The following is a 1153433-nucleotide window of genomic DNA, read 5'->3' as shown; positions in this document are numbered from 1 at the left end:
ATCCCTGTTTGATGAGATTATAGGAAGGGGTATCATGACAACTGCATTTCTTCTGGAGGAACTTTCCTTAGGCAGATAAGGGAACATCAGAGTTCTGCATTTGCTGCTTCCAAGGTGTTCTCAGTTTGAAGTCCAAAGCAACATTTTGGGGATATCATTTTCTGAGCCCCAACATTAGGAAAGGTGAGATGTTTCTGATGACTTAAGTTCCAAATGAGGATGTATGTGAAGTTTGACTCTTGGCAGCTGAAATAAGAATGGAGCTGGAGGACACTATCCTTCGCAAACTAACACGGGAACAGAAAACCAAATACCGCATGTTCTCACTTATCAGTGGGAGCTAAATGATGAGAACCCGTGGACACATAGAGGGGAAAAACACACACTGGGGCCTTTTGGAGGGTAGGGGTGGGAGGAGGAGGAGAATCAGGAAAAATAACTAATGGGTACTAGGGGTAATACTTTGGTGATGAACTAATCTGTAAAACACCCCCCACCTTGCCACCCACGTGACACAAATTTACCTGTGTAACAAACCTGCACTTGTACTTGTACCCTGAACTTAAAATAAAAGTTAAAAAAAAAGAAGAAGAAGAATCACCTCTACAGGATACTTAAGGGAAAGAGGCAGAAAGGTTTTCAAGGAATTGCAACTTTAAGACAACCAGTGGGCAGCCAGAGGTGGGGGCCACCCGGCTGCCAGGACTAATTACCCAGGACATTTTTAGTGATCCAGAGACATAGATGAGCACCAAGATTAAAAGTACTCTAGAATCAACCAGTCTAGATTCAAATTCCAGTACAGCTATGCATATTCAGGTAAATTTCTCAACTATCTTGTGCCTTGATTTCCTTATCTATTAAATAGGGGAAGATAATAGTATCTTCCAAAAGTATTAAATGAATTGTCACACAAAAAGCTGTTAGACTAGTGCTTGGCACAGAGTGAGAAATTTGTGTTACCTACTGTTGCTGTTGCTGTTATTAACTTCTGTTTTACTGGGTCTTGACCCTCCTGTTAGGATGTAGAATCTGAGTTTCCTGCACAGAAATACTGCAAAGTATTTTTCAGTGTTCTGGACACCATCTTAACTCCACAGGTACAAAGGTTGCCTGGTCTTCTATGATGTGCTTTCCTCTTCTTTGTCTTCTATCCTCTTTTTGCTACACAAGGCACCTTGTCTTAGCTTGGGCTGCTATGCTATAATGCTATAGCATAGGTGAGTATGTTAACAGAAGACATTTATTTCTCACAGTTATGGAGCCCTGGGAAGTCCAAGATTAAAGTCCATCAGCATTCAGTTTTTGGTGAGGGCTCTCTTGCTGTGTGGTAGATGGCTGCCTTCTCACTGTGTCCTCACATGGTAGAGAAAGAGACTTATCTCTGTCTTTCCCTCTCCTTCTTCTTATAAAGCATTGATCTCATCATGAGGACACTATGCTCATGAATTTATCTAACCCTAATTACTTCCCACTGGCCCCATCTCCAAATACAGTCACACTTAGAGTTAAGGCTTCAACATGTAAACTTCTGGGGTCCGTAATTCATAGCACACTGCCCTGTCAGTGGACATTGTGCTGCTGGTGCTGGTACTTGGGATGCTATTAGGCACTGCCGTCATCTCTGCCGAGAACAGTCGTATCTGTCTCACTCTGTCATGCAGACAAGAACCACCATGTCAGCAACCATTTTTGAGGTGCTGCTATCTGCCACTGAAACCCTGGACATCGACCTGTTTTCAGAGTTGCAGTCTGCTATAATGCAAAACACAACAAAAAATGGCTCTTTCCAATTCAGCATGTTTCTTTTATTCAATGCCCTACAGAGTTTAGAGGTAAATAGTTCACATTAGGCAGGTTTTGCCACCAAATGCTGTGTGTCAAAGAACTACCAAATCTCAGAGGCTTACACAACACACATTTGCTCATGCTCATGGGTCTACATGTCAGTTGTGATTTAGCTGATCTTGTCTCTACTTGGTTGGGCTTGGCTAAGCTCCATGCTCAGGTTGGATTCAAGTGTTCTTCAATCTGGTACCCATGCTGGAGGAGCAATGGAGAGTAAGACATGCTTTTCTTACAGTGAAGAGAACAGGCAGAATAAATTGATGCTTAAGGCTAGAATCTAGACTCCAATGCCATAGAAAAGAACAGTGACAATTAGAAACTAGGAGCCTGAGCAGATGGCCAGCAAACCAGGTTGAGGGAAAAGCTCATAGCACATCACTGAGCCTTGATACCTTTGAATCAGGACTTGATTTGGGCTGAATCTGCATGTGGTCCAACGGACTGGACAGGGAAGGGATTAATAATGGCAGAACAGTAAGAGCCCAAGAGAAGCCATCTAATAGCCTAAACATCAAGGAGGCAGCCTTAGTCCATTTGGGCTGCTATAACAAAATGCCATAGACAAGGTGGCTTATAAACAACAGAAATTTATTTCTCAGCATGTTGGAGGCTGGAGAGTCTAAGATTAATTGCAGATTCATTATCGGGTGAGGATCAATTTCCTTGTCCATACACTGCCATCTTCTCATTGTCATTTCATATGGTGGAAGGGGCAAAAGGAGCAAGAGAGCCCCTTGGAGTCTTTTATAAAGAGGCACTAATCCCATTCACTAGGGCTCTGCCCTCATAACCTAATTACAGGCCCCACCTCCAAATATGTTCACATTGCAGATTAGGTTTTAACATATGAATTTTGAAGGGGACACATTCAGCCTGTAGCAGGTGCTAAAAAAACCAAAGTTCAACAAAGATGACTCAGAAAGCAAATTTTTTTCAGCAACAAAGACTAGTTGGTAGTTAGATTATCAGTAACAATTAACTACTGCAGTGCGTTCTCAGATGGTTCCACGGTTCCCTTCCTAATTGCTGCAGTTTTTCTTTACAACAAAATCAATCCAATTTGTTTAGAATAATCTAAGTGAGGAATCCACAGACTCCCCATCCATCAAGGAGTTTATGAATAAAATTCAGGGACCCTGAACTTAAATGAAATAAAGTTTATATCTTTATTTTTATTTTTAATTTATTTATTTTTATTATACTTTAAGTTTTAGTGTACATTTGCATATTCTGCAGGTTAGTTACATATGTATACATGTGCCATGTTGGTGTGCTGCACCCAGTAACTCGTCATCTAGCATTAGGTATATCTCCCAGTGCTATCCCTCCCCCCTCCCCCCACCCCACAACAGTCCCCAGAGTGTGATATTCCTCTTCCTGTGTCCATGTGATCTCATTGTTCAGTTCCCACCTATGAGTGAGAATATGCGGTGTTTGGTTTTTTTGTTCTTGCGATAGTTTACTGAGAATGATGATTTCCAATTTCATCCATGTCCCTACAAAGGACATGAACTCATCATTTTTTATGGCTGCATAGTATTCCATGGTGTATATGTGCCACATTTTCTTAATCCAGTCTATCATTGTTGGACATTTGGGTTGGTTCCAAGTCTTTGCTATTGTGAATAATGCCGCAATAAACATACGTGTGCATGTGTCTTTATAGCAGCATGATTTATAGTCCTTTGGGTATATACCCAGTAATGGGATGGCTGGGTCAAATGGTATTTCCAGTTCTAGATCCCTGAGGAATAGCCACACTGACTTCCACAATGGTTGAACTAGTTTACAGTCCCACCAACAGTGTAAAAGTGTTCCTATTTCTCCACAGCCTCTCCAGCACCTGTTGTTTCCTGACTTCTTAATGATCACCATTCTAACTGGTGTGAGATGGTATCTCATAGTGGTTTTGATTTGCATTTCTCTGATGGCCAGTGATGATGAGCATTTTTTCATGTGTTTTTTGGCTGCATAAATGTCTTCTCTTGAGAAGTGTCTGTTCATGTCCTTCACCCACTTTTTGATGGGGTTGTTTGTTTTTTTCTTGTAAATTTGTTTGAGTTCATTGTAGATTCTGGATATTAGCCCTTTGTCAGATGAGCAGGTTGCAAAAATTTTCTCCCATTTTGTAGGTTGCCTGTTCACTCTGATGGTAGTTTCTTTTGCTGTGCAGAAGCTCTTTAGTTTAATTAGATCCCATTTGTCAATTTTGTCTTTTGTTGCCATTGTTTTTGGTGTTTTAGACATGAAGTCCTTGCCCATGCCTATGTCATGAATGGTAATGCCTAGGTTTTGTTCTAGGGTTTTTATGGTTTTAGGTCTAACGTTTAAGTCTTTAATCCATCTTGAATTGATTTTTGTATAAGGTGTAAGGAAGGGATCCAGTTTCAGCTTTCTACATATGGCTAGCCAGTTTTCCCAGCACCGTTTATTAAATAGGGAATCCTTTCCCCATTGCTTGTTTTTCTCAGGTTTGTCAAAGATCAGATAGTTGTAGATATGCGGCATTATTTCTGAGGGCTCTGTTCTGTTCCATTGATCTATATCTCTGTTTTGGTACCAGTACCATGCTCTTTTGGTTACTGTAGCCTTGTAGTATAGTTTGAAGTCAGGTAGTGTGATGCCTCCAGCTTTGTTCTTTTGGCTTAGGATTGACTTGGCGATGCGGGCTCTTTTCTGGTTCCATATGAACTTTAAAGTAGTTTTTTCCAATTCTGTGAAGAAAGTCATTGGTAGCTTGATGGGGATGACATTGAATCTGTAAATTACCTTGGGCAGTATGGCCATTTTCACGATAGTGATTCTTCCTACCCATGAGCATGGAATGTTCTTCCATTTGTTTGTATCCTCTTTTATTTCCTTGAGCAGTGGTTTGTAGTTCTCCTTGAAGAGGTCCTTCACGTCCCTTGTAAGTTGGATTCCTAGGTATTTTATTCTCTTTGAAGCAATTGTGAATGGGAGTTCACTCATGATTTGGCTCTCTGTTTGTCTGTTATTGGTGTATAAGAATGCTTGTGATTTTTGTACATTGATTTTGTATCCTGAGACTTTGCTGAAGTTGCTTATCAGCTTAAGGAGATTTTGGGCTGAGACAATGGGGTTTTCTAGATATACAATCATGTCGTCTGCAAACAGGGACAATTTGACTTCCTCTTTTCCTAATTGAATACCCTTTATTTCCTTCTCCTGCCTAATTGCCTGGCCAGAACTTCCAACACTATGTTGAATAGGAGTGGTGAGAGAGGGCATCCCTGTCTTGTGCCAGTTTTCAAAGGGAATGCTTCCAGTTTTTGCCCACTCAGTATGATATTGGCTGTGGGTTTGTCATAGATAGCTCTTATTATTTTGAAGTACATCCCATCAATACCTAATTTATTGAGAGTTTTTAGCATGAAGGTTGTTGAATTTTGTCAAAGGCTTTTTCTGCATCTATTGAGATAGTCATGTGGTTTTTGTCTTTGGCTCTGTTTATATGCTGGATTACATTTATTGATTTGTGCATGTTGAACCAGCCTTGCATCCCAGGGATGAAGCCCACTTGATCATGGTGGATAAGCTTTTTGATGTGCTGCTGGATTCGTTTTGCCAGTATTTTATTGAGAATTTTTGCATCAATGTTCATCAAGGATATTGGTCTAAAATTCTCTTTTTTGGTTGTGTCTCTGCCTGGCTTTGGAATCAGAATGATGCTGGCCTCATAAAATGAGTTAGGGAGGATTCCCTCTTTTTCTATTGATTGGAATAGTTTCAGAAGGAATGGTACCAGTTCCTCCTTGTACCTCTGGTAGAATTCGGCTCTGAATCCATCTGGTCCTGGACTCTTTTTGGTTGGTAAGCTATTGATTATTGCCACAATTTCAGATCCTGTTATTGGTCTATTCAGAGATTCAACTTCTTCCTGGTTTAGTCTTGGGAGAGTGTATGTGTCGAGGAAGTTATCCATTTCTTCTAGATTTTCTAGTTTATTTGCATAGAGGTATTTGTAGTATTCTCTGATGGTAGTTTGTATTTCTGTGGGATCGGTGGTGATATCCCCTTTATCATTTTTTATTACGTCTATTTGATTCTTCTCTCTTTTTTTCTTTATTAGTCTTGCTAGTGGTCTATCAATTTTGTTGATCCTTTCAAAAAACCAGCTCCTGGATTCATTAATTTTTTGAAGGGTTTTTTGTGTCTCTGTTTCCTTCAGTTCTGCTCTGATTTTAGTTATTTCTTGCCTTCTGCTAGCTTTTGAATGTGTTTGCTCTTGCTTTTCTAGTTCTTTTAATTGTGATGTTAGGGTGTCAATTTTGGATCTTTCCTGCTTTCTCTTGTGGGCATTTAGTGCTATAAATCTCCCTCTACACACTGATTTGAATGCGTCCCAGAGATTCTGGTATGTTGTGTCTTTGTTCTCATTGGTTTCAAAGAACATCTTTATTTCTGCCTTCATTTCGTTATGTACCCAGTAGTCATTCAGGAGCAGGTTGTTCAGTTTCCATGTAGTTGAGCGGTTTTGAGTGAGATTCTTAATCCTGAGTTCTAGTTTGATTGCACTGTGGTCTGAGAGACAGTTTGTTATAATTTCTGTTCTTTTACGTTTGCTGAGGAGAGCTTTACTTCCAAGTATGTGGTCAATTTTGGAATAGGTGTGGTGTGGTGCTGAAAAAAATGTATATTCTGTTGCTTTGGGGTGGAGAGTTCTGTAGATGTCTATTAGGTCTGCTTGGTGCAGAGCTGAGTTCAATTCCTGGGTATCCTTGTTGACTTTCTGTCTCGTTGATCTGTCTAATATTGACAGTGGGGTGTTAAAGTCTCCCATTATTAATGTGTGGGAGTCTAAGTCTCTTTGTAGGTCACTCAGGACTTGCTTTATGAATCTTGGTGCTCCTGTATTGGGTGCATATATATTTAGGATAGTTAGCTCTTCTTGTTGAATTGATCCTTTTACCATTATGTAATGGCCTTCTTTGTCTCTTTTGATCTTTGTTGGTTTAAAGTCTGTTTTATCAGAGACTAGGATTGCAACCCCTGCCTTTTTTTGTTTTCCATTTGCTTGGTAGATCTTCCTCCATCCTTTTATTTTGAGCCTATGTGTGTCTCTGCACATGAGATGGGTTTCCTGAATACAGCACACTGTTGGGTCTTGACTCTTTATCCAATTTGCCAGTCTGTGTCTTTTAATTGGAGCATTTAGTCCATTTACATTTAAAGTTAATATTGTTAGGTGTGAATTTGATCCTGTCATTATGATGTTAGCTGGTTATTTTGCTCATTAGTTGATGCAGTTTCTTCCTAGTCTTGATGGTCTTTACATTTTGGCATGATTTTGCAGCGGCTGGTACCGGTTGTTCCTTTCCATGTTTAGCACTTCCTTCAGGAGCTCTTTTAAGGCAGGCCTGGTGGTGACAAAATCTCTCAGCATTTGCTTGTCTGTAAAGTATTTTATTTCTCCTTTACTTATGAAGCTTAGTTTGGCTGGATATGAAATTCTGCGTTGAAAATTCTTTTCTTTAAGAATGTTGAATATTGGCCCCCACTCTCTTCTGGCTTGTAGGGTTTCTGCCAAGAGATCCGCTGTTAGTCTGATGGGCTTCCCTTTGAGGGTAACCCGACCTTTCTCTCTGGCTGCCCTTAACATTTTTTCCTTCATTTCAACTTTGGTGAATCTGACAATTATGTGTCTTGGAGTTGCTCTTCTCGAGGAGTATCTTTGTGGCGTTCTCTGTATTTCCTGAATCTGAACGTTGGCCTGCCTTGCTAGATTGGGGAAGTTCTCCTGGATAATATCCTGCAGAGTGTTTTCCAACTTGGTTCCATTCTCCCCATCACTTTCAGGTACACCAATCAGACGTAGATTTAGTCTTTTCATATAGTCCCATATTTCTTGGAGGCTTCGTTCGTTTCCTTTTATTCTTTTTTCTCTAAACTTCCCTTCTTGCTTCATTTCATTCATTTCATCTTCCATTGCTGATACCCTTTCTTCCAGTTGATCGCATCGGCTCCTGAGGCTTCTGCATTCTTCATGTAGTTCTCGAGCCTTGGTTTTCAGCTCCATCAGCTCCTTTAAGCACTTCTCTGTATTGGTTATTCTAGTTATACATTCCTCTAAATTTTTTTCAACGTTTTCAACTTCTTTGCCTTTGGTTTGAATGTCCTCCTGTAGCTCAGAGTAATTTGATCGTCTGAAGCCTTCTTCTCTCAGCTCATCAAAGTCATTCTCCATCCAGCTTTGTTCTGTTGCTGGTGAGGAACTGCGTTCCTTTGGAGGAGGAGAGGCGCTCTGCTGTTTAGAGTTTCCAGTTTTTCTGTTCTGTTTTTTCCCCATCTTTGTGGTTTTATCTACTTTTGGTCTTTGATGATGGTGATGTACAGATGGGTTTTTGGTGTGGAGGTCCTTTCTGTTTGTTAGTTTTCCTTCTAACAGACAGGACCCTTAGCTGCAGGTCTGTTGGAATACCCTGCCGTGTGAGGTGTCAGTGTGCCCCTGCTGGGGGGTGCCTCCCAGTTAGGCTGCTCGGGAGTCAGGGGTCAGGGACCCACTTGAGGAGGCAGTCTGCCCGTTCTCAGATCTCCAGCTGCGTGCTGGGAGAACCACTGCTCTCTTCAAAGCTGTCAGACAGGGACATTTAAGTCTGCAGAGGTTACTGCTGTCTTTTTGTTTGTCTGTGCCCTGCCCCCAGAGGTGGAGCCTACAGAAGCAGGCAGGCCTCCTTGAGCTGTGGTGGGCTCCACCTAGTTCGAGCTTCCCGGCTGCTTTGTTTACCTAATCAAGCCTGGGCAATGGCGGGCGCCCCTCCCCCAGCCTCGCTGCCGCCTTGCAGTTTGATCTCAGACTGCTGTGCTAGCAATCAGCGAGACTCCGTGGGCATAGGACCCTCCGAGCCAGGTGTGGGATATAATCTCATGATGTGCCGTTTTTTAAGCCCGTCGGAAAAGCGCAGTATTCGGGTGGGAGTGACCCGATTTTCCAGGTGCCGTCCCTCACCCCTTTCTTTGACTCGGAAAGGGAACTCCCTGACCCCTTGCACTTCCCAAGTGAGGCAATGCCTCGCCCTGCTTCGGCTCGTACACGGTGCGCGCACCCACTGACCTGTGCCCACTGTCTCGCACTCCCTAGTGAGATGAACCCGGTACCTCAGATGGAAATGCAGAAATCACCGTCTTCTGCGTCGCTCACGCTGGGAGCTGTAGACCGGAGCTGTTCCTATTCGGCCATCTTGGCTCCTCCCCGAGGTAATAGCCTATATCTTTATTTTTATTAACCTCTAGCCAAAATGTAGCATTTCCTTTTATTATAAATATAAGCAACAATCACAGTAGTATTAGCTTTACTTGTGACTTTATCACCAATAGAAATCACAGACAAGTTTATACAATATTACATTTGTTACAAATATCTTAAAATACTGTTGATAGTCATTAGTACACTGAAATTTTTGTTATTAGACTTGTGATTATCATGTTAATAAAGAAGCATATACATTGCTCTATCATGAATTTATTTTTAAAACTAGTATTTTTTTAATTTAAAAAACTATTTATTTTTATTGTTTCAGACCAGTTTTAAGTTTACAGAAAAATTGGGTGGAAAGTTTAAGGAGTTCCCATATGCCCCATACCCCCACACATGTACAACCTCCTCTGCTATGGACATCCTGCACCTGGGTGGTACATTTGTTAAAATTGATGTACTTACATTGATACACCATTATCACACAAAGTCCATAGTTTACATGAGTCTTCACCCTTGATGTACATTCTACAGGTTTGGACAAATGTATAATGGTGTGTATCCATCACTGAAGTATCATACAGAAGTTTCACTGCCCTAAAATCTTTGTGCTCTGCCTGTACTCTTCCCTCTCTTCCCACTAAACCCTGGCAACCACTGGTCTTTTTATAGTCTTCACAGATATGTCTTTCCAGAACATCATATAGTTGGAATCATACAGTATGTAGCCTTTTCAGATTTGCTTCTTTCACTTAGTAATATCCATTTAAGTTTCTTCCATGTCTTTTTATGTTTTGATAGCTCATTTCTGTTTAATGCTGAATAATATTTCATTGTTTGGATGTGCCACAGTTTATCTATCTATTCACCTATTGAAGGAGTCACGGTTGCTTCCAAATGTTGTCAATTATGAATAAAGATGCTATAAACATTTGTGTGCAAGTTTTTGTGTGAACATAAGTTTTCAATTCATTAGGCAAATACCAAGGGACATGCTTGCTGCATCATATAGTAAGACTATGTTTAGTTTTGTGAGACACTACCAAACTGTCTTTTGAAGTGGCATTTTGCATTCCCACTATCAATGAATGAGAGTTCCTGTTTCTCCACACCTTCACTAGCATTTGGTGGTGTCAGTGTTTTCGATTTTGGCCATTCTAATAGATGTGTAATGGTATCTCATTATTGCTTTAATTTGCAATTCCCTAATGACACATGATATTGAACACCTTTTCATATACTTACTTGTCATCTGTATATCTTCTTTAGTGAGGTGTTCCTTCAGGTCTTTTGCCCTTCAGGTCTTTTTCAATCCAGTTGTTTCTTATTGTTGAGTTTTAAGAGTTCTATGACTATGTTAGATAACAGTCCTTTATTACATATATCTTTTGCAAATATTTTCTCCAAGTCTGCAGCTTTTCTTCTTATTCACTTCCCATTGTCTTTCACAGAACAGAAATTTTAAGTTCTAATGTAGTCCAGCTTATCAACTCTTTTTTTCATGGATCGTGGCTTTGGTGTTCTAGCTAAAAAGTCATTGCCTTACCCAAGGTCTTATATTATCTTCTAGGAGTTTTATAGCTTTGTGTTTTACACTTAGGTCTATGATCCATTTTGGGTTAATTTTTGTGATGGGTGTAAAGTTTGTGTCTAGATTCTTTTTTTTTTTTTGCACATCGATTCCCAGTTGTTCCAGAAACATTTGTTGAAAAGACTTTCTTTGCTCCATTGTATTGCCTTCGCTTCATCGTATTGTCTTTGCTCCTATATAGTCAAAGACCAGTTGACTATATTTGTGTGTGTCTGTTTTTGGGCTCTCTGTTCTGTTCTATTGATCTGTTTGCCTATTTTTGGCCACACTGTATTGATTAGTGTAGCTATATAGTAAGTCTTGAAGTGGGAAAGTGTCAATCCTTCAAGTTTGTCTTTCTCTTTCAATATTGTGTTGTCAGAGTTTTGTAGTTTTCCTCTTATAGATCTTGTACATATTTTGTTAGATTTATTCCTAAGGATTTATTTTTTTGGGGATGCTAACATAAATGGTAATGTGTTTTAAATTTCAATTTCCACTTGTCCATTGTTAGTACAGTCAACCCTCTATATTTGTGGGTTTTCACATCTGCAGACTCAACCAACAGTGGATAAAAAAATCTGAAAAACAAAAACCCAATAATAATAATAACAATATACCAATGAAAATAGTACAAATAAAAAACAATGCAGTACAACAACTATTTTCCTGGCACTTGTATTGTATTAAGTTATAGGTAATCTAGAGATAACAAAGTATATGGAAAGATGTGCATAGGTTAAATGCAAATATTATGTCATTTTATATAAGGAACTGGAACATTGGCACATTTTGGTATCTTCATGGGGTCCTGGAACCAGTCTCCTATGGATACCAAGGGATGATTGTATACAGGAAAGCAATTAACTTTTTAATATTAGTCTTACATTCTGCAACCTCACAGTAATTGCTTATTAGTTCCAGGAGTGTTTTTGTCAATTCTTTTGGACTTTCTACATAGATGATCATGTTACCTGCAAATAAAGACAGTGTTATTTCTTCTTTTTAATCTGTATGCCTTTTATTTCTTTGTTTTGTCTTTTTGTATCAGTTAGGACTTCCAATATGATGTTGAAAACAGTGGTGAGAGGGAGTATCCTTGCCTTATTCTTGATCTTAGCGGGAAAGCCTCAAGATTCTCACCACTCAGTATGATGTCAGCTTAAGATTTTTTGTAGTTGTTCTTTACCAAGTTGAGGAAGTTCTCCTGTGTTCCTAGTTTTCTGAGAGTTTTTTTAAAAATCATAAATGGGTGTTGTATTTTGTTAAATGTTTTTTCTGATTGACATAATGTGATTTTTCTTCTTTAGCCTATTGATGTGGTATATTACATTAACTGGATATTCTAATGTTAAACCTGCCATGCATACCTGGGATAAATCCCACGTGGTAATAATTATTTTTATACATTGTAGAATATGCTTCAGTATTTTGTTAAGGCTTTTTGCACCTATGCTTGTGAGAAATACTGGCACGCACTTTTCTTTTCTTGTAATGTCTTTGTCTGGTTTTGGTATTACACTAATGTTGGTCATATAGAATGAATTAGAAAGTATTTCCTCTGCTTCTATATTCTAAAAGAGATTTTAGAGAATTGGTAAATATATTTTTAAATCTTTGGTAGAATTCACCACCGAACCCATCTGGGCCTGGAGCTTTCTGTTTTGGAAAGTTATAAATTATTGATTCAACTTAATAGGTATAGGCCTATTCATTTTGTCTACTTTTGTACGAGTTTTGGTAAATTGTGTCTTTCAAGGAATTGGTTCATTTCATTAAGGTTGTCAAATTTGTGGGCATAGGTTTGTTCATAATATTTCTTTGTTAACCTTTTAATGTCCATGGAATTGGTAGTGATGTCACCTGTTCCGTTACTGATATTAGCAATTTGTGTCTTCTCTTTCTTTTTTTCTTTGTAAGCTTGGCTAGAGGCTTATTGATTTTATCCATTTTTTTCCCCAAAGAATCAACCTTTTTTGTTTTGTTGATTTTGTCTACTGATTTTGTGTTTCCAATTACATTAAGTTCTGCTCTAATTTTTATTATTTCTTCTGCTTACTTTGGATTTAATTTGCTCTTCTTTTTCTAGTTTCCTAAGGTAGAAAGTTTTATTAGTGATTTTAGACCTTTCTTTAACATATGTGTTCCATGCATATATTTCTCTCTAAGCACTGCTTTCACTGCATCCACAAATTTTGGTAAGTTGTATTTTATTTTAGTTGAAAATATTTTAACATTTCTGTTGAGGTTTCTCCTTTGACAAATGTGTAATTTAGAAGTGCATCATTTAATCTACAAGCATTTGGGGATTTTCCAGCTATCATTCTGTTGTTGATATCTAGTTTAATTCCATTGTTTTCTGAGAGCAGATGTATGAGTCCTATTCTTTTAAATTTGTGATGGTGTGTTTTATGGCCCAGGATATGGCCTATCTTGTTGAATGTTCCATATGAGCTTGAGGAGACTGTGTAATCTGCTGTTATTGAATGGAGTAATCTACAGATGTCAATTATATCCAATTGTTTGATGATGCCTTTAAATTCAATTATATTCTTAGTGATTTTCTGCCTCCTGCTGTCCATTTTTGATAGGGGTATTGTGAAGTGTCCAAGTATATTAGATTTATTTATTTCTCATTTTACCTTATGAATTTGGATGCTGGATTGTTAAGTGCATACACTTTAAGAATTGCCATTTCTTTTTGGAATATTGACGCCTTTATTTTTATGTAATGGCCTTTTTTTTTTTTTTTGAGATGGAGTCTTACTGTCACCCAGGCTGGAGTGCAGTGGCATGATCTCGGCACACTGCAACCTCTGCCTCCCAGGTTCAAGTGATTCTTCTGCCTCAGCCTCCCCCATAGTTAGGATTTCAGGCATGCGCAACCACCCCTGGCTAATTTTTGTATTTTTATAGAGACAGGGTTTCACCATGTTGGCAAGGCATTGTTGCTATTATTATTTTGAACAAATTGTCATCTGTTAGATCAACTAAGAACAAGAAAAATAAAATTTTGGGCCAGGTGCAGTGTCTCATGCCTGTTTCACCATGTTGGCCAGGGTTTCACCAGCCTGACCTCAAGTGATCTGCCCATCTTGGCCTCCCAAAGTGCTGGGATTACAGGTGTGAGCCACCACACTTGGATAATGGCCTTCCTTATCCCTGATAAAATTAATTGCTCTGAAGTCTGCTTTGTCTGAAATTAATATAGCTACACCTACTTTGTTTTGATTAGTGTTTGGCACATTTTTCTCTATTACTTTACTTTTTTTTTTTTTTTGAGACAAGGTCTTGCTCTGTTGCCCAGGCTGAAGTGCAGTGGCACAATCACAGTTCACTGCAGGCTCGACCTCTCAGGGAACGTATTCTCCTACCTTAGCCTCTGGAGTAGCTGGAACCACAGGAACATGCCACCATGCCCAGCTATTTTTGTATGTTTTGTAGAGACGGGGTTTCTCCATGCTTCCTAGGCTGGTCTCAAATGATTGAACCCAAGCAATCCACCAGCCTCAGTGTCCCAAAATGCTGGGATCACAAGCATGAGACACCGCGCCTGGCCAGTCATTACCTTACTTTTAATTCGTAAGTGTCTTTATATTTGAAGTAGATTTCTTATTGACAACATATAGTTGGTCTTGTTTTTTTTTTGTTTGTTTATTTTTGTTTTCTATTCTAAGAATATCTGTCTTCTATTTGGTGCATTTAGACCACTGGCATTTAAAGTAATTAGTGATATAGTTGGATTAATATCTACCATATTTTTTGCTTTCGCATTTGTTGCCCTTGTTCTTTGTTCCTATTTTTGTCTTTCACACTTATTCTGCCTTTTATGGTTTTAATTGAGCACTGTGTGATTCCATTTTCTCTCCTTTCTTAGCATGTCAAATATATTTAAAAAACATTTCAAATAGTTGCTCTATAGTTTGCTGTATACACTTAACAGCTAATCCAAGTCAATCGTCAAATAGCACTATACCACTTCATGGGTAGTGCAAATACCTTATAATAATAAAATTTCTTCAATTCTTCTCTCCAGTTCCTTGTATCATCGTTGTCATTCATTTCACTTGTACATAAGCATACATAGTTGAATGCATTGTTGGTATTATTATTTTGAACAAATTGTCATCTGTTAGATCAACTAAGAATAAGAAAAATAGAATTTTGGGCCAGGTGCAGTGTCTCATGCCTGTAATCCCAGTACTTCGGGAGGCCGAGGCAGGGGGATCATTTTGAGCTCAGGAGTTCAAGACCAGCCTGGGCAACATGGAGAAATCCTGTCTCTACTAAAAATATAAAAATTAGCCAGGCATGGTGGCGGATGCCTGTGATCCCAGCTACTTGGGAGGCTGAGGCTGGAGAATCACTTGAACCCAGGAGACGGAGGTTGCAGTGAGCCAAGATCATGCTACTGCACTCCAGCCTGGGTGACAGAGCAAGACAGTCTCAAAAAAAACAAAAATAAACCAAGAAAACAAAAAAACAAAAAAAAAAAGAGAGAGAAAGCCGGGCGCAGTGGCTCACGCCTGTAATCCCAGAGCTTTGGGAGGCCGAGGCCGGCGGATCACGAGGTCAGGAGATTGAGACCATCCAGGCTAACACGGTGAAACCCCATCTCTACTAAAAATACAAAAAATTAGCTGGGCATGGTGGCATGCAGCTGTAGTTCCAGCTGCTTGGGAGGCTGAGGCAGGAGAATTGCTTGATCCGGGGAGGTGGAGGTTGCAGTGAGCCAAGATTGTGACACTGCGCTGCAACCTGGGCAACAGAGCAAGACACCATCTCAAAAAAAAAAAAAAACAAGAAAGAAGAAAAAAAGAAATAAAATTTTGTATTTTATCTTCACTTATTTATTCTCCAATGCTGATATTCTTTTCTTATGTGGGTCTGAATTTCTGACCAATATAATTTTCCTTCCTCTGAAAAACTTTTAACAAGTCTTACAAGGCAAGTTTACTGGCAATAAATTCCCTTAATTTTTGTTTGTTTGAGAAATACTTTATTTCTCCTTCACTTTTGAAGGATAATTTTTCAGAGTACAGAATTTTAGGTTTTTTTTTTTTTTTTTTTCTCTCAATACTTTAAACATTTCACTCCATGGTCTCTCACTTGCCTGGCTTTTGAGGAGAAATTGGATGTAATTTTGTCTTTGTTTCTCTACAGGTAATGGTTTTTTTCCTCCTTCTGGCTTCTTTTAGGAGTTTTTTTTTTTTTCTCTTTATCTTTGGTTTTCTAGAGTTTGAACAGCATATGCCTAGATGTAAAGTTTTCTGTTTTTTGTTTGTTTGGTATACATCCTCCTTGGTGTCCTCTGAGCTTTCTGGATCTGTGGTTTGGTATCTGACATTAATTTTCTCAGTTATTATTGGTTCAAATATTGTTTCTGTTTCTGTCTTTCTTCTTCTGGTCTTCTTAACATGTATAACTTTTGTCATTATTCCACAGTTCTTGGATACTTTGTTCTTTTTTCTCTGTTTTTCAGTTTTGGACCTTTATATTTTCTTAGCCTGAAGTTCAGAGATTCTTTTCCTAGCCATGCCCAGTCTACTAAAAGCCCGTTAAAGGCATTCTGCATTTCTCTTATAGTGTTTTTGACGTCCAGCATTTCTTTCTGATTCTTTCTTAGAGTTTCCATCTTTCTTCTTATTATCCATCTGTTCTTGCATGTTGTCTACTTTTTCCACTGGATCTCTTAGCATACCCATCATAGTTGTTTTAAATTACCATTTTGATAATTCAAACATCCCTGCCATATCTGATTCTGGTTCCGAAGCTTGTTCAGCGTCTTCAAACAGTGATTTTTTTTTTGCCTTTTAGTGTGCTTTGTCATTTTTTGTTATAATCTGGACATGAGTTACTGGTAGAAAGGAATTCTGCCAAGTAGGCCTTTAGTTGTATGGTGGCAAGGTATTGGAGAGGGGAAGCATTCTACAGTTTTATGAGTAGGTCTCAGTCTTTTGGTGAACCTGTGTCTGGGACTGTGAATTCACCAGTGCTTCTCAGTTTTATTCTTCCTTAGATGGGACAGAATGGATAGAGGGGGCTGGAGTTTGGTATTTTTCTTCCCCCTGGTCAGCTAGGCTCTAATAAAACCCCAGCAGGTTAGGCTCTGGTGAGACAGATTCTTCTAAGGGCAGGCCTTGTTAAGAACAAAATATTATAGTGTATTTCAGAATGGCAATTTTTATCCTCCCCAGCTGGAAGCATGAGAAGATTTTTCTCTGATATTCACTGTGAGGACCTGGTAGAACTCCTGGAGGTAAGACCCACAGAAGTGTGGGGGGCCAACTATGACTGGGTTCCACTGGAGTTTGTAACTCTCTGACTTGTCCACACGGAGCCTCTAGCAGTTCATCAATTACAATTATAGTTTTCCTGCTTTTGTCCTGGTTCTTGCAAAAGTTTTTGGTCATCGGTTCCTACTCTGGAATCTCAGTTGTGATTCTCTGTGTTAGGCTGTCTGTCTCTCCAATTTTGGGGGAAGCGGTTTTCCCTGTGACCTTGCTTCTTCAACAAATCGAAGGAGAGTTGTTGATACTCAATCTGTAAAAAGTAAAAAGTTCAGCTTTTTACTTGTTGCTAAGATGGAGTGGTGGCTTCTAAGCGCCTTACATGCCACACCGGAAACCCAGAGTGTTACACATTTATTTAAAAATATTTCACTACTGATATTTCCATATTATTGGTTTCCTCTACAATACCGTTTATTGTGTTTTATATTTACAAAACCCCCAAAGTATTAATCTGGGTGCACAGACTTCACCAAAATGCCAGAGGGTTTCATAGTATACAAGAGTTTAAGAAGCCTTGATCTAAATGAACAGGAAATGAAGGAAACCTTATGTTGGATTCTATTTTGCTATGTAGTAGGGTATATCAAGTTTGGTAGAGATTTCATTGAGTTTTAAGGCAATGGGCGACAATCAATATGAAGCAACTTCTCGAACTAAATTAATTCTGTAGCAACAGATACTTGCTAAGCCCTTTTGTACATGAAACTTACTCTCCACCCGTGCTGAGGCCTGGCTCAGATCTGCTATAGCCTGACCAAGATCTCTCTCAGAGAATGATTGGAACATCAGTGAGAATGGGAAGAGAAAACAGTGGATGAAACAAAACACGATAAAAATCTGTTAAAGTAAACAACCCATTCTGCAGCCTGGGTTTGTAAGCCATTTAGCAACAGTTTCCAGATAAAGAATAGAACACTTGATCTTTCCACAGAAGCCACTCCAATTTTAACACAGATTCTCACTTGATATAGTCTGAGATCCAGAGTGCTGTTTAAAGCAGTTTTTAAAAAGCTTATTGCCAGAATAGGCGCCCGGTTATGAATCTGGCCAGCGTCTCTTTCCCAACAGCTGCTCCCAGCTAATGAAGAAATGAAATTTCTCAGTGTTGGCTAGAACCTGGAGAGAGGCACATGGTGGAGAACTCAACACAGGGAGTTTTCATTGTTGGAAAGCCAGGGATCCTCTTTGTTTTTGGCAACGCCTGCTGCTTCCATTGGTGAACCTGATGGCATGCTACAGGGGCATTGCTCCATTAAGGCTGCAGGGGGGAGCCCAGGATGATGCCGCTTTCTATAAAGGCCAGAGCAAATTAAATGTCTAGCAGGGAAGAATGTGTGTTGACAAAATGGCCCAAGCCCATTTTTCAAAGTAAAAACTAAAGCTGCGCTGTTGGAGGGATATTGACGTGGATCACTGAAAGAAGGTTTAGCTTCAAGGGAAAAAAAGTAATAAAAGGGCACATCCTGTTTCCTGCTTTAGCTTGTCTATTTCTAAAAAGACTAATACAAGAATACACTCTAAGGAAATGGCTTAGTTCCCACCCACCCCCAACTACATAAGTTATATAACAGTGAGGCTTGTATCCTTTGTGAAAAAGAAGTCACCAAAAAGTTTCATGATTTCTTTATTCAAATTATGTTCTTGTTAAAATAGTTGGGCAGAAGAATTTTAGAGTTTTTTTTTTAATCAACAACGTCAATAATCTTCAGTCTTTCAGCTCTTCTTCCCCACTTACCCTTTGTTTCCTCGCCATAGAGACAGAAGTCAACGGAGCTAAAAACGTCCAAACGATTCTGAGATCTTCTAGCATATTCTCAGTCTATGATAAAAAGAATTTTTTCCTAAGTGAACCTGCATATGTTAAAAAGAAAGACGAGAAAAACTGAGGAACTGATACATGCATGACTAAAAGATTGTACTTAGGATTTTGTTTTGGTTCAGGTGTGTGGTTTAAGCACTTTTGTTGAGGAAAGGCCAAACAGTTGCTATAGACATAGAGTAATACTATGGTTCATCATTCTACTTCCCCAGCTCAAAAAGTGTGGCTGATTAGAAGAAAAGGAAGGGAAAAGCATAGCGGTTCGGGTACTCAATAACTTCATTTTCGTCTTACTTGCATGGGAGTATTCTATCTGGTGTTACCAGTTTGGGGAAAAAGACCATATGAAGTTATTTAAAATTAGTTATTTATGGGAAATTTCTATTTTAAAAAATATTTGGAAGAGTAGAAGAATTATGTGCAAGGCAGAGGGGAAAATATGCAATAGATCTGGCAAATTGTTTAAAAATTAAAAAGCTAGAATAAGGAGAGAACATTGCCTGCTTTGTAGACATAATATACACACTTCAAATTGGTTTCATCAGGGCTTTATGTGGTGCCCACGTACCATAATATTCAGGGAAACTACAAACATGGATAGGAAAACATGACATTCTTATTTTATCAAAACTCCAACTGAAATTTAGCTTTTCCTTCAATTATGAAGGTAGGTTTTATTAGGTTTTTAAAGGGATTTATGGCACAAAAAGGTTAAAACCTCTGGAATATTGGCATCTTCACCAACAAAAGGGAAAATAAGAGTTTCTCATGTTTGGGTCAAAATATCAGTGTATTGAACTAGTAAATACATGAATTTAGTAAGACATGTTTCTAAACATCTGATAATGTTACTTACTACATCCTAAATATATATCATTTTAATCTCTACAAATGATATTTTCAATTTTTATTCTATTTGTTTACTGTCAACTATAAAGCAGGCATTACACAAGGCTTTGGGGGCTACAGTGATTGCAAAAGCTTCAGCGTTTGGGAGGATGATGCTGTGTACATGGTGACGGATAAAAGAAGAGATTTTTTTTTTTTTTTTTTTTTTTTTTAGAGATAAACAGCAATGATTCAGTGACTGAATATTTGGCAGGGAGCTTAGATCCTCATAATATTCATGTATACTTTCCATTTTTTTATAGACACATTTTTTTGAGCACCAACCTTATGTAAAGCATGAAGCTGAGGTAGGGGATAGTATTTTGATAGTTAGCTGCAGACACCCACACTCACACTTCCTCACACCCCCCAAAACTAACACACTCTTCCTGGAAATCTCATGCAACCTTACTCAGGTAAAGTAATTTTACCTCCTTGAATCTCTCATCCAATTCTCCAGGTCACTTGCACCAATGCACAGGAGACTGTAGAGTGATTATCACAACCTGTTCAGTCTTCCAGACCATAAATGCAAGCTCATTTCCCAAAAATGGTGGGCTAGAAGTGTCATTTGGGTCTTCATTATATGCTGCTTTGAAATATCAAGACTTTGTCAGGGTTGGGTAAGGATGATTCATTTGATTCATGGTTCTTATTCAAAAAGGCATACTTAATGGGCAGATATTGGACATTTCACTTGATATGCTGAGTCTCCTGACTTACTGCTGAGACAACTACTTTAATTTAATTTTCAAATGCAAGTGTAAAAGTTGACTTTTTAAAGTACCAGTTCAACTACGACAATATTTTCAAAATAATCAGCTGAGACAATAGAAACTTAAGGTCAATTACCATTTAAGCCTTATATAAGCTAAGCTAATTTCATGTTATGCTTGTTTGCAAATGGGATACTTTTTTTTAAGTCCTTAAGTTATTTGTCACTTAGCATCCCTTGCCCAGGTCAGGATTTACATTTTTTTTCAATACCATAAGGAAGTTCTCCAAGCCCTGGTTCTCATATTCTTTCTCAAGCTAAGACATAGATCAGTGGAACAAGGCCTCTTGTTGCCTTCGAGTTTCAGTGTTGTGCGGATTACTAGGCCGTTATCAGTTCTTTCCTACCCACATGATCTTAGTCACGTGAATTTATCTAAACCTCAGTTTTCTCATCTGCAAAGGGGCATAATGATAATGGAATTTACTTCACGGTGTTGTTAAGGTTATCAAATGAGATAATTCTGGTAAATAATGAACAGATTGCCTTCTGTTTATGCCTTGTCATAAACTATTGCCTTCATTATTGTCATCATAATTGTTATTATGCACTCCAAAAATAAAGCCATCCTCATGCACTTTACCACTTTCCCAGTCTTTTCCCCATCTGTAAATTTATTTTCTCCATACCACACTTACATTATTCAGCTCAGTACCAGAATAAGGTGTGTTTCCTCTTGATGAGGTTCATCTTTCCATCTGTGTACTTGACTTTATCTTCTCACATCTCCTTTTTCTAGATCTCATTGTTTTCTGCCTTTTCGCTTTCTTTAGTTTATAAACATAGGCAAATCCATTTTAATTTGAACAAAATAAAACAAAAACACCTCCTCTGACCCTATAGACTATATTCACATGCCCAACTGCTCTATCTTCTTTTCCATATACATTTCTTAAATTTTGGGGCGCATAATCACTGTGTCTTAACTATTTTGAGCTTCTCACTTTGCCCTGTGAGCACACTATCTTACCTCGAGGATTTGCACAAATTCTTTTCTTAGTCAAGAAAGTCCAGACTTCACTTCTTAGTCCGAGAGTATCTTTTCCTCAATATGAAATATTCATGTGGGTGGTTACACCAACAAGAAGTACTTCCTGACTCTTGTGGGCAGCGGGCATTGGAACCTTCTTTGTGAGTCTATGTGCTTCCACCTCTCTGCTACAGTATTCATCCAATGTCTTCTAGCCCTTGTGCCCCTAAAACATGTTTTCTAGAGTTAACTGACCTAAAATACCAGATTGAAGACCTAACCTTGATGATATCTTTTCTAGGGTGTCAAATTAAGTAAATACTTCAATAAATGAATAAGGAAAAATTCCCTCTCTTTTCTTCCTCAGAGAAAGTACCCATTGATTAAACATGAAAACCTTTAGCTGAGAAATATTAACATAAGTACATTTCATCAATATGCTCATCGTTAATAAACAAGTTATTACATATGTCAAAAGATTAATTGATAAATAGATGGATGTATTAGATTGATAAATGGTCTACCAAAAAGGAGAACTGAGTTCTAGTCAACTGTATGAGTCAACTCTGTCATCTCAGAGAATACATTTTCTTAACATGTTAATTCATTTTAATTAATATGTTAATTTCTCCTTACTAATTCCTTTCTTAATGTCACAATCTACAAATACAGAAATAAAACCATTTGCCCTACATAAGTGACAAAATTGTTAAGAGGTTTAAATGAGACAATATATGTGAGACCTCCGTGTAAATGGTCATGTTTTCTGTAATTGCACAATATTGGTATTAGTACAGATAGTTATTATTCTCAAATAATTTTATTCTCTAAAAATTTATAATTAATTGGGTGGTTCTTTCTGTCACTACAGTGAAATCATACCAAGACCTGCCACTGCTTCTGTGCTATATTTCCCTCTTTATATTAATATTTTCAGGGTAATTTAAATTCATAGCCTGTATGTCAGAGATATCTGGGCTATAGATTTATTTCTAGTCCCACTCTTTATTATTCTTACGTATAAATAAATACCTATTATGTTTTTCAATTAAAATTGTAATTAAATTTGAAACTCAATTTAGAGTTGTTAAGGGATTTTTTTTGGTCTCATTTTACCCTCAAATCTCATCACTTGGAAGGAAGTAGATGTGGTTGGTTGCCTAGCCAACAGCCATTTTCCTTTCTTTATTCTTGGTCCTTATTCTTTATTCATGGTCCTTACATACAAAATACTATTTTTTTTAGGAACCTAACCCAGCATAATTTGCTAGTCCCTTCCCTAGCCCTAGGAGCTGGATCATGATTGTTCTAAGTCAATCATAGCAATCCCATTTGTCTTTGTCAGTGATTGGTTTAAGGCTCAGCTTGTGACTCAGATCTGGATCATGAAACCTAAGAAGTCTGTTGTTGAGGAAATTGAGGGTGTTCTGAGAAACAGTTTCTTACTTGATAAAAATAAATAGACATGCAAGAAGAAGCCTACTTCCTCATTCCTTCTTGTTTTTGGATATTGCTATGAGAGGATGTCTTGACTGGCACTGTGGCAGCCATCCTGAAACCAAGAAGGAAAAGTCAAAGGACTTCAGAAGAGCTGACACTGGCAAACTGCTGACTTAAGCAAACCTGGAACTGCTTACTCCTGACCTTTTATTATTTTAGACAATAAGCCCCTATTATTTAACAGGAATAATAATGTAAATAATAATAATAGCATCAATAATAGGAATAGTCTCCTATTTTCTAACAACAATTCTATCGCAAGCATCTGAAAACATCCCAACTGACAGTCAGGTTAGCAAGGTTCCTGTCAGACACAGTCTACCAATTTTTGTAAGATTCACTTACCAGCTGTCCATTGTTTTAGACATCTCAAACCATAATTTAGAAATAATTCAGAACATTTTTACTATCATTGATGTAATTTGTTACTCACTTCTAATACCTTATTTCATTGTTGAAAATTGAGATAGTAGGATAAAAGAAATGGATATTAACATTGGAAATGATTTTTATGTATTAATTATTATGTAGTCTTAACCCTGAGTAGGAGAATTAGTATTGTTTTCAACAGAGAGTGGTAACATGGTGTAATGACTCTAGTGTTCGGTCTAATTGTTAAAACACAATTTTTAAAATTTTTGTTCCATAATTTAACAAAAAATTATTGAAATAAATGGTACTGGGGCAATTGGACATTCACATAGAGAAAAATGAATACTGACCTCTATCTTATGCCATATATGGAATGTAGATATAAATGGAAAATTATGAACCTCTTAGAAAAGAATAGAAGACTTTGTGGTAGGTAAATATTTATATAACAGGACACAAAAGGCAATAATCATACAGAAAAAACTGGATAAGTAGACATTAAAATGCAGAATTTCTCTTGAGCAAAAGACACGTTACATGTGTAAAAAAGCAGGCCAAAGTGTGGGAGAAGATATTTCCAACAAAGATTATAGAGAATTCTTAAAAGTCAACAAGAAAAAAGAGAGATGAAAAATAGGTGGAAGACTTTGAATAGGCATTTTGCACAATAGCATATGCAAATTGCCTACAAATATATGAGGTAGTGGTCAATATCATTAGCTTGTAGAAAAAATGCAAATTAAAACTGCAGTGAGATACCACTGTATACCCACCAGAACAAGTGCAATTAAATAAGACTAACAAAATCAAGTGGTAGTGAAGATTTGGAGAAACTAGAATTCTCATAGACTGCTGCTAAAAGGGTAAATTGGTAACACAACTCTTGGAAACTCTTTGACAATATCTACTAAAACTGAACAATGCATACCTGTTGAACCAGCAATTCCACTCTGGGGTGTCACCAGCAGAAATGTAGACATATGTTTACAAAGAATATTTTATAACAGAGCTCTTTGCAAAACACTCAAATTGGAAACAGCCCAGATATTCATAAGCAGTAAAGTGCATGCATATATTATAGTATATTCATACAATGGGATACTAAACAAAAATGTAATATACAAACTACAGCTGCACACAGCAACGGAGATTAATTTCATAAACATAATTTTGAGCAAAGGAAACAAACATACTGTATGATTCTATTTATATGAAGCTCAATAACAAGCAAAACCAATCTTTGGGAGGGAGCACAAAAGAGATTTTCAGGTGTTGGCAATGTTCTTTTCCTTGAGGTGGGTTTTGATTATGAAGAGTCACAGAATATGCCACTTCAAAAATATGCCACTTTTGCATAAGGATTGTTTTGGGCTGAAGGCAATTGAGAAAAAGATATAAGAAGAGCTCTCTGTCTTCCCACCACTTGCCTAAAATCAGGCCATAAACTTACAAACGTGTCCTTCCTCCCCACTCTACCAGGAAGGACAAAAGTTGATTACTAGAGATGACCTTAGACACTTACCAAACTAGAGAAGGCACCAGAGGAGTCTACGTAACAAACATTTTTTACCATTAACTTCCCATATATTTGTTTTCCCACAATTTACTACAGAGACTCAAGATCTTTTTCCATTGTCTAATTGCTCTCTAAAAATGTATTGTTCTTTATTGTAAATGGAGAGTAAGCCGGGGTGCTAACCCATGTCTTTGACAGTTACTCTTTTCCTAAATGTTCTTCCATGTCTATAGGAAATATACATGTTAGTAAACTGTCTTGTTAATGTTTTTTCTTTTTCTTTTTAAAATTAATTTATATCTTAATTGAAAAATAAAAATTTTATATATTTATGGTGTACAGGTTTTAAAAAATTATGTATACATTGTGGAATGGTTAAATGGACCTAATAACACAGGTATTACTGTACATATTTATCCTTTTTTGTGGTGAGAACGTTTAAAAATCTACTCTCAGTGATTTTCAAGGATGCAATACATTGTTATTTACTGTAGTCACCATGTTGTACTCTAGATTTCATGAACTTATTTCTCTTGTCTAACTAAAGTTTTGTATCCTTGACTAACAGCTCCCAAGCAAACTCCACCTCACCTGCACCCCCGGTTCCTGGAAACCACCATTTTACTCTCTGCCTCTATGAGTTTGACTTAGTGTCTAGATTCCACATATGAGTGAAATTATGCATGCTTTGTGCTGTTATAACAGCATACCTGAGATTGGGCAATTTATAAAGAACAGAGATTTATTTCTTATAGTTCTGGAGGCTGAGAAATCTAAGGTCAAGGGGCCTCCATCTGGCGAGGGCTTTTTTTGCTCTGTTATCTCATAGTAGAGGGCAGAGGGCAAGAGAACATGGGAGAGAAAGGGAAACAGGTGGTTGAACTCATCCTTTTATCGGGAATCCACTCCCATGATAACTAACCCACTCCGTCAATGACAGCATTAAGCTATTCATGAGGGCAGAACCCTCAGACCCTAACCACATCTTAAAGGTCCCATCTCAAAACTGTTGCATTGGGAATTAAGCTTCCAACATATAAACTTTGGGGGACACATTCAAACCACAGCAATGCGGTATTTGTCTTTCTGTGCCTGTCTTATTTCACTTTACATAATTTCCTTCGGGTTCATCCACGTTGTCACATATGACAGGATTTTCTTTTTTAATGCTGAATCATATTCCATTGTGTTGATATATTATATTTTCTTAATCCATTCATCCATTGGTGGACACAGATTGATCCACATCTTGGCTATTGTGAATAATGCTGCAATAAACATGGGAGTACAGCTATCTGCTTGACATACTGATTTTATTTCCTTTGGATATATATCCAGAAGTGAGATTACTGGATCATATGGTAGTTCTACTTTTAAGTTTTTCAGAAAATTTCATACTGTTTCCCATTGTAGCTCTACTAACTTACATTCTCACCAACAGTGTGCAAGGGTCCCCTTTTCACCATGTCCTCACCAATGCTCATCTTTCATCTTTTTGATAATAGCCATTCTAACAAGTGAGAGGTGATATGTCATTGTAGTTTTAATTTGCGTTTTCCTAATGATTAGTGATGTCAAGCATTTCTTCATATACCCTTGGCCATTTTTATGTCTTCTTTTGACAAGTGTTTATTCAGGTCCTTTGTAACTGATTTATTTGTCTTCCTACTATTGAGTTATTTGAATGTCCTATATACTTTGGATATGAACTCCTTACAGAGGTGTGGTTTGCAAATATTTTCTCCCATTCTGTAGACTGTATCTTCACTCTGTTGATTGTTTCTTTTACTGCACAAAAATGTTTTTGTTTGATGTAATCCCAATCGTCTACTTTTGATTTTGTTTCTTGTGCTCTTGGAGTTATATTGAAAAAATCATTTTCCAGATCAATGTTATGGAGCTTTTCCCCTATGTTTTCTTCTAGTACTTTTACAGTTTTAGATATCATATTTAAGGCTTTAATCCATTTTGAGTTTATTTTTGTATATGGCATGAGATAAGGTTCTAATCTCATTCTTCTGCATGTAGATATCCTTTTTCCCAGCATCATTTATTGAAGAGACTATCTTTTGCCAAGTGTGTGTTCTTGGCATTTTTGTCCAAAATCAATTGACTGTAAATGCATGGATTTATTTCTGGGTTTTAAATTCTGTTTTAATCTGTGTTTTGTTACAGGGATCCCAGCTAAGAACTCAGAAGAGTAGCAGAAAAATTATTCTCTCCCCTACAATTACATGTTTTGTTCACTTTATATATGAAAATTAACTGATTTATTTGTTTACATCCATATACTTTTTCTGAATGTATGTTTAGTTCAACACAAATAACATTTCAAAAATAATTGGAATAGAAGGAAAATAAGATAGAAAGGAATATCAGCATTGAAAAAGGAATGGGAAGTAGTGGAAGAGTGTCAAGGGAAAGTAGTCTGGGAGCGGGGTACTTGGCATCTAGGGATCTGCAATCTAAGCAATGCTGTGTGAGGGCTCTATGGTATCACTTGGTACCTTTCATAGCCTTTTGTAGATTAAATGCTCCCAGAATCTTCCACCCAGACTTCGGCTGTATTTTGCTGTTGTTGAGAATGAAGTTACTTTATTTACTCTAAAGAATTAGGACAATTTAGAGCTATTTATCAGCCAGAAGTAGTCAAATCCTTGACTTATTCTGGTTCTTGGACTGTTTTATGGTTATAAGTCCATTTTATCTCTAGGTAGCACATACTTCTAGATGCATAAATTTAATTTGTAATGCTTGGACTAATGTGCTAACAAAATGGATGCATTCTCCTAATATATAAAAATACTGTTTTAGATACAGCATATATAATCTATTTGGAATGTAGATAAAGACTTTATTACTAACAAGTTTTTTAAAAAAATGTTGTCATCTCTTGATAATTTTCTTTTCTTTGAACTCCTCCAATGTTAGTCTTTAACTCACATTATTTACCAATAATTTATAGTCTATCTTGAGTTGTTGGCTGGTTTTGTTTTTTCCCCCCAAAACAAAAAAGTGTTGTAGTCTTGACTCCCCATCTAGATCATGAACTATTTGGATTCAGTATCCATATATTATAATCTTTCCAAAAATTCCCTAACCTTGGATTTGACTTATAGTAAGTGTCCAGTTTTCAGTGATTAGTGGCCAGGTACTCTCATGCTTAAGTCAGATGAGGAAAGACTGTGGTCTTGGACAATTGGAAGGAAATTTTTTGGCAGCATTTAAGAATAAAACAGGCATTCTTCTACTTATATTTTTAAAAAGAATCAAAGAAGTGAACTGGAAAAATCATGGCAGTCTCTATGGGTTCTATGGCCTGTGTATGTGACAAAAATAAATGATTTAAATAATTAGGCAAATTATTGTTTGGCCTATCCAATAGCAAACAACCCATTTAACTTTTTTTTAAAATTGACTAAATTACCCAATTGTTTCATCTCTGTGTAGCCAGAGCCTGGGTTTCTATTGATGAAACTATATTTTATGCTCATGCTCTGAAACAGCTGTAGTTCAGCAATTTGAAATAACTTAATGAGGTATTGATTGTGTCTGTTCAGCATGCACTGAAACAACGACTAAAACTGTGGAAGGCAACATCATAAATGAAGAGGGAGAAGGAAAGGTGAATTTCTAATGAATACACGAGATGAGTTCCTATCAACTTGACTATTTGAATTGGATGCTTTAGAATTAGAGAAATGAATTATTTAATTGTAGATGAAGAATATGAGTTCATTTTGCTCATTTGGAATTTGGAATCAGAACTGAATCACATACAGCTCAGGAAACATAAAAGAAAAAACTAGCTCAGAGATGAATCGTAGTGGCAAGTTTTTTCAAGCCAATTTTTAGTTGTTCAAACTAGAAGAAATGGAGAACCTTAGAGTAGAAATAAGGCTCTAGGGAAAGGAAATAAAAGAATTGTTCCTTTTGCATGTTTCCTAAATACTCCCTGGTGGCTCTTAATGAGCTGCTCGATTGCATGTTGGCTCTGGAGTTGCATGGAGCTCTGCCATAAATTAGTGAGATGGAGAGAATTTGAATGAGAGTATTGCAGAAGGCAGCACACTGGAAACCTTTCCCCCATATTCCATTTGGCTAAAATCTGATTCTGTGGATGCATCATTGGCAGTCTCAGGGCTATCTCCAAGTTACCCAACTTTGCAAATAACTTTCTGCAATCACTGGGCCAACAACTATGCTAACACGTAAATTTACCTTGACTGGGTACATTTACTTAAACAACTTCCCCAGTTCCTTCCCAGTCACTGCCATCTTCTTTCATTAAGAAAACCCGGCCATTGATCATTTGTCTGAATGAAATAAATATGGTGTTTCCTATGAACACAGAATGAAATAAATATGATATTTCCTATGAACATAGAGTGCGTCTACTACAAAACAGATGAGAAACAGAAATGATGGTACAGTGGATCACAAGAGGAAATAGTCCTAAAGCAAAGCAGCAGAGATTAGAGGGTTGTAAGGAAGAATTTCCAGAGATGTGCATACAAAGAGGCCATCTGGGTGAAGGAAATCATTGAGGAGAAAACAAACAGCTAGTCCTCTTAGGGCTCTTTAACTCTCGGTGAAATGGGAGGGTTCCCTGGTCTGGTCCCCCTCACAACAGGGGTGTGGTTCTCTGTTCACCTGCCATGAGCTCAAACCCCTTATGGGAGGTGGAGCATGCAGATGGGCAGGTGCAGGAACTGTCTAGGGCTGCGTGTCTGTGACTCCCAAAGCCCAGTGGGCTCGTGTTACAGTGTGCTTAAGTGTTGAGCAGCTCAGTGGACCCTCTGCATTTTTGCAAGTGCAGACAGCAAGTGTGACAGCTTTCTGTATCCCAAGTTCTTTCCAGCATACTGGAAGAATCGGGTCACAGACGGACTTGAAGGACAAATGCAGGGGTTTTACTGAGTAATGGAGGTGACTGTCAGCAGGATGGATGGGGACCTGGACAGGGGATGGAGTGGGAAGATAATCTTCCCCTGGAGGTTGGCCATCCAGTGGCTGATTCTCCAACAGTCCCCAGCCAAACCCCTCCCAATGTTCCTTCTCTCCTCTCCTTCTCTGCCACACCATTATGCCATTAATCTGCTAGTCTCCTCATCTCCCCATCTGCTTGTCTGCTTCTGGAGGGTTCAGGGTTTATATGGGTGCAAGATAGGGGGCATGGTGGGCCAAAAGGCAACTTTTTGGGTGCAAAACCAGAAATACATGTTCTCACTTAGGGCCCTGGGTATCCAGGCTTGGGGGTGGGACCTTTGTTAGGGAACCACCCTCTTCCACCCAATATTTCCCTGTCTCCTGCCCGTATCATTGGCTACTTTCTCAAATTTAAATTTAATTTAGCTTCTTGCTTTCTGGCAGCTTCCTTTAAAGTGGTTATGCTCCACTTGGGACATGGGTGATTTTTTGCCTCGCAGAGATATTTGAGAAGATCTAGAGACATTTTGGTTGTCACAGCTGGGGAGGGGAGAGGCGCTACTGGCATTTAGCAGAGACCAGGGATGCTGCTAACATGCTAGAATGTACTAGACAGTCTCCACAACAAAGACTGATTGTGCCCCAAATCTCAAGAGTGACAATGTTGAAAGAAAGAGCCAATTTTTATGGTCATGAAAGGAAGGACCAATTTATACGGTCATGAAAAAACTAACAGGAAATTAGGAAGGACTTAATTTCTGCTGACTAAAGGGAAAGAAATACAGGCAAGGAAAGGCAACGATGTGACAAGATGATTTAATGTCCTTGTCAGGTATGTGTGGTCACATGACATAGATGTCTGGTCTGTGTGGCTTAGAATCACTTTGGCTACCTGCCCAGAGCCTCAGGGTAGTAACTGATTTGCATATAATGATATGTCTACGTAAAATGTGTAGTTGTAATAAATACAAACAATGGTGGGTTTAAAAAATTTTTTTTTAAATGCACCTCTTTCTTCCCGTGCTGGATAATTATCATTTACTGGGTACTTACTACACTCTGGCACTGTGTTCAATACATTTAAAAAAAATTTACATTTGGTTTCTTTTTGTTTTAAAACAGCAACCTACATCAGCTATCCTCATAAGGATAGGTCAATTGTTCCAGAAACAGAAGGAATTTATATTAGGTCCCTTGCTTTTCCACATATATTGTAAATGAGTACAAAGGAGGTACAGCTTTGGGATGGAAAGACTTCCGGGGTTTCTGCATGAGGGAAAATGGGCCTTATGCACTTAAAATATTAACAATCCTAAGGAGCTTAAAGGGATTTGCACATCACAACCTTAAACAACTTTGTTAGAGGTCTATTTCCTTAGTCTAAAATTAGAATTTGTCTCTAATGAGCTCTTCCTACTTAAGGGTCCAGATTCTGTTCTTTCCTGCCAACCAGCTCGAGGTGAGGCTGTTGGGTCATGCACTCATCTGAACAAGATGCAGGATTTGTTGATCATTTATTTCGAGGAAACTGGGAACCTGGTAAGATTGGATGTCAAACTTTTTGAATATCGTAATAGGTGCATCTTTCTGTGATGAGTTTCTGTATCTTCATGATAATCAAAGTAGTCTATGGCTCTGAAAATGTTAGGAACCACTGTAGTGGTGTGTGATGCTAATAAATGCAGGATTACAAGTTTCTACTCTCTATGGCTATCTGCTGTAAATAGAAGAATCTCCATCCTGTAATCCCGGGCCTCACAATTGACCCTGAGAACTGCATGCAAATGTGTGTGCTATTAGTCACCAAGGGATCAAGAAAAACAGTATACGTGAATCAGAATCCTCCACTGCCTCCCCTTCACATGGTAATTGCCAACAAAGAAGAGTTTTTATGAAACCTCATCAATCCGAGCTACATGTGGAGCTTCAATAAATGACACTCATCTTTCTGTTCAGATGTTGGAGCCAGTAGAGAGATGGGCTAAAGAAGACAGATGGGGAATAAAAGGAAAGCTGGCTTTATTATTGATAAAGCTGATGGGAAAACATGGTTTTAAATGTGGACTGAATTCCTCCTGAATTCAAAAGACTTACTCCAGCTGTCCCAGATTCAGCTGAACAATCACAGGTGAGCTTCTTTCCTTAGCTGATCAGAATGTCTGATTTGCAGAAGGGGACCTCATCTCTGAGGGGGCTGAACCTGGCATTGCTTCCTTCTCATCTTCTGATTTCATCCACCAGCTATTTTCTCCTCCCTGTAGGAGCAACGAGTGAAGGGTGGAGGGCAGTTTTCCTCAATAATTTTCCTTCTGAGGTGTTGATGCATATTCTCTGCTCTCGTGAGAACATAAAGAGTTAGGAATAATTTTCTTTCCCAAATTTAAGTGAATCTCTGCATCAATTACAATTAAAATACAATCTTGGTGGAGAACTATCTTGAGTGGCTTATTTCAAAAAGTAGAAATAATAGTCTATCAAGACCATGCAAAACACAAAATGTATTGATTAGAGAGGTTTCTGAGAGACTGCCCATAGAAGGGTGAATCTCTTTTGCCAATATCTCGTAAAGCCAAATGAGGAGAGCTAGACCTTTGTAAGGGGAACTACAATTTGCTAGAAGGAAGGGCCTCGAAGTGAGAAGTGTGGGAGTGAGCCTCAGAGAAGTAATCTCCTAGGAAAAACTGTGAGCTGAAGATGGGTCACATTCTGGGAAGGACTTTTACTTGTGTTTTTCTTCTCCAATTTTATCTCTCTTGACTCTACAAAAAGTTCTCTGGATTTCTGTCAAGCACCCTGTGAAATTTAAATGCTCTCAAATTGTCACCCTTCTTAAATAGTAACAGTAATTACCTTTGGAAAGGTCAGAAGAACCAGACTTTGGAGGCATGGTGTTCTCAAGAGGAGTTGTAACACAATGTCCCAATTTGTCTGGCCTGTCTGTCTCAGTTTATACCCGATGTCCTGGTATAACTATTAATATCCTTCCGTTCATTCTTAAGAGTGTCCCAGTTTGGATAATAAATCATATAGTCATTCCACTTTTTCTTTAATGTTTAATTTTTTTCTTTTTTAAAAGAGGAATGGATTTATTGTTACTTGTATAATTAGAATTAGTTTTATCAAAGGCTATAACATGATTCTTGCCTCACAGGGGAATCAATTGCCTGTAGTAACAAAAACAAGCGTCAATATGGTGCTTTTCAGCTTACAGAAGACTTCTGCAAGTGCAGTTAAAGAGTTAAATGGAAGGGGTTCAATATATTCTGAATAGATGAGTGAATGGGTGAAGCTAGAGTGACAGGTGTAGTAGCTACACAAAAATTGCCAACATCATCTCATTCTCATGTACTTTTGTTCCCACCCAACCTAGTGACTGTATTGTGTGGAACTTTTTCTTTCTTACCTTTTTCTAGATGGACAATGACACTTGGAATTGTGCTGGTCTTAACACAAAAAGTTGGCCCTTCTCTCCAACTCCTAATTTGTACTTCCTTTAACCTCTAAGTTAGGCTATTTTTCCAGCTTCTATTACAATGCCAATTATCATAGGCATTACTGTACAAAGTAAGATAAAACATCACCATTTCCAAAACAAACTGTGGGGGTTTCTTTTGTTTGAATGGAGTCATTGAAGTCTCTGTTTGTATGAGAACTTCCAGCCCATCTTCCCTGCCATGTTGTGGGGCCCTGCCTGTTGTATCCCCATTTATTAATATGTCACACAGAAGAGAAGGAAGAACCTGGAGAAGTCAAAAGAGATTGTCCCTTTTCCTTCTTTCCGTTCAAACTCACTGTCAGGAAAGAGGATTAGTGTGGTGGCAGTGGTGGTATTTGGATTCACATTAGTAGTTGCTTCCAGGACTGATAGCCTACCCATAGTCTTCAATTATGGTAGTGTTGCTTTTTAAAATTAGAAAATATTTCTGAACCAGTTGATAGATAGCCATTGTCCCCAAAGTCCTGTAAGTTGTCTTGTGCCCAGTTTTTTTTTTTTTTTTTTGGCTCTCAGGCACCCGTGGATATCCCCGGATCTAGCAAATAAGGGTCAACATTTGTCACAGCAAGGGGTACTGAGATCTTGCTCCAACCCGTTCTGATTAGCCAGTGCCTGTGCCATGTAGGTTGTCAAATAACCACCCCACTTGTTCTCCTGAATCTCCTCGTTAAGGTGTCTACACATGAATTAGGCATGAGTTTCCCTAACTTTAAAAGTAGGAAGCAAACTAGTACTTTCAGATCAAGCTTAATTCTTTTCTGGGGTGTGTGTGTGTGTGTGAGAGAGAGAGAGAGTGTGTGAGTGTGTGTGTGAGTGTGAGTGGTGTGAGTGTGGCCCTGTGTGTGTGCATTCATGCATTCAATGGCCCTGACATTGTCTATCTTTTAGAGTGTCCCCAATTAAGATTGCTACGCAACAATTTGATTGTTTTGTTTTCATTGAAAACACCCTTTAGAGGTAGATATTCCCTTCAAACAAAATATGAGCACCTATTTGACAGATGGTCATCCAAATTTTGGATAACTTTGGTGATGGAAGGTCACTGCCTCAGAGGTCATTTCCCCTTCTGAAGTAAATTACACAGCACAGCCTACACTCATTTCTCAGAAATGTTATTTATTACAAAGAGCCACGTATGATTATCAGCAACAGGATTAGTCTGTCTTTGCTTAAAAAATATTTCTTTCGAAAATCTTCTCTTAGCCAATCTTTCCATATTTGTATGCATGAGCACTTCATAACATTTGAGAAATGTTACAAACCTAAGGAGACCACATGATTATGATTCCTATCTTGTGACTGAGAAGTATGCTTTGTACATATTTAGGCAATCTGTTATTGAGTAAATCAGTCATTCCTATAAAGGGAATGAATGAATGAATGGATGAATGAACAAAGGACCCCAGGCAGAGTGTTTTTTTTTTTTTAACTTTTAAAGAGAATTTCCAAGGATAGAAACTGCATGAGCTCTGATTGGCCTATTCCCATATTGTATTATAGCAATGATGATGAATTTCTCCTTATGCCCAATTGAAATCTCTCCAGCTTTATAATAATTAAATTTCTTCCTTTACAGCACTCCAGGTAGGTTTCCTTTGTCTGGTTCCATTCCAAGATCAGCCTTTGTTATTGACATGGCAGGGGCAGAAGGAAGAAAGATCTAATATGTATTACAGGAGTCTAGTGTTCTAGAACAGAGGTCCCCTGCCCCCGGGCTACAGACTGGTATCATCAGTTCATGGCCTGTTAGGAACCAGACTGAAAGTAGGAGGTGAGTGGCCAGTGAGTGAGTGAAGCTTCATCTGTATTTACAGCCTCCCTGCATCACTTGCATTACCGCCTGAGCTCTGCCTCCTATCAGATCAGCAGCAGCATGAGATTCTCACAGGAGCACAAACCCTATTGTGAACTGTGCATGCGAGGGATCTAGGTTGTGTGCTCCTTATGAGAATCTAATGCCTGGTGATCTGTCACTGTCTCCCATCATCCCCTTATGGGACTGTCTAGTTACAGGAAAACAAGCTCAGGGCTCCCACTGATTCTACATTATGGTGAGTTGTATAATTATTTCATTGTATATCACAATGTAATAATAAAACAATAAAGTACAGAATAAATTTAATGTGCCTGAGTTATCCTGAAGCTATCCCTCTGACCCCTGGTCCATGGAAAAATTGTTTTCCACAAAACTGGTCCCTGGTGCTGAAAAGGTTGGGGACTGCTGTTTTATAGAATGCTATTACCAAATTTATCTTCCCATATAACAAAGGGGAGCATTTTCCTTTATCATTCTAGATCTCTGATTGTTTTAATAAATAAAATGCTATTCACTTTCCCCTATAGCAAATAAGGCCAACTTTTTTTCTATACCAGGTGGTATTTCAGTTTGGGATATTCAGAAGAAAGGAAAAAGTTGTCATTATAAACATGTAGGGAAAATTGTTTCCAAATTTTCTAGAAAAGCTATATGTTATAATTAGTGCTCAAACCTAAAAGAAAGAATAATGTATGTTGCCTCTTGACACTCTCACTTCTAATTAAGCCAACTAAGATACTCATGCTCACCTTCCCAGAGTATAATCAGAAAAGCACAGAAAGAAATTCTATCATGAGACTTCTGGTGACAGGACTTTTCATTCTGGTTGTCTAGAGAAATATATTAATAAATTATTTAATGGCAAAGCTCTTGATTTTTATTCAACTTTTAGCTTCTACTACTTTGGAAAGGATGCCTATCTAAAAGACTTTAGAGAATCCATAGCTTATTCTCTTGCTTTGCGGAAGAGGGGACTGAGGCTAATGCATTGCCTGTAAACAAATATCCTTCCGCGAAGGATTGAGCATTGAGGAACAGTGCCGGACAACATTATTCACCTCTTTATCTATATGTGGGTCAGATCAATCTCCTGCCACCCCACCTCCATGGCTCACCTTCATGGCTCCTTCAGTTAGAAAGGAGGACTACAAAGCATACGATTACTCTGACTTGGTGGAAGTGGCCCCTAAGACTTCCAACACTTTTTAGTTGAACTCTGTGTTTATGAAATAACCTCTTGGTTTCTCAGCAGGCTTGCCTACTAGGAGAGAATTTCCTAAGCAAATGAGGGATGTGGATCATTCTCCTGGTGCAAGATAACAAATAAGTCATCACCATTCTGATTCTTAAATGTTCCTGTGAATTTGATGGTTTTGAGGTTCTTTAAAAAATACAAAAAACCTCTGTGTAGATTTCAGTTTCCTTCACGGATTCTTTTTAGCATTCCAGGAGTAACAAAAGATATGGGGTGTTAGAAGAACAGAAAGCAGGGGCTAGAGTGAAATGAATGGATTTGAGTAACATTTAAGAAGTAGAGACATGGGTGAGAAGAATAATTAGAGTGAATGATTAAACATGTGTGAAAAGGACAATTCAAGGGTGACTTCTTGAACTTTGGCTTTTGGATTCAGCCAACAAAAAATCTGAAGGCCAGACCCTGGACCTGTGTAATTCCTGTCCTCTGTTTTTCTTTCTTTACATAAAGCCCCACCTCCAGAGCCACTTCGCTAGCTGGTCAGGTATCTCTTGCAGAACTTCTTTCAGCCCCTACATCACAAGAGGGACTTTTGATGTGTTCCAGTGAGACTTTTTTTTAATAAAGCCATTGAACCTTCTAGATAGGTTTCAATGTGGGCTGACCATCTTCTGGATTTTACTCAAAAGTGAATATTGCTAAACTGAACATCTAGGGATGATTCTGTCAGTACTACTAATGTCTCTGTCTACATTATGCTAACAGTTGATCACTTAACTCATTCAAACAATTGTTCCACTCCAATAGTGGGCTTGAAATTCTGTTATCCCTTTCTGAATTGCCTGTTGTTTGAGGCCGAATTGCATGTTGCCCATTGCTTTTGTATTGTGAAAACTGAATATATCTACTTCCCTACTGAGTCAGAAGGGGATAATTTGGATTAATATTTTATATTTTAAAATGCCTCCAAGATACTATCTGATTCATTCTCATAACAATTTTGAGAGACAGGGAGGAAGCAGGTAAATGCACATTTCACGTAGTTTTCACTTAGTGGCAAATTTAGTGCTGTTTGGTCAAAGATGAAAAATGAAGAAATTATTCATGTGGAATCTAATTGAAGATCATCATTCTTGGTGACATTTATGACTTGCTTCTGGCAGGAACTTTGTTTGTTGTAGTAATATGAGGAATATTCTACTCTGTATTTGAAGGTGACACCATTATCTCCCCCCATTAGTTGTGTGTGTGCTTTGAGATGTTTTTGTAATAGAAAGGACAGATTTTCATTAAGCCATTTGCACTCTCTCTTGACATTGTGACGGTTGACACACATTTCTGAGGCCTGACTTGGGATAAATATTACAGCTATCACCACAAGCAGAGAAAAACAAGTTTCCTGCCTAGGGATTTGAACTTTTGCCACTGGCCTCATTAATATGGTGTCCTAACCAACTGAGGTAGCCAGGGGCCATGCAATTATAAAACAGCATGAATCAAACCTGGTCTAGGGTTCTGAAATTTAACCTTTGAATATATCCTTTAGCTGTGACGTATCTCTATGGAAGAATGTGGCCTTTCTCTAAAGATATTTATGGCAAAACGGTTTGCTGTGATCCTTCATAGAAATTTATTTTTCAAATTTAATAAAGACAGAAGCATTAGTGAATCTTGAGGAAATAAAACTTAGTGCTTTGCTAATATTTTTGAATGATATTTATAAATATGTCATTCATCTATGATGATTGCTGTCAATAACTTTTTAATGTTAAGAGCATGCTTGAATGATGTCTGAATTTATGTTCAGCTATTTACATCTCATTCACATGTAGGAGGGACTAACATTTTAAAATTAGGTCACAAATATCAAAATACTTCTCAAAATGGCAGCTTCATAGAAATGCTAGAAAGTGGAAAAAGATCCATGAAGTTTTTGTAGCCAACACATTTCTTCAAGCTACTTTAAAAATGAATCACTTCATTACATTATAATTATTAATGATTTAAAATCAGTGGAGGTTATATGGATATAAAACCATTCTAGGAAGTGAAGATGCTATTGAAATGATGTTATTTTTATAAGCTGAAAGCAGCTTGACTATTTTGATTGGCAAACAAATTTCTGTGTCTCCCTCACTTCCCTTATTCAATTGGTTATCAGGTCTGGCTGATTTTACCATCCAAATAGTTCTCTAATGCAAAGCTGGTGCCAGGGCCTCTGTGCTGGTCCAGACCACTCCCATGTCTCATGCAAATGATGGCAACAGCTTTCATCTTGTCTTCTGTCCCCAATCCTGCCTCCCTTTAGTCGATTTTCTATAATTTATAAAATGCAAATGGAATTATCTTACTTCCTTGATTCAATTCTTTCCAAACATTTCCAAAGTTCTTATGATAAAGTCCCCCATTCTTATCATTCCTTCCAAGGAAGGCTTCATACATGGGTGTTGTATGGGCAGTGGGTGTATGTGTGTGTGTGTGTGTTTGCATGCAGTGTTTTGGGGGAGGTGGTCTCATATTAATAAAAGACCTCATGTTTAGATGTCTTTATTTCTAAAAAGATTACTTCCACAGCCATTGAAGTTTATATACTTGTGTTGAAGCATTCATTTAAGTGCAAACATTTAAAATATATAATTATTATAATCCTCTTTTGACATTTCTTTATTTTTTAATGTCCTGGTAGCCTAAGGGACAAACAGATTGAACTGGCTTTGACTTCTCTCAAATGAGAGGCCCTGCTCACAAGCAACTGCATATTCCCCAGACCTCCAGGAGGATTTCTTGCTTTGCTTTCCAAATACACCTGCACGTCCTCAGCTCTACGTTCATGAATGTGTTTTGTTTTCATAACTATTTGATGCTCTCTCTTGTCTGTGGAACTTCCCACAAAAGTGTTCTTAACAATGTTTTCTCTTTCCTGGCTGAATTCTACTCATATTTTGATTTTTCACGTCTTAATTTGACTTGAAGCTTAAACTAAGACAAAAACTTTCTCTTTCTGGAACTTTCCTTGATAAAGATAGGTGCTGTTCTCGGGTCTTCATGGGATAGAAGGTTGGGCATGCCTAGCTTTATCACCTCCTTCAATAACCATTAGGCTTTCTTCCCCAAGGGCTAAACAGAAACCATCCCTTTCAAAAGGCTGCACCGCTGATATCAAGCAACTGCCTGGTGCTGCTCCTCTCTTTCCAGTTTTGGCACAATTTACCAGCATTCCTTCCTGATGAGAGATCACCGACCACAAAGTGGGTCTGGCCAGTCTACCGACGATGTGCAGTGAGGGCTTTCAAGTCCTCTACTTCACATTTTGACATCAGAAGGCTGAAAGCTTCACCCTTGGATCATGTTAACGTTGTCATTTTTTAAACATGGGTCCCAGGGAGAGGCATGCAACTCAATTGGGCATGTGTGTCTTTCTCCTTTCATAAGTATCCATGACTTCTCCTATAGCTGATGGAGTATGTACATTCAGCCACTGGGTTCAGCATAAATTCCCGTTTCATTTTGCCCTCCCTCCAAGTGTCTGTTTCCAGCTTCTGGCCAGGAACTACACTTCCCAGCCTGTCAGAATGGTCACCCTGCTGGCTGCAACCCTTTATGAGAAATAAAGCTCTCCTTTCCATATTTTTAAAAAGAGAAGTGCTATTATCACATGCCTCTCACTCAACCTTTGGAATCGCCTTACCTAACACCCTATGCTGGCCAGTTCTTACATACAGACGGTTCATGTTTCCCCCATCTAATTTGCAAGCTCTTGACATCCTTGCTCATTCTGGTATTCCTGAAGTCTAGCAGAGAGCTAAGTATCTCACAGGCATTGAATGTGTGTTGATTCCATAGGAGCTGCATGGGGGCAGGGAGTTTGTGTAGTTCACTGCTGTATTCCCCATGACAATGCCTGGCACATAGTAAATGCTCAATAAACACTTTATGAATAAATCTCACCTATATAATGGGACACAAATGATACCACTGAGATCTTTGGTAAGTACTAAAAATGTACATTATTCGTGTCAGGAATCAGAGTACAAATGTCGTCCCATTGTAAACATTGACACAGGAAGGGACCAGCCTGCCATTTCTCTGGTCTATCCTTAGAGCCTATCTGTGGTTTGTCCTCAGAAAGCAGAAGCCATGCTTGTCAGCCACCAAGTTTTTGAACTTTTTTTTTCTTTTCTAATAAATTCACAGTAACTTGCTTCAGTGGGAAAAAATAATTGATGACAATTATCAACAAAAATGGATAGTCTTTAATTTTGTCTCATGAAAACTTGGCTGCATTTTTGCCTAGATAACAAAAGGTTCAAATTATTGAAAAGACAGCTGACCCTAATTAGCTAAGAATACCAGTACAGCTTCATGTTTAAATTTTTCTACCGTAGTTCTGAATTCATAACTATGAAAAGAAGAACGGCTTCCCACATGGCTTTTAGTGCATTAAAAATGGGAAATAACACTTAGATATTTAAAAATGTTTTCCAAGGTTCAGTTTTCTGATATCTATGTCTATGATTTATAAAACTAGGAAACAAATCTAAATAGTTTTCTATAATAGGCTGTAACGTAGACTTTCAATAAAAGTTGTCCAAATTCTTAGAAGTTAAGGTCCTTATTGTGTAAGTGTTTAATAGGAGTAACATCTTCTTTTTTTTTTTTTGAGACAGAGTCTGGCTCTGTCACCCAGGCTGGAGTGCAGTGGCGCGATCTCGGCTCACTGCAAGCTCTGCCTCCCGGGTTCACGCCATTCTCCTGCCTCAGCCTCCCGAGTAGCTGGGACTACAGGCGCCCACCACCACGCCCGGCTAATTTTTTGTATTTTTAGTGGAGACGGGGTTTCACCATGTTAGCCAAGATGGTCTCAATCTCCTAACCTCATGATCCGCCCACCTCAGCCTCCCAAAGTGCTGGGATTGCAGGTGTGAGCCACCATGCCGGGCTGCTAGGAATAATATCTTATAACAACTACTAATACTTGCATCTCTGTTTCTAATTTACTATTACTTTTACGTATGTAAATATAATTTAATCCTTGTGCTATTTTTAAGCCAAGTATAATTATTATTTTATTTTCTTTCTCTCTCTTTTTTTTTTTTTTGGGACAGAATTTCACTCTTGTTGCCCAGGCTAGAGTGCAATGGCATGGTCTCAGCTCACTGCAACCTCTGCCTCCCAGGTTCAAGTGATTCTCCTGCCTCAGCCTCCCAAGTAGCTGGTATTACAGGTGCCCACCACCATGCCTAGCTAATTTTTGTATTTTTAGCAGAGATGGGGTTTCACCATGTTGGCCAGGCGGGTCTCGAGCTCCTGACCTCAGGTGATCCGCCCACCTTGGCCTCCCAAAGTGCTGGGATTACAGACGTGAGCCACCGCGCCCAGCCTATTTCTATTTTATAGAAAAAGAGACTAGAGATTAGAATGGTTAAGTGGCTTGTCCGAGGGCACACAGGATGTTGTAGTAGTAGAGTATAATGTCCTTTTTGTAGCTCAGCCCCTTCCTCTGAGTGTTTCTGGGACTCCAGATAACGACTCCAAAAAGTTGTCTGAATTATTGTCATGTCATTATTATTTTGCTGCATCAGGTATTCCAGGAGACAAGTGAGCTGTCAGGGATGGTTAAAGAGTAGAGTTTCTCAATTCCTATTCAGCTTTCATGTCAACATCTTTACCAGTTTCATGATTGACCTCCAGATTGGCAAATTTGATGAGAACATTCTCTTTTTCTCTAGTGTTTGAAATTGCAAACTCAACTTCCTTTGAAGAACTTTTCCCTCCTGCTGGCACAATCCAACAACACCTCTGTGATCTGCAACAGCCATATATCAATTGCTTCCTTTACAGGTATTTTGGCTGTTTCACAGACATTTCCGACTCAGCATGTCTGAACCTGAACTCATGTCCTTCTCAAGTGTTTTCCTTCCTGTGTTCTTGAGCTTAAAGATCAGTGCAATCGTCACCTTAGTTGCGTGTGTTGGTTAATGTTATTGTCAGCCTGGCTAGGCTATGATGCCTACTTGTTTGGTCAAACATTAGTCTCGATGTTGCTAGGAAGGTATTTTGTAGATGTGACTAACATTTACAATCATTTTAATTTAAGTAAAGTAGATTACTCTCCATACTGTGGGTGGTCTCATCAAAACAGTTGAAGACCTTAAGAGTAAAAATTGAGAATTCCCAGAGAAGAAGAAATTCTTCTTCACGGCTGTAACATAAAAATCCTGCATGGGTTTTCAGCTTACCTGGCCAGCCTAATGGATTTCTGACTAGCATCAACTCTTACATGAATTTCTAGCTTGCAGTCTGCTCTACTTAAAATCTTTCTCCCTCTTTCTGTTCAATTATTTTCTGAACCATTGAACCACTGGAGGGTAAGTTAAAGTTTTAGTTTACTACTAGACACTTCATGGGTATTCCCTATGAGCAAGGATGCTCCAACTACCAAAATCACTGATGCAATACTGTTGTTTAAGTCACTGTCCGTTTAACATTTTCTAATAGTCCCAATAATGTCTTTTGTAACTTTTTGTTTCTGACTCAGAATCCAATCCAGGGTCGTGCATTGCTTTTTAGCTGTCGTTTCTCCTTAGTCAGTTCCTCAGCAACCCTTTGTCTTTTATGACCTTGGCAGTTTTTAAGAGTGCATGTCAGTATTTTGTAGAATATTACTCAATTTGTTTTTGTTGTTGTTTCCTTGTGATTAGATTCAAGTTATTTATTTTTGGCAGGAACGTGACAAATGTAGTACTGATTATGTCCCAGAACATTGCAATAAATAGTTTGGAGCCCAGCACATAGGCTCCTTTGACCTCCCTGACTCCTACATCCCTCCTACTTCCCATCCCAACTTGGAGATAACCATTGTTAAATATGAAGCCTCCAGTCCTTTTAAAATATATTTACAAACCTATGTATGTATTAAGAGACAATCTATAGTATTATTCTATACTCCTAAAGTTATACAAGTAGCTATACATACAAAATGCCGGCATGTGTCTGAGGCCCATCCTTGACGATGCATATAGACCTTACATGATTCCTTTGACCAGCCTCCAGATTGTACAGTTTCATGTGGGCCAGGGAATTTTTCCAGATGTCTAGAATGTAGACTCCACAAAATCATATCTATTTTGTTTGTTACTATGTCCCAAATCCAGGGTGGTTCCATCATAGGTGCTCAATTAAAGTCTGCTGAATGGACTGGAATAAAGTGCTTTGATCAGAGGAATCTTCCAAGCCAAGTCTGGGGCAGCTCCCTATACAGGGTTCTATCAGCAGCCAGAACACTTATTGATCCCAAAGGTTGTGATGTTTGCTTTTGTGTTCTGATGATTATGAGAATTCTGATAGATAAAATCATCTTTCTGAAAGTTTCCTTAAAAATTTATTTTTGAATTCACTCTAAGAGGGCAGAATTGGTAATCAAGATTAACATAAGTTGTTGGATGCACACACTTCTTTACTGTGATAAAAGAACATTATTAGTATTTGAGAACAGCAAGTCTCCATATACTGCTGCTATTAAAACTTCAACACAAAGCTTTTTCAGGATGTTATAATGATCAGTGAATGACTTAATGAATGTTGAGCTGTGGGCTATTAACCCTGACTCTGACCTCTATTAGCTATGAATTAATGCAGAGATGTAAGCTGCTAAGAAGGGATCAGAGTAAGTATGGGGAGTAATGAAGCTTCATTGTGTCCCTAGATTTTCTCATTGTAGTAACCTGTGTAATTGCCAAAGAGAGTTGATCACTCTGAACTTGGGAAAAAATGTTTTTTATTCTTTGATTCTTAATTTGCATGTGAATGAAATGGGGCACATTCTTCCTTCTCACTTTGAAGATAGTAGGAAAAGAACCAGGCTTCAGTAGAGGTAAAATTGATGATAGGGGAAAGCAACCACATGCTTTCAACCATGTAATAGAATTGTCTGGGGGAAATGACTTAGTATTTATGTTTTTCCCATATAGACTTCTATAATTGGCCAAGTGCAAACACAGACGTTTTCACCTTCCCACAAGAAGCAGGCAAAGCATATTTCTTCTAATCAACAGAATATCAGATTCGGTAGTGTATTGTTCAACTCTGGCATGTCATCAAATGCAATACTCTTTGAATATTTATGAAGCATCAGGAATTCTATTGGTGAACATATTTACTCTGTAAGATTTTTCATTTGTAGTTTGTAGATTTTGAACAAAACAAAAAACACTCCCCAAAGGTGATTATGTGAAAGCAAATTTCCCTGTTTTAGGAACCAACTCTAGTCATTTTGATTACATTTCCTAACTTTTATTGTGTTTTCCAGTGTAGGATTCTAGCATTCTGGAGACTTTCTATGCCATTTTTCATTAGGAAGAAAGGAAGGAAGGAAAGAAGGAAAGGAAAGAAAAGAGAAAGAACAAAAATAGGTTTTTTCTATTTTTATAACTTTTATTTAAGTTCAGGGGTATATGTGCAGGCTTGTTACATAGCTAAATTTGTGTCATGGGGGTTTGTTGTACATATTATTTCATCACCTAGTTATTAAGCCTAGTAGCCATTAGTTATTTTTCCTGATCTTCTCTCTCCTCCCAACCTCCGCCCTCAGGTAGGCCTGAGTGTCTGTTGTTTCCCTCTATGTGTCCATGTGTTCTCATCATTTAGCTCCCACTTATAAGTGACAACATGCAGTATCTGGTTGTCTGTTCCATATCTGATTGTCTGTTCCTGTGTTCATTTGCTAAGGAAAAGTGCCTCCAGCTCCATCCATGTTCCTGCAAAGGACATGATCTTGTTCTTTTTATGGCTGCATAGTATTCCATAGTGTATATGTACCATATTTTCTTTATCCAGCCTACCACTGATGGGCGTTTAGGTTGATTCTGTGTTTTTGCTACTGTGACTAGTGCTACAATAAACATACACATTCGGTGTCTTTATGATATAATGATTTATATTCCTTTGGATATGTACCCAGTAACAGGATTGCTGGGTCAAATGGTAGTTCTGTTTTTAGCACTTGGAGGAATCACCACACTGCTTTCCACAATGGCTGGAATAATTTACATTCTCACCAACAGTATATAAGTGTTCCTTTTTCTCTACAACCATGCCAGTATCTGTTATTTTTTGACTTTTGCCATTCTGACTGGTGTGACATGGTATCTCATTGTGGTTTGGATTTGCATTTCTCTAATGATCAGTGATGTTGAGCTTTCTTCATATGCTTGTTTGTCACATGTATGTCTTCTTTTGCAAAATGTATGTTCATGTCCTTTGCCTACTTTTTAATGGGGTTGTTTATTTTTTTCTTTTAAATTTGTTTAAGTTTCTTATACATGCTGGATAGTAGACCTCTCCCGTGTGTATAGTTTGCAGAATTTTCTCCCATTCTGTAGGTTGTCTGTTTATTCCGTTAGTAGTTTTTTCTGTTGTTTAGAAGCTCTTTAGTTTAATTATATCCCATTTTTGCTTTTGTTGCAATTGCTTTTGGTGTCTTTGACATGAAATCTTTGCTGTTCTTATGTCCAGAATGGTATCGCCTATATTGTCTTCCAAGGATTTTGTGGTTTGGGATTTTACATTTAAATTTTTAATCCACCTTGAGTTGATTTTTTGTATATGGTGTGAGGAAGGGGTCCAGCTTCAGTTTTGTGCATATAGCTACCCAGTTATCCCACCACTATTGAATAGGGAGTCCTTCCCCATTGCTTGTTTTTGTCAGCTTTGTGGAAGATCAGATGGTTGTAGGTGTGTGGTCTTATTTCTGGGCTGTCTATTCTGTTTCATTGGTCTTTGTGTCTGTTTTTGTCCCAGCACCATGCTGTTTTGGTTACTGTAGCTCAGTAGCATATAGTTTGAAGTTGAATAGCATGATGCCTCCAGCTTTTTTCTTTTTGCTTAAAATTTCCTTGGTTATTCTGTCTCTGTTTTTGGTTCCATATGAATCTTAAGATAGTTTTTTTTGTAGTTCTGTGAAGAATATCACTGGTAGCTTGATAGGAATAGCATTGAATCTATAAATTGCTTTGGGTAGTATCGCCATTTAATGATATTGATTCTTCATATCCATGAGCATGGAATGCTTTTCTATTTGTTTGTATCACTTCTGATATCTTGGAGCAGTGTTTTGCAGCTCTCAGTGCAGAGATCTTTCACCTCCCTGGTTAGCTATATTCCTAGGTATTTTATTATTTTATGGCAATTGTGAATAGGATTGCATTCCTGGCTTGACTCTTGTTGGTGTATAAGAGTGCTAGTGATTTTTGTACATTGACTTTGTATCCTCAGACATTGCTGAAGTTGTTTATCATCTTAAGGAGCTATGGGGTTTTCTAGATATAGAATACATCATCTGAAAATGGGTAGTTTGACTTCCTCCCTTCCTATTTGGATGGGCTTTATTTCTGTTGCCTAATTGCTCCAGCCACGATTTCTAATACTATGTTGAACAGAAGTGTTGAGAAAGGGCATCCTTGTCTGGTGCTGGTTTTCAAGGAAAATGTTTCCAGCTTTTGCCCATTCAGTATGATGTTGACTGTGTGTTTGTCATAGATGGCTCTTATTGTTTTGAGCTGTGTCCCTTCATTTCCTAGTTTATTGAGAGTTTTTATTATGATGGGGTGTTGAATTTTGTTGAAAGCCTTTCTGCATCTATTGAGATAATCATGTAGCTTTTGTCTTTAGTTCTGTTTATGTGATGAATCACATTTATTGATTTGTGTGTGTTTAACCAAACTTGAATCCTGGAGATGAAGCCTACTTGATCACGGTGGATTAGCTCTTTCATGTGATGCTGGATTTGGTTTACAAGTGTTTTTCCGAGGATTTTTTTGCATCAGTGTTCATCAGTCATATTGGCCTGAAGTTTTCTTTCTATGTTGTGTCTCTGCCAGATTTTGTTATGAAGATGATGCTGGCCTCAAAGAATGGAAAGGGAAGACTGGTACCAGCCACTGCAAAAACGTGCTTAAGTACACAGACCAGTGACACTATAAAGCAACCGCACAAACAAGTCTGAATAATAACCAGCTACCATCATGACAACAGAATAAAACCCACACATATCAATACTAACCTTGAATATAAATGTGCCAAATGCCCCAATTAAAAGTCACAGAGTGACAAGGTGGATAAAGGGCCAAGACCCAGTGATATGCTGTTTTCAAGAGACCCACTTCACATGCAATGACACCCAAAATAAAGGGATAGAAAGAAATCTACCAAGCAAATAAAAAACAGAAGAAAACGGGGTTGCAATCCTAATTTCAGACAAAATAGACTTTAGATTAACAAAGATGAGAAAAAAACAAGGGCATTACATAATGGTAAAGGGTTCAATTCAACACGAAGATCTAACTATCCTAAATATATATGCACCCAACACAGGAACATCCAGATTCATAAAATAAGCTTTTAGAGACCTGCAAAAAGACTTAGACTCCCATGCAATAATAGTGGGAAACTTCAACACTCCACTGACAGTGTTAGACAGATTAGCAAGGTAGAAAATTAACAAAGATATTCAGGAACTGAACTCAGCACTGAATCACATGAACCCAATAGACATCTACAGAACTTTCCACCCAACACCAATGGAATATACATTTTTCTCATTGCCACAAGGCACATACTCTAAAATGGACCACACAATTGAACATAAAACAATCCTCAGCAAATGCAAAAGAACTGAAATAATACCAACCACTCTTTCAGACCACAGCACACAGCACAGTAAAATTAGAAATCAAGACTAAGAAAATCACTCCAACCATACAATTACATGGAAATTAAATAACCTGCTCCTGAGTGACTTTTGGATAAATAATGAAATTAAGGCAGAAATCAAGAAGTTCTTTGAAATTAATGAGAACAAGGATATAACATACCAGAATCTCTGGAACACAGCTTAGGCAGTGTTAAGAGGGAAATATATAGCACTAAACACCCACATCAAAAGGTTAGAAAGACCTCAATTTAACCACCTAACATCACAACTAAAAGAACTAGAGAAACCAAGAGCGAACCAACCCCAAAGCTAGCAGAAGACAAGGAATAACCCAAATCATAGCTGAACTGAAGGAGACTGAGAAATGAAAAACCATTCAAAAGATAGATGCATTCAGTTGTTTTTTTTTTCAAAAAATTAAAATAGATAGAACTCTAACTAGAGTAATAAAGAAGAAAAGAGAGAAAATCCAAATAAACACAACTAGAAATGACAAACGAGATATAATCATTGACCCTACAGAAATATAAATAACTGTCAGAGAATATTATGAACACTTCCATGCACACAAACTAGGAAATCTAGAAGAAATGGATAAATTCCTGGGTATATACACCATCCCAAGACTGAACCAGAGAGAAACTGAATCCCTGAATAGACCAATAACAAGCTCTGAAATTGAATCAGTAATAAATAGCCAACCAACCAATAAAAGCCCAGGACCAGATGGATTCACAGCCAAATTCTACCAGATGTACAAATAAGGCCATTTCATAAAATTAAATTAAATTCTTCTGTTCAAGAGCTGCAAAACTTTGTCTGTAGGACACTCTAGTTCCCCCCAAACTATAGATGTGATAACTCATGCGCAGAGTTGATTGTTAATGATGATAGGGGTCTTTAATAAGGAAAGGGGAAGCCCTGCAACTATTGACAAATGCAGAAAACTTATGACAATATCTAACTCTTGGAGACGTAGATTCCAACATGCATCCCTTAAAGAAACACATGGTAAGGGAACACAAGAGAGGAGCAGATCTTTGACAAAAAGCTCAGAGGACTCCACCTTCTCTCTACCCCTACCATACTTGAAGAATTTTCCCACAGTATGTGTCATCTAAGAATGGTCCTTACCAAAGAAAATTAGAAGAGAAATGGAATATATGTATGTGTGTATCTGTATTACATGTGTATACACATATATATGTATATTTGTGGTGTGTGTGTGTGTATATGTGTGTGTGTGTGTGTGTGTGTGTGTGTATCAAGCCTGGGATGGAGGTTGAATTAACACTGATAATATAAGCCATTTCAAAAACTGTGAAGATGTGTATCCAGTTTTCCTAAGAAAGCAGGACCAGTCTACCTGTTTAGCCTCATTATGTTGTACAATGAATAGACATTTATCAAATACCTCCAAGGTGCTGGTCACTGTTCTAAACACTGCAGACTCAAAAAAGAAGACAGACTAAATCCTTGTCCTCATTGAACTTATATTCTAGCAACAAAAACAGATAAGCTACAAATGAACAGATAAATATCATTTCGTATCGTACCAAGTGGCAGTAAGACAAAAAGGCAGGGTAAGGACATCAGAATCAAAGGGAAAGGCAATTGGCATAGGGTGGCCAAGGAAGACCTCACTGGGGCAAACCCTGATGATTTGAGTCAGTCTTGTGAATATCTGAAGTGAGAGTATTTCACAGAGAGAAGACAGCAAATGTCAAGGGGAGAGTTTGGAACAAACATACTATGTTTGAGGGAGAATGAGAAACCCAGTGACACTGGCTTACTGGCTAGGGCATAGTGGTGGGAGATGAATTAAAAAGGTAGGGAAAGGCTATGTTATGGTTGGTCTTACAGGCCATGATAAGGAGTTTAGATTTTATTCTGAGTGTGATACAAATTTTTGAATGGTTCAAAACAGAGACATGACATGAACTTAGGCCTTCTTCCTCACATTTCACAGGCAACTTCCAAACTAAAATAACAATAGAAAGAATGGCTTTCCAAAAACGTGAGTATAATTGGGCATGAGAAAGGGATTATAATCCAGGATACACATGCTATAACAGATCATAGGCATATCTGGAGAGATTGAGGCAAAGGGAACATTTTAAAGGCAAAATGTGAAAGGTTACACCAGTTGTTTTAAAACAGTTGTCTTTGGCTGCAAGGATTAATAACGAGGGTGGTGCCAGTACAAGGTTCAACAGGCAGTTGCCAGGCAGATGTCCTCACAGAAGTGTTCTTTGTGCAAGGTTGTAGTTTTCAAAAAGTTCTTGTGATAGTTCTTGTAATCAGGCAAATATGTGTGAAGACTCTCTTTTCATCACTTCCTGGCCCCATTTAGTTTGGTTTTAACATAAATGGCTTCATTTTGGTACTGACAACTCTCACATTTTCCCCTTTTGATCAAGATCTTTCTCTGAACGCACTGCTGGTCAATCAACCTGCAGTTAGGTTTTGATTGTCCCTTGGTGCTGGGATGGACCTGTCCCAGTTGGTTTGGTCCTATGTTGGAGGAACGTGATTGGTGACTAGAAACCAGTGTCAAAACCTTTTTAGCCAAGACAAGAAGGAGGATTACAGAGTGTCTCACAGGCTAATTCTGCCTGGAGTATATTGTTCAATTTTTTCAGCTTCATGGGTGTTGGTTATCATTTTGAAATGTTGCACCAGCATTATCCTATTAAATGTTGTACTTCTGCAGAACTTAGACAGGCAAAGGGTGCAAAGTTTAAAAAGGATCATGCAGAGTAAAAATAACAGCAGTAGGATGACACAAAACCCCAGTTTGGATAATGATGCTGAGCCATAATCTGGCCTGAAGGTAACACTTAAACAAATCAAAAGATCACAGTGGGGTAATTGAATCAGAAGAACCTGGAGGAATTCAGAATTCAGTCCAGATTCTAAGTTAATAATAAAAACCCCAAAACAATGAAGGATTACAGTCTAATAACAGGTATACTATAGTTTATTTGAGACATAAATTATCTCTACAGTTATCCAAATTTTACCAAAGATAATCAAAATAAGACCATTTGTTTGTACAATAAGTTTAGTTTCATTGAAGTTGGGCCTGATTATTTACATAAATGGAGCAAGAATAGCAATTGGCCACATGGGAATCTCAGATTTTAAAACCTCTCAAAGTTAAGGGATTATAGAGAGACTGAGGGAAACTGGCTGCAATTGGGTTTGGTTTGGGGGAGGTGAAAACATTTGTCCCCGTGCCATTTTTCAACAGGAAGAAAGGAAGAAGGAAACTAAGGAAGGAAGGAAAGGAGAAAGAGAAAATAGGCCCCTTATATAATCAGCAGGTCATATAAGGACCTGTCTCTATGGCATGCCTTGGTTTTGTTGAATGTAGTATTTCTTAAGAATAATGACATGGAATTTTCCTTGTCATTTAAAGATACAAGGCAGAGTATTTTTCAAAGTCACCACCACTTACATTTGAGAGTGCAGCACTTGGCCCAGTGGCTGGTCAGTCTACTGAATTTAAGAGAATGCTTTTCCTTTGTCCTCGTGAAAGTAACTACTCAAACAGCAAAGAATTAATATTAAATTACATAAAAATTTTATTAAACTAAGGATAAAAATTGGACATATCAGTTAAAGTCTGCAGGGATAAAGTAATGTTATAATCAGAACTTCTTCCTTTTTTTTTTTTTTTTTTTGCTGTCACCTTTGATTTTCAAAAAGCAAGAAGCATCCCAGTGGCAACGAGCATAGCCAGCAGCCAGAACTTGGTTTCTAATAACATTCTCAAACGAAAGGAACCAAGGCTTTGGAGAACTGGCTGATTCTAGGACTGGGGCAAGAAATATACGAGATGAAGCTAGAGCATCTGGCAGCGTTAGAAATCAAGGAACTTTCCTCCCTTCCCCACCAAAACCCCACAATAATAGGATATGTCAAAGATGCACAGGAACCAACTGAAAGAGTTCCTAGTGGCCAAAACTGGGACATTTTGAGCAATAAAATAAATAAAACAATATTTGATTGTAATTCAAAGTATAAAATAAGTATCTGTGAGTCCATACGGGTAAAAATAAAGTGATGAAGTAAATTAACAAATGGGGGAGAAGAGACAAATCTGTGCAGAAGAATTCCAAATAATTTACACGGATACTTCACCTTCAAGGAGGGATAGCATAGCTTCCCATTCCTCAGGTGTAGGCTACAAATAGTGACTTCCTTCCAGTATGGAAAGTTCAGTATGGAGAGGAATGGGGTAAAAGAGCAAATTTACTATGGACAGATCTGGTAATCAAGGTCAATATCAATAGTAGAAAATCATGCTGATGGTATGTGATGTGATAAAAATGGCACTTTACCTCTGTGGTCTTCCTCTCCCAAAACAAGAATCCCAGTCTTATTATGAGAAAAATATCAGACAAATCCCAATAATGGAGAGGTCTACAAAATATCTGTTAAGTTCTCAAAACTGTCAAGGTCATCAAAAATAAGGAAAGTCTGACAAATAGCCACAGCCAAGGGGCGTTTAAGAAGATGTGATTGCTACAGGCGATGATGTATTCTTGAACAGGAGAGGAACAAGAGGTTAAAACTGGGGAAATCTGAATAAAGTATGAACTTCAGTTAATAATAATGTATCAATATTGGACCATTAATTGTAACAAACCTACCATACTAATGTAAGATGTTAATAATAAAAAGAAACTGAGTGTGGTGCATGCAAAAGTCCTCTACTCTTTTTCATTTTTGCATACATCTAAAACAGTTCTAAAAATAAAGTCCATTTTTATAAAAGGCAGGAAAGGTGTTTGTTAAATTGCAAAATGACAGAAAGGCTGGAACTAGGGTGAGACAAGGGAAACACTAGCTTCAAGTGTAAAATTAAAGTCAGCACCAAATCCCCATGAATCAGCATAAATATTTCACTGTGATATTTTTAAAAACAAAATTAATGCAAAAAAATTATGATGAACCAAGTGTCAAAAATGTAAATAAAGACAGATCAGAATCAGTGGCAGGGACCCACAGTGGATCCTGAAGCAAAAGGAAAAAATTAGTAATGTAGGTCAGATACTAAATGTGTTTTCATTTGAAATTTTGGTATTTTGTCTATCCTGGCTGTTTTACAATTGTTTGAATTGTAAACATATTGCCATAGGGTATTACTTATGTTTTTTCCTGAGTTTTTCTTTTTTTTTCCATTATACTTTAAGTTTTAGGGTACATGTGCACAACGTGCAGGTTAGTTACATATGTATACATGTGCCATGTTGGTGTGCTGCACCCATTAACTCGTCACTTAACATTAGGTATATCTCCTAATGCTATCCCTCCCCACTACCCCCACCCCACAACAGGCCCTGGTGTGTGATGTTCCCCTTCCTGTGTCCATGTGTTCTCATTGTTCAATTCCCACCTATGAGTGAGAACATGCGGTGTTTGGTTTTCTGTCCTTGCAATAGTTTGCTGAGAATGAGGGTTTCCAGCTTCATTCATGTCCCTACGAAGGACATGAACTCATTATTTTTTATGGCTGCATAGTATTCCATGGTGTATATGTGCCACATTTTCTTAATCCAGTCTATCATTGTTGGACACTTGGGCTGGTTCCAACTGTTTGCTATTGTGAATAGTGCCGCAATAAACATAACGTGTGCATGTGTCTTTATAGCAACATGACTTATAATCCTTTGGATATATACTCAGTAATGGGATTGCTGGGTCAAATGGTATTTCTAGTTCTAGATCCCTGAGGAATCGCCACACTGACTTCCACAATGGTTGAACTAGTTTACAGTCCCACCAACAGTGTAAAAGTCTTCCTATTTCTCCACATCCTCTCCAGCACCTGTTGTTTCCTGACTTCTTAATGATCGCCATTCTAACTGGTGTGAGATGCTGTCTCATTGTGGTTTTGATTTGCATTTCTCTGATGGCCAGTGATGATGAGCATTTTTTCATGTGTCTTTTGGCTGCATAAATGTCTTCTTTTGAGAAGTGTCTGTTCATATCCTTCGCCCACTTTTTGATGGGGTTGTTTGTTTTTTTCTTGTAAATTTGTTTGAGTTTATTGTAGATTCTGAATATTAGCCCTTTTTGCTTAGAGTTTGTGCTCAGATGAGTGCCTCACTCAGCCCTAAGTGTCTGTCATGCTTAGACTTCATCCCCCTCTGCTCCTGCCACAATGGTTCCTTTGCTCTCCGTGGAACATCCTAGGCGTGCTCCTTCATTAGGGGGTTTGCACTGGAATCCTCTCTGTCTGAAATGCATTTCTTCCGGAAAAACACATAGCTTGGTTCCTCAGCTCTTCTCAGTTTATTGCTCAAATAGCACTTTATCTGAAATGTCTCCTGTGGCCACTCTACTCAAATATAGTGTCCCTCGTAGATCCCAGTTTTTCTTTTTTTGCTGTCTTTCTCTTTTAATCTCCATGGACTAATCACAATGTAAACTACTTTATATCTTACTTACTTTTAAAAATTTATTGTCTGACATCTACTAGATTGTAATCTTAGTGAAGGCAGAAGATTTGTTTGTTTACTATTTTTGTCTATTCTGTTTCCTGCCTGATGCATAGTAGTTTCTCAGCAAATATTTGTTGACTATTAAATGAATAAGTAAGTAGTTTAACCACCAGCAGTTCCACTGAAAGCCTTGATGGGGTCACATTTGACTCAGATAGACATGAAATGTAAAACATTTAAGAATCTAGTAGAATAGACTCAGTTTGAAAGACTAATTGAAGTTAAGGAAAGTTTCTGCAAAATGATGTTGGTTGTCATCGTTAATTTTTTTTAATATTGAATGTCTTTATTTGTAATGACCTTCTGCAAGAAAACAGTATCTGACCAGGATGCTCCCAAAATAACTTGAAGAAAAAGATGTCAAAATCGATACTATAGAATTCCAATATATCTGAAATCCGAAAATACACTTAACTAATAGCAAGTGAGGAAAATATTGACTTATTTTATTGCTATTGGTGTTATTGATTTTACAGAATTTATCCAGCAAGGACAAAAAGTTGCTAGAAATGTGAAAGTATCTGATTCTGTTGACTCAAAAAAGTCTCACTGATTATCTTCTTCCCCCCCAACAATAACATATTTCAAACAATTAAAAAGTATAAGTTGTAATATAACAAGCATTTAGATTCTTCCCAATCAGTATGTCAAATCATACTATTTTTCCATGTTTGCTGACGTTTTCCTTTGTGTTTGTTTTCCCCTAAGAAATAGACCCTAATTGATATGGTAGATCCTGTACTTCTCCTCATTTTCCTGATCCTTACTCACTGTCCAGTTTTCTTTCCTAAATTTGCTTTTAATCATACCCCTGTATATTATTATACTTTTATTACTATGTATGTATCCATAAACAATTTATAGTTGCTTTGCAATTTTAAAACTTTATATTAATTACATCATTCTGTATATGTTCATCAGAAACTTTTTTTGTTGTTAAATATGAGTATTTACCTGTTTCTCTGCAGCTACTATGATACACTTTAAATTTTTGTAGCAAGTCTTTGAAACTGAATGTGTATCTTACATTTGCAGTGTATCTCAGTTTGAACTAGCCATATTTCAGTTCTCAAGAGCCACATGAAGCTGGTAGTCACAATATTGCGTAGCTCAGCTCTGGAGAATGGTCATACACTACGTCTTGTTATAACTGTTAAGTGAACACCATCATCATCCTGACTTGAAGGGGCTGTACCTGGACTTACCTCCTAATTTCCTCACTTGTTAACCCTCGAACTCCCAGCCCAAGAATTTTTATACTCAATGAAGACCTCCTTTATCTTTCTAATGTCCATACTTTTTCTATTCTTTCCACTCTATCTACTCAATCTATAGAGCATTCTATAGATATATACAGCTATATATACCATTTTAGCTATTCCTTTTTTATCTATATTCTGTCTATTCTAATAACTCTTTTACAAATACCCTGTCCCTTGCCCCTCTCCTTTGCACTTGACCAGTAAAACGCTATCTCTAGTTAGACCCAACTCTTGACCTATTTGCTGTACGCCTGCACCAGAGCAGCTGACTGTGGCTAGAGAAAACATATGACCACAAGAATCTCAAGTGGGAATTCAGAATTGCCTTGAAATATACTGCATTTACCCATTCAATGGCTTCTCCCATTCTCTGAGACAGCTGTTGACATGTTCTCCTCTCTTCTCAAACTGATTATCTAACTCTTCATTTTAGTTAGAAAATAGAAGCAATCAGAGGAGAACAGCCTCATTTTGCTACAGCAAATCTATCAGTATAATGGCATCTAAATCCTGCTACTCTGCTGGTTCTCCTGTTGACAGGATGGAGACAGCTTGCTTTTATCTCAGGCCAGCCTCTCTTCCTGTGCTTGGATCCTATTCTGTCTCACTGACTCAAGGACCTTGCTCCTGCAGCTATTGCCCCTCTCTTTCCTGCATTATAACAGTTGCTACCTCTCCACTGGATCAATCTCAGCCGCATACAGAAAGGCTACAATGAATCACAAGTTAAAGCAAAAATGCTTCATAGACCTCAGAATCTCCTCCAGCAACTGTTTCACTTCTCTGCTTACCTTTTAAGCAAAATTCCTTTAGGGAGTTGTCTGCATTTGCCACCACTAATTCTTTGCCTCCACTTTCCTTTTTAGTCTCCTCTATTTAGGCTTTTGTCCCATATTCACTCACCATTCCCACTGGAAATTCACTTGTTAAAGTCACCAAATGATTTTCATCTTGCCAGAGCCAATGCAAAATTCTAGATCCTCATTTTACTCAAACATTTGGCACCTTTGACACTGCCACTGTACCCCTTCTTGAGACACTTTCTTTATTCACCTTCTATGATTCAACTTTCTCCTTATCTCCGCATTGACTGCTTCCTTTTCACTTTCTTAATGGATCCATTATTTCTTTTTTTCCTCTTAATTTTGGAGTTCCCCATGGCGTAGTTCTCAAAACTCTTCTCTCTAGCTGATCCCATTAAATCTCTTGAATACCTATACGTGGTGATGTTCCTAATATTTTTTCCTCTTTCTGAGCTCTCTCCAAAGCTCCAGACTCTTAAGTCCAACCCCCCATCAACATCTTCTCCTTGAGGTCTGAAACCTATCTCAAACATAACCTTTTCAGTTCAAACTTTTGATTCCATCTTCCCCAAACCACTCTTCCTTCAATGATTCATGTAAAAAAAGAGAAACCCCTGCAATTTGACTGATTCCTTATTTTCCCTCAGATTTAATTTCTAATCCTTCAGCAAAGCATGTGTGTCTACCTCTAAAATATATATGAATCCAGCCCAATTCCTATCATTTCCCCCTTTAGCTCTCTAGTCAGATTTCTTCCAACCCAATCCATGTCTTTCTATCACACATAAAATAAAATCCCAGTACTATAATATGGGCTGTAAACCCCACCCATGTCACTGACCCCATCACTTACTATTTTTCTCCTTTGCTTGTTCCAGTCCATCCACACTGATTTTCTTGCTGGTATTTGCATGTACCAAGGTTACTTCTGGATCAGGGATTTATACTTTCTAGTCCTTCTCACTTGTTCTCAAAGATTTTTTTTAGGTCTCCTCTCCAATGTTACCTTCCTGACCACCTTAGTTAACAAATAAACAAATGGCCACCCCAGCATTGGTCTTTTTATTTTAGTCTTGATTTATTTTGACTTGTAGCACCTATTGGCACCCAAGGTTACATTCTATATTTATTTGTTTACTTGTTTATGTTCAGTATCCTCTTCCAAAATTTTAGTTAGATACATGTATGGACTTAATCTATTTTGTTTATTGATAGGACATGACCCCTACTCTATGTTAGGACATAGAATGAGACCTCAATGCTTGGAACATAATGGATGCTCAGTAAGTAATTACGAATAAATGAATGACTCTAAGACATATTTTTCTCATAATGGTCCTTAATACCATAAATTATCACTGTAAAGTTTCACATAATTCAAATGTCAAATCATATTTGACAGAATTACAATTCTATAAGTCAGAAGCTTGTAATCATAAGGTTAGCAAGTAAGATAGGCATAGGCATCACTCTTTGCTTCAATTCATTCTAAAATTCTGTATTCTACTCGTTAATGCTTTTAATGTGACAGTGCCCATGCTTTAGTTTCTGACCTGAAAGAACAATGGACCAGTGATATTCCCTATTTCTTAGACAATAAAGTTACATTTTTGGTTGGGCTATTTCACCTCATCCAAAAGGAAAAATTACACCAACAGGGGAAAATTTAGTTGCAGGAAAAATTGTTCAATGGCAAAGGAATGGCAAACTGTCGCTATTTCTAGTTTTTTTTTTTTTTTTTTTTGGTGGAGTTTCACTCTTGTTGCCCAGGCTGGAGTGTAATGGCGCAATGTCAGCTCACAGCAACCTCCTCCTTCCAGGTTCAAGTGATTCTCTTACCTCAGCCTCCCGAGTAGCTGGGATTACAGGCATGCACCACCATACCTGGCTATTTTTTTTTTTTTTTGTATTTTTAGTAGAGATGGGGTTTCTCCATGTTGGTCAGTTTCTAGTTTTTATATTTGAGACAGACACACTGAAATATTTCAGTGTGATGTTACATGATTGCCTAAGACTTGCTTTAAAATAATCTGGAGCTCTGGGGTGATGGTAGTGATTATGGATGAAACAAAATTGCTGAAACAAAATTGCTGAAACAAAATATGCATCAAATTATTTTCCCTACTTTTGTGTATGTTTGGAAGTTTCCACACTAAAAATGTATAAATAGCAACAACAAAAATATCTAGGAGTTAAACCAAGTTTTCATGATACCCACAAATTAATACTTAAAAAAAAAAACTCCAAAATAACAAAAACAAACTCCTCTTACCTTGTATGCACTGTTTTCCAGAGAGGGCCTTAGACCCTGTTTGAAGTCTAACTGTCCCTCCTGCTCAGACATAATTTTGGCACCGTCATTGTGTGGCCTTAGAAATGGTCCTCCTGGATACTGAAAAGTCTGACCTGGCGGTGTTTGCAGCCAACTTTCTGAGTCTATCTCTGTGTTTGTTGTTGTTGGTAGTGATGGTTTGTTTGTTCATTTTTTGAGACAGGGTCTTGCTCTATTGCCCAGGCTGGAGAGCAGTGGTGCCATCGTAGCTCACTGCAGCCTTGAAAACTCCTGGGCTCAAGCCATCTTCCCACTTCAGCCTCCTGAGTAGCTGGGATTACATGTGCAAGCCACTGCCCTCGCATCTTTGTGTTCTGGCTTCTGATCAGCTGTCTCTCTTCCTCACCAAGTCGTTTTCTCTAGTGCAAACTTTTACCTTTCCATTCCAAGGTTATTTCTACCTCAGAAAGGCCACTTCCTTTCAATTGTGTCCCTGATAAACTTCTGGTTTGACAGACTATTTGCTATGGATGGCAGTGTCCCCACCCAAATCTCAGCTTGAATTGTATCTCCCAGAATTCCCATGTGTTGTGGGAGGGAGCCATGGGGAGGTAATTGAATCATGGAGGCCGGTCTTTCCCATGCTATTTTCATGATAGAGAATAAGTCTCATGAGATATGATGGGTTTATCAGGGGTTTCCACTTTTGCTTCTTTCTTATTTTTCTCTTGCCACCACCATGTAAGAAGTGCCTTTTGGGTCCAGGTGCAGTGGCTCACACCTGTAATCCCAGCACTTTGGGAGGCTGAGGCAGGCAGATCACAACGTCAGGAGTTCGAGACCAGCTTGACCAATATGGTCAGTCAATTAAACCTATTTTCTTTATAAATTACCCAGTCTCAGGTAGTATCTTTATAGCAGTGTGGAAATGGCCTAATGCAGACTAGTCCTAGCTAGCTCTATGGAAGGCAATGAAATTTATTCTTATTGTCTGTGGTCATGTACTATATACCAGCTAAATATCAGGAGGTTTATTATCACAGAAAAAAGGATGAACTACAATTGGATGATGACAATGAGCTTGCATCATTCTGTTGTGTATTATAAACTTGGATAATATACATTTGGTGAAAAATAATTATACAAAAATATCTAGAATAATCACATCATAATCAACTGGCTCTCATATACAGGTAGGGGTGTGTTTGTGTGTTTGTGTGTGTGAGAGAGAGAGAGAGAGAAACTCTTGAATGACTGAAAAACTCCCCCCAAAGAAGGGTTCAAAAAGGTTTGGAGAGCATCACTGAGGTAAGTCTGTAACCTCTCAGAGGAATGCCTTTAAGGAGGACATCAACAATCTGAGTTCTTAGCACCTGCTATGTTGCACTTCATACAAATGCACGATGATGAACATCACACTTTGTGTACTAGGAACACAACATGATTTCGTACCTGCATAATCAGATATGTGGTATAACAAATACCTTTTAAATTTTCTCATTGAAATAAGTGATCATGACTGTAAACAGATACTGGTATGATTGCAGGCTTTGGTAATACCAATGGATGATGCTGGGATGATTTGGGGTGTAATGATTTCTCCCTCCTTCTCCCCCATCAGCTTTGCCTCTGCTGCTGTTAAATGCTATCCTTTTAATCAGTCTTGATTGCTTTGCCTTGCACTGAGACTTGCTTAGGGACTCCTCAGAGGCACATTGTTTCATAGGAGACAGCTGTTCTTTACTAGCTGAGACTGACTGGAGTTATATATAGTGATGATAATAATAAATTTTCTACACGTACACACACACCACATGGGGACCCACTGATGAAAATTAGTGTTTTATGTGTATGTGATGCTTCCTTTGCATTTACAAATATTCAGCTTAACTCTCCCCCTCCAGCTGTTGCAATGAACCTGGTTAGCTCACAGAGCAGTCAAAAGTTGCACCCTCAACTTCCAAGATTCCCTTGCAATTTCCTAATGAAAATATTTACTGTTTAAGTTCCCCCTTCCAGTTCTATTTAATAGGAAATGATACAGATTTCTAGTCTTTTAGTTCTGCTTTTATTCTGTGAATATAAAGCAATTCCCACTTCCAAAAATGCATTATGTATGAAATTGCTATGTTTGTAAAGTTCAGCTACATTTTCTCTTCCTATGAGGCACTAGTGACTGTAAAAAAAAAAAGGAGCTCTTAGTTTAAAAACATTGATTCCCACTGGGAAGAAAAGTGGAATCAGTTCCTCACTAATGTGTTTGATAATAGTTCTTTGTTTAAAATTGCCAATCAAAGTTTCTTGACAGATTATATAGTAATTGAAATAAACGTATACTAGAAACAGATCACTTATTTGAAACAACATATAATAGAGTCTCATTATAATATAGTCTCATTTTAAAGCCCCCTCTCATGAGCCATGTGTGCCAGTCTCATCAGATCTCTTAGTTACAGTGACTAACATCCCCTCTCACTGCCGTATGGAACACGTAAAGCAGAAAATACAATTGTTCACACACTGGCATTTCAATAGCAATATATTTTGACGTTGACAGTAGCATTAAAGGGCATGATATTTACATGAAAGCAAGTATTCTTCAGGGCTCTGGCTTTTATTTATTTTTAGGTCTTTATATAAATGTTATTTTTTCTCTAGTTTTTCATATCCTTATGCTAACTTTTCATTGTCATTGAAAATCCCGTTGTTTTTCCTTTTGTTTTTTTCATTTTGGACATTAGCATACGATATCACAGCTTCATTGCAACCATAATTTACCCTACAGTATACCAGAGGAGTATAAATTGCAGCTATAATTTCTCTTTCTCCTGTTTGATTTCCATTGGGACCATTACAGCAGAGTGAACTAGATAGCCTTTCCCAAAAGAGGGAGCAACTGGTGTCTCAGTCTAGAGGTGATTGCACTGGCCCCATTGCATATGGTGCCCAAGGATGATGTGGCCAGTAACGAAGGGGAAAGTTGCTTCTCCTATTGAGAGCCTTCTCAGTATTCTTCCAGGCTGGCCTTCTTCTTCCTGTATCTCTAGCATGTACCTGTACCCCTGGCAGTTTTCTCTGGATGTGGTGTAGTAGAGACTGCACTGGTGAAGGCTTCTGCTCTGGTTTCCATCTCTTCTTATGCCAATTTTGATGTGATAGATGGCATCTCTGAGCTCATTGACTCATCTTTAAAATGGGTGTAGTGTAATGGAAAGAATCTTGGGATTAGGCAGACTTAGGCTCTAATTTCGGTTTTGCCTGTGACTAGCTGTGTGACCTGGAGTAGTTTCCCTCCTCTGAGGGATGTGAACACAATGTAGGAAGAGGGGCCTTTGAAGGGCTGGCCTCCTTTCAGAGGTTTACATTTCTCTTGTGCTTTCTTGCCCTACTAACCTTCCACCACTTTTGTGAGTTTGGTGAAAATGTTAAGAAAATAAGAACTAAAATGGATAAATGGTTTTTAAAAATTGAGGGGAATAAATATCTATATTACATTAAATTCATCACAGAATGAAAAAGGGTTTCATAGTTAAAAAATAGGAGGAAGAAAGAAAAGGGTAATATAGATGCTCAGAGTTTTACAAGATCTCATAGTTTATGCTAAGTGGCCTCCCAACCTTTGAAAAACTGAATGAGAAAAAAAAAATTACCCAAGACTTCAAGGAGAAGTTAAAGATAGTTGAAAAAATTTCATTAAGTAAAAAAAAAAAAAAGGACAAATATTGGTGGTTTTCTTTTTTAAAAAAAGACTAGAAATTGGCCAAGAAATTAAAGTTTAGAGAGAAAAGGGTAAAATATATGTGGTTAAAAAAATTAGAACACTAACATAAAGCAAAGTGGTTTTGACAATTTGAAAGCACTTCCAATAATATAGAAGTTAAAAAAAGAAGAACTTTCAGAAAAAAGCAAATATGTTAATAAGTGAGACATAATTCCATAACGCTTTTTCAAATGGCTTGGTGAAATCGATATTCAAGGTTTTTATTGTTTGTTTGTTACAAAAATATCTGTTTGATATAAAAAAGTGAAAGGATACATGCTCCAGTAAATTGCCACTAAAAAGGAACTAATATCTCAAATGAATCATCTGTAAAGTCAACACAGAGCGACCCCAATGGATCCTGCCACTAAAAAAAAAAAAATGCAAAATATTTCACAGTTAATAAGCACTGAGAAATTGTCAGCTTCTGTAATGGGTTGAATTGTGTCTCCCCAAAAATAGGTTGAAGTCCTAACCCCGGTACCTGTGAATGTGACCTTATTTGGACCTAGAGATTTGCGGATATAATCAAGTTAAGATGAGGTCATTAGGGTGGGCCCTAATCCAATATTACTGGTGTCCTTATAAGAAGAGGAAAATTTGGACAGAGACAGGCACCCACATGGAGAACACCATGTGGTAACAGAGGCAGAGACTAGAGTGATGCACCTGCAAGCCCAGGAACCCCAGGGATTGACGGCCACTGTCACAAACTAGGAGAAGACAAGAAAGGATTCTACCCAGAGCCTCAGAACTTAAGCCGCCCAGTTTGTGGTTCTTTGTTACTGTAGCCCTAGCAAACTCATATAACTTCCTTTTCCTTTCTCTTGTCTTTCATGACAGTGGAGTCCTGAAGGCAGGGTGGAGAGTGGTAAGTGTGCTCTATTCTGGGAGCAGGCAATAAGGGGGTGCATTGTTTACAGAGAATTTGTAAACAGTAGTAAAATTGGACTAAGAGGTGGCCTGCCCTTCATTATCACTGTGTGTCAGTAATTACAAACCACGTCAGTGATTGTCAACTACTTCTCCCCTCAACGGTGTTGTTGGTGTCAGATCTAAACATTTGCTGCAATTGTTGAATTTTTAAAATACATATGTAAGCTTCAAATTGGCACATTTACATTCCATATTCTTTAATAAAAAATCCATTCTACTTGGAAGTTAATTTGAACTCCCAGATACTCAGTTGGCCTGCAACCCATACAGACTTGGCCACTCTCATTGCTTTTGGAGTAAATTTCTAAAGCTTCAGAATTGCTTGAGTGCTTGTCAGGGCCAGCTTGTGTCTTCCACTCCTCTGATGCTACACATTCCTGTATTAAAACACTAGATTTACCCTAACCAGGCATAGTCCTCTAATTGTCAGGATGAAACTTGAGCTGCTTCAATTCTACCTCCTACGTAAACTTGGAATTTTTATTGGTATTTAAAAGTTTTCAATGTTGGGGGAGGAGGAGAGGGAAAAATGTGAAAGCTGCTAGAAAGGTTAGAAAAGACATGGATACTGATTACATCAGGAGGCAGGGAAATATTGGATAGAAGAGGGCAGCCCCTGGTGAGGGCCCCACCCTCAAGCCTGGACCTGCAGCCCAAAGTGAGAACTTTACATCCCCGTTTTCCCTCTCAAATGTTGCTTTTTCCAAAACCACCCTGGCCTGCCCTGCCCCCTATCCTGTACCTATAAAAACCCCAGGCTCCACTGACAGTGGAGCGGCAGAGAAGGAGAGAAGAGAAGAAGCAGACATCGGAGAGAAGCAGCTTGATTTCAGAAGGACTGCTTGATGGTGGGACCTGAGGATGAGTTTTGCTGGGGATGGCCAAACTCCAGAAGAAGAATACCTTCCCACTCCATCTCCTTTCCAGCTCTCCATCCTGCTGAGAGCCACTTTCATTGGCAATAAAATCCCCACATTTACTATCTTCAATTGGTTCATGTGACCTGATTCTTCCTGGATGCTGAACAAGAGCTCGGGATACAGAGGGCTGTCGTACTGAGCTGTTAAAAACTTAAGCTGTCCGCGGATAGCAAAGCTAAAAGAGCACACAAGCCCTCTGGGTCTCCAGGGATCATGGGTACCCCCCAGATGCTGCTGTGGGACTGCACAGAGTTCTGCTTCTGCTGGCACTCAGAAGGCCTCATCGGGGCCCCTGTACCTGCTCACCCGTGTGCTCCTGCTCCTGTGAGGGGTTGAGAGCTGTGGGCTGAGTAAACGAGCTACACTGTTTGCAAGTCCTGCGAAGGGGTCAGGGAAAATTTCCTGTTTAAATACTATTGTGATTTCAGGAATTTATTGTGAAATAGGACTTTTATGTGTCTCCACCAAACTTATTCTTGCATTTAAGATTTTTTAAAAGCAACTATTTGTAGGTCTGTAGCTTAACGTGCAAGAAGCTTTTCTAAAATAAAATAAAGTGTGATTCCATCAACTATGATTGTGAATAGATGAACGAATTTGATTATATTGTGCATTGAACATGAATATGTGAAGATCAATGTTGACTAAGTAATTGACAGATTCACAAAGTTAGGGCTGGAAATGTAGAAACTGTTATGTTATTATTCATCACAGTGACAGACCACTACATAGGCATTTTTTTGCCCTTTTCAAAAAAAATACTTTCTTCATAATTTAAAAGTACCAGTCCATTACTGTATTAGTCTTCTAGGGCTGCCATAACAAACTATGACAAACTGAGTGGCTTAAAACAACAAAATTATTTTCTCTTACATTTCTGGAAACCGACAGCTCAAAATCAAGGTGTTGGCAGGGTTAGGTCCTTTTGAAGGTGCTAACAGAGGATTCCTCTCATGCCCCTCTCAGACTCTGTTGGCAGCCTGCAGTCCTTGGCATTCTTTGTCTTGTAGACACATCAATCTGAAACAGGAAAGTTCCCTGATGCCCTAGTGGGACTTGAGACAGGGATGTGGCTTGTTTGCTTGGCCACTGTGTGCTCAAACCCCTTATGGGAGGGGGAGCACACAGACAGGCAGGTGCAGATTTTTGGGCTCCAGCCCCACAGTAGCATCTAGGAGTGTGTTACAATTAATGCTCTTTTAGCAGTTGCCATCTGTGAATAGTTAAGTGTTAAACCACCTCAACGGAGAGTCAGGGTGACAGCTGTTAACACCCGCCCTCTTGGTACCTGGGTCTTTGGCATCCAGGAAGAATCAGGCCACATGGACTTGAAGGATGGTGAATGCAGGGATTTTAATGAGTGGTGGAGGTGGCTGTCAGTGGGATGGATGGGGAATGGGAAAGGGGATGGAGTGGGAAGATGATCTTCCCTGGAGTCCGGCTGTCCCACAGCTGATCTCCTCTCCAAATGTCCCCAGCTGAACTTCTCTCAATGTTCAGACACTTCTTCTCTTCTCTCCTTCTCTGCTGCACCAGTCTGCCACTCTGCCACTCTGCTGCTCTTCTGCTCACAGAGCCTGGGGTTTGGGATTTATATGGGTACAGGATAGTTGGGCACGGTGGGCCAAGAGGCAACATTTGGGCACGAAAACAGGAATGCCTGTTCCCATTTAGGGCCATGGGTTTCCAGGTTGAGGGTGGGGCCTTTGCCAGGGACCGGCCCTCTTCTACCCAGTATTTCCCTGTCTCCTGTTTGTATCAAATCTATGCTTCCATCCTCACATGCGTTCTCCTCTGTGAGTCTTTCTCCTCTTCTTATAAGGACAAATCATTAGCTTTAGGGTTCACCCAGTTAATCCAGGATGATCTTATCTCATGATCCTTCACTTAATCACATCTAGAAAGACTGTGTTATTAGGGTGAGAGATGGGACATATCTTTTCAAAGGCCACCATTCAACCCAATACAATGACTGTTTTTCTATTTTTAACTCTAATACTTATTTTATATTTTATTATTTTAATTTTTATTAGCATGATTTTTTAAACAAATTCCATAAAAGAAAAATTTCACTGTGTTTTTCATTTTGAGCCATTTTTATAATTTTAGTTTGTAATTATTACTAAAAATACTAAAGCTAATTATGATATATAGAGGGAGAGGGGCGTTATAAAAGTGTCTGGTCTGGCTCCCTCGCCCTCTCCCTCTCCCTCCTCTCCCTCTCCCTCTCCCCACGGTCTCCCTCTCCCTCTCTTTCCATGGTCTCCCTCTCATGCTGAGCCAAAGCTGGACTGTACTGCTGCCATCTCGGCTCACTGCAACTTCCCTGCCTGATTCTCCTGACTCAGCCTGCCGAGTGCCTGCGATTGCAGGCTCGCGCCGCCACGCCTGACTGGTTTTGGTGGAGACAGGGTTTTGCTGTGTTGGCCAGGCCGGTCTCCAGCCCCTAACCGCAAGTGATCCGCCAGCCTTGGCCTCCCGAGGTGCCGGGATTGCAGACGGAGTCTCGTTCACTCAGTGCTCAATGGTGCCCAGGCTGGAGTGCAGTGGCGTGATCTCGGCTTGCTACAACCTCCACCTCCCAGCCGCCTGCCTTGGCCTCCCAAAGTGCTGAGATTGCAGCCTCTGCCCGGCCGCCACCCCGTCTGGGAAGTGAGGAGCGTCTCTGCCTGGCCGCCCATCATCTGGGATGTGAGGAGCCCCTCTGCCTGGCTGCCCAGTCTGGAAAGTGAGGCACGTCTCCGCCCGGCCGCCATCCCACCTAGGAAGTGAGGAGCACCTCTTCCCGGCCGCCATCACATCTAGGAAGTGAGGAGCGTCTCTGCCCAGCCGCCCATCGTCTGAGATGTGGGGAGCGCCTCTGCCCCGCCGCCCCGTCTGGGATGTGAGGAGCACCTCTGCCCGGCAACCGCCCCGTCTGAGAAGTGAGGAGCCCCTCTGCCCGGCAGCCGCCCCGTCTGAGAAGTGAGGAGCCTCTCCGCCCGGCAGCCACCCCGTCTGGGAAGTGAGGAGCGTCTCTGCCCGGCAGCCACCCCGTCCGGGAGGGAGGTAGGGGGGCTCAGCCCCCTGCCAGGCCAGCCGCCCCATCCGGGAGGGAGGTGGGGGGGTCAGCCCCCCACCCGGCCAGCCACCCCATCCGGGAGGGAGGTGGGGGGTCAGCCCCCCGCCAGGCCAGCCGCCCCGTCCGGGAGGTGAGGGGCGCCTCTGCCTGGCCGCCCCTACTGGGAAGTGAGGAGCCCCTCTGCCCGGCCAGCCGCCCCGTCCGGGAGGGAGGTGGGGGGGGGTCAGCCCCCCACTCGGCCAGCCGCCCCGTCCGGGAGGTGAGGGGCGCCTCTGCCTGGCCGCCCCTACTGGGAAGTGAGGAGCCCCTTTGCCCGGCCACCACCCCGTCTGGGAGGTGTGCCCAACAGCTCATTGAGAACGGGCCAGGATGACAATGGCGGCTTTGTGGAATAGAAAGGTGGGAAAGGTGGGGAAAAGATTGAGAAATCGGATGGTTGCCGTGTCTGTGTAGAAAGAGGTAGACATGGGAGACTTTTCATTTTGTTCTGTACTAAGAAAACTTCTTCTGCCTTGGGATCCTGTTGATCTGTGACCTTACCCCCAACCCTGTGCTCTCTGAAACATGTGTTGTGTCCACTCAGGGTTAAATGGATTAAGGGCGGTGCAAGATGTGCTTTGTTAAACAGATGCTTGAAGGCAGCATGCTCTTAAGAGTCATCACCACGCCCTAATCTCAAGTACCCAGGGACACAAACACTGCGGAAGGCCGCAGGGTCCTCTGCCTAGGAAAACCAGAGACCTTTGTTCACTTGTTTATCTGCTGACCTTCCCTCCACTATTGTCCTATGACCCTGCCAAATCCTCCTCTGTGAGAAACACCCAAGAATTATCAATAAAAAATAAATAAATTAAAAAAAAAAAGTGTCTGGTCTGAATGTCAAATAGCTGGATGTGAATTGCTTACAGCCTGCAAGGTCAAAAGAACAAAACAGAAAGAGGAGCACAAGCTGGAAAATGGAGAGTCGAGAGAAGCATCAAAGAATTCAGCAGTGTGTGAAATGTGTGTAAGGTCTTGCTGTGTAGACCTTACAGGACAGGCTTTAGAGTTGGCCAACCTGATGCGTAACCCCAACGTGCTGTCCTTGCAAAAAGATCTGACCATAGCATCTGTGACAAAAATTTAAATGCCACTGAGTTCAACCAAGCACAGAGACTTTTCAGAAGAGGGTACAGCATAGGAAATTCATAATCATCTTTCTCTTGTGTATGTAGGCGTATTAATCAGGATTCTCTAGGAAAACAGAATCAATATACATAAAAAATATATATGCATACACAATCATGTGTCACTTAACAACAGGAACATGTTCTGAGAAATGCATCATTAGGCAATTTCATCATTGTGTAAACATCACAGAGTGTACTTACATGAACCTAGATGGCATAGACTAGTACACACCCTAGGCTATGTGGGGACAGCCTTTCGCTTCTAGGCTGAAACCTATACAGCATGTGACTGCGCTGAATACTCTAGGCAACTGTACCAGAATGGTAAGTATTTGTGTGTCAAAAGATATTTAAACCTAGAAAAGGCACAGTAAAAATATAGTATTATAATCTTATGGGATTATGTATGCAAATTTTCATTGAAAGATTGTTATGTGGCATGTGACTGTATATAAAAAGAGATTTATTATGAGGCATTATTTCACATGATTGTGGAGGCTGAGAAATCCCATGATTTTCCATCTGTGAGCTGGGGACCCAGGAAAGCTGCTAGTGTAGTTCTATTCCAAATATGAAGAGCTGAGAAGCAGGGGTGCCAATGTCTGAGGGCAGAAGAAGATGCATATCCAGCTCAAGCACAGAGGACAAATTTGCCTTTTCTCCACATTTTCTATTTGAGCACTCAATGGACTGGATAAGGCCCACCACATCAGGGGTGATCTTTTTTTAAAAAAAGAAATGGGGTCTCACTATATTTTTCTGGCTGGATTCAAACTTTTGGGCTTAAGTGATTCTCCTGCCTCAGCCTCCTGAGTAGTTGAGACTACAGGTACACTCCAGCTTCTTCTTTACTCAGTCTACTTGTTCAACTGCCAATCTCTTCCAGAAACACCCTCAGAGACAGATCCAGAAATGATATCATACCAGTTATCTGGGCTTCTCTTGGCTCAGTCAAGTTGACACATAAAAATTAATCATGAGAGTAGGTCTACAAATGTAGGAACTGTGTGGGCTCCGGAGTCCTGGCAACAACAAAGTCAATCGTGGCTGTTGAGGGCAGAGGAACATTAGGGTTGAGAAAAGTGGTCATGAAAAAATAGAAGATATGAGGACATTGGGGTGAAGAAGGAAGGAGCCAGCTACCTTTTCTTATTGTAGCATTTTTCACCTATGATGAGAAAGATGGAAGATGAAAGAACAATGAATGACATAACAATTAGTAAGATATATCAGTAACAAATGGGCCTTTAATGAAGAAGTCATCCAAAATCCTTCATTTTTAAAGTGGAAATGGGAAGTCCACAGAGGTCAAAAGTGTTACCCAGGAAGGCTCATTGCATTGGTATGGAAGCCAATATTCCATGGTGTTGGAAAGAAACTTTCAGTGCTTGTTCAGTATACTGTCATTAACTGACTTGGAGATTTCCCTTAACTCTTTACTGGATATTTATAAAGAATACCTGGCCCCAAGCAAATATATCTATGCAAATATTTCATTTACAGTCTCAAATTTTACTGTAGGAAAAAAAATCAAAATAAAGTAGAAAAAATCAAATGCTAACTTAGTAATATACCATACTATTCTAAAAAATAGTTACCTCCTGTAAATTTAGTCTCAGATATGTTAAATGACAACCATTTAGAAATGCATTACAGAATTCTTTTAATAAAATGTAAAATCCAGAGTTAATAGCTATATATATTTTAAAGACACACATTTATTGCTACCCATAATTCATTGCATACATTAAGCATGAACTTTCCTGTGGGCAATAATAAATGTGATTTATAAGTTGCAAATTAGTGTGAAGTCTATTTCGTATTCTATTGAGGACAGTCTCAAAAACCATCCAAAATTAGAAAAAATGTTAAAAAGAATTGAATATTTATTTATTAGTTGAATCATCTTTGTTTTAGTTCTACAAAATATATTTTAAAATAAAATTTATGTTTACATTCCCATCATAAAGAGTTTACTAAAATGAAAGGTGTAATTTTAAGGCTTTCTTCATTTTAATCGCTGAAGTTTATTGTCATTTTTTTAAGGTTTTGGGTAAATAACTTCTTTCTGTATTTTTTAAAATTAAAAATGAACTTTGCCTACTATAAAATCAGTGAATGTACATTATAAAAAACTTAAAAATCAAAAATTAGAAAATTAAAACATTTCCAACATGAATAACATTTTAGTAAATGTAGCTTAAAATTTTGTACATAAACATTTTTTAACAAATGAAATAGTATGTTACATAATGTACAGTAATCTGCTTTTTGGTTAATATTTTCTATTTTTTCATATAAATAAAATTGTGTCCCATCTAGCATACAAATCATATTACATTCGCCCCAATTATAACCAAAATGTCTTTACAGCTGGTTTGTTCCAAGATGAATTTACTTCAAGACCATACATTGTTTCTTGTCATCATGTTAATTGTCTGCAATCTAGAACAAGGGCTGCAGACCCAATCCATCAGGCTGCCTGTTTTTGAAAATAAAGTTTTCTGAAAACACAGGCACTCTTATTTGTTTAAATATTGTCCATGGTTGCTGTCTCTCTACAAAGGCAGAGTTGAGTACTTGTGACGGGGGCTGTGTAGCCCACAAAGTCATAAATATTTACGTCTTGGCCCTTTGCAGAAAAAATTTGCTGACCTCTGACCTAGAGCAGTCTTCCTTTTTCATGACACTGAATTGTTGATGTGTCTGGGCCAGTTGTCCGTCAAAATGCCCCATCTTGTGGATTTTTGGCTGTTTCTTGCAGTATTTTAGCGTATTCTTTTTATTGAATATTTTTGCTCATTCTGCTACAAAAATCTCAATACCTTTCTTATAGACTAAAAGGACAGTTTGAATGGAATGAATATAGGCAATTCTCTGGTCTTGCCAATTTTTTTTTTTTTAGTTTTTCTCTGAGATTTCTTTAACTGGTGTTAGGTCTTTTCAATTTATTAATAACAACAAAAGTTTTAGTATGAAAATGCCTTGGGAGAAAGTGTAATGGAGGAGATAGCATGAATAAATGGCTTGATTTTAAAGCAGGGGATGATGGGGGATGGAGAAGATAGAGCAATGTTGGAAAGTCAATCATACTAAGATGTGAATGACTGATAAAACCCAACTCTATAAGCAATAGAAGCCAGCAGCCTACAGGATGATTTTGGTTTCCTGAAAGAGTAGAAAGAAGAACAACTATAAGGAAGAGAAAATGGGAATTTCAAAGACAAACTTGCCTATTTCAAAACTTTTCCAGGGGCCAATTCTCAGCAGTTACTATTGAGCAGGTAAGACGATTGTCCAGACATTTCACACATGTTTCAATCTTCTCTGTAGGTGGCACTGAATAGTCATATAGAGAAATAAGGAAGCTGTATCACTTGCCTGGTAAAATTGTGATTAGATTTTTATAATCCTGATATCTATAAACTCCAAGTAACTTTTAACAGTCTTTTTTCTTAAACTCATAACATGCTGTATTCAATAAATAATTTCAAAACTATCATAAAGTGTGCTACAACACTAGCTTTATGAATACTAGATAATTATTTTGTGATCTTGGATTATGGTATGTTGACTGACTTCTGCCCGAAGCTGAGTTTATTAAACTTCCTGCAGCAAGGGACATTTTCACTTTATCTTAAAAGGAGGAAGTTAGGGAAGAATTTTTTTAAAATAGGGTTTGGAGGTCTGAGCCAAGTGGTTTAATTGGGCAATGTCAATGGCGCAAAAATACAGGTTTGGTGAACAGAACAAAGCCAGGTCCTGAGGACGAGCTGTTTGCATAGGTGAGCGCATTGTTGTTCTGATAGGAGAGCTGTTTGCCCAGATGAGCCAACTGTTTGTCTTGATAAATTGGCTTGCAAGGATTTCCTGAAGCAAATGGTGCAGTTAATTATTGGCCTACAGTCTTATCTTCCTGGGTATGAATTACCTGAAACAATCAGGTCATATTGACATAGGTGGTCCCTGTTCTCAGTCCCAGTGGCTGAGTTTTGTTGATTCAGGTGGTCTTATATCTCAAGCACTTCATAAAAACTGAAATTAAAAAAACTACGATGTTAAATTATTGCCTTAATTGTTTCTATACACTCATCAGAGTTATTAGTTTGTGTGTTTACCAAAATTATGTTGTAAATTCTCCAATTTACTCTCTCTATAGCTATTTTATTTTGAGGGACCTGATTAGTTATTTATAAAAACAAATATTAAGGTATGAAGATACTGGATCTTTTTCTTTAGTAATAAGCATAGCCTCCTTAGACTTTTTAATTTTTATTTTTAATCTTTGTGGGTACAGAGTAGGTATATATGTTTATGGGTACATGAGATGTTTTGATACAGGCATGCAATGTGAAATAATCACCTCATGGAGGGTGGGGTATCCATCCTCTCAAGTATTTATCGTTTGAGTTACAAACAATCCAATTACACGCTTTAAGTTATTTTAAAATGTACAATTAAGTTATTATTGACTATAGTCCTTTTATTGTGCTATCAAATAGTAGGTCTTATTGATTCTTCATATTTTTTTTCTACCTCTTGGCCATCTCCACTCCCCCACAACCTCCCAACTACCCTTCCCAGCCTCTGCTAACCATCCCTCTACTTGCTATGTCCATGAGTTCAATTGTTTTGTTTTTAGACCTCACAAATGTGTGAGAATATGTGATGTTTGTCTTTCTGTGCCTGGCTTATTTCACCTAACATAATAATCTCTGGTTCCATCCATGTTGTTGCAAATGACTGGATCTCATTTTTTTTATGGCTGCATAGTACTCCATTGTGTATATGTACCACATTTTCTTTATCCATTCATCTGTTGATGAACACTTAGGTTGCTTCCAAATCTTAGCTATTGTAAACAGTGCTGCACAAACATGGGAGTGCAGATATCTCTTTGATATACTGATTTCCTTTCTTTGGGTTATATACCCAGCAGTAGGATTGCTGGATCATATGGAAGCTCAATTTTTAGCTTTTTGAGGGACGTCCAAACTGTTCTCCATAGTGGCTGTGCTAATTTACATTCCCACCAACAGTGTACAAGGGTTCCCTTTTCTCCACATTCCTGCCAGCATTTGTTACTGCCTGTCTTTTGGATAAAAGCCATTTACATTGGGGTGAGATGATATCTCATTGTAGTTTTTATTTGCATTTCTCTGATGATCAATGATGTTGAACAGCTTTTCATATGCCTCTTTGCTGTTTGAAAAATATTTGAATGTCTATTCAAATCTTTTGCCCATTTTAAAATTGGATTATTAGACTTTTTTCCTATAGAATTGTTTGAGCTCCTTATATATTCTAGTTATTAATCCCTTGCGAGAGGGGTAGTTTGCAAATATTTTCTTCCATTCTGTGGGTTTTCTCTTCACGTTGATGATTGTATCCTTTGCTGTGCAGAAGCTCGTTAACTTGAGGTGATCCCAAACTTTTTTAAATTAAAAGAATATAACAAAGCTAACATGCTCATTGAAGGCTTCTGAAGTGTTGTTCCTAGTAAAATATGAAGATGAAATCTGTTTTTGAAGAAATATTCTAAAATAATTTTGCCAACTAAAACTACTTCTTAATATACTATCTACAAAAAAGAAGCAGTTTTTCCTTCACACTTCCTGTCACATTTTTATTTGTTTATTTATTGGGTATCTACCTTTTGCAAGGCACTGTATAGAGTCTCTAGAGAATACAAAGGAGAATTTTTCTGGGGCCCTGCCCTTCAAGAGCTGATAGTTTAACAAAATGTGTGGCACAGAAAATTATGAATGAAGTGGGTGTTATGTAATTAATAGGAATAATACAAAGTACTTCCAAATGATGGTATTTATGCATAATTTTCAAAAATTAAAAAAATTCAGGATTCTCATGCAAATATAGAATAGCATGAATCAGAGGTTTATTAACACATTAATGAGGGAACCACTCAGATGCACTCAGATGAATAAGGTGGTCCAAAGAGTATTTTGAAGAATTGGGTTTTATAGGCACTCTGAGAAAAGAATGTTAGAATGTAATGAGTAGGTTAGATACAAAACTGGTTAATGTCCTACAGGGCAGCAAAGTCATAACCTTGAGGATGATCTTTTCTACCAGAATAAAGTCAACAAGTACACATGTAATTTCACAGAGCCTAAGCCCTTAATTAATAGTAAAGAGTAAAGTCAAATGTAGGCACTCCCCAGAGATAATTAAATAATCTTTTTATGAGCCAATTATATGTGACATTGAAAGTAGTATTTTCATGTGGGAATTCCTCAACAACATTTCTTGGAAATGTTATTCTAAATCTTCAATTCCCCCCAAAAATCAACCAAGATAATGGAAACAGAGAAAAGTATTATAATTCTCCTACAGGAATTAGAGCTTGTCGGACACAGTGGCTCATGCCTGTAATCCCAACACTTTGGGAGGCTGAGGCAGACGAATCACTTGAGGCCAGGAGTTTGAGACCAGTCTGGCCAAGATGGTGAAACGCCGTCTCTACTAAAAATACAAAAATTAGCAGGGTGTGGTGATGCATGCCTGTAATCCCAGCTACTTGCGGGGCTGAGGCATGAGAATCGCTTGAACCTGGAAGGAAGATGTTGCAGAGAGCCGAGATTGTACTGCTGCACTCCAGCCTGGGAGACACAGTGAGACTCTGTCAAAAAAAAAAAAAAAAGAATTAGAGTTTAACAATTTATGTTGAGACATTATTGGTTCAAAAGAATCCACTGACATCAAGCAGAACAAAAATGCAGTGAATGATTGATTATAGGCAGAGTAGAAGGTTAAGGTCAATGCTTCTAGGAATCAGCAAAGTTTTAGACAATTTTCCTTAACAGACATCAGCACGAGGATCAGAGCCTCAACAGTGGAATTTCCCACGCTTGGGTTCTCTTCAAGCTTGGCTGTGACTTGGTCAATACCTATTGGCCGTTGGCATTATGAATAGGCAAGGCGGGAAACAGGGGATCTTTTAGAGATAGGAAGAAAATTGGTAGTGGGGAGGGAGAGTCTTAGCAGAACAATTGTTTTTTCCTGAACTTGGACAGCATAAGAAGAAATAGATCAGATCCTATTATATATCCATGAAAAAACCAAAACACTAAAATCAATACTAACCCTATTTACTCATGAATTCATTCAGTCCTTTGTAATCAATTCTTATTCTCTAGAATCTTGGATCAGTAATTTGCTTTCATGAAGTTTTTTTGCTTCTTCTGCCCTAAAGAGATCCCTGGATATCTTGACTGTCCCGGTCTCCCTCTCTATATCTCCTGACTCACACATATATAAATAAAATAAACAGTAAAAGCATTTATATACACACAGAGGCTCTCCATTAATTAACTCAGTTTCATTGTAGTCTAAGGTGTAAATCTATCTAGGGACCTTGGAAATTAGGTTCAAGCTGACATAGTACAAAATACTATTACTGCTATAAGGATGTTTGTTAGAATTTTGTTTAAATTTATTTGAACACATGATTTTGTTTTTTCACATCTTAAGTATTATGTAGAAGTAATGTTAGCTATGTAATCAGTAGACTAATATTAATAGTTTAGAAAATAAGATTAGTCTCTGCATGAGAAAACAAAACCAAATAAAATAAAACATATACTTGAATTACATGTCACACTGATAACCCCAAAGAAAAGATATAGAGTTGCTATTTTTAAAATTAATGTTTTAAATGGACAAAAATTGTATGTATTTATCATGTACAACATGAGGTTTTGAAATATGTGTATATTGTGGCATAGTTAAATCAAGCTAATTAACATATCTATTATCTCATATACTTAATTTTTTTTGTAGTGAGAACACTTAAAAATCTACTCTCCTGGTGATTTTCAAGGATACAATACATTGTTATTGGTATAGTCACCAAGTTGTACAGTAGATCTCCTGAACTTATTTCTATTACCTAGACCAAGGAACTGAAATTTTGTATCCTTCTTTGTTTTTTCAAACCAAAATTATTACATCAGTCTGGCTTGTCCAAATGTTCACCTTAAATATGTTAACCTGGATTCTTGTTTCAGAATAGCTTCTAAGTCAGCAGTTTCTGACATGAGTTATTTCTTTTACTTTCAATAGTTAAGTAATCAAAATATTAGAAACTCAATCTCTTTATTTTTTGGGAATTGTAGCAAATAACTAATTTATGTAAGTACCTATTTTTATAAACCAATCAGAAGTCCTTTAATTTAAGAGGTGTTACAATCTAATTTAATAATAACCTCTGGAAGTAGGAGGGTATTTAAGAAGAGGTGAAGGTCTTTCTCAGTTACAGACACCCCGGTATCCAAAGAGCTTGTGGCTGCGGTCATAAAACCAAAGGGCTCACAGGTCAGGGTGAGCACAGAAATGTGAAGACTCACCTGTCTGGGTCTCACAGAGCAATTTTTTTTCTGGATTTGAGATATATATAGATAAGAAAACAGAAAAGACCAATGAACTGGAAACTCTGTCATCTTTCACCAGCTACAGCTCATCAAATGGTCAAACCTCAAACTGGATTCCCAATATTTATTCTCCTAAAGGGAGTAATTTATCAGCTATGTGCAAACACACAGCCACATAGACACAGTGAAGGCTTGCAGCTTTCTGCACAAACCAGAAACAGAACCAAATTTGGCCAAGAACTGGAAACAAAAGGAAGTATACAGACAGCATCAGGTTAAAAAAGAGAGAGAGAGAGGCCATGCATGGTGGCTCACACCTGTAATCCTAGCAGTTTGGGAGGCCGAGGTGGGCAGATCACCTGAACTCAGGAGTTCGAGACCAGCCTGGCCAACATGGTGAAACCCCATCTCTACCACAAATACAAAAAAAATTAGCTGGTGTGGTGGTGCATGCTTGTAATCCCAGCTATTTGGGAAGGTGAGGCAGGCGAATCGCTTGAACCCAGGAGGTGGAGGTTGCAGTGAGTGAGCTGAGATTGTGCCACTGCATTCCAGCCTGGGCCACAGAGCAAGACTGAGTCTCAAAAAACAAACAAACAAACAAAAAGCAGAAAAAAAAAGAGAGAGAGAGAAGAAACAGCAAAAGTAAGGTTCTAGCATTGCTTGAGAGTCACTCTGGGTCCTAGAGAGGACAAGCCCGGGGGAACACTTTTTGGACAACACAGTTTAATTGGCTCTGGCATGGGATTCCACCTGGGCAGCTTGAACTATCTCCAAAGCAAATTTTATTTTCTTTGAAAAGTCAAAAACATTATTTTCCTTCAAATATAGAATAAGCACACATCAAAAATTGCAATTTTGTTCATGAATGAGACTACCAGCAGGATCATAAGGCTAACTCAAAGAAGGATTCATGGAACAAAGATTTATATAATCAGAAAGTCAAAAGAATGTAGAAATTATTTCCTAAAAGACACAAAATTGGTTAGTGTCCTATAAGACAATACAAGTATAATAACTGGAGTTATGTTTTCTACTGGACTGAAATCTACAAATAAAATTCTAACTTCATAATGTCTATCCTTTAATCAAATAGTGAACAGTGAAGTCTCACACAGGGGCATTTCCCTAAATAATTAATTCTTGGGTAGGCCTGTCAAAGAATGACACGTGGGCCTCAAAGTCCTTGTATAGACTTTGGATTTTACCCAAAGTGCAATGTTTTCAAGACAGTGATGGTGGTAGCTTAGATTAGGGTATTGGCAAGGGAAACTGAGAATTCTCTGTGGATTCAAGATATATCCAGGATGATTGTCAGGTTACTGGCATGAGTGACTGGGGTATGTGGGTGTCAGTTACTGAGATAGAACTGGAGGGAGAGCAGATGGAGAGGGGGTGAAGGGTGGAATTTGGGAAGCAGCAGGTTAAAGATGTCTATGAAACAATCAAGAGGTTATTTTAAGTAGACAGTTGGAAATTTGGGTCTGGGGCTTGAAAGGAGATGGCAGAATAAGGGATAATTGGCAGACTGACTGGAAATGTTTTGGGCCTAGTTGACCTCAACAAGGAGGGACTGCAGAGTGAGATGTGTGCTCAGAATGGAGACCTTGGTGCTCCAATACTGGGAAATCAGGTCAAGGAGGAACAGTCAACACAGGAGAGAGAAAGCAAGAACCTATTGAGGTAGGAAGAGAACCTAGAGAAGAGAGTGGGTTTTGAGGGTTTATCAAAGAAAACTGAAACTCAGTCACTGTTATGGGTTGAATTGTGTTCTCCCAAATGTTATGTTGAAATCCTAACTCCTGGTACCTTGGACTATGAGCTTATTTGGACATAAGGTTGTTGCCAATGTGATTAGTTAAGATGAGGTCATACTGGAAGGGTGGGCCCTTAATCCAATATGACAGGCATCCTTATAAGAAGAGGACAATGCACATGAAAACACAGACACAGGGAGAATGTTATGTGACATTAAAGGCAGGGACTGGAGCAATGTAACTGCAAGCCAAGGAATGCCGAATTTGGATAGCCACCATCATGAACTAGGACGAGGCATGAAGGATTCCACCCAGAGCCTCACATTTGTAAGAGTGCATTTCTGTGGTTTTAAGCCACTCAGTGTGTGGTTGCAGCAGCCCTAGGAAGCCAGTAAAGTTGCTTCCGGCTTCAAATCCAGCAAGACAAGGAAGGCAAATGCCCATTAGAGTAATATTACGCTGAGCATTAGGGGCTTGAGCAAGAGTGGCTTCGCTGAAGATAAGGCTGAGCCAGGACGGAGTGAGTGGAACAGTGAACAAAGACAGGTGAGCAAGTGGAGGCTGTCTCTGTAGAGCAGAGGTCCCCAAACTTTGTGTGCTCACATCAGCTCTAAGAAGACCTGGGAGCTGTGTGTCCCAACACAGTTGTAAGTTGATAACTTTTTGCATCATAACTTTAAGTAATTTCAAAATTTATTCATTTTGGCATATTATAACCACTGAAACTTTCAGATAAAACTATTATATGCTTCTTTAAACTATACCTAGTGGAATCAATAAAAAAATCACCATCTGATATCCAATAATTCACTTAAAATATTCATGAACAAGTTCTTAAACAGTTGGAAATTCTATGCCATTTTTTCTCCTTGTAATCTTATTTTCATCTGATTTCTTCTATAGAATTTCATTGTAATATGTGTCTATGTTTGGAAATCTTTTTTTTTGAGCAATCTATGCAATGAAATGTAGAAATTAAAATTAAATTTTAAAAAGTCTTCTGACCATAAATTTTAAGTACTCAGTATTTTTTTCTGGACTGGATTTGTTATTATTAATATTTGCATTCAATTGGTCAAAACAATATAGTGCATTATAAAATGATAAATAATTATTAAACATATTAAAGTTATTGGAAATACATCTGTTAATGAGATAGAGTTTTTAAAGTAGTTTAAGTATTCAAGGATCAATATTATTTTTTGCAAGGATGAGACAGTTTTGTATCAATGTTTTCCTACTTTTTGTTAATATGCTGTCTGATGTTCTCACTTATAAGTGGGAACTGAATAATGAGAGCACATGGACATACGGCAGAGAAAAACACACACTGGGGCCTGTTGGAGGGTGGGATGGGAGAGGGAGATCATCAGGAAGAATAGCTAATGGATTCTGGGCTTAATACCTAGGTGATGGGATGATCTGTGTAGCAAACCACTATGGCACACATTTACCTATGTAACAAACCTGTACATCCTGTACACGTACCCCCAGACTTAAAATAAAAGTTGAAAAAAATTTTTAAAAATGTTGTCTGAGAAAGTTTTCCACACAAATAAGTAGATAAGAACAGGAGGACTTCTAGTAACGCCATTCAAAAAATTTTTTAAAATACTTTTTTAGAGACAGAGTCTTAGTCACCCAGGCTTGAGGTGGCCTGATCATAGCTCATTGCAGCCTGGAACTCCCAGGCTCAAGAGATCCTCCCACCTCAGCCTCCTGAGTAGCTGGAACTATAGGCACATGCCACCATAGCTGGCTAATTTTTTTAATTTTTATTTCTGTAGAGACAAAATCTCACTATGTTGCTCAGGCTGGTCTCAAACTTCTGGGCTCAAGCAGTCCTTCCCCCATGGCCTCCTAAAGCACTGAGATTTTAGGCATGAGCCACCTCATCCAGCCCATTCAATTCTTTAAACGCCTTTGAGTATATGGCACAAATCAGAGTGTATATTATAAAGAATCATTAAGTGACCATTGATTGACAAAAGAATGAGGTTCTCCTTTAGTTGTGGCAAAAGTAATAATTGGAAAAGGATCTGTTATCCAGTTACTGCAGTTATTCCCTTTCTCCACACCTATAACATTTGGAATTGTCCCTTTGCCTGGCATGGGGGAGAGTGGTATTATGCCTGAAGGCAGTGAAGCTAATGAGGTTAAGCCTCACCATTGCTCACTTGCACCTGCCCCAGAGAGTGCCAGGAGTCGAGAGCTTTGCTATTGAAGTGTGGATTGTGGCTGGGCAACGCCAGCATCACCCAGGCTTGCCCTGGGTGTTATCAAATATGTACAATCTCAGGTGCCTCTCAGACCAACTAAATCAGGATCTACGTTTTAATAAGTTACCTGATATTCATATGTATTTTAAGGTTTGAGAAGCACTGCTATTGGGTATTCTAGGTTAGGAAGAAACACCAGGTTGTAGTCCATAAACGTTTCTAGTAAATTGCCCAAAGATATCTCAGAAGAAAGGCCCTGGATTGCCAAGACTCTAGTATTTGGTGTTTTGTTTGCTCATTCTAAGTGCATATTCACTTTTGTACCAAATTTTATACTTGTAAATTTTTTCTTAAAGGGGACTCTCCATATCGTCTAACCTCCAGGACTTACAAAACCTGCTGCTGTTGCTGGCTAAGGCTGTGTGCTACAGGTAGAGGGGCAGGGGAAGGTGAGGAGAGGCCCAGACAGAGAGGAAGCTCAGCGGGAAGTGCACCAAGATTGAGAATGGTAACTGCTGACTTGAGCTTGGTGACACCAATATGGCTGTGGGGTTTTCTTTTTTTTAAAGTAAGAACTGGAGGCACAGAAGAGGAAGGTGGGCGGGTGCATCCTTCCTGCATAAGAGTTTTACTGGGTAGATGCAAGAGAGGTAGAAGAGGGATGAGAAAATTAAAGTTATGCTTCTCATTTTATCTCCAGGTAATTACCATTTTACAGCTGAAGAAACTGGGACTTGGGTCAAATGATTTTCTAAAATACCACACTGTCCCTGACCCAGTTTATCACCTGTGCAGATTCACCTAGCCTTGCCTGCGTCCAGGGATGTGACATCTCACTCAGTGGAGAGACCGCTCCCCTGTGAGCCTGGAGGGGCAGGGGGTGCTGGTCTTTGGCATGGCCTCCATCATGCCTCTGAGGGAAGAGCTGCTCCTTTGTGATGCTCAACCTGGCTTAGCAGTAAGTTCCACATCCTTCAACCACCTCTAGGCTCCTGCAAGACACTGTGCTGTAGGCAATGCAATCGGGCTTCCTAACACCACTTAAGTGGTGTTCCCTGGCCTTGCTGGGAAGCTGTTGGGAAGCTCCATTGCACTGAGAGGCCACTGCCTCCTAAAGGGATAGTGGGAGCCACAGCCCATGGGGTGGATTGAGAGAAGAGATATAGGTAAGAACTGGCAAGCGGATTCCTCGCCCCTGATGGGTGGTTCTGAGGCTCAGGGCTTCTCCATGGTGCGTCTAGGGAGCATCCTGTGCTGAGAACCAGCTGTGTCTTTCTTGGATGCTCTGGCTCTCTCAGGAGCACACCACCTTCAATTTGCTTTCTACCCTTTCTCCCCAATTCCTGATGCTTTGGGATTGTGCCTCTCAAGGAAGCCTTAGCACACAGCTCTGCCTCAACTTTTGTTTCCAAGAAAACCTGGGCTAGGACACTTTTCTGGGAGGCAGCAGAGCCAGCAGTAGAAGCAAGTCCTTATTTTTGAGCACCCGCTATATGCCATGCACGGAGCTAAGCTCTAGGAATGCACAGCAAAACAACAAAAAGATCATCTCTTTTTTTCAGGGGGCACAAATCCAGGTTTTCTCATTTCCTGATCCTGTGCTTTCTAGACTATATTACAGTGATTGAAATGGATGATTTTTCTCTGAAAACTGAATGGAATGGGAACTTTCACTAGACGGATCCTACTGGTAAAAGTTAAATTCCTCCCTTCACACTTTTCAGAATTCATAAATTTTGTTTTCCTAGTAAAGTGGATATGAAAGTATAGCTTTCTCTTTCCGTGTAAATATAAAACAGAAAGAGAGCAGTGAGCAATATACCCCACAAAAATAATTCACCTCAAATGGGAAGATTCTACTTTCCCTAGAAAACATGCTGTTACTTCACTCTATTGATATATCTGAGAAGTCTTATGGTAATGTAGGTTAGAAGTCATTCTAGCAATGAATGAATACATATCAGGCTCTTCATTTCTTGTCTCCCACATAAGTGTCGTTATTTGCCCTTGATTCATTTCTTCACTTATTTATTCGTTCAGTAACTGAGAAAAGGTTGTGGCACCGAATTCAATAAAATGAACTATTGACTTCTGAAGTCATCTCAGCCTTTGGTGAAGAATTAGCAGCCTGCTTTGCACAAAGGATTTGGACATTTGGGAGAATTTGAAGCTGGCATAGAATAAGGATCAACATTTTACACAGGAGGAAACTAAGTCCCAGGGAGGTTAAGAGAATTTTCCAATATTAGTTAGCAGTAGAACCAGGATGACAGCCTACTCAGGCCCTCTTTCTATGGTGATAGTTGGGATCAGGAAAAAATTTTCTATTTTGATGTTTAAGTATTTATCCACCTACTACAATCCTCTCTTAAAGGCAAGCAACTGGAATGAAGTCTACTTCTTAAAGAAAGGGCCATAACCTTGGACTTAAAACATTTATGAGGAAAGCATTCCTATTTGCAACTGTTATATAAGAATTTGGGAACAGCTGTAGCATAAGACCAGAGCATGTCATGCCTCTTCCCTCACTCTAATGGCAAAGCCAACACTATCTTCACTACATTTTCTAGGTATTTCCCTGGCCTTATATTTTGTCCAGATTAAATGTGTCCAGAACACCCTACACATAATTTTGAAGAACTGACGATATTTAATGATGATAGCATCTTGGTCATCATTACTTTGACAGTATACACCTAACTGCCTGGTCTAAATTATGGAAAATGTTTGCCTCATAAGAACATTTAGTGGATTTTAAAAGTGGTTCGATCTACCACTTAAGAGTTTATATAAAATTGTTGTTTGTTTGACTCCTTTAAGCTAACTTTTTGAAATTTGCTGCATAAGAATAATGAAATGAACTCAATGAGATTAATTTAGTATAATGCTTTCTATAATGAAATCTCAACTTAAGATTAGTACTGCAAATATGAGTGAGCAACCAAATTAAATACATTTTAACCAGGCCCTAAAAGTCTAAAAATCCAGCTGAACAAAGAACTCAGCTATTATGCAAACTGAGCATCTTTTATATGGTATCAAACTATAACATGGAAAACTTTGTTAAAGTTTTGATAGAAATCTAAATACTTTACAATCTTACATTCTAAACCCCCACCCTCTGCAATTTTTAGTACTGACTATTTTAGTATGAAAAATTGAGTGAATATATTCATGTCAGTGTGTAGTTAAAAGAACCCTAGATTTTGATTTAGGGAACTTAGGTTCTAGTCCCAACTCTGCAACAAAACAGCTTATTGACAAAGCCACATACTTTCTGTTTCATTATCTGTAAAATGAAGGCTTTAGTCTACCAGACAATATCTGTGTATCCTGTTCAGTTCAATGACTCAAAATGAATATCAGTCTTTGCTCTCATATTTAAATACACATTTAGCTGTTGCTGTTATTTTTATCATTACATGTTTGGGGAGCTTATACTGACTGAAGTAACGTTGAGAAATAATGCTATACAAGAAATCATTTTACATATACACGTATTTTGTAATCAATAATGGCCCTTGAAATTGTTCAATGTCAATCAGATTCTAAATGCTTCAGAAACATCATATTCTCAAATTATAGCAAAGTGTCTTCCAGGGGGATATTTTCGAAATGAAAGAAAATATTGAATGTCTGCAGTCATTTGCAATTCATGAAGAATGCATCAAGTCTCTTATGGTTTACCACACTCGGGTGAAAGACTTAGTTGGCTAAATTGTTTATTTGGAATACACTTTATGATACAGCTTCCCAAGTTTTCATGTATTCAGTTAAAGATCTTGGGGGTCAAAGACACTCATGAGTAAAATATCTTTCTGTCAAATAAAACATGGTAGAAATATCACATTTGGTCATTGACCAACTGTGCATTACACAGGATCCATATTTGTATCCTAATTTTACAGAAGAAACTGAGTTTTCGAGAATTTGAGTACCTTGGCCAATATTACACGGCTATTGAGCTGAGACCAGAATCTAAGCCTTTCACTCATTTCTCTGTCCCCTACACAATAGGTTCTTCTGAGTTGCCTAAAATGAGAAAAAAAAGTAGATTTGGAAGGTAAGAAATGCCATATTATATAAACGGATAAAGAGAGCAACAAAGCAAAGATGGATGGTTTGCCCAATGAATCCCAGGGAATTTGAAAGTAGTCAAATGATTTCTCTCACATATAATTTATATTGCTTCCCTGGCCCTTAACAGAGATAGAATTTAATTGTTGAAATGCTAGCTTGCAAAAATCGTTTTTTTTTTTTTTTTTTCTTATTGAGACAGAGTCTCACTCTGTCACCCAGGCTGGAGTGCAGTGGTGTGAGCGCAACAATAATAGTCTTCATAAGGAATGTTAAGGCTTAAATTAGGCAGTAGCAACTTAAAAAGCTAAACTAATGGAGGAAATATTTCTCTCTTTCATTTCTAGGATGTAGGGAAAGGGGCAACATAGTAATGGAGTGAAGATGCCGATAGAGGTGGTTGATTCTTCACAGAAAAGGTTCCCAGGGCGACGAATAAAACTTGAACAAAAATAATTTGATTCACATATATGTAGATTCAAATTCAGAGAGTTTGGATCACTCCTGTAATCCCAGCACTTTGGGAGGCCGAGGCAGGTGGATCACCAGAGGTCAGGAGTTCCTGACCATCCTGAACAACACGGTGAAACCCTGTCTCTACTAAAAATACAAAAATTAGCTGGGCGTCATGGTGAGTGCCTGTAATCCCAGCTACTCAGGAGGCTGAGGCAGGAGAATTGCTTGCACCTGGGAGGTGGAGGTTGCAGTGCGCTGAGATTGCGCCATTGCACTCCAGCCGGGGAGACGCAGCAAGACTCCTTCTCAAAAAATAAAAATAAAAAAAATACAGAGAGTTGCTAGATATATAATGAAGTATTCCAAGTCAAAAAAATGATCAATAACTGATTGCAGAACAAATATAGTCTGTTTGCGCTATTAAAATTTCTTTAGAAAAGGAAAAACAACTTATCTTTATATGAGTAACTGTTCACAGAATTTGGCACAATTCAATCATCAGTGAATGATTATTTACAAATAAATGCAAAGAACTCCACCTCTTTGTCCCACTATTTTGCCATTTGGCAAAATTTCCTTGAGAATGTAAGGATTTGTTAACTCTGCATTTAATAAGAAATGTTAACAGAGAGTATGATTCACTGATTCTCAACCCCAAATGCCCATTTGGTGGTTCAAACATGACACCAGGGTGGAGAATCTCTGCTGTAGTAGAAAAGGCATGACCCCTGATGTCAGATGGCCTGGATGTCAGAACCAATTTTCTGATTTATTTATTTAATTTAATGGATTAAAAATATCAAATTGATTTTATTAGTCTGCTGTCTGTAACATTTGAACTGTAGTTCTTATTCAGGGGCAAATCCAGGTGTGTACAGCCTGCAGCTCATATAATTTAGGGAAATCTTTAAGAAAGCAATATAAAAAATCTTCCATTGCAACTATTGGCAAACTGTACAATCAAAATTAACACAAGGTTAAGTGTCAACAGCTTCACCGTAAATCCCACTCTGGCTTTAGCATCAGATTAGTGAAGGTGTCTTGCTGAAGAGTAGATATAAGATTGCATTACAGCTCTAAAGGACTTAGTACAGTATTATTACAACAATGAAAGAACAGAAGAATAAGGTTTTGAGAATGTCATTGTCAGAGGAGAGAGAGCCTATTGTAAAATTCCTAGACTGTGGTTGAATTGATTCTTGCTGAACATATGACGCTACCCCATTAGTACATGTACGTTGAATGGATTTTTCCCCCTAGAATTTCACAATCAAGAGATAATCATTTGCTCTTTTTAAATTGTTGTTCAAAATAGTTTCTCTCATGACTAAATGAAGTCATCCTTAATATCACTGTGAGAAGTTAGGTATGTATAACTTGGGCCTGAAGCAAGGAAAGTTGTTTGCTTACATGAAAATTATGTATACGTATTTTACGTGAAACTGCCTTTGCCACTTTTATGTAATGTCATTTTATATCTCCTATAGATCTCATCTATTCACATTCTTCAACAATGCATAGATCTTTTATCTCATCATACATATGCCATGGTTGCACATTCAATTCATGTGCTGAGGAAGATCAGGTCTCAGTCTCCAGTCTTCCCTCCTGAGTTCCAGATACATATGGATGTCTTCTATACCTCCACATTCCACCCAAACCTCACTATTCACAACTGTCAGCATGGTAACTAATGCCTCCCTGACTGGGATCCCTCTCTTAGTGAAGGACACACTATCCACACAGTCACCTAAGAAGGAAGCCTTGGAATCGGCCAGAGTCCTTCCTCTTCCTCAGCCCTGACATTTGATGAACAACTAAGACCCATGGATTCTGCCCCTGTATCCATTATTTATCCCCTTCTCTCTCTCTCTCTCCATTGCCTCTAATTTGGATCAGGCCCACAACATCTTGCCCTGAACCTTTGCAACATCCTATGAACAGGTCTACCGTCCTTCCAATGCACTATTAGAGTATTCTTTCAGTAGTGTAAATTTGATCATGTTTTCAATTCTTCAATAGTTCACCATTTTTAAATATAAAATTCTCAAGAGCATGCCACATTTATGATGTGGCCTCTGATGTACTCCTCCTGTTGCTCTTTGGTTCAATATGAAAGAGCTTTCTGCGGTTTTTAACACACCAGCTTTCTCATTTCTATGCCTTTGGCCATGGCTGCCTTTCCTGGTTTCTTTGCCTACTTCTTCTGCATACAACATGAGCATGTCTCTAGGGCTCAGCATAGGCATTGCCCCTGGATAGAAGATTCCCTGCTTCTCCCCACATCCGGGCTGAGTTTGGTGCCTTGTTGCTGAGCTTCCTTAGCAATCTGTGTGCACCAGTATTTCAGCAATAATCAATCTCTGTTATACCTATTCTCATGTCTGCTTCTCTCACTAGGCCATCAGCTCCTGTCCTTAACCTCAAAATCTCTGATGAGTGCCACATAGGCAAGTCAACACATTTTTGTTAAATGCATGAAAGGAAGAATGAGTATTGTTATGTACCAGAAACGGTATTGGAGAAGTGACTTGACATGAGCCTGTATTGATGCCACCATGCAACTTCTTCGGACATTCAAAGGACTTGTTAAAAGCCCTGTGGCATTTGCAAAACGCTAGTTCATTCAGAATACTCCGAGGTGCTTGAGAGCATTGACTCTAGGCAATACAGCAAAGATGAAGATGTTGCCTTCTAAGCTCCTCTCATCCATTTCTGTGTGACCACCTCCCCTTTGGCATCTTTTCTTTTCCTCTAGGGGACTTTTGGCTCCACCTGCTCATATCCTCATGCTTGCTAAATACACCACCTTTGGGTCCCAAAGATAATGAAATTAAATGTGAAGTTAATATTTACATGAGCTATACTAGTCCCTTCTCATACTGCTATAAAAAACTACCTGAGACTGGGTAGTTTATGAAGAAAAGAGGTTTAATTGACTCACAGTTCCACAGGCTGTACAGGAAGCATGGCTGGGAGGCCTCAGGAAACTCAAAATTATGGCAGAAGATGAAGGGGATGGGGGTAAGTGTGTAGCCCTTCTCCCTTTGCTCTCTCTCTCCTGCTCTGTCTTACCAGATCTTGTGAGAACTTGCTCACTATCATGAGAACAGCAAGAGGGAAATCCACCCCCATGATCCAATCGCCTCCCACCAGGTCCCTCCCCCAACACTCAAGATTATAGTTCGAGATGAGATTTGGGTGGGGACACAGAGCCAAACCATATCATTCTGCCCCTGGCCCCTCCAAAATCTCATGCCCTCCCCACATTTCAAAACCATGTATGCCTTCTCCACAGTCCCCCAAAGTCTTAACTCATTTCAGCATTAACTCAAAAGTCCAAGTCCAAAGTCTCATCTGAGATAAGGCAAGTCTCTTCCGCCTATGATCCTGTAAAATAAAAAGCAAGTTAGTTACTTCCAAGATACAATGCAGGTACAGGTATTGGGTAAATGCTCCTGTTCCAAAAGGAAGAAATTGGCCAAAACAAAGGGACTACAGGCCCCATGCAAGTCTGAAACCCAGCAGGGCAGTCATTAAATCTTAAAGCTCTGAAATAATCTCCTTTGACTCCATGTTCCACATCCAGGGCATGCTGATGCAAGAGGTGGGCTTCCAAGGCCTTGGGTATGAGCACAAATGGTCAATCACTCACACAACAAATACATATTGAATGTTTCTTTTTTGCCAGGGACTGCAGGTGCAGCAGCAAACAAAATAGTCAGAGCTCATGTTCTTGTGACACAGTCTAGAAGGAACCCAACCATAAGCAAACAAATGTATAATATAAAGTTGAGTAATGATAAATGCTATGAATTAAAGTAAAGCAGGTAAAGTGACAAGGGCAAAGTTTTGCTCTTTTTTGTGGGATGATCAGCAATGACCTCTTTAATTCTGAACTTCTATCAAAATCTGAGTGACAGAAGGGACAGAGAACTGTGCTCTCTGTGGAAATGAGGTTTAGACAGAAGAATCAGAAAGTCCAAAGTCTTCCTGACAAGAGAAAGCCTGAGGCTTTGAGAAACAATGAAGAGCCCAGCCTGGCTGAAATGGAAGAGTATTCAGAGAGTAGACAGAGGCCAGATCACAAAGCTCTTTGGGCCCTGGAAGGTATTTGAGATTTTATTCCAGCATGATCTGAAGCCATTGTGGCCTTCTGAGCAGGGATATGTGATTTACATTTTAAAAGGATCATCCTGGTTACTATATGAAGAATGGATTTTAATGGGACAAGAGTGGAAGCAGGGAGACCAGTAAAGAGGTTATTGTCATACTTCAGGTGAGAGATGATGATGAAAGATGGTAGGACTTAGAATATATTTTAAAGATAGAGCTGGCAGGATGTTTTTGCTGATATGATTGTGGATTTGAAAAAGAGAAGTCTCAGAATAGTGCCAAGATTTTTACCCTCAGCAACTAAAACAAGGTAGATTGGCTGAAGAGCAAGGTTGGGAGAGCATATCATAAGTTCTGCATTAGACAAATTACATTTAAATTTTCTTGTGGACATCTACATTCAAATTTAGAATATGTTGTCAGCTATAAAAAGCTAGTATTCCTGGAAGTTACAGAGCTGGGGATATAGCTTTGAAAAATTCCAATGTGTAAATGCTTTTAAAAATTGGGAAATTGGATGGCTTAGCCTAAGAAAAGAATGTGACTAGAGAAAAGTTTCAAAACCTGAGCACTGGGGCACTACAACCATCAGAGTAATATTTTTCAAAAGACAGGTTGTGAACCAGTAGAGGTCCTGAAATCAATTTAATGGTGGCAACAAGAAATAAAAAGAAGTAGTAAATACCCTGTAAACCAAAAATTAAAATTCTGAGCCCCCCCAGTTGACTGAATGGAACCATCTTCTCTGGCCAAGGACATTCCAAAGTAAACCTGAAAAACTAGTTCAGGCCATGATGGGAAGGAGGAGTTGGAAATACCTCATTATGCACTCTTTCTTTTGGAATTCAGGCACAACTCATCAGCATTAACATTAAAACAGCGATCTTAAGACTGATAAAACAAACTCTTTGTAGCAATAAGATACCAAATCCCAATCTGACTCTAGTGACATCACATGACAGACAGCAGGCCCTAAAAGACATCAAGATATTTTATGCCCAAATATATTTCTTTGACATACTTGGAAATGGCTCTGTAAAGCTGTCTCTTGTGGGGAAAATCTATATTCTGTAGAGAATTCCCTTCTCTTTCCAGGTCTTTTTTTGATCCAGGAGAGATTAACTAAGAGTCTGGCATTTATTTTAGGTCTGATTAGAGACATTCGCCATCTAGTCTCTCTGAAGTTTACTATCTGGGGGTTTCATCTGCATAATTAGAACCATGGTCCCCATAATTCCTTATCTTAACCCGAGCACTCCTTTCAATTGATTTTAGGTCCTTGGATAATAATTTAACTCTTTTAACCAATTGCCATTCAGAAAATTTTTGAATCCAACTATGACCTGTAAACTGCCCCCACAACCCCACAACTCCCACCATGGTTCAAGTCGTTCTGCCTTTCTGGACCAAATCAATGCATAACCCATATGCATTGATTGATGCCTTATGTCTCCCTAAAATGTATAAAACCAAGTTGCAGCCTGACCACTTTGGGCACATGTTCTCAGGACCTCCTGGGGCTGTGTCATGGGTCATGGTCCCCCACATTTGGCTCAGAACAAATTTCTTTAGATATTTTAAAGAGTTTGACTCTTTTCTATCAACAAGACTAAAACAGATTAGACAAATCTAGACTAGAATAGGCAATTGTCAACATATATCTCATGTAGTAAGTATAAATATCATTTTATGAGAATTTTCTGTTTCTGGTTTGTGTACTAGGTTGCATTAAAAAATTTATGTCCTGGTATTTTGAGGTAGGAACAGGTAGAAAAGCTAGCAAAAGAGACAGAGAATAGCCATTGAAGTAAGAGGAAAACCAAGAGAGTGTATGTCCCCAAATCCAGTAGAAGAAAGTGTTTCAAGGTGAAGGAACTATTCAGTGTAAAGATATAACAATTGGGTTTGGTAACAGGAGGTCATTAGTAAATTTATCAAGGGTAGTTTCAGTGAAGAAGTGGGGTGAAAGCTTGATTAGAGTGAGATCAAGAAAAATAGGAGAAGAGGAAGTAGAAATAGCAAGTTAAGTCATATGAAAGAACAGAAAAATGAGGCAGTAACTAGCATTATGTAACTTCAACTCAGCATACTATAACTTTGTGACAAAGCACAGTAAAACATATCTCAACTCTCTGACCTCCTGAGCTGGGAGGCAGTGGTACCCTCAGCCCACTATCTCTCAGCTCAGGAAAGAATCACCAACATTGATGTTTCAAATTAGAGTTCTTGTTTCGATTTAGTTCTGCTTCCTTAACCTAATTTTAAAGATTTTTTTATAGTAGTCATATCATTTAGAGATTGAGCTGCTCTCTAAACCTAGTGCTATTTTTAAAATCAAAGAGTAAAGGCCAGGTGTGGTGGCTTATGCCTGTAACCTCAGCACTTTGGGAGGCCAAGATGGGCAGATCACGAGGTCAGGAGATTGAGACCATCCTGGTCAACATGGTGAAACCCTGTCTCTACTAAAATACAAAAAAATTAGCTGGGTGTGGTGGTGTGCACCTGTAGTTCCAGTTACTCAGGAGGCTGAGGCAGGGGAATTGCTTGAACCCAGGAGGTAGAGGTTGCAGTAAGCCGAGATCATGCCACTGCACTCCAGCCTGGTGACAGAGTGAGACTCTGTCTCAAAAAAAAAAAGAAAAAAAAAAAAAAGAAGAGAAAAAAAATATCAAAGCCTAAAGACAAAAAATACTTTGAACTCTATTCATTTTGTAAAATTGATATTATTACTTCCTTAATTGTTTGATAGAATTCATGTATGAAGCCATCTGTGCCTGGAGTTTTCTTGGAAGGTTTTAAATAAAAATATATGTCTTTATTATAGGACTATTCTAATTTTCTATTTCCTCTTCTGTCAGTTTTAGTAATTCATATCATTCAAGTAATTAACCCTTTAAGTCTTGATAGAAAATGTCTATAAACTTTATTATTCTTTTAATGTCTATAAATTGTTAGTGATAACATCTCTTTCATAGTTGATACTGATAATTTGTGTGTTTTTTTCTGTTTTTATCTTGATCAATCTAGGTAGGGTGTTATTGATTTTGTTAATATTTTCAAAAAATCAAAATTGTTTCATGGTTTTCTATATTATTCATCTGTTTTCTATTTCATTGACATCTACCATTTCCATTATTATTTATTTTCTTCTGCTTATTTTGGGTTTTTACTTTTCTCCCTAGATTCTTAAGGTGGAAGCAATGACCATTTATTTTAATCCTTTCCTCTTTCGTATATAAGAAAGTCAAGATATAAAATTCTCCTTAAACACTGCATTCCAAAAATTTGGATATGTCTTATTTTAATTATCATTCAAGTAAGAATATTTTTTAATTTCTTATTTAACCCAGGGGTTATTAAGACATAGATTGCTTGATCTCAAAATATTTGGAGATTTTCTGTTTTAAAATAAAATCAAAATAGTTAACTTTGTTGTCTATATGATGTTAATTGCTAAAATTTATTGTAACTTGTTTTGTGGTACAGCATATGGTTGGTATTGGTAAGTGCTCTATGATTACTTGGAAAAAAAGGTGAATTGTGTTAGTCAAGTCAGTTGATAGTGATGTTCAAGTCTTCTATATCCATACAGAGTGTTTTTGTGCTTATTCTATTACTGAGAAAGGAAAGTATACAATTAAAGGTAAACAATAAAAATATAATAAAATACAATAAATAAATATAAAATACAAGCATATAATAGTATACTTTCATTTGCCTCTGGAATTAAGCAATGAAATAAATTATTCATACTTATTTACACATTATTTTTTTCTGGAAGTTTCCATTCCTTTATGTGGACTGAATTTTCACCTGATATCGTTTTCCATTAGTCTGAGGATTCCATATCTTAATATACCCTATAGTGCTTATCTGCTGGTAACAGATTATGTTAGCATTTGTTTGTCTGAACATGACTTAATTTGTCCTTCATTTCTGAAGGATAGTTTTTTGAGATTTGGATTTTCCCTTTCAGTACTTTAAAAATGTCATTCTAATGTAGTCTGATTTACATTGTTTCTAGTGAGGTTGGCAGTCTATCTAATGATATTAGAGTTACTATTGCTCCCTTGTAAATAATGTGTCTTTTTTTTCTAAGTCATTTTAAAAGAATTTTTTTGTTTATCACTTTATCTATTTTGGAGTATAGTCTTTTCCAAAAATGCAGTCATACTTTTTGAAATCCTTAAAGACTGAGATTTATCTCATGTTGCTAAAAATTAACTATTTAAATTTACTATGGAGTGACTTTTCTTTCTGTTATGTATCACATTTTACTGCTTCTTCACCATGTCTAGTAATTTTTTATTATATGCTGGATATTATGAATGCCATGTTGCTGAATACCTGGCTTTTTTATTCTTCCTTAATAGAATGTCAAGTTTTGTTCCAGCAGACAGTTAATTTACTTAAGCTTAATTAATTCAAACCTTGTGTTTAAGCTATGCTAGGGAAATTTCAGATTAGTTTTTACATAGGACTAGACTAGTATAACCTCTCCTGGGTCTCTACTGAATGTTAGAGTTATTTAATAAGATGTCTCCACTCTGACTAGTTATTACTCAAATATATCTCAGCCTAGGTGTCTTCTAGTAGCTGTTCAATTCAATGTTTCTCAGCAGTTTTTCTTTCATCGGCAGTTGTTTTTTTTTTTTTTGGCCCCATTTTATGGATTCTTGCTCCATGCATGGAGAGTTTTGTATTGGATCCAACAATAAGGAAAACCACATTTGGAATCCTGGAGTTCCTTTTCCGCACAGGTCTCCATTTCTGTTCCACAATATCTATCTATCTACCTCAGGACACCAAAGGTGTGATATCTGCATCCTCAGGGCAGAGACCTCTGCCCTTTCTTGCCCTCCACCCCACTGTATTTATCAGTGCCTCCAGGAAGGAAGCTGGGGTAACTGTGGCAATCATCTTACATTTACTTTTCTTAGGGATCACAGATCTGTGCTCCCTGTTTTCTAACATCTAAAAAAAATTTCATATATTTTGTCCAGTTTTATTGTTGTTTATGGTGAGAGGGCTGGTCTCGTATAAGTTACTCAGTGATGGCCACAAGCAGAAGACCGCTAATATGTTTTGAAATGTGGCTTGTGAGGTTATAACATAGCCATCTTTGCAAATTTTAAAAATTCATTTGTCTTATGAATGTTACATGAAGAACAGTTTTCTCTATTTTGACAAAATTGACTAGACTTTCTCAAGTCCCAGGAACTACAGTTTTCACTGCATAAAACTTGGACACCTTCCCAAGGTTTGCCCTTTCAAAACTGAAATGGCAAAAAGGAAGGAGTAACCAAGAATCTATAAGCAATTTTATACTCTGGACATCCCAGTGCAATCCAAGTGCTGATTTATAAAAAGCAAGGGGATATTTACTTTTTGAGCTTGGAATGGTTGATGAGTTTCAAAGAACACTGGACTAAATATCAGAAGATTTGAGTCTTGTCCTGGTTCTATTGCTTACTAATCATCTGATCTTGGATAAATGTGACAGTTTCCTCAACTGTGAAATCTACCTCATGAGATTAATATGTAGCTTAGATGTAGTTAAATAGATTGAAAAGAAGATTGTAGACCATAAAACATTATATAAATATAAAATACATGGTTCCTTATACCTTAAGAAATATGAGCCAAATTTATGAGAAAAGATGACAATTTTTCTAAGTGTAAAACATTTAAAGTGTAAAACATTCAAGGTAAAAAGGTCAATAATGGAATGGAAATAAAAATTTATTTAGAAGGGATAACATTTTTTTGTTTGTAAATTAATTGAAAACTACTGTGTGCTCTTAGAAGCAAGAAAACTTCCCTCAGTCTAATAAAAATGTTTAAATTTGGTGTGATCAATTGTTTTATAGTACTTTAATCTTATTTTAGTTTTAATTATGGGAGTGTATTCTAGAAATAGTTATTACACTAAAAATTTCATAGGAGAAAGGAATATCTCAAGTTATAATTTATTCCAGTAGTTCTAATAAATCATAGATGCTATGCCTTCAAGTTTTCACCCAAATTCAAAAGAACATTTTCCTGCTCTCAAATAGCCTTTTCCAAAAAAGCAATTATACTTTGAAACCTTCAAAGATTGAGACTTGCCTCATGTTAAAAATAAGCTATTTACATTTGTAAGCTGAATAGGACATCATCAGGGATAGAACTTTTCCTTCCCCTACTTAATGGGCTTATTTATCTCAAAGTCACAGAATCATAAGACATAAGATCCAGAAGACATTATGGATATCATCGGAGCCATGATTGCATTTTACAGAATTAAGCACTGATGGTGACCCACTAGGGGGTCCATATGCAATACAGATGGAAGGGGGCTCAATACAAAATGGAAAAATAAATAAATGCCATGTTCACTCATGACTATAGAACATATCACAGGTTATTTGGCCTCTTAACATTTTTGAATACATTTGTCATCATTGGTAGAGAGCACTGTACTCAGTATCTTGGGAAATAACAAAGGAAGTGAAAACAGAGGTTCTTGCTTCGAATATCTTGCTCTGAGATGAGAAAGAAAGCCTAGTGCAGGAAGGTGTTATTGTCTTTTCTATATACATGAGTTTGGTCAGCTGAATTAAACTTAAGTTTCACAAGGCTTACCATGTGCCAGGTTGATGTAGTTGTAGTGGGTTCCAAAAATAAAAAAGAGAAGGTCCTTACCCTCTTGTACCTTAAAGTCTGGTAGAGATAAAAGGTACACAAACAAAGACATAAAATCTAATGCACTACATGCGTTAATATGAACAGGTCCAAGATTAAACACTGTAATAAGATAAAAAGGAGGTGATAGGCAATAAAGGTAGAGGAGAAACCAGTGGCAGTGGAGATGCAAAGGCTACAGATCTGTGAGGTATTTAGGAAATAGACAACGTAATTTGTAACTAAGTGGATGTGGTAGGTAAGGGAGAAGGAGGTGTCTAAGATGGAAGTGATGTGTTTGTATTTTTAGGTAGATGGTTATGAAATGGTGTCACCAATCAACAGACAAGATGCTAAGAGTTTTAAAAATGAGTGGCACTGAGGACAGAAACAGTGAATTCCATTTTCTAACATGCTGACTTTGAATTTACTGTGGAAAATCCTGGTAGAAATGCTAGGAAGACCTTTGGAGATATATCTCACCATAGCCAAGAAAAAAGAGGTGAACTCAAGAAAATGATTTGGAGATTTATAATGTTTAAGGCATAATGCAAACAATGGACATGAGTGAGGTTATCTAAGAAAAGGGGACAGGGAGAATATTAGTCCGAGAAAGAAATCCTGGAAACAAACAAAATTTAAGGGCTAATTGAAGTAAGTGGACATTAGAAGAAGGCTGAGAAAGGACATTCAGAAAGATAGAAGTGAATGTTGTCTTCTACGCCTGCCTGCATGGCTGACAGAACCCTGTATGCTTTGGAATAACACTTTTCCATCATCCCTGGGGAGGTGGATAATCAATATCTTAGTCTAATCATAGACTAAACCAATCACAGACATTCCACCTTGCTAGGATTGATAATCCAGGAGCATGTGATGCAGTCCTGGTCAGGAAGAAATAAGGGGAAATCTGAGGGCTACCATTATTTTTCTTGCTCTTAGAAAATAGACCAAGGACAGGATTTTCCTGTTTTCAGTCTCTCAAGGAACATATCTGATGAGATTGTTATGACTATGGCGTCCCTCTTGAGATTCTGAAGTAGCAGGCCCGGAAATAAAAGCCAACAACTCACTGAGGAAATCAGAAGAGGAAGAGGGAAGCATCTGAGGGGTTTTGTTGAGCAAACCTGAAACTGTTGGTCTCCACCTACTTTTTGTGAAACAAATTATACCCTGTACATTGTTGAGAGAGAGAAAGAGAGAGAGAAGAGAAAGAAAGAAAAAGGAATGGAAGGAAGGAAAGAAGGAAGGAAATTAGTTAAATTAGGAGAGAGCGATATGAACATGAGGGAGTATTATTTACAAAGGATGGAAATAATTGCAGAGGCTCATTGGTAACTCTAACAGCTGAAACCATTTGAGCAATATCCAGTTGGTGGTAGAACAAGGAACAAGTGGGCATTGAGCAAGAGAAAATAAATATTGACAACATTTTCCGGAGGTTGGTTGTAAAGGGAAGATAGGGAGACATCTAAAGAGATGCAAGGAGAAGAAATAATTAATTTTTAGAATGAGAAAATTTTTCCTAATGTTTATAGGTGGGGTCAAGAGTTATGGAAGAGGGAGTAGCAGAAGATATAGCAGAGAGAGAATGATTTATGGGGAAATTCTCTGGAAAGTAGGAAGGGGCAGGCTTAAGAAGAAAGAAGAAGGTGGTGACTTTGAAGAACAAGGACATAGCATTCTCAGATCTTGGAGAGGAAAAGGTCAGAAGTGGGCTTATACAAGTGAGAGGACAGAATGGACAGTGAAAGCCAGAAAGCTGATGATATTATCCTTTGCCCTAAAGTGGTAGAGAATTTTGGTTTTGGAGAATGGAAGGGGTGAGTGTTGGAGTGGAAGCAGGAGTGGCCACATTCTGCATCCTTGAATGTGCTCAAGCAGCTGCCTCTTGGCTGACTGAAGAGTGGAATTAGCCCAAGAATGTGGCCCTGTTAAATCATGCATTTCATTGTATCCAAATGAATGACAGGTCCATGGATTTGTTGCTATTATTAGGTTCAAGTACGTACCACAGGGCCTTATCAAGATTTGTATGAGTCCCAGGAGATAAATGACCACATCTATAAAAAAACAAATGATGAATTAATGTGTTTAAGATAAGGAGGTAATTTTGTAAGATTACTCCTAAAAATGAATAGTATCTCTAGATTTAATATCTTGTGACCCAATTCTATTAGCCTAGTACCTAGACACATGGAATGATAAACAGTGGTTTTTTTAATTTTAAAATTAAACACATGGATAGCAATTTGAGCATAAGATGTATTTTTTTCACCCATCTGGCTCATTTAGGCCATTTGCCTTGAAGAAAGCAGGATCCTGTCCATCTGGTAGCACATTTAGGAAAGGGGGGTGATAGTGTGGTCCCTGAATGAGATCTAGGACCACTTGTTCGAAATGTTAAAACATTAGCATAAGATATAGCATGATATTATTAACTGTTCCTTTCTATTTGATTATTAAACATTAACAACCACCCGCCTGGGCTCTTCTTTTTGTACTCATGGTACTTACTTGGAAATCTATTGCTATGTAATTAATTGCACCAAAACAACAACGAAAAAACAAATAATTACTTTAGTATTTCCTCTCACAGTTCTGGGTGTTGACTGGGCCCCATTAGGCAGTTTTTGCTTGGGTACCTCCCATGATGTTGCAGCAAATGGTGTCTGGGGCTAGAGTTATCTTGGGACTCATTTACTCACATGTTGGTACTCTTGTATGGCTATTGGCTGGGATTCCAACTGAAGCTTTAGGCCGGAAACCTGGCCTCTGTGGTCTTGCCACATCCTCACAGCATGGTGGCTGGGTTCCAGAAACGAGTGTCCTGAGAGGATCAGGTGAAATCTGTATTGCCTTTTATGTTCTACTCTCAGAAGTTCCAGAGCATCAATTCTGCTGTCATCATAGACCCTCCAAGATTCAAGCGGGAGGGACAAAACCCCACCTCTTTATAGGAGGTGTGTCAGCATCCACAGGAAGAAAAAATGTGGGATGGGAGCTCTTTTTGCAGCCGTTTTGGAAAATAACATTTGCATACTGCCCAACAGACAGAGTGGCTCTGTCTAGACTACAGTCTTAAGGCGAGTGCTTTACATCTCTTCCAACCCCACTATCCCATAAGCCTTCTTGGGAGATTTTGTCTTTGTGGACCTATGTCTGCTCAGGCCATAAATGGCACCCATATACGCCATCTGACAAGTTAAGGCTGAAGTTATTCCTTGCCAGAGACATTTTGTTAAAACTAGAATTTATTTTTTTGCAGCGGATTTAAGTCAATAGCACAGAGTACAGAGAGTTCTCATGTATCCTTCCCTGCCATACATGCACAGTCTTCCCCCATTATCGACATCCCCCACCAGAGAGGTACACTTGTTAAAATTGATGAACCAGCAATGACACATCATTATCACCCAAAATCCAGAGTTTACATTAGGATTCACTCTTGGTGGTGTACTCTTTGGGTTCTGACAAACATATAATGACATGTATCCACATTATGGTATCATACAGAGGAGGTTTGCTGCCGGAAAAATCCTCTGTGCTCGACTTCTTCATCCTTTCCTTTCTTGCAAGTCCTGGCAACCACTGAGACTTTGTAATTAAGACATGCTGACTCTTCTTTCTGCATCCAGTCCTTCTTTTTTTATCTTCTTTAATCTGTATTGTACTTTGTTGTTAGAATTATATTTCCCAAGAAAAAAAAATTTAAACAGATTTATCTCCTGATAAAAATGTCAATGATTTTTCATTGCATAGAAATTAAGTTGCAAAGTTTCATTATTTGTCCTTATGGTACAATAATTAAATTAAAGTCAGTGTATTGACAAATAGTTGGCATGCAATAACGTGGTTTGAGGATTACTAACATAGTGAAATGGTATTTTTCTTCATCTTCTATTCCTCCACTCCTAACTGAGCTCCTTTCTGGGACACGGGACTCACCTAGCTCCATTCTCAATCCTCAGCCCAAATGAAGCTAAGTTAGCAGAAAGATGTGTTTCATAAAACCAGAAATAAAGAGCCATACTTCAAGCACAGTAACACCCTACAGCTATGATAAAAGCTCTGTCTGCTAGATGCTTCATCTTTGGGATCATATTAGAAAAGATTGACTTTTTTTCATCCTTGCCTTCAAAATCAGGTCCTGTCCCAGATTCATTAGTGGAGAGCATGGGGAGGGATGTGATACTTTTAAGTAACTAACAGTCTGGACTGAAGTCAGAGAGTAGGAGCAACTAGGATTCTTTGAAGAAGACAGAGAAGTCCATACACCTAGAACAGGAGTTCACACACCACAACCAATGGTCCAAATCCAATGTGCCATCTGTTTTATTTTCTTTAATTTTACAATATTTGGTTGACAAGTAAACGATATATATATATTCAAGGTGTAACATGTGATGACTTGATATACATTGTGTACTGATTACCACAGTCTAATTAATTGACACATCCACTGCCACCCATAGTTACCATTTGTGTGGGTGTGTGTGGGGGTGGGGGCAGGCAAGGGCACTTAAAATCTACTGTCTTATCAAATTCCAAGTAAGCAATACAGTATTATTATCTATAGTTACCATACCGTTCATTAGATCCCTAAAACTTATTCACATTAGAACTGAAAGTTTTTACCCTTTGAGCAACATTTCCTCATCCCACCTGGCACCCACCAACAGCCCCTAGAAACTATCTTTTTACTCTACTTCTATGAATTCAACATTTTTAGATTTCACATATAAGTGAGATCATATATGTGTTAGGGCATTCTTGCATCGCTATGAAGAAATATCTGAGATTGGGTAATTTATAAAGAAAATCGGTTTAATTGGCCCATGATTCTGTAGGCTGTACAGAAAGCATGGTGCTGGCATCTGCTCAGCTTCTGGGGAGACATCAGGGAGCTTTTACTGATGGTGGAAGGTGAAGCAGGAGCGGGCACATTACATGGCCAGAGCAGGAGCAAGAGAGGGAGTATAGGGGGAAGGTGCTTCACTTTACAACAACCAGATCTCATGAGAACTCACGCTATCATGAAGACAGCACAAAAAGGATAATGCTAAACCATTCATGAGAAATCTGCCCCCATGATATCATCACCTTCCACCAGACCCCACCTCTAACACTGAGGATTACAATTCAACCTGAGATTTGAGTGGGGCAAATATTCAAACTAAATCAATACAGTATTTGTCTTTCTGTGGCTGTCTACTTTCATTTAGTGTAATGACCTCCAGGTGCATCCATGCTGTCACAAATGGCAGAATTTCCTTCTTTCATGGCTGAATAATATTCCATGGTGGATATAAGTCACATTTTAAAAATCCATTCATCCACTGATGGACACTTAGGCTAGTTTTCCATATGTTGGGTATTGTGAATAGTGCTGCAGTAAACATGGGGGTGCAGATATCTATTTGGGGTGCTGATTTCATTTCCTTTGAACATGTACACAGAAGTAGAATTGCTGGAGGGTATGGTAGTTCTATTTTTCATTTTTGGAGGCCACTCTATACTGTTTTCCATAATGTCTGTATTAATCTATATTCCCACCAATGGGGTACAAGTGTTCCCCTTTCCCCACACCCTCATCAACACTTACCTCTTGTTTTTTTTTTTTTTTTTTTTTATAATAGCCATCCTTACAGGTTTGAGGTGATACCTTATTGTGGTTTTGATTTGCGTTTCTCTGATAATTAGTGATGTTGAACACATTTTGATATACCTGTTGGCCATGTGTATATCTTTTTTGGAAAAATGATTTTTCAGGTTCTCTGCCCATTTTTTAAATTGTGTTATTTGGGGCTAGAGTTATCTTGGGGCTCAACTTTTGTTATTGAGTTGCGTGAGTTCCTTATATGTTTAGGATATTCACCTCTTATCAGATATATGATTTGCTGATATTCTCTCCCAATATCTAGGTTGTCTTTGTATTTTGTTGTTTCCTTTGATGTGCAGAAGCTTTTTAGTGTGATGTAGTCCCACTTGTTTATTTTTGCTTTGTTGCTGCCATCTGTTTTTTAAATAAAGTTTTATTGGAACACAGCCACACCATTATTTTATGTATTGTTTATGACTGCTTCTGTGCTACAACAGCACCGTTGAGTAGTTGTGACAGAGACTGTTTGGTCTGTGAAACTTAACATGTTTACTTTCTGGCTCTTTGAAGAAAACGTTTACTGGCCCCTGATCTATAAAACCATGGTAAAGAGAAAGGGTATCAGAAGCCACAAAAAGGAGACTGCCATGGGACTCCCTGAATGGTCTCGTTACAGGTGACAGGTCATCAAGAGGAAATGCACAAACTCTTTGGCATCAACTTCTGAATTCTGCACAGTGGTACAGTAGCAAGACACCTTCTGGAGATGGACTAGACGTTTATGCACTTCCAAATAGTGATGACAAAAGGGGTTACACAAAGATGAGACCTTTCATCCTTGGCAGTTTCATCTCTCACTTCATCACATCACATCCTCTATCCATCCTTCACTGTAGTCTTCTTCCCAGAATGAGACCTGAGCCTTCAGGTTGCTGGGACTGTTCAAGTTTCTTCCTGGGTCCATAGTGCTTTTTCTCTTCGTGGAAGACTTTGCAGCTTCAACTGAATCACCACCTCTCCAGAAAGCTCCACATCCCTACCACCCCCAGGGGATTTGAGCTTCTTTGGTACCACTTGGCACAGTTCGGTGTATACCAGATTATTAGTGCATGTTTCTCTCTCCCCGACCAGATCATCAGCAACTGGATCTAATCCCTATCTTCCAATTAATACATTGCCTTATAGACTGTAAATATTTAGTAAATATTTATTAGCTTGAAATGAGAGTTTTGAAAATAAAACCATCTTAGTTCCACGCCTTTTTCTTGTAGAAATCTAAATAAAGAGTACTTTGGCTCAAGAGTTTTTTTGTGCAGCTGTTTCGAAAAATAAAAGTAAAAATTATTCTTTGAATAATCTTTAGAAGCTTAAAATCTGTCATCCAATGAAGAAATGAAACCTCTGTGTGAGTGATGCCATGTCCTGAAAGCAAGGGGCTAAACAGATATTATGACTGGAGCAGGGAGCTAAACAGATATTATGACTGGAGCAGAAGACCACTTAGAGTAGCAGCTACCATCTCTGCTCAGTGGAGAGATCAGCTGCTCCTCCTTCACTCATATCTACTCTGTGATTCCCACCTTCAGTTAAGATTAAACCAGATGGAAGGCTGAGCACAGGAAGCCTGAATGGGATTTTTCTATCCCAGTATGTATATTTTGAGCTAAGAGGGAAGAGAGTAATGATTTTGTGCCTGAAAGAAAATGGATCCCATTCAAATATAAATTAATATCCTCTCTTCAATGGTGGTTGCCATTATCCCCAAATTGATGTCATCATTATAGCCATTTTGTGCTTTTAAATGGCATAGGAGAAAATGACTAACTCAATTATATCAAAATGTTCAAAAATAGCATTATTTTAGACCTGAATGAATGAGGAAAAGTTTAAATCCAAAGTAATTATTTATTTTATTTGTATTTTATAAATTTTTTTATTGATGTGTCACAATTGTACCTATTCTAGGGATAGACGTGATGTTTTGATGTCTGTATACAACCTGAAATGATCAAATTTGGGTAATTGAGATATCCCTCACCTCAAACATTTTTATTTTCTTTGTGTTGGGAGCATTACAATTCTCCTGGATATTTTGAAATACACAATAAATTATTATTAGCTATAATTTCCCTACTGCACTCTCAAATAGTAGAACTTATCCTTCAATCTAACTGTGTCTTTGTACCCGTTAACCAACTTCTCTTCAACCTCCTCTTCCCTCTTCCCTTCCCAGCTCTGGTAACCACCATTGTACTCTCTACCTCCATGAGATAACTTTTGTAGCTCTCACATATGAGTGAGAACACATGATATTTATATTTTCGTGCCTGGCTTATTTCACTTAATATAATGACCTCCAGTTTTATCCATGTTGTTGCAAATAACAGAATTTCATTATTTTGTATGGGTAAATAATATTTTATTGTCCATATATGTCACATTTTAAAAATCCATTTATCTGTTGATGAACACTTGGATTGATTCTATATTTTGGCTATTGTGAATAATGCTGCAATGAACACGGGAGTGCAGTTATTTCTCCAATAGACTGATTTCCTTTCTTTTGGATATATAGACAGCAGTGAGTTTGCTGGATCATATGGTAGTTCTATTTTTAGTTTTTTAAGGGTCCTCCTTACTGTTTTCCATAATGACAATACCAATTTACATTTTCACCAACATTGTTTGAGGGTTCCCCTTTCTCCATATCCTTGCCAGCATTTGTGATTTTTTTGTCTTTTTGATAACAGTCATTCTAACTGGGGTGAGATAATACCTCATTGTTCCAATTTGCATTTCCCTGATGATTAGTGATGTTCAGCCTTCTTTTGTATAGCTGTTGGCCATTTGTGTGTCTTCTTTTGAAAAGTATCCATTTGAATATTTTGTCGATTTTTAGTTGAATTATGTTATTGTTTTTTGTTTGCTTTTTTTTTTTGCTTTGAGTTGTTTGAGCTCCTTATATATTTTGGTTATTAACCTCTTGTCAGATGGATAGCTTGCAATTATTTTCTCCCATTCTGTGGGTTGCCTCCTCACTTCGTTGTTTCCTTTGTCGTGCAGAAGCTTAGAAACTAAAATAAGAATTATATCATAAAAAGTGTTTTTACTGACCTGTATGATTTTTGTTGTTCTAAGTGTCATATAGCTGATTTGTTATTCCTAGAGTTTAGTCCAGTACCAAATGAGCCAAAAAAGGCTAAACTGATGGCACTCAGAAGGATGGATATTAGAGGGATAGCTATAGTCAAGGTAGTTGCAGTAACAGCAGCAGCAAGGGCCTTTTACATTGTTGTTGTTTTTTTTTTCTAAAAAGTGAGTAAATAGATTTTGTTTGGAAAGAATTAATATTTAATATAAAATTTACTTATATGTTTTAGAAGAATTTTTTTTTAATGAAACACATTTTGTTCCTAGGAGTCTATTATTTCAACATTGTTTACTATCCTCATAGAGTTAGTCATAGAATATTCTTATTCTAGCAAGGAGTTGTAATTTTATTTTGATACGAAGAAAAGAAAAAAACATACTATATGCAAAACTAAATTCCTAAAGAAGACTTTACTAATAACCATCATCTTGACATGCAATCAGTGTTTTCCTGGCTTAGCTCAATGAAGGCAGAGCTCGGTGTTTGGATCTCAGCCAAATTATCTCTAATAGCCATGAACGTACAGACACTAAATTTCTCTTTACTCAAATGTAAATCCACTGCCTAATGTTAAGCAATCTTCATTGAATTGATATTCTTCCTCTCAACTTATTTTACTTAATCATATTTATTAGAGAAGTTTAGCACATCAGAAGTGCATTTAAAAATATTTCCCATGATTAACCTTAGGGTGAAAAAGTTAATGCAAGCTATATTGCCAAGTTCATTAACTATCTTCTTGATAGGCTAACAGCTGCATGATGAAGACAGTGGCCATCAATTAAATGAACAGTGATTTTGAGACCAGAGTTTTCAACAGGGAATAGTCAGTTAGGTTGTGAGCACTGAGGAGTAGCCACTGGGTGGACACATTTCCAAGCATTTTAGTTGGATACTTTATGGAAAGTATTTGTAAGAAGAAAACCTAAGCAACTCTGTCAATTTTGAAAAAAAAAAAGAAATCAAAATACATTCACATATCTTGGAAGAATTTTAACAAAACATTAATTTTTAGAATAGCATTTACCATAAGATTACATATTTGTATGCAAAAATTGTTATTTATTTAAGGTATAGGCAGATGTACCTAATAAGAAGTATAAAGTATCAGGTTTGCAGGTATCTTTATTCCCTTAAGGAAAGAGGTCATTAAATACAAATGCAATTTAAAAGAGACTGCTAAAACTCACATAATTGATATTTTTTGATGCAGTCAGCAGTATCCTATTTTGGGGAACAGAGCTGACCAACATCTCAAAGTAAAAAAGAAATGCTGTGAATTTCATGTTTAAATTGATAAGGTGGTACATTATAACATGATTGTCCCAGGGAAGAGATCAGCCACCGTTGAAAAGTAATGTATCAAAGCACCTCTCTCTCTTCTTTTAGATATTCAAGAGGATTAAGAGGGAAGTTGTTTAAATGGTGATACTTGTAAAAGGCATATTCCCGAGGGTCAGAAACACTTGCTCAAAGGCAGCAGAAGACTCTTTTGGTCATAAGACTTAGGACAACCCCTGAGCTGGTCCATGTGAAGTACATAGCCCAGGACCCGGCACTAAGCACCTGCTTAAGACATTTAGCTATTATCATTATTAACCCAATAAAAATAATGGCATAAAATCTCTGGGTTGCCTATTACCACCTTAAGATATGACTTCTTTAAGGATGTTGATTTACTATAACATTACACTATTGACAGAAAGAAAATCAAGGGTGTAATGTGAATATTATCCCTTGACTTTGCCCAGGGAAAATAAAATTCTGCTTAGTCATTTATCGAAATTGAGAAGTTTCATGAAACCTGAGATTATTTTATCCAGAAGAAATCCAAAATGTTATTAGGAAGCAGAAATACTAATTTTATATTATATGTTCATCAAGAAATCTGTCATTCTAGAGAGAAAAATAAATGAATAAAAATGTTCTAAAAATACTATTCTCACCTAGGATAGAAAAAGACATTTGTTTTCACCAACCACATTTACTAGTGCTGGCTTTGGTCATATGAGAACTGAGTTAGGTGTTCATTCATTCAGAAAGAATATTGAGTCCTCTCTCTTTTCTAGATTATGAAGAGTGTGTAGAGAATAAGAAAGCCAAGTTGCTTGCTATCAGGGAGCTTACATTCCAATGGGGAATAGGGAGAGTTAAGGATAGACAATAAACAAAAAATAAACAATATGCAATAAGTAATTGCAATATGCAATAAACAAAAATCAGGAAATGCAGAAATGAAGAAAGTAAATTCAAAGTGACAGTAGGTTTATTTGAGATAGATGGGGTTGGTGATGGCCTTGGTGATGACGTTTATGCTGAGTGCTGAATAGTGAGAATAAGGCCAGGGACCATGTCAAGACCTTTGGAAATACTAATAACATTTCAGGCAGAGGAGTCAGTGTAGTAAAGTCTCCAAAGATGGCTTGCATCAAGTCCTTCCCTTCCTATATGGACATGTTATTCTACATATCAGGAGGTGGAGTTTTTTCACCCTTCACTTGAATCTGGACTGGCATTATGAATTGTTTTGGCAGATATATAGCTGTGCCAGTTCCAGGCCTGTATGTTTAGAGGCCTGGCAGTTTCTGTTTTCCCTCTTTGAGGCCAGCTGCCTGTGAAAAAGTTTAACCACTCTGAAACTGCCATGCTGTCAGGAAGCCCAAGCTACAAGGAGGGCTATGTGGAGCAACATGTAATTGCCAGACATGTGGGTGAAACCTTCACAAACCTTCTAGCCTATCCCAACTGAAAGCAACCATGTGAGTGAACATAATCATTATTGAGGATAAGAACCACCCAGCTGAGCCCAGTCAGCTCACAGCATTGTGAGAAGTAACTTGTTAACTCACTACTTTGGGGGTTGGTTTTTCATACAGCAATGACTAATTGAAGCAATCAGAACAGAACAGCCAAAGGAATGGGACTTTCCTTTTAGGTTGACTAAATCCTTAGAATGGAAAGCAGTGAGTAATGAGGCCTCCTCAAGTTCTGAAGAGAGGTTCTAGAAACACTCCCTATATGACTTGCCAGGAGGTAGACAAGAAGTTGTACAGCATGCTTTGAAGTGTATTTGTAGGGAAGAAAATGCAGTGGTGTTTCACTTACCTTTCTCTGTTGGAGAGGAAGGAACAAATCCTGGTTCCCTTTCTAAGTCATATGCAGGAGGCAGCAACTGAGTAACTTCCAGGGGCCCAAGGGAGACCGGACTCTTGTTTCCGCTCACAGAGCTTGCTTACAGAAGCTGAGAGACCCAACCCTACTGCTGTCAGCACAAACTAAAAGGCAATTCTTGGAGAATCAGATTTGGTTGGCTACAAGGCTGTTGCCCACCTTTTGAGTGGAAAAGTCTAAAGATAGAGCCTGGCTAGAGGCTGGCAATGGTAGGATGAGGAGAGTGTGCAGCAGTGAAAGATTCTGCATGTCTAGGGGAGGAAAGGACACACATGTGGGAATGTGCCCAACAGTCATACAGGCTTTATGGAGGCTGCCTGAAAGGACCCCACCCAAAGCCTGCCTGCTGAGGGGGAGGATCCCAAGCAAGTGCCATGAGATGGATAAGTGGTGGAGGTGGGACTGAATAGCTAGCCAGGGAATGCATTGCTCACACTGGGGAATGGTGTGGAGCAGGTGCCTCTGCAGTAGTGGCAATGGGGTGGAGGGTGTTTCTGAAGAATTCATGGTAACCACACAAGGCAGAGCTGGCATTTAGGTGTCAGCCTCGGCACAGCACATTTGAAAGCAAGAGATAACTCAAGTAGTTCCAGGTACGTAACCAGTTGTGGCATCTATTATTGCTAATCTCTCCTCATTCTCCCCATCCAAGAGAAGCCAGATGCTAGAAAGGAGTAGATAAAGCAAGGAGAGGGAAAGAAGGGGACCCGAGCTGCCCCCTTCTGCTGGTTCCCAAGCAGAGGACCAGACCTGAGCTTGAGGGGAGATGACACTCTTTACACTGGGGGTGAGACCACATTTTCTATTTAGAAAGTGAGTGGAAAGCTAAGGGCACTGTCTGACATAGCTTGAAAGGGAAGGGAGGAGAGGTTCAACAGAGTCTTTTAGAACAGTGGTGGGTGAAGAATCAAACTCTCTCCTGATGGAACCCTCCCAAATTTAGCCCATTCAATAGACCAGTTACCAGTTTGAAAGCCCTACGGGAGGAGCAGGTTCATTATATTTGAGGATCTGAAGGAAGGCGACTATGGGAGAAAAAGAATGAGCTGAAAGCAAGGAGGAGAAAGGGGAGATGGGGCTGGAGGGGAGGGCGGGACAGGGGTGAAGTCCAGTTGCTTTGCCGCCCAGGAGAAGCATTTTGAATTTTACTCTGAGTGTTCTAGGAAACCACTGGAGAGTTTTAGGAAGAAAAATAATAGAGTTTTATTTTCATTTTTTAAAAACCTCTGGCTACTCTGGGGAATGGGCAGTAGTGCGTAAGAGTGGAAGCACAGACCTGCGAGGCAACTGTTACAGTAATTGCAGGGAGAGATGGGAGATATTGAAGAGAATGCTACCAGACAGAGGGAGTTAGTCAAGTATTTTGATAACTGAATGAATAAGTAAGAGAAATATTTGGTAATGTTACTGGACAAATTAAAGGCCATCAAGACCATTAGGGGTCAGGCCAGTGCTATTTTTCAATGCGTTGGACTTAATATATGAGCGGCTGTCAGATTTCATTGCACACATGAATCCTCTGGGACTTGGTTAACATGCGAATTCCTGGGTCTCTTCCTTAGTTCTTTTGATTCGGTAGGAATGGTGTGAGGCCCTGGAGCATGCACTGTTAAAAGCACCCAGGTAAGGTTCACGGACTCTGAAAAACCCTGAATCATTTCTCTGAAAGACTTTCCAGTTCCTTGTGATTTTTGCTTTCTCGGATGTCCAGTTAACTCTGCACTCTGAATTTCAACATTTACTATACATTTTCTTACATTGGTCTATTTTTCTTCATCTCATTTTGTTTTTAACCCTTGAGCATTAAATGCTTTGAGGACCAGCTTTTTTTCTCTTTCCTCCTTCTTTTTTGTTTTAATTTACCTTCTTATGGAACGGAATTCTAAGTGCATAAGGACTTTTTAACTTTTTTTTTTCATTATCATCTGACTTCAAGATTCAATTTTTTGACTGTTTTGAAAGCAACACAGCCTTCTTGATGTAAAAGCATTTAAAAGATAATGTATCAATTACCAGCTGAGCAATTTAGAGAGACAGAAGAAGGGGCTTAGTGGAATAAAGAAAGAACTCATTTTCTGTAGTATATGACGGAGAACTGTCTCCAACCTCCTTTCCCTTTCATAACCAAGGACATTTTGAGAGAATAGACTTCCAAGTCATAGGCAATAAATGGCAAATGAAAAGATACAAATGTCTTTATCAGACATTTTAATCTGAAAAGTGAAGAACACGCCTAAGGTAGCAGACGTTTAATACTGTGCTATTGGGCCTAATGCAGGACAGCTTGCTTTTACCTACAACAAAATGGAATTTGCTCCAGATATCTGGATAACCTTGATGCAGCAGGAAATATGTGATTCAATCACATGGGGCATAATTACTCAGATTGGTACAAGGCAAAGTTGTTAAATGTTCTAAACTGTCTCAGACAAGATCATCTAGAGGCAGATTGGATAGGCATTATCTTTTTGATGCTCCTGAAGAGATGAAATCATCCAAATCATTATGGAGACAGAAACACAAGGCAGGTGTTACAAGAGGTCTATTCTTTTCTTCCAAGTAATCAGCTTTTAAATTTTATTTTTTACCAAAGGAAGTCTAAAGGACGCTTTAGCAACAAAATATTTTTCTAACAAAATTTGTCTAGGAAAAATCAAGAATTAGTTATATCTAGTCAAAGCTAACAGCTAATCGAAAGTGTGAGTGTGTTTACCGCTAGTCAGATATAGACAATTTGATCATCAAATTATCAAAGAACACTTATTTACCCAAAACTGAGGCCAAATCAACATAAAACAGCTCACCAAAGTGTGGGTTTATTTGCCATACTGGGAGAGCAGGTGGGAAACTGCCATAAAACCCACTGGATTCAACTTTGTGTTTTACACAGCTTTATCTCAGACAGGAAAACACATGAAACGGACACCCCAAGCTGAAAAAAATTCAGTATGCCTCCTAATTGTTCGATTCTCATAATAGCATACAAGTGAAAAGTAAATAGGCACACTGTTGTTTCAGTAAGCTAGAAAAATATCAGTCTCAAACAAAACTAAGATAAGATACTTTCAGTTGCAGATCAGGAGCTGGATGGTTAATTGATACATGTCTGGACTATATTAGCAACTTTTTTTTTTGGAAAAATACTTTTCCAAATAATAAGGTGTCTTTAATATCATTGAATTCTAAAGTAGAACATTATATCTTTTTGGTGCTCAGGTTTACACAAAAGTAGAGCACCACTTTTCCCATTTCTTGAGGAAGACTCTTGATCCTTCCTTTGGGCAAAAAGGAATGTTTGATAAGAGGTACTATAAACGTTGAAATATTGTTGTTTCTGTCACAGTGTGGAGTCACAATGTTAAGGGAAGAAGTGAGGTATTTGTCAAGCTAATTAAGTTTTTTTTTTTAAAAAGCTCCATATCTTCTTAATAATTATTTATAAAATATGGTTTTACGCCTACTTGGAAATAGCCTAAAGTACAGTAAGTTATTTCAATGGCATTAAAATCAAGATGATGCAGAAAGGGTTGAGATGATTGATCTGTTATCTCAAAGTAATATCTCGGCCAGAATCTACTTGATAGTTCTTACTAACTCTTCAAAAACATTCAATTTGGGAAAAAAATTTGATATGTCTGGACTATGTCTGGAAGTATTATGTCATTCACCTATTTTCTCAAAAAAAAAGTATTTGGGAGCAGAATTATTTTTATTTTTGTGTTATCAGATTGATCAAGCCATTGGAGCACAAATTTTCAATTGAAAAAGGAATGTGTCCAGTGTTGTTAATTAACACAGCAGAGTCGATTACAATGGGCAAGCCAGGCTTCTAGCATCAGAAAATGACCTTTACAGGAACACACTTCACCTCCCCTGTCTCTGGGAAGCATGTAAATCTGCAAGCAAACTCCAGGAAGAGGGAAACTGTCTCTAATGAGGTGATTTACAACATCTTCCTGCTGGAATCCTCACACTTTGTCCATCCTTATAGCCTTCAGTTCATGAGAAATATTTCCCTTTAAGAAAAGAATATCTCAATTTGTCCTTCAGCCTGAATCACAGAACAAAAGACTTGACATAAGCAACAGGAAGCAACTATACATGACTGAGTCTTTTTAAAAATGACACAACCAAAATATGCTCTAATTTTGATATGCTATGTTTTGAGATTATAGGGCTACATGAAGAGTGGATGGAATTTTTTTTTTTTTTTTTTTTTTTGTCATCTAGAAAAGTTCAAGAAGATATTTGGCCAGGGAAACCAACATATAAAAAGGAGAAACCACTGTTTAATTTTGTTTGTTTGCTTTTGTAGCTAAATAAAGTGATTGTCCTAGATATGCTCAAATTTACCATCTGGTTCTCATTCCATATTCTCTTGGTTTTAAAAAAAACCACTAGATCTAGGACTGCCTATTAGGGCTATTCTGATTAGGAAGAGATGGGAGGACAGATGGTAGAATTAGGTGGTGGAGGAACTGATGGGACAGTGAACTACTTATCATTTACACTCTGCTTCCAGAGAAGCTGCCAAATAGTTGGGCGGAAACTCTAAGTTGAATGTCACACCTAGAAAAATTCCTCTGCAAAAATTATCTCTAATTAAAAGTAAAATTTTGACCAAAATGTATGTATATTAATATAAAAACTTTTCCAATTACGTGTGGGCCATCATTATGGCTGTTTGTTTTAGTCAACATTTATTGAGAATTTAATTTATCTCAGCATGCTCTGTCTCATTCACTTCTCAACACTAAGAATTAGTTACTCCTACTATTTCTGATTTTGAGAGGAAGAAACTGAGACTTTGAGAGTTACATAACTTGCTGAAGGTCAAACAACCAGTAAGTGGCAGAACGAGAGACTCAAAGCCAATCTGATTTTGAAGTTCGTTCTTACTATGCTACACTGCTTTCTGCAATCTTTAATAATTGCTAAAGCAGCCAGATCATATTTATCTACTTCAATCCTCCATTCAACATGGTTTTGCCAATGTCAGTCCTCTCTTTCCACTCTTCCTTTGATAAATGATTTTAACCTCTCTAGAATTGAGCAAGTTTTCAAATAATAACACATCCAGTACAATATCGAATTCTAGATGCCATCTCACCAATCCTTTACATTTTCCTTCTTCACTTTATTTCCTTACTTGCTGTGCAAAATAGCATTGATCATTGTCTAGCCCATCTCATTTCTGCTAACATGCACAATAAACTTTGCCATCACCCTTAGGCCTTCTAGGACATTAATATTTGACTGACTTCACTCATCTATTGACAGTCCATGTTTTGAATTCTTTTTTAGTTCCAAGATATATTAGATTGTAACTTGCCAAGTTGAATTTCAGTTACTCTGTGGTTTTCTCCTCAATTTATTCCTCTGTCATTGCAGCAACTCCCAGCTTAGAATCAGATTTTATTATAGTGGTGTTTTCGCATTCTTCCAGATTGCTAATAAAGATGTTAAACCAGACCAGACCTTCCGAGTGACCCTTTGATTGCTATTTGTATGCTCTTTCAGGGAGACCATGAATAGCTGAAAGTGAATGCAAATTGTAAAATTGGATTGCAAGAAGCTTCTAAACTTGTTATCAAGGGTCAAAATAATTCCCCATGTGACAATCAAATGGAAATGGCTTGGGATAGCGAGAATAGAACATGAAGTTAGAAGTGTAAGACACAGGGAAGTGGATGAAACAATTTCAGCTCTTGCTGCCAGAGATGACATGAAGAACAACGTCTATAATGCCAGGATATATTTTTTTAAAATAATGTTTTCCCCAATGTTAAGAAATAATTAATATCATATGACTTTCACAGCACAGGTTTATTTTTCATCTCTTTGAGATCACAATACCATAAGGTGAACATTATTTCCATTTGATGCCTAGAAATGGTGAAGCACACAATGGCCCTACACAGTCATTCTCTCTTTGGCATGAGATCAAAGCCTATTAATTTCCAATGGATTTTGACAGGTGTCTGAAATTTAGCAATGCAACTAAGTGGCTTGTATATAATAAGTGCACAATAAATATTTGTTTAATAAAAAATCCTTTATAAGCAAATGAGAAACTCTGCCATATTAAAGGTGTTCCTTCCTTTATCTCCTTTTTCACCTTTATCTCTGTGGGACATTTGACTTCTATTTATTATACCTAAAGTGAAGACTTGATGTCTTAGACTGCTAGGGCTGCCGTAACAAAGCACCACAAACTGGGTGCTTAAATGACAGGAATTTATTTTCTTACGGTTCTGGAAGCTGAAAGGCCAAGTTAAGGCACTGTCAGAGATGGACTCCAGTGAAGCCTCTGTTCCTGGCTTGTAGATAGTAGCCTCTCCCTGTCCTCACATGGCCTTTTCTCTGTGCCTGCAGGAGACACAGAGCTCTCTGGTGTCTCTTCCTCTCCTTGTAAGGACATCATTTCTATAGGATTAGGGCCCCACCCTTATGACCTCATTTAACATTAATTACCTTCCTAACAGCCCTATCTCCAAATTCAGTCACATTGGAGATTAGGGGTTCAACATGTGAATTCAACCTAGCCCACAACATAATCGGTTTATCACACTTGCTGATACTGCCTGTCTCCTCCACAGTTGAGCTGGAATCTCAATTTAGATGTGCTCTATTTCCCCTCTTTTCACCTCTTGCTATTGCTCAAGCCACACCCCCACTCCCCCAGGGCTAGGAGCCAGAGTGTCTGTGTACTTAGCTCTCCTTACCACCACACTGCAATGCCCTGCTTTGGAAGATGTGAGGCAGTCCTTAGCCTCATGAGTCTGGGGCGACACCCCTTGGCTGCCGTCCTGGGTTGAATAGTGTCTCCCTGAAATTCTTGCCCACCCAGAACCTGGGAACCTGTTACTTTATTTGGACATGAGTTTTTTTGCTGATGTAACCAAGTTAAGATAAGGTCATACTGGGGTAAGGTGGGCCCTAAATCCCATGACTAGTGTCATTATAAGGAGAGGGAGATAGAGACACAGGGACATGAAGACACAGACAGCCATGTGAAGATGCAGGCAGGCAGAAGTAGAGCAATTCAGCCACAAGCCAAGGAAAGCCAAGGATGGCCGGCAGGCCCTAGCAGCGAGGAGAGAGGCATGGGAAAGATTCTCCTCCAGAGCCTCCAGATGGAAACAACCCTGCTGATACCTTGATTTTGGACTCCTGGCCTCCAGAACACTGAGAATACATTTCTGTTATTTCAAACTACCTGCTTTGTGGGACTTCTGTTCCAACAGTCCTAGGACATTAACACAGTTGCTATGCCACCTGGAGCTGCAATCCTTCCTAACACATCTTATGCCCTAGTCCACCCCCAGTGATCCAGCATCCCATGGCCTATGCACCCTACACTTCCCTGTACAGCCGCTAATTGGAATGCATTTCTACCCCTGCCTGTCCCAACCCTTCTGCTGGGCCCTGTTTTAAGTGTCCCTCATCAGTCCCTGATCTATAGAAGCTGTTTGGTCAGATCATAATCACACTGTTTAAATTCCCTTCATTGCCTGAAACGGTACCTGATTTGTTTTCTCTATCATTTGTTCATTTTTCCCTCCTCCATCCAGAATGCAAGTTCCTTGTGAGCAGAGACCTTGACTGTCTTGTTCATCATTGTACCCACACACAGTACCCAGAACTCTGCCCAGACCAATGAGTATTTCTTGGATGATATGGAAAATAATCTATATCTATCATCAAAACTTCCTCGGTATTCCTTCTTAACCTCTTTTCTGTATCTTCTTCTTGCTCCATAACACTGCTTCTCTGGTAAACATGTTGAACAGAAGATTTTTAGTCATCCACATCCTAAAAAACTTTGGACTTGGCATTAGGAATATCTTGCATTTTCTTGGTTGTTGCTTCTACACAATTTCTCCTTCCTTTTCTTCTAAGTCTCCAGCTCCCTTGTGTCTCTGCCATTAAACTGTACTACCTGCATTCCTCCTAATTGCTACCTTCAACCCGTATCCGGTTACATCCCATTTTGTTGAATTGTTGATGACTTTACCAGACTGTCTCTTCATTTCAACCCCTCACCATTCTTGATGACTTCAACATCCATGTCTAGGACCTATCCCCATGTTTTGGTTTCTTAGTTTCTTAGCCATTCACCTCTATTACTTTTTCTCCATCCACTCCAGCAATTCACTCTTATGGTTTCACTCTTGACATAGTCATCGTCAATAAGGAGATTACTTAATAACCTTGACATCAAGCACTGACTTGTAACTCCCACCTTCCAGCCAACCTTCTCTATTCCTTCCACTTGAGCTATTTTTCTATCTCAATTCTTCCATGTGGAATTCCAAAAAATTCTCATGACCAGTTACAAACTATTAGTCTGTTTTCATGCTGCTATGAAGAATTACCCAAGACTGGGTAATTTATAAAGAAAAGGGGTTTAATTGACTCACAGTTCTGCATGGCTAGGAGGCCTCAGGAAACATGCAATCATGGTAGAAGGCACCTCTTCACAGGGCAGCAGGAGAGAGAATGAGTGCCCAGCAAAGGGCAAAAGCCTTATAAAAACATTAGATCTCATGAGAACTCATGCACTATCACGAGAACAGCGTGGGGGAAACTGCCCCCATGATTCAATTATCTCCACCTTGTCCTGCCTTTGACACATGGGGATTATTACAATTCAAGGTGAGATTTGGGTGGGGACACAGAGCCAAACCATATCACAAGCCTCATGCCATCACTTTCCTTCTTAACCACCCTTGCTTTCAGACCTTTCATTTTAATTACTCCATCAAAAACTCTTACTTCTGTATGTTGCTCTTATCTACAAATCTCCCATGTAGTTCCAATTCAGCTGTTTACTTTCTCCATGCTGAACTCAAGCAGCTAAACATTATTGGAGAAAATTATACAGTGATGTTGATTTGGCATACTGTAAATGATTTCAACTAATTATCAACAAATCTTCAATGAATAGTCAATATTGTCCCATGATCTTACTGCATTTCCCTAGCATGTTTAATTTCTCATTATCCAAAATGTCTATTTTACACCCCTTAATCTCTTTACATGTTCTTCTCTGCCTCTCAGCAGATGACCTTATCTTATAATTTATTAACAGAAGAATTCAGATGGGAATTCTGCTCCTCCCACCATCAAATCTGTCAATTTATTTCCATCTCTCTTGTATTTTCTGACTTCCCTCTTTTTACTGTGGACTAAAGGCTCTTGTTGCTATCTAATGCCAGTTTCTCTACTTACACCCTGGATCCCAACACTTTTTGAGTTCACAGGCAGTCTGTACCTGCTGTTATCCACATCCAACTCCTTCATCAGTATCTTTCTTCCTACTGAAACAGTGTTCCAATATCATCTATCTAAAAAAATGCTTTGACCTCACATCCATCTCCAGTTACCTATTCATTTCTTTCCCTTCCACACCTTAAGTGGCTATCAGTTGATGCTGATACGATATCTCCACATCACACTGCAATATTCAACCCATACTGACTGCACTTTCATCAATACTACTCCACTGATGCTCATTTTGCCAAGGTCACTAATGACTACCATATTGCCATGTCCAATAGTTACATTTATCTTTTAATTTCCTTTATCTTTCAGCTGACTACTTCTTTCTAAAACATGTTCTTCTCTTGGCTTCTATGATACCACTCTCTCTTGGTTTGAGTTCTTTTCAGAAGCTTTTCCTTCTCAGACAACAAGTTCTCAGAGATCCCCAGGAATCTCTCCCATCTCCTTTGCCACAGACACTGCTACAGATCTCATCTACTCCATGCAATTTAATACTATCTGTAAACCAGCGACTCTGTCTCACGTAATTACCGCTGACATCTTCCTAAGCTCTGGGCTGGCATATCTAACTATCTAATCTCCTTTTGGATATATCATAAACATCTCAAACTTAATGTAGCCAAAGAGAACTCATATCTCCCTACATCTCCTCAACAAACTTGTTCCTTCCCGGTATCTCTGTTTTAGTTAATGCACCATTATCCACCCAGTTCCTTGAGCAAAAATGTATGATTTGATTCCCCCACCTTCTCGGTCCTTTCTATCCAATTCATAAACAACATCTGTTGAGGGCACTGTAAGGTGTGTCCTGAGCCTGACCACTTCCGGATAGCTCTATTTCTATTGACCTAATCCAAACTGTTGTCAGCTTTCATTTTGCCGGCTGTGTTAGCTTCTGAACTTGTCTCTCTGCTTTTCCCCTTGACACCTTATGACCCATCCTGTGCACAGCTGCCAATATGATCTTTTAAAATTTAAATATGATCTAATTGCTCCACTTCTTAAAAGCCTGCAAGAGCTTTCTATAGCAATCGGGATAAAATCCAATCATTTTTCCTCTTACACTACCCGCTTTCTATGATCTGGCCTCTGCCTACATTTCCAATTTCACCTCATGCCCTCACACCTGACTCACTGCATTCCAACCACATGGGCCTCCTTCCCTGCTTAGGGCACCTATTTCCTCTGCTGGGAATGTTCTCCCTCCATGATTTTTACTTGGGTGCCTCTTACTGCCACGCATACTTGCTTAATTGAAATATTACCTCTCTGGAGAGACCTTATTTGACCACATAACTTAAAATTGCCACCTAGTTTTAATCTATTGCATCAGGTCTCTGTATAGCATTTTATCACCAGCTGACATGTTTCCTGTGTATTTGTGTTTTTGCTTTCCTTTCTCACCTGTAATGGAAGGCCCATGGAAACAGGTACCTTTTTTTGGTCTTGCTCAGTTCAGAGAACAAATGCTATAAACATGGCCTGACACAGAGTAGCTGCTCAGTAAGTATTTGTTGAAGGTGTGAATACATAAAGAGCTGAAGGAATTGTTACCATGTTGTATTTACGGAGGTTTCCAAAGATCACCAAGGTGCAGACCACCTTCCTTTCTTTTGCTGAGAAGATTTCCTGTAGCCCTCCGCTTGCTAGTGGCCATGATGTTATTCAGTTTTGGAATACGCTTATACTCTTACCATCCTGAACGTTTCATTTATTGAATTCTAATATGGATAAGTTATCAGCACTGTGAAGTTATAATTTTTGCCTGCCCCTAAAACTACAAGATAATTAAAAATGTGTAGAATATACACAAGTGATGGTATATGATAGATTCCATAGGCTTGGGGAAAAAGCTTTCCTGTTCAGTGATGCCTGAAATTGCTTTCGCTGGGCAAGGCTTTTCATTCCAAATCAGAGATAAAGTTTAAAGATAAAAGACCTGGGAGAGGTCTTGGTGGGCAAGCATACAATTGGCACCTAAGGAGGGGGAAGGGAGAGGCCATCTAGCAGGACAAGAAGTAAAATCGCTTCTGCGTGGAGCCTCCTTTGCAACTTTATTCTGGTGTAGAAGTAAAAACTTGAGTCCTGAGAGCTGTATAATTCGGAATTGTTTGTAAGTAAAGATATAACACTATGTTATGCATCATAACTGTCTTTAAGTCCCTTCCTTACCTTGTCTTAGTAAGTTTTTTTCTCTCTTGTTTATATATTTTATTTTCTTCATTTTTCTCTAGATCTTGATATTCCCTTTCTCCCTATAAATTTTCGTAGGCTGCTCCCTATGTGTGAAAAACATATTTCTCTTAGGCTTTTCTCAGCAAAATCCCTCGCTTGCAAATTTGTTTTCAGAATTATGTTTCACCAAATCTTTTCAATGCAGTCCCCTAATAAAATTCTCCCCCTAGGAGAAGGCATGACAGATGGCTCAAGGAAGAAGATAAATGAAACTGAATGTCAGTAATATCTCATCCGGGAAGCTCGCCTTCCTTCAGACTCGTGTTTTTGATTTGCTTATTTAGCCTGTTTCCTCTTTTGTCCTTCAACCATGGTCCCAGTGGACAAGGGCTGTCCCTTCTTTATGTTCTCAAAAGCACCCTATAAATAATAAGCACACCTGTTTTGTTGTAGTTTTCTAATGTTATCTGAATTGCTTACCTTACACATATTTTTTCACAATGATAAATGTCCACACTTTCCTGATTCAATATCTATTTTCAGTGAGGGACGCAGAGTTAATGGTAATTCAATTGTTTAGAGCACAGAACACAAAACTCAAGATACGGATCTAAATGTAGTAGTTGCACATTCTTACTCTGCACCTGAAATTGAAATTCAAGCCATATTTTATCTGAGGACCTCTATCTTATATGTAAGTAAAAGAAAAAAAGCAAGGTGAGAGTTGTATTGAGACTCTAAAGTAAAATAAAAATAGACATTAATAGACTTGAAGAAGGATTATAGATTCACTTTATAAAAAATATTTGTATACAAATATAAAGCAATAATGTATTATACTGACAGTTGATTTTGTCATCTTCAGACTAACTGATTGTTTTAATCTTTCAGAGAAAAATGCTTCAAATTTTCTACCAAGTGGAATGGGAGGAAGGCATTAAAAGATAACTTAGTTTTCTCCTCTCTCTGATTCTCGTTGGTGTTGTTGTAACTTGCTAAAGAAAATAGATGGAAAATATACTTATATCCGTAATATATTCTAAATACTGCTGTATTACCTTTATTTCCTCAAGTTATGCATAAACCAGTCAAATCTATGTCTAATCTATGTTCTATTCTCATAAAATTATTAACACATTAAACAATATGTCATTAATAATCATTGTTTAATTGAAATCAATTGACATTTATAATGTTAAAAATACTGAACATTTGACTAGTTTAAAATTTTCATTTTATTTTCTGTTTATTTCAGTTAAATCTCAACATCTGTGACAAGAAAGGAAAGGAGAAGTATTCTGCCCACTTAGGGATGGGCAAACTGAGGGCCAGGGAAAAGTAAACTAGGATTACAATCCGTGCTGTGGCGTGAAATGCTTAGAACCAGGTCTCCCGGTGAGGGAAGGGGGTTGACCCCTGAACTCTGATCTGTGGTATTTGCCAATTCTTGTGATGTAAATACTCTCACTATGGTTGATTTCAACTCGTCAGTGTGAAGTCACTGAACATAAAGTGGGAAAGATATGTGCATGATTGGTTCTTGCAGCTTCAGCTCAGCACACCACTGCATCCTGGTAATTGAGTGCAGCACCTTCAGTGAAAAGGGAAGGATTCCTTGGGCAGCTATGGTGTATGATGGTATCTCGTGGTACATAAAGAAAAGCTCACCTATGGGGTTTGTGATGTGCAGGGACTTTGGTGGCTCTTGGGGCCTCTGCAACGGAATTTGAGGGCCTCCCCTCTAGAGTGCTGCCATTTACTTGCCACTGTTACTGATAACTCCTAATTCTGTCATCTCAGTTCAAAGTTGAAACTCCAAAGGGAGAAAATCTGATTGGCCCAGTTGTGTTCCTTGTTCAGGACTGAGGGCATCCATGGCAGAGATGCTGCTGTTGGAGCCTCATCCTCATGTGACAGTTGCAGTTTCCAGAGAAGAAGGAATCACAGTGCTTTTGGAGCTCCTGTTAAATTAGGTATTAGGTATTTAATATGTTTTATTGCTTGGTCGTCCAGCCCCCATGCACCCTCTTTCAGTAGACACAATGTCAATGTATCCCCCCTATTTGAGACCAGGCTTTTCAGGATCTCCCATCTTAGGCTGAAATTGCAAATCTAACCATGACCAGTATTCCCTATATGCAACCACTGGGGAAGAGGGGAAAAGAGAAAGAGAACTTCTGTTTTCAAATGGAGAAGGAAATAAAAAGAGAGACCTACAATTACACATGTAGAATTGATTACATATGTACCATTCTGACCTTTCCCAAACCCCATTAAGATGACAACTGTAGAGATTTGAAAAGCCAAAATCCCATAGAAGAAAGAGCATAAGAGTGAAGAGGAGAACAGTAACACAATTAGCAATGAATTAGCAATGCAGAGGAAATGGAAATATAAGCTGAGGAGGGGAAGCCAAGTCAAGTTACATCACAGAAAGTCCTGAAATGGAAGTTTATTTTATTTTATTTTTATTTATTTTTAATTTTTTTATTTCCATAGGTTACTGGGGAATAGGTGGTGTTTGATTATGAGTCAGTTCTTCAGTGGAGATTTGTGAGATTTTGGTGCACCCATTACCCCTGAAATGGAAGTTTCTGAAAATGGAAAGTATCATACACCTCTGACAATGGGGTGTGGGGCTAGACACAGAAAGGTTGTCTGAAAGTTTTTACGAGAAGCAACTACCCCAGACACCTCCCTCATTCCATTTTAATCTGGATTCCGGATTGAATCCAGACTGGATTCTCTTTCCCTGGCAGAAGACTGGAGGCTTATGCTATGAAGAATCTGAAGCAGAAGAAATCCAGGCTTGAGAATTCCTGGCTGAGAAACTGGGTACCGAAAACAAGGGCATTAAATGAAACACTGTGCAAACTTTATATAAACAATGAGACCTCCTAACTCCCTTTCCATACCTAGCTCTAGAATTCCTACAGATAGGTTTATTCCCCTAAGAAAGAGAAAAGCAGTTCCTGGCAGCTGAGAGCTGGCCTGGCCACATCAGCAGGTTGTCAGTGTGGCCAAGAGCCAGGGCCAGCTGGGTGGTGTGTGACTACGGTGGTCACACAGGATCCCATGCACAGAAAGGCCCCTCACTAGGGTTTTAGAGCTATGCAGTTGCCATCTTGAAATTCTTTATTCTTAATTAATGTGAATTTGTGTTTTGCAAGTGGAGCCAATGGGACAATGCAGCATGCACTATAGGCTTGGAGCCTCCACTCAGGTGTGGACTCAGGCTCAGAACAGGTTCTCTGAGCCTCTGTGCCCCATTCAGCCTCCCCACCGTATCTATACCCCACACCTGCTGCTGTCCTCACTAGGGACTGAGTTGCATGGCGTCAGCTGGGATAGGCCACCCTCCAGCTGGAGCAGGGACCTGGGTGCAGGTGTTAAGAGGGTCGGGCCGGGGAGGAGGCCTGTGCTGGCAGTGCTGTGTCATGTTGGAGGGAGTGGTGACTCTGCAGAACCTGTCATCTAACCAACCCTTCAGGTACCAGTGCAGAAATTGTCATCTCTCAGTCTCATGTCTACTGTGGGTTGCGCCTTATTTCCTTATTTTATTAGATTATTATTTTTTTCATTTGTATATATTTATGGGGTACAAGTGCAATTTTCTCATGTGCATAGATTGTGTAATGGTCAAGTCAGGGCTTCAGAGTATCCATCCCTCAATAATATAAATATTTACTATTCTTCACCCTCCTACCCCTTCACCCTTCCTAGTCTCCACTGTCTATGGACTCCATTCTCCACATCCATGTGTATGCATTTTTTAGCGCCCATGGATGAGTGAGAACATGTGACATTTGCTTTTCTGTACCTGCTTCTTTCACTTAAGATAATGACTTCTAGTTCCATCTATGTTGCTGCAAAATACATGATTTCATTCTTTTTATGGCCCAGTAGTATTCCATTGTGTATATATGCCACATTTTTTAATCTAATCATTTGTAGATGGACATTTAGCTTGATTCTGTATTCTGGCTATTGTGAATAGTGCTGCGATAAATATGAGTCAGGTATCTTTTTGGTATATTGATTTCTTTTTCTTTGGGTAGATACCCAGTAGTGGGTTGCTAGATGGAATGGTAGTTGTATTTTTAGTTATTTGAGAAAAAACTCCATATTGTTTATTTTTGACTATGATATTCTTATTTTCCTTTGAGAATTGTAAAAATGTTTTAAATCTGAGATAAAAGTGGGTTTCTCTGGGCAAATTTAGTTGTGCTTTCTCAGGTGCCTAGGAGTGAGGCCCATTTATGTCAAATAAGTGTTTCTCAAGGAGTATGATGTTAGCATTTTGGATGGGACATTTCTTTATTATGGAAGTTTCCTGTCTCTGTTTGCCATCTGCAAAATGTTTGTAGTGCACCCAGTAACTGTGAGAACCCCCAAACATCCCAAAACATTTCCAAACACCTCCTGTGTTAGGTGGTATCCTCATTGGATGAAAACCCTCTTCTAAATTAAATTTTTGGCTTGAGGCATTCTGGACCTCATGAGGAGTTTGAATTAGGGCTTTATATATAGGATTCAACTGGTGGGCTCCAAATTCTCCAGGGCATTCTTCCTACACAATCTGCCCAGAGTCAAGGGTTGAGACAGTTGATCTTCCCTGCAGTAGCGTGAGTCTGAGGGTGGAGTATTTATTTATTGTTTTTTCCTATCCTATATTAGGTTGTAACCCTTTGGGATCCCATCTTCATCTGAACCATCACCTGTGACATCCAACCTGGGGCTGACCCTGGGGCATTCTGTTTCCCATACCCCTTGAGGCTGTGAAAATTAAAACTCAAGTACACCTGGCTTAGTAACAGACCCCACTGCAAAGCTGGATCTAGTGCTCTTCTGATCTCAGTTCCCGGCTTGAGAATTGATATCTTGCTTTTTATATTTTATCCAAGATTTCTAGTTATTTTCAAAAGCTGGAGCAAGACAGCAATCTAACTCTATACAAATCTTTTAAAGGAATCAGTAGTCACAAATTTTCTAGCATGATTAGGAAAAAAATGGTTATAAAATATGTCATAGTAGCTTTATAATAAAGGGAAGGAGAAAAATAGAACTTGAGAATAATGCTAATAGCATACTATGTTAGTCTGTTCTTATGCTGGTGATAAAGACATAATGGAGACTGGGTATTTTATAAAGGAAAAGGTTTAATTGACTCAGGTCCACATGGCTGAGGAGGCCTCACAATCATGGTAAAAGGTGAATGAGGAGCAAAGTCATGTCTTACATGGTGGCACCAGGCGAGAGAGCTTGTACAGGGGAATGCCCACTTATAAAACCACCAGATCTCATGAGACTTATTCACTACCACTAGAACAGTATAGGAAAATCCGCCCCCATAATTCAATTATCTCCACCTGGCCACCCCCTTGACACATGGGGGTTGTTACAATTCAAGGTGAGATTTGGGTGGGGACAAGGCCAAACCATATCATATGGTATAGTGTAAATGTACTGGGCTCTTCTTGCATTGCTATGATGAAATACCTGAGACTGAATAATTTATAAGAAAAGAGGTATAATTGCCTCACGGTTCTGCAGGCTCTACAGGAAATATAGCAGCATGTGCTTGCGGGGAGGCCTCAGGAAGCCTTTTTTTTTTTTTTTAACTCATGGCAGAAGGTGAAGGGGGAACAGGCAAATCACATGGCAAGCAAGGAGCAAGAGAGAGAGATCGAGAGATAGGGAACGAGGTGCCACACTTTTAAATGACCAGATCTCACGAGAACTCACTCACTATCATGAAGACAGCTCCAAGCTGATGGTACTAAACCATTCATGAGAAATCCACCACCATGATCCAATTGTCTCCTACCAGGCCCTACCTCTAATACTGGGGATTGCAATTCAACATGAGATTTGGGCAGGGACACAGATCCAAACTATGTCAGTAAATATGAGAGTGTGGGAGCCAGACACATTTGTATTTGAATCCCAACGGTACCACTTAACATCTCTGTGACCTTGGGGGAAGTTACAGGATATCTTTAAACCTCAGTTTCTTTCTCTATAAAATGAAGCAAAAATAACACTTGTCAAGGTGGATGAGATAATTAAAGAGATAGCATATGTTAGTTATCTCCCTTTTCTTTCTGCTTCGGTTGTCAGGGCTCCCAAAATCCATTTATCCATTTTTTCTTTCCTTTACCTTTTTTCATTAAAAAAACTTCTCCTTCTTTTGTTTTTGCAGGGGTTCTGTCAATAAGAACTAGGCACACCTGGATGCAGATGAAGTTTTAATTAAATTTGGAAGTTCAGAACTCCAGAACCAAAATCAGACTTGTGGTGGTTAGAAATTGAGAACTGTCGTAATGGGATGAGTTGATAGAAATGCTCTTGGTTTCAGCTGTGTTTGTGATAAGCTATTAAGAACAATAAAGAAAAGTTCCAGTGTAGTCACAGAACATGCACATTTGACTCTTATGAATTATCCAATTTGGGGCAGTGAGTGGAGAGGAGAGAGAAAGAGAGAGAGAGAGAGATGGGGAATACCGTGGTGATTCTACATGCTCTTCCACCAAAGACCATGTACTCCTAAGTGAGAATGAAATGGGGGGGAATTTGTTGTCAACTCCAGTGATCCTGTGTGTCTTTGGTTGTGTGAACATCTCAGGCTACTGGAAATGTCTTGCTTTATAGATATATGCTATTCATATCAAGTAGCCCTTAAATGCAAGCCGGCAACTTCACTTGGTGTCAGACTAACAAAACAGAAATCTGTGGTAACATGAGAAAAAATTTGGCTGTATTGCACTTGGGAGAGAAGGAAGGTCTGCTTTTGTTTGGGTGATTGTCAAGGATCATTTTTTTCACACATGGTTTTTGCCAAAAAAGCTTACTTTAGAACCCAATTGGGGTACAATACAACTGTATTGTGATTGAAATTTATATTCTTCACACAAATTCAGTATATCATTTTGATTAGTAAAAGCAAACATGTTTTCATATCTACTAGACACTATAAAAGACTAGACATAAATTAGATGAAATTATCCAACAGCTGAAGCCATCTGCCCTCAAAATCACATGAAAACACTTTTTGTTTCCCAAATCTCAATCTAGGGCTTTCATCAAATACTGAGACAATGAAGTTATAGCTGCTATGAAATAAATGTTAATGCATCTAATTGTAGCAGTTCATGGATAATGTCTTAAAAGATATGTGAAATCTCAGGAAAAATTCAGAATCAGAATTTTTCAGGGCTAAGTAAACAGTATCCCGGATGTACAGCAAGGAAATTTTTTACTTTCTATCACCCAACAGATAAATAATGCATAGGCTTACTGAGCAAACAATTGTAGCAAAGAGTTGAATCACTCTGTAAGCTATTTTATACAAGTTGTGGTAGACTGGACACTCTGGCTATGAAAAATTATCCTCCTAGGAGGCCCTGATAGAAGATAGCAGGTACCTTGTACAAAATCCTAACAGAAAACAATGCAAACTTTTAAGTATGGACTAGATGCTAAAAGGCTCTGCAGCAATTTGCTGTTTGAAAGGATGTATCCCATATAATTACAAAAGTCACAACTAACCATCTGTTTCAATATCATGGCATTATGTCGTTGGTCAGCATTGTAAAAATGAACATTTTGTTATTTTTGATGAACACCATTTAGGTTTATCTGAACATACGAAACACAAATGGTGATATAATTCAACATTTATTGTATGTCTAGAATGCGAACAGCGTGGTAGTAGACAGTGGGAGATAGATTTTTTAAAAAGAATTCTTATTCTCAAAGTGTTTTCAGGCCAGCACAGGAGGCAAAGAATGCATGCAAATTGCTCTTATAGAAGGTTCAAGGGGATTATTTATTTAAGACATTTATTGAACAACTACTATATGCCTGGCACTATGCTACAATATAGCTGTAATTACAGACAGAAGAGGTGAAATCCCTGCTCTCAAGGAGCTTGTGTACAGGCGGGCCTACAGAGAGCAACAATACACTTTTCTAAGTGCTGTAATAGAGAAAAACCACAGGGAATGCTGAGTGATAAGGGGGAGGGGCCTTACTCTATCATCTGTTGGGAGTATCAGGGAAAGCTACGCCAAGACTTGACAATTGGGCTGAGGTTTTTTGTTTTTGTTTTTGATTTTGAGATGGAGTCTCGCTCTGTTGCCCAGGCTGGAGTGCAGTGGCTTGATCTTGGCTCACTGCAACCTCTGCCTCCTGGGTTCGAGTGATTCTCCTGACAGCCTCCTGAGTGGCTGGGACTAAAGGTGTGTGCCATGACGCCCAGCTAATTTTTTGTATTTTTAGTAGAGATGGGGTTTCACCATGTTAGCCAGGATGGTCTCAATCTCCTGAACTCGTGATCTGCCTCCCTCGGTCTCCCAAAGTGCTGGGATTACAGGCGTGAGCCACCACTCCTGGCCTGGGCTGAGTGTTTTAAGATTGAGCACAATTAGCCAACTAAGAAAGGAATTGGAAGGAAGAAAGATATACCAGAAAGAAGAAAAAGAAAATAATAGAGCAAAGTATTTCATGGTCTAATTGTAGGTGTGAGAGAGTATAATGTGCCCAAGGATCTGCCAATGTATTTAGTGTGGCCATTGTGTAGGGGGTGACGTAGCCAGAAATGGGATGAAAAAGGTGAGCATGAGGCCTTGGCTGCCAACTCAAGGAACCTTGACTTTGTTCTCCAGTGGGACTTAGTCTTGATCAAATGTGTATGTTAGGAAGGTGAATTTGGCAGCAGAGTGGATAAAGCCCAGGAAGGAGGGCCGAATTGGAGATGGCAGTAGGTTAGAAGGCTGCTGCCAGGGACAGGGGAGAAATGCTGAGGGCCTGAGCTGAGGCAGAGCCGGTGTTGAAGGGCATGAACCAAATAACTGGAGGCTGAGTCCATAGACTTGGTGGCTCTTTTGGGGTGGTTCCGTGGGGGTGGTGCCTTCCTCCAAGATAGAGACCACAGGAGAGATTTACTTAAACACGCAGAGGATGAGTCCGGTCCTGCACCCAGAGCATTTGCGGCGTCTGACCGCAAATACCCAGGCGGCAGTGGAATCTGTGGTTCAGAGCTCCCCAGAGTGGCTGGGACTGAGAAGCATTGAGTCAGGAGGTACCTGTGGTGACTGAAGCTGTGGGAGTTTTTGAGATAACTTTTCTCCCCAAGGAGAGAAACAGGAACTAGGGAGAAGAGAGTCTTAACATTTATGTGCAGAGGGAGAGAAGAACACCCAAAAGAGACCGAAGAGGAACTAGCTGCAGGGGAAAGGTATCTTGGGAAGCCGCAGGAGTTGCAAGCAGGAGGACGCAGCAAACTATGTCGATTTTAACAGAGAGAAGGGAAATGGAAACTGAAAATTCCCTGCTAGTTAGCAATTATGACGTGTGTGGTCACCTTCACCAGTGATGCTTTAGTAGAATGCATGTAAGATGGGATAAGGCAGAGAGCTGTGTTTAGTGATGAGAAAGGAGGAGATTACAACATTATGTTAGGGAATAAATGAGAGAATCAAAAAGTGGGCCAGGCGCAGTGGCTCACACCTTTAATCCCAGCACTTTGGGAGGCTGAGGTGGGCCGATCACCTGAGGTCAGGAGTGTGAGACCAGCCTGGCCAACATGGTGGAACCTCATCTCTACAAAAAATACAAAAATTAGCCAGATGTGGTGGCACTTGCCTGTAATCCCAGCTACTTGGGAGGCTGAGGCAGGAGAATCACTTGAACTCAGGAGGCAGAGGTTGCAGTGAGCTGAGATCGTGCCACTGCCCTCCAGCCTGGGCAACAGAGTGAGACCTGATCTCAAAAAAAAAAGTGTAGACAGTGTTTGGAGATAACCCTTTCAAGAAATTGGACTCTGAAAACAAGAAGAGTGAGTAGAGCTAGTGAGAAAAAAACAAAACAGAACAGTTTTTTTTTTCTTTACTCTCACACAGTCCTTCAACATACAGAACACTTCTGTGAGCAGATGTTTAGGGGTTTTCTTTCACACACTAAGCAATTCTCTAGCAGACATCAACTGAATGTCCTATAATTTAACTCAGTTCTGATACTACCTGGAGATAGCATCAGACACACCATGCGTTGAGGATTCAGTCCCACAAGACTTCCTCCAACTTCAGATGCCAGCCCCAAGTAGTACGTCGTCACCTATACTTCTGCCCAATTGGCTATTATTTGGCTCTTGCCAGGCACAGTGGCTCATGCCTGTAATCCCAGCATTTTGGGAGGCCTGGGTGGGCAAATAGCTTCAGGCCAGGACTTTGAGACCAGTCTGGACAACATGGTGAAACCCCAGCTCTACAAAAAATACAAAAATTAGTTGGGTGTGGTGGCACGCACCTGTAGTCCCAGCTACTTGGGAGGCTGAGGTGGGATGATCGCTTGAGCCTGGGAGGCAGAGGTTGAAGTGAGATTGTGCCACTGCACTCCAGCATGGGCGACAGAGACAGTCCATCTTAAAAACAACAAAAACAACAACAACAACAACAACAAGGTTTCCCACAACCCCTTCCTTGAGTTGGATTAATTTGCTAGAGTGGCCCACATATCTCAGGGAAACACTTTGCTTATGTTTGCTGGCTTCTTAATAAAGAACACGCTAAAGGATACAGATGAACAGTCATATGGAAGAGAAGCATAGGGCAAGGGATGTGGGAATGGGCACAGAACTCCCATGCCTTTTCCAGGCACCATGCCCCCCAGGAACTTAGTGCCATGTGTCCCAGCTGCTCCAGCCATGACTAAAAGGGGCCAAGGTACAGCTCAGGCTGTGGCTTCAGAGGGTGCAAGCCCCAAGCCTTGGCAGCTTCCACATGATGTTGAGCCTGTGGTTGCATAGAAGTCAAGAATTGAGGTTTGGGGATCTCTGCCTAGATTTCAGAAGATGTATGGAAACGCCTGGATACCCAGGCAGAAGTTTGCTGCTAGGGCAGGGCCCTCATGGAGAACCTCTGCTAGGGCAGTGCAGAAGGGAAACGTGGGGTCAGAGCCGCCACACAAAGTCGCTACTGGGGCACCACCTGTGGACCTGTGAGAAGAGGGTCACCATCCTCCAGACCCCAGAATGCTAAATCCACTAATATCTTGCATTGTGCTCCTGGAAAAGCTGCAGACATTCAACACCAGCTGGTGAAAACAACCAGGAGAGAGGCTGTACAATGCAAAGCTACAGGGGTAGAGCTGCTCAAGACTATGGGAACCCACCTCTTGCATCAGCATAACCTGGATGTGAGACATGGAGTCAATGGAGATCATTTTGGAGCTTTAAGATTTGACTGCCCTGCTGGATTCTGGACTTTCATGGGGCCTGTAACTCCTTTGTTTTGGCCAAGTTCTCCCATTTGGAATGGCTGTATTTACCTAATGTCTGTGCCCACATTGTATGTAGGAAGTAACTAACTTGCTTTTGATTTCACAGACTCATAGGCAGAAGGGACTTGCCTTGTCTCAGATAAGACTTTGGATTGTGGACTTTTGAGCTAATACTGAAATGAGTTAAGACTTTGGGGGGCTGTTGGAAGGCATGATTGGTTTTGAAATGTGAGGACATGAGATTTGGAAGGGGCCAGGGGCAGAATGATATGGTTTGGCTCTGTGTCCCCACCCAAATCTTATCTTGGAGCTCCCATAATTCTCACATGTTGTGGGAGGCACCCGGTGGGAGATAATTGAATCACGTGGGCAGATCTTTCCCATGCTGTTCTTGCGATAGTGAGTCTCAGGAGATCCGATGGTTTTAAAAATGGGAGTTTTCCTGCACTAGCTCTCTCTTTGCCTATTGCCATCCACGTAAGATGTGACTTTCTCCTCCTTGACTTCCAGCATGATTGTGAGGTGCCCCCAGCCATATGGAACTGTAAGTCCAACAAACCTCTTTCTTTTGTAAATTGCCAAGTCTCATGTACATCTTTATCAGTAGCATGAAAATGGACTAATACAGAGTGGTTTTCAATTGAAGAAGGAACATCTTGTTCAATGCAAATGGAGTTAAGAAGGTAAGGCAGGGTTGCTTGCATCATGTTCATGGGTGTTGATGAACATATCTGTGAATTGGGTAGTCAATGCTCATGGGTTCTATTTTCTGTACAAAGTAGGAGGAAATGCCAGATTCTGAGTAAGGATGATAATATGTCAAATTAGGAGTTGGGGAGAGGGGAGAAAAAAGTGAAATGTCAAAGAAGGGATAAAAGTTATTCTGACTAAAGCATCAAAGATTTGTGGAGGAGGTGGTATTGGATTTAGTGCTAATGTAGGCAGAATTCAGGAAAATAAAGAGAAAAGAATAAGTTTCAGGAGGAAGGTTATCATAAGCAGAAGCAAAAACCAGAGAAGAGAGATCATGTTAAGGTCAGTAACTCACGAAAATGAGAAATGTTGATTAGATCACCGAGTACATAAAGAAAACTTCACAGATATAATGATTTTTAAAATGTCATATTTAGCTATGTGTATCTAGGATCCAACATGGTTCTTGGTACAAAGATGGGTCCTCAGCAAATATTGGTTAAATGAATGAGAAGATGAATGCATTTATAAAGTCATTTGCTCTATGGCAAATTACAAAAATTAAAATAAGCATCAAAGGGTAAGAAACAAATACTATTTTTTGTAGAAAAAATGTATTAAAATATTATTAGTTCACTGTTCATCTCAATAGGTGCCCCAGTTCTTATTGTTATATAATGAATCATCCCAAAACTTAATGGGGTTAAACAGCAGCCTTTTAAATATAAAATTTCACAGATTCTGTTGGTGAGGAATTCAGGCAGGGCTCAGCTGGGAAATTCTTCTGCTTTTGGTGGCATTGATTGATATCGCCCCATGATATTCAGCTGGCAAATGTGCTGGTCTGGAGGATCCAACGTGGCTCCACTCATGAATCTCACACCTTGGAGACAGTGGCTGGAAGGCTGGGCTCCAGCTGGGACTTTTGATGGAGCACCTACATGTGACTCTCCAGCATGGTAGTCTTGAGTACTTGGGATTCTTAAATGTTTGTTGGCTTCCTGTGGAGTGGTGGTTCTCAACAAGGAGTGATTTTGCCCACCCTGGAGACAACAACTGCAATACCTAAAAGTAGTTTTGGTTGTTACAACCCAGGGGGAGAGTGCTACTCTCAATGCATGGGTGGAGGCCTGGGATGATGCTAGACATCCTACGATGTGCAGGACAAGCCCAGCTTAACTGCCAACAAAAAATGTTAATGAGAAACTCTGCGGTAGATCAAGTGGTCCAAAAGAAACAGGCAGCAGCTGCAAGGCCTTCTCGAAGTCAAGTGGAGTCACTTCCACCAAATTGTATTGGTTACAAGAGATTCATAATTGTATTGGTTACAAGAGATTCACAAAGCTGGTCTACAGTCACCAGGAAGGGAATTGTAATTCACCTCCTGATGGGTGACTGGCAAGGTCACACTGTAGTACAGGATATGGATGGCATATTTTTGGAAAACATCAGTTACCACAACAGGGATGGAAGCATAAAATAAATGTCTTAGGGAAAGAAGGGAAAAACATTTAATGGCAGAAAGGCCAGAATCGTGAATATATGTAACATGCAGTTGGGAAAAAGAGATGAGTCCAGTCAACATGCATCATAGAAAAATCCTCCCTTCTTATAGGAAAACTGAGAGGGAAAACTGCCTCTCTCATATCTCTGGTCCAACTGACAAGCAACAGATCAGTGATGGGTGGACCCACTGGGAAAAGTTAAACTTCTCCTTCTGCTGGTCCCTTGAGACACCAAGGCCTGTGATCTTCAATGATGCTGAGAACACTGAGCTGAGGTCACCAGCATCTTCACCAGAGATACTCCCTGAGCTTAGGGTGCCCATGGAGATCAGTTCTTATTCAATCTTTTATTGTCTTCCTCCCAGGACCCGGACTCAGGTGTGAGAACTTGCCCACTAGGCTGAGAACAACCTGAGTGATGACCTCAGTGTTCAAAATCACCCTCTCCCTGCTCTTCCACCTGGTCCTGCCATCCTTTCATCAAACCTCTGAGCTCCACTCTGCCTTTCATTAGCAGGAATGTTTTCCCAAGAGAATCCTTGGACCCTTATATTGCTTTTTAAAAAAGAGTTTATTGATAGGGAATCTTTAAAAAATATTTAAACAGGTCATAATATCTAAAAATTAGGAAATTTTACATAAAATGAAAAAACTTTCTTTCCTCTCTTAACACATTGGAAGTTCTGGAAACACTGGACCTACAGTCGTGATGGCAATAAGTGTTTGGAGTTGGGTTGTCTGCCTTGGGAGATACATTATATTAAAAAATGTTTGAAATACTACATAGGAGATTCCCTTATAGGGATGCCTGTAACACATTGGCATACTAAACTCCCTAAGAACCCCTGAATAATAATAATAATAATAATAATAAAGAAAATGATAATAACAATGTTTAGATTTGTTTAACGAACCACTTTCCAATTAGCAAGCAAACGTTTCCTTTTTTAAAAAAATGTACTTTGAGACACGTGGAAGCAAAATGTCAGCAGGCTCCACGGTAGTCAGAGTTCCCGACCTGAACCCAAATGCTGGAATCTGAGATCCTTGGCACAGGACACATGGCATATTTTTGGCAAAAGTGGCTACAAAAAATACCCTCCTTGTGTCTGTTTTCTCAGTCACCTGCCACAGTGACTTTGGCCTTGGCCTAATGATTTGCCTTGGCTAATAGGGCAATAACAACTATGACACAAGCACAGACTTAAAATTCCTCAAGCCTCAGGGCTTGTCTTCATTTGCTGCACTTCAAATTCTGAGACTGCCATCTAAGTAAGCCTGAGCTAGCTTGCTAGAAAGGCCACAGGGAGGAGAACAGAGGTGTCCTAGTCCACAACGCAAGCCAAGAGGCAGACAAGTGAATGGGGTTCTCTGAGACCAGCCGGCCTACACGCAACTGTCCAACGGACTGTAAATGTAATCAAAATAACATGTTGTATACCTCAAAGATATGTAATAAATTTTTTAATGGAGTGGAAAATCTTAAACTACACAAAAGTAGAGAGGTTAATTTCATAAATGCCTCTGAAAATTGATTTCTCACTTTAATAATTATAAATTCATGGTCAATATTGTTTCATCTATTCTGAGGGAAACTATTTCCAAAATATGTGAACATGGCCACTGTATTAGATCCACGGTATGTGTATCTGTTTTTAAAATGTAATTGATTCTTACTGTATGAGAGAGAAAAATGATTTAAAGCCTTTTTAATTTTTTCTGAGATACAATATTACAAATAAGGCAGCCACTCTCACTCATAAAATTCCAATCATTTCAAGATATTGGCATATTATTTTAAAGACTGCCATAGATTAACTGCATATTATTAACTCAGTCCAGTCTTAATGAAGATAAAACTCGCACTTGAATGAAAAAAATTGCAATTACATTTAACTGGTAAAAAAAAAAAAGAGTGAAAGAAAATACATAATTAAAATGAAGATCATTTCCGTATGTGCCAACAACAATACAGGTGAAATTATTTTGGAACAAAGAGCAAAGGCCTGACATTTTGTGAGGAAGCCAAAGAAGGTACCAGATGTAGGTTGTGGATCTCCATCTGTATGTGTGAGCCTACATGTTCTTGACTGGACAGGTTTTTTTTCTGAGACGGAGTCTTGCCCTGTCATGCAGGCTGCACCAGAGTGGTGCGATCTCAGCTCGCTGAAACTTCTGCCTCCCAGGTATAAGCAGTTGTCTGCCTCAGCCTACTGAGTAGCTGGGATTACAGGCGCCCACCCTACACCTGGCTAATTTTTCTATTTTTAGTAGAGACGAGGTTTCACCATCTTGGCTAGGCTGGTCTTGAACACCTGACCTCAAGTGATCTGCCCACCTTGGCCTCACAAAGTGCTGGGATTACATGTGTGAGCGGCCATGCCTGGCCTCTTTTCCCATTCTTTCTAATATGACTTGTCAATCACTCTACGTGAGAACAACTCGTTATCTCATCTTAAATGTTGTGTAGTATTCTGTTGTATGAGGTACTAATTTATTTTATCATTCCCCTACAGATAGATATTTAGGCTGTTTTTAATCTTTTGCTATTATAGAAAGTGCTAGAATTAATAGTCTGGTACATTGTCTTTAAGGGTGCATGTAAGGATATCTATAGGATAAAAGTCCTCAAGTGGAATTGCTGAGGCAAATGTTATATGCATTTTACATTTTAATAGATAGTGACAACCCTGATAGAGGTTGTGTAAAAACTGCACCACCAATAGCAATGTGTGATGTCCCATTTCTCCAAACTCTTGCCCTCCCAGTGTGTTATGCAATTTTGCCAATAAGATAGGTAAAGATTAGTATTTTATTATAGTTTCAGTTTTCAGTTCTCTTATTTTGAGGTTAATATTTTTTCATAATAGATATATCATATATATCTATGTATAGATGTAGATATATTTTAAAAATATTAATATATGTTATATGTCTATATATATAATATCTGTCTATCTATCTATCTCTCTATCGGTATTTTTTTAAGAGGCAAGATCTTTCTCTGTTGCCCAGGCTGGAGTACAGTGGTGAAATCATGGCTCACTTGAGACTTCACTGATTCTCCCACCTCAGTCTCCATAGTAGCTGAGACCACAGGTGTGGACCAACATGTTTGGCCTATAACAAATATTTATATTTACTTTTCTGTGAACTACCTATTCATGACCTTTGCCCTCATCAGTAATATTATTGATTTCTTCCTTATTGATAATTTATAACAAATCAATAATATTTATCGTAAGTGTAGAGGAGGAAAAAATGTTTTCCTTCTATCTATCTTAGATGCATTGGTTGAGGCCTTGTGAATTACACTAACAAAAGACAGATTAACAAGAGAAAAACATACCGATTTATTTAATGTAAGTTTTATGTGACACAGGAGCCTTCATAAGGAAATAAAGATCTGAAGAAATGGTTAAACCTGGGTGTTTTCATACTAGGTTTGATGAAGAGTGGAAAGTCGTTGAAAAATATGACAAGACAAAACGTTTTGAGCTGAGGGTGGTAAACCCAGGGAAACTTAGCAAGGCCTTATCATTCAGATTCCTCTCATCATGGCTCGTCTTCAGAGATAAGGATGTTACTTTCCCGTGGGCCTAGGGAGGCCTCTTCTCAAATGAAAGTCTTATGACGTGCTTCAGGGGATGGTCAGAGAGCCCTTCCTTGTACATGCCATTTCTTAAATTTGTTCCTCTTAAAATATCCCCTAGGCCAAGATGCCATACTAGTGAGTCCAGAACCCTATCATAAGCACTGTATGTTTATGTAATTGAGGGCATTAAGCTCCACATGAATACTATCAGTTTTTTATTTGTTTGCTTGGTTGGTTTGGTTTTGGCAGTTTGCTCTTTGTCAGTTGACTTTATTCAAGTCACTGTAGAATTTTCAAAATATGGTTCACCTATTTTATAAACAACCAATTCTACCTTTAAGTTTCCTGTCTGAGAGTCAAAACAATAAAGGATACATATATTATATTTATCCTGAGAATTTAGAATTAATACACATTTAAAAAAATGTTTGCTAGGGGCCACACATACCAACACGTTTTCTAGGTTACATCTCAGAAGAAGATTTTAGCAGCAATCAGATAGACAGTGAGTATTCTCAAGTAGAATTGAGCCTCAAAACAGTTGATCTTTGAAACAATTCTGCATCTTATATGAGAAAGAACATAGCACTAAAGATATAAGAGTCTACATTTAAAAATATTTATATTGGAAAACAAGAAAATTTGGAGAAACGTTTGCTTTCATGCTCAATAAAATTCAAGAGTAAGTGAATTCTATGAAATTACAGATTGATGATGTGGTGAAGATTACATGAATAGGCATACATCTGAGGGGTAAGTAAGAAATAAAAAGATAACTGGATGAAATAAGAAAGATTAAAAACCATATGAAGATAAAGTTACAGAAGTCAGGTAGCCATTGTAAGACTAGTTGATACTGCAAAAAACTAAAATATTAGGTGAAAGACTATCACAAATGGCTTCAAATGCACAAAAATCACAGAAATATGATAAAGATGAGAAAAAGAAAATGAAAACAGAGAATGGGGTGCAGAGATGGAGAGCTGCTGACCTTTAAAAAGACACTAGGGAAAAAATGGAGTTAACACGTTAATGAGAACATTACAGCATTCAAATTTCTTAGCTGCAAGCTGCAGAAAACAACTCTGGCTAATTTAACCAGAAAAGGAATTTACTTGAAACCATTGGTTAGCTCACAATGTCTCCAAGAAGGTCCCAGCAGAATCATGTGTGGAGTCTAGGTTGGCAGGAACCAGGCAGATAATTGGACAGAGGCGTTCAGTTAGGACCACAGGAACAATGAATGCAGAATCTGGAACATCTCCACTGCACTCTGGGGCTTGGATGCGGCTGCACCATGCTTCCTTCATCAGTGGCTTTCGTTTCGGTCTGCAGTGGTATCGTCAAGTGGGCAAGTGTAGATTAAGTGACTGTATCCCAGCTGCTAGGCGGGCAATGAAAGGGTGGCACCTGTCATTTCCACTTTCTGTAGAGGAACAAGAGCTCTTCCCGGTTCAAAGGGGAAGTCTTCTGTCACAGAAAAAGCCTTGAGTATGGGCTAGACCCAAGGACTCACTTCTAACAGACTGAATACAGCAAAAGGGATGGGGCACCACTTCTGAGATGAGGTCACTGAAGACCGGCTCCTTCCTGCTGCACTCTCTCTCTGGCTTTTCTGGCTTGCTGGGTGTATGAGGTGAGTTGTCGTGCTGATGAAGCATGTGGCAAGGAACCGAAGGCAGCCTGAGGCCAATACCCAGGGAGGAGCTGAGGCCCTCAGCCCAGGGTTCTGAGGAAAAACTGAATCCTATCAGCAACCACATGAGTGAGCTTGGAAGTAAATCCATTCCCATTCGAACCTTGAGGTGACTACAGTCCCGACTATCTCCTTTAATTGCAGCCTGGGAGACCCTGAGCCAGAGGTTCCCTGCTGAGCTGTGTCTAGATTCCTAACTCACAAAAACAGTGTGATAATATTGTTTTATTCCAGTAAGTTTTAGAGAATTTTCTATGCAGCAATAGAAAACTATTTTTTTTAAAAAAAAGCCAACATACTTCAATGATTCTTAGGTCAAGATTTAAGCTAAACTAAAAGTATTGATTATTTAGCAAAAAAAAAAAAAAAAAAAAGCAATGAAAAAAATCACGTATTAAAACCTAGAGGTGAGCTTTCACTTTTGATCTCAATGGAGTACTTTATAACTGACCAATGCCTCAGCGTGAACAACCAGAAAAGCTGCATACACTGGAAAATTCAGAAACTTCTGAGGCAGCTTGGACTTGAGGGGCTAAGTTCCTAGAAATGACCTTACTGAGCTGGATTTCTGCAAGGCTGGGAATTGAGGGGATGATATCCCAGAGCAAAGGAAGAAAATGGAAGCTGGTAGATAAAATATTCCCCTTCTTTTCCCTCCCTTCTCTCCTTGCCGTGTACACCCCCTCTGTAAACCACCCTTAAAAGTGCAGTTCATACAGCTCCTCAAAGTGGGTCCCATCCACTGAGCAGACCTAATGGCAGAAGCTATCCCCGTAGCCCACGCCCACACGTGGTGAGCGAGGCTCTGCCTTCTCCACTCTCCCATCTCCTCTGCCTCCCTCACTCCCCCTGCACCTCATTCCTGCTCCCTGGGATGGTAATTCCCAATAAAGAAATAGCTCATAAGCCCTCTGCCTGAGGCTTTTCTCAGTATTAAAATTAAATTCAAAATAAATGAACAGAAACTAAAACATTTTTAAGACACCAGCAATAGCTAATTAGGAAACATAATGAAAAAAGTGCCCCATAAGTTTTATCATGTTGTGTTTTCATTATCAGTTCAAAATATTTTCTAATTTCCATTGTGACTTCTTCTGAAGGATGCATTAATATAGGTGAGGTGCTTAAAAGGCAGATGGTGAGCACGATGTAAGTGCTAGCTTTTATTATTGAAAAGCACAAAAATAAATATGCACACACATGCACACACACATACTTCTGTATCTCCACACACATACGCATATGGTATCACAAGTAAAGGACAACTTTTAAAATATTAAGGTTTAACAATACACGACATACAATAACAGCTGGCATTTATGGAGTATCCTAATGTAGCCCTCTGTATGACAATTCTAGGGACTATGTACTACTATCTACATTTTACAAATTAAGAAACTGAGGCACATTAATTTGTCCAGATCATACATTTAGAAAGTGATGGAGCCTCATTTTGGACCTAGGCAATCTCACTATATTAAGAGTTTTTAAATTCTAGTAGCTTAAATAATGAAAGGCATGGTCATCACTTTCTTTTTTCAAGTCCTATTTAAATAAAATAAGAACTATCTAAGTAAATCTATAAGACATTGGAAGTCAGTGGGGTGCCAGTGGTGTAATAAAACAGCAGATTCTGGAACATAGAAAGCAGTTGGATTGATAGCAAATGCTAACAGAGTTGAGAACCTACTACCTCACCACATTGTAACCTCAGCTCCAAAAACAATGATTTCTTCTGGAGAAATTCTGGAACCAGTGGCACTGGGAGAAAGCATGGACTATGGGGCCTGCCAGGTACTGAAGAGGAAATGGCTGAAGAAGAACTGTTTTCTCTCCAACCTCACCCTTAGAGAAAGCTGGCTCTAGAGTTAATTTCCAGTCTGTTGGTAAAAAGTGCCAGTTCTGACCCAGGAGGCCCTGGGAGTGGGTCCTGGGCTGGAGCTGCAAGGCTCCTGAAGTTCCCATGATGCAAGGCTCACAAGCTCCCGATGCCAGGCTCTGCCCTCTTCCCTCTCCCACACCCATCCAGTACAGCTACCAAAGCCTGGCCCTGTGTGATCTGTGTGCAGGTAGCTCTTCTTCCCTGGGCTGCAAAGCAGTGTTGCCAAAGCTATCCATCCAAATCTTCATCTCAGAGGGTGAACAGACAGCTAAGAACACCAAATATTTGAGTCAGAGTACGTATTATTCTGTTCTCACACTGCTATAAAGAATTACCTGAGACTGGGTAATTTATGAAGAAAAGAGGTTTAATTGACTCACAGTTCCACATGACGGGGGAGGTCTCAGGAAACTTACAATCATGGCAGAAGGCAAAAGGGAAGCAAGGCACGTCCTTACTGGTGGCAGAAGAGAGAGATAGTGGAGGAAGCCACACACTTTTAACCCATCAGATCTCATGAGAACTCACTCACTATCACAAGAACAGCATGGGGGAAACTGCCCCCAAGATCCAATCATCTCCCACCAGGACCCTCCCTTGACATGTGGGGATTACATTTAGATTACAATTCAAGATGAGATTTGGGTGGGGACACAGAGCCAAACTATATCAGAGTAACAACATGGAAAGAAAAAATTAACTAAACAAACAAAAGCCATCCCAACCCAAATTCCTACAGGAAATAGAATTAGCTTAATCATAACAATAATACAATTTATATCAAATTATATGTTATACATAATATATTTATATCACATTATTGTTATTTTCATCTTGTTACTATTAATAAAATGTACATATAAACATATATATTCCACATACAATTGTATAACACATATTGCTTTAAATTAATAACTTATATGTATGTTAAATAAAATTTAAAATATAAATATAATAGTACCAATAAAATGAGCTTAATAATAAGAATTAGTCTGTTCAGCGAGATTCAATCTATAGCTAAATGAATAGAAATCCAACAGACTTATGGGGAGATTTTAATAGCGAACTTAAATATCAGCATGTCAAAACAGTATTTTTTAATGATTAAAAAATTTCCAAGGATGAAATGTTTAAGAAAATACCAGGCTGCCTAAAAAATCTTTCATATTTGGAAATACAGGAACTATGCTGGCTACATTCTCCATGTATATTTACATTTTAAAGAACAAACAAGCAACAAAATGTAGGGTATTTTCCTAAACATTTCATCCTTGGAAATTTTTGAATCATTAAAAAATACTGTATGAGTGAAAGAAAAAAACATAAAATTACATTCTAGTTAGAATTCAATAAAAATACTCACTGAGGTGCATCCAAAGTAGTACTCCAGAGATGATTTACACTTTTAAAAAATAGAACTAAATATATGTAAATTAAAATAGGGCAATTAAATCAAAACTTCAATCTTTGAAAAGTGGCAAGTAAGATAACACAAATAAAACACACTAGGCTTGAGAAGAATATTTTTATAAGTATTTTACATGATTTTTTAAATTTCCGACTTTTATTTTAAGTTCAGTGGTACATGTGCAGTAAGTGCAGGTTTGTTACATAGGTAAACACGTGCCATGGTAGTTTGCTGCACAGCTCATCCCATCACCCAGGTATTAAGCCCGACATCCATTAGCTATTTCTTATCCTCTCCCTCCTCCAACCCCTCACCCTCAGACAGGACCCAGTGTATGCTGTTTCCCCCATGGTATCCACGTGTTCTTATCATTTAGCTTCCACTTATAAGTGAGAACATGCAGTATTTGGCTTTCTGTTCCTGTGTTAGTTTGCTAAGTTATCCATGGATGGCCTCCAGATCCATCTATGTCCCTGCAAAGGACACGATCTCATTCCCTTTTAAGGCTATACATAGTATTCCATGTTGTATATATACCACATTTTCTTTATCCAGTCTACAATTGATGGGCGTTTAGGTTGATTGTGTGTCTTTGCTATTGTAAATAGTGCTGCACAGAACATATGCATGTACATGTCTTTATACTAGAACGATTTATATTCCTTTGGATATATGCCCAGTAATGGGATTGCTGGGTTGAATGGCATTTCTGCCTCTAGATCTTTGAGGAATTGCCATACTGTCATCCACAATGGTTGAACAAATTTACACTTCCACCAACAAAGTAGAAGCGTTCCTTTTTCTCCACAACCTTGCAAGCATCTGTTGCTTTTTGACTTTTTAATAACAGTCATTCTGCCTGGTGTGAGATGGTATCTCATTGTGGTTTTGATTTGCATTTCTCTAACGTTCAGTGTTGTAGAGCTTTTTTTCATGTTTATTGGCCATATGTATGTCTTCTTTTGAGAAGTGTTTGTTCATGTCCTTTGCCCACTTTTTATCCGGGTTATTTTTTTTTTCTTGTAAATTTGTTTAACTTCCTTATAGATGTTGGATACTAGACCTTCGTCAGATGCATAGATTTCAAAAATTTTCTCCCATTCTGTAGGTTGTCTGTTTACTCTGTTGATAGTTTCTTTTGCTGTGCAGAAGCTCTTTAGTTTTATTAAATCCCATTTGTCAATTTTTGCTTCTGTTGCAATTACTTTTTGCATCTTCATCATAAAATCTTTGTCCTTGTCTATGTCCTGAATGATATTGCCTAGGTTTTCTACTAGGGTTTTTACAGTTTTGGGTTTCACATTTAAGACTTTAATCCATCTTGAATTGATTTTTGTATATGGTGTAAGGAGGGGTCCAGTTTCAATTTTCTGAATAAGGCTAGCCTGTTCTTCCAGCTCCACTTATTACATAAGGAATATTTTCCCCATTGCTTGTTTTGTCAAATTTGTCTAAGATCAGATGGTTGTAGGTGTGCGGTCTTATTTTTGAGTCCTATATTCTGTTCCATTGGTCTATGTGTCTGTTCTTCTACCAGTACCTTGCTCTTTTGGTTATTGTAGCCCTGTTGTATAGTTTGAAGTCAGGTAGTGTGATGCCTCCAGCTTTGTTATTTTTGCTTAGGATTGCCTTGGCTATTCAGTCTCTTTTTTGGTTCATATTAATTTTAAATTAGTATTTTCTAATTCTGTGAAGAATGTCAATGGTAGTTTAATGGGAATAGCCTTGAATCTATAAATTGCTTTGGGCAGGCTGGCCATTTTCACAATATTGATTCTTCCTATTCATGAGCATGGAATGTTTTCCTATTTCTTTGTGTCATCTCTGACTTCTTTGAGCAGTGATTTGTAGTTCTTCCTGAAGAGCTCCTTCACTTCCCTTGTTAGCTGTATTCCTAGGTATTTTATGCCTTTTTGTGGCAATTATGAATGGGAGTTTATTTGTGATTTAGCTCTCCACTGGCCTGTTGTTCATGTATAGGAATGCTAGCAATTTTTGCACATTGATTTTGTATCCTGAGACTTTGCCAAAGTCGCTTATCAGCTTAAGAAGCTTTTGGGCTAAGATGATGGAGTTTTCTAGATATAAGATCATATCATCTGCAAACAGAGATAGTTTGACTTCTTCTCTTCATATTGGAATACATTTTACTTTTTTCTCTTGCCTGATTGCCCTGGCCGGAACTTCCAATACTAGGCTGAATAGGAGTGGTGAGAAAGGGCAACCTTGTCTTGTGCTGGTTTTCAAGGGGAATGCTTCCAGCTTTTGCCTATTCAGTATGATATTGGCTGTGGGTTTGTCATATATGGCTCTTATCATTTTGAGGTATGTTCCTTCAAACCTCGCTTATTGAGAGTTTTTAACATGAAGGGATGTTGAATATTATTGAAGGCCTTTCTGCATCTATTGAGATAATCATGTGGTTTTTGTCTTTAGCTATTTTTATATGATGAACCACATTTATTGATTTGCATATGTTGAACCAAACTTAAATCTCAAGGATGAAGCCTACTTGATCATGATGGATAAGCTTTTTGTTGTGCTGGTGGATTCAGTTTGCCAGTATTTTGTTAAGGACTTTTGCATAGATGTTCACCAAAATATTGGTCTGAAGTTTTTCTTTTTTTTTTTTTTTGTATCTCTGTCAGGTTTTTGTATCATGATGATGCTAGCCTCATAGAATGAGTTAGGGAGAAGTCCCTCCTCTTCAATTTTTTGGAATAGTTTCAGTAGGAATGGTACCAGCTCCTCTTTGTACCTTTGGTAGAATTCAGCTGTGAATGCATCTGGTCCTGGGCTTTTTTTGGTTGGTAGGCTATTTATTATTGCCTCAATTTAAGAACTCATTATTGGTCTAGTCAGGGATTCAGTTTCTTCCTGGTTCAGCCTTGGGAGGGTGTATGTGTCCAGGAATTTATCCATTTATTTTAGATCTTCTAGTTTTTATGCATAGAGGTGTTTATAATATTCTCTGATGGTTGTTTGTATTTCTGTGGGGCCAATGGTAATATCCCCCTTATCATTTCCGATTGTGTTTATTTAAATCTCTCTTTTCCTCTTTATTAGTCTAGCTAGTGTTCTATTTTATTAATTTTTTCAAAAATCCAACTCCTGAATTTGTTGATTTTTTGAAGGGTTTTTCATGTCTCTGTCTCCTTCAGTTCAGCTCTGATATAAGTTATTTGTTGACTTCTGCTAGATTTGGGTTTTGTTTGCTCTTGGTTCTCTAGTTCTTATATTTGTGATTTTAGGTTGCTAACTTTAGATCTTTCTAGCTTTTTGATATGGGCATTTAGTGCCGTAAATTTTCCTTTTATCACTGCTTCAGCTGTGTCCCAGAGACTCTGGTACATTGTATGTTTCTTCTCATTGGTTTCAAAGAACTTATTGATTTCTGCCTTAATTTCATTATTTACCCAAAAGTCTATCAGGAGCAGGTTGTTCAATTTTCATATAGTTGTATGGTTTTGGGTGAATTTCTTAATCTCAAGTTCTAATTTGAGTGTGCTCTGGTCCAAGAGACTGTTTTTTATTATTTCAGTTCTTATGCATTTGCTGAGGAGTGTTTTACTTCTGACTATGTGATCAGTTTTCGAGTAAGTGCCATGTGGCAATGAGAGTAATGTATATGAGAGTAATGTATATTCTGTTGTTTTTGGGTGAAGAGTTCTGTAGATATCTATCAGGTCCACTTGAACCAGAGCTGAGTTCAAGTCCTAAATGTTTTTGTTAATTTTCTGTCTCAGTGATCTGTCTAATATTTTCAATGGAGTGTTAAAGTTTCCCACTATTACTGTGTGGGAGTATAGGTCTCTTTGAAGGTCCCTAAGAACTTGCTGTATGAATCTGGGTGCTCCTGTGTTAGGTGCATATATATTTAGGATAGTTAGCTCTCCTTGTTGAATTGAACCCTTTACCATTACATAATGCCCTTGTTTGTCTTTTTTCATCTTTGTTAAACTCTGTTTTCTCAGAAACTAGATTTATGACCCTTGCTTTTTTCTGTTTTTCATTTGCTTGGTAAATTTTCCTCCATCCCTTTATTTGAGCTCATGTGTGTCTTTGCATGTGAGATGGGGCTCTTGAAGACAACATACTGAAGGGTCTTGGTTCTTTATCCAGCTTGCCACTCTGTGTCTTTTAATTGGGGCATTTAGCCTATTTACTTTTAAAGTTAGCATTGTTATGTGTGGATTTGATCCTGTCATCATGATGCAAGCTGGTTATTTTGCAGAGTTATGTGGTTGCTTCGTAGTATCACTGGTCTGTGTACCTCAGTGTGTTTTTGCAGTGGCTAGTATCAGTTTTTCCTTTCCATATTCACTTCCATTTCCTGAAGTGCTTCCTTCAGGAGTTCTTGTAAGGCAGGTCTAATGGTAACAAGTTCCCTCAGCACTTGCTTGTCTGAAAAGGATCTTATTTCTCCTTTTCTTTTGAGGCTTTGTATGACCAGATGTGAAATTCTGGGTTAGAATTTCTTTTACTTAAGAATGTTTAATATTGGCCCCCAATCTCTTCTGGCTTGCAGAATTTCCACTGAGATGTCTGCTGTTAGTCTGATGGCCTTTCCTTTGTTGGTGACCTGGCCTTTCCCTCTGCCTGTCCTTAACATTTTTTCTTTCATTTCAACCTTGAATAATCTAATTATTATGTGTCTTGGGGTAATCTTCTCATGCAGTATCTTCCTGGGGTTCTCTGCATTTCCTGAATTTGAATGTTGGCCTGTCTAGCTAGGTTGAAAAAAATCTCCTGGAGGATATCCTGAAATAGGTTTTCCAAATTGGTTCCATTCTTCCCGTTTCTTTCAGGTACCCCAATCAGTTGTAGGTTTGGTCTCTTTACAAAATCCCATATTTCTAGGAGGGTTTATTATTCCTTTTCATTCTTTTTCCTCTATTCTTGTCTGCCTGTCTTATCAGAAAGACAGTCTTCAAGCTCTGTGATTCTTTCCTCTGCTTCATCTATTCTATTAGTACTTGTGATTGCATTGTGAAATTCTTGCAGTGTGTTTTTCAGGCCTATTAGGGCAGCTATGTTCCTCTCTATACTGGCTATTTTGGCTGTCGGCTTGATATGATTGGGCTGTGTCCCCACCAAAACCTCATCTTGAATTCCCATGTGTTGTGGGAGGGACCACATGGGAGGCAATTGAATTATGGGGCTGGATCTTTCCTGTGCTGTTCTCATGATAGTGAATAAGCCTCAAGAGATCTGATCGTTTCAAATGGGAGTTTCCCTGCAAAAGCTCTCTCTTTTCCTGCCACCATCCATGTAAAATGTGACTTGCTCCTCCTTGCCTTCCACCATGATTGTGAGGCCTCCCTAGCCTCACATTAAACCTATCTTCTTCCCAGTCTCTGATATGTCTTTATCAGCAGCATGAAAACAGACTAGTACAGTAAATTGGTGCCAGTAGAATGGGGTGTTGCTGAAAAGATACCTGCAAATGTGGAAGTGACTTTGGAACTGAGAACAGGCAGAGGTTGGAGCAGTTTGGAGGGCTCAAAAGAAGACAGGAAAATGTAAAAAGTTTGGAACACCCTATAGACTTGTTGAATGGCTTTGACCAAAATGCTGATAATGATATGGACAATGAAATTCAGGCTAAGGTGGTCTCAGATGGAGATGAGGAACTTGCTGGGAACTGGAGCAAAGGTGACTCTTGTTATGTTTTAGCAAAGAGACTGGCTGCATTTTGCCCCTTCCATAGAGACTTGTGGAACTTTGAACTTGAAAGAGATGGTTTAGGGTATCTTGCAGAAGAAATTTCTAAGCAGCAAAGCATTCAAGAAGTGACTTGGGTGCTGTTAAAGGCATTCCATTTTATAAGAGAAGCAGAGCATAAAAATTCACAAAATTTGCAGCCTGACAATGTGATAGAAAAGAAAATCCAATTTTCTGAAGAGAAATTCAAGCTGGCTGCAGAAATTTGCATAAATAACAGGGAGCCGAATGTTAATCCCCAAGACAATGGGGAAAACGTCTTCAGGGCATGTCAGTTACCTTCACGGAAGCCACTTCCATCACAGGTCTGGAAGCCTAGGAGGAAAAAATGGCTTCATAGGCCAGGCCCAGGGTCCTCATGCTGTGTGTAGCCTAGGGACTTGGTGCCCTGCGTCCCAGCCACCCCAGCCATGGCTAAAAGGAGCCAAGGTACAGCTCAGGCTGTTGCTTCAGAGGGTGGAAGCCCCAAGCTTTGGCAGCTTCCACATGGTGTTGAGCCTGTGGGTGCACAGAAGTTAAGAATTGATGTTTGGAGATCTCCGCCTAGATTTCAGAAGATGTATGGAAATGCCTGGATACCCAGAAAGAAGTTTGCGACAGGGCTGGGGCCCTCAAAGTGAACCTCTGCTAGGGCAGTGTGGAAGGGACATGTGGGGCTGGAGCCCCCACACAGAGTCCCTACTGGGGCACAGCCTAGTGAAGCTGTAAGAAGATGGCCACCGTCTTCCAGACCCCAGAATGGTAGATCCACTGACATCTTGCACCATGTGCCTGGAAAAGCCACAGACACTCAACGCCAGGCCATGAAAGCAGCCAGGAGGGGGACTATACCCTGCAAATCCACAGAGGTAGAGCCACCCAAGGCCATGGGATCCCACCTCTTGCATCAGCGTAACCTGGATGTGAGACATGGAGTCAAAGGAGATCATTTTGGAGCTTTAAGATTTGACTGCCCTGCTGGATTTTGGACTTGCATGGGGCCTGCAGCCCCTTTGCTTTGGCCAATTTCTCCAATTTGGAATGGCTGTATTTGCCCAATGCCTGTATCCCCGTTGTATCTAGGAAGTAACTAGCTTGCTTTTGATTTTACAGGCTCATAGGTGGAAGGAACTTGCCTTGTCTTGGATGAAACTTTGAACTGTGGACTTTTGAGTTAATGCTGAAATGAGTTAAAACTTGGGGGACTGTTGGGAAGACATGATTGGTTTTGAAATGTGAGGGCATGAGATTTGGATGCCAAGCTGGGAAACCACCTTTTCCCCAGTCTGCTTGGGCTCTCCAAACCCCATGAGCTGGAACAACTGATTCGTCCAAACAACAAAGATGGTAGCCCGACCCTCCCCCACCACTGCCCGCACTCCATCCCAGGCAACAATCAGAGCTCTGTCCGAAGTATGTGGGCAGGTGGGGGTGGCTAGAGGCCCCTGCTGGGAGATCTCACCCAGTGAGGAAGAATGGATAGGGATCCCACTTAAAGAAAGCAGTCTGGCCAGGTTCTGGAAAAATCACTGTGCTGTGCTGGCGGGACCCTTCCTCATCTGGACCGTTTGGACTTTCTAAAGCCTGCAGGTTGGAATGGCTAAGTTGTCCAAACAACAAAGATCTTGGCCCACCCCTCTGCCCAGGGGCTGTGTCCCATCTCAGGAAGGCTCCACCCTGTTGCCAGTGGCTGGCTAGGATTCTAAGCCAATAGGTCTTATCTTATGAGGTGCTATGGAAGTGGGGCCCACAGACTGATGCTGCTGATCCACAGACTGATGTTGCTTGGCCCCCTGGATTTAGCCCCCTTCCTAAGGGTATGAATGTACCTCCTACCTTGCCTGACTTGCAGTCACCTTTGTTGGGGCTCCCAGGGTTGAAGTATGTAAAGCTCCTGAGTCTCTGTGTATGCCTGAGCAGCTGCTCTGCTGAGACTCCACACAGCTCTATGTGTTGGACCCAAGGCCCTGGTGGCATGGGCTCATGGGGGGATCTCCTGGTCTGACCATTGCAAAGATCTGTGGGAGAGGCATGGTTTCCCAGGGTCGCACATTCACTCACCACTTCCCTTGGCTGGGGGTGGGGGTTCCCTTGGCTCCATGTTGCTTTTGGGGGGGCCGTTGCCCCACCCTGCTTTTCTTCATTCTTCATGGGTGGAGTTGTTTTCCTGATCAGTCCCAATGAGAGTACTTGGATATTTCAGTTGAAGATGCTGTATTCACTCACCTCTTTTATCCCTCTCATGAGTGCCACACACCTCAACTGCTTCTAATCAGCCCTCTTGGCCCCCTAGTATAAATATTTTAAAAACAAGATGTGCAACTTTTTAAAAAATAAATTTTATTGTGTGTATTTGAGCTTTACAACATGATGTCATGTGATACATATAGATAGTAAAAGGGTTCCTTTAGTAAAGCAAATGACCATATCTATCATCTCACATAGTTACTTTGTGTGTGTGTGACAACATCACAAGCATGGTGGTGCTTGCCTGTAGAGTCCCAGCTACTTGGGAGGCTGAGGTAGGAGGATCAATTGAGCCTGGGAGGTAAAGGCTTCAGTGAACCTTGATCATGCCACTGCAATCTAGCCTGAGCAACAGAGTGAGACCCTGTTTCAAAAAAAGAAAAGCAAACAGAAAGCCAACTTTCTAATAAAATACAAATAATCAGTATTAAATCAAGATGAGATAAAAACTGAAATAACTGAAATTATTTCACAAAGAGAGACAGCAAAAAAATACTTGCTATATAAATAGCATTAAAGATTAGTATCCAACCTAGACAAAGCGCCCTGAAAAAATGTAAATAGGCTATTCACAGAAAAGGGAAAAAATAAGTAACAAACAGATGGAAATGATGGGGTGCAGGAAGTGCTGCTTCAAATATGGCACCTTGGAAATTAAGAAAACAGCAGAGGCAGGAAGGTAACTGCTATGGTCTGAATGTGTCCTCCCAAATTCACATGTTGATATTTAATGGCCACTGGGATAGTATTAAGAGGTGGGGCCTTTAGGAGGTGATTAAGTCTTGGATGGAATTAGGGTTCTTATAAAAGAGCTTGAAGAAATGAGGTCACTCTCTTCCTCTCTTCCATCATGTATTCCCCTTCCATTTCTTCCGCCACGTGAGGGCACCTAGACAGGGCCATCTGTGAGTTATAGGCCTTCACCAGACACTGAACTTGCTGGAGTCTTAACCTGGGACTTACCAGCCTCCGGAACTGTAAGAAAATACATTTCTGTTCTTTGTAAATTACCTAGATATTTTGTTATAACAGCACAAATAAACTAAGACAGTCACGCTCTGACTTTCTCCCACCTTTCTCCCCTGAAAGCTGGCCATAAAAGAATTCTCTGACCTTCTTCCACTGAAAATAAATCATAAGACCCTGATTCTTGAGGGGGTTTTCTGCCCCATACTGGAGGGAAGTGGAGAGGCCAAATAGAATCTGAACAAATAGGCCTTGCTAAGTTTCCCATTTATTTCCATTTGACTTCCAATCATACTTCTGCACAACTTTCCAGAAAAATACACTTCCCCTGGGTCTTTGGGCCTTCATTTCTGAAAGCTCTCATGTCACATAAAACTTTTATCAAATAAATTTGCTATGCTTTCCTCTTATTTATCTGTCTTTTATTACACAGGTTTCAGCCATGAGCCTTAAAATGGTTAGGAGAATATACAACTTTATCTCCCCTACAGAAAGTAGAAAACCTTACTGGTCATCAGGGTTATGCAAATTAAAACAAAAAGACCCTATTTATATGCCTTCCTGCCCACATTAGATTTTCAAAAATTCAAACGATTGATTATATCCTGTTCTGTTGAAAGTGGAGGAAAAAAAATTCTAGGTGAAAGACAAATTAATAAAAATGTTTGCAATGCAATTGGCCAGCATCTATCAAAATTTAAACCATACCACCCATCTTTTGCTTTAGATTTCCACTTCTAGAAACCTTTTGTATGAAAATAGTCACACTCAGATATATAAGTAGAAACATCCTGTAAGAAACAATGGGCAGAACCTAAATTATTTTGGATGTACCTAAATTAAGATATATTCATAATATGGACAACTTTGCAGCTTTAAAAAAGATAGTATTCAGCCTGATGCAGTGACTCATGTCTGTAATCCCAGCACTTTGGGAGGCCAAGGCAGGAGGATCACTTGAGGCCAGAAGTTTGAGGCTGCATCGAATTATGATAACATCACTGCACTCCAGCCTGCAGAATGTGACCCTTTCTCAAAAAACAAAAACCAAAACCAAAAAAGAGGATGATACCCAAGGTATTTTGAAGACATCTTGATTCTACAGTCCCTCTCACAAAATGCCCTGTGAAGCCATAGAAACTGCCCCTGCCACAGAGCAGGAGTTGCTACAGCCCAGGCCAAGACAAGGTGGGAAACAGAATCTGACATCGCTGAATCAGTAGCAGAGCGGAGGGCACAGGACTCCACACAGTGAGCCCCGCCAGCAGCAGCAATGAAAGCAGACGAAGAATCAGCTGAGAAAGTGAAACAAGATGGAGTGGTAGACCATGTCCAAATTAGGTCATTGAGCCGTTATAGAGGTTACTACAATCACCATTAGGAAACCTAAAAATACCCTCTTTGTCATCCCAAGGCCAGATGTCTACAAGAGCCCAGCTTCAGATACCTCTACATTTTGGGGAAGCCAAGAGCAAAGATACATCTCAGCAAGTACAGCTACCAGATGCTGAGAAATTCAAAGGTCAGGGTGAAGCCAATTGTAGCACATTAAAAAGCACAGATTCCAATAGTGCAAGAGGAGATGAAGTGGTGAGGTGTAATGAAACAAATGTGGAAGTTAAGGGCATAGAATTTGTTATGTCATAAACAAAGGGGTGATGAGCAAAGACAGTCCGAGTCCTGAGGAACAACAGTAATGACACTATAAATGCTATAATGGAATTAAAAAGGGAACCGTCTGAAAAGGAGGACTCTTTTTTATTTATTTATTCATTTTGGTGTTTCAAAAGAGTAATTGCAGCTTGTTTTTAAATTTGACTGTTTCTATTTGTTAATGCAGTTATAACTTCTCGGCAGTTTACTACTGCTTGGCCTTGGGAGGGGGTGGAAGATGAGGAACCTGATCAGACATGGAAGTGATCAGATATCCAAAGCAGGTTCTCACTGAACTGACTTAGCAGGGTTTTTTTGTTGTTGTTGTTAAAAATGGATTTTACAAGGAAGTGCACAGATGGGCATAGGAGAAGTTTCAGCAGCCTGATTAAAGTTTGGTCAAGCAAAGAATCTTTGTCAAGAGTTACTATCCATGACCTCTTTGACTATTGGGAATTTCTTCTGCATGTATTTTTGGTTTTAAACTTCCTTGATTAGGATCACATTTTCCTATATAATTCAAATTTGTTCTTTTCACCGTCACCTCTCCTAAAAATGCAGGCATCATTCCCATCGCTATCATGAAAAGTTTCATTTTTTTAATACATGGATTTCAGCATAAATTATATATGCCTGTCCCTATATCCTAGGAGTTACTAAATCTAAATGACTAGGGGTTCATAATGTTTAAAGTCTAATTTTTAGCTTTCATAAAGCTAGTTTCAAAACCAAAATATCCTTTAAAATCAGTGGGAAGTCTGTTCATAGAGCATTAAAGAAAATGAAAAATAAGCTCAAAGAAAGTGACTGTCACCAGTTTGTGATGGCTTATCTCTTGCATATGCATTACTTTTAGCCTATTTCATATTAGTTAGCTTTTAATATTATGTTCTTGTATTATGCATAGCCTGTCCAATTAGTTTTGGGCACTGTCCTTACTTCTTAATTGTTTCTACTTCTATCAAGTTAAAAAATATTCAAATTCTCATTGCTACATTTTTTTCACTTCTTCTGAAACTTTTCTTTTTCAGAATAATCTTCTTTGTGTAGTTTACCCCTTTCATGGTATTTTAAAAAAATTTTAACTATTTCTCCTGTACTCATATCTTGGTAAGAGTTTTGCTGTTATTCAGGGTGGAGTTTCTCTACCTTGGGCTTTCTGTGCATTTCAGGATGTTTAACAGCATCCCTGGCCTCTACCCATCTTGATGTCAGAAGAACCGTCCCACTAATTGTGACAACCAAAAATGTCTCCAGACATGGTGAAATGTCCGCTGGGAGTGATGGGGTAAAAGTGAGCAAAGCCACTACCATATAGGAAGCACAGAGTTTGGATGAGCTTTAGGTTATATTATCGTTTTCCATCATTACTTATAAAAAATTATTGCCTAAAACATGAAGCTGAACAGGCCTTTTACAGTAGGGTATTGTTTTCAGACAGTACACAGGTAAAAGCCTAGGAAATATTAGTTTCTCAAGTCAATGGCTCACCTCTCCTGTTATTTCTGTCTGCCAGGGCCATCCAAAGACAATGTTGAAAGGGTAGAGCTATGATATTTCATGCTATCAATCTCAAAAGGTCAGGTATGGAACCCCTTCTCCCCACTGCCACCTCTTTCCATCCTAGCTTTCCCTGTTATTCAGGGGTAGAAAGGGAAAATGTGGATGAAAGCCAAGCTGACCTCTGAAGCCTTCTTGACTCTCCTTCCCCTTTGGTTCTGGTCCTTCTCCTACCGCTTAGCTCTCTTGGGTCTTAATTATACCTCCTTTTGCTAGGTTGGCTCAGAAATGGAATATTTTCCTTTGTGAGGCATGTTAATCTCCCTGAGTCTCAGATTCCTCCTTTGTAACCTAGGGACACTAATATACATCTTGCAGGGCTGTTTAAAACAGGGGCCAGCAAACCTTTTCTGTAAAAAGCCAGATAGTAAATATTTTACACTTTGGAGGCCACAAACCATCTCTGCTTATTCTTTTTTTGTTGTTTCATCCACTCCTGCAAGTCTTTTAAAATTTAACGTATTCTGGTTTAGAGGTTTTAGTACACTATTGTCATCGCCCCTTGGGTACTGGCATCCAATTACAGGGTCCTGTGTCTCAGTGCTCAAACCCTGGCTTCCCTTCTGGGTGAGCATGTGCAGGTGGTAATACAGACTGATGGGGTTCAGGATACCCTACCCCAAACTATGGCACCTTGGCATTTCAGAAAACAGCAGAAGCAGGAAGGTCTCTGTCCTTCTCCCAACCTTCTCCCCAGAAGCAGCCCATAAAATAATTCTTCAGTTTCCTCTAAAGAAGGTCATAAGACTCTCATGTGAGAAGTGCTCTCCCTACACCCAGATGAAAGGAGCAGCCTTATCTCTCTTTTATATATATATAATACTTTAAGTTCTAGGGTACATGTGCACAACGTGCAGGTTTGTTACACATGTATACATGTGCCATGTTGGTGTGCTTCACCCATTAACTCGTCATTTGCATTAGGTATATCTCCTAATGCTATCCCTCCCCCCTCCCCCCACCCCACGAGAGGCCCTGGTGTGTGATGTTCCCCTTCCCGTGTCCAAGTGTTCTCATTGTTCAATTCCCACCTATGAGTGAGAACATGCGGTGTTTGGTTTTTTGTCCTTGTGATAGTTTGCTCAGAATGATGGTTTCCAGCTTCATCCATGTCCCTACAAAGGACACGAACTCATCCTTTTTTATGGCTGCATAGTATTCCATGGTGTATATGTGCCACATTTTCTTAATCCAGTCTATCACTGATGGATATTTGGGTTGGTTCCAAGTCTTTTGTTTCTTGTGGCACTATTCACAGGAGTAGCCTTATCTCTGAAGACACAGGAAGGCAGAGGAGTATCTAAAGAAACAGGCCTTGCTAAATTCCCTGAGTCTATTAACATTAGATCTACGCACTTTGTCCAATCATACTTCTCCACAACTATCCACCTCTTCATCCAACCTAAGCATAAAACACAGTTTCCCATGTTTCTTTAGGCCTTTATTCTAAAGGTTCCCATGCCATGTAAAGCTTATATTAAATACATTTGTGTGTTTTTCTCTTGTTAGCCTGTCTTTTGTTATAGGGGTCTTGGCCATAAACTTAGTCATGGGTGAGAAAGAAACCCTATTTTCCCCTACAAGACCCCATATCAACTTGTCTATCTTCTAGAAAATTATTATTATTTTTTTTGTAAATGTAGCTGGCACGTAAGGCAAAAAAATGCCTGCAGAGTTCTAGGTATGGATTGTGATGAACACATTCATGTTTCACTTCCCCTGAACACTAGGGCAGGGTTGGTGAGTGGTTTACACCCTGGATGAAGACGTGGACAGGCCTCACAGTTTCTCTGCTTGTTTTCAGGTAATTGCCCTACAGTTATTTTTATTTGCACTGTCTTAGTTCAGGAAAATTCGAATGAGTATATAGAATTTAAATGAATATATAGTATATAGAATTCAAATTCAAATGAGTATATACAAAATTCAAACCCATTTACCCAAGCTGTCCTCTACCCTCTTGAGTGGGTACACTGCCAGAAGGAAGTTTGCATGTGGAAGGGGAGGTGGGGTCCGCTGCATTCAGCTCTCTCCCTGCTCCCCTCTTCACCCAAGACCCAGCTCTCTCATGACCCAGACAGTGCCCTGACTCAAAGTGGGAGAGAAGAGAGAAGAGGTGAGGATAGACAGCAGCTCTCACTTGTTTTATGAGTTTGTCCTTCTAGGCCTGATGTGTGCTTAGAGCTGGGGGTACCCTAGTGTGACTCATCTAAGCTGACTCCTTCCTACTTTTTTGAGTTCTCTGGAGGTTCTCTGCTTGGCTGATTGCTCCCTTGAATTTTAGGTTGGACAGTTCCTAATGATTCTCTTCTTAGCTTGTGGCCACTGGGCAGTCCATGTCCACATTTTTTTTTTTTTTTGTGAGACAGAGTCTCGCTCTGTCGCCCAGGCTGGAGTGCAGTGGTATGATCTCAGCTCACTGCAACCTCCAGCTCCTGGGTTCAAGCGATTCTCCTGCCTCAGCCTCCTGAGGAGCTGGGACTACAGGCGTGCGCCATGACGCCAGCTAATTTTTGTTTTTTTTTTAGTAGAGACAGGGTTTCACCATGTTGGCCAGGCTGGTCTTGAACGCCTGTCCTCAAGTGATCCACCCGCCTCAGCCTCCCAAAGTGCTGGGATTACAGGCGTGAGCTACCACGTCCCCTCCATGTCTACATTCTTACTGTTGGAGTTTACTTGCTCTAACAAAGGACCCAGCTGGGCGGCAGCCAAGAGGACACCCTACTGACTCACTCTCCTGCATGGCTCATGTTTGAGTGATGATCAATAGTCAGGATCCTTTGATGTGCAAACCGAAAGGGGAGGCAGATACAAGACGGCAGCAGGCTCTCGCCTCTAGCACCAATGCCTGTGGCCCTCAGGATTTCCCGGGCAGGAGTAGACCCAGTTCACCATCTACCTCACATCTGTCAAGTGTCAGTCAGTCACCAGCTAGCCCTTTGTGTGTCCAAATTGCCAAGAGGCTCCCTGAATGGAGGGGGTCCCCACAAAGCTCCACTGGTAAGGTTTGGGGCGAGAAAAGCAGCTTTCCTCCAAAGCAGGGAGAAGAGCAGATGCATATCCATGATTCCCTCCACACACATTTATTCAGAATCTGCTGTGTCTAGACGATCCTGGTTGCAGGTGCTGGGAATACAAACCCCTGCCTCTCGATGGCTTCGTTTCTAGTGCCAACATCTCTGTATAAAGAAACCTTTCCTTCAATCCTGCCTTTCTAATGATGGGGGAGTGAATTCCAGGGTTGCAGCATCAAGTCTAGGTGTGCGATTTGGTAAATTCTGCATATGGGAGTGGTCATTGGCTTCACCCACACTCCAGAATCCAGGCGATCATATTGGGACTCAGGTGGAAAATGAGGGAGGGTGAGCCCCACTGTAACACTTTCAACCTAAAAAATGGCTCTAGTGCTGGAAACGTAGTTCTCATGGAAGGCAAATACAAAGAAGCTTCAGGAGGTGCCTAGGAACCTAGACTCTAGGTGCTCCTCATACGCCAGTCACTCACGCAGGGAGGGCCTGGATATAGCATTACAGAAATACACTGCAGGATTTAAAAAGAAATGTTTTATTGTGGTAAAATATACATAACATGAAAATGACCATTGTAACTATTTTAAGTGTACAACTTAGTGGCATTACATACATTCACAACGTTGTGCAACCACTAAGATTTTTTTGTAAACCGGGGAAGCTACACTGACGTTCTCAACCCCTTTTAGCAGCAGTGAGTCGCATAGGTTTCTTTTTTTGGTCTTCTATGAATAATATAACACTGGAGGTATATGACAGAGTGGATAGGGCATGGGCTTGGGAGCCAGCCTGCCAGAGTGTGCAGGCAGCCTCTGTCATTTACCGGCTGCCTGCCTGGGCACAGCACATTGTCTGGGCCTCACTGTCCTCCTTGGTATAGGGAACATAATAGTGCCTGCTTCACAGCACTGTGGTGAGGATTAAATTCACATGTGTGAAACGCTTGGAACAGTGCCTGACCTAGTAAATGATCAATCAATTTTAGTTTTCATTGGTGAGTGCAAAAGAAGTGTTCGTGTAGTGGGAAGCTCATTCATTTTTAATATAAATCTTCTTTAAAAGTGTTACAATCACTTCATTTTCCTTTGTCCATTATATAAACCCTTTTTGAATACCCATTATGTGCCAAGGCATTTGAACTAAGCACTGGGGACAAACTATAAATGTTACATGAATATAAATGACTTGCCCTCAAGTGACTTACGGTCAGCTGGAGGAGGGTGGTGAGGGTGCATGCTCACAGGGGCACTGCAAGGCCTAACAGGTGCACCCACCAAAGCTTGGAGGTGGAAGGAGGGGAGTATGGTATGAGAAGACTTTTTAATCTGGTTATTTTACATGGTAAAAATCTGCAATTAACCATACTGAAAGGGAATCTTCTGAATAAGCCTCTCATCATCCTTTACTGTTTAATCAACAAGGTCTAAACTTTTCTTGGAGACTCACATGCTTGATGAATATCAGGATACAAAGCAAAATAACACCTCCAGTGGCTACTCAGCTGTGTATAGAGCTGTTTCTTCTTAAATGAATGCTTCCTGCTGAGGTTTAAAACTATTGGTTCTGCTTTCTTTGGGGTCAGGGCAGGAATATTAGCTGTTATTTCATAATGCTGCTACTCTGCTTACATTTCCAGATTTGTTATTTGCCATTTGCTGTGGACAGGAAGATCAGGTGAGCATATTTATTAGGATTATATTTAAAGTCAGATATAAGCATATCTAGCAGTCTCACTGGAGAGGAAAGTGGAAGCATTAGTAACTGGATTTTTATGTGATTGTGTGGGGTGGGCTGTGGTGGTCTTTTAGAGGCCGATTTGCTTATTTCTTGGTACTTCGGTGGCTCTCGGTTGCATTTGATGGAATAGTGACTTCTTGGTAATTATATGGAAGGAATTCTTCCCGCAGTGATGCTTTTCCAGCAAAAGGTGCTTGTCTTCTATTATTTCAATATGTGGTAGGTTTGTCCTACTTATCACTTATACTTTTCTGTCACTTCTTTTTTTTTTTTTTTCTTTGACACAGGGTCTCACTCTGTCACTCAGGCTGGAGTGCAGTGGTACAATCACAGCTCACTGAACACTCAACCTCCTGGGCTCAAGTCATCCTCCCACCTCAGCACCCCTAAGTAGCTGGGACCACAGGGGTGTGTCACCACCCGTGGATAACTTTTGTAGTTTTTGTAGAGATGGGGTCACTTTAACAACTACAGCAGTTTCTCTGTCTCTTTGATTTTGTTAGTTGCTGATATGAAGCACACCTGACATACTCCTATTTAGCCTTCAAATCCCAGCTCAAATGACCCACTCCGAGGAACTTTCTTATAAAACATCATCTTTCTTCTGCAGAACTCTTAGATCTCTGTACTTGTATAATACTTTTAATCCTCCAACTAGAACTCAAGCTATGTGACATGTTTATGTCTATGTCTCTGTCTTCTTAGTTGTGCCATGAGTTTTCTGAGGTCAGGTACAACCATGTATCACTCCAAGTGTATTATTAAACATTTGTCACTTTCTAATTGTTAATTGTACAAATGAATGGTAGTTTTGTTTTTGGATTTTCTTTCCTGATGACACCCATCATTAGTGAGATTTCCCCCATCCACCTGCCCACTCACACACACATATACGCCAGCACATTGGGCTCATGTCCAAAATATCAAATATTGTTTTTCTTTGATTGTATTAACTTGTGCCCACTTATTCAAAACTTCCTGCATTTAAGAAGTCTTGTCTGTGGCTATAGTTTATAACTCTTGGTTTTGCATTTCAGTAAATATTCACTATCTTTTGGGGCACAGTTTCATGTTATTAGCTTAGCTAGGGGTGGGGTGGCAGGTTTAGGAGTTCAGCTGGACAAGAAGAAGGTGATGACAAATATAGTCAATTGTGGCGGCTAGAGGTCAAATTCCAAGATGTGGGGATACTTGTGTCTCTTTTTATCTGTCAAGCAGTCATTCCCCTGGAAATAGAATTTCTCTTCCTTCAAGGAATTACTATTTACTCACATCAGCTATGTCATTTTGTTGAAGGGATTTTCAGCGACTGCTCAGCAGCTCATGGTCCAGGCTGGAGCAACCATGATCCTTTTCTGGGATGTTTTAAAGTCTGGAAAAAGGGTGGGTTGGGAGTGGTGTGTGAGGCTGGTGGTTTGCCGTAAACTTGGAGCTGCCTCCTCTTCTTATCTGAAGGAAGATTCTTCTAAGGTCAGGGGCCCAAGAAAGAGGCAGGGACCCTATAGCAGCCAGGATTCAGGCCAGCAACCCAACACTTTCCACAGAAAGATTTGTTTCAGTCTAACAAGTTCTCTGTCTAGAAAACCAATCCTCTGCTCTCCACCCAAACTTCCTGGAAACATAGTGACCTTTAAGTTGTTATTTGTATAGAATTCATTGATAACTTTAAAAAGGTAAGTAATCATTCTTTTGAATTTTCTCATTTAATCCACATTTACTGAGTTCTCGCTGATGTCAGCCATCATGTTAACTAAATGCTTTAGAGAAAAGGGTCACTGAAACAGACAGACTCAAACCAAGTGACTTACTGTCTAGCACAAGGGGATAAACCCAGATCTGTGCATGCCTAACACCACAACACAAGGCATAACGTAATAATATTTACGTTATGTTTAATTTGTGAGTTTGGTAGATGGATGATTTTCAGCTGAGGAAGATCAGGGTTGGCTGTATTTGAGATTCTTCTAAAGTGTGGGTGGCTCCATCAGGTCAGGTTGCTTCACCTGCATTCCAGATGTCAGGCAGGTGTAGGATATCCTGTGCACACAGCCATTCAACATGTTTTAATGCCTTCACATCGCTTATGTTGAAAGCACTTGTTTCCAAGGTTCAAGGCAGAGACGACTAAGGGAAGAAAACAATGCTTGGTCATTACTTTAAAAAAATGCAATATGATCCTCTACAAATCAAACATGCTCTTAATATACTATTTTATTGTTGTGAAGGTCTTAAAACATTTTGTGGGAGGTTGAAATAAGTATTTTTGGTAGGACTTAGCGAGTATTGAATGGTATTTGTATCTAGAATTTAGGTATTAGTGAGCTTTCAGAGAAGATACTAGGTTCTCAGAGAAAAGCCAGGTTAATATAAGTTGGTGAGGACCAAGGCACCCAATAAGGAAGGAGAGAGGACTGGCCGGCTGACTTAGATTTGGAAGCCCATATGAGTGGAAGAACCAGCAGTTACCAAAAACAATGAGAGAATCAGGAGGCAAAGCTAGAAAGATTGGCAGAAAAATGGTACCAAACTTAAGGGTAGAATTGACAAATGCTGGAATTTCTGACATGTCTTTGGTGAACATGAAATCAAGGTGATCCAAGACATCGACCTCACTTACACAGGGCAACAAATGACTAATTAACACCATTAGGTGAGCAAAATACACACAATATATCCATATATAATGTCGAGCAGTAAGGTGAGATGAAAAAGAGTAAAACTGGGAAAATGAGAGTGGAAAATTCTATATCAGATGGAAAATTTATGGAAGGTCTTTTTTTTTTTTTTTTGAAATGAGGTCTTGCTCTTGTCACCCAGGCTGGAGTGCAATGGTGCAATCTCTGCTCACTGCAAGCTCCATCTCCCAGGTTCAAGTGATTCTCCCACCTCAGCCTCCCTAGTAGCTGGGATTACAGGTGCCCACCACCACACCCGGCTGATTTTTTGTATTTTTAGTAGAGACAGGGTTTCACAATGTTGGCCCATGTTGGCCAGGATGGTCTGGAACTCCTGACCTCAGGTGATCCACCCACCTCGGCCTCTCAATGTGCTGGGATTACAGGCGTGAGCCACCGCACCTGGCCGGAAGGTGTTTTTTATGAAATGCAGAAATCTGCGTGAAGTGAGGGAGTGAGCCATAATAATTGAAGATGGGTAGAGGGGATGTACTTGGTATACAGCAAGGATGCCAGTGTAGCAGAAATGAGTAGCAAGGAGGGTAGGGTAGGCTGGTGGGGAGGGTATGGAGAGGTCTTTAGAGAGGCAGCCAGAGGCTACAATGAGGACTTGCAGAGGCTGCTAAAATTTTTGGTATTACACTAAGTGTGATGAGAAGCCATTGGCGGGTACTGAGTAGAGGGATGACATGACTAGACTTAACACCTGAATGGGATCATCCTGGCTGGTGTAGGGTGTAAGCTCAAGAATGAGAAGCAGGGAGACAGGAAGTTGTTTTGACAGTTTCGTGCATTATAATGGTGGTTTGAATTGGGTTGGTGGGGATGGAGGTGAAAAGGTGTAGTGAAATTTGGTGAATATTTTGAAAGTCCATTTGAAAGAAATTTTTGTATACTGAATGTATGATATGAAGTCAAGGATGACACTTAGGATTTTGGCTTAAACAACTAAATGAATGAACAACTGGTTTACTGGCATCATGAAGATTTGATCATCCTTTCAATATTTGCTCAAATTTGATAAACCTGCATTTCCCCTCATTCATTTTCAGTTGGCAGATGCGCCTTGCTACTGATGGCTGTCAGTGGCCACCGGCGCACTGCTCTATCTGATGTCTGTGTCTCCATCTCTCTTCCACTTGGTTGCCAGCAGCTGAGAGGAATTCATCCTTTCTGCATTCCATTATTTTATAATTTTATGACAGAGGATGTAGCCAAAGTTAGAAAGAAGGTGTTTTTCCTGGACCCACTGAAAATGCATTGGGTTAACTGAAGATCACGAGCAAGTTTCCCTTCAGGGACTGGTCAGCTTTGGAGGTCATTGAAACCGGGAAGGAATCTTACGTGGCTACCCAATTTAGCAAGCAAATGTATTTTTTTTTTTATTTTTCAGAAACAATTAACTGAGAGGACACATCTAGCCTTGTGGCCCTTTTCTCCTTTATCCATGCCGCTTCGCTGTCTGAATTATTCTACACCGTTTATACAAAACCCATAGCTTTTATGCTGTCCTTCGAGTACCGATGCACTTTATCACACCTGGTAGAAATTTACTAGTCATAAATGGAATTATTTAGGGGATTCTGTACAAATCTAGACAGTCTTTAACTCGAGAACTTATGAAGAAGGTTTATGATGATCATAAGGCTTATGATTATCTTGACTGTGGCAATACACAAACTTGCGTTGTCATTCTGACAGGTGAAGACCAAAAATGAAAGCATATCGACAACCACATTTCTTCAACGTGGTAAGTTCCTGGAGATTGTTGTTTTAAAAATGTGCTTGCTGCCTGCCACTCTGCCACCAAAAATAGCCAGTCTGAAGGGGCTAAGTGTTAGAGGACATTCCTGGAAACTAGTTCATCAGAGACCATTTGTGACAAAACATTCTTGAATTATTTTTCACTACCTTCTCTCTCTGGCAAATGGAACCAATTTCTGTCAAAAGAGGTAGGTCTTCTTTATGAATCAAATATACTTCTTACTGCCAAAACGTGAAATGGAAAAACGAACTTAAGCTAGTAGTTTATCTCAGCCATTACAGAGTATCTATTAGTGGGAATCAATGGCGCCAAACACACAATGTACTACAATACTATTTTAGGAGGCAGAAGAAAGGATTGGAAGAAAAAATTATTGGCATTTGAACCAGAAAATCTGGTCAGGGAACACAGAAGTTCTTTGTTAATAGTTCTATAACCTTGAACAAGTTATTTTGCCTTTCTGATCCTGGGTCTTCGGCTATGAAACGCTGCCAAAAATGACTGCTCTGTGTCTTTGTGTCAAAGACTGAAAGCGTCACATCAGTGAAAATTCGGATAGACACACTGCCGCATATAAATCCGGTGCTTTATGATCTCACACTGCACGGATTTGGAAACTACTGCATGTGCACGATTCTCAGCCTAGTTCCCTGCAGGTGAGGGATTTTTTTTTTTTTCCAGAAAGAAAACTGTTAGCTCTGCCCTGAAGATGAGTCCCACAGAGGTTTTGCAGGGTGGAGTTACCGAGAAATTGACTTCGGGGTGAGTAAAACTAAGATCCGGGGAAGGCTGCAGCCACTTTTCCAGGGTAAGGGGCGGTGTCATTTGCTTCCTCATGCGGCAACGACGAAAGTGATTATAAGCCACAGAACGTGGCGCCAGGGTTCACTAGTATAAACCATTTCAGGAGACGAAGCTCCGACCTCCCAGGCACCAAGATCTTTACCAACAACCCGGGATGCTCACTGCAGGAGGGAGCGGGTGAGGAGGACACAGGGATTCGAGGGCGGGACAGACAGGGAGAGGACACAGGTTCCAGAGACTTCTGTTTTAAGGCTCTCGAGGATCCCTGAGAGTGCCCTTGAGGGCTCCAAGCGCGGGGAGCGAGGGCCTGGAAGTGGCGGTTACAGTCCCGGGTCCCGCGCCCTTTCCCGCTCCACTGCTCAGCCAGTTCGGGCGCGCCCAGGGCACCCGCCTCGCGCACCCTTAAGCCCACGCGGGTCTCGGCTCAGACTGTCGCGCCCCACCCGGCCCGCGCCACATCCCACCGGCCCATCCAGTAACGGTTTCTGGACCCGCGGCCTCTCCCCTGCCCCCTACTTCCCAGCTCACGAGAGCCGCAGCGCTGCGCCGTTTGGAGAGGGGTCATCCGCCCCGGAACCGACGTGAGCGCGGGGCCGGCCCGTGGAGGCGGCTGAGGGATCCCCCACTTCCAGCCCGCCCGCTCGGAGCCGAACCCCGAACTCCGTCCCACTGATCCGCGCCCCCAGCCCACCCCGCGCCCGCGCCCCGTCACCCCCGCCGCGCCGCTCCTCCCTCCCGCCCCCTCGCTTCTCCGGCCCCCCCTTCCGCGGCGCGGCTCTCACGCGCAGCCGAATTCGGCGCCGCCTCCATCAGAGCCGAGCCGGCGGCTCCACCGAACGGCCGCGCCTGCCGCCGCCGCAGCTGCAGAACCTTCCGCATCCCCTCCCCGTCCCGCCCCCTAGCCCCAGGCGTCCGGGCCCCCTCCCTCCTTTTCCCCTCTCCCTCCCGCCCCCTCCGCGCTCTCTTTCCCTGCAGCCAGAGCCCGGCCCGCCAGCCGGGCCGGCAGGAGGGCGGCGGCGGCACAACCATGAGCTTTGAGGGCGGCCACGGCGGCAGTCGGTGTCGCGGGGCGGAGAGCGGGGACGCCGAGCCTCCCCCGCAACCTCCCCCGCCGCCGCCGCCGACGCCGCCGCCGGGAGAGCCGGCCCCGGTCCCCGCGGCCCCGCGCTACCTGCCGCCGCTGCCCGCGTCCCCCGAGACCCCCGAGCGCGCCGCGGGGCCAAGCGAGCCGCTAGGGGAGGTGGCCCCGCGGTGCAGGGGAGCGGACGAGCTGCCGCCTCCGCCCCTGCCCCTGCAGCCCGCCGGCCAGGAAGTGGCGGCGGCCGGCGACTCCGGGGAAGGTCCGAGGCGCCTCCCGGAGGCGGCAGCAGCGAAAGGCGGCCCCGGGGAGTCTGAGGCCGGCGCGGGCGGCGAGCGCGAGCGGCGGGGCGCCGGAGACCAGCCCGAGACGCGCTCGGTGTGCAGCAGCCGCAGCAGCAGCAGTGGCGGCGGCGACCAGCGCGCTGGGCACCAGCACCAGCACCACCAGCCCATCTGCAAGATCTGCTTCCAGGGCGCGGAGCAGGTAAGGCCCGGCGAGACCCCGAGGCAGCCGGTGGCGGCTCCAGCTCGCGCCGGTCAAGCTTTCAGCACCACGGACAGCGCACGCCTACCTCCCAGTTTGCCTCCAGTGAGGCTCGTCTGGTTCTGCCCTGTGAGCGCTGGCTCCAATATGCCTTCCCCTTTCCCTTCCTGTGAAGGCAAATAGAAATGTCCCAGTGGTGAATACTGGGTTTAATTTCATCTACACTTCCTTTTTCCTTCCTGGCTTAGGAGCTACATGTTCCTCAGGTGCTTTAGTGATAATGCCAAAAGCGGCTTTTGTGAATTATTCGATGGATTTTGGTTTATGCTTAGAAGCAAACCTGTCAGATGTAAGGTGAAGTCCGTTTTCTACAGATGTATCTTGAGACAGATGTCATATCACAACCAGAAAGGGCAGAGTCTTTCCTTACTGCAAATTTGGGTGACTTAATCTCACGGATGTGAAAAGCATGTGATAGTTTTTACAAGAGAAATAGGAATGGACTTTGAAAGAAAGGCTATTATGCCAACAATTTATATTTTGACAGCAACACAATTCTAAAATTATAAACACCATTGTAGGTGCATGCAAACTTATATGAGAGTAATCATGCAGAGGAAATGATAGCATATGTCCCTTACAAATGTGTGGTCTGAGAAAAGATTAGGTGTAATGTTTTTAAAAGTAAGGAAATTGCATAAGAATATACAGGCTTTCAGGAATATAGTGCCCTAAGACAATATTTATGATGCTACATTTAGAAAAAAAAGCATAATGCCGCTTTCTGGGATGCCATGCGTTTCTTCTTTAGCAATGATTAAGAATAACTGCAGAGGAAATGCATCTGACCATCCACTTAAAAGTTATTAAAGAGATTTAATAGTACAGCTTTCCCCCACGGGTATTGGGAGCTATATCTTGCAGACATTTTGTATGTTGGTAGAACATTTATGTCATAACTCTAAGCAATGTCTTTGAAATAGTTTTAAGACTTAGTTTCATTCCCATCAGAGGTATAAAATTTTAATTTCATTTCCTATGATAGAGCCTGATGCTGTATCCTGAGTAAATGGCTTTGAAAGAAAAGAAAGGAAGCATTAGGTTTTTAAAATAGAGACACAGACACAGATATTCACACTGAGCTGTTTTCTTTTTAGGGTGAGTTGTTGAACCCCTGCCGATGTGATGGGTCAGTTCGGTATACACATCAGCTGTGCCTGCTAAAATGGATCAGTGAGAGAGGTTCCTGGACCTGTGAACTTTGCTGTTATAGATACCATGTTATAGCCATTAAAATGAAACAACCTTGCCAGGTAAGCAGTTTCAACATTTATTTTTCCTGAAATAATTTTGTTAACATGAATGCACTTAAGCTTAGTTATTACTAAGGATATTTACTTATGCTACTTAAAAACATTTTGTGAAAATTACACTAAAACCAAGATTTAGAATTTGTAAACATGTGTTTTTGAGAAAGCCATGACATTTTATCTGAGAAACTCAAAAGACATTTTAATCGAATGGTTTCCTTTATTAATTTTTTACTTATTGATAAAATGATACCAGTCTTTTTTCTAAAAAGGCAAGTTGGTAAAATGACTTGTACCACACTTAAATCAATTTTATTCATTAGAAATGTTACACAATTGATTTTATTAATATTTTGTTAACTTAAGCATTTAAGCTCTAATGGGCTCCATTTATGGAGAACAGATACAAGTAAAACAAAACTTCACTGGTATGAAAACTTTGGTTGAACCTATTAGTTCTAATCTGAATGTTATTTCCACTTAACCAGGCTTTCTTTATCATGTGATGTTCTTTTGCAGTTAAATTTTGGCTGATTTTCTTCTTTGCTGTGTTCAACTACATAGTGGATGCAGAAGTATTCCCAACAGTTACTCTCAATAATACTACTGAACTAGTATTCTTACATATTCTTAAACTTTTTGTGTATAATCACATAATAACATAATACACATAAATCTACAAATGCCCTGGAAAATAGGCCTAAAATTTATCGTGAAACAGATTCAGGTTCTTTGAACAGACAGGTAGAATATAAAATATTAAGAATGACATCTTAAGGAAAAGCAGAATAATGTGTAATTAATGTTATCTGGTAGGCTGAAGTTAAGTAGACATAAAAGAATAGGGTTCAAAACAGAGACAAAGGAGTAATAGAAATAAAAAGAATAGGGAATTGCAAAGTTGGGAGGGGGAAAAGTAATAAATTCTCGTGTTCCTTGTTGCTATCTAAATCACCCAATTTAGTTTTTATTCAGCAATGTAATATAGGTGGAACTACCAGTGTTTGCAGAAGGAACCTGCAAGCTGAATTACTAGTGCATTAATAATTTAAATTTCATAGTTTAAAATTTTTGTATCCTTTATATAGTTTGCAATTAATTTGCATATCTGATAGTCTCCATTTAATGCATGATTAGCAACCACAAAATGAAAATATGTATTTCTCAAGCTGACCTAGGGCTTGTGAATAATTGGAAAGAGAAAGCATAAATAATATGGATGAGTGATATTATCATGCTGAAGACAGGCACAAACCTGACACCTTTTCCAAGAACCTCTGATTGAACTACTTGGGTATCAATTTATGAATCCATCATAGTTGTCTTGAAAAACAGATGAAACCATTTTCAAAGACTAGCATATAGGTAGTATAATTGGATCTACAACAGTTTTATCAGTAGAAGTATGTGGGAAAATAAGAAATGAGAGAGTTTTGGGCTCTAGAGAAAAGTTCCATGAGAAGAGCTATGGTCAGACACTCATTGGCTGAAACAGAAGACTATTTCAAGAGCTTGAACTTATGGCAACTATATGTTAATTCATTTAGGATGATTAATTTTGAAGTAAATAGAGATAAGTACTTGATGGACATTTTAAAATAGGAGATCAAGAGCTGGGGCAAAAAAAAAAAATACTATTTACTAATTTTAATCCTATAGCAAAAAGAATTGGTTACTACTGTCTCTTGCTTCATTTAAAAAAGATTCAATAGTTATTTTTAAAAAGTAACTCCCAAACTGTGCATATGATTTTCCTTTTCCCCAAAAAGAACTAAAACCCAAAAACTAATCTGGTACTATTAGCATATTTAGGATTAATTTTATTATGACATCTGTAAATACTACTATTATCTGTAACCTGATCTGATTGTTGTAGTGACCTACCAAATCATACGTAGAAACAAAGTTGATATGAATGTGATGATGATAGCTCAGAACATGCTGGAGATGAAATAACTTTCCAGGACTACGTCAGATGCACATGTATCTGTGTGAGGCCAATCCCTTGTGAATAGGTGGTTTCTTGGATGTAGAACAGAACAGAGAACAAATATTAATATTCACAAATACTTTGCCACGCACTGTTCTAAATGCTTTGTATATATGGATACTGATATTTAATCTTCATGACAAATCTATGAGGTGAGGAATATTTCTATTTTACTCAAAGGGAAACTGAGGCACAGTAAAGTTAAGTAACTTCTACTAGGTACCTATCTAGTAAAAGGCAAAGCCAAGATTCAGACTTAGTCAGTCTGGCCCAGGGTCCACTGTCTTAGCCGCCCTGTTGGAAAGTGTGCTTCTCAATCCCATCCTAGCCACCTTCATGTTTCTGGATCTGTCAGGACTTGTCCTGGAAAAGGCTGTAGCAAGCAGGAAATAGTTTCAGCCTGGATCTCTAAGATGGTTTGGGAAGGTTTTGACTGTCTACTGTTGCATAATAAACCACCTCAATACTTAGTGCTTTAAACAACAACTGTCATTTATGATCTGTTAAGAGTCAATGGGTTGATGGAGGTCAGCTGAGATGTCTTTCTCTGCATGCAACATCACCTGAAGCTATCATCATCCAGAGGCTTAACCAGATTGGAACATCCAAGAAGGCTTGCTCATTTGACCTGGTTTTGGTGCTGGCTGTTGGCTGGAAGCTCAGTTGGGGCTGCCACCTGGTGTGTCAGTTCTCCCTCCATGTGGCTGCTGCTTTTCACTGTGATAGCTGGGTTCCAAGACCATGAAAGTGAAAATTACAAATCTCTTAAGGCATAGCCTTGGAAGTGACGTGGTTCACCATCTACTGCATTCTTTTGTGTAAAGCTAGACAGAGGCCCAACTCAGATTCAAGAGAAGGGGAAATAGACTCCACTTCTGGAGTCTGGCCCTTCTTTTAAAGAGAGTGGCCATCTTTATCCCCCATAGGAGTTAGCTTCCAAAATGGCCATGCCTTCCTGACCTGGTCTCTGCATTTGGTCCTCATAAAGTCCGGGTAGATCAGCACATATCACCATAACTTCCCTTCCAGCACTCTGAACTAAAGGAGCTTAAAACCATGTATGCAAGAACTCACCAGTGATGCTTGATGTATATCCTCAAGCACTTTCACAAGCAAGTATTACCGTGTTGTATTTCCTTGTGCTCAGAGGAAGATGAGGACAGAGAAGGGCAAAGAGCAGTTATCAGGAAGCAGGTGTGTGTGAGGAAAACACGCTGCAGTGAGCCTAACACCTTAGTTTCACTTGTTTTTCTCATTGAGATTTGAATTCTTTGAGAATTGGAGTCTAACCTCCCAATTTCATTGGATTTCAGTGATGCTCGGCAGCATGACCCAATAGAAAGCTAGCAGATGTATCCTGTACAACGTAGTTAAACCTTAATTGCCGTATCATTAGCAGTAGGAGTTAATTAAGACATTTGAGGTAATTAAAATGCATTTACCTTCCTATCTACTGGCAGAATCTATTTTATTTATTAACATATCCAAGATGATGCATTAAGGACAATTTGAGAGTAAAGCCTAGTTCTGTTTTGAATCTGACCTAAAATTAGTGAAATGCGTGGACATATAAGATCAATTTTACTTTGAGATGTTGGGAGCATTATACATTAATTAAGCCATATTCCAGTTTATGAATGGCTTCAGTATTTTTTCCAGAGGCATGATGGATCTTTGAAGAGATAACATTTATGGGATAAAGTACTGTATGTGAAATTTTAAACTTTCTATAAAAGACAGACTGTACTGCCTAAACAAAGAAAAAGCTATGTAAATGGAAGGTAATATCTGTTATTTTAGACAAGCTACTTAAACTCTTTGCATCTCCATTGACTCATCTTCAAAAAGGAGATGACAATGCTACCTGTCTTATACCTTATTTTGAGAATTAGACACATAAATATGTGTGAAATGCTTAGAATGACACCTGGCCCATAGCAGGTGCCATTTAAATGCTGGCTCTGGATATTATGATCTGTTAAGTCAGCTAAGGGATGGGACCTTCACTTGCTCACTGCCACAGGTCCTTCTTGTTTATTTCTCATTGTGTCACCAAAGTGAAGTTCATGGCTTCTCTTTCCATATCCTTCTTTACTCTTGGATTTTTATTCCCTGCTTTTTCTGGGATCCCACCTCAGTTTCTGAGCAAATCAGTTGACATCCATGATGAATGAATCAGCATTTTTAAAAGCAGGTGTAATGAGATATAATGATCTCAGTGCAGTGAGCATATTTACTCTCCAGATGTCCCTCACTGTAGGTCTTATTTATGTCCTTATTGGAGTCTACTCATAATTGGAGCAATGAGATGCTCTTAAATGTGGCCAAGCACAGGACAGCACTATTCAAGGTCAGGCAGCCATACTTTGTTTATGCTTTAGAACAGCCCCTGTCAGGTGGGTGCATGTAACCTGTGAGTAGGCAGGAGGCCAGAGAAGTCTGAGATTTCTGGGGGACAGTCACAGAAGGGGTAATGGCTGAGCATCAGTCAAAGGGAGTCAAAAGGAATCATGATGTTCACCAACTTTCCTTCTTCCTCCTTTGTTGCTTGGAGCACCGAAGGCCTGCCTTGCCTACTTGGGAAGGGTTAGAAACTTGCATGTGGTCCATAGACCTTTTCAGGGATTAGGCTTTGGCCTTTGTTATTGGCCTATACTGTTTTTTATTAGCCTTTCCCTTACTCGTTTTCCTTTAAACTCTTCTAATGTGCTGTCAGCAGCAGATCTTCTTATAGCAGTAAGAATGACTGGGAAATCTCTTAGCAAGAAGGACTTGAGATTATTTTTGATTTTTATCCATGTTCTTAAAACCCTGGGATTCATCATAATGGATTTGAATCAGAGGGGAATTAGATAGCAGGTGGGTTTATTTGGCTGTCCTTCTTAGGTACAGCTTCCAGACCTTCTTGTAAGACATACATACATAGAACTTTAATTAACTTTCTGAGGAACCCATGGTCATTACTTTTCTAAATGGGGCTCCATCATGAAAGGGGCATTTCCACCTTCAGAACTGATTGTTAGTAGGATGTAGCTGATGCACTAGGAGGAGCTGAAAAATTACCATTGAAAACTGACTTTGGTTTTGAAAATGTATCAAGAAAACATCAGAGCATGAACTGTATTGGCATTGCATGCTGTCATTTGAAATCATTCAAGACATTTGCATTTCATGGCTTAAAAATGTCTGCATATGTCCAGCCTGTGACACGGTGAGCCACCCCTTTGACTTTTTCTCTAAGTGCTGCTCTTACTTCCATTCTTTGCAGATTTAATAGCAAATGACAAGCTGAGGGGAGACGTGTTTTATTACCGTGGCTGAATAACTAAAAAACAATGCTGAGATATATTTAAATGTCTATCCTGGCATATTTTGTAGGTAACTAAAAATGTCAAAATGAGCGGCACATCACGAGGCAATTTTCTCACCTTAGGAGTTAATTTTGTTTCATTTGCTTACTAATTTTCAAAACATAAGAATCCGTATTTTACTCACTAGGAGAAATGAATGATTTTCTGCTGAATAAAATATGTAAATTTTACTTTGTATACTACTATAACCATCTTATTTACTGTACAGACTACATGTACAGTGATTTTACAATTTCTCCTAAGCCAGATGGTTCTGAAACACTGGTAAAAGGAGCCAAAGGTCATTTAGGGCATTGTGCCATGGTATTTGCTTTTAAACTATTTAGAACGAGGCTTGGGGACAACATGTACCCTATAGGTGATACCCTTCAGGACTTTCTTCTCTACATACCTTCGACTTTTCTACATTTTCCAGCCCTTTTAAGTGCATTTCCCTTTGGACACCTTCCTCTTCTGTGCTTTGTTTGCCCCTCCACACAGCTTCCTGTAGAAGAAAGAACATCCTAGGCAGAAATGGGTCGACTTATGGGTTAAAGCAAGTCAGGATGACAAGAAGATTTGGCAGTTGTTGGGTAGAGGAGCCTTGTCATGGCTCCAAACTGTCTTCACTTGATAACATTTGTATTACTATTTAAATTAGTGGTTAGAAGGCTTTTCCTCTACAGGGTCAGACAGGAAATATTTTAGGCTAGGAGGGCCATTATAAGCTCCTGTCCTAGCATGAAAGCTACCACAGACACTGTATAAATAAATGAGCATAGCTGTGTTCCAGTAAAACTTTACTTATAGCGACTGAAATTTGAATTTCATATCATCTTAATGTGTCAGGAAATAGTATTCTTTTTTTAAACAATGTTTCCCCTGCCATGTAAAAATGTAAAAACTCATGGACCACACAAAAACAGGTAGCGAGCTGGGTTCACTCAGCTGCATTTGGTAGTAATTTAAACATATGGAGTATTGATTTGGACTTAGGTTTTTACAACCTCTTAGAAAATTCAATGGGTGGGATGTTTCTAAATTTCTATGTTTCTTTGTAATTTTGAATGAACTTATTATAAACTTACATTATTTAGAAAACGGTGGCAACTTAGCTCCATGGGGTTGGGGGAGGGGGGAGGGATAGCATTGGGAGATATACCTAATGCTAGATGAAGAGTTAGTGGGTGCAGCGCACCAGCATGGCACATGTATACATATGTAACTAACCTGCACAATGTGCACATGTACCCTAAAACTTAAAGTATAATAATAAATAAATAAATAAATAAAAGAAATGCTATTAACTTTTCCGTATTAAATATTAAAACCATTGCTTCTTTGAAACAGTTTCTTGGTCGTATCAGATTCAAATCCTTAATTCTGAGGAGTCGCTTTGGTTAAGTCAGGAGTGGAAAGCAGGGGCATCTCAGAATAAGTGTCCTTGGAAGAGGCCACTGTCCTCTCTGTGAGTCCTGGAATACATTTCAAAGAATGGTCTTACCCCACCCCAGGCTGTCTGCAGTGCAGTAAATATCCTTGGAATATTCCCTTCTGAATGTCTTGAAATGAGATTATTTTAATTTGCTTAGAGTTTCTGGGCTTGTATTCTGAGGGACAAGCATAGCAATGAGCGGGACAGGTTTTAGAGCACATTATATAACACAGCTCAATATTGCTGACATTCATTTTCTTGGTCACTTTGTGGGCATTCGGTGAATATTTATGGTATGAATTAATAGATGCATACCTGAGTGTTTTTGTAAGGTGGCAAGAACCATGGAGGTTATATTATTTCTGAGTGAGAGTATGATTTAGGGAAAACAAATCGCATTCATTACTCATACATTAGCCATCTAATAGTTGTTAATTTTCAACTTGTATCTCAAGTTGATCTTCCAATAATGCTATTCTCAAGTTGCCTGGGCAAGTATGTTCAGTTCTTCAGACCATAGAAAAAAAGCCTTGATAGTAACACGGGATCTATTTTTTAAAACCCAGAATTTTTTTTTATAAAAGCTTCCAGTGAGACATATCTGCTCTTTTCAAAAAATAAAATGTCATGAAAAAAGTCTGTGAATGTGGAATTACCCATGTGTGACACCCTCACTTTCTTGAGATTGTCACTGTTTGAAGGGTTTCTTCTAGCATTTGTTCAGGGAATTTGAATAATTTGTTGGAAATTTTACTGTATGATCATGGATATAGATGAGCTGCTAAGAGCGTCTACTGGATATAAATTTTTGGTGTGAAATCTGCCACCTGGCTGAAAACTAGGTGACTTTTTTGATGAGCAGTTTGCACGGTTGTAACATAACTTCAAAAATGATTTTCCACCGGTGAATACAATACTCAAACCCAGGGAGATGTAGCCAGACAACAGGCTATTTCCTCCTCACTAATTTCCTGCGTTGCCTTGGCATGTAGCTGTGCTGTGATGTGACTGATGTTTTGCTAAAGGGATTGGTATAAAGGAAACTCGGCTTCTTTCTATTTTGGGACCTTCTGAGAGTAGAATGGGATGACTCTGAGGGCAAAATGAGAGTACTTCCGACCCTTCAGAATAGCAGGGAATGGACTGATGAGTAGATAATCACCTGCAATTACAAGTAAATGGATGGCAGACACAGAGGAGTTGGCCAAGAAAAACTGCACTGTGGTTTGTGCTTTCTGTATCCTTGGATATCTGACAACATCTTCCCTGTGAGAATAACTCATAATTCAAAAGCTGTTCCACATGATTTAGCCAAGTGAATTTGATGTAAGAAGAGGTGGACTGGAACCTGTTATATGATAAGACATGACAGGAACCCAGAAACATTTCTATATCAGCAAAGTCAATAAGGGAACTTATTGAGGACACATTTCTTATTCCATCCTTCCCTTAGGAGTGGAATGCTTTGAAAACTACCATCTAAAAAGATGCTTTCTCTCTAGTTTTTACCTCTTTGAGTTGGTTCATTTTTATTGATGACACCTGTACAATGGATGTCCCTTCCTTATAACGATAGAGTTCCATTGTTGCCTTAGTGTGCCTTTTAGTTTTTCTTCTCTTTTCGGTATACTGATTTGGTGCAGGTGGCCAAGTGCTTAATTTGGGCATGGGGTGTCGGGGGTGAGGAGGATGTCGCCCATAAGTATCCAGCCCTTATTCCAGGAACCCTCCTGGCACTCCTTTGTTTGATATGGTCTTGTGATTGTCCAAGATTTCATCTCCTTACTCCATTTGTGTCATGACTCTGAGCTATAGAATCATTCAAATGAATGAAGAATTGTTTCAGAACACTTACACGGGCTTGCCTTGGTTTGTTCAACCTGTTAGAAAAGATTTTAAGAAGGAAGCATCTTTCACACAATGTGAGGGGATTTTTCTTATATTCTTACTAACCAATCTTCCAAAGCCTGCAGGAAATAATTTGGCCCTGTTCTCTTTCCCCCAACTCTCTCCCTAGTATTAACTTGTTTCCTATGTTATATTTGTAGATTTTTTAAAAAACATAAATATGTATACAAGTGCCCTATTTTTTTTAAATAGAGGAAATAAAAATCTTAGAGTAGTCAAGAACAGAGGATTTGCCAGGCCTGTATTGAGCATTCAGTAAATATCTGTCTTATCCTTCTTCCATCTCTTTCTTCCTTTTTCTATCATCATCTGACTCTCATCTTTTGTGTGGGAATGAGTAGGTGGGAGGTTTCCAGTGAGACCTCCAGCCCCATGGAAAGAAGGAGAAGGGCACAGTGAATAGGGTGGAAGTCTTTGCCTGCATGGCATTCTCTGGACCAACCATGCCACGCTTTCTTCCCCTGGAAGCAGAAAGAAATTTTGAATGCAAAACCACCTTTCCGTCTCCTCCTAAACAGTCTTTGCTTTCACAGTGGTCTCTCTCAGTCATACTACCATCGCTTCTATTAAATTCATTTTCAAATCTGGACAAGGTTTTCAGCAATTTGAGAAGTAATTGAAAGACATTAAAACATGCGAAGCCAACAAGATTACAACTAACTGTGCCAGAATTTTTTGGGTAGCTGTGGGTGACATGGTTCCTAAGCTATGGGGTGAAAGACGCTTTGATATTGGAAAAATTTTGATTTGGTGAAACATATAAGGATGGGTGATGAATCTCCCTGCCTCCTGTCTACTTGCTGCCCTCAACCTGAATACTACTAAGACTGAAACTCATATTTGTTACCGAAAAGAAAACTTGAAAGAGAAATATGCTTCTTTATTTTGGACATGATAAAGCTCTACCACAGTAAGCTTCAGGTAAAAACACCAACCATCCCTTGAATTGCCTGTGGGGAGAATTCCAGTATGAAGTGATGATGGATGCATGATTATTCATATAATGTGACACAGTGACAGATCGGTGTGTGTTTATTTTTTGGTCTGGAAGATGATTTTACTCATGTTCTACAGGTAGCCTCAAAGTATTCTTTGTTGTTTTCTAGTATGTTACTCATAGTAGAAATTGTTACTTTTTAATTGATAATTGGTACTTTCTCATTCTTTTTTCATTTATTCAACACGTTAACCACTACTACATAGCAGACACTGTTCTAGGCCGAAGAGTTACAGAGTTGGTAAAACAAGCAGGGCCTCTGCTTCTAGAACTTAAATTATCAATAGTAAGGAACGGAAGAAAAGCAAGTGAGCAAATAAATACAAAAAGTAGTTAATTATAGATTGCGTTAATGATGCTAATGGAAATAAACTGGGTGTGAGAGTTAATTTTATGTATCATGGGGAGCCCAGGTATTTGGTCAGACAATATTCTGGGTATGTCTGTGAAAGTGTTTCTGGGCAGATGAACACTGGAGTTGGTAGACCGATAAAGCACACTCGAAAGCAGATGGCCTCCCTCATGTGGGAGAGCTGCAGCCAGTCAGTTCAAAGCCTGACTAGAACAAAAAGGCTGACCTTCCCTTGACTGAGAGAGAACTCAGCTTACCTGTTTTCATGCTGGAACATCATTATTTTCTTTGGACTTCAGCTGAAACACTGGATCTTTCTGGGTCTGGAATGTATCAGCCTTTGGACTGGTAGGCTTTCAGATCTGTGCTTTCAGCTCTCTTGATTCTCATGCCTTTGGACTTGAACTGGAACCACAATCTTGGCTCTTTTGAGTGTCCAGCTTGCTGATTGCAGATCTTGGGACTTGTCAGCTTCCACAGTTGTGTGAGCCAATTCCTTATAATTACTCTCTTACACACACACACACACACACACACACGTGTGTATACAGACAGTTCCCAACTTACAATGGTTTGACTTATAATTTTTCAATTTCATGATGGTGTGAAAGTGATATGCATTCAGTATGCTCCTCAGCTTACAATGGGGTAATGTTGGGACATAAGTAAATGAACATCGTTGTATGTTCATAAGTAAATGAACATCGTTGTATGTTCATAAGTAAATGAACATCGTTGTACGTTCCTCACACTCATATGTATACATACACACATATGTACACACACACACACACACACACACACATCCTGTTGGTTTTGTTTCTCTGGTGAAACCTGACAAATATACTGGATGATTAAAAAGAGTATGCTAAAATGGATCATGTGATACTTGATTAGAGTGGGGTACATTCTTATAAACTCATGCTTTGCTTAAGCATAAGTTTATATAAACTATACATTTGTAACTATTTCTATATTGATGATACATTTGTAATCATTTCTATATTTCATAGATATGTAACCATTTCTATATAAATGATTACATATAGAAATACATTTAATCGTATAGAAATTTACATATCTATGAAATATATATAAATGTTACATATAGAAATTTCTATATGTATTTGTAAATGTTTCTGTATGTAACCATTTCTGTGTTGATAGAAATGGTTTATATAGTTTATATAAACTCAGGCTTAAGCAAAGCATGAGTTTATATCAATGTACTCTAATCAAGTATCACATGATCCATTTTATCTCTATTGATAGACATGGTTAAATATAGAAATATTTACACATATGTGCTTATGCTTTGATTAGTTTACATATATATGTTTTCTAGCTCTTGTCTGTTGAGGGGGTTCAGTATTAGTGGCACCTGAGTGAGAATAAGCTCACCTGGCACCAGACCTCAGTTTCTAACATCATTCTCCAATTAAAAAAATAGTCACATGCAATATGAGACTGGAGCTCCTTGTAGTGCCAGATTGTAAAGAAGTGCTCAAAAAACAAAAGGATTGGGTATAAGTCATCAAAGGGACACAAGAGCCAACCTGGAAGAACCGCCAGTGACTAAAGCTGGAAATATTTGAGCAACAATTTAGCTTGGATTGTATCTTGAACTATAATATAAAAATCTGTAGGTGAACACCAATATAAATAAATCATCAAACAAATAAGTAAATGGGAGAGAAAAGACAAGTCTCCCTTACAGAATTCCAAATAATTGCACTGGTGGTTCAATGGTAGAATTCTCGCCTCCCAAATAATTTATGTATATAATCTCCCCTCCAGGAGGTAGAGCTCAATTCCCCCATCTTTGTAGTTAGTGACTTGCTTCCAAAGAGTAGATTGGTAATAGAGTGGAAAGGATGAGGAAATACCTTTACAATCGAGAAGGCTAGCAAATTCTATGTAGCCAGGCAATCAAGTTTAACATTATCAGTGATAACTGATAGCATTATCACTGATAAGTCATGTTGATAGCATCTGCCCCTGATATGATGTGATGAGATTATTTCACCTGTGGTCTTCCTCTCTAAAACCCGTAACTATAGTCTAACCGTGAGAAAAACATCAGACAAAACCAAATTGGGGACAATTTACAAAATAACTTGAGGAGTACTTCTCAAAGCTGAAGAATAAACAGGGTAAGTCTTAGAAACTGTCACAAACCAGAGACTAAGGAGATATGATGACTAAATGTAATGTGGTCGTCTGGATATAGGATCTTGGAAAGAAAAAGGTCATGAGACAGAACTAAGTATGGAGCTTAGTCAATAGTAATGTACCAGCATTGGTTTATTGGTTGTGACAAATAAGACTATAGCAATGTAAGATATTAACAATAGGGGAACTGGGTTCAGAGTGTATGGCCATTGTTTGCACAACCTTTGTAACTTTTATGTAAATAAAAAACTACTCTAAAATGAAGTGTCTTCAAACAAACAAAAATAATGTAGGGAAGGCCAAGAACAGGTAGAAGCGATAGGGAAAGTCTGAGGAGGTGACGTCTGAGATTAGACCTAAAGGTTGATGATGATCCTACCTTTGAAAAATTATTTGAAGAGCATTCTGGAAGGGGAAGAGTGACACCAAAGACTCTAAGCAGGGAAGGGACTGAGTGTTTGAGGGAATAAAAAGACCATGTGGCTGGACAGCTTTGAGTGATGAAGCGTAGGAGATGTCATGAGGAATTGGAGTTTCATTCAAGAGCAGTGGGAAGTTATTGGAGAGTCTCAGGTAGAGAAATAACATAGTAATAATAATAGATGCCTTCAGTTGCTTTGTGGAGACTGGACTGGAGAGAGGCAGGGGTAGAAGCATGGATGCTGTTAAAATGTTCCTTTAAGGACAAAAGGGACAAAATGGTGGCTGTGCTAGGATGATGGCAGGGATGAAGAAAAATGGATACATTTGAAAGATGCCTTTAAAGTAGAAGCAATAGGTTTTTAATTTCGTTTTACAATTTATTTTTGGCAAAAACATGTGGACTTTAACTTCAAGTTATTTATAGCCTTTATCTCATTTATTATCAATAATTATTGTATATTTTGCTGTAGAAATATTGTGATTGGCTGCAGGGTGCTGACCTAAATCCTGATGGTGGTGTGGATGTTTTATAATCTACTGAAAATGCACCATATTATATTTTTAAAATCCAGACAACTTAGGATCCTGAAACACATATGGGCCAAAGTGTTTTGGGTAAGAGACTTTGGCCTAACACACAGCCTGTCCTAGAGAGTGGAGTGCTCTATACATGTCTGTATGGTGTAGTTGATTTATAGTGTTAGGTGTGGTGGTTGATAATGTTGTTCAAGACTTCTATTTCCTTGTTAATCTTCTGTCTATTGAAAGTGGGGTATTGAAGTTTACAACTATTACTGTTGAGTTGTCTGTTTCTCCATTCAATTATGTCCATTTTTTCTTCACATATTTTGGGACTTGGTTGTTAGGTGCAAATATGTTTATTAAGTGTTATATCTTCCTGAGGGATTGACCATTATATTATTGCAGAATGTCCTTTGTCTCTATGTCATAGTTTGTTTGTGCTGTTATAACAAACTACACCAGACTGGATAATTTAATAAATAACAGACATTGATTTTCACAGTTCTGGAAGCTGGCAAGCCAGGATCAAGCCCCTAGCAGGTTTGGTGTCTGGTGAGGGCCCAGCCTTCACTTCCAAGTGGGACTTTGTTGCTGCATCCTCTGGAGGGGACAGACACTGTGTCCTCACTTAATGGAAGGGACCCAAAGTCAAAAGGGGGATAAATGCCATGTTATCACATGGCAAAGAGCAGAAGAAAGCAAACATACTCCCCCTAACCCTTTTATAAAGGCCCTAATCCCATCTGTGAGAGCTTTGCCCTCATCACTTAATTACCTCTTAAAGCTCCACGTCTTAATAGTATCACATTGATGATTAAGTTTTAACCTATAAATTTTAGAGGGGACATCATCATTCAAATCATAGCACTCTAATAACAAGCTTTGTCTTCCTGTCTATTCTTTCTGATGTTAATATAGCTACTCAACTTATCTTTTATTTACTATTTGCATGATTTATCTTTTCATCCTTTTACTTTCAACCTATTTGATTTTTGCATATAAAGTGTGCCTCTTACAAAAAGCATATAGTTGGATTACAGGGTAATGGATTTTGGACCTGTGTGATATTATTCCTGGAATACAGCCTTATGAAAATCAGCAAATATTGTAGGAATTGCTTTCTGATTGTGATGTTATCAATTTAGCACAGTCTAAGATTCCCTAATCATGGTGAATATGTGCTGTCTGAGATTATGTTTTTTTTAATCCCTAGATGGAATTGCTGTGAGTATTCTGTTAACCTATGAATTTATGCAATTGTCCTCTTCCATAACTTTTGAGGGAACTGTTTTGTTTTTCCCTATTTTCTCCTTCCGCCACCACCTGAGACCTGTTGTGAGCAACCAAGGAGTTGTGGAAACCTGTTCTTTTCTAGTAAACCGGAGTTCTTATTGCCATTCATAGTCAGTTGCTTCTTCTGCACCTCCAGAGCGTCTTGATTATGAAGTTATGCTGACACAATTAGCTTTTGTAACTTAAGCGCCCTACTGTTAAACATTTGTTACACATCTTTTAGAAGAGTTGAGATAGTATGAGGATCAGTGTAATATAATAAAAAAAGCATGGACTTTGGCAATATGCAGACCAAATCCAGATTTCAGCTCAGCCACTTACTCAGCTGTATAAGCAACAACGCTACTCTATGTTTCATTTCTTAATGTTGTTGGAAGGATGAAATCAAGTAACATTTTCAAAATGCTTGGCATTTGATGGTCTCTTATTGATTCTTGACTCCTAGTCTTATTAGAACAGGACTTGCAATACATAAAATTGTGTTATATTTTGGATTTGCTGTGTATTCATTTATTTGTTCATCCATTTAATATTTCAACAAATATTTATTAATTACCTACTAGATACCAGTATTCTAGTCACTGGGAATGAATAAAAGTAAACAAAAAAGACAAAATCTCAGCCATTAGGCTCATACCTTGCAAACAGACTGATAATATATAAGTAGAAATTCCAAGTAAAAGAACTAATCATAAGAAAAAAACATTGGGCAATGAAGGGGGCTATGAATTGTTGAGAGATATTGTTAAAATTTTAGATAGAATGGTCAGTGAAGGCTACCAATCCATGATCTTTGAATTGATTGACAGATTTTAAAAAATATATTGCCTTCTAGAAATAGGGTATGCTAGTGAATATTTACTATGGTTTGTTTTCCTACTGAAGTATATTTCACTTTGGGTTTTAGTTTTCCATGAGTGAACTGGAGAGGTCAATATTTACAGCTTATATCAATATGTAAAAAGCCTTGATAAAGGCTCAGTTTTCTCAATCTATTTTATATCTAGCATGTTCTAGTGAGATGTTGGTTTTAGGGGCATGGAAAAAATGAGTACAATCAGATAGACATTCAGAGAAAAAGAATAGTGAAAATGGATTCTGGATTCTGAGAAACAGGTGGTCAGTTTGCTCCTCCTGAGTTATTTAAAATATTTATTTATGTTGCCATTTTAAGCATTTAATTTATAGAATTATCAAAGCATTAGGATTTCAAAAACCTCTCTATATGATAAATTGCGTCTACCTGGACTATAATTATTTTTAATATCGATTTTTATAAATACAGTGATAATACAACAAGTGAAAAATAATTTTAGACCTGTGTTCTCCTTGGACAAGTACAGTTTTTCTGTTAAAAGCCCACAGTTTCTGAGATGGATTATTTTGAAGAGACGCTTCATCATCTCATTGAATGCCCTCTAGGAACCTGGCTATTTGGAGAATGAATATTTGAGGCTGTAATTTTCAAGATAATATAATTGGGAGATATTGAAGTGGCTTGTACATGACTTGGCCACTGGGAAAGACACACAATGGCTTGAAGAGGGGAAATAACTTTTTATGTTGCTCCTGGAGCTACACAAATTGATATTTGGGCTTCCAGACTCCATTTGAAATAAATGGCTTCCATTTATCAGTGTGGTAAGATGCTGGGAAGCCAGTATTTTTTGAATCTTTGCCATTGACAATGAATATGAATATAAAGGAGTTTTGAAGGGTGAAGATTCTTTCCTCTGCAAAACTTTTAACAATATGGAGACATTTTGTTTGAGCTTATGGTACTTAGTCAACCAAAATGGAATAATCCGTTTCCCAAATAAGATGGGAAATGTCATCCATAACTTAAAACCTTTAGCTCTCAGAGTCCGTAAGCATAAGTGGGTTATTAAGAATCCTTTATTCAGGAGAAAAGCGATGGTCATTTCATGAGGAATAAGATGTGCTGTTTATGAACACATGCAGGAAGGAAGACAGATCATTTTTAGGGTAAGTACTCTCCATGGAGGCCTTGTCTGGGTTTCCTGAATTTGGCTGATTGCTTTCATAGTGGACTAATTTAGATCATCTGTTAAAAGTTTAAAACCTTTCTGGGGTGGGGGGAGGGGGGAGGGATAGCATTAGGAGATACACCCAATGTAAATGAAGCGTTAATGGGTGCAGCACACCAACATGGCACATGTATACATATGTAACAAACCTGCACGTTGTGTACATGTACCCTAAAGCTTAAAGTATAATTTAAAAAAAGTTTAAAACCTTTCCAAATAAACCAGGGTGTTCTGAGGGTTTACAGGAGCAAGCATCCTAAGTGTTGGTATCCATGTCCTCAGTTAGACGTCAGAAGAGCTTTACTGTGCAACTCTGCCCTCTAGTGTTTCACACGAACTACGGTTGTGTTCTTGGAATTTGACCCAGAGTGCACAGAGCTCCATTAGGTTAGAGACATTTCTATGTATTTTTTTTTCACCTTTTTGGAAAATAAATTCGACCCAGGTTCCATTTACTTAAAAAGCTTTGCCATTTGTTATTGCTCACCTAATTTGTTTAAAACCAAGGTGTCTCTCTATTTGATGAGATTTTGATTTAATCAATCATTTTCCATTTTCTTTATTCCACTTTGTAATCTGGGCATTTAAATCTTTACTCTGTTCAGATACTTTGAAACAACTACTTCTAAATTATCTTAAGAATATAAAGCATGTGATCTCAGGCATAATATTAAATCCATTTAAAGTTATCATAGTACATTCAAATGTTGATTGTCCAATGTATAGCTGGGTGCAACAAGTTTAAGTAAAAGATAATTATAACATCTAGTGGCAAACATCTCTAAAATATAAAAGATATTTTATATTTTTATTATAAATATAAAATTATAAAATTATATAAATATATATTATATTATTATATTTAATATTTATATATTAAATATTTAATATATAATTAATATATTAAATTATTAAATGTTTATATTAAATATTAAATATATAAATATAAATATTAAATATTTAATATAAATATATTAAAATATAAAATTATAAAAGATATAAAATATAAAAGATAATTATAACATCTCTGGCAAAATATTTGTAATATATTGATGATCAAATATTTTAGATATTTTTCTCAACTAAGAAAAAATTCTTTAGAGAATATCACTTATTTGGATTAATGTATCTGAAAGCAGCCACTGGCCAGTTATAGGGGAAGTTTTGTTATTTGTAAAAGAAACAGTGGTTGTGTTTTGGCTTCTTTTGTTTGGCTTCAGATTTTCGAAGATGGTATTTTATTTTGCTTAGGGCAACATTTTTAAAGAGAATTAGATGAGAAACCATTTCATGATGTAAAACTTATGAACTATATTTGAAAATGAGATTTTTAATTACCAAGGATTATTTTACTAATGGCAAGCCATCTTGCTGGAGGGAGAAATTTTTTTCCAAGCAGCTTAAGTTCTTAGTTAACAACCAGAGGAACATTAATTAAGCAGTAACTATTGAGGCACCGACCATCTCCTGAGGATCAATCATTGATGGGAGGATGTATGGAGAATGAGCCTCTCTGGCAGGCTGTGAATCCCTGAAAATGGCTCTGTACCCTGGAAATAACTGAAAATAAAAAAGAAATAAAAGAAGAGATAGAAATAATTTTCTTTTTCTAAATGGGAAATACAATTTCATTTCAGAGGTATAAAGCAATTCAAGAACATTAATAATGGGTATTAGTCAAACATTATTTGTCTGGAAGCACATGCATATCGTTTCAGATCAGTGAGGCCAAAATTGCTCTTGGTTTGATGCACAGAGAATATGACCTATTAGTTACTGAAAATGAATGGTGTGCAAGTAGCTATAAAGAACTTGGTTTGTTGTACTGTCTCTGCCTTATTATCTAACTCATACACCAAGAACTATTTGAAAGTGTGGCAAAAGGTAGAAGGAATGCTATGCTCTATCAGGGAAAATCAATTTAACTGTGGGTTTCAAGTGTCTTTCAGGTGGAGCTGGGGCTTCTGAAACTGACTTTAGGAGCAGGAAGCTTCTGTTGTATGATGGTGTGTCCATAAAACTTATTAAACTTATTTTATTCATTTATATAATTTTTCAAGATAGATCATCAAATTTTAATGTTACTGAGTATGAGAAGTTTGTCAATATGGTTTTTTTTAAATAGTTACTTTAAAATGATGAATAGAAGTTGTATTTATTTGCTATGTGCAACATGATATTTTGGAATATGCATACACTGTGGAATGGCTAAATTGAGCTAGTTGGCATATCCATTATCTTGCATACTTATCATTTGTTGGGGGTGAGAACAACTTAAAATCTACTCTCAGCAATTTTCAAGAATGCAATACATTGTTGAGAACACATGGATGGACACAGGGAGGGGGCAACAAACACTGGGGCCTGTCGAGGGGTGCGGGAAGAAGAGCATCAGGAAAAATAACGAATGCATGCTGGGCTTAATATCTAGGTGATGGGTTGATAAGTGCAGCAAACCACCATGGCACACTTTTACCTATGTAACAAACCTGCACATCCTGCACATGTACCCTGAAACTTAAAATACAATTTAAAAAAAGAATGCAATACATTGTTATTAACTATAGTCAACATGTTGCACAATAGATCTCCTGAGCTTATTTCTTCTGTCTAACCCTTATTTTATATTCTGTGACAAACATCTTGTCACCTTTGGCCCTTGGTAACCACCATTCTACCCTCTGCTTCATGTGTTTGACTTATAGATTCCATATACAGGTGAGATCATGTGGCATTTGTCTTTTTTGTGCCTGGCTTATTTCACTTAACATAGTGTCCCTCAGGTTCATACATGTTGTTGCAAATGAATAGTATTCCATTATGCATAGATGCCACATTTTCTTTATTCATTCATCTGTTGATGAACACAGGTTGATTCTATATTTGGCTGTTGTGAATAATGCTGCAATGACTATGGGAGTGCAGATATCTATGGATCATACAGCAGTTCTATTTTTAATTTTTGGGGTAACCATCATACTGCTTTCCATAATGTCTGTACTAATTTACACTCCCACTAACAGTGTGTGAGTGCTCCCTTTTTTCCACATCCTTGCCAACACTTATCTTTCGTCTCTTTGACAATAGCCATTCTAACAGGTGTGAGGCGATGTGTCGTTCTGGTTTTAATTTGCAATTTCCTAATGATTAGTAATGCTGGGCATTTTTTATATGCCTGTTTCATATGTCTTCCTTTGAGAAATGTCTCTTTAAGCCCTGTGCCCACTTTTTAATTGGATTATTTGTTTTCTTAGTATTGAGTTGTTTGAATGCCTTATATGTTTTGGATATTAACTCCTTATCAGATAGATGGTTTGGAAATATTTTCTCTCATTCCATAGGTTGTCTCTTCACTCTGTTGGTTGTTTACTTTGCTGTGCAAAGGCTTTTTAGTTTGATGTAATTCCTGTCTATTTTTACTTTGTTGCTTGTGTTTTTGGTATCATCTCCAAAAAAATCATTGCCAAGATCAATCTCTTGGAGGTTTTCCTCTGTGTTTTCTTCTAGCAGGTTTACAGATTGAGTTCTTATGTTTAATTTGTAAATCATTTTGAGTTGATTTTTGTATGCAGTGTGAGCTAAGAGTCTGACATCATTTTTTGCATGGAGATATTCACTTTCCCCAAAACCATTTATTGAAGAGACCGTCCTTTCCCTATTGTGTGTTCTTGAACCTTTGTCAAAAACCAGTTAATCATGGACGTATCATTTCTGGGCTCTCTGTTGTGTCCCATTCATCCACATGTCTGTTTTTATGCTAGCACCATGCTGTTTTGATTTCTGTAGCTTTGTATTATATTTTGACATAAAGTAGTGTGATGCCTCTAGCTTTGTTCTTTTTTCTCAGGATTGCTTTAGCTATTCAGGGTCTTTGATGGTTCCATACAAATTTTAGGATTTTTTTTCTATTTAAGTGAAGAATGACATTGGACTTTTGATAGGGTTTGCATTGAATTTGTAGATTACTTTGTCCAGTATGGACATTTTAACAATATTAATTTTTCTAATCCACAAACACGGGATTTCATTTACTCATGTCTTCTTCAATGTCTTTTATCAATGTCTGTAGTTTTCAGTGCACATTACCTCCCTGGTCAAGTTTATTTCTAAGTTTTTTTGTAGCTATTGTAAATAGGATTGTTTTATTGATTTCTTTTCAAATAGTTCACTGCGTTTTGCATGGTCAATAACATGTTTTTAGCAGTTAAACATTTAGCAAAATGTAGAGCATATTAATTTGTATGACAATAAAATAATTACAGTATGCACTACCTAGCAAGGTTTCCATCAACGATGGACAACATAGACTATGGTGGTTCCATAAGAGCATAATACTGTATTTTTACTGTAGCTTTTCTATTTTAGATACACACATACAATTTTGTTTCCATTGCCTACAGTATTCAGTACAGTAATATATTGTATAGGCTTGTAGTTTAGGAACAATAGGCTATACCATATAACCTAGGTGTGTAGTAGGCTATACCATTTAAGTTTGTGTAAGTACACTCTGATGTTTGTACAAGGACGAAATCACTTAATGACACATTTTTCAGAAGATATCCTCATCATTAAGCAATTAATGACCATATTATTATTAAATATTGCAGCAAAGGATTGGTACAAAACTGGGACAATATCCAATGAAACAGCATAAAGTGTCATTGAGAGTGAGGAAAGACATGCTCACATTAACATACCTGAATTGCATGCTTGTACTAAAATATATTCATTGAATCATTTCCTAGTAGTTCCTCACTGACAAAGGATTAGGATAGTTATAAAGAACTACATGAATATTGGCACTATTAAAGGCAGTTATAGTTTGTATTTTGAAGACAAAGTCCTAACTTAAAATAAGGTGCTAACTATGTATGGATGACAGTTCTGTGATATGAAAAGTAGTACAGAATTTCTTATCAATTGTGAGTCAGAATTTGGCCAGTACTTTAGAAGTAAGAGAGCTCATTTCTTGTATCACATCAGAGTCTAACAGTGGAATTTCTCTCAGATGTCTGATCAAAACCAAGCAGGGTCAACAAAGTGATCTCGCAGAGATTAAATTATAGAGTTATTAAGTTTACAATAAATACATTCAGAACTCAGTACAAAGAATTTATTTCTTTACAGACTTATAGATATTCATGGATTAAAACTAACTTGATAGCATAGCAAACTGCAGTGGAAGATGATGTAGATTAGACAAGCATTTACTTTAAGCTAATCTCAACATGTTATTTCCAGGACTGAAACATTTATTAGGTATGTTTGAGAGCCGTCTGGAGTAGGAAGTTACGAGTATGCTCGGGAGTTTTCTCCCTGAAAGTGCAGTTTCACAGGCTGACTACGGCTGAACTTTTGGTGAGCTCAGAAAAGAAGCACATTTATTATCGTTTGTGTTACAATACAGTGGCTACTTCTAGAAATACTTACTGACAATAATAGCTGCCATTTATTGAGCTCTTACACATCAGGCTCCTTGCAAAGTGCTTAGTAGGAATGCCTGACTTGATTCCCAAAAATCGGGCAAGAACAAGCAGTTTAGGAAAATTGTATTTTACTTTTAGGTGCTTCGGTTGTACCAAGATTTACAAGATCAGTCAGACCTCTGAAATTCAGAAAAGTTTAAATCAGTTTAGGAAAATGGAAAGAACTCTGTCCAATCAGTTAGGGAGCCTGAATCCTATTTCACGCACCACTGTGTAACACTGTGGGAGTTGGGGGTAAATATAATAATTTACTCAACTGTTTTAACTACATAAATAACTTAGGAAAATACAATATTGTTAATATATATTTTAAAATTTAAATAATCCAGGTAATACAGATACCAATAGGGTAAAAATGGAAAATCCCTTCTTTTACTTACCCCTCAGGCCCCACCCCAATCCATTTTGCCTCCTGGTGGTAATCGCCATGAAAAACAAAACAGTCTGTGACCTTCTAAGAGGTTTGAAAAATACATTTACATGTATATACATATGTTTCTGTGTTTATAGCATTTCTTTTCCACCAAATGAGAAACTTCTACCTGCATTGTTCTATAGTGTCTTTCACTTAATAGTCTAGTAGTTAGTGTGTATGGCTCTCTACTTTTTTTAACCAATGCATTATATTCTTTAGAATGAATTTAACAGTTATCTAACAGTTTTCCTAGTTAGGAACATTAGATAGTTTCTCATTTTCCTCTGTAATAAAAATGATGTGTCAAACCCTACAGACACATCAGGCGTATCACTGTAGGGGTTGGGTCAGATGTGGTAGGAATGTTGGGTTTTGAATATGAGCCATTAAACTTTTGATAGATACTTCCAAATTGTCCACCATCAACAGTGTGCTGGTATGAGCCTCCATCAGCATTGCAGGGTAGTGCCCATTCCCCATCCTCAGGAATACAGAAATTATGAATTTTTATTAATAAATTATGAATGTGGCATAAAAATGATATGTTGTTATTTTAAACTTGTGTTTCCCTGATTACTAGTGAGGTTGAACATTGTTTTCTGTTTGCTGACCATTTGCAGATCTGTGTATGTGTGAATTATATGTTTATATTATTTGCCTGGTTTTGATTGAAATCAGACATTAATTTTTAAATGTATATTCACATCATTACAAAGTTTCCTCCCCCCCCTCCCTTTTTGGGAGGTGGCAGCTTGGTCTGTCAGTTGCTGTTACATAACTTACAATGTAATTGGGAGATAGACATGAACAGATCATCACACAGTTACTTTTTGAACATCTGAGGATTACCTTTGTATTACTAATTTCTAGCTTAATTGCCTTGTGATTAGAAAATAGAAAATATACTTGGCATGAATTCAGTCTTTCAGTATTACTGAGACTTGAATATTGGCCAAATAACTGGATAATTTATGTAAATGTGGCCTGTGTGCTTGGAAAGAATTTGTTCTCTTCAGTGGTTGGATGCAGTTTTTTGAGTTTAATTGGATTGTCCAGTATGGCTCACATTACTCCTTACAGAATTCTGTGAGTTCCCAAGGTGAACCTAACAGATTTGCTAGACGTGTAGCTACAGAAAACCCCTGGCATCACTCTCCCAAAAATACCAGATGGGATTTGGTTTAGATGCTATTGGTGGAAATCCAAAATATCTGAAGCTCAGAAAAGGTCAGAATTTCTTTCTTTCATAACAGTATCAGGTAAGGTGCGCCACGGCTGTGAAGTGCTCTGTGTTATCAAGTCCAGGCTCTCCTATCTCGTTGTCCTGATACATGTGGCCTCCATTCCTAAGTTTATCTGTCTGCCCAAGATGGCTGCTTTAGCTCCAGACATCACATCCACATTCCCCATGGAGTGAGGAAAAAGAGGGGAAGGCACATCACTTTAGAGATGTCTAGAAAAGTCTACAGGTTATTTCTCAGAAGTTGCAGACAGCACTTCAGATTACATAGCATGGACCACAACCTAGTCATATGATCACATCAAACTGTAAGGCAAGCTAGAAAATGTCATATTTATTCTAGTTAGCCTGTGAACTGTTTACTTTTAGGATTTTGTTGTTTGTTTTTACTAAGGAAAGGATAAATAGATGTTAAGCCACAATTAGCATTCTCTGCTGTAACCAATTCTATCAATATGTACATCCATCAATAAATAGTTTATTGAATACAAATATCTTGCCATGTAAAGAATACTGCGCTTAACTGCATGTGATCTTTGTTAAAATAATTAGAATTCCACCTTTTCTACATTCTAAAACACAACACTGAACATGCTGTTTCTTTCTTAAGAGCTTCTTTGGCAGCTCCCAGTTGCCTACAGTGACAGTCATGCTTCCTAGCATGGTAGTCAGAGGCTTCATTGAGTTAGCCACATTTGAAGTTACTAGATATAAGCCCACTTCCTGTGCTTCCTGTAACCTGTGATCCTGCCAAACCAGTTGTCCTTGTTTTCACAGCACAAACCGGACTTCCAGTTTAATTCCTGTGCTGGAAGCACTTTTTTCTCATCTAGGAAAGCCTTTTCTCTATTTTCTACATGGATAAATCTCTTGCTTTTCATGTCTAATCCAAGCCACTTGTCCTCCAAGCCATTTCTGATCACGTCACATTACCTGTCTGTAATCTTCTCCCTCTTGGAATGTCCATGACCCTTACCTTTTCTGTGCTTCTGCCATTATGGACAACTTTTTATCTCTCTGCCACATTGTGAAGCAGAGGGTAGGATCAGTGCCTGACATCTGTTTCCATCCTCTGCAGTGCCTTGCTATACATGGAACATTGGACAATGCATCAATAAGGGAAGTTGAAGTGAATGATTTATTGCTCTTAAAATGTGTGTGTTTGGTGCCATAATATTTACTTTATACCATTTAAGTTATCATATTACATTAACATAATTTATACTCTATGTAGTCCAGATGACATTATTGGTGCTTAATCATAGTAATAAGTAGAGAGAGACATTTAGTCCAAAGACAGCATAACTAGCTGCAGGTGGTGAGATAACACATGATGCCACTTACTGGCATATCTTAATATTTTAAGAGATTTATTCTTAGCCAAATAGAGGAAGCAGAATTTAGAAACAATGCCAATTCCTGCAATTGGATTCATCAGAGGGCACTTTATTTCATAAACTTTGGGGAGGGAGTGATGAAACGTCTTGGGCTCCATTTGTGTCTCTAAATCAGGGTAAGAAATGGATGTCTGATTTTGCTGTGAAAACCGTTTGTAGATAATCTTATCCTGTGCTCTTACACCTATCCTTCTTGTCTTAGTCAGGCTTTCTTTGCATCAGACTGGATCCTGACAAAATTTGGCTTAGTTTCTTTAAGATGAATTAATTAACAGGATTTGATATGGTTTGTAACATGGATATTGATAACAGTTATTACTTTCATATTATGGATATACTTAGAACATGTGTTGTAACTATATTTTTGAGCCTTGCTTGTCCCAGAAACTTGGAACAAATCTCAGCTTTAGAAATGGGAACAGTTCTTTAATAGACAGATGGATGAGCAGGTAGAAACTGTCTGGTTTATATCATACCCATCAGGAGTTATACCAGTTACATATTCGTCTTGAGAGATACAAAAAAATGCATTTGGGAGAAGTCATTTGTTCATAACTGAGAGTAAAATAGAAATAAAATATAAAGCTCAGCTGAAAAAACCTTTTCGTTCTTAATGAGTGAGATACTGGAAATATAGCTATTAATATTAGGATCAAAACATGAGTTTCTGCTATCCTCACTGTGATTTGAAATTGTTCTGAAAGTGCTAGCTAACCAAATTAGGAAAGAGACCAAAAAAATGGGTATAAGTTCTTTTTCCACACACTTGCGTTGACAAAGAATATTACCTTTTGTCTTCATCCCCAAATGACAAAACAACAACAACAAAAACAAAACTAAAAAACTCATTATTTTATTTGCATTCCTTTGCTTAATGGGAGCTTGGATTTCTTGTCAAAGATTTTTTGACGAAGTTAAGAGTGAGATATGAAATGTTTACTTGCAGCAATAACTGGAAATAGGGAAGGAAGAATTCTGATTGACATCAGCTTTCAATAGTTCCAGACACACACACACACACACACACACACACACACACACACACACATTCAACTCACGCATGCACACACACACACAGACATGCTCCTGATGCCAAGATACACAACTATAAGCTGTCAGGTTTTTGTTCTGCTAGGAGACAAAAAAAAAAAAAAAAAAAGATCAGCCTGAAAGTGTGGGATGTGGCAAGGGAATGGTTTCTGGGAAAAGGATTTGGGGCCTATGAGCTGATACTGTGTTTTTGGAGATGGTCTAGGAATGTTTGTGTGAGTATAAAATGTGCAACTTTTTGACTTGACAATGACACCTTAGGGGGCTCATGCTAAGGATGTAATTGTGCAAGTTTGAAATAACATATGCATGAGGATATTGATTTTAGTCTTGTTTGTGATAGAGAAATATTGGAAAAGACCTAAATGCTCATCCATAAACGCTGGTGAATGACTATGTAAATTATGGCAGCCAAATACAATGGGTTACTATGAAGCCAATCAAACTTATTGACTTGGAAAGATTTTTCACATCCTATTGTTCAGGGACAAAAATCAGGTTATGGAACACATATATGCTCTAACCTCTCTTAGTAGTTGAATAGATAGCTGTTTATCTGTCTCTATATATCTAAGCATTTCTGTGAATATAGAGCAATAGCTAGAAAAAGACATTTACTAGAATACTGACATTTGCAATTAAAATTTAACTGGGAAGATCAAAGAAGGGGCTCATGCAGTGGGAAGCACTTGAGTTGATTCATTTATCATAGTTAGGATCTGAATGGGTGTAGAGGCAGGAACAGCATTTTAGGTATGGGGAACCACGTTTTTTTCCACAATGTTCTCTTGAAGCTGGTCCTCAGAATTAATATAAGTTATGGACTCAAGAAGCTTATAGAATAAAAGCTCATAAATTATAATCCAGTGTGGAAAATGCACCATGAAAGATGTGCCCAGGGCACTGTGGGAGTCCTGAAAATAGGAACTTACCTAAGCCTTCGGTATAGGGAATAGAGGTGGAGGGCATGGGATTGTATGGAGAGAGGTGAGCATGAGAGGAAATTCAGAGGATGAGCTAGCTATAGGAGAGTAACTAATACCGGATAAAAACCATGAATGTACCGCAGACCTGACCATTACACTGTTACAAAAGGCCACCTCCAACTCACTAACAGGTAATGAGTTAAACCTGTTTGTAGATCCCAATACTTTTCCCACTCACAGAGACAATGCAGGGCTCTCAGGCTTGCCCATGGAGGCCATTTACCCTGCCTGTTCTGTAGAACCACATACTATGTTTCTAAGGTGGATTGATTTTTGGATTTAGGTAGGCAGGAGCACATTTATCCTCAATTCTGCTCTTTCCAGCTTTGTGACTGGCTACCAGGGCCTGGAAAGACAAGACTCTCACACTACTTACTAGTTTTGAGCAGCACAGACTGCAGCAGGAATTAGCTCTCATAACTCCCTGCTGTCCCTTATAAATTCTAAGAATTATATAATCTATTTGTAGTGATGTACTTTTTCATTAAGGAATGACCCACAGAGAATAAAGTGCATAAATCTAAACTGTATAACTTGATAAATCTTTTATACATGTACACCTGTGTCACCACCACCCAGATCAAGACAGAGGAAGTTTCAGTTCCCAACAGGCTTCCATGTATTCCCTCCGAGTAGACAGCCCCACAAAGGTAACTCCTATCAAAATGGATTCGTTTTATCTGTTTATGGACTTTGTATAAATGGAATCTCATGGTGTTTATTGTCTTGTCTTGGGCTTCCTTGGATTAACATTATGTTTGGGAGATTCATCTGCATGGTTGAGTGCAGCAGTAGTTTGCTCTTTTTTATTGCTGTGTAGTATTCCATTGTATGGATGTACCACGGGTGCAGGTCCACTGGTCAGCTATGCAGCTGTCTTTCTCCTGGGACCAGTGGACTTCTCAGGGCATGTTGTTCATAAGGAGATGGTCGAAGCACAAGAGAACATAACAAAGCAAGCAAGTACACATCTGCTGACATTTCACTGGTCAAAGCAAATTCCATGGCTGGGTCCAAAGTCAAGAGGCAGGGAAATGCATTTCTTCAATGGAGGTGGGAGAAACTGCAGGGTTTTATGGCCAAGGGCATGAACACAGGGTGAAGTGAAGAATTTGGGCCATCAAGCAGTCAATGACAATGGGTCTTAGGGTATATGTGTGTATGGCTTTAGTAGATATTACCAAAGAGTTTCCCAAATGCTTCTACCAGTTCATATTCCAACCAGCAATGTAAGTGAGCTTTAGTAGCTCTGCATTCGCGCCAACACTAGGTATTGAATTCTTACGATTTTTCATTCTAACCATACCAGCCAGGAAACATCCATAATGTAAAAGGATTCCCTTCTCATCTCAACTTTCCATTCCCCTTCCTCTTCATTTAATTCAGGCCGTAGATCTTTAAAACAAGATGCAGTGGTGATTTTCTGAGAAGACCTCACATTTCAAAGGAAGGCCTTGGAAGTTGAAGTTAGGGCTACAGTGGGGAGTAGTGCCACACTGGGTAAGGAGGACACTGGGCAAGGAAATGAGAAGGGATTTAGCAGTGATTTTTAAATAAAGGGCTGTATAGTTTGAGCATAAAGAAAGACTAAGTACTGACTGTCAAGGTGTTCTTGGAACTCTCTACAGATTGACCAGTCAAAACCTGTTCTATTGTGGCTGTGTCCACCTCTAAATCCAGTCACCTCAGAGAAGCCATCTACTATAATATCAAATGAAAGATAGTTTTTCAAAATGTTCCTTTCTTTTGAGAAATTTATCTGAGAACTATTGAGATACTTTCAGTATTTCCATCCTGGTAAACTTAAATGCAGTTGGCTGAGCATGCCTGTCTGTCCCTCTCTCTCTGTCTTTCTCTTTCTGTTAGTCTCTATCTCAGTCTCTTTAAGATTTTTAGCACAAAATAGCTAAGCTAGAATTTCTGGTTATGCCTCTTGCTAGCTAGTCTCCTACAAAGCATTATAATGGAGGGCAAGAGTTGTTCTTGCTTAAGAAGTGTGGCTGCTACAGCCTGTATGTCTGCTTTTGCACTAGCTGGCTTGCCTGCAAACTGCTAACAGGTGGCTAACAGTTGGCTGGAGAAGGATCCATAGGTCGGGTGGGGACAGGCAATGAAAGGGTCAGATGCTTATTCCCTCTTCCTCTGTCTTCATCACCAAACCTGCCATTCTGCACTTGCTTTTGTACAAGGATCAATACTGATTAGGTTTGGAAATTGGTACCAGGGAAAGATTGCCAGATGTTAGTGGGTCTCTAGGCCAGTGAGGAAAGAAGGAAAGAGACGAGGAAAATCCCATGTAGCCACTGAATTTGGTTAATTTCTAAGGGGTATCTAAAAGTAGGATTATGAAATATGTTCCGTTTATGATGTCTATATGGTTTTACACATTATAGGTACTTTTTTTCATAAATTTAATCCTACCAGCTGGTTTTCTTTTAACATAAAGTAAATTCATGCCCTCTGTTTCCTAGCAGTTTGTATACTTAATTCCTCCTCCGATCATTTATTAAATGGATATGCTGTTGAAAGTTATAGATTGCACTCTCCTTAAATTTTTTAAAAATTTCCCAAAGTGCATAATATAAAAATGAGGCAGAAGATGAAGAAAAACATGAATTATGGAAATTCCCCCATGATGTGTTGGTGTCATGTAGCCTACTTGGTGACATAGATATTCTCTGGAATATACAATTGTATGAACCATGAACAAGCAGTCTCTCCTTCATTCATCTCATTGGAAGTGTACTCATTGAATGCATAGAATAGGTAAGGCAGTGGCTAGCCAGTGTGGAGGAGTACAGTGATGAATTATGTTTTCTGTCTTGAAGAATTTCTAGTAGTACTTAGGCAATGGACCCAAATAACTGCAAACCAGTGTGCAGTGTATTAGTATTGCTACGTATGCTATACAGTATTTGGTTGCATAAACAGGTCCGGTAGATCCCACTGTCCAGGAATGACTCGTGGAATAACTGAGGACAGATTCATGGTCATTCAACATATCTGAGAAATCCCAATTTGATATTTCTATCGCACATTCAAGATCATCTAGACCAAGCCTCTTTACTCATAGAGGAGATGAGGTAGCCAAGCTCCCAGAGATAGTGCCCAGGCCGTGTCTAGAACTAGGACCTACTATTATCTTACAAGTGATTTCATAGTTGAGGGCATGATTTAATAAGCCCACAGATCAGGTTTCAAGTCTCTTTGCATTTACTTGCTTGGTAACCTTGGGCCAGTATTTTAACCTCTCAGTGTCCCAGTTTTTTTCAGCTATTAAATGGAGATAATAATAGTAGTAACTGCGTCACGGGGTTTTGGGAGATTAAATGAAATGAAGCCCATAATGCATTTAGCAGAGTGACACATGGAAAAAGCACTGAGTAAATGTCAGCTGGCTTTAGCAGTGATTTTTAAATAAAGGGCTGTATAGTTTGAGCATAGAGACTAAGCACTGATTCTCAAGGTGTTCTTGGAACTCTCTACAGATTCACCAGTCAAAACCTGTTCTATTGTGGCTGTGCCTGCCTCTAAATGCAGTCACCTCAAAGATGGCATCTACTGCAATATCAAATAAAAGATAGTCTTTTGAAATATTCCTTTCTTTTGATAAATTTATCTGAGAAAATACTTCCAGTATTTTCATCCTGGTAAACTGAAATGCAGTTAGTTGAGCATGTTTCTCTATCTCTCTCTGAGTCTCTATCTCAGTCTCTTTAAGATTTTTAGCACAGGATAGCTAATCTAAGACCTCTGGTTATGCCTCTTGCTATCTCATCTCCCACAAAGTACCATAATAGAAGAAAAGAGTTGTTCTTTCTTAAGACATGTGGCTGCTACATCCTGTATATCTGCTTCTGCACTAGCTGGCCTGCCTTCAAAGTGTGTTATTGTTGAAAGCTAAATTGAGATTGTTGATTGTCCTCCCAGTTTAACTACTGTGCCACCGACTTAAAAATTTGGAAACAACCTACTCCAAACAGATTATCTGGCTTCTCACAGCCTTTCAAATCAAAACTTTGAATTATTTTCAGGTCTTCAGTCCTTGGAGCTGCAAGTACCTTAGACATCATATACTCCAAACTCCCAAGGTCATAGAATTGGAGGAGTAAATGAGCCGTAGAGTCCTGGTCCCTGAGTCCCAGGGTCTTTCTACTGTTCTCCAAGTGGTGATGAATCAGAGAGAACTCTACACTTTTGAGTTGAGATCATCCTCAACATGAATACTCTTTTCAAAACCATCCGTGGAAAGGGAAGAAATAGAATGCTTTCAGCAAAGGAGAAAGGCTTTGCTTAACTGCACCTTGTTTTGCTAATTTTTGGTTTTAGTGGGAGCTAACTGATGAGTAACAGGTGTCGACTTCCATGTATTTGAATGATTTGGTGTAATATAAAGAAGCCCACTGCGAGAGGTCATAGGGACACTGCCTGCTCCTTTATTTTAATAGAATAGAAGCAAAAAGGTTCCTGACATTTGGACAGGGAGATTCACAAGATTATCACCCACTCGTGACTGAAGAGGTTGACATGATGTCTCAGTTATTTAGATTATTTACAAAATCAAGACATTTTCTTCTGTTCTTGAAAATTATTATGAGCTTTGGTTTAAGGTGTTCCCTAAATCAGTGACACTGAATGGTACACTCCATTTATGGAATTTGTGAGTGTTGGGGGCGGTGTTTACATTGGCCATAAGGGATTTGAAATGCTTTCACATAAAACCCTCTCAGAGGTTCAGTTCATAAAAAAGGTGAAGTTGTATCTAATTCTTCACTTTGGACAAAAGTAGATAAATCTTACCTAGAAACATAAGAAAGTTTACTACCAGGACACCCATTTGAGGGCCGTGTGTCATACCTATGTTGAAATATGGAGATGGTGATTCTGTGAAAAGTAGCACATCTTTTTGTATTTTTTTTTCATAAAATCTTGTACTGGAATGAGAAAAAAGGGACATTGTTTATTTATATTTTTCCAGAATCCACTTCTATCATTATTGAGACTGGTCTTTTCAACACATGTGTCCTATTATATAGCATACATATATTTTGTCCCTAATTCTAAAAGGACTTTTTCTTCCATAAAGAACTGTTATTAGTCTGCTTGGATTGCTATAATAAAATACCATAAACTGGAGGCTTAAACAATAGAAATGTATTTCTCACAGTTCTAGAGGCTGGGAAGTCCAATATCAAGGCACCGTCAGGTTAGAGCCCAGTTTCTCTGATTCTAAAATGGTGACTTGGTTGCTGTGTCCTCCAGAGGGGAGAAAGGTCCCCACATGGTGGAAGAGCAAATGAGAGAGCAACTCCCCTCCTGAATGCCCATTCTGTAGCAGTATTAACCAGTTCATGAGCACTCTGCCTTTCACCTGGCCCCACCTACCAACCCTGCTGTGTTGGGAATTCAGTTTCTAACACATGAATTTTGGGGGACACATTCAAACCATAGCATCTTGGCCAAGGTAGTGTTTGGCAGATTTCTCCACTGTAAAATTATTCCTTCCCTCCCACCTCTTTCCATAATCTGCTTTTTGAAATTACACAGTAAGTGCAGCCCACACAGAAAGGGTGGAGGATCTTTGACTTTAAAAATGAATGTATTCAGCTCTGTTCTACTAACCCGTAATGTCTAAGTGAATCCCAATTCTATCCATTATCCTAATCCTAATGAGAAGATTTTGTCTAATGATTTTCCCACAAACTCCACCTACAACCTCTTTTTCTCATTTCTATCATCTGTCACTTTTCATTTTGCTGGTGTTCTGTGGCATGCACATGGCATTTAAATCCCAGATTAAGACTGAAAAATCAAGTTAGCTATCCCCACGTTCCTACTTAATTTAAGTGTTTGCTTAACGGCCTAAAAATTCAGATAATGAACTGAAAATTATTTTTTAATCACAGTGTTTGCACTGTGAAGTGATATACTTACTTTGGTACTATGACTTCCTCACTTGGCTAATACATTTTGGTATAATTTCACTGGGTGCGGAGCCATGTGACTCATATCTGTACATTCCTCTGTGTGTTTTATACACAGATTTCATTCCTTGATTAAGAATCAGAATGCACGCCTTAACGAAAAGTTAAAACCCCCAAATCCATCAAACCAGCTGATGAAGAGGGAGGGTGATGGGATAGGAGACATCAGTGAGCACATGTTGAATGGTTAGTCCTGGAGATTAAAGAAAAGGGAGAATAGAAGTTCTGCATAGTGATGCTGTTAGAAAGAGAGGAGGGCAGGGAGGACCTGCTGATGGCTGAACATCGCGACGAATAACACACCGGGAGAGTGTGCATGGTCTGGGTATCAAGGAACAATTTGTTAAAATCCATTTTCAAGGGCACTAACAGTTATCTTAATATTTAGAGGCTATTCAAGGACATATTCTTGACTTTTATGTTTTCTAATGCTGCACAGCATTCATTCTGAGTTTCTCTGAGAAATAATCATAAAGATTTGCTTACTGTGTTTCTGTGTATAAAGTGCTTTCATATGTGTTAGCTCAATAACTCCTTATTTCAAAAATCTGTGCTGTTAGTTTTATTATTAGTCCTATTTCAAAGATGGGTCCATTAAGGCTTAGGGAGGGTAAGCAGTTTATTCTGGATTACTTGATCAGAGATAAACCACAAAGAAATTCAGCTGGCTTCAATGAAATTCAGTTGATTTTAATACAGATGGAGTGAGCATCATCACGGCTAGGGACTGCTGGACCTGTGGGATCTACTGACTACAGGCCTTAGACTCTTAAGCATAATCCACTTAAACTACTCTGAAGTCCTGCCAGTATTTGGAAGAGGTTTTGCTACAGGGCTGTCCAAGCAGAGTCTCTCTCTGGGGGTGTAACCCAAACCCAGGCCAGGATTCTGGCTGTACCTCTGCTCCATGCCACACTCCCCAGGACCCAGACAAAAATTTCTCAAATATCTGCCTTTTGCTCTTTGACCTTGCATAATTTTTCAACTAGTCTCTCTGGTTTAGGCAGAAAGACAGAATCAGAGTTGAGGAAAAAATGCCTTTGTTAGTTGGAATGCAGGCCAGGGCCTAGCCCTTGCTTAGGACAGGTCTCCTCCAAGGGCACATTCCGGCTGAACAGTGTATCAGATTAGCTGTTACACTAATGGAACTTGAAATAAATAGGTCGAAAGGAGTTCCTGTTGGATGGGGAAAATATCGACATCCAGTGGCCTGGTGAACCAGCACCTGGGACACAATGAGGAGGAACAGGCCAGCCAGAGTGGGCCAGGGCAGCTGAATTGCCTTGGCCCAACGGGCCAGATCTAGCATTGTTAGAGGGACCAAAAATGACTGGCAAATAGGAAATGAGGCCAGGTCAAGACTTGTCTCCCTGTCAACTGTCCTTTCCCACACGACTCTGCCTCCCTGACTCCAGCATATCCGTGGAGGTCTCTGACTCTATACGAGGCTATTTTAGGAGTCAGAACTAGAGACAGAGCAGAGGGGTCACATACAAGGGCTTCAAACAGAATGAAGAGCCAAGGGCCAGTAAAGAAATGAAGGAACAGAGAAAGGAGGGGAGGAGAAATGGACCTAGGGTATTCTGCCCTGTTTAAGATCTGATACTATTTGCTTTTATCCATTAAAAAGTAAAATATGGCCGGGAATGGTGGCTCATGCCTGTAATCCCAACACTTTGGGAGGCTGAGGCGGGTGGCTCACCTGAGGTCGGGAGTTCAAGACCAGCCTGACCAACATGGAGAAACTGCATCTCTACTAAAAATACAAAAAAAAAAAAAAAAAAAAAAAAAAAGCCAGGTGTGGTGGTGCGCATGCCTGTAATCTCAGCTACTTGGGAGATGTCTGTAATCTCAGCTACTCGGGAGGCTGAGGCAGGAGAATCGCTTGAACCTGGGAGTCGGAGGTTGCGGTGAGCCGAGATCACGCCATTGTACTCCAGCCTAGGCAACAAGAGCGAAACTCCATCTCAAAAAAAAAAAAAAAAAAAGATAAAATATAAGAAGTGTACACAGGGCTTTCCCTTTAAGTGGAGCTAACAAAAAAGAGGGAGGCCGGGGTAGTGGAAGCCAGAAATGTGCGAGTCCCCTAGTTCACAAGACTGTACAGCTCACCATACTCCCTCGAAACCTGGATCCAGAACTTGCAGGTAGTTTGATTCCTTAGGGCAAAACCAGCCTGCATGGTAGTGCTCTAGAATATATTTTGCTATGTGTTTACCCTGCGAGCTGTCTACTTGGCTTAAGACACTATTGGGCTCAGAAGAAGGATTTTTGAAATCCGTCCCAATGCTCCTAGAGTGCCATTACTTCCAGCGTTGCTATTTTTACAATAAAGGTGAACATGAGTGGAGGAGGTGAGGACATAGGTCCTAGGTGGAAGAGAAAACCGTATCATGATTGTGAGTTCTTGGTTGCTTGTGCCTCTTAAAATCTTAACTTGGAAATGGCTTGCCTCTAAAACATGATAAGTGCAACCTTCCCCCGATTTTAACCACTTGTTGATGACTATTTTGATTTTGGAAATAGTGAAGCCAGCCCTTCAAGTGTTTTGTCATTTTGGCCTGAGTTGATAACTTTGTGTGACTAAGATAGAATCTGCTAGTTTTCCTCTTAAAAATGATCACAAGTCTGTCTTCTACATTTTTGGCAGTGACTTATGTGGAAACCATGGGTTGGCTCTGTTCTGCCCTTTAAAATCTTTGTTTGAAAAGTGATTTTCCAGAAAAATGGGAAGGAGATCCCCCCACGAATGCAGCAATATCTTGATGGTTAAAGGCCTTGAGGGGGTCCTCATGCCGTGAGGCAATGAATGTGAAGTACTTGGATACTGCAAAGTGCTTTGCACAAAATAGATGTTTTGGAGACTCAGGGTCAGCATGTAGTGTTCTCATGTGTTTTTTGTTTTTGTTTTTGTTTTTGGCTCTTGAGTTTCAATTCACATTTTCAAGGTGAATGGAAAGTAGATTTTATTGGATTTTAAAAACAACAATTTACTTCAAAATATTACAGTGATCGTGCTGTGTAAACAAGGGTGTCCCAAGCTGTTTAGCTTCTAATGGCTGTGTTTCTCTCACATTTTTATTTGATGACTTTCCAAGGACATCGTTCTTCCAAGGACATCCATTCTTTTATTTTGCCAACAGAAGATGGCTGAGCTTTTTGCAGTTTATCAGTTTCCAGATGGCTTTCACATTCTTGTGGACACTGTGCGCTTCTTGGGAAAGGGCCACAGTTTTGTTTTTATTTTCCTCAGTGCCTGAAACTTTGGGAGTGTTGACTGCTGAAGAGGATTTGTGCTGCTAAATGCCTCTTGGCTTTAGATTTAAGACCAGAAAATAAGACAGATGAGGACAGCTTCTCTTTACTGGTGTATGTCCAGTGCCTAGAGTAGTGTATGGCCCCACAGAGACACTCAGTAAATATTCGCACCCTGAGTAAGTGTGCCTGCACCTTATGCGTCAGATGTCAGTCATTAGATAAACCTTCTCCAATGCCTCCTGTTGAGAGGGTGGGAAGAAGCAGGGAGATGCTGTTAGAGGTTTGCTCCTCTGTTGGTCTGATGACTAGACAATTCTCCAACTCACAAAATAAATCCGGAGTCCCACGGCTTTGGCCCAGCCCCCACATCCTGTACAGTTCCACTGCCATTGCTTGACCTCAGCATTACTTTAGGAAAAAAGAAAGAACAATTTTTGAATAGGCACACATTTGCTTAGGGTGCCAGGAACATAATAAGCACTATATAAATGTTAGTATTATGATCTTAGTGATGTCTCCAAGTTTTTCTATTTTATTAAGAATTCTGAAAAATCAAGAATGTATAAACTTTACATTTTAATAAATTTTGTCAAATTCCGTCCCAGCATTAATGGAGAAAATATTTCTCTCCTTGTACTTACTAATATGAATAATTATATGGACATATTTTAAAATGTTGAACAGTGTTGCACAATTTTGTTTGCATAGATTTAGTTTAAGATTTTTTATGTTGAGAACGTAAGGGAAGTTTGTGGTTTCCTTGTGTGCATGTGCTGTCTTTGTAGGGGGTTGGTGTAGAGGTTATGTCGATTTCATAGAAAGGTTCAAAACCATTCCTTCCTTTTCCATATGTATTGTAAATAGCATTGGAATGAGCTGTTTCTTTAAGAATTCATAGAATTCACTTGTGTGAAGTTGATTTTGTCTGGTGCATTTCGGGAGGGGTATTCTTTGACAATTTATTGCAGTTTCATTTGTGGCAATTAGCTATATATACAATGACCCATCATTCAGGTTTTTGCATTTATTATAATATTTTTAAGCCAAGGGGCTTTTATGATTTATATAGTCTGTGAATAATCTGTGGTTGTTTCTATATTCTGACTTTTATATTTTTTCTTTATTTTGGTTATTTAAGGGTTTATCTCATTTATTGGCCTTACATTTCTTGAATTGAATGTTTATTTTCTAAAATAATTATGCATTTTTTTCTTATTTACTAGTATAAGTAGTTTAGGCTGTGAATTTTCCTCTCAGCCCATTATGGCTGTATACAGAGATTCCAATAGAGGACATTCTATTTTCACTGTTTTCTGCAAATACTGTATTCTTGGTTTTGATTTCATTTTTGACACAAAGTTTATTTTGGGGAACTAAAATTTTACAGATGGCAGGGTGTTTTGGTTTTCTAATTTGTTATAGATTTTTATTACATTGTCAACAGCAAGTATTGTCTATTTAATTTCTACTTTTGTAATTTATTGAGGCTTTGTTTTTCTATTGATAGTGAAAACATCCCATAAAAATTTGTAGAGAAGTTGCATTCTCTATTTTAAGACATGTAATTCCATTTATATATCAATTAGAATGGCTTGGTAATTTTATTCTTATTTCTTACTCACTTGATCATTCTTTGTCAGGAAAGAGATTAATTTCAACATTACTATATTTTTTATACTTTTGTAGTTCGGATAGATTTTGCTATGTAAATATTGATACCATATTTATAGTGTTAGATGTTCATTGTGAATTATACTCTCTACAGTTTTAAAGTAGCTTTTTTTATTGGATGGTATTTGCTTTGAATTTAATGTGTCTGATAATAAGATTAAGATTCTTGATTTTTTTGTTGGTACTGGTCTGGTATGCTTTTGCCCAAGCTGTTATTTTCAACTTTTCTGAGTCACATTATTTTAGATGTTCCTTACATATAGCATATGTATTAGTCCATTTTAATAGTGCTACAAAGACATACCCGAGACTGGGTAATTTATAAAGAAAAAGAGGTTTAATGGACTTACAGTTTCACATGACTGAGGAGGCCTCACAATCATGGCTGAAGGCAAATGAGAAGCAAAGTCACATCTTACATGGTGGCCAGCAATAAAGAGCTTCAGCAGGGGAACTCCCATTTATAAAACCATCAGATCTCATGAGACTTATTCACTATCATGAGAACAGCATGGGAAAAACCCACCCCCATGATTCAATTACCTTCCACCAGGTCCCTCCCACAACATGGGGGTATTATGGAAGCTACAATTCAAGGCAAGATTTGGGTGGGGACATAGCCAAGCCATATCATTCTGCCTCTGGCCCTTCCCAAATCTCATGTCCTCATGTTTCAAAACCATTCATTCCTTCCCAACAGCCCCACAAAGTCTTAATTCATTTCAGCATTAACTCAAAAGTCTACAGTTCGAAGTCTCATCCATGACAAGGCAAGTCCATTCTGCCTATGAGCCTGTAAAATCAAAAGCAAGTTAGTTGCTTCCTAGATACAATGGGGCTACAGGCATTGGGCAAATACACCTGTTCCAAATGGGAGAAACTGGCCAAAACAAAGAGGTTGCAGGCCCCATGGAAGCCCAAAATCCATCAGGGCAGTCAAATCTTAAAACTCCAAAATGATCTCATTTGACTCCATGTCTCATATCCAGGTTATGCTGATGCAAGAGGTTGGCTCCCATGGCCTTGGGCAGCTCCACCCCTGTGGCTTTGCAGGGTACAGCCCCTATCCTGGCTGTTTTCACGAGTTGGCATTGTCTGCAGCTTTTCTAGGCATGTGATGCAAACTGTCAATGGATCTACCATCCAGGGTTCTGGAGGATGGTGACCCTCTTCTCACGGCTCCACCAGGTGGTGCCACAGTGGGAAGTCTGTGTGGGGGCTCTGACCCCATATTTCCCTTCTGCATTGCCCTAGCAGAGGTTCTCCATGAGGGCTCCACCCCTGCAATAAACTTTTGCTTGGACATCCAGGCATTTCCATACATATGCTGAAATCTAGGGAGAAGTTCGCAAATCTCATTTCTTTACTTCTGAGCACTTGCGGGCCCAACACCACGTGTAAGCTGCCGAGGCTTGGGGCTTGCACCATTTGAAGCAATGGACTGAGCTGTTTGTTGGCCCCTTTTAGCCACAGCTGGGATGCAGGGCGCCAAGTCTCAAAACTGCACACAGTAGGGGGCCCTGAGCTCCGCTGATGTAACCATTTTTCCATCCTAGGCCTCCTGGCTTGTGATGGGAGGGGCTGCCATGGAGACCTTTGACATGCCCTGGAGACATTTTCCCCATTGTCTTGGCGATTAACATTTGGCTCCTTGTTACTTATGCAAATTTCTGCAGCTGGCTTGAATTGCTCCTCAGAAATGGGTGTTTCTTTTCTATTGCATTGTCAGGCTGCAAATTTCCTGAACTTTTATGCTCTGCTTCGCTCTTAAACATAAGTTCCAATTCCAAACATATCTTCGTGAAAGAAGAAAACTGAATGCTTTCAAGAGCACCCAAGTCACATCATGAATGCTTTGCTGCTTAGAAATTTCTTCTGCCAGATACCCTAAATCATCTCTCTCAAGTTCAAAGTTCCAGAGATCTCTAGGGCAGGGGCAAAATGCCACCAATCTCTTTGCTAAAGCTTAGCAAGAATCACTGTTCCTCCAGTTCCCAATAAGTTCCTCATCTCCCTCTGAGACCACCTCAGACTGGACTTTTTGGTCAAAACAATTCAATAAGTCTCTAGAAAGTGCCAAACTTTCTCACATCATCCCGTCTTCTTCTGAGCCCTCCAAACCATTCCAACCTCTGCCTGTTACCCAGTTCCAAAGTCACTTCCACATTTTTGGGTATCTTAATAGCAATATCCCACTTTACCAGTACCAATATCTGTATTAGTCAATTTTAATACTGCTATGAAGAAAACTTGACTGAGTAATTTATAAAGAAAGAGGTTTAATGGACTCACAGTTCCACATGGCAGGGGAGGCTGCATAATCATTGGCAGAAGGCACAGCAGGAGCAAAGGCATATCATACTTGGCAGCAGGCAAGAGAGCATGTGCAGTGGAACTGCCCTTTATAAAATCATCAGATGTCATGAGACTTATTCACTACCATGGGAACAGCATGGGAAAATCCTGCCCTTATGATTGAATTACCTCCCACTGGGTCCCTGCCATGACACATGGGGATGATGGGAGCTACAGTTCAAGATGAAATTTGGTTGGGGACACAGCCAAACCATATCAGTATACCGATTTTTCACCCTTGGGGAGCCAATCTACGGGCCTTTTTCTTCTGAGTTTTGAACATAATGAGGGCTTAGTTACATAATAGATGTGTTAGTTTTAATACTGTAACCATATTTTATGTTATTTGTTTTATTATTTAATTTTTATTACATGGTCTAGATTTGATTTTATATTTTTTATTGTTATTTAGAAAGGTCATGTAATGTTGTAACTCTTTTAGATTAGATAACTTTTGTAATTAAAGCTTCACAGATCTATTTAGTTCATTATGTTTCTTTAGCTGCTACTTATATCACTTTAGACCCATGAAGAAATAAGCATTTTTGAGCATATTTCCACCTTCCATCCTTTCTTTCTGATTTTATTTGATTGTAGTATATATATTTTTAGCTATCCTGCTATTTACTTTTATATTTTTAATAAACTTAAATTGCTTTTCCTTTACCAGATTTAAATTTTATGTTTTACATTGGCTATAAAAGATGAGTCAATTAAGGTACTTCATTCTCCACTTCTCTTCCTGTGTACCTCCAAGTTTTGTTAGTTACCCCATTTCTACATTTGTCATAGCATAGCCCATTTCTATTCTATAACCATAGTTCTCACAGTTGCATTACTTTTCATTTTTTGTTTGAATGCATTCTGTAATCACTGCTAGTCATTTTGCTATTGTTTCTCATTTGTCTCCTGACTTTCTTTGCCTGTGGACCTGGGATGCCTTCTGTCATGTCCTGATACTGAATGTTGCTGCAGAGAAGCCCACAGTTGCTTATGTGTTTCCCTTCAAGATAGATTTATCTTTCTATCCTGTCTGGATGCCAGAAAGATCTTTCTTTGTCACTGAAGTCCACTTACTTCATGTTTATTGTTACATATCAGTTTTTTTTTTCTGGTACCCAATGTACCCTTGAATATTTTATTACTCAAACATTTTCTTGAATTACACTTTGTTTATTTATTTAGTCCTATTTGTTCTGTTTTCTTTTTCTGGGACACCATTTATGCATATATAGAATCTCCTTCTCTAACTACTATCATTTTCTTCCTGAATTTTTAAGAGCATATTTAATTTATTATCTTCCTTAATTTGTAGATGAGAAACTGAGGCATAGTAATGGACAGGAATGGCTAGGAATCAAGCCTTGGTCTGCCTTCCCTCTTTTCAGAATGCCTTTATTCCTGTTGAAGATCTTCCCACATCATTTTGCTCTTTCTCGCCCTCTGTGCTTCCTTCTCCTTTTTTTTATTTCTTTCTCTTTCCCTCCCTTCCTTCTTTTTTTTTTTTTTTTTTAAATCTCTTTCACTTCCTCCCTTCCCGCCTTCCTTTCTTTCCTGTGGTCTTTGATGTATTTTTCCACATCTTTGCATTGAGGAGAGCGTTCCAAACAAAAGTGTGGCTGTTCCAAATAAGTGTTCCAAATAAAGCTATGTATGTATTACGTAGTATGATTTACTCATACTTTTTGGTATTTTCTCAGTAGGCCTGGAGACCATCTGGCATTGCCATCTATGTAATGATTGCTTTTCATCTATATCAACACTTGAAAATTTTTGCAACAGTGTTTTCTTCTTGAGCTACATGATCTCATTTCTTAAAAGGTACTATTATTTGTAATGTTTTTCTTTGAGCCTTTCTTTTTAAACTGTAGACCCCAAAACTGTAGGCAGTATTCAGAAGAGACTGTAGATGGCCAATAGGGTGGAGGGAATTAATCTCATGTTTAATTATTCAATTTTGTTTTTTTGATTTTTTAAATTCTTTAATTCTTCAATTTTGGTTTCAATAATGTACTTAATTTTATGCACCAGCTTTCCAATTCATGTCCAGTTTTGGCCCACTAACTCCTAGATCTGTGTCAGACACATCTGCAAATCATTCTCTACATTGTCTTGTGTAATTGGTTTATCCTCTGTAAATGACCCAGCAGGGGCCCCTTTTGAATCTCATCCTGTTTATTTCTGTTCACCTCAGCACTTAACAATGCCAGTCTGAATTCATACAGCTTCCTGGTTTAGTAACTGGCCCAAAGCTGTTAAGTTTATATGTTCTGCCATTATGCAGTCATTGATGAAAAATATTCTAAAATGAGCTGGCCAGGAACTGACCTCTAAGTTCACTCAAAACTATGTGTGCGTGTTTGCATGTGTGTGTGTGTGTGTGTGTGTGTGTGTGAGAGAGAGAGAGAGAGAGAGAAATCACTCATAATCCTGCAGGTATAGAGACTAGTTGGCATGATTTTGTGTTTCCTTCTAGATTTAAATATACATGCACACATATAATTTTATTGAATTGTACTCATGTTTTATATACCTAAATTTTTTATCAAGTTTTCTCTTTGTATTATGCTTTCTCATGTTGGTAAATATTCTTTACATATGGATTTTGTAATGGCTGCATAACTTTTAAATATAAGGATATGCCAGAACTTATTTAGTCACTTTCTTATTGTTGAAATTCTTATATTATCAAATTCTGTCCTTATTTATAACTATTTCATTAAGATAGGGTTTGAGAAGTATGGCTAATAGGTGAAAGAACATGATAATTTTTTTGGTGATAATTTCTTCTGTTGTTTTATTTCAAAATACTGCATGTATAGCTATATAATGCAGGCATTAACATTTTGTGCCTGTATAACAGAATACTACAGACTGGGTAATTTATAAAGAGGAGAAAGTTGTTGGCTAATGGTTCTGGAGGCTGGAAATTTGAAGATTGAGGAGCTGATCTGGCAGGGTCTTTCTTGCTGTGTCATCGCATGGCAGCACGCAAAGAGAAGGCAATAAGAGATCAGACTTGCAGCCTCAAGCCTTTTATAATTGGCAATAATCCACTCATGAGGGTGGAACCCTCATGACCTAAACCTTCCCCATTAGGTCCCACGTCCCACATGATTGTATTACATTTCCAGCACATGCTTTTTGAGGAACACAGTAAACCACAGCAATATATAATAGGAGATGGCTTATGAGAGCGCCTGTGTCATTTTACATTCCCACCAGTATTATGAGTGACTGCCTTTCCATGCCAGGCTCAACACTGAGCCTCATGAGTTTTTAAATTTGTTTCGACTTAATATAGGAACAATGACACTCCATTGCTTTAACGATTGTTTCTTTTTATCAATAGAGTTGACTAGTTTATGATGTTTATGAGTCATTTGTATTTCTTCTGAAAATTTTCTGAACAGGTCCTTTGGCCAATTTTCTGTGCAGGTATTAGAGTTTTGATTATTTCCCTTAAGGACGTTTCAAACCAACCTTGTACAAGCTATGGCCCGCGGGCCACAAGCAGCCCAGAGCAGCTTTGAATACAGCCCAAAACAAATATATAAACTTTCTTAAAACCTTATGAGATTTTTTTTTTAAAGCTCATCAGCTGTCATTAGTGTTAGTGTATTTAATGTGTGGTCCAAGACAATTCTTCTTCCATTGTCGCTCAGGGAAGCCAAAAGATTGGACACTCTGTTTTAAATATTTCAACTTTTTTCATGTTTTTGCAAATGTGTGTGTGTGTGTGTGCATGTGTATGTGTGTTTATGCAAGAGCATGTGCATGTAACATTTTTTGTTTCTATTTATGTAAGTTAGTTAGCTAGTGCTGTGTAAGAAAAGATCCAAAACTCAGTGGCTTACAACAATAATTCTTTGTTATTATTTGTCAGTTTTTATGTATCTATGTGGTCTTTTGGTCTTGTTGGATTCTCTCATGCCTCTGTGGTCAGATGTGGGGTGAAGAGATACTTCTGCTGATCTTAGCTGAGATCTCTTGCATTTTGGGCACTGGCGGCTGGCTGATCTCTGATGGCCTAGACTAGGGCAACTGGGCTCTCTCTCCTTCAGCAAGTAAGCTTAGCTTGTTCAAATGATGGGGTTCCAAGGAAGGTTTAGAACTTGTGCATAGCTACTCCTGACACATTCTGTTGGGAAAAACAAATCAGAGATGAACACCAAATTCCAGGGAAGGGGAAATACACTCTACTTCTTAGTGGGAGGAACTGCAAATTTTGTATGTTACAAAGGGCATAGATCAAGGAAGAGTGAATAATTGGGGCCACTTTTTTTTCAATCTTCCACAGTAGGCAACTTAAAAAAAAATCATTTTAGGATATCTCTTCATCCTTTTGATTATTTTTTCTAAGATATGTCAAATAAACTTTTTTAAAATTAATTTTACTCTGATTAAGTACATGAAGATTTCCTTCACTACGTCTTTATTTTTTGCATCCATTCCTATTGTTCATGTTTATGTCAGTTGCTTACTGCAGTGTGAATTTTGATTTGCCTATTATGTTTTATTATTTTCTTGCAATTATTTATCTTTATTTCTATTGCAGCCAATTGTGTTTTCCTCTGTTCCTACTAACTTTTCATTTGAAGAGTTTTCTCTCCATGTTATTTTCTGTTCTTGTTTCTTATAAAGCATAGCTTCCTTCATACTTTCTTAGATTTCCAAGAAGTTTTCCAAAATGTCCTTGCATTTTCTTTAATAAAACATTAGCTCTCTTACTCTTGGTGTCCAGGCCAACACTTCACCCTATTTTGTTCCCCCAGCACTTTGTATGTAAATCATCCATATCCAAATACAACCCCTTGTTTGCTTGTCAGTCAAATGTTTTTGCATTATCCTGGTAGTTTGCCTTTTAAACAACATTCTTTCAACAACTAGAGGTCCGTGTACAAACTGTCCATCATTGACTGTGCCATGTCAGGCACTGTAGAAGGGTCATGAGGTCCATGTTAAGGAGGAAGAAGCTAAAGACAAAAGTGAAGTGAAAACTTCTAGACCAAAAAGAGTGGAACCCTGGCACAGGTACTAAGTCGGACTGTTGGGACCCACCTGGCTGGCCTGAAGGTTGATGAGATCAGACGAAAAGGAACATAGCCAGCTGGCCACTCATCACACCGTGTCCCTTCTCCTTCTCAGCTGTATACTTATTTCCTCTTATTGTTGCTCTTAGGCCATTTAAACACCTGGAGAATATCTAATTTGGTACTTGGCTCTGAACATGGCAGTAAACCTGTTTATAGTCTTATACACATCCTGCATCCCCCTGCACCATCTGGTCAGTCTCCACAGTCACAGTTGGTAGATGCTCTGAGCCCTTGCCATGGGGCTCTGGATCAGGGATGAAATGAATCCCCCGTAGCCAGTCTCTGAACGGCACTCATGGATTGCAGTCAGTGGCTTCTTCACTGCTTTCCTTTTTCGTTCTTTCTACGTTAGTGAACTTTACTTTACCACAGAGCACCTGCTACTTAATTATTGTGTCTCCCTTTAAATGATGCCACATCACCACTACTTAATATCTGACACCAGACACCAGCAAAAGTTAGAACTGAGTAGGTATTTAGAAAAACAAAAGGACATATGGTCCAGTTCTTAAGCACGAAGTAGTGATCTTTCCATTTAAGCTGTCCATCATGAAATGGCAATGTTCCCAGAATGTTTGAGCTGAAATGGATCTGGGAGACCACCAAGTTCAACTTCGTCATTGTATCAGAGGAAACCGAATCCCAGAGGGGCTGAGCGGCTCATTTATGATTCCAGAGTTGGTCATTGAAAGACAGGTCTCATACCCAGGTCTCTTAAATCCTCTGCCTTTTTCTTCACCACTCCCACCCCCGACCAGTTCTTCTCATTGCTTTGCTGATAACATTACATTTTGTTTTAGATTGCATTTTTTCTTTCCTTTCTAATACCAAGGTCCACATGTTTTTCACCCTTCTTTTAGTATAATTACACATTTGTATATTTATTCTAGTTCAAAATGGATTGAATATGTTTCCATAATTGATTTCTTGTTGTCTAGAAAATTACAGATAACAAACTAGTTTATTAGGTAATTGTTTTCTACTCCCATTTCTCCATAGAAGGTAATTCAAAGGGGATTATGTGACTGCTTACTGAACCAAACTGCATTGCTGCATGTTACTTCTTCATGATGGTTATTTGCTTTCTTCCTTAAACATTAATTAGGAGTCATTGCCATCAGAACCAGAATTTTGAACTTGTTTAAGGAATTACTTTGAACTGTTATAGCACTTTCCTTAATATTACATGTTGATTTGTGTTAATTTACCTTTCCCTTCTATCTATTATTCAGGCTATCCTCTGCTGATTGAAATATTCAAGGTACTGCTGGCTTTCACATGTATATTTAAAGGCACGTGTAAATATTCAACATTATCTTATCAACTTAAAATGAAGAAGATATCAGATCATATTTGCCTGTTAAATTAACAGGAGCCTTCAGGCATATGCATTAAAATAATTTGTGTCAGATACAAAAAGAGTTAGAAGGTGAACTAATTTCAATGAGAATGGAAAATGTGATGTCTAGTAAAAATTACATAAACATATTTGGGGTTAGACCGTCAGTTCATGGTTTGATCCCTGGCAGTAGTGCTAAGATTAACCTGTGATGGCATTTGTCTTCTACCCCAAAAATGACAATACAAATTAGAAGTGTACCTTGAGCATTCCTGACTCCATTCAATGACACTTCTGGGTTGTTTACACTGATAAAATTGCTATTTTTGTTTGTCCTTTTATGTCTGCTCCTTTCATGTATGCCATCACCAAGAGAATTTTTACCAGAACCAAGAAGTTTTCTTTTCCAAGAACAGTTTATCCTCTCTATTTAGTAGCACCCTGCAGTAATTATATTCTGTAACTGCCCAGCCAGAATCTTTACAGAAGTGCACAAAACAACAAAACTATATTCATAATGCCCACATATCACCAGCACATTTTAAATCACAATTTCACAATTATTTAGCTTAGCAAATGTGTTCAAGTTAAGGATCTGAATCTTATCGAAGTGCTCATAACCTTTATTGGCTAGTAAGACAGAGTAAAGGTTAACAAAAAAGATGAACACATCTTTTGTGTGTGTGTGTGTGTGTGTGTGTGTGTGTATGTACCTGGAATTTACGGTCTTTTAATCAGTACAAGAGTTACTATGAATTGTTAGCTGAGAAGTGGACCAAATTTCCAAAATGAATCAGGATATAATTATTAAATATGTTAAAATGAGATTTTACCTGTATTTACCCAACGAAGTTAGACAGAAGGTTAGTGGCAATAAATAATTATCTCTCATTTCTCTGTAATTGTTAAAATAATTTGCATCTATTGATTTTCTTGAAAATGTTATCTTGAAATGTTAAAAATGGAAGAGATGGTAACTTTATCAATTTCAGATTTCATAGCATAAATTTGACTCCTTCCTCGTTTTAAAATTTTTTATTTATGTTTTTTGACACTGATCTCATTGATAGGCTTTCCTCGCTCTGGTAACATATCTCTAGTGCCACTTAAGATAAAAGTAAGTTGGTCCAGATGTCATAAAATGATTTCAAACAAAAGAATTTTGTAACTTATTGGAATAAATGTCAATTGGAAATCACTATGTCTTCTTGAAATACCTGAAAACAAACTCAAGAAGGGTATTGCAAATATCTTATTCCATCCTACAGTTAATTTTTACAAAGCCTTTTTAGAGTTGCTAAAACTCAATGTAGAAATAAAATATCGCTGAGCCAACAAGTTGTTTGAAATATAATTTACTTAAGGCATAATAAGAATATAAAATAACTCTAAAATAAATATTATGTGAACATCTTTAAGTTAAATTAAATTTGGCATAGCTAATTCAATATAAAACAATTGACTTAACAATAAAGAATTTGTTCCCATTGTAATGATTATTTTAAAAATGGTTTATTTTAATATACTGCTTGATAGAAAGAAATGAAAGACACGCTTTATTCTGGGAAAAGCTTTCCTGAGCAATGCCAATATAACCAAACAAACACTGCTAATCATGAGAAGATGACAGAAAACATTTCCAGCCATTCTACAATCTTACATACCTGTAAATATCTTTGGACGGTCCCAACTGACAATGTTAAATTTGTAAGACACCCGACTCCAGAGATGAAAGCAATATTGTGCCAAGATATACAGCAGAGTGTCAGCTTATGTCAGTTTCATGCAAATGGCATGAACTACAGTGAACGATGTGTAAGTTCTGATTGCCACGTAGAAGGACTGAACGATGCTGTTAAAATTAGAGCCACTCAAGCAGTAAGCTTGTCTTCTGACCAACCCTCACTAATCAAGGGTTAGTGGGACTTCTTTGCATAAAAATATAAATGTTGAAAAGGATGTGGCCATATGTGCAAAATAAAAGACAGTTTTGAACATGGAAATAAGTACAACAGGGCAGAATAAGTAAATGTCTAAGGCTTAAATATTCGTCTACAATTGATGGTTTATGAATTACTGGCATGAACAGATGGCCAAGCTTGCTCACATTTTTCTTCTAAATTTTTGAATATTGAATACATTTTATTATGGACTTTGAATGACACATTTGAAATGGTGTTGTCACACACACATGCATACACACACACAAACAGTCAAGTTTGGCATATAAACAGTGAACTAAAATCCACTCCAAAGAGGTTATTTCTTTTGTTAAGACACTTTCTATGTTCAATGATTTTTCCCATAGCAGCTTCTTCTAAAAAGGATTATTTCTCAGGTCACACCAGCTTAGAATCACGTAAGTGGTAATGAAGAACGTTAAATTCTATTTCCCTGGTTCTTGCCCGTCCTTCTTTTAGTGGGACCCTGATCAACTTTAAACCCTTCCCCATCTATTTCTGGGTATCCCTAGGGGTTATCTCAGTGGCTTTGGGCATACCTTGGCAGTTGATAGCTCCTCAGCAACTTGCAAAGCTGTGCACAAGTACCCAGCCACATTTTTGTGCCTGCATTTGAACTGCTTGCAGACAAACGTGATCCCTGCTGGGTCCTTTTACCTCCAGAGATATGAGTGTTATTCCGTCACTCACAGGTGCCAGTGTGTGTCTGGGAGCCTTCAAATAGCCAAGCTGCACTGAGCCTTGAGTCAGAGTAGGGAGGATATCTGCCTTTTCTTGTTTGGTGGTGCTTCACCAGATAAATAGTGCTACCTTGTGTTGTGAAATTTCAATAAAAATACAGGTAGCCTGCATCAGCCCTGATAGGAAGCAGATGGAACCCTCAGCAGGTTTCGTGGGTGGTATGAGTAGGGTTAGAAGCAGCAGCAAGAGATGGCAGGCACTCAGGGACTGCACTAGCACCTGGGAGGGGCAGGCACAGAGTTCCTGGAGGCTGTAGCTGTGAAAGAGGGGATGAGCAGCATGTAGGAGAATGTAGCCATTGCCAAGTTCATGGCCAGAAAGGGAAAAAGCAAGTGGAGCAGCTACCCTGACTTCACTCCACTTCCTCCGTGTGATAGTCTAAAATCTTCTCCATTGACCCCGTTCAACCAGAAGCCAGAGGGGCGGGCAGATCCTGTGATTGAGAACAAAGCAGAGAAAGACAGACGAGGTCTGGAGGCCTAATCAAGAGTATTTGGCACATCTCTTCTCCCCTCTTCTCTCCTACAACATACTAGGCATGTGCCTTAGGAGCTGGGTTGGAGTAGAAATCTTCAAAGCAGATGCCTCACTACAGTTAGGACGGTCCCTCCCTGCTGGGGAACAATGGCAGATTGTAATTGTGGTCCTTGATTCCTTATCCAGAAGTTATTTGAAGCTACAAATAAACTTCTACTGTGTTGACCCAGGCGGTTCACCAGATCTCTTCAGATATGCCTTGTTAGGTGTTGATTTGGGGGCAAATCTCAAAGTCTCACTGGCTTAATCCAGTAAAAAGTTCCGTTTGCTCACATTCAAGCTCCGTATGAGTCAAGGTCTTCCTCCCTCTTGTAGATATCCCCCCTGGAACTTGGGGCCTCCAAGGTCACCACGAGGGAGAGGATCACATAAGATGTTTTTTATGGCCTGCCCTTGTGTGACCGACATCTGGTCACTTACATCTGACTGACCACTTAGTCACGTTGCACCAACCTGACTGCAGGAAAAGGCAGGATGTTTGATGAGCATTGGCAGTCCCTGTTCTGTGCCTGAAACTCAGCAATGACTATAACGTCTAGTAAGCCTGGCCTCCTTAACACATGCTAGTTGAGTATTCAACCTCTGTGACTGCACATATCCATTAAGTCCTGTTGTCCACCTAACCCTGTGAAACTTGAATAGTTTATATTACTCTAGATATGCTACTTTATCACCATAACTCATTATTTGGACGAGCCACTGGGGAGATGCCTTTTTTCTGACTGAGCTAAGGTGATGTAAGCAGGTAGATTTATGTTGTTATTAAAAATTTATGACCCCTTAAAAATATTCCCCCAATTTTTAATGCCTGAATCAAGTTGTTAATTTGACTTCTTCTAAAATGTTAACACCTAGTAATGGTAGATGCTAACAAAAGCAGAGCTTTTGAAAATACCGTTCCTTAAGGTTGGAACACACAATGAATTTTATTATGGTGAGTAGTTCATAGGGTGAACTGATTTCATGTCAGCACTCATTAGAATCTTAACCCTGTGTGTCCCATTGCATGAGAAACTTTGAAATATTTGAAATGCTGTACACAGGACCAAAGACTGGAGAAAGAATATAGTATCTTTTAGCTTTTTTGCCCTAGCGAATTTAGAACCACCATATACTCATAGTTTTTCCCTATCATTATAAGCAGTCAGTTCTTCTTTATAAAATGTCTATGCAGGGCATAAAGAAGTAGCTGTTATAACAATGAGAAGTATTAAATCGGGGCTTTGCAGTTAAGAACTTAAGCTTAATTCCAGATGCAAAGTATTATAACTTGGAATAAAGTACAAAATAATTCATGTGTTAAAAATTAAAAATTAGTTTATCTGCCAACATTTTCTAGTAAATTATTTTGTTTTTAATTAGTGGCATTTATATGATACATTCTTGGCATGTTGCCTCATGGAATTGGGGAGCACCATGCTAATCAGAAAATGATTTATCTTAATTCTCAATTCTCTTTCCTTTCTTTCTATGTCAGATGATCTCTGCCTCTTTCACTCACTACCCCAGCTTAAAACCATTTGTAGTTTATGTTGCAGTGATGGATTCTTTATCCCTTCATTAACAATGACTGCTTGACTGTACTAGGTTACAGTACTTAATTGTGAGCAGTAACTGTTGGCCAGAGTGATGTTATTTAAGAAACCAACACTAACAACTCTAACAGTTAAGGGATTCATCTGAATCCCTTACAGTGAACACTTATTCGAATTAGTCTCTTAAAGCTGGCAAGCAAGAAGTTATGTTCACAAATCGAAATGAGGAAATTCTCATTACATTGACGTAGTATCTACAGATTTCAGGCAAAACACTTCTTTGCTGTGCCTTTCTTATGGATAAAAGTACAAGTGCAGCTTACTTTGCACACCTACTGGTGTGTGTCAAGTTAACCCATAAGGGATTTGTACTACATTTCCTCTGCCTTTCTTATGTAGCTTTTCTTTCCTTCATAGAACAAATGTAGTTGGATTTCCTCACAATTGGGCCACTTATTCTTGGCTTCTTGACATGGGCCCCTTTGATATTGTAATAAAGCAGTGGTCAATATGAACACACACACACACACACACACACACACACACACACACACACACACACACAGAGAGTGTGCCAGGGTGCACCAGCTGAGAGGTGACCATGAAGGACCTAGTCCTAAGGTCTTGGCTGCCTTTAAAAGCTCCAAGTCCATTCCTGGGGACTAGGCTTGAGACTGGATTCCTCATGGCAGCCCCAAACATTACTGGGAAGTTAATTCTATGCTTTAAAACCCACATTGCAGGGGGCCATTTTGGGGACTCTTTATCGCATAGAGAGTTCCAGGATAATGATGATAATAGGATGTGTTGAACATGAACTGTGAGATATCTCGGTTCTGGATAGTGACATGTATTATCCTCAATTCATACCACAGCAGCTTTCCCAATGTTTAATATACAGATTGGCTTTGGGCCCAGTATTCAGTTCAAACATCAGATGGCCATCAATAAGCTATCAGCAGTGTCACCCTCATGTGTTACATTTCAGCCTAGAGTGACATATCACAGTTATCGGGGGGCTATTGAGTTGGAATTGCAAATTACGATGTATGGCTTAAACACCACTTTGCTGTCACACAACTGCCAAGAGTCTGAAAAATATTCTTGCGAAGAAACCTCAGATTGAAGGCAATTATAATAATGCAAACCTAATCAAACAATAAGAATGTGGCCAAGCCAACATTCCTGACACTAGTGCAGCCATGTTTCTAGAGAAAATAATGACAATCTAATCAGATCGACAGAATGCCAGCCAAAAACTTAGAAACGACTAAGAGGTTATTAGAAGTATGGATTTACATATTCTATTGTTAATTATGAATCTTGCCCCTAAGTGTGTTGTGTTCAAGATATAAACTAATGATACAAATTCAGATTTTATCTTGAGGTTTTAATTGTCCTGAATTGGTGACTGAATGTCTAAGAATTCTCTCTGTAGGTATCACTGACATGAATGGAAGTAAAGTTCCTTGAGATAGCATCTTTTACCCTTCTCTGTGGGAAATAGAACATGCCTCCAGTTTTGACTCCATTTCTAGAAAACATACTGTTGTATTCTCTGCAAGTCTATTAAGCAATCCCTTTCCCAGACCCATGTAGAAACTTCATTGGTGGCTGTCTGCATCCTGACTGATGGTTCTGTCTTCTCCTGGGGTAATGAAGAAAGGCCAATTTTGCCTGGATTCCCGTGTCTTACTTTTGAGTTCAGGATGAACTAAACTCCCTGAAATCCTGTCCCCACTACATTCTAACAAGTGATACCCTTGAACCGTTGTCTGGAGCTGTGTGTGAACTTTTCTTCCTTTTCCATAACAGAAATCAATTTCAAAAGTTTATCCAACAATCCCGGTCATCCAGTCCTGCCTCGTCCTTCTTGCTAATAGTCCCTCCTGTGAGTCACTTTACATAGATAATTCTTGGTGTTCAGAACCCTTAGGTTCTAGGTAGCAGTTCCTCATTTTCTTCTTCCATCTTTTTTTCCTTACAACTTCTCGTAAATTCACTCCATTGTTCCCAGGCCATGCTGCTTCCCATCCTGGTCATTCCATGCTCAGAAGCTCTTAAAATGAACTTCCCAGGCCTGCAACGTCACTCTCGTTGTCTCCTGAGTTCAAACATTAGCCTGTTTTAAAGATTTCGGCTTGATAACTTTGTAAACATACAAAACCTGATATGTTGCAATTCTTGTTTTTTTTTGGAGGAAGGTAGTGTGCTGGACTTCCCCCACACAGTCCTGATTTAAATGTTCTATCCCATTGATCCATATGTATCTGTGTATTTTTCATGCCACATATTGAATTGTAAAAGGTGGGTCTCTATACCTATTAATTAAAGAAGGCTGTGACTTATATTTAATATAGCAAGGGAGCACATGTTAAAAATAGTCTCTTGCAAATCCATCTTTCATTCTGCAAATTCTGCTGAACACTGACATTATGATGATCGGAGATGCTGCAGCAGGTATCTATGAGGCAGTATATGAATACGTGGCTTCTGGCCTTATAGCTTGTCATAGAAATGAGCCCACACAGTTTAAATAATAATACAATCACTGCAACATCACCATGCAACCAAATCAAGCTATAAAATAAAACTCTTAAGAGTTCAGTGACAAGGCCACACAGGACTATCTCAAAACCATGTATGGTGTATTAGTTTGTGTGGGCTACTGTAACAAAGTAAACTGAGCAGCTTAGACAACAGAAATTTATTGTTTCACACTTGTAGAGGCTAGAAATCAGAGGTCAAGGTGTCAGCAAAATTGTTTCCTTCTGAGGGCTATGAAGGTCTGTTCAGGGCATCTCTGCTTGGCTTGCAGATGGCTGTCCTCCTGGGTTTTCACGAGGTCTTCCCTCTGTACCCATATCCTAATCTCCTCTTCTTATAAGGAGACCAGTCATTTGAGATTAGGACCCACCCGAATGACCTCATTTCACCTTCATCAATTTTGCAAACACCCTATCTCCAAATGCAGCCACATTGTAAAGTACCGGGGCTTAGGATTTCAACATGTAAGTATCTGAGAGGTCACAGTTCAGCCCATAACATACTGTATGCGGGCAATAAATTGAACAGACAAGAAGCAAAGGGTTCGGAAGAGGGAATGGACTTGCGCTGGAGGAGCTGACTTTGAAGAATAAGTAGTTTTTCAGTGGGAGGGACAAGGGCCAGCTCATGAGGAAATCCCACTGCATTTACAGCCTCACAGCATCAACACTGAAAGAAAGACTTGTCTGGGCAATACATGCGAAACTAACATAGTATAATCCAGCCTTTCTGGCTTAGCAAAGTGTGGCTCCTGGGGAGGTATCTTTTAAGAGAACATGGGCACAAGTGTGGGGTCTGATGGTTTTTAAACATCTCTGTGGCCCTCTCCTTTGATGATGTGCTTTCCACTCTGAAATGAGGCCAGCAAACCTTCATCTCACCCGACTCCTCACTTTACTACCACAGGGGTTTAATCTGTAACTAGGAAGGAGTGGGTGGCGAGGCTGAGGGCCACTGCAGCACGTGTGGTGTTGGGACAGGAGGCTAGAGACGAGGAAGGGAAAACCACAGGATTGCACAAGGGATCCAGATGGTGTGGATCAAAACTGTTATGAGCATTATTTTAAGATAGAAAGACAAGGTGGTCATTGGGCATGGAGACAAGAAAGCCACATTGTACACTGTTAACATTTGTTGAATTCTTCTTGTCCTAAAAATATAAGTATTACTTATTTCTGCTTGGCTTTAAGCTAGTAAACACAAAGACCACACATGTGATGAGCACTGGTATTCCAGATTGCTGACCAAAGGAGGATACTGGAACTTGGACAGTAGGTGGCATGGCAAGACTGGCTCTCATAATGAAGACCATGGAGAAGCATCTCAGTTCTCTCCTTGGAGGAACTCCTTTTTCTGTCCAGACTCAGACCCAGTGCATGCTTATACGTGTGCATGCTTTCCCTGGGAAAGTGTGATGCTTAGGGACCAAGGCCCAGAAGTTTCCTTCTGTCAAATTTCTGAATAAGGCATTGGGTGATTGGTGTGGGTGATTGATGTGAAGTCATGTACAGTGGGTGAGAAAGGGTAGGGGTGTCAGAGACAAATTGCCTGCATGTAAATCCAACCCTACTGCTTTTTAGCCAGGTGCCTTTGGACAGAGTACCTAAATTCTCTGTCTTCTAGTTTCTAGGAGAATTAAAAAGAGCACCAGTGAGTACTCAAAAGAGCATCATAATAGCACCAATGAGCTGCAGTCTGTATTGTACATAGACTAGTACCTGGCAGAGTGCGGTTGCTCAAAAGTGTTAGCACTGTTATTATGGACAGCTGTGATAGTATTGCTACAATAATATTGATGGTAGGGTTGATGGAGTGGTGAAGATACAGTCTGCCTGCTTCAGGAGAGGTAAGCTTATTTTACTGAGCATAAACACATTAGCTTTGATTTTTGGATCTATGAATGGAGACTGTTCACTGGGCCATTGCAGCACAGTTAGCTGCCGTTGAGAACAGCAACACTGCTAGTGTGACACTTACTTGTACCTTGGCCCTTCTGTAATTAGAAGAACTTGAATTTATTCAGGTATCCACTCAAATGTCACCTCTTCAGTGATGCCTTCTGTCACTAACGAATCTAGAGTAGGCTCCTGCTTCCTACTACCCATTCACCTTATTTTAAATCTCTCTATAGTAGTTATTGCTATTTTATATTTTCTGATTTGTTTCATTCATTTATTTACTTGTTTACGTAACGAGTATATACTGTGTTCCTACCATATGCCAACCACTGTGTTAGTTACTGGAGACATAGGGATGAATAAAACGAAAGAAAGTCCTGGCTCTCATGAGACTTACAGTCTAATGGGCAAGGCATATTAAAAATGAATAAATAAATAGTAAATATAGTACGTCACACGGTGACAAACCTCAGGCAAAAAAAACAAAGGAATGCTTGGCTGGAGTTGTGTTTGTACTTCTGTATAATGAATGTATTAAGGGAGGGCCTCACTGATGGATCATAGTTGGGCAGAAATCTGAAGGGAGTGATACATGTTGGCTGTCTGTGTGAGGGATGCTATTATCAGGAATAGCAAGCACAAAGTGCAAAATATACTTGTATTTATTTAACAGTAAGGAAGTCAGTGTGCGGGGAACAAAGTGGATAAAGAGGGATATATCAGTTAGCTTTTCCACATAACAAAGCATCCCAAAGTTAATGGTTTAGAACAACCACCATTTATTTAGCTCACTAACCTGTTAGCAAGTTGACTGGGCTCAGCTGGGCAGTTCTTTTGGTCTTGACTGGGCTCGTGCATATCTCTAGAAGCTGCCAGGACACTGAGTGCTGACTGGTCTTTGAGATCTCAAGTGGGGCGGCTTATCTCTGGTCCACACTGGCCTCTCATCCTCCAAGAAGTTATTTCATGCTTGTTGACATGGCAGGTGACCTCTGCCACATTATACTGGTCAAAGCCAGTCTCACAGCCAACCCTAGATTCAAGGGGTGGGGAAATAGATTCCAGCTCTTGATGGGAGGAGCTGCCGCTCATGTGGCCAGTTTTGCAGTCTACCCCAGGGAAAGTGACAGGTTATGAAGTCAGAGAGTGGTGGAGCCTTGTAAGGTGTGAATGTAAGTTTACATTTTGTTCAGAATATCCATTGTAAATATAAGTTGGAAAGCCATCTGAGCGTGTGAAGCAGAGCTTTAGCAAGATATGACTTAATAATTGAAGAGCAACTGTCTGGCTGCTCTGTGGAGAAGAGACCCTAGAGGGGCCAAGTGGAAGTTGAATGACTAGGTAGAGGGGGCTATGGTAGCAATCTAAGTGAGACTTGTACAGGGGAGGTAGCCATGAAGCGGGTGAGAAGTTAACACTTTCCAGGCATGCATTGACTGCCCTTTTCTGTTGATTCACTCTTTCAGTCATCTTGAGTGGAAGCTCATTCTGGGCAAGGATTGTTTTATTATGCAATGTTCTCAGCACTTAGAGCCATGGCTGGCACATGGTAGATATCCAGTACATATTTGTTAAAGAAGGAGCAAATGCTTCTGTGAAGCTTTACATTTCCAACATTAACTTCCAGAAACCAGATACAGTCCCATTCTCAGAAACTCTTTAGGAGACCCCTCTGGCTCCGGGCTGTTCCTGGCCTGCTGCACAGATACAGGCCTCTGCTCATGTCCTTGGACTGTCTGCTGGGATGGGAGTGTCCTTGAGTTAAGTAAGCACTTAGCGGCATATGTACAGACATAAAGCCTATGGGAATTCGTTTGTGAAGGGTTATTTAGTAATGCATTTTAAGCGCATTCATTTGACTTCATTGCATTCTGCATTGTTTATTTGAATCTGTGGATTGAGTTTTTACTACTATAAATAGAAATAATAAAACACAGAGCCTTGGGGGGTTTTTTGCCTTAGAGGAATAATTTGAGGGCTCTTAAATGGTATTGTCAGCAAATCAGTAAACATAGTTGTTTTGTTAGCTGATAGGACCTCAGCATCCCAAAACATATAGTGTTCATGAATAGGCATTTTTTTTTAAACATCTTAAAACCTATAAGGCTTCCAATTATCATGGCTCTGGAGATTTTGAAAAATTAAAATGTTTTTTCTTCCTGAAAGATCCCTTGTGGAGCATGTCAGGGCTGTGGTCCCTGGGTGATGTCTCTCCCAGAGAGGCATCTGGAGGTACCAGATGAGGTACCAGAGAGGAAATGCCAGCCTCCTCAGGGTACATCCTTCTATTCCTGCTCCAGAGCTCAGCTCTGTTGGAAGCTCAGAGCTTTTGTTCCTCAGTTGTTTCTTCTCTTTCTTGACTTTTTTTTTTTTTAATTGAGATGGAGTCTCACTCTGTTGCCCAGGCTGGAGTGCAGTGGTACGATCTTGGCTCACTGTAACCTCCGCCTCCTGGGTTCAAGTGCTCTCTTGCCTCAGCCTCCCGAGCAGGTGCAATTACAGGCGTGAGTCACCACACCTGGCTAATTTTTGTATTTTTAGTGGAGATGGGTTTTCACCATGTTGGCCAGGCTGGTCTCAAACTCCTGACCTCAAGTGATCCACCCACCTCGGCCTCCCAAAGTGCTGGGATTACAGGCATTAGCCACTGCGCCCTGTCACTCTTCCTTGACTCTTAAGTGTCTCTCGCTATTGGATTATTTCCAAGACTCATTACATAGAGTTATGTAGCCTCTCAGCCCCTCACTCTAAGAAATAGAGCAGAAAAAGCAAGAACCTAACAGACAAACCTTCCCTTGACCCAGCCACTGTTATAGTCTCCTTTCCCAGCCACTCTCCTTAAAAGTGTTATACACACTTCACTCCTTCCACCTCTTCACTGCCCTGTCCTTCCTCAGTCTACTCCAAGCTGATGTGTTACTCCAGTGCTTTCTCAAAACTGCTCTTGCCAAAGCCAATCATGACCTGGGAGAGAGATCCTAAGACGCCTCTGAACATGGTATGTGGCATCCTCCTTTGTCCACTTGCTTTCCTGATTCCTCTCTCTTGGGTTCCTTTTATCTCGCTGACGGCTTAGTGTAGTTTAGATTTCTTAAATCCTGATTCCTCCTCTATCAAATGTGGCAATTATTTCATGCTCATGAATCCCACTCCCTAGGTGACGTTGTCTCTTGCTTATTTAATGAGAATTTCAAACTGAATATGTCTATAAAAGAATTCTTGGTCTTTTTCTTGAAACCTTCTTGTTCTCCGATCTCCTCGTCTCAGTGCATAGCACCCCTGTTCACTTGCCTTTGCAAGCCACCATCTGGTTCAAGTCATTCCCCCCCTGCCTCTTATTGGAACCAGTTGAATGACCTTCTAAATGGATTCTCTACTTCCCCCTTGCTCACATCCAGTCTGCATCCAGCAGTGAAGGAGACATCACTTCTCACCCTAAAACCCATTTGTGATTGGTTCCCCGATTAGCTTGGAAGAAAACTTCAAATCCCTTTGGAAGGACTCACAGGCTCTGCCTGACTCGGCCATGCTTACTGCTTCAAGCTCCTTTCATATAGCTCATCCTTTCCCCCCGCGCGTCCCATCTATGGTTCTGTGTGTTCCTCAGGATTGCCACAGGTGCTTGGCACTCTTCTGTCTGCCAGGCACACCTGTCCCCTGTTCTTCTTCAGGTGAATTCTTACCCATCTTTTAGCTGTCATGATAAAATGCCTTTTGACCAAAGAAGCCTGTCTCAACTCCCAAACATAGTTCCTCTGTTTTCCCTCTTTTAGAGCAGCCTGTGCTTTCTCATAAAACTTGTCACGATGTAGAGTAGCATGCGTACTCCCTTTTTGCCATTTGTGGTTTAATAACTGCATCTTCCAAGTACCACATGAACAGGAACTTGTCTGTCTTTTCAGCAGTGTCTGAGCAGCATAAAGAAAAAATTGAACACTAAGTTACTATAGGATAAGCGAGTAAATTTTATGTCGTAGGTTATTTTGGAAGACAGTTGAATTGTTTTTGCCTTTTTTTGAGATTGGGTCTTGCTATGTTGCCCAGGCTTGTCTCAATCTCCTGGGCTCAAGCCATCCTCCCACCTTGGCCTCCTGCGTAGCTGGGATTACAGGTGTGTGCCACCACAACCAGCTGACAGGTGAGTTTAAATAAAGCAGTCACCAACTTCTGTTGGGCCTGTTGCCTTCCTGTGAGGCCTTCCTGTAGGCTCAAGACCAAATGTTGCTTTGCAAATCATTACCTACATGTGTGCTGTTTTTCTCCAGAGGTGTAAATGAAAGTTAGTTCAGGAGTGCAAAGAAGGAAGCTGGTCCTTAAACATGTCTACCCAAATGAATCAATTGAAGAAAAGTTTGCACCATTTTATCAGATGGCTGTAAAAGGTTAGTGAAAACATGCCGAATGGATAGATAAGAATGAATAATTCACAGCATCCCAAATGAACCCTATTATAGCACAGCCAATTCAGTCATATTTTATTTATCTCTGTATCGAAGAAAATCAATGTGAAAAATTTCCAGAGCAATCCTGGTGCTTAGCTAGACCCCCTCCTCTGTGTGTGGAGTTAGGTTGTTCTTCTCAGATAGAGCTACTGCCAAACTCATCTATTCTCTTCCTCTTCTTGCTAATCAGTAAAATTCCTGCTGCAGTTACTACTGCAGTATCGGTGTGTTTGTCCTTCTCAGTGTGTTTCCAACTTGTCACTTAAGTAATAGCTCTAAAATTAAAATCTCCAGCATGATTTATATTAGTGTTAAATTCCCTCCCATTATCTCTGTCCTTTTGAAATGTCTCATCTGGGCAGCGTTTACTCTTCTCTTTGAGTTTTTATTCCCTGTACTTGAAATAAGTCTTAGCACCTCCCACTCTCTGACCATACATGGGATGGAGGGACTGTTTCAGAGAAAGCAACTTCTATTATAAAGATGCTGTTCATGCATTTTCCCCAAATCCCATTTCTTAAACGTTCATTTGTAGGTTTAGATATTTTTATGCAGCTGTTCATCATTGTATGATAGATCTTTGCATTCTTTCCAGATATTCCAAAATGTAGTGCCATCATGCTTGGTAGGCAAATAGCAGCTTTTACTTTTTTTTTTTAATCCCAGTAGCCTAAGATTAATTTTTCTAAAGTCACTATGGCATCTTTTTACTCTGTCAAAGTAGACAGAGTGAAACCAATAGCACAGCATTTCTTTTTTTAGAAGTTCATATAGTAGCAGAAACGATTTTCTAAATCACTTGTAATAACAATTCTCTGCAATTAGAGGGTGGGGGTAACACTGAACTAAGCTATTTGAAATATTCAGAGTTGTTTGATGAAATTGTAGGCATGGAAAACTGTGCAATCTCAACTCCTTGTTAGATAGAGCATGGGATTGGAGGTAGTGTAGTGGATGCTGTCTATTTCCTGGGGAGAGAGAATCCCTTGGGCCCTGGCACTGAAGTGTGGTCAGTTTGATTTCACAGAAATTGATTCAATTTTGTGCCTGTACAGAGTTAGACAGACAGACGGAAAGCCTTGTGTGATTGAAATGCTTCATTTGAGGATACTGTTAATAAGTTCAAGAATACTATTCATTGACTTGGTGATTTGGTAAACAAAAAGAGCATGATTTTCTTTGTTACCTGCAGTGTATCTTCTGGTGGTCATAAATAAGTACATTCATGTTCCAAAGGCTAGAATCATGCCACTAAACGTTTGCCATCTCACTGCTAATGATTCTCTACCTCACAAAATGCATACCAACCCAAAAGTCACTTTCATTGAAACTTTCCTAGAGAAAGATATGAATTTAAAAAAGTAAACAAGCACCCGGGCATGGTGGCTTACTCCTGTAATCCTAGCACTTTGGGAGGCCGAGGCAGGTGGATCACCTGAGGTCAGGAGTTTGAGACCAGCCTGGCCAACATGGTGAAACCCCATCTCTACTGAAAATACAAAATTAGCCAGGCATGGTGGCGTGTACCTGTAATCCCAGCTACTTGGGAGGCTGAGGCAGGAGAATCTCTTGAACCTGGGAAGTGGAGGTTGCAGTGAGCCAAGACTGCACCACTGCACTCCAGCCTGGGCAACAAGAGTGAAACTCCATCTCAAAAAAAAAAAAAAGCAAACAAGCTCCAAGTTTCAATTAAACTGGTGCAAAATTTGTGTACATCTTTTTATTCCTTCCCTCTTACTCAATGTATTAAAAGTACCAGATGCTTGCTACCATGGAAGCTTTCTGAATATGCTACGCTAAAATAAAAATTATCCTTGCGCACTGTTGCTTCTATCCTTTCTTCCACCTTCCAGGACTCTTGATTCAAATTTATTGATGAGTTCATTCTTTTCTCATAAACTGATGAGGCTGTGATATCAGGCTCACTTGACAGTCGTCCTCAGCTGAGAAGGAAGCCAGCACCCACAATGTGAGATTCACGGACGCACAGAAGTGGTGCTAAGTGCATATCTAGGGCAAGGGTTATGAAGGAAATTGACGAATTAAGGACTGAGAAGGCACTTATTACAAAATAATGGTTTAAATTAGACTCACAAATTTTATCTTACGTAAATTGGCTCGATACTTCATTTTAAGTTATTCTTCTTGCAAAATGCCCTTTACAAAGTCCCTCAGCTTCCGTTACAAATGATACTGCAGTCAAGATTCATGATTTAATTCCTGAACCTCACTGAAGGCAAGACATTTTTTTTTTACCGCAAAAAGATGAAATAATCGTAGCAGCCTGACACACGATGTGCAGTTAAATGCTGTAAGTAAATACCATCAAGTAGAAGAACTTAAGTAAATGGTTTTTGATTCCACATCACAAGTTCTTAATTCTTAAACAACCATCCAAATAATCAAAGTAAATTTAATCAGTGGAAAAATACAAAAACTATACTATATTTCATTCTATATTAATAATTATGGTAGCCGTTTCTTCTTGATTATAAAAGTAAAACTGCTGGCCAGGCATGATGGCTGATGCCTGTAATTTCAGCACTTTGGGAGGCCAGGGTGGAAGGATCGTTTGAGCTCAGGCGTTCGAGACCAGCCTGGGCAACATAGTGAGACCTCATCTCTTAAAAAAAAAAAGTAAAGCTTCTAAGAATATCAACCCTTGTTACACACAGGCAGTGGATCCTCTGATCCTACTGGTTGGGCTATCGAGTGATTCTAGACAAAAAGGGAAGATTACCACTGCACCAAGGGTAATGCTGCTTTCTGGGAGATAGACAAGCTGGAAGTAAGAAAAAGATAAAAACATTTAGGACATGTTGGCAATTTACCTGCAAACATAATCTCTGCAAAAATGAAACTCAAAAATTTCAGATTTTAGACTTCTGTATTTTTTCTTTAGTTTTGTAATCGCAGTTTTCATCTTAAAGCCAAGGTTTCTGTTACTTTAAATTGTTACATTATAAACTAGCTCTGTGAAAAGTAAGACCATTGCCTTCTTTTGAAAATAAAATACTCTCGATATAAAATATTAGAATTAAGAAGGAGGATTGTATTAACAGTTTCCCAAAGATATCCTGGTGTTGACAGTAGCTAAGATATGTAATCAACCTAAGTGTCTGTAAACAGATGAATAAAGAAAATGTAGAATATTATTCAGCCATAAAAAAATGAAATCTTGTCATTTGCAGCAACATGGAAGGAACTGAAGGTTATTATTTTAACTGAAATAAGCCAGGCACAGAAAGACAAATATCACATTTTCGCAATCATATGGGGGAGCTAGAAAAAGTTGATCTCATAGAGGTAGAGAGTGGAATGGTAGATACCAGACGCTTAGAAAGGTGGGGAGGGAGTTGAAAAGAGGTGAGTTTCCTCCCAAAGAGATAGGTTTGGGTACAAACATACAGTTAGATAGAAGAAATAAGATCTAGTGTTCAATAGCACAGTAGGGAGACTGTACTTAACAGCAATATATTGTATATTTCAAAATAGAAGATTTGGAAAGTTCCCAAAACAAAGAAGTGATAAATATTGGAGGTAATGGATATCCTAAATATCATGATTTCTTCATTACACATTGTATGCATGTGTCAAAATACATGCCCCATATATATCTATAAATATTATCTTTCAATAAAAATACTGTGTTACATTTTTTTTAAAAGGCACTATAGTGTTGAGATTCTAAGAAGTGTCATTCTTCAATTATTCTCCTTTAATAGCCTTATTCAAATATTAGCTTCCTGCAAAAGTCATTGTGGTTTTTGCCATGTATGCATGTTTCATTTAGGGAAGGTAGCCTTTGATCTAATAAGACTATGTAAAATCCTAGTTTTTAAAGTCGAACAATAATAACATTGAGTCTCTTCAGTATGTTCAGGAGTATTCTGCCGAACTTTGGTCATACTTTTCGTGTGATCACTAGTCAATATTAATTATGGTTGTTATTGAACACTATTGAAATAGTGAACAAATCTGAGATATAGATTGCATCCTTTAGAATGGAAATATCCTCTACTCTCCAATGCTGAAAAAAATTATGTTACAATGAATATTGTCAATCCAATGTATACAGAGCTTTCTATAGATCATGGCATCTACTGGTGATTTTGGGAAAAAATAGTAGGTCTGCTGGAGCCAAGTTTATTTTGAATATATCATGCATTTCTTGGTCTTCAGTTTACTAGTGGTATTGGCAATGTATTAGCAATTTCCTATCATGAGTACCATAAAATTCATGCTTTCTGGTTACGTATTAGTCTGTTTTCACACTCCTGATGAAGACATACCTGAGACTGGGTAATTTACGACGAAAAAGAGGTTTAATGGACTCACAGTTCCATGTGGCTGGGGAGGCGAGAGACAGAATGAGAACCAAGCAAAAGGGGTTTCCCCTTATAAAACCATCGGCTCCCATGAGACTTAGTCACTATCACAAGAACAGTATGGGGGAAACCACCTCCATGATTCAGTTATCTCCCACCAAGTCCTTCCCACAACACATGAGGATTATGGGAGCTATAATTCAAGATGAGATTTAGGTAGGGACACAGCTAAATCAGATCATTCCACCACTGCCCACTCCCAAATCTCATGCCCTCAGATTTCAAAACCAATCATGCCTTCCCAACAGTCCCCCAAAGTCTTAACTGATTTCAGCATTAAATCAAAAGTCCACAGTTCAAAGTCTCATCTGAGACAAGGCAAGTCCATTTCACCTATGAGCCTTAAAATCAAAAGCTAGTTAGTTACTTCCTAGATACAATGTGGGTACAGGCATTGGGTAAATACAGCCGTTCCAAATGGGAGAAAAAAGCTGAAACAAAGGGGCTACAGACCCCATGCAAGTCCAGAATCCAGTGGGGTAGTCAAATCTTGAAGCTCCAAAATGATCTCCTTTGACTTCATGTCTCACATCCAGGTCACGCTGATGCAAGAGGTGGGTTCCCATGGCCTTGGTCGGCTCTTTCCCTGTGGCTTTGCAGGGTATAGCCCCACTCTTGACTGCTGTCATGGGCTGGTGTTGAGTGTTTGCGGCTTTTTCAGGTACACAGTGCAAGCTGTCAGTGGATTTACCATTCTGGGGTCTGGAGGATATTGGCTCTCTTCTCACAGCTCCACCAGACAGTGCCCCAGTGGGGACTCCATGTGGGGGCTCACACCCCACATTTCCCTTCTGCACAGCCCTAGCAGAGGTTTTCCATGAGGGCCACACTCCTGCAGCAAATTTCTGCCTGAACATCTAGGCATTTCCATACATCTTCTGAAGTCTACGTGGAGGTTCCCAAACCTCAATTCTTGATTTCTGTACACCTGCAGGCTCAATGCCATGTGGAAGCTCCCAAAGCTTGGGGCTTGCACCCTCTGAAGCCATGGCCCAAGCTGTACCTTGGCTTCTTTTAGCCATGGCTAGAGTGGCTGGGACACAGGGCACCAAGTCCCTAGACTGCACACATCATGGGGGTCTTAGGCCTGGCCCAGGAAACCATTTTTTCCTCCTAGGCTTCTAGGCCTATGATGGGAGGGGCTGCTCTCCAAAGGTCTCTGACATGCTCTTGAGACATTTTCCCTATTGTCTTGCTGATTAACATTTGGCTCCTCGTTACTTATGCAACTTTCTGCAGCTGGCTTGAATTTCTCCTCAGAAAATGGGTTTTCTTTTCTATTGAGTAGTCAGGCTGCAAATTTTCTGAACCTTTATGCTCTGTTTCCCTTTTAAAACTGAATGCTTTTAACAGCACCCAAGTCACCTCTTGAATGCTTTGCTGCTTAGAAATTTCTTCCTCCAGATACCCTAAATCATCTCCCTCAAGTTCAAAGTTCCATAAATCTCTAGGGCAGCAGGAAAATGCTACCAGTCTCTTTGCTAAAACATAGCAAGAGTCACATTTACCCCAGTTGCCAACAAGTACCTCATCTCCATCTGAGACCACCTCAGCCTGGATTTCATTGTCTATATCATTGTTGGCATTTTAGTCAAAGCCATTCAACAAGTCTCTAGGAAGTTCCAAACTTTCCTGCCTTTTCCTGTCTTCTTCTGAGCCCTCCAAACTGTTCCAACCTCTGCCTGTTACCCAGTTCCAAAGTCGCTTCCACATTTTCAGGTATCTTTACAGCAGCACCCCACTCTACCAGTACCAATTTACTGTATTAGTCTGTTTTCATGCTGCTGATAAAGACAAACCCAAGATGGGTAATTTATAAAGAAAAAGAGGTTTAATGGACTCACGGTTCCAATCATGGCAGAAGGTGAAAGGCAGGTCTTATGTTGGCAGCAGGCAAGAGACAGAATGAGAACCAAGTGAAAGGAATTTCCCCTTATAAAACCATTAGATCTCATGAGACTTATTTACTACCACAAGAACAGTATGGGGGAAACCACCCCCATGATTCAGTTCTCTCTCACCTGGTCCCTCCCACAACACATGGGGATTATGGGAGCTACAATTCAAGATGAGATTTAGGTGGGGACACAGCCAAACCATGTCAGGTAGTGTCATTTTATAATTTGGTAGTTTTCGATATGATACAGATTATCTTGTTAGACTTGGAGGCTGGATATTAGAAATATAAATCCACACTATTGTCTGAATCTGCTATCAATAATGATAATGTAAAGACCTATAATTTTTATTATGTTGGCCATTAGGTGTTTGACCTTGGGTAAATCATCTTACCTTTGTCCTCAGTTTCTCTAAAATAGGAGTTTGGACCAGATCATTTCTAAAAAACATATTTAAAAGAAACCTGAATACCTTCTAATTCAAATAAATATCCATTTTTTATGTTTTTGTTGTGTTATATTGTGATCATGCCCTTCATATATGAAGATGCTGCTCTTTGCTCATGAGTAGCAGCCTGTAAGTCAGCAGTGCAAAAATGCAAAAGTAGGTGGACTGGTCAGTCTCCAGCATTGTATCCGGTCTCCTTTTAATAATTTATTTGTGCAAAACAATTTTATGAATATAGACACTACATGATGTCTCACTGCCCTAACCCAAAACTCTTTGCATTATGATTTTTGTGATTTAAAGGGGACCTTTAAAATTGTATATATTATAAAATTTTCTAAATTTTAAAAAATCTGAATATAATTTGCCCAGTTTTTCTAGAGAACCAAGAGAAAAACATATTCCTTAAATGAGACTTCACTTGTATGTTACACTAATGGGCCTGGACAAAAATGTGGCAGTTACGATAGTTGCCCACTTGATAAAACATTACTGGGATTGTTTTCTATCAGAGCACGGTGGAGGAATTTCTGGGAACTTGACCCTCTTAACAATTAATAACTAGAAGCCATTCTTTGAGCACATATGTTCTAGAGATGGTGCTGCGTGTGTTATGAAAATTACCTCCTGTGATGCTGAATTAGAAAAGCTAGTGCTGTTTCTTCTCTATACTCACGACACTTCACTTCTGGCACTAGGCATGTGGGGGATTTTCCACAAGCAATTCTTCAATTCCGTGTGCACAACTCAATTCTGACACAGTTGACCTGGAGTCAGCATCAGATTCTACAGGTTGATGGCTCAGTCCAACAAGACTGCCCCCACTTCAGACACCAGTCCCAAGTCCAGGTTGTCACCTCAGCTTCTAATGACTGGCTATAAGTTGTGGGTTTCCATGCCTCCCCCCACCTGCCTTGGGTCCAGTTGTTAGCTAGAATGGTTCACAGAGCTCAGAGAAACACTTTACTTATGTTTTCCCTTTTGCTATAGAGGATACGACTCAGGAACAGCCAAATGGAAGAGATCCGTAAGGCAAGGGATGTGAGGAGCACACAGAGCTTGCATGCCCTCTCCGGGCACCATCCTCCGGGCAGCTCCATGCGTTCACCCACCCAGAAGTTCTACGAACTCTGTCCTTTTAGGGCTTTATGGAGGTTTCATTACATAGGCATGATTGATTACATCATTGGTCATTGGTGACGGACTCAACCTTCAGCTCCTCTTTTCTCCCTGGAGTTCAGGAAGCGGGGCTAAAAACATTAGCCCTGTAATCATGAGGTTGGTTCCCCAGGCAACCAACCCCCATCCTGAGTCCATCCAGGAGCCACCAGTCATCTTATTAGTGTACAGAAGACATTTAGCACTTTGAAGATTCCAAGGGTTCTAGGAGCTGTGTTCCAGGACATAGGTCAAAGACCAAACGTGTGTGTGTGTGTGTGTGTGTGTGTGTGTGTGTGTGTATTTCTTATGTCACAGATGCTCCAAGCAATTCATAATCCCTGAAGTAGGTATTATTATCCCTATTTTGCAGATAAGGAAACAGGATCTGAAAGTCAAGTGAATTTCCAAGGTTATATAGGAAATGGCAGTTAGGACCCTCATCGAGGTTTTTCCATCTCAAGGTTGTGACCTTGGCCATCATCACCAGCAGGTAGAGAACGTAGGCAGAGTCATGCATGCATGCACTTTACAAATGTTGTCTCCATAAAGCACTCCAAGCAGAGCTCTGCTTCTGTGGCTGCAGGAGAAAAATACCCTGGAGCACAACATCCTCAGGTAACTTAGCTACTTGGAGATAAACTGGTCTTGTTCTGTGTTGTCCACTCTCCCACCCGCCTGGCCTTGTAATCTAAGGCCAGAGCAGCTTCCAAAGATCCTGGTGTGTGGCTTTGCAGCTTCCTGTTTACTCTCTCTCTCCCCTGCCCCAGGCCAGCTGGGGCGTCTGGAAGCAAACATATCTGGTCCTCTGGGCCTCATCTTTTCTCTATGTGAGCCTGGTAACAGTTCTGCCTCCCACAATCCCTTCCTCTCCCTGGCAGATGTCAAGACATGACCTTCCAAGTTCTGTACCCACCACTGCAACCCATACCTGCCCTCGCTTTCCTATTTCTTAACTTAAAAATGTCCAGATATAAGCTTATTTCTTTTAATAAAGGGCACCTTTGAAACGGGAGAGTTCCCTGGCCCCCCTCGCAGGACATGCGACAGGGGTGTGGCTCTCTGTTTGGCTGCCTTGAGCTCAAACCCCTTACGGGAGGGGGAGCATGCAGACAGGCAGGTGTTGGAGCCTGGGTGAGTGCTTTGGGCTCCAGCCCTGCCCAGCTCTGGTGGGTGGGCACTTTGGGCCCCAGCCCCACTCCAGCTCTGATTATGTCTAGGGGTGGGTGCCTGTGACTCCCAAAGCCCAAGGAAGCATGTTACAGTGTGCTCTTTCAGCTTTGCCGTCCACGAATGGCTTGAGTGTTTAACCAGCTCAGTGGACGCTCTGCCTTTTCACAAGGGCAGAAGGCCAGTATGACAGCTTTCTGTATCCTGAGCTCTTGTCCAGCGTCATGGAAGATTCAGGTCACACATGGACTTGAAGGATGTATGTGGGGGTTTTACTGAGTGGTAGAGGTGGCTCTCAACAGGATAGATGGGGAGCTGGAAGGGGGATGGAGTGGGAAGATGATCTTCCCCTGGAGTTTGCCCATCCAGCGGCCGAACTCCTCTCTGACCACCCCCAGCCAAACTCCTCTAGGTGCTCAGACACTCTTTCCCTTCTCTGTTTCTCTGCCACGCCATTCTGCCATTTGTCTGCTTGTCTCCTCATCTCCTCATCTGCTCCTGGAGCCTGGGGTTCGGTATTTATATGGGTACAGGATAGGGGGGCGTGATCGGCCAAAAGGCAACTTTTTGGGCACAAAAACAAGAATGCCTGTTGTCACTTAGGGCTGAGTTTATCCAGGCTTTAAGCTGGGCCTTTGCTGGGGAACCGCCCTCTTCTACCCAGTATTTCCCTGTCTCCTGTCTGTATCACATTTAATATTGTTGTAGCTCTTTAATAATTTGTTAATTACTTGGGAGATACAAGCCACCTTAATTTACTATTTGCAAAACATGCTTAACTCTAGTACTCCCAATCACAAAATTTTTGTCAAAGACGTTTTTTGAAGAATAAATTATGCTTCAGTAGGGACATAACTGACTAAAAAGCAATCATATGGTAATCTGATTTTCAAAAAAAAAAACAATAGTGCTTCCATCAAGCCCTCCTCTCTTTTCCAAACTACTTAGTTTATTTCTTCACTTTAAGCAACGCTTGGGAGAGGAAAAACTCTAGAAAATTTGCCTGCACATTTTATATCAGATAAGCCCTGGTCCTAAGTAAAGTTGCTTATAAGGTGGTTCAGCTGTTATGTGGATACTGTCATCTTCATTTTTCTGTAATGTTTGTTATTTTGGAATGTTTGTAGGGACAATTGAAAATGTTGTAAGAAGTACAGGTAGTACAGGTGCAGCTTCGTAACACACCTCACCTGCAGCCAGGGCCCAGCCACATCTGACGTTCATGGGGCAGGTGGTTTCTTCCATTTCCATGAGTAATGGGCCACCTCCCTTGAACTGACAAGAAAGATTAAGAATGAGTAGGAGTGAGAATATATGACCCCAGAGAGAATCAGAACACCCACAATCCAAACACAGCACCTGTTTTAGTCTTTGTGTGTGATAGACTGGAACAGGGTTTCTCAACCTCAGCACTATTGACAGTTTGGGTCAGAAGGGTTTTTTGTTGCAAGGTCTGTCCTGTCCATCGTAGGATGTTTATCAGCATCCCTAGCCTCTACCCGCTAGATGTCAATGGCACCTTCTCCAGTAATGACAACAAAAAATATCCTCAGATATTATCAAACACCTCCTGGTGATAGGGTAGGGTAGGGTAGGGCAAAATCACCCTTGGTTGAGAATGACTGGACTAGAATTAGAAGCTAAAGTGGTTTTTGGGATCCTTTCATGCTGTCACAACAAGTCACTCATGTAAAGAAAGAAAACAAAACCACGCTTCATGCATGGGCCCAATGTGTCTTGTGTTCTGATGCTACCATGGCATTGGGCCAAGTCACAGAACTCAGACATCCTGCCTGTAGAGAGCTCACAGTATGGTCAGGGAAGCAGATATGTCAAAGAACAATCATATTTTAACAGGATTTACAGGGAGAAAATTGGTCATATTGTTGGATGTTATGTAGATAGAGCTATCAGATTGCCGAACACACTTTCTACTTTTCAAATGACCCCTCTGGGGTTGGTAGACATAGGCTTATTTTGAATGGGGTGCCACAGAGACACCGCTTGCTCATTCCCCCTTCTTGGAGCCTCATTCAGGTTGCTCCTGCCTGGAAGGTCTCATGTCAGACTTTTATATCTCCCAATACGCCCTGCCATTTACAGGGAGGTCTGCCTCCTACAGGAAGCCATTCTAAATTGTTTTAGCTTGCATTGATGTCTGTCCACCCAGCTCCCATTATGAAACTCATGGTCTCTTCTACACAGTTTATGGCTCGACATGCAGTGTTGTTTGGTCCCCTCTGTTTCCCATGCCATGATCTTATCAAGTAGATTGTGAGCCGTTTGAAGGTAAAAATCAGATGTTATACTGGATTATTTGCATAAAAGGGCTAAGCAAGTCACTGTTTGACTATTTGTCATTGACTTGCAAAACCAGAGATGGGAGGGGAACTCAAAAGTATGGGGAAGGCAAGTGAAAGATAAAATGAAATTGAAAAAAAACAAAACAAAAAAAAACAGGAAGCCAGAGATTGAGAGGTGTTTGGCCTTCTGATGGGCACATTCCTTTCTGCCTAATGAACTTCTATAGATGCTTCAAAACCCCAGAGTCCATGTTACCTTCTCTGTGCTTTCTGTGGCTTGAGGTGACTGGGGGATCCCCTGCAGCCATTGGCCAAGTGTCTCCTCTCTTCCTGGACTGTCAGGTGTTCTGGCCAGGGCTGGGGTATCTCAGTACATTTCTGCCTGGCTTGGCAAATAGTGAGTTCTCAATCAAAATATGAATGATTGCCCTAAAGTTTAAGCAAGGGGAAGATCTCTTTAGTGAGGAAAAGCTTGTTCTTTATTAATACCATAAAACCCTTATTGATGGGAAAACTAAAGGACTGCGAGGAATTCTAGGAACTCATAGAAACGCATTTGTTTGTTTGTTATGTTAAAATATTATTCAAAGTAAAGGATAAAATATGAGAAGGTATCCTAGCTATCCCTCCCTTTCTCCATTCCTTACTGAGGATTAATGAGCTGCCAAATCTCACATAAGAGATTTACAGTTCTTTATGTCAGTGGAAAGAATTTCTTTGCACTTCAAGCAATGTGATATGCAAGCCACAGCAGGATGTCAGGAAAGGAGACATGATTTGGAGTTTAACTGGGAGATGGGTGGGGCAGCAGTGCCCAGACACACTGGTGATTATTCTTCCATCAGACTTCGTCTAGAAGCCTCCAGAAGTGAAGGGCTAGGGGATTTGCCTTACTCAGAGAAGTTATCAGTTAGCGCTCTGTTACCTTTGAAGAAAAGTTACAGCTATGTGAACACCCACTATGTGCCCAGGCACTGTGGGATGTGGGATGTGTGTGTGTGTGTGTGTGTGTGTGTGTTTCCTTTAGTCCTTACCATAACCTTATGTAATAATTACTATTATACAATTTTAAAGGTGAGGAAAATAGGTTCTTTTTGCTCAAAGCCATACAGCAAAGAGATGGAGTAACAGACCCTCAATTCAAATCTGACCTCAGAGTCCAAACTCATTAGCCAGCCTACAACCTTCCAGGAAGCAAAAAAAGAAAAACAAAACAAAAACAAACAAAAAAACCTGAACTTTTTTTTTTTTTGAGGTAAATGGCCTTCCTTGGGGTTCCCTCTCTGTTGGGTTATGCCAGGAGCTAGATTTACTTTTAAAAATTAAGTGTATTTCAAGTATTTTACGATTGAAGATAACACACACCAACCGGACAAATAATTGAAAGAAGATTTTATTCATTTTGCTATTTTAAGGACTTTTCTTCCAGGGCCTTAAAAATAGCTTTATTGAGATGTAATTTATATGCTATAAAATTCCCCCATTTTAAGTGTACAATTCAATAATTTTTAGTAAATTTATAGACTTGTTCAACTTTTATCACCACACAGTTATAGAATATTTTATCACCCCCAAAACATTTCTCATTGTTTTAAGGGCTTTTTGTTACAGAATTCCCAAGTTAGTTGTAGGGAAAAGGAGATGGAGGAGGAGGGATAAGGGGAAAAGGTGGGAAGGAAAGAAAGGTTGAATAATGAAACGAAGTGAGTACTCTAGGGAATTATAGAGCGGAAAGGGGCCTTAAAGATGGTTTAATCAAAATCCTCATTTTAAAGATGAGGAAGAGAAAGGGTCGAGAAGCTGGGCAGCTCAGTTGAGTTGGTGATACACGAAGTCTCTGGTTTTCTGAACTTTGGCCTGTTTCTCCTGCAGTTACCATGACACAAAGATATTTAGTGGTTTCAAACAACTATTTTCCTTTTGCTCACAATTTTATGGTCCGAAAGGGTTCTGCTGGGTGATTTGTCTGTGGTCAACATGGCATCTGCCTAGGATTCTTGGGCAGGAGGATGCACTTCCATGAGAACTTCGCTTACATGCCTAGTTCCTCGGTGCCCCTTGGTCTTCCTCTCCACATGGCGTCTCATCTGCCAGGGCCTCTCTCATGTGTCTTGAGATTCTCATGGCCTGGTGGTTTCAGTAATTCTTATGCGGCATGACTTTTAAAAGAGGGGAAACAGAAACTGCCAGGTCAGTTAAAATCTGTGTTTGGAATTGACACAGAGCCACTTCTGCCATATGCTATTGGTCAAAGCATCCCCTATATTCTAGGGGGTGGAGAAATGGGCACAGCTTCTTGATGGGGAATGGCAAGAGCCACATGGCAAAAGAGAACATGGACAGGATGTATTATTTTAACCATCTTTGGAAAATACAGGAAGCAAGAACAGGACTAGGCAGGTGAACATCTCTGCAACATCCTTCCGCATTTAAACCTGGTTCTTTCTTGTGATTTTGTAATCGTCATTGCCTTGTAGGATAAAATTGAAACTCCATAGTTAATCCCAGAAACCCCCTTCAAGCTTGCTCACGTGGATTCTACTCTCTAGCAACAATAAAACCCCACTATTTCCCAAACACACCGTCCTGTGCACATACTTCTCCTTGTCTGTCCTTCACCTCTCCAGGTCCTCTGCTGTCTCTCCACCTAGCCAACTCTTCTGACCCATCCTGTCAAACTCAGCTCAAGTGCTGATGACTTGATGACCACAGCAGATGCAGTTTCTCCATTCGTCAAGCACCATATTCACTTTTCTCTATGAGTGCATACCAAGCTGTATTGTGATTTTTAGACTTTTGTGGAGTTTTGTTTTTTTTTTTTCTGCCTGGGCAGTGATCTCATGGTGACTTCTGTAGGGTCTGGCATGTACCAGACATCTGATAAGTTGCATGTTGAATGAATACATTTATACATATTAGATGCTTAAAGGGTCAGAATTCCATATGTATTTTTACATCGGTGGTGTTAAGACAAGATAGTTCCCTTGACCCCTTCATGGAACTTGTGAAAGGGTGGCTCCCTTAATCAGCCAACAATGCTCAAACCGCTTGCAAGAGGGGGAGCATGCAGGTGAGTGGCTCCAGGAGCCAGGGCAAGTGCCTTTGGGTCCTGGCAGGAACAAACCCCAAACTGGCCCACAGCAACCATTAAACAGCTCAGTGGAAAGTCAGTGTGACAGCCTCTTGACCTGCACCTGGGTCCTTGTCCAGTGCCCAAGAGGAATGAGGTCACACAGACTTGAAATATGGTGAATGTGGAGATTTTACTGAGCAATGGAAGTGGCTCTCAGTGGGATGGGGAGCTGGAAATGGGTTGGAGTGGGAAGGCAGTCTTCCCCTGGAGTTTGGCTATCAGTGGCTGAACTCTCCTCTGGCCATAGTCTCCGATGTCCAATTGCTGCTTCTCTAGACATTCAGACACTTCTCTCTTCTGTGCGTGTGTGTTGAGTCTGGGGTCTGGGGTTCTTATGGGCACAGGACAGAGGGCGTGGTAGAACAGAAGGCAACATTCAGGCAGGCAAACAGGGATGTCAAGTTCTCATTTAGGATCACAAGTCCAGGCTTGAGGGTGAAGCCCTCTCCAGGGACCCCACCCTCTTCTACCCAGTATTTCCCTGCCTCCTGTACGTATCAGTGTCATCTTACAGTGTGACTTTAACCAAGAACTGAGGCAAAGCCCAGTTCCATGTAGTAGCAGACACTGCACGTTCAACTCAGCTTAATGGGTTGTGTTTTTTCTGTTACTGACTCAGCCACCTTATGATCTTATAGCCATTGTTTCATTCCTCAGAACCCCAATTAAGGAAGGAGACCAATGCATGGAGGCATCAACATACAATTGTTCTAAGATATACCAAATGTCATTTTATAAAGAACATTGAGGTCCTTATGAGAAGAATTACTTGCTTGGTAGCAGTGCCAATTCACAGCTCTCTGCTTGTCCCAACATAGTATGCTGCCTCCCTGTAGCTAAGAGAAGCCACTTTGTAAAAGATTCTGCATAAATTTCATGCAAGGGCTAATCTGCCTCATGCTATGGTCCCTAATTACTAACAGTGTTGTTCTGACTACCAGGAGAAATTGCATTGGCCTACATGAACTGAAATATTTCAAGTGAGAAGGTCATTGCTTTCAATGAAAATTCTGCTCCAAAAGCAAGGTTGAAAACAGCAATAGCCTGTTGAGAGTTTAAATAAGCTCCTTTAGCAAAGGTAGCTTTCAACTCCTGGTGGAGAGAACAAGTAAATCTAGTTATGACCGCCTACTAATTAGTTAGATAGGGCTCCCCTGGGGAGTCTGTATTTAAACATAATTAATACTGAATATTGAGAGGAGTAATGAAATAAAAATGCATCACATGCAGACACACACTTTTAATTCATATGGGGCAAAATCTAGTTACTAAGCCTAATCATATTAGACAGTTGACACTTGGGGAAGATTTCCCTGATTTTAAATAATAGCTAGCACCTGCTTTTGTTATGAGACACAATTAAAACTGAGAAGGAGAAGGCAGCATAAATTGAAAACTGAAAAGCTAAAATGCATTTTTTTTTTGAGATGGAGTCTCGCTCTGTTGCCCAGGCTGGAGTGCAGTGGCACGATCTCAGCTCACTGCAAGCTCCGCCTCCGGGGTTCACGCCACTCTCCTGCCTCAGCCTCCTGAGTAGCTGGGACTACAGGAGCCTAAAATGCATTTTTATTTCAACTTCTAGACTGTTAAATCTGGACTAATAAGCTGCTGACAAATATGAAAATCTACAACAGTCAAATAGGAGATAACATGGAGAGATGAGATGTGGATGGTTCTGGAAGAATTAGAGAATGCAAATGAAGGAATAAATATTCTTTTTTTTTTTTCCTGTGAGATACAGAATCTTTGGTATTTCTTCTGTGGACTCTGTACCCTGTAGTCGGCAAATTAATACTTGCAAGTCAGTCCAAATAGTTGTTGCTCCTGTTAATACTCAGTTATTCAGGGATCTTTCTCAGTTAGACATAACCTTCTTTGTAAGATGCTTACCCTGTAGTTGCTAAATTACTCTGTACCCTATAGTTGCTAAATTAATGCTTGCTAGTCAGTCCAAATAGTTGTTGCTGTTGTTAACTTCTCAGTTAGACATAACCTTCCCACTAAGCATCTTTATTCCTTCTAAGAAAACTTTTTACACCTTCTGCTGCTCTGATATACCTTCCTCCTGTGAATGGAGACAGACAGGTAGGAGATTCTGGAAACAGGATTCAACTCCTGTTTCCAAAGACTTGGCACCTGGGTAGAGGGCAGCCTTTGATGGAAGGGTTTTCTTGGGTAGACACTTCCCTGTAAGGCCCATCTCACTAATGTTGCTCATGTCCTGTTCCCTGGCCACCTACAGCTACCTCTGCCATTTAGAGTCACTCTCCACTCCACATCACTGGGCTCTACTGGTCGTGATTCTCACTTGATAACGAAACCTTCATATTGTATTAATTTTCCTCCTCCTGGAATTGAATTTTGGAACTTCCCAGGCTCATCTGGTCACTCTGGCCCTGGTCTGGTATTCCTTTTGCTGCCTCCATGGCCTTGGGCCAGTTTTACCTTTGTTCTGATTCATCTAGAACTTTATTCTTCTGGTCCTGGAGTTAAAGGGCAGCCTCGCCTACTCCCGTGTCCACTTCACTTGAGTCCTGTACCCCGAGGAAGGTGGGGAAGAATCTCCTTAGTAAAGCGAAGTCTTCCTAGAGGCTGTCTCCTCCCAGGGGACAGCCTGTTTTCTGGGGAAAGAAAATTTCTCTCCTCCTTTGCAATTCTGGGACCCAGGCACATGGTCTTGGACACTTATCCCAGGAACCCCCAGTGTAACCCATCCCTCAGGGTGCTTAATTTCTTCCTCTTGAGCAGCAAATCATACTGAGCACATTGCCATAGTCCTGGGTCATGGCCCTTCAAACCCCCTGGGATTTCCAGGTTTCTGGAAGAGAATTTTTATTGACATTCTAAATTCCATACAATAACATGAAATCCTGACAGCATTCCCGAGTACACATCGGGAGCTTCCCACCCACCTCTCTGCTTTTCTGTTCGTGGCATGATTGAGTTCAAGGTATTTTAATGAACGAAATGATGATCTCTTGTCAAGACACCATCCCTCAAAGGATGTGCGTTACCAATAGCTGAAGAAGTGGAGGAAAGATCTTTTCACACAAGAAAGTGAGTCTGGAGCATTTTCTCATGCCTAATTCTTTTGGAAATAGCAACCAACAATTTTCTTTTTTGATTTCTATGAATTGAAATTATACTGATTAACTTCAAATGAGTGGTCTCTTTTAAAAAACTTTTTAAAAAACCAAACAAAACAAGAAGCTTTTTTTTTTCTGTTACTATTTTGCTCCTATTTTAACTTTTGAAGTTATAATAGAGGAGAATGACTATATGAACAATGGTGAGTCTTTTTAGCCACAACTGTAATTTATATGAGTCTTATTTATTTTTGGCATTTAAAAATGTTTTTAATGAAATTACATCAGTGAAAAATCAACAAAGTGATAGTTTGCATTATAATATGTAAACAGTTGAGGAACCCTTTTTCTCCCTCTCTTTTATGGGTTATAATGATTCTATAAAAATTTGAAACACTAAATATATCTCCATACAGTATCAAATTTCTGCCATGTGGCTGATGTGACAGGACCTGATTCATAGTTGTCATAACCCAAATTCATATTTCTTTCTTAGAAATAAGTGGGTCGTATTTCTTGGAAATTTGATCATCTTCCTTGAAAAATTTCCATTAGTAAACCCATTTCTAATAGGTGTGCATTCCTTTTTTAATGTTCACATCTATATTTTTCTTTTCTTTTCCTCTTTTTACAAAGAAAATGGCTTTTATTAAGCTTAAAAAGTGAGTGTGTACATCAAAAGAGTAGAAACAAGGAAGAAGAGGTTTGGAGGATCATTTAACAAGAACATGCCAACTTTTAAAAAAATAAATCTAATCTAGTTCTTTTTGAATTTTATCTAACAACAGTTTGTAGATTATCTTTTTAAAAAATTAGTCTTAAGTCATTTATGATTTTTGTTGTTCATGTAGTATTGTTTCTGTAATTTCACTTTTCAACCTTTTGCTGCTGATATTTAAATATAATTGATCATTGTTATCTTGTATTTTTTTTCTTTTTTTTTTTTGAGATGGAGTCTCACTCTGCCTCTCAGGCTGGAGTGTTGTGGCATGATCTCAACTCACTGCAACCTCTGCCTCCTGGGTTCAAGCGATTCTCCTGCCTCAGCCTCCTGAGTAGCTGGGATTGCAGGAGACTGCCACCACACCTGGCTAATTTTTGTATTTTTAGTAGAGACAGGGTTTCACCATGTTGGCCAGGTTGGTCTTGAACTGTTGACCTCAGGTGATCCACCTGCCTCTGCCTCCCCAAAGTGCTGGGATTACAGGTGTGAGCCACCACACTCTGCCTGTTATCTTGTATTTTGAGGCTTTGCTAAATTCATTTACTAATTCTAACAGGTTTTCTTGTAAATTCCCTGGGATTTCTACGCAGATAATCATGCTATCTAAAAAGAGAGACAGTTTTAAAGTTTTTCCTTCATCATCTTTATACTTTTCTCTTTTTGTTATTTGGTTCATTGCATTGAGTAGGACACCCAGTGCAAGGTCGAATAGAAGTAAAACGGGTGAAAATCTTTGCCTAGTTCCTGATCAGAGAAAAGATAGCATTTCCCCTCCACACAATTAGGTATGATCCCATCTGTAAGTGTTTTTTAGATGCCCTTTTCAGGTTAGGATGTTTTCTTTCTCTTCCTAGTTTTCATCATGAATGAGAGTATACCAAATGATTTTACCACATCTACTGAGAGGATATTTTTATTTCTAATATGGTCTGTTGCATTGATTGCTATTTGGATGTTATATTGACCTTGCATTTCTAGGGTGAACCTCACTCACTCATGCTGCACTGTTGTTTTTATATATTGCTGGATTCAATTTGCTAATATCTAGTAGAGGATTTCTTCTCATCCGTGCTCATAAAGAATATTGGCCTGAAATTTGTCTTTTCTTATAACGTTTTTGTCAGGTTTTGGTATCAGCGTTGTGTGGCCTTATAAAATGAGTTGGAAAATGTTCTGTCCTCCTCTGTTTTCTGAGACAGACTATGTCAGATTGATAAAATGTTGTCTTTAAATGCTTTATAACATCTGGTGAAACTGGTCCTGGAGGTGTTTGTTATCTTGTTTTGGAAGGCTTTTGATGACAACTTCCGTTTCTATGTAGAATTATTCATACATTCCATTTCTTCTTGAGTCAGTTTTGGTAATTAAGTTTTCCAAGGAAGTTACCTATTTCCTTTATGCTCTGGGATTAATGAGCATACAGCTATTTGTAGTATCTCCTTATTGCTCTTTCCATCTTTAGAATCAGTTATTATATTCCTCTTTCATTTAACTAACTGTTAACAGTTTTTCCAGAGAAATGGTTCTATGTTTTCTAATGATTTTCTCTAGGTTGTTTAGATTTCCTCTTTCTTAGGCAAAGCAAATTCCTTTTGTCTAATCTTTAGCTCAGCTCTGATAAGTTTGTGAAAATGCTTTTCTAGCAGAAAAGACTCATACCAAATCATGAAAATCACTTTTAATATGCAGCCTATAAATACAGCTCTACAAAGAAAGGGCGTATAATTAACTGAATTTTCTATCTACATGTCAACTTGATTACACATTGAGATGTTTTCTGCCAGCATTTCAAATCCCAACTTTAGTGTTGCAATTTGTACACCATCTAAAGATGACTGAATGTAAGTTTTAGCTAAATTCATTTTCTGAAGAGGACACCTCTTAAGAGCAGGTGTTCTCTCCTGTGACACTGTTGAGTGATCCCACCTGTCATAGCGCACAGTATAAATCATCATACTATAAATCTATTAACTAATGATTCATTCTGGCCTGCCTTGTAAAAACAAAGATGAAACAGTACCCGAGACTAAATGATTTAAGGCACCCTGAACAGGTCTTCTCTCCCTCAGAGTTCAGCCTAATTCCCTCTGCGCATGTGCTATTTTCAGAGAGGAAATTGGTTCCTAAATTGAGAAGGTTTATTAACTCTTTCAGACAACAGAAAGGTCCACCTTTTTCTAAATAGCTTCTTAGAGACCTGATGGAGTGTATGTCTTTCTCAAGTGCTTAGCTTACTGGTTGGAAGGGATTTGTACAGGAAGAGACTTGGAGTATCCTGTCATTTCCTTAAAGAAAATTCATAGCTTTCTCTTCCCTCCTTTATTCGCTGAAGGCAGTAATAAACCTCCATTAATTAGTCATACTTCATTGATAAGAACACAGTATTTGCCTGGTTTCACAGCAATCTGTGGAAATTATTGGAGTGCTTTTCTAATTTCTCATGGAGAATACTCCACTAACACGGAACCTCCCACACAAAGATACCCAATTCTGGGCCATGTACATTTTCAGAACCTTTGTAGGACTGGTGGACCCTATTGATACATCTCTGGGCACTTACATGTAAAGAGAATATTACATAATATCCAATGTGAGTTATTTAATTTCTCCCAAAATTTCATTAAAATTAAAGAGATATAACTCCTTGAGTTTGTCGTCTTCGTGTTAAAATTAACAAACTGCAGCTTTCAGATTCAAGAAATATTTGGAGATGCCATTTAGAAAGGTATGAGTCAGATTTTGGAACTTTGTTGGACTGCTTTTGCAGGTGTTGAATTTCTTCCATTGCCACAGCCACCTTTCAAGTAGGTATGACTGAGCCCGTGTTGTTTTTCCTTTCAGATACAGGATGTGTCAGTTTAAGTAGGGAATTAAGGAGTGAGAGCAGAGAGAGTAGGCAGAGAGAAGGGCATTTTAGAAAGAACTGAGGCTTTGGAGACAGATCTGAGTTCTCACTTCTTGACTAACTGGTGGCTTGGCCAGAGTGGATCTTTATCCCATAGGCACTGATGGGATGGATGCAGAGAATGCAAATCTGGCAGTTGGATGAGTGGTGGAAACTAAAGTCAGAATTCCGTGTATTTCCAGCATTTCCTGGGTGTGCTCAGCTCTGTGGTGCACAGGAGGGGGCATGAGACTCAGCTTCTGCCACCGGGAAACTTGCAGTCCAGGGACAATGGGGACGGACACGGCTATCTGGGATTTGAGTGTGAAGGAAGGAAGCCAGCTTTCCCCAGAAGTATAAATAGTAGACAGTGGGGGCCCAGATCGAAGAATCCTGTTTAGGAGAGGAAGTGCAAGAGAGGATGGCTCTTTACAAGAGGTGGCATTAGTGCCAGGTATGGACAGATGGATCAGTTGAATAAAGAGGAGACAGACGTTGCATGCTGAGGAAAGAGCGTGCTCAAAGACACAGAGGGACCAAAGTAAACAGTGCATTTGGGAGAATAAAAAGAAGTCATATGAAGCTGAATTGAGGGATCTCCCTCCCTCCCTCCCTCCCTCCCTTCCTTCCTTCCTTCCTTCCCTCCTTCCCTGCTCCTTTCCTCTCTTCCTCTTAATCGCCCTCCATCCCTTTTTGATCCTTCTTCCAGACACTGAGGATATGTGCTGAACCAAACATTTAGCCCTCCTCGCTGAAGCTTAGAGGGGCAGCTCCCCTTGCAAACATTTAGCCCTCCCCGCTGAAGCTTAGAGGGACATCTCCCCTTGCATTAGGAATGAACCCCGGGGAATTACTCTGAGGAGCAGGGAATGACTCACAGCTTCAAGTTCAGCTAGAAAGCTCTTTCAATAGCCTAGAGAAGACAGACTGGGAAGCTTCATCAGGAGAACTGTCATGGCACTGCAGAGGCAGGGTGTATGCCATTAATTGTTACCAAAGCTCTTGGTGGAATTATTACATAGTCTAGTATAAGTGGTAAAAGCATGAACCTGGAAGCCAGAATACCTGGGTTTGTACCTCAGCTCCAGTCCTCACTGGATGTGTAACCTTGGGCACGTTGTTTAACTTCTCTCTGCCTCAGTTTACTTACCTGTAAAATGGGGATAACAATAGTAATTCCCTCATAGATGAGTTGTGGGAATTAAATGACTTAATACAAATAAATAACCTCTTAGAAAAGTGCCTGGCCTGTATCAGTCCTGTACAAATAGAAGCTATAATTATTAAATTATTAAATTTAGTAAATTACTAAATTACTTCTTCTAGTGCACTAAATGAGGGTGAGCTTTCAAAAGAGGTGCCAGTTGGTCCCACTTTTGCTGGAAACAGTACATGAAATTGTTTATTTTGTAGAAGTAAACAGCTTTTCAGGAATATGAAAGAATCACACATATTCAACTATTACGGAAAGAAAGAAAGCAGTAGCAACTATTTAGAGCCAATCTGGCTATTGTTATATTACTTTTCTTTCCAAATGTGGGAAGAAAGTTAAATGCAACACACACACATGCGCACACACACACACACGTACACACAGACACACACACTCCTATGTATCTCTTTAGAGGAGACAGTGAAATATTTCACTGAAAAGTTTTGGAAATAATCTCACAAACTTAAATCCTGGCCTTTGGATTATTTCCAAAACTTATGGATATAACATTGGGATAGAGAGAGAAGTCCCACGAGACTTATTTTCTACTTTTATCATCGAAGCAAATGGCCCATTAACACAGCTCCTTCAGGCTGAACCCATTAGATAATGCACACCCTCCAAGGACAAGGACACTGGGTGAGTGTTTTCTACTGGTCGAAGGCAGAATTATTTCTTCTAGCGGAAGAATGAGAACAACCCTCCTTTTTGCACATAATGGTAGATGTAAGAAAGCACCGTATATAGTGGGCAGAGAAATTACCAAGATGATAGCTGTCTTCAAAGGGAAATTCCTGTGTTTATAATTGAGTTTAGTAATTTTGGTTTCAGTAATGATGTGTCTTCATTAATTATTCAAAAATGATGTTAATTTTAAGGTTCATCAGTATATGAGGAACGTCTGTTTACTTGTAAACACATTTGCATATTTGCATTATTAGCAGAGAGATATAAAACCAAAAAAAATTTCAGGGAGCTCACTATAGATTTTGTACAATTTAACCTTCTTTAAAAAATAATCTTCAAAAATCCCAAATTACTTCTTATATTTACAACAAAAATAATTTCTATGATGATAGTGAATAGTTAAGCTTCCCAGTGTACTGTAATCAAAGGTTGTTCTTTTTTTCCTTGCCTCCGGACATAATCTTAAACACATTCATTCCAAACTGCCAAGCATTTGAATTGTACACAAATTTAAATTTGCTGTCACCAAAACAAGCGTGAAGCGTCCCTGTTTCTTGCTTCTGGTGAGCCTCTCCCTTCATTCATTCACCCTCCTCACCTAGAAGCAGCCACACCTCATGTGTCAGAAGCATGCCATACAGAAAATGGAAGAGGATGGCACCTCAGGGTCAGTGCATGGCCACTCGATTTCCTGGGTCCCAGGAAACACTACAGCCAGTGCATCCAACCATCACTTCCATCCTGCCAAATCCAAGCATTCAGTAGGGCCTAGCCACACTATGTCTACAGACACCACGGTGAATTATCATGCAAGGAGGCTTGGATCAATTAATTAGTAGGCCTAATTGAAGCCAAATATAATTCATTATGCAGTTTTGAGCTATTCAAATTTACTCCCCTAAGATTACATCATAGACTTATTGCCAAACAGAAAATAGATATCAGTAAAGTCTCTTCTTGGTGAATCCTTGTTACTCCCCTTTGGTTACCTAGGACTCCTCCAGTTCCGGCATACACATTTCGAACATGCGGCCCACCATATGAAAGTCAAACACACACACAAACACGCTTCATGGACTTAAAGGATGCTTTGTTTTTCATCTATCTGATGTGACTAATAAATTGCTAAAGGGTAAAGTAACGTGTATAGACATGGTAGCGCCCATTTAGGATGGTTGATAGCGATTTTCTTCGTTGCTCACCATATTGCATTCAAAACAAATTTTAGTGAGTATCAAAACTGAACAAGAGCAAGAGATACTGACACTTCATATCTGTTTGGTGACACCAGATTTAAAATGGTTAAAGATATGAAGGCCTGGCAGTTTGGAATAAATGTACTTAAAATTATGTCAGTAAACTAGGAACAAAACAACTTCAGACACATCTTGGAATACAGCCTTGATTCATTTGTAATGACAAAATAATATCAACCAGTTTAATTATTTTTTATTTTATTTTATTTTACTTTTAAGTTCTGGGATACAGATGCACAACGTGCAGGATTGTTACATAGGTATACATGGTGGTTTGCTGCACCCATCAACCCGTTATCCAGGTTTTAAGCCCCTCAGGCATTAGGTATTTGTCCTAATGCTCTCCCTCCCCTTTTTCCCCACCCACCAACAGGCCCCAGTGTGATGTTCCCCTCCCTGTGTCCATGTGTTCTCATTGTTCAACTCCCACTTATGAAATAGTTTAATTATTATTCATTCGGAATTGTAAAAGCACAAACCATTTCTCACTAAATTAATCTTTACATTAAAATGAATGGCAATCTCTTTCTCACAGTATTTCACCAAACAGTGTTGTTCGGTTCTGTTATTTAAAACAAAAATAAGGTAATTGACTTTAGAGAATGAAATATTTCAAATGTACATTGGTATTTAATCTTTAACAAATGTAGAATTTAATAGTATCATGAATATGCAAGGTCACATACATACTTAAAAATGTTACATGTAAATTATTTATTTATGGTATGTGTATGAGAGAGAGAGAGTGACAGAGAGACAGACAATGAGGGAGAGAGGATCAGTGTCATAAACTTGCCATTTGGGGATGCATAAGTTCAGATTGAAGGTAAGTAAAGGGTTTGACGAAATTTCAGACTGATCCGATGGACACTGGCTGCTTAAGCTCATTTTTTTAAAGATTTAAAAAACTGTTTAAGAATTCTTCTGAGAAGCCATATGTTGCCATAGCCAGAGCTCTTCCACACAGGATGAGTAAATTATGCGGGTTGTTTTGAGTTTCATGGTTTACTGGCAAACCTTAATAACAATTCTTGTTTCGTTTCTGCTTCAATTATGCAAAAGTGAGAATATGATTAATTAATTCTCTCCAGTCAATAGCAGTCTTGAAGGATTTTTGATCATTTGTACTGTAAATTCTTTTGAATATTGATACTTAGGGCACCAAATTATTTGCCCCACTGAAGCGTACATGCTGAAAATGGTTGTGAGTTTCAAAGATACTTCATGTAGGTACAAATTCTAAATCTTGACAAAAATACTTCATGGCTTACCCATTAGATAATAAAAAGTCAGTAATATCTGAGTATATGGAATGTACCAATAACAGATAATGTACAATTTTATACTTCTCTTATGATTATTCTAGTGTGTTATCTTAAATGACTTTTTCAGTGATGTTCTTATATAACTTATTTGCTTTTTACATTTTTTTCTACAAAAACAAGAGACAGTTCCCTCTTTTTGCAGTAGCCAAATGTATTAAGAGCAAACTAAATTACCAGATAGAGAAGTTCTCACCATGTATGTTCAGAGTGTATTTAATTTCGTGCATGCATGAAAGATAATAATGTGATTTCCAGATACTAAATATTCCTTAGCCATTCACACTCAGTACTATTATCTGGAATCAAACTAGATTAAACTTACAGAATGGTGAATTACTGAAAATAATGAAGTTAAGGCAAGTCATTAATCTTTATCTGCTTCTCTATTTTTTATAGCCTGGATGAAATGAAAAAATTCATTTGGGGTCTCATCAGATTTCAAAGGGTCTAACATTATGAAAAGAAACACAGGACTGAAAATGTTTTTTTTTCTTTTTTAATTATACACAGCTCCTTTCTTACATGCCTCTGTTTTTCTTTTAGTGGCAGAGCATTTCTATAACACTGGTTGAGAAAGTTCAGATGATTGCTGTAATCCTAGGATCCCTGTTCTTAATAGCCAGTGTGACTTGGCTCCTCTGGTCAGCCTTCAGCCCCTATGCAGTGTGGCAGAGGAAGGACATCCTTTTTCAGATCTGCTATGGAATGTATGGTTTTATGGATCTAGTGTGCATAGGTAAGACCATGACCTTCAACGTTAACACACTGTCAGTAATCCATTTCTTTCAGCGATTACGTTTTCACCATTCGGATCTAATAGAGAATGTTGTGGATTGACTTATCTCAGTTCTCCTGTTAATGAATTAGCTGCGGGTCACAATTGGGCTGCTTTTCTAAGAAAGCATAGCATCTATATTCCCGTGTAGTTTGAAAAAAAATTAACAGGATAATGCCCATTTAAAGTGAGATATTGTGCAACTTAAAGAAAGGAGGAAGGGTTGAATAAATTATTTGGAGTGAGTGATATAAGGATAGTAATTTATTTCTAAGGAATGAGAGCAAACCAGTTTCCCTTTACAAAGCTGGGGAAGTCCTGGCTGATGCAAATGGCGGTACTGTATTGTGCGTTTGGGGAGAGGACAGACATCTCGATGTCTTACATCATGATGACTGTGCAGATTCTCTAAGGGCAGAAAGGGACCCCTTGGAAGGTTAGGGACTTGGGAACAGTTTTCCTTGCTGGCCTGTGTCTCTTTGTTTTACTTAATAAACTCAGTGACTTAGAAGAGAAAAAGTATCGAACATTTTAGCTAAAATAAACCCTACAAAAACGTTACTTCGGTGTTTCCTTTGACCCATCTGTTGTTCCCTAGTACTGTGAGAAAACGGAAGCCAATCATGCAGCATTTATGTGGCGTGTGTGAGGTGCACAGGCATCGCGATGGTGACCAGTCGGCGAGGGGTAGAGCAGTGTGGGTGGCTGTGGGGAGGTACCACGGCATTGGGAGCATTTTCCTGCTCTGATGTGGCAGAAATGCACAGGCTCCACCCAGATCTACTGAATTAGGAACATCAGGGGTGGGGCCCAGCCATCTGGGTTTTACAGCCCCTCTGAGGTTCTGATGCATGCTGAAGCTTGAGGACTACCAGCTTCAGCGGATGGATGCTAAGCTTGGGATCAAGAGACTTGGTTTCCAATCTGGGCCTCTGCCAGGGCAGGTCACCTTCATCCCTCCATACTTCTGTTTTCTCACCTATAAAAATGCAAAGGATAATTCCAACCATGCAAGTCTAAATAAAGGAAATAATGATTATAAAACAATTATGTTATTAATTAGAAGTTGTAGATTAAGTATATTTGATTAAGTTGGAAACATTGAATAACTTTGAGATCACTTCAACTTAATGCCTCTACTTACTAGAGCTTTAATTTGACTAGCAATTTTAATATATTCAGTCATTTTTTCTAAAAGAATTCTATAAATGTTTAAAATATTGTCAGCATGATTTTTTTTTTTTTTTACTTTTTTCTTTCCTCCTTTCTCACTAGTACAAGTCTAATAGGAAAGAAAATGATCAAATTTCAGGCCAGAAAGAAAAAAATAAAAGAATGAAATGTTTTGAATAATATATAAACTGAAGAGATGTTGCCGGAATAATTGAGCTAATCATGTATATGAACAGTTTGCATGAAATGTGATAATGCATATGAAAGCATTTGGAAGTTCTAAATCTTTATTCAAATATAATCTCTAGGGCATTGCTCTAATAAAGAAGAATCACAAAATTGATCCACAAATTGAATCCCTTAACACATTCAAAGACAGTGTTTATTCTGTCTTTCAGCATGAATGATATAAAATGAGGTGTTCCATTGATATTAAAAGGGGAGATGCAAAATAAAAGAGCCAGTTAGCTCCCAATCCAACCTGGAAAGGAAAAAAAGTCCAGTTGACTTTCTTGCCCTCAGTATAAACACTCAAAAAGACCATGCATTTCCTGGTCAGGAAATGATTTTTTTTTTTAATTTCAGAACTTGCATTTAGTGCTGAGTTATTATGTCTTAAATTTTGATGACTAATATTAATATTTTGATCAAGATTATTACAGTTCTGGTTTCAAGAGCAGAGACATATGAACAAATAATCTTTTAGTAATATATGACAATTTCAAGCTTCTCTTTTGAAATTTGAGCATTTGCCCATTTTATAAAGTCAAATTTCTTAGAAACAAAAACAGTTGCCATTTTTCTGGAGATACTTGGGAGAATGAGTATTTTATCTGAGTCTTAAATATTGACGGCACTTTTCATTGTGTTTTGGCTCATCAAATCCTAATTTTATCATTCCATGATCTATTTGTATATTTTGAAAAAAATTAAAGAATTCTGATTGAACATTGTTTATTTTACTTGGCAGTTTCACTAATTAGTCTGTTCTGGCTTGGAGAATATCTTAATTTTTTTCCCCAGTAAATTAAGAAACTATTATAGTAAAGAAAGCAAAATACTCCTAGTCTAACAATAGCCAATTGGATTGCAGCCCCGAAGATCTCCTGCTAATATTTCAAATTAATTCACATGTCTGCAAATTAAATGCAGACAGTAACAAAGATTATATTGATTGTTCCTTAAATACTCCCGACTGGAAGATTTAGAGGCAGTGTTAGTGTGAAAAGTAGGTTTACAACTTTGTGTCCCATTTCCTCAGCTCAGTTTGATAAATATTTCCTAGGAACTTTCTATGTGTTGAACAGTGCTAGGTTCTGTGAATAAAAATAAGAGTCACCCACTTTCCTTCCCCAAGGAGCTCATGAGGAGGACAGGCAGGTAAGTAAGTGATTAGAATACAGTGGGATGTGCACAGTTGTGGACGTATGCACAGGAAGGGGTAGTTGAACACCAGGAGGGATGAACTCTGCGGTGCTGTGTGTAGGGAGAGGAAGGTTTCAGGCCGATTTCATGGGGAAGCAATAGCCAAGCAGATGAACAGATACTTGGCAAATAGAGAGCTGGCCTCCTACTTGCCATGGGAAGATGTGAGATTGGCTCCCCATTCAAAGGATTTTAATGTAATTGGAGACATCCCTCTTTCCTGTCTGTCCAAGCTTTCCAAACTTGGTTCTACCTAAGTAGAAGAAACAGGTTGGCAGCTTCATAAATATTATTTGAAAAAATAATTCTGAAAATCTGTAGAAGATTATTCCAGAATCCAAAAATGTTATCATCCAGCCAGTCTATGTAATGCTTGGGAGAGTTGGATTGCTAAATAGAAGTTAAGATTTGGAGAACATTTGTTTACTTGGGGAAATTTATTTACTTATTCCTAGGCACAGTGAATTTGTTTGTTGCTTTCATTCATAATTAATACAGTTTCTTCTTTCCCAATATTTAGTTTTTTTTTCTTGCTATTAACGTTTTGAGTTCGCTCAAGGGTCTAGCCGCTATCATAGTTGAAACATCTAGATCAGGGCTATTCAAAATAACTTTCTGCAAGGATGAAAATATTCTGTATCTGTGGCATCCAATTCTATTGACAGCAGCTAAATTTGGCCATTGAGTACTTGAAATATGGCTAGTGAGATTGAGCAGTTAATTTTCAATTTAATTTAAATAGCCACAAGTGGCTAGTGACTATTATATTAGACACAGATTCTACATAGTGGAATGGTAAGTGTATAAGAGCTTGAATAACAGGTTTCCCTTTGTCTCTATAAATGGGTTGCATTTCCTAAGTGATAAAGGAATTCTTTTCCAAGAGAGGTGAATAAAGTGAAAATGAGTTTGAGAATTAAGAGAAGGGTGTTAAAGTATGTGTGATTGCCAAGAGTTAGACAGTGATAAAGGAGAGACATGTTTGACAAATGACTCTTTTTGTTACTGGAGTTTTTAAGAATACTTCTATGGATCAAATGTGAATTTAATTTTCAATCTGTACTTATTACAAAGTTCACATCTGTTTTAAGGAAATTAGAATGTAAAGAGATTATATCTGGGGAGTGCTTCTACTTGTTTAAATAGATGGCATGATTGTAAATCAGGAAAACTAATAGAAAGGATTTAAGTCACTTTAGGATTTAAGCTAGTGGCAGTAATTTAGGGAGAAGTAACAGCTGAGGAAGCTCATGTTGGCTTCCCACTAAAAAAGATTTGCACAGTGGACAAAGGAAGATGAGCAAACTCAGAAATGAAGTACACCTGCCCGGCAGAAGGCCTTGGGCAGAGGATTTGCTTCTTCACTCCACCCTGGACACTTTGAGAAAAAATAGAAGACCATCATTTCCATTGACCCTTTGATTCAAGGGAAGCTAGTGCCACAAGAAGAATATGTTTATTAATGACTAAAAGTTTGAGGGACCAGAAGAGGGCCATGTGATGACAGGATTTATTTGATTAACTTGCATCTAAAAGGTGAAGGCTGTCACCAAGTCACTTTAGCATCTGATAGAACCAGATGAGGTGAGTTCAAGTTCTGGTTAATAGAAGCAGCAAACCAAAACTCTGTTATCGTCAGTGGTATTTGCAAAATAGAGATAGTAGTGCTTGTACCAGCTCTAATCAACACCGCAAGTTAATGGCAAATCCAAGTCTGGAAATGTTTTGATCTTCCCTCAAGTACTATAGGAAGATACTGATTATGTTTATAACACTTAAAAACACGGATTGCTTTGGTCTCTTAAAATTTTTCCTAATTGTCCACATAATATACAAACACATGTGAAATTTGTGTTTATAATTGTGAAATCTATAAAGTTAAAAAAAGACCACTTAACTCACACCCCCAATTCTGCTATGCTACTCCCTTTGCAGAAATGTCCCCTTTCTGCATTTTGATGTTTATCATCCAGATTTTTTCATTAGGTTTACGTGGGTTTAGGTAAATGGATACTTCCGCATTTTATTTATAAGTGAGATCATACTGTACATGGTGTTGAGAAAATAGTCTTTTTCACTCAACGATATAATCTAGAGATCTTTCCCTGTTATGACAGATGTACAACAATGTATTTAAACTTTTTTCTACTGATGAATTTGTATGTTGTTACCAATTTTTGCCTTTAGGGACCATGCTGTAAAGGACATCGTTTTACATGAATATTTCTTTTAGCACAATTCTGAGAAGTGGAAAGTCTGGGTTGAGTAATAAGATTTTTTTTTTTTTTTTTTTTTTTTTTTTTTTTTTTTTTGAGATGGAGTCTTGCTCTTTCGCCCAGGCCAGAGTGCAGTGGCACGATCTCGGCTCACTGCAAGCTCCACCTCCCGGGTTCATGCCATTATCCTGCCTCAGCCTCCTGAGTAGCTGGGACTACAGGCGCCCACCTAATTTTTTGTATTTTTAGTAGAGACGGGGTTTCACCGTGTTAGCCAGGATGATCTCGATCTCCTGACCTCGTGATCCACCCACCTTGGCCTCCCAAAGTGCTGGCATTACAGGCGTGAGCCACTGCGCCCGGCGGAGTAATAAGCTTATGTAAATTTTGATAAGTCCTTTTACATTGCCAACTAAAAAGGCTTTATCAGTTTATCCCCCCCCCGACCCCACCCACCGATACATATGAGGTCCTTTTTCCTCATACCATGCCAACTATGGATATCATCACTTGTTTGACATTTTAATCAGTGGATTTAACTACACTTAACCATTCGAGTAGTTTTCTTAAAATTAATTCCATAGCTATTTAAGTTTGTGGGACAATTTTATCTAAAAAATAAAAATAAAAATGGCTCACATAGGTCATGCCAATGTGCAGCACATCCTGCCTGATGTTTTTTGGGATCGCAGGGATGCGACATGCAGGGACATAGACGAGCTCTAATCTGTAAACACTAAGAACTGATCAAGATCAGAGACCTTTGCCTCTCAAAATCCCTGCCTTCTTCAGCACACTTTAGGAGTTTTTGGATCACTTTAAAAAAAAAAATCTATTATAATTTTAACGCTACGGGGATTTTATTTCTTAGTTTGTCTCTTTTTAGTGTAGAAAGTGCTTCCTGAAATTGCTTCAAGAAAAATAGCTCTCTCTGTGGCTAAAGTATTGATCCTGTTATTGCCTGTTCTTCATATTATTTTATTTCTCAAAGCACAAGCATGGACAATGGAAGAGATATAGGCGCACACACACACACACACACTCACTCTGATCCCTGATTGATCCCTGATGTATACCCATGAGGAACCAAAAATATCTCTCTTGAGGCTCTTTTGAAATAATGAATTAAAGTATAATGTAATTGTTTATGTTGTCTTTCTTTTGAAAGCTACAGAGATTAGGGAATTTTTAAAAATAACCTGAGATATGCCAGAATGAGGATCAGATAAAAATATCTTCTTATTGTACCAGTTATATTTAATACTAAAAAAAAAAAAAACTGCTCCTTCTACAGAAAGTTCATGCTCTCCAACAAACTTTTATTTTCCTGTACTTTGAAATGAAATAATTTTTCTTTAAATCCATGTAAATTCTTTTTTTTTTTTGTTTTTTTGACACAGAGTCTTGCTCTGTCACCCTGGCTGGATTGCAGTGGCGTGGTCTTGGCCCACTGCAACATCCATCTCCTGGGTTCAAGTGATTCTCCTTCCTCAGCCTCCTGAGTAGCTGGGATTACAGGCACATACCACCACACCTGGCTAATTTTTGTATTTTTAGTAGAGACGGGGTTTCACCATGTTGGCCAGGGTGGCCTTCAACTCCTGACCTCAAGTGACCCGCCTGCCTCGGCCTCCCAAAGTGCTGGGATTACAGGCATGAGCCATCGCACCTGGCCTATGTAAATTCTTACAGTTATTATTATAGCCTTTTAAAAAATCTGTTTGTCCTATTTGATAATATATCTAGCTAGAGCTACTTTGGCATGCACAAGAAAACTACTTTGAATTACCAGTTGGTAATACATTCACATTTCATTATAGAATTTCAGCATAATAAATACCATGTATTATTATGGTTTTAGATGGATTATATTGGACATATATTTACATTTTTTAAAGTGAGGGTAATATTTTTCTCCTGCTTAACTTTGCTACTTTTTTTTTCCAGATGGAGTAGCTAAAAGTTTCACGTAATCTAACATTTTATTGACACGAAACTTAAAATATACATTTACTAACTCTGTGTTGTATGAATAAAGGTGAAGAATTTTGAAAACGAAATTCAGGATAATCAAACTCTGTGATCACAAATAAGTTTCCCACATAGAAGATGACTACTTGTCTATTTAAAACCAGTGTTGCTTCCCCCTAAAATGATGCCTTTAGGTCATCGTCGTCCTCCTTGTAGTTTGCTTTCTATGAATATAAACCAGCTAGAATAAGGAAAGCATAATTAAGTAAATAAATCTACTGCTAAAGAAAAAAATTCTAATCCATTTCAAACAAAATACACATGACTTTTAGACTATCTCCTTTAAAAAATTTTTCATGCCCTCCGGTATCTCTCAGCATGATTCAGGAGTTGACAATGATTTCTTAAATTATTTTAGGTTAAAAACTTACCTAGTGTAAGGAAAGAGAAAGAAATTAGCATTAGAAGTTGAAATATGCCATAATTTACAGCAGAAAAAAATGAGTTTGCCCAAGACCGCAGGAGAGCCTTAAGTTCATTGCCACACAGGTTCATGAACCATAGACGAGCATGCTTGAAAGTGTAATTGTTGGTAAGGCCTTTGGATTGTTGTCGATAGGTAGCGATTTCTTAAGCTGTAAAATATTTATGAATAAATATGAAATTTATCAGGTAGTTTCAAGTGAAGAATGTAAAACTACCAAGAGAACAATCAAAATGTCCACTGAAGACTTTAGGGCTTATGTGGTTTGGGGATGTCTGAGTAGACTAAGCTCTTTCCTGGTCTCCCTGTGGAGAGCCAAGACCACCAGAATCCAGTGTGGTCTGATTCGGGACCACTTGCACAGTGAAGATACTTTCTCTACGGGAAGTGGAGACCACAGCTGCCAACCACCAACAGCCCCGTGCATCTCAGAGCTGTACAAGCAGAGCAGCTGCACACCATTCAAAAGTGTCATCAATTTTCATCAAAAGACTTTCATCACAAGACTTTTGGAGCCCAAATCCAACCATTTGATTACCACTCAATCACCGCCACCATTACCAAGCCTGGAATCTGAGCTCCTGGGGTCACTGAGGATAGCCGAGCTTTGGAAGTTGACAGGTCAGCCAGCATTCACCCATGGAGTGGGGGTGCAGAAGGCTGCTTACCTGCTGAGGCTGACACTTTGGGTTACATGGCAGGCGAGTTATAGGAGGTGGTTTTGCTGTGTCTATCTCATTTTGAGTTTCATGGGAAGTATTAACGTGGATGTGTCTGCATAAATCATGGGGCACGTGAAGAATGAAGCTCACTTTAAACACTATTTAGCTTAATAACCAGGAGAGTTGATTAGCCTAGTATTTCCTTTTGGAGACTTCATATCACTGCAATTTTCCCTCCAGACAGAAGTATATCACCCGCCTCTGCTGCAGGAAATGCTTCCATTTCCTGATTTATAATTTGATCTGGGAACTACATTTTCCTGAGCACCACAATTTGACTACTAAGGCGACCTTTGCACAACTGCTTCTGCAGGAAGGACAGGAACATTCTTCTCCTCTTGCCCAAACCCCTGTGAGTTTCCCTTCAAATTTCATCCCAAGTGGAGGAGCCCTGGGCTGTGAGGTTGGCCGTGCCTGGTGTCTGTTACTCACACAGACATGACTGTTGCAGGTTGGCATGTTCTGGTAGCTCATTAGGAATCATTTCTTAAATTGAGTAGAATTCCTTTACAAGCACAGATCATTATTTCCTGGCTTCAGACTATCTTAGCATGCTTCGCGCCCCAGGAAATGCCTCAGCTTCATTTAGAGAGAGTCTGATTCAACGTGATGAGCCTGAAACACAAGCAGCAGCTTATCCTCCAACAGGAGTCCCTGCCTCGGATCCTTCATGCTTTGAGCACATACTGGGAAAGCCCCTGGAAAGCGGAGGCAGAGCAGCCCTTTGTGATGTGAAATTGTCAGAGGAGAAACAACGCTTTATCCTTTATATGCTTTGAGAAGTAGGCCATTATTTTTTTCTCTTCTCTGGAGGTACAAATTATGGGCTTTTCTATGCCTTAATCATACTGATGTTCACTGATGTCTCTAAAGATTATTATCATAGTTGGTTATGAGTGATACCATTGCCTTTAAAATCCTGGGAAATAGCATAGAAGGGAACTTGTTTTTGCTGCTTGCCCCTTAGTGCTGTGCATGGAATGGCCTCTCAAGGCTAGTTAACCCTTTAAGGCCCCCTCAAGGGGGGAAAACACCCCAACCTAACACTTTGCTCTTATTTGACTCTGTAAAATTCAAGTTCTTATGGATAAACATTAATATAATTAGCAGAACAGCAGACCAAATATGTTATTGTTGAGTTTCGTCTCCTCCATAGGAGATAGTGTGACACTGTCAGTTGTCTCTTTCACTGGGGGCAGTCTAGACAAAGCAGCATTAGTAATCTGTCGAGCCAATATTCATTGCGTATTTACCGTGGTGCTGAGCCTGGAGTGCGGGATAGTGGTATAAATAGAACAAGGCTTGGCAAATTGCAGCCCGAGGGCCAAATCCAGTCCACCGCCTGTGTTTGTACAGCCCGGGATCTAAGAATGGCTTTTACGTTTTTAAATGGTTGAATACATTTTTAAAAATATTATTTCATGACATGTGGAAATTGTAGCAAATTTAAACTTTGGTGCCTTTGGATAAAGTTGTACCGGGATGCAGCCATATCCATGTATTTATGTGCTGTTGATGAGAAGTTGTGACAGTGAATGAAAGGTTAGCACAGCTTGAAAGATTTACTATCTGGCCCTTTACAGAAAAGGTTTGTGGAGCCCTGGAATATAACAATTCCCTACTTTCCACCTGAGGAAGAGGAGACAGCCAGGGAAATAAGCAATTATAGCCTGAAAGTGCCAGGAGAGAAATGTATGTGAGAGCTAATGGGGAAGGTTAATTACACTTAGGACCAGCAGTCTATGGGGGAGAAGAATTTTAAGGAAGAGCAGGAATTAGGATGGGGCCCCGAGAGAGGCAAAAGCCTAGACCTAGTAACGTATGAAGTCCTGTCATTTTTAAAGACATCGTATGAAATCTGGTATGGGAAGAACAAAAGATGTTTGTTGAGGCATAGCAGTAAGGAAAAGGAGCCTGTGGGTGGAGCTCGGGAGGGAGACCAAACTGAATGCTCAGGAAGCCCCAGAAGGATCCCTGAATGTGGCTGATCAAGATTAATATTAAAGAGAGGTGTTTGGTAGCGTGGAAACATAAAGGAGAGTAGGGATGAAAAAGTGAGAAATATTATAATAACCCAGGCAATTGATTAGGCCTGCATTAAGACTGCTGGGAAGCTGCTAGAATTAAAAGGGATTAATCACAAGATATGGTGATCAGCTGGATGGAGGCAGGATGGAAGGGGTGGGGGCGCTAAGAGCAAGAGACCCTCAAGTGTCATTCACAGAGGCTGACTGGGAGATGGGCCATCAGTTGCTAAAACACTGGCTATCAGAAGAGGGCTAAGGGAGAGAAAGGTCATAGGCTCATTCTGAGTGTTTTCTTTTTGCAGAGTTTCTGGGGAATCCAAGTGGATGTGGCCAGTGTGCACCCAGATTTAAGGGTCTGGAACTCAGGCTAGAGGTTGGAACTGGAGATTTGTATCTGGTAGTTGAAACCAGTGTCTGCAGAGAAATGCTTTGGTGAGAGGAGCAGCAGTTTGGGGAACACGGTGGAGAAACAGGAAGGGGAGGGAGAGGATCGTGGCTGGAAAAGGAGTGGGGTCAGGCACATGAGGAGGAGGGAACTTCTAGGAGGAGGAGCAAGTGGCCAACAGTGCCAGATGTTCTGTCAAGGGTTAGGTGAAGTCAAGCCAACAATCACTCACTGGACTTGGCAATGTGGGGGTAACGTGGATGGATGCGAGACCGCAGTGAATTGAGAATGGCTGGGATGGGCAGAAGGGGGTTCAGAGGTGAGTTCACAAATCTTAGCTGACAAAGGACACAGTTAAATGAGGGTAGAAGCCAGAAGGAGGTGTGGAATCGAGAAAGGTTTTTGTTTGTTTACTTTAATAGTAGTGTTAGGCGTGGGTGGATGCTGAAAAGAAAGACCCAGAAGAAATCAGAAGAAAGAGTGAAAATCCAGAGATGGGAAGGGGCAGCTTGATGTCCCTGGGACTGAAGAGACGAGAGCCCAGCACCCAGGAAGGGCTTTGCCTTGCACAGGAGGGATCCTGTGTCCTGAGGGGAGGTGGGCACAGCTGGAGGCAGCTGTATATTCTGCTCTGAGAGAATGAGACATTGAGAGGCCTCCTTTCAAAAGATGCCTCATTTCTCAGTAAGTAGGTAGTGTGGCCATCTGCTTAGACAAAAGCACAATGTGGGAAAAGACTCGGAGGAGAGCAATGAATGTGATGCTCAGCTGCTGAGGGCCCTGGGGAGAGGAGGCTGAGCCCCCTGCAGAATCACTGGGCATGACTGAGCACCTCCTTGAGGCCAGAGCAAGGCCACAAGATCCACAAGGCCATGTGGCTATGGGCTGTTGCCCAATAGGGATGAAGAGTAAGTGCAGAGAGGTGAAGTGGTGAGACTGGGTTAAGATTGGGTCTTGTTCTCCAGAGTTTCTGGAAGGCAGAGCAGCAAGACCAACCTTGCCTTTCCCCTCAAGTGAGGAGAGAAGGGCTCCAGGATGGGCTTAGCTTTCTAGGCTGCTAGGGAAGGATCCAAAGCCAGAAAGAAGGTGGTGCATTGGGAAAAGATCATGCGGTCTAGGGCCTCAAAGTCTTTAGGAGGTGGAAGTGGGTGCATTGAGATTAAGAAGGTGGGTGAGTGGGAGGCATTGGAGGTTGTCAACAATGGGATGGGAGAGCTTCAGAGCTTGGAATTGGAATGGTTTCTGGAAGAGCAAGGCCCAGGCTGGGGCAAAGGATGAATAGTAGAGGGCAATAGGTTGTGTATGTTAGGCCAAGCCATCCACATGGACCCTGAATCACATGGGTCTAGGGGGATGGAGCAGGCTCAGGAGTCAGGGGTCAAACCATCCATCACCATGGAGGGTAGCTGAGAGGCCAGGAGGACACATCTCCCATGGCTTTATCCCATATATGAGTGTGCACGTGTGTGTGTTTTGTGTGGCTTTACCCTGTCACTCCATGGCTTTCCAGAAGAGAGGCTGTAGGAATTCCAAACACATGAGGCTCAGGAGCAACTGCATAGCCTCAGAGAGATCTGAGTGTATCCCCAGGAAGTCTAAAGTGAGCTTATGTAAGAGGCCAAATCAACATGGGAATGGGAGGCTTTCCTTGGAAGAGAAAGCAGAAAGTAGACTGTGCAGCAGTGAGGTCACACCATTACAAGAAGAGCCACCTGTCCCCATCCCTCACTGGGGAAGGCCCAGAGGAGGCCACTCCCTTAACCTGAAAACCTGAAGATTGTACTTCAGAACGAACCCTGCCCCTCTGGGGAACTGTTGGATTTGTACTATTTTGCACCAAAGAACTTTCTTTCAAAGAAATGTGAACATGACCATTCTTCTAAATGATGCTTCCATGCAGAACACTGAGGATGTGGAACCGTGGGCACCAGCAGGGCAGGGGAGACAAACTCTGGGCCATCGAGAACCACACGGCTGAGCATAGAAATGAAGCCCATAGATGTTTTCAGCCACTTCCAAGTAAAGAATTTGACATAGGGTTTTTAAAAATGCATCTCCAGTAATATCTAAGATTGTATTTACTGTGATCTGGGCAACATTCTAAGCATTTTACCTCGATTTTCCCACTTAATTTTCATAACCACCTTAGGAGGCACAGATACTGTTATTCTCATCTGAGAGATGAGAAAACAAAGGCACAGATGAAGCAATTTCCCCAAGATCAAACAGATGGTGAGCAGGACCCAAAATAAGAACCCAGACCCTGTCACTCCACAGCCTGTGTAATGAGTAAGATGACCCACGTACTTCCATTTATTGTTTGGTAAAAACCCCTCTTTATATGCTGAGCTTGAATAACTTGAAGAACTTACGAAATGTTTTCTATATAAACAATAAAGTGAAGCTATTTAAATTTCTGTCTCAAACACTTAAGACATGGTATAGGGAGTAAATACCTTTTTAAATAATAGATGAACTGATTTTAGATCAGAAATGGAGAAAACATTTTCCTTGAAAGCCCAAAGTATTCATTCATTTATTCTAAATTAATAGAGTGCAAAAGAGTCTAAAACAAAAGGGAACATTATTAAGGGGAATGGAAAACACGGAATACACCATACCAAAAGCCATTTCTCTCTTCCCATGGTTCTGAGTGAAACAATTTCTTAATAAGAATTATCTATGTAAAGAATCACATCCCAATCTTGAATTTTCTTACTAGGACATAGAATAGAATATTAAGAAAACTACTGTCTGAGCATTTTTATATTTAGGTTAAAAATTTCATTAATAGTTTTAATTATAAGCATCTTACTGATGTCATGCAGTGAAATAGAAGAGTTACAAATTTTAATTATACTTAGATGGTAGTTTCTGTTTGGAATTTTTGCCTTCTTCCTGTAGGATTTAAGAGAAGTGAAAAATGAAGCCACCAAAAATGAAATAGCTTATTACTAGTCACAAAGATAGACAGGTTTTAATTAGACATTTCAATTTAGATCTTTAAAAATATTATTTTCGCTCCCCCAAAACAGAGCAACAAATACATGTATGGTTTACTGTGAAAATTATTAAAATCGTTTTTTTTTGTGAGTTTGCAGTAGACAGTTTATCCGTTGGAGAAAAACAGAAAATTAGTTGTATTTATTTTCACTTGCCACTAGGAAAAGCCCACCAAGTCTCTTAGAAAAAATTCTTAGAAAGTCTCTTTCTAAGAACTGGCTTTAGTCCATATACTAGAGTGTGGGAAACAAATGGAAATCTACCAAAGCAATTCCCCATGCTAAAACCTTAAATTAACACAGAAGATAGACACTGATAGGCTTTTTAAACCAAATACAGTTTTCATTGAATCAGAGGTTGCAGAGTTATTTATATTCATAAATTGTGAAGGTTGCCGTAATCCTCCTATATCCTATCCAAACGCTGCAATGTACCCTTTAGGATAAAGGCCAGAGAAAAATTTACCCATCTCAGCCTTTGCTGTTACAGAAAAGAGATTTTAATTTAATTCTGTCATCTCCTTCATAGTCAGTGTAATATCCCTTCTGGCCACTGGCCATTTCGCAGGCTGAGGAGACACCGGTGATGACTGGCTTTGGCCGAGGATGGCTCCCGATGTCTGAGTTGTTGCAGAGCAAGCACACGGGCATCCTGTGTCTGGCTCTGATTCTGGGCTCAGACACTTCCTAGGTGCAGGCCCCTGAGCAAGCCACACTACATCACTTCTCTGGGTCTCAGAGTCCTTATTCCCCAAAGTGAGAGGGTTGGATTAAATTATATCCACTACTTTTTAATTTTGAAATTGGGTGACTGTGCTTGTCCACCAGGCTCTTGATGTTCTTACCCCTGTGATATATGATGCTCCCCCTTTGCTGCAAGGTGTTTCATCTGTCCAAGAATTGAGAGACAGAACTGAAACTTCATTCAACTAAAATGTAACTGATTCCAGTCCATTCTACCAATTATAGGAGAACTCTGGGATATCTTTATGATATTTATTATCTATAAAAGTATTGGACTTGTTCTTTCATTTCTTTTATTGAAAAAACATATCCATGGTTTTATTTTCTTGAGCACTGTAGGGAAGAAACTTAGATAATATAACAATTTTTCTCTCCTGTGAATTCTGTTAATCCATTTAAAAAAAATGATAAAAAAGATATACCATATTTTTTGTAATATATAACCTTCACAGCTTTTGAGAAATATTCTTTGAATGTGCCAGTAGTGGGTTTGTTCTCCAGGGTTACTAATTAAAAGATCAGGAGATACTCCCATCTACAAGGAATTTTAAAAATCAGTTAAATGATTGATTCATTGGCTTCTTAGAAAAGCAAGAGGTCAGAGGAATGGACAATTTCCTTTTTACTCTCTCTATTTTGCCTGAAAAGACAGGGAGGAATCCATATCTGTCTCCTAGGTTTTAGGCCTGGGCACAGCCCAGTATCTCAGTTTGTGATTGATACAGGCAAACATTTGATGACCTGGCCAGCAAGACAGTGGAGGAGACAGCTACAGTTTGCTGGGGCTGAACACAGATCCTTTCAAAGAATTTTAGTTCTTTTGCCCTGGCCATGTCCTCTGCCCTGCCCATATGTTCCCCTCACCACCGTTACCCCCAAAGACCAAAACCCACTCGTGAACTATGGGCCCCAGTCCCTAAACTCTTTTCCAATCTCATCCTGAACTGCCTGTCTCAGTTTCTTTGGCATCTGCAAATATTACTTTAACCTTTCAAAGAACAATACTCAAGATCCTTTTCTATTTTCATAGAGCAGTCACAACTAGATCAAGTCATTCCTTGTGACCCCTTAGATCCCAGTGATAGCTACTCTCCTCTCTCTCTCTCTCTCTCTCCCTCTCTTTCAGCAAAGACTGAGTTTTGACCTGGGTACTGAGATAGGAACAGGTTCCCAAAGGCAAATAAGACATGGTTCTGTTGTCAGGGAGCACACAGCTGATTAGGGATTACAGGCATAGAAGCAAATCATTATAGTACAGGTAGTAAGGAAATCAGTGCAGATATTTTCTGTGTAGAGTGGTGGGCAGTAGAAGGAGGGAAAGATTGATTTTGAGTACATCAGAGAAGAAATTGTGAGAGAATCTGGATCTTGAAGCATAATTAATACTTCGTTGTGCAAATGTAAGAGTGGGCATTCCAGGAAATTATCTGTCTTCTGCTTTAAGCTCAGGTTTGCCAAGAAGACAGAATTAGCAGAAGTTTGTGCAAGAGCAGAGAGGAGTTGTGTTGTCTCCTAGGCTTCTGGTTTAATTGACGTGGGGGATGGTCATTAACTAAAACAGGGATGGCAAGATAAGGACAAATTTAACCTGTGTCAGAACCTTTCAGAAAAGGGTGTGCTTCATTCACTGCCAATTAGTAAAAGATGAGACTCCATCTGACAATTGGGCTTTGCCATCTTGTTCTTCCAGGCAGTGGTGTCATCAGCATTGGAGATCCAGCACAGATGTGCTTTTTGTGTCCAGGCCGATGGCTGCAGACTTCATGAAGCAGACAGGGGGACATAGTGTCAGTGTCATAGAATGAACACTGATTTTCTTGTGTGTGCTCCTGGAGAAACTCTGACCTCATTTAGGATCTTCATTATTGCACTAATCATTTCTTCATGTGTGCTTTTATCTACTTGGGGGTGGGTTGGATCATCAATATTTAGAAATTAACCAGCCCCTTTGTGTCAAGGGTTTTATTGTCACGGTAAGTTTCACAATAATTCATTGTCCTTATGTTTCTTGCACGGAGGATTTTATTTTATCAGTGGTAATGATGCATCTGTGTTTGAGCCTTTGAGCTGTGATGATCAACGTGCCATTCTCAACCTGGTTCTGTGAATTTTACATGGTTCTCAGTCATTCTGAGAAGAGCAAAGCTCTATACCATTTATAGTCAACAGTAGAAAAACCAACATGTCTTGGTTAATCTCGCTAATGGTCTATCAATGTTATTTATCTTTTCAAAGGACCTGCTTTTTGTTTCATTTATCTTTTGTATTTTTGTTTCAGTTTCATTTAGTTCTGCTCTGATCTTGGTTGTTTCTTTTCTTCTGCTGTGTTTGGGTTTGGTTTGTTCTTGTTTCTCTAGTTTGTTGTGGTGTGACCTTAGATTGTCTATTTATTCTCTTTCAGACTTTTTGATGTAGGCATTTAATGCTATGAACTTTCCTCTTGGCACCACTTAGGCTGTGTCCCAGAGGTTTTGATAGGTTGTGTCAATATTATCGTTCAGTTCAAAGAATTTTTAAATTTTGATCTGTATTTCATTGTTGACTCAATGATCGCTCAGGAGCAGGTTATTTAATCCCTATGTATTTGCATGGTTTTGAGTATTCCTTTTGGAGTTGACTTCCAATTTTATTCCACTGTGGTCTAAGACACTACTTGATATGATTTCATTTTCTTTCTTAAATTTATTGAGACTTGTTCTGTGGCCTATCATATGGTCTATCTTGGAGAATGTTTCATGTGCTGATGAACGGAATGTATGTTCTGCAGTTGTTGGGTAGAATGTTCTGGAAATATCTATTAAGTCCATCTGTTCTAGGGTACAGTTTATAGGTGCATTTTATGTGGGCTACTTTTTTACATTATTTGTTTTTATATGGACAACAGTGGAGATGCATATTCACAAAATGCTCATATATAATTAAGACATTGTAGTTTCCAGATATCTGGGTTTTAGGATATCAATTTATGACAGCTATGTTTTGTGAGCTTAGTGACTTCTGTGATGACATATGTGTATTTTTCAGTCTTTATATCTTTACGTTTTATCTTTTGCATATTTTGCAAATATATTTGGATATAGTTCTATATATATTATTATATATTATATATTACTTTACATTACATTTATATATAGTTCATATACAGTTATATGTCTATAGCTTCATATATAGTTCAGTCCAACAAAAAACATTCAGTACCTACAGAAGTAACCATGACTTATGGTTATTGCTTTTATGCATATTAACAAGACCCAACAATAGATAGTGACTTTTAAAGTGATTACCTCTACACTCACATCTAAGTTTCCACAACTCCTGGACATTTAAGTTTGGGGTAGGTTAAGAAACAGCATCAGGAGGATTCATGCATTGTATTATATTCTAGCAAAGATCATCACAACAAAGGATGTCTTGGGCCACAGTCTCGTTTGATTAATCCTCTTGGAAGCAACCATGCTCTGGCCTTCACCAAGTAGCAGCAGAAATTAAGGAGTCAAAAGTGGCACCAGTTTATTAGATGGACTCTAAAATGCTCTTCTAGCACATGGGATTAAACAGAGCCCAAAGTCCTCATTTGCTTCCTGTGCACACTCACTTCTCAGAATGACATGGAATTATATCTATGTATTATAGATTTTGGGTGTATAAATATATGAGATGTATTGGGACTGTAGGTAAACTGCATCACCCTCGTTTAAAACATGAGTAAATTAAGTTCTGGAGTTTGTGATTTAAGCAAAGTTTATACAGTTAGTTTCTATCTTTACCATCCTTGTGTGTCACTGACATTATTATACCTCTAGGAGTGCAGGTGAAGCATCCACTCCCTCGTCTCCCTTCCCACCCACAAGGAGAAAAGGGTTGGCAAGGCTTATTTGAAAGCAACACTGTAGATGATGAGAGCTTTGCCTGGGAAGCCACACTCACCCCCAGCCCTCCCAGGAAATGCAAGCCCCTGATGAAACCACAAAGGAGTGCAGGGCAAAACTCTGTGTGCTGTTCAATCAAAATGACCCTTGGGAAAGCTAAATAACACAACTTGTGGCAGATATTTGGCCAGCAGCATATCTGGTGTCTGCTGAAGACTCTCTTTCTGATTTGCAGACTGCCATCTCCCTGTTATGTCCTCACATGGCCTTTCCTTGGTGTATGTACACACACACACACACACACACACACACACACACACAGAGTGAGAGAGAGAGAGAGCACTGATGTCTCTTCTTTTTGTAGTAAGGGCATTAATCCCATCATGCAGGCCCCATGCTCACAATCTCATCTAACCCTGATTACCTCCCAAAGGCCTCACTTCCAAATACCATCACACTGGGAATTAGGGCTTCAACATATGAGTTCACTGGGGACACAAATGTTTAGTCCATAGTAACCTCTTTTATTTGATTATTCTGTGATTACAAGAGACTTCTATACTTTGGAGGTTTAGGATGGATGGGACTGTAGTACTCAAGGTTTACATTTTAGACAAATTTGTGTTCCAATCTCAGCTCTGATTCTTCTGTCTTCATGATGTTGGACAGCTCTCTAGGTCTGAATTTTCTCAACTGTAAGGTTGTTTAAAACTAGTACCTGTTTGTATTTGTTAGTCCTAGCTACTCAGGAGGCTGAGGCAGGAGAATGGTGTAAACCTGGGAGGCGGAGCTTGCAGTGAGCCGAGATCACGTCACTGCACTCCAGCCTGGGTGACAGAGCGAGACTCTGTCTCAAAAAAACAAACAAAAAAAACAAAAAAACACACAAAAACTAGTACCTGTTTGTACAGTTGCAGTCAAGATTAAATGAAAATTGTGCGTGTAAAGCTCTTTGCACAGTATTTGGCACAGAATAGGTTCTTGATACAAATTTATCTTATGAATCAGAAAAACAACCAAACTTATCCAAAAAAAAGCTGAGACTGGTAACACAATATGGAATTTTTTGACCAGTGGTTTGGTAATTAAATCAGATAAAATTTGTTTGTATTTGATCATACATTTTGTAAGTCTCTATTAATTATAACACTTCACATGTTAAAGTAAACATAGACAAATGGTATGTGTATGTGTGTGCACGAGTATGTGAGCATGTGACCATATGTACCTGGATAGCCTTCCCCATCACTTATTTGGGTAAATAGCCTAATACTAGAAAGAATTTCAAGTAACACACTACTTCAAAATTTTGATTTTATTTTGCTTAAATTAAAAACTGTTTATTCAATGAAACCAGAAATTATTTAAGCCTGCTTTTTCAAGATTAATCTCTAACAAAGATGTTTCTTTGCGCTTCAGTAAGGTGATGGTCCAGTTAAACATTACTAGTAAGAAAATGACAAAAACCAACCAACGAACCACACATACACATGCACACACTCCTCAACTCTCAAAACCTTAAAGTCTCATGAATCACATTTTTTATATCCATGCTGTTAATAATGTAGTGAGTATCCTAAAATATTCAGTATTTACGTTTTATAGAAGTGATCATTGCTTTTCGCTTCATGTAAGCTTAGTGACTCAGATGAAAAAGTACGTCAGCCTGTTCGCATATGAACTGAAATGTCAAGGCGACAATTCATTTGATCATCAGTAAGAAAGCATACTAACAGAGTTTTTAAAAGCTGGATTTTCAACAGAATGAGCCAAAGTTGAATGAATCCTTACCCTGGCTTTAATGATCATAGTAGTCACACCTGATAACCACTAGCACAAAAGGTGTTCGCCGTAACGCCACAGCATTTAAAGAAAAAGGGGGAAAAATGCATGTTACAGAGAACAGCCTTGGGAATGGGAATGGAATTCATTGCATTTCAGTAAAATCTGAGCTTGCAGAGGCCAAGGACTAATTCTGAATGCTCTTGGGGAATAAAACAAAATCTAAACATCGTTCATAACCTACGGCAATTAAAAAGCAGCCTAGGGAGCTGGAAATTCAAAGGGACTGTGTCTTCATGAAAACTTCAAGTAGTTCTCTCTCTTTAAATTTGGTTCAAAATGTACTATAAAGACCTGTGGGATTTGTTTGTGCATATTGGTTAGATTTATGTATTTAGAAAAGAGCTACCAGGAATATATTCCCAGAAAGTGACTTTAAGCTCTAGTAAGTGATCTGATTTCTGGCCTTGCAAAGGAAATCAATAAGAAAAGAATAGGATCTTGCAAAGTCAGTAGTTTCCTCTGGTGAAGCTGTGCCCCTGCACCCTCCATCACTGACTTGCCCAGAATGAACCTGTCTCGGGCTGTAATTGTTTTGGGATTAGTGCGAATGTGTGTTCCCCACCACATAGATTCACTATTGATTTTTAATTAATAATAATGTCTTGTATTTATAGAGTTACCGTCCCAGAAGAAGTGTGAGGGCTTCATAGTTGATGAATTCCAATTTATTTTTATACTGCCTGGCTGAATGTAAAGATTAGGTGTTCTGATTTCATTTTAAGGAGGAAAAATTGAACCCGAAATGTTAAATTATTGACCATGGGGAATTCAGCAAGCTAATAATAGAACCACCAATTAAAATCTGGTAGTATTGACTTTTCATTCTGGCTGTTTCCTGAAAATATCTGATCGGTTAGGTCAACTATGATTATTCCTTTGAAAAAAGAAGTTGATAAAAACAATTATTTGAAATTGTTATGATGAACAGAAGTTTACATTTCTCATTATTTTGGTCATATATAGTAACTGGGCTTAAGATATGTTTGCTTGTTAGACCACATGCATTTTTTGTAGCCTATATTAATATATTTGGAATGCTTGTAAGTCACATGTATCTTTACCTCCTGGTAAGGGACCAATGCAAAACTTAAGTTTTGACATCAGGTAGGTGTCATTTTTCAAGGACTGGGTAGCTGTATCACCACCTGGCATTGTTTTATCTGATGGAAAAAGGTAATAGTCTGTCCAAGAAAAACATGCTCAAAACACTTACCTCATTGTACCTATGGGAAGGTTACTAGCAATCTTTCAATCACGCATTCCTCCAGCCTTAAAAACTTGGGACTCTGATTTTCCCCGCTTTCTTCCATTACAGTTTCTGTCAGTTTTCCCTGGGAATTTATTACTTTATTTCTCTATCCTATCCTTACTGCTATCACTCTTCTCTTCATGTAAATGCGGTGACCTCCTTACTATCTCCCCAACTCCCCAAATCCACTTTAGATTAACTTTTCTAATAAATTCTCTGTTATTTTTGAAATTTTGAATTATTCAGTCACCAAAAATACACAGAATAATATGTTGAGCATTAATATCTCCACCACCCAGTTTAAAAAATGCAACATTTGGGACACCCAAATGTTGAAACCCTCTTTGAAGCCACTTCCCAATTTTGTTTCTTTCCTTCCTTCTTCACTACCATGAATTTAGTGGTTATTATTCTCATCAATGCTTTTATATGTCTACCATATATATATGTGTGTGTCTTTATTAAAATGTATAGTATTTATTCATTCTGGTTGTTTCTTTCTGAAACTTTAATTTTTTCATTGTGACTTTGGGATTGTCATTATGGTTTCAGAGGTATCCACATTAATGCAGATGACTATGTTTCATTTTATCTCATTACTCTTATCCATTGGTTCTACATACAATTTATCCATTCTTCTGAGGATAGACTTTGAGATGCCTTGCAATTTTTTCCTTCAAATACAGGCAATTAGGTAGTAAACATTTTTTAACTTACTTCCTTGTTCACATTTGTGAGAGTTTCTCTAGGGCATATACCCAAAGGTCTAACTGCTAAAAGGTGGGATCTGCTCATTTTTAAATTTATCATTAAAACATGGTTGTGCCAGCCGACATGCTCTGCTCACATGCCGTACTTCATCTACCAAAGGATATTCATTGATCTCTCTACCAACTTCAGTGGACTTTCAGCCTCCTCAAAGAGAAGAGCTCTTCCTCACTTCACCTCACCTGAGAGACCTTCCCCAGGGACTACTTTTTGTGAGGGATCACGAATTCAAAAGCCTTTGGACAACACGCTGAAATGTAAATGTGTGAAATGCAGGGTGTGTGACAGATCTGGAGTGGATAGTGGAGATGACACATGTGCTAGTGCATCCTGTCTGACTTAACGGTTTCCAAGTTTGCTGTATTACTTTATTTTCCTGAGAGTCTGTCTCAGAAACGTGGAAAGATCTGATTCACTTTATAGCAGCAAAGAGCAAGGACCCTGGAGCAAGCCTGCCTGTTTTTGAATCCCTGCTCTCCACCGCTACTAGTTGTATGTTTTTGAGCACGTTTCTGAACATCCCCAAGGCTTGGTTTCCTTGTTTGCCAAACGGGGTAAGTGCTAGTACTTAAATTTATAAGACTACGATGAGTACTACATGGGATAATATTCATAAAGCTCTAAAGTAACTGTTCAATACATTTTTGTTGAATTGTTGAGGAGAGTACAAATAACAAAATTTACATGGTTTTTACTGTGCGTCAGGCATTGTTTTAGGAACTGGGGAAACAGTAACCTTAGTATCTGTAATGACATTAACATCTGTCTCTTTCTCAAACTAAACTGCCAGCTGGGTTCAAGCCCCTAACACATTGCTTGGCCACACAATGAGCACTCAAGAATATGTGTTAAATGCATAAATGAACCTAATGATTCTCCTAAGGCAATATAAATTCCCAAAGCAAAATCTGAGCCATGATGGAGCAAGGAAATTATATCCACAATAGCTTGATTCGCTACATATTAGTGTATTCTCATTCTTCAAAAATGGATTATTTCTGTGTCATATGGGTAGTAACTTGCCATTAGCCATAATATTTGAGTAAACAGAATACTGTATTTTTGCTGATGATGAATAACATAACTATTTTTGGATCCCTTACTTGTATACAAAATAACACTCCCAGCCTTGGATTATCACCAGTCTTTTTGGTTTTTTATTTTCTCAAATTTTAGGTCTCATTGTTCATGAAGGAGCTGCAGTTTACAGAGTGTTTAAGCGCTGGCGAGCTGTGAATTTGCACTGGGATGTGTTAAATTATGACAAAGCCACAGACATCGAAGAAAGCAGCCGGGGAGAGTCTTCCACAAGTAGGACTTTGTGGTTGCCATTGACAGCTCTGCGGAACAGAAACTTGGTCCACCCAACTCAGTTAACCTCACCAAGGTTTCAGTGTGGCTATGTGTTATTGCACCTGTTCAATCGGATGAGGCCCCATGAAGACTTATCAGAAGATAACAGCTCGGGGGAGGTTGTGATGAGAGTGACTTCAGTGTGACAAAAGCATAAGATGATGCAGTGTGGACCACCCTGCACATTTTGCAATGTAATTGCAGTGAATGGCAAAACCATAGCACTTCTAAAAACACATCTATGAACTTTTTAAAATTTATGCTTTTTATATGAACATTTGAATTGCAAATACATTTTTCTGAGAAAAAGAGTCCTCTTGTTCTTCGTTGTCTGGTTTGTCACATCTTTTATAAGTTGGTACTTGAAATCATTATACATATAATTTAACTATACTTGGTTAAAAGAATAATGAAAGTTATCCTTAAGGCCAAAACTATTTTTTCTTGCTTGTTTTAAATATATTTTTATGAAAGCTTTCGCTCTGTGTGTAATTTTTCAGACCTGTTACAAATGGTTAAGAGTTTAGGATGCTGTGGGCAGATTCCAAAGTGCCTGTCAGTTCTGCAACATAGAGAGCTCTGAGGTGATGCTCTTGTGCCTCGTGCTGGTTGGCAAACTGAAGCATGACTTTTTGCTGTGTTGAAGTAACCAGTCACCAGGAATGCATGGTCTAGGACTTATGTCTTGTTATCTAATTTCTGAAACAGAGAGCTTGTAAAAAGATAAAAATGAGTGAAATAAAAATAGCTTTACTCCAGTACATATTACATAAGCAGGGCATCTTGCATACTTATAACCCCAAAAGCTCACCAAAATGTTGTGTCCTAGTACCTGCAATAATGACAATGACTAACATTTGCATAGCCCTCCGATAGACCTATCACAATTAATTTAGTTAATTATTAGTGTCTTGAATTCTTTGAGCACCATCTTAATTAGATTTTCTTTTTGTAAAACCTTACATACCTTCTTAAATCATTTAAAAGCTAATCCTATTACTTGGTTTAATGAAGTTCTATGAAATGTGTTTGCCAGCAGTGAGAAGTCTTTTTCTTTCACTAGATGAGTATTTTTTTAAATGAAAAGAGGAAATGAAAAATGAGGCTATTGACTCCCCAGGAACAGGTTGCGAACTAGCGGTACCTGGGGATTTTCTACCTTCTTATCTACCTAATGGAGGCAATTGGCACATTTTAATGAACAACTGCAGAGCAGATGAGAAGACAGGAAGGATGTTTTCCCTAGAAACATGAATTGAACATGCTGGTTGTTTGAAGTAATCAATGACTAGATTTTAAATCATATAAAATAAAATGCTTTACGTTCTATTTTCTAAAAATAACTCTTGGGTGATTAATAATAGAATAGTTCATGTTTACATAATGGAATACCTCACAGAATAGAATTGTGATTCCTCCATAGCAAATTCTCCCAAAACTTGAAATAATATTTTTCCAGTCAAAAGCTGTGTCACAAATGATAAGGATGTGACAATTTGCAGAAACGTGAAGAATGAATCATAAAAGAAGGAAAATTCAGCCGCTATTTAAGGGCAGATTCAGATGTTGAGAATGTTAAACAGTGTTTCAAACTTTGATTAATTGCTTGTTTTAATCTGATGTTCCATGAGCACAGTCCTGGGTGAGATTCCTGAACAGTTTCATCACTAAGGCAGATCATCAACAGCGTAACGTTTAATAGAGGATAATTGTGGTTAGTATTGACATTACAATTTAGAGCATTGTGTTAAAAATACTGGACTAAGAGACTTTAGACACAAATTATCACTGCTCCACTGCCCTTCGAATTAGTGCACACCTTTGTATTCATATCAACTCACTCGAAAACAAAAAGGGACAGAGGATGAGAACCCCACTTTCTGTAATGACTGTATGGGGTGCATGAGGTGGAGAAGGCTGGAGACAAGCCTGCTTGATGGAAAGGCGAGTGGATGATGGAAATATCCATCAGAAAAAATAAAATAAAAAACACGCGCCCTAGTCTCCCTATTTCCCAAGACCTTGCTCTTTGAGTGTACCTTTTGTCTACATCCTGTCTTCACAGCTCCCACCTTCTCTCTCTCTCTCTCTCTCACACACACACACACGCACACACACACTGAATCAATGTTGGAATAAGAAATTGGCAGAATTTCCACTCAACAAAATGTACCATTCATGAAAATGATTGCATAGAAACTCAAAAGAGGCGGAGCGTGGTGGCTCATGCTTGTAATCCCAGCACTTTAGGAGGCTGAGGCAGGTGTATAATTTGAGGTCAGGAGTTCGAGACCAGCCTGGCCAACATAGGGGAATCTGTCTCTACTAAAAATACAAAAATTAGCTGGGCGTGATGGTGCCCGGCCTGTAATCCTAGCTATTCAGGAGGCTGAGGCACGAGAATCGCTTGAGCCTGGGAGGCAGATTGCACTACACTCCAGTCTAGGCAATAGAGTGAGACCCTGTCTCAAAAAAAAAAAAAAAAGAAAAGAAAAGAAACCCAGAAGAAACACTCCAAAGGTGGGGAGTGCATTTCGAGAATTGAAATAATAGAGCTTTAAAATAATTAAAATCCTTAATATCATGCTATATGAGTTAATGCCGTCATTCAAACTCGGGCTGCCATACATGTCAAAAACATTTATGGTAAGGAAATGAGTTGGAAATATTTTAAATTATTATCTTCAAAATCTTTTTCAATATGATACAGATTTAGAAGCTGTATGCAGCCTCTTTTCAATTATTTGTAGTAGAAACACGGAGCACTTTCTGTGCTGGGCACTGTTAGCGGCAGGGCATGGATAAGCCAGGTTGTCAGGAAAACTCCGTGTGTGGGGATAGGCTGCACTGCATCATATGTATCAACATACAGGTGAGCTAAGAGAGGTGCCAGGCTAGAGGGGTTGTCAGTTGCCCTAGGGCAGCTGGGGAAGGTGTCTCTGATGAACTGACAGGACATGGGTCTGGAAGCATGAATAAATACTTGCCAATCAGATAAGGAGAGAACACTCTGGAACAGCTGTGGAGTAAAAGGCATGTTCCAGCAATGGAGAGGCTTCCTGTAGGGGACCGTGGGCCACAGGTGAAGACACGACCCCACCTTAGGTATCTAGGTCTGGATCTCATATAGAAGATGGTGTTCAAGCAGTGGCTGGTAAGATTTAGCAGGATCGTTTGTGGGAGATGGATGTTCTCTCTTCACCAGTTGCTGCAAATTCAATGAGGCAATAGAAATACTAAGGCATCAAATGGGCTATGCTGCTTTCTTTCGCTCTCCCAGGAGATGGCAACGTGCATCATTGTGAAGAGGAAAGCACTTCTACTCTTGTGGAGTAGAGGACAGTTTCTCCATTATTAAATGAGCCCCGAACACTTTCCAGAGTAAATACATGTTATCATCTGATTTTTCCTCTCTCTATATATATATATATTTTTTTTTCCTTTTTTTTTTTTGAGAGAGGGTCTTACTCTATCACCCAGGCTAGAGTGGAGTGGTGTGATCTCAGCTCACTGCACCCTCCGCCTCCCAGGTTCAAGCGATTCTCATGCCTCAGCTTCCTGAGTAGCTGGGATTACAGGTGGCCGCCACCACGTCTGACTGATTTTTGTATTTTTTAGTAGAGACGAGGTTTCACCATGTTGGCCAGGCTGGTCTGGAACTCCTGACCTCAGATCAGCCCCCCGCCTCGGCCTCCCAAAGTGTTGAGATTACAGACATGAGCCACCGCACCCACCCATTTTTTGTGTTTTTTTTTTTTTATTCTATACATCCCAATAACTAAAACCAAAATAAAGCAAGCTCTCTCTGTTGTTTTTGTTTCAGCCTGGGACTGCTTCTCTTTTCTGTTTTTTCCCCATAAGTTAACAATGTTAGCCTGGCCTATTATTTTTGATGATGGACAAATGTTCCCTCCTCTCTTGCCTATGTATGGGAGGAGAATTAGCCATCTAGCAATTGATGTGTCCCTTTTTAAAATGTATTTTTTTATTTATTCATTCATTCATCATTCATTATTTTTCTGAGACAGAGCCTCATTCTCTTGCCCAGGCTGGAGTGCAGTGTCGTGATCTCAACTCACTGCAACCTCCGCCTCCCGGGTTCAAGCGATTCTCGTGCCTCAGCCTCCTGAGTAGCTGGAATTACAGGCATGTACTACCTTGCCCCGCTAGTTTGTGTGTGTGTGTTTTGTATTTTTGGTACAGACGGGGTTTCACCATTTTGGCCAGACTGGTCTTGAACTCCTGGCCTCAAGTGATGTGCCCACTGGGCCTTCCAAAGTGCTGGGATTGCAGGTGTGAGCACCACGCCTGGCCTGATATGTCACTTTTAAACAGAGGTATTGCTTTGCCTATATGTCTCTGTATAGCTTACTTTTTAACTTATATCTTTTAATAGCAGTAAGTTACAAATAGCTGATATTTTAAACTTCTCTTTCCAAGTTCAACCTTTTACAAACTAAGATGTGGCAAAGTTTGTTTTAAACTATGTATGAAATAAATATTATATATTACATAATACATAATAAAATGTTATATATAATAATGTAATATATAATTATTTCATTATGCACATATATATTATTTATATAAATGACATAATTTATACAAAAATCATTTGGTATTCTACATATTAAAAAATAATAGGTTAAAGGCCTTAAAAAGTACTTTAGCAATTAGCTTAGTGCCAGTTTATCAGTTCAGAAAAAAATGTTTCCATCATGTGTGGGTGATACAGAATTGCAGCAGATGCTATAATTTATAGCAAAGCTCAAAGTTCTGGTCCCCAGTGGTACCTAGAGATTAATTGATTTCCTTCGTAAAGGTGCCATTTTATATACCATGGGTTTATGTGGTTAATTTGTTAAGGAGCTTAAAGTTGTTTTGGCCGGGTGCAGTGGCTCACACCTGTAATCCCAGCACTTTGAGAGGCCAAGATGGGTGGATCACGAGGTCAGGAGTTCAAGACCAGCCTGGCCAACATGGTGAAACTCCATCTCTACTAAAAATACAAAAATTAGCCAGGCGTGGTGGCGGGCGCCTGTAATCTCAGCTACTCGGGAGGTTGAGGCAGGAAAATCACTTGAACCCAGGAGGCGGAGGTTGCAGTGAGCCAAGATCACGCTGTGGCACTCCAACCTGGGTGGCAGAGCCAGACTCCATCTAGAAAAAAATTAAAAAAAAGAAAAAAGTTGTTTTAAGACATTTTCTCCCTAGGAAATATAGGACAGTAGGAGCCAATGGGAGAATGAAAATAATGCACAGTTTCCTATAAAGTTTTGGTGGTGTGTTTTTTAATCATGTCTTTTTTTGTTTTTGTTTTGTTTTTGAGACAGAGTTTCACTCTTGTTGCCCAGGCTGGAATGCAATGGCATGATGTCGGCCCATTGCAACCTCCACCTCCGGGGTTCAAGCCATTCTTCTGCCTCAGCCTCCCTAGTAGCTGGGATTACAGGCATCCACCACCACGCCCAGTTAATTTTTGTAAAGACGGAGTTTTCAACCATGTTTGCTAGGCTGGTCTCGAACTCCTGACCTCAAGCGATCCACCTGCCTCAGCCTCCAAAGTGCTGTGATAAAGTTTCTATTTCTTTTCCAAAAATAAGTGAGCAGTCACTAAATTTTCTTGCAACTTTTCATATTGTTGAGTTTTCTACATGCAACATGGCTTTTACGGGAGAAATTATCTTTTTCTCATATTACAAATGGGGAAAATGTTTGCTCTAATATGTACAGAGAAGGGAGTTTAATGCATCTGTCATGGTGAGCTGGGCATTTAAAAATCTTGCTTATGGACCCATCAAACAGGGATATTCATGGCAACTGCTGGACCTCAGAAGGGGCATCAGCTGTGGGCAAGAGGAACCATGGAGAGAAACATCTTATTACAGCAGTGGAGTTAGCTCTTCATCACCGCTGCACAGGGGCTTTGGGGCCGTGGAGATCTGCACAGAAGCTGCTGTGGCAATGAGAACAATGGGTGGAGGCTATAGAAACTCACTAGGACACTCTTCCCATGATACTCTTGAGAATGTCAGGATTTACTAAAAAGGAAGAATCAAAGCATGGATTAGGAGACCAGCAGAAGGAAATAAAAAAGCACTCTTCAACTAAGTCCTTTATAATGAGTCCGCTTCTGTGAGCTGCAGCTCTCAGGATGCTTCCTTCTCTATAGCCCCATCCTCATTCATTAATCTTGGCTTGGGCAAACACGGTGGCGTTCTCCCCACAGTGCCATTGTTGAGGCTCATAGTGGGACCCAGCTTGCTCCTGCTGGGTGTGTTAATGAGGATCAGTGCCCCAGATGAGCTGGAGAGGCTTCCCTTCACAAGGAGGTGAGGAACAAGCCAGGAGCAGTGGCAGCCATGGAGGGGATGAGGAAAGGGTGGGGACACAGTGACCAGGAGCCCAAAAGTCACCCTGTGAGGTGAAAAGGAGGGGAGGCTGCTGGGACCACAGGATAAGAGACAGGCTGGTTTCAAGTTTATGGTCGTGTGGAGGATGGAGTCAAGTAAACTGGCATTTAGAACAGAGTGGTGTAAGTGCTGTCTTGCAGAAATAAGAACTTAAGGAAGAGCACATGGGAAGGACAAGTGACTGAGACTGAGGGTTCAGGGAGGATTTCCTGAAGGAGGTCACCTTTTAAACTGAGAACCTGAAGTAGCAGGGGCTGACTTAAGAGGCAGACAGAGTGTGCACAGGAAGCAGGCACATTTGGAGAGGAGCAGAACACTTGGCTATTTACATGTAAGAGGCTGATATGGTTTGACTGTGTCCCCACCCAAATCTCACCTTGAATTCCCACGTGTGTGGGAGGGACCTGGTGGGAGGTAATTGAATCATGGGGGCTGGTCTTTCCTGTGCTGTTCTCATGAAAGTTAATAGGTCACACGAGATCTGATGGTTTTAAAAAGGGGAGTTTCCCTGCATAAGCTCTCTTCTCTTGTCTGCCACCACGTGAGACGTGCCTTTCACCTTCTGCCATGATTGTGAGGCCTCCCCAGCCACATGGAACTGTAAGTCCAATAAATCTCTTTCTTTTGTAAATTACCAGTCCCAGATATGTCTTTATCAGCAGTGTGAAAACAGACTAATACAGAGGCGCAGAGAGAGAGGGAGAGCTGACCAGATGGCTCCTGGGGTCTGCAGGATGGGGGAGCCCTGTGCTGACCCTGGGACAGGGAGCTCAGGGCAGCAGGAGTTGGTAGAATGATCCTACGTCCTTTGGTGGCTTCGCTGAGTTTCTGCACACATAAGACAGCAACGTGGAGATGACTAATAGGCAGTCAGATGTGTGAGTCCAAAGCTTAGGAGCAAGATTGCTGCTAGAACCTTATATGACAGGGACATAGATGGGACCAACACCTGTGGGAGGAGTGGGGATGGAGTGGGGGAGAGAGAGTGTGCAGAATGGGGGGAAAGACCAAGGGAGTTAAATGTTTAGAAGCCACAAGGGGAAAGACTGCTTCAAAAACAAGTCAAGAGTATCAAATGTCCCTGAAAAGTCAGATCAGGACTGTGAAGCCTGTGGCATTTAACGCAAGGAGGACCTTGGTGCTCTTGACAGAAGCAGTTTCAGTGAAATTGCAGGTGGGGGAGAAGCTGCAATCTAATTGTGAATGACAGTGACAAGTAGGCGGTGGCTGTGTTTCTCAAAGTGGGATTTCCTTTTCTTCCTCCTTTTTAATTTTTTATTCGTCGTTTCTCCCTTCCTTCATTTCAAGATGTGAACTCCTTGAGCATGTTTAAATGGGAGTTGACATTGTAAATAAGTGAGGAACATAAACCTCCCTGAAGAGGGCGGAGGGGGTGGGATCTGGAGCCCTGCACAGTGTTTGAGCTGCAACTTCAACCAGAAGGGAAGAAGGAGAGTGGGGGTATGTGCATAGCACGTAATGCAGGTAAGTGCATAGCTTTGGTTAGAAGGAAATTAGGGAACCCCTGCTTGGTGGCTTCCATTTTCTCTTTGAAGTAGGAGACCTGGTGCTTCATACTCAACCTCTCTAAACCAGAACTCTTTGTTTCTCCTTGAAAACCTGTTCCCCTGTCATCTCTGAAAATAGAAATTGCATTCTTATAGTTGCTTAAGTCAAAAAACCTTGGCATCATCCCTAAATCCTTCACTCCTTTGTATCCCATCTTCAATCCACTAGTGAATTCTATCAGTTCAGTCTTTACCATTTTTTCCAAATCTAATTACCAGTCATCACCTCCCTTGCTCAAATAAGCCACCATCATCTCTCATGGGATTATCTCAATAGCTCCCTGAGGTCAATTGTACTGAGTTGAATGGTGTTTCCTCCAAAATTCATGTCTTCTTGGAATCTCAGGATATGACCTTATTTGGAAATAGGGTTTTGCATATGTAATTAGTTAAGATGAAGTCAAACTGGATGAGGATAAGCTCCAAATCCAATGATTGGTGTTCTTATGAGAAAGCCAGGTTAAGACACACAAAAAAAGGTGACAGGTGATGATAGAGGCAGAGGTTGGGGGGAGGGAGCTGCAAGCCATGAGGGCCAAGACTGTTGGCAGTCACCAAAGCTAACATGAAAGGATGTTCTCCTAGTGCCTTCAGAGAGACCATGGCCCTCCTGACACGTAGATTTTGGACTTCTGGTCTCCATAACTGTGAAATAATGTGTCTATTTTTGAAGACACACAACTATTGGTACTTTGCTATGACAGCCACAGAAAACTAATACACTCCTCTTGCTCCCCATAGTCCTAGCTGAGAGCAACAGAGTCATCATTTCAGGGTGTAAATCAAGTCATGTCATTCCTCTACTTAAACACACTCGAATGGGGTCCCATCTCACTGAGAATGAAGTCAGTGTCTTTGCAATATCCCACAAGGTCCTACGTGATCTACCTCTCTGACCTCAGCTCCTACTACTCTTTTACTTGCTCAGTCTGGCTTGTGCGAGCTGTGAAACATATGAAGCATCTTCCTGTGCTCACTTCCTATGCTTCGTCTACCTAGAACACACTTGCCGCATGTCCTCATGGACCACTTTGCTTCCTTCCTGTCATGAAGTCCTCTTGGACCACTCTAAAATGGTGCTCTCTTCCTGCTCTCTGCTCCCTCCCTCTGCCTTATGTTCCCTGGAAAACTTTCCAGCATCCAACGTAGTATATGTTTATTTCCTACTCTTTACCTCCACTAGAACATAAACTTCATGAGAGCTGGGGCTATATTTTGTTCAATGCTGCTCCCCTGATGCTTAGCATGACTGGCACACAGCATGATTGGCACACAGTAAACTCTCAACAAATATTTTTTTAAAATCAATAAATGAATATGCTAGGAATAAGAAAGGAGATGTTAGGGTCAGAGGAGATTGTTGAAAGTTTAAATATGGTGGAGGATGGGAAAGGAAGGGAACTGGGAAAGAGAAGGCTTGTCTGGAACAGCAAGGTGACAGTTGATACCAGAAACCGTGACTTTATAGGGTCATCCATGTGAGCACCCACTCCTGGGCTTAAGTATAAAGTCTTGCACTAAGTAGGTTAACTTGCGCAGAAGGATGCCCTGATCAACACTGTGTACAGTGTTAACTGGACAAAGTTTGCATTAAAAAGAATCATGTGACAATGTTGAAAGCCAAATAAATCACCATTATTCACCAGCTAGGAGATTGCAGTGCATGTGCTGGTCAGATTATATAACCACTAAGATTTCTTATAGCTCTGACACTTGCCAGTTCCCTTCCTCCCCGACCCTTCTTCTCCTCCTCCTTCTTATTCTCGTTCTTTCCCTTCTTCCCTTTCTTTTTCTTCTTCAACACCAACACACCATTATCAGAATCCACATTAGCTTCAACGTCTTCTTTATCAAGGCAGACCTCTTTCTGGCTGCCATCATTTCAGAAACAAAGAGGAAATACAATTTATATGAAGGCTGGAAAACATTTTATCTTTCCTGAATAGATTATCTCTTCAATAGTTATTCTGCCAGCTGAGATCCTTGGAAAGGCTCTACAAATATCTTACAGGCATTTGTGATTTGAATAAAGTTTTCTGAAAGGATGAAAGAATTGGTCTGTTGGAAATACTCTAAGATAGGCTGTTTACAAGTTCCTGGTTGAATGTTTTAGACTATGATTAATTTCATCACTGCATGTCTGGAATTGCTGTAATGTCTATTGAATGAACAATTACTCATTGTAACAGTTTCCTGAAGCCTTCTCTATGGGCTGCAAAAATGCCTATGCAATTAATCTCTAAATGCCCTCTGTAGCATATTGGTGATCAACAGAGTCAAATGAAATTACATAGACGTCTTCCCAGTTGGGGAAAAAATGAGGGGTCTAGCAAGAGCCAGGTTGAGTGATTCAGTGTCAGCCTAGAAGCGTTTGGTACAGAAGGTGTTTACAACAGTTTTTTAACATGGAGTAACTTCTCAGGCTGTCAGCTGTACTGATACTGAGTGCGTATGAGAGACAGTGTTTAAATACCTTTTCCCTAAATGTTCTTTCAAACTCATAATGTGTATGGGTCAGAAGTTTGCATTTGACAATTGTAGCTTATGGAGACTATCCTTTGGACGAATCTCGACTCAGGTTGGATTTCCATGGCCCCACCCACTTTTGATTGGGTGTTGCTGGATTTTGAGCAGCCACCACTTCCTGGTATTCAAATAACCATGAGGAAGAAAAACCCTGTAAACCTATGTCTGGCGACCTAGATGCTCCACCACCCAGACCCAGCACCTAAAGGAGAGAGTCAGTGGTGTGTGTGTGTAAGGAGTGAGCGAGCAGGGGGATAGGGTCAGGAAGAACCAGCAGCTGTGGCAGTTCATGGCTCAATGTTACTTAAGAAGCATCTTTCAACCTGGCCTCCTCCCTAAGTAAGACTGACTGATTGATGAGAAGGAAGATGCTGAGACACATGACCATGAAACAAACAGAAGATAATGTCTCGTATTAGTTTCCTATTGCTATAGTAAAAAATTACCACTTTCTTAGTGGCTCAATAAAACAACACAGATTTATTATCTTACAGTTACAGTGGGCAGACATCCCAAATAGATTTTAAGGGGCTAAAATTAAGGTGTCAATGTGGCTGGTTCTTCAGGAGGCAATAGGGTACAATTTGCTTTCTTATCTTTCCAGCTTGTGGGGTTTCTCACGTTACTTGGCTCGTGGTCCTTTCCTCCATCTTTCAAGCACACCACTTCAACCTCTGCTTTCTCATCACTTCACCTCTCTGACTTTGACTCTCCCATCTCTATCTTATAAGATCCTTGTGATTATGATTGGCCCACCCAAATAATTAAAGATAATCTTCCCATCTCAAGATCATTCACTTAATCACAAGTTTTTTCTGCCTCATAAGGTAAAATATTTACAGGTTTGGGGGGCATAACCAGGACATCTTTGTGGGGCCATCATTCTGCTGACCAAAGATGTATTTGGTCTGAGCTCGTGTCCAAGCACATTACTCTGAGTCTCTAAACTTTTGTTAAGGCTACCAAGTGCTTGAGTCCTAGCTGGACATGGATACTGCCAAGCATAGTTCTCTGCATGGACAAGGTACATTTCTGGAGAATTTATTTTATTATATTTGAATCATCAAATTATTTACAGTTAAATCTTAGAAGCAAGTAGAGTCCAGGTCACCAACTAGCCCAACAAGGGAAGAGTGGGAAGTGGGAAAATCCTGCTCTGCCCTCATCCCCACGACTGAGAGCCACTGTTGCAACTACCAAGACAAAGTGTTGACAGCACAGCTCTCTGCGCTTTTACTCAAATTGCAAATTGCTTACCTGCTTATGCTTTACCCATCACAAAGCAATCTGCTTCAGTTTCATAGTAATCCCTTTATGGCAGAGAGCTCCCAGGGATCATTTCTTGAATTAAGACGCCCAATGGAATTCACTGGCAATGTAATGGGATCAGAGAGACCTGTAAGTAGAATCATGTTGTTCTTTGAATTTCACTTGCTTTAATTTTTATTAGGTATTGTTATAGATAGTAAATGTTATAATAAATTTAAGTATACAATTTGAAAATTATGGATGAGAAGGCATATATATATGTATGTGTATATATATGTATATATATGTGTGTGTGTATGTATATATGTGTATATATATATATGTGTATATATATATAGTTGGAGGTGGGGTCTGGTGGGAGTGACTGGATCATGGCAGTGGTTTCTAATGGTTTAGCACCACCCCTCAGTGCTGTCTCGTGAGTGAGTTCTCATGAGATTGTTGTTTAAAAGTGTGTAGCACTTCCCACTTCGCTCTCTCGTCCTCCTGTGTCAGCCATGTAGGAAGTGCCGGCTTCTTCTTCACCTTCCGCCATGATTGTAAGTTTCCTGAGGCCTCCCCAGCCATGTTTCCTGTACAACCTGTGGAACTGTGAGCCAATTAAACCTTTTTTCTTATAAATTACCCATCTCCAGTAGTTCTTTATAGCAATGTGAGAACAGACTAATACACACAGTAATATATCGTCATCTTCCTTCCCTGAGGCCCTCAAATTCACACTCTCTGTGTTCCTTTGCTCGGTAAATGGCATCATAATCCACCCAGTCGTCCAAGCCAGGATAGACCCATCATTGTTATCTTCCACCTTTCCCGTGTATTTACTTCCTTAATATAATTCAATCCCATTTTCTCCATGCCAACTGCCACCACCTTAATAACGACCCTCCAGATATCCTGCCTAGTTTTCTCCAATAGCCTCTTATCTACTCTCCTAGCTTCTAGTTTTGCTCGCTTCAAATTATTTCCCATATTTCTGTGAAAATTTTTTCTAAGACATAAATCTAATCATGTTATTGTCTGACTTAAAATTTTTCGAAGCCTTCTCTTTGCCTTCAGGATAAAATCCAAGCTCCTTAACATGGTACCCAAGGGCCTGGCCCCTTCTGATCTCCCCAGCTTCATTACTTGCCATGACCCCACAAGCACACAATGCTCCAGCCAGAATGGAGACTGAAAACCAGCATGGATCTGAGTTGAAAATTACACACAGTTACCCAAAAATTCAAACACAAAACAAAAAGGAACTTTACTTTTTGTAGCCTTAGGCTTCCAGTGGTTCTGCGGTCTCCACCCTCATTGAAGGTGGTAGCTGGAGTGGGGGCAAGGCATTTGAATTTTCCAGTCAAGACAACTCAGTTTCTTCTGGTCTAAAACAATGTTCTAAATAAAAAACTGTATCTTTAGGGTAAATTTCTTACTTAAAAGGGAATTTTTAACCTTCTTCCTTTTGTTCCCCCTTTAACTCTGAAGGCAGAAGGAAAAAGGGAGGAAGGGTTATATATAATCCTACAGTGATGGGAGAGGAGACATTGGTGGTCACCTTGTGATTCTATCTTATAGGCCCCACTGACCTCTGTCTGATGTACAGCTAATTGCCCCCAGTCTTTGGGCGTAGGCTTTGAGCCTCATTGCATCTGCTGCACCAGTAGTCCGAAGGCTTCCTCTGTCGCCTCGTCTTGCATGGTGGTTGCTCCAAAGTAGTTTGGCCATCTGCTCCCCACTGTGCCATCCCCATCTTGGCTCTCAGTGGGCCACCCACCATCTGAGTCTCACCCTGTCTTGCCACTCTCACCCTGCAATGAGCTCCAGGCTTTGAGCTGTCTGCCCCATGGGATTTACTTGTCCCAGACCTTGAAACCTCCCGTGACTGATGTGCAAATTCATTCTTTTTCTTATAAACTAATTTTATTGAGTGTTAATGTACTGACTACAAATGCACACGTTAAACTACAGTTGACAAATGTATATGCATGTGCCACAAATATCCCAGTCAAAATGTAGAACATCTTTACCACTCCAGAAAGTTTTTTCTGCTCCTTTCAGTCAGTTTTTGTGCCTCCCAGAGGTAAAAGCTGTTGTGACGTCTATTGAGATAGATTCGTTCTGGCTGCTCTTGAATTTCATGTAAAGGAAATATGTACATACCATATACTGCTGTACATACTTTTTGCATCTGACAATATTTGCTTTTCGGAATGCTTTTGGGATCCATCCACGTTGTTGTGTTTATCAGTTATTTGTTCATTTTTATTGCTGAGTACTATTCTATTATAAGAATGTATCGGCCGGGGGCAGTGGCTCACACCTGTAATCCCAGCACTTTGGGAGGCCGAGACGGGCGGATCATGAGGTCAGGAGATCGATACCATCCTGGCTGACACTGTGAAACCCCGTCTCTAATAAAAATACAAAAAATTAGCCAGGCGTGGTGGCAGGCGCCTGTAGTCCCAGCTACTTGGGAGGCTGAGGCAGGAGAATGGCGTGAACCCGGGAGGCGGAGCTTGCAGTGAGCGAAGATCACGCCACTGCACTCCAGCCTGGGCAACAGAGCGAGACTCTGTCTCAAAAAAAAAAAAAAGACTATATCACAATTTGTGTATCAATTTCCCATTAATGGACATTTGGACTGTTACCAGTTTGAGGCTACTACAAAAAAATGCCTATGAGCTTTCTTGCACACCTCTCCCATCACTGTGATATCATGTAACCCTTCCTCGCTTTTTCCTTCTGCCTTCTGAGTAAAAGGGAAGAAAAAGGAAGAGGGTTAAAAATTCTTTTTTGTTTTTTTCAAAAAGGTATTTATCCAAAAGGTTCAGTGTTTATTTAGAAGATTGTGTTTGTACACATTTGTAGTTTCAAGTGTAGAGGTCTGTTACATCTTTTGTAAAAATTTTTAAGTATTTTATATTTTCATGTTTTTGTATATGGTGTTGTATTTTTATTTATTTTAAGTTGTTTATTGTTAGTACAGAGAAACAAAATTGACTTTTCTATGTTGAACTTGCTAATTCCACTAATGATTCTCACAGACTTTTATTGTTGTTGTTGACTCCTTGATGTTCTCATGTTCTCTACCCACACAATCAAGTCTACATCTGTACGTAATGACTAATTATTTCCTTCTATGAAATTTGGATTTAATTTTTACCTTCTTTGTCTAGCTTCTTTTTTTTTTTTTTTTTTTTTTTGAGATGGAGTTTCCCTCTTGTTGCCCAGGCTGGAGTGCAATGTCACAATCTCGGCTCACTGCAACCTCCGCCTCCCAGGTTCAAGCAATTCTCTTGCCTCAGCCTCATGAGTAGCTGGGATTACAGGCACCTGCCACCACGCCTGGCTAATTTTTTGTAAATTTAGTAGAGATGGGGTTTCACCAGGTTGGCCAGGCTGGTCGCGACCTCCTAACCTCAGGTGATCCACCCGCCTCAGCCTCCCAAAGTGCTGGGATTACAGACATGAGCCACCACCCCTAGCCCTTGGTCTAACTTCTTAAGGTAGAATCTTAGATTATGGATTTTTAGCCTTTTTTAATTTTAATTTTTATTTTTTGAGACAGGGTCTCGCTGTCACCCAGGCTAGAGTATAGTGGTGCAACCTCGGCTCACTGCAGCCTCGACTTCCCAGGCTCAGGGGATCCTCCTGCCTCAGACTCTCAAGTATCTGGGACTAAAGGTGCACGCCACCACGCCCAGCTAATTTTTGTATTTTTTGTAGAGATGAGGGTTTTGCCTTGTTGCCCAGGCTGATCTCGAACTCCTGAGCTCAAGTGATCTACCCGCCTCAGCCTCCCAAAGTGCTGGGATTACAGGCATGAGCCACCACTCCTAGCTTTATTTTCTCCTAACTTGAACACTTCAAACTATACGTTTCCTTCTAAGTGTCGTTTTTACTGCATCCTGCAAGTTTTGATACATTAATTTCCTTATTCTGTACAAAATACTTCGCAAATTCCCTTGCAGTTTCTTCTTTGACCTATAAATTATTCAAAACTATGTTGTTTAATTTCCAAACATTTGTGGAATTTCTAGATCTTTCTATTATTGATTTGTAGTATTTAGAATTTAACTCATTGTAGTCAGAAAGATACTTCATATGATTTAGATCCATGGAAATGTATTAAGATCTTTTTATAGCCAAGTATATGGTCTTTCTTAAGTATCAGCAATCTGTTGCTTCATAGCAAGCTACTCCAAAACTCAGTGACCCAAATACAACCGTTTATTATTTTTTAATAATTCTGTTGGCTGTCTGGATGATTGTTCTGCTAGTTTCCCTTGATCACACTCATTCAGCTGCATTCAGCTGGAGGATTGGCTGAGTCTGACTCAGTTGGAGCACTGGCATGACTGGGCCTCTCTCCATGTGCTCTTTTCATCTCAGCCAGAGCTTCTTCGCATAGTGGCAGCAGCATTCCAAGAGGGTGCAGACAACGTGTCAGGGCCTCTTGTGGCCTTGACTCATAAGTGGCATAACACCAATTCTGCCATACAAGTCACAAGACCAGCTCACATCAAAGAGGTGGGAAAATAAACTGTACCCTTTGAAGAGAGGAGGGACTAATTAATTTGTGGCCCTGTTTGATGGAGGCTCCATGAAGGTTCCTATTTGGAGTCTTGAAAAAATGCCCTTGCAATTTTTGAGTATGGTGTTCCATAAATTTTTATGACCACAAATTGGTTAATAGTGTTAAAATCTATATCCTTAGATTTTTAATCTATATTTTTTTACTCAACCATGATTATGGAGTTGTCTATTTCTTTTTTGCTTGTAAGTTTTTGTTTCATGTGTTTTAAAGCTCTGATTTTAGATATATATGTGTGCATATGGGAACGTTATGTCTTCTGGATACATTGAGTTTCTTCATTATTAAATGTTCTTCTCTGTCTCTGGTATGGAAACTTACTTTGTTAGTATTAATTTTTCCATAGGAGTTTTCTCTGGGACTTCCACCTGAGCCAGCCCCCAGGCCAACATCAGCGTGGGCATGAGGGGAAAACTTTTATAAGGTGTTCATGAAAGCAATCCAAATAAAATATTTGATTGTCTAAAGTGGAAAGTCCTTAGAGTTTATTTTTTGCCTGATACTGTTAAAATAACTAGTCAGGAGACCATTGGGCTGAAATGCCTCCAGTGCCTTGAGTTTCTGTGTAAGCAAACCGAATCTCACTCAGGGTAAGCAGTAAAACAAAACCTAAACTTAACTAATCAAAAACCACCAATTAACTTCTGACTAGGGACTTTCTCTGAGGAGTCATGAAGCACTTGTGGTCTAGTGCTGCCCAACTCATGAATTGCTGAATGCTCAAATAAACTTTTTTACAAGTCAAATGTGCCTAAGTCTTTAACAGTATACATCATCTCATCCTTTTAGTTTGAAATTATTTATGTTTTATATTTAAAGTTTATCTCTCTTTTTTTTTTTTGGTTGTTTTTGTTGTTTTTGTTTTTTCTTGAGACTGAGTCTCGCTCTGTTGCCTGGCCTGGAGTGCAGTGGCCCAAACTTGACTCACTGCAACCTCCACCTCCCAGGTTCAAGTGATTCTCCTGCCTCAGCCTCCCAAGTAGCTATGATTACAGGTGACCATCACCAAGCCTGGCTAATTTTTGTATTTTTATTAGAGACAGCATTTCACCATGTTTGCCAGGCTGGTCTCAAACTCCTGACCTCCAAGTGATCTGCCTGCTTCAGCCTCCCAAAGTGCTGGGATTATAGGCATGAGCCACCGCACCTGGCCAAGTTTATCTCTTGTAAATAGCATGTAGATGAGTCCCACTTTTTATTCACTCTGAACATTTTTCTTTTATAAATTCCTTTTGCCATGTAAGGTGACATATTTCCTGGTTCCAGGAAATGGAATTTGGACATAATTGGGGGGCCATTCTTCTGCTTCACACATCTCTTCCCTGCATTCCTCAGTTCCCATCCCCTTCCAGAAGCCAGTGTAATTCCCCTCAGGGAAAGTAAAATAATAACAATAATGTGCCAAACAAAACAAAACCTCAGTTTTTAAATATGCAAACACAGACTTAGGGATGAGGAGGATATAGAATTGTTCTCTAGCTTTTAAGTCTCCCATGGAAATACAGGGGGAAAAACTCATTAATTAGTAGTTCAATAAATTACCTCTCCACATTTTGCTTTTCTTAACCCCAAATTTATCAAATTTTCTCAAAATCTCTAAAGATAAAAGTACCACTTAAAACAGGGGTATCAAATATTTTGGCTTCCCAGGGCCACATTGGAAGAAAAAGAATTGCCTTGGGCCACAGATAAAATACACTAACACTAACAGTAGCTGATGAGCTAAAAAAAAATCACAAAAAAACTCATAATGTTGTGTTTTGCCACATTCAAAGCCATCCTGAGCCACATGCAGCCTGTGGGCTGTGGGTTGGACAAGGTTGATTTAAAACATCAATTTATATAATTCTTTGTCAACATCTATTCCCAGAGAACCAATGATGAGTTTAGGCAGAGATGGATTTCATCTGAAGCCAAGGAAATTTTTAACTGTCAGAAGGAGGTCTAGAGAGAATGCACCACCCATTTCTCATAGGTTTAATCTTTGTTGCTTGCCTAGATCCAATAGCCTTCCAGAAAACACAATTCTGATTGCATTTTTGAGTTATACCCTGAGAGATTTATGCCTCAGTAGCCTCGGTTTCATTGGAGATCTTCAGAGCCATGTTTATGAATGATTTGCATTAACTCCATTCCAAATAAAAGTAAATTAAATTTACTGAAAGAAATGCAGAATGACCCTGTTCTTTTACTTTTCTTTTCACCTTTACTTAAAACACTCTGGAGTATAACTTAGATTGGTCTTTTTCTGCTGCTGCTGAAAGAAATAAGTTCAGTCAAAATGGCAGGTAAAATTTTTAATAGGACTTTATGACTCAAGTCCTTTATATTTGGACTAAAATAATATTAAAACACCTAGCTTCAATTAATGAAAACAGCTGCTTTTATGAGTAATAATTTTCTGGACATAGCAGAGAGTGTACCTGAAAATATAGCATTAAACTAAGTAAGAAAGTATGTCTGCAACATACACAAGCTTGGAAGACCTGTGACTTACAGGTCTGGTAAATAACAGTGCATTGCTATCATTACTGGTGTTGGGCATAGAAGGTTCTGTGATTCTGCAGAGGCTGATCTGGAGATATAATCAAAATGGGTAGTTCTTTTAAAATAAATCTCCTAAATGTGTAGTTGCAGCATTCTACAGAACAGCAAAGCAACTGTTAGCTCCAATATATCCACTTTACTTGGTAGTCATTACCAGACCAATATGTATAGTTGGGTAGGGACATGAGAAGTCTCAGCTGGGCATGAGTGTGGAGAGAGATTATAGCAGTTTATCAGTGTCAGTGGAAATATCATCATCAGGGCAAAAGGTTGGAAGAGCTCTCAAGGTTTCATTCTCAAATGTCTGGTGCTTGCTTTATGCCACTAGCCATTGAGTCAAATCTAATTCTCATCCATTGTGTGTGCTCTTTAGAGACACTTAGGATCAATTCTAGCTGTGCTCAGAGGTGTGCTGAATGTCTGGCTCCCATCCCAGCTTCACAGCCTCACTCAGGGCTGACAGCCTTAAACCTCAGCAGCACCCAAGACTGAAAATGGAAAACTTGCCTTTGGAAACCAGGGTACTTTGTTGGAAAAATATTTATCAATCCTCAATTTTGTGCCAGACACCCTGGAAGAGGGTGAGGGAGGGAGTTTGGAGAGAAGCACATCTGGGAGGTAGGGCCAGTATGTCCTTAGACCTGAGAAGAGGAGCCCCAGTCATGGGTGCCCTATAGTAAAGGGTGCTGCTCCAGTCCCTGTTAGCTGCATTCTCTCCATGGCACAAGGAGACTGGAGGCCAAGGGCATGTTTCCACCTAGAATCCTGCCAGAGCCCATTTCTTCTTTTGGACCATGCTCCAGGCATCAGGATCTCCGATATTTCTACCCAAATGGCCTGAGTCAGCCTCCTGAGCCTACCTGGGCCTCTTCTCTGCATTTGTTCTCCTGGAGCTGACCATCCTGCAGCGTGGACATCCCTAATATCTGGGGCTGGCCAAGAGGCAGTTGACGGCAAAACAGTGTATTTGTCTGTTCTCATGATGCTAATAAGGACATACCCGAGACTGGGTAATTTTATAAAGGAAAGAGGTTTAATGGACTCATAGTTTCACATGGCTGTGGAGGCCTCACAATCATAGCAGGAGGTGAAGGAAGAGCAAAGGCACATCTTATATGGCGGCAGGCAAGAGGGCATGGGCAGGGGAATTCCCCTTTATAAAACCATCAGATCTCGTGAGTCTTATTGATTATCACGGGAACAGTATGGGAAAAACCCACCCCCATGATTCAATTACCTCTCACCGGGTCCATCCCATGACACATGGAGATTATTACAATACAAGGTGAGATTTGTGTGGGGGCACAGAGGCAAGCCATATCAAACAGTATGTGTGAATGAAGCTTAGAAGTATAGGCTGGAGGTTACACACATGTGACCAAAGCCTTTGCAGTGAGGAAAGGATCCCAGGGGTGAACAGAGAAAGGGAACAGACATGGAGTCCAAGAATTCTAAGTTCAAACCTGATCATTCAAATTTCACAAGATATTTATAAAGTCAACAGGATAAAACTTATTTTAACAGTTTTTAACTTGATTTTTTAACTCTTAAATATTAGATATCTTTATTAATTTGTACTCTTGCCTTGGAGCCTTTAAATATTAGGAGCATATCTGTAAGCATGGAATTATTGTATAATTATGCATAAATAATTATGTATCATCAACTTCTATGTAGGTCTTTGCAGGGGCCTTTTAAAATTTTTTCAGGGCTATCATAATTCTGCAGACTTCTGGGTTTAAAACTAGGCTTTATCTCTTAATATTTGTGTAATCTTGGGAAAGTTGCAGTAGAAGTTTAACTTGTCAGACCCACTGGTTGACACCTGCTTTCTATTCTCTTGGTAAAACATATCCAATGATACCCCAAGCACTCATTCCAGCTATCTACTGCTTCATAACAAACAATTTAAACTTAGTGGCCTAAAATATCTACCTTTCATCTTGCTCACTGATCTTTAATTAGGAAGTGTTCAGCAGAGATGGCTCACCTCTGCTTCACGTGGTACATGGCAGAGTGGCTTGACTGGGGACTAGAGGAGCTACTTTCAAGTTAGTTCATTCACATGGCTGGCAAGATGGTTCTCGTGTCAGCTGAAAGCTCAAGCCAGGGCTGTGGGCTATGGGCCTTGGTTCCTCTCTATGTAGGCATCTCTATAGTTTGGGCTTTCTGGCAGCACATAGAGAGGTTTCAAGAAGCAGCATTGTAAAAGAACAGGGCAGAAGTGTATGGCATGTTTATAATTGAAACTTGGAAGTAATATGGCATTATTTTCACCATACTTTGTCAACGTAGTCACCAAGACCCCTCTAGATTCAAGGGGAGAGGACATAGATTCTACCTCTAATGGAGGAGTGGCAAAGTTCTAGATGAGCATGTGAGATCATACATGTAGTTACATCTACGTTAGGAATACATACTCTATAGTATGCATTCTCTATAGTAAAAAGTTCCAGATGAACATGTGAGATCTTACAGGTAGTTACAACTATGTTAGGAATACATCCTCTATGGTAGACTCACACACTTCTCCTCTTACCAGGTGAATTGTCTAACAGTTAGTTCTCAGATCTCTTAATACTAGTTGTCATCACATAATTTAATTATATGTGATAACTAATGATGAAATCTGAATGTGAAAAGAATGCTTTTTTCCCCAGTGAAAACTAGGCTGAATGTATTGGAAGGACAGGATATGAGCAAGCCATGCAAATTGGGCACTGGAAAAATAACTGTAATATATTAGAGAACAGTGAAAAAGAAATCTAGAAGGATTCTGCATCAGATTTCTTTACACATATCTCCAGGTTTACTTCACATTAAAGGAACTAAAACTAGATAATGGTGAGCATATGTTATGTGTGTGGTTTCTTCCAGAAAAGCAGTGCTGAATTGCAATTAGCAGACCCTCTACTGAAAGAAAAGTCCTTGCCAAATTGTACATTCATATGTTTTAAAAAAAAAAGTTTAAGATTTGCATAAATCAGCTTTTAACAATTCCCAGTTTTAATTGGCGTTTTCAATTAATTAATTGTGGATACTTCTTGCTTTTAGTAAGAAGGCTACCATCGTACTTGACTCCCTTTTTCTTCCATTTTCTCATCTGTAAAATAGATATCAGAATTATGATACTGACTTCGTAGAGTTTTTGAAATAATTAGCTAAAACAATCTACTTAAACATTTGGCATGTAGAAAGCATTTGATTATTGTAGTTATTATTATTTTGCATTACATGGAGGAGAGACAGTCTTGTGATAGTGTAAGTGATAGGAAGTTAACAGTGAAGACTTGGGGAAGTAAGGAGGCTCAGAAGACCACCTCCCATAGTCATTGTCTTGGAGAACTGAAGCAGCATTACAGATCCTTAGGAGGTCTATGTCCTCTTGTCCTCTTTGTCAATAGCACCTATTGGGACCCACTCTAGTGAATTTGTCATTCTCAACCTCTTTTCTAGCTGCTTCTTTTTCTACTCTTGGAGTTTCACAACAACTTCCCTGCCTCTATTTCTTTTCTCTACTTCTTGTGTCACTCATTCAACTCCTCTACAGAGAGGCTCTCATTGGGTTGGCTGCTCTTTGTCCAAAGAAAGGAGCATGTGTATTTGGCACTTGACCACCTTGTCAACCACAGGTCTACCGTATACATCATGTGGCCTTTACCTGAGAAACAAATCTCTGGTACAATCTGTTGTGGCCAAGATATCTGTGTCTAACGACACAGAGAGCAAGATAACACATGTACTTCCCCTCTGGCCATAGGTGTAGTAAGGGTATAGAGTCTCTGGAACATCAGTTTATGGCTGATGATCAGCCTGATGCCTACCTACAGTCATTGTGGACGTTTATACTGGTGATCATTCTGTTTGATCAGTGCTGGGGCTCTACCAGTTGTCTTTACATTCACCTCTGTATGGTGATTATTGGAAGATAACCACTTGGAAGAAAGGGCATGAGAAAAGGCATGGGTGGAAATCAGGCTTTAGTTTTTAGTCTTGGCTTTATCACCAGCAACTCTCTCTCTCTCACACACACACACACACACATACACGCAGTCTACATTTCTCATTCCAGTTCTCCAAAAACTAATTTGAAGTAAAAGTCATGTATTACTATCACAAAATATTCTCAAAGTATGCACTTGAGCAAAGGTATAGATAATTTTTCCTCATTATTCCTCCTGTGGGCCCTACTCTGCCAGAGTTACTGTCTTAGATGCCTCATTGAAACACCAAGAAAAACACAAGAATTGAAGCCATTTGCCCGATTGAAACCAGAATGTGACAACATTTGCCATTCTGGCTGCTTAATATTTCAGCATCCTTCAATCTTTAGTGAATATGTACATTCTATCTTTAGAACACGTCTAGAGAAAACAATTCCAAAAATGATGCGGAGGGAATCCATGTGGAATCAATTGTTTAAAATGCCCAGCAAATAATCTTCTGTTTGGAACACTCCAATGCCCTAAATAGAGTTAAGATTAAAATAACTCTCCTAGCTTACCTCTGGCCAGAAAGTTGGGGAAAAGGGGTGTTCCAACATTATGGAGTAAGAATTTCCATAGAAGATTCTGCTATGTTATGCCCAACATCTAGCTGATTTCTTCTGTCCTTACACCTCCCTAGTCTCCCCTACCTTGCATGAGCCTGGCAGTTCATTTCCTTTCTAGATAGAGTAAAGGAATAGTGAGTTCACCCTAAGACAGACAAGTTAGTACCAGGAGGTACAAATAAAATGAATAATCAAATGGACTATCCGGACCTCACACCAGCCTCAGCTAACAGTATCCAGAGCATTGCTCAGTGATGTGTATTTTATCACTTGGGGCAGAAGGAAAAATGTCTTTCCATACAGCCCAGGCCAAAAAAGTCATTTTTAAATAGGGAGCTAAACTCACTCACTTTTCCCAGCGTGGATCCTTAAGGCCCCTTTGGATTGGGTTTCATGGAATGTGGTTTTATCAGAAATATCCTTGGTTCTTACTTCGTGCATATTTCAGGGCATAAGTAATGAACCAGACATTACACGAAGTGATTTTCCAAAACATCAGGAAAAATACATTTCCTCCATCAAATGGCTTCCCCTACCCATAATCCCAAGCTTCACATCTCACAGTGTCTCCTTTTATTCATCCTAATTAGCAATAAGTGAATCCAGTCCCATTCTGTAGTCAGCCAATTTACAATTGGATTTTATGTGCATTTTAGATTCAGCAACCTGCTGTTATCCAGCCCCAGATACCTCCTCATCTATGATCAAGGGAAGTGTCTGTTTTTGATTTATTTCTACCCAGCAAGAAAAGTTGATTCTATGCCTATATCCGACACACTATTACCTTGCACTTTTTGTATATTTCTCATTTTTGAGAACTTTACAGTGTTAACATGTGATGGCTAATTCATTGTTTATTTTACTGCTGAGTTGACTGCACAGGGTGGGCATCAGGATCCATTCTGTAAAGAAAAACTATCCAAGGTCAAGGTCACAAACCATGGTGCAAAAGCAGGAGGGATGTCAAACAACCAGACAGAGACAAGCAAGTTGTCCATTCTCCAAGTTATCGCCTCAGGATGACCTTTCTGAGCTAGGAGTCCTCTCTCCTAGAAGTTTACCTTATTGGCAAACTACTGGAGAACGTTCTCTGTATCCTCCTCTCTGCGCCCCCACCCCCCACCTTAATGCTTAAGGGCCACAGGGACTTTTATGAAAAGGAAGGAATGAGCTTCACACATGTGATCTAATTCAGGATCAAAGACCCTCTCGAAACTAATGATTTGCTATCATTAGTTAGAAAATGACTCATGGGTCATTTTCCAACAACATAAGTCAGAACCTGCTTCCCTTGGGGAGCTCTTATTTATTCCATACTGGGCTCAGACTGAGCCCTCTAGGATTTCTTAACTATTCCTTAGGATGAGAAGGGCCTGCCTAAAAGTCTACAACACCCCAGATTGGTAGACCCAAGATGTGTGAACAAAAAGCAACCCCAGACTCTCAAAAGGCCAATGCCCTGGGCTCCTTTTGTGCCCTAATGCCCAATTTCATATCCACAATGATAGGCTTGAAATTTCCCAGTGTGTCTTTTTATTCAGTTTAAATAGCAATGAGTAAATTTCTTCTAGAAGAAGCTTGAGAGGGAGAGTCTCCCTGTGGCTTGGCCAGAAGTTGAGCTGAAGGAGCCAGTCCTTGTTATACAGCCATTTGGGATCAGCAGCCCAGGCAGGCTGCCCACATCCTAGGTGCATCTGGTTCATCCTCAGATAGCCAATGTGGCCCTTACAGTGTTGGGAATAGTGCCTTTTACTCTGTCCCAGGTACCACATGAAAGTCATGTCCTGCAGCACCCTCAGGCAAGGACTAGCCAAAGCCCCGCTATCTTCACTGAAGGTTTCTGCCTACACTGACCACTCAACCCTCCACACTGAACATAATGTCCATGACTGTCCCCCAAAACTTGCTCAATCAGAGCCCATGAAAAGGTGTCCTGAAACCAACCTTGTGTGTTTTTATACTGGCACCTCTAGGGGAGCTCACTTAGAGCCCTACTTCTCCTCTGTACCCCTCTCTCTGAAGACCTTGCATTACTATCAATTTCACAGCCTAGGCTAGTCATTTCCAAATCATCTGTACTTGAAAACATCTTTGGTAGGAGAAGGGAGGAGCTAGATACAGAACTATGCATTTATCCATTCCAACCGGGCATGGTGGTTCAAGCCTGTCATCCCAGCACTTTGGGAGGCCTAGGTGGGAGGATCATTTGAGGTCAGGAGTTCAAGACCAGCCAGACCAACATGGTGAAGCCCCGTCTCTACTAAAAATACCAAAAAATTAGCCTAGCATGGTGGTGCATGCCTGTAGTCCCAGCTACTTGGGAGGCTGAGGCAGGAGAATCACTTGAACTCAGGAGGTGAAGATTGCAGTGAGCCAAAATCATGCCACTGCACTCCAGCCTAGGTGAAAGAGCAAGACTCTGTCAAAAAAAAAAAAGAACTATGTATTTATGCATTCCAAAAAAATATTTATTGAGCACCTATTATAGGCAAGACATGATGGATACATGAATTACAGCAATGAAGAAGTTACAGTCCCTGACAGCAAGGACACACCCAACAGGCAGCCTATGTCCAAGACAGTATGAGAAGTCTGGGGAACAGTAGGCCCCAGGGCTGTGGGGGCAGAGGGGAGGGGGTCTAATCATATGTTACCAGGATAAGGGAGGCCATCATAAGACGTCCAGACACCCATGTGTTGCTTCAAGTGTGTTTATTAATTGAATAGCTAAATCCACAGGCATATTATTTTTCATCTGTATGAGATGAATTTAAAAGTGTACTAGATGTGTGGAAACCTTCTGTTCTGTGTGACTCATTCTTCAGTGAAAACACTCCTATCATGAGGAGGAACAGCAGGGATTGTGGAGCCGGCCTGCCTGGTGCACACCTCAATTCCCCCTTACCAGCTGTGTGATGTTGGGGGAGTCACTTTAACTTCCCCGTGCCTTGGTATCTCATCTGTAAAACAGCATGATATTATTTACCTCATAGGGGTGGGATAAACAGTAATAGAATCAGTACACAGAAAGGACTTAAGTGGGGCTTGGCACTTGATAGGTCTTCTGAAAACATTAGCTACAGTTATAATCATGTAGGGGGAGACATGAAATATTCTGTGGATTCAAATGGGCTGTGGTCAGAAAAATGCAAATCAAAACCACAATGAAATATCATTTCACCTCAGTTAGAATGACTATCTTGAAAAGACAAAAAATAACATATGTTGCCCAGAGAAAAGGGAACTCTTACACCCTGTTGGTGGGAATGTAAATTAGCACAGCCATTACAAAAAACAGTAAGAGGATTTCTCAAAAAAACTAAAAATAGAACTACCATTCGATCCAGCAATCCCACTACTGGGTATTTATCCAAAGGGAAAGATATCAGTACATCAAAAGGATACGTGCCCTCTGATGTTTATTATAGCACTTCACAATAGCCAATATATGGAATCAACCATAGTGTCTATCAACGAATGAATGGATAAAGAAAATGTTATATATATATATATGTATACACAATGGAATGCTATTCAGTCATAAAAAAGAATGAAATCTTGTCATTTGCAGCAACATGGATAGAACTGGAGGTTATTATATTAGGTGAAATAAGCCAGGTGCAGAAAGACAAACATCCAGACTTGACCACCTTGTCAACCACAGGGCTACCATATAAGTCATGTGGCATTTACTTGAGAAGCAAATCTCTGGTACAATCTGTTGTGGCCAAGATATCTGTGTCTAATGACACAGAGAGCAAGACAACACATGTACTTCCCCTCTAGCCATAGGTGTAGTAAGGGTATAGAGTCTCTGGAACATAAGTTTATGGCTGATGGTCAGCCTGATGCCTAGCTACAGTCATGGTGGATGTTTATACTGGTGATCATTCTGTTTGATCAGTGCTGGGGCTCTACCAGTTGTCTTGGCATTCACCTCTGCATGGTGATTATTGGAAGATAGGCACTCAGAAGAAGGGGCATTATACAGTAAAACATGGGTGGAAATCAGGCTCTAGTTTTTGATCTTGGCTTCATCACCAGCAACTCTCTCTCTCTCTCTCTCACACACACACACACATACACACACACACACACACACACACGTTCTCATTTATATGTGGGCGCTAAAGGTGTTGGTCTCATGAAGGTAGAGAGTGGAATGACAGTTACCAGAATGGGAAAGGGGGAAAGGAGGAAGAGAAGTTGGTTAAAGGGTGCAAATGTACAGTTAATTAGAAGGAATATGTTCTAGTGTTCAATCGAACAGTAGAGTGCCTATAGTTAAAAATACCTTATTGTATATTCCAAAATAGCTGGAAGAAAAGATTTGAAATATTTCCAACACAAAGAAATAATAAATGTTGGAAGTGATGGATATCCTAAATACACTAATTTAATCTTTACACATTGTATGCATGTATCAAATATCACATCTATCTCAAACATATGTACAATTATTATGTATCAATTAAAAAATAAATAACCAAAAAACAGGTTCGGACAGTGAGAAAATCTGGAAGTGAAACTTTATTTCTAGGGGTCTGGCTGGAAATAACTGAGTTAATTACATCAATGGGCATAAATCCTGTAAGTTGTTCTTCCCAGTCCTAAGGCAGCAATGCCTGGGCCCACTCTTCAATCTTGTCATGTTCACTCCTTACCTGGTGCTCTCTATACATTGGTAATGATCAGCGAGGATGCATTGCCTGAGAATCTTCCTTGATAAAGGTGTATGAGACATAGGCAGATTATTCCAGCACATCCAGTTCTGAGGGACTCTTCCCTCCTGTGATCTTTCTTCCAAGAACCCTACCCACTGCAGCCCCTATCTCCATTCACTCAGTTTAAACCTTCACATTCCTAGATTCCACATCAACAGTAATTTTACTTTCCTCCCAGCTATATTGTAAAAGCTGAGGTTTTGGGCACTTTTGGTAGGGGCGAGGAGGCGTGGAAGTGAGGGGAGGAGGCCTTCCTTGAAGTCATGTCAGAGTTAGGGGGATGAAAATGCACAATTAGAGTGGGGAAAATCTACGTTCTTTGTTCTCCAATTTTTATTTGAGCTTATTTTTAGTATCTGAGTAGGGGTTTGCAATTTTTCTCTCTTATCTGTAACTTCCATTTTCCTGTGATGTTTCATTACCCAGGAACAAGAAATATAAATAACCAGGACCTGCAGTGAAACCTCCTAAGTCCAAATGTCATTTGCAATTACTCAGGCTTTGGCTTCAGCAAGATTAAATGCTACTGTCTCATAGAGGTCTGGGTGGGTCAAGAATGATACTTCAGTTCTCTCTTTCTATGTATCTGTCTATTTGGCCTTCTACCTATCTTTCTGTCTGTCTGTCTATCTAATCTCCAGCCACATATGTATGTATGCATGTATCTAACATCTATCTGTCTGTCCATCTGTATCTATTTATCTCTCTCTCTTTCCCTATCTATTATCATCTATCTATTCATGTAATTAATGTATTATGCTTCCAGACTGAAAAAAAATGACCATAAGAGTGTTTCCAAGACACCTGGGCTTTGAGGAGCAAGACAGTTTTTGGAAATGTGTATGTTTACTACAGGCATAAGGGACAGGAGTGCACGAAGAACCACTCAGGAAATAAATTACTAGACAACTACTCTATGCCAAGCACTGTCCTAGACACCTTACGTAGGTCATCTCATCTATCCTCACCACAACCCTGTGAGGCAGGTTGAAGTCTTTCTGTTTCACAAAAGCAGAAATATGAGGCTCAGATAAATGTTCTGTTTCACATAGCCAAGAAGTAGTAAATTTGTCCTCGTTTAATTAACCCCATTTCCACAAGGAAGTGGATTCAGGAGAAAAAAATTTTCAAACAATTAAAAATAAATTTTAAAAACCTAGGCATGAATGCATGTGTTTGTGATCTACATGGTACCCACAGACGCACACAGCAATTAAGTGCCCAGGGCCCAGCAGTTTGACATCACTCAACCTGTGTCTCTGCGGCATCCCCTCCTCTTTCTCCCACTAAGAATCCTTTTACCCACCACTTCTTCCTGGACAAATTTCCTCCTCTTTCAAAACAGAACACCATTAGCTGCTTACCTAGTCTGGAGGCCCCACCCACAGTGACTGTGGGATTCTTTTCAGGAGCCCTCACTGGGACAGAAGAAGCCAGAAGCTCCCATAATACTTGTTTCTTATGCCACCTTTATCCCCTCAAATCCTCACAAATGAATGAATGGGGAATACCCATTTGGATGAGATTCCAGTGAGGTAGCATTACTTAAATATTTAAATATTAAATATTTCAGGTAAATTTTTTGTTCATAACAAAAATATGTTTCCATAAGTACCTTAAGCCCTATGAACTAAAATACGATCCAAGGGCAGTTTTAAGAGCTACAGTCAAGTTCAGCAGCATACATTGCCCTAAGCTGGAATGGAGTCATTGAGGTTAAGCTTTTGCCCTGAGGATGGAAACCAGGTCAACCAGCAATTGAAGGGATTGACGCCCTGTGAAAAGAGCCCGGGACGTGCATCTGCCATTAACTGTCTCAACCAGCTGCGTGACCTTGGGGAAGACAGCTTTCTGCCTTTCTTTCCTCTCTGTAAGATGAGACCCAGGAGGTGGATCCTGCTGGTCCCAGTAGGTGCTGTGTCCGTCAAGTGAGATAGTGGCTGTGGGAGAGCTTCTGAAAAAATATTTTATATAAGAAATTTTAAGTACACAATAAACACTACTTCCATTAAGCCACGAGCTGAGTCACTCAGTCTGGCAAGGAGGTAAATGATGAAGGACAAAATGTCATGGTCGACTAGATGTCCTCCTGAGCTGAGTCACTCTCCTTGGGCCCTCCTTCCATTGGGGTAAGTCAATGGTGGGTGACAGTGAAGGGCCTGTCAGGTGAGCAGCAGGGGAGGGAGGGGGTTGGACTTTATCTAGGAAGTGATTCATGCAGTAGAAGATGAGTGAAAAGGTAGGAACCAATAGGCAGCTAAGGACAATCCATCAGTGAGAATTATGGGTTCATTCCAACAGTCACTCTCCTAATATGCACTGGGCACCTACTATGAGCCAGGCACCAGGCAGGAGGCTGTGGGGGATTCAGGATGTATGGCATAGTTCTTGCCCTTGGTCATGTAAGTAACGAAATCTAGTTAAATGCAGGATGAAAAGAGTGCCGTGAATGAAGTAGAGTAACCCTTCCCTAGTCATGTATTAATCTGTGTGCACATTTTAGGCATGCTGAAAACACCACCCTTAGAAAGTAAGTAGGGCCAGCTCTTACTGTGCATGGGAGAGTTAGATAGTCCCATCTGGGAGTCAGGCATGCAAAGGAGAGGTAAACCAGGTGGCAATGCCAGAGTAGAGGTTGGTTTGTTTTCAAAGAAGACCTTGGGAGGAATTAGGATGCTACGGATACTACTTGGTCACAAAATATGGCACAGAACAGACTTCGAGTTGGTTTAGTGGGAGTCAATGGGACAGTTCAGTTCCTATTTCTGCTTCCAGAGTGCTGAATTATGAATACATGATCACTAATTCACTGACTAATCCATTCAAGCCCTCAGTGTCTCTACATCCCCATTTATAAATTACAGAGCATGATATCTACCCTTTGGGAGAGCTATGACAATTAATATGGTAATACATGTAGATCACCAATCAGGCACTCAGTAGAATTCATGAACGAAACCCTATGCCAGCTTTTTCCAAAGAGCTGATACTTCCTCAGTTATTGTCCTCTGGAAGTTAACGTGATTGGAAGGAAATGGATTTTAATAATACTTCCCTACCGAGTAGGTTTCATTTTAAAAAGCGTATCAATATCAAATCCCCCCTCCCCTGGCTTTTTTGGATTTTCTCAATACATAGCAAAGACCCCTTCTTATGGAGATCAAAGTTATTCTTTATCTGGTAGAATGCATGATAGATTGGTTTAGTGAACAGGGGGCTGATGTCTTGCTGCCTCTGCATTTATCCAAAGAGGGACAAATTATTTGGAAATATAATTTTCAAATGTGTTATTTGACTGTTCTCTGAGTCTGCAGTAGGCTGCAGCAGATGGAAATAATTTCACCTGCAATATTAAGAGCTGGAACTAATGAGTCTTCATATCTTTTCGAACTCATCTATTTTTATTTAAAAGTGATGAATAGTGGCAGTTTGGAAAGGTGCAATGTTCATTGGCACGATAAAAAATAGATGGCATTGCAGCAAAACGTTCTTAATGTCCTTCCCCAAGGGGGAAAAATAATTGCTACAAGGAATTAGAATTTAACTCCTTGCTTTTATTCCTTCAACAAGTTCACTATCACTTTTACCTTTTTCCCCTACAGTTTGCCCAATTTATGTGCAGAACATATTACATTTACATATATACATTCATATTTTTATCTATATTTGGCATATTGATAACTAAATAAACTTGCATTTTTTAAAATTGTTTCTAAAGAACTCCAAGGGCTTTAGAGGCTTAAATTCAACATGCAGAATTCCAACTTTGGGTTTTACTCTCATAAACGTACAGGTAAGTAAATAGTGGCAAGAAGCCACACATCTCGGAATTTCTAGCATGAAAAGAGCCTCATGAAAATAGGCTTTTCTAACATGAAAAGAGCCTCAGCAGAAAACATCTCTAAGTAAATGTAAAGTAGACATGCCCTTGAGGGAAGAAGGGGTACACTTGTGTTACAGAAGGAAGAATTTTAGTGCTATTTTCTGGATTACAGTTTCATTGGAGTATGAAGACCTGAATTACCACTGGGAGGGCAGAATTAAGTTCTATTTTTGTTGCTAGGATTTTTTTTTCAATGGTGTGGCAGAAAAGAGAATTCGGATTTATTGATTCTGACTTTGGCTTTTTTGTAACTAATTAAGTGATCCTGTGAATATCTTTTAGATTTTTTTGAGCTTGGTTTTCTCATCTATAAGAAGAAAGGGTTGGACTTCACATCCTCAGCACATTTTACTGCCATTCCCTAATCTTGTGCCCACCTCAGACATCAACATCAGTCCCAGCATTGTTTCTTGTTGAGCCCACCCTTGACCTTGGCACATTTATCAGTGTCATGCTCTAAGTAACCACCATCAATCAGTAAGAATTAACAGTTGAAATAAAATCTATTTGCCACCTCTGGTCTGGAAGATTTAAAAAGGTATCATCAAAATCCTAAGATTCTCTTCCTTACACAGCCTGCCGATGTTTAATAGCAATGATTTAAAACAACTGAACATTTGGAAAGCACTCATAATACCTTTTGTTAGATGAGAGCTCTGGGGAACAGGGCATCAGACTAATGAAGTACTTAAAACGTCTCATACATAGCCCTTGGCATTCCAGAACTAACTGATGGACTGTTGGGGTCTGACCTCAGGATATAGAGATATCATCTGGTTTCTCCTAAATATAAGCTGCACTACGTGATTTTAAAACTATGCCACAAGTCAGGGAGAAAGAGAACATTTAGCAATAAAAAGATCCAGCTATTGGCAGCAATGCGCTATTAGATCCCTGTGGAATTTTTGAAATTATTATTGTTGAGATGGCACTGCAAAGACATATAACTCTGAGCACGATCTCCTTTAGCCTCCTGGACCTCACTGGGGAAGGGCACATTAGCAGTCTGGGTCCGTAGCAAGGAATTGCATATTTGCATACATTACCCAGTGTGAGAGATTTACGGGAAACATATTGTTCATGATTGCGCTGATTAGGACTCTATGAATAGATGCTGATACATATTGTCCTGGGTTGTTCTATTTAACTCTGGACTCTAAATTTCTTTGCCTGGAGAAATCAAGACATTCAAAAGAAACAACACATTTTGAAAACACACTATTGATTTATACCTGCAGAAAGGACAATAGCTTTAAGGGGAATCAGGGCTCCTTTTGACTGGTGTGTTCCTTTTGGTATCGTTCGAAACTCAGTGTCCTTCCACACAGAATTCATAAATTAATCCAGATGGAGATGCTCTGCTTTTGCTCTGTCTGCAAGTAGCTGTGATTTTTTCCAGAATTTCCTCCCTGGCTTAAGAAGACAATCTGACGACACTGCACTGGTGCAGCAAAGATAGAGCTACCTAAGGTAGTCCAAGGAGATCCACCCAAGAAGGAAGCTGCAGCCGTGTGCAATTCATCTGTAGTGTCCTGTGCACATTTTCATTTTCCTCTCCCTGCACTTCTCATCTCTGTATAGCAAACACACATGAGCACTTGTATTAGTCTGCTAGTGCAGCCATAGCAAAATACCACAGACCGGTGGCTTAAAAACCAGAATTTATTTTCTTACAGTTCTTGATGCTGCAAGTCCAACAGCAAGGCACCTGTAAGGTCTGTTCCTCTGAGGACCATAAAGGAAGGATCTGATCCAGACCTTTCTCCTTGGTTTGTAGATGGCCACTCTTGCCGCCCCTTCATGTGGCAATCCTGTGTCTCGCTCTGTGTCCTAATTTCCTCTTCTTATAAGGACACCATTCAAATTGGATTAGGGCCCACTCTAATGGCCTCATTTTAATTTAATTACCTCTTTAAGGTCCCTATCTGCAAATATATCCACATTCTGAAATACTGAGGCTTTAATATATGAGTTTTGGGGGAATAGAATTCAGCTTGTAACAGCACTCATTTTGATTTAGGTTCCCTTTCTAAATTCTTCATGCATATTATTTCATCTAATTCTCACAGCAACTCTAGCTCACAGTAAGCTAGGTGCTATTATTGGCAAGAAAACAGAGATACAGAGAGAAGAACTTGCCCATCCAAGATCTGAAACACACACGTATGCAGTTTTTTATTTGAGAATGAGTCATGTCTCATCTACAGCCATATCATCCTGAACATGCTTGACCTCATCTGATCTCAGATGCTAAGCAGGGTTAGGCCTGGTAAGTACTTGGATGGGAGTCATGTCTTAATTCTTTGAAGAATGCTTCATTATATTTGCTAACATAATAATAAATCTTGAACCTATGTGTCAACTTTCAAAATTGTCCTTTTTAAAACACATATGTCTACCTCAGGTTTCCTTTTTGCATTCAGTATCGTGCATGGAGTAGATGCTATATTGAATAGTTTGATGTGAAGCTTTTATTTTTATTTATTTATTTTTTTTGAGATGGAGTTTCGCTCTTGTTTCCCAGGCTAGAGTGCAATGGCGCAATCTCAGTTCACTGTAACCTCCGCCTCCTGGGTTCAAGCGATTCTCCTGCCTCAGCCTCCCAAGTAGCTGGGATTACAGGCAACCCCCCACCACACCTAGCTAATTTTTTGTATTTTTAGTAGAGACAGGGTTTTGCTGTGTTGGCCAGACTAGTCTCGAACTCCCGACCTCAGGTGATCCGCCCGCCTTGGCCTCCCAAAGTACTGGGATTACAGGCATCGGCCACTGCGCCTGGCCTGTGAAGCATTCTGAAAGGCAGAAACAGAATATAGAAACTTGGAAGAGATCAGGTGAGGGGACTAACTAGATGGTGGTTTAGAGTGCGGTAATAAAGATGCTACATGAATATCAGGATATTGAAACTGTGATCGACGTCTATTTTTGAAAGTTTGGTAGATATATGGAGAGGCCATATTTTCTTTATTATGATTTAAAATGTTGATTGGTAGTGTCGGTGACACTCAAAGACCCTGAAGAAATAGGCATACTTTTATCATTTTCTCTGGTAATTATCCCTATGTAATTAACACAAGAGGTGGTTATTACTTCCCCAAGGTCACAAAGCAGAAGTGAGGTGGGGTTAGAGCTGACACCCAGCATAACATAATAGGTCGATAAATGTTAAATATTTTTCACCGTGGGGGATTTAGGGCCTAATACCTCAATTTATTATGCAGTCACTTTCCTGAAATTAAAAGATCCGTCAGGGCAGACATTGTTTCCTGTTATTTGCACCTACATAATTTAAGTGGAGAAGGACATGATAAATCTAGATATGGAATACTTATATAATCAGTATGTAATTGTTATTTCGCTTGTTCAGACAAGGTATGAAGTGTTCAAAGCTGAAGCCTCCATCAGCAGCTCTATCTATTCACACACAACTCCACAGCAAAATGTTTTTCTCTCTTCCTTACCATAGTCACAGGAAAACCCCTACATCCATTTCAAAGAGAGAATTTATTTAGACATAATGTAAAGGTAGCCCTTTGTTCCAAATCCACAGTCCTTAGACAGAGACCCCCATGATGTCATTCTGTGGACATTCCTTGCTCTGATCTGGCCTCCTCTTAATTCCAACTGAGGCACAGTGATGAATGTCGCCCTTCTTTTTCATTCACAATTTTCATCTCCTGGTCCTTACTCATTAGAAGTGCAAGTCCACCACAGATGAAGGATTAGAAATTAATGCTGGCTCACTCCTAGACTTAGAACTGACTGCAAGAGATAAGAAAACGAAACCAAAGTTGAGTCTTGAACTCCAGCCTCTGTCTTCCAGATCTTCTGCTTTGGAACTCAAAATGATCAGTGATCAAACAACACAGTATAAAGAGCCAGATGAATAGCAGAACATGGAGCGTTATGGGGCTGGGAGACTTGGCGTAACCTTGATATCAACCAAACTTTGATGGATGCAAACCAGGCTTTTAATTCTATTTCAATGTGGTTTTTGAGCCGGTGACACGAATTTACATATTATATACAGCTGTGGCTGCTTGCAAAAGCAAACCCTTGTGATAATGACATTTTGTTTTGGAAAGAAATATTGCACTTGTAGTCTTCAGTAAACCTCTAGACTTTTTCTCTATGAAACCAGTAGTTTTATCTGGCCTTTGATTCCTAATTTATGTCCCTAATTTGGCTTTGATGTGAAAGGATGGTTTCTTCAAATGTTATTTCCCTTGAAGTCATCATTTGTTTAATCCCACTGTGAAGAAATAGATAGCTCTATCTGTGCCTACATTATGCTCCAAAATCTATTTGTAGTTCAAAAACCCAAGTCTATTTGTCTTAAGAACACATATGCCTTTATGACTTGGTACACTCAGAATTAAATACGAGATTATTTCTCAGGGTAGTAGTTAGAACAGTCCACTCTGAAAACTGGCTTGTCTACACATTTTAAGAAACCTAACTGCTAGGCAGGGCTGAGTCAGTTTTCCAGTCTTTGGTTGTGACTGTGTTTCTCTTGTGTTTCAAAAATCCAGAGAAGCCAACAAACCAACAAAACTATTATATTGAAAACCATAGGTTAGCAGGATAATACTTTGTAATATGATTGTGTTTCCCTTTTGGGTAATCCAGGTTTTTCCCATTTTCTTAGTCTGTTTTGTGCTACTATAATAGAATATCCAAGACTGAGTAATTTGTAAATAACAGAACTTGATTCCTCATAGTTCTGAGGCTGGGAAGTACAATATCAAAGTGCTGGCGCCGCACAAGGGCCTTCATTGCTGCATCATCTCATGGCAGCAGGTGAGAAAGAATGAGAGAGCGAGAGATTAAACTTGCAGCCTCCAGACCTTTTCTAATTGACATTAATCCGTTGATATGATTTGGCTGTGTCCCCACCTAAATCTCCTCTTGAATTGTAGCTCCCATAATTCCCACACGTCATGGGAGGGACCCAGTGCGAGGTAATTGAATCATGGCGTTGGGTCTTTCCCATGTTGTTCTCACGATAGTGAGTGAGTTCTCATGAGATCTGATGGTTTCATTAGGAGCTTTTCCTCATTTTGCTTGGCACTTCTCTCTTGTCTGCCACCATGTAAGATGTGCCTTTTGCCTTCTGCCGTAATTGTGAGGCCTCCCCAGCCACATGGAACTGTGAGTCCATTAACCTCTTTTTGTTTATAAATTACCCAGGCTTGGGTATGTCTTTATCAGCAGCGTGAGAACAGACTAATACATCCATTCATGAGGGTGGAGCCCTCAAGATCTAAACACCTCCCATCAGGCCCCACGTCCCAACACTGTTGCATTGGGAATTAAGTTTCCAGCACATGCTTTTTGGGGGCCACATTCAAAGCATAGCACCTATTAAGTCTAGGCCAGGATACTGATATTGATTGCTTAAGAGAGGAAGGTGGCTACCACTTAAAATAATAGGATGATAAAAGGAGCAACTAATGCTTATAGAGTATATTATTATGTTCCTGGCACTGTTTTATGTAGTTTTATGCATATTAGCTCTATGAATCTAGTCTTTTTTAACACTATGTGGGCAAACATCTACCTCTAGGCTCACACCTGAACCATCTTAGGCTGCTAAAATAGAAAACAGATGGAGTTTGGGGTCAAAGCCTTCTTTACCTATACAATGCTATACTTCCCTAATGTTTTCTCTGTGCACACACCTGCCAGGAATCTAGTTTGAAAGTGAGAATCTGGTGATATGTGTTTCAACAGACAACCTGATTATTTTGTGGGGCATGAATATCCTCAGTTGCATCCTCTTCTGACCCATCTTTCACGGCAATCTCCAGGGGTCTGATAGGTTGTATAGGCATTGGATTTAGGTAAAAAGTTTCTAATTTAAAACACTCTACCTTTCGACCAACTCTGGACCACCAGGTATTCCTACTGACCTCTGTCTATGAACACAGGTTACCCAAGGCAGCTCTAGTGTTGATAGGAAATTCTGTCATTTTTATACTCTGTAATGGAAAGAATGTTCATTTTCTTCACAGAGTGTCTTAATATCTTACATTTATTCCAATCTAAGATTTGTTCATCTTTCATTCAGCCTCAGCAAATACTGCTGCAATGTAGAGTATATTCACTAAAATTTAGAAGTAAACTCCTGAGAGCCATCTGACAAGAGGCTGGGATATACAACAAGAGTATATTTCTTTATCCAAGAAAGGAGTGTTATCTCAGAGGATTTCATGGTGCCAAAACACCTCATTAAGCAAATAAAAATTCTCACCCTATTCCTCCTCAACCCCTTCTTTGACAAATTTTCCCAAAGCCCCTGTAGATAGCCCTCTGAGAGGGGAGGAAACAACCCCCGTGGTGAAAGTGGCCCATGCATTCTGGAGGAGGGGATGAGAGTGGGTGCAGGTGTGAAGTGGGGTGCGTCTTGGGGATGTCTCTGAGGGACTCTGTCCCCTCTTGCCTGCCCCTGGGTTGGAAGTGAGTGAGTTTTGGACCTGCTGCGCCATCCTAGGGAGATGTGAGGAGAGAATGGCCATGCTGAGACAACAGTCAGAGACTGGAGGCTGGATCTCTTCAGTGTCTTTGCTCTGGGTGATTGGGAGAGGGGTCAGAGGACCTGCGTTTTCCATGGGGGGCAGGCTATCATTAGAAGCATTGGAATCCAAGAGGGTGTTCTAGAAACTTCACAGCTGGGCACAGTTGTACAGGCTCCCTCCTGTTCTATGGGCCCCAAAACAACCCACCAGCTGCTTGGTTTAGCTGCATTGTTGTTTATTCTGCACTGCCAAAAAACTCAGAGACCTTTCCTCAAAACATACGTGTCACCTCTTTAAGAATAAAAATTCATTTTGTTGCAACTGCTTCAAATAAAAAATATTGAAAACATGCTGTATCTTTACTTGAGTTGGAAGAAACCTACAGTGAGAAATAATCTTATTTTGATTATTTGCGATCATAATTATGAATGGTGACCATATACAATATGTGTCACACAGCACTGTCAAGGCAAATTCAAGAGGAGGAAAGAGCATACTCTCCAGAGTCAGACAGTCCTGGGTTCAAATCCAGGCTCTCCCACACATATTGTCTTCATCTAAAAGATGCAGTAGTAATCCCTTGCCAGGTTAAGAGATGTACACATGAAGTGTGCATTATGCTGTCTGGCATATACGAGGCTCTCAGTGTATGTTGGCTTCTCTCCTTCAACTACCTTCCATTCTCCTTGACCTCTCTTCCCTGTAATTTTCTCAGAATTTATAGACGTGTGGGGCTATTCCTGAAGTTTTTAATGACACGTCTAGTGAGTAACTGATGTCTAATAAATATTCTAATATATTCCAGGTGGAGAAGTCTATGTAGAGTGAAGTCCTTTTCTGTTCTGTACCCTAATGAAAATAAAAACAAAGCAATGATCTAGGCTTTTGTGAATGGGGCTTACCTGCCACCAGATTCACTCATGCTTCAATCTAAAAATTGGCTAAACTCCCCTGAACAATCTATAGATGCAAGAGCTCAGCTTTTTGTTAGTAGCCTTGTGTTAAGGAAAAGGAAAACATTTTTTTTCTTTTGAGATAGAGTCTCGCTCTGTCACCCAGGCTGGAGTGCAGTGGCGCAATCTCAGCTCACTGCAACCTCTGCCTCCCGGGTTCAAACGATTCCCCTGCCTCAGCCTCCCAAGTAGCTGGGACTACAGGCATGAGCCACCATGCCCAGCTAATTTTTTGTATTTTTAGTAGAGACACGGTTTCACCATGTTGGCCAGGATGGTCTCTATCTCCTGGCCTCGTGATCCACCCACCTCGGTCTCCCAAAGTGCTGGGATTACAGGCATGAGCCACCGCGTCTGGCCAGGAAAACATTTTTAAAGCCATACATAGTTCATCTACACATATGCAAAAAAGAGAAGAACAAAAGCTAACACATATGAAGTTCCTGTTCCAAGTACTTTACAAATGTTTGCTCACTTAACTCCCACAGTAGTTATATGAAGTAGATGTCACAGATGAGAAAACAGGCACTGAGAGATGAAGTCCAAAGTCACAGTGCAGACTAGCAAGGGGTAGGGCCAGGATTTGAACCCGGGTTGTCTGGATCCAGAGGCCATGCTTTTAATTCGATGTTATATGTCATAACTTAATAGATATCCATCATGATGTCATGAGTAGGGGTTATCATCATGTAAAATTTGGAAAATACTTTAACTAGCAATGACTTTTTTGTTGTATGAAATTCATGTCTTAAGGAAAGAGGTGGCTAGGGAAAAACAAGGCAATATTGGGGATGAGAGAATACATTCCGGTACTATCAACATGCCAAGTGCCATACTCAAGGGCAAAAAATCCCCACATTATTTCAAATTAAAAAACATTATTTCAAATTAAAATTTGGGGGATTCTGTAAGAAAAATACAACCCTCTTTATCTTCCCTTGGAGGTGCCACCTATCTGTGGATGGCTCCTGTAGAGCAAGGACCCCTCCTTGCCCACCCCTTCAGCAATGATCACGCAAGTCAGCTCTGGAGACCAAGGAACAACACGTGTCAAAAGTAGGCAACCTTCACGTGTGTCCATGTAAATCATGAGTCTGCCCATATTCGCGCCCCATGAAAAGATTTTCTGGATGGAGGAAAAAGAAGGGTAACTAAATCTCAGAGCAGTGATATTCAACTAATAATTTTGCCTCAACTGTATAGAACCTTTAAAGCCAAAGTCAGGTGAACTGGTCCAGCCTAGCCCAGAAGCAGGTACCAGGGAACTTGAGGTGCTGCTTCTGTGTGTCTGAATTGGATTCAATATCTGTATGTTAAAGACTTCCCCGCTGGCTTTTCTACCAATGATGTCTTGATCCATCCAAAAGCTTTGAGTTGCCTATTTGATTTCTGCACCCAGACACAGACCCCCATACAGAACTCTGGGAGGTTCAGTGCTTGTGCTCAGTACACTAAAAATCCTAACATGCTGATAAGGGTGTTATCATTAATTTTACATGTCAACGTGACTGAACCATGGGATGCCCAGATAGCTGGTTAAACTGTATTTCTGGAGTGTGTCTATGAAGGGGTTTCTGGAAGGGATTAGCATTTGAATGGATAGACTGAATAAAGCGGATGTTCCTCCCCAATGTGGGTGAGCACCATCCTACAACTGGGGCCTGGAATAGAACACACAGGCTAGGAAGGTTGAATTTGCTCTCTCCCTCACCACTCATGCTGGGACATCAATCTACTGCCCTTGACCCCCCTCGTTCTCGGGCCTTCAGACTTTGACTAGAATATATGCCATCAGCTTTCTTGTTCTCAGGCCTTCAAACTACATTGCTGCTTTCCTGGATCTCCAGTTTGCAGACAGCAGATCATGGCACTTCTCAGCTTCCATAATCATGTGAGGCAATTACTTATAATAAATCTCATTTATATATACCTCCTATTGGTTCTATTTCTCTGGAGAACTCTGACTAACACAAAGGGCAATGCTTCCATTAAGTGAACATTTTGCTTAATCTGTTCATTTAAAATAGAGACACACTATGCATCTGACAAGCTCCATAAACACACTTGAAAATCATGCAGTTTCTCCTCTTTCCACATCTGGACTTGAGCTCTGCTCACTTCCCCTGATTTTTGGCTCTCCTGGCTGCATAAAGAACCTCTCAGGGTCTTGCCCAAGGCAAAGGGTCTATGGAGACAAGAGCCAGAGCACCAGAGGAGCATTAGTGTCTCATTGGTCAACTGTGACATCATGTTTTAAATATTTGACTCTAGGGATAAGGATAATTGAAAACATGCTTCCATTCTCAAGCACCTTGTATAACACTAATTGACTCTTACTCTGTAAAATTTTTCTCCAAGTGATATTGTCAGTGTATCAGTGTTTTTCCAAATGTAAGGTTTTACTTTACCCTGTTCATATGCAAGGGCGGTGTTCAGTAACTAACTGATCAACCAACTTCTCCCTATTTTATGCTTGCCAAATGTCTTCATATTCACTAGCTGTTTTAGGAAAAACACACATGAGCACGAGTATGGGCATGTGAGTGTGTGTCTATGTGTGTGCATGTGAATGTATTGATCCTGGCTTTATTAGCTTAAATGTCTCAACTTAAATCAAGAACAAAGAGTGAAATGTTGCTGAAACTTTTTTATTGCTGTTTAAAATAATATATCATGACATGGCTATTTTGAATTTCACAGAGGATCTTAGACTTGGAAGAAATAGGAGAGATCATGTAGTTCAAAACCTTATGCTAATTTTCACGTTACCAGATGAAAAGCAATTTTTAAAATCCTCAGATCTGAAGCTGATGCTACCTTATTTTGAAAAAAGCCTGCACTGTTTGCTAGTGCTCTGTCTTTCGCTCTTTCTTCATTTTATTAAGCTTTTAAAATCTCACCTGCATATATTATACTTTGCGTGTCCTTATTTCCTCTGCTTGACTGCTGCCATATCTGACAACTGTTCCTATTTTAAAGGCATCATTTTTTCTTGTAGACTTTTATTTTGTTCCACATTATCCATGTTCTCTTTCCCTTTTAAATAATACTATACACCCTAATTAATTTGAATCAGAAGAAAAAAGAGAACCACAGATTCTGGCCACCATCATGCCAACCTCACCCCTGGTAGAATGTCAAATACTTTTGTATTAGGCCATTCTTGTATTGCTATAAAGATATACCTGGCTGGGTGCGATGGCTCACACCTGTAATCCCAGCACTTTGGGAGGCCAAGGCGGGCAGATCACGAGGTCAGGAGTTTGAGACCAGCCTGTCCAACAGGGTGAAACCCTGTCTCTACTAAAAATACAAAACTTAGCCGGGTGTGGTGGTGCTCACCTGTAATCCCAGCTACTCAGGAGGCTGAGGCAGGAGAATCACTTGAACCTGGGAGGTGGAGTTTGCAGTGAGCTGAGATTGCACCTCTGCACTCCAAGTGGGCAACAGAGCAAGACCCAGTCTCAAAAAAAAAAAAAAAAAAGAAAAGAAAAAAAAAGAAAAGAAAAGAAAAGAAAAAAGAAATACCTGAAAGTAGGTAATTTATAAGAGAAGAGATTATTTAATTGGCTTATGGTTCCACTAGTTGTTCAGGGAGCATACGAGCATCTGCTTCTGGGGAGGTCTGAGGGAGAATTTACTCATGGCAGAAGGTAAAGCAGGAGCAGGCGCATCACATGGCCATGGCCAGAGCAGGAGCAAGGCAGCCTGGGTGGCGGGGAAGAGAGAGAGAGAGAGTGGGAGGTACTTTTAAATGACCATATGTCACGAGAACTCAGAGCTAGAGCTCACTTATCACCAAAGAGATGGTCCAAGCCATTCATGAGGGATCCACCCCCATGATCCAAACACCTCCCACCAGGACCCACCTCCAACACTGGAAATTACATTTCCACATACGATTTGGGTGGGGACAAATCTCCAAACTATATCAGCTTTCATGACTGTTGGATGCTATCATGAGATAATTAAGTTTATCATTTACCAGGGTATCCAATGATGACCACATTTAGCCTCAGACTCATTACTTTCCCTAAGGAGTATCAAGGGGAAAAAGTCCCAGTGCAGTGGCTTACAAATGGAAGGTGAAATAACCCTGTAGTTGGCTGGGGCTTTGTCACCAAACCCCAATGAGAAGTGCTGATAATATAGTTAAGCCATATGGAGAACTCCTAACAAGCCACTTTACCTTCCAAGCCCAACCCCAAATCTGCAATTCCATGTTTGTAGGAAAAGGACTATCCAATGTGCATGAATTAGGCCCAAGAGGCACGGAAGCAGATATTGAGATCCAGCCCTATCTTACCTGTCTAGGTGGGAGTGGGGATGCCCACACATTTGAATGTAGCTCCTGAAAAGGGCCACTTCTAGAAACAGAAAGAGAATTCATGAATGTCCTGGAAACTGACAATACTGGTTAATGTTCTGTTTGGGGGTAGAAAAAAACTGTCTAATTCTGGTGGTTAGAGTAATGTAGTGGGGGCTGGGGAAGTAGTGGAGAAAGCAAGGCCTATATCAACATTTTAAGCTACTTGTAGGTCCTTTTAATACTAAACTACAAAAACTTGTACAGTTTTTGCAGTAGTGAACCTTAGACAGTGTCCTATCCAGCCAGTCACTGGGTGGATAGTATCAGTTCTGAATATAAAGCATGCTATTTTTTAACTTTATTTGTTTCTTAATTCAAAAAAATGATTTTTTCCAAATTACAAAAACCACACAAGCCTGTATAATCAAATAGAAAGATATAGAAAAGCAAAGCAAATTATTCCTCAGTAACCCACACACACAAATATTAATGGCATTCCTTTCTATTCTGCTTCCGCAAATACTTCACATATGCCCAGATTTTATTGATTGATTGATTTCCACTAAAGTGGGGTCATGCTACATACAAACTTGGCAATTTTCCACTTAATAATAATCTGTTATTTAGCAATATTTCATGGTTACTTCTCCAAATGGGTAGCTTTAGTTCTAACTTTATCTTCTTTTTCTAATATCTCTATGAGTCTACATACACAAATGTAAGTAAATACCTAAATGTGATTGCATTTATGTGCTATTTTCTTCTTTTTTGCTCACCTCTCGTCTGCCTTCTTCCTTTTCCACTCTACCTGCAACACCCCCACTGCCTGCCAAACCACTGCGGTATCCACCTGATGTGCATCTTTTGGTACAGTTTCCATATTTATAAAACTATATCATAAAGGGTGCTTGATAAATAGACATGTATATGCATGATTTTATTTAAACAATTTTGATGTCATTAAGGAACAAGTTCATTTTTAAGGCAACATTACAGTGATGGAATAACTTGGTGAATTAGAAAGAGGAATTTTGTATGTTCATAAAATCCATATTTCTCTTAGGTTAAAAATTCGAATACAAGATTGCTAAGAACTTGGCTTATTTAAGGTGAAACAGGAAGGACTCTATTCTGATGTAAGAATACATAGCATGTTTCACGAGCTGCCAGGAAAGAGAAGCTGCCATGACGTCGGTCCACAAAGCAGGTCATTTGCAAACCTCTGCTTTTTGGGAGAAAATCCTTCCTCATCAGCTGATTGACTCCAATTAAGAACTTTGGATGGTAGCAAGGGGAATGTGAAAATAAGTTAATGTGAATTGAGTGTCCACAACATAAAAGGCATTTTGACATACTTTATTTCATTTAACTTTCAGAAACCCTGTGATGTAGACATTTGCATCCTCGTTTTATAGACAAAGAAACTGAAGATTAAAAAACTTAAGCAATCTTGTCCAAGATGACATAGCTCGTAAGTGATGGAAATGACATTTCAATGGGGTCTGTCTGGCTCCAAATACCATGTTATGTCTGGTACATCATTGCTGTTATCTTCACTGAATAAAATGCTTCTTCTGGTACTACTCTCATCAATATCGGAATAGGGATGAGCGAGCCTTGGCATGAATGCCAATGAAGGTCATCTGAGGCCATGGTCTTAGTGTACACGCTCTTTTCCTTTATCTCTCTTCCTTTTCTACATTTCTTTCTTTTTTTTCTGCATTGAAGACTACCAGGGGCATCTAAGAGGATTCACAGAGTAAAATAGTAATGCAGGGAAAACTTGTCTTCCTCCAGCAATCGTCCTTGTTCCCCACCCCATCACTACTTGACATGTCCTATCCACTGGTGGCTGGCTGGACACATAATCCACATTATCACACGAAATGAGAAGATTAGAAAAGTGCCCTCTCTCTCTGGGACTCATTTGATGACTGTTTTCTGTAGAATATGAAGGAGCAATGCTAGTGGTGGTGACTTCTAACTAGATGAGATAAAAGGGCTGTAAGAGGGGAAATATTTTGGGAGTACAGTTCCAGGGAAACCCACTCCTGGGCCCCACCATACTGCCAAATTGTAATTGTGAGTAAGGACCACTTTAGGCATGGCTTAGCCTCAATCCTGACAGCTAGGTCAAAAACAAGATCTTTGGAGCTACTCTTCAGACATTGATTGTGCAACAGAGACTGCCAGCTGGTCACCAGAGCAGACAGCACATTTCCCCAATCCTCTTGCAGCTCAGTATGTCCACGTGTGGTAAATTTAGGGAATTTGGGGCTTTGAGTTGATGCAGTAATGGGTTAAGACTTTGCAAGGTGTTTGGCTGAGTGAATGTTTTTTGTATGTGGGATATATGTGAATTTTTGTGGACCAAAAAGCAGGCTATAGTAGACTAAATAATAGCTCCCAAAGATATCCAGGCCCTAATTTATGAAATCTGTAACTGTTATACAGCAACAGAAACTTTGCAGATATAATAAAGTTAAAAATCTTTAGATGGAAGGTTTATCCTGCGTTGTCATGGTAGACTCTAAATTCAATCACAAGTGTCTTATAAGAGAGAGGTTAACAAAGATTTGCTAGAGAAGAAGGTAGCATGGTGACCACCAAAGAAAGCATGGCTTTGAAGATGGAGGTGGGGGCAGGCACAAGGAGGGGTAAGCAATGCAGCTTCAGCAGCTGGTGAAGGCTGAGCACAGGTTTTCCTCCGTCCCTCTAGGGTGAGCGCGGTTCTGCCAGCATCTTGATTTCAGCCCAGTGAAACTGATTTCAGATTTCTGCCCTCCAAAATTGTAAAAGAATAGATGTATATTGTTTTAATCCATGGTAGTTGTGGCAATTTGTAACAGCAGCAACAGGAAGTTAATATACCACGTAACTGAGTGTTAGCCAAGGAAATGTGTCCAGACTGGGCAGACTTTCAGGCCAGATCTGTAAAAACTACCCCAATGGTCTACTAAAACCCTTTATGACTGGATGGAGGAAACCCCAGTGACCATAGAAACCACACATTGAAGATGGCAGAGCTTCCTGGGCCCTGAAATTCCTGTGTGGAGAAGAACAGGCCTTATTGACCTAGAAGTACTTGGCAAGAAATAAACTGCCACTGCGTGTGAGCTGTTACTCCTTTCGTGGTTGATTTGGTACAGTGATTTGTGTGACCCTAACTAGTACAGCCAATGCATGCTTTCTTCAACCCACAGTATCACTCTTTTATTGACAGATAGATTTATTTTCACCCTTCTTGGGCAAAGCCAAGCATGGCCCTCACTGAGCAAAATTCTTGAGATAGCTGATCTTACCAGGGATGCACACAAAATTGTGTTTTGTGCTATTTTTACCTATGCTGGCACTGTTCCTGAGAATATACACACAGAAGAGGCTGATGGTCTGAAGAAGCATTATGGCATTTTATAATTGTCAGTTGGATACTTACTATGGGGCATTTCATATTACACAGGGAAATGGCAGAAAGTGCAAGACTATCTATCTATCTGTCACCTATCTATCCATTCATCCATCCATCCATTCATCCATCCATTCATCCATCCATCCATCCATCCATCCATCCATCCATCCACCTACCTCCCTAACTACCTACGTACCAACATACCCATTTATCTGTCTATCTATTCCATTGCTGCTATATACTCATTCAATCCTCAACTGAACCTAGATAGATAGTTAGATACATATATAGATATGTAGGTATATGAATATATCTGTTGTGTATGAGCGTGTGCATATTCTTAGAGCAGTGTCTAGCACCCTGTGTTGTGTAAGTAGTCACCATTATTATGATGAAGACAAAGGACATTCAAGGTGCTATAAAATTGCACAGCAAGAGAATATAATTTTATCTAGGGGTGAAAAATGCCTCCCACAGAAAATTTTCTTCCAAGCTGATACCTGAAGATCAGATGGAGGGGAGGCTACAGCTAGATAAAACAGAATATGCAAAATCTCTAAGACAGGAAGGAGCACAGTGTTGTAGAGAGAAAAAGCAGTTCATTGTGGCTGGAGCAGCATGAAGGGAAGGGGAAAAGGCAAGAAGTGAGATGGTAAGTGAAGACCAAAGGTAGAGCAAGAGTCACGTAGTATTTATATTTACTATTCGCAACCACCAAGACAGGTTACAACAAACCACAAAACTGATTTAAAAAATAAATAAATAAATAACAGTAATTGATAAATCAGTATTTTCAGAACTGTTATGTCGAATGATATGTATATTATATTAGAGAAACTTTGGTGGACTCAATTTGTCTTTCTGGTTTGTTTCTGGCATTTCTAAATTAAATATAACAGATTAAAATTTACTGAAGAAAGGAAGAGCGAGACCAGCCTTCTACAGCATTTCTCTTCCCCGCCACCTCCTGATGTGAGTGTGAGGGAGCCGCCCTCTCCATCTAGCAGCAGCTCTGTGGCTGAGAGACTGTTCTGGGCCAGGAGAGAACTGTCCATCATGTTGACCATGCAAAGAAGGAAACTTCAGCTCATGCCGATTTACTTGTCCTCCAACCCCATCTCTCTTCAGTGAGTTCCTGGGTTGCACAGTGCACAGTGCACTCCAGGAAATGGTTCATTGACCTGAGCTAATCCCAGCTTATGAACTCAAAGATGTAAAGGGCTGTCATCATCTGATGGCACGTTGCTGGTCTAAAACCCAGCAGAGAGGCTCTGTAATGTCATGTAGAGCAGCATCTGAGAGAAGCTGGCCTTGTTTTTCCTATGGGAACTGAATTGCCCCCCATGGTCTTGCAAGCACCTGCTTAGACATGCAGCTGCAACCCACACCCACTCCCGACCGTGGCCGTGGTTGCTTTGTGTTTCCCAGCTAGAGCATTAGGTGTTATCTCAGTATTGGGAATCTGTGTTCTGCCTTAAAAAAAAAAAATCAATGCTTTCGATTTTCATAGCATCCCCATTGTGTAATCTTGTCTGCTCAGTCTATAATTTGGGGTAGTTTGATGTCTATCAAGCAGACCTGGAGCTATTTTCCCTTTTTTCTTTAGGAATATTTGCTGAACTTCTACTGAGACTGCTATAGAATTGGTTTTTCTGTTAAAGAAAAATATTGTAATAATCATTGTAATAATCATTATTTGCTCCAGGTTGACATTTTGGCTGGATGAAGCAACTCAAAAATGGGCTGGAAGATTTAGTTTTTTTTTAAAGTTCATATAAAAACACTTTGAAATTGTCCAAGTGTTTTTGCAAATAGTAATTGTTATTGCTGTTGTTCACACGATGACCATTTATCAGACCTTCCACAGACTGGGGAAGTTGCAATTACTGAAATGTGCCATGATTTTAACACTTACATGTCAACCTTGACCAGCCAATGTCAAAAAAAAAAAAAAAAACATTCTTTATGTGTTCAAAGAGGTGGGAGTCCTGCTTTTTAAGATGATAGATGTCAGTGTAGATTTCATAGCTTAAAGGAATTGCTTTCAGAATCTGAAGGAGGAAAGACAACTAAAAGTTAAAAGTTAGAGTGCCTGTTCTGGATACAGGATAGCATCAGTAATAAACTATTCAAAAGAAGGCTTTTTATAATTACCATGTATGTGCATTGGAGTGAGAGAATGTAGCCTATTACAAAATACTGGTTACTACCATGGGTATCTCTGCTTGTTTGAATTGGTGATCACTGACCAAATGAAGAAAGAGTTGAAGATGATTAGTAGGTGAAATCTTGGCTTTGAGAGATGTTAAATAATGTTCCTCCTTTTAATAGGTGATATCCTTTATTTCTCTGGGGACTTTTGTGACATTGATTACAGAATAAATTTTGATGATTCTCAAGAGGAATAAAGGCCAGGCTAGTCAGAATTCGTCCTCTACTTAAGAAATATGATGCAATCATTTTATCTGATCAGATATTAAATTTGGCTGGAAAAGTTTAAGCTGAAAGCTTCCGTCTCCTGGCATTGTGGCATCTGTGACCAGCATTTGCCACAGAAGAGGCATATCTATGTTGCCCATGTGGACATCACTCTGAGGGAGGACTTTGTTTTCACCTTAGCTTGATAACTTTAACTGAGAGCTGACCTTGCCTCTCCAAAGGGCGTCACCCACTGTTGTTGCCGGCAGGGTCAGAGTGGCACAGTAGGTGCTGCTGGAGCCCAGCCCCCACCAGACCCTCTGTAAGAACCCAGAATAACATCCACTCAAATTTTTGACACTGGAGTGGGGAAGAATTTTAGCAGGTGTCTGCACACTTCTTCTTCTTCTTTTTTTTTTTTAAAGGCTGGATGGTAAACACATTCAGCTCTGCAGGCCATGTGTCTAAAACCATATGTTGATCACAACACACCATGAGACAGACCCCTAGTGCTGATGGTGAAAGAGAAATAAGAGGAAAAGAGCCTGGATCTCCAACAGCCTGGAGCCCCCCACTCTACACCACTCTAGTTTATGGGAAAGAGAGACACTCTTCTAAATTTCTTAGATCATGGGTATTTTGAGTTTAAGGTCCCTCTTTGTCCAATCTATTTCTCACTAATATAGGCACCTAAATTTTTACTTACTGTACAGTGACTGCCTATATTAGTGAGAAATGTAAACTGATCCTATATTCTATCTTACTTTGTTTATTCCTTCACTTTGAATGGAGAGAAAAGGCAGAGATATTATAGCATTTCCCAGCAGAAAGTAGAGAATCAGATGAGAAATGACATTAACATAGTAAGAGCAAGGTTGGTGCCCTGAGTAAATCACAAAGGGCTAGGGTTTAAGTGGCCCCAACCCCAGCTCTGCTACAAGAGCCTATTGATTATTTGTACCCCATGGGCCACATAAGAGTCAGGGGTCTGGGATGCAAGAAACTAAAAAACAAAAACAAAAGCATAAGAACAAAAAAACTAAAACTTTGGCTGACTTAAGCAGGTAAGTATTTTATTAAGAAGACATGAAGTAGCTCTCGGGACAACCACGAAGGGCATAGGACAAGCTTGGAAAATGCTCAGGAACATGAGGTCCTGGAAGCAACTAGGACTGTAAGCAAACCACACAACAAAACCAGTCAGGGAGGACACCATTGCTGTTGCCAGAACTGAGCAAGAATACTGCATTGCAGCATCAAGCCTGGAGCTCCTGAAATCACGACTGCCACTGCCCACCATCAGAAGGGAATCTCCCTACCTTTTTACATCTCAAGCTCCCAATTCAGAATTTGGAATAGGTACTTCAGATTAGTGCAGCCTTGGTCATGTGCCCATACTTAGCTGCAAGGGAGGCTGAGAAGGTGAAAGTTTGAGGTTTTCAGCATCTAGAGTGAAAATCAAGCTTTGCTTCCTACTGAGACTCATGAGCTGAGGAATTTCCCATTTGTAAGAGGGCTTCAGATGCCCAATAGCTACAGAGAGAGAGAGAGAGAGAGAGAGAGAGAGAAACTTTACCATAGGACTCCATTTCCTCTTCTGCAAAATGAAGTCTCCAAAGTTGTTCTAACTTTTCAGACGTTCTGATTCTACAGCAGTAACATTTAGATGTTTATGCATATTATGAATATGTTTCTTGTCATTTAAAAAAATATGGGAGGAAGCAGCTCATAGAGCTTATGCTTTCTGAGCTCCTTGGATCTGGCCAAGAATCTTGAGAGCAAATATGTTTCATTTTGCATGCTAACACCTATTGATTGATTGTGGTTTCGAAAACTGTTATGCAAATATAATTTAGAGAATGACTCCATCTTCACCAGGAAAGATAGTTTGGATCAATTAGCAGGGACTTCCATGCAGGGGTAAGAGTGAGGGAGGGTACCACCTGTGTGACCCATCAACAAATTGTAGCCAAACTCAGAAATATTAGGGGCCAGAGCCTCTCCTCGCATTGTTCTTTCTCACCAGAGAGAGAGCTGCAAGTGGGAACCCGTCCCTGAGGAGAGCTTCAGATCGAGGTTGAAAGTAGCCAGGACTCTGCCCAACAGGGACAGAGGGCCCAGTACTCAGCCAGACCAATTGCCCCACAGTTTTACAGCCAGCACAGTCATACAGAGCCTCCAGGTCATCAGTCATAGTGTAGACACTTGTCCAGACAAGTGACCTTAAGTGACCTTAGCAGAGACATTTTAGAAGACCTGGGTATTATGATCAAGGCAGGCTTTGCTTGCATTGGGGAGTTCTTTACCCAGAACACAAGTCCTGAGGTGATACTGCTCCGTGGAGGATTTCAGAGAAAATGTGAATGTGCTGGGGTGGAGGGAGGCTGGAGAAGCAGATCCAAAAAAAAGGATAAAATTCTTGGCTTAGGAAACTTTGGGGACTCTCCACACAATTTTTTTGCTCTTAGTGGATTCTGCATTCCCTTCCAACTCATCTGCCTAATTCACTCTTGGGTTTGGTCCCTCTGGGATGAACTAACTTGGTTCATGAGAATGGCAGTAACACCAATGTTGCAGAGGACAGTTAGCAACCTGTGATTTGGCACACGGATCAGTCATTAGTATTCATCTAAATATCCACCAGGAATGTGAGTGTGTCCTGTGGCAGTTGGTTGGAAATGTGAGATTCTGGTAGCAAAAGCAGTGGAAGTTTAATCATTGGCAATCCTCACTAGATAAGGCTCTCCGCTAATCAGGTGTGAGTCTTAAACAGATAGAATCCATCTGTTAAGGGAGATTAGAAATATTTCCCATTAAATAGGCTCTGGATGTGACCAAATCATGAGAGAGTTAGGGAAGCAAATTATGAGATTCTGGAAGCAGTTAAGAAGGAGTGGCTTTTGGGGAAGCCAGATTCCCAATTGGTTTTTTTGTTTCAAAAATTAGTCTTTTAAAAAGACTTTTTATTATATTTCAGGCCCGCCACAAAGGATAGAAAACATGATAAACAATTGTGTGTCAACTATCCAAGAAAAAAACAGGTTCCAGGGCATTTGCAGCTAAAGCATCATATATAAGATGTAAAGAAGTCCTTTTCGTTTCTAATCTCTTCATGTAAAGAACGCGTGAATGCAAATCTCAGTGCTACATATGATTCTTTCTCATTGTATAGTCCCTTCTCTTTACTGGTTTTGAATGACTTTTGTTTGTTTCTAAAAGTCAGATCAGCTCTAGGATGACGGTTTTACTCTATAAAGGGATGTTGAAGGGAAAACATTACATGCTCTGAAGGCCATTTTAGTGATGAGATACCAAAGAAAGTTTGCTAAAAAGCAATATCATTGGAATCAGGGTATAAATCTCCAAGGTGGTAACTTTGAGGGGATGACAGCCACTTACTTGACTGTGTAAAATCTTGAGTGGCCAGAAACAACCATCACGTAATTTTATAGTCAGCATTATTGCCAAAGTCTTCATGGAAGGAGTTTCTATAAATTTTCACGGTAATATTTGTAACTCTTCCTGCAGAGACATTCCTTTTTATGTCAACTCTAAACCTATTCTCCTGCAATCCAGCTGATTACATTCTGCTTGACCCTGAATCATAACAATAGCTGTTATTTGAACCTCAAAATGGCTCTCTGCCTACGAGGTGGGTACTATTATAGCCCTTGTTTACAGATTAGTAGCATCAGGTTTAGTGAGATTAAGAACTTTTCCCAAAGTCAAACAATTAGGAATGAAGAAAGCTGAAGATTCACACCGCCAACTGAGCCCCCTTAACCACTGTTCTTCAGATTCCCATGGCAAAAAATGGCTTCTCAGACACAAGAGCTCATTTTTCATGGAGGTGAAATGGATACACATTTCTCCAACACACAAATTGAACCCATTTTGGTTGGGTTGCTATGGCCTCAGATTCCACCAGGTCTTCCAAATCTGATAAAAGTGAGTGGTCTAGGGCAGAGCTGTACATAGAATATGTGCCACATATTCAGAGTGAGCTGTCATCTCTAACCGTGGCTTCCCTAAAGAAGCTTAACTCCATCTCCTTGGAAATAGGTGGATTTGGTTCCTTGGCATCCGTTGCTAGGTGACTCACTGCCTGCATCAGTCAGCCAGAATTATAGGTGCAAGGCAGAATACAGGCATACCTCATTTGATTGCACTTTGCTTTATTTATTTTTTTTAATAATTGAAGGATTAGGGCAACCCTGTGTCAAGCAAGTCTACTGATGCCATTTTTCCAACAGCATGGACTCACTTCATGTCTCTGTGTCACATTTTAGTGATTCTCACAAAATTACAAACTTTTTCATTATTACTATATTTGTTATGATGATCTGTGACCAGTGATCTTTAGTGTTCCTATGGTAATTGCTTTGGGGCATTATGAGTCATACCCATATAAAACAGAAAATTTAACCCATAAATGTGTGTTCTGACTACTCCACTGACCAGCTGTTTCCCCATCTCTCTCCCTCTTCTCAGTCGTCCCTATCCCCTGAGACACAAAATATTGAAATTATGCCAGTTAGTAAGCCTACAGTAGCCTCTAAATGTTTAGGTGAAAGAATGAGTGGCATGTCTCTCACTTTAAATCAAAAGCTTAGTGAGAAAGGCATATTGAAAGCCAAGATAGGCTGAAAGCTAGGCCTCTTAAGTCAAACAGTTAGACAAGTTGTGAATGCAAAGAAAATGTTCCTGAAGGAAATTAAAAGACCCATTCCAGTGAGCACACAAATGATATAAAGGAAAACAGCCTCCCTGCTAATACAAGGGAAGTTTTAGTGGTCTAGAAAGAAGATCAAACTGGCAACAACATTCCCTTAAGTCAGAGCCCAATCCAGAGCATGGCCCTAACTGTCTTCAATTCTATGAAGGCTGAGGAGAGGTGAGGAAGTTGCAGTAGAAAAGTTTGAAGCTAGCAGAGGATGGATCATCAGGTTTAAGGAAAGAAGTGATTTCCAGAACATGAAAGTACAAGGTGAAGCTGTAAGTGCTGATGTAGAAGTTGTAGCAAGTTATTGAGAAGATTAGCTAAGATCATTGGTAAAGGTGGCTACACTAAACAACAGATTTTCAATGTAGATCAGTCAATGCCTGGCTTCAAAGCTTCAGAAGACAGGTTAAGTCTCTTGTTAGGGTCTAATGCAGCTGAGGACTTTAAGTTGAAGCTAATGCACATTTATAATTCCCAAATTTCTAAGGCTCTTAACAGTTATATTAAATGTATTCTGCCTTTCCTCTATAAATGGAACAACGAAACCTGGATGACAGCTTATCTGTTTACGATATGGTTTTTTGAATATTTTAAGTCCACTGGTAAGACCTACTGTTTAGAAAAGAAGATTCTTTTCCAAATTCTATTCCTTATTAACAATGCACCTGGTCACTCAAGAGCTCCGATGGAGATATACAAGGAGATTAATGCGGTTTTCATGCCTGTTAACACAACATCCATCCTAAAACCCATGGATCAAGGAGTAATTTCAAATATCTAGTCTTATTATTTAAGAATACTTTTTGTAAAGCTACAGCTGCCATAAATAATGATTTCTCTGATGGATCTGGGTAAAGTAAATTGAAAACCTTCTGGAAAAGATTTACTATTTTAGATGCCATATTAAGAACAGGCATGAATCATGAGATTAGGTTAAAATAACAACATGAATAAGAGTTTGGAATAAGTTGATTCCAGCTCTCATGATGGCTTTGAGGGATTCAAGACTTCAGTGTGGAGGAAGTTACTGCAGCTGTGGTGGAAAAAAGCAAGAGAACTAGAGTTAAAAGTGGACTGTGAAGCTGGGACTGAATTGCTGCAATCTCATGGTAAAATTTGAGTAGGTAAGTAGTTACTCCTAGGTAGGCAAAGAAAGTGGTTTCTTGAGATGGAAACTACTCCCAATGAAGATGCTGTGAACACTGTTGAAATGAAAACAAAGGACTTAGAATATTCAATAACCATATTTAATAAAGCAGTGGCAGGGTTGAAGAAGACTGACTTCAATTTTGAAGGAAGTTCTACTGTGGGTAAAATGTATCAAACATCATCACCTGTTACAGAGAAATCTTTTGTGAAAGAAGTCAATCAATGTGGCTAACTTCACTATTGTCTTATTTTAAGAAATTGCCACAGCCACCTCAACTTTCAGCAACCACCATACTAATCAGTCAGCAGCCATCAACATCAAGGCAAGACCCTTTACTAGCAAAAAGATGATCATTTGCTGAAGACTAAGGTGATTACTGGCATTTTTCAGTAAAAAAATTTTTTAATTAATATACATTCATTTTAGGCATAATGGTATTGCACACTTAATAGACTACAGTATAGTGTAAATGTATTTTTTTTTTTTTTTTTTTTTAGAGACGGAGTCTCACTCTGTTGCCCAGGTTGGACTGCATGGCCTGATCTCAGCTCACTGCAAGCTCTGCCCCCCAGGTCCATGTCATTCTCCTGCCTCAGCCTCCAGAGTAGCTGGGACTACAGGCACCCACCACCACACCTGGCTAATTTTTGTATTTTTAGTAGAGATGGGGTTTCACTGTGTTAGTCAGGATGGTCTCGATCTCCTTACCTCGTGATCTGCCTGCCTCGGCCTCCCAAAATGCTGGGATTACAGGTGTGAGCCACCGCACCCTGCCAAATGTAACTTTTATAGGCACTGGGAAACCAAAGAATTTGTGTAACTCACTTTATTGCTATATTTACTTTATTGTGGTATTCTTGATCCAAACTCACAATATCCCTGAGGTATGCCTGTAGGTTCTAGATTTTCTGTCATGCATACTTAGAATCTGCCCCTGGAATACAACAAGCATGAATTAATAAATTGCTGAGAAAATCTCAAAGGACAAACTCTACAAAGGTCAATAACTGTTGGAGCCTTAATTGGTTAGGATTTCACCCAACATATCGATCTTACAATGTTAACAGCTACTCCCCATCAGCACCATAAACACTCTCTTGTTTTTTGGGAAATATACAAACCTGACTTTCCAACCCTACCCATCCCCACCCCAGTTTCAGATGAAAACCAAAAAGCACTTGGAAACTTCTCTGGTTTGACAGCTTATTTAAATATCTCTTGTTTCTAGGCTTTTGTATTTTGAGAAAGGTTTTTCTAATAGCCTCCCCACATCCCAATCATTTTAACTAAACTTCCTCTGAACGTGAGTGTTCTCCTTTCACTTCAGTTTAATTGGAGAAGTTTGAAATATTGGTCCAAATTTTTCACTGCCCTGCTGTATGACATTCAACATTGGCCATGGCCAAACAGTAGGCAGAATGGCCTTCCTTGACCCTGGGCTTTGGAATTGGTTATGTGGCTTTCATTGTCTGTAATTTTTTTTATTGCTGTCATAACAAATTATCACAAAGGTATCAGCTTAAAACAATTATCACAAAGGTATTAGCTTAAAACATTTATTATCTCATAGTTTCTGTAGGTCAGAAGTTCAGTGATCTCTACTGCATCCTCTGCTTAGGGTCTCATAAGGCCTAAATCAGCAGGGCTGGATCTTTTATGTAAGTTCAAGGAATGAATCCACTTCCAACCTCACTCAAATTGCTGGTTGAGTTCCGTTCTTTGTAATGCTAAGACTGATCTCCCCTTTCTTGCTAGCTGTTACCAGGAAGCCAGTCTTTGCTCCTATAGGCTATCTGCATTTCTTCCCATGCTTTCCGTGTGGCCTCTTCCAACAATGGTGGGTTGTGTTCCTTTCACACTTCAAGTCTCTTTGACTTCTCTATGGCTGCATCTTTCTCACTCAAGCTGGAAAAAGTTCTCTGCTTTTAAGGACACATGATTAAATTGAGTCCACTCAATCCTAGATAATCCCCCTATTTTAAGGTTTATAATATTAAATACATAATATTAACTACATCTGTAAAGTCCCATGTGCCATAAAATGTGACATACTCACAGGTTTCAGGAATTAAGGTATGGACATCTTTGGAGGTCATTCTGACTACCACATTGACCAATGGGATATTAGCACAGGACATGCAGGCAGAGGCTTGAAATGTGCATGCAAGGATGGTTTGATCTCTGGTTCTTCAATCATCACCATAAGAATAACTTCCCCAGGTAGCTGAATGCCCTTCTCTATGGGTCCCAGAATAAATACACTTGGAAGAATTCTGAGCCCCACATGTAAGAAGGAAGCAAGGGCAACTCAATCAGCAGCTAGAAGCAGAGCCACCCAGCTGAGCCCAGTCTGTATTAATCCATCTGCTCTGAGTCAACCTACAGACCCATTATCCTAAAAAGAATCACTTATTGTTGTCTGCCACTGAGTCTGAGGGACTCAGCTTTATTGTGGCAATTGCTGACTGATATAGCAATTGACCTTAAAAAGTAAAGCAAAGTATCTCTTTTCTTGTTTTATTTTCTACACCCAACATAAGTTTCATTTCAAAATCAGTTCCAATCCTAAGTCATCCAAGAATCTGAGCTTTGTTACTGTAAAAAGGCCCTGGCTAAGGACAGAAAACTTGGACTGAAATTCTGGCTGTACTTTTGGCTTATGTGATCTTGCATAAGTTATTTACTCTGTATATGTCTTGAAATCTTCATATATTAAACCAAGATAATAAATCCAAGCTCATAGAATTATAGTAAAAATTAAATAAAATAGTAAATTTAGTCACTCAACTCTTCTTTAGTGTAGTCATGAAACTAATACTTATTGAGTTATTACCATTAGTCAGGCATTATGTTAAGAACTGAGGAATCAAAGATAGTTAAGACAAATTTCTATCTTTAAGAAGTGTATATTCTAGTGATGAGAGCATTTTATAAATGTTAAAGCAGCCTACAAACCCAGGGCATTACTGTGGTGGTGGTTCTTTCTTCCCACCCCATACCTCTTCCTCCTCTCCCTCCTCCTCCTCCTCCTTCTCCTTCTTCTTCTTCTTCTCTTCCTCTTCTTCCTTCTCATCAGTCATAAACTGCTTTTCCATACCTGCTGTCCCATTTTCTTCTAACTTTTCAATCAACCATTGGCTTATTATAAAGATTAACATCTCGCAAATCCTACCTTCACATTCTTCACATGAAATAAAAGATAGTTATCTTTATGCATTGGAGAAACAGCATTTGACTTCAGGAAACCCAGATTCACTAATCCCTATAGGCAAGCACAGTGGCTTTTCAGTTGAAAAGTGTTAATCATTCTTAAATCTATTCAAAATCCTCTTTTTTATTTTCTTCACTCACAAAATGTACCTCAGGGTATATTTGCCTCTTTATCAAAACCCAACAACAACACAAATGAGTTACATGAATTCCATACAAAATATAATAATGGAAATGGTCCAACTGCCTTTGTTGCTTTAATCTTTGAAAACCCATTCCAACTAGTCATCTTTTCTTCTGGATGGGAGCATTTATGTAAATACATGTGGCCCTTGATAGTTCTCTCTCCCAGACACAGTTATTATTTAAAGTATATAACCCAAGAGAGTGTTTTTGGAGCTTTGTGTTCTTGTCATTCGCCATGGTACTGGAGCTGTTGGTTTGCTTCTCTACCTCTTTCCGTCTTCTTTTCCCCTTGTGTTATGTCCCTGGATGAGAGAAAATTTTCTTTTTGTTGGGTTGCTCCTAATAGTAAAAAATAATGCTAAGTGTGCATAGCTTGACCTGCTCTGGAACAATTCACCAACACCCCAACTGACATAATATTGGCATTGAAACTCACCTCAGGGACACATCAACACCCTCCTAAGAGCTGCCAGGAGGGCTGCTACACTGTGATAAAATTCTTCTTCCCTCCAACATGAAAATTGACAGTGTTTCCATGGAGCCCTCTTAACTCTGTCTCTAGTGGGGGCCTCTGATCTAGGCTCAAAGTTCACTCAAAAGCCACTGGGATGGCCAATCATTCAGATCCCTCACTGCTCTCAAAGACTTTCTTACTATGAAGATATTGCTATACAGAATGATTGATTAGGTGGTAACAGGCACTCAGCACCATCATGCTTTCAGAGGAGACAGTCAAGAGAGTATAATTTGCAGCCATGCTCAGTGAAGGGACAGGTCACTCATTGTTCAGGTAGAGGCCCTCTGAGAAATGCAATGTATTTTTGTCATTCTGGTCATCACTTGTACCAGAATATAATATCCAACCTTTGGGCGTAAGATCCAGAAAAGATAAGATGCATTTGGGAATGGGAAATACTGTTTACTGGTGCTGGTCCTGAGGGACATGGTGAGGCACATCAGAGAGGCACAGCACCCAAATGAGTCCTGAACACCTTGTGTCAAGAAAAGAAAACACTTTTTGTGCAAGGCCACAAGAACATGAGAGGTCAGAATCTGAAGGGTTAAGTAAGCGAACAAAACCAGGAGGCAAAGGGAAGCTTGCAGAGATACAGAGAGAGCAAAGATGAAATAACATGTGGGTTTAGAATAAGGTGGTTTGGCTGTACTGTACTCTGGCTGTCCCATTTCCCCTGAAGCTTGGTGTACAGTGTCTTCTTCAGTCAAGGATAGGAGGTCCTGAATTGGGAGGCTTGGAACAAATCCCACACCCTAGTTCTTCTGTAGCTCAAACAAGTGGGCTCAATAAAAATAAGACTCCTTCAGACTCCTTCAGCTTCCTCCTCACCCAAGCATATGATGAAACTTCAGAGGATTGATTTGTCTGTCAATGCCTTACAACATTATGTTTAAAAGAGACCTTAAAGGCCATGTGGATTAATCTTGTGCCTTTAGGCAGATTTCTCTTGGCCACCCAAGAATATTCTTCATATTGATATGAAGCTATTAGTACAAAAATCAAACCAGAGAAGTTATGGCCCTCACAGATATGTGGTCAAGGCCTTATGTCTTCTTGAGGAAGATCTAACTAGCAAGCTTTAATCTAATGGCATAGACCCCAGATGGTAGCATTTCCAAGATGGATTATCATCACCTATTCTTACCTCTATCTTCTATTGGGTTTTCCAGTGCTTGGCACATAGTAGGTATTTCAGAAATATTTGGGGCATGAATAAAAGACTCAGGTGCATATCCTTTGTTCCCACATAGCTGACAAGGTCAATTAAGAAGGGTTATAAGGCAGGGCACAGTGGTTCATGCCTATATTCTCAGAATTTTGGGAGCCTAAGGTAGGTGGATCTCTTGAGTCCAGGAGTTTGAGGTCAGCCTGGGAAACATGGAGAAGACCATCTCTACTAAAAATACAAAAATTAGCTGGGCATGGTGGCACACGCCTGTAATCCCAGGTACTGGGGAGGCTAAGGCACAAAAATTACTTGAACCCGGGAGGCAGAGGTTGCACTGAGCTGAGACCATGCCACTGCACTCCAGCCAGGGTGACAGAGGTAGACTCTCTCTCAAAAAAAATAATAATAATAATAATAATAATCAGACTAGACCAACCAGGCAGAAAATCCTCACTGTGAAGTTTCCACTACTGGAAAATGAAAACTAGTCTGGCTCTTATTAGAAAGGAATATGGTTCACATTTCAAAAACATTGCATAGATAAGCTGTGGTGGATAAGCAGGTGGGCAAGCAAAGAGGAAATATTTATTGTTTAAATCTCACACGCATTGTGATGAATAACAATTGGCAAGTCGTGTCTATGAAATTGGATTCCCAACAACAACAACAAAAAACTGTATGACCATCTCGATGCTGCTCACATGCAGAATGGAGACTGGACACAAGGAAACTGGCTATCTGGACTAAGCTGAGATTCCAGTGCCATGCCTTAAACCTGCAGGGAGCCATCTGGGAGTAAGCTGTGCTGGGGCTTTTTGATTTGGGGAATGGGGGACTTTTATCCATAGGTCATTTCTGGCTGTCACATAGTCCAGGGGTAGATGTCATGGAGGACACTGACTGATCCATACACAGACTCCTTTCTGCAAATTAGAAAACACACTCACTCTTGGTGAATGTAGCCCAACTTAGCAGTGGGCTGGCAGGCAGGACATGAGCTGGACTCCAGTTCCCACTCACCTCCCTGATGAGCCACATTTGCACAGAGCTCCAATTGCATGCCTGAGTGTGGTGGCTTTGGTGATGTGGCTGGGGCTTCCCAGGATTCATCCTGAGAAGTCAAGGAGATGGAGCCAGGAGAAGATGTTTCTTTGGTTTCTGGGTCTTTCATTTCTGGTGTTTGCTGAATACAAGGGAGGAATCTGAATTTATTTGACCAAAGTAGAAGTATTTAATATGGGTTCCTCAGATTCTTAAACTTCACAGACCGGCTTCTTCTGTAAATCTTCCAACATTCATATATTAATAGCTTTTTGATCATGTGGATATAAAGATTTTTCTAGAAAAAGATTTCAAAGGTTTCACTAGTCTCCAAGGGATCAGTAACCCCAAAAAGGTTAAAATGACTGGTCTAAGTATTTGTAGTAGTTCAAGGATAAAATCAGTAAACATAAAAGAGAAGGAAACAGAATCTGACAAGGACTTACTCTCTATTTCAGTTTAACTGTCATGGTCCAATGAGCATAACATAAACATGAACCACATTGTGAACCTGTTCAAGGAAACTTGCCCTCCTTACCTGCATCACACAGCCTGGACTGTAACTCTCAGCCCTCTAATGAACAAGTTATTAAATTAATGGAGCTGAAAGCCTTCCAAACACAGAAAAAAGGCCCTTTGAATATGCAATCCCTTAGAAAAGCTGGCAAACAAACCATGTGCCCTGGGAAGGCAAAAGAAAGCCCAACTTGTGATGATTAGGAGCTCCTGTTTGGAGTCAAGTTTAATTCCTGTTCCTGCTATTAACTAACTGAGGTTGGGAGGGAGGGGCTTAGGCACTTAGTTAATTTCTCATATGCAAAATGAGGCTAAGTAAAAGATCTACCCACCACAGAGAGCTGTTTTAAGGGAACAATGCAATAATACATGGGAAGTGCTTTATACCATCCTTGACACATAATAAGGACTCTGTAAATGTAAGGTGTTTAATATTTTTATTTTTATTGTTGAAAAAGTTGACTTATCAGAGGCAGTTGGGAAGTTCTATAATTTGTGGTGGCATTTTCTTTTCCTTTCTCTTGCTTTCCTCAGGGCTGGTCTCATTTTACATAATTTTAGGAGGAAATGACCAAATTTCCTTTCAAATAAGATAAGAGATACATCCCCCTTATTATGCTTTCAAGATCTGTTAAAGTAAATTTACTCTTTAAATAATTTAGCAGCTATTAATAATGTACACTGCATGGGATTCAGAAGTGCGGACTTTGACAAATGGGCAGAGAGAGTAAGGATCAGTTGGTGGAAGGAATGTATCCATTGAGTGAAACGATGCAAGAAGATTAGATGCAATTTTATTCCTCTTGAATTTGGGTTTAGGGTCAATCTTAAACTCTGTAAGCTTTGGAGATCTCTTTGAATTTAGGAAAGAGCAGTCAGTACATTGAGGACTGAATGTTCAGAGAATGTGATGGCCGGCTTAGTTCTAAAACTCTCCTCAGTTCCAGTTTACATTCTTGTGTGAACAGTGCACTTTCAATATCGAAGAGTCTCTTAAGCCTATTTTTCTGGTCTTTTCTCTAGTGATAGTCAAGAGATTGTGTGCCTAGGTCCTGGACATATTTATTGGGAAAGGTTTTGGTACATAGTCTAGCTAAACTCTGAGGGGCAGGTGAAAATTTACAATAATAATTAGACACATGGGACCAGTAAGCAGTAAGCTAGTCATTCTTAATTCAGGTTGCCCGTCACCACCAAGGGGCACATATTTACAAATAAACATTCATGGGCCTGTCCCAAGGTTGGTCTGTGTACTAAGTCTACAGTGAGACCTCAGACATCTTCAAAAAGAAAGGAAAAATATATTATTTTACTAGTGCCATATCATGAAAATGAAATTCCCATACCTTTTGAGGAATAACTAATAAATATGCACCTGCATAGGAGGGAATGTATGCCTAAGGGTAACAAGCAGCATGAGCTTGAGAATAGAGAGCTATGGTCACCTACACTCTGGGTAGAATAGGACTCAAGATTGAAATGTGGTTATAGAAGAGGCACCTATTAAACAGAAACTGGGGTATAGAAAGGAAGGCAGAACAGTGTTAGGATCCCATGGGTCCTCCCAGGGCCATTTTGGCCATTTCTGTGCCATTCTTCTCACTTATTATAGGGAACCATTTCTCCCAACCCCAACTCTAATGCAAATGGGAGGTACAGTTTGCTCTTCCTGCCTAAAGATATTGGGATAAAGGCGGACACCTACCTCTGGGTTAGCCAATCATAATTTCTCAGACCCCAGGCCACAGTGATTGGCCCACAGTTGTGCTTTCCAATATGGCCTCCCTGATACAGAGGGCCCTCAGGGTGCAAACTTGGACCGTGCTCGAGTCGAAGGAGAGTCTTTTTTCAAGATTTGTTGAAATAGAGCTGCCAAATAGATGCACCTTTCTTCACAGCTGTCAAAGATGGGAAGATGGAAGCTATTGAAGGTTGAGGACCCTGGGAAGTAGATTTTGAGACAAAGACTAGCTGCAAGTTTGTTTGTTTGTTTGTTTGTTTGTTTTGTTTGTTTTGTTTTGTTTTTTTGGAATCCTTTTGCAATTAATAATTGTGGAAGAAAGGGATGAAAGCAAGACTGAGAAGCAGGCAACGTTGGGCTGAAATGTCTTCTCAGCGATGGCCTTGGCTGACTACACGGGGGCTCAGAATGAGGAAGGCTAAGAGAATTAATCTTTATACCATTGCACTGGCCAGTGATTGGATGTGGGTTGTACTGGAAGGTGGGCATAGACTTGGGCTAGGTGACTGTCTTTAGTCAAAGAAATTCCTAAAGATGGCTGACAGTCGGGCATCTGGAAGTATTTTTTTCCTAAAGGTGGCATGTCACAGAATTCATTACAGAGTCCCAGTGCTATTGATAAAGGAAGAAATGAAAACCAAAGAGAGTTCTGATAGCATGATTTTATACATCCTTGTACTTCCTATAGTTTGCTTACAAAAGTCAATTAGGCCTTTTTGTCTCTAACCTAGTTCAAATTGGGTTTTTTTCATCTTCTGCTAAAAGAATCACATCTAATATGCTTGCTTGGAATCTATAAAATGGAAGCATATCAGAAAAAAACATGGGAGTAGATAAAGGGAGAGAATAATAAAACTATTAGTGTTTTAGCATACTAGACATAGCTTTACCAGGTGAAAGAAATAGAAGGTATTTTGCAGGCACGGGTAGCTAAGTAAGGATTAGAGGAGAATTCTTTGAGGGAATTCAACCTAAGACTGCCTGCTGGAATATTACTGGGCTTAAAGCAGAGTGCCTGATTTCTTCAAAGAAGATGTAAAATTTGCTAGCAAGTATCTGAAAAAAATGCTCAATGTCACTAATCATTAAGTAAATGCAAATTAAAACCACAATAAGTTATCACCTCACACCTGTGAGGATGGCTGTTATTAAAAAAATAGCAAGCATTGGCAAGGGTATGGAGAAAAAGGAGCCCTTGAACACTGTTGGTGGGAATGTAGATTGGTACAACCACTGTGGAAAACTGTATGGAGGTTCCTAAAGAAATTAAAAATAGAACCATCACATGAGCCAGCAATTCCTCTTTTGGATAAACCAAAGGAAATGAAATCACTGTCAGAAAGACAGCTGCACTCTCATGTTTATTGCAGCACCATTCACAATAGCCAAGATTTGGATTCAACCTAACTGTCCATCAATGAATGAATAGATGAAGCAAATGTGGTATATATACACAATGAAATACTATTCAGCCATAAAATAGAATGAAATCCTGTCATCTGCAGCAACATAAATGAAACTGAGAGACATTATGTGAAGTAAAATAAGCCTGGCACAGAAAGAAAAATATTGCATGTTCTTATTTATATGTGGGAGCTAAAAAAGTTGATCTCATGGAAGTAAAGAGTAGGATGATAGTTACCATGGAAGGATGGGAGGAGGGGAATGAAGAGGGATAGGTTAATGAGCACAAACACACAGTTAGATAGAAGAAGTAGGTTTTTGTGTTCAATAGTGCAGTAGAGTGACTATAATTAGCAACAATTTATTGTACATTTCAAAATAGCTGAAAGAGATTTGAAATGCTCCCAACACAAAGAAATGATAAGTGGGAGGTAACTACCCTGATTTTATCATTACACATGATATGTTTGTATCAAAATTTCACATTTGATCCATAAGTATGCACAATTATTATATACCAATAAAACTTAAAAAATGAAAACGTAGAAATCAAGAATAAAATGGTTATTACCAGGAGTGGAAGGGCTGGAGAAGAAATGGGAAAATGTAGGTCAAAGCATACAAAGTTGCAGATATGTAGGGTGAACAAGTCTAGAGATTTAATCTACCACATGAAAACTCTAGTTAATAATATTGTGTTGTATTTGTTATTTTTGCCAAAAGAGTAGATTTTAGCTGCTCTTGCCACAAAATAACACAGGGTAACTGTGTGAAATGACAGACATGTTGATTTGCTTGACAATAGTGACCATTTCACTATGTATATGCATATCAAAACATCATATTGTACACGTTAAATACATAAAATACAGTAAAAGGTTTTTTTTTTTTTTTTTTTGAGATGGAGTCTCACTCTGTCACCAGGCCAGAACGCAGTGGTGCGACCTTGGTTGACTGCAACCTCCACCTCCTGGGTTCAAGTGATTCTCCTGCCTCAGCCTCCCGAGTAGCTGGGACTACAGGCGCGCACCACTACAACAATAAAATTTTTGTAATTTTAGTAGAAACGGGGTTTCACTATGTTGGCCAGGATGTTCTTGATCTCTTTACCTCATGATCTGCCTGCCTTGCCCTCCCAAAGCGCTGGGATTACAGGCATGAGCCACTGCGCCCAGCCAAAAGATTTTTTTTTTAAAGAGACACTGGAGAGCATGCTTTTTCTCTCCAGCATGTGAGAACATAACAAGAATGTCTGCAAGCCTGGAAGAGAAAGTACCAGGAACCACACCCTGCTAGAACCTTGACTTTGGATTTTTCAGCCTCCAGAACTGTAAGAAAATAAATTTCTGTAGTTTAAGCCAAAAAAAAAAAAAAAAAAAAAGGGGCAAGATGTCTGATACACTCTTGATCAGCCTTTCTTCCAAGTTGATTTTCCCCAAGAGAGAAGAAATAAATAGAATTGCTCCTATGGCCTCAATTCTGATGAACATGGGGAGTTTAATTGCAGAGAAGGAAGTTAGAGGAATCTTTGAATAAAGTGTCTATATCACTTTGGAAAATTTTTGATTGCTTGGGAAGATAAGGCTGGCAGATGTGGGATCTATATTTAAAGAAATGGATAAAATTGCATGCTATGAGAATTGAATGGGGAAAGGGCTCAAGGGAGTTGGAGAGCTCTTAAAACTCAAATTCTGAGCATTTAGCCCCAACACAGAGGAAAATTGAGAGAAAGCAAAGTTGTATTCCCAGGACAGAAAAAAGCTTTAAGAATTGTGCCAATGAGACTAAAACCCTAAAGACCGTAACAGTGGCTTTCTAAATTCTCTTCGGAAGAAAATGATCATTGATTCATTGTTTGAGCACACCTAGTATAATTGCGTTATATTACTAGATGGCAGTTAAATCAAGACCCTCAATGGCAATTTTTTGTTGTTTTATTTGCATTTTAAACATAGGGAAACCCCAGTGGTAGATGAGGACTGAAATACAGGATGTATGAAGAAATGAAAATGAGACTTTGGCTGTTCTACTTTCTTGGCTTGGACTGCTGCCTTCCAGGGACCAGAAGTAATAATAACTATGATTTGTTAGATTCTTACAAAGTTCCAGGAATTGTGTTAAGTGTTTTATGTGAAGTATCTCATGTAATCTTTACAGAAATGCTTTGGGAATTGGCATTCTTTAATATCCTCATTTTACATATGATAAAAGTCAGTCTCGGAGAGGTCATATGACCTGTTCCAAGGGGCAAAGATGAAAGTTAAGACAAAACCAATGTTTTGAACTATTATACAGAAAAAAGCTGCAAATGAAAATGGTAAATCATTTTCCATGATCTTCAAGGACTTGCCAAAAAAAGGGATTGTGCTCCTTAGGTAGGACACAGAGCACAAGGGTGGTAGAAAGAGGGTGTCTAGTGAGGGTTGACACACGACCAACTCTGTCACTGCCCTGCAGTGACATTCCAAATGAAAGGAATCCTCTGGTTTACCCAGAGAGGGTCTATTTTGAAGGTCTTCTGCGTGAAAGTGGAAACATTCTAACTCTTGTAGAAGTATTTTGAGGTCCTGGACAAAAGGCAGAATAAATGAATCAATGAATGAATATGAGAAGATTAAAGAGGAGAGAAAATGTTAATGCCATTTGCAACAAGATGAATAAGGTAGATTTTGAAAACTAGCAGCCAGTGCAATTGACTTCCATCCTGGGCAAGATTCCTGGAAAGACTCATTAAGGGAATGATTTGTAATGCAGTCTTCCACTGCCCTACTTGTCTGAAGGTAATTTCTGAACTAATAAAGTCAAGAGTGGGCATTTTATTATGTTATACATCTATCCCAGTAGAGGGAGTCTTACATGAAGCTTAGCATGTATGTTTAAAACATATATCTGTGTATGTTTGTATGTATTTATTTCAAGAATAATATGAGAATGAGATCAAAGTGAATCCAAATATTGATATAGCTGTCTTCAAAATTTATTTGGTCTTAGGATATATTAATCAACATAGTTACAACAATAATCTCATTCATTTTTCTGGTCTTGGATTCAATGTTCCTTCCTTAGAGAAACCTCCTGTGACCTCAAAATCTAAATCATGTCTCTCCTTGTTATTTTCATTTAAAACACCTACATTTTTGTCTTCACTTCACTTATCATGAGTTGTCATTTATTTCCACCAGGGTACATTTATTCAAAGCTGTTCACCACAGCAGGAGCTGTGTCTTGTGGTTCATTTTGTACCTCCAACACCCTGTGTGGAGTACAGCACATAGTAGCTGCCCAGTAAAATTTTAGTGAATTAAAAATATGAATAAAAGAGGAGGTAACATCACTGCTCACTAGATCAGAAGACTACTGGGATATTGCTGTCATTCTGGATGTCACACTTTGCACAAAGAGTATGTAGAGAAGAGAGGAAGCAACTCATTGCCAAAGTTAATCCTGAGCTACAGAGGAGATTTGATTCTCAGTTATATGAAGAAATGGAGTCATTTAGCCCATTGAGAAAGACTCAAACTGAGGAATGGAACTGTGGGCAATGACTGCTGGCTAGCTGCCTACAGATGTTGCAAGTGTTGTCTGTGAGGAAGTCAGTATTCGCACACACACAAACTTACACACACGTTTTAATATGGTCCTAAGGGATGGTCTAGGACCAAGGTTGATAATAATCATTACTAGAAGGTAAACAGTTGGGCTCAATGTAAAAAACATTGGTTTTAGTATTTAAATCTGCCCTCCAAATAGAATGAACGGCCTAAGGAAATCCCCAAATCTTCAATGAGATAAACAATTAGTGGGCACATTAAAACAGAGACAATTAAGAAAAGGCATGGGTGTCGGACAAGCAGGAAATGAACAGCACGGAGGACTCCCATCTGGTAATGGCTGCCTTGACCTTGTCTGGGCTGGTCACATTATCTTTGACTTTTTCTAACTCCAAAATTCTGCAGAAACTATCATAAAACTCATGATTTCTTAAAACTTAGAACTATGTCTTTCTTGAAAGAGACTGAGCAGAAATTCTGGCCTTCTATATTTGAAGTATATAGGCATGGCACTGAAACTGTAGTGGTTTATAAACTCATAACAAATGGGTTATGATTTAATAAACTTCACTTTTTCGAATGGAACATGAGAAATCTAAGCAATTGCCCCAAACTGCATAACTGTTAACCTTGATTTATTGGTAACAAAAGCAATTACATATTCTTGGTAATATAAGCATGATCTAGACACAGTATTAATATTTATTAAAACATTTTTCTCTGTACAGAAAAAAGAAGTGAACTATTTTTTTCCAGCAAACCAAAATTCCACAGCTTTTTTGAGCAAATAATATTGTTACAAACAACTATGGGTATATCATTCAGACTTTTTATCCTTTTCAAACTCCATCATCTTTGATTAAATTGTTGTGAACTGATCTCCTAGGAATAGACACAGCCCTAGCCGGTTGTCTTAGTTCATCTCCGTTTACTATGTTTAGGTAGTAGAATTTGTGTTTCAATATGCTGGAAAGTTCCTGTCCTTGGAACTAATATGATAAAATGTTTCAATATTTCATTTTATTTATATATCTATCTCATTTACATTAATTTTCCTCTATCGTGTCACACTCCTCCAACCATTTCACCAAGTCCTACCTGGGAAGAGAGCCACCCAATACCTTTCACAGTTTATGGTGTTTGTAGGTGTTGCATTATTTTTTCTGTCTTATATTTTTACACTTACAATTACTGAAACTAACATTTTAACATTTGCTACTCATCAGATCCATGTGACTAAAAGCAATGCTCATACATCTGGTAGTTTGAGGGGCACTAGTTTCATCAGTGCTTACGATGCATAAATATGCCTTGGATTCAGCAAAGACATTCCCTTCTCAATTACAATTAATACTGCACAAGCCCTGTTGCCAATTTTTCTCAACTCATTTTTCCCTTCAAATTTATTTTTAATCTTGTTTCTTTCCTACAAATTATGAGGCAAAGTGGCTTGCTGTGGCAATATTCAGTACCAATAAATCCAGGGTTCCCATAAAACTGTACAATTTCTTGCTGATGGCACTTGAAGAAGAAAGTTATTAAATCATTACTCATGTAATACAAATTTTCAGGATGCTGAAATACTTCTCACTATGGACTTTGCTTACTACATAGTGTAGAAATTTAGATATTGTGTAGAAAACTTGGACAAGATCTTAACAACCTTCAGGGTTTAATAATTGGTCTTCTGTTGCTAATGACAAAATACACGAGGAGATAATGTTCAAGGATGTCTGCTTTCCTTAACTGCAACGTTCAAGGCCTTATGCCATACTACAATGGGAAAAAGGGCTGGAGTCAGGGAATGTTTTTATTAAATACTCTTGCTTGGATATCTCATGTAGTGGGACTCTCATTCAGCACTGCATTCTCATGGCTTGGTGCTACACACATCACATTGTAGGTGCTCATTGTTTAATGAGATGAATTAATGCATAGTCATTAGAAATGATAGCTGTGACACAAACCCATATAAAGAAAGATGGTTATATTTCCAGGCACATGCGCTGATCTTTTGCTGTTCTTGGTGTGGCTGCAGTGGGGTTGCAATGGACTATGCAGCTGAAACAAAGATTCCTCTTCAGGGGACTGGACTTTGTCCCTGCAAGAGAGCACCTGAGGTTGTGATAATCTTGGATCTTGAGTCTTCAAAGTTTTACTCATAGTTCACAATTAGGGGACCTCAGCTGACAAAAAATCCTGGCTCAGGGCTATATTTTTAATAAAAATCTGCTCTGTTATAAACTCCAGGGGGTATACCTGCCTCTCAGTGGACAGAAATAAAACCTCTTAGAAGCTGACTTTCAGTGTTTAGTCTTCCACAATGCTGTTTAGTAAACTGCTGCCCATTGCACTGAATGGAGACTTGCCGAACAGTATGTGTTAAGTGAAGTGTCTAAGGGAGTTGTGTTTTTTCTCAGTGTTGTGTACATATTGTAAAGACCTTTACAACAATAACATCAACTACAATGGCTTGAACACCAGGTGATACAGTTTTATTTATATAACCAGCCACAAGGGTAGGACCAACCTATTGGAAGGCAAAGTATTGGTCCCATTTAGGGACTGGTACCTAAAACTCTACCAGTATAAATTCATCTCTTTGCCTTAAATATTCTCCTTTTTCTTTAATTCTCCTTCCCAAGTAGCCAAAATAAAGATAAATACATGAAATCATTAACACCAAATCCATGGTCAATAGATGAAGTTAGGGAGATGAGAAGCTTAAAGTGGTGGTGAGGGAATATGGAATGATTTAAATAAAAATTATTTTTCACCTTGGGTGGCAGAATCAGAGTACATCTGTAAGCATAAATCTTACCAATTGTCTTGTTCACAAGCAGAGTTTCTCAATCTTGTCCTTACCATTGGAAAACTCTTTACTGTAGGGCCTCTCCTGTGCATTGTAGGATGTTGAGCAGCATCACTGCCCTCTACCTACCAGATTGTAGTTGCATCCCCAATCTAGTTATGACAACCAAAAGTGTTCCCAGACATTGCCAAATGCCCCCTGCGCGGCAAAACCACCCTCAGTTGAGAACCACAATCTTTGATGTGTTAAGGGTAGAAGTCCACATAATTGATTTGTCCCATAGATGGAGCTCTTGTTCAACAAAGTGCTTTTTAGAAAGGGTAAAGGCAAGTTTAAACAAAGGGAATAACAGTTCATCAGCCACTTAATCAATTGTAAATTACCCCTAGGTTTTGCCCCCTTCTGAATCAGCAGGAAATTGACAGAGCTGGGGAGTTCTGGTTTGTAATGGCTGCCTTGCCCTCTATGAGAGGTCAGAAAACCTGATTTTGAAGATGGAAGGTGCTGGCTATCTAGGCCTGCTCTCATCCAGAGGGGCTCCCAGGAGGTGCTGGGTGGATGCCAAAGTTTACAGAGCATTGCCCAAAGCAGCAGGTCACTCATATGCTTTCGATATTGCAAGACTGTTTCTCTTACTCAGTAAGTTTTGTCTTTAAATTGTTTTCATTGTTTTATGTGGTCTATGGTACACACCTCATTTCTTTCCATTTGCAGCCATAGTATTTCTAGCAGTTAGCTCATTTAACAGAACTTCCCCGTATTTTTAGGCCAAGGAGTCAACATTAAGTTAGGTGGTGAAGGTGAAAGTTTTGAATAGACCTGAAATAAGGGGTAACTAACTACTTCCAATAAAATGTGCCATTTCCAAAAGAGATAAGGAATGTTCTTTGAGCACCCAAAGCAGTGCTTAAAAATGTCTTTGAGATTTTGTTGAGATTACATGGGACTGGTTCTGCATTAGACAAATCAAAGTTCTTGCTAACTGGCTTGGGGGCAGGTTATGCTACTAAGAAGCAACAGTGATACTTCTTCCAAGCTGATGCACATCGTAATCCTAATGCTTTTCCCTTCTACCTGTTAAGTGAATGAGTTGACAGGTACCGGATAGAGTGAACACTCAGGCTGACATTCTCTTAATTTGTCACTAACAGCAGAGTACTCAATGTCAAAACTGAGATTCATTGTAACTGGAAGCTGCCGGTCTAGCCCGTTTATGACCAGTAAACTCTTTTTAATAAATTCCATAAGGAGTTGTGTTGCTCACATACACACAAGAGAAGCCAGAGATTCAGGTCCACAGGAAAATTTTTTTAAGATTAATTAATCCAACAAGTACTTTTTGAGGGTCTGCAATGTGCAGATGCGAACTTTATCCCATCTTAGGCAATGATGTCACTCCCAGACACGAGCACTACGCATAGGCCCACCTGGGAGCACATCAGCCCATGTGCAGGACACCATCTGCTTTTCCACACTCCGAAGTCTCCTCAGAATCTTGCTGGGGATCTTTTTTTCTCTCTTCACAGCAGCAGGAGCTCCATGTGACAGAATGCTCTACCTTTAATGGGGTGTGAAGATTTCAAGAAAGCAAACCTAGTAGACTGCTCCCATTAATGCTATCCTCTAAGGCCAGTAGCAGATGGAAGTGGGAGTTTTGCAAACTAAAAGAACCTGATTTAAGTCCAGGGTGCTACCTGAATTTGTACTTTTACAAATCTCCTTGGGTGTTTCTTGGATGTGCAACTGGCCTGGAACCACTGTTGTGATACAGAGATTCTCAGTCCAGGCTCTACATTGTAGTCACCAGGGGGAGCTTAAAAAATACTGCTGCCTGGGCCTCATCCCTAGAGATTCTGATTTCATTAGTCTGGGGTGGAGTTTTCCCTATGGAAAAGCAGTAAATTTTACATCAGTAATTCTCAATCCTAGCTACACATTAATGTCACCTGGGGACAATATAAGTATCTTGATGCCTGAATCTCATCTCAAACCAATTAAAAATAAATCTCTGGGCTTGAGCAATAGCATCGTAGCATTTTTAAAGTTCCTCAGTGTATGTACATAGGCTAATTTTGGCCTATTGATGCAATTGTAGGATTTTCACATCAAAATAGTCTATACCAGCAATCAAAAATGCAGAAAGGGTCAGTAAAAAATAGAAATACAAATTGGGATGGTTCATTGTGTACCATGAATCAAGAACTGGGCATTCTGCTGGAACTAATGAGGAGTGTGTATATGTGTGTGTGTGTGTTTATGAAAACTGGCAGGACAGGTTATGCACAGCTGCAAGTAGGAGTAGGATGCTCAAGATTAAGAAAAAGTAAATTCTACACCACAAACAACTCTTAACACCTCCTGTATGCCATGTGCTGTCAGGAAACATAAGATGAGTAAGATTTAATCCTTTCGCATGATTCATAAGCTTACAATCTCAGGGGAAAATATTGTTTCGACAAGCCTAGTAGAGAGGGAGGAGAGACAGAGAGAGGAAAGCCCTAGATTTGAGCTTGTGTCCCCAAAATCTGTCACTTGTGTGACCTTGGAGGAAGTTTAATATCTTTCCAAGCCCCTGCTGATCACCTGCTGATGGTCTCATTTAGATTGGTGACACTGATTTTCTGTATCCTCCTTTTTTTCTATAATTCTTCTTCCTCAGAGGAGCTTCATACTGCTTCTATGTCATACACCTGTGTTCATCCATGTCCCTTGCTGCAGGCATATTCCTGAGCCCACCTTCCACTGCTCCCAAATGATTCACTCTTCTATTTCCTCTTCCCAGAGGACGCTGTTGTCTAAAGTTCTCAGTGAAATTGATGAGTCATGAAATTCTCTAGAGGTGAGGTACTAGTTAATAATAACAGGATACTTTGTTTCCCTTTCAAGGATATGCAGTTGGAAGCAAAATATCCAGAAAGCGTATTTCCTGGTGGGGATTGGTGAGATGTTTTGGAAAATGGGAGCTACTTGATCTGCTTGGAATCTGCCTCTGTAAGGGACCACTCAATGGGCAAGTCCTCTAGTTCCCTAACTCCAGAAAACTGAAGTCCTGCAGTAAGGAAAGAATGAGTCTTCTTCACTCTGCTGGGATTTGTTAATGTAGGAAGTTTAATAAGGTTAAAGGGCCAGAATTTTATAACTTTGTGAATAGTAACTAATTTCCAAAGAACTATATTTTTAATTGAACAGAATCCAAGGTGTCCTGTGAAGGTAACATTTTTAGAAATAGATAGCAATATGATATCTTTCTAAGGAGAGGGAAAATATTACTTGATTCAGTTTGCACATAAAACCAACGAGTTAGGGAACAAGGGGAATGTTAGTATCATAAAATTGACTCTGGTAGGAGAATTTATACTTTGTAAATAGGAAACACTACAGTTAGGACTTTTTAAACAGATAGTTGTCAAATATTTACCAGTATAACAATGTTGCAAGAACTACCCTTTGGGATTCCAAAGGCAACTGCCTACATTAAATTTTTTGTGTTCATAAAATGCTAGTTCCATAGGACGCAAATAGACAACTCAATAAAATCAGTAAAACAATATGTGAACAAAACTAGAAGAGATAGAAATTATGTAAAGGAGGCAAACAAAATTCTAGAGTTAAAAATACAGTAGATAAAATGAAAATGCAATAGAGAACTTCTATGACAGATTTGATTATGCAGAATAAAGAACCTGTGACCTCAAAGACAGGTCATTTGAAAGTATCTAGTCAGTGGAGGAAAAACAAGAGTGAAGAAAACCAATAGGATTTATAGGACACCGTTAAGTGATGGTGCATGATGGAAGTCCCAGAGGAGAAACAGAGAGAGAAAGGGGCAGAAAGCTTATTTAAAGAAAAAGTGGCTGAAAACTTTTAAAATCTTATGTGGAAAATTGACATCTAGATTCATGAAGCTGAAAGAACTCTGAAACAGATCAATTCAGAGAAGACTACACCAAGACATATTGTAATCAAACTCTGAAAGTCAAAGAGAGAAGAGAATTTTGAAAGCATCAGGAAAAAGACAGCTCATCACATACAAGGGAAGCCTTCTAACACTATCAGTGGATTGCTCAGCAGAAACCTTGCAGGCCAGGAGACAGTGGCATGATATATTCAAAGTACTGAAAGAGAAAAAACTGCCAACAAAGAATACTATACCAAGCAAAATTGCCCTTTCAAAATGAAGGTGAAATAAAGCCTTCATCAGACAAACAAAAACTGAGGGAGTTCATCACCACTAGACCTGCCTTGCAAGAAATAGTTAAGATAATTATTCAAATTGCAATGAAAACATGCTAAACAGCAATGTGAAAGTATATGGTAGCATAAATCTCACTGGTAATGGTAAATATGTAAACAAATACAGAATAATATGACACCATAATGGAGGTATATAAACTACTTTTAACTCTAATGTAGAAGTTAGAAAATAAAAATTTATTAATAGAATACAATGTAAAAAGTAGCAAACTCTGACTACAAGAACACAAAGTATGTGTTGGGGTGGGGCTGCAAAAGTATACAGCTTTTGTACGTAAATGAAGTTAAGTTGTTATGAACTTAAAATAAGTGGTTATAACTACAAGATACTTTATGCAAGCCTTGAGCTAGCCATAAAAAAACAAAATCTGTAATAGATACACAAAGGAAAAAGAAAAAGGAATCAAAGCAAAGCACTCCAAAAGTTATCAAATTAAAAAGAAAGATAGCAAAAGAGGAAAAGAAGGCCAAAACAATGGCAAACCAGACAGAAAACAATTAACAATTAACAAAATGGCAGTAGTAAATCTCTACCTGTTAATTATTGCTTTAAATGTAAATGGATTAAAATCTCTAACCAAAAGACATAGAGTGGCTGAATGGAAAAAAAAAAAAACAAGATCTAGTGACATACTGAATAAAAGTGATTCACTTTATGTTTAAAGCTATACCTAGGCTGAAAGGAAAGGGATGGAAAAAGGTATTTCATGCAAATGGTAACCAAAAGAAAGCAGACATGGCTATACTTACATTAGACAAACTAGGCTTTAAGTCAAACAGCATCTGTTGAGACAAGGAAGGTCACTATATAATAATAAAATGGACAATTTAACAGAAAGATTTAACAATTATGAATATATGCACACCTAGCGCCAGAAGATCAAAATATATAAAGCAAATACTGATATATCTGAAAGGAGAAATTGACAGTGATACAATAATAGTAGGGGACATTAATATGCCATTTATAATAATGGATAGAAGAACATCCAGACAGAAAATGAAAAAAGAAATAGCTGACTTCAACAACACTATCAAATGGACCTAATAAAGACATACGGAACTTTCCACAAACAGCATAAGATATTCTTCTCAAGCACACATAGAACATTCTCTAGGATGGATCACATGTTAGGTCTTAACTAATTTGTGAAGTTTTGACCTCGATGGAATGAAACTAAAAATCGATAAAAAGAAAACAGAATTCATAAATATGTGTAAGCAAAACAAAACATTCCTGAACAACCATTGGGTCAAAAATGAAATCAAAAGGGCATTTAAAAAGTGTCTTAAGACAAATGAAAACAGGACATAGCAAAACTTATGGGATGCACAAAACTGCTAATGAAGAATTTTATAGCAATAAATGCCTACATTTAAAAAAAAAGGCTGCAAATAAAACATCTAACTTTATACCTTAGAAAGTAGAAAAAGAACAACTAAGCACAAAGTTACCAGAAGGAATAAAATAATAAAAATTACAGCAGAAATAAATCAAATATAGAATAGAAAAACAATAGAAATAATCAACAAAGCTGAAGTGGTTTTTTGAAATGATCAAATTGAAAAATGCAAAATGCTTAGCTAGAATAATGAAGAATAAAAGATTGAAGACTCAAAATCAGAAATGAAGGAGGGGACGTTGCAAAGGATGTCTAAGAAAAAAAGGATCGTAAAACACTATTATAAACAATTATATGCCAACAAATTGTATAACGTAGAAGAAACTGATAAATTCCTAGAAACATACATCCTACCAAAATTGAATAATAAAAAATTAGGAAGCCGGAATAGGCCAATAAAAAGTAAGGAGATTGAGTCAGTAATCAAAAACTTCTCAATAAAGATAAGCCCAAGACTAAATGGCATCACAGATGAATTCTCACAATCATTCAAAAAATTGATACCAATAATTCTTAAACTTTCCCTCCCAAAAAAGAAAGAGGAAACACTTCCATATTCATTTTATTAGTCCAAAACCAGAAAAACATACCACAAAGAAAAAAAAAAACTATAGGCCAATATCTCTGATGAACATAGATGCAAAATACTAGCAAATATCAGCAGTAAGATACTAGCAAAATGAATTCAACAGCACATTCAAAAAATCATACATCATAAGGATTTATCATTATGATGCAAGAATGGTTCAACATATGCAAATCAGTAAATGTGATATACCACATTAACAGAATGATAGCAAGTATAGGATCTTCTTAATAGATGTATGAAAAGGATTTGACAAAATTCAACATTCTTTCATGATTAAAACTCTCAACTAAATAGGTATGGAAGAAACCTCAGAACAATAAAGGCCATTATGAAAAGCTAACCTCATAATCAATGGGGAAAAACTGAAAGCGTTCCTTTTAAGATATGGTACAAGTCGAAGATGCCCATTCTTGTCACTTTTATTCAACATAGTAGTGGAAGTCCTAGCTAGAGCCATTACACAAGACAATTAAATAAAAGGTATCCAAATAAGAGAAGAAGTGAAATTGTCCGTTTGAGAGTGCCATGAATGCATCTGTAGAAAATGTTAAAGACTCAACAACAATGACAACAACAAAACATGTGGAACTAATAAGCAAATTCAGTAAGTTGCAGGATATAAAATTAACATGCAAGAGTCAATGTGATTCTATGCGCAAATAACAAACTCCAAAAAGGAAGTTAATAAAACAATCTCATTCACAATAACAACAGAAAGAATAAAACACTTAGGAATAAATTTAACTAAATAGGTGAAGACTTGTACTGTGAAAATTATAAAACACTGATAAAGGGAATTAAAGAAAATACTGATAAATACAATGTCATCCCATGTTCATGGATTAGAAGAATTAATATTGTTAAAATGTTCATAATATCCAAAGTGATCTAAAAATTCAATGTAGTCCCTACCAAAATCCTGATGGCATTTCTTACAGAAATAGAAGAGGCAATCCTAAAATCCATATAGAATGACATGCAACTCCAAATAGCCAGAACAATCTTGAGCAAGAAGAACAAAGCTGGAGACATTACACTTCCTGTTTAAGAAGCCACAGTCTTTGGGAGGCTGAGGCAGGCAGCTTGCTTGAGACCAGGTGTTTGAGAGCATCCTGGCCAACATGGTGAAACCCCATCTCTACTAAAAATACAAAAATTAGCCAGGCATGGTGGCGGGCGCCTGTAATCCCAGCTACTCAGGAGGCTGAGGCAGGAGAATCACTTGAACCTGGGAGATGGAGGTTGCAGTGAGCCAAGATCCCGCCATTGACTCCAGCCTGGGTGACAGAGTGAGACTCCGTACCCAACACCTGCCCCCCTGCACAAAAAAAAGCCACAGTAATCAAAACAATATGGTAATGGCATGAAAATAGACCTGTAGATGACAAATGGAACAGAATACAGAGCCCAGAAATAAATCCATGCATCTACAGTCAATCAATTTTGAAAAGGGTGCCAAGAACACACAATGGGGAAAGGACAATCTCTTCAATAAATGATGGTGGAAAAACTGGATACCCATATGCAGTGGAGAAGAATGAAACTGGACACTTACCTCACACCATCAACTAAAAATGGATTAAAAATGTAAATGTCAGACCTGAAACCATAAAGCTACTAGAAGAAAATAGGAAAAAATCTTCTTGACGTTTTTCATGGCAGTGATCTTTTGGATATAACATCAACTGCACAAGTAACAAAATAAAAAAAGAATAGTTGAGTTGGATTGTATCAAACTAAAAAGCTTCTACAAGCAAAGGAAACAATTAACAGAGTGAAAGGCATCCCATGGAATGGGAGAAAATATTTGCAAACCATATATCTGATAAGAAGTTAATATCCAAAATGTACAAAAAATTTTATACAAGTCAGTAGCAAATAATAATATCTTGATTAAAAAATGGGCAGTGGATCTTAATAGAGATTTCCCAAAAGAAGACATGCAAATGGCCGAAAGGTATATGAAAAGTTGCTCAACATCACTAATCGTTAGGGAAATGCAAATCAAAATCGCAGCCAAATATTACCTCACACCTGTTGAAATGACTATTATCAAAATGACAAAGGATAGCAAGTATTGGTGAGAACGTGAAAAAAAGTGAACACTTGTGCATTATTGATGGAAATGTAAATTGAAAAAGCCATTATGGAAAACAGTATGGAGGGTCATCAAAAATATTTTCAAAAATTTTTACAAGTACCATATAATTCAGCAATCCCACTTGTGGGTATATGTCCAAAGGAAATAAAATCCATATGTTGAAGAGATATCTGCATGTCCATGTGTTTGGTGTAGTGTTATTCACAATAACCAAGATCTAGAAACAATTAAAATGACCAGTGATGGATGAATGGATAAAGAAAATAACACACACACACACACACACACACACACACACACAAATGGAATATTATTCAGCTTTAAAAAAGGAAACCCTGCCATTTACAACAACATGGATAAACCTGAAGGACATTATGCTAAGTGAAATAGCCAGATGCAGAAAGAAAAATACTGCATTATCTCATCTATACGTGGAATCTAACCTAGTCAAACTCACAGAAGCAGAGAGTAGAATGATGATTAACAGGCTGAGGAGTAGGGGGAAAATAGGGCAGTGTTCAAGGTGCACAAAGCTTCAATTATGCAAGAAGAGTAAATTCTGGAGACCTCAAGTACAGCAATGTGAATATAGTTAACAATACTGTACTGTATACTTGAAATTTGCTAGGAGAATAGATCTTAAGCATGATTCCCACTGAAAAGAAAATAAAAAGATAACTATGTGAGGTGATGAATTTGCTCATTAGCTTGATTGTGGAGATTATTTCACAATGTATATGTAAATCAAAACATTAAGTTGTACATCTAATTTTTCAATTATAACTCAGTAAAGATGGGGGGAAGACGGGTTAAGGGCATCTGGCTAAATTGCAGTTAAAACAAGCATAATTTACCAAAAGGTACCTGAGGTCACCAGGACATTCAGCTCTCATACCAATTATAAGTACATCGCTAGGAAAGTGATCCTTTAAATGAGGCCTAAGGAGCAGTTTATCACTCTCCTTTTTCCACAAAACCTTGTGTTTTGTGGAAAAACCTCACAAATCAAAACATGAGGATCAATCATCATTCACGATACTAGGAGTGTCTGAGATGCTGAGGCAAACATTGGTAAATAATAAAAAAGTTTCTTTCCTTCCTTCCTTTCTTCTTTTTTGCAGTATGTGCATTTTTAAGAGGCACGTGATGTTAGAACTTGTTCGAGAAAGTCAGGAAAAAATAGAAGAAAAAATTGAACTAGAAATGCTGTGGCATGAGCCGCAAAGAGGAAACAAAATAAGCAAAGAATATTATTTAAAAAACTGTTAGAAACATGAATATAATATCCAAAGAAGAAATACTTCCAATGAAGAAATTAATTAAACCCCATATTTCCTTTGGCATTTTTTAAGTTGCCAATTGGCTTCCTAAAATCAATAAGGTAGAATACACACTTTGATGCTTTGTTCAAGAAGTTACGATCCCTCAGTGCCCAAATATTTAGGAGACAATATGCAGTTGGAGCTAATTTCAGGAACAGGCATTGATAAGATCTCTTGATGGGCAACAAGACACCCTTGCAACCCCACCAAGTCTTCTGTCATTCCCATTCTCATCTGCTTCAAGCAGCCTTCTAAGGGGAGAATATTAACAATTGAGTCAATGGAAGGCCAAAGCAGGCAAAACATGAACAAATCTTGACTTCTGAACATTATTTTAGCCCAATGTTATTTGTAATAAAGGAAAGTATTAGAAAATATGACAAATAAGGCCGGGTGCGGTGGCTCATGCCTTGGGAGGCTGAGGCGCGCGGATCACGAGGTCAGGAGATCGAAACCATTCTGGCTAACACGGTGAAACCTTGTCTCTACTAAAAACACAAAAAAATTAGCCAGGCATGGTGGCGGGCGCCTATAGTCCCAGCTACTCGGGAGGCTGAGGCAGGAGATTGGCGTGAACTTGGGAGGCAGAACTTGCAGTGAGCCGAGATCGCACCACTGCACTCCAGCCTGGGGGACAGAGTGAGACCCCGTCTCAAAAAAAAAAAAAAAAAAAAGAAAAGAAAAGAAAAAGAAAATATGACAAATAAAATTTGGTATTATCACTGGCACTTGAACTATTCGAAAGATTCAGGGTCTTTATTTTATTTCCACCTGAGACAGTTACCATTTAGTGATTCTTTTAGTCTTGCTGGAGACATTAACATAAAAAATGACAATATAAAAATGAATTTTATCTTTTTATTGGTCTACCTCTTGCAATCAGCCTTAATGTCACTCTTAGATGTAAGCCAGCCAGGAGAGTAAGGGGCTAAAGGAAACAGCTAAATGGCAGGGGGGAAGCTTATTGTTAATTTCTCCCTTTGCTAAAGTTATTGGCCTTGGCCTTCCTTGCTCAAAGGACTTTGGGACAGTAACCCAGAAGTACCATGAAAAATAAATTTGGATTCTGACCAGTTCCTAAATTCAGTCTTGTTTGGTGGACTCTCTCCCATCAGCTGATGCATAAAATGCTTCACCAACGTTCCCAAAAGTCACCATGATTTATCAAAGCTCAACAAATGTGTCCAAGTGTAATGCTCCGGTAGTTGTATAAATTAAAGTTCAGTCAGGATTCCTGATAAATTAAAAAATACGAAGATTTCCTTTTCTGTAAGTCTGTGACTCTGTCTAATTGGATCTCCATGAGCAACTTATGATACTAGTCTCATGACATTTTGAAAAAATTCATGTATGCCCAAGGAGACACACTACCAAATCACAGATTCCTCAATTTGTTTTTCTAAAAAAGCCTAAGTGGTTCTTTGAACCAAGAGATTATTTAATCTCCAACATTTTAAGTCATGGAAAAAGTTGAATTTTAAAATTAAGTTAGAGTAAGTGTTGAATAATCTATAATTTCAAAGTTCCAAATCAATGGTGATTTTAAGATAATTCTGTATATAATACAAACACAAAACATTAATGTAACAGTAATTATTTGCTTTATCTAAAGACATGTTAAAAATTGAAAAAGTAGTGGGTAATAGTTTTAAAATCATTCAATTAACTGTAAAGAAGATAATAAAAGTCATTCTTCATTCTACTACCCAGAGATTACCACTAAAGCTTTACTTAGACATATAGTATCAGTCAGTTGTTACTGTAATAATGTTGGGTAACAAAAGCCACAAAATCTCAGTGCATTACAATAATAAGCATTTATTTTTATCACTCATGAGTGTACAGGTTGATGATTTGGCTGGAATTGGCTTGCTGGGCTCAGCAACTTCACCTGATCTGGTTCCAGGCAATAGGTAGGTTTGGATCTAAACCACATACCTCATTCTGGACACAGTGAATACCTGAACCCTATTTCTAGCTTGGTGATGGCAGAAGCAAAGAAAGCAAGCCTAAACCATGCAAGCTTATTGATAGTGTCTGCTCCCATCCCATCTACTAGTGGTTCATTAAACTAAAGCTACTTACATGATCTGTCAGAGTCCATGAGGCAGGGAGTATACTTCTCTCATGAAGAGGGGACCATAGAAGGTGAGAGGGAGAAGGAGACATTGTGAGTAAATTACATAATTATATTTATACCTACATATGTATACATATATATAGTACATAGAATGTGTATGTATATAGACAGACATGTATATATATGTAAACATGTGTATGTATATGTATGTGTATATAAGTATGTACATATTCCATATATACATGCTCACAAATAGCATCTATTTCACATGGTGGTTTGGAGATTTAGATAGATTAATACATGTAAAATTTTTTAAAATTAACTTGCAGTAAACACTCAGTAAATGTTCAGAATTGTTATGAACTGAATGTTTGTGCCCCCCCAAAATTTATATGTTGAAACTGTAACCCCCAATGTGATGGTATTTGGAGCTGGGTTCCTAGGGAAGTGATTAGGTTTAGATAAAGTCATAAGGTAGGGCCCCATGATGGGATTATTGTCCTTATTAGAAAAGGAAGAGAAGGCAGAGCTCACTCAGTTGGCCTCTGCCATGTGAGCACACAGTGCTGTCTACAAGCCAGGGAGAGAGCCCTCACCAGAAACCGAATCTGAAAGCACTTTCATTTTGGCCTTTCCAGTCTCTAGGATTATGGGAAGTAAATCTCTGTTGTTTAAGCCACCCAGTCTATGACATGGAAATAGAGTCCCATTCAGCTAATTTATTTGAGCAATATTGTATTACAAATATTTCCCAAATCATTAAAATTTACCATTTTAATGTTATATATTATTGTACAGATATGTCAATTCATTTAAGCATTTTCTATTGTTTGCACATTGACATTGTTACCTTTTTTCTTACTAATGCAAATAATGCTGTGATGACCATCCTCAGGTTCCCATGCGTAAACTTTTGAACATCCAGTTATCCATTCCTAAAAGAGGATTCCTAACTCAGACACTACAGACATTTTAAAGCTCTCGTCAAACTGGTCTTCTGCCCAAGGAGACTAGCCCAGTACCCTTCAACTTCAAGTCTGTGAACAGCATAACTGTCTGGGCCACCTGCTCTCAGCTGTACTTTTACATGGTCAAGATTAATCAGGTTTACATTTTGTTTTGTTTTCATTAGTAAGCATTTCATGATTGATTCACCCTTGTTCCCAAAAATTGAAAATCAGTATTTATATTACTTGACTACGTTAAATATTATTTACTGAATCATCAAGTAGTAGTAGTATAGTTGTTTTAGTTTTAGTAGAGCCAGAATCTTGCTGTGTTGCCCAGGATGGATTAAAATCCCTGGCTTCAAGCAATTCTCTCACCTCAGTCTCCTGAGTAGCTGGGACTCAATAGCATGTCACCGCGCCTGACCTTAGTTTTGTAGTTTTAAAGCCACAATTTACTGGCCAATGAAAGAAGAATGCCAAAACAGATTCTGATTTTTATTCTTCACAATTGATCAAAATAATGTAATGTTTTGATCTACTTTATATTTGGTTCATTCCTTTCTTGTATACATTTTGGTGGGTTTTAAAAAAATTATTCTCTGGCATTCTGGTTGTCTTTTTTATTTTTTGTGAAGTGCAAGATATATGCAATCCCCAGCATATTCCAAATAATGTTCTACCATTCCACTGAGTTATTTGTTATATAAAATGTCACTTAGAATCTACTATATTTGTTTTGAAAACCCACTGACCTTCTAATTTTTACTTTTTATCTCATAGCTGTATTTTATAACTCTCTTCCATCCAAGAGTTTCTAATTACGTTTCATTTCTGTGCTTCAATCGTGACTGATGGCTCTGCAGCAGAATGAGAGAACAATCAACATAAAACTGTTTTTCACTACTTTTCTGGATTTGTTGAATATTTTTTGAATTGCCTTTTTTTTTTTTTTTTGGTTTATACTGTTTTGCCAAAGTACATTCTGATGTGACTTCTAAGGAAGGTTATAGGAAATACAAACTTTCTAAATCCATGTATGTCTGAAAATGTTTTATTAGACATTCTGGCTACAATTTCTAGTTTAAAATTTTTCTTCAACTTTATTTTTATATTTGTCTGTATTACTTGCTTTTCTTTTCCCCCCTGGGACCTTTTAAGATGATGTCTTGTTTTCTTGTTGTACAAAATATGGAGATGTGATTAACTGCGCCAGCCCTTGGGACAGTTTTCCAAATATAAGACACTTGCATCCCTTTATCTTTTGGAAATTGTTTTTATTGTTCTTTGAGACTCCCTCATCTATTTCCTTTCTCCCTCTCTTCCCCCTTTTCTTCCTTCTTTATTCTTTTCTATTAGTTGGATCTTGAATGTTGTATTAGATGGTATTATTTTAAGATAATATCTGATTATTCTAGATACCATTATTTCTGCTTCCAGATAAACAGAAATATGACTGAAGTGGCTCATTCAACAAAATATGGTTTTAAATTTTCATGTAATTAGAAACCTATAGGGGAGAAGTCTTTGTCTGGTGTGGCAATTCCATGATGTTGTAAAAATCCAGGGTCAGTCCCTCTTCCGGAGTCATCATCTTTAGCATGTAGCTTTCACCCTCAGATCCCAACCTGGTTGTTCTTTCTCCATCTATGCTTCCTGTGGCCCAGTCAGAGAGTTGAGGGAAGGGTGAAGGGGATAAGGAGAAACCATCAGAAGTCCCTAAATGTTAATAAGAAGGAAGCAGAGAGTTGATGTTGAGTAGGCAGCCACCCGTTTTTGCTGGAGACCTTCTGATTTCATCTCTATGTCCCTTATCATGTCTTCCATAATCATGGTCTCAGGGTTTTTTTGTTGTTGTTGTTCTTATAGATTCCCTTAAATGTATTTTCCAACTCTTCATTTGAACCTTTTAGAATCTGAGCAAACTTGATTTTGTGAAAGCTCACCTATTCTTGCTTTATGAATGCAAAAAATCTTTTTATATTTTTCGGAGGGACTAACTGGAGGGTTGAAGTGTCCTTAAGTTACTGGAATTATCTCTCTTTGCTATGGGATAGAAGTTTGTATCTTGAGCTTTCTGTTTCCCATTTCAGATTTCCTCCAGTGTCTAGTTATTTTGGTTGTTCCTTAGTGCAAACTTTAGTTGAGAGCTCTGCACAAAGCTGGGGTATTTCAATCAGCCTGCTATTCTAAATATAGAATAATATTTCTGTAGTCCAGGCTTCACTCCTCCAACCCATGCACACAACACATGCATACTTACGTGCACACACCTGGAGTTTACTCTCTTTTCCTATATTTGGTGTTCACTTCTGTCCAGGGCTAGATATAAGCAGAATTGGGAAGCGAATGAAAAATAGATTAGGAAGCCTAATATATTTGAGAAATGCTATATAGTATTTGATTTCACTTTCTAAGCATAGGTTCCTATCTTTCTTCATCTTTATGATCTTTTTTGATCAGACTCTCTCTGAGCTAAATTAGAGGTAATTCAACTAAGGAAATTAATAGCAAAATAAAACAAAAATAACAGTTTGCATCCCCCAGAGAAGGTATTTAGGATGACAGCCAGATTTTGAAAGTGCTCAAGCTCCATTTGAAATTAATTTTTTAATAAATTATGGGGTAGCTAACTCAAGGAGCACCTCTTGTCTGTCTAATCTGTACCATATTAGCAATCAATATAATTTGTTTTTTTTTTCTGAAAATGTAGTGGAGATGGAGAAGGAAATGTAACAAAATTTGATTAACTCTTTTTTTTGCAAGTAAAAATTGTACTCTTCTATGAAAAAGAATGATCAAATTTTGAAATTACTCCTATTTTAACTGGCCATCTATATATTGTATTACATTGCACCATGATTATGAACAAGAAGGTAAAAACTGAGTTGATTTACAATGTTAAAGAATAAAATCTTTGTGTGCTGTGTGCTGTTTTTTTTTTTTTTTTTTTGTCTATTTCAAAGCATCCCATGAAAATACATTCTGACAGCATCATTCTGAATGGACTTCTAAGATTTTTGCCATAGAGAAGAAAACATTTCCTACCAAGAGCCAGTAATCTCACACATGCTATATCAATTTAAGACTTACATGGAAGAACAATCACCACAATGCAGCTTTAGCTTTTTATTTTGGAAGACAGAAACTCTTTAAAAGCTTCAGTAGAGAAGCTCTGGGACTTGATAACAATATCAGTTACTTAAAAATATACTTCAGTTCTATACTGTATATGAACATAATGCAGAAGTATGAGTAAAAGTAGAGGGGGAGAGAAAGAAAGAGACAGATGGAAAGAAAAAGAGAGAGAACAACAGATTGGGAGGCCAGAGAGAAACAGAGAGGAGTTCAATAGATTATGAAGTGTGAAAATATTTTCGTTACATGATGCTGTCTCCTTGGGTTGTTATGTATTAGCAGCACCATCTGAGTTATTAACTTATTACCATCTATTCACACATCCTTAATTATTCTTTATTCTTAAATGCAGTGAATAGTCACAGTAGCCCACCATGGGGGCTTCATTTTTAGACATTACAGTAACTAGGGGAATTTTATTAAGGAGTCAGCACCTAAACCGTTATTGTTATTATTATTATTCTCTAAACCAAACTACAGACTTACTCAGATTTCATCAGTCTTCCCATCAGTGTTCTCTTTCTGGTCCATGATCCAATGTAGGATTCCACATTACAGTTAGTTTTTATGTCTCCATGTCCTCTCCCACTCTGTGATGGTTCCTCAGTATCTCTTTGTCTTCCAGGATCTGACACTTTTGAAGAGTATTGCACAGCTATTTTGAGGAATGTCCTGCAATTTGGTTCTGCCTAATGTGTTTCAATGAATAAATGTTACTTGCGCATTGTTGGCCAAGAGTACCACAGAAACGATAAGCCCTTCTTAGTGTATCAAATCAGGAAGTATGGGATGTCAGTATGTCTTTTTACTGGTGATGTTAATCTTGATCACTTGGCTGAGATGGCATCTGCCAGGTGTTTCCATTTTTAAAATTACTATTTTTCCTTTAGCAATTAATGGGTATCTTGAAGGAGATAATTTTGCACTAGGCACATATAATCTTTATCCTCAAAGTTTTACCCACGAATTTTGGCTTTCGTTGGTACATCTTGCCTGCAACAATTATTACTGTGGCATTCTATTGGTGAATTCATATTTCCATCTTCTTTCTACATTTATTCATTGGGAGAGCTGTTATCTCCCATTCATTCATTCATTCATTTCTTTATGTCATAGACTCATGGATGCTTATTGTATTCTCTTGATAAAAATAATCTATCATTAACTTGCTCAGACTTGGGACATTGGGAGCTCTTTCATGTTGGCTCCTGTGAGCTTTGGACATGCCCCCATTCTTTTTTGAGCACTTCCTTACTTTCTGGCACCACTAGATGCTCTAGGCTTATCTTAAGTTTTCCCTGTCCCGTCCTGGGATTCAACTAATTCTACAAGGAGGTCTGGTTTCTTCTACTGTAAAATGGCATTTAGAAACAGATATCTGGGCTGTAGGTTTGTTCATTATTATTGGGAAGTCATTGAGTCTAGACCCCATCAGTTTGATTCATGCGTTCACCAACACCATGCTGTCTTGATTAACGTGGCTTCACAGTAAGTCTTGAAATTATGTAGTGTGAGGGTTCTATCTTTGTTATTTTATCAAAATTGCTTTGGCTATTGAGGTTTCTTTGCTTTTAAATATGAGTTTTAGAATCAGCTTGTCATTATCCACAAAACAACTTACTAAGATTTTTATTAGGTTTGCACTGAACCTATACATAAATTAATTTGGAGTGAATTGACATTTTAACAAGACTGAGTCTTCCAGACCTTTAATTTTTTACAACTCTGATTTCTATACAAAATTCAAGCCAATACATGGAAACATATTTATAGAGGCTAATTCAAGAACTGGGTCTCTATACAAAAAATAGGCCACAATGTTAGGCAACCAAGAGTTGGGTGACAAGCAGTTCACATGTCATTTTTAATTGGATTTTTTCTCTCCCAAGTCAACAATGAATTAAACTGAGGGGAAAAATAAAAATATTTCCATATGGTAGAATAGTAACAGAACTAATAACAGAATTTAGCTATTTACTTCTAATGCCCTCGATATCATCTACACCAGATGTCCTGCAAAATCGGAAATACTGTCAAAACATTTTGCATTCACAGAACCAAATAATTTCCTTTTTGCTTTGTAAACAATGCAATCATCCCCCGTTTCTTTTTTTTCTGTATTGCCCCCTCACCCCAACTATGTATTTTTTGGAGAGAAAACAAAACCTATGATAAGACAGCAAATGAGTGAAATTATTTTTCCACCATGAATTCATCATTTGTTGGAACTACCTCGGATTTCATTTATTGCAGGGACCTTAGAATAATCATGCCTAGTACATCTATTGTGGTTTGGAAACTAAAGAAGACTTACATATGGTCTTTTAAAGCCTGTTTGTATTTTTTAGATTAAAAAAACTACTATGTTCATTGACGTCTTCTTTCAACTTCATCTCCTTATTATACACAAGTTGGAAGGATGCTCGGCAGGGAGAATGTAACAAGGCCTGTGTGGTGGTTTAGAAATCAGCCACGTAAGGCAGGATGGCTCAGAGCAGGGGATAAATTGATTTCTTTCACTTCTAAAGCCCAAGTTTCCAATGCCAGCTTGTGGAAAACTTTCTAATGAAGTAAATTATGTTGTGGGCTGGTAGATAAGTTCTTGTGATTTCAGCTGCTGGTTACCCTGGGCTGGAATATAAAAGAGATACAATTAGATTTAGGAGAAAAATGGCTTTTTGACAGTGAACTTTACTATTAGTTTATAAAGTTTTTTTCTCAATTTTTAAAACCTTGTGGTAAAATACAATTAATATAAAATTTACCATCTTAAGCATTTTAAGTGTACAGACCAGTGGTATGAAGTACATCCATATTGCTAACCCTATACCTTCATCCATCTCCAAAACTCTTTTCATCTTTCAAAACTGAAGTTCTATATCCACAAAGCAATAACTCCTCATTCCCGTCTCCTCCCAGCCCAAGAAGCCATCATTCTATTTTCTGTCTCTGTAATTTTGAGTGCTCTAAGCACCTCATGTAAGTGGAATTACATAGTATTTAGCTTTTTTCAACTGGTTTATTTCACTTTTCACTTATTTTACACTTCAAAGTTCATCCATGTTATAGCTTGAGCATGGGTAGAAGGGTTTTATTCTTTCGAAAGGCTAAATAATATTTCATTGTAGGTATATATCACATTTTGCTGATTCACTCATCCATTGATGGACAGTTGAATTGCTCCCACATTTTAGCTATTAAGAATAATACTGCTGGCTGGCATGTTGGCTCACACCTGTACTCCCAGCACTTTGGGAGGCCAAGACGGGCGCATCACCAGATGTCAGGAGTTCGAGACCAGCCTGGCCAACATGGTGAAAACCCGTCTCTACTAAAAATACAAAAATTAGCCAGGCATGGTGGTGAGTGCCTGTAATCCCAGCTACTCAGGATGCTGAGGCAGGAGAATCGCTGGAACCAGGGGGGCAGAGGTTGCAGTAAGCCAAGGTTGTACCACTGCACTCCAGCCTGGGTGGCAGAGCAATACTCCATCTCAAAAAAAAAAAAAAAAAAAAAAAAGAATAATACTGCCATGAAAATGGGTATTCAAAGCAACGATATCTCCTTGAGACGCTACTTTCAATTCTTCTGGGTACATACCTATAAGTAGAATTATTGGATCCTGTGGTAATTCTCTTTTAAGGTTTTTGAGGACCCACCACACCATCTTCCACGGCAGCTATACCATTTAACATTCCCATCCACAGCGTACAAAGGTTCTTATTTCCTGGAAAATGCCCCATGTGCATTTAAACATGTGCATTCTGTGTCTGTTGCACAGAGTGTTCCTTATATGTCTGTTAGAGCTAGCTGGCTTATTGTGCTGTCCAAGTCCTCTATTTCTTTACCTATCTTCTTTCTGCCTAGTTATTCTGTCTATTATTGAGAGTGAGGCATGAAAGTCGCCAACTATTATTGTAGAACTATCTATCCATTTAAGTTTGTTAATTTTTGCTACATGTATGTCAAGGGTCTGTTACTAGGTCTGAAAAATGTTTAAAATAGCTATATATTCTTGCTGTATTGTATCTTGTATTAGTGTATAGCATCCTTCTTTGTCTCTTGTAATCTTTTTAAATTTGAAATTTATTTTATCTGAAATTAGTATATCCAGCCTTACTCTCTTTTGTAACTATTTGCATAAAATACCTTCTTTCATGCTTTCGCTTTCAACCTATTTCTGTATTTGGATCTAAAGTGAGTTTCTTGTAGACAGCATGTAGTTAGATTTTGTGTGTGTGTTTTTTTTAAGTTCATACTGCCAATTTCTGTCTTTTGATTGCAGAGTTTAGTCTTTACATTTAAAGTAATTACTAATAAGAAGGGACTTCTGTCATTTTGCTACCTGTTTTCTATAAGCCGTATAGCTTTTTTGTCCCTCATTTCCTGCATTACTGTCTTCTTTTGTATTTAGCTGATTTTTGGTAGTGAAATGATAAAATTTCTTTCTCATTTCCTTTTGTGTATATTCTATAGCTATTTTCTTTGTGGTTACCATGGAATTACATTAAACATACTAACTATAAATAAGTTATAAAACTCTAATTTGAATTTAGAACAGTTTAATAACATACAAAATCTCTGCTCCTTAACAGCTTCATCCTCACCTTTTTCAGTTGTTGATATCGCAAAATTACATCATCATACATTGTGTGTCCAAAAGCATAAGTTAATCATTTTTAATACATTAGTCACTTCAGTTATGTAGAAAACAAAGTGTGGAATCACAAACCAAAGTTAAAATAACACTAGCTTTTAAACTGGTAATTTTATAAAATGTATTACTCTCAAATCATGTAGAAAACAGAAAGTGAAGTTGCAAACCATTGTTACAATAACAAGTTTTTATAATTTTCATGTATTTACCTTTACTGAGCTTTTTATTTCTTCATATAGTTTCTAGTTACTGTCTAGTCCTTTCATTTTTACCCTTCAGGACTCCCTTGAGCATTCCTACAGAGCAGGTCTATTGGTAATAAACCCCTTCAGTTTTTGCTTACTGAAAATGTATGTCTTAATTTCTCCTTCACCGTGAAAGGACAGTTTTGCTGGATATAAGATTCTTGCTTGACTGTTTTTTTTCCTTTTAGAGCTTCTGTGAGTTCTAAAGAGAAAGCCTGCTGCATTCTGGCCTCAAAAGTTTTTAATCAGAAATATGCTGATAATCTTATTGAAGATCTTTTGTATGTGATGAGTCTTCTGTCTTGCCACTTTCAAGATTCTCTTTGTCTTTTGACAGTTTACGATATGTTTCAGTGTGGGTCTCTTTGAGTTCATCTTCTTTGGAGTTTGTCAAGCTTCTTATATACTTATATGTATGTCTTTTACTACATTTGGGAAGTATGGAGGATCTGGAACTTTCATATACTTCTGATAGGAGTTCTAAATGCTCTAGCCACTTTGAAAAACAGTTAGGCAGTTTCTTAAGCTAAACATGCATTTACCTTATGATGCAGTCATTCACTCCTAGGTATTTATCCAAGAGAAAAGAAACTCTCTCTATATACAAAGGTTTATACATTCATATTTATAGCAACTTTATTTGTATGTTGCTTTTTGAGTTTGGCATCTGCATTTGAGATTCATACAATTATAGTTTTAAAATGAACTTTATATTCTCTACTTTATCAGTTGTTTTGTCAATTCCTTAACATCATCAATGTAACTTTGAAGAGAATGTGCTCTACGGTAGACAAACCTATGGTTCCTGTCCTCAAGGAGCTTACAGTCTCGTGGGCTGTATACAAATGTTATGGAGGACACCAAGAAGTTCAGGTTTCAAGATAAACTCAAAATTGGAGAATCAACTCTAGTGTGGGAATATGAGAGTTCTCTGAAAATGAGTCATTTAAAAGTAAGCATAAGAATATATAAGCATTTACTCAGATAGTGGTTTCTACATGCATGCTTGTCCATGAACCACTGCTGTTCCATAATGAAGTTTTTTACTAGCCCATGATAAAATAGGAAAATGTAAGAACAATATTGCTAAGTTATTGAAAATATGGGATTTGCTTAATTCTGAGATTGTGCCCCTTCTAATTTTGTGTTAAAATTTTTATTTCAATAATAAATATATCAATTTTGCATATATATATTAAGAAAGAGAGAAGGGTAAAGAAATGTGGCAAATTGTTAAATATTGGTGAATCTGGATATATTGTATATGGGAGTTCTTTATTCTTGTAAGTCTTCTGTAAATTTGATTATTTCAAAATAAAAAGTGAAAAGTGAAAAGTTCTTTCTTTCATGAAAATCAGGGTATAATGGTAATTATTTTTATTTAAAAAAGTAAAAAGTAGATAGCATCTTGCCAGTTTGGGAATTTTACTGCTGGCAGGAATTCCCAATTGTAGATATAATAGTTTCCTTTTGCTGTTCTAACAATTACTACAAACTTTGGTAGCTTAAAATATTCAAATTTATTATTCTAAAATTTTATAAGTCGGAAGTCTAAAATAGATCTCATTGGGCTAAAATAAAAATATTTGCAAGATTGTTTTCCTTTTGAAGGCTGAGTAAAAGAATCTGGTTTTTGGGCTTTCCCAGCATTTAGAGATCGTCTTTATTCCTTGGATCATGGCCCCTTCCTCCATCTCCAAAGCCAGCAGTGCAATATCTTCAAATCTCTCCCAAACTCTGACTCTGACTCTCCTGCTTCCACATTCACTAGTAAGCACCCTTGTAACAGCATTGGAACCACCCACATAGTCCAGGATCATCTCCTTGTGCAAAGGTCAGGTGATTAGCAACCTTAATTTTATCAGCAACCTTGGTTCTACCTCACCATATCACAGAACATACCCAGAGGTTCCAGAGATTAGGACATGGACATCTTCAGAAGACTATTATTCTGCCTACCCTGTGGAGAATGTCGGGAGAAATTTCCAGGGTACTAGTGTAAAGGCGGAGTGAGGATGAAAGAAGACTGGAGTGGTAGGAAAAGACTAGGCAGTGCAGAAGCTTTTAGGGCATGTTTGAGATCTGAGACTTCACCCAGTGGGAAACCACAGATGGGTTTTAAGTGGGGGCTGACTTGTTCAGATTTGTATTTATGGAAGTTTGCCCTCTGTCCAACAAAGAATATAGGTTGGATACCAATGGCTTGCTGAGTACAGGATATGAGGCCCTTCTAATCATTCTGGTAAGAGCTGATGGCATCTGGTCTCTGCTATTGACAGTGGGAACAGGCAGAAATAAATTACTCTCTATTGGCACTAGGAGAAGTAAAAATTGGAATTGGATTCCCCAGGTGGCCATCTCATCTCTAGTGATATTAAGATACTACTTTAGAAGGGAGAATTATCAGAACTTGGAGAATGACTGGACAATGGGCTTTGAGAGGGGGTATACCAGCGTTCAACAGAGAAACAGAACCAGTAGGAGATGTGGTTTTTACATGCAGATTTATTGCGAGGAATTGCCTTTACAATTGTGCAGCTGGTTAAGCGGCCCTGAAGACCAGAGGACAGGCAGTCAGGAAGGCAAGATCATGAACAGGCAAGGAAACACAGGGTAAAAGGGGAACAACTGCAGACTCAGCTGCTGTTTGGAGTCTCTGGGCTCACGGAAGAGCTAATGTCTCGTTAAAGGCTTATTTTGATAAAGTCAACTGATTAAGGACTTTAGTTACATCTGAAAAATCCCTTCAGAGGAACATAATAGTGTTTGATCAAATATTTGTGAGAAGGTGTGTGTATGCTACAAATTGGCCACTGCCTTTCTTCTGTCCTTTATCTCTTCTGAGAGATTATCCCTTGTAGCTCCTCCCAACCGGAAACATACTATTAAATAGAAAGAAAATGGTGGGGCCTGTAGCGCAGTTTAGCCAAGTTAACTGACACATCACAAAGCTGTCACAGAGAGGAAGGTGTGCAGGAATATGAAAGATTCCTGGTTGGAGTCACTAGGACCAGGCTTTGTGGAGACATTCATATGTGCGAGTCTCAGAGTTACATAGTGTGGTGAGGGAGACTTCTATTTTATGTCCTTTGTGCTATCATGATCCTACACAGAAAGATGGGGATGGGAGGGTCAGAGCAAGGAAAGAACAGCACTTCCAGGTCACTTCGCCTCATTCTGGACTCCCCTTTTCCAGGGTGTGCTGTGACTCCACCCCATGTCTGCAGGAGCCCCGAGGCATTCGCCCCAGTGAGCTGACAGATGACACCATGACTAAGACCTTCATCTGGGACTTTATGGCCTGCTAGTATGTTCAAACCTCTTGAGTTCTTGGCCTCCTGGATATGCTATAAAAATGGCATCTACTCTACTTATCTCTCTGGGGTGTGTTCACAGAAAGCTGGAGCAGGAGTTTGAAAAGGGCGGTGATGGTGTGGATGTAAAGTTATCGTCTCGGCTCCCTATTGCATGGGATTACACATTATTGATGGTGCAAGACAGTCACTCACTCTCAGCCACAGAGACCTCTTGGCATCCTGTGAAAGGGCAGGGTTTTCTCTTCGATGTCACATTAGAAAGTTAGATGTGTATCTACCCCAAGCATACCTTCCTTCCTGAAACATAATATGTAACTTAATATCCTAGAGTTTAAAAGGCCCCCAAGGTGCTTTCTAATGTATTTACTCCAAGTTATAAAGTTTCATGATTTTTTAAATTAATGAATTTAGTGTGAAAATTAGGAAAAAATGTTTCAAATAATCATGAATTGAGTGTGGACTGTGTGCTGTTTTCCACATGCATTTTATTTTTTTTCTCCACAGCCAATCCAAGAGATGAGTGTTATTACCCACACTGCAAATGAGGATTTGCAAAGTCACACTCTTAGTAAATGGGAGAACAGATGTCTGCCTAAAATAATGAAAATATTTTATCCACTATGACACATCGTGCATCTAACCCCTCACTGGCAGCTTAATAACTTTACCCTATAACAAGGTAATACATTTGACATCAGTGATGTTCTTTTAAAAATTAATAGGAAAACTTATTTTAAAGGGCTCCATTACTGAAAAGTGGGACTAAATATAAGCAAGTCATAAACTCCTAGGGAAAACATAACATAAATGGCTAGAGCAGTAATGAAATTGAATTGTCAAGCAATGTAAAGATCCTAAAATTTATTGCTTGATTTATTCAGGAATACTTAGCAGATATCTATGATAAATAAAAAGTTAAGTCTGATACAAATTCTGAGCTAAAGGAAGTTTATATCTGAGTGGAGAGAGAAGATATGACACAGATTATCACGGCATATGATAGCAAAGGCTGGATATCAGAAGAGCAGAGCAGATGAGGTGTTTTGGTAAGACACAGAATGAAGAAAGGAGATTTATAGAACATGGACCAAGTGTCATGACATCAACACTCAGTCTGTGTTGATGAGACAGAGAGTTTCATCTTACAGAGACAAACTGGGACAGATAATTTCCTCTAGGAAATTCTAGAGAATTTGTATATTTGTATATTTGTAAATACAACTGTCCCAAACTTGGATCAACCAAGTGTGATCCTGGTAGTTTACACAGTCAAACTGCCTGGCATACAGTGGGATAAATAGATGCAATATGGTAAATCAAAGTGTCATCAATAGTCTTACAGAGGCAGGGCACCCTCAAATGGCTTTTATTGGGTGGGAGCATGTATTTGGCTAAATATTGTATGGGTTGGTTTGTTGACTATCTTATTCTATTCTCAGACTCTGAATCAGCATTTAAATAATGGTGAGTGTGTTGCTGGAGGGAGGGGAGAGATAAAGAGACAGATAGAGATAAGCAAGAAAGAGATAAAGAGACAGAAGAGAGAGAGAGAAAGAGACACAGAGAGAGAGATAAGTGAGAGAGAAAGAGAAGAGCATGATAGACATAGAGAAAGAGACAGAGAGGGATCAAGATCACAATAGGCCCTGAGGATAAAGGAAGACAACAGCAGACAATGAATCCAGATGCTGTGTCTGATTTGCAGCTCTTACACCTTATTGCTGTCACAAATTGTACCCATGTTTTTGAACTCTCACTTGTTCTCAGTTGGTCATTGTAATTTCCTGTCTATGTGATTTTGAATACAACCTCACGGCCACATACTCCTAATAATAAACTTGCCTATCAAATCGTCATCTGTGCTGTGCTGTCTGGCTCTCTCCTGCATGCTTGTCTACTGGCTTTGGTTCTCCCCACCCAATTCTAACTGGATATCTGACAGCATAGCCAAGGAAAGGTTGGGTGGACATTTCTTATGATCTGATGATCTGAGGTTTGGCAGCTTTAACCAGGACTGGGGTCCCTAAAGACACAGTGCCTGCGCTTCTTATTTCACTCCCTAGAAGTTGATTAAAAACTCAGGAATTATTTTCCCTCCCTATTGATAAAAGCAATATTTACACGGTGATTAGTCACCCCAAAAACTTGCAGAAACAATCAGGTGCTACAGTGTAAGCATAATTTTGATCTCACCATCATAAATGGAAGGGTTTGTTTTCTTTTCCAGGAGAAGTACTGCCCTCCTAACCCTCAGTCCTTTTCCTCAATTAAGCCTTGCAAGATAAAGAACAACAATAATGAGGGTTTGGGTACACAAAGAACGTGAACAAATATTGCTTCCTTTTTCAGAGGCAAGCTCAGAATTGGAGCCAGCCACTTGGGACATTTCATCTTAGGACCAGGATGCAGGACCACTTGAGAAGCCTGTGAAATACTGAGGGAGACCAAGAGTGCCACAGATAAAAGGAGTAGTGTACATGCAAGGACAGAGGGACAGAGGAAAGACATGCTGGTTTGTGCTATGTCAACTTGGTTATACAAAAACCCTGTGTTCCAGATTCCCATTCCCTGCATGGTCTTGAGGTGTCTTGAGCACAGATGAACTGATGTGAACTTTGGAAGGCAGCAGTGAACTCCCAGCCGTCATTATCTGGAGGCTGTGAGGACTCGCACATGCTTGCCATGAGCTTCCTTTTATGGTCTCACTTTGGCGATGACACGCTTGTGGCTTCACAGCTTCACCAAGTCCCTTAGTCACCCAATCTCTCCTGGACCTTCACTTCCCAGCTTCTTCCACAATTGTGTGAGATTTAATTCCCCTATGAAATACCCAATCCCAGGCTGGGCTTGGTGGCTCAAGCCTGTAATCCCAGCACTTGGGGAGGCTGAGGCTGGTGGATCACCTGAAGTCAGGAATTTGAGACCAGCTTGGCCAACATGGTGAAACCCCGTGTCTACTAAAAATACAAAAATTAGCCAGGTCTGGTGGCAGGTGCCTGTGATCCCAGCTACTCAGGAGGCCAAGAAGGAGAATGCTTTGAACCTGGGAGGGGGAGGTTGCAGTAAGCCGAGATTGGGCCACTGGACTCCAGCCTGGGTGACAGAGCAAGACTCCATCTCAAAAAATAAATAAATGAATGAATAAATAAATACCCAATCCCATAATTTTATATGGTTGTACCTTTCTGGTTGAGCCCTGACAAGTACTGGATGTGACGAGGGGACTAGATGTCTCATTTCAATTCACCATCATGAGAACCAACTCAACAAAACCTTCCCATGGAAGGCTCTCACTTAGCACTGGAAACAATGATCAACTGGAAATTGAGTTCCCAGGTGGCAGTGGACAGGAGTGGGAGTTTTCATTCATTAGTTCATTGATTCAACATATGTGTAGATAACTCCCCAAATGTGCCAGGTACCCTAGGCAGTGAAGATACTCTTAAGCCGAAACAGGCTTACCATCTAATTCATTATCCAAACCAGATCTGTTTGAGAGTGAGAGGGGAGACTATTAATAAATATACCAGAAAACCAGGCATAAAATGGGGCTGTACTAGACCCACCAGGATACAGATAAAAAGATTCCTGGTTCTGGTCCTCATGGTACTAACAGTCAGTATGAAAGACATCCTTTACTTTAAAAATTATTTCACGAATAAATGTACACTGACAAGGATGAGAAGGGCTAACTAGAATGGAGCTGAGATAACACATCACAGGATGATTGACCTGCTCCAGGAAGTTAGGAAAGGGTGCTGACTGCACTGAGATCCCGGGCAGGGTTTCTCCCTCTCTGTCTTGGTCTTGATCTCGATTTGTTTTTCTGTGTTTTTGACTGGTGAAACTTACACAAACACTGGTAGAAATGGGGCCAGCCAGGATTGCTGAGTGAGCAGGTCACTTACGTGGGGAGTTTGTGGGCAGGCAAAGACCATGTGAAAGTGTAAAAGTCAGACGTTCATGAGTTGGGCTGTGCCCACCCTGGAAGATGACCCTTGCCCTTGGAAGCTAATCTGGTTCAGGGAAACAAGTCTTGACCTTGGTGGGAGACAGCCTTTTCCATATATTGAATTTTAATCTTTATCCTTTTGCTTTTAGATCACAGATTTTGGTCTAAACATTGGGCTCACTCTTCACTAGCTGTTGGACAAGTTATTTACTCCCATTTGCTCCCTTTTAGCCTGAATTCTCATCTGTGAAATGTTTATCAAACTAGTAACACACCTCATAGGATTGTTTTAGTGATAAAATAAGGCTAAGAATGTAAATGCTTAGACAATGCTTGGCACAGAACACCCTTCATATAAATGGTACTTCTTGTCATTGTGTTTATGAGTGTAATTATTATTATTATTGGGTCATAAAACTCCTCAGTGAAACATGTGGGATATTCTTTCATATAGTTGTTCCTTGAAGAACAAAGATAAATCACAGTTAAAATGCTTCCAGGTTTCCTTCATTTATTCCCTTATAAATCTAAAACATGATTATTATCAAAATGTTTAAAACATTGCAAAAATGAAAAAAATAAATTGTATATGTTTCTACAACTTAGAGATATATGCTGTCAACACTTTGATTTATTTTCTTTCCATATTGTGCTGTGAATATTTATGTGGTTGTGTTAAATTATATAACGTATTGTATATGCTGAATTTTTCAAGTTTTCAGATTTAAAAATTATAAATGTTCATTATAGAAACATTAGAAATGCTTACAAAATCCATACTCAAAGCCTTGAAAGTACACATCTGTTAACATTTTGAGTTTATTTTCTTATGACCTGTTTCTACACTTCTTAAGAGACAGTTGAAATTATACAATGTGCACTAATTGTTAAGCATCACTAATAAGAAGACATTTATAGGTCCTATATGAAAAATTTTGTAAAGCACTGATTGGTCACAGCTTATATCAGCCTCTGAGTGGATTTATTAGGCTTCCCTAATTTAAAATCTCCAATCACTGCTGTCTTCAACATGAATTTTAAAGAGGCCCAAAATGATTACTCAAGTAACTTGTGGTGCAATTGGGTATCATATTACTTGTACATTTTTGCTTCTAAAGGATACAAATAAAACTTTTAGTACTCCTTCTAATTCAATGTCCCAAATACCCAAAAGTTTTGCCATGTTGGCAGTGGCCTGTACAAAATAAAAACAATGATTGTTTCAGGTGTCATCAACCATGACTTTAAGATGATCATAAAAACACATTTCTGTTTCTAAATGAGTTAAAACTGAGGGGACGCTTTAGGGTCAAGCTTCACTCCAAGTTGCAGCACGGACTGATAACACACAAACCTTCTCAATTCTAAATTTAGGATGAATGCTGAGGAAGGGAAACCTTAACAACATTTTTATACCCTTCACTTCCATGCCCAGTTGTCTGTAAGTGATGGGATAAAAAAGATGAGTCAGACAAACGTGTTTGAGGTTATTTTGTAAAGAACATTAGAGTTTGCTGACTACATGTTAGATTTAAATTTTGAGTCATCTCTCATCCAATTAAAACTATTCAAAATGCAAGGGTAATTTTCTGAGCAACTAGATGTATAAGTCTTTCTCTTTAACTTGACAACGTTAAAATTGTCAAGTGATAAAATGCTCACGCTGCATATTTTGCTTTGTGTATGTGGCAAGTTGTCTTCTGGTACTTAGAGTTGCAGAGGAGAAGATCAACTACGAAACACAACTTTCATCCAAACTTTTCCAAAGGCTTGTGAAATTTTTCTTCACTTTTAAAACTCAAAACTTCTGCTATGATGTAGGTGCTTCTTGCCATTGATTTTTTTTTTCCTGGAAAGCAGTAAACCCTTTAAATTCGTATCCTTACAATTTAAAACTGAAACTCAGCAAAGTGTATAAGAAAGAAAGTTGTTTTCTCAAATATGCCATTGATTTTTGCTTCCACAGTTTCTCGAGGTTCTCTTCCATATTACTTTTATTTATTTTATTTTATTTTTATTTATTTATTTGAGACAGAGTTTCTGCTCTGTCACCCAGGCTAGAGTGCAGTAGCGCAGTCTCGGCTCACTGCAACCTCCACCTCGTGGATTCAAGAGATTCTCATGCCTCAGCCTCGGGATTACAGGCATGCACCACCACACTCAACTAATTTTTGTATTTTTAGTAGAGATGGGTTTCACCATGATGGCCAGGCTGGTCTCGAACTCTGGCCTCAAGTGATCCACCCGCCTCGGCCTCCCAAAGTGCTGCGATTACAGGCATGAGCCACTGCGCCCGGCCCACTTTTACTTTTACTACATTTTCAATTCTGTATTTTACTGCCTCAAGTAGAAAATTTAACTTTGCAATTATATTGGTAACTTCCTTGTAATAATTCCCCATCCTATTCATCTGCTGTACATATAACTGTGTTGTCGTTTTTTTCTCAGTCTTTTTACCCCTTCTAATTTTTTCTTTTTTTTTCTATCAGGATCATATTTGCATACATCCATTAGGTGATGCCAGATTTCCAAAGTTTTCTTGTGGCTTCCAGAGCAAATAAAAAAAAGAATTTGTTTTGGTCTCTCTGAGTCTTCAGGATGATGTTCCCTTTATCTAAGTCTGCTTCATTTAATCATGGGTTTAATGTTAGCACATCTTCCAGCAACTTGAGGCATAATCAGATCCATTGTGAAATTACAGGATGGATGTAGATTGTTTTCTGGCTCTGCCAATGTGTTTTCTCTCCAAAGACCTGCACACATTTTCTATTTTGCCTCCTGCTGCTCTGAAGTTCTTGGGGCATCATTGGCTTCTGGTTTTCAGTTGGCCTCAGCTAATAGAAATCTCCAGCAAGAGATTACAGTAAGGGAGGAGAGAATGGTTGGGATTTATCTCCTCTGACTCCCTTCCTGAGGTTGCTGGGCACTTTACTCAAGGCCACAATTCTCCTAAGGCACCCCTATCACACGATGCTTTCTGTCCAGATTCTAGTAACTTCAGACTCCCCAAACTTTCCCCTTTCAGGCCTACAGATAATGATAGCACCCCTGTTTTTAACCCCTACTATCATTTTTGGATTCCCTGTGTCTTAGTCTGTTTCTGCTCCTATAAAGAAATACCTGAGACTGGGTAATTTATAAGGAAAAGAAATGTACTACTCACAGTTCTAGAGGGTGGAAGTCCAAGACCAGGGCACTAGTGGGTTTGGTGTCTGCTGAAAGCCTGTTCACTGCTTCCAAGATGGCACCTTGCTGCTGGTTCCTCCAGAGGAAACAAGTGTTGTGTCCTGACATGGCAGAAGGGTGGAAGTGAAAAGGGGGCTGAGCTAGTTCTCTCTAGCCCTTTTATAAGAGCACTAATGAGGGCAGAGCCTTCATGACCAAATCACCTCTCAAAGGCCACACTTCTTAATAGTGTTGCATTGGGGATGAAGTTTCAACATGGATTTCAGAGGGGACACAAGTATTCAAACCATAGTGCCTTACTCTGTCCACACATATGTAAATACAGGCACACCTCTGAGATACTGTAGTCTTAATTCCATACCACTATAATAAAGTGAATATATCCACAAAGTGAGTCACATAAATTTCTGGTTTCTCAGTGCATATAGAAGTTATGTTTACAATATACTATAAATTAAGTGTACAGTAGCATTACATCTAAGTAAACAATGTACATACCTTAATTAGAAGAACTTTATTCCAAAAAAAAAAAAAAACACACAATCATCTGAGCCTTCAGCAAAGTCGTAATCTTTTTTTTTGGTGAAAGATCATGACTTGATGTTGATGGCTGCTAACTGATGTGGGTGGTGGTTGCTGAAAGTTGGGGTGGCTGTAGCAATTTCTTAAAATAAGACAATAATAGAGTTTGCCGTATTGATTGACTCTTTCAGGAAAGAGATTTCTCTGTGGGATGTCATGCTAGTTGATCGCATTTTACCACAGTAAAACTTCTTTCTGAATTACATTTGATATTCTTCAAACATGCCATTGCTTTATCAAATAAGCTTATGTAATATTCCAAATTATTTGCTGTCATTTCAACAATGTTCACAGCATCTTCTCCAGGAATAGATTCCAACACAAGAAATGACTTTCTTGGCTAGTTCATAAGAAGCAACTCCTCAGCTGTTAATGCTTTATCATGAGATCAGAGAAATTCAGCTCCATCTTTAGGGTCCACTTCTAATCCTAGTTCTCTTGCTATTTTCACCACATCTGCCGTGACTTACTCCAAAGAAGTCTTGAATCCCTCAATATCATCCATGAGGGATGGAACCAGCTTCTTCCAAACTCTTATTCTTGTTGATATTTTGACCTACTCCCATTAATCACAAATGTTCTTAATGGCATCTTGAACTACGAATTCTTTCCAGGAGGTTTTCAATTTACTTTAACCAGATTCATCAGATAAATCACTATTTATGGCAGCTATAGAGTTACAAAAAGGTGTTACTTAAATAATAAAATTAGAAAGTTGAAATTACTCCTTGATCCATGAGCTTTATGTTGGATGTTGTGTTAGCATAATCGGCTGGGCGCAGTGGCTCACACCTGTAATCCCAGCACTTTGGGAGGCTGAGGCAGGTGGATCACCTGAGGTCAGGAGTTCAAGACCAGCCTAGCCAACATGGTGAAACCCCATCTCTACTAAAAATACAAAAAATTAACTGGGTGTGGTGGTGGGCACCTGTAATTCCAGTTACTCAGGAGGCTGAGGCAAGAGAATTGCTTGAACCTGGGAGGCGGAGGTTGCAGTGAGCCAAGATTGCACCATTGCACTCCAGTCTAGGCAACAGAGTTAAACTCCAACTCAAACAAACAAATAAACCAAAAACAAAACAAAACAAAACCCATTAATCACTTTTTATATTGCCATTAGAGTTTTTTCTAACCAGTAGGTCCCACTAGTGGGTTTAAAATATTCAGCAAACCATGTTGTAAACAGATGTTCTGTCATTTAGGCTTTGTTGTTCCATTTATAGAGCACAGGCAGAGTAGATTTAGCATAATTCTTAAGGACCCTAGAATTTTTGAATGATGAATGGTTATAAATGGACTGGTGACTTATACCCACTAGCTGCATTACCCCCTAACAAGAGAGTCAGCTTGTCCTTTGAAGTTTGAAGCCAGGCATTTGTCTCCCCGTCTCTAGCTATGAAAGTCCTAGATGGCATCTTCTTTGAATAGAACGGTGTTTAGTCTATATTAAAAATCTGTTGTTTAGTGTAGCCACCTTTATCAATTATCTTACTTAGCTTTTCTTGATAACTTTCTGCAGCTTCTACATCAGGACTTCTTGCTTTCCCTTGCACTTTTATGTTAGGGAGATGGCTGCTTTCCGTATACCTCACGAATCATCCTCAGCCACCTTCAAACTTTTCTTCTGCAACTTCCTCACCTCTCTCAGCCTTCATAGAATTGAAGAGTTAGGGCCTTGTTCTTGAGTTCTTGGCTTAAGGGAATGTTGTGGCTGGTTTGATCTTCTAACTAGACCACTAAAACTTTTTCCATATCAGTAATAAGGTTGTTTTGCTTTCTTATCATTTGTGTGTTCACTGGAGTAGCATTTTTAATTTCCTTCAAGAACTTTTTCTTTGCACTCACAAATTAGCTGTTTTGTGCAAGAAGCCTAGTGTTTGGTGTATCTTAGCTTTCAACATACTTTCCTCACTAAACTTAAACATTTCTAGTTTTTGATTTAAAGTAAGAGACATACTACTCTTCACTTGAACACTTAGAAGCCATTGTAAGGTTATTAATGAACCTAATTTCAATATTGTGTCTTAGGGAATAGGGAAGCTGGAGGAGAGGTGGACAGATGGGGGAATGACCAGTTTTGATGAAAGAGTCAGAACACACACAACACTTACTGGATTGGTTAAGTTCTTAGTCTTATCATAGTGTGGTTTAAGGTGCCCCCAAAAAATTACAAGAGTAATATCAAAGATCACTGGTCACAGATCATCAGTACAGGTATAATTACAGTAAAAAAGCTTGAAATATTGCAGGAATTATTGGCATGGGACACAGAGACACAAAGTGAGCATATGTATTTGAAAAAATAGGACCAAGAGACTTGTTAGACACAGGGTTGCTACAAACCTTCAATTTGTAAAAAACACTATTTGCAAAGTGATATAAAGTGAAGCACAATAAAACTTGGTGTGTCTGTAGTCCCTTTACTAACCCTCCTTCGATGGCTAATTTTATATGTCAAGTTGGCAAGGCTGTGATGTTGCTGTGAAGGCATTTTGTAGATGTGATGAGCATCTACAATCAGTTGACTTTAAGTAAAGCAGATTTCCCTCCATAATGTGAGTGGTCCTCATCTAATCAGTTGAAGTCCTTAAGAGCTGAATTAGGTTTCTCAGAGGGGAAGGAATTATCTCTTAAGACTGTAGTATAGAAATCACACCTGAGTTTTCACCTGCCAGCCTGCCCTATAGCCTTGGCAGCCCTATAATTGTGTAAGCCAGTTCCTTAAATCTCTTAAATCACACACACTCTCTCTCTCTACTTATATATGCATTATATATGCATATAAAATATGTATATATATATACACACACACATACAATCTCATATGTGTGTGTGTGTATACTTGTGTGTGTGTATGAGTATCTATATGTACTCATATACATACATATGAGTAGATTTCTTCTGGGAATTGGCTCATTTGATTAAGGATGCCCAGACGTCTCACGATATGTCAAATGCAAGACGGAGAATCAGGGAAGCCAGTAGTGTATTTTAGTCCCAGTTTGAAGCTCTGAGAACCAGGGAAGCTGATGTTTTAACTCCTAGACCAAGAACAAAGGCCTGAGAACTAAGTGTTGGGGACTGCTGGTGTAAGTCTGGAGCAGCAAAATCTGACAACCAGGCGCTCCAGTGTTTGAGGGCAGGAGAACATGACGTCCCAACTCAAGAAAAGAGAGAAGTCACTCTTCCTCTGCCTTTTTGTTTTATTCAGGCAGGCCCTTGATATGCCCCCCGCCCCCACGTTAATAAAGGTGGATCTTCTTAGTCGATTGATTCGAATGTGAACCTCTTCTGAAAACACCTTCACAAGCACATCCAGAAATAATGCTCTATCAGCTATCTGGGTATTCCTTAACCCAGTAAAGTTGACACATAAAATTAACCATCACATTGTATGAATATAATGTATCTGCTATATGTTTATACTTATTTTCACAATCTTTTCTCCCTGGTTTTCTGAAACTTTACAAAAAGATAGACCAGAGGAGAAACCATACCCTCGAGTAGGCCCTGCTTTCTGGGCAATTTCCTTGTCTGTGCCCAGAGCACTTTACTCAGGTGACCTCCCTTCCCAGGGGGTTCACCTTCATCCCTCCCTTTGTTGCTCAGAAGTCTGTGGGGAGTTTCAGACACCAACTGATTTAAGCATAAAGTAACTACCAAATCTACACAATCATATCGAGTGCCTCATCTAGCATTTCCACGTAGATGGGAAACTATGGGCCAGTTTTCTGACTGGTATCATCCCTGCCTTTCTGAGCCAGAAGCGGACACTACACCAGTTTCCCTCAGTTTTATAGTCATTGGAAATTCCCTCAAATTATGGAAGACCTTAACCATCTGTTCTAGTTTTCAGAGGTGTTTTGTCTTTATTAATTGATTAATGATTGGATTAATCAATTGTTGTCAAGAACCTTACAAAAAGTGAAACAAAATTTTAGAGGATTGTGGGGGATGTTTTTTCAAAAGATGCCAGCCAGATGTCACTTTCAGACAAGAAGTCTAGGCCCCTCTTCTTTGATAAGGGGATGAGATACAATTCCATTTATATAAATTATATCTGTCTACTAAAGCAGACACTTGATTGAATCAAAGAGGACTTTTCTTGGACATTCTGAATAATTGGCCAATTCTCCATTTAGCGCACGTATATTGCAGTAATGGTGCTCAAGGGAGGGGGGATGGTAGGCCTAGTTGGTGAGTCTGGCTTATAAACAGGCTGCTTTCATCTTGCTCTTCTTTGGAAATAATGAGGTTTGTAAAATTACTGTAAATATATGTCTGAACACGTAACCCCCCTCACCCCTCTCTCCTCATAATTTCATAAGCAGCTGGTGTTGCCGTGGCAGCTGAACAGAACAAACTTGCTCCTTTCGGGACATCTGTATCCAATATAGGCTATCTGGCATGTCTGTGTCCCTTCTCTGTGTGTAACATGATGGAAAGCAGGCTTAGAGTTTTGGGTTCTTGCCCCATGTACTCCTCTGTATCATGAAGTGAACAGCCACTTCCTCTCCAAGTCTCATAAATGCTACAGGGATTTTCATTTTCCATCAAGGGGATGAGATTTTCTTTCTCCCTGTGATCTCAGAAGTCCTTGCAGCTGGTACTCTGCAGAAAGTGAAGAAAAGCCCGCTAGGCCCTTGATCAGACCATCTGTTCCACAGCCTTATAATTCCAAAAACATAGCGAGTCCCAGTTTTTCATTTTGGCTTTGTAAATAAAAACAATAGACATAAAACAAGCCATAATTGATACCCAAAGTTCAGCAAGATTGGGTGATGGCTATGTATAAAGATCAAATTCATATCCATATCCTAAATTTGTTACCCTTTTTCTTTCTCGAATTTCCCATTCAAAAGAGTCGACTGCTAAAAGGGCCTTGGAAAGTATATTTTTGCTTATACATTCAAATGAGTTATTTGAATGAAGTCATAAATAGATTAATAGACTTTAACCTGATCTTAACTTATTTAGAACAAAGGAGTTTATCTAATAGAGAGAATATTTAACAAAGCTAATCACCTATATAACGGCGGATCTCAATGTGTGGTCCCCAAACCAGCAATATCAGAGTTCTCTGGAAACTTCCTAGAAAGCCAATTCTCCGGCCCCATTAAAATCAGAAAATCCAGAGATGGGGCTCATCAATCTGTTTTAAGAAACCCTCCAGGTAATTCTGATGCATTCTAAAATTTGAGAAGCTCTGGTCTCTAAAAGGTGGCTGGCGAAGTGGATTTGAAAATAAATACCTTTACAATGTGTTTGTTTAGGTAGTGACTAAGTAACTTTGCAGTGGATCCACTTTTTCTGTGAGGACTAACTTGAATGATTTTCCGATTTACCTGTATCAATGGTAGGTCCTGTTACTCTTATGTACAAGATGAGGAAACAAGGTTAGGTGCCTTGCACAAGGTCCCTGAGCTGACTCAGTGTGGACGTGCAATTCAACACAGGAAATCTGAGGCTAAGCAATGGTCACTCTTCCCTGGATTTGTAGGGTTCTGAGAAGGAGTTGGAGACTTCTTGTAAAGAAACCAGGGGCTCTCTAGGTATGAGTATGAGCCCAGACCTGCTCCCAGAAGTGTGGAGATAGGGAAGCTTCTTAGGAAAAGTAGGATTCAACTTCACATTGAATGGCACAGAACTTGTGCTCTCTGATGTATAAGCATCTTTGTCCCTAGAATCACACTCAGGCAAGTCCATTTTTCTATGCTACAGCTCATGCTGATGAAATATCTTTTATATTTTACTCTTACTGGAACTCTTTTCAGTAGTTCCCATTGCTCAGGCTTGGTGTCACGTATGGCTAGAAAGTTCTGCATCACTGTGGATGGAGAATAAAGCCCCTGGTGGTTTGGTTTTCCTGAGGACTATTTCAAGGGTGTCAGCTCAATCTACTTATGAGTGTTCAGAGGGGCCTGCTTATGTACTCTTTAAATGATAGTTTACTTTCCTTATGCCTTGACCATGTGCTATGGTCTAAATGTGTCCCCAAAATTCAAATGTTAAAACTTAATCACCGATGTATATTAAGAGGTGGGGGTTTCAGTAGGTGACTAAGTCATCAGGAGCCCTCATGGGTGGGATTAAGGCACTTATAAAAGGGCTTGAGGGAGTGAATTCCTTGTCTTCTGCTCTTTCACCATGTTAGAACATAATGCTCATCCCCTCCAGGGAACGCCCCAACAAGGCGCCATCTTGGAAGCACAGAGCAGCCCTCATCAGACGCTGAACCAGCTGCCTCTTTTATCTTGGACTTTCCAGTGCCCAGAACAGCAAGAAACAAATTTCTATTTTTTATAAATTACCCGATCTATGGTTTTTCTGGTCCCAGCAGCACAAATGGACTAAGACACAGTAAACTTTTGTCTAGAATGAAAGCAAATGGAAAGTTCTAATTGTATAATTCCTCCTGGATTGTCACCATGAGGCAACATCACATTGTTTGAAGTATCATTGATAAGAGCATTTTATTGCCTTATTTTGTGTACCTATAAACATTTCCAGAAATGGTTCAGTATGGGAAAACTGTGGAGTAATGATTTAATGAAGATCTGTTCTTTCCTTCTGTCCGTTTATAGCCATCATTTGGATAGTTCCTTCTTGGCGCCTTACTTGGACAGCTCAAGTCATGAATGCTCTTCTCAACCTTTCAAGGACAGGTGAGCAGCACCCATGTTCCTGGAATCCCCTTTGTATCCAGCACCCACCACCTCCTCCACAAACCCTAGGCAGGTTTTGGATGCTTCTTCCATTGATGGGTGTGGTCTACCCTGCTCACGAACTCACCACAGCTGGGGCTGCTCAAGCGCTGACTGCTGCTGGATAAACACAGCCCTGCAGGGTGGCTGCTGGGGTCACCTTCTGTCCTCACAGGCAAACGTGGCCAGTGCTATCTGCAGTGGTCAGGCCCTCTGTCAGTGTCACCCGGGCCCTCTCAGTCGCTGCCACTTCTCTTTCCCTGGGCTTCCTGTTGCCATGACACTGCTCTCTCCTGTCTTTTATTTTTCTTTCCCATGGGCCAAAACAGAACAGAACAGAACAGGACTTGGGGTACAGTTAGTTATTTAGGGCTGAGAATACAAAGCTGCTTGATTCCCTGTCTTCCCATTCTCCACCACAAACCTGTTGACCTCCTTCATCCCCCGGTAACATTACAGTGCCTATTTCTAAGCCAGATTTTTCGAGTAGGAGAGTGATACGTTACCAAGTGGGAAGGGAAGACCAAATTCAAAGCAATTTGGCATTGCTATAAACTCAATCCCAAAAGACTAAGTTAACTCTGAATGTTTTTAAAACTGCGCCAGCCTAGGTATTTGCTTACTCAGCAGGTGAAGAATTACCATTTACCGAAACAGAATTAAGCAGCAAAGTTCATTCTTGAATCATAAAGATGTTACAATTAGACTTATGGGTTTGTTGGTATTGTTAAGAGTATCAACTCGGTGTTCAGAAATACAGATTATAAATTGCTTTAAAATAGAAAAGAAATGGAAAGAATTCTTACAAAATTTTCTGACACAACTATTATCCTTTTTTGGAAGGCTATTTGACGTCAGAAGTATTATATTTTTAGAAACTTTTCAGGAAATAGGCTACACTGGACTTTATACCTCAAGTAGGTAAGTTTGTGGCTTATAGATGAGGGTCTTACATGCACCAAGAAATGTGTTGCAGTAAGAAAGTTAATAAATCGATACTCCATTAGTATTTAAATTCAAATCTCACCATTTTTGAGTTATAGTCAGGGTTCTTCAATTCAGACATGATATCTGAAGGTGGCTGCAGCTATACTACATGATTTAGCAGCCAGAAATCTATCCAAATTAAAGACATGTGAGCAGAGTATTCCTGAAGACAACCATGGGCAGCTTGGTGGAGCAGAGCATGAAAACAGATGCAAGAGCCTTCCGGATTTGCAGGCTGAAGACTTCGGTGGCTGTGCATGTGCATTCCTTAGTCCTTACACTTTCACAGGCTTTTGAGGTTGACAAAACACTTTTATTTATCATCTCTCACATTTCTCGCCCTATCACTTAGGGAAGAGAACTGGATCAAATTCCATAAGTGAGAGATGAGGTTGTAGGGGAGAAGAAATTCTTTTTCCCATGATTCTCCTAGGTTCTCTACCTGGGATCTTGTAAATTAGTCTGACAAAAGACAGATGAACATGAGAATAATAAACAGAAGTCTATTAACATGTGCATGATGCACACACATGGGAGCTTTCAGAGAGGAGGAACTCCAAGAGGTGGTGAGAATGTGGGGTCCATGTACCTAACTCAATGGGAAAGGGCCAGGGGTAAAAGGGCACTTATGGAAAGAAAAATGACTATTTGGAAAGACAAATGGTCACTTATGAAAATAAATGGGAAATGTGACAGTTTGTGACAATGTCTGTCTCAGTGTGGTGCTGACTTCTCTCTGAGAAGGTTAGAGTTGCTCTCAGGGAGGAAATTTATGGATATTGAGTTGTTTGGGGAGGCTTTGCTTTTAGGCACATAAAAAGATTTCAGAAACTCAGAAGCCTTCAGCACAAAATAGTTATTATGCAAAAGTGGCATATGTTGAGGTGACATGTTCTGATCCCCTTGATCCTCTTCAAGGCCACTGAGGATAGAAAGATTAAGTGATCTGCTCCGGGTCACACAGCTAATTAGGCATAGAGCTGGTACTTCTTCTCCAAGCCTATTGGTGTCTCCATGATTCCAGCCCTCTCAGGAGGTGGCAGTGAATGCCACACATTGACCACCACTTCTTTATCCTAATAAATGATGAAGGAAGCAGTTATAGGAAGCAGCCAGTCATGCTATAGGGGATCAGTGATGGTGATGGGGCATGGCATTTTCACAGCCACTATTTATACTTCCTGATCCCTCTAGCTAAAAAATGGTGGCTGATGACCTGCACTTATTAGTCCTGCTGTCATAACAGATACTGTGAGGGAACACTCCTGTCATCAATGCTTCAGAGGTATATATGTCTGACACCTGTGTACTTGAGTCAGCAGATAAACATTCCATTTTCTTCACTGAAAGGTTTGCATCCTTTCATGGATGGGTTCAATTTATGTCTTGTGAAAAAAATATCACCATGTACATTTAGGAGAAATCAGAAAAGAATAGATCCAGGTTCTCATTTGTCACAGCATGGAAATATTTGGAATGACTCTGTCTGCACCACATTCTGAAGATGATAATAGAAGCTGAGTGTTACCAGCAATACCATCATGTGATGCATAAATATTCACATCCCTTTTCTGGAAAGGAAATACTACTGTAGTTTTTTTTTTTAAGAGTAAGAAGAGAAGAAAATGAAATGTTTGTGTGTCTTCTAACTTATCTACAGGGAACTTTTTTTTTTTTCTGGTCTTGAATTTCTAGTCATTACCTATCCTCACCCACTCCCTGTCAGTCCTCACGTTGCTAAATTCTGATATCAAATTAGATGCTGGAAATGTTATCCAGCTATGATTTCAGCAGATCTGCGCTACCGTAAAAATCCTCTGGGCCAAGAAGTGCTCCTCTGTCTCTCCTTGGGGAAGCAAGAAGGATGTGTCATTGGGTTCTTAATGTGAAGATCAGCCTGTGATGTCCAACTTTCAGAGTGTCTCCGCATCCCTTTCCCCAGAAGGCCTTATGCCTCCGGTTTAGAAAAGCAATTTAACACGTGCAGTGATTTAAAGTAATGTCAAAAGATGAAAAGAAGATAACTACTGGTGGTATCAAGCCATAAAGGACACAGTCAACTGTGGTATTTCAGCATCACATGGAGAAATAAGACTTTGGGCTTCAGAGAAAAGAATATTCTCTGGGATATTTGTCCCAAACTCAAACCCCTCACCCTCCATTACTGTTACCTCAGTGGAGTTCAGAGGAGTGAGCTGTTGATCAGGCTGATGGTGTCTTTGACACTTTCAGAAGTTCCCTTGGGATGTAATTGACACCTGCTAGCATGATTGGTTTCTGCTGTTCTATTCCCTATGCTCAGCTTCTATATGATTTTGTATCTTCAAACCAAATTGTGGCCAATTATAGCTTGACCCTGATTATAAAAATAATTGAGGGCCTCAGCTTTTACTCCTCTGTGGGAGGACATAACAGTGTGTTAGTTTGCAAGGGCTACCACTGCAAAGTAGCAGAGACTGGGTAGCTAAAACAACAGAAATTTATGTTTTCACAGTTTGGAAGTTAAAAGTCCAAGATCAAGGTGTCTTCAGGGTAGTTTCTCCTAAGGCCTCTTTTCTTGAGTTGTAGATAGCTGTCTTCTTGTGCGTCTTCACATGGTCTTCCCTTGGTACAAGTCTGTGTCCAAATTTCCTCTTCTTAAAATGACACCAGTCATACTGAACTAGGGCCCACCTGAATGAACTCATTTTAACTTAATTACCTCTTAAAGACCCTATCACTAAACATAGTCACATTCTAAAGTGTTAGGTATTAGAACTTCACCATGTGAATTCGGGAAAGTGGGGAGATACAATTTACCCCTTAATAAACAGTACCCGGGGTTGACACGGAGCTCAGAAGAGGGACTAATCTGAATAATCACATGCTGGTTCCATGAATTTCAAGAAGGAATACAGGTAAAAGACAGCATTCTCAAGATATTAGCGGGGTCAGCTAGGAGTTTTTCATATTCAGCAGTGTTACTGGAACTATTGATGATGAAGATGACAATGATGATGATGATGATGATGATTTAAAGCAGCACAGCTCTTCCTCACAGTGATAGTCCTTCCGTGTGTGGACCTAAGCTTTGGAGCCAGAGTAAAGAATTGTTTACTGTGGGTTGGAACTATCATCATTTACTATTTAATTGAAATATAAAGAAATGCAAAGGCATTGGAGGTGGTATACAACCTTAAACATAATGAAAAAGGATAACAGTCAAATGAAATACAGCAGCAGGAATAGATGCTACTAGTTATCTGGGAAAGAGCTAAAGATTATACTGTTTGGCCTTTAATTATTTTTTTATATTTCCTGGAAACAAAGGAAGATAAAAATATAATGAGATATGTCATTTTCATGGATTGCTGAAAGAAAGCAGGCAAACTTGTCTGCAGGGTAAATTTTTTCCCTGGAACTAAACCTAAAGAGATTTATTGTGTGAGACAGTTTGCAGAGATCTAAGTGAATGAAAAGTGTCAGATGTTGAAGAAAGGTAATGGATCATAAAATAGACAATGTCTTCAAATAGGTTTAATGAAAGTGATTTTTTTTTTTTTTGAGACGCAGTTTCACTCTTGTGGCCCAGGCTGGAGCGCAATGGCGCGATCTTGGCTCACTGCAACCTCCGCCTCCCAGGTTCAAGTGATCCCCCTGTCTCAGCCTCCTGAGTAGCTGGGATTACAGGTGTAAGTCACCACACCTGGCTAGTTTTTGCATTTTTATTTTTTTAGTAGAGATGGGGTTTCACCATATTGACCAGGCTGGTCTCAAACTCCTGACCTCAGGTGATCTGTCCTCCTCGGCCTCCCAAAGTGCTGGGATTACAGGCCTGAGCCCCCGTACCCAGCCAAAAGTAATTATTTTTAATAAAAACTGTCTTATATCTAACTTTAGTCTCATAAAGGGAACATTTGGCATAATTTGTATCTTTGAGAGAACAAAATTCTTAGAAAATGCACTTATCTTTGTGGTATCTGGCATGACAGTTAGTGGGAGAAAGAAACCTTGAGATACTGAGTAAACCATCCCATTGCAGCAAAGCCCAATAATGGGTGCTTGGACACACAACGACATGTCTAGAAATGATCTGGGCTTAGGAGTTGACAAAATTGAATGGCTTTTCAAAAGAAAATGCAAAAATTTCTCTGTCATTTTTTCCTTTTCATTTTATTTCTCTTTCTTCTTCTCCTCCAATCTTCCTCCTTTTCTTCTCTTAGCCTCTGAGAGAGGGATTAAAGAGCCAGTCAATGGCGTGACTGGGTAACAAAGAGCTGAATGTCTCTCAAGAATGGGATGCTCTGCATTTGATACAGCCAGTCTCCAAGATGGTTTCCCAGTGATCTTCAACTCTTGGAATTCATGCTTTTTGTCGTTTTCTCCACGTTGTATCAGGGACAGTCTGTGGGACCACTAGGATACAGCAGAAGTGATATATCCTAGTGGTCATTCCAAGACAGGGTCATAAAAGACCCATGGCTTCCAGCTTGCCATCTCTTGGCCCCTTGTCTGGATCGTTCACTCTGGGGGAAACTGTCAGCAGCCACTGAATGCGACTGAAAGTGGGTTCTCCAGCCCATCAAGCCTTCAGACGATGACTGCCGGGGCCAGTATATTCACTGGCAGACTCTCAACCAGAAGCACCCAGCTAAACTGCTCCTAATTCCTGACCCACAGAAACTGTCTGATAATAAATGTTTGTTGTTTGAAATTGCCAAATGTTGGGATAATGTGTAATCTGTAACAGGAAACTAATAACAGCATTCAATTGCAAAATTGTTTGCATTGCTATAATGCAAATACATTCTCTCTCTTGCTGAAATATCATCTTCAGAGAAGCCTTCCCTGAGCATCCTGTCAGAAATAGCCCCTTCACATCCTTGGGCACACAGTCTCCCCTTAACCTCTTTAGTTCTCCTCATAGTCCTCATCACTACCTGCTATTATGTTATGCTTTTATTTGTTTATTATTTGTCTCTCCTTCAGCAAAGTAAATTTCACAGGGCTATGGAATCACCTGTTCTGTCCACAATTTTAGAATCTAAAAAAATGCTTGGTCTATGGCTGGTACTTAGTAAATACTGGCTGAATAAGTTAAATGATTGACAAAGTCTTTCGTAACTGTTGGCTTACAAGGACTGAATTCTGAGCAGAGCAGGGCAACCAGGAGAAGCCAATGAGGTGATGGTCAGAGGGGATCTGAAGAGTGCAGGATTGGCCAGGACCCAATGGAGGATGGCAGATGGAGGTGTCAAGCAGTCTCCGTGTTGCTTTCCAGAAATTTCGTTGATAGGAGAACTGATAGACACTGGTGACTAATAATTTCTATAAGGAGGTTTTGTTGGGAGGTAATCTGGCTGAAGATGAGTTTTCATAGCCTCTTCTATGAAAGGCAGAAAAGCTCAAATGTCCATATCAAAGAAAGAAGTGTGATGGAGGCTTGGCTACAGTCCTTCTACATGTTATCCACTCAGATTGCCAATAGGGATAGATTAGTGGACTTCCCCTCAGGAATGGGACAGAGCCTTGAAGTTTTTGTCACGTAGATAGTGCAGGAAATGATGTCTGACTCTATTTTGTAGTCTGTGTTCATAAAGCCAGAAAATGTGTCAGCTAGCTTGGGGTCATCTTTGTTCTCTTTGTCTCCCAATCTGTAAGCAAATCCTATTTGGTATTATCTTAAAAACATACCCAGAATCTGACCACTTCTCACCACTTCCATCTTCACCAACGTGGTCCAAAGTACCCTCATCTCTCGCTTGGATTGCTGCAATAGTTTCCTAGCTAGTCCCTGCTTTTTCCCGGTGCCACTCAAGCCTGTTTCAGCACAAAGTCAGAGGGTGCTCTATTAAATATAAGTCAAATCATACTATTCATTTTGTTTATGATCCCCCTACTCACTGGGGGTAAATGCCAAATTCGTTACAATGGCACCAGCCTCTCACAAGCTGCTCCTATTACTTCTGGACTCCCAACTTCTACCACAGTGTCCCCAGGCACCCTGCCCCAGCCTTGCGGCCTCCTGCCAGTTCCTGGAACAAGCCAGGTGGGTCTTTGTTCCTGCCTCAAGGCCTTTGTTTTTGCTGTTTCAGCTGTCTGGAATGCTCTTCCAAAAGATATCCACTTGTCTGTTCCCTCACGATATGGTTTTGCTGTGTCCCTACCCAAATCTCATCTTGAATTGTAGTTCCCATAATCTCCATGTGTCCTGGGAGGGACCCAGTGGGAGGTAATTGAATCATGGGGGTGGTTACCCTCATGCTGCTCTCGTGATAGTGGGTGAGTTCTCATGAGATCCAATGGTTTTATAATGGGCTTTTCCCCTCCTTTGCTCTCATTCTTCTCCTTCCTGCCACCATGTGAAGAAGGACGTGTCTGCTTCCCCTTCTGCCATGATTGTAAGTTTCCTGAGGCCTCCCCAGCCCTGTGGAACTGTGAGTCAATGAAACCTCTTTCCTTTATAAATTACCCAGTCTCTGGTATGTCTTTATTAGCAGTGTGAGAATGGATTAATATAACTCATCTCCTGCAAGTCTTTTCTCAATGGTCACCTTTTCAGTGAAGACTTCTCTGAATGTCTTCTAAACATTAAAGTTTCTCCACACTGTACTCCTTGTCCTCCTTCCCTGCTTTATTTTGCATCATAGAATGTTCTCATCACCACCTATACACATGCATATTCTTATACATAGCCATGTTCTCACCCATACATGCACAGATACACCTGCACATATGTATACACACACATATAATTCATTTACTTTGTTTTATGCCTTATCTTTCTCTAATTGACAAGTGCCTTTCACACTTTAATCTGAGGACTCTGCTAAAATGCAGGGGCTGAATTTTTAACACGGAGATGCCGCTGGTTCATGGACCACACTTTGAGAACCAAGTCTCCAGAACTGTGCTAATGCATAGTCACTAGCCACATGTGTTTACATTAAGTTTAGATTAATTAAAATGCAATACAATTTAATATTCAGTTCCTCAGTCACAATAGCCACATTTCAGGTACTCACTAACCACATGTGACTTGTGGCTACCCTGTTGGGTGGCACAGGTACAGAACATTTCATTATCACTGAAAGTACAATGAGTGCTGCTCTAGCCATGTGTGACTACTTAAATTTAAATGAATTAAAATTAAATGAAATTTAAGAGGTCAGTTCTTCATTCACACTAGCCACATTCCAAGTGCTCAGTAACCACACATGGCAAGTGGCTTCTGTATTGGACAGTGGACGTACAGAATATTTCTATCATCACAGAAAGTTCTGTTGCACAGGATTGAAATTGCTGTAGAACATAAACTCCAGGAGGGCATGATCTTCTGTCTGTCTTGTTCCCTGCTATCTCTAGTGCCTAAAGCAATAGGACCCTTAAGTGCAGCCTCAAGAAGTGTTTGTTGATTTGAATCAAAATGCCATTTACATTTTGGTCTTTCCCCAATAGGTGGGTGTCTCAAAGGCAGAAATTGTGTTTGCTTTTTGTTATATCTCCAACAGCTAGCACAAGGAAGACCATCAATAAACACTTGCTGGATTGAATGTTCAGAACACTTTCAATTTTAAAGGCTCCTGAGAGGTCAATGTGTGGCAGAATCACATGCAAGCTGAATACCTGGCACAGGTAGCGCCTTTAGACTCTCATCTGTGGCTCTAGTCCTCCTTTTTTGTCAGATAAAGAGCGGGCTCAGGAACTGCTGCATTTGACACTTTAAGAGAAAAACTGCACAAGTCAACCATAGAAATCAATCCTCCTTATGTCTGAGAGATGCCTGAGATCTCTGATGTGAATAAGTTATCCATGAACAGTCCTTTTCCCCTTTCTGAACAGTACTCCACACTTCCAGGTATGCCATTTCATATAAATGCACTTCATTCTGAAATAGCAGCAATGTGAGACTTACATGACCGTGTTTCTTTCACATCTTTAGAATATTTATCTCTAGCACTTTAATTATGTCTTTCCATAGTCAGCTCTAACTGCTCTATCAAAAAGAAAACACTAAGAGGCAGCACATGCAAAAGTTTGCTTGTGTTCTTTGGACATTGTTTCCCTAGAAGGCTGGCTACTTCTGAATTATCAATGGTACTCTTCCTGCTATATTTTTCCGGAAAAAAAATGTCTGGCTAGAAAATTTTAAGTCAATACAAAAGACACATTTCTCTACTACCACATTGGAAAAAATATTGTGTTTGGCAAAGGGGAGACATCTGAATGCCATCAATAAATACCGTCATCTTTGGTCTCAGTAACTAGAACTGAGAAAAATATCTGTGCCATGAAGTCCTGTCTGTTTCCTAATTCAGATGGGTTATTTATCCCCTTGGCTCTCTCCTATAGCATTTCAATTTATTGGCTGAGTCAAACATCTTTTTTGTCCTTATTCCAGCATCAGTAGAATATCTTATTATTTTACTCTTTTTAGTTGGACAGACTGGCAAGATTTAGAGTGATTTTAATAAAAATTGAGGGCAGATGCAGCACTCAATATTTTTGACAGATAGGGTTCCATTCCTGTTTTGTTTTGTGTCCCAAAGCTAATGTGTCTTTTAAAGCTAAATAAAACACTAAGTAAGTGAGAATTTCAGGAACACCAGAAGCTTTTGTGAAATGGCATTAATGCTGGGTACTCCTCTACCAAATGTTTACATATGTATATATGTATGTCTATCTATTAACCTATCATCTATCTATCTATCTATCTATCTATCTCTATCATCTTTTTATATAAAAACCAGCCCCCAATATAAAATATAAATTATGGTAATACTTCCAAAGAACTTGACCCCTTAACCATTGTTGTCATATCCCTTATATAGAAATTAAGTAATTCTTCCAAACAACACAAAATCAGTGACAGAATCCAGAAGCAAATTCTGTACTGTCAAATCCTAATGTAATAATTAGTTAACCAGATATGACCATGTTATAAAGTTAAAGACAACTCTTGCACTTTGTGTCTGTAACATGCATGAGGGGAAGACTTGGTCCATGTTTCTTGGCTAGCTCTTTTGTGATCTGTGATGATTTAGGGTGAAAATTTAACCTAGTACAAGGCCATATCGAGGCTCTGCTATTATAGACTTCTAATTTCAAGAGGAATACTAATGACAGACATGAAGTTATTATTTTAGAAAGTCCCTTGGAGACAATCCAATTCCTGAGCCATGGTAAATTCAGGGACATTCGGAAGTTGTTATTAAAGAAGTGGAGAATGAATGAACTGTGTTTGTTCGGAAACTTCTGGTCCATACTTTGCTCTCAGGTTGGAGTGGTGGTAGGGGTTTATAGGAAGATTGGGAAATGGGCCCTAAATAAGTTCTATTATTTATTCTGATTCTGCTAAGACAGAAGAATGGTGGCTAAAAGTAGTTTTCTGGAGGATTAGGTGTTCAGATGTGCATAAATCCTGCTGAAGTGAGCTGCTTGATCCTAACTTGAAGCAGACTCAAATTTATTCATATACTATGGTATCTTGGAATAAGATAGAGATAATATCTAGAACTCTTTCACTATATTACCCCTGTGTATTTTATTCATTAAAACTCAAACAAAAAAAGACACACAAGGTTTTTTAGTTATATAAAGCAGTGAGATCAGCAGGTAGTCCTATGTCATAGGCAAACCGAAATGTGAAGTTTCTAATTACAATATTTTCAACCAAAATTGGATCACTTCTAAAATGTAACTTAATGTTCTCAAAGTTCAGCTATATGTATTTCTAGTCCATTGCCGAACATATGGAAAGAATATGTTTGGGCATAAAAAACAAAACAAAATACCCACAAATCTCTCGTTGTTGTGATATTCTCCTAACAAGTGTCATAAAGAACTTTGACACATTTCCCTATGTGGCTTTTTGAAATTATTGGATCACATTTATCACAGGGCTGATCTGTAGTTTAGCAACAGTTTTCAAAAGACAAGCTGATAGCCACTAATAATTTACATGAGGGGCCTTGGATTCTAACAGAAACAAAATTTAACCTTCTAAATGCTGCACAAGGTGCAGGAAAATTAGGAGGAAATTATGAGTGATGAATAAATATCTACAAACAGATCACAAAGTTTCTGGGGCTAAAATACCCCTACAAATTTGTTAAACATAGTTTATAGTTATGGGGTAATTAAGTCTCTGCATACAGTTTGGAATTCATCTGCCAGGAATGGAGTGGAATATTTCTGTGGTTTTCCATATTGAGGCTGGTTATCTTTCCAGGATTATCTCCAAAAATGTTCTGTGCTCCAGACAAATTAACCTTCATGTTCTGACAGTGGTATTTTCTGTTGGGCATTGAGCAATCTATGTGTAGCACTGTTGCCTGAGGAGCTCTTTGACACTACCACAGGCGCGTATGGAGACACATCTTCTGAAAATGGTGTACAACGTAAGGAGCCAATCTCAGCTAGCACAACTAATTATTCATCTCCATCAGAAAGAAAGAAAAATAGGACCAAAATATAAAACACCAAAACCCCAAAACATGGGACCTAAAAATATAGACTGAAACCTGAATTTGTGTTTCATCAGTCACCACAGAGTACTCTATTGGCAGTACTATACAAATGGAAATAAATACATGAAATTTATGCAACTAAAATAAGAAATGATAACCTTTAAAAAAAGTTTTAAAAGATGCATTTGTTATCACCATGAGAATTACCAATGCCTCTTGGTTTCAGCCAAAGGAAACTTCCAGGTCTTGCTTGGATCCATGCTACCTGCAAGGCTTAGCATTGGGTTCCCAAGCCCACAAGAGGGGAGCTTTGCTGTGGAGCTGCTGATATAAAACTTTTGCATCGGCCGGGTGTGGTGGCTTACAGCTGTAATCCCAGCATTTTGGGAGGCCGAGGTGGGCAGATCACCTGAGGTCAGGAGTTCAAGACAAGCCTGGCCAACTTGTTGAAACCCCATCTTTACTAAAAATACAAAAATTAGCCAGGCGTGGTGGCACACACCTGTAATCCCAGATACTCAGGAGGGTGAGGCAGGAGAATCACGTGAATTCAGGAGTCAGAGATTGCAGTGAGCTGAGATAGCACCATTGCACTCCAGCCTGGGCGACAAGTGAGACTTCATCTCAAAAAACAAACAAACAAACAAAAACTTTTGTATCATTCAGAAAATCTGATAGAAAGGGTTACTTGTCTCCTTGGCCAGAACAAGTTATTAGCTGTGAAGAATTAGTCATCAGGCTGGGCATGGTGGCTCACACCTATAATCCTAGCAATTTGGGAGGCCAAGGTAGGCGGATTGCCTGAGCTGAGGAGTTTGAGACCAGCCTGGGCAACATGGCGAAAACCCATCTCTACTAAAAATACAAAAAATCAGGTGGGTGTGGTGGTGTACTCCTATAGTCCCAGCTACTCAGGAGGTTGAGGCATGAGAATCGCTTGAATCTGGGAGGCGGAGGAGGTTGCATTGAACCAAGATCACGCCACTGCACTCTAGCCTGGACAACAGAGTGAGACTCCGTCTCCAAAAAAAAAAAAAAAAAAAAAAAAAAAATAGTCATTGCTGCCCTTAGCCCACAAGGCCAGTGAGTGAACAGAAATACTCAATGCTCAGCACCTGAGAATGCGTGGCTTTTCTTTTGTAAATGCAAAAGGAGTCGTTACATAACATGATCACCTTTAAGATTATTTTGCCACTTGCTTTTGGGATTAAGCACAAGTTTTAAGAGAAAAGGAGATTAATGCTCTCCCGTGCAGTGTTTGTATTTCTCATTGCCTTCCTGTGTGTGATATTTTTAAAAGAAACATTACACACAGGAGCCCCCAGGCGAAGGTACCAGGGAAACAATGCCAGCTTGGAAATCCGGAGGAGATTCTATTTCTCATTATGTGAGAGGTCATTACTTGAATGTTTCTTTTTCTCTCACTTTTTTTCTTTAAATCTACAACCTCTTGATCTCTAACCCTCCAGAACATCCATGGTCATTATTCTTTGGGTATTTTAAAATTAGGAAAGTAGAGAAGAGCCAACCAGAGTCCCGTAGCCCTGACTAGCTAATGGATGCCTGGGCGCCATTCACACAGATCCACCATGTCATAAATCTGTATTTGCCTGTGTGGTTGTAAAAAGAACAAGAGAAATAGTTTGAATTCTCCCTCTCGGGTTCTTCTACTCAAGCAAGGATTTGCTGGGCAAAATGATGTCTTCAGGGACTTTGCTAAGTGGCAATGGATTATGAAAAACCAATATCTGCCTATTGTTAAAGGGTGAGATTGCAAAATGAGGAATTGTGCAGTTGAAATCTGGGGCATTTGTGTAGTTACTCTGGAAGTGTGGAAAATGTAAAATTGTACCCAGGTAATTACATCTACTTGGTCTCCATCTCCAGAAGAAGGCTTTGAGAGGAAATAGAGAAGGCTATTCATCAGTCGTGACAGTTTTGTCCCATTATCTACTTTCTCATAAATGGAAAGGGCCTTGATAAGTTTGTTTAAGTTTTAAATGTAAACACCCATGAAGAATACATTCATGATGTAAAACCTGTATTTTTAAAAAGTTTTATTTATGGAGAGTGGCTGTGTTCATTAGTGGTTGGAAGAAGACTGGAGAAAAAGGAAGTACCAATTATTGGCTAATCTTTGTAATTAGAAATCCTCTCTCCTATATCTTTTGCATGTCTCTCTGGAAATGGGCTTAATGAGCCTACTCAGATTCTGGGAGACTCCTGGGGCCCTGAAAAGTCACAAGGACTGTCGGCTCTGACTGCTAGAGAATGGGATTTAAAAGCCTTCCTCTCTCTCTCTCTCGCACTTCCTAATGGCTGTCACTGTTTAGTTTATTATTACTGTGGGCAGATAATTTCACATTCATAACCCTGATGGAATTTGAGGTTTCAAAGAACTTTTCCTCAATGAGTTGGCAAGTAAAATTCATTTCTTGGCAATCTTAAAGAGTATTTAATTAATCTGACTTGAGCCACAGTGTATTTTGAAAATTATTGACATAGTCTAGTTTTTAGTAAAGGAACATGGTAAATTCAGGAACCTCAGTTATTCTGATCATTCCCATTACAGGTATGTAGCAATTAGAGTGACATCAAAGAGTGCCCATGTGGGCTGAAAAATCCCAAGATTATTGAGGGAGGGAGTTCCTATGCATTTCTCTTTGAGCAAGATCCTGGGGAATCATGACTGCCAGTTCATATACACACACATGTGTACATGGTATGTGTCTGTGCATGTATGTACACACAGGCATTAATCTTTGGGAATGCTGGGCAGGGTGGCCCACACTTTAAATGCCAGCACTTTGGGAAGTCAAGATGGGGAGAACACTTGAGCCCAGCAGTTTGAGACTAGCCTGGGTAACACGAGGAGACTCTCACGCTACCAAAAGAATGAAAAAAAATTAACCTGGTGTGGTGGCAAGTGCCGGTGGCCCTAGCTACTCAAGAGGCTGAGGCAGGAGGATTAATTGAGCCTAGGAGGTAGAGGCTGCTGTGAGCTGTGATTGTGCCACTGCCCTCCAGCCTGGACAACACAGTGAGACCCTGTCTAAAAAATATATATATATATATATATATATATATATATATATATATATATATATATATGAAGACACTAGAACAAAAGAACTTGCCATGTTTTCACATGACCAACCTAAAGCAATGACCATGTTAACCTATAGTTAATATAGTTAATGTTTTGATAATATTAAAGAGTAGAGATAAATTATTTCACTAACCTTATTAAATATTTTTTCCCTGAGTGGGCTCCATGTACTCTGTTTTGGATGTTAAAGAGCATCACTCCTCCAAGTCCACCTTGTCTGAGTATATAAAACCCAGCTCAAGGGTCTTCTCTAAGAGATGAGCCTAAGCCTTGTTCTTCTCTCCCAATAATGTGCTGAACATTATTTCTTTAGTAAGTTCTGTCAGGACAGCACTCCCAGTGATAAAACAGTATCTGACATCTCTTAAGTTATTAATAAATACTTGTTGGATGAATGAATGAATGTTGTCACATTCTTTTTTATATTCCACTCTTCCATCCTACCTTACTATATATTACTCTTATTTGACTGGAGTTTCTTTGGGGTAAGGATATTGTATTTGTTCACTCAGAACTTGTAAAACTTGGCATAGAGTAGATGGTCAATAAATCATTGTTAAAGGTTTTTTTTTTTTTTTTTTTTTGAGATGGAGCCTTGCTCCATTGCCAGGCTGGAGTGCAGTGGCGTGATCTTGGCTCACTGCAACTTCTGCCTCCCGAGTTCAAGCGATTCTCCTGCCTCAGCCTCCCAAGTAGCTGGGACTACAGGTGCACGCACCCACACCTAGCTAATTTTTTCTATTTTTAGTAGAGACGGGGTTTCATAATGTTGGCCAGGATGGTCTCAATCTCTTGACCTTGCGATCCGCCCGCCTCGGCCTCCCAAGTTCTGGGATTATAGGCGTGAGCCACTGCACCCGGCATGTTAAAGGTTTTTAAAAACATAATTGGTACTTCTTGGGCTGCCTTTGTGTGTGAAGAATGATTGCCATTTCTAGTCACAATCATGTGTTGATCATCACATGGGCCAGGATAAAATTTGGATATACTGATCTCATCAGAGTAAAATTCAGTGGTTGAAGGGCTGCAAAGACAAATATTCCACAACATAGAATTGACTGGTTTGGAAATATTTAGGTCAAGAATTTTTTTTAATGACCCTTCAAGGCCCTCCTGTGACACCTGGATGATGCTGATTGCTTATACTTGAGTATAATCTAGAGCACGAAGGCTGCCTTCCTGAGTAGTCTATGTCATCAGCATCTGAGATGCAGACACTTCCTGGGACAGCTCTGCAGGAGATGCCACAACTGTCTGTTGACACACAGGGATTGTACCTTGTCCAGTTCCCAAACGGAGATGTTTTTGCATCCTGTGTGGTTTAAAATGCAAACTGATCTACTAATTTCAGAGGGTAAAAAGGATCCTACAAGATGGACCTGTGGCTTTAGGAGATAATGATGCTCTCAAAGAAAAAAGGAGGAATAACCATATCCTGGGTGATTCCTGGATGTGATGCCCCCAATCCGAGTGTCTATGAGAGTATTTCTTATTCTGGGTAAATGGCTTTTGCCCCCCTGGTGGTCATCTGAATGAGACTTGCCAGAGTTGCTCTTTAGCAAAGTGGAGCTGTGTTTAGGCAACTCTTGGTGATAGCATGGACATCGACTGTGGACAAATAATGACGGGCACTCCTCCTACCCCCACACCCCTCCCTACCACAGCAGGACAGCTTCTGGTGTAAAGATCAAAAAGCAGAAAAGCAACAGAAAAACTAATTTTGTGCCACAGATTTTCTGTGTGAATATTCTCACTGCAACATTTACCTAGTCTTTCAATATTCTTTCTCCCTATTCCCCTGTCTAGTCAGCATTTCTTCCAATTAGCTTCTCTCTAAACTAATCATGATTGCCAGCTATTGAACAAATACACTACTTTTGGTGACTTCCTTGTGATAATTTAGACACAGTAAGCACTTGTATTATATTACTTTTCCCCCGAAAAATACTCAATCCTCTTTCTTTTCATTTTGCATGCTCTAGATAGCAAACTTCCTGAAAACTTTTTCTAATGAAGTCTGAACAAATGTCAGTTTAAGAGGTCATGAACCTCAAAGGTGAATGCATTTTACTTACTTCTGGGCTTATTCCAGGATCTTGACAAGAATTGCATGGGGCGTCCTCAAATTCATGTTGCAAGCCATTTAAGGGTCCCATTGGTTTATGTGAGAGTTGTTTAAGCAGCTAACACAGGATGAGAAGAAGGTCAAAGACAAATATAGTTAAAATTAATATCTCTCAATACTTTTTTCTTGCTAAGGATGAACTTTCCCATTCATCTATCAGTACTTGCTTTTTGCCATATTGATTTCTCAGATGGAAAAGTTTGGGTGGGGAAGAAGGGATTTGGCATTTCACTTTTTCTAACTGACTTAGATCAGTTTTCCATCTTCTCCTTCCAGGTTCTATTAGGATGGTGCAAAAGTAATTTCAATTTTGCCATTAAAAGTAATGGCAAAAATAATTACTTTTGCACCAATCTAATAGTACTCTAAGACACTTTAACAAATTATAACAACGAATGGTCAGCATAATTTTGAAGTTTCCTCCAATGCTTGTAACCAGTGCCAAGGTAAATATATTCATGTCCTTAGCTCTTCATAATTCTGAAATCCAGAAAGCTCTGAAAAAAATAGAAGTTTTTGTGTTATTTATGGTATAAATTAATTTCCTGACAAAACCGGATCTCAACTGATGCAAGGCTATTTATAGTCTATAATAATCTCATGTCATGTGACTATTCAGATCTATTGCTGAAGAAATATTAATATGACTGGTTAAGGGTGATGTCCCAGTCACTGAGGTAGGTATTACAAAACCCACCGCAGATAAATTTTTTATTTTTTGGAGACAGAGTCTCACAGGGTTTGGGTTAAGGAATTGAAGACCTGAACTATACTGTGAAGGTAATGGTTTTTCACTTACCTGCCAATTTTAAGCCAAAATCACTGGTCCAAAGGAGATGAGAAAACCATCGCTGTATCTCCAAGCAGGCAACAGTGGCAGTGACCTGGCTTGCTCTGTCCTTCAAAGAAAGTTTTCTGCATACTTTTGAGGGCCCCCAACCAAACAGCACTCTCCTCTGGAAAGGTTATTAAAAATGAAGCTGAGGCTGATTACGAACATATTGCTTTATTTCTTGGTAGTAAATTAAGGCTTTCTAGATTCATACAGCACGCAGTGATTTGAACATTAGAATTAAAAAACAACAACAACAAACAATGAGCATTCAATTTAGCAGAGCCAGGAAGGAAGCAATGTTTTAAAACAGATAAATTTCCTAGTGAGACCTTTGGTTTGGTCTCCAAAAATCTGCTGAGCTGTTTCCCCAGTAACCTCCATCATAGATTCCCACCCCAAGGGAGAACAGAATGGATGAACAGGAGACTGGGAGAAAAGAAGAAACTGGCAAGACGGTATGTGCTGGGCAATCAGTGTGAACAGTCAGCTTTGTCTCATGTTTGGAAGACAGTTTAGGTGATGCGGTCAGGGATTCATTCTCTGGATCTCCCTGCTCATTCTCAGAGTATTAAACCAGCTCACTCGGAAGACCCCAGGGCCAAGGATTAGGGACAATCCTTTGTGACACCCAAATCCTGAAACTTCAAATAGGGTCACAAGTCACAGAGCTGAGGAATGCTGCCTTCAACTTCTTTCATGGTTTTAAACTCTGTGGCTTTCACTAGATCCTGGCCTAGCTAAATGATTCATTTCCCCCATGGCACAGAGCCTTGATTACACATGTAATTTGATGATGTTGATTGGATGGGAGGCCATGATGTTTGAAAGAAACCTCCTGGGCAGACACCACCTCATCACACTAACCTCTCCATCCCCCACAGAAGACGACAGTATGCACAGGAGCCTACAGTAGGAGTGCAGTTGTCAAGGGTGTCTAAGTTTGACAAATTCAGCATAACTGGCTTGGAGATGCAGAGGTTCTGCATTTGGATAATGGGCATTTTGAGAAGAAAATAAATGAGGGATTTCAACGTAACAAAGGTGGGGCTTGGCTAGAGAATAATCTGGGAAAGGGCCATGTGTTTATTAGCAAAAGACAAGTGAATTTCGTGAAAACCAGCAATGGAATTTCTTCTGGCTATCTGACTTCATGCAAATGAGGCTAGAATATAGACTTCTATCCAAATAAGATAATTTGAAGTTTCATCCATTTAAAATCCATACCTTGTAATGATTTTAGTATTCCTTTCCAAGGGTCTGGTTGGTGGACCAGAGTCTAAGTCATCTCAGTGTGTTCCCTCTTCCATTCATCTGGCATTGTTGAGTGAACAGAATTTAAACACCTGGAAGTCTGCTTTGCATTCTTTGGTGGAAAACACGCAGACAGACATGGAGGAGGTACACAGGGTGGCAATTTGCACAATTAAACACTTACAAACTTAACCCCAATAGGCTTCATGTGATGAAGTCTGGATGTATAAAGAAATAAATAGATGAGAAGAGGTCAAATGCAATCTGAATGACAAAGAACCGAGGCATCTGTCTCTGCCAGCTGTAGGACAGATGTGCCTGATGCATGCCAGGTGTGCAAGGCGAGGGATCAGAAAAACTTTTGAGGACATGTGTTCCCTTGGGCCTTGCTTGTTAATTAAAAATTGCAAGGGCCTTTACTCCTATTTGAAAACACTGAGTAAAAGCAACTGATGGGGGGATCTGGGCTTTGCTGTGATTAGGTGTGCTGGTGCCTCGCTAGGATGGTGTGGAGGGGGGAATGCAGAAAGTATTTGTGTACAGAGACGACAGCATCCAGCCTGGCAAAAGAGGATGTGAGGAGGTGGGAGAGGAAATTCTCCCACTGAAACACAGGGAAGTGGGTGATTTGCAGCCAAAGGACATACAGGACCCTTTATGCACTGATGCTGGCACTGCACAATCTCCTGAAATCACATCCATCCACAGAATCAGTTCTCCTGGAAGAGGTCGATGCCTGGGTGCTCTATGCCAAGGTGCTTCTGTGTATGGGTATCTCTGCTCCCTCAATGCTATAATGGACATGAAGCTAATCTTTGGGCTGTGTGGCCTCTGATTCAGTGCTGGAAGCTGCAGCCCAGAGCAGTGAAGTGCTTTGGCCAAGGTCATAGTCATTGACAGAGCTGGGGGAGGACTGCATGTCCTTCCCCAGCTGTTTGCTGTAATGAATTTTTTAAAAAGGCCTGAAAAGTATTTTGCCTATGCAAAGTGCTATGGTATTGAGTTGACAAGAATGTCCATGGGTGTGGGATTGAAGAGAGTGACTTAGGTCAATGAAGCAGTTTAGAGAGGAGGTCTGGAGAGCACTGTGATTCTGATGATGGATCCTCGCTGCTGCTCTAGGGAGGGAGGGTGTGGCCTTGGGGGGGGGGCGTGGAACTGTGGGGGTGGGGCCTGTGTGCGAGGGAAAGGGCGGCCTTGGGGGCCTGAGCGGAGGAGAGTAAGCGCCTTGCTCAAGGAACAGCGATCAGCCTGCTTAAGTACATCTTTTGTGAGAAGAGAAACTGCCTACAAATGACCTGACCAAAATGCCTGTTTGCTGTTTGTCTTGCTTCGTTTCTTTGGCCTCTGTTGCCCATGAGAAATGAGGAAAAATAAAGGCCAGATTCCTAATAACCTTCCCGGAAGAAAGAGCTGTTTTGAGTGGGTGTCGGTGCTTACATACGCTGCTTTTAAAAAAATTTGCTTTGTTCAGGTTTGTGTGAATACAACGCCGGATGAACTCTGTCCCTTCAGAAGAAAGCCGGGTTGGTGTGCTCGATGACGCAGCGCTTGCAGTGGCGTTTGACAAAGCGCAGGGCCTCCACGGAGACCTCGCAGTCCTGGACATTCAGCGTCTGGAGGTCAAAGCAGTTGGCGGCCACGATCTGCAAGCCCTGGCCGGTGATGCTCTCGCAGGACTTGAGGCTGAGCCGCTTGAGGTTGAAGCAGTTCAGGGCCAGGCACTCCAGGCCCGTGTCGGATACCAAAGGGCATTTGCCGATATCCAGGGATTTGAGTTTGGTGCAGTTCTTGGCGAGGTACTCCACACCGTGGTCCGTGATGCCCTCGCAGCCCCTCGCGTTGAGGTAGCGCAGCTTGCTGCAGTACTTGGCCACGTAGCGGATGCCCACGTCGGTGACCCGGCCGCAGTGCGCGATGCTCAGGTACCGCAGGCGGGACTCCAGCTTGGCGATCTCCCGCAGGCCGAAGTCGCTGACGAAGCGGCAGTCGCTGACGCTCAGCTCCTTGATGGAGGCGCAGTAGATCACCAGGTAGCGCAGGCCTTCGTCGGTCAGGCGGACGCAGCGGCGCAGGTAGAGGTGGGTGAGCTGCGTGCAGTGCGCCGCGATGGTGTGCAGGCCTTCGTCCTCCAGCACGAAGCAGTCCGTCATGTCCAGGTAGCGGATGGAAATCTGTTTGCCATGCAAGGGTGACAGTTTAATGGAGGCCTCCCGGGTCAAGCTGATGCAGGTCACTTTGGAGCATCCTGCACAAAGAGACAGAACACAGGCTCAGAGCAACCTGCCAGCAGGGGAGCCACGCCTGGGGATGCCCTGGGGCATTCCTGACCCTCGCCCAAGTCTGGGTCCGAGGCTGATGTTACCCTTTCCTGTCTTGGTCTCTATAGAGAGGAAATGCAAGAATGGGTTCCCCATATTTATCTGATTATTTAACTACATTATTTCTATTATCTGGGCTTAAGAGGATTGGATCAGAAAAACCATGGTTCCAATTCCTGATCTGTCATCTGTCCCTACTTGCCTGACATTTAGCAAATCAATCCTTCTGAGTATTTCCTTTGTCTTAAAATAGGGAGGATCCCATTCCCTGGGAGGCAGCTGGGATGGAGTAATGAGAGGATGTGTGTAAATATCTTGCCTTGGCCCTGGAAAGTTCCAGGAGCTCAGTAAAAGTGAGTTCTTGAGCTGCCCTGGTTTGGAAGCTCCCTGGTCCAAAGTAAGATATGAAAGACAAAGCTCGGGCATGTACCTTGGTTTAGCAGAAAGAACACTGGGTTAGGAGTCACACCTGGTTCAGGCAGGAGGCTTAACGTTGCTGCTTCTCAGAACTGTCCTTTATGCAATGGGAATGAATAGGTGGTGAGCCGACACTTCAGATATAATGAGGATGCAATGAGAGAACAGATATGCATGTGCTCTGAAAACGCTATGGGAAGTGAATATATTAGTCTAGCAAGGTGACCTTCTGTCAATTGAACAGACCTTCTGAGTCAATCCAACTCTCTTTAGTTGAGGAAGAACAACTGTGTTATCTGGATTGTTGCTGTAGCCCTTGAACAAGACTCCCTTCCCTGCCCTTAGCTCCTACAGTCGATTCCCCACACCCCTATTTGCCAGAGGCGTCTTGGAAAACGGAACTCGAAGCTTGCCCCTGTGCAAAGCCTCGGGATGACGCCCGTTCACTCCAGGTGTCCTTGAATCAGACTCCCTTCCCTGCCCTTAGCTCCTACAGTCGATTCCCCACACCCCTATCTGCCCGAGGTGTCTTGGAAAACGGAACTCGAAGCTTGCCCCTGTGCAAAGCCTCGGGATGACGCCCGTTCACTCCAGGTGTCCTTGAATCAGACTCCCTTCCCTGCCCTTAGCTCCTACAGTCGATTCCCCACACCCCTATCTGCCCGAGGTGTCTTGGAAAACGGAACTCGAAGCTTGCCCCTGTGCAAAGCCTCGGGATGGCGCCCGTTCACTCCAAGTGTAAAATCCAGAGTCTAACAGGGCTCCCAAGGATCTGCACCCCGGGGCTCTCTGACGGCATCTTTTACCTCATTCCTCCAACGCCACTGGCCTGCTTGTCATTTCCCGCACACCACAAATGCTCTCCAGCCTCTGAGCACTGGAAATGGCTTCCCTTAGCCCTCCAGACTTTCCCAGGTCTCAGAGCCAATCTGTTTATAGAAAAATTTGTCCCCAACCATGCTTGTATAAACTAGCATCCCCTGCTTTCCTCCCCTTTATTTTCAGGAGTCTTTATCCCTGGGTGGCATTATATATTTATTTATTCACTTATTTATTTGCTGTCTCCTCACTCTGGAATGTAAGTTTTGAGAAAAGGGACTTGGGGCTGTTCACTGCTGTCTCATTTCTGGTTCATAGCTGGTGCTAAGTATCTGTTGAATGAATGAGCGGTTTATAGAGGGAAAAGAGTCTTCCATAAGAGGATCAGATGAGATCATCCAACTTCCAACAGTCTTCAGGACCTTGGCTGAAGTATACCTACATTGAAAAACAGTTGTCTGTTTTATAGTTAATGATAATGTCTTTTATTTGTGTTGAATCACGAAGTTTACAAAGGGCTTTTATAAACATTTTCTTACCTGATTGTTAGAACAATATTAATGCTCAGGAAGGTATCTTTAGATGCCTCTCTAAACATCGTTTCTAATCTCCTAAAAAATATGTATGCATAAGTTATATATATACACACTATATAATTTATATATTTATATATAGGAAACACTTATTTCATGGTATATTTAAGTTCTCTATATATTACTCTATAAAAACACGTACAGTATACTTATGGTATATTAATGTAACTAATATCCATAGTCTATAAATATTAGGTTAGTGCAAAAGTAACTGTAATTTTTGCAATTAAAATGGCAAAAACCGACTGGGTGTGTTGGCTCACGCCTGCAATCCCAGCACTTTGGGAGGCCCAGGCGGGTGGATTGCTTGAGCCCAGGAGTTCAAGACTAGCCTGGGCAACATGGCAAAACCCCGTCTCTACTAAAAACACAAAAATTAGCCAGGTATGGTGGTGCATGCCTGTAATCCCAGCTATTTGGGAGGCTGAGGCACGAGAATTGCTTGAACTTGGGAGGCGGAGGTTGCAGAAAATCTGGAGCGCACCACTGCACTCCAGCCTAGGTGACAGGGCAAGACTTGATCTCAAAATAGATAAATAAAGACAAAAACCGCAATTACTTTTGCACCAACCTAATATTTTATAAATAAATGTATATTTTTATGTATTTCATTCTACTACCGAGGCTGTATATATATTTTTCATTTTCTCTCTGCTCTTCTCAAATCTCTCGGGCAGTTCTACAGCTAGGCGCCTCACTTCGGACACTTCTGCACCTTGGCTGTTTCACGCAATATCCAAGGCTTCCCAGCAGCCTCACAAAAGTGCTAACGAGGACCTTCCTCCCACCTCCTGGTAGGCTGCCCAGGAAACTCTTAGACACTCAGGCCCTGGGAATAATGAGGTTCAAAAACCACGTGCTACTAAGTCAAAGAATTTCAGGAAGGAGTGAAGCACACACTCCAAAAATGGAGAACAAAAACAGCTTGTCAGAGGCAGGTCACACTGTTCCAGTGGGCTTTGTGGTTTTGCAAAAGGTGATTAGTCCCTTTTAGCTTTGAAATTTCCCTTTGTTTTGAGTTTCTTTCTTGAGGCTGACTGTAATCCTGCTTGCACTGAATTTGTTTTTCTATGGTAGTGATTGGCCATCTGTGACGCCTATAAAGACACTTTGTTTTTCAAGATCATATGATAACCTTTGCTCTTAAACTCTTGGTTCTAGTTTCCTTTCTTTAGAAACAAAATTAGCAAAATCTGCTACACTCTAGGAAAGATAATATATTTGGTCCAGGAAAATGTATACTTTGCTTTTGAAACTGAATTCCAAATTTAATGAAATACTTGTTTAGTTCAGTTTTGGTAAAGAGACTATTTTATAGGCTTGTATTATTTTAGATCAATAATTTTAGATTTTAGGTTTTGCCCAAACTCTTATAGATTTGCTAGGTTTGGGATGAAAAGAAAGTAAATTGGTTCATGGCTCAGCAGGTATTATTTATGATTAGTTCACACATTCAAACATTATAGACATGGAGAGAACCTTAGAAATCATCCAGAATAAACATCATTTTTTTTCAAGATGAAGCATCGCAGGCTCAGTGAGATTATATGACTTGTACAACCAGACTACAGATAAGTTTCTTGACTCCTCATTCCAAGACTTCAATTTAGAAAGGGACTTAAGAAGTGACTATGATGTATCATAGAGTTGAAAAATTACACAAGAGATATACAGTAGAAAATGAAGTGAACATTCAGACACCGGGCACCCAGGGGTCTTTGGAAACTTGGAAGCCACCATGGCATAATTTCCAAAGGGGCCCTTGAAAGAGAGAAATAATTTGGATGCATAGATGTGGAGTGAAAACCAATTTGCATATATATTAATAGATATGGAGTCCAGGTAGTAAGATAATAGACACATCCCAGAGAAAGGAAAGCAAGGGGCAAGTCCATGGGAGGGTTAGGGTATCCATGAGGTGAAACTTAGGGTGTCTGAAAGGATTTAGTCAAAACCAAGGCAAGAATTGTCTTTTGGGATGAGATCAGGGGACTGCTTTGACATCTAGGGTAAGGTATATAAATATTATTCAGTAGGGAATAGACAACATAGGTTGAATAAATCTGCGGCGTTTCTTCAGTTAATCCCAGATTTCATTCCGCTTTCACAAATATGCTCTTTATTACCACTTCCTCTCATTATTAGGGTGATATCTCTATCTCTTCTGGGGTGTCAGATGGTTAAGTCAATGAAGAACAACTGCTGACTTCCAGGCAGGTTAATAACAAGGACAATACAACGACAATGACAGCTGCGATTTATTGAGTGCCTCCTACGTGGTTCCCTTCAGAGCATGTGTTTGAGAACTTAACATGTCTTAACTCATTTAATCCTCCCAACCACCTCACTTTTACTGATGAGGAATTTTTAACTGTTGCACTGCAGCTTCCTAAATCCTTGCTTAGAGTATTAACCAAAGGGAACTTTAAGCCTTTTAAAGGCCAAAATGACCACTTAAAACTTTGACACGCCTGTGTTCACTTAATTACAATGTCATAAAAGTGCAAAAATGAAATATGACATATTTCTGCCCTTATAAAGCTCAAAGCTCATCATGAGTTGAGAATTCCAAGTCCATCAATGCTCTAGCTTTCTGTACCCAAAAGGCAGACACCCAGAAAAAAACCCTTAGCTCACTGGGGGTGAGCCGGGGAAGGCTACATTCAGGGGATGCTTCACTGGAGTTTAAGCAATGAAAAGTCTGTTCAGAGAGTTCTCGAGGAGGGGCAGCAGGCAGAGGAGGGAGAGGGACACAAGCCAGAGAGGCATGCACACATCATCGTATGCACAGATAGGATGTGTTTTGGGACATGCAGATAAGATGGTTCTACAGAAGGGAGCATTGCGTGTATGCAGGAAAGAGATGAAATTTGCACCTAAGAAGAGCATCTTATGAAGGCTGTTACGTGCTCTGTGGAGGAACTTGAATTTTTCCTGTAGGTCATAGGGAGCAATTATTGGAGGTTTCATGCAGGAAAGTAAATGGTTAGACTTGTAGTTTGAAACAATTCCTCTGGAGGCCATGGAGATGGGTATAAGAAGGAATGGCTGGGGAAGTCTGCATCCAGGCAGGCAGACAGAGATGGACTCAAGGTACTGGGGAAGTAGAGTCACCTGAACAGGACTCTACTGGTTGGGTAGGATTAGGGGGAGAAAAAAGGATGATTCCAGGTCTCCAGTTAGAGAGGTTCTTTCTGAAGCAATATTATTTTTAACATTTACCACATTTTATATTTTGAAAATTGGTTGAACAAACCTATGGGGTTTCTTCAGTTGATTCCAGATTTCATACAGCTTTCACAAATATGTTCTTTATTACCACTTCCTCTCGTTATTGCAATATATTCATCAATATAGTGCAATGATGTTTAATGCTACTATTAATAAAAGGTAATATGTGATAATGACAAAACAATACAGTTGTAGTCATTTTCAGTGACTTTAAAGATAGCTTCCCAGATGAGCATTTTCTGCATGCTAGGGATAGGATAGGCAGTCTCATCTCCTTTGGGAGAATTAAGCTCTAGACCAGTGATGAGTCTTCCAAAGTCAAGTCTACTGCCACTGAGAATGTGGCCACTATCGGGGCCCAGCTGTAAAACTAAAGAGAACCAGCCATAATGAAATCAACTGTGGCAGCCCTCTGGCCTCTCTGCATCAACATAACAATTTCCAGATGCCCTCAGAAGAGGAGGGCACCCTTAGTAGGTGCTGATGACAAATCCATCCTCATGGCCTGTTGAGTCTTTCAAGACCATCTATCTGAAACTTTCTCCCATATGTGGGATTCTGTGTTCTTAACTTGGTGAGCTGCAGATTCCCCTCATTTTTATCTCTATGTATACAGATCACTGTTGTCATTGGGAGACATGAGGGGAGGCTACACAAATATATTTGAACTTTCAAAGTAAGCAGGTTAACATACAAGACAGATATCAAGGCTTAATAATGGTTAGTCAAGGGGCCAGGCAGGACCACTAAGGCTAGAAGCGCAAGAATTTCCATTCCCAAATAGCAAAAGTGGTTTCTGCATTTCTGAACTTCAAAAGGACCCTCCAAAAGAGGGTACAATTACTTGCAGCCTGTATTAAGAGTGCATGGGAAGCACCTTTTACAAAGATAGGGATTCCAAAAATGAATCATTTTCTAATCTAAGAAAAGAAAATGAAATGTTTATAAAATGCTCCAATTCTTAGATGTTAAAGAACCCAGTCCTTCGCCATTTCTTTTAAATGAAGAGGAAACACATCTAGAAAAAGCTGTGAACTTTTCTAAATCACAAAGTTTTGAAACTTGTTTCCACCACATCACAACATTTTCTCTTTCCAGAATTCCTTGGAGGAAAAATGTAAGAAAACCTCCTGGTTTCCTGCTTCTCGATGCCACTGGCTACTCATGACTAACTGAACATATGGCTGCTATGGTTTTGTCTTGAAGCCAACTGAAGTAGAGGAGCAGCGAGCTGCTCTCCAGCACGGGAAAGAATCTGCAAAAAGTAATGGGCTGTCATCTGAAATATTTTCAGACGTCGGCTTTCGAAAGAGAGAGCAAGCTGAGAGCCGGCTTTAGCTGGGGTTTTGTTGGAGGGCATCACTGGCCTCAGATGCTTGTAAATCCCAGATTCTGTTTGTTCACCCACCATAGTGTTTTTTACTTCTTGACCCCTCCCCCAAACTCCCTGAGGTTGCTGGTCGTGCTGTTGGTTTTAAGTCCCTGATGCATCTTACACATTTCAGCCTCTCGAATGTTCATCTTTTGACTAGGCAGCAAATGAGATAAGGAAGGGCTGTTAGTCCAGGCAGATCATGTCTGGCGCCTAAGTGTGAGTCTGGGCTTTAATTCTTCCTGCCTGAGAGAGGTTTCCAAGCAAAGCAGCCATGCTGGGATTTCCTTCGATTTTTCTTTTTTTTTTTTTTTTTTTTCAGAGACAGGGTCTCACTCTGTCCTCCAGGCTGGAGTGCAGTGGTATGATCATAGTTCACTGCAGCTTCGAACTCCTGGGCTCAAGCAATCCTCCTGCCTCAGCCTCTGAGTAGAATAGCTGGGACCACAGTCTCATACCACTGTGCCTGGCTAATATTTCCAGTTTTTGTGGAGAGAGGGGTCTCGCTTTGTTGCTCAGGCTCGTCTCTAACTCCTAGCTTCAAGTAATCCTCATGCCTCAGCCTCCCAAGTGCTGGGATTACAGGCGTGGGCCTCTACGCCCGACTTCCTTCAATTTTTAAAAGCACTAAAGATTTAATTCAATGGACCTTGCCCTTGCACTGTGTAATTGAGAATTTTGCTTGAGAAAAGATGCAGGATTAACCCAGATGTAAGAAGAGTGCTGGTGAAATCTAAGGAGACACTACAAAATGGCAAGTGATCATGAGCACAGCCCACAGCTGAGTGTTTTATCACCCACAGTGGGCACCGTCTGGCCCGTGGTACGAAAACACACGAGGTCATTTTTACAGCTTGGACAAAGATTCCAGGCTCCAGGGACCAACAGCAGGTGGGCGCGAGGATAGTTTCTAAGCTAACTGTGCTTGAGTTAGCCTTTTGTTTCCTATTTCTCTACACTTAGATACCCTGTTTGCACTATCTATGGTTGCTCTGAAGTAACTGTGAGAGTTATGAAGAGTAAAGACATTTAAAAGTCGTACTAACCTCAACTCCCAGGCAAAATGTGCCAGAATTCCCCTAAGAACTCCCGTAAGAAGTGGAGATACACCTAATGTTAAATGACGAGTTAATGGGTGCAGCACACCAACATGGCACATGTATACATATGTAACTAACCTGCACGTTGTGCACATGTACCCTAAAACTTAAAGTATAATAATAAAAAAAAAAGAAGTGGACATTATTTGATGAAAGGGAAACTTGTGGCCTCCAGGGTCATGATTCCATAGAGACAGTTTCTCTGCAAAAGCCAGCCTCCCTACCACCCGCCCCCATCTCTGATGGCTTGCAAGAAGAGGACCCTCCGGTGGTGGCACTGTCCCCACTGTTTTAGGATGGTGCACCAGGAGGGCCCATAGCTGGTAGGTCAGTGTCCATTTACCTGACACATCCAGGTGCTCCAGATTAGGGCAGAGGGACACCACATCAAAGACGGCCTCGTTGGAGATATTGTAACAGCCTGAGACTTCCAGTCGCCTCAGTTCGGGGCAGCACTGGGCGATGGTGTACAGCCCTCGGTCTGTGAGCCGCCTGCAGCCACTGACAGTTACGGTTTCCAGCATGAGACACACGTTGGGGGTGTCCTGGCAGAGTCTGCGGGTCAGCACCTTGAGGGCGCGGTCCACGTTGATGGTCTCGCCCGTCAGGCGGATAGTCCTCCAGAGCCGCGGGTCCCAGGCCAGGTTGTACCAGCGGCGGCACACTCGCGCGCAGCGGCACAGCTGGTTGGTGGGCAGGAAGGAGAAGATCTGCACCATGGAGTGGTCCGGGAGCCGGTCTATGCTGGCCTGCTCCTTCTGGGGTCTGGAGGCGAGCCGGATGAGCGGGTGTGTGAGGCGGGTCGGGGGCGGGGAGTGCACCATGGCCACCGTCTCCCCGGTGATGGAGGACGAGGAGGTGGACGAGCCCCTTCCATTCTGAAATCCTGGGAGATTCGGTGGACATATCAGGGCTGGGCTGGGCGTGCTCAGTGTGCGCATGCTCAGGTCGGAGTCTGGCAAAGGACAGAGAACAAAGGTTAATCATGATGGCCTCAGCAGAGCCCCAGGGAGGCAGCAAAAGCACTGGTTTCTTTCTTTTCTTTTCTTTCTTCTTCTTTTTTTTTTTTTTTTTTTTTTTAAGATCTTGTCGCCCAGGCGGGAGTGCAATGGCGTGATCTTGGCTCATGGCAACCTCCGCCTCCTGGGTTCAAGCGATTCTCCTGACTCAGCCTCCCGAGTAGCTGGAATTACAGGCATGCGCCACCACGGCCGGCTAAGTTTTTTTGTATTTTTAGTAGAGACGGGGTTTTACCATGTTGGCCAGTTTGGTCTCGAACTCCTGACCTCAGGTCATCCGCCCGCCTTGGCCTACCAAAATGCTGATATTACAGGTGTGAGCCAGCGTGCCCGGCCAGCACCTGTTTCTTTCTTAGAGAAAACATTCATGGGGGCAACATTCTCATTCCACAGATGTCCTCCCTGGGCCGACTCCTGCCAATGCCATCCCAGAGGACCAAGCACATGCACGTGTCGCCCATTCCAGAAAGCAACAATTCCCTGTGGTCTGCACCAGGAGTGACCAGACTGCAATGAACAGGGTCAGATATTAAATACTGAGGCTTTGCAGGCCATGGGCTCTGTCCCCCTTGCAACGACAAGCCCTGCCACTGTTGTGCAAAAGCTACCACAAACAGAGTGTAAACAAAGGAGCGTGGCTGTTTTAATAAAACCTAATTTATAAAAGCAGACCAGCTGGACTAGTCCCTGTCTAGACCAGGGAACAAATCCCATCAGGTCATAGTTTGACAACTTCCAGTCTACATGAACGGGGATTACGGTAGGGCACAACTTCAAAGTTTCATTGTTTCTATTCTGGAGAAACCTCATATACTAGATACACAAACTGATTTACCTCCCTAATTATATTTTGGTTAGATGGGTGATTATGTTGCATTTACAAATGAGGGGAGTGAGTTTCAGAAGACAGGAAGAGTAGTGAGTAGGCGCAGAGGACACCTGCTGCCTTGGCTCACTTCTCCCAGTGTCTGCTCCCGTTTCTGTTGAAAACAGTGCCCCAGACAAGGGGAGCCAATGAAAGGCCTCTGCTAGCTCAGGCATTACACACAGCATTTCCAGTCCTTGGGTAACTGGAAACATGTTTATTTTTTCTTCTTATTAACAACCTCCCCTTTGCATTTGAATAGTATGAGCCATATTCTATTCCTTGGAACTAGAAAGATCGCTGATAAGGACACAGCAGTTTTAAAGTTTGTGAGGGATTAAGAATTCTTTAGAATGCCACTTCAAGAAGTAGGCTCATTTCCTCTCTCTTTTTCTCAATATACACAGAAGAATTTAGTCTTTCTCTCTAAATACAATTGCATATGATATATTTTTGATATATATAATATCCAATGTATATTATATATAACCATATACATGGTATTATTACCATATATATCCAATGTATATATGTATTATTAGATCCAATATAATATAAATTTTGTATCTACATAATATACATTGATATTATATAATATATATTATATAAATAATATATTTAATAATATACATTGGATATTATATACAATATACATTGGATATAATAATACATATATACACGTTGGATATATATGGTAATAATACCACATATATGGTTTTATTTAGGAAGAAATGTATTTTCTCTGTTAACATATTTATATATTTTACATATTTTACACACATACATATACCCACACACATGAAGATACTCCCCAGCTTACTATGGGGTTTTCGGGCCATAAGCCCATCATAAATTTAACATATCCCAGGTTGAAAATGCATTTAAAACATCTAATCTGCCAAACATGTTTGCTTGTCCTAGCCTACCTTAAATGTGCTCTGAAGGCTTACAATAGCCTACAGTAACAAAGTCATTTAACATAGAGCCTATTTTATAATGAAGTGTTGAATATCTCACGTGACTTATTGAATACTGTACTGAAAGTAAAAAACAGAATGGTTGTATGGGTACTCAAAGTACACTTTCTACTGAATGTGTATCACTTTTGTACCGTCATAAAGTCTGAAAATTGTATTTAAGCCATAGTAAAATCAGGAACTATCTGTATAGGTATGTATCTATATAGCTACACATACATATCCACACATAGAGCATTTATCTTCAAAATACATATTTCCTCATCTATAAAATAAGTGAACTGAGCTAAACAATTTCTAAGTCATTTCCAGCTCTAATTATAGTTCTCAAGATTTAAACAAAAGCTCTATGCTTATATGCTTTTGCATATTTCATACCCTGGAAATTAACACTCATACCATCTTCTCAAAGAACTTCCAGCAATAACATGCAATACAAAAATTTCTGAGACCTGAAGTCTCCCCCTACTTGTAGTTTTCTTACAGATCTCCTTTTTCTATCGCTGCAATTTTTCTGTTCAGTTGCTTGTTTATAACCTAACACTGAGAATGGCTTATGTGCATCCACGCTGTGCTCATGGAGCATCTTTGAATTATGTGCTGCCCCAACCTCCCATGTTAGCCTCTTGAAATACAAACACCTTTCTTGAGTAGCTGCAAATGCCATCTCCTTTAAGAAGTTTTCTTCCTGTCTTTGGGATAGGATCCCTTCCCTTGTGAAGCCCCCACCCTTTGTTATACAGACATTTGTGAATTTATCTTTTCCAATGTGGTTGATTGTATTATTTTTAACATATTAGCATTACCATTCAATTCAAGACATTTGCGCACCTGCTATATATTTTCCTAATTTTGCATCCCTCCCTGTGTCCCCATATCCTTTGTCATATGCTTTGCAGTTCACCTCAGACAGAGTATATTTCCTCATTCTAGTGACATAGGGCTTGTCCATGTGACTTGCTTTGGCAGAAAATGTTAGAGGAAAGCCATTTGTGCAGCTGGCTTGACCTCTCAATCTTCTACCTTCACAGTGAGGAGAACATGCCTCACTAGCCCCTTGCAGGCACAGTGGCTCATGCCTATAATCCCAGCCCTTTGGGAGGCTGAGGTGGGTGGATCACTTGAGGCCAAGAGTTTGAGACCAGCCTGGCCAGAATGGCAAAAACCTGTCTCTACTAAAAATACAAAAATTAGTCAGGTGTGGTGGCACACCTCTATGATCCCAGCTACTCAGGAGGGTGAGGCACGTGAATTTTTGCTTGCACCCAGGAGGCAGAGGTTGGAGGTTGCAGTGAGTTGAGACTGTGCCACTGCACAGTGAAACTCTGTCAAAAAAAAAAAAAAAAAAAAAGAATAATGAGAGACCCGTGAAGCAGACAGAACTTCCTCCAACCTGTACCTTACAGACAGGCTCAACCAAGGCCAGCTTGGTTCAGCCAATACCCAGATGAACCACAGATGCATGAGCTAGCATAAACAATGTTTTTAAACACTGAGTTTGGGGGTGATTTTTTACACAGTATTACTGTCGCAACAGATGATGGACATACCTTCTATTACACTAAAAACTCCTTTGAGACAAGGATTACATCCTTTCCTTGTTTCTGTCCTGGCAGCACCTGCCATTGTTTATGATATATAGTAGGTGCACAACAAACATCTTGAATTGAATGGAAGTATATGTTAAAAAATAATTCCAGCTTGGCATGTATTTTTCTGTTCCAGGTGGTATACATGCTGCATTTTAAATCGTTCATAAGAAAAGAAATCGTACTTCCCTTTGGTAATCATCTAGAATGAATAGCAAATCTTTAAGGAAAATCTTAAATATAAACCAATTTTGGACTTCAAAACTGCCATCCAAGTTACCATGGTACCCACCTTCATTATTATGAGTACGCAGAGATTTATCGCTGAAACCAGTGTTTCTTGGAGGCAGGTGAACAACTTATTTTGGGCCAGGAGGGAAAGACAATCCTAGGCTCTCAGCTCTGACATTTTAGCAGCTGTGAGGGCACAGAAATCCCTCTCCTGCCTGCCTAGGTTGTATTCATCTTGAAGCAGAAGACACTACCTGCCTAGAGGTGGCCACTGAGGAATGAAAGATACTTACCCTGTGCATGGGGGCGGAGGGGGGAGGGTGAAGTGGATTTCTAAAACCTGTCACTCTTTCATACTCCAAGCGCTTAGGAAAGCTGGATGTCTCTTTTACCAGAAGACACACCAAGAGTCTCTGATTCCTTCCTGCTATTCCTACAGCAGGCCAACAACCTCAGGGAACTTTTGAAAAGATGATTAACAATTTGTCTCAATTAAATAAATAGTACCTGATAATTAAAAAGATTATAAAGCATGACAAGTAAAAAGTACAGAGATGCATACCTAGAAGTTGTCACAAAATATCTTTTCTTGATATTTTCCACAAATACATTAAATGTATTTCCAAATTTAAAAATATACATATATATGTATTTACATTTGAAAATAAATTTTGTTATGGATAAACTATGAATAGCTTGTCATACAATGTGTTTTACCCTTTGATATCAGGACCTATTTACTGTCACTAGATATTATTATAAAGAGTACCAGAATATGTCTCTATAGCAGGAAAATAAAGCATGGCTTCAAATTCAAAACAAGGACCATTTCTATCTCCTAAGTAGTATATTTCGTTCACAGAAGAGAATGTAGAAAGACCAGGTGTACTCTTTGTACACAGTTTTTTTCTCCTACGTTTCTTTCAGAAGACTGGCAGCTAAATGGACATTGGCAATAGCTGCTGATTCTTCTGAGAGTAGAAACAGGGACCCCGATGCAGGGGTACCAGGACACACACTCAGAGAGGAGAACATCAGAGACAAATATTAAGATGACAGAGGTAGAAGAATTCTGCAACCCTCCTCCTGGTCTTACGACATTGCAATACAAACTGACTATATGTGCTGAAAGAAAATAAAGCTGACTATATTTGAACTTAGATTATGGATTTAGAATATTTTGTAGGTATGAACATACTTTCATGCCTGAATATCTATTCCAAGTGAATTTCCATTGATCTGATGTCTTGGTGCAAAATTGCCATTTATCTTAGTAGTAAGATGATATGCATTGGGCTAAAATACAGTTTAGCAGTAACACTAAGGGGATATTATTGTTAATTTTAATGTATTTTACATTTTTATATACATTTATATGAAAATTAGCTGTTTAGACTACATCTTCCTTCACTTTTCCTTTAGGCAAGACGGTGAGATGCATGAGTGGTAATTGGAAGAATGCTACAACACTGCCAGGAATTATTCTGAACAGGGAGAGTGAGATTTGCAAAAAGTGCCAGTGAAATATACATGGTCAAAAGCTTCTATCTGGAATTAAATTAATTGCTGTCTGCTTTGCGTGTCCTTAAATTCTGAGAAGGCCTTTTGGTAACTGAAAATGGGGATTGTGGTGAAACTGTAGCATAGTTCCCCTAAACGCCTTCCTTCCCTGCAGCTTCTGTTCTCCGAGGTGGAATCCTTATCACCAAGGAGCAGATATCACCCACAGCATCCCTGGCAAGAAACAATGCAAAGCAGTATACATAAAAAGCTCTTGATCATTTTACTTGAAGATAAAATATTCCCTGAAGTATCAGGAAAAAAATGCCCCAATTTTTAAGACAGCAGTACATTTTCATAACACATAAAAAACTTCCAGAACATATGTAGAGCAGGTGCCTTTTTAAAATCCACCAAGACCTCTAGATCCATCTATATTGTGGAAAATGGCAGGACCGCCTCCTTTTTAATGGCTGAATAGTATTTCATATATATAACATATATGATATATGTATATATTATATACTAAATAATATTTCATAAATATAAAATAGTTTCTTTACCCATTCATCCATTGATAAACCCTAGGTTGTTTCAGTATCTCGGCTGTTGTGAACAGTGCTGTAATGAACATGGGAATGCACATATATTTACGAGCTGGTGATTTCATCTCCTTTGGGTATGTGCCCAAAAGAGGGATTGCTGGGTCATATGGTACTCTACTTTCAATTTATTTAGACAGCTCCATACTGTTTTCCATAATGGTTGCAACAATCTAGATTCCAAGGGTTCTCTTTTCTTCACACCCTGTCACACTTATTATCTCTTGTCTTTTTGATAACAGATCTCCTAACACGTGTGAGGTGATATTTCACAGTAGTTTTGATTTGCATTTCCCTGATGATTAGTGATATTGAGCACCTTTTCATGTACCTGTTGGCCACTTTTATGACATCTTTAGAAAAATTTCTATTTAAGTCTTTTGCTCATTTTTAAAATTGGATTATATGTTTTCTTGCTATTGAGTTGCATGAGTTATTTATAAATCTTAGATGTTAGCCCCTTATCTTCCAGCAGGCAGTCTTTGAGCAAACTTTTTTTCCCTGGGAATAATTGCATGAATTGAAAATGAAATCTGTTAAAGGTAAACTCAATGAGTTACTGTGTATTAGCGTGGATGGGTGGATGGATGAATGGAGACATGGACAGACAGATCTGAAAAGGTAAAAATTATAAAATCTGCAAAAGGGATACTGCTGGTTGATTTTTTTTTTTTTTTTTTTGAGATGGAGTCTTGTTCTGTCACCCAGGCTGGAGTGCAATGGTGCCATCTCAGCTCACTGCAACCTCCACCTTCCCAGCTGAAGTGATTCTCCTGACTCAGCCTCCTGAGCAGCCGGGACTACAGGCGCACACCACCACACCTGGCTAATCTTTGTATTTTTAGTAGAGATAGGGTTTCAGCATTTGGCCAGGCTGGTCTCGAACTCCTGACCTTAAGTGATCTGCCTGCCTCGGCCTCCCAAATTGCTGAGATTACAGGCGTGAGCCACTGTTCCCAGCTAATTTCAAATATAAGACTTGAAAAAGGCAACAATTATAAAATCGTAAAATTTTATTAAAATTATAAAATTTCCTCTCGAGGAAAGACAGAGGAGCACACTACAAGTGTCATGAAGGCAGAATGGGAGAATTTAAAGGAGAAATGACCACACACTTTTGCAATAGGATGTATATTTTGTGGACTGTCTCCTAATGATATCTAGTGTATTTTGTGATTTAACTGTCTCCCAATGATATCAGAAAGCTGAATACAACCAAAAGACACAAAAAGAACCAAAGAGGCTGAGCGTGGTGCCTCACACCTGTAATTCCAGCACTTTGGGAGGCTGAGGCAGGCGGATCACCAGAGGTCAGGAGTTTGAGACCAGCCTGGTGAACATGGTGAAACCCCATCTCTATTAAAAATACAAAAATTAGCTGGGCATGGTGGCAGGTGCCTGTAATCCCAGCTACTTGGGTGGCTGAGGCAGGAGAATCGCTTGAACCCAGGAGGTGGAGGTTGCAGTGAGCCGAGATTGAGCCACTGCACTCCAGTGTGGGTGACAGAGGGAGACTCTGTCTCAAAACAAAAAAAAACAAACAAAAAATAACAAACCCACATTGATGTCTGCAGGAAGATACACAGAGTAGATGGCAAGGAATATACAGCAATAGACATTTGGCATTAAAATTCAGTAAACTGCACTGCTGCAGATTTTTGCATTACAGATTTACAGGCAAAAGAGACCGTTTGTTTATTGGATCATTTAATATACATTGTTACTGCTGCCCAAGTGCCCAGTTTGGTCTAGAAAGGGAGGAGTCATTGCATTTAACTAGATTATAAAGCAATTTTTTTTTTTTTGAGATGGAGTCTCGCTCTGTCATCCAGGCTGGAGTGCAGTGGTGCAATCTTGGCTCACTGCAACCTCCGCCTCCTGGGTTCAAGCAATTCTCCTGCCTCAGCCTCCTGAGTCGCTGGGATTACAGGCGCCTGCCAGCATACCTGGCTAATTTTTGTATTTGTAGTAGAGATGGGGTTTCACCATGTTGGTCAGGCTGGTCTGGAACTCCTGACCTTGTGATCTGCCCACATCAGCCTCCCAAAGTCCTGGGACTACAGGCGTGAGCCACCATGGTTGGCCTAAAGCAAATATTTTTACCCCACCTCCTTTCTGCACCATGGTCCCATTAAAGTACCTCCACACAACTGTTCTGACATCTCTAATTTCTTTCCTATGTCCTTCAGGGTGAGAGAAAAATGGCTCTATGGTGAGAATGCCTCCAAATCATGCAAAACCCAGCATGGTAAAGAATAGAATGGTTTGTGCAAGTCTGAGAAAAAAGTCAGTTTTCAGAAGTCCAAGATGAAGACAATAAATATAACGTTTGAATTAAACAATATTCTTAGTGAACTTTTGGATTTTCTCATTATAAATGTAATATTTTCTTGACACAATGATGATCCTTAACTCAAATATATGTAACCGTACTTTTTTATGTTAATATAATCATCTGTTGGCTAAACTAAGAGACAGAGGATTCTTTAAAGTTTAAGAACTTGTGGTTCCATTAATAATTTAAAATACTTTCAAGTATTTGTGTGGGAACAGTATGTTTTTTATTCTTAAATTACTTTAAATGTGTAGAGTACCAAAAAAGTATAGCTGTCTTTTTCTGGGGAAAAAAAATCCTAAAAACTTTCTCATGGTTTCAAAAGTCTTGGAAATTTTATATCGTTAGTAATTACAGTATAGTATCAAAATATTCAAGACATCTCAGACACACATGCTTATTAGACACATTTTCTTTTAACTAGATAGCTGCCTGTTTTGTACAAATTTTTAATTTCAAACCACTGTTGTTTACACTCTAGGAAGTCATATTTACATTACAATGGCCTTTCAAAGTCAAAATTTACAAAGCTCCTCTTCATCTTCCCCCTCTGATTACCAAAACTTTTGTGCAAGATGCTTTCTATTATAAGTTGTCTTTTTCCTCAAGAACTCTTGCCATAAAAAGCAAGATTTCTTTTCTTAGCTTAAACTCAAGCTTAAAAAAATAGATCAATAAAACCTAGCTAGTGAGAAAAGAACACAATCTGAGCGATCGTTTTTCTTCTTGTTTTACTTAAAAATATTTTCTTTTAATGTGGTTCAGATCATCTACACAACCTAGAACCTACTTAAGGCATTAGTTGTGATAAAGTAGAAATGTATGCAGACGTTAATCTTGCATTTCACCTGGAGGGAGTTAGCTTTAGGACTCAAGAGTTCTTGCTGAGAATATCGTCCAGCAGTTGGTACCCCCCAGGATCAGACGATGGCAGAGACTCCTGTCCAAGGACAAAAGACCTGCTTTCTTGGTCACATGGACCAGTCTGATAAGGGTAGCATTGTGGTGACTGATGTGTGGGAAATTGGCGAGGATGGTGGAACTCATGTAATATCAGTCACAGAGGCCAGTCCACTGTTCAGCTCTTCACTGAGTCACAAACCCCAGTTTTCCAGTGTTGCCCAGTTTTTGAGTCTGATCCGAACTAAGCGTGGGTTTTGTTTTTCCTTTAGCTCTTCTAGAAGGGAATATTCATACAGCTAAGGAAACGTTTAAGCCACATTGTTCTAAAATCCATAAGTATATCAATGAAATGTACAGAATGCACTTTTGAAATCTATAATACAGTTTGGTTTTTGCCTCCAGTGTGAGTATCTAGAAAGTATCTTCTAAGAAATTTCTGTCCGAATAAAGATTGGGTGGCCTCAGAAAGTGTGTGAGTCCTAGATTATAATCCATCAGACTCTTCATGGTTTTATCAAACAACTTCTTAGTACCCTCTTTTTCCTTAAATCGCAGAAGGACTTTATTCTTTTCTTTTTTTCTTTTGAGACGGAATCTCACCCTGTCACCCAGGCTGGAGTGCAGTGGCATGATCTCAGCTCATTGCAACCTCTGCCTCCCAGGTTCTAGTGATTCTCCTGCCTCAGCCTCCTGAGTAGCTGGGATTATAGGCGCACACCACCATGCCCAGCTAATTTTTGTATTTTTTGTAGAGATGGGGTTTCACCATGTTGGCCAGGCTGGCTTCGAACTCCTGACCTCAAGTGATCTGCCCGCCTCAGCCTCCCAAAGTGCTGGGATTACAGGCATGAGCCACTGCATGTGGCCTGTAATATTTACTCTTTAATGGAAAGCAGGAAGTTTCATTTTCATCCCTGAGCTAGAGTAGCATTGCTATTAGAGGCCACTTTTTTCACAAGGCAAGGGGTTAATCTCCTATGGTAGAGAATGTTTCTAGAATATCTTTAAACATTTGCTGATGTCCCTTTTTAATGAAAAAAAAAAAAAAAGGCATAAGCCTCTGATTTAAAGTCTTTGGCAGGCAGTAGTATTTCGCTAGCATCGTCCTTCCTTCCTTCCTTTCTTTCTTCCTTCCTTCCTTCCTTCCTTCCTTCCTTCCTTCCTTCCTTCCTTCCTTCCCTCCCTTCCTTTACTTTCTTTCATTTACTTTATTTTTGAGACAGGGTCTTACTCTGTCACCCAGGCTGGAGTGCAGTGACATGATCAAAGCTCACTGCAACCTTGAACCCCTGGACTCAAGGGATCCTCCTGCTTCAGCCTCCCGAGTAGATGGAACTACAGGCACATGCTGCCATGCCTGGCTCATTTTTAAAATTTTCTGTAGAGATGAGATCTTGCTATATTTCCCATGTCCTGAACTCCTGGGCTCAAGTGATCTTGCCACCTTAGCCTCCAACATATTGGGATTACAGGTGTGATTTTTTTTTATTTCAAAATCACCATATATTTATGGCGAGTGATACTGGTTTTCCAAGTAAAACTATAATATTCAGCTTTTAAATAATAATTTAAGTTTACTTTAAAAATATTAAGTGAATATCGGTTGAAGTGGTGAGCATATATGGAAAAAATCATGAGAGCAGAATGTCAATGTCTTAAGTTTAGAAAACACTGTTGAGGTGGAAAGAGCATGGACAGAAAAACCTGGATTCCTAACTCTACTATGTGCAGCTTGTATCATCTGAGGCAAGACACTGAAACTCCATGAGCCACAGATTCCTCTTACGTAAACTGGAAATAAGTCTACCCACTTCACAGAGTATTTAGGCAGAGTCTATGAAAAGTGATACTACCATCAGTACAGGCATTAAAACAGTTACACAACTTCTATTGAGGACTTCATGGGAAATGCATTCTGGGCCCTCCTGCTATAGGGCAATGTTTTTAGAGGCATATTATTCTGGATTCCCTGGAATACTCCCATCTTTATAAATTCCTTATTGTTGCCTCCATTAACCTTTGGCTGGAGGTGGAGGGAAGATAAAGATAAATTCCATGGTTAGAGCACAATGTACTTACTCTTTGTTAATAAAATATGGCTATTTCATTTATTGGTAAAGGAATATTGTAATTGTGAAAGCCCCTTTTCATAGTTTATTAAATGAAATTTGTTTTCCTCGGATATGGTAGACTGCATTCTCCTTGAAATTTTTCCTCTGCCTTCTGCAACACTGTCCTCTCTTCTGCTTTTCCTTTCTGCTTCTCAGGTGTCCTTTGCTCACTCTCTTTTGTGGTATACAACTTATACACTGATGTTCCCCAAGGGTTGCACTCTTAACTCATCTCTGTATCTGGCTCCCTGCTCGATGGGCTCACGGCCCACAAGGCTTCAGCAATTGCCTATAAGCTAATGACTCCCCAAATTCGATTTTCAATCTAGACCATGCTCCCCCATCTCTGCATCTCTCTCAAATATCAAACACACATGTCTAAGTACCTGCTAGGTCAGTGCTCTCTAATATGGTAACCACTAGGCACAGGTGACTATTGGAAATTAAATTTATTAAACTGAAAATTCAGGTCCTCAGGTGCACTAGCCACATTTCAAGAGCTCAGCAGCCACAAAACAGTATTTTACATAGCACAGGCATAGAATGATTCCATGGAGTTCTATGGACAACTAGTCCTCTCCCCACAAGTGTATTTGATGTATCACCAATACAATGTGTACAAGGGTGAACTCATCAATATCCTTTGCAAAACAAAAGTTCCGCCTTACGTTCTGTATTATCATTAGTGGCATCACCATTCATCAGGTCTGCCTCCCAGGATAGAACCCTAGGAATCATCTTGAATCCTCCCTGACCCTCATCTACCTATATCTAATCAGTCCCCAAGTCCCTCACTTTGACTGGCTATGGATTTCACGTCTGTTTCCCTTCTCTCTCCACTGCTCCCACCCTGCTCAAGTGCTCATCATCTCTCATCTCCTTTCAACAACTCGTTAACTGAGACTCCTGATTCTAGTCTTCCTTCCCACCCTTCACCTTACTAATATGGACTCCATCCTGCATTCAGGGTTTACTTTCTAAAATATGGACCATTTTTCCCGGCATCAAAACCTTGACTAGCTCATTCCTTCTGTTACGGGTTGAATTGCGTCCCCTGCAAAAGATATGATGAAGTCTTAACCAGCCCTGTGTCTGTGAAAGTGACCTTATTTGGAAATAAGGTCTATTGACGTATTAGGTTAAGAGGAGGTCATGCTCGATTAGAGTAGACTCTTAATCCAATATGACTAGTGTCTTCATAAGCAGGCAAGACAGAGACACAGGGTATAGACACAGAAAGACTCATATGCAGAGGGAGATGGCACTGTGAAGACGGAGGCCGAAACTAGAGTTACACTGCAACACTCCAGAAACATCTGGGGCTTCCAGGAGCTGCAAGAAGCAAGAAAGGATCCTACTCCACATCTCTGTCAACACCTTGGTTTGGGAATTCCAACCTCTAGAACTGTGAGACAATAAATTCTGTTGCTGTATGCCACCTAGTTTGCAGTATTTTGTTACAGCAGCCCAGGAAGCCAGTACAGCTCTTTCCACACTTTTATATTGAATGCTTACTATATGCCAGGCATTGTACGGAACACTACCCAGGGAACAAAATCCATTTTTTAGAGTATGTATGAGATTCTTCCCCAAAATTTACATTGCAGAGCACATGCTCATGTTCTCCCAGCCCAGAAGGCCTGTTTCTCCAGATTAACTGATGAATTTTCAGTCATCACTCAAGCTCCTGGTCAGAAGTCAGCTTTTCTGCCAAGCCTTCCCAGATCCAGCAAGGCTGAATTATTAATATTTAGCTACTTTTAGTGTTTCCACTGAATTCAAATATATCTGCATCATAGCCCTTTGCACAGAGTGCCTCTCCATCCAGTATACTGTGAGCACTTCGAGGCCAGGAGATGCCTCCTTCATCTCTGAGTCAGTCCAGAGTCTTATATGGATTCAGCCACCCAGAAGCTGCTCAACTAATGCACCAAGGGGAGAATGTGCTCGCTCGGTCCTACCACAAATCACTTTCATTTTCTTTTTGGTTGCAGTTGGAAATATTTACAGGAATTACTTGGAGGAACCAGATGTTTCAGATTGAAGAAGTTGGAACATTTCTGTGATTTATCAATATTTCATTTTCAGGTCTTTTGTTTTTGCCCCTCCACTTAATTTAGGCTTAGCTAGTACATACACTTAGTTTAATAGTATTAATCTACTCAGAAGATATTTAAAAAGACACATGTACACCCAAAAACAATCTCATGCAGCCCACATCACCTAAAGCATCTCAGAACCAAATGCTTGGTGCTTTTTTCTTCACAATACCTGCTATCATAGATTATCCAGATCCCTGCTCATTCCTTTTTTTTTTTTTTTTTTTTGAGAGGGAGTCTTGCTCTGTCGCCCAGGCTGGAGTGCAGTGGCGCGATCTCGGCTCACTGCAAGCTCTGCCTCCCAGGTTCACACCATTCTCCTGCCTCAGCCTCATGAGTAGCTGGGACTACAGGCACCCGCCACCACGCCCGACTAATTTTTTGTATGTTTAGTAGAGACAGGGTTTTATCATGTTAGCCAGGATGGTCTCGATCACCTGACCTCGAGATCCGCCCGCCTCGGCCTCCCAAAGTGCTGGGATTACAGGCGTGAGCCACCACGCCCGCCCGGCCCCCTGCTCATTTCTAATAACAACGATACCTGAAAACTCACAATAAATAAAAATGAGTAACACTTTTACATTGGCCCAGAATTTTAAGATCTCTACTGTTGAAATTTAGTTACCTAAGATGTAACAGAAACTTTTGTTTGTATTCCTGTCCCCCTGCCCTCCCCAACCCCCGAACTAAGTCACGCATCAACTGTAATAACTGGAACTGGCTTCTCTTTGACAGTGTGGAAGCGACAGTATTTCTAATTCCCTGTCTTCCAGAGAGCTCAGAGATAGTTTTGCAAAGCTTGGGAAAGGAGCCAGCTCTTTCTTGTCTTGACAAGAGAAGAAACACATGTATTTTCATGCAAAGGCTTGCAATCCGTAATTTTCAATCTTCGAGTTGCACTTTATGTAGCTGCCTTAATTATTTTCTATATTCAATTGTCAGATAATTCTTTAGTCTCATTTCCCCATGAATAGTTACAAAATTCCAACGTTTACATCTTTACAATAGATGGCATAGTATTGAATTTAGATTCTAGTAAAAAGATACTAATACATTTTCAGTTCACAGCAGAAAACAAGCCCCACAGGGAGCAATAGTCTAGCTCACAAATTCAACTTTCAACGAGAAAAAAAGAGAAATCTCCACTAAACTTACGACCATGTAAAAGATCAATAAGTAATTAGAACACTTTCATAGCATAGTGAATCCTTGCATTTCCTTAGTCATTTGAAAATATGATCGTTAGTGGGTGCAGCGCACCAGCATGGCACATGTATACATATGTAACTAACCTGCACAATGTGCACATGTACCCTAAAACTTAGAGTATAATAAAAAAAAAAATTAATAAAAAAAAACATTAAAAAAAAAAAGAAAATATGATCCACTGTTGTTGAAAATCTTTACAACAATTTCTTTTAACATAAAGTTTTGTGTAAAGCACTTACTATATCCAAGGCACTAAGTGCCAAACAAATGTAAACTCATAAATTCCACATTCCCATTAACATTTTTAAATGCTTGGAAAAACCAGTGACCCAAGGATATAGAGAAACATTTTATTCTTTCTATATTATCAAATATAGAGAGAAAGAACACGTAAAGAGACTTAGTACACTTAAACATTGTTTAATTTCTCTGCTAAGGGTCTCTCTGCAGCACGCTGGGCTCTGATTCTAAAGGTCACCTTATATTGACCTGGGATACATTTCGCATGGGTAGTTCCCTGGGCCTACTACAGTCTAAGTTCATAATCTCTTCTTTAAAGACCCCAGAGCCCCTTTCTAGGGCAGGGCTTTTCCAGTGAATGGACCCAATATTAAATAGCACAAAGACTGGCGTTTCGGTGGGTCCCTGAGTGCGGGAGGCAGGACTTTTATGGTGGAGTAACATGGGCCTAATTCTAGAGTGATCATCTTAGTTTTCAGAACTTGTCATACTTCTTTTTTTTTTAATAGAAAGCTCCATTTTAATGCAAAGTTAATAATAATGTTTTGGAAATTCAGTTGTGGAGTAGAATTCAAGCAAACTGAAATACTTGTGGAAAATCCTTCTAGGTCGGTGGGGAGGAGCCAAGATGGCCAAATAGGAACAGCTCCGGTCTACAGCTCCCAGCGTGAGCGACGCAGAAGACGGGTGATTTCTGCATTTCCATCTGAGGTACCGGGTTCATCTCACTAGGGAGTGCCAGACAGTGGGCGCAGGCCAGTGTGTGTGCGCACCGTGCGCGAGCCGAAGCAGGGCGAGGCATTGCCTCACCTGGGAAGCGCAAGGGGTCAGGGAGTTCCCTTTCCGAGTCAAAGAAAGGGGTGACGGACGCACCTGGAAAATCGGGTCACTCCCACCCGAATATTGCGCTTTTCAGACCGGCTTAAGAAACGGCGCACCACGAGACTATATCCCACACCTGGCTCAGAGGGTCCTACGCCCACGGAATCTCGCTGATTGCTAGCACGGCAGTCTGAGATCAAACTGCAAGGCGGCAACGAGGCTGGGGGAGGGGCGCCCGCCATTGCCCAGGCTTGCTTAGGTAAACAAAGCAGCTGGGAAGCTCGAACTGGGTGGAGCCCACCACAGCTCAAGGAGGCCTGCCTGCCTCTGTAGGCTCCACCTCTGGGGGCAGGGCACAGACAAACAAAAAGACAGCAGTAACCTCTGCAGACTTAAGTGTCCCTGTCTGACAGCTTTGAAGAGAGCAGTGGTTCTCCCAGCACGCAGCTGGAGATCTGAGAACGGGCAGACTGCCTCCTCAAGTGGGTCCCTGACCCCTGACCCCCGAGCAGCCTAACTGGGAGGCACCCCCCAGCAGGGGCACACTGACACCTCACACGGCAGGGTATTCCAACAGACCTGCAGCTGAGGGTCCTGTCTGTTAGAAGGAAAACTAACAAACAGAAAGGACATCTACACCGAAAACCCATCTGTTCATCACCATCATCAAAGACCAAAAGTAGATAAAACCACAAAGATGGGGAAAAAACAGAACAGAAAAACTGGAAACTCTAAAACGCAGAGCGCCTCTCCTCCTCCAAAGGAACGCAGTTCCTCACCAGCAACAGAACAAAGCTGGATGGAGAATGATTTTGACGAGCTGAGAGAAGAAGGCTTCAGACGATCAAATTACTCTGACCTACGGGAGGACATTCAAACCAAAGGCAAAGAAGTTGAAAACGTTGAAAAAAATTTAGAAGAATGTATAACTAGAATAACCAATACAGAGAAGTGCTTAAAGGAGCTGATGGAGCTGAAAACCAAGGCTCGAGAACTACGTGAAGAATGCAGAAGCCTCAGGAGCCGATGCGATCAACTGGAAGAAAGGGTATCAGCAATGGAAGATGAAATGAATGAAATGAAGCAAGAAGGGAAGTTTAGAGAAAAAAGAATAAAAAGAAATGAGCAAAGCCTCCAAGAAATATGGGACTATGTGAAAAGACCAAATCTACATCTGATTGGTGTACCTGAAAGTGATGTGGAGAATGGAACCAAGTTGGAAAACACTCTGCAGGATATTATCCAGGAGAACTTCCCCAATCTAGCAAGGCAGGCCAACGTTCAGATTCAGGAAATACAGAGAACGCCACAAAGATACTCCTCGAGAAGAGCAACTCCAAGACACATAATTGTCAGATTCACCAAAGTTGAAATGAAGGAAAAAATGTTAAGGGCAGCCAGAGAGAAAGGTCGGGTTACCCTCAAAGGAAAGCCCATCAGACTAACAGCGGATCTCTCGGCAGAAACCCTACAAGCCAGAAGAGAGTGGGGGCCAATATTCAACATTCTTAAAGAAAAGAATTTTCAACCCAGAATTTCATATCCAGCCAAACTAAGCTTCATAAGTGAAGGAGAAATAAAATACTTTATAGACAAGCAAATGCTGAGAGATTTTGTCACCACCAGGCCTGCCCTAAAAGAGCTCCTGAAGGAAGCGCTAAACATGGAAAGGAACAACCGGTACCAGCCGCTGCAAAATCATGCCAAAATGTAAAGACCATCGAGACTAGGAAGAAACTGCATCAACTAATGAGCAAAATCACCAGCTAACATCATAATGACAGGATCAAATTCACACATAACAATATTAACTTTAAATATAAATGGACTAAATTCTGCAATTAAAAGACACAGACTGGCAAGTTGGATAAAGAGTCAAGACCCATCAGTGTGCTGTATTCAGGAAACCCATCTCACGTGCAGAGACACACATAGGCTCAAAATAAAAGGATGGAGGAAGATCTACCAAGCCAATGGAAAACAAAAAAAGGCAGGGGTTGCAATCCTAGTCTCTGATAAAACAGACTTTAAACCAACAAAGATCAAAAGAGACAAAGAAGGCCATTACATAATGGTAAAGGGATCAATTCAACAAGAGGAGCTAACTATCCTAAATATTTATGCACCCAATACAGGAGCACCCAGATTCATAAAGCAAGTCCTCAGTGACCTACAAAGAGACTTAGACTCCCACACATTAATAATGGGAGACTTTAACACCCCACTGTCAACATTAGACAGATCAACGAGACAGAAAGTCAACAAGGATACCCAGGAATTGAACTCAGCTCTGTACCAAGCAGACCTAATAGACATCTACAGAACTCTCCACCCCAAATCAACAGAATATACATTTTTTTCAGCACCACACCACACCTATTCCAAAATTGACCACATAGTTGGAAGTAAAGCTCTCCTCAGCAAATGTAAAAGAACAGAAATTATAACAAACTATCTCTCAGACCACAGTGCAATCAAACTAGAACTCAGGATTAAGAATCTCACTCAAAGCCGCTCAACTACATGGAAACTGAACAACCTGCTCCTGAATGACTACTGGGTACATAACGAAATGAAGGCAGAAATAAAGATGTTCTTTGAAACCAACGAGAACAAAGACACCACATACCAGAATCTCTGGGACGCATTCAAAGCAGTGTGTAGAGGGAAATTTATAGCACTAAATGCCTACAAGAGAAAGCAGGAAAGATCCAAAATTGACACCCTAACATCACAATTAAAAGAACTAGAAAAGCAAGAGCAAACACATTCAAAAGCTAGCAGAAGGCAAGAAATAACTAAAATCAGAGCAGAACTGAAGGAAATAGAGACACACACAAAAAACCCTTCAAAAAATCAATGAATCCAGGAGCTGGTTTTTTGAAAGGATCAACAAAATTGATAGACCGCTAGCAAGACTAATAAAGAAAAAAAGAGAGAAGAATCAAATAGACACAATAAAAAATGATAAAGGGGATATCACCACCGATCCCACAGAAATACAAACTACCATCAGAGAATACTACAAACACCTCTACGCAAATAAACTAGAAAATCTAGAAGAAATGGATACATTCCTCGACACATACACTCTCCCAAGACTAAACCAGGAAGAAGTTGAATCTCTGAATAGACCAATAACAGGCTCTGAAATTGTGGCAATAATCAATAGTTTACCAACCAAAAAGAGTCCAGGACCAGATGGATTCACAGACGAATTCTACCAGAGGTACAAGGAGGAACTGGTACCATTCCTTCTGAAACTATTCCAATCAATAGAAAAAGAGGGAATCCTCCCTAACTCATTTTATGAGGCCAGCATCATTCTGATACCAAAGCCGGGCAGAGACACAACCAAAAAAGAGAATTTTAGACCAATATCCTTGATGAACATTGATGCAAAAATCCTCAATAAAATACTGGCAAACCGAATCCAGCAGCACATCAAAAAGCTTATCCACCATGATCAAGTGGGCTTCATCCCTGGGATGCAAGGCTGGTTCAATATACGCAAATCAATAAATGTAATCCAGCATATAAACAGAGCCAAAGACAAAAACCACATGATTATCTCAATAGATGCAGAAAAAGCCTTTGACAAAATTCAACAACCCTTCATGCTAAAAACTCTCAATAAATTAGGTATTGATGGGACGTATTTCAAAATAATAAGAGCTATCTATGACAAACCCACAGCCAATATCATACTGAATGGGCAAAAACTGGAAGCATTCCCTTTGAAAACTGGCACAAGACAGGGATGCCCTCTCTCACCGCTCCTATTCAACATAGTGTTGGAAGTTCTGGCCAGGGCAATCAGGCAGGAGAAGGAAATAAAGGGTATTCAATTAGGAAAAGAGGAAGTCAAATTGTCCCTGTTTGCAGACGACATGATTGTTTATCTAGAAAACCCCATCGTCTCAGCCCAAAATCTCCTTAAGCTGATAAGCAACTTCAGCAAAGTGTCAGGATACAAAATCAATGTACAAAAATCACAAGCATTCTTATACACCAACAACAGACAAACAGAGAGCCAAATCATGGGTGAACTCCCATTCACAATTGCTTCAAAGAGAATAAAATACCTAGGAATCCAACTTACAAGGGATGTGAAGGACCTCTTCAAGGAGAACTACAAACCACTGCTCAAGGAAATAAAAGAGGACACAAACAATTGGAAGAACATTCCATGCTCATGGGTAGGAAGAATCAATATCGTGAAAATGGCCATACTGCCCAAGGTAATTTACAGATTCAATGCCATCCCCATCAAGCTACCAATGACTTTCTTCACAGAATTGGAAAAAACTACTTTAAAGTTCATATGGAACCAAAAAAGAGCCCGCATTGCCAAGTCAATCCTAAGCCAAAAGAACAAAGCTGGAGGCATCACACTACCTGACTTCAAACTATACTACAAGGCTACAGTAACCAAAACAGCATGGTACTGGTACCAAAACAGAGATATAGATCAATGGAACAGAACAGAGCCCTCAGAAATAATGCCGCATATCTACAACTATCTGATCTTTGACAAACCTGGGAAAAACAAGCAATGGGGAAAGGATTCCCTATTTAATAAATGGTGCTGGGAAAACTGGCTAGCCGTATGTAGAAAGCTGAAACTGGATCCCTTCCTTACACCTTATACAAAAATCAATTCAAGATGGATTAAAGATTTAAACGTTAAACCTAAAACCATAAAAACCCTAGAAGAAAACCTAGGCATTACCATTCAGGACATAGGCGTGGGCAAGGACTTCATGTCCAAAACACCAAAAGCAATGGCAACAAAAGACAAAATTGACAAATGGGATCTAATTAAACTAAAGAGCTTCTGCACAGCAAAAGAAACTACCATCAGAGTGAACAGGCAACCTACAACATGGGAGAAAATTTTCGCAACCTACTCATCTGACAAAGGGCTAATATCCAGAATCTACAATGAACTCAAACAAATTTACAAGAAAAAAACAAACAACCCCATCAAAAAGTGGGCGAAGGACATGAACAGACACTTCTCAAAAGAAGACATTTATGCAGCCAAAAAACACATGAAGAAATGCTCATCATCACTGGCCATCAGAGAAATGCAAATCAAAACCACTATGAGATATCATCTCACACCAGTTAGAATGGCAATCATTAAAAAGTCAGGAAACAACAGGTGCTGGAGAGGATGCGGAGAAATAGGAACACTTTTACACTGTTGGTGGGACTGTAAACTAGTTCAACCATTGTGGAAGTCAGTGTGGCGATTCCTCAGGGATCTAGAACTAGAAATACCATTTGACCCAGCCATCCCATTACTGGGTATATACCCAAATGAGTATAAATCATGCTGCTATAAAGACACATGCACACGTATGTTTATTGCGGCACTATTCACAATAGCAAAGACTTGGAACCAACCCAAATGTCCAACAATGATAGACTGGATTAAGAAAATGTGGCACATATACACCATGGAATACTATGCAGCCATAAAAAATGATGAGTTCATATCCTTTGTAGGGACATGGATGAAATTGGAAACCATCATTCTCAGTAAACTATCGCAAGAACAAAAAACCAAACACCGCATATTCTCACTCATAGGTGGGAATTGAACAATGAGATCACATGGACACAGGAAGGGGAATATCACACTCTGGGGACTGTGGTGGGGTCGGGGGAGGGGGGAGGGATAGCATTGGGAGATATACCTAATGCTAGATGACACATTAGTGGGTGCAGCGCACCAGCATGGCACATGTATACATATGTAACTAATCTGCACAATATGCACATGTACCCTAAAACTTAGAGTATAATAAAAAAAAAAAAAAATTTTTTGTGGATCCTGAACAACTAAAAAATAATAATTATGGTAAAATACATGTTACATAAAAAAAAAAAAAAAAAAATCCTTCTAGGTCAACTATGTAAAATAGCTCTATAGAATGGGGACCTATCATAAACTCTGCAAAGCACCCATATCTCAACAGCCTATAATTTCTGAGTCATGTTTCTCTTTAGAAAGATACTTAGAAGTTTATATTTATAGGCTGTATTTCTTAATGGCATTTAAATCAAGTTTGAAAAAATAAATTTAAATGTAACTATATAACATAGCATTGACCAATGTGTAAAGCTCCTCAATAAAATTTTGCAATATCATTAAAAAAAAATGCCTGGGTTTGGAACCAGGAGGGAAGGAAGTGTACATTTGATATGTTGGCGATGATCTTTATTTAGAACCACTTTTCTAGGCAATCTTTGCTTTTAGTTCCCTTTTAAGCAAATTCAAGGCTTATAACTCAATCATAAAATAAACAGAATGGTGGATTCTGGCTCATCATTTACGTTGATATTTTATATACTAGGATGTTGCGTATTCAGCATCCTAGTATGGTAACATCCTAGTTGGTTACACTTCCTGTTCCCTCCAGGAAGTTATGATTTTACATTGTGACATGGGTGGGGTTGGGGTTGGGGTCGAAGAGGAGGCACAAGGGTAGATTGAGTGTATTAATTATGACCTATCCTCTCCATTCCTGCCTTCTGTTTTCTTTCTTATGTGTCCCCCAAGCCACATCACAATATTCACACTTTTCTGATGGGCAGACCACTTTGTTTATCTTCATAAGTTTAGAACTGAACTGAAAATATTTAATTCTTGCCAGCAAATGTTAACAGTCTGACATCATATTCCAGGCTGGTGGCCTGAGCTTTCTTCAAGATTTTGTTGTTGTTGTTACATTTGTTTGTTTGGTTTTTAAATATCTCTCTGTTAAATTAGTAAAAGCAAAGAGGACTGAAGATACAAAAAAAAAAACAACACCATTTTTCCATATTAATTATTTATGGGACTGAACAGAGGTTGACCAGATGGAAGCCTCAGGGTGGAAATTGTTTTGGTTCATTCAATACAAACTGTCTTAAAAAGGATTCCTCACTCTAGGCCAGATTATTTGCAGGCTGGCCTCCAAGCAATAGATTAGTCCTCTTTGGTAAAAAGACCACATCTTTTAAAATGGTTCAAAAAGTGAAAATAAAATGAAAACAACACCTTAATTTTAGCTTAAAAAGAGAAACTTCAGTGTTTTATTGTCTTAGAATTAATTTTAAGTTCATTTGAAGGAAGCAAGCATGGCTTATAGCTAAAAGATTGCTTCATGTTGCTTTATGGATCAGGAAAATAAAAAGTTGATTAAAACAGTGTCTTGCAAAATGGCCAAGTTGGCTCTTTTGGCAATGTCAAGAGTCTTGTGAAATAACAGAGCTGAATATCCAGTGATTGACTATGGTAATGCTTAAATGTAGTGCAGAGAAGCACAGGCCACAAAGAACAACTTTTGCTTTTAGTTCCTGTTTAAGCGAATTCAAGGCTTATAACTCAATCATAAAATAAAAAGAATGGTGGATTCTGGCTCATCGTTTATGTTGATATTTTACATACTACGATGTTGCATATTCAGTATCCTAGTATGGTAACATCCTAGTTGGTTACAGTTCCAGTTCCCTCTAGGAAGTTATGATTTTACATTGTGACATGGGTGGCCAGATATTAGTACTTTTAACATTTTTCTTAGGCTAATGTATTAACTAAAGAGCACACATTATTATTATTATTAAAAAATAACTCATAAATACAGCCAAATATATATGAAATAGAGATTTTTTTAGGGAAAAATTTAGGAACATCTTGACAAAGATTAATGTGCAAGATATCAAATACATAGTTATTAATATGACTGTTTTTTGTGGGTGTCTTGCATTCCTAACAAATAATTTTGACTTTGACCACAGTTGTTCTTTATCCTTTGAAACAGTTTTTCTCCTTATGATTCGAATTGTGTAAAGACCAAAATAAAATTAGAAGCAACCCATTCCAACCATAATCTATCTAATAATCATAGCAAGGAATCTCTGCTTTTGCCACAAAATCCACAAAGAGTTTATAATTATCCCTCTTTAGAGTCTGGCATTGCTCTGTAATCAAAAGAGGGAACAAAGTGTATTGTGTATTCACATGACGGTTATGAGTTTTGTATTGTTTCATTTTACATGAGTACACAAGATGTCAGAAAGGGTCTGTTGCTGTTTACATTTGACTAACAGATAACCGAGTAGGAACAAATCTGGTTCAAATCTTGAAAACCTATCAAAACACAAGACGACATCTTTAAATTAGAGTTGCTAAGAAAAATGATGCTTGCAGTAGTCTTATGACTTTACTGATAAAAAGTAAGAAAAATAGAAAAATGTAGCTACGAAGATTTAGAGATACTCTTATCTTATGCCTCAAAATGTAGTAACTATTGTAAGGTATACTAACAGTGCTGTATTTCATGGTGTCAACCTTACACTTAGATCCCTGAAATAACCATTATTTCTTCCCTTCCCTTACCATAGGCTATAAAAAAGTACTCTCCAAAAGTTACATAAAAAGAAAGCCATTAACTACAATTCTGATTTTTATATTGTGAAAGGGCAGAAGATAGAAAGATAAAAGAGTTCTGCCACCTCTGTACTGGATTTCTTTGAATGAATTAATGGCACTGTCCTCTAACCTGTTTGTTTTAATTTAATTTAATTTAATAAAAATTCTTAAGTTGACAAATAATAATTGTACATATTCATGGGGTACACAGGGATCTTTTGATACATATAATGTATAATGATCAGATCAGGGTGATTAGCAGAGCCATCACAATTTGAGTTGGGTGAGAAGAGAAAGAAACATTAAGTTGCTATACTGTCAAGTTTTCTAACCTCCTTTAAAGGATATTCCAAAAAAAACTCTATTAAAATTAAGAACTAAAAGCATAAAAAATGTCAGTTGGAATAAATTGTGGGTTTCCCTACTCCTTCTCTGTTTTTGTATGAAGGAAGGAATAATTATTGCTAGTCAGAAAGACTTTCACATTTATACATAGGCCAGAGGTCAGGAAACAACAAAACCATGTCAATGCAGAGGGTGCTGGTCTTTCTGGAGACAATGTGCCAGAATTTGGAAAGATGTGGAGAACCTGTCAGATTTCATGGTGCTTACTCTAAACCCCTTCTCCCAACCCCTGAATTAGAGTGAACTCCAGGTAGGCAGGATTTATTTGTCAGAATCCTTCAGTGAAAGAGTTGAGAGTCTGATCTTTTAAGAAACATTTTCTTCCCTAGATGGGTCCCATTCTCTACTCGATTGCTCCTGAAATGTTATACACGAAGTTTAATATCGACTTTGAAATGGCCTCTACCCCTCAATGTAGTCATTTGGCTTGCTTGGCCTTCAACCCAGTGGATTTTTTTCTGCAAGTGGCTCCCAGTGGTCCTCACAGTGGTGATGCTGTATCTTTCCTGCCCAAGCACTTTTGCAGAAGAGCTCTGGAGCCCAGACCCGTGGTGGGTTGGACACTAGTCAGTCCCACGGGGCTTGCCCTGCTCTGACTGCCTAGACCTACTGCTCGAAGCCTGCATCATTAGCATCATTGCAACTTTGCCAAGAGGCTGCACTGTGCTCACCTAGAAAGCCAGAAGTGAAAATACTGAATCCACCCCGAAGGACTGACAATGACAACATGATCTTGGATTTCTGAGTACAGCTCTATTATTTCTCTCAATTTGGAGGACTTGCTGAACCAACTCTACTGCTGCTTCCTGAATGGTTCCAAGCCAACTTGAAATCTATTTAAGGGGCTTCAGAAAAGCAGCTAGCAAATTCTGTCATCAAGAGTAAGCTTTACACACAAACATGGGCAAATTTTGAAAGCCACTGTCACCAATGGAGCCATACACTGGGATAATAAGAGCAGACAAAAGTAAATCACATGTGAAATCTGGATTGTACCAACTTCCTCAAGTCATCTGGACACTTTTTTCTTTTAATCAAAGCCTCTGAGTTCTTCTTTGTATATTATTCAGTTGTCTTCATTATGTCAACATAATGGCAGCAAATGGCAAAAAGATGCTGGCTGAAAACATCAGCCCATTTAGATAGTAATAGTAATGACTGTGTGGACACGGATGCAACGTTTGGCACTCCGTACTGTGGAGACAGGAAGAACTCTAGGGCTTCACGGTTGGGGCTTCTGAGCCTTCTAAAGGAAACAAACTAATAACTCCGTAGCTGTAAACATCCTGTTCCAATCCAAATATTGAACATGCTGTGGGGGAAGGGGGAAAACTCAGCCATGTGGAAGCAAGACAACCAATATAAAACCGTCACTGTGTACTCCCCATACAGAGAGAAGGTTAAGAGCAACAAGATGGGAGGCAGCTGCATGGAACCTGTCCCACTGAGGAAGTAAAACAGGTAATGGGGTGGCAGCATGAGAGGAGTGGAGTGTTTATGGGGCCTATTATATGCAAGTTTTCTGGCCATATAATCATCACATCACTTTTGCTAGTCTGAACAATGCAAGTTAAATGTTGAAGGATGCAGTTAAATGTTGAAGGATGCAGTTAAATTTCCTAGGTCCTTGCATTCTGAAATTGGTATTTACCTGAAAAATAAACCTATACAACATACAGCAAGACACGGCAATCATATCCAGATTAAAACTCTTCAAGAATGAAAAACCAAGTATTAACACTCATGAATGAGTATTTAGTGCACTGTGCTATGTATGAATCAAAAATCTTTTTGAAGTGAGAGAAATTATCCAGGTCTTCGTCCTACTCAGAAGGGCAATACTTTGTGAAAAATTTAGCAGTAAGATCTAACTTTAGCTTCATCCCATTTTTGTTTGTTCTAATGTCTTGTGGGTCACTTAGAATCTTGTAGGGAAGTAAATTATGGATTATTAATTTAAAAACATGATAACAAGGGAAGGAACTTTTGGTCCTCCCAGCATTCATTATTTAGTGCAATAGACTGAATGTGTTTATATCCTTGCAAAATTCATGTGTTGAAACCTGATTCCTGATGTGCTGATATTTGCAAGTGGGGTCTTTGGGACGTGATTAGGTCATGTGGGCAGAACCTTCATGAATGGAATTAGTGCTTTTATGAAAGGGACCTTAGAGAGCTCTCTTGCCCTTCTTCTACCACGTGAAGACACAGTCAGAAGACAGTCATCCATGAATCAAAAAGCAGGCCCCCACCAGGCACCAATCTGCAGAGGCTTGATTTTGGACCCCTCAGCCTCCAGCTGTGAGAAATACATTTCTGTTGTTTATAAGCCATCTAGTCTGTGGTATTTTTGTTACAGCATCCTGAACAGAATAAGACATTCAGTGAACTGTAGTGGTGGAGTATACATTAATAGCTTTTAGAAATTGGGGTAGCCACTGAAGAATGCATTTTTAGAGTGGCCACTGAAGAATCTACTTCTGATTTTTCTAATTTTTCCACATGTGTTTTTGAAGTTAAGCAGGTTCCTACTTGATACTTTTGAAGAATTTAGGTTTCATCAAGAGTCCAGAGTGCTCTAAAGATTCTTAATTTCAATGAAGCACTTTTTATGAGTTATCTGTTTAGCTTTTCTTCAGATTGTAAAGTAAACTTGTTCTAAAGAAAACTGGAAGCCTGAAAATTAGGCCAAGGGGCACATGCTCTTCTAAATATTAGCAGAAGTTGGAGTAGCAATGATTTTCTTTGTCCTTGAACCAAACCGTTTACATTTCAGACAGTCCATACTACTTCAATTCTTATAATCATCATTTTTAGTTTTATTGATTTATTTGTTATTTGGAGACATTTATGATGTACTATGATGTTTGCTCATAAGGTTCTAAAGTTTATACCTTTGATTTGTTTTTATATGCTGCCTTGACTTCTAAAGGAATCCAAAATAAAACGTTTGCTGGGAATTATAAAGAATTTCATTGAGAAAGTAAAAAAGAAAAATCTATGCAAAGGAAGTGATTCTGTTGTTTAATGCCATCACCTGTCATTCTGTCTCTTACCATGGCTGGCTTGGCTAGTGGCACCACGAACAGATCCCTACAGACCCCAACACCAAGAAAAGTAGGTTTTTCTTCTTTCTTTGCAGTTCTTTGGTATAGATTGATGTTACTAGGGTGGTGGAAGGCCATCGTGTGAGAAAAGATTACACTTAGTATTGAGGAATGTGGTGAGGATGACTTCCTTTTTCTTACCCTAATAATGGACTTTTGTTTTTAGAGATGCTGTCCTGTAACCTCAGGTTTAAGATGAGGATATTTCTGGATCCAGTGTTTGTACAGTACTATTAATTATTTATTTCTTCGTGTAAAAAATAAATTGATTATATTCTTGTGAGCTTAGACAACAGAAGGCTGTCCCAAGTAGGACCATTCCCTATATGCTGGAAGAAAAAAAAAAAATTGAGCTGACCAAGCTGAGAACCTGAGTTGGATCATAGTGTGGTTACCAGGTAGACTTCCCCAACAGATATTCCAAAGGCCAGTTAATCTTGATACTAATTCTCAGTACCAGGGACAAATTTCTGCATCAAAGACCCTGAGGAAATACTTGGCGACATTTTCTTAGGTGTGTATCTTTAAAAAGCATTAAAGATGAGTTTCATATCTTTGGTCATTACCACCAACATTCTTATAATAAGTCTGTTGAAAGCTCTTTCCCTTCTCAGTTATTTGCAGGAAGGTCTTTATGGGCTCCTGAAATTTTTTCTTCTCATTAATGATTTAGATTATGGGTCTTTTTGTTTCAGATTTCCCTTTCAGGCCTCTGAATAGTTCCTGACTGGGGAGACTGCATGACATCACCCTTCTGAGCTTCTCTAAGGCATTGATATGGTTGTTCTCCAGGTCTTAAGCACTGCTGGGGCAAAACTAGGGTTTTTTGGTTTGGTTTGGTTTCTTGATTTTCTTAAGTCATTCAGACCAAAGCTTATAAAAAAATCTTGTAAAACTTTGCTTTTCAAATCCGCTTATCTCAATGATAACTCCTTTTTCATAGAAATGTTATCACATGCTATCATTTCAATCAGCAGAACACTTGAATCATTACACTGTTTCAGAATTAAAGTTAAGAGTTAAAAATATTGTAATGATTGGCCAGGCGCGGTGGCTCACGCCTGTTAATCCCAGCACATTGGGAGGCCGAGGCAGGCGGATCACCTGAGGTTGGGAGTTCAAGACCAGCCTGACCAACATGGAGAAACCCCGTCTCTACTAAAAATACAAAATTAGCTGGGTGTGGTTGCACATGCCTGTAATCCCAGCTACTTGGGAGGATGAGGCAGAAGAATCGCTTGAACCCAGGAGGTGGAGGTTGCGGTGAGCCGAGATTGCACCATTGCACTCCAGCCTGGGCAACAAAAGCAAAACTCCGTCTCAAAAAATATATATATATATTTTGTAATGATTGATAGAATGTGTGTATAAATATATATATAATGATTGATAGAATGTGTGTATACATATCTCACACACATTTATATTATATACACATAATCTTGGTTTTGAAAGCTCTGTGACTTATTCAGTCCTTTCAAAAAGGAGGAAAAAAAAAATCCTTGTAATTTGCTGGCCAAAAAATAAATACTTGGCAAAGGCTGAGCAGGAGCAATGAAGTGACATCCCAGATGAAAGGCAACAGAAACTGAGGAAATGGCGCTGCAAACGCATGTGGTATTGAATGGGTTCATAACACAGCTCTGAGCTGCCGTTTTTCTATGGGCATAATGGATTAGCTGAGCCGAGAATACATTGAGTTTTCTCCTCGTGTCTATGGGAACTATTTCAGGTGAAGAACTGTATCCTGCGACACATCTTTTTAGCTTGAGGCTAAAATCTAAATTTTACCATAAAAGCACTTTTCACATTTCTATGCCTAAGGACAATTTTGTTGGAATCAATGCACAAATCTCCTTTGAGAATGATGAGTGCTCAAGACAATCTCTTCATTTCTCTCTTTTAATGCTGACTGATAGGCAGGATATCCCTTCTGCTTTCTCCCTTTTTCTCTCTCACACACATAAATGTTATGTGTCTATCAATCAGTCTCGTGGTTGGCTGACATTGCACTACCCCTATATATCACTACCAGGTTTTTGGTGACCATTGCTTAGGCCTTTTCGTCATGTTTTCAAGTAAATTAACAGAATTTTGAACGTGGCTGGGGAGAAGGAGGCTCAGACATTTTCGTCCCACCAGAAATGAGTAGCTGATGGATAGTTGCTGGCTGAACAAATGTTCCAGCTCATGAAGTCCCTGGCTGGGGCTGAGTTTACTTTCTGAGTATCTTCACTCTGCCTGTAGGTGAAATCCTGGTTTCTCTTACTTTGGATGCAATAGCTATACTAAACAAGGCTGAAGACAGATCTTCATAGTCATGAGTTTGGAAAACATGGGATTTGTATTGAGGAGGAGGTGGAAGTGAATGGGAAACTCTGGCTATATACATCACTAAGTCTATCGCATTTGCATGCTGGCTTTGCAATGTGTCTCATTATTTGTAGGAGTCACAGTGACATTATGAAATATATTGATAGTGATGGCCTCCCAATGGGTTTCACACCTTCTACTCTTTTCCAACTCTAGTCCATTCCCATTGGATTAATTTTTTAAAAACACAGCTGCTATCCATCCACTGATCCCTTACGCAACATCTTGCATTGCCTGCTGAATTCCAAACAAAGTTCTTGCCTATCCACATAAGGCAGGCCTGGCTGGGGCTTCAACACAATTTTTCATCCTCTTCTCCTATACCTTTCTGACTTCTAGAAAAACTAGACTATTCCCTATTTCCGGGAGCATAGCCTAAACTCTCCCACCCTTCAGACACTACTCATGTTGTCCCCTCTTCCTTCTCATCCTTGGGAATTTATGTTTTTACTTTAAAATCTTTTCACATCTGACTCAATTGGTATCTTCTTCATAAAGTATTTCCTGGGATCTTCAACATCTGATGTACACCTCACTTAAACTATTACAGCATGTTCTATGTTAATTAAGATATTTGTTCCTCAGCCTACTACCAGACTGTAAACTCCATGATCATGCATGCCCTGATGATCCTGTTCAAAACTATTTTCCAACATCTACAGAAGTGCCTCACACTTAAGAGGAAAATACAATAAGTATTTGTTGAATAAATGAGTAAGACGAACAAAGGCGTTAGATTTAGTTCCTTAAAATCTTTCTTTCTATCTCTTGCAGCATCAAGGTGAGTGATTGCATAGAAGACTGGATAAATATTTGTTAAATTTAGAAGACCCTTCAAAATTTTGTTGAATTAGGAAAAACTATGTTTATGAAAAAAAAATATATACGTATATATAGAGAGAGATAGAGTCTCACTCCATCACCCAGGCTGGAGTGCAGTGGCACAATCTCAGTTCACTGCAACCTCTGCTTCCAGGTTCAAGCGATTCTTGTGCCTCACCCTCCAGAGCAGCTGGGATTACAGGCACATGCCACCACGCCTTGCTAATTTTTATATTTTTAGTAGAGATGGGGTTTTGCCATGTTGGCCAAACTGATCTCGAACTCCTGGCCTCAAGTGATCTGCCCACCTCAGCCTCCCAAAATGCCGGGATTACAGGCAAGGCCCACCATGCCAGGCCATCCTATTACGTATTGTAAAACACCTTTAAATAGTTACCTTTCTTCAGACTTAATGCCTTAAGTTGGGCAAATCTGGGTTTTTTTTTTTTCTTCTCATGTTCAGATTGAGTTATTAAGGCATACACAGAAATGGAAATAGTAGCCCTGGGATAGGACTGCTGGTTTTCTGATGCTTGTCAATAACAACAGATGCCTGAGTAACCCATCCCCAGATAATCTCCATTTCAAAGGGGCAGAGGAAGGAGGAACTGGCAGGAGTTATTCTCCTAGGCCTGTGATCTGGGCTTTCCAGCTGGAGAACTGGTGGCACATGCCACTGTTGGTCCGCCAGAGCCACAATATACAGATTGGCTTAAAGACCATTATCTTCACACCCGGTGAGATTCTCCCACACCCTAGCTGGAACTATGAGATAGGTCGTTTTAGAGGCTTTTTTCAACATTCTGATGGCTTATTCATTTGCATTAGGTTTCAGAAATGAGGAATAGATGACAGATCAACAATTTTAGTATCCATGCCTCTCTACCTAACCTCTGACATTTCCGACCTAAACATCTAAGGTCAAAAGTAGACGAGGTGGGTGGATCACTTGAGGTCAGGAGTTCGAGACCAGGCTGGCCAACATGGTGAAACCCCATCTCTACTAAAAATACAAAAAATTAGCCAGGCATGGTGGCATATGCCTGTAATCCCACATACTTGGGAGGCTGAGGCAGGAGAATTGCCTGAACCTGGGAGGCAGCGGTTGCAGTGAGCTGAGATCCTGCCATTGCACTCCAGCCTGGGCAACAGATTGAGACTCTGTCTCAAAAAAAAAAAAAAGTAGACTCAGTCATTCAGCTGACTCTGAGCTCATGTCTTAAATCCTAATTTTACAGCTGGCCTTGGGTTTAAAAGTATGAAAAAGGGGCCGGGCCGGTGGCTCACGCCTGTAATCCCAGCACTTTGGGAGGCTGAGGAAGGTGGATCATGAGGTCAGGAGATTGAGACCATCCTGGCTAACAGAGTGAAACCCCGTCTCTACTAAAAATACAAAAAAATTAGCCAGGCGTGGTGGCGGGCACCTGTAGTCCCAGCTACTAGGGAGGCTGAGGCAGGAGAATGGCGTGAACCCAGGAGGCAGAGTTTGCAGTGAGCCGAGTTTGCGCCACTGCACTCCAGAGCCTGGGCAACAGAGCGAGACTCCATCTCAAAAAAAAAAAAAAAAAAAAAAAAAAGTATGAAAAAGGGCCCTAAGCATCAAAAATGGGTGATCATTTGTAAGGCAACAGAGTTTAAATAATTGGAGATGTTCACGTTGTAATGTTTGCAAATGAAATATTCACTAAGTGCAATATATCTAGCTTATAGCACCTTCTTTACTTATGATATTTTAATCTCATATTCTTCTCTGGAAAACTTTAAAGGACTTTTAAGGCTTTCTATGAGAGTGCCAATTATGCCCTGTTCCATGTGCTAAGCATGATACTTGGTTTCCTTGCCTTCAAAATTAACTAGATTAAAAAAAGTTTAAATAGCTTTATAGAATGCCAATTTTAGAAATAATACATGCACAATGCTAAAAATTCAGGAAATAATATCAAAAAGAGGAAAAATGATTATCTATAATCCCCCTCACTCATCGGTAATCATTTTAACTTTTTGATATATATCTTTCCAAACATAGGTAGGTAATTGAGGTTTTTGCCACTACTTTTAACAGCAAAAACCACAATTACTTTTGTGCCAACCTAACAGATTAACGAGTAGAATAGATAGGACAAAGGTATTTTAGAATATTGACAGTTTTGAACTATTTTTGAAACACTTTCATTTGGTAATTTGTTTTATAGACATTAATGAGTCAATACCTGAAACATCACACAATGAAACCCAAATTCTTAAAACCATTAAACTGTTTGGAAGGCTTATTTTTTCTTCTGTGAAGCAACTTGCTATCACCTTTTAAAAAATTAGCATTCACTCTGTCCAATTCTAAGAAAAAAAAACCTTAAAAAAAGATTTAAATTTCTCTCTAGGCCTGATGGCACAGCTAGAATTGAGTTGGGTGTAGTTTTTGGGCCAACTCCAGATATTTTCTTCTATGAATTGACCTTTTTTTGAGGCTTAATAACAGTAAAACTCTACCTCATAAATATTGTGTCAAGATTTGACATATTCCATACATACCTACTAAAAATGTGGCAGAATATTCTCCTTAGAAGGAATCTTTTAGGTAACTCCCATAGACATCAGTAAAACCTCATCTAAACCCTAAACAGAAAACGCAATAGAAAATACAATTTCATATGTAAAGGTGATATGTCACTGCTATCAATCAGTAACTTCTCCATAGTTCTTATACCTGCATGATATCTATCACTGAAATTTACTGTTTGTGCTTCCATCAGGATTTGGTTAGATAAGTCTCATATTTCAATATGCCCTGAAATAAAAATGTTATCAGCTTTGATTTTTGTTATTAGAACATTATAAGCTAGCTGTGTGTTGCAATAACCAGCTACATATTCCAGAAGTCCATTTGACCCTTCTGTTACTGGGACTGATATTCTTTTTTGTTTGTTTGTTTGTTTTGTTTGTTTTGTTTTTGAGACAGAGTTTTACTCTTGTTGCCCAGGCTGGAGCGCAATGGTGCGATCTCGGCTCACCGCAATCTCTGCCTCCTGAGTTCAAGCGAGGAGCAAGTGAGTAGCTGGGACAACAGGTGTGCCACCATGCCTGGCTAATTTTGTACTTTTAGTAGAAATGGGGTTTCTCTGTTGGTCAGGCTGGTCTTGAACTCCCGACCGCCCGCCTTGGCCTCCCAAAGTGTTGGGATTACAGGCGTAAGCCACCGCGCCTGGCTGGGACTAATATTCTATGAAGGCTGCCAGCCTGGGGCTAAGCACCTAGCTTTTCCAAATGTTGACATGTTTTCTCTATAGCCCTACCTGATGGACTGGACTTCTGCCTGGATTGGAGTTTGATCATGCCTCCATATGGGTGTTTACCAGGCGTATGCATTGAACCTGAGTTTGTCTCTTCAATACAAGGTAAAACAGAGAGAAATGATTTAATTCATCCTATAGCATTATGTCTTCAAATATAAGTTCTAATATGAAATATTTGACCTAAATTATTTTGATCACAATTGGATAACTCCGTTTCAACCAGGTGACTAATTTTGGCTTGAAGTTGCATTTGAAACATTAAAAAGAATACCCAATGCCATTATTTTTTAATTGGACCTTGTAGACAAAGGCATATTCAAAATTAAAAAAAAAAGTACATTCAGATCATGCTTTTATGCAGTAAGTTAACTGAAATTCAATAGGTACTATGCTTACTATGGTCATTTCTTCCATGTATGCGATTATTAACATAAATTATTCAGGTGATACGTTCATTGGCCCCAGTGGCACTAATTTTCTGTGCATAAACTCAGAATTGATTTATAACATCCCTAAGTATTATGCTTATATCTGATTATTAAAATGAATACAAATTAACTCTGGCCATTTCTTGTTTCATAATTTCATAGCATCCTTTGAAAGAGGCATTGAAAGAGTTTGCCAATTGTTATAGAATAAACAGTATCTGTCCGTGTCTTACATCCCATATTAGTGGGGGCATGATGGTTAGTGGGAGAGACTGATTGGGGTCAGACTGATTTCCACCCTGTCCTGCCTCTCCCCAGCTGAGAGGCCTTGTACATATTTAACTCTCTAAGCCTTGATTTCTTTTTTTTTTTTTTTTGAGACAGAGTCTCACTCTGTCACCCAGGCTGGAGTGCAGTGGCGTGATCTCCGCTCACTGCAAGCTCTGCCTCCCAGGTTCGCGCCATTCTCCTGTCTCAGCCTCCCGAGTAGCTGGGACTACAGGTGCCCACCACCACGCCCAGCTAATTTTTGTATTTTTAGTAGAGACGGGGTTTCACCCTGTTAGCCAGGATGGTCTCGATCTCCTGACCTCGTGATCCGCCCCCCTCGGCCTCCCAAAGTGCTGGGATTACAGGCGTGAGCCACCGCGCCCGGCCTAAGCCTTGATCTCTTAATCTGTAAAATGAGGAAAATAGTTTCCACCTCACAGCATTGTTATAAAAATGAAACAGAAAACAAATGGGCCCAGGTGAAATACTTAATGAAGGGTCAGGCACACTGCATTCCCTTTCTCCTTCGCTTGAGCTGAGGAACTGTCTGAATTCCTGCCTTGCACATAGTAGTTGCTTAATCAATGTCTTTAAAATGAATGAGGATATGATATAATACGTTTTCAGATGTAATAAGTAAGCTGCGAACCCAAAGCACAGTGGAATCAATTTCATCAACCCTGCTCATAACCTCTGCTGCTACCACCTTATTTCAAACTACCAGTCTCCCATCTGACCTTCCGCTGTGACTTCTGAGCTCCTGCAGCCATTGCCGTTGTAGACCCCTGAGGATCTGTCTTCCACACAGCTGCATGTCCCGCCTCTGCTCAAAACTCTCCAGCAACATCTTCAACTCACCTCTTAGCATAAGAGCCACAGTCTTTGTAGAACATGCATGGTTCCACATCATCTGCCCCTACCGTGTGTCAACCACCTGGCTTTCTACATGCCTTCCTCTTGCTCACAGGGACCCCCTTGCTGTTCCTAGAATGTGCCATGCACACTTCCCTCAGGACCTACCCTCTGGTTGGAGTGTTGTCTTCAAGATATGGGAGGGCTCACTCCGTTTGTTCCCCTGTCCCCCAGGCTTTCTCTGTGCTCTGCGCTTTGTGCTGCAGGAGGCTGACCTCCATGAACTGCTTCTCCTGGCTCCCTAGTGCTGTGGCTCCCAGGAGCACTGGCAGGAGGCTGGTGAGCAGGAGGAGGCAGGGAGCACTGATCTCCCTTGCAACCTGGGGCTGTTCCCTCCTGCCTGGTGCTTTGGGCAGTGGCTGAGTTCCTTTACTTCTGGCCCCACTGCAGTCAAGCAGACTTTTCCTCTTGGCTACAGCTCTTGCTAAGTTCCAACACCGCCACTCTCTCCCTCTGCCCCTTCAGGACTGTGTGTGGTAACAGCTTCCTACTGTAGCTAGTCCGTGGGTACTGTCTATACCTGTGTAAATAGCACCTTTATTCAGTTCTCGTCAATTTCTCCTTTGAATGTGCCATCTGTTCCTGCTGGGATCTAAACTGGGCTCAGAGGTCACCTCCAGAGGGAAGCCTTCCAGAATAACCTCTTTAAAATAATAATCCTCTCACTCATTTATGATACTTTATCCTGGCGGTACTTACCACCATCTGACATATAATATACTCATTTATATTTGCTGATTGTGTCTCCCTCTACTAGACTGTAAGCTCAAAGGACATCATCTTTCTTTTGTTTCCTGATGTGTCTCCAGTTCCTATTACAGAGTCTAGTTTACATAAATATGTACTTTAATAAATGTTTGTTGAGTGGATGGATTCTAAAATGTAGAAAATTACATTGGGGATTTCATTTCTTTCTAACATTTTAAATGGTAAGGGCAGTGAACTAATAGACACAGAAACTATTCTGATCCATGCAGAGCAGAATTTAAGGAGAGGATGGGATATAAAATCATTGAAAACCTGACTGTCCCTAGGTTAGGCTTGTAGTAAAAGTAACTGGTACATCTCTGACTTGAGCAAGAACTTGAAGATATTTAAACATTCTACTCTCCTGACATATCTGAGTGCCTACAGTAGAATTAGCAAGTGATGAATTAAATGGTTTCACTGGAGGCCTTTTAAAAGTACTCCATCTCAGTATTTCTCACCCTGAGTATCTAAATGGTAATAGGTTATGGCACCAACAATACCACAAAAAAGATAAATTATGCAGAGAAAACACTAAGGATAATATGGCCATCATTAAGCTAGACTCTCTCTGAACAGATAATAGATTTTCAAGTTTTTTTTTCTAATTATCTAGATTATCTTTTTAAATATATCACTATTCAAGTAATTTTATTTTATCCTAAATATCACCACATTTATGATCAGAAATTAGTTAATAAACTCTTGATCTCCTCCTGAATTTGTTTATGGCGTTTTGAGTTTACATGTTAAAAGGTAGGGCTAATCTCAAGACTTCAATCACGTAGATCTTCATTTTCAGATGAGCCTTAGAACAGCGGTCCCCAGCCTTTTCGGCACCAGAGACTAGTTCCATGGAAGACCATTTTTTCACACATGCAGGGAGGGGCAGAGGATGGTTTCAGGATGAAACTTTTCCATCTCAGATCATCAGGAATTAGAGTCTCATAAAGGGCGTGCAACCTAGGTCCGTTGCATGCGCAGTTCACAATAGGGCTTGCACTCCTGTAAGAATCGAAAGCCAGCCGGGCACGGTGACTCACACCTGTAATCCCAGTACTTTGGGAGGCTGAGGTGGGTGGATCACCTGAGGTCGAGAGTTCAAGAGCAGCCTGACCAACATGGAGAAACCCCGTCTGTACTAAAAATACAAAATTAGCTGGGCGTCATGCCTGTAATCCCAGCTACTTGGGATGCTGAGGCAGGAGAATCGCTTGAACCCGGGAGGCGGAGGTTGCAGTGAGCAGATTGTGCTGCGATCCAGCCTGGGCAACAAGAGCAAAACTCTGTCTTAAAAAAAACAAAAAAACAAAAAGAATCAAATGCCCCTGCTGATCTGACAGGTGGTGGAGCTCAGGTGGTAATGCTCGCTCACCAGCTGCTCACCTCCTGCTGTGTGGCCCAGTTCCTAACTGGCCACAGACCGGTAGTGGTCTGTGGCCCAGGGGCTAGGGGACCTCTGCCTTACAGGATACCAAAGTTGAGCTCTGTTAATGTTCTGCTCTTCATTTGAAATGAGAGAATGAAGTCTGATAGGCCCAAGAACTTTTTCTTTCATTCTAAAGTCAGGACTATCAGAAATCTCCCTCCGGTTAGGAATGGTCCACCTCCTCCCATCTCACTTTTTAAGTCAGCCTGGGTTATAGCACCTGGTTTTTTTTGTTTGTGTATTGTTTGTATCTTACAAGTGTTAGTCCTGGTTTTTAGTTGGGAATAGCTGTTGAATGATCATATGTCTGTGGAAGAAAAGAATAAATGGACTCTGGAGACAGAAATGTTCAATGCACAGTGCCATATGCCTGCAGTCATTTACAAATGCACCTATTCTCACACTTGGCTGCATGTTGAAATCACCTGAGGGAGTTTCAGAACAACACTGATACCTGGATCCTATCCCTAGAGACCATGATTTAATTGATATGGGGTACATCACAAGCATTGGAGGTTTTCAAAGCTCTTGGGTATTCTAATATGGCAGAGAGTTGGTGAACTGCTGATTTAGGCCATCCAAACATCACTGGCATACATTTGATGCAGGTTTCACTGATTCTAGTCACAAGTAGCTTCTGCTGCTTTAACTCTAGAGACACTACAGTTCCTCTTGCATTCTCCCACTTTGGTTCAATAGGAAAATCTCTGCCGCTTAGTGATTTTCCAAGAAACATGAGCTTCTGCCTTTCAATGAGGAAGATACTCAGAAGTCATGTTCGAGCACTCCGGTAAGTCACACAGCAAGGAATCTTAATCCCAGGTAGGGATGTTTGGGGGTGTATCAGAAGAATGGGTAATCACTTCTGAGGAGAATGATCTCTCAGCCTGTGAATCTTTAACCACTGAAGCCCAGAGAGGAGTGTTTTCATTAACTTGTGGCCAGGCATTGGTAAGATCTGGCCACATACCAGTTTCCTTCCTAGTGGATTATACCATTCCTTGTCTCTGAGAGGTTGTGAATGTTCCTTCTTTCCCCCCGCCCCACTTTTTTCTGCTTGTTTGTCTGCTTCCTTGACTATTTATGATGTGGAGAGACCAAGGCCCAGATATTTCTACAGGGACACAGAAAAAGCAAACTCTTAGGGGAACCGCAGTACTGGCAGTGCCAAGGATAATACAGCTCTACTTAAGCTAGAAATCTCTCTGCACAGATAATAGATTTTTGAAGATTTTTTTTGGTTCTTCTAATTGTCTAGATTATCTCTTTAAATATATCACTATTCAAGTAATTTCAATTTATCCAAAATGTTTTCACCAAATTTATTATCAGGATTTAGTTAATAAACTCTTGATCGAAGGCAAAAGACCAATTTTGCCATTTTTTTGTAAAGTAGAGGGAAATATGCAAGAGTGGCAGAGTGGGCCGTGAAAGAGAAGTGCAGAAGGTTATTGGTCTTAGACCTCATTTCCTTGTTAGATTTTTTTCTAAACCTGACCAAATGGTCTACTGAAGTACTCACATGGTTTAAAAAATCACTTTACAAAAATTAAATCAAAGGGGAAAAAGCTCGGTGGCTTCTGGAAGGCATTTGTACTAGCATTTGAGGTGGTGTTTATAGCTCATACCTGTAATCCCAGCACTTTGGGAGGCTGAGGTCGGCAGATCACTTGAGGTCAGGAGTTCGAGACCAGCCTGGCCAACACGGTGAAATCCCATTTCTACTAAAAAATACAAAAATCAGCCAGGCGTGGTGGCACACATCTGTGATCCCAGCTACTCAGGAGGCTGAGGCGGGAGAATCGTTTGAACCCAGGAGGCAGAGGTTGCAGTGAGCCGAGATTGCGCCACTGCACTCCAGCCTAGGTGACAGAGCGAAACTCCATCTCAAAAATAAATAAATAAATAAATAAATAAATAAATAAATAAATAAATAAAGTGGTGTTTACAAAGGGATCATAACAATCAGTTCATCAGAATTTGGAGGGCAAAATTGATTCTTATTGACAATTTCCTGGATGATAGTGCAATATGAATTAGTTACTATAAAAGCACTTATCTCCTTTAATTTAATTTGCTGTCTCAGATTGTCCATCAGGGGATTTTTGAGGAAAAGTGTTCAAGGATATTCTGAACTTTTGGTTCTGTTATGATGTCAGACACAGGAGACCCAGTCAGGTGTCTGGACTCTGGAAGAGCTCTCTATGCTGAGAGAGAGAACATGGAAGCTACTGGCGGAGCAAAGAATCCAAGAAATTTATTGTTTTTTAACACTGGCTTTTCCTCCCCACTCTACTGGAAACAACACATATGTATTTAAAAGAGTTTCACATATACTAATGCACAGCCAAGCTTCTTGAGTGTACCAAAAGATACTGTCTAGTTTCCATAAAAGGGCTGTATTATGCCTAGATAATACCAAGATTGTGGAGTGACAACCCCCATGAGTAGCGGAGTTAATATTCCAATACTCTACGTGTTTACTGAGGTACTTGTTAGCTCCCTGTCTTTAGGGATACACCTTAACAAAGCTTAGAAGCGCAGAGGGCCAATATTTATACTTGTTAGACATGCCTTGATGGTTTGGAGCCATTTCCAACAACAGCTGTACAAATGGTTGATGTTATGGTGCTTTCTCAGACTTAAATCCCATTTGGCAATTCCTATGTATGTGCAAACACTGAAAATATTTTCATTTTTGACATGTAGGGGAATTCAATTTGGGATTTAAATGTTAACCCAAAAGGGATCATCCATTCTCCTGCTTGCCCTTCCACATATGTTCCTCCCTCGTTCTCCCTCTCAGTGACAGTGCTGACTGCCATGACTTCCCCTCAAGAAATTCCCAGAGCCTGCTCTTTTGTGCTGTCATAAACATAAGGAGTGAAACATTGGCTGGAAATGTAAACTTGGATCGAGTTTCCAAAACACAACAGAACAATTGGTGGTCTTGTCAAGTCCAGTCCTTAAATTGGACAAAACCATAGCCTTGACTATTCTGTTGTTTATAAGGTTCATCCCATATATAAACGATTTTTTTAAAATTATGGGAGATACACATTTATAAGTGCAGTGAATCTTTGTTTAGAAAAAGCAATTTGTCTGTCTCCTGAATTGGTAAGCTTTTTCTCTTTCCTCTTTCCAGCCCAAAGTAAAACAAAGCACTGTTTCACCTTGTAATTGCGGGTGAGCCACAATGAACTTGCTCAATGTAAAGAAATCTTCATGGCACTTTAAATCATTTTGGGGAGAATATAGTTGTTAGATAAGAGGTGTTGCCTTGTGAGCCACGATTCTTGGAAAATGTCTGAGACTTAGGCACACACATGTGCACATGCAAACACTTGGGCAAACACATATGCAGCTTCCAAAGTTTTGTCAGATTTTATTAGAAGAGGATTTTCTCCTTGGCTCCGTGTACACTGCTTGTACCCTGCTAGTTAAGGGAAGTGGAAGATCCTTGGTTTATAGGGTGAAAAGCCCAAGTGGCAGGATAACCATCCATAAACCAGCCTCAGGAAGGGGCCAAGTAGGGATAACTGAAATTAGCCACTAACTGATGATAATGGGGATTATCTGGGGGTAACTTTGGGGATGCACTAAGCAACATACATTGGGGTTGCTTTTTAAGGAAAAAACAGTGTACTTCTGAGAAAGGAAATGCTTTTTGGAGTCAGGACAAATTTAGGCCTCTCTAATCTAAAAAGTCCCTTTGCCTGATTTTACGGCCATAGTGAGAAAAGAGCAAGGTAAATATACAAGGCCACCCACAGGGACACAGAGCCTTTCCCCTGCCTGTGTTCTCACTGTAAAAATATGCATGGCCACTCACACACATGCATACACACAGACACACACACATGCATTCATGCACACACACAGGTATGCACATATACATTTGCATGCACACACACACACACACACCTCAAAATTATTTCTTGATACTGCTTTGTAGAAACAGAAACAGGAACACACCATATCCAGGCTACATTTGGTAGAGAACATTCCAGCTTTGTGCCTCAGTTGATTTCCTTCTCTCTTCCTCTTGCTCTCTTTTGGTAATTTATTCACATATATATCAAACAGGAGAATATCATTTTTAAAAATGTGACTAGGCTGGGCACAGTGGCTCATGCCTATAATCCCAGCACTTTGAGAGGCTGAGTCAGGCAGATCACTTGAGCTGAGGCGTTCAAGACCAGCCTGGGCTACACGGTGAAACCTCGTCTCTACAAAAAAAAAAATAAAATAAATTAAAAAATCCCTGGTTAGGTGGTACACACCTGTATTCCCAGCTACTCAGGAGGCTGAGGTAGGAGGATTCCTTAAACCTGGGAAATTGAGGCTGTGGTGAGCCGTGATCACACCACTGCCTGCCTGGATGGAAGAGTGAGACCTGTCTCAAAAAAATAAAAAAAAATGTGACTAACAATAATATGGATATTTAACTTGCCCAGTGCGACTTATACATATGGCCACAGATACAGAACCAGGCATTAGAGAATTATCTGTATGTTTTGAACATTTTACAGGAAAATGTCCTTGGAGTTTCAACATTTCTTTGGTCTTCCACATTTCATTTTGTCCTGATTAAAGAGGAAGCCAGTTGCTGTTTGTGGTAGGTGCTCCCTGACGTGGGTGCCAGTGGAATCTCATCTTCTGGAATTTATATACTTGTGTAATCACATCCCCTGGAGTGTGTGGATTGGATGCAGTGGTGTGTCTCTAATAAATGAAATTTGGAAAAAGTGGTAAGATGTCACTTCCAAGGTTAGATTATGAAAGATGACTACTTCCTTCTTGGTTTCATCCTCTCTCTCGCCCTCTCACTTGCTCACTCTGATGAAGCAAGATGCCGTGCTGGAACCTGCCCTGTGGAGAGGCATACATGGTGAAAAACCAGGGAAGGCCTCTGAGCAACAGCTCTTGAGAAACTAAAGCCCTAAACCCATCAACTTGCAAAGAACTGCATCCTGCCACCAACTGCGTGAGTGAGGTCAGGTGGATCTTTCCCTGGTCCAGCCTTGAGATGACTGCAGTCCCAGACAACACCTTGACTGCTGCCTTGTGATGCAGCTGGCGCCAAGCAGTGCCAATTCCTGGCCCTCAAAAACCATGAGATAATAGTGCTGTTGTTGTAAGTCACCCAAGTTTGGGGTAATTTGTTATCTAGCAGTAGATAGCCAATACATCAAACTAGAAACATTCTCCATCATTGATTGGAAGACTTTGGGTTTTTAAAAAGGGTAAACACACATATACACAGCTTATTATATTTCCTTCCACATTTATTTTGGAGGGGAAATGTTTTACTTCTTATCCCACCGCTTTGCCCTTTCTAAAAGAATGTGTTAGGATTACTGTGATTCAAATGGTAAAAATTTTCCCAGTGAAATAAAGACTTTATACCAACTGGATTTCTTGCTTAGAAAGCTGTGTTTTCTCCACTAATATCTTGAATTTGATATTTTCAACTATCTCTATTGAATTCACTTGTAAATGAATTGCGTTTTTCCCTCTATTATGAACTGAATGTTTGTATCTCTTCAAAATTCATATGTTGAGGCTGTAATTCCCAGTGTGGCTATATTTAAAGATGAGGCCTCTAAGGAAGTAATTCTCGTTAAATTTGGCCATAAGATTCCCTGATCCCATCTTGGCTAACACGGTGAAACCCCATCTCTACTAAAAATACAAAAAATTAGCCGGGCGTGGTAGCAGGTACCTGTAGTCCCAGCTACTCGGGAGGCTGAGGCAGGAGAATGGTGTGAACCCGGGAGGTGGAGCTGGCATTGAGCCGAGATCGCACCACTGCACTCCAGCCTGGGAGACAGAGCGAGACTCCATCTCAAAAAAAAAGAAGAAAGAAAGAAAGAAAGAAAGAAGATTCCCTGATCCCATAGTATTAGTGTCCTCCTAAGAAGAGGAAACAGGGGAGCTCACTCTTTCTCTCCTTCTCTCCCAGTGGCCATGTGAGCAGGCAGGGAGATGGTGGCTGCCTAGAAGCCAAGAGAAGTGGCCTCAAGATGAAATCTACCTTGCTGGTACTTTGATCTTGGACTTGCAGCCTCCAGAACTGTGAGGTAAATTTCTATTAAGTGTGTGGGATTTTGTTACAGCAGCCTAAGTTGACTTCTGTACCCTCTCAGTCTGGTTTTGTTTGATCACTTCAGCAACAAAATAATGGAGAAGACAAATGCAGTTATTTGGAGGAAAGATTAAAACTTTCCTTATACAAAATTAATCCCATAAGTATTTATTAGGCAGTTATCCATGTTTGAAATTATACTAGACACTTTAGGAAATAGTTTGGTATTTACAGATTATCTCTACTTGGAATGGTCTGGTAAAAATAGGTGGGTTTTAGAATTTAATTAGTTTGAATGACTCAGCCACATATTCTTGTCCACTACCACCCACTGAAAAAATTGTCTCCAGATGTTCAACAAGGCTGAGTGATCAATAAAACTGGCAATTTGACCAGCAGTGATCTGGGACTTAAGGGAATGTACCTATGATCACATTTTGGACTTTCTGCCCCAATATTTCCAACAAAAATGACGCATATTTCACCACCTGAAGAATGGTAAGTGAATTCGTGGTGCCCAATTTGGTGTTATAAAACCCATTCTTACAACACGAAAAAATTGTTATGCATAAAACTTGTGATGAGAAACCAACATGTGGGAAATCTAGTTTGGTGAATCACAGTTTTTCTATACATGGGTTTAGAAACCACCGAGTATCTCATAGTCTATTTTTCAATAAGAATGGGGCAAAATGGTAGTATTTTATCTTCCAGAAAAAACAAAAATTAAAGAAAAACAAATCAAACCTTAAAACTTCTCTGTCAAAGATAAATGTACATTCTTCTGAATTCCCTGCCCCATCACAAGGCTTTTAGGCAGCATCTATACCAAGATAGCAATTATGCCAACCCTGAACATGTAGGTTAAACATAATCCTTATATTTTCTACCTTAACTTAAATGCTTGAAGGGTACACAATAATATATGATGATAAATTTGAAAAGGATGATTTTAATTATAATGAAGAATTTTTAACAGTTGGGAGTTGGCTGCCATTTTGAAAGATGAGATAATTATTGATAATGTGTCTGAGGCTAAGACAGAGCAAGCTGGGTCCCATTTTATTGATTTTTTTTTCTAAAATGATTAAAGTGATATATCAGAAAATACATTTAATTTATAATCCCTGCAATGAAAAAATACTCTTATATTATTTTCAACATGAAGAGCTCTGACATTCGAGCTGTATTAGGCCTTAAAAGAACTATCTCATCGGGTGATCCCACACTCATATGATTGCTGCTCTGCAAACTCAATCATTAGACCTCAGTTTAATCTTAGGGTTCTGTTCAAGGAGAATGAACTGTGCCCATATGGTATGGTTTTCTTCCAAAGGAGATTGAGAAGAGATTGTGGTTTCTTGCATTAAAGGCCATTTGGCTTCATAAGACTTATTGTTGATACTCCCTTCCTCAGAGCACAGATGTATTTCTGTTTCTGACTAGTGACTTCTGTCAGGTCTGAAATGTTAGTTTTATAGAAATCCTGGCTGTGTAAGAAGAATGGGGAAGGTGGATTGATTCCTAGTCATTGTGAACAGACATTCCTCTTCTCATGGTACCACACTTTGGACAGGTCAGCTACCCAGAGAAAGCTCTACAACCCCAACACCAACCTGGACTAGGTCCCACAAGAAAGCCTGACATGTCAGGTGCTGGGACACTCATCTCTGGCTAGTCACTGAGCCCAGCAGCTCCAGATGACCTGGCGCCACCACTTCCTGACAGCTTCTTCTAGGATCTTACATTCAGTATATCCGGTGTGACTAGTCAGAAGTCACAGAAGCCTACTCAGAAGTAAAGCTAGTGATAAGAGTTTAAATCTGTGTTCCTGCCCAAATCTCATATTAAAATGTAATCCCCATTGTTGGAGGTGGGGCCTGGTTGGAGGTGATTGGATCATGGGGGCAGATTTCTCATGAATGGTTTAGCACCATTCCCCTTGGTGCTGTCGTCACGATAGTGAATGAATTCTCATTTGACCTGGTCCTTTAAAAGTTTGCAGCACCTCTCCCAACACTCCTCCTCTTGCTCCAGCCATGTGAAGTGCCTGTCCCCTCTTTGCCTTCCATCATGATTGTAAGTTTCCTGAGGCCTCCCCAGAAGGTGAGCAGATGCCAGCATTATGCTTCCTATATAGCCTGAAGAACCATGAGCCAATTAGACCTCTTTTCTTTATAAATTACCCAATCTCAGGTATTTCTTTATAGCAATGTGAGAAGAGACTAGTACAGCAAGTGAGTCTTACAAATGAATATGTTTGCCCTTTAAAGATAATCAACTTTTAAGAACTGAATACTATTAACTGTGTTAGCTCTTGGCTGCTCTTAGGTTGGGAATGTCATACAAGGTAGGGAAAGTATGTTTTGGTGGGTAAGAGAAAAGGGAACACTTTCATACTATTGGTGGGAATGTAAACTAATATAACCACTATGGAAAAAAAGTGTGGAGATTCCTTAAAGAACTAAAAGTAGATCTACCATTTGATCCAGCAATCCCACTACTAGGTATCTACTCAGTGGAAAAGAAGTCATGATATGAAAAAGATACTTGCACATGCATATTTATAGCAGCATAATCTGCAATTGCAAAAATATGGAACCAGCCCAAATGCCCATCAATCAAGGAAAGGACAAAGAAAATGTGGTATAAATATACCACAAAATACTATTCAGCCATAAAAGAAACAAAATAATGGCACTCTGCAGCAACGTGGATGGTACTGGAGCCTATTATTCTAAGTGAAGTAACTCAGGAATGGAAAGCCAAACATGGTGTATTCTCACTCATATGTGGGAGCTAAGCTATGAGGATGCAAAGGCATAAGAATGATACAATGAACTTTGGAGACTTGAGGGAAAGGTAGGGGGTGGTGAGGGATAAAAGACTACACATTGGGTACTGCTTGGGTGATGGGTGCACCAAAATCTCAGAAATCACCACTAAAGAACTTATTCATGTAACCCATCACCACCTGTTCCCAAAAAACAAAATAAAATAAGTAAAATATTTTAAAAATTTAAAAAGAGTGAAATTTCTGGAATCAGATAGCTTGGGAAAGTCCATTAATCTTTCTGTGTCTCAGTTTTCTTATCTCTAAAACCAAAATAAAAAACAGTACTAGAATCATAGAATAATAAAGCTTAAATGATCATACTACAGAGCTAGGCTTAAATGAGCATACTACAGAGCATACTACACTTACTACAGTAAGTGTTCAATATATTAGTTTTTTGCTATTGAATAAAAATTACAACTTTCCTTGGCTTACAGGAATTGAATTTATTTTACTAAGTATATATTACTTTATATATATATATATATAATATAGTATATATATTATATATACTAAGTAGAGTGCTTCTCAAACTCTCTGCATTAAAAGGCCAGGTTTTTTGTTTGCAATCCATTGTAGCCTGATAGTTTTGCAAATTATAATCAAAACGAATTAGTAGAAAAATGAAATAAAATGAAACAAAGATATACAAAACCTAAGCTTAAACAGCTGTAAGAAGAGTTTCTAAATGCTTCCTCTCAATTTCTGTACTTCTGTCTTTGTCACTGGGTTGCATAGTTCCCAGGTGGGCACCTGTTCACAGAGTAGCACTGGAAGAAAAAAAGCAGCTGTGTTTCTGCTGGACTGTGGTGCACGTGCAGCTTCTCCTGTGTTGGGGACTCCCCTCCTCCTGAGGTGGAGCTCAGCTCTGAGGGCTAGTGCTAAAAACGTCTGGTGCTTGCAATCTCACTGTTCTTATAGCTATGGCCAGCTCAGGGCGGTGGACCTGGACCCATCAGACACACTCATACTTAGAATGCAAGCTAAACATGAGAAGAAGCAGGAAGAACACAGGAGCAAGTCCAGTAAATGGTAGAGGCAGCACCAGCAGCACCCTCTACTTCCAGAGGTAATAGTAGCCGTGATTTTAGAAGCATCATGGAAGGCAGCTGTGAATGGTCCTTCACCAGACCAGCATCCTGACATGGTTGTGGTCTGCTGTCCTCAAGGTGGAGTCTCTCTGGTTTTCAGATTCTTCTGGAGGGATAGTGATTGACCCAACACTCTTTTAACAAGTTTTTTTTTTCTGCTTAAATTAGTCGATAGATTTGTATTGCTTGAAAACTCAGAACCAGGATTAATTCATATGGATTTAGAAAAGAAAACCATGAAGATAGGTGATCCTGGCATTTGGCATCTCATCACAGCTGGGGATCCTATAGATGTTTAGAATGCTTTGGTATTGATCTCTGTATTATCATCTCATGTACTCACTCTAGCTCTACTCCTTTTTGGTCTTGTTCACAGTACATGCTAACAATACCCTTCAGTTTAGATCTGAAATCGAGCTGAAGATGGATGAATTTGATACTACCTTATGACAGGTTTAAGTGTCATGGGCTTGTAGGCAAGCCATCTGTCACAAGGATGAAAGGAACTGATCTTCCCAGAGTTTCCTTTTTTAGCCTGGGGGAATTTATACCAAGAATTCACTCTTCTGTGATACTAAGCAAAGATTTTGTTCCCTAAAGCTGATTTCTCTCATAGGAAACTGCTCATGTGAAAGCCTCCTGCCATTTAATGGGCAGCAAAGGTAATGTTTTGCTTGGTGGCTAAAGGCCTCTTTAACCTCCAGAGAGGCTAAGTATGGTGCAGACTCCCCTAGGGACACGTGTTCTTCATTCCTGGTGGAGGGCAAGCAGAGGCTATCCTGGCGTCTGGTAGGGATGCTTTAGAATTAGAAAGAAGGAGATTAAACCTGAAGATTTCTTTTCCCTTCACAACTGAGAATCAGGTTACTGTCTTTAAGGATTTCTTCTGGCCGTTATAAATGCTGGGCTTCCAGTTTAATCGGCTAGCATACTAGCATATTTTGCATGACTTCTGCAAGGAGGTAAAAGGATAAAAAAAGATGAACTTCTAGAAGTGAAAATTAATGCACTAGCTTTCATCATCAAGACAGAAATAATTCTTGAGAAAGAAAACAAGTGAAATTGTTACCCAGAAAACTATCCAAGTCTGGTCCCATTCCTAGAGCAACTGATGCAACTGATCTAGATGGACCTAAACATCAAGATTTTTAAAAAGCTCCCCAGCTTTCTGATACTAATGCAAAATGACAGAACCATTGCTTTCTGGTTTCTGGTGGAGACTCTGGGTTCTGCTTTCCCTTCTTAGGGGAGATGTAGCCAGAGTTCAGGTCAGCCAAGGGCAGCTTGAAAAGTGAGAAGGAGGCTAGGAAAGAATATATGAAGACCCTAAGTGCATTTAATCTCCTCCAAAATGTAGTGTATGGACAGAAAACTCAGCCTGGCTGCGTCTCCATTTTCTCTAGCTTCCATCACATTCTTTAATTGACTGTATGAGCTGTGCTTTAGTATGGATGAAAGGCAGTGTGGTTTAATAAAAAGGGTCACCATTAGAAAGGGTTCCAGATTTTCTGTAGGAAATACATGTGTCCAAACATTAGAGAACTCCTCAAGGAGTTGGAGATCCAGAAACTAGATCATAATTTGAGAATTAATTATAAATAGTTTGAAGATAAGTTCCAGGCTCTTTCTCCTGGGCTATGAAGATTAAATCGAGAGCCCACACTGGTCCATCTTCATGCAGAGTTGCTGGAGAACATGGAGAGAGACTTGGGGGGAAAGAAGCCATCAGTGGGTATTTGGTTAACAGCTCAGAAAGGCATTATTTGTAGGGCATCACTTTGAGTTTATTGTGTGTTTCAGTATGTATAAGTATCAGGAGTTTATTGACAGAAATATTGACATCTCCCTAAACAGCTTCCATTATAGCTACTGTAGAAGTAACTTCAGTCCTCTATAATCCCTGACTCCCCGCAACTTCTGCAGTGTTCTTTGTTCAAAAAGATGTGGCTGACCTTGAGGGTGGCGTGCTCTGTGAAGTGCCTGCCAGAACAACTGAAGGATTTACATAGCCTTTTCACACTCACGTTGTCCTCATAGTGCAGCACTTTGGGGAGCTCATTGGTCTGGGTTTTGGTCTGCATTTGTAGCTAAGCTACACTCCCAGAGGGCTGAAACCCAGCACCTCGCCCCTTTAGGACTAGGCCTGAAAGTCTGGTAAGGCTAGAAGGTCATGCGAGAAACTGTATGAAGAGACACAGAGTAAGGATGGGCATGAGAGATGAACACGAACAAGTGTGGAAGATCAGAATTTTTTCAGAGGGTAACTGGTTATAAGTGCTATGTTTCTCTTTAGCGGGAATATTAAAAATATAGTAATTTCTTTAGCAAACAGGTGATCAGACCCGCAAAAATTTAGAAAGCATTATGAGTTATTTTAAAAAGAGAAACTCAGTACCACAGATAGGCTTGGCAATGCAGAAATAACAGTAGACTAAAAATTAATATTACTAATTTTCTCTTTGCTTTATTAATTTCCTCTATTACAGAATCTGTCTTTTGCTACCTACAGAGAGATGGCTCCACATAATCATTTTACATTATTTTATTATTCATTGTTATTTACCTTGCCAAGTGCATAGATCTACACAGCAAAAAATTAGAATGACAAAGATAGGCTGTTTGTATCATCCCAACTGCATCTCTTCAGTCTCTATGGAATTGAAATACGATTAAATGAATCCCTCATGAAAATTAACAGGCAACAAGAAGGAAATTATTATTTCTGTTGCCATTTCACATTAGTCTAACTTTTCTTTGAATATTGCATTATAAAGTCAATAGAAACTATGCAAAGTGACTGAGCAAGAGCTTTCCATTCAAATTCTCAAATAGGCTCATTCATTTTCATAACCCAAATATAATCATGGAATAAGTAGGAGGACTTCTGGAGACTTGAAACAATTTTTACATGTTACTGAAGAGAAAACTGCTGCAAATGTCAAGAGTTGCAGATATGTTGTGAAGCCAGCGACAGCTTTTCAGGAAAAATGGGATGCTGTGTGCTGGGGGTTTGATTTGTCTTTGGTAGTAACTAGCTATGTGATCAGATACAAGCCAGCTGACCTTTCTGAATTTGGAATAAACGCTGATATCTAGAAAAAGCAAATTCACAGTGATGTTAAATATTTAAAATCTCTGCTCTTTGACATACAAAACTTTAGAGGAATGAACCCAGGTTTAGAATGCCTTTTCAGTTCTTCATTCATCAATTCACAAAATACTTAGTAACCATCTCCCACTAGTAGGGCTCAGTGCCTCACACTGATAAATTTGTTTCATTCTGCAAACTATCAGGCATCATGTAGTGAAAATACTTTCTAAAAGGCATTACCTGACTTTAGTTTTCTAATTGCTTATTTTAAAGAAATTGAAATAAGAGCTCCCATAAGTGGAACTTAGATGACAAATATACCTAACTATAACACAGAAAGGTTAAAAAATAGATACAGGTTAATAGTTTCTTACTATAAGAAGTAAAGTCAGTTTCTTATTTTGATGTCCATGTGCAGTAACTGGTAGAGTTTCTAAGTTTCACGTTTCTAATACTCAAATGAAGAGAAACCTTTGAACATGGAGCTTAAAAGCAATGCCCTTACTGAGTGCAAAATCAACACATTAGCTATAAATTAATCAACTAAAATGTCATATTTTCAAACTAACTTTAAATGCAACATAATAAGTATCTAGTTTAAAATAATGGGAACACCTTTTTTTTTTAATTATTATACTTTAAGTTCTGGGACACATGTGTAGAACGTTCAGGTTTCTTACATAGATATACATGTGCCATGGTGGTTTGCTGCACCCATCAACCCGTCATCTACATTAGGTATTTCTCCTAATGCTATCCCTCCCCTAACCCCCCACCCTCTGACAGGCACCCATGTGCGATGTTCCCTTCCCTGTATCCATGTGTTCTCATTGTTCAACTCCCACTTATGAGTGAGAACATGCGGTATTGGGTTTTCTGTTCTGTTAGTTTGCTGAGAATGATGGTTTCCAGCTTCATCCATGTCCCTGCAAAGGACATGAACTCATTCTGTTTTATGGCTGCATATTATTCCATGGTGTATATTTGCCACATTTTCTTTATCCAGTCTATCACTGATGGGCATCTGGGTTGGTTCCAAGTCTTTGATATTGTGAATAGTGCTTTAATAAACATACGTGTGCATGTGTCTTTATAGTAGAATGATTTATAATCCTTTGGGTATATACCCAGTAATGGGATTGCTGGGTCAAATGGTATTTCTAGTTCTAGATCCTTAAGAAATTGCCACACTGTCTTCCACAATGGTTGAACTAATTTACACTCCCACCGTCAGTGTAAAAGCTTTCTTATTTCTCCACATCCTCTCCAGGATCTGTTGTTTCCTGACTTTTTAATGATCACCATTTTAACTGGTGTGAGATGGTATTTCATTGTGGTTTTGATTTGCATTTCTCTAATGGCCAGCGACGATGAGCTTTTTTTCATGTTTGCTGGCCGTATAAATGTCTTCTTTTGAAAAGTGTCTGTTCATATACTCTGCCCAATTTTTGATGGGGTTTTTTGTTTTTTTCTTGTAAATTTGCTTAAGTTCCTTGTAGATTCTGGGTATTAGCTCTTTGTCAGATGGATGGATTGCAAAAATTTTCTCCCATTCTGTAGGTTGCCTGTTCACTCTGATGATAGTTTCTTTTCCTGTGCAGAAGCTATTTAGTTTAATTAGATCCTATTTGTCAATTTTGGCTTTTGTTGCCATTGCTTTTGGTGTTTTAGTCATGAAGTCTTTGCACATGCAATGGTATTGCCTAGGTTTTCTTCTAGGGTTTTTATGGTTTTAGATCTTATGTTTACATCTTTAATCTATCTGGAGTTAATTTTTGCGTAAGATGTAAGGAAGGGGTCCAGTGTCAACTTTCTGCCTATGGCTAGCCAATTTTCCTAGCACCATTTATTAAATAGGGAATCCTTTCCCCACTGCTTGTTTTATCAGGTTTGTCAAAGATCAGATGTGTGTAGATGTGTGACGTTATTTCTGAGGCCTCTGTTCTGTTCCATTGGTCTATATATCTGTTTTGGTACCAGTACTATGCTGTTTTGGTTATTTTAGCCTTGTAGTATAGTTTGAAGTCAGGTAGCGTGATGCCTCCAGCTTTGTTCTTTTTGCTTAGGATTTTCTTGGCTATATGGGCTCTTTTTTCATTCCATATGAAATTTAAAGTAGGTTTTTCTAATTCTGTGAAGAAAGTCAATGGTAGCTTGATGGGGATAGCATTGAATCTATAAATTACTTTGGGCAGTATGGCCATTTTCACAATATTTATTTTTCCTATCCATGAGCATGGAATGTTCTTCCATTTGTTTGTGTCCTCTCTGATTTCCTTGAGCAGTGGTTTGTAGTTCTCCTTGAAGAGGTCCTTCACATCCCTTGTAAGTTGTATTCCTAGGTATTTTATTCTCTTTGTAGCAATTGTGAATGGGAGTTTGCTCATGATTTGGCTGTTTGTCTATTATTGGTGTATAGGAATGGTTGTGATTTTTGCACATTGATTTTGTATCCTGAGACTTAGCTGAAGTTGCTTATCAGCTTAAGGAGTTTCTGGGCTGAGATGATGGGGTTCTCTAAATATAAAATCATGTCATCTGCAAACAGAGATAAATTGACTTCATCTCTTCCTATTTGAATATGCTTTATTTCTTTCTCTTGCCTGACTGCCCTGACCAGAACTTCCAATACTATGTTGAATAGGAGTGGTGAGAGAGGGCATCCTTGTCCTGTGCTGGTTTTCAAAGGGAATGCTTCCAGCTTTTGTCCATTCAGTATATTGGCTGTGGGTCTGCCATATACAGCTCTTATTATTTTGAGACATGTTTCATCAATACCTAGTTTATTGTGTGTTTTTAGCATGAAGGGCTGTTGAATTTTGTCAAAGGCTTTTTCTGCATCTTTTGAGATAATCATGTGGTTTTTGTCGTTGGTTCTGTTTATGTGATGGATTACGTTTATTGATTTGCATATGTTGAACCAGCTTTGCATCCCAGGGATGAAGCTGACTTGATTGTGGTGGATAAGCTTTTTAATGTGCTACTGGATTTGGTTTGCCAGTATTTTATTGGGTATTTTCGCATTGATCTTCATCAGGGATATTGGCCTGAAATTTTCTTTTTTTGTGTGTGTCTCTGCCAGGTTTTGTTATTAGGATGATTTTGGCCTCATAAAAAATGAGTTAGGGAGGATTCCCTCTTTTTCTATCGTTTGGAATAGTTTCAGAAGGAATGGTACCAGCTCCTCTTTGTACCTCTGGTAGAATTCAGCTGTGAATACACCTGGTCCTGGGCCTCTTTTGGTTGGTAGGCTATTAATTGCTGCCTCAATTTCAGAACTTGTTATTGGTCTAGTCAGGGATTTGACTTCTTCCTGGTTTAGTCTTGGGAGGGCGTATGTGTCCAGGAATTTATGCACTTCTTCTAGATTTTCTAGTATATTTGTGTAGAGGTGTTTATGGTATTCTCTGAGAGTACTTTGTATTTCTGCGGGATCAGTGATGATCTCCCCTTTATCATTCTTTTATTGTGTATATTTGATTCTTCTCTATTTTCTTCTTTATTAGTCTGGCTAGTGGTCTATCTATTTTGCTATTCTTTTCAAAAAACCACCTCCTGGATTCATTGATTTTTTTGAAGGGTTTTTTTGTGTCTCTATCTCCCTCAGTTCTGCTCTAATCTTTGTTATTTCTTGTCTTCTGCTGGCTTTTGAATTTGTTTGCTCTTGCTTCTCTAGTTCTTTTAATTGTGATGTTAGGGTGTCAATTTTAGATCTTTCCCGCTTTCTCCTGGGGGCATTTAGTGCTATAAATTTCCCTCTAAACACTGCTTTAGCTGTGTCCCACAGATTCTGGTACATTGTGTCTTTGTTCTCATTGGTTTCAAACAACTTATTCATTTTTGCCTTAAGTCATTCAGGAGCAGGTTGTTCAGTTTCCATGTAGTTGTGCAGTTTTGAGTGAGTTTCTTAATCCTGAGTTCTAATTTGATTGCACTGTGGACTGACAGACTCTTTCTTATGATTTCCATTCTTTTGCATTTGCCGAGGAGTGTTTTACTTCCAATTATGTGGTTGATTTTAGAATAAGTGCTATGTGGTGCTGAGAAGAATGTATATTCTGTTGATTTGGGGTGGAGAGTTCTCTAGATGTCTATTAGGTCCACTTGGTCCAGAGCTGAGTTCAAGTCCTGAATATCCTTCTTAATTTTCTGTCTTGTTGATATGTCTAATATTGATAGTGGGGTGTTAAGGTCGCTCACTATTATTGTGTGGGAATCTACATCTCTATGTAGTCTCTATGAACTTGCTTTATGAATCTGGGTGCTCCTGTATTGGGTGCAAATATATTTAGGATAGTTAACCCTTCTTGTTGCAGTGATCCCTTTACCATTATGTAATGTCCTTCTGTCTTTTTTGATCTTTGTTGGTTTAAAGTCTGTTTTATCAGAGACTAGGATTGCAACCCCTGTTTTTTTTCTTGCTTTACATTTGCTTGGTAAATCTTCCTCCATCTGCTTATTTTGAGCCTATGTGTGTCTTTGCACATGAGATGGGTCTCCTGAATACAGCACAGCGATGGGCCTAGACTCTCTATCCAATTTGCCAGTCTGTGCCTTTTAATTGGGGAATTTAGTCCATTTACATTTAAGGTTAATATTGTTATTGTTATTGTTATTGTTATGTGTGAACTTGATCCTGTCATTATGATGCTAGCTGGCTAGTTGATGCAGCTTCTTCATAGTGTTGATGGTCTTTACAAGTTGGTATGTTTTTGCAATGGCTGGTACCAGTTTTTCCTTTCTGTATTTAGTGCTTCCTGCTCTTGTAAGGCAGGTCTGGTGGTGACAAAATCCCTCAGTATTTCCTTGTCTGGAAAGGATTTTATTTCTCCTTTGCTTATGAAGCTGTTTGGCTGGATATGAAATTCTGGGTTGAAAATTCTTTTAAGAATGTTGAATATTGTCCCCCACTGTCTTGTGGCTTGTAGGGTTTCTGCAGAGAGATCCGCTCTTAGTCTGCTGGACTTCCCTTTGTGGGTAACCCGACCTTTCTCTCTGGCTGCCCTTAACATTTTTTCCTTCATTTCAACTTTGGGGAATCTGATGATTGTGTGTCTTGGAGTTGCTATTCTTGAGGATTATCTTTGTGGTGTTCTCTGTATTTCATAAATTTGAATGTTTGCCTATCTTGCTATGGTGGATAAGTTCTCCTGAATAATATCCTGAAGTGTGTTTTCCAACTTGGTTCCATTCTCCCCATCACTTTCAGGTACATCAATCAAACGTTGGTTTTTTCACATAGTCCCATATTTCCTGGAGGCTTTTTCCTTCCTTTTCATTCTTTTTTCTCTAATCTTGTCTTCATGCTTTAATGATCTTCAATCTCTGATATCCTTTCTTCCACTTGATCAATTCAGCTATTGATACTTGTGTATGCTCCACGAAGTTCTCGTGCTGTGTTTTTCAGCTCCATCAGGTCATTTAAGTTCTTCTGTAAACTAGTTATTCTAGTTAGCAATTCCTCTCACCTTTTATCAAGGTTCTTAGCTTCCTTGCATTGGGTTAGAACATGCTCCTTTAGCTCAGAGGAGTTTGTTATTACCCACCTTCTGAAGCCTACTTCTGTCAATTCGTCAAACTCATTCTCCATCCACTTTTGTTCCCTTGCTGGCAAGGAGTTGTGATCTTTTGGAGGAGAAGAGGCATTCTAGTTTTTGGAATTTTCAGCCTTTTTGTGCTGGTTTTTCCTCATCTTCGTGGATTTATCTACCTTTGGTCTTTGGTGTTGGTGACCTTTGGATGGAGCTTTTGCATTGTCATCCTTTTTGTTGATGTTGATGCTATTGCTTTTTGTTTGTTAGTTTTCCTTCTAACAGTCTGCAGGTCTGCTGGAGTTTGCTGGGGGTCCACTCCAGACCCTGTTTGCCTGGGTGTCACCAGCAGAGGCTGCAGAACAGCAGATATTGCTGCCTGCTCCTTCCTGTGGAAGCTTCATCCCAGAGGGACACCTGCCAGATGCCAGCAAGAGCTCTCCTGTATGAGGTGTTTGTCAGCTCCTGCTGGGAGATGTCTCCCCATCAGGAGGCACGTGGGTCAGGGACCCACTTGAGGAGGCAGTCTGTCCCTTAGCAGAGCTTGAACGCTGTGCTGGGAGATCTGCTGCTCTCTTCAGAGCTGGCAGGAAGGAACGTGTAAGTCTGCTGAAGCTGTGCCCACAGCCGCCCCTTCCCCTGGGTGCTTGCCTGAGTGAGATGGGAGTTTTATCTATAAGCCCCTGAGTGGGGCTGCTGCCTTTCTTTCAGAGATGCCCTGCTCAGAGAGGAGGAATCTAGAGAGGCATTCTGGCTATAGTGGCTCTGTGGCACTGTGGTGGGCTCCACCCAGTCCAAACTTAGTGGGAACACTTTAATATAACTTCTTTAATTTACAAGTGATATAACTACATAATAAAAATGTGATAGAAAAACTAATTTATAGTCAATATACCCAGCAAAACCAGCATGAACATGTTTGAGTAATCCCCCCACCATCTTTTTCTTACTAAATTTCCCTCTACCCTAACTGACACTCCAAAAAACCCTTAATCTTTTCCTTCCTTCCAGGTGTATCTAACCTCATCCTCTCTACTGCCACAGGAGGGACTTTTCTGATCCGTGCATTTGTTTCTCCATTCTCCCTCTTCAAATGCTCCAGCAGTGCCTTGGAGTCTTTGGGATAAGTCCACACTCCACAGCATGGTCTTTAAGCCTCTTGATTTTGTCTGTGCCACCTCACCAACCTCTGCTCTTCATACATTGCCACACCCCCATCTCCATGCAACCCCTGAATGCCTGCTTATGATTTTAAACTCAACCCTGGCTCACCAACTCCAAAACATCATCCCCATCCCACCCCCATGGATCATTTAGGTTGGTAGGTCCCTTCTTTTCCCCCCTCACCATACCTTGACAATAGCAACTAACTTATTATTGTTATTATTGACAGAGGGTCTCACTCTGTCACCCATCCTGGAGTACAGTGGTGCAATCGCGGATCACTATATCCTTAAGCTCCTGGGTTTAAGTGATCCTTCCACCTCAGCCTCCTGCGTAGCTGATACTACAGGAGTGTGCCACCACATCCAGCTAATTTTTGTATTTTTTGTAAAGACAGGATTTCATCATGTTGCCCAGGCTGGTCTGGAACTCCTGGACTCAAGTGATCTGCACATCTCAGCCTCCCAAAGTATTGGGATTACAGGTGTGAGCCACCATGGCCAGCTTAATTATTATTTTGATGATTCCCCAAAACAGTATTGATGAAAACCGTGAGATTACATAGCAACAATATGTATTCCCAAAACACCAATTTTACTCAGTGGCGTAGTTTTAAACACTTCATGACAAAATATATGCTCAAAATATGTTTTGAAGATTGACTACTAATCTGGGCACTGGGGATACAGCGGCGAACAAAACATATAAAAATCTCTATTTAGGGATCCCTAAATCCTGCTTAGGGATCTGCTATTTAGAGAAGGATTTGGATAAGATACCAAAACAAATTAGTAAATTCTATATTATATTGGAAAGCATTAAGAGGGAAGATGACGTAATTTATTGTCTCAGTCTGGACAATTCTTGCGTGAAAGAAGTGCCCCTGATAATTACACCAGGGCCACATGTGTCGGCCGGAAGTACGGCTGATAACAACATTAAAGCAGTGTTTGTTAACGGGGACTGTCCCATTTAGCCTGGGGAGCATGATGTGGTAGGCAGCTTCTGACAAGGCTCCCCCAAATGCCTGCTTCCTGGTATTCACACCCTTGTGTAATCACCTCTAACTATGGGCTAGACCTAGTGACTTCCTTCTAACAAAGAAAATATAGGCAAAGTGATGGGATATCACTTCCAAGATTAGGCTACAAAGTCTGTGACTCCCGTCTTACTAGCACTCTCTCTTGCCTTCTAGGCTTGTCCATTTTAATGAGAAGCTTATGTGGCATGGAACTGAGTTCACCCCCAACCAGCAGCTGGTGAGGAATGGAGCTCTTCGTTCAATGACTCATAATGAGCTTTGAGACAACCAAAGCCCCCTAGCTAACCTGTGCCTGGATTCCTGGCCCACAAAGACAGTGAGAGAGTAAGTACGTATTGTTTGAAGTCCCTTAGTTTTGGGGTGATTTGTTACACAGCGATAGTTAACTCTTATATACAATTACTCTAGTGGCAAGTACTACGGGGAAAAAAATGAAGTAGGGAAGAGAACTAGAATGTGATGAGGTTGGGGGTGAGGGATGAGTTGAAATCTTAAGTAGCATGACCAAGGAAGGACTTTAAGGAGGAGGTTCCATTGAATGGAAACTTGACAGAGGTGAGATTGTGTCATGTAGACATCTGCGGGGAGATCCTTCCAGGCTGAGGGGCATGGATTTGTAATGAGGTGGAGGTGAAAATTCATATGTGCCAACCATCTTCTGAGTGCTTTACCTATACCTTCACATGCTGTCCACACAGAAGCCTAAGCGACAGGTTCTGGATTCTATCCATGTACAGAATGTGGCCACTCAGATTTAGTTCCCCAAATCACACTGCAGTAGCATTGATGCTGGGTACTAAACACAGTTCTGTTGAGTCCAAGTCCATGCCGGAGAAGGTATCTTAGTTTCCTTTTGCTGCTGTAATGAATTATCATGGACTTAGTGGCTTAACACATGCAAATTTATAATTTTACAGTTTTGTGGGTCAGAATTCTGGCATGGATCTCACCAGGCTAAGATCAAGGCATCAGGAGAGCTGCATTCTTTTCTGGAGGTTCTAGAGGCAAACTCATTTATCTTCTCATTCAGACTGTTGACAGAATTCCACTGTAGGACTTGGCTTTGCAGGTTGTAGGTTCCTGTTGCCTTGCTGGCTTGCCAGCCAGGGGCTGCTCCCTGATTCTAGAGGACACCCACATTCCTTGGCCCATGGTCCCTTTCCTCCATTTTTTTTTTTTTTTTTTTTTTGAGACGGAGTCTTGCTCTGTCGCCACGCTGGAGTACAGTGGCGCAATCTCAGCTCACCGCAACCTCCGCCTCCCGGGTTCAAGTGATTCTCCTGCCTCAGCCTCCTAAGTAGCTGAGACTACAGGTGCACACCACCACACCCGGCTAATTTTTGTATTTTTACCAGAGACGGGGTTTCACCATGTTGGCCAGGATGGTCTTGATCTCTTGACCTTGTGATCCGCCTGCCTCACCCTCCCACAGTGCTGGGATTACAGGCATGAGCCACTGCACCCAGCCCTTTTCCTCCATTTTTAAAGCCAGCAACAGTGGGTAGAGTCCCTCTAACACTTTGAATCTTTCCTGCCTCTTTGTTGTGGTTGTGTTTCTTCTGCCTGTCTCTTCCACTTTAAGCACCCAGGTGATCAGACTGAGCCCACTTAAGTAATCAAGATTAATCTCCCTCTATTAAGTTCAGTAACCTTAATTCAATCTGCAAAATCCTTTTTGCCATTTAATAGAACTCATTCACAGATTCCAGAGATTGGCATACAGACACTTTGGGGGCCATTATTGTACTTCCCAGAGGGGCATTTTGGGAAAACAATATCAGAATTACTGAAGATACAAGGATGTTCTGTTGGAGTTGAAACACAAGTAAACCAGTCACTGCTGTGACAGGTCTATGTGATAGATGTTATTTATGGGACTGACACCAACTTCCTTAGACTGAAGGACTGTCAAGACAGGCTTTCTGTAGGACGTGTGTTTGAGTTAAGTCTTAAGGATAGTCAGGAGAAGGTGGAGATGATAGGTAGTCTTCTAGAGAGAGGAAGCCTGGAGCAAAATCACTAAGTTGATGAACAGCATGCCCAGTTTAAAGAACTGTATGCTAAGAACTGAAAGCCACCTGCTTTAGGGAAGGGAAGACTGTGAGTGATTCCAAGTCTGAGAGAACAGGGGACTTTAGTGCATAGTGAGTACTGAAACTTTATCCTAAAGGATATGGATTTGAATTTACAAGGTCTTCTAATTAAAGAGATTTGAATATCAGGATTTATATGTAGAGTGGAAAAAAAGCGCTGCTCTATGCCTCACCTCCAAATTTATTTCCTACCATAATGTATCTTTCTTAAGTTTCTAACTTAACTCTCAAGTTAGACAGGGACAAAAGTTGGTTCATTCTACCCCATTCCATATAAGTGATGGGCATTAATAGACTGGGTTAAAAAAATGTGGTACATATACACCATGGAAGACTATACAGCCATAAAAAGGAATGAAATTGTGTCTTTTGCAGGGATATGGATGAAGCTGGAAGCCATCATCCTCAGTAAACTAACACAGTAACAGAAAACCAAATACCGCATATTCTCACTTATAAGTGGGAGTTGAACAATGAGAACACATGGACACAGAGGGGGAACAACACACGCCAGGTCTTGTTGGGGGGTGGGGGGTGAGGGGAGGGAAATTAAAGGATGGGTCAATAGGTGCGGCAAACCACCATGGCACACATATGCCTATGTAACAAACCTGCACATTCTGCACATGTATCCCATTTTTTTTTAGAAGAAATAAAAAAAAAGTAATGGGCATTAGCTACAGATAAAGTTAAAGGAAAAAATACAGGAACAATTTCTCAGAAGTATCATTTGAAAACTTCTGATCATGAGTGGCTAGCTATCTGCACATATGTGTTATATTACTGTATTCACAACCTGTGAATGTTTTGGTGGTTTTCTCTGATAATGCACATTATATATTAGACATTGATGTCAGTGACTTAACTAATTCTAGCAATGGTTAGGAAAACATCTTGGTCCAGTAACATTTTTCACTCAGCTAATAATTCCACAGTTGCAAGGCTCATTCCTGTGTCTACATGTGACAAATAACATGTAGAACTGCAGCCATAATTGAAAACAAAATCTACCTCTGTTTCATTCGCACAATTTCTAGGGAAAAGGAGACTTTTTTTTCCAGTAACAAAACTGTCATATAGATTTTATCCTAGGAGAAAAAATACAAACAATTTTATTTCTGTAAGAATTATTTGGCTATGGTGGGCCTTCTGGTCTAAGGGGTCCCATTGTTGTCATCTTTAAAGATAATAAGAATGGGTAGGAGATCTACTCTTAACGAAAACTAGAGAATTACATGTTCTGGTGTCAGGGAGGGAGCAGTTACTTTATGTGGGCATTTTCCCTGAAGCTGTTATTTAGGGGATTGTTTTCTCTGACCTTTGAAGCACTTTTAATTTTTTCAACATGTAAAGAAAGGCCAGCATTTCATCTCACAACAATTATGATGAAAATAGCTCTAAGTAAAAGTGAGTTGAAAGGAACTGTCCTCACCACATGGTTCTATTGTATATTGTTTTCAAGAAGGCATTTTAAGGAGAGAGAAGGGAGGAGGGAAGAAGAAGGGGAAAAAAGGGAGACAGAAATAGAAGTGGGGGTGGGGAGAGAGAGAGAGACCCAGAGACCAAGAACGGAGTAAGCAAAATGCTGAGTGAAGATGTAAAGGGATTAGGAGAGAGGGTGCTAAGAGTGAGAGGCTTGTCATCAATTCTTAGCTTCATCCGTGGGTCTGTGAAGTGTGATGGAGAGGCAGCATTATGCAGTGCAGGAATTAAGTCTAAGTTATAGAAGTATCTTTGCTTCTAGATCCTCCTGACATATATAATCTCAATTCAAATCTTTCTCTCTTTAAAGCCCTCTTCGAACATTCAGGTAAGCTCCAATTTGCTTTTAAGCTGTTTTCTCCCTGTGGGACCAGGATCTAATCAGTCTCATTATGGATAGCTATGGTACTCATTCAACCTCCTTGCAACCTTTCCTTTGGGAACAGCCCTTCCTTCAGCTCGTAGCATTTAGATGGAGCTGTCAGTCAGGGCGTTACTCCTCTCCCACAGAAGCTGGACAAATGATGCTTACTTACCCATCAGAGACCTTTTGGGGGCTGGAATGGATGTTTGGAGCCAGAGATGGTTTCTCTCCTTATGAAATTTTGAGTTATAATGACCACTTAAGTTTAAAATGGTAATCCTTCCCATCATGTAAAGAGAATCCTTCAGCAAATGAAAGCAGCACTGCCAGAAATCAGAGCCAAGTCTTGGAGGGAGAATCAGTTCCTGAGATCATTCACAGAATGTCTGAATTTAGCCAGCCTAAAGGAAGACAATACCAGACCTTTTTATCTGCAGCAGCCAATAGACTCCATCTTAAGTTGAGGCTAGTTTGAGCTTGCATTCTTTTCCCTGCAATGGAAAAGGCCTTAGATATAATAATATTTCTTTAATATTTTCTTAAGATGGATTTCAATAGAAATTAGAATCTACTGAACCTGCTGACTTATTCTACTGCAACGTAAACCATGTGTCTTGGCTACATTTCAGCATTAACAAATCTGCACTACTTTTCTGGTTCCTCCCAGTAACTTTATTCTACTTGTTCTGTGACACTTGTGTTAAGCGATTTCTGCCAAGTTTGGTTACTCTTCTCTGAGAGACCTAACAGATAATCTTATTTTCATCCATTCTTAGCACCTCGCAGTCCTCAATACCCATCCGTAACTCTAGTCAATAGACCATCAGTGATAGGGAACCACCTACAACTCTAGAATATCAATGACAGGGCTTCTGGAAATGGTGTCTTAGTCCATTTGGATTGCTATAAAGGAATACCTAGGCTGAGTAATTCAGAATGGAAAAAAAAAGTTTGATTTACAATTCTAATGACCACCAAGTACAAGATTAGGCACTGATAGAGAACCACCTACAACTCTAGAATATCAGTGACAGGGCTTCTAGAAATGGTGTCTTAGTCCATTTGGGTTGCTATAAAGGAATACCTAGACTGGGTAATTCAGAATGAAAAAAAAGTTTGTTTGATTTACAATTCTAATGACCACCAAGTTCAAGATTAGGCAGTGATAGGGAACCACCTACAACTCTAGAATATCAATGACAGGGCTTCTAGAAATGGTGTCTTAGTCCATTTGGGTTGCTATAAAGGAATACCTAGACACTCATGTTAAGTGATTTCTGCCAAGTTTGGTTACTCTTCTCTGAGAGACCTGACAGATAATCTTATTTTCATCCATTCTTAGCACATCACAGTCCTCAATACCCATCCGTAACTCTAGTCAATAGACTATCAGTGATAGGGAACCACCTACAACTCTAGAATTGATTTACAATTCTAATGGCTACCAAGTTCAAGATTAGGCATCTAGTGAGGGCCAACAGCTGCTTCCACTCATGGTGGAAGGCGAGGAGGACCCTGCATGGGCAGAGAGCATACAAAGAGAGGAAGCATGAGAGAGTGAGGAGGTACCAGGTTCTTTTTAACAACCAGCTCTCTTGGTGAACTAACAGGGTGAGAACTCACTCATCACCAAAAGAGAGCATTATTCTATTCATGAGGGCTCTGTCTCCATGACCCAAATACCTCCCACTAGGCCCCACCTCCCAGGACTGACACACTGATGAAATTTCAACATGAGATTTGGTGGTGACAAATGAACCATATCCAAACCATAAGAGACAGCAAGAGGAACACAGAAATGGTGCCAGACAGTAAAAGGAATTTTGTCACCAATGTGAGGTCACATCGACCATTCTCCATGGCTCCCATGTAGATATTTTATGACCCTAGCCCACGTGGATCACATCAGACTGGTACCTGTCAAATTCCTGCCTTGATTTATGTGAATATAACTCTATATTCTCTGGCAAAAGCACATGAAAAAAGACTTTTTCTTCTTAAATAAAAATGGGCCCTTAAAAAGAAAATGATGACCAGAAAGCACATGTTCCAAGTGGAAAAGGTTAACACTGAAAATCTTTAATTTTAGGGATTTCCTCAGTTCTTCTCTTAAGCTTCTATTTCTCGCTTTCCATCCTTGGGTTTTTGCTACTTATTGCTACCTGCACTAGAGAGCAAATAAAATGAAATCTAATTTAGAGTGGACGTCTGCTACCTCACAGTGCCCTTTGGGAAATTTTAGTACAAGAGGTCACTGTTTAAACACTTTGCTATACATCATGTGTGGGGATTGCAGTCAACCGAGATACCCCTGTGCAGTGTACACACACCCATACATAAGAACATGCTCTCAATACACACAGATGTGCACATGTAGTAAAATGTTTGAGTTCCCCAGGGGCTTTCTTAGATGGGAATGAGCAGCCCTACTGGCCTCAGGTTTTGGATGTGGCATAGGATAGGGAGTATGGGACAGAATCCCTTTCCTCCACGTCAGTAAGGACGAGGCTCCACCCCAGCTGGACTCTCAGGGAGTTGAGGTTCCTTTCTGCTGCACATCAGCACTCCCTGCTTCTGCCCCAAATCAGCTTTGCCCACCTTCCCACTGCCACATCATCCAGCTGCTTCAGTGGCATGTTCCTGTTCTGCATGGCAGGGGACCCAACTCAGCCCATGAAGCCACTGAAATACAGGAAAGAGCATCTTCATTGAAGCCACTGGAGCATGGGAAAGAGCACCACCAGCTCCCTGCTCGCTAGCTGTGAACCTCAGGTACTCTACAGATCTTTGAGTTGTTTCCTTAATTTGTTAATTGAGAATAAAAATGACTGCCTAATAAGAGTCTTGTGAGGATTCAGTACAATAATATACATAAAATGCCCGGTTTTTGTAGATGTTCAATAAAGGTCTGTATTAGTCTGTTTTTATGCTGTTGATAAGGACATAGCCGAGACAGGGCAATTTACAAATGAAAGGGGTTTAATGGATTCACAGTTCCATGTGGCTGTGGAGGCCTCACAATCATGGTGGAAGGTGAAAGGCACGTTTCACATGGTGGCAGACAAGAGAAGAATGAGAGCCAAGTGAAAGGCATTTCCCCTTATAAAACCATCAGATCTTGTGAGACTTATTCACTACCACGAGAACAGTATGGGGGAAACCGCCCCCATGATTCAGTTATCTTCCACAGGATCCCTCCCACAACATGAGAGAATTATGGGAGCTACAATTCAAGATGAGATTTGGGTGGGGACACAGTCAAACCACATTAAGGTCATTTCTCCATTCTTTTCTTTCCATTCTCAAAGACAGTCAGTGTTAAAACTCTTTCCATAAGTTTAATTTTCCATGTCACCTTATACCACTAATTATGCCTGGCCTATAGTAGATACTCCATAAATAAATGTTTAATAAACAATTAAATGAAGTCTGGCTGATCATATATTAAAATATGTATTTGTAGAAGATTACTGCAACCTAGGTCCTTAGACAAATGGAGTTGGAATATGGCGGATATAACAGGGTGAGCATGTGCCACGTTTTTCAGAAGGAGCCCAACAATGTGCCACATTGCACCAGGTGACCTGAAGAGGGCTGCTGATTTTCTGTGGTCAACACCCCACGACTTCAGGACACCAGCAGGGCTGGTTATGTTAATAGGACTATGCTACCAGCTCTCTCTCTTCTGTTCATATCCCTGCTGCTATATTCTAGAGAAGCCTGTGTTTCTATCTTTGCTTGGCCTTAAAACCAGAGGTTGGGAAGTATGGGTAATAAGGTCTGCTCCATGCAGTCCTCTATGCTCAGTGGCTCTGAGAATCACCAAGTACAGTGTAGTTTCCCACTGAGTCAGTATAGATGTCCTTTGTTGGGTGTCCGTGCAACTGTCACTACCTTATGCCCCATCACTCTGTGCCATAGCAAAGATGCCTTTTGCCTTCAACCACATAGGTGGCTGAGCAAGAGAGGGCTTTGGCTTGACAGAAGATCTCAAGCATTTGCTTTCTGCCTTCTAGTTTGAGTGGTTGTTGTTGCTCTTTTCAAAGACTTCAGATACAGGGACAATGTAAATGTCAGTCATTCTGGTAATATCCTTGCATATGTGGTCTGTGAGGCAGCCATCCTTGGGAGCTTGTGCCTGTGTCTGAATTATAAGAAAGTGTGATGACAATGGCACTCCTGTTTCAAGTTTTAGGTATCAGTACTGCCATGGTCACACCTGGGCCTAAGAAACCACCTATTATCTTGGTAAGGCCAATTAAGCCACAAAACATGCAGTGTTAAAGAATACACACTGGGTACAGATGTACCACTGTGGAATGCCATGTAGCAAATATTATCTTGAAGCACATTCTAGGGTAGCAAAAAGTGTGGTGCAGACAGCCTAGAAATGAGAATCAGCAGATAAGAACTGCGGTTCCACCATAACTGCTAACCAGCTGTTTGACCTTGGCAAAGATACTTAACCTCTTTGGACCTTAGCTTCTCTAAGTATATAATTAGACATCTGGTCTAGACAATTAGTTTCTAAATCTCCTGTCAACTCTAATACTCTATGATTATTTCGGCCCATAGTCTAGTAATTTTCCAAGACAAGTCCAATAATAAGAACCATATCACCCCTAAGTATCTAATTGGTTAAAGAAGCCTTGGATTTGTTGACAACTACGAAAATGAGGAACTAAAAAGCCAGGTTAAGGGAAATTAATACACTGATGAGGATGAATGTGAGAAGACAACAAAGACTGGAATAAGTGCTTTTCAAGGACTGGCTCCAAGGGACCTGAATTTGCATAAGCTTATCCGAAACTAAAATAAGCCCAACTTCCTAAAGAATTAAATATTATCTGTGCAACTAGGACTTTTCAATACGATGTGCAAGGCTTGGATCAGAATTCCTTATTGGTAGCCTGGATGCACTGGACTTCTTTGACAAGAGATACAAAGAATAAAATAAATCAAGCAGGACAGCCAGAGGGCATTTCTCAATATTTATAAACTAAAAATGAAGAGTTCTGGAAATAATATTGAAAATAAAATATCTGATTCAATTTTCTCATACTTAATAAATTTAGGTAACTCTAGGCTGTCAGATAGGAGAATATGTGTCCACATAAATAGAAAAGTACAAGGAATAAAATTTTGTTACCAATAAATTGTTTGAAAACTGGAATTCCACGTATGCCTATATATTTTCCCTAGTCTTCTCAGCTGAACTTTGATTTCCTAGAAGTATGTGCTTTTTATTTAATAGTTCTAGATATAAATATTCAATGGATCTAAAATCTCTATGATGTACAGTCCCCTAATATTTACAACTGTCTGCAACTGGATGTTGATCTGCATTTTCTGATTGTGTTTCTAACTACCCATGAAGGAATGAGTTTTATTGATAAAGAGGATAAACTTATGAGTCAAGCCTGAGTTTGATGTTAACTCTACCATTCACAAATTGTGAACCTTGGTCAACGTATTCAAATTTTTATATCCTCAGGTTCTTTATCTGTAAAATGGGTCAGGGTTTCTCAGCCTTGGCGCTATTGATATCTTGAGTGGTGACATGGTTTGTCTGTGTCCTCACCCGAATCTCATCTTGAACTGTTGTTCCCGTAATCCCTACATGTCGTGGGAGGGACCTGATGGGAGGTAATTGAATAATGGGGGCAGGTCTTTCCTGTGCTGTTCTCATTATAGTAAATAAGACTAATGAGATCTGATTGTTTTTATAAAAGGGAGTTCCTCTGCACACACTCTCTTGTCTGCCGCCATGCGAGACATGACTTTGCTCCTTTTGCCTTCTGCCATGATTGTGAGACTTCCCGAGCCACGTGGAACTGTGAGTCAATTAAAACCCTTTCCTTTATCAGTTACCTTGTCTTGCGTATGTCTTTATTATCAGTGTGGAATGGACTAATACAGGTGAGATAATTTGTCCTTTACTCAGTAGATGCCAGTTGGATACCAGCAGTTGTGACAACCAACAATGTCTCTAGACATTGTTCTGTGTTCCCTGTGGGGCAAAATCACCCTAGGTTGAGGATCTCTGATGCTTATCTCAACTGGGGTAATCATGCTTATCTTATTGTGTCACTGGAAGGATGGAATAGAAGATGGATAAAAAGCTTCTACTGCAGCCTGGGCCCAGTTCACTTTCTCTCTTGGCTCCAATCCTGGTGGACACAGTAGGGGCTCCTCAAAAGCTCCACCCATCACCTCCTTGAATCACTGCATCATCTACTTCACACTGGGGCACAGACAATTGGATGGCTTCTTTGATCTCTGTCTAGCACTTGATCGTAAGTATTGGATTTGAAAACCTAACTTTAAATAATGTGAGGAAGAGGATCCAAGGTATGTTTTATTTCAACATATTAAAAATGGATATCAGATATAAAAATACTGGTTAAGTTATATAAGTAGAATTGTTTCCAGACCATATTGTGTATTAATTATATCCTAGTTCATAGCCATAAAACAATATTTTATTATACTACATTTCCGGTGGTCACTGAGCATCCATGAGTATAGTAAGTGGAAAAATGGTAAAATCTGCAAAATGGTTCTATATTAGATTTTATTAAATAAGAGAAGCAACAACTTAAATCAGACTCAAAAAATCAAAATAATTTGGCTCCTTTAAAAAGCAAAGAAAGATCAACAAAAAACTAACATTTGGCCGAGGTAGCTTGCTCCCTTGTGGATTCAGAGCTGAAAGTTACTGAAGACATATCAGTACAAATGTGCACATTAGATAATTCCCACTAAAGCATCTCTTGCAAATAAAATTTATGGACATCTGACAGCATTTATTGCCTGTCCTTTATAAACACAGTACTTAACAATAAATGCCCTCAAAGAATTCTCCAGTTCTCAGATCCCACCACAGAAGGACTTAAGCTTCAAAACTACTGGCTTTCTTCTGAAAACCTTTTTTTCATCCAATGAATACCAAAAGAACCTCTTTCCTGAATAAAATATTAGCTGAATGGTTTACTGTAGAATAATCCCTTATCTTAGCTATCAATGCTGATGTGTCATTTATGGTTATTTGTTATATGATAGATAAAATGTTTGAATGATAAATCCTAAATAAGTTTTGAATATGTATTATATATAATATGCATATGTTATATATATTATGTAAAATATATATATACTTTTTCCTCCCTGCTCCAGTTTTTTCCATCTCTAATAGTTGTAAGGATAAAATTTGCAATAATTCTTTTACAGTGTTACAGAATTCTAATGTGAATAAGAAAAAAAGGAATAAGACTGGAATACCAAGCCATGAACTTGGAAAGAAATCCAAACTGGCATACTGGTGAATACTACATTTTCTTGAACCAATGTGCCAACTTGGAACAATTCTTTAACTTACCTGTTTCTATTTCCTCAACTTATATCTATCGGTCCTCAAAATAGAGACATGACAAACATACACATTCAATAATTATACACATATACACATATACCAGATGCTGTAGCATTTACAATGAAGTCACCCTTTGCAAATCATTTTCACATATGTCTGCTAGTAGTTAAAAAGATACCTAACTTTATTGGAGGAAAAAATAAATCATCTATTTCTGCATAATTAAGCTAAGCTCAAATATGTTTTCTGATCCCAATCTAATTGTATTGATTTCTCACTTTGCCTAAGACCACAAGAAAACATTCACTACTTTTGCCACCTTTAAAATCTTTGATCCTGATCTTCTATGTTTGATGGTGCCTACGGCTCTCTTATGCTCATGACATTTTAGTGAACTTCACTAGGTGACTTTGTTGGAATACCTCTTGGAAACAACTTACTTTATAGAAAATAAGTAAAACATAGAAATATAGCATGCAAGTGAAGAGCATGGACTCTGGGACCATATTGCCTAATTCTAATGGTGGCTCAGCCTCTCAGGAGATGTGCTGATGGGAAACGTCATTTAGGCTCTCTCTGTGTTCCTCAGCTTCCTTATCTGCAATCTGGGGATAGTAATTGTACCCAACTCACAGAGTTGATATGAGAATTAAATGAGTTTAAAATTAGAACAGTGCCTGGAACTCTGAAGTGTTGGCTTGCTATTATTATACTTTACATAGTTAATATTATAATTCAGCTGGGCTTGACCCCAGTACTTTCTACAGGTGTAAGGATGAGCAAACCCCTACCCCTCTCAGGCTCAGTGTTTTGATCAGTAAAATTGAGGTGGGATGAATGATCTCTATCCCTGTCATTTGGTTAGGGTTTACTGACAATGCCTGCGGCAGTGCCATGGGAGTATAAATTGGTAAGATGTTATGGAAGGCAATGTTGCAGTATGGTTTATAATGTAATGGGTTCATACTTTTAGTCTTGGGAATTTGTAATGTAGGTAATTTATCTTACAAAAATACTTGCATACATACATAAAGATAAATATATATGAATGTTTATTAAAACATGTTTAAAAATGACCGCAATATGCATTTATTAGTAACTGGTTAACTATGACAGATAATGCTACTTTAATTTATAGCTATTCAAAAGGAGTTTGGAAGGAGTCATGGAAGTAAACAGCCAAGTGGAAAAACACAAGTATGTATATCATGGTCACATTTTGAAAAGAAAGAAAAAAAAGGAAGGAAGGAAGGAAGGAAAAGTGAATGAAAGCAGTAAAAAAATACATGTGTATCTTAGAATATGGACAGAAAACAGATTTTAAAAACATGTGCCAGACAATTAACAGTAGTTAATCTGGAGTGGATTTATTGATGTCTCTATCTTTTATGTCATGTATTTCTTTATTCTCTAGTTTTTTTTTTAATTTTACTTTCAGTTTGGGGGTACATGTGCAGGTTTGTTATATAGGTAAACTTGGGTTGTGGGTGTTTGTTGTGCAGATTATTTCATCACCCAGGAATTAAGCCTAGCACCCATTATTTATTTTTCCTGATCCTCTCCCACCTCCCACCTTCCACCCTCTGATAGGCCCCAGAATGTGCTTTTCCCCTGGTTTAGCTCTGTGTCCCCACCCAAATCTCATCTTGAATTGTAGCTCCCATAATTCCTACGTGTTGTGGGAGGGACCAGGTGGGAAATAATTTGAATCATGGGGTCGGTTTCCCCATGATACTGTTCTTGTGATAGTGAATAAGTCTCACAAGATCTGATGGTTTTATCAGGGGTTTCCGCTTTTGCATCTTCTTCATTTTCTCTTGCCACCACCATGTAAGAAGTGCCTTTCACCTCCCTGTCATGATTCTGAGATCTCCCCAGCCACATGGAAGTATATGTCCAATGAAACCTCTTTTTCTTCCCAGTCTCAGGTATGTCTTTATCAGCAGTGTGAAAATGGACTAATACATCCCCTCTATTTGTCCATAAGTAAATATTACTTTGGTAGTTTGAAACAAAAAGCTGTTAAGTTTTTCTTTTTAAGAACAATCATAGACTTTGGAATCAGACAAGCTTGGGTTCAAATTGTATCTTTATAGCTTTAAAGCAGTGTGACCAAGTTCAAACTATTTAAACTCTCTGTTCTTATTTCCTTAGTTGTAAAATGGATAATATGGAACTCTCCTTGTTACATAAAAATTAGTTTAGAAAGTACATTTAAATTCACTATCACAAAGCCTGGCAAACTGTAAATGTTCCATAAATGTTGGTTCTCTTCCCTCCACTCCCTGCTAATTACAAAATATCTGCTTATGAAGCTGTTTATAGTTTAAAAATAGAAATATATTTCTCTACAAAGATTTTTATTTAGCTCTAGGTGTGACACAAATTTAACAGATTGAATTTGTGATAACTTTTACCTTAAATGTATCATTTTTCCTACGATCAGAGTTATTTTAGGAGGAACAAGAAAATATATGACCTAAGATCTGAAAAAAAATGGTTAACATTTAGCACTATTTTACAGTAGGTCCATCCAGAATAAAAGTATGGGTGTCCACTGTGTCTCAATCCATCTATAAAACAGTAAAGCACCACATAGTGAAGTGAGAGTTATTTCTATATATATATATGCAGAAAAACGTCTGAAAGGGTAAAAGCACCTCAGCATCAAGTGTCTATTTTTCAGATGTAAAATTACAAGTAAATTTCTTCTGAGCTTTTTTATATTTTACACATTAACAAAATTTATGTCTTTTGAAATAAAAATGCACAAAATTTTGTTTATACCTAAAATATGTAGAGTTATACAATGATGAAAAATAAACCATGGCCCTTGATAATGATTTTACTTTAATTTTCTATGAAAATTAGCAGGGCAAACTTTCAAGCTAAGTGTTTTCTTAATTTGGATGAGGTCAACTAAATTCTGCAAAGGAAGTAGAGACAATGGATTTTGACTTGTTTCTAATATGAGGAAATACCCTGGTCTTATCATTACAACAGTGGATTGTTACTTTTGTTTTATTGTAAACAATTCAAAAACACATTAATGAAGAAATTGATGGGTATTATTTAGGGAATAGCATCTGTTTTTTTTGGTTTGACTGAGTCTGTTATGATCGAATAGTTTAGTGTATTTGTGAGAAGGGAATAACCATCAAATGCTCACTCAAAACAGAACTTGACTAAAAAGTTTGGGTAACTTAATGCAATGGGAAATTGTTAAAAATGGGTGAAGGATGTTTGTCACTCGCTTCAGCCAAAATGACCTGTTTCAGGCTGAAAGCATGAGCCTGCAACAGGTGGGAGAGTGCGTGAGAAAGTATGAAGTATTATACTCTTAATATGTTCAAATTCAAAAGCATTTTCAAATTAAAAAAGGATTTAAAAATCATACAGTTTAATTTCTCCTATTTCTAGAAAAGCATTTGAGTTGAACTTGAACTGGTTCTGGAACCCAGATCTCCCATCTCAACCTTCTTCCTTCTTTCCTTTCCACTAAAGCATGCTAATGTAATTAACATTCAGGTAAAGTCACATGGCACATAGGCTGAAGATTACCCAGACAGACTTCAGATCCTACTGAAAGATAGAATAATTAATATGATGGCTAACAGGATGTTTGTCAAAATTATATTTTTGGAATTTGATTTTTTTTCACCTTTAGGCTGACCTATTAATTATAGTCAATTACCGTATGTACACACTTATGAGGAAAAAACACTTCTTAGTGTTGCATGTCCAAATGAACCCACTGTGCTGAGGCCCTATATGTGTCTGATAAATTACTAACAGATGGTTGTTTATTATATGGATTTCACAGCTCCTCTGCCTCTCTCTCTTATTTCTGCTGAGTATTCTGGTAACATAACCATTTCTCTCTAAAGACAGAAAGATGAAATCAGAGTAAGGAAACTCCCAAGTGGTCCACTTTATTCTACTGAATATTTTAGTCCAATGGCTTGGCAGAGAGGACCTTTGTAGATGTTGATGAAAACAATCTGTTACATCGCTGTCACTGTTCATTAAGAGACTTGCAAAGATCAAATATCCATATGTCATTCAAGAAGATAGCCAATTATTATAAATGTGGAATTTAGAGCTGTGTACTGAACAAATTCAAACTCCACAAAGCTACTGCACTGATTTTTCTAAAACCATCACCATAAGGAAAATTCATATTCCTGGTCACAAACACAAAACTCTTTAGATCTTACCCTTGCCCATAGCCTTGACTTCATGCTTTGCCCCTTCTTGCCTTGTATTAATACTTAAAAATCCAGCCCTGTGAATGGCGTTTCTTCTCAAGTCAGAGCATGCATCCACCTGCCTGCCTGGGGCATGAAGGACTTGGACTTGAAGGACAGCATGATATGCTCCTCGACAAGGTCTCCTCCCAGTTACTCCGCATTGAACATCCCTATCACAAGGATGCTTGTCCAGGATTGAGTCTCATTACTAAGGTCCCAGGAATAGATGTTCCCCGCTCACCTCTCGCCACCCCTGCCACTAGCCCCAAGTACCATCTCTCAACTCGAGGTCTCTACCCAGCCATGCCTTCTCCGTGGTAGGCTCCTCAGATCTCTTCATTCAACTAGTAACCCCTTTCTCATCCCATAAATTCCCCTTCAAGATGTCACCTCCTTGAAAATACAGAAGCACAGCCAGAGACTGCTCATGGCCCCTCTATCTCAAACCCCACTTCACTGAATCAGCCCTGGGGTGTGCCGGCTGGCTCTTCTCCATGCTCTATGGCACTCAGTGCTTGCATGTTCAACACATTTGCTGTGTTCCACTGTAGCACAGTGATTCTGAGTGTGGACTCTGGAACAAGTGCCCCTGGGCTCAAATTCTGGCTCTTCATTTGCCAGCAGGATTACATAAGACAAGTGACTTGCTTCACCTTCCTTATTTGTAAACTAGACATAAAAAGCATGATCTGCCTCATAGAGAAGAGGATTAAATAAATCAATATATCTAAAGCTTACAATAGTCAGCCCTCCATGAGTGACAGCCCTCCATAAGTGACTGTATTTGTGCTTCACCCTTGATGTCAGGATTTAGTTTTCCCAGGAAAGTCTTACTTATTTGTATAACCATTGCCCCTCACAGAGTGCTTTGCCTCTAGTAAGCTCCATATGTACAGTGGCCAAACTGAACTAGTAAGAATAAGGGGAATAAACTCAAGGTGAGAAAATCCTAGAACTGGAATTATCTAAACACCCAGGTTTAGTTCCAAATTCATGAAGCAAAGAGGAGATCTATGTAGGCATATATGGCCATGTTTTTTTTTTTTCCAGGGGAAACTATTTCAGATGATTCTACCCTTGACTGTAAATGTGGTCTTCTCCAACAGCAGTCAGTATGTAGCTTCTGACTAATACCAAAAGGTTTCATGTCTATGCACGGTATTCTATTATAGTTTTCAACAGAAAGTACAAATTACCGGATGCCTGATAAATTCATCCAGAAACACTAAGAAAAACAGATGCTATTTTCCAAACCTTATCAAATGATTCCCTTTCTCCTCACTCACCAGGGTAGTTTGGGGCCAAATATGATGGAAAAGTAATTTGCTGACTTCTGACCACTTGCACACTCCAGAGGGAGGGGCTGGGGCAGTAAGGCAGATATATCAATTTCCCACACTCTACTCTCTTCCTTCTCTGCGTGGTTAAAAACAAAACAAAGTATTTGATTTCCTCATTTTTTCTACTAATGGAAGATGACAGATCCAATGGTTGAGCTCACAAATGAAAATCTTTATTTTGTATGATCAGAATCTTTCTGTTTCCATTGTAACCAATCCAATACCAGAGAGATATTCCAAAGTTTGGAAGGATAGTGCAAGTCAGCTATGATCTAGCATGTACTGAAGGACTTTTCACCAAGATGTCAGCTCCCTACACACTCAGAGACTTAGCTAGCTTTGACCTTGAAGCCATTGACAGGGCATGCAAAGGAGAGATAATGGGTTGTTCCTGCTTGGAGGTTTGTGTTCTAGATATACCTTTATTATATTTTAGACATTCTTCACTACTAAAAAGTAAAGTGGTTACCTTAGGGGGAGGCCACAGGGTAGCTACATATAGGAAATATATATATTACAAAAAAACTAGCCAAGGAACTTTGTGTGTGTGTGTGTGTGTGTGTGTGTGTGTGTGTGTATTAGTTTGCAGAATCTTTTTTTCCATTTGTTATTTATTTGCGTGAGAATAGCAATACACAGGCTTATATTTATCCTCAGCCCTCCCTAGCCCTCCCAAACTATATTAACTACCTGACTCTTAAAAAGAATTGTGAAGGAACTAAAATGATAATGCAAAGAGACATGGAAAATAATATTTATTTAATTTATATGGATTTAGCCTTGAGAATTACTTTATGCTAAGAGACTCAGGGTGACTACAACCCCCACTCACGGGCAGAACAAGAGGCTAAACATGTCCTTATGCTGCAGAGTATATTTCAAACTATTAGAGTGACCCATTATTTCATTAATTTAAGTACATTTCTGGTTGCTGATAAAATGAGTTCTAGCCTGTTGGCGGACAAGAAGAGAAGAACAAGGCTTTATTCCTATGGTTAGGTGCCGTTGCGACCTGAGGCACATGCTATTGTATGAGTGATTCTGACAAAGAGAATATCTGTTTTCAACTTGCACTTCATTTTGCACACAGGCTAAAATAGGAAAAGAGGCCATTTATGCATCACTTTCAAACACAAAGTACTTGATAGAGAAAAAAAAATTCTCTGAACAGTGGTCAGACTCTCCAAATAGACAAGCTGATGCCAAATAAAAGGAGTGATTGTGAACGGACCTGGCAGCACGTTCTTCAGGAAATGGCCGGGTGTGTGTATCCTTGCTGATTACATGTATAATAGCTCCACAAGCAATGCTGTCTATCAAGAAAGGCTGCATCTCAGAGTCGTGTTTTCAAAAGGAAAGAGAATGAGCACTCAGCTGAGCCTGTCTGGAAAGAGGCAAAGCGGCTCTAGGAGAGGGGAAGGAGTTGGGAGTTCTTACATGCTGGCGACAGCCAAGCCGCAAGAGATGAGCAGGGCACAGAGCACACGTTCAAAGGAAAATCCAGTGTTGACTTTTACCTCTACAGGATGTTTGAAAAAGGATTCAGGAAAATCAAAACTCAAAAGCATAGATCAGCCTGTGGAAAGTCCAGCATGTCTTTCCACTTTATAGTGAACTCTCTGGAACAAAAAGTGACATTCAGATTTCAAGTCACAGCTAGGATATCTGAGCCTCATGGGTAATGGGAACATGTCCGGACAACATTGGGAAATGAGTGGGCGCTGCCCTGCAAGAACCGAATGGGATACAATGCTGGAACACACTTGCCACAATGCCTAGCAGTAAGTTCTATGAAAACATTATCATTCCCAACATTAATACTAATCATTATAACAAACATCTAAATTTTAAAAGGCCCTTCTACCTTTGTCACCCTGTAAATGACATGGATAAAGTCATAGTTTATGTGGCTGTGACACCACAAAGACCCAGGGCTGATTTACCTGGCAATACCCCCTTTCTCTACGGAAGCTGTGGTTCAAAGGGACCATAGCTAGAAGCTACTCTGCAAGGGAGGCTATGAGCTTAGCTCTTAGAGCCCAACTGGGAAAGAATATTGTACAATAACGTCTACAAAATTACTACTTTTCAGCCTGGAATCACGTTTGTGATCTTCTTTGGAACTTATCAATGCAAAGCTTCATAATAACGGAATGTTTTCCTATTGTTGCTTGGATTGCCTTAATCTCTTACCATAACTTTTTCATCCCCCAACATTTAAAGTTTTTGTATACTAAAAAGTAATAGCTATTTATTTAATTTAAAATATTTTACCAGCTTTGAAGTTACAGTGTGTGGATATCTAAGATATCAATCTAAGCTCTAATCTATACAGGCAGAAGTGCTGGTGCTTGTGAAAGCAGGACCTGGAAATAGACTGGGTTCAAGTCCTAAGTCAACCCCCACTAGCTCAGGTCAGATAAGTTGATTAATCACTCCATGCTTCAGTTTTCTCATCTGTATAATGGGAAAAATGAGAGTGCTTCACTCATGGGAGAATTGAAGGAGTTCTTAATAATTATCAAGCTCTAAAAACAGACGAGGCAGAAGCTAAAAGATTTTAATGAACTTCACATTTTTACAGGTATGAATTTGGGTAAACTGTCATAATAGTATGAATCATTTCAAGAAGTTAAAAACAAACATGAAAATTTGCATTTTGAATTTGTAGGGATGTCTTAATCTGTTTCCACTCTGCTAATAAAGACACACCTGAGACTGGGTAATTTATAAAGAAAAAGAGGTTTAGTGGACTCACAGTTCCACATGGCTGGGGAGGCCTCACACTCATGGCAGAAGGTGAAAGACACGTCTTACATGGTGGCAGACAAGAGTGAACTTGTCCAAGGAAACTTCCCCTTATAAAACCATCAGATCTTGTGAGACTTATTCACTACCATGAGAACGGTATGGGGGAAACCACTCCCACAATTCAATTATCTCCTATCAAGTCCCTCCTACAACAGGTGGTAGTTATGGGAGCTAAAATTCAAGATGAGATTTGGCTGGGGGCACAGCAAACCATATCAAGGAATTTGTTTCTAATTCGCTAATTCTATTCATCCATTCACCAAATGACTATTAGCCTCTCCTAGAGGATCTCTTTCAGATGCAATGAAGAGAAAAAACAAACTGATACTAAATTGTAATAGGCAGATCAAGAGAGGAGTCACACACTGCATTCACTGCACAGTTGGCTTTAATTAAATTTGGCTTTAAGTTTGCAAATATTAAAATCACAGTCCAAAGGATAAAAGGAGTAGGTGAAGCCTATTAAGGTTTTTAATGCATGGAGGAATCACCTGCACAGACCATGTATCAGTGGAGTTCATGAAACTGCACATTACTAGAGCAATCATTTATACATTAAGCGCTAAGAACACCCAAAGAAACATTCCATCTCAGCAGCTGCCATCTTGGATTTACTTTTCCAAAAGAGACAATAATCCAGACTATAGCATTTGAAAACATTCACTCGGGCTTTGTTTCCTTTTAAACAGTCAAAAATTCAGTGCTCCTGAAAAATATTGTTTGAAGTAATTGAGGCCCCTAAAGTTTCTGCAGAAAAAACAGGGGCTCTTTCTTCCTTTTTCATGAAATAAATTTTGGGCTCTCAGCCACAACAAAATCCCACAGTTACTTTAGTTTCATTAGAAAGGTTTACTTTTGACTTAAAGTTCTCTCTTAGTTAAATGATTCCATTAAACATGCGGCCGGGGATGGTGGCTCACGCTTGTAATCCCAGCTCTTTGGGAGACTGAGGCAGGCAGATCACGAGGTCAGGATTTCAAGACTAGCCTGGCTAACGTGGTGAAACCCCATCTCTACTAAAAATACAAATATTAGCTGGGCGTGGTGGCAGGTGCTGGTAATCCCAGCTACTCGGGAGGCTGAGGCAGGAGAATCGCTTGAACCTGGGAGGTGGAGGTTTCAGTGAGCCGAAATCACGCCACTGCACTCCAGCCTAGGTGACAGAGCTAGACTCCGTCTCAAAAAAACAAAAACAAAATGCATGCATGCATATACACTCGGAAAACTGTTTAAGCTTCAAAGAATGTTGTGTCTGCCATATTGTGTTTTTTTTTTAAGAAAGGTAGAATTAAGTAATTGAGGTAGTCCTGATGACACAAAGCATCAGAAAAGCCTTCCAAATTATCACAGAAAGAACAGATTATTATAAATAATTATTCAAAGAACATAATTGTACATACAACAATGTACACTTTGATATTTTTGTCCAATACATTTCTAGCAGTACAACTGCTGGATGGAGTATCTGCCTGTTGCTGTGTAAATAATTATCATAAACTCAACGGCTTTAAACAAAGCTATTTATTTTCTCACAGTTTTTGTGGGTCAGGAGTATTGTTTGGGCACTCAGCAAGGGCCTCACAAGACTGCAATCAGTGTTAGCTGGGCTGTGTTCCTCTCCAGTGCTAAGCGTCCCCTTTCAAACTTAGGTGTTGTTAGAAGAATTCAGGTCCTTTTGGCAGTAAGACTATAGCCCCTGTTTTCTTGCTGTCTGCCCACTGCGGGTGGCTCTCTGCTCCAAGAGGCTCCCATAACCTCTCCCACAACATGGCAGTTTACTTCTTAAAGGTCAGCAGGAGGATTTTTCTCTTTAACAAGGCCCTAGTCTCTCTTCTGAGGGCTTTCACCTGATTAGGTCAGGTCCTCCTTGGATAATCTCCCTTTCAATTAAATCAAAATCAACTGATTTGAGAGCTTTCTGATATCTGCAAGGTCCCCCCACCTTTTCCATATAATGAAACCTAATCAAGAGAGTGAAATTCTTTCATATGCATAGGTCTTGCTTGCCCTAAAAGGAGTGAATTATATACAGGATGTACACAGAGGACAGATATTGTGGGGGCTGATATGGTTTGGCTTGTCCCCACCCAAATCTCATCTTGAATTGTAGTTCCCATAATCCCCACGTGTCATGGGAGGGACCCAGTGAAAGGTAATCAAATCATGGGGGTGGTTGCCCTCATGCTGCTGTTCTTGTGATAGTGGATGAGTTCTCATGAGATCTGATGGTTTTATAAGGGGCTTTCCCTGCTTTTGCTCAGCATTTCTTGCTGCTGCCATGTGAATAAGGATGTGTTTGCTTCCCCTTCCACCATGACTGTAAGTTTCCTGAGGCCTCCTCAGCCATGTTGAACTGTGAGTCAATTAAACCTCTTTCCTTTATAAATTACCCAGTCTTGGGTATGTCTGTATTAGTAGCATGAGAATGGATTAATTCAGGGACCATCTGGGAATTCTGCCTACCACACTGGGTAAAGCAGTGCTTCCTTTAAAACTCTGGATCAGTATGCTAAATTGTCCTCTAAAGAGGGTGGGATAATTATGAGTTCACCAAGAGTGTACGATTTGCTATTTTCTCATACCTCATCAATATTCAAGATTATTGGTTCTTTAATTTTCCACCCAATCTGGTAGAACATTTTTTTCTTATAATTTTTAATTTCTATATCTTTGAAAAAAAGATTGAGCATAATTTCATGTGTTCACAAATCTGTGAATTAACTTTTTACATCATTTGCTTTCATTTTAAATGGTCATTTATTTTGTTTTTACTGATAAAAGCTGTCTGTATATAACAGATGACAACCTTCTCTTTTTTCATCTGTTACAACTATTCTCTCTTCTCTTTCTCTCTCTCCCAAGAATGTAACTTGAGCTGTGTCTCATTAATGCCACTTTTAAAGAAAAATCAGATTTTAAGCTCAACCAGTCAGAAGCAGCCAACAACCTGTATAACTAGGGACTTTGCAACAAGATGGACCAAATAAGACAACGGTATAATTGTAACCAATCAAATATTTTCTTGGCTTTCCTTTGCAGGTTATCATATAAAAGTCCCCCTACCCTTGCATTCTCTTGGTGAAACTCCAGAACATCTTCTGGCTTGGAGCTACCTGATTCATAAATTGCTGTTTGCTCAAAGAAACTCTTGAAAATTTTATTGTGCCTCGGTTCACATATTTAAGAGATTTTGTGACTTATATTTCTTTCACTCTTTTTGCCATGGAGAGATTTTTATAACAAATATATAATAGTGAAATAAAAACAATGTAAACTCCATTAATTTGTTAAAAAACTGACATGTATTAATACTCTTCAAACATTAGAAGATGAGATGAATTTATAAGCTATGGATATGGAAAGAAGAACTCTATTACAATCAGTAGAAAAACAAGTTATAAAAAAGGATTCATTCATTGTGATACCCTGCTTGATCAAATGTTTGTTATCTACATATTTGAATAATTGTGTATTCATTTAAAAATGTCCAGAATGGCACATGCCAAGATATATCCACACACCATAGTGGATATATTTGGAGAACTGGACTAGGCAGATGGCTTTGACTTTTTACTTTATTCATTTATGTATTTTTATTTTTATTTTTTGAGACGGAGTCTCGCTCTGTTGCCCAGGCTGGAGTGCAGTGGTGCAATCTCGGCTCATTGCAAGCTCCGCCTCCTGGGGTTCACGCCATTCTCCTGCCTCAGCCTCCCGAGTAGCTGGGACTCCAGGCACCCGCCACCACGCCCGGCTAATTTTTTGTATTTTTACTAGAGACGGGGTTTCACCGTGTTAGCCAGGATGGTCTCGATCTCCTGACCTCATGATCCACCCACCTTGGCCTCCCAAAGTGCTGGGATTACAGGCATGAGCCACCACACCCAGCCTCTGTATTTTTAAATTCAATTTTGTAATAAATAATCTTTGATTTTATCATTAAAAAGAAGTTAAGTAATGATATAATGTTTAATCTACTTTTAATATGAAACATGGCATTTTGCTGTATCTTAATTATTTGAATATTATCATTTTAATATTTAACAGATATTTATTTAGCAATATGAGCTCCTTCCAATTATTTATACTAGATGGGTTAGTCCTAATTTTCTCAGCTTGTAAGAGGAGGTAAAAGTATGTTACTTGGCTAGGGGTCAGGGGTTGGTTAGTATGTAAAGGGGAACTATAACCTTGACACTTAAAATCCTATCAGAACATCTATTTTACATGTCACCCATCAATGGGAACTTATTGAATGCATTCAAGTTGTATTTGGCTGGTATGTGCAGAAAGACAAACTAGAAACAGTCAATTCACCGCATCAGAAGAGTACACAGAAATAACCATTACCAGCATAAGGAAATTGTCCAAATGTGTGCTTCCTCAAGTTGAAAGAAACCATTTCTCAGAAGGAAGAATTTTCACCCAGCAGTTAAATCAGAGGGATCAACACAATTGGGTACTAACTTGTGCAAGGCAGAAGAGAAAGTGGGAAGCAGTCCCAGGCTGCAGGATGGCTTCATGTCTGGAAGCACAGCACAGAAGGCCGATGGCTAAGCTGGAGGCTGAGACGTGTCCTATGCAAAGAAGGACAGATTTGGAGGCCACAGTGGCTTAAGGAAAAGTTGTTTCTTATAGGGTGCTTGGCCATTGAGCTTTCTTATATTCATGACTCTTAGCTATTTCTGAAGTCTGTTTTTAGGGAGAGGATGCAGGAGTGGTCTGTGAATGATTGAGATTTATCCCTTGTACAGAAATATTGTCATTTTTTTTTTCTGTGGAAGCATGGGTTCCCTGTCAAGCACACCTGCCTTGGCTTCCTCCCTGAGGCTCTATCATGTTTCCTAAGGTAGACACTCCCTTCATAGTGTTGGGTTTTCTCTCACACTCCCACCTGTATCCTCCTCTTGGGTTTGAGTGATGCTCTCCAGAGGGGTAAGACACTGGGGGCTGTGGCCCCATAATCCTTCCTGACTTCTGACCATTCATCTTCATGTAGCTGCATTATCCTGCATACTCTATACTCAGCTATGCTCTACCGATCATGAGAGATGGCCTGGCCACCCCACCTGGTTTTCTTTCCCTGCTCCACAGGAAGAATTGGAAAGAAGCCTGGGGAACTGTCCAGCAGTGCCAAGAGCTGCCGTGCAGGATTAGGAACAGGACAGGCTTCAGAATATTACTGCTGTGTATTTGGAGCCACTCAAGCCCAACTCCTCTCACAGTGGGTTTTCACGGGGGGCATCTCTGGAAAGAAGGAGAGGCTTGCTTCAGCAGCTAAGTGGAAGCAGACCTCCGATGTAAGCAGTGGAGGTAATACTTCCCCTTCCCTGGCACTTGAATGGAAAAGATTGAAGCAAAATGAAAGGCCAATCTGTATGCAATTAAATGCTTCTACTGGCAATTGCTTTTCCTTCCCCTGCTAAAAAAGCAGACATCCAAATTTCCCACCTTCTTAGTGTGTCCCCCCTCCTGTGCTAAATTGCCACAGTTGGGAGTAGCGTCTTCAGGCAGTTACTGGCAAGAATAGATGCATCAAAGGAATGAAGATTTTTGTTTTTGCTTTTAACTTAAAAAAAAGGCACTTCTCTAGAGATGTAGTTACTAAGCTTTTTAGCTTAATCTTTAGAAACTATACATATATATTTAGAAACTATATATTCTATACTATATATAGTTTCTAAATATATAGCTTTATATGTAAATATAAAGCTTAAATATATATAGTATAGCTTAATACACATATTAAGCTATATATTTAGGAACTATATTGCTGCTCCTGTGTGTAGATTCTTCATTAAAGATTATTCATCTGACACCTTCTTGGGTTTTAAATTAGCTTTAAGATTTTAAAATTTCAATGAAACCTGACAATAAAATCACAATTATTCAGTAATTTGCAATATGTCTCAAATTCTTAGAAATTTTAGAGATTTTAAAGTCCTCTTTTAAACTGCATTCATCAGATATTGCAATTTGAGAAGAGCAATTTATGGACATTTATTATTCGTCTTCTGAACACTACTGTTCTTTGCATTCTTAGACTATGGGGCTTCATGCATAGTTTTAATTCCATGATCACTCAACCAAACAGAAGGAAAGATTCATATTTTCAATTTTATTCATTCGAATATTTACTAAATTCATACTGTGTGGCAGGAATACAGCAGTGAAAAACAGAGGTGAAATCTATGACCTTGTGAAGCTTTCATTTAGACAGGAAAGCCAGAAAGACTACACGCCAATAAGCAAATGTGTGTGTGTGCTGTGGTGAAAGGGTTATGAAGAACCAGAGGGGGTAATAAGGAGAGAAAAATGGGAGTTTATTTTATACTGTGTATGTTAGAAGAAGAGAAGAATACACTTTGACAAAGGCAAAAGCTTATATGCTCATCATTTTATATTAGCATATACAAATATCTTAACACTATACATATGTAGAAAATTTGAGGAAATAAACAAGAGAGATAGAAATTTCCTGAAAATTATATAGAGAATCACCTAAAAACATAAGCCTGATATAAAGATGTTTCAAAATATAACCTGTTATTTGTATACAACCTCGTATTTGTACATTTGTATATAACCTTATATTTGTAGCAAAGGTAAAACTTTGCCAATGATAGGTAGTAATAAAATGTGGTACAGCTTTGTATTATTCTGTTCTCCTCCTGCTAAAAAAGACATAATCAAGACTGGGTAATTTAAATTTATAAAGAAAGGAGATTTAATTGACTCACAGTTCCACGTAGCTGGGAGGCCTCACAATCATGGTGGAAGGCAAATGAGCAAAATAACGTCTTACATAGTGGCAAACAAGAGCTTGTGCAGGGGAACTTCTATTTATAAAACCATCAGATATTGTGAGATTTAATCACTACAATGAGAACAATATGGAGGAAACTGCCTCCATGATTCTATTATCTCCACCTGGCCCCACCCTTAACATGAGGGCATTATTACAGTTCAAGGTGAGATTTGGGTGGGGACACATCCAAACCATATCATTACACCCTGGGACCCTCCCAAATCTCATGTCCTCACATTTCAAAACCAATCATGCCTTCCCAACAGTCACCCAAAGTCTTAACTCATTTCAGCATTAACTCAAAAGTCTCATCTGAGACAAGGCAAGTCCCTTCCACCTATGAGCCTGTAAATTCGAAAGAAAGTTAGTTACTTCCCACGTACAATGTGGGTACAGGTATTGGGTGAATACGCCCTTTCCAAATGGAAGAAATTGGCCAAAATGAAGCGGCTATAGGTCCCATGCAAGTCTGATGTCCAATAGGGCAGTCATTAAATCTTCAAGTTCCAAAATGATCTCCTTTGACTCTATATCCCACATCCAGGTCATGCTGATGCAAGAGGTGGGCTGCCACAACCTTGGGCAGATTGGTCCCTGTGGTTTTGCAGGGTTCAGCCCCCCTCCCAGCTGCTTTCACTGATGGCGTTGAGTGTCTGTGGCTTTTCCAGGCACACGGTGCAAGCTGTTGGTGGATCTACCACTCTGGGTTCTGGAGGATGGTTTCCCTCTTATCACAGCTCCACTAAGCAGTGCCCCAGTGGGGATGTGGTGTTGGGTCTCCAATCCCACATTTCCCTTCTGCACTGCCCTAGCAGAGGTTCTCTATGAGGGCTCCGCCCCTGAAACAGACCTCTGCCTGGACATCCAGGTGTTTCCATACATCCTCTGAAATCTAGACAAAGGTTCCCAAACCTCAATTCTTGATATGTGTGCACCTGCAGGACCAACACCATGTGGAAGCTGCAAAGGCTTGGGGCTTGCCTCCTCTGAAGCCACAGCCCCAGCCTTACATTGGCCCCTTTCAGCTACAGCTGGAGTGGCTGGGACACTGGGCACCAAGTCCCTAGGCTGCACACAGCAAGGGGTCCCTGGACCTGGCCCAGGAAACCATTTTTCCCTCATAGGGAAAATGTATTTTACTCTGTAAAATACAAAGTAGTTCAAGCAAGGGATACAAACTTTAATATATCATGATGTTGGGACATATTTCAGGAATGCAAGAAGGTGGTTCAACATCAGAAATCGACCACTGCAAGCTACCAGGTTACCAGGTTAAAATGAGAAAAAAAAAATGAACATCTTTCTGGATTCTGCTGAAAGATTCAACAAAATTCATTTTTTTCTATTTATGTTTTTTATTTCATTATTCTATTATAAAACACTCATTTATAATAGAAACTCTTAGCAAACTATAAATGGAGGGACATTTTAAAACTGAGATTTATTCCCAACTGCTAACATAGGTCAAATTTAATAGGGAAACTTTGGCATTTCTATGAACCAGAAACAAAAAATGATTCTCATATCATTCTGACTATTCAACATTATACTAGAAATTCCAACCACTACCAAAAAAACCAACCAGCAAAACAAACAAAAACAAGAAAAAAAGAAGTTAATAGTATAAGAATTGGGAAAAAAAGAGCAAAGTTATACTAACTGATAAATGTCATTACTCTACACAAAAAAATTTCAAGGGTAACTATAGATAAACTTTTGGAACTAATGGGAAAGTTCTATAGTGTTGTCAGATACAAGACACACAAAAGCCAGTGACATTGCTATAGGCCTTAATTGACTAGTAAGTGTGATAAAAAGTATAAACACATGATAATAAAATTTACTAAATGCCTATGAGTATCTATATCAAAAATATTACAAAATGTTACTTAACAATCTATAACTTTTTTTTTTTTTTTTTTTTTTGAGACAGAGTCTTGCTCTGTTGCCAGGCTGGAGTGCAGTGGCGTGATCTCAGCTTACTGCAACGTCCACCTCCTGGGTTCAAGCGATTCTCCTGCCTCAGCCTCCCAAGTAGCTGAGACTACAAGCGCGTGCCACCGTGCCCAGCTAATTTTTGTATTTTTAGTAGAGACGGGGTTTCACCACGCTGGCCAGGATGGTCTCCATCCCTTGACCTCGTGATCCACCTGGCTCGGCCTCCCAAAGTGCTGGGATTACAGGCCACTGTGCCCGGTCAATAATCTATTATTAAATAGCAATATTTATCATATTCGAGGCAGAAAATGTTCAATATCATAATGGTGTTAATCTTCTCCAAATTATTCCATAAATTCAACTGACCACAAATCAAAATCCCAATGAAATTATCTGTGGAACTTGACAAACTGATTCCAAAATTCATATGAAAGAGTAAAGCTAAGCTCTATTCTTAACTTGGAAAAGAATGAGGAGGAGGGGTTTTTACTAACAGGTGTCATAACTTACTACTGAGTTTGAGTAAATAAGACTGTGTGATATTGGCAGAGGGATAGAAAAATAGATCAGTGAGACAGAATAAAAAGCACATAAAAAAGACTTTTCAAGGCACACTTGAAGGTTTTTCCTTTGCAGCCTGAGGTCTTCTAGGATATTTACATTGTGACACTTTCTCCGAGGAAAGACTGGGATGGAACAAATGTCAGTATTGCTCCTACAGCATGTACTTGAAAGCTTAGGTCATTTCAGCCTAAGAAATAATTTATAAAAATGCAACAAGAGAAGGACATAAAGACAGAAGATATCCTACAGAAATTTTATATTTTACTCTGGACAAAAATGGTTTATTCATAGCCCAAGTAAAAAAATAAAAGTTGTAACTAAATGTAATCAATGTAACCATTTAGTTGTAAAAGAGTAAGCAGATTTTTCTTCTTTTATTAAGCAGTCACCCTGTTGGGGTAAAACACTGCAACTCTCCTTCCAAAAGTGGGGGGCTTGGATCTACTTGAGCATTGGGAGAAAAAGAAGGACAGGGAGGAGAGGTAGGAGTAAGAGGAAGAGGAAGAGGAGAAAAAGAAAAGGAGGAGGAAGAGAAATAAGAGAAATGATCTTATTAAATAAATATTAAATCTAGTGTAGCCTAAATGTAACGCCTTTATTACTATTTTGTTAGTAAATAAATAAAAGAGAACAAATATCAACAACAAAAAATATCCATTTGGTTGTTCTTAGTGCATTAAATATTCATTTCACCATTCATTAGAATGAACCAATACATTGATCAGGGCACATACAGAAGTTTGGAATAAAATAAAAGAAGCACTAGAATTCAATGGAAAAAAAGATATATGCAATATTTAGTAATGACAATCTGGTTCCCCATATAAAAAAAATCAGATAGATTGCTATATTTTATCGTACAATGAATAAACTCTAAATAGACTAAAGACCTAAATACAAAGAACAAAATTTTATAATTTTAGAATAAAATACTTGAGAGTGTCTCCTTGATGTCAGGGGAGAGAATTATTTTTAAAAGGAACACAAAAAGCAGAAATCACAAAATGATAGATAAATTTGACTACATGAAAATTAAAATCTTTGTATGACAAAGAACACGAATGAAAGATAAGTTATGAAAAGGAGAAAGAAATTAGAAAATTGTATGATAGTCAAAAAATTAGTACTCAGAATCTAAGTACTAACAGTAGGATTCCTACAAATTGGAAAAAAAAAAAAGATGACCCAACAGAAAAATGGGTAAAGTGTATGAAGAAGCAGTCCATAGCAGAGGAAACTTGAGTGGAACTGCAATGCATGAAAAGGTTTTAAAAACAAACAAGCAAAACCAAATACATAATTATAGTAATTTAGTGGCAGTTACTGTTATAAATACATCTATAGATAGAGCCATACTTAGAATTTAGGGCAAAATATAATGTAAAGATAACAACTTTAAAGTCATTAATTTTCAAGTAGTTCAAACTCTCAGTGTGCACTAGAAAGGGATGTGTGAGATAAACACAGGGCCCAGGGAGACTCCCCAGGGAAGAAGAGCATTTTGAATGGGTAGTTAAGGAGGAAGAGATGTCAATAAAGGAAGACAGCCTTAGTCGTGGGAGTAGAGAAAGACCAAGAAATCAAGGGTAAAAGAAGGAGGAGGTAGGGTCATCAGTGCCAAATACAGCTGAAATATGCATTGATATAAAGAAACAAATCCTTGCAGATCTTTTACATTCAGCAACGAGGATGCTCAATATCCGTCTAGGGTGTGCTTATCTAAATCCCTAATGTGGTGCTATAGACTGAATGTTGTGTTACCACAAAAATTCTTATGTTGAAATCCTAACCCCCAATGTTATGGCATTAGGAGGTGGGGTGCCTGGGAGGTGATTAGGTCATGAGGGTGGAGCACTCATGAGTGGGATTAGTGCTCTTATAAAAGAGACCCCTCGCATCTTCCACAATATGAGGACACAATGAGATGATGGCCATCTATGAGGAATTGAGCTGTTACTAGGCACTGAACCTGCCAACGCTTCAATCTAGGGTTCTCCAGCCTCTAGAACTGTACAATGTAAATTTCTGTTGTTTATAAGCCAGCCATCTTGTGGCTTATATGGCACTTTGTTATAGCAGCCTGAATGGACTAAAACAGAGGACTGAGCTGCCTGGGACAACCTGGAGCCTCATCCATCCACATCTCCCACTTGGACACCAACATACTGAACTCTGACTAGAGTAAGGGGACAGTCCTGCAGTATGACACCACACCAGACAACAGTCCTCTTGCTCCATGGCCTAACAACCCAACTCCACAGAAGCAGCTTCAAAATGTCAGGAGAAATGATTATATCTCTTTTGCTCCTGAACAAAACTTATTTATCCATTTATAGTTCTGTATTGTGCTGAGTGATTAAGTTTCAAAACTCTCTCTAAAAATAAATGCTACTGCTGATCTGAGAGAAACATAAATGACCACTGAGAACAGAGTTTCAACGAGCCCAGAGAACTGAAGCTGTCAGATGCAGACCTCACATTCCTTTCTCTCCACCAAGTTATTTTCAAGGACAATGCACTATGTTCATGGTCTTTGACTAACTTGACCTCTGGCTGCCATCCTTGGCTCTCATAATATCTTAACACTAAACATACTAAGAATTTTTTTAAATGGGAAGTGATTAGATAATAAATTATCTACAGAGGGTGGTCTAAATGAGCTCTATCTAGAATTTGGCTCAATTTTACTTTGCTGGATTCAATCTAAGCACGCTTTTCCTAAATGCCAATTGTAACCAGACATAAATGTCTTGTTAAAACAAGTTTATCATCACTAAACTTAACTGTAGTCTCTGATTAGCTCTTTAGAGCCTAAATAAGGCATATTTATGGTTGCTTTTTTTCCTCTTGATGGTATGTCAGCTACATATGGGAAAAACTGTATGGCTCAGATCCCTTAAAATGCTTTAGAATTTCTTCTATGAACTTTGAAAGAACAAGTGTCATGTTTAATTTTATCCTATATATGCAGTTAAAGATCAATTAAAAGTATTTACCTGCTTTATGAAAGGATTAAGATTCTCTTTAAGTTTCTAATATAAAGCAAGTATCCAACTTCATGAGAGACTATCATTTACATTTCAATTAATGTTGGCTTTTCACATTTGAGTGTTATAATGGCTTTAGTCTGAATTGGGCAAGTGCTCTAGACTTGTCACTAAAGTATTAGGGATCTTGCTGTCATAGATTAATGAGTGACACAATATTTCAGCCATATACTATGTAATTCTATCTAATTCTGGATATTTGTCTGCTGGACACGAGGGAGGGGACTAAAAACACAAAGTCTGGATGCTTCACTGCTTACTTATAAGTGAAGTAGCAGAAGATGCCAACAGCTAACAAGAGGGGTCTTGCCTGGAGAAAGGGTGACGACACAGCTGATGGCTAATTTATCCCATTTCTCTTGATAAGGTTTGTCACTAAGGTTCCATCATAATATATGATGTGGATGGCCACAGCATTTTGTTGACAGGAGGCTGAAACCTGACACAGGCCAGTCACATTACCCTCTGCTCCTAAACTTGAAGAGTACCTCTGACTAAATGGGGCATACTGCATCACACATTCTGGCCTCCTATTGCCTCCCGAACTCAGTTCTTGTTACTGTTCTTTTCCAACTTGTTCTAGTGAATTGCTCCTCACTGTTCTTCAAACAGACGAGGCACACTCCCACCTAGAAGCTTGACACTACCTGTCTAGACTGTTCTGATCACAAATATCTACACGGCTCACTCCCTCACCTCATGCAAATCTTTATTCCAACATTACCTTCCTGATGAGGTTTACCTAGGGCATCTTATTTCAAACTGTAAACTGTTTCCCTGCTACCCTGATCTTCCCAATCTCTCTTAACATGATCTAGTTTTTCTTTTTCTTTTTGTTCTGTATAGCTCTCATCACCTTTCAAAATACTATATAATTTGTCTCATTTTTCATGTTTCTTATTGTCCGTCTTCCTTCGTTAGAGCCCAGAAAAGCAGAAATCTTTCTTTTGTTGACTGACATATCCCAAAGCTTTCAAAACAATTTCTGGCACATAGTAAGTGTACAATAAGTATTTGACAGATGAATAAGAGTGAATGAAGGAACCTGATAGAATATGGTACAATGATAAGATACAAGAACCATGAAAGGCAGAGACCATCTGAATTTTGTTTACCCTGACATCCTCGACATCTAGGACAGTGCCCAGGAATTCTACTTTTTGAATGAGTAAAAAAGCAAATAAATGTTATTGGGAAGGAGGAGGGTTCCTATAACCTATCTAAGTATTAGTGGAAAAATAAATTATTTTGACCAGGCTGGAGGTACTCCTGTGTCTAAAATCCTGCCCAGAGTTCTTTAGCTTCCTGCAGATCATAAAATTACCCAGGATGCCACAAGACATATAGTTTTTTTAGTTACTTGAGAACTTCAAAGGACTACAACTTAACAGAAAGTCCTAACACAAGTGACAGTGCCTCTTATGCAAAGCAAAAGCACATGAAGATGATTTTTGTCCTGTAACAGAAATGCTTGGGATTCCATTGCAGTCACTGTCCAGTGTTATTTTCTTGAGTGGTAATAGGAGATGCCCAGCTTTAGAGTCAGACCTGCATCAGATGGCCTTCATGTTCTATACTGCGTGACTCTCAGAAAGTCACTTACATTCTCCAGGCCCCTATTTCTCATATTTTAAAGTAATATCCACTCTTCCAGGATACTGTGAAGCTGAGAAGCATGTGTCAAGTAAAACGCTTAGTAGACATTCAAAAAAAGTCACTCTGCTCTGCCCTCTGTGACCTTTCTAAACATGATTCTAATGGTTCCATTCTAATATTGGTTCTTAAAAATTCTATCGCATATTATAATTGCATAATAATGTATAATTTCATATTATAATTCTAAATAAGATTTTGTTTTTCTCATTCAAGGTCTAATTATCAGACCACTTTCTTCTCTTAATTTCTTCTTGCATTTTGCATTGGTGCTACATAGAAGAAAAATGCCATAAGAAATGGAGTTAAAGTACCGGCCATTTCATTTCTTTCCTCAGTTCAAAACCTGCTGGTGATAGCCAAGAGTGGTTATTCATGCTGAGTTCCTTAAAAATTATAGCATTCATCAGAATATTTACTAAAAGGGCAGAGCAATGATTCACAAATCACCCACTATTTACATTGGCAAGAAGCTAATGGTGTATATCCCTGATAAGTCATGACTTGATTACTAAGCAAAAGTAACCATTAAAATATGAAACTGTAGTTTACAAGAGTAGCCCAGCTCATTACTTGGAAGGATTTCCTACTGATATGTGATTAACACATAGCTTCTGGAATTAAAGGATAAGCAATTCAGCAACCAATGAATTTGCTAAATTTTTTGTTGCCTACTTAGGTCTTTAACAATACCATTTGCAGGATGTAAATCTTACTGAGAAAGGAGCACTTCTGTAATCTGCATACTCCCAGAAGTCTAGGTTTTCAGCCTCAAGGCTACAAAACAGGCATGCTGAAAGAAAAGGAAATGAGAGCATGAAAGCATTAAGAACTTTGTCAGGTTCACACAGCTTCTACGTGGCAGAGTTGTGATATGAACTTCTTGAAGAGAAGCCAGTTAAGGCCACGGGATTTATAATCAGAAAGATGTGCATTTAAGATTGTCTGGAGAGCTTCTCCTCTATCGGGTTCAGAGAAACAATACTTTTATCCCTTTTATGTATGTGTCTTTCATGGAAGATGGAGATCCACTGAAAAAAAGAAAGCTACCTATGCCAAAGAATAATTTTCAAAGTTTAAAAACATGACCCTTATATAAATAGAGAAAACTGGTGTAAAAATACTCTTTAACACCTTAATGAGGGAGCCAACCAGATGAATATGCTGATTCAAAAGTGCATAAGAAGAATATATAGGCAGAGAAGAAAAAAATTTGGAATAAGATTTCTGGGTGAGATACAAAATTGGACAAAAATCTGCATATTAACATGTAACATCACATAATCTAGGCTTTCAGTTAATAGTAATTGGTGATTAAAACAAAGTTACGTTCCCTAGATAAGCGTACAGCCCTTAGGTGGATTTGTTAACCAGTGTTCCACCTATATGATATTGAAATGACATGCTGCCCTCTGTTTGCCTAATTTCCAAGTTTTGGATAACTTTTCTTAACTCCTGGTAAGCATTTTTCTGGAAAAAGAAAATACACTAACAAATACAATAATGTTTTATTTACAGATGGCTCTATAGTTCAACATTTTATAGTTTACACAATTGCCTAGATGGTAAAAAGAGCACCTGGATGTTTCTGATGCAACTTCTTATGACTGTTATATTCTAAGAGTAGAAATCAGATCTTCCCTATATAAAATTGTTACTTAAATATGTGTTTCAAATGAAAATGCTTATTTTTGTCAAAGTAGTCAATATCATCACGAAAATTTTAGAATGTCCATGCCCTTCCTCTTAAACAGTACTGAAAAGCCAGTGCAAGAAAGGGAAAGTGATGGACTGAAGGTGATATTCCCAACCTGGATAGAAAGACAAACAAGCATCCTTCCAGTGTTACAACCTCTCTTAGCTTGAATATGGGTCTCCGTGCATCACACAGAAAAACGGCAAAGCCTTGCCCCATCAGCTAATAACAAGGTTGAGGGTAAATCTGGAAAGACTTGTCTTGTGTGACTATTGCTTTAGAGAGGAGAGTCTTGTTCCATGTTTGCTGAAATTAAATCATCAGGGAAGATACTGGAGCTGTTCTGCCTCAGCAAAGCTGAGTAAATAACGCACTCTGGGACTGCTCTAATCTCACTGTTTGTGTCCCCATAAAATTCATATGTTGAAATTTCACTAATCTAATACCATCACTAATCGGTGATGGTATTAGAAAATGGTGCCTTTGGAAAGTGATTAGGTTATGAGGGCTCTGACCTCATGAATGAGACGAGTGCCCTTATCAAAGAGACCCCAGAGAGCTTTCCTGTCCTTCCACCATGTGAGGACACAGCAAGAAGGTGCCATCTCTCAGCCAGAGACTGAGCCCTACTGGGACCTTGATCATGGACTCCCCACCTTCCAGAACTATAAGAAGTAGATTTCTGTTGTTTATAAGTGTATTAGTCCGCTTTCATTCTGCTGATAAAGACATACCCGAGACTGACGCAATTTACAAAAGAAAGAGGTTTAATCAATTCACAGTTCCACATGGCTGGGGAGGCTTCACAATCATGGTGGAAGGTGAAAGCCATGTCTCATATGAGGGCAGACAAGAGAAGAGAACTTGTGCAGGAAAACTGCCCTTTATAAAACCATCAGATATCATGAGGCTTATTCACTATCATGAGAATAGCATGGGAAAGACCCGCCCCTATGGTTAAATTACCTCCCACCGGGTCCTTTCCACAACATGTGGGAATTGTAGGAGCTACAATTTAAGATGAGATTTGGGTGGGGACACAGCCAAATCATATCAAAAAGCCACCTAGTTTATGGTATTTTGTTATAGGCAGCCCAAAAGGACTAAGACAAAGGCTCTCTTTGAATTTCTGTCTCAATCATCCCGACCTGCAGAATGAAGCCCTCTGAGATCTCTTATTGCCTTGGTTCCTCTCTGTCTTTGGATAAAGAGAGTTTCTACAAACTCAATGTTGTTTGTCACCAAAGTGTCTGCATCAGCTTTCCTTCTTCTACTGATAGCCACTTGCAAAACCTCCTTAAACTAGCTGTTTTCGAGATGGTTAACTCAAATGCCTTGTATTAAGAAGGTTCAGTTGAACCTGAGATGAAATCAAGATGTTTTTAGTCACATTTCTGGTAATTATTCCACAGTCTGTTACCTTTGAATATATAACTTCACACGGAGGTCTGACAAACTGGTATTTGTTAAGGAACAAATCACTCCCTTGCTTGATTTATTCCCTAGTGAGTGTCATTTCTAGGATTTGTAAAAACAAGCTTTAAACAGATGTAACAAAATAATATTTCATGATATTACAAGGCTGCTATTCGCAAAGATTACTTGCTTCTATATCTTTTTTCTCTGCTACTGAGGCAGCATAAATAGCTTCCTCCATGTACTGCCCTCAGGGAAAGGGTGATACAAGGAGAGCTTCAAAACAAGCTCTCGAAAGTCTTAGTAGAAACAAGACTCTTTAAAGCCAGAATAATCTAAATTCATTAGAAAGGTCCGGGACTTCCCAGATGTGTAGGTTCCATTAACCAGAGTCTAAATAAAGTATTTAGAGTAGAGAGTTTATAGCACAAATGCTGGAGATCAGGAGGAAGCAGTTAAGACCAGTGGCTGCTTTCTTACCCTGAAGGCCAGCGATGGGAAGGACTTCCCATCCTTGGAAGAGGGCTTGAGGGGTGTGGACAGAGCAAGGGCCATGGGCAATGGGAGGGCATGGTGGTTTTACAAAGGGGCAAGTCACAACCTGGGGCTGCCATGGGTGCAGATAGGTGTCTATTGTCTTCATTCCGAAAGAAAAGATGCTGTCCATGTCCCCTTCTCATATCCTGCCCCTTCCCTCCCCTCCACTATCCCTCCAGAATTTACACCACTTTCTGAAAAGGGGAATTTTCTCTCCATGCTCCATGAGAGCAGCCTGGAGTTCTCCAACAATGTTTCCCAGAGTGCGTTTCACAGAACACAGTCTGTGGAAAACAGACCTCTTGGCTCACCCTGCACATTAGCCAATTAAAGCTTTTATAAGAGTTCTGTGCTTAACAGGGTCATGTCCTAGTGTTTCCCCACAGCACTGGACCATAGAAATCCATTAAACACAGACACCTCTTTCCCGGGAATCATACTGACGCCCTGTGAGGCTAGCTAGCTGTTGTGTGAATGGCACTTTGGAGACCACCAGGCCAGGTCCTCGGCTATGCGGTCAGTGTGCCCTGGGTTTGCCTCCTGTTCCAGGTCTTCCCCAAATAGGGAGAATACCACTTAGTATCACTGGAGGTATCAGGAGAGACTGTGCCATGTAAAATGCAGAAACTGGCATGTCGTAAGATCTGAAAAATGCCTTGTCTACTCCCTTTCCCACCTCTTCTCAGATACCTGAGACAAAACAATCGCAAATTCCCTTCACAAGCTACTTATTCCATCATGCAAGGGGTGAGGTTATAGGCAGTTTGAGAAGACTGCTGCAGTCCCAAGAGTCACAATGATAGCAGCAGCAGTTCATGAGTGATGCCAGTTAACCTTGTAAGTGCTGTATTTTCATCAAAGGCATGGATGATAAGGACGCCATTGGGTTTCACATTTTGTCCTCAGATTCAGAGAAAGAACTAGACTCCAGGACTGAGGCCTTGCTGCTTGAGACTCTCCAGATGTAATAATTGGAGGAAACTAGACTCTAAGGGTAAAAAGAACAAGGGGAGGGAATCTGCCCTCGGGTGGGCAATGGGCAGCTCCAGGGAGAGGATTTGGAGTTGAGCCTGAGTGCTGGGACTGGGTGCTGCCCTGGCATCCCCACTCCCCTCCACCATCTTCTCTCCCTTTGGGCACAGTCAATAGGGAGCAAAACTGGCCTCAAGGTCAACATGTGACTAATAAACATAAATCAGAAAAGGTTCAACCTCACTAATAATGCAAGATATGTGTAATAATTAAAATAAGCTGCACTTTGGGAACAGTGGTGGGCCCCAGTCTGGTGGCGCCTGAGGTTTGTACAACTTGAGGGTCTCCTCTAAAGTTGGAGAAGAAAGAGATTGAAGTCTTACCTGATTGTGTTAAAAATGTCTAACCTTTGCAAAATTTTCCGTGTGTGTGTGTGTGTGTGTGTGTGTGTGTGTGTGTGTGTTTTAGATGGAGTCTCACTCTGTCGCCCAGGCTAGAGTATAGTGGCATGATCTCGGCTCACTGCAACCTCTGCCTCCCAGGTTCCAGTGATTCTCCAGCCTTGGCCTCCTGAGTAGCTGGGATTACAGGCGTGTGCCACCATGCCCAGTTAATTTTTGTATTTTTAGTAGAGATGGGGTTTTACCATGTGGGCCAGGCTGGTCTCGAACTCCTGACCTCAAGTGATCTGCCCGCCTTGGCCTCCCAAAGTGCTGGGGTTACAGGTGTGAGCCACCACGCCCAGCCACCTTGCTAAGTTTTCAAAAACCTATGTGAATACATTTCCAAGACCTTGGAAGGACCCAGGTTTGGGGAAGGGATGAGGTTGGGGAGCTGAAGTTTAAGTCTCAGTGGCTTCAGAATAAATGCAGCTTTGCTGGGGAGAGTTTGAAACAGGGGGAGATCTGGGCAAAAAACGTGCTAAATGAGTTTTTCTTTGCTCATTTGTCATCACAACATGTAATTCTCTGGGTACGTCTCAAGATGTAAATGATTCGGATTTCAGTTTTATTTTAAATTACCCAAATTATTATACTGTACTAGAGAAGACAGAAAACCTGAAGGCAATCACTTCTCAGGATCTTTACAAAGGAAATATCCAAGTGTCACACCTTATTATTTTAATAACAAAATGGTGATATATTAAAAGCAAATCTTGATGTTCAACTTTTCAAAGTTATGATCCCACTGCAGAATGATAATTAATATTCTTTACTTTCAGGAGCACTTTTAGGAAAATACAGACTGAGTGAGGACAGGCAAACTTATATGCCGGGTGGTGAATTTTAAAGCAAAGAAAGCCAATGCTATTAAGATGAAAATAATTGCGTATGATTTTGAATCTTAAAGCATTACCATATGTTACTTGGAACTCCCAACATTAGAAAAAATGTAGGAATGGAAAAAAAGTCTGTTTCATTTTTAACCATTTATTTCTTGAGATGATATTGGACCATGCTTTGTTTGTTTTTATAATTTCAACTTTTATTTTGCATGCAGAGGGTACATATAGAACATGGTTTTAAAATGCACATCAATAGCAGCTTCAGCTTTTCATAATTATAAGAAGACTTATTTAAAAATTCTATAGTATTTTTGCAGTTACAAATTTCCAGGGACTAACGGCAAACAAACAACAAATAAAAACAAAAGAAGCTGTAACCAATGAGCTGCAAAAACCACCACCACCACCACCACAAAGACAATTACTGTAGAAGACAAGGATAAAAATGAAGACTTAAGATGACTCTGAAGGTTGAAGGGTTAATTCAGGGTCACTATTAAATAAGAATATGAAAATCCATTGTCACTTAATTATCTGGTTTATGCAACCTGAGAACTCAAGCTATATTAAAAACCTAATAATGCGGGGCAGTGACCTGGGCTTCAGTAGATCATGAATCTTTCACCATTCAAATTAAGGGTGCGTTACTAACACTGATCTTTTTGCATGCTTCACTTCAGCTATTTAATTAAAAATGCCAATAGCCTAAAGGCCAGATAACTTTTCAGAAATCAAAAAATGTTAGCATTTGTTGCCCTGTCTTCAATCTGTTTCTCAGATCCACTGAAGTTGTTTCCTGTAGGTTGACAAATGATCTGGCAAACACTATGTATGAATTATATCCAGACTGGCCATATTCTGGATATCAACTATATCTAAGATTTCTACCAAATTCTGTTCAGCCTTTCCAACGTAACACGGCAAGTCAGGGAGAGACTAAACCTAAAAGTCCTTCCTTGGCACTGAAGGTCGGCTGGATCCCCAGAACTTTAAATCTTTGGGTCTCCCAGAGTTCCTGATTCATTTTCAGGTGCCTTTCACCTTGTTACCTGAGCCTACAGTGCAGAGTCAAGAAGCCATCTCAGAAGGTGTTCAATTAATAGAGAAGGCTCCCAGCTGGAGGGGATTTATATGTTCTATTCAGTTAATGAAAACAACCCTTTAAAAGCTATATTTGAAAAATTCAACTAGGGTTCATTCATTCATTCAACTTAAGATTGCCAGATTAAATACAAGACACTCAGTGAAACCGGAATTTCATGTAATAAATTATTTCTTAGTACAAGTGTGTCCCAAATAATGCATGAGATATATTTATACTAAAGAAATACTATGTCATTTTCTTAAAAATCGAATTTATCTGGGTGTTATATATCTTTATTTGCTAAGTCTGGCAATTCTAACTCAATCTTATACTAATAATAGCCAGCAACAATACCTACATAGCACTGACTACACTTGGCACTTAAAATGTTTGATGTGTTTTTAATTCTTGCAACAACCTCATAAGATAGGTATTATTTCCATTTTTCAGGTATGATGTGAAACTGGAAGCACAGAGGAATCAAACAAACATTGTCTTATGAAATTCAGTATCTTCCACCTGAATGCCTAAAGCCTGGATGGTTGCCTATCTTGCAGAGATGGGCAGGGCCAAGGTTTTCCACAGAAAACAGTTCTGAGCTGCTTGAACATAAGGACAAATGCTTGATCAAGGTCCTTAACAATTTTTGGCATGGAGTGTTGTTGTATAATTGTAGCCTGGAAAATATTCACAGCAGGTGTTACCAATTGCCCTCATAAGGATATTGAATTTTAAGAAATTAAATTCTGGGTGAGTCTTCCAAGATAAACTGGCTGCAACGCATGCCTCTTAGTAGCAGCCATGGTTTGAATGTTTGCCTCTTCCCAGACTCACAGTGAGATCTGATTGCCATTATAATGGTATAGGGAGAGGAGACCTTTGAGTGGTGATTGGGCTGTGAGGGCTCTGTCCTCCAGAATGGATTAATGTCGTTATCATGGAGTGGATTCATTGGTAAGTTCAGACCCCTTTCTCTCTTTCTCTCACTCTGCTGCCTTTCGCCATATGATGACATATCAAGAAGGCCCTCACCAGATACTGGTATCTTGATATTGAACTTCCCAGACTAAAGAACTTTGAACCAATAAATTTGTTTATGATAAATTACTCATTCTCAAACATTCTGTTATAGAAGAACAAAGTCAACTAAAACAATAGCTGATGATTTGACCTGCTATTTGTTTGACATACGCTATTCAATTGAGCTCCAATGACCCCAAAAATGAAGATTTCTGTTTTAACATAATTTCATTTATTATGCACTTCCCATGTGTCAGATCTAGGAAAACCAAAGATACCTAAGGCAGAGATCGAAAAAAAACCAAACCAAAAAAACAAAACAGACAAAAAAAACCACATTGAGAGAATTTAAATGTAATATATTGAATGTTAGGATAGAGATACAGGCAGAATCTACACAAAGGCAGAGCAGAGCAGGGTGATGCATCTCCAAATTAAGGGGCTATAAGGATGTCTTTGTGGAGGAAATGATGGCTGAACTAAACCGTAAGGAATGAAAAAGTGTTCATGGGGCAGGAAGTGCGGAAGGTGATTGTAGGTGAAGAAAACAGAAAAATGGAGAGAACCTTGTCTCTCATCATCATTAGGTAGCTAGATCCATCATCCTTTGTGTAAATTTCTCGTGGAAAAAAAAAAAAGCCACAGGTACAGCCCAGAGGAGAATGTCTGGTTCTGTGCAATGTCAGGAGACTACGAGAAGGAGCACAGTTTTACTCTGTTATTTCAAGACTCTCCTCATTTTAACATTATTTTTGATAGTACTGAAATAGCCTAGGCATACGACTAGGTCTCAGGGTATGTTGCATGGAGCAAAGACAAAGTCACAGAAAATGTTGGTGCTGGCCAGGTGCGGTGGATCATGCGTGTAATCCCAGCACTTAGGGAGACTGAGGTGGGCAGATCACTTGAGGACAGGAGTTTGGGACCAGCCTGGCCAACATGGTGAAACCCCGTCTTTACTGAAAATACAAAAATTAGCTGGGCATAGTGGCAGGTGCCTGTAATCCCAGCTACCCAAGAGGCTGAGGCACAAGAATCACTAGAACCCGGGAGGTGGAGGTTGCAGTGAGCAGAGATCACGACACTGCACTCCAGCCTGGGTGACAGAGTGAGACTTTGTCTCAACAAAATAAAAAAAGAAAATGTTGCTGCTATCTTTCCTCATTCTGTACTTAAAAGATGGAATTCTACACCCTATAGACGCTATTTTCTCGAAGTACAAAAGTTTTTAAAGCTAAATACTTTCTCTGAGAGTTTCTCAACTTTAGACATTTAGCATTAGATAGGGAGTCTTTAAAATGTTTTCAAATGTGAACTCTCTCTAGTATTTTCATGTTAAGCTGTCGGTAAGGAGTGAAAATAAAGACTTCGAAAAGAACTGGAGCTGATGTTGGTTAGACATCCCAAAATATCACAAAAACGTTGGCTTCAATGTATTTAATTTTGCCCCTTAAGAGAAGTCTTATTCTAGGCCTGGTGCCTGTTACCTAGCGAAGAAATGTTGGCTGTGTCCTCAAACTTCCAACTCCCATCTCATAATTTTAAGTTCACAAAAAAATCTCCTTAAGGAAGCTTATAGGATATACTTCAGGCACAGGGCAATGAGCGCTAGCCCGGTAATCAATGAAACCCGGGTTTGCTCCTGGTTTTGTTTCTTACTTGGGCAAATCAAACCGTTGAGTTTCTCCTTTTCTTCCTCTCTAAAATAAGACAACTGAAGTTGACACTTAGTCTAAAGAATTCTAATGCTATAACTTGAGCTGTTAGATGGTATTACTTTTACCTGGTTGCATTTCAAATCTTTGGCAATTTAGAAAAACCATATGAGAACAGGGATAGTATCCAGGGAACAGATGACAATGCCTTCCACCCATCCTAATGTATAGGAATTTAGAAATTAAGAAACACTTAAAATAAAATTTCCATAGCTTTATATATTACAACAGAAGTGAGAATAATTAGTATTTCTGATACAAACATGACAGGTCTACTTTATTCAAACGCACAGGTGAGTTCTTTCTGTTGGCTAGAAGCTGGTGAAAACCTCTAACAATTCTAAATAAGCAAATTACAAAGTTGCTCTACTAATGAGTTGTAAGATCTATTTGATATTTTACAACAATGTATATGGTGTTTTAATGAATTGAGACCTTATATTCCATATAAAGTTTTTTTTTTCTTCCAAATAAAGATGGTTTTACTGTTTTACTGGACCAAGTTCAGATAATATTAACATTCCTGGACAAATTCCAAACTTTCTTTGGTTTTTAGTAATCATATAGGAATAAGAGTGACTACAACAGTTCTATTAATACATTTACTTCTGTCAGAAGCCGTATTAGCAAGCATAACAAGGAAACATAAGAAAATAAACACTGAAAATTGGACTTTTAAGGCATCCGTCATAGCTTATGGATTTTATTAACTAAATGCCAAAATAATTAAATTACTGTGAAATTTTTACTAAATGTTTATTATTTACTTTGGCTTAAAATAAAAAACCCATTGAGTTTATAATATCTCATGTTCCAAAATTAATATATTTGATTTACGAAAATAAAAACATATCGCAATGAATTAGGTTCACATCTGAAATTCACAGACTGGCTTTGACACTGCTTGTGCATTTTGGAAACTCTTCTAGCTTCTCAGAATCTTGGTTTCAAAACTGAAAAGATTGGCCTGACAATTTTAAAACTGTCTTCAAGCTATGAAAGTTTATGATTCAGGAAACAGCTTTCAAAAACTACTGAGAGGACCCTGAAACTCTTCTGCTAGATCGATTCCAAATATCTAGTGTAAAAAACATCCAGTGTTTTCCAACATGACTCAGTGGGTGAGACTGGGTTTTTTAAGACCAAGCAAAACCGATAAAGGAAGCTTAGAAGGTTTGTCTTCCATGAAAAAGAAAATTGCTATTGTCTTAAATAAACAGAAGGTATGTTTTCCTTTGAATTGCACTTAGCTTTTTAATAGCTAATTTCAGCTACAGAAAACCTTTTTTTTTTCTATTTTAATTAAGTTTTCAATCTGGAACTTTCTTGAGAAAGGCACTTTAGCAACTCTGAAGAACAGTAGAGGGCGCCACGGTCACAAGCAAAGCAAACAAACAAAAACGTTGGCATCACAGACTGGGCCGGGAAGTGCCGAGGAGTACACCTGAGAAAATAAGCCACAGTCAGGTAGGAACAACACATTTTCAAAATGCATTTGGGAAACTGCCAGTGAAAATGGTCCACGTTTTTCTCTTTTTTTTTTTTTTTTGAGACGGAGTCTTGCTCTGTTGCCCAGGCTGGAATGCAGTGGCGTGATCTCTGCCCACTGCAACCTCCTCCTCCCGGGTTCAAGCAATTCTCCTGCCTCAGCCTCCCGAGTAGCTGGGATTACAGGCACGTGCCACCACGCCCAGCTAATTTTTATATTTTTAGTAGAGACGGGGTTTCACCATGTTGGTCAGGCTGGTCTCGTTGGTCAGGCTGGTCTCGAACTCCTGACCTCAAGTGATCCGCCCGCCTCAGCCTCCCAAAGTGCTGGGATTACAGGCATGAGCCACTGTGCCCGGCTAAAATGGTTTACGTTTAATCTCAGCATCCATTTCCAGATCAAGTGCTAGGATTCTCGTTCTTGAATATTTTCTGGGGCATTTCATTCACTTCGGGACACTGTATTTGAAAGGGGAGACAATGCCAGGTCAAAGTGTGCTCAGGGCAGGTGGAACTGGAGGCAGAAAGAGGGTGGGTCTTTGAGGAGTCACTGAAGAGAGGCTGGGTCATTGAAGGCTAGAATCCTTGGAGTGGCATCTTTGTACATTTGAGATGGTCTCACGTGAGACATCAATACGGCTTGCTGGAGGGCACAGGTTTAGGGCAGATGAAACTCACAGGAGGGCAGGTCTGGGTTAACTGAGCTAAAGAGCTTTCAAGCCACTAGAGCAACAGAGCTGCCCACAGTTGAGTCAGATTAACCTGGGAAGCCTCCAAGTAATGGCTACCAGCACCACATTCACAGATCTCAAAATTTATGAAACTGATGAGAGGTTGGATTTGATAACTAAGAGTCTACAAATCTACAGCATTAATTACACTTGTCATTAGGTCAAATTACAGAGTCTGATTTTCTTCTAGGAAATATGTGTGAGATTACACATGCTTTGAAACATAAACCCATTATTTCCAAATGACAGGTTATAATGACTGTGATGAGCTCAGAGATTTGTTATTGAAACAAACTAATGATTATACTTGTTAAATTAAGTATGGGAATGATTAAAGAATTTGCTAATAGATATTCCCTGTTGACACACATTGGACTCAGTGGAGTGTCTGGTTATAATGTACATGTGTCTACTCATTCACAAATAAGCACATACACCCACAAAGACACTCACATTTATATGCAGAAAAATAGAAAACGGCTTATACGGCAACAGGCATTCCTCTTGTGAGGTACATCAGACCCGTCTAGTTATCACAAGAGGTAATGCAAATGCATTTAAAGGTTGATTCCTTGGGTTTGAATCCAGCCTTTATGTTTTATTGACTGCGGGGCCCTGGACAACTTAATTTATCTCAGTGGTCCCTGGAATGGTGGTATGGTCATAAGCATCACCTGGACACTTGCTAGAAATGCAGATTCTCAGGCCCCACTGTGGCCCTCCCAAATCAGAAAACCTGGTGGTGAGACCCAGAGATCTATTTCAACAAGCCTTCTAGGTGATTTACTATGCACGCTAACATCTGGGAACTCCTATTCTATCTCTGTGTGCCTTAGTGTCCTCATTCATAAAATGGGGGCAAATCAGGTTATTTTGAGATATGAGCTAACGCACATCTACAGTGATGAGAACAGTGCATGGTACCTGCTAAGCCATATGAAAGGGTGGGCTGATATTACTATACTAACCTTAACGCCCTGCAAGAAAAAAAAAAAAAAAAAAAGAGCAACCAGCTCAAATGTTCATCCGGTTTAGGAATAGACAAATGAGGAAAAGTGCTATTGGGCTAAGTACGATAATTAAAATAATGAGACCCACTGGAATGTGGAATGGAGAAATATCCAGGCTTCTTAATCCAGGGCTTACAAGAATTTCTAGGGAGGAAAGGCTGGTCAAGCTGCCCTGGAAAGCAGCCTGTTGCCCTCATTGCCTGAGTCTGCACACTCCACTTTTGCATGTTTCTTTTATGTTTTGTTTTGTTTTTGAGATGGAGTCGTGCTCTGTCACCCAGGCTGGAGTGCAATGGTGTGATCTCGGCTCACTGCAACCTCTGCCTCCTGGGTTCAAGCGATTCTCCTGCCTTAGCCTCCTGTGTAGCTGGGACTATAGGCACGTGCCACCAAACCCAGCCTATTTTTTTTTTTTTTTTGTATTTTTAGTAGAGATGGGCTTTCACCATGTTAGACAGGATGGTCTCGATCTCCTGACCTCGTGATTCGCCTGACTCAGCCTCCCAAAGTGCTGGGATTACAGGTGTGAGCCACCACACTGGGTCTCACTTTTGCATGTTTTAGGGGACATGATTTGGTTGAAAGCTAGTCCACACCAAACCCTACAGAAAATGGTTTTTACTGAGGCAGCAAACAGAGCTTGGTCTCAAATATTAGGCTCTCATGTCCACTCCCGAGATAGAAGTTAACTGGGAGCTTGGCAGTTCTTTGTAACTGAGAAATTAGAGATTAGCTAATTCAGGCACCATAAGGATAAGGGGGAAATGAGGACCTTGGAGATGTTCAGCTCATACTCCCAACAGCTCAGAAAAGTCCCTGCTGCTTTCTCCTTTGAGAGGAAGTAGAGCTTGGTGGGGATGAGTGAGGGCTCTGGAATTTCTTTACACTTAAAATCTGGAAAGTCTTTCATCTCAGATTTCCAAATGTGTAAGCCATGGATAGTGGTTATGGTGACAATTATATTACTTCCTCATAGAACTGTGAGCCTCAGATAAGAGAAAGAATAAACTGATAACCACCAAGCAAGTCCTTAATAGGCACTCACTGTTGCTGAATTATTGATTTTCACAGCTAAGTAAAATGATGTTCTGAGAGGTTAAGTAAATTGCCCAACATCCAACTGCCATTCAGCAGCAGGGGTGGAATTCCAAGCTGGGGCCACTGGCCTCTAGAATGAATGTCCTTCTCCCTGTGCGACGGGTTTTTGAGAGCTGTCATGTTACAGCAACCTAAGATTGGGCTCTCTCAGGAATTCTATGAGATGTAACTCACACACAATCATGTAATTAAAAAGAAATCTTCACAACAGGAAGACTGATGCTAATAACCTAAAAAAATTAATTTATAAAAAGATATTTCTAAAAAAATTATTTTATGAAAAGATATTTCTATACATTTTATGAAAAGGTAGTATAAGTAAAATGACTCCAGTTTGTGAAATTCCCAGTGATTTCTTACCTTTGGAAATAAACTCACAATAAAGCTATCTAACAAACCATTTACTGGGGACCTACCATGTGTCCGACTCTATTCAGTGGGATGGGGGAGCAAAGTTGAATAAGCGGTATCCTTGCCATCAGGAAGACAGTACTGCAGTAGGACAGCAGCCCAGTTCCACGACAGCACTTAATACCGCAGACCATGACACTGGGATTTGCGGGGTGGTGGAGGGGTGTGCAGGCATCTGTATTTTCTAAAAGCTCTTTAGATGACAAGGACAGAGCCAGAGCAAGGGTGGAGTTTGGGGGTGTGGGATGAGTGTAGCCAAGTTGCTGCAACATGACAGCTCTCAAGAACACATTGCACAGGGAGGAGAACATTCATTCTAGAGTCAGGGTCCAGAACCGTGGTATTCATTCTTTCTTCACCGGTCTGTGTGGAGCCAGGCATTCCCTTTCCTAACCAGTCATTTTTTTGATGCGGAGAAATCCAGAACTAACACTAGATCTTGGGGTGTGGTCAAGTCCTCAAAAAGAAAAGCATACATAAGACTCAGAGGAGATAATTCACTTGAAAGGAAACAGGAAAACTGAAATTGGATGCTGTGGAAGAAACCCACAAACATCCAGGAGACAAGGAGGAACCAGGGAGGCATCTTGCATGGGGCTTGACCTAGAGGGAAGGGGAGGAAGAGAGATGGGAGAGGCTGCACCAAGTTTAAGTGATTATATAAGAAAAGTAAAAGGCCAGTGAAAGGCGGGGTAAGACAGGGGAGAATTAACAGAGCCCTCTTGGGAGAGAGGATGGGATGGGATCCAGATCAGGTGCTGGGAGGACCCTCCAGGGAAAAAGGGGTCCCTCCCAATGACAGTGCCTGAGGAGGTGAGGACACACACAGACAAGAACAGAGCCAGAGCAAGGCTGGAGTGTGGGAGTGTGTGGTGAATGTAGCCCTATAATGAATGGCGCAGGTGCCCACAAGAGGCCTGGGCAGTCAACAGCTTTCTTCTTCCATAAAATCATGGGAAAGGAGCTTCTAATGCTAAGTGTGAGGGGCTGGAGTTCATCCCACCAGCAAACAAACAAGGACTCCATGTTTTTGCATTGCAATCCTCATATTTCTTTTCCCTAGACTCTGAATAACAGAGCTGGTCAGTTTTCATTCTAGAATTCAATATGGAGGCAGCCTGGCCTCCCAATATTGTTTTGAAAAGGAGGAGAAATCACCAGAAGAGCTTTGCTGCAGGCCATAGTTTCTGTATTCTACCACTGAAGATGAACAACCACCACTCAAGCTGGGATACCACGACTCAGCTCATCCCTCCTTCTGAAGTAGCTATTCTCTCTGAAGGTTTCCTTTCCGGCATTAGAACTCAGACAGGGCTTGTGCGGTGAAGTACAGGGCTGGTGGCCACAGGTGTGTCCTCTTGGGGCTGCTTAGATGTCCTAACGAAGAATCTTTAATTTGCAAACTGGTTGATATCAAACGCACTCCATGCTTTTGTGGCTTTCATTGTGATGGTTTTAAAAGGGTATCTGATACTAAGAAATATATTGTCTTTTACTAGAAACACTTTCCCCCTCCTTTGCCCTTTGTTTTCAAATATCAGATTCAAAGGGAACAGAAAAAAGGTATTCTTTCATTTTGTCTCCAGTTTTTTAAATATGTTGAGAACACTCTTGGAATGCAGTACACAAATGCTTAGCAGTAATCATAATGATAACATAATAGGTGTTTTTTAAATTTTAGTTTAGATTTCCAAACATCCAGATGTTTGGCCTTCGCTCACAGTATCTAGATGACTGATCACATTTTTTTTTCAGTTTTCATACAGCTACAGACCTTTATGGAGCCACAACTCTTTCAGGTGCAACAGTATAATTAGAAATTAAAATTATTCACCTATCTTACAGGATCCCTGAGAGCAAATGAAGGCTTGCGGGCCAACTCCCACCCAGGCCATTTCTGTACCTATAGTCTCTGGCTATTTTCATGCTACAAGGCAGAGCTGATGGAGTAGCTGCGACAGAGATACTATGGTTTGCAATGCAGAAAATTATTTACTATTTGGTTCTTTGCAGAAAAAGTTGGCCAATCCTTTATGTAGGTCATCTCCTTTCCTTAGCTAATTGGCTTCCCTATGATTGTCTTTTGGAAGTTATCATAAATCAGTATACTTTATATGGACATTAACGATAAACAACACTAGAGGATACACTCATGATTGTGGCCATTGCTCAGAGGCAAGCTTAATGGAGTTTAGTATTTAGGAGGCCATTGGGTTAACTGCTCTTCATCTCGGAAATCATTATGTATTCAGTGAGGAAAATGGCTAATTTCAGATGCACAGGTATATGAATAACTAATATGTTCTTCTTCATTTCTATTTTTATAATTTATCCCATGGGAATTTTAAATCTCTCTCTCTCTCACACACACACACACACACACACACACACACACACACACACGAAATAATGGGACATTCAGATTAACTCCAATATAAAAATTTAAGTCCCATAAAATTTTATTATGTAGATTTTACTAATATGCTTATTTAATTACCAATGTTAAATTGACTTGTAGATACAGGAAGCTAAGAAATAAGAAACATATTTTAAAATACTTACTTGATTATTTTTTCTATATCACTTAAAACTTTAAATTTTGTAAAAGTTACCTTTTTAAATGGTTATTAAAGATTTTTTAAAAGAAAGGATTCATTTGGCTACCTTAATACTCAAAATTTCTAACAAATCTGAATCACTATTAGCCAAAAAACTTAGAAATGGGCTTCCCCAGGAAGACATATGGATAAGAAGGGATGGTACAATGTTTTCTCTTCTGTTTTAATGTCTCATAGTTTAAAGTGATCCTTTCTCACTAGTTTGAAAAACAGGAGGAAAAAGCCACTGTATCTCTAGCGTCTACAGGTTCTTATTTCTCTTTGGAAGATGGCCTGGGAATCTCTCCTAGTAAAGAAAAGTGTTTTCTCAGATTTTACCTCCTTCACAAATAACACGCACACACCACACATACACACACACCTACAAAAACACATATGCACACATGCATACACACAACTTACTAGATTAATATGATACTAACATTTTACATATGGGTCAAAATTCATCTTGTACTGGAGATGAAGAATGACAGCAATGCCTGCCATATCCCCAGCTCCTAAAAGTTACAGACTCACTTCATGCCTCCTAAGCGCTAGGTGACTCTATCTTGTATGGAATTGCTCTAAGGAAAGCACAAACATCTGAGGCTGGATCATGGAGACACATGGTTTCCTTCGCCCTTGTATTAGTTCGTTTTCATACTGCTGTGAAGAAACACCTGAGACTGGGTAATCTGTAAAGAAATAGAGGTTTAGTGGACTCGCAGTTCCACATGGCTGGGGAGGCCTCACAATCATGGCGAAAGGTGAAGGAGGTGCAAAGGCATGTTTTACATGGTGGCAGGCAAGAGGGCTTGTGCAGGGGAACTGCCTTTTATGGAACCATCAGATCTCATGAGACTTATTCACTGTTATGAGAGCAGCATGGGAAAAACCACCCCCATGACTCAATTACCCCCCACTGGGACCCTTCCATGACACATGGTGGGTAATAGGAACTACAATTCAAGATGAGATTTGGATGGGGACATAGCCAAACCATATCAGCCCTTATTTCTCAGATTACTCTGTCAGTATCCAATCTCTAAATCCCAGCCTATAATTTCTCACCTATTTGATCATCACTGTTATATCCTAACACTAAACTCTCCTTATCTATTACTAATAGGCTAGGAAACTTGATCAGCTAGTCAGGGATTGTGATTCAGACATAAGTGAAATATCATTGCCTTTTTTAAAAAAAAAAAAAGTTAGCAAAAGTCATGCATTTAGGAAAGAAGGTTTCCACTGCATTGTTTGTCCTTAAAAGACTATTTGTCTGCTTCTTGGGACCTGTCCATCTGTCATCAACAAAGCCTCAGATATTCCCTCTCACTATGTTTTCAAAGTTGTAAGGGATGTCATTCTCATTATACAGTTAGAAAAACTGGGGTTCAGTCAGAGTAAACGATTTGTCCAAAGTTTATAGTAGAATCTGGGCCTGCTCCCAGGTCTTTGGGCTCTAAGCCCCACAAACTTACCATTCCCTCACCATCAGCCACATAACTTTGCATGGAGCTAAGGAACAAAAACAACCTACACAGAAATTCGGAGAGGTGTGTTTGTAGTTTTAAACAGAGACTGATTTGTTTTTAACAAAAGTGGATTTGTTTTGTTGACAAAAGTGGAATTTTATTTTCTGACAAAATTCTTAATATGATTAATTTACTCCGAAAATGTGTATAGATTATCAACACTGTTGCCATCACAATAAAAAATTAAGCAGCTTTTCAAATTTACAGTTACAAAAAGTTCAGAGGTTAAATACTTTTTATTTGTATTCCAAAGAACAGAACAGAGTAGTAGACAGATTGAAAGGAACATAAGATATTTTAATTATTTATTTCCACCAGTTAATTTTTTTATTTCAGTAGCTTTAGGGGTACAAGTGTTTTTATATGGATGAATTGTATAGTGGTGAAATCTGAAATTTTACTGCATCTGTCACTGGAGTCATGTACATTACATGTACGTGTACCCAATATGTAGTTTTTAACCCTTCCCCACTTCACCTCCCCACTTCTGAGTCTTCAATGTCCATTATACCACTCTGTATGCTTTTGCATACCAATAGCTTAGCTCCCACTTGTAAGTGAGAACTTAGGGTATTTGGTTTTCCATTCCTGAGTTACTTCTCTTCGAATAATGGCTTTCAGCTCCATCCAAGTTGCTGCAAAAGACTTACTTTGTTCTTTTCCATGGCTGAGTAGTACTCCATGGCACATATATATATATATATACACACATATATATATATACATACCAGATTTTTTCTATTCACTCATGGGCTGATGGGCACTTAGGTTCATTTCATATCTCTGCAATTGTGAATTGTGCTGTGATAAACATATAGGTGCAGGTGTCTTTTTCCTATAGTAACTTCTTTTCCTTTTCCACCAGTTAATTTCGGAGTACTTTCTAACAGTGATGAGGTCAAGCATAAAGAAATGATAATAACTTGTATTATAATAATTTATTTTTGAGCAGCCAAACATTTTCTAACACCTAATATATTTTAATTATGACTTCTATCTAAATCATTAGGTAGATGTGGAAATTTTGCATCACGTTGGTGAGAATGCTGCAGCACGTTTCACATATAAACATATTTTCATAGCTCTTTCCAGACAGTTTGAAATGAAACATACTACAAATTAATCTAAAATAAATTTTCTCAAATATAGCCATTGGTTATCACCTTACTAAAAACACCCTCAGCCAAAACTCAGCATCTAGCCATTTGATTTAGTACAGGCTACTGAGGTCTGATGAAAGCAAGAAAGTGTGAAAATTTAAAACCCTTAAAGCAAATATAGGACATTTTATAGGTGATGAAAATAATTGAGTATAAATCCTGTATTTTATTTCAATTTCTCACAAAATTGTCCTGTCCTAAATAGTCAAGTATCTTGATTGAGTAGATTCTTTAATGTTCCAGAAATAATCTATCAAGGCAGAATTTTCCCATCAGCAGCAGATGACTCTCATCACCTTCAAATATTTCTCATTAAATAGGGATTAATTCACGAACCCCCACTCTGCTAAGGACCTACTGTACATATGCAATAGTTTAGGAAAAGTTGCTAACATCATTATTAAAGGCACTAATGTCCCAAAGAGCTTAGCAAGTTTGCCTGCATAATGCGTCCATAAAGAACTCTGTTTCCATGGAGGTTGGACAGCTATTTTATGTTGAAACTCTATTCAAAGTTGTACATTTGTGTTTCCTTGCCTCCAAGAAGCATCTCATTGGATCCCTTCCTTCATTCCTTTCAATCAATGAGATAATTAGCTGCAAAAAATATTATCAAATGCCAATAGTTACAGAGAAAGAGAAATATTCCAATAGTACCTCCAAAACTGGAGTGAGAAAGTTGCTGGAAAAATTGGTACCAACTGGTTGGTAGAACACAAAAATGTAAAGTCATAATTAAGAATTGTTAAATACACAAAGAAAAGTCCTGCCTCAATTAAGAGTGCATTTTGGACATGGTATGGAGTTGGAAATAATTGCTTATCAGAGAGGGGCTCACCAGTGGGGCTGCTTAGGATCAGGGAGAGGTCAATCAGCAGCCCTCAAACAACACTAGTGAAATGCAGGGCCATTCATACAGCGCCAGGCCACTGCTGTGCTCTACCCAGCCGGTGTTCCAAGAAAAATATGGTGGGATGTTAAAGGTGTAAGCAATTGGGGTGGGTAAGAAGTTTTTCAGTTTTTGTTTTCAGCAAAGCCAGAATCCTGTAGTCTTTTCTTGGAGATTCCTAATGCATAGTAGCATATTAAAGGAATTATTAAATTTGGTATCACAAAGTATTTCTCAAACCAATCTGATCATGGAACATTTTTTTAAATTCTACCATTAAAAAAAATTTTTTTACAATGCAAAAATTGTTTTTATTTCCATGTCATAAAAACCAAGTTTTCTTTTTTTAATATATATATACTTTAAGTTCTGGGATACATGTGTAGAACATGCAGATTACATAGGTATACATGTGCCATGGTGGTTTGCTGCACCCATCGACCCATATTTTACATTAGGTATTTCTCCTAATGCTATCCCTCCCCTAGTCCTCCAACCCCAACAGGCCCCAGTGTGCGATGTTCCCTTCCCTGTGTCCATGTGTTCTCATTGTTCGACTCCTACTTAAGAGTGAGAACATGCAGTGTTTGGTTTTCTGTTTCTGTGTCAGTTTGCCGAGAATGATGGTTGCCAGCTTCATCCATGTCCCTGCGAAGGACACGAACTCATCCTTTTTTATGGCTGCATAGTATTCCATGGTGTATATGTGCCACATTTTCTTTATCCAGCCTATCATTGATGGGCATTTGGGTTGGTTCCAAGTCGTTGCTATTGTGAATAGTGCTGCAATAAACATATGTGTGCATGTGTCATTATAGTAGAATGATTTACAATACTTTGGGTATATACCTAGTAAAGGGATCGCTGGGTCAAATGGTATTTCTGGTTCTAGATCCTTAAGGAATCATCACACTGTCTTCCACAATGGCTGAACTAATTTACACTCCCACCAACAGTGTAAAAGCATTCCTATTTCTCCACATCCTCTCCAGTATCTGTTGTTTTCTGACTTTTTAATGATTGCCATTCTAACTGGTGTGAGATGGTATCTCATTGTGCTTTTGATTTGCATTTCTCTAATGACTAGTGATGATGAGCTTTTTTTTCATGTTTGTTGACCGCATAAATGTCTTCTTTTGAGAAGTGTCTGTTCATATCCTTCACCCACTTATTGATGGGGTTGTTTATTTTTTTTCTTGTAAATTTGTTTAAGTTCTTTGTAGATTCTGGATATTAGCCCTTTGTCAGATGGGTAGATTGCAAAAATTTTCTCCCATTCTGTAGGTTGCCTGTTCACTCTGATGATAGTTTCTTTTGCTGTGCAGAAGCTCTTTAGTTTAATTAGATCCCATTTGTCAATTTTGGCTTTTGTTGCCATTGCTTTTGGTGTTTTAGACATGAAGTCCTTGCCCATGCCTATGTCCTGAATGGTACTGCCTAGGTTTTGTTCTAGGAATTTTAAGGTTTTAGGTCTTACATGTAAGTCTTTAATCCATCTTGAGTTAATTTTTGTATAAGGTGTAAAGAATGGGTCCAGTTTCAGTTTTCTGCATATGGCTAGTCAGTTTTCCCAATATCGTTTATTAAATAGGGAATCCTTTCCCCATTTCTTGTTTTTGTCAGATTTGTCAAAGAGCAGATGGTTGTAGATGTGTGGTGTTATTTCTGAGGCATCTGTTCTGTTCCATCAGTCTGTATATCTGTTTTGGTACCAGTACAACGCAAGACAAGGATGCCCTCCCTCACCACTCCTATTCAACATAGTATTGGAAGTTCTGTCCAGGGCAATCAGGCAAGAGAAAGAAATAAAGGTATTGAAATAGTAAGAGATGAAGTCAAATTATCTCTGTTTGCAGATGACATGATTGTATATTTAGAAAACCCCATCATCTCAGCCCAAAATCTCCTTAAGCTGATAAGCATCTTCAGTAAAGTCTCAGGATACAAAATCAATGTGAAAAAATCACAAGCATTCCTATACACCAATAACAGACAAACAGAGAGGCAAATCATGAGTGAACTTCCATTCACAACTGCTACAAAGAGAATAAAATACTTAGGAATACAACTTACAAGGATGTGAAGGACCTCTTCAAGGAGAACTACAAACCACTACTCAAGGAAATAAGAGAGAACACAAACAAATGGAAAAACATTCCATGCTCATGGATAGGAAGAATCAATATCATGAAAATGGCCATACTGCCCAAAGTAATTTATAGATTCAATGCTATCCCCATCAAGGTACCACTGACATTCTTTACAGAATTAGAAAAAACTACTTTAAATTTCATATGGAACCAAAAAAGACCCCGGATAGCCAGGACAATCCTAAGCAAAAAGAACAAAGCTGGAGGCATCATACTACCTGACTTCAAACTATACTACAAGGCTACAGTAATTTTTAAAATTTTTTTAAAATTTTACTTTAAGTTCTGGGATACATGTGCAGAATGCGCAGGTTCGTTTCATAGGTATACATGTGCCACGGTGGTTTGCTGAACCTATCAACCCATCATCTAGGTTTTGAGCCCTATATACATTAGGTATTTTTCCTAATGCTCTCCTCCCACTTGTCCCCCATTTCCCCACAGGCCCCAGTGTGTGTTGTTCCCTTCCCTGTGTCCATGTGTTCTCGTTGTTCAACTCCCACTTATGAGTGAGAACATGTGGTGGTTTGTTTTTTTGTTCCTATGTTAGTTTGCTGAGAATGATGGTTTCCAGCTTCGCCCATGTACCCACAAAGGACCTGAACTTATTCCTTTTTATGGCTGCATAGTATTCCATGGTGTATATGTGCCACATTTTCTTTATCTAATGTATCATTGATAGGCATTTGGGTTGGTTCCAAGTCTTTGCTATTGTAAATAGTGCTGCAATAAACATATGTGTGCATGTGTCTTTAGAGTAGAATGATTTATAATCCTTTGGGTATATACCCAGTAATGGGATTGCTGGGTCAAATGGTATTTCTGGTTCTAGATCCTTGAGGAATCACCACACTGTCTTCCACAATGGTTGAACTAATTTACACTCCCACCAACAGTGTAAAAGCATTCCTATTTCTCCACAGCCTCACCAGCATCTATTGTTTCCTGACTTTTTAATAATTGCCATTCTGACTGGTGTGAGATGGTATCTCATTGTGGTTTTGATTTGCATTTCTCTAGTGATCACTGATGATCAGCTTTTTTTTCAAGTTTTTTGGCCATATAAATGTCTTCTTTTGCGAAGTGTCTGCTCATGTCCTTTGCCCACTTTTCGATGGGGTCATTTTTTTTCTCGTAAATTTGTTTAAGCATGGAACACTGTTATTGGCTGAATTGTACCCCTTCCCCAAAATCATATGTTAAAGTCCTATCCCCCAGGACCTCAGAATATGACTGTACTTGGATATAAGGTCTCTAAAAAGGTAAGTAACTTAAAGTGAGGTGTTAGGATGGGCCCTAATCCAATATGACTTCTGTTCTTATAAAAAGAGATTAGGACACAGGTATACACACACACAGAGAAGAGCACATCAAAATACTGGGAGAAGAGGACCATTTCCAAGCCAAGGAAAGACACTTCAGAAGAAACCAACTCTGCTGACACCTTCATCTTGGACTTTTCGACTCCAGAGCTGTGAGAAAATACATTTCCATTGTTTAAACACACCATCTGTGGTGCTTTGTTGTGGCAGTCTGAGAGACTAATAGACACACTTTAAAGATTCATCAGAACTGAATATGATCTCACAGCAAAAGTTCCCATAATCATAGAAAAGGGTGGAGAGGAGTACATCAAGCCCATGCCTATCTCACTTTTGCATCTGACCATAGGAGTTACTGATATCAGTAGGATGGTTAGTAACTGTAAAGCTCATAATTTCTCATAGGCTTGTGAGCTATAAATTTAGAGATCCTTCTGCAGTTTCTTTTAACTTTACTCAAGCATCAATTTGTGTGTTTGCTTTTGTTAGGAAAGATAGAAAGGATGAAAATGCCGATATGTTTCTATGTCTACATTTTCTTTGATTATTTACTTGAGAGATATGTGTTAAGTGCCTACTGGGAACCAAGAACTATGCTAAACAATGAAAATACAAAATAAATAAGAGAGATCTGTCCCTTGGATTTTAGAGTTGGGAAGAGAAAGAATGTATTAAACAAACACTATTACAATTTATTATTTCATTTCAGTTTTGGTAAGTATTATAAAAGAAAAATATGGTGGCAGCCGAATTATAACTAACAATATAACAGCTTTCAATGGACAAATCCAAGGCAGATAAAATAAAGATGCAAATAAAAAATTTGCAATTGTGGCATTCATATTAATAGGTTCAAATCTGTATTTCATGTTTTATACTTTTTTTTTTTTTTGAGACGGAGTTTTGCTCTTGTCACCCAGGCTGGAGTGCAATGGCAGGATCTTGGCTCACTGTAACCTCTGCCTCCTGGGTTCAAGTGATTCTCCTGCCTCAGCCTCCCAAATACCTGGGGTTACAGGTATGCACCACCACGCCTGGCTGGTTTTTGTATTTTTAGTAGAGACAAGGTTTCACCATGTTGGCCAGCCTGGTCTTGAACCCTTGACCTCAAGTGATCTGCCCACCTCGGCCTCCCAAAGTGCTGGGATTACAGGCATGAGCCACTGTGCCCGCTCATATACTTTTTAATATTAAATATGGTTCACTGATGATTATTCAATGGCACATGTTTATTCACCTTCTTGATATTATTTGTGGTGAGAAAGAACTAGAAAAAAATAAAAATAAGAAATAGACTTCAATTTTGAATATTTTAACTTCTATTATTTTTCACATAAATTGAAAAAAAGGATCATTGTTGTCTGATTTTATTCTTGATATGTATTTAAAGTTTAAAGAAATGAATACCCCACCAAAATAGATTAGAGTTATACTTGCTGAAATATTGAGCAAAATATTTTGTGTTTTCCAAAGAAATTCTAGGAATCCAGATTCACATGTGAATGTTGCACATATAAATGACATCTGCCATTTACACATTAGGGAAAAATGTCAGGATTTGCAGCTTTGGCTGATAAAATATCATAACTCTCAGATACTGTGTTTCAAACAGGCATGTTAACATTTATTAATGTATGCAAAATCAAAGTTATTTTCAAGTTGTCTTTTCTCATCTTTTGTCCTTCCATTTAGCTTAGTGCCTCAGAGTTCTGTTTCCTGTTTAACTAAATAATCTTACTCCCTCTTTTGCTGTAAACTGACTATCACTGGTCTATCAAAATGTTTAAAGCTTTTTTTTTTCTTTAAATTGATTTGTGCTTTCTAGGAGTATAAAGCATTTATGTGCACGAATGATTATTTTAATAACGATTAGTTCTTTGAGACTCTGGTGATAATACTAAAGGCTAATAGTTATTGAATGTCCACTCTATATTAGGCTCAGTGCCAAAACCTTACGTATCCCCTATCAAATTTATTCCACCTAACAACCCTATGAAGTTAATTCTATTATTGGTCTTCTCTCTTACTTTTTGTAGAAAGAAATATATTTTAGGGAGGGAAAGCAATTAGGATTTCAATCCAGGTCTGTTGGGTCCCGGGTTCTGTGCTTTTAACCACAGTGATCATTTCCTAATTAAGCAAGTGGAATGGTAACCCCTGAAGGAGTCTGCAAGTTCAAAGGCATGGACATTTCCCACAGGCAATCCCAAAGTTCAACGTTCAAATAACCATCTGGGTAAGGTATCCAAAAAATAGGCACACACCATCCTGCTTGAGAACAGGCGTCCACAGATGTTTGTGATATGCAGACATTGATGCACAACTTTTTTTTTAGGTTTAGCAACTTCCCATGATGATGATTGGTGGAGACCACTAGCAAGAAAATATTCCTGCAGAGTTAAATCTATGACATTGGTTTAAAATCAAAGTAGGGCAGTTCCTTCTGCTGAGTTGCACTTAAGGAAAATGACTGGGGTTTGGATGGTTTGTTGGATAAAAATAATAGTCAGTTGTCTTCAGAAATTCAGGATGGGCGAAATGATATATTTAGTGCAAGCAGACTTTTAAAAAGGTGCCCATATGAGGCCTGAAGGACAGCTATGTACAAAAAAGAACAGGCCTACATGAACTCACGAGTCCTGCTATATTTAGATTGCACACCCCGAGTCCCTGCTGTGTGTCAGGAACTGTGCAAGCACTGGCAGTCTAGCAGTGTGCAAGCCACTGCCTGTGTGCAGAGTCCATGCTTTCTTGAAAGGGAAACTCAAAAGAAGGAGGTCACCACTGGAAACTAGCCACTTGGGATAAATCTCTTTATACTTTATGAAGCTATAATGTGATCTTTATGTGTTTGGTTCTGGCTAGGGGAAGAGAAAGGGACAGAAGTCACTGTCTTTTACTCTACTAGGTACTCAAAAACTTGTTATCAGGATACACAGTGGGAAATACACAGTCATGCCCATGGTGTCGCCTGAAGATGAGAACGGGGTAAGTCCAGGCTGAGTGTGTGGAAGAGGTTCTGGGAAGAAACCCTCATTGGCTATCGCAAGTCCATGGCTAGATATGGAAGGATTTACAACTGGAAATATATGGTTTTATATATGAATTTTTTTCAGAAGCCCTTCTTACTCCACTTAAATATGAAGGCAAATTAATGTAAAAAAAAATTTGACCTACAAGAGATCTGTGGAATTTGATACGACACTGAGAAAGACAATGAAGGAAATCTGAAAAATGCCCATTGCTGTCTCAACAATGGGTTGAGTGGGTTAGATCACTGCCACATACATATTTCAGCTTATTTGGAAGAAAAAAAAATCATAAATTAGCCAGGCCTCAGGAGCATGTGAGTAATTTCCCGCACAGATGTGCCCCCTGCTGCTGACAGACCTGGAAAGGCAGTGTTGTCTCAACTGCCAAATCCTGGTCTACGGTCACGGGGGAAGACAGTGGACAGGCAGAGCCCTGTCTGCCTCATAGCTCAAGCTTCACTTTACCATCTCAGAAAAGCCGCATGATTTTCAGCTCAGGACAACCTGTAGATTTAGAGTGGATTGTATTGTAATGTTTATTTGTTCAGACTCAGGTGTTACTTACTTGTAACCACTGGCAAAAATATCAACACTGAATTGCTTCTGGGGGTGCCCTGCTGCTAGAAATCTGTGTAATTTGCGATTAGAAGAAGTAAGCGAGAGCTCTTTCTGGAAATGATGTTTGAGAATGTGGATGTTCAATGTATAATAACTTCCTCAGCAATGTAAAAAAAAAAAGAAAAGAAAAACAACCCAAACAAACAAATGTTGGGGCAAAAGTACCTGCAGTTAGGGAGGATTTGATTAGAAACAGTTTGCAATTAAGTTCTAATCAAGAGTGCTGACTATTTAGTATTGCCAGAAACCTCAATTTCTAATACTCTGACCTACATACCATTATCATGTGCTGGGCTTTGTCCCTGCATGATCTCTCCAGCCAGCGGGGATGGCTTCTGGCTTCTCCACAAGCTCTCTGGGATTTCCAGAACACAGTTCTTCCTTCCCCATGGTCATCTCCTTCCCAGTGCACACGGCACAATGGGTCAGAAGAGGCATGTGGAGGATCTCTAAGAGGCAGGGTTGCCTAACTCCAAGTACCAGCATGGTGTATTTCACCATGTAGAAAGGGTCACTGTTTCTCATTATAAAATATCTTACTTACTGTTTAGAAACGCAATCAGGCCAGTCATGGTGGCTCACACCTGTAATCCCAGCACTTTGGGAGGCCAAGGAGGGTGGGTCACCTGAAGTCTGGAGTTCAAGACCAGCCTGACCAACGTGATGAAATATGAAAATACAGATATTAGCCAGGCGTGGTGGTGTGCTTCTGTAATCTCAGCTACTTGGGAGGCTGAGGCAAGAGAATTGCTTGAACCTGGGAGGCAGAGGTTGCAGTAAGCTGAGATTGTGCCATTTGCACTCCAGCCTGGGCAACAAGAGCGAAACTCCGTCTCAAAAAAAAGGAAAAGAAAAGAAAAGAAAAATGCAATTGTACCATAGATTTCAGAAATGCAAGAAGCCACAGGGACAGTGCACATTTGACAACAGGGCAGCTGTCACAGCGAGTCACAGAGGGAGAGGAGAAGGCGGAGCTCAGCTGTCCACCTTACTCTGGGCTGCTTCTGCCGCATTCCTTAGAGAAGAGGTACTTCTAGCTATACGTGGGCCCCCTGTCTCCTGTGGCGCATTCATCAGTCCCTGATTGGGCCAGTCTATCCCACTGCCCTCTGCTGGGTTAACCTTCATAAAGAACAGGATGACCTCCAAGTTGGACGGGAAAAGCCCTGTTTTATACCTGTTGTCCCAACCTGATAATTATCAGAAAACCCACACTCTACACCGTGCCCCAGTGTGGAAGATTAATCCATGCTGTTGCCCTAAGGTCACCTCCCCACTCAAAATCTTTAAATGCCTTCCCATACACTTCTGACTCCTTAATTTTGCAAACAATTTTAAAGCAATAATTTATTTTGAGGTTATTGATACTATTTTTTTTTCAGGCCATAGGAGAGATTTATTTTGTTTTTTTGTTTTTACACTTGTCAAAGTTAATTGCAGCAGATACATGGGAAGGTAATTTTGAGATGAATCATCCACAAATTAATGCACTAAGTGCTAGCATTTGGGGAGTTAACTTTTCTACTTTGACTAAAATAAAATGAGTCTCAAGTGACAGTCTTTAAATTACTTGAGAGAATAAAAACAACTGGCTTGTATAACCTCTAAACAAGCATACTGAAGTAGTGTAACAAAAGAGTTAAGTTTTAAATATTTCTGTTAAATTGTTCCATGTGTAGTTTAAGTCATTTTGTCCTTCTTCAGTCTTATTTACTACTTTCATAAATTATAGGGTTGGATTAGATGATCTTAAAGAGCCCTATCACTTGTAAAATTTTATTCTGTGATTATGAGGTTTTTTAAGTAGGTTAAAATTTGAGAAATGTAAAGGACTATACAACAAAAATCAATCTTCACTTTTTTCTTCCTCTTTATTCATAGCCTGAGAAAAGAAGATAAGCCTCTCAGCTACTTCAATGCCCAAAGAATTCTGCAAGTTAAAATAAACTAGTAAAATTGAAGAAATCTATTTTATATCCACTGAAGTTATTATTGTAAACAGATTCTTAAATAAATTCCATTAACTACTTAAGTTATCATGAAGAACTTAGCTTTCTTTTTAAAATCCGGTGATTAAATATACCCTTTTTTTCTGAATAGATTACTTCTCTCCTGGAACTTATTAGGCTTGAAATTCAGTGACCTTAGGGGTTGAATAAGGCCTTTGGGTCCCTGTGTGGACTAGTTATAAGAAGGAAGTTTTTATAGACTTCTAAAATAGGTTTTTTCAAAGAACTTTGTAATTAGATATCATTATATGCATCCACAGTGTTGACCTGGCCCTTAGGTAAAATCTTAGGTTAAATCTATAAAAAAAATTAAAACTCCACAAAATTAGAAAGTTAGGTTTCAATATGATATTTTAAGATAAACTCCAAATTCACAGTTAACCCAATTTAAAGAGTGTGGATATCTATTTGGGAAGAGTGAAATTTGAGGATATAAAAGAGGTAACATCCCTCCTCACTGGCCTACAGAGAGCAAGTCATATTGTGGAATCCAGCACAACACCCTTCTCTATTCTGTCTCTATAAAGCTGTTGTGGGCAGAACTGTGCTCCCAGAAAATTCATACACTGCAGTCCCAACTTCCAGTACCTCAGAATGTGACTGTAATTGGAGATAGGGTCTTTAAAGAGGTAAGTAAGGTTATGATCTCTAAGGCAGTCATTAGCGTGGCCCCTGATCTAATGTGACTGGTGTCCTTATGAGAAAAGGCAGTTATGATAGACACATACAGAGAGCAGGTGAGGTGAAGACACAGGGAGAAGATGGCCATCTACAAGCCAAAGAGAGAGTTCTCAGAATAGGCCAGCCCTGCTGACATCTTGATCTTGGCCCTCTGGCACCCAGAACTGTGAGAAAACATATTTCTGTTATTTAAGCCAATGGTCCCCAATCTTTTTGGCACCAGGGGCTGGTTTTGTGGAAGGCAGTTTTTCCACGGTTTGGCGGAAGGGTGCAGGGGGATGGTTTGGGGATGAAACAGTTCCACCTCAGATCATCAGGCATTAGATTTTCATAAGAAATACGCAACCTAGATCCCTCACATGTGCAGTTCACAATCAGGTTCTCACTCCTGTGAGAATCTAATGCTGCCACTGATCTGACAGGAGGCAGAGCTCAGGATACAATGCTCCCTCACCAGTGCTCACCTACTGTGCAGCTTGGTTCCTAACAGGTCATGGATGGGTACTGGTCTGCGGCCTAGGGGTTGGGGACCCCTGATTTAAGCTACCTAGTGTGGGGTACTTTGTTAGGGAATCTCAAAACTATAAATAATATAATGGTCAACTGTAAACATTTTATTTATTCATTATTTATTTATTTATTTTAGAGACAAGGTCTCATTTTGTTGTCCAGACTGTACTGCAGTGGCATGACCAGAGCTCACTGCAGCCTCTGACTCCTGGGCTCAAGGGATCCTCCCACCTCGGCCTCTGGAGTAGCTGGGACTATAGTTGTATGCCACCATGCCTGGCTAGTTCTTAAATTTTTTTGTAAAGATGGGGTCTCTCTGTGTTGTCCAGGCTGGTCTCAAACTCCTGGCCTCAAGAGAACCTCCCTCTTGGGCCTCCCAAAGTGTTGGGATTATATGTGTTAGCCATTGTGCCTGGCTTATTTTAAATGTGGAGAAGTAGAATAAGAATGCTGCAGTAAAAAATATATTGCAAAATGTAAAATATCCTGGAATTAACAAATACTATTAAGGTGTAAGATTAATTATTTTAATATTTGGGTCAGAAGGGACAGTCATAAATAACAGTATGTGGTTGTAAGAATCCTGTGATGTCGGGCTCAGGCAGAAGAGCAATAGCACTTGTATGGATGTGGTTGACTGGTTCTTCTTTGAATGACACAAAGGACCTGTATGGAGTGTTCTGATGGCCAGCCATGGAATGCCAGGGCCTGTCCCTCAAACATGGTGGTTCTCAGGTATGTGACCCCCTACACATCTACCGGAGTGCCTGATTTCCTCACTTGCACAGAGTCCTTGCCCTGGTAAAGGGGCAAGTTTGTGAATGCAGATATCAAACAAATACAGGAGGAGGGGGAAAAGATGCTATCAAAATTTATCATCCCTAATTATTTCCAAAGAAAATAATCAAGCCTTTGGAGAAAAGGCTAGGTAGGTCATCTAATAAATTTTTACATCGGGGGTTGCATGAAATGTGACACATTATAAAACATTAGAAGGAATGCAGAGAGAAAGAGAGATAGGGAAGAAAAGAAGGGAGGGAGAATGAAAGAGGGAGATGAGAGGAAGGATGGGGGGAGAAAGGGGAAAATATGAGTAACAAAGAATATTTAATTTGGCATAATATGTAATTTCAATCTCCAAATTCAATACGAAATTGATAGCAAGATAATCTATGCTTGGATTCATGCAAATTAACTGTGACCTCCCTTCAATTACTCATTTCCTAAAACTTTTCTTTTTGATTTTTAAATGCATGTAGAAGACAATGTTATATTGAAGAAGAAGACAGAGTGATGTGGGTAAACTAAGGTTGATTATGGGTGATACCGAACAATGACTCAAACTCATTGTTCCATAGATAAGTATTATAAGATTAGGGGGTCAAGGTTATACTTATGTTATATTTAGGAACAAAATGTTGGTCAAATACTTACATTTTTTGTAGCTGATTTCCAAATCAGGTGGTCCATAGATATTCAGCAACTGTTACTATGGGTTATATATAGATCAAAGCATTGAAGGTATGGGAAATAACTAGATGGTGCCTGTCCTCATGGGTCTCATTTTCTCCAGAGGAATGATAAATAGCATGAAATTTGTCAACAGATAAAGAAAACAACAGAGGGTAATTGGTGAAGAATGACGTGGTGGGGCCGGGTGCCGTGGCTCACGCCTATAATCCCAGCACTTCAGGAGGCTGAGGCAGGCGGATCACCTGAGGTTGGGAGTTTGAAACCAGCCTGGCCAACATGGTGAAACCCTGTGTCTACTAAAAATACAAAAATAGCCAGGCATGGTGGTGCACGCCTGTAATCCCAGCTACTTGGGAGGCTGAGCCAGGAGAATCACTGGAACCTGGGAGGCGGAGGTTGCAGTGAGCCAAGATCATGCTACTGTACTCCAGCCTGGACAACAGCATGAGACTCTGTCTTTAAAAAAAAAAAAAAGGATGATGTGGTGGTGCTGAGAGAGAGCAGTGCTAGTTTATCAGGGATGGTGGAGGAAGTCACTTTAAGGAGATGACATTTAAGCTGAGATGGAAAGGAGACAGCCAAGTGAGGAGAAAAAGTGTTCAAGAAAAAAGAGCCAGTGCCACTGTCCTGAGGCGGGGCTAAGCTAGCATGGTCAAAGGAGAGAGATACATGGCTGGACACTGTTTAGCAGTGAACAAACATGACAGACACAAGGGTAGACATCTGGAATCAGAGGGACGGTGGGGCGGGGTGGGGGTGGTCATACAGACCCTACTTGGCCATGCAGAGAAACATGGACATTACCTTAATTTGACTGAATTTTAAGCAGGGACCTGACATGATCTGGGTCATGCTTCTCAAAGGTCACACTGGCTACTGGGTGGAAAGTGGATTGTTTAGGGGAGAAATAGAGGGAGGAAGATCCAAAGGAGGGAAGGGATGATGGTCTCTCAGCGTGATTGTCACAGAGGAGACAGTGAGAAGTACTAAGATCCAAGATAGATTTTGGAGGTAGAGCCAAGTGGGCTTGTTGATGAACGGGATGGGAGGTGTGAGGAAAAGGTGAGAATTGGGGATGCCTAACCAGAAGTGTAGGGCCTTCTCTCATGTTGAAGGCTTTCTTTGTTCTACTGAGGTGAGCAATACCCCATCAGACTAAGTATGCCCTGTTAACTTGAAGTCCCTAACATCTCTTGAATTTCATCGATGAAATGGAGATAGATACACATCTCTCAAAAAGTTCATCAAATGCAGTAGAGTACTAGTAATCATGCTGACAAACTAACCCCGCCCCCCCCGAAATATGGAATGAAATTATTATTGTGGACTATTTGGGGTTAGAATCTTTAGCAGTGTTAAGTAGAAACAATGAAAGACACTTTCAGAGAAGACAGCCAAAGGTAAGAGGGCCAACCTGTCCCACGTTGATGTGCAACACACACACACACACAAACACACACACACGCGCGCGCGCACACACACACACACACACACACTGACTCCCCCTTCAATGAATATCTATAAGGCCATAAGAGAATATTTCAAAACTCTGGCTTTCTTATTTCACCAGATACCAAGATGAAGGATTTTGCATCAGTTGATAAAAGCCTATACTGCAGAAAAATTTTAACACTTTTCTAGACAAGCCATATCTTGGCTTTTCTTGTCAAAATGAAAGCTACACTTTTGACCCAATGACTTTTTTTATTACACATCATTTACAATTAGCTTTCCATTAAAAGTTCTCCATATATGTGGCTCCCTTTGTAATCCTTTTAAATACAGTAGCCCTATGGACTTAACCTGTAAGTTACCATTGTCCTTTATCCTACTAAGTGGCAATGCCCCAATGAATCCCTTATAATGATTAGTCTTATGTGTCAGCTTGGCCAGCCTATAGTATCCAGTTATTTAATCAAACACGGACCCAGGTATTATTGCAAATGTATTTTGTAGATGTGGTTAACAAACACAATCAGTTGACTTTTGTAAAGGAGATTACCCTTGATCACACAGGCAGGCCTAATAAAATCAGTTGAACATCCTAAGAGCAAAAGCTAAGGCTTCCCAGAGAAAAGTAAATTCTGCCTTTAGACCATAACATCAGGTCCTGCCTGACTTTGCAAACTGCTATCCTGCCCTATGGATTTTAGACTTGACAACTTCCACATGAACCCTATTGGTTATGTGTGTAATACAAGCAGAACTGTATTGTTTCTGTTTCTCTGGAGAATCCTGACTGACACATTCCCCAAAACAGTTGTGTTTATGTGCACCTTCTAGTAAGGTCTGTCTGACCTTCAGGTTTGGATGCAGGAACTTCCGAGGTAACTAGCCTTATGGCCTCCCAAAAATTCTGTGATAACACCCCGGACATGCCTCCATCAAGTCCAGTGGTCTATATGCACCTCCATATGCTGAGATATGGTCTCCTCTGTCCACTTTCAGCATTTACTGCTCACTGGCAATGGTGATATGTTTCACCTTATTGAGTTGTCATTTTATCACGTACAAAATAAAGATAAAATACCTGCCTTTTTAGGTTGTTCTGAAGATTAAATGAAATAATTTACATCAAGTGCCTGGCTTGCAGGAGTTCAATCAACATTAGTGACCATTTTCCTCCCACTCAATTTTGAGAAGAGTTGGTTTGTTTGTTTCATGAATTCCCTAAGCCTAGGCCTGTCTGTCATTCTATAGAAATTTATTATTTTCTCTTCTTCTGTTCTTCATTTATGAAGACAGAACGTGCGATAGGAGTAGCCTTGCTTTCAGCAGTGCTGTGCTCCTATCTTTACTGCTTGGATGGTGTCTCCCTTCATCATGTAACTGAGAAGCAAGATGAGCCTTCAGATGTGAAGCCTATTGAGATGAGGTATGAGTTCCTGCTGCCCACCAGACACCTGCTTTCATATCCATCATTCTGCAGCAGACAAAATCAATCTACTTCCACTCTTAATATTCAGCATGATGATGCCTACATCACAACTGACATAGTCTCTGTTTCATTGTGTGCTCCTCCCTGGATTTCAAGGAATCTACAAAAATGGATAAGATATTGTTATTAAAATGTTTCCTCTTTTGCTCACTTCAAGGCAGAAAACCCCTCCCAAAATCACTGTTTCCTGACCGCTTCAAAAAGAAGCTTGTGTAAGATTGCTGGACCGTGATTTTAGTAATTAAAACAACAAAATAAAAAAAAACACTTTATGACAGTACACATTTTCAACTGCTGAGAGTGATAGTTGGGAAGAAACACTGTGACCTGGTTGGAACTGGTCAACTTTCTCATGACCTACCAATGAAACCCCAAGAGAGTACATTTTGCCAGATGATGGAACAGACTTTCTGAGGACTTGCTGCTAATCCGTGTAGTGCTCTGTGATGATGTACTGAACAATTTTCCTCAAGCTTTTGAATTAAGACACCCTCAGCATTGTGACCTTTTTTCCTTTTTAGAAAGAGGTTTGGCAGGGCGTGGTGGCTCACGCCTGTAATCCTAGCACTTCGGGAGGCCGAGGCTGGTGGATCACCTGAGGTTGGGAGTTCGAGACCAGCCTGACCAATGTGGACAAACCCCGTCTCTACTAAAAATACAAAATTAGCCAGGCATGGTGGCGCATGCCTGTAATCCCAGCTACTCGGGAGGCTGAGGTAGGGAGAATCACTTGAATCCAGGAGGCGGAGGTTGAGGTGAGCTGACATCGCACCACTGTACTCAAGCCTGGGGAACAAATGTGAAACTCTGTCTCAAAAAAAAAAAAAAAAAAAAAAGGGAGGGGTTTAGGGCAGGCACCTAAAAGATCTTTTACAGCTGTTCCAATGGGAATGAGATGCAGACATGCATTCTTCCTCTATCTGTCTCAAAGGAGGTCAGTCGCTCCTTCTGTCTATCCACAGAACTCTAGAGTCAGCTGTCTTGTATTGCAACATGCATTTTACTTGTGACAGTGCATGGACATTGTGCATTTAGATTACTGTTTCCTCAATTACACTGAGAGCTCCACTCAGCAGAATAAAACTCTTGTTCACTCTTGTATTCAATTGCCTGGTCAGTGCTGAGCACCTGCCACCCATTTACAACTTATTTCTTGGTTGTCAGTACATAGAAAAATGTGTGATTATTTGCAATCAACTCCTGCAAAGGGGGCTGTGTCAATGCACCACGTGGTACTGCCAACTGCCTGGATATCATTGCACTGCATTTTTAGTCTAAGTCAGAATCCTCATTTGCAAACAGGGAATTTCATCTTCCTCAAGGCTGACCAAAGTTAGAAAAAAAATGAATCTAGAACTTCTGATATAATGACGACCACATTCTCTCAGAAATGTGGATATCTGCTGGACCTTCAAGGTTCTACTATGGGAGAGAAGGCTGATGAAGCATTTGTTCAGGTCACTGTTGTCTTTTTGCCTGTGTTTTGATTTTTAAAAAGTTTTAATTTTCTTGAATAGGTAACATATTCATATAGATCATAAATGAAAAAACAAGATACATAGTGAGAAGTCTTCTTCCAATTCCATCTCTTGTCTGATCAGCAAACGCCTTCCAAGTTCACCTCTCTTATTAATTTTGTGCATCCTACAGACTTCTTTTACATGCACAAATATAAACATAAATTATTTCTGCTCCATTTTTTGGGAAAATGTTACTTAATTTTAAAAATGTTAATTCTTCAGTGCTGAAGGAAATTCAGAACGATGTGGAAGAACTATCAGATTCATAAGCAGAAGTTAAATTAATCCAAAGAAAAGGGGAAACTGGAGGAAAAGAAATGCATAGAGTAGAGTGTATAAGTGGCTTTTATTTGCTTTTCCAACATCCTTGAGCAAAGGGAAGAGGAGAGTCTCAGGTCAGCAGAGCGGTGGAGGGGCCTGGCAAGCCTGTGGGTGTCTGTGTGCTTCAAGACAGATATGTTTGCTGATCAGTCTTTCCAAATAGAAAGTGTAGAGTCTGCCAGGAACATGAAGAACAATAGCAGACTGAGTGGTTTGCTACAGCTGTGGTCGGAAGAACTATGTGAAATGGCACCAATGCTCTTAATATGATGGCCATTTTGTGTTATTCCTCCCTCTCCACGTTCACATTTTTCTTTGCTACCTCTCTTCTGTCATCTGGGCTATATTAATGGAGAAATAGGGAGGAACCACAGCAATTATCTGGAAAATTAAGTGGAAAAAAATCCAAATTACTTTCCCCTGAAAGGTCTGGGCAAATCTAAAAGCCAATATTTCCTATGACTGAGATGACTTCAAGTTTTCAGAACATATAATTTCTTTCAGGAGCATAAACGTATATTTTTAAAAACACAGACGTCACAAATTTCTCGTCTAAATTGTAGGCTATTACTGAAATCTGTCTTAATTTGTTTTTATTAAAATCTAGTCATTTCCAACTATCCAACATGTAACCATTCAAAGAATACTGATTTTAGATCAAGGTTAAAATGCTGCATATTTTGAGCAACATACATTCCCACAAACCTATTTTCAATGCCATTACCATTGTGTGGTGCCAAGCTGAACAGCCACATATGGTTGTGCCCTGCCAGACATTTGGCCAGGGGGCCCAATTGGGGAATTGAGATTCATTCTACCACTCTGTGAGCTACGTCCTATGGAACAAGAGAGCATCAGCCCAGAAGATGGGAGATCCTATTGCTAACTGGTCTCAGAAAGCAGTACCTTCTTCCTATTCTCACAAAGGTTCTGTATGTTCTAGCCCAGTTCTGAAGCCAAGCACTTTCAAACCACAGGCAGAAACAGGTGTCACATGTTTATATAGAGAGACCACATATCACGTTCCTCTGGGAGGGTCCTACATTACAGCTGTTGACCTGGTTTAATTAGTTCTAGTGGTACTTTCATAGTTAAGCATGTTGGGACTTGATGACCTATTTTATTGGTCACCCTAGTCTTGTATGCTGTGCCCAACCTCTGTTTTCACAGCAAGGAGATTAACCAACAAGGCAAAACTGAATCACTTTCAAAGCTATACACATAGCAAGAGCCAAGATGGTCACTCAGCTATGTCACATTTTTTTGAAACTTACTTTGTCGTTCAGACTATCTACAAATAATTGGTATTTTTTAAAGCCAGCAAAAATATATACTGGTTTATGAGAATTATGGTAAATGTGCAGTCCCTTCAACTACCACTTGTATGTATGTAAAAATAAAACTCAGTTACAGTAAAGCACCCATTCTGCAGTGCTTCTCTGAATCTCCCACTGAGTAGCTCTGGATCTCATCACGCACGTTCTAAAATCCATTCCGTGCCTCCTAGTCTGTGCCTAATTTTAGCATTGACTTGGCCAACCTAATCAATACCTCAGGTTGTGGAAGGAATTCTGTAATCCTTATTGGCCTCACACAATGGATCCCGGTGAGCCCTGGATGGTGCCAAAGAGAGGGAAAATACTCCCTGCTGAGGTGCTGTAAGCTCTGGATGCTTCTCTCACTTGTAAAGCATATGAGAAATGGATGTCACGGCAGGGTATAAAACCTGACTGCTTTGACGTTTTTCTCTCCTGCAATTACCTGTGTCTGTACCCAGGATTTTACTTTCATTTTGGAAGTTTGGATCAGGAACTGATGCCAATTCTAAACAGAGATAAAATTGTTGAACAAGGCTTGGCAATTTTTTTTTTTTCTGTAACAAGATGGGTGGTAAATATTTTAGGCTTTGCAGGCCAAATGGTCTCTGTTGCAACTATTCAACTCTGCCATCATAGTGCAGAAGCAGCCATAGATGATGTATAAACAAATGGCATGGCTATGTTCCAATAACATTTTATTTATAAAAGTAGGGAAAGGACAGATTTGGCCCGAGGGCTGCAGTTTTCCACCCTCTAATGTTAGAGGACTCACCTGCCCTTTGGGCTGAGTCCAATGGGTCTTTCCTGTTGGCTATTTATTGGAAATTGTGCTCTTATCATCGTTATAATTCATAGAAAAAGATCTGGTTTATTTTTCCTTAGCTAACAAGGCATTGTTGGTTTCTATGGCAGAAAACCATTCTGAAATTTTCAAAGTTGATTCTGAGAATCCTATTACATCTCAAGATTTATTCACAATTTAACAATTTACTCTGCAGGCAATCAATTCAAGGGAGAATATATAGCACTGAAATATATAGGACAAAATAGATTATGGGTTATTAGGAAAACATTTAAGAATAAGAAATTTGACAGTTTTTGGACCACTATTATTCCCAGTTTTAAGATGTAGCTCCCTTTTCTCTTGATCTGTTATATTTATAGTGGCAATCGGATGAGTGTGCCTCTGAAATCAATGAGATGCTCAGGTATAGTGGATCTCTGAATAGGCAAACATATGTAAGGTGTGTGCTTATTTCCTTCCAAATTGAAATAAACATATTACCTTCTCCCCTATTTTGTCCCACCTCCCCATCTAAAGAACAATGTGGCATCCATACTTGCTTCCTGAAAAACCCATGAACAAAATCCATAAGCTGATTTTAATGATCAGACACATCATTAGTTGGCAGATAACTCTGTGACTGAGTCCTTAAAGAAGGCTTTTTTCTCTCCAATTAGTCATGCTATAAGACATAAATTTGCAAGTTTACCTCATTAAAAAGGTACATAGATGACAACTGCAATATCTGGCCGGTAGGCATACCTTTTTTAGAATTCCTACCTAGAAACTGCATCAGCTTCTGACAATTACATTAGGCTTCCAGAATTGACACACATTTAAAATGCCAGTGTGAACAAATGAATCCACTTTTAGCTATATTGTTCTGAACTGCAAACAATCATACATTTAGAAAAAATCTAGTCAAATGATGATATACGGAAAACATCTTGCTAGTTCTGTGAGTGTAAATACCTATTACTTCCTCTCCCAGCCCTAACCACCATCATTTCTCAGAGGTCTTCTATTCTCTCAAGTAAGAGCCATGAATTCTCTCCCCCTGAATTGCTTTTGAGGGATGTCTGGAGGAAGAGAAGGCTATAGAAAAACAAAACATACAAACAGAAACCAGACTGGACATAGGGTGTAGCCAGCAAAGAGGAGATGCAGAATCACACAGAAGGCTGCCTCTGGCTGAGCTTGTTGTCCACCTGCCTGAATCTTAACATATCTTTAAAAGTTTCATAAGCAGTTCATGCTAAGGCATCACACTAAGCAATAAAGCTAAAACAAAACAAAACAAAACAGTTGAAAAGTATTTCCCACAGGAAATGCACCCTGCTTGCTCTCTGGCCTGTATTGAAACCAAATTTCTAACTATAGAGGAAAAACCTTTTGTGTTGTTTTTTTCGCCTCTCCCCTCTTACATTATTATTAGGTTGCAAACAATAGCTTTTTTGTTGTAAGGCAGGAACAGAGGAGACTAACGTCAGCATACAATTGTGTGATCACTGGTTAGCCTTGTATCCCAAAGTTGTTAAGATAAAATGAAAGATACTGTTCACAAAGCTGCTCACCCAACTCACGCTCAAAGATAAGAGAAAGCCCCAGAATCTGTGAGCAAAAAACCTTCACTACCCCATTTATAAGGCTCTGGCAGTATTTCCCACAAGAGTTTGCCAATTTTAAAACACGTCTTCCTGTTTTATTTACTCATCTTAAGTCAAGGGAGATACTATTAATTCTAACCTTTTAAAATTTCAGTCATTTGTTGTTCTGAACTTAGGGGTACTTAGAATAGGAGCCTATAAAATGCTGATGGCCTTAAAACAAAAACATTTGGCAAACATAATTTCTTTTATTTCTTTAACATTGTTGTAATTTTCTATTCCCTTAAAAAATGTCTACCAGTAATCTCTCATCTCAGCCAGGAGATGTCACTGCAGTTGATTAAATGATTAACAATGTAAAATACTATGGAAACAGTCTGAGTGTTAAAAACTTTCTATGGAACTGGTGCAAATGTACAGAAAGGCATTCTGGAGTACAAGTAGACTGTCTATTCCGCTTTTAGCCAACAGAGATAACATTTGTGTTACACTCCATAGGAGAAGAGAATGCTTATCCCCTTGCTGTGGCTCCTTGCTAAGATGCAAATATGCTTAAACGAGATGGCATCATAAACCTAGTGACTGATTTATCTGGATGAGAACAGGTTTTGGCAGTCACAGGCACGAGAGAACTTTGTTTCCAAAAATGCGTTGCCACTGAAGTGAAAACAGGATGAAGTGTGTGCATAGTGTGGGCAGGATAACATGGGAGAGGCGCACATGGCTAGGGATTTAAAGTCGTTAAAGTTTCATGCTGTAGTTGTGTTGTTGCTGTGTTTTTATGTAAGACAACACACTGCAGAAACTCTAACTCTGCCACAATCAGGGCAGATATCAAATTCATCTTCTTCACTGTTCTATACCCAGTGTCTGTTAGAATCTGGCTTAAGAGGCACTCAAGTATTTGTTGAATAAATGAACAAATTATTATCATAAGAAATCAGTCTAGGCAGGTCTGAACTTAAGTTACTATACAGTGCACTAAACTCCTAAAACACCTTTGCACCCAGGGCTTTTGTGTTCCTACCCACAGTGGGTTGCCTCCATAAAGATATGTTCATGTTCTAACCTCTTGAACCTAGCAACGTCACCTTATTTGGAAAACGTTTTTTGCAGATATAATTAAAATGATGATCTTGGAATACGATCATCTAGATTATCCAAATGGGCCCCAAATCCAATAATAAGTATCCTTATAAGAGACATCAGAGGACAGACATGGAGGAGAAAGTGTGTGAGACAAGGCAATGATAGGAGCCTTGAAGTTTCCAGCCAGGAACTCCTGCAGTCCCCAGAATCTGGGAGATGCGAGGGAGTCTCCCCAGACCCTTCCAAGGGAGTACAGCCCTGCTGACACCTGATTTCAGACTTCTGGCCTCCAGAACCATGAAAGAATAAACTTCTGTTGTTTCAAGGCACCACATTTGCAGTATTTGGTACAGCGGCCCTAGGAGAGGAAGACACTTCCTCACTTGGGGATCCAGGACTTCCAGCTACAACATGGTGGCACCGCACTGCACCAGGGGAAGGCTCCTCCATCTGCCAGCTGCAGAAGGCACTGCAGCTCCCCTCCCTTCCCTGTCCCCAGAGGCATGCAGCTTGCACACGCAGGAAGGTTGAAGGTTGGCTGGCTTGGAAGTAGACTTTCTCCTACCTAATCTTCCCCTTCCCCCATGACAGTTCCTGGTCTGACTCCCCCTCTCCTCGATTCTTCCCTTTTGTCATCCAGCTAGACTACAGGTGCCGCAGAAGATGGACTATAGGGTTGGGAACCCCACTGGTGTGAGCATCAAGGTACTGTCAGCTAAGGGACACTTGGTCTATGCTACTGTGGCAGGAGAGGGGGCCTCATCCCTCCACTGCTTCTCTGCAGGCACCAAGGACAGTCTCATGGATCCATCCAGATGGTCCTGTAGCTGAGTTGATGATAGGGAGGTGGTGCTGTAGAGCATGAACAAAGCAGGGTCCTTGAGTCAGTTTTCCAGACCCCTGGAGAAAGCCGGACGCCTTCTGTCCAGGTCTCATTGGAACCCTGTCAAAGTCTTTACCTTCCTGAAAGGTAACTCCAACATCACTGCTTTTAGGTATTTCATCACACTGTTTAAATCCCGGGGAATGAAAATACTGCCTTCCCTCACCCCACATGAATTAATACAAAATCAACTGCTTGACGTTCAGACATTGAGCTTTCAAACGTTTTCCAGGATGCATTATGGATGTAAATGGCACAGTCTTACCTTTGAAAGGATGGGCTGGAATGAGGAGGAATACATCTTGCTGGGTTATCCACCAGCACATGACTAACTGGGTTCACAATGAATCCATGGTGAATCAAACAGAAAGGACAAGTAATGTGAAAATACCCTCGTTTCTGCTTCCTCTTAAACCCCTGGGAAGATACTCCATGGCATCATTTAATCATGAGGTCCAGAAGAGTTTGCTTTAACACACAATGCTTGACAGCTACGATGTCAGGTGCATTATAATACCATTTCCCTGTTATTTTTCCTGCCTTTAGGAATATATAAAATTGAGTGGGCTCTGGTCATTATCATAACATCACAGTGGTTTGCTATTGGTAAAGCTCCAAGATGACACAGTGATTCACTCCTTAAGGATTAAACAAAAATACTTGTTGTGCTTGCAATGTGGGTATTAAATGGATGTTTTTCACGGGACACTCTTGGGAATCAGCTTCTGCGATTGTTCCACCAGCAGACCCACTTTGGAACCTTCTGTACCCTGTTTGGAGCCCAGCAGCCAGATCTCTAAGGGCTACATTAATATATACTACTAAGGCTCCTTTGCTCTCTGGCTCCTATTTGGAACTGAGTAACGGGCAGCCCAGCAGAAACAGGCTGGGAAGGAGAAGAGAGAAGTCAGGGTATTTACTATCCAGCATCTCCCAAGTCAGCCATTCCTCTGCCACACAAAGTCTTCTCCCCAGACAGTGACCGCCCTCTCCCAGTTCTGGCTAGTGCCCCAGGAGTATCTCTCCTTTTGTCCTGTCAGGCCCAGGAGCTACCCACCAGGGAACTTCCCATCTCTTTTAGGGTCCTTCTTAACTCTGTCTTCAACTTTGTAAAAGTCCCTGGTAAACTCTTCCCAATTACCCTGTTTAAATGTTCTATACATGCCCATCATTTCTGGACCCTAGGTGGCACCCGAAGCATGAAATATGTAATATTTCCTTCTTGGATACATGATTACACATACACCCCATGTAGCTGCCGTACAGTGGACATGAAACAGTTTTTATTTGAGTTATCAAAACCAAGTTCTTCAGGGAGAGAAGATAATGCATTAAGACAACAGAAAGTTTGAAACAAAGAACCACAGAATTAAACGTGTTAGGTTCTGTCATAGGTTTATTTGAGATCCTGATTGCAGTTTAGAATACTAAGTTTACCTACCATGTATAGAATACCTACTAAGTAAGAGCTTGACACTGTGCTCAGGTTTAACATAAGTCCTCTGTAATCCACAGGAGAATCTTGCAAAGCAGGTATTATACCCAATTTAGGGTGGAGTACAATAAGGCTTAGATACATGCAATAACCCCCCCCCCCCTTTTACACAACTCACTGACCTAGCAAGGAGGCTAGAACAGGTGTACCTGGCTACACAGCCCATACTCTGTCTACCCTACCAGGCCACCCCATTCAGAAGGGCACTGGTACTCACGGACTTCCCATGACCAAAAGGACTTTAAGAAGCTTGACTACAAGCCTGTTTAATTTTATTTAATCTTATCTTCCAGGCAGATGTCTTCAGAGAACCATTCTCATAGAAAGCTCATTAACATCTTGAGTCCATGACTCACATTTGGAAAATGCAGTGTTTCCCTTCTGTGTCCCCATTTCCTGACTTTTGTGTCTTAAAGACAAGACCGATGCCCATCATTCCACCTGGGTTCAGTGAATAAATGTCAGGGAAGCTGCTCTAAACATCAGGTGCATTACAGATTCTCAACTACATTGTTTTTAAAAGGATGTACTATATTTGTAAGAGAAAGAGGAATCTTCATAACAGGAAGTTTTCTTTAGCACCTAATATTTGGCCAATGACTAGGTTCGCAGTCCTCTGACAAAATGATTTGCTGAGAAAAATGCTGGCATGGGTGGCTTTAATAATAAATGGTGGTCAGAATAATGGCTCACATTTACTTAGCAGGAAGAATTCGCCAGGCACTTCACTAAGCTCTTTACCTGGGTTACCTCGTTAAAGCTCACGACAACTCTACTCTCTAATTTTACAGTTGCAAAACTGAGTCACAAAGAGGTTGAACAAGGGACCAACATCAGACAAGCAAAGCGGAGGAAGCATCACTGAACTCCAGGTGGTCAGACTCCAGATTCTGTGCTCAGAGGAAAGCTTCCATCTACCTAAGAGACACCAGCATCCTTATAACTAGATAGACTCTAGTATTTTCTTTAAAAATCATGTACAGCAATCTCAGCTTACTGCAAGGATAGATTGACTGTAACAACATAAAATTTAGTAGGGTTAAATTTTGAAATCAGGTTGTATACTTAAAAATACCTAGCTTCATGAGTTTGGGGAGAATTATAATTTAGCATCAGTGTGGAAATGATTTTGGAGGTTTTAGTGGAAGGTAAACTAAATAGGAACAAGCAGTGTTGGAAGATCTGGCCACGGGGGCCTATGCAGCATCAGGGCAAATTCAAGGTCCAGAATCTGCCCCTCACTAATTCACCCAGGCAGGTCACACGCATTTTATTGTAAGCATCGTGCTTTAGAAGGCCTTCGTTGAGAGGTGAGTCATCAGCCCAGGGAAGCAATTCATAGCCTGGTGTGATGATCTTCCTACAGCACCCCTGGTCCACTCTGCCTCCCACACTATCTGCCCCAGAGCTGGCCACAGCCATAGGAACAGAGTCAGGGAACTGGCTCCAAATTGAAGTGATGGGAAGAAGATTGGAACCAAAGGAGTGGGTTACACTGGGGTCTACAGAGAACTGGAGAGCCTTGCAGGATGGGGAAAGTGCAAGCCTACAGGAGGGTGCAAAGCTGTGATCTCAAGGTAGAGTCAGGAGTTCACAAATGATGGAATCAGAGCACAAACAGCCTGAACACCAGCCTGTGTGGTCGTGGGTGACTGCCTTGAACGCTGCCCTGTGTCTGTGCTTTGCCTTTATGCTCAGCAGACATGGGGTGGAGAAGAGGATGGGGTTGCCTCAAAGGGCAGGTGGGCTGTGCAGGTGGAAAAAGCCTGAGGTTAGACACGGTAATAGTCTTAAACTATCTGAAAGTCTGTTATTCGGAAGGACCTATCAAACACCCTGGCTGGAAAGACTGCAGTGAGCATATCTTCACGTAACTGCTGGTCTGGCAGAGGGTGAGACATAAAAATGACTATATTATTAAAAACATTATTCCAAACTCTGATGGCTGCTAACAACAACAAAAAAAAAGATATGAGGTCTTGTAGAGCACTGGCAGAGATGTCACCTTTTTAAAGAGGTGCCATTGGCTGGGCATGGTGGCTCATTCTTGTAATCCCAGCACTTTGGGAGGCCAAGGTGGGTGGTTCACGAGGTCAGGAGATAGAGACAACCCTGGCCAACACCGTGAAATCCCGCCTCTATTAAAAATACAAAAAATTAGCTGGGCGCGGTGGCGGGCACCTGTAGTCCCAGATACTCTGGAGGCTGAGGCAGGAGAATGGCATGAACCCGGGAGGCGGAGCTTGCAGTGAGCCGAGATCACACCACTGTACTCCAGCTGGGCGACAGAGCAAGACTCCTTCAAAAAAAAAAAAAAAAATACAAAACTTAGCTGGGTGTGGTGGTGCATGCCTGTAGTCCCAGCTACTTGGGAGGCTGAGGCAGGAGAATCATTTGAAGCCAGGAGGCAGAGTTTGCAGTGAGCCAAGATCTGTTGCCAGTCTGGTGACAGAGCGAGACTCCGTCAAAGAAAAAAAAAAAGAGGTGCCCTTGAAGCCAGGAGCTGAAGAATGTTGGAGTGAGTGACGTACAGAATGGGGAGAGTGATGTTTCCAGCAAAGGGCATAGGACCTACAGAAGCTGGAAGAAGGTTAAGGTTCAAGGAGGTGGAGGCAGGCTGAGACCAAATCTAATAAGCCCTTATAGGCCCTGACACAAACTTTGGATTTATATCTCCCAGCAAAATTTGAGATGCTTCTTTTCTCTTTCCCAATTCCCTTTTCTTCCGTTGTTTTCTCTCCCATGTTTTATTTTTTAGCAATGCCACATCATTCATGGGCACTGCAGATCCACTTCTGTATTCAGCAAAAATTGAGAGGTTACAATTTTATGTCAAATTCCAGGCTAGGCTCTATGGGTTAAAACATAAACCGGCTAAGTGGTGGGTTGAATAGTGCTCCCCCAAAATTCATGTCCACCCAGAGCCTCAGGATGCGACCTTCTTTGGAAACAGAATCTTTGCAGATATAATTAGTTAGCTTGAGATGAGGACATACTCCATTGCGTTGGGCCCTCCATCCAATAAAAGGTGTTCTAAGAAGAAGAGGAGAGGACACAGAGACACACCGGGAAGAAGGCCATGTGCAGACAGAGACAGAGATTGGAGTAAGGGTCTGCAAGTCAAGGAACGCCATAAATTGCCAGGAGCCACCAGAAGCCAGGAAGCAGCAGAGATCTCCTCTAGAGCATTCAAAGGGAGCACAGCACTGTTGACATTTTTAGTTCAGACCTCCAGCCTCTAGAACTGTGAGAAATACATTTCTATCATGGTAAGTCACCCAGTTGCTGGTAATATGTTGTGACAGCCCTAGGAAATTAAGACAGGATGCATTTAATGAAGACAGTCACATAAATAGAAACGACCACATGTTAAATACTACAAACCAGGGCATGTCCAAGGCATTATAGAGTTTTCAGAACATCCCTGAAATTATTTCTTTCCTCTCTAAATTTAATTTCTTTCCTTGCAGTAATTCCTCAGGAACCCATCTCTTAAATGTAATTTTAGATGGAGGAAGATGGAAAGAGTAGGTTTCTCCATAATTTAAAGCTAACAACAGAGTACCTCTCTATTTGACTGAATTCAGGCTCTCTGTATTTCTGACCACAATCAAACTTCTTGTGATATTAGACTTTGTTTTGATCTTACCTTCTCCTTTCTCAGAACTAGATTCACTCCAATAGTATCCCTGAATCCTCCTCTGTCATGGCTCTGCTGACCTCCCTGAAATCTCCTCCTGGCCCATCTCTGCACGGCTTGCCTTCATCTTCTTTAAAGCCCTGATCAAGGCATACCTCCTTAAAAGACCTTTCCAGGCAGCTCTGTTTGAAATTAATTCCCCTTCACGTCTATATTTTTAATACTTTCACTTCAGCATGTGCAGTTTGTCACATATCATATATTACAAGCTCTTCAATGCCGACTGATTTTACTTACTTTGTTAATTTTCTAGGGCTGCCATAACAAATTATATCGAGCTTGGTGCCTTAAAAACAACAGAAATGTACTCTCTCACAGTTTCCGGGGGCCGGAAGTCTGGAGTCAAGGTGGGGCGGCACTCCCTGGGAAGGCTCTAGGGAAGAATCCATCCTGGCCTCTTCCAGCTGCTGGTGGCCCCAGCTGTTCCTTGATTTGTGGCTGCATCACTCTGATCTCTGCCTCTGTCTTCACATAGATTTCTCTTCCATGTGTTTCTCCTCTGTGTGGGTCTCATAAGGACACACATCACTGGATTTAGGGCCCACTTGGATAATCCAAGATGATCTCATTTTGAGATCCTTTATTTAATTTCATCTGTAAATAATCTTTTTGCAAATCAGGTCACAGTCATGGATTCTGGTGATGAGACTATGGACATGACTTTGGAAGGAAGAGGCGTCGTTCACTCATTACACCCATCTTTGCATCCACCCGTACCTGTAAGTCCATTACGTATTATACATACTAAGTAATTAATTTTTTTATTAAATTTAATCAAATAATACCTTTGAGCACAGGTTTAAAAGTATCTACAAACTATTCTAATTCACTTTTTACTAACTATATCAAACTCATGTTAAACCACAATCCCTCCCTGGTGTACTATTACATTTCTGCCAATTTACTTTATTCTACATTGAATGAGCCTCCCAGAAAAGAACAGGCAGTTGGCACTGCAAGTATATCAAGGACTGACAGGGTTTTGAATACTCTCAGGACATTTCTGCCAGGAAACAGGCAATGAAAGAAGTAGAAAACATCAAAAAATATAATGAACAATGATACTCTAAAATTTCTTAAGTGAAATCCAGGCAGTGGTAGACCTAGGTTGAATTCCAGTTCTACCTACTGGTTTCCCAATCATGGCAAGTTCTATATTTCACTTTTATTTTGTTCTGTGGAGGAATGAAAGAAGGGAGGGAGGGAGGGAAGGAGGAAACACCCCCCTCACCAACGCTCTCTAATGCCATCTAATTTTAATTTCAAAACAGTACAATGATTACTGAGAATTCACCCACCGGTAGAAACGCCTATCCTGGAGTGTGGAACTTGTGATGACCCAATATATTTAGTAGCACTTGCACTAGCAGAAAAAATGATTTAGAAAATTAGGTCACCAGCAGAAGCCATTTTTGTGTGTTGCTTTTTTCTGCTCAAGGACTCACTTTATGATGACAGTCTAGCCCAATTAGATAAATGGAGCCATTCCAATTTGAATACTGTTCATAAAGTATTTTCTGTTTATTATGAAAATTAAGAAGTGCCATTGCTTTACAGATGCCACTCAGAGCCACATGCTGCTGCAGTCAAAGCCGGGGATTTCACTGTGTTGCAAAGTTATAGCAGACAACAGGCACAATGCGTGCCAGATGCAACTGAACTGCGAGGGGGCTTAAAAGGATTTGATGGAAAATGTCCTAACTGCTTTGTCCAAGAATTATCACTGGGACAGTAGGCTCTTTGATACGTTCATGCAACCAGCTGCTAGTTCATCTCCGTTTCTAATGGGGTAATCCACACTGCTTTTCATCTTATTTACATCACACATGTGACTTTTAATATTAAGAGAATTCAAGCATCCATGTATGGGGCTAATTTTTTTCCTTTAATTGGGGATGGAGGAGGGAGGTGATTGGCTTACATGCTTGAAAGCACAGAAAGGGCGAAGGCACTATTCTCCTACTATTGCCCTCTTCTTCCGTGTATAAAACACTTCAAAGTATCTTGTCTGAGTTTATAACCACCAACTGGGTGCAAAGGTGACCCAGTTGTTGCTGAAAGCCTGTCCTATATTGTGAGATGTCCACAGTGGGGTGTGTGTGACTGTGTGTAGGTGTGCACACGTGAATGTGTATCATGGTCACATTAACCAAGTGCCCCTGAAACCTCTACAAGAGAAAATAGGTCTTCTGAAGACCTGCTGCAGGAGATCACTCCCAGCTTCACTCGCTTCCTGTGTTGCCTCGACAGCCGTTTGGTCAGAGCGATGCAGAGCACGCAATGTATGTATACATGTGGCAATGGGAAGTTATGAAGGCCAAGCAGTGATTCTTTTTAACCTTGTAATCATAAGCTGTTTTTCTGAAATTCTGATAACTGCACAGAGTCTCGTGCTAGTTAGACAGAAGTTTGGCTCATCATGCCCTAGGCTGCAGTATAGACCTGATTCATGATAGCTACACCCAACCCTCAGATGAATGGAGACACAAAAGAAAAGGAATACCTTTAAAAATGATGGCAGTGACATATGAACACATACACACACGTAGAATCTTGTGCTAGTGAAATAGAAGCTAATTTTGTGTTTGTGCGTGTGTGTGCTAGGTTGTTATTGCACTGCTATAAAGAAATATCTGAGACTGGGTCATTTATAAAGAAGAGGTTTAATTGGCTCATGGTTCTGCAGGCTGTACAAGCATGGTGCCAGCATCTGCTCGGCTTCTAGGAGGCCTCAGGGAGCTTTTACACACAGCAGAAGGTGAAGCAGGATCTGGCATGTTACATGGTGAGAGCAGGAGCAGGGGGGTGGGGAGATGCCACACACTTTTAAGCAATGGGATCTCTTGAGAACTCAACCCCTGTCTCATGAAGTGACAGCATCAAGCCATGAGGGATCCCCGCCCCCCGACCCACCTCCCACCAGGCCTCATCTCTAACACTGGGGATTACATTTCAACGTGAGATTTGGGCAGGACAAATATCCAAACCATATCAATATTCTTACATATTCTCTAAATTATTAATTTCAACATAATACATCTGTCAAAAATGGAAGTTCAGCAAATGTGCTTCTTTATAAATCCAATTTCAGTAAACATCTCCATGTAATATGGGCCCAAATCCTTCACTTAAAAATGCTACAAACCTAACAGCATATATTTAACGTCATAATAACAAAAATTCAAACCTGAAGAGGACCTACAGGGCTAATTTTTTTTTGTCTAATGGGGAATCTGATACTCACAGAGTTGCCTGACTTGCCCCAGGTGACCAACAAGAGTTGTGATAGCCCTTCCTCTCATGTTCATGAAGCACTACACTACTATACTCTTTAAGATAATCTTGACCAAAGCAATGGTAATAACTACTGTGAGAGACAGAGAATGTGGCCACCCAGAACTACTGCAACATAGGCTGCCAGGGAAACAGTCACTGCCACATCACCAAGCTCACTCATTGGGGCCACCATGCTAGACCTGAGTGCTCACCTGCTGATAGGAAACTCTCAGAAGTCATTCATCATGCCCCACATCCATGTTTACCTGGCCCATTGCCAAAAGTGCAAGTTTCCTGTGAGATCTGTGAGAGCCCTCATTCCCATTCCCATACATCTACATCCTGATCCAAAACTCCATTCTTTTCCTCTCTAAGCCTTCCCATTATGCTTTCTGGTGCTCTCAATCAATAATATCAATAATCCAGCACCCATCCTTACTTCCCTAACTATTTCTCTGAATGCTCCCTTCACCTCTACACCTTAACTGAGACCTGTCCTCTGAGCACACTCATTCCTCTACAGCCCTCTCCAGGAGCAATGTATTTTCTTGGGTATCCCCTGAACCTCAGGGCTTGGGGTTTGATAGGTACCCTCCTTGGTTTTCTTGCTACTCCTTCTGACCTCCTATTCTCCTTGTTTTTGCAGTGTCTTACTCCTTTGAGGCTCTGATGCACCATTTATATCACCCTCTCTCCTCCTCATTGCTGTCATGTTGGTTATCTCATTCATGGGTGGCTTACAATGATCATTCTCTAACATGTCAATATCCAGTGTCCTGACCTTGATGTCACCTTCGACAGCCCTTTTTTCCACTCTGCCTTAGGCATCTCGTCTCAGTGTCACACCCAGGACCTTCTCATTTCCAGGAACTGCACCATGCAGGTCCCTGCCTCCCCTCCTAGCTGCCCAGTGCACTTGCCGGAAATTATGACAGTGCCATGGTTCCCATTCTTCATTGCTGCTGACATTCTCAGGTCTTCACCCTGCCACTTTCTCACTATTTCTCCACCACCCGTGTTCAGTTCCTCTTTTTCCAACCTACCTTCCACGCCCACCATCACAGTCGTTCTCATGCAAAAATCTTCAACTTCGTTGCTTCTCTCTTCTGCTGTGGGTTCACCTGTCAAACCCCCAAATTTCATAGCTCCAACTTCCTACCCGCTCTCTGCTTGCACATTGGCCAGTTGGTGTTGCTGGAGAAAATCACACAGCTGTTTGGTGTCACTTTATATTTATTATTGCAACTGTCAAATAAAGTCTCAAATGGCCTGGCCATTCTACTAAATAAATTTAGGAAAATTCATTTCCTAGATTTACTTTTCCACTATTTGTGCCCTTTCTCCTCAAACATCTCCCACCCTTTGGCCACCCCCACAATCCCAACCTCGGCTATTAAAATGGAGAAAATATTCCTCAACTTTTCACAAGAAAATGCCTTCACTTGGGCTGTGGATTTCATCCCTCCTTACTGTCTCAAAAAGGTTGCTCCTTAGATCTTTCTCTGTCACTCCTGCGTTATCAATAGCTCCACTTACACTCTTCCTTCCTGTCACCAAGAAACACCATCTTTAAGCTCCTCACTTAAGAAAACAACAAACATATGAAAAAAGGCTCATCATCACTGGTCATTAGAGAAGTGCAAATCAAAACCACAATGAGATACCATCTCACACCAGTTAGAATGGCGATTGTTAAAAAGTCAGGAAACGAGATGCTGGAGAGGATGTGGAGAAATAGGAACAATTTTACACTGTTGGTGGGAGTGTAAATTAATTCAACCATTGTGGAAGACACTGTGGCAATTCCTCAAGGATCTGGAACTAGAAATACCATTTGGCCCAGCAATCTCATTACTGGGTATATACCCAAAGGATTATAAATCATTCTACTCTAAAGACACATGCACACACATGTTTATTGCAGCACTATTCACAATAGCAAAGACTTGGAAAAAACCAAATGCCTATCAATGTTAGACTTGATAAAGAAAATGTGGCACATACACACCATGGAATACTATGCAGCCATAAAAAATAGGTTCATGTCCTTTGCAGGGACATGGATGAAGCTGGAAACCCTCATTCTCAGCAAACTAACAAAGGAGCAGAAAACCAAACACTGCATGTTTTCACTAATAAGTGGGAGTTTAACAAAGAGAACATACGGGCACAGGAAGGGGAACATCATACACCAGGGGCCTGTCAGTGGGTGGGTGGCAAGGGGAGGAATAGCATTACGAGAAATACCTAATGTAGATGACGGGTTGATAGGTGCAGCAAACCACCATGGCACATGTATATCTATGTAAAAAACCTGCACGTTCTGCACATGTATCCCAGAACTTAAAGTATATATTTTTTAAAAAAGTTGAAAAGGTCTTCTCTCAACTCCTCAGCTCTCTTCAACATCTGCCCCAGTTTTACACTCTCCTTTATAGCAATACTTATCAAGAGAGGTCTAGCTATGCATATTGCTTCCACTTCCTGGTTTCTCATTTACATTTAAAGTACTTTTTATTAAAAAAATCAAACTATGGTGCAAATACTTTAAAAGCTTGAATGCTCCCTTTTCTCCCCAGAGGCAGCCACTTGAAACTCTTCTAAAGAAATCTCCAGATTCACCTCTAAAGAACATGCTCAGAAAGTACTTCTCTATTTCTCAATATCAGGCACTGACACTGGCTTCTTACTACTGAATATACTATTTTACTCTTATACTACACACTCAACACACACACACACGCGCGCGCACACACACACACACACTCACACAATTTCTCCTTTCCCCATCCTCCCAATGTACTTAGACCTTTTTTTCTTGGGGGTGGGGATGGTTAAACTAACATCCAATGGCATGCAAGTCTTACTCATAAATAAAACTGTGGTGTACCATGACTGCTTCTTACTTTTTGAACGTTTTAAAAATTTCTCTCTCGTTATCACTTGCTTCAATTTTCCAATTATTTTTCTATTTATCCTTTAGAGCAGTAAAACCTCCCTTAACATATTCAAGCATGACAAGTAAACTCTAAGTTCCAATTTCTATTGGACAAATCCATCCTCATGTCCTCTGTCTTCTTCCTCAAACGGGACCATTGTGGTACCGGGAAGAGAGATGATAGCAGAGGGCCTTGGGAATCACTGTCACAACTGCATCCACAGCATATCTTAGAAATAGCGACTGGCCAAGAAGTTTAAGGCAGTGATAATGAGATCACAAACTTTACAATTAGAATATCAAGATAAATGGAATCAGAGTTCTCCTCCTCTTTAGAGCCTTCTGCACCAGAAAGAACAGAATTTTCCTGGCTGTGTGGTGTGGCACAGCAAAGGCAAACCCAGCTTTTGGTGGTGGCCAAATATCTGACTCAATGCCTGCTCTGGTTTGTTTATTTGCATGCTAACTCTCAGGTCACACATTTCTGTACTTAATTCTTCAGAATAGTAAAACTGCATTAATTTAGGTTGAGTAAAGGGTAAAGTTTTTGAAAAGGCTGAATTTAAACATCATCTTAATTTTCTGTAGAGAATTCCAACCATTCCCAGAGGTTCCCAGAACCTTTACTCCACTTGCTTTGACAAGCACACAGGACTCCCTGAGCTCATATCTTAGAAGTGCCTGTTGACTAAACAATATGGCTGTGTCAAGCCACTAAAATCCATTCCTAATTCTTAATAGCCTTGAAATTGGTTTATGGGTCAAATTTACCTAACAAATTGTTTTCTGTTTTTTCCCACCTCCCAAAATACAGTCAGTAATCTTTGGGCAATTCCAATTCAAATTATGACATATTCTGACTTGGTGGAGTTTGATCAGCTTGCAAAGTAAAAAAATATATATGTATAGTGGGGTTTTTTGGTTTGCTTTTCTTTTTTCTGGGTGCTACCTGGGGTTCCTTCCAGTAACACAAATATGGTTTCCTTCAGTTCACTAAATGTAAACAAGCTGCCATAGGCAACTTTTAGCCCTTTACTTCAAATGAATGATTATATACTGGATATTTACCACTAATCTTGCTCTTTTCTTAGTGAAAAAAATATATAGACACAGCCGTGCAAACTGTGATCCAGTTACTGCCCTTCCCCTTCAGCTCCCTTTGTAGACTCAGACTTCCTTTGCCCCTCCATGTTTCAAAGGAGGACTGGCCAAAGAGAAATCACTTAACATATTCAATACCCACATGATGTGGCAATTAGTTTTCAAATCCATTTTTGACAAACACAAGTCGGACATCTGGAATGAGGTAAAGGTGATTAGGTTTGGAGAGAGCAGAGTGATAAACGGAAATTTCAGAAATCTTTGCTGAAAAACAAGTATTCCAAGAGTAAGTGGTTCTATCTTCAAAATGAAATTGCTTTTTGAAATAAAGTGCTCATTGAGTTCTGCCACAGAATAGATTTTCCATGACGACTTTTAGGCCAAAGCTATAAATCAAAAACTTACTATATTGCCATTAATTTGCTGACTGTATCTAAAAGACTTTAAACTGCCTAAAAATATGCTCAAAATTATTTTAATCCATGTAAAATTTTATCAAAGTGATATGAAGGGTTTTTTAATGGGCCACGGCTGATTTTCCTTAGAACTCGGAAAGGCATGGAAACCAATGACTGTGAACCGAACCACAACTCTGAAAAGTCACCTCTTGGAGACAAGATAATAACTGCTGCTAAGTCACTCTTTTCCATTTCTTTTTTTGATAGCTTTTTAAAAAATTTCATTTATGTACTCTAGTTGTACATATTTTGGGGTACATGTGATATTTCAATACATGTATACAATATGTAATGATCAAATTAGGGTAACTGGAATAGTCATTACTTCAAACATTTTCTTTATCTTTGGAACATTACAATTCTTATTCTAGCTACCTTGAAATATATAATAAATTATATTTAACTATAAATTTTCTACTGTCCTATTAAGTACTAGAACTTTTTCCTTCTATCTAACTATTTTTGTGCTCCTTAACTAACTTACCTTCATCCCTCCTTCCTCACCTCCCTTCCCAGCCTCTGGTAACCACCATTCTGAAACTCTCCAACTCCATGAGATCCACTTTTTTTAAAGCCACTCTTTTACATGTTTAATGGCATGGCTTGTCTACTCTGCTCAAGATGAAATACCCATCCTAAGCGTATATGTCATCTACTGTAATGACAATTATCAGTAAATAAGGTTTTTATTCACTAGCTAAGAGAAAAGCAACAAAGTTGACTAAAGATAATTTCTTACAGTGAATCTCCTATCACATAAATGTAGTAAGAAACCACGTTTTTTATCTTGAGAGAAGGTGCTCTGCTATTAAACACATTATCCCTAGCAAGATTATCCTTTCATGATCAATTTCATGATCATTTTTTATTTCCAGCTAATGTATCTTTGGTTTTATTTGGCTTCTGGAAGTATGGCTTTGTTAAGCCATTGCAACTGGATAAGAAAGCTAGCGGGAGCATCGGCAACTACCTGTGTTCTATGAAGGGGGATTCTCTCTCCCTTTAAAGATCCTTCTTGGACTGATTTTTGAGGATGTGATGAAATGAGCTGCTTGGTAGCATGAGAAAAAGTGGAAAAGAAAAACGATGGAGATGAGAAAGAGTGGTGAATCAATGCCTTCTCACTTAGGACCTTGACCACAGGTGAATAACTGGATTTCTTTTAGGGGAAAAGATCAGGTCAGTGGTCCTCAAACCATATTCTTAACTAATTAGTCTAGAGGGTGCCTAGGCAACAGTATTTGTTTTCAAAGCTCTCCAGGTTTTTATTTAATTGTGCACCCAGCGTTGAGAACTATGGTACCACAAATGAAGAGAACGAAGGCCCCAAGCCAGAGATGTTGAGGAGCAGGAAATTTGAGATAGAAAGGATGGAGTCCATTCTCTCAGTAAAATAAGAGATGGAGTCATATCTTTAGATAGGAACAAAGTTGGGGATTTAAAGAAAGTGAAAAATATTTGAAAGGGGGAGTTCAAAATGCAACAGGACTTTAAGTAGAAACAGCCTTTGATGATACCTTATTATAGAGAAAGTATACATTTTCTGAGCATCTTAGATACCCACGAATTTACTTTATACCATGATGTCTTCCCATTAATGAGGTATAAAATAGAGGAAATGTGCTTAAGTTATTTGTTGATAGCTCTTATGAATTCTGACTAATTTTGAATATAGGTAACCAAAATACATACCTTTTTCCAAAATACATATTTTGGGAAATAAACAAATTTGATAATATAAAAATATTCTCTTGCAGGTTTATTATGTTTAGCTGATTGCTGGCGTTCATGTGGAGAGTGGGACTGTGTGATTTGTTTTCCACTTTCCTCAATATGGCCAGAGAGAAGATAAATTAGTATTGTCCTAGATCACATGTAATAGTAGTGCTTTTTGCTCAAATGAGTACCATTCTAATCTAAGAAAAAAGTTATTCAACCTTGGAACTGGAATTTACTTTTTTTTTTTTTTTTTTTTTTTTTTACCAGAATAGGGGTTTGCAAACAATACGTAGCCAATTTCCTTAAAAGGGAAATTCTTGTGTGTCTCCTAGGACCCAAAATTTCTATGCACTGAGCTTTTAAATTTTGATTCAACTTCTCTTTCACTGTTCAAAACTGCGCCATGTGGATAATATTTTATAAGTCTGACAATCTCATAACAGGAAGATTTGAACATAGCAGCTGCTTACCATTTCATGCTAATTAAATGTGATTTCCATCATTGTCAATTTCACTCTTTTGCCTTCCAGTCACTTAACTACAACTAAGAGAAAGACACAGGTAGATGATAGGGAATACGTTATCCATATATTACCAATTGGTTAGTTTCAAGCATAAACACTTTTTGGAGTTAAGATTCAAATGCTACATTATTTGATATAATAAAGCTTGATATCCAGGTGTATTTAATTTTGAGCTAGTGGAGGAGTCATATTGTAGAGTGAAAACAATGCTGGATCTAGAGGTCCAAGGTGGGGGTTTGCCCCTAGTTCCACTACTAACAATGTGTGACTTTCAGTAAGTCCTTAACTTTTCCATTTCTCAGTTTCTTTATATGTAAAATGGAAATGAAAACATCCTCTCTCCCTAGGTTGTTAATAAGATGCATGGAATAATGAATGTGAAATATATTTTAACATGAATTATCTTCAATTTAATTCATCTATTTTGGAAATGCCTTATGTGTGCATATTGAGCTTCCTGAAAACAAAGCACAATCATATACAGAGTGATTAAGAAGAAGATATTAAGATACATATGTAATCACAGTGTTATATTAAGATATATATGTAATCAGGTATACATATGTTAAACATTAAAACTCCCAATTGATGGCTAACATTTTATTTAAGTTCTATAATTATTATCTCCATAAATGTTACCATTATCCATTGTTATGTATAAACAATGAACATAAGAATATTTAAGGTAAAACTTAGGAATATGCTTCTGAAAAAAGCTAGCCCACTTAAGGTTCTTTTCTCTCTCTAGTGTTGATGTTAGTGCCATGAAGTTATAAGAAACATATGCGAGAAATTATACCAAAAAAAGTGCGAATTTTTTCCTGCCTCACCATCACATATGTTGAGCCCCAGACACAATTATCCTTTTAGAATGTATTACAGATGCAGTGCTTAGAAAATGGGTGCAAGATGTTTGTTCAGATATAAACTTGCAGGCCAATGCTAGGGGAAGCTGGCAAAAGCCCTTATCAAGCAACATTTCTTGTGGGTTGCCAACCCAGATCATGTTTTTTTTCCTTAAGAGTTTTGGCAGCTTCCTTCCATCTCTTCAGATTGCATTTATAATTGGTTGTTACCATAGAAACATGAACTTTAAATTATAGTATTCTTTATTAACTAGTTGTAAAATGGAGGTGTGCCCTGAGCAAAATAGGATTTGGGAGGGTAACAGCAAATAGGTTAAAACTTACTATACTCATCTATATGATTGCTAATTCTTGCTAATCTGCATGCAAGAGTGGTACGTTCACACTTTATTAATCCGAATGTTGGCCGGCATCTACCCTGATTTCTTTCTGTTATGTTTTACTTAACAAAGGGCTCTGGATTCAGATTTTTTATTTATTTACTGCCTAGTTATATTATTATTATCACTATTATTTTTAAAAATAAGAACAAAACTTTGGTTCCCATTTTGCATTAATGAAACTCATGACATGTTGCCGCTATCTGTTCTTAATCTTGAGAATTAATAAAAACTGAAATCTGTCTTAAGCCTTACTAGTTAAAAACGTAGTCTCTTCAAGTAGAAAAACACATAATCAGATTATAGTTGTACCTGTAGGTCCAGAAGCTCCCCTGTGTTCAAAGCAAAGATTCACAATGAATGGAGTGCAGGAGAATAATCAGGATTTTTTGACAACTGCAATGACGTTGCCTTGATTAACCTTATCAACATGTAAAAAGACTGCTATCCTCGTTTTTAATTATCAAAAATATGTGCAGCAGACATTCCTGGCCCATATTCCATTCTCATGCCTCATTGAAATTCTGAATTAGCTGAAACAATAATGTGTAATCACTGGTTTTGGTGAAATCTGTAGTTTTTCCTACATGATTATGTAAATCACTGACATCTGATACCCCAAATCCATTCCTAATTCCCATTCCATTCCATCCCTTAGAAAATGAAGAGCTAATGCATAATAAATACTAAAGATATGGGCAGGTATCAAAAGTATGGTCTGTGTTTCATGGGGTGGGATGAAGCTTGGGGAGAAATTAATGAAATGGCATATTCCCCACCAGCTTCCCATGATGTGTGGTGATGGTATTTGTGTGTGTGTGTGTGTGTATATGGTGGGGTAGGAGTAGACAGTGACACTAACTTCCAAAAACATGACAGAACTGTCAAAAATGTATGACATAAAAATACAGTAATAAATTACATTAGGTAGTATTTTCCAGCAAATAACAAAAAACCCAACTCTAAATGTTTTTCTGCTATTCAACTAATAATGATCCTTTTATTACTACATCTTCCCTATCTTTCTTGCTCAATGCTTGTGTTTTGGTTGCACATCCTTTGCACTGTTCAATGCACACATTTCCTATGCTGCTTAGCTGTTTGATGTTTACAACATGGTAAACTGTGAAATGTTTTTACAGTTTCAATTATTTAAAAATCATGTCAGAAATGTTTTCTGTTTTCTACCTGGTGATCTGTCAAGGGCTATGCCTTTCCAACAGTCTGTATCCATTTAATGCTCAGGCACTAAGCTCTGTTCACAGACTTATCTACTTTTCTCACCTACTTTGGAATTTCTAAACAAGACAGAGAAACTGAACAGCAGTTCCTGGTGTCTCAGGGGTCAAGAGAAACAACCTTAGTATCTGGGATAGTTCAGGACCACGGACAACAACCAAAGATGCACCCACTTTCACCTCCAAATTCAAGAGTGAGAATCAGAAAAGGCAAGGAAAAACTGTCGCTCTAACTACTTTGAAATTAGTTTGTGCCATTATTAAACTATTATTGTTTTAATTTTAAGCTTATATCAAGATTCTTCTTCAATCAGGTTAATATGGTTTCATTAAAGTGGCACACCCTTAGCAAAACAATGGACTGACCAATTTATCAGGACAGGACAGAAATCTGGAGTCCATATTATGGTGGGAATATGCCACTCTCAAAGGTGGGATTCTCAAAGATGGGAACAGATTCTGAGGACCAAGGCCATAGCCAGGAAAACAGAAACTCATAGGGAGGCAGTACAATCTAAAACATAAAACCATATCTACATCAATATATATGGTAGCCCCCCCACCCTCCACCAAAGATGTCTATGTCTGAATTCCTGAAACTTGGGAATATGCTTCTTCCCCTGGTAAAATGGAACGTGTAGATCAAGTTAAGAGTATTGAGAGGAGAAAGTTATTTTGGATTATCCCGGTAGACCCAATGTAATCACAAAAGTATTTGTTAGAGGGGAGGAAGAGGGTCAGTCAGTAGTAGAAGTTTGAATGACAAGGTGAGAAAAGGATCATAGGAAAGGAATACAGGTAGCCTCTGGAAGCTGAAAAAAAAATCAAAGAAACAGATTCTGCTCTCAAAGCCTCAGGAGGAGAACAGTCCTGCTGACACCTTGATTTAGACTTCTGACCTCCAGATCTGTAAAAAAAGAGGCTTGTGGGGTTTTTTTTTGTCATTAAATTTGTGGTAATTTGCTACAGCAGTAATAAAAAATGTAATAAAATATATGTAAATAGGATCCATGTGCAAAAGAAGGAAAGGGAATCTAAGAACATGGAACCACAGTGAACATTTATGCTCTCCAGATCTTTCCTTTCTTCTATTCATTTGCTTAAGTTGACCGGGGCATCCAGTGAATATATTCTCCTTTCACTCATCCCCCTGTTCCAAGTAGAGTAGTTTACATAGAACCATATCAACCACACACTTCATTTATATGCCCCCTCCCTACGATATTATAAACAGCAGCAATCCAGTATGGAATTCTGTAGATTGCATCTAGGCCACTGATAATTTCTTCCATTATTAAAAAATTCTCTAAGTTTTGGAAAAAAAATTTTTTTGAGACAAGATCTGTCACCCAGGCTGGAGTGCAGTGGCACAGTCACGAATCACTGTAGCCTCAAACTTCTGGGCTCAAGCGATCCTCCCATCTCAGCCTCCCTTGAGTAGCTGGGACCATATGCACACAACACCATGACTAGATACTTAAAAAAAAAAATTTAGTAGAGATGGGGTTTTGCTATGTTGCCCAGGCTGGTCTTGAACTCCTAGGCTAAAGCAACCCTCCTGTCTCGGCCTCCCAAAGTGCTGGGATTAAAGGCATGAGCCACAACACCTGGCCAGGAAAATGTTTTTAAAATAAATTTTTAAAGTGAGGCCCAACTCAGTAAGATTGCTTGGAATTGAATAAGTGTAATGCAAGTAAATTAACTTAAAAAACATTAACTGGGCCTTTCCTTTCTATTTATATGTCAGGCACAGTAGACCTTGAAAAGAAGGGTCACAGCCAGGCTTGTTTGCTCAGGTCAGTGATCCCAGGATTTGGGGACGCCAAGGCAGGAGGATCAGTTGAGCCTCAGAGTTTAAAACAACCAGCCTTGGCAACATAGCAAGACCTTGCCTCTACAAAAGCTTTTAAAAAAAATTAGCCAGGTGTGATGTGCACCTGTGGTTCTAGCTGCTCGGGAGGCTCAGGAGGGAGGATCGCTTGAGCCCAGGAGGTTGAAGCTGAAGTGAGCCACAATCTCAGTACTGCACTCCAGTCTGGGTGACACAGCAAGACTCTGTCTCAAAAAAAAAAACAAAGTCTCACAATTTTCATAGCTCTGAGTCACTATTAAGGTCTTCACAGAATGTAAGAAGAGCTAAAAGACTGTATGTCAAGCTATAGGTAGAAACAAACAATATGGAAATAAAAAGGGATATAATAGAGGATATTTGAGGAGAGTGAGCAGAAGATTAGTGAAAATTAGCTCTTCCCTCCACTAATTCCAATCATTTATTGAGCCTGGCCAGTCACTGTGCTATATAATATATGCCATTTTTTAAAAATTCTTGCAATCACACCATGAAGAGGGTATTATTATTTCCATTTTAATAGACTTAGAGATCTAAGTAACTAGCCCAAGTTGACATAGCTTCTGTGGCTGCACCAGGGGGTCTGACTGTAAAACCTCTGACTCCAAAGCCTTGCTATTTCAATGGTGCCTTTCAGTGATGAGAGTACATAAGGCCTTTTACTTTAACTATTTGTCTTCTATGCCATGGAAAGAGAGGGTTTTGTCTCTTCTCTAGCCAAGAAAGGAGGATTTTTATTGAATTTGGACAATGATTCAGAAATCTTATAAGCTGCCTTCACCTTTCTTGCTGACACATCAAGTATTCCACAGTTCAGTTTCCAGGAACATGAGGGATGCGAGCACCTGTAAACTGTGCCTGACATCTCCCTTAGGTTGAACTACCCTGCACCATTAAGTGGAGCAGAGGAGGAAGTGGATGTTGCTGGTAAGATAGGTGTTTAGCTGTTTAGAGCATGTGTACTTATAATATTCCTGTTGTTTTGGAGCACAGTTGATCCATTATTTGAGGCTTTTAGATCACTTATAGTTACTTTATTAAAAGTCAGTTAATCCTTCTGGGCACGGTGGCTCATGCCTGTAATTCCAGCACTTTGGGAGGCCCAGGCGGGTGGATCACTTGAGGTCAGGAGTTCCAGACCAGCCTGATTAACATGGTGAATCTTCGTCTCTACTAAAAAAAATATAAAAATTAGCCAGGTGTGGTGGCACACGCCTGTAATACCAGCTACTTGAGAGGCTGAAGCAGGAGAATTGCTTGAACCCAGCAGGCGGAAGTTTCAGTGAGCCAAGATCGCACTCCAGCCTGAGCAATAAGAGCGAAACTCTGTCTCAAAAAAAAAAAAAAAAAAAAAATCTGTTAATCCTTTGACCTTCTATTAGTCCAGATAGCTGTGGTTTTGGAACCAGGGAAGGTCTGGTTCAAAGAGGTAGCAAACATTTTTGAATAGTACTATGTCAGACTGTACCTCAGTAATACCTACATTGAGTAGCACCCAGCTTTTTTACAAGCAGAGCTGGCCGGGAATTCAGATTTCCTGATTCCCAGCCAGAGGTTATCCCATTTACAACATTCTGATATCTCTCCCTTTCCCAAGCTTCAATATAAACTCCAAGGTACTGATGATTATATCTCAGATTTCCTATACATATACTTATGGCACCACGGACTTAATAAGTTTGTACTGAATAAAGTGATATCACAAATGAAGTTGTGCTGGATAATATTTTTCTAACTAAAAAGGCAATGAAAACTAGAGTCCCACTAAAAATATTCAGAACTGCGTTCTTCCACTGTTTTGAGCCATTTGATTTCCATTTCAAGGCAGGCAAGGCTACATTTATCAGAGAAGTGAAGAGTGAAAGTGTCAATAAGATGTATGGTGAGGGAAAAGCTAAGAGGGATGAAAAGGTAGAAGCAAATGCTGTGCATTAGAAGGGACTTGAAAGGTACTGAAAAGCTGACTTCCCTTCTCAGGTCCACCAATGACCGACTCTGTGACCTTAGGCTGGTCACATAACTTTTGTCGCAGAGAAGGCTTAACTGCAAAACAGGGAAGAAAGCTAGTTCTAACTCTAACAGGAGGATGGGATGAGCAAAGCGCATTGGAGATGTGGAAATTCCGTTAAAAGGTTTAACTTGCTGAGCTATATAAAAATAAGACTGGAATCTTGTCTTGATATAACCCCAAGTTTGGTAACTCTGCACAAGTTTCCTAATCTAACATCGTGCCTGCCTCATCATGGGTACAAATAATCAAACAGAGGCTGTGTGGTGTAGCGAGAAAGGAAGGGGATTAGAGCCAGGCATGCTTAGATTCCAACACCAGACCCACTCATTCCTGTATGATGGTGGGGAAGTGAATTAATCTCCTTAAGCCTCAACCTCCCAATCTCTATAATAGGACAATGATAATTATACCTACAAGAATAATATGAAATGGTTCATGTAAAATTCTTGGATAAACAACAGGAAATGTTTTTGGCTTCAAGTAACAAAAGATGTAACATAGACTTAAACTAGTAAGAGTTTAAATTCATCTCATATGAAAAAGTCTGGAGGTAGTAGCTACTCGTTCGTTTATTGCCTCGCCACTGGCATCTCTGCAGCTTTCTTGGGCTCTGCCTCACGGTCGTAAGTTGGCTGCCAGAATTCCACTCACCATAGCTGTATTCAAGGTGGGTAAAAATGGATGGATAGGGAGGCACCAGATGCATTTGTTCCTTTTATCAGGAAAGCAAAGTTTTTCTAGAAATACTTTTTGTATCCTCTCACTTTATCTTCTTGGCAAGAACTGGCTGACATGGCCCTCCCCAGCTGCAAGGGCGAGTGGAAAATCAGAGACCAGGATGATCCATCACCCAGGCTGGGCACACTGGGGCCCTACGGAAAATCAGGGTTTGCATGGCAAGAAACCACAGGCAAGTGGACACCAGGACACAACTAACAGAGTTAGCTGCAGCCTGGCACCTGGTGACTTAATCGCTAAATACTGCTTTCTTCTTCCTCCCTCCGTCAATCAACAGAGCAAATCCATCTGGCTTTAATAGTCTGTGATTCCATATGGATCATTAAATTATAATCAAAAGTCAATACTATTGTAAAAATTCTCTAAACTGACCTACCAGAAGATAAATAAGGCATTAAAATTGTGATTCATGAAATATTCTTATCTCTACTTTGAGATAACTCCAGATTTACAAAAAAAGTTTCAAAGGTAGCACAATCGGGTCTCACATACCCTTCGGCCTGCTTACCTAAATGTTAAAATATTATATGATGATAGTAAGATTCCCAAAACTGGGAAAATAACACTGATATGGTATTATTAATAAATCTACAAATCTTCATTCAAATTTAGCCAACTGCTCACCAGTGTTTTTTTTTTTCGTGTCCAGAAACCCATCCAGGATCCTACTGAATTTATTTGTCATATCTGCTTCACCTCTTCCAGTCTAGATATAGCATATTTTTAAAGCGAAACATTTTTCTTATTTTGATATAGTTACCACAGAGCCATTTACTTTAGTATTTTGCGTGTGCATTTTGAATTGAAAAATTACATTACCATGTGGTGCCAGGAGGATTATATTGTTGATTTGCTCTTGCTGATTTGCTTTAACAGTCATTTGCATGGGGACTAAATGTACACTTCAGAAGAGAAAGTCTAGAAAATAAAGCTTCAGATGAGTAGCGCATGGATTAGTGAAGGATTTCTCCATCTCATCCTGGGTAATGCTAGATTTCTCCTATGGAGGATTTTCCTGCCCACAACACACACACTCATCATACCATAGAGGGTCAATTTTGAATGTTCCAGATGGATGCACTCAAGTTGTATGCTCAAATAATGATAATTAGCTACATTGATATGGCATTATTTATTAGAGGATTCCAATGCAGAATAGAATACTGGGCAGTTCCTGGAACTTCAGTCTTCTCGCACTCCCCCAGAAGGAGGCAGCTGGTGGCAGGGGGAGCCATGTGCCAAAGGCCATGTGGGAAGACAGCGGACAATGCAGTGAGGGATCTCCATGCAGCCTCCGTGCCTCTATGCCCTGCTGCCTGTCTGTTCATGGAATTAGGACAATGTATGACTTTGGCAAACAGATGTAAATATCATGCCAATATTTTGGATCAATACCTGGGAACATTTCCCTACAGCATATGTCTTATTGACTCAATTACTGTTTGTTGTTTTGATAAATTGAGCCCTGAGTGCCCTGAAAGGGAAGTCAAATGAATCAAAATGCCCACATTTCTAGACTTTGATGTATATCTCCATCTCTACTGTGTAGTCCATAGCAAATCCCCCAGCTGTTGCCTGCACAGCACTGTGGCCACTGTGCACAGGGAGGCAGGGCTGAGTGGAGCCCTGGCTGGACCAGCACTAGTGGAGAAACACACCACACCATGAGTGGACCACGCTCTGTGTGTACTATCATGACCAGCCCCATCCCAGAAGAAGGCAGTTCACCCCCACTCAAACTTTTCAATAACCTTTTCTTTCCACTGGTGGTTCTGTACTAAATTTCTATTGAAAGGCTGTTTGTATATCAGTGGCAGTGTTACTCTTTTTTTTCTTTTTTTTTTTTGAGACAGAGTCTCGCTCCGTCGCCCAGGCTAGAGTGCAGTGGCATGATCTCGGCTCACTGCGACCTCCACCTTTCAGATTCAAGCGATTCTCCTGTCTCAGCCTCCCGAGTAGCTGGGACAAGAAGTGCCTGCCACCACGCCAGGCTAATTTTTTGTATTTTCAGTAGGGACTGGGTTTCACCGTGTTAGCCAGGATGGTCTCGATCTCCTGACCTCATGATCCACCTGCCTCGGCCTCCCAAAGTGCTGGGATTACAGGTGTGAGTCACCGTGCCCAGCCAGCAATGTTACTGTTTAGGCAAATGATAGGTATCTACCTGCCTTTAGAATTCACTCTACCTGTAAAGTAGTAGGGTATCCAAACACATGGGAAAAAACAACATCACTTGAACGTATTCATTTCCCTCTACATCAGTGTAAAAACAAACAACAACCATTCCTGCTGCTGACACTAAACTGTGGACTTGTTAACCAAAGCAGTGAGATCTATTGTATATATTTCAAATACTATTATTATGAAGTTGAAGAGATAAAATCATGACAAATTTACTACATGACAAAAGTAGTAAATTTTTCTTGAAGCAAACATAACAAAAAGTATTAAAAATGTGTGATTATTAAGAAATTTCTTACCATAATGCACACCCATTCCTCCTGTTTTAGGTTCTAAAGACATTTTATGAACAATCATGAAGTTTATTTAAATATAATCTGTGTGTATGCTTTGCCAAGGGCATTTGTTTTTGTCATCAAATATTTATCTTCCCAGCTTCATGATATTGGAGTCTAATTATTATAAATATTACTAATAAAAGATTGTCAAAAATAATAGCAAATTAGTTAGCAAAGGCGTGAAATAAGGAATAAAAACAGAAGTTCTCCAGGAAATTGTTTATATTTTTCTTTTGCTATAATGAACCTCTAAATGTTTCATCTTGTCTTTCCATGTATGTTTGCTGGTTTTATTGTCTCCACTTTTCCTTACCTCTAGAGTAGCCCTGGGCATTTACAATCAAGATGTACACACTAAGTACCCATGGTGGTTCTGGGTCTTGGGGAGGCAGTTCCACCGAGCTGTAGCCTTCCTCACACCGCAAAGACTATGCCTCCTGCAGACAGGCACAATCTCCAGATTAGCAAATATGAGCCCAGTCTTAATTTTGATTCTGTGATGTGCTGTGGATATGAACCTTAAGGTAAAATTGTGTTAAATTGTTTCACAGTTGCTTAAGGCAGTCTTTTGAATGAAAATTATAGACTTTTTTTTTTTATCACATATTCTCACTTACAAGTGAGAGCTGAACAATGAGAATGCATGGACACATGGGGGCGTGACAACGCACACTGGGGGCTGTCGGGGGCAGTGTAGGAGAAGGGAGAGCATCAGGAAGAATAGCTAATGGCTGCTGGGCTGAATAACTAGCTGAAGGGTTGATATGTGCAGCAAATCACCATGGCACATGTTTGCCTATAAAACAAACCTACACATCCTGCACGGGTACCCCGGAACTTAAAATAAAAGTTCAAGAAAAAGAAACAGAAAAAAAAAGAAAATTACAGATTTTTAAAACAGAGTTGTTTACTAGTGGTGTGACAAGGAAAACCAAGGCTGCTTAGAGTAAAAAACTGTATTCTTCTCAGGTTGTTCTGCTCGTCACGGTAGAATGTAGTGGTGGGTTTACAGTGTATCGAGTTTCTTTATTAGAGTCTAATGATTAGAAAGCTTCAATTATTCTCCCTATTATTTCGTTGGTTTCGTGAAGACAGAGAAAAATCAAAATCAAATCTGAGACAAAATAAGTAGATAGGAAAGTCATGAATTACTCTTTCTATTTGGGAAGAGCAAATATGTTTTAAAGAAGAATATACCAGAGATAATGAAAGTCAAGTTTAAAATCCTAACAAGTTTTATTTCGAAACAATCATGAACTTGTACACGCCAATGGAAATGAAATCTCCAAAGCAGCCTTTTAAATATTAGATCTGGCTCCTGGCTACTAACTTATATTCACTCCCTCTGCCTTGTGGTGATGAAGCTCAGATAAACACAGTGGCTGTAAGCCAGTTCTGTAGAGCTAATTAAATCAGTAAACCTTGACTAGGTGCTTTCTTTATATAAGAATCCCTGTCTACGGATACAAAAATTAAGACATACTCCTAGTTCTCAAGTCTCTCAGTGCGCAGGTGGGAAGACAGAGATACCAAAGCACTACTACATTCAATATAGTGGGTATAACTCATGCTTAAGACATACTGGAAATACAGAGTAGACCCAAACTCTGCCTTTGGGATGAGGGAAAAGAAGTTTCATGGAAGGCTAGGAGGCCGATGTAAGGCATTCCGTATTTGGGGAATGGGAGGATTATCTGTAAAGGGGACAGCAGGACCAAAGAAGAAGCTAAGAAACAATATGGTGTTTGCAGAGAATACCAGGCAATTAATTCTATGATGCTGTTAGGTAGGTAGGTAGGTAGGTAGGTAGGTAGATAGACAGACAGACAGACAGACAGACAGATATAGATGAAGCTGGAGTGTTGGTTCAGGTCCCACAGACTATGGGAACGAACCTTGATTTATCTGAAACCAGGAAGCCGCTGTACACTGTAAGCATGGTCACGTGAGAGAGGCTGGATGAGGAAATGAGAGTAGGGTTGGAGAGCAGGGTACAGATATAAGATCTATTGGGGGTGGGGCTTGATGATGAGTTCAGTACTACAGTGTGAGTTTGAGATACCCGAAGGTGATCCAGGCAGAGATTCCCAGCAGATGGATGGATTCACACTCCTGGAACTCAGGAAAGAGCCATCAATTGGTACACAACTGGGCATTATTGTTGGTGGGAGGAAGCATGGTGCCACTTACCCTAGAGCTCAGCTCTCTATTTTATCATTCCCCGCACATGAAAGAGAAAAAAGAATCTCCCTTTGCTTGCACTACAATACAACCTCCTTCTTTAGAAAGTTTCTTGCAGCTATGAATTGTCACTTTAGGTTGTGAATGGGAGGACTTGTTCTGAATAGTAGAAATATTCAGAGAACCTGGTGTCATAACACACTGGCTAGGTATGCTCAGTTGTGATGCACATCTTGGGCATTTGTTACTATATTGATTATAACACTAAAGTCTCTGCTTGATGTGCTTTTCTGTCAGACAAAAGTGTGTGGTTGCAGCTACTGTGCTGGGGATTGGGTAAATCTTGGTATGGCCTCGGGAGTGCATAACATTTGTGAATGTCATCCATGTTCACTCATGTACGTCTCAGTACCAAGATCATAAAGGAAAAATTGAGAACCACTGTTCTGGAGACAGCAAATCATAGCTCTCAGGTCAAATCCGGCTGCCACTGCCTGTTCGTATATAGCTCACCTGTGCACCAAGAAGGGTTTTTACAGATGAACATTTTTTGAAAAATTGGTGTTAGAGAACAGTAACTTTGAATCCCATTTAAGGGAAATGTCATCTACTCCTCAAAAGAATTCCATTCTTCTCATTACTGGATCTATAATACAATAATTTTATTTAATTACATTATTATATGTTGAATTTCACCAATAAAAAATTTGTAGAAATTTGTCTTATCTCTTATTATGTAAGGAGATACATAATATTTGCAATTTGCCTCTTGGCTTCCAAAGACTAAAATATTTACAATCTGGCCCTTTAGAGGAAAAGCTTGTAAACTTCTGCTCTAGATTATGGTAAGGCAGCAAAATACACAGATAATTTACAATATGCCCAGCATTCTGCTAACTAAGAGTAATTTTCCCAGTTTGTATTTCAGTGCTCCCAATACCCTGTGGGGTGAACACTATAGTGGCCTTCATCACAGATGAGGAAACTAAAATGCAGGGATGGCCAATTACTTGTCCAAGCCCATGCATTTAATAAGTGAAAAAGCTGGGATTTGAAACTAACTGGTCTGGCCTCATGGCTGATGCTCCTGTTCTTAAGCCCCCCTCGGAGTTTCTGAGGTACTAACTCCTATCCCTCCTCATCACGGGCACACACGCTAACCTTTATGGATCCTAGAGGCCTCTGTACTTTTCCTCATTTCCTTTTCCCTTCTTACTTCTTTACACCTGTCTGCTTATAATGTTCACTTCTACAATGCTTATCTCTTAGCCAAAAGGTGACACTCATCTCAGTTTGAGAAAATGATGAGAAAACACATCTCTCTATACTTGCATTTTCATTTAATCTAATTGATATGTATTCAAATAGTAATAGTATCTTGTGGTCAAAATACAGGAAATGTTCTCCATTCACATCACGTTGTCCTGCTTCTGATCTATGGAACCAGAAATATGAGGTCAGTCTCCATTTTATGAAACACTTTCCAACAACATATTGATACTCAATCTTTGGTTTATGTGATAGGGAATTTTAGATGTCAACTTAACTGGACTAGGAGATACCCAGATAAATAGTAAAGCTTTTTTGAGTCTGTCTGTGAGACTCAAACTGTCTGTGAGACTTAGAACTCCAAACTGTAGAGCCTTCAGGCTCTGGGGCTTACACCAGCAGTCCTCTAAGTTCTCAGGCCTCCATTCAGCCTTAGGCTAAAAGTTATGCCATCTGCTCCCCTGGTTCTCAGGCCTTTGACTCAGACTAAATTACATCACCAGTGCTCCTGGCTCTGCAGCTTGCAGATAGCATATTGTGGGACTAGCCACCATAATTGCAGGAGCCTATTCCCATAATAAATCCCTTCTCATATAGCTCTATCTGTATGTTTTTTATTGGTTCTTTCTCTCTGGATAACTCTGCCCAAAACAGTTTATAATTGTTATTAATGAGGATCAAATTGAACATCACGCATTTTGTTTTCAACTCAAAAGTGAGTTCAAATACCTTCCTCAGAATAGAAACCTATAAAACCAAGATAAAAAATAATGCTCTGATGTAGAGAAAGAAAATCATTCTATGTAACCTATGTAATATTATGAGATTGCTATTATGGATTTCCTTTCATCAAAGGAATTCCTATGGGACTTACCACAAATTATATTCGATGTAGTCTCTCAACAAAAGACCAATAACCTGGAACTCGCCAAAAATTTTACAGATGCCAACGTACTTTGGTCCAAAAAGAGAGCCAAATTTGCAGCCTGTATCTTCTTACGTTTCAAAAATTCTAACACACTTATTTATGTAAATTGTTAAGTAACAATAGCTGACTTTATCACGTCTACCATATATTACACATCATATAAGCAGGATCTAACTTACTGTAAATAAAAACAGCATCCTATTTCATAGATGATATACACTAAGGCACAGGGGGATTACATGCTTTTAGTTAAGCACTTAGTTGAGTAGTATCCACAGGTGGCAAGTGCGAAGGGCTGGGATTTACACCTAGGATTATCTTATGCTCTTAAGCACTATACATATTGCCTCTCCATTTTAAGTCCACAAGAAATTAGAAACCAAAATTTTGGGAGATGGAAGGGTCGCTAGATGTAGCCCAGTGATAAAAATGAAATGTACTTGATAGCAGTGTTAGAGCAAGAGAGAAAAAACAAATTAAAAACAAGGACTCAAAAGTCAGAGCAATTTGGGGCCATTTAAGAAGGGAAAAAACTTCAAACATCTCAAAAGCCACTGTACATCACTGTATATCAGCATAAAGCAATAATTAGATTTTACACGAGGGTCATAAATTATCAAGGCTCAATTCAATTAGCATAAACTGTTTAGGAAGACACTACGTAATGCATTTCAGATATGTTTCAACCAAAATGTTAAATTAAAAATTACTTATAAACAAGTTTATAAGCCTTTCAGCATTCTGAAAAACTTAGACAATTGAAAATATTTCATTCTCTCAGCAGTACGCTGTTTTGCAAGAATTTAATTAACTTTCAAAACAACTCTAAGAGAGAGCATTGCTTTTATCCTCTTTTTACAGATTTATGTTTACAAATGAAGAAAGTGAGGCTTAGGGGAGGTTAAATAATACACCCGAGGTCACAGAGCTAATAATATTAAGTAGCCCAGCTGGGATATGAATACAGAACTTTAAATCTACTCTGAGTAAATTAAAAACCTAGACTGGAACTGCTCATTAAGAAAATGGCTGTGCTATGTGGATTTCCAACATGGATCTTAGTGATCCCTTCATCCTGCTCCCAGGCATTCCCCCACCCTACAAGGGTGCTTCTAACCAACAGAATCTGGCAAAGGTGAAGAGGTGTTACTTCTGTGGTTAGGTTATAAAAGGCTATAACTTCCGTCTTGCTAGCAGACACTCTGTCTTTCTGTCTTTGACGAAGCAAGCTGCCATGTTGGAGAGGTCCCATGACAAGGAACTGAGGATGGTCTCTGGCCAACAGAGAAGAACTTCAGCTTTCATCCTCACAACCTGTGAAAAACTGAATCCTGCTATCAGCTATGTGAGTTTAGAAGCAGATCCCCTCCCAGTCAAACGCTGGGTGTCCACAGCCCAGTCTACACCTTAAGACCCTGAAGCTGAGGACCCAACTCAGTCTTACCTGGATTCCTGACCCACAGAAACTGTGAGATAATGAACGTGTGTTGCATGATGCTGCTAAGTTTTTTGGGGTTATTTGTTACACAGCAATTGATAACTTGATATAGTGACACTTTAGTATTGAGAACCCACAATTTCAAAAGAAGATGAAGCACTTTTATTCAAAAAAGCAATTCAAACATCTTTTAAAACAATTTTCAGCCTGACATGGTGGCTCACACCTGCCACTTTGAGAGGCCAAAGTGGGCAGATCACTCGAGTCCAGGAGTTTGAGACCCAGCCTGGGCAAAATAGCAAAATCCCATCTCTACTAAAAATACAAAAACTTAGCTGGGTGTGGTGGAGTACACCTACAGTCCCAGCTACTTGGGAGGCTGAGGTGGGAGAATCACCTGAGCCCAGGAGATGGAGGCTGCAGTGAGCAGAGATCGTGCTATAGCACTCTAACCTGGACAACCGGAGTGAGACCCTGTTTCAAAAAAATAAATAAATAATAATTTACAACTAGGATTGACTTTTAAATATTTTTAGGAAAAAAGGCAAATAAATAAAGGTGTAGTTCTGGAAGTGAAGAGATTCAATGGGCTGAAACTAATAAATCTTTTGTTTCCTACCTTCTCCAAGTTCAAGGTTGTAAAGAATTGGGAAGCCCAGACACAGGGCAGGAGAACATCTTTGGGAGTCCAGAGTCCCTGTTCATGGCAATCTCCTTCCTGAACACGGGATTATGATATTTTTGGCACCAAGACAGCCATAAACAATTATTTTTAAAGAGAGGAAAAAGGAAATTACCTACTCAAAAAATTAATGCGGTAGATTACTTAGTAAGCAATGCTGAAGCAGTGGAAAGGAAATGGAAAGAACAGACTGCCTCTCATGTCAACTCAATGCTACCTTTTAAACACTCCTCTGTCCACAGGCACATATGTTGTACCTGCCCAAGACAACAGGATAAAAAGGTGGTTGTCCAGAAGAAAAATAAATGACTGTCATGGCTGCCCCATTTCTTACTCTTTCATTTTCCCATTCATGCAATATTCGTGTAATTGTCTAACTTCCAATGATCACTCTGAAATATGGGACTGCTTTTTTTTTTTCTGTCTCATTCTTTAATTGTTGTTAGCCTATTACAGGTTTCTGCAATATTTCCCATTTGACATTTTGCTAAGTGGGAGTTAATTATTTTGTTCAATATACTTATTGATCCAAATAATCAATGACTTAAGAGTTAAGTTTGTCCTCATTACTACTACTTCTGCCATCCTATTCCCTCCACCAGTTTATCTCAACAGAGACAATTTTTGCAGTGAACTCCTGGATAATGCTTTGCTCTCTACCTTCCAGACTTAACCCATGACTCCAGGGGATGGCATCTTTGTACTGCAAAGATGTTCCTGGGTCCAGAAGGCTTCATCCCTTAGTTTTCACATCTCACCTTTATTATTTGAAATCCAAACAAGAAGTCAAAAAGAGTTTATTTCCTAGGTAAAGCTCAATGTGTTAGGCAATGATGAGCCTGTGAAAAACCTCAGCAGGTATACAGCTGAAGCATGACGGACCTGAATACTTTCATCTAGGACTCTCTCAACTTTTTTCTTTTTTTTTTTTTTGCTTTTCCAAAATGCAAATAATTCAAGTGAACTTTGTGTTATATATGGTAGATGAGTGCCTGAAGTGAATATATAATCAATATATTATAAGGTAAAATATATTTTCACTACCTCATATAAGGGTATACCACAGCTAATCATTTTCCTATGACATGAATAACTGCAGAATGATCAGCTATGGTTTGTGCATGCTTTGTAGGTGTGCACAATGGGTATAAAACTCTCCAGACAATTTAGAGAGAACAGCTGACTCTTACCCCAATAGGGGGCTGGAGGCTTCTCCCAGCAATGCCTCAAACCTGCTTTGTGACTTTCTGGACATTCATTTTTTCATTCTAACAAAAAAACAAGGATTAAAGCAAATAATTGAAAAAAAAAATGAAATAATTCTCAAAGGTGCCTTCTGGCTTTGAAATGGAATGGTTCTATGGCAGTCATTGGTTCATTCATTGATTCCACCTAGTAAAATGTTAAATACTTTGTTTTACTTATATTTAATTTTCCAGGTGAAAGGTGTAGGAGGTACTATATCGTTCTGAAATAATTCTGGTCATATCTGCCTCCTTTCTAACTAGACATTCAGATCCTATGACCAGACACCAGCATGCAATGGAATTTAATCTCCATGGGGGCAGAGACTTTGTCTATTTTGTTCACTGTCATTTTCTCAGTGTCCAGTACACAGTGATAAACATTTTCTGAACAAAAAATAAATGAATGAATGCATGAATGAACATCTATTGAAATTAATGTCATCTATACCTATCAGAGAACAATATAAACATCTCACAAATGATTGTGGGTCTTAATAGATAATTTACATTTCCTGAATATACACGACCGAGTCCGGAAATTTAAAAATATATATTTTACAAAGCATAATTTCAGTGAGTGATTGTTTTGTTACTATGTACAAGTAAGGATGTTTCTTCAAATTTAAAAGCTTTGTCAACATCATGGACTAAGTTATTTCAAAGGCAGTCAATGGGAATTCTGGGAAAATTACATCTAAAAAAGAGGAAAAATGATTTCATTATCATAATCCTCTTTCAAGTTTACAGTTCAGTTGTGATTAAAAAAAAGTGAGGAAAGTTTAAATGAAATTATTTAATAGGACTGGATTCCATGTTAATTGTGGATTCCATACTATTTACACTTTTTCATTTAAAGAGTCTTTAAAAATGTGGCTTGCCATTGATAGAATTATATTAACACAGCATTCTGACACAATCTTATTGCAATTTCAAGAGTAGGAAAAGCCGAAGGAATGAACTGCTACTAAATAAAATATAGCCTCATGTTTGCAGACACCTTACTGGTTAATCAATGGCTTATAGTATGTGCCTCAGGCTTATGTGTGGCCACGATTATTTTAACAAATCCAAGAAAGTATAATAACCTCTTGGCAGATACATATGCTAGCATATTTCAAATGTGTGTAGTTGCTATTCTAAAGACATGTATTTTAAAGATTTAATAAAATAATAATAGCTGCTTGTCATGTGTTTTCTAAATCAATGGACACTAAAATTATAACTACTCTAAAGTGTAAATCCATAGCATGACTTTTCAAAAACTTACCATAATTAGTTTTATTATTATTTTTCTTAATAGAGAAGCAATTCGAGTTAATTGCACAATGAAAGTAAATAAAAATAATACCTACAATCACACACAACAAGACAGAGACAATCCCTTAAACACCTTGCTGTGGGTACATTTTATTAAGTCCGTGTTAAACAAAAATGAAATCACAAGCTTTGTAAGTGGCTTTTTAAAACAAATATGCTGTGAAAAGCTTTCTATATAAATAGATGCATTTCTTTAACATGTTAATTGTTGCAAAATGGTCCATTAGGTATAAGAACCATAATATATCTATCCGGCCCTTTGTTTTTGTATATTTGGCACTTTAGAAAACATTCATTTACAACAGGGTATTTTGATCTCAATACTATTGACACTTTGGGCTGGATAAAAATGTTCCTACCTGGTATTATGGTCACTACTTGAGTCACAGGGTCATTAGAAGCCCAAATTTCAGCATCAGGCAATATACCCATATACCAAACCTGCACATGTACCTGCTGATTCTAAAATTAAAAAAAAAAAAATGCCCTTGTTTATAAAGTCCTTTCTCGCCTTAAGACTATATAAAGATTAAATCATATCTCCTTAAAGTACTTTTTCTCTCTGATTTTTAGAAATTTGAGTATTTTAAGCATTTGATACTTATTTCTTTTTTAGTAAGATATGAGGCGATTTTAAAAATATTCTGATGGTAAAGAAAGAGGCCCCAGTCTTTGGAAAAATGGGACACCCTGGACTTGGTGGTCATCATGTTTTCTGCCTGCCAACTCTACTTGGCTGTTTGATTCCATGGTGCTACCTGTTATCTCCCTCATCTTTATCGTAATTTCACCGTGAACGCGTGCCAAGACAAAGAGAATGTAACAGGAGAACAGAGGAAGAGAAGGGAACCATTTGGGCTCATCTGTAAACGAAAATAGGAATCATCTAGCTGTGGGGAGGAAAGGGATATGCCATACAGAGAGGCTGACTGAGCCTGCTTGACGTTGGCATGAATTATGCCTCCTTCCCACTTAGCTGCATCCTTCAGCCCTTTGAGATTTCTGGAGTACCTTAAGTGCACAAAACGTTTCCACATATGTAACCAACTTCTATCCTCAAAAGAACGGTCATGGAAATTCTAGTCATTTTCAGTTTACAAATGACAGAACAGCAGTTCAGTATTTCACAGCCATCCTGCAGCTACTGGATGACAGAGCTGGAAGGCAGAGAAAATCTGAGATTCTTCTGTGCATCACCTCTAGCTCTATCACAACAACTTGAAAGCACCTGGAAACAAATCTTTTTTTTTTTTTTTCCTGAGAAAATAAAATCTACAGAGTTTCAGCAGGAATGTAAATTAGTTTTCTGTTTGTCACAGGGAATTGATGTCTTCTGGACTCCATAACTCTCTTTGAGATTAGTATCTGAAGTTCGAGAGCCTCCTAGGAGTAGAACAAGAATTCAAAGCATTCTTCAAGAAATGCAAAGGAATGTAAGTGCCCAGGTCTTAGAGTCTGTACAGCTTTAGTCAATTTCCTCCTAATAGCCTCTTTGAACTGAGTCAAAGGCTTCTCTGGTTTTGAGTTATTCCTACATTATTTCAATAATTTTTCTTACCCACAAACCTTGCCTTTAAAGAAAACTCTCTCTCTCTCTCCTATGAAAGGATTGTGAAATAGGAGTAAGACACAGAACTTGAAATGACAAGGCAGCTATTGCTCATTTACCCCAATTCCTACATCCACTCACTGATTTACTTTTTGAGGTTCACAGAAACACCATTTATGTTTTTTGTAGGCACTGCTGCTGAATAAAGGAGAACTTCTCACCTCCAACCCTCTCTTCCAGAAAAAACTGTTTAGAAAACCTTCATATTTACTCTTCCGTTCAAACTATTGGCCCTGATTTTTACAGATAATCAAAAGTCAGGCTGCCAAACTTATTTTCTTTGAATTTGGAATATCTTTTAAAATTTGCCTTTTTCTTTCTTATTATTAGTCCATAAAGGCTATTTCTAGTATTAAACAATGCTTAAGAATAGCTTGGATCCATGAAAACTTTTGAGAAGGAGGACAAAGCAGACGGAACCTAATCTCTGAACAATTTCAATTACATCTTTTACAAGTGGCTGTTGGCTAGTCATTAAAAATGAGCCATTCACACTTGTGGACACCTTTTTTGCCATGCAGACTTGACTTGCAAAGCCTTTATTATCCCTGGTTAAGAACAGCACAGCTAATAAAAACGAATCATATGGCTTTAAACTACTTGCATCCAACAGGGACATCCTAAAAATGGTCCGGATAGTGACTTCATGACCATTTAGGCTGCAAGTGCCATAGTTACTAATGAGAACAGATATTTCCAAATGGCGGCAATAGATTATGAAAATGGAGAAAGGAAAGAGAGTAATTTACTTTCAGCTAACACTGAAATGCTTATAAGGATGAGGTAAGTAAGATTTTTAAAACCGGTCTGTTATCATAAAACTAAAGTATTCCCATTTACATGAAGGTAGAAAGAAATATGGAGAGTAAAAACATTTTTCTTAGCTGCTTTTTTGCTTCCTCTTAATATAAGGAATTGTTAAATATCATGTATAAAGTTTACATTTTTACAGTGAAATATATTTATGTAAAATATTTGAAAACACCATCTAGACTTAGTGAAAAAAAAGTCTGAGCAGGGTCTTGGGAAAATTTTTTAGATTTCAGAAACACATAAATCAGTAACTAGATTGAACTGCTTTCAGGCTAATCCTAGAACTGTGAAAATTCTTAGTACAGCTGCAAATACCAATTTACATGTTATTTAGTAATAAGTAAACTTGGCAAACTCTCATTAAACAGATGCTTTTAATGCAACCAGCCAGTAGGGCAGTAGGGAAGTCTAGAAGCTGGTCTCTCTCTTCTCTCTCTGACTTCTCCTCCACTGCTATGGAGAACTGGGAGCAGTTGATGCAATACACACAAGTATCTTCTGTGCTAGGCACTGGATTGCCACAAACGTCTTCAGTGCCAGCCTTTCTCAGGTTATTTTACAGCATTCTGATTGGCTGATAAAACATCTGGTTAGTTCCTATTGCCTAAGAATTTGTACTGGCCAGTGATTTTTTACTGGCTGTTTGGCTATTTCTAGGTGTAATGAAAAGTGTTCACCTTGATGGAGAAAGAAGGTAAGAAGCCAAGGATATTTCTACTGGATGTGCTTTTTGAAAACTGTTTTCGGTTAAATTACAAACTGAGGCTTCCTCGGCTTTGTTGCCCAAGCAAAATATAGCTATTTGCAGACTGCGATATAATTGTTGGTGTGCAGAAACTGCCTTTTTAAAGAACTACTGATCTAATCTAACCTACTCATTAGATAGATGGGACAACACAATTTATATCTGTATATGGGAGACACAGAGAGAAAGAGAGAGAGAGAAAATCACACACATATACACACACGCACACACACAGAGCAAAGCTAGCTGGTCTTTGGAAATCCATCTTTCATGCCTATTCATTCATGTTTTCAATTCTTCTACCCTCTCTTTTGATAAGAGAAGTTCTTGGATGGAATATATTGATTCTCCCTAATTACATATTTTTGTTAATGCCCACAGTACCATATTATCCACTAAAATACAAAATACAATTTAATTTCTCCTGAGCTGAGCCTTTTTCAAGGCTTACAGGGTATATATTTACAAACTTGTTTTCAGGCAATGGTCTAGTATACAAATTTGAGGGGCATGAGGTTTTGGAAAGTGTTTCAATAATTTGGAAGTTGAACAACAGAGGCAGAAGGGATTTCCTAAATATGAAGAAATAAACTCAAGCCATTCCCCTTTATTTTCCCATCAGAGAGCATTCAAGAAAAACATCACAACTAAAAATAGTTCCAATCAGTCTCTCTCACTTCCAAGCCTGCATCTAGAAGTCAGGTACTTTGGTCATTGTAGTGAGCAAGTGTTGTCCTGTGTTGAGCAGGAACTGAAATGTACTTGAAAACCTTGTGGGTGAGGTTTGAAAAAAACAAGGATTTAATGATTTCCAGAATCACTAGAAGAGCCTAGTAGAGTCTAGACAACAAAGAAAAATGCCACCACTGTTCTTAGTTAATAATGTACGTGCTTGTGCTTGTATAGTTACTTCACTATTCCCGAAGGACAGTAGAGATACAGATACAACTAGAGCCTATTTAATTTCATTTTACTTTTAGAATAGTACAGTTTTCTCATTGGTATAAAAAGCTACATTAATGGTAGCAATGCAAGTGGCATTTATTGGTTGCCCGGTGTCTAACTTGTGAAATCAATCAAAATCTTCTTTTTCCCGTATCCAATATGTACATAAGCCTGTTGAAATGTGTCACATCATTTACACTGATCTCATCAGTCCAACCAAATGCTCAGCTTGCTCTAGCCACCACCATGTGATGCCCCTGCTGCTGGACTCCAATACACCAACTCTTGGTTGGGGGGTTTGACCACTCAGAGATACTGCTAATATTTGGGCCATCCTAAAACCATATGACTCTATTGATTCAAATTTCTGCTCTTATTCAGTTCTACTCGTAGCACTTGCCCATTGGACCCATCACAGCCAATGCATTCTGAAGCTCTAAGCAGATCATTCTAGCCACAGAGCATAAAAGTCACCCAATGTTAATACCAGAAGTAGTCAGAGAAATCATCCAATCCAGTGATTCTCAAAGTGTGCTCCCCACACCAGCATCATTATCACCTGGGACCATGTTAGACAGGCAAATTTGCAGATTTCCACCCAAGCTTTACTGAATATGGTAATGAGGTCCAGTGATTCTGTTGCACATTCAAATTTGAGAACCACTGATTGAATTAATCCAACACTTTTTGTAGATGAGAATGCTGAGAGTCATGAAAGTTAAATGAGTTATCTATGGCCCCACGCCCAGTTGCTGGTGAAGTCAAGGCTAGAGCCTATATCTGATGACCAGTCCAGGACTTTCCATGTTCCAGAATAGCATTATTGTTTATTATGCCATAGTTTGTGGACTTCTGTCTTAAAAAAATAAATATATGCTAATAAATGTAAGACTTTTGAAGGGGGATGATCCCACTGCTTAATTCCATTATTTTTACTTCCCCTGCAGACAGCTAAGTCTTCTAAGAAACAACAAATATAGCCACTAGAACTACATCAAAGTACCTCACTATGTCTGAATAATATTTTTCAATAATAAGACAAGTAATGAATTTATACTAAAGTTCTGAAAGGAGAAAAACAATACAATGTAGATCTATGGATTTGATCTGTAGAAAAAATAGCCATGAGCATCTCCTGTCCACACCTCCTTCTCTCCCAATTAAAATAAAAATCACAAGAAATTTTCACAATGATGAGGGCTTTTAAACTTGTCTTGTGTGCATATTTTGGAGCCTTTGATGTATGCTCACAGATGAGGAAGAAAGAAGGCCAGTTATGATCAACCGCTCTGCTAAGTCACAAATACTAACATTAAAAATGTAGATCATCTAAAGTAGAGGTCAAATATTCCCCTTGATCGTCCTTGAGCCAATTTGGATAGCTGATTATTCATTTGCCAAAATAAGCTCTCAAAGACACAAATGGTCTGCTGAAAGAACAAAGTAGGAGAATTGAAGCGCTCATTGAATTCATCAGTCACAAGCACTATACGGGGAAAAAAAGAGAGAGTGTGTCCTAGAGAGCGTGTGTCTGGCAGACTGTCCAGCCCCCGCCTGCTCCCTAGGGAGGTTCCAGCCCTCCCTGCAAGAGGAGTTATAATCCTCAGAGTCTGCCTGCCACAGAGTAGCCAAGTGCTTCTTGAATTGCAGCGGCGAAAATGTTCAAGGTCTTATCACAACAGCCACAAAAACAACTTTGCCCTAACGTCAACATTTTGCTGAAAACAAAGATTGATTAAACTAAGGACAAATCCCTGGACACACCACTGAAATAAAAACGAACAATGATAGTGAAAGTACAGTGGTCCCTGAAGTAGTTTACAGTTCGCCAAGAACCTTCTAGAAGGATAACTTGTGGTTGACGAATTTAAGATGTGACTGTAAAAGAAGCCTTGAGGAACTGAGGTTAGGGGTGAATTTATACAAGTCTATATAAATATTCATACATTTACTAAAATGAAGTAATAAAAAAGTACAGTAAACAAAGCACTGCTGATTCAATGAGAAGTCTGCAAAGTCCTTTATTGCATATCAAGATGCATATTGTTTCTGGACTTCAAAAAAAATTACAACTCTTAATGCTTTTGAAATCCTATATTCTCACCTCCTGTTACTTGTCTTGGTCCTGGTGGGTCAGAGAAATCCAATGGCTTGGGATAAAAATAAAATAAAATAAAATGCACTGAGAAACTGAGGTCTGTTGACTATTTCTCAATCTGGGTTTCTTTTACCCAACATTTTCTCCCCATGAAAACTACCTGACAAAGCACAGGCCCCCAGCCTTTCTCACCAACTTAGCTCTGTCCACTGAAAATAGAGATCATCTTAAGCATATGTCTCCTTCCATTTTTCCCCCAAGATTTGAATTCAAAAGCCTCTAACCCCTTCCCTGCAATTTTATTTTATTTTTATTATTATACTTTAAGTTCCGGGTTACATGTGCAGAACGTGCAGTTTTGTTACGTAGGTATATGTCACCTACATTAGTTATTTCTCCTAATGTTATCCCTCCTAGCCCCCTGCAATTTTATTAAACATTCTATTTTGTGTTTTCACCAGTACATACACTTCCATGTGAAGCAATGTGTAAATTCAGTGCACTAGAAATTAAAATTCTGAAGATCGACATGAAATAAACTCAAGGTCTTCAAACTTTTGCAAAAGGAGCCATGAAACTTATAATTCCTTAGTGAGGTAAAATGATTTTTCTATTACTTCATTCTGTGGTATTTCCAGAGAGACATTGGGTCTCCCTTATTCATACTGACTCTATGGATTCTCCATTCTTAATCTGTTACCAGATTCCTGCTGCTGGGTAATTATTATGCACCCAGTTTAATACTAGTCTGAGAAAAACAAACATGACTTCAAATGTTAATCTGCTACAAAAGTAATGAGAGCAAATCCTCCAAACACCAAACGCAAATGCATTTTTAAGGTGAGCCGTTGTTTCAGATCTTGCCCCTTGCACCCCTCCCTTTGACATATATTATTAAAAATCGACAATGAATCATAAGTTTCACCTGCTTTGACTATGGTAAGGTTCCCTCTCCAAAATGACAGGAAAAGAATGTGATTCCCTTCTATTTGTGTGTAAGTTGTATGGTCTCTAATATTCACTATTCTTATAAATGAGTCAAAACTCAGCGAGAAGATATCAAAATCCTTAGATTTCAAACAAACATAGCCAAGGGTTTTCTGAATCAAAACCATTTGTAGATGTAAGTCTATAAATGACTCCCTTGAGCAGCCTGAAATCTGGCCTGGTCTTCAAAGCAGCTAAGTTCTCATCTAAACCTCCATGTTTACAGAATCCTTCCTTTCAAACATTATCCACCACGTCATATCCTTCAGTCCCCTAATGGTCCATTTCATGCAACCCAAATTCCAGTTACCATCTGACCACTGATCAAAGAAAAAGTGAAAAGAAAAATTTTTACCACTGGGCTAGAGCCTTATGGGAACAAAAGGCAAGTGTTCAATAGTGTAACAATTATGATAGCCCAATTATACAGAAGTCTAGCTTCACTGAACATCATGGAAATATCTCTGAAAGCACACAATGGTCAGAAATCATAGCACCTTGGAACCACAACACGGAAACAGAAATGTGTTTGATGCATTATGTCTTTTTGAAAAAAAAAATCATCATTCTTTTTCAATGGAACAGGTATAAAGCTGTCACAGTCCTAGAATAGGAATGACTGGATTCAATAATTTATGTCATGTAGGTTTGTGCATTGTGTCTTTCCAGATGTCAAAGGTAGACCAAGTGTCAGTCCCACTTCTGCCAGTGAACTTCAGATCTGCAGTCCACCTACATGAGCTTCTCACTGCTATCTGTTTTAGAAACTTTATTTTTGGTTTTCTGTGCTCTTGTATGCTTTGCTCCAGAACTGTGGTTAGGGATAGTGATGGTGGTATATAGAAACTGGAGTAAGGCAGCCGCTCATGACGTTAGGGCAATAGTGATCCAAAACCCCCAAAACAGGAAAAAAAAATGCACAAGCAACCTTTTGACTGACATGGCCCAAGACATAGGCTTCAGGTGCCCAAAGGCAAGAAAAGCAAAATAAAACAAAAAGAAGCAGGAAACAGCTCATAAATTCAGAATGGAGCTTTTAGATTAAATGTTCAATCAGAGACTTGATAGAAACTGCAGGTGGGGCTGCAGGAAGTGCTAGTCCTATAGGGGGTAACATGCTTCCCTTTACACTAAACCAAGCTACTAGCAAAGACTCAAGGTCAGAGGATAGTGTGATAGCAAGTAGTACAAGAAGGCACATGTCCTCCTCCCCATTGTGAGGTCAGCTGGAGCATTCTGCAAGAGGAAGAAAGCCTAGTCCAAGGCACTGGTACTATTTAAACCAGGTCACTACTATCTGCACCTAAGGAAGAAATGTTGAGTAATTTATTAGTTTTCACTTACAGTGTATAGTTATTATTAGCTTTACATCATCAACTTTAAAAATGCAAGCTCCACTAGATTATAAGCATCACTATATAAATTCTTTGAGGGAAGGGATCTTTACTTATTTTATTCCTTGGTATACTCAAGCACCTAAAATAGACACAAAGAAGGCTCTTATGTTTCTTCAGTAAATAAAAACGAAACAGAATCCTCATCTCAAAGATATTACTCAAGCCAGGCTGAAGCATAAGTCTGTGCAGGTTGTGCCTCAAACAAAAATGCCTGGCCCAGAGGGCAGTGTAAGGCTGGAATCCAGCCAGTGTCCCCACCAAAACTTGTCCCTTACCTGCAAGTATACAGCTCAGAAAAAGGTGTCATCTGCCTAATGAGGAAGATTTTTTTTGTAGGCAGAGTCTCCTGGGCTCTTCAAGGCCCAGGGCTCTGGGCTCTGTCAAGGCAAGTTTCCCCAGGAGGGTATTTTGGTGAGCTGGGTAAGTCAAGCCACAGGGCACTCAGATATAATCCAATGCATTACATGGAAACGATTCTACAATTCAGACATCCCATCAGCTATTTTCATTACTGATGTCTTCCTGCATCAACACTGCTGTGCAGTGACTGAGGATACACACTTTCTTTTTTTTTTGAGACGGAGTCTCGCTCTGTCCCCCAGGCTGGAGTGCAGTGGCGCAATCTCGGCTCACTGCAAGCTCCGCCTCCTGGGTTCACGCCATTCTCCTGCCTCAGCCTCCCGAGTAGCTGGGACTACGGGCGCCCGCAACCACGCCTGGCTAATTTTTTGTATTTTTTAACAGAGATGGGGTTTCACCGTGTTAGCCAGAATTGTCTCGATCTCCTGACCTCGTGATTCGCCCGCCTTGGCTTCACAAAGTGCTGGGATTACAGGCGTGAGCCACCGCACCCAGCCGAGGATACACACTTATAACAAGTTTGTCAATAAATCCTTCTAAGTGTAACTCACAAGTTGAATTTGGACTCTTGAATTTTTTTTTTTTTTTTTTTTTTTTGAGACAGAGTCTCACTCTGTTGGCCAGGCTGGAGTGCAGTGGCATGATCTCTGCTCACTGCAACCTCTGTCTCCTGGGCTCAAGCAATTCTCCTGCCTCAGCCTCCCAAGTAGCTGGGACTACAGGCATGTGCCACCATGCCCGGCTAATTTTTATATTTTTAGTAGAGACAGGGTTTCAGCATGTTGGCCAGGCTGGTCTCTAACTCCTGACCTCAGGTAATCTGCCCCACTCAGCCTCCTAAAGTGCTGGGATTACAGGCATAAGCCACCGTGCGAGGCTAACTGTTGAAATCTTAAAGACATGTTAGCCATGGCAACACTTTAGGAGGCCAAGGAAGGACAATCACTTGAGGCCAGGAGTTTGAGAAAAAAATTAGCCAAGTATAGTGGTACATGCTTATAGTCCCAGCTACTTGGGAGGCTAAAGTGGGAATATCACTTGAGTCCCCAAGTTTGAGCCTGCAGTGAGCTATGATTGCATCACTGCACTCTAGCCTGGATGACAGAGCGAGACCCTATCAAAAGAAACAAACAAACAAAAAAAATTAGCCCTTGTATTAGTCTGTTCTCATGCTGCTAATAAAGACATATTCGAGACTGGGTAATTTATAAAGGAAAGAGGTTTAAGGGACTCATAGTTCCACATGGCTGGGGAGGCCTCACAATCATGACAGAAGGCAAAAGAGAAGCAAACACATGGTGTCAGGCAAGAGAGGGCTTATGTAGGGGAACTCCCATTTACAAAACCATCAGATCTTGTAAGACTTATTCACTACCAGGAGAACAGTATGGGGGAAACCCCTATGATTCAATTATCTCCACCTGGCCCCACCCTTGACACGTGGTGATTATTATAATTCAAGGTGAGATGTGGGTGGGGACACAATCAACCTGAAAACATCTACAATATTTAAGTGGTGAGAAACATTAGCATGGAGGACACAATAATGAAGTACAAGGCAAAGTTCTTTAACTCTGGCACTTTTGGCATCTGGGGCCAGATAACTGTTTGTTGTCAGGGCCTGTCCTGTGCATTGCAGGATGTTAAACAGCATCCCTACTCTCTACCCACAAGATGCCAGTAGTACCTCACCCCCTCCCAGTTATATCAGAATTCCTCTAGACTTTTCCAGGTGTTCCCTGGGGAGCAAAATCACTCCAGTTATATCAGAATTCCTCTAGACTTTTCCAGGTGTTCCCTGGGGAGCAAAATCACTCCTGATTGAGAACCACTGGAATAGGTAAAGCTGCCAGATTGGGACTGGGTAAGGGCCAGAAAATGTTTAGACATTTGTGGATAATTAAAAAGAATTACCAGCAAAGTATTAGAATGGGCCTTCATCCTAACATCTAGCTGGGCAATAGTCCAAGTTCAGCTGCCCCCAGGTGGGGAACAGAGGTGGAGGGATGAGCAGAGACAAGCAGCAGCCTAAGTAAGAAAGATGGGGTAATATTTATAAGTGGGAGGATGAGTTACAGATGGAAAACCTGGATCCCACGATTCCCTTATGGCTCTACATCAGGCAGTCATCTTATGTTGGGTCCGTATGTGTGCATTTGAACCAACTAACCATTGTGCATAGATATTTTTTCCTTTGTCCGAAGAAATCACCTTTGCTGAGAATCAAGTATATTCCTATATTGTTGGCATGGTTTGGATAGGTGTTGGCTGAAATAATAGCTACTGCTGAAAATAAAGAAGGATAACCCTAATACACAGAAATGGTTGGTGTGGTAATGACTTTAATGGCCAGGTTGACCCCCTACAGCATCCAATCTAAGAGTTGAGACACTTGGCTAGTACTTTTAGGTTGGACCCTGATGCAACTTTTACTTTGGCAATCCTGTTGCTCTTTTGGGAGACCTCCTCATTCAGGTTTGTCCCCAGATGATCTTAGAATAGGCCATGCATAAACAAAGCTTAAGATTGGTAGAGCCGTACCACCATGAAAGCTTGGGGAAGGAACGTGTAAAAGCAAAATAACATCTTTCCATTCACTCTGGTATTTCATTATTACAGTTAATGCCTGGGGATCTATTTTGCATATACTATGTAATTGCCTCGTTTTTCTTGAAACATCTTCATCTGGATTCTAGGAACCACAGTCTGCTGAATTCCCACCTCCCTTCTCATCTTTCTGAGGGCAAAGTTGTGGCTCAGGGTCCCTTTTCCCTCCACACTCATTCCCAGGTTGGTGTGACTAACAGCATGATCCATGAACAAGCACTCTCTGTGAATTGTTTGTTCTCAGTCCATAGCAAGATAAGTACAGGAAGCCAGAGTGAGTGTTAAGAAACTTTTACAGCAATTTGACAGAATAATTTTATGTCTATTAACTCTATTAGCAAAAAAAAAAGTGGCACTCGTATTTAGTATGTATTTATTTCAGTTTTCCTTAAATTTTGTTTTCCCTTAGATTTATTTTTATTGTATTTAAAAGCATCAGTCTACAGCAAATTAGAAAAAACAAAGGCCATTCACTAGACATATTTTGAAAAGCACTGTCTTAGATGGTCTTATCTAGTCCATAACTTTAAATACTGCCAGAAACCGAATGTTTATGTTCCCTGCAAATTTGTACGTTGAGACCTGATCTCCAATGCAATGGCTTTAGGCAGTGGGACCCTTGGGAGGTGATTAGGTCATAAGTGTGGAGCCTTCATGAATGAGATTAGCGACCACAGAGAAATCCCTCACTCCTGCCATGTGAGGACACAATGAGAACAGAACTGTCTATGAGGAAATGGGCCCTCACCAGACACTAAATCTGCCAGGGCCTTGATCTTGGACTTCTCAGCCTCCAGAACTGTGAGAAATACATTTCCATAGTGTATAACCCACCCAGTCTATGGTATTCTGTCATCAAACATCATCTATATATAGCCAGCATCCAACTTTGTATCACCAGCTTCAACATCCCCTTTGTGTTCCAGGCTCAAATATCCAACTGCCGACTCTACCGCTCCCCTTGGATGTCTTAAAAGCATCTCAAGGGTAACAGGTAACATGTCTAGAAGTAGTCTTGCTTTTATGCTCCTGAATCTTCCTCCTCTCTAATTTTCCTTGAGTCATTAAATAGTATTCACCCAACTTTTCAGGCTAAGCACTTAGGATTCACTCTTGACTAGTATCATTCTACCACACTCTACACCCAGTGCAGCAGTAATTTCTGAAGGCTCTGGCTCTAACAGAGATCACAGACCGAACCACTTCTCACCCTCTCACCACCAAGATTCCAGTTCAAATGACTATCCATCCTCTCTCATTTGGAAAGAGGAAAGGGCCTTCTGCTATTTCTCCCTGCTGCTAAGCTTGACCATGAGAGTCTCTCTTCCACAGCAGCCACATTTGGGTTTTTTAAAAGTAGAAACCTGATCAAGTTCTCTCTGCTTTAAACTCTCCAATGGATTCCATCATACAGAACACAGTGCAGAGATGGAGTGCTACTGTGAGACCCTACATAACTTCCCCCATCATCCTGACCCCACTGTGCTCACCCTTACTGGCTCATGCTGCTCCAAATGTAGGGTCCTCCTCTTGTTTTGTAAACACCCTAAGCACACTCCTGTATTAGGCGCTTTTGAATTTTGCTTCCTTCTGCCTGAAATGTTTTTTTCCTAGACATATGCAGACTTTACTCCCTTGTTTCCCTGAGAAACTTTTTCATGCAGCACTGCTACCCTGAGTCACCTCCTTAATCATTCTACTTTTTTTCACTTCAGTCCACTGTAACTAATTAACACCATAATATAATTTCATTATTTTAAAATTTGTTTATTGCCTCTCCTCTCCCTAAAATATAAAGTCCATGAGAGCATGAATTTTAACCTGTTATCTGATTTTCTCACATCTAGAGAATGCCTAACAGAGAAGAGATCCAAAACAAGTGCTTAAATAAATTGCTTTATTTCAAGCATGTTCATGAATACAAAGAGTAAAAATAGTGCATTAGCTTACACTAGGGTTTTGCTACCTAGGATTATCACTCATTCATTCATTTTATTCCTTTTTTTTGAGAAATAATACACTTTCATAGTCACAGTTTCCAAATAATTAAATATTTATTTATAACTAAATGTTTAAATTGAAAAAAGTTAACTATGGAGAAATGCATTAATTCAAAACTCATCTCTATTCTTATTTTGTGATAATCATTTGAGGTTTTTTTCAGCAAACTTGATATAGTTTGGCTATGTCCCCACCAAAATCTCATCTTAAATTGTAGTTTCCATAATCCCAGTGTTTCCTGAGAGACCTGGTGGGAGGTAATTGAATCATGGGGGCAGTTACCCTCATGTTGTTCTCGTGATAGTGAGTGAGTTCTCAGGAGACCTCATGGTTTTATAAGGGGCTTTCCCCTTTTTGCTCAGCACTTCTCCTTTCTGCTGACACGTGAAGAAGGGCATGTTTGCATCCCTTTCTGACATGATTGTAAGTTTCCTGAGGCCTCCCCAGCCATGCAAAACTATGAGTCAATTATTTTCTTTGTAAAGCACTCAGTCTTGGGTATGTCTTTATTAGTAGTGTGAGAATGGATTAATACACTAAATTGCTACAACAGAGAGTGGGGTGCTGCTATAAAGATACCCAAAAATGTGGAAGCGACTTTGGAACTGGGTAACAGGCAGAGCTTAGAACCATTTGGAGGGCTCAGAAGAAGACAGGAAAGTGTGAGAAAGTTTGGAACTTCCTAGAGACTTGGAGGGCTCTGAAGACAGGAAGATGTGGGAAAGTTTGAAACTTCCTAGAGACTTGTTGAATGGTCTTGAACAAAATGCTGATAGTAATATGGACAATGAAGTCCAGCCTGAGGTGATCTCAGATGGAGATGGGAAACTTGTTGGGAACTGGAGTAAAGTTCACTCTTGCTATGCAAAGAGACTGGTGGCATTTTGTCCCTGCTCCAGAGATCTGTGGAACTTTGAACTTGAGACAGATGATTTAGGGTACCTGGCAGAAGAAATTTCTAAGTGGCAACGTGTTCAAGAAGAAGCAGAGCACAAAAGTTTGGAAAATTTGCAGCCTGATGATGTGATAGAAAATAAAAACCTATTTTCCAGGGAGAAATTTAAGCTGGCTTCAGAAATTTGCATGAGTAACAAGGAGCCAAATGTTAATCACCAAGACAATGGGCAAATGTCTCCAGGACATGTCAGAGGTCTTCACAGCAGCCCCTCCCTTCACAGGCCTGGAGGCCTAGGAGGCAGAAATGGTTTCTTGGGTTGGGTTCAGAGACCCCTGATGTGTGCAGCCTTGGGACTTGGTGCCTTATGTCCCAGCTGCTTCAACTTCAGCCGTGGCTAAAAGAAGCCAATGTAGAGCTCAGGCCATTGCTTCAGAGGCTGAAAGCCCCAAGCCTTGGTGGATTACACGTGGTGCTGGGCCTGTGGGTCCACAGAAGTCAAGAACTGAAGTCTGGGAACTTCTGCCTAGATTTCAAAGGATGTATGAAAACACCCGATGTCCAGGTAGAAGTCTGCTGCAGAGGTGGGTCCCTCACGGAAAACCACTGCTAGGGCAGTGCAGAAGGGAAATGTGGGATTGGACCACCAACAAAATGTCCCCACTGAGGCACTGCTTAATGGAACTGTGAGAAAAGGGTCACCATCCTCCAGACCCCAGAATGGTATATCCACGAACAGCTTGCACTGTGCTCCTGCAAAAGCTGCAGACACTCAATGCCAGCTGTGAAAGCAGCTGGGAGGGGGTGCTGTACCCTGCAAAGCCACAGGGGCAGAGCTGTGCAAGATGGTGGGAGCCACCTCTTGCATCAGCACACCCTGGATATGAGACATGGAGTCAAAGGAGATTATTTTGGAGCTTTAACATTTTTACTGACCAACTTGGATTTCAGACTTGCATGAGGCCTGTAGCCCCTTTGTTTTAGCCATTTTCTCTCATTTGGAACAGGTGTGTTTACCCAATGCCTGCACCCCTATTGTATCTAGGAAGTAACTAACTTGCTTTTGATTTTACAGGCTCATGGGCAGAAGGTACTTGCCTTGTCTCAGATGGGACTTTGGACTTGGACTTTTGAGTTAATACTGGAATGAGTTAAGACTTTGGGGGACTGTTGGGAAGGCATAATTGTGTCTTTAAGTGTGTGATGACATGAGTTTTGGGAGGGGCCAGGAGTGAGATGATATGGTTTGGCTGTGTCTTCACCCAAATCTCATCTTGAATCGTAGCTCCCATAATCCCTGCATGTCATGGGAGGAACCCAGTGGGAGGTAACTGAATCATGGTGGCGATTACTTCCATGGTGTTCCATGTGAGTGTGTTCTCATGAGATCTGATGGTTTTGTAAGGGGTTTTTCCCTCGCTTCACTCTGTACTTCTCCTTGCTGCCGCCATGTGAAGAAGGATGTGTTTACTTTCCCTTTTGCCATGATTGTAAGTATCCTGAGGCCACTCCAGCCATGCTAAACTGTGAGTCAATTAGACCTCTTTCCTTTATAAATTACTCAGTCTCGAGTATGTCTTTATTAGCAGTGTGGGAATGGACTAATACAAAACTTTATGGAAAATTCAATATAATAGCATATATAAGATTGAAAGGAATTGCTTTAAAATGTTTAGGAAAGCCAACTCTCAAATACCAGGGAAGAAGCCATTAACCAACAAATATGTTCAATGCAAATTACAATGTAGTCCTACCTGTTCATCAGCATAGGTCACCTACAGCAATTCTAGACAGCATCTTTAGCCTTGCTCGCTCATTGCTTTTACAGGTTTACTGAATGCCTACCACATGCCTACACTGTTCTGGGGGTAGGGAGGAAATGATATAGCCATCAGCGAAGTGGACATAAGATTCGTTCTTCAGCTGCCTTTCCAAACACCTGTTTCTGAAAGCAGTGAAACTATTTCATCAGTCAAATTCCCTAATTAATTGGCTTAAGGAGCTTTTGCATCCTCCTTGTTAGAGATGTGTTTGCTCCTTCCCCAGACTCTATATTTTAAAATGTCTGAACTGCTTCAAAATTAGGATATATTATTCTCCCCCACCACACAGAGGGAGGACTTAGGAAGTGCTTTTCAGATTTTGATTTATTAAAGACCAAACTATTTGTATTTCTCACCAGGGAGTATTTATATATAAATCTCCCCTTATTAAGTAGTTTTGGATAAAAACATCTCTAAAAACAGCCAAAAGTGTCCATTAAGCAGAAATACACCTCAGTAACACATATGCGCATTTAATAATTTATTCGTCTACTTCCCCGACAGTGAATTGGCACCAACACATAGCTCATTCTGCCTCAGTAAAACCATTACCTCTGATTTTTACTCCAATCTAACAGTAACCACCCGAGGCCAGGGACATGGTATAACTGTCTCCTGGCCTGACCATGGCATTCCTGTGCATTCATGTGATCTGATTTCTATTTGTGAGCTAATTCTATGGGCTGCTGGTTTCTTCGGAGGAAAAAAAAAAGTTGTTCTTTTCCTGTACTTCTTTCTACATTTTTAAATGGTGCTATAACTCCTAAGAATAGTTTCATTTTCCTTATAAAACGGGTTAACTGGACTATACGATATTTTCCTTCCTTTTTTGCCTCACGCCTTGCTTTTCCAGCAAGTGGCCTCTGAGAACACACAAACCAGATGTGGTTTAAAGATTTGTAATTTTTAACTCTTTTTTTATACCCAAGAGCAGCATTTTTGGGGAAAAGAAGAAAAACAATAAGCAAGGAAGAATCTTTCAATCTCCTATAAGATGTAGAGAAGGTCAAAGAATGGCCTCCCATGTATATAATTTTATCCTGACCATCAATCCACAACTTTTGGTAAAAAAAATTCATTTTTTAAGTTGACAATTCATATGTGAACTATCTTAGAAGGGAAGTTGCAAGAATATACACAAACGCTCACATGTATCCAATGGGTAAATCACCAACGGAAGTAGATCTCATGTTTCATATAAGGTAAAACTGTTACTAAAATTAGAAATATTTATCAACAAACTTAAAGTGTGTCTATGTGACTGTGAAGACTATTGTGAAAATATGCAATGTCGTAAGTACAATGTCATAAAATACACAAGATTAGACAGTCCAAAGCAAGATTATCATTAACATATTTCTATATAAAGATTTTCTATAATGAATTTTAATAAAATCACCTTTAGCCTTGTGCCACCTGTTTGCATTGAGAAATATTCAAAGAGAGAGGATCAGGCTAAGAGTTATTTATCTGAGCATATTGTGTTTCAGTCCACAATATGCTTACTATAAGAACACAGGAGACTTTATTTCTCTTAGGAAAATGTATGGTTGTCCTAAGCAACTACATTCTTTATGTCATATAAATATGTAAAATTGTGAAATTGATTGTGTTCTTCTCTTTGTTTAAACAATTAGGGAATTTGGATACATCTGTGACCACCTCTGACAACTGTGCCTATGTCTAGCATTTGCAAATGTTACTTATTCCTTAGTTGTGTTTTCATTTTTCTATCCTTTCTTTCCCTTTGCCTGATTTCTTCTCTATTGGTTTTATTCTGTTGTATCATATGTATTTTGGTTAGCCAGCTCAAATCCATTTTTTAAAAAAGGTAAGGATTTAAGGGGACTGGAAAAAAACACAACCATTTGCCAGCAAAAATAATTTCTCATTGAATATATAAACACCCTCATTTGTGATTCATGACTATGTGCAACAGTCTGTGTTTTTTTTCCTTCAAAGGAGCCAGTTGCATCAAATGTAGTTAATTTTAAAGAGGAAAACACTTCAAATGAAATCTAAAGAGCTCTGTGCCTGAATGGGGGAGCAGTGGATATATTATAAATGGAAGATCTGTTTTTTTAAAGATAGTTCATTTGTAACATGATGTTAAATGGACATTTCAGCTGAAGCGTGAAGACTCTAGGCCAGGTATGTCAAAGTGAAAGGGCAGACCCCACCATCCATAACTTGCAGGAAAGGAAGTGGGGGAAACCAAGGGTAATGAGTCCTAAATTCCTTGCCATCTCAGAAATGGAAGGTTCCATAGGCTAGAAGTTAAGAGAATGATCTTCACATACATTTTCTTTGGAGAGAGCTTTGCTGTCAGTGCCTCATCTCCATGACCTAAGAAAGCAGTTATGGGGTATTCTTCCCATACTTTGGACTTAAAAAGGGGGCTTAGAAACCACAGTGAGATACCACTTTACACCCACTAAGATGGCTATCATCAAAAAGATAATAAAAAGTGTTGGTGACGATGTAGAGAAATTGGAACTCTTACACAATGCAGAAAGGAATATAAAATTGAGCAGCCTTTGTGGTGAATAGTCGGGCAGTTCCTCAAAAAGACAAATATAAGAGTTATCACACAACCCAGCACTCCTAGGTATATTCCACTCCTAGGTATATACCTAAGAGAAATGAAAACATAGGTGCACACAAAAACTTGTACACAAATGTTCGTAGCAGTAATACTCATTAAAGCCAAAAAATGAAAGCAATCCAAATGTCTACCAACTGATTAATGGGTAAATAATACATTGTAAATTTATAAATGGAATATTCTATAACAATAAAGATATTAAGTATTGATACATGCTGCAACATAAATGAACCTTGTAAAGAAACCCATTCACAACAAATCATATATTCCATGATTCCTTTTACAGCAAATGTCCAGAATAGGCAAATCTACAGAGACAAAAAAAGAGATTATAGGTTGCCTAAGGCTAGGGGGATAGGGACAAATAAGGAATAAATACTAATGGGTGTGAGATTTCTTGTTGTGATAAAAAAAAGTTCTAAAATTAGATTGTGGTGACGGTTGTACAATTCTGTGAATACACTAAAACCCACTGAACTGTACACTTAAATGGGTGAAATCTACGGTATGTGAATTTCAGCTCCATAAGGCTGTTGTAGGAAAATACCTTTTAAATAGCTTAATATCTGGTTGAGGTGACAAATGTTGAGTTACAGCTGGAAAGGAGGTGGGTGGAACGTGAAGGGCAAGAGGCATCTGAAGGGCAAGAGGCAGAATCAAGGGCTGCAGGTGGCTAAAAGTCAGCAGCAAGGAGTCTGAAATCCTGTCCCTCAGGCCCAGCTGGAGATGCGGGGAAGAACCCTCAGAGGAAGCTGAAGTGGATGCCAAGATGCTGGATGGCTGTGGAAGGACTTGCAGGCAGCTGGTATAGGGATGCATCTGCCCAGATGAGAGAAACCAATGTTACATAATGATCACTTCGCTCAAACCAAATGGACACCTCATATCATGAAATGAACGTGTACTTTCAATGTGTTAAGGGACACTCCTTTTCTGTGGATCATCTCCTCAGTGCTGGTGACAATGTGGTGTTGCTTTCAGATGTCTGTGGACAGGCATCAGCTCCGCATGGGTGCCCAGGCACCACTCACACTTTGGTTTTCCTCAAGGAAAATCATAGATCTGAACAGAGCATTGTTAGTTGTCTTCTTTCCCTACAGAATGTTTGATTCAGACATTTGCCAAAGTCTTGAATAACGACACTGCCATTTATGGAGAAAGATGCAAAGGTGCAACATAAGGTCTCCTTTTCTAGCAGATCTGTAGGGGACTCCTCAGCTTCCTCCCTAAGATGGTACCACACAGATATGATGCCATGGGTGTTCGCTTTGCTCTTTTAGAGAAAGTAAGCAGGTCTTATTACAAAATTCAAGGAAGAGAGTGAAAAGGGGGGATTTTCTTGACCAAGAGAGCTGTTTTCCTTTAAATAAACATCCTGAGGCATGTGAAGGGGAGAGCCAACATGTTGTTCCCACCCTCCAGTAGATAACAAGAAGGGAAACTGCCTGTATGCTAAGGTCTTCCAGTAAAGCTAACATACCACATCACAACCTCTGGGAAACCACCCACTGAAACATCAGGGCTTACAATTAGGTATGATAGGTTCCTAATTATATATTTTTTGGAAAATAGTTACAAATATTTGGATAGCACTGTGTTGCTCATAAAGCACTTTCTTTATTATATTATTTTACTTCTCATCATAAGCACTTCTCATATTACCCTAATTTCACATGTAAGGAAAGCAAAACTCAGAAAGCCATGATTTAAATAAAGTCATACAACTTAAACGGAGCCAGACTTCATCCAGGCCATGTGACTCTGTAGAGTCGGTGTTAATTATCATACTATGCCTCCTCCCTCGTAGAATGTGTTCTACGGTGCCTCCCAAACAAGTGTTTGGAATATTTCATTGGCACCAGTCCTGGGAGCAGATTTCCAACAGGCAAGTCATTCAGGCACATATGTTGATGCTCATTTTCAGCCTCCTGATTTTACAAAAAGGGAAACTTGCTTTTACATACAAAAAGCAATCAGAGCAGCTCTCTGGGGTCCCATGATGTCAGAATGAGCAAAGATGGTAACACAGAAGTCCAGAACTGATGGGTACCAGGATGCTTTGGTAATTACAGGAAGTAGAGAATATTTCTGTCAATCTTTGCAATGTTAGGTTTCTTTATGGTCAAAGTCCTAAGTATAAAAGGAATTGAGAACTAGGGCACTTGTCCTCTCGAACTCTGCTCTAATGTATACAGACAAAGTGATAAAAATGTATTACTGAACAGTGTGGCCACATCTCCACGATTACCATGAAGCGCAGGGTATTTCTCAAGCATCCTGGTTTCCTTCCACCTTATTGTGCAATTAACAAAATACATTTTAAAAAGATCTTTCTCTTAGCCTGAAACATCTCCTGAAGCAATGCCCTTCCAACATTCCCAAGTCCTCAGATCATGCAAAGTGACACTCTTTATGGAGTAAAATAGTCACTATTCTACCGGTTTACTTCTTTTTAATTTCAAATAATTATTTGGTTTGGTCGGTTGAGTTTTTGAAGTAAGTCTATCTATGGCATTTGTAATTTTATAGATCTGAAGTCACTTGTTCATGAAAATACTTGTTGAACATCTGTAGGGAGACTGTGGCTGTGACTGGAGATATAAAGAGCCATGCTGCACGCTTTCAAGGACCACTTAGTGGAACAGGGGAGGCACACATGGAAACCATTAGCTGTAACAGTATGTCATAAACAGTGCAGAATAGATAAGACAAAGAGCTTCGGACGCCCAGTGGAAAAATGGAGATCAGGGAGAGGTGACTATAGGGAAGAGATTAAGAGGATTCTGGAATGAGGGGGCTGGGGCTCAAATCTTAAATGCTGTCATTTACTGGCTGTGTGACTCTGGGCAAGTAACTGACCTCTCTGTGCTACCATTTCCTCAGTGATGAAATGGAAGGATAACTGCATCTACCTCATGAGTTGTTATAGGTGTTATAGTTAGCCCATAGAAGGCACAGAAGATGGTTTCTGGAATACAGTGAGGGTTATAGAAGCGTCAGATATTATGATAATTCTAGGTCCAACTCTCAGTAGTCATGAGTGGATATCTGGTTCCCTATTATCTGCAACTTAAAATACACAGGAACTCCTGTCTATATCCCATCAGACAGCAGCGTATCAAGTGGCCTCCTCCTGCTGCAAGACAGGCTGAGAATTTGAATGTCTTACTTTTCAGCTTTTAAATTGGAGGAAGACAAAAGGAATGGTAGCTGAGGAAACCAGACCCTGACTGGTAGAATTGTTTTCCTAGAGTATAAATTTTCTTAAAATCAGCCAAATGGAGAAAAAGGGACAAAGATGAAGTAGCAACAACAAGCCCAGTGCTTTAATACTTTTGCACTTAGAAATAATTTGTGTATAGTTGCTATTTTACGTATTTATCACATTTAAGATTGGGTGATTTATGTGGATTTGTTATTTTAATTTGAAACTTATAAGAAAAATCTACTGTTGTATAAACAATATTGTAATATTTATGAGAACTTAAGGGCCACCATACTTGCATATTCAACTTATTATATTTATGTAGATTTCTCTAGAACTTGGGGCCATCTAAGTTGCTGGAGTATTGAAAAGCTTCAAAACAGAAATGAATATGTTAAATTTATGATTGCTGTTTAAATATTTAATGGAATTTAATTAACTAAGTTGTAAAGGTCCTTTTGAAAGTGGTTGCTACACTATATCACATTTATAAATAGAATAAATTGGAGTTAAGCTTTAGAGCTCAAGAAAAAGGGTTCTGAAATTTGCAACTTAAATGCATTGAATATTCATTTAAAAATACAAAAGTTCACATAAATTATCTTTTCTTTACATGAAACACCCAGAAAGACACTAAATCTTACATCTGAAGCAACTAGTGGAAAACAAGCCTTGATTTAAAACCATCAAATCCAATTCCATGGCTTACTATGAAACACTATTCGTCCTGCTCTCGCTTTAACAAATATCACCCTGTAAAACTGTTTTCCAAAAGTCTCCAGTGACCTCTAAGTTGATAAACCCAACAGCCTTTAATCCTCCATCTTCCTCAAACTCAGTGCACCACACTATTCAAAATACCCCAGTGCTCTCTTCTCTCAACACTATCCCAACCTTGTAAGCAGTTCAGCTTCCGATGATGTTTTCTCTGGATCATCATTCACCATTCACAAAATAAATCTCACTTCCCTCAGGTCATCTGCTCTAAGCCCTTCTCTCCGGACATTCATTATCCTTGAATGTGTCTACTTCTTACATTTAACCTCTATTCTAAAATCCCTGGAAGTGGGTTTTAAATAGCTGTGGAAATCAAGGCTTGTACTTCCCATCACTTTCTAAACACATTTTCCCAAATTTCCAGCTGAAATCTCAAACATGTAATTGTTCATTACCTTTCTAGTCAAAAATATTTCAGTTGATGTTTCCTCTCCATGATCATGGCACCTGTGTCCTTCCAATGACTAAGCTTAGCATCCCCATCATCACTGCTTACACACCTAGAAGCAATTGGCTGGAAGTCCCAGTGACACTGCAATTCATTCCTCAACAGCCCTTTCCATTTCATTTGTTATTACTTTGATTCACATCCTCTGAAATGGTCTCTCCACTTCTCTTCTCTACCTAGTCTATTAATCATGAACTCTGTTTTCAGAAGCAATCCTTTATAGAATACCTAGAAATGATTTTAAAAAATAAACTTCACAGCGGCTCATGCCTATACTCCCAGCACTTTGGGAGGCCAAGGCAGGCGGATCACCTGAGGTCAGGAGTTCAAGACCAGCCTGGCTAACATGGTGAAACTCTGTTTCTACTAAAAATACAAAAAATTAGCCGGGCATGGTGGCACGTGCCTGTAATCCCACCTAATTGTGAGGCTGAGGCAGGAGAATCGCTTGAACCCAGGAGACGGAGGTTGCAGTGAGCCAAGATCATGCCCTTGTACTCCAGCGGGGGCAACAAGAGCAAAACTCTGTCTCAAAAAAATAAATAAATAAACTTCAGAGCCTCCATGTTGTCTAATAGAGTACAAAGGAGGCAAGGCCCTCCATGATGGCGCTAACTTTACATCCACCCATCTGGACATGCTTTCTCTCTTTTCTATATATGTAAGGTCTACTTTCACTTCAAGACCTACATGAGTGCTCCTTGAATACTTCTCTCATGCTTTCAATTGTGAAACGCTCTTTCCTTTTCTGAACTACCTGAACATATGTATCATAAGTCCTTCTTTTGTGATTATTATATCACAGAAAAGAGAAAGAGGAGATTAAAGAATTTTAAAGAAAAAGGCAAGCAAGAAACAGAGAAAGGAAGGAAGGATGGAAGAGGAGGGAGGCAGAAAAAGAGAGAGGGAAGGGTTAATGGACATAACTGATGGTTTGCCTGAGACAGGCCTTGGGAGAATCTTTCCCATTTGTTACCCCACTTGATACTTACAACAACCACTCCTATATGTCTTACAATAATCCACATTGTTCAGAAGAGGGCACAGATCAGAGAAATTAAATGTCTTGCCCAAAGTCTAATCAGCTAGTAACATTTAGAGCAGGGATTAAACCCATGACTTGTGATCGCCAGCCCCAGAGGAGCAGTATGTGCCTCACTGAGGTCCCATAGAGAAGAGACGGCGTACAGCATCAGAAGCATTTGGACAGCGCCACGGTGAGGCAGCATGGCTTTGGAGGGAATGAGGAAGAGGCCTGTGCAGCAGGATCTGTGGAAAGCTGTGTGCTCAGCGCAGCTGGGGACAGCAAGGTCAGGGACTGGGCGGCAGCAAAGGCATTAACAAGCTTTTTTTTTTTTTTTTTTTTGAGACCCAGTCTTCCTCTATAGCCCAGGCTGGGGTGCAGTGGCACAATCTTGGTGCACTGCAACCCTCCATCTCCCGGGTCCCGGGTTCAAGAGATTCTCCTGCCCCAGTCTCCTGAGTAGCTGCGATTACAGGCACATGCCACCAAGCCCAGGTAATTTTTGTATTTTTAGTAGAGACGGGGTTTCACCATGTTGGCCAGGCTGGTCTTGAACTCCTGACCTTGTGAACCGCCTGCCTCGGCCTCCCAACGTGCTGGGATTATAGGCCTGAGCCACTGCACCCGGCCATTAACAAGCTATTTTATAGGAAAATAAAACTATTGTTAAAATTAAAAAATAAATATTTACAAAACATTAACCTGCAATTTATCACAAAGCTTGTTTCTTTTAGTTTAGTAAATAAATGACAATTCCTGGAGAAGCTTGCCGCTACCACTGCATTCACCCTCCACAACAAACATTTTAATCACGTTATATTTATGTCAGACTCCAAATTCTGGCCTCTGCCCCTTTTATAGGCCTACAGGTTGTATTAGGACAGTTATGTTTCAGTCATTTTTGTTGCATTAACTCTTCCCAGTACAGTGTTCCATTCATGGCATACTAAATGAATATTTGTCAGATTCATGAATTTTATTTGGACTCCATCAATCATTTTAGAAAAACAATTATTATAATACACTATTTTCTTCTTGTAATTGTGTTCACATTAAATATGATTTCTGGCCGGGGCGGTGGCTCACGCCTGTAATCCCAGCACTTTGGGAGGCTGAGGCGGGTGGATCATGAGGTCAGGAGTTCAAGACCAGCCTGGCCAAGGTGGTGAAACCCCGTCTCTACTAAAAATACAAAAATTAGCCGGGCGTGGTGGCGGGTGCCTGTAATCCCAGCTACTCGGGAGGGTGAGGCAGATAATTGATTGAACCCGAGAGGCGGAGGTTGCAGTGAGCCGAGATAGCGCCACTGCACTTCAGCCTGGGCGACAGTGAGACTCTGTCTCAAGAAAAAAAGAAAGAAAGAAACAAAAAACATGATTTTTAATACTTATGCTTGGTCCAAGGCACTGGATACTATTTTAGTACTCACGATCATGCTTGTTAGAGTGTGACCATTTCTGTAATGTCTGGATAGTTTGACTTCTTTTGAATATAAACCATATTATAAAATATATAAATATGTAACGTATAATATAATACAATACTAAATGAATAGTGAAGCTAACATCACTTATCTCAAGAAAGAGGAAGTCCTGAAGGTGCAAAGCTCTTCTGCCCTTTCCAGATTAAAGTGCAAGGGCAATAACATTACCCTTGATGGCATTTTGTTTTCTATATCTGACTTCAGCAAGTTGAAGAAGAAAATTGCCCATGAAAATAAATTCTTTTTAACATCAGTTGTAGTTCCAAATAGGAGGATATTGCAGTTTAGACAAGTGGGGCTTCTATAGATCGTAATCTTAACATATATGAACTATGTACCATCATTCTGACTTTAAACCATCCTACCTTTAAAATAGAGTTTCCTAAACTGGTATCACACATGCATCTGCAAATAAATAAATGCAGACATTCTGCATCCCACATGCTGGAGTTTCTTAATTCTACCTAAAATATAAAACTCCATGCAGCAAATGACAATATAAATAAAAGAGAGGGAAAAAAAAGAACACTGAAAGCCATCTTTTAATTAATAAAATAGCTGTTATGTTAAATGTTAAACATTGCTGTCATGTTATTCAGTGCATCCAATAGTAAAAATTATAAACCATACTCCTTTTGTGTGGATCAAGCTTCTCCTGTTTTATTTTATTTTTTTAACAATAGAGTGACCCTTAAGCTGTGAAAGAATAGTTAATTATTGGCATGGCCTCATTATAAAGAACAGTAATTTGAGGACAGAAAGCATTCTACACATGAATAAATAAGCACATCTGTGGAATTCGCATAAGAGCTATTTGGTTAACTTTGCCAGAACTAACCTTTAAATACTAAATTTTATACCGTGTCTGGGGAAAAACATATAAAAGTATGGAAAACAAACATATCATGGGCAAAACAGCTCCTAAGATTCACCAAAGGAAAATGGAACAAGTGAATTCCTCCATCTGTTCATGCATTTTTTTCACTGCATTTGGATACGCACTGGACAGAGATAACTTTGTTCAGTCCTGAAGTGAGACTTGACATGCTTGTTGTTTCTGGCACCTCACAGCACCACTCAGGATCCATGTAGTCCAAGGAACCAGCCAGGAAAAGCCAACTGCCAGTTGCTTTGAGGGAATCCAGAGCCCCGAACACAGCCTCCTCTACCTCTCTCCTCTAAGCACACTCGGGGATTCATCAAGAAAATTCATCATCTTGATTTACTAACAGAACTCTCGGCATGAAAAGGTAATCCATGTATTATGTGACACATCACACATCACAGAGATTATTAAAGAAAGGCTTTCATGAAGCTTACACTCTGCATGGACTTACCTAAGTCATCCGTGTCCTCTGCCCTCTGCACATTCATTTTTTTTTCATCCCAAAGCAATATTTCCCTTTTTCTTTTCTTCCCCTTGATATGGTTTGGCTCTGTGTCCCCACACAAATCTCATCTTGTAGCTCCCAGAATTCCCATGAGTTTTGGGAGGTCCCCAGTGGGAGATGACTGAATCATGGGGGGCGGTCTTTCCCATGCTGTTCCTGTGATAGTGAATGGGTCTCAGGAGATCGGATGGTTTTAAAAATGGGAGTTTCTCTGCACAAGCTTTCTCTTTGCCTGTCGCTATCCATGTAAGATGTGACTTATGCCCCCTTGCCTTCACCATGATTGTGAGGCTTCCCTAGCCACGTGGAACTGTGAGTTCTCCATTACACCTCTTTCCTTTGTAAATTGCCCAGTCTTGGGTATGTCTTTATCAGCAGCGTGAAAACAGACTAACACAGCCCTTGAGGATCCTTCCTCCCTCTTCCCTGGAACACTTGAATGCTATTTTTCCAATCATCCATTTTCCCTCTTGCTAACAAGAATGTACTCAGACGGTTATGTCTCTGGGGTCCAAACTGCCTAGAAAAATCATGCCCTCCCAGTTGCAGTAAAAATAGGATGCTCCCAGACATCAGTAATAAGAGAGCTTAGCAATCTAGCTTAAAACACCTGTTAACATCTTCATGATAGGCATGGAGTTTCAATCTCTGTTTTATAGGCAATAGAACATTAGAGTAATGAATTCTATTGTCACTAAAGGTTATGGGGTGTTACATTTGTTACTAGGTCATCCATGATAACAATATTTTATAAGCCCTGGAATAAATCTGGAGAAATTCACCTTTAATTTTTGTTATCAGGAAGCAGAAAACTGTCCCTTTGTATCATATATCTAATTGTGCATGGCAATATGCCCTAGAAATAAATAGCTTCTCCAAAATAGAACAAAACATACATTCATAGTAGGATGCATGGTTTCATACAATGATATGATTATATCTATATTCCTAAAACCAAACCAAATCTAACCCTTTCTCTTAATTTAACAGAAAATGTCAGTAGTCCACATTGACAGAAATTCTAAGTCTTTAAATAAAACAATATATTTTGAATTTTTATCATACTTATTTTATTTTTGGTATATTTAGTCCATACCTCAGTAAGATATTGTGGGACCTTGAAGGAATTTTTTTAATATAACAGAATGAAGAATAATCACTCAAGAAACCAGAGCCTCTGAAAAATAGGGTAAGAAAATTATATGAAGCCAAGATATGATTAAGAAATCCAATTATTATACGTGGGCGGCACATTTTCTTCTAATCTTCCTAGTAGCCAAAGAAAATAGGCAAACATGATCAGTTATGAGATTTACAGTACCTGTGCAAGAGAAAAATACACGAAACTTTGAGATAAATTTCTTCCAAATTTCTGTCCTCATAAACTGGAGACTATGTGAAACAGGAAAAAAAAAATCTGTAAAATTTATTATCCTTCTACATTTTGTGGTTCAAGAGAATTCTATTAATATGGGCATATATCTTCCTGGCCATTGAACTTGTTAACTCGATAGCAGAAGAAGCTAGTGGTCTAGATGTTTTGCAGTTGTTTTTTAAAGCATGTATTTGTTTCTCATGGGAACTCGGCTTTTATTCTTCGATCATATGTCATACAGTAGGACTGCATACAGTAAAGAACGTGAAATCTGGAACTGACAGATTTAACTAGGAGCGTTACCCGATTGACTTACTTCACTTCTTTGAACAGCATTTTTCTCATTTGTAAAATGGGGATAACACTAGTACCAACCTTTTAGATTTGTGGTGAGGATCAAATTAAATCACATATGATGCTGCCTGACGCACAGTAAGCACTAAAAAGTAGTTATGATGAAAATTATCATTACTATTTACGGCTCACATTTATTTCCATACATCACATGTAACTGTTTATTAACGCTTAATTAAAAATTTTTGTCTATATATAACAACACTCTACACTTATAATGCCAACACTGCCTTTAAAAAGATAAACATTACTACTGATACACTATGCAACAGAGTTTTTCCAAATTGAAGTTTGTGCATGAAGTTTTATTAAATTTATTTAGTGCTGGTTTGAAATAACAGTAATTTTTTCTTTCTTCTTTATAAGGAAGTCATAGTCAAAAAAAGAGGCTAATAACAGAAATTTTACATGTCATTATTTGGAACATGGGTCATAAAAATAAAAAGTCATTGGGTTGATAGGCCTCTGGGAAATAGAAATATCAAAAGACTATTAGAAGTCAGCCACCCATGCACAAGTTCTCTGCTACTGTCAAAAGAAAAAGGGAATGCTAAATTATCCAGAACAATCAATTCAGAAACTGCAAAATAAACTTTCAGAAACTGACACCCAAATATATGAAGGCACGGATCATGTGGAAATAGTCCACGAGAAACAAAACACAAAAATGTTTGTCATCCTTCCTGGCTTGTTATGTCTAGTGGGGAAACAAATTTCTTAATTGCATGTGTTCTAGTTCCCATTTCAGTGCATTTACATCATATATTAACGGTGTAGAAGTTCCTTTTCTCATTTAATTAAATTAGATCCACAAATGCATTAAACATTGCAGTGCTCTAAGACACCAATAAGTCAATCATCATCCAATTCTTAATTATATGACATGGAACTAAATCAGATTACGTAAGGGTGAAGTCATTTGGCTAGTTCAGGAAGGAATTCATGAAATGCCTGATCCATGCTATATTGGAAAAGTCCTGCAAGAAAAGTCAAAAGACCTTTAATTTACATCCACGTTTCACAAACCATTTCATTTCAATTGACTTACCTCTAAGAAGGAAAAAGTAATTATCAGTAGTTCAAGGACATATTATGAGGATGACATGAGATGTCTGTACAAGCCTTTGAAAATTAGAAAATATACAGAAGTAGAAGCAGAGTTCATGGTTTGATCCTCACTTAGTTGCATTCAGAAACATAATTTTAGTAGTTTAGGCAAGAATCAATTTCACAGGATGAATTACAAACCAGAATCCCAGTTTTTTAAAATTGTAGAACATAATTGACTCAGGCTTTCTCCACAGACTATTTCTTTCCAATAGCCATATCTTATTAAGTTACTAAATTGCACATTAAAAGTTTGCTTTGTGAGAACAGACTTAGAGAAAAAGTTGCAAAGAATTCGGAAGTTAGGGTGAAACTCTGGAATCAAAATATTGGACATTCAAATCCCAGTCCCCTATTATCCCTATGCCTCTCAATTTATCCAAGTCTTAATTTATTTATCTGCAAAAATAGAGGCAAAGGTATTATTAGATTCAGATGTACAATTTTAATAAAAAATAATAAGGCACACAAATAAACAGGAAAGTATGGCCCATTCAGAGGAAAAAAACAAACCAACAGAAGTTGTCCCTGAAAAAGACATCATGGCAGATATACTAGGCAAAGACTTTAAAACAGTTATCTTAAAGTGCTGACAGCAATAGAGAAATATAGGGAGAAATTCCAAAGAGTGATATATGAACAAAATGAAAATGTCAACAAAGATATAGAAAATGTGAAAAGAAATATGGGAGCTGAAAAGTACAATAAGTGAAATGAAAGATTCACTAAATGAATTCAAGGCCAGATTTGAACAGGCAGAAGAAAGAATGAGCAAACTTGAAGAGAGAGCAATGGAAATTACTGAACCTGAGGAACAACCATAACAGCAACAAAAAACGATGGAAGTAACCAGATCCCAAAGGACTCATGAGTCAACATCAAGCAAACCAATACGTGCATTGTAGCAGTCCTAGAAGATGACAAAGAGAAAGAATCAGCGAGAATATTTACAGAAGTAATGGCTGGAAACTTCCCAAATTTGATGAAAGACATGAATATAAATATCTAAGAACCTCAAAGAACTCCAAATAATGTAACCTCAAAGTGACCCATACCAAGATTCATTATTATCAAACTTTAGAAAGACAAAGACAAAGAGAAAAATCTTGAAAGTAGCAAGAGAGAAGAAATCTGTCACATACATGGGATTCCCTAAAGATGATCAGCAGATTTCTCATCAGAAACTTTAGAGGACAGCCATTGGCCAATATATTCAAAGCTCTAAAAAACTAAAAAACAAAACAAAAAAACCTTGCCAACCCAAGAATCCAATATCTGGCAAAACTGCCCTTCAAAAGTGAGGAAGAAATGAAGACATTCCCCCAAAAAGCAAAGCTGAGAAAATGTATTACCAACAGAACAGTTCCACAAGAAATGCTCAAGGAGGCCCTGAAGGGTGAAATAAAAGAACACTAAACAGTAATCCAAAGCAACATGAAGACATACAGATCTCAATGAATATAAATATATAGGCAATTTTTAAAGCTAGTATTACAGTAACAATGAGATATAACTCCATTTTTTTTTCTTAATTTAAGACACACATTTAAAATATTACCTTATTCTTTAGGAAACAAATGTATAAAGAGGTAATTTTGTGACATCAACAACCAAGAGGGGTGAAGATGGAGCTATAAAGGAGCAGAGTTTTCGTATGTTATTGAAGCCAAGCTGGTATAAATTCAAATTAGAATGGCATAACTTCAGGATGTTAAATGTAATCCTTATGGTAATAACAAATAAAATACCTATTGAATACACAACAAAAGGATATGACAGAAAGTAAACATTACACCACAAAAAATCAACTAAACACAAAAGAAGGCAGTAATGCAATAAATGGAGTACAAAAAAAAAGCTATATGGCATGTAGAAAACAAATAGCAAAATAACACAAGTTCCTCCCAATCAATAATCACTTAAATGTAAATAGATTAAACTCTCCAATCAAAAAACAGATTATAAGAATGGACTAAAAGACAAGATCCAACTACATGCTATCCACAAAAGGCTCATTTTATTTATTTATTTATTTATTTATTTATTTATTTATTTTGAGATGGAGTCTTGCTCTGTCACCCAGGCTGGAGTGTAGTGGTGCAATCTTGGCTCACTGCAACCCCTGCCTCCTGGGTTCAAGTGATTCTTCCACCTTAGCCTCCCAAATAGCTGGGACTACAGGCACACCACCACGCCCAGCTAATTTTTGTATTTTTAGTAGAGACGGGGTTTCACCATATTGGCCAGGCTGGTCTCGAACTCCTGATCTCGTGATCTGCCTGCCGCAGCCTCCCAAAGTGTTTATTTTATTTTTTTAAGGGGCGATGTCTCACTATGTTGCCCAGGATGAGGTGTAGTGGCTACTCACAGGTACTATCATAGCACAATACAATCTGGAACTCCTTGCTCCAGGCAATCCTCCTACCTCAGCCTCTTGAGTAGCTGGGACAATAGCCATGTGCCACCATGGCCAGCAAGAAACTTATTTTAGATCCAAAAATATAAACAGATTGAAAGTGAGAAAGCTATGAAAAGATATTCTATGCAAATAGTAACCAAAAAAGAGTGGGAGTGGCTATATTAATATAAAACAAAATATACTTTAAGTCAAAGGTTATCAGAGACAAAGGACATTACATATGAAAAATTTAGCAAGACAAGAAGACATAATAATTATAAACTTTCATACATCTAATATCAGACCATCAAAATATATGAGGCAAAAACTGTCAGAATTGAAGACAGAAATACACAGTTCTACAATAATAGTTGCAGACTTGAATACCCTACTCTCAATAATGGATAAAACAACCAGACAGGATAAGTCAGTAAATAGAGAACTTAAACAACACAATAAACCAAGTAGATTTAATAAACACAGAAATAACAATCTACAGCCTGGCCAACATGGTGAAACCCTGTCTCTACTAAAAATACAAAAAAATTAGCCGGCTGTGGTGGTGAGCACCTGTAATCCCAGCTACTTGGAAGGCTGAGGCAGAGAATTGCTTGAACATGGGAGATGGAGGTTGCAGTGAGCCTAGGTAAGTTCCACTGCACTCCAGCCTTGGTGACTGAGACTCCCTCTCAACAGCAACAACAACAACAACAAAACAATCTTCCCAACATTAACAGCATACACATTCTTCTCAGGTACACATGGGACATTTTGCAGGACAGACCATATGATAGACCACAAACTAAATCTCATTAGATTTAAAATGACAGATATCATACAAAGTATGTCTTCTGACCACAATGGGATGAACTTAGAAATCAATAACAGAAAAATTCTATAAATGAAAAGTGAACAAAGTTGTGAAAATTAAGCAACACTCTTAAATAACCCAGTGGATCACAAAAGAAATCACAAAGGAAATTAGAAAATGCTTAGAGATGAATAAAAATGAAAAAAATCAACATACCAAAATGTATGGGATATGGTGAAAGCAGTGGTAAAGTGGAAATCTCCAGCTATAAATGCTTATATTAAAAAATAAGAAAGATCTCAAATCAACAACCTGACTTTACAACTTAAAGAGCTAGGGAAAGAAGTATAAACTAAATGCAAAGCTAACAGAAAGAAGAAAATAATAAAGATTAAAACAGAGATAAAATGGAAAAAATACTAGAAAATGTCAATTAATAAATCTTACCCAAGAGGACACAGAAAGTGTAAATAGTCCTAATGTCACAAGTATATGAATGGTTTTACTGACAGGGATCAAGAAAATACAGTCTGAGGGCTGCCTGCCTGTATTTTTAAATAATGTTTTATTGGAACACAGCCATGCCTCTTTGTTTATATATACTAAATGGCTGCTGTCACAATACTCAACACAGTAATCGCTACAGAGCCTGTATGACCCAAAAGCTGAAAATAGTTATCATTTGACTCTAACAAAGTTTTCTAACCACTGCTCTACGAATCCAAGCTCATTTATAAATATATTTGCAAAGAGAATATTAAAGGGAACAACTGATAAGCTAAAGTTACGGTAAATAGCATCTAAAAACATCCAATATTCATTAATTTGTTTAAATGTTAGCATACTTTAAAATGTTATAAATCACCAGAAAATTCATAAATGTGATAGTTGAAAACAGCATTATGCTCAGCAAAAATTTCAGACCCCAAAAGAGCACACATGTATGATTCCATATTTATGAAATTCTGGGACAGTTAAAACTAATCTATTGTGAAAAAAAGTGAATTCATGGTTTCCTGGAGCTTGGCAGGGAGGGTTTGACCAAAATAGAGCAATAAGGAACTTACTAGAGTGATAGGAATATTTTGAATCCTTATTGTGGTGGCGGTGGTTACAGGGTGTAAACATATGTCAAAATTTATCATGCTATACATACAAAATTGGTGCATTCCATTGTCTGTACATTACACCTCAATAATAGTTAACTTAGTAAAAAGAAATATTAAAGACTGTTTGTACCAGCAACCAAAAATATAAAGTATTTTGAAATAAACATTTTTTTAAAAAGGAAGTTTTAAGCACTATAAGATTACACCTTTGTGAGCATGAAAGAAACTAAAAATGGAGAGTTACACAATATTAATACATAGCAAAATCAATATCATAAAGGTGTCTCTTCTCACCAAACTGACCTAAAAGTCAATGAAGTTTCATTCAAACTTTCAAGAGGTATTTGGGTGAAATTTACAAAATAATTTTAAAATTTATACAGAAGAGGGAAGTACCAAGATATTCCTCAATGAGACCAGGCAACACATTCCTGAAGAAGAAAACTGAGGGGATTGCCCTTCCAAATATGAAGCTGAAGTTTAAAGCTGTATCAAGTAATATAGTGTTATCTTGCATCAGAAATCAACAAATAGAAAAACAAAATAGAAAGAAACAAAAAACAGAAACTACCCAACATAGACTATTCAGTCATTGGACAATATTGTGCTAAAGCTGTTTTGAACCAGCTTATAATAGGGGGCTGTTAAATTCTCCAAAATTTTCCAAGTCAGTTGTTAAACACAACCATTATAAAAAAGTAAATTATGTACACTTATAATTAAGCAAATTATATTAATAACAAAAGAAAGACACAAAACTCATCATTCTCCAATTATGTTACTACATTTTACTAAAATCCATGTTCTTGAGGCTGTGTCCTTCGACTGTATGCTGGAAACACTATGTCATGCGTATTACTGCCTATCTTTTCTCAACTCTATGTCAGCAGTGCCATGTCAGTAGTTTGAAATTAGCAACTGTAGGAGTATTTATACCATGGAAATCTGCAACGCTGGAAGTCAGGACTTGATCTATTGTTTTGTGGATTACCTAGACTTAATATAGTCGTGGAAAACATGTTAATAATGTAGATTAAACTTAAAAGTGTGTCACGTCTATAGCCATTATATCATGTCTATAGCTTCAAAAGAATGAAAAAGTACTCTTCTAGTATTCAAAAGTTATTATCTCATTGAACAAAGTACAGTAATTACTAACGTCTCTGACAAATAGTGAATTTCCAATATGTCTCTGTTGTTTCACTTTTGTATTAATTGTTAACATAAACAAAAATATTATCTAATATTCACCCTACACTGAATCATAATTCCACAGCTTGGCTACTCATACAAGACTCAGCAAAAATCAGTAAAAGCATTCTGTGATAATCAGTTACATACAATTTACCATAATATTTTATAAAATATTTATAATGTGTGCATACATCTTATCATTACTTTATAGTATGTGATTGTGTAACATGAATTATCCATTCCCTTGTCAAGAACTAACTGTGATTTTTTTCCAGGTTGTTTTCTCTTCTCTCTTTTTTTTTTTGTTTTTTTTGAGACGGAGTCTTGCTCTGTCAGCAGGCTGGAGTGTAGTGGCGCGATCTCGGCTCACTGCAACCTTCGCTTCCCGGGTTCAAGTGATTCTCCTGCCTCAGCCTTCCGAGTAGCTGGGACTACAGGCATGCACCACCACGCTGGGCTAATTTTTGTATTTTTAGTAGAGACGGGGTTTCACCACGTTGGCCAGGCTGGTCTCGAACTCCTGACCTCAGGTGATCCACCCACCTCGGCCTCCCGAAGTGCTGGGATTACAGACATGAGCAAAGGCACTCAGCCTGTCTTCTGCTTACAAATGCTGGTATGAACATTTCTATGAATTTCTCCTAGTGCATATGAGCAGGAAATGAGCCGGCCAAGAGGATGTGTTCCACTGCACTTCATTCCAACCCACACTTAGATCTCAGGAACCCTGGAATGCCCTGCCAAAACAGCCAAATTATGCAATTACTGTGTGTACCTCAAAGCTTGTTGAATAGCCGAGGTTAACAACTTGTAGTAGCTGGAGGGTGGAGCCTGGACGTGCAGGCTGTTATGTCCAGGTATATACGTGCAAATTTCCTGTCAGTATAGGACAATATAGGTGGCCGGATAGGAATGAGTGATTCCAAGAATCCTAGAATTCTAAATTCAAACCTGGCATTCCGGGTGGTTATGAATTCTTAGACAATACTTGCTATTTTTATAATAGTAAAAAACTGGTATCAATAAGTTTACAGTATATTTTTGAGTGACTGGCTAGTTAAAAAAATTAGTACATAATGCAATCCTACTTAAAAGTATTCTTGGCCGGGCGTGATGGCTCACGCCTGTAATCTCAGCACTTTAGGAGGCCAAGGCGGGCAGATCATAAGGTCAGGAGTTCGAGACCAGCCTGGCCAATATGATGAAACCCCGTCTCTACTACAAATAGAAAAATTAGCCGACTGTGGTGGTGGGTGCCTGTAGTCCCAGCTACTCAGGAGGCTGAGGCAGGAGAATTGCTTGAACCTGGGAGGCAGAGGTTGCAGTGAGCTGAGATCGTGCCACTGCACTCTAGCCTGGGCGACAGAGCGAGACTCCATCTCAAAAATAAATAAATAAATAAATAAATAAAAGGATTCTTATCTGGGCTGAGAAATATGCCTGGGAAAATATCATAGCAAGACTAACAACTAAAAAACCAGACACTAAAAATGAGGAAATAGAGGCAATATGAAAAGAAAATGTTTTGAGAAGTTAAACTATAAAGGAGAGCTCAGAAATGGCATAGTAGGAAGGGCATAATTTCAAAAGTCAAAAAAGATCACCTCTCTTGTAAGTTAAGGAATATTTCTATTTTTATCATCTTGGGGATAAACTAATAGAGACTCGAGGATGATGCAGAGAGAGGAGAAAGGGGAAGGGAGGGAGGGAGAAAGAAAGAATATGAATAACTTCATTTGAAATACAAATGAGAAGATAGGCCCCACAAAGACTAAACTTTTCCTTAGTGTTTGAAACCTTGTTTGCTATGATTTTTGGCAGGGCACTTCCCACATATTATGGGTGATGTTACCTTTAGATCTCATAACTCTGCAACCTTGAGACCAAGTCCTTCATGGATGTAATACTCACAGATCTCTGTAAATCAAAGGCCTAAAGGAATTTAGAAAGGGATTATTTTGCTTGATAGCATAGGTTTTACACTAAAAAAAAATCTTCGAAAATCCAAGAAATGGTCTATAAGCCAGAAATAAAATGAAAATTTGCCTAGTCCCTATAATGAAATAAAATATTGAGCTTCAAAGATGTATATGAATGAGCATTATACCTTATATGTATATTCTCTATCAAGCATTTACAACTTTTGTACATATCCTAAGAGCAAAATTGCATAATTGAAATTTAAGATGTGATCTTTTTAAAGAGTAAAATATTCCAGAATTAAAGTCAAACATCACTATTGTGCAGAGTAAGTTGTACTATGAATATAAACTAATAGAAGAAAAATTACTATATTTAAAAATTATCACTTTCAAACATATTTCTATCTTAACCCATTGTTACCTTTATTTAACAAATAATTTGCACTACCAAAACACCCAGTTATATAATATGCTATGTTCTTATACAATATAATAATAATATTATACTCTAATAATGATAATATTTATCATCATATTATACTCTTTTCAGTAAACCAGTTTGAAAGGAAACAGTCTAATACATATGGTAGCTGATGATGTCATTGTTACAAAGCTGTTACATATTTCTTCTAATATGTGGGCCATATTAGAAGAAATAATTATTGGCCAACATATTTCAGATGGTGAGTATTGCTCAAGTTAATAAATGGGGACAGAAATAAAATTAGCTAGGTATAAATGCAAAATTAGATACAATTTAAACACATAAAGTTTTAGTAAGTTATTCAATGATATTTACAACCAGTATGCATGCTTCCAAGGGCTTATAATAAAGTGAATCAGGTAATCAGGCACAATATGGTTTTATATGACATTTTAAGAATGGAGAAAAGCCAAGTAATTTACTCAGTCATCCAAGATAAATATAATGAAAGCTGAAAGTTGACAGTGTGGAAGTTTCTAATTGGTTGTATAATTTACCCTCAGTCCTTTCCACTATCCTCTTCCACCTGATCCTTGAATAATGTTTTCAGAGAAAAACCCAAAAGAAGACTGCAAGGAAAATGTCCCAGGGGCATCCATAATGTGGGCTCATTACAACTATACTCAGAAGATAATGCTAATAGTCATGATTGCTAATGAATGACTGGTTTACTGTTTGTTGGTATTATGGTTTATTGCTAACATCCTATTTTACGCACAGCAATTCAACCAAGATTGCAAATTTAGACATGCAGGCAATTGTGGCCATTCCTTTGAATGACTTCGGCTCACAGCCCAATGGCTGGCACAGAACTGGTGATCTTGTTGAACAGACAGGATGCAGTAGCTACTGATAGGGAATACGCAGACTTCTCTCCTGGCAAGTCTCTACAAGTCAGTGAATGGCTATCAGCTGATTGGCCTTATTACTTCCAAATGTCTTTCATGGTTGTTCTCTCTCCTTTCCAAGGTCGCTCTTTGAGAACTTAGCTGAATGTTTTATTGATCTGAGGCCTAAATCATGGCAAGCTACCTTGACCTTAATGATTCCTACAGAATGTCTGATGTTTCCTTTAGTCAGCCATACAGATTTTAATTGACAAATAAGTGCCGTCCTTGTAAAGATTTTAGAAAGATAAACACACTCACAAAAGAACTAACCAGCTGTTCGAGAAAAGTAATAAAATTGCCACCCTCACAGGAATTTGTTTCAATCTATTTGATTGTTTTCTGTATGCTATCTGTCACAATTCTTAAATGGATGATGGAATAAAGAAAACTAATTGTCCTTCATATATTGTAGTGTCAGGAGCAAGACTTTATTCCCAGACTGGCGATCACTTGCTAATTTAGCTGTAAAATTTCCCTTCTTTGTAAAATAAGACAATAACTGTCTTATAGGATATCTTGTTTGTATCAAATAATATTATAAATAGGTCACTTAGCATGATATCAGAAACATCAGAGATGCTCATTAAATGATATTCACTACAGTTCTTGATATTTTGTCAGTGAAAGAAAAAGGAAAAAATGGAATTAGGATACAGAACGACAAGAGAATAATTACTTAATCTTCTGGGCAAAGGATTTGTCATGTTAAGACAGAGGTCTCAGGAACAAAGCCTGAACTTGCTATTATTTTTTTCATAAGGAAAAAAAACGAGGGTGTAAAATCCCACCAGAAAGCTGCCTTCAAACCTTTTGCTATCCCCTGGAGAAATGTGTGAATTCTTTTAAAACTGGCCTTCCGATAACTGTAGCTGTACTGTGAGTTTGGTAGTACACTGGTTTGAGTCAGTTCCTAGGATGCAAATAGTGACATCCCCTGAGCTTATAATTCCACTCTCAATTGTGTTTAACAGGCAGATCCCAGATTGCAATGAGAAAGTGTAGCCAACATACTTGGAGAAAAGTCTGGGCTTATCTTTGGGCAAAGGCCACAAATAAAAGGGGTTTTGGCACCACTTAAAATGACGGTGAAGGTCTTTTGTAACCAGTCACCTCTTAGTTGAAATTCATTCTCCGTGAACACAAATTCTGTCCCCTGGAAGCTCCAGGAGATTTTAATGTTTAAAGAAAAGAAAAAAGGTCATTTATGTTTTTTCAACACTGCAGAATTGTACTGATGATATTTATTTTAAACACCACGTATTTTTTCCTTAGCGGAAAAGCCTGTTATTATTACAGCTGAAAGCAATAACTCCCAAGTTGGGAAACATTTCCAAATGAAAAACTTGTGATTATCACGATGCCTGCATGCCTAGTTACGCTATTTTATTTCCTTGCTTATTTAACAGGCAGAGGTACCCCTTAAAGGGTCAAATATTGATGAAGACATATTTATTTAGTGAGTCTTCAGCTGCCCTTGCCTATAAGTACTAAGATACCCAAATCTTATAAAAGATTAGAGCAGCTTATTTATTTCAGTAGCTTGGGGATTCTCCACTTCTGTTTAGCTGAATTTTGACTAATATCTAAAGAAAGATGAAGGGAAATACCCTTTGGAATTTGCCGTTTTCTCCTCAACTTTTTATTTTGAAAAACGTCAAACCTACAAAAAAAGCGCAAGAGTACAATAAACATCTATATATCAAGATTTACCAATTGTTTAACATTTTACCACATTCTCTCTCTCCCTCTCCTCATTTACATATATACACGGCTGTGTGTGCGCAAGTAAGTACATGGAACATATATACATTTTCCTATTCTGAATTACTTGAGAGCCATTTGTAGATCTTGTGACTGACTCTGCGTCCCTGTAATACTTCAGCATGTACCTTCTATGAAGGATATTATCCCACATCCCATCAATTATTACATGCAGAAAAGTTAATAATTAAACACTAACATATAATAATTCAACATTAACATAGATAGAGTCCATGTTTAAATATTACCTACTGACTGAAAAATTATCTATAAAGCTGGGAATTTTTGCTTTATTTTATTTTATATTTATATCCAGAATCTGATCAAAGATCCTTTATTCTAGACCATTTCCCCGGGCTCTTCTATCTTTCATGACATTGGCATTTTTTAAGAGCTCAGGGCAATTATTTTGTATAAAGTTCCCCCATCTGAAGTTGTGTGTTTGATTCTCACACTTAGATTCAGATTATGTATCTTTGGCCGATATACAACACAGCAATGTTTTGTGTCTATTTTTATATAATCATTTGCTCTCAACTTTTTGCTCAGTTTTTCTCACTCATCCAAACATTATAATATGCAAGGGGGCAATCAAGAACTTTTTGTGCAGTTTCTTATTATTCAAATGTCCCGATCCCTGGTCTTCAATACCTATGGGCATCAGAATATCTGCTTCACTAAAAATTCTGATAACTTCCAGTGGAGTGGGTGCAGACAGACAATTTCAAACAGGAGTGGTTTAAGTGGCTGACACTTATTTATTTTAACTGAACATCTTTCGAATTGTTTTGGGTGGAGTCTCAGAGCAGTTCTCCATTTTATACCTGCATGGTTGCTGGAAGTATGCACTGCCAAACCAGACTGACAATGTGGGTATCACACCTAGGAGACATCGCCATAGGAGCAGCAGGGGACTCAGGGACCCAGAAAAACATTTCCAAACGCACCTCTCTGGATCAAGTGCTATGACTCACTGAGGCCTGGCAAATGCATATGACCTTCCCCGGCAAATACTTTTAAATAGACTCAAACCCTGTCAGGAGACTCTGGACTTGCTTTATCTGTAAGTCTTTGAAGATAATAAGATCTTTAATCATATGGAATGGTTTAGGTAAAGTCATACCAAAGCTAAAAATATGCAGGAATACATCCTAATTATTCTTTGCTTCTAAGATCTTAATTAAATGTCATCAAGTAGGATTTTTAAACATAAATTATAACCACTAAGCAAATTTGGAAATAAGACTAGACCGCTTTCTCTAAAATATTGAGGGAGTGAACAGTTGCTTTACCTTAGAGAGTGTAAAATAAAAATAATGATTCCATTCTATATTCCACTAAGATATTTCTTAATGTCACATACCCAAACTTAAAATCCAAAAAGGACGCAAATAATGAAATCAACAATCAATAAGCCAGCAAATATTTACTGAATATTGTGCTTAAATATTATGAATTGCAGCCAAATTATAATGCAGCTTCTGAATATAAGGATCTGTAATTTAACATGATGCATGCAAAAATCATGTCAATGCTAGAACTTGGTGTGACTTTAATTAACTAGCCCATATACAGACCCGAAAGATGTTAGGAGAAGTTGCAGAGGAAGAATGGTGAGAAAGGCTTGACCACAGAGGAGGCAGAATTGAGTCTGGTCTTGAAGGCTCAAGGGCAACTTAATAGGCCAGGAGGACCAAGGAGAAAGTCAGCAGAGACACAGAGGGGGCAGCAATGTTACTTAATCTTGTTATAAAAAATGATGAGGGCAGAATTGTGTTTGGCAAGCCAGGTATAAGCAGGCAAGTTAAACTTGCCACATTCATACAAATGTTACGGGTCAGATACACAAAGCAAAGGCAAGTATTGATAGAGACCCGAGGAAGAATCCCTGCATACATACAGCGATTTCTTTGGCTAAAAATCACATTGTCTGTACAGCATGTCATCTGCTAAGCAAATCTTCATCTCAAGAGAGATGCCCCAGGGAGTAAGGATAAACAATAGAGCGTTAGCAATCCTGAAAGCTGTACACAAAAACATCGTTTTATAGTCCAGTTTAATCCTCTGTAGACATTGTTTGATGAAATATACTTTTATGAGAAGTACATACTCTTAGCATTAAAAACACTGACACAGCTTTATGAAAATACAGTAGGGTTTTCTCTGGACCAAATCAAGCCAATGTAATTTAGCACTACCATTTACACCTCTAGGACACAGCTTTTGCAAACGTGCAAATACTGAGGCATTAAACATATCTGTAGTGTTAATAATGGGCTTGATGTTTACAGGTAAAAACCTTAAGGTTTCTGGCTAGAGAACCAACTATAGGCTATTGCTGATGTTCTGTTTCTAGTTCGGTGGGCAAGTAGCATGCTTAGATAGGAATCAGATTCCAGGCTATTATGAAGCACAAATTAAGACAATAAATGATGATGAGGCACTGGTTTATACCATGTGTTAGCAAACTATAGCCTGAAGGATGAATCCAGTCTACTGCCTATTTTTGCAAATAATATTTTACTGAAACACAGCCAAACCTATTTATTTAGGTATTGTCTACAGCAGAGTTGAGTAATGGTGACAGAGACCACGTGGCCCACAAAGTGTAACATATTCACTATCTGGTCCTAGACAGAAAGGGGTGCCAACCCTTGGTCTCTACTTTTTTTTTTTTTTTTTTTTTTTGAGACGGAGTCTCGCTCTGTCACCAGGCTCGAGTGCAGTGGCGCAATCTCGGCCCACTGCAAACTCCGACTCCCAGGTTCAAGCGATTCTTCTGCCTCAGCCTCCCGAGTAGCTGGAATTACAGGCACGTGCCATCACGCCCAGCTAATTTTTGTATTTTTGGTAGAGACGGGGTTTCACCATGTTGGCCAGAATGGTCTTGATCTCCTGACCTTGTGATCCGCCTGCCTCGGCCTCCCAAAGTGCTGGGATTACAGGCATGAGCCACCATGCCTGTCCTGGTCTCTACTTTTAATTGTCACAGCCTTAATTCCTCTTCCTGTAAAATATATATAGTTTCCTATTGACACTGTAATACATTGCCACAAATTACATAACTTAAAACAACACAGATTTATTTTCTGACAGTTCTGGAGGTCAGACATCCTAAAATCAAGGTGTTGGCAGGACTGCGTTCCTTCTAGAGGCTCAGGGGAGAATCTGTGTGCTGCATTTTCCAGCTTCTAGAGGCCACTTGCATTCTTTGGTTTGTGGCCCCTGTTCCATCTTCAAAGCCAGCACCTCCAATCTCTCTACTTCTGTCATCAGGATGTCTTCTATGATTCCGACACTCCTGCCTCTTTTTTTTTTTTTTTTTTTTTGAGACGGACTCTCGCTCTGTTGCCCAGGCTGGAGTGCAGTGGCACGGTCTCGGCTCACTGCAAGCTCTGCCTCCCAGGTTCATGCCATTCTCCTGCCTCAGCCTCCCGAGTAGCTGGGACTACAGGCGCCCGCCACCATTCCCAGCTAATTTTTTGTACTTTTTAGTAGAGATGGGGTTTCACCATGTTAGCTAGTATGGTCTCCTGACCTCGTGATCCACCCGCCTCGGCCTCCTAAAGGGCTGGGATTATAGGCGTGAGCCACTGCTCCTAGCCCTGCCTCTCTCTTACAAGGACCCTTGTGATTACCTTGTGTATTCCATATTGTACATTGTGTATTCCACATTGTACACTCCACATTACCTTGTGTAGTCTGTTCTCATAGTGCTATAAAGAACTACCTGAGACTGGGTAATTTATAAAGAAAAGAGGTTTCATTGGATCACAGTGCTACAGGCTGTACTGGAAGCATGCCTGTGGAGGCCTCAGGAATCTCACAGTCATGGAAGAAGGCAAAGGGGAAGCAGGCACATCTTACATGGCCAGAGAAGGAGGAAGAGAGAGAAGGGGAAGGTGCCACACAGTTTTAAACAACCAGGTTTCATGAGAGCTCGCTCACTATTAGGAGAACAGCAAGAAGAAAATTTGCCCCCATGATCCACTCAACTCCCACCAAACCCCTCCTCTAACACTGGGGATTACAATTCAACAGGAGATTTAGGCCAGGACACACTTCCAAACCATATCACATTGGGTCCACCCAAACAATCCAGAATATTCTCCCCATCTCAAGGTCCATAACATAATCAAATCTGCAAAGCCCCTTTTGCCATGTAACAACATAGTCACAGATTCTAGGAATTAGGACAGAGTTACTTTGGGCAGCACATTATTCAGCCTATCACAATATGTTAAATAATTTGTTTCCCAAGGACAGTGTAGGTATTTAAAGAACAAAATCAAGTACAGCTAAGTGTAACATAATAGAGACTTTTTATCATCCACCAAACTTTCTCCACATTTCCTAATTCTTCTTTCTCCAACCCTACCCTCTGAATCTTAACCTGTTTTCATTATTGTGCACTGCTGTCTCAGAAGACAATTAAGAAATGTTAATTTCTTGTATTTGAAATTACACATTCTTTGACTCAGAAATCCAAAGATTTTATTAAGATTTAAATCTACAATCATCTAAAAGTTTTACTAACAAAAAATCATGCTACTGACATGTTTATCTCTCTAATTTATAGCAGACAAGACCTTCACCAATATAAACCTATAAGACAGGGTATCATGAATGCCAACAAAAAGGTAAGGGTAAAGTTGTTGTATGTGTTTTGATGATAGGGAAGTTAGATTTGGAAGGAAGACAGCAACAAAGGTAATAGCTACATTTGAGAGGGGGTCAAAGGAGAAGCATAAGAAGGGATGATATGGTTTGGCTGTGTCCCCACCCAAATCTCATCTTGAATTGTAGCTCCCATAATTCCCACATGTTGTGGGAGGGACCCAGTGGGAGATAGCTGAATCATGGGAGTGGTTTCCCCATACTGTTCTTGTGGTAGTGAATAAGGTGCACCAGATCTGATGGTCGCATAAAGAGTTTCCCTTTTACTTGATTCTCATTCTCTCTTGCCTGCTGCCATGTAAGATGGACCTTTCACCTTCTGCCATGATTGTGAGACCTCCCCAGCCACGTGGAACTGTACATCCCTTAAACCTCTTTTTCTTCATAAATTGCCCGGTCTCAGGTGTGTCTTTATAAGCAGCATGAGAACAGACTAATAAAAAGGACATATGTGTTGGGAATCCACAAGGGTACCTACAGGGAGGAGCAAGTCCTACAAGGTAGCTGGGTCACAAGGTATGTAAGGGAAGGTGACAGATGTGGGAGACCTGAAATTCTAGACCAGATAATTTAGACAACTTATAGATGCTGTAGCTTTTTGGTCTGAGTAGATGCTGGACCACAGCTCTGTTGGTGGGCTATTAGTCTGGTCAAGTTTTAGAGGAGAAGAGGAGACAAGTTGACACATAAAGGGAATACCTGTCCTTCCACGTGTCCCATGTTTCCAGACAGCAATGCCACCCTCAATATTAGACTTCCTCTCTGTCCTCCTTCCTTCCTTTTTTCCTTTCTTTGCTTCCTTTTCTTTTCTTTTTTTTTTAAATTTTATTGCCAGTAGCTAGCAGTACATGATCTCTAGGCTCCATAGAAATTTTCTTCTAAATTTTGAGAAAAGAAAATATAAATTGGAGCTCTTACTAAGAAAAACATGTATCACAGATTGCCTTTCCTGCCTTCCAGTAACAGATTGATAATATTTTAATGCAACACTTCAAAATATAGTTAATGACAGTGAAAGTCAGCCAGGTTTTTAGGGCTACTTCTGTGCAATTGCCCATAATCTATCCCTATAACACATTTTTTCATGTATCAGGTTTTTCAGTTTCTTTGGGTATTGTTGCTGTCGTTTTAGGTTTTTTTTTTTTTTTCACTATTTTAAATTGTCAGCATCATTTTCTGCAATTTGCTATCCTATGTATTTAATCTTTTCCAATACTGGAGATATAAATTGTATAAAGGCTTTTAAAGAGTTCTAATTCATTTTACACATATTTTGCAAATTTGACTACAGGAAAGTGCATTATCACAATGTTGACTTTGTATGTAAGCATTGTACATGCACATAAAAACATTGAAACTTTTTCAGCAGATGAAAAGATAACCCCTCTGTATATCTGCTTCTGTGAAAGATAACATAAGCTCTGGGATCTCCGGGTGACTGCATATGCTGTGATGATGCAGTGGTGATCCATCAAGGTTTTTGATTAAAAGACTTGGATTGTTCATAATGGCATTTCAGATGAGTGCATTTATATAAGCTATTTATTTTTTAATATGGTTCGTCTGCTCAAAAAATGTTATACCTGTATTACTGCTGTTAATATATCTGTTTTATGCTTGCAAAAATATGTATGTCATTACTGCCTGTATTCTATCACATTTTTATATGTTTCTCAACTCTCCTTTTAAAAATAATTATATTTTTGGAATTTTGATTCTTTGAGATTGTAATTTTGGGGATTTTACACTTTCAGGATTTCAATCTTTCAGGATCTTCACAATAGGGTTTACGGTATTCAGGATGGTGTCTTTTGGGATTATGTCCCAAACCCCCATTGTAGGGATGCCATTCATTCTTCATTCAGATTCTCATGCCAGCTATTAGCTTTCAACATCCTTAATGCCATAATCTCTACTTAATTCAGGCCCTGACCACCTGTTATGGATTGAATTGTATCCCCCATAAAGTTATGTTGAAGTCCTAACTCGCAGGATCTCAGAATGTGACCTTATTTGGAAATAGGGTTGTAACAAATTGAATTAGTTAAGATGAAGTTTTACTGGAGGAAGGTGAGCTCTTAATCCAATATGACTTATGTCCATATAACAAGACATGGACACATGGAGGTATCTTCATTTCTTCATACAATATGAAGTCACATACAAATGACAGAATGCCACGCAATCATGGAGGCCGAGCTTGAAGAGTTGCAGCTGCAAGCCAGGAATCTCCAGAGCTACTAGAAGCTGGATGAGGCAAGTAACAATTCTCCCTGTGTTATAAGTCCATTCTCACGCTGCTGATAAAGACATACCAGAGACTGGGCAATTCACAAAATAAGTTTAATGGACTTACAGTTTCATGTGGCTGGGAAGGCCACACAATCATGGCAGAAGGTGAAAGGCACGTCTCACATGGCAGCAGACAAAAGAAGAGAGCTTGTGCAGGAAAACTCCTGTTTTTTTAGAACCGTCAGATCTCGTGAAACTTATCAAGAGAACAGCATTTCTTGAGAAAGACTCACCCCCATAATTCAATTATCTTCCACCAGGTTCCTCCCATGACAACGTGGGAATTGTGGGAATTACAATTGAAGATGAGATTTGGGTGGGGACACAGCCAAACCATATCACTCCCCTCCAGGTTTTAGAGAGAGAGAAGCTCAACAGATATCTTGATTTTGGACTTCAAGCCTCCAGAGCTGTCTGATAAATTTCTTTGTTTTAAGCCACCCAGTTTGTGGTACTTTGTTATGGCAGCCCTAGAAAACCATCACATGCTTAAAATAACAAAAATAATCATTCAATAAATACTTATTAGCCACCCACTATGGGCCAGGTACCATTCTAGGTGTTAAAGATATGGCACACAAAACAAAATGCATGCATTCATGGAGCTTACCTCCTACTGGGGAAGAGAGAGACATTAATCAAAATATTACGGCATCATACGGTGATAGCTGTATGAAAAAAATTAAAGTAAGCAAGAGTGTGTTTTTTTGTGCATGTGCATGTATGAGTCTAACTTAAGACAATGTGGCCTTGGAAGGTCTCGCTGTGAGTACAGACCTAAATGTATGAGATTAAGCCAGCTGAGGGAAAGAGCATTCCACACAGATGGAGCAGCAAATGCAGAGGCCTTGAGGTGGTCATGTTTCTGGTGTACTCCAGGAAGAGCAAGGAGAGGACAGTGGAAGGAGCAGAGTGTGCAAGAGGACATGTGGCAGACATTGACAGCAGAGAGTCAACGAGGGTGTGCGTGGCTCAGCCATATGTAGAATCTTATCCGTATTGCAAGGACATTGCCTCTACTCTGAGGCATCAGGGAACCCCTAGGGGTTTTTGGCAGCAGAGGACTAACATGACCTGACTTACTTTTAACTAGATCTTCCTGCTTGCTATGTTGAGAAAAGGCTAAAAGGGACAAGAGTGGAAGTACCAGGCACACCAATTAGGAGATCTTAAAGTAGAATGTATTTGTCCCATCAAAATTTATATGTTGGAACCTAAGACCCAGTGTGATAGTTTTAATAGGTGGAGGCTTTAGGAGGTGATTGTCATACAGGCTCTGCTTTCATGAATAGAATTAGTGTTCTTACAAAAGGGCTCCAGGGAATTAGGCCCCTTTTACCTTCCCAACTTTTCCACTATCTGAAGACACAGAAAGAAGATGCTGTAAGAATAGGCTCTCAGCAGATACCAAATCTGCCAGCACCTTGATCTTGGACTTCCCAGCCTCCAGAATGGTGAGGAAATACATTTTTATTCTTTATAAATTACCTAGTCTCAGGTATTTTGTTACAGCAGCATAAACAAACTAAGACAGAAGGTTATGGCAATAATCAAGATGAACGATCATGGTGTCTAAGACAAGAGTAATAGCCACAGACAATAAAAAGTGGCCTGATTCTGTCTGTATTTGAAGGTGGGCAAACAGGATTTGCTTTTTTTTTTTTTTTCTTTTTTTGAGACAGAGTCTTGCTCTGTCACCCAGGGTGGAGTGTAGTGGCACAATCTCAGCTCACTGCAACCTCTACCTCCCGGGTTTGAGCAATTCTCCTGCCTCAGCCTCCCTAGTAGCTGGGATTACAGGTGTGCACAACCACACCCGGCTAATTTTTGTATTTTTAGTAGAGACAGGGTTGTACCATGTTGGCCAGGCTGGTCTCAAACTCCTGACCTCAGGTGACCCAACTGCCTCTGCCTCCCAAAGTGCTGGGATTACAGGCATGAGCTACCACACGCTGTCAGGATTTGCATTTTTAATGGCCACAGTGTAATATCTTAACTTCTCAACTAGACTGTATGTTCTTTGTGAGCAGAGCCCAGGTCTTATGTGTCCACGGTACTTGTCCCACCTTGGTCCCAGCATCTTAACTGAAAGCAGATGCTCCTGTTTTCAGTGAAGAATGTGCTCTCAGTGGAACCCACTCTTGATCATTCAATGCAAAGGAACTAAACGGTGTTCAGAGACCCAACAATGTCATGCAAGTATGATTCCAGGACACTCCTCATTTAAGTCAAAGACCAATTACATGAAAAAACATTTTCTGGGACAACAACTCCTAACCTTTATCCCTTGCCAAAAACCCTAAAGCACATCACCTCACTGCTGCAAATTTAGCTGTATTCAAATATTCCAATACTGTATTACCAAGCACTGAGCACTTTTTTCATTCCACAAACTTTACTTAACATGCTCTTCTGGTTTGAAAACAAATAAACAAAACACCAAAGAAAAAGACACAACTTGGATCATTCAAGCAAATAGAACTGAGAATAAAAGCACTTTGGATTATTGGCTCAAGTTCCCTTAAATGAAAAATCAAAAAAAAGGAATTTTTTCCTCTGAGGATAATGTCTCAGAGATTTACAAATGGTTAAGAGATCTGAGAGTTGATTATTCATTCCCTGAAGCAAAACTTCAACATTAGGATGCCAGGCAATGTGGTGTTTGGCATCAGCAATGAAGTGCTGGCACTCAAGTTCAGCTTCTTGCATGCCAGAGGTTATCATTTCTAGCTATGATAACTCCAAGTTTGTTTGGATCACACATGTTTCAGGTAAAGGAACTCAGGAGTGAATTAGCAGGGAAAATTAGGTAAGGGTACCCCTTTACATCTGCTAAGACATATAGGCAGAAAGCAGACCAGGTCCTACAATGAGATTCGAAATGGGAACCCAGTGAGAGACCCAATTCCTTTCCCTATCTAAAGATGGGGCTACTTGAGTTGCCACTGCAGTGAGCAGACAATGTTGAGAAAGGATGGACAGCCCTGTGACTCATCTTCAGAAACCAGATTTATGTTTTTTGTATAAAAATCAAGGTAGCCAGATACCATCCATGATCGGATACCAACCTAGCCCTGGCATAAAATGATCTAGGGCTGAAGGAGAAATGGTAAGAAGAAAAGTGGAAAATACATCATCAATGTTTGGCATAGAAATACAAATAAAAATAGCTGTCAGCCACTTTAAGAAGAGAGCAAGATAAAGCATTGAGGAGGAAAGAGAGAAGCTGTTTTTATAAAGATGGGATAGAAAATAAAGGTAAATGGGAGAAGAGTCCAGACAAAAGATACAGGGTGGTGGGAAGACTGGAGATACAGAGAGGAACAAATCTCCATCCTAGCTTTGGCTACTTGTACATTCTCACGTGGTCAAGCAGGATCTCCAGTGAATACTGGAGCACACCCAGATGCTGCAAGAAACTTTGAAGTGATTTGGGGCATACACACAGGCCAGATCAGGAGGTTATGCCCAAAATCAGATGGAAAAACCTCCCTGTGGTTTGCACCCTGCCCTCCTATCCTCTGCAGGACATTCAGAGTAGGTGCTTAATTAATACGTTTTGTATGTACACTGCCTTCCAAGCTTCTGCTCCTCCTCTGATTCCAAAGAGGTTTTGAGTTTCTTATTCCTCACAAAGTTCCTGGCTTCAACCTGGCAGATGCAAACGTCTGTCATCTCTCTCTGTCTCAGATGCCTTGGTACAGAAATAGAGCCAAATCACAAAAGCCCTGGCCAGGCTAGGTGTCACAAATATGTAATGTCCTTATCCTGATTATGTTCAGTTTAAAAATTTGGGGTCTTTCTTCTCTAGATTTTTCTAACTATATAGTTTCTTTACTGAAAATGAGAGATACCTATAACAAGATGTGTGCACAGAAAGAATAGGATATATGTGTAGTCTAGAAACACTACCTTAAAAATGGACAACCAGCAGCCCTCAGGGCTGTTCTGACTATGGAGTAACCATTCTTTTATTCCTTTACTTTCTTAATAAACTTGCTTTCACTTTGCAAAAAAAAAAAAAAAAAAAAAAACGAAAAGAAAAAAAGAAACACTACCTTGACATATTTTTAATGTAGCAAAATATTAACTAATAGATGATATCCTTGTCCCAATGTTAAATATATACCTTAAAGAAGAATTCACTCACAGTTCCAGGTCGGCATTCTGTAAAGTGAAGGCTTAAATTTTAATATGCCCAGCTGACTCTCCACTGCTGTCCATCAACATACTGGAGACTTTCATATCATTAGTTAGGCCCTTTTCTCTGAGATGTACTTTTACACATTCAGTTCCCCAGTCTTACCTGGGGAACTTTGAGATGTCGGGAAGACATCTCAAAGACAACCTGCCCACCACAGCATCCATGCTTCTCCACCCCAGATTTGTCTCTTCCCAACGCCATTTTCCACTTTGGTAAAAAGCAGTACTATCCACCCATTATTTAAATCAGACACTTAGGGAAAATCCTCTGTTCCCACTTTTAACCCACTTCCAGGTAGTTGTTGTTCTTTTGTTTTTTTGTTTTTTCCAACAGCAAATCCTTTCATTTTACAAATCTTTCCATAACTGGCCTTCTTCACTGCTACTACCTTAGTTAAGTTCTCCGTCATTCCTTTGATGAACTATTAAAACAAACTGAACCACTTCCATTCTTGCTTTCTCTACACATTGTATCCCATCTCCCCTCTATTAGCTTGCATTGTTAAAATGGAATATCTGAGACTGTGTAATTCATAAGGAAAAGAGGTTTAATTGGCTCATGGTTCTGCAGGCTCTGCAGGAAGCATAGCACTGACGTTGCTCAGCTTCTGGGGAGGCCTCAGGGAGCTTCTACAATCACGGTGGAAAGCAAAGGGGGAGAAGGCACATCACATGACAAAAGTGGGAGCAAGAGAGAGTTGGTGGTGGCGGGGTGCCACACACTTTTAAATAACCATAGCTTTTGAAAACTCACTATTATGAAGACAACACCAAGCCATGAAGGATCAGCTCCCATGATGCAAACACCTCCCCCCAGGCCCCACCTGCAGCACTGGGGAATACTATTCAACGTAAGATTTAGACAGAGACAAATATACAAACTGTATCATACCCGTTGATTAAAATCCTTCAGAACCTGCCTCCTTATTCACACTCAGGTAGAAGAGGTCTCAGCGACTGCATTCCTTATTGCCTTTGGGCCTCAGGGCCTTTGCATACCTCCTTCTCTACCTAGAATATTCTTCACAGAGCTTAATTGTTATATCCTTAGAATTCACCCTTTCTAGTATAATACTATTATTCTTTATTTCAATGTTCCATTTTTTCCCTTCAAAAATAAACATTTATTTATTGTTAAAAAAATTTATTTATTTATTTATTTGTTTAAAAAAACAAGATTATCAATTGAACCCATTAGATTATGAGTTCAGTTTGGGTAGGAAATACACCTATCTTACTATTGACTTCCCACCACCCAATATATTGCCTGGAATGTAGAGGCATTCAAAGATCCATTCAATCCATCAATTGAGCAATCAATCAATATCCAACAATGTCAAAATGTGAGGGCTGATTTATGTTGTATATTATTTTCCTATTTTGAACATCTAGAACAATTGTTTATATCATTACCTTGACAATCAACCTATGACTTTCTAGTGATAATTTTTCATTACAATCCCAAACTGTTACTGCTCTTCAATATTTTGCCAATCTGTCTTCCAAACCAGATTCAAGCTCTTTAATGGCAAGGACCAAGTTCTGAAGTACATTCACTCACTCAACAAATGGGAGGCAAACACTGTTCTAGGGATTGCAGACACAGAGCTGTACAGGACAGGTAGGATTCTCGCCCTCAGGAGAGTATGGATTACCCTCACATTCATTACTTTAATCTATTTAGCATGCTTACGTGCCAAGCACTGTTGTAGACAAAAGGGATATAACAGTAAACAAAGATAAATCCCTGCCCTTGAAAACTCTCATTCCTATGTGAACTTACATGTGCACATCACAGTGCTGAGCCTCTAACACTGAGGCTGTCAATACATACTTATGATGCCAAAACATAAAATTGGGAAGAAGTTTTGTGTTTATAAAAATTCACTGCATTGCTCCTTTAAATCATAGAGAATTGTGAGAATGCAAAATCAGAAGACAGGGCATCTCTGAAGCTCTGAGTACCATGGTTCTTTCAAGCCATTTTAAACGAGATAAAAATTGCCTAAGTATATATATATTTAATTTTTTTTTTTTTACCTAGCCCATGTTACCAATCTAAATGAACTGTCTATGCATAGAAAACTGCTTTATGCCTAAGATAATTACTGGGATTTAAGAAAGTGAGAAAAAAGAATAGGTGGGATTGAGAAATTAGGTAAAACAGAAGAGGCCAACTAAACCCAAGTGCTGCCCTTCAAGGGCTCTAGTAACTTATACCACATTTCATGCATGTGATTTCACTCACAAAGTATTTTAAGTAGTTTAGTATGCTGCATTGTCAAATGACAAAGAGCATTCTGGATTTCAAAAAGAAATAAAAACATCCAGCCTTGTTTGCAATAGTATTTAACTCCAACAAAAGAATGAAACAGAAGAAATGCAGTATATCCTGACTTGGACCCTGCCAGTAGGAGATGGGAAATTTTTACAGGAGTTTAACTGAATTATTGGATTTGACATCACCACATGGAGCTCTGCATCATAGTGCTTTTCTGTAATCATCTTTCAGAATCCCTAAGTTGAATGGTAAAGTTCTACCTGAATAATCATAGAAGAGAATATTTTTACCTCAACAAGTTTTCCTATACTCAAAGGTCAAAATAAACAGTCTACAGTTTTAGTAACTAACACCCCCCATAAAAAAGTTCTACCATTGAATTATAGAGCCTATATAGTCTTTGAATTTCCAAGGCAGGGAGGTCTTTGTGGCAATTTCTCATTTTATTAACAGATGAGGGAGCTGGAATCCTGAAAGAGTCAAGGATTTCCCAACATGTTAATGAGCAGCACAAGCAACATTTAAATTTGGTGACTTGAAGAGTGGCCTGTGCACTCATCGAAAGCTGCTGTCTTTCTCAACTTCCTCCACCCTCCTCCTTCTCAGCACTCTCCCTTCACATCTTGCTACTCACCCTGAACCACTGGAAGGAGCAGAATGAGCAGAAACCCAGGCCACTGGAGGACAGAGAACAGGGAAGAGTCAGTCTCTGTGCAATTACCAGCCCTCTACTAAGGACGCAGCTGAGAAATGAGGACCTGCCACTGCTGAGTGTGACCCTGCTTAGATGCTCTGCATGACATATGTCGACAGTATCTTTACATTCTGGGAAAATACAATTGTATTTATTATTTTGTGTCTTTAGTTCATTAATGCTATGTGCTTTTTCAGCTAAAGTAAGGTCATTATTACTTAGGAGTCTGAATTGGACATTATAATTTTATTTTAAAAAGTAAAATTTTAACACTCCATTTTGAATCAGAGACGTCACACCCTTCAAAATTAGCACTTACTTATTATCATCTAGCTTCCAGCCTTCACTCTACCAAAACTTTTCTGACTTCATGAAATTCCTAGGACACATAATCTGTTTAAAAATATTAATATATTCTATCAAAAGTTAATGACTTTTCACCTAGATCAGTGCTTTGCTAAATTAATTTTATTTTCAGATCCAAGTTGTTTTATGCATGCACAAAAAGTGAAGCAATAACTGTCAATATTTTTGCTTCATTAGCAGAAGAATTTCACACAAGATTAAATGATCTTAATTTTATGTCAGTATTACCAGACACTTCAAACGAAAAATAAAGTTAATTCCAGAAAAATTTGGTTTTCTTCATGCACATCATAGAATCAAAGTAAATTTTTGGAAATTCATTCTGTTGGAGGTGAAACATGTAACATTATTTTGAATGCCCATTGTAACCTCAGTTTACAAATATAATATTGTAAATAAAATGTAAAAATATTCAGGCTGAGTTATTTATTTCAATACTAAAAGTAGAATTAGTAAGCTCCATTTAGCAGTATTTACTCCAAATTTAGCATTTGTGTAAGTAACTGTAGAAAGTGTCAGGCCTCTGAGCCCAAGCTAAGCCATCATATCCCCTGTGACCTGCACATACACATCCAGATGGCTGGTTCCTGCCTTAACTGATGACATTCCACCACAAAAGAAACGAAAATGGCCTGTTACTGCCTTAACTGATGACGTTATCTTGTGAAATTCCTTCTCCTGGCTCATCCTGGCTCAGAAGCTCCCCTACTGAGCACCTTGTGACCCCCACTCCTGCCCGCCAGAGAACAACCCCCCTTTGACTGTAATTTTCCTTTACCTACCCAAATCTTATAAAACGGCCCCACCCACCCCTATCTCCCTTGGCTGACTCTCTTTTCGGACTCAGCTCGCCTGCACCCAGGTGATTAAAAGCTTTATTGCTCACACAAAGCCTGTTTGGTGGTCTCTTCACATGGACGCGCATGAAAGAAAGTATTTTCTCAATTAAAAATATTTTGATCTACAGAGAAGAGTCAACTAGAAATGTCAACAATTTCCAATGTGTTAGCCATAAAGTGCAATCTTGAAGACTTCAGGTAATTTTATTTTTTTAAAAAAGGAGATGATGATAACAATGAACCTATTGAAAAAATATATTGTTCAATAAAATACCGGTGACTCAGTACAGAAAAAAGCACATGCAGAAAGAAGCAGAATGAGACCACTTAACAGATCCAGAGAGAGGCAGATACCGCGTGGCTCCTGTAGTTCTCCCAGACACTCAATACTGGCTCCATTATGTTTGTGTGAGAACTTTGTTGTCTTTCAATGCCGCCATTTTTATTTGAGCTCATTTGAGTGCATTGGGTCTTTGCAAACCAAAAAGTCTCACTTTACTTTTCAAGCAATACTTCCTGTATGAGCCATGACAGCCTTCAGTTCTGAGTCAGCACTTTCACAGAGCTGTGAATTTTTTTTTTTTTTTTTTGAGAGGAGTCTCGCTTTGTTTCCAGGCTGGAATGCAGTGGCGCAATCTCGGATCATGGCAACCTCCGCCTCCTGGGTTCAAGCGATTTTCCTGCCCCAGTCTCCCAAGTAGCTGGGATTACAGGAACCGGCCAGCACTCCTGGCTAATTTTTGTATTTTTAGTAGAGAGGGGGTTTCACCATGTTGGCCAGTCTGGTCTGGAATTCCTGACCTCAGGTGATCTGCCCGCCTCAGTCTCCCAAAGTGCTGGATTACAGGCGTGAACCACCGCACCTGGCTGGAGCCATGTTTCTTCATTCACTTAGCTGTCTTCCTTAAGTTAATCTGGGAGTCTTTAAGGCAAGAATCATGTACTTTACAGTCATCTTTAGCACAGTAGCCAACACTTTGTAATACTTTGTAAATATTTGGAAAATAAATTAGTGAAGATTTATGAAGATCAAGAGTACTTTATCTTTACAATTATAGATAAAAAACCTCATTCCATGAAGGGTGTCTTACTTTCCTGAATTTCATGTTATGTTCTTCTTCATGCATTTTTTTATTGCATGAATATTGTTTTTCTATTACATTCCATTCCAAGATTTATCATGTTCCCATGTTGGAAATTTTTTTTATATGTCTATCTCCTCAATTCAACTGAGAGATTCTCTTAAGGTATTTAATCCCCATTATATGTATCCAGTAAATGTTCAACAAATATTTAAGTATTAATTAATTAAATAGTACACAAATGAAAGAACTGAAGCATGACAATGATGACGCTCTGTGACCAAAAACAAACCACTTCAACAAAAGGGAGAAACCCCAATGACTTACTGCTGATGAATAGCTGGTAAATTCTGAGACTGACCTGCATATGCTACTCTCTGCTTAAATCTAATGTTTTCTAATGAAGGTCTAAATATTTATGTGAAAAGCCATAAACAGTCATTGGACTATTTGAAGTGTTATTTTGGCTTAGATTCTCTTGCTTCTTTTTCGTAACTTTTGACCCAGAGACACAGAAAGTAGTCGGTCTTTCAAGAGCTACGTGACTCCTAGAAACCTGGAAATCATTAGTTCAGTCTCAGTGGTGAGTGAAAAACCAAAAATATCGATAGAAAATTTTCTCTAATTCTGTCTCCAACCTGACTCAAAAAATTCACAAATGTCCTCTGCATTGAATTACACTCTTCCTCAATTCTCAGCAAGACACAATATACATATAGGAACTGATTAAAGGATTTGGCTAATTCAGATTTTTTTAATTAAAAAAAAACTTTTTCTGAAATAATAATTTGAGGCAAAATATTTTATGTACCCGACTTAAGAATATCAAAAATCTGTACCTCACTTTATATACAACCTCACCAGGGAAGACAAATATACTGCAGAGCATATGGCAAACTAAATGCAGATCAGTAACAATGATACTGTAGAAAAAAAGAAAGTCCCATTGGAACATAATTGTAACTAAAAATACTCAAAGAAAACTAAGAATTGACCATAAATTATCCAAAAAGTATCAACCAAGTTTGTTTACTCAAAATTTGTCATTTGAAACAGCAAATTATGTAATAAAAATTATTAATTCCACTCTATCTGCAACTCAGTGTTTCTGTGAGACACTTCTAAATACTTAGATTGGCATGACTCCATTTGCTGAGGAAAGGGCTAAAGAGAAAGCTATAGTTTGTAAGACACATGAAGGCCCAATTCTTTCCTCCAGCATGACCGGCTCACACAAGCAACCACTGGCAGACTCCACTTATTATCATAGTTAAGGACATGCAATTGGAATTATCTTAGTCTCCAAAAATCAGAAAATTGGTTCCATGCAGAAGCCTACAATTACTTTGAAACAGCCAGGGATTAACAACGTACGTATTATTGAGTGTGTCTGCAGCAAGGAACGCTTTTGGCTTCAGTCTATCTGTATTTTATCTGTATTCTATCATGAAAGGAGGATTTAAAACATGCCATTTTGATCAAATGCATGGCCTCTTGAAGTCTTTAGAGACTAGGGTGAACTCATGTTTACATTTTAGTTCCACTTCAAGAAGAGCCTTTGTCTCTATTAATGAGAGGAAATCAGTCATAATGGGAGGGAACAACCCAATTTTCATCATCTTTCTGATAATTAAAATGGTGGAAAAATCAAACATCGACAACACCTTTAATTTTATAAAGACAATTGTTAGAATGAGCTTTAGTTTTCCTTAAAAGCATGGGCTATGAGTTAAGCAAGCATAACTTGAGAACCTCACGTCCCCACTCCTGTCAAAATAGATGAACATATGGTCAAAGTGCATTGTGAAGACAGTATAATATATGTAGTTATATGAGATTATTGCATCAGTTCTATGTAGCTATAACTTATCTTTTACCCAATACATTCAGCAGAACATCAATTAGGGCTGTGATCTGGCAGGGCTACTCAGAGTGGGGATTTCCTACCGAAGGATAATACACATTCTAAGGCACAATCTCCTACCTACTGAGTCAGGATCTGGCAGTCAGGTTAGTGAAACCTGTAATTGTAGTGTGTTTCCTAAGAGACCTGTAGAAAGTCTGGATGGATCAGTTTCTGACTCTGATTTGGGAACTCCTAACCTGTTCTAGGCACATACTCCTTCTTTCTGCATTATGGGTTTGTGTCTTTCAAAAAGAACCTCAGAAGGTGACCTCCCATTTGAAATACGGTTGCTGCTGATATAATTATTTAAGTGTTAGGTCATGTTGGGATAGGGTGGGCCTTTAATCCAATACGACGGGTTCTCTCATAGAAAGAGGAGTGGAGCACACAGAAGGAGCACAACGGGATGGCGAAGGAAGAGGCTGGAGCAATGCAGCTGCAAGCTGGGAATGCAAAGGGTTGACAACCACCACTAGAAGCTAGGAAGAGGCAGGGAAGGTCGCTACCCACAGTCTCAGAGGGACCTTGGCCCTGTGCTCATTTTAATACTGGACTTCTAGCCTCCAGAACTGTGAGATAATACATTTATTTTGTTTTAAGCCACCCAATGTATGGTACTTTGTTTCGGTAGCCCCCAGAAAATGAACATACCCCCCAATTATAACACAACAGGAAACAAGATTCATGGAGTGAATGGTAGAACCAGACCTGAATGCTGATTCTCTTCTCACCTGAAGTGCCACAGTTACCTTCTTGTTGTGTGATGATCAAAATGTGCTCTGAAGACAACTACCTCACAAAGAATTGGGGGTGCTTGAGAAAGAAAAGAAAAGAAGAAAAAAGAAAAGAAAAAAGAAAGACAAGTTCCTGAGTTCCATCTATGACCTAGTGTCTCAGGGTCTATGGCAGGCAGGGAATGAGCATCTGCATAGCTAAGAGATGTCTAGGCCACACCAGCACTTATAATTAGTTTGCAAACCTTGTCTAAAAGAATAGGGTTTCCTGATTAATTTGATTCGGAGTTAACTAAGCGTCATTTAAGCTATCCTTTGATTTTAACCTTTGTTATGGAAAATTGTTCTATACTTACAGTCCAAATTCTTTTTTAAGCAACTGGACTCAATAATACTAATTGTAAATCACTGTAGAATACACTTGAGCTCTGTGGCTCTTACAGAAAGAGAAAAAGAAACAGAGAAAAGACAGACAGAATTCTTTTTAAATTGGAGACAACCTAAGACTGTCAACTAGTATCTATCATCACTGTTTTAAATAAAAACTAGGAATAAAATACAGTGTTCTACATTACAAAAATAGATATACCACACCACCCCTATTTAAGTTCATTTCACTATTGAGTGGTCAAAATAAAAGGTCTTTAGATTAGCTCTTGGGCGTCATTATTCTAGCTCTGAGATTTTTCTTTTTCGGTATCAGGACTCCTTAAAGTAATGAAATTTTTGTCAACATGCCCCTCCAATGCCCACATGCATATGCTTAATTTGTATGCAACTTAGTAAACTCAGGGTTAAAGATACGTGACTTATGTTAGGTGATGGCTACTGGGATGGGATGTGTACCAATTTGCCTATGTTCTGGAAGTTATTATGCTTTCATAAAAATCCTGTATAGCCATCAGTTATTTTTTAAGAGATTACAGATTATCTGTTTGGTTTTTTCTTGGTGATTTTTCTAAAAGAACTCCTCTATCCCTCTTCCCCTGGCTTATGCTCATACTCCCTGTGCTCCAACCTCTGGAAGATGCATTAAAAATCAGAAAAAATATCGCGCTTTCAATTGCACATTGCAACTTGCTGCATTATTATAAGGATTGTGAATCATCACCAACTTTCTCTCTACAATATGAGTGAGTAGGTGGGTCTCACTAGGAATATTTCTATCCTACTCTAATAACAAGTTGGAAGCATTTGCCAATTTTGGAAAATAACATTTCTTTAGCTCTTAGCTCTAGGATACTGGTTGGTTTTGGCAAAATTCAAAATAGCATTGGCATTAAAGTTGAAAGTCAGTTTATTTGCTCAAGTTTAACCAGAGTCAGGGCAAAAGAAGAAGACAAAATCTCACAATTTTGCTTTTCAGACAAATTTTTTAAATATCCAAAAGAGAGAAGCAAATGAGTTCCTGTGATAGCTCAATGAAGCCTTGTGTGTGCAGAAAGTCTGTCAACTCTTCAGAAAAATGTCTTTGGCACCTCCATCATTCTGTTCTCACTCCTTCCACTCCCAATTTGTCTCCTTGAATCTAGAATGCAGAAATAGTCTCTCTGCCCATTCAACGTATTATCCCTACACACTATGGTCATATTAATCTCATAGCACTTATTCAATCTTATCATGCTTTGGCTCAAAACTCTACATATGCTCTCTAGTTGCCTTCAAAATTAAACGTAATTTTTGATCAGACATTTAGATCCTTCAAAATGTGTCCTCAAAATGTGTCATTCTCTCACTCTTCCTATATGAGTCTCTGTCTTCCACCACACTGTACTCTTGATTATAAATTTTGTGCTTTTAGACTTTCTAGACCTTGTAATTTTATAATCCCTTATTCCTGGAATACTTTCTTGGAAAATCTTCACCTAACCAGAGAGGACCTATTCCTTAAGGCCCAACAAAAACACCAAACTCCCCTAGAAATCACTCTGGTCTCCAAAAGGATGCAATCTTACATGTACAAAAACCTTGATAACATGGTACCTGCAAATATCAGAACTTCCCATAATCTATTTGGTGTTAGGTTACCTACATACTCTGCTTTTTTGTAAAAGCACTCAATCACTCCACAGCAACATTTATTGATCACCTACTTTGTGCTAAACAATGGGGATATAAAACTACTTAAGCAAACCTTTACATGATGAAGACGAACTTGTGAGGATAAAGACACAAAGACACTAAGGGAAAGGGCGAGGAGGGGCATTTACACCACTCAGGGTGTGAGGAAAGGCCTGCACAGAAGATACCCCTAAACTGAATTGGTGTTTCCCCATAAGTAACTGTGAAACAATGATGAGGTTCCAGGGAGAGGACGTTGTTCCACAGGTTCTCAATGTCTATCTGGGAATTAATCAAGATCTTGTCCTGATGAAAATCAGCACTGAAACTATTTTGAAAAGAAAAGTCTGCCCTAGTTATAAAGCAGTATTACTAAAATAGATTGAGCATTTATTTAATACAAGGCTCCATTTAAACCTCCAATAGTGAGGAAAACTTACCGTAAGCAATATTGCAAGGAAGCTGGGCAAGGTTGGGTGGGATGATTATAATGGGAGAATTCGTTTTTACACAAAGGCACACATAGGATAAAGTCTTAATTAACAAGAATTTAGGTCGAGGTTCAGCTTACAGCACAAGAAGACATTAAAAAATAAAAAAACAGGTTATGTTCCAGTTTTATTTATTTTAAATCCTAGGATATGTCTAGAAACCCTTCCAATTCAAAATAATCCTCTCCCTTTCCCTGAAGCCAAGGTGTAATATGAGGGTGAGAAGATGGACATTTAGAAAGACAACTTTAAAGCACGACAATGTTGTTTTACATTTAAGAAATCCTAAATGGTATTTACTTAATTTCTGGGTGGCTAAATATACTATTGCTTTCTGAAATGAGAGGAGACTGTAAAACTGCAGTTAACCACACCATGCCATACGTATTCCAGTAAAGCACTGTTTCACTCCCAGAAAGGAAGAGCTTTCGGCCAGATGTATTCAGCAGGACAAGGATAAGCAAGAAAGACACAAAGGAAAAGAAGTAACAAAAAGTAGCAAAGGGAACCTCATGTTTGGCCTGCAGACTCAGTGGACATGCCTCTTTTGCGAAGATACGAATTTTTTGAAAATTCTTCACTGTAACTGCATCAGGCCTAAGCAAAGGAGGAACGTACACCTGGTATTTCACAGAACAGAGAAAGCAACTGCAGCTAGAAACAGGAGAACTCAGCTCTCGAACCTGAGTGTTTTTTCAGTACAACCACTTTCTTGGCATAGGGGTTAAAAGCTTGATCTCTGGATTCAGACAGGCCAGGGTTGAATCCCAACTCTAACTTTCATGTGTTGTATGATAATCTTTCTGGGTATGCTCTCTCCCCACTATAAAATGGAGATAATAAAGCCTACTTCAGAGAGTTTGTTGGAAGATACAGAGATAATCCGTATAAAGTCCTCTGCATGGTGACTGACACACAGGGAGAAATCCATAGATCACGGCTGTTGTGACTAATCACTAAGAAATTACCCCAGTGATTAACAGATGTGCAGCATTTTAGTTCCTTTTTCCATATCCAGCCAATGGACCTCTTCAGACTAACTTAGAAGGGGCACTTGTTTTCAAAAGGACTGTCGATGGGAACTGGGTGAGGCTCTGGCCACAGACCTTCCCAGTGCAGGGTTATTAGTGCAGACTTGTCACAGAGCAAGCAGTGAGGGACTGCCCAGGGCAGGGGGCTGGGAGACTTGGAGCTTTAAACACTTTCCCCTCCTGAGGCCCTGGACGCCTGCTGGCTTCTATTTCCTTCCATCCTTGGTGTCCAGGGAGGGTCTGACACAGGGAGCTGTTTTGGGGGAGGATTCCTATTCATGCTTTAGAACTGCACAAGCTGAAGAGAGAGGCTTAGAGGAGAGGCAGACTGAAGTCATTTGCAAAGTTCAAGGTCATCTTTCCTTTTCCTTTCTTTTGACTCTAAAAGTAAAAAGTTATTAATTATATCACAAGCCTAAAAAAATTCTCCTAATCCTGATCTTTATGAAGTTGGGTTAGACACTCAGGCAGCAATATCTGTTTTTGTTTATTTTTGAGCAGGTCTGTTGCCTATGCTTAAATGCTCTTGTTAAAGCTCTCTGTTTTATAGCTAATCACATTTTTATAGCAGGCATGAAGCTCTCTACAAGGCCCTTGCTGAGCTGTTCCTGTAAATCAAAACCTTACTCGGCTGTTCTTCTAGCTGGCAGTGGAACAGGGTTAGTTTTACCATTTATGGTTGCAAAGTCCATCCAGAATCTTTTTTTTGTTCCCTTTAGCTTTTTGTTTTTTTCCACTCAACCTCCTCCCCAGCTCCTGCCTTAAAAATGTATATTCCAGGCTTAGCTGAAGCACGTATGAATAGGTTATTTCATTTCCTACCATGGCACATTAATAAAGGTGTCAAAATGACAGAGGTGTCAAAATGACAGAATAGCTTATATTCCTGTGTCCTACAGCTATTCCTCGAGGGCAGCCTGTACCTATTTGGGAAAAGATCTGTTTTGTGCTCCTGGAAGCTGACTTCCAAGGTCTAGTTAAAGGATTAAAACACTTTCTAGTAAAATCTATTTATAAGGTACAGAGGACACTTACATGCATCTTGTCTTCTTAGGCCACTCACATCTCAGCATTGTCATTACCTTCAACCCTGTGTCAGGCTAGGGACAAAGGAAGCCCAGGAATTTGACCTTTTTTCGCTAAGCATCTGTATTAACACTGGTGTTAACTGCCCCACCTGCTTTGCTAGTTATAACAAGGCTAAGACAAAATAAAGGAATGTAAGTTTATGAAAAGTCAAAAGAAGACCTACACTTATGCACAGGTGAAATGGGAGGAGTTTTCCCTTATCCCTTTGCAGGACATGCAACAAGGGTGAGGCTTGTGTCTTTGGTGCACCATTACTCAGACCCCTAGAGGAAGCATGCAGACAGGCATGTCATGGGGAGTACGGGCTCCGACCCCACAGCAGCGTCTAGGGTTGAGTGTTTACAGCTCCCAAAGCCCAGTGGGCATGTGTTACAGTGTGTTCTTTCAGCTTACCGTCCCCAGGCAGCTTGTGTTAATCAGTTCAATTAGGCTCTCTGCCTTATTGTAACGACAGAGGGCTTTCAGTATCCTGGGTTCTTGCCCTAGTGTACCGGAAAAATTGGATCACACGTGGGCTTGGAGAATGAGTGCAAGGTTTTATTGAATGGTGGAAGTAGCACTCAGCAGATGGATGGGGAGCCAGAAGGGGGATGGAGTGGGAAGGTGGTCTTACCCTGGAGTCGGGCTGCTCAGCGGCCAGGCTCTTCTCCAACCACCCTCTGCCAAATTTCCCTCAGCATCTGCGTCGTTCCACCACTGATGGCCTTCCAGCATCTGTCGGTGTGTTCTTCTGCCAGTGTGTTCCTCTTGATGTCCAGCTGCTTATGCGTGTGTCCGCTAGGGTCTTGGGGTTTTTACTGGCACAGGATGGGGGACATGGCGGGCCAGAGTGGTCTTGGAAAATGCAACATTTGGGCATGAAAACAAGAGTGCCTATTCTCACTTAGGTCCATGGGCACAGGCCTGAGGGTGGAGCCCTTGCCAGAGACCCTGCACTTCTCTACACAGCACTTCCCGGCCCACCGCCTGTATCACAGGGAAGCCACTTTTTAAAAGAAAGTTAAAAGGAAGCAAGGGAATAAGGGAATATGGATCCTGTCCAATATTTCCAAAAGAAAAGAGTCCTCCCAGGCACCCGGGGGAGCTTGTGCCTGTGGGAATAAGAGAAGGGGGCAGTGTCCAGAGGGCTTTGGGCTGTCTGTAAGTCTCGCATCTGGTGGCATCCACCATCGCCCATTCCAGTGGTCCAGGCTCTGCAAATTCCAGGCAGACAGCTCACAGGAGATAAGGAGATGCTTTTTGGCCCAAGTCACTTGCCAAAGTAAGACCCCATGAGAAGGCAGTTCTAGCTCTGACATTTGGAGCTCTACTTCTCCAAATGTAGACCACATCGTTCCTCTGACCAAGCTTGGCACTAGGCAAGGCACAGGCATCATAGAAATGAGTAAAATCCCATCACTGTCTGGTCCTGATGGAACTCATTGTTTTGTTTAAGCAGCATTACTCCAACTGGTTCAGAGGCTCAGGGCCCAATCCGAATAGGACTAAGCAGAAAGGGAATGAGTCTAGGAAGGATGGGTGGTGAGTGACAGAAATGAAGGAGGAGCCAGCACTCACCATAGTCACCACTCTCTCCCTTCCTCATTCTTCACATCTTCTTACATCTGTTTTCAGCCTCACTTGCTTGGATGGCTGAGAGCAGACTTCATGTAGGCACCACCCGCTTAGCAACTCCAGCAGAAAGAACATTTTTAGCCCTATGTACGAATAACAACCCCTAGAAGAGCTGTGACCCCAAGATCATTTGCACGATCTTTGGAACACCTTTATTTGCAGCCTGATGGCCATTTCGGATCAGGCCTGGATGAAGTCCCCACTTCTATGGCCAGGGGTAAAAACTCTATCATCAGAATAAAGGGGATAGGAAAGTTTACTGGCTTTTCCAGTTAATTCAGGAGAACAGGCTTAACAGTGCCATGACATTCATCTAAGAGAAAAACTGAGAGGCAAGCAAAGATATTAAATGAATAGCTTGTAAAAGACAACAGAGGGAGATACAGAATGGGCCAAAGTCCGCTGCAGATGTTAGTGTTTAAGTGGGGAGAATGGGCAGTCAATGTGATTAGAAAGGTCCACTTTTTGTAGCCTTTTTGTAGTTTTGCTAATAACAAGGGCTAATACTTAGTATTATTGGGTGCCAATCACTATTCCAAGTAACTTAAATGCATTACCTCAGTTAATTCCCATCTCTATGAAGTAGGTACTCTTATTATTCCCATTTTACAGAGCAGGAAACTGAGGCATAGAGGGATTCAACAGCTGGTAGGATCTTTCAATTAGAAAAGAGAAGTGACCCCGGATTCCAATCGAGGCAGCCTACTCTGAGGGCTCAGGCTCTCACTTCCATTCTCTGGCCCTGGCTCTCACCCCATCATGGCCTGCAGAGTCTCTGCCATATCCACAGCAGACGCTCAGCCACGGCACATTCCCAGAACCAAAGTCCTACCTCACCACACACCAGTCTTATATGATTGCTGTTTATCAGAACCCTAAACCAGCCACCTCTCATCTGAACTGTGCTTCTACCATCCAAATCCAGCGATGCGGGAGTCCCTGTGCATAGGTTCCATCCTTGAAGGTACCATTGACTTTCCAGACTTCCCTTTTCTCAGTCGACTTCATCTCAGAAGATGATGAAATGATAAGGAAATCTTTAGATTTCTCTGAGTCAGGCTAAAGAGAATTAGGCCAGGCCAACATCTGTCAGTGATCTTAACACTCTGGGGTAAATCATAACAGCTAGACTCAAAGAAATCTTCTCCCCTGCTGTGACGGTGCTTGGAATTTAAATACACTCAAAAGAAGAAAAGTGGGCAAAAGGTAACAGGCATCAGAGGAAAACGTCAGCCCCAGAAGTACACTGAGCAGCACCTAGATCCTCTTGGGTGGAGTAACCTCCAAAGCAACAGGAAAACCCATCAGAGAAAACAACTGCACTGGTTGCCTACAACAGGAAAGGGAGGGCAGGAGAAAGAGCCAAATGACGGCAGGTTAGCACTTTAGAGCAAAGGCTTGGAAGAGCAACCGGAATGGGCATCATTCGAGCTTTAGATGCAAAGGTCCGAATATGAAAATTGGTCTGTTCTCACTGTTGGATGCAATTACATGAAACATCAAGTTGATTCATGATTTTCGCTTTAAAGGCAAGGAATACCACTCAGTGATGCTAGGCCAACCCTTGGTGTGTCTGCTATGTGATGTCCTGATGAAAGGTGGTGGGGAAACCTGCCCATCAAGCGGGATGTGCACTCCAGTGCCTCAATACTGACAAGAACAGAAGTCAGTTGTCACCCTAGGTTATCATCCTGGGGGCCAGGTGGCAGGAAAAGGGTGACACCAACAGATAGGAAAGCTCATTAAGAGGGATGGGAAAGCCATGTCACATACAGGAAACATTCCACTTTTCAAAGTACAAACTGAGTATTTTAAGTGAAGATGAAAAGGGCATCCTTTCCCTTAACTTAGAGTGCCAACATCCTCAAAAACTGATAACACTCCAAGCACAGAAAACAACTCATTTTCCTCTAACCTCTAAATCCATTCCTACAATTACAGCAGTACTGAACTCCCTGTGGCTCACACACTGAAGAATCCAGCATCTGTTGACCTACCAATCTGTCCCCATCCTCCACCCCCACAACATTCCCAGCCTCTGGTAACCATCATTCTACTCTCTGCTTCCAAGAGATCCACTATTTCAGATTTCACATATGGGTGAGATCATTCAATATTTATCCTTTTCTGTTTGGCTTATTTCACTTAACATAATGTCCTCTAGGTTCATCCACGTTGAGAATTAGAGTAAGATAGAAGAAATAAGTTCTGGGGATCTATTGTTAACAATAATGTATTGTATATTTCACAATAGCTACAATGGAGTATTTTGAATGTTCTCACCACAAAGAAATGATAAATATTTGAGGCGATGAATATAATTCCCTGATTTGATCATTATACAAAGTATACATGTACTGAAACATCATACTGTAGCCCATAAATATGTAAAATTACTATGTGTCAACTAAAAATAAAATTAAAAAAAATATTTCGTCAGGACTGCTTTCACAAATCTATAGTGTTAACTGGAGAATTTTGAAGAACAATGTATATTTATTCTAATCATTGACCAAAGGGACAGTTTCCTAGCTGGGGATTATTTATTTTAATTGAATTGGGTTTTGGTTATACCCATAAAACTGATTATTTTAAGTAACTGCTGAGTTTTGAAAGTTGGAAAGCAAAAGCTTGTTTTCTAACATGAAGAAATGCCTCATTACTTAGCTCATTTGTTTAAAAAAATATAGAAAAGGATCTTCCTACATAATGAGGATAGCAAAAAGGGCAGAAAACTATTGGTTTACACCAGTGGTTCTCAACAAGAAACAATTTTGCACATAACTCTCATCCCTGGGGATATGTGGAAATGTCTGGAGATATTTTTGGTTGTTATACTTGGGGTGTGCAATTGGCGTGTAGAGGGTAAAAGCCAAAGATGCTGCAAAACATCTTACAATGCACAGCACAGCTCCCCACCATAAAGAATTATGAAGATCAAAATTTCTGTTAAGCCAAGGTTGAGAATCCCTGGTTTGGACAAACCTGGATTCAGTTATATTCATTATTAGTTGAATGGGACAGCCATTTAAGTTCTTTTAGACAGTTTCCTCATCTGCAAAATTTTAAAAGACTGTTGTGAGCAACTCTGATTAATTTACTTGTACAACCACTACTACTTCTACAAGTTCAATTTATTGAGCATTTACTATGTGTTAGGTATTATTCTAAGTGTTTTTGTTTATCTTAGTTAACCAGTGCAACCTACCTTTTGAGGCACTATTATTATTTTTCTATTTTATAGATAAGAAACTGAGGCACACAGTTGGTAAATATCTTGCCCAAGGTCAACAGCAGATAAGAGGAGGAACACAGTGCCTGAAACAAAATGTGTACACCGCAGGTAGCAGCTATTTTTACATGTCATCCCACTGATACTGGTTTTAGATGCTTAATGAAATACTTAAGAGACAGTGAACCTGGACATCCCAAGAAGCCCTGCATCAAGACCTATTATATAACCTAAGGAGGTAGAAATCACACATCATTTTCTCCTTTTATCACACTGGAAAACATTACCTTGTGCATTTTTCTAAAAAAAAAAAAAAAACTGAAAATAAACTGATGACAAGCAGCAAGAGGTGAATAATATTTAGAACAGAGAAAAGAGTTGGAACAAGAAGGAAGAAAACTCCTCAATGTCAGTGTGACATGCAGGCCAGCTCAGCAAGCAGCAATAGGAGCTGTCGCATTGCCCATGACGTGCACCGTTGGAGTTCCCGCTAGGTGCCAGGGCAGGGGGAAGCAGATGGTGGTGATGTCCTGCCCATGGTCTCACAACTCTGGGGAGATGGAGGACGAGGCCTGATTCACTGGCTCTGTCTTTGGTAGTTGAGGATGGAAAGGACCTTTCTTTCTGAACCAATTACCCAGTATGGATTCTAGAGGGTTCCTCCTCTCCCACCCCTCTGTGTGGTGATCTTTCTGAGCCTTGTCAGCCCTATTAGTACATCATTAAACAAAACTCTCAGGCACTGCCTACATAAACATACTGGGTTACGGAGTCAGCCCCACTGTCATCTGGCTTTGAATGTTATTACAAGAGGAAACCAGGCATGTTCTGGTCTTGCTGATGGTCAGAAACCTTCAGCCTTGGGGACACAACACTATTGCCCAAGTTTCCCATTCATGTTTCCTCAAGTGGGGCATTTATAGGCAAGTGCTGGCTGATCTACCTGGAGAGCCCTCGGATATAGACTAGGTACTTTTCAAATGGGACAAGAACATGGCCTGACTGGAGGCGACCATGGAGTGGTCAAGAGCATGGTTTGAGTTACTAGATGGTTAAGAGAATGGTTGGAGTTACCAGATGGTTAAGAGAATGGTTTGTGTTACCGGATGGCTAAGTGAATGGTCTGAGTTACTAGACCTACACATGTAGGAATGCCAGTTCCCAAATCCAGAAATGTTTTTGACACTCACTAAGCAAACCTCAGTCTTCTAAATTTATAAATTGGGATAATACTACGTACCACCTATGGTGACTAGGAATTAATCGTAATACCCTTATCTTTGTACTGGAGCTATGATAAGCACTTAATCAATGGTTCCCATCCCCAATGGAACCCAACACTCCTGTTTTGTAACAAATGTCTGGTCGTGTCCCCTTTAGTATCCTAAAATGTGATTCAAAGATAATAACCGACATATATAATTTCAAAAGAAATCATATAATGCCTTGTGTAAAAAAAGAGAAATAGAAGAAAAGTAAATTATATTAAAATGTTATACATTTAAATATGTAATTGGTTAGGCTCTTCTATCCAGGAAGATGCAATCGCTAGTCTAGTTGCATGCTTTGCTCTGAAGGTAGAAGCTGCAAATGCAGGTATACACATGCAGAGTCGCTGCCTGTTACATCACAAGCAACATGGCCACCATGATGTGACTGAGATAGTGAACAGTTCCTCGAAAAGCTCCAATTCTTAGTACTATCATCCCTCAATGCACATGCTAGTTTCATTCTTGGAAAATTTAATACATATTCAGTCTGTGCAAAAAATACCTATTTACATAGACACGGGTGCTAGACTTGAGACCCAAATAACTACTGATCTTATTTTTTAAATCTACAAGGATGTCCAGTGAGCTGCAATGTCAAGTGGAACAGAAGCATTTCCTCACTGTCCTCACTGTGCAGGACTGTTCTATGCCTTGCATGTCATTAGCATCCCTTCCCATTTCCCGCTGAATTCTCACAGCCTTGAGGGCAGTGCTACACCAGTTGAGAACAATGGTAGTTATTGTTATTATAACTAATGCAAAAGGTCCTACAGCTCTATGAAATGATCATTATCCACTTCTCTTCTCCCAGAGCACTAACTGCATTTCGAATTAGCACTCATTGGGAACAGTGAGTGCATGTGGGCCTCTTTGATGGAGAACAAAGGTGTGAAAGGAACAGGGGCAGGTTCTAAGTGGGGAGTGAGCTCAAAAGGCTCCCACCTCAAATGTCTTTCACTGCTGCCACAATTTGGATTCTGTAAAACTACTACCAGGATGCCAAGAGTTAAGCTCAGATGTCTGAAAAGGAAAAGGCAGTAGTTATTCTCAGGGCTTTTGAATTACAATCAGCCATGTGGATTTCTGACGATTCCCCAAATATAGGGTTTCCTATAAAGGGGTTTTGTTATTATAACCACTTATTCTAATCCAGCAAGGCTTGGAGTTGTGATTTCCTCAAATGTTTTCACTTGTAATGCTTTTTAATGGGAGCAGGAGAAAACTTTATTATGGGAGAAGACAAAGTGGTCTTAAATATGTAGGATCCACAACCTGCCAGCCCTTGAGTTCAGGATATGGGGATGGGTTTGCTTGAAACACTACATAGATGTTAAACCCACAAGACGGGTTCTAGAATTTCTCTGGCCCAGATAGAGATTGTCTTCACTTAATTCTAACTAGCCTCGGCCAGGCGTTTGACAATCACTGCACCATGCTTGAAGCCCCTGTGGGTGGTCAGCATACTTCTTGGCTCAGTGGTCCAATCCATTGAAACTTAAGAAGGTCACAATTTCTGGTACATTTTCCTTCCAAAAAGTTATATTTTCAAGCATCACTGCACTTCCAAGCTATTAAAAATCTAGTAACTAAAGATACAGGAACAAAAACAGTCCATTTCACCTTCTAAATTACATTGAAAATTATATAAATTGAGGTTTCTTTCTAATTATGTATGTTTTAAGTCTTGGATAAAATGCAGCAATTAAAATAATATCCCTAGAGGGCCACTATATTTTGTTCAGGGCTATACAGAGAGAAAGGTTCAGGAATAAGAAGGAACACAAGTAGAGTGGGAATAAGTCCCTAACTCAGATAAGAGGGTTTCCAAACAAGATGGGGTGATTCAGATAGAGGGATCAGGAAGACTGCTTGGTTTGATATGGAGCCTACTTAGTGTGAGGCTAGATTACTTAAGTGCTGTCAAATTAATTTAACAACAGTTAATCATGTAAAGGAATGTGCTCTACCAAATGCAGGGCTTTCTAAATCTAAATACACAATGAACAACGAAACAAAAAGATAAATTTATTCCTTTATGATCCTGAAGGACCTCAATGAAGTCGATCCCATTTACAAAACAAGTGCAGGACAGCAAGTCTGGGTGAAATTGCCCAGGATTTAAAGGCCTGAGAGTGACCAGATGAATAGTAAACAAAGTTATCCAGACAGCTAACTGGATGCATTTGGAACTAGCATCCAGTGGAGGTTTCAGTACATCAAGTGCATAGACCCTGAAGTCCAAACCTCTCATAAAGGCATTTCTGAAAAACCACACCTGGTTGCTGCTCTATGGCAAAAGGGGCAACAGGGCCTTACTGGAGCTTGTCTCCCCCCGGGACTGTTGTTCTATGTTTGTGTATCTGCTCTGCCTTCAGCTAGTTAATTCAAAGACCAGGTTGGTGACTGCAGATTTGAGAAGAGATCATAGTAAGACACTCCAAGTTGTAATGCAGTAGGTTCTCATAATAATAACTAAGTTTATTAAGAGTTTCCTGTGTGCCAGGCATACTGCTAAGCTCTATACATCTATTCTTTCACTGAATCCTGGTAACTGACAACACTGTGAGGAAGGCATTGCTACCCCATTTTACAGATGACAACTAAAGCACAGTAAGGTTCAGTGAAGTGGCATAAAGTTATACACATGGTAAGGAGCAAAGCTGGGACCTGAACTCAGTTCTGCCTGTCTTAAAAAACCTACACTTTTCTCTGCAGCCTCCCATCAGCCTTTATATTTTGCCAGTATTGTAGAAATAGATGGAATATTCCACCATCCCCTACACATATTTCTTTTTCACATCTGAACTATACTAGGTTCCATTCATTTCACCTGAAATAGTCTCCCCATGTCTTTCAGGTAAAACTCTTTCCTCTGTGGGTTTTGAGGTGTTGCCTATGGTTTTCTGCTCCCTCATACAATCTTGAGATCACTTCCATTCCACTGGAGTAACTGCAGTTGCTTCCAAGTCCTTTATTATACACCCTCTATACAAATCCTGTATTCGAAAAGCATCTGCAAGATGCATTGGTATATTTTAGGTGCTTAATATCATGTTCAAAGACTGCATCCCAGCGTATATTCACACTATGAACATAATAAAGAATTTGGAAAAATTATTGCCCCAACTACATTCATGAGTTTCACTGTTTGTTCCTGCTCAAGAAAAAGGCAATTCTGTTGTGAAAGAGATACTTCTGTCTATCAGGTAGATGGACACTACTATCAGGTAAAATTTTAGATAAGCAGGGATCCGACTTACTAAATGTCACAAGCAGAAAAAAAAAATCCTCTTTATTCAGAGAAATGCTTAGTCCTACGAATGGAATATGTGAAGAATTTCAAAAATTTTCTCCCCAGCAACATATAGTGGTTATTTCTGCTTTAACTAGCACATGATTATTTGACATTACATGGTACCATTTCTGAGGGCAGAAGTGTCTTCTCATTTTCTCTAACTTTCTACTGAGTTCCTGCTGGAGGCTCTAGCAGAGAATCCATTTCCTTGACATTTTGCACTTCTGGAGACCACTTGCATTTGTTGACTTGTAGCCCCTTCTCCATTTTTAAAGCTAGAAGCAAAGCATTTTCCAATGAGCCTATCTCTGACTTTGACAACTCTTTGCATTGTACATATCTTTCTTGGATTCTGACTCTGACTCTTCTCCTTTGCTCTTATAAGGACACCAGTGATTACACTGGATTTACCTGGATAATCCAAGGCCAATCTCTGTATCTCAAGATCTGTAATCACATCTGCAAAGTCTCTTTTGCCTGGTAAGATAACACATTCAAATATTCTAGGAAGCAGGACATGCACATTCTTGGGGGCCATTATTCTGCCTAACACATTTTCCCACTGCTGATTCATTTTCCTAAAATTGGTCTTGCTGTCTGCCTGCAATACTCCTATTTACCCTTTAATACCCAAATCATCCAAATCTATGTGTCCCCCATACCCTACAGAGGTAGATGGACCACATACCTCTTACCTAGATACCGTGCACACACCTTTCTCATGTCATGTATCATATTATAATATTCACTTTCCTCCTTTACCAGATCATTCCTAAGTTCGTTGAGAGCAGGTGCGTAGGCTTGTTCGTTCACGTACCTTCATAAATTTGCACAAATGACTAATGAGGACCATATATCAGCAATTACTGTTTGAGAAGTGAATGGGTGGATGAAAGGAGAAATGGATGAGCAGGTGGGTAGATGCACTAATGGGAGCATGTTAAAATTAGAATTTAAACCATATTGAAATTTATCTAAATAATCATCTCAATCAATGTGGGAAAATTATTAAAATAATTTAATTTTTAAAAGGCCTTTGTATGATTAAATTTTACTCTCTATATATAGTCCTTGAGAGGCAACACACATAATCTTCATTTTTCATACTAGGAAATGGAAATTTAAGGACATGAAAGGAATCCAAACATATAGGGGGAACGTGAAAGAAGTGATAAACTTCTACTTCCCATTTCCCATCTATGAACCACAGAAATATCATTAAAGGGAAGGATTTCAGTAATATTATGTGCTGAACAATTTTTGCTCTAACTTGGATTACTAAAGAGAAGGGTCATTTTCCAAGGTCTAAACTACTTAGCTCTCTTAAGGTCCGGGCCTCCCCCAGGAGTAGAGGGGTGGGGAGCATTACGTGTCATTGCTGTGGCTGCCTTTTTACAGATATGCTTTGAAGAGGAAGTCTATTGTGAAATAAATTTCCTTTCTTCCTAGATACATTAAAATTTCCACCCTCTTTATGATGTCCCAGAATACATGGTTTATATCTCCTTAAAGGGGAACTTACTCATGGGACCTAGGGCCAGATGCAGTGTATCAAGAAGACTTAGGCAGAAATCTTGGCAGAGCTCCGCCTGGGGGTGACGGAGAGCACAGCCCCAGCAGGGTTAGGTGACTCCCTGACACGGGTCCTGGTCCCTGCTCAGCCCTCATACAGTCCAGCCTCACTTTCCCACAAAATTCCTAGAATAAAGCCACATGACCCAAGAGAATCTAAATATACTCACAACATTTTAAACACACATTTTTAGCTGATTAATTAAAAATAACAATAAACAATTTCCTGGGAGTTGAGGGCTTGAATAAACACACAAGACAAGTTTTAGGTCTCCAGAGACTACTTCTAGTTGCCCCGAAGCTGTGGTTGATTAATTAATTCTGCATTTGAAATGGAAACATCCTCCCTCCATTTCAAATGAATAAGCAATACACCTTCAGCTCTCATCTCCCTCTCTTATTCTATGTACCACCTTCCCTTAGCTTTTGTAAACATTACAGGGGATAATTAGGGCTACAGTTTATTTATTATGACTGGACATTACCTAAAGCTCTGTATGTGAAAAATGAGAACAGGTGATTGCATGCTCAAACTTTTTTACTGTCATCTTCGACAAACAGAAAATCTCAGACAATAAAGTATTTTTCCAGCATCTGATACAAGCTGAAGAGTTTCCAATCAGACATAAATACTTCAGAAGCCATGTGGCAACAGGCTGATTCCATCAGTTAAGATGCAGCCTGCACACACATGTAGTTGTAAGCAGCTTTCCCCTTAACCAAGAGCCCTTTGGGAATTCTATTGAGGAAATGTGTTATCATTTAGGCATCAATTACTCCTTGATCAATACAGCTGGACTTTTTTACCTGGATATAAAGATTTTAGAACAATGTGCTATAAAAATAAAGTATTAAGCAAGTAATTTAGAATAAAACTTAAAAGCTGAAATAAAGAAAATTTAAAATAAAGAAAATTTAAAATATTTTTATTTACCAAAATAAAATCAAATATTGAAATACCATTCTTTATAAAGACAAAAAATATTTTTGTCTCTGTAAGATGTTATGTTAGGTGGAAGTGGTAGTGATGAATGTTGTATGTTCACCCAACCTGTTTTCCTCCTGGATACACCCTAAGGCCACATTTCCTAGCCTCTCTTGCAGTGATGTGTTAGTAAGGTCACGTGATTGAGATCTGGCCAATGGAATGTGAACAGAGGTGAGGGAGGCCATTCACACCTGGCAATTATTTCCCTCGAAGGAACCTCGACAGTATCTCTTCTTATTCTGTGGCAATTTTGCAGGCCACAAGTTCACCTATGATGGATAAAGCCTGGGTTCCCAATGTCTAAATGACACAATGGAGCAGAGCTCCCCTCCTCTCTTCTGTCCCCCACCCTGCCTCTGACCACCTTGGTCTATGATACAATTGATCAATCAACATTTAGTATATTAAGTGGCTGATATTGCTGGTGTGTGTTATAACCATTAGTGTATTCTGACTAACGCAGACCTGAATTATCCTGGTGAATGACACGCTGTGTTTACATGAATCTAAACTAAATGAAACAAACTAGAGATGTTGTATTCCTTGTAAAAAGTCATCCTGCCTAGGTAACACCAATTATGTTCCACTCTTCAAAAAATAAAATTCCATTTCCTTATGTTCTTATTTGACGTATTCCTATTTCCTAACAAAGGCAAAAAGGAAATGTACAAATGAGATAAACAAAAAATCAAAACCAGCATTAACCCACCTTTATATTTGGTTCAAATCTAATCAAAGTATAGATGGCTGTATTAAATCCACATTTTTGAAACTTCTTTTATCTGACTAAAAGTACAGTTTTTCTAAATAAAAGCAGTTTTGTTATAAAAATAGAACACATACCTAAAAGCAGAAAAGAAAAAACAGGTCACCCATGATTGTCCCTCCCACTGGTAAATACTACTAACAGGTTTATATAAACCATTCTAGTCTTTTCTCTAATCTATGCATGTGAGAATATAAATAAACATCTAATTTGACAAATCTGTAATCATACATTTTCAGTTATGCCCTTTATACACTTTTCAATATGTTGAGAACATTTTTCAACAGAGTGTTTCTTCTATGACAACATTTTTAAAGCTGCTTATAAATATACTTTTCTTTATTAACAAAGTCCCCTACTGATGAGTATACAGGTTATTTCCAATTGTGTTGTTGACATTATCAGCATAATTCTAAAGTTAATAAACATGTAAGGAAATCTTTGCTAACTTTCTAATTACACACTTTGGATGAATTCCTCACATTGAGGTTGAAAATTAGAAGGTATGCCTTTTTATGAAGCTTTTGACACTAGTTGTCAAATTGTCCTCCAGAAAGGTTAAAGCAGTTTATATACCTACCAGATCTGTCATGTTCTACACATGATCTGTATATTTCTTGACATATCTGTTCTTAAATGTTATGCACACTCATTTGTTTGTGTCTTTTAATAATTATATTTTCCATACTGATTCTTGCTGGTATACTAAAAAGATAGTCATCATTTTGTAATTTACATGCTCATCAATGGCATGAACTTAGAGGTCAGCATTGAAGTAGTGTCTCCATCCTGCTCTAAGCTTCACTTTCCTCATTTAGGCAGTGAGAATAATTAAAGCCATAACCCACATGGAATTATTATGGCCATTTATGAAGAGAGAAGGCACTTAGCACAATGTCAAAGTAGCTAATGAGCAACAAATAAAATTGAACAACATAATACATTGGCATCCTAAAACTTTTTTCAGAAATTCACACATTTGGAGTCATGTTATTGCCATAGATTAAAGCTGGCTCACACTCATGACGTAACTGGGCTTCAGCAACCATTTATGGAACACCAATTATCTGCCTAATTATTTCTGGCTGACATCTCATCTTTACAGTTGTTTTCCCCTACTATGGGTATGTTAATTAATAGCCTACTGACATCCAAACACTTAACCAACTGATAAAAGGCCAAGTCATTTATTTAAACCTGGTTCTTTCCTCTCTATTTGGTTATAAGTCAGGAAGGTGAAACTAGATAAATTTACAACTCCTAGAATAATTTCTCCCCTGAAATAGCTGCCCAGTATAGTTATTCAGGTTGCACATTGCAAAAGTGCAGCAAATCTCAGGGGCTCAACTCACATGTAAGACATCTGTTTTTGATTATAACTTTAGCACCTTCTTATATACTAAAAGAATTTTACCCAAAAATTCCCAGTGAGGTTTATTTTTCTAACAAATGATACTTAGAATAATTTTCTGAAAATTGAAAATAAAATGTCTTTGGGAAGAGCTGCCTTTTTCAATGTACATGAAAACACCATGTAAGGTAGCAACATCCTTGCCTTCAGTGGTTTTAATGATTTGCAGAAGTGAGTATGTAAAGGACTGGAAAAAAACTGCATTGAATTCTGAATGTAGATACTTGTTTCATTGACAAAAGCTCAATTAAAACTTGTGTCACGTCTTAACTTTGGTGATCTAACCTTTTGCTCCAGCAACCATTTAGAGAGAAAATTTGGCCAAATGTTTATGAAATGGAAATAAACCTACCTCCTTTGCCTCTCAATTCCATAAATGGTACAAATGTCTATTTTTTACTCATGTCTTAGTGTTATCATTATCTCATTTTTTCCCATGGCTGAATTGTTAGATGTGATTGACTAACTCTTATTCTATATGGACTAGTACAAAGTTCTCCATGACTTCACCACAAACAGGGAGCCAGTCGGCTGTTACCACCTAAAAATGTCATTCAATGCTTGAGGGGAATATTTCAGTAGATATTTTTTGGGGGGTACTCCAGTATTTACTGTTCTTTTTAAGGAAAAATGTAATTTTCCACAACTTTAGTCAACAAATACATTTTGGCATGTCTATTTGAGTGTGTGAGAGACACCATTCTGAAAAAAAAAAAAAAAAAAACAATGAAGCATATTATGGCTGCTAATAGTCCCCAAATGTAAATTAATGTAGAGACAGTCTCTCAGCAAAGTCACCAGGATGGTGTGTGGTATGTAACTTAGTCAATAAACAAACTGAGAAAACATAAATAAGGATCGTAATCACATCTGAAATAAGGATGTCAAGAAGCATTGCAGCTGGAAGGCAAAAGCACGATTCATTAAAGCCCATTCGCTGTTAAATTAGGTTTCAACATAGAGAGCATTTTATCAGCACTGAGTAAAACCAAATGAGGTTTTTCTTTGGTCTTGTCTTTCAGGGAGGATTGTTGAAAAAACAACCAAGTTTCAAGTAAGCTGGTCAAAAATAACTCAGCTTCTCCCAGCAGAGGCGTAGATAGCTGGGGTTTGTCTATAATGCCCTGGCAGAGGTTGATCAAAAAACTAGAGTCAGGATGCTAGTCAGAATCATTTCAGGTGATCATCAAAATTGAAAGAGACAATGCAATTTTCAGCTGTGTGGTGGCAGAGAGTCTGCAGAAAAGCTGGGTTTCCTCCTCTGCTCCAATTTTGTTAATTCATAAAAATGAAGACTAGAAATCAAAGCCCTTTGTAGCTGCCTGAAATTTTATGATATTCAAATGCACTTTTGTTCTTCGACATTTGTATTAGTCCATTTTCACAGTACTGATAAGGGCACATCTGAGACTGGATAATTTATATAGAGAAAGAGATTTAATGGACTCCCAGTTCCACATGGCCAAGGAGGCCTCATAATCATGGTGAAAGACAGAAAGCATGTCTTACATGGCGGCAGACAAGAGAGAATGAGAGCGTCAAGAGAAAAGGGAAATCCCTTATAAAAACATCAGATCTCATGAGACTTATTCACTACCATGAGAACAGTATGGGGGAAACCAGTCCCATGATTCAATTATCTCCCACCAAGTCCCTCCTACAACATGTGGGAATTATAGGAGCTACAATTCAAGATGAGATTTAGGTGGGGACACAGCCAAACTGTGATAAGATCATGCGATCAAAGAAAGAGTTTGATTTCTCTCAAGACAACAGCTGTTTTCACAGGACAGCTTTCTATTGCTAACCCACATACACCATCTTGAAGATGTCCACAAATCTCAACTATCAAGGCATGCTTTCTTACATATATGACACCGGTAAGCAATTTAAGATTTTTGTAGCTCTATACAGCACTTCTGTTTTCTGGGCTGAAGAGTCAGAAATCTGAACATCAGTATCACCGAATCCCAAGCAAAGGGGTCTTTCTGATTTCCACCCTGTCAGCTCAAGAGGAACACATGCATACTTTATTTATCCTTGGAGAGGATTAATTTAATTTTGATTTCCTCTCTCTCTGTTTGCTTTGGAGGTTTCACATACATTGCAGAAACTAACTAGAACTTGGCAGTATGAAGGTTGTAATGTGATGTATATCCCTCCAGCCTCCCTTGGCCAACTCAGAGGGGCCCTCAGCAGAGGCAGCAAAGACAGCTTCATTTCCCATGCAGGAGACAGAAGGACATATGGGAAACAAAGTCAGAGTGTTCCATTCTTGGTCAAGACATTGCAGAGAAGTTGACAAACGTAATGTTCCGGCTGAAAGGTGCCCTTTCTTAGGAAGGTGAAAGGTGGTTTAAGAAAGGTGTCACCTTTTTTAGGACATGAAGCTATAGAAAAAGAGGGGTTAGGGTAATAATCAGACCTTAAAAAGACCAGAAATTCACAATTTACCACTATCCTTTACCTCCACCACTAATGTTAGTATTTTTTAAATGGCTGACTAGGGTGGTGGTTCAGAAACTAAATACACACGGTAGCCTAAGATATATCCTGAGACATGTTATTTTATTGAAAAACTTTGTTTCTGACTCTGATCAATGATTTTAATAAAATTCTCCCCAAACTAAAAAAGATTTCACTGAGAAATTACAGTTAGTGCTCACACCTTTTACAACTTCTGTTGACATGTTCAGTTTCTCTCCTGTCTAGAAATTTCCTTCCTTCCTTCCTTCCTTTCCTTCCCTCCCTCCCTCCTTTTCTCCTTCTTTCCTTTCTTCCTTCCTTTCTTTCTCTCTCTCTCTCTCTTTCTTTCTTTTTTGGAGTGTTGCTGCGATGCCCAGGCTGGAGTGCAATGGTGCGATCTTGGCTTACTGCAACCTCCACTTCCTGGGTTCGAGCAATTATCCTGCCTCAGCCTCCTGAGTAGCTGGGAGTACAGGCACACTCCATCACGCCCAGCTAATTTTTGTTTTAGTAGAGACAGGGTTTCACCATGTTAACCCGACTGGTCTCTAACTCCTGTCCTCAAGAGATCTGCCCGCCTTGGCCTCCCAAAGTGTTGGGATTTCCGGCGTGAGCCACTGCGCCCAGCCTAGAAATTTCTTGAAGACAGGAATTAAATTTCATAACTACTTCTCTACCCCAAAAAGAACAGCAGGGTTACTGGTGAGATATAAATTTTTCCTATTGCTATTGATGATAATAAGAACGATGATGATTCAGCCAACATGAAAGAGGTTTGTTTGTATTTCCATTTTTACCACAAGCACTTAATGTCTGCATTAGAAAGTGCTGCTTTTAAAGTTGAGAACCATATTTAATGTGTGGCTTTCCAATCAAAGAATATAAAATGGCAGGTATGGAGTGTTTGACTGGAGATTTCCCAGGTAGCATACTTAATGACAAGCTGCTTCCACTGCAGTCAGGATTTAACATATGGAACATTTACTTGGGGACACGTTCATGAGTGCTTTCCTAGCTAAAAACCATCTGTTTCATCTTCTGCTTCAAATGCTCAAGAAAGTGTTTTCCTTGGCCAGCCCCCTCTGAACAGCAGTGCCCTGCAGCATGGCCACCTATGGCCCTGCTCTTGTAATTGGAGCCCAAAGCTAGATGCCCTCTCAACACACAGATGAGCTCCTTGCAGGGCAAATCACAGAAGATGAAACATTTAACTGGGTGGGAATCCTTTCTGTCTCTGTAAGAAATATTTTCCGTAAAACTGTCTGAGATAGCCACTAAGAACCAGAAAGTTATTGTTTTGAAAAGCTTGAGTAAGATTTTAAAAAATACAAAAACAAAAACCTTTGCAGATGTTTTTGAAAGGCATAACCATATTTTCTGCTTCTCAAATTACAAAGTCCAGTGAAAACCTTGGCATCAATACCCTGCTGCATTTTAAAGATCAAAAAGTCAGGTCAAGAAAAACTTTTAGCCAATCGGATATGACAGCAGAAAAGTGAAAAAGAAAAATTTATCAGTCTTCCCTTGTTCACTTTTAAACCAACTCATTACTTAAAAAACATCTACAAAGATGGTTTAGATAGAATTTTAGAGCTGAAAAGGGCCCCCCGGATAATTACAGGCGTGAGCCACCCCCAGCCAAGTTGGTGAATGGTTTTAAGGAGAGGACACTGGAGGCAGTTAACACCTAATAAAGAAAAAATGAGGCCTAAGCAGGGCAGTTTAATTCCAGATCGGGAGAGGAGATCCAGGAAGCGGGACTGATGTAATTTAGAGGTTATCAATGATATGGAGGACATGATTTATGGAGAGCACATACAGCAGTTAGTTGAAAGCAGTGAGAACTCTACCTACAATGACCCTGTCTCCATTAATGTTGCTTTGTGTTCTTATGATGCCACTTCCAGACTTCATTGTAGCGGCCAATTTCTATCACTCAAAAAGAGAAGAAAAATAATTAAGGAATAACACAATTATACAGTCCTTCTCTTCGGTGTCGAAAGAAATCTAACTCAAACCAGGGAATGATAAAATGAATGGTCCTATTAAAAGCGTTCAAACTACATTCAGAATCTTTCAAATTGCATCCTTAGTAAGATGATAGACTGCTCAGAACCTAGAGAAGGGGAATTTTATAAACCGCATATTAGCAGGTATTTAATCCAACAAATCTGTGATCAGTGGTGGGAATGGAAGCCCCCTGAGAGAGGGCAAAGCCACATGGTCAATAGCTTTCCTGCTGCGCATTTCTTCCCAATCCATGCAAAATAAGACATTATATCTCAGTTCAGTAAGTAGATAAAATTAGCTGAGACTTATGTAAGCTCATTGAAATGGTGAATGGAAGCAATTCAACAGCCTTTTCAGGCCTTCAAAAGGCCAACACTTTGTTCCAGTATATCTAGAAGAAATTAGATGATACAAGATTGTGTTATTTGTTAAAGTTTATCAGACAGTAAGTTGTACACCTTCCATTATTTATTTCAGATAATGCCTAGATTCAGGACAAAACCTTGCATTACAGGATTTCTTAACAGTCAGGGGATACAAGTATATTTCATAAAAAGAAATCTGATTCTAAAAGTTCAACTACAGCAAAAATACTTTCAATTAATATATGAGTACGATAAAACATAACATTTTGAAGATAAAGTGTATTTTGGCTCAGTGGCATTTTTTAGGGAGTTGGCATCCCATTCCAGGCACTACAACTGATACATTATTCATCTGATTGCTGATTTAGTTTGGATTCCAAAATAAATGCAGATAATCTATTTGACCTCGCCTGTGGCAGTTCAAGGAGGTCTTGGGGGAAACTCTGTTGATATCAGGTTCATTCACATAACACAGACTGACCACTGACATGTCTGCAGTGCTGTGAATTCCAGAGGGTCTTCTTGAGGTCAGTCCTGGAATCTTAATGATCTAGCTGGAAGAAATGCTGTGAGTTTATCAGGTCAAACAACAATTTTCCAGTTCACTAAGACAACTTCTTAACTCTTTCTGATAACACAGGGAAACACTAAAATCCACAGATGGCAAAATATCAGAATTGCCTGAGATAATTATCAGTTGCGTTTTTGTGATTAGGAGAGATTGGGCTAAATTCTAACCCAATTTTAGGGGGAGGAAGGATTCTGTTATAGCTCTAAATTTAGTAATTGTCTCCGTGTTTTTTTAGTTAAAACCAAAAACTCCTAACCCAAACAGTAAAATTACAAACCCTATGAGTTATGATAATGAACTTTGTAGAGTGCTGCTATTCTCCAAAGGAAGAGGATAATTCATAACGCGAGTTTGCATTCTGAATAGAAACCCTATAGCCAACCTGGTTGGATCTGCTATGTTAATTTAACTATCTCTGCAGACCTTTTCTCAATATGGTCATTGCTATCAGTGCCTTTCCTTCAAAACCTTTTGAGCAATCAGTAATAGTCAGGTCTGGCCCTTTGTAAAACCTTTCATGAAACTTCATCATACATCTACATACTTCTATAATGTAAGGATATTCAATAACACAGCTATTATCAACAGCTAAATAAACTGTTCTGTGAACTACGTACAGATATTGTGATAACATTAACATCATATATGTGCCATTTATTGAGCCTGGCGTGATCCCAGGCATTGCAATGAATTATCACTAGTTCTTAATCTAGTCTCTGAGACTGCTATCACACTTCTGTTTCAAAGCTAAGGAAATGCTGGTTCAAAAAGACACCTGATACCACATGGTAAGTAGTGGAGCTCTTTTTGAACTAACCTGAAAGGCTCTAAAGCCTATACTTAGTTTTCCCTCTATAACGGTAGAACACAATGTGATTGATTTTCCCAACATTGCAGATTTACATCCAAACGCACGTTCTCACTTGCAAGATAATCTGCTCAGGGAATTGCATGCTTTTTCCAGTAAGTTGTCTTTGAGTCACATTGTTTTTGGATCTTTCCCTTTTGGAGTTAACTTTGAGGTTTAAAACATAAATGGCAGAAGACCCCTGTTCTTTAAAGCTGTGTTGGCTGAATACTAAAAAAAAAAATAATAATAATAATTAAGAGCCAAGATGTACAAATAAAGTAGATGATCAGGCTTGGGGATACTCATAGGGGTCAAAAATGAGGTATAACTAAAAGGACAAGATTAACTTTTTTCTGTGGCTTAGAGACTCTGAAGACAATCCCAAGGAGATCCAAAAATGTTTAAGCAATGGTAACACTGTTGGACTCTGTGCACATTCTTACCATGTGACCACTCCAAAGGACAAAATTCATTTGGAAGAATAACGCCTGCTTAAAAATGTGTCTCTGTGTTCCATGGTGAATGTTTACAATCAGTTTATACACCAAGACTCAATTCCAAAACCTTATTGTAGCAACTACTACTAGATGACCTTAATTATAAAGCACTAGAAGCCATCCATAGGGTTGAGAGTATTACTTTCAATCTGATTATTTAGCATTTTTCTCTAACTTCAATGGTTTTTTTTCTTTTTTTTTTCTTTTTAGATGGAGTCTCGCTCTTGTCACCCAGGCTGGAGTGTAGTAGTGTGATCTCGGCTCACTGCAACCTCTGGCTCCCAGGTTCAAGCAATTCTCTTGCCTCAGCCTCGCGAGTAGCTGGGATTACAGGTGCCCGCCACCAGGCCCGGTTAATTTTTGTACTTTTAGTGGAGACGGGGTTTTGCCATGTTGGCCAGGCTGGTCTCAAACTCCTGACCTCAGGTGATTAGCCTTCCTCGGCCTGGGATTACAGGCGTGAGCCACTGCACCCGGCCACTATATGGGTTTTAAGGATCCAAGGAAACTCCACGGAATACCGTTCAGAACAAGTACTTTCACTCATCTGGAAAATCTGGTGGAACGGTCAAATAAGGCTAAAAATAGCACCCAAATACATTTTGCAAAAGAGAAGAAAAAAGACAGGTGGACAATTGACAGACATTAAATTTAGAAAAATAAATTACAGGCCGGGTGTGGTGGCTCATGCCTGTAATCCCAGCACTTTGGGAGGCCAAGGCGGGAGGATCACTTAAGGACAGGAGTTAAGAGACCAGCCTGGCCAGCATGGTGAAACCCCATCTCTACTAAAAATAAAAAATTAGCCAGATGTGATGGCATGCGCCTGTAGTCTCAGCTACTTGGGAGGCTGAGGCAGGAGAATTGCTTGAACCTGGGAGGCGGAGGTTGTAGTGAGCCAAGATCGTGCCACTGCACACCAACCTGAGCGACAGTAAGACTTCATCTCAAAAAAAAAAAAAAAAAGAAAAAGATTACAAAATCATATTTGAATGTATAACTTCAGATTTCAAAAGACTTCCTAGAATGTTATTTCCAGCATAAAATCTATGAAAACAGAATCGTTTTTAGAAACTAAATGAAAACACTGTTAATATAGCTAACTTTAAATAGGAGGAAAAAGAGATGCAATACTAGCCAAAGGTGTTTTTAACCACATAAAATAAACGTTGAGGATATTTTGAGGAGTTAAAGATCTTTAACATAATACCTCTTTCAAGTAGTTTAAAGACATTAAAGACATTACTTGCTAATGTTCCTGGAAGAAATCCATTTACAGACATTAAGATGTCTTGCAAATATCCCTCCTTGCTGTATTCTTATATGGTCAAACGATACCTACAAAGACACAGAGAGTAAGTGCCATGGCTTTTTCTTTCCCTAAAAGGCAGGCAAAATAAAGCAGAGGCTCCTTTCATTGACACAACCCAGAGTATAGTCATGGGATGAGTTCAGGTTGCTTTTATCTAATTTTGAGAGAATTTTTACAGTAACTAACATTATTAGCATTAGAAGCTCCCAGTAACAGGGATAGTTTCAGACCTACTATAAACATTTATGTTTAACATTTAACATTCTTTTGTTAATAAGATGCCACTCTCACCCAAGGAACCCAAAATGCCTTTCAAAGGTTGTATATTTCTCTCTGCCCATATCCCATTTATGAGATTGATCAGACCAAGCCTTCAAGATGACAAAGAAAATCAAAGTTGGATCTTGACATTCTTAAATGAACGAAATCATCTAATTGTTTGGTTTCAATGCAACACTGAGCCTCTAAATTATACCACCATTGACAAAATTCTGAAACTGTTTGACTTTGTTACACCTATAACCATAGTCATTGATCATAACCACTAATATCCTTGTGGTAACTAAACCAAAATAGAATCATCCTGAGGCAGAGAGGAATTAGTTTCATCTCAAAAACAAAGTCATTGCTTCTCAGCCTTTCGGCTAAGATCAAGTGTAAAACCAATATCAGAGTTAGGGATTATTAATCATGAGTCCTAAAAACTAAGAATATTTATTAGCCTAAGCTGATACTTATTTTTTAAAAAACAAAAAAAAAAACACCAATTGTTTAACTCACCTAGCATAAGTAGGTAAATTTTTACCTATCATAGCAGAGGCCTTATTGAATGAGCAAAAATGTTAGAGAAAATATCCAGTGCTCAGTGTGGCATTATTGATTCAAGTGAAATCGATTTATACTGAAGAAGGGGCAAGAGTTAGTTAGCTGAAATTAAAGGGATACAGTGAAAGAGCTTAGGAACCAGTATATCATTCTACACGACCTTGTAAAAAAAGCAGACAAAATATAGAGTACAGAACTATAGCAACTTTGCATTCTTCCCACTACAAAAGTGGGAGGAGCTGAGCACACACCTGAAATTGTTCAAATGGAGTAAAGGTACAGCTCAAGTGGAACGCAGCATGCACCACTCTCGGTTGCCTTGACTTCAGGCCCTCCTTCTCACATAATAATGAAAGAAGATCTGTGCAAATGAAGTCAGAGAATAATTAAAGGAGAAGGCAAAGCAACTCATGTTTCACTTAGCTCCACCAGGGTATAAGAGCTGAGGATGTTTGGAAAGACTGATGCAGCAGATAAAGAACTAGATAGTGAGGAAAGGGCTGTGAGTGTGTAAAGAGGGGAACTGAGTTGTTTATTCCACTAACTTTTTATTTATTTTTTTTTTATTTTTATTTTTATTTTTTTTGAGTGGGAGTCTCACTCTGTCACCCAGGCTGAAGTGCAGTGGCATGATCTTGGCTCACTGCAACCTCCACCTCTCAGGTTCAAGCGATTCTCCTGTCTCAGCCTCCCGAGTAACTGGGAATACAGGCACATGCCATTGCACCGGACTAAGTGTTGTATTTTTAGTAGAGAAAGTGTTTCACCATGTTGGCCAGGCTGGTCTCGAACTCCTGACCTCAGATGATTCACCTGCCTTATCCTCCCAAAGTGCTGGGATTACAGGTGTGAGCCACCACGCCTGGCCTATTCCACTAACTTTGACTTTGGTAAGTGTAGACAATAAACTAAAGATCTGGGCTATGTATTATGTCCCCTGACCAGTGGGATGGCTCTGCTGTAATGAAGGAAAAGTTAGAGGGGTCAGGTAGGTGATCCAATGCCAAGCACAAACACAAATGTAAACCATATGGAGAAAGACTTTTAATTTTAAACAATAGAGAGGAACAATGATTCAGTCATATGGTCGATGATGAAATTAGAAGTTTTATTAGTTATTTTTATAAGAAACTTAATTTCTGTGCTTCATTCAGATGGAAGAAAGAGCTTTTAGCTCTTAAGATAGACTTTTTCTGTTGCAGTTGATTGCTCTATGCAATTAAATATCAACATATTTATCAGTCTACTCAACCAAGGTAATGCTGTAGTAACAAATAATCCCCAAAACAACACACCCGCTTTCCCTCACTCATGTTACACATCTGCTACATACTATCTTGATGGCACAGTCTCCATATCAATACTCTGTGGTCTTTGTGGCAGAGAAAAAGAGAATGAGACAAACCAAATGATGTCTCTGAAAGCTTCCACCCGGAAGTGACACATCACTTCCACTCACATTTCATTGCAGGAGAAGTGACATGAAGGAGTCTGACATCAGTGAAATGGAGATATATACTCTTCCCTCAAGAAGGGACAGCAAGTATTTTGAAACAATACTATAATTTACTGCAACATTCAAGTTCCTGTAAAGAGGGTTCCTGTATTAATCCACATTAACATTAATAATGATCATTGTATGTGTTAGTTTGTGTCCTCTGAGAAACTTACCGTGACAGGATTAGATGTTCAAGTAACTTATGGGTGGGAGGGAGCACGGGTGATACCTGTTAGGAAGAATACGGAAGGAGCTGCAGAGGACAGAGAGTTGTCAGAACAAGATGCAGGGCTGATCCCTGTGGTGGAGAGGTGGGAGAAAGGAAGGTAGGAGGAGTGTAGTTCTAAGAGAGTTTTGGCAAAGCCAATGAAGAGTCACAGAGCCTAAAAACGTATGTAAGAGCAGTCCTGCATCCCACGCTAGTGTCTCCTCCATGATCAATCATTGGCCACGCTCAGCACAACTCTGGGATAAATGCACTGTTGGGTCAGAGCACAGCAACTGGGGCCATCAGTCAATTATTCCCCCTCAGTAAGAGTCTGAGAAGCGCATTTTCTTGGTGCTTAAAATTCCTGAACTTATCTTCAAACTCACCGAGGTGTATACATTAAGTATGTACACCTTTTAGTAGGTCAATCATACCTCAATAAGAAAACATTCTACACTTGGATGCTTTTGAAAAGTTCCATTCCTTTTTTTAAAAAAAATTATTGATAGGCTACAATTAGTTACCATCTGCTCAATATGTCAAATTCGAGCGTGAACACTGGGAAGGAACACAAAGATGAGTAACACAGAGACCTGGATTTTGAAGCACTCACTGTACAATGTGTGACACAGGAGTACTAACAGCAGCAGCAGCAGCAGAAACAATAAGGCCATATATTTATTGATCCCTCACTCTAAGCATTGTATATGTATTATCTCATTTACTCATGGTAACAGTCCTCAGATAGAGGCTTTCATTTTTCATCCTCATTTTACAAATGGAAAAACTAAAATGCAGACATGTAATTTGACAAGAAATATAATTTCATAGTATACAAATTATGTTGGGAGCAGAGATGAAGGATACCTCCTGACCTAGGTCTTTACATAAGTTAGAACTGAGTTCTGCTGCACCTAGCAGAAATCCAAAATAACATTATAAACTTGATGAGTTTTACTTTTCCTCATATAAAAAGCCTGGAGGTTAGCAGGCCAGGGCAAATGGAGATCCAAGTTCTTTCTATCTTGCTGTACTGCTGTGTTCAAAATATGGCCTTCCACTTCATGGTCCAAGGTGGCTGCTCAAGATCCAGCCATCAGTCAAAATGAGGAGAATAAGGAAAAATGGGCATGCTCCCTCCATCTAATGACATTTTCCAGAAGGCACATGCACAGCATCCACTTATTAACACTGGACACAATTTAGTCAAATGGCCATACCCAGCTTCTAGGAAATGTATTCTTTATTCCAGGAAAACAAGAGCCATGAAAACACACACACACACACACACACACACACACACACACACACAAACACAAATATAAAGGAGTAGGAGGAATGGATACTAGGAAGCTAATAGAGGTTTTGACATGATCTTGAGGAAAAACGTAGAAGCTGGTCAGTATAGGATTTTTCAGTTAACAATGCAAAGATACAGACATAGGGAACAGTTCAATGTAGTCAGGGATGTGGCTGTCAGTGGAGCTGAGAGTGAGAAGGGCATTTGTGCCTAACTAAGGAGTTAGAATCAGTTTTCGAGGCTGATTAGAGCCCCTGCTGGATTAGATGGCTCATCAGGTTGGATCTGCAGTATGGGGTGGCAAGGTGTTGGCAATTGTAGTAGTTATGGTGGCAGAGGTAATGATACAAACAATGAATCTTTACTAGTCTGCATACTGTGCTCACTTAACGCTTCCAGCAACCTATGAAGAGGTAATATTACTGTCAACATTTCTAAGATGCACAAACAGTGGATCAAAGAGGTGATTCAAGGCCACACAACTACAGGGCAGAGATATGAATCCAAGTTGAAGGTTAATACCAGCAAAAATAAATGAAGGCCCAAACGAAAGTTTCTAGTGACTAGAAAGAAAATAATATGGAGCACATCTCAGGACTGGATATCACCTGAATGTTGGCACACAGGAGGGAAGAATGAAAACCCAGCAAGATTTTAAGCCTACAAGATAGGGTGAATGAACAGAAGAGAAGTAGGCTTGGAGAAGAAAATAAAGGATGTGTGTTATGTCAAAGTAGAATTAGCAGCTATACTGCTGGGCCTGCCAAAAACAGATAATGCCAAAAGAAAATGAACTGGCCCACCAACTTTCTTACACAGAATCAAAATAGGCGGGTATTTGAATGAAATTTACACTCCACAGTGCAAATTTAGGGTGATCCTCATCCTAACTTCCCAGAAACTCTTCTTAGGTTTATCAAGCATAGTATTCCTTTCCAGGAATAAGACATTCAAGTCTTTTCCAAAAGTAAGAAGTTAAAGTTTTAGAAAGAAGTGCCTCACAGGTAGTACACTATTATTTGATGGTGTTTTCTTTCCTGCTACTGTCTGCCTACTTCAGACAGTAAAGCTGATTCCATCAGATGAAACTGGCCTGAAAGAAATGAACTTAAGTTTGAGACCAAAGTTCTGGCAGGCATTATCACCATAAAAAGAAAAGAACATACTCCAAATCAAAGTGTGCCTGCTTCAATTAATTTGAATGTGAAATGTTAGCCTAGGATTGCTATTGGCACATACCATTCATTTTCTAAACTTCCAATATTATGCACTAGTGACTACAATTTACCATCAATATATCCCCATAAAGTTTCTCTTTTATTTCTTAAAAAGTTAAAGTACAGGAAGTCTCCAATTTTCACCACATAGTAATCCCACAAACAAGGTTATAATACTTAAAACTCTTATAAAAGATTACTGCTGTTAAAATAAAAACTTGACGTCACACTAATAATTGATCAACTAAGACCAAGGCAGGGCTAAAAGCTCTTCTTGGAGCCAAGAGATAATAAGAAATGACAAAGACAGAGCCATCTCACTTTATTTTTTGTTTTCTCTAACAATGCAGATGAGCCACCATTTGAAAACGGAGGAACAAAAATAGGTAAATATTGCAAATCCAAAAGTGAATAAAGAAAGTCAGAGAATAGCTGTGATATGATCCAAGTGTGTTCCAGTTTTCTGCCTCAGGCTAAAATTGTTCTGGAGTACCAATAGAACGTTTACCTAAAATCACTGAAAATAACATTTGAAAAGTTGTGGAAAATGGGAATGATGCCAGAAGAATAAGACAATGTTATGATATGATTGTCAAAAAACGAGCAAGTACACTCCCCAAACTGTAGAGATTACTATGGATTCTTAAGGGATGGTGTGAAAGTGTCTATAAGTTGAAGTAGTGATCATTAATAGCTAGCATGGCTTTACTATGTACAGCTGACACCATTTTCTTCTTGCACAAAGTTGTTGCAGAAATAAATATAGTTTGTAAATATAGTAGATAGTGCAGATAGATGGTGATGATTGCACATTATGACTGTATTTACTACCACTGAATTGCACACTTAAACATAATTAAGACAGTAAATTTCATGCTATGTGTATTTTGCCATAATAAAAATATAATAAACATTTAAAAATATATATGTGGTCCTCCAAAAAACACAACTCAGAATTACAACCAAAAATAATAATAAAAACAAGATTAATTAAGTGAATTTTATCAAGTTAAATGTATCAATTTATGAATCGATACCAACTTTAGGAGGAGCTATTTTGGGCAGAATGGTCTCTGGACTCAGTCATGACCTATTCAATAGTTTTATCAATGACTAATGGAAGGGACAGCAACTCTGTTGAGTGACAGATTAGGATCCTCTAGATCCTGATTATATTATTCTCTTTGTATAGATATAGATCCTGATTCTATAGTTCACTTTATATAGATACAGATCCTGAGATAAAAAGATTACATAGTTCTAAAACTATCATTTAAAATGATATAAAACTTTGCTCAGGGGATTAAAAAAGCAACCCAAAGTGCAAGGTTGGGAACAAATGGCTTAGCAATGATGGAATATGTAAAAATGACTTGGCAGATACTTTGAGCGCAAATACATTATGATCTAATAATTCCTGAGACCCAGTAAAAGTTGAATTCACACTGACAGGTATATAGCTGTGGATATGAACTACTCTACTCTGTTCATCTGAAGGATTATTTTTATTTTGGGCTAATTTAAATGGGCTATAAACAAATCGTAGTCTGTTCATAAAACTGCATCTAGATGGTAAACAACTTCAAAGTCATAACAATTTAGGGTGTAGAAAGTTGCAAGTGTTCCCACTTTGGTGATGAGAGAAAGCCAAGAAATTGTAAACCCCATCTAAGAACTGAACTCATAAAGCAACCTAAACTGAATTCCAAGGAGAGACAGGAGACAAGAATCCTTTTAACTTTGGCAGATCACAGGAGGAAGAAGTGGCCACCGTATAGATAGGTAGAGAGAAATCACGTAAAATGTCATGGTTTTTTAAAGACCAAGTTTGGACTAGAGGGTTAGTTTACAAAGCTAAAGGTCCAGGAGACAGGAAGAGTTTCACTCATTAGTAAGCTTTTTCACTGGCCTCCCCCAGGGGCTCATGGTAAAAATTGGGGGGTATGGAAGGAGAATGATAGAACCTATTTCAGTGGTGCTGGTATTCAAGAAATGATAGCTACTGCTGGGAGCAAGCATGAATCATCACCCATTTCCCTGAATCTCTCTTTTATTAAAAGCATAAGGCTTAAGGCACTAAGGGGAGAAAAGTACCTCAACATACTGAAGAAAAAAGAGAGGAATGACAGCAAACTTCTTTGTAAGATACAATGTAAGCCTGAAGACAATTAACATCTTTATGGTATTAAAGAAAAACAAAAAACTGCCAACCCAGAATCCTATACCTGTGAAAACATCTTTCAAAAATGATGTCAAGATAAAGATTTTATTAGACCAAAAAAAAAAAAACTGAAAAAATTTACTACCAAAGGCCAAAGCAACACAAGCAAAACCACAACAAAATGTTAAAGGAATTTCTTCAGAAAGGAGTTAGGACGCTTGAAGAAAATTTGAAGCCGGGCATGGTGGCTCAGGCCTATAGTCCCAGCACTTTGGGAGGCTGAGGTGGGCGGATCATGAGGTCAAGAGATCGAGACAATCCTGGCCAACATAGTGAAACCCTGTCTCCACTAAAAATACAAAAATTAGCCAGGCATGGTGGCGCCTGCTTGTAATCCCAGCTACTCGGGAGGCTGAGGCAGGAGAACCACTTGAACCCGGGAGGCGGAGGTTGCAGTAAGCCAAAATCGTGCCACTGCACTCCAGCCTGGGTGACAGACCAAGACTGTCTCAAAAAAAAAAAAAAAAAAAAAAGGAAAAGAAAAAAAGAGAAAATTTGAATCTTCTCAAGGTAACGGTAAACTCCAGAAAAGATAAAAGTGAAGATGAATACTAAAGATACTTTTCTTATTTTAATCATTTCTAAAGACAATTGTATGTCTAGGTAACAGAGTAACATAGATTGTAGAGTTTACAATATATGTGAAATAAAATACACGACCACATAACACAAAGACTGAGAGAGAGAAAAATGCGTGTATACTGCTGTGAGTTTCTCATGCTATAAGGTAAAATCTTATAATACTATCTGAAAGTAGATGGTGGTAAGCTAATTATGTATACTATACATCTTAGAGAAACCCCAATATAAAAAAATTTCTAAGAGATATAACTAAACAGCAAGAGTGGAGATAAAATGTAATCATAAAAACAACAGCAAAATAATCCAAAGGAGGGCAAGAAAAGAAGAAAGGAAAACAGAACAGACAGGATTATGAGGAAACAAGTAGCCAGTTGGTAGATAAGAATACAACCATATCAACAATTACAATAGATGTAAATGGTACAAACACCCCAATTAGAAAAAAAAGACATCAAAGATATAATAACTGACTTTCAGAAAGCAAGACCTGCCTATAAATAGCAATATTGTATGGTATACTTAAAATTCGCTAAGAGGGTAGATCTTACATTAAGTGTTCTTAACACAAACACACAATAATAAAGGAGCAGGCAAATATTCTGATAAACATTGATGCAAAAACCCTCAACAAAATACTTGCAAACCAAATCCAGCAGCACATAAAAAAGCTAATCCACCACGATAAAGTAGGCTTCATCCCAGGAGGCCAGGTTGGTTCAACATATGCAAACAAATAAATGTGATTCATCACATACACAGAACTAAAGACAAAACCCACATCATTATCTCAATAGACAGGGTAATGGCTTTTGATAAAATTCAATAGACCTCATATTAAAACCTCTCAATAAATGAGGCATCGAAGGAATATACCTCAAAATAATAAGAGCCATCTATGACAAACCTGCAGACAGCATTATACTGAATGGGCAAAAGTAGGAAGCATTCCCCTTGAAAACTTGCCCCAAAGCTTCTTCAGCTGATAAAAACTTCAGTAAAGTTCAGGATACAAAATGTATGTACAAAAATCACTAGCATTCCTATACACCCACAACAGCCAAGCCAAGAGCCAAATCAGAAAAGCAATCCCATTCATGATTGCCACAAAAAGAATAAAATAGCTAGGCATACAGCTAATCAGAGAGGCGAAAGATCTCTACAATGAGAATTACAAAACACTGCTCAAAGAAATTAGAGAAGACACAAACAAATGGAAAAACATCCCATGCTCATGAATAGGAAGAATCAATATCATTAAAATGGCCATGCAGCCCAAACCAATTTACAGATTCAATGCTATTCATATCAAACTACCAAAAACATTCTTCACACAACTAGAAAAAACGATTTTAAAATTCACATGAAACCAAAAAAAGAGCCCAAATAGCCAAGGCAATCCTAAGCAAAAGGAACAAACCAAGAGGCATAACGTTACTGACTTCAAACTATACTACAGGATTACAGTAACCAAAACAGCATGGTACTGGTGCAAAAACAGACACACAGACCAATGGAACAGCATAGAGAGCCCAGAAATAAGGTCACACACGTATGACCATCTGATCTTTGACAAAGCTGACAAAAACAAACAATAGGGAAAAGACTCCACATTCAATAAATGGTGCTGGGATAACTGGCTAGCCACATGCAGAAGATTGAAGCTGGTCTCCTCCTGGACACCATATACAAAAATGAATTCAAGATGAATTAAAGACTTCAATGTAAAGCCCAAAACTGTAAAAACCCTGGAAGACAATCTAGGCAATACTATTCTGGACATAGGAACAAGCAAAAATTTAATGACAAAGACACTAAAATATCAACAATAGCAAAAATTGAAAAGTGGAATCTAATTAAACTTTAGAGCTTCTGCACAGAAAAAGAAACTATCAACAGAGTAAACAGACAACCTACAGAATGGGAGAAAATATTTGAAAACTATGCATCTGACAAAGGTATAATATCCAGCATCTATAAGGAACTTAAACACACTTATAGGAGAAAAACAAACAAACCCTTTAAATTTAAAATTGGGCAAAGAACATGAACGGACACTTTTCAAAAGAAGACATACATGCAGCTGATAAACACATAGACAAAAAGCACAATATCACTGATCATTAGAGAAATGCAAATCAAAAACCAAAATGAGATACCATCTCACACCAATTAACAGATGCTGGTGAGGTTGCAGAGAAAAGGGAACACTTATACACTGTTGGGGTGGGAGTGTAAATTATTTCAACCATTAAGGAAAGCAATATGGCGATTCCTAAAAGCAGAACTACCATTCAACCCAGCAATCCCTTTACTGGCTTTGTACCCACAGGAATATAAATCATTCTAGCATAAAGATACATGCATGCAAATGTTCATTGCAGCACTATTCTGATAGCAATGAAATGGAATCAACCTAAATGCCCATCAATGACAAACTGGCAAAAGAAAACGTGGTACATATACACCATGGAATATTATGCAGCCATAAAAAGAACAGGATCATGTCTTTTGTGGAAACATGGATGGAGGTGGAGGCATAATATATCCTTAGCAAACTAATGAAGGAACAGAAATCCAAATACTGTATGCTCTGACTTCTAGTGGGAGCTAAATAATGAGGATTTATGAACACAAAGCTTGGACCTATTTGAAGGTGAAGGTTGGGAGGAGGGAGAGGAGCAGAAAATATAACTACTGGGTACTGGGTTTCACACATGTGTGATAAAATAATCTGTACAACAAACCCCATGAGCTTGCCTATGTAACAAACCTTCACATGTAACTTCAAACTTAAATATCATTAAATAAATAAATAAAAGAATATCTATCAAAAAACTTATAACTAACTATATATTATTTGAAGACAATGCTTTGCTTCCTGAAATTGGGAACAAGGAAAGGATGTATGCTGTCACTACTTCTAGTCAATATTACACAGAAGTTTTAGCTAACCATAAGGAAAAGCAAAAAAAACAAGATACAACTTAGAACGGAAGAACTAAAAATGTTTTTATTTGCAGATGACATGATCATCTACATAGAAAATCTCAAAGAACTGACAAAAAAACCTATTAGAACTAATAAATTACTTTACCATGGACACAGGATCCAAGTCAACCCATAAAATTCAACTGTGTTTCTATACACTAGAAATAAACATTTATAATTTGAATTTGAATTTGTGTCATCCTAAAGCCAACAAAAAAAAGTAGAAATAAATGAATGACTTTCTCAATATAAAAGACTGCTTCCTAACAGTCAGATATATGGAAAAATTACATGGACTGTCTAGCAGCTTCAAGAAAATACAGGTGGTTCACCTTGGAATGGTGAATTCCTTGAAAGGAATTTGAAGTGACAAAAGCAAGATGCTCAATCTTAGACAAAGCCACAATGTGTCATAGGAAATGCTGCAAAAACAAAAGAAGAGGGACCAGAATCATAAAAAAAAATAGTTAGATTACACTCCAAGTTCTACAAAATGGGCCACGTGGTTAGATTACTGGAAGGACCTCGGTGTACTATCAAGTGAACATACATCATCTTAACAGCCCACCTTGGCTATGTCATAAATATAACCTCATGCTAATATGTAGGTAGTAATAACATTAAATTAACAATGAACTTATATGCCTTCTTATGATTAAGTGGGAGTCTGGAGAGATAAATTGGAAGTTATACATGCTTTAGAAAATCTACAATGGGCCAGGCACGGTGTCTCACGCCTGTAATCCCAGCACTTTGAGAGGCCAAGACGGGCAGATCACTTGAGGTCAGGAGTTTGAGACAAGTCTGACCAACACGGTGAAACCCCGTCTCTACCAAAAAAATACAAAATTAGCCAGGCATGGTGGTGGATGCCTGTAATCCCAGCTACTTGGGAGGCTGAGCCAGCAGAATCACTTGAACCTAGGAGGTGAAGGTTGCAGTGAGCCGAGACCACGCCATTGCACTCCAGCCTGGGCAACAAGAGCGAAGCTCCATCTCAAAAGAAAATTTACAATGAAGCTAGAGTGGGGGCCTTTTTTTCTCCCAAGAGATTTCTCTTTTACAACTGAACTTTGAGCTGCTTCAGTGATTGTTAATGATAAGTATCCACTTTCTTTGAGAAAAAGTCAAAACTGAGAAAGAAGCAGGAAACTTACAGAGGGCATGGGAGTGGGAAGAATCAAGATGTTTCTACCAGAGCTGGCCTAGGAGTGAGTATCCCTGCCTAAAGGGGACACCGTTGCTGATGGAAATGTGGCTCACTCCTCAAGGAGTTAAAGCAGGAAAAATAAAGTGAATAAGCAGACCTCTCCATGTTACAAATAACAAGCTGTTAGATGAAACTGTGATGGTGGTATGGAATTCACTATCATGCATTTTTCATAGTCATTTGGTTTACAAAAGTAAAAGTGCCAAATGTAAACGATAAAGAAATATCTGAAATAAAGTTTATAGTTTCTCCCTCCCACATTCAATCTCTCCTCCACAATATAAGCACTATTAGCAATTTGGTGTATATCTTCTATAATATTAACTTTGCTTAGATTATACATATAATCTTTTATATGGTGACGACATTGTCATTGGATGTTTTCCTTTAATAATATATCTAGAAAATACTTTAAAGCTGATACAGACAGCCCTATTTTAACAGTGCTTTAGAATTCAACCGTGGGCATTATACTCCTTACACCATCATTCTCCTTCTGATGGTCACTTGAGTTGTTTCCAGATGTTTTCTATTCCAGAGAGGGCTGTGATAAATATCCTTGTTTGTATTTATGTGTGGATGCATTTGTGTATCTTTAAATCCCCATGTTTTTGTTTTTATTTTTTAGATAAGTCCTTATGAATGAAACTAATAAATCAATGAATAGTCACGTTTTAATTGTAGAGTATTATCAGGTCACAGGGCCCTAAGCCTGTACATGTCCACCAACACACTGTAAGACCAGTTATTTTCCTACCTTCACACAAGCCCTGAAACTAATGATATTTTTAGTTTCAGCAACTTTGTTAAAACTTTTTTTTAATTATTGTTTTTCTAATTATCTGGGAGGTTATGTAGCTTTCTACTTGCATTTTTTTTTCCTTCACTGCATTGCCTGTTTAGATCATTTGCATATTTTTTCTTCTTTAGTTGTTTTCACTGTTTGTTATTTGGATTATAATTATCTTCTCCCAGTTAATAATTTGCCATTTAACTTTTTATAAGGGTAACTCAGTGTATCAGTCCGTTCTCCCACTGCTAATAAACACATATCCGAGACTGTGTAATTTATAAAGGAAAGAGGTTTAACTGATTCACACTTCAGCATGACTTGGGAAGCCTCAGGAAACTTAAAAGTCAGGATGGACGGGGAAGCAAACATTTCCTTCACATGGCAGTGGCAAGAAGTCCCAGTGAAGGTAGGGGAGGAAACCACCCCTCATATTGTCTTATGCCCAATTTCTGCCTCCAAAAAAAGAAGTAAAGACCAAAAGGCAGAAATGGAATCCACAGGCAGACAGCCCAGCACCGTGCCCTGGGCCTGGTAGTTAAAAATCAACCCCTGACCTAACTCCTTGTGTTATCTATAGATTTCAGACATTGTATGGAAAAGCATCGTGAAAATCCCTGTCCTGTTCTGTTCCGTTCTGATTACCGGTGCATGCAGCCCCCAGTCACATACCCCCTGCTTGCTCAATCGATCACAACCCTCTCAAGTGGACCCCCTTAGAGTTGTAAGCCCTTAAAAAGGACAGGAGTTGCTCACTCAGGGAGCTCGGTTTCTGGAGACATGAGTCTCCCGATGCTCCCAGCTGAATAAAGCCTTTCCTTCTACAACTCAGTGTCTGAGGGGTTCTTGTCTGCAGCTCCTCCTGCTACAAAGGGTGAAGCCCCTTATAAAACCATCAGATCTCCCAAGAACTCACTATCATGAGAACACGATGGGGGAAACTGCCCTCACGATTCAATTATGTCCACCTGGTCCCTCCCACGAAAAGTGGGGATAATGGGAACTACAATTCAAGATGAGATTTGGTGGGGACACAGCCAAACCATATCATTCAGTCAAAATTCTTAGTTTCAAACACAACTAATTCCTACTAGTTTAAGCAAAAAATAAATGTATTAAAGAGTATTAGATGGCAAAAGTTTCAAGGAGAAGCACTCAGTTGCTCTCTGGATCTAAAGCTGGAGAAAATATTCCTACTCTGATGCATCTTGTTCCACAGGACACTGTACTCCTTCCAAACCCCCAGTGTCATTCCATTGCTGATTCCCACAGCTGTATGCTTTTCTGCCACCCTCAACAAAATTAATTCCATAAAGCACCTCCTAGTTCTCATCACTCTTTCCTGAATCAAAGTTTACAAGGTACATCTTAATCTTGGGGCCAAAGTCACAGAGGCTCATAAAGTGGATTTCCGGCTTCCACCTTAGGCAGAATTTATAAAGTGGAGAATTCTCCAAGCATATGAAGGGATTCAAAAGTTGCTCCCTAGTCAGCAAATATTTTAAATGTCCATTACATTTTTTTTTTTTTAATTTAGACAAAGTTTCACTCTTGTCGCCCAAGCTGGAGTGCAATGCCGTGATCTCGGCTCACTACAAACTTCGCCTTCTGGGTTCAAGCAATTCTCCTGCCTCAGCCTCCCCAACACCTGGGATTATAGGCACCAACCACCACAGCCAGATAATTTTTGTATTTTTAGTAGAGACAGTGTTGGTTTCACCATGTTGGCCAGGCTGGTCTCGAACTCATGAGCTCAGGTGATCCACCTGTCTTGGCCTCCCAAAGTGCTGGGATTACAGGAGTGAGCCACTGTGCCAGGCTGGAAATAAAATTTTAATCTCTTCCAAAAGTACAGCCAGTTCTCTCAATTTCATTAACTGAATAATGAATAATTTATTCACTGACTTATAATGGCCTCATTAATTATATGCTAAATTATCTCGATTTGTTCTATAGAATTATTTGTTTACTGCAGGCCGGTACTATGTTTTCTTGTTTAAAGTAGTTTTATATAAGATTTTAACATCAAGTAGGGCAAACAGCCTACTAAAGTAGGGCAAACAGCCTACTAAAGTTGCCTACTAAAGTAGGGCAACATTTTCTGGGCAATTTTCATGTGTTTATTCTTCCATATATACTTTATAATCACTTCATGTATTCCAAAAGAAAAAAAGACTTAAATTCTGATTGGAACTGCATTAAATTTATATGTTAATTTCAAAATAAGTGACATTTTTATAACATTAAGTTTTCCTATCCAGGAACGTGGTCTGTCTCTCCATCTATTTGGGTTTTGTTTTATGTCCTTCAATATAATTTTATAGTTCTCTTCAGAGAGTCTTTCTCAGCAAATTCATTCCTAGGTATTTCATGACTTTTTTTCCAATATTATTATGAATGAGATCTTTCTCATTTCCATTTTTATTGTATCAATTTAGCCAACTTTCCTAACTGCATTTGATTCTACTATACAGGCTACAATTTACATAAGTCATTTCCAGATTGATTTATATTAATAAATTAATCATTTTATATAAAATGAGTTTGATGAGGCAGATGACCATTTCCTAATTAAAATTCTCATTCATTAGCTGTATTTTTTTTTTCAAATTATACATGGCTATTAGATATTCATCATCTAGGGTTTCTAGTTCCCTTTTGTCTTTATTATAACAACCTACTATTTACAAAACAATGTTTTCTTGTGATATGGTTTGGCTCTGCGTCCCCACCCAAATCATATCTTGAATTGTAGCTGCCGTAACTCCCATAATTGTTGTGGGAGGGACCGGGTGGGAGATAACTGAATCATGGGGGCAGTTTCCACCATACTGTTCTCATGGTAGTGAATAAATCTCACAAGATCTGATGTTTTTATCATTTCCGTTTTTGCATCTTCCTCATTCTCTCTCTGACTGCTGCCATCCATGTAAGACGGGACGTGCTCCTCCTTGCCTTCTGTGATGATTGTGAGGATTCCCCAGCCATGTGGAACTGTAAGTCCAATTAAACCTTTCTTTTGTAAATTGCCCAGTCTCAGGTATATCTTTATCAGCAGCATGAAAATGAACTAATACATCTTGCAACTGACATGTTCATAAATTACTATGATTCACATGACACCATGCATTCACAACTTCACAAAGTTTATTTTGAACTAGGCCTAAACACGTAAGGCTTTAGCAAGCATTGTGAAAATATCTGTTTCTCTGTATGGAGCAGATAGTTCCAGTTTCTATTGCAAACCAAGAGCTAAAAATTTCAGTTGATCATGAGCTCAACAGTAAGCACATAAACCAAGAAATGTTTTATGTAAAATAAAAGTTCTTAGTATTTTAAACAAACATGGATTACACACACGGCAGCACACAAAAATAATTCTTATCCTATGCACAAAATGATAAAGACTAAAGGTCCAGGCACCAACAGTGCAGAGTTCTGGCAGGGAAAGTACTTTGTAAGGACTAGAGCACTCCAGATACAATAACAGTACTGTGTTTGCAGCAATAACCTGAGTCAAATGGCCAGGGTTTGAGTTGAGGCTTTGTGAGTCACTTACCTTCTTGATATGCAGTTAATATGAAACGAGTGTGTTAGTCTAATGGACACGTAAGTCTCTCTCAGTTTTCATGTTCTAAGAATCTAAGTGTTTCTGCTGCTCTCCTAAGACCGCAAGAAATGGCTAACACATCTGAATCCACATAAACAGAATTATTTCAGGCGCTGTGAAACATTCAGGCAAACTAATCAACCATAGTTTATTTATGAAGACATTCTACTGTAGTCTGGATCTTCGCTTACCATGCTAACAAACATATGGAAGTACTAATTTAGTCAAAAATTATATTTCTTTCTCTTTTCTTTTCTTTTTTTTTTTTTGAGACAGAGTCTTACCGTGTCACCCAGGCTGGAGTGCAGTGACGAGATCTCGGCTCACTGCAACCTCAACCTCCTGGGTTCAAGCGATTCTCCTGCCTCGGCCTTCCAAGTAGCTGCCTACAAGTGTGTGCCACCATGCACAATTAATTTTTGTATTTTTAGTAGACACAGGGTTTCACCATACTGGCCAGGCTGGTCTCAAACTCCTGACCTCAAGTGATTCACCCGCCACGGCCTCTCAAAGTAGTGGGATTACAGGCGTGAGCCACCGCACCCAGCCAAAAGTTATATTTCTACATCATTTCTGATACCACAGAAAGAAGTGTAACCTTTGCTTATTTTCATACCTTCAACTGGTAGACACAAGGATGTTCAAATGTGCTAGACTAAGATGTGTGCAGAGATTGGTAGCTATCTTAATATGGCCATACCAGAAAGACAAGTGTTTCTGAAGTTAGGACTCTGTACATGCCAGGGCAAATTAACCATATCCCCATTTAGCATAAGATTCATGTGAGCCACAGTCACTCTGAGAAATTTTCTAGCGTGTACATACTATGCAAACATAGAAATGAATATTCACAATTTTCAACATGTAGTTTATAGAGACTTATAATCAGAACCCACATGTATATATAAAAATAAAGTAAGACTTATGGTAGAATCCTATTACATGAATTTTTTAAAAATCTAAAATAAAATTTTAGCCCCACTCATCCAAAATTTATCCAATATACACAGAGAAAAACCACCAAAAATGTTGGACAATATCTCTCATAGTTCAGTGCTACAGGAGGCCAAACTAGGCGCCTGTTTTTCTAATCAGGAAGTTTCTCTGTTTCAGAGATTAAAGCTTTAGGGAATAGTTAGAGGTTTTGAATACTTTAAAAAACCTTGAATCTTTCAGGTACTAAATTCGAGACAAAAATGACCCATTAGTAATAGACATCAAACATATTAAAACAGAGAGATGGCTTCCGAATATGTATCAGCCATCCAAACTGTAACAAAGGCAATCCATGGCTAGTGGTAAGTAGATTGTTAGAAAAAACAGTTTTGCCTTTTTTTTTTTTTTCAGTTTTTTATGAATTTTCCTCCCATACAGAATTAAAAGGCAGACCATCCCTCTTCTTTTAAAATCATCCTTGCACAAATGCATTCCCTGGCTTCTTTCTCAATTATATAAATGAACCTAATTAAAGACCCAACCATTTGCACATCAAGGTAGCTATTCCATCAGTTGCCAACTTTATCTGTCCTGATTTGAAGAACTATTCAGGAGTATTACAAGAAGTTATGCACCTTTGCCCTAGAGTAAAAACAAGCAAACCCTTCTTTAAGAAATAATTGGTTTCACTGTCTACGGGGATGTAAGCCAGTCTAATTAGTTTACTGTTATATTTGTTTGGCTCAAACAAAGTTAAATGGACATTTGCATGACTGTAAACCTTATTTCCATGTGTTGACAGGTTCATTGCTGCTAAATGATGTTTACTAGTTTTCCAAGTTTGAGTCAAAGTCTTTAATGTTTTCAGTAAATGGGAAAGTTTCTGTAAATAAATACCACACTGAAGAAAAACAAAATTAGTTTGGTCATGCAAAGTTAGGAAAACTGAAGGTGCATGTCTTTACTGGTAGCTTCTGTGCAGAGCTCCCCAAGGGAAATGATGAGATTACTGTAGATAAATGCAGTGAGGACAAATGAATAAAACAAGCTCTTTTCATTTCATTAACTTTTTCCATTAAAGCCAACATTTTAACAGAGCTGGACTTGGTTTCACATTTTATCATTCTCTTTTAACTGGTCAATGGCTTTTACATATTGTCTTTAATTTTATCATGCTCCTCAAAAGCTTAAGTGGTTTTGGAGCACATTGCAGCAGATGGATGAAATAACTGGTAAATATTTGATAACTGGTAACTAGTAGCTACCTTGATAAATAATTGGTAAATTTTGATAGCCTTGCTATCAGAAACATAATTCCTATCAGGAAAATCAGGCCCACAGACAAGTTCTTTGACAGCAGCCTCTGAATAAAGACTATCAGTAATTCAGATATACTGTGAAGTCTTAGGGGGTTTCTTTCCTGTGGGTAATAGTAGAAACTTCCACATGCAAAAACTAAATAAGAGAATACTTCATTTTACTGTAACTTTGCTTTATTGTGCCTCATAAATACTGCATTCTTTACAAATTGAAGATTTGTGGCAACCCTACATTAGCAAGTCTACTGGCACCATTTTTTCAACAGCAGGAATTCACTTTGTGCTTTTCTCTTATATTTTCATAATTCTCACAATATTTCAAAGTTTTTCATTATTAATTTATCTATCTGTTATGGTGATCAATGACCAATGAGCTTTGATGTTACTATTGTAATTGTTTTGCAGCACCACAAACTGTACTTACATAAGATGGCGAACTTCATCAATAAAGGTTTGGGATTTTGTTTTTGTTTTTAATTTTTAATTTTTGTGGGTACATAGTAAGTGTATACATTTATAGGGCACATGAGATACTTTGAAACAGGCATACAATGTGTAATAATCACATCAGGATAAATGGAGTATCTATCACCTCATGCATTTATCCTTTGTGTTGCAAACAATATGCTTACTTAGTTATTTTTAAATATACAGTTAAATTATTTTTGACTACAGTCACCCTGTTGGGCTATCAAATACCAGATCTTAATCAATAAATGTGTGTGTTCTGATTGCTCCACTGAGCAGCCATCTTAGTTCTCTCTATTGCCTAAGACACACCAGTATTGAATTCCAGCCAATTAATAACCCTATCATGGCTTCTAAGTATTCAAGTGATGGGAAGAGTCACACATCTTTCACTTGAAGATATGTCAAAAGCTGAGACAGGCCAAAAGCTAGGCCTCCTGTTAGCCAAGTTGTAAATGAAAAAGAAAAATTTCTTGGCCAGGCTTATGGCTCACGCCTGTAATCCCAGCACTTTGGGAGGCTGAGGTGGGTGGATCACAAGGTCAGGATATCGAGACCATCCGGGCTAACACGGTGAAAGCCCATCTCTACAAAAAACACAAAAAATTAGCCGGGCTTGGTGGCGGGCACCTGTAGTCCCAGCTACTCGGGAGGCTGAGGCAGGAGAATGGCGTGAACCCGGGAGGCAGAGATTGCAGTGAGCCGAGATCACGCCACTGCACTCCAGCCTGGGCAACAGAGCAAGACTCTGTCTCCAAAACACAAAGTTCTTGAAGGAAACTAAAAATGCTACTCCAGTGAACACACAAATGATAAGATAGTGAAATAGCCTAATTGCTGATACAGAGAAAGAAGTTTTAGTGGTCTTAAGAGAAGATCAAACCAGCCTTAACATTCCCTTAAGCTAAAGCCTAATCCAGAGCAAGGCCCTAACTCTCTTTAATTCTATGAAGATTGAGAGAAGTGAGAATGCTGCAGAAGAAAAGTTGGAAGCTAAGGGAGGTTGGATCATAAAGTTTAAGGAAAGAAGCTGTTTCTATAAGATAAAAGTGCAAGAGGAAGCAGCAAATGCTGTTGTAGAAGCTGCAGTAAATTCTCCAGCTGATCTAGCTAAGACCAATGATGAAGATGGCTATATTAAACTACAGATTTTCAGTGCATATGAAGTAGCCTTTTATTACAAGAAGGTGCCATCCAGAACTTTCACAGCTAGAGAGAAGTCAATGCCTGGCTTCAAAACTTCTAAGTTTTAAAGGCTAACTCTCTTGATAGAGGCCAATGTAGCTGGTGGCTTTAAGTTGAAGCCAATGCTATCTGCCATTCTGAAAATCTTAGGGCTCTGATGAATTATGCTAAATTTACTCTGTCTGTGCTCTAGAAATGAAACAACAAAGCTGAATAACGGCACATCTGTTTAGTATAGTTTACTGAATATTTTAACCCCATTGTTGAGACCTACCACTCAATAAAAATATTCCTTTGAAAATATTACCGTTCACTGACAATGCATCTGGTCATCCAAGAGCTCTGATGGAGATGCACAAGTAGATTAATGTTGTTTCCATGCCTGCTAACACAACATCCATCCAATAGCCCACTAATCAAGAAATAATTTTGACTTTCAATTCTTATTAAGAAGTATGTTGGCCGGGCACAGTGGCTCACGCTTGTAATCCCAGCACTTTGGAGGCCGAGGTGGGCAGATCATGAGGTCAGGAGATGGAGACTATCCTGGCTAACATGGTGAAACCCCGTCTCTACTAAAAATATAAAAAATTAGCCAGGCATGATGGCGGGTGCCTGTAGTCCCAGCTACTCAGGAGGCTGAGGCAGGAGAATGGCGTGAACCCATGAGGTGGAAGTTGCAGTGAGCCGAGATTGCACCACTGCACTCCAGCCTGGGCAACAGAGCAAGACATCATCACAAAAAAAAAAAAAAGAAAAAAAAAAAGAAGTATGTTTTGTAAGGCTGTAGCTGCCATAGAGTGATTTCTCTGATGAATCTGTAAAACTGAAAATTTTCTAGAAAGAATTCATCATTCTGGATGCCATTAAGAACATGACTCAAGGAGCAGGTCAAAATATCAACATTAACAGGAGTTTGGAAGAAGTTGATTCCAAACCTCATGGATGGCTTTGAGGGGTTCTAGCATTTATTAGAGAAAGTTGCTGCAGATGTGGTGGAAATAGCAAGAGAATTAGAATTAGAATGAAGATTTGACTGAATTGCTGCAATCTCATGATCAAACTTGAAAAGAAGAGGAGTTGCTTCTTATGGATGAGCAAAGAAAGTGGTTTCTTGACATGGAATTTACTCCTGGTGAAAAGTCTGTGGACGTTGTTGAAATGACAAGAAAACATTTAAAATATTCCATAAACTTAGTTGATAAAGCATGGCAGGGTTCAAGAGGATTGACTACAATTTTGAAAGAAGTTCTACTGTGGATAATATGCTATCAAACAGCATCTCATGCTACAGGGGAAACTTTCCTGAAAGGAAGAGTCAACCAATGTGGTAAACTTCACTGTTGTCTTATTCTAAGAAATTGCCACAGCCACCCCAAGCTTCAGCAACCACCACCCTGATGAGTCAGCAGCCATCAACGATGAAGTGAAACAGACCCTCTACCAGCAAAAAGATGTGACTCAATGACACCTCAGATGATCGTCAGCACTTTTTAGCAATAAAGTATTTTAAAATTAAGGTCTATACATTGTTTTTAGACATAATGCTGCTGTCTACTGAATAGACTACAGTATAGTGTAAACATAACTTTTACGTGCACTGGGAAACCAAAAATTTCATGTGGCTTGCTTTATTGTGGTGGTCTGGAACCAAACCTGCAGTATCTCTAAGATATCCCTGTAAGCTCATACAATTGTGCGTGAAGCAGGAGGTTGAGATGTTGGTCTGTGGCTCAGTTAAAATCCTTTATACTCCAGAAAGCATGATAGAAATGTGAAGAAAAGATGAGCCCGAAGGCAGTGCACTGAAGTGACTTTTAGTGCGGCTCTATTACAGGACTGGGAAATATCTGATCAAAGAGCCACAAAAACAAAAACACTTATCTATCAATACGAGCACTGCTTCACAGAAACATTACTACATTTAGATAATGTAGGAAAAGCTTACCACCTGAAGTGGATGATTTATCACTTTTTACCCAGCCATTTGGTGTCAAAGTAATGCACAAGCTACTTCTACCAAAGTCAAAGAAATTAGAGATAATCAGAAGTGAGTGAGGGGACAGAGACAAGTGAATGAGCAATGAACAAGTGAAAACAGAAAGACAGGTACAAGATGGGCACTGAGGTGACATAGTGAGGTACAAAAAAAAAAAAGAAAAGAAAGATTTAAAGATTTGCAGATCAGTCATGTGAAAAGGGCAAGTTATATCTTGCTGCTTTCATCAGCTATGATGGCATACCATACAAATATACTTGCCTAATACACAAATGGGATGACTGAGATGAGTTTAGTTAGCTTAGAGTTATCCTGCCACAAGACGGTGGCCTCTTTTGTTCCCTTCTCTGCGGACCTCACAGCATTACTGTCCTCACTGCCCATGAATCTTATTAGCTTTTCTATTTTTTCTAGGTGTATGCATAGGCTTTGTAACTACAGGACTTGTCTACATTAATAACTTGAACCAGTAATATACTATTTCAGCAACCAATAAGGAAGGCATATTAGATTTCCAATGTCAAATTATAGATTTACTGTGTTAAAATAAGTATATATCAGCCAGGTGCAGGGGCTCACACCTGTAATCCCAGCACTTTGGGAGGCTGAGGTGGTTGGATCACCTGAGGTCAGGAGTTCGAGACCAGCCTGGCCAACGTGGTGAAACCCCGCCTCTCCTAAAAATATAAAAGTTAGCTGGGTGTGGTGGCTTATGCCTGTAGTTCCAGCTACTTGGGAGGCTGAGGCACAAGAATAGCTTGAACCAGGGAGGCAGAGGTTGCAGTGAGCCAAGATCATGCCACTGCACTCCAGCCTGGGCAACAGAGTGAGACTCGGTCTCAAAACACAAACAAACAAACAAACAAAAAACAGAAAATAAGTAGATCAGGAAAGGAAATGAAAATATGGCCATTTTCCTAAAAGTGTAAGAACAAATCTGGCTCCAAAAAAAAAAAAAAAGTTGAAATTGACTTGACTAGGACACCGAAGAGCACAGTCTGAGACAATAAAACAGTTTTAGAGTCTGAGTTCAAGTGGTCACTTCTCCATAGTTTCTCAGGAAGATCATTTCAGCTGGAGTTCATCGTTCAACTGAGGTCTTCAACACGGCATAAGGCTAGAGGATGGGAGGCATGGAAAATTACTGTGGCTAAAAGAGCTTGAATGAAAAAATAAGCTTTGCACAAACACATGGGAAGCTGGTAACAGAGACTTTATCTTGCAGCAATGCTGCCCCTTCAATTGGCCAGGTTGAAGCCATCATGGGGTCTGATCCGCTTGGCACTGTGAATATTGAACTGTTCAACTGGGCTTTAGTTCAGACAGGCAAAAGAAATGATCACCACAGGAATGTTTCAGAGATTTTTTAAAATGTAGAAATAGCCATGTTATGCTACTGGGAAAAAATAAAACCTTCATGGTAGAATTTGGTGTCCCTTAATAAGCGACTATCAGTCTCTTTCATTTTCTGTATCTCAGAAGTTTTCATACACACCCTTTCACCTTTACTTAAAAATGCAGACTTCAATGACAAAGCAGGTGTAGTCACTTCCAACTCACATGTAAATTAAAAATGAGGCATAAGGTTTAAGAAGACACCATATAAGATCCACGAAACTAATAAATTTAGCATCTCATCTTCAATTCTTCAATGAGTTCAATATTAGTGGAAACACATTTTCAATGTGTACTCAAGACAAATTAGATGCAGAGCAGGTAGTAGTGAGAAAATGAAGAGGCTTGATTCAAAAAGTGTCCATTCATTCTATCCACCTCATGTCACGTTTCCATTATTGAAGTTTTTATCACATATGTGTGCTGGCGGCAAGTGTTTATAAGGTGTCATTAGACACGGGCATTCTCCTGGAGCATTCCAGTGCCTACTGGCACCTACTCTCACCCCCAGGCTTCACAGAGGCAGTGTGAGAAAAGAGAAGTAACAGATGTTCCAGTTTCAAATTCTGGTGCAGACACTGTCAGCTGCATGGGCTTGGGCAAAGTACTTCTGCCTCTCATCCTAAATTTATTTATCTGTAAAATGAGAAACTATTGCCTACTTGAGTTGTAGTAAAGACAAAGAAATACAACCTTTATATATCATCCATGACATGCAAAAATACTCCAATAAATGTTAATGCTCCTCTATTTCCTCTTCCTCTGTTACTGGTCCAAAAGAAATTAGATTAAAAAGTGTTCTTCTTTCTGGGACTCCAATTGTTGACTAGTACATAATATTGAAAAGAAGTAAGTATGAAAGGGTAAATTATATTAATTCACTACATTCACCGCAATCCCCGGCCATTCATTCCTTATTAGTCCTGGATTAGCACTCCACTCCCCTAGCCATCAAACCTCTTTGTCTCCTGGATTGTAGACATTGCTGTGGTCTATTTGGATTTCTACTATTTGAGACAGATGGAACTCTGACAGTGGCCTCGGAAGTACTGAGTGAGAATAAGAAATAAGAGATGCTACATGGAATGGCGAGAAGAGCACTGGACTTGGTGTCTGCAGCTTGTGCTTAAGTCCACAGCAGAACACTCATTGCCTTGATTTTTCTGTGTCTTACTTACCACATTAGAAATGTGAATAACTATTAGGCTTATCCGATTTAAACCATAAGAATTTGTGAGGATCAAATGCACTTATTAATGATATTTCTTTACAAGTGCTAAATAAATGTTAATGACTGACACCATTCTTGTCATTATAAGGTTACACAGATACATTGGAATTATTTTCTTCATATTGCAGTCTTGCTTTCTTCCTAAAGTTAACCAAATCTAATATAAGAGTTCCACAGTCCCTAGGCTTACCAGAAATGGTAATCAGAGAACTTTAGCTGATGCCATTTAATACTTGAAGACCAGACTAAATTAGCGGTTTTCCTGTGATTTGGGCCAACACATAGTGAGGACACATTATCTCTGGCCAGTCTACTTCTTCAAAAAGTGATCTGAACCTTCAATACATTCTAGAATCAACCAGGCCACTCCAGGTTTCTGTTTCTTCTGGAGTATCCCTTGGTCATATACTCCCCACGCGACTGTCACCATAACACATTCTAAATCTCCGAGACTCATATAGTCCAGAACATAAGGTCTCAACCTGTGAGAGTGACAGTCCTCCATTAATATCACATGGTAACACACCGTTAACATTAACATCGAGAATTTAGGGGATTGCAAAACAACAAAATAAGCTAAATCAACAGTGTAGTGTTTAAACATTTCCAGCAATTCCAAAGCTCCAAAACAGCTGTAAACAATTTGGGGAATAAGATCAGCCAAAGAGAATGTCTAATTTCCATTAACGTAGGAGTATCTATTCAGACCCCGCTGTAGCCATAGAGGCAGTATGTGAGACAGTTTTCAAGCCTGGTTCCAGCTCAACTTGGTGAAAATTATTTCCTGGCATTCTTTCAAGTTCTTCACTGTGGAGCCAGACTGTCTGGGTTCAATTCATAAGTTGACCACTTACTAGCAATATAACCCTAAGGTTAGAACCCCAAGCAAGATCCTTAACCTCTTTGCCTCAGTTTCCTCATCTGTAAAATGGGGAAATAACAAAGCTACCTCATTAGGATATTGTCAGGATCATACTGGAAACTAGAATAATTCCAGAAAGGAAGTAGTTACTTATTATGTATTAACTATTATTATAATTTTTATTCTTTATATGTTCTTTATAGTGTGCCAAACTAATATATTCAATTTGCATGGGATGTGAAACATATACTATTATCCCCACTTTACAAGCAAAGAGACTGAGAATCAGAGAGGTTGGTGGCTTAACCATGTTGGTGGGTTAATTGTGGTTTCAAACATAGTCCCCTCCTCCAACTCTACCCACCCACATTAAACCTCAATGACTCCAAGAGTTTCTTTAGAAACACAAATGAAGCAACTGGCCGCACATGATTGTTAGAACAGAGAGCAAGCTCTCAACAAGCCAAAATTCAATCTTCGACAGGAAGGCTAGGCAACAACATTGTCGTTTTCAAGTGAACAACACAGCCAAGTCATTTTGTTACTGGCAGAACTTTCAACCTGAAAACCTTCATATAGAACTGAACCAAATAAGCCTATTGCAAAGAGGATGAAGAGTTACAATGATACTTTTCAGAAACAATCTGAGAAATCATGAAATAGCTTTCATATCATGCAGGTCCTGTAAACCCAGAAAATTTGAGACAGGTCTCAGTTAATTCAGAAAGTTTATTTTGCCTAGGTTGAGGACATGTGCCCGTGACTCAGCCTCAGGAAGTCCTGATGACATGTGCCCACGGTAGTTGGGGCACAGCTCAGTTTTACACATTTTACGAAGACAGGAAATATCAATCAAGAAACGTAAGAAGTACATTTGTTGGTTGGGTTTGGAAAGGCAGGGCAGCTTGAAGCAAAGTCAGGAAAACTCCAAGCAGGGAAGAGGCTTCCAGGTCACAGATAAGTGAGAGAAGAACAGGCACATTCTTTTGAGTTTCTGATTAGCCTTTCCAAAGGAGGCAACCAGATATGCATCTATCTCAGTGAGCAGAGGGGTGACTTTGAGTAGAATGGGAGGCAGGTTGGCCCTAAGCAGTTCCCAGCTTGACCTTTCCCTTTAGCTTAGCGATTTGGGGGTCCCAAGATTTATTTTCCTTTCACAGTCCATATCAAGGTAGGAAAGTGTGTCAATTGACATAAAGGGTGTAATTATGAATATACATGTTGGCTTAATGAGAAGGGAACAACAAAAACAGAAAATGATTTTCCAAAATCCACTTCCACATAAGGAAATGTGTCCAGATTGTGGTTAAAACTGCCTGGCCCATATTAGCCTTGTATATCATTTAGCCCATGAAAATTGCTAAATATCAGGGTCAGTCAACATACAAGCAAGGAAGGGGACAAGGTGAATATAAAGTCCCAGGGGTGCTGCAGATCTGCAGGGAGCTTGTGGGCTTCCACTGTCTTTTGCTCTGCCATTGTCCTGAGTCCATCTAAAGGGGAAGGCACTATGACCAACCAGGGCACTGGTGGGTGGCAACTGCTCTCCTCCTTCCAGCAAAGGAAGGGAGGAGATTTACTTTCTCATGCATACACTAGGTTCTCTGTATCTGAAAACCATACAGTGAGGAGCGCCTCAATGATAGCATGTAATGATTCATTAAGGCTCCAATCATCTCATACACCCATAATGTACTAAAATCCAGTTCCCTAAAAGCAAAAGTCAAACTGAAGGCATCTTGAGACTGAAGGAGTGTTCCCCTAGAAATAAAGCATTCTTCAAATGGGCAAAAGTGATGAATAAGTACCCCTTCTCTCTCTCTCTCTCTGTCCCCCCACCACCCACGTTCCACCTTTGATGTGGCAGGAGAGAAGTCATTACCATTTTTTTTGAGACAGAGTTTCGCTCTTGTTGCCCAGGCTGGAGTGCAGTGACGCAATCTCGGCTCACCGCAACCTCTGCCTCCCGGGTTCAAGTGATTCTCCTGCCTCAGCCTCCTGAGTAGCTGGGATTACAGGCATGCACTACCACGCCTGGCCTTTTTTTTTTTTTTTTTTTTTTTGGATTTTTAGTAGAGACGGGGTTTCTCCATGTTGGCCAGGCTGGTCTTGAATGCCTGACCTCAGGTGATCCGCCCACTTCGGCCTCCCAAAGTGCTGGGATTACAGGCGTGGGCCACTGCGCCTGGCGTCATTATCATTTTAACATTGCTGCTGTATTTTCCCTTGTAGGGACAAATAATATGACTATTTTCTACCTCCTTGCTCCAAATCATCAGCATAAATAGCAAACTATTCAAGGAGGACAGACTTGGCAAGGAAAATTCCAGGCTAGCTATTATGGCCTGACAGGTTCATCATCCCTCTTAATGAATGAAAGTACGAAGTGCCAAAACAATGTTTAATTCAAAAATCATTTATCTTGGCTTTATAAAGGAGGAAAACACTGAGTCAGACACACATCTAAGCACGAATTTGGACACAATTTCTCCCTGTTTCTGTTTGACATGGCCTCACATGAACCCCAAGGAGCCACCTCTACAGCCAAGAGACAGATGATCAAGGTCTTCTAGCAAGAGATGCTTTTTTCCAATGTTCCCAAAGCACTTTCCATTAGCTGCACGGCAGAAACAATCTCCTCTTCCTTGACCACACTAATCATCTCCATCAACCTTGTATTGAGAGAAGCAGATGCTTCCTTTAACCTCTCTGAGCACAGCCTTCAATTCTTGCTAAATCCAGGGAAGACCGAGCATGGTTCAAAGTTCCACACTTAACATTTCAAAGAAGTAAAACCCATCATCCACCCACATTTCCAACCCTGGCCATAGTAAAAAAAGTAAAGAAGATAAAAAGGAGGGCAAGGAGGGTTTCCACATGTTGTTCCATCCAGGGTCAAGTGGTCTTTCTATGCCCTTGCCTTGGACTTCACCATGAAAACCCCAGTGTGTGTTTCTTTTAAGCACTACATTGAAGATCTGAACTACAAATCCAAGTATGGTACAGGAGACAAGGTGATTCCTGGCTATATTTTATTGGCTCTTAAATACCAGAATGCATGCGCACGTCTAGCTAGGATTTAGCCTGTTCCTTCCTCCTAAAATACTGCAGCAAGGGGAAAAGAAGAGGTTGGCTAGACCAATAATTCAAATACATTGAGAGAGAAGCAGCTCCATGATGAAGCCTAAGGATTGGGACTCTTGTCGCTAGAGAGTTCACTGAGATTTACATAACTTGAGCTGTCTTTGCATGGTTCATAAAAAATCATTACGTGAAAACCTTGGCTGCTCATGGCATTATGCAATGCAGACCCTCTGAAACAAATAACTGTTAAACACATAAAAGGATTCATGTATTAAGGGGGAAAAGCAAATGAAACCTGTTAAACAAATTATAACTGAGATGAGTCAACTGGTACTCTGGTCACAAGAAGAAAGGCAGAAAGTAGAGTTTTGCACTTAATTTATGAAAGAGAGATCCAACAGTTCATTTTAAATTAAGATCATGAAATGAATTGAACAGGTAGGCAAATTGTTGTTGTGGGATGTAAGAATTTTAGGAGACTAGGAATGTGAGACAAGCACCAGATGAAGGCTCTAATATGGATTCCTTCTCCCCTCTTCCCACCTACCCTGCTTCCCCGTTGGCCTATCTAGGTCTGTCTCCTATCTAGGTCTGTCTCCTATCTAAGAGTACAAAGGTTAGCCTAGTTTGCTCCATGGCAACCCACTGAGTCTAGAGCAATCCAAATCTCATCTTACTCAGTATCACCTGAAAGGCTCAGTTAGTTCTCACATCATGTGGGGTTTGGGTTTTGGTGTAAGGAAGAGCAGGTTTCATGGACTATAAATTTTTACTTTTCAAATATCGACAAATTCTTGGTCATGCCAACCACTGCAAGCTTCTATGTTTTAGAAATTGAGTGTAAGGCATAACGTTCTTACTCTGTGAGTTGAACAGGTGCATTAGCTCTGAAATCTGGGACCCTTGGAAATTGCTCAAGTTGGCTGTGTGTGTGGGGTACCCTTGGAGAGTTACATATCCTGGCCATTTCCCAAGAGGTTTAATTTTCTCAGTTTTGTAACAAACAGAAAACATTGGAAAAATACATAAGAAGTTATCCTTTTGTTAATTTTTCCACACTTAAGCACATAATAGCAGAGGGAGGAGTGGAAAGAGATCACCAGATCAAGGATGGGTTAGAATGTCCCTGAGATTTCTTGGAAGCCATAAAATACCAAGTGTTTTCACTGCTAAACTTCTCAAATTCATGTGTTGGGCATTATGTTCTTTTAAAGTCTCACTGAATCCTAAAATATGCCAGAGATCACATCACATTTACTAATGTATTGGGGTTTTGCAGAGAAATAGAACCAATAGGACACACACACACACACACACACACACACACACACACACACACACAAGGTTTTATGTTAAGTTACCATATACTATGTTATGTATCTATAATATAAAATGTATTATAACATGAAGGCTGAAAAGTCCCAAGGTCTGCAGTCAGAAAACTAGAGGAGATCCATCCAAGCTGATGGCGTAAATTCCAGTTCAAGGCCAACTTCAAAGACAGAAGACTGATGTCCCAGATCAAAGACAGTCAGGCAGACAGAAAGAATTCTTTTTCATTCAGCCTTTTATTCCATTCAGGCTTTCCACAGATTGGATGAGACTCGCCCACACTGGGAGAGACAATCTGCCTTACTTAGTCTACTGATTCAAATGTTCCTGTCATCCAGAAATACACTCAGACACACCCCGACATCATATTTAACCCAATGTCTGAGCACTCTATGACCTGGTCAAGTTGACACATAATATTAATCACTGCCACCAAAAAAAAAAAAAAATGGCAGTCATAACTGTTATGAGGGATACTTCCATCTTCCCCATTCCTCTTGGTTTCCCTGTGGAGGAATTTCCATGCACCAAGAACTTCCTACCTGTCTCTACTGCCTCCTGTGTTCATACCAGGGGAAGAGAAGAAGTGAATTAATTGGTTGTAGAGTCTGGAAGAAGGAATTGGGTGTGCAGGACTCCATCTTGTTTGGGTTCTCTACACAAATGTACCCAACTGTAGGGTAAGCATTCATCCCTTTCAAGTCTCAGTCTCATGGAAAGGTTTAGGTGGGACTAGGTCAACTCCAGGAGTCCCTAAAAGTCTAACATTTGGTTCACTGACCAGGAACCTAAAGAAACAGATAATGGATTTCTGGATATAAAATACCTGGAGAGTGTAGCAATTCTTTGGAGACTTGCCTTGATTGTCTTCACTCTGGGGGTGTATTAGCAAGCTCAGGCCACAAGAAACTCAGTAAATCCCAGCGTGGGACTATTCACAATAGTGGCTGGGCTGACCCAGCTCTAGTATGTGAGATGCTGCAGCATGTCCTTAAGCTACACGGGCTCCTCTTACCCTGGTGATGCAGGTGAGGAAGGCAAAGGATGCGAAGAAAGCAGACCAACTCCCAAGGCTCTTTTATGGATTGAATTGTGTCCCCTATAAAGATATGTTAAAGCCCTCACCCCGGCCAGGCACGGTGGCTATCACCTGTAATCCCAACACTTTGGGAGGCCAAGGTGGGCGGATCACTTGAGATCAGGTGTTTGAGAACAGCCTGGCCAAAAGGGTGAAATCCCATCTCTATTAAAAACACAAAAATTAGCCGGGTGTGGTGGCACGCACCTGTAATCCCAGCTACTCTGGAGGCTGAGGCAGGAGAATCACTTGAACACAGGAGGTGGAGGATGCAGTGAGCCCAGATTGCACCACTGCACTCCAGCCTGGGCAACAGAGCAAGACTCCCTCAAAAAAAAAAACAAAAAAAAACAAAGCCCTAACCCCCAGTACCTCAGAATGTGACCTTATTTGGAGACAGGGTCATTGCAGATGTCATTAGTTAAGATGAGATTATCCTGCAGCAGAGTGGACCCTCAATTCTATAACTGCTGTCCTTAAAAGAGAAGAAGAGTTGCAGAAACACAGACATGCAGGGAGAATGCCATGTGATGAAGGACACAGGGACTGGAGTGACGCAGCTGCAAGCCAAAGAATGCCAAGGACTGTCGGGAACCAAAAGAGGCTGAGAAACGCAAGAAAGGACCCTTCCCTACAGATCCTCAAAGGGAAGACGGCTGCTGCCACCTTGATTTCTGATTTCTAGACTCTATTGCCACAAAACAATAAGTTGCTATTGTCTTAAGCTACCCAACGTGTGGTATTATACTTTGTTATGGCAGTGCTAGGAAATGAATATAGACTAATACAACAATCTTTACCACTCCAGACAAGCACATGCACAGAGGTTCCTTAAGACATTGTGAAATGCAATCCAAGGAAAAATAAGCCTTTTTCTAAATATCCTAGGATAACTGCCCCTGCCTCAATTACGGAAAAGACCTTTCTACAGTCTACAGCTGGGTGAAAAGAACAAGCAGCACAGAGCTGGCCAAGGAAGCAAGAACAATAGAACTCAGCAACCCAGCATTGTCTGTGTTCCCTCGGCCCCAGCTTCCAGATCCTTCTACCTGCTGACCTAAAGTACTTCAACAAACTTAAATTTGTAACTTATTAAGAATAATGTTCATTGAGCATTTTCCATGTGTCTGGCAGTAATCTAGTAGCCCTTACATGTATTATATTCAAATCCTTGCAATAACTTGCAAGAGAAGCATTTTATCTCCATTTTCTCAAATGAGAAACTTGAGTTTTGTATATGTCTGTATTAGTCTGTTTTCACACTGCTAATAAAGACACACCCGAGACTGGGAAGAAGAATAGGGTTAACAGACTCACAGTTCCACGTGGCTGGGGAGGCCTCATGATCATGGCAGAAGGCAAGGAGGAGCAAGTCACATCTTTCATGGATGACAGCAGACAAAGAGAGAGAGCCTGTGCAGGGAAACTCCCTCTGATATAACCATCAGATCTTGTGAGACTCATTCACTATCATAAGAACAGCATGGGAAAGACCCACCCCCATGATTCAATGATTTCCTGCCAAGTCCCTCCCACAACACCTGGGAATCATGGGAGCTACAAGATGAGATTTGGGTGGGGACACAGAGCCAAACCATATCAGTGTCCAATAAATCAAGAAGCCTGATTTTAAGCCCAGGGCTGTCTGAGTCTAAAGCCCCAGCTCAGTCTTGAACATATTTCTGGATACAAAGATCCAGGTGTACTATGCAATTTGGGAACCTAAGAATAAATCACTGTGCCAGAGATGAACAAAAAGTACAAGCTTTCCTCAACAGCTATTCATCAAAATGTTTCTCAGACATGAGAGATCCCCAAAATACAAAATAACACTCCTTACTGAGAAGATCGCACTGAAGGCTCATTTTCTAATTCGACCAGGAAAAACCAGACTAGGTAGAGAATTCCAACTTTGGTTTAGGTAGCTCCGACTGAACTTCAGGGTTGAGCTCAGTAAAAAAGGAGAGTTCCAGAGGGTCATTGTTACTCTCGATCTAGTTTCTAGTATCACAAAGTCTGAAATATTGCTTGCTACTAACATTGGCAGCATTTACTCTTGGTAGCCTGGAAATTTCTAGCAATCAGCATACTCATTTCTGGAAACCACAAACAGGTTGATATACGGACCGATGGTTTGCAAGGACCAGGTGTACAAACTGCTTACTAAGCTTGCACTAGGATTTTGTGACAGGTCATTATTGCTCTGGGGATAAAGTCTGAAGTCAGCATCACCCCCACCCTACCTACCCGCTCCCTCCCCCGAGATGTGCAAGAAACTTGTCCTCCGTTCCATCACTTACTGCATGCACTCGACACTGGAATTATGCAATGGCTCAACAACAGCACATCTCAAACCTCAATTTGCATCCAAGTCACTTGGAGAAGTTATATTTAAATACCGATTCTCATTAGACAGGCCTAGGGTGGAGCCGGGATTTTGTGTCTCTAACAGCTTCTAGGGATGGGATGCTGCTGATCCCAGATCCCACACTGAATAGCCTGGGGATAAATGACCAATGTTCACAAACTCCCTGGCCCTTTCACACTTCTGAGCCTTCCTCACACACAGGAACAACCCTATGTTCCAATTCCCCCTTGTGACTCCACTGCACGTGAAAGTCTGGATCAGACATCAGCTCCTCTGTGAAGCCTCTACAAGATCCCCCTCGTTCCCAGGCATGGCTCTTTCCTTTGGGTCTGCTGTGGTTTCTAAGTATCACCTTAAATTGAATTATTGTTCTCCTTCCTTTGCCTTTGTCATAGACTGATCACCTGGGGGGTGGTGACATTGGCATCAAATGCATCTTCTTATCTTTGACACTTTGCAAGGGGCCTGACCTAGGGGAGGTGTTAAACTAGGTTAGCTGAATAATGAATCAGACTTAACAGGTTGTGTTGTCAGGAGCTTATACTTCCCCCAGTTTTCAAAGATAATTGGCTAATCTCCAGTTCTTTCAGTCCCTTGCATTGTGATTGGTCCACACTTGTTGATTTGTACTTGTTCTAGAAATTCTTTTAAAAATATGACATCGCTTTTGCTGGGCTGCAATTTTAAATCATAGATCTCTACTATGAAGAATGGAGTCCAGAGAATGATGCCTTAGTAAAAGGCACTTTTAACTGTATGATTCTGTGCAAATTATTTGCATTCTCTGTTCCAGTCCTTCTTTTCTAAACTGGTTATAATAATAGTACTTGCCTCATTGGTTCTGGGGTTAAATGAGTGAATATATGTAATGCAGTTAAAACCATGCCTGGCACAAAGTAACCAATATAGAATGGTTAGCTGTTGCTATCCTCATGCCTTTCGCATAAAGCCATGTGCTCTTACCATTGAAAGAACTGAAGACAGTTGTTTGTGCTGCTCTGTCATTCCTCTGTCCTATTATATGATACTTTTGTCATTTGCTTTCTGCTTTCTTTGACATGCTTCCCACATTACCTGCCTACATAATTTCAAAAAATATGCTTATGGTTTTCTGCTTTTTCATTCTTGTTTGTCTTAGATCATTTGTGATTTCCTCCTACTGACACTATCCCCAAAGATGTGGTATTCTGGTCCCTGGACTCTGTGCCTGCCATTCCCCTTGTATATGGGCTTTTACATCTGAGCTCAAAGGAGAAACTTTCACACTGGCTCCAATTTCTGCCCATTGGAAAGTTCCACCGTTATATGACTAGAATTTCATTTTTTATATTTTTTATTTTAAAGTCTTTGCTATCATTATTTTTTCTAACTTCTGACAGATAAAACCATGAGCAAAGAATGTCTGAATTTTACAGATGCTCTTTATTAGCATATGAGAATGGAGTCATTGGAAGAGCTGGGCTGCCCATCACTCATCTTTCCTCTCTGCCAAAATACAAGGCTGTGTCATTCATAGACTTGATACTCACAAAACAAAACAACAAAAAAATTTCTGCTTCTTTCTCCTTTCATCCTGATGAAAATGCACTACTTCCAATATCAACTATGTGAATTTCTGATTAAGAATGTATCAGATCATTTTACTGTATTTTCCCAATTCTTTCCATTAGATCTGTTACTTCTGAAAAAATAAAAGCATATTTTAACCTTACAGAGTTTAAAGACATCCAAACTAAAAATCACAAAGGATATTCTGCTCTATGATTTATGAAAGAAAAAGCCAACATAAATAATCAGCGACCACATATGCAAAAAAAAAAAAAAAGGTTTTAGCCCTTCTACAAATGATAGAGGAATAAACATAAAATGATATGATTCAGGTAAAAGAACAGGCTCACAGTATACATACTAAACTATAAATGATTCCCTGCTTTAATCTACTTTTTCTAAACATCAGCCAAATTGGCTGTTACTGTGACTAGGAGGCCCTGCACTGTTAATTCAATCAGAGAACACTTAATTCTAAAATGCAAATGTGAAAGATACGATGAATAAAATACTGGCAAGATGTTACAAAACAGCAATCATATTAGAGGTGTTCATAGACTGCTGAAAAAAAATTGTTCTATCCAGGTCTTTAGCAGCCATATATTAAATGAGCAAATAAGAATAAATGTGACCAGCAATTCAGTCTGAAAAACTCAGCACATGCAGCTGTAGATGAGGAGAGTTGAGGGCACACAAGGGAGACACAGAGGAAAGATACAGTATGTGGTAATATAATAGATTGTGTTCTAGAAGAGAATTTCTTGATCTGCAAAGGATCTGTACTTTAAAATTTTCCAATTTATACAAATATTTTATAAAATGGAACAAAATGAAGAGAAAATTAAAAAAAAAAAAACAGATATACAAAGCCAAGCCCATTGCCCACTCGTGTGGATGGTGCAGTAATGTTAATTTGTTATAAAGGATTATAATCACTCTCAAATTCTCTACTAACCTTGCTATAGACAAATAGTTCAGAGACTATTACTGACCTCACATTGATTATTGCTGCTCTGTTATAAGCTGCTAGAAAAAAAAAAAAAAGGCTAAAAATGGGTCAGAACCACAGTAGCCCAAAGTACATTCTCTCTCACATGGTCCCAAGACAGCTCCTACGGAGGTGGCAGGTGCCCTCACTGCCCATTCCCAGGGCCACGCAGACGTCTGAGCAGGTTTGTCCTCTCTCAAAGTACCGTGTTGGCTCTTAGAATAAATCCACATCCTTTTTATGTCCTAGAAGGTCCTATATGAACTGTCCCCTGCCTACTTCTCCATCTTCATCACTATGCTGTAAATACACACAGGCATTTCTTGAAAAAGCCCTAAGCTCCCTCCAGCTCTAGGGCTACCCCTATATTGCTCCCTCTTCATGGACTCCTGCCCCACCCATCCACTCTATAAATTAAAAATAGCTGAAATACATCAGCTTTCATCCCATGGAGCAGGGTCATCAATTCCCTCTCCCTGAAATCAGGGTCACTCTGGGACTGCTATGACTAACAGAACATGGCAGAAATGATGCTGTGTCCATTTCAGAGCCCAGGCTTGAAGAAACCAGCAGCTTCCACTTTCGGTCTCTTAGAAGACTCTTTCTGGAGCCCTGAGCAACCATATATAGGGTCTGTTTACCTAGAGACCATCCTGCTGGAGTCTCTGAAGTCCCTGTGAGCTCTCTGAGCAACAGTTCCAGCTGAGCTCAGCTATCCAGCCCTCCCAGGCAGGGTGCATCAGTGGCCCTCTAGACCAGCCTGTCCACCAGCTATAAACCAGCAGTGACCTCAGTCATGCCACAAGCAGCAGAAAAATCACAGTCAAGCCCAGCCCAAATTTCTCACTGAAAAAACTTGTGAGCTATTATATAATCCAATGGCTGCTATTTTAAGTAACTGTGTGGTAGGCAGAATAATGCCCCCTCCAAAAAAAAAAATTGTCCACATTCTAATCTCATGAACCTATGAATATGTTACTTTATGTGGTAAGGGAACTTGCAGATGTGATTCAAGATCATGAGATGGTGAGATTATCCTGGGTTATCTAGGAGGGCTCAAAGTAATCACAAGGCTTTTTATGAGAAGGAGGAGAGTCAGAGAGACTTGCAGAGGCTATGCTACTGGCTTTAAAGATGCAGGAGAGGGTCATGAAACTAGATGGGAAAGACAAGGAATGAATTCTCTTCTACAGCCTCCAGAAGAAACAGATTTTCAAACACATCAATGTTAGTCCTCTAAGACTCGCTTCAGACTTCTGACCTCCCGAACTGTCAGACAGATTTGTGATGTATTAAGACACTAAGTTAGCCATCATTTGTTATAGTAGCATCAGGAAACTGATGCATAAAGCCAGGCGCAGTGGCTCACGCCTGTAATCTCAGCACCTTGGGAGGCTGAGGTGGGCAGATCACTTGAGGTCAGGAGTTCGACACCAGCCTGGCCCTAGGGTAAACCCCCCCCCCAACTAAAAATACAAAAATTAGCCAGGCATGGTGGTGGGCACCTGTAATCCCAGCTGCTCGGGAGGCTGAGGCAGGAGAATTGCTTGAACTTCGGAGGCGGGGGTTGCAGTGAGCTGAGATCGCACTGCTGCACTCCAGACTGGGCAACAGAACGAGACTCTGTCTTTTAAAAAAAAAAAAAAAAAAAAAAAAGAAACGAACATATAAAGTTTTAGGTTGATTTGTTATGCAATAATAGAAAATGAAGACAGAACTTTTCCTCCCATCCCACCTCCCCACACAGGTGTGTGCACACAAATATTACCTTGCTAATTCCTGTTCATTATTCAGAATTCAACCTAAATTTTTACTTGTTAGCATGCGTTAAAGAATGTATTCTTAGTAGAATGTAATTTATTTTTGAGATTACATAATATCTTTGCCCCAGCTGGGTGTGGTGGCTCACGCCTGTAATCCTAGCACTTTGGGAGGCTGAGGCAGGTGGATCACCTGAGTTAAGGAGTTTGAGACCAGCCTGGCCAACATGGTAAAACCCCATCTCTACTAAAAATACAAAAATTAGCTGGGTGTGGTGGCAGGCACCTGTAATCCCAGGTACTCGGGAGGCTGAGGCAGGAGAACTGCTTGGACCTGGGAGTTGGAGGTTGTAGTGAGCCGAGATCGTGCCACTGCACTCCAGCCTGAGAGACAAGAGCAAAACTCCATCTCAAAATAATAAAATAATAAAATAATAATAATAATAATAATAATAATAATAATAATAATATCTGTGTCCCTACATGATTAAAAGTTCCAGAAGGTCAGGCCTAGTCTATCTGCCTGATCAGTGAATCCCTATTACCCAAGTACAATACCTGACATTTAGGAAACATTTGATGAGTGAGAACATGACTGGTTAAATAAATGCAGATGCATCCGAGTATAAACCTTGTGTTGGAACTTCAGTTTGGAAATGTATATAAAACAGAAAAAAAAATGTGTTGGAAGTATGTGCATCTAATGGCAAAAAATTTTAAGATTAAAAAAATTTTTTTAGATTGGTTATTTTTTTAGAATGAAAGCAAGTGACTGCTATACAGGTCGGTATTGAATATCTGAGTATCAGGGATGGGAAATAGAAACATTGATTATTATTCAAAAATCTAAACTTATGTTGACAAAATCAAATAATTGAATTTTGATCAAGTCACATTCAACAAAATTCTAAGAACAAATGGCCAAAGAGGTATTTTCAGCCCTTGAATATGAACCAACTTGAATTTTATACATTAGAGAATATTGGAAAACACAAAATAAAAATAACCTATAATCCTAACACTCATAGGATTATAACTACTGATAACCTCATGAAATATGTCCTTCTCATCTTTTTCCTCTTCAAATATAGTCCTATGCACAATTGGGATCACGTAAGAAATACCGCTTCATAATCTGCATTTCTTAGAAATATTTTCCCACATCATTAAACATTGTTCTTTAACTTTTTCTTTTTACAATTTCAACTTTTGTTTTAGCTTCAGGGGGTACATGTGTAGGTTTGTTACTTGGGTATATTGTGTGATGTTCAGGTTTGGGATATGACTGATCTTAGTATATTGAGCATAGTACCTCAAAGTTTCTCAACTCTTGCTCCCTTCCCCATCTAATATTCCCCATTGTCTATTGTTCCCATCTTTATGTCCGTGAGTACTCAATGTTTAGTTCCCACTAATGATAACACACAGTATTTGGTTTTTGATCCTGTGTTAATTAGCTTAGGATAATAGCCTTCAGTTGCATCCATGTTACTGCAAAGGACATAATTTTGTTATTTTTTATGGCTGCATAGTATGGTATGGTGTATACATACCACATTTTCTTTATCCACTCCACCATTGATGGGCAACTAGGTTGAGTCTATGTCTTTGCTACTATGAATAGTGCTGTGATGTACATATGAGTGTCTTTTCGGTAGAACAATTTGTTTCCTTTTGGATATATACTCAGTAATGGGATTGCTGAGTCGAATAGCAGTTCTGTTTTAAATTCTTTGAGAAATCTCCAAACTGCTTTCCACAGTGGATGAACTAGTCCACATTCCCACCAACAGTGTATAAGCATCTAACACGTTTTTAGTGGCTAAATATAACTTTCACATGTAGATGTTTCAATAAAATATTTTAGCAATGTCTTTTTGTTATAAAAATAAGAAGAATATATTCATAAATAAAAAAAATAAAATTTTCTAGAGTGAAATTCCTAGGTCCTCTGAATTCACATTTCTTAGCATTTCCTAGTTGTAAGGTATAATAAAGGACGTTTGAGAAACAAAACATATTATATCCCCATTTGATGATTAACAATACACAGTAACAAATCTGAAAAGCTCTGAAAAGTCTAGTAATAGAAAAGAAACCTGTATTTAGCTTTGTGCAATGGAAAAAGAAACATATTTGACAACAGAAAGATCTTACTGTATCTCCTAGAGCATGCATGCAAGTAGTCGGCCTTTAGCTTTAGGGTAACTCTGTTGTTACGCTTTGAAAGGTTTTCTACCTCAAGTTCTTAAAACTACTATCTATATTCAATTTGAATATTTAAATATTTCATCCATTAAGCATTTATTTTGGCATCAGGAACATGTTAGGTCCTCCATGTTCATTTTTCTTTAAAACTAGAAGTTGGTTTCTGACCAGGATGTGTTATAAAGTTTTCTCTCCCCTATCCATTTAAAATGCCATTTTTTATCCCACCCTAAATTACCACACACAATTCAGTCTACCTCTGAACTCTCTTTTTCACTGCACTAAGCTGTACCACACCATACTTCCTTTTTTTTTTTTTTTTTTTTTTTTTTTTGGAGTCTCGCTCTTGTTGCCCAGGCTGTAGTGCAATGGCGCAGTCTCGGCTCACTGCAACCTCCATCTCCCAGGTTCAAGTGATTCTCCTTCCTCAGCCTCCTGTCCCATGCCTGGCTAATTTTTTGTATTTTTAGTAGGGACGGGGTTTCACCATGTTGGTCAGTCTGGTCTCGAACTCCTGACCTCAGGTGATCCACCAGCCTCAGCTTCCCAAAGTGCTGGGATTACAGGCGTGAGCCACCACGCCCAGCCCACACTTCTTCAATATTTAATAAATGTATAATATATTTTCACGACACCAAGGAAATGCTGCTCTCATTTCTCATTTCAAAACTATCCTGGACGTCCTCACATGTACATGTATCATTTTACAAATGAATTCAACATATACATATAATTCAACATATATAATGTCATACATATATAACTGAATTGAATTCAGTGTCCATATATGCTAAGTACTTAGAGATGTTGGATTTATTATTCCAGGAAAAGAAAGTAAATTTGGTTAAGTTTCAACATTAAAACCCTGTTGGGATTTCAATAGGAATTGTGTTGAATTCATTTAAGGAAGACTTTGCCATGGGAATGAAGTCTACTCACCTCTCAACAAGTTAAAGATATACTATTTACATGAAGTGGCTGTGATTAGATTATAAAAGTAAACAAGCTAAATGCATATGGAGAAGAACTGGAAATAATTTTTTAATTTACTCCTCACAAAAAACACAGGAGGTAGGTAATTTTATTATTCATTGTTTAAAGAGAAAAAAATTACTTGTATCACACATAAATGAAAGCAAAAAAAAAAATCTCAAAATTTTTGTTTCACAGCTTTTGTTTTCTCATCCAGATTAAATGATGAATTCAACCTCCTACTTCATGTTTTGGTGAATCCATTAATCAGATTTTAGACCTTTGTAAATTTCTGAGATTTGATGAATTCATTTCCCAATTTCTGTCCTGTCCAGTTCCAATACAGCTAAACAAAACATGAGCTTTACACTGTCCTAGTTTCCAGGAAACAGAATATCACTTGCAAAAGATAATCTGAAGCCAAGGTTGTTTCTAGGATAATACTAAAAAGTAAAATAAAACAAGGAAAGAATAGTATTATTTTCTTCTCTAAGAATGTTTGTCTTAACTTTTTCTCCATAACAAATCAGTGAACCAAAAAAAAAAAAAATCTGAGCACACATATTAAACAAACCAATTCAGCCATATTTTGTGCCAATAAAATGAAAGTTACTTCTCCAATTTCATCAGTTAAAAAATCACAAGCTCTAATTTGGTACTTTGAGATATCAGCAGATGAAGAATTAAAACAATTAAATGTATTGAAGTTAAAAGATACTGAGAAAGGATTTAGTAAAATTAAATTGCTGAGGAAGGAATAACATTTTTCTTTTGTCCTTGAAATTGATGTGGGAGGGCTGAATAGCCTTAGAATTTTTAGACTTCTAAGTATATCTCATTTAGTGACTCAGAATGTTAAAAACTTTCTGAGAGGAACTGGTTATTTATAGAGCTAGATACAGTTCATAGACAATAAACTGTCTTTTGGTTTTAAAATGCTGAAAATGTAAAATAGAAATGGTATCTTCTGTTCCACCTTCCTTTCAAAGTATCTATTCTGCTTAAAGTTGTTTGTCCCCTTAACACAAGAGACAACTAAGAGTAAATAACTGCCAAATATTCCCATGATGTACCTCAAGTTTCCATAAGCAGTAACATTAAGCTTTTTTTAAAAAAAGTAACTACATCTCTCATTTATTATCTTGATATTCCATAGCTTTTGAAGTCATAATCTTTATGATTATAGTTGGAAAAGTTAATCAAGAGGGTTATTCCATCTTAAAATCTTGAATAAAAATACATTCATCCATTCAATAAACGTTTATCAAATGTGTATTAAATGACAAATACTCCAGTAGCCGCCAGGCATACGGAGCTGAAAAAAACACAATTCCTACCTCAAAAGACTTCAACCAAGTGGAGGAATGATACCATTGAGGCATCGCAGGAAGCATACACAAAACTCTCATGCAGGGATATGTTGACTGGGCTGTGGCCTAGTACTGGCATTGCTGTGGATTGTGCATGTCTGGGCATATTTGCAGGTCTGGTGAGGAAGACCCCATATAAGTTATATGTTTGGTTTCTGAGTAGTAGAAAGCCTTGCAGCCAATGAAGCTTCATAATAAAATAATAAAACATGTCATATAATAATTTATGGTACCCAATACTAGAAATTGATAAAATCAATGTGTACTGCTTCCTTAAATCAGCACATAGTCTCTAGCTCTAACTTTGATAAAAGTGAGCCCACGGCAGCAGGAACCCTTTGCTTGACTCCCATACTTGTGTCTCAAGTATATTTCCGTTTCTTCTGAGTATGGATCTGAGTCTGTTTCCCAGGCTGAAGTGCGGTGGTGCAATCATAGCTCACTAAAGCCTCAAACTCCTGAGCTCATGTCTCAGTCTCCTGAGCAGCTGGGACAACAGGTGTGTGCCACCACACCCAAGTAATTTTCTCAATTTTTTTTTTTTTGTAGAAACGAGGTCTCACCCTGTTGCCCAGGCTGGTCTTGAACTCCTAGCCTCAAGCAACCCTCCCACCTCAGCCTCCCAAAGTGCACAGATTACATGCATGAGCCACCATGCTTGGTCCATATTTCTCTACTAAAAGAACCCAGATGCTCTGAGGACATGACTGATTCTGTCTTCAGCAGAAAAAATATATCTAAGGTGGGTCTAGAGCATTCTTTTGTGGCCAAAAGGAAGGGTGGTTTTATAGCAGGAAATATAATGTTGGAGGTACAGGGGAGAAGCTTAAAAGTTATCCACAGAAGAAGTTGTAAAAAGCCAAGCATAAAAAGAATAGTAATTTTTAATAATGGGAATAATGTTAAGTTCAAAATTATACTCAAAAGAGAGCAGTTAATATACAGTGCATAAATTAATGTTATAGAAAATACTGCTATATATGATGGAAGAAAAAGCATGTAACAACAGCATGCTTAAATGTATTCACATTGAATATTATGGACGTGTTAATGGATGGATTATTCAGAAGTTGGCTTTAGTTGTGTCTGTGAAAGTCAGGTGACAACACAAAAGGCAAATGAACAATCTCAAAATTCAGCCCTAAACTGATTTCCACAGTAAATCTATCCCCACCAAGCATGTTGTGAGTTTCATAGACTTGACTAAAGATTTCAGGGACACAGGAACATGTCACCTTATGGGCCACTACCCTCAAGATACTGGAAACATCTTCGCTCCACCATCCATCTTCTTTGGGTCCATCTCCTTCTTCACCCTCCTGGATATCCTCCTACACCTTCTTCTTTTGCAGCTCAGAATCTCTCTTCTGGGCAGAGAAATCTGGTTTTCTATAGCCCACATCTGAATATTCACATAACCAAACATGTCTCACTATTTAGAAGAATAAATGTCCCTCAGTGTACCAGATGCCCCACCCCATCTTGAAAACCACTAGCCGCTATAAACAACAGAAAGTTTCTTTGTTATATATATAAAATAATTAACTCTGTTGCCACCTAATTCCCATAGACTTCACCCGTTACAATTCTTCAACCATCTCTAAATGATTTACACACAATTTTTAAACTACTTGTATATTATTCCCTCCACAGTGTGGACTTTCTACATTTTTCTTTTTTACATATACAGAATGCAAAGACACCGTTTACTACTAAAGTGCTTCTCTCTGCTGATTTGTTAATTAGTCTAACAACCTAGGGAAGTTGGGGACTTCCTCAGGAAGTTAGTTTATCCATGAGAAGTTATTTCCTAGTCAAAGAGGAAGTAAACAGACATGTTAACTAGATTGTTAAGGTCAAACTGTGTCCGTGACTGTAAAGGGCAAATATTTCCAATATCAGATTATTTGTCCTAAAATGTTGGTCCCCAAGTTCCTCTATAGTCTCTCTTCACTATAGAAGAGTTGAGAAGATGGTGCTTTAGTGTAAAACCTCCCCAGTACACTAAAGAAAGTTCGTGGATGCAGAATGGCCTATTTGTCACTGACATCACCAAAAATATGGGCTCCATTGAAACCCTAGTACAAAGAACACTGTGGCCACGCAATCTGTAACCCCATGTTTTAGTTAAAGACTGTCCTTTAACACACTTTGTGAGCCTATTCAGTGTTGCCAGGGAGGTGGTTGTTTTGAAGCTTCCATTTTCCCTACATGGACCCAGTGAGATTTCTCCCAGCTCTTCACACCCTAACACATCATGCTATCTTCCTTTCCACGCTTCCACTGACTACTCACACAGCAAAAAGCCAACAGTCCCAGGCTTCCATGAGGGTGTCCTGATTCCTCCAACCCACACCCACTCCCTTCTGCTTTAGACCACCTGTTGAGACATAATTTTATCCCGCCCTGAATGGCTATTTAACTGCTACACAAGTGTTTACTTGCCCCAGTAATTGCTACAGTTCTGGAAGTAGTGGATCTTGTCATAAAATCAAATTCCTTCAGGAGCCAAAGAGCTAACAGAAATATTTAGATGACAGTTTGTTTAAGACAGTTGGGAATGGTGGGGATTCAGTCATAGCAGGGTGCATGCTCCACCGAAATCATTATTAAACCCAGAATTATTTTTGAAAATTCTTTAAAGAGAAGAAAACCCATCTAAGGGGAGGAATCATCCTCTGTGCTACCAGTTGGTGACCCCTGACTGACATATTGTGAGCTCTCCATAAGAGACTAAATACATGTATTTGGACTATATTCTTTAATAAGTTCCCACTCAATTAAGATACTGAAATTACTGATAAAAAAAATTAGGAATGATGCAAGCTTTCATTACAAATACACTTAGATGTACTTAGATGAACCATAATGTCTATGGCTGAAATACAATGATTAGTTTTTTGGTGCTTTTTTTGGAAATGGCAAACTAGGTGAAAGAAATAAACATAGAATTATTTTGGACATGGAATTAGAATATTAAATACCTAAACCTGTCTCTCTCCAACATCTGCATAAAGGCACTGAGAGCTCTGGACATCTCGATTAAATATTACTTTACAATTTCCTTAAGTGCATGGTGTACACATACACACACACACACACACACACACACACAGGAAACGAATTTTCTTCTAAGACTATCATATGATATTCTGGTCATTCTGGATGATGCATTTTGGAAGATAATTCCCTCAAGAAATTAAACTTATTACTTGCGTCTGAAATGGTATTTAGCATTTTATTGTACATTTGTAGGCTTACAAACCAATTTTCTGGACACTGAGATGATGAGCTTTCCACTGCTTAAAAGATTCTTGGATGCAAATTTGACTTCTTTATTAAATTGGGCACACTGAACATTAACATGCTCAAATCACCAGATGTAAGTGGTGCAGTTTTTCAAAAGTTACCTAACTTATACTTGGGCAGTAGCTTAAACAATAAAATAAACTTGGTCATGAAGCAGTGAATTGCTCATTGAATCACCAAAACACATTAAGCTTCAAAGGCTAAAGTCTTGCAAAGCTTTCCTAAATGATCCTGAGAATTCCAAAGATAGTTAAGTTTAAAATTTAATTTTTAAAGACGAAAACAAACCTTTATAATAATCAGTCATCACCTTCCTCATACACAGACTAAAAGCTCCTAATACCACATTTCTGACTTCAGAATCTCTTCCTCTTAAGGCCCCCCACGCAATAGTTGTCATTTTAGCACTATTTTTTAAGAGATTTCTTCAGCATCATTTTCTTTCTCTCATTCTTTGCTTTTTATTCCTATTCCTATGTTACATGTTTTTACTCTACTTTTTTGGTGTCATAGATTGAGTTTCCTTCTATTGTAATAGACAGCTTCAAGGTATATTTCCAGTCTCCTAAGGTACATGCTGAAATTATTATCTTCCACTTTCATATATTTCCAATTAAAGAAAAATTCCATGGCTCAGTTGGGTTTTAGTTTTGATTTGGCTTTTGTTTGTTTGTCTGGTTGGCTGGTTGGTTTTTTTGAGACAGAGTCTCACTCCGTCACCCAGGCTGGTGTGCAGTGGTGTAATGTTGGCTCACTGCAACCTCTGCCTCCTAGGTTCAAGGGATTACTGGGCCTCAGCCATCTGAATAGCTGAAATTACAGATGCATGCCACTACACTCAGCTAATTTTTTGTATTTTTAGTAGAGACGGGGTTTCACCATATTGGCCAAACTGGTCTCAAACTCCTGACCTCATGTGATCGGCCACCTCGGCTTCCCAAATTGCTGGGATTACAGGTGTGACCCACCGTGCCCAGCCTGTGGCTCAGTTTTTTTTAAAGGGAAAATCAGTAAAATAACTATTCAGTAATTTTTTATTACATATACTTTAGATCCTATATAATGACTAACTTAAATATTAATTTTACTAAGTCTGACTGCCATGTGTTAAGAATACAGTTGTGGTAACTTGCAGACTAAATCTTCAACAATTCAAGTATAAAGGCAGCTTAGAATACTAATATTTGCCTTCCATAACTGTCTTAGTCCATTTTCTGTTGCTATAACAGAATGTCTGAGGCCAGGTAATTTATAAAGAAAAGACACTTATTGGGCTTATAATTCTGGTCACCGAAAAGTCCAAAAATGAATGACAGCTGCATCCGGTGAGGACCTCTGGATACTCCAACTCATGGGAAAAAGCAGGAGGGGAGGGGGCATGTGCAAAGAGATCAAGTGGCAAGAGAGGAAGCAAGAGAGAGAGAGATCAAGAAGCCAGACTCTTTTTAATGCTTTTCTCATCTAGGAAAAAAAAAAAAAAACAAACATGTACCTCACAGCCAACACTCATTTAATTTTACATAAACAGTTATTTGAGGCTGAAGCAAATCTGACTGATTTTCAATGTGAAAATAAAATATAAAAACTGTTCTTGGAGTTATTTCTAAACAAAACTAACATCAGAAACATCTGAATCATCAGAATCATCTACTTCAGAAAAGCTGAATTCATCAGATGAATCTTTGGCCAACAACAGCTCGAAAATGATGTTAACTTCAAGTGTAGGAATGCTACATTTTCTAGGATTTGACACTTTCAGCAATCAAGAATTACTGTATTTTGTAAATGTAAATACCACTACTAAAAACAGAATTCTGTAAGTAAAACATTATCTTTTGTTTCCAAAGTCAATACACTAGAGTGATCTGAAAATAATAATAAAAGCAAAAGCTATTTCATGGCAAAGTTATCTTCGGGTAAATGCTGCAGCAACAAGTGCAGGCGAGGATTCTCAGGACAAATGGGAAAACAGTTAAAATATCTGTTCTCATGGGAATTAACCCATTTTCAAGAGAACTCACCCCTGAGAGAGGGCATAAAGGTAATCATGAGGGATCTGCCCCAGGACCCAAACACGGCCCATTAGGCCCCACCACTCAACATTGCCATATTGGGGGCCAAATTTCAACATGAGTTTTGGTGGGGACAAACCACATCCAAACCATAGCAATAACTAAGGATTTAAAGTCAATTTCTAGACCCTATATGGATCACAGAAGTATCTGCATATATAATACTGACAAGCTAAACACAATTATGAGTTGAAATTGGAAAACACACTTCTCCTAAGTACAGTAAAAATATACTTTGATAGGAACTTAGAAAAATGATTAGCATGAAATTCAGTTTCGCTGACAATGACAAAATAAGCATTAAGTACACATCTTATGTCAAGGCTCGTAGTCTTGAGCCCTGATATAATCTTTGCCACCTACTAATTTTACATGAAATACAGCCCAACTGATCCTTTCTGAGTTTCCCTGTTTCATCTGCAAAATGAAAACATTTATGCCTTCTCAAGAGAAGTGTAATGGTGAAACAATGCTCAATGCAATAATGCTCACGAAAGCCTGAAATAATAATTGTCTCAAAAATGTTTGTTGAATTGTTGTAGAGTTTTGAAAAGCTTTTTGGGAAACAGAATTCACCTAGAGTTAAAAGCATCATTTTTCCTTCCCTAGATGATTCATGTAAATTTTGTTTGAAAAGTATATTCAAGAAGAAGTAGAAAGAAGACAATATAAAGATATAAGGACAACAGAACGAAAGCAAAGCCAGATGTCTGGGCATTTTCAAAATAATCCTATTTAGAACTGATCTAATTTGGGCACTGAAAACATGAGAACTCATGACTTCAAATTGGTGATTCTAGATTCCATGGAACAAATATCACCATAAATTCTTTAGAAATCAAATAATTTCACAAGCCTCCAATGATACATTTAAAATGACTTCCTCGCAAGGACTTACACAATATCGCAAAGCGGTATTAACTGAATATTGAAAGGCTATTATAAAATCATGAGTTGACTGAAATGTGTTTCCAACCCTAGGTAACCAGCTAATCTACTGAAGAAAGTTAAGAATCTTTTACCTACGGGGCAGATCCTTTCCTCCTACTGGGAATAATGGTCTTGGGCCAAAGGATTTGGGCTTAACAACCTCTCCCAAACTATTCTGAACAGGCTGCTTCAGCTCTGCAACCAGCTCAAAACAGACTGCTAGAAATCAGGCAGCAAAAGAGAATTAAATAGCGAAAGTTATGTTTTTTCTAATTTGATCGAAACAATACTGCACCAACCTCCTGCTTGACAATTTATTAGGTGTGTAATCATAAGCAAACCCTTGCTGGGCATGGTGGCTCACGCCTGTAATCCCAGCACTTTGGGAAGCCAAAGTGGGGGGATCACTTGAGGTCATGAGTTTGAGACCAGCCTGGCCAACATGGCCAAACCCCATCTCTACTAAAAATACAAAAATTAGCCGGGCATGGTGGCTCATGCCTGTAATCCCAACTACTTGGGAGGCTGAAGCAGGAGAATCGCTTGAACCCAAGAAGCAGAGGTTGCAGTGAGCCGAGATCATGCAACTGCACCTCAGCCTGGATGACAGAGTAAGACTCCATCTCAAAAAATAAAAATAAAATAAGCAAATCCCTTCATTTCTCTGTGCTACAGGTATTTATAAAAATAAGTGTATTGGCCATGGAAGACTATGCAGCCATAAAAAATGATGAGTTCATGTCCTTTGTAGGGACATGGATGAAGCTGGAAACCATCATTATCAGCAAACTGTCGCAAGGACAAAAACCCAAACACCGCATGTTCTCACTCATAGGTGGGAATTGAACAATGAGAACACTTGGACACAGGAAGGGGAACATCACACACCGGGGCCTGTGTCGGGTGGGGAGAGCGGGGAGGGATAGCATTAGGAGATATACCTAATGTAAATGACGAGTTAATGGGTGCAGCACACCAACATGGCACATGTATACATATGTAACAAACCTGCACATTGTGCACACGTACCCTAGAACTTAAAGTATAATAAAAATATATAAATAAATAAATAAAAATAAAAAATAAAATAAAATAAAAAAGAAAAGTCCTGCCCAAGCATTTGGTTTATATCCTTTCTATTTTTCACATTTAATCAGTATTTATTGAGCAAATACACCATGTGAAACAATTGTGCTATATGTGGGGATACTGAAATAAATCAGGCCCAATATAAAAAGTAATAATAACATGCAATATATATTATACATTTTATCATGTTTTATAACAAAATGATACCTCATATTCTAGCTATTTGTGCATGTCTTTCTACTGCTGTTCCTTGACAATAACTGTTTCTCATTTATCTTTGCATCTTTTAGCACGTAACACAATGACTCATATTCAATAAACAGATGGTGATTTCATTAATTAATGTAAAAAAAAATGAGTGTATTGGATCCAAAAATTGACAAGACCCTTTGTAACTCTGAAAATCCCGTGGCTGCATTGTTGTCTGGTTTGATAACCAATGTGTAGAACCAAGATATCATATTAATAGCCCATGCTGTAGATGGGTTCAATATTTGAATATGCGTCCTACTTAAAGAACAGCTGGCCAAAGCTGACTCTTTATCAGCCAATCAAATTTGACCTTTAAACTGACAGTTTTGCCTTCCCCCAGCTCCAGAAAAGACTGAGCCACCCGCCCATAGAGCCATAGCCTCATACCTTTCAGTTCTATGAAAGAAGCTGAGGCTCAGCTTGCTATTTTCAGGAAGCTTCTTCCTAATTAACCTAATCCAACTGATTCTACTCAACATGCTCTGCTGTGTGCTCTATTCCAACCATGGGCTGGATGTGACTTTCATAACTGAAGGTCAAAGGCCCCTCTTTCCAGTATAGGAGAGAATACCCCATGAATGAGAAAGACTGAAAAATATGAAAGAGAAAGAATAGTAACACAACTGGAAAGAATTAAGCTGTGTCTTACAATGTTGGAATGTAGATTATGTTGGGAAAAAATGGAAAATTTCCAGCCTTCTACACTGGAACCCAACCCCCCCTACAGTGTCAGGAAATTAGAAACTTAAACTGTCACAAGAAATACAATGGGCTGTAAAGAACGTCTACACCACTTATCAGGGAGAAAGCCCTGCTGACTGCCAATTCTTTACAAGGGCTGTGGCTTTAGTCTCAAAATTAAGATGCCCAGAACTTTGGCATGAGACTTTGGAATGGAACACTCCCAGTGGGTCAAAAATGCCATTCTCTCATGAATTAAAACCAAAATGTGCCCACTGTGCCTAGGGGAACAGCCTTACGACCCAGAGTGGATTAGCTGGAACACTGGATAGACAGGAAGATCATAAAGTCATTAGCAAAGAAACAGACTTACTGGAGTGGATAAATTCGATGTCTTTACCATTAGGGTTGGGTGCTAGAACACAAAATCGGAGCTGAGGTGAGAGACTACGCAGGGAAAGCCAAGAAAAGAAACCAAAACCAATGTTTGGGAAACCCATGACTCTACAATCTCACAATTCTTCCAGAACTTTCCAGGAAATATTACCATGATGAGTCAGTTCTAACCAGGCACCACGTGCCAGGCTGGGAACACTAGTCCAGGAACTCACTATCAGTTTCAGGCCAGTTCCGCCCCAGAGCTGGAGCATCTGAGGAGAGTTTTGGGGCCAGCGTGCAACCCTGCTCTATACACCAGCCAATCCTCCCCTCGGAACGGGTCTGCTGGCCCGATCTCTCCCCACAGTTGCAAGAAGCATTTTCAAAGAATAGTTTGTGGGCCAGGTGCGGTGGCTCACGCCTGTAATAACAGCACTTTAGGAGGCCGAGGCGGGTGAATCACCTAAGGTCAGGAGTTCGAGAGCAGCTTGGCTAACATGGTGAAACCCCGTTTCTACTTAAAAAAAAAAAAAAACAAAAAACAAAAAATTAGCTGGGCGTGGTGGCATGTGTCTGTAATCCCAGCTACTCGGGAGGCTGAGGCAGGAGAATCGCTTGAACCTGGGAGGAGGAGGTTGCAGTGAGCCAAGATTGAGCCACTGCACTCCAGATTGGGCAACAAGAGTGAAACTCTGTCTCAACAAAAAAAAAAAAAAAAGAAAAAAAGAATAGTTTGTGATGACTCAGATATAAGTCTGAAGATCATGCAGAAGTGGTAGCTGCCCCAACACTCTTTTTTAAGCATACAATTCAATGCTTTTTACTAAATTTACTGAGCTGTGCTGCTATCATCACTATCCAATTTCAGAACATTGTCATCTCCCCAGTAACATTCTTCCTGTCCATTTACAGTTAATTCCCATTCCCACCTGCAGCTGAGGTTAAGTCCAGGTTATGTGAGGGCCCTCTGTTTTCTCTATCCCCATGTCCTCACTTTATTTACCAGCACAATTGCATGAGTTTTCTACGAAGTGACAACACCTGTGTGGTTAGCTACCATGTAGATGTCAGACACAAATGCACACATACATACACCTCCAACCAGGGAAGCAATGTGAACCCTCCCTATCCATCCCATCAGGGAAAAGGCCAACACTTCTGCAAAATGCTTCCAACCTGGCTATTAAAGGTATAGCCATGGTTTTCAAAGACTGCCGGAAAACTGAATATTATCCTTTACAATATATGTCATTTTAAAAAATCAATACCATTCAGACCTTTAAACTAAGAATCTTGCCTGTGCTCCCTGAAGGTGATATTGGCGAATTCAGAGGTGAAAAAATCATGAGAAGCTCAAGGAATTGAAGAAAATAACCATAATCAACTGGCTACTGGAAAGCCAATTACATCCAATATTTTCTTAACATCAAAGGTTAAACATAGTTCTAGAAAACAGTGGGAAGAGAATCCGAGAAGCAGTTTTAGCTTGGCTCCTCTGCAGTCTTGTTACAGGTAGTTAGGTAGGCGTGAGCAGGGCAGGAGACGGCTTCCCATCCCACCCCAACTAGAAATGTCGGTGACGGTTTGGCATTGTCTCTCTAAAAAGTGTAATTCCGCAACCAGGGAGAGACAATCTCCTGATGGTCCACACCTGTTAACATTAAAAGTTGTTAACTGAATACAGACTCCAGGGAGAAACAGCTTCCCGGGAATGCACATTAAAACACAAAAAATGGCTAAGTATGATCTTCCGGTTCCATGCCACCGGGGAAAAAGGAAGAAATCCTCAGATGGGCATGCGTACAACTCCCTAAACACACTGCGCATGCTCAGTTCCTAAGGGTAAAGAGGGCTCCGCGCATGCAGGAAGACCACCCTAAGGGAAGAATCATGGGAAAGAGGTGAGCTTATAAAAGTCCTAGGATCACCGTTAAATGGGGGCACATGAACTTCTCTTTTTAATTTTCAGGTGCCTGCTTGAGTTCCTTCCAAGCGCACCTTCTTTCTTTCCTTTTCTAAGGCCTATATGAGTAAACTTCCATTCCTGCTCTGAAACTTGCCTCGGTTTCTTTTTCTGTTTTATGTCCCTCAGTCGAATTATTTCTTCTGAGGAGGCAAGGACTGAAGTTGCTATAGACCCGTCGGGATAGGCCGCTGGTAATTTGGGGTAACTCAGATCTCTTCCAGTGCTAACAGTCTGAGTGAGAAGTCAGTGTCTGCCTTCTGCTTCTTCCTCAGTGGTTTCCTAGGTGTTTCCCAGTGAGAAGAAAGTTATGCACCATAGTTGAGATCCACCCTCTAGAGGTCAGAGAATACTTCCCTAATCACTTATCCTGAATGGTCTCTTCCTGAGACTATGTCTCCTGTGCGTGGAGGAAATTAGCACTGGCTACTCTGGATCCATATTGAAAAAGCAGCCTGATAAGAGGAAACTAATCATCCCGCAAACATCCCTGAAATACATTTTAATGTAACATGTGCCCACACCTATTCTATGTTTTTTAATATTTTGTTTTAATTGATTAAAAAAACTACAGCAAAAAGGATTCAGACACACAAATAGCAGAACTTAATACTTTCTTTTTTAATTTTTTCAGTTATGCAAGGGAATGGGCAGCATCTTTCATAGGGACAAGCCTCTTCTACTTAAAAGCTAGAAGGAAATTCCTCACTAATTTAGCCCAGTTGCTCAAAACTCTTCCATATGAACATAACATTTTCCTATTTTTCTCGCCTGATTCTACCCTCAGAATAACAGAAAATACATTGTGACAAAATGTATAAAACATTGGCTGGGCCTGCACCTCCTCATAAGGGAAAGGCACAAGAAAATGAAAATTTAAAGCCCCTACAGAGATTTTTTCCCCCTTTGGAAGCATAAAAAGCAGACACTGTTAAATGCATGAGGTCCCACACTACCCTCCCCCAACCCCTGCAACACAGCTGATATAGTTGTGTATTTTCTATTTTTGAAAAGGAGAAAAAATAAGAAAGCTTAAAAAAACAGATTATTTAACCTGCTTTTAACTTTCTATTTGGATAGCCATTCAAATTAGACAAGTTATGGTGACAAGAGTGACTGTAAAACAACGGTAGAAAACATAGATAATCTGGCAAAACAGATTTCTGACTAGAGAGGATTGCACTATGTGTAACTGCAATGATTTCCACTATGGCTCCTAAGAATGAAAGCTTCAAAAGTAAATGTCAGGTCGGGAATGGTGGCTCATGCCTGTAATCCCAGCACTTTGGGAGGCTGAGGCAGGTGGATCACCTGAGGTCAGGAGTTTGAGACCAGCCTGGCCAACATGGTAAAACCCCATTTCTACTAAAAGTACAAAAATTAGCTGGGCATAGTGGCAGGTGCCTGTAGGCAGGAGAATCACTTGAATCCGGGAGGCAGAGGTTGCAGTGAGCAAAGATCGTGCCACGGCACTCCACCCTAGTCTGGGCAAAAGAGTGAGACTCCATCTCAAATAAATAAATAAATAAATAAATAAATAAATAAATAAATAAATAAATAAATGTCTAGAATCAGTTAACGAGATTTGTACATTACCTTAACTGAATTTCATTAATGATCTAATGCCCATACCTGAATTAACAGGCAGAAAATTAAAACTGGATTGCTACCTGGTGCTTCCATACACTGAAAAGAAAGAACACTCCAATCTGCCAGCCTTACGATGTTGGGAAAACGCATCAAACAGTGCTAAGGTTTTAAGCATGGAGAATATAATCCAGTTGTAAAGCTATTAACCCAGAAAAGGTAATTCTTTGCTACTTGAAGCACACTAAGACAAAACATATCAAAGAGAAGACGTATACATACCAGCAGATGTAAACCACATACAATTACAATACATAAATTATAATGCAGATAGAGAGAAATCATGGATCTCAGATGGCCAATGTCAGCCCATGGGTACATGCCCAATATTATGACCAACAGAAATTAAATATCTGAAACAAAAAACTGGAAGTGTGCTTCCGCAACATCCCACAGACTTTAGGAAAGCAGGCGCTACACAATGTCATGAAAATTAGCTGACAGCTCAAGGTCTTTCATTATCAATGGCGTCGATGTTTAAACTGGACTTTAATCCAACAATTAGTTTAGCAACAACTCATTTTCAGACAGAAAGTCATTTAATCATGTTTAACATTAAAATAAAAAGAGCTGATTCTATAATTGGGTCAACTTTCCACTAAATAATTACAATAGAAACAATTAATTCCACACTCAAACAAGTAAGTAGTAACTCAAAAGCTTCCATATTGAAAAGCAGTGGAATTCTAACATGTATTACCACATGCAAATTCTTCATCAAGAAAATCACTGCGACCAATCTTTGTCCTGACAGGAAGGACCTCTTACATATTCTTTAATAATAATAAAGAAACCCCCTTTTTTCCTACTCCCAAATTTTGGAGATTAACTCAAGTTCTACAAATAACATGACTATGATATTGCCACTGTCAAAATCTTGAATTCCAGGTGTGCCTATTTTGAAAGTTCCTCCAGGAACATTCAACTACAGCACAAGGATTTTAAAATAATATCATTTTTTATACGGAAAGACAAGGTATATGATATTGTAAAGCCTTCCCTTAATTCAGCCTATTCCATTTTCACAAAACAACATTTGCCTTATAATTGAGGCACCTGAATCCCGTCAAATCAATTTTCATGAACTGTAACTGCAGCGCAACAACAACAACAACAAAACTTAGGAGACCCTGAACATCCTCATTTTTAAGATCTCATATGCTCCCACTCAGGAGAATAGAACTAACACTCCCACACTTTATTTCTGTTCCAAAAATAGCCAGCCCTGTGAAGAAGAAAGAGAGATAATGAAGACCAGCTGCCTACCTTCGCTGGTAGCCACATTCTTCTGGGCTTTAGTGGGCGTGTGATCTGTACTTGAACTCACGTCAGATGAGATGCTCGAGCTGCCTTTGCCTGGAAGAAACAGGAATGAGCAGCTTTTGAGATTTGTAATTTCAGACCTGGACCATGCCTTCCACTCGGTCCCACAGCAAGCCATATCACCAGTTTCCAAGAAAGCAGCTATAATACAAAGAATGGAGTTTATTAAGTTTTTTTTTGCCTTATGCATTAAATATCTTTTGGGAAATATCTGATCCATGTTATAGGAGAACTAAAGTCTTCTTATAATATAGCTTGACTATAAACTCAGACAAGATTATAAAACGTAGTCAAATATGATAACATAATCTCTTTTTGGCATAAATGTGAATAAGAAAGTACATGTGGGGAACACATCTCCTGCATTAATTTTTTATTTGCAACTATAAATTATGCATTTCTCAGTAAAGGAAATAAGCAAAGAATAAGGCATAATCAGAGGAGCAAGAGCCGCTAACTCCAAATAGCTGCGTCACATCAAAAAATGAATTCCCTGCTTTAATAGGTCCTCCTTCAAAAACAAAACACAACAAAAAACATTTCATTTTTCGAATGCAGCAGTTCTCAACTGGAGATGATTTTTCTGTTCAAGGGGACATTTAGCAATATCTGGTATCATTTTTGGTTGTCACAAATGAGCCAGGAGGTGCAACTGGCATCTAGTGGGTGGAGGACAGGCATGTTGCTAAACGTCTTAGAATGCACAGGTCGGCCGCCACAAGAAAGAATTATCCAGCCCAAATGTCAATGGTACCAAGGGTGAGAATCCCTGGTCTAAATAATCTTAGCTCAAGGCTGAGTTTCTACTCTTCTAACCTTTAATATAATCATATACATTAATATTACCAAACATTCTTCAGATGTCACATGAAAGTCTGTAAATATGAACCACACTCTACTGCCCAGTGATGGAGAAACCTACTGACTGTGGTGCGCAGATTCCTAAGACGCCCTCATGGTATCCATGTCCGCATCATCTCCTCCCCCTTGAGAGTGGGCTGAACCTGTGACTGGCCTCTAACCAACAGGCTATCGTGAAGGTAAGGCATTTTGCAGATGTAAAGTCCCTAAGAAGTTAACTAAATTAATGACAAGGCATATTATTCTGGGTGGGCCTGACCTAATTAGGTGAGTACTTTAAAAGAGGGCCTGGAGGAGAGAGACCCTTCCTGCTGTCTTTGAAGCAGCAAGCCTCCATCAGTTCTGCAGCTACAAGAAAATGAGTTCTGCCAACAACCAAGTGAGCACTGAAGAGGACCCTGAGCATCAGAGGACAGCCTAGCCCTGGCCAATGCCTTCATTGCAGCACTGTGAGACCCGAACAAAAGATCCAGCTAATGCATGTTCAGAATTCTGATTCCAGGAAACTGTGGAATAATAAATGCTCCTATGTTAAGCTGCTAAGTGTGTGGTAATGTTTTTACTCAGCAATAGAAAACTACTGCTGGATGGGCGCGGTGGCTTGTGCCTGTAATCCCAGCACTTTGGGAGACCGAGGCACATGGATCACTTGAGGTCAAAAGTTCAAAACTAGCCTGGCCAACATCGTGAAACCCCATCTCTACTAAAAATAGAAAAATTAGCCAGGCATGGTGGCACATGCCTGTAATCCTAGCTACTCGGGAGTCTGCGGCAGAAGAATCACTTGAACCCAGGAGGCGGAGGTTGCAGTGAGCCAAGATTGCGCCATTGCACTCCAGCCTGGGCAACAGAGTGAGAGCCCGTCTCAAAAAAAAAAAAAGAAAAGAAAAGAAAAGAAAAGAACGCAAGCTATTGCTAATGACCAACTAGTTATATCACAGATGAATTCTTTTTGCTCCACAAGTGATGATCAAAACTCTGATGTGCAGCTGAGAAACATCATTTTCCAACAGTCTTTTCTTCCCAGTGGTAAATGCAATGAACTGAATGTTTATGTCCTTCCAGAATTCACATGTTGAAATCCTAATCCCCAAGGTGATGGTATAAGGAGGTGGGGCCTTGGGAGGTGGTTAGGTCATGAGGACTCTGCTTAGTGCCCTTATGAGACATCCCACAGAGCTTCCTTGCCCCCTTCTGCCACGTGAGGACACAGTAGAAGACTGTTTATAAAGTAGGAAGTGCATCCTCACCAGACACTAAATCTGCTGGCACCTTGATCTTTGACTTGTCGGTCTCCAGAACTGTGAGAAATACATTTCTGTTGTTTATAAGCCCCCCAGTCTATGGTATTTGGTTATAACAGCCCGAATGGACTAAGACAGTACAGAACTCTAGTTAGGTGGCATAAGCTTACAGTCTAAATTCATACAGAGTAGAACTCCTTAGACTTTGGAGTTTTGTTTCCTTATGATGAAAGTCACCGAACAATACAGGCTGATGGTTAATATCACTTGAGGAGGGAATGGCTCAGGTGATATTACCCATGGGAATACCAAGGAACTCAGAAAAATGGCCATCATTTCCTCTCACTATCACCCATTGCTCATTGGGACTTAGGCTCTGAACAAATCTGTTATTCCCTTCGTCCCCACCCCTTCCACAGCCTCTACCCTCAGAGTTAACCAAAACAATGCAGCAATTCTCCATTTGTTTTTGCCTAACCAGCCTTTGTGGCCTGGCAGCTGTGGCCATTTATCTGCCATGGTTCATCTTTGGAAGTGGGTTGACATGGCAGACTGGGCACCTGGTTAGAAGTATGTCCACCTGGCCTCTGACCCCAGTCTACCACTCCCTTGCTTTCTGACCTTTGACATTCACTTCTCACTCTGCAGGCCTAGTGTCTGTATCTGGTAGGGGAAATTTCTGGAAAAATGATTCCTAGCAGCTCAGTCTATAATTCTTTGAGTCCATTACTTTATTCCTCAAACCTCAGTAATCCAAACCACTCCATTTAATAAGGCAAATAACATTATTGTGCAACACCAATATGTAGACTTAAATTATTTTTATTATATTGTTGCTTAGAGATGCACAAATGGAAAACTAGAAATAAACTCCATATGCTCTAGCTCTGATTCAATAATAAAACTAAAACAAAATAACAAATTAAATGCAAAAACAATAAGATCCATAACATTCAAATTAACAGCATTAGTTTAACATGATTGATGATGTTATTTTGCTGAGATTAAACTGTCTTTCAAAATTTAAATACAGTACTCACTGCTAAAGCCAATGTTCTCTTTGTTTTGGCATGCACGTGCCCACTCCCGGCTGCGTGAGGACTCAACCTGCATATCACTTTCCTCTACTCGAACTCAGGGAACCCTTCCCTCCTACAAAGAGATGGCATCAGGTGGCCTTCACTGAGTCTGACTGTATCGGGCACATTTTTAAGACTGCTCTTTTATTGCTTATCCATCTACAAACACTGGAGTAGAGCGCCTTCCTTTAAACATGGGGAAACTTGGACAATATAACTCATGGCAGGACTCTCTTATAAAGGGGAACCAGTACACAGTTATTCATTATTTTTAAGATTATCATGAAAATGAAAGCACAAAATAAAACAACAAATTTCAGAGAAACTTCTCAGACACACGTGAGGACATGTGTGCTGATCCCTCAAAGGGCTGCAAACTCCAATTTAAAAATTGCTTGTTTATGAAGAAAGAGTATAAGGTTGAGGAAACAAATAATAATGTTATTTATAATAATAGCTAACACTAAGTGCATATGTTTCATTGAGCACTCTAATAAATGCTTTACATGCTTTCTCTTATTAAATAGTCATTATGCCCTATGACAGTATTTCTCAATCATTTTCTCATTATTTTACCCTCCAAGGAAACTGTTTAGACTTTTTTTCCCTAAGTACCCCACCCCCAGTGAAATCGCAACACTACAGATATACTGTATATCTCTTATGTACTATGTATGTGATTCTGCTTAATACATTGTTTCTTGGGGGGGTGGATTGTGTCCCCTTAGGAGCAATATCACCACCACTGAAAATCTATGTCCTTTGATAAGTAAAACATTTTTAAATGCCTGAGAATTTAATTAATTAAGGAAGTAAAGATTTTGTTTTTATTTTTGTTTTCTTTTTTTTTTGAAATGGTGTCTCACTCTGTTACCCAAGCTGGAGTGTAGTGGCACCATCACAGCTCACTGCAGACTAAACCTCCTGGGCTCAAGTGATCCTCCTGCCTCAGCTTCCCAAGTAGCTGGAACTACAGGCACACCACCATACCCAGCATTTTTTTTTTTTTTTAATAGAGATGAGGTCTCATTATGTTGCCCAGGCTGGTCTCAAATTCCTGGCCTCAGGCAATCCTCCCACCTTGGCCTCCCAAAGTGCTGGGATTACAGGCAAGAGCCATCATGCCTGGCCAATACAGTTGATTCTCATAACTTGAGATATTTAGGTTCTATAAAGTAACCATAAACACTAAATTAGCAAATCACTGACCCAAAGGGAAACAGAGTTAGGTTCCTGAGAGCCTCTGCTCACAATTTTATCAATTGATCAATATCAATTTGGTTTTTGTGTGTTTCTATTTAAAGACATCTTATTTAATACATATTATTGATGCACTGTCATGGAACTCAATGCCAATGGAACTATAATTCGTGTCTGAGCAAAGCTTATCTGACACATATTGGCGACATCACAGCCCTCTTGCACTTAGGAACACTATACAGCTCTTCAACACTACACTTGGGGGTCATCTTAATGAAAACAGCAAGAAAAAGTACAAAAAGCAAAAAAAAAAAAAAAAAGTGGCAAAACATGGACCCCAAAAAGAACACTGTGCATAGTAGGAGAGCTGAGACAGGAAGGCAGAGTGTCACCTTGTTCAGCCTTATATGGGAAGGTGTGTGTTGCGCAACCCAAATTTTTCACCACTCTGCATGTATTTGTGAGTGACCCTAAAAGTGCCTCAAGGATTAATTTGGTGATTACATAAATTTTAGCAAGTAGGCAAATTCTCAAATATGAAATCCACAAATAATGAGGACTGACACTGTGTCATCTTGTATTACATGTGATTTTGCAGCTTGCAGCCCGCTTACATGTAGATGGGGATAGGTAGCATGGAAGATCTGGAGTGAAGAGGCCTGGGTTTGTATCTGGATTGGCCAATTATTAGTTTTGGGCAAATTAATAGACCCTCTCTATTGTAGTTTCTTTTGTTTCTTCAGCTGTAAATGGGGCTGGGTGGAGGGTCAATTCCTGCCTCATAGGGTTATTGTGAAAATTAAATAAAATAATTCAGTTTGAGTACTTAGGGTAGTGTGAGCACCTAGGAAATACCCAACAAATCTTTGTAGAAAAATAATTCAGTTTCTGTATTTAGGATATCGTGAACACCTAGGAAATAACCAACAAATCTTTGTAGAATGAGGTTCCTATGTTGGATACCATGATATGCTCTTCTGCCCTGCTTCTGGAAGCAATAACCATCTCCTTGTTGAGTTCAAGTGGAGAGGGAGGCAGGGAGGGTGGTGCTCAGAGAAGAAATGTTACAGAAGGAATTCAGAGGGAAAAAACAAGGGGAATATTCAGCTGAAGTCTGCAGCATGACGACATTCTTGCAAGTCAAGCTATTGTCTCAGGAAGGAACTGCCTACATTCTCAGCCCTTTTAGAAAATCAAGAGTGAGAATGTCAGATTAGACCCTGGAGTTGTACATACGGAAAGTCCAGATAAGAGGGAGGTGGTGTGAAGAGCACAGGAAGCCACCCCATGGTGACACTGGAAATGACCAGGGGCAAGAGAGGCACAGGAGGGGAGCAGCCAGATTGCACTTTGGTTTCCCTCTCTGGGATTCTTCTGAGAAAAAAGAGGGTGTGTTGGAGAAGGTATGGTTTGGCTGGGTCCCCACCCAAATCTCATCTTGAATTGTAGCTCCCAAAATTCCCGCGTGTTCTGGGAGGGACCCCTGGTGGGAGATAACCGAATCATGGGGGTGGTTTCCCCCATACTGTTCTTGTGGTAGTGAAGAAGTCTCACAAGATCTGATGGTTTTATAAGTGTTTTCCCCTTTCACTTGGCTTTTATTCTCTCTTGCCTGCTGCCATGTAAGACGTGCTTTTTGTCTTCCACCATGTTGTGAGGCCTACCCAGCCATGTGGAACTGTGAGTCCATTACACCTCTTTTTCTTTGTAAATTACCGTCTCACGTATGTCTTTATCAGCAGCGCAAAAACAGACTAATACAGAGAGCAACTCTAGAGGCTGTAGAATTGCTGTCACCTCAGTCCCTATGCTAAGGATGCTGCATAGCACCTGCCCTCAAGACTGCTCAGCCAGCAGCTAGAACCATGGCTACATCAAGCTGCCGGGTAGCACAGTCCAGCTCAGGGCAGTCTTCGCTGCAGCTTCTGGAGTCACCTGGGTTTCATGGTGACACTGACATGACCACAAGTCAAGGAAAGTCTGTTGGGGGCTTGCCTTAGGGAGTCAACACAGTGGAGTGAGATGCTTCTATTAGCCGCAACAAGAGAGCAGATTGCCATGTCAGGGGCAACTGGGAGGCACAGTCAGAACTTGGCATTAGGAAACAATAAGAAACACTGGCACAGTGATAAACTGAATGAAAGGATGCTTGACTAGAATAAAGGACCAGCACATTCACTCACAAAAGACACTCACAAAAGACACCAGCAATAACTAAGCTGTGCTGGTTTTAAAATATGTCCACAAATTCTTTGGCATTCCCACTTCAAAGGCTGAAGCCTCATTTCCCTCCCCTTAAATGAAGAAAACTCTGGGGGTTGAACCTGTGCCTCAACCTGCCCTTCAGGTGGCTCTGATTCATCAAGTGTGAGAAGCAGGCAGCGGCTTGACCTCTCCATTAGCTGTACTGAGAACCCAGGATGATGCAGGTGAAATGGGCAGCCCAGTGAGTAGCACACTAAGGAGTGTGTAATAAACATCAGCCACTGTTATATCACCCATCAGGGCTGCCTGCTTCATGTGCAGTTGGAGTGATGGGGAATCTGTGGTTTACAGTGTTAAACAGCATTGTTTCTGGAGGCAGAGTTGGCTTAAAACCCCACCTCAACCATTTCCACGCCACACATATGCTCACGTGCAAGTCTGTCAAACTCTAAGTCTTGTTTCATTGCCAGTAACACGGGGATAAAAACCTTTCACCTTCTGTAAATGGGTATCATACGGCCCATGCTTTGATGTCTGTATCAGTCAAGGTTCTCCAGAGAAACAGAACCAATGGAGGTTACATATGTGTATGTGTATGCATGTGTGAATATATATGATTTTTTAAACTTGAATTGTTCACACAATAGTTGGGGCTGGCAAGTCTCGAATCTGTGGGTTATACTAGCAGGCTGGAAACCCAGGCAGAAGTTGAGGCTGCAGGATTGTGGCAGAATTTCTTTTTCTTAGTAAACCTCAGATTTGCTTCTAAGGTCTTCAAGTCATTGGATGTGGCCCATCCATATTATTATTTTCAGAGATAATCTCCTTTACTTAAAGTCCACTGATTGTAGATGTTCACCACCTAACAAAATACCTTCACAGCAATATCTAGATTCATGTTTGATTAAATACTTGGTACTATAGCCTGGCCAAGTTGACACATAAAAGTAACCACCACAGCAACAGACCCATATGGATTTAAATTCCATAGCTACCACTTCCAAGCAACATGCTCAGGTGAACATCTCTCAAACTTTCCAAGCACTCTTGTGTCAACCATAAAATAAAGATATGCACACGCAAACAAAAGACAGCCATTAGCTCTACCAAAAATGGGGAGGACATTACCCAACCTGCAGGGTTTGGGAGAGGCTGCTATGAGAAAAAAATGAACCCTGGCAGGTAAAGCATGAAACCATGACCAATGCCTGTGAGAACCCACACTATGAGTTATTAATATTGACCCATTATTTCAATTTATATCACAAATTAAGAAAGGAAATTTAAAATAATTATTTTACTATTAGATAAATGATAAAATAAATATTATATATGCACATACATTATACATAATTTAAATATCCAGGAAAAATCCACTCTTTCTAACTGCTTTACACACATGAAAGTTTATTTGTTTATTTGACCAATAGCTAAACCCCCATTAGGGGCCATTAGTACACTGGAACTGTGCTGGTCAGATTCGGTAAAGTAAAATTTTGTGCCTTCTTTAATTTCCTCGCAAGTGGGCCAAAGGCCCAAAGGAAGACAAATGAAAAAACAAGTAGGTATCAAATACAAACAAACATCAAAGCAAGGGAAAACGAACACACTAAGTTTGGTAAATGTTATCTGTAATAGGCTAATATATACACATACAATTCTGAGCCGCTGAAATCAGTTAGTGGATCGATAATTTTGGTCAAATGGGACACACTATTAACTCAGCAATGTTAGCAGAAGAATGTCCTGGTTTTTTCTTCCTATCACGCATTCCCTTGGGCTGTCTGTTAGAGCGTGCCAGGTTTTCCTAAGGCTTGAAGATAATGTTCATTTAATGGGGAGTCCTTTTAGTGAGGGACTTTACGTTTCTTTTAATTTAAGAATTCCCATAGGTACTATGCAAAACTAAGTTTCTTCTCTTTTCTCATTTCTAGTGCTCAAGACAGTTAATTTATTAATATTATGACACAAGCAAGATAAAGGGCATAACAGAAAACAAATCAGTGGGGTCATATGGTTACCAACACTCTTAAGAGTCTAAGACATCTCTTGCAAAACTGATTCATGATATCTATTCCAGATCATACGCACTGCACTGGTTACATGGATTACAGCTGCAGACTTCTAACACAAAATCCACACACAAGTACACGGACCCAGGTGGAGGCCTCAGCCCCTTATTTCCTGCTTCTCTCCACTGTCTTATTTTCAAGCTGCTACTGGTGCACCATGAGAACCTGATTTAATACTAAGTGTCCATACCAAAGGTAAGTGAATTTTTTTCAAGATCTCAGAATCAGATCAAGGGAATGGTGGGTCATATTGGTGTGTTGAATTTACTGTTATTTTCCTGACTGGTATCTTGAAATAATTTCTTATCTTCTTTGATCCACAGTTCAATGTCTGTCCCTACAGCATAATATAACATCGGTTATCTCAAACAATTGATCTGGCTTAGTTCCTGGCCCAGGTGCATATTAGTTTTTGGAAGAAACTGAATACATATTGTAAAAGTGTATTAGCTCTTTCAAGCCAAAGGGGAGTGATTAAATAGATGACTTCTCCAGGGGTGGAGGCCTTCAAGTGGGGCGAGATGAGGAGGCAGAGAATCCTAAGCACTCTGTTTCATTTTCTTGTGAGCAAAAAACATGAGACAGTGTCCTTTGTTTTTGATTCTGGTATTCTTTGTTCCACGCGGCAAAGATTAGAAGCAGGGGCTGGGGAAGGAGAGGGCAGGAAAGGAAACGAAACAGAAGGGAAATTGCTAAAGTCATGTTTTCCTTTCTTCCTTTCAAGCCACTGAATGTCCTAACTGGCACTTTCTTTACACTGAATGTTCTAACGAGTACTTTCTTTACACTGAATGTCCTAACTGGTACTTTCTTTACACCAAACCATCTAATAAGCGGCCTCAGGGCCACTGAGCAAGATACCCATGTCTATAACTGGAGTGATCCAGGATGCAGTCCACAGATGAATTCTTTAAAATCGCTATAAGCCATGACCTCATTGCCTACACATAGAGCGGAGAATTCCCACCACAGCTGCTGTCTTGCTATGTCACTGTGCTTATGCAAGCATGAGAATATACATAATCATACACGCATACATGTACATTGTGTGTGTGTGTGTGTGCACGTGCGCATGTATGTGTGTTCTGCTAGAGTCACAGCATGAAGACATGATAAAGGCCTTCTAGGATAACGGGTCAGAGTTAACCTCTAGAAAGAAAACTGATCAAAAAACCTATAAAATAGAAAAAGAAAAGATAGCCCTCTAGTGAGGTAGCATATTTCTAAGGATGAACTGAAACCTTCATAAGAATAACCATGCCCTGTTACATGGGACCAGCTGAGTCAATTTTATCAGCCTCTTCTTTTTGTAATGTTAAAATAATTAATTGACAGATAAAAATTACATATTTAAGGTGTATTATGTGATAATCAGATATACATATATTTTACAATGATTGAGCACATATTTCACATTAGCACTTGACTTGGGACAGGGTCTCTTCCCCTAAGATGCTGTCATTCTACTGGGTTTATGTCCAGTCTAAGAAGGCCAAAGACATATTTTAGCATTTGCGCCATTGCCAAATGACAAAGTGAAGCCACCATTCAGAAGCAAGATCTGGTTTAGGGTGCTTGCTATTTTTAATTTTTTTAAATTGTGGTAAAATGTACATAACACAAAATTTGCCATTGTAATTGTTGTAAGGATATAACTCAATTGCATTAATTACATTCATAATGCGTGCAACCATCTTCACTATTTCCAAAATGTTTTCATCACCCCAAAGAAGCTCTCTGTAACCATTAAATAATAACTCCTCATTCCTCCCTCCCCTAGCCCCTAGTAACATCTAATCTGCTTTTGATCTCTATGAATTTGCCTGTTCTAGATATTTCATACAAGTGGAATTACACGATATTATTTCTTCTGTATCTAGCTTATTCCACCTAGCATAATGTCTTCAAGGTTCACCCACATTGTTTCATATATCCATGTTTCATTCCTTTTCATGGCTGAATAATATTCTACTCTGTGTGTATACCATATTTTGTTTATTCATTCATCTGCTGATGAACACTTGGGGTGCTTCCATCTTTTGGCTATTGTGAATGCTGCTGCAATGACGGAGTGCTGGAATTTGACTGCTTGTGGTTTTTCACTTTTGAACTTCTACTGCTTGTTGTTTCCAGCTGAAATCAGATCCAGCTCTGTGGCTGGAGCAGAGGAACAAGGCACACAGCAGTCTTCCTGGAGAGAAAGGAGACAGTCCCACTGCTGAGTCAGCAACTGCCCTGCTGCAGCCCCAGGATAGGCAGAGAGCTTGGGTTTAGGGAAAGGATTCCACCCAGTATAGTGTTATCTCTGAGCAGGGCTGTACGGCCAGTGCTACTGGCCACAGTGAATTCAGAACAGCAAAGCAGGAGATGTCACAAATGCTAACAGAGCAGATGCAGATCACAGGATCCCTGCACACACCTGCTGCAAAGCGCCCCTCTTCAACAGCCAGTGGATGACTAGGGGATTCCCCTTATTGCCTAAATGGGGACTCATCACTTTCTCTGTGGGAAAGGCCAGAGCTACAGCCTCAACTGAGATGGAGAGAGCCGGAAGGACTGTCCCACTCAATACCACACAAGCAAAACGAAAATGTGAAATGGAAATTCCTACTTTAACACATACAGGGCCTTGAAGCATAGAAATCATTTAAGTCGAGTTAGCTAAAGGGTAAGCAGAGAAAGAATTAAATAGAAGTCATCTGTTGGGCGTGGTGGCTCAGGCCTGTAATCCCAGCACTTTGGGAGGCCGAGGTAGGTGGATCACTTGAGGTCAGGAGTTTGAGATCAGCCTGACCAACATGGCGAAACCCTGTCTGTACTAAAAATACAAATATTAGGCAGGTGTGGTGGCACACGCCTGTAGTCTTAGCTACTCCAGAGGCTGTGGTATGAGAATCTCTTTAACCCGGGGGGTAGAAGTTGCAGTGAGCCAAGACTGTGCCACTGCACTTCAGCCTGAGCAACAGGGCAGGACTCTGTCTCAAATAAAATAAAATAAAATAAAAGTTATCTAAGTTGATCAGCAATCATTCCACATACCAACTTTTTATTGGTGGAGAAGGGTTTTCTTAGACAAAAATCTCAATTAAAATCAATCCATTGTGCATTATTCCTAGAGGATGTAATAGCTAATAATGAAAAGAGGAAAAGAACATGACTTTCACACAGTCCTCCCTTTTATTTTTTTGGAGACAGAGTATCACTCTGTTGCCCAGGCTGCAGTGCAGTGGTATGATCTCGCCTCACTGCAACCTCTACCTTCTGGATCTCAGCTTACTGCAACCTCTGCCTTCCGAGTTCAAATGCTTCTTGTGCCTCATCCTCCTGAGAAGCTGGGATTACAGGCATGCACCTTATGCCCAGCTAACTTTTGAATTTTTAGTAGAGACAGGGTTTCGCCATGTTGGCCAGACTGGTCTTGAACTTTTGGCCTCAAGTGACCCACTCGCCTCAGCCTCCCAAAATGCTGGGGTTACAGGTGTGAGCCACCACACCTGGCCCCACACGTCCTCTTAAACCCAGAGAAGGTAGCAGAAGGCTGAAAGTCATGTTTTCCTTTCTTCCTTTCAAGCCACTGAATGTCCTAACTGGTACTTTCTTTACACTGAATGTTCTAACGAGTACTTTCTTTACACTGAATGTCCTAACTGGTACTTTCTTTACGCCAAACCATCTAATAAGTGGCATCGGGGCCACTGAGAAAAATACCCATGTCTATAACTGGAGTGATCCAGGATGCAGTTCACAGATGAATTCTTTAAAATCGCTATAAGCCATGACCTCATTGCCTACACAGAGTGGAGAATTCCCACTGGAGGGCATGGAGCCAGAAGTAAGGCTTGGGCCTGAATTCTGGCTTTACTAACTGGATGGTTGAGCTTGAGGAAGTTCCTTACTTTTTCCATACCTCAGTTTCTTCATCTGTAAAATGGGTAATAGTCAAGATAGACTCATAGAAGTATCATGAGAAAAAAAATGAAGTAAATAAGTAAATTGCAAGTAAATTGCTTGGAATGGTACACACATAAATAATCAATTAGCTATTAATCATCCTAATATTCTTAATCAATAATTCAATTTAATTCAAAAAATACATGCTAAACTTATTGTATGCAAAGGATTACGGTTAGCACTAAAAAAAACAAGACACAGTTCATATTAGGCTAGGGAGATAAAGCACAGACAAATAAATGGAATGAAACATAAATGCAGTATGAGGTTGGGCAGTGGCTCCTGCCTGTAATCTCAACACTTTGGGAGGCTGAGGCAGGAAGATCATTTGAGGCCAGGAGTTCAAGACCAGCTGGACAATATAGCGAGATCATGTCTTGACAAAAAATATAATTTAAAAAAATTAGCCAGTTGTGACGGTGTGCACCTGTAGTCCTAGCTAGTTGGGAGGTTGAGGCCAGAGGATCCCCTGAGCCCCAGTGTTCGAGGCTGCAGTGAGCCATGATGGTGCCACTGCACTCCAGCCTAGGTGACAGAGAGACCCTGTCTCTAAAAAATAAAAATAAATTTTTAAAAATCCAGTATGATTAGTTTCAAAATGGGATCCTTAAGTGACATTCTCAAACACTGTTTTATTTTCTTTTTTAAGAGTATTTTATTCTTCTTTTTGGGGGGAGGGTAAAGGGACTTGGGATCTGAAGATACTTGTCCAAGGTCAAAGGGTTGACCAACATACAAATACTAGTTTCTTAACAAAACTTCATTATTGTTTAGTACGACTGCTTTTTTAAACATTGGTAATAAAAATATTTAGGTTGATTAGAAACAATCAAGCCTGTCTTCTGCACTTGATGGTCAACTCCATGAGAGTAGGCTCCATGTCTGCCTTGTCCCCTCCCACATCTCCAAAAGTAGGACTGTGCAGGGTATGTTAAATGTGTTGAAATAAGAGAAGTAACTGCATGAATAAACTAGAAATTTATTCCTAATGGAATATCCCTGGTCCATAACATGTTCTAATAAGCACTATCCCCTCCTTACCAGCACCATTCAACTCTGTGCCACCCACCAAGAAACAAGAGAGTTTTTACACAATGGCTACTTGTAGAACCTCCGAACTACCTACAGAGTCCCCGTGGTGACATGCTGTAAAGTACTCCGTATTTGTTTCCACTAACTGGGTGATTGAAAATAATAAAAATTTATTATCTGACAGTTTTGGAAGCTAAAAGTCTGAAATCAAGGTGTCATCAGGGCCATGCTCCCTGCAAGGGCTCCATGGAGACTCTGATCCATGCCTCTGTCCTCACTTCTCGTAGTTGCCAGCAATCCTTGGCATTGGTTGGTTTGTGCCAGCAGAACTCCAGGTGCAGCCTTAGTCATCACATGGCTGTCTTCCCTCTGTGTGCCTCTGTGTCTCTTTTCATAAGGACATCAGTCATATTAGATCAAGGGTCACCCTACTCAGTATGTCTCTATCTTAAAACTAATTTTATGTGCAACAACCCTATTTCCAAATAAGGTCACATGCTGATGTTCCAGGAGGGACATACATTGTGGGGTGAAGAGGAGGACATTCTCCAACCCAGCAGATACTCCAACATTATTTTCTGCCGAATTAAATAGCAGAAAATCCTACCCTGAGTCTCTCAAATGATCATTTGTTCAAGTTTCATTGAATGGCAGTATTATTACGGGTGGAAAATAAAGATGAGCAAGTAAGATTGAATGTATCGTGGAATGCTAGAAATCTCAAAGAGTCCCCCAGCTTGTGAAAAAGCAGGCACTTGGCACCCCAGCATGGGTGGTTTCAAGTCTAAAAGAGCAGGCAATATGTCACTAAAGGTACCAGGGCAGAGCTTCCCCTTCCCACACACCCACCTACAGGCCTTTAGGCAATTGTGCAAGAGTTAACACAGATGCCAGCTGACACTGAGACAGATGCTGCTGCGGCTGCTGACAGATGGTGCTTCACAGCTGGGTTTCTGAAGAGAGTAATGAGAAGATCAGAGTGCTGCACGGGCTAAGGGTACATGCATTAACACAAGAATTTCCATTGTAATACAAATCAATCAAAAGTCATTTTTACGCTAATAACATCACTACAATTTGCACCACTCCCAAGATCTCACAGATCATGAAAAGACTTGTGTCTTGCATAATCTGGATGTATAATAAAAGACCAGTGTTCTTTCTAAAGTTCACTGGTGGTTCTACACAATCTGGGAGCACCTTAGAAGCCATGTGTTCATTTCTTGGCATCAAGAGCCTCTGGTGTCAATAAATCCATAACTGCCTCTTCTGAGTCACTCATTCATTCATTCAGCATCCCATGTTACACACAATTCCATAACCAAGCCATCTCAGCCATAAAGGTTACTTCTTGCAGGATTTTGGGAGCAGGGAAACAGTGGAGAAAATACTAGTATCACCTTTCAACAGAGAATGTAGTGAAAAGAGAGGCAGCATTATCCTTTGAGTCTGTGTGGCTAGAGGTGGCTCAACCCCAGCAAAAGACAGACAGACAGTTACAGACCTTTGTGCCTTACTGTCACTCATTGATTTTTGAGGGTTTTCATACAAAGCATATTTACCTTAATTATCACTGAAGATCAGTCTAAATTAGTGAAAATTCTGAACAATAAATTTTAAAAGGCATTGATTCTCCTCCTTTCATGCATGGTATAATCCTACCAACAGCACAAGAGAAAAAGGGATTATATATGTAAGATCTTAATCTTATTTAATGCAAAACAATTTTAAGATCCCGCTATGTTTCCCACCTCCCATTGCCCATTTATCAAACAATCATAAGCAAAAGTTGACTATCAAAATTCTGTATCAAGAAATGAGAAGGTTCAAACAGTCCTTTTTGGTAAAGAGAATTATAACTGAGAAATAAAAATAAAATTCTAAGGCCCCCTACCAAATGAACAGACCCCCACTCTTGGTCAAGGGGACTCCAGAAAAACCTTGAAAGCCGATTTCCCAGCCATGACAGGAAGGGAGGGTGGGCATGCCTTGTTATACCCCTCCCTCACTTTCTTCCCCAAGGGTTAAAGAGAAATAAGCCTTTTCAAAAGACTGCACCACTGATATCAACTAACTGCCTGACGGTGCCCCTCCCTTCTGTGGTTCTGACAATCCAATCCACCAGCATTCCTTCCTGATAAGAGACCACTGACCACAGAGTGGTTCTGGCCAGTCTACAGAGGATACGCAGTGAAGGTTTTCATGTCCTCTGCTTCACCTTTTGACAACAGATGGCTGAAAACACCACCCTTGGATAATCCTAATGCTGCCATTTTTTGAACATGCGTCCTATGAGGCAGCATGAAGCTCATTTGAGCATGTGCATGTTTCTCCTTTCATCAATATTCATGACTGCTCCTATAGCTTCTTATTGAATATGTGTATTTGGCCATCTCATTCAGTATAAATCCCTGTGTTATTCTTCCCACCCTTGACATGTCTGTTTCTGGCTTCTAAGCAGAGGCTATGCTTCCCCACCTGTCATAATGGCCACCCTGCAGGCTGCAACCCTTTCTGAGAAATAAAGCTCTCCTTTCCAAATTTATGAACCTCGTCATTTTTCAGCTGACATAACAAACAAGTTTTCCTACCACAGAAAACTAAATATAGCTAAGCAGTGAAATGGAGAAAGTGAAATCTACAGCTCAATTTCACACTGACTCCCTTAATAACTGGGGGAGCCCTGAGTAAGCTACCTTAATGCTTCTCAACATCTATTTCTGTACCTCTGATTGGGGAAAGGAAAACTGGAGGAGATCATCTTCAAGACCCATTTCAGCTTTCCACACTCACATTCTTCACTTCTCTCTGCCCAAAATGTCGTCAGCCTTCTAGCAAAACTACAAACCACTTTACAATCCCAAACCATGATCCAAAAAGACCTAAAAGCTAAGTGGAAGAATGGATAAGATAGGGTTTTTAGCCAACTTTCTCTTCCTAAATTGAAATTTTCTGTTTGTAACATGTACACACACACATAAATATATATATGCATACACACATACACACACATACAAACACACACACATATCCACATATGTGTATTTCAGCCACCAAAGCATAGCTGGATTATTTCACTGCTGTCTCTTCTCTTTGGGGTGTGACTTGAACTTGAGAATCTAATATGATCTTCTTAGTCCCCAAATGAAGGTCCCAATTTTATTACCTGCTATGTCCCCTAAGAGCATCATTATTTTCCTCCCTGTCTCTTCCACTGTCCTTGCAGCAGGAGGCTTCCTTTGGCCCATGGTGGGAAGCTGCAATTCTATTTAACAGGAGTAAAAGTGATCACGTCCACCAGTAGGCATCTCTGAGCACAGAGAAACAGAGAAAGTATAAATGGCAGCTACAGAGTACCTCACAGATAACCAGAATCTTTCTACTACTACAATTTGTAGGAAGGAGGAGCTACGAGAGTACACTGAATGCAGCAATTGCCCTCAATTCTGAATCCATTTCATCCCTAACTTTGTGTTGCTGCCACATGGTTGGGTGAGACTGATGTCACCTCTATTCTATCAAGGAGCTCTATTTACCCTAAGCCCATCAACACAGACCCATCCTCATTGCCCAGTGATTGCTCAGGAAGACAAGGAGGGGGAGTGAGGGGCAGATAAATGATCAAAGTTATTCATTGGTAAAGAAAGAGATGCGTGCTCTCTTTCTCTCTCTCTGGATATAACCATAGGCCTTGTTGGACGCCATACTGTATTACAAAGGAGAGTCAACAATTTCAATAAAAATGCACATGGCAAAACAATGACAAAAAAAATCAGGTAAGGATATCACTGAGCCATTACCAGTTAATGGGTCCCAACACCCACCCTACCACTGGACTTCTTTCTCAGTTATGTGAACCCAGAAAAGACAGTCTGTCTGCTGCACCTGGTGGTAAACGTTGGAACTGCAGCAATTTTATGCTTAACCAAAGGTGTATCTCAAATTCAAGGGAAAAAAAATCTTCATCCTAAAGTAAGACACTTTTTTCCATATGAAAAGAGCATTTTTTAATTTTAGACTGACTCTATGAAAGGTTGAATAAGTATAAAGTAATAATTTTGAGAGTGATGGATTGTAATGTTTTAAATAAGCACAACCAAGTAGAAATAAGAAGCATTATACTTAGCCACATGATGAATCTGATAAGGCTGGAAAACAGTTTAATGTACTCTGGGTAATAAACAGATGACCTGGTAGGTCTCTTTCCTCTTTGAAAAACTTTAATTCAGCTTCCACCTATAATCTATGATGTATTTTTCAAAGCTTTATGCATTTTTTAAAAAATCACTCCCCCTAAATTTTGCATTTACAGCCCTTTTATCATATAAATTGCGGTCATAACCTAAGTTAAGGTTTGCAGCAGCCAGTGAAGGGAAAGGTCTGGCTTCTATAAAAGGAGATACATTAAGCAAAATAAATCTTGCCTGAAACTGGAATAGTTCTTGAATATAACAACTTAGGAGCTAATCTCTCTTCTCTTTTGAAAATATAATAGCTTTGCCTTTGAGCCAGAATAGATCAAATAGTCCAGGGATAGCTGTTATTCCTTTTCTCATTCTTTTTCTTGATGTACTGAGACTTGATTAATAATTGTAAAATTCCTGAGAATTCTTTTCCCAAACTCTTCTAGCATGAAGGCATCACTTCATCCATAAAGGTGAAGGGAACATTCGAACTACTTTTCCCTCTAGTCTAAAGGAAGAACAGGGCCAGGGATTGAAGCTTTCAATCTACACATTAAAATCTTTCTCTGCTCTAGGCCTTCTTCACACGCCTTCTTGTAAAACTGTGTTGGAACGTAATTTGTAGGCCTTCAACTCGTTGAAATTAAAAGAATTTCAGGCATTTCAGATTTTTTTTTTTTTTTTTTTTTTTTACAAAATGATATTATCTAGAGAGATATTTTCACATATATGGTTTGGGACAGGCAGAATAAGCTTACTGGCTTCAAGATTTATATATCTTTTATAAAAATGAGATGCAATCAAGTATTTGGGCCTAAGTATTTTCCCTCCTGTCCCTGGCACCCATTTTAACATATAGGAAATAGAGGCAAAACCAAATTGCTGTATTTTTATTCTCTGCTCTCAATACAACACAGTTGCTTCTGTGACTTCTGGTCACCAAAATGTGTGCGGATGGTGGTTTCTCCCCACCAACAAGCAAGCAAGCAATCAATTCTGCAGCAGATTCTCCAGCTGGGTATCCTAGAATTCAATTCAATTCTGATGCTATCTACCTAAAGATAGTGTCAGATTTCACAGGTTAAGGGCTCAGTCCCACAAGGCTGCCCCCACTTTAGATGCCAATCACATGTCCAGCCCACTCATACTTCTAATCAACTGGCTACAAAATGAGGTTTCCATGACCTCCTCCTTGGGTTTGATTAATTTACTAGGATAATTCACAGAACTTAGGCAAACACTTACTTAGGTTTACTGGCTTACTATAAAGGATATTGCAAAGGATAGAGATGAAGAGATGCACAGGGCGAGGTATGTGGGAAGGGGCATGGAGCGTCCATGCCCTCTCTGGGTGCACCACCCTCCAGGAAGTTCCATGCATTCAGCTTTCTGGAAGCTCTCCTAGCCCTGTCCTTTTGAGTCTTATGGAGGCTTCATTACATAGGCATGATTGATTTCATCATTAGCCATTGGTGATCAACTCAACCTTCAGCCCTTCTCCCCGCCTTGGGGATTCTGTGCCCAGAATGTAGGGGAAATAAAGTCAGTCTTTTACTCTGGTTCAGGCAGGCACTGCCCTTGTGGGTTTGGAATAGGAATATATGGTATGCACAACTTTGTAAATTTTTTTCTTAATTTAATTCAAGCATTTACTTTTCAAGTGCCTTACCAAATTCTTACTTATTTTTGTGGAGACAGGGTCCCACTATGTTACCCAGGCTTGTCTTGAACTCCTGGGCTCAAGCAATCCCTCCTGCCTTGGCCTACCTAAATTCTGAGTTGACATTTATTTTTATTTTAATGTGAAGAAAACCCATATAAAAAAAGGAGACAAGAATTAGTGCTGAATAATTACTCATCTATTAAAAACAAAAAAGACTCTATACATACCACACAAAAATGAATTATACCATGCTTTTTTAATCTAAAGACAGAATGTACTTTAAAAATGCCTTTTTCTTAGTTATTTCAGAAGCATACCTTAGCCCGGTTTTGGCATGACCATTCATTCTGATTTAACTGGTTTAATGCAGTTGAGTCAACAGTCCTTGATTTTACAGACAAGAGTGCTTCATTCTAATTCCAACTGTGTACTTGAACAAACCCCTTAATATCTGTAAGTCTCCATTTTTCCCTTCTGTCATGCAAGAGGATTAGGACTGCGATGTCCCCTTAACTCTTACAGCAGCCCTAATGAGTGTGTTCTGCGATCTTGTTATTTCATGTTATTTCACCAAATCCCATCTACCTGCTGAGATAGGACCCCTGGGACTACTCTCATTGACCTCATGAAGAAACTAAGGTAAGGACTGTATAACTGTCCCAGAGCTTGTAAGAAAAAGCTCCAGGCATCAGAGACCTCACCACCACACCACATCATCTCCTTAGATTTTTACTGTAGCCTTGGATGAAAAGCCCAGATGCTGGAGTCAATGCACTTCGATTTACATCTTTTTGCTACTATTCATTTGCTTGACTTTGGAAAGATGCTTAACTCTCTGCCTCAGTGTTCTTATTTATAAAATGGTATCCCAGATTTTCTATGAATTAACACATGTAAAGCACCTAGTTGGAAGCTTGGCACATAGTAAGTGCTCAACAAATGTTACCTAGTAATACTGTTGCAAGAGTGCAGATTAATACAGTTGTATAATACTTCAAAATTAAATCCCTCCCTCAGCCTGCAATCTAAATAATTTATTCTGAATTAATTATCAAATTAAAGAATTCAGGCCAGATCTCTCCAGGTGCTTCTTTCCTCCCTGTACCTCAGCCGATCTGGTCTGCCTGCAATTCCCCACACTCGTCACATGCAGCACTGCTTCATACCCCTGTTCCAACTCTTCCAAGCTTCGAATTACATCTCTTCCCCTCCCGATCCATTTTCAACTCCTCCACAGCAGCCTTTCTGGGTCTCTGAGATCCCTTCCCCACTTGGAATGTTGTACCATTTACAGTCATTTGGCACTTAACGTAGTAATAATCACAACTGACACTTATAGTACTCTTGGGATTATACCAATTTGTTTTTATGTATATTTTCTCACTGCACTGCATTCCTATCTTCTTACATGCCCTGGGATCATAGTCTTGTACACACTGCAGCTGGCGAAAAGACTACACGTGGAGCCCATGGGAGAAGTTTACTGCTGCTGATGGCAATGTTCTAGATACTGGGAAACAAAAGCAAAAAGGTCAGGGTGAACCTCTTGTCACATACAGGTATATATTTTTAAATGTAAGACTGACTAGGATTCCACATCACTATGACAGATGCACAGAGGATCATAGCAAGGCAGCTAAACTTAGCAATGGGAATGGACACACAGAGAATCAGAGAGAAGACAGCGTTTCTCCTGCAATCAGGAACTTCTGCAACATGCAAAGAAGAGAGGTCATTCTGATATTGTTGTCAGCAATAGCTGGAGTATATAGTATGTCACTGGTACAGGTTATACGCAAAGAGCCAGTCTATAACTCTGAAAACCTGATTCCCGGAACATTTCCAAAGCAGTCTGTGAGTCTCTATTTTGGACTGGCCCCTTCTCTAGCAGCAGCCTCTTCAGGTCTCTGAAGCCGTACTGCAGCTCCAATACCAAGGACAAGCCCACTATCTCCCACCTCCATCCCCAGTGTGAGCTGGGAGTAGCAGTCATGCTCCTGTTTCTAGCCCTGGGCGACACACATCAGGAATTCAGACTGTCTGGTGAGAGGCCAATGGGTACTCCCATCATTCACGCAAAATATACCTCCCTTACCACCGCGTAAGAAATGGAAACACCATTTCAAAGAGTAGTTTTCTAGCGTGGACCGCCCAAGATCAGAACAGATACACTTTTAACCTTTTCAACTGTTTTCTTTTCAAATGCCTTACCAAATTCTTGACCTCTCTGACCCACCATATGTCCGCCCTCCACGTTCAATGAAAAGCCTGGAAAACCAAGATGTGAAACCTCCTGTTTAGCCTTCTCAACCTCATTCAAAAGGACAATATTTCCCTTTCATTGCATGGTGTAGCAGTGGAGGCAAATGCCTTAAAAACTTACCCAATTAATCACTCAAATAAACTCCACCAACAAATAAATACTAAGTGTCTAATGTATATAGAACATATTGTGAGCACTGGACAAAGTCATTTAGTCTAAGGAAAGAAATGAGTAGAATGAATCTTTAGTATAATGTTGAACCATAAGAAATTGCCATTTTCATAGGTTAAAAAGGTTCAAAATCAACACTGTCATATGGTTCAAACTAATTATAAACATTTCTTTGGGGTTACCTTCCAAGGTTGGTATTGAATATGAAAATAACTAAATTTCATTGGATAGTGCCCAAGACGTAGTTACATACACTGAATTTTTCTCTGGAGTATATAGTGCCATCCATAGTGAGTTGCCAATTAGCACAGAGAAATAGCATATATTCAGCAAAAAGAGAACAAATTCACCAACTCCAAAAAGGGATAAAAAATATTTGTTACACAAATTAAACAAATTTAAAACAAAAAACCTGTACATTTTTATGTCTATCTCTTAAACTATTTAGCTTTTTATAAAAGCTAGGAAAATCAGCTATTAAGTGCTAATCTAAATCTTTGCACCAGCAAACTTAATGAGAATTCCACACCAAGCAGAGAAAGACTAAGGCCTGCTTATTTCTTTTTTGAGATGGAGTCTACCTCTGTCGCCCAGACTAGAGTGCAGTGGGGCGATCTCAGATCACTCTAGCCTCCGCCTCCTGGGTTCAAGCAATTCTCCTGCCTCAGCCTCCCTAGAAGCTGGGATTACAGGTACCCACCACCACACCTGGCTAATTTTTGTATTTTTAGTAGAGCTGGAGTCTCACAATGTTGGCCAGGCAGGTCTTGAACTCCTGACCTCAGGTGATCCACCTGCCTCGGCCTCCCAAAGTGTTGGGATTATAGGTGTGAGCCACTGCACCCTGCCCAGGCCTGCTTATTTCTAAAGGAGAGGCAACTAGCAGAAACAATCCAGAGGAAGTGAGAGGGAGGAAGGGGCACGCAGGGAACAAAATGTCAAGCAAATATTCACCAGCTGATCCCTGTAAAGCTAACTGGCTTCAGTCTGTCCACTTTTCACTTTAAAGGCTCTAAAATTTCAAATGTTTTCTAGGACTGGTACTCTATCAGGAGAATCGTTTTACTGCCTCGCCTTAAGTATTTCCCAGTATTCAACCAAATGCCTAACCATACAGCAGCCTACAGCTGATCATACTTCCCTTGTGTGTGATACGCATCTTATCCTGGACTCTGTCTTTCATCACTACTCTTTTTGCTATTCATTTACAAGTACAAACAAAATTTTAGCTCGAGGCTAAAATCTGAGGTAAACAGACTATCCATTATACACTTCAAATAATGACCTCTCACTAATAAAACTTCTTTTCTCTGTGTGACCTAAAGGTTAGGAGCATAATTTTCCATTTTAAATTTATACAGAAAACAAACAACTCCAAAAACTAAAGGTCCGGACTAGATGTGTATACAAATCTTCTCCTCCCTCTGATAAGCCCGGTCTTCAAATCCGTTATTATAAAACACACTTAGGGACAAATGGCACAACATTTCCATGAGGCTGTCAGCAGTACTCACATTTAAAATGGAAAGCCTGAACTTAAACTGCAAAATAGTGTAGGTGTCAGGCACTCTATAGAAAAAAAAGAATATTTGTGATGGCGTCAAGCTGTGTAGTTGGCACTTTATATATATAATCTGACATTAAATCTTCACAATGAGCTTATGGGCTAAGCTCTCTATTTTCAAGGTGAGAGAACTGGAGCGCAGGAACTTAAATTGCCCATGATCCCTGGGCAACTGTATCCCAGAGCCAGGTGCATCTCACTCCAAAACTCATCTCCATGCTGCTGCTGTTCCATCAAAAGTTAAACAGATGACCTATCAAGTTTGTGGGTGAAGAATATAAAACTGGGGCAGAGGATGGACAGATAGAAGGCCTAAATCCTAGGCCACGTTCTAGAATTTTGCAGGTAAGAGACTTAAGTTCTCTGAGCCTCATTTCCTCAGAGCATGAACACAGTAGGTGTCCAATGTAGACTTGTTCAGCTCAAAGGTTATTATGTGTCTCTGAGATGCTTCAGTGTAGTGGGATTTAGAGTGACCCTCCTACCACAGTAGCCAGATGGCTAAAGATGTGGCCAACCTCGGGCACGGTGGCTCACACCTGTAATCCCAGAACTTCAGGAGGCCAAGGCGGGCGGATCACAAGGTCAAGAGATCAAGACCATCCTGGCCAACATGGTGAAACCCCATCTCTACTAAAAATACAAAGAATTAGCTGGGTGTGGTGGTGCGTGCCTGTAGTCCTAGCTACTCAGGAGGCTGAGGCAGAAGAATCGCTTGAACCCGGGAGGTGGAGGTTGCAGTGAGCCAAGATCGTGACACTGCACTCCAGCCTGGTGACAGAGCAAGACTCCATCTCAAAAGTAAATAAATAAATAATAAGAGGCCAACCTTATTCCTCACAAATTTCAAGACTCACATCACAAGATCTGGGGCAGAGGGGACTGATGTTATTTGAGCTCCTGTCCCTGCCAATTGTGGGAGAAAAATGGAAGCTGCCACTTCTCGACTCGGGCTTTGGTCCTAGGCCTTCCATTTACCCTCAGCCTTCCTAGGTGCCCAAACCTTTAACAAGAATATTATTTTCATTTTATAAGGTGCAATTTCTACTTGAATGCCTAGCCCCATGGTAAAATTCTCCAGTCTTTTTTTTTTTTTTTGAGACAGAGTCTCACTCTGTTGCCCAGGCTGGAGTGCAGTGGTGCGATCACAGCTCACTGCAAGCTCCACCTCCCGGATTCACACCATTCTCCTGCCTCAGCCTCCCGAGTAGCTGGGACTACAGGCGCCCGCCACCATGCCCAGCTAACTTTTTGTATTTTTAGTAGAGACAGAGTTTCACCATGTTAGCCAGGATGGTCTCCATCTCCTGACCTCGTGATCCACCCGCCTCGGCCTCCCAAAGTGCTGGGATTACAGGTGTGAGCCACTGCGCCTGGCCTAAATTCTCCACTCTTAATGAAAAACTGTCACAATCTGCTACCACCCATGGGCAAAATGGAATTGTAATCATTCAAGTCTGAGGAGATGCAGACCTGAATTTATGAAATACTATGGGAATAAAAAGGGCAAGCTGTGGTCCTTGTGGTCCTAGACTTGTTATTTACACAACTAAAAATCTGCCTTCTTTATAAAGAATTCTTCATCCTATAAAAATAGAAAGGAAAAAGAGACAGAACATAAAATAATAATACAACTTTTAGGTTAACTAGAAGCATTTTCCCCAATAAAGCTATGTGACTCAGTAATTTATATTGATCTAGTTCCTGCTTTATCGAGCAGGACTTAGGAGCTGGGAACCTAACAGTGGCATCATCTCTGCTCTCAACGCCTCTCAACACATCCACAGTCCAGGGGAGGACTAATCTGATCACTGTAATCACCACTACAGTGGCTATAAATAAAGGCAAGTTGCTCAGACCTGATTGGGGGCAATAAGGTGGTCTGGAAAGTTACACAATAGAAAATGGGCATCCCAAGGAGAATGAGAGGCCCAGAAGCAAAAGGGAACATTGAGCATTCAACAACCACAGATTATTTACTAGGGCTAGAGAAGACAGATAAAAGAGAAAAAGGAGGTGGGAGGTAGAGGTGAAACTTGAAGTCTTGCAGACCATGGTAGGGAACTTGAACTCTATCCAGAGAGCAGTGAGGAATCTTTGAAGGATTATAACAAGCAGACTGGCATATCAGATTGCAGAAAGCTAGGTCAAGCTTAGAGAAGGGACTGGAGGTAGTAAAAGTAGAGGCAGCGAGTCTGGTTAGAAAGCTGTTATGGAGGTAGCAATGATGGTTGAAAATAAATCAATAAATCCAAGAGATGTAAATCCAGTAGAAACACAAGGAATTTGTGATTGGACAGATGAGGCAGCAGATAAATTCCAGGTGGCACCTAGGATGATTTTCTCAAGTGTTCAGAGGAGTAAACGTGGCCCAGTCTGTCCATTACTCCATAGCTCTTCTCTCTCCCACTTCCCTCTTCCAAGCATATCTTCCTAACACCATTTACTCCCAAGGTCAAAGATATCTTAAGAGAGATTGAAAACAAAGATCATTCTTTTAAGAAAAAACATGGTAGGAACATGGGATGGTGAATGAAGTCCCAACCTTCATTGTTTTTAGAAACACAGAGGATCAAGTGAAGGCAATTATTCACAGCAACATTCATGAGCTGCAGAGCAGATGGAGAAGCCACTGAAGCATGTGGACCCATAGTGTTCCACAGCCACTGCCTGAATCTCATTTGTGCATCATCACCTCTGATGATGACATTGAGGACACGCTGGCTATGCCATGGCTGGATTGGAAAACCAACAGGGGAATCCAGAAAACAAAAACATCAATGCATGGCCTGATGTTACCCCACCAAGGTACCCTCTCTTTTAAGCTTCTTAAGATAATAACTTCCAAAGCCTTTTCTTCTGATTTGAAGAATAGAAAAATAAATCATGCAATTCATCAAGACTTTTTATGCACAAATACTGTATTAGTCCCTTCTCGCACTACTATAAAGAAATACTTGAAGCTGGGTAGTTTATAAAGAAAAGAGGTTTAGTGGGTTTACAGTTCTGCAGGCTGTATAGGAAGCATAGCCGGGGAAGCCTCGGGAAACTTACAATCACGGCCGAAGACAAAGGGGAAGCAGGCACAACTTGCCTGGCTGGAGAAGGAGGAAGAGAGAGGAGGAGGAGGCACTACATACTTTTAAACAACCAGATCTTGTAAGAACTCACTATCATGAGAAAAGCCGGGGGAAATCCACCCCCGAGATTCAATCATCCCCCACAAGTCTCCTCCTCCAACATTGGGGATTACAAATCAACATGAGATTTGGGCGGGGACAGAAATCCAAACCATATCAAATATACAGCATGATGTACCCCTCACTGCATCCACAGTGTCCAGGCAGAAATACAGACAACAAATGGTTTGCTTACTAATACCCAAAGTTACTAGACGCTGGGTCAGGAGCATGGAGTTTCTCGCTATTCTTCCTCTTGTATATCCACCTTTCTTTCTCAGTTAGCATACTTTGTACGTCATTCTATTAGTTACAACAACAAGAAATCATCTGAAATTTCTCAGGAAAAGGGCTTCTGTGATCCACAGTAGCTCACTGATTTCTACATAAAGAAAACAGATTAGCTGTGTTAGAAGGAACACAAAAATAAGTTGAGTTTTAAAAAAAGAAAGAGGTTGGATTAAAATCTTCACAGTTTGAACAAAGTAAGGATCTAATTGTATAGACCTTCAAAAACTCATAGTTTAATAATTTTACCATAACCTGCATGGAAACAGATCATCTAGAGAAGTCAGAGATACACATTACAATTGGGAAGAAAGTTAAATACAAATATCCCGATTTCATACAACCTGTTAATGAGTCAAAATTACAACATGGCGGCCGGGCGCGGTGGCTCACGCCTATAATCCCAGCACTTTGGGAAGCCAAGGTGGGCAGATCCCTTGAGGTCAGGAGTTTGAGACCAGCCTAGCCAACATGCTGAAACCCTGTCTCTACTAAAAATACAAAAATTAGCCAGACGTGGTGGTGGGAGCCTGTAACCCCAGCTACTCAGGAGGCTGAGACAGGAGAATCGCTTGAACCTGGGAGGCAGAGGTTGCAGTGACCCGAGATCGTGCCACTGCACTCCAGCCTGGACAATGAAGAGCGAAACTCCATCTCAAAAAAAAAAAAAAAAAATTACAACATAGCTTTTGCCATGTGCCACAGTTTCTCTGTGTGATGAGTGAAGTCACTGATTTACACATCAGTAATTTACAATGTGCAGTAAAATCAGCCTAAAATATTTCAGAGTGATAGCTTATTTTGGGAATAACAGCATTCATGTTAAAAACATGACCATTCAGTTCTGACAGTAAATAAATCACCAGACAGTGTCTCCACAATCTACCACCATTGAGCAATAAATCTTTGGATTCAACTGTACACCAGACATAATGCTGTAAAGTAAAAGTCTAGTTTTACCTCAGTGACCTCAGTTTTGCCTCTGCTGGACATTAAATCTGATGCAAAATGAGCAAATAAGGGTGGCTGAGTTTCAACCTGGCATAACAGTGAGGTTTTGTCAAGGATCCCAGAATTCAGAGAGTTTTTAGGAACAACAACCAAAAAAAAAGTTTGAAAAACAAAAACATATGCTAAACAGCTGGGGATGGAGAAATTAAAGGATGTGAAGAGCCTTCACCTTAGCTAGAAAAATATCCTATTTAATGACTTTTTCTTTTATTTGACCCATTTTAAGATTTTCTTTTTTAATCTTTAAAACTATTATCTCTAGAGGGCACATGCTGGATGAATAAAAATACATTCATCAATTCATTCATTGTTTCATCCAATCTATGTTAAAACAAATAGTGTTTTCATCTCTTAATAGCTTTGGGACCCTAAGAAAATTATTTAAATTTGAGGTACCTTAGTTTCTTCATCTATAAAAGGGGGACAAGACTCATACATAACTCACAGGACTCTTGAACGATAACTACACATACTCTGTCTCAGACACAATGCCCAAGCTGAGGTTTGCAATAATGAGCAAAGGAAACCGGATTCCCACCTTCAGAGACACAGAGTACATAATTAGGAAACAAAAATAAATAAACATGGAATTTCAAATCCTGCCTGGTGCCTGGAGAAAATGCATAGGATACTACTCAATGAAAGAGAGGCCTCCTTAGATAAAGGGGTCATAGTAAAAGGCTTTGCTGAGTTGTGGACCTTTGGGCTGAGACCTAAGGAATGAGAAGGAGTCAGCCCTGCAGAGTGAAGAAGCAAGCCCATTCTAGGCCAAGGATTTGAAATACAAAAAGGCCCTGATCTTAGCATCAGCCAGGTGCATTCCAGTAAGTGGGGAGATACTGGGAAGAGATGAATCATGCAAGACCCAAAAGGAGCAACAGAGATTGTGTCTGTAGTCCATATGAATGTAGAAGTCACAGGCGGATTTTCCAGCAGGACAAATGGCAGGTTTTAGTTATGAAAGATGAAGCTAGCTGCTGAGTAATGAACGGGCCACTGAGGTTCAGAAGGAAATATCAGGGAGGTGAAAGAAGCCATTGCAGTGGGAGATGATGGTGGCTTGGCACAGGTAATGACTGTGGAGATGGAGAGAAACAGATAGAACTTGAGATACCTCTCGAAATCTCCCTAAAGGTCTGTCTTGGCAACCTATTCTCAGGTGTAAACGTTAACCAGATAAATGACTAAAAAGAAAATTTAAACGGTCTCTATTCTATTAAAATTCTCCAGATAGCTCTCTTCATGAAATTTTTAAAGTGTTTTTACCAGGATGATTTACAGTCATGAACTGATTTGACAGTTTAGCCTGACTTCTATGTGTAGTTTAGATTGAGAGCTGCAAGACTCAGTTATTTAGAAAGTAAATTCAATATGTGTAATGGTGCTATCCCTGGACTGTAGACAATTCTTCATTGTTTTCACTTTAGATGGAATTCTGAGTAGTTTTTTGAAACATGAGCTAGAGATCTGGTTCAACCAGGGGTAGTAATAAGAGGTTTCTCCATCATAGCTTCTTGGTAAAGTGTCCAAAAGTAATAACCTTGTTTTCAGCTTTCCACCCAGAGGTTAAAGTAGGGAACACTTCATGAAAGTTATATGTTTCCATTCCAACCCATCACTTTGTGCTTTGGGAAAGAAAAGGAGGGGGCAAGAGATATTGAGAAAGAGATTGAGAAAGGGAGGGGAAGAGAAACAGAGAGGGAGAAAGAGAGAGATGGAGAGGGAGGTGGAGGGGGAGGTGAGGGGGGAGAGAGAGAGAAAGAAGACAAGGGGGAGGGGGGAGGGGAGGGGAGGGGAGAAACTTTTTAAAAGGGAGGGAGTTAAGACATGATTTGTCATCACCCAGAAGTGCTAACGCTGGCTCCCAAACCTCAAGCTCTGATTCCCTCATCAATCTTAATACCCCCCAGATTCTGTGTAGAGCAAACATGGAAAGAAAAGAAAGTTCTTAGCCAAATATTGGAGCCCAACTTGGAAAAATGAGCTTTGCAATGACAGCACATATTTTTAAGGGCTTATTGGGCTCTCACTAAGGAGACTGGCTCCAGGCCTTGTAGTTTCACATATTTTCTTGATTCCTAAGTTAATCATTTTTACATCATCTACTTTAAAATAAGCCAAAGGGAAGCTTCCTCCAGGAATAGCCATTCACTGGCATTTAACAATTAAAAACAAGATCACATTTGTGTGACCAGCCTTGAACAAGAATTTGATTTGCGTTTAATAAGATACATGCTCATGTGTAATGCATACCAATGGGTCTGAAAAAATATTTAATATGATACAACTCTAACATAAAACTATATCACTTTTAACAAGGCATCAGGATTCATTAGGCACAGCTAGCAACTTGATGGAGTTAGAGTTAATGGTATCTGAGCCTTGGATAGAAGAAAAATGAGTATAAATTTCCCTTCTTCCTATAAACATAGCTCAGGCATACAATCATGAGCTTCTCTACTAAAACCCCAAAGAAAAATGTGATTGAAAATGTTATTTAAACTACTATGTTTATAGTAAAGTGAGTTAGCTAACGATGACTGTTGGCACTTTTGAAATTTAACTTTTAATTTTGAACGGTTCATTCTCTTTGCTCTGCAAAATACCTTTGAGGTGTGTTAAGGTGATGAATTTTCCATGTAAGTAGGTAGCTCTTCTATCCCTGGAACAAACATGACTCTTATTTGTCATCATTTCTAAATCTTATCTTTTATATGACTCATTTAATTGGATTCATCTCTCCCTACAAGCATGGACAATGAGTAACCATGCATTACAATTAGGTTCATGGTTTGGTCTCAGTGTACATTTCTGTCTTTCCTTTCATCTAATGCAAATTACAAATGTGTCCCCTTCTTATAGAATGTGTTGGAGGCTCTCAGACTTCACAGAGAGCAATCCTTCTATCTCCCAAACTGCACTGCTTAAACAGATCTGCATTTTAAGTTAAGGAGAAGTTAACAGAAATTTTAATTCTTAATAATTAATTATAAATTATAAATCATAAATTATTTGCAGTACCAGGCAGCAGAGTAGTTGAAAGGGATACCAATTGAAGCTTTGCTGCACCTGTGTTAACAACTCCACACAACTAATTTGTAATAGTATGTGATTGGCAGTTTCCCCTGCTCTCTCCTGCCTGCTGCCATGTAAGACATGCCTGCTTACCCTTCCACCATGACTGTAAGTTTCCTGAGGCCTCTACAGCCATACCGAAGTGTGAGTCAATTGAAACTCTTTCCTTTGTAAATTACCCAGTCTCAGGGAATTTCTTTATAGCAGTGTGAAAATGGACTAATACAGTAAACTGGTACCAGGAGTGGGGTACTTTTATAAAGGTAACCTGAAAATGTGGAAGCAGCTTTGAAATTGGGTAATGGGCAGAGGGTTTGAACAGTTTGGAGAGCCCAGAAAGAGAAAGAAAGATGTGGTCATCTGTGGAACTTGCTAGAGACTTGAATGGTTTTGACCAAAATGCTGATAGTGATGTAGACAATGAAGTCCAGGCTGAGGTGGTCTCAGATGAAGATGAGAGTTTACTGGAAACTAGAGCAAAGGTCACACTTGCTATGCTTCAGCAAAGAGACTGGTGGCACTTTGCCCCTGCCCTAGAGATCTGTGGAACTTTGAACTTGAGAGAAATGGTCTGAAATTGGAACTTATGGTTAAAAGGGAAGCAGAGCATAAAAGTTTGGAAAATTTGCAGCCTGGCCATGTGGTAGAAAAGAAAAACCCATTTTCTGGAAGAGAAATTCATAAGTAACAAGGAGTCAAATATTAACCTCCCAGACAATGGGGAAAATGTCTCCAGAGCAGGTCAAGGACTTTCACCGCAGTCCCTCCCATCACAGGCCTGGAGGACTAGGAGGAAAACATTATTTTGTGGACCAGGCCCAGGGCCCAGCTGCTCTGTGCAGCCCCAAGATTTGGTGCCCTGCATCCCAGCCACTCCAGCTCCAGCTGCGGTTAAAAGGGGTCAAGGTACAGCTCGAGCCACTGCTTCAGAGAGTGCAAGCCCCAGGCCTTGTCGACTTCCACACAATACTGAGCCTGTGGGTGCAGAGAAGCCAAGAAGTGAGGTTTGGGATCATCCTCTTAGATTTCAGAGGATGTTTGGAAATGCCTGGATGTCCAGAGAGAAGTTTGCTGTAGGGGTGAAGCCCTTATGGAGAACCTCTGCTAGGGCAGTCTGAAGAAAATGTGGAGTCAGAACCCCCACACAGAGTCCCCACTGGGGCACTGCCTAGTGGAGCCGTGAGAAGAGGACCATCATCCTCCAGAGCCCAGAATGGTAGATCCACCAACAGCTTGCATCATGTGCCAGGAAATGCTGCAGGCACTCAACGACAGCCTGTGAAGCAGCTGTCCAAGGCCGTGGGAGCCCACCCCTTGCATAAGCATGCCCTAGATGTGAGACATACAGTCAAAGGAGATCATTTTGGAGCTTTAAGATTTAATGACTCCCCTGCTGGATTTTGGACTTGCATGGGGACCACAGCCCCTTTGTTTTGGCCAATTTCTCCCATTTGTAACCAGTATGTTTACCCAATGCCTGCACCCCCATTGTATCTTGGAAGGAACTAATTTGTGTTTTATTTTACCAGCTCACAGGTAGAAGGCACTTTCCTTCTCTCAGATGAGACTTTGGATTGTGGACTTTTGAATTAATGCTGACATGGGTTAAGACTTTGGGGGAATGTTGGAAAGAGATTTGGGAGGGGCCAGGAGCAGAATGATATGGTTTGGTTCTGTGTCCCCATCCAAATCTCATCTCAAATTGTAATCCCCAGGTGTCGAGGGAGAGACCTGCTGGGAGGTGACTGGATCATGTGGGCAGTTTCCCCCATGTTGTTCTTGTGATAATGAGTGAGTTCTCGTAAGATCTGATGTTTTTATAAGTGGCAGTTTCCCCTGCTCTCTCTCACCTGCCACCATGTAAGACATGCCTGCTTCCCCTTCTGCCATGACTGTAAGTTTTCTGAGGCCTCTCCAGCCATACTGAAGTGTGAATTAATTAAACCTCTTTCCTTTGTAAATTACCCAGTCTCAGGGAAGTTCTTTATAGCAGTATGAAAATAGACTAATACAACATCCCCACAAAAAAAAAAAAAAACATGAGCCAAGGAGAGGATTAGGTGAGTCACCAATATTCTGTCTCGATGATGATAATGATTAATATAAAAGGAAATTGTTTTGTTAGTCAGACTATAAAAGATTTGGAAAGATTGACTGAAACTTCATTAGTAGGGTGAGGGGGCTCAAGCACTTGGTAGCCTCTAGTAGTATGGAAATGAAGGGCAATTGCACATCATGTATTGAATGTAAACGCAGCAGAGTCTTTCACCTAAGACTTCCCAGAATTTAACCTAAGAAACTGCACACATTCTAAAGGTGTTATACTCAAAGCTGTTTATCTAATCATTTATATGAGTGAAGAAATGAGGAAGAATAACATGGAATTGGTCAAGTAAACTGTCACTGACATCTCGAGGAAGTCCTGATGCTCTCATTGGCATGGCAATGTTGTCTATGAAACTGCTGAATGAAAAGAGGTCACAGATGGGATAACTCCACAGGTATGGAGTGGCATATATGTAGTTACCCTTGTATGAACATATAGGAGATTTCTCTTTCCTTTTTTCCATCATACAAGAACAGAGAAGATCAAATTGATCCATCGCTTCCTATGATTCAGCATATCCTAATATTAAGCCGATTTCTCTTATCCAGAGTAGAAAAAAGTCTCTGCTTATGTTCTTCTAGTACCTCTTCAATTTTCAGTGCATGCATTTCAACCTTTCATCTATTTGGGCTGGGTGTGGTGCCTCACACCTGTAATCCCAGCACTCTGGGAGGCTGAGGTGGGTGGATCACTTGAGGTCAGGAGTTTGAGACCAGCCTGGCCAACGTGGCAAAGCCCCATCTCTACTAAAAACACAAAAAATTAGCCAGGCATGGTGGCACATGCCTGTAATCCCAGCTACTTGGGAGGCTGAGGCAGGAGGATCGCCTGAACCTGGGAGATGGAGGTTGCAATGAGCTAAGATCATGCCACTGCACTCCAGCCTGGGACACAGAATGCGATCCTGTTTCAAAAAAAGAAATCATCTATCTGGAATGTATTTTAGCTCAAAGAGTATGGTCAGAGCAAGACCATGTCCAGATTGCAAGGTCTGGACTTCTGGGAGGGAGCCGGGTATCTGACAGAAACTAGCTTGCTTTCCCACCTCTCATCCATATTCCCCACCACACAAATTCACACACAACTGTGTGGCACCCACTAATGCTTGCGCAAGCACATAAACAAGCAGAGGGAAAGAGGGAAAGAAGGAGACAGACCAAAAGACAAGAGAGTCTAACTTATAAGACCAAAGTCTGAGAATCTTGCAGCTGCATCAGGACAGTCTGCTGAGTAGGACTTAAGTGTTTCAATTCTGGGAGAACTTTCCAGAGCAAAGACAGAAGATTCCATAAAACGAGCAAAATCTGCTACAATTTTCCCCCATTGCTATGGTTCCAGTTGACCCTAACGGCTGTTTTCTCTCTGAAAGGCAGCATGCTGAACACATCACAGAGGAAAAGTGGAGGGTCCCACTAGCCAACATTAGTAGCACTGTATGGCGGCAGCACCAGGCTAAGCAGGACTGGCCTGACTGTGGCACAGCCCGGGGGTGAGGGGTGGGGAGATGGAGGATGGGCGGTGGGCATCAGCCAGTGGTTATCTGAATTTAGTCTTTCATGCATTTTCAAGTTCCTGGGAAAGGGTTTAATTTGAAATAAGTTGATTTTTTTTAATGACATAATAAAGAATAGCCAATAAATCTGCCAGTAGGAGAATTGCTGATCTGATCATTAAAAATGATATTTGACATGCCTAATGTGGTACTCAGTAGGCTTCGAGGTAAAATGGATCAATATATTGAACTGGCTTCCAATATGACTTTTGTGAACTGTTCAAATATGATGCCCATTTAAGTGTGACCTCAATTATATGTAAGGAAGCAAGTGGGCTCCGCTCACCAGCTAGCAGCATCTGTCCCCAGGTACTGGAACCTATCAACCATGACTGGTGTTGGCGTAACTCCTAATCCCTGGATCTAGAGAGAGGCCTCTGCTGGGTCACCCGGCTAGCTAAGAGTGGATCACAGGATTCCAACCTTCTGTCTTCCATGCCCCTTCCAGCCATGCATCAACCAGTGTCGCTGGGATAGTCTCCAGGCCCATGACTCTGCTCACCTGGGCAACTGAGATAGACCATGAGCAGCCAGGACCCTTGACGGTCTGGAAACACACACCAGGAGGGAAGCTTGTGAGATCTTCAGGCTCACCACCTCCCTTCCTGTTCTGGCACCTTCAGCACTCCCGGACCCAGAGGTTAATTTTCATGTTGCCTTTGATATTTTCTCCCAGGCAAGCATGGCTTGTGGATCTGCCTGTTACAAAAGAAAGGAGTCAAATAGTGCAAGATTTGTTTAAAGACTAAAAGAGAGTGGCTTCTTGGTTTGCTTATCCAGGAACAGAGACTAAAACTCTGTTTTTAGGTAATTATAAACCAGTGTATGGCATATTGACCAAAGATGACCACACACGATCACATGGCCCCTAGACCTTGCCATGCCCCCATCCAGAGAGGGAGTCTGATTCTCCTCCCTGGATCCAGGCAGCCTCCTCACTCACTTCTAACTTGCCTCTTTATTTCACTTGGGCTATAACAAAATACCATAGACTGGGGGGCTTAAACAACAAACATTTATTTCTTGTAGTGCTGGAGGTTGGAAGTTAAAGATCAGGGTGCCAGTAGGGTTAGGTTCTTAGTGAGAGCCCTCCTCCTGGTTTACAGAGGCCCATCTTCTTGCTGTATCCTCACATGGCAGAGAGAGGGGAGCTCTGGTCTCCTCATAAGGACACTGATTCCATCATGGGGGCTACACTCGCATGAACTTTTTTAACGCTAATTACCTCCCAAAGACCCCACCTCCTATTATTATCCTCTTGGGGGTTAGAGCTTAAACACATGAATTGGGGGGACACAAACATTCAGTCTAGTGGAACCAATAAAATGCCCAGAAGTAACACTGCATGACCTCCCAGGCTGTCATAAAAGCCAATGCTGCTTCCCTGGAATAAGCAACTCTTGAAAGCTTCTCCTGCCATGTAAGCAGCTTGGCTGCCCTGAGACAGTAATTCTGTGAGGAAGCCCAAGTAGCCCATGCAGAAAGACCACACAGAGAGGCCTGACACCCTAGGAAGAGAGAGACAGGGAGGACAAAAGAGAGGGAAAGCTGGTCCTGTCCAGTTCTGCCATTCTCAGCTCCAGCCACTGACTGGCCCCAGATCCACTCCACCAAGACCTTCCCACATTCTTGACCCACAAGAACTGAAAGAGATCATAAAACAATGGCTGTTGCTTAAGTCACTAACTTTTAAGGTTGTCTGGAATGTGGCAAAAGTAACTAGAACATGCTGCCACACAATGATAAACAGACCAGAATCATCTTATTTGGAAAGATGATTTCTTGCACTTTTGTAAAGCAATATTGTTTAGTTGAGGGAAGCATCTGTGTTTCGTAACTTTCATTATTTCATCTCAGACATACTGATTTTCTGGATAAGGAATTATGGACTATATTCTAAAGCCACATACTCATGGACAAATTATGGCCTGTGGGAGAAGCAGCATCTGGCGTCCCAGGTCCCTCTAGGATGCCAATTATTCACAGAGCCCAACAGTAATACATTCAAATTCCCCTCCAGAAATCCACTTCCCACACTGTCTATGGCCAAAAACAGCCTGGGGGAGTAAGTCTTAAATGTGGTTACACATAAGCAAGAAGGTAGAAAACCTCTTCCTACGTGTTTCCATGAAGGTAAGAAACAGCACCGCTTTCCTCCCTTACCTTGTCAACCTCCCACCTGTGTTTAGGAACCTGTAAGTCTAAAGGCACTGAGTCCAAGAGATCTGGAAAGATGAAAGTTAAAGAACGTGACACTGTTAAATCTCACCCAAATAGCACATTAATATCCACTAAAAAGCAATGCAGGTTGGCAAAGGCTGTATATCTACATGTATCTATTTGATGGCAAACATGCAGGCTCACTTGGAATCCATGAAAGACTAAAACAGTCCAATAATTTATTTTTCATCAAAATGTTCCATGTCATGGATGACAAAACCATATATAAACACTTATCCAATCCAAAGATATTCCATCTCGAGTTAATTTAGCCACCAAACTTTTTTATTTTGGAGGGCTATGGGATGAGACAGGAGAAGTTTAACATTTTTATTTTGCAGAATTAGTACACCTGTGTTTGCTTCAGAATGGACTGGAATTGTGTCAACTTTCCTTTTAAACACATGGTGATTGGGCTATTTCCTGCTCAAGTTATGAAAGTGTTTTGGATCCCTTGTAGCATCACGGGGGGTCATGAAAATCTCATGAGGGATCCAATACTAAACACACTGGATGATGCAGACACTTAGTGCACTCACGTTCCAGAACCACACCTGAGGCCATATCTATGGGTTAGTGTGTTGAGACTTTCTCTAAGGAAATTCAGAAGTTTCAAAATCCACCAGTTTGATACAAAACCACAAGGCTTATCTGTCAGACTCCCAATGTCTTTTTGCTGTTTGGTGCCATGATACAAGCACCACTGTTTTTCTTTGAGATCATGTCTCTCTCTCTTGGGAGCGACATCCTAATTGTTGCCGAAAGGGGATTTTTTTTTCAATACATTGCTATGTCTCATCTCAAGAAATACATTCGTTATTTCAAAACATGAACTACATACTGTTCTCCACTCATCTCTTTTGTATAAGATTGTTTTTGGCAGAAAGTTGCAGAAATTTCTCTATTCTCCCAAGAATGTCTCTAGGCACTTTCCCAGTATAATAAAGAAGCATTTTATGTTATGGGTGATGGCCAGTTAACATCTATATTTCTGTGGACGAACTGCAGCCTTCCTATCAGCCAAGGGAAACACCTGCATAGCCCTGTGTTCCCGTGTTACATCCATGACCACACATCCCATAAACAAGGACCCAGAATCCAAAGAACAAAGCCCACAGGTGCTGCAGAAGAACAGCTCCATGTCAATCTGCAATATGCAACAATCTTTTCATAACAAACAAGATAACAAGGGTATAATTACAGGTAGGAAACATGGACATCAACCCCAATAACCTATGATTATTTTTATAATGTATGGGGTTTGGATGAAACATGACCACAGATTAAAGCAGGAAGGCAGAGTTCCTTGGAGACGGACAGTGGCAGACAAATACAATGGACTACATTTGCAAAATATTTATCCAGACCCTCTGGGTTCATTTTTCTTAACAACTTTAGAACACAAATTTGATCAAAAGGTATCTTTAGACCTCAAGGCCTCCTTAATCTATAAATAGACACACACACACACACACACACACACACACACACACACACACAAAATGCATTACATAGTAATGATTCATTATAGGAATCAGAACAAAAACAACTAGAATATATTTTAATTTACTTAAAAATGATTGTGTCCCCCAGAACATATCCCTTCCAGAAGCTGCAACGAACGATGATGCAATGCAGCTAGCTAAATAGAAAGCGGTCACTCTCTGTCACATAGACACTTTCCATAATTACCTGACTTCTCTGATAAGACAGTGGCACTCACAGGAAGCTCACACTCACATGGGGAAGAAAATAAATGCCCCCCTGCCCCTGGGGACAATAGAGGCCAATCTCTGAAGAACCCAGATACCATGGTGTAGATAATTAACGCCACGAGGACGTGGATGACATTGTCAGAGGCCACGCTGACCCAGAGTTCTCAGGAAGGGACACAGCTAGTCACCGGACCGTAAAGAGTGAACCACGCCTGTCAGAAGTCATTTCATGGTAGGCAGTTTAAAATGAAGCCAGGCTCCTAGGACGCATTGTTATCCAGGCTGCTTCTCAGAAGATTTCACATAAAATCTCAGGACACTGGAATCTTCATGTTTAATAAAGCCTTTATGGCAAAATAATTGATACTATTTTCTTTCAATTCAACTCAGCTTTTACTTTAAAAAAATTTTAATCTTTGCTATATTCACACCACTGTGTTAGGGAATGCCCAGGATACAAAGATGATCAGAAAATGCCTCCTCTCTTAGAGCAGCTACAAAATAATGGGAAAGACAGACAGATAAACAGATAATCAGAGTAGCAGAAAAATGGTGGATGACTGTTGTAATGAGATGTATAAACACCTGGGAATGATCATTCAAGCTAATGACCCAAACCTCAGGCGGCCAACTACCTCATCTAAACTTTATGGTTTCATCAAGTTATTAAGGACCAAAAAAAAAAATCAATCTTTTTAAAGGTATCTTCAATGTCAGTGATCCACACCAGCCATTAAGTTAAGCAAACCTTTAATATCCACTGCTTCTTTGCTTGGTGAATTTTGCCATATGCTGAGCAGTAACAACATAAATATTATTCTTACTTTCCAAAGATATAGCTTCTTGCTCATTAATAAACTCTAGCTACTTGAATATTATCATTCTACTACAAAACTTTTTTCAGATTCATAAGGCACCTCCCTTCATATTCTGGGAAAGTGCTTCAGGATAAACCCAGCCTAATGCTAAAATAGATACATTAAGAATGAGATTCTCAGCCAGGCACAGTGGCTCATGCCCGTAATCCCAGCAGTTTGGGAGGCCAAGGCGGGTGGATCACCTGAGGTCAGGAGTTTGAGATTAGCCAGACCAACATGGAGAAACCCCGCCTCTACTAAAACTACAAAAAATTAGCTGGGCATGGTGGCTCATGCCTGTAATCCCAGATACTCAGGAAGCTGAGGCAGGAGAATTGCTTGAACCCAGGAGGTGGAGGTTGCAGTGAGCCAAGATCACGCCATTGCACTCCAGCCTGGGCAACAAGAGCAAAACTCCATCTCAAAAAAAAAAAAAAAAAAAAAAAAAAAGAATGAGATTCTCTGGCAACCATTACTTTTGACATTATTTAATGAATCACTAAACTCACTTACCATTTACAAATATAAATCAAACACAAAAAAACACAGTGCAGACTAAAGCAGGGAATGGAGAATGTATTTTTGAAGGCCAGGAATGTCAATTGCCAATAATTTACCTCTATGTTGATAGGTTCCTTGTTCTTTGTGGAAACTAGTTATTTGCTCCTAGAACAGTGTACAATGAGACAGGCATATTGTGCTAAAACAAAAAGGAATAAGTAGCTACAGATTACACCATATTTCCCAATAGACATAAACACACACTTAATACATTTCATTCTGCTTATGTTATTGCATGCCAGTTTGAAAATAGTTGAAGTATAAGATGTAAGAAAAAGCTACAGTTGCCAACTGAAATGTTCTGCTAAGCAGTCCAAAAACCAAGCACAAAGAAACAAAAACATGTTTTAAAGTAAAGGAACACTCACTTATTATCACAGACTTATAATATGAAGCCACCAGAATGGGAACATCTAATCTAAAATAAAATGGCCATCCATTTATGCCTCTAACACAACAGAACTCAAAGGGATCTGTCTTTTCTGATCACTAAAAACAGAAAGCTATTATAACCAAAAACAACCAAGAAAACACTCTTGTTTGTGTGATTTTCAATTCCCTGTTGCGCTCGTCAAAGAATCAAACTCTAGATCTGTTTCACATTTACAGGAAAAAAACAAAGCAAGCAAACACAAATGATAAAAGTAAATAAATAAGTCCACAAAAAGAGACAAGTTTATATGAAAACACATCTCCATGGCAGAATAAGTTAAAGACAAACCTGGACTACTCTGTAATTCAGGTTGAAAGAAACAAAATGTGATTTCTTGGAGCTAGCTTTTTCTGATCCAGGGACTCCCAGCTGTAACATTTCAGACCGGATGATTCTTTGTTGTGGATGCTGTCCTGTGTATTTTAGGATGTTTAACATCATCCCTGACTTCTACTCACTAGATGCCAGATGCCAGCAGCACTCCCCACTTTTTCTCCCACAATTGTGAAAACAAAAAATGTCTCCGGATAACCAGATGTCCCCTGGGAGGCAAAACTGCACTGGTTGAGAACTAATGCCAAGAATCGAAAATGACTACAAAGATTTCAAGTCAGAATGGCTAAGAGATATGAGCAACTAGTTGAGGACCCATCCTGCTTCCAATAGATCAATTTCATTTTTATGTTGTTTTCTTACTTTCCATAATTCCAATTCCTACATCAACAAGCACTAGTATTTCATTTAAAGCAAATGACCTAAGGTTGGTAGCTACCAGAACGCTCCAGCCCAAAGCCCAAGGGTAATACTCAATACAGGCTTACAAGCACCTCACACGGGCAGGCTTACTCTCTCACTCTCTCCATTACATATTAAATACCAGCATAGAGTGAAATGTTACCTTGAAGCAAACAGAGCTATATTCATGTATAAATGTCCAGTATACCCATGAATAACGAAGCTACTGGCTTATTTCAGTTCTTCACTGTTTATGAATGTTTAAAAATGGTTTATTTTTAGTCTTAATCTAATTTCAATAGTGCAGAAATATTTGCACCTACTATCTGTAAATTTCTACATAAAATAATGAAGTACATATCCAAAGTCTGCTAGGATTTGCATTTATTTCATCCTAAAAAATATCTTTCTCTTACACTGAATATTAGGTTGAACCCGAGTTATTTTATAGAACCTGGTAAATTATTGCTTAATAAGCATTTCTATTGTTAAAGCATATTTTATCTATCTGCACTTTTACAGTGGAGGCATTAAAGTTTATTTTTAAGTCAAAACTGTTATATGATAAACCATTCTGGAGATGGCAGAGTTTATTCATTCATAAAGTATTTCTGAATTTTAGAAAACATATATTATTACAGATTTTGCACCTGTAAGAGCTGCTGGATATTTGTAATGGCTTTGAATTAATAATAATGACAGGTATAGACAATAGAAAGCTACCAAAGGACTTCTGGGAAAATGAATTCCACTCAGAAGTCTTAAAGAGTTAAGTAAGAAGAACTTAGGGGTTTTGTTCTGGCTCAGCAATATACTGAATGTAAGAACAATGCTCAGTTCTATATATCAGCTTTATGTTTATATGACTCAGAAGTTTCCAGCTATTACCTTTTTTGTTTTCAGTGGGGTTGCTGACGGAAGTGGTACAGATGTTCATTAACAATCATCTACATTTATGATAGTACAAGTCAAGGACCTCGTGATAAACTATTAATTTGTACCGATGACCTCACATTCATGCTCTGCAGAGATCCAAGGCACACTGACATTACTCCTGAGTACTGATTGGCTGAAGCAGAGTATCTGATTAAGTGACCCGAGCATTCCCTAACAACAGAAACTATCTGCTTGACATTGGCAGAAGTCACTGCTTAACAAGAACATCTTTTTTCCTGAGGAAGACAAAGAAAATTCCAAACTGTGACTTCTACACTGCCTTCCTTTGTAAAACTGAGTGATGCCTCCCATAAAAATCCCTTCTTCGGCCAACATCACCATCATTAAAAAGACTTGTTATAGCTTCCCCCTTCTTTTATTTTACCAAACTAAACCTATCATTTCCTTTTGATTCAAAAGTTCACTAAAAAAGGGAAAAATCTATTTTTTTGAGCTGGTTTGACCATCTTATTGGCAAGATTCTTTGAAACTTTGTGCTGTAATATTCCTTGCCTCCTCCTCTCTCTAGTTCTCTAAACAGGAATGCACATGCTTTTGTAGACACTCTACATTCTCCTGAGACTCAAAGACATGGAAGGCTCAGCATCTCTCAGTGCAACTGCACCAGCATTTATTGAGCTGCTTACTGGGCCGCAGAATTAAAAATAAATAACATTTGTACTGTCTCCCTTTGAAGATTTTAGTCTATTATGGATGACAAACACCTGCAGTAAACAAAAAAGTGAAATCACAGAGATGTGTCCAGATACTGCAGGACACAATTTTGGGGGAAGGGGAGGTGATTAACCTTGCCTGATGAGTTTGGGATCTGGCAGGGCTTCTCTAAAATCCAGAGTGAGACATATTCCCTGAAAACCTTCCTGATTCTCCTCCCAACAAAGAAAAATTCTACGCTTACAGGGGTAAACCTGGTTCAACATAAATCAAGAGAGGTCTTCCTTTAACTGTGGAAAAGCAGTCACAAAGGGTGAGGTATATATACTGGTATCTTGGGGGTGTATGGGGCAGTGGGAGAGTTTGTGGTTTACGCTGCTTGGACAAGGGCATGAAGGGAGAAGACAGACTATAGGTTGCAGCCTCCAGGTCCTCTTCCTAATCCTTCTTTAAGCAACCTGCTTTCTGAGTCAATGTTCCACAATAGAAAACCAGCATGACATGGGCCCATCTCCACCCCATCAAAGCCCAGAACTGGAGCCATGGCTCTAAATTCCCACATGGAGGCACACACAGGCCCTTACGCCTGCTGGTCCACAATCTAGACACAACCTGCTTTTTCAAAGTCAAAGATGACAGGAGCTGCTGGTGAGCAGCCTCAGCTTGATATTTCAGTGGAGGAGTTAGGTGGGTTGCTGCACATTTGAGGGCAGTACACCTTTCGGCCAGTGGAACACATCTGTAAAGTATGTGACAAGAACCCTGAACAAGATTTTTTTTTTTTTTTTTTTTTTTAGCAGAAACCAGATGGATGTTTCTGCTAAAGCTCCTCCATACCTGAGCATGATTTATCCTTGCATGTAACATTTTAAACCACCAAAAGACTTTGCAATTACAAATCATTTCCATTTTCCCTCTCTGACTTTATCCTTATAATTTTCTAGAGCAAGTATCATTATTTCAACTCTGAAAAATAAAAACTAAGCCTCAGGAAGATTAAATGACTATGCCAAATATACTCAGATAGTAAATGTTCATGGCTTTTGGATAGACCCAGGAGCTCTGATACCCAAAGTCAAAAACCTGGTGACTTACAGACATTTTTGGTTAAGCCCAGTGGATGTCTTTTACAAAATTAAATATTTAAAGGTTAGATATTTCACATATGAATACAGATTAATAGACCTGCTTGAAAAATCGGAACCTGGAAGCTCTGATAATTCTGGGCTAATTCTGTGTGTTCATAACCGGGTAAGAGATGGGGCATGTGTGGGCTAGTTTGCCACAGTCTGAACCACCCCACCACTACCCCAGATGATGCACGCAGTCACTTTATCTGCCCTCCCTGAGGGCACTGGCATCTGCGACGGCACGGCTGAACCCTTCTGCAATGGGAGCAAGCACCATGGAGAAGGCACATGTCCACCAGTGACTGACAATACCTCACCCAAAAGCCTCCAAGCACTCTTCCCTTATGGCATTGAGGTGGACCCAGGGCAACTCCAGACCCACCCACAGCAACTCTGTCGAAATGTCATCTGCTTAACAATGCCAGGCTACCAACTCATATGAATTTAAACAGTGATTTAAATTCATTAAACAGTGATATTTTCTTGGGAAAATATTTCCCAAGAAAATGTCTCTCACCTGGTCAAATCATTTTAGTTTACACATTTGTAAAGAGGAAAAGCCACTGGGTTCAAATCACTTTCTCTAACCCTATTTCCACCTGACTATCTTAAAGCAAACACCTTCATCTTTTCACATCCTACATCTCTTCATTTTCCCAGGACCCTGGAGGGTCAAGGTTTAGAAGTTTTTGGAGATTCCCAACAAAAGCCCCTTTCATTGTTGCTAGTATAATTTTAAAGGAAGGATGACTAACTGAGGCCATTTATCACAGTTTCTATACTGCTAGTGAGGCGGCATTGTTTAGAAAAGAAAAAAAGTTAGAGGCCATTGACTTAAGTGGCAGAGTCAAACTCATGGTTAGGTCTTATGATTTCAGAATCCACTTGTAGAACAAGGATGTTTAGCTGCTCAAACATTGACATTTTAAAGTTTCTTTTTTCTTTTTTTTTTTTTTTTTTAAAGACAGAATCTTGCTCTGTTGCCCAGGCTGGAGTGCAATGGCATGATCTCAGCTCACTGCAAACTCTGCCTCCCAGGTTCAAACAATTCTCCTGCCTCAGCCTCCGGAGTAGCTGGGATTACAGGCATGTGCCACCACACCCTGCTAATTTTGTATTTTTAGTAGAGATGGGGTTTCTCCATGTTGGTCAGCCTGGTCTCGAACTCCCGACCTCAGGTGATCTGCCTGCCCTGGCCTCCCAAAGTGCTGGGATTACAGGCATGAGACACAGTTTCAATTCATAAAAATTAAAGCACAGTTATAAACCAGAAGAGGAACCAGCACACACAGTTCAGTCAGCTGAGGGGCAACTGGTCTCCCAAGTCCAGGCCGAGCCGTGTGTGGAGCTGCAGGAAACCACCCTGGAAGGTACTTCTGTTAATGCTGGCACACACACGGGCTGCTACAGGATGAGGTGGCTCAGGTCTGTACCTTGCATAGAGCTGAACAGTCACAGACCCTGGCCACCTCCTTTATCTTAGACTTGCTCGTTGTATATTCAGCAGAAAAGCACAATTCTAACAATAAGAAGAAAGAGACAGCAAGACTAATAAAGAAGAAAAGGAAGAAAAGAGAGAAGAATCAAATAGACGCAATAAAAAGTGATAAAGGGGATATCACCACTGACCCCACAGAAATACAAACTACGATCAGAGAATACTATAAACACCTCTATGCAAATAAACTAGAAAATCTAGAAGAAATGGATAAATTCCTCGACAAATACACCCTCCCAAGACTAAACCAGGAAGAAGCTGAATCTCTGAATAGACCAATAACAGGCTCTGAAATTGAGGCAAGAATTAATAGCTTACCAACCAAAAAAAGTCCAGGACCAGATGGATTCACAGCCGAATTCTACCAGAGGTACAAGGAGGAGCTGGTACCATTCCTTCTGAAACTATTCCAGTCAATAGAAAAAGAGGGAATCCTCCCTAACTCATTTTATGAGGCCAGCACCATCCTGATACCAAAGCCTGGCAGAGACACAACAAAAAAAGAGAATTTTAGACCAATATCCCTGATGAACATTGATGCAAAAATCCTCAATAAAATACTGGCAAACCGAATCCAGCAGCACATCAAAAAACTTATCCACCATGATCAAGTGGGCTTCATCCCTGGGATGCAAGGCTGGTTCAACATATGCAAATCAATAAATGTAGTCCAGCATACAAACAGAACCAACGACAAAAACCATACGATTATCTCAATAGATGCAGAAAAGGCCTTTGAAAAAATTCAACAACGCTTCATGCTAAAAACTCTCAATAAATTAGGTATTGATGGGACATATCTAAAATAAAAAGAGCTATCTATGACAAACCCACAACCAATATCATACTGAATGGACAAAAACTGGAAGCATTCCCTTTGAAAACTGGCACAAGACAGGGATGCCCTCTCTCACCACTCCTATTCAACATAGTGTTGGAAGTTCTGGCCAGGGCAATTAGGCAGGAGAAGGAAATAAAGGGTATTCAATTAGGAAAAGAGGAAGTCAAATTGTCCCTGTTTGCAGATGACATGATTGTATATCTAGAAAACCCCATCGTCTCAGCCCAAAATCTCCTTAAGCTGATAGGCAACTTCAGCAAAGTCTCAGGATACAAAATCAATGTGCAAAAATCACAAGCATTCTTATACACCAATAACAGACAAACAGAGAGCCAAATCATGAGTGAACTCCCATTCACAATTGCTTCAAAGAGAATAAAATACCTAGGAATCCAACTTACAAGGGATGTGAAGGACCTCTTCAAGGAGAACTACAAACCACTGCTCAAGGAAATAAAAGAGGATACAAACAAATGGAAGAACATTCCATGCTCATAGGTAGGAAGAATCAATATTGTGAAAATGGCCATACTGCCCAAAGTAATTTATAGATTCAATGCCATCCCCATCAAGCTACCAATGACTTTCTTCACAGAATTAGAAAAAACTACTTTAAAGTTTATATGGAATCAAAAAAGAGCCTGCATTGCCAAGTCAATCCTAAGCCAAAAGAACAAAGCTGGAGGCATCACGCTACCTGACTTCAAACTATACTACAAGGCTATAGTAACAAAAACAGCAGGGTACTGGTACCAAAACAGAGATATAGACCAATGGAACAGAACAGAGCCCTCAGAAATAATGCCACATATCAACAACCATCTGATCTTTGACAAACCTGAGAAAAACAAGAAATGGGGAAAGGATTCCCTATTTAATAAATGGTGCTGGGAAAACTGGCTAGCCATATGTAGAAAACTGAAACTGGATCCCTTCCTTACACCTTATACAAAAATTAATTCAAGATGGATTAAAGACTTAAATGTTAGACCTGAAACCATAAAAACCCTAGAAGAAAACCTAGGCAATACCATTCAGGACATAGGCATGGGCAAGGACTTCATGTCTAAAACACCAAAAGCAATGGCAACAAAAGCCAAAATTGACAAATGGGATCTAATTAAACTAAAGAGCTTCTGCACAGCAAAAGAAACTACCATCAGAGTGAACAGGCAACCTACAAAATGGGAGAAAATTTTTGCAATCTACTCATCTGACAAAGGGCTAATATCCAGAATCTACAATGAACTCAAACAAATTTACAAGAAAAAAAAACCCCATCAAAAAGTGGGCAAAGGATATGAACAGACACTTCTCAAAAGAAGACATTTATGCAGCCAAAAGACACATGAAAAAATGCTCATCATCACTGGCCAGAGAAATGCAAATCAAAACCACTATGAGATATCATCTCACACCAGTTAGAATGGCGATCATTAAAAAGTCAGGAAACAACAGGTGCTGGAGAGGATGTGGAGAAATAGGAACACTTTTACACTGTTGGTGGGACTGTAAACTAGTTCAACCATTGTGGAAGTCAGTGTGGCGATTCCTCAGGGATCTAGAACTAGAAATACCATTTGACCCAGCAATCCCATTACTGGGTATATACCCAAAGGATTATAAATCATGCTGCTATAAAGACACATGCACACATATGTTTATTGTGGCACTATTCACAATAGCAAAGACTTGGAACCAACCCAAATGTCCAACAATGATAGACTGGATTAAGAAAATGTGGCACATATACACCATGGAATACTATGCAGCCATAAAAAATGATGAGTATATGTCTTTTGTAGGGACATGGATGAAGCTGGAAACCATCATTCCCAGCAAACTATCGCAAGGACAAAAAACCAAACACTGTATGTTCTCACTCATAGGTGGGAACTGAACAATGAGAACACATGGACACAGGAAGGGGAACATCACACACCAGGGCCTGTTGTGGGGTGGGGTGAGGGGGGAGGGATAGCATTAGGAGATATACCTAATGTTAAATGATGAGTTAATGGGTGCAGCACACCAACATGGCACATGTATACGTATGTAACTAACCCACACGTTGTCCACATGTACCCTAAAACTTAAAGTATAATAAAAAATATATATATATAAAAAAAAGAAGAAAGAGACAGACTTAAGGGCAAAAGGTTCTCAGTGAAAATTATCTAGATTCCCAAGTAACGGTCACTGAATGCTGATGTGCAAGCAGACACCCACTCTTCCAATTATTAATTCAACTCACACTGTTTCACTGTGAAGAAGAATAAAGGGAGAGAAACGCAAAATTTCAAAAATATTTAATATTCTACTTTACAGCTTGGAAGAAAAAACAAATATCTTTTTATATTGCTAAAATTTATGACCTAAGTAGAAATCTAGAAGTACAGCTGTCATTAATTATCTGTAAAATCATAGCATAGGATTGGAAGGGAAGTTAATGAGTACTAAAATAACTCCCTTCATCTTACACATCAGGAAACAGGGGCCAGGAAAATTAGGTGGTTTGCCCAAATATGAATGAAATATGTCTAAAAACATCTTTTGGTCTATAGGAAAAAAACTCCAGCAAATGATGCTGATGAGCTGCTAGAAGAGTTAAAATTCAGGATGTTGTTGCCCTCCTGGTGCAACAGGTCCAGAATTGTTATGAGTGTGGTAAGATCATATGAAGCAGATGAGCAGTAGTAGATGCACATCCCTTTGACAAAAGTGATTGTTCTCTCAGATCCCCCATTGAAAGAATCCTGTGTGACTCACTGTCTAACTGGGAGGAATAAATAGCTCTGCAATAAACCTTCACTGACAATCTTTCTACAGGTACAAATGCAACATTTTATTTCAAAAGTGATTTGCAAGTCCCCAACAGGAAGGCAAGTCACCATAAATAGGTCCAGAAAGGCATTAAATACAATGTAGGACCCTGCATTTCACACAACTCAGGTTAAGAAGTCTGTGCCATCTGAATCTTTCAAAGGTTGCAGAAAAGTAATCATTTGCTTTTCCAAATGCTTTTAGTATTATTTATTCATTTGCGATAAAATATGCTTCTCAAAAAGTTGCTTCTTGTATGAAATGTGTAATTTATGATGTTGGAAATGGAGTTTAGGCCCCAAAATTCATTTTCGCATTAAAAAAGACAAGGTCCTTTTCTCCCAGTGTCTGCTCTGAGTCATGTCCCCTGCAATCACGCCTAGCTCAGTGCACTGCACATGGTAGTTACTCAAGTTGACTGAACTGAATTAAATGCTTTACAGACATCCTTGGGGAAAATTAATCAACTATTGTTTGGTATTCTTAAGTTGGTTTGCCTAAATAAAACAGAAGAAGACAGCGCTTCTCTGCCAACTCAACTTATAATTGAAAGGCAGGTTGTCCAGTTTTACTACTTAAGCTCCAATAAAAAAGGCAGCGGAGCACAGGCCGGGGAAAGCCCACTCAATTTCAGTCCTATGCCCATCCAAATTGTCTTTCAAGACAATAGCAAGCTTGAACCCCACCCTCTTCTCTCTCTAAAACCTAAAAGTGTCTAATCTCTAAAGCATTTTCCTCCATCTTTTATCTATTTTCAATACAGGACATAGAAGAGATGTGAATTTTCCAAGACAGACTCCTGTAAATGTCATTAATCTCCTGCCATCTATATTTTATTCTTCCTATCCTTAAAAAAAAAGGAAAGTTTTACACGTGTGATGATTCATTTTATGTCACATGTTGGGCCATGGAGTGCCCTGAGGTTTGGTCAGACATTATATGGATGTTCCTGTGAGGATGTTTTTGGATAAGATTCACATTTGAATCAGTAGACTGAGTAAAGTAGATTGTCCTCCCTCATATGGGTCACCCTCATCCAATTAGTTGAAGGCCGGAATAGAAGAAAAAGACTGAGCTTCCTGTTAGTAAAAGAAACTCCTCTTGCTTGACTATCTGAAACTGAGACACCAGTTCTTTCATGCCTTCACACTTGAACTGAAACATTGGCTTTTCCTGGGTCTCAAGCCTGTTGGCCTTTCAACTAAAACTACCAGCTCTCCCGGGTTTCAGGCTTGCTGACTGTAGATATTGGGACTTAGCCTCCATAATTGTGCAATATATATACATATATATAGAGAGAGAGCAAGATTTATTGTAAGAAGTTGGCACAATTATTAATTTATATATATAAAGATTATAATTAAGAATAAATATATAGAGGATTATATATATCCTAGTTTTATTATATATTATTTTATAGACATACATCTCCTATTGGTTCTGTTTCTCCAGAGAACCTGACTAATACAACATGACCTAGAGGGTCTCTAACAAAGACCCCATTTTCTCTTTACTCCTTTAACAAATACTTAGAACCCAACCATGAGTTAGTTTGGCTGAATGAGGATGAAGGTTTCCGTTCATTTGAGTATTTCCTTTCCTCACATTTTTACTGTAAAAACATGGTGTTATGTTAGAAACAGTCTAGATTTCAATGGATATTTTCTTCATGGAGACTTGACAAACTTTTTTTAAGCACAAGCTAATCATATTTTTATGGCATGGAAAAATTGTATCAGCAAGACAGGAAAATGCAGCCAACTGCCATTCATTTTAGTGGGAATGATCATATGCCTTTTTCTTTCTAAAACAGGAAAATCTACTTTTATTACTATTATTTTAATAGCAGCATATTGAAAACACCTATAAATGTTTGGTTTTATTTACTATTCTAAAACCTTATCTTTATATTAAAAAAAGACACAAATACATTGTAGCATTTTTACTAGCTGAAAGATTTAAAATGTTTTATTTATTTTAAAATAAAAACCACATAACTGTTAGTGGAGCTTTTAATATCAGTGCTGTGCATCATTAGCGCAGGAGCCAAAATAGCAAACCTCATAACATTTTGAATGTATTTCAGGCATATTGTGCACAAAATTGTATATCCATACACACAACTCTGGCTAAATGGATTTCTGTAGATTTAGTGTCGGAAACCTTCCTGAAAGTCATTTGGCATCCGGGATACTGGACCAGATTCAAACTAAAAGGAGAGAAGAAGAAACTGAAATCACAGAGCAGTTAAATAATAAATAAGATTTTCTTTCTTTACTGAACTGCAGTCCAAGGTTTTGTTGGTTTCTTTTTTCTTTTTTACTCCTTTTTCATTTCCTGCTATTGCTAATATTGGGCGTGTATATCTACTTAAAATATATTTACTCAATAAATCCCATGAACACTGCCATTTAGTTTTACTGTCTTGTTTGAGAAAATCTAGAATGGGGTTGACTAAACATATTGTATACACATACACACACACACACACACACACACACACACACACACAGATATTACTGACATCATAATTGTCCTATTCACTCAACTGATGGCAAAAATTATTTTTAAAAGCTGGAAACAAAATGTAAGAATGACTATACTAAAATGGCAAAAATCATAAAACCTGTTGTTTTGCATTAATATGACACCAATGTAAATTATGAATTTTTTAATAATGGAGGAGAAAGGGAAATAGACAGGAATCTCATAATAGACACTCCAGAGCCCTTTGATAGGAAGAATATTCTATCCTAATTTTTAATAAACTTAGCTGGTAACCAAATGGTTCAGTATATACCAGAAAGGACTGCAGAAAACACATTCACAAATCATCTGTTACATGTGTGAACCAGGAAGAATGGTTTCCAACGATAAAAGGGCTTCATAAGACATGAATTTATTTTAAATGCTGAGGCTGGACACTGAAAACCTGGTGAGACACTCATACACAAAGTGACTGGATATAAGCACCCATTTTTTTTTGAAATATTTAGAAAGTAAAGGCACAACTCTGGAGCTTGACATATTTCAACAGTATTTCAGCCCAGAGCTTCATTTTATGAGGCATCAAGCCTTCCCAACCCCAAATAATTCCCTAAGTACCTTAGATGCATTTTCTACAAGCAAGGAAGGATCAATTTTAAGTGCAACATTCTGCTTGCCAAAACATCAGCCCAACAGGAACTTTCAAAGGGGCAAGTTCAAGTGGAGACTTCTGACTCCATAGAGGAAGCTGGAAAGAGCAAACTCTTTAGGCAAGCATTAGGAGCCAGGAGCAGAGAAGGAAGGAGGGATGACATCCTCTAAAGAGAACTCGGCTTCCTTGAGGATTGTTTCAAACAGGAGAGTGAGAAATACTTGCAATAAACAGCTAGACTCTACCTCCAGTGTTCCTCTACTGTGAAAGACGCTTTAGCAGCCCCAGTGGTTGCAGCCAGCATGAACTCAACAAATGTCAGAAGGCATTTCCTAAGAGAACTTTCGCACAGAAAATAAAGGAAAGTCTGGTCTCTGCTTTCCATGCAAGGTCAACGTTTAAATAGCAGAGCGCAATTAACGTGATGAAGTAGGTATGGAGTGCCAGCCTCTATTCTCGTTTCTACAACAAAGTTCCACTTGCTCAAGCAAGTGTTAGCCCAACTTGGTGCCAAGCACTATACTAAGTACTGAAGATGCAAAGAGGAATAAATCATTATCACTGAAAAACAACTTGCCTTTTTCTAAGAAATTCAAAAATTCCACTCCTAGGAACATACACCTCAGAGATACTTCTGCACCTTTCCAGCAGAAGACATATGGAAGCATTGTTCATTATAGCCCCAGAAGGAAACAACTAAGTGTCTATCAGCAGAAGAAAAGATAAGTAAGTTCTGCTATATTTTCCCCAACCATCCTTTCTAATGTTGAAAGCCATCTCTGTATACCAGGCTCCCCTAATCCCTTTTCACTCTTCCTTTCTGCATAACAATTCATAATGGCTAATGTATGAATATTGTAATAATTTTGTTTAACATCTGTGTCTCCACCTGGAACTTAAGTCCCATTAAGGCAGGGATTTTCACCTTGTTTTATTTACTGCTGTGTCTGTCCTCAGAACCTAGAACAGTGTCTGGCACATGGAAAGAATGCAATAAATATGTGTGAAAGAAAGAGGGAAGGAGGAGGGGAAAGGGATGAATGGAGAGAGGAAGGGAGGAGCAGAAGAAGGGATGGAGAGAGAAACTGAGGGAGAGAGATATAGGGAGGGAAGCAGACAGACGAGCAAGAAAAGTAATGAAAATGAAAGAACTATAGCTACAGGCTGCAACATGGGCAATTCTCATGAATATAATGCCAACTAAAAAAAAGTGAGGTATAAAATAATACATCATGATATTGAGCACCTTTTCATATACCTGTTGGCCATTTTTCTGTTTTCTTTGGACAAATGTTTGTTTAGGTCACTTGCTGATTTTATAAACAGGTTTCTTTTTGCCATTGAGTTACATAAGTTCCTTATATATTTTGGATATCAATCCTTTATCTGATATAATGTCTGCAAATATTTTCTCCCATTCCATTGGCTGTCTTCTCCTTTTGTTGACTGCTTCCTTTGGTGTGCACAGCTTTTTAGTTTGATGTAACCTCACTGTTTATTCTTCCTTTTATTGCCTGTGCTTTGGGAGTCATATCCATGAAATCATTGCTGGAGCCAATATCAAGGAGATTTTCCCCTATATTTTATTCTAAGAATGTTACATTTTCACATCTTAAGTCTTTAATCCATTCTGAACTGACGTATGGTGTAAGATAAGGCCCAGATTCATTCTTTTGCAGGTTAATATCCAGTTTTCCCTGTACCATTTATTGAAGAGACTATTCTTATCTGCATTATCTTGGTGGCCTTATCCAAGATTAGTTGACTGGTTAGGCTTGGATTTATTTCTAGGCTCTATTATATTCCATTGGCTTATGTATGTGCTTTTATGCTAGTACCATACTGTTTTGATTACTTTTGCTTTGTAATATAATTTGAAATCAAGAAATGTGATGCCTCCAACTTTATTTTTCTTTCTCAAGGTTGTTTTGGCTACTTGGGATTTTTTGTGATCAGTCAAATGCAAATCAAAACTGCAATGAGATACCATCTCATGCCTGTTAGGATGGCTGTTATCAAAAAGGTATAAGTGTTGGTGAGGGTGAGAAGTAAAAGGAACCTCTGTACAGTCTTGATGGGAATACAGATTGGTGCAGCCACTGTAAAAAAAAATGCATGGTGATTCCTAAAGAAATTAGAAATAGGACTACTACATGACACAGTAGTCCCTGCTGGGTATATATCCAAAGGAAATGAAATCACCTCGTAGTAAAGATATTTGCATTCCTATGTTCATTGCAGCATTATTGACAATAGCCAAGATATGGAAACAACCTAAATATCCATCAGCGGATGAATGCATAAAGATGTGGTATGCATTTATACAACGGAATACGATTCAGCCTTAAAAAAGGAGATCCTGACATTTGCAACAACATGTATGAATCCAGAGGACATTATTTAAATGAAATAACCCATACAGAGAAAGACAAATACTGCATGATCTCACTTACATGTGGAATCTTAAAAATAATAATACATAGCAACACAGAGTAGAAACATGGTTAACAAAAGTGGAGGAAGAAGGAATAGATAGAGGTCAAGAGGTACAAAGATGCAGTTATAGCAGATGAAGTCTAGAGATCTAACCACAGTATGTGGACTACAGTTAATAATATTGTATTATATAAAGAAACTGCTAAGAAACTCTTTACTTCAGAACTCCTTAGATCTCTTAACTCTTTACTTTAAAACTCTTTGCTTTAGAAATTCTTTCCACAAAAAACGGAAACATGTGAGATGATGGATATGTTAATTTACTTGACCCTAGTAATGACTACAGTATGTATACACATATAATAAAACATCACATTGTACACCTTAAATATATATGAAATTCTTTGATAACCAAAAAGAAGACAGTATGAGTCAATTTGCATTAGACTCCAAACCTGCAACATTAATATTATAATACATATGTAAGTAGCAAAACTGGAATGAGCACAACAAAATCATGATGGAGACATCCCAGCGGGGACAATGAAATTGCAGAAGAACAGAGGGAAGTTGAAAGAGACTGGTAATATGAAATTGCAGAAGAACAGAGGGAAGTTGAAAGAGACTGCTAACATTCCATTCTTTAAGCTGGGTCACGGGCATACAGTTTTGCATTTTATTATTATTGCTCATACCTGACATGTGTAATAAACATGCTTCTGAATTTCATAATTCACTTAAGGAGTCCATTATCTGGTCGGGAAGTTGCACCTGAAAAGAGATTAATTCAGCACCTAGGAAAGAACTCTGAGACAGAGACACATGCATGAGCTGTTGGGAGCCCAGGAGGCTGGTCAATTTGGAACCATTTGTAGTTCTGAATGCTTCCTCCTTTTTGCAGTGGTTGAGGGAACTGGTTTCCAAGCATCACTTGATTTATGTATTTTTTAACTTATGGCTCACTGGCTACTGTCAATTATCAAGATAAGCATTTTAACTAACTATTATAGCATTTTTAAAAGAAATCTCACCCTACTTAAGCAGAATCAGTAAGGTCAAGAGGAATCAGCACAGACAAGAAGAAATATTAAGTATTATTAAGGTCATTTGGGTAGATGCTATTAAGGATCAACTGCCTATAACTGTATGGATCAATCTGTTCTCAAAGTTTGTTTACTGCATGTTCATTCATTATGCATTCACAAAGTATTACTGAGTAAAAACAATATGCAAGATATTGTCTAGGTCCAAGGGAAGGTACAAATATTTGTAAGATGCCTTCAATGTGCTTATAATGCTAGTGTTGAGGCATGTACCTAACAATCATGCCGTAAGTGTAGGTGCCAGGGATACCTTCAAACAATGAAAGTGATTGCGTGTAACTGGATTCTGCATGAATTCACAAGTAGAGATAGTTCATTCCCAAGCAAAGTAAAAAGAAACACATAAAACTTAATGTGCGTTGCTAAATGGTGCCTTGCATTACACTATTCAGTACTGATTCTGACTCTTAACATCAATGCGTAATCAATCATGCCTCCAGGCGTTTTATTGCCAAAGCAATTACACACATGCTACAAATCTTTGCCCTAACTCCACTAATCTTTGTCTTCTTTTTTGTTTGTTTTACAGATGTTTTGCTTTATCAAATATTAGGTATATTCTCACCTATTAGGAACTTGGCAAAATAACTTTTTTTGTCCCTTGTTCATCGAACATGTGGAAAACCAGTCCACAGAATAGTGAAAATGGTCTTCTATAAGAGATTTTAGGATCGTTTTTAGAGAATAATACTCGGGGCAAGTCACGTCGGTTCTCTGATGCCATTTCTCCATTTATAAATTTAAATGTAATATAAGGAAATTATACTACACGTTCAGGGACCTTTTTAAACAAAACACACACTCACACAGATACATGTGCACATCCATAAATATGCACACAGTTGTGAGATTCTATCACATTATTATTTTTCATTGTGAGCTCCATGACTCTTAGGCTTCAAATGGTTATGTTATCTGAATGGGACCATAACTCTTTCACAATCTGACTTTAGATTAAACTGAATGGAATTGGTTGAAGAGTTTCCAGTTATTTCAGACATGTGTCTCCTCTCGACAGTCTCTAGAAAATGCTTCATGTCTTCCTGATATGTCCTTAGTTTCCATCTTTTATGTTCCTGTGCATTCTTCTCCCCAAAATGCAACTTGCTTCTTATACAGTGTCTAAACAAACAAACATACTACTACTGTTAGCAGTAATAATGAATGGTTCATATTGATTGTGTACTTACTCTCTGCCAGGCACCGTCTTTGGTACATTACTTGTATTAATTCATTTGATTCCTGTCATGACCCACGACGAGTTAAGTACCTTGTGGAGATCACATGGCTCCCACAGAAAGCACCCGGGATTTGACACTAACAGCCCAGCTACAGAGTGCATGCTCCTGGCTTACCATGACAACTGCCAGAACTCTGGATGCTTTCATGGGCACACACAAATTTGATTCATGTATGAGACTCCATAGAATAGACAAGCAACCTCAGTATGAGAGGAGAAAATAATTCTCTATAAAATGAATCTTACTTGGACACTATACAATGTGGGTTTAATTTCAAATACCCAAAAGGCTTCATATGTGGCCTCACCTACAAGAAGTTGCCATTGCTTGGATTTTGAAGCGCAGCTCCAGTTTATTTAGGAACCTCAGGTTTATTTTTGAATCTAGAGGTAGAGAACTGCCTATTTCCAAAGTAAATCCCTTGGGAACAGTGAGCTGGGTACTCAGAAACCATATATGCCATTTAGAGTCAAATGTGGCCTGGCACCTGTGTGATTCCTTTGGCTGGCTCCCCTTGGCCCAGCAGCAATAAATGACAGGCATGGGCCAGAATCCATGCCCTGTGCTCTAAGGTTTGAAAGAGAAATTGGGCTTGAGTGATGATTCTTTCTGTGTTAAAGAAAAGGGAAGTGAAGATTAATCCTCTTGGAAAGCAAAGGAAAAATCAACCTAATCCTCTCTGGCTCCAAAGGAGAACAGCTAAGGCCCTGCAAACCGTGCATGGTGCTGTTAATAAGATCATCACTGAGTAAAATATTCCACTGTGATTTCTTTTCCTTTGTATTTCTTTCTTTTTAAAAATTTTGGTAAAATATATATAACAAAACATGTGATTCTAGCCATTTTTATGTGTAGAATCCAGTGGTATTCATTACATTCACAAAATTATGCAAGATCACCACCATTTCCAAAATTTGCCGTCACCCCAAACAGAAGCTCTATATCCGTAAACCAATAACTTTCCTTCTCCCCCTCCACTTAGCCCCTGGCAACTTGGATCTACTTTTTGTCTCTATGAATTTGCCTATTTTAGGTAATTCCTATAAGTGAAATCACACAATTTGTGTCACATTAAGATTTTTATGATAATCTATTCATAGCACAATTAAATACAAGCACTTTTCACCAGGTGGTCAGAGAGCAGTGAGAACTGAGGAGGACTCCAGTTCTCTCCCACTGCCTGACCACCAGGAAGTCATCTCACCCCTCAGGGGTCCCTGGGTTTCCATTGATCCAACAGGAAGAGCAATCCCAAGAGCCTGCTCCACTAGGCTGAAATACAAGGCTCTCTGGCAACTTTCCTTCATTTATCTCTGCAGTCTTCAGGCCTCCTTACCCTTCACGAAGCAGGCTAAACAACTCTTATGTCCAAAGCACTAATGGAGCAGCTAATATCAAGTAAAATAAGGCTCTTTTTTATGAAACAGTGTAATGGGGTCATTGTAACATCTTCATTAGCCTTACACATCTTACTTTTAGAAGCCTTATGCCATAGGATATCACATTAAAATGATGCACGGCTCACTTTAAATATAATTATATACAAATGTTACTCCATGATGAGTTAAGGATACAGTTTGGAGACTCTTAATTAAACATTTATTAATTATAATATTACAGTCTCACTTCTGTATTTAACATTTTTGTAGGGCTTAGCAGCAAGGCCAATAAAGCCTAATAAACACAAGGTCCTTGTGCCTGAATGTATTTCAGGTTGAATTAACAATCTGGCTCCGCCGGGCGCAGTGGCTCACGCCTGTAATCCCAGCACTTTGAGAGGCCAAGGCTGGGGGATCACGAGGTCAAGAGATGGAGACCATCCTGGCTAACATGGTGAAACCCCGTCTCTACTAAAAATACAAAAAAATTAGCCAGGCGTGGTGGTGGACACCTGTAGTCCCAGCTACTGGGGAGGCTGAGACAGGAGAATGGCGTGAACCCAGGAAGCGGAGCTTGCAGTGAGCCGAGATCGCGCCACCGCACTCCAGCCTGGGAGACAGAGCAAGACTCCTTCAAAAAAAACCACAATCTGGCTTCTTTAGTCACTTCTCACCTTGATGATTGGTTCTGGCTTTAAAACACCACTTAAACTCTAGCTCTAAACAAAAAAGATAGTGGCTGTTCCTTGATATCATCAAGATCAGAGAAAGTTCCAAAACCAGGTTAATAAATATACCTTACTTCCTTTTTTATTTGCCACAGTCAAAAAACGCCAATATTCTCAGCTGATGATTTATTGAGAGATTGGCACAGTCATGCAAATAGAAGATGAAGAGGAGTCTAAAAATTGATTGAATTAAATATAAAGTATTAATTCTGTTCTGAGTACTCCCATATATGTATGTTATGACAGTAGTAAATACAGCATTAATTATCCTTTCTGTTCTGCTATTTGGGATTCATCCCAAACCTCGTGTTATGGTTAATTCTATGGTCAACTTGACTGGACCACGGGACGCCCAGATAACTGGTAAAACTTTATTTCTGGGCATGTCTGTGAGGGTGTTCCTGGAAAAGATCAGCATTTGAATTGGTGACTGAGTAAAGCAGATGACCCTCCTCATGTGGGTGGGTGCCATCCAACTGGGGGAGGGCCTGAAATGAACAAAAGGCAGAAGACTGAATTGAATTCTCACTCTATGCCTGGCTGCTTGGGCTCAGACACACGTCTTCTCCTGCCCTTGGACTGGGAGTTACACCATTAGGACTCCTGGTTCTCAGGCCTTTGACTTACACGGCCAGCTTTCCGGGGCCTCCAACTCCCAGATGGCAGACTGTGAGACTTCCCAGCCTCCACAGTCACATAAGCCAATACCTCAGAGTAAAGCTCCTTCTATATGTCAATTGATGGATCAATATAGATAGATAGATAGGTAGATAGATAGATGATAGATAATAAACAGATGAAGATAATGATAGATAATAGATGATAAGTAGATGATAGACTGATAGATGATAGATAGATAGATAGATAGATAGATAGATAGATAGATAGATGATAGACAGATGACAGATAGATGACAGATAGATAGATGGATCCTACTGGTTGTTTCTCTGGAGAACCCTGACTAAAATGCCTAGAGATTATATCAAGTATGAAGGAATCTCCCTTTCTGTGGGCACTGCTGTGTCTATCTTTCATCTATCACCTATCTATCTATCTATCTATCTATCTATCTATCTATCTCATCTACCCTTCTCCACTAACCAATCCCCAATTTTGTCAGGTACCAGAAGATAGCTCTTATCTTAAGACTGTGACAGACCTAACCAGAGGACTGCAATGGGACAAAGGAGAATGGAGGTGCAGGGTTTGGGGAACAATATTTTCTTCTTGAAAAAAAGGGTATAAAATTTCCTTTCCTGACTCTCTCCTGAACACAATTGTGTGACAGCAACTGTGTCTAAGGGGCAAAGCCAAGAAAATCATGGAGGGACATACACCTTCAGCCAGGCAACAACTGTGCTGCCACTGCCCAACCCAGGATGCCGGGTAAGGTCCCCAGAAAAGCCCCACTGTGTTAAAGACTGCGAGCCCAACTACGGCTTGTAACCAAAGTGATCCCACCTGTTCCACAGTTACTGGCTTTGATGCCTGCTTCCCACACACCCACACTATTAGACAGCTGTGCTTTTGCTGTATGGCCAGGCCTACAACACAGGCCTTTGATTTCTAAGAAACATGAGAGGCCTCTGTACCGGAAGTAAGAAACTGGTATTTTTCCTTTAACTGGATGTTCTGTGGGGGGTGTGTGTGTCTGTCTGTCTGTCTGTGTGTCTGTGCGTGCACACATGTGTGAGTTTGTGTGTTTAACTTTCAGAAGAACCAGTGGAAAGTTTATTTACTATAAGTTAAATTTGGATGAATGGAAAACATTCTGTTGTCAATATTCCAGAGTCTGACACCCTCACAAGCAAGAATACAGGAGAATATATTTTGAAATGCCTATGCTGTCCAATTGCTTTGAGTCATATTTAAGCTAAAACAATACTCATTTTCACCAAGGACTTACATATTTCACAGCGTGACTCTGACTTTTTCTCTAAATGTGCTTTACTGACTCAACTTCCCCTTTAAGAACACCTGCTAGGCACCAGATACTTTTACATGCATTTGTTCATATTCCTCTGTATCACCTTCCTACAGATGAGTGAAAGGGGACGTTATGATGTCAAACATCTTCCCCATGACAGTCTCACTCAGATCACAATTAGAATCTGATCCCAGGAATTCTAACCCAGTGCTCTTCCACCTTGAATATGCAGATGGATCAGCTGGAGGTCTGGTAGAAATGCTGATTCTGACCCACCTGTTCTCAGGTGGGGCCTGAGGCTCTCCCTTTGTAAAGAACTCTCAGGCAAGGCTGACACTTTATTTGCAACTACAATGTTTAGAGTTAGCCAAATTTTTTCAGCAAATTATCTTTCTTTTATTCTGGGTTTTCTCATCTGACAAAAGGGATATAAAAACAGAAAAGTACCTACACTTCACTGGGCTGTTTTGAGGTCTAATGACAGAAAGCATTTAAATACATTTAGAATGACTGGCAAATAAGGAGTGTTTACAGTTGGTAGTTACGACTGTTCTAAATCGAAGCACAAGTTTTACTGGGGACTTCAATGTTCACCAGTGAATTAGACAGGGATCTGCTTGAATTGGGGAGATATAGAGTGAGGAAGGATATAAAGACCATGGACTTCCCATTCCAGCTCTGCCACCTAAGAACCCCATGACCTTGAGACAGAATATGCCTCAGGGATGGCGGCTCACCCACGCCTACCACCTCAACAAATCCATTCTCAAGATGGGAACCAGGAGGCTCTGGCCCCCTCAGGGCAGACTGGATATGGAGTGGGTCTGGGATGGACACCTAATAGGCAGAAATGATTCAGAGGCAATATCAAGCCAATTCTCTCTCTCCCCCAGGAATTGAATCAGACGATAACTTTTCTGCACTTTTCCTGGTGACTCTTGGATCAGTGGCTCCTTTGAAAGTAATTGGGCTTTAAGGCCATTTCAACCAAGCAGAATTGTGAAGACAAACATAAAGAAACAAAGATGAGAGTCCCACCCACTGAGGAAGAGAAAGAGCTGAAGAACAGGAGCAGAGGGAAAGGACAGAAAGAAACCCACTAAGCCTCCCTCCAGGTGACTGAGAGATTTTTCGTCTTGGTTCAAGTCCTTTGTAAGGCTTAGCTATAATTCCTACCCTTGCATTCTGCATAATTACCCTGTGTACCTTTTTTTTTCCTTTGCTTTGGATTTTTTATATTTACAACTAAACAATGCATGTCTAAGAAACCTGAGTGTTAAGTGAACTTCTTTAAGCCTCAGCTTGCTCATCTGTAAAACAGAGATTTATTCATTTGTTAATGAAGACCTACTGAGTGCCTGCTATTTATGAAGCACTAGCTAGATAGTAGGAAAACACTGGTTAGAAATTCCCGATAGTATCCCTACCTTCATGGAGCTTCTGGTCGAGTAGAAGATATAAGCCTTAATGAATAAATTAATCCTAAGAATAAATGTAAAATTACAACTTGGGTAAGCAACTGGAGAAGTTGAAGATACAATACGCACATATTCAAGAGGTAATGACTTAACATTAAATTTAAGAGGGAATCTAAGTAGAGGCCAACAAGGTAAAGAGGGAAGAGAAAAAGCATTCTCGACAAAGAGCAGATCATTTGCAAAGACTCCTAGGAGAGAAGGCATATGGTAAATAAGACAAGTGGGCCAGGGTGTTGCAGAGAGAAGGGAAACCACGATAGGCAATGAAGCTGGACAAGAGGGCTGGGGTCCAAATGAGCAGGGCTATGTGGGTCAGGCTTGATTATTTTGTTTTTTGGGGGTTTTTGTTTGGTTGGGTTTTTTTTTGTTTTTTTTTTTTGACATGGAGTCTTACTCTGTCGCCAGGCTGGAGTGCAGTGGCACGATCTTGGCTCACTGCAACCTCCACCTCCAGGGTTCTAGCGATTCTCCTGCCTCAGCCTCCTGAGTAGCTGGGACTATAGGTGCGTGCCATCACGCCTGGCTAATTTTTGTATTTTTAGTAGAGATAAGGTTTCACCATGTTGGCCAGGATGGTCTCCATCTCTTGACCTCGTGATCTTCCCACCTCAGCCTCCCAAAGTGCTGGGATTATAGGCGTGAGCCATCGTACCTGGCCAGGATTGATTGTTTTGATCATTATGGTACTTATCCTAAGATCGGTGATGAGTTTTAAATAAAAAGACGTCACAGTCAGATCTGCGTTTGAAAATATCATGCCTGCCACAGTGTGGAAAATGAACTGTGGGAGGCAAGAGTGGAGATGGGTGGATCAGGCAGAAGGTGGCTGCAATAGCCCAGGGCCTGAAGGCCAGATACAGAGGAGAAAAATATGAGTCTGATTTAGGATGTACTGAGTGAGTTGTCTCTGAAAGGGCCAGGATGAGACTGTCTCTGAAATGGCCAGGATGAGACTGATATCTTGAGTATATGAGGATAAAACCCATTGGGGAAATCTAGGCCATGGATACAAATGTGTGAGTCAATGAGACCAATTTGTAGCCTTCCTGAAAGACATGAGAACAGGTGAGTTTGTCAAGGGAGAGATGATGGCATGAGAAGAAAAGGGTGTCCAGTGGTCAGTGACTGGCACAGAGGAGTATGAGCCACAAGACAGGCAGAGGCAAGACCAGGAGACTGTTGTGTCATGGACCAGAGGATAAAAGTATTTCTACCAGGACAGGAAGAAGTGGCCAATGGCATTCATCAAATGAGATGATAAATGATGAAATTAAACTGAATATCTGACAAAACTCCTCTAAGACAATGTATAGCATAGTGTAGTATAGCCTGAAAAAATGGTGATTACTGTTATTAATGGCTCACAAACTTTTGTGAACATCAAACTAAACAATCTGTATGTCAGAGTGCCTGAAAAGAAGACCTTCAACAAATGTAAGTAGTAATCATTCTTCCCTTTGGAAAACGGGATGCATTGTTTCATGTTTATAAATTCCTCCAAAACCATGAAATACACAAGACCATATAAGAACAAGACGACAGAGGAGAATGGAAGGAAAGGGACTCTTTACAAGAAAGAAGGGTGTTTCCTAGAGACATAAGTCAAGAGTAAATTGGACTTGCGAGCTTCTCCCAGTGTCAGCCTATGACAGAAGCAGAGATAGATCAAAAGCACTGTATCCACACACATATTCAGAAACAGATATACACAAAAATGTAACACCACTTCCAGATACAGAAAAAATGAAGAGGCATAAAATGGATTTTTTGGAAAAAATTCCTTAATATGTTTTATAAATTTCTAAAGGTTTATCCCATATCAAAAACAGTTAAAAGTATTTAAATAAATGAATAAAGATCCACAGGAGTCCCAACCAGGAGTGTCCATCTCCATGCTGCCATGAAGGCACACTGCGAGACGCCAGGGACTGGTTTCCTCTTGGGCCTGCTAACAATCCCTTGCAAGTCTGAAAGAGGAAAATTCTTGCTCTTGATAATATCCCACATAATAAATACACTACAGACCCCCAGTGTGACTACCAGTTGGATAATTATGCAGAAATAATGCAGTGTTCCAATTCTTTGTAGAAAGAACTTTGCACAGAACAGAGGCTTTCTGCCTTGAAAGGGGAACTATTCAAACGTTGCTGCCTAACAGCTAAAGTAAAGGAGTTCCATGGCAACGTAGATGCTCCGGGTCAAGTACACGTTCTGAGAAAGCAAGGGACATGTAAAGAACACAAACCCATGGGCACAAACCAACAGGGGCCTACACAGGCAGTGATTTCTCTAATAAAGCCCTTGTCATGTTGTAACATGACAATTCTGTGGCAGGGCTGAGTACAACACAAACAATGAGGGGCAAAAGGAAGGATCTTCCTAATAGGAGGTTTTTTGCCTCATTCGCCCAATCCAAAAAAAGTGGATTTTCATTTACTTCAAATTGGCAAAAAATAATAACTCCCACCCTGTTTTGCATGGCCAAAAGCCCAGATTTAGATTTCAACATTTGTTCATATGCTACTGTTTAAGTCAAGTCTTGAACTGTTTCAGCTGCTCCAAAGGGGAGGTCAGAAATAAGGCGAGTGGGCAGGCCCATGGCCCAGTGGAGTCAGGACTCACACTGGAGTCAGGATCAAGTGAGGGATGAGATGACAGAGGTCTCATTACCTTTGGGCAGTCCCGGAATGAGCAAGGCATTTTCAGCCAAGAGTTTGGGAGAACTTGGGTTGCCACAAAGAGATCTGAACTTGTTTTAACTTGTTAAGTCAGTTTTAGAAATACAAAGGTTTAAAGCAGTTTGATGGCTATGTAAATAAGGAAGTTTGCAAAGAACCTGGGTCTACCTCTGGCTATTCAGCAGCTTGGCAAGAGATGACCCGAGTTCTCAGAGTCCCCATCTTTGCATCTGTGGAAGAAAAGAAGATGACACAGCCTGCAGTTCTCCTTGGCTCTTTTCAGGCCTAAGTTTTGGGTGCCTCAATAGCACCTTCCCAACAGCGCCTTCCAGAAGTCTATCCTTTGGCCTATTTTTATTTGGCAACAATCAAAATCTCCATGGTTCCTTGTCACCCATCACACCATCTCAGCTACCAATCACACCATCTCAGCTACCTGAGCCTGTTAAATATGTCCCAGAAGCCATTTGTGACATGATTTTCATTCCAGCCACCAGCTATCTCCCAACAGCTTAGTGATATAAATGAGTTTTCCAAGCCTCCTTCAAGGGAAAATAAAAATACTTAAAGTTGCTTTCGAAAAGTCCTGCCAAGTTTCTAGGCTTACATTCTTCAAGGATATTTTTATTTAGTGCACCCCTGAGAGGTGGAAAGAAAAGTGTAACCTGGGAGAATGTTAGTATTTCAACATAGTTAGCCAATATTCTCTAGCACAAGAGGTCTTCAGCAACATACTATCTAAAGCCTTTTTGTACAGAAGTTTCTGCTGGGCTCAGGTTTCTACCCAAATCTCTGCAGGTACCTTGCATGCAGCAGTACCATGACTGCCTGCAGGCCTACGTTTCTAAGCATCCCCTTCCACCCACCTTGGCTATCCAGTTTCTGTCCCCTGCACCCCAACTGCAATGGCCAGATTTCTAGTTTCAAAAGGTTCTCCATAGGGACCACCCTAGCATCTAACAGAAATGGAGGCAATATGCAGGGTGGTTAGAGTGGCATCATGCAAAAACTTTTTGAAAGAGCCAGAAAGCATTTTAGTCTTTGTGGGCCTGGAGTCAGAATCAAGGATATTATGTAGCTACTTATATAACAAGAGAGAAAACAAGTTCTTACATTTGTATTCATAAAATTCAAATACAATAATAATTGACTACAATTGCTTGTAATTACAAGTTGACTAATGAGAGATGTGAATATTTTTTGGTGAGGGGATAACATTTTCCTTAATGGAGATTCAAAATTAGTGTTTCCTCTCATCAATAGGATTTTAATGTTCATGCAAAGAAACATTTTTAGCTCCCTGGCCTTACAAAGAAAGGCAAGGGGCAGGATTTGGCCCACGTGATGTAATTTACTAAATCAAGGTGGTTTCAGTCACAAGCTTGAGATTCTGGCTATGCTTGGGTTGATGCTAGTGCTACAACTCATCTGCCAGCTTCTGACTTCACTTCTCCAAGATATACTTTTCTCCTCTTTCCAAAGAGGCCAACTGTACGTGTTCCACAAATGAATGACCAACATTTGTTGAACTCCTACTTTGTGATGGGAATTATTCTATGCTATGTGTAGAATATGCTATGCCTCATGTATTAGCTTGTTTAGTGATGTGAAAGGAAATTAAATCTTAAATCTAAATTAAACCAAAGGGAAAATTCAAGCTTGGAACAGGGTCACATAAACCTGCCTCCCCTTTTTGGTTCCTAAATAACATGGCTACAAGATGAAACGCTACAAGCCTCCCCCATATTTTGCCCACAAAGAAATTCCTAGTGACCTGGCAAGATCTTTACCCTAAGGTGTTTCTGCTTTCACCCTAAGATTTCACCATGGCAATGTAAATTGATAGCTTATCTTTACAGGTGCAGTCACCCCCGTGCCCACCAAACACAAATGCATATCCAGTTGTTCCCCTATCCTGTTTCCTCTGTTATCTTATGTAAAAATGTAGATTCCCTGCATTTTTCCTCTGCTCCATTTGAGCCAAACAAATAAATGAATATTTTTCCCTACCCACCTCTTACATGAAAATTGTATACTTCTCAATATCCCACCCTTTCCACTTTAAATTTGGAGCCCTCAAAATCACCTTTGGAGAGAGGCATAGACCTGTCTCCTGGGCACATGTCCTTAACTTTGGCAAATAAACCTTCTAAAATGATTGAGACTTGCCTTGTGGTTTTTCTCTATTGACAGTGGCCAATACATTTCTACAAACAAGGTACCATTTTTGTCCCCATTTTATAGATGAGGAGACTGAGGAACAGTGAGGTTAAGCAAAATGCTCCTGGTTAAATACCTAGGTACAGAAAGAGGCATACTGAGAGCACCTCCTTACTACCCAGGACCTGTATGAAGTGTTTGATGAATGTTAACTATTATCACTTTATTCTTGTTAATGAGGTATGTCAATTAAGTAATTAGGATGAATTTTAATGTACATTCCAGAACATAAACATCAAAATGAATTTTGTCCTTCAAAGGAGTTTACCTTGGAAGGCTTTGTGCATTCCAAATAAAGCATCATTGTTCAAAATGTTCTTGGTTTCACCCTTCAAAGCTATGGTCTATTAACTCCACGGAGGGCTTTTGATCTCATTACTCCATTGCTCCTGATTTCCCTTTGTAAATTATAAGGTAATAGATCAGTTAATGAAATATTAGAGCACTCCTAAGATAGTCTATTGTTGATTTAGGAAAAGAAGAGCTTCTAGTATCCTTTCATGTAAATGGGAAATTAGAATGCCAGTGGAGGATGTTTCCCAATTTCAGGATCTGCCACCTACATCCTTTCTGGGATCATCCCCACTCTCATCTTTCTGCAGTGCTAGACAGCCCAGGTCAGGAAACTAACCATGCCTGCAGGTGGTATCACTCATGTTGCCGACTTCAAGTTCCCCCAGCAAAGGACAATCCTCCAGGTAACCGTGGACTTAGTTCTATCCCCTTCTTTACTAGTAGTTGACAAGAATAACTGTAGGATGTGCTGGGGATACACCATCCTGAGGCAAGGAGGGACTGGCCAGAATATCCCGGACTCTTTCTGGTCTCCCTCTGGAAACAGGATGTCCTTCAGTGCTTTAGCCCAGCAGGCCCAATGACCCTGGGGTATAAAATCAAGGGCAGGCTGCTTTCCAAGGTCCCTGAGCAGCAGTGGAAGTGGAGTGTGTGCAGATGAGACTCTATTCAGCCCAGGCCCCTTTCTGGAGCAACCAGCTCACAATGAATCCCAGGCATCTGCCATTCCTGGCTGCCTCTCTCTAACTAATAAACTGCTTCAAGTAACTTGTGTGTGGGGGTGTCCTGTCTCACCAGACTCAGACAAGTCAGTAATCAGTGCACAATGAAACTGCTTCACACCTTGCACTGCTGCACACTGGTCCCTTCGTTCATCTGTCACGGACTCCTGCTCTTCACACCCACAGCTGCTAAGCGTGGCTCCCCAGACACCAGCTCAGTTGTCTGCTAAGATGAAAGGGAAATTTTCCCAAGAGGTAATCAGTTTTCTTCATTTTCTCTAAACACTTAGGGGGTATCCCCAAGATTGCAAACATAAGCAGAACAAGAAGGCACAGGTATGCAGATGCAAACTTCCTGGGAAGGAGCTCACAAACCAGGAGCACTATAGGTCTACTCCAAGGCACCTCTCCTCGGGCAACCTCAAATGCACTCCAGAACTTTAACTGCAAAAATCACATCTCCGAAATCCATACCTCTGACCCAGGTCTCACCTCTGAATCAAGGACATGGGTATTCTGCTCAACCATGGCCCTGCTGGAAATATCCACCTGGCTTTTAAATATTGGTGTGTCAACTACGATGTGCTCAAAAAGCTTCTTCTTCCTGACTTTCAATTTGTTTTGTGATTACATCCCCACACCACAGGCCTCTATGCACTCTCCCCTACCTTATGTGCCCCTCCACCCAATTAATTTTCAATGCCCCATCTTGTCTGCATATGTATCTATCCAATAGAAATATGATGTGAGCAAAGAATGTGAGACCCATATGTAATTTTAAGTTTTCTAGAAGCAATTTTTTTTGTTTTGTTTTTGAGACAGGGTCTCGCTCTGTAGCCCAGGCTGGAGTGCAGTGACGTGATCTCAGCTCACTGCAACTTCCACCTCATAGGTTCAAGTGATTCTCCTGCCTCAGCCTCCCAAGTAGCTGGAATTACAGGTGCCTGCCACCACACCCAGCTAATTTTTGTTTTTTTTGGAGACAGAGTCTCGCTATGTCACCTAGGCTGGAGTGCAATGGCGCCATCTCAGCTCACTGCAACCTCTGCATCCCGGATTCAAGCATTTCTCCTGCCTCAGCCTCCTGACTAGCTGGGATTACAGGCGCCCGCCACCATGCCTGGCTGACTTTTGTATTTTTAGTAGAGATGGGGTTTCACCATGTTGGCCAGGCTGGTGTCGAACTCCTGACCTCAGGTGATCTACCCGCCTCAGCCTCCCAAAGTGCTGGGATTACAGGCATGAGCCACCGTGCCTGGCCATAACTTCTGTATTTCCAGCAGAAATGGGGTTTCACCATGTTGGCCAGAATGGTCTCAAACTCCTGACCTCAGGTAATCCGCCTGCCTCAGCCTCCCAAAGTGCTGGGATTACAGGCGTGAGTCACTGCATCTGTCCTAGAAACAATATTTTAAAAGTGTAAAAGGGTAAATTGAATTATAATATGTATCATTTAATATAACACATGCATGCTATAATTTTAATATGTAATCAAGATAAAAATATTAAGAAGATATTTTACATTACCTTTTTCATACTACGTTTTGAAAATCCAGTGTGTGTATTACATCTTGATTCTAATTAGGCACATCTCAAATGTTCAGTAGCCACCTGTGGCTAGCAGTTATCATAGTGGTCAGTGCAGATGTCAACTCTACCCAACATTCAAAGAGTAGCTCAACTCTTCCACTCTGCAAGAAAGTTTCACTAGGTTTTACAGCCCTAATACATCTTTTACTTTTTGAATTGCCATTAACTTGATAACCAAACACTCTGTTGCACAATTAGCTAATTCCATGTATTTCATGACTATAAATTTTATCTTCACAACCAGGCTACAAACATATAAAGAGCAACATCTGTTTTGTCCCCAGCACATCTATTATGATGCCAGATATATCCATTCAATAAATATAAACTAATTTTTTGATGACAAATCAATAAACCAATAAATTATATGCCAGTATTAAGGAAAGGGGGAAATTGAGGGTGAAATCATTAAAAACTGTAAGAAGTAAAGACACAGTGACATTCAATTGAAGAAAATAATAATCTATATGATTATTTAGCAAAGTCACCCACTAGACTGTAGTGTCCAGAAGGGATTGTCTGTCTTGTTCATGTTGAATCCTCAGCTCATGGTGCATTCAGTCTCATTACTCCATTGCTCCTAATTTCCTTTTCTAAATTATAAGCAAATAGATACGCTAATAAAATATCAGACCACCTCTAAGATAGTCTTATGTTAACTTAGGAGAACTAGTAAAGTGTCTGGCACAGAGCCAATACTCAATTAAGGTTTGTTATCTGAATTGGTACCAGATAGATCTGGGATGTGAATTCCAATGATAAAAAATAAGCATGACATGTGTGTTGTGAAATACGGGTCCAATGTGAGCATTGAGAATGGAGTCAGAAGAAATAAGCTTAAGTCTTCCTAATTGTTCTAAGGAGATTCCCATGGATCAGAAACAATAAGGCAGGGAGACAGCACCTCCACTTGTAAAGAAAGTGCAGAATCTGGGATCTTTGCCTCTAGAACGATTCATTTCTTTCTTTCTCTGTGTATACAGAATCCCAATAAACCTTCATAATAAAATGTTAGAAGGTCTTACCTTGGTATGCTAAAGGAGATATGTAATAATCTGCTTATCCAAAACTCAATGAATAAGACGGCTAAAAAGAATGAAGTCAGATGAAGATGCAATTCACATAATTCATGGAGCAAGCCAAACTGTGCTGAGCAGTCAACAGGATACTATTCCATGCTCCCAAACAATAAGGGCCACAATGAATGTTCCCAGGCTAGAAATGCCTCCCACTGGGCTGTTTAATCTCCCTACTCACAAGCAAACTCTGTATCCATACTCTACTCTGAGATTAATCATGAGCATCAGCCTAGGCCCAAAACTTAAAGTTAATATATTTTTCCTTCTTTTCTATTTGGTGGCATGTGTGGCAGGTTGGGGGATGTGTGTGTGTGTGTGTAATGTACAGGCTACCCTAAAAATGGGTGAGCCTGTATTACCAGATATCTCAATGACATAGAGCAACTGCAAAATCAAACCAGACAAAGAAAAACAGTAATTGTCAAAATGGCCATATGAAATAATGATTCTTAAAAAGGATGCCTTTGACCATCACATAACGCTGTGCCAGTTGTATTTCCAGTGAGTTCTCATGTGAGGTTCCCTTGACGTACTGAAACAAGGGAGAAGCCTGGATGGATAAGCAAGGGCAATCTAACTGATGCAGGACGGGTGAGCCCCAGAATTGGGGCTTAGCCCAGGCAGGTTCTTGGCTTTGCCAAGAAAAGAATTCAAGGGAGAGTTGGTTGAGTCAGACAGCAACTTTTATTGAAGTAGCAGTGTCAGAGCAGCAGCAGAGGCACTGCTCCTTGCAGAGCAGGGCTACCCCATCGGCAATGTGTCCAGAGTAGGTTCTCAGAGGCAGTTCTGCACTCATATTTATACCCACTTTTAATTACATGCAAATTAAGGGGTAGCTTATGCAGAAATTCTCGGTCTGCGTGTCTTACAGAAAACTGCTTCCCCACCTCCCACCCTGTTTTAGCTGGTCCTAAATTTGGTATGGTGCCCCAGTCCCACCTCCGGAGTTGAGTCTTGCCTCCTACCTCATCAACTGCTGACAGAGCACAAAGAAAATGCAAATTTGGCAGAACAGGACATTTATTTCCCGGGCCTATTTAGCTTTGAGAACCATTTCAAAACAGTTGGAAGACTTTAAAAGAAATGCATATAACATCTATAGTTCAATGGCCCAACAACTGTTGCTACCCGATGCCCTTTATACTGAGGTTGGCTTGATCCTTAGCTAATTTTTAGTGTTTAGCACATGCGACTGATAACCAGACCCTGACTTGTCAAATTCCCATTCATCAACCAGCAGTTTCTCCCTGCATGTTTCCAGTATCATGGAGATACAAATTTGAGTGCATAATTTAGCCCTTGCTGGACTACTCTTAGGAGTAGGGAATGTCCATTCCCATGCCTAGCTTGAAGCCTGCTGTGTATCAACAACAGCATCTATGATTGTTGAACCAAATTGGGGTTGCTGATTGATATGACCTGGCCAAAATCTCACCCAAATCTCACCTTGAATTGTAATAATCCCCAAGCGTCAAGGGTGGAGCCAGGTGGACACAATTGAATCATGGGGTGGTTTCCCCCATACCATTCTGGTAGTAGTGAGTAAGTCTCACAGATATGATGGTTTTATAAAGGGGAGTTCCCTACACATGCCCTCTTGTCTGCCACCATGTAAGACGTACCTTTGCTTCCCCTTTGCCTTCTGCCATGATTGTGAGGCTTCCCCAGCCATGTGGAACCATGAGTCCATTAAACCTCTTTTCTTTATAAATTACTCAGTCTCAGGTATGTCTTTATTAGCAGCATGAGAACAGACTAATACACTGATTTTCTTTTGGAAATGTGGAAGAAAATTACTTTCTTCCAAGGACAACTCCTTTCTGTATTACTCAGAAATGGACATCTATTAAATCTATATTTGTAACTTCACTGCTCAGGAACCTTAAATTTCCTTTCAGCATGGAAAGGACAACTGGTAGATCACCCCATTCCCTGCCTGATTCCCCAACCTGCTTTTAGTTCAGGAAACCAGCTGTTCTGTACTCTGAAAGCACAACTCTGATCTTGTTCGTGTAAAGTGGCATTAAAATCATAGGGACATCAATATAAAACAGGGTAAACTTGTTCATGTTTTAATGTATCTTATGATTTTAAAAGCAGGAAAGGAATTTCCCATTTAGAATGCTTTAGATTTGTCTCAATCAAAACATGCAAAAGGTCTTATAGATTCTGAAGTTTATCTCTCCACTCCATGTCTACTGACATCACAAAAGGTCATTTGTGATTTAGGGAATGCAAAATTAGAAGTTTGGAATCTCTGGCTCTTCCCACATGTTGAAATTGTGCCAAAGGAATAATGACAGTTATACTTGTAATGTACAGAAGATCGTATGAACCTAGTAGATAGTAATTATACTGGAAAAAATATTAAATTATAGAACGTGTGATCACTTATGACAGAAAATCATTTGTTATTGCAGGCTTATAGAAGAATGCTCATAGGAAAGTCTGATGGATGTTGGCAAAAAAATAAATCTTCTATGCATTCTGTACCTCCATTCATTCATCAGCTAAAATGGGATAACCAAGAAAATTTTGATATGTGCATACTCACACTGTATCACATGTAGAATTATGTGAAAAGCAAATGAAACAAATCTGCAAGAAAGTTATTTGGAAATAAAGAACAAAAATGTTTTATTACTAACTGAAAATAAACATTTAAATGAATTGGTATTTAAAAAAAAAACTTTCAGTGACACATCACGGTATAAAGTGTAATAATGCATCGATTCTGGTTTCTGACTCAAATATACCATTTCTTAAAGAGTATTACCTGACACCAAATGAGTCTTCATTTAGAGAAAGATCTCCAGGAACTGATAGACAGTGATTTTCAGGATGTATTTTTAAGAAAATAAGAATAAAAAGCTTCATCTAAAGAGTGTGTATAACATGGTCCTTTTGTGTAATTAAAAAAAAAAGGAGGAAAGGAATCCACACTTTACACATGTATTTTTACAAAAAGAAACAGGGGTTAAGTAAGGTAAACCAGAAGGTAATGACAAGGGCTACCAAGACAGGTGAGTGGGAGCCAGGCATGGTGGCTCATGCCTGTAATCCTAGCACTTTGGGAGGCAAAGGCAGGCGGATCACTTGAGGCCAGGAGTTCAAGACCAGCCTGGCCAACATGGTGAAACCCCATCTCTACTAAAAATACAAAAATCAGCCAAGCGTGGTGGCGGGCGCCTGTAATCCCAGCTACTTGGGAGGCTGAGGCACGAGAATTGCTTGAACCTGGAAGGCAGAGGTTGCAGTAAGCCAAGGTCGCACCACTGTACTTCAGCCTGGAAAACGGAGTGAGATTCTGTCTCAAAAAAAAAAAAAAAAAAAGAGGAGTGAGTGGGAATAGGGGTGGGGGTAAGATGGGAACAATACTTCTGTGGCTATACCTTTATATATATATATATATATATATATATATATATATATACACACACACACATATATACTATATGTATATATATACACATATATATGGATATATGTGTGTGTATATATATATGTGTATATATACATATAGTTTGGACTTTTGAACCACGTAAGTGTTCAAAATATGTATTTTCTCATATTCAAAAATACAATTACATTAGAACAAAATGAGGAGAAAAAATAAACTCCATTGTTGAATGTAAGCAGTACTGGATGGGATACTTGTGATGATTTATAGGAATGTCTCATTCTTAAGAGATTCATGCTGGAGGATTTGGGAGTGAGGCGTCATTATATGTGCAACTCATTTGCAAATAGTTTAGCCAAAAGAAAATGTATATGCATATACATACTCCTATGTGCACACATATATGCACACACACACACACACACATTCCGACACATATACATATATGGATAAGGAGGGAAAAGAAAGATAAAGTAAATGAAAGAAAATCTTAAAACATAATAAACCTAGGGTCAATGGTCTGAAGGTTTGTATCTTTCCAAAATTCATTTGTCAAAATCCTAACCCTGAAAGTGATACTATCAGGAGATGGGGTCCCTAGGAGGTAATTAGCTCATGATGGTGGAGCCCTCATGAATGGGATCAGTGCCCTTATAAAAGGGACCCCAGAGAGCTCTCTCTCATCCTATTTCCACCACGTGCAGATACAAGGAGAAAATAGCAATCTGCAACCTGGCAGAGGGCTCTCAGCAGAACCTGACCACGCTGGTTCCCTGATCTTAGACGTTCAGCCTCCAGAACTGTGAGAAATAAATGTCTGCTCTTTTTAAAGAATAAATGTCTATAAGCCACCCAGGGTATGGTACTTTGTTATAGCATCTTGAATGGACAAGATACCAGGTGAACATCATCAAAAATAAATTTACCTTTATTCTTTTTCTTCTACCACTGCATAGAATTTTACCCCAAGCTTAGAAGAACTTCTGGGGACTTGCTGGCCTCATTGGTAGGAGATGGGGGACAAGAAGTTAGAGAGGCAGGTAGGAGTTCGCACCTTGAGATATGAAATTGGGTTGTAGAGATTTTAAATCTAAAAAGACACCTGTGGACTTTGTCTTAGAAGAATGAACAAACAAATTCACAACAAGTCTTCCTGCAGGTGAGATTCCTAGTGAAGTGGCTGAGTAAAAGACATGCAAATTTAAAATTCTGATGGGCAATACCAAATTGTACTACAAAAGAATAACATAACTGATCAGTGATATACACCTTGGGTATTTTATTCATTTAAACAAATATTTGATTAGAGGGACAAGAACAGAAGGTTAACCACAACCCTGACTCATGAGCTTTTGCATGATATTTTCCTTGTTGATGAAGCTGAAGGTACTTCTACCCTGGGATTTGCATCACCCCAAAACTGTCCTATATCCTACTCCAGTGACCACTGTCAAATCGGGCAGAATTACTTATTTTACGTCTTTACATGTGAAAAATGGAGAATAAAGCCATTTTGAAAAAGCCATTATCATAAAATAATGAGAAATACAACCAGGAAAGCAGGTTTTCGCCCAACTTTGTATTTTCTAAAAATCCATAAACAGAATAAAATGCAGGATTCTTATAAACAATTGTTTATAAGAATTTTTAAAAAGAGTTTTTAGAAGAATAATCCTGAGTTAAACGCAGAGTGCCACTGTAATAAATATAGTATTATTTGTACAATATCTTTTAATTAGGGGGAAAAAAAAAGCCTAGGAGATTTAGCTGGAAAAGTGGCTCCTTTCACAAATGCCCCCCAGCAGGAGGGACCCAGCAGTGTGAACTATGGGAGGAATATTCAGCCCATACCCTCTTAAAATAATGTTGTAGAATATCTAGTAAAATCTCTCTTCTAGGGGACCAAGAGTCCTCAGTCTGCCTCCCTCATCAATAGAAGCTTCTACGGAAGATAAAACAAGCTAAAAAGCAACACAGCCCAAATGGAAAACTCACAGATGACTTACAATCTGCTTAAAAAGAGGAAGCAAGTAAGCCAAGTACAGTGTAGACCATTAAGAGTTACTCAGTCTTGGAAAGCCCTTGTGTGAAATCTAAGATTTTCCAGCATCCTCAACCTGGGCTTTCTGTTGTGTATAGGTGAGGAGAAACTTGAAAGCAGAGTCCCATTTTAAAAGATGTGCCATTTAACTATGAATCCCTATTGACGTCATTCCTGCAGCCATCGGAGCTTAACCCTACAAACCAAGCTAAGATCCGTCTAAGTCATTTGCTGTTGGGCATAATGAGATGGTACTGTTGCATTTTTATTGCCATTAGAATAAATTGTTCACAAGAGAAGGATGCTTCAGCTATTAAAATAAGTGAGCAGAAAAAAAGCTCAGGTATATAAGTATGTTTTATGTGAAACAGCCAACCATCTGCAAATCATTTTAGTTCTGTAAGCTAATAAAAAGTGCACGTGTTTTTTCTCCTATTTATCTTCTAGAAGTTTTTTCTTCTACCACTCATCAGAATAGATTTTTATTTTCTCCTCCATCTACATTATTTCACAGGCTCCTCTAATAGATGCTGTCTCTAAAGCTGTACAGAAGAATTACCGAGACATGCTTTCTGAGTTTGTATAAATCTCAAAATAAGCAAACAAACTGATTTCTCCCACGTTTTGGCTGGAATCACACCAAAACAATTCCATTGATCCACTGCTGCCCACCAGCCCTCCAAGTGCACACAGGCCTGAGCAGGGCCTTTCAAAATCAGAACAGATGCATTTAAATAGCTTTAAATAGAAGGCTCTGCCAGGAGACAAGGAAGACAGAGTATCAGGTTCCCAAAGCACATTTGCCATTAATATTCTGAGCTCATGAATGCCAGTAACTTCTTGAAAACTTGATTTCCAATGTCAACTTAAATCTGTTGATTTCTGTCCTAAGATTTAGCAAAAAACAATTATTCTACCTCCTCCAGTCCTACCAATACAATTGTGTTGTGTACAAGACACAAAAAGGGGTTTATTGGCATTTTCTGTTCACCCCCTGAAGATAATAGTCCTCACTTGAATATTCTAATAACGAACCATTGAAAAGCAAAATTTGGGCTATTTCTACTCACTGTTAGCAGATGAAGAATAGTATCGTATCAGTTAACTTATTTCCAAAAGAAAATCATGTTCTCAGTATTAAATGGGATCAGGAATTTTTTCCTGTAGGTCGTTATACACTTCAAACTGTTTTTCTCATTGGGTCACAATTTCAATGTGTAGCTGGCATACTGAATAAGCAGGACTCACAAAGTGTAATTTATTTTGGTCCTCCACTACCCCCTTAGAATGTGTTTAATAGGGGAGAATTTATCTCCTGCTCCTGGATAAAAATTCAAGGAACTAAGTCCCACAGGGAAGAGAAACAAGATGTGCAGAAGAGATCTGATTTGACTGGTACTGATGAAACCTGGGTCTAGTTGATATTTAAGGCACTTTTCTGGATTATCTGGGGTACTCATCCTCCCCATAGCTCAGGGTCTTTCATGACAGCTCTCTTGATACAAATGAGGCCCTTTTCTCTAGCTGGCCACTAACTCTTTCCATGACCCAAAGATCCAATGATACCACCAGTTTTTCTGACAAGAGCTGGTCAAACCCAGGTGAACCTATTTGACACCATCTAAAACCAGTGGCCCCTGGCTCCTGCTCATGGGAGACTTACATTAGGTCTTTGAGAAATAATCAACATCTTTTTGCCACACACTCTCTCCTTTGCTTTGCACACTGAAGTAGCTAGCCAGAAAGGAGATTTATAGCTAGGGAATAAACCCCGTACTTCTATGAGCCCTCCCCCTTCGGGGACCACAACAATTTGTCCTGTTGGAGCCTTCTCAATGGCCTTGAGGGAAAGGAGAGGCATGTGCATACTCTCTTGCCTCACCAACCCCATCCTGCAGGGGATGGGGAAGAACGGCTCTTGCTAAGAATATCCACTTTTGTATTCTCTTTTAATCTTCAATAACACAATCCTTTTTAGCTTCTATGCAGTGAATGGTTTAAGGGTTTATATAAAACTGGCTTTTCAAATTTCATTAAAAACTCTGTATTTGGTCTGGAGTCTTGGTGTGTCCTATCTACTGTGTTTTCATGCCTCAAAAACTTCTTCTTAAAAATGCTGCTCCTCCAAAGAAGATATACAGATGGAAAATAAGCATATGAAAAGATATTTCACTTCCTATGCCATTAGGAAAACACAAAATAAAAACAAAACTGAGATATGACTTGTATCAGTCTATTTTCACACTGCTATAAAGAATAGATGAGACTGGGTAATTTATAAACAAAAGAGATTTAATTGACTCATAGTTCCACATGGCTGCGAAGTCCTCAGGAAACTTCTCATGATGGCAGAAAATGAAGGGGAAGCAAGGCATGACTTACAAGGCAGCAGGAGGGAGACAAAGAGAAAGGAACTGCCAAACACTTTTAAACCATCAGATCTCACAAGAACTCACTCACTATCACAAGAACAGCATGGGAGAAATCACCCCCATGATTCAATCACTTCCCATCAGGTCCCTCCCTCAACACATGGGATTACAATTCAAGATGAGATTTGGGTGAAGACACAGAGCCAAACCATATCACTCTGCCCTTGGCCCCTCCCAAATCTCGTATCCCTCTCATATTTCAAAACACAATCATGCCTTCCCAACAGTCCCCCAAAGTCTAAACTCATTCCATCATTAACCCAAAAGTCCAAGACCAAGGTCTCATCTGAGCCAAGGCAAGTCCCTTCCGCCTATGAGCCTGTAAAATCAAAAGCAAGTTAGTTATTTCCAAGATACAATGAAAGTACAGGCATTGGTTAGATGCTCCCATCCCAAATAGGACAAACTGGGCAAAACAAAGGGGCTACAGGCCCCACGAAAGTCCAAAACCCAGCAGGGCAGTCATTAAATCTTAAAGCTCCAAAATGATCTCCTTTGACTCCATGTCTCACATCCAGGGCACACTGATGCAAGATATGGGCTCTGAAGGCCTTAGGCATCTCCACCTCTGTCGCTCTGCAGGGCACAGCCACCACAGAAGCTTTCATGGGCTGGCATTGAGTGCTTGCAGCTTTTCCAAGTGCACAGTGCAAGCTGTTGGTGGATCTACCATTCTGGGGTCTGGAGGATGGTGTCCCTCTTCTCACAGCTCCATTAGACAGTACCCCAGAGGGATTCTATGTGCAGTCTCCAACCCCACATTTCCCTTCCGCATTGCCCCAGCAGAGGCTCTCCGTGAGGGCTCCACAGCAGACTTCTGCCTGGACATCCAGACGTTTGCATACATACTCTGAAATCTAGGTGGAGGTTCCCAGACCTCAACTCTTAGCTTCTGCACACCTGCAGGCCCAACACCATGTGGAAGCTGCCAGGGCTTGGGGCTTGCACCCTCTGAAGCCACAGCCTGAGCTGGAGCAGGTGGGAGGTAAGATGCTCAGTCCCAAGGCTGCACAGAGCAGCAAGGCCCTGGGCGCAGCCCACAGAACCATTTTTCCCTTCTAGGCCTCTGGGCCTGTGATAGGAGGGGCTGCCTTGAAGATATCTGAAATGCCCTGGAGACATTTTCCCCATCATCTTGGCAATTAACATTCAACTCCTTATTACTTATGCAAATTTCTGCGGCTGGCTTGAATTTCTCCCCAGAAAATGGGTTTTTCTTTTCTATCACATAGTCAGGCTTCACATTTTTCAAACTTTTATGTTCTGCTTCCCTCTTAAACAGAAGATCCAATTTCAGATTATCTCTTTGTGAACACATATGAGCATACTATTTTAGAAATAGCCAGATCACCTCTTGAAGGCTTTGCTGCTTAGAAATTTCTGCTCCTTAGAAATTTCCTCCACCAGATGCCCTAAATCATTTCTCTCAAGCTCAAAGTTCCACAGATCTCTAGCGCCAGGGCAAAATGCTGCCAGTCTCTTTGCTAAAGCATTGCAAGAATGACCTTTACTCCAGTTCACAATAAGTTCCTCATCTCCATCTGATACCATCTCAGCCTGGACTTCACTGTCTATGTCACTATTAGCATTTTGGTCAAAATCATTCAACAAGTCTCTAGGAAATTCCAAACTTTCCCACACGTTCCTGTCTTCTTCTGAGCCCTCCAAACTGTTCCAACCTCTGCCCATTACCCAGTTCCAACGTTGCTTCCACATTTTCAGGTTATCTTTATAGCAGTACCCCATTCCTTGTAACAATTTTCTGTATTATTTCGCTTTTTTTCACTGCTATAAAGAATACTTGAGACTGGATAGTTTATAAACAAAAGAGGTTAATTGACTCACAGTTCTGCATGCCTTGGGAGGCCTCAAGAAACTTACAATCATGGCAGAAGGCAAAGGGGAAACAAGGCACATCTTACATGGCCACAGCAAGGATAGGGAGAGAGAGTGAGGGGTTAACTGCCAAACACTTTTAAACTATCAGATCTCATGAGACTCACTCACTATTAGGAAAACAGCATGAGTGAAACTACCTTCATGATCCAGTCACTTCCCACCAGGTCCCTCCCCTGACATGGGGGATTACAATTCAAGATGAGATTTGGGTGGGGACACAGAGCCAAACCATACCACAACCAGACACCTATCAGAATGGCCACATCCAGAACACTGACAACACCAAACACTGGCAAGGATGTAGAGCAACAAGAACTCTCATTCACTGCTGGTGGAACTGCAAAATGGTACAGCCACTTGGAGGGCAGTTTTGCAGTTCTTCAAAACTAAGTAAACTCTAATTACACAATCCAGAAATAATAGTCCTTGGTATTTACCTAAAGGAGTTGAAAAATCAAGTCTACACAAAAATCTGCACACAGATTTTATAACTGCTTTATTCGTAATTGCCAATACTTGGAAGCAACCAAGATTTCCTTCAGTAGATGAATTAATAAATTGTGGTACTTCCAGATATTGGAATATTATTCAAATCTAAAAAGAAATGAGCTATCAAATCATGAAAAAACATGAAGAAACCTTAAATGCATACTATTAAGTGAAAGAAGCCAATCTGAAAAGGCTACATACTATATGATTTCAACTACATGACACTCTGAAAAAGGCAAAATGGAGAGGGCAGAAAGACTGGTGGTTGCCAAGGAGTTAGGGAGAGAATAGGCAGAGCACAGAGGATTTTTAGGGCAGGGAAACTATTCTGCAGGATACTCTAATGGTAGATTCATGTCACTATACATTTGTCAAGACCCATAGAATGTATATCACCAAGAGTGAACCCTCATGTAAACTATGGATTTTGGGTGATAATGATGTGTCAATGTAGGTTTACTGATTGTAACAAACATACCACTCTGGTGGGGGGGTGTCAACAGTGCAGGACGCTGTGCCTGTATGGGGTCTAGAATCTACAGAAACTCTGTACCTTCTGTTCAATTTTGCTGTTAACCTAAAACTGCTCTAAAATGTAAAGTCTACTTAAATCATAAATAGATTTAAGTAATAAACAGACTTAATAATAAAGAGACAAAAAAGGGGGAAAAAAAGGTGCTGTTCCCACTTTAACTAGGAATGTTTTGTTCAATACTCCCCAAAGCATCCTTCTTTGCCTCATTATCTGTAGTGTACAAGAAAGTGAACCTACTGGCTTAGAAAGTAGCCAGATTTAGGAAAAAACCCTAATCCTCCCTATATTCCTTATCCTTCCAAGATTATCCACATCAAGCATTAATCATATTTTGGCCTTTGATTCTGCCAAGCCACACTATGAAACTCTTGACCCCAAATTCTTCCCATCTTATACAATACTGGCACAGGGAGGAAAAGCAGAGCCCGCAGGAACTGGGATCCCTCATTGTTTAGGCGATTTTTCTGGCTTTCTCCGATATTCTGATGTGATTTTTGTTCCCCTTATTTGCCTTCAGGATAACAGGCATTGATTCAATCAGTTCTTTTTTTATAAAGTATCCTGACTCAGAATCTGATGAAAATTATGGCTCCTTTACCCATTTCTGTATCTAATTTCAGTTTCTCTGAAACTCATTCACAAATCCCCTTGGCTCCCCACCAAGTAAACAATGCTTAATATCACTCATAACCACACACCATGCCCTCTTTATCCTACCACAAAAATGTTTTGTCGTTTCTATGGAGCCCAAATAAGAAAACAATTTGTCCCCACGAGTCAATCAGTTTTTCATCATTTTTACCAAATATTTATGGAACAGCCACAGTACACAGAGCATTAAGAGAAGAGTGTGGTTTGATTAGACACACAGTGTGATTCACCAAGAAATGCTCCCTTTGGCCAATGTCATGTAATCTAGTGATTTCCAACAAGATGATGCTCCCAAACCTCTCTGGCCCAGATTTCTCCCCAAGCTTCAGACTTCAATGTCCACTGGATATCCCCATTCGGGTCTCCCACAGTCACCCCAAACTCAACAAGTCTGTAACACATTAGCCTTCCCCAAATCTTGATCCTCTCCCTGCATCTCCTCTCTCAGTAGCTGGCAACTCCACTCACCATTCAACCACATCAAATAAGTGGGAGGCATCTGTGACTCTTCCACATCTTCATCCTTATCATCCTGACATCCCATTTGTCAGCAAAGCTCTGCCAATGTGAAGCCCCAGTGGTTCTTGAATACATCCACCACTACAGCCACTGCTTGGGCTGCACAGGATTCATGGCGCTGATGTGAAATCAGTGTTCTTTAACTCGGATTTTCCTCCTTAAAAGTCATGGAAGCCAAAGTTCTCTGTTCTCTGGCTAGGGATCTAGAAGGTACAGCCAAAGATCAGAGCAGATGCTGAGGGATGATGCTAGAAACAGAGTCCATAAGGCAGGATGCCGGTCACTGACATTTTATTTCTGGCCACCAGGCAGCTTTGGTCCCAGTTGGTCAGTAAAGTTTTTGAAGGGATGATTTCTATCTAGCCTTAATTAAATTGTTTTACCTTTCAACTTAGCCAAGGAAATAATCTGATGAATACAGACAATAATTTGTCCATCAGAATACAATCTCATGGAATCATCTTAGAAATGTGGTCTTTATCCAAGTGCTTGATTCAGAATAACAGATGCGGTTGAAAGAGCTTTCAGTCACAGCTTCTTCCTCTTAACAACCAATTAGTTCAGGTCCAGGTTATTTGGGAAGTATTAATTTTTCACTTCAAAATAGTTTTTAAAGGGTGTAGGGCAATATTATTAAAATGGGAACGCCATTACAGGCTAAGAATATTCAGGGAATCAAGGCTCTCCATTTCTAGTGTGTATGAGAAATAGCCACTGCAAAAAGATGTAAATGACTACACAGTTAATGACAGACGTTCAGTAAAAATATATTCAGGCACACATGGTTTCATTTCATTAACAACAAGAGATAACTTTTATCCAGCACTCACAATGTGTACCAAGCATGGTGTTAACATTTTATACATAACATGTGACACCATTACAGAAGCCTATGATATTCTCACTAAAATTACCTCCATTTTATAGCTGAAGATACTATGGTTTAGAGATGTTAGTAATTAATCAATGATCACACACTCTTAATCCTGAACCAGCAAAGGGTTTCTTTAAGCATAAACCCACACTGCAGAGGAACAGCAAGAAGAGGAAGCATATAAATTAAATTGGATATAGTTCATGTCCTAGAAAAGGCAGGGGAGGGAGAGAAAAATGGCAGTGTACAAGGATGGATTTAGTGCCAGGTACACAGTAGGCTTCATTAAACTATGACTAAGCTGAATGTGTAATTAAAGGAAATTAGGTTAAATGGGGTAAAATCCTGAGCGAAACTTTTACAAAACTGAAATTAAAATTACATTATAAGAAACCACTCAGAGTAATAGGATTTACAGACAGCTGAACAGTTGTGTCTTCAACATGCCCTCTTATGGCCAGAGTCAGCCTGCTCCCATGCCAGTTGGCCAGGCCATATAGCCAGACCAAACAACCAGCCATTCCTGAAACACTCAGCTTGCTGTCTCTCAGGGGTTCTATTAGCAAACTTTGACATTAAATTTTAGAGTTGTCTTTCATGTAAATATAAAGTCTCTATATCATCCTACATTACACATAATGATCTTTTTTAAGTCCTTTATTTTAACGAGAATTTTTGAAAAATTATAAAAAGCATGATGAATAAAATATAAATCACCTACTCACTACTCAGAGGTAGCTCTTTTTTGTGTATTTGTATGTTTGTTTTTACAAATAGATCTGGTTTATTCATTTTAATCTATTGTCTTCCATGGTATTACTATAGTATAGTACACTATGCTATACAATACTATACTGTACTATACTGAATTTATCAAGTCTTTCTTTTTTGGACATATATATTGTTCGAAGCTTTGCTAGTAGCGCATGTCTGGATCAGGGATAGCTCTTGATAATATTTTCATGCACTTGATTTTGATTCTTTTCCAATGTGTATGTTCTATAGATCTACGGCATATCTGTGCCTAAGACCTTAAGCTATCCTGTCTCACTGTGATCAGGTAAGTTTATTCTAAGAATGTGATTTATGGTCAATGACAGTGTTTTCTTTGGGGGACTGCAATCTAAGAAGCTAAGATCAGTTCTACGGGTGTTACATGGCTGCATGACAGACCTGCAAAAAACATGCAGGGTCATGGGGCTTCCCCAGCTGGCCCCAAAGCATGGGTTGTTTTCCTGGTTGCCAATACTTTGTACATGTTGTCACACATCATTGTTTAGGGAATTAAACACATTTTTCCCATGCAAGTCCACTGGAAGAGGTCACCCAGAAGCTTGTACCTCATTTCTCCTGAACTTTGTCCCATATACCTTTTCCCTTTGCTGATTTTAATCTGTTTTTTCACTACAATAAACGATAACCATAACAGCTTTTCTGAGTCCTATGAGTCCTTCTAGTGAATCACCAAACATTAGGGTGTTCTTAGGGACCCCTAACATATCTACTTATCTGGGAATCTGTAAGCTTTAGTTGACCAAAACTCCAACATAATCTAATTATGCACCATACTAAGAACAAGATCTAGGATCCCTTAATGAACAAATAAGGCTCATTTATTAATTCTCTAGACAAATATGTACTAAGCCTCATTATGTACCAGCCACTAACAATAAATAGTGTCTTATTCTATTTTTGTATTCCAAGAAGGACATTAACAATATGGAGTTTGTATAGAGAAGGGTAACCAGGATGGTTGACAGTTTTTTAAACCACCTGCATCTGTCAGAATATAAAGGCAAACCTCATGAAAAATGACTCAAACAAACAAGTTCATTTTTCTCACTTAATGTAAAGTAAGGAGGTAAGGAATTGTTGACATTAGTTCAACTACTCAGTATTACCACAGGGAACAAAGTTGTTTCTATCATTCTGCTGTACCTTCTCCAGCATGCTAGATTTCATCATCAAGGGTATTATCTAAGAGATACAAAATTCCTGCTACAGTTCCAAACACTGCAATGTCAGCTAAGTTTTCCCAGAACTCCCACAGATATCAATATACACTTCCTTGGTTACAGCTACCGTGAAGCCACCCCTAGTTATGGGGAAACTATTTTACTTGGCAAACTACCACCCCAATTTGGGTTACTTCTAGCAAGATGGCAGGGGATATGGATGTTGTAGGCAACGAGAGTATATACAACACCATCTGTGGAAGGGATACTTCAACATACTAGTGCAAGTTAAGAAAAAGAGGAAACTGAGCATTAAGAAGGAAGGCAATAAAAACATAAAAGAAAGATAATATTCTTGCAACTATGCCTTTAAAAAAGTGTAAGAAGTTAGGTTGGCCGGGCACGGTGGCTCACACCTGTAATCCCAGCACTTTGGGAGGCCGAGGTGGGTGGATCACGAGGTCAGGAGATCGCGACCATCCTGGCTAACACGGTGAAACCCCGTCTCTACTACAAAAATACAAAAAAATTAGCCGGGCATGGTGGCGGGCACCTGTAGTCCCAGCTACTCGGGAGGCTGAGGCAGGAGAATGCCGTGAACCCAGGGGGCAGAGCTTGCAGTGAGCCGAGATCGCGCCACTGCACTCCAGCCTGGGAGACTGAGAGAGACTCTGTCTTAAAAAAAAAAAAAGAAGTTAGGTTACAACACTTAGCTTTCATTATTCACAATAGCCAGGTATGGAATCAACCCAGGTATCTATCATTGGATGGACGAGTAAAGAAAATGTGGCATATACACAATGGAATACTCTTCAGCCTTTCAAAAGAATGCAATCCTGTCATTCGTGACAACACGAATAAACTTGGAGAATATTATGTTAAGGGCAATAAGCCAGGCACATAAAGACAAATATTGCATGATCTCACTTACATGTGGAATCTAGAAAATTTGAACTCACAGAAGTAGAGAGCAGAATGGTGGCTACCAGGTGCCGGGGGTAGAAGGATCGGGGAGATGCTGGTCAGAGCACACAAAATTTCAGTTAGAAAGGAGGAATACATTTAAGAGGTCTAGCGTACAACATGGTTACCACAGTTAATAATAATGTATACTTAAAAATTGCTAAGAGAGTAGATTTTATGTTCTTATAACAGAAAAATAAGTATTTGAGGTCATGCACGTTTATTAGCTTGATTTAGCTATTCCACAACTTACACATATTTCAAAACATGCTGTATGCAACGAATATATACAATTTTGTCAATTAAAGGCTAAATAAATAATTTTTAAAAAAACCGGCCTTCAGACTTCAGTATTTCCAGTTAGGAATGTGATATGGTTTGGCTGTGTCTCCACCCAAATCTCATCTTGAATTGTAGCTCTCATAATTACCGTGTGATGTGGGAGGGACCCAGTGGGAGGTAATTGAATAATGGGAGCAGTTTCCCCCATACTGTTCTTGTGGTAGTGAATAAGTCTAATAAGAGCTGATGGTTTTATAAGGGGTTTACCTTTTCATTTGGCTCTCATTCTCTTTTGCCTGCCACCATGTAAGTCATGCCTTTTACCTTCTGCCATGATTGTGAGGCCACCTCAGCCACATGGAACTGTGTGAGTCCATTAACCCTATTTTTCTTTATAAGTTACCCAGTCTCCAGTATGTCTTTATCAGCAGCATGAAAATGGACCAATACAGAATGTGAGAACCAAGATGTGAGGAAAGGTAAGAAGTCAAGTCATAAATGTCCTGCTAGATTCCACCAAACTAGGCCATAAGATATTCTGGGGAAAATAAAAGCTAAAGGGACTTATATCCTACGTAAATGAGCTGAAGAGAAACTCCTGGGTCCATAGGAGAAGTTTCCCTGTAGATAATCTTAGTAGATTAGGGAGGGTCCCCGATACTCTTCCTATCCAATGTCTGCTATGCATTCTGGGGCTTCAAAACCAGAAAGAGGATACAGGAACAAAGAAGAGGAAAGGGAAACATTTACTCGAAGAAGGAACCAAGTAGAAACTGGAAATGCATATCCAAATAATTAGGACTTGTAATATATGAAAATTATAAACATGTTAGATATTGTTTCTGATGGTCAACTGTTGAAATGTCAAGAGAACGGCTTTTCTCTCAGTGAAGAATATTTGAAGAATTAAAAAACATTCCACCCTTAAAAGAGGTCTGTTCTGACATAGGAAGTATCTTGAAACAGGAGAAATATGAGAGTCCAGATATTGGGTATGTTCGGTTAAGGCAGTATTATGGAAGATACTCCTTCTTGGATAAGAGGTTGTACAGATGACCTACAGTTCCCTGCGACTTTACGATCCTATGACACTCCTTTTAATATGTCCTAAAAGCAATTCTATGAGTAAAGCTTATGAACCATACAACTGGAAGGAAATGGATTAAGATGTTGACAGTGATTATTACTGGGTAGTGAGATTACAGGGATTATAGTTTTATACTTTTGGCTCACCTATGTCCTCTAAATGTTTTACAGTAAATATTTCAGAACATTTTAGAGAAAACTCTTTAAAGTAAAAGGAAAAATTCTGTCTCCAAAAGATAAGCCACAAGTCTTTAAAAACACGTTAGTTTTAATCTCTGATGAACTGAATTTAAAAATCATCATGGCATAATAATATTGAAAACGTTAATTTCTGGTATATGCTAACTCTCGGAGACAAATATTTTAACATTTGTCAAGCTAATAATAAGAAAAAAATCACCATCACAGATACTTCATTTTCTTCCTCAGTTGACTCAGCTGTTTTAAATTTAGGGATTATGATACTCGACTATAATAATTAAATGTAGGGCAGTGAAAAGACCTAATAGTCTTATTATACCTGACATTACTGACGAATGCTTACTTAACAAGAATCTCACTTTACATTTAGTTAATTTAAGCTCAAGTTAGCTTAAAAGCAAAACAAAACAAAAGCTGAAAATGGAGAGAAACAAAACAGTGTACGTTTTCTATTCTAGGTGTACTGGTCTAAAAGGACAAGTCACCATGGGTGGAGGTCCATAAACCAACTGAACTACTACAATGTGAACAGTTAGCAAGACTTAGGCCAACTCCACCCAACCTTGAAAGAATGGAGATTCATTTTGAAATAAACCCATGAATGACACGGAGAGCCCGACATTGTAAGCACTCCAGGAAGTTTACAACAGTTTCAAGGACTTTCTAGGAAGGCCAAAATCCATCCTTGGCATAGATGATCCTCACAGGCACCAGGAAGCAACAAGTTGTGCTCAGAACAGTCTAAAATGAGGTATAAACTTTTAGACCCCTTAATTCTCTCAGTCCAGGTTTAATGATTATGAGGTTTCCCCTTCCAGAGGATGATGTGTTCATACTCTCTTCATTTAGCTAGAGTTTCCTTTTATGCAGGCACTTTCCTCTTCTATTTGTGGACTTTTATTTTTCAGCAGGCTTCCCTCTAGCGGAACAGCAAGCACTTGCCATGTTCCTTTGAGTACCCCCAGTCTGTTTTGAATAAGGGCTCTAATTGTTTTGAGATTCTGACATGAGATACTCACTGTTTTACACTGATTAAATGGCTTCTTCATCATTGCTCCCAGGACTGGATGCTAACCAAAGCTTTAAGGGCAACCGAAAGACGCCTTTGGAATTCTTGTTCCCCACAAACAGGCACTCTCCTTTTCTTCCCAGACAAGGTGTATGTGAATGAGCTACCCTGACACAGAATCCTCAGGAGGGTTTCTGTTGAGAAGCGAGTGAGGTAATCTGTGTGGACTCTTCTCATATCCTCCATGCCCAAGATCACTGTGCCAGCCCACCAACCCTGCCAGCCATTCCCTACAATTGGAACTTACCCCCACCCAGCCTCCTGCATCACACATTGCGTCCCCCTGGCAGGAAATGTTGCTCATCCTGTCTGCCAAGCCAAAGTCCCTCTGACCTCACACATTAACTCAAAACCCAGGCTCCCCTCGCAGAAGTCCCTCTTTCACCCCACCCTACCATTGCAGATGACCTCATTCATTCCCCCATGTCTTTCATCACCCCCACATCATTTTCAACAAGGACACAGAACAGTATTTTACTTTCTGGTGGGTGACTTCATGCTCAGAACTGGTCCACATCTCTGTGTATGAGTGTGTGTCCTCTGCAAAACCAAGAGCTCTATAACAGCAGGAGGCATATGTAGTGCTTGTATAATACTTCAAATAATCTTGTGCAATACTTTGCAGGGAAGAGGCTGCTCATTTTCAGAGGTGAGTCAGAGAGATGCCATAGGCTGGAATCTTTAACATGGGATCCATATTGACAAAGCTCAAATTGTTCAAAAGTCTCTTCTTATCACATTTTGAGGACTCCTCTTAAATATAAGAATATCGCCTTCTCTCATACAATAGAGTCCTTGGCTACAGATGCATGCCTGTGTGTATATGTATGTATGGATATGTATACGTGTATTTATACCACCCCCACCCCCCACACACACACAGCAATGCAGACGTGTGGAGGAAAAAGCCCTATCCTGGAAAGCAAGATAAGTTGGCTAAGGTACAACTCAAACACTTAACTTGTGTACCCGTGCATAGGTGATTGCACTTCTCCAGCTTCAATGTCCTCATTTGCAAAACAGAAAAACATGACCAAGACATCCTAGAGAAGGTAGAGTCCAGGACTAAGGTATCACAATAAAACGAAACCATTGTTAGGGATTTTTTAAATGGAAAAGTTTAGATTCGTATTCATTAATAACTATATGAAACAGAAAAAGATTTTAAGACAGATGCCTTCCCAGTATTGTCCAAGAGAAATAGTTCCATGACTTTTTGACATAAAGATGTACCAAAATGAATAAAAATAAAGAATTGTTAACACTTGTAAAACTTAGGAGGTGCCAGGAACTTTCAACTCACTTTGGGAATGTTTAATCCATTTAAAAATCTCACCATTGCCCTATGAGCTAAGCACTCTTCTCATTTTAAAGATGGGGAAACTGAGGCAAAGGGAGGTTACTGCCCTGGCTCAAGGTCACATCACTCATAAGTGACAAAGCCAGGATTCTGACTCTGCAATGATAAACACATGTGATGGAGAGAGGCTTCTGTGGACACCCTGGGAACTTTGAACCTAGTAGGGCGGATGATGAATGGGAACAGGTGCAGCCATCAGCATGGGTCCACCAATCATCTCAGCCAAGTATCTTCTCTTTCCACCGGCCAGAGGCCACTCCTTGTTCCTTCAGCATGGGACAGGACATTATGTTTCAATGTACAATAGCTGCAGAAAGATTAATGTAGGCAAGTTGTGGGTTACTCACATTATAATTTAATCTCCTATGATAAATGGATAAAATGGAGTCTAACACATCATCTAAGAAGAGATAAAATTCAATGTGTCAGTAACAATAAGAAAAAGAGGGAACTTACTGACCCACAGCAATTAATGTAACAGCATGATTTATTGTTCCAAGCTATCACCAATGAATAAAAAACTAACTCTGTAAAGTGTATCCCAACACTTTGCAATCCTACTAAGTTTGTGCTAAGAGAGGTCAGGGTCAGCAGCAAGAAGTAGCTGAGAAATTACACACACAGATATGCAATGACAGTTACCATTTTGATTCAAAAGAGAAAAAGGAAATTAAAATAGAATTCCACTAATTGGAAATGAATGTCTTAGGTTTCCTTGGAAGAGGTCTGTTTATTATAGAAATGAGCCCTTCAGCCCCCCCAAGAAGTTAAGTGTCATTTACTCACACAAACGGACGATAAAATCCATTCCTTTAAAGTATACCTGGCTGCTTTGGTCAAGTTTTGTTCTTTGAGTAGGGAGATGGTCAATGTCATCAATCCTAAAGTCTATCTAACACTAGAAAGCATTCAGGGGAGTCACAGCCCTGTGGTATCTAAACTGAGCCACTATACGCACATGCTTCTTAGTGGACAGATGGGGAAAAAAAAGTGCATAAAATTTTCTATTGTTATTTAGTGGCATTTTATGTCCTTATTTGGTTAGATAACAACATAATAAAAGCTAGGTACTATCTAAATTAAACCCCTATATCATCTCCCCTAACACCCAAATTAACTATGGCAAATGAACTGTCATCTTAAAGATCACATCTCTATATGCAACATTAGCTCATACTGTAAAACTTCTGATTCTTCTGCAAAATCCATTCTCCCCTCTTCCACAAGGCTAGTTTAAGCTGCACACATGCTGCCAGCAGAACGCCGCATTTCCCAGACTCAACTGCAGCTGGGTGTGGACACGCAACTCCATCTGGGGCAAGAGGATGTGAGTGGAAATGATGTCTACGTCTGGGTCACTGTCAACCTATAAGCAAGCCACCAGCACTGGAGTTCTTTTGTTCTCCCTGTAAACTGGGATACATATGTGCAGAAGGCGCCACGGACGGTAACAGGCCAAGAAGACAGAAGCAGCCTTCACCCTGGATGACTTACAAAGAGGAGCCCCACGTGAAATCCGGACTGCTCACCTCCAAGCTACTATGTGATTTTTTTTTTTTTTTGAGACAGAGTCTCATTCTGCTGCCCAGGCTGGAGCGCAGTGGTGCAATCACAGCTCACTGCAAGCTCCACCTCCCGGGTTCACGCCATTCTCCTGCCTCAGCCTCCCGAGTAGCTGGGACTACAGGCGTCTGCCACCACACCCAGCTAATTTTTTTGTATTTTTAGTAGAGACGGGGTTTCACCGTGTTAGCCAGGATGGTCTCGATCTCCTGACCTCGTGATCCATCCACCTTGGCCTCCCAAAGTGCTGGGATTACAGCCGTGAGCCACCGCACCCAGCCTACTATGTGAATTTTTAAAAATCCTTTCATTTACTGTATTTCTATGGTCTCTTGTTAAAGCAGCTGTTTTACTCTAATAAACTCGGTGAAATCTGGCATTAGTTAGTGCCATTTACCCTAACTTAAATCCTCTGTAACGGTGCGGTACAATAGGACTTTCTCAATGATGGAAATGTTCTATCTGTGCCACCCATCAGGTGGTCACATGTGGTAGTGGAGAATGTAGCCAGTGTCCTGGAGAATGCAAAGTTAAATTTCATTTACACATAACTAATTTAAATTTAAAAGCCACATGTAGCTAGTTGCTAGTTGCCACCGTATGGGACATTATAGTGTCTGAAACATCTAAAATTATGAATGTCAAATAACTATGAAGACCCACTATTGTCATTGAAACATCCATATTTCATACCTTAGAGTTTTTGCTAGAATGTTGTAAGAATTATACAGAATTTTCTCAAAGTAGAAAGAGACTTTGGGCTGAGACTAAAGTATGAAGTGTTTAGAGTTGCACTGGCATTTTAAAGCTGACAGTAGCTTATATTTCAACAAGAAGAACACCTGGGGTTCTTTCACACGCTCATCATAAAACTATACTCAGCAGATTGCTTTTGTTGAAGAGATCAATGCAACACAGCCAGCAGCAATCAGGCTAACTAATGTTACTATTTTTATTCCATTACACAGAGACCTGGGGCAGTAAAACCTAAGTCAGGGATGTCTGGAATATTTTCTGAACAGTTTGGGGGCTCCTTTTGTAAAACTTCACATTAGAGAGGTCGAGTATGCATTTGCATTTTAAAACACTACAAAATTCCAGGAAACCTCCCATGTTAGAAGGGAGACAAATGTCATTCGGAGCATCGATCTGAAACATGTAACTGAAGCTCTGAATACAATTATGAGAAACAAATAAACCAAACTGGGCACACTGCCCAGAAACACCCATCAAATACATACAGATTTTGGAGACAGACAGAAGATGGTGGGGCAGGGGTTGTGTGGGACAAAAGGGGACTAACAGGGAGGATAAGGAAAAGGGAGAAGGGGGAACTATGGTGAGGGCAAGGGAGGGGCAGGAGAGACCCACTAGAGCTGGAAGAATAATAAAATAGTAATGAAGGAGCCAATCAAACTGAGAAGTCATGCCCAAAGTTTTAAACATATTCACAAAAGCCCTCATTTAGGCATTCCCATGGGGGATTTACATAGACACGTATAAAATTTACATGGCACTTGCCCCAGAGTGAGTGTATTCATAAATCTTAACAAATGGACACCCCAGCCTCCATTTTTGGATGAAATATAACAGCAATGAAAATGGTATTTTCTAATTACTATTAAAAGCTTCAGATGAATCTGCATCTTTGCTCAGTACGAAGAAATGTATAGTTGTTTAAGGATTTAATTTATCCAACATAAAGCAAGAACAATTCGAGGAAAATAAATGCAGCTCCATCATCCCCCTTAGGCTGTTAAGTACACGCAGGAGAAGAGGCACATTCTTTCAAGGGAATTTGAGAGTTTCTTTATCCTTCTTTTTCCCACGAGAGCACTGCACTTACTCATCTTCACGTCTTGGATCTAAACACTTCAGTGTCTCGACAGTTTTAAGTTAAATGATATAATCCAAAGAGGAGTAGGCTCTGTGTTCTCACAATAGACAGCTAAAGTTTCTGTTTCCCAAAGTGAAAGCATCTAAATCTATATAACCACCGCCCAAATACACAATGCAGAGTAATGGACAAGGGCTAGACTAGACAATGCAGCTTCCAGTTCCAACTCTGACATAAGTAAGTTAAATCATGACAATACCAGTAACATCCTATTTAATCAACACCAAGCTCCACCATCTCTCACTGCTTATTTAATACCTTCATTTTACAACCAATAATCTTACAATCACTATGAGAACTCTGCTATGTGTGAAACCTTCCAGTCATGCTTCTAAGATCAAGAAAGCAACAGCATCAAAGCATCTTAGATTTGCTGAATTGCAGATCATAGTAAACCAATAAGCAGTGTTTGTTATGTGCCAGGCATTATAACTTTGTATTTACTAATTCATTTCACCCCCCGACAACTCTTGGAGGGAAGAACTGCTTCTGACTCCCTTTTCCAGATGCAAAAATTGAGGCACAGATAGGTTAAGAAACTTGCACAAGATCGGGCAACTAGCAATTAGTCCAGCTAGTTTGAATCCTGGGAAGTCTGGCATCCAAGTCTGCTCTTAGCAACTACGCTCTCTGTTGTAACTCATACGGGATTTTGCAAAACTCTTTCATGCCTTCGGTACCTGGGCTTCTTGTTAGTCCCCAGAACAAGAGTACTGAACTAGGTCATTTACAGATGTCTGTCCTGCTTTAAAACTTAGGTTTCTCTGATACAAATGAAAGCATGCCACACAACCCCTGGAGGACAGGACCAGATTATTAAAGAAACAAATGACACTTTAATTTTAATTGTATTTTTTAAATTCCTTGCAGAAGGATATTGTATTTCTTTCAATTTACAGAAAAAACATAACTGGTAGGAAAAAACTGAGGCATTTTTGTTCTTTGCTAAATAAAGGTAATTTTAAATAAAGCAAATATCGGAAATATTTCCCGTTAGGAAACTTGATCACTACTTATGTACCACCTTTTAATTCAGCTATCTTTTTCGATTTTGGAAGTGTTGGATTTAGTGAACTAACTAAAACTACAGGATATAAATGTGCCAGAATCTGGCATATAGCATGTAATTTGATCTTGTGACTACTGAAATAGTGCACGTATACATATAAACCATAAACACACATACCCACAACATAAATACAATTCTATTTCCCATTGAATTGAGGGCTCTCAGAACAATGAAATTCTCCCCCGCCAACTTTAGAACTATTAAAAAGTTCATTATGGTATGAAACTGTTAGAGGCGTGTGAACCAGAGCAACTCCATCTTGAATAGCAGCTGGGTAAAATAAGGCTGAAACCTACTGGGCTGCATTCCCAGATGGTTAAGGCATTCTAAGTCACAGGATTAGACAGGAGGTCGCCACAAGATACAGGTCACAAAGACCTTACTGATAAAATAGGTTGCAGTAAAGAAGCCAACCAAAACCCACCAAAACCAAGATGGCCACAAGAGTGACCTCTGGTTGTCCTCACTGCTACACTCCCCCAACCAGGACAGTTTACAAATGCCATGGCAATATATCAGGAAGTTACCCGATATGGACTAAAAAGGGGAAGCATGAATAATCCACCACTTGTTTAGCATATCATCAAGAAATAACCATAAAAATAGGCAACCAGGAGTCTTCAGGGCTGCCCTGTCTATGGAGTACCACTCTTTTACTCATCTACTTTCTTCATAAACTTGCTTTCACTTTAATGTATGGACTCGCCCTGAATTCTTTCTTGTGAGAGATCCAAGAACCTTCTCTTAGGGTCTGGATCTGGACTCCTTTCCTGTAACAAAAGGGGATAGGAAACTACTAACCAGAGTGCTACTTCCATTACCACCAGCTCTGTCTTCAAATCATACCAATACACTATTTCTCCTCCTTCTAGGAATGTCCAAATTTGCCATAACATAAGGGTAGCTCAAACTCTTTCTCAGATTTTTCATGCAATTAGTACCCACAAAGGAAAACTTCACAAAAAATAAGTCACATTCTAACTTCCTTCCGTCAAATGGTGATCTGAAGGGATTCTCCAAAGGAGGAAGAAATAGAGCATAACTTTGCTCTCCTGTGACAACTTCTTTGAGCCACAGACAGGAAGTTCCTGTCTCAAAAATTAATTTCAACAAGTTTTTTTTGTTTGTTTGTTTGTTTTTTTTTTTTGTTTTCTAAGTCTCTGGCAGAATATATTCATAAGCCAACTCACTAGTTTACTGGACCACATCGGGAGAATTTAAAAATAGTGCAGAGTAAGAATTTTTTTTTGAGATGGAGTCTCGCTCTGTCACCCAGGCTGGAGTGCAGTGGCACGATCTCGGTTGACTGCAGCCTCCACCTCCCAGGTTCCAGGGATTCTCCGGCCTCAGCCTCTAGGTAGCTGGGATGACAGGCACACGCCACCACACCCAGCTAATTTTTTTATTTTTAGTAGAGACAGGGTTTCACCATGTTGGCCAAGCAGGTCTTGAACTCCTGACCTCAGGTGATCCGCCCGCCTCAGCCTCCCAAAGTGCCAGGATTACCAGCATGAGCCACCGCGCCCTGCTGCAGGGCCCAGATTCTAACTCATGCTGGTTGGCTCTGAAGTTGCTTAAACAGCAACTCCCACTGTATGCTCTTCTGGCCTCCTCACCGGACTGCAAGTTCCTAGGGACAAGTAAACGTTTCATTTGTCATTGTTTCTCGTGGGCGGGCCAAACAAGCGCTGACACATAGAAGGAGATTAATAAATATGTGCAAGCCAAAGGAATTAAGAAAGGAATGAACAATTTAGATGAACAAATGCCCAAGTGTATCAGTCCCTGAAAAATCCTCTCAGATCCTGGGTGGGATGTCTCAAGGAGAGACGAAGGGCCTGATTCACTCTCCCGGCCTCAACAACCAACTTAAGGGAAACTCAGGTCAAACAGAAAGTTAAGGTGCAGGAGCCAATGTGGCACCCAATTGCCCAAGCCAAAGTCCTCTACAGGAGGATGGAGACCTCTAGAATCTTCCATCTCCTCAATCCCTTCAGCCAATTCGTCACCAAGTCCTGTAGCTTCTACCTTCATTTCCCCCATGAAAGCCTCACCCTCCTCTTCAGGCATTATATCCCAGCCACAATTCAAACGTTCTCCTGCTCTCCATGAGCTGCCTTTCCTACCTCCCATTGCACATCACTGCTAGGGTATCGAGAGGGCTCACGAATAGCATCTCCCTTCCCCTGCCAGGTCCAAAACAAACCGAGGAAATAATAAAAATAAGTGGCAGGTAGAAAGGAAAATGGTACCTTCACTTCTGGTGAGTCTAGTATGAAGGTTGTGGTTTTAGGTCTACAGCAAAGTAGCTAAAACTGAACCTGTGGCCGGGCACGGTGGCTCATGTCTGTAACTGGTGAATCACTTGAGGTCAAGAGTTCGAGACTAGCCTGGCCAACATGGTGAAACCCTGTCTCTACTAAAAATACAAAAATTAGCCCGGCATGGTGGTGTGGGCCTGTAATCCCAGGTACCCAGGAGGCTGAGACAGGAGAATCACTTGAACTCAGGAGGCAGAGGTTGCAGTGAGCCAAGATCATGCCACTGCACTCCAGCCTGGGTGACAGAGCGAGACCCTGTCTCAAAAATAACAACAACAACAACGAAAACAAACACACACAAAAAAACACTGAACCTGTGTCAGCAGCAAGACGCCAATGCTAGTCTACCCATGGGCAGAAGAGCTCCCCCAAGATAAGGGTGCTTCCTGAGGGCAGCTCCCTCCAAAGAGGAAAACAGGATGAAGCTGAGATGTCAATTTTTTTCTCCCAAATTCACAAATCAGGTAAGTACTCCAGGCCGTGAGTTAAATTAATGATGGTCCTTCATGTGGAAGTAAACATAAGGAGTGGAGAAGGGTCCCCCTTAACTCCTGTAATCCACCTGCCTCTTCAGTGACCTTTCTAAATCTATTCAAGGCTCCCCTTGCTAAACATTTGCCACAGACTCTCCTGCCATCCACCTGCCTTCATTTTGCTTTCATCATCACTTGAACCTGTCTGCCTCTCCAGGTGTGACGCTCAGCTCACATCACCCTTTCCTCCCCACAGAGCCTATGACTGGTTCCCGCCTCCTTGTCTGACCTCATGTTGTTCCCCCACTGCCTTCCCAGCCACACCTGGCAAGCTCTTATTCTTCCCAGATTCAGTTCTAGGTACACTCAGTTAGAAAGCCCTTGTAAACACCCACAGCCAAAGCTCACCACGGCCAGGCTGGCGTCTTTCACTGAATGCTTTAGTTTACCATCTATGGTTCCTCCAGTACTTTATTAGTTTCTACCCACCAGACTGTGGGCCCCTTAAGTCAAAAACAACTCTTTATTTTATAAAACCCCCAATATGATCGAGACCATCCTGGCTAACACGGTGAAACCCCGTCTCTACTAAAAATACAAAACGTTAGCCGGACATGGTGGCGGGCGACTGTGGTCCCAGCTACTCTGGAGGCTGAGGCAGGAGAATGGCGTGAACCCGGGAGGCGGAGCTTGCAGTGAGCCGAGATCCCGCCACTGCACTCCAGCCTGGGCGACAGAGCGAGACTCTGCCTCAAAAAATAAAAATAAAAAATAAAAATAAAAATAAAAAAATAAAAAACCCAATATCTATGTATTAGTCCGTTCTCACGCTGCTAATAAAGACATACCCAAGACTAGGTAATTTATAAAGGAAAGAGGTTTAACTGACTCACAGTTCAGCATAGCTGGGGAGGCCTCAGGAAACGCACAATCACGGCAGAAGGGGAAGCAAATGCGTCCTTCCTCACATGGCAGCAGCAAGGAGAAATGCCGACCAAAAGGGGGAAGAGCTCCTTATAAAACCGTCAGATCTCGTGAGAACTCACTCACTATCACGAGAACAGCAGCATGAAGGTAACCACCCACACGATTCAATTACCTCCCACGAAGTCCCTCCCACGACATGTGGGAGAATTATTTCAATTACCTCCCACGAAGTCCCTCCCACGACATGTGGGAGAATTATGGGAACTACAATTCAAGTTGAGATTTGGGTGGGGATGCAGCCAAACCATATCAATCTAGAATAGACTCTGGTACATGGATACCTACAAATATATTGAATTAAAGACATGCAAGTAACTATATGCAAAGTAAGACATAAAAATCCCATACAAATAAACTGCCATGGTAGTTCAGAGGGAAGACATAGTGAATGCAGTTAGGAGCACCTGATATATTTTCTCAAAGTACGAAGTTTAGTATTTTAAACAGACATATCTAAGGGAAACCAAAGAAAATTTCATTTTAAAGTGTTAACATTGAATTGGGTTTGAATCGAGTATACCATGACGGGTAATCACATGGGAAGAATATTCCAAGAAAAAATACAGCATGATACAAGACACAAATTTAGGAAAATAAAAGGTATGTTTAGGGAACACTGAGTTTCCTGGTTTGGCCAGAATATAGAGTAAATATAGAAGAGCAGACTGAAAGAAAGAGAATCTGGCACAAAGTACTCGGTGTATCAAAAAAAAAGAATTTTGAGTTAATTTACAGACAATTTTGAGTTAATTTACAGACAATGGGAGTCTAAGAATGTTTTCTAAAGTAGTAGCTGGGTTAATTATGCCAGGGAAACTATATAAAACCTGGATCCCCGTAGTAGTGATAATAATAAGCTAATCATCTGTTTTTAAATTAATTCCAAATTTCTCAGTATCATAGTGATTCTGAGCTTATAGTAATTTGATAATCTCAGTGGAATGTTATTTGAGTGTAATAAAATGACTAATAAACTAGTATAATCATGAGTACATATTAATTTTTAGTCATTTTTCATCTTGCTTATGATTCAACTCACTCCTGCTTGTTTCCTCTACCTGATGAATCTGTACTTGCCATTGGTCCCTCGTTTAATAAGCATTGCATATTCCCCAATACTCTTAATAACCAGTAACACGAAATGCTGATTTCAGACAATAACAACTATAACCATCTGCTGCTTCTTCAGTATTTTTTCTTCAGTATTCTACTGAATACTCACCAACTATTGTGAGCTTCAGAGATCACTCTTCAAAGCACAGCAGACAATCAGTAAAACAGGACCATGGAGGAATGATTGAGGTATCTGTTTTCCACACCAGTTGAGCAAACGGATCAGGCAAATGGTCTCTAGACCCATCTGCAGTCAATTCTGAGTTATAGCAGCAGCAGAACTCTGAAAAAATTCCATGATGGCTCTTCAAAAACAGCACCAATGGCAGCAGCCAGGAACTGTAAGCTTGTTTTTTGTTCTTTTGCCAGCTAGCTATGTGCTATTGGTCAAGTCACTTTAGTGCACAGAATTTGAATTTCCTCATCTATAAGATGAAAGAATTAGACTAGGTCCCCAAACAGAAAACCAGTGCATATCTCTTAACTGTCAGCTGAAGGCTCCCCTTTAAGAATGGCTGAGATTCCCAGGAAGATGATGACTTGCCTAACAGTGGCATCCGGTCCATCCATGGCCACTGCCAAAACAGCATCCTGTTCCAATTTCTTTGCTGTCTTATGTTGGGTTCCTTGGTAAACAGCCTCTGAGATGGTCTGAGTGCAGGTGGTTTATTGGAAAATACCCGTGGGATCACCTTATGAAAGGCAAGGAGAGAAGGCAAACTGGACAGAGAGAAGGTGGTCTATGATGTAGTTGCAACATGGGACTCTGCAAACTCCATGGGGCGCTCTGGACCCAAAATGACCCTTCAGAATTGTCCCAAATTGTACCCCTGCCTAAACTAGTCACTGCATGTGGCTCCCCGCTCCCTGAACCTCCCTGTCTTGGATGAGAGTAATTTCTGGAGAGGCACTGGGCTGTGAACCTTCAGTGGCTAACACAGTGCAGCCGGGGGCAGGGACATGTCAGTCCTGAAGAGGCCATCTGTACAGACGAGTAGGGCAGCCACTCTATTCATCTCAAATCTTCTCAAAGTAAGGAAAAAATGGGAGAAGTATGATGGGGAAGAGAGAAATGGATTACAATGAAACACAGCTAGACTAAGAAAATCAATTTTAGTATCCCAAGGCCTTGCTATCTGTATGACCTTAGCAAAGCTGTTTTCTTTGTGCCTCAACCTCTTTGTTTGGAAGGTGCTCTGAGGTCATCTTCACCATTATAACATCCATAATTCTACTCAGTATTTCATTCTTGGTCAATGTCCCATTTTGTTACCTACCAAAAAGCTTACAGGTATTCCTAATGGGGGAGGGGCATCAAAAATCTCCAGTAGCATTTGTAAGTTCATCTTTGTTGAATGCAAAGAGATGATCTTCAGCGACAGCAAAATTTAAATCTACACACTACAGTGAACACACAGCTATCCCAAGATTAAATTAAATTTGCAGGCAGCAACTTGGGAATTTCAACATTGGATTGAATACAATTATTCAGTTAGTTGTATCTTTATTACCCATGCTCCCCCTTGTGAGGCAATTTTCCTTATTGGAAGTAAGGCAACCCCAACCAAAGCATTTAAAAATGATCCTTTTCCTGTTTTTATTAGCCAGTATCAAAGAAATGACTATTTGAAGCACAACCAAGGGGAGGGAATTGGTTTTTTATTGCTCAGTTCATGTTGTTATGGCTTTAGGAGTGCAGAAAGACTCCCCAAGGAAATACTGCCTCTCCAAACAGGATTGCAGGGTAATCAACAGGAGAGGTCTTTCAAGAGAGAGAAAAAAAACAGAGAGAAAAGTATTAAAATATAATTAAATAAGCAAAGTGGATGCAAAATAAAATGTGAAAAGTATGTTATTCAGAACAGAAATGTCATTTCTTGAAATTTATTTCAGAGCAGTATGCACAATATACATTATCCAAATGAAGCTACATAAATCTTTTTGACCAGCGGAGCAGCTGTTGATCTTTAAAAATAAAAACTAAAAAAAACAAATATGAATGTTGCCTATGAATCTGCATTGACATCTGGCACTTCAAAATGAAGGTCACCCAGGCTCGTGTCATGCAGAGTAAAATCCCCTCCACCAATGAGACATCACATCCATCCATCTGATCTGAACACACATGCAGGAAACAAACTAAAACATACAGCTGCAGGCAGATACCACATCACAGAATGATTCCTTCAATGCAACCATTCCAAGTCCTTTGTTCACAAGGCAGTTGCCTTCACCTCAAGTTCCAACTCCAAAAGCTCACATCTTGGGCTATTTTATTCTTCTCTAGCTTGATTATTATGGTGATCCTTTATCTGAAGCTGTTCCTCTAATGGATATCATGTTATTAAAGAAAGAAATAACACTTTCATTTTAATTGTACTTCTTAAATTCCTTGTAGAAAGATACTGTATTTCTTACCACAGATAGAAAAAAAAAATAGAAACAATGGAGTTTGCTCAATTTCTAGGAAAGGGTTATTTAAATCTATTCTCATGTATGTGTGCATGTCCATAAATATTACAGGTCAATATTGTTCTTTTTTTTCTTACATTGGTTATTTTGCTTCTGATTTTAGCAATGTGGGCAGCTGCAGCTAGAGGCAGATCTACTAGACACCATTCCAATCACACCAGATACACACAATATTTTTCTGTATTTTGTAAAACAAAAGGATAAAACTAGAGCTACAAAGCCACATTTGATTAGTATGAATCTAAAAGGATTCATAACCCTAAGACTCTTTAACACAGAGAAAGAACATTAAGCCAAAGAACTATTTTATTAATTTAAAGAACAAATGTTTTCTAGATTAATGATTGACTGAAGTTTCCATATAAACCCAATTTCCAAGTCAGATAAAACAAATACTACAAAACAACATAATTTTCAATAAAAAATACATAGTAGATTCTACTCAATACTAATCATTGAAAATAGGTCAACAATACTGTAAATGGGTGAGGCTGAAGAGTCTTCAGCAACTGTCTTCAGCAATGCTTAAAAACACATATTTCATTTTTCCTTAAATATACAAGCAAAACTATTTTCATCTATAAGAGGGTGTAATTATGTTGATACAAATAAAGTTCCAAACTAGAATATCCTCAGAAAAAGACATATGTCCAGAGAAACTTCTTTTTACGAGGGTAAAATGTCCAAGTTTAAGAAAGGTTCCCAGAAAATATGACACGGCTATTCATAGGGTGTTTTCCTAGACTCAATAAAGATCATGGCTATAGATCCATCCTTATTTATTCATTTAACAAAACTATATTGAAGACCTACAGTGTGAGGAGGGTTACAATCACATGAGTGTGCATATACGGAAGGATGAGCAATGAATAAACACAAAGAAATAGAAAACAGTAAAAGAAATAGAGATTAAACTAGAGGATAGTGAATGGAAAGTAAAGCAATTAAAGACCAAATGAATAAGATGGATTTCTATTCAACAATGATAGAAAAGCAATGAGTTCTGATATCAACTCATCCTAAAGGGCTTACCCCAGGACCTAAACACTTCCAAAGACCTCTGTGAAATGCAGTTATTCAACAACAAAGGATAAGAGAAGACTGAAGAAAATAAAGACTCCGGTGATGCTGAGGGTCCCCAGTTTTAGAGCTGATTCTCTGATCTTCCCAATAGTAAAATAACTTTGTCTTAATGTCCCAAACAGAGTTTTGCAGAGGAGGGAGCCCCTGCTGAGTTGTTTTAAGCAGGAAGTGTACTGTAATGAATAATGTCATTTTGTCATGATCTTTTGTCTTATAGTAATTCACTCCGCATTCTCATAATAATTTACCACTTCAAAGCTACACTTCTGGGTTTTGGCCCTGTGTTTTGAGATGACCAATAAGGACCCAGACTTCTCTATTCCTAATACAGCTGCAAAAGTGATGAAAGGATCCCCATTGTTCTTTGCAGGTCCCTATTTTCATCTGCCAAGACCTCAGTTTCCTCACCTATAAACTAATGATAATGATAGATGCCCCTGCCACCATTCCTGTGATGATAAATGAGATTAATTCCTGAAATGCCTTATAATTTACAAAGCAATTTCACAAAAATAATCATGGAGAAGCCTGGGCCAGGGACTGGTGAGAAAGAAGGGCAAATTCTCCAATATATGTTGAGATAATTCCCCATAGCATCTGCTGTTTTAAATTTGTAGCTTTGAAACCAGAGGAAAATATGAGGTATAAACTCTCAGCTATTTAGAATAGAAGTTAAATGTGTACACTCTTCTCAGCCCTCCATGAGCTTTTGCTTGTGTGTAGGCACAAAGGCTACCCCAGGTAAAGGGCTGTTTCAGCGCAAAGACCAATTAAAAGTTACTAATGTCCTGGAGAACCTAGAGAACACCCTCTCAGCTCTACTTTCACTCTGTGAACTCTAAAGAATATGCTCATCATTTTATATGCCAAAGTTATTACAGACACTGGATAACCTGCCAATTTGTCAGCAGATTGTTTCCTAATGAGCAGTTAATTTTTCTTTTGGAAAGGGAACAAAATGAGTTAAAAGTTTCCCTCAGAAGATGCCTTTCATTTTTGATCACCTAGCCCATAAAACTGTCATTTGGAAGGGGCCACTTCTCAGTCACTGCAATTCCTTTAAACACACAAACAAAACAAAGATTGGGAAAGATTTGGGCTGCAACCAAAATGAGGGTGATGGGCAGGGTGAGGAGGGGCATGGTCTCCAGAGCAAACACGGGGAAATCCGGCGTGACTCAGTCACACACCAGCTGTGTGCCCTGGGTAGGGAGTTGGCATCTAAGCTTCTGTGTGGGTAACTGTAAAGTGGGATCAATCACCAGTGCCAGCCTCATTGGCTGTCTTTAGCATTACATGAATGACTTAAGGTGCTCTGGGAGCAAGTGGCACCTAGTAAGTGCTCAATAACTGCTAGCTATAATTATTAAAATGATTGAAAATGGAATAAACTTGGCAATAGCCAAGCTTACCAAATATCTATTAATAATCATTTTTGTCCCCTAAGTTTTCTTTTGAAGAAAAGAGAGTTAAGTAGAACATTGATTTTGTTCTTTTTACATTAGAGGGCAATTGATGCTCTAATTCCCAATCTCCCTGAATTTGTCCTCTTCTCTCCTCTCCTTATTTTTATGTTCTTTCTTCCTCCCCTCCCTCAGCTGCATACCTTCTTCTTCTTCCTGGGGTCTGAGTTACCACTGACAGCTGGAATGTGTTAAGACCTGCCCTTGGTCTTGGACTTAACCAAGATGCTTCTACTACTTGACCCCAGTACTCAATAGAACCAAAAGGTTCAACTTCACATATAAGTAGACTTTTCCTGACTTCTCCACCTTGCCAAAAAGTGGCTTACTTGCAGCAAAAGGGCCAATCCACAAATATCAGAGAAATTCCTGAAATTTTTCTCTAGAAATTTTGACTCCCTTTCCACTGCTACATCTGCACAGAAACTGCAGCAAAGGAATTTACCACAGAAAGGGTAGCAAACAAAAAATGTTTTAATAACATTTCTACACATTGCTCATGGCTTCTACAGTTACAATTATGAGTTCACGCAGTGCTAACAACTGTTTTTCATTTTGTTACTGGTTTAAGAATTTAAAGAGGAACTGATAGAATGAGTAAATGTAATTCACAACCTAATAGAGATTTGCAGTTCCAGAAACAGTCTACACTTTTTCAACTACGGAACGGGGAAAATGCTGACCATGTGCTTGTTTTTCATTACCCAGGAAAATTCAGAGATGGTCAGTGATTATTCATGTCAAAAGTTTTAAAGCTGTCCCTCTCTGGGGTATTAACTAGCACGTTTTAGAAGTAGCTGCCCACCAGCTTCCACTATTATTCTCTGCGGTACACAGGCTGGGGAAGCACCCAGGCAGGCCAGGTTTTTCCGCCCATTTGCTAAAGCATACCATGGTCCTCACTTACACGGAACCCACAGGAATCACCTTCCATGGACCAAGCCATATGAGAAATGGAATATGATGGTTTTGAGGATAACCAGGGAGAATCTCTAAACAAAATATTTAGCTTCTCCCAAGAGCCTACACTCTACTTCCTCCCAGCTACTCACTTTTTTTTGTTGTTGTTGTTGGTTTTGGGGTTTTGTTTTTAGAAAACAGGCACATCTTTTAGACATTTCAGGAATTAAAGACGTTGTCCAGGGTTGTCATTACTTAGAGGGTAACTCAATTCTTAGGCGCACTTCCCACTTCTCACTCATGTCCACATTTAGCACACTGGGGAAGTAGAGTCTTTCTGTGAATCAGGAAGATTATCTTGTTTGGAAATCACTGGCCTCCATGCCTAGCTTCTCAATTAGACTCTGAACTTCCTTAGAGTACATCTTATTGTATCTAGAGATTAATGCAGTAAGAGATGAAAGAGGAGATCTGAATTTCTGTAGCTATAGCAGGAATAAAAAAAAAGAAAGAAGCTACATTCTGAGGAAGTTCCACCAACACTGATTTTATTACCAGGAGGAAGAACTGCCACTCTGCCCCTCCCAGCAGACCCTGTGCTATACAAAAGTGCCTCAGCGCTCCCTGAGGAAGATGCCCTTTTTGTATGGTTCTAGTCTGTAGCTTCTGATCAAATATCACTGACCAATAACATCAATTAAAAGTCATCTCGAAGTGAAAAGATTTATTCAAGTCATTCACCATAAACACAATTAAGGGTCTTGCTTCAAGTTTAGTAGATCTACGTGTTTTAGGGCAGTAATAAAAGTAACGATAACGCTGTAAGTTTACTTGGTATCCATTACTGCACTGAAAATAGGAAATCATTTATCACATCCAATTTTTGGTGCAGGTTATCTCCCACCAAAGGCAAAGAAATAAAGAAAATTGGTAGATTTTCAAAATTAATATCTAAATATATTTAGATAGATATAAACACGTATGTATAATACACTCACATGCATAATTAGCCCAGAAAAAGTGAGGGAAGTATTTTCTAATCAGTAACTAATATGACAGAGAAAGAAGTACTAAAGAGAAAAAGTAGCAGCATGACTTAGAACTAATAACCCTTCATCAAACATAATCACATGTGATTATGTGATAGAATGTTTCCTAGGGAACGTGGTTCAGGGTCAGATAGTTGATCCCCTTACTCAATGCAGAAATCTCTAGCACAACCTCCTCCACTGTGATTACCACCTTCCCATTTGAGAGGGCTCACTCTTTCCTTAGGTAGCCCAGCTACGATTTGGGCAGCTCTAATCATTAGACAGATCTTCCTTAGACTGAGCCAAATATAACTTCTTGTAACTTATGTATATTCTTTGTTCAGCACTCTGAAGTCTAATTTTCTTCATGACAGCTCTTCAAATGTCATTTTCTAAGGTACAGATAATGTCCCAACTTAATGATTTTTTGAACTTTACCATAGTGCAAAAGCCCATGCATTGAGTAGAACCTGTACTGTGAGTACCCATACAACCACTCTGTTTTTCATTTTCAGTATAGCATTCAATAAATTACAGAAGATATTCAGTACTTCATTATAAAACAGGCTTGATGTTAGATGTTTTACCCAAGCGAAGACTAATGTAAGTCTTCTGAGAATATTTAAAGTAGGGTAGGCTAAGCTATGCTGTTGGGTGGGTTAGGGGTATTAAATGCATTTTTGACTTAAGATATATATGTTTTTTGAGATGGATTCTTGCTCTTGTCACCCAGGTTGGAGGGCAATGGTGTGATCTCGGCTCACTGCAACCTCCACCTCCCAGGTTCAAGTGATTCTCCTGCCTCTGCCTCCTGAGTAGCTGGGATTACAGGCACCCATCACCACACCCGGCTAATTTTTGTATTTTTAGTAGACACCGGGTTTCACCACGTTGGCCATGCTGGTCTCGAACTCCTGACCTCAGGTGATCCCCTGCCTCAACCTCCCAAAGTGCTGGGATTATAGGAGTGAGCCATGATGCCCCACCTGACTTAAGACTTTTTTTATTGGGACATAAGCCTGTCATAAGTCAAGGAGCATCTGTATATAAGTATCTAAACTTTATTTATTCCCTTCATCCATTCAAGAAATTTATTCACTCTAGATTTTATTCCAGATGCTGTCACATATTTTATTACATCCCTAAGGCCATCTTAAAATGCATAATACCTAGAAAGTTCTACCAAAAAGCCAGGCAAAGTTATCTAAGCAGCTTTCAGAGACACCAGTGGATATGGCCTTAGGACAAAAGTGCATCTTAATACTCAAAATCAATCCAGAATTCATTCTATTTCAAAAGGCAAAGAGAGTTAAGACAGTTTATGTGAGTTGATTTCCAAGTGAAAAGAAAAGCTACCTCTATTTTCTGTTTTGTTTTAAATGTGCAAAAAGATCCCCAAATCTCGAAAAAATATCTTCTCATTGTTAGACCAAAGACGTTATTGTTAGCTGCACTAATGCTTTTATTTGAAACTAACAGTGGAACAGTATCACTTAACTCTGACTTGCATCAGAATGAAATTAGTCACTAGAGGCAAAAGATGAACACCTACCTCTACTCAGAACTAGGGTGATTTTTTGAGATATCTTAGGCCAATATGCACATATCCAATAAGTCAGGCAGCATTCAGTAGTCAAAGCAATAATAGGATATTACGTTTGAAGAGCACGCCCTGGGCCTTCTCCTCCCTTCCCTTGAATGAAGTCACAAATTATCTGTTATAAGTGGATGAAACATATTAGCAAAGAATCTAGTATGCCCAGTGGCCAGACTGACCCTGTTGCATTGGATTAATAGCTGACTACAGAAGACGGATAATGTTATACTTTGTGCAAAATGATAAATTTATGCCCTCACACTTTGCAAAGGAGTGAATGATTGTGCCCTCCCAAAATTCATATGCTGAATCTCTAATCCCAACGTGATAGCATTTGGAGGTGGGGCCTGTAGGAGGTAATTAGGTTACAAGGGTAGAACCCTGATGAATGACATTAGTGCCCTTAAAAGAAGAGGCCAGAGAGTTAGCTTGCTCTCTTTCCCTCACAGCCATGCAAGAATACAATGAGAAGACAGCAATCTGCAACTCAGAAGAGGGCCCTCACCAGAACCTGTCTGTGCTGGAACCCCAATCTCAGAATTCCAGCCTCTAGAACTGTAAGAAACAAATTTCTGTTGTTAATAAGTCACCTGGTCATGGTACTTTGTTATGGCAGCTTGAACTGTCTAAGACAAGCATAAACTGTACAGAAGTCCCCCTTATCCATAGTTTTACTGTTCAGTTTCAGCAACCCATGGTTGTATTTCAAAAATAGTAAATAAACATTTCCAGAAATAGACAATTCCTAAGTTTTAAATTTTGAGTTCTTTCCAAGTAGCGTGATAAAATCTCACACCATCTTGGGAGGTCCAGCAACTCCACACTGTAGACACTTCCTGCCCTGGAGTCACGGAATAGCCATCTCGGTGATCGAATTGACTGTGGAGGGATTGCAGTGCTTGTGTCTAAGTCACCCTTATTCTACTTCTTAATGGCCCCAAAGTGTGACAGGAATGATGCTGGCAATTAAAATAGACCAAGAAGTCATAAACGGCTTCCTTTAAGTGAAAAGTTGAAAGTTCTTCAGGAAAAAAAAAAAATTGTATGCTGAGGCTGCTAAGATTTACAGTAAGAATGAATATTCTATCCGTAAAACTGTGAAGAAGGAAAAAGAAATTCCTGCTAGCTTTGCTGTCTTACCTCAAACTGTAAAAGTTAGAGCCACCATGCATGATAAGTGCTTAATTAAGATGGAATTAAATTTGAGGGTTGAAGAAATGGACAGAAACGTTCCGACTGACTGCAATCAGGTTCGGTACTCTCCAAGTTTTAGGCATCCACTGGGGTTTTCAGAATTCATCCCCAGCGGATGTGGGGGACACTTGAATGTCCCTCGGTTCATCACAGTGATTAAAAGTAGCAGCCAGCATGCTACCTGGATCCTCAAAGCTCAGCCCATCATGTCCTTCAGGTCTTGGTCTAAATGCCAACTTTTCAGTAAGGCTCATGGTGCCTGCTCTAATTAAAATGTAATACCCTACGCCCATATTCCCAATCATCTTAATCTGACAATTTTCTTTATTCAGGGACCTTAGCCCCTTATAGTGTACCACATGGTTTACTGAATTACTGTGTGTGGGTGTTCACCATTCTAGTTCCCCTTCCTCCCAACACATAAGCTCACACACACACAAGCATTTATGAATGACAAGGACAGGACCTTCATCTGTTTACTGACTTATCCTAAGAATCTATGAGTCCTGGGCCCATAGCGGGAAGTAAAAAGTTAACATATATTTAAGTTGAATGAATGAATAATGACTCTGGGCTTAGATAGAGCTGGCCCCGGGTCCCCATTCAGCCTACACTCACTGAATGACCTTGGGAAAATGATCATCCTCTCTGGTCCTATGTTTCCTCATTAGTAAAATGTGGAATCTACAAGTAACTACCCCACAAGATCCTTGCGAGGATGAAGTGGGTCGCTGCATGGCAAGTCCTTAGAATTATGCCCGGACATAGAAAGCTTTCAATAAATGTTAGCTGCCACTGTTATTATAATTTCAAGATATGTTTCCTGAGGTGGCGATGGATTTGTGAAGATTTATGCTCTCAGGCAAATGGCTCTCCTCATATCTGACAGCACCGATCTGAGATGGTGAAAGGAATTCACTGCCCTTGGTAGAGCAGCAGAGTTACCAAGGATCTCGCCCTTTCCCTATGGTCTCTCATCAGCCCCAATTCAACAATGTCCTCGGCTTTGCAAACAAGCTGTTAACAGTGAAAATGGTACTGCCTCTGACCTGCTGAAGCAGAATAAACAAGACACTGAAACCACTGAGTAAGTGATGGTGAGGCTCAGAAACCTTAAAAGGCAGGGAGAGCAGCTTCTCTTTTCCCACTTGAACTGAGATTTATTTGGCTTAACTGGAGTCAAAGCTAATGGTTCTAATGACTTTGAAGCACCCCAACTTATTCTCCAGATTTCTACACATGGACTTACACTTTATGAAAGAGATATACACACACAAAAAAATTCCTCCATAAAAGAATTTACCAGACCATACTAATCACGTAGATATTAGCTTTATCCCTGGAGTAAAATCCAAGTCTCTCTAACAGCAATAGGAGATGGGGCTGCAAATTAGTCCAATAACCTGAATATTCACTAAGGACTTAGGAAAACAAAACACTTTGGAAACACTCATTATCGATTTACACATACCTTTGATCTATGGAGAAAAGCAAGGATTTCAGGACTGGTTGAGTTAGAAGAGGAGGCGGGAGTTCGTGAGGAAGACAGAGACGAGAGATCAAAAAGGATGACAAAAGTGGGAGGAATATTTACTGATTTCTTGGTAATAACAGTCTTAACTTCCCTGTTAGTTAATGTCTTTCCAAAGTTAATCTCTATGAAGTGGTCCCTTACGGCATTATAAGAGAAAAATGAAATGAATGACTACACATTCAAGGAACACATAATAACAAGTAATGTCAAGAAATTTCTCTCTTCACTTTAGAGAACAAACACCCCGGAGTTGATGCTGAAATTAAATTTTTAGACTCCCAAGTCAATGCTCTGTACTCTACACAGTAAGTTCTCTCAACTTTAACATGCACGTGATAAATGATGGAGTAGTTTTGCATTTTTGACAAGCTCCCAGGTGATGCGGATAGCGCTAGTCCTTGGAATACACTGAGTTGGAGGCCTCTGCCCATTACATCTGCTAAGGTAAGCCTCGTGAATAACTGTTTTTAATGAAAAGGTATTTTCCAAGAGCAGAAGATAATGAGATTACCAACAGAATATTGACGTGTTAAAAGTTCTAATAATTCAACAATATTTGTAATATTCAACAAACATTTGCACAGCGATGTCAACTGTCATTAATAAGTAAAATATACTTAAGTTGCAGATTTTTGAAACATAAACACTAATATTTTATAGTCGAGCTATCTATTAAAAGAAAAACTTCAGCCGAATTAAATTTAAAGGAATTTAATTGAGCAACGAACAATTCGCAAATCAGGCAGCCCCCAGAATCACAGTGGATTCACAGAGACTTCAGGACATCCACATGGTGGAAGAAGATTTAGAGACAAAAAAAGGAAAATGGCATACAAAAATCGGAAGTAAGGTACAGAAAACAGCAAGATTGGTTACAGGCTGGCGTTTGCCTTATTTAAACACAGTTTGAACACTCAGCAGTGTATGACTGGTTGAATATGGCTGCTGGGATTGGCCAAGACTCAGCTTTTGTTTTGTTTTGTTTTCTTTTGTTTTGTTTTTTGACACGGAGTCTTGTCCTGTTGCCCAGGCTAGAGTGCAGTTGCGTGATCTCAGCTTACTGCAACCTCCGCCTCCCAGGTTCAAGCGATTCTCCTGCCTCAGCTTTCTGGGTAGGTAGGATTACAGGCATGCGCCACCACGCCTGGATACTTTTTGTATTTTTAGTAGAGACAGGGTTTCACCATGTTGGCCAGCCTGGTCTTGAACTCCTGACCTCAAGTAATCTGCCCGCCTCGGCCTCTCAAATTGGTGGGATTACAGGTGTGGGCCACCGCGCCCGACCTCAGCTATTGTTACAGGTACATAAGCCTAAGGTTTTCAATCTTGCCTAGCTATTAAGTTAGGTTGCAGTTCACAGGGACTCAAATATAGAAGTACAGAGTACTTCTCAAGCCATATTTATTTTACTTTAATAAATCTCTCACTGTATTTTATTGTTATGCACTCATGGATAATTTCCTCCTTATGTTTGAGATATACCATACAGAAAATCCACTAACTCTATAAAACTGTCTTAATTTTCAGTCAGCTTTGATAATAAAGATACTATGTCTAGGGGTTGCTTTTACTTTCTTTGAAATGTAACATTTTAGATAAGAAAGATGGCACTGCCACACCTGAGCCCAGCAGGTTATTTGCAATCTACCATGGAATAACAAAGTTGACCATAACCCATTACATATATTACATCCCTATTTGGGAGGAGCCACAGTATAGGTGGGGTTTAGAGAAGAAAAAAGAAGGTCATTCTATTTCTGTTTTCCTCACCTGTAACAGAGGAATCTCGATGCATTTGAAGAAAGTTGATGAAAACTAAACACAGTGTGTACCTCTAGCCAAAACTCACAGTTACCTTGTAAAGCTTCCTATTGGTCCTCTTGAATCAGCTGAGCACAAGAGGTTTTTCCTATAAAAAGTCCACAGTGCATCTAAATCTGATCCCAGTGAAATTTCACTTCGGCTGAAGTGAAAATGCAGAGGTAGCATTTAAGGATAACAGCTGGAGAACATTAGTTCCCTGTCTCTCCTTTTCTCTCCCAAGGGTTGAAAATTCTGCTGTTCAGACAGGAAGTCGTCATATACCACACACTGCACAATACGAGAATGCTGGGATAGAAGAACAAGTTGCAGAGGATTAGAAGGGCTGGGGCGGGAGGCGGGTGGGGTGGGGGCAGGGGATTGTTCAAGAAAGAACTCATAGCAGTGATTCTATGTACCCCTTGGGCTGTCTTTCTCCCCCCGACAGTGTTCAACTAGCATACACCCAGAACTGACAAGCACATGCTACAATTATATCCTGAAAGCTTTTTAATAACTCGGAGTAAGAAGGCTTAATCACTTACTTTTCCTCACATTTTTATAATATTAACTCTAAGACGTTTTGGGGAGTGGCCCAGATTCTCCAATAATCTTTTTTGGCATACTTTCACATTTGCTATCTAAAAAGGCAGCCTTTAACTTTAAAAAAAAAATTGTCAAAAAAAAAAAAACTCAAATCACTGCCCAAGACAAGGAAATATACATAGATACACACACACACACACACACACACACATACACATGCACATATGGAAGTCAAAACATGATGATCTGGAAAAAGAATGACTTAAAGAAAAGGTTCTTGTGGATATGGTTTTTGTAGGGTCGGTTTCTGCTGTAATTTCACAAAACTGCTGAGAAACGAGGAGAGACACCCACATTCTGTGGCCACAGCTCAAAGTTTCGAACAGGATGATAAGAGTTTCCTCCAGGCCACAGGCTGAATAGCTAGCCTGCATTCCTACCAGTCTGCAAGCGCTGGCCCCTCCTTTGTAACCAACTGTCCTCTGGGGGCGGGCTGTAAAACTGACCCGGTCTCTTCCACTCCTCTTCAGCCAAGACCACTAGACACAAACCTTCTTAACTTTTGAACTGCAGAAAAATGCCTTTGCCTTATGCGTATCAGGGGCTAGCTGCTAATTGGGATACAACGCTACGGTTTTATGCAGAGTGGGAGGAGGTAGGAGAGAGAAGGGAGAAGCCAACCCAGACATCCATCATCCTTTTAGGAGTAGGTGGAGTTTAAAGTTTCCCTAACTTCCAAGTTCCCACTTGACAGGCAATATTTCTGTGCAATTTCCAGCCCCACGTAACAGATGGTCCTTTGCCCGTCTCCAGCCCCGAGAGAGACCAGACAAAGCCCCCAGCCATTCCACGCCTCGCAGGACTGATAGGTGCTTAGTTTCATGAAGCTGTCAGAGCAGGAGCAGCGAGCAAAGAATGGAAACTTAACTTCTCCTTCCAGAAGTTTTTTCTGCTACAGTAGAGTCCAGGGGGCTGGAGCACAAAGGCCCGGGAAAGTTTTCACTGAGTTATTTTTCAAAAACGTCTTCCGCCATCTGCCAAACCATCATCTCCTAAACCCCAGATGCCCAGGGAAGGAAGGTTAAGGCATATGTGCTCAGAAACACAGCAGAGATGCAACTTGAGCCTTCCCAAAGACAAACTGGGAAGTTGCTTAAAGAGACCCCCACAGTGGAAAAGCATCCTCGGGGCGCCTGACCTACTCACTGGTCACTCACTGCCAAAGGAGAAGGTGGTGACCCAGACAGGGTGCCAAATGGGGTGCGTCACGGCCGCGGGCGAGAACCTCCCTTCCCAGTCGGGAGGGCGAGGGAAAGGGGAGGAGGGACGCGATCCGGGAGTCTGAGGACGGGCGGCCCACTCACCCTCACTGCCGTACTGTTTGCCATTGTTCGCGCCCATCCTGTAGCCGTCATGCCCGCCGTCTCCCGGGACACTCCATAGCTGCGGCGCACGTCCTGCGCGCTCGGCCCGAGGAAAGCCCGCCCGACGGGACCGTTAGCTGCACATCCCCCCCAAGCTCCGGGGCCGACCTCCGGCCTGGAGAGGTCCCCGCACTCCAGTGGGAGGGGGTGCTGCGTCCCCTCCTGGCACCCCCGGTGGCTCCAGGCGGGGCCGGGCACAGCTGCAGCACTTACAATCCGCGCTGGGGGCCGGCGGGCGCAGCGCCGCGCACAGCCCGCGCCCCGGGGCCGCCCAGAGGCTCACCGCGCCGCCGCCGCCGGGTCCCCATCCGCCCGCCCCGATCCCCTCCGGTGGGCGCTGAGCCGGGCAGGCCCCTGGGCTCCGCGGCTCGACCGCCTCCTTCGGCTGCCCCTGCGCGCCCGCGGCTTCCCCGGGGAGGGCGCGGCGGCCACTTGTTGCGGGTCCCCGGAGCGAGTGAAGACTAGCGACCCGGCGCAGCTCGCCCGCGGGCCGGACTTTTGTTAGCGCCAGGCGCCTCCTCTCGCCGCCCAGCGTCAATCACAGCTGGAGCCCCGGGGAGGAAGGCCGGCCCGGAGATGCGCGGCCTTTTAAAGGGGCAGCGCGCCTTTTCGGGGCTGCGGCTCCAGGCCCCAGCCTGGGCACCGGCTCAGCGCGCTACGCGCGAACCCTTCGGAGCGAAGCAACGTCCTGTTGGCTCTGTTTTACTGTTGTTCTTTTACAGGCTTGGCCCCCAATCTATAAGATGAACTTCCAGGCGTCGTTTGGAATCCCTTGAGTTTGTCTGCAAGTACAGCCTATTTTAAGTGCGTGGGCATTTAAAATAAACACGCATCCGTGTCTAATTCTGACACCTTTCAGGTGTATGCGTTGGCATTCTCCTGTGACTTCCCTGTTTGGAGACTGGGGCGGAAAATGGAAGACAGAGGGAGGGAAAACTTGGGGCGACTTAGCAGGGAGTCGGTCCCAGGAGAGCCAGACTTTCCCTGCCCCGCCCCGGTGAAGGAGGTTTCCTGGCTCAGAATGTTTAACAGCTTCAGAGCCAGGAAATGTATTTTCTCCTCGTTTCTGTGATTTTTTTTTTTCTTGTGGTTGGTGTTATCCTTTGTTTAAAACATTATAGCCTCTTTTGGAAATTTATGTGACACTTCTACAGCTTTAAAATGGCCCTTTGGTGTTCGCTGCATTAAACAGAAAAAGGAAATTCTCCTTAATGTTTTATTCCCTTTTCATGTAAATACCTAGAATTTTATAACATTACATCCTAATAAAGACCAGGGCACTCACCGTGCAAATTTCTTTGTAGTGAGGCAAGCACAGAGCAGTTTTTCCTTGTAGATGTTAGATGTTGCAAATTAAATTAAAAGTGTATATTGATGCATACATACATAAATATGCGTATATAGAGATATACATACATAGATATATGCATATGATGCGTGAATACAGAACCAGGCGTTTTGTAATTACGTATTTCTTAAAAGGCTTGTGACCACATGCAGAAATTCTTAGTGATTTAACTTCTTATAGATTCTATTTGGGTAATTTCCTTTATTTACTACAATTTTCCTTTGTAACAACGGGATAAAACATCCATATTTCAAGATTTTTAAATCTAGATATCATGTACTGAAAGAAAAAAATAATAATCTATTTTCAAGAATGGGATCAAATGTTTTGTATTGTGCTGATTTTTCCACTGTCCAGGTCCAAAGAGATGAAAGACTATTTTAATTCATCTTTTAATATCTAGAATCCAGCACACTGGCCAATAATATGTGCTTCCTAAATGTCTGTCAAATTATATCTAAAACCTGTGTCATAGGCCCTAAAGAAGGTAGAGATATCAAAAATTTGGAAGAGTGAGTTATTTCAGATTCTACCTGAAAGCATAAATCCAATCTAGAAAGGAGCTGACGTCTACTTTATCTTCATGCAAAAGCGAATTTCTGCTCACCTGGTCTGTATTAGTTTTCTGTAGCTTATAACAGAATTCCTGAAACTGGGTAATTTACAAAGAAAAGAAATTATTTTTTTGGAGGCTGAAAGATCCAAGCTCAAGGGGCACATCTGACGGGAGCCTTCCTGCTGGTGGAGGCAGCACACGGGGCACCACACAGTGAGGTAGCTGAGCGTGCTAGTTCAGGTCTCTCTTCCTCTTCTTCTAAAGCCACCAGCCCCACTCCTGTGATAACCCGTAAATCCATTAACCCATTAATCCATTAATCCATGAATGGATTCATCCATTCGGGAGGCAGAGCCCTCATGACCCAATCACCTCTTAAAGGTCCCACCTCTCAAAATTGCCACATTGGGGATTAAATCTCAACATGAGTTTTGGGGTGGACAAATATTCAAAGTATAGCATGGTCTTTGTGATTCTTCTGTCACCATGCAGGGAACTTACCCTGGATCTGATCATTTTGGAGGCATATTTGAAAATAAACTGGGTGTAAAGTAGTAGAACAAAGGAAGCTCTTCTTGAAGTTTGATGTACAGTTGACAATTTGCTTTTTATATGCTATTATTTCCCTGACGGTCTTAGTCTCTCCCTTGCAATTTACAAATGGGAAAACGGACAGCAGAAACTGAGGCTTGAAGAGTTAAATGTCTAGAGTCACCCAGATGGTAAGTGCCAGATTGATTCAGTTTCTCAGTTTCTCTCCACCCCACGCCACTGCCTCTCTGGACCTGGCCATTATTCAACTGGGAGTCACTGTCCTCCCTTTTCGATTGGGTCTCTTTTCAGAGTCTTTAATATCAAATTAAAGCCAACAGTGAAAAGTAAATTCTGGTGACCAACTACATGTATCTTTCTTGAAATTAAATTCTGTAAATATTTTTCAAAGCTTTATTGCCTACTCTACTGGGAAATGGAGATAACTCATTTTATGAAATTCCAGCTTAAAACAAAATGGAAAGCATACTTGATTTTTAAACATCCTTCTGATCATAGAAGTTGATAAAAATGCATGTTGGCCTATTCACTATAAAAGCCACAGCCAATTAAGCAAAACAAAAAGAAAAGCACTATTCCAGCTGCAAATACAGGCCTATTCACGTTTATATATTTTAATTTTCAAAGTTAAGATATTGTACCAATGTCTTAACCCAAAATTCCAAGCTTTTTACCTAGCTTCCAAACCTAATCCCCAGCTTTCAATACAGTATGGCAATCTCCTTGAGACAAGGGTGGTATGTTTTTCACCAGTGTGCTCCCAATACCTAGCACAGCTGCTAACACAAAGTACTCACTCAGTAAACACTAGCAGAATGAGTGAATGTTGAACAAAGAGATGATGTGACTTGAATGTTATTGTACCTTCTCTGTCATTGCCTTTTTAAAGAGGCCACAATCACTAAAAGGATTTTTTTAAATAAACATTCAAAATTACCTAAGCTGAATAAGAATATACTAGGTATCTCATGTTTTTTTCCACTCAGGACCTTTTCCTGTAAGGAAGTCTGCTAACACCAGCTCCTGTACTTTGGGAAACTGTTTCGTCCAAATTTCAACCATGGGCTTCCTGTGAAAGCTTGTCAATCATGGTAATGGTGGTAAACTTCCTGTACCCGTAAGGGCCAGGCTGACTCAGTCCAACACCCACCCCCACCTGGCTATAAGGACAGAAGCAAGTGCTTCTCTGCTTCCCTGCTAGGAGGTGTCGGGGGAGACCTGGTGGAGAGTCAGGAGTTTCACCATCACTCAAGGGTAGCAGTGTCATCCCTACTGCACTGTCAGTGGAGACCATGTGGGAAGCTGGAACTCTCACAGTGGACGTCCAGCAGTAAGGAGGAACCCCCTCAGGTCAGGGAACAACAGAGATCAAGGGGGATTCTGGGGTTCTACCTCCACCTGGCAATTATAAGGTGTCCTCCCTCCTTTCACTGGCAGAGCAGTATCAGAAAAAGATAGTTAAAAGCTTTCAATAAGATCCAGAGTCTACTAACATGATATGAAAGTGTCCAGGTTTGAATTAAAAATCACACATTATACCAAGAACCAGGAATATTTCAAATTAAATAAAAAAGTTAATAAATGGCAACACCAAGATGACAGAGATGTTAGAATTATCTGGCAAGGATTTTGCAGCAGCTATGAAAAATATTTCAAGCGTGGTACAAACATTTATTCTATGAGTAAATTACACATATGCTTATAACAAATGAAAAAGCAGAAAGCTTCAGCAAAGAAATAGAAGATATTAACAAGAACCAAATGGGCACTTCAGAGCTGAAAAATAGAACTGAAATAAAATGCTCAGTGAATGGGCTAAATATCAGAATGGAAGAGACACAGGAACAAATCATTGAATTGGAGGATAAATCAATAGATATTATCCATCTGAACACGGAGAAAATAGACTGAAAAACATGAATAGAGCCTCAGGGACATGTGGAACTATAATAAAAGATCTAACATTCGTGTCATCAGAGTTTCAGAAAGAGAGAAGAAAGAGGGAAGAGCTGAAAATGTACTTGAAGAAATACTGGCTAACAATTTCCCAAATTCTTAAAATAAGAAAATTATAAAAGTAGAGAAAGATTAGTGATTCTCAGGGGTAATTTGGAGGCTAGAGGAAAATGGATGTTGTTATAAAAGGGCCACATGAGATATCTTTGTGGTGACGGAAATGTTCGTATCTTGACGTTATCAATGTCAATCTCCTGGTCTGGATGTTGCACTACAGTTTTGCAAGATGTTACCACTGGAGGAAACTGGGTAACTGCATTATTTCTTACAAATGCATGTGAAATCTACAATTATCTCAAAACATAAAGTTTCTTTTGAAGAAAGAAACTTCTTTCTCTCCGTCAGAACTATTTCTACATATTCTTTTTCTGCTGTTATTTGCTGTACCTCCCGTTTGCACTTCACACACATACATTCACCTGGGAGAACAAATGTCTTCAGGAGAACTGATTTCTTAGTGTACAGTCTATCTACATTCAGGTCTATTGAGCACTGCATGATTTAGGCAAAGTAGTCAGCCAAAAATGGTGCCTATTCAAAACCTTGAGCCTTGAGCCTTGAGCTACCAGAATTTCATACTCCATTGATGAAAGGAACTGGCCATTTGCTAAATAGCTCCCATTTACTTTGCAATGTGTGAACCTGATACAGAAAAAAAAAAAAAAGAGAAACATAAAGGTAGAAACGTCTAAGTTTCAATTGATAGTCACATTTTCATTTCTATTTTTTAGTGACTAACTCAGTGGCCTTTATGCTACTTTAATAAATATGTCAACACTCTGAGTAATAGGAATGTGTTTTCTTCCAGTAGTATTTTTTTAGGAATATTGATTTCAAAAGCCAGCTTGATTTATAACACATTAGGCCCTCATTTTCTCTGGGGGGTGGAGCTGTCAGGTTCAAGTTAATGTTCTCCGCTTGGCGCTAGTGACAGACAGGCTGTCAGAGCGCATTAATAAAGCTGTAATCCCAGGAGCCAATCAGGGCGCCTCTTCTGTTCTTCTGGTCCCCTTGGCTGCCAGGCGCCTGCAGGAGCACATCATTAACCACAAGCTTCCTTGGGGATACTGTAGACAAAATAAACTCTCCCGTGAAACACATCTTGGGAAACATTCAAAACTGGAATCCCTGGTTTAACAAAAGTACAAAAAAAAATTAAGAAGAAATATTAGTTTGTAAAAGGAAAAAATGAACCAGACCGTTGTATGATAAGAGCTTCTGCTTTTAGCTTCTTCACATTTATTTTGACTTTCTTCTCTGTTGAGTTGCCTTCAAAAATCTGAATCACCTGCTTATCTTTAGTTATTTTTATATTTCAGAATATGGTTAATTTGCATATTCTGTTACTGCAATTAAAGTGGAAAATAGCAGCCCAGTTGTAGAGCTGTGTTTAAATGCATGCATGAGATCTTCTAAAAGAAGAAATACTGTTTTTAATCAATACAGATTTATTATCAAAACATAAAGTTGAATTCTGGGCAAAATTAACATTTATAGCAAACAAAAAATAAACATATAAATTATATCCCGCATACCAAACACTGATTCTGTACATTATTAATATGTAAAAATGAAGAAGAATAAAAAAACACAGTCTAATTTTATTTTATTATCACCTCTGTGCTGTTTTGAATTAAGCACTTTGCTTGTCTCATTTGATGCTCACAACTTTATCAGGCAGCACTTCTAGACACTGTTTTATGGATGAGGATATCAAAGCTCAGAGAAGCTGAGTAAATTCCATAATGATGCACAGCAAGATTGGAAGCAGGTCTGTTTGTAAAGCTTCTGATATTTCTCACTGCTTTCTGTCACCAATATCATGCCTTCACATACTACCCTGGTTTTGGACCAAGCCCAGCTTTCAGTGGAGAGTGTATGTATTTAATAGAGAGTGAAACATCTTTTGACATCTGTGAAATTGAACTAGATTTCAAAACAAATATTTATTATGCAGCATAAATCTTTATCGTTGTCATAATAATAATGAATGGCTAGATATTTAATGTAAACATTTTAATAACACAAATAGATAATGTAGTAGAATGGGTACATATGTAAGTATATAAGCATGTGCAGTGCTTAGAGCACAGCAAATGTGAGATAGATGATAAATTAGATACATAGATGATAGAGAGCAAACGTGAGATAGATGATTAAATAGACAGTAAACGTGAAATAGATAGATAGATAGACAGAAAGAAAGACCATATAGCTAAGTTTTTTGAAACTTTATCTCCTCACCAAGGTTCCTTCCAAGCTCTGGGGAAAAAGTGGACGTTTGCTCTCCTTTTAAATATTGCAATAGCCATACACTTTCCAAACAGTTGCACATCGGCCGTGACTCTACATTTAACACATAATTCCACATCTTTTTATTACCCCTCCTTTATCAGGCAATTATCCTTTATCAGAGAATAAACCACCCGATATCCCATAATAGCCCAAATCAGCATCACAAAATTTATGTACTTAGCTCAGAGCGTGATAGCATGTATTCAGAGTCGTAGTATGCTTAACTATCTGGATTCTTAGAACATAGCAAATTAGAAGCAAGGCATTAGGAGTATTGCTAAAGACATCTGAGAAGCTATAAGAAGTTCCTGCTGGTTGCCTAATAGGGAGAGGGATGAGAAAAATCTCTACAAAGATGATGGAAAATCTGCATAAACATAAACAAGAAACAAATGAGGAGTCTGGGGTGATGTAAGCATAGGTTACTGCCTGTATTAGTCTGTTCTCACACTGCTATAAAGAAATACCTGAGACTGAGTAATTTATAAAGAAATGAGGTTTAATTGGCTCCTAGTTCCACAAGCTGTACAGGAAGCATGGCTGGGGAGGCCTCAGGAAACTTACAATCATAGCAGAAGGTGAAGGGGAAGCAGGAACATCTTCACATGGTCAGAACAGAAGGAAGAGGGGGTTGTCGGGGGAGGTGCCACATGCTTTTAAATGAACAGATTTCATGAGAACCCTATCATGAGAACAGCACTAGGGGGATGGTGATAAGCCATTAGAAACCACCCCCATGATACAATCACCTCCCACCAGGCCTCAGCTCCAGCATTGGGGATTACATTTTAACGTGTGATTTGGGTGTGGACACAGATCCAAACCATATCATTGGCTTAGTTGAAGTAAAGTCAACTCCTGTAACAAAAAAACCTCCAAATTTTAGTGACCTGGCTTCACACAATAGAAATTTATTCCTGGCTCATAAAATAGTCCAAACACATGCTATTATTTCATTAGAGATTATTATCCTCAAAGTAATTCAGGGATCCAGGCTTCTTAAAATGTATAGCTCTACCAACCATAACATCACTCACACACAGTAGCAGAAGGCACAAAACATGAATGGGATGGTCATACCATATAACATCTGCTCACATTCCACTGGTGAGAACAAATTCAATGGCCACATCTGGATGCAAAGGAGTCTGGGAAATGTAGTCTCTGGCTAGTTGGCTATCTTCCAGTCATGACTCCACACCAGGACAAAAGCCAGTGGGTCTCATCCCTGGTACTTACAGCCTACCTGCATATGGTGGAGCATGGTGCAATACACACATCAGAATGCGTTCATCTGTTCAACACTGTTTCAAGCCCTAAAGATACAGCAGTGAATAAAGTAGATGCAGCCCCTGCTCTCATGGAGATAGAATCATCATGAGTAGAGACAGACAATAAGTAGGTTCATATACAAATAAATAGTTTCAGGTAGTGACAAAAGCTAGGAAGAAAGTAAATCAAGATAATGGTATACAGGAGCTGAGTTTTCTGGCAGTGGCTACGTTAGCTGGGATGATCAGAGAATGTATTTCTGTGGATATGAAGTTTGTGCTGAGACTTGAACAATGAAGAGGATATAGCTAAGTGGAACTTTGGGGGGCACAATATTCCAGAGAAAAGAAAATACAAAGTTCCTGAGACTAGAATGAGCTAGGCATATTCCAAGGCAAGAAAGGGGACCAGGGTATCAGTCAGCTACTGCTCTAATGTTATGTAACAGATTGTCCCACAACTCAGTGACTTAAGATACAAGCAATTGTACTTCTTTTTGTGTTTGCTCACAGTTCTGTAGATCACTTGGCGCCACTTTAATTCAGGCTTATGGATGATTTGTACTTGGCCTAGAATTCAGGTCAGGTTTCTCCCACAAGTCCTTCTGGAGCCCAGGCTAAAGGGGATAAGGCTCCCTACAGCATGATCTTCCATGGCTGGCCATAGAGCTGACAGAGGCCAAGCCAACCCTCATAAGCGCATTTGAAAATTCCACAAGCATCACAAACAAAATAAAGACACATGGCCAAATGCAAATCCAATGGAGGAGGGAGATGCTTGGCCCACTTTTGTGCATTGCAAGGTCACATGACAGAGGAGGGAGTGAAAAATTAAGAAACATATTCTAATTCACTGTAGCTAGCATGGCCCGAATGTTGTGAATAAATGGAAAATTTACAGATTTGTGGAAGAAGGAGCAATGGCCAGATTATACAGTGTTTTGTGAGAATGAAAAAATTCATTCTGAATTTTATTGTAATTACAATACAAAATAGGGAGATTTTTAGTAGGGAAGTTATTTGATCTGGTTGATATTTTTAAAAGATCAGCAGGATTTAGTGTGGAGAATGGGGAGACTCTTGGAAAGCCAGAGACCTGCGAAGAAGTCTCCATGCTAGTAGAATAGGTGAACAAAGTTTGACTTCAATTAACACAATAATAGCAGTAGACAAGTAAAACATGATCAGATTAAAGATGTATTTGGGGGGTAGAATCAACAAAACTCACCTGGTTGTTTTGTAGGAGAAAAGAGGAAAATCAGACAAGTGTGGTGGTTCAAGCCTATAATCTCAGCACTGGGGAAGCCAAGGCAGGAGGTCACTTGAGGCCAGCCTGGACAACATAGCAAGACCCCATCTTAGCAAAAACTTTAAAAAATAAGCCTGGCATGGTGGTATGTGCCTGTAGTCCCAGCTACTCTGGAGGTTGAGGCAGGTCACATGAGCCCAGAAAGTTGAGGCTGCAGTGAGCTATGATCACACCTCTGCCTTCCAGCCTGGGCAAGACAGTAAGACCTTGTCTCTTAAAAAAAAAAAAAAAAGAAAGAAAAGTGGAAAATCTAAGATTATGTTTAGGTTTTTTTGCTTGAGCAAAGGGTAGAAATCAGCTGGGAAGATGAAGGAGAAGCACCGTAGGGTTGTTGTCTGGAAGGGATTTTTGTGTCCAAACTCTGGGACTGCTAACATTGAGACAGCCATCAGATACAAAATGGAGCTGTTTAGTCAGCAGTTGACTTGATGATTTGGGTATCAAGAGGGAATGTTGCTATCTGTTCAATTTGAGAGTATTCAGCTCAAAGGCAGCATTTAATGCTATGGCCCAAGATAAGTGAAATTAGGAATAAAATGTAGATATTATAGAAAGCTAAGGACAGACCCCAATAAGTGTCAGCATTTAGCCATCTCACAGAGGAGAGGGAACTGGCAAAGGAGATTGAGAAGGAGCGGCTAATAAGGTGTGAAAAAACACAGAAGAATGGGGTTTTGGAAAAGCTAAGAGGAAAATGCTTCAGGAAGGAAGAAGCAGCCCAGTGTGTCAAATGCTGCCAACTGTTCATGTTCAATGAGTAGACCATGGGTTTGGCAGCAGGTGTAAATGGTGAGCTGTTAGGAGACCCATCATAAGCCATTTCAGTGTAGTAGTGTGGACAAGACTGGAGTGCATTGAGGAGAAAGACACAGGTTTGTGTTGTTTTTTGCTTTTTGAATGGGCAGGCTCTGTTCGGTGATTTTTGTATATTAACGGGAATAGTCCAGTAGAAAGGAAAATATAATAGGATAGAAGCAAAATACTTGAGTTGAAGAAAAGGATTGGAACCTGAAATACAAGAGAAAGGACTGGTCTTGATTAGGAGCAAGATTAGGTGCTTCATCAAAACAGAGGGAAGGTAGGCTCTGGAATTAGATGCAGGTAAGTTGGTGGATCTGGCGGAGAAAAGGGAGACTGTGATCGTCCAGTTACCTTCCCAAGCACCTACCACAGGATGCCTTGGAATGCACAAGCTCGGTAGCCAGGCACAGTGCCAGAAGGGCATGCTTATCATCCCTGCCTGGGACTCCTACTGTTCCACCCAACCCAGATTGGCTGCCTGTTTGCTGGCTGAGCAAGAAAGACTGGTAAGAATTGCAGCAGGGGTTGCTTCCCAGAGCTCAGCTGGTACACAGCAGTATCATCAAAGCCTATAGAAGGTCTGGCCAACTGCTCAGCTCAGGGGAGAGCCAAACATCACAAGTACAATTAACTTTGAACCTGTTTGGCTGTTCAGCAATCTTCAGCTTCGTTTGTGCTCTATAATCCAGACCTGAGGTCATGTTCTTTCTGGCTCCCTCAGCAACTGGTAGAAATAGATATAGAAAAATCATTCCATTAGCATACGATCATCATGTAGTAGATGATGCACTCTGATCTTTCCCTTTGAGGCTGAGTTCCTCATTCCCCTAACTGCCAGGAGCATAGGCTGCCCACACTCAAAGAAGCATCTTGCTCTGGGAATTTCAATAAGGGTGAGAGAGCTGCCTTGTCCAACATTTTACCTCTCCCTGGGGGCAACCCAAAACCACTGAAAGTGTACAGAGGCTCTGGTCCTTGCTTTGATTAGAGATGTCCATAAATCAGAGTTTCTCCAAGTCAACAGTATCAGCATTTAGGGCTGGATAATTCTTTGTTGGGAGGGGCTGTCCTGTACACTGAGAATGCTCAGGAGCATCTCTGGCCTCCCTCACTGGATACCAACAGCACCCCTCTCCACTTACATCAATCAAAATTGTCTCCAGACATTTCCACAGGTCCCCTAGAAAAGGAAACTACATCCAGTTGAAATCTACTGGTTTAAAGAGTATCACAGTTGTAGAGATCTTTCTGGAGTTAACTGAAGGCTCTGTCACAAATTAATCTCAGTTCAACGCCTCCCTCTATTCAATCCTGCTTTCATAATTCCCGTGCAAACTGCACACATATCTCCACCCTGATTTTCTGTCTGGGAGCTCAACCTTGACAGTGGTCCTAAGAAGCAGTCTCTAAAAATGTTTGAGCTGGATCACCCACCAGCCAGCTGAGTCCCATTACTGATTGATAGAGTACCAATGGACTGTGACATATCGCATAAGTAAAACTGTCCAAAAACTTTATTAGTGGTGGACTGGCATGAGAAACAGCTGGAAGGGGATGAACTGGCTTGGGCAATAGCTCAGGTGTTTGAGAAGTTGGAGGAAGTCACAATTACAAGGTCTACGAAATCAATTAGTTGACACTAGAGGATTTTGATACTTGGAGAAAGATAATAAAAGGCTGAGAGCGACTGATCACAAACTTAGGCACCGCGTCTTTGAAAGAATGTAACCACAAACTTGTCTTCTTCAGCTGGAGGACAGAAAGAGCTGAAGATCTGCCTACCTCCAATGACTGGTCAGTTCAGCACACAAATGCCTGACTTTCTTGCTTCAATTTGAAATGTATCTGGAGATGCATCGTAGCCTCAGAGCTCTTTGATCTGCTTCAGTTGCTGCTGTAGCTACATCACCACCCAAATTCTCCATCTGCCCAATTCTCCTTCCTGTCCCTCCATACAGTAATTGCTGCTAAGAGAACTTCCTAAGAAAACACCTATAAACATACACCAATCTTGATATAGCTTCCAGGGAACCTGCTCCATGACACCTCTTAAAAATCCCTTGTCATATGTTTTCTTCCACCTCTTGCTCTATTTCTCTTCTCACTTTTATTTCAAACATTATTGAAAACATATCTATATTCACTGTTTTTACTTTGCCACTTCCCATTTTCCCCCGTTGGCTTTTGTCCAAGCCATCCCCTTAAGTGGCTGTTATCAAGATCTTCAATGACACCCATTTTGCAAAACTTTCTGAATTGTTTATCCTACCCTCCTTAAACTTCCAGTTCTCAATCCTACATCATCAGATGATAATACTCACTGACCCTCCTGCATGCATTCATTTGTATCAATATTAGCAGTGATTTCAATATACAAGCAGATGATCCCACTCCCTAGCCACTCAATTGCATAATCTCCTTTATGTTCTCTGCCCAACTTCATCCCAACATTCCCAAGTTCAACTTCCCAACTTCACCCATCAACATTCCCAAGAGTTTGTCATTACCTATCACTTAAACACATCACTATGGTTTGAATATGTGTCCCCTCCACATCTCACGTTGAAATTTAATCCCCAATACGGCAGTATTGAGAAGTGGGGCCTTTGAGAGGAGATTGGGTCATGAGAACTTTGTCCTCATGAATGGAGAAATCCATTCATGGGTTAATCAGTTAAGGGGTTAATGGAGAAGTGGGCAATCATGGGAATTGAACTGGCTTTATAAAAAGAGGAAGAAAGACCTGAGCTAGCATGCTCATCCCACCCACCATGTGATGCCCTGTATGCCTCAAGAATCTGCAGAGGGTCTCCACCAGCAGGAAAGACCCTCACCAGATGCAGCCTGTTGATGCTGGACTTTTCTTCCTCCAAAGCTATGTGACATAAATTCCTTTTCTTTATAAATTACCCAGTTCCAGGTATTCTGTTATAAGCAACAAAAAATAGGCTAAGACACCCACTATAAACTCAACCTCAAGATCACATTTCCAGTAACATCTTATCTTTATAGCTCGCTTCCTCTATTACCACACCTCAATTGGGTTTTTCCTCACCTCACACCACTGAAGTCTGACAATGCTCACCACTGAGAACTCACAGTCCAGTGATTTGACCAACGTTGCAGTGTCTCAAACTGCCCTGATATCCTTACTTCCCTGCAGTATTAAAAATCATTTTCACTTCTGTGCACAGCTCTTGTGTCATTGTACTTAACTGGCTAAACTGTATCTCAGAAAACTAACTCTCTGTTTAGTTAAATATTGTACCTACTTCAGCTGAACATGTCTGGGATAAAGTACACAAGCCCCCGACCATGCCTACTAACCTGAACTGGGCCTTTGTTGATTCCTGGCAACCCTGCTCCATGCCCCTCTCCACGTTCTTATCCCTCTCCTGGAGGACTTCTTCACTCTCCTGTACCTATATCAGTTCCCCCAATCCTCATTTTTAGCTGATGATTTTATTTTTTTACTCTGCTGAGAAAATAGAAGCAAACAAAAGAGAAATTTCCAGGCTCACATCATGACTTATTCACATGCATTTGTGCCTCTTGTTCTTTCCCTGCTCCTAGCTGAGGCCAGCCCTCCCAGTTGCACACTAGATAACATTCCCATTGACCTGCATGACTACAACCGTCATGCCTCTTTCTCTTCCATTATCAATTGTAGTAGATGCTGGGAGTGCCTACCTTGACAGTTACCACTGATGTATTCTGTTTAATTTCCAACTGCCAGTAAGCATCTGTGCTTGAAGTCTTTCCCCCAAAATGGAAAGTCCACTTTACCCTCACATTTGGCAGTCTGAATATTAATACTGGCTGGGTATTAACACTCCCTCACCCCCAGCAGCCCTCAACCAAGGACAAATGGGAAATTATGCATAAATACCCCTGCTCCTGTGTCTGGGTGGGGCCATTCTGAAGTGTATGTTTTATATTGGTTCCCAGCATTTGCCCATGGGATTAAGCTCCAGGGATTCACAGTAGTAGCTAGCTTAATAATGCAAGCTTTTGCTTTTCCCACTCCACCTGCCTTTGGTGTTTTCTACACTTACCAAATAAGTTACTTTGCACTCAAACCTTTGTTTCAGGGCCTGTTTCTCGAGAATCCTTAATGAATACATTAATTATTCCCACTTAATTTTATCATGATCTCTTAAACATTTTGCATAATTTTCCTTATATCTGGTTACATCCAGAACCCTCATGAAGGAGTTTCATGTATTTCTGTTTTCCATTTCTCTCTTCCCATTCTCTCTTGACTTCTCCCCAGCCGGGTTCGCCCCTCCACTCTTCCACCAACACTGTTCTGGTCAGTGTCCTTCCTGCTCACTGACCATCAGGCTCAGGCCTCCTTTCACTCATCCTGTCAACTCCATTCAACTTACTGATCTGCCCCATCTTTTTGAGGTTCTTTCTTCTCTTGAAGGCCAGAACCCCACAATGTCTTTATTTTCCAACTACCTTAATGGCAGGTCTTTCTCCATTTCATCTGTGAGTTCCTACTTATCCCTCAGCCTCTAAGCATTAGGATACTTAGTCCAAGCTTCAGTCTTTGTTGTGTTTTTTTCTTCTTCTTTATCTTTGTTTATTCTCTTAGTGATCTCACTCATTTTCATAGATTTAAATACCATCTACAAAATAGGTTATTTTCTTTTTTTAATTCTTAATTTTTGTAGGTATATAGTAGATATATATATTTATAGGATATCTGAGATATTTTGACATAGGCATGCAATGCATAATAATCACATCAGGGTAAATAGGGTACCCATCACTGCAAGCATTTATTCTTTTTGTTTCAAACAATCCAGTTATACTCTTTTAGTTACAAAATAGTTATTTCCAAAATTACATCTCCAGCTCAAATCTCTCTCTTGACTTCCCGATCAGTGTATCTTGTTGTCTCCTTGGTGTTGCCAAGGAGTCTAATAAATATCCCAAAGTTGGCATGCCCATAAACAAATTTGTTTTTTCTCTCATATTCTCAGTAAACAGCAACTCCAATCTCATATTTGCTTAGACTAATATTTTATTGTCATCTTCTCCCCCACTCTCTCTTTTTCTCACAGTTTATCAGAATATTATACTAGCTCTACCTTCAAACACGTCAAGAATGTAGTCTCTTGTTGTCATGCCCACCTCTGCTTTCTGGTCCAAGCCACCATCATCTTGCACCAGGATTATTACCGTAGCTTCTTTACTTGTCCGTCTGCTTCTGACATTTGATATACATTTTTCAGCAGAAATTCCCTTAAAATGGCAGCCAGAATGATCCTTTTTAAGCAAGTCAGGTCATGTCCCTTCACTGTCCTAAGCTCTTGTCTTCCCATCTCATTCAGAATAACAGCCAAAGTTCTTTAAATTGCCATTTCTATATTTGCCCACCCTTCCTGCTATTCAGTATGGACTTCTTACCTGCTTTGCTCCCAGGCTCCCAGCCTGGATTCTTGACTCTTACTGTCCAGACTCACAGACTCTGTATTGCTCACTTCCCCAGGCCCAGCGTACCCAGACCCCAACTACTTCTCCCCAGTACCACATCTTCTATGACTTGTCCCTTTTTTTGTCTAGGGTCACCCTCTTCCTTTGTGCCTTTATGCATCTTCCGTCTTTCAGCAGTGGTGTTTTTGGCCTCTGTGACTTAGTGGGGGTTGTCATCCCCTGTCCTATCTACCTATGCTTTTAACTTTGTCTTCTCCTTCTGTTGCTGGTTACTGCCTTCCTCTTACTCTGGGACAATCCTGGTTTACCAGGGGAGGAAGATCTGTATTCTCAGGAACAAACACCAAATTGTAGGGCGATTTTATTTATTGGATCATCTGTCACATCTCACAGACCTGCAAACCCCAGGGGCAGAATACCTCCTGGATCTTCACATCTACAAGTTTGAAAGTGGTATACAATTCTTAGGAACTCCTTACATTGCAAAGTACTTTGGGTTTCAAAGAGTTGTAAATTACTGTCTCAATCATGCAGTCTCCCAATATTATTCCTAGGTTTCTAAAAGATAGATAAAAGACCAGGTGCGGTGGCTCATGCCTATAATCCCAACACTCTGGGAGGCCAAGGCAGGCGGATTGCTTGAGTCTAGGAGTTTGAGACCAGTCTGGCCAACACGGCGAAATGCCGTCTCTACTAAAAATACAAAAAAAATTAGCTGAGTGTGGTGGTGTGCGCCTGTAGTCCCATCCACTTGGGAGGCGGAGGTGGGAGAATCACCTGAGCCCAGGAGGTCAAGGCTTCAGTGAACTGAAATCATGCCACTGCACCCCACTCTGGGCAACCAGAGTGAGACCCTATCTCAGAAAAAAAAATAATAAAATAAAAGATAGATAAAATATGTGACAGCTGATCCAATAAATAAAAACACCCTACAATTTGGTTGTGTGTCCCTGAGAATACAGATCTTACTCCTCTGGTAAACCAGAGTTGTCCCAGAGTAAGAAGGACGGCAGCAATACCAGCAGCAGCAGGAGAAGACAAAGCCAGTTAAGCTAACTTCATTGTCCTGCCCAATTGCTTGTGCATCCCTGTGCTTGTCTTTGCCATTCACTAAATCAGATACTTAGCATATATTTGATCATTTACAAAGCCAGACACAGAACTGCATAGTTTAATTATGTGTATCTGGCCTTTCTGCAGAGGCTCCTAAGCTTTGGCAGTTTGCCAACAGGAATTCTTTAGTTAAGTATTTTTGATAATATATACAAAGCAAGTTTGATTGAGTAACTCTTAATAGGTTCAAATACTGTCAAGTCTCAAAGAAAAGAATGAGTGCAGCCACTGTTTTTTAACTGCAAAAGTATCCTCATTTTCATATCAGTCCTGTTCCCATCCATCCCACGAAGATTTGCTGCTATTTTCTAAAATATGATACACGAAAGATTTGCTTTCTGTAAACCAATTTTTAAAGCTCCAATAAATGTTTCAGTGCAGCCTCGCTCCAATGTGGCAGTGGACTTTCCAGTTCAGCAAGACTGTAAAATAACAGTGCAGTAATTCTGATGAACTAAGCAGCTTGTTAAATGCCACTAACATTTTCTTTGGGAAATGAGTGCTTCTAGCTTTACCAAAATACTTATTTTTAATTATGCAAAGAGGCTTAATTTTACATTGTCCTGTCTTTTCTTATGAACTCATAATATTCAGAACAAGGACAAAGCACTGCAGAGGGCTGTAGTGGTAAAGAAGGGTCGTTGTAGCAAGAGGAATCTGACATAGTTGACTCCATCTTGCTTCTAACCTCCAAATTATACTAGGTCATTTTTGGGCATAGACTGAGCTGACTTTGGGAGAAATTTAGTTTATAGTTTAACTTTAAAAAAAGGATGACAATAGCCCTTCCCAAAACTAAGCCACCTTTGCAAAACTAATGAAAGGCAACAAGGTTAGGATTATGTGAGAGACCTGAATTCTGTTAAAATGTAGGCAGTTTCTATAATCCCTTACCACTAAGGAGTCATGTGGCCAGGGGTCACAAGATTTGGGACTTCCCAATTACTACTGTAGACAACATCACTATTAAAGAAAGTAAGATTGGTTTTTTGAGATATCTTTGAGACTGACTCCACCCAGACACTTGTGACTCGTGACTCAACTTATCCTGTGGCCCCACACACAGAGAGACTCAGTACACAAGGACCATTTTCCACATGGCTATCATTTCATCCCCAGTCAGTAGCACCCATTTCCTAGCCCCCTGCCCACCAAATTGTCCATAAAAACCCTAGCCTGTGAGCCTTTGAGGAGATTGATTTGAGTAAAATACTTTGTCTCCAGTGTGGCATGGCCAGCCTCACATCAAACAAACTCTCTTTCTTTACTGCAAAAAAAAAAAAAAAATCATTATATTAGGAAAGAGTCACTTCTTTGGGCTCTGTTTGTCTCTATTAACACTGCTTAGATTAGTAAGCAGTATGAAGCACACCAAAGAACAACTCTTCCTCTTTTTTCCTGGCCTCACTCCCACCCACTAAACACATACAAAGCAACAGATATTTCTTTACCTGAAGAATTTCTACTTCTCTATCAAGAAACAGCTTTACTACTTCCTTCATGTTTCTTCATGTTGAAGACATCAGTAATCCCCTCCCTCCTTTTTCTACTCAGCCACTTATTTTTCTGTTCACATTGTGCTATCTAGATATTATTACTTATCATTCTTGTTGTTTGTTTATATTTCTTCTAGACTCTGAGATTCTCATGGACAAAGACCAGTTTTTTTCTTTGACATTCACCACATTATATGTAGTATACAATAAATGATGGTTACATTTGTGAAAAACAGAGTAAATGAAGTAGGTTTTGTCATCTAACAAAAAAGAAAAGAAATATAATTTATCAAAGAGAAAATAGATATCTAGATATATAAATGACACTAAAGCTTTGGGGTGAAGGGGAAATGCTATATTAGCTATATACCCCCAAGATGTGAGTATTTGTTTCCCTGAATGTAGAGTATACTGGTCAAAATGTAAAATATCAACATTATAACCTCCTTCTGAGAAGATCCTATCTCATAGTTGCGTTGATTTTCACCTAGGACAAGTGAAAGGAACTGTGACCACAGGCCAACAGAGAACGTACATGGTTCTTAATAATTAAAGCCATATTTGGAACCAATGGACAGTCTCAACATTAAAAGGGAGGAAAAAGGAAGTAGCAATGGAGAATTGAAGCAGGCTCTCATGGTACGACAACCCTGTTATTATCCTTGAGGAAGACAGGCAACTACAATCCAAGCAGGCAGGAGATGGTTTTAGAGGAAAGTCACAATGGTGACCTGGCCATTAACACATGCTGCGCTTTGACGCTGACTTTCAACCATAGGTGAGAAATGAAACTTGCTTTCCCAAAAGAACTAGAGCCTGTCTATGGATGGGAGTTGGCTAAGGAAAACTTGAAGATAGTTGGCCCAGAGCAGGGGATCCATGGCACATTATAAGGGACATGGGCCCTGTTATGTTCAAGAAGAGAGATCATAAAATGAAAAGAACCACATTTTCCAAAGAGTGTTCTCCAGACCAAGATGCAGTAAGGTGTTCTGTGAAGAAGGGTTCTCAGTCCAAGAAGCAGAGCAAATACTGCCCAGCACAGTCTCTGCTTGGTACACAGTTGGTCTTAATTCTTCTAAGCAACTTCTCTTTATCAAGGGAGAAAATAGGAAAAAGAAGCATTATATCTCATCCCATCATGACTGTTGATTTTCCAGCTGAACAAGGAGGGTCTGTCTTGCCTGAGTTTTTTCTCTCACTGGCCCCAAGTCATCCTATGTTCTCTCAAAAGTGAAGACTTTCTTGACTCCTCAGGAGATACCTGGCTCCTAGCTTCTGGAAAGAAAAACATTTTCTTTCTGAACTGATTGACTCAGGCTATTTCAATAACCTTAGAGTTATTAGTAGCTTGAACTAATCTTGCTTGTTACCTCAACAAAGTCCATTCGGGAATTTCCTGAAGTGAATTCCATGGAATGTTAACAGGTGTTTGAGTGGAGAAAATTAAGGTCTCTGTAGCAAAATATTCTTGTTTAACCATTGGGCTTTAGAGAGGTTTGCCCTGCAGGGTTTCTCAATGCCTTTAATGTGCACTGTCAGTCTCCAAGTGCCATCCTCATCCTCCTCCTCAACACTGTCCCTGATTTTTATTTGTTCCCACTAAGCAGCAACTAAATTAAATAATAAAACAGACGTCTCTCAAATGTCATCTATAAGGCCAAAGACCTCACTTATTCAGTTCATCAGAAATTCATTTAAGAACATCCACCAAGATGGAAACTCACCATCCAACAGCAAATTTCTACCCACCCTAGGGCCGAGCCCAGCCACTCCTGCTAAGGACTAAGAGGAAGGATGTGGGAAGTGGTTTTAATATAGTTAAGCCATCAAAGAAGTTGTGTTCAGAGCCACCAGCCACCCTTTCCCATTGGTAGATCAGCAGCATGATTTTCTCCTACAGGTATTGCCATTTCTCCCCACAGAATATTAGAAGGCTGCCAAGGCTTAGCAACTTTTGAAACCAAAGATCTTGGGAATCCAGCTGTTCTTGGACCCCTGGCTTGTTTTCTTTCAGTCAGGCAAAGAATTCAGAATGTTTGGTTTTCTTGGTCAGGAAAGACCAGAAACACTTCCATTGCCTTAATTCTCCTAGTTTCCCCAATACTTTCTTCCACCAAAGTATTTATACCTTGTAGTTCTTGAGAAGAATTTGGACTAGATCATAGTTTTATTTTACTTATTTGTTCATAGGACATTGCTGTTACAATAAACTTAGAAATATAAACTTTTAGGATTTGAAGTAACTTCAGAGTTTATCTTTTCAATCACTTTCTGGAAATAAGAAAAGTGAGGCCCACAGAAATTGGAAACTTGCCTAAGGATTCCTAGCTATAAACAATTTTGAAAATCACTAGACTGGGGCCTGGCACAGTAGCTCATGCCTGTAATCCCAGGACTCTGGGAAGCCGAGATGGGCAGATCACCTGAGGTCAGGAGTTCAAGATCAGCCTGGCCAACATGGTGAAACCCCATCGCTACTAAAAATACAAAAATTAGCCAGGCATGGTGGCACGCATCTGTAGTCCCAGCTACTCGGGAGGCTGAGGCAGCAGAATCACTTGAAACTGGGAGGTGGAGGTTGCAGTGAGCTGAGATCACGCCACTGCACTCCAGCCTGGACAACAGAGTGAGACTCCATCTCAAAAAAAGAAAAAAGAAAATCACTAGACAAGATAATGTATTTTGAAGAGAAAAAAATTAAGTAATATCTAAACTTTGAGGGAAAATATTGGTCTACTTTCAATTTGTAATGTGAGTTTTATTCTAAACAGGAAATTAAATACCAATAACTAATTTAAAGAATTAATAGTCCCTATATAAAATGTACCCCCTTTAAAAATTGTCTTTGGCTTGAAAATTAATTTTATATTTAAGTGTGTTTTTATTTTTAAAACTGGTATTCTAAATATGGAATTAAAAGTATTAATCCTAAGCCTCAAAAAATTAATAAAATTTACAAGAAAGATGAAGTTCCCTTTTAGAATAATCAAATTCGTAATTCTGGAGAGACAGAATATAGATACAATAGGCATTGGCTCTAAAGTCTGATTTTATTAGCTGAAAGTACAATATGAGTTTTGTCCTATCATCTCCCAAGTAGCTCCTAAATCTGAAGTTTTCTCTTCATTCAATTCATTCTTTTGAGTCACAAAAAAAGGAGAGGGATTACTGAGTCTAGAATGCCACAATTTTCTCATCCTCTTTTTCTTACCCACTGACATGTCTGTGAGCCCCTCTTCCTAAACTCTTTATTTGTCTGTCTCCCAGTCAATTTCTAGCTCTTTCAGGGTAAGATCTAAGAGTTATTAGGCTCAGCACATGCAAGAAAATCTACAATTATCTGTCAAAGGAGTAAGAGTGAATAATGGTGTGTTCGTCCACTTTCATGCTACTAATAAAGACGTGCCCGAGACTGGGCAATTTACAAAAGAAAGAGGTTTAATCGACTTACAGTTCCACATGGCTGGGGAGGCCTCACAATCATGGCAGAAGTCAAGGAGGAGCAAGTCACCTCTTATGTTAGTTGCAGCAGGCAAAGAGAGAGAGCTTGTGTAGGGAAACTCGCCCTTACAAAACTATCAAATATCATGAGACTTATTCACTATCATGAAAACAGCACTGGAAAGACCTGCCCCTGTGATTCAATTACCTCACACCAGGTCCCTCTCATAACACATGGGAATTCAAGATGAAATGTGGGTGGGGACACAGCCAAACCTTATTGTTTCGCTCCTAGCCCCTCACAGATCTCATGTCATCATATTTCAAAACCAATCGTCCCTTCCCGATAGTCCCCCAATGTCTTAACTCATTTCAGCATTAACTATAAAGTCCACAGTCCAAAGTCCCTTCCACCTATGAGCCTGTATATCAAAAGCAAGTTAGTTACTTCCTAGATACAATGGGGGTACAGGCATTGGGTAATTACAGCCAATCCAAATTGGGCAAAACAAAGGGTCTACAGGCCCCATGCAAGTTCAAAATCCAATGGGGCAGTCACATCTTAAAGCTCCAAAATTATCTCCTTTGACTCCATATCTCACATCCAGGTCATACTGATGCATGAGGTAGGCTCCCAAAGCCTTGGGCAGCTCTGCCCCTGTGGCTTTGCAGGGTATAGCCCCTCTCCTGACTACTTTCATAGGCTGGCATTGAGTGTCTGTGGTTTTTCCAGGCACATGGTGTAAGCTGTTGATTCATCTACCAATCTAGGGTCTGGAGCAGCACCCCATTCTACTGGTACCAATTTACTGTATTAATTCATTTTCATGCTGCTAATAAAGGCATGCCCAAGAATAGGCAATTTACAAAAGAAAGAGTTTTAATGGACTTACAGTTCTACATGGCTGGGGAGGCCTCACAATCATGGTGGAAGGCATGGAGGAGCAAGTCACATTTTATGTGGATGGCAGCAAGCAAAGGGAGAGAGAGCTTGTGCAGGGAAACTCCCCCTTATAAAACCATCAGATCTCATGAGACTTATTCACTATCACAAGAACAGCACAGGAAAGACCTTCCCTGATGATTCAATTACCTCCTACCAGGTCCCTTCCACAACACATGGGAATTCAAGATGAGATTTGGGTGGGGACACAGCCAAACCATATCAAATGGCTAAAGAAATCACAATATAGTTCTTACATGTGATAGACATTATGCATCAATTAAGAACATTTCCAAGAAATCCATGTGGTTGGAGAAGGGTCAAGATATTTTTTATCAAACACCAGTGGGTGTAGTAATGCAACTTTAGAGTAATAAGATTGTGAGTAACAAAGATAGCTTCCAAAGGTGGTAATTACATGGCTAGAATACAACCCCAGGCTCTTGTAGCTCTACATGTGAATTAATGGAACACCACACTGGATGTTGGATGAGCTTATAGCTTAAACACATATAGCTCATATATGTTTCAATATTTTGCTTACAGTAACTATTTGGTAAATTATATGTATTTTTCATTCTACCATGGGCGTCCATCCTTCCTCATGTTTTTCCTTGTCTTTATGGAGTCTGAAGTTAAGGAAACATTGTAATGGCACATAGCTGACTCTGGTGAACCCTAAAATATTGTTTCACCAAGGTCCTGGTGACCAGAGAGGAAATAACAGCTGAGCAGCAGCCCTTTTAGAACATAGTCTCTATGCTACTATTCTTACTTGGATGAGCTGTGCATTACACGAGACCATTGATGATCCACCCAAAATTATATCTTAAGAGTTGAGAAGAGGGAGAAGGAAAATGGGGAGGGGAAGAAAAAAAGCTATTAGTCAGCACTAAATATGACTCTTCCTTCTTCATTCTCTCAGCAGAGAGCCCAAGAACATCTGATTTTCTATGAAAAAGGAAAAACGTCTGAATAATACAGATTGTAACTTCATATATATCTCCACATTCGTACAGGCAGAACTTCAAGAACTACATAATTGAACAATACAGTGTCTTCCTTTTATTCTCCCAAGAATGCCTCAAACGTAGTTTATGTGGCAACTACTGACCATGGACAATGACAGTATCTGGAACATAACAGTGCAATGTGATTCTAGGGTAACCTAGACTTCAAGTAAAAAAGCCTGCTATTATTATTGTTCTCTCTCCCCTTCGTCTAATTCTCACTCTAATTGGCCACTCATGGCATTTTCTTTGGCTGTTTACAAAGTTACTTCTGTCCCCATTGAAGAGTAGAGATTCAGTATTTTTGCTACAGCGACTTGCACTATGAATTTTTTTTAATTTTTATTTTACTTTAAGTTCTGGGATACATGTGCAAAATGTGCAGGTTTGTTATGTAGGATACATGTGCCATGGTGGTTTGCTGCACTTATCAACCCATCATCTAGGTTTTGTTTTGTTTTGTTTTTAGTAGTTTGTAGTTTTTATTGTAGAGGTTTTTCACCTTTTTTTAAAAAAAAAAATTATGTTACTTTATGTTCCAGGATACATGTGCAGAATGTGCAGGTTTGTTATGTAGATATACATGTGCCATGGTGGCTTGCTGCTCCTATCAACCCATTATCTAGGTTTTAAGCCCTGCATGCATTAGGTATTTGTCCCAGTGCTCTCCCTCTTCTTGCCCCCGACCCCCCAACAGGTCCCGGTGTGTGTTGTTCCCCTCCCTGTGTCCATGTGTTCTCATTTTTCAATGCCCACTTGCACTATAAATATTTACAGTGGTTAATTGTTATCCATTGAGAATGGCTTGGTAGTTTTCAGTGAATAGAGACAATCAATTGAGCTTAAATTTTTTTGCAACCTAAATACAGAGAATCTCCTTCATTTCTTTCCTGCCTTTCATGCTTCTTCCTCTTCCTTTCTTTGCAGAACTTTTCCTTTGGCCCAGAGAAGATCTTCATTAGCGGAGAGATATTAACATTTATGCTTTGGCTTACCTGACGCTGTCCTGTCTCCAATATTGCCTTAGGTGCCTCCATCAGTGACCGATCTACTTAGAGAAGAAGGCCAGCCAAAGGAACATTCGGCTAATTGTAAAATCCTTAAGAGGGAAAAATAAATAACTATGATTTTTGAGACCTAAAGTGAGTTTGATTTAGTACCATTTTGTTTGTGACTCATTTTTATTCTTAATTAGTCTCAATTTTACTGGTGTTCATCTTTATTCTAAAGGGCAGTTGGTTCTTTTCATTATCTTAAAGCTGTACTGACTTCCACACCTTTTGCTTGAATCTATTGCCTATTAATTACATGGGCCCCTCCCTGAAGAAAGCGTGACAAATTTAGCTTCTTACTTTGAAATCATTCTCTTTAACCATCAATGCCTAAATTATAGCAGATCACTGTATTACTCAGACTTCGATCATACGATCTAAATGTCTAAATTATTCCACATCCTTCGTGACATGTTATTACTGTAACAGTGTTCATCTTGTCAGCTTCTAGCCATGGTGTAAGGGAATGTCATCCAAAAGAGAATACCTGACATGTTAATCGCTAATAAATCTGAAAAACATGTGTTTGATCAAGGCCGTCCTCCCTGTGTGTAATTCTTTATTTTTTTTTTCAACATCAGCGAGTTCTTCTGAAATGTAAGACTGTCTCTCTGAAAGTTCTAAATAACCAGTGTTGATTTCAAAACAGGCACTTGCCAATATTTGGTTATTTATAGCAAATCCCTGGTTGGCATTTGCATTGATAATCTATCTTTGTTTGTTGCTGAAGCCATTCAAAGTTCCTGTGTCATATATGGGCTCATTGAGTAGAAAATTCTGCATGCAGATAAGTATACTTTGGTTATAGAAAGCAGCTGTCAGAACATATTTATATTCCAACAGCAGAATAGAAATTAATCTCATAGTGGCTTCAATTCAAATTGGTATAATATTCCAGTAATAAATTCCCTGCCCAGATGGAATCATTTTCTTTATCATAAATATTTTAAAACACTTGATTTCTATTAAAGTCATACAGGACTGAAACTAATTTTAGCTATTTCAAATATTTTAAATGAGCCCCAAACAGAAAAAGCATTTTGGTTATATAGAATCCATTTAAAAAAAAATTTCAAATTTTACAGAAGTATTTCCTATTATGTAAATTATTTAATCAAAAAGAAAAACTCATTAAATGCTAATTTTGTCTGACTTGATGAACCAAAGAAAAGCACACCTAGTCAGTATTAATTGTATTTCTATCATATGCTTTAATGACACTATAGTCATTGTTTAATATTGAAAGAAATTCTAAAAATATCTATTATTCTTTTCTTCATTTAAGGGCTGAATAAAATTGTATTGCCAATTGGTTTATTGGTTTGCCCTTAAAAATTATTTTCTTCATAATGTTAAAATAAAAGTTTTTGTAGCACAGACTCATTACTGGTCATGTACAGAAAATATCTCACTCCCTGCTTCACCTTAATGATCTCAGTGTGCTCAGGATCATGACCTTAAGGAGAGCAAATATTGGCTTCATCAAACCAATGAGTAGAAGCCAATTGCAGGGTTTAAGTTAATCAGTTAGGAATTGCCAGCTTGCAGGAGGTATGATTCAGTATCCTTTGGCTTACATCAACCATCAAGATGTGGAGAGAGAGAGGCTGTCTTCAGGATTGCCAAAATCCAAATCCCATGTGCTGTTACAGATTAATATCAGCCCTAAAATTGTATCTGGAAGTAAACTGGAAAGTAGCCTGGTGTAGTCAGTATAAGTATTACATAACCAGACAGGCAATCTAGAAATCAATGAGAATTTTTAGGCATGAGCAGATGCTTTGAACTGTCTGGAGAAATAATCAATCCCATGCATAAATCAGGGAAAATGCTTTAATTGCACTGATACACAAGTTTGTCCTTGTTCCAATTCCTTCTCAGCTATTGATCCTTATACCTTGAAAGACAAGGAGGGCAGGGATGCAATTCGCCAAGCATATCATACATTGCTGGGCATACATTGTGTTCTTAGGTACTATGATTTATCTCAAGAGAACAAAACAGTGGAATGGTTTCAGAAAAATGAAAGTGCTCACAAAGTCATCACAGTTTGAGATAGTTCTGGAACTTCACTGAGGTTGAGTGGGCCATGCTGTCACCTTCTAGCTGGAGGTCCACCTGGGAATCAGGAAGACCAAATCTTTTAGGAAGCACAAGGTGTCCAGTAACTCAAGAAAAATTATTTGTGCAGAATAATGGGAGTCAAAAAGAGAAATCTGATCCTGAAAACAAAAGCCACAAATATAGTTACAAAGTTTGAAGTAGAATTCAAAATTAATACCAGGATAGTGGTTATTTTAGGGTAAAAATATAGCTGTATTTTCTTTATGACTATTGAAATTGTTCAGATAATGAGTAGTGCCATTCAAGACTTAAACCAGTTTTGTTCCTGAATTGACTGTTGTTTATTTTATTTTATTTGTGTATTTTTTGAAACTGAGTCTAGCTCTGTTCCCCAGGCTGGAGTACAGTGGTGCAATGTCTGCTCACTGCAGCCTCCACCTCCCCTGTTCAAGCGATTCTCCTGTCTCCGCCTCCTAAGTAGCTGGGATTACAAGAGTGCACCACCATGCCCAGCTAATTTTTGTATTTTTAGTAGAGACGGGGTTTCACCATGTTGGCCAGGCTGGTCTCGAACTCCTGACCTCAAGCAGTCCGCCCACCTCAGCCTCCTAAAGTGCTGGGATTACAGGCATGAGCCACCGTGCCTGGGCAGGTTGTTTATTTTGTTTTGAAATTGACAGTAGTTTTGGAGTCACCTAGACATAGCTTAAGTCACAAAGCAATAGACGTGTACAGCAGAAAAGAGAAAAATGAAAAGATTTCTTGATCCATTTTATTCCAATCTATCTTTTGTCAGCAGAAATCACAAGAGACTATTCTCTTCTGGGCAGATGGTTATTTATCCTAATGTAAAAGCTCTTCAGAAAAGGTAGAGGATACCACAACCCCAGTAGATCCTTTCTCATATATACTTCACAAGGGATTTGAAGCACATTTTCTTACTCTGTCTGCTCAGAATAACTACTCAACCTTTTGTGAATAATAACCTTTATGTGTTGGCTAGAAGATTACTTCTCTATTTCTTTTTTTACTTTATTGCAACATTCCCAGGGCCAGTTAAAGATGATGTCAAGAAAATTGTAAAGTTCATCAATTTTGGTTCTAAAACTTCAGAAAATTCACACACCAAGAATCACCAACAACACTTAACCTTATGTACATTCTATATTTAAAAGAAACTTCATTGTTTCAAAATGAAAGCCAGTTGAGTAGCCTGGAGATGGGGAGGCTGTCATTACATTTAACTTCTTTTTTCATTTTTTGAGACGGAGCCTTGCTCTGTTGCCCAGGCTTGAGTGCAGTGGCACGATCTCGGCTTACTGTAACCTCTGCCTCCCAGGTTCAAGTGATTCTCATGTCTCAGCCTCCCCAGTAGCTATGATTATGGGTGCGTGCCACCTCGCCCAGCTAATTTTTGTATTTTTAGTAGAGACGAGGTTTCATCATGTTGGCCAGGCTGGTCTCAAACTCCTGACCTCAAGTGATCTGCCTGCCTCGGCCTCCAAAAGTAGTGGGATTACAGACATGAGCCACCGCACCCGGTCATTACATTGAACTTCTAACGCTGGAAATTGCCCGCAAACTACTTCCAGTTTAATACACAGTGCTGCCCCCTAGGTGGGGCAGATGCTTTGGTGTTTCTCACTAGCCCCAGTGCATAAAGGTCTTTGCCGTCAGAGAAATATAGTAAACATGAATGTCCACCTTAAAAGAAGAATTGAATGCAAAATATATAGAATTGCCACTCAGCCTGATAGGGATTTGTGGAAGAAAAGAAGGGTGGTAAATGATCACAGAATGTATACGCTAAGAGGAACTGAACTGTTCTTACTATTAGATTACAGAGAAGAAAACTGAGGGCCATGGAGTGATTTTTCCAAATTAGGTAAAGTAGTTGACAGCAGGACTACTAGTCCTAGCATTTGCACAGTTAACAAACAGCTAGGCAGTCAGTGCAAGCATGCTGATTACACATACATAACTTACAGTTAACAGCAGGGCTATTAGTCCAAGTATTTGTAAAGTAGTTAACAGCTAGGCAGCCAATGGTAGGATGCTGATTACACATATATAACTTGATATACCTATAGTGACAACTGGTGATTCCTCTTCCCTAATTTACCTTGTGGGTCACCCAGACATGAGTCTCCCAGGAGTATCATGATACAGCAGGTCCATAGAATTGACTCTCTTCATATCTTTCAGCTTCGCTAGATTGTGGATTAAGAATTAGGCACTTTGAGATACTCTGCTTTTACGTTTAACCATCACTAGAGAAGAGCTGCTTCTCTTCTAGACTGCTTGGAAATGAATGACACTCATAAAACACCACAGTTATACCTTCTTTCCAAATTAATACCCTCAAATCCTCCAGGTGGTAGCCCAGTGTAAAAACACACTCCCTGTAAGTTTGCATCTTAGGAGTTTCTTCTTGACTTGGACTCTCAAGCCAAGGGAACATACGGATCTGAATGTCTCAGCCCATTATGACATTCAAATCTGTGGATTTAGGAAACACTTGATGTTGTCACTATTGCCATGTGACACTTTGGTTAGTCTAATAGTGACTCATGAAGCTGGATGTTACCTCCTGACCATTGCTGCTGCTCCTTTTACCGAAATTCAGCAAGCTTGATCACTGAAGAACATATCAGGAGTCAAACACGGGAGTTAAAACTCTAAATCCAATCTTTTTTTTTTTTTCTTTTCAGACAGATTCTTGCTCTATTGCCCAGGCTGGAGTGCAGTGGTGTGATCTCGACTCACTGCAAACTCTGCCTCCTAGGTTCAAGTGATTCCCCTTCCTCAGCCTCCTGAGTAGCTGGGACCACAGGTGCGTGCCACCTACACCTGGCTAATTTTTATAATTTTAGTAGAGACAGGGTTTTGCCATGGCTGGTCTTGAACTCCTGGCCTCAAGTGGTCCACCCGCCTCGGCTTCCCAAAGGGCTGTGATTACAGGCGTCAGCCACCATACCTGGCATAAATTCAACCTTGAAACATAAGCTCCAAGATAAGACACTTACTAAATAAGCATGATAAGACCCATATAAAAGAAAAGAAGAGGCTGTGCGTGGTGGCTCATGCCTGTAATCCCAGCACTTTGGGAGGGCGAGGCAGGTGGATCATGAGGTCAGGAGATCGAGACCATCCTGGCTAACACAGTGAAACCCCGTCTCTACTAAAAATAGAAAAAATTAGCTGGGCTTGGTGGCGGGCGCTAGTTCTAGCTACTAGGGAGGTTGAGGCAGGAGAATGGCGTGAACCCGGGAGGCGGAGCTTGCAGTGAGCTGATATCGCGCCACTGCACTCCAGCCTGGGCGACAGAGCGAGACTCCGTCTCAAAAAAAAAAGAAAAAGAAAAAAAGAAAAGGAGAACTGTGCATAGACTACAACAATGAGAAATGAGCAGGAATTTACCACACAACTCTTCCTAACCATGGATTAAAAACAAATAGACATTTCACTTACTGATTCAGTCTATGTTTAGGCCTACATCTCAGATTACAGGGTATTCATCTGCAAAATTGATGGCTGGAAAATGAAGCTAATTTTGGAAAATGATACCAGATCCTTTAAAGATCTAAGTCAAAGTTCTATGTTTTTCAGATTGTGAACTATAAGGAAGCATATACTCTGTTCAATGAAACGGATACAAACAGGAGACGGAAATACTGGGTAAAAGAGGGTAGTTCCCAGGCAAATGCCCTATCCCCAAGCCTGGAAACTCACAGCCCTAAATGGGAACAGGCTTTACTGTTTTTGTGCCCAAATTTTGCCTTTTGGTCCACCATGCCCCCACTATCCTGTACCCATATAAGCCCCAAACCCCAGACTCCAAGAGCAGATGAGCAGAGCAGAGGAGCAGAAGAGTGGTACAGCAGAGGAGAGAAGAGAAAGAGCATCTGAACGTTGAGAGGAGTTCGGCTAGGGACGGTTGGAGAGGAGATCGGCTGTGGGACAGCTGAGCTCTAGGGAAAGATCATCTTCCCACTCCATCCCCTTACCAGCTCCCCATCCATCTCACTGAGAGCCACCTCCATCATCCTTCAAGTCCATGTGTGACCTGATTCTTCCTGGACATTGGACAAGAACTGGGGTACCAAGAGGGCACTGAGCTTTTTAACACTTAAGCCATCTGCAGATGGCAGAGCTAAAAGAACACTGCAGCATGCCCACTGCGGCTTCAGCAGCCACAGGCACCCACCCCTAGATGCCACCATGGGGCCAGAGCCCAAAAGCACTCGTCCTGGCTCCTGCACCTGCCCATCTGTGTGCTCCCCCTTCCATAAGAGGTTTGAGCAGCTGCAGTGGCCCAACAGATGAGCCACGCCCTGTCACACGTCCTGCAAGGGAGGTCAGGGAACTCTCCCCTTTCAAACCTGTTTACTATAGAGCCTACACAAGTTTGTTTGTATGGATATTTAAATACTTTTAGACATTTGCTGGATGTGTCTTTGGCCAAGATATTTTACATCTGTCATTTGGTTTCCTTATTTGGGAAACAAGGATCTATTCATTCATTTATTCAAAACCTATCATGGAGCAGTAATTACCTGCCTGACTTTTTACACACTGCAGAGTTGCGTGAGGAAGAAAAGAGAACATAGGAAAGCCTTTAAGAAATAGGAATCATTACATAAATATGTTATCATAATTATCTATCCTATGCTAAAATGCTCTCCAAAGGAGAAAAATGCCTAAATATGGACAGGTCATATAGGAATCAAAAGTAAAGTATTCAAATAATGCTCTAAGTGATAAATATAAAAGTTTACCAAAATCTGTGTAATGTTCAGTTTCCAAATTCAAAGTTTAGACCAAAGTTTCTGCTGATTCTCCAATGTATAATAGTACATGTAGCCATTTTTTGATATGTAGCCATTTTTTTGATAGAGTATTGTGTGCTATTATGGATAAGGGCTAAGTATCTTATACATATTCTTATGTTAAATTTTAATTCTTAGCACAGTCCTATTAAGTAAAGATTATTATTTTCAATTACAGGTGAGGATAGGGAGTCACAGAAATTAAGCTATTTGCCTGAGGTCACACCCCTGGTTAGTAGAAGAGCTGGGCTTTGAGCCTCCAGCAGCCAGGCTACAGACTATGGTCTTACCCACTACACTGCACAACACTTCACTGAAAAGAGACAGCTATACTGGAATGTACTAAAATTTTAAGTGTCATTATGGAACCCCTGGTTGAAAGGACTTTGTTATTGAGAGGTCAGTGATTTATAGAAAAATCTTTATATTTCATCCCTCTTCCTTTTGTGCATCTGGGAGATAATAAGGCAGAATTTTAATCTATGTTTTGTTCAGGAATGACTATTGCTCATGTAAATACTATCAAGAAGAACCCTACTTTAAACTTTCTACCACATTTTTTCCAGGAATAAAGGCTTTCAAGGACAAACATTATCACAGATTGCTGCTCAACAGTGAATGTCTCAAAAATCTGCACAGTTATATTTGAAAAGAAGCCAAATATGTGAAAAAAAAGTCCACTTCAAAAACTTAATGAAGGCAATTTGTCAACAATTTCACACATCATTTGCCCACAACCTTTGAATAGAAGGTTTCCCAATATACCCTTTCCCCTTGTGAACTTCTGGTCATATGCATTTTAGTGATTCATTAATCATCATCTTCCCCCAAAACTGAGATGGAAGGAGAATACATCCAAGATAAGAGAACTGTGAAAATGTATTCTATGCCTTTTTTTTTTAACACAATGTCAGAGAAATGCACACAGAATAACATGAGTCTAAGATCAGAGGCTGATCTAAGACTTGGAGTGAATTTGTCATACAAAAGTTTAGAAAAACGTAATGCACCTAAGAATCCCTGGATCTTAGACTCCTAAAATTTCTGTAGCATGAGAGAGAGAAAAGAGACAATAGCGTATAATCAGTGATGGGTGAGTGAATATGACTTAACACAGAAAAATAAGCAAAGCCTCTTGGGGCACAGATTCTTTAAATAATTGACCAGAAACTCTTTGCAAAAGACCTACTTATCAAAGAACTAACTTAAAACCATTACTGTTGATTGTCAGCATGCTTTTGTAACCAAAATGCCTGAGGGATAAGTTGATGGAAAGTAATTAATAAGACCAAGAATAAGGTTTACTGCATGTAACTGATACTATTTGTAAATCTGGGACTCATAAAGGATTGTACTAATTGACGGCAGAGACACAGATGTTTCTGCCATTTTAGTAAAGGGAAAAAGTGTAAGAACACACCATCCAACAGAGAAGCGGGTGCAAAACATGTGGAGCTGTAGTGCTTACCACAGAAACAATTTTCAGTTATGTTTTTCATGTAAGGTACAATTTTCCTATTGCACACTTTGGGCAGCCCACATATGGGACTCAGGTGTGGCATCTACATTGACAAATAAACATAGTTTTAAAAAATTTGTACAAATGTAAGGGGTACAAGTGCAGTTTCGCTACATGGATATATTGCATAGTGATGAAGCCTGGGCTTTTCATATATCCATTACCTGAATAATGTACGTTGTACCTATTAAGTAACTTATCAACCCTCACTCCCCCTCACTTTTCTCACCCTTCCAAGTCTCCAGTGTCTATCTTTTCACACTCTGTGTCCATGTGCACACATTATTTAGCTTCCATTTATAAGTAAGAACATGTGGTATATGACTTTCCGTTTCTGAGCTGTTTAACTTAAGATAATGGCCTCCAGTTCCATCCATGTTGCCACAAAAGACAGAATTTCATTCTTTTTTATGATGAATAGTATTTTATGTTGTGTGTGTGTGTGTGTGTGTGTGTATTTATAGATACACACCGTATTTTCTTTATTAAATCAAGTGTTAATGAATACACATTTCTGTACATGAATAATCATCACACAGAGAAACACATCAAGAAGTCAGTCTCCTTTACAATAACTGCAAAAAATTATGTAGGAAAAAATATAACCACGGGTTTTAAAGCTCTCTACAAGGAAAACTACAAAGCACTAATGAAAGAAATTGTAGGTGACACAGACAAATGAAAAAATCTTCCATGGTCATGGATCAGAAGAATTAATATCATTAAAATGACCATACTGCCCAAAGCAGTCTACAGATTCAATGCAATCTCTATCAAAATACCAATGGAATTTTTCATAAACTTAGAAAAAAAATCTTAAAATTCATGTGAAACAAAAAAACAGCCCCAATAGCCAAAGCAATCCTAAGCAAAAAGCACAAAGCTTGAGGCATCATATTACCTGACTTCAAATTATACCACAAGGCTATAATAACCAAAGCAGTATGGTACTGATATAAAAATAGACACATAGACCAAGAGAACAGAATAGAGAAACCAGAAATAAAGCCACATATCTAACCAACTGATCTTTCACAAAATCGACAAAAACATACTACACTGGGGAAAGGGTACCCTTTGCAATAAATGGTGCTGGGAAAATTTGATTGTCATATGCAAAATAATGAAACTGGACCAGCTGTCTCTCATCATATACAAAAATCAATTCAAGATGAATTACAGACTTAAACATAAGATCTGAAACTATAAAAATACTTGGAAAGTAGTTTGATAAGACAAGGTGAAATGTACACTTGACCTGGCATATTGGGGTTCTACAGAGAAACAGAACATATGTATACACACACACACACACACACACACACACACACACACATATACACATGCACACACATATATATACATATATATACACACACACATGTATATACACACACATACATATATGCACACACACACATATATATACATATACACACACATGTATATGAGGAGGTTTATTATGTCTCCACATGATTATGGAGACAGAGAAGTCTCCTAAATCTGCTAAATAACGAGGAAAGCTGGTAGTGTAATTCAGTCCAAGTCCAAAGCCCCCATGAGAACCAGGGAGCTTGCTGGTTGTAAGTCCCAGAGTGCAAATGCTGGAGATCCAGGAGCTCTGATGTTCAAGCGCAGGAGAATATGGATGTCTTAGCTCAAAAAGGGAGAGAGAATTCACCTTTCCTCTGCCTTTTTCTCTTATTTGGGCCCTCAACGAATTGGATAATGCCCATCCGTGCAAGTGAGGATAGGTCTTTTTTACTCTGTGTACTAATTCAAATTCTAATCTCTTCCTGAAACACCCTCATAGACACTACCAGAAATAATGTTTAATCCGCTATCCAAACATTCCTTAACTTAGTCAAGTTGACACATAATTAACCATCATGGCCTGATAGCCAGATAATTCAGCAAAAAGAATTATGACCGGTAAAAATAGGGAAATTGGTCAAAGACTAGGAAACTGGTAGAAGACTTGGAAAAATGATGGAATAAATCATCAGATGATTTTCTTCCTTCAATCCATTTTCTCAGTATAAGGATGAATTGTGATTTTGAAACTATTTGGATTATAATCATTCGTAGCACTGGTGGTGTAATACATTTGGCATGTATTTGTATGTGTATGTGTTTCCATGCACAAATATTTATATTTATTCTTGTGAGTGCTTTTTCAGAATGAAATTTTTGAGCTACACTTATTACTCACCTGATTTTAGTTAATTTTACTAGGTATTTACTGAAATTATCAAAGACGTTAATGGAAGGATAATTTGGCAGAGAGCAAGTTGTTACTATTTACATTTAGATAGATGTCAGAAAACACGCTGGTATGTAGCAGACAAACCCTAGATAACTTCCTATGCTCATGCCCTGGATAATCTGCTCCCCTTGAATGTGGGAGGGACCTGTTACTTGCTTCTAACAAACAGAATATGGCAAAGGTGATGGAATGTCACTCCCATGATTATGTTATGATATATACACATATGCATACACAACATTGCACCTGCTCATCACATGTGGGAGCTTGTGCCACACAGGAATTCTCATCTCAGAGTTATAATGCTTTGGTTTTAAGCAATGACCAATCATTTTTTCGAAATGAGATACATGAAACAATCTTGAAAAAGAAGAACAGAGTAGAAGGACTTATACTTTCTGACCTCAAAACTTACTACAAAGCAATAGTAATGATGATAGTGTGGTTCTAGCACACAGGTAACCATAGAGATCAATAAATTAGAATAAAGATTTCAGGAATAAACTTGAATCTCTGGACAACTGATTTTCAGCAAATGTACCAAGATTATCCAATTGAGAAATATTGATCTTTACAACAGATGGTTTTGTAACAACTGGATAGCAACGCACAGAAGAATAAAGTTAGACCCTTACCTCACACCACATACAAATATCAATTTAAAATGAATCAAAGACTTAAAAGAGCTAAAACTATAAAACTCTTAGAAGAAAACATAAGGGTAAATCTTCACAATCTTTGATTTGACAAAGGATTCTTGGATATGACACCAAAAACATTAGTAACAAAAGAAAAAATAGATAAGTTGGATTCCATCAAAGTTAAAAACTTTTGTGCTTTGTAGGACATCATCAAGAAAGTGAAATAAGGCCAGGAATAGTGGCTTACACCTGTAATCTCAGCACTTTGGGAGGCCAAGGTGGGAGGATCGCTTGAGTCCAGGAGTTTAAGGCAGTTGTAGGCTACATAATAAGACCTTATCTCTAGTAAAAATAAAAAAATGTGGTGGGCGTATGCCTGTGGTCCCAGCTACTTGTGAGGCTGAAGCAAGAGGATTGTTTGAGCCCAGGAGGTTGAAGCTGCAGTGAGCCATGATTGTGCCACTGCATTCCAGCCTTGGTGACAGAGTGAGACCCTGTCTCAAAAAACAAAAACAAACAAAAAGAGAAAGTGAAATGTCAATCCAAAGAATGGAGGGAAATACTTATAAATCATATGTCTCATAAGGAACTTGTATCCATTATAACTCAATAATAAAAAAGAACCTAATATCTGAATAGACATTTCTCCAGAAAGCTTTATACATGACCAATAATCACCTGAAAAGACGCTTGAGGTGGAACCTCTGCTTTCAAAATGGTGGCTTAGAAGCTAGCTGGCTTCATTACTCCCACAAAGAAAACCAAAACCAAACATACGGCACTGACATTATCACCAGGAAAATCCTAGGAAATAAGCATGAGGATGAGACAGTATCTGGAGCCAAAGAAAAGTAAAAAAACTCTGAGCAGATGGTAAGAGAATCTGACTTTTATATCTGCAGTGCCCCTTCCCCCAATTGCTAAGCACCAAACACATGGAAAACGCTTTCACATTTTCTACACTGGCAAAAGAGTTAAACAACAAGCTTCTGCACTACCTTATTTCCCAGCAGGAAATCTGTCCCTGCTTCTAGCCGAGGGAAGGACTGGAAGTGTCAGAAGAAAAAAATATTTCTGAGGACAGCCAGAGACAGAGGGGGTGGGTGGGACTACCATCCCCAGCCCTGGAAACTGTTAACTTGGCCAAAGGCAATGCCAAATCAGAGTGGCTGATGAGCAGCACCATGCTGTAAAATGTTTGTTCCACTGGTCCCCTGGGCACCATCTAGCCAGCCTTTCACACTACTGGAATACCCTCTTTGGCACCTCTCTTATTCCAAACAGGTGGCAGTCTGACTGTTTACTAGAAATAGGCAAACCTGGGCTTAAGGCACCATCTACTGCCAAAAAGGAGGCAGTGACCTAGAGTAAAAAAAAATAAAATCAACAGATTAATTACAAAGAATCTCTTAGCAAATGTATCCAATAAAGACCAAAACAAGCCAAGCAGAGAAGACTGGAATAACTAACTAATTCTTCAATGCAAAAACATAGACATACATCCACAAGAAACAACCATAGTTCCACAAAGGAACCATGACCTCCTCAAACAGACAAGCAAGGAACCTGTGATCAACCCTATGCAAAATCCCTGAACAGTAATTCAAAATAGCACCTTTAAGGAAGCTCAGTGATTTCTAAGATAGCATAGAAAATTGATTCAGAAATTTATCAGAAACACTTAAAGAGATTGAAATAATTTTAGAACTGAGAAATACACTTGCTAATCTGAAAATTTTATTAGAGGCTCTCAACAGCAGAATGAATCAAACAGAGGAAAGAAGCAGGAAGCTCAAACACAGTCTATCTGAAAATATACAAAGGAGAAAAATGAAGAAAGAATGGAAAGGAATCAAGATTACCTATAAGGTAAAGAAAATTGCCTGAAAAGACCACACTTAAGAAATATTTGTGTTCAAGAGGGAGTTGAGCAAGAGCAGAAGGTAGAAAGTTTATTCAAAGAAATAATAACAGAAAATTTCCCAAAATTTGAGAAAGAGATAAACATGCAAGTACAGGAAGATTAAAGAACACAAGAAGTATGTAACCTAAATAAGATTACTCCAAGGCACATAATAATCAAACTCTCAAAGGTCAAGGACAAAGAGGATTCTACAAGCAAAAAGAGAAAAGAAGGAAATAACATTTAAAGGACATCCAATTTCTCTAGGAACATACTTCTAAATGGAAACCATACAAGCCAGGAGAGAGTGAGGTGAGATTTTCAAAGTATGAAAAAAAAACCCTGCCATTCATGAATACAGCAAAATTATCTTTCAAATATGAAGGATAGATAGTCTTTTCCAGACAAACAAAAGCAGAGATAATTCACCATCTTATAAGAAAGGCTAAAAGGAAATCTTCCATCTGAAAGAATAAAAAAACCTCTAACATGCAATAAGAAAACATCTGAAGGTATAAAAACCACTGGTAAAATTAAATACATGGATATATCTAGGATACTCTAATACCGTAATTATGGTGTGCAATCTTCTCATAATTCTAGTATGAAGACCAGTAGATAAGTGTATCAAAACCAATAATACCTATAGCAACCTGGTAAGAGAAAGGAAATATAAAATATGTAAATTGAGACAACATAAAGTAAAAATGTGGGGGAAACAGAGTTAAAATGTAAAGGGTTTCTTTTTTACATTCTTTGTTTCTATTCTTTTCTTTGTGATTTAAGATAAGTTGTCATCTCTTTAAAATAACATGTTATGTTTATAAGTTGTTTTTTGTCAGCCTCATGGTAATCACAATAGATCTATGATAGATTTGCTAAACATAAATGACAACAAATAAAAACATACCACTAGAGAAAATCACTTAACCACAGAGGAAGACAATAAAAAAGTAGGAAGGGAAAAGAGGAGTTAAAAAGCAACCAGAAAATAATCAACAAAAATGTCAGTATTACTCATCAATAATAATGCTGAATGTAAATATGGACTCTATTCTCCAATGAAAAGGCATAGAGTGGCTGAATGGATAAAGAAAGAAGACCTAACTATATGCTGCCTGCAAGGAACCCACTTCATCTATAAGGAAAGGATACATATAGGCTGAAAGTGAAGAGGTAAAAAAACATATTCCATGTGACTGAAAACCAAGAAAGAGTAGGAGCAGTTATACTTAAATACAATGCACTATAAGTAAAAGACTGTAGAGACAAAGGAGAATACTATATAATAATAAAGGAGTCAATTTATGTTTATAACAATTATAAATATCTAGGCAGCAACACCGAAGCTCTCAAGTATATAAAGCAAACATTAATAGATCTAAAGAGAGAGATAGACTGCAATACAATAATAGTGGGGAACTTTAACACCCCATTCTCAGTAATGCACAGAGCATCCAGACAGAAAATCAACAAAGAAACTGTGAAGTTAAACTATATACTAGATTGAATAGTCCTAACTGACATTTACAGAACACTTCCCTCAACTGCTGCAGAATACACATTCTTTCCAACAGCACGTGTAACATTTTCCAAAACAGGTTATAGTTTAGGATAGAAAACAAGTCTGTACAAGTTAAAAAATACAGAAATCATATTAACTATCTTCTCTGACTACAGTGGAAGAAAACTGGAAATCAATGACAAAAGGAACTTTGGAAAATACACAAACACATGGAAATTAAACATGTTCCTGAACAACCAATGAATCAATGAAGAAATTAAGAGGGAAATTTAAACATTTCTTAAAACAAACAAAAATGGAAAATACAACATACAGGATTTATGGGATATGGCAAAAACAGTACTGAGAAGAACATTTATAGCAATAAATGCCTGCATCAGAAAAGTAGAAAGCCTTCAAATAAATAATCCAATGATAGATCTGAAGTAAACAGAAAAGCATGAACAAGCTAAACCCAAAATTAGTAGAAGGAAAAAAGTAATAAATATCAGAACAGAAATAAATAAAACGGAGATAAAAATAGATTACCAAAACAAAAAATTGATTTTCTGAAAAGACAAATGAAATTGACAAACGTTTAGCTAGACTAAGAAAAAAAGAAAGAAAACCCAAATAAACAAAATCAAAAACAAAAACGGAGATATAAGAGAGACCATAGAGATACAAAAAAATCACTAGAGATTATTAGGAACAACTACATACCAAGAAATAGGAAAACCCAGAAGAAATGGGTAAATTCCTGGACACGTACGACCTACCAAGATTGAAGCAAATGATGAAATAAAAAACCTCAACAAACCAATAATGAATAATGAGATCAAAGCCATAATAAAAAGTCTTCCACCAAAGGAAATGCCAGGACCGGATGGCTTCACTGCAGAATTGTAGCAAATATTTATAGAAGGATTAACACCACTTTTCAAACTCTTCAAAAAAATTTAAGATGGGGGAATACTTCCAGACTTATTCTATGAGGTCAGAACTACCCTGATAATAAAACCAGACAAGGACACAACCAAAAGAAAGAAAATTAGAGGCCAATATCTCTGATGAATAGAGATGCAAAAATCCTCAACAAAATACTAGCAAGAAGAATTCAACAGCACATTAAAAAGATCATTTACCATCATCAAGTGAGATTCATCCCAGGAATGAATGATAGTTCAACATATGCAAATCAATAAATGTGATACATTACATTAACAAAACCAAGAACAAAAAACTTATGATCATTTCAATAGATGTTGAAAATTATTTGATAAAATTTAACATTACTTTATGATTAAAACCTTCAACAAACTAGATAAAGAAGGAACACACTTCAAACTAATAAAGGCCATCTATGAGAAACCCATAGCTAACATCATACTGAATGGGAAAAATTGAAAGCCTTTCCTTCAAGATATGGAACAAGACACGGTACCCACTGTCATCACTTTTATTCAACATAATACTTGAAGTCCTGGGCAGACAAATCAGAGTAGAGAAGGAAATAAAGGGCATTCAAATTAGTAAGGAAGAAGTCAAATTAGCTTTGTTTGCTGATGACCTGACTTTATACTTAGACAAACATAAAGACTCCACCAATAACAGGTTAGTTAATTCCATAAAGGAATTCAGCAAAGTTGCAAGATACAAAATCAACCTACAAAAATCAGTGGCATTTAAATCTGTGAACAGCTAACACTCTGAAAAAAATGAAGATATTAATCCCATGTATAATAGCTACAAATAATATGAAATATCTAGAAATCAATTTAATCTAAGAAGAGGAAGCTCTATAAAAGGTAAAGTATAAAACACTGATGAAAGAAATTGAAAAGAGGACACAAAAAAATGAAAAGGTATTTTATGCTGATGGATCAAAAATTAATGTTGTTAAATGAAAATTCTGCCCCAAACAACTTGCAGATTCAATGCAATCTCAATATAATACCAATGTCCTTTTTCACAGAAATAAAATAAATAATCCTAAAATTTATATGGACCCACGAAAGTCCCCAAATAGTCAAAGCAATTCTGAGCAAACAGAACAAAGCAGGATACATCACACTCTTGACATAGACCAACTGGACAGAATAGAGAAGTTAAATATAAATCCACGCATTTACAGCCAATTCACTTTTAACAAAGGCACCAAAACATACAGTGAGGAAAGGATAGTCTCTTCAATAAATGGTGCTGGGAAAACTGGTTAACCATATGTGGAAGAATGAAACTAGATCCCTATCTCTCACTGTATACCAAAATCAAATAAAAATGGATTAAAGACTTCTATCTAAAACTGGAAACTCTGAAACTACTAGCAGAAAACCTTGAGACAATGGTCTAGGGCATTAGTCTGGGCAAAAAATTTTCTGTAAGACCTGAAAAACAAAGGAAAATAAAGCAAAAATGGACAAATGAGATTACATCAATTTGAAAAGCTTCTGTTCAGCAAATGATACAGTGAACAAAGTGAAAAGACAACCTGCAAAGTGGGAGAAAATATTTACAAACTATCCATCTGATAAGGGATTAATAACCAGAATATATAAGGAACTCAAATCAATAGCAAAAAAAATTATTCAATTAAAAATGGGCAACTTGGCTGAATAGATGTATTAGTTAGGGTTCTCTAGAGGGACAGGACTAATAGGATAGACGTATATATGAAAGGGAGTTTATTAAGGAGTATTGACTCACACAATCACAATGTGAAGTCCCACAATAGGCCATCTGCAAGCTAAGGAGCAAGGAAGCCAGTCCGAATCCCAAACATCAAAAGTAGGAAAGCTGACAGTACAGCCTTCAGTCTGTGGCCGAAGGCCTGAGACTCCCTGGCAAACCACTGGTATAGGTCTAAGAGTCCAAAAGCTGAAAAATTTGGAGTTCAATGTTTGAGGGCAGGAAGCATTCAGCACAGGAGAAAGATGACACCTGGAAGACTCAGCCAGTCTAGGTCCTTCCACGTTCTTCTGCCTGCTTTTATCCTGGTTGCACTGGCACCTGACTATATGGTGCCCACCCAGATTGAGGGTGGGTCTGCCTCTCCCAGTCCACTGACATAAATTTTAATCTCCTTTGGCAACACCCTCACAGACACACCCAGGAACAATATTTTACATCCTTCAATCCAATCAAGTTGACACTCAATATTAACTATCACAATGGATATCTCTTGAAAGAAAACATACAAATGACCAACAGTTATAGGAAAAAATGCTCAACATCACTAATCATCAGAGAAATGCAAATCAAAACCATGATGAGGTAATAATAAAGATCAGAGAAGAAACAAATCAAATTGAAATAAAAAAACAAGAAAAAAAATCAATGAAACAAAAAGTTCTTTGAAAACTTAAAATTGACAAACCTTTAGTCAGTCTAACTAAGAAGAGGGAAGATCCATATAAATAAAATAAGAAATGGAAAATAAAACTTTACAACTAATACTAAAGATATTTAAATGGTCATTAGAGGCTAAGAGCAACTATATGCCAATAAATTGGAAAACCTAGAAGAAATGGACAAATCCCCAGACACATACAACCTACCAAGATTGAACCATGAAGAAGTCCAAAACCTGAAAAGACCAATAACAGGTAATGAGATCAAAGCTGTAATAAAAAGTTTCCTGCTAAAAGAAAGCCCAGAACCAGATGGCTCCACTGCTAAATTATACCAAACATTTTAAGAAGAACTAATACTAGTCCTATTCAAACTATTCTGAAAAATAGAAGAGGAAGGAATACTTTCGAGGTCATTCAACAAGGCTGGTATTACCCTAATACCAAAAATGAGACAAAGACACATCAAAAAAAGAAAACTATATGCCAATATCTCTGATGAATATTAATACAAAATACTGGTAAACTGAATTTAACAATATATTAGAAAGATCATTCATCAAGACTAAGTAGAATTTATCCCTGGAATGCAAGGATGATTCAACATATGCAAATCAATCAATGTGATACATCATATCAACAGAACGAAGGATAAAAACCATATGATCATTTTAATTGATACTGAAAAAGCATTTGATAAAATCCAACATCCCTTCATGATAAAAACTCTCAGAGAAAATGTGGTACATATATACCATGGAATACTATGCAGCCATAAAAAGGCATGAGGTAATATCCTTTGGAGGAACATGGATGGAGCTCAAAGCCATTATCTTCAGCAAACTAATGCAGGAACAGAAAACCAAACATCACATGTTCTCACTTAGAAGAGGGGGCTGAACAATGAGAACACACGGACACAGGGAGGGGAACAACACATATTGGGGTCTGTTGGGAGTGGTTAGGGGGAGGGGGAGGGAGAGCATCAGGAAAAATAGCTAATGCATGTGGGGCTTAATACCTAGGTAATTGAGTTGATAGGTGCCGCAAACCACCATGGCACACATTTACCTGTGTAACAAACCTGCACATCCTGCACACGTATCCTGGAACTTAAAATAAAATATTTAAAAAAAGAAGGAACATGACTCAACATAATAACAGCTATATATGACAGACTCACAGCTAGTATCTCATTGTATGGGGAACAACTAAAAGTCTTTCCTCTAAGATCTGGAACATGACAACGATGCCACTTTCACCACTGTTATTCAACATAGTACAGGAAGTCCTAGCTAGAGAAATCAGAGAATGGAAAGATATAAAGGGCATTCAAATTGGAATGGAAGAAGTCAAATTATCATTATTTGCATATGATATAATCTTGTATTTGGAAATACCTAAAGACTCCACACACACAAACAGAACTGTGAGAACTGATAACCAAATTCAGTAAAGTTGCAGGATACAAAATCAACATGCAAAAATCAGTAGCATTTCTATATGACAACAGTGAACAATGTGAAAAAAAATAAAAAAGTAATCCCATTTACAATAGCCACACACAAATTTGAATACCTAAGAATTAGCTTAACCAAACAAGTGAAAGATCTCTGTAAGGAAAACTATAAAACATTGATGAAAGAAATTGAAGAGGACACCAAAAAAAAAAAAAAAAAGAAAAAATATTCCATGTTCCCGGCTTGGAAGAATCGATATTGGTAAAATGTCCATACTACCCAAAGCAATCTACAGATCCAGTGTGATCCCTACCAAAATACCAATGACATTCTTCACAGAAATAGAAAAAACAATCCTAAAACTTATGTGGAACCACAAATGACCCAGAATAGCCAAAGTTACTCTAAACAAAAAGAACAAAACTGGAGAAATCACATTACTTAAAATTGTGCTACAGAGCTATAGTAATCAAAACAGCATGGCACTGGCATAAAAATAGACATATAGACCAACAGACCAGAATAGAGAATACAGAACCAAATCCACACATTTATGGTGAAGTTGTTTTGACAAAGGTGCCCCAAACATACAGTGGGGAAAAGACAGATCTTCAATAAATGGTGCCAGGAAAATAGGATATCCAAATGCAGAAGAATGAAACTGGACCACTATCTCTAGCCACATACAAAAATCAGATCAAAATGGATTAAGGACTTAAATCTGTAACCTCAAACCATGAAACTACTAGAGGAAAATTTGGGGGAGAATCTCCAGGACATTGGTCTAGGCAAAAATTTCTTGAGCAATACCCCACAAGCACAGGCAACCAAAACAAACGTAAGCAAATGTGATTACATCAAATTAAAAGTTTCTGCAAAGCAAAAGATACAATCAACAAAGTGAAGAGACAACTCACACAATGGTAGAAAAATATCTGCAAACTACCCATCTGACAGGACAGTAATAACCAGAATAAATAAGGAACTCAAACAACTCCACAGGGAAAAAGCTAATAATCCAATTAAAAGATGGCCAAAAGATTTCAACAGACATTTCATAAAAGAAGACACACAAATGGTAAACAGAGACATAAACAGGTACTGAATATCACTGGTCATCAGAGAAATGCAAATCAAAACTACAATGAAATATCATCTCAACTTAGTTAAAATGGTTTATAACCAAAGACAGGCAATAACAAATGCTGATAAGGATATGGAGAAAAGGGAACCCTTATGCACCGTTGGCAAGAATGTAAATTAGTCAAACCACTGAGGAGAACAGTTTGGAGGTTCTTCAAAAAAGTAAAAATGAGCTACCATATGATCTAGCAATCCCACTGCTGGTTATATACCCAAAAGAAAAGAAATCAGTATATTGAAGAGATATCTGTGCTCTTACGTTTGTTACAATACTGTTTACAATAGCTAAGATTTGGAAGCAACCTAACTGCCCAACCACAGATGAATGGATAAAGAAAATGTGGTACATACACACAATAGAGTGCTATTCAGCCATAAGAAAGATGAGAATCAGTAATTTGGAACAATATGGATGGAATTGGAGATCATTATGTTATGTGAAATAAGCCAGGCACAGAAATACAAACATTACATGTTCTCACTTATTTGTGGGATTGAAAAACCAAAACAATTTAATGGATGGAAATAGAGAGTAGAAAGATAGTTACCAGAGGCTGAGAAGGGTAGTGGGAGGCTCGGGGAGAGGCTGGGATGGTTAATGAGTACAAAAAAACAATTAGAAAGAATGAATAAGACCTGTTATTTGATAGCACAACAGGGTAAAGTCAATAATAATTGTGCATTTAAAAATAACTAAAAGAGTGTAATTGGGTTATTTGTAAACAAAAAGGATAAATACTTGAGGAGATGAATACCCCGTTCTCAATAGATGCACTTTTATGTGAATAAGAGCACTGTTCACAATAGCAAAGACATGGGATCAACCTGGGTGTCCATTAATGGTGGAGTGGATAAAGAAGATGTGGAACATACACACAATGGAAAGCTATACAGCCATAAAAAGAAATAAAATCATGTTCTTGCAGCAACATGGATGCAGCTGGAGGCCATAATCCTAAACTAATTAATGTAGGAACAGAAAACCACATATCACATGTTATCTCTTGTAAGTGGGAGCTAAACAATGGGTACTAATGGCAATAAAGATGGCAACAATAGACACTGGGGAATACTAGACGGGGAAGGGGTGTAAGTGTTGAAAAACTAACCGTTGAATTTTATGTTCAGTACCTGGTGATGGGCTCAGTCGTGCCCCAAACCTCAGTATCAAGCAATACACCTAGGTAATAAGACTGCACATGTAACCCCTGAATCTACAATAAAAGTTGAAATTATAAAGAAAATAAATTGAATTAAAATTAAAAAGTATTTAAAAAATGAAATTGTGGCTCATTGTTTATTTTGCTTTTCAGTATTTATGAATGAGGATTTTAAAGTTTATGGGTGTTTTCCCCTTGTTTATAAGTCATTTAAGTTTTTATATAAATTTTCAGTATTCTCTGCCCATTTGTCTTTTGGATGGATGACTAGTCATTTCTCACTGATTTGTAGTCATATTTAAAAAGATTAGCTCTTTTTCTGCCAGATGTGTCATAATATTTTCCCACTTTTGCATATCTTTTCACTCTGTTTTTAATTTTACTGCAGTAGAGTTATTTAATACTTCTCTCTATAGTTTTTAGGATTTTGTCACTTTAAGAAAGGTATTTCTCATGCCAAAACTGGGAAAATATTTAACCATCTTTTCTTCTAATAGTTTATTTCACATGTAATTTATTTTTGGTGTAAAGAGTGAAGAAGCAAGCCCAACAACATTTTCTTTCTTTCTTGTTCTTTTTTGTTTTTATGATAGAGTCTTGCTCTGTCACCCAGGCCGTATTGCAGTGGTTTGTTCTTGGCTCACTGCAACCTCCGCCTCCTGGCTTCAAGTGATTCTCCTGCCTCAGCCTCCCGAGTAGCTGGGACTACTGATGTAAGCCACCATGCCTGGCTAATTTTTGTATTTTTAGAATAGAGATGGGGTGTCACCATGTTGGCCAGACTGGTCTCAAACTCCTGACCTCAGGTGATCCACCCTCCTCGGCCTCCCAAAGTGCTGGGGTTACAGGCATGAGCCACCGCGTCTGGCCAACATTTTTTATTTATTGAGTATTCCATCTATTCATCACGTAAATTGAATACGATATTCGTCACATGCTAAATTATTATATGATTCTATTTCTTTCACATATTCTTCTATTTGCTAATAATTCTACTTCCTTGGGTGTTCTTCCCTTTGCTGAGTTTAATGTCTCATTATACTAACAGACTAAAATATTTGGCAATTCTTAGTTATATGCTTTGTTTCTGAGATTCTCTCCACCCTGTCTATGGATATGCTGGGGAACTGCTGCCAGCATTTGTTGTGGGAGGAGTAACTCCTATAACATTTCTGCTTGGTTGTGCCAGTTCCTTGTCCCTGAGGGAAATCCCTCAAACAGCAGGAGACTGGAGTCATTGGCCAAACTCGCATGCCTCTCCTCATAAGCAACTCAGGAGGTATTTTATACAGTTCTCTTGAAATGTCAGTGAAATCAAATCCCCACTGCCTACAATGATGACCTGAACAATGTACCCTTTGGTCAAGTTTTCATCCTTCCCTGTTTCATTCTCCCTTCACCCTCACTCCTGATTCTGGGGATTACCTTCCAAATAAATTACCCGCTCATAACTCTTTGTCTCAGGCTCTGCTACAGGGGAACTCAAAATCAGACAGTACTGTTTAAAATTGCAAGTATCATACAGTTAACATTGTGGGAAGCAACATTAACAAACAGACAGTCACATTCTATACTTTGTGGAGAATATTCTACTTTTTTTTTTAACGGCAGCACTTTTATTTTTCCTTACACAATGATGTGTTGCTAATGTTCTCACGTAACAGTAGAAAACCAAAATTTGTTGTCATCTCTTTAAAGAATCAAGAATTGTGTACAAAAAAAAAAACACCTTACGTAAATTAAAGGATGAATACATTCATAGGTATAATGCAAACTGCTTCCAACTCAAGGCAAGTAACAGCCCACAGTGTTCTGGCAGGAAAAGATCAGCTAAGAAAGGAAACTGGGCCCTATGGCTTGGACTTTTCCAACCCTGACAGACCAGCAAGACAGAAACCACTGGCTCAGGAGCCCTTGCCAGCCTCTAGAGAAATTCCAGAACACTCAGCCCTGACACATTAATACCCTACACAGATCAGAGCCTGCTGGCCATGCAGACTCACCAAGCCACAGACTTGTCTTCCACAAACACTTTCTTACCTCAGCCACGAAGTGACCAAGCCACATGTACTAAGGGTTGAAATCAAAGATATGTACAGGGTATTAAACAAATACCAAGGGGAACAGTAAACTTGAATACAAGGTCAAAATCAGCAACAAGTTCTACAATGCACTGCTGATAGCAAATAGGAGCTTCAAGGACAAATTTCTTTTAGAAGGCTTATTCCAGTTTTGTGAGGCTAGCATGAGGTGTACACGTTTGCCAGAGGCAAATTTATACTTTTGAATTAACCCATGCAACAAATGCTACGAATCGCTCGCTGTCGATTTAGAAGCATTTGTGGTGGACGATGGGGGCGTGGGGGTACTGACTTGTCATACTCCTGCTTGCTAATCCACATCTGCTGGAAGGTGGACAGTGAGGCCAGGATGGAGCTGCTGATTCACACTGAGTACTTGCACTCTGGGGGTGTGATGATCTTGATCTTCATGGTGCTGGATGCCAGGGCGATAATCTCCCTCTGCATACTGTGGGCGATACCCACGTACATTGTGGTGCTGCTGGACAGCACCGTGTTGGCATACAGGTCTTCGCAGATGTCCATGTCACACTTCATGATGGAGTTGAAGGTGGTCTCCTGATGCAACAAGATTCCCTGCCCAGGAAGGAAGGCTGGAACAGCACCTCCAGACACTGGAACTGCTCGGTGCCAATGGTGATGACCTGGCCATCAGGCAGCTTGTAGCTCTTCTCCAAGGAGGAGGAGTATGCGGTGGTGGCCATATCCTGCTTCAAGTCCAGGTTGCGGTAGCACAGCTTCTCCTTGATGTCACGCATGATCTCCCCCTTGGCGGTGGTGGTGAAGCTGTAGCCGTGCTTGGTGGTGAAGCTGTAGCCGTGCTCTTCATGAGGTAGTGGGTCAGGTCTCAGCCAGCTAGGTCCAGAGGCAGGATGGCATGGGGGACAATGTAGCCCTTGTAGATGAGCACCATGTGGGTGACCCCATCTCTACAGTTCATGACAATGCCAGTGGTGTGCCCAGAGGTGTTGAGGGACAGCACTGGCCTGGATGGCCACATACATGGCTGGGGTGTTGAAGGTCTCAAACATGATCTGAGTCATCTTCTCTGTTGGCCTTGGGGTTCAGAGGGGCCTCAGTCAGCAGCAACATGTGCTCCTCCAGGGCCATGCACAGCTCCTTGTAGAAGGTGTGATGCCAGATCTTCTCCATGTCGTCCCAGTTAGTGACGATGCCATGCTCGATGGGGTACCTCAGGGTCAGGATGCCATGCTTGCTCTGGGCTTTGTCATTCACGTAGGAATCCTTCTGGCTCATGCCCCCCTTCACGTGCTGGTGCCGGGGGCACCAGATGATGGAGGGGAAAACAGCTCCCCCAGCAAAGCCAGCTTTGCACATGCTAGAGCCATTGTCAATGAGTGCCGCCATCTCTTCTTCCATTGCAGCGGGCAGCGGAGCTGGGCTCGGAGCGGCAGGGGGACATGGTGTGTGGGGTGGTGATAGCGAGTCATATTCTACTTTATATCAACAGAAACAATATAAGATCCTGCTAAGAAGGAGGATCTCATTCTGCTTGGTTGTGCCAGTACCTTGTTGCCTGGCGTGGATGGTCTCCATCTTCTATGGGTATCCTCAGACATGTCGACATTGCTCAAATTCTCTGGATCTAGTGCCCTGCTAACTGCTCTAGAACCCTTGTGTCTACCATAACATTAGATATAAGCTAAAGATAGGGGAGGGGAGGGACAAGGGCCAGACTTCTTAGTTGCTCCTGTGGTTTACCAAAACCATTGCACAGAGAATTGCTGTCTTTTCCCTTCCTGCTCTTTGTCCCTCCCATCTCTGGGCTTAGAGCTTCTATGGAAGCCCCCTGACCTTTGGCATATGCTATTGGCTTTGGTGCTGTCACACTTGTCTATCTCTGTTGACCAAAGATTCCTCCAAAATTTGATCCATCAATGGAATTCTCTTTTTTAAAAAAATTTAGATTCAATGGGGAGTACATGTACATGTTTCTTACAAGGGTGTATGTGGTAATCGGGCTTCTAGTGTACCCATTACCCAAATATTGAACATTTTATTCAATAGATAGTCTTTCAATCCTCACCCTCCTCCCTACCTCCACTTTTTGGTGTCCCTAGTGTCTATTATTTTCATTTTTATGTCCATGTATACTCATTGTTTAGCTCCCACATATAAATGAGAACATGAAATATTTGATTTTTTGCTTCTGAATTAGCTCACTTAGGATAATGGCCACCAGCTCCATCTATGTTGCTGCAAAACACTGATTTCATTCTTTTTATGGCTGCATAAACAAAGGATCTCTTTTCTGTCATTCCTAAATTTGTATCGAAATGGCAAGCAGGCATGGGCAGTCAATGTGCAGTTTTGACTCAAACTATGCCTTCTTAGCAGGATCTTACACTGTTTCCATTGATAAAAAGTATAATATTCCACACGAAGCATGATCTGGGACTTTCCATTTATAAATGTTGCTTTCGGCAACATTAACTGTTCGATACTTGCAATTTTAGAGTGTACTGTTTGATTTTGAGTCCCCCTTTAGTAGAGCCTGAGACAAGGCATTATGAGCAGATAATTTATGTGAAAGGTAATCCAAGGAATCAGGAATGAGGGAGAGGGGAGAATGAAATAGGGAAAGAGGAAAAGTTGACAAAATGGCACATTATTTAGGTTATCATTGTAGGCAGTTGAGGTTAGGTTTCACTGATATTTCAAGAGAAATGTATAAAATAATTCCCAAGTTGTTTATCTGAATCAGGGAGGCATGCATATTTGCCCAGTGACTCCAGTCTCTTGTTGGTTGAGGGATTTCCCCCATGACTTTAACCCAACTCTTATATTTGTGTCCCAGCTGGCTGAGCAGGCTCCTGCAGTGTCAGAGAAGAAATGATACCTCCAAAGAAAAGATGACCAGGTTCATGGGCAAGAAAAGATATCCTGTGCATGCTTGAGGTTGGTCATCAGCAGCATGAAGTTATCCACGTTGAAATAAAACTATCCATTGCACCTGCTACTGAAATCAGAGTTCAACCAAACGACTGATAGCAGCTCTGGAGACATCTGAGAAAAGTTCATGGTAATCTTAGCAAAGTGTTCTGTGGAAAATAAATTATAGAACATACCTAGAATGGTCATTGCCTTTCTACAACTTCTATGAGTACTGTGCTAAATTCAAATGTGACCCTCTAACAATGTACACGTGGTACCACCTTAACCTCTGCAGCAAGAGCAGGGTTTGATATATCTCAAAACATATGAATGAATATGATCTGAATCATCCTAGAACTCTCTACATACAGCATGTCCCTCAGAAGCTGATTTAGTGTTACTATGATATGTAATTATATAGTCTTTTTTAATTTTTTTTTTTCTGAGACAGAGTCTTGCTCTGTTCCCCAGGCTGATTGAATGCTGTACACTTTAGAATGGTGTTAGAGCAAAGTAGCTGTTGCCCCAATACTGGACTGCTGTTCAAGGCATGCTTTTATTTTGCCTGTTTTGGCTAATACTTGCTTTCCAGAGAATAGATGTATAAACACTCCGTTAGGGTATACTTGCCCCGTGGAGTCCAAGAAGAGACCTCAGCATGCTTCTCAACACTGTACTCCAAGTTGGTGCTTGAATTACAGTTTATTGTCAATTTAGTATAATATCATTTCTTATTTTATTATAATAATCAAATTTACTCAATCCCAAGTGCTTCATTCAAAACTCCACAGGCACTAAAACATCCAATAAATTGCCAAAATTCATATGTTGACAGCAGCGTTTGGTAATAAAACTAAGTTGACCCTTACCATGCATTAGTCCTGGTTACAGACCTTAGATTTCTCAACAAAACAAAGACTAATAATGCTGGTAAATCTTGTGTTTACACTAATGTTACAAGTTCATAAGACTGAAATAGAGCTTGAGAGCCCAAATTGTAGTACAAACAACCCTCACTTTACACAGTTCATTGGAACTGTATCCTCACTTTGCACAATTCTATGGTCCCTGAGATTTAATCTTCATTAATAGGGAACCATGCAAAGAAAAGGCATAATTCTGATGTGCACACATTTCAGTTAACAGAGTACTGGGCAAAGGAAGGACTTCCTGTGTATAATTTAATTCACATAACAGCATAATTATCTGGCCCCGTGTCGTTCATGCTTTCAGCTTCAATATAGGAAGTCTTGCAGCGCATGAAATTTAGGACCAGGTTTACCGACAGGTATTGTACTCTGTAATAGGTCTGCCATCATTTATTTAAGCATAGGTTCTCTTCAAATTGCTGGGGAGAGGACATACTCCACTGCCTGCAAAAGCACTTGAATGATTTGTACCCACTGTTATTTTTATCTCTTTAAATATAAGATCCCATTCTTATTGCCAGAATATCTTGGTTCAAAGTATTAGCCAAAACAGGCAAAATAAAAGCATGCCTTGAACAGCAGTCCAGTATTGGGGCAACAGCTACTTTGCTCTAACACCATTCTAAAGTGTACAGCATTCAATCAGCAAATCTTAAAAAAAGAACATCATTCACTGATCTTTAATGACATTAATATAATATTTCTGTAGTTAATAATAGGTATATTTCATGACAGTAGCTGCATTTCAAAAAACTTTAAGCTTTGCAAACAAGCTTGGGGACTTGTAGAATTAGAACAAAAGGAGTAGTTATTTTTAAGTATGTTTATCAAAACGTTGCTATTGAGTTTCAGTTTCTGCTCCTGTCTATTGTCTGTGGCATTGCTAATTGCCATTTTTACTTGCCAGTACCATTCTCTCAGCTTTCAAAAATGTCCAGTCCCCCATATATGATGCCTACAAGTACAACTCATTCTGTTGTAAATATAAAAGTATCAATGATTTTAGAACTGGAAGGATCCATTTAAAAAATCAATTAGTCCAGTTTTCTCATTTTAAATACGAGGTAACTGAAACCCAAGATTTGAAATGATGTGGCAATGTCTCACAACTTTAGAAGTAGACTCCATCTTTCTTTCAAATCTTTCATTCTGGAGTGTAACATTAGAATAGCGTCACCAGCATATAGATAATTCCTGGGAGAAAACATGGAAAATCAAAAGACCTGCTTTCATAGGCAGATTTCTGGGTAATTTCCTCCATCCTTATTTCTTTTATTGTTATTACAATATGTTGTTTCAATGAATAAAAATTTGAGGAAAAATAAAAAAGAAGCAAATTGCAAACAATTAGATTTATCAGTTTGTCATGAAAAATAGTATATTTAACATATGTTTCTCCAGATAAAGCAGCCTGGGGGAAAAACAGTTTTGAAGGAACAGCAACAAGAAGTATTTTTCTGACTCAGGCCTTGCCACAGGATTGCAAGAAATTTAGCCTCCTTTAAATTCTTCCCAGCTAGTTCAGAAAGTCATTTTCTGGGGCTGTTTCATGCAAGTACATATTCTCATTCCTTAGCTCCCATGGTAAGCCTACTGATTCTTACTCTCTGTGCTCTGTCATTTCTCCTTTGGGTGAAGTCCTGAGACACCCCTGGCCTCCTATCAGGAGAGAAATTTGAGAATCAGAAAGCATCAATGGAGATGGTGCCATGCATCCTGGATGGCTGTGTCTGGATTATTCTCTGCTAATGTGGGAGCCCCTTAGCAAAGGGTCATGGCAAAGAGTTACTTGCTCCCTAGCAGAGTCCACCTTTGTGATATTTACCTAAGGGATAAAGTCCTAAGTCCTGGTGGTGGGAAAATCTTGCCCCATGTAATTCAGGTAGAGCACTCTTTCAGAGAAACACAAACTTAAGGTGGGGTAGATTTTTTCATAAGCCACTTGGAGGTCAGCTGACCTTATTCCCTGTTGTCAGTGAGACCAAAGCGGACACAAAGCACCCATCTTCCCCTCCACTTGGGGGACAAGAGCCCACATTTTGATTCTCTTGGAGCAATAGGCTCAGGAAAGCAATGCGCTGCCACCTGAAGAATGAGAGTCTGCAAATCCTGCCCTGGGGAAGGCGGTCAGGACTCCTTTTGCAGATAGCTCAATGGGGTTTTTGAGGGACCTGTGGGGTCACCAGACTGAGAGGGACCTTGAGTTTGAAGTGAAAATGGAGAAAGAAGAGAGGAATGGAAGAGACAGATGACATTGAGAGTGACAGAGTATTCCCCTGAGGCAATCTCCGAAGATTTACACTGTGAGATGTTTCCCCTCCGCAGAGGAAATAATTATGTAAGGTCCCTAGTTCTTGTCTTCCCATCTGGCACTACTTCTGGTGTCTTTCCTGGCTCTTCAATCAAATAGCACCTTCACCTTCATCTGACTCAGTGTATGTCTATGCTGCAGAAAACGGTGTAGTTTTCCATACTTAGGAAGCACTCAACACCTGCTTCCTGATTGCCCAGGTAGGGGAAAGAGGCCCCTCCCTTGTGCTCAACGGAAGGAGGAGATAACTTGACTCTTCGACTCCTTCACAACACAGCTTTCCTGGCCTTTGCCTCACACCAAGCCCAGAAAGAAGGTCACACTGTGCTACTCCAGGGCACCATTCAGATCAGACGCCACATGGAAGGTGTCCCCTGTCAGCATGAAATGTCGATTCATTTGTATTGCTCTGTAGAGAGTACGATAAACTTAGTGGTTTAAAACATTGCAAATGTGTTATTTTATAGTTCTGGAGGTCTGACATGCGAAATCATTTTCACAGGGCTGAAATCAGGGTGTCAGAAAGCCCACCTTCTCTCTAAATGCTCTAGGGGTAGGGGAGAATCCATTTCCCTGCCTGCTTCCAGCTTCTAGGGGCTGCCTGCATTCCCTGGCTCCCACCATCTTCAGCATCCTCCTCGCTCTCTGATCTCGGCTTCCAATCTTACACCTTCTCATTCAGACCCTGATCCTCCTGCCTTCCTCTAATAAGGACTCTTGTGATTCTATTTGATTTATCCAGATAATCCAGGATAATCCCTCCCTCTGTGTTAGGTCATTCTGTGTTGCTATAAAGAAATACCTGAGACTGGGTAATTTATAGAGCAAAATGGTGTTTTTATTTTTTTGAGACAGAGTTTTACTCTTATCTCTCAGGCAGGAGTGCAGTGGCATGATCTCAGCTCACTGCAACCTCTGCCTCCCAGGTTCAAGTGAGTCTCGTGCCTCATCCTCCGGAGTAGCTGGAATTACAGGCATCCACCACCATGCCCAATTAATCTTTGTATTTTTAGTAGAGACAGAGTTTCACCATGTTGGCAAGGCTGGACTGGAACTCCTGGCCTCAGGTGATCTGTCCACCTCGGCCTCCCAAAGTGCTGGGATCACAGGCATGAGCCACCACACCTGGCCAGCAAAGTGGTTTAATTGGCTCAGGGTTTTGCAGGCTGTATCAGCATGATGCCAATATCTGCTCAGCTTCTGTGGAAGCTTTAGGGACTTTTCAGTGGAAGCAGGAGCAGGAACATCACATGGGGAGAGCAGGAGCAAGAGAGAGAGGAGGGGGCTGTGGGAGGTCAGGGAGGCGCCACATACTTTTAAACAACCAGATCTCCAGAGAACTCACTATTGCCAGGACAGCGCCAAGCCATGAAGGACCCACACCCATGACCCAAAGTCCTCCCACCAGGCCCCACCTCCAATACTGGGGCTTACAGTTTAACATGAGATTTGACAGGGACATATATTCAAACGATATCACCCAGCAACTAAACATCCTTAGTCTAATCACTTTCACAAAACCTCTCTTACTGTGCAAGGTGACATATTCACAAGTTTGGGGGATTTGGATGTGGACGTCCTAGGAGGGACCATTATTCAGTCTACCATAAAGTGCAGATACATGTGGAGGCCCTGGGCAGGGACCCCTTTGTTCTGTGTATGAGTCTTAATTTCTAAAGCTGACTGAGTGTTAGCACGGAGAGGTCAATGCCATCAAAAAAAAGTTTGTTGTTGCTTGCAGTTTCACTGGAAAAGCAAGGCACAGTGTGCCATTCAGGGCCATGGGGGAAGCACCAGTGTTGGTCAGGAGACAGAAGCAGGAGGGAGGGGGCAATCCTGGACCATAGCCTTTGCTGGGGTGTCCCTGGGAAAGGCAAGGCACAGTAGTTAGGGTTGGCCAGTTTGGATAATTCCAGCAGGCTTTAGGCTAGAAGAGTGGTTTCTGGTTGTCTGGTATGTGGCCCCGGGATTATTAAGACAGAAGAATATTGCTTTCTGCAATATACAGGATAGAGAAGGTAAAGCTCTGAACTGGCTAGTTTACATATTGAAGCACTTTTTTTTTTTTTTTTGAGACAGAGTCTCACAGTGTCCCCAGGCTGGAGTGCAGTGGCGCGATCTCAGCTCACTGCAACCTCTGCCTCCCGGATTCAAGCGATTCTCCTGCCTCAGCCTCCCGAGTAGCTGGAACTACAGGTGTGCCCCATGACGCCCAGCTAATTTTTGTATTTTTAGTAGAGATGGGATTTCACCATGTTGGCCAGGATGGTCTCCATCTCTTGACCTCGTGATACACCTGCCTTAGCCTCCCAAAGTGCTGGGATTACAGGCATGAGCCACTACTCCTGGCCTAAAGCACTTTTCTAGCTGAGTTCTTTGCTGTTCCTAAGAACTGGCTAGCCCCAGGTGGGCCAGTCTGTCCCCAGACAAAAAGATTTTTTAAAATATAAAAACATCATAATATACAAAAAATAAAAAATCTAATTAATACACCCCTCCACCCATGTTGGGACAAACTGAAGGTCAGGCTCTCTGCCTTGGGCCACTATGATTCTACTTCTCACATATTGGTCTCCCAGGTCCATTATCCTAGTGTCCTCACCCGCTGAACTGAGGGCTGCGTTCTGTGCCTGTATTTTTCCCACCATCATGATGTGGACCCCAGAAAAATATACCTTCCACTGTTCCCAGAGAAGTCTGAGTAGTAGAGTTAATTTCCCCTCTGTCACTAATCAATTGTTACAGACAGATCTCACAACTCCTTCATTTTATCTTTCCATAGGATGACTTCTTTACTTGGAGGCTCTTTCCTGTGTAGAGAGAACACTTAAAGACCAGACCCACAAGACATAGCAAAAAATCCATGTGTCTGAGTCCTCAAGGTGGGCACACATTAAGCCCTTGAGCTAAGATCCTAATGCCATCATGATTCAAGAGAAAATTGCTGAGCCTGAAAACATAAACCTTTGGATATATTTTTTCAGTAAAGTAACTAATAACTTTGAATGAGGGGTGAGATTTAAACAAACGCTACTTGATATCAATTACAATACACTATTTATCTTAATGGTGTAATTTGGAAAAATTATGCTTGGCATTATGTAAATATAAGCTTTTCCAATAATATAAAGCATTTATTCTACTAAAAATTTTATTACATTAAGATAAATAGAAAGCAGATTTGTCAAAAATAGATCAGCATGAATAGTGATACTACTACCAATAAATACTAATAAGATCCTCCCATGAATAATGAATGTTGTGCTGTATTCTCACAGCCAGGTTGGCTCGGGAACAAACTTGGAGGCAGAGGGAGAGCCACATCTATCCTGCTTCATATTCTAACTCCTAATCATCCAAGCTTAGGATGGAGTGGCTGAATAGACATTACCTCTTATTATTTTAAAAAGTCCTATAATACAAAAATTATCATGAGGGTGCACAGCCAGTACATTAACTTCAAATCTGGACTCCCAGTAGAGTTTATTTTTTGCCAGCCCTTTATCTCAACACACACACACACACACACACTCACAGAGAGAGAGAGAGAGAGAATTATTGCAGGGCTTAGGAGAACCCTGGTCTTGCAGAGAGGATACACATCATAGAGATTGTAGACACACGAAAGATTTAGGGTAGATTGAAACAGAAAGCTGCAGCTCAATTGTCAGGTTAAAAACAAGAGATCAGAAGATATCTCTGATTAGTAACAAGTAAGTACCCAAATTAAGAAAAAGACCTCTCCATGAAGACCATGCTTTGGGGAAAAAAAAGTAATCAGAAGGCAAAAAAAGAAATTAGACCACCCAGAAGACAATGAAAACTATACCAGAGCTATTATTCTTTCATTTTTCATTTGAGGAAACTCAAGATGATATTGGCAACCGCAATACAGGTGGGACATCCAAACTCGGAAACTGTTTGAGTGCTGCCATGAGGCCACAAGTGGAAAATCCCACACCTGACCTCACGTAATGAGTCGAAGTGAAAACACAGCCAAAACTTTGTTTCATGCACAAAATTACCCAAGACATTATATATAAAATTACTTTCAGACTATGTAAGATATATATGATGCATAAATGAACTTCATGTTTAAACTGGAATCTCCTCCCCAAGATGTCTCACTCTGTAGATGCAAATATTCCAAAATGCCAAATGTGAAACACTCCTGGTCCCAAGCATTTTGGATAAGGGATACTCAACGTGTAAATCCTTTAGTGTCTCTTATATATAACTAGTTCTTATTCTAAAATGAGGATGTGGTTTTTCATAATGTAAGAAATACAAGTAGCTACATGATCTTTGAAGGTCAAGGAGTGCCAGTATTTTTAGTTTTGTATGTGCAGTTCGTCAGTTCTGAGCCACATTCACAAAGGTCAGCAAAGAGCCTGACTACAATATTTAGTTAACTAGATAGCATCCTTATGTATAAAGCCTCCCTGGGTATTACTATAGCAGAATAACTGAATCAGGAGAACTTCTGCTCATCTATTACAAGCTTGATCATTGTGTCCTTAGTAACAAGATAGAAAATAGAAATAACATCTATCACAGAATCGTGTCTCAGGGAGCTTTATTTCTATTTAGGTTGCATTAGGTATTTCCTCTCTAGATATGTAGGATAGCCCTAAGCTGATTAAGAGGGTCTTGAGCTTTACTTTGCATGGGCAAATGAAGGGGGAGGAGTTTCCTGGAGTCTCTTAAAGGCTGAGATCTAGAAAAATGGAGGGAAGGGAAAAATGTGAGAGGGGTTTGGAGTGAGTGGAGGAGCTGAGTAATGTTGGAAAATAAAACCTCTCCATTTGCAAGATCTGCCACAATTTTAAATGCTAGGTGTGAGTGTTTTTATTGGGGTGAGCGGGATCACAGAAAATGAGTGATGTTCTATATTTAATTCAGTATGAAGCAGAGAAATAAGAGAAATGCTGGGAGGTGAGAACAAGAGTTTGGTGGGAACCAGAAGAACATGAGCCCCCCGGGAAGTGGCAAATATAGGGAGGCTTTGGACTTCCCACAACGTGTGGGTTAAAGCCAATTTGCATTTTCTCCAATTCAAGTGATTGGATGACTTCAGTAGGCATGTGAATTACACTCGTTTCAAAAGAGTTCATCTCTGCTTTTTAAAGAAAGTATGTTTTGTAAGTCTCACAAGGCAAAGGTGAGTTACAAATCCACTGCACTATGCTATCATCAGCTGGGCAGGAAGAGGAGGTTGAGATACACAAAGGAGAATTCTGTGGTCAAAGCTTGGAAAGAGCACGGACGTGACCAGGAAGGAGAACAGGCTAGAGTGAGAGGAATTTGGGAGTAGGAATTCAGGCAATGCTGGCATGTGGTCAGGATCCATGGTAGCAGATAACCTGATACCATGATGCTCACAACCGTGGTAGTAACAGAGCATGAGGATTCATTTTGGAGAAAAAGGACATGATTGGCAAAGAAGGGAGGGCTGCGGGGAGTTCTTTGATAACCACATCGTCACATTTTGAAAGGGGAAGAGCTCCAAGATTTCACAGTCATCCTGAAGGCATAGCTGTTTTGGCCATCGTTTTGGTCAATTGTGGTGATAAAAGTTTGTTAATCTTTCTAAATATCATAACACTTGTTCTATGCATTAATGTTAATATTACATAAATAATAATTTAAAATGTCAAATATAACATCAATAATAAATTATAAAATATATTAATATATGTATTAATATTCTAATATTACACATTTTGGAAATCTTTTAAAATATGTGGTAAAGTGAAAGAAATTTTTACACATATTTAATTACTTTTTTACTGAGTAACATTAGAAATCCATCATGAAGTCAGTAAGTTTCAGATTTCTGAATAAAAGACAATTAATAACACATCTAGCAGATGAAAAAAGTCAGCCAAAATAATTACAGTAGAACTCAAGAAATTGGCCTGAAACATTCTGACACATGATTTGGGAAAAGAAAAGCTTCCCTACTCCAAAATACACTAAGACAATATAAAAAAATCATTTGAGAACCTCACTTTCTGCAGAGAAGTAAACGAATGCCAGGAAGATCTATTTTAAGAGCTATAAAAATAACTAGATAGGCAGTCAAGTAAACTTTAATATGTCCCCTTGATGAATTAATCCCTTTAGTATTACAAAGTGGCCCTCTTTATTCATTTATTCCTTGTTTGGAAATCTACTTTGTCTGATATTAATATAGTCATCCCAAATTTTTGGATTAGTGTTTGCATAGGATATCTTTTCCATCTTTTACTTTAAAAAGAATTAGCTTTATTGAAGTATAAATTACACACAAAATATTCACCAATTTTAGGAGTTCAATTTGAAGAGTTTTTGCCAAGGCACATGGCCATAAACCTCTATCACGATGATGATATAGAAAGAATATTTCCATTACCCCATAAACTTCCTTCATCCCCCCTTTCAGTCATTCCCTTCCCCTTTCCATTGAACCTGTCAACAATTGATCTACTTTCTATCCCCATAGTTTTGCCTTTTGTAGAATTTCATACAAATGGAATCATACAGTATGTAGTCTTTTGCGTCTGGCATCTTTCACTTAGCACAGTGTTTTAGAGATTCCTCTACGTGGATGAAATGTTATGTGGATCAGTAGTTTGTTCCCTTTGACTGCTGAGTTGTACATTTTTATAAGATTAAAATGGTCTTCCATTCATCAGCTAACAGAGATCTAGGAACTCTCTAGTTCGGGAGTATTATGAATAAAGCAGCTATGAACATTCTAGTATAAGTCTTATATAGATATACTTCCCAGGATACATACCCGGGAATAGAAATGCTGGGTCATATGGTTGGTGTATGTTTATCTTTGTAATAAACTGCCAAACTGCTTTCCAAAGCAGCTGAACTGTTTTGCATTCCCACCAGCAACCTGTAAGAGTTCCACTTGTTCCGTGTCCTCACCAACACTAGTTTCTTTCATTTTAGTTTTATTCTCACCTTTTAGCCATTATTCCTTTCAATTATAGCTCTAGTGGGTCTAGCTAATCTACTGTGGCAGTATTTCAGTGGTTTTCTTCGGCAGTGTCCAGATATTAATGATGCTGCACATCTTTTTATGTGCTTATTGACTATTTGCATATATTCATTTTCAGTGTATTCAAATCTTTTCCCCAGTTTTAAATTGGGTTAGATGTCTACTTTTAAAAAAAAAATTGTGTAAATTTAAGAGGTACAAGTACAGTTTAGTTATATGGATATATTGCATAGTGGTGAAGTCAGGGCTTTTAGTGTAACCATCACCCAAATAGGGGTACATTGTCCCTATTAGATAATTTCTTGTCAGCTACCTGCTCCCAACCTCCTACCCTTCTGAGCTTCCCATGGCTATCATTTCACATTATGTCCATATGTACACCTTATTTAGCTTCCACTGATAAATGACAATATGCAGTATTTGACTTTTGTTTCTGAGTTATTTCACTTAAGATAATGGCCTTCAGTTCCACCCATGTTGCTGCAAAAGACATTTCATTATTGTTCATGGCTGAATAGTATTCCATTGTGTCTACATACCACATTTTCTTTATCCATTCAGTTGGGATGGGCACTTAGGTTGATTCCACGTCTTTGGTATTGTAAATAGTGCCTCAAAAAACATAGGGTTGTAGGTATTTTTTTGATAAATGATTTCTATTCTTCTGACTAGGCACCCAGTAGTGGGATTGCTGCATTGAATGGTAGTTCTATTTTTAGTTCTTTGAGAAATCTCTATACGGTTTCCCATAGAAGTTGTACTAATTTACATTCCCACCAACAGTGTATGTGCATTCCCTTTTCTCCACTGTGTGTATTTGGATTAGAAGTCCAGATATACATTTTGCCAATATTTTACCCCAGACTGTGACTTGACATCATTTTCTTTACAGTGTTTATGAAAAGCAAATGTTTTAAATTTTAACAAAGTCCAATTAAATTTTCTTTAGTTTGTGCTTTTTCTGTCCTATTTAAAAATCTTTACCTACCCTTAAAATTGGTGAATATTTTCTATGTCTCCAAATTTTCTCATAAATTTTCTTATAGAATTTTAATAGTTTTGGCTCTGACATATAGGTCTATGCTCCATTTGAAATCAATTTTCGAATGTGGTATGTGTTAAGTTTTGAGATTTGTTTTTCTTTTATTTGCATATGAATAGCTGGTCTTTCCAGTATGGCTGGGGAAAAGATTGTCCTTTCCTTATTGAATTGCCTTGGCAACTTTGTCATGAATCAATTTAATATTTACATGGGCCCATTTCTGAAGTCTCCATTCTGTTCCATTGATCTATGTCTCTCAGGCACCAAGAATCCACTGCTTCATTACTGTATTTTCATAATAAGACAAAATCAGGTTGTGTAACTTCTCCAACTTTGTTCTTGTTTCTCAAAATTATTTTTGGAAATTCGAGGTTCTTTGAATTTCTATACAGAGAAGCTTTTCACTGTCTACAAAATAATTGATTTAATGTCAAAAAAAAAAAAAGCCTGTGAAGATTTTTGGCTGGTTTGTGTTGAAAATACATTTTAATTTGGGGAGAATTGAAATCTTAGTGATGTTGAGTCTTCTGAGCCAGGAACATAGTATACTATCCATTTATTTTGGTCTTATTTCTCTCAGAAATATTTTGTCTTTTTCAGTGCACAGTCTTGCAAAAGTTTCATTAAGCTTTTACCTAAATATTTCATAGTTTTAATTTTTTATAAGTAACATTTTAAAATATTTTAATTTCCAATTTTTTTCTATTGTATAGAAATACAGTTAGTTTTTGTATATTGATCTTTTAGAGTCTATGAATTTCCTAAACTTATTTATCAGCTCATTTTTGGATTTTATAAGATTTTCCACATAAATGATCATGTTGTCTGTGGATAAAAAGTCTTAATTCAGTTTTCAGATCTGTATGACTTTTTCTTGCCTCATTTTGCTGAACAGAATCTCCATTATGGTATTGAAGAGTAGGAGTGAAAATCGCCTTTTTCCCAGTTTTCACAAGGAAAGTGTCCAGTCTTTCATAATCTATATGATGTTAGCTGTTGACTTTGTAATAAAGAAGATCCCTTTTATTATTTATTGACAAAAGTTTTAATCCTTTTTATCATTTATTTAGTTATGAATATTAAATTTTCCAAATAATTTTTCTGCATCTATTGAGATAATTTTAAAATATTAAACAAATCTTGCCTTTTTGTCATAAAGCTCACTTGATCATGGTTTATATTTCAATAAAATATTGCTGGAATAAATCTTTTTAACATTTTATTAACATTTTTGCACTTGTGCTCATATAGATACTCTCTGGTTGTTTTCTTTTTTGTGATTCCTTGTCTGTCCATGAATTGTGAGTGCCTTACTCACAACTTCATGAGTTAGAAAGTATGTTTCTCTTCTAGTTTCCAGGAAAGTTTAACAAAATTGCTCTGGCTTGTTCGCTAAATGTTTGCTAGGATTCAACAATGAAGCCATCTGTTCCTGGAGCTCTTGTTTCTGGGAAGGTTTTTTACTATGCTTAGGATACTCACAATATTTCTTTTAAAGTAAGATTTAGTAGTTTGTGTCTTTTAAATAATGTGTCCATATTGTTAAAAACTGTCATATTCATTGGTTTATAGAGTTGCTGGCAATAGCTCCTTATTGGTCTCATAGATCAATAGAATGTGGTTTGTAGAATGTGTGGTAATGTCCCTCTTTTATTCCTGACTTTGGTAATTTGGCCTCTTTCCCCTGCTTTTTTGATCAATCTTGGTAGAATTTTGTAAATTTTGTGGATGTTCTTCATAACCAGCTTTAGATTTCATGGATTTTCTTTGCTATATTTTATTTTCTTTATTATTGATTTCTGCTCATATCTCCTTTCATTATTTCCTTTCATTTCCTTTAATTACTTTTGTCTAGTCTCTTTAAAGTGGGATCTAAGAACATTGCTTTGAGCCCTTCTTTGTTTTCTTATATGAACATTCAACTCTATGTGGATGCTTCTCCACTTACAATGGGGTTACATCCCAAGAAACTCATTATAAGTTAAAAATATTGTCAGTTGAAAATGCATTTAATACACCTAAGCTACTAAACATCATAGCTTAGCCTAGTCTACCTTAAACACACTCAAAACACTCACTAGCCTACACTTCGGCAAAATCATCTAACACACAGCCTATTTTATAATAAGGTATTGAATATCTCATGTAACTTATTAAATACTGTACTGAAAATGGAAAGCAAAATGGTATATGGACACTCAAAGTATAGTTTCTACTGAATGTGTATTGTTTTCACACCATTGCAAAGATGAAAAGTCATAAGTTGGACCACTGTAAGTCTGGACTGTCTGTATACTTCCCTCAAAGCATTACATTAGCTACACCTTACAAATATTGATGTTATGTTTTCATTTTCCTTCAGTTTGAAATATTTTCTAATCAACTGTTCTACTGCTTCTTTAATTCATGGGTTATTCAAACTTGTATGTTTCAATTTTCAAATATTTTAACATTGTCTAGTTATCCACTTGTTATTGATTTCTAATTTAATTTAATAATGGACAGAAAACATACTTAGTATGATTACAATCCTTTTAAATTTGATGAAATTTGTTTTATGATTCTGAATATGGTCTAATTTTGTGAATGCTTTCTGTGTACATTAAAATAATGGATATTCTTTTTTTGTTTTATCACTGACAACTAGGTTAAGTAAAAGTCATATATATGCTCACTGATTTCCCCACTTATTCTATTAATTATTGAGAGGAATGTTGAAGTTTGCAAACATAACTTTTTCTATTTTTCCTTTAGTTTGAAGTTTTGCTTTATGTTTTGAAGTTCTGCTATAAAATCTATTAATATTTAGGGTTAGTATGTTTTACTGATATATTAATCTATTATTTACTATGAAATATCTTTCTTTATCTTGATAATATTCCTTGTTCTTAAATTTACTTTGATATTAATATAACATTTCCAGCTTTCTTGTGATTAGGGTTTTCATAATATATTTTTCTCTATCTTTTTAATTTTAGTGCATCTGTGTCTTTAGATATAATGGCATTATTTTTTAAATCCAATCTAAAAATCTCTCCCTTTTCATTTGAATTCTTGGATCATTTGCATTTAATAACATTGTTGATGGGATTTTCACAAAATCCACCATCTTGCTGTTCATTTTCTATTTGTCCTATCTCTTATTTATTCTTTTAGCTTCTATTTTCTGCATTATTTTAACTACTTATATATTTTTAATACTTACATTTAGTCTCCACTACCACTATTTTAGGTGTAATATATTGCTTTATGTTTTTGTGTACTCCTTAAGATTTAAAATACCCATCTTTAACATTACACAGTCTACCTTCAAATACTATTATATTACTGTTATACACTGACTAAATCTTTTTTTTTTTTCTTTTTTTTTTTGAGAAGACGGAGTCTCACTCTGCAGGCTGGAGTGCAGTGGCAGAATCTCAGCTCACTGCAACCTCTGCCTCCTGGGTTCAAGCAATTCTCCTGCCTCAGCCTCCTGAGTAGCTGGGACTACAGGTGTGCACCACCACACCCAGCTAATTTTTGTATTTTTGGTAGAGACGGGGTTTCACCAGGTTGGCTAGGATGGTCTCAATCTCCTGACCTCGTGATCCTCCCACCTTGGCATCCCAAAGTGCCAGAATTACAGGCATGAGCCACCGCGCCCAGCCTATACTGACTAAATCTTATAACACATTCTTCTATTGTGCTGTATTTGTGATGCATTTTATTTCTGCATATGTTATGAATCACACAACACATTATCCTTATTTTTGTTTTAAACAATTTTCTTCTGAAGAGACTAAAATGAGAAAATATATTTTATACTCACCCACATATTTATCATCTCTAAATGTTTTCATTCCTTTGTGCAAATTTCAGAATCCCATCTGTTATCACTTTTGAGAAACTTTCCTTAAGAGTTCTTGAGGTGTAGATTTGCCAGAAATAACTTCTCTAACTGTGGTTTGTCTAAGAGTTTTTATTAGGCCTTTATTTCTGCAACATATTTTTGCTGAGTATACGATTTTTGGTTGACGTTTTCTGACATAAGATTTTAAGGACATTGCTCCATTGTTTTCTGGGTTACGTTTTCTTCTGACAAGAAATATGTTGTCATTCTCACCTTTGTTCCTTCATGTTTCATGTGTCTTTTCCTCTTTAGTTGTATTTAAAAGTATCTCCTATTCACTTGTTTCCAGAAATTTGATTATGGTATTTCTTGGCATAATTCTTGAATCCATGAGTTCATAAGTTTTATCAAATTTGTAAAACTCTGGTATTCACTTCCCCAACTTTTTTTTCTGTTTCTCCTCCTCTCCTTCTGGAGCTTCAATTATATGTTTATTAAACTAATATTGTTGCTCAGATAACTGATTCATTATTAATTATTTTGTCTTGTTTCTATCTCTACTTCATTTTGGGTAGCTTCTATTGCTGGCTTCAGAGTTAACTACTTTTTTTCTTCAGCGTCTCCTTTATCTAATTTTACCCTGTATGATATCCATTTTAGATATTACATCTTTTGCTTATATAAGTTCCCTTTTGGTTTTTAAAAAAATCTTTTATTTTCTCTTCATCGTAATGATGTTTTTCTCTACCTTGTTGAACATATGGAGCATATTTACAATAGTTGTTGTAATGTCTTTGTTGGCTACCTCCATCATCTCTGTCATTTCTGGGTCTGTGTCTATTAAGTGATTTTTCCTTTTGGCTTTGAATCATATTCTTCTATTTTTTGCATACCTGATAATTTTATTTTGATGCTGAATGTCACAAATTTTATAATTTGGTTTTGGTTGCTAGTTTTTCTGTTTTCCTTTGTATAGTTTTAAATCGTCCCTTGGTCACACTTAGTATCATTTGGAATCAGTATGATCCTTTTGAGGCACACTTTTATGCTTTGTTAGGGCATGCCCAGAGCACCCTATAGTTTAAATCTAATTTAATCCCACTACTAAGGTGATATCATTTTGTGAAAACTCAATGAAACATGCCTTGTAGGACCTTTCTACTCTGGCTGATGGGCACGTGAACTCAGTTTATGTGAACATTGGCAATTCTTCTGCTTATAGTTTTTCAGTGGTTCTTTCCCCAGCTTTGAGTATTTTTTTCTCCTGTGTATGCAGATTAATATCAGTGAAAGACTTAAAGCATCACCTCCACAAATATTCAGACTTTTCTTTATGGAGTTCCCTCCTCTCTGGCACTCTTCTCTGAAAATTCTAGCCACCTCTGTCTCCATGAAAAGGACAAAGCCTCTGAATTGTGTCTGCTCAACTCAGCAAGACTGTTGCCTCTGTTGGATTTATTCTCCTTGCACTATGGCCTAGAGCTGCATCCAGGCACTGAGCTGGTAAAATCACAGGGCTCACCTCATTTGTTTTTATTTTCTCAGGAATCACAGTGCGGCACTGCCAGTAGTCCAATGTCTGAAAACCATTGTATAATCTATTTTGTCCTGTTTTCTAGTTATTTAAGGAGGAGCCACTACTCTTTAGAAGAATTAGAAGCTTCCTTATAAAGAGATTTGAGGAAGACTGTAAAGATCTTTGCCTTCATCTCAAATGGAGGCAAAGGTAAGTCATTGTAAGGTATTAAGAAGAGCATGGAGTACTCAAAGCAGAATGAGGAGAAAACAGTTTGGACACTTACTCTAGGACATTGCTTGCATTTGTGTATCCTTTCAGAGGAAGCAGAGCTTGAAATCAGTCACACAGTCACAGAGAGAGAGCTTTGATGCAGAAAAAAAAAAAAGCACTGCATTTGGAGTCAGAATACTGAAAATGAGTGACTTACAGTTCTGCCAGTTGCTAATTATGTTATCTTGGAAAGTTTAACGCATTAGTTACTAAGTTTGTGATGTTGGTCAATGAGCTCATTTCCTTACATGCAAAATGGTGGTAAAATCACTTCCCTTCTAGGGCTCCTGAGAGAAACAGCTAGACATAAGATCGATCAGATGTGTATAGGTCGAGATAAGAGAGTTCTAATTCCATATCAGCCACTAGCATGCTGTGTCAACTATAACCATAGAAAGTTAACTATTGAAAGAGTTCTTGTAATTAATTAATTTTAATAATTTTAATTTATACATAAGAAACATAGGAATCTGAACTTTTGAAATAAAATTTATTATATTTTTTACTATTAAAATTATTTTAAGATTTTAGAATTTGGAAATGAAAACATTTCCTAGATAAACTTGAAGTTTTAAAAACCAAAAATGTGCAGTCTTATTATTTGAATATGTTAAGAAGGCAAAGGGAGGGTCTTAGTATGATCTAGGACTTCATTGAAAATGAATAGTCAATGTGACCCTAAATTCTTTTACTTGTGGATATCAGTGATAAAGTTGGGAACTGGCTAGGAATGGGGAGGAAAGTCAAATATCTCACTTTCCTCCAGAGAAAGTAGAAATTTATGATAAAAATACAGAATTAAATATTTTCCATATCCTATACCACAATTTAAAATAAATACATTCAAATATCATAATAAACTAAAGACATAAATACTATAAAACAATTAAAATATTTTAAGTGAGAAAATTTGAGATGGGAGTTCAGTAGACTTCCAAAGTAAAAATATTATTCTAGTAAGAACACTTGAATAGGAGCTACTTTTGTAGTTTCTAGCTTAGTGATAAGCCATAATTCCACTGGAGTTACAATATTGAATTATTATTTGATATTGTTTGCCCTCTTAATTCCCCTCATTAAAGCGAGTTTTTATTAACTTCTGCTTCAAGGAATATAAAATAGGGGTATTTTTCCCTATTCTTCCTGCTAAGTATGACTTAAAAACCTAGATGTTAGATATAAAATAACCGTAAGAGTACTTTGAAAAGTAGAGAAGGTAGTACTCTGGCCAAGACCTCAGGATTTAAGGAACAGCATAGAAATAAATTCCCTTTGTTTTCTTTTCTTCCTTATGTATCCCAGACTTGGAGTTAAAGAAGACAGCAACCTGGAAATGCCCGAGGATGTAGACAAAATAAGTTCAACAAGATGTTGCTCTCTCTAGACAAAGAGCCAGGAAGAGGGGATTCTCTCCAGCAAAGGCTGAGCAGAGAATCAGACTTCTATCTTTACCAGGCCATAATGAGGTGCCCCAAACTCTAGCTGGGGTAGTGTTAGAGAAGGCTAAATATGATGCTGGATTTCGTTCCAACCCAGCAGTAGTAAGAGACTTTCTACTTCCCATCTGGAATGATGTCAGAGGAGGCATAGTCAGAACTTTCACCACTGCTCAGCAATAACAAGGCCCACTCCATGCCTTGTGGTATCATTGGAGGCCAAGTAGGAACCAGTAATGAGGGATTGCTACCCCTTCTAATCAGGTTGGGATGCTAAGCTGGGAGTGGAAACACCCACGTTTGCCCAGCATTAATGAGGCTCACCTCCCCGTCATGTCAAAGTAGGCTAAATGGGAAACCTGGACCTTTGCTCCCACCTGGAAGTAATGAGGCATTGCTCCCTGTCCCACTTCACTTTCCAGAGTGGTTCCAGAGAAGGCAGCTAAAACAGGAAGTTTGCATAGCCCATAGTCTCACAACACAATACCCAAGATGTCCAGGTCTCAATAGAACATCACTCATCATACCAAGAACCAGGAAGATATCAAACTGAAAGAAAAAAAGACAATTAATAGATGCCAGTACCAAGATGACATAGATGTTAGAATTATCTGTCAAAGATTTAGAACAGTCATCATAGAAATGCTTCAGTGAGCAATTATAAACATATTTAAAACAAATGAAAAATAGAAGTCCTTAGAGAAGAAACAGAAAGTCTCACCAAAGAAATATAATATCTAAAGAAGCATGGAAATTTTAGAACTAAAAATAAAATAACTGAAATGAAAAATTCAATGGATAAGCCCAAAAGCAGAATGGAGGGAACAGAGAAAAGGAGTGAGTCGAAGACAGATAATAGTCATTACTTAATTTTAACAATAAAAATAAAATACACTGAAAAAATGAATAAAGGTCCCTGTTCCTCAGGGTCCTGTGGAACTGTGATGGTCAGTTTTATGAGCCAAATTGGCTAGACCATGGTATTCAGATATTTGGTCAAAAATTATTTTACATGCATTTCTTAAAGATAAGATTAACATTCAAATCAGTAGACTAAGTAAAACAGCTTATCCTTCATAATGCAGGTGGGCCTCATCCAATCAGTTGAAAGCTTTAATAGCAGACAACTGAGCTCCCTAAAGAAAAGAGGGAATTCTTCCAGTGGACCACCTTTCAACTGGAACTGCAACTCTTCTCCGGATCTCCAGCCTACCAACCTACCCTGCTGATTTTGGACTTGCCCAACCTCCACAACGATATTAGCCAATTCTTTAAAAATCTCATCTCTCTCTCTCTGTATATATAATCATAAGAATCTCAGAGGGAGAGGAGAAAGTGAAAGGGCTGAAAGAGTGCTTACAGAAATAATGTCTGAAAACTTCACAAATTTGACAAAAACTAAAAATAAATACATAAGACTACAAATTGGGTACACTGTGTACTGCTCAGGTGATGGGTGCACCAAAATCTGAGAAATCACCACTAAAGAACTTATTTATGTAACCAAATACCACCTGTTCCCCAAAAACCTATGGAAATAAAAAATTAAAATAAATATATAGATTCAAGAAGCTAAGTGAAACACAAACAGGGTACCCCAAACAAATTCACCCTGAGATACATTATAGTCAAACTCCTATAAACTAAAGATAAAAAATACGTAAAGCAGCAAATAGAGAAATGGCACCTTTTCTTTAGGGGAAAACGAATACAAATGACAGTGGTTTTCTTAACCAGATATCATGGAGGCCATAGGAAGTGGTACAATATTTTTCAAGGGTTGAAAGAAAAGAACTGCCAACGTAGAATCTTATAGGTAGTAAAAATATCTTTGAGGAATGAAGGAGAAATCAAGACATTTTCAGATGAAAGAAAACTGAGACTATCAGAACTAACAAGTGAGCTTATCAAGGTTGTAGGACACAAGATAAACATACATAATTGTGTTTCTATATACAAGCAATGAACATAATGGAATTCGAAATTAAAAATACAATATCATTTGTAACTGTTCAAAAATGAAATTTTTAATGATAAATACACATACAGAATTTGAATATTGAAAACTACAAAAGACTTATAAAAGAAATCAAAGAAATATATAAATAAATGGGAGGTAATCACTCTTCATAGCTTGACTCATAGTAAACATTATCCCCAATTGATATTATCCCCAATTGATGTATAGATTATATGCACTTTCTATTAAAATCCCATTTTGTAGATATAGGCAAAATTATTCCAAAACTTATATGGAAAGGGAAAGGTATTAGAATAACTAAAACTATTTAGAAAAAGAATAAAGTAGGAGGAATCAGTCCCTTCAATTTTAAGGCTTACTATATTGCAACAGCAATCAAGTTTGTGTGGTGTTTCTGGAGGGATAGACACACAACTTAGTGGAACAGAATAGAGAATCCAGAAATAGATCTATACAAATATGTCCAACTGATTTTTGGCAAAAATGCAAAAATTCAATGGAGAAACAAGAGCCTTTCAACAAATGGAGCTGGAGCAAACATTTATAAGCAAAATACAAACCTCAACCTAACTGTCACATCTTATGTAAAATTTAACTCAAAATGAATCACACACTTAAATATAAAACATAAACCTGTAACATTTTTAGAAAAAATCATAGCAGAAAATCTTCATAATCTAGGGCCATACAAAGAATTCTTAGGCTTGAAAACAAAAGTATGAGCCATACTTTTGGTAGTGGTATGGTAAATTACATTTCATTAAAATATAATTAAATTTAAATTAAAGTCTCTGCTCTGTGGAATATCTTTGTTGAAAGAGTGGGAAGACTGGGAGAAAATATTTGCAAATTACCAGTCTGGCAAAAGACTCATGTCTAGAATATTTAAAAAAACCTTCAAATCTCCATAATAAAAGTAAACAAACAATCAAATTAGATGATGGATAAGAGACATTTCACTGAAGAGGATATACAGATGACAAATAGGGAAATGAAAATTAAAACCACAATGAAACATTACACCTGTCAGAAAGGTTAAAATTAAAAATATTGAAAACACCTAATGGTGGCAGTTATAAAAAGAAGCTGAATCATATGTTATTGTTGGATATCTAAGATGGTGTATCAACTCTGAAAAACAGTTTTTCAGTATTTCATTTTTTTACAGACAGTAAACATGCCTCTATCATGTGGTCCAACAATTGCATGTTTGGGTGTTTATCTCAGAAAAATGAAACCTTATATTACCCAAATTCTGTATATGAATTTATAGTAGCTTTATTTGTAATATTCACAAGCTGGAAACAACTTAGATGTTTTTCAATGGGTGAATAGTTAAACAAATTGTGTTATATCTATATGCTGGAACAGCACTCAGCAAGGAAAAGAAACAGATTGATACATTCAACAACCCAGAGGAATATTCAGAAAATTGTGACTAGTGAAAAGGCTAGTCCCAAAGGTTAATACTGTGTGATTCAATTTTTATAATACTTCTGAAGTGATAAAATTATAGAAATGGACAGCAGATTCACGGTTTCAGGTGTTAAGGAGAGGTGAGGGTGGAAGGGAAATGGGATGGGTTATAAAAGAATAACTTGGATCCTTGTGATGATGGAAATTTTGGGGGCTTTGACTGCATCATGTAAATATCCTAGCTGTGATATTTTACTGTAGATTTGCAAGATGTTACTATTAGGAATGCTATGGAAAGAATTTGTCCCCTGCCAGATTCACATGTTGAAACCCTAAACTCGAATGTCATGGTGTTTGGAGGCGAGACCTCTAGGAGGTAATTTGGCTTAATTGAAATTATGGGAGGAGTCCTCCTAGTGGAATTAGTGTCCTTATAAGTATAAACACCAGACACCTGTTCTCTCTCTACCTACTCTGTGAGGACCCAGCTAGAGAGTGTCTGTTTGCAAGCCAGGAGCAGAGCTTTCGCCAGAAACCAGCCATGCTGGCATCTTCATCTTGGACTTCTAGCCTTCAGACTATGGGAAAATAAATTTCTGCTGGTTAAGCTACTCAATCTATGGTGTTTTGTTGTGGCAGCGTGAGCTGAAAAAGACAGGGAGAAACTGGGAAAAAGGTACACCAGAACTCTCTTTATTATTTCTTACAAGTTTATGTAAATCTATAAGTATCTCAAAATCAAATGTTTAATTGAAGAGTCTATTTTTACATAAATATTTGAAAGTTAATCTACTTTTGAAACTGTCTTAAATGTCTTCGTATGCCATAAAATAATGCTTCCCATTCACACAGTACTTTACGTTTTTCAGGTGATTTCACACAGTATCCTTCACCAGAATTTGGTTACACATTGGGGAGCCACTACTGCTCTTTTAGAAATGAGAAAACTGAACCCGCTAGAGGTAAGCTCGTGGGAATATAGCTGCACAACAAGGGACTGAAGCTTTGACACCTCTTCAGAACTTTTTCCATTTCAACAAGCCTACCTTAGAAGTAAAGAGATTGCCTAGCCATAGAAGAGGATGAGTTGCTTCTGTATCCCTAAGGATAACATTTGAAAATTAGTTTTGAAACTTTCTTTGAAATGTCTTAGTATACCACAGTATCCCCCATTCATATGGTACTTTATATTCAAGCTAGCGTGAATATAGTTGCCTGCAAGGGTTAACTTCCAGTTTGCTATTCTAGCCCCAACCCTCCAGATGAGGCTTTCCTGTGCACACCCTCTGAATGCAGAATGCGTTAAAAAAAAAAAAAGAAAGAAAGAAAGAAAGAAAAACTCTCTCTACAGAGTACGTTCAAGTATAAATATGTAAGGAATGTGTGGGGGAAAGTAGTGATCCTCTGTTTGCTTTTCATTAAGAATGGATTCCTGATACTCACCGTCCCAAGCAGAAAATCAAGGCTAGCTCCTAAGCACCAACTGTCTTTCCTTTGTGGGCTTCTGCCAAGTTCGTGGAAAACATTATACAATGCAAAAATTGTAGAGCTGGCTTCATGTTCTCTCACTCCAACTCCACTCCCTGTGTTAGGAATCGAATGGCAGATTCCACCTTTCAGCTGGAGCCCAAGGTTTTATTTTTCATTTGAGAATTCAGAACAGAAAGCACTTCCCGGTAGTTGTTATTTTGTGAAAAGACACAGTAAGCTGAATTTACTGAAACAAGAGCTCACTAGAATTCAGAGCTTGCTGTGTGCGTGTGACGAGCCGTGGCGTCTGGCTCACCGTTAGTACTTTAATTTCCTTTTTCAGGATATAAACCAGCAAGGTGCTTTGACAAGACGCTTGTTAAATGGAGAATGGAACCAGGTTATTCACTGTGGTGAGTAAATCAACCAAAACCAGAATCTAGCTTTCAAGTAGTTGGATGGCTCCCTTGGATCTTTATAGCCAGAAGACTGGGTGATCAGGTGATATACCTTGTTAACCTGAGCCACGATTTTACCCAATGCGGGTGATGCAAACCACAGTGGCTGAATCCCTGATACATGTGCGGGCACTTAGTTGTTGCATGGGTCTTTTATCAAGACCTTCAAGTTTAATCTAATCATGGCCACACTGGAGAAGGTCACCTGGGTAGACTAGGAGAGTGACTGACTATTCAGGGCATTCGTATTACATTATCTGGACCTGGCAGTTTCTTGACTAGTCCATAAGAACAATAGCTCCTATTATTTAAGTTGCACCTATTTGCCAGACACTGGGCTGGGTGCTGTGTGTGCCTTGTTCCAATTAATCTTCACAAGAATTGAAGAGGTGAATTGGATTAGCACCATATTAAAGATGAAAAAACTACGCAGGTAAGTGCCTGTCCTGAGATTTTATCTCTGGCAAGTGCAAATATGTAAGTTATACACACATCTGACTATTTTAAAACCCATGCTCTTTCTTTCCCCTGTTCAACATGCTCTGACGTCACTAAAACTCTTCAAGAGCTAACTTCTTGAGGGATCTAGAGAATATTGTGTTGGAACAGAGTGTCAAATATTAAATTCTGATTCTTAGTTTCTACAGCTTTCAAAAAGTCAAAAGCTGCTCTGATATGTTTCATATTTAGGAAAAAAAAAAAGGGGAATCCACTATGCTGATTTAAGTATCTTTGAACAGTTTTTATATTACTTTTATCGATAGTGGCATCTTAACTCCCTCTGAGTTAAGTCCTGATCATTTGGCTGGTGAATACTTTGTGCCTTCAGAAACCTAGTACGTCTGGTGACAGGAGCCATGAGACTTGGGCTCCAGCCTGGTTTTCACACTGATTTTGCAGTTATGACATTGGGCAAGCCAGTTTAGCAATCTTTGCTATAGTTTTATTGTGCATTAAAGGGACATAATACCTGCATATGTATCAGTTAGGAATGTTTTCAGATACATACAACAAAATACATGATTAACAGTAGCTACAAGCACAAGGGTATTAATAAAAGTTTGAAGGTGGGAGGACTAAGGCTAAATCAGCAACAATGGTGGCAAGAACCTATTCTTTTATGTAATTCACTCCTCCTCTTGCTGGTTTTCCTCATGCTTATGGTTTCAAAATGGCTGCTGCAGCTCTAGCATCACTTCCATACTCAACGAAGGAAGATTGAGGAAGGAGCAAAGCGAATTAGCTCTTCTTTACATCTATTCTTTTCATCAATAAGCAAGCTAGGTTTCTCAGTAATGCCATAATACACGTCCCTTTACAGCCTCATTATCTAAAATCGAATCCCTTGGTCACCCATCTGTAACTAAGAGGCCAAGAAAGAAAAGTGTCTGGCTTTTCAATCTTGATATCTGTATAGTCTGTTTTCATACTGCTGTAAAGAAATACCCAGGACTAGGTAGTTTAAAGGAAATAAGTTTAATTGACTCACAGTTCTGCACAGCTGGGGAGGGCTCAGGAAACTTACACTCATGGTGGATGGGGAAGCAGGTGCATTCTTTACAAGGTGGCAGGAGAGGGTGTGAAGGTGGAACTTTCAAACACTTATAAAACCATCAGATCCTGTGATAACTCACTATCATGAGAACAACATGGGGGAAACTGATCCCACTATCCAATCACTTCCCTCCCTTGACATATGGGGATTACAATTCAAGATGAGATTTGGGTGGGGACACAGAGCCAAACCATACCGTTATTAGAAGACAAAAAGAAAAAATAGAGCTCAGAATGGCTTTTGTAAGCAATTATTAGTGTCTTCCATGGTCTTAACCTCAAAGGATTTGCTTCATCAAAGTAAGCTTTCTTGCTTTGTCCCTATCCATCCTAAATAATTTGTAACCAGTATTTTAAATGATATAGTGTATATCCAACCATCTTTATCTGTGCAATGTCTCATACATGTGAAATACAACAATGCAGAATAAATACCATAGGTATTCAATCAATGAATTATTTCAATACAAAAAAAATGCCCACCTGAGATCTAATGTACAATATGTTTTTTGTGTCATTTGAAGTAACCTCTTATATTTGTGTTCTATTTCTTTTTCAATAGCTGGTAAACTAGACACAAGCTCTGAATAAATAATGCCAGAACATCTGGATAAAAAGAAAAAAATCGATTATCTGGATGTTTTGTCTACATAACATCAAAACATGTAGCATTGTATAGACAAAACATCCAGATGATTGAATATTTTACTTTTCATCCAGACAGCTTGTTGTCATGTCAATAAAAAGCACTGCCAAGGGGACATAAAAAGAAAAAACAGGGCATAGCAAAACTTGCCTAATTTGTAGACCATGAGAATTGGCCCTAAACTTGATATAGGAAAAGAGGACTATTAATGAGATACTGTATCAAATTAATTTCCAAAAATTCTCGACCATATTGGAAGAACCTGCTACCACAAGTTCATAGTGATCATAATAAGTGGTAGTTTCATTATGAAATGCTTAATAGAAAACACGCAAACCACTTTTTATTCGACACTGTGTTTATTTTATAGATGAAGCAATGCATTCACAAAAAAAAATACAGTGATTACTAAAACACTCCTTTATCTCCTGGAAGAACAAATACAGAAACTAATTCTAGTTGTCTCAACATAAGTCAACTTACTAGCCAGGACTCAAGTACAAATTCAGTAATTATTTACCTTTGGTGAGCCAGGGGCTGTGCTGTTGAATGTTTCATATGCAGGCTATCATCCAATTTATTCTACATTAATTCTGTTCGGTAGCAATTGTTATTCCTATTTTATAAATAGAAAACTGGGTCTTAAAAATGAAGGAAAATCTCCAAAATTCCACAGTTCCATTATTTCAACAAATAACATGATGCTTGAAAAAAAAATTTTTTTAATTTAGTATGTTTTGTTTTGTGTAAAATAAAGGAGTGAGGTCTTAAAACACCAAATTTTCAAAGCTTGGGTGTCATGACTCCTAAATGCTAGGAATTATGGCTAAATGCACTATGTCATGCTATTTTATTCCATCTGTTGTTAACACTATTTTTCTATGTTCCAAATCTAATATATCTAATTGAGAACTAAACTTGATGAAGAGGGATATCAGTATTTGACAGGAATCTTTATTTTATCCTTGAAGAAACTGACAGTGCAATGTCCTTAAATACCATCTGAAAAGCCTCACTGAGATAACAAATTACGTTTTATGACTCACTATTCTCATTCCATCTTAAGCAGAAAGTTCCAAATTCAATACACAGAGGTAACTAAGGGAACATTCTGTCTTCAAATCGTCCTTATGTAGTCTCTCAGTTTTCTGGCAGTGGTTTAGCTGGATGGGATCATAAGTGAGAGCCAGGGGAACCTTTTGTTTTGAGCCAAAAGTTGTGTGATCAGGACCCAGTGGTCTTGGATTTTCCAGGTCAAAAAGCTGTCAAAAAAATGTCATCGGGGAATGGGCCTGAGTAGGAAAGCAGTAGAATGTTCAACTTGAGCCACAGTGGTATATTACTCAGTGTAAAGAAACGCATCATTGTGATAACCTCTGAGCCCTGCAGCCACTTTGTGAAATACAGAATTGTTCTGATTTATGAATGCGATATTACGGCTGCAGCAAGTCTCTTACCTACACATGAAGTTTCAGACCGGGAGTACCAAGGTAAACCTCACCATGCTGCCCATTTATAAATTTCTTGTTGTTAAAATCCAACATTCTTCATGTACACATTGTATTTTAAACCTGAATTTGTTCTGGAACGAGATAGTGGTAATGGTTGCACAACTTTGAGAAGATACACACACACAGAAAATACTGGATTTAATTATGGTATGTGAGTTATATCTTAATTTAAAGAGAACCGTATTGGACTAATTCAGATGGCTTCTTGAACATCAAATGGATCTTACAAAGCAATATTTTTCTGATTTAAGTGTAAATGAAATAGAAACATATGGAGTAAATTTCTGCAAAATTGTGCATGATTTCAAAAATTAAGAGGGAAGCGTTCTTGGCAAAACCTAGTTGGGTTTTATCTAATCCAAACTATTTAAAAAATAGAGACATTTCATAAACCAAAAATACAGCTGGTTTTTCCATCCTTTATGAATTTGTTATGTTTAGTTCTTTACACTAAATACATTTCTACTTATATTGGATGGTACAGGCTGTTCAGATGCCCAGAGAGAGAATTATGAATACTTTGGATATCATATGATTGCCTAAGTATATGAATAGTTAGGATATCATAGAGCATAAAACAAGGTCAAGTTGTGAAAAAATTGCTATAGTTTATTAAATACCATTTTCAAGGAAATATTCTTTATTGAAATAATTAAAAGAGAAAGCCTATTATAGCGGCCTCTGAGTTAAGTTCAAGAGCACAGAATAACGGAAATCTCTGAGACTAGTCTTCAAAGTTCATTCCATCTTCATTATATGTTAATATTTTCTGGCCATATAAATACCATTGTCACTAAAAGTAAAGTCTTTTTGTAGTGTGCAAATGCAATCACAAAAAGGTAAATCTTTACACACATGTCAAATTTTTGAGGTTATCACACAAAACCTTGTAATCATTTTTAACCCATACATCTACTTATTTTTCCCTTGCTTTTCTGTTAAGTCCTAGACTGTAAACTCCTAAGCAGCAACTATGTGTGTCCTTTCCACAGTTGATTTCCAATGCCTGATGGGTCCTTTGCACCCACAAAAATGTGTTGAACAAATGCTCCTGATGGAATGTCATTTTAACTTCCATCACTTCTGCTGGTGTCAATTCCTCAAATAAGCATTCCCCGACTGCCTATGTCCATCATCTCTCACTCTCTATCCACTGATCTTTTTTAACTTTACTTCCTAGCATGCCATAACATGGCAGTATAATATACCTATCTATTTGTTTACTGTTTCTCCCACTGACGTATTACTCATTGAGGTCAGGCAGTTAGTTTTCTTCAATACTCTGATAATGGGAGTACAAAATCTCAGAAGATACAGAGAAGCCAGAGTTTGGATCACTCACTAAGTAATGTTGGATCCAAAGCCACAAGAGGAAATATTAAAAGAGGACATTCCATCTCATAAGGAGCAATTTCTAAATATCTGGAATTTGGGCTTACAAAAAGGGAAACATGATATGCAGCTATTGGACCCAGTCCATGCACTTCCACAGATTTGCTCAGACCTGGCTGTTCCCAGGGCCATGGAAACTTGCCCTGCCTCGTGGTCCGTTTGGAACCAGCAAATGGGCCACGTTTCATGTTTCTCCTATGATGATAAAGCCGCCACCATGATGCCATCATATCTCTTAATGCCATTGCTTTTTACAGTCTTTACTAGGTGCAAGCACCTTTAGCAATGGGCAATACAGGAGCTCTAGCATGTAGGTCCTACCCAACTGGAGCTGTAGAGACCCTGGCTTCCTCAGCAGCAACACAGACAGACTGACATTGAACAATTAAAGATGAGGAAATTTGAATGGATTCATTGATCATTTCTTCTCCACAATGGAATGCTCTGAGAGATGAGCTTCATATTGCCTTACTGGGGACATTCCATATGTCCACATAACCAGCTGGGTTTTCCTGTGAAGCTATGATCTGCTTGGTAAATCACAAACATAAATTCATTTTCTTCTTCCTTGGCTTCTCTTTTCCCTTCATTCTTGCTTTACTAGATCAGAGTGTAAACTTTGCTCTAATCAGTTCAGAGCCCAGGTGTCTAGATGAAGACAATCATAGAAAGAAGTCATTGGGATGGGATTTTTGAGCTTGATTTCCCACCTGTCTGGAGGTAATATGGATGGTCAGTGTGGTACTAACAGTTACTAAAGCTTTCACCTATTGATAATTGAGATATTATACAGTTGGAAAACAGGACATTGGGAGGCCAAGTGACTGCTGTTCTTTATTGGTATGGGGGATATGGTAATAATAAAGATTATGGTGGGCCAGGTGTGGTGGCTCATGACTATAATCTCAGCACTTTGGGAGGCCGGGGTGGGCGGATCACCTGAGGTCAGAAGTTCAAGACCAGCCTGGCCAACATGGTGAAACTCCATCTCTAGTAAAAATACAAAAATTAGCTACTCGGGAGGCTGTGGCAGGAGAATGGTGTGAACCCAGGAGGTGGAGCTTGCAGTGAGCCGAGATCGCGCCACTGCACTCCAGCCTGGGCAACAGAGCGAGACTCTGTCTCAAAAAAAAAAAAATACAAAAATTAGCTGGGTGTGGTGGCATGAGTCTGTAATCCCAGCTATTCAGGAGGCTGAGGCAGGAGAATTGCTTGAACCTGGGAGGTGGAGGCTGCAGTGAGCTGAGATTGCACCACTGCACTCCAGCCTGGGTGACAGAGCAAGACTCCATCTCAAAAATAAATAAATAAATAGAAAAATAGAAATAAATAAAACGATTATGGTGGTGGGGAGTGGATATTTCTGTTTGCATTGGGGGACTTGTAAGAAGAAAATGAAAGGCTTGGGGCATTAAATTGCTAATCTAAATCACACTCTGAAAACCCAGAGGTTTCTATGTCATCTTTAAAGGGAATATTCATTTCCTTCAGACACAGGGAAGACTCTTGAAAAAATGAGAACTGATATCTGATTATCGGTGTGACAGAGTTACAAAAGTGATTAAATGCACCACACAGGTCTTATATAATAAGACTCAAACCTGATATGAAAAGTATGGGAATAGGAGAGTTTAGATTGGCAAGTCAAACAATCTCAATCCCCCAATTCTCCAGAATTCTACTAGAGCAAAAGAAGTCCCTTCCCCACATACCAGAAGAGAAAACTCTCCTTGCCTGGAATTTGTGCAAAGGCCTCATCTGAAGCAAGGTCTCTCAATAAGTCTCAATTTTCTCACTGTTTGTTTCTGCTACCCTCCATTGTAACCGGGCTAGATGGCAGCCTGGTTAAGCCTTGGACTTACTTGTCTGAGGCAAAAATAGATGTGATTTCTACATTAGATAGTAAGGCTAAAACAAAAGTGGGAATCAGAGTGTTTGGTGTACAGGGATCTATGGCAATGTGTTTGGAGAGGGCAGAAAAGGCAGAGATGTTTAGATGGTGATCGTGTTGCTTGATTTATGTAATCAAAAATAATTGATGTCTAATGAGCTGAAGGATGATGTCAACAGCTGTAATGGAAACTCAAGGTTCCTTGACCTGTTTCTAGATTTAAATTAATTCACAGACCCAGAGCCACATGACTGAAAGAGTGGCTTGATAAAAGAAATAAATAGGATAGATATTTCCCAAATTCTTCTTTCCCCAAAGAGCTCGTGGCCAATTTCTGTGACAGCTATGTACTGGGGAAAGGAGAATGCCCAAATACTCAGGAGCTGTTATATACAGAATCTGAGTTTATGCCGATTTAATTAGACCTAAAATGCCTTCTTGGTCTTCTCGTTAGGATGGACACTTTAAAGAGATTTGGGGAGAAGGCATAGATGGAGAAAGCTCCCAAGAATTTGGGTGGAGACAGGATTGAATGTGCAAAGTAACTTGAAACTAGAAGATAGAGTAGGTAAGGTCATTAATTCTACAAATTTATGCATTTAGTCATTAATTTTACACATTTTACACACTAAAATACTGTCTCTATGAATATTGTCTGTTATAGTATAACAGCAATGGGAGTAGTAGATAGCAAGATAGAAACCAAGAGAGGAAAGAATTTCAAATAGGAAATATCTTGTCAATAAACATTCCGTAGCAAGATCTTCATTTGTTCTGAGGACTAGCGCCTGAGTGTTTTCCATTTGTAGAGCAGCAGAAGACAAGTTCTGCCCACAGCTGTTCATGAGAAAAAAGGCAATTATTCTGTTTTTTTTTTCTCCTTTTAAAAATTGGTTGCAAAGGAGAGACAGGAAAGCCTTCTTGGAATGCAACTAGGACGGGGCAAGAATAGATGTAAGGGGGTAAATCTTTGGTTAGTGGGAGCATGGTGATTAACAGAGAGATAGATTGGTCTGGCTCTGAGTTTTATTCTGTTCTACCATTATGGCCTTGGGCAAGTGGGCTAAAATTGGAGGCGGCCATGGGAGTCATTAAATAGAAAAAGAATTTTGGAGGCTTTTTTTCCTGGGCTTTCTAGAAAACAAGCCTACAGCAAAGTTTACATGCTAACACTTTATCAAATTTTGCAATCCCATGCATAAGTGAGGGGAAAGTGAAGCAATTCGGTACAAAAGAGAGAAGGCAAATGTAATCATGAGGTTCTGCATTAGCTAAATGATCATATTTTCCCAGGAAAACATAATCGTTTGCTTGGTCAAATAAGATTTTTTTATTATTAAAATTAATAAGTGAATTTATGAAAGTTAACATAAAAATGAATTAATTTACACATACTGGCAAGAAACAGAAAAATAAGTTGATCAAATAATAAAAAGTACACATTTTATCTACATGGTTAGAGTAATCCACATCCAACCTACTTCCAAAAACTGAGTCTAGAATATCCATTTTTACAAACATCTCTAAATTTTGTTGTCTAGAAATGTCTTTAATAAAATTTTTAAGAACTGTCCCTGGAAAAGATTGTGATAGCAAAGAATCTGATGTGACCATTTGTAGGTCCTTGGCAAATTATCCCCTGATATTGGAGAGCTTTGGTTTTCAAGAAAATTGTGTATTTTATGTGAAGCTATAAGCAAAACCATTTCTCACTTGTCTCTTAGTTTTTGGTGAGGCATCTCTTTGGTATACATAAAACATCTTCATCATACAACCCAAATAATGTTCTTCCTTTCTTGGTTCTCCCCAGTGTAGCAACTACATTCTGTTTGGCCCTTTTCCACCTATATCTCTGTCGCACTTCCATGACTTCCTGGAACTTAACAGAGCTTTATTCAACACAATACCTAGTGAAGTTGAAGTGAATGTGTGTATTCACAAGAGGTTATGATATATTGACATGAATGTAGACATAGAGATCTAAGTAATTTATGCAAACCATTTTGGTTAAGTAATTCTGAAAATATGTTTCATCTCCCTGACTTACTATTGATAAATGTGTTTCCGAGTTTGTTCTAAAAGTAGTCACCAGCACTAGCTGTTACTTCTTGCTTCTTCCCAAGAAACTGGCACCGATTTGCTTGATAAATTTGAATGCTTTTCAAAATGATCCTCTTTTAAGAGCTGGTAAATAGCAGAATTAAAATGTATTTTCTGTTTGTCAAACTTTTTCTATAGCCTAACCTGAGGGTCCTGTAATGTTTTTCTAACTCAAATGCTGTAGTATTTTAACCTTCAGAGAGTCCCTGTGAATAGTGTATAAAAATGTGGAGTGCATAAAAAGTATTTTGAGAACACTTCAAATAATGTAGATCGTGGATCACCCTCTCCACCTGCCTGTATGTGGAATTCTGATACTGTATTATACACATGGTCATAATAAACACACTAAAGTGTTTTGATCTGGACACATTTTTTCTTTGTTATTTTTGTCTTAGTTAAATATAGTGGAAAGTGAAAATTATTTATTCAGGGAAAACACCACATTTTGTGAGTCATTCATTCAGCAGTGTTTGGTTAATTTGATTTTGTTGGGCATTTTTATAAATCTGATATATTTACCCAGAGGACTTTTGGCACTGGCAGCATATTAAAATCAGCAAAAAAAGTAACTATCTAGCCTCGGATTGGCAAGACTCAATTGCATCCAGATGAGGACCAAATCCACTTCAGATTTCCAAAGCAAATACAATTAATTGTGTCAAAAATGAATCCTTTGGAGACTTCTGGGATGTATATTTATTCCCATGCCAATTATGGTGGCATTCTAGTTATCTGATTTTGCATCATCTGCACATACCCCCGTCCTCCCTCTTGTCTTCCTTTGTGTTCATTAGTCTCCTTATTTCTGATTCACATAATTTTCCTGAATCAATAATTAAAGGAGATAATTGAAGCAAGTATACGAGGATTTGAGTTTAAAAATGCATGTTTTCTAAATTTATACCTCATTTTATTTTTTTAAAATTATTCATTTATTTCTAATTTTCCCATAAGTTATTGGGGTACAGGTGGCATTTGGTTACATGAGTAAGTTCTTTGGTGGTAATTTGTGAGGTTTTGGTGTACCCATCACCTGAGCAGTATAAACTGCACCATATTTGTAGTCTTTTATCTCTCACCCCTCTCCCACTCTTCCCCCTAAGTTCCCAGAGTCCAATGTATCATTTTTATGCATTTGTGTCCTCACAGCTTAGCTCCCACATTATCAGTGAGAACATACAATGTGTGGTTTTCCATTCCTGAGTTACTTCACTTAGAATAATAGTCTCCAATCTCATCCAGGTCACTGCAAATGCTGTTAATTCATTCCTTTTTTATGGCTGTATAATATTTCATCACATATATACATATATCACATATATGTACATATATCACACGTGTGTACATATATCACACGTGTGTACATATATCACATGTGTGTACATATATCACATGTATGTACATATATCACACATATGTACATGTATCACATATATACGTATATCACATTTGTATCATATATGTGATATATGTTCATATATGTATCACATGTGATATATGTACATATATGTTCATATATGTGATATATGCAGACATATCACATGTGCCAAGTATGTGATATATGTGCATATATCACACATGTGTCATATATGTGATATGTGTTTGTATATCGTACATGTGTTGTATATGTGATATGTGTACATATATCATACATGTGTCATATATGTGATATTTGTACATATATCACATATCTCTCTCTCTCATAGTTTCCTTATCAACTGGTTGATTGATGGGCATTTGGGTTGGTTCCACAATTTTGCAACTGTGAATAGTGCGCTATGAACATGTGTGTGCAAGTATCTTTTTTGAATAATGACTTCTTTTCTTCCGGGTAGATACCCAGCAGTGGGATTGCTGGATCGAATGATAGTTCTCCTTTTAGTTCTTTAAGGAATCTCCACACTGTTTTCCATAATGGCTGTACTAGTTTACATTTCCACCAGCAGTGTAGAAGTGTTCCATGTTCACTGCATCCATGCCAACATCTACTGTTTAATTTTTTGATTATGGCCATTCTTGCAGGAGTAAGGTGGCATTGCACTGTGGTTTTGATTTGCATTTTCCTGATCATTAGTGTTGTTGAGCATTTTTCATATGTTTGTTGGCCATTTGTATATCTTCTTTTGAGAATTGTCTATTCATGTCCTTAGCCCACTTTTTGGTGGGATTATTTCTTCTTTTCTCACTCATTTGTTTGAGTTCATTGTAGATTCTGGATATTAGTCCTTTGTCAGTTGTGTAGATTGTGAAGATTTTCTCCCACTCAATGAGCTGTCTGTTTACTCTGTTCCTTTTGCCATGCAAAACTCTTTAGTTTAATTAGGTCCCAGGTATTTATCTTTGTTTATATTGCATTTGTTTTTGGGTTTTCAGTCATGAAATTCTTGCCTAAGCCAATGTCTAGAAATGTTTTCTCAATGTTATCTTCTGGAGTTTTTATAGTTTTAGGTCTTAGATTTAAGTCCTTAATCCATCTTGAGTTGATTTGTTATATAAGGTGAGAGATGAGGATCTAGTTTCATTCTCCTACATGTGGCTAGCCAATTATCCCAGCACTATCTGTTGAAAAGGGTGTCCTTTCACCGCTTTGTTTTTGCTTGCTTTGTCAAAGATCAGTTGGCTGTAAGTATTTGGGTTTATTTCTGGGTTCTCTATTCTGTTCCATTGGTCTATTTGCCTATTTTTATACCAGTACCATGCTGCTTTGGTGACTATTGCCTTATAGTGTAGTTTGAACTCAAGTAGTGTGATGCTTCCAGATTTTTTTTTTTTTTTTTTTTTTTGCTTAGTCTGACTTTGTCTATGTGGGCTCTTTTCTGGTTCCATAAGAATTTTAGAATTGTTTTTTCTAATTCTGTGAATAATGATTGTGGTATTTTGATGGAAGTTGTATTGATTTGTAGATTGCTTTTGACAGTATGGTCATTTTCACAATATTGATTCTATTTACCTACCCATGAGCATGGGATGTGTTTCCGTTTGTTTGTGTTGTCTATGATTTCTTTCAGCAGTGTTTTGGGGTTTTCCTTTTACAGATCTTTCGACTCCTTTGTTACGTATATTCCTAAGTATTTTATTTTTTATTTTTTCAGCTATTATAAAAGGTGCTGAGTTCTTGATTTGATTCTCCGCTTGGTCACTGTTGGTGTATAGAAGAGCTACTGATTTGTGTACATTAATCTTGTATCCGGAAACTTTGCTGAATTCTTTTATCAGTTCTAGGAACTTTCTGGAGAAGTCCTTTGGGTTTTCAAGGTAAACAGTCATATCATCAGCAAACAGCGACACTTCGACTTCCTCTTTACTGATTTGGATGCCCTTTATTTCTTTCTTTTGTCTGATTGCTCTGGCTATGACTTCCAGTACTGTGTTGAAGAGGAGTGGTGAGATTGGGCATCCTTATCTTGTTCTAGTTCTCAGAGGGAATGCTTTCAACTTTTCCCCATTCAGTATTATGTTGGCTGTGGGTTTGTCATAGATGTCTTTTATTACGTTAACGTATGCCTCTTGTATGCCAATTTTGCTGAGAGTTTTAATCACAAAGCGATGCTGGATTTTGTTGAATGCTTTTTCTGCATCTATTGAGATGACCATGTGATTTTTGTTTTTAATTCTGTTTATGTGGTGTATCACATTTACTGACTTGTGTATGTTAAACCATCCCTGCATCCCTGGTATGAAACTCACTTGATCATGGTGGATTATCTTTTTGATATGTTGTTGGATTTGGTTAGCTAGTATTCTGTTAAGAATTTTAGCATCTATGTTCATCAAGGATATCATATACCTCATTTTAGACCAGTGCAATAACCTCCCAGATAATTTCTTGGGCTCAGAAAGCCCCATGCCTTCCTTTATCCAGTGTGCCTCATCAGAAAATTCTCCTTAAACACCCTTTTGCATCTTATCTTCTAAGTCTAGATGCGCAGCTTTGGGACACACATGTGGGTCACCATCCATGGAAGAGAAATGGAGAGAGTTAAAAGATGGCCACTGGAAATTATGCATAACAGAAACCTATATGATCTCTGCATATACTTGTTATGAACTGTATCATGCTTGTGTTCCCTCCTAAAATTTATATTTTAAAATCCTACTCCCTAATGTGGTGGTGTTAGGAGGTGGAGCCTCTGGGAGGTAAGAAGGAGCAGATGAAGTTATGAGGGTGACGCCCTCATGGATGGGATTCGTGTCCTTATAAGAGAGTACCAAGACCACATTCTTCCTTTCTCTGCTTTGGAAAGACACAGCGAAAACTGCCACCTTTGAACAGGAAGTGAGACCTCACCAGACACTGAATCTGCCAGCATCTTGATCTTGGACTTCCCAGCCTCCAGAACTGAGAGGAGTAAATATTTGTTATTGAAGCCACCTGGCCTATGGTTTTATGTTGCAACAGCCCAAGTTGACTAAGACAATACTATAGCAGGTTAAAAGTTGGTCCTGTAAAAGATAAGCCAATGTCCTAACCCCCACAACTTGTGAGTGACCTTATTTAGAAAAGGGGCCTTTGCATATTTAAGTTACTTTCCAGGTGGGCCCTAAACCCAACGGCAAATGTACTTATAACAGACAGAAGAGAACACACACGTGAAGACAGAGGTAGGGATTGTAGTGATGCAACCACAAGTGAAGAATGCTTACAGCCACCAGAAAGTAAAAGAGGCAGGAAAGGACTCTTCCCTAGAGGCTTTAAAAAGTTTGTGGGTTCCAGATTTCTGGTCTCCAGAACTGTAAGAGAATAAATGTATGCAGTTTTCAGTTGCCCTGTTTGTGGTAGTTTTGTTATAGCAGCCTTAGGAACTTAAGACCTGTACCAAGAGAAGGAACCTCAGTTAGTTACTCCGAAGATGTTGCATTACTAAGCAATTTTTTACTTTTAACATCTCTAGTTTAGGAACCACTAGCAGGGCTGATATCTACACTGGAGTGACACATAGGCTGACAGACATTCTGATTTGTTGAGAAGCATTTCTGAATGGCCAGTGGCTTCTTCATACTGATTGTTAAATGTTTTGAATATTACCTCCAATCATTTCTGCATCTAAGATTCAACATGCACCTGATGCATTACAGACATTTAGTAATGTTATATGAAATGAATGAATGAGCTAGTCTATATGATCTGTTCTGGAAAATAGGTAATTATTCATTTATCATAATCATACTTTGGACTGGGTGCATTATTTCTAAAATTAATTTTAGAACTATTCCCAAACTTAAATCCAGGGGCAGATAATGAGCATATTATTTATTTATAAGCTATTATGAATACTTTCTGGAATTAGGCAGTTTATCTAAAAAGGAGGGAAGAAAGGAGAGAGGGAGAAAGAGAGAAAGGGAGACAGGAGTTTGGCATTCTCTCTCCTATTACAAGGATTCTTCAAGACAAAACTCTCTCTTGTTTATCTTCCCTTCCTCCCCTCCCCTCCCCTCCCCTCCCCTCCCCTCCCCTCCCCTCCCCTCCCCTCCCCTCCCCTCCCCTCCCCTCCCCTCCCTTCCCCTCCCTTCCCTTTTCTTTTCTTTTTTGAGATGGAGTCTCACTCTGTCACCCAGGCTGGAGTGCACTGGCGCAGTCTCAGCTCACCGCAACCTCTGCTGTCTGGGTTCAAGTGATTCTCCTGCCTCAGCCTCCTGAGTAGCTGAGATTACAGGTGCCTGCCATCACACCCGGCTAATTTTTGTATTTTTAGTAGAGACAGGTTTCACCATGCTGGGCAGGCTTTTCTTGAACTCCTGACCTCATGATCCACCTGCTTTGGCCTCCCAAAGCTCTGGGATTACAGTTGTGAACCACCACGCCTGGTCTCTTGTTTATTTTTTCTGATAACATCAAGGATGGATGGTCAATGAAAATCATTAAATGAGTTCAGTGGCATCAGAAGTCTCCTTAAATAATGTTGCATCTAACTGGGATGGCTTCTATCTGGTCTTATTACATGTTGCATTTCCAGAACTATATTTTCTTTTATTTGTTGGCTTTATCAAATTTAGCTCTGCTGCTGGCGCTCCCTCTGAACTGCCCTGTGGTTTGTAGCTTCAGTTTGTTCTGTTTTTTTGTTTTGTTCTGTTTTTCTTTTTGTTTTTCTCTGCATCTAAGTTCTCTGCATCTAGAACAATGCTGTCCAATAAAACTCCTACTGTGATGGAGATGCTTTATGTTCTGTGCTGTCCAATACAAGCCACTTGAGATGTAGTGAATGTGCCTGTGGAACTCAATATAACATTTTATTTAATTTTAGTTAATTTATATTTCAATGTAAATAGCAACATGTGGCTAGTGGCTACCATATTGAATGATGCAGATCTAGATCGACATTTAAAGGCTGACATTTTAAATTGCTATTATTTCTAGAAGTTTGGAAACTCTGCCATTGTTGCAAATTGCTATTAAATTTTGTTCCTTCATAGAAGGTAAATGCTTAATATTTCATCTTTTCTTGATCTGCTTTTGCTAACAATTAAGGCTTGCTATAACCTAAAACAGAAGGTGGCAAACTACAGTCCCTAGGCCAAATCTAGCCCGCTGGCAGTTTTTATGAAAAAAGGAAAAACAATAGTGGTATTGGAACACAGCATGCCCATTTGTTTGGGCATAGTCTTTGGTTTGTGCTACAATGACAGAACTGAGTGATTGTGACAGAGACTGCAGGGCTGGCAGAGCTGAGGGTACTACTATCTGGCCTTTACAGAAAAAAAAAAGCCTATCCCTGATTTAGAATAAAGTTGTTCTTTCATTGCATGTTGTAATAATTAAATGTTTATTCTTTCCATAATTTTTAGTCCATTTTAAAGGGTAAGGCTTTTGTTATTAGAATAGTGGGTGCCTTTTAATTTTTCACCTCATTTTGACACCAATTCAATATCATTGGCTCAGTAGCCAGTGTGCAAAGTGATATTGCAATTCTGATCTTGGCTTTCATAAGGACTCTAAGCTGTGATGAAAACTTAGTTCTTCAACATTAAAATTATAGCTTAAAACAAATCTTGTAATATTTTGTTGAAAACTGTAAATATTATGAAGTATAAATATAATTCTGATTATATCTCCAATGATGCTGGACATCTGTGAAATGGCAGGGTTTTTTTGTTCTTTTGTTTTTTGTTTTTTGGTTTTTTTGAAATGAAGTTTTGCTCTTTGTTGCCCAGGCTGGAGTGCAGTGGCATGATATTGGCTCACTGCAACCTCTGCCTCCTGCCGATTCTCCTGCCTCAACCTCCCAAGTAGCTGGAATTATAGGTGCCTGCCACCATGCCCGGCTAATTTTTGTATTTTTTTTTTTTTTAGTAGAGACGAGGTTTCACCATCTTGGCCAGGCTGATCCCAAACTCCTGACCTCAGGTGATCCGCCTGCCTCAGCCTCCCAAAGTGCTGGGATTATAGGCATGAGCCACCACGCCCGGCCAAAATGGCAGTTTTGTATGCTGACTTATCAGATCAAAATCATCTGGAGTGGGGTTGAAAGCTGGGAGTAAGAGTGCAGGTTCTCATGTTTCTGCAATATCCATGTGGGTAGGCTGCACTGCATATGGCTTAGGTTGTTGGTGACAATCTGTCTGACTTCTTGAGGACTCTTTAATAAAATATATATGTCTGGCATTTTGAAAACATAAATTCTTATATTATTCTTATTTCCCAATTTTTATCAACACAGCTATGATCATACCTTTCACTTGAAGATCTTATTTGTCCTTGAAGACCCTCTGCAATGCTACTATGAAAATATTTGAACCTTAACACTACATGAGAAAACAAAGTATTCTTCTAAATAGGAAAGAAACAGAAACATTAAAAAAGTACGGATTAAACTTGAAACAATCCTATATCTATATCTATATCTATGTCTATGTCTATGTCTATATATTCTCTAGTAAACATTAGTAGCTAATACTTCCTGAAAAGCAGAGAGAGAGGGCAGAAGAACCATGCTGCTGAGTACTGTAAGCCCATAGGACCAGGAGAAATCACAAAATTGTTGTTTTAACCACTCAATGTTTAGAGTGATTTCTTATGTACTTATAGATAAATGAAACCAATATAGTTTATTGTGGCCAGCTGTATAGAATAAAGCAATAAGAAATGATTAGTTATTCAAGGTAGGGTCACAGAAGTTTAGGATATATGGTAACACTGAAGTCTGGTTTAAAGGAAAAGCAGATGTTTGCTAGAGAGACAAGATGGAAAAGTATTCCAGAAAATGGAAGCAATAAAAGAAAAGCAAAGGATAAGTCCATTTGGGAAACTGCACAGGTAAAAGGCATGTGTATAGGAAGGGTGAAAAAGAGTTGAATCTTGGCCGGGCGTGGTGGCTCACACCTGTAATCCAAGCACTTTGGGAGGCCAAGGCAGGCAGATCACCTGAAGTCAGGAGTTCAAGACCATCCTGGCCAACATGGTGAAACCCCGTCTCTACTAAAAATACAAAAAATTAGCTGGGCATGGTGGCTCATGCCTGTAGTCCCAGCTACTTGGGAGGCTGAGAATTGAGAATTGCTTGAACCCAGGAGGTGGAGGTTGCAGTGAGCTGAAATCCCATCACTGCACTCCAGCTTGGGTGACACAGTGAGACTCCGTCTCAAAAAAAAAAAAAAAAAAAAAAAGAGTTGAATCTAGAAAACTTATTAGGTTGAATTCTCTGAAGGCAGTATATGTAATAGGTCTGAAATTTACACTCTAGATCAGGAGCGCCCAACCCCCAGACCATGGACTGGTACCGGTCTGTGGCCTGTTAGGAACTGGGCCACACAGCAGGAGGTGAGTGGCAGTCAGCAAGCATTACCATCTGAGCTCTGCCTCCTGTTAGATCAGTGAGGGCATTAGATTCTCACAGAAGTGTGAACCATATGGTGAACTGCACATGCGAGGGATCTAGGTTGCACACTCCTTTTGAGAATCTAATGCTTGATGATCTGTCACTGTCTCTCATCACCCCCGGATGGGACTGTCTGGTTGCAGGAAAACAAGCTTAGGGTTTCCACTGATTCTACATTATGGTGAGTTGTATGATTATTTCATGATATATTACAATACAATGCAATAATAATAGAAATAAAGTGAATAATAAATATAATGCGCTTGAATCATCCTGAAAATGTCCACCCCCAGCCCCGTCCCATCCATGGAAATATTTTCTTCCATGAAACCAGTCCCTGGTGCCAAAAACGTTGCGGACCGCTGCTCTAGGTAATGGACCTATAGACATGTCTTTAGATGGAATAGAGAAGAAGCATATATTACACACACATTTATTCAACAAATACTTATTAAAGACCCACTATGTAACTGAGGCTGCAGTTGATGCTTAGGACACATAAATGTTCATCACAAACAGGCATGATTTATGACTTCACCAAGCTTGCAGAGTAGTCAAAGAGACAGATGATCAATAATCAGGAAAGTAATGAAAAAATTTAAGTTGTGATGCATGCTGTCAAAAAGGAAAAATTATGCCGTAAATTAACATAAGGATGAATTTATCTTTATTAACTAAAATAGAAAACTCACTAGGAGGCTCACATATGGAGAGGAAAGATAATGAACTTTGGTTTGTGAGTGTTGAGTTTGAGGTACTTCAAATTGGAAATATATTCCTGAAACTCAAGAGGAAAATGGGGTTGGAATTACGGATTTAGAAATTATTAATATAGGTAAAAATTGAAGCTGTGAAAGTAAATAGAGCAAGTTACACAATAGTGTAACCAAGGTGGAGACCTTGGAGTTTCTTCCACTTGATACAGGAATATGAGCCAGGAAAAGGTCAGTGTGGGAGAAGATTCAGAAATTTTTTATAAAGAATGAGGAAATATAGTCAGGAAGGAAGAATCATTTACACATATCAAATTTGACAATGAAAGTTTTCTAAGATGTTGCCTTTTCTTTATTCATTTGTAGAAATTCTTTTCATATCTCAGACACTTATGAATTTCAGATGCCTTCTCTGACTCCACAGTGTGAATTTTTACTCCCTTAGCAGTTTCTGCATACCAAGCTGTAAAGAAAGCCTCAACAAATTTCAAAGAATTGAAGCCATTCAGAGTATGTTACGACTGGTGGAATTAAGCTGGAAACAACAAAAACTAAAAGGTTGGCCAGGCGCGGTGGCTCACACCTGTAATCCCAGCACTTTGGGAGGCCAAGGCGGGTGGATCACCTGAGGTCAGGAGTTCGAGACCAGCCTGGCCAACGTGGTAGAACCCTGTCTCTACTAAAAACACAAAAATTAGCTGGTCCTGGTGGTAGGTGCCTGTAATCCCAGCTACTTGGGAGGCTGAGGCAGGAGAATCGCTTGAACCTAGAAGACGGAGGTTGCCCTGAGCTGAGATTGCGGCATTGCACTCCAGCCTGGACGACAAGAGTGAAACTCCATCTCAAAAAAAAAAACTTACAAAAGGCAAAAAAAAATTAAACAATACTTCTAAATAATCTATGGATCAAGGAAGAAACATGAAGAAAATAATATTTTGAACTTAATAATAATAAAAATGCAATATTTCAAAAAAGAATACAGCCAAAACAATACTTAGAAATTCATGGCTTTAAAATATTTGTGTTAAAAATGAAGCAAGACTAAAAGTAAATCATCTAAGCCTCCATTTCAAGAATCTAAAAACAAGCAAGCAAACTAAGCATTGAAGCTAAAAAAAGGGAGTGGAAATAATAATTATTTCAGCTATCAATAAAATAGAAAAAATAGCATGCATTAGAGAAAAATCAACAAAGCTCCCAACTAAATTTATTCTTAAAGTAATAACATTGATAAATCCTAGCAAAATAAGAAAAGAAAAAGTACACAAATTACAAAGAAAAAAATGAAATCAATATAGGTCCAATAGATATTAAAAATAACATTAAAGAGTAGTATAAACAGCTTTACATATGACAATTTGAATAAAATAGAAAACAAATTAACACAACTTATCAAACTGATAGAATAAAGAGAAAATCCTAAAAGTTTAATATCCATTAAGAAAATTGAATCCATTTTTAAAAATGTTTTACTTTTAATTTTTGTGGGTACATAGTAGATATATATATTTATGAAATACCTGTGATATTTTGATACAGACATGCAATGTGTAATAATCGTATCATGGAGATGGGTTATCCATTACCTCAAGCATCCATCCATTGTATTACAAAAAATCCAATTATACTGTTTTGGTTAGTTTAAAATGGACAATTAAATTGTTATTGAATCCATTATTGAACCCACCCTCTGACCATCCACACATATAAACAAAACTCAGGTTAAGATTGCTTCCCTGTCTTTGCTATTGTGAATAATGCCACAATAAACAAACGTGTGCATGTGTCTTTATAGCAGCATGATTTATAGTCCTTTGGGTATATACCAACCCAAATGTCCAACAATGATAGACTGGATTAAGAAAATGTGGCACATATACACCATGGAATACTATGCAGCCATAAAAAATGATGAGTTCATGTCCTTTGTAGGGACATGGATGAAATTGGAAAACATCATTCTCAGTAAACTATCGCAAGAACAAAAAACCAAACACCGCATATTCTCACTCATAGGTGGGAATTGAACAATGAGATCACATGGACACAGGAAGGGGAATATCACACTCTGGGGACTGTTGTGGGGTGGGGGGAGGGGGGAGGGATAGCATTGGGAGATATACCTAATGCTAGATGACGAGTTAGTGGGTGCAGTGCAGCAGCATGGCACATGTATACATATGTAACTAACCTGCACAATGTGCACATGTACCCTAAAACTTAAAGTATAATAATAAAAAAAAAGATTGCTTCCCTGATGATTTCACCAAACCTTTAAAAAAGAAATAATAACAAAATTACATAACTTTCTTCAGATAATAGAAAAAGAGGAAGAACTTCATAATTTTTTATAAGGCCATTGCAATCTTGTTTCTAAATCCTAACAAAGTTCCTATATGACATGAAAATTACAGACTAATCTCTCTCATTACTATAGATGCCAAAATGCCAAACGACATACTAACAAATCAAATTCAGAATTGTATACCAGGGATAGTATATAAGGACTACATGGTGGTTGTAGGAATGCAAGAGAGATTTATTACTCAAAAATTAATTAATGCCATTTACCACATTAACTTTTAAAAAGATAAAAACATAATAATCTTAATAGATGTAGAAAAATGTTGGATAAAATTCAATAATACTTTGTGACAAAAACTCTTAGCAAGCAAGGAATTGAGGAAAACTAAAAATAAACAGCATTTATTTGAATGTTTCACAGAAAATGTTAAATTTAATGATCATGGATTTAGGAATTAAAAAACAAATACCCAATATGATCACTTCAATGTTTTATAAGGGATCTTTGCCTGTGCAATAAAGCAAGAAAAAGAAATGAAGGGCATAAGCATTAAATTTATTTACAGATAACATGGTTGCATATCTAGAGAATCTAAAATGATCTGTAGCTAAACTATTAAAATTAATAAGTATTTCCAAGTCATTGAATATAAGCTGAATATGAAAACAATACAAAAAGAAACAGTTTACAATAATGTGAAACATCAGATACCAAAGAATAAACCTAAAAACATATAAGTTCTGTACACTGAAAACTGCAACAGTTTCTAAGCTAAATGGATTAGAAATCAATATTGTAAAAAATGTCAATTCTTTAAACATCCAAATGTCTATAAATTCAATACAATGTTAAATATCTAAATAAGAAATATTATATAAATTGATCAGTTGACTAAAATGTATATGGAAATACAAAGGGCCAAGAATGGTCAAGGCAAGCTGGTAGGATAAATGTGGAAAACTTCTTAACTACTTACTTAAAGCCGCTATTAGGACCTATAGTCCAGTTATAGCAATTAAAATAGTGTGCTGTTGGCACCAGAATAAATTGATGGAATAGGACAAAGAACTCACAAACAGATCTACACATAAATATTCACTTGAAATATGATAAAAACGACATTGTAGGGGAGAAAAGTCTGGCTTAAAGGACTCACAATGTATGTAAAGTTCCTCATTCATTTGGAAAAAAACACTGAGTTATCTTTTTAAGGCGATGAAAATGGTCTAAAATTAAGTGTGGGGCTGATTGCACAACTCTGTGAATATGCTGAAAGCTATTGAAATATAAATATTACATGGGTAAATTGCGTGGTAAATGAATTATATTTCAATGAAACTGTTAAAAACAAAAACTGTAGGCAAATTTCTAGTCTACAGAGTAAGTAGGTGTAACCAAGGCAGACCCTAGCAGACTTCCTAGGTGAGAAGACAAATTTGGGAGTCTAGGGAGACCAGACATAAGAGTTTGATGGACAGAGTACCCAAAGTGAAAAAGTTGCACAATGAGAGAGAATTCAAAAATTTACAAAGGATCTCCTTGAGTATTCAGCATTGACCAGTTCATGTCACAGAAAGAACTGCATGAAAGGATCAGAATAGAAACAAGAGCTGAACATACACAGGGACAGGAATAGTAACTCTTCCCAGTGGCAAGGCTGGAAACCTTTTGATTCATGGGGCAATGAGTAGAGTACTCCGAAGGAGTTTGTCTCAACAGTGAAAAAATTTGCCTTACTGATTTGATTCTATCTAACAAGTGTTACAAACAAGATTCTAAATGATCTAACTATTTCCATATAACTTAAATGCATTATAAAACAAAGCTCACAATATCCTTTGACTCACTAAAGTTTCTAATTTTCATGAAGTCCAATTTATCTATTTTGTGGTTGTTGTTGCTCATGCTTTTGGCATCACATCTAAAAAATTAATTTGCTAAACCCAAGGTCATAAAGATTTACTCCTCTAAATTTTTACAGTTTATAGTTTTCACTCTGGGTTGTTGACCAACACTTCAGTCAATTTTTGTATATTTTATGAGGTAGAGATCCAACTTAATTCTACTGTACGTTGAGATCCAGTTGTTTCAGCACCATTTGTTGGAAAAACTGTTTTTCCCATTGAATGATATTGGCACCCTTGTGAAAAATCAAGTAGCCATAGATGTATGGAGTTATTTCTAGATTCTACATTTTCTTCCATCTATATATCTATCCTTATGCCAATATCACATTGTTTTGGTTACTGTAGCTTTGTACTAAGTTTTGAAATCAAGAAGTGTGATTCCTCCAACTTTGTTTTTTGTCACTGTTATTTTGCTTACTTGGGATCCTTTGCAATTTCATGTGAACTTGAGGAACCCCTTCTCCATTTCTCAAAAAAAAGCTCATTAAAGTTTTAAGAGGGATTGCATTGAATCTGTAGATCACTTTGGGTAATAATGTCATCTTAACAATATTATGTCCTCCCTTTCATAAACACAGAATATCTTTTTATTTAGGCCTTTAGTAATTTCTTTTAGCAATGTTTTATACTTTTCAGTGTACAAGTCTTGCACCTCCTTCATTAAATTTATTTATTTATTTTTTTAATTTTTATTTTATTATTATTATACATTAAGTTTTAGGGTACATGTGCACAATGTGCAGGTTAGTTACATATGTATACATGTGCCATGCTGGCGTGCTGTACCCATTAACTCATCATTTAGCATTAGGTATATCTCCTAATGCTGTCCCTCCCCCCTCCCCCCACCCCACAACCGTCCCCAGAGTGTGATATTCCCCTTCCTGTGTCCAAGTGTTCTCATTGTTCAATTCCCACCTATGAGTGAGAAAATGCGGTGTTTGGTTTTTTGTTCTTGCAATAGTTTACTGAGAATGATGATTTCCAATTTCATCCATGTCCCTACAAAGGACATGAACTCATCATTTTTTATGGCTGCATAGTATTCCATGGTGTATATGTGCCACATTTTCTTAATCCAGTCTATCATTGTTGGACATTTGGGTTGGTTCCAAGTCTTTGCTATTGTGAACAATGCTGCAATAAACATACGTGTGCATGTGTCTTTATAGCAGCATGATTTATAGTCCTTTGGGTATATACCCAGTAATGGGATGGCTGGGTCAAATGGTACTTCTAGTTCTAGATCCCTGAGGAATCGCCACACTGACTTCCACAATGGTTGAACTAGTTTACAGTCCCACCAACAGTGTAAAAGTGTTCCTATTTCTCCATATCCTCTCCAGCACCTGTGGTTTCCTGACTTTTTAATGATTGCCATTCTAACTGGTGTGAGATGGTATCTCATTGTGGTTTTGATTTGCATTTCTCTGATGGCCAGTGATGGTGAGAATTTTTTCATGTGTTTTTTGGCTGCATAAATGTCTTCTTTTGAGAAGTGTCTGTTCATGTCCTTTGCCCACTTTTTGATGGGGTTGTTTGTTTTTTTCTTGTAAATTTGTTTGAGTTCATTGTAGATTCTGGATATTAGCCCTTTGTCAGATGAGTAGGTTGTGAAAATTTTCTCCCATTTTGTAGGTTGCCTGTTCACTCTGATGGTAGTTTCTTTTGCTGTGCAGAAGCTCTTTAGTTTAATTAGATCCCATTTGTCAATTTTGGCTTTTGCTGCCATTGCTTTTGGTGTTTTAGACATGAAGTCCTTGCCCATGCCTGTATCCTGAATGGTACTGCCTAGGTTTTCTTCTAGGGTTTTTATGGTTTTAGGTCTAATGTTTAAGTCTTTAATCCATCTTGAATTAATTTTTGTATAAGGTGTAAGGAAGGGATCCAGTTTCAGCTTTCTACATATGGCTAGCCAGTTTTCCCAGCACCATTTATTAAATAGGGAATCATTTCCCCATTGCTTGTTTTTGTCAGGTTTGTCAAAGATCAGATAGTTGTAGATATGTGGCATTATTTCCGAGGGCTCTGTTCTGTTCCATTGGTGTAGCTATCTGTTTTGGTACCAGTACCATGTTGTTTTTGTTACTGTAGCCTTGTAATATAGTTTGAAGTCAGGTAGCTTGATGCCTCCAGCTTTGTTCTTTTGGCTTAGGATTGACTTGGTGATGCGGGCCCTTTTTTGGTTCCATATGAACTTTAAAGTAGTTTTTTCCAATTCTGTGAAGAAAGTCATTGGTAGTTTGATGGGGCTGGCATTGAATCTATAAATTACCTTGGGCAGTATGGCCATTTTCACGATATTGATTCTTCCTACCCGTGAGCATGGAATGTTCTTCCATTTGTTTGTATCCTCTTTTATTTCATTGAGCAGTGGTTTGTAGTTCTCCTTGAAGAGGTCCTGCACATCCCTTGTAAGTTGGATTCCTAGGTATTTTATTCTCTTTGAAGCAATTGTGAATGGGAGTTCACTCATGATTTGGCTCTCTGTTTGTCTGTTGTTGGTGTATAAGAATGCTTGTGATTTTTGTACATCAATTTTGTATCCTGAGACTTTGCTGAAGTTGCTTATCAGCTTAAGGAGATTTTGGGCTGAGACAGTGGGGTTTTCTAGATATACAATATTGTCATCTGCAAACAGGGACAATTTGACTTCCTCTTTTCCTAATTGAATACCCTTTATTTCCTTTGGCTGCCTAATTGCCCTGGCCAGAACTTCCAACACTATGTTGAATAGGAGTGGTGAGAGAGGGCATCCCTGTCTTGTGCCAGTTTTCAAAGGGAATGCTTCCAGTTTTTTCCCATTCAGTATGATATTGGCTGTGGGTTTGTCTTAGATAGCTCTTATTATTTTGAGATACGTCCCATCAATACCTAATTTATTGAGAGTTTTTAGCATGAAGGGTTGTTGAATTTTGTCAAAGGCCTTTTCTGCATCTATTGAGATAATCATGTGGTTTTTGTCTTTGGTTCTGTTTATATGCTGGATTACATTTACTGATTTGCATATATTGAACCAGCCTTGCAGCCCAGGGATGAAGCCCACTTGATCATGGTGGATAACCTTTTTGATGTGCTGCTGGATTCGGTTTGCCAGTATTTTATTGAGGATTTTTGCATCAATGTTCATCAGGGATATTCGTCTAAAATTCTCTTTTTTTGTTGTGTCTCTGCCAGGCTTTGGTATCAAGATGATGCTAGCCTCATAAAATGAGTTAGGGAGGATTCCCTCTTTTTCTGTTGATTGGAATAGTTTCAGAAGGAATGGTACTAGTTCCTCCTTGTACCTCTGGTAGAATTTGGCTGTGAATCCATCTGGTCCTGGACTCTTTTTGGTTGGTAAGCTATTGATTATTGCCACAATTTCAGATCCTGTTATTGGTCTATTCAGAGATTCAACTTCTTCCTGGTTTAGTCTTGGAAGGGTGTATTTGTCAAGGAATTTATCCATTTCTTCTAGATTTTCTAGTTTATTTGCATAGAGGTATTTGTAGTATTCTCTGATGGTAGTTTGTATTTCTGTGGGATCGGTGGTGATATCCCCTTTATCATTTTTTATTGCGTCTATTTGTTTCTTCTCTCTTTTCTTCTTTATTAGTCTCGCTAGCGGTCTATCAATTTTGTTGATCTTTTCAAAAAACCAGCTCCTGGATTCATTAATTTTTTGAAGGGTTTTTTGTGTCTCTATTTCCTTCAGTTCTGCTCTGATTTTAGTTATTTCTTGCCTTCTGCTAGCTTTTGAATGTGTTTGCTCTTGCTTTTCTAGTTCTTTTAATTGTGATGTTAGGGTGTCAGTTTTGGATCTTTCCTGCTTTCTCTTGTGGGCATTTAGTGCTATAAATTTCCCTCTACACACTGCTTTGAATGTGTCCCAGAGATTCTGGTATGTTGTGTGTTTTTTCTCATTGGTTTCAAAGAACATCTTTATTTCTGCCTTCATTTCATTATGTACCCAGTAGTCATATAGGAGCAGGTTGTTCAGTTTCCATGTAGTTGAGCAGTTTTGAGTGAGATTCTTAATCCTGAGTTCTAGTTTGATTGCACTGTGGTCTGAGAGACAGTTTGTTATAATTTCTGTTCTTTTACATTTGCTGAGGAGAGCTTTACTTCCAACTATGTGGTCAATTTTGGAATAGGTGTGGTGTGGTGTTGAAAAAAATGTATATTCTGTTGATTTGGGATGGAGAGTTCTGTAGATGTCTATTAGGTCCACTTGGTGCAGAGCTGAGTTCAATTCCTGGGTATCCTTGTTAACTTTCTGTCTCGTTGATCTGTCTAATGTTGACAGTGGGGTGTTAAAGTCTCCCATTATTATTGTGTGGGAGTCTAAGTCTCTTTGTAGGTCACTCAGGACTTGCTTTATGAATCTGGGTGCTCCTGTATTGGGTGCTTATATATTTAGGATAGTTAGCTCTTCTTGTTGAATTGATGCCTTTACCATTATGTAATGGCCTTCTTTGTCTCTTTTGATCTTTGTTGGTTTAAAGTCTGTTTTATCAGAGACTAGGATTGCAACCCTTGCCTTTTTTTTGCTTTCCATTTGCTTGGTAGATCTTCCTCTATCCTTTTATTTTGAGCCTATGTGTGTCTCTGCACATGAGATGGGTTTCCTGGTGGTGACAAAATCTCTCAGCATTTGCTTGTCTGTAAAGTATTTTATTTCTCCTTCACTTATGAAGCTTAGTTTGGCTGGATATGAAATTCAGGGTTGAAAATTCTTTTCTTTAAGAATGCTGAATATTGGTCCCCACTCTCTTCTGGCTTGTAGAGTTTCTGCCGAGAGATCTGCTGTTAGTCTGATGGGCTTCCCTTGTGGATAACCCGACCTTTCTCTCTGGCTGCCCTTAACATTTTTTCCTTCATTTCAACTTTGGTGAATCTGACAATTATGTGTCTTGGAGTTGCTGTCCTCGAAGAGTATCTTTGTGGCGTTCTCTATATTTCCTAAATCTGAATGTTGGCCTGCCTTCCTAGATTGGGGAAGTTCTCCTGGATAATATCCTGCAGAGTGTTTTCCAACTTGGTTCCATTCTCCCCGTCACTTTCAGGTACACCAATCATGTAGATTTGGTCTTTTCACATAGTCCCATATTTCTTGGAGGCTTTGTTTGTTTCTTTTTATTCTTTTTTCTCTAAACTTCCCTTCTCACTTCATTTCATTCATTTCATCTTCCATCACTGATACCCTTTCTTCCAGTTGATCGCATCGGCTACTGAGGCTTCTGCATTCTTCATGCAGTTCTCGAGCCTTGGCTTTCAGCTCTATCAGTTCCTTTAAACACTTCCCTGTATTGGTTATTCTAGTTATACATTCATCTAAATTTTTTTCAAAGTTTTTAACTTCTTTGCCTTTGGTTTGAGTTTCCTCCTGTAGCTTGGAGTAGTTTGATCGTCTGAAGCTTTCTTCTCTCAGCTCGTCAAAGTCATTCTCCGTCCACCTTTGTTCCATTGCTGGTGAGGAACTGTGTTCCTTTGGAGGAGGAGAGGCACTCTGCTTTTTAGAGTTTCCAATTTTTCTCCTCTGTTTTTTCCCCATCTTTGTAGTTTTATCTACTTTTGGTCTTTGATGATGGTGATGTACAGAAGGGTTTTTGGTGTGGATGTCCTTTCTGTTTGTTAGTTTTCCTTCTAACAGACAGGACCCTCAGCTGCAGGTCTGTTGGAGTTTGCTAGAGGTCCACTCCATACCCTGTTTGCCTGGGTATCCGCAGCGGTGGCTGCAGAACAGCGGATTTTCATGAACCGCGAATGCTGCTGTCTGATCGTTCCTCTGGAAGTTTTGTCTCAGAGGAGTACCCAGACATGTGAGGTGTCAGTCTGCCCCTACTGGGGGGTGCCTCTCAGTTAGGCTGCTCGGGGGTCAGGGGTCAGGGACCCACTTGAGGAGGCAGTCTGCCCGTTCTCAGATCTCCAGCTGCGTGCTGGGAGAACCACTGCTCTCTTCAAAGCTGTCAGACAGGGACATTTAAGTCTGCAGAGGTTACTGCTGTCTTTTTGTTTGTCTGTGCCCTGCCCCCAGAGGTGGAGCCTACAGAGGCAGGCAGGCCTCCTTGAGCTGTGGTGGGCTCCACCCAGTTGGAGCTTCCCGGCTGCTTTGTTTACCTAAGCAAGCCTGGGCAATGGCGGGCGCCCCTCCCCCAGCCTCACTGCCACCTTGCAGTTTGATCTCAGACTGCTGTGCTAGCAATCAGCAAGACTCCGTGGGCGTAGGACCCTCCGAGCCATGTGCAGGATATAATCTCCTGGTGCGCCGTTTTTTAAGCCCGTTGGAATAGGGTAGTATTCAGGTGGGAGTGACCCAATTTTCCAGATGCCGTCTGTCACCCCTTTCTTTGACTAGGAAAGGGAAGATCCCTGACCCCTTGCACTTCCCAAGTGAGGCAATGCCTCACCCTGCTTTGGCTCATGCACAGTGCGCTGCACCCACTATTCTGCGCCCACTGTCTGGCACTCCCTAGTGAGAACCCAGTACCTCAGATGGAAATGCAGAAATCACCCATCTTCTGCGTCGCTCATGCTGGGAGTGGTAGACCGGAGCTGTTCCTATTTGGCCATCTTGGCTGCCAGCCCCTTAAATTTATTATTAGTCATCTTATTCTTTTGGATGTTATTGTAAATGGAATTGTTTTCTTAATTTCATTTTTGGATTATTTATTGCTAATGTCTAGAAATATAACTGTTTTTTGTGTGTTGATCTCGTATCCTGCAATTTTGCTGAATTCATTTATTTATTCTAATAGTTTCTTTCTGGATTCTTTAGGATTTTCTTTAAAATACCAAAAGCATAATCCATAAAAGAAAAGCCTGATAAATTGAACTTCATTATAGTGAAGAAAATCTGCTCTTTAAAAGTTTCTGTTAAGGAACTGAAACAACAGGGAGAATTCATTTGCAAACTTTTCATCCAATAAGAGACTTATTTTCAGAATTCATAAAGAACTTTTCAAAATAATAAGAACCAATGATCTAATAAAAAAAATGGGCAGGTGGTTTGAACAGACACTTCACCAAAGAAATATATGGATGCCAAATAAGCACATGAAAAGATGTTCAACATCATTAGTTGTTTGGGAAATGCAAATTAAAACCACAGTGAGACACCACTACACCCCCCAGTGGAGTGACTAAAGTTAGAAAGATACTAATTACACCAATGTTGCTGAGAAAATGGAAGACATGGGGCTTTGAAATACAACTGAGAAAAATGTAAACTTTTACAAGCACTTTTGAAAACACTTGGCAGTTTCATAAAAAAATCTATACATATATGTATATTTATATACATATATGTGTGTGCGTATATACATATATGTGTATGTGTATATACATATATGTGTATGCATATACGCATATGTGTGTATATACATACACGTGTATGCGTATACGCATATGTGTGTATATACATACACGGGTATGCGTATATACATATGTGTGTATATACATACACGGGTATGCGTATATACATATGTGTGTATATACATACACGGGTATGCGTATATACATATGTGTGTATATACATACACGGGTATGCGTATATACATATGTGTGTATATACATATACGGGTATGCGTATATGCATGTGTGTGTATATGTATATACGGGTATGCGCATATGCATGTGTGTGTATATGTATATACGGGTATGCATATATGCATGTGTGTATATATATACGGGTATGCGTATATGCATATGTGTGTATATGTACATACGGGTATGCGTATATGCATATCTGTGTATATGTACATACGGGTATGCGTATATGCATATGTGTGTATCTGTACATACGGGTATGCGTATATGCATATGTGTGTATCTGTACATACGGGTATGCGTATATGCATATGTGTGTATCTGTACATACGGGTATGCGTATATGCATATGTGTGTATCTGTACATACGGGTATGCGTATATGCATATGTGTGTATATGTACATACGGCTATGCGTATATGCATATGTGTGTATGTACCTACGGGTATGCGTATATGCATATGTGTGTGTATGTATATACAGGTATGCGTATATGCATATGTGTGTGTATGTATATACGGGTATGCGTATATGCATATGTGTGTGTATGTATATACAGGTATGCGTATATGCATATGTGTGTGTATGTATATACGGGTATGCGTATATGCATATGTGTGTATATGTATATACATATGTGTATATGTATATGTATGTATATGTATATACATATATTTGTATATGTATGTATATGTATATACATATGTGTGTATACATATTTTATATATATATATATATGCAGATATTCGTGTACACATATATATGACTCAGTCATTCTACTCCCTGGTACTTAACCAAGAAAAACAGAAGCACCTATCCAGGCAAAGACTTGTACACGAATGTTCATAATAGCATTATTTATATTAGCTAAAACCTGGAAACAACCAAAATGTCCATTAATAGATAAGTATATAAGCAAATTATGGTTCATCTCTGCAATGGGATGCTATTCAGGAATAAAAAGGACTGAATTATACACACACCACACACACACACACACACACACACACACACACACATACACACACATACACACAAAGATGAATCTCAAAAAAACTATGCTGGGTGAAAAAAGCTAAAGAACAAAAGAGTACAGACTGTATTATTTCATTTGTATTAATATAAAATTATAGTAAATGCAAACTAATTTATAGTGACAGAAAGCAGATCAGTGGTTACCTAGGGACCAGGTTGGAAGTGTTCAGAGGGCCCCAGCTAAGAGTTTGCAGAGGTCACCAGACAACTTTTAAAGATGATGAATATGTTTATTATTCTGGTTGTTTTCAAAAAACTCATCAAATTACACAGTTTAGATACAGTCAGTTTATTTTATGTAAATTGTATCTCAATAAAGCTTTTTGTATATAAAGAAATGTCGTATAAGAAGAAAGTTATGAAGAGCAACACAAACACTTTTAAACAACGTTTGCGAATGTAAACAACAATTGCAAATTTGAACAAAGAGAGATGAAAAAGAGCTTAAACTATTGGTCATATGCAAAACAATAAACTACCATTTAAGTCAAGAAGAAAAGGAAGAAAGTACTTTTTACTTTGGAGAAATCCTCACGTATACCCTGAAACAAAGGTAACAAGATTGAATATTAGTGATATTTATTTGAGCTAATGAAAATTGGAGGAAAATGGAAAAACAAAGCTAAGAATAATTGACAGAAGTAGAAAAACAGATTAAAATGAAAATGGTGACAAACTGAGAAATATAAAAATGTCTCAGTAGAGCCATCACTTGATTGGAAACTAGAAAGGAAAAAACAAAAGAAAACCACAGAAATTGGCTTACGCAAGTCATAGATTCCTGTCCACTGTGAGTATTGGCATAGTCTGGGGAAAAATCATCATATAACATCAAAGTAGAACAGAAAAATGGTGAAGAAGGAAGAGCAGAAAGGAAGGCCATTTATTGGATAAAATACAACAACAATAACACACTAATGCACTAGATTTATTAAGACTAAGCTAGCAATGTGAAAAATAAAATAGTTTGGGGCCTGCAAATCTTCTCTTTTTATGCAAGACCAATCTCAATATTCATTTATTTCTTTATATACAAAAATACTTATTGAAAGCTTACCATGTGCCAGATACTGTTCCAAGTCCCGAGGCTACATCAGTAAATAAAGTAGATTAAGTACATACTCTCATGGAATTTATTTACTTATTCATTTACATTTATTTATTTTATTTATAAATGTTAAACTGATTAAACCACTTGTGAGTATATTAAAATAGTGTCATTCTTATTTGAACGAGACAGTAAACTTTAACATGATGTTGTTTTAAAAATATTTCTGCTTTTTCTTTTTATTTTTTTCTTTTTTTGAGACAGAGTCTTGCTCTGTCGCCCAGGCTGGAGTGCAGTGGCACCATCTCACCTAACTGCAAGCTCCACCTCCCGGGTTCACGCCATTCTCCTGCCTCAGCCTCCCGAGTAGCTGGGACTACAGGCGCCTGCCACCACGCCCGGCTAATTTTTTGTATTTTTTAGTAGAGACGGGGTTTCACCATGTTAGGCAGGATGGTCTCCATCTCCTCACCTCGTGATCCACCCGCCTTGGCCTCCCAAAGTGCTGGGATTACAGGCGTGAGCCACCATGCCCGGCCGATTTCTCCTTTTTCTAATGAGTGTATTCTGAGAGTAGGTATCAGCAGTAGTTATTAGAAATTGTTTTTATTCTTCAGTTTAAACAAAAAGGATAGAGAGGCTATCTTTATATGTTTTCAGGAGTGTAAAGCTCAAATAAATGCTTTCTAAAAATACAACGTTATTGTCAATCCTTTTCATCCTTTTTGACATTGCTGCAGTTTCTTTCACTATCTCAGGTTTCTCTGGGTGAGAAAAGAGTTGAAAATCCTCTGCCAGATGCGTAGTTCAAAAGTCAGGATTGTAATATCGTTGCCTAAAGAATTCCCAACACCAGGGAATCTCCCAAAGAATGCTAAGGCCATGCTTCTTCACAGCCCCCGCGGTGCTACGCAGGCAGCAGCCCCGTTCGACCTCCAACAGAAACATGAAAGTGAGAAATTGTCTGCAAAACACGAAGCTATCCTTACTGGGACTTCCTTATCAAAAATCAGGATATTCAGTTTGGCTAAACCTTTCAGTTTTTTAAAAAAGATTTTTCTTTCATTGATGCTAGATGTGCCTGCTTGGAAGTTTGGCTAAACAACCGAGAAAAACAGCCTTTTTAAAAGGAAAAGCATTCTACAACAACAAAATATGGAAACACTCAAAGTGTTTTTCTTTTAGTAGAAAATATTTCATCTCCTTATGCAATGTTGCCTCTATGGGAGTTGGCTTTGACTTGGCACGAAAACAGCAAAAAGTTGACGTGTCCCTGTATTTAGAGAAAGTTAGAAATGTATTATTCTCTTACAACTCTCCCCACAAGCAAGAAAATAATCTTTCTTTAATTTTATAACTGGTTTACTGTAAGTAAAATAGTATGACTTCTCTTTGCCCTTTCCCTTTTCCCAAACAAAAATCTCCCCCCTCAAGGGAAAGTTTAATTGTATTTCTCATTTGGCCAAACGACTAAAAATTCCATAACATACTCGATTGTACATACAAATAGATTATTCTATCTTTAAATTAGAAGAAATTATCTATTTTATCCCTAGTAGAATACACTCCAAGATTTACAAGTGTTAAGTAAAAGCCTCTAAAGGTATTTTGGCCCCATCTCTCCCTTCACATCCTAGCCATCCCCCACTTCTAAATGCAAAGAAATGCTTTTTTTAAGATAGCTTTAAGCTATCTCTTTACCCCCAATGGTTTTTAGTTTATAAAAGTGAAACCTTATTTTGTGACAAATTTAGCTTATTGGTCCTTAAAATAAAATTTAATGTTTCCTTGGAATTATGGTTACCAAATCAAGGAAATTTATAGCATCCGTATTTTTGTGTGATGTGCAGAATATCAAGACAAGTATTGTGACTATTTGGTCTTATGTACTGTATCTGTGAAAAATCATTCAGATATTTTATTTCTGTAGAGTGGTGATGTCTCTCACAATGAAAGCAGGTTTCAAATACTCTTGAATATAGAGAAGAAAAAAGTATACATGAGTGCCCATCGAAAGAGAGAAACCACTAGAAGGTAAGAGTTAGAAGTCAATGCAAAAAAGCCAAAGGATATTTAGATTGTCACTTTTTATGAAGTGCTACCAAGGAAAAGGGTAAAGCTGCAAAAACCCACTCTTTAGATGTCTTACTGCTTGAATTTTTCTGACATGAGGTTATGGAATATGAATGTTCTTGAACAAATCTTTTAATAACTAAAGCCTACATGTTGCCTTTAAAAAAATATTGATTTGCCTCTTGGAAGAGAACTCCAAAGCCATAATTGTCTGATTTTTTATTTAGCTTGGGCTAAAAGGCAAATCCTCTACATATGAACATGCCAATGCCCTCCAAAAGAGCTCTTTAGCCAAACCAGTTTCTCTTTGCCAGAAATCAAAAGGAGCACAAAGCTTTTTAATGTTCCAGGTTTCAGAAGATGTAAAACAACGATATTTGTCAAAATCAAATTGGGTTTATTTCCTGGGACGCCATCTGTCCAGAGGTCTAAGACCACTTTAGAATATAAAGATTCCCATTCTCATCCCATGTGACCCTGCCTCTCATCCTCTGAGGACTCCTAGGTGAAAGAGGCTAAGCTCTCTGGATTCAGCTTCACCATCTGCACTCATGGAAAAATTCAGTGTTTTTATTTTAGTTTGCTGTATTTATTTTAATTTGTTGTAATATTCAATAAAACTAAAACAAAGTTTGAAGAAAGGTGATCTGTTCTCTCTTTTGTTCGAACAGTTGGTGAAAGGGGTCTCAAGCGGTGATGTGTGCATCTCCAGAGACTAACACTAGTTACCAGTTACTACTTCCTTCCAATCCCAGAAATTCTGACCTGCCAGTTATTAATAATACTTCCAACCCGTTAGCATCGGCTAATCAGAGGCACCTGGCATCTGCACCCTGTGTATAGTTTTAATTGATTTATTACAGACATTTTACAGTGGGAGTTCTACAAAGCCTGAGGTCATTATTACCTCTATCTGTGTTTTTGTTTTTAAAGACTGAAAACCAAAAGGCCAGGCTCGGTGGCTCACACCTGTAATCCCAGCACTTTAGGAGGCCGAGGCAGGCGGATCACCTGAGGTCGGGAGTTAGAGACCAGCCTGACCAACATGGAGAAATCCCGTCTCTACTAAAAATATAAAATTAGCTGGGCGTGGTGGCGCATGCCTGTAATCCCAGCTACCCGGGAGGCTGATGCACAATAATTGCTTGAACCCAGGAGGCGGAGGTTGCAGTGAGCCGAGATTGCGCCATTGCACTCCAGCCTGGGCAAGAAGAGTGAAACTCTGTCTCAAAATAAATAAATAAATAAATAAAAATTTAAAAAGACTGAAAACCAGTTTATTGTAAGAAGGAAACAATAATCTTCCTCTAGGGAAAACACTATCTAAAGGGAGGAGCCTAGGATTTATTTTGATATGAGGTACAAGGCAAAGACAATTCTAAACTCATCTCTCCTTAAACATTTCCATTTCTTTTCACATTGCAAAACAGGCGTGTTACCTGAAAACCACCTCCCCCTAAAGGTGTGCATTTCTTTTACAACTTCCAGTGAACTTAATTGGATATTTCCAAAAGATATCTTAAAGCCTAAAATATGAATGTTCTTGAACAAATCTTTTAATAACTAGAGTCAACATGTTGCCTTTAAAAAATGTTGATTTGCCAGACACTCTGAAATGTAAATACAAATTTAAGAACACAGAATTGTGAATCCCTACTCTGAAATCTTAGCTCTGCTCTCCTAGACATTGACTCTTCTTGTACCATTCCAGAAGGAACAAAGGCTGAGCTGGTTTGAAGGTGAAATTATCCTCCAGGAGCTTATACTAGACTCCACAGAAACTGGAAATGGGACTTGCATTTAAGGCCTTATATATACCCTGTTCCCAAATTGAGCAAATTTGCCTGATTTGAAATGAACAAGAACTTCTCTGGCTGCCCCCGAGTTTAACATGCAGAGCAAATATGATGAATTTTCTCCTGTGTGCGCTCCAGATGCTGACCAGATGTGTGTGCAAGGCAGCCCACTGGCCTGTTAGGGGAGGTCTGGACATGTTACACTACAGCCAATCTCTGTTTTAGTATCATTCAAAGGCAATTTGCTTAAAACAGAAATTATTGAATGTGATTATTGTCACTTGTAAATGGCCATGTTGTAGCATGTGATCACTTCTTCTTGGTCTCTTCACACTTTAATACTGCTTCCCACTTTGAAATGAATTCATAACCTTGGACCATCCTTGAAGACTCAGCTTCCATGTCAGAGCCTCCAGAAGCCTCGCTCCTTCCCATCGGTTGACACCGTCATGCTTCTGTGGGATTTCCACTCTGCATGCTGCTGTGTTATTCTGATAAAACAGCTTCCTCATCTTCTCAAGAATTCTCTGCCTTTGGCGATTCAAGCCTACTCTTACCTCAGCTAAAGCCTGTGACTCTTATCTCACTGAAGTGACAGAGTTCTGTGAGTGGAACATGTTGCGCTCCACACCCCCAGCCCCGTGCACAATTGTTTTGTAAATATTACTATGTTCCTGCCAGTATCTAGACCAGGACCCAGCAAACGATGGCCCATCAGCCAGATCTGGCCTTCGGTGTGTTTTCATATGGCCCACCAGCTTATGGTGGTTTTTACATTTTTGAATAACGGGAAAAAGTAGATGAATAATATTTTATGACACATGAAAATTCTATGAAATTCCAACTCCAGTGTCCATAAATAAAGTCTGTTTGGAAGCCAGCCACACACATGTGTTGACTTATTGTCTGTGGCTGCCCTCCTGCCATAGCAGTGGTGCTGTAGCAGAGACCATATGGACCTGGAAACTCAAAATATTTACTCTCTGGCCCTTTGCAGGTTTGCTGACCCCGATTTAGACAGATCTTTCTTCTTTCTTGTAAAACAAAGGGAGGCCCTCTCTTGTCTTCAAAGGCCAAACCTCCCATGTGTCCCCTTTGCCTATACAAGCGCCTCCCTTGAACTTACCCTTTGATCCCCTAAGCCCTGTCTCTGTTCTTTTTGCTGCCAGCCTCTGTTGACACCACATTCCTTATTTTCTTCCTGCCTTTCTGCTTCATCACTTTCCGACTTATTTTTTGTGTCCTTATCTTCAAATGTCAAAATTCCTCAAGAATCAGTCCAGGCTTTCTTCCCTCTCTTTCCTCTCCCTATGACAGTCTCCTCAGTCGCCATGTGGTACAGTTTGCATATTTGTCCCCTCCAAATCTCATGTTGAAATGTAATCCCTAATATTGGAGGTGGGGTCTGGTGGGAGGTTCTTGGGTCATGGGAGCAGATTCCTCATGAATGGCTTGGTGCCCTTCCCATGGTAATGAGTGCATTCTCATTGTGAGTTCACCCAAGATTTGGTTGCTTAAAAGTGTGTGGCGCCTCATCCTTCCCTCTTTTGTGTATCCTTTCTGACCATGTGACACACTGGTTCCTCTTCATCTTTTAGCCATAATTGTAAGCTTCCTGAGGCCTCACCAGGAGCAGATGCTGGCACCACACTTCCTGTACAACCTGCAAAACCGTGAGCCAATTAAACCTCTTTTCTTTATAAATTATACAACTGCAGTATTCCTTTATAGCAATGCAAAAATGGTCTAGTCCACCATGGTTCTAAACACTATTCCCATGCTAAAGCTTCCTAATGTTATCTTCAGCCCCGACCTCTCCTCTAAGACACAATGTCACATATCCAAGTGGTAACACAGCATCCACACTCCACACAGTTTTAATGTGTCCTGAACTGAATGTTGGTTTTCCCATCTAAATCTGTGCTGAATCAAGTCTTTCTCATCCACCCCGTGGCTTAAGCTGGATAGCTAGGAGCTGTCCTTGACTCTCCACCACTCTCCACATCCAGTAAGTCCTGCTCATTCTGCTTCCAAGATGCATCTCGACTCTGTTTCTTGGATATACTAATTTAAACTACCTCATTCTTTCTGGACTGTAACTGCCTTCTAACTGGTATGGCTATTCACCCTCTTGCAGCCCTAACATGCATCCACCATCGTGGATAGACTCACTTGCCAACATTCTCTTTATTACCTGTTTGATCCAGAGGTGAAACTGAGTCCAGAAGCTGGTGGGCTGAGCCCAGCGAAGCCCTCTCAAAGAACTAGGCTGTTTCTGAGAGTTTCAGCTAGAGCTCGTGGTCGGGGTGTGGGATAAGAAGTGTGCAGTTGGTGAGACCACTTTCTGGGACCCAAGAGCTTGATTTGCTGCTGAGCCTCGGCTGGGAGCACATGTGATGAGTAGGAGCAGAGTCCTTATAAATCAAAGGTATGAAGTAATAAAAAACAAAACCCATCACTAAAAACTGTAGGACTCAGGTGAGGGTGGGGACCACTTCTGTGCGCAACTCCCTCCAGGAGTTTCTCAAGAACAGAAACATCAGAGATGAAATTAGGAGATGCAGGGGAGACCCCCAGCCAAGTGCCCATAGCTTCCCCTTGCACATGGCCATGAAGGGTGATCCAGTGAGAGCCACTGGGCCTTGTCTGCCCCCACCCCATGGAGAGGCAACAGTGTCAGGAACAGAGGGCAAGGCCAAGAGATGAGACAGAAGGGTGGGGGTGGGGAGAAGCGCCATGTGGAATTAGCACATGTGCAGATGAGTGCTGATAATGAAGACCAAGCACCAGAGAGACAGCCGGCACCTCTCTGCAGTTGCCTCCCTACTCCTAGCCCTGGGTCAGCCTCCCTCTACCCAACAATGGGGTCGGGGAAGGGATGGCACCCACTTTTGAGGAAGAGAATAAATGTCCTCACAGCAGCTGTGGAAGGGAATGTCCAGCTCTGGGGAAGGAGGAGGGATGGTGACCCCTGTCCTCACCTCAGCAGCCCCAGAGCAGCTCCCACTACTCCTGGCCCCCAGCTGCCCAGGCCTCAAGCCCCTAAAGGCCTCCTCTGTTGGTGGCCTGGGGAGGAGAGGGTAGAAACCTGAAGTGGGCCCAGCCCAAGGCACTGACCAGAACATTCTTCCCCTGCCCCAGCCTGCTGTGGCCTGAGCAGCCCTCCTGAGTCATGTCACAGATCCAGTTTCTCTGGCCCAAGGGGCAGAGAGGGAAGGTAACTGTGGGGATTTTTTCCTCTCCTTTTTTCTTTTGGTAATAACACTGTCTTAATTCTGGTGACATGTTCCATGCAACCGCAGTACTAATACGGGAAGGGGCAGGGAAGTGCGGGGTAGAGAAGGGCGGGGGTCCGTGGTGAGGGCTCCACCCTCGGGCCTGTGCCCGCGGACCTAAGTGAAAACGGGCACTCCTGTTTTTACCCCGAATGTTGCATTTTCCAAGACCGCTCTGACCCGCCACGCCTCCCATCCTGTGCTCATATAAACCCAAGACCTTAGCAGGCACACACATAAGTGGTGGAACGTCAAGAGGAGCAGAGGAAGAGAGTGGCAGAGGATGGTGGAGAGGAGCAGAGAGCAGCAGGGTGGCAGAGAGTGGCGGGCAGAGGCAGGGCGGAACAGCAGAGAAGGAGAGAAGAAGCCTCCGAACGTGGAGAAAGATGGAACTCCAGGGGAAGATTATCTCCCCCACTCCTCCACCTTCGGCTCCCCATCATCTCGCTGAGAGCCACCTCCACCACTCGCAGTCATCCTTCCACCCCACGTGTGATCTGATTCTTCTGGAACACCGGCCAAGAGCTTGGGATACAGAAGGCTGTCACACTGGCCCTCTGCCCTTGTGATAACGCAGGCGGACCACTGAGCTGATTAACACTCAAGCCGTCTGCAGACAGCAATGCTGAAAGAGCTTTGTAATACCAGGGTTGCAGACACCCACCTGTAGACACTACCGTGCCAGGCCGGAGCCCAAAGCACTCACCCCAGTCTCTGCACCTGCTTCTCTGCGCGCTCCCCCTGGAAGTGTGAGCTGCTGGGCGAGCCACACCCCTGCCGCACTTCCTGTGAGGGGACTCAGGGAACTCTCCCATTTTAATACCAAGGGAGAGCCCTGCCCATCCTTCCCCGTCCTGCGCCTCCTCTGGGGGAGAAGGGGAGAGGGAGTTTCTGGACATGGGTGGATGTGTGGGAGAAAGACCCATCTCCTTTCCCTTACAGCATGGAGGAAAAATTACAGAAGGGCAAGGAAGAGGAGAAGGGCCAGCAAGGAAGACGTCACGTTCAGGCCAGTCTCTGCAGTCTTGCCCAGGTGGGGCTGAGGCGCTCTTTCCCGCTGCTTCCTCCAGCTCCTGGCAGCCGCCTGGCTAATTTGGAAGCAAGGGTCTCCAAGGCCAGGGAGCTGCCTGAGGTCCCCTGGGACACTGCGCGGCAGTGAGACGCCTCCATGCCCGGTGCTCTGGCTGGCTAGAACCACCTCTCCTGCGACGCGCACCTGTGCTGGAGGTGCTCAGAACCCGCGAGTCTCCTCCCTCATCTCCTGGGGCCCTGTGGAGTGGGTGGTCTTCGGTCTCCATCGGAAGCCTAATGAGTGTGGTCTGGCTTCTGGGAAACCCTCTTTTTCTATTATCCCCTCTGCTGCCACCACGGGAGACCTGAGCATCTCCCCTTGGCCTTCAATTTTAGGTTCATCCAGGTTTCTTCTGGCATACCTGCAAGGCAGATTGTAGATCAACTTGGAGGTGACCCTGCTGAGGACACTCCAGAGATCCCCAGGGGCCAGAGACAGAGGCTGGAGCCGGTAGCCGTGGGGAATTTTAGCCTCAGGGGCTAATTCTGCTGGTCCCCTGTCTATCAGAGCTGTCCAGCACGAAGCAGCTGCAAATGGACTCACCCAGGAGGAAACTGGTTCCGCCTGAGGTACTACGATTGCTCATATTTTGAGGGACATGGAGAGGCGACAAGGACTCGCTGTGAGGCTGTGCTGGGCCCTGGCATCCCTCAGCTACCCGGGGGATGGGAGAGGAGCAGGCACTCACAGCACTGTGGGAGTGAGGCCCACAAGGATTTCTAGTGCAGGTGGGGCCAGATGGTGAAGAAGTGAAGAAGAAAATGAGAAAAATATAAAGAAAAGGGAAAAAAAATGAATGAGAAGAAAAGAAAAAGATAAATCAGAAGTAAAAGGGGAGAACAAAGAATAAGAAGACAAAAGAGAAGAAATCAAAAATCAAGGAAATAAAAAGACTAAAGGCAAAAAAGAAAAAGCATGAAGAAAAAGAAAATATAAAAAGTAAAATGAGAATAATGAAAGAATAAGAAAAAAAAGAAAAAATAAAAATGGAGAGAAATAAAGTACAAAGCAAAATTAGAAAAAGATGACAATAGAAATAATAATTGGAAAGCTAATAATAATACTAATAACAATAACAATCAAAAGCCTCAGAATGTCAATGTGATGTCTGCAAAAGAAGAAGCCAGCTGACTTTGGTCACATCCCTCAGGTAGCTATCACCAGCTTCCTGAGCTACAAGAATGTAAACCTAGGCAGTGAGTGTCTCCTAGAGCCCGGACAGGGAATGACTCCTTATAGGAACTATCAAAAAATCCATCAATGAGGCCTGGAGACAGTCAACTCAAGTTTTGATTACAACAGCAGTTTACTCTTACTTTTTTGTCCTCAGGAACCCTTTACTCTTAAAATTTATTGAAAATCACAAGGACTTTTTTTTTAACATATATATCAACATTTGTCTTATTAAAATTAAAACCTATAGAATGCTTCAGTGGTTTTTATTTGTACTTTGAAAAGCCGGATAATGTTTGGCTTTTAAAGAGCAAATCTTATCTACTCTCAAAATTACTTTTTCTTTAAAGTATAAATGATTGCTCTCAAAATGATGCTGCAACTTAAGAGTACCATGATCCTGTACAAATTGTTGTTGCGTGAGTCTTAGTAAGGAATGTTACTAACATCTATAAAGCTGAGGGAAAGATCGCTTTGGGCACATTCTCATTTCTTTTCACAGCTTTGCTCAGTTTCTTGGGAGTCAAGTTTTCCCTTCCATGGGTCAGAGAACACTCTGACATGTCAGTTAGATGTGAAGGTTGCAGCTCTAGGTTGAGAAAGCAAGTATTCTAATTTCCCTTTTGTTAAGTCAGCAAACTCTCAAATAAAAACCAAATCTGGATTTAGGTAAGGAGAGACTTTGTTCAAAAACAAAATTGTCATGGGGGAGAGAGACTACTGCAATGCAGAGAATGCCCAACCATAAAATCTTGAAGTGTCTCAAGGGTGAGGCTGATAGGGCTCGTCTTTTATAAAGAGGATTAACAAGGCTAGAAAGAACTGGATGTGGGGTGGTGTGTTGAGCACGTGCAGTAGCAGAAGACTGCATAGCAAATGTCTCCATTCTGGCTGGCTGTTTCTTGGGAGAAGCTATTGAGAGGGGGTTACCCTGAATTCAATGCTTACTTAGCCTGGGGGTGAGTGAAAAGGGTGCCCCCCAAAGCCACTATATTTATTACCTGTCCCTTTACAGAAAAAAAGTTGGTGACTCCTGTTCTAGAAGATAGTAACTTCACTGAATATTTTTAAGTCTATGATAAAACTATGAAAACACAATTTATAAACTTCATAATGGCAAGAATTCTTGACAGTTTTGTACACTTTCATCCCTAACACCTGGACTACTACGTGGCATGTAGTAGTTGCTTATGAAATATCTGTGGAATGAGTGAATTACTCTAAAACAAATCAGTTTTAAATGTAAAGTTATGTCTACTTCATCTCTATTTTAGCCAAATAGTGGTAAATGATCACTTGTTTTCTTTAGTATTATATTGCCTAAGTAATTAACATTTTATCTGATTTTTCTTAGCATATTTATACAGCTAAAAGCTACACTAAACAAACAGAGGAAAGTTTGAGGATATAGAAACCTGAATATTTTCAATCCTGACGTGGTATCTTGAAATTTTAGAAAGTACATATACTTTGGAATTCATATATCTCAATCATTTTAGCCCAGAGCAAATGATTTCTTTTAATGGGTTGGATTTAGCAAAGGAGTAGAATATTTGGTCTAAACAATAGCAGACACTTCAAAGTCATGGAAAAAAACAAATAGTGCATTGTTTTTTCCTTCCATTTCCCCCTTCCTTTAACTTATTTTTTCATAAGTTTACACTGTCTTTAGCTACCAGATTTGCTTTGGCCAATAATTTGAATTGAGAAATTAATCAATATAATTTTGTAGAAAGCACAGTCTCTTGAAAGATATCTCCATGTTCATTCAGCTACACATATTCTTCCACACCTATTATCTGCCTAGCACTATTCTAACCAATAGGATATAGCAGAGAATCAAACATCCAAAGACCCTACTATCAGGCGGCTTACTTTATATTTAAAATCAGTAGAACAGTTTTGCCTGTTCCATTAAAAATACTAGATCAATATTAATATAGTAATATACTAATGCACATAACATATGGGCATTATATAATATAGTTATTATAAAATGCTGTGTAATAACTGTATTAATATTTAAAATATTATAGATATTACTCTTATAAGTAGTTGAATTTCAAACCATCTATAAACCAAGACATTCTCTTAAACAAACAAAAACTAAAGGGAACAAGAGAAGTGTGAAGGAAAGATCTTGAAAGAGGAAACTTGGATTTTTGCTCCTAACCCCCCACTAACTGGTCACCTCCTGATGGGTAAGGCTTCTGACCTAGATGCATACCCTGTCCTCAAAAATGTGGCTGTTCTGAGATGACCTGAGCTACCGGCAGACTGCAGTTCACTATTACAGTGCACGGTAATTCAGTTTATTAAGACACAGTGCTGGATTCAGATCCTGACGCATGTACTCCGGACTGGGCACCAGGCTAGAACATGCATATCTGCAACGAACCACCATGGCTTCTCAGTGAAACCTAACCTGAGGAATCCTCAGATGCAGCAGAAGAAACCAATTCCTGCAGCCCATTCCTTCCTGAATACCAACATCCATATCCAAAATGAGACTATGATATTAAAGTGCAGATGGCTGCATGCTCCATTAAAAATCCTCTCTGAATTCTACATTTCGGGTGGACCCCTTTTGATCCTTGTCATCATAGAGTTTACTGTGTGTTTAGACCGTTCTTGCATTGCTATAAAGAAATACCTGACACTCAGTAATTTATAAAAAAAAAAAAAAAAGAGGCTTAATTGGGTCACAGTTCTGCGGGCAGTGTAGGAAGCATGGCACCAGCATCTGCTCGCCTTCTCGAGAGGCTTCAGGGAGCTTTTACTCATCGTGGAAGGTGAGGCAGGAGCAGGCACATCACATGGTGAAAGCAGGAGCAAGGAAGGGGGGGGTGCCACACACTGTTTTTCACAATCAGATCTTGCGAGAACACACTCTCTATCCTGAGGACAGTACCAAGCCATGAGGGATCCACCCCCAAGACCAAAACACCTCCCACCAGGCGCCATCTTCAACACTGGGGATTACATTTCAACATGAGATCTGGTGGTGACACAGATCCAAACCATGCTACTGTGCATCACCGATTCGAAATTCTCACCAGTATCACAGGATGCACTGTGCATCAATACTTCCAGGTGCCCCTAAACCATAGGGTCAGCTGTACATCACCCATCCCAGGTCACCTCCACTGCTACACTGTGGGTGTCAGCCTTCTTTCTCATTTTCTTCCTTCTTTGTGTCTTGCTTCTTACTGCCCTTTCTGTTTCTAGTCAGTTGAACACATCTTGACTTTTGCAGAAAAGCAGTGTGTTTCACTAACCGATTATGAATCAGGGTGTCTAGAGGTCATGAAAGTCATAATGTGCTTCCACCAGAGACTACATCTGGGAAACCAGACCTAAAACAAAGTGTGTCACTAAAATTTCCTGGTGCCTCTTTTGCTCTTTAGAATTCTCTGCTCCCCACGTCTCCAATTACTTAATACTAAAGACCACTTTGTCAGCCTAGCTCCAGGCTTCAAATAGTTCTCAGGTTTTCTCCTCAAATAATACTTACCTGTCCTTTTGTCCCAAGCTTTGAGTGGCTGAGAGAGTTCATTCAAAAGACGGTACTTCCAGAATAGCTACACTAAGTTACTTTCCTACCAACAGTATACTAGGGTTCCTTTTTTCTCCACAACTTCACTAACACTTGTTATCTTTTGTCTTTTTGATAATAACCATCCTAGGCAGTATGGCATGATAACTCATTATCATTTTAATTTGCATTCCCCTGATGATTAGTGATGTTGAGAATTCTTTCACATACCTGTAGGCATTTGTATGTCTTCTTTTGAGAAATATCTGTTCAGGCCCTTTGCCCTTTTTAAAATTTCCTTCCTTCCTTTCTTCTTCCTTCCTTCCTTCCTTCCTCCCTCCCTCCCTTCCTTCATTTCTTCCTCCCTCCCTCTCTCCCTGCCTTCCTTCCTTCCTTCCTCCCTCCCTCCCTCCCTCCCTCCCTTCCTTCCTTCCTTCCTTCCTTCATTTCTTCCTCCCTCCCTCCCTCTCTCCCTTCCTTCCTTCCTTCCTTCCTTCCTTCTTCTTTCTGCCTTTCAAAACTCTTCTTACAGAGTTTGTATATGTTCTCCTTTGTCAGATACATGTTTTGCAAAGATTTTCTCCCAGTCTTTGGCTTTTCCTTTTCTTAACAGTGTTTTAAAAATTTTTTTTATTTCAATAGGTATTTGGGGAACAGTTGGTGTTTGGTTATATGAATAAGTTCTTTAGTGGTGATTCTGAGATTTTGGTGCACCCATCACCTGAACAGTATACACTGTACGCAATGTATAGTCTTTTATCTCTCACCCTTCTCCCACACTTCTCCCATGTCCCCAAAGTCCATTGTATCATTCTTATGCCTTTGCATCCTCACAGCTTAGCTCCCACTTGGAGAACATTATTCTAAGTGAAGTAACTCAGGAATGGAAGTTCCTTTCTTTCTTATTGAGTTGTTTGAATTCCTTATATATTTTGTACATTAGCCCCTTATTAGATGTATGGTTTGCAAATAGGTGTATGGTTATTTTCCATTCTGTGGATCATCACTTCATTCTGCTAATTACTTCCTTGGCTATCCAGAGCTTTTTCGTTGGATGCAATCCCATTTGCCTATTTTTGCTTTTGTTGCCCGTGCTTTTGCAATATCCAAGAAATTATTGTTCAGACCAATGTCATGGAAATTTCTCCCTATGTTTTATTTTAGTAATTTAACAGTTTCAGATCTTCCATTTAAGTATTTAATCCCTTTCGAGTTTATTTTGTGCATAATATAGGGTCTAGTTTCATTCTTCTGCTTGTGGATATCCAGTTTTCTCAAAACTATTTATTGAAGAAACTGTCTTTTCCCAATTGTATGTTCTCAGTAGAATTACCATGTAATCCAACAACCTCACTTATGGGTATGTATCCGAAGAAATTAAAATCAGTCTGTTGAAGAGATATCTTTATTCCCATGTTCACTGCAGCATTATTCACGATAACTGAGATATGGAAACAGCCTAAGTGTCCATCAACAAATCAATAAATAAGGACAATATGATATACATATACACAATGAAATACTATACAGCCTTTTAAAAGAAGGATATTCGATTATTTGTGGCAAGATGGAGGATATTATTCTAAGCAAAATAACCCAGCACAGAAAGACAAAAATTGTTTGATCTCCCTTATTTTTACAACCTAAAAAAGTTGAACTCCTAGAAATAGAGGGTAGAACAGTGGTTACCAGAGGCTTGCTGGGATGGTTAATGTTAAGTGTCAACTTCCTTGGGTTGAAGGATGTAAAGTATTGTTCCTGGGTGTGTCTGTGAGGGTGTTGCTAAAGGAGATTAACATTTGAGTCAGTGGACTGGGAGAGGCAGACCCGCCCTCAATGTGGATGGGCACCATCTCATCAACTGCTAGCATGGCTAGAATAAAGCAGGCAGAAGAAGGTGGGATAAACTGACTTGCTGAGTCTTCCAGCCTTCATCATTCTCCTGTGCTGGATGCTTCCTGCCCTCAAACATTGGACTTCAAGCTCTTCAGCTTTTGGACTTTTGGACCTACACCAGTGGTTTGCCAGGGGCTCTTGGGCTTTTGGCCACAGACTGAAGCCTGCACTGTCGGCTTCCCTACTTTTGAGGTTTTGGGACTTGGACTGGCTCCTTGCTCCTCAGCTTGCAGGCAGACTACTGTGGGACTTTACCTTGAGATTGTGTGAGTCAATACCCCTTATTAAACTCTGCTTCATATATACATCTATCCTGTTAGTCCTGTCCCTCTAGAAAACCCTAATATACTGGTGGAGAGGGGCCAGGGAAATAGAGACAGAGGACATGGTCAAAGGGTACAGAGTTTCAGTTAGATAAGAGGAATACATTTTACTGACCTATTGCACAGCATGATGACTGTAGTTTAGAACAATGTACTGTGCATTTCAGATTTGCTGACAAAGATTTTAATGTTCTCACCACAAAAAAATGGTAAGTAAGCAAGGCAAGGGATATGTTAATTAGCTTCATATAATCATTGCACAATACATACATATATCAAAACATCATAGTATACCCCATAAATATATACAATGATCTGTCAATTAAAAATAAAAATAAATCATATGCCACTTCCCTTTTCACCCTGTGGGGAGCGTCCTATGCACTTATCCTCAAAACAAGAAGACACATCTATTTCTTTCCTGAGTGAGTCTGAGCTCAGTTCTACAGGATTACCACCAGGGAATTTCTGTGATTTGGTTTAACGCTTTGCAAGTTGAACACTACTCTACCCTAGACTGGAAAGAGATGAAAGATAACCAGATATGTGAAACCGGAAATGTCATACTCTACCCTTGGGACTAGTACCAAGATTTGCCTAGCAAGGAAAGAAAAATGGCATCTTACCCATCGACACTGTAGAAATATTAGCTGAATGTCATAGATTTGAAACAAAATATACAGAATACATACTGGTTTATAATAATTTTGTCATCTTTGTTCTGAACTTCTTTAGTCTCAGCTCATGCCTCCCTAAAATGAGCCGACCAAAAATGGAGAAAACATCCAAGATACTGTTGTGCTTCATTCCATAAAGTGCCACTTTCATCTGGTCTGTGTTATTTGGTATCCATTTTTAAATATGAATAAGCATCTTATTTGTTCTTTTGATGACTGTTGAACACTTGGCAGCTGCCAGCATTGTTGTACATGCAGTAATTCTTACAACACCCTTGCTCAATAGAACCCAGAAGTTCAGGCACTAACAGAAGGCCTGGGAAAACCAGGCTAGTTTGTTTAAGAAAGCATGAAATACCCAGTACAAAAATAAATTTTATTTTATCATACAGCCCAGGTGGTCGAATCCCTCTAAGTCTACTCAGTAGTTTCTTAAAATATTAATGATGTTAAGAATTTAGCCCATTGACTGTTAATCATACATTAAACCAACATAAATATGATTCTGCAAATATTTTGAGTCAATTAGCTGTCTGTAATATACTGACTTGAGAACCAGCTGCAAGTAGATTCTGTGAATATTTTGATTCAGTTAGCTGTTTGTCAAACACCAACTTAGGAACCAGCTGTGTGTGAAACCCCTGTTAGCAATGACATGATACTGACACATTTCTCTTGTTCTTTTTTTGAAATGAAAAACCAACCCAACAGCTAAAGGTTGGAAGCTCTGTACAGTAAATGATACCAACATGATCTTCTTTCCCAGCTACCCTGCCTTGTGCAGGAGTTAGGGAACTGTGAAATTAAGAGGACAGGATTATATAGGAAAAACACTTGTTTTTATTACAAGGTTTTGCTTCTTTCTGTTTTCCATGTCACTCTGTATGAGTTAAACTATGGAAATTTTTGGATCCCTGGCATCTCAGTAATAGCCCTATGAATGGAAACAGCAACCCATGATAACGGGTTTCCCAATTCCATGAGCAGTTGACATTTTAGAGCCAGCACACAAAAGACCTTGGTGCAAGCTAGAACTGCTACAGAAGTGAGGAGAGTTACAAGTTGCCTGGGGATTCTCCAAGTCCTTTCCTTATTTTCTTTCTGATGAAAGCCTCTTTTTACTTGTCACATAGACACAATGTGATCTAGTAATCTGGGCTATGGGCAAAAAAAGAGAAAGCAGTAAAAAAAAAAGACAAGCCTAGAAATTGCCAAACAAATAGCCATCAGTATAGTCTCATTCAGGGACATTCTCTTCCTGTTAGTACTTTTTTGTTAAATTGAGATTGTCTGGCTCTGACTTCATAACCTCTCTTAAGGGCATGGAATAGTGTAAATTAGAGGTGTCTTCTGAATCAGCTACTTTATTCTTGTTCTTTGGAACAGTCACAGAATGGCAGCATCCCAGATCAGTTTCATACCTACAAGTTCAGAATTCTGTTGCTCACAGGGTCCAAGGCTATATTGTGGCAGTCAGTAAACACCAGCTTAATTAATTGTTGAGTCATCATTCATTAACCTTTTTTAGGACTAACATTCTCTTTTTCTCAAAATAATATGAAATCATAGGATTTCAGAGCTGGGGGCAGGTGCTTAGAGATCGCAGTTTAACTCCTGTAATTTGCAGATGTAGTATCTGAGATCAAGAATGGCTACATAACTTAAATGAAAGCAGCAGGGGCCCAACAGTGATTTAAATTGTTTTTTTTTTTCTCTCTTCTTCAGCAAAGCAGGTCCCAGGATACCACACTGAATAGGTCTCTTTGGAAGCTGGGGAGAGGAAGGTGCAGAGAGGTCACAGATGCAGAGGTGATATTCAAAAAATTAACAGCTGGTGTGGGCCAGGCACTGAACAGGCAGAATAGACATTAACCACACAGCTGGAGCAGGGTTCTGGATGCCTCCTGTGCAGGACACTAAATTTTAGCTACTAATAATGGAGAGGTCAGGGGACGACAAGGGAGGAGACGGAGGAGCTAGAGACAGGACCTTGGGAAACACAAGGTAGAAGCCACATAGACTAACCAACATGGAAGTATGTTACTGTCTAAACAACTGGTATCACCATAACATCATGTGCCAGAGATGCAGAATGGGTGATGCACTACCTAGAGGAAAGGGACTCAACTGACCCTGTGTATCCTAAAGATGTAATAGGAAAACTCTGTGGTACATAGGGGAATTGCCAGGGAAAAGCAAAAGGAAGTGATAGGTCTGTTGTTGGCAACACTTCAGATATCTTGTCCCACTTGTATGGGAACATGGCTTGTTGGAATGTGGCTATGCAGGTGATTTGAACAAAGAAATGCTACTATAGGGTGTTGCAATAGGGAGGCAAACAAAAAAGAGGACCCAGCATCTACTGTACAGTTTTGCTCCCATCTGGAGGTCAGCAGTGCCAGTGCTCGCCATGAGCACTGCAAGAGAACAAATGTCCCAACCCCTTGGCCCACTGTAAGGGTTGGGGAGAACTTGGTATAAAAGACACAATTGATTAGTATAAAGCCTACTAAACTGCCTGCACCCTACTCCAATTAGAAGCAGTTAGACTAGAGCTAAAACAGGCTCTGATCTCAAGACACTCAGGACCCAGAAAACTCTGAGACACACCACGGGAAGGGCAGTGCTGTGGTTCTGCTGCTAAGACTGGCAGGTGGGAGATCTCACGTGCATTTGGTGTGGACATGGATTATTCGTTGGACAAGGCACATTCGTTGACCAGTGAGGCTGGTGGGAGACAACTTGCTTTCTCAAGGTGGTATGACTAGAAATGCATGTGACTATTTCCCTTGTCACCTGACTTCCAATGCTGTGACCTCACTGCCAAAATATGATGATAGTATATCACACTGAGACATTTCTATGAAGTAAGGTACAGAACTTGGCTTTTCATGAATAGAAGACTCCAGGAAACTTGACATTAATAATGGCTGGTTTCAGAAACTTTCCACTCACCCAGTTATTTATTCCTTTCCAATGGCTCTAAAACAACTCCGGTTCTTATTGCTGCCTGAAGATGGTGCTGAGCTTAGGATCTGGGTTTTGATCATTCATTAATGTATTCAGCTATTATTTCTATATGTCAGGATCTGAGCTAGAACCTGGTAATAGAGAGATACTGTCACAGTTTCCCCTACTCTGTTTCTAAGCTATGAGCCAGCAGACTCAAAGCATCAGCATCCTGAGGGTGGACATGCCCTTTAGTCTTTTCATTTTAATGAGATTTTCAAAGATGATTACAGAAATTCCAATGATCCAACACTAGAGGGACTGGGATTAATTAAATCCATACATAGCCTGTTGCTATTACATACCCTATATTTCTGACCCATTATCTTGGGGATCAACTTAGATGCCTGAATTCTCCCTTCCTATTGGATATGTTATTCTCCACAAAGCTTCTTGTAGAGGGTTGAGTGATGATCCCCACCCATAAAAAAAAGTATGTCCATAGCCTAACCTCTGGAAGCTGTGAATGTGACCTTATTTGGAAAAAAGTACATCTTTGCAGGTGTAATTACATGATAACCTCAAGATGAGATCATCCTGGATTATCCAGGTGGGCTCAAAATCCAACAACAAAGGTCTTATAAGAGATGGAAGATGAGAGACACACAGACGAGAGAGGGACATGTGAAGACAGATGCAGCCACAAGCCACGGAATGCCAGCAGCCACCAGAAGGTGGAAGAGGCAAGGCAGTATTTTCTCCTAGAGCCTCTGGATGGAAGGATGTCCTGCCAACATCTTGACTTCATACTTCTGGGCTTCAGAACTGTGAGAGAATAACTTCCTGTTGTTTTAAGTCAACAACAGAAGTTTGTTGATAATTTGCTACATCATATCCAGGCAACTAAAATAGTTTCTCATAGACTCATACTCCTGCAGGTGTGCTCACCAATTCTCCATTTAGACATGACTTCAGATATTAATGGTGGTTGAAATATGTAGTCAACAAAACTGAGTTTGGTAATAATTCATTCAACATTATATGGATGTCTCATGGATTTGTTGAACTCCCAACCATGATAGACTGCCAGTAATAACAAAGCTTATCTGTGAATCCCTATGGTGGTAGATAAATTGGCAATCTCTCTTAAACATTTTCAAATACAGAAAATTCATATCAGGCCACAATTCCTGATTTTTTAGATTTAAGGAAGATGGGGAACTCAGGCTGGAATCATGGTCCTGGTGGCCTACATGGTACAGGAAAGTCTTGCCCCTGATAGAAAGGAAACTCTGTTTTTTCTTCAGAGAATAAATGCTGTGGTTATGGAATCCTTGGCTTGTTATTTTGCCAGCCGAGAGCCTCTGTGGCCAGGGGCACCTTCTGCCTGAGTATTGCTCATGCCCACTGGGCTTATTCTACCCACTCAGCCTGGCATACTCAACTCACACTACTGGAGCCCAGGTTGTTTGTGCAGAGGAGTGCCTGCAGGCCTGTGCCAGGCCACCCTCAGCCCCACCCCTGGCATCCATCCCTGAGCTCCTTGGTGCAAAATTTCAGAGGGGGCCGAGGTGGGGGGGTGTATCAACACTGCCCCAAGCACATGCACACCTGCCCAGGTCATGGCAGCACCTGGGGTGGCTTCAACTTTACTCCAAAATCAGACCAGGCACCAGGAGCAGGTAGAAGCCAGGGATCAGGAGCAAGCACTTCCAAGCCTGCAGGGGCAGCCAAACTTCCCAGGCCTCCTACAGCACAGGAATGCCTAGGTCCAAAGTGGCAGTTGTGTGGCTGCCTCTTGCTCAGAAGCATGGGGCTCCTGTCTCCCAGCTCAGTAGGGGACAGGGCTTCCACCTGTTCCTGGCCTCCACCAGCTCTGCTAAGTGCACAGCCCCAGCTGCGCCTCCCCGACTGAAGCTGGTGTCTTCACAGCAATCGCCTCAGACGGGTCGCCACCACCATCACTGTCACCTACTTATATGCATATTTTCATTTCTAACTGGGGATTTTTTTTGAGACAAAGTGTTATTCTCTCACCCTGGCTGGAGTGCAGTGGTGCGATCTTGGCTCACTGCAACATCTGCCTCCCAGGTTCGAATGATTCTCCTGCCTCAGCCTCCTGAGTAGCTGGGACTACAGGTGCCTGTCATGCCCAGTTAATTTTTGTATTTTTAGTAAAGATGAGGTTTCACCATGTTGGCCAGGCTGGTCTCGAACTCCTGACCTCAAGTGATCCACCCACCTCGGCCTCCCAAAATGCTGGGAATACAGGTATGAGCCACAGCACCTGGCCTGTAACTGATTTTCCAAGTTACATTTTATAAGACCATATCACAGTGAGCATAAGAAAACTCATTTTGTGCCCAATGCCTGGGGCAGTGCCGGACAGATAGTGGACACTCCATACCTGTTTTGTTAAAATTGACTACATTTACATCTGAATCTATTTTTGGTATTCTTCATACACACGCACTTCACACATTCATCCTCTTATTATATGAGGCCATTGTTGTTATTTCTCCTCTTAATCAAGAGATCTAAGGCACAAAATGCTATGGGAATTTAAAGGAGGGTAAAACTACTTTTGCTTAAGGACACTGAGAATTTCCTGAACTCACAGGGCACTTGTCTTTTCTTCCGTGGCTCTGAAAGGGCTCTGCTTTGTAGTAAAGATGTGTGTGTGTGCGTGTGTGTGTGCATATGCACACGTCTGCTTTGCTACATTCCTTAAAGGGATGAACTGTGTCTCACAACCACCCTCCCCTGAAGAGAGCATCCACCAATGTCTTTTTTCACATACAGAAGAGTCTTAAAAACTCTGCTCAGTAGAAGCTTCCAGGTTGTCCTGATTTTTTCATCTAGAGATGGTCCAAGGGCTTTGGCTGCCAGCTGGCTGTGGTGTAGATGATGCGAAGAACAGGGCAGCAACAAATTAACTGGCCATGTCATGTTACATTTTTCTTTTATAAACTTTCCCTTTCCCTTTCTGTCAGCATTATTTTGGGACGCTTTCCTCCTCCGTGGTTATAAACTAAGATGCAACTGCTTGACCTGGGAGGCCACTTGGATCAATTGAGGTCTCCTCCCAAGAAAAATTTGGAATGCCTTGCATTTTGTCTGCTTGATTTAACCATAATTTATTTAAACCTAGTCTCTTGTAGTTTATATATCTCAATTGGCCCATTTCGTGGGATGCAAGCCACTGTGTGTTTTCACTCCACTTTTGGTTTTGTAAGCAAGTATGTTTAACAATCAGATTAATCATTCTGTAAAACTTGAGTCCTGCCTCTGTTAGGAACCAATGCTTTTTAGCTATGCTTGGAATCCATTGCTTTGAGTATTTAGGAAGAACAGCATGCTTTTTACATATATTTATGTTTTTATTGGTATTTTATTCCTGAATTCTGAGGAGTGAATTTCCTTTTCCTTTCTTCCTTTTTTCGGTTGCCTTGGATTTCCTTCCATTACATTTTTATTTAATCATTTTTCTGAGTTTGCTCTATTCTTTTTCTTTGAGGAAAAGAAAAAGAAACATCTTCATATGCTTTAGAAACATAGGCACTAGCATTTTGGTGATAATATGCGCTAGGATTTGCTGTGAGAAAACTGGCCTCTGGAGGGCTGGTAAAGTTGACATACCACACTTTGTGTGGCTGTTTCTTCCTACTGCAAATATTAATGATTGTTGATTTACACAGCAAATGCTTCATTCAAGTGTTAATATAGGTGTGCTGAGGCTCCCAAAACATACATGAGTGTTGTAATTTGAAAATAGGAAATGAGGAATGGCTGGCTAGACCATTAGGCTGCTCTACAGAAGGTTGATCCATATATGCAATGGAAAGCACAAAGTGACTTTGACCCAAGTTTTCGTTTCTCAGCTTTAAAATGGCCTTGGCTGTGGAAATGCAGTCAGGGGATGGAAATGCACAGCCCAGGTGAACAGCCTGGCTGTGATCAACTTAAAACAAATCAAGAAAAAAAAAATGAAACAAAATCCTTTTTTGAGTGTTCACTAGGTATTTATTCAATTCAATGAAATAAATAAAGACTTGGGAATTTAAATATTACATTTTCCCAGCTTCATTGAAGTATAATTGAAAAAATTAATATACATTCGAGGTGTATAACATGATGATTTGATATACGTATATATTGTGTAGTGATTACCATAATCAAATTAATCATGTCAATCACCACACATAATTACCATTTTGTGAGTGTATATGATGAGGTCATTTAAGATTTACTCTTTTAGAAATTTTTAAGTAAACAATACAGTAGTATTAACTTTAGCACTATGTTGTATATTATATCCCAAGAATGTATTTATCTTATAACTGAAAGTTTGTACCCTTTGACCAACATCTCCTCATGTCCCCCACCTCCCTGCCTTTGGCAACTACTACCCTACTCTCTGCTTCTATGAGTTTGTCTATTCTAGATTCCACAGAAAAGTGAGCTCATGCAGTATGTGTTTTTCTGTGTTTGGCTTATTTCACTTAGTATAATGTCCTCCAGGTTCATTTCTGTTGTGGCAAATGGCAAGATTTCTTTCTCTTTTATGGTGGAATAATATTCCATTTTATGTGTATGCCATGGTTTTTTTTATCCATTCATCTGTTGATGAACACTCAGGTTGCTTAAATATTACTTTAAGAAAAGTAAAATGTTTGCCAACATTTCATTTATTTTTAAAGGGGCTGACAAATGTGCTTTTAAAGCTACACTCTACATTTGAATACTTTTATCGGGCAGACATTGCAGTAACTCTGAAGTGGCCAAGGTGCAGCAGTTTAGTGTAGCTCTCAAAAGGAAACTGAAATGCACAGTCCAGTCATGAGTATTAGAGTTAACACTAAAGATATTACGAGCACAGCAGATATCACATAGCAAATTTTACTGATTCCCCACTACTCTTCCCACATAACCCATTCCCAAAGACTTCTCATTCTCCCTATTTCCTCAGACCCATCCACATACAGCATCCCCCCAAGCCTATTCCAAGACTGTCCAGGGAGACGGCCAGGGTTTTGGGTTGCACTTTGGTGTGAGGGTGAGGTCTCAAAGGGAAGTCAACGATGCTGTCTTTTAAGGAGCTATGTTTTGCAGAATAGGATTAATAAGCTTCAACCTAGAGCTAAATTTGGTAGAACATGGAGCAGAGTTTGGAAACTCAGTGGTGGCAGGATGAGAGCTGGGCTTTGGGTGAAGCTGGGGAACTGGACGTGACTCATCCAGAGGCCACTCTTGGTTCACAGTTTCTGTATGTGACAAGGTTGTTTGCTCACCAGAAGGTCCTTCACCACCACTCCAGGTCACCTCTCAAAGGCACAGCAATATCTGGTCTTGTATCTGGCATTTCCCCAGGTGCCTCTCCAGGTGACTCTGCAGTGCTAGACCTCTAGACCTCTCTCTTTATGGTGACAGATCCTCCTCTGCAGCTTCTCCAACTCCAATTCTGCCTTCTTCAACTCTGAAGGGCCCTAATTCCTTCTTGGATTTCCCTGATACTGAGAAATTTGTTGATGAGCCCAGGGAAACCTAAGAGTGAACTGCTTCCTTGAGCTCAGACCTCCCAATTTAAGGATTCAGGTGTATCCAGCAGAGTGGGCTTGTCTGCAGTGTGAGCCTCTGGCTGTCTTCTCTTCTTAACCAAAGTCAGAATCAGCCCCGAAGCAATAGGCCCAATGACATCACCTTGAAACAGGCAGCTCTTGCTCCTGTGTGGGGGCCTGACCCCTGCTGTGGAACTCAGGGCATCAGCAGTGAAGTTAACTTTGAATTCACTCTCAGGGGGCCTAGCACAGGGTGGCCAGTGTGGAGGTGGTCGGCCTCTCTTATTGACAAGTTCTGATCACTCCGTGGGGATTTTAGTCTTGTCCACCTGCATTAGCTTCCTACCACTGCTATAATAAAGGACCCCAAACCTAGCAGCCTAAAACAACACAAAGTTATTAACTTATGGTTCTGGAGGTCAGAAGTCCTAAATGAGTCAGCAGGGCTGACTTCTTCCTGGAGATTCTCAGAGAAGATCGTTTCCCTGTCTTTTCCAGCATCTAGAGGCTGCTCATATTCCTTGTTCCAACGTCCTGCTTCACTGTGACTTCTGCTTCTGTTCTCACACCACCCTGACTTGGACCCTCCTACCTCCCTCTTATAAGGACCCTTGTGATGACATTGGGCCCATAAAGATCACCTCCCCATCTCAAGACCCTTAACTTAGTCACGTCTGTAAAGTCCCATAATGTTGACAACTTCTGGAGACTATCCAATGAAGGCAGACAGCTATGGGCTGATTACTCAGCATACTAGTCTGTTTTCACACTGCTGATAAATACATACCTGAGACGGGGTAATTTATAAAGAAAAAGAGGTCTGATGGACTCACAGTTCCATGTGGCTGGGGAGTCCTCACAGTTCCATGTGGCTGGGGAGTCCTCACAATCATGGCAGAAGACGAAAAGCATGTCTTACATGGCGGCAGGCAAGAGAGAAAATGAGAACCAAGGGAAAGGGGTTTCCCCTTATAAAACTATCAGATCTTATGAGGCTTATTCAATACCATGAGTAAGTACAGGGGAAACCACCCCCATGATTCAACTGTTTTTCACTGGGTTCCTCCCACAATACATGCGAATTATAGGAGCTACAATTCAAGATGAGATTTGGGTGGGGACACAGTCAAACCATATCACTCAGTCTACCACACACCCTTCTTCAGCTTCCTGTGGGCTGTGTAATAAGAGATCCTTAACACTGCTGAGCCCAATCATTTGCAAAATCAAAGCCCCTTCACCTGAGTCCCTCTCATTGTGTGAGGTTTTCAGAATCAACTTTTTCCATCATTAGCAGTAGAGTCTCCTATGTGCAGGCTACAGGGAAGTAACCATCTTCCTCAGAAGCAAAACAACAACGTGGGCATTTTTGTTGCCCTAAATCCTCGGCAGTTATCTCAGAAATACTTTTTATGTTAGGACATTGAGTCTTCTAATTACAGATCTTTTCAAGTTCATCACTGAACAATGCTCAGAGCTGCTGTCACAGCCAAGTTGGCTCTCAAGTTCCAGATAATGATCTAAGCATTTCTTTCAGCTCTGGGAAGCTCAAGAATTAGTCTTGTGCCTAAATTTGCATAATAGTGTTTCACTGAGAGTAGTCCAATAACTAATAATGTGTACCCTGCCATGTGAGAGCAATGTTTCCTAAAACGTTCTGGAGCCAAGCCTTTGAGAGGCTGTTGCCTTCGAGAGGCTGTTGCCTTCTTTCTTATTATTTGCAATTCTTAAAATACTTAGCCAGTGTATTATGTGGCTAGAGCTATGTAGGTACTGCCTATCTCGGGAAACTTGATGACCTCTGCTGCACACTCTTTAAAGCCTTCCACTAGTCCCTATCATTCTCACATTCCACTCACCACTACTCTTGCAGATTTCTGTTAGGATGGGTCAGCCAAGGTTCAAATGTCTTTTCTTCCTGGGTAGCTGTTCTATCGTTTGAAAATACTTTCAGTTTCCGATGCATCATTATTTCCTGTACAGACAACATGACCTCACCTATCTCCTGTCTCAGTGTGTTGGCCATATTTCTGATACACATTCCAGGCTTAGGGTGAGGGTCTAAGATAAGAGTGTCAAAAATAATTCTCCATGCATTCACCTGCACAATTATCTCACAGAAAGAGTTGGTGGTGGCAGAGAAATTAGTTTCAACAACTCGAGTAAGCTTATTCTTCTAACCACTTTTTATTTTCTGAGGATTTGAGTTATTCGCTATTAAAATTATCCAACAGTACTCAAATATCTACTTCAAACAGCCATTGTTTCAAACTTGAATGAATCACTCCAGAGATTTTAATTCGTCTCTGATAGAGACTAATATTGCATCAGGATTCCTAAATCCAGGTTCTTTCTAGCATCTTGATCTCTGTCTCTGTATCCATCAACAATTTGCAGGATCCATCTTCCATGTTTGTCAAGATCAGGGACCTAGAAAGGTAACCTCATTTCTTCTCCACCTGGTCAGGCCTTTGTGCCATTGCTCAATAATATATAGTCCCCTGCGAGAATAACACCAGTGAAGGTTAATAAGCATAATGACCAAGTACTCATTTAACTCAGGAACTGAATATACCTTTCTTCTTGCAGACGCCTCTTATAATTTGTAAGTGAATCTCTTAGGGTCTTTCTCTCTAGACAATGGAAAGGGGAGGAAATAGCTTCTCTCCATAAACACTGCATAAAGGTGTTAGAATCAGAAAAAGTTAACTTTAATAACTCATCCTCTCTCCTAGTCTGCCCCACTGTTTTTTTATTTTTTATTTTGTATCCTTAATTGAATCATGATATTTTCTTTCCTTCTAGCGTGATTAAGGATCTTAGTCCTTATTTTTGTGTATTCTGGATTCTCTGTCTTACTGAGACCTTTGCCACCTCCAAATTAGGAAAGAATTTTCTTATATATTTTCTTTCTAACTTAAGTTTCTTAAAATTTAGACATTTAAAGTAGAATTTATTTTTCTGTGTGGTGTAAGGACTGAATCATATTTCTCCAATATCACTTTCATTGACTTTATGAAATCCTGAATCTTTTGCAAGATTTGCAATTTTCACTAAAATAGATTTGCATAAGTTTTACATTTTTATTTTGAACCGTGTATAATATTCACCTATCAGCTAAGAGCCAACAGTGGCACAGATATTGACATAATTGGTAGATGGGTGACTTCAAAAAGAGAGCAATATCAAAGAGCATGTTTCAGTATTTTGGGGTTATGGTGATATCTTCCTTCTTGATGTAATCTTTCAAGTATATGCTTAGGAAAGAAAGACCCTGCACAATATTGTATGAAGTGATGGACAGGTGAAATTTGCAAAGTGAAATGTGTGTTCACTAGCCTGAGAAGTTCCAAACTCACTCATTTTCTTTGCAGGGAAACCAGTGCAGAATTGTACTTCTGTGGCAGTGTGAATGCCATGAATCTTTCCCAATATTTACAGCACAGGAGACAAGCATGTTACACCATATGCTTATAAGATTTTCTAAAATCTCTCTTATTCAATATCTTCCTGTGGGGCAGAGGAAATGAGGGCTTTTAAATCTGAGGCAATAAAATGAATCATACAGATAGAAACATGTGTCTTGGCAGAGAATAAACTTTGGTTTATATACTTTTTGTTAAAGAAATTATGTTAGCATTCCAGCTACTGCATTTTTTATTTAATCAATAAATACCAATTGAGTATACCTCCCTAGCACCAATTTGCAAAGCTGAATGGATAGGAGAATTCAGAGGCAAATAAAAAATAATCATCATTTTGAAGGGTTCTCTTTCCACAAAGAGCTTTTCCTACATATGAAAACAAAGCACATTTATAGAACATTAAATTACTACACAAGAAAATAAATGGTGTAAGAGTGCTGAATCGCCATAGGCAGGATTGCAAACAGCAGCTTCACAGAGGAGGGGAAAAGTCAATGAGCTCCAAAGGACTAGGATGCATAGAAAAGGGAGGAGAGGATATTTCAGGGGTAAAAACCTGAACAAAGCAAGTAGGCAGAAGCTCACAGGTGTCATCTTTTTATTTGATTTTGTTTTTGAAAAGTCAAACGTGAGCTAAAAATTCCCTGTTTTGCTACTATAGTATTTTTCTGGGAAAAATGTGCATGAAAATTTATACTTTTTTTGTTCTATGAATATTAATGAATATCTATGAAAATTCCTTTTCTCCCCACTTTCTCTAAAGAGTTCTCCAAACAGAAGCTGTTTGATGTGGTTCTCAGTGTAATTGATACTCGCATGCTTTATTTTTAATACCTTTTACAGTTTTACAGAGAAAGAAAATTATTTTGGAAACACTCAAAATATCATCTAAAAGACAGTTCTTAGAAATCTAAAATAGTTGTGGACCATTCCAAAGAATAGATAATCTCTGCACATATTATTTGACAGGCTAGTCTACTGAACATCAGGTATTAGTAAAAGAGGCTTAAACATAAAGTGAAGGGCTTAAACACAAAGATGGATTTGCCTAAAAGCAATGATAAAGTCAGCAATTCACACAAAAAGACTTCATGTTTATTCACCACGCACAATGACGCTTTGACAGGGTACCAGAGTTGGCTTCATACCTCCATCAGCAAAACTCCTTTTGGTTTTGAGTTGCATGCTTTCTTTGCTCTAAGGAGCTAAGTGATTTTCTACCTTGGTAATGCACCGTTTTCTCACTTTCAGAGCTCCTGGCAGCTAAGCAAACCCTTTGCAATATCCTGGCTTTTATACTCTCCTCTCCTCCTTTCCCCTTCCCTAGCCCAGGCAACTCCCCATCTACACTTTGTCTCCTTTAACACCCTCTGCCTGCATGCCAATTCTAATTTTTGGAACCGCTTCACAATTAACCTGCAGCAACTTTCCCCATCCCCAACTCCCCTTAGAGAGTCTCTTGAGGGAAAAAATGCTCTGTAAATCATTCCAGGCCCAACAGCATTGCACTGCAGCCCTTCTTTTATACTGGTTTATGCTGTTAGGCTGAAATGATCAAGGAGGCATGAATAATTCTTTTTCTTGGGTGTCCTAGAAACACTTAAGGTGCCGTGTAATTCATGCAAAATTACCATGGGAGAATTCTCTCTCCTGAGCTGTTTTGTTCTGTAACCCTGTGGACATGTCAGTTCCAAGAATGGCCCTGTGTCTCACAAGTTCACCATCAGTTTTTCCTCTGGAAGTACCTGCTTTATTGACTTTTCTAAAACCAGCAGCCTCTTATTATTTTTCCCCTCAAGTAAAATATCCAGACACAAAGGTTACTGGTAGAAGCTCATAGTTGATTGCATAGGGCTTGTCGCTGAGATACATACACAAGCAGAGTCCACGGGTATTAATGAGATGACTGCAGGCCCGGGCCTTTATTTCAAAATTTAAACCTTTTGTGAGGTTTGGCCTGCTGAGCTTGGGTTTTAAAATTCTCCCCTCAAACCAAATTGAATCCGCAATGTGCTGGCAATTACCACAGCCTCTCTTAACCTTGTCAGAAAGGTTCCAGGGAAAATAAAATGTACAGTAGACATTCTCAGAGCCTTAATTAGAAATGTAGACCATTCATGTTTTTCTTATTCAGAATGAGTGACTAGAAAATCAAAAATACTTGCTTTGGTCCACAAGACAGAAAGTTTTCAGTTTAAGCTGTCCCAAAGCAAATTGTGATATTGTGATTTTTTTTCTATAAAACTGAAAATGCTTTGTAAGTGAATTCCAAATAATTAGATGATGAATGAAATGTTCCTATGTTTCTTCCCTAATGGACAGGGACCAATCTGCACAAAAGATGGAGGCAGGAGTTGGGGTTGTCGTTTCTTTTCCAGTCTTCTCTCTCTTCCGTATTGTTATCTGTGCACCTTCATTCAAGAGTTCCTATTTCTCTGAAGCTCACGCCCTCCAGCTAAAATTATGCTCTATGCTTCTTCATCACTGTCACCCACTGACTCCCTGGTCAATTCCATTTATACATTGAATAGTTTAAGACCATATCTACCATCTTCCTCTCTTTCTAACCCTGAGTAGCAATACCAAGTAGCATGTGCACCTAGAAATCTAGACTTGTATCTTGAATTTCAACCATCTCTCACTGTACATTCTATCACTCACCACATCCTAGATCTGGTTATCATTGAATGAAAAATTTGCCTCAATCCACAAATACTCAAAGTTTCTCTTTTCTTAAAAATAAAATATGTCCCTTGTTTCTCTAGCTATCATTGAGACTTTACTTTGCATCCAAATGTTCTTAATAGTGTTCTTCATTTGCCATGTCCCTCTCATTACTCTTCATTCATCCCTAAACCACTTGTGAAATGGAATCTTCTTCTTTGCTAGAAGCTGTTCTTACTGGAGTAACCCAATGGCCCAATTCAAAATACCAGCAGATTTGATTTTGGGACCATTCCAAAAGACTACATAGCAGAACTTTTCCCCCTCTCTTGAGTATGTGACAGAATATTCATTTCTCTAGATATCTCTCTCAGCTAGTTCTCCTTGCCTCCTTCAGAGACTCTTCTTTTTTATTATTATTATACTTTAGGTTCTAGGGTACATCTGCACAACGTGAAGTTTGTTACATAGTTATACATGTGCCATGTTGGTTTGCTGCATCCATCAACTTGTCATTTACATTAGGTATTTCTCCTAATGCTTTCCCTCCCCCAGCCCCCCAACCCCCAACAGGCCCCAATGTGTGATGTTCCCCACCCTGTGTCCATGTGTTCTCATTGTTCAATTCCCACCTGTGAGTGAGAACATGAGGTGTTTGGTTTTCTGTCCTTGTGATAGTTTGCTGAGAATGATGCTTTCCAGCTTCATCCATGTCCCTACAAAGGACATGAACTCTCCTTTTTTATGGCTGCATAGTGTTCAATGGTGCATATGTGCCACATTCTCTTAATCCAGTCAAACACTGATGGACGTTTGGGTTGGTTCCAAGTCTTTGCTATTTTGAATAGTGCCGCAATAAACATACCTATGCATGTGTCTTGATAGTAGCATGATTTATAATCCTTTGGGTATATACCCAGTAATGGGATGGCTGGGTCAAATGGTATTTCTAGTTCTAGATCCTTGAGGAATTGCCACAATGTCTTCCACAATGGTTGAACTAATTTACACTCCCACCAACAGTGTAAAAGCATTCCTAGTTCTCAACATCCTCTCCAGCATCTGTTGTTTCCTGACTTTTTAATAACCGCCTTTCTAACTGGTGTGAGAAGGTATCTCATTGTGGTTTTGATTTGCATTTCTCTGATGACCGGTGATGATGAGCATTTTTCATGTGTCTGTTGGCTGCATAAATGTCTTCTATTGAGAACTCTCTGTTCATACCCATTGCCCACTTTTTGATGGGGTTGTTTGTTTCTTGTAAATTTGTTTAAGTTCTTTGTAGATTCTGGATATTAGCCCTTTGTCAGATGGGTAGATGGCAAAAATTTTCTGTAGGTTGCCTTTTCACTCTGATGATATCTTTTGCTGCGCAGAAGCTCTTTAGTTTAATTAAATCCCATCTGTCAATTTTGGCTTTTGTTGCCATTGCTTTTGGTGTTTTAGTCATAAAGTCCTTGCCCATGCCTATGTCCTGAATGGTATTGCCTAGGTTTTCTTATAGGGTTTTTATGCTTTTAGGTCTTACATTAAAGTCTTTAATCCACCTTGAGTTAATTTTTGTATAAGGTGTAAGGAAGGGATCCAGTTTTAGCTTTCTACATATGGCTAGCCAGTTTTCCCAGCACAATTTATTAAACAGGGAATCATTTCCCCATTTCTTGTTTTTGTCAGATTTGTCAAAGATCAGATGGTTATAGATGTGTGGTATTATTTCTGAGGTCTCTGTTCTGTTCCATTGGTCTATCTATCTGTTTTGGTACCAGTACCATGTTGTTTTTGTTACTGTAGCCTTGTAGTATAATTTGAAGTCAGGTAGTGTGATGCCTCCAGCTTTGTTCTTTTGGCTTAGGATTGTCTTGGCAATGGGGGCTCTTTTTTGGTTCCATATGAACTTTAGAGTAGTTTTTTTCCAATTCTGTGAAGAAAGTCATTGATGGGGATGGCATTGAATCTATAAATTACCTTGGACAGTATGGCCATTTTCATGATATTGATTCTTCTTATCCATAAGCATGGAGTGTTCTTCCATTTATTTGTTTCCTCTTTTATTTTGTTGAGATGTGGTTTGTAGTTCTCCTTGAAGACGTCCTTCTCATCCCTTGTAAGTTGGATTCCTAGCTATTTTATTCTCTTTGCAGCAATTGCGAATAGGAGTTCATTCATGATTTGGCTCTTTGTTTGTCTGTTATTGGTGTATAGTAATGCTTGTGATTTTTGCACATTGATTTTGTATCCTGAGACTTTGCTGAAGTTGTTTATCAGCTTAAGGAGATTTGGGGCTGAGACGATGGGGTTTTCTAAATATACAATCATGTCATCTGCAAACAGAGACAATTTGACTTCCTCTTTTCCTAATTGAATACCCTTTATCTCTTTCTCCTGCCTGATTGCCCTGGCCAGAACTTCCAACACTATGTTGAATAGGAGTAGTGAGAAAGGGCATCCTTGTCTTGTGCTGGTTTTCAAAGCGAATGCTTAAAGTTTTTGCCCATTCAGTCTGATATTGGCTGTGGGTTTGTCATAAATGGCTCTTATTATTGTGATATATGCTCCATCAATACCTTATTTATTGAGAGTTTTTAGCATGAAGGGCTGTTGAATTTTTTCGAAGGCCTTTTCTGCGTCTATTCAGATAATCATGTGGTTTTTGTTGGTGGTTCTGTTTATGTGATGGATTACGTTTATTGATTTGTGCATATTGAACCAGCCTTGCATCCCAGGGATGAAGCTGACTTGATCATGGTGGATAAGCTTTTTGATGTGCTGCTGGATTCAGTTTGCCAGTATTTTATTGAGGATTTTTTGCATCGATATTCATCAGGGATATTGGTTTAAAATTCTCTTTTTTTGTTGTGTCTCTGCCAGGCTTTGCTATCGGGATGATGCTGGCCTCATAAAATGACTTAGGGAAGATTCCCACTTTTTCTATTGATTGGAATAGTTTCAGAAGGAGTGGTACCAGCTCCTCTTTATCCCTCTGTTAGAATTCAGCTGTGAATCTGTCTGGTCCTGGACTTTTTTTGGTTGGTAGGATATTAATTATTACCTCAATTTCAGAGCCTGTTATTGGTTTATTCAGAGATTCAACTTCTTCCTGGTTTAGTCTTGGGAGGGTGTATGTGTCCAGGAATTTATCCATTTCTTCTAGATTTTCTAGTTTATGTGCATAGAGGTGTTTGTAGTATTCTCTGATGGTAGTTTGTATTTCTGTGAGATCAGTGGTGATATCCCCTTTATCATTTTTATTGCATCTATTTGATTCTTCTCTTGTTTCTTCTTTATTAGTCTTGCTAGTGGTGTATATATTTTGTTGATCTTTTCAAAAAAACAGCTCTCGAATTCATTGATTTTTTGAAGGGTATTTTTGTGTCTCCATCTCCTTCAGTTCTGCTCTGATCTTAGTTATTTCTTGCCTTCTGCTAGCTTTTGAATGTGTTTGCTCTGCTTCTCTAGTTCTTTTAATTGTGATGTTAAGGGTGTCGATTTTAGATATTTCTTGCTTTATCTTGAGGGCATTTAGTGCTATAAATTTCCCTCTACACACTGCTTTAAATGTGTCCCACAGATTCTGGTATGTTGTGTCTTTTTTCTCATTGGTTTCAAAGAACATCTTAATTTCTGCCTTCATTTTGTTATTTACCCAGCAGTCATTCAGGAGCAGGTTGTTAAGTTTCCATGTAGTTGTGTGGTTTTGAGTGAGTTTCTTAATCCTGACCTCCAATTTGATTGCACTGTGGTCTGAGAGACAGTTTGTTGTGATTTCTTTTCTTTGACATTTGCTGAGGAGTGTTTTACTTCCAATTATGTGGTCAATTTTAGAATAAGTGTGACGTGGTGCCAATTAGAATGTTTTTTCTGTCGATTTAGGGTGGAGAGTTCTGTAGATGTCTATTAGGTCTGCTTGGTGCAGAGCTGAGTTCAAATCCTGGATATCCTTGTTAACCTTCTGTCTTGTTGATCTGTCTAATATTGACAACGGGGTGTTAAAGTCTCCCATTATTATTGTGTGGGAGTCTAAGTCTCTTTGTAGGTCTGTAAGGACTTGCTTTATGAATCTGGGTGCTCCTGTATTGGGTGCATATATATTTAGGATAGTTAGCTCTTCTTGTTGAATTGATCCTTTTACCATTATGTAATGGCCTTCTTTGTCTCTTTTGATCTTTGTTGATTTAAAGTCTGTTTTATCAGAGACTAGGATTGCAACCCCTGCTTTTTTTTGGCTTTCCATTTGCTTGGTAGATCTTACTCCATCCATTTATTTTGAGCCTATGTGTGTCTCTGCATGTGAGATAGGTCTCCTGAATACAGCATACTGATGGGTCTTGACTTTTTATCCAATTTGCCAGTCTGTGTCTTCTAATTGGGGCATTTAGCCCATTTACATTTAAGGTTAATATTGTTATGTGTGAATTTGATCATGTCATTATGATGTCATCTGATTTTGCCCGTTATTTGATGCAGTTTCTTCATAGCATCGATGGTCTTTACAATTTGCCATGTTTTTACAAGTGGATGGTACTGGTTGTTCCTTTCCATGATAGTGCTTCCTTCAGGAGCTCTTGTAAGGCAGGACTGGTGGTGACAAAATCCCTCAGCATTTGCTTGTCTGTAAAGGACTGTATTTCTCCTTCACTTATGAAGTTCAGTTTGGCTGGATATGAAATTCTGGGTTGAAAATTCTTTTCTTTAAGGATGTTGAATATTGGCCCCCACTCTCTTCTTGCTTGTAGGGTTTCTGCAGATAGATCCACTGTTAGTCTGATGGGCTTCCCTTTGTGGGTAACCTGACCTTTCTCTCTGGCTGCCCTTAACATTTTTTCCTTCATTTCAACCTTGGTGAATCTGACGATTATTTGTCTTGGGGTTGGTCTTCTCGAGGAGTATCTTTGTGGTGTTCTTTGTATTTCCTGAATTTGAATGTTGGCCTGCCTTGCTAGGTTGGGGGAGTTCTCCTGGGTAATATCCTGAAGAGTGTTTTCCAACTTGGTTCCATTCTCCCCATCACTTTCAGGTACACCAACCAAATGTAGATTTGGTCTTTTCACATAGTCCCATATTTCTTGGAGGCTTTGTTCATTTCTTTTTTCTCTAATCTTGTCTTCTTACTTTATTTCATTAATTTGATCTTCACTCACTGATATCCTTTCTTCCACTTGATCGAATCAGCTACTGAAGTTTGTGCATACGTCACCAAGTTCTCATGCTGTGGTTTTCAGCTCCATCAGGTCATTTAAGGTCTTCTCTACACTGTTTATTCTGGTTAGCCATTCGTCTAACCTTTTTTCAACGTTTTTAGCTCCCTTGTGATGGGTTAAAACATGCTCCTTTAGCTCAGAAAGTTTGTTATTACTGACCTTCTGAAACCTACTTCTGTCACCTCGTCAAAGTCATCCTCTGTCCAGTTTTGCTCTGTTGCTGGCAAGGAGCTGAAATCCTCTGCAGGAGAAGAGGCGCTCTGGTTTTTGGAGTTTTCAGATTTTCTGCTCTCACTTCTCCCCATCTTTTTGGTTTTATCTACCTTTGGTCTTTGATGTTGGTGACCTACAGATGGGGTTTTGGTGTGGATGTCCTTTTTGTTAATGTTGATGCCATTCCTTTCTGATTGTTAGTTTTCCTTCTAACAGTCAGGCACCTCAGCTGCAGGTCTGTTGGCGTTTGCTGGAGGTCCACTCCAGACCCTGTTTGCCTGGGTATCACCAGTGGAGGCTGTAGAACAGCAAATATTGCAGAACAGCAAATATTACAGAACAGCAAACATTGCAGAACAGCAAATATTGCTTCCTGATCCTTCCTCTGGAAGCTTTGCCCAAGAGGGGCACCCGCCTGTATGAGGTGTCTGTTAGCCCCTACTGGGAGGTGTCTCCCAGTCAGGCAACACAGGGGTCAGGGACTCACTTGAGGAGGCAGTCTTTTCATTCTGACAGCTTGACTGCCATGCTGGGAGAACCACTGCTCTCTTCAGAGCTGTCAGACAGGGATGTTTAAGACTGCAGAAGTTGTCTGCTGCCTTTTGTTCAGCTATGTCTTGCCCACAGAGATGGAGTCTATAGAGGCAGTAGGTCTTGCTGAGCTGCAGTGGGCTCCACCCAGTTTGGGCTTCCTGGCCATTTTGTTTACCTACTCAAGCCTCAGCAATGGTGGATGCCCCTCCCCCCACCAGGCTGCAGCCTTGCAGTTCAATCTCAGACTGCTGCGCTAGCAGTGAGCAAGGCTCCATGGGCATGGGACCCGCTGAGCCAGGCACAGGAGGGAATCTCCTGGTCTGCCAGTTGCTAAAACTGTCAAAAAGGGCAGTATTTGGGTGGGAGTTTACCATTTTTCCAGGTACAGTCTGTCACAGCTTCCCTTGGCTAGGCAATGGAATCCTTGGACCCTTGGTGCTTCCCAGGTGAGGCGATGCCTCACCCTGCTTTGGCTTGCCCTCCGTGAGCTGCACCCACTGTCCAACCAGTCCCAGTGAGATGAACCAGGTACCTCAGTTGGAAATGCAGAAGTTACCCGTGTTCTGCGTTGATCTCACTGGGAGCTGCAGACCGGAGCTCTTCCTATTCGGCCATCTCGGAAGTGACACACAGACTCTTCTTAAATGTTGCTTTCTTTGGGGTTCCATCTTAGATTTTCTGCGTTTTATTTTCCATCAGGCCTGCTCTGAATGACCTACCCTAATCCCATTTTTCAGCTAATTTATGTTTGTATGTGAATCGCTTTCAAATGTATAGCCTTAGCCTCTTCTTCAAGTCTCAAACTAACTATGATGACCATCTAGATATCTCCATCTCTTTGTACCATCAAGACCTCAATCTCAATATGCTTGATACAGTTTGGTTCTGTGTCCCCACCCAAATCTCATCCCTAATTGTAATCCCCACATGTGAACGAGGGACCTGGTGGGAGGTGATTGGATCACTGGGGTCGTTTCCCCCATGCTATTCTCATGATAGTGAGTTCTCACAAGATCTGATGGTTTAAAAGTGGGTGGCAATTTCTCTCTCTCTCTCCTGCCACCATGTAAGACATGCCTTGTTTCTCCCTTTGCCTTCCATCATGATTGTAAGTGTCCAAAGGCCTCCCCAGCCATTTGGAACTGTGAGTCAATTAAACCTCTTTTCTTTATAAATTACCCAGTCTCAGGTAGTTCCTTATAGCAGTGTGAAAGCAGACTAATACAATGCTCAAAACAGAATTCATCATCTTTCTTCAAAATGTCCTTATGTTTCTATGTGCTCTGGTGGCTTAGTGGTAATGGCCATTGACAAAACTATAATAATAGGGTTATTTTTACTTTTCCCTATTCTTTAATCATTACCTCCAAGAAATATAAGGCACTTAGTTAGTATGGTCCCTGGATCTTAATAACTTCTGAATAAGACTTAACTGTTGATATTAAAAACAAATTTCTAATCTATAATTTTTTTAAGAAACTAAGATTAATTGGGAATTCCTAAACTTAAATATACCACATGTTTACTAAATTGGCAATTTAATAATAAATGTATCTACAACAAATAGCAAATAATACGTGTGCTGCTAATATTAACTTAAATCCTTCCTCTTTAGAAAAGTAGTGAAACATTATAATCCAGAGGTTTGCTTTCTTCCAGTGTGTGCTTTCTGCAAAATACCTCCATCACTGTATTGTTGGAATTGACTTCAGACTATCTGTGCTATGCTGCATTAGCTTTATGCCTCTCTCTCTCTGTTGTATAAGATCTTCGCCACCCTGTGGTGGTGAGGAAGGGGGATTTTATAGCCTGCTTGGTTTTCCCCTGGAAAACGTGTAGGCTGAGAATGGTCATTTGTGACCTGAAAGGGGCTTCTTCAGAATGTATAATAGAAGTCATGAATTCCAAAGAATAATGGGGCTCAGAGAAGAGGGAATGTGCATCATTAATGGAACCATCAGCCGGGTGCAATGGCTTTCTCCATAGACAGGAAGAAATTCAAAGGAAAAGTAGTAAAAGAAGAGATGGGCATCGTTTATCAGGAGCTGAAGGTGGATGAGGCAGAGTAAGCAAGTAAGAATTGAAAAATTGTAAAGTAAAGCTTAACAAGTACTGGCAGCACTTGATTGCTAGCAAACCGTAAAGAATCAGAGCTAAAACTCCTGCAGGATTTAGGTGAAGAAGCTGAGGCCCAGAGGGGTTCTAAGGCTGTGATCCTTAGCAAACCAAGATGAGCTTCTCACTGCCTTTCTAGTAGGGTACAATATTATATGAATGTAAAAAAAGAAGACATTCCTCAAAGAATATTAAACCCTCAAATGCAGTTGAACTGTGACAAGGTGATGCCATGGTGACCAATACAGAACTGTATTTTCATAGGACATTCCTCTACAGAAACTGCAAATTCCAAACTTCCAAACAAGTTTCCCCCACACATGGGGCTTATTAGAGGCCCTGCACTTCCCTTGGCAGGGAGACAAGTCGCATTTAAATACTAACACGAGCTGCTTTCCATAATGTATGCGGAGTGGGCTTCACCCATGTGTGGGAATGACGTCAGTCATACATAGCCTGGCTGCAGAGATTCGGAATTGTTGCATGCTAGAAAGATTAAAAGAGTGGAATTGTTGAATGCCAAGGAAAAACAGACAATCTCATCTACACCAGCTAACAGAGGGCTCGTGAACTTGCCTCAAAATGAGTAGAGTCTTAGCTAGAATATTTATCTATATATTTTCAGTAGACATGAAGATGAAATACTGAGAAATACATCCTTCATTTGCTTTGTCAAATGGGTTCCATAATAATATGGTATTAAAACGCTATTACTTTCTGTATCTGCTCAGGACCCCAAAACGTGCCCATGGAGGAAACTGACTAGAGTTGAATACCTTCCTCCACATTATTCCTAGACACAAAACCTTCACAGATCTCAAGCCTTCCAGCTAATAAGTAAAGATGTGCTTTTATTCAACAGAATGAATGAACACTCTAGCATCTCAGCATTTTAAAAAAATGACTTTTCAAGGTTTCATGAAATAAAGTGTTTTCCACCATTTCTTTGCACTGGCAACATTCAAACATTATTTTTTTCTTGATTATGATAGCAGCTCTGATACCTGTCTACATGCAGTTGGAAGCCAAGAGTCTGAAACTCTTGCCAACAAGGAAGAAGATAAATGGACCAGACTGCTCCCATTCTATCTGTGAGAAATACTCATGTAAAAAACATAATGATTTCATGAAACACAAAGACTCCTTCTTCCTGCCTGAACATGTTACATGCCGTTAGGGCAAAGAGAATTTCACAAGATTTCTAATAAGGCAAAAAGAGGATGTGGAATTTTAAATGTTTTCAGTCTGGAAAGAGCAATAGATTTAGAGTTACAAAACTGGTTCAAAACGAGTCTGACTTATTGGCTGCATGACCTTGTATTATACAAAGTCCATCACCTCTCAGGTGTAGTTTCCTCACCCAGTTCAATGGGATGAGTACATTGGATCATCTCTGTGGCCCCTCCAGCACTAAGTTTTCGTGGTTCTAAGGTACCTGACACTGTATTTCACAGCACTGGGAAAACTGTTCCTCCTTCTTTTGTACAAGCTAGCATGAAGACCCAAAGGGATGAACTCCCTACTTTGTTTGTTTGTTATAAACTGAATGCCTGTGTCCTCCTGAAACATAGATGTTGAATCCCTAACCCACAATGTGATCATGTTTGGAGACAGAACCTATGAGGAGGTAATTAAGGTCAAATAAGGTAATAGGGTAAGCCCTAATCCTATAAGGCTGGTGCCTAGATAATAAGAGGATGAGACACCAGAGCTTGCTTGCTGTCTCTCTCTACTGGTGAGGTTACCATAGTAAAGTGACCATTTGCATCCCAAGGAGAGAGCCCTCACCAGATGCTGGCACTTTGGTCTTGGACTTCCAATATCCAGAACTCTGCAAAAATTGATTTCTGCTGTTTAAGCCACCCAGTCTATGGCATTGTGTTATGACAGCCTGAGTACACTAATGCATACTAACATTTTTAAAACTATGAAAGCTCAATTCATACCTTTAAAATCTTGATCCCAAAAATTAGATCCAGGGTCTGTCTGGGTACATACCAATTCTGTATAACTAACACTGTGGATTCAATCCTTTTAGGTACATAATTTTTTTAAGAAAAGATCTCTATTCTTCTCAGAAACTGTAAACTCTTTTTAAAAAATGAACTCAAGGGGTCATTTGGTTTTCAACAAGTGTGCCAAGACCATTCAATGGGGGAAAGGACAGTCTTTTCAATAAATGGTTTTGGGAAAACTGGATATCCACATAGAAAATAATTAAATTGAACCATTTTTACTATATAACAAAAATTAACTCAAAATGGATCAAAGGCCTAAATTTGGGACCAAAACTCTGAAACTCTTAGAATAAAACATACCAGTAAATCTTCATAACATTGGATTTGGCAAAAAATTTTTAATAAGACATGAAAAAATCAAAATTAAAAATTGTGTGCATCAGAGGACATTATCAAGTGAGTAAAAAGGCAACTTACAGAATGGGGAAAAATATTTGCAAATAGTATATCTGATAAAGGACACATATCCAGAATATACGAATATGCTCCAAAATTCTCATTTTGTCCTTTATCCAACTCTTCATCCTATGCTGGCTTTTACTCCAGAAGAAACCAAGTTTCTTTCCTGTGGCTACAAGGAAAGAGACAGTGTGAAAGGGAAAGTTGTGCTGTTATTAGAGTAGTGAAGGTTAGCAATTGACTGGACAATTCAAAAACTAAGCAAAAGTGAACATTTTTGGAGGATCCCATGGGCTATTCTCATTATCATGACTGAAACCACACTTTGAAAGTAACACCAATAGCATGGGCTTAAAAAAGCCTTGGATTCTAACGCGGTTGGAGTAGTTAAAATTCTTAGTAACATTTTGCAGCCAAGCAAATGGCTTTTCCAATCAGTGTTCAGAAATTTAGTTGTAGGAGCAGAGAATGATGTTTAGATTAATCTGAAATGAGGTTTTATAGGGTATGTATGATTCATGGATTCTAGGAAAACCAAGATCAAAAATCTTATTTGGAGAAGTTCCATATATATGTATACACACACAAGGTGATATATATATCACCTTGCTTAAACGTAACAGTAGAAATTATTTGCCCAGTCATAGACAACATCCAGCTCAGTACTCTAGTGCCAGGAAGGCAGGGTCAAAGAGAAAATATTAAGACATAGTAATTTATTTAATAAACAGTAAATAGGAAAAGAGCCCCAGTAAAGAACTGAAAACTAGAGAAACCACCATTGTTAATTCTAATATTTTCAAGAAAACTAGAACGTTTTAGAAGTTATTTGCTGAGAAAGGGCAGAATCTGCCCATTTAGTAGACCCTCTTCTGCACACACAAACAAATACGGAAACATAATGTCCTTAATTTTAAGCTACAGAGTGATGGTTTCTAGACTCCTGGTATGAGACAGAGAAGAATTAAAATCATCAGCTCTTGAAACTGTCATGATCGGTTTCAAATCTTGTCTTTGGCACTGACTGTGTGATCCAAGAAATGACATGTAATCTCTCTGTGTCTCAGTTTCTTCACCTGTAAAACGGGAATCATTGTAGTACCTACTTATTGGAGATTTGTGAGAATTAACTAAGTTAGTATATATAAAAATGCTTGGAACAGAAACTAATCTATGGTAAGTGGTATGTCAATGTTGCTATCATGCAGGGACAAGCACAATAAGCATGTGAAGTTTTATATAAAACATAAACTGAAGATGTGTTAAAGATGTTATTTAAGTCATTAACCAGTGAGGGAACCAGGCAGGTGTTATAACCACTTCAAAGGAGAGATAAAAAAAAAAAAAGCACACAGTTTCATGAAGTAAAGAAATGCTGGCTGAAATGAACATGTAAATAGAGGCAAAACTAGCTTCTTCCACAGAGAGAAGGGAACTCAACTGAACCTCCACCAGACAGAACAGAATTTGCGTGTCTATGCACAAGAATAATTTGCATGGCTACCAATTATAATTTACAGTGTTATAAAATCACTTCCATAGACAGAGCCAGCTCATCTGAAGGGAGACATTTTGGGACTCGACAATGCATAGGTTTACACTCAAGCATAAATTTTCCCCTACAAGGTGAACATTTACATTGTCTGCCAATTCTGCCTGATACAGTAAACATTTGCTTATGCCAAGGGTTCAGCATATTTTCTTGAGCTCATTGTTCAGAACAGCAAATATGAAAATTGCAAGTCAGGTATTGGGTTTGGGCAACACTAGGTTTTGGGGAAGCTGCTGCCAAAATAATTGGTGCTTCTATTGCACATTATACACTAGTCATATCTGTTTCTAGGATTTGTTGTGGCTTCTATACTTTAAAAAAAAATGCTTACAAATGCTAGAATATTATTCCGTATCAAAACTTGTTGGGACTTTGGAAAGAGGAGATATGTGAGGGACCTGGATTTAAGGTAACCTGAAACCAAATATGCTACAGGAGTACCTTGTCTCTAGTGGCCATTTTCAGGCCATGTTTGTCCAATGAGCACTTACTTACCTGCGACCCCATGAGATCTCAGGTGGGACTGAGAAACCTGAGTGAAAAATATGGGAGAGAAAAGACAGTCTTGTACATACTCAAAAGTTTATCTCTGGAACTAAAGATTGAGCTGACAAGAGAACAGAATTTGCAGTGTCTAATTTTAAATCTTGACAGTATATTTAATGGATTTAATGCTACTGGTGTTGAGTGATTTCTCTCATATTTGTACATATTAAATAAAAGTCTGATGAGTGCATTGGGACTGCATAGCGTAATGTAATTTGTGATAACAATGAAAATATAGGAGACTAGTTAACCTAATATCCTGCAACAGTACCTCGTGTGCTAGCTCATAGAGAGAGCTTGGATTCCAGCTCCAAGGTTAGGGGGCTTTCTTTTTCACACCATTCCCAATAGCCTTTCTGTTTCAAGGAGCTTACAAGTCAGCTGGGCCAGTGAGGAGGGGTATTGAGGTGGGACTCAGGAGTCATATAAAACAGATGCACATAATTTCTGCTTGATGGTCTCTAGGGAATGTGCTGGCAGCTGTCCATAGGATGGCATCAGTAGGTGGCAAAGAGAAAGAGAGTAATAGAGTGCTGGGTGCTGTTAAAAGACCCTTTTCACTTATTTGGAGGCTGAGCATGACCTTGATGTTTTTTCCACATCAAGAAGATTCCACTGGCTTTCCTTCTCCTGCCCCTTCTGCTCCCCACTCTGGCTGCTATAGGCAAATCCAGCCGCCTTTTCCAGCCAGGATGGTCCAGCTCTTCATGTAACCTACAACTCCCAGGTGAAACTTATTATCTCTTCTTCTTTGCTTTGTTACTTCTAGGCCTTTTTTATTTTAAAAAATTGTTATTTTATCTAAAAAAAAAAGTGTCTCTCATGGCTGATGCCCCAGAAATGTCTCCAAACACCTCTTTTGAAAATCAAAGCTTAATAATTATTTTTTATTTCAGTTTAAATTTCTGTTTAAATAAATCTCATCTTCTCTAAGGCAATGAGTGCCCTTGGATAAACAAGGATCAATTCTGTGAAAATAGAATGTGAAATGCATGTGGATCAATGCTTGATCATCTTTCTATAATAATACATAATATTTGTGGAGCATGCACCAGAACAAAAAAGATGAGACAGACAGAGAGAGAGAAGCCATCCCAAAAAGAATGAAATGGAAGGTGTATTAGTAGCACACATTAGCCCCAGAGCTCCTTCTCTCAGCTCACTCTGCCACAAAGACAAGCTCTTATTTATGTCCATGGTGCTTAAGAAAGGCTAAAAGTTCTTTCATCCACATGAGTGTCCTATTAAACATGATTTTTAAATGAATCTTGTTTTTCCCTTGCTTCTCTCCTTTGTCTCATTCTTCAGATATATACAAGAGGATGCACACACAGAAAAAGGCATCCCGTTGACTTTTCAGGGTAAACCCTCAAATCACGAGAGATGAGTCGTGGTACATATTGCTTAGGCCTATTGGCCTGCTTATAATTTGGAGGAAGGAGATCCTTGTGCTTAATACATGGCCCAGCCCAGTTTGATAAGGAGCTTCACAGGTGTTTAGTACATACTATAATACTATATATCGATGGTATCCATTTTCCAGGGACTACAGAAAAAAAAAATCTAGCTAAAGAGGGATGCTAGTCCAATCATTATATCACTCTTGCAAAATAGTTGTGAAATAAAGAGAAAAACAGGAAATTATGAATAGGAGCTGAGGCTTAAAAGATACATAAAGAAGCAATGAGCTAAAGTAGTGATCAGTAAGGACCAGGTACAGTCTTCAGTGAGAAAGAAGAAAAATCTAAGAAGAAGTGGAACTTTGAGGGAGAAGAAAGAGAAAGATGTAGAGCAGAAGACAGGGTAGCCAGTGGGCCACTGAAGGCGGGCAGAGGTGGGAAATAGAACTAATACTCACACGAATGCTGAGAACTCACTGAAGATCTTTGAACTCCTGCTTCTGAGGCCCAACAAGAACCCGGGGGCCCCATTTGTTTCTGGTAGGCAGGACTGGACTTTCAATTGCTGTCAGAGCCCGTCTCCATTACTGCCTTTCTATTTTACAATACCCATTTCTCCAGATTCATCTATTCTTCTCTTTCATCTCACCTTGTCCCAGAAACACAGTGTCTCTGCAGTAGTTTCTTAAGAATTCAGGGGTGGCCTGAAAAAGAACAGACATTTACTGACCTATGGTTCTGGAGGCTTGAAGCTGTAAACCAAGGCTTCAGCAGAGCCATGCTCTCTCTAACAACTCTAGGGGAGCATCCTTGCTTGCCTCTTCCAGCTTCTGGTATTTGCTGGCAGTCCCTGGTGTTCCTTGGCCTGTAGCTGCATCGCTCCAGTCACAGAGCCGTTTTCTCCCTCTGCATCTTCACATTATCGTCCTCTGTGCATAACCTTTTTATAAGGACCTTGGATTCTTATATAATATCAATATTTAACCCATACTAAGTCAGGGCACCCTAATGACCTCACTTTTGTTTGCTTACCTCTAAAAGACTCTACTTCCAAAGAAGGTCCCATTCTGATGCACTGGAGGTAGATGCTTCAACATACTTTTTTATGTGTGGGGGAAGGGTGGCACACTTAAATCTAAAACACCCTGTAATGAATATGTTGGTATTAATTAATCTATGTATCCTTAGAATAATTACCCCATTACCCCAATTCCATATATGATGTTTGAGGATGCCTCTGTCCTGTGAATTTAAAATAACCCCAAACACTAAACATGTGGTTTTATTAAATAATTTTATTATAAGATCTGATTCCAGCCAGCATACCTATATGTATATATGCTGCTGTGAATCAGCTTGCTTACTGATGGGAAAACAGTAACTCTTCTTATTTGTGACTTTAAGTATTTTATCCTGTGTATAAGGCAGGAGGTAGCACAGGATTACACTTTCTGTAGACTAAAGTGTCCTTCATGGCTTAAGAAACAGAATACCAGCTATCTACAACACATATGAAGGTATTTCCCTTAAGCAATATAAATATATACCAGTCAGAGCTATCAGAAAGTAGATGGCACACTCAAATTATGGTAATTTTATGCTTTAAGTATAGTCATTTCTGCCAAGAGGAGGGCAACTCTTGCAAAACAATTTCTCTGTGAGTTTCAAACTTTCGAGAGCAGTAAAGCAAGACAGGAAGAGGATAGAGGAGATGCAGGAAGTGTCTACGCATATGAAGTTTGTTTTCCTTGCCTTTATCTCAGAGTATTGTCTTGAGGCACTATTTCACCTCTTGTCTTCCAGGCAGACGTATGACTATATTATCCTCTCACCCCAAAGCCAACTTTCTATTTCCTAGAATCCTCTAATCCATAGTCAGATGCATTATCCATTGCGCCACCGGCCTGTGCTCCCAACTTTCTATTTCCAACTACCTAAGAGACATTTTTGGACATCCTAAAAGAGTTCAAACTCTCCATCTCAAAAAAACACCCATTCTTCCACCCCGCCTCAGTCTTGCACTCACTGTCCACTTTTTGATTTGAATATTTTTTCTGCCACCCATTTAAAAAATATTGATATTGTATTTGAATCTTTTTCTTTCCATATAATCCCCTTTTAAAAAAAATTCAGCTTGTATTTTAGATGTATGTGCAGATTTGTTACACGGGAATAATGTGTGATGCTGGGATTTGGAGTACGGATCTCATCACCCTGGTACTGAACATAGTATCCGATAGGTAGTTGTTTTTGTTTTGTTTTTTTTCTGAGATGGGACTTGCTCTTTCGCCCAGGCCAGACTGCAGTGGAGCTATCTAGGCTCACTGCAAGCTCCGCCTCCCAGGTTCACGCCATTCTCCTGCCTCAGCCTCCCGAGTAGCTGGGACTACAGGCGCCCGGCCACCATGCCCGGCTAATTTTTTGTATTTTTAGTAGAGACGGGGTTTCACCGTGTTAGCCAGGATGGTCTCGATCTCCTGACCTCGTGATCCGCCCGCCTCGGCCTCCCAAAGTGCTGGGATTACAGGCGTGAGCCACCGCGCCCGGCCTCCGATAGGTAGTTCTTTAACCCACCCCCTCCCTCCACCCTCTAGTAGTCCCCAGTGTCTATTATTCCCATATTTATTTCCGTGTGTGCTCAATGCTTAGCTTCCACTTGTAAGTGAGAACATGAAATATTTGGTTTCCATTTCTGCATTTTACTTAGGATTATGGCCTCCAACTCCATCCACACTACTGCAAAGGACACGATTTTATTCTTTTTATGGCTGTGTAAGTATTCCATGGTGTATATGTACCACATCTTCTTTATTCAATCCACTGTTGGTGGGTACCCAGGTTGATTTCATGTCTTTGCTATTGTGAGTAGTGCTGCAATGAACACGTAAGTGCATGTGTCTTTTTGGTAGAATGATTTCTTGTCTTTGGATATGTACCCATTAGTGGGATTACTGGATAAAATGATAGCTCTGTTTTAAGTTCTTTGAGAATGCTACAGACTGCTTTCCACGGTGGCTGGGCTAATTTACACTCCCACCAATAGTGCATAAGCATTCCCTTTTCTCCACAGCCTTACCAGCATCTGTTGTTTTTAGCATGTCCCATTTTTAAAGGTCTTTATTCTAAGTGTTTCCAGGTGGCAGCTAATAAGCTGAGAAGCTAAACCAACCAATGGATTGGCGAGGGCAAACAAATGCATGCTATCTAACAGAAAGTGTGGCATAGTGAAATCCTAGTCATAGAAGTTTTTGGTTCTTGTCCTGGCTTGAGCCCTAACATCTTGGGCAAATCACTTTCCTTTCTGAGCCTCACATGCCAGACTTGAATATATCTTATAAGCTACATATAAAAATAGCATTCAATCACTTATGTAGTAAAGGGTTTGTTAATTATAGAGGGCTACTTAAATATTAACTGCTTTATTATTTTTTCCTGATATTCGCTTTTTTAGCAGGGATCTGTTTATTCCAAGTGATAAATCTCTTCAGAAAAAAAAAGTGCTTATGATGGTGAAATTTCAGCTGTTGGAGTGGGTCTGTCCAAAGGGCATTTTGGGTGAGAAGTCATCATTTCAGTACACGTAACCTCACCTTGAGAGCAACTTACTCTTGATCTAGGTTCCACCAGATACATTACAAAATAAAAAGTTTAGGATTGAGCCATGGTGACAGACTGTTGAAGGTCACAATCTACTTTTCAAATGTTTTGGGTTCAATAAAATTCCAGATGTATTTGGCCCTGAGCAATTTTATTTTGTTGTTAAACCCATGTGTGTTTTAAAGAAAATTGTATCCATATGTATTTGATTCATTTACACTTCGATCATTAAAAATTGGTTTATTTCATAGTTATCTAATATACAAGAAATATCCAATCATCTAAGAGTGTTTACATTTACTTTCCTTACATTAAAAAGAAGCCATTTTAAAGAAGGCCAAATAACAGGAAGCTGTGGTTTGCTAACAGTAAATAAATTTTACACACCCAGTGTTTCCATTTTGAGTTCAAACTCCAAACCTGTCATCTCTGGGTTATGTCTAAAGAAGCCTTAACAAAACGAGTTCCAAAATAAGCAGAAAAGTGCCAGTTAAAAGCAGATTAAAATGGCTAACAAAACACGGCACTCATATTCGCAACTGTGAACCTGTATCAGCTGATGTATAAATAGATATTGTACCAATAGCAAGGGATCAAGCAGAACACTGAGACTGTTGTATCATTGCGTGATCTTGGGTAGGTCATTTAATTTAATAGCTTCTCACTTTCCTGCTTAAAAATGTGGAGTAATAAGATCTGGCCTACATATATCTAAGTGCTGAAGATACAGTCAAGGAACATATAGGATATTACAGCCCCTTCAAAAATATAGAGTGCCATGTAATTGCACTATATCTAAAGAACAGCAATAAAAACACATAATTATTACTGTGGAAAAAAGAACTTTGCAAAAATGTCACATTTTGGTTATTATAATGGAATACTATTAGTGACAAAAATAATATAAAGAAATGTGAACTCAGGTGCTTTGCTCCTTTAATTTATGATCATCAATTTAATGATGCTCTGATATTTATCCATCATTTTTTTCTTGGTCCAGACATACTCAAAAACAAGATTTAAGAATTATAAAATTGCAGGGTGGTAGTAAATACTGGTTAAGCATTTACAATGTGTCATCTCCTTTAATGAACATTATCTTATTGAATCCTCACCTAATCCTGTTAAATAGATATCATGATCCTCAATATACAGGTGAGGAAATTAAAAGGAACTAGTTCAAGCTCACATAATAAGTGGGCAAACCAGCACTCAAAAAAATGTTGCCTTTGGACTCTAGATATTTTGGTTTCCTTTAAGGAAGCTGTTTCCAATGTCTCAAAATGTAAAGAAAAAAATTCCACTTGAAAACATATTAATCTTCTTCCTGGAAATACAAAGGTAATCGAAATAAAACTACTGGCTGGGAGCGGTGTAGTACCAGCACTTTGGAAGGCCAAGGTGGGCTGATCACCCGAAGTCAGGAGTTTGAGACCAGCTTGGCCAACATGGTGAAACCCCGTCTCTACTAAAAATACAAAAATTAGCCTGGCATGGTGGCGGACGCCTGTAATCCCAGCTACTGGGGAGGCTGAGGCAGGAGAATCACTTGAAATGGTAGGCGGAGGTTGCAGTGAGTCAAGATCGTGCCACTGCACTCTAGCCTAGGTGACTGAGCGAGACTCCATCTCAAAAATAAAAAATAAAAAGAAACGAGAAAAAAACTACTATTTTTAATGATTTTTTTCTTTTCTTTTTTTTGAGACACAGTCTCGCTCTGTTGCCCAGGCTGGGGTGTAGTGGCGCGATCTCGGCTCACTGCAAGCTCCGCCTCCTGGGTTCACGCCATTCTTCTGCCTCAGCCTCCCGAATAGCTGGGACTACAGGCTTTCCTGGCTCAACATTTTACGGCCTTGGGCAAGTGACTATTTACAATGTATCTTTAAGTATTAAGTTAAACATTTAAGCATTGAGTTAAATATTGCTATGATACAGTCAACAAAGGAAATTTCTATAATGCTTCTATAATGTTGGGATTATTTACCTGAGCAGACATAGCCTATTTTGTCTTCTTCAGTTTTAAAATATGCCATTTTACTGTTTGATAGTTCTTGAAATTCATGCCAAAAAGTCTGCCATAACCTTTTCTAAAGCAGATGGGCCACTTCAGGATATATGTTTAATAAAATCTTAGAGTATAAAAGCCTGGTTATCGGCCTTCCGTATTTGCGGAATGGCTGCAATGTTTGTGTGTCTGCAGTTGGCACGTAGTTCCTCTACAATTCACTAAGTTTGTTAAAAAGGGCCCTGGGTCATTTAGCTTTTCTAGCATCATAAACCACCTCATCACATAACAGCTTAAAACAACATTGATTTGGCCGGGCACCTTGGCTCACGCCTGTAATCCCAGCACTTTGGGAGGCCGAGGCGGGTGGATCACGAGGTCAGGAGATCGAGACAATCCTGGCTAACACGGTGAAACCCCGTCTCTACTAAAAATACAAAAAATTAGCCGGGCACTGTGGCGGGCACCTGTAGTCCCAGCTACTCGGGAGGAGAATGGTGTGAACCTGGGAGGCAGAGCTTGCAGTGAGCCGAGATCGCGCCACTGCACTCCCGAATGGGAGAGAGTGTGAGACTCAGTCTCAAAAAAAGAAAAAAAAAAAAAAAAAATCATTGATTTGTCCATGACTCCATGGATCAGCTGAGTGATCCGTCTGATCTGGGCTGGCTTCGCTGATCACTGTACGATGATCTAGGATGGCTTTGCTGGATGTCTGGCTACTGGCATTGGTGGTTCAGAGCGAGAGGCATCACTGGGCAGTGTGCCTTTCATCATCTGGTGGACTAGCCCAAGCTTCTTCCTATAGTGGCCTCAGAATTCCAAAGGAGGAAGCTCAAGGCCTCATGAAGCCTTGGATTGGAACTTGTATGTTCTCATTTCTGCTACATTTAATTGGTCAAAGGAAGTCATCATTTTGGCTCAGATTTAAAGGCAAGGGAAATGTACTCCACCTCTTGTTGGGAGAAGCTGTGAAATAAGTGGCCTTTTTTGCCATCTATCCCAAGTTTTCTCACCCTTTTCTCAATTCTATTGCTAGTCTCGAAAGCTTATGAAAACTGTGCAAAAGTAAAAGAACAATGGAGACAGACATTTGCTCTAAACTACCTTTGTTATTTTGTCTTCTAAACAACTAAAGAAAGAAAAATCTTATGCACAATTCTGCCATTGGATGCTGAGTTGCCAATTCAGGTTTTTAAAGACAAGTAAGAAAGCAAGCATTTGAATTTGTCTTCTTTTAAAATCCTAAATGATTGATAGCTAAGTTCCGGTTCAGTGCCTTCAGACATGCAATAAGATGTTTTAGCATTTCGGAGACTGGGGAAAGCTGAGATGAAAGCCAGGAAGTTGATCTGTTCCTCCCCTTCTCTGTGAGAGTGCAGGTTTGAGACATACTTTCTGGGTTCCGTCCTTACCAAGCAAATCGCCTCCTCTAGCCTCTCCACCGCACATTTCACCTGAAGAAAACCCTTTTGGACCTTATTGATATAACCAACTGATATATTTTGGCTCTGTGTCCCCATCCAAATCTCATGCCTCATTGTAATCCCCAGTGTTGGAGGTGGGGCCTGTTGGGAGGTGATTGGATTACGAGAATGGATGTCCTCCTTGGGACTGTCGCAATAGTGAGTGAGTTCTAGTGAGATCTGGCTGTTTAACAAACCTTCAGATGTACCCCCTAACCTAAAATAAAAGTTTAAAAATAAATAAATAAATATAGGTATGTAGCATCTCTCCTCCCTCTCTGTCTTCCTCCTGCTCTGGCCATGTGAGGTGCCAGCTCCTGCTTTGCCTTCTGCCATGAGAAAAAGCTCCCTGAGGCCTCCCCAGAAGCTGATGCTGCCATGATTCTGTACAGCTTGCAGAACTCTGAGCCAATTAAACCTCCTTTCTTTATAAATTATCTAGTCTCAGCTATTTTTTATAGAAATGTGAGAATGGACTGATACACCAAGTCATATAAAATATACATATCGTTTCAGTCTCAGATTCAAATAAGTAAATTTCTAATCTCTTTTGGAAGCAGTATCAATTATCGTTGCATATGCTATTATAGTAATTATTTTAAAATGCATTCATACTATATGAAAATTCCTATAAATCAATAATAAAAATGATTAACACTATTAAAAAGTGAGCAAAATACTTCAAAAAACACTTTACAAGAGCATATATATGAACAGCCAATGGACAAATGAAAATGTGTGCATCATGGTAGAAATTTCATGTGCATGAGCTTATTGCCACCTTTGATTTGTTGTGAAATGAGTTTCTTGATCATATTCAATGTTGTAGAATATTATGATGATGAATAAGGCTTCTATGAGCTTATGGATAATGGTTTGGACAAAAGCTTTGCAGGCAGAGAAGATAAAAATCTCTATTCTAGTGAGAACCAAGTTCTGTCCTTTTAATGATGGAAGCAATCCAATAGAATCAACCTGCCATTAGGATGTCTAACTGATGACCCTGTGGGAGTAGTGCCACCAATAGCTTAGTGTCATATCTGTGGTTGGAAAATGGTGCACTCAGTAGATGCCAGAGTGATATCAGCCCTGGAAATAAATCTGTTTGATCCCATACAGAACTTTTATCCCTACTATCATGGACACATTGTCTATGCACCCACTGGGCCAAGACAGAGAAGCTCAGGTTCTATGGATTGGATGTGCCCCCAAAAGTTTATGTGTTGGAAACTGTATCTCCAATGCAACATATTGAGATGTGGGCCCTTCAAGAAGTGATCAGCTCATGAGGGTTCTGCCCTTGCGAATGGATTAACGTTGTTATCTCAGGAATGGGCTTATTATCACAGGATAGGTTCCTTATAAAAGGATGAGTCTGGCCCACTTTCCTCTGTCTCTCCCCATGTGACATCTTCCACCATGTTATAATGCAGCAAGAAATTCTTCACCAGATGCCAGTGCTTTGATCTGGGACTTCCCAGCCTCCAGAACCATGAGCCAAGTAAATTTTGGTTCATTATAAATTACCCAGTCTCTGGTATTCTGTTTCTCTAGTATTCTGTTACAGCAGCACAAAATGGAGTAAGACACCAGGGAAAGATGCTGCTTGATGTCTAACAGAACAAGTCATCTTGTCTATCTGATTGTTCAGATCTTACTCTGCTCCTTGTTGAGCACTCACAGGGAACACAAATTTCTTCATTGTGTGTCCATTCAGAAAAGTTTATCCAAATAGCTCCTCCCAAGACCTTCTTACATGATTTTCCTAATCATCTTCCTTCCAAGTCCCTAACCATCAGTGAAACTGTTAGCCACTACCCATGAATCAATATATATATATATCTGAATCTCTGTTTTTTCCTTCTAAGGAAGATAAACCATCATGTATACTGCTCAAAGTTCTGCTCACCAGGAGCATTTTCCTTCACTGTCCTTCAAGTGAAATATAGCCATCCACATCTATCCAGTGCCAGCATATTGTTGGACAGCAATTATGTATGGGTTGCTTGCATTTCTAGGTGCCTTGTGAGCATAGTCACCGATGGCTTTTGTTTTTGACTATTTTTCAATGATGTTTATGTATAAACAACCTTGGCAGATGAAGAGAGTGTCTCCACTCAGAGTAGATGGCATGTTCATGTGTTGTCTGTCAATAACTGTGAAAGTTTTGAGATTCTGCCCTACTTGAAGTCAGATACCACTGGGGCAGGCCAACTATGTTCTTGAACATTCCATTTCCATTTGACAATTGATATTTGTTGGGCCCTTCCCACCTTGTTACTCATGAAATCCAAGTTAACCATCCTCAAATGGGAGTATCAGGCTTGAGGGTCACAAGATTTCCATGGGTCAGAAGTTTGGTTTTAACAAGACCCCCATAGTTAGCTAATAAGTACTCTTAGAGGGCTGTATGGTAGCTGGGTCAGGTAGGCAATGAATCCGTAATTTCAAGAGGTGCCTGTGGGGAAGCTGTTTTCTTTTGCCAGATGTTAAAATCATCAGTCACACAGACATACACTTCAAAGGGATCATTGAGGTTATGGGATCCCAAAGGTAAAAAGAGCATGCCACAGCTTGCTGGATAACTTTCTCTACAATTGGTTGATTTGGCTCCCACTCAAAGCATGCTAATTTATGGGCAGCTGATATAAATGAGAAAGCCGAATGCCCAAGTGAGTCACATGTGGTCCAATACCTAAAGAATCAAATAAGGTGTTGGACCTCTTTTTAGGTGCTGGGGACATTGAAGATACAGCAGTTTTTCTTTCACTCCCAGAGGGACTAAGCATTTTGAATTTATCCACATTGTTCTAAGAAACAACTTGGCAAGCAGGACTGAATTTTGTCAGGGTTTATCAACCACCCCAGCTGGCAGAGGTGTGATAACATCACAGTCAGCGTAATATAGACTGAAGCTTCTGACTTGCCAACAAACAAGACATCAGAAGAGAGAGGCACAAATCCTGGTTCCCACTGATGGCAAGTGGCAGGAGTTTTGTGCCATTAGCACTTTTCTCCCTGATTGGGAAAATCCCTTAAAGCACTTACAGTCCCATCAACACAGCAATTGCTCTTATATATTCAGATGTAGAAACAACAGCAAGAGTATATTAAATTAGCCCAAGAGGTCCCAACCACAGCATTCCATCTTTTCACAGAATTTTCATGTATGTTCAGCTGTTTGCATCTAGCTTTAGTGCCGTTGGGAAACAATCTTCAGCCACACCCTAATCATCTTTCTCTTAAAGCATTTGAAATTGGGTAGAAGGAGAGGGAGGGATTGGAGGTAGAGAGGCAGGAAGCAGCTCCATGCCACTACAGCAGGCACATTGACTTTCCGTCTTGTAGAGGCTGTTTATGGCTCAGATGATGTTTTTGATCCACCCAAAGCTCTTCATTCTCGTTGCTGACATCATTTATTTCTGCTTTGGGGACTCCTTGATTCAGTAGCTATAGTCACATTGCCGTTTGTCTGGGGTCTCAGGACTTGCTGCCACATTGTTATGATAAATGTCACCTCCTGCTCTGCCATTTAGAGAGCAGGCAAAACTGAAATCACTATTCAAGAGGGTTGTTTTAATTCTACTCCTTGAGCTCAGCCTCCAAACATGCAGCAACAGGTAGGATAATGGACGACCATTACTTCATACATGGGTGAGGGCATTTTCTATTGGATCATAGAGGGTATTCTCAGATTCCCAAACCAGGCCTACAAGACACTCATTCTTTCTCTTCCGGAAGGACACATTTCTGTAAGCATCCCATCCTCCTCACCAAAAATTTCCAGCAGCTGTAAAGGGTCTGAGATTACACCATACTTCCAAGCTAAGAAATTAGCCTGCCATAGTTTCTTGGGCACCAGCAGAAGACATGAGTCTCCTGGGCCAATGATGAAAACGTTTATTACTCACAGAACAACAAGCAGCATGAATTGTTTGTGTCAGTTTCCCTTAGCTCCAGGTTCTACTAAGGCATCATGAAGTGGCCCAGGTAGATGTTGCATATACAGTGAGTTTACATCTCAGGCAAGGAAACCAAGTATTTTATAATGGGCAGCAAGAAAATCTGCCTGATCTTTTCCGTGTAGTGAGATATTACTTTTGTTTTGCTGGACTGTTTGGGACAATTCTCTCCCATTTCTACACACCGTAATTAGAGACACTGACAGCCTTTCTCTGGACTATGTTTTCAAGGATGTTCATACTACATCCCTACATGTCACACACATAGTGGCAGAAAAACTTTCAGAGCAACCTGGACATTTTATAGGGCATTCTCTTATGCTGTGTTCCACTCAAACTTTGTAGCTTTTTGGAAACTTCAGTAAATGGGTCACCACACACATACAAATGAGGTATATGTTGCTAATAAAATTTTAAAAGGCCCATTAAGCCCTATGTCTCCTTCTTAGTATTAGAAAGGTCAGATGCAATGACCTGTCATTAACCTTGAAAGAGTTATCTTGATACTCCACAGAGTACTAGATTCCTAGAACTCTTGCTGAAAAGGGAAGACCCTTGAATTTTTATGAAACTTTTTTTCCTACCCTCTAGCAATCATGTGTCTTAGGACGAGTGGCCTTTACTTCCTGCTCTCAAGGTCCAGTCAGCATAATATCATCCATGCAATAGGTCAGTGTGAAGTCTCATGGAATAGAAGGTAATTACACTCTCTGTGGACTAGAGGATGACATAGGACGGAGGAGCTGATGTAGTTGTAGCTTATTCAGTATATGTGTATTGCTGGCTACATCAAGTGAAACCACACTCTTGCAAAATCTCCTTTTTACCTCTCTCCCTTTAATACACTCATGTAGTGGAACCCAAACCTGTTTAAACCTCCTATCCTTTTACATGGTACCTGCTTCTGAATAGGTAAATATTAATGAAGAAAATGACAAGTCAAATTTACTGAATGTAGTTTGAATTTACGACCACAATTCTCAAATGGAGATTGTGTTGAATTCCATATACTCATCATACTTAAACCTCAGCAACATTGGACACTGTTGACCCTTCCCTCCTTAAATCACATTCTTCTCTAAGCATATCCCTAGACTTTGTATATTCAATTGTTTACTCAGTATTTCCACTTGGATATTTAAAAGATAAACTTAATGTGTTAAAAAAAAGCCATTATCTCCACTCTCACTCAAATTCTCCTGGGTCCTAATCTTTGCTCATATTAGTAAATAGCACCACCATCAACCCGGTTATTATAGGCCTACATCTAGGAATCACCATATCACCATTGGTTCTTCTCTTTCTGAAACATCCCACAACTTATGTTTCTATGAATTATATTGCTCTATATCTAAAACATATTCAAAACTTGATTGTCCCTCACTTCTTTCTACCCTAGTCTAATGAAATATTATCTCTTGCCAGGACAAGTGCAATAGCTTCTTCACATGAGCACTGAAGGCTATTTTCTCTAGTAAAACAAGAAAAGAGCTTTATAACTAAAATACAGGACAATACATATTCTTTTTAGTCCTCTACCCCAAGATAATAGAAAGTTCTGAGCCCCTGAAGCTCAAGAAGCTCAAAACTGAAAGTTTTGAGATTCTTCCCTACTCGAAGTCAGATGTCACTGGGGCAGGCCAACTATGTTCTTGAACATTCCATTTCCATTTGACAAGTGATATTTGTTGGGCCCTTCCCACCTTGTTACTCATTAAATCCAAGTTAACAATACTTGAAGAGTATTGTTGACTGTCTGTTATCAGATTCGTCTAACCCCTTTTTGGTATTTTTATATATCTTACATAAAATATAGTATCTTATCAAATATAGAATCACATGATCTCAAAAAGTTTAGGATGACTTTAAAGGCAGTTCCAACTGTGGCCTAGATTCTCAGATTATGTTGAGAGACTCAGAGCATTTAGGAAATACTTTCATAGCCACAGAACTAGTTAGCCCTACTGCTCAAGCTAGAGACCACATATTAGCGCCCTCTGTTTGATGCTCTTTCTACTACTTCAAAAAGCAATACTGCCCCATATGTGTATGTGTATGTGACCCTCATGATCACAATGTATTTCTTTTCTAACCGCCCTAGGCTAAATGCTGTGGCTATTTGGTTATGTAAAAATGACATAAGACAAAAGGCAAGCATTTTAAGTACCACTTAATATAAAAACTTCTTGGCCAGGTGTGGTGGCTCATGCCCGTAATCCTTGCACTTTGGGAGGCCAAGGTAGGTAGATTGCTTGAGCTCAGGAGTTTGAGACCACTCTGGGCAACATGATGAGACTCCGTCTCTACTAAAAATACAAAAAAAAAATTTAGCAGGGCATGGTGGTGCACACCTGTAATCTCAGCTGTTTGGGAGGCTGAGGCAGGAGAATCACTTGAACCTGTAAGGTGGAGGTTGTAGTGAGCAGAGATTGCACCACTGCAATCCAGCCTGGGTGACAGAGCAAGACTCTGTCTCCAAAGGAAAAAAAAAAAATTCTGATTACTTTCATTCTTCCCTCACAAGTCACAAGTATCTCAAGTATCCTCCAAGCTGTTAGCACACTATGCAAATAAAGACATGCTTACAAGGTAGGAAAATTTCTGTGCCTCTTATTCAGAATCTAACCACTAATCAGTTGAGTTCCAATCTGCCCAGGAACTCTTTCTTTCCTAATACTAGAGAAACTCCCCCAAATAGTGGGCAATGTGTTTTAAAAACACTTCAGCTGGGCCCCTGTAGCTAACACTGGGCCTCTTTCTTCTTTGTGTGAACTTTCTGAGTGCTTGCTTATTTTATCCCAACACATGGGCTAAATTACGCCTTCCCTTAAATATGTAATTTGAATCACCTTGCCTGCCCAGCAGCTTGTCAGGATTCAGTCACCTGTACAAGCCTGAAGAAATTACATGCTGAAAATACTGAGCTCTGTGCCAATCCCAACTTCTGCTCTTCAGCCTAAGGCTGCGTAATTCCACAAGTCAACAATTTCAACAAATATTTATTGACTCTTTGAAAGGTGGTGCGTAACTTACTCTGGGGAATACAGAGGTGAATTTTTACCTACTTCCTCCAGAGGCTCAGCATCTGGTAAATACGTAAGTGTTTGACACAACATGAGGCTGTGATACAAGCCATGGGAGGGGCATGATTTAAGGGTTGAATTTGGATGAGGCCCTAAAAGACCCATGGCATGTCAAATGCAATAATGGGACCAGGGGGGTTGCAGGGTCTGTTAGGGGAACTGAAAGGACTACCAGCATCATTGAAGTGAAGATTTGTATGCATGTCTGGGGGGATGAGGGTGGTACAAGGCTGGAAAAGTAGTTAGGGAACGAGTCACTAAGTACTTTGAACTTCAGCCTTTAGATTCTAATAGGTGGCCCCTATTCTGCTTACAACTGTCACTCATACAAGTTGTGTGCAGGAATGTGATGCAACCAGGCAAGACAGAGTGTATGTGGGGGGACAATTTAAGTAGAGAACACCTGGAGACAAGAATGCTCCATTGAGAAGATCCATTGTGTTTGCCATCAACACAACACCAAACATTAATGACCCTTTCTTTTGATAACAATTCCTCAGTTTCCCTTTAGGGAACAACACTTCCAGTGAATGTACTTCAAGAGTGGTTGATTCTACCCTAGGCTCCAGAAGTGAAGAGATGGTTTATGTGGCTCCAATCAAAACAGTGTGTTCTATTAGAAGGTTAGAAATATTAAGCTATAATTTTCTAAGAGAAAATTTGTACATTGAGAAAAAAGAAACCAAGGACCAAAACTTGTAGGAACACCACAGTTAAGTAGAGGTAGAGAAGCCAATCAGGAAGAAGGAGAAACTGATTACAGGGAGAAGATGCCCAAGGGAAAGCACTACCAGAAAGCAAAAAAAAAAACTTTGAGATATTTGAAGTAGTTGTTGCGGCTTAAAATGTCAAAGACTTTGAAAAGCTCAAAAAGAGTAATAACTCAGAAAATGGCATCCTTAGTATCTGAAAAGTAGGCTATTAATACACTTCAAGAGAATATTGAATTATTTTTGTTTTTAATTCTGTTAATGTAGTGAATCACATTTATTGATTTCTGTATGTTGAACCAACCTTGCATCCCACAAATAAAGGCTAGTTGATTATGGTAAATTAACTTTCGATGTGCGGCTAGATTCAGTTTGCTAGTATTTTGTTGAGGATTTTTGCATCTGTGTTCTTCAGGGTTATTGACCCTGTTTTCTTTTTTGTTGTTGTGTCTTTGCTGGATTTTGGTATCGGAATGATACTGGTTTCATAGGATGGCTTAGGGAGGAATCCCTCCTCCTTGATTTTTTGGAATAATTTCAGTAGAACTGGCACCAATCTCTTCTTTGTGTGTTTGGCAGAATTCAGCTGTTAATCCATCTGGCCCAGGCTTTTTTTTCTTTGGTAGGTTTTTTATTTTTGACTCAGTTTCAGAAATTGTTATTGGTCTGTCCATGGTTTCCATTTCTTCCTGATTCAATCTTGGGAGGTTGTATGTTTCCAGGAATTTATCCATTTCTTCTGGATTTCCTAGTTTGTTCACATAGAAATGTGAAAACATGAAATAGTCTCCGATGATCTTTTATACTTCTGTGGGCTGAGTTGTAATGTTTCATTTGTCATTTCTGATTGTGCCTATTTGGATCTTCTCTCATTTTTTCTTCGTTAATCTAGCTAATTATCTATTGTTCTTGTTTCTCCTTTCAAAAAAGAAACTTTTCATCTTGTTGATCCTTTGTATGGTTTTGGAGTGGCAATTTCCTTTAGTACTGCTCTGATTTTAGTTTTTTCTTCTGCTAGCTTTGGGATTAGATAAAATAACAGATATTGGTGAGGCTGTGGAGAAAAGGGAATACTCACACACTGCAGATGGGAATGTAACATTAGTTCAGCCCCTGTGCAAAACAGTTTGGAAATTTCTCAAAGAACTCAAAATAGAACTATCATTTGACCTAGCAATTCCATTACTGGGTATATACCCAAAGGAAAATAAATCATTCTTCCGAAAAACACATGCACTCATGTTTATTGCAACACTATTAACAATAGCAAAGACATAATCCACCTAGGTACCCATCAATGGTGGATTGGATAAAGAAAATATAGTACATATACACCATGGAATACTACACAGCCATAAAAAAGAACAAAATCATGTCCTTTGCAATATGGATGCAGCTGGAGCCATCATCCTAAGCAAATTAATGCAGGAACAGAAAACCAAATATTGCATGTTCTCACTTATAAACCTTTCTATTTGGTACTATATTAACTATCTGAGTGATGGGATCATTAGAAGCCCAAACTCCTGTGCCATGAAATGTACCCTTTAACAAATCTGCACAAATACCCCCTGGATCTCAAATAAAAATTAAAATAACAAAAAAGAATTGCTATGTAGCAAAGTGTGGTAAGAAACCAATTATAAAGCAATCAAGAGAAAATTGAAGGACAGGAAGTAAATAGCCACTGGTAATATTTTAGCATTTTCTTCTAGACTTTTCCTTTAAAAATCTTTATTTTGCTGTTAAAGTTTTATTACAAATACATTATGTCATTACAAATTCTTTGAAAATACTATTTATGTTTCAAAAATGATATTTCTTTATATATGTGTCATGACACTCATTGAAGCATTTCCTTATGGTAGGGCATTAAATTCTCTTCTTTGTCCCACTAGCATATAAAAAATATTATATATGCCTTATTTAAAAGTAACTCATATTTCTGTCATTTCTTTAGGAAATATCTTTGGAAAATGAATTATTTAATCAAAGATTATAAGTTTGCTAAAGATTCATAAAATTACTAAACCAATTTAAACTTCAGTAGTAGAATGTTGCAACTACCACCTTTATCACTATTAAGCATTTTAAATGTTAAATTTTGGCTTATTTAATATGTAAAAATCGAGCTTATATTTTGTAACTTAGTTTGATTGCATTATTTTTAAATTGTGTATATATATTTATTTATTTGCTTTTAAAATGTCTTCATTAATTGTGTCATTTGTTTATTTTTTTAATTGTGGAGTTAAGAGGCTTTTGTTCAATGATTTAAAACATTCACTCTTGGCTATATTTCCTACAAACCTTTGATTGAGTACAACAGTCCCCACTTATCCACAGTTCACTTTCTGTGATTTCAGTTATTCATGGTCAATCATGGTCCAAAACTATTAAATGGAAAATTCCAGAAACAAACAATTCATAAGTTTTAAATTGTATATTGTTCTGAGTAGCATGATGAAATCTTGTGTCTTCTAGTTCCATCCTGCCTGAGGTGTGACTCCTCCCTTTGTCTAGCATATCCAACACTGTACATGCTACCTGCCCCGTTAGTCACTTAGTAGCTGTCTCAGTGATCAGATTGTCACAATATTGCAATGCTTGTATTCAACTAACCCATATTTTACTTACTAATGGCCCGAAAGTACAAGAGTAGTGATGCTAGCAGTTAAAATATGACAAAGAGAGGCCATAAAGTGCTTTCTTTAAATGAAAAAGCAAAAGTTCTTCACTTAATAAGAAAAGAAATAAATTGTATTCCAAAGTTACTAAGATCCATCATAAGAATGAATCTTCTCTCTGTGAAATTGTGAGGAAAGGAAAATAAATTCATGCTAGTTTTGCTGTGACACCTCTAACTGCAAAAGTTATAGCTACAGTGTTTAAGTGCTTAGTTAAGATGGAAAAGGCATTACGTTTGTGGGTGGAAGACATGAACAGAAAGAGACATGTTCCAGTTGATGGCAATTGGGTTTCACACTATCTGTTGGTTTCTGACATCCACTGGGGAGTCTAGAAACATATCCCCCAAGGATAAGGGGCGGATTACTGTATACTCATCAGCTGTTGCTGCAATAATGCTGCTGCATAATGAACAGCCCTAATACTCAGTGTCTTACCGATTTCTTATGTATAGAACTGCTGATTAGTGGTAACATTGTTCATTTCGCTTCTACTAACATTCCATTTGGGATATAAAATCATAGGGCAAGCTCAAGGTCAATGGGGCAAAGAAATATAAGCTGTCTGCTGTAGTAGGAGGTACTCAAAAGTCACATGGATATTTAATTCTAATAATGAAGAGGGAATAAAAAATTTGGAGGATCTAATACGCTACATCAAAGTTTTAAACTTTGTTTTCGGGGTTATGGTTCTTCAATGTTAATATTTAATGAGGGTCAATTTATTACCTTTTAGGTCAATTCACCCATCACATTTACATATTGATACTTTTAAATGAAATGCTTTTCTGTAATATTCTAAAAATAAAAATTATAGATTTAATATCTCTTTAAAATGATATTTATTAAGTGGAGAAGCCATGTAAACATTTCTGAGTCGGTGAATATTTTTATGAATTTCTGGTCTTAATGTAGTCTAGTCAAAATATATGGTATATATCATTTGTACTTTGTAGAACTGTTTCCTACTATAATTTTGTTTGTGTTGTAGTATATAAAAATGTTTATAACTGTATTATGTACATTTGAAGAAAATATGTAATTTCTACAGGATAAAAAGCTGCATCCTTGGTTATCTCTTTTACTCTTTAAATATCTATATTCCAATCTCATATTCTTATTTATTTTAATGCTCTTGAACATCTCTAGAAAATGTTTTTATCAATGTGTCTCTGTAGTCCTAATATATTTTGATATTTATATTTGATGCTATGTAGACAACATTAATGATTTCTAGCTATATCTTTGTTTTGTTATTCACTCTAAATGACTCTTTTTGAGTCTCTTGAATTTTACTTTGTCTCCCACTTTGAAACTAATTGTTATATCTTCTTTCTTTGTACCAGAGTACACTTTAATAGGGGAGTCAGAAGAGATATCTCTAAAGGGGTGGCATTTATGTTGACATCCACCAAGCAGGCTACAATCAGTGCCTCTGTCATGTTTCCTCTCATTTCAGTTAGAAATTGCATGGGCTGAATGGTAACATTTATGGCTCTATGACAAGTTCCCAGGTAACAGCTGTGGTCAGATATTCTCTCATAACTTCTGATGCTTATGGAAACAAACTGTGGCTTCTTAAAAGATCCTTGGTGGGAAGAGATGAATGAGAATATGTTTTCAAGTATTGGGACAAACTAGGATTACTTAAAGCACTGAAAATGTCTTGTTTCCGATCACTCTTTATATATTGTACTTTTGAAAAGTTCTACATATTTTGGGCCATGAAGGTGGATGACTCCAATGTCTTTTCCAAGCCTATAATTCTACAATTCTATAGAATAAAAAGAAACAGAAGCATGTCAGAGGAAGCAATGAATAATATCCTCCAACCTTTTACAGTTTACATAATGGGGATTGCATATTTTTTACTATATAATAGCATATTATTGATATTTAACATTTAATTTCCCTGATGTGGATCCTTTGAAATTTCTAGTAATCCTTTGGGATCAGTATAATTAGCCACATATTACTGATGAGAAAATTAAAGCCCCAGAGGAATAAGTAACTTATTCAACATTTCAAGTTGGGAGAAGCAGAATCAAGAACTTAAACCCAAGTTCTTTGATTCTATGTGTGCTGCTCTTCCCACAATATCATATAGCCATATGATCCTACCAGCCGTATGATCCTACCAGCCATATGAGATGAGCTATATCACTCCTGGGCCCTTGATTTGTCTGATATGTATATGGTGAAACATGCAAATAAGGAAATAAGTGCGCAGGCATGCACACACACACACACACACACACACACACACACAGACACACAGAATTATCTATTATTCATTGCCTGAAAAAGAAAAGAAAGTCAAACACTTTGCAGAAACCTACATTTTCCCCAGAAACTAAATTAGAGAAAAGATGAATTCCTTTTTAAGGGGCACTAAATGACATATTAGATAGTGACTTTAAACTACATATTTGCAAAACATACAGAAAAACTGACCAAATGCATGCTTCTCAATTTTTTATTTTCATAGGCTGAGCACATAATTATTTAATTTTTACCCAGTGAAAGTATTTATTGAGGAGTCTCAGATAATATTGTCTATATATCCTTTTGTTGTTGTTGTTGTTGTTTAACAGGGTCTCAATCTGTTGCTCAGGCTGGAGTACAGTGGCGTACATATCCTTTTAATGCAGGAGTAGCACTTGGGCAATCTGGAAAATAACTTCCTAAAATATTGGGTTTATTATGTGAGTAATTTGCAGGAGTTGATCAATCATATCATTATGGAATTTTCTAGCCTGTGATTATAACATCTGTGTGATTAGTTAAGTCAGAATACTCTAGGCTTTATTGGTTTTTGTTTGGTTGGTTGTTTTTGTTTGTTTGTTTTGAGATGGAGTCTCACTCTGTTGCCCAGGCTGCAGTGCAATGGCCCGATCTCTGTTCACTTCAACCTCTGCCTCCTGGAATAAAGCAATTCTCCTGCCTCAGCCTCCTGAGTAGCTAGGATTACAGGCACCCATCACCACATCTGGCTAATTTTTTATTTTTAGTAGAGACAGGGTTTCACCATGTCAGCCAGGCTGGTCTCAAATTACTGACCTCAAATGATCTGCCTGCCTCAGCCTCCCAAAGTGCTGGGATTATAGGCATGAGCCACCATGCCTGGCCTCTATGCTTTAGATATCACATGTAGCAGAGGAGTTCCCACAATGTTGAAATGATAAGAGCTAGGCATGTGTTTTCATTACCTCTAGGTCCACCCAACTCACATGAGCAAAAGAATGATCACCTGATGGAATCTCTATGCCAATTGAAATATAAAGTCACATGGTAGCACATTGCATTAGGAGATACTCGTTCATGGCAAAACTCCTCCTCCTTTCACCTGAGAATTCTAGTGCTTAAAGTAGAAACTGATAGTAAAAGTTGCTACATTCACAAAAAAAGAGGACATTTCAACTAGTCTATACCACTTTCAAAGATGCCACAGATGAAGTACTCCTTTGGAAGGTATGTTAGCTTTGGCGGGCTTAACATTTCCATTTCAAATTTAATGGCAATCTTATTAGGCAATCTTACTCATATGTTGAAATGTTTTCTAACCATGAAGTGTGATTATATTGACTTGACATTTTTTGAGCAATATGTTTAACACATATACAAGTGAGAGAATATTTTTAGATCAAGTCACATATGTTATATCACTAATAACATTTTTCTAGCATTTAGGATGTCTGGAGAGTATCAATTCCAACATACTTTGTCAAACCAAAATAATAAATAAAGCTTACCCCATTGTAGCAATGCTATGCTAACTAAACATTTGGCTCTTATTTGTTTACACTGCATTAAATTTATTCTCTTTCAGTTGGGGATTTTTCCCCTTCTAATGGTCCAACTTTGGTTGTACCACTTGTTTGGATAATTTTACCATCTCTTCACTCTCAGATTTCCAACTTCCTGAAGTAAAGTTATGTTCTTTAAAATTCTCAGAAACCTGTGTCCCTTCCAGATAGATATCTCCTCTTGTGCATAAAGGTGAGACAAACTTTGCCTAGTTGCTGATTTACACAGAAAGAATGAGAAGAATTTTAGACTCCATGGCAGCATCTACTAGAATTCTCTTGTACACTATTGAGTACTGAATCACAAACTGCTGTGGTTTCTCAATTAGGGTAGGACATTATAAATGAGAGTTAATTGACTACAATAGTGCAAACTTCTGGCATCTAGGTGAGATATAGATAGATGTAAACTAGATTGAAAATATTAAAGAATCTATAAATAAGTTTTAATATATTTTTAAAAGCGGTCAGGAGGAGGCAATAATTCTGCTTCTAGTTATGAAGGGGAAAGTGTTATCAGATTTACATTCCCAACATAAACAATGATAACATCCAAATATATCATAGAACCATTTTCTGGCATTGGACAACGGGCGTCACAGTACAGTGATTCTTGAGAAAAGAAAAATATGCAAAGTTAATTCCACACTTTCTTCAACATTCAGACTGTGAGTACTTTCCTCATGATTGCACAGGGAAATAGAGCATAAGCCAAAAAAATTCATTTCGCTAAGTTGAGAAGGCAAAGATAAGAACCCCTTGCTACTGAGTCAGATGAAATCTTGTGTGTTGGCATACTTAAGAGGAGAAAATGCAAAAAGAGAGCCTCGGATCTGCACAGAGGTTTCCTTTGACCTCTTGGCTGGGAGTAAGCTGTGCATGCACAGTGCAAAATAACATGATGCCTAGCAGAGAGTGGCTTCTGGAATGAGAGCCACAGAGATGCAGAGATCATGCAGTGCTCTAATATGTAGTAGCTTCAGTCATGCCAGAGTGGAAATATACTACTGGGCAACTTAGACATTCAATGTAGACCCAAGAGAAGTGATGCTTTGGGAATAAGGAACATGCTAGGGCAAAGGAGACAAATCCAATGTAAGTCTCCTTTAACAAAGCATAAACCAAGTCAGATAAGATCAACAGGATGTTCGAGTCATTTAATTGTTGTCAAAACAAAACTCAACACCTTTCAAAGAAAGACTACCTATTTCAGATATCCTACAACAAAATATTCATAATGTTTTGCATACAGAAAAAAATAGGTATGCAAATGAAAACCTTAAAAAGGTGACTGACAACCAAGAGAAAAACACAGGCAATAGAAACAGACCATGAAATGACCACAATGTTGGAATTAGCGACAATATGTGAAATCTTTTATCATAATGATGTTCAAATATATTTTTAATATGAACATAATGAGAAAACATAAAGGAAATACCACCAGAGTAATGGTAACTATAAATAAGAACAAAATTGAAACTCTATGATAGAATAGTTTAATATTTAAAAATTTGAAAGGTACTAGATGGGATTAAAAATGGACTGTAGAGTTCTAGTTCTGGGCAGGTAGCATGAAGAGCTCTGTAGATGCACTTCCCAGAGAAATAAGCATAACTGGTGAAAAACTAGAAAAACTAAACTATTTGAGATCTTGGAAATTTGTCCTAAAGGCATACAGCAAATGAAAAAAAAATTCAAGAAAATCTACAAAAACTCTACAGACCACTGAGAGTATGTAACATTTGAACCATAACCCACACCTTCACTCACTCCTTCCAGCTAAGAATGATTGAAACTCCACTAGGTGGGTGTAGACAAGAACACAGGGTTTCTTCTTTTCCCAGGTCTCAGTTGAGGACTACAGTATCTTCCCAGGAGGGGCAGGCCACCAGCCTTTATCATCATCTTCAGATGTATGCAGCAGAGTCTGAATATACAATCAGTGGAATGGTAGAAGAAATGAATAGTTACAAAAAAGTTTAGAATGGAGAAGAGATTTAAAAACCAAGAAAAATTATAAAGAAAGTAGGTAAACTAGGAATAGATTGTGATTTTCCTTCACTGGTCTTATAAAAAAAGGAAAAAAGTATCTCAAGCACGGGTCTTCAGAATTTGATAAATAGCCATTTTACCGAAAGAGAAAAAAGATTTCAAGTACTCTGACTCTCCTAAGATAGTCAGGATCACACAGCAGTTTGTATACCATTTTTGGAGCAGTGAAAATCAAAATGGCTGGAGTGAATTGAATGGTGATGATGAAATAGTATCAAACAGTCCTTATCTGGTGTAAAAGAAGAAATACCAGGAACTCAAACATCTACACATTCAGGGAAACAAAAGATGAATAAAAAGTCATTGCTATGTGTTGATATGTATTCTGAATATATTATGTATATTATTTCTTCTGAAAATTGAATGGTTTTGATATTAGGACTGATTCTTTACATTTAACTAGGTAAAATGAAATGTGACCGTTGGCAAGATCTTTGGAATACAAATATATTATGAGTTTGAGTAAATAAAGGAAGCAGTAAATAATTTTAGCTTACCCACTCTTGATGAAACACACCGTTGCATTCCAGCTCACAGTAGCTAAGTTTGTACTGCCTCTTTGCCCAGTTGGTCTCCTCTGGTTTCCTTTGCAGATATTATAGCTACGCTTAGTCACTTCACCTCTGTAGAAAAGTCATATTGTCTACTGCAGGCTTAATAATAAGCTGCAGTCTCTGTTGTCATCACCAGTCCTGCCTGACATCCATATGTCATGTGTTAGAGCTAATAAGCAGCACACATTTAATCAGTAAAGATACTTAAGAGTTAAACAACACATGACTAATTTGGAAAGCTAAATTAACTATCGAGTGAGAAGGGTTTTCAAATATTAATACAGATTTATTTATGTGTATACAGATTCATTTATGGGTCTATGACTCGTTTTTTCCCAGTAATATCAAATTCATTTTGGATGGCCTAACATGGATCAGTAACTATCATTCTCTAACAGTTACATCAGTGCGGAATTACGTTCTAAGATCTAAACACTGTCCAACAATTAACTTTTTCTACAATTTATTTGAATGCAAATGAGACTTAGAAATCTTGAAATAAAATAGTAGGATTTTGTCTTCTCAACTAAAAAAATATAGCATCAAAAATATAATGCTTAGGAATAGATTTAACAAAAAGATGCATAATATCTCTACTGAAAACTATAAAGCATTGCTGAGGGAAATAAAGATTTAAATGAACGGAGAAAAATATTCACATTCATGGACCATAAACCAATATTGCCCAGATGTTTATTGTCCTGAAGTTGATCTGTAGACTCAACGTATTGCATGGCATAATTTTGTGAGCAGATTCTAAAATTTATATGGAAATGAAAAGGATCTAGAATAGCAAAATCTATCTTGAAAGAGATGAACACAATTGCAAGATGTAAGCCTTCTGATTTAAAAGACTTACAGCTACAATAATCAAGACAGAGTGGGTTTGGCAAGATGATAAACCAATATATCAATGGGTCAGAATAGATAGTCTAGACATAGGCCCACATATATATGGTGAATTGATTTTCAAAACAATGTCAAATCTAAATAGGGAAAGAAAATCTCAAAAGTAATTTTGCAACAAGTAAGTGAGTATACAGAAAAACAAGATCAAGCTCTGCCTCATACCATTCAAAAATTCATTTAATGTGAATTAAATAGGTCTAAACTTTACAGAAAAAACTATAAATGTTCTCAGAGAAAATATCAGAGACAATCTTCACGACCTTGGGGTAAGAAAATATTTCTTAGGGACACACAAAGAATGAGCTACAAAAGAAAAAAATGTATAAATGAGGCTTCATCCAAATTTAATACTTCTATTTTTCAAGAAATACTGGGAAGATAATGAAAAGACAAGTCATATTCTGGGAGGAAATAGCTATCTATTAATATCTATCTCTTTCTCTATCAATTATCTATCATCTATTTCTCTGACAGACTTACATAAAGAATTTATAAAGAATCCCTACAACTCAAAATGAAAAGTCAAATATAGAAATAGAATATAGAGTCTATAACCAATATAGAGGCTTGTGCTTTGTAAATAATTGCCACAATGGGCCCGCTGTTTTATGAGAGATGAAATGCTAGGCAGGCAAGGAGCCAGGTGAAAAACTAGAAGGCTAATGTAGCTCTTTGAATGTCTGAAGTTATAGGTATTTTTCCTCAATTATTTTCAAAGTGTGAGTGATGTCCCCAAGGATGTTAGGAGCATTACAGGGCAAATAGCTAGAAAATGAACCACAATTCCTTCAAACAACTTTCCAAATTAGCCAGGAATGAAACAGTGGAAAGATCTCTGAGTGGAAAGCAGGGACACCCTTGGTCCAGTACCAGAAGTGCTACTGCTGTACATTGGAACAAAATAAAGTTCACTAGGCCTCAGTTTCCTTTTGTAAAACATAGAACCTGAACAAAAGAAACCTCCTATTCTTTTCAAATCAAAACTATTATTTATCCATACATTTATTCATTGCATGTATCAACAATTTATTGGTATCTACCATTTATTTGCTAAGCACCTTTGATAAAGAGATGTAAAAATAATCTCTATACTTATTGAACTCATTCCAGCTGAAGAGACACATATAAACAGCTAGAGATATTTTAAAACTGCTAAAAGAATTCAGATCCAAGTATTGCCCAAGCAGGAGCACTAAGTGCTTAGCATATTCCAGGTTAGCAAATAGTCTCACATGGAAGCACTGTGGTGTGTGCCAATCCATGGAGTGGTGGAGGGTGAATGGAAGGGAAGAGTGGCCTAGAAGTCTGTGTGCTATGCCAAGGAGCTTAGACTTTATTCTCTAAATGAGAATCATCAAAATTGCTTTTCTTCTTCTTTTTTAAAGATGTTTTAGAAAGATTGCCTAGAAATAGAATGGATTGATTATAAATCATTTGGTATTTTCTTGACCAATTCATTCTTTAACATATTTTCTCAATTTTCCATAATGAATCTACCTCATTTTGAGAGATTTGGTTTCTATCCTGGAAATAATTTTTTCTGTTCTTTTAAATCTACACAGTGTCACTCAAACAACATTGACACATCATTAGAAATACTAAGTTTTTCCAGGCAGTTTGACTAAAGCGCATTAGAAGAGTTTACTTGTCTAACTAAAAGAAAAAATAAATATGGTTTCCCTGCTGAAAATAGCTATCACTCTCATTTCCTTCCTCTTTTGCAATGCAGAAGAGTATGGAATTCAAGCAAGATAGAAATAAATTTATAATAATAATGTTTTAAAAAGGCATAAACATATGGTTGGCTCTGTGATGATTTTCACACAACTAAACCTCTTCTTCTATTCCCATTTATGTTGGCAAAGTCACAGTAAGTTAAACTGGCAGAAAATTCAGCAGCGTAACATTTTGGAACACCAACATAATAAATATGAGTTGGCTGAGTGTTCGAGCGGTCCAATTAAATCTATTCTGTTTTGATTATAGCTGAACCACTTGAGCTATATTTCACAACATATGTTATATTTACATATACAACCAGCCCTCTGTATCCAAAGATTCTGCATCCATGGATTCAACCAACTACTGATTGAAAATATTAAAAAAAAACTGTACTGAACATATACAGACTTTTTTCTTGCCATTATTTCCTTAACAATACAGTGTAACTACTATTTACATAGCATTTATACTGCATTACATATTATAAGTATATAGAGATGATTTAAAGTATACAAGAGGATGTTCATAGATTATATGCAAATACTATACATTTTATATAAACAATTCAAGCATCCTTAGATTTTGGTACCCATGAGAGTATCTTGGAACCAATCTTCCATGGATACAGAGGGACTCCATTTATGGGCTATCTTTGTATTTTAAGAGAATGCTGCAGATAAACACTTATTTAGGCACGTATTTTGAAATATTTTATAGGCATCTATTTTCACTGTTCACATCACACAACCTTACAAAGTAGCCAAATATAGAAATAAAGATGCAGTCTAGATATCCATCAGGATTTGGTCAGAAAACCAGCTACCATGCTGGGTATTTTAAGCAGGAAAGGGTGTAACACAGAAAAGCAGTCTTAGACAATTATTGCAAGGTCAGGAAAGCTGAAAAGCATACCAAAAAATAAGAAAGTAGGAGGATCCTGATAAGCCTCCACCAATGATTTATGCTGCCTACAGCCTTGCAAGAGGACACCTGAAAGCCACAGGTGGAACCCCCCCGTCAGCCATCTGCAGATGCCCAGCTGCTCCTGGAGAATAATGGCCTCTCTATATCTTCCACTTCCAAGCCTCACACAAATGCCTTTTACTGGCAGAATTTAAACCAGATTCCCTACTGGCTAGTAAATCTGCTTAATGTAGCTTCCAAACTGTCAAGCCCCATGTAACAAGACAGAGTTTAAAAGAGCAGGGATCATATTACATATCAAGACACAATATCTAGTTTAGCTCTCCATACACATATATTTAAATTTCCAAACAACAATAATATTACACTTTTAACTAACATGTGAGAACTATCTGTCAATCTAATAAAGTTGTGCTCAATCTCTCCCTCAAAAGGCAAGACAATAATCCTAATGCCACTGCATTCATTTCTGGATATTCATTCTTTTTCTGTCTTGGTCACAATCTCTACCCAATGTCCTATAATTTTGCAGACAGAGACATACTTTTAATGACTAACAATACTCCTTATATAAGCTAATAGAAAAGAAAGTAGAATAAGAATTTGGCTAAGATAAATACATTATATGTGTGTGTATATATATATATATATATATATATATATATATATATATATATATAATGTGAAGAAAGAATATAAGCATAGTTACTAAAGTCCTTCCTTCTGTAACTGATCGTAAAGCTTACTTCTATTACTCATTTCATATTTATTTTGTCCTTAGTCAGCATCGAAGGTGGATGTAAGCTTTTGCCTGGCAGAGAAATCCAAAGCTTCATTTCTGAGTGTTCCAAGCCATTATTAGTCTTTCCTCCACTGGGTAACTGTGATTTTCATTAACAGTGTTAGAAATCATATGAGGCACACCCAGACAATCCTCCAGCATTTTTGGTATACTTCTCTTCCCCTGATGGCATAGCCCTATTTCCTCTTGATAACTAGGATTAGCCACCCCAGTCAGTACAGTAACCCTCTTCTTTGTTATTTCAATGGCATTGGAAGTTTAAGGTGGCGAGGTTGCAATCTGATCTTCAAGTTCAATGTGCCCTCTGGTAGAATCTTTTCTTTCTTGGGAACCAAGATCTCAGAGTCTGTAGAGCCCAGTGCTAGTGGAGGGGAAGCATAATTTTGAGAGTCATTTTTTAAGTGAAATTGTTGAGAAGAGTTATGCCCACTTCCACTCCTTGTTTCTCAGATCTGTGATTTCCTATTATAGGAGAAAGAGCACTATATCATATTCAAAAGCATAGGCATTTGGTTTAGCTTCTGCAAGGTATTGTCTCCAAGTCAAAATAAAACTGTCTTCAATAGGCTATCCCATTTTCCTATCAGCCTAGCTTCTATTATTGTGGAATTAATTCCTTATTCATGGGTGATGAATTCATTATCATCATGATTGTGAATGAAGTATCATTAAATCTATAGATAAGGGTTGAGGTAAAAGCACTGACAGAAGGGAAGGTTAATCCATACCAAGAGGAAACATCTATTCCAGTGAGGAGAAATAACTCTCCCCTCCATCATAAAAAATTCCAATGTAATCAACCTAATATCAGATGGTTGGTTAGTTCCTCTGGAAAATGGCACCATGTTAGGGGTTCATAGTGTTGGCTTCTGCTGGTGGTGTGTTGAACACTCAGCAGTGATCACAACCAAATCATCTTTGATTGGATGAAGACTATGCTTTTGACCCCAGCCATAACCTCAATCCTATTACCATGGCTATTTAGTTCCTGGGGCCGTAAAGCAAGCACTGAGGTGGCTAAGAAAAGATGGTTGACATTCATAATGAGTGACGTTTAATTAGCATTTCCATGGAAAATAAACACTTTTGTAATCTCTGCATTCTGAGAGCTCCATTCTTATACCTTTTTGTCATCTATCCTCTAGAATAATTTCTTCCAAAATTGACCGTCTGGCCAAACTGTTAGATACTGCCCATAAATTAGTATAGAAATTTATCTCTGGTCATCCTCCTGTTATGCACAATGAAAAACAAGATGCTGGGAGTTCTTTCCCCTGAAAGTATTTCTCTTTCCTCCTGGTGTGCAGGGCATGCACTGAGATAGCTGTGAAGCTGTAGCCAATCAAATGTGAAGAGTGCCAGCATATCCTGTGGAACCAACTTAAAGCAAGAGCAATCATTTTCTCCTTCATTCAATGGTCAGAGGAAACTATGAAGATAGAGTGTGTTTAGTGAGAATGGCAGTCCATTAGGAATAGGTTTCATGAGAGTGTGAGTCATCTGTACACTAAATTTACTTAGGCCTTTGGAACCTACTTAAGTCTGATCTTGTAGGTGCACTTCCACTTGAAGAAAACTGCTTCTATACTGGCCCATCATTATGACTTGATATATCAAATACACCTTTTATGGTCATGTTTTCATGTAGTGTCCCATGATCAGGCAATTAATTCTTAGCAGGGCCCAGTACAGTATCAGGAGTTGTTTCTGAAAAGGAAAAAGTTATGTGCAGAAGAGCGCATGGCTTTGCTCTGAAGTCTTCACAGTGAGTCTCTCATGGGAGCTTGTCAGTGACTGCGTATAGCATTCCTGTATGCACCATAGACAATTCAAGCTCCATTTAGATTTGTGGTCATAAGATACAGTTGACAGAGAGGCCGGGCAAGCTGGTAGCCTTAAGAAAAAGTGATTTCATATTGTATTTTAAACTGTGTAAAGTAAAAAACAAAGTCATTCATGAAAAAAGAAAAAAAAGAAAGAAATGCTTAGTATATGGGTCAGAGCAGCACACTTAAATATAGTAGAGGTTGTCTTTAAAATTCAAAGAAGCTTCCAAGTATTTCATTTCTTTCTCAGGACTTGGGAGTAAAAGGTGCAGAAAACTGTCTTTCACATTAAAATGTGATGTCTCAAAGTTCTCAGGCCATAATGCCACTAGAAAGTTCAAGGAGGCTTTTAATAGAATGATTGCCCTGTATCTTTCCTCAGCATCCAGAGTATTTTCTACATCTGCTTATCAGGAATTATCTGCATAATGTTATCAACCCAATGACAACCTTAACATTTTGTGAGTCAGTGAAACAGTCAAGGTTTTGTGGATTAGATTATGAAAGATACCAGAAAATTAACACAGCTCTGAGATAAATCAGCTAATCTGTTTTGCTATTCCTATAGAGTGAAAGAAAATTCCCTTTAATTTTCTTTATTAATTAGTATAGATGAAAAGTCATTTTCTGGGTCAGTAGTTGAATACCAGGTGCCAGAAGCCACTGCAATTAGAGTGAATATCTGCTAAAGTTTACAATGATCCACTCATTCTCCAAGATCTATCAGTCTTTTCCATAGGCCAATTGAATAAATTAAATGAGGATGGAATAGTACTCATTTCCCTGGTATTTTTCAATGCTCTTATGGTGATATTAATTTCTGTGATTCTCCCAGGAATGTGTTATTTACTTTTGTTTACTTTCTGCTAGTGGTTGTAGGACTTTCTCTTGTCACTTTCTTGCATAGTATCCCTGACTCTGTGGAAATTCTGCCAGTTGCCAACTTTGTCTAAATCAAGTATGCATTCAGAAACAGAGAATATAACCACTATGGTTTTGCAGATCCACTGCAAAACCACATCTATGCAAGAGATAGACTTGGACCAAAACCCCATTGATTTCTATAAGTCTTCTCTCTGACTGGTGGGAGCGTATTGCCTTTTGATTTTCATTTCAGCTCAAGGCAACTGTCCAAAAAATATCAGCAAGGTCCTGATAAGTCCATTTCTCCAGTCAAAGTCACAGCCATCATGTCAAAAAGCCAATTGTCTTGTTGGGAAGGTGAGAGTACAGATTAACCATAAATGTGGATGTCAGTCCCTCAAGGTGTCTCTCAAGGAAACATAGCCTCCCTTCAATCAAAACATTCTCTTTTTTTAGTTTAATTAAGTCCCATTTATTTATCTTTGTTTTTGTTACATTTGCTTTTAGGTTCTTGGTTATGAAGTCTTTACCTAAGCCAATGTCTAAAAGGGTTTTTCCAATGTTATCTTCTAGAATTTTCATGGTTTCAGGTCATATTTGATCTATCTTGAGTTGATTTTTGTGTAAGGTGAGAGATGAGCATCCACTTTCATTCTAACTGTGGCTTGCCTATTATCCCAGCACCATTTGTTGAACAGGGTGTCCTTTTCCCACTTTATGTTTTTGTTTGCTTTGTCAAAAATCAGTGGCTGTAAGTATTTGGCTTTATTTCTGGATTCTCTATTCTGTTCCATTGGTCTGTGTGCCTATTTTATAGCAGTACCATGCTGTTTTGGTGACTACGGACTTATAGTATAGTTTGAAGTTGGGTAATGTGATGCCTTCAGAATTGTTCTTTTTGTTTAGTCTTGCTTTGTATATGTGGACTCTTTTTTTGGTTCCATATGAATTTTAGGATTTTTTTCTAGTTCTGTGAAGAATAATGGTGGTATTTTGATGGAAGTTGTATTGATTTGTAGATTGCTTTTGACAGTATGGTCATTTTCACAATATTGATTCTACCCATCCACGAGCATGGGATGTGTTTCTATTTGTCTGTGTTGTCTATGACTTCTTTCAGTAGTGTTTTGTAGTTTTCCTTGTAGAGATCTTTCACCTCCTTAGTTAGGTATATTCCTAAGTATTTTATTTTATTTTATATTTTATTTTATTGCAGCTATTATAAAAGGGGTTGAGTTCTTGATTTGATTCTCAGCTTGGTCGCTGATGTATAGCAAAGCTACAGATTTGTGTAAATTAATTTTGTATCCTGAAACTTTGTTGAATTCATCTACCAGTTCTAGGAGCTTTTTGGATGAGTCTTTAGGGTTTTCTAAGTATACAATCCTATCATCAGCAAACAGTGACAGTTTGACTTTCTCTTTACCAATTTGAATGTCCTTGATTTCTCTCTCTTGTCTGATTGCTCTGGCTACGACTTCCAGTACTATGTTGAATAGAAGTGGTGAGAGTAGACATTCTTGTCTTGTTCCAGTTCTCAGGGGGAATGCTTTCAACTTTTCCCTGTTAAGTATAATGTTAGCTGTGGGTTTGTTGTAGATGGCTTTTATTACCTTAAGTTATGTCCCTTCTATGCCATTTATGTTGAGGGTTTAACTCATAAAGAGATGCTGGATTTTGTCAAATGCTTTTTCTGAATGTATTGAGATGATCATGTGATTTTTGTTTTTAATTCTATTTATATGGTGTATCACATTTATTGATTTGTGAATGTTAAACCATCTCTGCATCCCTGGTTTGAAACCCACTTGATCATGCTGGATTATCTTTTTGATAAGCTGTTGGCTTCAGTTGCCTAGTCTTTTGTTGAGGATTTTTGCATCTATATTCATCAGGGATATTGGTCTGTAGTTTTCTTTTTTGTTATGTTCTTTCATGGTTTTGGTATTAGGATGATACTGGCTTCATAGTATGATTTAGGGAGGATTCCCTCTTTCTCTATCCTATGGAATAGTGTCAATAGGATTGGTACCAATTCTTCTTTGAATGTCTGACAGATTTCAGCAGTGAATCTGTCTGATCCTGGACTTTTTTTTGTTGGCAATTTTTAAACTACCATTTCAGTCTCGCTGCTTGTGGGTGGGAAGATGGGTGAGGGATAAAAGACTTCGCATTGGGTACAGGGTACACCACTTGGGTGATGGGTGCACCAACAGATGGGTCAGTTCAGAGTTTTTATATCTTCCTGGTTTAATCTAGGAGTGTTGTATATTTTCAGGAATTTATCCTCTTCTAGGTTTTCTAGTTTATGCTTCTAAAGGTGTTCATAGTAGTCTTGAATAATTTTTTTATTTCTGTAGTATCAGTAGTAATATCTCCCCTTTTGTTTCCGATTGAGCTTGTTTGGACCTTCTCTCTTCTTTTTTTTTGTTTTTTTGAGACGAGTCTGGCTCTGTTGCCCAGGCTGGAGTGCAGTGGCGCAATCTCGGCTCACTGCAAGCTCCGCCTCCCGGGTTCACGCCATTCTCCTGCCTCAGCCTCCCGAGTAGCTGGGACTACAGGCGCCCGCCACTACGCCCGGCTAATTTTTTGTATTTTTAGTAGAGACAGGGTTTCACCATGTTAGACAGGATGGTCTCGATCTCCTGACCTCGTGATCCGCCCGCCTCGGCCTCCCAAAGTGCTGGGATTACAGGCGTGAGCCACCGCGCCCGGCCGGACCTTCTCTCTTCTTTTCTTGGTTAATCTCACTAATGGTCAAAAGAAATAATCAGCAGAGTTAACAGACAATCCACAGAATGGGAGAAAATCTTCACAATCTGTACATCCAATGAAGGACTAATATCCAGAATCTACAAAAAACTCAAACAAATCAGCAAGAAAAAAAATAATCCCATTGAAAAGTGGGCTAAGAACATGAATAGACAATTCTCAAAAGAAGATATACAAATGGCCAACAAGCATATGGAAAAATGTTCAACATCACTAATTGTCAGAGAAATGCAAATCAAAACCACAATGTGATACCACGTCACTCCTGCAAGAATGGTCATAATGAAAAAATAAAAAATAATAGATGTTGGTGTGGATGTGGTGAAAGGAAACACTTTTTACACTATTAGTGGGAATGTAAACTAGTAAAATAACTATGAAAAACAGTGTGGAGATTCCTTAGAGAGATAAAAGATCTACAATTTGACCCAGCAATCCCACTACTTGGTATCTACCCAGAGGAAAAGAAGTCATTAAAGAAAAAGATACTTGCACATGCATGTTTATAGCAGCACAATTTGCAATTGCAAAAATATGGAACCAGCCCATCAATCAACAAGTGGATAAAGAAAATATGGTATGTATATACCATGGGATACTACTCAGCCACAAAAAGGAATGAATTAATAGCACTCACAGCAACCTGGGTGGAAATGGAGACTATTATTCTAAGTAAAGTAACTCAGGAATGGAAAACCAAACATCACATGTTCTCACTCATAATTAGGAGCTAAGTTTTGAGGACTCAAAGGCATAAGAATGATACAATGGACTTTGAGGACTTGGGGGAAAGGGTAGAATGTGGGTGAGGGATAAAAGACTGCATTGGGTACAGGGTATACCACGTGGGTGTTGGGTGTACCAAAATCTCAGAAATCACCACTGAAGAACTTATTCATGTAATAAAACACCATCTGTTTCTGAAAAACCTATTGAAATAAAAAATATATTTTTTAAAAAGCACTCTTGCTTCTTGAATTGGTTCATGTCTGAGAATTAAGTGGAAGGTGAGATATCCCTATCCATTGTGTTGAATTAAAATCTAGACATTTTTGGATTATATATTTTAAGTAATACTTGATCAAGCTTCCCACCTTTTTCAACTTTAAAGGCACCATAATCAATTAACCACTGCCCCAAATATCTTCCAATTAAACCATCTGGTTACCACTCCAACTCTGCTGCCCATTTCTATAACCATGCCCACTTGTTCCTGGTGTTTAAGTGGTGTCAGTGGCTTCTATATTCTGGGATGTCCTTATTCCTTTTTTAAAATACAGGAGCTCAATTCCTTGAAGTATCTCCCACCATCATCCCTGACCTATAGACAGCAGTCACTACAAATCCTATAAGGATGCTTTTGTTCCTCTCATCAGTATATTTTCTCAAAGTCTTTGGAAAGGGGTAGCCTCTAGATTCCTGTGGTCTTACCAGAGACACATGGTAAGAGAGATAATGAATTGATTGCACATAACCAATGTATTCCAATATTCCTATTTCCTTTAGCCTTTGGATTCCTTCCTCTCTGTTGTGCTAAGGAAATCCTTATATTTCAACTTCATTTATTCAAGGAAATCCCTGAGTCCATGTTTCAATTAGCCAACCAATAAAATTGTAAGAGTTGCTCTCAGATATTTGAGCCACAGATTAAATCCAGAAGCTCTAGTGTGAGCAGGGATATCAATACATTTAACCTATTTCAATGTTAGTGTCTTATACCTTGGTCTTTGTTGCTTAGAATCTGTTCCTCACACACATTCCCTGAGTTCCTCTTAATATAAACGAGCAAAAAATGCACAGACCTTTGGTATGTGTGCTATCTCCTATTGGGTCTGAATTTGTGCTAATTATGGGCAAGCAACCAGGAGAGATATTGGGAGTGGGATGGAAGGAGAATCAGTATCTCTATGCAAGAGATGGTCTCAGGGGAAGTCACTGGAGGATCATTAGGCAAGGTAGGGGGAAATGATGGAGGAATTGGCTCAGCAGTGGCTGCTGCTTCTGGAAAGTCAGGCTCAGTGATAGGAGGGGATCAAGATACTCAGTCATTGGGATACATCCAAAAGTTACCATTCCAGTTCTCCAGATCCCAGTCTCGTCTAATCCTTAATTTTCACATAAGAGACCTGATGAAAAAGAAATCAATTGGTGTTTAGCTTCTGTAGCCTATAGGATCAAACCTGGAGTCTGGGTTTTGGATTCCTTGGCTGTATGACTATAAGTACTAAGAGATATATTTTTAGGATCATTATAGAGCTCTCTGCTTCTCTGCACCATAAACTTGCCATTATCTGACTCAAAGCTCTCTATTGCAATATGAAGCAGTCAAATAATTCCAAAGTCTGTATAATAATCATTTCCCCTATAACATTGTATTGGAATAGCCACTTGGCCTTCCAACGTCTTTCTTTTCAGTAGTCACACAGTTGCAAGCATGATAGTTGAAGCAAAGTCTTTCTCTCTGCATGCTGTGAACTACCAATAGCCCATATTTTATTGGTCATGGGATCATTTACTGTCTTCAAATCTAACACAGTCAGATAACCAATTTAAGCTTACCATCTAGGAGGTTCTGTATCCATATCCAATTTTGGTATCAAATTCTGTACCTGAGAGGTTCAGTAAGGAAACTAGAAACCACCATTGCTATTTCTGGGCATTAGAAGCTTCCACAGCTTCTAATTGGGAAGGCCAGAGAAGTGAAAATCACAGAAGGCTTCTACTATCAGCAGGAGCTCAGAAGTGCTGGAATCCTAGAAAACTGTCACCAAATGAGCTCTTATTTCTATAGCACTGCATAGATGATTCTAAGAGGTCACCAAAAAGCCACTGGCAACATTGATAGCCATTTGCCACTGTAGAATAGAAACTTCTATTTTGCCTCTCAAATTTCACTAACAACTTCTCACTGGAAGAATCTAAATGGGACTTTAATGGCAGGGAAGTCTGGTGCTTTCAGCCCATGCAATATGGAGAAGTGCTTGCAAGGCAGGAATGGTACTGAGTTCCAGCATAGAGTGTTTGACCCAATGACAGTGGGGAGAAAATAAAATATCAAGAACTAGGCTTTTCAGAATGTCTCAAATCAAATGAACTAACGATAATTAAATGTAAATTGGATTTTATCAATTCTTGCTGGGTGAATTTGAGCAAGATTCTTAATCTCTTTAAATCATTTCCTCTTCTATAATTGGAGTTAATTATAATACACTTTCTTAATTTTGCTAAGAGGTTTAATATGCATATAATGAGTCTGAAACAAAAGTAAGCAATCATTATTGAATGATGTGATAAACTAATATTTGTCTTGTCTATATGAATGTTTTACTTCTAAATGGATTTCTGTGCATATTATTCTTTGCATATTAATGAAAAGACACAATTTTAGATCTAGGAATAACTTTAAGTGATTTCAGCATAAAAGCTAATCTAGAAACAAGAAAACTCTAGGTACAGTGAGATTAAATATCATATATATTACAATGTAGGTAAACTCAGCCATCTGCTTTACAGTACCTTATTTTATTTACAAGTAAAGATTCATGATCATATCAGCACTGTATTTTGTGCCTAGTTTATATCTACACTGACTAAAGTGAAATCATTAATTTTGAATGCTTTGCCTTGGAAAAAATGATACCATATGGGTCATGAAAATACGATTTATGTTACTTTTAAAGCCAGAAATTAAATAGACATTAACTTTGATAATATTAATTCAAGTTATAATATTTATTCCAATTCAGATCTCCTAAAAGATTCATTCTAATGGGCAAATCACTAAGTATCCTCAGGCTGTTATTAAAACCAAAATTGATAGGTAAAATTTTAAAATTTTTTACCTTTGTAAGAAGGCTTTATCTGATGTTAAATGGTTTGTTTTATTGGGAAACTTCCCATTTTATTATCTATCTGATCATCTAAGTTAGTTATCATTGAGTCGTAAGCAGATCTACATGTTTTATAGCTTTGTTATTCTTTCTGTGTTCAAAGTTTTTTTTAAATTACAGTGGTAGTCTAGAATTTAAAAGGGTGAACAAATGCATGTAACTAATTGCATAATAAACTTTTAGAGTCGGCTATGCAATTATTCCATTTTCCTATTTCAAGCTTATTATCTCTATTACATGCTCCAAAAGTTGATTAGGGTAACCACTTTTCAGCGTAATGATATATTTTACACAGGCAACAAAATACAAAAGATATTTATAGTTTCCTGAAGGTGACAGGTTTGAGTGGAGGAGATGTTATTCATTCATGTATAAATTGCCATTATTATTCTACATCACATGTGTTCTTGCTGAGATATATATAATTATGTGTGTGTATATACGTGTATGTAAGTTTGAAATGCAAGATCAAATTGTACAAATAAAAAGATGTAACTTTATAATTGGTTGTCCCAGGATCTACTATAATGTCTAAAATGTGTGTCATCAATAACTTGTAAAAAAGTGCAATGCTAATAACTGACACATAAAACTCTTTAAGATAAAAGTCATCCCTAAATGATCAGAATCTCTGTCCTTACACAATAAATATCATAATTAACCATATGGATGTGTCCTAACATAAAGAAAGGGTCCTGTAGGATTGCCAATGATTTTTTTTAGATTCCAGGATAACAGTGTTTTTTTTCTCCAATTAGGCCATACACTTAGCAGTTTTAGATACTGTTTTTTTCAACTCCTTGGTATAGCCTAAAATCAGACTTATACTTGAGCCAAAGTAGAGACTACTGGGATAAAATACATTGTGTTTATGTCCAGGCCCTTGTTCCTATGAGTTTAAAACTAATAAAAGAGGCATCCTCCAAGTTGGGAATTGGTGGGAATAATTATAAAAAGGCCTTCTGAAGAGGTATCTCAAAGTCGGGAGTGGCAATTCTATCCCATCACCTTAGTAATGACAGAAATCTAGGACTTGTATTTGTACAGGTAATCCACCTCAATTGCCACAATAGACCAATTTGAGGAACTTGACACATGAAAGGTTTAGTTCCTGCCTACATAAAGTCTAATAAAGGATGACAGGCCGCCCTCTTTCATCCTGTCCCTATGCCATATCAATCCTTGTAAGTCACAGTGGCAAGGCAGGAAAGAGCTGGATAATCTTGAAGGGTGTATTCATGAGCCAGTCTTAGATGTGACTTCCATTACTTCTGACTGTATTCCAATGGCCAGAACTAAATCTAACTGAAAGGGAGACTGAGAAACTCAGGGGCACTGAGCTATTCTGTGATCTCCAAGAAAAACACAGCAGATGTTAATAATCAATTTCCCAGTTCCTCATGTCTATGAATGAATATCATTACAACTAGTGTGATCTTTCTTTTTCTTTCTTTCTCTTTCTTTCTTTCTTTCTTTCTTTCTCTTTCTCTCTCTCTCTCTTCTTTCTCTCTCTCTCTCTTTCTTTCTCTCTCTCTCTTTCTCCCCCCTCCTCTGCTATAAGATAATATAAAGATATTTTACCTTTGAATTCGCCCTTGGGAACTTTCATACCCACTAAGCCCTTTCCTCCCACTCACGGGAGGTAGCTGGGTGGAATTCCCATGGTATCTCACAAACCTCAATTGACTACTATGTGGAATTATGAAGAGTTTTCAATTAATCTGCATACTTGACACTGCTGTCACCCAACATGTCCTTGTGCCATCATATTCTTAGTGTAGCAATAATGCCACTAGATCACCAGTGCTGCTGGCATGACTTATTTAGCTTCTTTTCTCTGTAGCTACTAAAAGGCTGCCATTTTCTTCAAAGCATCTCTAGGTCAGGGTGTGAAACTGAGCTACAGGAAACTATCCACTTTTTCTATTGGCAATGGTGCAAGAACATGTCTCACCATAGCTGTGGACCATTTTGATGGCTGTTTGCTTTCAGATCCCAAACTGGGCAAGAATAAATTCATTCCTCTTTCTCTTTCTCCTCTATGATGTGAGAGGTATGACATTCCCTCTCTCTCAGTCTTATAAGCCAACCTCTCTGTTGTCTTCCCAGCCTCGTAAGTCAACTCAGTTGCTCTAGAGAACTCAGTTTTTCTCATGTTCACTTACTATCAACCACTTCTTAAAGATTTGATGGCAAACTTATCTCAAGTTTTGTGAGTGTTTCCTAGGAAGTTGTTATAATGGCTGTAAAAATTAAGCGCTTACTAAATTTATAGCATAACAGTATTTTATTTTATATTAAAAGCATTAATTTCTGTAATATTAAGAGGAGGTTTTCCATAAAAGAAACTCTTGATAATGCTTAAAATGTTATCCATCTCCTTTATTTTAGCATTTTTAGCTGTATGCAGGCTAATTGCCAGGTGAGAGTATAATCAAAGGAGTGTAATTTGGGGACATTTGTTTCATAAAGACTTCACATGAAGGACAACACTGAGTTCTTAGTTTGGCTCCATAATCTTGGGATTGGTCTACTTTCACTAGAGGGCAAAATCCTTAAGGATAAGAACCATATCTTCTTTATCTCCATATGATCCCAGAGAACTTAAAAAATGCTTCATGATTAAAGGATGCTTCATGCAAGTAATGAAAACTAGGTAAAAATCATAGAAGTAATTAGAAAAATAATTTCCCAACTGTTGGCTATCTTCATTCCTTTTGCATTCAAAAGGAGACCTAGTAGCATTAAATGTGACAGAAAACAAGTGTTTCTGACATTGAAAGTAGAGGTCTTGTCTGTATTATTTACTGATACACCCTTATTATTCACACAAGTGACTGACATATGGTAAACTCTTAACAGTTTTATAAATAAAAGATAAAGGTTTGTTGTTGAATAAAAGTGTTAATGAAAGCCATTTTCTTCAGGTAAAAGCTAGAAGTATTCCCCTTGAGAACTATAACAAAACAAGGATGCTTACTCTCACCACTCCTATTCAATATAGTACTGGAAGTCCTAACCAGAACAGTCAGGCAAGACAAAGAAATAAAAGGCATCCAAATAGGAAAAGAAGAAGTCAAACTATCTCTCTTCACTGACAATATGATTCTATATCTAGAAAACTGTAAAGACTCCTCTTAAAATCTCCTGGAACTGATAAATGACTTCAGTAAAGTCTCAGGATACAAAATCAATGTACAAAAATGAGTAACCTTTCTATAATAACGTTCAAATTGAAAACCAAGTCAAGAACACAATGCCATTTACAACTGACACACACACACAAATAAAATGCCTAGGAACACATCTAACCAAGGAGGTGAAAGCTCTCTATAAGAAGAACTACAAAACACTGCTGAAAGAGATCATAGATGATGCAGACAAATGGAAAACCATTCCATGCTTATAGATAGGAAGAATCAATGTTGTTAAAATGGCCACACTGCCCAAAGCAATCTACAGATTCAATGCTATTTCAATGAAATGACTAATACCATTTTTCACAGAATTAGAAAAAAACTTTACTACAATTTTTGTGGAACCAAAAAGGAGCCTGAATAGCCAAAGCAATCCTAAGCAAAAAGAACAAAGCTGGAGGCATCACATTATGTGACTTCAAACTATACTATATGGTGACAGTAACCAAAACAACATGGCACTGGTACAAAAAGATAATAGAACAATGGAACAAAATAGAACAACTACAAATAAAGCCATACATCTACATCCACCTGAACTTCAACATAGTCGACAAAAATAAGCAATGGAGAAAGGATTCCCCTATTTAATAAATGGTGCTGGAAAAGCTGACTAGACATATGCAGAAGAATAAAACTTGATGCCTACTTTTCATCATATACAAAAATTAACTCAAGATGGATTAAAAATTTAAATGTAAGACCTCAAATTATAAGACCACTAGAAGAAAACCTAGGATACACCATTCAGAACATTGGCCTCGAGAAAGAATTTATGACTGAATCCTCAAAAGTAGTTGCAACAGAAAGAAAAATTGAAAAGTGGGACCTAATTAAACTAAAGATCTTCTGCACAGCAAAAGAAACTATCAACAGCGTAAACAGACTACCTACAGAATGGGAGAAAATATTTGCAAACTATGCATCTGACAAAGGTCTAATATCCGGAATCTGTAAGGAATGTGAACAATTCAACAAGCAAAAAACAAACAACCCCATTAAAAAGTGGGCCAAAGGCATGAACAGACCCCTCTAAAAAGAAGACATACAAACAGCTAAGAAACATGAAAAAATGCTCAGTATCACTAATCATCAGAGAAATGCAAATCAAAACCGCAATGAGATACTGTCTCATACAATTCAGAATGACTATTATTAAAAGGCGAAAAAACAACAGATGTTGGTGGGGCGACAGAGAAATGGGAACACTTACACACTGCTGATGGGAATGTAAATTAGTTCAGCCAGCATGGAAAGCAGTTTGGAGATTTCTCAAAAAACTTAAAACACAACTACTATTTCACCCAGCAATCCCATTACTGTGTATATATCCAAAGGAATATATATCATTCTACGAAAAAGACACATGCACTCACATGTTCATCACAGCACTATTCACAGTAGCAAAGACATGGAATAAACCTAGGTGCTCCTCAATGACAGATTGGATAAAGAAAACATGGTCCATATACACCATGGAATATCATGCAGCCATAAAAAATAATAAAATTGGCTGGACGAGGTGGCTCATGCCTGTAATCCCAGCACTTTGGGAGGCCAGCGTGGGTGGATCAAGAGGTCAAGAGATTGAGACCATCCTGACCAACATGGTGAAATCCCAACTCTACTAAAAATACAAAAATTAGCTGGGCATGGTGGTGCACACCTAGTCCCAGCTACTCAGGAGGCTGAGGCAGAATTGCTTGAACCCAGGAGGCAGAGGTTGCAGTGAGCCAAGATTGAGCCACTGCACTCCAGCCTAGCGACAGAGCGAGACTCCATCCAAAAATAATAATAAGAACAATAATAATAATGAAATTATGTCCTTTGCAGCAACACAAATGCAACTGGAGATCATTATCTTAAGTGCATTAATGCAGGAACAGAAAGCCAAATACCACATATTCTCACTTATAAGTGGGAACTAAATATTGGGAACTTATGGACATGAAGATGGCAACAATAGATATCAATAGGGTACTACTAAAGTAGGGATGCAGGAGTGAGGCAAGGACTGAAAAACTACCGGGTACTAAGCTCAGTACCTGGATGACAGGATCAGTCATACCCCAAACCTCAGCATCAAGCAATATACCCATGTAACAAATCTGCACACGTACCCCTTGAATCAAAAATAAAAGCTGAAATTATAAAAAATAAAAATAAAATTATTTTGTTGTAGTTGAAGATGTGCTAATATTGCATCATTGTTTGCATTTCTTTGAGTTGTGCTTTACATAGTATTCCTGATCAATATTTATTCAAAAGAAGAAAAATGACGTGCAAGTTTAAAGATTGCATAATTATTCTAAATATATTTTTAGGAAACATCATCATTGATATATGATGTTTCTTTCTGCTTTTTTTTTGATTTATATTAAAGGAGAAACTACTTCTGAATTTGTTTGTTTATTTTAGACCTAAAGACATCAGGATGTAAAGCAAAGATATTGAGGTTAGCCATCCATTAACAAGAGTTAAGAAATCACCCAGTCCACCTAGCTGGAGTGATAGGGAAAGTTTCCAGGAATCTAATTCAGCAGTCTTTCACAAAGCAGATCTTTCACTTTCAAATCTAGTGTGCCAAATCAAATATCACACACTGTTTTAATCCATTTACATATGCAAAAAACTAGAGCACAAAAATTTCTGTAACTCAGGCTCTGTTTCCAGGCTTTCAAACTCATTTTGTAACTCTGTCCTGGCAATTCCATAGACAAATCATTTGGTCACCTGTTCTGTCTAGCTCAGGAGCTCCCACTGGGCACTGCATTTTCAGCAGCCTCTAATTGGCATAGGCATGGTACAGCCCAGCACCCAGCCAGAGCATCACATGGCATAGAAACTCAATAAATGGATTTTACTGGATTGAATTAAGCTGTTATGATTAGATCATTAATAATTCAAAGTAACCTCTATTTTCATTCTTTTCCCTTTTGCCCACACATTACACAAGGAAGAATCAAGGAAGGTCTTTTTATTCTATCCAGACAAATATATATGTGCAAGGATCATATTTTTTTGAAAAAAATAAAATAGTGAAAGGGGAATTAGTTCCTCTTTCATTATTCAGAGTTTTTAAAAAGTATAGTGTTTCATATTATAATGAATAACAGAATTGATCCCAAGTGGGATTAAAATGGTTTAGATTTCAAGGAGACAAAATAGTTCTCAAGTTATTTTTCTTCTAGCTCTGTCAATCAACTGAAGTCTAATTTATCCCTCCATGGTTAATTTTTAAAAGCAGGATGATAAGGAAGTGTAGATCCAGGAGTTATCTTAAACTTCTCCCTCTCCCTAACCCTGTTATCTAATCAGTCCCCAAGTCCTGTAAATCCTACTCCTTAATATCTCTTAAGCCCTTTCCACTGCCACTACCTTATTTCAGAACCTTATCACATCTCAGTTGCTTTCCAACTCTTCTCCCTGAATCCAGTTTCATTTCTGTTCAATTCAGCCTCAACTGTGTTTCCAGAATGATTTTTCTACCATCAGAATCAATCATGTTAGCCTTCTGATTAAAATGTCCCAATATGTCCGGTGAAACTGTGCAATGCATCTCCTGGAGAGACGTTTTATCAGATGAGATTCCAAGCCTGTGGAATGCCATAAACCCTGGATAAGGGAGCTGGTTGAAGCTTTGTGGGCAGAAAATGAAAGCCCAAAGCCAGAATAAGTATCCCTGCAAAGATGAACTGCTGGCCTTTCCCACATGGAAAGTACCCAGTGTGGTTGACTTGCTATCAAGAAGCTGGTTGTTCACTTGAAAAACAGGGACATCAGGTCTTACCATAGTTCTTTGCTGCTGATAGGTTGGAGGGCCAGTGGTAGCAGGACGTAGATCAGCCGTGGTAATTGGGAATCCATGCTGTTGGGCCCATGTATAGCCTCCATCGCTGCCCTCATGGCACCTCTATTAATTTTCCTGTCACACAAGTTCTGGTGTGGCTGCTGACAAAGGCTGGCAAACATCAACTAACCTAGTCATTTTGTCTTCCTGGGTTGGTCAGACACTCTTTCATGGAGGATGTTCTCTGATGGACCATAATGGGTGCGGTAAACTCTTTTTTGGTGTGTCCACTCACTGCCATGTATCTACTACTTGCCTTTACTCCAGACCTCCTTATCTCATAGTCTAAGCCTTCTACTTTCAGGAAGAAATCAAGCATTTTTGCTTACCTTCTGGCTCTCTAAACCAAGATTTAGCTCTTCCAAAAAGAGTTTTATGATTATCTCCCCACAAAGTTGACATTCATGCTCCACCTTTTGGCTGCCATAGGATCTGTACTTCCGTAAGTGGTAACATCTACTGTCCTTTACTATAGTAGTAGGTTCCCTTGATTTATCCATCTCTCTGAGTGGGGATGTCCAAACACACACACACACGTGTGCACACACACACACACCCTCAGCACACGCACGCGCGCACACACACACACACCCCCTCACATACCTCCTAACATGGTGCTAGAAGGGATGCCCAATAATGTTTGTAGATTAATTATATTTTGCACTATCACAGTTTCATTAATTATTTATGGGACATACTTGTGAGTTACTTTAGGTTTTCTGCAAGAATTTAATGAGGTGACCCTAAAATATAATGTACTTTGCTTCACAAGACTTTTAATATCAAATATTTTAATAACTCCACTGAAGAAGTATAGAGAAATTACCTCACATATATTTCTTTACTTGAACAGGGTTGGAAGTCAATGCATATTTGTTAATTGCTTGTTCTATAGAGAAATATATTTTCATTTTTATAGAATTCTACCTAATCCTAATTTGATTATTTATAATTTACTAAATGATAATAAAGTAATTACTAATATATCCATTGTATTAAAGCCATAGGGAATAACTGCCAAAAATTTTAAGAATTAGATTTAAAAGACTCAATCTCATTGATGTCACGAGTTCCAATTTTGTCATGATTATTCTGATTCTTTATAATTTTCTAATTGACACATTATATTTTTATAATTGAACTCATTAGACAATGTGTTAGTCAGTCCTGTGGCTGCCATAACAAAATACAATAGACCGAGAGGCTTAAAACAACAAATATTTGTTTCTCATAGTTCTAGAGGCTGGAAGTCCAAGATCAAGGTGCTGGGGGACTCTGTGTCTGGTGAGGACCTCTTTTATGGTTCATAGATACCATCTTCTTGCTGCGTCCTCACATGGTGGAAAGAAGGTGAGAAAGCTCTCTGGAGTCCCCTTTATAAGAGCACTGATTCCATTCATGAGGGCTCCACCCTCAGGACCTAATTACCTCCCAAAGGCCCCACCTCCAAATGCCATCACATTGGAGGTTTGGATTTCAACATATGAATTTTGGGGGACACAAACATTCAATCCATTGTAACAACCTAAAGAAATGTTTTTGTTTTCCCGGGTGGCTCAATGCTCAGTGATAAAAGACATTATAGTTTATATCATTATGTTTATAATATATTATTATAATATTTCCCAAACAGTAAATTAATGTACAAATATGGTTTCTGTGTGTCTGTGGAATTTTTAGGTGATAAGCAGTACCATCTATGAATGAAAGAATAAAATTAATTTGAGTAAATTTTTAGTATTAATATCCCACTCACCCTTTGAGGCTCACTTAAATACCAGTTTCTCCATGAAATTTTCCTGAACTCCCCATAACCTCTTCCTTCTCTAAACCAAAGGTCTCTATAATGGGCTATCAGCTCCCTCCCTGGGGGTACTTTACACAGCCAAAGGTGGTGTTAAGGGAATTATTTTTCAGATTCACCTTAAAATTCTTGGGAACTCTCTAAGGATGCATCCCCCATGGGGGTACAGGTTCACTTTTTTTTTTTTTTTTTTTTGAGATGGAGTTTCACTCTTGTTGCCCAGGATGGAGTGCAATGGCGAGATCTCGGCTCACCGCAACCTCCGCCTCCTGGGTTCAAGCGATTCTCCTGCCTCAGCCTCCTGAGTAGCTGAGATTACAGGCATGCACCACCACACCCGGCTAATTTTGTATTTTTAGCAGAGACGGGGTTTCTCCATATTGGTCAGGCTGGTCTCGAACTCCTGACCTCAGGTGATCTGCCTGCCTCGGCCTCCCAAATTGCTGGGATTACAGGCGTGAGCCACCGTGCGCCACCGTGCCCAGCAGTTTCACCTGTTTTACTTTCCACTTCATGATTTACTGTCTCCCACTTTACTCAAGCAGGTACACACCTTAAGGAGCTCTGAGACCGTGAAAACCTGGGGTGCCCTAAACAAAGAATTTGTTCAAAACAGTGGTGTAGGAGTTCTTTGAGTGGTAGATGGGTTTTCAAGTTAGAAGGAATTCAAAGAATTGACAGGCAAGGCAATAATAAAAATACTCTATTTACTCATGAGAACCGTTTCTCATACTTTGCATCCATCTGATTTATAAAAAAGAGTAGAGCTGATGCTACATTTGTCTCGTTTTAGTGATATGCATTTTTTTATCCATGGATCCATTAACTAATGTTTAAAAAGCATTCTCACCTAACACATCAAAAGATGGATTTCAAGCAAAATTTTACTTCTCAAGCTTTACAATTGTTTCTCAAAATTTGTAATATATTTATGTTATGTTGGTAAATTGTAAACTGAAATTGAAAATAAAATTGAAACTCTTAATGGTTTCAATGATAATCTGGAAGATACTATATTAACTTTAGATACGGTCACAAGAAATAAAAGCATTCTAGATTTTATATTTATATCTATAATTTTGTTGCAGAGTGGCAGGACAGGGTGACCACATTTCAAACATAAAATATACTATACTAGAGGGAAATTCTGTGAGGAAGTAAAATGATAATGCAAGTTGAAGAAAGAAAAAAAATAGAGACTTTCAGGTTTTCCAAGAAGAATTTGTTCATATTTTGTTAAAATGGATGATGTGGGTATCAAATCAATAGATAGTTTAAATTCTTTTAGATACATTTAAAAGAGCGAAATATTTGTTTCTATTTAAAATGTCAATATTTATAGTGCTTTGGAAATAATATCTTTTGCTAGTATTTAATCATTTGACTGAATTTTTTAGCTTTCATGGTAAACAGTATGTCAGGGGTAAATTGTTTTACAAAGTTATTTGGGGGATATTGAAATAAAAATATTTCCCCAAAAACCCATTGAAATAACAAATAAAAAATAAAAAAGAAGAAAATTAGAACGATGAAAGAGCTGCTGCATTCATGTTTCCTAATAATAAGTGGCAATGAGCAGATAGAAAAATGGAGAGCAAGAAAGATATATCCAAAAAGCACTACTTTTAAGGGGCTACTTGGAACAGAAATTTTTAAAAAAAGAAATAAAACTGTTTAAAATTCCTACTCTAACATTCTATGACATATAGTGCTGACACATACTCTGGATTTCAAATGTCTTGAATGGTCCTAGAAGGCAGGATAGCTTTGTGTCTCCACATGTGGGCCCTGTTCTGGGAGTTGGCTGGCGGTGGAGTAGTGCCGGGATCTGTGTTTTTAGGGGAATCCAAATGCAGGCTGTGAGCCAAGAGGGAGCTGCCCAAATAAGCCTCCCTTGGTGCTGCATCCTCGCCGGGCCCATGTGCCTTCCTCTTCTCCTTAGTCTGGTGTCTCTTCCAACCTCCAGGTATACCCTGGGATTTTTGTTGCCTGCTCCTCGCTGCTTCCTAGTATTTAAGTCCTTTCAATATCTTTCTCATATCTCATCCTCTACTGGGTGAGTTCATAACATCCCTACCACCATTCTTACTCAGAGGACATCACTAATCAATGACAAAAACCCTCCCCAAACACAAAGGCACAGCCTTAGAATCTATTTTCTCATGTGTTCCGTTCAGCCACTGTCTAATGACGGAAGTTAGCCCTTGAATTGAAGCTCGTTTGCCTTTCCAGGTTGCACCTTGTGCCTGTCCCCCACCCTATGACCCCAGAATTGCCCCATTTCTGTATTATTCTATTTCTCTATCTGTGTTGGTCATACTTATGAGTATTTATTGCAAGCATTGTAATAAGCTGTTTCCTGCTGGACATATGGCCCTCATTAAGCTTAGAATATTTGTATCTTCTCATATTTTTAGTGAAGTTTTCTGTTCTGCAAGTTGAAGTATATGATCACTACAGTAATATAGGATAAAATATTTTAATCTTCTGAATCTCTATGTCCTTCAAAAGACTACAACTTTTCAAGCCTAACTATAGGACAAATGGCATTTGCCTCTGAACTGGTAAAGAGACTCAAAAGACAAAAATAGGAGGAGAACAACATGGGACAATAGAAACAATTATTTTTCTATTTTATTTAAAATACCTTATGCCTTAAAGATATAAAGTATATAATGTATACTGCTTTTTTAATTGGCAGTAAGGCAGATACATATTAATGGAAAAACAATATTAGAGACTACAGTTTGGAGAAGAAAAATTTCAATATTTTGGAGAATAAACAGTCACTGAAACTAAAGGACCATTTAGTAAAGATGTTTAGATGACTTACTTCAGTGATAAGAATGATACAAAAAAACAGACATTTTCCCTCTCTTTTTTTTTTTTTTTTTGAGACAGAGTCTTGCTCTGTCACCTAGGCTGGAGTGCAGTGGCATGATCTTGGCTGAATGTAGCCTCCACCTCCTGGGTTCAAGAGATTCTCCTGTCTCAGCCTCTCGAGTAGCTGGGACTACAGGTATGTGCCACCATACCTGGCTAATTTTTGTAATTTTTAAAATAGAGACGGGGTTTCACCATGTTGGCCAGGCTGGACTCGAACTCCTGACCTCAGGTGATCTGCCTGCCGTAGCTTCCCAAAGTGCTGGGATTACAGGAATGTTTTTGTACTTCTAAGTATTGGAGAATGCTCAAAATGTTTCTCAAATGCAGTCATAATTCTGTATAAAATTTTGTGGATACAAAAAAACATTCTTAGAAAACTCTTTGAATGTGGTACAAGGGCAGATGTCATTTTAAATTATTAATGGTTAGTAACATAATTGTGTCAGAATTGAAGTTCTTTTTCTGAATGTGTAGTGGCAACAATTGTCTTTATTAAGGGTATAGAGAGACTGAATATCAGAGCTTGTTATTATTAAAATTCTACCTTGATTTGGACACTTGGAAAAAATATGATAAAATGTTTTCTATTGTTTTTCCTGTTTGAATCTTAATAGTTGAATATAGAGAAATTTCATTTAGTGCAGCAATGCTGTGTGAGCTGAAGCGTGATTCCTGGAGCTATTGAAACCCAAACCTGCTGAGGATCTGCTATGGGGCGACTTCCTGAACATTTTTTATAATTGGGCATGGCAGTGATGATTCCCATGTAAAAATGTTGTGAGGATTAAATTAAATGATGCACACAAAGCGTGCAGTGCATTCCAAAATTATCATGATACATGAAGCATCAGTGAAATTAAAAACTTGCAGTGCACCAAAATGGAGAATTAGTTACATAGATTGGCTACTTCTCAAAGATGGGATATTATCCTGCCATTAAATGTTATACTGAAGACGAATATTTAATAATCTATGAAAATATTCACATCATAGTTTTATGAGAAAAAACAGGTTATTGCTTCAGATTATTGTATAATTGAATTTATAGGCATGATACTCCACAACTTTGTAATAGGCTAGGGGTTTTTGGAAAAGAAGAAAGCTAAAATTTCTGAATTGAGCAATGGGCTCATTGGAGGTGCTGTTTTGCTGAGAAAGGAAAGAGAAGAAGAGCAAGTTTCTTTTTTTTTATTTTTTATTTTATTTATTTATTTATTTTTTATTTTTTTATTCTTATACTTTAAGTTTTAGGGTACATGTGCACAATGTGCAGGTTAGTTACATATGTATACATGTGACATGCTGGTGCGCTGCACCCACTAACTCGTCATCTAGCATTAGGTATACCTCCCAATGCTATCCCTCCCCGCTCCCCCCACCCCACAACAGTCCCCAGACTGTGATGTTCCCCTTCCTGTGTCCAAGTGTTCTCATTGTTCAATTCCCACCTATGAGTGAGAATATGCAGTGTTTGGTTTTTTGTTCTTGCAATAGTTTACTGAGAATGATGATTTCCAATTTCATCCATGTCCCTACAAAGGACATGAACTCATCATTTTTTACGGCTGCATAGTATTCCATGGTGTATATGTGCCACATTTTCTTAATCCAGTCTATCATTGTTGGACATTTGGGTTGGTTCCAAGTCTTTGCTATTGTGAATAGTGCCGCAATAAACATAACGTCTGCATGTGTCTTTATAGCAGCATGATTTATAGTCCTTTGGGTATATACCCAGTAACGGGATGGCTGGGTCAAATGGTATTTCTAGTTCTAGATCCCTGAGGAATCGCCACACTGACTTCCACAATGGTTGAACTAGTTTACAGTCCCACCAACAGTGTAAAAGTGTTCCTATTTCTCCACATCCTCTCCAGCACCTGTTGTTTCCTGACTTTTTAATGATTGCCATTCTAACTGGTGTGAGATGGTATCTCATTGTGGTTTTGATTTGCATTTCTCTGATGGCCAGTGATGGTGAGCATTTTTTCATGTGTTTTTCGGCTGCATAAATGTCTTCTTTTGAGAAGTGTCTGTTCATGTCCTTTGCCTACTTTTTGATGGGGTTGTTTGTTTTTTTCTTGTAAATTTGTTGGAGTTCATTGTAGATTCTGGATATTAGACCTTTGTCAGATGAGTAGGTTGTGAAAATTTTCTCCCATTTTGTGGGTTGCCTGTTCACTCTGATGGTAGTTTCTTTTACTGTGCAGAAGCTCTTTAGTTTAATGAGATCCCATTTGTCAATTTTGGCTTTTGTTGCCATTGCTTTTGGTGTTTTAGACATGAAGTCCTTGCCCATGCCTATGTCCTGAATGGTAATGCCTAGGTTTTCTTCTAGGGTTTTTATGGTTTTAGGTCTAACGTTTAAGTCTTTAATCCATCTTGAATTGATTTTTGTATAAGGTGTAAGGAAGGGATCCAGTTTCAGCTTTCTACATATGGCTAGCCAGTTTTCCCAGCACCATTTATTAAATAGGGAATCCTTTCCCCATTGCTTGTTTTTCTCAGGTTTGTCAAAGATCAGATAGTTGTAGATATGCGGCGTTATTTCTGAGGGCTCTGTTCTGTTCCATTGATCTATATCTCTGTTTTGGTACCAGTACCATGCTCTTTTGGTTACTGTAGCCTTGTAGTATAGTTTGAAGTCAGGTAGCGTGATGCCTCCAGCTTTGTTCTTTTGGCTTAGGATTGACTTGGTGATATGGGCTCTTTTTTGGTTCCATATGAACTTTAAAGTAGTTTTTTCCAATTCTGTGAAGGAAGTCATTGGTAGCTTGATGGGGATGGCATTGAATCTGTAAATTACCTTGGGCAGTATGGCCATTTTCACGATATGGATTCTTCCTACCCATGAGCATGGAATGTTCTTCCACTTGTTTGTATCCTCTTTTATTTCCTTGAGCAGTGGTTTGTAGTTCTCCTTGAAAATGTCCTTCACGTCCCTTGTAAGGTGGATTCCTAGGTATTTTATTCTCTTTGAAGCAATTGTGAATGGGAGTTCACTCATGATTTGGCTCTCTGTTTGTCTGTTGTTGGTGTATAAGAATGCTTGTGATTTTTGTACATTGATTTTGTATCCTGAGACTTTGCTGAAGTTGCTTATCAGCTTAAGGAGATTTTGGGCTGAGACAGTGGGGTTTTCTAGATATACAATCATGTCGTCTGCAAACAGGGACAATTTGACTTCCTCTTTTCCTAATTGAATACCCTTTATTTCCTTCTCCTGCCTGATTCCCCTGGCCAGAACTTCCAACACTATGTTGAATAGGAGTGGTGAGAGAGGGCATCCCTGTCTTGTGCCAGTTTTCAAAGGGAATGCTTCCAGTTTTTGCCCATTCAGTATGATATTGGCTGTGGGTTTGTCATAGATAGCTCTTATTATTTTGAGATACGTCCCATCAATACCTAATTTATTGAGAGTTTTTAGCATGAAGGGTTGTTGAATTTTGTCAAAGACCTTTTCTGCATCTATTGAGATAATCATGTGGTTTTTGTCTTTGGTTACGTTTATATGCTGGATTACGTTTATTGATTTGCGTATGTTGAACCAGCCTTGCATCCCAGGGATGAAGCCCATTTGATCATGGTGGATAAGCTTTTTGATGTGCTGCTGGATTCGGTTTGCCAGTATTTTATTGAGGTTTTTTGCATCAATGTTCATCAAGGATATTGGTCTAAAATTCTCTTTTTTGGTTTTGTCTCTGCCCGGCTTTGGTATCAGGATGATGCTGGCCTCATAAAATGAGTTAGGGAGGATTCCCTCTTTTTCTATTGATTGGAATAGTTTCAGAAGGAATGGTACCAGTTCCTCCTTGGATCTCTGGTAGAATTCGGCTGTGAATCCATCTGGTCCTGGACTCTTTTTGGTTGGTAAGCTATTGATTATTGCCACAATTTCAGATCCTGTTATTGGTCTATTCAGAGATTCAACTTCTTCATGGTTTAGTCTTGGGAGAGTGTATGTGTCGAGGAATTTATCCATTTCTTCTAGATTTTCTAGTTTATTTGCATAGAGGTGTTTGTAATATTCTCTGATGGTAGTTTGTATTTCTGTGGGATCAGTGGTGATATCCCCTTTATCATTTTTTATTGCGTCTATTTGATTCTTCTCTCTTTTTTTCTTTATTAGTCTTGCTAGTGGTCTATCAATTTTGTTGATCCTTTCAAAAAAGCAGCTCCTGGATTCATTAATTTTTTGAAGAGTTTTTTGTGTCTCTATTTCCTTCAGTTCTCCTCTGATTTTAGTTATTTCTTGCCTTCTGCTAGCTTTTGAATGTGTTTGCTCTTGCTTTTCTAGTTCTTTTAATTGTGATGTTAGGGTGTCAATTTTGGATCTTTCCTGCTTTCTCTTGTGGGCATTTAGTGCTATAAATTTCCCTCTACACACTGCTTTGAATGCATCCCAGAGATTCTGGTATGTTGTGTCTTTGTTCTCGTTGGTTTCAAAGAACATCTTTGTTTCTGCCTTCATTTCGTTATGTACCCAGTAGTCATTCAGGAGCAGGTTGTTCAGTTTCCGTGTAGTTGAGCGGTTTTGAGTGAGATTCTTAATCCTGATTTCTAGTTTGATTGCACTGTGGTCTGAGAGATAGTTTGTTATAATTTCTGTTGTTTTACATTTGCTGAGGAGAGCTTTACTTCCAAGTATGTGGTCAATTTTGGAATATGTGTGGTGTGGTGCTGAAAAAAATGTATATTCTGTTGATTTGGGGTGGAGAGTTCCGTAGATGTCTATTAGGTCCGCTTGGTGCAGAGCTGAGTTCAATTCCTGGGTATCCTTGTTGACTTTCTGTCTCGTTGATCTGTCTAATGTTGACAGTGGGGTGTTAAAGTCTCCCATTATTAATGTGTGGGAGTCTAAGTCTCTTTGTAGGTCACTCAGGACTTGCTTTATGAATCTGGGTGCTCCTGTATTGGGTGCATATATATTTAGGATAGTTAGCTCTTCTTGTTGAATTGATCCTTTTACCATTATGTAAAGGATGTAATGGCCTTCTTTGCCTCTTTTGATCTTTGTTGGTTTAAAGTCTGTTTTATCAGAAACTAGGATTGCAACCCCTGCCTTTTTTTGTTTTCCATTTCCTTGGTAGATCTTCCTCCATCCTTTTATTTTGAGCCTATGTGTGTCTCTGCATGTGAGATGGGTTTCCTGAATACAACACACTGATGGTTCTTGACTTTTTATCCAATTTGCCAGTCTTTGTCTTTTAATTGGTGCATTTAGTCCATTTACATTTAAAGTTAATATTGTTATGTGTGAATTTGAACTTGTCATTGTGATGTTAGCTGGTAATTTTGCTTGTTAGTTGATGCGGTTTCTTCCTAGTCTCTATGGTCTTTACATTTTGGCATGATTTTGCAGCGGCTGGTACTGGTTGTTCCTTTCCATGTTTAGTGCTTCCTTCAGGAGCTCTTTTAGGGCAGGCCTGGTGGTGACAAAATCTCTCAGCATTTGCTTGTCTGTAAAGTATTTTATTTCTCCTTCACTTATGAAGCTTAGTTTGGCTGGGTATGAAATTCTGTGTTGAAAATTCTTTTCTTTAAGAATGTTGAATATTGGCCCCCACTCTCTTCTGGCTTGTAGAGTTTCTGTGGAGAGATCCGCTGTTAGTCTGATGGGCTTCCCTTTGAGGGTAACCCGACCTTTCTCTCTGGCTGCCCTTAACATTTTTTCCTTCATTTCAACTTTGGTGAATCTGACAATTATGTGTCTTGGAGTTGCTCTTCTCAAGGAGTATCTTTGTGGCGTTCTCTGTATTTCCTGAATCTGAATGTTGGCCTGCCTTGCTAGATTGGGGAAGTTCTCCTGGATAATATCCTGCAGAGTGTTTTCCAACTTGGTTCCACTCTCCCCGTCACTTTCAGGTACACCAATCAGACGTAGATTTGGTCTTTTCATATAGTCCCATATTTCTTGGAGGCTTCGTTCGTTTCCTTTTATTCTTTGTTCTCTAAACTTCCCTTCTCGCTTCATTTCATTCATTTTATCTTCCATCACTGATACCTTTTCTTCCAGTTGATCACATCGGCTCCTGAGGCTTCTGCATTCTTCACGTAGTTCTTGAGCCTTGGCTTTCAGCTCCATCAGCTCCTTTAAGCACTTCTCTGTATTGGTTATTCTAGTTATACATTTGCCTAAATTTTTTTCAAAGTTTTTAACTTCTTTGCCTTTGGTTTGAATTTCCTCCTGTAGCTCGGAGTAGTTTGATCGTCTGAAGCCTTCTTCTCTCAACTCGTCAAAGTCATTCTCTGTCCAGCTTTGTTCCATTGCTGGTGAGAAACTGTGATCCTTTGGAGTAGGAGAGGCGCTCTGCTTTTTAGAGTTTCCAGTTTTTCTGCTCTGTTTTTCCCCCATCTTTGTGGTTTTATCTACTTTTGGTCTTTGATGATGGTGATGTACAGATGGGTTTTTTTGTGTGGATGTCCTTTCTGTTTGTTAGTTTTCCTTCTAACAGACAGGACCCTCAGCTGCAGGTCTGTTGAAGTTTGCTAGAGGTCCACTCCAGACCCTATTTGCCTGGGTATCAGCAGCAGTGTCTGTAGAACAGTGGTTTTTTGTGAACCGCGAATGCTGCTGTCTGATCGTTCCTCTGGAAGTTTTGTCTCAGAGGAGTACCCGGCCGTGTGAGGTGTCAGTCTGCCCCTACTGGGGGGTGCCTCTCAGTTAGGCTGCTCAAGGGTCAGAGGTCAGGGACCCACTTGAGGAGGCAGTCCGCCCGTTCTCAGATCTCCAGCTGCGTGCTGGGAGAACCACTGCTCTCTTCAAAGCTGTCAGACAGGGACATTTAAGTCTGCAGAGGTTACTGCTGTCTTTTTGTTTTTCTGTGCCCTGCCCCAAGAGGTGGAGCCTACAGAGGCAGGCAGGCCTCCTTGAGCTGTGGTGGGCTCCACCCAGTTGGAGCTTCCCGGCTGCTTTGTTTACCTAAGCAAGCCTGGGCAATGGCGGGCGCCCCTCCCCCAGCCTCACTGCCACCTTGCAGTTTGATCTCAGACTGCTGTGCTAGCAATCAGTGAGACCCCGTGGGCGTAGATCCCTCCCAGCCATGTGCAGGATATAATCTCCTGGTGCGCCGTTTCTTAAGCCAGTCGGAAATGCGCAGTATTCGGGTGGGAGTGACCCGATTTTCCAGGTGCCGACTGTCACCCCTTTCTTTGACTAGGAAAGGGAACTCCCTGGCCCCTTGCACTTCCAGAGTGAAGCAGTGCCTCGCCCTGCTTCGGCTGGTGCACGGTACGCTGCACCCACTGACCTGTGCCCACTGTCTGGCACTCCCTAGTGAGATGAACCCGGTACCTCAGATGGAAATGCAGAAATCACCCGTCTTCTGCATCGCTCATGCTGGGAGCTGTAAACCGGAGCTTTTCCTATTTGGCCATCTTGGCTCCTCCCCCAGAAGAGCAAGTTTCTAAGGAAAGTGTTAAATTCCATTGCAGAACCACAAACATTTCTTTCAATTCTTCAAAGTAGGTCATGGAGGAGACACAGCTATGATGTTTTCCTTCAAAGCAAGCCTGCTATTCAAAGGCTGAAGCCACTAACACCTTTCAGCTATGGAAGCTGGGAAGAGCTCAGGCAGCCCAGACACAGCTGTCTGGGTCCTGTGACATGTGCTTGTTCAAGCCCCAGCTCTGTCACTTATCTTCTTGAACCTGGGCTGCTTCATTAGCTAATCTGCACCTCATTGTCTTCATGTGGACAATGCAGGTAATAGTAACAGCGCCTACTCAGAGATCCGCCATTGCAATGCACTTAGACCAGTGATTCACAACTGGGACTGATTATACCCCGGGGTCATTTGGCAATGTCTGGATACATTTTTGGTCATCACAACGGGGGCAGGGATGCTACTGGAATTGAGGGAGTGGAGGCCAAGTATGCTACTAGACATCCTACGATGCACAGGAAAGCCTCCCCTCACCCACTAATGTCAATGGTGCCAAGGTTGGGAAATCCTGCTTAGAATCTGTCATAGATTAAGCTCAAAGAAAGTTAACGACTATTATTTTATCAGCTTGTGTACCTCTGGATATTCATTTCCTTGCTGACATTAACACAATTCTTATCTCAGCACTCTGAAACAGTATCCATTTTTGGTCAGCAAATGATTTCGCTCTTCTTCCCACACATAAAGCACGCTCACCATCGCCCTCTAGAGAAAACACAATATCCCACTCTGTCACCGTGTGCAGCTATGGTTCAGGATCTATGGGTAGGACTGTGTCCTACTCATCAGTCCTACCCGGATGTGGCACTAATCTGGTTCCTGAGGACTAAAGAGACAAATCATCTGCTTCCCCTCACCATAAGCCCCAAGGCAGGAACCTTGGTGTTTCTTAAGCTGTGAGGAAGGAGTTGCTTTACTTGGCTGTTAGGTTTTTTTTTTTTTCCCTAATCGATCATGGACTAATGTTTTTTAATAATTAACAAAAATGGATAACTGGAAAAAATAAAATAAAAAAGCAATATACAAAATACAGGTCTGATCTTTGATTGTTAAATTCAATAGTCACAAAATTACATTTCCATACATATAATGATAATAAACCTAGCACAAACAAACCAAAAAACTTACAAAATTACTCATTGAGAATGTATTTTGGGAAGATTAATATAGAGAATTACTATGACACTCGTTATGAGTAAAACAGCGGTTCCTGAATAAAACACCTTTATGCTTGAATAAACATTGTGCATTGAATAAACATTGTGCATGCTTTTCACTTGAAAAATTAACTTATCTCTGGTTTGTTCATTTACATAATCTAGATTGGATTGATGACAGCCCTTCTCAAGGGCTAACGTGTATCTAAACTGTTCTTAAGTTTTGTTCTAATGATTCTCAATCATAGGGACATTGCAGTCGCAGAGGTATCTTTATGTAAGCAGGAGAAGAAATCATAAAGTATTTTCAGCAAGCTCAAGATATTCACTTTTAACTTTTATTTAAAATGAAATAAGTAACATTCTCAAAATTCAACTTCAATTCTTCATCAGTAGTCAGTTTCAATAATTCATTTGGTAAAGATACAGTAAAATTTAAATTATTTTTTAGGAAAAGAAATGGATTTTCTATTACATATCATCATGCACCATATAACAATGTTTTTGTCAACTACAGATAATGTATACAACAATGGTACCATAAGATTATAATAGAGCTGCCCTATACATGTCTACCATTTTTTATCTTTTATATCTTATTTTGGATGTACTTTTATATTTAAATATGTTTAGATACACAAATACTTACCATTGTGTTACAGTTGCCTACAATATTCAATACAGTAACATGCTCTACAGGTGTGTAGCCTAGGAGCAATAGGCTATACTTTGTAGTCTAGGTGGGTATTAGGCTATGCCATCTACATTTGTGTAAGTACACTCCTTGATGTCCACCAAATGACAAAATCACCTAACAACACATTTCTCAGAACACATGCCTAGTGTTAACTGATGTGTGACTGTATTTTCTTTTGATGGAAAGCAAAACTCAAAATGTTCCATCACTCATGCTACTCTCAACACATGGCCTTCAAAGTCACTGAGAATAGAGAAAAAGAGAAGGATTGTGTGGAAGGATCATGGGCTAGATTTGCAATGCTGCACATCAATGACACACATTTTTGGGTGAGAAGAAACTATGCAGGTCCACCTGGATAAGCACTATTAGAAACTCAAGTATTCAGGCCCACTGTTATGTGCAGTCTATGATAGAGGAAGATCTAGATTCTCTGGGGTTGCCTCCAGGGACCACTAAACCAAATCAAAATGAGAAGTCAGGGAAGGCTTCCTGAAGGAGGTCACACTCCGGAGGAATTTGTTGCTGATTGTTATGAACTAATGTTCATGTCCCCCCACCTCCAAATTCATATACCCTAATCCTCAATGAATGGTAATTAGGAGGTGGGGCCTTTGGGAGGTGATTAGGTTTGGAGGAGGTCATAAGGGTGGAGCCCCATGATGGGTGGGATTAGTGTCCTTGTAAGAAGAGGAAGAGACATCTGATCTTTCTCTACCCTGTGAGGACACAGCAAGAAGGTGGCCATTTGCAAGCTGGGAAGAGAACCCTCACCACTAACTAAATCTGCTAGCTCCTCAATCTTGGACTTCTAGCCTCCAGAACCATGAGGAATAAATGTCTATTGTTTAAGCCACTCAGTTACGGTATTTTGTTACAGCAGCCTGAGCTAAGACACTGATCAAGTAAAGGAAATGGGGTGGGGGAGGAGGGGCAATGTGGGGTGTCATGTATAAATTATCCCCAGTGACCCTGAGCAAATGATGTAATTTCTGAAATTCTGTTTCCATAACCACTCATGTCCTCTGAGAACCAAGTGAGAAAATGTATTCAAGAATTCTCAGGAAGTAGAAGGCATAAAAAGGCCTAGATTATTAAGAGAATGATGTGACCTGTATTATTCCACTTACAATCCACATTTTGACACTCATTGTGCCACAAAGCAAACTGTACTTGTTTCCTCTGCAGAATAAAGGTGACTGGCAGCTGTAAAACTGAACAACCAGTTTTAGAATAAAACCAACTTTTATTCTAAAGTTTAGTGCATTCCCCTTGCAAAATAGTCACACATTTAGGTCAGATGTTATTAAGCCAGTGTCCTAATTGGGGGGCCTAAACCTGCAGAAAGGATTAAAGCTCTTGCTTTTTATCTAAGATGTTTATCTAACTTTGCAGTTGCAAATCTTTAAGCTGCCTCTGGTAAGCAGTCCAGGGTTTATTGGGTTATTTGGCAGTTTTTCCTCAAGGAGGTAAGAGCTGGACATTAACTATATCAAGATAAATTCTGTGCCTGTCAACTCTTTTGAAACTTAGTGAGCAATTTCTATAAGTCTAAACTTTATTTGACGTTTGTTGCTTTTTCATTTCATTTGAAGTTTCTATTGGCTTTCACTTCTAACACTATTTCCAACTCTAGAAACCACTTTCTGTTAAGTGAATTTGTAAGAAGAATGATAAAACGCTGCAAGACTGATTTAAACTAGATATAGAGAATCTCATAAATGTTTGAAATAAAAGGTTATTTTGCTCAAATTTTAGAGTTTTCTGGAAGTGATAAAATTTTGGTCACTACGTTAAAATTATGTTTACCACAAAGTGAATAACAAGTTGCCAATTTCCTAAACAACTGACTTCTCAATACTGCATAGACTCAGTATTAGGTTTTTTAGTTAAAAGAGAAAGATGTATTTATCTACACATAGATGGTGGAAACCTTTTATGTTTAAGATTCGGGCTTAACTTGTTATTCCCAGTAATTCATTCACTTTAGACTTGAATCCCCACCCCCCCAACCCCAGCCAAAAACAAAACAAAACAAAACAAAACTGTATTTGAATGAACTTAGACATTAGATACTTACCAAATTCTGATTATGTTTCAGACTGTGTTGATGAACCTACATATCAAATATAGCTTTCAAGGAGGTAAGTCTGAAAAGATAATGTTCATATTGTTTTTCTCCCATTATAAACATAAGAATCTTAATTCTAAGAGATAGAATCTGCATAGACCAGGAATATTTATATTAATGATGCCAGATAGGTTGCCTAAACCTAGCTTTGAGCTTGTAAAACCAGGGCCAGCTTTTCTTGAGTCCCCTGCTTGGTGCAGCAGCTCCCCTTCTGCAAGCAGCAATGCAGATGCCTACCTGTCTGAGTGAAAGAAGCAGACTTCAAGGAAATACCAGCAATCAACAATGCTTCATTAACATTTTAAAGTATCAGCATGCCTTGAAACTGTATTTTTAATAAACTGTAGTTTCCACAGAAGATGAATGATGCCAGATAGGCTGCCTAAACCTAGAACTTCATTTGAAGTTCATTGAAGAACTTCATTCTCTCACTCAGGCAGGTAGGCATCTGCACCACCGCCCACAGAAGGGCAGCTGCAGCACCAAGCAGGGGACTCAAGAAAAGCTGGCCCTGATTTTACAAGTTCAAAGCTCAGAGAAAAGGCACAAACAGTAGACTTGAGAGAATGTCTATTAAGGAAAAGCATATCTGCTCTAAGCTCCTCTCTTGCTACAACTAGGAAAAAAAAATCTTCCTAGTCCTTGGGGACAGGAGAGAATCAGAAAGATGGCCATGAGATGCTGGAGGATCTCTAGGGAGGAACATAGACTCTGCCGTTTCCCCTCTTGTCCTACTCATCCACAGCAGAGAAGATCACATGGTCTTTTCCAGAGAACTCTGAGGAGGTAGCAAGACCCTGCAGTAATAATGGCTACAAGCACATATAAGTAGATGGGGCCCTAGGCAAAGTCAGTGTGGCCATGGTCCTGGGTTGAGCATGATCAACAGAAAAATTCCCAAGGGGCCCTGGAGGTAGCTGCAGAGGCAGTTTGATGGGGTAGCATGCTCAGGAATGGCCCTGGAATCATAGAAGAACAGAGATGGGGAACCTTGTGTTAAGCCTGGTGAGTGAGGCCAGCAGTAACCTTGGATGGCCCTCTAGTGACCAGAAAGGATGACAAAACAGGGCAGCCAGATGGGTGGAAAACGAGTTTCTTCCCCTTAGCCTAGTGAAGAGCACAACACAACCTCCTGAGCATGTAGACACAGATTTGAAGAAAAAGAGGTAGAGATGGAGACATAAACTTGAGTTGTCTGAGATTAAATTTCTACTACCTGATGGCACAGAGGCTCCAAACAGAATTACATTCATTTAAAAAAATAGAAGTCATAGAGCACTTGCATTTGCAGTCTGAGATTCCTATCCACCTACTTAAGAATACATTTTAAATCACATGATATCAGTCCACAGTCCCTCCTCATGAAGGAGCATACAATAGCTTTTACTGGGGCTAAAGATGTGGTGTTGGTTGAGTCTGGACCCTGTTCAAAGTGTCCAGGGCTGTTCCCATCAAACATGAGATGGTATGAGATGGCCATCTCCAGCTTTGAGCCTGTGTGATGAAATCTTAGTAAACATACCCCAATATATGCACTCAAAGTCCATCATTTATGGACTGAACCTTTACCAATTTATTTCAATGGAAGGCTTTGCTTTCATCCAAAATTCTATGCAAACTCCTGGCACTGGCTGTGTTTCCTCATTGCATTTCTCTCTGATCTCAGGGCTCTGTGTCTGCCAGCAGCTTCATTCAGTCTCTTTGTGAGAAGCGGTGCTCGCTTGCTCTGACAGCTGTGTTCTCTCTGTAGGATCATCAGTCTGCTGCAGGCTGTGGTGATAGGATGGATTTTTAAACTCTTTTGGCAGAAAAAGTCATTTCCTGCTTGGAGAGAAAGATAAAAGTGAATCCCACATTGTGCAGAAACATGGACACCATGACACTTCCTGCACAGCACTTCAGTCACCCCCAACCCCCACGGTGACTCAGAACCTAACTGCCTCAGCCCTTCTTGACCTGGACCGTGTGAGCTACATCCTCCTCTAAACCGATGTCACATCCACTCAATTAAAGACTAGGTCCAGATACTTGGATACTCAGCTTCATAGCCTTAAAAGTTCAGATTAGTTACTGCATTTCTCACCATTATCTGCAAAGATTTTAATACAGGATATCATCAGTAATTGAAATGCGTGCACCATACATTTAAAAAAAAAAAACCTGCCCTAAAATCGCAAGTGAAAATCATTCCCTGCCGCTGTATTATAGAAAAAGCTGTTAAGTTATAGTCACTGATTATTGGAATGCAAAGGTCATGCGGGTCTTGATTCCTTTCTGTGGCTTGACTTTAAGTCATGACAAGTTATAGAGACATTTCAGAATTTGTTGCTTATCTCCACAGGTAGAAAACAGCCATGGGAGATCTTTGGCATATTTTGCATAATCCCAGGAAACAGCTTGTAGCTGTGGAAAGAGTCCTAGGGAGGAATAAGGCTACCTAAGCCTCATGTAGTCACTCATGTAGACCTTTCCTTCTCCTTTCCTGTACGCCCACTGCCCATGGGGGTTTGGGAGTTATCACTAGATATTTTCAGTTTTTTTGGTGACTTTATCCCATTCCTTTCTCTCCCCATTGCTCCGAGTTGCTACAATGCCTGGTATATGGGAAGAGTTCAGTAGGCGCTTAGAAATACAATTGAATTGGAGAGAGAGCTCTTGGTAGAGCCTATGTTTCCCTAGACATGAGTGATGCAACCTTTAACCAGTGGACGTGATGCATCTCTCTGATGGTAAGAACATTGCCTGCTCTTGAACAGCAGGTCCTCCACCTCTCAGGTAGCTCACCAGGCTCTGACCTTCATTCTTTAGTGAGATCCTGTGATGATTTAGGAGGGCCAGGAAGATAGATTCATGCTCCAAATAGAAGATAGTGGAAGAGCACAAACAGCTGGTTTCCACTGAAGGTAGTTCCTCCATTTAGAATCAGTTCATTTCTGAAGCTCCCAGCTTCAGCCAGACTCTAAGATGGGCTGGAAGGATGTCAGTGAAGTCAGAGGCAGAAGAAGCCAGGAAGGCAGGTGCTAGAACCATAAACCTAAAGGGAATTGTAGCCACATGGAGGAAATAACTCCTACCAAGCCTGTCTCAGAGCACTTGATGTTAAACAAAAATTTTACTAGTCCTCTCCTGTAGCTTTGGCTCACTTCAGAGCTTTTGCCTTGTGGTGTGTGAACCAGGCATATCTGGACCCGAAGCATAGAAAAGATATTGGGTGCAGCTATGATTATGCTCTTCTCCCATGGGGGGTTTGGCCTCTACTAAAGGTGAACCATTTTTTCTTTGCTTAAGTTCTGTTAAAAGGTCCCAAGTTATTAACCTACTGTAGTCAGCCCACCCAGGGCACCCAGGATGGTCATGGCCATCCCTGCTATGACCTCATGGATGTTATCTTTGTTTGCAGTTTCTACATTTTGTTTATAATGAGTTTGGCTTTTTAAACATTAATTTTAATTTTTAAAAAAGATTGCATCAAAACATTGTTTCTGTTGATTACAGGGTTTTTTGGCACTCTCTTATGTTTTGTACCTATATTAGCTTCTAAGGGCTGCCGTGACAAATTACCACAAACAACTGGGTGGGTTAAAATACTAGAAATTTATTCTCTCATGGTTCTGGGGGCCAGACATTTGAAATTGTGGTGTTGGCAGGGCCGCACTCCCTCTGAAGCCACGAGGAAAGGATTTTCCTTGCTTCCTGCAGTTTTTGGTGGCTCTTGGTGTTCATTGGCTTCTGGTGGCATCAGGCCAATCTCTGACTTCATTTTAATCAAATGGCCATCCTCCCTGCATCTCTGTGTGTCAGCTTGCCCTCTGCCTTCCTCTGGTAGGACACCTGACATTGGATTTAGGGCCCACTCTTAATCCAGGATGATCTTATCTGGAGATGCTTAATTCCATTTGCAAAGATTTTGACCAAATAAGGTTACATTCTCAGGTTCTAGGGTGTTAGGACTTGGACAGTCTTCTTGGGGACCACTATTCAACCCACTGCAGCACAAAGACCAGCAACCTCACTCTCCTCACCCTAGTCTTAGCCCTGCCCCAGGAATGTGTGTCCCTTGTGGATTCTGTCTCATGACTACAGAGCCACAGCTGGTCCTTGTAGGTAGTGTGGAATGAGTGGATGGGACAATAGAAAACAGTGAACGACACACACAATAACAATAGGGACTTTCTGTAGCCCTTTCCACCCATACAGAGAGAGTACAGCAAGGAGGGAAGGATGATGGTTTTCTACATTGAAGTTTTCCTTGAAGGTCTTGAAAGTAAGTTGTGCAAAAGTACCAAAGTTCTGTCATTACAATAACATACCTTTTGGATTTTGTTTGACATAATTTTATTTGTCCCTTGACTTGTTTTCTTTCAATATGTGCCTTCTTTATACACATATATATATAAATATATATATATATATATATATACACACACACACACATACACACACACACAACTATTGATTTTTTTAAACCACAGCTGCATGGCTGTTATAAACTGAAATTCTTAAAGCATGATCTTCTTCCTATGATCGTGGGAAAGAGCAAACTACTTTAAAAACACACACATGCACAGCTTCTTGAAGCCATATGGAGATTTTATTCATGCAAATAGAGGCTTGGTTTTCTCCCAATTTCCCACAAGGCACTCGGCAGCATTGAGAAGATCTTTGCCCCTCAGTGGGACCTATCAGGATGATGTGCTGCTTGCCTTGGCTTTGAGGTATGTTCTCCCTGATTTCTACCACAATGGCAGCAAGGTGCTATAAAATGTGAATAAGGACCACAATCAATTCTGTTGAGAACCTGCATTTTTTAACCTTAAATATCGAATCTGAATGTAAATTCCCACAATATTAGACCAGCTGTGTTATTTCAAAAAAAGAGAAAAAGAGATACAGTTTCAGGATGAAGTCGTATATAAATACAGAAATACTATTTCAAATAAATCTGGAGGTGAATTTCCATGACATTAGACAAGTTATATTATCTCAGAAAAAAGTGTACAGATTCATGTGTTTGGGTAAACCTCTCCTATTTAGTATGTTTAAAAATTGGCATCGTGTGAGAAAATTGTTTGCAGATTGCTAGACAGAGTGAATAATCTGACACCATATGGAGACTATTTATGAACCACAGCAACTTCCACACTGTTGATCATGTGTAATATAAACAACATAACCAAAGTGAATTATTACTTTTCCATTATTTTCTTGGTCTATTACATTTAATGTTTAATTTGAGAGGGACCATTTTTGAGATATTCTCTTAACACATCTTACTATTCATTAGTTAAGGAGAAATTGTGTTTGCCATTTTTTTACTTTAACACAAAACACGCTTTCCTCTTCCTAAGTGTCAACTGATATTTCATAGAGAAGAGGATTAACTATCAGAACATTAAATGAATATGACTTTAACCCATGTAATGTAAGTCTTAGAGAATTCATTCTGAGGGAAGATGATGTTCAATAGAGACTGTGTAGCAATGGGTTCAGAGGTGGACAAGAGTTAGAGAACATGAGGATCCTGTTTTGGCATGCAGATGCTTCTCCCAAGCCACACGCTCACAAGTTCTATGAACGGGGGGAGAAGGTATCAGTGAGAATTGAAAGAGCCTTTACAAAACAACAAGTGCTAGGTTTTGAACCTCTTAAATAGTTTTTGAGTCTATCCTCTCTTCTTCAGTTTCAATGCCACATTAAAGCCTGAACTTAATTGTTTGAATAGCGTATTAGCTGCTCCCTGCTCTGTGTGAACCCCCTCAAACTCAGCTTTCACACACCACCAGAATTATCTTTCCAAAAGGCAAATCTGATCGTGCCATGCACTGGTCAACATTTTCAATAGCTCCCTACAGAATAAAATCCTAAATCCATAGCACGACCCACAGGATCATTTATGCGCTAACTCAGCCTACATTTCCAGTCTGTCTCCTACTCCTGTGGACAAATTGAATCATCAAAAATTTGTCAGTAAAGAGTAGAGACATAATAGTTTGGAAGTGGCAATGAGAAGTGAGAAGAAACAGCATTTTCCCAAGGCACCTGGAGTGCAGGAGAATGAGCAACATCTACATAAATGCTTAGGGAGAGTTGTGGGGAAGAGAAGAGGGCAGTCCAGTAGGGCCAGGACCTCAACCAACTCTGGAGGGTTTTTTTTTTTTTTCTCAGCATTTTAATTGTTTCAGAGAAGGGGTTACTCTAAGTAACTCAACCTACCATAATTGAAAATATAATTCTATCTTTATTTTATTATTTTTTTAATTCAACTTTTATTTTAAGTTCAGGGGTACATGTGCAGGTTAGTTATATAGGTAAACTTGTTTCATGGGGGTTTGTTGTGCAGATTATTTCATCACCCAGGTATTAAGCCTAGTACCCATTAGTTATTTTTCCTAATCCTCTCCCTCCTCCCACCCCCCACTCACCAATAGGCCCCACAGTCTGTTGTTACCCTCTTTGTGTCCATGTACTCTCATTATTTAGCTCCCCCTTATAAGTGAGAATATGCTGTATTTGATTTTCTGCTCCTGCATAAGTTTGTTAAGGATAATGGCATCCAGCTCCATCCATGTTCCTGCAAAGGACATTATCTTTTTTATGGCTGCATAGTATTCCATGGCATATAAGTACACATTTTCTTTATCTAGTCTATCATTGATGGGCATTTGGGTTGATTTCATGTCTTTGCTATTGTGAATAGTACTACAACGAATATACGCATGCATGTGTCTTTATAAGAAAATGATTTATATTCCTTTGGGTATATACCCAGTAATGGGATTGCTGGGTCAAATGATATCTCTGTTTTTAGGTCTTTGAGGAATCATCACACTGTCTTCCACATGGCTGAGCTAATTTACACTCCCACCAACAGTGTATAGGTGTTCCTTTTTCTCCACAGCCTCACCAGCATCTGTTATGTTTTTACTTTTTAGTAATAACCATTCTGATTGATTTGAGATGGTATCTCATTGTGGTTTTGCAAATCTGGAGTTTTTAATGACACATATTTAACCCTTTGGAGACTTATCTCAAACTTTATTGTCATGCAAACTTTTTTTTGCTTTTTTTACAGATATATTTGAAAAATATAGCAGATGTTTAACTCCTCTCCCCATGGGGGAAAAATTTACAGGAGCTGATTGATTAAGCTTCTGTGAGTTGCAGAGACTGGTATAAGACTTAAGAACTCAAAGATGAGTTCAGACATAGCCCCGATACTTAAGGAGCTCATGGGACCTTTACAAGCTTTGGATTTTTCAATGAGAAATTCACTTGCTGCCAGAAATCGTAGCTCAATATCTCCTGTCAGTCTGGTATAACCAAAATCCTGGACAAGAAGAGAGAGAGGTTGGATATGATGAAAAGAAACATGTTCTGAGAGAAAGTATAATGAATGAGGTTTGGAAAGCAGAGGGCAGGCAAGGCTGGGTTTCCGGAATATGGATGAATGACAGAATAGAGCAGGCAATCAGTGGAGATCTCAGTACACAGGCAAAGGCAGGCAGCATGCACTGTCATTTTTACCTCTCTGAATCCTTCTCCACATCAATTTCTACTTTAGAGTAAGAGACAGTTTTTAGCATTTAATTGGCCCTACATCTCCGAAACCCTTACAGTCAGACTGCTAGTCCATTGAACTGTTATAAGAAAGTATCATAGACTGAATAGCTTACAAAAAAGCAGAAATTTATTTCTCATAGTTCTAGATGCTTTAAAATCTGGATGCCACCATGGTTAGGTTCTGGCAAGGGGTCTCTTGCAGGTTGCAAGCTGCCAGCTTCTCCCTGTGTCTTCACATGGTGGAAAGAGCAAGGGAGGTCTCTGGGGTCACTTATTTAAGTGGAATTAAGTCATTAATCCCATTCATGAGGGCTTTGCCATCATGATCTAATCACCTTCTGAAAATGCCATCTCCTAATGCCATCATCCTGGAGGTTTAGATTCCAACATATGAATGTTGGGGGAACACAAGCATTCAAACCATAGCTTGATGCTCACTGTATCTGCCCCGAGTCTGCAGGAGATAAAAGACTACTTAAAAACTATCACTGGGGGCTTCTGGTTCTCCATGTATGTTCTTAAGCAAATATTTTTTGTATATGCAGTGCAATAAGAAGAAGTTAGGTGTGATAGTCAGTTGTCAACTAATGCCCTGTAACAATCCACAGCCCCAAACTCAATGGCTTATAACAGAGCATTTACTTTTGTCAACTACAGGTCTGAGGATTGGCTGAAGTGACTTTGGTTTGGGCTGAAGTTCAGTTGTGTTTGGCCTTAGCTTAGGCTCATATCTGTCCCAATTGTCTTATGCTGAGAACCAGGCTGAAGAATCAGTAGCTAGCAGGGACAAGCTCTTCTAATAGTAATCTTGGTGGTGCAGATGTGAGCTATACTGTACAATTTGTTTAATACCTATCTTAGTCTATTTCCTGTTGCTATAACAAAATACAACAGACTGGGTAATTTTTAAAGGAAAGGTAGTTTATTTTGGTTCATAGTCCTGGAGGCTGGGAAGTCCAAGACCATGACATCTGCATCTGCTTGGCTTCTGGTGAGGGCCTTCTTACTGCTTCATAATGTGGCAGAAGGCATCACATGGTGAGAGGGAACAAGCATGTATATCAGCTCAGGTCTCCCTTCTTCTTATAAAGCCAGTCCCATCATGGAGATCCCATCCTTGTGACTAATTCTAATTACCTAATTATCTAATTGTAATGACCTCCTACAGGCCCTACCTCCAGTCAACATATGATTTTAGAGATTAAGTTTTCAACACATAAAATTTGAGGACACATTCAAACTATAGAAATATCTCTGTTTAACTCTCATTTGCTCAGTTTCCATTGGCCAAAGCAAGACATGTGGCCAAGTCCAAAGTCAGTGGGCATGGGAAATATACTTCATCCCAGAGGGAGGGGCAGGTTAGTGAAGGGATATGTAACAATGCCATTCTGTCATACCAGGTGTGACTGCAACCTTTGTAATTACTATGGCTGCCATAGTGCCTAAATGCCACAGCCACTTGATCTCCCAGTGTCCTACCCCACATGTATATTTCACCCCGTGCTACCACTGGTAATAATTTGAATTATTACCGTAGAACTGCGTGCCATGGATTACCGGTGTCCTATTTCCCCCAACAACAAGGTTATTCTAGTCCTCACCCAATATTATGAGCAACTCAATCTCAGAAACACATTTTGAGGACTGTTTTCTGAAGCTACTCCTGGCACCAACTTCAGTCAGACACAGAAAATAATGCTTTACATGTTATCTATTTATAATATTTTATGAAAGACTGAACAGAATATCCATATTTTATACATCCTAGCTAAAGGAGATAATTAATTTCTTTTAAAGAAATGCACTCAAACTCTATGAATTCTGCTACTCAAAAATACATAAAAATGCTTGGCATCATTCCCCTCTCAGGATCTTTATAGCAAATATTGAATATCTCCAGAATTGTCAAGAGTTCAAAGACACAGGCTTATACAAACTCTGCAGATTTAGTGCTGTGTAAAAAGCATGTCTGCAGGAAACTCTGAAATGGGATTTAATATAAAAGTAAAGTAATAATTGAGAAAACTAGTCTATTAATATCTGTCATAGTGGACAGTCACAAATCTCCCAGCAAATATTATCACTATGTTATCTTTATGAAAAGGAACAATAGAAGATGCAGGGACTTTCCTGGTGAGAATGAAGATTAGAAAAGAGGTATGCAGGCTGGGCGCGGTGGCTCATGCCTGTAATCCCAGTACTTTGGGAGGCCGAGGAGGGCAGCTCACGAAGTCAGGAGATCAAGACCATCCTGGCTAACACAGTGAAACCCCATCTCTACTAAAAATACAAAAAATTAGCTGGGTGTGGTCATGGGCACCTGTAGTCCCAGTTACTCGGGAGGCTGAGACAGAAGAATGGTGTGAACCCAGGAGGCGGAGCTTGCAGTGAGCCGAGATTGTGCCACTGCACTCCAGCCTGGGCAACAGGGTGAGACTCCATCTCAGAAAAAAAAAAAAAATTGAGATATGCAAAAACACTAATGGAGATTTTAATTCCTCCTGGTATTAGAAAAAAAAGAATAAACTCTAGATTTAAAAAATCCTTTGGATTTTCAACAAGTTAGTTTATTTTATATCACATCTTGGATTTAAAAATATATATTGGTGCAAAATACAAGTGTCTCACATCTACAAACCGTAAGCATGAACGTCCCTGAAAAGGATTTTCATGTCAAACCACTATTAATCACGAGTATTTGTTTCTTACCCAAAGAAGTGTACTGGGAGTGATGGCTGAGATGATTTGCTAATGAAATCATCAAATTGTATTAAGCACACACCTGTGTTCACCTTTAACCCGCCATCTGCTCATTCTTATAGACTGGACAGTTTAAAAGTCTTAAACATACATACATGCAAATGAAAGATTTTTTTTTAATTCTTTTTTTTTTTACTCTTTTTTTATTATTATTATACTTTAAGTTTTAGGGTACATGTGCACAATGTGCAGGTTAGTTACATATGTATACATGTGCCATGTTGGTGCGCTGCACCCACTAACTGATCATCTAGCATTAGGTATATCTCCCAATGCTATCCCTCCCCCCTCCCCCCTCCCCCCACCCCACAACCGTCCCCAGAGTGTGATATTCCCCTTCCTGTGTCCAAGTGTTCTCATTGTTCAATTCCCACCTATGAGTGAGAAAATGCGGTGTTTGGTTTTTTGTTCTTGCAATAGTTTACTGAGAATGATGATTTCCAATTTCATCCATGTCCCTACAAAGGACATGAACTCATCATTTTTTATGGCTGCATAGTATTCCATGGTGTATATGTGCCACATTTTCTTAATCCAGTCTATCATTGTTGGACATTTGGGTTGGTTCCAAGTCTTTGCTATTGTGAACAATGCTGCAATAAACATACGTGTGCATGTGTCTTTATAGCAGCATGATTTATAGTCCTTTGGGTATATACCCAATAATGGGATGGCTGGGTCAAATGGTATTTCTAGTTCTAGATGCCTGAGGAATGGCCACACTGACTTCCACAATAGTTGAACTAGTTGACAGTCCCACCAACAGTATAAAAGTGTTCCTATTTCTCCACATCCTCTCCAGCACCTGTTGTTTCCTGACTTTTTAATGATTGCCATTCTAACTGGTGTGAGATGGTATCTCATTGTGGTTTTGATTTGCATTTCTCTGATGGCCAGTGATGGTGAGCATTTTTTCATGTGTTTTTTGGCTGCATAAATGTCTTCTTTTGAGAAGTGTCTGTTCATGTCCTTTGCCCACTTTTTGATGGGGTTGTTTGTTTTTCTCTTGTAAATTTGTTTGAGTTCATTGTAGATTCTGGATATTAGCCCTTTGTCAGATGAGTAGGTTGCAAAAATTTTCTCCCATTTTGTAGGTTGCCTGTTCACTCTGATGGTAGTTTCTTTTGCTGTGCAGAAGCTCTTTAGTTTAATTAGATCCCACTTGTCAATTTTGGCTTTTGTTGCCATTGCTTTTGGTGTTTTAGACATGAAGTCCTTGCCTGTGCCTATGTCCTGAATGGTAATGCCTAGGTTTTCTTCTAGGGTTTTTATGGTTTTAGGTCTAACGTTTAAGTCTTTAATCCATCTTGAATTGATTTTTGTATAAGGTGTAAGGAAGGGATCCAGTTTCAGCTTTCTACATATGGCTAGCCAGTTTTCCCAGCACCATTTATTAAATAGGGAATCCTTTCCCCATTGCTTGTTTTTCTCAGGTTTGTCAAAGATCAGATAGTTGCAGATATGCGGCGTTATTTCTGAGGGCTCTGTTCTGTTCCATTGATCTATATCTCTGTTTTGGTACCAGTACCATGCTCTTTTGGTTACTGTAGCCTTGTAGTATAGTTCGAAGTCAGGTAGTGTGATGCCTCCAGCTTTGTTCTTTTGGCTTAGGATTGACTTGGTGATGTGGGCTCTTTTTTGGTTCCATGTGAACTTTAAAGTAGTTTTTTCCAATTCTGTGAAGAAAGTCATTGGTAGCTTGATGGGGATGGCATTGAATCTGTAAATTACCTTGGGCAGTATGGCCATTTTCACGATATTGATTCTTCCTACCCATGAGCATGAAATGTTCTTCCATTTGTTTGTATCCTCTTTTATTTCCTTGAGCAGTGGTTTGTAGTTCTCCTTGAAGAGGTCCTTCAAATCCCTTGCAAGTTGGATTCCTAGGTATTTTATTCTCTTTGAAGCAATTGTGAATGGGAGTTCACTCATGATTTGGCTGTTTGTCTGTTGTTGGTGTATAAGAATGCTTGTGATTTTTGTACATTGATTTTGTATCCTGAGACTTTGATGAAGTTGCTTATCAGCTTAAGGAGATTTTGGGCTGAGATGATGGGGTTTTCTAGATATACAATCATGTCGTCTGCAAACAGGGACAATTTGACTTCCTCTTTTCCTAATTGAATACCCTTTATTTCCTTCTCCTGCCTAATTGCCCTGGCCAGAACTTCCAACACTATGTTGAATAGGAGTGGTGAGAGAGGGCATCCCTGTCTTGTGCCAGTTTTCTAAGGGAATGCTTCCAGTTTTTGCCCATTCAGTATGATATTGGTTGTGGGTTTGTCATAGATAGCTCTTATTATTTTGAGATACATCCCATCAATACCTAATTTATTGAGAGTTTTTAGCATGAAGGGTTGTTGAATTTTGTCAAAGGCCTTTTCTGCATCTATTGAGATAATCATGTGGTTTTTGTCTTTGGTTCTGTTTATATGCTGGATTACATTTACTGATTTGAGTATATTGAACCAGCCTTGCATCCCAGGGATGAAGCCCACTTGATCATGGTAGATAAGCTTTTTGATATGCTGCTGGATTCGGTTTGCCAGTATTTTATTGAGGATTTTTGCATCAATGTTCATCAAGGATATTGGTCTAAAACTCTCTTTTTTGGTTGTGTCTCTGCCCAGCTTTGGTATCACGATGATGCTGGCCTCATAAAATGAGTTAGGGAGCATTCCCTCTTTTTCTATTGATTGGAATAGTTTCAGAAGGAATGGTACCACTTCCTCCTTGTACTTCTGGTAGAATTCGGCTGTGAATCCATCTGGTCCTGGACTCTTTTTGGTTGGTAAGCTATTGATTATTGCCACAATTTCAGATCCTGTTATTGGTCTATTCAGAGATTCAACTTCTTCCTGGTTTAGTCTTGGGAGAGTGTATGTGTCAAGGAATTTATCCATTTCTTCTAGATTTTCTAGTTTATTTGCATAGAGGTGTTTGTAGTATTCTCTGATGGTAGTTTGTATTTCTGTGGGATTGGTGGTGATATCCCCTTTATCATTTTTTATTGCATCTATTTGATTCTTCTCTCTTTTTTTCTTTATTAGTCTTGCCAGCGGTCTATCAATTTTGTTGATCCTTCAAAACACCAGCTCCTGGATTCATTAATTTTTTGAAGAGTTTTTTGTGTCTCTATTTCCTTCAGTTCTGCTCTGATTTTAGTTATTTCTTGCCTTCTGCTAGCTTTTGAATGTGTTTGCTCTTGCTTTTCTAGTTCTTTTAATTGTGATGTTAGGGTGTCAATTTTGGATCTTTCCTGCTTTCTCTTGTGGGCATTTAGTGCTATAAATTTCCCTCTACATACTGCTTTGAATGCGTCCCAGAGATTCTGGTATGTTGTGTCTTTGTTCTCGTTGGTTTCAAAGAACATCTTTATTTCTGCCTTCATTTCGTTATGTACCCAGTAGTCACTCAGGAGCAGGTTGTTCAGTTTCCATGTAGTTGAGCGGTTTTGAGTGAGATTCTTAATCCTGATTTCTAGTTTGATTGCACTGTGGTCTGAGAGATAGTTTGTTATAATTTCCGTTGTTTTACATTTGCTGAGGAGAGCTTTACTTCCAAGTATGTGGTCAATTTTGGAATATGTGTGGTGTGGTGCTGAAAAAAATGTATATTCTGTTGATTTGGGGTGGAGAGTTCTGTAGATGTCTATTAGGTCTGCTTGGTACAGAGCTAAGTTCAATTCCTGGGTATCCTTGTTGACTTTCTGTCTCGTTGATCTGTCTAATGTTGACAGTGGGGTGTTAAAGTCTCCCATTATTAATGTGTGGGAGTCTAAGTCTCTTTGTAGGTCACTCAGGACTTGCTTTATGAATCTGGGTGCTCCTGTATTGGGTGCATATATATTTAGGATAGTTAGCTCTTCTTGTTGAATTGATCCCTTTACCATTATGTAATGGCCTTCTTTGTCTCTTTTGATCTTTGTTGTTTTAAAGTCTGTTTTATCAGAGATTAGGATTGCAACCCCTGCCTTTTTTTGTTTTCCATTTGCTTGGTAGATCTTCCTCCATCCTTTTATTTTGAGCCTATGTGTGTCTCTGCATGTGAGATGGGTTTCCTGAACACAGCACACTGATGGTTCTTGACTCTTTATCCAATTTGCCAGTCTGTGTCTTTTAATTGGAGCATTTAGTCCCTTTACATTTAAAGTTAATATTGTTATGTGTGAATCTGATCCTGTCATTATGATGTTAGCTGGTTATTTTGCTCATTAGTTGATGCAGTTTCTTCCTAGTCTCTATGGTCTTTACATTTTGGTATGATTTTGCAGCGGCTGGTACTGGTTGTTCCTTTCCATGTTTAGTGCTTCCTTCAGGAGCTCTTTTAGGGCAGGCCTGGTGGTGACAAAATCTCTCAGCATTTGCTTGTCTGTAAAGTATTTTATTTCTCCTTCATTTATGAAGCTTAGTTTGACTGGATATGAAATTCTGGGTTGAAAATTCTTTTCTTTAAGAATGTTGAATATTGGCCCCCACTCTCTTCTGGCTTGTAGAGATTCTGCCAAGAGATCTGCTGTTAGTCTGATAGGCTTCCCTTTGTGGGTAACCCGACCTTTCTCTCTGGCTGCCCTTAACATTTTTTCCTTCATTTCAACTTTGGTGAATCTGACAATTATGTGTCTTGGAGTTGCTCTTCTCAAGGAGTATCTTTGCGGCGTTCTCTGTATTTCCTGAATCTGAATGTTGGCCTGCCTTGCTAGATTGGGGAAGTTCTCCTGGATAATATCCTGCAGAGTGTTTTCCAACTTGGTTCCATTCTCCCCGTCACTTTCAGGTACACTAATCAGACATAGATTTTGTCTTTTCACATAGTCCCGTATTTCTTGGAGGCTTTGTTCATTTCTTTTTATTCTTTGTTCTCTAAACTTCCCTTCTCGCTTCATTTCATTCATTTCATCTTCCATCGCTGATACCCTTTCTTCCAGTTGATCGCATCGGCTCCCGAGGCTTCTGCATTCTTCACGTAGTTCTCGAGCCTTGGTTTTCAGCTCCATCAGCTCCTTTAAGCACTTCTCTCTATTAGTTATTCTAGTTATACATTCTTCTAAATTTTTTTCAAAGTTTTCAACTTCTTTGCCTTTGGTTTGAATGTCCTCCTGTAGCTCAGAGTAATTTGATCATCTGAAGCCTTCTTCTCTCAACTCGTCAAAGTCATTCTCCGTCCAGCTTTGTTCCATTGCTGGTGAGGAACTGCGTTCCTTTGGAGGAGGAGAGGCGCTCTGCTTTTTAGAGTTTCCAGTTTTTCTGCTCTGTTTTTTCCCCATCTTTGTGGTTTTATCTACTTTTGGTCTTTGATGATGGTGATGTACAGATGGGTTTTTGGTGTGGATGTTCTTTCTGTTTGTTAGTTTTCCAACAGACGGGACCCTCAGCTGCAGGTCTGTTGGAGTACCTGGCCATGTGAGGTGTCAGTCTGTCCCTACCGGGGGGTGCCTCCCAGTTAGGCTGCTCGGGGGTCAGGGGTCAGGGACCCACTTGAGGAGGCAGTCTGCCCGTTCTCAGATCTCCGGCTGCATGCTGGGAGAACCACTGCTCTCTTCAAAGCTGTCAGACAGGGACATTTAAGTCTGCAGAGGTTACTGCTGTCTTTTTGTTTGTCTGTGCCCTGCCCCCAAGAGGTGGAGCCTACAGAGGCAGGCAGGCATCCTTGAGCTGTGGTGGGCTCCACCCAGTTGGAGCTTCCAGGCTGCTTTGTTTACCTAAGCAAGCCTGGGCAATGGTGGGCACCCCTCCCCCAGCGTCGCTGCCACCTTACTGTTTGATCTCAGACTGCTGTGCTAGCAATCAGAGAGACTCCGTGGGCGTAGGACCCTGCGAGCCAGGTGCGAGATATAATCTTCTGGTGTGCAGCTTTTTAAGCCAGTCAGAAAAGCGCAGTATTCGGGTGGGAGTGGCCCGATTTTCCAGGTGCCATCTGTCACCCCTTTCTTTGACTAGGAAAGGGACCTCCCTGACCCCTTGAGCTTCCCAAATGAGGCAATGCCTCGCCCTGCTTCGGCTCGCGCACGGTGCACGCACCCACTGACCTGCGCCCACTGTCTGGCACTCCCTAGTGAGATGAACCCGGTACCTCAGATGGAAATGCAGAAATCACCCGTCTTCTGCATCGCTCACGCTAGGAGCTGTAGACCGGAGCTCTTCCTATTCGGCCATCTTCCTAAATTTATGAAAGATGTTATGTTATTGTCTGCATGGTGATAAACTCATTGTTTGCACCTGGTGACGAAATACCTCTCCTTAAGGAAAAGAATTTAGAAGGATTTGTAGCATGATTCTGGTGCTAGCAGTGCTAACCAGCAAGGAGAACCAAAGCTTTCTGCCTGATACAACTACACTGCCTATATGGCTGGGAGGGTATGCAGACTCCTCAATGGTCCTGATCTGACCTGACTCTACCTTAAGAAGCATTTGTATAACCTAGGGACTGCAGAGCTAGAGTGAGAAAGGAGTGGGATGACTACACACTCAGGCATGGTGGATATAAATATATTATCTGGCAAGGGAGTAGGACTACAGACCATGGCTGGGATGATCAAGTGTGATTATTGTGATTAATGTGATCAAATGTGATACTGGCACATTTGCAACTTCCTCAACATCTTCTCCCAACAAATATTTCCCAGTAAGGATTAGTAATGAAACCCTTACAAAGGGAAGGACTTGCATGGCAGGTATGCTTGCAGTTCAGAACTTTATTTTCTACATCTCAACTTAATTTCCATTTTGGACCTCCCTTAGCAGGATGGCAGAAAAAAATTCATCTTCCTTCAGGTTAGTCCTGGGATGATCCTAGGTCCTGGTTTGCCTGGGACAGTCCTAGCTTACCCTAGCATCATTATATGTATTGATCCATTTTCATATTGCTATTAAGAAATACCCAAGACTGGGTAATTTATAAAGAAAAAGAAGTTTAATGGACTCACAGTTCCACATGACTGGGCAGGCTTCACAATCATGGCGGAAGGTGAAGGAGGAGCAAAGGCTCCACATCTTACGTGGTGGCAGGCAAGAGAGCTTGTGCAGGGAACTACCCTTTATAAAACCATCAGATCTCCTGAGACTTATTCACTATCATGAGAACAGCACAGGAAAAACCTGCCCCCATTATTCGATTAACTCCCACCAGATCCCTCCCATGACACATGGGGATTATGGGAGCTACAATTCAAGATGTGATTTGGGTGGGAATACAGCCAAACCATATCATTGTAAGTACTCTCAAATGTGTCCTGGTGTCCACATTTGGTCACCTTAGTGAATCACCTCTTCAGTCCTCATGTCATCTCAAAGTTTCAAGAGGTTGACATATTTTGGGAGGAAGGAAGAGGGGTCTAATTATTAAGTCACTCAGATGTTCTCTGAAATATCCATAATTTTGGCTTGTGTGGGCAATCAGACCTGGGGACTGGGACTTTGTGTCCTATGCTTGGGTAGTGGCATCTTTCCAAGTTTGTTTATGTCCTGATGCAGAGAGGCTGCATGGGATCTATGCTTCCCTGATACAATGCCAAGAAATTAAACCCTAGTCCATGTGGGAGGCAACCTGGTATCCATGCTCTCCTTGCCTGTGGGAAGGATCTACTGATACTTCTAACAGACATGATACAGCAAAAGTGATGGGCTGTCACTTCTGACGTTAGGTTACAGAAAATGCTGACTTCCATCTTGCTCTCCCTCTCTTGCTCTCTTGCTTGCTCACTGATGGAAACCAGCAGCTATGTTGTGAGCTGACCTAGGGAGACACCCACATGGCAAGAAAGGAACCCTCAATCCAACAGCCCAAGGGAGCTGAACCTTTCTAGTGATCACGTGAATGAGCTTGGTGGCAGATCATCCGCCAGCCAAGGTGCGAGATGACTGCAGCCATGACCAACATCTTGATAGAGGCTTTGTAAGAGGCCCTGAGCAAAGGATCCAGTTAAAGCAAATTTAGATCCTGACCCACTAAAACTGTGATATCATAAGTCTTTGTTGGTTTGAGTTGCTAAGTCGTGGGGTAATTTTTGACACAGCAATACGTAACTAATGCAGCTCTTTCTGCTCTGGGGCTTTGCATATCTGTGTTAGGTCTTATTGATATAAAAAATTAGAGAGAAAAACCCTTCTTGTAATAACAATGGCTTTTATTTTTTGTATCTGATGCTGCCATATCTGGGGTCCTGCTAGCCCTGATCCTCCCAGGGTTAGCCAATAACTACAGACAGTAAGTAACTTGCCCATAGGTGGGCTTTGTGAAATACAAATCAACCAATAAGGAGCCCATACCTCAACCACATTTTTTACTGGGCTGGCCTCTTATACTCTGGACCACTATCCACTGGTCCTAGTCACCCCAGAGCCAAGTGCTGGACCACCAGAGACAACCCTTATGCCCCAGAGCCTGCTAAAATTATTCAAACTAGCCATCCTAAACCAGCTTACCCTGCTTAGCCTGTTTCTTCATTAGAAACCATAATAAAACCTCTTGCCCCATTCCCCACCATCTCTCTGCCCCCTGATCAACCCTGCCCTGTTTGGGCCCCCTACTTCCCTTTGGGAAAAACTATGAATAATGAACTGTCTTTTCAACAAAAATCATCTCCTGATCTGTTGCCATTACTAGACCTCAAATTTTCTATTAATTCACTATATTTTAAAAGTCTCCTCTTTTCTTCTTTCCTCCAACCAGGGACATCTTTTGTAGTTTTGTAGGTTTACAGGGAAGCTTCATTTTCCCTCCTGCTTCTGGTCAAACATTTTGTCTGAACACCATACCCCTCTTGTTTACTTAACCACTAAATGTCAGAGATCATAGGTTTTTCCTGCTCTTAGTCCTGTCCGTGAGCCTTCTTTAATGTAAAAGGGAAAAAAAAGGAAATATTGGGTAGAAAATGCAGATGTAAACACCACAAGATATTCTGCCATAGATGTGCATCTGCCTTCAGGAATGAATGTGAAGCTTCTCCAAAGGCAGTCCTGAAAGAGAGGACCCCAGAAAATAACTGAACAGGAAATAGATACAGAATGAATCTTTACGAAGCAGGCTGGGCCTGAAGGCAACCTTAAGCATTTACATGGCAAAGAGAGCCATCAAAAGTTCAGTAAACTGATCAAAAATGCACAAACAATGGGGATTCTACATGTAGGCTTTATTTTTAAAAGAACTAGTTTCTTCTGTGTTCCAGCTCTAGGAATAAGCCTGTGACTAAAATAAATTCTGCCAATAATGTTGACTTTTGAATACCAAAAAGTTTTGAAAAAATGCCCTTGGATATAAAATTAGACGAAAGAAAACACACAAAGGCCCATTCTAAGTGTGCATGTATTTTTCCGTTTCCTCCCACCCCCTGCAGTAAACTTATATTGAGTAGTTCATTTAATAGAAGACTTCTTGAAAACCACAGACCATGTGGTAAGGTTTGTTTTACATGGGTCACTAATGTGGAAAGCTTTGATACCTTATGTTGAAAGTAGAGCAGTCAATTAATTCCATGAGTGTGAACTTGGCATAGTATCCAATTTACCCTTAGGGGAAAACTGCCAGGATCCAAATACTGGTTTCTAAATAAAATACTCAGTTCTCTGACTTCAAGCTAAAGCATGTTGCTTTAATTCATGAAGCATGAACTGAAAATTCTGTCTTTTTTCTGTTCTCTTGTTTTCCTTAAAGGAATCCTGGGCATAACTTGACTGCAGAAGGATAGGAATTCTGCTTCTTCATTCTCTGTAGAAAAATGCATGCTCATTTTGCTCGCATTCTGTATTAGTCAGTATATTATGGGTTATGCTTCAGTAACAAACAATTCCAAAATCTTAGTAGCCTGAAGCAAAGATTTATTTCTCCTTCACACTGTATAAATAACAGAGGTTGGTAGTCATTTTTGATTCTGCATAATGGCTTGTGATCCATGCTGATGGAACAGCCACATTTCAAATGTTGCTTATGTTCATGCCAGAAAGGAAAAAAAACATTCTGGAGGATGCAAAACTTGCAAATAAATGCTCCAGTTCTCACCCCATTGGCCAGTACTAGTATCATGGCCCCACTAAAGCATAACAGGGCCCCAAATTCAATCTTTATAAGCTCAGAAGGAGAGGATAACTGGATTTAGGGGAGGTGTCCCAATGATTACCACAGGGACATTGCAGAAAACCAACTGGAACCACACAAATAGACACCAGGCCCTGCTGCCTTGCTTGTTGTCATGCTAGACCCCTATTAACTTCGTTAGAGATGGTACCACCTTCTAGAGGATGAAGAAGAGACCTGGAGCCAACAAAGAAGACATAGGGTTCATTGAGGAGACTTACATACAGGGCAGTTCAGTGGCGGCAGGCTGGACAGGAGAACCACAACCACTTGTAAAAAGCATGTAATTTATACAGCATTTTCACTTAGCACCCTCCCCCTAGCAACCTCCGCCTGGCCACTTTCATTTAACCCCAACAACAGGCCTAGATCCCCTGTACAGCCTGCATTTCACAAGATGAGCTAGGGATTCAGATGCTCCTCATAGATAAGGAATGAAACTCTGGGTTGGCTACTCCCAGATTCCTTAGCTGGGAACTCTGAACACACAGTCTTCTTAGACCACAGGGCCACTCTCAGGGTATGCTTCAGTTAAGTTATTGCTGTCAGATGTGTCTGCTCCATGCCTAGGGAGGATTCTACTACTCTGCAAAGTCTCCAGGCACTTTTCTTTCATCTCCATCAATTAATCCTTATTTCCTCTTTTGCTCATTGTAGAATCCTCTTTTTAAGCGCTAAACAAGTGGTCCTTACACATGGGTGCACATTATAATCACCTGGGGAAGTTTTAAAGCATCATAACCCCCAGACCCCACCCAAAACCAATTAAATCAGAATCATTTGGGTATGGGAGCAGCATCCAGTCATCAGCACTTTTTAAATCTCCCCAGGTGAGTCAAATGTGTGACAGAGTTGAAAAATACTGTTTTAATGCCTTAAATTAATAACCTGATTATGGCCTTCATTTCAGTATTAACCTTTTGGGAGAGGCCTTACGGGGAAAACACCAAGTCCCTGGACAAGGGGAAGACACCAAATCCCTGGACTCAGGCCTCACATGATTGAGTGAGAGGAACTCTGCTGTCAGACCCTACAATGCACTCTTCAGTGGAAGAGGATCACACATTCCAAACATACTCCATCAGGTGACAGCCCTTGCTTTTCTTCCAACTACCATACCAAACTGCCAGAAAATGTCATTTCTAGAGGGAAAAGAAGGAATAGAGCCAATTACTTGACTTTAGAAACAGAGAGTCATCCTATTCCTGTTCATTATTGTTACATAAGAAGCAACCCTGTAATTTAAAAGCTGAAAATATCACTTACTTATTTTCATGACAAATATGGAGACAACAGTGCCCTATGCAATGTTATCCAGGTGGCTCACCTGGCGCTGAATGACTTCACCTAAATAGCTCACTCACCTGGCTGGCAAGTTGGTGCTGTGAGTTCCTTTCCATACGGGCCTCTCCATGGGGCACCCTTGCACCTCCTCACAATACCGTGCCTGGGCTTCAAAAGAGAGAATTCCAAGCGAGAGAATCTCAAGAGAATCAGGCTGAAGATGTATTTTTTATGACCTGGAAATCACATACTGTCACTTTTGCTGTCAATCGCAAGTCTGCCCATATACAAGTGGAGGGAACAGAGATACCATCTCTCAATGGGAGGAGTTTCCAAAACACATAAAAAGAGCAAATGGATGGGAAATAGTATTGTGGCCATTTATCAAAATGTATTCTGTTACATATTAAAAGTTATCCTTTAAATAAGAGGTAAAATTCTACCGTGATTTACAACATTAGCTCTAGGATAAAACTTATAGGTTCTTCTTACTGGATGCAGAAACTTGGTTGAGTTTCTTACCCTTTGCTCTCAACACTTCCCATGGCTTAATTTTCAGTTGTAAAATGGATATTCTTCTTAGCTATTAAGAATAGTGCCCAACTTACATACAATGTGATCATAGATCTTTCTTTCCCTGCATTCACTATATACCTATTATCCTGACACCCATACACATTAGCACTTGCCCTATATATATGTGTGTGTGTGTATATATATATGTATATGTGTGTATATATATGTGTGTATATATGTATATATATGTGTGTATATATACATACACATATGTATATATATGTGTGTATATATACATACACATATGTATATATATGTGTGTATATATACATACACATATGTATATATATGTGTGTATATATACATACACATATGTATATATATGTGTGTATATATACATACACATATGTATATATATAAATACATTTTAATTAAAATATAAAATTAAAAATATTAAGTTAATTAAAATATAAAACTTAGGGCAAATGCTAATGTGTATGGCTGTCAGGATAATAGGTATATAGTGATTACATTGTATCGTTGTAGACTTCTTTAAATTCATCCCGTTTGGAATACTATAGGTTACATGGAGTCTGGATTTCCATTTCCCTCCCCTAGATTTAGGAAGTTTTCACTGTTATTTCTTTGAATAACTCATATGGTCCTTTCTGTCACTCGTCTCCTTCTGGAATCACCATGATGCACATATTAGTTCACTTTATTATGCTCCATAAGCTCCATAGGCTTTCTTAACTCTGTTTTATTCTTTTGTCTTTTTGCTCCTCTAACTGGGTCATTTAAAATGACCTGATTTTGAGCCCAGTGATTCTTTCTTCTGATAAAATTTGCTGTTGATGTTCTCAAGTGAATTTTTAAAATTTAGTTATTGTATTTTTCTGCTTCAGAATTTTTGTTTGGTACTTTTTAATAATTTCTCCTTGTTGATATTATAATTTTGTTCAGGTATCGTTTTTCAGATTTTAATTATCCATCTGAGTTCTCTTGTAACTCACTGAGTTTCTTTAGGATATTTTGAGTCCTTTGTCAGGAAATTTGTAGATTTACATTTCTTTAAGGTCAGTTACATGAGATTTATTTTGTTCCTTTGGTAGTGTCATATTTCCCTGATGCTTTGTGTTCCTTCTAGTTTTGTCTTGGTGTTGTGCATTTGAAGAAGCAGCCGCCTCTTCAAGTCTTTACAGACTGGTTTAATCAAGGAAAGACTTGCACCAATCAGCCTAGCTAAAGATTCTTGGAGCCTCTCAAATTTTTTCATGGAAGTACATGCTCCACTCCTCTTCATCCTTCCTGAGAGAGAAGGTTCAGCATTATGTGCCTTTTCTCCCTCCCACAGAGCCTAGGCAGCTTCTGAGAACCACTAGGGGAGTACACTGAAATGCATGGACATTAGGTACAAACTTCATTTCCCTCTCTCTCTTTCTCTTAAAGAAGAAGTCTCTACATTGTGTACCCTCTCTTAATCCTGCAATGTATGGCACACTGCTAAGAGCTGCCTGCCCCTTGGCCTTAAGTCAGACTGCTGGAGTGCTGGGAGGTAAAGTGCAAGCTTCACTTCTCTGCATTCCTTCTGAAGGAGAAGTCTCAGGATTGTGCACCTTCTTCAAATTCTGCAATGCCATGCAGGCTGCTGACAGCTCCTGCCCCTTTGCTCTGTGGTTAGGTGCCCCAGCTGTTCTAACTAGGAAGGTTGCTTCAACACTCTGAGTGAGGGAGACAGGGGTAAATCTCTCGGGGAACACCCCAAAATGCTAGGGATATCAAAAGCACACTTCACTCACTCACTCTCTCAAGGAAGAAATTGCAGGCTGAATGAATCTTCCTCAATAATGAGCTGTGCCAGCTTGGGGGAGGGTTCTGACACAGTTGAAGTGAAACTGTTCTTATTAACTGTTTTAAGGTGTTTTTTCTTAGTTTTATGCCCACCTGAGGTATGCAACTTCTTAATTGGATTCTAAAATTCACATACAGGCATTTTGGCTCAAATACATGTATCGTGGCCAAAATATCATTGTTTTTATCAGTGTTTCTATGAGGAGACAAGGGCTTGGACCTCCTGTTCTACTTCTTGCTGACGTCACCACCTGCAGTGGTTTAATTTTGATCCTCTGTAGTTGCATGTCAGCATAATTTGATTTTAAAATTTTCATGTTTTGATGGAGCTCCTATTTCTGGTTGAATAAATATATATTCTCCATCAAAATGGAGTAAAATTCAGAAGGTCTATGATTTTGAAGCATCTGTATATAGTGAAACATTCAAAATAATAATGCAGAAAATTTATCTGACATGTTTTGTCTTGTAAAAATACCTTTTAAGAAAAAAAAGTTTTCAATGGAAGAAAACAGTACTTATGAAAATATTGGGGCTTAAATATTTACATACTTCACTATGAAAAAAGTTTTAATTGATAAGTCTCACTTTTAGCAATTTTGTCTGAATTACCAAATACCCTAACACCTGAAGAGAGAGAGTTTTCTAAACTAACAATATTATGCCATACAAAGAAATGTTAATTGATTGTGTCAACATTTATATATTTATCATATAAATGTTGTATAATGTCATATAAAATATAGCCTCAAATAAGATGACATGTAATTTTACAGAAAAATAAGACTATATTGAAATTTAAAAATTCAGAAAAATACCAGTAACATGGTATTACAGAATGCTTTAAAACTGATTGAGTTATGGTATATTCCAGGAATAACCAAAGACTATTTTAAATCTTTGGGTAAGTAGTTTAAAGAAGGTTTTCTTTAACATATATAATTCACATGACTATATGTTACTTTATTCTTTGTATATTTCTGTTTGTTAAAATATTTTTGTGAATGTATAGGTCCACTAGTATAATGAAATTAATGTGTAGCCCAGTACATAAATCCTTCAAAAAGTCATATTATTAAAATTACTTGAGCATTGCCTTTTAACTCTGAAAGTACCTTTGTTTGTATGATAAATTATAGTCACATTGTTAGTGATTAGTAATTACAATTTCTTCTTATTTTTAAATTTAGTGACCATATACTGTAAATTGGAATTAGTGTGGTACATATATAATTCATAATTGCATCGAAATAAGCTATGATATTTTATCACTCAAAATGGAAGCTGCAGCTGCCAAAAGGTGTAAATATTTTGCACGTTACAGTTAGAACGACTTAACTACTATGATATTTCCTCTGTGCTCAAAAACTTCAATTCTTTTTTTCTTCCTAATTTCAAACTCCTCCATCACCTGGACCAACATTCTGCCTTTCAATTCCCTGGTTTTTAACCTTCTGGCCTAGGATGCCTCACAATCACCTGCCATGTTTGTAAAAATTGTCCATTTCTGGGCCCTATCCCTGAACTGCTGAATTATGCTTCTAATTCAGTAAGTCTGAACTGGAATGCAGGAATTTGCATTTCGGTAGGCTCTCTAGATGATCCTGATACAGTTTTATTATTCTAGGACAAGGCATCACAGTTTGAGGAATACAATTTTAGTTTCTCATCTTCTCCCCATTTCACATGGCTACTAGAATTATTCTTTCAAAATCCAAGTGACATTTCACTGCTGTTGGATTGAGTCCAAAGTTTTTAGTGGTGCATAGAAGAATCTTCAATGAAGGGGCCAATGATTGGCTCCCTCCCATCTACCCTGCACCCCTGTATTCAGGATGCATCTGCCAAGGATGTGTGTCATGGTGGCATGAGCTGCTTTGATCTCTGCTGTGCATGTACATGGCTTGCAGAATCCAGCATAGAGCAGAGCTTAGCAAGCCTTTAAAGCTCTCTTACATCCTAGAAATCTCTGCCAACTCTCTGCCTGTTCTTCTGAATACTGTTTGCCCCAAATGGGTTCACAATCTCAGGCAAACAGAGCTGCTGGCCCTCCCTGTTCACTTACCACCAAGTTGCCCCTTTAACTGGCAATGCTCCTAATTAAATGAACCTCTTTGCCAATAAGTGGACCCTCAGGGCCCTGAACCAGGAAGTGTGCCCTCACAAGACACTGAATCTGTCAGTGCCTTGTCCTTGATCTTCTCAGCCTCCAGAACTATGAGAAATAAAGTTCTCAATAAATAAATTGTTTATAAACCTCCTAGCCTATTACAGCAGCCTGAAAGGATGAAGACACCATTTCTGCAGGAACAGTTAAGCTGGATGGTTTTATGAATGTTCTGCCTGCCCTGGTTGAGCTACTACAGTGACAGAGTTGGGAGGCTAGAAATAGCCCCTGGGAATAGAGCCACAGGTTCATTCTGTTCTTAACCAAGATCCAGTAGTTCTCATGAATAAGCCCTTCTCAGTAAGTTGCATGCTTTTGATCAGATTCTAGAGTGCTGTGAAATGGTTGTTTTTGACCATTTTGTCCACTGTTAGAGTTGCTTTTGGGGGAAAGGATTTAATTTCCCTAGTAGGAACCACTCCCATAGCAGATCTTAAAGTCCCATGAACTCTTCAGAACAGCTTTTATGTGTGTGCATGCACGCATGCACACACGTGTGCACATTCGCACACACATACACACACCCTGTACTCCCTTGGGCGTGGCTATATAATACTATTAATCACCAGTGAAGCATGTGTTTGAAATTAATGTTTCCCCTGGCAGTGGGGATGACCACACAGAAATATTCACCCTCTTCTCGTCCTTGTGACCACCACAATTAATTTGCATGGTGACTGTTCAAGATGAGAAGCATTGTCTATCCTATCCTTTTAGAACAAAATTCAAAGATCCCTCACCCCTTCACCTCATTATAATTAGTAGCACATTCCAAAAGCCTGAGCTAAAGAGTGCCTCCAGCTCACATGAGTTTAACGGCACTAAAATTGTACCAGCTCAAAGTGTAACAGACCCTCTGCAATACTGCTAGAGCTTCCAGGGTGCTTTGAAATATTTTCCCTTCAAAAAAATTCACGAGCTCACACTGAAAACATTCTGAGAAAGTTTCAACAAAATAAGGATAAAGGATTGTTTAAATATAAAACACTCAAATCTTTTTCATGTATTGTCTAAGCTGATCTGATTAGCTCATGAGAATAACTCCAAACTCCTGCCAGAACATAACAGGTTTTCTACATAGGTCTAGTTGGAAAGAGAAAGAAAAACTATATACAGCTGTTCCAAGGCTGGGAAATGCTGTGCAGATCTGACAGCAGCTGTTTGCATGCCAAATAGTTCCAGCAATTTCTAATTAAATACAGCTCAGGAGAAATTTTATGATCTGTGTCACATGATTTCTGTCTGTATCTGGGATGCTTTTTCTCCCCCTATTTAAAAGCCCCTCCAGTGAAGTCTGCCTATTTTCTTAATCATAAAGGGCTAACTAATCTAGATGCGAAAATATTGTTTTATTCTCTGACGTTAGCATATCCATAGGAGTCCATTGCCGAAGTTCTGCAGGCGAGGGATCTTCAACCTCTTAACTCTAAACACTGAGCAATTGTGGATGAATGGGGTGTGAGTTGCTCCCTTCTTATAGCTCCTTCACGATGTCTCTATTCAAAAAGTGAATGGCATGCACATTTGTGCTTTTCCAGCTTTGGCTCAAGACTGCTAACTAATAATCCTAAATTAACCAGAAGAATAGGCTGGTATAAATTTTGCCAAACACACTCACGTATATTAACTTATTTACAATTTAAAGCAATCACGTGAAGGAAGCTGGCCAGATATTATTATCCCCATTTTACAAATCAGAACACTGACTTTCTCAAACACTAAGTTATTCCTGATAAATATTAAGGTCACATAACAGTAGTTGCCAGGTAAGAACTTGGCAGCAGACTTTCCAGTCCCAAGGCCATTGCTGATTCCACATGGCCCACTCCCTCCCTCACCTCATCAGCTGGACAGACATATCCATCGGTTCCTACATTCAAACGGTGTCATTTGAATGTAGGAACCAATGGAACCAGTGTCCCCAAGAGTGTCTATTTATCCTGCAGGAAAATTATCCATATATTTGAATACCTCTGTGACTCAAATTACATTTTTCTATCACTCAACAGAAATGTAACATAGCTTGGTTCTATGTGGGGCTGACGTGGATTGATATGGAGGCACGAGACAGATCTGAGAAAGCACTGGTAGTAAACACTAAGTAGCCGTAAATACTTAAAATTAAGTATTCTTGCCTGAATTGCACAACAGTCTCATTTCTCTGGGACAGAAGTCCCAGAACTCAACCTATAATGTACATTTTTAAAAGCCCTGAGGCCAATGGACTAAAAGAATCTAAGCCACACTGAAATAAATGTCTGTGAATAAGATTTTCATTAAGGTAAACAAAATAACAGCCCATCACCCTTTGACATGTTTATTCAGACTATTAATGCTTGTTTCCATGTGATACGACATTCCTAGACTATTGGTAAGTGTATGAGGGGCCTGTGGACACTTTTGCTCCATTATTAATGAGATCGACCAATATGAAAATATTTAATGGGACAAAATTTAATGAAAGTACTTAACTGCCAGCTTATTTGATTGTTTTCTGAGTTTATTACTCAGGGTAATTAATACTAGTTATTGCAACAGATAAACCTACAAACCAGTGACATAATACCAAAAAAAAAGTCTAGTTTTTACTCTCACAAAATGTAATGAAGTTTGGGCAGCTCTGGGTGGGTAATTCAGGGATTCACACTGCTCCCCTGGGATGTTTTAAAGCACCACATATGGAAGTAGCAAACATCACTTACATGCATGTGACAGTGGCCAGTTTCATTGCCCCAACTACACAGCAAGAGGTTTAGGAGAATGTGGTCTTCCTGTATTCCCAGGAAAAGGAAGCAGTACAGGAAACACAGAGCATTCTATGCAACAGGGCTTTCTCTGTAACCCCATCATTCCAGAAGTACCAAATACTCTGTTCTGGACAGATATCATAGCCTAAGGAGAGGAACTTTGTAACCTTTTCAGCAGGAAGGGTCACAAACCTTAGAGGGGCTTCTCTGTTAAAGAGTTACTCTCAAAGCTTTAGACTCATGCTCATAAAGACTGGGAAGAGACAAGGCCAGGCATGGTGGCTCATGCTTATAATCCCAGTACTTTGGGAGTCTGAGGCGGGTGGATCACTTGAGGTCGGGAGTTCAAGACCAGCCTGACTAACATGGACAAACCCCATCTCTACTAAAAATACGAAATTAGCCGGGTGTGGCGGAGCATGCCTGTAATCCCAGCTACTTGGGAGGCTGAGACAGGAGAATTGCTTGAACCTGGGAGGCGGAGGTTGCAGTGAGCCAAGATCACATCATTGCACTCCAGCCTAGGCAACAATGAGTCTGGGTAGGCTTAGCTATCCAGACCTGTCATTTTAATTTCATAATCCAATAAAGATTTTCTGCCAAAGATCTTTATATATATACTTAATTATTGCTGAACTGACCAGGGGAAGCTTTTTCTGGATAGTTTGAATAACCATCTTGGAATCTTAATTGTCCATGGAATTTTGGATTTTCACAAAGGTCTACTCATGTTCAACAATGTCCAAAGGCATTGAATGAGCCAAAGAACTCTCTCCCTTATAGCACTATTTATTCTTTTTGTGTAAAACACTGACGGTGGATGTACTCCTGTTCGTATGTCACAAGCAGTTATTCATTTTTAACAGCTTTTCTCAGAACTGACCAAGAAAAGATATCAATGTGATAGTGCCTGATTATACTTATCCCTTCGACCATGTAGATGCCGTTTCTTATCTATGTAGTCATCATTTCGTAGACATTAGGATCCTGATCTTCCTGAATTCAATTTTTTTCAAGGCTTAGGAAACCAAGCTGTGTAGGTCAGTTCCAGAGCATATGCAGTCAAAAGGTTTTGTTTTCTAAATTTCTTCTTGTGGAGGACACCATCAGCCTTACACATCCATATCCTGCCCTCTGTTATCCCCACTTCCATGAAAAAAAAGTGAGACCTAAAATAATATTACCAGCCTTCCACAATACATCGAAGAGTGAAGTATGAATAAAATATGGAATGCTAAATTCCAGTCATACATATTAATCTGTTTTGCAGGTTAGCTGCTCAACTTTTACAATGTGGATGCCTCAGGCTCTTTAGAAATATAGTATGCCTTCAGATTTTAAAACAAATTAAATAAGACCTGTCAGTTCTCAACAGCTCTGATCATAGGTTTACTATACATATTTCTTTCCCCAAGGGTGGAATGATGTATGTAAACCTAATAGAAACTGGATTTCAGTTTCTTATAAAGCACAGTCCATACCATGTTGACATGGACAATATCAAATTTTCTCTCATCTCGAAAACATTTCAGATTCTATGGCATATAAGCATGTCAAGAGACAATTTTCTGCCAATATGTGAGAGTTGTACGTTTCACGTTCAAAGTAGAATTTATTATATCTGAAGACAATGCAGTGTAGCCCTGGGAATTTTGAATGTATTACAGACAAAATGAAAAGGGTCAATAACGTGGATATCTGTATCTATTTATCCACTTTCCAAGGTGCATAGTGTCCTTTTTGGCTTGGAAAATTATACATTAGAAACCAAAGAACCCTGTTAGGTCATTTAACTACTCTGCACACATTTCATACACTTTAAAGTTCATCGTGTATTTTCTAAAAATAAAGAAAAACCTTACAAGTATCAGAAAGTGATGTCCAAATTTGTTTTAGTTTTATTTCTTTTTCATGGTACATTCAATTTGATTTATAATATATTAAGAATTAGCACAACTATATAAGTACAGGGCAGGGCAACATTTTATAAGCTTTTTGTATGGAACACTTAATACCACTAGAAATAGATCCCATGGTCAAAAAAATTGGGTGTGCTTGGATAAATAAAACTAAATAGATTTATTTTATTGAAGGATTTTTCAGAGCCCTTAATAAACTAATATATATCAAGGCTTTCAATGCTGAATTGCGTTAGAGGAGGAAAAAAAAAAAAAGACTTTCCCAAAGGTCTAGTCCCAAAATGCTGTCTTTCCTAAACTTACTTGGCCACCATAAACTTTTTTGGCCGACCTCTTTAACATCTTGACTCATACTAGTGTTCTACAGAAGAGAGACTGAAAAAGTTGCAATGGGGACTAAAAACGTCTCTTCAATTTCCTAGAGAATACATCCTTACTGTATCTGCACAGCGTTGAAGGACTTTAGCAGCTAAGTGGAAAAAATCAGAACAAATTAGTTCAATGTGGAAAAGCTGTGTAGACACACCAAAAATTTATTGAGTTACTACAATGAAGTATCAATGCTATATATTTAAAATAAAAACCTAATAAAGAAAATAATCTAATTGAGGCAAAATTCAAACTTTAAAAAGTAAAGTAACAAAATAGTTATATGCAAACTAAAATACGTACCTCACACATAACTCCCATTTCTTCCTTTTAAAAATGATTAGGGAGCCCTCTGCATAGTCTAGACTTTGAGCTAGTCACCAAGGGCACAGCAGTGAGTGCACACCTGCAGTCTCCTCTTGCACAAAGCTTTTGAAGGTCCCTGGTAGTGCCATTCAGCCATTGTGTATATCTTTGCTCCTGGCAATATATACCATCAGTCTTACTTTAGGTTTACCACAATTATACTTACCTTCAGGAAGAGAAATTAACACTTCTCTTATTCCACATTCTACAATAAGAGAAAACAACACTTTTTACTAAAGAATTATACATATAATTCAGCATGTAATGATTAAATATTTTCTTCTGAAACCTTTTAAAATACGCATGTGGTACTCTCTAAGCAATTATTGCAGTTAGAGCCAAAAATGACATTTTTTATCTTAAGTTTCTGTTAAGTTTACAAAACAACTTTTTGCAAGTTTCTTTTAGACATTTACCATCCAAGAAACCACGAGGCTACTATGCTTAGGAAATGTCACAATATCCCCCCACACCATAAAGGAACTGCATTACTCTACTATCTCCAGGCAGAGTCATATGTTTTCCAAACAAAACATGAGCTAATCTAGAAGTTGTTTTTTTTTTTTCAATATGTAAACTTCCATTTTTTCCATGCTTGCCAGGTTAGAGATGGAGCCAAGGAGACTATAATATTAGTGGACTGCAACTTACTTTTGTAATATAGGAAAATGCCATCCCTTCCAACACGTCTAAGGTCAGGATAAGGTGGGAAAGGGGATGAAATTGGATTGAAAGCTCTTTTTCTTTCCAATTTAAACCACTCTCCTTTGCCCATCCTCCCCTTGGGGCTTTGGTACCAGAGGAGAAGTGAAGAATCCTGGTGGTAATGGAGGAAGATGCTTGGATGTGTTTGGAGTAGTCAGGGGAGGAGCACAAGCAAGAATGGCTGAGCATACACGTGTCAGTGCAAAGTGGGGACAAGAAGGGAAGCACCTTTAAAATATGAAGGCTGTTACTGGCTTTCTTATTATTTCTATTGATGTCTTCATTCACAGCAACCATTAAGCCTACCTTTAGAGCAACAAATGAGTCAGATAGTTCATAGTCTCCTGATCTCTGACCATGTGCCCCTGTCTGTGTATTTGTCTTACTAGTTCAGAGTCTCTATCTTTTCCAACACTGCATTCTCTCTTCTCGTGGTAGAAATTACAAGCTAGTGGTCCATGGGCCAAGTCTAGCACACAGGTGGGTTTTGTTGGGCTTGGCTTTTTGTTTCCTTTAAATGAGAACCCAAATAAAACCAGGATATTTCATATAAAATCCAAGCTTTTGGCTTCTTTTGAAAAACTGGAATGTCTCACAACTTTGGCCTCAATATTCTTACAAGGTACAACCAGCTGAAACAGAGGAGCCTCAGTGCTCTAATTCCATCTAAGCCCTACCACTCACATAATGTCTGCAGATGCACTCAGGCAGGCCAGCTCTATTCATAGAAGCCGTCTGCTTGACCCCATTGGGCAATAACCACCCATCTCCATGAAAACTGAAACTCAACACACAGAGATGACCTAATCAAGATAATTTCTCCATCCCTGCTAACTTAGGTCCTCTTCAAAGCTCACCCAGCGGTAAATGCTCCAGTCCTCATATCCTCAACAGTCTCCTGGGCCTCAATCCAAGTATTTTTTCTTTCCTGTTTCTTCACCATTTTCTTCTTCACGGATTCTCTCTTATCCACATAGAAAACAGTTTTTACCATCTTAGAGGAAAAACAATGCTCTCCCTTTGACACTTCATCTCCCTCAAGCTATCTACCTCCTCTTTCAGCACCAACATTCCTGAAAGAATAATTGTGTCTTGTTCTTTGCAATTCTTTACCCTCCATCCACCTTCAAACCACTGGCTCCAGAAGACATTAGAAACCACTTTCACTCAAGGCAAAAAATGGCCTTCTATCCCTCAACCCAACAGACAATTTTTATTCCTCACTATATTAGCCTTGCTGCAATATCTGGCACAGATGACTACTGACTTCTATTTTGAAATTATTTTATTTCCTAGCTTCCAAGGCAGGACTGTCTCCCTGTTCTTATTCTCATCTTTAAACTCTTGTTTTCCAATTTTACTGGAGATTTAAAATATTTTTAAACATTTTAACTTAAAATACTATGTGTCTTCTAGGCTTAAACATCATTTCTCTAATTCTTTCCACACCCCTTTGAGTCAGACCTAGTAACAACACGTTCATTTTTTAAATGATAAAATATCCTTAAAGAGGTTGAATAAGTCTTACAAGGTAATCATTCAGAAGAGGCAGAGCTGGGACTCAAATCTTGGTCTTTTCTGAAACAACACCCCTGCTGTTAAGTACCACTCTGTCCTGCCTCTCCTTTCTCAAGCTTGTTGGTGACTTCTAGGTAGACCTCAGTAATTTTCTCTTCTCATCTTACATGTTTCCCTGTGCAATCCCAGCAATGCCCATGGGTTCATCAATTGCCTCCATGTTGATGTTCTTAAACCAATGAACTTCCATTCTAGGCGTTCCTTTTAAGAACCAAATTAATGTATTATCCCTCATGTTCTTTATTTACCTTTATCTTAACATTTACATGGTTTCATTTAACTTACAGTAGTATATGATTATTTTCCAGTAGGACAACAAAATCCTTGAGGAAACTATATTCTATCATCTTACATCCTCTCTGCCCAGCCTAGTGCCTGGCCCATAGATATTTAATGAATATTGAATGAGTGAATTACAGGATATCTAATGGCTGTCTGTGCATCGCTACTTAGATCCTCCAAAGCCCCATCTCCTACTTTGTCTATATCTCAAACTCAGGTTGCTTTGAACTATACTCTCAATCATTTAAGCTACTCTGACTCTGTCCTCCAAATTCCTTATCTCAGAGAATAATAATATCCAGCCAAAAATCTGAGTCTCAATAAGCTTCTTCACTCCCTTCCATATCAAATTGATCAAAACATTCAGTTAATTTACTTCCCAAATAATCCACAACCCACCTGCCCACTCCCAGGTATTCATGGTATCATCTATCATTCCATGTAGGACAATTGCAATAGTCTACTCACAGGCTTCCCACCCCTTCCAATCCATTCTGGACAATGTTATTGGGTTGCTTTCTTTATTTCTCTTTCTTTCTTTCTCTCTCTCTCTTTGTTCTTTGACTTGCTCAAAATTCTTCAAACTTCCCTATAGCCTACACAACAGAATGTACCTCCTTAATCAGGCATATACTAAGGCTCTTTATGATGTGGGCTTTGCTTTCTTGTCCAGCCTTCTATCCGTCACACCTCTCCTAATACATCACATTCAATAGTTCTTGGCTCCTCCCCTTCTTCATGAATTCCCTCCCACATCTTACTTCCCTAGAAGATCTTATATGTTCTTAAGAGTCTCGGTGCAAGGACTATATTCTCTAAGCAGCCCTTCCTATCTTCTCTACACAGATTTAAATAATCATTATAACTACTGCTTCACTTGTGTATTATTTCTATTTTAGTGATGATTATATTACAAAGTACATAATGACTTGTCTATTTCTCCATGAGGTTTGTAGAATGCTGAATGTTAATGTTCCATAATTATAGAAAAGATTGATGAGTAAGTTCTTTAGTAGTGATTTGTGGTATTTTGGAGCACCCATCACCCAAGGAGTATACACTGAACCCCATTTGTAGTCTTTTATCCCTCATCTCCCTCCTGCCCTTTCCCCTGAGTCTCTAAAGTCCATTGTATCATTCTTATGCCTTCGCATCCTCATAGCTTAGCTCCCACTTATGAGTCAGAATCTAGGATGTTTGGTTTTTCATTCTTGAGTTACTTCACTTAGGATAATAGTCTCCAATGTTATCCAGGTTGCTGCAAATGCCATTAAATCATTCCATTTTATGGCTGAGTAGTATTCCATCGCATATATACACCACAATTTCTTTATCCAGTCATTGATTGATGGGCATTTGGGCCGGGTCCATATTTTTGCAATTGTGAATTGTGCTGCTGTAAACATGCATGTGCAACTATCTTTTTGTATAATGATTTCTGTTCCTCTGGGTAGCTATCCAGTGGTGGGATTGCTGGATCAAATGGAAGTTCTACTCTTAGTTCTTTAAGGAATCTTCACACTGTTTTCCATAGGGGTAGTGCTAGTTTACATTCCCGCCAGCAGCATAGAAATGTTCCCTTTTTACCATATCCATACCGACATCTATTTTTTTTTATTTTGATTATGGCCATTCTTGCAGAAGAAAGGTGGTATTGCATTGTGGTTTTGATTTGCATTTCCCTGATCATTAGTGATGTTGAGCATTTTTTCATATTTTTGTCCACTTGTATATCTTCTTTTGAGAATTGTCTGTTTATGTCCTTAGCCCACTTTTTGATGGGATTGTTTGTTTTTTTCTTCCTGATTTGTTTGAGTTCTTTGCAGATTCTCAATATTAGTCCTTTGTCAGATATATAGATTGTGAATATTTTCTCCCACTGTGTGGGCTGCCTGTTTACTCTGCCAACTGTTCCTTTTCCTGTGCAGAAGCTCTTTAGTTAAATTAATGAAACAGAATAGAGAACCTAGAAATAAACCCAAAATACTTATAGCAAACTGATCTTTGACAAAACAAACAGAAAAATAAAGTGGGGAAAGGTCACCCTATTCAACAAATGGTTCTGGGATTAATTGGCAAGCCACAGGTAAGAGAATGAAACTGGATCCTCATCTCTCACCTTATGCAAAAATCAATGCAAGATGGATCAAAGACTTAAATCTAGGATCTGAAACCATAAAAATTTTAGAAGATAGCATCAGAAAAACTCTTCTAGACATTAGCTTTGGCAAAGACTTCATGACCAAGAACCCAAAAGCAAATGCAACAAAAACAAATGCAAATAGGTGAGACTTAATGGTTATTTTTTTCTCATTGACTGTTACAACAATCACATGGTGTGGGTAGTAATGTTTCCTTTAATGTTTTGACAGATGATATGATTGGTGAGCTTCATAGAAGGAAGCACTTGAATCCAGGTCTTGTGATCTTTAACCTCACATCATTTCCATTATATCCTACTACATTTGAAGCATTAAGCAACATTAAGCAGTCAGACTCATAGTATACCTTAAGCATTAAGCATTGAGAGCCAAGTGCACTAGAAAGGATTCATATCAGAGGGAAAATAAAACAATGGTAGAAGATAATTTGTTTAAAGCCACTCTCCTCTATGCAAAGAGCAGTCCACAGAATAAACCCAGTTGATTGACAACATGAATTCCATTGTATATAATTAAAAGCTACGTGATCATCTTCAAGTCAAGGTGGCTTGAGAACATAGAAAGTAACTACATTCAACTCTGCACTGAATACCTCTCTTCTTCCTTTGTCTCTGTCTCTGCACTTTAAGGTCATCTGTATGTATATAGAACAAAGATAATGGAAAGCATCTTGCTTTTGTATCAAGAGAACATGTGACATGATCAAAATGCAGGGTGAAGGAAACACGAATTTCATTCAAAATCACACATTTTCAGTTAATTCTTACTTTCCATCACTGAATTTTGTCGTTTGTTTTTATAATGATTAGATGTTTTGATGTTTTCTCCTAGCACACTTCCTTGTATCTAAGTCTTTATGTTTTTTTTTTAACAAAGGCAAGACAGGTAATGACTTTGTCAGTTTAAGTATGTGTTAGCTTTCTTTGTTAGAAAGGCTGAAAACTAAAATAGTAAAATTTTCATGGCTACTTACAGATAGTAATACCATGTGACACAATTCTGGATAATTATTTGTTCATGGAAGTCAGTGGGAGAATTTCCAAGAAAGCTTTTTAAGAAAGGAACAGACTCAGTTGCTGTGGCCCACTTTGCCTCTTTAGCTTTTTCTCCTTGTCTCTTCTGCTGCCTGAAAGGGAAAGGAAAGGCTTGGAGGCATGGCTGCCATCCTGCCACAGTGAGAACAAATGCTTCTTGCTCATGATGACAAAGTAGAAAAGTAGAAGGAGCCTGGGCCCCTTGTGACATATGTAAGCAACTATATTAATCCTGAACTCGCCTATTTAAGACTTATTATCACATGAAATAATAAATCTAACCTCCTATTTGTTTATCCATGAAACTGGATTTTCTGTACTCGCAAATGAAGTCATTCCTGATACAAATGCTCTTATGCAAAGAGCACTCTTTCTCTTTACAACTGAATAGGAGAGGATAAATTTCAGGACTTATCCAAGGTGTCTACTTGCTACTCCTTTGGAAAGTAAAGCAGTAGAACTAGATGAACTTGAAGAATTATTGAGACTACTTCTTCATTTTAGAATTTAGGAAATTAGAACTCAGAATCGTTTAGGAATTTTTTCAAGACCGCTCAACCACTGAAGTTTGAACAAGAGTCCTAGTATCCTAAATTCCACCTCGGTGTGCTTTTTTGTAACTCTGAAATTAAAGAGAACTTTTGACTCTGAGACCATCAAAGTCTTCATTAGAGCCTTGCTTATCATTAATATACTTTCGCAGACTCAAGGTTACAAAGTAGGTGTTAAGAAGGCTTACAAGAAAGATAATAATTATTAGGGGTGGAAAATCGAGCACATAAGGAAAATTGCTAATTAACCCAATATTTTTAAAGCCTATGGAAAAATGAGGTGAGACTTAACTGAAAGTGGAAGATAAGCTCTATTAGAGCACAGGCCTTCTTTGCTTTGTTTTTGCCTCTATTGCTGGTACCTAGAACAACTCCATAAATGTAGAGGATATTCCATAAATGTTAACTAAATGAAACAATTAATAAAGGAATGGCAAATAACCATATAGAGTATAGTTTTCATAAGACTAAGAAAAAAATCATCTTCCTAACATATAAAATATTTTAGGCTAGTTATACAGGAAGGCATTTATGACAGTTAGCAATTACATATATTGACTATGAGAAAACCGCAAAAAAGGTCAGAGAGGAAAGGAGATTAACCACAAAGGAATTTAACAGGCAGTAGATTGCTTAACAGTAACAATGGAAGACTGACCGTGGTGAACTAATATCTCTAAAATGCTGTGGGAAAATAGCCATTAACTTAACTATCATTCAAGAATGAAGACCAAAAAATAGATCTTTTCAAACGAGAAACAAAAACAAGAGAATATGCCATAACATACAATGCACTTTTTAAAAAGTACACTATAAGCAAATAAAATGATTCCAGCAGGGAGGGTGGAGATCCACTAAGGAGAAGGAGCAAAGAAAATGGTAAACACATGGTTATATCTAAATAAATACTATTTCAAACAATAATAATAATACTTGTTCTTAGAACTCTAAAAAGATTGAAATGGTGCACTAGCTAGCAATAACACTTAAGAGGAACTGGTTAGCTTTAAGCTATTCTAAGGTCCTTGCATTATGTGAAAAGATAATAAAGATAATGATTAACTTTAGACTGTGTTAAATCAATTACTAATGTGAACAATTTAAGGGTAACCACTAACATGGTAGAAATACAATGTGTAAACTCCAGGAAAATAAAGAGAAAATTTGAATTTAAAAATATTAATCAATTGAAATGGCAGGAGAAGGGAAAAACAAATTCCAGGTTTATGTGTTATAACAGACAGTGCATTAAAACACAGGCAGGTTGGAGTCAAGGCATGGGGAACAGATATACCAGGCAAAACCAATCAAAATAAACCTAGTATGGCTATTTAGTAACAGACAAAATAGGCTTTATGCCCTAAAGCATTCTTAGTGATATTTACCATGAAGATAGATATATATATTCTGTGTGTACATGTATATATATATATATGTGTGTGTGTGTGTGTATGTGTGTATATATATGTATATGTATACATATATACATATACATATATATACACACACACACACACAGAGATGCTATTATAGTCACTTAATGGCATAAGCTCCCCATATGTACATCAAAAATTGAGACTCACAAAGAAAAAGATTCACAAACAAAAAATAACACCAACACAGTGGAAAAAGAGAGAGGTTACAAACAAAGAGTTCAAATAAAAGAGCAGCAGTGAGGCACACAGTTATTTAGCATCTACCAAACTGATAATTCCATGTAAAAGCCCAATTTCATAATCAATTTAAAAATATACATTTAGCCATAATGTTTCCCACCCTTCAGTCTTCATTTTTACTAATAAATTAAATATATGCCTTATTTTAAAATGTAATGCATATTTACTTTTATAATTTCTGTTTTTAATATGGAAACTACAGATTTTATATTCTCTTCCTGTTTAGCAATTTTGATTTTGTTATGTTACATTCCTTTTGTTTTTGACTGTACTTTATCTACCTTGTCTTCTTTTCTAATATTCTGACTTCTTGATACTTGGCATGAGTTATTTTCCTGATGCTAGGCAGTATTTTGTTAATGTTAGAGTCAGGTTACCTGCCTTAGACATCATGGGTATTTCCTGTAGATTGTACTATTTAAAAAAATATATAGTCAAAAAAAGAGAAAACATTTTGAATGTTTATTGGCCTTGAATATTTGATAAAATATACACATTCTTGGGAAAATATAACTTATCAAAGCTGAATCAACAAAAACAAAACCTTTAGTATCTTTGTAACATTTAAATGAATCAAATCAATAGAAATATAGCTTTCAAAATACCACCAGGTCCAGAAGCAAGCAAGTTCTATTGAATATTCCAAAAGGAAATTATTTCAGTCAGTCTTATAAAAACTCTCCCAGAGAACAGAAAATTAGAGAATGCTTCTCAATTTTTTTAATGAAATCTGTATTACTTTGATTCCAAAACAAGATAGAAAAGTCTTATCTACAGAATTTTGTAGCTAAACTACAAAATTACAGACTAAAATTCAAAATCATTAACAAAATACTGGAAGCTGTATCCAACTATGTAATACAAATAAATCTCGTTACCTGATAGCCCAGACAATCCAGGGAGTAGGCAGTGAGGGTTTTCAACGGTGCCTGGGCTATGTGGAGTGGAGAGGCCAAGTGAGTAGAGATTAGAGATTCCAAAGTCCCTTCTATGTGTTATATCTCAGACCACCTTCATGACGGGTTTTCTCCCTCTCACTTTAAAGTCGAGAAAACCGACACTCAGCCATGGGAAATGATCTTCCCAAATTAGAGAACTAGTATGTAGTAGAGCTGGGATTCAAATTTCAGTCCTCTGATTCCATGTTTAGTTGCTTCATTTACACAGCCATATACTAGTAAAGGTTGAATAGCCAGCTCTCTAGGAAAAGTGCCCTCACTTGTAGCATTTGCTGATTTCTGTGGTATGAATGCTCTCGTGGCTGATTTCAGGTTACCGTATGATGTCACTGAACACAGAGTTGAGAAGAGATGCACAGAGTTGGCTCTAGGAGCCGGGGGACACTGGCTCCTGCACAGCACTGCCTGCCAGACTTAGTCCTGGTGCCTTTACTGTCTTTATTGATTCATTCTTGCTTGTTTACTGGAGATGGCTGGCTTGCTTCTTTAGCAGGCAATAACCCACAGGCATCATTTATTTAATAAATACTTATCAATTATCTATAATATGTCAGTCATTTTTTAGAACTAAGAGCAGTAAAATCAAAACAAAAATAAAAGCAAAATCTTGTCCTTGGGGGTAGATACCTTGTATTGTAGACAGAAACAGAAACTAAAATAAAAAGTAAATTACATAATATATCAGAAGGAGATAATTGCTATGGAGAAAATCAAGTGAGAAAGTTGGATGAGAATGACTGAATACTGTGTTTCGATTTTAACGAGCAAGGAAAGTCTTACTGGGAAGGTAATAAAGAATCCAGGTATGTGGGTATCTGATGAGGAGCCTTCTAGGCATAAAGTGGAGCAGATGCAAAGACCATGGGCATTATTGTCACTGACATATTGAGTGACAGCAAGGAAGATAAGCATGGCCAGTGAAGAGTGAGTTCTGCCAAGAATAAATATGAGATGAAGTCACAGAGGCAATGGACATATGTGTCACCTTGGGCTTTGAGGCAATTGAAGGTCTTCAGATTTTATTTGAAGTGAGGTTTCCATGTAAATTCTTCTTTATCAATCAGTTTTTTTCTTATATACCACACGTCATTTCAATATATAGTTTATTTCTTCCTTCCTTTAGGGAAAAGTTTTCTGTAAACTTATTTCTGTTCCATTAGTATGGGTCCCTAATTAAAGGAAACCAATTATTCCTATGTTGTATCATCTCTGCCTTCCATCTTTTTCATCAACTCTGTGATTATTCCTTGTCTCCTTTTTTTTTTTTTCTGAATTCAGAGTAATTATCTCAAGGATTTTCTCTTTGCCATTACTACATTCCTTTCCCTTTATGGTTAACTTGGTAACTCTGTAATGTTTTGCCTAGTTCTCAATTTTGTCTCTCTATTTCACTTTCCATGTTAACATTATTCTACCTTTTTTTAAAAAAATTCATCTTTAAGGCCTGTTTTATTGAATGAATCTTATTCCGTTTTTCTTTGACACTTGTGGGAAATCTGCTTCTTTTTCTTGGTCTGTGTTTTCTTCCAAACTGAGTCCATTTTGTTATGCCTGCTGCATCTTTTTTTTCCTTCCCTTCATCCTTCCTTCCTTTCTCCCCTTTTCCCATTTAAAACATTTTGCTTTAACACATTTGCATATTTGTCATGACTTTTTTTCACCTTGCTTATGCAAAATATGCAGAACTTATGAGCTCTAATATGGTATAAGTGAATTATCTTCCATTTCCTTCTCATCTTATATGGAATTGATTTGTCTTTTGCCACTCAAGCTATACTTTGAGGTCTAGGAACTGCTGTCTATTTACTTTTTTGAAGTTTCAGTGTACAAACTGGTGAGTGTAAGGGCCTAGTTTGTTGACTCATTAAAAGGGACATGAACTCTGCTTTCCCTTCCAAAATTCCATTAAAAATCCTGCACAGCAGCTCATTCCACCCACCATGGATGTAGACTCCTTCCATTCTCCCAGTTCAGCAAGGGACCAGAAAACTGCAAACCCTCACTGTCCTCTCTGCCTTTGCTCTGGTCTTATAGTGACAGGTAGGTGTTTCATACTTAAATATTTTTCTAATTTCCCAGTATTTCCTACTCATTTCATTGACTCACATCTCTCCACATTAAAGAATAGTGATACATATTCATAAGATTTTATTAATTATCATTCTTTCATTGGTATTGCTTCTGGCTGTTGGTCTGACTGTGGCTTAAACCTACGTAGAAACATTTCAAGTTTTTTCCTTGGCTTCACCTTTAGAAATATTTGTCATAAAATTTAGTATTTTTCCTGGTTTGATTGCTACTAGTAAATTTTTGGCTGCTTTTTTTTGGTTAACTTTTTAAATTTTATTTTGTTTAATATTGGAAAAATGTGTGTGACCCTGAATTACTTGCTGCCTTTACCCAGATATTTATTAATTATTTTTTACTAAAAGTATTTAGACAAGAAATTATAATATTATTCTATATAATAACTGCTGTATGTATCACCAGATAACCAGTGATTATTAGAGATGGTGGCTTCACAATTACTTTTATTACCAGTATAGAAGAATTTGAGAGATAAGTAATAAAGCATTACCCCCAAATACCTTGCATTCATAAGATGAATACCTTCTGGGACTCTGACATACAGTATGGTGACTATACTTAATAATGATATAGTGTATATTTGACATTTGTAAGAGACTAGATCTTCTGTTCTCACTACAAAATAAAAAAGGTTATTATGTGACATGATTGATGTGTTCATTAACTTGACTGTGGTAAATATTTCACAATGTGTATGTATATAAAATCATCATGTTGTACACCCTAAATATATACATTTTTGTCAATTATACCTCAATAAAGCTGCTAAAAAAGAAAAAGAATAGTGTTTGCCCACAGGTATTTCTCTTTTCTTCTTGTTTGAGAAGAATCTGTTGTGCTCAGGACTGGGAATGTGGATATACTGGGCCCCTATAATTGACAAAATAGATAACTGCTAAGCAACAGCTCCCCTTTCTCCTCCCCCTCAATCGCAGTGTTTCAAAACAGTCCAAAGGATATTTCTCATTACAATGACCCTCCTCATTTCCAAGTAGTGTAATAATACAGCAGATATTGCCTATCTATCTAAGCTATCTGATGGCCTCTAAGGCTCTTGGTCTAGTGTATTGGTCTGCTCAGCTTCTCAACAATTTCTCTTAACAGCTTATGAGCAAGGACAAAGAAAATAAGAGTGCGTAACTAGGCAGCACAAGGGAAAAGGAACTGTTTATTGAATTCAACTTATTAAAAAATTTTTCTCAATATCACTACAAAACTTTGAGGGCTTTTCCATGGGGTGTAGAGTGCATCTCCATTTGTCAGCCTTCCTGGTTTTAATAGGTGGTCTCTAGGTGTCTAGTTCTGAGCACATTCATCTTGAATATGAGTCAGTTAAACTTACATTTTTTGGTGATTGGTGAATATCTATTTAGTACTCTTGGCATTATTAGGCATCTTTCTGAAATGAGAGTTGCAAAATGGGCAATTTCCTAATCAGAAACATACAGCAGTAACTCCAGTTCTCATATCATTTCAGGTCATATGTTAAATGACAGGGCTGAGACCTCTCCACAGCACATCTGATACTGGGATCGATGAAGATCAGATGTGCAAATCACACTGGGCTCCGGAAAGCCCTAGACTGTGTCATTCAAGGTGGGAGGATTTGCTTCTCTGGTAAGCTGTGGAAAGATCCTCTGTGGATTAAGACCTTTCGTTTCTCTTGAAGGATGAATGGATATTATAAGTCCCAAGGACTCAATAAAACCTTTATAGCCTTAGTATAGCAGAGTGTCCGTCAGCCAATTCTGTGATTTTACTGTGTTTGTCTTTTGCAAAAATCCATGTGAAACCTCAAATGTTCCTTTTACAAGTTCTTTTGTTACACACACATGTTTTTGGTTAAATTAGTGGTGGTTCAATCTGGAAAAGATATCTGTAATTAGAGTCTTATTTTTGAAGTTTAAAAAGGGTGGGGGGAAGCACATATTCTATCAACTTTTCCTCACAGAAAAACTTACTCTATCTTCAAAAGCTGTGACCCAACACAGCAGTTTCTAGGATCCTCCAGAAGGAAAATTTTCACTTACTGCCATATTGTCAGAAAAAGAAGAGGCTTCTAAAAGTTTTAAAGAGTTTTTTTCTCTCCTCAAAACTCAAGTATGTACTTGTTAAATAATAATTCACGTAATTTGTAGAATGTGTTAGCTTTCAAGACCCATTTATGAAACCAGTAGTTTCACTTACGTAGGATAGGTATTATTATTATCATCATCATCATTTTTTTAAATAAAGAGAAGAGTAGAAAACGCATGTGCCCTGCCTTCTGTTGAACTAAAAGAGATAAGGTGAAAACTTAGCCTTGTGATGTAGAAAACTAATTCCTATTTCTCTCTCTTATGGATCCAAGCATCAAAATGTATCGTATGACAATGTCTCAACAGGCAGATGGCAGAAATATCACAACCCTAGCATTCCCTGAAATATTAGTGGACTACAGAATCATGCAGTCCAGGTAAAGAATCAGGCTACATTACAGGCTGTGCCACATTCTTAGCAACTGAGAAGGAAGATACTAGAGAAGGGGAACACAGGGGTGAGTTCTTTTTCTACTTTAAACAAGTCTTGACACAGCTTTTTCTCCAATTCCCAATATAACCATCCTGCCACTACTTCCCTAATACCATAGCTTGCCTAAGATTGATCAAGCAGAAAATGGGTATCTTACCTCTTAAGCAAAGGTAAAGAGTATTATTCTCTATGTTCTCTATGTCTCTGTTTTCTATGTCTTTATCTGGAGCATGCTCTTTCATGTCCTTTACATTTAATTCTTCAATTGCATAATAATACATAAGAAAAAACTAAATATACCCATAAGATTTTATTCTATGATAATATTTATAAAACTCAAACATATTTGAAAACATTGAAACTACTTTTTAAAAATATATGCAAGGTTGGCATCTGTTTATCATTTTTATAAAATATTAAACCAAATTTTTAAAGCAAGAGAAATATTCCTCTATTGAACTTACATCATAAGTTGAGATGAGCTATGAGGTTAATAACATTTACACCATGATGAAAATAAAGCTCTATAAAAACTCTCAAATAAATTTCTAATTTCAGAAATCCCTCAAATAACAGAATTGCATTTCTCAAAAGCTGAATCCTATTTAAGTGATATTTATTATAAAATACTGGTTATTATTATTAGTACAAGACTATATTGGCCCATAAACATATTTTTGTGGATATATTTTTTTTGTGTTTAAAGCAGGATTTCTCAACCTCATCACCATCAACATTTGGGTCAGATAATTTTTTGTTTCAGGGAACTATCCTGTGCCTTGTAGAATGTTGAGCAGCATCCCTGAACTCTACTCTCTAAATACCATGGGACCCTAAACATACACAATTGTGAAAATGAAAAACGTCTCCAGATATTACCAAATGTCCCCTTAGGGGTAAAATCATCTCCCATTGAGGAATAACTGGCTTACAGTATACAAGAATGCAGTAGTTCCAATATTCACTAAGCCTAATAATCTAACATGGAGCTACATACTCAGTTCACCAAATATTAAGTAAACCTCTGGCATATTCAAGGCACTGTGGGGGATTGCAATGATGAGTATAGCAATGTCTCCTGCTCAGAAGTATATAATCTCATAGGCAGGAAGAGTCAAGTACAATAGCCCCCCTTAGCTGTGGTTTCACTTTCTGCAGTTTGTTACTCATGGTCAACTCTGGTCCAAAAATATTAAATGTAAAATTCCAGAAATAAACATTTCATAAATTTTAAATTGCCATTGTTCTGAGTAACATGATGAAATTTCATGTTGTTCTGCTTCATCCCACTTGGGATGTGAATCATCCCTTTGTCCAGTATTTTCATACGGTATATACTACCTGCTCATTAGTCACCTAGGAGCCCTCTCAATTATCAGATCAAAAAAAAAAACAGCATATATAGGGTTTGATGATATCTGCAGTTTCAGGCATCCACTGGAGGTATTGGAATGTATCACCCATACATAAGGAGAAACTACTCTATACAAACAACAAGAACAAAAACAAAGTATGATAAATGATATAAACATATGCAACTTCATGAAATTAAGTAGCTGTTCATGCCTAGAAAGAGAATTGTTCACATAAAAATTGTTTACTAATAGTAGGAAGGATATAGTTATAATAAGTGGTAAACAAGAAAGAGTTTTTAAAGAGTTACTTCCCAGATACAATGGGAATACGGGCATTGGATAAATGCCCTCAGTCCAAATGGGAGAAATTGGCCAAAACAAAGGGGCTACAGGCCCCATGCAAGTCTCAAACCCAGCACGCCAATCATTAAATCCTAAAACCACAATAATCTCCTTTGACTCTATGTCTCATATCCAGGGAATGCTGATGCAAGAAGTGGGCTCCTAAGACTTTAGGCAGCTCTGCCCCTGTGGCTCTGAGGGGCACAGCCCCCATGGCTGCTTTCATGGGCTGGCATTGAGTGCCTGCAGCCTTTCCAGGTGCATGGTGCAAGCTGTTCATAGATCTACCCTTCTGGGGTCTGGAGGATGATGGCCCTCTTCTCACAGATCCACTAGGCAGACCCCCAGTGGAGACTCTGTGTGGGGGCTTCAACCCCACATTTCCCCTCTGCACTGCCCTAGTAGAGGTTCCATCCTTGCCCCATAAAGGCTCCATCCTTGCCCCAGACTTCTGCCTAGACATCCAAGTGTTTCCGTACATCCTCTGAAATCTAGATGAAGGTTTCCAAACCTCAACTCTTGCCTTCTGCACACCTGCAGGCCCAACACCACATGGAAGCTACCAATGCTTGGGGCTTGCACCTTCTGAAGCAATGGTCCAAGCTGTACCTTGGTCCTTTTTAGCCACTGCTGGAGCTGGAGTGGCTGGGACTCAGGGTGCCATATTCTGAGGCTGCACAGAGCAGGTGGGACCTGGGCCTGGCCCAGGAAACCATTTTTTTCTCTGAGCCCTCTGGGCCTGTGATGAGAGGGGCTGCTGTGAAGGTCTCTGAAATGCCCTAGAGAAAATTTCCCCCATTGTCTTGGCTACTAACGTTTGGTACTACTTTACTTAGGCAATTTTTTGCAGGAGGCTTGAATTTCTCCCCAGAAAAGGGGTTTTTCTTTTCTACCACATGGCTGGGCTGCAACTTTTCCAAACTTTTGTGCTCTCCTTCCCTTTTAAATATAAGTTCCAGTTTCAGACAATCCCCTTGTGCACACATGAGTGTACACTTTTAAAAACAGCCAGGTCACATCTTGAATGTTTTGTTGGTTAGAAATTTCTTCGGCCAGATACCCTAAATCATCTTTCTCAAGTTCAAAGATCTCTAGGGCAGGGACAAAATGCTGTCAATCTCTTTGCTAAAGCATAGCAACAGTGATCTTTACTCTAGTATCCAATAAGTTTCTCATCTTCATCTGAGACCACCTCATCTTGGACTTCATCATCCATATCACTATCAGCATTTTGGGCAAAATCATTTAACAAGTTTCTAGGAAGTTCCAAAATTTCCCACACCTTCCTGTCTTCTTCTGAGCCCTCCAAACTGTTCCAACCTCTGCCCATTACTCAGTTCCAAAGGCACTTCCACATTTTCAGTTATCTTTATAGCAGTACCCTACTCTTGGTACCAATTCTCTGCATTAGTCCATTCTCACACTGCTATAAAACACTACCTGAGACTGGGTAATTTAAGAAAAGAGATTTAATTGACTCACAGTTCTGCATGCTTAACAGGAAGCATGACTGGAAGGCTTCACAAAACTGACAATTATGGCAGAAGGTGAAGGGGAAGCAAAGACCTTCTTCACATGGCAGCAGGAGAGAGAGAGCAGGGGGAAGCACTACATACTTTTAAATGATCAGATTTTGTAAGAACTCACTCACTATTGTGAGTACAGCAAGGGGAAAATCCACCCTCATAACCCAATTGCCTCCAACCAGGTCCCTATTCCAATTTGACCTGCAATTTGGGTGGGGACACAAATCCAAACTATATTACCAGCATAACAGATAAAATCCAGGTTGGTGGACAAAGCTTTAGGTCTGCTGACCAAGTGGACACGTTTTCCTCCACATATTTCATCCTCTACAGAGGGGAAGCAGAAGAAAACTCTTCCGATCTGTGAAGACAGCTCTCAAAACAAAGAATGGTGAAGCTAAGCTTAGAATGCACACCAGCTATTATTCTGACATTCATCCATCAGGTAATTTATTCCATATCCTCAGTTAGAGAGAGTAAAGACATTGAAAGAAACCAAGAAAATCTCTCTTCATAGAAATCAGGAGTGAGGGAAAGACATACATCTCTAACCATCATAAAGTTAACTTGTTCTGTTTTCTTATTCTTAAATGGATGTGAAGCATCAGATTTATTCCAGATCAACTTTTGTGGACAGTGAACAAAAATGTATTTTTACAAAATACTATGATCTACAAAGTCATTTCATATACTTTTTTTTTTATTTAACTCTCACAAATTCATCAGGTGGTTTATTATTATATCTATTTACATGTCCTATCCATGGTCATATAACAAACAGGTAAGCCAGGAAGCTATGCCAAATCAATGGATTTTAAATCCAGGGACCCTATAAATATATACAACTATAATTTTTCTATATATGGTAACAAATCTAGGGCTCCTTGAGCTGCAGAGGGAATGTACTGAGCACCTTCTATACTCTTGTAACAGAGGTATGGACCAACCCCTTTGGAATGAATGAAGATTGAGGGAGGGCATCAACAGGATATACATTCCATCTGCATTTTTTGAATAAGTAGTATTTAATGAGGTCTTTCAAAGTAGAAGATCTGACAAGAAATCACAAAAGATGCTTGACTGGTGCTGAGGAAGATCCTGTAGAAGATGAAGCTGGCCAACTAGACTAGAGCCAGATCTTGAAAGTTCTTATATGACAAGTTAAAAGTTTCCACTTTATTTTAAGATTTGGAGTACCTGAAAGCCACTCTAGAATGTTTAGAGGAGGGTTGGAATAAAAAGAGACTAGGAATAGAGGGCTTAGGCAAGAGACTATTTGAACATGCCGGTGACAGCTGGTGAGTGGTAACAGGTGGTGAGTGGATAAGAGGAAAGAGACTGGACAGCTATTTCTGAAGAAGATCTGACAGTGGATTTGGGGGTGACTGGGTATGGAGAATGAGAGTGTTGAGGCAACACAATTCCATTATGTGGGGCAATTTACGCAGCAGGAGACACAGGTTTGGGCAGGAAAGGTGAAAGGAGTAAAATATTAGTTAGAATCTGTTAATATAAAGTCCCTAAAAGACGGGCAAGTTGAGATTTGCATGGAGAAAATGGAAACACAGGTCTTGAGCTCAGAGGAGGGCCCAGGTCTGGAAAGAGTGACTGGGGAATAATAACATCTCAACAGTTATTGAGCCAAGAAGGTGACTGAGAAGGAGCAGGTGGAAAACCATAAAATTACACTGTAAGAAAGTCAGTGAGGGTGAGGATGAGTGGGAGAAGGCTACCAGAAATAGTTAGGGACAAGAGTGTGGAAAATTGCAGAAATGCTAGGTAAGGTGAGCTCTGGGAATAAGCTGTCAGATGATTGCTTTTCATTCTCTCTCTTCCAAGCTTTGCCAAAGAGATCTAACATTCTCAATAAACTTATGTCGTTTCTCTGCAATACCATGGCTGGTTTTCTAAGTCAAAGTCCAAGGCCTGACATTTTCTTCATTCTGCAGAAGCTTCTTTCTTCTTTATTTAAAAATTAAAGAGCCATTTTCTCCTTAAATTGACATCAGTGGATAGGCAATTGTTCAAAATTCAAAACTATTTAAAACTAGTTACTTCCTAAGATGAATTCACCCATCTTAAAGGGAAAAAACACAATTCTTTAAAAAAACTCTTTACTACTATTTTTCTAGAAATGAATGTGTGGGTGAAAGTGAAAGCAAAAGTCAGACTATAATGGATTGAGAGTGAATAGAGGATGATGAAGTAGAGAGTTCTGAGGAATTTTTTGAGTGAAAGGAAGAAGCAATGATATAAGCCAGTAGCTATAGAGCATGGCAGACGACACTGAGGTGCATGCTCCTTTAGACAAGGAGAAAAAGTGGCTGAATGATATAAATGGTCATGACAAAAAGAGCTTTCTCAGAAACAAAAGTCCAGAGTTCAGAATGTCCCTCCGTAAGACCGTGTTCACAACTCTGGCCCCGTTCCTATTTAACTTGACTGTATTTGCTATTCTACTTAGACACTTTTCTTTAATCTTGTAATTCATCCATTATCAAAAAGACCAATCACCTATTCTCAATCACTTAGCATTAATAAAAGAAAATGCTGTGTTTAAGGCATTTTCTTTGGTGTAAAGAACTATATTTAAACCTTTCAGATTGAGTTCTATGCAGTAGAAATATAATAAAGTCCCTAAGGTAACTCATTACACTAAAAAGCGTTGTTGCTTTTCCTAGAATGAGCCAATTAAGTGGTTTCTTTAAAAGATGAATTTTAACAACCCTCTCCAAAGAGCTGGAGATGATCATTTGCCAAGTTACAAACATAACGGTGTTGAAGAGTTAAGTCACTGTGGCTTATACAATTTTTTAAAAATGCCTTTCTGGGGAAATTTGGGCCTAAAATTGGAGGAAATATATAGATCAGACAAACCCACTGAGAATGGAAGAGCCTGATTTCCTCTGCTTACTTATTCATAGATTCCCTAGCTTGCTTACTTTTTTGTTTTTGGTTTAAATTTGGGATCTAGCTACCTAAAAGTTTCCACAAAACACATTACTGATGTTTCTGTGTGTGAGAAAGATATATTTTTCCCTTCTGTTGTACCATCAACTTGGCTCCGCGTCTTGAAATTCAAAACCTCATCTACTCATTGTTGCTATGTTTTTCTAGTCCTATAATATAGCAGATTAAAGACTAAACCTGTGGGAAATGTGAAAATTAATCTTACTTGAAAAACAGTGAATTAAAAAGTACTCTGCTGAGCATTTCTAAAGCACAAAAACCTGTCTAGAATAATGAAACAAAAGCAGAAAGAATTGAACTCTTGAGAGATGTGGGTAATGTAATGAAAATAGCTGAAAATAGATGGAGAATGGAAACAGAAGAATGATACAGAGCTTAACCTTCTGTCAAAACATTCTGAATTCAATATGTCCCAACAACAAGCATACGAGACAGCAATTTATGGCCTGTTGCCTTTTAACGTTTTATTGTGTTGAATTAATTCAACAAGCATCAGTTGAATACCCACCAAACATACTCCAGTTGCACTGGGGAATTCAAAATAAAAATTTTTTTGGCCTTCAAAAATCTCCAAGCTAGTACATGCTTTAGGATTAATTTGTATTTTCATTTCCCTCTTGATTTGCTGTGCTAATTTTTCTGGTATTAAATGTGTACGTCAAACCCTTTTATTATTATTCATATATATATTATGATAAATCATTTATTGGCAAACATACTGCACATTGAGTTCCTCAAAAGCCCAATGGTCTAGGATGGTCTTCTTTGTTCTATCCAAGGGAACAGTGTGATAGGCATGCTTGAGGAATACATGAAAAAGAAAGAATGAACGACTGAACAACCGAAGAGAACTGAATTCAAAATTAATGTTAGAAATTCTAAGACAAGCTAAACACTTAAACATTGCTTATTGCCAGTGAAAAAAAAACTTCAATCAACTTGGTACATAAAATCCTACTTCTAACAAACTTTCCTGAGGCCAAAAAATATGTATTTAACAAACAGCTTTGCATTCTTCTTCCCATATTACATTATGTAACCAGAGGTTTCCAATATCCCCTTCAAAGACACTTTCTTGTGCGAATGAATTTCCAGAGTTGCAAAGTCAGCAGAGCCATGAATGTGTTCAAAAGATAGCTAACTGAAGCTGTGGTTTCTAGAAATCACTGCAGTGGTATATGACATTATTTTGAAAATTATTCTGAAAATAATGTATTACCAACTTACACAAATGAAACCAAAGAGAAACCATCTTCTCTCTGCCTCCAAGAAGCCATTCATCTTCACGTGAGGTGACCATCTTATCTTCCATTCTCCAGTTTTCATAACTCTTCCTGGGCACTGGAAGTAATTAAGAAATCTCCCCTTTCCTCTTGAGCAGGATTTCTGTCCCCATTTGGCCCTTATTAACTGCCCCAGGTTGCAACACTGAGAAAACTCACTCCAAGTCAACCATGTATAAACAAGAGCTGAAGATATTACTTAACTATAAAAAAAGATTTCCTGTCATGATTTTATGTGAGTTCATCTAGCTCTATTTATTACATTTCAGTAATACAGTCTTAAGACAGGTTTGAACCTTACAAATGGATAGATAGATGTACAAATAGACATATAGGTATTCTAAAATCTTTTCAAAGGCTTGATTGAGTAGTTAAATTTAAACAAATTTAATTATTCAAATACATCTAATGTTACTAACTACCATTCTATTATATTGAGCTGTGGGGCTTTGCTTACTATGGTCTGAATTTTCCGCAGAAGACAGACTCCTGGATAGAAGAATTGAAACTTGTTTCTGATATTTATTGACTTTTAGACTTCATTTCTGTCTTCACTTCTAGACTTCACATTCCAATCTCATACCTCAAGCAAAACTCCTGCTCCTTCACCCTTCCCACCAGCAAGCACATTATCTCACGAGAACAAGAAAACCACAGGTATCAAAATAGTACTATGGCTGAGAACATAGCTGGGTCAGCAGGAGCTGGGAGCAGCCTCTCCCTGTGCTGAGCAGTGAGGAAAGAGATCAAAGCCCATGCAACATCCAAGTAAAAGTTCCCACTAGGGGGTTTCCTGCACATAACCTTCTTGGTTTAAAATAACTCACCTGGGACCTGTAAAACAGCATTGCCTTTCCTACATTGCTTCCCTGAATACGAGGAGCAAAACACCAAGCTTCAAAGAAAGAAATAAGAAAAATTCTCAGGGTGCTTGGATCTGAGTATTAGTAGAAAACTACAAAGATTTATTAATTAAAGATAAATTTTCTTTAACAGAAACTATAATCAACAGAGCTTGGGAATCTTGTTACAAAAACTTTTTGGGGAAGCAAATATGTGTTTGGATTACAAGTCTTCCTCATTCCCAACCCCAGGAACCTGCCTGGAGAGGGGAGGTGGGAGAGATTGAATCTACCAATACTCAAACATGTTTGCTCTTGCTACTGTCGAAAATTCACTTCTGAGTCTTCTGATGTCCCTGGGTTTCAAGACACTAGTAGACTTTCAAAGCAGTTTCATTTTTACAAATGTTACCTTTTTCAAACCTAAGAGTTTAGGATATAAGATTTAAAGAAAGAAGTGTTATAATTGTGCATGAGACACTCCCTACTAAAGGTCACTGACTTCCCTTTACAAAATGGAATAGACAGACTTACTGACTTTAGCAAGGAAATCGATGTTTATTTTTCCACTCTGATGTGTTCCATGTATGTTTAGCTATTGCAGTGATGACTGTGTTCACCAGTGAAAACGGCTTGCTCTTCGTAATATCAAAATAATTTTTCAAGTGGTGGGTGGGGTTAATACAGCTCGTCCTGAAACTGACACTCCCGATGCTTTCTATCTGCCAACGTCGGCATGTGTTCAGGGCTCCTTTCAAACAAAGAGATTTCTGATTATAATCCTGAATTGTTATTGCCATGACTGACGCAAAAGGACATTTATTTTTATCCATGTGGTAGTTTTTTTAAAAAAGATTTCCAATGAAAATTCTGTTTGTGATTCAGAATGTACCTCACTGTGACAAATATATAGCACTTTGAAATTTCAATTTTACAAGCTCATTAAAAAATAAAGAAATTATTTGGTATACTTCCTTCTTTATTCTATCTACTTCTTTCTTATCTGAGAAAATAAGCATTCATGAGAAGAAAAACATCATATTTAATTAGAAGGGTGTCAAAGCAAGATCATACCCATTTATATTTATACATAGTACCTCCTTGTTTGTTTAATGAGTATATTTATCAGTGTTTCACTTAGTAGGCAGTTCTCATGCCAATTTGTGTGATTCTTTACTTTATTTAATTACATAAGGGTTAGTATAAGAACATAATTAGAATTTAAGTAATCCATTATCTTAAGTGAAACAACTGAGATACGGAAAGATAAATACTACATGTTCTCATAAGTGGGAGCAAAATAATGTGTAGACATGGACATAGAGTGTGGAATGAGAAAGAAACAGTGGAGACTCAGAGGAGATACGTGTGGGAGGGAGGGTGGGAGGAGTGGATGATGAGAAATTACTTAATGGGTACAAAGTATGTTCTGCCTGTGATGGATAACCTAAAAGCCCTGACTTCACCACTACACAATGTATGCATGTTTGTACCCCACAACTTTATACAAATGTTTTATAAGAATTTAAATAATCTTATCATTATTTGTTTAGACTGTTTCAAATGTAATAAGTCTTCCTTTTCTTCCTTAAGCATGAGCAGTCATTATTTGATGGTCCTACTACATGGGTGGCAACTATAAAATAGTGGGAAAGATTTCCTTAAATCTACAAGAAAATAGTTCCTTGACTTCATCAAAATGACACATGCTTATTAAGTACCCTAGAAAAATAGAAGATGGATTGATAAATATAGAAACAATTTTTAAAATTTACTTTTCAATTTTTAAATGGGCCACTCTGTGGGTGTCGGTTTTAGCAAAATCCACAAATGCAAGTGGGAGAGACCAACTGTCCAAAAACAGGAGAAATGTAAGGCATACAACAATTATAATCAGTGGTTATCATTTCTAATAAACCTGTGTCCTCAGTCATTTTATGAGCTCTAGCGATAGAAGCTATTCTGTAATAAGGGAATTTCAAGGTCAAGAGCTTAATTGCTTCAATGTTCCATTATTTAACAACACACAATGTTTTCTTCCCTTTCTGACATTCTTCAGCAGACTTATGACATTCTCAGTTCCCTGTCACAAAAGCAAATTTAATTAGTGTTTATCCTCTCTCTTGAGTTTACTCTCCAGCATAAGAGGTGAGTAAAAGATTCTGGAACCTAACAACTTCTAGTGAGTTGGCATGAAAGGCAATTGGTCATTAAAAGCCAATATCTTGGAGCAGAGGTCTCTGCTGAAACAGCTTCCCTTTTTGGGTCACCTCAATTAAAAGTTAATTCCTCTGCAATACACCTAGTAAGCAGTAATCCACTCTGGTTTATAAATTGATGTAAATCTGAACTGATGGTCCTACTTCCTGTGTTTAGAGAAAGGTCAGGGGGACAATTACAATGTCAGCCAACTTTGTCTAATCTTCCGATTTTTAACAGGAAGTCTGCAGGAAATGTTAATTGGGAAAATATAATGCCTGACAAAGAAAGTCTTCTTCAGACTATTTGCCCTTGCCCTTCCAGTTCTCAGAGGCTCCTATGGAAATACATAGTAACAATTCAAAATAGGAATTTCAGTGTCCCACTGATATGCTGAGCATCCATTTTAGTTCTTAGACCAGCTGAGAGTTCATTTTGACAAGAACATCATTTCTCAGATACCACATGTTTTGATCCAAGTTTCCATTGTATTAAAAAAAAAAAAAAAAAAAAAAGTGGGAGGGTGATATCAGCAAGATGGCAAACGAGGAAGTTCCCGGCCATTGTTCCTTCATGAAAACATTAAGCAAATAACTAGAAGTTGATTAAAATAATTTTATAGGAGCTCTGGAAATTTAATCAAAGATCTATGGCAACCAAGCAAATGCTCAATCAAGAAAAAACCACTCCAAAATGGTAAGACATTTGGTGGTATTTTACTTGTCCTTGTTCCACCTCTTAGCTGGCATGGCACAGCACAGTTTGGGTGAAGTGGTGGCTTGATCCCCAGTTACCTTCCACCAGCAAGAGCAGAATGGAGCAAATTTGCAATGTTCTAACCTGTCTATAAGCTACCTGAGAGATTTGTGTCTATGTCACCTCACTTGGAGTTCAGACACCCAGAAGTGGCTGGGATGTCAAGCCATGGAAAGTCATGTTAAGCAGAAGGCATAGCTTATTAAAACTGCAAACAAAGAAAAAAAATAACTACAGACCCTTAGATGCCTGAAGTAAGAGATTACTGATTGAAAGATTAAACAGGACAGCTAAGGCTGAGGTGACAGCACGAGTGAGACTCTTGGGGAAATTAAGGCATTTAAAAGCAGCCATGCATAGAGAGGAATTGGAAAAAGCACCAACACAAGCTCAGGGACATAAGCCTAAAAAGGCCTAAGAAGACCTTAAGTTTTTTTGTTGGAATGACTTGTGAAGGGTTTCCCCTGCCCAGAGCTAGCCTGCAAAGATTGGAATAGGTGGCCATTTTTAACAAATGCCTACTTTTCAACAAAAGCTCAAAGGCATGCAGAAAAACAGAAAAAGGCCCGTTTTGTGAAACAAAGTAAATCTACAGAAGCCATCCCTGAAGAAACATAGGCATTGGACTTACTTGACAAACACATTTAAATACTTATCTTAAATATGCTCAAAGAGCTAAAGGAAAACATAGACAAAGAATTAAAGGAAACTATGAAATGATTTATTAAAAAAAATAGTATATTAACAAAGAAAATTTATAAAGAACCAAATAGAAATTCTACAGCTGAAAAACATAATAACTAACTGATTTTTAAAAGTCACTAGAGGTGTTCAACATAAGACTCTAACAGGCAGAAGAAAAAATCAGTGCTCTTGAAGAGAGTTTATTTGAAATTATTTAGTCTGAGAAATAAAAGGAAAACAAATTTTAAAAAGTGATGGTAGCCTAAAGGACTTATGGGACACCGTCAAGTGGACTTAGTACATCTTATAGGGGTCAAAAAAGAAGAGAGAAAAAGAGAAACAGATAATGTATTTGAAGCAATAATGATGAAAAACTTACAAATATGAAGAAATACAAGGATATTCAAATACAAGAAGCTCAGCAAACCCCAAAGAAGACAAACCCTATCCAAAGGCACATTATAATCAAACTATTGAATGCCAAAGAAAAGATAGAATTGTGAAAGCAGGAAGAGAAAAGTAACAAAACAAAGGATCTTCAATGACCTCAGCAGTTAATATTTCAGCAGAAATCTTGCAGACAAGAAGGCAGTAAAATGATATAAAATACTGAAAGAAAAAAAACTGTCAAGTGAGAATTCTATATCTGGCAAAACTGTTGTTCAAAAATGTGAGCCAAAGATATCCCAGATAAACAAACATTGAGGGAGTTCATTACAATTAGAACTGCCTTACAAGAAATACCAAAGGGAGTCCTTCAAGTTGAAATTAGGGGACATTAGAGAGCAATTCAAAGCCATATGAACCTATAAAGTTCTTGTAAAGATTAATACATGGACAAATGTTAAACCATTATTAATGTAATCTTGGTTCATAACTCTACTTTTTATGCTTCTGCAAGATTCAAAAAGCAAAGGCATAAAAATCTTTATAAATCTATGTTAATAAGTACAGTATATATACAAAGATGTAATCAGTGACAAATAACATAAAGGGAAGCATAAAGCTATGAAGGAGTAGTTTTTGTATGTGATTGAAGTTAAGTTGGTATTAGTTTAAAATAGATTTGTATAACCTTCTGATGTTACTTGTAATACCCATGGTTACCACAAAGAAAATATCTATAAAATATATGCAAAAGAAAATGAGAAGGAAATCAAAAGTGTCATTATAAAAATCAACTAAACACAAAGGAAGGAAGTACAAGAAGAAATGAAGGACAAAAAAGCTAGAAGACATGCAGGAAACAAATAATAAAATGGCTATAGTCAGTTCTTCCTTATAATAATTACTTTAAATGTAAATAAATTAAGCTCCCCAATCAAGAGACATAGATTGACAGAATGGATTTTTTTAAAATTCAACTATATTCTGTCTGGAAGACACTCGAGATAAAGACAAGCATATGTTGAAAGTGAAAGGACATAAAAAGATATTTTGTGCAAATACAAACCAAAGACAACAGGAGTGGCTATACTAATACCAGATGAAATAGACTTTAAGTAAAAAATTGTAATCAGTCAGACATGGTGGCTCGTGCCTGTAATCGCAACACTTTGGGAGGCTGAGGTGGGCAGATCACTTGAGCCCAGGAGTTCAAGAGCAGCCTGGGCAACATGGTAAAACCCCATCTTTACAAAAACTACAAAAATTAGCAGGGCATGGTGGCATGTACCTGTAGTCCCAGCTACTCAGGATGCTAAGGTGGGAGAATCCCCTGAGCCTGGGAGGTCAAGGTTGCAGTGAGCTGTGATTGTGCCCCTGAACTCCAGCCTGGGTGACAGATAAGACTCTGTCTCAAAAAATAAATAAATAAATAAAAATAAAAAAAGAAAAAAAAGAAAAAAATGTTACCAAACACAATAGACAAACAGAAAACTAAAGAAAATCAATGAAACAAAAAATTAGTTCTTTGAAAAGATCGACAAAATTGACAAATCTTTAGCTAATTGGCTATGAAAAAAAGAGCAGTCTCAGATTACTAAAATTCAAAATAAATGTTGAAACATAAGAGAGTATTATGAGACTAAGATATTGGATGACTTGGATGAAACGGACAAATTCCTAGAAACACACAATCTACCAAGACTGAATCATAAAGAAATAAAAATCTGAATAGACATAATTAGTAAGAAGATTAAATTAATTAATTAACCTTCAAACAAAGAAATGCCCATGACCAAATGGCTTTTCTAGTGAATTCTACCAAATATTTAAGGCAGAATTAACACCAATTCTTCTTAAACTCTTGCAAAAATATTAGAAGAGGGAATATTTCCTGACTCATTATATGAGGGCAGAGTTATCCTGATACCAAAAAGCAGAAAGAAAACTACAGAGCAGTGTTCTTAATGAATATTGATACAAAATTTCTCAACAAAATACTAGTAAACCAAGTACTTTAGTACAATAAAAAGATTATACCATGACCAACTGGGTTTTATCCTTGGAATACAAGGAGGCTGTTTACCATATGAAAATCAATCAAGTAGCACACCACATTAACAGAATAAAGGGAAAAAACATGTGATCATCTCAATTAATACAGGAAAAAGCATTTGATGAAATTCTATACCCTTTCATGATTAAAAAAATACTCAACAAACAGAATATAAGAAAACTTCCTCAATGTAATAAAGGTTACATATGAAAATCCTACAGCTACCATCATAAACATTGGTGAAAGTCTGAAACTTTTCCCTAAGATCAGAAACAAGGCAAGATGCCCACTTCTACCACTTCTGTTCAACATACTATTGGAAATTCTAGCCAGAGTAAGAAAAAGAAATAAAAGGCATCCAAATTGAAAAGGAATAAATAAAATAATCCCTGTTCAGAGATAATATCATCTTCTAAGTGAAAAACCCTAAAGACTTCACAACACAACTGTTAGAGTTAATAAATAAAATCAGGAAAGTTCCAGGGTATAAAACACGCAAAAATCAGTTGCATTTTTATACACTAACAACAAACAATTCAAACAAATTTAAAAAGCAATTTTATTACAATAGTATCAAAAGATGATGAAATATTTCAGACTAAAATTATTTAAGGAGACAAAAGATTTGTACACTGAAAGCTATAAAATACTGCTGAAAATTTTAAAGAACACACAAATAAATGGGAAGACATTCGTGTTTATGAATTAGAAGACTTAATATTGTTAAGGTGACAATACTACTCAAATAATTCTACACATTTAATGCAATACCTATCAAAACCCCAATGATATTTTTGCAGAAATAGGAAAACCTATTCTCAAATTTATATGAAAACTCAAGGTACCTCAAATGACCAAAATAATCTTGACAAAAAGGAGCAAAATTGGAGATCTTACACTTCCTGATTTCACAACTTACAACATAGCTACAGTAATCAAAACTGTGTGGTACTGGCATAAATACATATAAACCAATGGAATACAATAGAGAGCCTACATATAAACCCTCATGTATGTGGCCAAATGATTTTCAGCAAGGGTGCTTCCCCATTCAACAGTCTTTTCAACTAATGGCTGTGGGAAAATTGGATATCCATAAACAAAATAATGAAGTATAACTTTTACATAACACCATATATAAAAATTAACTCAAAATGGGTTAAATACTTTAATGTAAGACCTGAAACTATAAAACTCACAAAAGAAAACAGGGCAATGATTTCTTGAATCTGATATCCAAAAGCACAGGCAACAAAACAAAAAAGAGATAAACCGGACTGCTCAAAATTAAAATTTTTGTGCACCAAAGCACACTATGAACAGAGTAAAAAGACAAACCACAAAACAGAAGGAAATATTTGCAAATTATATATCTCATAAAGAGTTAATATCCAGGATATATAGAAAACTTATACAACTCGACAACAAAAAACATACAACCCATTTTGAAAATGGACCAAAGTCTTGAATAGACATTTCTCCAAAGAAGATATGCAAACAGCCAATGAAAATATGCTCAACATTGCTATTTATAAGAGCAATATAAATCAAAACCACAGTGAAATACCACTTCACACCTATTAAGAAGGCTATTATTAAAAATAAAACCAGAAAATAGTGTTAGCTAAGACATGGAGAAGTTGGAACCCTCATGCACTGTTGGTGAAAATGTGCAATGGCACAGCCACTATGGAAAACAGTTGAGTGGTTCCTCAAAAACTTAAAATAGAATTACCATATGATATAACAATTCCACTTATGGGTATATACCCAAAAGAATTTAAAGTAGGGTCTCAAAGAAATACCTGTACACATGTTTGTAGCAGCATTATTCACAATAGCCGAAAGGTGGAAGCAAACCAGGTGTTCCTCAATGGATTGATGGTTAAACAAAATGTGATATATACATACAACGGAATATTATTCAGGTATAACAAATGAAGTTCTGATATATGCTACTACATGGATGAACTCTGAGAACATCATGCTGAGTAAAATAGTCCAGACACAAAAGAGCAAACTCTGTCATGATTCCACTTATAGGAGTATTTAGAATATGTAAATTCATAGAGACAGAAAATAAACAGATATTACCAGGGGCCGGGGGAAAGGAGAATGGGAATCATTGCTTAATGGTTAAAGGGTTTCTGTTTGGGGTAATAAAAGTTTTGGAAATAAATAGTAGTGATGGCTTCACAACATTGTGAATCTAATTAAAGCCACTTAAATTACATGCTTAAAAATTATTAAAATGGTAAATTTATGTTAATATATTTTACCACGATTAAATATACCCCCAAAAAAAGTCCACCAAAATGTCCCCACTAGTTCTAGCTGAGGGTTGGGCAGCATTCGTGCAGGTCAAATCTGTGAGAATTACTGGAGATTGGCTGCTACAAGGTCAAAAGAGAAAGATACTGAAGATGACCACTACTGGAAGACATTTGAATTTTCAGCCCAGCCAGAGTGGAAAGATCTGTTTACCCCATAATTAATTTAAAAATCATCTGGCTGATGGAGTGCAGTTGTACAATCATAGATCACTGCCGCCTCCAACGCCTGGGCTCAAGAGATCCTCCCAACTCAGCTTCCCAAGTAGCTTGGACTAAAGCCACCACATCCTGCTAATTTTTTGCTTGTTTGTTTGTTTTTGTTTTCTTGTAGAGACGGGGTCTCACTATGTTAACCAGGCTTTTCTCGAACTCCTAACCTCAAGCAATCTTTCTACTTTGGCTTCCCAAAGTTCTGAGATTACAGCCATGAACCACTGCGCCTGGCCCCAATTCTATTTTTTTTTTAACAGGGAAAAACTCTCCTTTTATAGGGCCACGAATAACTTTTATAATTCCATCTACTCAAGGGATGGAGTCTATTCAACAGGTTTATTGAATGCATAATATGAGCCAGGCACTGTGCTCAGCAATGACAATATCATGGTCACAAGACAGGCATGGTCCCTGTGCTCATGGAACTTATGGTCTGGTGTCAAAATCAAGCCTTAAGCAGGTAGTTTTAAATGTGGTGGATGTAATAAGAGGGGAAGTTCAAGCTGCTGTGATGGGGCACTTACCTGCCTTGCCAGATCAACATTAAAGCCAAGGCTTGAAAGATAAACGGGAGTTCACTGGATTAAATCTCAAGGTAGAGAAGAGTCTTCAAAAGTTAAAGAACAACAAATACAAAGAGCCTAAGGCAAAAGCATTGCAACCCAAAAGAAGACCAATATGGGTCTTCTGTAATGAGACAAAACATGAAACAGAAACAAAGACAGAAGTTATGAAGAGTGGCAGAGCAATCCTTATAATCAAATTTCATAATTTCACTTATCTGCTGATTTAATCACTGTTTTCTCTGAACCAGTTGAAATTTCACCCCAGGTGGAATGAATATAGAGATGTTAGGGTACAAAATTGATAGAGTGCCCTAGGGTTGCCCATTGGAGCAATTCTTCGTTTTGAAGGACATTAGAGTGAATGAGATGGAAGTGTCAGTCTTCACATGGGGACACCCATTCTCAGGTTTCCCAGCAGCCTAAAATCCTAAAGGTTTCTGCAGTGGTAGCTAGACCACAAACAAGCCTCCACACTCTTCTAAGCTGTGGGGAACGTTGTGAATGAAGTACCAAATGTTAACCCCCTTGGCAATGGATACAACCAATTTCAGTAGCTGCTTAAACAATTTATCTGAATTGAGGATTACTCAAGGGGAAAACAATCCAACAATGATTGCACTTAAGCTTCTTTCCTTAAGATTTATTTGTTCCAATTTTCTTTTCTTCATTTAAATTCAATTTTACCATGCTTCGTTGAATGAATTCTCTAGGAATACTTCAACTCTGATTCTACTGTATTGCCTTTTGTCACCATTGTATCGCCATTTCTTTATTCTTTTAAAATAACTTTTTCATACATATAGTATGTGGTATGTGTTTGGACAACATAGACTATGTCAGGATAGATACACAAGAAACTAGGCACAGTTATGCCTTTGGGGAAAAGGGCAGGGCGGCCAATTTGTTGCATAATGCTTTTGTGTGGTAGCGATAAAAAGGACTCTTTTTCTCGGAGCCATGAGTTATGGCTTATGCAGCAGTGCTCTGGCTAGATTAAAACCACCACTCACTGCCTCAGCCAGGTGCCATTGTGCAGCAAATGACTTGAACAATCTTACTTGGCAGCCTTGGAAATGAGGAACTGAGGAACAAGGATGTGAGGGAGGCTTACGTTTCATTACTGAAGAGTCTTTTGTATGATTTCATGTGCATTTCAAATTAGAAACCAAAAAGTAATATGTGCAAAATTATGGCTAGATAAGAGAAATAAGTTCTGGTGTTCTATATCAGTGTCGGATAACTATAGTTAACAACAATATATAGGTTCAAATAGCTAAAAGGAGAATATTGAATATCCCCAACATAAAGAAATAATGAATGTTTGAGATGATGGATATGCTAATCATCCTGCTATGATTGCTATACATAATGTGTTGAAACATCACTATGTACCCCACAAATATGTATAATTATGTGTCAATTACAGGAATAAATAAAAATATTTTAAAAATTATCCAGCGGAGACAAGAAAAGGACTGTCCTCAGGAAGAACCATGTCCCAGAAGGACGTTGACTTTAAACCCACTCTGACGAAGCCTAAAATCAAACCCTAACACAATTTGCAAAGAAAGAGTTTGAAGGTTGAATCCAACCAACTTAGAGGGCCTTGGAAAATACTTCCGTCTTGTTATAGATCTTCTCTAATAACACGTAATTCTAAGCCTACCCAAGTTAAAATTTATTCAATCACTAACTGATCCATGCAACAGAACTAACATCAGTGTTCTTCAAAAAGGACAAATGGACTCTGAGGTCCTACAAAGTAGCATCCACAGTCTACCATACAATAAAAAAACTTGATATGCAAAAAGAGAGGATTAAGTGTTAACTCTAGTGAAGAAAAAATCAGTCATTAAAAACAAACCTAAAATATGGACCAGATATTGAACTTTGCAGTAAAAACTTGGAAGCACCTATTTTAAGCATACTTAAAGAATTAAAGGAAAATATGCTTGAAAATTTGAAGAAAATGTGGTCTTAATGAGTGAGCAAACAAAGGATCTCAACAAAAAACAGGATTTTTAAAAAAATGGCAATTCTAAAACACAGAAAGTAAAAGGAATAAAAATTTTAAATTTAGTACATGGGCTCAACAGCAGATTATAGATAGCACAAGAGCCAATGAACTCAAGAACCAATACATAGAAACAATGCAAGATTAAAGAAAAGGAACAGCCTGTAGTTCCAGTTACTTGGGAGGCTAAGGCAGGAGAATCGCTTGAACATGGGAGGTGGAGGCTGCAGTGAGCCGAGATTGTGCCACTGCACTCCAGCCTGAGTGACAAAGTGAGAGACTTCATCTCAAAAAAAAAAAAAAAAAAAAGAAAAGAAAGAAAAGGAACAGTATCTTGGGACCTATGAGACAATATCTGTAACAGACACAAAGATGCACTGCCCAGTTCCCCTTTCAAGGAAGGACTTCAAATCTTGCTGCAGGAAATAGGATTGGCACACAGCCTCCAACTATCAGTTCCTTCAGGACCTGCCTTAACTATAGAGAGTTGCTTTGCCTAATTCTGTTTTAAGCAGCTTGCATCTGGTGACTGAATAAGGCAGAGGTACAAAGTCCCGGTTATTTCAGCCCAGCTGAGCAATGTTAACTCCAGAGCTCCCTGCTGTTTGGGCCAATGTTTTGTCTGCCTGCATCTCAGTTCAACTTCTTCCTCTGCCCAATTGAACTTCTTTCCCCTTATTTTCCCATGGATTAATTCCTATTAAATATTTTGTATCACAAACTCTGTCTCAACATCTGCTTTCAGAGAGCTCAACCTCAAAGAGTTAATACTGGCAGTGTTCTGAAAAATCAGGTGATAAGATGAAGTTTTGGAGATGAATCATTCATTGCTTAGATGACAACGAGAATCCTAAGCTGGTTTTGGTGGAAGACAGACAGCCCCAGGCACGTGGAAGTGGGTCAAATGTCAAGCCTTCACCAGTAATAAATTAGAATGGTCTGCTGTTGGAAGGGAATGGATAAGAGGGTGCAATGGATCAGGATTTTCAGACTCATGGATAAAACAGTAGATATAAACATAACAAGAAAGGAGGGCTATTGCTAAGTGGCACTGATGCTCTACTGGAATACAACTAACAACTGACTTATCATAATGGGCAATGAAAACCTATTATGAAGAAGCTTTCATCTCCTGCAGCAGCAGGGCAGAAGATTATTAAGCCCAGGAATTAAGAACCCAAATGGCTGAACTTCAAAGAATTTTAAATCCTCAACTAAGGTACATCTGATAAGCCTAGATCTGAAACTCTGTTTGTGAAAATCTTGGATCCTGACACATGAGATGGACACATCTGTTTGATGCTCCAAAGATTTTGACTCTCTAGACTCATTTGAATCGTCTGAGTATGCATAAATTATCCACTCTTCTCTAGTAAGAGTTAGCACTCCATCCCATGCTGGAAGACAATGCAGAGTCCTCCCTCTCGCAACAGGTACTCCAGTCAAAATCTTCCTCCATCTCAAATTTGGGCCAGTAAGTCTATAAGGGTAAATCACAGCATAGCTTAGCTGTGGATGAGCTGATCCTGCTGAAGGAGGAAATGGGCTATACTTTAAGGGAGCTGAAAGATTTAGCCAGCATGTACTGGCAAGATCTAGGAGGCATGTGTGTGGAACTAGACTCTGAGAATGTTAGATTAAGATATTCAGAATATGAAACTGGGTAGGAGAGAGTGTACTGACCTGGTAGTGCTCTCCTGAGATGCTATGCCTTACAACCAGGCAAAGACCAAGGGAGATAGTGCAAACTTATAGGAAAGTTGACTCTAAGAATCCTGAAAGAAGCCATGGCCCTCTATGAAAGTTTAAATGCCATAATTGTCATGGAAGATGGTAGAAAGGGATTAAAAGGTTTAGGAAAGTAAGTGTGCTGGGATGGATACATATATATAATGCGAAAATCCACCAGATGATTAAGCTCCATGGAAAAGATCAGAGGATACACTATCCACCAGGACCATAAGGAATGCACTGGTAGAGAAAGTCAGCAGTATGGACTAAAAAAAAAGTTCAGCAGTCACTCTCCATTGTAAAGCAGGGTTCACGGTAAGAGGCACAGTTATGGAAGAACTCTACTCACTGATGGTAAAGGGAAAAACAGGACCTGGTAGTAATAGAGGCCAAGTGGTGACATTTAATCACCCGGAAGTCATGACGTTGCATTTATTGCAATAGCAGGCAAAGCCGGAGTGGCAGCCATAGATACTTGTGGAGACATTAATAGAACATGGCATCCTGAGGGACAAAAATCAATGGACATCTGTCCAGGGCATTACTCAACTTGCAGCAGCAGAAAAAGAAAAGGAAGAATGATTAGGAGACTAATGATAGGGTAGTGACCCCAATAAAATACTATGAGCCCTTGCCCAGTGCTCCAGCCTGTCAGCATTTTCAGTCTCAGAATCCACTGGCTAAATAGGTGCTCAGGTGTCCAGAATGAAGGACCCTGAAAAATTCATGGAAATATACATGGTATTGATTCCCCGGTCCTTCCCCAAGGGACCCATAGCCATTTTTAAGTAACTGGGCAATGGAGAAATGATTGTAAGTTGAAAACTACAGTAGCCTCAACCTAAGAAGGGAACAGTGACTAGCTACCTTAAGGGCAATTAGCATAAATGTGAATTTTATTGAGGAATTCTTAGGAATAAACAAGAGGTGAGTTATTTTGTACTTTACCTAAAAAAACTCCACAAAAATCTGTTTGAATATATCTTTCACCACGTTGTTGCTGGTCTCAACCCCATCTCCTTGTATTTACTCCTCCTTGCTTTTTGGGCAGGGTCTATGGGTGGCTAGCCAAACAGTTTCAATAAGATGAAACCCCCAGATATGGGCAAACCTTGAGAACTTGGTGCCCCTCCATTAGGTTTCTAGGAAGTGGATAGGAAAGCATTGCTTCTTAATTTCTTTTTTTAAATTGTTGTTGATGAATATGTATTAATATAATAGATTTGATTTTTGACCTTGCATTTTGTGACCTTGCTAAATTAGCTAGGGGTTTTTTGTTTGTTTGTTTTAAAATTCTCTAGGAGTTTTAAATCCGTGGGATTCAGGCATCTCCAGGAAGGACATAAATGTAGCCAAGCCAGCTCTTTCAACAGCAGCAGAGCCTGCAGGAGCTGACTGCTGGAGGCCACCTGGAGACCCCACTCCCTGCAGCTGGAAGCAAATTTTTCTTTGAAGGGGGATGTGAGGAGCACATTTCCATGCCTGCCACAGTCCAGCCCTTGTGCAGGTTGGATCCAGTGCTCCATATACATTTGGGGAGCAGCTACTCAAGTATTCTGGTGGGCCCCTCTCCCTGAGAAGAAATTTAGGAGGTTAGTGAAAAATAACTATTGTTTCCTCCGCTGCAGTTATTCTTAGGGCCTCCATTGACATTCATCTTCTCCTTCTTCCACTTTTCATACTAGAATGCCAACAAAGAATGCTGGCCTCAGTGGTGGCTATTCCTTACTCCATGTAAGAGAATCAACAAAGCAAGCCCTGGGAAATACAAACCCTGGCCTGAGGAGGTGGATGAACACTGAGATAAGAAGTCAGAAGCCAAACTATTTCCCAATCTTATCTTTTCATTAGAACTGTGTAGGGTTTCCATTCAAAGAATGAGAGCTCTGCCCATGTGTGGGTTGGGATGTCCTTCCTTACTCTGACCACACTATTCAGTGTCCTCTGGAAGAAACACCTGAATGATCTGAGCAAGAATTCCCCATGTCTTATCACTTGGTACCTGGAGCACCCTTCTGCTGCCTCTTATCATGGTTTTCATTCCCCAAGGTTTATTAAGCCTGCAGTGGAGACAGGATTCTGCCTGACTAGCCTTCCTTTTGAAAAATCAGCACCTGTTATAGACTGAATTGTGTCTCTCCCTTCCACCACCAAGTTCACATTTGACATGTTGGAGCCCTAAGGTCCAATGTGACTGTATGTGGAAATGGGTTCTTGAGAGGGGTGATTAAAGTGAAATGAAGCCATAAAGGAGACCTGATTCAATAGGACTGTTGTCCTTACAAGAGGAGAAAGACACACCGGAGAAATAGCCATGTGAGGACACAGCAAGAAGGTGGCCATCTGTAAGCAAGGAGGCCTCAGGAGAAGCCAAACCTGCAAACACCTTGATCTTGGACTTCTAGCCTCCAGGACTTGAGAAAATACATTTCCATTTTTCAAGCCTCTGAATCTATGATATCTGGTTTTAGCAGTCCTAGCAAACTGTAATACAATACCCAGTCTCCCCCTATGGTGCAGGTGCTAATGATCCTCATTTTAATGCTGCAGTTCCAATTGTGGGCATGTGATCATTGCTCACTCCATCAAAAAATTCCATCCTGGGCCTCAGAGAGTGGTTCAGGGTTGAGTATTCAACCCAAGCCAGGCCAATCGGAACAGTCCTGAGTTTTGCCCTAGGACACTGGGAAAGGGGGCACTCCATTTTCCTCTGAGATTGCTTAGTCAATGGACTATAAGCCTGCAGCTGCTGGGATTCATCTTTTCCACCATGAAGGAAGGGGCTGTCTGAGAATAAACCCAAGACAGAACACACAGAGCCAGAAGATGGGGAGATAAAGGTTCCAAACATTGCTGTGGAAGCACCTGGCTCCATCCTTACCTCCTGTTACCCACCCTAGACTTGATGTTGTGTGAGCCAACAAACTCCCTCCATGCCTCAGACACTGAGTTTCTTTCTCTCACAATTAAAAAAATCCTGACTAAAGCAGATGCCTTCGTCTTGTCCTACAGTGTGAGTGTTTGAATATGATTTGATATTCTCTAGATAAATGCCAATATGTTATTTAATATTTGTAGCAATTACCAGCCTTTAAGTAAAAAAAAAAATCTTAAAAAATATTGTAAACTTAGTTTATCTTAATCCTGCATAAGCTACTAACCTTTTGCATAAACCCACAGGATATGACTATCCTATTCAGAAAAAGATGCCACATTCCAAAGGCGAGATGTCCAATTTCCCTTAAACTCCTCTAATTACAAGTGAGGGTTCATCTGCCTCCAGCACCACCTCTATTGCAGCTGCTTCCTCTGTGAGGTATGTGAAAGGTTGCAGACACTCCATTTTCTGAAAGGAAACATCAAAGATGAGCTAAGCCTGCAAAGTAAAACCATCATCATTTCTCTCTTAGTATTGACTTAACCAGCCAGATGTACTTCATAGTAAAATCATAATCCCCTTTTTTCCCCTCATTTTAAGAAAGATTTCACTTTGGATTGACTTGAAACAAAGTTGGGACACATTTTCAGTAAAGTGCTTCAGGATGGCAATTAGGTTCTTTTTCTCCTGCTTCCCATGGTAGAATGAACACATTTCTTGAATGAGGTAAATCTTGGTAGACAACTTTACATATATTTTTTAACCTGAAACATTATAATGAATGCTCCTTGGGTACAGGATTGCTCCATCTGAAAGAAAGCCTATAGAAGTATACACTGTTTTTCAAACAAAAATGAAAATAGAATTTTCTTTGTACCAGTATGTGTCACTCTTAAATACATCAAGGATGCTGACATGACCACAAAATGCATTTATCAATTAAAGGTTGAAGCCCATAGGGCCTAAGTATATACAATTATATTTAAATTCTCTCATATAACCCAAAACCAAACTCCAAACACAACCAAGTTATAACTATGCCATTAGGTAAAAGAAAGACTTGAATAAAAGAATGGAGCATATCCAACTCGTTTATATACACAAACCTATTAAATAACTCCATTTGTATGTCTAATATCCATTTCAAACTTAATATGTCAAAAATTGTACTCCTGATTCAACCCAGCCAAGAACAAAAGAAATAAAAAGAAAATTAAAAACAGAAAACAAAAATAATCCTGCATTCTCACATTCTTTCTCATCTCAGTAAATGAAAAAACAAAAATTCTATTTTACCAGTTGTTTAGACTAAAAAATGGGTTGGCGTCTACTTCAACTCCTCTATCTCACAGACCACAACCAAGCCAATCCACTCAACAGGCCTACATAGAACATACGAGAAACCCAGATCCCAAATCTGATATTTTCTCTTCAGTTTCACCATAACCAGCCTTAGTCAAGCTGCCATGATGTGACATCTTGGTTGTTTTTCACAGCTGCCTATCAGGTGTTCTTATTTTAACCTGCTCTCTTACAGTCTACCCTTAACATAGAGCCATAATAAAGTTTCTTTTGAAACTTATTTTGGATTACACCACTACTATACTCAAAACTCCCCAGTGATTTTCCATCTGAGAGTAAAATCCAAATTTTTTATCTCAGCTGCATGATCATACATAATCTGCACCCCCTGCAACTCTCTGATCTTTTTTCTGCACCTCTCTGATCTTTTTTCTGCACCTCCTACATATCTCTGATCTCATTTTTTGCTACTGTCTCTATGAAAGCCACCGTATGGTGGCCTTCACATGGGTTGTATAACACCATGGGGTGGCAGCCCTGCTGTTCACTTCATTCCAGCTACACTAACCTCTTGGTGATTTCCCAAACATTCCAAGTGATGCCCTGCTCACCGCCTTTGCATGTGCTGTTCCCTGTGCCTCACATAATTTCCCCTAGATAGGTGCACGGATTACTCATCACCATATGCAGATAGACTCTCAAATATCACCGTTGCAGAGAGCTTGTCCACGACCATCCTAAAAAAAAAAAAAAAAAAAAAAAAAAAAGCAGCTCCCTGCCTCAGCACTCTGTAACCTCCAAGTTCTTCTCATCAACATTTATCTTATATCTCATATCAAATGGGGCAGAGAATATCTGTATTTTTTACTGCCCTATCAGGCATACAGAAGACCATTCTCATCACTTAGTGGATGCTCTATATTTTCTGTTGAATTAGTAAATATAAAGAAGCTTCCACAAAATTATTAAAATATTTAAACTCAAAATACATATGCTAGTGACCCTAACATATACTTCCACTTTATCGAAGACTGCATTTCATTCATTCATAATCCAAAAGGTGTGGCCATGTAAGGATAATTAGGTATTCAGAAGGCAGCATGATACATGGGATGTCTATGGCCCAAGACTGATTTCCTTCCTTCCTTCCTTCTTTCCTTTCTTCCTTCCTTCCTTCCTTCCCTTCTCTACTTACTTCCTCTATGTTCTTTTTTGCTTATAATAAATCAGTACATATTTATTATAGAAAATAGAAGTAAATATTTCAAAGGTTGAATTGTCGGACTTGAATGCTTTTAATTTTCTTGATACTGTTGCTAAATCGCTTTCCAATTGATGTTCCACTTTACACTCTCACCAGCGCTACTTGGGGGTCTTTTTTCCTGCACTCAATACAGCCCAGACAATTATTTATTTTACTTTGTTATCTTGATGGACAAAAGTTGAAATGACATTGATTTTAAATTTTTATTTTCTTGATTGCCAGTGGGGCACAATTTTCCTTGTTAAGGGAGTCAGGAGACAAACTGCTCTTTCCTCTTGGAATTCTATTTTATGGTTCACAGGGTGTTAGAACTGGAAAGTGTTCAAATCCTTTATTTTACAGATGAGAAGACAAAGCTAGCAAAGGAAAGTGTCTTTCTTCTAAGTCATTCACCTAATTTGTAGCAGGACCGAGACCAGAATGACGAATAACTTGACTCTAAACTAACTCTGCCCATTTACACCCATTAAAAAGAGGTTATTATTTTCAAGCTTCTATAACGAGGGAAGAATTTAGAAAATACTTAAAGTGACAGTCAGGGTTCTTACAAATTGCAGCTGTTTGAGAAATTGAACAAATCTGATGGGTCATTTGAGTAATAACACCAGGAACTCAAGGACAGAGAGTGTCAAGAATACACTGAGTTGAAGGACGTGGTCTTTTCAACATGCAAAATAATAGAAGACTTTTCTATCCTGTGAACCTACAGAAGGCAAACAGTTCACCCAGTTCTGCCACTTGGCCATGTGCCCCAGGACTGTGTGATTAGCAGTGCGCTTGGACTGTGTCTAAGCAATCCCAGCAATGGAACTTAAGTTTTCAAAATCAGCTCCAGGGCTTTTGTAATTTCCTCTCCATCACCATTTCTTTAAATCTCCCAGACAGAGGAAGGAATTCTCCACCCAAAGATATCTTCCTGGCTGACTTTGTCTCTGCTTTTTTAATGCATTCTCTCACTGATTCTTGTTGGTCTTGAGCAAAGAATGATTTATCACTGCCACTTCTACAGCATGTAACACAGATACAGTCTCTGTCTGAAAGACATTAAGATCTAAGTAAAATGAGCTAAAGAGTTTCTTCACAGAGAGGATCTCTATGGGAGTGATATTTCATAGGGGATATTGGAGGGAGATTATGTCAGTACAACCTGCAGGAGGGACCTGGGCATGCAACACTGTATGGAGACCTGAAGAGAGTGAAACTGCTGAGGTTCATTATTTCCCAAGATTTGTCAATAACCTTTATCACTTGGTGTTCTGGAATCATGCAGAGGGAGAGAAGGAGAGTAAAGGTCATTTCAAAGTCATTTACTTCAGGCAAAACAGGCAATCCATGGTCTGCTGTACTACTTTTCTGCAGGAGACAAGAGACCCCCAACTGTCTTATACTCTTTGCTGCCTAAAAGATCAGCCCTCTGTGAAGGGAGCCTTTCAGCCATCTCCCAGGCTGTCCCTGCACACAACAGAAGCTTGCAGCCATTAAAGCCTTGGACTCAGACCTCCCAGGTTGAATTGATTGTCTGTCTACCTTCAAGGTCTCTGGACTGAACCAACCCTGATGTCATCAGTCAGAGAAGCCTAAGCCTCCCAGGTCATCCTTGGCCTCTGTACTCCCCTAAAACTGACCCATCTTTTCAATCCTCTTTGCTTTTGACCCTTGAACCATGCCTGGTGCTCTGTTATCTGAAAATTCCTATATGTCCTCAACCTTTCTGAAAATTTCCTTCATCTTCTGGCCTATCCTCTGACAATACTAATTCCTTTGCTGTCCTCTTTAGTGGATGCTGTTCAGTGGCTGTTCATGTCTTTCAACATTGACTTTTGTACATGGCTATTCATGTCTTTCATGGAGTTGGGATAAGTTCCTTCATGCTATTCACTGCTGTTTCCAAGTCATCTTATTTCTCCTTATTTCAAACCTTGCTCTACCTGGGGAGTTTATGTCATTTGACTTTGCCACTCAGCAAACCTTCCGTCATCATCTATCAACATCCCAACCACATCTCTTATTCTTTGATAATGACTCCGGTAACACTGTATTCCTTTTCACTGCTAATTCTTTCCAAAAAAAATATAAAATCCATTGAGCATATGACCTTTCTGTATCCATGTTTATCTGCATAGCTTTATGTCTTTTTTTTACCCAATTCAAATTACATGGTCCGTCATTATAATCTTTTCACAAACACTCTTAACTTCTTGACTCCACTCCTTCCATTCATAATCAAAAGGTAAAAAAAGAACTCCCCCAATTCCTTCCCTGAAGTGGAGTGGCTGTTACTGGATAAAACTATAAAACTATGCTGTATGGTCTCACTTTAAATTTATGATCACATATTTCAGAAAACAATTTACCACGACTCATCATTCCTACTGGACTTGCCTAATATGTTTCCTTTCTCACTTTCCAAATGGCTATTTCTTATTTTCTTCTTCTTTCAAAACACTCTTTGCCACTTCTCCCTACACATACCTCTCAGCTGATGAACATAATTCATATTGCATAAACTATTAAAAACGTGAATTTTCTTATTTCTACTTCTGAATTAACTAATCTTCCATGGTGTGTACCTGACATGTTGTCTTCTCTCTTATTACATATAAAAGAATGTCTCCACTCTAAGGCCAGTTCCTCCACCAACGCTGTGGATACCATCATCTCTCACCTTCTCACGGACTTTAATCCTATGGCAATTTAGTCTTCTACCCCATCAATTTCTCCTTTGTTTTTGAGTAAGTCACACTAGTCTACAAATAAGCCCTGGTATATCTAATTTTAAAAACAAATCTCTTATCTGTCCTTTCACCTCTTTCCACCTACCTCCCCATTTATCTCTTCACTCTCAAACAAAATTTCATGGAAGGATCTGTACATTGTCACTGTTTCTAATTCTTTGTCTTGCATTAACCCCTGAATGCAGCACAATAGCCTACCATCTTCACTACTTCAGTGACATTGTTCTTACCAACGTCAGCAATAACTTCAATGTTGCAAATCCAAGAGCTGCTTCTGTGTTCCTATTTTACTTTTTTTTAACTGATTATGGTTTTTTTAATCTAAATAGCTTTGGGGGTACAGGTGGTGTTTGGTTACATGGATAAGTGCTTTAGTGATGATTTCTGAGATTTTGATGCTATCATGCAAGCAATGTACACTGTACCCATTGTGTATTCTTTTATTCCTTACCTCCCTTCCAGACTTCCCCCCAAGTTCCCAAAGTTCACTGTATCATTCTTAAGCATTTGCATCCTCATAGCTTAGCTCCACTTACAAGTGAGAATATACTGTTTGATTCTCCATTCCTGAGTTACTTCACTTAGAACAATTGTCTCCAATTCCATCCAGGTTGCTGCAAATGCCATTATTTCATTTCTTTTTATGGCTGAGTAGTATTCCACGTGGTATACTCCAATGTGGTGTATATTCACTACATTTTCTCATTTATTTTGGTATTATCTTTATTATTTCATTCCTTCTTCTAGCTTTGAGCTTAATTTTTTCTTTTTCTAATTCCTTGAGGTGTAGCATTAGGTTATTTATTTGGGATCTTTTTTCTTTTTTAATGTAGATGTTTATTGCTATGAAATTTCCTAGAACTGCTTTTGCTACATCCTGTAAGTTTTGTTATGTAGTGCTTATTTTCATTTGTCTGAAGATATTTTTAAATTTCTCATTTAATTTATTCTTTGGCCCATTGGTTGCTCAGGAGCATATTAATTTCCATGCATGTGTAAATTTTCTGAGATTCTTCCTGTTAATGACCTCTAGTTTCATACCATTGTGATCAGAAAAGATATATGTTATAATTTTAATCTTAAATTTGCTAAAACTTGTTTTGTGGCCTAATATATGACCCATCCTGAAGAATGTTCTGTGTGCATTTGAAAATAATGTGTATTCTACTGCTGCTAGATGGAATTTTCTGTATGTGTCTATTAGGTCCATTTGGTCTAAAGTGCAGTTTAAGTCCATTATTTTCTGATTTTTTGTCTCAATGATCTGTCCATTGTCAAAATTAAGTGAAGTCTCCTAGAGTTATTGTATTGCAGTCTATGTCTTCTTCCAGGTCTATTCATATTTGCTTTATATACTTAGATGCTCTGGTGTTAGGTACATATATATTTGTAATTGTTATATCCTCTTGATGAATTGACCTCTTTATCATTGTATAATTATCTTCTTTGTCTCATTTTACCATTTTTTATTAAAGTCTGTTTTATCTAAGTGTAGCTACCCTTAACATCTTTTGGTTTTTATTTGCATGAATTTTTTTATCCTTTCACTTTCAATGTATATGCATCCTTAAAGGTAAATGAGTCTTTTGTAAGCAGCATATAGTTGGGTTTTGTTTGTCCTTTTTTATTTAATCCATTCAGCCACTCTGTTTCTTGTTATGAGAATTTGGTTCATTTATATTAAAGGTAATTATTAGTAAATAAGGACTTACTACTGCTATTTTGTTCATTGTTTTCAGGTTGTTTTGGAGATCTTTTGTTCCTTTTTTTTCTGATTCTGTATTTCTTTGTGATTAGATAGTTTTCTCTAGCATTATGCTTTGATTCCTTACTTCTTATCTTTTGGGTATCTACTACAGGCTTTTGCTTTGTGGTTACCATGAAGCTTACATAAAACATCTTCTAGTTATAACAAGTTATTTTAGCTGATAACACCTTAACTTTGATTGCGTAAAAATATTTAACAACTTTACTCCATCCCCTCACACACATTTTATGGTTTTAGTGTCACAATTTATGTCTTTTTGTATTGTTTACCCATTATATTATTGTGGCATTATTGCTTTAAATATGTTTGTCTTGTGACCTTCATACTAAAAAAAATAAGTGATTTAAGTGATTTATTTAACATCTCAGCAAGATTCATCACAGTTGACCACTTCATTGGTCTTAAATGCTTTCTTCTTTTAGCTTCATGACATCACACTCCCGTAATATCCTGGTTTTCCTTGTACCAAAGAAACTTTCCTCTTTTTAAGTCTTCTTTCATGAGTTCTCGTACTTTGAAAGATCTGGAGATTCCGGAGTGACCAAGGACCTGGTTCTGAGAACTCTTTTCTTGCAATCTACTTTCCCCCTTTAATGATTAAAAAATGCCATCTACATGTTAGGGACTCACAAACTAAGCAATATATATTACATACATTTAAAATAGGCTTACTTGGTCATAAATGAATGCACAAGTTTCAGATATGTACAGGAGTGCTGTAAGCCTGGGAAGAAATAATGCCATCACCTGGGAATGTGTTTTTCTCACTTCTCAGGAATACCAAATGGAATAATGAGAATAATTAACAATCTAGTGCACATATTTTCTGCCAACTTAGGGTTTTTATTCAGTGAAATCTCTGATACTATATGTGATAAAGTATATAAAGTTGTGTACATGCATGTGTTTAGATGCGTATATGTGTGTCTGTGTGTGTGTGTTTCCTCAGATGGTGTTCATAGTTTTATCAGATTCTCTTTGGAATTTGGGGTGGGTTTGTTTTCTGAAGCAGATAGTTTAAGATTTTACTGATCTGAGCTGTTGCCAATGTGAGTTTATCTTTGTGGCCACTGTCTATCCCAAGCAAATACTTCCAGAGTTAAATTCATCAGATGTAAATTTTACTGTGTGCAGTATTGTGCCTATATTTCATTTTTTTATGTCTATGTTTACTAATTATTAATTATATGAGTAGAATAAAAGACAAATAGTTTTATTACTGCTTTGCTAATACTATTCCACTAAATTTGAAACCACTGATCATTGATTTTGCATATTGATCTTATATCCAGACACCTTAAAAATTATTTTATTTGTTCTTACACATTTTCAACAATAGACAATTATTCTTTTAACAAAAAAAGTTTCTTGATGATATTTCTGCCCAGACTAATTTTTATACTTTAAATAAACTTGTTAAAACATTTGCAAGAATATTTTCAAACTAAAATCAGGAAAATGGAAATTAAAACAATAAGATCATTTTTGCTGATAACTTGCATTTATTTTTAAGTTCGATAATAGATAATGTTGGCAGTGGTGTAAACAACCAGCTTTATATAGCAAATTGGCCTAAGCTTTTGTGAGGCAATATGGCAGAGCAAAAAAATATTTAAGTGCCAAACATGTTTGCCCAAAGAGTTATACCTAGAAGTATATATAATATAGAATTTCTGGGAGACATACATGAAATGATATATGGATCTTCATGGAGGAGATGACACTTGAGCTGAGACTGGAAGGAAGATTAATAAAATTTTGTATGACAAGAAGGTCAAAATAAATTTAAAAATAAATTTTGTCTTGCTTTGTTTTTTGTTAAAAATCAACTTAGGCAAAAAGGGTAATTGGTTGACTCACATCACTGGAGAAGATCAGATAGGGCTGCAGAAAGCTGAAATCAGGGGCTTGAGGTTACAGGGTGCCCCAGAGCTGGTTTCTGCTTCATACCAGCTGTCAGCTTCATTATTTCCTGAGGCACGTGAGCTTTCTCCATAAGACTGGGAGCAGCTCCTAGACACATGTCTTCTTGGTTTGCCACCTGACAGTAAAGACCACTCTTTTCCAAGTTACAAGTGGAAAATTCTAAAGGAAAGACTGATCAGCCTGGTTTGTGTTTCGTTATCTCTGTCAGGTCTCTGGCAGAATATAGGTAAATTGGCAGAGTATTATCACTGGCCAAGGAATAAGCAGTTCCTTGAAAAGAGCTGAGTCATCCTCAAAAAGAAAGGGGTGTTAGACAATCCAACAACAAGTGCATAATTCAAAAGGAAAAAGCCAGGAGAAGTACCTTAGTCATATGGCACTTCTTCAGTCTCACTTACAGAGGATATAACATAATCTGCTTCCACAAAATTCCTTGTAAGTGCGTTGGGACTTTGGTTTCCCCATTGCTGCTTATCCTTAGAGGCATGCCAGAGGACTTTCAAAAGTGAGCTAAGCATTTTTTCTACAGATGGATCTTTTCATTGAAAACAAAATATTTGCATAGAGCATAGCATATAATAATAGCACAGCAGCATTGGAACTATGGGTGGCAAAGAGCTTGGCAGCTGTTTGTGTCTGCTATGGCATTAATTAAATATTTTAGCTCTGGTGTTTATTGGTATGTGGACAGTGTTTCAAACCTTGCAGAGTTTGAACCACCAATTTTTGCTATAATATGCTCTTAATGTCATGAGAATTGTATCTGGTCTCTTTTGCTCTTGTACCAGACTCATGCAGATTTCATTCTAAGGTACCAAGAGGCTAGAAAGGTGAAGGCCACAGGGACAGAGAGCCCACTCCCCACTGCAGGGGTCTCCTTTTGCTTTCCAAAGTTAAAAAAAAAAGGCTTTATTGTTTTGATCATAAATAAGATCCCTCTTCTATAATGTTCCCTGAGGCACACATCTTCCTAAAAATACATCTCCTTTATAGTGAAGCCATTTGAGAAATTCTTCTCTTTCAAGAAAATTTCAACCTCCTTAGGATATTTTTTGTCCCTCTGGAAAGTAATTCAGAATTATACGTTAAACTTTCTATTTACCTTATATTTAAATAACAGTTAAATCAAATTACAAATGACTAGATTTTGTATGTAGTGTCATACAATGATTACTACTGCAAAATAAGGATCTTGGCCGGGTGCGGTGGCTCACGCCTGCAATCCCAGCACTTTGGGAGGCTGAGATGGGTGGATCACTTGAGCTCAGGAGTTCAAGACCAGCCTGGCCAACATAGTGAAACCCCATCTCTACTAAAAATACAAAAATTAGCCGGGCGTGGCAGCGGGCACCTGTAATCCCAGCTCCTCAGGAGGCTGAAGCAGGAGAATCTGTTGAACCCGGGAGGCAGAGGTTGCAGTTAGCTGAGATCGCACTGCTGCACTCCAGCCTGGGCAACAGAGCGAGACTCTGTCTCAAAAAAAAAAAAAAAAAAAAAAAAAAAACTTAAGAAATCACAAGATCCTTGTGGACTACCAGAAACTAACTAAAATCATGCTAATTTTGCTCAATGTATGCATTGTCAATACATAATCTTTAAATCAAAATATTGGCTTATCAGGATATACTAATTTTAATAGTCTACATAAGAGAATTTTTTTTTTCTTTCTTTCTTTTTTTTTGAGACAGAGTCTTGCTCTGTCACTCAGGCTGGATTAGAGTGGCTCAATCTTGGCTCACTGCAAGCTCTGCCTCCCGGGTTCATGCCATAAGAGAATGTTTTCTATGATTTTATTTAAATACAATTAACACTATTTTTTTGTCATGAGTATTACACTGACAATTCATGAAATATTACTTCACGACAACAAGTAAGTGTCTTGTCAAGGACCAAAAATGGTAAAAACATTAGCAAAGAGCATAGGGTGCACGATCTGCTCAACAGACTTTGTTGGCCAATGCTAAGTGAACTGCACATTTGATCCTACAGCAAAGGTAGATTTCACAGGCACCATTGAAGTACTTGAGAACACCTGTTTAGCATAAGGCAATGTGGGATTGTATTTCATTTACCAAAGTTAATTCAATGCCATCCATCAGCCATTTCTTGAATATCTACTATGTGTTCTGAAGTCATTTCTTTTTCGTTTTATTGAATCATCCATTCTCTTTATGTTGACTTGTTCATGCCAGTTTTTCTCAGAGGAATGCCTCTGTTTCTTCAACAAGCGATTGTGTCCGTGTAGACTCAGCCAGAGCTCAGCTCTCAGTAGCCACTCTCCTATTCAGGAGCTCATGTCTAACACCAAAGGAAAGACTCAAGTATCTAGAATCAATTTGATAAGAACCCCTGCATACTTTGTCTGAGGTTTATAATCTTCTTGGATCACCACTAAACTACGTCCTTAGAAAAATAAGGAAAAGACACCAATCAGGCAAAATTGTTCCAATTATCTGTTTTACATTAGCTTTGGAGGTTTGGTCATGGTGGTTATGATGACCTTCTTCTTCTGTATCATGGGATATAATTTCTGTCCCAGCCAAACAGCCAACTTTCCTTTTTTGAAGTTTCATTTTGGACACCTGTTTCATTTCCTGACCAGTGTCAGTAATCCACAATGGGCTCACTTCTCCAGCATCCTCCCCCTGAGCACATGACTCCACTTTGGGTGGTATTTAAAGATCTCTGCCTCTTTCAACGTTTAGCATTTCCCCAAGACTACCTCTGATTACTTTCCCTGCCAATATGTCTATTTGTTCTCTAAAGGAATTCAAGTAGTGACACAATTATAATTATATTCAGATTATCTTTAATGATGTCATTTGATTTTAGTACATAACAAAGAATAAAAGTGAACTATATGAATCATGTAACCCTACTTGAAATAAGGACCCAATGTGAATTAACTCCTAAATCCCTTTAACAACTAATTATATGTTGTATTTATTGCTGTTATTGATAGTATAAACTTCCAAGTATGCCATTCCCCCAAAGGAGACATTTTTAATAGTAGTGAGATACATTTGACTTAGTCAAAAGTTATCTGGAAATGAACCATTCAACAATATGTCATGTAATAATAGATATTTCTATCTATATAAGGTACCGAGATCTTGTCTTTTGAATACATTAGCATCCTTTGGAATTAAACCATCTCCCATTCATAATGAGTTTCCTCTTAAAGAAGTGATTGGCCTTGGAATTATGGTTTTGCAAACAAATGACAGCCCTTTATTCAACAAACCTAATCAAAAACAATAAATTGAAGTATTGCATCACTAATAGTTTAGATTTCATCAGACTTATGCCACTTGCTATAGAAGTTTTTCCTTTAACTATCATTATTACTTAACATTGTCTGTGTTTTTAGCCAATGTGCTAAAGCAAGGCAAGATAAGTATTACTCTTAGAAAATAATTATTATTTTAAAATAATATAATTTCCCTATCTAGAAAAACCCAGAAAAAAACAGGGAAAACTTTTGGAACCCGTAAAATCTATTCAGTATTATGGCGTTAAATACAACATTAATTTAACAAATTCATAGCTTTGTTTTATACTAGCAATAATCAGATCGTATAATGAAATTAAACCCATTTATAATAGCATCAGTTATTATAAAATGTACAGAAATTTACATTATGAGAAATGTGCAAGCTTGATATAAAGAAAACAATTTAAACATTATAGAAAGTCATCAAAGAAGAATTGAAAAGGTAGGAAATTATACCATGTTCCAATATAGATAATCTCAATAATATAAATCTGCCACCTCATCTAAAATGCATTCTATAAATGTAGTACCATTGCAGTCAAAGTTCCAAAGGGTTTGTTCCACTGGCAAATTAAAGTTCATCAGAAAGATTTAATCTCAGATTCAATGGTAATTATAAGGAATTAGTTTGAGAGCATGATGACAAGATTATTAGATTTTAACTGCTCCATGCAGCCATTTATGTGATAATTATGTAAGGAAAAACTTAAATATTTTAATGAAACAGGTGGGGGTATAAGGAGAACAGATGTTGAAATCTTACGCTATCTTTATCTCTTCTCAACTTTCCTCTTCTGTTCCTTTCAGTAATCAATGAATCATCTTGGGTGACATCTTCTAGTTTTGATGCTCCTAACCTCATCTGAGCATTGCTGAACGAATTCCTTTAAAATATTCCACATCTCCATTCTCTCCATGCTTCAAAACCTTCAAAAGACTGTTTTCCTAATATTGCACAAGTGCTTCAAAATTTGCAGAGGCCTGCAGTTGACTTTCAATGAAATTTAAATGACCACATACATAGTTTTTAGGTGTTACATCATGAAGTTAGACATACTTCACACTAACAAACAACAAAATCTTAGGTGTATTTTTAAAACCTCACTAAGCCTCAATTTCCTTAATGAGCTTTATAATATTGTCTCATAGAGTTGTTGTGCCGATTATAAAACAATCTATTGAATATCAAAGTTTTTGTATTTATAGATGTAGAGCACTGAGTGGAATGAAAGATAGCCCTTCTCTCTTATCCTGAGAAGCTGGATGGACATTGTGCTATGAATTCTGCATCTCTTTCCTTGGCACTTTAGATCTTTGAAGTGAAAAACAGAAATTTTCAAGCACCCCTAACACCCAGGATGTCTCAGCATCTCAGTGGGCAGAAATAGATGAGCATAGAAGTAAGAGATTTTGAGAATCCTTCCTTAGGGTTAAAGGGTAGTGTATTAGCCTATTCTCTAAATATATAAAGATACTATAAAGATACTACCTGAGACTGGGTAATTTATAAACAAAAGAGGTTTAATTGACTCATAGTTCTACATGGTTGGGGAGGCCCTGGAAACTTACAATCATGGTGGAAGGCTAAGAGGAGGCAAGGCATGTCTTAAGTGGGGACAGGAGAGAGAGAGAAAGTGCAGCAGAAACTGCCACTTATAAAACCATCAGATCTTGTGAGAACCCACTCACTGTCATGAGAACAGCATGGGGGAAATCACTCCCATGATCCAATCACCTCCCACTAAGTCCCTCCCTTGACACATGGGGATTACAATTTGAGATGAGATTTGGGTGGGGACACAGAGCCAAACCATATCAGATAGTGATGGGACATTTTAGGTCCATGAATAGTGGGAGTAGTGCCTGGTTTCCACAAGGAAACCTTCAGAACCTTAAATGGGAAAAGCCACAAAGTACTTTTTCCTTGACAATGATTCTTATGCTGGTGCTTGACACAGAACATCAGAGTTACTTGTCTTCAAGGAGCCCCGTAAGCTTGGAAGTTGAGCACGGCAAAGTGAACTCAAGGCCAGCAGACCCATCTCTAAATGTTCTGTTCTGGGACTCAGGCGTGGTCTGAAAAAGGAGACCCATAAAACAGAACCAAGAGAGAATTTTCCATCACCTGAGCGAGTAGGATTGGGGAGTAGATTTAAATTATATTAAAAAATTGTTTACCATAAAATTGCTTTCACCTGAAGTCATGGAATAAAGTTTCATGCATACTACAAAAAAAACAATGAAAATAAGGCATTCAGTAGTACCAGGCGTATATAAATGCCCACTCCATGGGCATGATAGTAGCAGAGACATAGAAATGCCCACTCCATGTCAGCAATTATTATCATTTTTTATTATTTATGTTTCATTCATGACACATCTTTAACCAATACCATGCGAGCCGCACATATTCCCCAGTGTGGCACCTCTACTCCAGGCAATATGGTACATCTATTCCAGGTAGGCTGTTCCTTTGTAGCTCCCATGGCTATTTACTTACTACCATCTTTGTCCTTATTGGTTTCACTATCTGCATTCCCAGTGCTAGGCCTTTCTCTCTCTGACATTCTGTTTGTATCCATTCTTTATAGACACATTCAAAGTAAACTTCCCCCAAGAAAACTTTCTTGAATAACCCTTGAAGTTCTCCATTGTCCCTAGGGTTTATTTATAGAACACATGGCATCAGCAGATGCTGACCATGCCCACTCATGTCCCTTCACTCCTCACCATTTCTACAGGAAGCTGTGACTCTGCCTGAAGGATTTCTGTGGTCAATGGAACATGCCCAGCTCATGTGTAGAGCAGGAGGAAGTGCTCCTGCTCCAGAATTCCCCAGAAACAAAGCAACCCTCAAGCAATGACATCTGAAAGTTGAAGGACAGATACTTCAGCTTTGTCAGTATGTTGTATGGGACAACTCAGTCCCTACATAGTCTAAAGGGTCCGGCATGATTCATCTCCTACACCAATAAATAACCTGCTAATAACGCACTCGAATTGGCATCCTTCCTTTCCCTCCCTCGCATTCCCACATCCCTAAAGGTACTTTCTGGTAGACACTTCCTATCATCTCCCCACGCACCTTCTCCACCCAAATTCTTGTTTATAGGTCTGCTCGTTGGGGACAGAACGGAAACAACATCACCTCCCACTTTCTTACATGCTGCCTTAAAAATAATTATTTCCCTTCCTTAATTATTATCTTCCCAACAAGATTATAAACTCCCCTGGTGCAGAGCATACTGCTTGTCTGTGAACTATTTGTTGGTCTGTGAGCCATTTGTCACTGCAATGAGATAAGTACAGAAATCAAGAGAAAGTGTTTAGAAATTCTTAGAGCAATTTTCCATTGCCAGAACATCCAAGCATGTGATCAGTGGGCTTACCCAGTGAACAGGCAGTGACCAGTTAGATAGTGTGGAAATGCATGTGATGAGTCCCATGGTGCAGGCTGTCTTCTAGTCACATTCAGGATAACCATGTAGCAAACATGAAAAGGTAAGAAGCTTGTGCTGAAGATCCACATAATGCTGGTAACAGGCAAGCCATTAAAATGGATAAAAGCACTTACAGTTTGTAATATAAATAGGAAGAAAGACATGTCTGTCTCTTTTTACCCTGTTTAGGAATACTTCGCCTACTCTAAAGTCAAAATTATATTCTGCTATGTTTTCTCCTAGACAATTTTTGTTTTACTTTGTGACTAACTTTAATTAATTTTATATATTACATGAGGCAGGAATTGAAGCTTATTATTTTATAATAAGTAACATTTTTCTGGTGACCACGGAAGCAACTATACTGTGAAAACCCCCAACCCAAAGGCTAACTTTGGGTGAGTGGTGGGGTCCGGTAACATCTTTCTCACAAACCACAAAGGGACAATACTAAGACCCCTCTGACCCAAAGGAAATAGACTGCAGCACTGATTGGATGACTTTGGGTAAGTGGTAGAGTACCCAAGTAAAGAATGAGATTGGGTTAGAGACCCAACTTAGGGGAGTTAAAGTCTCTCCTACAACAGAGTGGGTTAGAGGCCCCTCTTAATAAAAGGCAAGGACGCTTGACCGATCTTGGGTTAGAGGCCCAACTTAGGAGGGTTAGAGTCCCTTCTAAGATTTAGGGGGTTAGAGGCCGCTCTCGCTAAAGTCCCTCTGGGCTAAGAACAAGTTTGGCATTATGGGATGTTAACTGCTATTCTTTTTGGAATAATCTGTCTTGTACTCTTTGCTGATGGCTGTGGGTGACAGGGTTAGGCATGTACAGGATCATGGGACATGGGGAGCTTTTTCCTCCCTAAAAGGGGAAACATGAGAGCTGATGGGACTGCTGGGAAAAAATCCCTTCACAACAGTAGCCACAGCTGCCTGAAATTTTCAGTGTCACCGCAGTGGGTGGGTCTTTCTCTGGCCTCCCTAGGCATTTCACCTTCCCCACCCTGCCACAGACAATGCTTTTCTCTCTCTCTTTTCCCTTTCTTTTCCCTTACTCAGGGCAACCACCTTGCCCAGAGACCACGTGTTGAAACTCCAAGTCGGAGGTTGGATTAAAGATGAAGAGGCCCATCTGGGGGCAAATTTAAGCCTTGCCAGTTTGATATTGGGTGCTAAGCAGAGTAGCTACTGTCTATGTTTTATCACATGTATTTTGCTCTGGCCAGAATGAAAAAATAATAATATTCCTTATAGTGCAGCTTGGCCCCCAGGGAGGTGGTGCCACAAGCCCGCAAGCCCGCAAGCCGGATCACTAGGGCTGCTCAGGGAAAGGGAACCCAGAAGCCTGGCATGCTGGCAAAGGGTAAGAATTTCTTACCAGTCAGATTTCTGGCTTCTCTCTCTCCATGCAAACAGTTGAATGAATGGAAAAAAAAAAAAAAGATCAGTATGTATCTCCTCTGTAAAGTTTTAATTAATGTGAAAAAGAATTCTAAGGCTAGCCTTAAACTGGTGTATTTTGTGCAATGAATTCGTTTTTCCATGTCGAGGGGTACTTCAGGATAAAACACGGGCTTAGAACACCTGTAAGCCCACTTTTCAAGACAACCCAGCAAACTGGTCAGTAACAAACTTGGCTGCAGGTCCCTGAAACAAACAGAAAAAACAGATGAAGTCTCCACGATGTTTTATGCCCTTGGGAGCTTGACCTTTTAACCACGTGGCAGTAATTTCTTTTGGTCTCCGCCTTCAGGGAACAAGAATTTTAGGGTTCATGTCATAGTTAGCTCTAAAAATTATATTAAATAGAAGCTTTTGCAAGCTCGAAATTAGCTACTCTGACTCATTCTGGAAAAAGAAATGGAGACTGCCCGTTGCTATAACCCACTAGCTAAGGTTTTGCACTTTCACAGTGGTGGTCCAAGTTCGATTCCTCACCTAGGGAGTAAGTAGTTTCTGGTTTAATATCTTTGTGACCTTGTCTAGTCTCTTCTTCGTGGACTGTCTTAAATTTTCCTTTCTCTAAGCACCTAGGAGGTGACCTTTGGTGAAGTTCAAAAGCCAGAAACCCAGAAACATTGGCCATTTGGCATACTAAATTCTAAAAGGACTTTATTAAAGAGTGCTATGGTTAAAATCAGCTTAATTAAAAGTGGATAAACAAGCTATAGATACATTTTAAAGGCCTTTATGTTTTTCTCTTCTTGGAACTTGTTTTTCTGGAAAAATGTTTTTTCTTCTCAGTCAGCTGAATTATTTTTCTCCATCTTTTTTTGTCTTGCCACTCTTAATGCACAAATGAGAGGCCCTAAGGTAACTTCTGGTAGCCTGGGAGTCCTTGGGAAAAACAGAGGAGGTGCCACAGACCCCGTTTTGGGAAAAAAAAAAAAAAACACTTCTGTTTTCTTTGTGAAACTCCAGGAATTAAAAGCAGATAGATCCCTCTCCAGATTAAAGGCTCTGTTTTGTTTTGCATTGTGTTATCTGATGGTTTTGAGTTTGGGTGGGGGTATCAGAAATTACTTCACATTATGAGAGAGCTTTGGTGTGTAATGACTGGGTAGGAAATATACTTTAAGGCATGGCTAATAGTAGTTATGAAGGGATACTTGACTCTTTGCACACTTAGATCAGAGAAGCATGCTCTTGGCCACCTGGAAGATAAGGAAACATTCCCACCCCCCGCTGGGAGACGAGACTCTCATGAGGGATGGGCTGATACAAAATAGGCTGATTGGCTTTGGGTTGCCTTGCAATGAAATGCAGAGTAGAAGCACTGCACTGTCTTCTCCTGCATTATTTCCCTCCTTTTGGAGATTCAGGAGCCAGTATAAAATGACATCCTTATTTTGGGGGTCTGTCTTTGCCTTCAGCTGCTTATTTGCTGCTAATTTAGCCCTAGAAACACATGCTTTCCTGGCCCTGTTTTTCCAAGGGCTCCACCCTGAAGCCCATAATCTAATTAAGAAACTGGCAAATGAAAAATCTTACAAGTGCTGACTCTTCTGACTATGTATGTATGTGTGTTGTATGTTTATATATAAAAGAGCTCTCATTAATTGGCTTAGAAAAATAAGCACTTAAACCAAATATTTTGTCAGAACAATAGAAACCTTAATGCTTTTTGTTCACATAACTTTAGTAATCTTTTGGAAACAAAGACAGTTTTAATGATTATCGGTAAAATAAAATGTCTTGAAAATGTAGACATTTGGTCTAAATTAAGGTCAGATATCAGATTTGTTAAATGCTTTAAGGTCAAACTGTTTCTTTGACTTTTGAAAATTGTTCAATTTACCTACCTTAAAGCCATTAGATTCTAGATGAGGCCTGGGGACATGTGTGGTTAGCCATGCCCCCTAGCTATTCTGGAGAGTCAGCTGTTATCTGCACTTCTGCTTGGTGTGTCCTAGGCTAGGCTCCACACCTAGTACATAATTAAAATCTCAAACTTACTAAGGTTTCCACCAAAAATAAAAGTTTCTAAGAGTTAACATTATAACATGTAATTAAAACTACTAAAGAAACAATTTTGCATGCAAGTTGTGTAAAGAAAGTAAAATGTGTTTTGGTGAAAGATTGTAAGAAGTCATGGGAATGTGGACCTTTTTTCTGCCTAGATTAAGGTGTTAAAGGATTGTTTTAAGTAAGAAAATAATCTAAAGATTTAAACAAGTTGTGGAAGGTTCATAAAAATTAATTGTAAGAGATTCTGTGTGTGAACATATTGGCTAAAGTTAAAGGGGGTATTATTCAGTTTTTCCATAAATTAAACATTGGAATCAAAGCACAACAGGTTTTTCTGATCTGCTCTTTCCAAAAAAAAAAAAAAAATGTAAAGGGCTATAAAGGTTTGTAAGACTCTTACCTTATGGTTACACATTAAAATTGGGTAAATATGTCTATAAGGTTTTATTAAACATTGACTTTAACATTAATAGGACATTAATGTAAAAGTTAAATTTGGCTTATTTGGTATAAAAATCACACAGGAAGCATTAACAAATGTGAAATGGTATTTTGTTTTCTTGGAACTATATTTGCATAAATGTGTTATTGGTATATGTTCCAAAGTTATGGGAAACTCCTATAATTCTAATATGAATTAGTGTATGTTATTAATAATTATAATTATATAAAATTTTCTGTGCCACAGAAGTTACATTTCCTTATCAATTGTGGCTTTAATAGTGACTGTCCTAAAACATTTTGTCATCCACAGACAATTGTTGTCTTGTTTTAATCCTCTTTAGAAGGTGGTTTATAATCAACTATAGAACTCTAGCAGGTATTCTTAAATGCAGGTTTCTAATTGAAAATTGTAACACTAGAATAGAGGAAGCAACTTTCAGAACTCTCATGAAGAGCTGGAATGTTCATGAATATCAAATAGAACATGAGTTAACTGAATTAACTGAACCAATAGAAAACTGAAGTAATCTTTTTAACTTTGTTTAAAACGTTGCTGATCCTTTATTTTGTTTCTCAGAGTCAAGGAAACTTTTTTTCTTTTTTGAGCTATTTACAGCTTTCAGCAATTGAGTAAAGTATACTCCTGTGAACAAAATTTAGAGCATATTTGTTTCTCTCTACCTGATTTCTCTGGAATTTGGAAACTAGTTGTGAGTATCCTTAACTTATGGCAATATAGTTATTTGCATAGGTGCAATAAGAATCTGTTTTCTTTTGTAACAGGACACAATTTGGAGAAATTGGTTATTTTACCAAGGCTTTCACTGGAATGGTGTGTTTTCCTTTAAGGAATCAAACTTGACTTGTAGAGCCAATAAGAGACCCTTGGGGAACTGGCCTTATACCTTGCCTACACAGTCCCCATATGGGGTTTCTGACCTGTAGTAAGTAAAGAATATCACTTCCTATCAGGTCCAGGAGCCCAGAGTTATCTTGGGACCTCAAACGGAGAGAAATTTACCCAACTCATAGGTATTTGAAGGTAAAAACCCATGGCAGGACTAAGGTTTAAAAAAGTCTTATCTGAGATTCCTTATGAAACAGAGTTCCTTCAAAGCCAATTAAAAAGCCTATGTGAAAAATAATTATTCTTGCTGCACTTTATACAAATAATTAGGCCAAATATAATAAAGCAAGTCAGTGTTACCATGATTTGTCTTTAGTAAAAATGGGAAACAGGAGACAGAAATATTATGTTTCAAGAACTGTGGTACACTTGTTATTAAATTCTAGTCTCATTAGCTGTTTTTAGGTTTGTTTCTGCAATTTAGGGTAACCCTGCTTATTCCTGTGAACCAGTGATCTCTGACTGCTGCTCAGAAGAAACAAGAGGGATGGGCAATGTAAAAATCTGGATCAGTATTCTAATTCCGGGCACATTACAATCAGTTAACAACCCCATATAAGCTTAGTTCCAACAGTTGCCCAGTTCATAAAAAGCCTTCTAATTTAGTTTACTTGGAATAACTTTACTTATTTTGCTTTACTTTTGTGGAATACATTGCTGTTTTACTCTTTGTGTAGGAATACCAGAAAAAGCTTACTGAATGTTTTCTTAAACTAAACACTTATTAATCTTCCAGATATCATCTCTTGTCAAAACTCAAGAATCACAAAAGGCCCTCCCCATACTGATGCTTTCTGAATGAGCTCCTCTCTACCCTGAATGCAAGAGACCCTAATAAGTAGGCAGGAATATCATCACCCCTATTCAGCCTGAAGAAGTTACAGAAGATGGATCTTTGTTCCTCTGCAACCCTTAGGATTAAGGATTCTCTTATAAAAGAAAGGGGGGAAATATCAGAGGTGTGTGAACCAAAGTAACTCCATCTTAAATAGGAGCTGGGTAAAATGAGGCTGAAACCTGGGCTACACTCTCAGACAGTTAAAGCATTCCAAGTCACAGGATAAAATAGGAAGTCAGCACAAAATACAGGTCATAAAGACCTTGCTGATAAAACAGGTTGCAGTAAAGGAGCCGGCCCCAAAACCCACCAAAACCAAAATGGCAACGAGAGTGACCTCTGGTCTTCCTCACCACTAAACTCCACCAGCGCCATGACAGTTAACAAATGCCATGGCAACATCAGGAAGTTATCCTATATGGTCTAAAAAGGGGAGGCATGAATAATCCACCCCTTGTTCAGCATATCATCAAGAAATAAATATAAAAATAGGCAACCAGCAGCCCTCGGGGCTGCTCTGTCTATGGAGTAGCCATTCTTTTATTCCTTTAATTTCTTAATAAACTTGCTTTCACTTTGCAAAAAGAAAAATAATAATAAGATAAAGGCATATGTGAGAACTCCAACGTAGTTATGACACAAGAATTCTATGTAATAGAATAAGAGTCATTCATCAACAGACTCAAAGTTAAGCTATCCTAAAATCCCAGAGGGTTCATGACAATAATGTAGTAAAATTGCTAACTGCTAACTGATATCCAATTTTCCTTTTTTTCCTCAATGACAGAACTCCTATGTGGGGGGTTGGGTTGCAATGTGCCCAGCTCTCAAAACTATACTTCTTAATTTTATTTGGAAATAGGCATAGCTAAGGAGACATATAAGGGAAACATTGGGTGGCGTTCTTAAGCAAGCTCCTTTAATAGAGGCCATGTTTTCATGTGGGAGACTCCTCTTGCCTTTCTCCTCTTCCTCCAGTCTGGAATACAAATGTAATGGTTAGCACTCCAGCAGCCTCCTTGTGAATATCAGCATACAGCTGATACTTTCGGAATGGCAGAGCAGTGAACTGGAAGGACCTTGAGCCCTGATGAACTACAATAATATACCAAGATTTATTGCATAACAAACCACTCCTAAAACTTAGATTAAAACAAACTCACTTGTTTAGCTCCACTTCTGCATTTTGACAGTTTGGGCTGGTCTAAACTAGATTATTTTTTCCAGCCTGGGATAGTGTTGATTGATCTTGGCTGCATTCACTCATAGGTCTTTAGTTAACTAGTAGGTCAGCTGGAGTTAGCAAGTTTTTGATGGCCTCAGTTGAGATAGCTAGGACAATAGAAGCCTCTCTGCTTATGGTCTCTCTCCAGCAAGCGGGAGAGTCCCGAGAGAAGAGGTATGCAAAGCCTTTGAGGCTCACACTTGAGACTTGCTTATTGTCACTTCTGTCACACACTATTGGTCACAAGGCCACTCTGGAATTGTAGGGTGAAGAAATAGACCTCTGATATGGTTTGGCTGTGTCCCCACCCAAATCTCATCTTGAATTGTAGCTCCCACAATTCCCATAAGTTGTGGGAGGCAGCCAGTGGGAGATAATTGAATCACGGGGGCAGTTTCACCCATACTCTTCTCATGGTAGTGAATAAGTCTCACCAAATCTGATGATTTTATAAGGGGTTTCCCTTTAACTTGGCTCTCATTCTCTCTTTGCCTGCCTCCATGTAAGACATAACCTTCCTCCTCCTTCACCTTCTGCCGTGATTGTGAGGCCTCCACAGCCATGTGGAACTGTGAGTCAATTAAACCTCTTTCCTTTATAAATTACCCAGTCTTGGGTATGTCTTTATTAGCAGAGTGAGAATGGACTAATACAACCTCTCCTTTTATGGGGAATGTTGTAACAAGTTGTGACCAATTTTGCAATCTACCACACACACCAATCTTGAACTGACTAAAATCTGTGCTTCTCACTACTTAGAAAATAAACCCCTTGTCTGGTTTATGATTTTCTTTGTACTTTACCAGCAGAGTTAGCATAATTCCTACCTGACACAAATACTGTAAGAAGCAGTCAGACACTTGCTCTTTTTTAAAAGACAGAATGGTAGCCTCTTGACCTATGAAATTAGCCTGCTCTGCCTTGAAGAAATGTTTTATTCCAGGCTGAAAATAGATTTACATGCAGAAGTATACACACAGGGAAGGCAAGACAAGAAATGCTAAGTTATCACTTGATGTGCTGCAATTCCAAGAAAGAAACAAAGACTAATCTTGTATGCACACCCCACCACCACTTACAAAACCACCACCACCACCACCACAGGTGATATTTAGTAGGGAAAAAAAATGATTTCTTCTGTGGAATAGATTGTCTTTGTGTTGTATCCCTCCGAGTCCAGGCAAGGGAGTAATGGGACAATCACGTAAGGGCAATTTGAAGAGAATTTAATAAAAGAACTAATTTAAAAGACCCGGGCAGCAGGGAGGGAAACAACAATGGTTCATGCTATACTTTGGGCCCTGGGACTTGAAAGAAACAGGTTTCATGTATTAGTCCATTCTTACATTGCTATGAAGAAATACCCAAGACTGGGTAATTTATAAAGGAAAGAGGTTTAATTGACTCAGTTCCGCATGGCTGGGGAGGCCTCAGGAAACTTACAATTATGGCAGAAGGCACCTCTTCACAGGGCAGCAGGAGAGAGAATGAGTGCTAAATGAAGGGTAAAGCCCTTATAAAACCATCAGATCTCATGAGAACTAATTCACTATAATGAGAATAGTATGGGGGAAACCACCCCCATGATTCAATTATGTCCACCTGGTCCTGCCTTTGACATGTGGGGATTATTACAATTCCAGGTGAGATTTGGGTGAGGACACAGAGCCAAACCATATCTCTTCTCTATCAGCTTTAGGCCTGAAGAGATGAAGGGAGCTGGCAGCTCCCAGAACCCAAAGGTAGGTAGAAGTCTGGGTGGAGAGGACCTTCCTCTAGGAGATGCAACCAACCCATAGTGACCCTGCAGGCAAGTTTCTGGGCAAATCAGTGCCCTAATCACCCTCTTGTCTCTCTCCCATCACATGCTGGTGCTCCCTGATAGCCAACGCAATAGAAGTCAGAGGGCAGAGAAGCTGATTGGTATGGTCTATACAGGTCAGTGTCTGAGGGCAAGAACAGGATGGAGATGCAGAGAGAGAGTCTGGAAAAACAATCAGAAGACATTCAGGGGGTGAAAAAATAGACATCAACTCTTAACGAAGTAGCTGCAAAAAAGTGTAGCCATTTTTGCAAACAACCAGTGGGTCTCATATTGAAATAACTACTATTTCCTATGTTCTTGTTAACGTTTTGTTATTACTTGTATTAGTCTGCTAGGGCTGCCACAACAAAATACCACAGACTGGATGACTCAAACAAAATGTATCGTTGCACAGTTCTGGAGGCGGAAAAGTCCCCAGTCAAGGTGTCAGCAGAGTTGGCTTCCAAGGCCTCTCTCCCTGTCTTGCAGATGGCTGCCTTCTCGCTGTGTCCGCACATGGTCTTTCCTCTGTGGCCACACCCCTGGTGTCTCTTTCCCTTCTTATAAGGACACCACTGCTGTTGGATTAGAGTCTCACCCTAATGACCTCGTTTAACTTCACCAGCTTAAAGGGCCTATCCCCAAATACAGTCACATTGGGGTGAGAGCTTCAACCTATAAATGTTGGAGGACACCATTGAGTCCATAACATTACTCTATGTCCTCAATTTCTGGTTCAATCTGAGCAAAAGGGTTCCTCTCTGAAGCTTTTAAACTGTAAGCCCTCCCAAACTGCTGTAGCTAGTAAATACAATTCTGAGAAGATAAGAAGAGACTGTTTATGAAGGAGCAAGAAGGGTATGAAATTCCAAATAGTAAATTCATTTCAAACATCCTGTCAAAGTTTAAACCCAAAAATCTTTTAAGAATAAAATTCTGCTTGGCATTTGGTACCAGGAAAATTTCCTCACTAGGATGTCTTGGATGTTGCCTTAGAACTGTGTGGGCTTGAATGATTTAACGTTATCTCCTTTGGAATGGGACCACTACACACACACACACACGTGCACAAACACACACACACACACACACACACACACACACCCCATCTCAAAGCATTGCATGAAAGTTAAATGCTGTTTTCAAACTAGCATCTGTAACTCTAAAAGTATAGAAAATCAGAACCAACCCAAATGTCCAACAATGATAGACTGGATTAAGAAAATGTGGCACATATACACCATGGAATACTATGCAGCCATAAAAAATGATGAGTTCATGTCCTTTGTAGGGACATGGATGAAATTGGAAATCATCATTCTCAGTAAACTATCGCAAGAACAAAAAACCAAACACCGCATATTCTCACTCATAGGTGGGAATTGAACAATGAGATCACATGGACACAGGAAGGGGAACGTCACACTCTGGGGACTGTTGTGGGGTGGGGGGAAGGGGGAGGGATAGCTTTGGGAGATATACCTAATGCTAGATGACGAGTTAGTGGGTGCAGTGCACCAGCACGGCACATGTATACATAAGTAACTAACCTGAACAATGTGCACATGTACCCTAAAACTTAAAGTATAATAATAAAAGAAAAAAAAAGTATAGAAAATCAGAGTTTTTTGTTTAATACAAGAGCCCCAAATTCTATCTCTTCTTCCTGTGGATAAAGGAAAATATGATAAATGGAAGACAATGTTAGCTTACTTATCTTAAAATATTTAGTATAAAAGATTTTGTATCTTCCCTTGCAGATGTGTGACATGGATAAAAAGCTCCCCATAGTGGAAAGAGGTGCCATAAAACACTAGACAATGAGAGCAAGATGGGGGACCCAAAATGGTGCCCTGGCATCGGCAAGTGGTGAAACCAGCCATCTGGCCCTGTGCCCTGTCCTCAGAAGTGCCCCTGCCGCCCCAGCAGGTACATTTGCAGGTGAAGAATTTCTTTCGCTTTAGTGTCCTGGGAACCAAGTATTTTCTGTTGGTGGTGTTTCTCTTGCACCAGATGAATTTTTGCCTCGCTTACCTGAGACTTAGACTGTCCCAATTCCAGTCTCCACTGATGCAAACTAGGTTGGTTCACAACAGGCTGCCATAAAATTTCTCATTTTTTTCTGTTTGAAATGTGTAACTTTTGATTTACTTCCTAAGTAAGACTTCCTGAGTTGGGAGCTCTAAAAACTTTCATTAAAAAACAGTGGATTTGTCAAACTTTTGAGCAAAGTATTGGTGGCACTTCTAAATCTTTGAATTTAATTTCTTCTTTTAGGGGACTCTTAGAAAGGGAAAATATGATCTTACTACATTGACCATGCAAATTCTGAGGTTCATATTGAATCTAAAGTCATTGGAAATATAAATCTCAATAAAATCCCTAATACTAAATACTCATATATATGTATATATTGCCCATAGACATGTAGTATGTATTCATGTATCATATATGTATAGGTATATATATGTTCATATGTCATATATTAAATATGTATGAATTTATAAGATAAAGGTGGAAATTATTGACATGTTATAACTAAATAAAGAAAATCTTTAACAACCTAAAAGATGCCAATATAAACTCTCAGAATTTCTGGAAAAGTTAAATTTTCATTAACCCTATCTCCTCTCATAGCAAAACTGTGGTGATCTTAATGGATCTTACAGATAAGGAATTTGCTCCAAAGAAGGTTGTTATTTAAACTTACAAATTGGTATAAATATATTCATTACATTAGTAATCAAAGTACCCAATGCAAAAATGATTTTCTACTTGGAAACCGTGCCTTCCAAATGGAAAAATTAAAGAAGTCAATTGAAGGATAAAATACTTATTTAAAAAGTAAATATTGCAAAGGCATGAAGTTGCCAAATATACTAACTGTAGTTTTGATGAGCTGGAAATCTTCAGCAAATAAATGTTTGGGTTTCTCCCCACATAAAATATTAATGGCTAGATTGTTGAGACTTTTGTTATTACCTAGGGCCCTCCAGTGGCAGGACACTTGTGTGTTGCCTAATGTTGGTTTACGATTATTTTAAGCATTATTGAAGTGTATCAAGGATCACGTTCACTCCTTCCATTAATTCATTCATTTAAAAGATATTTGTTGCACACCAACTACATAAAAGTTCCTTGAGTTTCAGCACTGTAAAAAAAAACAATGATC

The 1153433-nt window shown here is 39.3% G+C and overlaps 2 protein-coding genes, 9 long non-coding RNA genes, 1 other non-coding gene and 5 pseudogenes across 25 annotated transcripts, besides 8 other annotated features; 9 read left to right on the top strand and 8 right to left on the bottom strand.

The window, feature by feature from the left end:
• Window positions 8310–8857: an enhancer, noted in NCBI's record as "H3K27ac-H3K4me1 hESC enhancer chr5:16335723-16336270 (GRCh37/hg19 assembly coordinates)". NCBI's record gives its function as "activates a minimal SCP1, AML or CMV promoter by ChIP-STARR-seq in primed H9 embryonic stem cells {active_cell/tissue: H9 hESC(primed)}" and the evidence as "EXISTENCE:reporter gene assay evidence [ECO:0000049][PMID:30033119]".
• Window positions 151764–152373, top strand: NACAP6 (NACA pseudogene 6; annotated as a pseudogene).
• Window positions 157410–164230, bottom strand: MARCHF11-DT (MARCHF11 divergent transcript). Its single transcript, NR_149044.1, has 2 exons — window positions 164031–164230; window positions 157410–160748 (listed from the first exon to the last, which is right to left on the bottom strand). It is a non-coding gene; the product is annotated as an MARCHF11 divergent transcript (long non-coding RNA).
• On the top strand, window positions 163667–164526 carry LOC105379640 (uncharacterized). The gene is made up of 3 exons (XR_001742613.2): window positions 163667–163826; window positions 163972–164045; window positions 164392–164526. It is a non-coding gene; the product is annotated as an uncharacterized LOC105379640 (long non-coding RNA).
• Window positions 164527–164679: 153 nt separating this feature from the next.
• Window positions 164680–277332, top strand: MARCHF11 (membrane associated ring-CH-type finger 11). 2 transcript variants are annotated; one of them, NM_001102562.3, is made up of 4 exons: window positions 164680–165432; window positions 166590–166745; window positions 253390–253582; window positions 276678–277332. In NM_001102562.3, the coding sequence occupies exons 1-4, from the start codon at window positions 164896–164898 to the stop codon at window positions 276998–277000; spliced, it is 1209 nt and encodes a 402-aa protein (NP_001096032.1). In that variant the 5' UTR covers window positions 164680–164895; the 3' UTR covers window positions 277001–277332. The 2 variants fall into 2 exon arrangements, with proteins under 2 accessions (NP_001096032.1, XP_047273186.1); XM_047417230.1 differs by lacking the exon at window positions 253390–253582.
• On the bottom strand, window positions 202743–215340 carry MARCHF11-AS1 (MARCHF11 antisense RNA 1). The gene is made up of 2 exons (XR_001742612.2): window positions 215177–215340; window positions 202743–203459 (listed from the first exon to the last, which is right to left on the bottom strand). It is a non-coding gene; the product is annotated as an MARCHF11 antisense RNA 1 (long non-coding RNA).
• Window positions 311115–311242, top strand: RNA5SP178 (RNA, 5S ribosomal pseudogene 178; annotated as a pseudogene).
• Window positions 360660–381074, bottom strand: LOC107986406 (uncharacterized). Of its 3 annotated transcripts, XR_001742610.1 has the most exons (4): window positions 379710–380241; window positions 364862–367006; window positions 363501–363559; window positions 360660–362097 (listed from the first exon to the last, which is right to left on the bottom strand). It is a non-coding gene; the product is annotated as an uncharacterized LOC107986406 (long non-coding RNA). The 3 variants fall into 3 exon arrangements; XR_001742608.2 differs by having other exon boundaries at window positions 363501–367006; window positions 379710–381074; XR_001742607.2 differs by lacking the exon at window positions 360660–362097 and having other exon boundaries at window positions 362498–367006; window positions 379710–381074.
• A 23603-nt stretch (window positions 381075–404677) lies between these two features.
• Window positions 404678–844291, bottom strand: FBXL7 (F-box and leucine rich repeat protein 7). 5 transcript variants are annotated; one of them, XM_047417000.1, is made up of 5 exons: window positions 743662–745409; window positions 742949–743052; window positions 728399–728488; window positions 415970–416581; window positions 404678–408021 (listed from the first exon to the last, which is right to left on the bottom strand). In XM_047417000.1, exons 4-5 carry the CDS (start codon window positions 416565–416567, stop codon window positions 407285–407287), a joined length of 1335 nt encoding a protein of 444 aa, XP_047272956.1. In that variant the 5' UTR covers window positions 416568–416581; window positions 728399–728488; window positions 742949–743052; window positions 743662–745409; the 3' UTR covers window positions 404678–407284. The 5 variants fall into 5 exon arrangements, with proteins under 5 accessions (XP_047272956.1, NP_036436.1, NP_001265246.1 ...); NM_012304.5 differs by lacking the exons at window positions 742949–743052; window positions 743662–745409 and adding an exon at window positions 843758–844291; NM_001278317.2 differs by lacking the exons at window positions 742949–743052; window positions 743662–745409 and adding an exon at window positions 842748–843033.
• Window positions 407081–408280: an enhancer, noted in NCBI's record as "CDK7 strongly-dependent group 2 enhancer chr5:15936300-15937499 (GRCh37/hg19 assembly coordinates)". NCBI's record gives its function as "activates an origin of replication core promoter dependent on BRD2, BRD4, P300/CBP, MED14 and CDK7 cofactors, with strong dependence on CDK7, by STARR-seq in HCT116 cells {active_cell/tissue: HCT116}" and the evidence as "EXISTENCE:reporter gene assay evidence [ECO:0000049][PMID:35650434]".
• Window positions 409140–409640: an enhancer, noted in NCBI's record as "H3K4me1 hESC enhancer chr5:15934940-15935440 (GRCh37/hg19 assembly coordinates)". NCBI's record gives its function as "activates a minimal SCP1, AML or CMV promoter by ChIP-STARR-seq in primed H9 embryonic stem cells {active_cell/tissue: H9 hESC(primed)}" and the evidence as "EXISTENCE:reporter gene assay evidence [ECO:0000049][PMID:30033119]".
• On the bottom strand, window positions 409211–409289 carry MIR887 (microRNA 887). Its single transcript, NR_030616.1, has one exon. It is a non-coding gene; the product is annotated as a microRNA 887 (primary transcript).
• Window positions 410645–411210: an enhancer, noted in NCBI's record as "NANOG hESC enhancer chr5:15933370-15933935 (GRCh37/hg19 assembly coordinates)". NCBI's record gives its function as "activates a minimal SCP1, AML or CMV promoter by ChIP-STARR-seq in naive H9 embryonic stem cells {active_cell/tissue: H9 hESC(naive)}" and the evidence as "EXISTENCE:reporter gene assay evidence [ECO:0000049][PMID:30033119]".
• Window positions 425092–425593: an enhancer, noted in NCBI's record as "NANOG hESC enhancer chr5:15918987-15919488 (GRCh37/hg19 assembly coordinates)". NCBI's record gives its function as "activates a minimal SCP1, AML or CMV promoter by ChIP-STARR-seq in naive H9 embryonic stem cells {active_cell/tissue: H9 hESC(naive)}" and the evidence as "EXISTENCE:reporter gene assay evidence [ECO:0000049][PMID:30033119]".
• LOC107986343 (uncharacterized) lies at window positions 450266–498051 on the top strand. Of its 7 annotated transcripts, none has more exons than XR_007058704.1 (7): window positions 450266–450304; window positions 450545–450652; window positions 455036–458954; window positions 460302–460419; window positions 475333–475503; window positions 481775–481890; window positions 485216–486283. It is a non-coding gene; the product is annotated as an uncharacterized LOC107986343 (long non-coding RNA). The 7 variants fall into 7 exon arrangements; XR_007058705.1 differs by lacking the exon at window positions 450266–450304 and adding an exon at window positions 497931–498051 and having other exon boundaries at window positions 450393–450652; window positions 485216–485414; XR_001742396.2 differs by lacking the exon at window positions 450266–450304 and having other exon boundaries at window positions 450393–450652; window positions 455036–455126; window positions 458869–458954.
• Window positions 556961–558160: an enhancer, noted in NCBI's record as "CDK7 strongly-dependent group 2 enhancer chr5:15786420-15787619 (GRCh37/hg19 assembly coordinates)". NCBI's record gives its function as "activates an origin of replication core promoter dependent on BRD2, BRD4, P300/CBP, MED14 and CDK7 cofactors, with strong dependence on CDK7, by STARR-seq in HCT116 cells {active_cell/tissue: HCT116}" and the evidence as "EXISTENCE:reporter gene assay evidence [ECO:0000049][PMID:35650434]".
• Window positions 574675–610041, top strand: LOC124900946 (uncharacterized). The gene is made up of 2 exons (XR_007058706.1): window positions 574675–596361; window positions 596421–610041. It is a non-coding gene; the product is annotated as an uncharacterized LOC124900946 (long non-coding RNA).
• CTD-2350J17.1 (uncharacterized LOC101929472) lies at window positions 729469–742282 on the top strand. Its single transcript, NR_109945.1, has 3 exons — window positions 729469–729495; window positions 737125–737311; window positions 742112–742282. It is a non-coding gene; the product is annotated as an uncharacterized LOC101929472 (long non-coding RNA).
• A 3632-nt stretch (window positions 844292–847923) lies between the features above and the next one.
• Window positions 847924–918819, bottom strand: LOC124900945 (uncharacterized). The gene is made up of 2 exons (XR_007058701.1): window positions 918457–918819; window positions 847924–849417 (listed from the first exon to the last, which is right to left on the bottom strand). It is a non-coding gene; the product is annotated as an uncharacterized LOC124900945 (long non-coding RNA).
• Window positions 892640–893762, bottom strand: LOC391741 (actin beta like 2 pseudogene; annotated as a pseudogene).
• Window positions 918165–918666: an enhancer, noted in NCBI's record as "NANOG hESC enhancer chr5:15425914-15426415 (GRCh37/hg19 assembly coordinates)". NCBI's record gives its function as "activates a minimal SCP1, AML or CMV promoter by ChIP-STARR-seq in primed H9 embryonic stem cells {active_cell/tissue: H9 hESC(primed)}" and the evidence as "EXISTENCE:reporter gene assay evidence [ECO:0000049][PMID:30033119]".
• On the bottom strand, window positions 959611–960240 carry MARK2P5 (MARK2 pseudogene 5; annotated as a pseudogene).
• LOC100270647 (nucleolar protein interacting with the FHA domain of MKI67 pseudogene) lies at window positions 1019035–1020211 on the top strand (annotated as a pseudogene).
• Window positions 1072242–1072827: an enhancer, noted in NCBI's record as "OCT4-NANOG-H3K4me1 hESC enhancer chr5:15271753-15272338 (GRCh37/hg19 assembly coordinates)". NCBI's record gives its function as "activates a minimal SCP1, AML or CMV promoter by ChIP-STARR-seq in naive H9 embryonic stem cells {active_cell/tissue: H9 hESC(naive)}" and the evidence as "EXISTENCE:reporter gene assay evidence [ECO:0000049][PMID:30033119]".
• On the top strand, window positions 1077911–1152825 carry LINC02149 (long intergenic non-protein coding RNA 2149). Its single transcript, NR_109944.1, has 3 exons — window positions 1077911–1078057; window positions 1100704–1100822; window positions 1152022–1152825. It is a non-coding gene; the product is annotated as a long intergenic non-protein coding RNA 2149 (long non-coding RNA).
• Window positions 1152826–1153433: the final 608 nt, after the last annotated feature.

Source organism: Homo sapiens, chromosome 5 (genome assembly GCF_000001405.40).
Source record: "Homo sapiens chromosome 5, GRCh38.p14 Primary Assembly".
NCBI classification, from domain to species: Eukaryota; Metazoa; Chordata; class Mammalia; order Primates; family Hominidae; genus Homo; species Homo sapiens.
This window is presented reverse-complemented; position numbering and strand designations above follow the sequence as displayed.

What these genes read in the sequence shown, in the direction of transcription:
- MARCHF11 (NM_001102562.3), top strand. Translation starts at nt 164,896, where the DNA reads ATGAGCTTTGAGGGCGGCCACGGCGGCAGTCGGTGTCGCGGGGCGGAG. An exon ending in GCTTCCAGGGCGCGGAGCAG is followed by an intron (nt 165,433 to 166,589) that starts GTAAGGCCCGGC and finishes TTTTCTTTTTAG; the next exon opens with GGTGAGTTGTTGAACCCCTG. An exon ending in AAATGAAACAACCTTGCCAG is followed by an intron (nt 166,746 to 253,389) that starts GTAAGCAGTTTC and finishes TTTTTCTTTTAG; the next exon opens with TGGCAGAGCATTTCTATAAC.
- FBXL7 (NM_012304.5), bottom strand. Translation starts at nt 843,794, where the DNA reads ATGGGCGCGAACAATGGCAAACAGTACGGCAGTGAGG. An exon ending in GAATGTGGCTACCAGCGAAG is followed by an intron (nt 416,582 to 728,398) that starts GTAGGCAGCTGG and finishes GTCCTTTGCCAG; the next exon opens with ACTCCGACCTGAGCATGCGC. An exon ending in GGAGCACCTGGATGTGTCAG is followed by an intron (nt 408,022 to 415,969) that starts GTAAATGGACAC and finishes CTCTTTGTGCAG; the next exon opens with GATGCTCCAAAGTGACCTGC.